Source organism: Pongo abelii, chromosome 5 (assembly GCF_028885655.2).
Source record: "Pongo abelii isolate AG06213 chromosome 5, NHGRI_mPonAbe1-v2.0_pri, whole genome shotgun sequence".
NCBI lineage: Eukaryota > Metazoa > Chordata > Mammalia > Primates > Hominidae > Pongo > Pongo abelii.
In genome coordinates, this window is record NC_071990.2 from 45061820 (window position 1) to 46134414 (window position 1072595).

A 1072595-nucleotide genomic window follows, 5' to 3' on the forward strand; every position below is an offset into this window, starting at 1 on the left:
TGTTTCATTGTTCAAGTATATTGATAGGGTGGTTGTCTAAGCAGAAAATGCAGAATTAAACGAAGGAAGCTTGTTTTGAGAGCAGGTCTGTCACCATCTATGATACATATGACAAGGAAGTAAACAGGAAGTGCTGAATTGGCTTGGTTTACTCCTACAGGGACAGAGAGAAATAAAATCAGTGTTTACCAAATGGAAAAGCACAAAGTTGGTACAGAGAGAAATGTTATTTTCAGGCTTCTAAAAAGGTATTACAAATAACACAAAGTTTCAAACCTATAATTAAAAACTATTTTAAAAAAGTTTTGATTAGGTTCCCTTCAAAAATAGGCATTTTAGGCTGAAATAAATTCTTAAAGTTTTGACTCCCACCTATGCTGGTTTTTCCATAATCCACACTCCATAAATGCCCCTCTTAAATAACAGATTTCAGGAGTAAAAAATATGTCTTAAAGTCATCTGGTAGAACTTCAATGCTCCCACTTAATAGATGAGGAATCCAAGACCCCAAAGTTAAAGCAATTTCTCAAACACCACACAGCCATTAAGGGCAGGGAGAACTTAGGATCCAAGTTACCCATCAGGCAAGAGTTATGAATAGATATAATTTCTTAGTGCCAGATCCACGGAGGAAACAAACCTTGTGGTGAAGGGGCCAAATGTATTGTTGGTGTAGTTTTTTCCAGAAGCCAAGACTGGGCCTGTGGGTCCAAACTGAGTGTACTTCTGTCCTTCAGCAGCTCTGGACAAGGGCTAAATACCATCTAAATGCCTGACTCCAGAATCATGAGAAATAAAAAAATCATGTTGTCTTAAAGCCACTGAGGTTTGGGGTGGTTTGTTACACAGCAAAAGATAACTGAAACAGAAATAGGCAGGATCACCCCATGAGGCAAGGAAGCACATCGGCTGAGTTGTTTACTAAGGGCAAAGGCGATATGGACTGGCTAACAGAAGACGGAAGTTATAAATACTAGCAAGGACCATTGGACCAGTTAAAGAAATGATGACAGTAGTGGTTATAAGTATTTCTTACTTTAATATGAATACAGCATTTTTTTGGTATTAATTTTCTTTACTCCCCCGCTTCCATTCCCTATCTAAATAGAAGATGTGTTAATAGTGGCTAGCCATATAGCTCAGTATTTAGGTTACAGGATATTAAAGAGGGAGTGTGACTCAGAGAAAAGAGGAACAAATATCACCCCAAAATGGATGTGTCATATAGGACTTAATAGCCTTTTACTAAAAAAAAAAAAATACACTTTTGGCGAGGCATGGTGGCTCATGCCTGCAATCCCAGCACTTTGGGAGGCCGAGGCAGGTGGATCATGGGGTCAGGAGATTGAGACCATCCTGGCCAACATGGTGAAACCCCATCTCCACTAAAAATAAAAAAATTAGCCAGGCCTGGTGGCATGTGCCTGTAGTCCCAGCTACTTGGGAGGCTGAGGCAAGAGAATCACTTGAACCTGGGAGGCGGAGGCTGCAGTGAGCTGAGATCGTGCCACTGCACTCCAGCCTGGGTGACAGAGCGAGAAACTCCATCTCAAAAAAAAAAAAAAAAAAAAATTTATATTAGAACAGTTTTACATTTACCAAATTGTGAAGATAGCACAAAGTTCCCATATACCCAACACCTACTTTCCTCTATTATTAGTAATTTACATTATGATACATTTGTCACAATTAATGAACAAATATTGGTAGTTATTACCTAAAGCCCATACTTGATTTGGATTTCCTTAGTTTTTATCCATTGTCCCGTTTCTGCTCCAGAATTGCATCCAGGACGCCACATTACATTTATATCATGTCTCCTTAGGCTCCTCTTGGCGATGATAGTTTCTCAGGCTTTCCTTGACAGTTTTGAGGAGTGTGGTCAGGTATTCTGTAGTGCCTCTCAAGTGACATTTGTGTGATGCTCAAGATTAGAAGGGGTTATGGGTTACTGGGAAGATGACCACAAAGGTATTTATATCCTTTTTTGGAGGACAGGGTTAGCATGCATCATGTTAGGTGGAAGCATTTTGCTGTTGACTTTATTTGGAGGTTAAACATGGTTAAAAGATGTATGTATGGGTACCAAGTAGACAAAGGGTGGATAGACTGCAGTCATTGGTAGTGTGCCAACCTGGTGAAACTTAAACTACTTTCCCATAGTCCCCTTCCCTACGGGGTTCTGAGTTAGAGTTGGCCAAAAGGGAAATGTATGCAGATGTGGAAGGTGGAAATGAAGCAGCTATTGATCTTTGAAGGTCTTGCAGGTACAGAGAAGGCACAGAAATGCTGACAGGTTCTAGCTTGTCTTCACTTTCTTCCACTCAACATTCAGTTCTGACTGAAGAGCCTATTGACCAACAGTGGCTCCCAGCTTATGCCAGACACTCGGTGGTGGGCCTGCCAAGGTGGCAGTTATACAGAAGCATGGCTTCCTACACACCTTCTCATGAGCCATCACTTTGCAGCCACTTTTGGCACCTAGTTGTTCTTTGTTTCTCACATTGATGGGTTGGTCTTTTTTTTTTTCTCTCTGATCCTCCAACTTCCTTCCTATGCTTTCACTTTCCCAGTTCTTCTCACAACTGTATAAGGTCTGATTCCTGTAATCCTCATCCCATAGTACACAGTGGTTCTGATTCTGTGACTGAACCCCTGACTGATACCTCAAGGTATGAGAGACTGATTTTCAAACTGCCAACTACAGAAGCTGGAAAAAAAATACAAATGCAGTTGTATAATAGTTTTCTATGATGCCATAACAAATGACTACAAATTTAGTAGCATAAATACCACAAATTTATTATCTTAGAGTTCTATAGGCCAGAAGTCCAGTATAAGTCTCATTAGACTAAAATCAGTGTTGTCAGGCTATGTTTTTTTCTGGAGTCTATAGGGAACAATCTGTTTCCTGTTCATTCAGATTGTTGGGAGAACTCAGTTTCTGTTTCTTCAGTACCAAGGTCTCCATTTTCAAGCGGTCTGTAAGCTGGGGCCATCTAGGAGGCCACCATATTCCTTGGCTCATGGCTCCTTTACTCTGTCTTCAAAGTTAGAACATCAAGTCATTTTCATGTTGCATCTCTCTTACCCATTCTTCTGCTTTTAAGAGCTCATGTGATTAGACTGTACCCATGTGGATAATCTAGGATAATCTAGGATAACCGCTCCATCTTAACTTCCTTTGATTGGCAACCTTCATGCCATCTGCAACCTTATTTCCCTTTTGCTATGTGATGTAACATATTCACAGATTCTGAGATTTGGATATGACTCTTGGGGTAGGGGTACAAATTATTTGAAGCATCAGAAAAAAACCAGTGTGGCCAGGACTTGAGAGAATAAGATAGTGGAGAAAAGTCAGGTTCTCTTTTTTTCTCATGAAATTTGCCAATTAACTGTGAGAGAAAGTGAGGCCAAACAGTCTGGGAATTATGGCAGTATCACTGGGCTGGGGAAACAGAGGTTGGAGTTTGGGGCTGCCAAGGCAGTTGAGGAACCATGATTCCCTGACCAGAGGAAACTACAGAGAAATAAGTCTATAATTCTGCATGCAATTTCCCCTTGAAGCATATGTCAACTCCAAAGCTGTACATGTGGTGGTGGGGGCGGGGGGAGGGATGGTGAGAGCAGCAGATGGAAGGCTAAAAATGTGAGCAAAAATTCTATCAATCTTGTCAGGTTAGGGGTTAGATTTCAGAGCTCACCAGCGTTGAAGGGGTCTGGTAAACACCATAGGCTCTCAGCTGAGACCCTAGGGATATTTTCTAGGAATAAAGGCAAAGCAGAAATAGATCAACTTTGATCCAACTGTACCCCATCTGCCTGCCAGAAAATTATATCCTCTGTAGAAAAAATCACCATCCAGAGCTTCTTTAAGACAGGGTCTTGATCTGTCATCCAGGTTGGAGTGCAGTGGTGCAATCATAACTCACTGCAGCCTCAAATTCCTGGGCTTAAGGGATCCTCCTGCCTCAGCCTTCTGAGTGGCTGGGACTACTACAGGCACATGCCACCACGCCCAGTTAATTTTTATTTTTGTAGAGATGGGGTCTTGCTTTGTTGCCCAGGGTGGTCAGGGTGGTCTTGAAATCCTCAAGCGATCCTCCCCCCTACCTTGGCCTCCCAAAGTGGTGAGATTACAGGGGTGAGCCAGCATGCCCAGCCCAGAGCGTCTATATCTTTTGCATATATGATGTCTGGCATTCAGTAAAAAACTCATAGACAAAGCAAGAGGCATTGAAAACCAAGAGGAAAAAAAAAAAAAACAGACAACAGAAACATCCCCAAGCAACCCAAATATTGAGGTAATAAAGAAGGGACTGGAACTGGAATTTTTTTTTTTTTTCAAAAAAGAATCAAATGGTGATGGTATAATTAAAAAAATTAAAAAAAATTAAGAATTCAGTAGATGAGCTTAATAGAATTTTAGAAGGAAAGTTCAATAGATACAAGATAGGTCAGTAGAAAACATTCATATTGAAGCAGAGAGAAAAGGAAATAAGAAATACAGAAAAGAGTACAGAAGACATATAATGTATGGTTAAAAAAATAAGTCTGACATACATCTAATTGAAATCCTAGAATACATAAAGAAATATTTGAAGAAAAGTGGATAGGATTAAAAAAAATCGATGAAAAATATCCAGCCACAGATTCAAGTAGTTCTACAAATTCCAAGAGAGAGAAAAACAAAGAAAACTACATGTAGGCATGTCATACTACAACTGTTAAAGAATAAAAGGAAAAAAACCTCAAAAGCAGCCAGAGAAAAGCAGGCACATTACCTTCACAGGGGCAACAACGAGGCTGACAACCAAAATGACAGAGGCCAAAAGAGAAGGAAGTAAGTCTGATGTGTGAAAAATAATGCACATTTTATAATGCAAAACTTTAGGAAAACAGAAATATCCAAAAATAGGATACAACTGAAAAGGAACCAGCCATCACAGTATGAAGAAATGTAGTGTGACAGGTCTCCCAACAGGTTATTTAAGGGTATATGTTCACTGCTTGAACCCTAAAGGCCAGGCAGTGATCCAAGTCCAGGGTGCCCAGCAGAGGAGCAGGTGTCCCTGAGAATCCAAACTTCCCAGAGAGTATCTGGGAACATACCAAGGAAAACAGTCCCATCACACACACGGTAGGCAAAGAGCCAGAAAATTAGCTTAAAAGCAGCCTTAAAGATGGGAGGCAGCGTGGATCTCTAGAGTTTGTCTGCTGCTGCCCAGGAGTTCCCTGTCTGTAAGTCTTAATAAACTCATCTACTCACCAAGCTGGACTTGTCTGAATCATTCTTTGGTTTCTTGGCATCTTCCCAGTTTGGGGGTGGGAGCAGTGTTATAGTCTCAAAATTTTATTTTTACTGTTATTTTTTTTTAGACAGAGTCTCATTTTGTTGCCCAGGCGGGAGTGCAGTGGTGTGATCTCAGGTCACTGCAACCTCTGCCTCCCGGGTTCAAGCAATTCTCCTGCCTCAGCCTCCTGAATAGCTGGGATTACAAGTGTGCGCCACCACTTGTGTGCCTGGATAATTTTTGTATTTTTAGTAGAGATGGGGTTTAGCTATGTTGGCCAGGCTGGTTTCAAACTTTTGGCCTCAAGTGATCCACCTGCCTTGGCCTCCCAAAGTGCTGGGATTATAGTTGTGAGCCACCATGCCCGGCTTCAAATTTTTTACATAACAGAAATACTCAGCAGTCTTAAAAAAAAGTCATGAGAAAGTGTTACTATAGGTTACAAAGAAGTATGTACTTTATGAACATATTGTGTGTGTGTGTGTGTGTGTGTGCATGTGTGTATTAAAATGTCAGTCATGTGTAGTCTCAACGTTAAAGGACTATGGCTAATTCTAATTGCATTCTTTGTGCTTTTCTGAGTCTTCTGAGTTTTTTGTTTGCAATGAATGAATATTTTAAAAATAATAAAAAGGGTGGTAAAGAACAAGTTAAAGAGTTAAAATGACAAAAATAAATTAAAACCAAGAAATACAAGTTAGCATGTTAAGGAGTTATGATGAGGCTAAGATTGTAGATTTAAATGTAACCATATCAATCATTACATTAGATATAGTCTAAAGAGTGGGATTAAAAGGCAGAGATTGTAAAATGGGTTAAAAAGCACCACCTAACTATAGGCTATCAATGAAAAAGATACTTTAAATAAAAGTAAAGCATGAAAAAATATGCATAATACAAGTACTGAAGAAAGATGAAGTAGATTTATTAATATCAGACCAAGTACACTTCAGAACATGACATACTGTCAGGGATAAAGAGGAAAATTACAGAATGCTAAAGAGGACAATTAATCAAGAAGACATGCCATTCCTAAATGTGTGTGTGTAACTGAGAACAGAACTTCAAAATACACTAAGCAAAACCTAATAAAACTCAAAGGAGAAACAGATAAGTCTACAATATTAATTGAAGCCATTAACCCTCCTTTCTCAGTAATTGATTGTAAAAAGTAGAAAATCAGTAAGTATATAGAAGAACTGAATAACACTGTTAGGTTGATGCAAAAATACTCATGGTTTTTGCCATTACTATTTCAAAGGCAAAAACCGTGATTACTTTTGCACCAACCTATCAACCAACTTGACCTCATATTTATAGAGTACGACATCAAAGAGCACAATACACATGTTTTCAAGTGCATATGCACATATTCTGGGCCATAAGCAAACCTTAGAAAACCTAAAGGAACTGAAATCATACAAAGTATGTCTCTATTATAAAATTAAACTAAAATTTAGTAACAGGAAGATATCTAGGACATTCTCAAACATTTGGAAACTAATCAACATATTTCTAAATAAGCCATGAGTCAAAGAGAAAATCAGAAAGGAAATTAGAAAATGTTGTGAATTGGATGAAAATGAAAACAAAACACATTAAAGGTTGTGGGATATAGCTAAAGTAGTGTTTAGAGGGAAACTGAAAAGGAAGAATAAACAAATTGCCAATCTTAGGAATTAAAAAGGAGTGTCACTACAGATCCTACAGACATTTAAAGGATTTTAAGATAATTTAATGAACAACTTTATGCCAAAACTTTTGTTAACTTAGATAAGGGACAAATAAGAGACAAACTATCAAAACTCTCTGAAGAAGAAATAGATAACCTTATATCTAATAGATAACCTTATATCTATCTAAGAAATAGCCTTATATCTAATATTATTCATAGCTAAAAGCTTTCCTACAAAAAACAATTCAGACCCTGATAGCCTCCCTGGTGAATTCTACTGAATTTTAACAACAACAACAGAAAACACTAATTCTACAGAAACTCTTCCAGAACACAGAAAAGGAAGCAGCAGGCCCAAACTCATTTTATGAGCCTAGCATTAGCTGATATAAAAACCAGAAATGAGACATTACAAAAACTCCAGATCAATACTTTTCATGAGTACAGATACAAAAATACCTAGCAAAATGTTAGCAAATCAGATCCATCAAAATGTCACCAGGCACAGTAGCTCAGGCCTATAATCCCAGTACTTTGGGAGGCCAAAGTGGGAAGATCACTTGAGGCCAGGAGATTGAGACCAGCCTGGGCAACAAGCAAGACCCTGTCACTACAAAATAAAACATTAAAAAAAAATGCCAGGCATGGTGATGTGTGCTTATACTTCTAGCTGTTTGGGAGGCTGAGGCGAGAAGATGGCTTGAGCCCAGGAGTTCCAGGATGCAGTGAGCTATGATCATGCCACTGCAGTCCAGCTTGCACAACAGAGTGAGACCCTGTCTCTTTAACAATACAAACACACAAATATATATAAATACACACATACATATTCACACACACACACACACACATATGCCCACACACACGGAGGTTAATACATCATGACTGAATTGCATTTATCCCAGTAATGGAAGATTAGTTCAACAAGTAAAAATCAATCAACATAATTTATCACTGGGGAAAAAAAATGTCTTCAAGGATGCAGAAATCCATTTGATAAAATTCAACATCCATAAAACCACTCAGCAAAAAAGGAATAAAAGGGAACTTCCTTAATGTGATAAAAAGCATCTAAGAAAATCTTAGCTAATTTAATGGGGTAAAGGCTGAATGCTTTCCCCATAAAATAGGGAAAAGGAAAGGATGTCCATTTTTACCACTCCTATTCAATAGTGTACTGGAGATCCTAGTCACTGCAATAAGACATGAAGAAGAAATAAAAACCATACAGATTAGATAGAAAAACAATTGTATTTGCAAACAAAATGATCATCTATGTAGAAAATCCCGAAGAAGCTATAACTGCCCCCACCACCTCAGCAATCTATTAGAGCTAGTAAGTTCAGCAAGGTTTTAGCATAAAAGGTTAATATACAAAAATCAATTTTATTTCTCTATGAAATAAAATGAATAATGAATAATTGGAAAATGAAAAAAATTTAAATATTTCTTATAACATCAGCCATGAAATATCCATGCATGAACCTAACAAAATATATACTAGGTTTACATTCTGAAAGCTATAAAACATTGATGAGAAAAATTTAAAAAGACCTTTATAAGTGGAGAGCTATATCATGTTCATTAATTAGAAGGCTTAATGTTGCTAAGGTGTCAGTTCTTTCCAAATTAAGCTATACATTGTAAGCAATCCCAGTCAAAATTTCAGAAAGTGTTTGGTAGAAATATGAAAAAGCAAAGAACCCAAAATATGCAAAGCAATTTTGAAAAAGAAGAGCTGAGAAACTCATAAGACCTGATTTCATGACTTAGTATAAAAGTCAGAGTAATCAACACAACCAGGCATTAGTATCAGGATAAACAAATAGACCAATGGAACAAAACAGGATTCAAAGCAGAGCAATATTTATATGGTCAATTAATTTTAGACAAGGGTGCCAAGGTAATTCAACGCAGTAAGGATAGTTTTCTCAATGAGTGGTATTGAAACTATCTGACATCCATATGCAAAAAACAAAAAAATAGAACCTCAACTCTTATCTTGTATTAATACCATATACAAAGTCAAAATAAATAGAAAACCTAAAAGTTCAAAACTTAAATATCTAAAAGAAAACATAGGAGAAAGCCTTTGTGAGCTTGGGTTAGATGAAGGTTTCTTACATAAGACATACAGTATAAGCCATAAAAGAATAAAAACTGATAACTTTGACTTATTCAAAATTAAAAATATCAGCTTTTCCAAGGGCACTTTAAGAAAGAACAAGCTCCAGACTTGAAAGTTTTGAAAAGCACATTTCTGATAATAGATCTGTGTCTAAAAGACATAACTCTTATATTGTAATGAGACAAACAACCATGTTTTTAAGGGGCAAAAGATGTGAATAAACACTTCAACGAAGAAAAAATACAGATGGCAAATGAACACATGGAAAATGCTTAATATCATTGGCCATCAGGGAAATGCAGGTAAAGCCACAATGAGATATCACTATGCACCTACTGGAATGGCCAAAATTAAGGCAAAATAAATAAGCAATACACCAAATGCTGGATCATACCAAAAGCTAGTGAAGATATGGAGAAACGAGAAATCTCATATTTCTGGTGGGAGTGCCATATGGTACAGCTACATTGGAAAACATTTTGGTAGTTTTTTATAAAAATAAATATTCACTTACCATGAGTCAGTAATCCCACTTCTAGGTATTTACCCAATACAGATGAACACATGAGTCCACACAAAGATCTGTCCATTTGTGTTCAGAGCAATTTTATTTTTAATAGCAAGGAAATGGAAACAATGCAAATGTCCACTCAATAGTGAATGGATGAACAAATTGTAGTGCATCCATATGATGGAATATTACTCAGCAATAACATATAATGAACTAACACACAAAACAAGATGGATAAACCTCAAAAGCATTATGCTAAGTAAAAAAGATGCACAAAAATCTTGAAATTCAACTTGATATGGAATTATTGCATTTAATATGCCATTCTGGAAAATATAAAAAATGATAGGGACAGAATGAGTGTTGCCAGGGGTTAGTAATGAGGTGGGGGAATCATGTTACAAAGGAACATGAAAAAACTGTTTTGGGTTCTTTTATTTTTATTGTGATGGCGATTACACAACTGTTCATTTGTCAAAAGTCACTAAATTGTGCTGTACATATAAAAAGGGTTTATAACTATATGCAAACTAGATCAGACTAAGCTTTTTTTTTTTTTTTTTTTTAAAGAAACATAGATAAGGGTGGTGATTCATGCCTATAATCGCAGTACTTTGGGAGGCTGAGGCAGGAGGACTGTTTGAATCCAGGAGTTTGAGATAAGCCTGAGCAACATAGTGAGACCCTGTCTCTATAAAAAGAAAAAAAAAAATGCTGGGCATGGTGGCATGTGCTTTGTAGTCCCAACTACTCAGGAGGCTGAGGTGGGAGGATTGCTTGAGCCCAGGAGCTGTGATCATGCCAATGTACTTCAGCCTGGGTGACAGAGCAAGACACTGTATCAAAAAAAAGAAAAAATGAAATATATTCTGTTTCTATGTGCCCTATCTAAAGAACTTCTGCAACATATGAAGTGATAAATAATACATGATTTTTTAATAAAAATGCTAACCTGGAGCTGTGGTAAAAAGAAAATTTGAGCAAGTGGTGAAACAGATATATCAAAATAGGCCAGGTGCAGTGGCTCACACCTGTAATCCCAACACATTGGGAAGCCAAGGCGGGTGGATCACTTGAGCTCAGGAATTCAAGACCAGCCTAGGCAACATGGTGAAACCCTGTCTCTACCAAAAAAATATTAGCTGGGCATGGTGGCATGTGCCTGTGGTCCCAGCTACTCAGGAGGCTGAGGTGGGAGGATCATTTGAGCCCAGGAGGCAGAGGTTGCGGTGAGCCAGGATCACACCACTGTACTCCAGCCTAGGTAACAGAGTGAGACCCCATCTCAAAAAGAAAAAAAGATACATCAAATAAAATTTGACATAATATTACTGAAACCTAATGACATCACAACTAATTTCTGCTTGTAGTGGTCAAATTTCTTATTTTGTTGGAGATGCACTGTGATTTAGGAAGTATCAAATGCAAAAATGTTTTTTAAAAGAGTTATGTTGAAAAACACAGTTGAAGAAGTTCAGAAATCTTTGGAAAGTCAAGGGGAAGCTGAATGTTGAGATATGAAGATGACAAGCCAGGACAGAAGTGAAAAGGAAAAGCTAAAGGCTGGAGAAGAACCAGAGAAGTATAATAACATGGGTATAGTGTTGCAAGAATTTGCGGGATTAAGTACTGATCAATCATTCATTCATATAATACTGACTCAACACGTATAATGTGTCAGGCACTGTTCTAAGTGCTGGGATATAGCAGTAGACAAAATAGACCATGATCTTTAATTGCAGAGTCTACATTCTAGAGGGAGAACACAGTAACAAAATAAACAGATCTATGAAATGGTATTTTAGAAGACAGTAAGTGTTAGAGTGAAAAAGAAAGCAAGGAAAGGGATATGGTGTGCTAGAGCAGGGGTTGGGGTCTCAATATTTAAAAGGGTGGTCAGAGAAGGTCTTATAGAGAAAGTGATTTATGTTTTTTTGAGACAGGGTCTGGCTGTGTTGCCCAGGCTGGAGTGCAATGGCACGATCCTAGCTCACTGCTGCCTTGAACTCCTGGGCTCAAGTGATTCTCCTGCCTCAGCCTTCCCATTAGCTGGTACTACAGGAGTGTGCCACTGTGACTGGCTAGTTTTTTAATTTTTTGTAGAGACAGGGTCTTGCTCTGTTGCCCAGGTTGGTCTCCAATTCTTTGCCTCAAGCAATCCTCCCACTTTGGCCTTCTAAAGTTCTGGGATTACAGGTGTGAGCCACTGTGGCCCAGTCTGAGAAAGTAATATGATATTTCATGTATGACTTGAAGAAGGTAAGGTAGCCACGAGGACAGCTTTTTACGGTGGATGCTTCTAAACGCTGAGTACTCACGGTGTGTGCAGCTAACATCCATCTACTTCGTTGAGACCCATTTAGCTTCCATTGAAATGATATTCAAATATACCATTAATGTGATAATTGGTTATGACTGCTGATAAAAATGATTTACAGAATAATCTTCAACTGAGCAAGAACAATTTGAGATCCAACTGAAAGAAAACCACATACCTCACTTTATTTTTAACTACTACTACCCCCTCTCTGAAACCTGCCCCTCTTTCAATTTTCATTATATGTGACTTTGGGAATGCTGAATTTACTTTTTTAGTGTCATTAGCTGGGAAAGGGGGTTAGAAAGAGCAGGAGGAAATAGCCTATCCATATGAAAACAATAATCACATAATATTTATTGTCTGGGATTGAAATGTTTCAAATAGGCAAAGCAATAAAATGTCAGGAAAAGCAAAACTTCCTAATGTTAAAAATATCATAAATTTTCCCCAAAATAAGACATATGAAAAAAGTTCCAGTGATACTTTATGTCAAAGGAAGAAAAAAGCCCTCAAATCCACGTTAAAGCTGCCTGAAATCTTCAGAAGGCACAATCTACTCACCACTGGAGAACTGAGGAGACAGTGGCAATTATGATAAAGTATAGAAAGCAACGATTACCTTTTATTGAGCTGGACAATCACTTTTTAACATAAACTCACTGATCCCTGCATTCTGTAACTTGGCTTTTGCTATCTATTAAGTTTTAAAAAAAAGGTAGTGTCAAAAAGCTAGCAGGATTTCAGTATCGCTTTAAAGTGATTTTACATTTTATAATTACAATGGGACTTATGTGTATATTTATTAATAAAATAGAGTAGCACCTACATGGGCAAAATATGCTTTATTGAATCTACAGATAATTTAATCTAGGTGGGCTCATGAACCCCTTTCTATAATTCCACGGTTCCCCGCAGGCTCACTGTTTGGGGCCTGCAGACTCCATGTTGATTGCTTGATTTTCATAGGTGCCAAATAAGATTTCTGAAGGAATGGCTATAAAGAAAACAGACATTTTAATTTCAAGCTACTCTTTGGAGTAGCTTCCGGTTCACAAAATGTTATTTTTAGTCTAAATAGATCTTTATATTTGCTTTAAGTTCAGTGGACATGTTATTCCATTACCTTTAGGGAAATTTGATCCCAAAAGGCCCATTGTCTTTACAGTGAACCAGTGGGAGAACTGGTAGGTTTTCAAAGATGGACTATATACAAAAATAGTCCAACTAGTTTGTAATTCTTTTTCAAGATTGTATAGATTCAGATGGAACTCAAAGGTTCTTAGGTCTTAGTAGTGCAAAGTAATGCAAATATGATTAAGGTCATCTGTTTATGAGGTCCTTAACCCCTTCACACAAGACTGACGGCACAGTGACCTACTCACAAAGGCCACAAGAAACCTGATGCATGCGGTGCTTTAAATTGCTTTTTCTGAGACGTTGTATTTGTCTTTAAGAAAAAAGCTGTGATCATCTAAAGTTCATGAGCTGTGTAGCCAAATAAGTGAAATAAGAATTGATGAGATTAAACAAAGATTTTTTAAAAAGGATTCTGAGCTCATGTTTAAATGCATTTTTTTGGCTGGGCGAGGTGGCTCACACCTGTAATTCCAGCACTTTAGGAGGCTGAGGCAGGTGGACTACTAGAGATGAGGAGTTCAAGACCAGCCTTTCCAACATGGTGAAACCCTGTCTCTACTAAAAATACAAAAATCAGCTGGATGTGGTGGCGCATGCCTGTAATCCCAGCTACTCTGGAGGCTGAGGCAGGAGAATCGCTTGAACCCAGGAGGCGGAGGTTCCCGTGAACCACTTCAGCTTGGGCAATAGAATGAGACTCCATTTCAAAAAAAAAAAAAAAAAAAAAAAAAAACATTTTTTTTCTATCAACCAAACCACAAATGTTTATGAGTATCTGTGTATGTGAGAATGACAAAGAGGTGTTAATTCAAGACTTGCCCTCAAGAAATTCTTAATCTGGTGCAGTCTAAAGGCACATGGACAGATGATCAGGAACACTCAATAGGAAGCAGAGAGAACAACAAGGGCTTAGAGTTCAGAGGAAGCAAAGGGTGCTATGTGCTGAGACAGGCAGGAAACTTTATGGGAAAGAGCTAGGGAAGGAGACCACCATGAAAACGAGAAGAGGCAGATTCATTTTGCATACTGCTAACAGAAACACCTGACCTTCTACGCGCTGCCGTGGAAGGGCTCCCAGGAGACCTCATCTTCACATAGGCCACGCAGCTCTACCTAGGCCATAGGGACCTTCCTCTGTGATTGTCACAGGAACACAGCAAGACAGCCACTATTGTGAGGAGCTGCCACAGGTAGTTTTGCATCTGCCTCCCTAGTTCTGGTAAGACAAAGGTCTTTCCACCTCAACCCCCTTTGGGATGTGAATGCAAGCTATGAAACTGCTTGGCTGGCCAGGCACAGTGGCTCACGCCTGTAATCCCAGCACTTTGGGAGGCTGAGGCGGGTGGATTGCCTGAGGTCAGGAGTTCGAGACCAACCTGGCCAACATAGTAAAACCCCATCTCTACTAAAAATACAAAAAATTAGCTGGGCGTGGTGGCAGGCGCCTGTAATCCCAGCTATTCGGGAGGCTGAGGCAGGAGAATCGCTTGAACCCGGGAGGCAGAGGTTGCAGTGAGCCGAGATCGAGCCATTGCACTCCAGCCTGGGCAACAAGAGTGAAACTCTGTCTCAAAAACAAACAAAAAACAAAAAACAAACCAAAAAACTGCTTGGCTGTGGCTTAGAGTTGGCTTCTCCATGACATAGTAAACCCCCAGTCACTCATGTCTTCTTGTCAACTGGCCCCTCTGGCTTGGTATCTTCCTGTGGGATTAGGAACGTGGGAAGTTGATACTGTGCCAATCTTGCTTATGTAGCTGTGTAACAAACTGTCTAAAGCCATTTGGGCTCACCGTTTCCTTACAGGCCAAACCTATAGAAGTGTGGCAAGCCAACTCATCAGCTGCAGTAGTTGCTGCTGCTTAGTGTCTACTTGCTTGACTGACTGGTATGTTTAGGTCAGGAAGGGGTGACAAGAAGTGGCCAATGCATTGGCAGGGTAACTCTTCCCAAGTGAAGTAGCTGGAAGACGCAATTAAAACCATTCAGAAATAGCTGGGTGTGGTGGCTTGTGCCTGTGGTCCCAGCTAATCAGGAGGCTGAGGTGGGAGGACTGCTTGCACCTAGGAGTTGGAGACCAGCCTCAGTGCCATAGGGAGACCCCATCTTAAAAAAAAATTCAGAAAAGAAAGTTGTACCACAGGCTGGTGCAGTTATTTGGAATCTTAAAGGACATAAATCAGAAGGTGGCTTGTCCTGAGGCAGAACAAACCTAGGGTTGAATTAAAGACCCCTTGTGGAAGTCAGTGTGGCGATTCCTCAGGGATCTTGAACTAGAAATTCCATTTGACCCAGCCATCCCATTACTGGGTATATACCCAAAGGACTATAAATCATGCTGCTATAAAGACACATGCACACGTATGTTTATTGCGGCACTATTCACAATAGCAAGGACTTGGAACCAACCCAAATGTCCAACAATGATAGACTGAATTAAGAAAATGTGGCACATATACACCATGGAATACTATGCAGCCATAAAAAATGATGAGTTCATGTCCTTTGTAGGGACATGGATGAAATTGGAAATCATCATTCTCAGTAAACTATCGCAAGAACAAAAAACCAAACACCGCATATTCTCACTCATAGGTGGGAATTGAACAATGAGAACACATGGACACAGGAAGGGGATCATCACACTCTGGGGACTGTTGTGGGGTGGGGGGAGGGGGGAGGGATGGCATTGGGAGATATACCTAATGCTAGATGACGAGTTAGTGGGTGCAGTGCACCAGCATGGCACATGTATACATATGTAACTAACCTGCACATTGTGCACATGTACCCTAAAACCTAAAGTATAATAATAATAAATTAAAAAAAAAAAAAAAAAGAAGCTGCTGGCTGGGTGTGGTAGCTCATGCCTGTAATCCCAGCATTTTGGGAGGCCAAGGTGAGAGGATCACTTGAGTCCAACAGTTTGAGATCAGCCTGGGCAACAGAGACCTGACTCTCTATAAAACAAAGCTGCTGCTAACTACTGAGTGGAATGGAAAACTATCCTTTGTAATTCAAATTGTGCATGGTAGCTTTTTTTCCACTTTCCTATTTATCTCCATACACCACTTCCCCCCAGACCTGCCTCACACACAAACATGTCAGGCTGGGAAAAACTACGACTACTATATAATTAATGAATTAATGAGCAAGCCTTTAAAAGGGTCATTTATTTAAAGTTTCAGGGCATTACCATATGTACTTCTGTATCTGCCGCTGCAAACACATGTAAACAAGATGGGAATTATTTTATAACATGGATAAATACCTTGTATGAAAGTGTGAAACAGTAGCCTGTGTAAATAGAGCCTTCTGGGGAAATCTGGCCTTCAGAAAGGAGTGAAGCTTTGTATAAATGGATCTTTGAGGAATTTTTTCCCATAATTTGTATAGGGACTTTTAGTATATTCATTGATTATATACATTTATCTTAAGGCTTAAGACATTATTAAAAACTTGGCATGAGCCTATATAATTATATTCTATTGTACATGATATAATATTCTATTATATACATAATACTTGGCATTAGAGAAGGAATGTTAAGTTAAAATTTTCTTGCAATCAAATTTTCTGGTTCTGAGAAGTGCTTCTAGGTTCAAGGTCAGGCAGCAATTCTCTTTAATATGCTCTCAGAAATCTCTACTCCAGTACAGTCCACGTTGTGTAACAGTGGTCAACAGCATGAGCTTTGGGATCAAAGTGCTGGGTACAAAAGCCAGCGCTACCTTGGGTAATTCTGCATAAGACATTTAATCTCCTGTTCCTCAGTTTCCTCTCTCCTGCCTGTGGGCAACAGGGCATATGTGGTAGTGGGGCTGTGAGTATTAAATGAGATAAATCACACAAACTGCTTAGTACACAGGGTAGCACATGATGTGCTATAATTATTATGTTATAGCTTATTAAAATGCTGACACACTACATCATCATTTTTGATAGCAAGTAGAGTGTTACCTGGTATAAGTAAAACTATATTTTGATCATCTTGAGCCTTGCCTCCTTTTTTTTTTTCTGTCTTTACCCTCCTTTGAAAAAAATGAGAATAGTGAATATTCAGTGGTGATCAACAGAAAAGGGATCATGAACACAATGCTGTACAGATAATTACAGTGGCTCCCAACAATGAAATATGTATGCGGCGTTCTTGTGACTTTGCAGGAATTGATTGCTTTAAAATATGCTTCAATTGCCAAAACTTCCATGACTTATGACAGCTTGAATACTTACTATCTATCTTGCTCCGGAAAACAAATGCAAGTCTCGTCTCTTTCTTTAGGTACCATGGTATCAGTATCCGACTTACAACATTTGAGACTTACTTAAAGAGATAACGACTTTCTAATATTTGAGTTTTTAATGACATCTGGCCCTTATTTAACCATCACATTTACATCCAGTTCCTGCAGGCAAAGTTTTGTTGTTTAAGCTTGGCTAGATGCCCTCTGCAGAAAGCCTTTGCTTTAATGAACACAATTCCACAAAAACTGCTAGAGTTCCCTGTTCTGTTCCCACCCCTGCCACTGTACAACAATAGCATGTAACGTTTCATCTTGAGTTTCAAATAAGAAGGTAAAAATAAGAAACTATGTTGCTGGAGAATTAGCTTTATGTAGTGGCCATTGCTATGACATATTCAACTCGATGCCCTTAGATTATTTGCAGAGTGTTTATGTACTATGAAATGTTCGGCCAGAGCATACAGGAAACTGTAAAATATTTTATGAGATGTATACATGGTTGATGGTAGAATTTTAAATGTAGCCTGGAAAGGTTCTATCCAAATTCCAGGGGGGCAGATGACAGAATATGTTCTCTTTAGTGATTCAGTTTTACACAAGAGGTTATATGAACTGGAAAGCACTGCCTGATTTGAGAACTATGTAAAAAAATTCATAAAATTAAACTTTATAATTCTAAACAAGTAAACATGTTTTCTTTCAGACCAAGAATCACCAGTTATGTTTATTTGTCTTCTACATGGTAAAAGCATTAGACATGGCTTGCTTATTATTTTATAAAAACAAAGAACAGCAATAAATGAATCCCCAGATACAGGAATTATATACACCATTTAAAAAATATTTGTGCTTCTGATGGTTTTCAAATAAAAAGTCTTGGTTTTAAAATTGAAACAGTATTTTTGAATCACAACTATTACAATATAAGAAGGCAGGAAAGCTAATGACATAACCTCTAAATGGCATGTTCAGAAAGTTATACTTCCAAATTAGGTGAAGGGAGAAATATTTCTACTTTCTTTACCCTTAAATCTAGGCAGCAGTATCAAGAGAGGCTATTTATTTATTGGCTTATTTATTTTCAAATTCAGTCTCTAAAATACAAGGGACAAAAAATAGAAACTAGCTTTGTATATTTCCATTTGACTTAGAGTTAAGCCTGATGTGTAAGATAACAGACTGTTTACTTAATACCACAGTCACACTGAAGATTTTACTATATAACACCTATGCTTTAGGATGTATCCATAATTAGTACAGTTTTTAAATAAATTTACATTGTTGTCTAGGATAAATATGCCATAAAACCCCAACATGTCTTAGTAATATTCTTATGCTAACCCAGTATGGTAGAAAATACTGTATAATACCGACTGAAAATTAGGGACCATCGATTCTCATCTCTGGTCTGTCACTACATTATTGAGTGATCTTAGGAAATTCACTTTCCCTCTCTAGGCCGTGGTTTTTTTCATTTGTAAGATAAGCAGCTGTTCTTAAGGATCTCTAAGACTATCTATCTTCTGCTCTAACATTATGATTATTGAGAAAATAATTTACTGAAGTTTTCTTAAACATTCCTTCTGTAAATTTTCTTTTATTTCTATAGTCACTGCTGAAGGAAATTTTATTTCACTTCAAATTTAGTATTGTGCAAAGAGTCAGAGAAAGAACCTAAGTATAAAAAATAGAAAAGGGAATTAAAAATATTGAGCAATTATGGGGACATGTAGGCTGGTTCAGGACAGACATAAATGACCTTGCTTTATTCTAAATTCAGCTTACTGGCTTATGATGAAAAATGAAAGGTTATTATATGAACTTACTGGGCAAAACCAGATTTTATAAATAATTACCTGTCAGACTGTTCAAGATAGACAAACATACGCCAGACCAACAAAAACACAGACTTGTCATATTTCTGAGAGAAATGTACGTTGAGTCTTCCTTCTCTGGGACTATAAGGAGATCAGGTAGAATAAAATGAAGGAAAAAAACCCAAACCCTATATTTTCTGCCTTGTGCATACTTTAAACTGTATAATGTGGGAGAGAAGGAATTTTGATGTGAAAAATTATCCCCTGAAAATTTTATACCATCTATAAGCCTGCCAGATCAAAACTAAATACAATAAATGCTATCGTTTAAAAGTTAAGTTAGGATGTTTACTGCAAGCTTGTAATTTTCCATGATTACGGATGCCAAGGAAAATAAGAATGATAAAAAGAAGAGTTTAATTATACATTTTAACAAGCATAGATGGAACATTAAAATCCTTTGGGAATATTTTGATATTATATATCTGTGCTTTTTGTTTCTGAAATGCAAATTTTTTCTAAAAAGATTAACATAGAGCAGGTAAATGACAGTTAACAAATGTAAATAATGTGGCATAATCATATTAACTGAGACTCATAATTCTTTGGCCACAAGAAAAAGATCTTTCATATTTCTCATTTCTGTTTTTATTAATTCTTTCTTTAGAGTGTTTCAAGTGTGTGTAAAAACCATAAAAGTAAAATTATACAAAACTCCCACAGAATTAAAGAAATAACTTTCTTCTTTGCAACTGAAGTTTAATCAGGAACTGGACAATTACATCTGCTATATTTTGGTTTGTTCCAAGGAGTTACAGTTCCTCATTTACTGGAGAAAGTACAGATGCCAGAAGGGTAGCTCGGCTGCTAACAGCAAGAAATTACCCAGCCCACATTTCCAGTCTAGGTGTGGTAGTGCTTTGAAGGGAGGAAGCAAGAAATCACTCTGCTCCGCTTCTACTGATTCTGAATACTTGGCTTCTAAATGTGTATGGCATGTGCAGGAGTGGTGGATCTGGGGATTGGAGGAACAGGAAAAGGAGGGAAACGAAGATGGAGGAAGAGGTTCTGTGTGAGGAAAAACACACATGAAAGGCAGATGGCAGGAAGTTGGGAAGCAGGCATTGAAAATGACACATACTATAAGTGGAGTGAAGGGGAAAGAAGGTGGGAACAGGTGATTTATCAGGTCTGTTAGATCTTTGATTACTGTAATTTTATAAAATGGATAGCTGTCACTAAAATACATGTAGTCAACAAATGTTGGAAAGTAAAGTTGGTGGTGTAAGGGAAGGCAAAAACTCACTCACTGTCCTTTTAATTTTGTTTTCTTGTTCCAAACCTGGATTATAAAATGTATCAAATAAAACGCAGACAGAATACTGGACGGGGGCAACCACTGCTTTTAAGATATGTGAGCTGAGGGCAGTAAATCTACTCAAATTAAAATTTCAAAATTGTGTGATCTGCATTCTTGTCCACCTACAGACTATCCTAAACATCCTGCCATTAATTAGCTGAACAGCCCATCTAGTAAACAAGACCGATGGTTGAGGGGGGCTGGAAAAGAGGAGGAGTCAGCAAGTTGAAAGTCACAACAAACCAGCCCACTCCCTCAGATAAAAGAAAGGTAAATTTGTATTTTATTTTGTTCCCAAGAAATCACCTTAATATAACATTGCCTTTCCTGTTGTTGCAGGCACATCACAGTTGTCACATCAGCAGGCTAGAAAAGCCATCCCATTCCTGCGGTAGGCATTCTGTCAAAGAAAAAGAAATCTGCAATGAATTATCACATCAAGTCAAACAAGCAAAGGAGGCAAAAAGCAAGCAGAGCCCTCTTCCTGTTTTGTAGACTCTGCTGGCTACAATCTAATAGAATGCTTAATCTGAATATTTCTGGTGGCAAAACTATAGCAACCATTCTGTCTATTAAAAAGTCAGTGTGGTTAACAAGTGGTTAGTGATTCTATTTTTGGAAGTAGCAGATACACAAAATAAGACATCCCATTTTGTTAACTGATTGGGCTTGGTTAGGCCAAAGAGATGTATTGAATCTGTTTGTCTTTTATAAACATGTGTTCTCTATTCGATATGCTCAGGAATCACTTCTAACTAAGTATCTTAATAGTCTATAAATTACTGACTCATTACTGGCCCTTCCCGGGCCTAATTTATAGTCCGGGTGAAAAGCTATCGGAACAGACACTAATAGAGGCCTCTCCTCCTCCCTAAAATATGATGATCTCAAAGGAGTTCTGTATAGTTCTGCATACTGTAGACAGTATCAAAAATGCAAATCTTATATAATTTTATATACATACCTGTACATACAGATGTACACATGGATATGCATGGTGGGATAAAATACTCCCATAAAAGAAAATGGGAAAATGGATTCTAAGTGCAATAATTAATACATTTCAGTAAAGAAAGAAAAGCTGCATGCTTTTCATTCCAAGAGGCATATTTTGCATTTCAGTGTTGGGAGACCTGGAACACACAGGGTCTCTGTAACATCCTGAATCTCACCATAAGACCCAGAGTGGAGCAGAACTAAAATTCAGGACTTAGGAATAAAATTTCCCTTTCACTGGCACATTTTTAATCCCTTAAACTAGTAACAGTCACATCCAGAGAATTCATAAACTTCAATCAGGATGGAATTTTCCTACAATCTTTTCAGAAAAACAAAGAAAATCACAAAATTCAGGTTAGGGATTTTTTCCCCCTTAGGCTAATAACTCTGAAGCAGTTCTGGAGTCTGTATACTTCCAACCCAATGAATTAACCTTGAACAGCCACAGCCATATTTTAAGAAATACAGAATAACCTTTTACGATCAAGATAATGCTATGGAGGCAGTGAAATCTTCATCTTAAAAAATAATTAAACCACATTTATAATTATACTAAAAATGGAAAGTAGGCTTAACCCTTTTAGAAAGACTTCCATCAACATGAGGTGAAACAAATACAATTTTCTAGATAACCTTCTGTTAATCATAAAATTCAATTAACTTGAAAACCTTCTCTCCAAATATCCTGCTTAAGAAGATTTACTATGCTTGTCAGGCTTTGGCGCCCTGGCTGAAATTTCTTCGGTTAGTTATGCTGCTATGCAGTTCACTCCAGATTAGTGTATCAGGGATGACAAAACAGTGGCACATTCCAAGTGTCATTCCTCAGTGTTCTTTCTGTGAGCTTGTTCTTTACCATGGGGCTTTTTGTGTTGTAGAACACTTCTGGATTGAAGAAAACATTCTAACAAGGACTAGAAAATTCCAACTCTACTTCCTAAAATTGTGCGCTATAGAACAGTGTTAAGCGAATGCCTCAGAGAGCCACAAATAACTTGCAGGAATGCATAGGGTGTCTTCCCACAACCACAGGCAGTGGAGCCTCAGTCTGTGAAACAGCTCCTACCGCCATGGCTGCCTTACAGAGGCTTATGCCAAAGTAATACTCTTAGCTTCTTGACCCTGATATTTTAAATTTTACAACCACAGTGACAATCTTTAACATCATGCATTATTTAAAGCACAGGGATGGTTTTATATGGAGTTAAATGGACCTAGGAGTAAGGCTGCATTCCTTCTAAACATAAAGTGTTGAAGTGAGCCTTGCTTGAGAAAGGAGGTTTTGGCTTAGAGGGAGACTGAGTCTTAGCTGAGTTCACCTGAGAAATAACCAGGTTTTAATCTTTTCAGATGGGGCAATATAAAATAGTTCTTATTAGCATGGAAAAGGTCACTTTTGAAAGATCAATTCACCTTCACGGATGATTTATCACTGCTTTGCAAACAATTAAAAGATTACAGGCTTATTTAATAACACAGATCCTATGAGAAAACCAAAGTTTAGAGTTGACCCAAATTTCTGTGATGGGTTTTTCCTATTTGAATTCTAAAATAAAGAAGGAACAAACAAGCATGTGTAATTAGTGAAGAGCAATTTCAGTAAACATATTCCCTAGGGTCCTCTATTTTGAGTCACTGCTTTTTCCTTTTGATGTACAAAGGATGTACATTGTCTATGTAAGGCAATTATGGGAACGTCCCAATTTTGGCATGCTTTCCAGAGTAAGCAGCTTTACAGGAAGATGGATGAAGACAACTCATCTTCACGTCAACTGTAAATTTCTCTCTATTTGTGTTGCAAATGTTGAAACTAAATTTAAACATTGCTTGGTGTGAGGGCCTTCCAGAGGCCACATTCTCATGGAATACTTTGTATCCCTCTTACTTTCTTCTGTCAGACCCTATGAATGATTCCCAGTTCTGTATCTTTACAGACACTCCTAGTTAGTAAAATCCGGGCTTTGACCAGAAAGAGTCAAGACTTCCACCCACTACTGAAAACTATAGATTAATCAATAACACAATTAGACCTCCCCAACAAACTGGATCCTACATGCCTATATACTACTTAAGGGTCATTTCTGGTTTAATAAAGCTCTGTTCTCAACATCAGTTGCTCCTTTGTGAATTTGCTGAAAAGCTCAAACATTTTAGCATCTCTTAAAGTTCACAGCAAAGACAATACTTAATGTTTTTAAGGCCCAATTAGTTATAAAATTAGGAATTCATAGTTCCCAGTTTTAATTGAGGACCCAATTTTTGACATTCATTTATTCATACAGTGCCAAATTATGACCTGTGCCAGAATGTCAATCTACCTGGATAAGCAGATACAGATTTTACCTACTGCACTGGGCATTGGTGGGGTAATTAATTTCTAAGTGTGTACTTTTTAAAATGACTTTTTTTTTTTACTTCATATGGACAAGCTAGAGAAAACATTTAAATCCCATAGTGGTTTACTTCTGTTTTTTATGGGTTATCATAAATTGATACATCTTAAGGGATACAAATGAATATTAAAAAGCAAAAGATTAATATTTTTCTTAAGCAAAAGGGCACATGCTACAAAACTTATTTTGTAGTTCCAACTTAAATATTACTGTGTATTTTTGCCATTAGCCTAATTATTAAAACATTAACTATAAACACCAGTCTTTCTTCCAGTACAGACTTGTTTTATTCTATTACCTTTCCTGATTCTCTTCTGCTTTCTCAAATCTTAAATAAACTAGCGTAAGAATCTCACTGTAGTAAGTCCCAAACTCTCTTACAAATACTTTATTTCTCAAAGGCATAAGAAAGAGGTTTTGGTTCTATTGTCTGAATTCCTATAAATTTGCTTAATATGATTTCAGCAAATTTTTACTGAGTTCTTATTCTGTAAATCACTATGTGCTTGGTGGTACAACAGGACACTAAGATAAATAGACAGTCCCTGGCTTCACTAAACTTCCAGTTTCACATTCAAGTTTTAACCACCACAAGTAAAATGCACTGAGAGGTCATTCTCAAAGTGAGAAAGGAGGGAGAAAACAAAGCAGGCTTTTGTTTTTTTGCTTCTAATCACAATATTTAATTTGAACTTACACTTTAGAAAGGCATGAGATTTGTCTATTTCTCAAAGTAGGGAGGGGCAAAGATTAAAAAATGCTGAGATACATGGTTTTATGGTTTATGAAATATTTTCATGTCTGTATCTAATTTGAGCCTTACCACAATTAGTAAAAGAGTAGATTTTGGATTTAAAACCCAGGGCCTGTGTTCTTTTCATTATACTACATTGTCTTACAATAAACAAAACAAACCAGACAGTCCCCTGCCCCAATTCCACCCAGAGCACTGTAGATACACATATTCTCTTAGTCCTAACAAACTCAATTCTTGCTAAACATCACTTAAAGGGTAAATTACAATTTTATTTCAAATTTAAGCTAAATCAGCCAGGTATAATACTTCAGAGTACAGACATGGACCTTGAATCTAAATCATCTTCACTTTGGAGGCTTTCTCAACTACTGCTTATTTTCCAAACTAACTTTAAGAATAGTGTATAGTATAGAACATTGCACCCAAATCACTTGGGGAGCTTTAAAAGATACAGATGCTGTAGCTCCAGTTCTTCAAAGCCAGTGGGTCTGAGTGGAGTTTAGGCTTTGGAATGTTTTAGAAGTATCCCTGGTGCACAGTGAGAGCTGAGAACAGTGGTAAAATGGATGAGGAGACCATTAACAAGACCCAATAATGGTTTTGTCAATAAATGGAACATTTTCAGAATCTGTCGTGATTATGGAGTAAATATTTCCTAATGGAAATTCTAATTTTGGCATTTAGTAAATTTAACATGGAAGAGGCAGAAATTGAAGTTTTCAGACTGTGGCTTTTACCCACAGCAGATGGGTTACCTGTATCTCTCACTTTAGGTTATCTGTAGATTAGGCTTTCCTTTCCGCCCCCAAGATGCTGAGATGCCACTGTTAGGACCACAGTCTGTCTGACTGCCACAACATGTTTAATACTATAGTGAAAAAGGAATTTGGAAACTAAGCCTGCTAAACCAAGCTGAACAAACCCTTTACTAACATCTAGAATCAAGGAACAATATAACTTTGGAATTGGAAAGTATCTTTGTGAATTCCTCTGGCCCCATTCTTAATTTAACAGATGAAAAAACTAATGCCCAGAGAGAGTGACCCATCCACAGTCACATGGTTTTCGCCTAAGATTCCTGACTCAGTTTAGGGCTTGTTGCAGATGGTTCTGATTCTGCCCAGAGCTATGTGTTTAGCTTCCCCAGCCTTAATGGGGAAAACAGATGCAGGGAAAGAAACAGTTTTTTCTGGATAAAGAACAGCCCTTGGGAGCAGAATGAAAGTGAAGAAACTGGTGGAGTTGGGGAGCGGGGCGGTTAGGGGAGAGGGAAGGAAGGAACACAACTTAATTATGTCCGAAACAATATAGCTGAGCAGGTAGAGGTCAAGCCATTATAAGCTTTGAGTTCTACCTTGGGCTTTTCTGCTTTATGATTAGCCCTCCCCTGGAGAATCACTTAATTTTCCTGAGTGCCCAAAATAATAATTCTGATAAATGGACAAAGCATCAAAATAAGATATACAAAGCTGAAAGGTTCTGTGGCAAATGTATGCATCTTTAGGACCTTCAAGGGGTTGACACACCATGTGTTTTCATGGAAGTCTTACTATGGCTATGCTCGGTGTCTGATTTTGGGTTGAGCAAATAATATGGCCTGCGTGGAGCTGTTTGGAGTTGGCAAGTTTGGGTTAAATCCAGCAGTAAAAGGGATGATAAAAAGATTTGGAGCATACATTCACCCTCTCCCAAACTACTGTTAACTCCTGATTAAGTATAGAGTATAGATGCTTTTGTCTCTAGGATGATTTGTGGGCCACAGGAGCTGCCCTGTTACCAAGAGCCTGGGGTTTTCCAAATTCTTCACATCTTGGGATGTGAGGGCACAGAGGGCTGAGGTTGAAAGGGATGAAGATGGGCACAGAGGATTGAGGTTCTACGCTGGCTTTGCTTTGCTGGGAGAAAAAGGTAGGGAGGTAGTAGAATAAACTAGAAGCAACAGGCTTTCACTAACTCTTACTTATTAACTTACCCTAAATGTCTGGTTTATTGGAATACTCAGTTGAGCCACAGTTGGGTTGGTAGGTACATTTCTGAATTTCATGTATAAATGCTGTTTCGGTCAACTAAATTAGTCCCCCTCTCTGTCCCACCCCACTCCCAAGCTTTATAGTAAAAATCATTTGTGCTTCTAACAGGCCTTTTTCAATCTCTCTTCTGGTAGAAGAGAGACTATGCCAAGTTGTCTCAAACTTAGGTTGCTTCAAATTCAACTGCTCCCGTATGTCCGAATTCAGCCCTGGCCTCTGTGAGGTCATTAGATTCCGAGTCTAAGTCCTCTCTTTTGCCTAAGATTCAGCCCTGGTCTCTGTGAGGTCATTAGATTCCGAGTCTAAGCCCTCCATTTGCCTAAGATGACCGTGCTCTGAAAGACATATTGTTTTGCTTTAATACTATAAATCTTGGAAGTTCAGGAGTTTCATATGAAAGCTATGCAATCGCTTTTTAAAAGATAAAATATGCCCCTTTCTTTGCTGCCCTTGTGTCTGCGTGTGGGCAAGATATTCAATTATAATGAATAAAGCCGAATGGTGGTCTAAGACTCTTAAAATCAAAGTGGGAATCATGGCTGAATTTCATTAGCAAACATAAATACAAATAGGCACATCTTGTTTGCACCATGCCATGTGACTTTTCTCCTTTTGATAATTTCATTCTAACTCTGATATTTCAGAGGATCTAAATTAAACCATATGATGTATAGCACTGTATAACATGCAAAACTCATCATTAAACATTTTTCTTTTGTATACTTGCCCTATGTTATAAATATCCTGTCAGAAGCAGAGCCTTGATTTAACAACAGTGGAGGGAGCCCTGCCCTTTAAATAAGAGGTCTTCTCTGGCTGGCAGAATGGGAAAAAAACATAGTATTAACTCTCATTGTAGTCCATGTAACCCAGAGCCCATAAATCTTGAGGAACTTGTCATTTTATGCCTGATTTTCTCTTAACTCTATGCCAGTCTCTTCTTATTTTATTGAAAATACTAACATTGGACTTTTATAAATTCTCGAGTTATTACCAAGTTGTTTTGGCAGTCTGAATACAAAAATCTCTAGATTAAATTTAGTTATTAAAAATTACCATTCATAATTAATTGCCCAAGTCATTTCAAATTATGAGATATATTAAGACTTTTTTGTTGTTGAGCAAAATAATTAAGTGGCTAATAAATACAACATTGTATTTTAGGAAAAAAAGGTTTTTTGTAAATATTATCTTCAGCAATTTTATGAGACTATGTATAAATTCTTTCCATGACACTATATGCACTTACATACATCTATGTTTAATAATAATTTAACACCAATAATATTAAACTTGTCTTCAGCTACTTTTATATTAAAGACAATCAAAACAAATGTCTCAAATTATTCCAAGCTGCAAACGCATATAAGTAAACATTTTAGGTTCACATACTGTTACCAAAAATTAGAATCAATAGTAGGTTTGTAATAGATAACATCAAATACTCTTTTTTTTACAATCTTGGTTTTGTACTCATGTTACTCAATTGCATTTTCAAGGTCTTAGACAATACTGACACAAGATAAAAACAAAAAGAATGGCCAAAAAGTGCCAAATTGTCAGGAGTTAGTAACCCAAATAACAATTGTTTGGGGGCTCAGCTCTAACAACAGTTAATTCTTATTTCGCTTGAGTAACCTATAACCTCCAGAAGGAAGGGAACTTACTGTTCTATTTATTTCTGTATGTCTAAGGCATAACCCAATGCATGAAATAAATTAAATGCTTAATAAATAGTCATCTAATGAATGAATGAATTTGACTAGCAGGTAGCTTCTTTTCCTCTGGGCAATAATGGGAAATGCTGATGTGCTCATCATTAGAGCAGGGGCTGGGATAGTCTCAGTTCCTAAAAATTGGGCTTAGACCACACACTTACCATTTTGCAAGAGAACCATCAGCACCAGTTATTAAGAAAACTAAATTAGTGACCTTGATAGCCCAACCACTAGCAATGTTGCAAAGCAGTTATTCTGATATTAGGTCTCAGTTCCCATTGGGAGCATTTCTGGGCTTCTTCTACTGATTATCAGTCAACAGTGAAAAGTTATGCATCAATCAAGCCAATTGCTTTGTTTGCCAGAAAAAGAGTATTCAACTCATCTAAAACAACACTGTGAAATTATTTTGTTGAGTCTATAAACATTCTAGGTTCAAATACTCTGTTACCAAAAATTATAATCAACAGTAAGTTTGTAGTAGATAATATAATTTTTTTTACAATCTTGGTTTTGTAGTCATGTTACTCAATTGCAATTTTCAAGGTCTTAGACAATACTGATGTAAGACAAAAACAAAAAGAAAATACTGTTGCTGTGGCCTTCCCCCCCCTTCTCAATGGCCTTTGCCACATTAAAACACCACACAAGGAGTAAGAACACAGATAGCAATAGCTGTTTGCCAATGGTCAACACCGATTTGATTGGACAGTAAGTAAATTACAATTAAGGTCTTTAAGAATTCTTTAAAGACAATGAATAAAAAATTATGACAAAAATCAGGAGATGGTAGTTAATAATATCAATTACATTCAGTAGCCACCTGAGAAGATATATTTTTACACTCGATTTTAGCCAAAAGGCTGAGAAATGATAGAGAAGGTGTATGTCTGTATGAATCTACTGTCATTTTACTTATTCATTCAAAATACACAGAGTACAAGGTGCAGTGGATACAGCAGGATCACAGATGTGGTTCCTGCCCTCTGTGGTGAACAGGCTGAGGGGCAAGACACATATTGAATGAGAAATGCCAAAAGTGATGGAAGTTACAAAATGAGAATAGAGTGTAATGGGCTGTGTAAGAGGGCAGTAGAGGGAGATGGTGGTGATCAAGGAGGCTTCTTGAAGAAGTCACACAGCTGAGATCTGAGTTGGGGACGGGAAGGGGATGGGTTCAGGGGACAAAAAAGTGTTTTAAGTAAGGCCAAGAGGAGAGAGATCTTGACTTATCTTGTTTCCAAATGCCAATCTATAGGCTAGTCAATAAATGTTAAATCTGAGACACCAACCCAAACTACCTACCACTAAAGAGCTTATCCAAATTCAGGTCCGAGATACTCATAAGCATTCAACCAAGTGATTCTCTTGAATCACTGCTTTAGGGCCTGGCATAAACTCTTTATATTAAATTTGAGTACTCTCTGTTGGCATTTATTTCCAAGCTGAACTGCTGTGGACTGACAACAGGGGGGCATGCCTCTTCCATGCCTTTTTGTCTCTTTCCTTAAAGTTAGGTGTTCTTGAGACACTATGAACATACTTTTACCTTGTACATATTACACATCTGTATTTCTAAAACAGAGTTGTGTTAAATTTGCCACGGACATTTACAATAATATGCCTTAACCATTCTGAAAATTTATCTCCAACATACCATAAATAACCAAAGTGTCTCCTCTGATGTGAAAGATTAATTTGAACAGAGCTATCATATTAAATGACAAGATCTGAGTTGTGGAGCCATCCCAAGTCAGATATATTATTTATGTGGTAGTGACACTACTCATTTTATTGGGTATTATTCTAATCAATTCTAAAAGGTGAGCTTTTGGGCTCATAGTAACTAGGATCCTGCACTGGCCCAGATCAACCTTATCACACTATTGTCCAAGTCAACTGCCTACTGGTTACATTGTCTCACAAACACAGTGAAAAGGCTTAAGCGCATCAAAAATAAATGTTTGTTTCACTATTTTTTTTTTTTTTTGGAAACAGGGTCTCACCCAGGCTAGAGTGATGTGGTGTGATCATGGCTCAATGAAGCCCCAATCTCCCAGACTCAAGCGATTCTGCCATCTCAGCCTCCTGAGTAGCTGGGACTGCAGGTGTGCACCACCACGCTCAGCTAATTAAAAAAAATTTTTTTAGAGATAGGGGTCTCACTTTGTTGCCCAGGCTGGTCTTGAACTCCTGGGCTCAAATGATCTTCTTGCCTTAGCTACGCATCATGCCTGGCCCCTTGTTTCACTTTTAACAGAAGTTATTACAATTAAAAATATTTTATTACTCAACAGCCAAATTAACAAAATGGATCTTCAAAAGGGCCTATGAAAAATTCAGCACCAGTTTTTTTTTTTTTTTTTGAGACGGAATCTCTCTCTGTCGCCCAGGCTGGAGTACAGTGGTGCCATCTCGGCTCACTGCAAGCTCCGCCTCCCGGGTTCACACCATTCTCCTGCCTCAGCCTCCCGAGTAGCTGGGACTACAGGCGCCTGCCACCACGCCCGGCTAATTTTTTGTATTTTTAGTAGAGACGGGGTTTCACCGTGTTAGCCCGGATGGTCTCGATCTCCTGACCTTGTGATCTGCCCGCCTCGGCCTCCCGAAGTGCTGGGATTACAGGCGTGAGCCACCGCACCCGGCCCAGCACCAGTTTTTGACTACAGAATTAAGAAGTCAGTTGAAATTCTTGTTCCAAACTGGTTGGCAATGAGATCAGAGTCATCCTTACGAAAGAATGTAGCTGTTATATTTCAATAACTTTTACTGCGATTTCTTGAGGACCAGCTGCATAAATTCTACCTTTATATATTCTATTCATGTAGCAGTCAAATGAAATGTAAACAGGCATTCTATAAAATATAGCCTCACAATGTATAATCTCTATGCTTAATTCAAGGAATAATTTCAACTAGGTTTTAGGAGAAGGGCAAATGGACCTTCCTCTGTCTCTCCAGTCCAGTTGGTGGTGGGAGTGACTGGGTAAGCTGGTCTCACCACTTTCGGGACTGCCTGGCCTCCTGTGCATGCAGCCAAGTCTCTTGTTCAGCAGACCCGTGGGAGGTGAGAGGAGGTAAGCTAATGCATAAGTAGCTGCCAGAAGAAAAGATGGGAGAAAAAAGCAAAAGAAATATAGTATTTCAATCAAAGTCTAAAATTTGTAAAAGTGGTTTTGGTCTCCATATAGTAAAAATATTTATCCAAGAAACTCCTACTCGGGTGTGAACATCCTACTTCTAGTGGGATTTTGTTTGGCAAAGGTCTGTGAAAGAGTGGAAGCTAATACAGAACATGTCTATAAACAAATTTATTTAGTTAGTACAGATTGACACATTCACTATAGGATTTTAGCAATTACATGTGTAAAACTATTTCCTATAGTGGTTTCCTTTTGTGATTTTGCTAATTTATTCAATCTAGGCCATTTTCATGCATTGACTCTTAGAAGCCCTTTAGCCACCCAGGCTGAAATGAACATATGGAGACTCTATGCCTTCTTTCCAATTCTTTGTGTAAACATAATTATATGGTGATATTAAAGAGTCAAACTTCCAATGAAAAAGTCAAATAAGGTTGCAATACCTTAAAACATGATGTTGTCATCTAACTTTGGAGAAGAGAAATTTGAGAGTTTGGCTATGATAATGTACATTAAAGTATTATCTCTCTGTCTCTCTCTGTGATGTGCCTGCTCCCCCTTTGCCTTCTGCCATTATTGGAAGCTTCCTGAAGCAGATGCTGCCATGCTTCCTGTACAGCCTGGAGAACCATGAGCCAATAAAACCTCTTTTCTTTATAAATTACCTAGTCCCAGGTATTTTGTTATAGCAAGCAAGAATGTCCTAACAGATATTATTATTAATTATATGAATTAATAAGTTCCACCTTTTAAACCCTGTTTTAGCCATTATTATATCTCCTATAATGTCTGACATTTAGATGCTCAATAGGTATTTGGTGAATAGAATTTATTTAAATACTATTCAAGTTTAAATACTATTCAAGTTTAGGTAGTCCCTGCTATGCTGTGAATATGGTTTTTCCCCACCAAAACTATTTTTTTAAAGCCTCACCAAAACTTGGTTTTGGTAAGGCTTGGTCCTCAATGTGGAAGTGTTGGGAGGTGTTTAAAGACACCCACATAAGAGGTGCTGTACTTCTCGTAGCCACTGACCAACAAAATATGTAATGACTGAAAGCCTTCAATAATGTGTTTACATAAATTTTATTAATCACGATGGTATCTAATATGTAATGACTGAAAGCCTTCAATAATGTATTTAAATAAATTTTATTAATCACAATGGTATCTACATACCACTGAAAAACATCAAGAAAAATCAGTTATTCTCCCTACAGACAATGCTTAATGCATCTTTGGGTCTGCAGATGTCCCATTGTAAGCATAAGGCTCTTGGGGAACTCAGGTTTGGAAACGCCTCTCTGGCCTACTTTTGCTTATTCATTTGTTCATTCACTCATTCACAAGTATTTATTAAGTGCCTATGACATGTCAGGCACAGTTCTTAGTGCTGGAGATGTATCGTGAATACATGTGAATCCACTAAGTCTTACTTTCTAGTGAGGTAAGATAGTCTCTGTGTGTGTGTGTGTGTGTGTGTGTGTGTGTACACACACAATGACAGTGGTAAGTGCTATAAAGACAAATAAGGCAGGATGAGGTGACAGAGAGAGATGGGGTGAAGGTGTTACCTCTCTGATAAAGTGACATTTAGAGGCCTGAATGGAGGAAGCCATGCAGACACCAGAGTGTAGATGGCCTATTAATGGACAGCAGTGTGGGTGCTGAAATTGTGTTTAAAAGGAAGGCTTTGATAGGATGCTGGGAACACTGAGAATGACTTGTCTTTCCAACATTTTTTTCTGTGTATATTCTCTGTAAAATGCACATGGTAGGCTCTGAGGAGTCAGTTAAACAGTCATGGTTCTTATTACATAGGAGTCTCACTTTGGGCCGGGGGTGGGCAGAGGAAGGAAGTTACTTAGATGTCTGTGTGTATCATGTATATGCATACATGCATATTGGATTTAGAAATATAAATCTTTATTATTCATTGATAAATAATGCTTATTAACATTTATTTAGAAATAAATGTTTCCTCTACAAAAACAGGTAAGTGGTATCTGTGTCAGGACATGAGATCATGAGGCTAGTCAGTGCTGTCCAATTGTCTTGGGATTATTTTAATATAAAGAAATGAATGGAAAGAGTAAGACATTACCAACCATAAATCATTTAAAGGCTTTTCATGCTGTCATATACCTATTTTTTTTAAAAAAAAGCTTACATGACACATAAAGATAAGAAAGATTATTTTTTAAAATACCAGTGATATAAGAGCAGTTTGATGGTCTGTGCTTTGACACAAGGGGAACACGATTACAGACAGGCCTATTTATTCAGCCTCCTGTGAGACAGAAGGGACCATTTATCACATTACTATACATCAGTACAAGATTATGGTGATGACTATGAATACATGCTCACATCAGAATGAATCATAATGAATGTTAATGATGTCACTTGTTTTCGGTGGGAGCAAAAAGACATTGCTCAATGAAAAAGACCCATGTCTACTGACTTTTGAAAAGAAACATACTGTTACGTGGAAGGGAATTATCACCTGGGCACATTGTGGCTACCCAAATGTCCATCCACTGAAGGGAGACTGGATAAAAAATATCCAATATTTCTAGAAATTTTAGGAATAGTAAAAAATAAAAGCCCAGTTTTAGGACACATGCAATTCAGTGTGCTGACAAAAAACCTTTTTGGTAGCAGCAAATTATTATAAATTGTTTTATATCGGTGCTTTAAGTGATATACATGAAGAAGCATTAGAAATTTCAAAATGAGTTATGTATACATACACAAAAATAGGCAAGAACAATGGTGCTGTACCATCTGATAAAAGACATACATAAAAACCCCACAGCTAATCTCAGTCTTAGTGGTGAAAGTCTAAACAATTTCTCCGTAAGATCGGGATAAAGCAAAGATATCTACTCCCACTGCACCTATTTCACCATTAATACCAGCTGAAATAAGGAAAGAAAACAAAAGGCATACAGATTGGAAGTGTTGAAATAAACTGCCAGTATTCACAGACAGTAATACAATTGTTTACATAGAAAATACCAAAGAATCTACAGAAAACTTACTGGAACTAGGGAGTTTAGTAAGGTTATAGGATACAAAATCAACATCAGAAAAAAATAAACTTTATTTCTATATCTAGCAGTGAACAAGAAGAAAAAATTAAGAAATTAAAATGGCATAAAAACATAACATTAATTAGGTGACTCTTAAAATATGTGTAAGACCTGTACAATGAAAACTACAAAACACTACAGAAGAAAAATTTTAAATATTAATATATAAATAAGTGAAGAGATATACTGTGTTAAGGGATCAGAAGACAATATTGTAAAGATATTTTTCCATAGACTTATCTATAGCATCGGTGTAATTCTTTTCTAAATCCTACCAGGCTTTTCTGTAGAAAGTGATAAACTGATTCCAAATAAAAACTCAAAGGACCTTGAACAGCCAGAAACACACACACACATGCACAGAAAAAGAACAAAGTTGGGAGGATGCACACTACCTGATTTTAAAGCTAAAGTAATCAAGTCAGTATGGTATTGGCACAGATAGAAATGCAGATCAGTGAAACAGATGAGAGAGTCCAAATAGACCTACATGTTTTTGGAGTATTTATTTTCAGCATAGGTGCCAAGATAACTCAATAGGGAAAGGACAGTCTTCAACAGATGATGTTGGAACAACTAGACATCCATATGCAAAAAAGTGAACCTTGATTCTTACCGCATACCATGTACAAATATTAACTGAAAATGAATCATAGACCCAAACACAAGTAACCATAAAAATTCTAGAAGAAATAGGACAAAATTTTTGTGCCCTTACAAGCAAAGCTTTTTTAGCTACACACTTATCTGTAAAAAAAGATCGATAAATTAGACTATGTCAAAATTACCAACTCAAGAGAAATGAAAACATGTCCATATTTTATAGGTGAACATTTATATATTTTTATGTAAACTTTATTCCTAATTGCTCAAAACTGGAAATATCCCAAATGTCCACTACAAAGAAACCATACATGGTACACCCATAGAATGGAACACTCTTCAGCAATAAAAAAGGAATGTATTATTGATATATGCAATAACACAGATGAACTTCAAATGCATTATGCTAAACAAAAAGAAGTCAGACTCAAAGGGGTACATATATACAATTTGCATTTATATGACATATTATAAATGGGAAAATTATAGGGTCAGAAAACACATCAGTGGTTGACAGAGCTATGGATGGTAGGGGTAGAGGACTGACTATAATGAGATGTCAGGACATCTTTTTTGCAGCAATGGAAATGCTCTAATATTTTAATTGTGATGGTGGTTTTATGACTATATACATTTGTCAAATCATCAAACTATATATTTTAAAAGAATGAATTTTATTGTATGTAAATTATAACTCAGTAAAATAAAACAACCCCCCCCCCCCCACAATAATGCTTTTGTTGGAGATGGTCAGGATTTGTACATCACAGGCAGGATGTACTTGTTTGGACTTGAACAGTACTAGAAATGAAACACAGCACTTAGTAAGTTTCCAAGTTGTTGGTTTTCTACATGGCAGCACACTACATGTTCATTGGAAAGTCCCAGTTGAATAGAAAAATTATATGGCTAGAGTTACTTAAGACCAAGGTAAACTGTGTATATAATTATACAATAAATTCCATTCATTTTGGCAAACCTTTATTGAATGCTTACTAGTACCAGGCACTGGGGTAGAAACTGAGTGGGAGAAAAACAGATACGTGAGGCATAAAACATGGTCTCCTGGGACTCACTGGAGTATATCTAAGCCATCCATTCATAAGCTATCATTGCGAAGTGATACAGCAATCACTACACAGCTCTGAAATGGCATTTCTCTATGGAGGGCTTGACTTCTAATTCTGAAGAACTGCTCCTTGATAAAGGTATATGAAGTAGCAGGCTTTCAAAAACTGTTTTGGTACTGATATGGAAGTGGGGCAAAGAAGTGCTGGGAAGAGAAGGGTGGGTCCCTGGTGAGGGCTCCACCCTAGGGCCTGTACCCACAGACCTAGGTGAGGACAGGCACTTCTGCCCAAATGTTGCATTTCCCAAGATCACCCTGGTCCACCATGCCCCGATCCTGTGCCTATAAAAACCTGAGACCCTAGTGGGCACACACACAAGCGGCTGGACATCAAGAGGAACACATTGGCAGAAGAAGACACAAGAGGCTGGATGTCAAAAGGACATCGAGGGGAGCTCGCTGGCATGAGCCCAGGCCACCAAGCAACCCAACTCCAGGGGAAAATATCTCCCTTCTGGCTCCCCTATCTGCTGAGAGCTACTTCCACTCAATAAAACCTTGTGCTCATTCTCCAAGCCCACGTGTGATCCGATTTTTCGGGTACACCAAGGCAAGAACCCGGGGATACAGAAAGCCCTCTGTCCTTGTGATAAGGCAGGGGTCTAATTGAGCTGACTAACACAAGCTGCCTATGGACAGCTAAACTAAAAGAGCACCCTGTAACACACACCCACTGGGGCTTCAGCTGTAAAGGTTCACCCCTAGACACTGCCATGGGGTCAGAGCCCACAGCCTGCCCGTCTTTATGCTCCTCTAGAGGTATGGGCAGCGGGGCACTGAACAAGCGAGCCACACCCCCATTGCATGCCCTGTGAGGGGGACAAGGGAATTTTTCCCGTTTCAGTACCATCCCTGATCCTTTGTCCTTTTCATCACTTTGCCTTCCAACTTTGCACTCACTCTGCTCTTTAACTTTAGGCTTGTCAATCACGAACTTTTCCTCAACTTAATGCAAAAGGCTAGTTAAGGATACCAACAGTTCGATTTACTAATCTCTTCAAGAGTTACACTTATGCATATTCCAACAAGCTAATCACACAGATAGTGACAAGAGGCTCAAAGGTAGTTCAGACACCAGACAACCTTATAGTTGAAGGGAGGAACCTCAGAGCCCTTCAATAAAGCATGTGCAGCAGACTACAGAAGAAACAAGAGAGGTTTTAGAAGGGAAGGAGTGGGAAAAAGGAGGTAAGACCAGGATAGATGTCTATATGCAGGGAAACTGACAATGGTCTTTGGAGAGAACATGGGAAGCCTGAGCTTTCTGAACATTTTTGTCTTTCCCAATAGAATTTTTTTTTTCCTTTTTGAGACGGAGTCTCCCTCTGTCGCCCAGGCTGGAGTGCAGTGGCGCAATACTGGCTCACTGCAACCTCCGCCTCCTGGGTTCAAGCAATTCTCCTGCCTCAGCTTTCTGAGTAGCTGGGATTACAGGCATCCGCCACCACACCTCGCTCATTTTTGTATTTTTGGTAGAGACGGGGTTTCTCTGTTGGACAGGCTGGTCTCAAACTCTTGACCTCAGGTGATCTCCCCGCCATAGCCTCCCAAAGTGCTGGGATTACAGGCGTGAGGCACCGTACCCAGCCCCAATTGAAAAGTGTTTTGAAGACAATTTCCACATCAGGGATGGAGCTTTTAAGGCTTACAGTTTGACTTTCTTGGCTTTTTCTGTGTTTAAACTGGAAAACACATAAATGTGATTTTTTTGTTTTTGTTTTTAGTAATTTATATTAAGGATGGATTGAATCCTTGGGCACAAATCAGGACAATGCTCTGAGAACTGGACCCTTAGCATCACAATGAAAGACTAATATTTTGTTTCTTGTATTTTAGTTTGGGACTGTGCTAGCTACTATATACTATATACTTTTCCAATTGCTGATACAGTTATTTTGTTAGGCATATAAATGACCTGAGACTACAAGTCTGCTCACAATCAAAGTGTCTACACATTTAAGGGAATCAGCCATGATTGGTTATAACAACACAGATTAGCTGTTACTTAAATATTTACTACAGGGAACAAGAATTGTGAAAACAGCACTTACACTTGTGTTTATGTATACCTATTGCCACTTGACTCATTCTATAGCTATCATATTACTGGTTGAATACTAATTTTTAAATGGAAACTTTAACAGTTATGGGAAGATTTTCTTTTTTTTTGAGACAGAGTCTTGCTCTGTCACCCAGGCTGGAGTGTAGTGGCACAATCTCGACTCACTACAACCTCCGCCTCCCGGGTTCAAGTGATTCTCCTGCCTCAGCCTCCTGAGTAGCTGGGACTACAGGCATGTGCCACCATGCCCAGCTAATTTTTGTATTTTTAGTAAAGATGGGGTTTCACTATGTTTTCACTATGTTGGCCAGGCTGGCCGAACTCCTGACCTCGGGTGATCCACCTGCCTTGGCCTCCCAAAGTGCTGGGATTACAGGCGTGAGCCACCGCACCCAGCCTATGGGAAGATTTTTTAAATGCTCTGTCTTTTCTGCTCCTGCTCTTGTCACTGGTGAGATGTCAACCTAAGCTACTACAGACTATTGTTGGAGATGTATGGATTCCACTAATTTTCTTTACCATTCATTACAGAAATATTTTCTTCTAGTGTTGACAGTTATCTCTTTTTTTTTTTTTTTTTTTTTGAGATGGAGTCTCGCTGTGTTGTCCAGGCTGGAGTGCAGTGGCACGATCTCGACTCACTGCAACCTCTGTCTTGCGGGTTCAAGTGATTCTCCTGCCTCAGCCTCCTGAGTAGCTGGAATTACAGGCGTGTGCCACCACACTCAGCTAATTTTTTTTTTGTATTTTTAGTAGAGACGGGGTTTCACCATGTTGGCCAGGCTGGTCTCGAACTCCTATCCTCAAGTGATCCACCTGTCTCAGCCTCACAAAGTGCTAAGATTACAGGGGTGAGCCACTGCACCCAGCCTGTGTCTTTATAACTCAACTTTTGGAGGTCTTTTATTGATTTCTCTAGCACAGTGACTTTTCTCAACACTGGCTGGTTGTACATTAGAACCACTTGGGGAACTTTTAAATATCCTGAGACCCACTGGCACCAATTAATTTCTGGTGATAGGCCCCAGGCATCAATTCCAAAGTTCAGCCAGGGCAGAGAACCACTAGGCTAGGGAGAAAAATCAAAACCTTATTTGTTTGTCAGCTTCATTCCTAGTTTTAATTCTCTGTTGTTTTTATTCTTGTGATAAGAACAGTATTAGAGTAATAGTCTGTGTACATCTGTTGTGTGGATCTCTGCAACTGGCCTTTTCTAATAAAGGTTTTCCTGTGAGCTGACTTACAATTATAAGACAGTCTTTTCTATTACAGACCAATAGATATTATGGAGCTAGGCAAGGTACTTCTACAAGCATTCTCTCATGTGAACCTAACTGTAATTCTGGAAAGCAGGTGGGATTACTATGCCCATTTTGGATGAGAAACTGTGGCTCAAAAGGTAAATGATTTTTCTAAATTTCATGGTTCAATGACAGACTCAGGGCTCGAAACAATGACATCTAACATCTAATCTATTACACTTCCTACTACTTCATTCCCCCCAACCTTCCTTTGAAGGAAATCAGAAGTGAATGAGACAACTTTCTTTTTAAAGGCATTTTAGTCTAAATAAACAACTGATAAAAACACTACCTTATAACTTTAATTTCAACTCCAATGTGACATTATAGGCTAAGTCATAGCTGAAGCAATGGGTACCATATATGGGAGCAGTTTGACGTAATTTCATGAAGTGCCTAGAATATAACATACGGCCAACAAATATTTGTTGAATAAATTTACAAACTTCCACTTGTTTCTTGCCATGTATATGACTTTTCTATAGGGCACAGCTGTAGATATAAGCACTACAAATGAACACTAATTTTTATTCTAGTTTGATCTGCCTATAATCGTAAGGATCTGGAGAAAGGGTCAGAAAAAGTAACTAAGCATTTAGGCTGAATTAGTCTTGCAGCAAGACAAGGACAGACTGATGGACAAAAAGAGACACAGACATAGTCCTCTATTCTTCTGTCTGGAATAATAATCTCAGGAAATAACTAAATATGTGCAGGAGAAAATATTAACCAAAAACAGCTTACAAGACCTACACATTAAATTAAAATCACTGGGCAGGAAAAATAAAAGATAGCTATTCCAGCAGATCAACCAGATGTATGGCCTGAGTACAACTGTAGAGGTGATATATTTATACATTTATAAAAGCCAATTCAGTGTTGGCAATGTATTTAGCTGGGGAGAAGACAGTTACTATGTATTTGTAATAATGCCCCCAGCACACCTGGCCTGAGGACCACCACTGGCTGACATTTGGAGCAATGCATAGATACCACTTCCTCTTCAGACATTCAAGTCTGAGGAGTTGCAGAGTGGATATGAGGCCAAGAACTGGTCAGAGATGATGACTAAAATCTGTGAAACAAAATGCTAGTTAATGGTAGAATAACTTCCAAGAAAAAGAATCAACAATTTTAAAATGCTACTGATGTAAGAATGCACTAATGATCAGATTAAATTTTAACCAATAAATGATTTAAGGAGGCCTAAGGGACAATCTCATTATTGAAAAATAAAAACTTAAATAAAATAAACAGAAAATTGTTTGACTCACAGTCCCCCTCCACTTCCCCCTAACCTTTTCTTTCCTGCTTCCTTTCTGTTTCTTTAGTCTCTCAGAAATTCCCTGGTGGGGCTTTAAAGGGACACATTCTTCTTGACATATATTAGGCAGGTCAAATCCAGATGTATGTTTTTTGAATTAAGATGGCTTATTTAAAGCAATAAGAAGCTGCCACAGAATAGCCAAAATTACAGATATTAGAGATGGAAAAGACTTATTAGATCATCAAGTCTGTCCCTCAGGGCCAGTGCAGGAGATGCAATCAAAATAAAATGATCCACTCACTCCAACTGTTCTCTGTGGTTAGCAAGACAAAAACATTCTCAAATAGAAAGAAGTCTTGAAAGTTTATGACTGAAATACTGAACTTTCTTTTTTCAATTATTTTGTTCGTTGTCAGTCAGAATCCGGGGAAGCTGGGCTTATTTTGCTTTTGGTTTTATATACATCTATCTATCTATCTATCTATCTATCTATCTATCTATCTATAAATGTACCTTGTATGTACAAACATATATAGATGCTATGAAGCCACCATTTATAGCTTTCAGTTTTCTCAGTTATAGTCATATTAGTATTCATAATAAGCTATTGGTTTATCTAGAGGTTTCTGATAAAACTTCTGGTTTGTTCAAGATTTGCCAGCAGGAACCCACCCATAGATCAAGTTCTCTCTTTTTTGGGAGCTCAAGGTCTAATGACATGGCTGTGACCTCTGACAGATGGTGCACATGATGACACTGAATTTAGTTCATGTGATGGAATTCTGGAAATAAGCATCAAGGACCTGGGGATTTTTCTATGTGTAGAGACCACAGGAAGGGATCAGCCTTTAGCCCTCCTCATAGGAATGGTTTCAATAAATTTGAATACCTTTCCATGGCCCTTTATAAATATATTTTTTGAAATATTTACATATAAAGATGTACTTAAATACAGGAGCAGAATAAAATAATACCAATATCTAAGGAATAAAAAGAGTTTTCTAAACTCGCTAGGATGAGCAGAAAGTGGGGATGTAAGAAATTCTCCTTCATTGGTAAACAGGCAGTCTTGGAGAGACGCTGATGTGACTCACGCTTGTGTTCATATTCACCACAATTATGGTTGGCAAAACAGACAGACTTATCAGGCAATTAGAAGGAAATAAATCCAACCTCAGATTGATCCACCAAAATACTCAGTCTCTAAGACTTGTGCTAGATACAGTGGAACTAGTGATGAGAAAAAGTGTGATTTCTTTATTGAAGAGCCATCACTGAGTTATCCTAGGTCTCCTTGGAGAAACTTGTCAAAATGATCCCCAGTTAGCCTTTTGAATTTCCATACCAATGCAGACATATTGTTGCCTTCTAGTTCCTTAAAATAAAAATGTGATAGGATAATTTTTAAAAAGGATTCCATATGGCTATGAACTTATTAAAAATACATAAATATCTAGGTTATGAAATACTAGAGTGCCTTTTAAAATTGATTCAGTTGATGAAATCTGGTGTCTGGAGTGATTTCTATAAAAAGCTGCTCATTGAACCCCTGATCAAGATTATAAACTCCTACTGAACACTGTTTCTATGGGAAAATCTAAAATTGACTTACATCATTTTGACTTGTCAGGCCTTTTCCAGGAACTTAATCTGCCAAAGAGACAAAGATTGACTCCTTATTTAAATAAGAGGGGCCCCATTGGCATTTCCTACAAATTTGGGTGCCAAATGAAATGGAAAATCCATCATCCTCACACATTAGAGGACCAATTCATAGTAATAATACCATACCTTCTATTTTCCGGCCTTGGGGAAACTCAAAAACTTTTGCTTTTAATTTTCACTGTACTCTAGTGAGGAGGGAAGACGCTGAGAATCAATTATTTAAAGTATTTAAGCCAGAATTAGGCAAATGGGCACCTGAGGAAAAGTAATTATAGGTGGCACTAGTCACCTTTTCCAGTTTGCTTTCTTTACCTTTCAACTAATTCCACTCTACTATTTTTTCCCTAATTTTGCATTATGCTTGGCTGAGGCATGCTCAGACCTTGCTCAGCTTCATTTACTATAGTGAAAGCCATATTATAGAGCTGTGAACATATCACATGGCACCTACCTCAAAAAAGGCTTTGGAGGTCAAGTTTCAGCAGGGCTCTACTTTTACATTTTTACTTAACCTCTTCTGGTTCTAAGGCTATTCAAGGACTTCATCCTTTGAAAAATTAAGTGGAGAAGGAACAACCTCTTCTCCCAAGCTTTCTGTTAACTTTCCTTACCCTCTTCCCAACCTCCCACAAGAAAAATAGTATTCATGAACATTAGAAGAAAATGAAAACATCTTAAAAATTTATGCTGTATTTACTCATTCTTCTAATTTGGAGAACATATTATTTTCATAGAAGAACAGCTATGGTAAATTCTCTACATTTTTAACCTTTAAGTGTTTTATTAAACAAAAACTCCTATCAGCATACAAAAGGTCTTGCTCTCCCACAAAACAAGTAATTTGTATAAAAAATGTTACTTCTTCCATAGTTGTCTCTGTTCTGTGAGCTGACCTTAGGGCAAGTGCAGAGAAAAGGTGTACATACAGTATTAGCTAACTATGAAGCAATTTGTTTTGCACTTTGTCTTGTAGGAGGGTCCAGTCTACCACCTGGTTCAAAACAATTCTAAACAGAGTTTTACATCGATATCTTTAACATTTTTAAATAATGTCCTAGTGGCTGTAGAAAGTATGTTACCTAATGACTGCCTTGCTCTCTAGAGATTAAACAGAAATAAGCTTTTGTTTTTTAATTATAATAACAAAGTCTAACATACTGTGTTTACTCTGTGCCTGGGACTATTCTAAGCATTTAACATGTATTAACTTATTTAGTCCTTATAACAATGCTATTAAATAGGTTCTTTCAGTAAGGTTATATAACTTGCCCAAAGTCACACAGTTACTAAGTGGAGAGTCATGATGTGAACCTAGGCAGTTGCTCCACAACCCATGTTCTCAACTTCTACATTGTACTGGCCTTTGAATCACTGATAACCTCGAGAAGCTCTAAAATCGTCATAGGAAACATGCATTCAATAAATGCAACTGGTGCATGAGGTGGCTCATGCCTATAATCCTAGCACTTTGGGAGGTCAATGCAGAAGGATTGCTTGAGCCCAGAAGTTCCAGACCAGTCTGGGCAACATAGTGGGAAACCATCTCTATCGAAAATAAAAAAATAAAAATTAAATAAGTGCATGTGTACAGGAGGAAACAATGCTTCCTTTTACTCTTTCTAGATTCTCTGGTCTAAGAATTAAATCAGTGTAAGACAGATTAACAGGAGAAAAAAATTTAATTACATACATATGCATGAGTGTTTTACAAAAATGAGGCTCAAGGAGATGGGCAGATAATTGAGACTTACATACCTGAGCTATAAACAGGAGTAGTGGTTTAGGGGCTTCTGGTGGGGGGAGTGGGAGGCAAATTATGGGAAGGTGAGGGGAAAAATGTGTAGCAAATAAAGGTTGCTTTATTATGCAGGAAAGAGTGATAAGAACTACTGAGAGTAGTTCTCTTCCTGATAAAAATACTTCAGTAGTGGAAATTTCATTTACAAAAGTAAATTTATACTTTATTCTAGATAGTTGAGGGGGAGGTAAAGGGCTTTTCCTGCATTAGCTGGTTCTCAATTGCCTTTAGCTAAAAAAAAAAAAAATGTCAAAGTGGTATATTTTGAACCCCTTCACTTATAATAAATATACGCAGAGAGCTCTTGGGGTCTGCACAGGAGACAGAAGAATAACAAAGACACAAATATCACTGCCATGACATTCAGTCATGTAAACAAATGAAAAGTTAATCCATGCTTGGGGCCTGAAAATGCACATAGAACAAATTATAAAATTTATTCCTCCAAACAGGGGAATAAAAATGAATGCAGGAATGATTCTTTTTGTCTTGTTAACAGGCAAGAAAAAAATAGGCTGAAATCAGCTTTCCCAAAACAAAATGCACTGTACCATCATCCTTCTATGGACTCTTAATAACACCCTAACTGGTCTCCTTGCTTCTCTTCTGGTCTGTAGGACACTCTCTTCATAGCAGCCTGAGTGATCCTTTACCACCTATTTTGAAAAGAAGCTATCTGTCAATCAGTATAAACTAATACTAAACAGTAGATACTAGGAGTCATTCTGCTCTTCTGTTGAACTTGGTTCCGGAGCGGGAGAGCTTAGTGGCGTCAATGTTACTGAACAGCTTCTCTCTGCTGAGGTTCCTTCTCCTTTTTCCCATTCTATATGCCCTCAATCCCTTGCAGCCAGAATTCTCCTCTCTTTTCTTTACGCTTCTTGCAGATCCAGCTCCACTCAGCTTCTGCACTCAGTGAGCATCCCCTTATGATCCATCTCTGCTTATGACCACAAACACATTAAAGTAAAAATGCCAGCATTTAAATGTATCTAAAATGTGATTTAAAAATATTATTCATATGAAAGATAAGAAGAAACTTATTTCCATCTGGATAATTCTTTTAAACTAAAGACTTTCTTACAGAATCTGGAAACATGACAGCTATCTTCAAATATCTGAAGGACTATCTTATGAGACAGGATTCGTTCTATTACTTAAGTTCAAGAAACTTCCAGAGATAAAATATAGTATTTCCTTATCTAAAAGATAAGCACAAAGAGGAAGCACAGAATGTGTCCTTGATGTTTTCACCTTAGAATGAAAACAATCATAGAGTTCATTTTTCACCACTCAGTTGTGCAACTTGCAATTCTTGGGTTATCAAAGAGCAGTCAGATTATATTAAGAAACTCATGTTTTCTGATCTCAAAGCTTTTTCTATCACATGGAATTGCACACAAGCATCTTGTACTTTCTAGAGAGGGTCATATAATACCGCACACTTAACTTTGCCCCTCTTCTCCCAAACTGCTTTGCTGTGGATCAGGGAGGTGCTGACGGGCTTGAGTCCCATCTCTTGGGCTGGCCAGTTTTGACTGGCAGATGCTTCTACTGAAGCAGCAGTTTTTCATCTCCCCAGCTTTATGGCCCACACTGTAACAGATAAGGGGTAGCAGACATCCTGGCTCTAGTGTGCTCAGAAACGAATACAAACTAATGCAAAACAGAATCAGAAGGCACAGTTTTTCTTATTTGTTCTCCTAATGAAACTGTCATCTTTATTCATGGAATGGTTTCTTCATATCTTTTCACTACTTCTGTGCAGCCATAGGTATTGGTCTGAAATGTTCTGTATTTGACTCTTGGTCAATTCCAGTTTCTTCAAATATTGCAGGGAATCAAGAAGTAATATACAGCAAAGACTACACAAAGATGGTGTGTAGACGATAATGCAGATAGACAACAGATACATCCATACATCTTACACAAAACCATTATATATGCGCTCACATTCTTTTTCTGTTTCAGTTCTAGGACAGCCTTTAGATCCCACCCCACCACCCTGACAATCAGAGACACTTTTGACTACTTCAGAGGCAGTCAAGCATTTACACTACCATTATTCTCGTTTAGTAACAATACTGAAAAGCTTCATACTGTCTGCCATTATGCCTCCTCAAGCTGTCTTTTAATAGTTTCAATGAAAGCTGTGCAAGGAAATAATATTCTACAATCTCCAGTCTCCAGGGAAGAATATGACTGTTCCCAGAGAAGAGTGAGCCTTTGCTGAATCTGCTACTTTATGAGTAAAACAGGAAGTTCGGTCCTCTTTTATTGTACCTTTTTCATTTTTGAAAAGCTGCCCAAATGGTTCCAAATATAGTTGAAGCAGTTATTAATGTCAAGAAGCCAAGATATTTCTCCATGGTTTGCTGAATAAGAAAGGAAGAAAACTGCGTGTACTCAGTTGTCCTTTGCTTCCCTTGCCAAAGAAGCAGGAAGGAGAGCGAATGAATAAGTGAAAAGGGATGGTGTTTATCTTTCAACAAAATCATAATGTTCTGCACTCAGCTCCTGCAGTCAAATGTGGCCACTGCATCTTTAAGACAGCTAGTCTCTTCCCTCGGAGACGACACACTAATTATAGTGCTTCTGCCAGAGGGAACTCACACATGCAAACCATTATGTAAAATATAATTTCTTTTTCTTTAGGAATACTCAAGATCATTAGACATGGTTTCTTCAATGCTAGAAAATCAGGCCAAAAATGAAAATAAACAGTTTCAAGTATTTGCAACATAATTCCCTCATGCATTTATGGAAATACTGTAAAAGTGCCCTAAAATGTGGTTTGACATTTCATGCTGCACTGGTTTTTTCTATTTTTCCAATTCTCTAACATTTGCCCTCTTATCCTATATCATTTCAGTTTCACTATATTTCAAATACTCACATAGCATTAGCCACAGCTATTACCAAATAGTTGGGCTTTGAGGGAGCTAATGAACAACAGGAAGCAGCCCAGAAGCTTGTTGTAAATTAAACAAACGCCTTATAAATTAAACATGGTAACACATGAACACAAACGTAGGGCATGGCAACATGACATAACTTTTAAAAACAGCAATTAAATGTATAGCATTGCTTTCCCTAATGATGTGCTATGCTAATTTAAGGCAAAGGTAATGATTCCATTGATTTAACAGTTTGACATGGAACTCATAAATGAGAATAAAATCCGTAATAAATCATGGGGACTTCGGTATTCACAAGTATAGAATTAGGTATGTTATTATATGGGGGAAAGATATACATTTCAATTCAATCAATTTTCTATATCATAAACTAACCCAAAACATAGGCTCAACAGTAAGCAGTCTTTCGAGACTCAAAGAAATAATCCCTTTATTAAAAGTTCAGATTTTCAATAGTATATTAATTGGTAAATTTTCTTTTTTGTTGTTACTGTCTGCATTTTGCTTCTTCCACATTGTTTACCTTTTTAATCTTTTTATCCAGATGTTCTGAAAATACAAAATAAAGCATCACTTATAATACCCTTATAAAATACAAAGCGCCATAATGGACACATAAGTTTTATGTTAGTAAAAGGACAAAAGTGGAAGAGAAACACATTCTCTTAAGCTCGTATGGGTTTGTGAAAGAAAGGGATGTTCTACTGGGGACAGCAGTCTCATTGGGAGAGATCTGACTGCTACAATCGTTTGCTTTAACTGGTTTACTTTGCTCTATTAAAAAAAATCCATATCAATTGGATTGATTTTTAATGTCTATATTTAGCTCAATGTTAACTGGCTTTGTTTCGAAAAATGCACTCTTTGGTTATTCAGATAAATAAGTAATCCAACTCTTCTAAATCATTTTACTATTGCTATTATTATCTAGCATTATTAACAGATTTTCTTTAAAAGTTCTTTTCTATTCTGGAGGCCCAGTTTTTACTTTTTAGTCAATTTTTCTTACCTAGGATTACATAAAAATACCTTTAGAGAATAGCCACTTCTCTACAGGACAAAAACATTACAGTTGGAATCCTTTGGTAAGCAACTCTCGAACTATTCAAATAGGCAACTAGCAATAAGCTCTTGATCACATTGGTAAAAATCATATACATTTTTGCCATGGTGTCAACAGATGAAACCTGTTGATATATGGGGTAACAAGTGCAAAACAGTAGGGAAGTAAAGACTTGTTCTCAGAACACATAATGCTCTCTCTCCCTCCAGCCTCTATACTTTATATTCATGCTGATGAGTCTGTTCTTCCTGGTTACTTTTTCTTGGCTAACTTGATTAGTCCTTTAGATTTCAGTTAGCTGACATTCCCTGCAGGAAGCCTTCCCTGATCATTAAGACAAAATCAGGCCTCACCCAAGTGCACTAAGTTCACAGCACCTGCTAGCCCTACAGTAGCACTTATACTACATTACTACTACACTATACTACATTATAATTGAACCTTGAGGGTAGGGAATATAGCCTGTTCAGAAATGTGGCCCCAGCACCAGGCAGCTTGCCAAATAGTCAGAAGCCAATAAATATTCATTGAACAAACAAATTAGTAACATGCTGATAATGATGACAATGTTACTAATGGCTATATTTACTGAGTGCTTGTTACATGTCAAGTGCTATTCTAGGCCTTTTACATTTAATCTTCACAACCCTACAAGGAAGGTGCATTTGTGCCATTACCACCTCCATTTTATGGATGAAGAAGCTGAGACACAGAGAACCTTCTGTATTTTGTTGCATTGCTTTGTTTTGGTAGTGGCTTGTCAATTTAGATGAATTCAGATTATATGCTCGGAGCAAAGGTGAAGTGAAGAGTAACTGCTAATTGATAACAGATCAAAATAATTGCTAGGTTGAACCATATAAAACTGTTGGCATTCAATTGGGTTTGACCTACATAAATGGCAATTTCATCTTTATCCCTGTGCTTTATCTCTAAATCTACCCACAACTGGGTAGCATGCACCTACACATTGCCATGCTAGAGTGACAGGCACCTGGAGAGGGACCTGAGAAGGTATTTATGCACATAATTATTTTTAACTGTGTCAACAGAGCTTTGTTCCTATGGCTGTCTAGGACTTAATGATATTTTTGGGATATATTTGCTATAATACATTTTGCCTGTGTAGACAAAGTCAAGGGACTCAAAAGAGGTAAAATTAGTAATGATGGTTTTTCCATAGTTCTAACTCATCCAGGATGACATAAAGCCAAAGGTAAAAGAAAAAAAGAATCTGGAATTGAAAATGATTTAAATTTGCCAGTTCCCAGCACTTCTGGAATACTGCCAGGGTTAATTTGGATTGGGCCTTTCAGAGTTTGCATTACTTTAACTTGATGTAGCCTAAAAAATAGACTTGATATAAAGAGGTAAAAAGAGTCCATCTAACTCAACACAACTGACAGTCTGTTCTCAAGTTGCCTAGCCCTGAACCAGAATGTTTTATTTGTTTCACTCCAGAAGAGGGTGACACTGTGTCTCTTAGTGAAAGGTATTTGTGATGAAAATAACTTATAGACTAATCCAAAGCTATGTAAGGCAAATGCTCACAGAAGGAAACAGAACTTGTTTTTTAAGGTGGAAACATTTTTAGAGTTTGCTGGAGATTTTCATTTCAAAATCTCCAAATTCAACAATTCTTCAGCCTCTGTAAACTTTCAAATGGAAAGCTCCAATATTTAGAGTAAATAATGTCTAAGCTTCCCCTTCATAGCAAGTTTTCTTTTTCTCTCCTGTCATAAGAGTGTTATATCCTGGCAAGTGAAATACAGAACCCCTTTGTAGTAAAGCTATCATACTATACCACTCAGAATGTGGTGCTAATGAGGTTATTGCTTAATAGAACCATAGAAGGACATTGAAAAAAGAAAATACCCTGACAAATGTGTTGACCAAAGGATGCCAACAACTCTCCTAGGGTCCTGTCCGAAATTCAAGGATTTAAAAAAGTAAAAATGAACTTTAGTGTATGTGAAAAATCATAACATTGAAACATAAGTCCATTTATCTTTTAACTATTTTTCTAGTTCTCTTCCAAAATTTTGCTGGTTATTAAAACACTGCTGTGTAAATAAAAATGTTCTGCTTTATAACTTAACCCCATTTCTTGTCCTTACAATATAATAATGTCATTGTTTGTTATATCACACTTACTCTCAAAGTAATAGGGCTTGATTTAAAGGACTTTAAATAGCACATTGAGGAAGGGCTTCTGCAGAAAAATGAGATTGGGGAATCAAACACAGAATGGGGAATTCAGAAATGGACTATGAAGGACTTCTATTATTCTGAGAGTCCTAAAAGAGTTTATATACCATGACTCCCACTGAGATAAGCACAGCTCTTCATAAACACTCTGAATAAACATCTGCTAAGTGGGCTGTCCCAAGGCTGAACTGTCCACTGATAAGGTCGTGGGGAATTTATTACTATAATTTTAGTGAAGCCATTCAAATTCCCAGACTGTGAATATAGTTGCAAATAAATGAACTCATTTCATTAATACATATCCTCTGCCCTGATGAGTAAATGCCCACTTTTGCGTCTCTTCAGAGATGTTCACAATCAACTGCTTCACGTACCCAACTATTCTGAGTCATTCAGACCACCAAAAATGAGAGCTTGCAGCAGTCTATAACATCACCACTCTCACAGATAAAACACAACATACCCTATAATTAGAATCACAGACTGTAGGAGCTGGAATGGGCCTTAGAAGTAATTTAGTTCAACTTTCTCATTGTACAGTTGAGCTTCAGTGACTTTTCCAAATGTTATTCAACCAGTTAATGGCTGGACTGGGAGTAGAACCAGGTCTCCCGACTCTTATTCAACTGCTTTTGCCATTATAACAGGATTCAGCCATGACATACTATTTAAGCAAGGTCAGTAAACAGACACTACTAGGACTTAATGGCAAGTGATTTCATTAACAACAAGAGGCTGTAATAAAAAACTCCCTGTATCTAATTCCTAAAAAATTCAAGTTGAGGGATGGTAACATGGTATTCTATCCACTAACATAAAAAGGCAAAGAAACTATATGGACTAGAAACCAATTCTAAAAGAATCTTTTTTAAAAAAGTCTGCATTAATAAGATTAATAGGGATATACTCAATGTAGAACATTTACTCTACTTGGGTGATATATATATTTTTTAATCTCATCTATTGCACCTGCATAAGAGTGAGGAATTTCTGTATTAAACAGTAAAAGTTTTATTTTGCCAATGATAGTACATTATACTGCAGAAAAGAACTAGATTGAGAATCAAGAGTCCTGGGTTCTGCTATTAATTCACTAAGATACTCTAATTTTCTCAGTCATAGCTTTCTTTTTTTTATTTTATTTTTTATTTTTTGGATACAGGGTGTCACTCTGTCATTCAGGCTGGAGTGTAGTAGCACGATCACAGCTCACTGCAGCCTCAACCTCCTGGCGATCCTCCTGCCTCAGCCCCCTGAGTAGCTAGGACTACAGGCAAGCACCACCACACCTGGCTAGTTGTTTTATTTTTGTAGAGATGGGGTCTTCCTGTGTTGCCCAGGCTGATCTCAAACTCCTGGGCGCAAGTGATCCTCTCACCTCAGCTTTCCAAAGGGATTAAAGGCATGGGCCATGATGCTCAGCTACAGTTTTCTTTTCTTCTTTTCTTTTTTTTCTTTTTCTTTTCTTTTCTTTTTTTTTTTTTGAGAAGGAGTCTCACTCTGTCGCTCAGGATGGAGTACAGTGGCACAATCTTGTCTCACTACAACCTCCGCCTCCTGGATTCAAGTGATTCTCCTGCCTCAGCTTCCTGAGTAGCTAGGATTACAGGTGTCCATCACACCCAGCTAATTTTTGTATTTTTAGTAGAGACGGGGTTTCACCATGTTGGTCAGGCTGGTCTTCAACTCCCGACCTCAGGTGATTCACCTGCTTCAGCCTCCCAAAGTGCTGGGATTACAGGTGTGAGCCACCACCATGCCCGGCCCCAGCCACAGTTTTCTAATATAAAAATTGAAAGGGTTGATTTTTAATAGTGTGCTAAGAAGGGCCCTGGAAGTTTCCCAGAGTTGTCCTAGGAGCTGACAAGAGGAGCTAGGAGAAGAATAAGGAAGATACCAAGCTTGGAAGTTCTGTGTTTTCCACTCCAACCTCAACTGGGCAGTTCTGCTTTGATCTGATTTTAATATTAAGCTAAAATGTAAGATCTTGTTTGATGAACAAGTTACGTGGCTGAAGTGTCAAAGCCACTGAAAAGTTGACAGTACCTATAATACACCTTCTGACTCTGATGTTCGCTTAAAAGCCCTGCAAGGACACTACCTTAAGGATTAAACCCAACCTCCTAAATACAGCATTCTCCATGCCTCAGCCCCCGCCTCTCCTTTTCTTCTCATCTCCAGCCATTTCTCACCATGTACTTCATGCTTTAAGTATTTCAAAATGTTGTTAATAATCTGACAATGCAGTGCTGTTTCACATCTCCTTGGTACTCACTTTTGCTCATGCTCCTTCTGCATTTGCCCCCTTCTCTGCTTGGCTTAACTCTTCCTATTCTTCAAAATTCAGCTCAGGCAATCCTTTCTCCACAAAGTCTTTTTGGAACCCCAAAACCAGGTGAAGCACCCTCTACTTGCTCTTACTACAGCCTGTGAAGGATTAGCACAGTAATTACACCTTATAAAGAAATGATATAGGGCCAGGTGCAGTGACACACACCTGTAATTCCAGCACTGTTGGAGGCCGAGGTGAGCGGATCACCTGAGGTCAGGAGTTTGAGACCAGCCTGGCCAACATGGTGAAACCCCGCCTCTACTAAAAATACAAAAATTAGCCAGGCGTGGTGGCAGGCACCTGTAATCCCAGCTACTTGGGAGGCTGAGGCAGGGAGAATTGCTTGAACATGGCGGGTGGAGGTTGCAGTGAGCCAAGATTGCACCACTGCACTCCAGCCTGGGCAACAGAATGCGACTCTGTAACCAAAAAAAAAAAAAAAAAAAATTAATATTAAAATAAAAAAAAGAAATGATAGAATTCTATAGTTTCTCTTTCATTTGGGCTGTAATTGTCTTCTGGGCAAGGCCTTTCTCTTTTGTATTTGTTAAAATATTAGTGTCTAAAAGTTCAGTAAAGACGTATTGAAGGAGGACATTAAAAAATTTTAAAAACACCTTGAACTTGATCAAACAATTTAATTTCAAAAACTAAAAAATTCCCTGATGGCGTACAGCTTCTCTTTTTGAAGGCTTATTCTCTTAAGTAAACATTTTAGATAAGAAAGGAGTCTCCACAAGGTTTGACTGCAGCTGACATTTGCTTGTTAGGAAGCAAGATGGCAACACTCCACCTAAAAACTGTTATAAAAACTCCCCTCAAAGAACAAACCTAAAAATTACTAATTAAAAACAAAATAAAATAACAAGTTCACCGAAGAAAGGGCTAGTATATTTGTAGAATGTATGTATCTCTACAATATCTTTAATCCAGTCATGCACTGATTACTTACCAGTCACTCTTCTAGGTGTGGGAATGCACCTGTGAGCCAAACAGGTAAAGTCCATGCTCTCACACAAAATATTACAGTGGAAGAAATATGAAACAATCACACACACAGTATTTGTGGGTGACACATGCTGTGGGATGAAAAGGGGTAATGTGCTATGGGGAAAAGATATCCTGGGAAAAAGCAACGGTGAGTTCTAGAGAGGAGGTGGTGTTGCTATTTCATGTAAGGGGTCAGGAGGTCCTGTTCGTGAAGGTATCATTAGATCAGGGAGAACTATAGTAAATGACAGAATAAGCCATATAGTACAGTATATGACCAAAAAGCACTCTAGGTAGAGAGAAGTGAAAGTGGAAAGACATTGGGGTAGGAACATAAGTGGAGTCTTTGAGCAATAGGATAGAGGTCAGGGTGGCTGCAGCAGAATGAGCAAGAGGGCAGGTATTAAGAGATGAATTAAGAGGTTGTCAGGGGCCAGATCATGTGGGGCTGTATTTTCATGCTGCTGATAAAGACATACTCAAGACTGCATAATTTACAAAGAAAAAGAGATTTAATGGACTCACAGTTCCACGTGGCTGGGGAGACCTCAAAATCATGGTGGAAGGTAAGAGTCACATCTTACATCGCAGCAGGCAAGAGAGAGAATAACAGCCAAGTGGAACAGGTTTCCCTTTATCAAACATCAGATCTCGTGACACTTATTCACTACCACGAGAACAGTATGGGAGAAACTGCCCCCGTGATTCAATTATCTCCCACTGAGTCCCTCCCACAATATGTGGGAATTATGGGAGTACAATTCAAGATGAGATTTGGGTGGGGACACAGAACGAAAGCATATCATTCCGCTCCTGTCCCCTGCCAAATCTCATATCCTCACATTTCAAAACCAATCATGCCTTTCCAACAGTCCCCCAAAGTCTTAACTCATTTCAGCATTAACTCAAAGTCCATAGTCCCAAGTCTTATCTGAGACAAGGCAAGTCTCTTCCGCCTATGAGCCTGTAAAATCAAAAGCAAGTTAGTTAATTCCTAGATATAATGAAGGTACAGGCATTGGGTAAATACAGCCATTCCAAATGGGAGAAATTGGCTAAAACAAAGGGGCTACTGGCCCCATGGTGCAAGCTGTCAGTGGATCTACCATTCTGGAGTTTGGAGGATGGTGACCCTCTTCTCACAGCTCCACTAGGTGATGCCCCGGTAGGGACTCTGTGTGGGGACTCCAACCCCATATTTCCCTCTGCACTGCCCTAGGAGAGGTTCTCCATGAGAGCCCCGCCCCTGCAGCAAACTTTTGCCTGGACATCCAGGTATTTTCCTACATCCTCTCAAATCTAAGCAGAGGTTCCCAAACCCCAATTCTTGACTTCTGTGCACTGGCAGGCTCAACACCACGTGACAGCTGCCAAGGCTTGAGGCTTTCATCCTCTGAAGCCATGTCCTGAGCTCTGGGTTGGCCCCTTTCAGCCATGGCTGGAGTGGCTGGGACACAGGGCACCAAGTCCCTAGGCTGCACACAGCGTGGGGGCCCTGGGCCCAGCCCACAAAAAAACCACTCTTTTCTCCTAGGCCTCCGGGCCATGATGGGAAGGGCTGCCATGAAGACCTCTGACATGCCCTGGAGACATTTTCCCCATTGTCTTGGGGCTTAACATTTGGCTCTGCGTTACTTATAAAAATTTCTAAGGCTGGCTTGAATTTCTCCTTAGAAAATGGGATTTTCTTTTATATCGCATTGTCAGGCTGCAAACTCTTATGTCGGCTTCCCTTGTAACCCGAATGCCTTTAACACACCCAAGTCACTTCTTGAATACTTTGCAGGTTAGAAATTTCTTCTGCCGGATACCTTAAATCATCTCTCTCAAGTTGAAAGTTCCACAAGTCTCTAGGGCAGGGGCAAAATGCTGCCAGTCTCTTTGCTAAAACATAACAAGTGTCACCTTTGCTCCAGTTCCCAACAAGTTCCTCATCTCCATCTGAGACCACTTCAGCGTGGATTTCACTGTCCATTCCATATCATTATCACCATTTTGGCCAAAGCCATTCAGCAAGTCTCTAGAGAGTTCCAAAGTTTCCTACATTTTCCTGTCTTCTTCTTAGCCCTCCAAACTGTTCCAACTTCTGCCTGTTACCCAGGTTCCAAAGTCACTTCCACATTTTCAGGTATCTTTTCAGCAGCGCCCCACTCCTGGTACCCATTTACTGTATTAGTTCATTTTTATGCTGCTGATAAAGACATATCCAAGACTGGGTAATTTACAAAGAAAAAGAGATTTAATGGACTCACAGTTCCACGTGGCTGGGGAGGCCTCACAAGCATGGCAAAAGGTGAAAGGCATGTCTTACATTGCAGCAGGCAAGAGAGAGAATGAGCACCAAATGAAACGGGTTTCCCCTTATCAAACCATCAGAACTTGTGGAACATATTCACTACCACAAGAACAGTATGGGAGAAACCACCATGATTCAATTATCTCCTACTGGGTCCCTCCTATAATATGTGGGAATTATGGGAGTAAAATTCAAGATAAGATTTGAGTGGGGAAACAGAGCCAAACTGTATCAGAAGCCTTAGAGGCAGGGACTTGAGGTACATCACATATATTAAGTAGAATGTTCTCCAATCTTCTAAAGAGTTCTGCTGTAAAAGGGCAGTAACAATAATAGTCATCTGCACTGCCAAGGAGAGGACTCAAGATGGGGGAGACCTGAGTCTGCTAAAATACAGACAGGAAGCAGAAAGCCAAGTGGGAGAACTTGCAGTGAGGGAGAGGAGTTTAAGAGCTCTGCTTGACAAACTAATCAGTACTTTCTCCTCAGAAACAGGTCTAAGAGAGATAACAGGAATTAAATTACAGAAATGTTGAGGTGAGGAAGAAAATAATTTAGAAAGCCTACATCAGCTTTTTTTTTTTTTTTTAAAGCAAAGTAGATTGCCTGCCTAAGAGTCACAGGGGCAAAACTGGGGGCTTGAAAAGAGTGAATAACTTTTGTATGATTCCTATGGGATAAATGAATCCTCCATATTCACTACTTCTCTACTCCATGACTTGAGGGGGAGGTGGCACATGAATTATGTTTTATTGTTTAACTGGGGAAAAAGAAAGAAAATATTAAAAATGACAAAAGCAAACCCGGCTTAGCAGTGCACGCCTGTAGTCCCAGTTACTTGGGAAGTTCAGGCAGGAGGATCACTTGAGGCTAGGAATTTGAGGACAGCCTAGGTAATATGTTGAGATCCATCTCTTAGGTAATATATATATATAGAGATCCATCTCTTAGGAAAATAAAAAAAAACATGAAAGCTTTACACTGTCTTCTATACAAGCAACTCCTTCTAGTGCCCAACTCCTTTTAGGCTTTACTGTGTGTCAAATTAGGTTTGGTGTTTTTCTGCAGCAGCTGGTGTGACAACTCCTTTTCTGGTCCAGGGGCAGCAGTTTAAGACCTGTAATCATTGCCTCAGCTTATATCCTAGAGAAAGCTCTGACTATTCATATTTATTATCCCCCACAGCCTTCAATGGCTACTTGAGTTGAAGTTCTAAACTATTCTTCAGCTGGTAAAACATTAGCTTGCAGTAAGGGAAGTCTAAGGAGTGACTTAAATCAGTGTAAACACAAATCATTACCAAGGGTTGCTCTTAAGTCAGAAGAATAGCACATTTAGTAAAGACATATTCCATAGTAATAAAGACTATCACAATTTTAGATATTCTCAGATATTATGGAAAGGAGAGTGAAATGAAAGGAAACATCACTGTCCTTTAACTGCACATGTAAAAATACTAACAACTGAAGAAAACTATTTCTTAAGTAAATGGATTAAAAACAGCCACTATGATTACTGAAATTTGGGCCACGAATAATTAAATCTTAAAAGAACTTTTTAGACAGTTACTTATAAAGGAAGACACACCTTTTTTTTTTTTTTTTTTTTTTTTTTGAAATGGAGTCTCACTCTGTCACCCAGGTTGGAGTGCGGTGGTGTGATCTCAGCTCACTGCAACCTCCGCCTCCTGGGCTCAAGTGATTCTCCTGTCTCAGTCTCCAGAGGAGCTGGGATTACAGGCGGGCATCACTACACTCAGTTAATTTTTGTATTTTTAGTAGATACGGAGTTTCAACATATTGGCCGGGCTGGTTTCGAACTCCTGACCTCAAGTGATCCGCCTCGGCCTCCCACCTTTTATTTTTAATAAAATTCATGTCACAATAAAGGGCTACCAAATATTCAATCTTCAATTCAGAATGCTTTAAATTTCATCTTCTACTATAGATATGATTGATTCACTAACATCTAAAAAAGATTCAGCTAGTCAGAATTGCTGTCTCTTTCTAGCAAGTTTTCACTTTTTTTAAGCAGTAATAAGCAATTCCATCCCCAATGTGGACTTAGAATCACAGCCTACATGTGCAAGTCTATAACAAACCTGCATGACACACAGTAGAATCTCATTGGTTCACACCCTTGCAAAAACCACAACCCCTCAACTTTCAAAAAAGCAAAGGCCTCTTTACCTAAGTGCACATTAGCTGCTGGCTTAGGCAGGCCTTATGACATGGCTGCCTCCCCAGTGGGCAGGCGTACCACAGCAAGGCACTCATTAAGCTATTGAGTTTCATTCCAGTAACCGTTCAAATACATTCTTCATTGTACCATAAAGTATGTTTGTTTGATGCTAGAACTTTGATTTTCCTCCTCCTTCTCTTTTTCTACCCCCCATCCCTACCTTCTCAACCATTTTGGTATTTTTTTTTTTCCCATGCTAACACACTCACAAAAATCCAGTAATTCTCAATGGATCTCTTGGTCATTAGTGCAAATTAGTGAGGTTTTACTGAATATGCTCAGATTTGATTTGCCAAGTTCTTTTCCCGTTAAAGTTTTAAACCCATGTGTATTTCAAAGGAAATCTAATTTGTAGGTTTCGGATTCATTTACACTCAACTCACAAACGTGGTTCTGTGAGTGCCCCCATAGCTGGTGTACAAGAAGCCACAGGAGCTGGTTTCCCTTCCTCTTAACAAGTTCTTGTTAGAATGTTTGCTTTGAAGTAGGTATTTGGACCATGCTGGAAGCAAACAGAATAAAACCCCAGGAAAACGTAAAGTAAAATTTAAAAACCAAGTTCATGTTTTTCTTGCCCCAATAATTATACTTTTTAAAGAAAAGTCTCTAAGGATGGAACCATCCATTTTAGCCTTTTAAGGATGATGTCACCATCTACCTGCCTAGATGAGGCCGTGTCTCATAATGCTTCTGTGACAAGGTAGTCATCTGTGAGTATATGGCTTTCTCTGCTTAGGTCCTGTCTTGTCCATTTTGTCATGCTATGGACTCTGTTCAGCTGCTAGGCAACCCAACGCTGCTCCACCATTCCCTCTAAGACTCTGCTGCTGGGAGTCTTGAAGGTGCCATTTCTGCCTGTGGGGGTCCCCACACCTATCAATTCCTGCCTGTCTTCCCCTCTTTGGAGCTCCTTAGCTCTGTCTGTTTTCTTGGACTTCATCACAGCAACTACTTCCAGTGTTTCCTGATGTCTGTCCCAAAGACAAACATCAGGATAGATTCCTTGTCAACTCATCTTGGATTCCCAGTGCTTCTTGGCTAAAGTCACAACTGCAGACCTCCTGCTGCAGTCATGGAATACCATGGTTTTGCCTCTGTGCTGACAATTTCCCCAATAGCTATGCTATCCCAATGGGTGGACCTACTGCCTACTGCTGACCCTGGCTTCTCTTTGTCACTTTTGATTCCTCTGAATAAAACAGCCAAATGTCATGGATGTTTCTGTTTCTATTACCCATTTCCACAGTGTGAGACCAGTAGCAGGTAAGATGTGAGTGCTGATGAGACTCTGTGCTCACATGGATGGCATGAGCTGTGCCTCAAAAGGCAGAACATCTCTAGCAGTGCCAGCTTTTGTCCAAACATCAAAAGTAAGCAGCAATTCTTAACACTGAGAATAGGCTGCTTTGCCTTTTTTTTTTTTTTCTTTGAAGGTTGCCTCCTTGGAAAGACAAATAGCATATCACACCCCAAAGGCTGTGACAACTGAAAAAGCCCTTCTTCACCAACTGTCTTCTACAAAAACAACTCCTTGGGAGTTCATTTCAAGGGACTCGAGAAAAATAGCCATGCATGCTGCTAAATGCTGGGTGACTCACTGAGGCAGAGATGAACCTCTGAGCAGTGAACCAAGGGCTGAGATATAAACCACTAAGAAAACCCAGTAGGTTGAAACAGACGATATTGCAACTGTTCTGAAAATCTACAACTAATTTAGAAGAAGAAGCATGTATGTAGGTAATTACTCCTAATATGCCCAGACAACTTCAATGTGTGTATCTGTGTGTCTATTTAAATGCAAAAAAACCTAAACCAATTCTACCTACCTACCTAAATGTAAAGAAATATAAATCAAGTATACCCATGAATCAGAAAACTCTTTTCTAACCTGCCCCAAATCCCTTGCTCTAAGACTTCTTGAAAGCATTGTGCCACAGTCCACTGGAAGATATAGCATAATTATCTCATAACCACTAGTTAGGAAGTCCCTAGGAAGTACCTTCTGACTGCTAAGAATAGCTATTCATTTATTTTCACTCATTCACTCACCTATCAATCTTTAACAAGGTGTCAAACATGTGTCAGGACAATGTGAGGCTCTCTGTATTAGATAAAGAATTTCTAGAGAGAATAGTGGAGATGAGAAACAATATCTCTTTTCATTTCCCTGCCTCTAAATTTACAAAACAAAAGTAGAAAGCAAATTATACAAGCAAGTTGTGTATGAGGTACCCAAACAACTATAACCAGTCTTTTGCCAATTATCAGCCAATTTTGCTTTTTTCTCCCCCAAAAGAATTTCAACATTTCTCTTCATTCATCCACTTCCCAACCTTGTCCTTTTCAGTGATTTAACTTTGATCTGGCAAATAATGGTGCTTTCAACAACTAACTTAAGTTATAAACAGCTTCTACCAATGGAACAGTGCCTCTTTCCTCACAAAACAGCTCTTTCAATTAACATGTATACAGAGCACAGCAAGATTTAAAATGATGATCAAAAAAGAGTTTCATCAGCATAGTATGCTTAAGATTTGTGTACGTCGGCCAGGTGTGGTGGTTCATGCCTGTAATCCCAGCACTTCGTGAGTCTGAGGCAGGAGGATCTCTTGAGGCCAGGAGTTCAAGACCAGCCTGGGCAACACGGTGAGACTCTATCTCTACGAAAAATACAAAAATTAGCCAGGTGTGTGGTGGTGCACACCTGTAGTCCCAGCTACTTGGGAGGCTGAGGTGAGATGATCACTTGAGCCCAGGAGGTCAAGGCTGCAGTGAGCCGGGACTGTGCTACTATACTCCAGCCTGGGTGACAGAGTGAGACTCTGTCTCAAAAAAAAAAAAAAAAAAGAAAAAAGAAAGTGTATGACATTGTATGAAAATTTTATCTTAAAAGAAAAAAATTGAACATTAGTTAATAACATGCATCCTTAAATGCTGATGTTTGTAACCTACTTAGAAATGCATTAAAAAGATGGGGTAGGTTATACCTCAAGGAAACTGGAAAAAGGATTTGACAGTTATGTCTAGTGTATTTCTATAAATTTGCTTTTAAATACCTTATCCTATGTCAAATAATGTAGCCTTCTTTACTCCTTACAATATGCTGAGCATTTTCCCAAGCCATTCAACATTGAAAAAAATGTTATTTTAATGGCTACTTAATATCCCAGTGCATGGGCTGGGCACAGTGGATCACGCCTGTAATCCCAGCACTTTGGGAGGCCAAGGCAGGCAGATCACCTGAGGTCAGGAGTTCGAGACCAGTCTGGTCAACATGGTGAAACCCTGTCTCTACTAAAAGCACAAAAAAATTAGCCGGGCGTGGTGGCGCATGCCTGTAGTCCCAGCTACTTGGGAGACTGAGGCAGCAGAATCACTTGAACCCCGGAGGCAGAGGTTGCAGTGAGCTGCGATAGTGCCACTGCACTCCAGCCTTGGTGACAGAGTGAGACTCAGTCTCAAAAAAAAAAAAATCCCAGTTTGTGACACAAATTATTCAGGTGTCTCCTTATGGGTAAGCAGATTATTTCCACATTTTCACTAACATAAGTGTACTACCAGGAAAACCCTTAAATGAAAATTATTCAATCCCATTTATTTCTTCAGGATGGCTAAAGGGTAGGAACAGTTTATGTGTGTGTGTATCTATGTATCTATACATTTTTTAACAGACCTAAGATTGCATTTCTCATGCAAACCTCTCTGGCATCAAACATTATGTTCAATTTTTTTTGTCAGTGATGTAGACATTGGTTTATCATTGTTTTCATAGAATTCAATTATCAGTGAAGTCTGCCATTATATTTTTAGATGAATTGTCTGTGTTTGTTCTCTAGTTCTGCACTGTGATGTTGGTATTTTTTTCCTTATTGACTTCCAAAGGTTCTTTGAATAAGCCTGATGGGCTTTTCATCTTGGAACCTGATCCTGTTTGTAAATTCCTTAGTATGTCTAAAAGGAATTTAATATAAAATGTATGATATGCCGTTTCTTCATTTGGTGAAGCATTAAAGCTATTTTGACACCCAACTAAAGGAGTCCTACCAGGACAGAATGCTAACATGGGCCAAACACTGAACCCTAGCTGCCAGCATTTTGCTTTTAAGTCTAACAAATCCTAAATAATTCATATGCTGTTGTAAACAATTAGATATGATCCTAAATAGTGATAAAGTAATATAGTAGCAGTGTTGTAACAAGGTTTTATTTGAAATTGTTTTCTAAAACGTGATGCATTACTGATTTTGACACTGTTTGAAGCAAAGTCGATCATCGAATGTGATGCTTATGATGAGAAGATACATGTATTTGTAACATTTAATGGAATCTAAACTCTTTTAAAAACAATGTGCCACTTGTGGGTATGGCATTTCTAATCTCCTATCATAAATCGTGAGATAGGCCTTTTTTGGAGATATTTGGGCTTATAGTAAAGCCTTTTTTTTTTTTTTTTTAACTAATGAGAGTTTTGAGAAATAGAAGATCGTGTTGAATGAAGTTACTGTGTATGTGTGTGAATCCCTTGCTTAAAAATATTTCAGTCCATTGGTTAGGTTGTGAAGAAACTGGAACACTTACGCATTGCTTGTAGTAATATAAAATGGTATAGCTGCTCTCGGGTGTGGATGGCAAGATGGCTGAATAGGAACCACTCTGGTCTACAGTTCCCAGTGAGATTAACGAAGAAGGCGGGTGATTTCTGCATTTCCAGCTGAGGTACCCAGCTTATCTCATTGGGACTGGTTAGACAGTGGGTGCAGCCCACAGAGGGCAAGCCGAAGCAGGGTGGGGCGTTCCCTCACCAGGAATAGCAAGGGGTTGGGGAACTCCCTCCTTTAGCAAAGGGAAGCCGTGAGGGACCATGCTGTGAGGAATGGTGCATTCCAGCCCAGATACTATGCTTTTCCTAGGGTCTTCGCAACCCTCAGACCAAGATATTCCCTTGGCTACCTACATCACCAGGGCCCTGGGTTTCAAGCACAAAACTGGGCAGCTGTTTGGGCAGACACCGAGCTAGCTCCAGGAGTTTGTTTTAATACCCCAGTGACGCCTGGAATGCCAGTGAGACGGAACCATTCACTGCCCTGGAAACGGAGCTGAAGCCAGGGAGCCAAGTGGTCTAGCTCAGCAAATCCCATCCCCACGGAGCCCCACAAGCTAAGATCCACTGGCTTGAAATTCTTGCTGCCAGCACAGCAGTCTGAAGTCGACCTGGGACATTTGAGCTTGGTGGTGGGAGGGGTGTCCACCATTACTGAGGCTTGAGTAGGCAATGTTCCCCTCACAGTGTAAGCAAAGCTGCCTGGAACTTCAAACTGGGCAGAGCCCACTGCAGCTTGGCCAAGCCGCTGTGGCCAGTCTGCCTCTCTAGATTCCTCCTCTCTGGGCAGGGCATCTCTGAAAGAAACGCAGCAGCCCCAGTCAGGGGCTTATAGATAAAACTCCCATCTTCCTGGGACAGAGCATCTGGGGGAAGGGGTGGATGTGGGCACAGACATAAATATTCCTGCCTGCTGGTTCTGAAGAGAGCAGTGGATCTCCCAGCACAGCGCTCGAGCTCTGCTAAGGGACAGGCTGCCTCCTCAAGTGGGGCCCTGACCCCTGTGCCTCCTGACTGGGAGACAATTCCCAGTAGGGGCTGACAGACACCTCATACAGGAGAGCTCTGGCTGGCATCTGGCAGATGCCCCTCTGGGATGAAGCTTCCAGAGGAAGGAACAGGCAGCAATCTTTGCTGTTCTGCAGCCTCTGCTGGTGATACCCAGGCAAACAGGGTCTGGAGTGGACCTCCAGCATACTCCAGCAGACCTGTAGCAGAGGTGCCTGACTGTTAGAAGGAAAATGAACAAAGGAATAGCATCAACATCAACAAAAAGGACATCCACTCAAAAGCCCCATCTGAAGGTCACCAACATCAAAGGCCAGAGGTAAATAAATCCACGAAGATGAGAAAAAACCAGAGGAAAAAGGCTGAAAATTCCAAAAACCAGAATGCCTCTTCTCCAAAAGATCATAACTCCTCACCAGCAAGGGAACAAAACTGGATGGAGAATGAGTTTGACGAACTGACAGAAGTAGGCTTCAGAAGGTGGGTAATAACAAACTCCTCCGAGCTAAAGGAGCATGGTCCAACCCAATGCAAGAAAGCTGAGAACCTTGAAAAAAGGCTAGAGGAATTGCTACCTAGAATAACCAGTTTAGAGAAGAATAAAAATGACCTGATAGAGCTGAAAAACACAGCATGAGAACTTCATGAAGCATTCACAAGTATCAGTAGCCGAATCGATCAAGCAGAAGAAAGGATATCAGAGATTGAAGGTCAGCTTGAAGAAATAAAGTGTGAAAACAACATTAGAGAAAAAAGAATGAAAAGGAGTGAACAAAGCCTCCAAGAAATATGGGACTACGTGAAAAGACCAAACCTACATTTGACTGGTGTACCTGAAAGTGACGGGGAGAATGGAACCAAGTTGGAAAACACTCTTCAGGATATTATCCAGGAGAACTTCCCCAGCCTAGCAAGGCAGGCCAACATGCAAATTTAGGAAATACAGAGAACACCACAAAGATATTCCTTTAGAAGGGCAACTCCAAGACACATAATCATCAGATTCACCAAGGTTGAAATGACGGAAAAAATATTAAGGGCAGCCAGAGAGTAAGAAAGACTTACCGACAAAGGGAAGCCCATCAGACTAACAGCAGATCTCTCTGCAGAAACCCTATAAGCCAGAAGAGAGTGGGGGCCAATATTCAACATTCTTAAAGAAAAGAATTTTCAACCCAGAATTTCATATCCAGCCAAACTAAGCTTCATAAGTGAAGGAAAAATAAAATCCTTTACAGACAATCAAATGCTGATTTTGTCACCACCAGGCCTACGTTACAAGAGCTCCTGAAGGAAGCACTAAATATGGAAAGAAACAACTGGTACCAGCCACTGCAAAAACATACCAAATTGTAAAGACCATCATCAACTAACGGGCAAAATAACCAGCTAGCATCATAATGACAGGATCAAATTCACACATAATAATATTAACCTCAAATGTAAACGGGCTAAATGCCCCAATTAAAAGACACAGACTGGCACATTGGATAAGACCCATTGGTGTGCTGTATTCAGGAGACCCATCTCATGTGCAAAGACACACAAGGCTCAAAATAAAGGGATGGAGGAATATTTACCAAGCAAATGGAAAGCAAAAAAAAGCAGGGGTTGCAACCCTAGTCTGATAAAACAGATTTTAACTAACAAAGTTCAAAAGAGACAAAGAAGGCCATTACATAATGGTAAAGGGATCAATGCAACAAGAAGAGCTAACTATCCTAAATATATATGCACCCAATACAGGAGCACCCAGATTAATAAAGCAAGTTCTTAGAGATCTACAAAGAGACAGACTCCCACACAGTAACAGTGGGAGACTTTAACACCTCACTGTCAATATTAGACAGATCAACAAGACAGAAAATTAACAAGGATATTCAGGACTTGAACTCAGCTCTGGACCAAGCAGACCTAACAGATATCTACAGAACTCTCCACCCCAAATCAACAGAATATACATTCTTCTCAGCACCACATTGCACTTATTCTAAAATTGATCACATTATTGGAAGTCAAACACTCTCAGCAAATGCAAAAGAACGGAAATCATAAACAGCCTCTCAGACCACAGTGCGATCAAATTAGAACTTAGGATTAAGAAACTCACTCAAAACTGCACAGCTACATAGAAACTGAACAACCTGCTCCTGAACGACTACTGGGTAAATAACGAAATTAAGGCAGAAGTAAAAAAGTTCTTTGAAGCCAATGAGAACTAAGACACGACGTACAAGAATCTCTGGGACACAGCTAAAGCAGTGATTAGAGGGAAATTTATAGCACTAAATGCCCACAGGAGAAAGTGGGAAAGATCCAAAATCGACATCCTAACATCACAATTAAAAGAACTAGAGAAGCAAGAGCAATCACATTCAAAAGCTAGCAGAAGCCAAGACATAACTAAGATCAGAGTAGAAGTGAAGGAGACAGAGACACAAAAAACCCTTCAAAAAATCAATGAATTCAGGAGCTGGTTCTTTTGAAAAGATTAACAAAATAGACTGCTAGCAAGACTAATAAAGAAGAAAAGAGAGAAGAATCAAATAGACACAATAAAAAATGATAAAGGTGATATTACCACGGATCCCACATAAATACAAACTACCATCAGAGAAAACTATAAACACCTCTACGCAAATAAACTAGAAAATCCAGAAGAAATCGATAAATTGCTGGACACATACACCCTCCCAAGACTAAACTAAGAAGAAGTAGAATCCCTGAATATATCAATAGCAAGTTCTGAAACTGAAGCAGTAATTAATAGCCTACCAACCAAAAAAAGCCCAGGCTCAGACGAGTTCACAGGCAAATTCTACCAGAGGTACAAAGAGGAGCTGGTACCATTCCTTCTGAAACTATTCCAAACAATAGAAAAAGAGGGGCTCCTCCCTAAATGATTTTATGAGGCCAGCATCATCCTGATACCAAAACCTGGCAGAGACACAACAAATAAAGAAAATTTCAGGCCAATATCCCTGATGAACATCGATGCAAAAATCCTCAATAAAATACTGGCAAACCGGATCCAGCAGAACATTAAAAAGCTTATCCACCACAATCACGTTGGCTTCATCCCTGGGATGCAAGGCTGATTCAACTTATGCAAATCAATATACGTAATCCATCACATAAACAGAACCAATGACAAAAACCAAATGATTATCTCAACAGATGCAGAAAAGGCCTTCGATAAAATTCAACACTCCTTCATGCTAAAAACTCTCAATAAACTAGGTATTGATGGAACGTATCTCAAAATAATAAGAGCTGTTTATGACAAATCCACAGCCAATATCATACTGAATAGGCAAAAGCTGGAAGCATTCCTTCTGAAAACCAGCGCAAGACAAGGATGGCCTCTCTTACTACTCCTATTCAACATAGTATTGGAAGTTCTGGCCAGGGCAATCAGGCAAGAGAAAGAAATAAATGGCATTCAAATAGGAAAAGAGGAAGTCAAATTGTCTCTGCAGGTGACATGATTGTATATTTAGAAAACTCAATCGTCTCAGCCCAAAATCTCCTTAAGCTGATAAGCAACTTCAGCAAAGTCTCAGGATGCAAAATCAATGTGCAAAAATCACAAGCATTCCTATACACGAACACAGAGCCAAATCATGAGTGAACTCCCATTCACAACTGCTACAAAGATAATAAAATACCTAGGAATACAACTTACAAGGGATGTGAAAGACCTCCTAAAGGAGAACTACAAACCACTGCTCAAGGAAATAAGAGAGGACACAAACAAATGGAAAAACATTCCATGCTTATGGATGGGAATAATCAATATCATGAAAATGGCCATACTGCCCAAAGTAATTTACAGATTTGATGCTATCCTCAATCAAGCTACCATTGACTTTCTTCATACAATTAGATAAAACTACTTTAAATTTCATATGGAACCAAAAAAGAGCTCATATAGCTAAGACAGTCCTAAGCAAAAAGAACAAAGCTGGAGGCATCACATTACCTGACTTGTAACTATGCTACAAGGCTACAGTAACCAAACAGCATGGTACTGGTACCAAAACAGATATACAGGCCAATGGAACAGAACAGAGGCCTCAGAAATAACACACCACACATCTACAACTATCTGATCTTTGGCAAACCTGACAAAAACAAGCAATGGGGAAAGGATTCCCTATTTAATAAATGGTGTTGGGAAAACTGGCTAGCCATATGCAGAATAATGAAACTGGACCCCTTCCTTATACCTTACACAAAAATTAACTCAAGATGGATTAAAGACTTAAACATAAGACCTAAAACCATAAAAACCCTAGACAAAAACCTAGGCAATACCCATAAGCATGGGCAAAGACTTTATGACTAAAACACCAAAAGCAATGGCAGCAAAAGCCAAAATTGACAAATGGGATCTAATTAAACTAAAGAGCTTCGGCACAGCGAAAGAAACTCATCAGAGTGAACAGACAACCACAGAATGGGTGAAAATTTTTGCAATCTATCCATATGACAAAGGGCTAATATCCAGAATCTACAAGGAACTTAAACAAATTTACAAGAAAAAAACAACCCCATCAAAAAGTGGGCGAAGGATATGAACAGCTACTTCTGAAAAGAAGACATTTATGCAGCCAACAAACATGTGAAAAAAACCTCATCATCACTGGTCATTAGAGAAATGCAAATCAAACCACAATGAGATACCATCTCACGCCAGTTAGAATGGTGATCGTTAAAAAGTCAGGAAACAACAGATGCTGGAGAGGATGTGAAGAAATAGGAACGTTTTTACACTGTTGGTGGGAGTGTAAATTAGTTCAACCATTGTGGAAGACAGTGTGGCGATTCCTCAGGGATCTGGAAGCAGAAATACCATTTGATCCAGCAAATACCCAAAGGATTATAAATCATTCCACTATAAAGACACATGCACACATATGTTTATTGCAGCACTACTCACAACAGCAAAGACTTGGAACCAACCCAAATGCCCATCAATGATAGACTGGATAAAGAAAATGTGGCACACATGGAATACTATGCAGCCATAAAAAAAGGATGAGTTCATGTCCTTTGCAGGGACATGGATGAAGCTAGAAACTATCATTCTCAGCAAAGCAACACAGGAACAGAAAACCAAACACTGCATGTTCTCATTCATAAGTCGGAGTTGAACAATAAGAACACAAGGACACAGGAAGGGGAACATCACACTCTGGGGCCTGTCCGGGGTTGGGGGACTAGGGGAGGGATAACATTAAAAGAAATACCTAATGTAGATGACGGGTTGATGGGTGCAGCAAACCACCATGACACATGTATACCTATGTAACAAACCTGCACATTCTGCACATGTATCCCAGAACTTAAAGTATAATAATAAAAAAAAGAAGACCTCTCAAGAAGTCAAAAAAAGAAATAAAAAATAAAATGGTACAGCTGCTGTGGAAAACAGTTCGGTGGTTCTTCAGAAAGTTAAACATAAAATGACCATCTGATCCAGCAATTCTACTTCTAGGTGTCTAATCAAAATAACTGAAAGCAGGAACTCAGAAACTGGTACACCAATATTCATGGCCACATTATTCACAATAGCCAATAGATGAAAATAACCCAAGCATCAATTGACTATAACAAATGTGGTATATACATATGATGGAAGATTATTCAACCATAAAAGGGAACAAAATTCTGATACACATTACAATAAGCATAAACCTTGAAAATATTATGAGTGAAATAAGCCAGACACAAAAGACCACATATCATATAATTCCATTTATATGATGTATCTAGAACAGGCAAATTCTTATAGATAGAAAGTCGATAGAGGCTATTAGGGATTGGGGTTGGGGAGGAAAGAATGGGTTGTTATTGCTTAATGGGTACAGAGTTTCTGTTTGGGATGATAAAATATTTCTGAAAATGGATAGTGGTGGTGGTTGTACAACACTGTGAATGTACTGAATGCCACTGAATGTACACTTAAAAATGGTTACACTGGTAAATTTTTTATTATGTATATTTTACAATAAAAAATAAAAGATTCATTCCAGGAAAAAAAAGATGGTTGATGGAGAATGAACAGATTAGTGACAAAAAAAAGACAAGTAAAATATTAACTGTCGATACAGGTGGTAGGTATACAGGTGTTCACTGTAAACTTTTATCAACTTCTCTGTATGTTCCTAAGTGTCCATAATAAAATATTGGGGAAAATTCCATCAAAATGTTCTATTTCTTTTATATATTTATTATTTCTCTTATTAATTTAGAAAGCTCATGAAATGTTAGTATTTTCTTCCTTTTTAATCTAAAAAGGAGGATAGTGAGTACAAACCATTTGGAATGAAGGGAGTGCCTAGAGTGAAATGAACTTCTGGGAGAACTGCTATGGACTGAACTGTATCCTTCCAAAATTCATATGTTGAAGCCCTAACCCCCAATGTGACTATATTTAGAGATAGAGCTCTAAGGAGATAGTTAAAGTTAAATGAGCTCATATGGTTAGGGCTCTGACTTTACAGGATTGGTGGCTTTATAAGATGAGGAAGAGAGGGAGAGAGGGATCTCTCTCTCCACAGACAAGTACCAAGGAAAGGCCATGTGAAAATACAGCGAGAAGGTAGGTGATCATCTACAGCTAGGAAGAGGGCCCGTACCAGGAACTGAGCCACCCAGCAGCTTGATCTTGGACTTTTCAGCCTCTAGAACTGAGGGAAAATAAATTTCTGTTGTTTAAGCCATAAAGTCTGTGGTATTTTGTTATGGCAGCCCTAGCTAACTAAGACAAAGTCTGGAGTTAAACATCTATGGATATTTAGATAATCTGCATGCAATTAATACACAGGGAAAAAAGGATCTGAAACAGTACATGCAGAATTTGAATGATGGAGTATTAAAGCTCGAAGACATTCCAGCAACCATACTACTGTCAAACCTCTCATTTTACAGATAGGGAAACAGAAGCCCACACAGGTCAAGTGATTTATCTGAGGTCCTTCAGACAGATTAGTGGTAGAGCCCAGGACTGAAGCCCAGGCCTCTTGACTTCTGCTCTTTTCACCACAGCACATGGCTTCATCAAATCAAACACCCTGAGCCAAGTGTTAGCAGCCAAAATTATAATTACTTTCCTTCCACTAAAATCTCTTTCAGAAATTCAGCTGAATTTTCCTGATTTTGTACTTTACTCTTTTTTTTTTAAACCCACAAACCAACTATCCAAACAGGATAAAAACTAAAGAAGTCTTTTGAACAAATACAAAATGTATGTAGGAATACAAAAATACAAAACAATATATACAAACACACACACACATAATTTAAATTTGGACAAATGTTGACTCAATTATTCACTTACAGCAGAGGCCTGTGTGCCTAAAGATTGCATATGTACACAGAGAAGGCATCTCATCTCACTTCCTTCTAGTTGCCTATTTATAATATATAAAGGCATTCTGGAAAAATAATAAAAATGTATTTGTTTTTCAAATTATTTATAATCTAATTTAGCAAAGTATTACATATTTATTATATTTAAAATATGTATTTTGATAAAACGCCCTTATAGGCCAGGAAAACCATGTTAATAAGCATGAATGTCTCATAGGGCAATAATATCTTTTATAACATCTTAAAATAATATAAAATATAAAAATTGAACAATCTAATAATTGAGCATTATTTTGTTTAAAAGAGTTCTTATAGAACTTTTAATTTCACTTTTCCACTAGGTAAACTTAAGAGTGTACGAAGAGAAGTACTTCTAATGATGTTGATACAATGGGAATGTGCCAATGATATCCAGAAATGGTAATAACCCATTATTACCGTTCAATACTTAAACATTTTCTTTAACATTTATTTTTTTCTTCAATTTAGATTCATTATACACAGACAATGAATTGAACCATAAGAAAATCCATTCCATAATTTTTCTTTTTCATATTAAAGTCAGAAGTATCAGAAGTGGTCTTAATCTATAACTATATGGTATAATAATAATGTGATTTATTTGTCATCACTTAGTCTTTTTTTTTTTTTTTTAAGAGACACAGTTTCACTCTGTTGCCCAGGCTGGTCTCGAACTTCTAGGCTCAAGGGATCTTCCTGTTTCAGCTTCTTGCTGGGATTACAGGCACACATTACCATACCTGGCTCAATCATTTAGTCTTTTCAAAAGGACGTGCTGAAAGCTCTGAAGATAATTATTAAAACTGATTTTAAAAATATTTTGACCAAAGGCAGCACTGTTTGGAACTGTAGATATATTCAAGGACATTTTGTTTTGAGAGACAGTCTCTGAGAAATAATGCTCTAGTTATATTTGAAAACAAAACAAGCAATAACAAAACTAGTGAAATTACTTTCTAGTATCACCTGTCTTTTTAACATGGCTAAAACAATGTTTGTATTGTCTGGGGCTGTGGTTCAGCCTGATGGAATAACTGCAGTGAAGGGAATGGGATTTTACTTTTTATGCACTTAGCCAGGGCAGAACCACAATTAGTGGAAAAGACTGGAGAATTGGAGAACAAAGAGCCGATTTCAAAAGCAAACAATTACTTTACTGCTTTAATAGGCTGTATAATGTAAAATGAAATTCATTCTCTTTATCCAAATAAGTAAGAAACGTGTAGACACAACTAAAGTAGGGTAAAAAAAGTGAAGTGGTCACAAATAGTGCTTGGGGAAAAAAGTAGAATTCTCTTCTACCTTCCTAGGTAGTGACGCCCTGTAAGACTTCTTACTTTTGAAGGAGGGATTGTATATGTCCTATGGGCATTCAGAGGCCTGGGGACAAACATTACAACTTCTCATTCCATGCTTTTTTCTGTAACACAACCTATAAAAAACGTTGGGAGAGTGTGATTAGGGGTCCAGCTGTGCAGATGCTGTGCTAGTCAATTAGTATTTCAAAACCAGGTAACGAGGTTTGAAATAAATACGTGCAAATAATGTGGTTTGATGGAATTCATAAGCCTTGAATTCAAGTTCCAGCTGTATAAGCTCTAGGTAACCTCAGAAAACTTAAGTAACTGTCAGGAATTTCAGCTTTCTCATCTGTAAAATCATCATCATCATTATTAACACTTAGGGTACTAAATACATCGCAAGTAATGTTCTAAAGACCTCACATATTTTAATTCATTTAATTCTTAACATCCCCAAGAGAAACCACTATTATTGGTCACATTTTCTACATGAAGAAACTGAGTTATAGAGAGGTTAAGTAACCTGCTCAAAGACAGTAACACTTATTCCACAGGGTTGTTGTGAGATGAAACAAAATCAATAATCTAGTTAGTGATGGAACAGATTCTGAGATCATCCAGTCTAGGCTCTAACAGTAACTAAGAGGCATCACAAAAAAATTGGTTAACTGCAGACATCAAACCAGGTCTTCTAGTTCTTATTCCTGTGCTTTTTAAACACATCTCCTTCCTATTTTGCTTTCCTGTAAGTAATTTTCATATATTTCACTTATATGTATAAAATTCCTCTAGGGTAGAAAAGTGGGAGAGTTGTAATTTCTATTTTTTAAAAAATCAGATGAGAAAATGCAGGATACCCTGAAGTCAGCATGTATACAGCACAGCTAGACAGAGGGTCAAGGTCAACTGAATGATAGTGACAATGATGACACAATGAAGATGGCTGTAATATCATCTCATTCATCAGATCCAGATTCTCTTTAGGGCATGGTGCCAAAGCGCCTTATGCAAATTATCTCATTTAATGCTAAATCTATTTCTGAGTATGTGACTTAAAATGCTGTTAGTTTTAAAATCACAGAATGGCTAAGCCTGAGGTATACAAAATGCAGACTTTCTGGAGTCAGGATCGCAAATCCCAGTTGTGTCAATTCAGCCCAAGGTCCTAATACAGAGAATAAACTGCCAAGCAGATTAGTTAGTGTGGGCTTTGGGCTAGACATTGAGAATGAAGACCTTTTCTCTACAGTGAGGATACACACTTGGTGCTTTTTGAAAAAGCTGGGGTTAACCTCAACTCTTTCGACAGAATATCAGGTTTATTTGCCAAAATGGATTTTTAAAAACAATGGCTGAATTGCCCTACAGTCCATTAGTCATCCTATAGAAATCTAATGTTAGAAAAATATTCACTTAAAATATAGTGGGAAAAACTCTCTGAACTATGTTCAGCAGTTCTTGGCTGTGGTCTTTTATCCAATAGAAATTTCCTCTTTTGAAATGACCAGTTACTTTGTGTAATATAGCCTAATCTTCAGCATTTGTACTTATGGAGAATAGATTAAAGCTTCTGACTTTGCATCATGTTTTTACTGATAATGTGATGTACTGGAACATCATTTCAAGCAAAATCATAAAGCCCTACGCAAAGGTCATGCTTCAATTTTTAGCTGTCTGTACAATATTCTCCACATCCTAGGAACTCCAGAAATTAATCACTGGACATCTACTTGTATTATGCAGTGTGCTGATTCCTGGGGAGACAACAGCGAGCAAAGGTGACCCAGACCCTGCTCCTGGAGGGAGCTCAAGTTCAGTTTATTTCTCATATCCCCCAGTTAAGGCATCTTTGCTATGTTCTTCTTTCTCTGGCTCCCCCAAACTCCTTCTTCACTGAGCCCTAGGCCTCATCTACTATCGTCCTGTCAACAAAGAGTTGACATTTAATTTTTTCAGTCACCAAATCATACTGTATTTTCTTGTTATACAATTATATGACATTCGAGAAAATGCCAAGATCTCAGAACAATTCCATCCAAAAAAACTTATAACCATTTGTCACATACACAAATTATTATTACATAACATACTTGCTTAACCAATTTTAAGAAATAAGGGACTAAGAATTTGCATCTTACAATCCTTTGAGGCCTTTTGTTAACTTGAAGTAGAAATGATCTCTTATCCTAAAGATTATATCCTTCTTAAGGTATGGTGGTAGCCAGCTTCTAGATGGTACCTGATAATTCTTGCCTCCGGGTATTCATGCCCTTATGTAGTTCCTTCCCATACTGAATGTAACAATGGTGAAAGGAACAGTATGTGACCTTTAGGGTTAGGTCGCAGAAGGCACTGTGGTTCACACCTTGGTCTCCTGGATTGCTTGCTCTGAAGTAAGCCAGCTGCCATCCAATGAGAATGCTTCAGACCTCCCATGGAAAACTGAGGCCCCCAGCCAACTGCCAGCATTACTCTATCAGCTACGTAACAAATCAGTGAACAGCTGGCTGACATCTGACTGCAACCTCACAGGAAATTCCAAGCCAGAATTGCCCAGCCAAGCTACTCCCAAATTCCTGCCCACAGAAATCACCATATAAGTGGTTACTGTTGTAACAGTAAGTTCTAGGGTTATTGCTATACAATAGAAACCAGGCCTCCCAGCCAGCCCCCTACACCTGAGGTGCCTGCACTCTTGCACTGCCACCGGGCCTGGCCGCCTGGTGCGCCTATACACACCCAGACTGCACAGCGTGACACCTGGGCGCTGCATGACAGGAGCAGCTGGCTCACGCCTTTCACATCCAGTGGCAGTCGCTGCTTCAACAGGGTATTCTTCCTATGCTGCCTGTGTGAGCTGCTGCATGACTACCCCGACTTGGCCAAGGTGGTGAGCTGTCAGTGGTCATTTACATCAGAGGTAACTGACAGTTTTTTTTATCAACAGAAATTTGGTTGTTGCCCCCAAAGTTCTATGAAATAAGAAGACTTGAAAACTCTGCCCCCCTCCCTGATTTGCAAAAATTTTGTTTGGATCATGAATTAGGAAGGGTGGAAAGATGGCTGGGATCACCTTATTAACTGCTGATGGGATGCCCAGCTTTTACCAGGTTATGAGCTGGCTTTTCTTACCTAGAAGATTCACACTTTTAAGAAAATATTTTGTCTACTGAAAAAAAGACTGACAAAATCATGAAGGCAAGAAATGTCACTGAGTAGTGACGTACAATTGCCATCTTTACAATATCCATGTGACTATTCAAAGTAGAAACACATTTATCTTAAGAATTATATAGTAAGAGCCACTTGTAAGGTGCTGCCTGGTTGTAAGCTGGTCTATTTGTAGTCCTGATGAATAATGAGGGTTGACTAAACCTGCTTGAAACTTAAGGAAATTTGTGCCTATAAAAGTTATAATGTGGCCAGGTGTGGTGACGCACGCCTGTAATCCCAACGCTTTGGGAGGTGGAGGTGGGCAGATCACGAGGTCAGGAGTTCAAGACCAGCCTGGCCAACATGGTGAAACCCCATCTCTAATAAAAATACAAAAAATTAGCCAGGTGTGGTGGTGGGCACCTGTAATCCCAGTTACTTGGGAGGCTGAGGCAGGAGAATCGTTTGAACCCGGGAGGTGGAGGTTGCAGTGAGCTGAGACTGCGCCACTGCGCTCCAACCTGGGCAACAGAGTGAGACTCTGTCTCAAAACAAAACAAAACAAAACAAACAAACAAAAAATTTCACAAGGGTTCCCACTCTGTATTGTTTTATTATCTCAAAAGTTTAAATGAGATGTTCTACTGCCATTGGCCATTTTTATTCTTGCTCTCAAATGTATTAGTACTTTTCCTGATGTACTTTGGAGGTTGATCCATGAATTTCATAGACTTTCTGCTGGAAATTAAGGGTGTCTGATTAGATGGTGGAATGTAGACGGAGACAACCTTCAAGTGATAATGTCATTGTTTTCTTGCTGTGTCATTACCTTGATGATTAAGATACAATTCTTTTTAAAACCAAATGGCACTAGTTACGTTTCTCAAATTAGAAAACTATTTTAGGATGATGGAGCCAAGATGGCTGAATAGGAACAGCACCAGTCTACAGCTACCAGCGTAAGTGACACAGAAGACGGGTGATTTCTGCATTTCCAACTGAGGTACCGGGTTCATTTCACTGGGGAGTGTTGTAAAGTGGGTGCAGGACAGTGGGTGCAACCAACGCACCGAGCGTGAGCCGAAGCAGGGTGAGGCATCGCCTCACCCGGGAAGCACAAGGGGTCAGGGAATTACCTTTCCTAGTCAAAGAAAGGGGAGACAGACGGCACCTGGAAAATCAGGTCACTCCCACCCTAATACTGCGCTTTTCCAAAGCTCTTAGCAAATGGCACACCAGGAGATTATATCCCACGCCTGGCTCTGAGGGTCCTATGCCCACGGAGCCTCGCTCACTGCTAGCACAGCAGTCTGAGATCAAACTGCAAGGCGGCAGCGAGGCTGGGGGAGGGGCGCCCGCCATTGCAGAGGCTTGAGTAGGTAAACAAAGCCACCTGGAAGCTCGAACTGGGTGGAGCCCACCACAGCTCAAGGAGGCCGGCCTGCCTCTGTAACTCTACCTCTGGGGGCAGGGCTTAGCCAAACTAAAGGCAGCAGAATCCTCTGCAGACTTAAATGCCCCTATCTGACAGCTTTGAAGTGAGTAGTGGTTCTCCCAGCACGCAGCTGGAGATCTGAGAACCAACAGACTGCCTCCTCAAGTGGGTCCCTGACCTCCAAGTAGCCTAACTGGGAGGCACCCCCTAGCAGGGGCAGACTGACACCTCACATGGCCGGGTACTCCCCTGAGACAAAACTTCCAGAGGAACGATCAGGCAGCAACATTTGCTGCTCACCAATATCCGCTGTTCTGCAGCCTCCGCTGCTGATACCCAGGCAAACAGGGTCTGGAGTGGACCTCCAGCAAACTCCAACAGACCTGCAGCTGAGGGTCCTGACTGTTAGAAGGAAAACTAACAAACAGAAAGGACATCCACACCAAAACCCCATCTATACATCACCATCATCAAAGACCAAAGGTAGATAAAACCACAAAGATAGGGAAAAAACAGCAGAAAAACTGGAAACTCTAAAAATCAGAGCGCCTCTCCTCCTCCAAAGGAATGCAGCTCCTCACCAGCAACGGAACAAAGCTGAACGGAGAATGACTTTGACAAGTTGAGAGGAGAAGGCTTCAGACAATCAAACTACTCCGAGCTAAAGGAGGAAGTTTGAACCCATGGCAAAGAAATTAAAAACCTTGAAAAAAAATTAGACGAATGGCTAACTAGAACAACCAATGCAGAGAAGTCCTTAAAGGACCTGATGGAGCTGAAAACCAAGGCACGAGAACTAGGTGAAGAATGCACAAGCCTCAGTAGCCGATTCGATCAACTGGAAGAAAGGATATCAGTGATGGAAGATCAAATGAATGAAATGAAGCCAGAAGAGAAGTTTAGAGAAAAAAGAAAAAAAAGAAAAGAACAAAGCCTCCAAGAAATATGGGACTATGTGAAAAGACCAAATCTATGTCTGATTGGTGTACCTGAAAGTGACAGGGAGAATGGAACCAAGTTGGAAAACACTCTGCGGGATATTATCCAGGAGAACTTCCCCAATATAGCAAGGCAGGCCAACATTCAAATTCAGGAAATACAGAGAACACCACAAAGATACTCCTCGAGAAGAGCAACTCTAAGACACAGAATTTTCAGATTCAACAAAGTTGAAATGAAGGAAAAAATGTTAAGGGCAGCCAGAGAGAAAGGTCGGGTTACCCACAAAGGGAAGCCCATCAGACTAACAGCGGATCTCTTGGCAGAAACTCTACAAGCCAGAAGAGACTGGGGGCTAATATTCAACATTCTTAAAGAAAAGAATTTTCAACCCAGAATTTCATATCCAGCCAAACTAAGCTTCATAAGTGAAGGAGAAATAAAATCCTTTACAGACAAGCAAATGCTGAGAGATTTTGTCACCACCAGGCCTGCCCTAAAAGAGCTCCTGAAGGAAGTGCTAAACATGGAAAGGAACAACCGGTACCAGCCACTGCAAAAACATGCCAAACTGTAAAGACCATCGAGGCTAGGAAGAAACTGCATCAACTAATGAGCAAAATAACCAGCTAACATCATAATGACAGGATCAAATTCAAACATAACAATATTAACCTTAAATGTAAATGGGCTAAATGCTCCAATTAAAAGACACAGACTGGCAAATTGGATAAAGAGTCAAGATCCATTAATGTGCTGTATTCAGGAAACCCATCTTACGTTCAGAGACACACATAGCCTCAAAATAAAGGGATGAAGGAAGATCTACCAAGCAAATGGAAAACAAAAAAAAGGCAGGGGTTGCAATCCTAGTCTCTGACAAAACAGACTTTAAACTAACAAAGATCAAAAGAGACAAAGAAGGCCATTACATAATGGTAAAGGGATCAATTCAACAAGAAAAGCTAACAATCCTAAATATATATGCACCCAATACAGGAGCACCCAGAATTCATAAAGCAAGTCCTTAGAGACATACAAAGAGACTTAGACTCTCACACAATAATCATGGGAGACTTTAACACCCCACTGTCAACATTAGACAGATCAACAAGACAGAAAGTTAACAAGGATATCCAGGAATTGAACTCAGCTCTGCAACAAGCAGACCTAATAGACACCTACAGAACTCCCCACTGCAAATCAACAGCATATACATTCTTCTCAGCACCACACTGCACTTATTCCAAAATTGACCACATAGTTGGAAGTAAAACACTCCTCAGCAAATGCAAAAGAACAGAAATTATAACAAACTGTCTCACAGACCACAGTGCAATCAAACTAGAACTCAGGATTAAGAAACTCACTCAGAACCGCTCAACTACATGGAAACTGAACAACCTGCTCCTGAATGACTACTGGGTACATAATGAAATGAAGGCAGAAATAAAGATGTTCTTTGAAACCAACGAGAACAAAGACACAACATACCAGAATCTCTGGGACACACTCAAAGCAGTGTGTAGAGGGAAATTTATAGCACTAAATGTCCACAAGAGAAAGCAGGAAAGATCTAAAACTGACACCCTAACATCACAATTCAATAACTAGAAAAGCAAGAGCAAACCCATTCAAAAGCTAGCAAGAGGCAAGAAATAACTAAGATCAGAGCAGAACTGAAGGAGATAGAGACACAAAACCCTTCAAAAAAATCAATGAATCCAGGAGTTGGTTTTTTGAAAAGATCAACAAAATTGATAGGCCGCTATCAAGACTAATAAAGAGAGAAGAATCAAATAGACGCAATAAAAAATGACAAAGGTGATATCACCACTGATCCCATAGAAACACAAACTACCATCAGAGAATACTATAAACAGCTCTATGCAAATAAACTAGAAAATCTAGAAGAAATGGATAAATTCCTCGACACATACACCCTCCCAAGACTAAAACAGGAAGAATTTGAATCTCTGAATAGACCAATAACAGGCTCTGAAATTGTGGCAATAATTAATAGCTTACCAACCAAAAACAGTTCAGGACCAGATGGATTCACAGCCAAATTCTACCAGAGGTACAAGAAGGAGCTGGTACCATTCCTTCTGAAACTATTCCAATCAATAGAAAAAGAGGGGATCCTCCCTAACTCATTTTATGAGGCCAGCATCATCCTGATACCAAAGCCTGGCAGAGACACAACAAAAAAAGAGAATTTTAGACCAATATCTCTGATGAACATTGATGCAAAAATCCTCAATAAAATATTGGCAAACCGAATCCAGCAGCACATCAAAAAGCTTATCCACCATGATCAAGTGGGCTTCATCCCTGGGATGCAAACCTGGTTCAATATACGAAAATCAATAAATGTAATCCAGCATATAAACAGAACCAATGACAAAAACCATATGATTATCTCAATAGATGCAGAAAAGGCCTTTGACAAAATTCAACAGCCCTTCATGCTAAAAACTCTCAATAAATTAGGTATTGATGGGATGCATCTCAATATAATAAGCGCTATCTATGACAAACCCACAGCCAATATCATCTGAATGGGCAAAAACTGGAAGCATTCCCTTTGAAAACTGGCACAAGACAGGGATGCCCTCTCTCAACACTCCTATTCAACATAGTGTTGGAAGTTCTGGTCAGGGCAACCAGGCAGGAGAAGGAAATAAAGGATATTCAATTAGGAAAAGAGGAAGTCAAATTGTCCCTGTTTGCAGATGACATGATTTTATATCTAGAAAACCCCATCGTCTCAGCCCAAAATCTCCTTAAGCTGATAGGCAACTTCAGCAAAGTCTCAGGATACAAAATCAATGTGCAAAAATCAGAAGCATTCTTATACACCAATAACAGACAAACAGAGAGCCAAATCATGAGTGGACTCCCATTCACAATTGCTTCAAAGAGAATAAAATACCTAGGAATCCAACTTACAAGGGATGTGAAGGACCTCTTCAAGGAGAACTACAAACCACTGCTCCACGAAATAAAAGAGGACACAAACAAATGGAAGAACATTCCATGCTCATGGATAGGAAGAATCAATATCATGAAAATGGCCATACTGCCCAAGGTAATTTATAGACTCAATGCCATCTGCATCAAGCTACCAATGACTTTCTTCACAGAATTGGAAAAAACTACTTTAAAGTTCATATGGAAACAAAAAAGAGCTCGCATTGCCAAGTCAATCCTAAGCCAAAAGAAGAAAGCTGGAGGCATCATGCTACCTGACTTCAAACTATACTACAAGGCTACAGTAACCAAAACAGCATGGTACTGGCACGAAAACAGAGATATAGACCAATAGAACAGAACAGAGCCCTCAGAAATAATGCAGCATACCTACAACCATCTCATCTTTGACAAACCTGACAAAAACAAGAAATGGGGAAACGATTCCCTGTTTAATTAATGGTGCTGGGAACACTGGCTAGCCATATGTAGAAAGCTGAAACTGGATCCCTTCCTTACGCCTTATACAAAAATTAATTCAAGATGGATTAAAGACTTAAATGTTAGACCTAAAACCATAAAAACCCTAGAAGAAAACCTAGGCGATACCATTCAGGACATAGGCATGGGCAAGGACTTCATGTCTAAAACACCAAAAGCCATGGCAACAGAAGCCAAAATTGACAAATGGGATCTAATTAAACTAAAGAGCTTCTGCACAGCAAAAGAAACTACCATCAGAGTGAACACGCAACCTACAGAATGGGAGAAAATTGTTGCAATCTACTCATCTGACAAAGGGCTAATATCCAGAATCTACAAGGAACTCAGACAAATTTACAAGAAAAAAACAAACAACCCCATCAAAAAGTGGGCGAAGGATATGAACAGACACTTCTCAAAAGAAGACATTTATGCAGCCAAAAGACACATGAGAAAATGCTCATCATCCCTGGCCAGCAGAGAAATGCAAATCAAAAGCACAATGAGATACCATCTCACCCCAGTTAGAATGGCAATCATTAAAAAGTCAGGAAACAACAGGTGCTGGAGAGGATGTGGAGAAATAGGAACACTTTTACTCTGTTGGTAGGACTGTAAACTAGTCAACCATTGTGGAAGTCAGTGTGGCAATTCCTCAGGGATCTTGAACTAGAAATACCATTTGACCCAGCCATCCTATTACTGGGTATATACCCAAAGGATTATAAATCATGCTGTTATAAAGACACATGCACACGTATGTTTATTGCGGCACTATTCACAATAGCAAAGACTTGGAACCAACCCAAATGTCCAACAACGATAGACTGGATTAAGAAAATGTGGCACATATACACCATGGAATACTATGCAGCCATAAAAAATGATGAGTTCATGTCCTTTGTAGGGACATGGATGAAGCTGGAAACCATCATTCTCAGCAAACTATCGCAAGGATAAAAAACCAAACACCGCATGTTCTCACTCATAGGTGGGAATTGAACAATGAGAACACTTGGACACAGGAAGGGGAACATCACACACCGGGGCCTGTTGTGGGGTGTAGGGACAGGGGAGGAATAGCATTAGGAGATATACCTAATGTTAAATGACGAGTTAATGGTTGCAGCACACCAACGTGGCACATGTATACATATGTAACTAACCTGCACGTTGTGCACATGTACCCTAAAACTTAAAGTATAATAAAACTATTTTAGTTATTTTGAAGAACTATAAAGCCATAACAAAAACCATTATGCTTTTTACTCCAGTGTGTTAATGAATGCAAAGAGATTAGATAGTAGTATTTAATTAATGATGTTTATCTTCAGTATATTTAATATGAGTAATTTTTCACCTCCTTTACAAAGGAATAATGTTTATTGTTTAAAGGTAGTAAATGATGGTTAGGCTACCAAATCTATTTCACGACATTTGACTGTATTATGCGTTGTATAATGAATTTCATTTTTCATGTAATATCTCAGTTTTCTTACCTATAAAATAAAAGCAGTGGCCGGGCACGGTGGCTCATGCCTGTAATCCCAGTGCTTTGGGACGCCCAGGTGGGCGGATCACGAGGTCTGGAGTTTGAGACCAGCCTGGCCAACATGGTGAAACCCCGTCTCTAATAAAAATACAAAAATTAGCCAGGTGTGGTGGTGGGTGCCTGTAATCCAAGTTACTTGGGAGGCTGAGGCAGGAGAATCACTTCAACCCGGGAGGCAGAGGTTGCAGTGAGCCAAGACTGCGCCACTGCACTCCAACCTGGGCAACGGAGTGAGACTCCGTCTCAAAAAACAAAACAAAAAAATTCACAAGGGTTCCCACTCTGCATTGTTTTATTATCTCAAAAGTTTAAATAAGATGTTCTCCTGCTATTGGCCATTGTTGTTCTTACTCTCAAATGCATTAGTACTTTTCCTGATGTACTTTGGAGGTTGATCCATGAATTTCATAGACTTTATGCTGGAATTTAAGGGTGTCTGATTAGATGTGGAATGTAGACGGACACAACCTTCAAGTGATTAATGTCATTGTTTTCTTGCTGTGTCATTACCTTCATGATTAAGATGCAATTCTTTTAAAAACCAAATGGCACTAGTTATGTTTCTCAAATTAGAGAACTATTTTAGTTATTTTAAAGAAATATAAAGCCATAACAAAAACCATTAGTGTTAATGAATGCAGAGATTAGACAGTATTTAATTAATGATGTTTATTTTCACTATATTTAATCTGAGTAAATTTTCACCTCCTTTACAGGGGAATAATGTTTATTGTTTAAAGGTGGGAAATGATGGTTAAGCCACCAAATCTATTTCACGATATTTGACTGTATTAGCATTGTAAAATGGATTTCATTTTTTATGTAATGTCTCAGTTTTCTTACCTATAAAATAAAAGCAGTGGCCGGGCATGGTGGCTCATGCCTGTAATCCCAACACTTTGGGAGGCTGAGATGGGTGGATCACCTGAGATGGGGAGTTCAAGACTAGGCTGGCCAACATGGTGAGACCCTATCTCTACTAAAAATACAAAAAGTTAACCAGGCATGGTGGTACACACCTGTAATCCCAGCTACTTGGGAGGCTGAGGCAGGAGAGTTGCTTGAACCTGGGAGGCAGAGGTTGCAGTGAGCCCAGATCATACCACTGCACTCCAGCCTGGGCAACACAGTGAGACTCCATCTCAAAAAAGGGGAAAAAAAACGCAGCGATGAATCAGAAAAAGAAATGAAGTGAACATAGATACCAACCTTGAGAGCATGCAACAGCTTACCACATTGTAATTCTATCAGTTATTACAGACTACTAGTACTAATGATCACAGCTGGCCAAAAGGCCAACAGTAAAATTATTATACTCTAATTTGTATATGGTTGTTATAGGCATTATTGTTTTGGAAGGTGATATTTTTCATCTTGTACACAACATGGCTGTCTCCATTTTGTGAGATGCTGACTTCACAGGCTTTCAAAATTTCTGATTTGCTAAAAATATTAGTAATGAATGTTTATCTATATTTTCCTCAATGTTAAGTTAAAGAAAAAGAAAAACAAAACTTGCTTACTTTTTGAAGATAAGTTTTGATGATGTGGCTCTGACTATGGTAAAGTAAGGAACTGTGGAGGACCAAAGAGCCAGGAGAACTTGAAAGAGCAACAAGAAATAACCAAATCTGCTGAAATCCATTTCATTGACCTTCTCAAGGAAGAAATTTTAACAACTCCCCATGTGTCCAAAGAATTTAATTTCAACCAGTGCAAAAATGTAGCAAGATTTTTAGAAATATCTTTTTTTCTTTTTTTTTTTTTTTGAGACGGAGTCTCACTCTGTCACTCAGGCTGGAGTGCAGTGGCGCTGTCTGAGCTCACTGCAAGCTCTGCCTCCCGGGTTCACACCATTCTCCTGCCTCAGCCTCCCGAGTAGCTGGGACCACAGGCGCCCACCACCATGCCTGGCTAATTTTTTGTATTTTTAGTAGAGACAGGGTTTCACCGTGTTAGCCAGGATGGTCTCGATCTCCTGACCGCATGATCCACCCACCTCGGACTCCCAAAGTGTTGGGATTACAGGCATAAGCCACCGCGCCTGGCCAGAAATACCATTTTTAAAAGCTAGACACTGGGCACTGAATCTCAATTCTAAACAGAAAAGACAAACTACACATGAATTCATGGAACTTGCCTGGCTGCCAAAAATTTGCTATTTCACACTGGTACTATGGGGAAAGTATTTAAGAGAACGGCCAACTACGCAATCTAGCTTCCTAAATTAGACCCATTCCATGTGTAAAGGAAAGTCACCTTTACACTCCAGAAAGTCTTCACTGCAAGCCAACTTTGTGCCCAGCACTATGCAAAGAACTGTGGAAAGGTAGGTATATATAATTCCTGACATATCAGACATCCAGGCCACTAAAATATCTGAGTACAAACTAAAAAAAAAATATTGAAATATTTGGTTTACAGAAGTACTCACTTGTTCAGCCTTACTCTGAGCTAATATTGTCTCTAAAATTTTAATAAATAGGAAATACTGGAAAATTGGTTTAGAAACTCCAAATTATAGCATAGGGAAATATTAAATAATAAGCGTTCATCTATCTCCTCAGCAACAACTACTTTTATCATTTTCATGTGTCCTTCCAGAGAATTCTATGTATATACTAGCATATATATGTATATACATGTATCTATAAAAATATATCTTTAATTACCCCCTTAATATAAATAACACTATGTATCTTTCTGCTGCTCTATACCTAAGAGGTGTGTGTGTGTGTGGTTACTAACATATTTTGGGAATTTTTTTCTATATCATATGCTGAACTTGCTATCCATATTTGGGTGTATTTCTGATCTTTCCTGGCTGCTCAATTAATCTATTTATGTATTAACATCAAATTGAATTACTGTAGCTTTGTAATGTTTTGATATTGGGCCTAGTTAATTAATAACTCCCTCCCTAATTATACTTTTCGAGAAATTTCCTGGCTCTTCTTGTATATTTCATTTTCTATATGAAATTCTGGATCACCTATTTAGTCCCTTCCCCAACCTCCAATTTTGATTTTTAAAAATTGGGATCAGAAGTGCTGCATCTTTAAGCTCACACTTATCCTATAAAATACTCAGATTAAGTCTTAACCATGTGGCATACTAATATATAACAATTATCTTGAATTTTATAGTTATCTAGAGTTTTCCTATGTACGAAGACTGTTCACTTTTATTATCTCCTTTAACCTTTTCAACCACTATGGCACCATGCAGGGGCCTGTCTTTTGACTCTCACATTATAGATGGAGAGAGGCGCATGGACTTGTCCTCAAGGCCTGTAGGTAAGGGCTCTGACACCTAGCCCAGGCCCAGGGCTCTTCCCATTATACCAAAGGCTGAGGGCATTACGAGTCTTCAGGAAACATTTTCAAAATAGGGAATGCTACCATTTTAGAAATGTTGGCAGGCTATCAAATTTTCAAACTTTAAATGAAGTTTAAAACATAGTAATACTGGCATGAATACAGTGAAATGAGAACTCTCACCAATTGCTGGTGGGAGGGTAAACTAGCATAGCGCTTTTGGAAAGTATTTGGACAATACATACCAAAAGTCTTAAAGTGTTTCAGAGGAAGAAGAAAATTGCTACTGGGATTTTTGGGCTGCAGTTCCCTCTGCTCATGAACCCACTTCCCTTGCTCCAGTTGGGCCTATTTCCCCACTGTCTTCTGAGTCCTGTAATCATGCTCAACTCTCTACCTGTCTGCAGAACCTCCCTTCCCCTATCTTCTCCTTGTCTTTTTTCCCCTACACCTTGGGCCTTCAGGCTGGCAAGGTGTCACTGAAACCTGACCTTCCATGTTTCCCAACATTTCCCATTAGCTCCAGATCCTTACATGTCATGCCTTCATTCCCAGTCTCTTATTTTCTCCCAAGGTTTCTCTACTGCGTATCTTGCTGGTAGAGAAAATTGTTTACTATATTCCTTTCATTTTTATTTCAGAATTAATAACCGTTGTTCTCATTTTCCAATTAAATGACAAAATTAAAACTTTTTCAAACAATGCACATCCCCTTACTTACTTCATGGGATTTAAGTAACTTTTCCAGAAATAACAACAAAATAAACCCCCAAATGATAAGACAGTCACTGAAATTCTTTTCTCTGAATAATATGCCTTTATCTATAATGACCAGAAAATATTATCTAAAGAAATTAAGATTGTGAATCTTCTTCATAATTAGGCAAATATTTTCATTTCCTTTTTCTAATTTCTCTTTGATTTAGAAAATGTATTTTCTTTCAAATTAAAAAAAAAAAAAAAGGGGCCAGGCATGGTGGCTCATGCCTGTAACCCCAGCACTTTAAGAGGCCAAGGAGGGTGGATCACTGGAAGTCAGGAGTTCAAGACCAGCCTGGCCAACATGGTGAAACCCCATCTTCACTAAAAAATACAAAAATTAGCCAGGTGTGATGGCAGGTGCCTATACTCCCAGCCACTTGGGAGACTTAGGCAGGAGAACCATTTGAACCTGGGAGGCAGAGGTTGCAATGAGCCGAGATCATGCCACCGCACTCCAGCCTGGGCAACAGAGTGAGACTCCATCTCAAAAAAAAAAAAAAAAAAAAAAAAGGAGCTTCTTTTATAGGTGAAATAGCCTAATTTAGATATAATTGTTTTTGATGAGGTTTTTTTTTTTAAAGCTATTGCTAACACTATTGGTAAGCTTTTGCTAATATCATTATCCATATCAAGTAACTATTGATAGCACAATTCAAAATTGATTTCATTTTCCTCCAAAAAGGCTTTGAGAATCTTCTGTTGTTCTCTTTTAGTGCATCTTCTTTTGTCTTAGAATTAATCACTTAAATTTTTTAGTCAGCATTCCCACCACATGTTTGACAGTGGTTGCAAGGTCAAATTTGGTATATATTTAATTAAGATGTTTTTTCTTTTGGGCAGATTCAGAAAATATCATAACTATCTTCCAAATTGTCCCAAAGAATGTCACTGTTATTGGCACAACTCCTAGCAATACATTCAAAAGACTATGCATTACTTACGGCATAAAAAATACTTCTGGAATTTATGCCAAAATTCTGGCATGTATACCTTTTCTTTTGTCAGCTGTATTAGTACCATCATGATGGTCTTGCCTTTCAGATGATTTTAAATTTTTAAAAGAAAGCTGCAATTTTTATTTTAATTTTTTGAAAATTTAATGGAATCTTATTAAATATTTCTATTTTAAAGAAGGTATTCACAATTCTAATGTCTACTATCCATATAGTTGCCTATATAAGGGATGACTATTACATTTCATGCACTTTACATCTAGGCCTAAATATGTACCAGTGTAAGGGTAATACGAATTGTTACTGTTTTTCAGATAACATTTGCAACTGCTGTGGATACTGTGTTAATTTGTGAGCATATTTGGAACCTTGAATTAGAATATGGAGAAAGGCAAGAAAATTGATGCTTGGCACCAGTAGGAAACAATGCTTCCTTATGCCAGAAACTATTGCATTCATACCCAGAGAAAGGCTTTGATGAGTTAATTTCCTTTCCCTCTTGAATAAAAGCTCTGCAGCTCAAATCTTCCCCTTGCTCTTACTTAAGCAGTGTCTGTCTACGAAGTCATGGCAGCACAATCCACAGAACTTCATGGAATTCAGCAGCAGTTTCCTTTGAAGGCAGGGGGTGATAAAATATATATAACAAAATTTGTTATTTTAACAATTTTTAAGTGTACAAGTCAGTGGCATTAATTACATTAATAATATTGTTACAAGCATCATCATCTACTTTTTCATCATCCCAAACAGAAGCTCTGTGCCCATTAAGCAATAATTCCTCCTCTTCCCCCACTGCTGTAGCTTCTAATCTACTTTCTGTCTGTGTGAATTTGCTTATTCTAGATATTTCCAGTAAGTAGGATCATACAGTATTTGTCCTTTTGTGTCTGGCTTGTTTCACTTAGCATAATATTTTCAAAGTTTATCCATGTTGTAGCATGTATCAGAACCTCACTCCTTTTTATGGCTGAATAATATTTCATTGTATGTATATACTATGTTTTGCATCCCCATTCATCATCGGTTGCCTCTTATTCAGGACACAGTGTAAGAGATGTGGATAAGTGGAATCTGAACAATGTTTGTGATAGGAGATACTCTCTACACTGTGGGACCTGGGGCAGGAGTCCTTCTGCCTGGTCTGAGAGCAGTAGTGCTGCCCCACAAGAATCACTGGCAGAGATTCTTGATTATTCTAGTTGTTGTTCCCTTTACCTCTGGATTCCTAAAGCACCTAGAACCAATGATGTGAAGTTTAACACTTATCTACAGAATGAGTTACTGTTGCCCTCCTTACAATTAAATGTAAATTCTCTTTTTGTTCTCAGCTGTTGGTAGTTGATACAGAAGGAAATGAACACTGGCTCTAAATGTGGCAGTTACTATGCTAGGTGAGGAGGCACCATAGATGTTCAGTTTCTTCCCCTTCTCTCTTCTCCAATGTCTAATATTGCACTGACAATACACTAGGAATTCAAAATTATTGCCGATTCATTGATTGGAAAATGCCTTCTTCCCAAGAAAATGTGTGAAATACTCGACTCTCATTCTTCCTTGTTCATCAGAAAAACTGATTTCCCTGGCCAGTAAGAAGAGGCAAACCAAAGCTTATCCCTCAGGAAAAAGAGGCTTCAGAGAACTCTGCATTTCCTGATTGTAGATGGGAGAGGGGATTTCTTCTCCCTTTCTTCCCAAGGCTCATCTCTATCTGCATAATGGAGTAGAATCATCATCCTTCCAGTTGACAGTCTACATTAGGACACATTTCTTTGCACTATTTTTTCTTTGCTACAACGCTGAGAATTCTTCTTTTTTTCCCAAGGAAAGTAGAATCACAGCATGCCTGTGTTTATAATCGGCTTTTATTTGGCACAATTAAAACAAAAAAAGATGAATTCTCCTCCAGTCAGGAAACATGTGAAGCCCCATCTTCAACTTGCAGCTGTCTAGCTTTTTTATTTAGCCATATAGCACAAAATATTTTATGTTGGGAATTTCTTAACAGGATGAGAGAAGGGCTCCTCATTAAGAATGTAGATAACTACAGTCTGCATGGGAACCTGATGCATTTCATGGCTGCATGTGAATTTGTTATCCAAGAAGAGAACATAACTTCCAAATTTGAAAACAAGACGTCTAGACGCTTTTCTTAATTGATGACTACACATAAAAATGTATCATAAAAATGTGTCTGAAACTCTACAAAAGCATCCCACTAACAAAAGCACTTTTATCAGAAAAATTAGGTTGTGTCTATGAGAACACACATTCATCTAACAAACAGATGCGTCTTAATGTCCATATTATTCTGCTACTTGGGGTTCTTCAAATTTTGTTTTCCAAGTGGTTATTTTTGGTATCTAAAATTTTTCAGACAAAAGCTTCCTAAATGGATAGTGATGATTCGGTGCCATCCCTATCATATAGTTTCATGTGTAACTTGTGATTTTCATAACAAATGTTTATCAACTATCAACTTGAGTCCTCATTAAATATTTTCCATTTAATAGCTCATAAAATAGCCACATGAGTAAAATCTGCCTTCATCAAATACCATTACAAAGAATAATATTCTATTATAATAATATTCTATCCAGAGCCTAATAGTTAGGCATTGCTCCTTTGAATACATTTTTAAAAAAAATTGCTGTCAAGAACAATTAGGTAGACACAATGGACTTCTGTGATAAAAGTAACCATGAAGATTAACTGTTTTATACATATTACCTAGTCACCTAAAAGCCACTTTTGCAAAATGATTAAAGAGTTTTATCAGTGAAGTTAAAAGATAATCCTCAGAGGCTTAAAATTGACAGCAAAGTTCTTTCTTGTTGGTTATGTGGAGCTTTGCTCCTCAGTGCTGAATGAGGTGCAGAGTGCAAAGGTCAGTTAAACAGGCATTTATTAGCTCCAAGTATAGTTCCAGCATGGTGCTAGGAGCTCAGCTTCATAGTTTTCCCAGTATGGTTAGGATTCTTCAATATGTTTAGTACATAACTACCCACTGAACATATTATTTTAAAACAGATACTACTCATGAGGTAGCTTGGGCATTATTTTGCCCTGGATTCATTAGGAATCAATGATCAATCCTGGATAGTAATAATCAAACAATCTTAATGATTTCTTTGGCTGCCCTGCAGTTATCCATATACAAATTAATCACAGGTAATGAAGTGTACATTTATATAAGGCACATCAAGTTTGAGGGGCCTAAAACTGATTAGGGAGATTAAAATTGGACTCTATCAGGTGGCTGTTGTCTCTTCAGACCATCATTCTGTACACTTGTCCATCCATTCATCCATCTTTTATGTCGAGCTACAAATAAACAAAAAGTACTGTCCTTTGCTGAGAGAGGAACCCAAGATGATTAAGATGCAGCCCTTTGGTCTACCTGAGGATACAGGTCCTCACCAGGTGTGGATCAGATCAGGAAATATGATTTATCTTGGAGCAAGTGGGTCAAAGCTTACGACTAGATCCAAAAGGAGAAAACAGTTCAAACAAAGTCAAGGAAGTAAGAAAGAGATGAGATCTGGATTCTTACTACCATGCCCTGTATCATCAGAAATTCCCTGGGCCCATATCTATCTAAATCTGAACATGCAATGCTTTCTCCTTACCTTACCTCTAAAGAAAGTATGAGTGCTAAGAAGCCGTCTCGGTATAAAAGTAAAGAGAGTGGCAAAATTCTCCCAACTGAGCGCATGAGAAATAATGCTACCAAAATTTGGAAGGGCCTCAGAGAGTTTGTTCATACAACATTACACATTTTTCTTTCCACTGGGGAGAAAGAAACACTTTCAACTTAGGTTTGAAGAAAAGTATGTAACTATCAGATGCTAAGATAACCTGGTGACCAAGACTTCACAATTAAATTCTTAGGAAATTTCTGGAAACTGTATACATTCTCATCTATCTTGAATAATTTACGGTTCTGCTGAAATAGACTAAGAGAATAAACCAAAGATCATACTAGTTACCATAAACCAAAAATAAAGTTCTAAGGCCCCCCAACCATCTGAATGGACTTTTTCCTTGGCCAGTGCACTCTAAAATTTAACCTGAAAGACTAGTTCATGCCATGATGGGAACTGGGGGTTGGACATGCCACATTATACCCTCCAGCATTAACATCAACACAGACCTTAAGCCTGATAAGAAACATTTACACTCTATTCTCTCTGAAGTCTGCTACCTGGAGGCTTCATCTGCATGATAAAAGTTTTGGTCTCCACAACCTCTTATTGTAACTCAGACATTTACTTCTATTGATAATAACTCAACCAATTGCCAATCAGAAAAATTTTAAATCTACCTATAACCTGGAAGCTCCTGAACCCTCCCCACTTCAAGGTGTCCCGCCTTTCTGGACCAGACCAATAAATGTATTTGATTGATGTCTCATGTCTCCCTAAAATGTAAAAAACCAAGCTGTACCCCAACCACCTTGGACATATGTTCTCAGGACCTCCCAAGGGCTGCATCATGGGCCAGGGTTACTCATATTTGGCTCAGAATAAATCTTTTCAAATATTTTACAGAGTTTGACTCTTTTCGTCAACATTATCAACTTAAAGTGTTATTGCCGAACAATTTTGTTGAATTATAGATTCTCTCATCTAGATGTTTGAAACGTTAAATTTTCACAGGTGTACAAAAACATATTTTAAGAGATGACAATGACTCTACACTAGTAGAAGTTTAGGAATCAGTAAAAGCAGAAGTAGGAACTATTTCCGGATAAGGATCCTTTCCTGATGCTCAAGCTGGAAACTTATCATTAAAGCCAATTCACAATACACTGCATCTTTCATTTTTTTCTTTCAATCTAAAGCTTCCAACTTCAGTAAGCTCTCATTCCTGGAAATGATTTTGGTAGTTACTTTTAGGAACCCACAATTTCTGTAGATCCTCATCTTTTTACCATACCCTTACTGCCTCTAAGTCTTATTCCCCATATGTGGTCAGTAATGCGATGGACACTGGGAAGTAAAATGGTACTCAGCATGGGTCTGTTTGCCCACACAAGGGCAAACATGCAGGGCAGGAAAGGAGTCCAGCATTCGTGGATCTCAAGATACTCTGAAAGGTTTTGGTATAGAGAACATATTATTACTAACTGAAAATGGACATAGAAACATTAGGGAAGTTTTTGAAGGCTATAAAGAAAGCCAATTATGGGTCTGGGTCTCTGTCTCACACTCAAATGTCAGGCTGGGCTTCCCTTTGTGATTCTCTGAAGGGTACTATTGGCAAACTAGCATTGTAATCTACATTTAAATTCTAATATGATAATAATGATTTTAAAATACTGCATTTCTTTAAGCATGTTCTATGTTAAGCACAGTGCTAGAAGCTTTGAAGTATTATTACTGACACTTATTAAAAGTTGCTAATTTGGGGGCTAGGCACAGAGGCTCATGTCTGTAATTTCCCAGTACTTTGGGAGGCTGAGGCAGGTGGATCGCTTGAGTTCAGGAGTTCAAGGCCATGGGTAACATGGTGAGACCGTGTCTCTACAAAAAACAAACAAACAAACAAACAAACAAACAAAACTACTTGAGCATGACAGTATATGTCTGTAGTCCCAGCTACTTGGGAGGCTGAGGCGCGGGAGGATTGTTTAAGCCTGGGAGGTTGAGGCTGCAGTGAGCCGGGGTTGCACCACTGCATTCCAGCCTGGGTAACAGAGTGAGACCCTGTCTCAAAAAGAAAAAAAAAATTTCTAATTTTAACAAATCACAAAACTGACACAGGCAAGTTGTCTGACTCAAAAGCCCTTGAAAAACCATCAAAGACGGTAGAATGTTAACTGGTCATTTACGTAAAATAGTATTCATTAAATTTTTGGTTCATTTAGGATAATCAATTTAAATGAGACTATATTTGAGACTGTATACACATACATATACATGTTTACACACATATAGGTACAATATATGTACATTCTATCTAAAAGATCATATATGTGTGTACATATATATTTTTAAAAGTCAAACTGACATATTAATGGAAATGGTGCTTACATCTCTGGTAGTGATTTTCTATTAGCAGCAGCCCTACACATGCTGTGTCTCTGAACAGCATGTCAGTGCCATGACTGTCTAAACATGCAAATGTGACTGACACACTCTTGAGACAGCTTTCACCTTGGTAGAGCACAAGGAGCACCACATAAATTTTCAGGAGTATAAATGAAGCCTCATGAGTCTTTTAGAATAAATACCTCCAGGCTAGGTGGGACCACAGCCAAGCAGCCTAGAAGTTCTATCCTTGCTTACAATAGTTTGTGAACTATGATACTGAGAGCTGTGTAATCCAAGTATTTTAAATACTTCCACACCATTTCAAGTACAATCATGGAAATTTAAAAATACTCCTCTATCATCATATATTATATAGAAAAAAAACCCAGTTCTTTGCAAAGCTTACTTAAGTGACATATTTGAGTACTTAAAACCTACTTTAAAATTTCTATCAGTAATGCCATGCTCTATCAGCACAATATTGGCTTCCTCATTAGCAAATTCACTCTAAGTAAATTCACTGGGGGTAATCTAGTGATACAGCTGGTAACCTGTGACATTAAGTTAAATGACCAATGTATCTCTAGAAAATTAGTTCAAAATGATGCATCATTTTGTCAAAAGCTCTTAGGAATTAGCTAAGATCTCTCTTTAGAAATATGAATCCCCTTGAAACCACTCCCACAAATAGCCAACATTTTAAGTAACTGCTAAGCCACCTGGTTTTCTCCAAGAAACATCGTGAAACTCACAAGTTAGTAAAGTTTTGGAAAGCCTACAAAATCCCTATCTTTCTGACAAAGTTTACATATTTTGTTTCAGTGACTTTATTTCCCCTTTTCTGAGAATTAAAAAGTCCCCACATCAGATTTATAGTTCAAGGTACAGACTTATTTGCAAAAGAAGGACTTGTAAGTAGATGCCAAAGAACACTTATTCATCACTTTAGTCTGGACTTGGCACAGTGTTTCAGATGGTATTCATTTGGAATAAAGAGATCGATGATATAACTTGTCCAATCCTCCTTTATAAGTGACTTTACTAGAAGTGGGTAAGGGCATAAAAATATAAATTTATCTAACTGTAGGCAACCAAAAACATACCAACTCATCTTGGAGTAATTTAACCAATAAGATGATTTAGAGGACAGTTCAGTGGCACCATTTTTGGAAGGCAAAAGCTTAGCAGAAGGAACATAAATCAAAGGTGACTGGCAGGTAAAGGATATATGCTGCAATCAGCCAAACCATGTGCATACTGGCACAAATTCAATAAGATCATTTATAAAATTTTTAAGGCAGAAGTACACAAAAGGGGGTCTGGTGCTAACTAAATCCACAGATAGCTTACATGCCACTGAAATAAACACTTCCAGATGCGGGTGTACAAAAACCTTTCACAGAAAGAAATGTTTTCTTTCATAAATCTGAAGGAGGGACACTTAGCAGGCAAGGGCAAAAATGTCTGAAATTGAGCCTGAACTTCTTACAGACTGGAAGTGCTTGTTGAGGTGGAATGATTTTATGGGTGATGATGAACTACATAGCAAGTCTGCTTTAGAAGCATCACTACAATCAGTAAGGCTGGATTTCTGTTAAATTGTAGAAAAAGCGCTAACTCATCATTTCATAAATCCTATAAAATCTGGTGTGTAAGTTAGTGCTGCTCTCATTACGTTCCTTACAGTTTCTTTTTCAGGGGGCGTGGAAGAGCAATGACAGAGATGATGGCTTCTCACAGAGATAAAAGCTGCTAATCAAAGTTTAGGAAAATAATGCTTTGGATCTTACCCAAAGCTATTGCAGGCATGGCTTTAATAAAGGAAAAAAAAGTCAAAACCTGGTTAGATTAGGTGTCTTCTAAGAATGCATGACCAAATTCATTAACGGTTTAGAAAGTCAATTTGTTCATCAAAACAGCATAATATGTGGGACTTTCTGGTTGTATATACAAACACTCCCAGAAGTTCAAACAGAAAGCTATAGTGTCTTTTTTTTTTTTTTTTTTTTTAAAGTTTAGATGACTTCTGCTTTGAGCTACCCCCACCCTTAACCAGGAAATCCCCCTGAAATTAGTTTCCCTGGTGAATCTTTAAATTTAATGCAAGTTCTTTGTTAAGTATGTGAGCATTGAATTTAGTCTCGAGAACATTTCTAATTGTCTGTTCTATGCATTCAGCCAAATTGTAAACTTGCTATTTTTTTATTCTTCTTTCACTCAGGGTCTTTTTCTACTTATTCTATATGGCAAATATATGTCTTCTCTGGTCTCACGCCATTGCCTCAGAAGATGCTCTTTTAGCCTCTCGCCTGCAATATTGCAGTGCCACCTAATTTGTTTCTTTGCCTATTATATCCCCTCACACCAGTCTCTTCTCAACACAATCATTTTTCTTTTTTCTTTTTTTTTTTTGAGATGCAGTCTTGCTCTGTTGCCCAGGGTGGAGTGCAGTGGCGTGATCTCGGCTCACCATGGCCTCCGCCTCCCAGGTTCAGGCAATTCTCCTGCCTCAGCCTCCCGAGTAGCTGGGACTACAGGCGCATGCCACCACACCCGGCTAATTTTTTGTATTTTTAGTAAAGACAGGGTTTCACTGTGTTAGCCAGGATGGTCTCCATCTCCTGATCTCGTTATCCACCCACCTCGGCCTCCCAAAGTGCTGGGATTACAGGCATGAGTCACTGTGCCCAACCCACAGTCACTTATTTTTCTACAACACAGAGCTGTTCATATTAACACTTTGCTTAAAAAAATCTGAAATAGCTCCTTAATGACTATGTCTGTTGTTTAAAAGAAAATTTCCCACTGGGTGCGGTGGCTCACATCTGTAATCCCAGCACTTTGGGAGGCCAAGGCAGGAGGATTGCTTGAGGCCAGGAGTTAGAGACCAGTCTGGGCAAGAGAGTGAGACCCCATCTCTCCAAAAAGTTTTAAAAAATTAGCCAGGCATGTTGGTGCATAACTACTTGGGAGCCTGAGGTATGAGGATCACTTGAGCCTGGGAGATGGAGGCTGCAGTGAGCTATTACTGCACTACTGCATCACAGCCTGGGTGATAGAGTAGGACCCTGTTTCTTTCAAAAAAAAAAAAGAAAAAGAAAATGAAAAAGAAATTTAAGAGACATAAATTTGTATAACTAGAGAAAACACTATTATTTGTGGGAAATCCATAATGTATTTTGGCAGAACAGTTTGATAACTGCTGCCCTAAATCATAAAGTCTGGGTAAACTGGCTTGCAATTAAAAGTCCTTCTCAAAATGGCATCACTCTGTCTTTGATGCTTCATCTCATCTCAGCGTACTCCAGATCCAGTTCCTCATCTTTGCCTGAACAGCCATGCTACTTTCATACATCTATTTTATTTTTCATTTTATTCCTGCTCCTCTGTGTGCTTGTATTGTCTTTTCAAAATCACTACTCATTCCCTTCCCCTCTGTTTTATAAAGTCAAATATTAAACACCCTAAAAGTTTTCCTTCACTTCCTCAGGCAGATTGTGCCATCCTTTCACTGTATCTAAGGCATTGGCCCTCTTTTAGTTACAACATCAATCACATGGCACTGCTTATTTATTCACCTCCTTTGCTATATTTGGATAACTGGTTTCTTATCTCCATACACCATACTTCCCTCCCAATATATTTCTAACACAATGTCTGGCACATGCTTATTGAATAAATGCAGATATCAAAGCTATAAGGATCTCAGGACACATGTGGATGTTAATAATGGTCACATGTAGTTCAGTTGTACAGATACGGATTCTTGTCCATACTCAAAAATCAAGTGCTGTCCTTTGTATGTGAAGTGTGCTTTCATTCTATCAGGAAGGCATGTACTTTGGATTGTTTTTCCAGCAGTGGTGGGTGACAGATTGACTCATAGCAGTACACAGTCTTGCCCTGCCTCCTTATTAATTTTTTATTTTAACCATTTGCAAGCTGGTTGTGTGAGCGATAGACATTGCTTGCCATCAAAAATTAAGGCAAAGTTAGGTCACCAACATGAAGATCAACCCCTAATACTTTCTTCTTTAGACAGTGGCTTCAGAGAAAAGCACAGTGTAGAAACCAAGCTAGCTCTCTTTTCTTTTTTCTCTTTCTCTTTTGAACACCAAAACCCTGCTTGGATGAGAAAAATTTATCAATTATAACTCATTTACTTATTAGGATCTTATCTAATCAGTCTTAAATACAGGTATGGGTTTTTGGGTTAGATCAGGAATATAGAGTAAAATCAGAGCCAGAAATGTAGTCTCTAACGTCTCTACTGGAAACTGTAAAATCTACACAAGTGTTTGAATTGGATTGACAGAAATCTGTAGGCCAGGCTGTGAACTTCTGCAGCCAGAAAGTCAACTCAAATACTCCCTCCTTGCTATTTCCACCAGAGAGGCACAGCAGCCCAACTGTCACCTTGAATGAGCCTGGGCAAACTCAGAGCCTGACACTGGGCTCTGTCCTCATGACCTCTGCCAACTAATCAGTCAAAATATTTCCTGATCTAGAGAGCATACTCCACTTATTGGGCATATGCCCAGAGCTGCGAGTGTACTCTAATCAGGTGGGAGAACCCATCCAGGTGCCAGGGCAAAAATTAACATCTGACTGACATATGGACTATGAATTTTCTCTTCTCGCATCCTAAAGTCATGCAGAGGCAGTATGTGGGGGTGGGATATTTGATCTGTGCATACATAGCCTAGGGGATTGGGTTTAAATCAAATCATAATTAAAATACTGGTTAGGAAAACAAGGCATAATTATTTTTTTCCTGCACATTTTAACTAACTTGCATATAGTCTTAAATATATGTTGGGCACAATAAGAGTAAGGTATCAGTTTCATTTTTGAAAGGTGCAAATTTCCTATTTAAAACAATCTACTTATGTTCTGGGATTAACTTTGCAGCTACATCAGTAAATTAAATGACATTTCAATGATTACATTTATTGACTAAAGTTATGTAACACTATTTAAGAAATAACCAAAAAGTAAATCACCTACAGTTCAACAGGCTCTCATCACAGGTATTTGGAGGGGATTTTTTTTGTCACACTATCAATAAAAGAGTATACAAATGTTTCACTTAAACAAAACACACTTATGAATGTTAGATGTTTCTGGCTATAGTAAATAAATAATCTATTTAAATAGAACTGATGTTATTTTTCTAATATTCAACTAATTTGTATATAAAATACTTAAAAAATGAAAATAGTATTTTTGTTAGGTCAACATGAGCAATTTAATATACTGAAAGAGTCATCTATCTGAGTATTTATAATCTTGTTTCTTCATAGACTTAAAAGAAGTTTCTTGCCATTTTTACAGCACAATTTTAAAATTTAGAAATAGCTCAACTTAGTTTAGTTCCTCCTGGCTAATCCTTGTGCTGCTTTCATGAATTTATGAGTTAAAAGAATCCTGTAATTTTTTAAAAGACATATTTTCCTTTTCAGAGTCACTCCAAGGATTTTCTTCATTCGATTTCCATTCCTCCAGAAGATTGCAAAGACCCAGAAACTATAACAACATTTAAACCTCAAGATTTAGTCCTTTTAGAATATGCCACTCAAAAGGTTTCTATTTGGTATAAATTACCCCTTTCCTTGCACTCATGATCAAATTCTTCCTCTATTCCTCAAGATATAGTATACCTGTTATAACAAAAATAGATTAATTTCTTGAAGTACTACCCATTTAAAAAGACTTGAAATATATAAACTTGGAGAAAATACAGAGGGATGATTAAGACTGTCATCTTTCATTGCTGCTTTATATCCCCCATTAGAGAAAAGTGATTTGCTTTTTCAGACTATGTTCCTGAAAATTCTAGGATTCTTTGGAGTATTCTAGGGTCTCCATAGATGTTTGGTTTGAACGTCTATCACAGTTTTTGTGCTACTCCAAATAAAGGTTATGTCATCCACTGTTTTATATTCGAACTTTTCATAATTGTTCTGTTGATTAGTAAGTTATGTCTTGGAATTTAGGTTTTGTTTTTGATATTTAAAGCAGCCCAAATATACTCTGTATAAAATTGTGCAAGTAAGTCTATCACCTCAGGATGTATGTCCTGTGCTGAACTAAATTTGAGGTGTTTACTAATAATACAAAGTGAAAGCAGGAAAGAGCAAAATGTATTTCAACAGTCACTGTATACCACAGAGACAAACATTAGTTATTGGCAATACCAGGATTTTTCAAAATAGAACTGAATAATTTCTTATAAACAAATGTACTGGCTGCCCCAAGGTAAGATACTGCTGCAGAGAGTTTAAATGAGATAAGATCTCTCTTCCCTTCTCCCCACATCTGCCTGCTGATTAAAAAAAAACAAAAAACAAAAAACAAAAAAACATTAACTGAACGATTTTATAATATAACATGATCGTACCAACTCCAGTTGGCAATGTAGAATCATGATGTTATGCTTACAATAGCGGAAAATGAAGTTCACCAAATATGGTTTCAATAGACGAAGCAAAATAAATTTAACTCTCAAACTTCAATAAATATTTGTCAGAGAAGGATCCTCAGATGACGGAGATTTTCTTTGTGACATCTTTAAGTAGCTTACAGTGTTTTAAGATTCATTAAAAAATATTTTCCAGAAAACCATGAAGAATTATGCTGGATAAGAAATCCATATATTGATTCCCTCTAAACACTTTCCAGTTTAGAAATATAAGCACGTGCCAGATATTGTTAGTGAAACAACTTTCAAACAAATAATTTTTATTATTTCTTTTGCACCAAGACTATTGCAAGCCTGTGTAGCACATTATTAAAAATGGCTGTATTTTGAATCAAACTCTTTTCAATGCTGTGCAACTAAAAATATACAAAAATAAAGTGGACATTAATGGATATAATATTCCAACTGTCATCCATAACTCTGACTTCAAAATACACCTATACTTACTGAATGAAATTTTAAGAGTGGATCTTCCTTACACAAATACAGACTTAATACCTCTTGGAATACTTGTCTTCTACAGAATTTAGTTTAGGAAATGCTGTAGTTTTAGAATAAAACCACTTAAAGAGTTAAGAATACAGGTCAACCAATAAAGAAAAAGTTTAGTGGGTAGGATTAGTAAGAATTTATTGAAGCCTATGGTACCAGTGAGCCACAGAGTATTTAGCTGCTGTACACAGAAAAGGCTCTGGTGATTAAAAGTAATTAAATTAAATGTTTCATATTTTTCTGGGAAATACTCACTTTCAGGTTATTCTTATATGATAAATATGCTACATGTTAATTTTTTTCCTTAGGATCAGTGGCCTACAATTTTAAACATGTGTTTGGGTTCCAATCTGTAATAATAGATTTAGTACTCTCAAAAAATTTATTATGAAAATTTTCACTTCCAGTAAAAACACACATAATTTATTTCTACCAAATTTCTACTTGGTATTTACATTGGAAAATTATTCTAATATTTTGTGACATTTAATTTTCCAGGTTGAACACATAAGATGCAGACAAATCTAACGTGCTCATGACATAAATATTTGCAAATAGGAAATTCCAGATCAAAATGGTCAAAACAATCTGCCATGCCACTTTTGTTTTTAAAAGTTCAATGTGAAGAATTCTTTAAAAATTTTTCATATTTTCGATCCCTATTAGTCCATTATGAACATCCCTAAACTAATGACATGAAAACATCTCTAGTACCCTCTAATAAATTTACATCAAAGTAAATGGGCACAGTAATCTGAGAGTCAGGAGGCTGGATTCTAGGGTTAGTTCTGTCATGCACTTGCAAAGCATCTTTGGGTACATCACAAAGCTTCTCAGAGGTCCAGACTAACTGGCTAGCTCAAGTCCTCTCCAGTTTTAAAATGCTATGATTCTGTCTCAATTTAAGGCAGCTGAGTAAAGACTAGAGCCTTGTTTCTACAGATACACTTAAGGTATTATTCAGGTTAATGACCATGCTTAAATGAGCAATTTTATTGTCTCACTATTCTAGTTCAATAGAAAGTTACCTGATAACATGCAAGTTCAGAGGGTTAACATTTTTCTACTATGAATATCAGAAGAAACTAAAATAGATTTAGGCATTACAGATGGGATTATGTCATCACACTCAGCGAACAGTTTCCTTTCTCTGGCTTTCAAAATTACAGACCTGGGTTTATATCAGCAATTTACAGCACTTCCCATTGAGAGCTAGGCTTGAGTAGGTAACCATGGGTACCACCCACTGCTTGTAAATAGTGAAGATCTAGATAAAACATGTCTGACCACCTTCCCTGTGACATAAGAGAACACTAGACTACCCCTCAGAGTATTTTCTCTGAGAGAAAACACCAAATGCTCTAATCATAACATTTTAAAATGCTCTTTACTTCTAACCCTGAACAAGTAAATTCTAAGAATGTTTTTGTTAAAATCATTACCATTACCATTCAAAAGCATTTGAATTTTTAGGTTGTGAAAAAAATAATCTTCAAAAAAATGCCAATGAATTTTCTGATGTGACAATTCATTTAAACCTTTGTTACACCCATTTTTAGACCCTGATGCCCTTCCTAAATATTGTATTCTTTATATATTCAGGTAGTACATACAAAACATTATGAATAATTTTGGAAAATAATATAGAATAGAAAACAGAAAGACCTGAGATATGCTTGTAGTAATTTAACAGATGATAAATAAAGCAATCCTAATAAATAGGAACTGGATAGATTACTCATTTAATTGATTGGCATATTTTGATATTTAGTTTTTATATTATAGAAACTCTCATACCATATATTAGATAAAAATGTAGATAGCTGAATAAAAAATAATTAAAAATACAGATGTGTATTTAATCTCAGGTTATACAATTTTTTAAATCATAAGACAACGGAAAATGATAGAGGAAAATACCAGTAGACCTAAGTACATAAAATCCTATATATTGAAAACATATCAAATTAGAAAAAAATTAAGATAAATGGAGAACGGGGAAAAATACCTGCAACAAACCTGACAAAAAGTTTTACTGTTCATAATTGATGAATGTCTTAAAAATTTTTTTAATTATAAAACTTTATTCACATAAGTTAGTAGATTCATACGAGTAAATCTAATGCCCTACAAAAAATGGGAAAGACATAATTCAATTCAAAGAAATACAAATTATTAGTAAATATATAAAAATGTTCAATATCATTAGTTACCAAATACAAATTAAAACAAAAATATCCTATCACTCACTAGCTGTATGTTAACTTGGGAAGGCTAGTAACAGTCTGTTAGTTTTCTCATCCATAAATTAACAATAGTTTCTATTTGTTAAGGTCGTCATGAGGCCTGTGTGAGTTAGCACAGTGCAGTGCATGATGCATGAGTGCTCAATAAATATTAGCTGCTATAATTGCTACTTTATTTTTGCCTGGAAAATGACAAAAATAAAACTGATAATATTCAATGCTGATTTCAGTTTATACTCTCATATATGACTTATACAATTATGAAGTCATTCATGTTTTCTAAGAATTATTTTGGTAAGATTATCAGGAAATTTAAAACATCCAATCCTTTGATCCAGGAATTTTACTTCTAGTAATCTATCATAAGGAAACAACTAGATAGATGGATAAATATTTACATACAAGAATATCCACTATCACTATTTATAACCTAAATAAAGAACAAAATGGAATGGTTAAGTGAATAAAGGTACAGTTAGATGTATAAGGTGTATTATGAAGCTATTACAAATCATGTTTTTAAGGAATACATAATATACTATAAAGTGATAAGTAACAATATTAGAATAATCTCAATTTTGCTAAATTATTAATATGTATATACAAAGAAAAGGGCAGGATGAAAAGGTAGTGATATATTAACAGTAGTTATCTCTAGGACGTAAGTTTTATTCTATTCTTTATTTTTCTATATTTTCATAATTTTCTAACATAGTAGCATTTCTTTCATAATGAGCAAACTGAAGAAACTTTAAAAGTTGAGAAAAATAAGCCCAGTAATTAAGAAATGTATCAACTTTGATATATTCATCAATTTCTAAAAACCTTTTCAATAACTTATGCAAATATGTAAAATCACAACCACTGAAATTGAAGAAACTTTATAAATGAGGTCACCCATTTGATCTTTAGATTTCTGTTCCACAGAGCTAGTATGCAAAACCTATCTGGTACGCAAAAAATCAGGTGGTAAGTATGTACACTCAGTTGCTAAGACTTATTTATGATGATCAGTGATTTAAAAAAACAATTATATTCTTTAACCATTATTAATCCAAAGAGTAAAAATGAACATTTATTTTCAGAAACAATAATTCTTACATGGTATTTAAATTTTAATGGTACAAACTATGAGTCCATAAACAAACCACATTATTATTCAAATTTTTAGTTTTTTCCAGGCTTATGGAGTAAGGCCAGATAGCCTCGGTGTGTACATATGTGTGTGCACAGGCACATGCATTTGAGTGTGGTTGAGTGGAATGGTTTCCGCTTACTTTGTATTATTTATCTCTTTTAAAAAATATACCATAGCTACTACTACTTCCACTATTACTAATATAATTTATTAAGAGCTTACTATATGTTAATTAAGTTCACAGTACTTCTTAAATCCTATCATGAAGTATAAGCTAATATCCTCACTTTAGGGATGAGGAAACAGCCATAAAGCAGTGAAGAAACCTGTGTAAGGCTACTCAGCTTGTAGGTAGCAGGGCTGGGATCTGGACCCTAGCCATTGAGCTCCAGGATCAAAGTTCTTAATCACCACACAATATAACTTCACATATTATCAACTACTATGAATAAAAATGCAATATAAGATGGCAAGCATCAAAATCACTCACGACATTCTAGGTTGCAAAAGCACTCTAGAATACTGCAGATCATAGAATCTGAAGTGATTTTTAGAATTAAGAAAAACAAACAAGAAGCAAAAAAGTAAAATTAGTTTCTCTAAAGGTTCTTTAGAGTGTGTATACAGAAAGTGAGGTACCGTGGGGACAGTTGCAAAAGTGTGTATGTCAGGAGAAAGTGTTTGAAGCTAGGGGTTGGAAGGCCTGAATCTTAGCTCTGGTTTAATTTAATTTAATCTAATGAATAGCTTGACTTAGAAAAATTACTTAAGAAGGTAAGATACCTTTTCTTATCTTCTGTGTAGGATTGAGAATAAATGAGAATACAGAAAAGAAACAAATCACCAATGAAAACCAATATGCCAAAGAGAGTACTGTTGTTGACCGCTGAGTGGGGATGGATGGTGTGTGTCTCCACAGCACACGTGAATGTGGTGTTCACAGGTGTGTGGCAGGTGACTGATGTTTATGCCATACTTCCTACTCCAGTAGCTACTACAATTTAAAGCATTGTTTGTACTCTTCTCCTTCTTCCTCAGCTAACACAGCTTTAAGTATTCCTTTCTTCTACCACTTTAAATAATTCCTAAGGTGAAAAATTCACTTACAATTCTTTATATAATGAATTATATTCCTGAAATTGATCATGTCATTTGGTATAAAATTCTTTCGGAAGTCATATAGTAGACAGAAAGATGACTCACTAAAAGCAGATTTTTAAATATACTATCTGAATTATGTTTCCATGTAAACTATTAACAATATCAAATTATTGGTAAATGGAGATATATATATATATATACATTGTTATGGGCATTTTAAATTAGATGTTACATTTAAATATATACCAAAAACTCTAGATTCGGGATGACATGCTATGAAGACAAAATCTCTATGCTTCATAAATATAAACTAGTTGTTCATTGGCATTTTAATTTATGAAGTACATGTTACACTGGAGGCAAGTCAGTTCAGCCTTTCTGTATGAAAATATAGGTGTCAATCTATGATTACTATAGAAGCAGCCCACATACCTTTTCTCTTGTTAGGAGCTGCAGCTCAAAGCCTAGGTGGCAAAGTGTCCCCACTGCAGCTTAAAGTACCATGTCAGGTCCTCGGAGTGGACCTTAGGGAACTGAACATCAGCATCCCCAATCATGGTAAGTTTCTACCACGAGGTCTCTTTTTTTTTTTTTTAGCAGCTTGAGGTTATGTGGGAGCCAAGACAGGGTGGCCGCGTTATTGACACACACAGTCTACAAATCCATCCCATTTTAATGAGATAATTTTTAACTTTAAAAGAAAGATTTATGTATTATATACTGTGAAACCTGTGTCACCCTGGTCATGCAATTCATGATATAAAAAAGCATAGGTAGCCTAGGCGTAGTGGCTCACACCTGTAATCCCAGCACTTTGGGAGGCCGAGGTGGGTGGATCACCTGAGGTCAGGAGTTCAAGGCCAGCCTGGCCAACATGGGGAAGTTCTACTAAAAATTACAAAAATTAGGCTGGGCGAGGTGGCTCATGCCTGTAATCCCAGCACTTTGGGAGGCTGAGGCAGGCGGATCATGAGGTCAGGAGATCAACATCATCCTGGCTAACACGGTGAAACCCCGTCTCTACTAAAAAACACACAAAAAATTAGCCGGGCGTGATGGCGGGTGCCTGTAGTCCCAGCTACTCAAGAGGCTGAGACAGGAGAATGGTGTGAATCCGGGAGGCAGAGCTTGCAGTGAGCCGAGTTCGCGCCACTGCATTCCAGTCTGGGTGACAGAGCGAGATTCCGTCGCAAAAAAAAGAAAAAAAAATTATTACAAAAATTAGTTGGGCATGGTGGCAGGTGCCTGTAATCACAGCTACTCAGGAAGCTGAGGTAGGGAGAACTGCTTGAACCTGGGAGGTGGAAGTTGCAGTGAGCTGGATCGTACCAATGCACTCCAGCCTGGGCAACACAGTGAGACTCTGTCTCAAAAAAAAAAAAAAAAAAAAAAGTGCGGGCATATTCACTCTTGCAGTGGGCAAATTCTCATAGCTGAAGAAAATGGAGCAGACCTTTCCAGGTGGCGGTCCCCTTCTGAGGAATAATAACACCTTGGGTGCCTCTCTGGGGTGGAGTTTGTTACCATTTGTTGTTGATTTTGTTTGATTGTTCTACTAGCGGCTAACTGAACCTTCCAGGTCATGGCTTGTTTTATTTTCTAGATGTATTTAAATTAAGCATTTTAAAATTGTGTCATCAGTTTTAAAAAGCCCATTTTTTATGTTTCTTAGATCAAAATTAGTTTAGGCAATATCTGAAGCTAGCTTAAAGTACATTTTTATCATATACTAATACTACAGTCTTAGATTGTAAAAGTAGTAATACATAAGTACCAGGTTGGACATGGGGGAAAAGATACACATACACACATGTATGTAAACAGTGTCATCAACCAAGATGGCTCTCAGGTGATCTGTCCAGTCTATTTTAAAAACAAAAACTTTGAAGAATGAAGCAGCTACCACTTCTTTTTGAGGAAACAATGCAGACTACATGATTAGGGCGTTTTCTCCTTGTATCAGATACATTTTCCTTTATGTAATTTTATTTATTACTTTTAGTTACCATTTTAGGTTATTTCTCAAAAATCATGTTTCCCTTTGCTATCTTTTAATTGCTGCTAGATTATTATCAAACACTGCCTCTTTTTTCTTCTTTTTCCCTTCCATTGTCTCAACCTATTTGTCATTATTTGACTGTTATCGATGGATTTGATATTTTTAATCTTTCATTATAAGTTGTTTTTTTTCAATTTCAGTTGGTTTTTAAATTCTTACTTCCAATTATCTCTTATTTTTCTCATTCATAATTTTTCATATTCATCTTCCTTTTGGCCTGTCATTTAAAACAGCTTCACCCATCATGTAAAAGAAACTTGATTTAATTATTTCTTTTCAATTATAAGACTTTAAAAACATTCATGCAAAAGGATATATTGCTTTAATCAGCAATATTAAAATCATGTTCTTATACAAGATAAACTTCAAATATTAAAAGTGCAAAGTTTCACCATTACAGAGAGCTTCTGGAGACATTTATAAAACATATTCTTCCTGTTACACAGAGAATCTATCTATATAATTAACAACAACTAATAAAAATAAAGGACGGAAAGAAAGCATTCTATTTAACTAAACATAAGGAAAAAAGATAATATAGACAAAATCATGACTTTTATGAATAGTAAAATCCACTCAGGTAAAAATGTATACTATGTAATACTTTCTATCTATTTTCTCATTTGTTTATGTATAATGTTATACATATGCATTTTCATTAGCTTGTTAAAACAGAATATCAAAAAAGTAAATCTGACTTTCCTCAGTTATGTATATCAAACTTTACTTTCTGTTGAACTAGTTCCTTATAAACAGAGTAGGACTTGAAGAAATTTCTCTTAACACAAATAAGATCTTTTTTTAAAGGGCCATAAGACGAGCATTTAATTAAAACACACACACCTGCACACACTTTCTTTAGACTGTTGAAATATCAGGTCTTTAATTCCCCATTAAAACAACGCAAAACCCTGATTATAAGTTTTCAAATCATTTGAAGACGTAAAAGTTCAGCTTAGTTCAAAGCCAGTAAAGAAATATCTCTTCTTCTTCCAACTAAAAGCATGTTTAGGAGAAGGATATCTGATAGAAGTGGTAATGCCAATCTAACCAATTTTAAAATATAAAGTGCTACTAGCAATATTTGGATACATATAATTTGAGAATAATGTTTTATAAACTTAAGCTTTGAGAAATAGAAACTATAAACCCCAACAAAAAAACTTAATTTGTAATTGAAAGAAAATAATATTTTGTAGAAAAAAAGTGTCCTTCCAAAAAGAGATGAAAATGACTTTCATTTCCCAAGAGAATTATGCCACTTTTATACAACAAAATTACAGTCACCACAAATTGCTTTCAACAATTCCATTGCTTCTTCATTTGACCACTTGAAAATCAAAATTCTTTCATATTATAAATATAACTTTTTATAACTCTGTTATTACGTACTGTGAATGGGGAAAGTGGGCCAATCTTGTGGCTGTAGCGTCGAATGGCCTCTCTGATGTGGCAGGGCTGGATGGCATCGCTGTGAGCCTCAACACCACAGGCTGCAGTGCTCTGTGACAGAAAAACACATAAATTGTTACTAAATCAAAAACACACAACAGAATACAGCGTATAAATATGAAAATAAACCTTTACAAAAGAGACCGGTTTTTCCCTTAGGATGCACATCACTACTGCCATATACTACATCTAAAAAACAATTCCATTAACAAATCAAAGATGACTTTTACATGACCCCTTCCTAGCAGACCTACCAAATGCAATTTTTATGCCCACAATATTTCACCTAAGCCTGCATGTCAAGACGCAGGAGAATACAGCCACTTGCCTGCAGATAAAAAGTGTCATGAAAGCTTACTGAAAGAACCACAGGAAGTTACTTTTTTAAAAAAAAAAATTTTAACATTTATTATTATAAACATTTCTTAGGAGCTTCTTTGGCACATTTCTGAAATAACTTGAGGGTCATCAACTTAAAATGAAAAATGTTAAATTGCTATACATTTATTTATCATACCTGGGATTGTCATAAGACCATTTCAAATTGGTTTCTAATTTTCTAGGTATCTCAGGACAAAACAAAAACGAAACCAACAACTTTCTGTTTTAATTTGCCGCATCTGTAAAAGGCAGGTTTGCAAGCACAAAAAGATACAAGAAAGATAAGGATTATTTGCGATGAGAGTGTGAATACAAACTTAAGAAATTATAGATGTGTATACGTGTGTTCAGCGTGATTTTTCAAAATAACTTATAGGGCTAGGGTTTAGCCCTACAAGTTACCAGCTCTGCCAAGATACATAATATCTCAGGCCTCGGTTTCCTCACCTGTAAGTTGGGAAAAAAATTATAATTGCTTGTAGGACTGTTGTGAAAATTAAATAAGTTGAAATACATAAACCACTTAGAACAATGCCTGACACATGCTAGGAAATTGTTTTATTTTTATAAAGAGATGATGTTTCATTTTGTCACCTAGGCTGCAGTGCAGTGGTGTGATCACAGCTCACTGAAGCCTCAAACTCCTGGGCTCAAGTGATCCTCTGGCCTCAGCCTCTGAAGTAGCTGAGACTAAAGACAAGTGCCACTACATCTGGCTAAAAAAAAGGATTAATTTCTTTAGAGATACGGTCTTGCTATGATGCCCAGGATGGTCTTGAACTGCTGGGCTCAAATGATCCTCCTGACTCAGCCTCCTGGGTAATGTTAGCTAGTAATAGTATTAGGTTATTTAAATTAAGTGTTAAAAATGGGATTGCTATGTTTTTGAAATGGAAGCTCATTTACTTCAAAATATAGTAGGTAGCAGATGGCAGGTCATCAACATTAAATAATCAACTTGCATATTACTATAACTGGGGTCTAGAAGTCATTTGTAGTCAAATAATTAATATATTTTTTTTCTGATAATTACTGTAATTTTTTGATAATTAATACTTTTTTACTCTCATAATTCTTTGTAGGGAATATAACTCTACAGATAGCAACCTCTATGGATAGTAATTTGGCAAAATCTTATAAAAACGAAAAAGAACAACTTCTTTTACTCAGCAATTTCACTGTAAGAATTTATCCTACAGATATATTGCACAGGTACAAAATAATATATATACATAAGGATACTTACTATAGTACTAAATGTTCATTAATGAGGGATTGGTTAAATAAATTATCCATTCAAAGAAACAGAAACCAAAGCAACCACTGAAAAGAATGAGGCAGTTCCCTACATACTCCTATGGAGCTATCTCTAAGATATTATATGAAACACTGATCAAAAACTGAAGTAGGAGGTTTACTATGTCAAGTCTTTGTGTTCCCCTAAAATTTGTACGTTGAAATCCAAGCCCACAAAGTGATGGTATTAGGATAAGAAGCCTCTGGGAATTGATTTATCCACGAGGGTGGAGCTCTCATGAATGGAATTAGTTCCCTTATAAAAGAGACCAGGGAAAGACCACTCATCCCTTCTGCCATGTGAGGTTTGGGTGAACAGATGACTGCCTATGAACCAGGAAGTGGGCCATCACAAAACACTGAATTTGCCAATGTCTTAATCTTGGACTTCCTAGCCTCCAGAACTATAAGAAATACATTCCTATTGTTTATAAGCCACCCAGTTTACAGGATTTTGTTATGGAAGTCCAAATGGACTAAGATAGAAGCGTAAATTAGAAAAACCTTGTGACTGCCATTTGTAAGATGTAGAGACACATAAGCCAGCCTGGCTGAATCATGCTATTTTTGCCAAAAGGTGACATTAAAGGTTTATCTGCCATAATTCAGCAACGTTAACGTTAGCATAATCAAGCTACTAGGTGCACTTTTATACTTTCTTGATTTGCTCATTGAGTTCTCTGGAAGCAAGCCTTTAAATATTATAATCCCAGTTTTTTTTTTCCACCTCAACAAATATCTTCACATTCTCTTTGTCTGTCAACATCTAGTCCTTTATCTAGGTGCTAATAATCTGTTCAAATTAAAAATGTACCCCAAGTTTAGAATTTTTAATACAGCAGTGATTCTAGCATTATATTCTTCAAAATTGCTTCAGAAGAATTAACATAAAATGTACATATTTGTTATTAATAATCTTATATCAGCTATAAAAACATGTGAAGAGCATTATACTTATACATCAATTCATCTTTAGCATCCTGATCAGGCCTAAATTTTAGGATATTCTTTAAATTTTCAAAAACTAAACCCAAATATTTGACAAAATACTGAGACCTGTTTATAGAGTGCAGAAATCTCTCTGGGAACTAAACTCTATATTTCTTTAAGAAAAGTACTAGCTGTTTGGAAAAGTTCTCCATATGTCAGGTCCTCTTCCTCATGGCTGCAATCACACTCTATTCTTGTATCCTCAACTAGAAACTGATGCTGGGTATTAGAAGCTGAAATAGCATATGGAGTTCTACATATTTTCCGGATTTGACTGTTGTCTCTCCGCTTTTCTTTGCTGGTTTACAATGAACAAAATATCTTAGCAGTTTAAACTCTCAACGGTGGTGCAGGAAGTTATACTAAAACTTAGGTTTGCCCCTGGATCTCTCACTGAACCTTTTTCTCCCAACTTAAAAGTTCTTGGCAGGGTTAGTGTCCTATCCTTTCTCAGCCTTCCCCTTACCAGAGTGAGTGTTTAAGAAGCATCTAGAATCTCATTCAACTGCATCTTATTCTTTCCACATCTATAATGGTAAACTAGATCTTTTGATAAATGTAAAATCTTAAGTCTTACAGAGAAGTAACACTTACCTCAGACTACAGCATCTGAAAGGCTAGTACTACTATTACTAATTTTGCAGACCACAAAAGTTGATATGATCTGGCCAAGGAAGTACTGTCTTTCTTCTGTTACACACATAGCTCCTCCAAAGTTTCATCCTTATGGAGAATTTTTTTCACATGAAGGTGGGCCATTCATTGGCCAAAGGATATAGTGTACAACATATGTAATTTTCTCATTTAAAAGTTTGAGATGGTAACTGTTAAAATGCAGTTCTTATATAACTAGAAAAAGCTTTTATTTATTTTTTTCTTTGTATAAATGTTTGCAGTACAAGTGTGATTATGTTACATACATAGATTAGAGTGGTAAAGTTAGGGCTTTTAGGATATCCATTTCTTGAGTAACATAGTTACTCATTAAGTAATTTCTCATCATCTATCCCTACTTACTCCCAACCTTCCAAATCTCCATTGTCTATCATTCCACACTCTACCTCTATGTGTACACATTATTTAGCTCTCACTTATAAGTAAGAACATGCAATATTTGACTTTCTGTTTCTGAGCTGTTTCACATAAGATGATTGCCTCTAGTTCCACCCATGTTGTAAAAAATATTATTTCGTTCCTTATTTCTTTTTTGAGACAGTATCTTGCTCTGTCCCCCAGGCTGGAGTACAGTGGTGCGATCTTGACTCACTGCAACTTCTGTCACCCAAGTTCAAGTGATTCTCATGCTTAAGCCACCCAAATAGCTGGGACTACAGGCACACCCACCGCGCCTGGCTAATTTTTGTATTGTTAGTAGAGACAGGGTTTTGCCACGTTAGCCAGGCTGGTATCAAATTCCTGACCTCAAGTGATCCACCTGCCTCGGCCTCCCAACGTGCTGGAATTACAGGCATGAGCCACTGTACCTGACCCATTCTTTTCCATTTCTGAATATTATTCCATTGTGTATACATGCCACATTTTCTTTACCTATTCATCTGTTGATGGAAACTTAGGTTGACTGTATCTTTGCCAAAGTAAATAGGGGTGCAAATAAACATATGAGAGGAGGTATCTTTTTGATGTAATGATTTCTTTTCCTTTGACTAGATACCCAGTAATGAGATTGCTGGATTGAATGATAGTTCTATTTTCAGTTAAGAAATAGCTATACTGGCCAGGCGCAGTGGCTCATGCCTATAATCCCAGCACTTTGGGAGGCTGAGGTGGGTGGATCACTAGAGGTCAAGAGTTTGAGACCAGCATGGCCAACATGGTGAAACCCTGTCTCTACTAAAAATATAAAAAAATTAGCCAGGTGTGATGGCACTTGCCTGTAATCCCAGCTACTCGGGAGGCTGAGGCAAGGGAATCGCTTGAACCCAGGAGGTGGAGGTTGCAGTGAGCCCAGATCATGCCACTGCACTCCAGCCTGGGTACCAGAGTGAGACACTGTCTCAAAAAAAAAAAAAAATCCATACTGTTTTCAATAGAAGTTGTACTAATTTACATTCCCAACAACACTGTACATGAGTTCCCTTTTCTCCATATCCTCACCAACATGTTATTTTCTCTTTTTAATAATAGCCATTCTGATTGGTGTAAAATGATATCTCATTGTGGTTTTCATTTGCATTTCTCTGATTAGTGATGTTGAGCATTTCTTTATATGCCTGTTGGCCATTGGTATGTCTTATTTTAAAAAATGCCTATTCATTTCCTTTGACTAGTTTTTAATGGGATTACTTGGTGTTTTTTGTTGTTGCTGTTGTTTAGCTGTTTGAGTTCCTTGTAAATTCTGGCTGTTAGTCTCCTGTCGGATGCACAATTTGCAAACGTTTTCTCCCATTCTGTAGGTTCTTTGCTCACTATCTTTTTTTTTTTTTTTTTTTTTTGAGGCCGAGTCTCACTTTGTAGCCCAGGCTGGAGTGCAGTGGTGTAATCTCAGCTTACTGCAACCTCCGCCTCCTGGGGTCAGGCGATTCTCCTGCCTCAGCCTCCTGTCACTATCTTATGTCTTTTGCCATGCAGAAGCTTTTTAGTTTAATTAAGTCCCATTGTCTGTTTCTTTTTTTTTTTTACCTGTGCTTTTGAGGTCTTAGTCATGAATTCTTCACCTAGACCAATGTCCAGAAGAGTTTTCCTCAGGTTTACTTTGAGTATTTTTTTTATAGTTTCGGGTCTTACCTTTAAGTCTTTATTCCATCTTGAGTTGATTTTTGTATATGATAAGAGATATGGGACCAGTTTCATTCTTCTGCATATGGTGATCCAATTCCCCAGCTCCTTTTTCTGAAGAGGGTGTCCTTTCCCCAGTGTATGTTCTTGTTAACTTAGGCAAAGTTTAGTTGGCTGTAAATACATGGTTTTATTTCTGGGTTACCTACTCTCTTCCATTGATCTATTGTGTCTATTTTTATATCAGTACCATGCTGTTTTGTTACTATGGCCTCACAGTATAATCTGAAGTCAGGAAATATAATGTCTTCAGCTTTGTTGTTTTTGCTTAAGATTGTTTTGCCTATTCGAGCACTTTTTTGGTTCCATATGAATTTTAGGATTTTTTTTTCTAATTCTGTAAAGGATGGGGTTGGTATTTTGATAGAGATTGCACTGGATCTGTACAATGCTTTGGGCAGTATAATCATTTTAATGATATTAATTCTTCTGATCCATAAGCATGGGATGGTTTTCCATTTGTCAGTATCCTCTACAATTACTTTCATCGCTGGTTTGTAGTTTTCTTTGTAGAGATCTTTCATTTCATTGGTTAAATATTACTAGATATTTTGTTATTTTCTTTGTAGTACTTTAAATGAGACTGCCCTTTTGATTTCTTTCTCAGCTAGATTATCGGTGAATAGAAACACTACTGATTTTTGTACAATGATTTTGTATACTCAAACTTTGAATTCATTCAACAAATTTGAGAGGTTTTTGGTGGAATCTTTAGGTTTTTCTACATATAAGATCATATAATCAGCAAACAGGAATAATTTTACTTCTTCTTTTCCAATTTGGATAACTTTTATTTCTTTCTCCTGCTTTATTGTTCTGGTTAGGACTTCCAGTACTATGTTGAATAGGAGTGGTTAAAGTGGGCATCATTGTCTTGTTACAGTTCTTTGAGGGAACGCTTTCAACTTTTTCCACTTCAGTATGATGTTGGCTGTGGGTTTGTAGTATATGGCCTTTACTACTGTGAGGTATATTCCTTTTATGCCTAGTTTGTTAAGGACTTTTATAATGCAGGGATGCTGAATTGTATCAAATGCTTTTTCTGTACCTATTTAGATAATCACGATTTTTGTCCTTCATTCTGTTTATGTAATGTATCCCATTTATTGATTTGTGTATGTTGCATCCTTGCATCCCTGGTATAAAACTCACTCGATCATAGTAATTATCTTTATGATATGCTAGTAGATTTGGTTTGTTAGTATTTTGTTGACGATTTTGGAGTCTGTGTTCATCAGGGATATTGGTCTGTACTTTTCTGTTTTTGTTGTGTCCTTGCCTGGTTTTGGTATCAGGATGGTAATGACCTCAAAGAATTATTTATGGAGAATTCCCTACTCCTTAATTTTTTGGGGCAGGTTCAGGAGGACTGGTATTAACTCTTCTTTGTACACATTTGGCTGTCAATCCATCTGGTCCTGAACTCTTTTTTGTTGGGAGATTTTTAAATTACTGATTCAATCTTGGTACTTGTTATTGGTCTATTCAGGATTTCTATTTCTTCTGGGTTCAGTATTGGGAGGTTGTATGTTTCCAGGAATTTATCCATTTCTTCCAGGTTTTCTACTTTGTGAGTGTATAGTTGCTCATAATAATCTGTGACAATCTTTTGTATGTTTGTTGTATCTGTTGTAATATCTCCTTGTTCACTTCTGGTTTTGTTTATTTGGATCCTCTCTCTTCCTGGTTAGTCTTGCTAGCAATTTACCAATTTCGTTTATCTTTTTGAAGAACCAACTTTTAATTTCCTTGATCTTTTGTATTTTTTTTTGTCTTTATTTTTATTTAGTTCTGCTCAGGTCTTTGTTATTTCTTTTCTTCTGATAATTCTGGGTTTGGTATTTTCTTGCTTTTCTAATTCCTTGAGACAGAATGATAGGTCATCAATTTGGGATCTTTCTGCTTTTTTGATATATAGGCATTTAATGCTACAAACTTCCCTTTAGCACTGCTTTTGCTGTATACCACAGGTTTCAGTGTGTTGTGTTTCCATTTTCATTTGTTTCAAAAAATCTTTTAATGTGTCTTAATTTCTTCATGATCATTCCAGAGTATATTGTTTAATTTCCATGTATTTTTATGCTTTCTGAAGTTCCTCTTGTTACTGGTTACAGATTTATTCCACTGTGGTCTGAGAAGATACTTGATTTTAAAAATCTCTTAAGACTTGTTTAGTGGCCTAACATGTGATATCTACCTTGGTGAATGTTCCATGTGCTGATAAGAAGAATGTATATTCTGTAGTTGTTGGGTAGAATGTTCTGTAAATGATTGTTGAAGTCCTTTTGGTCTAAAGTCCAATTTAAGTCCAATATGTCTTTGTTGACTTTCTGTCTCAACCATTTGACTAATGCTGTCAGTAGGGTGTTGAAGTTATCCATTATTACTGTATTGCTGTCTATCTCTTTAGGTCTAGTAATAGGTCTAGTAATATTTGTTTAGGTCTAGTAATACTTGTTTCATGAATCTGAGCCTTCCGGTGTTGGGTGCATATATACTTAGAATTGTTTTAGCCTCTTGCTGAATTGATTCCTTTATTATTATGTAGTGACTTTGTCTTTTTTCCTATTTTTGATATAAAGTCTGTGTTATCTAAGTATCACTACTGCTGTTCACTTTTGCTTTATATCTGCATGAAATATCTTTTTCCTCCCTTTCACTTTCAGTCCATATATGTCTTTATAGGTAAAGTGAGTTTCTTGTAAGCAACGTATAGTTAAATCATGTTTTGTTTTTTCTATCCATTCTGCCAATCTTTATTTTTTAAGTGGAGCATTTAATCCATTTATGTCACGGTTAATATTGATAAGTGAGGTTTTGCGCCTGTGATATTGTTAATTATTTTCTAGTTGTTTGATAAATTATTTGTCTCTTTTTCTCTTTGTGGTTTGGTGGAATTCTGCCAAATTGCCATTTGATTCATTTCTCTTCCTTCTTTGTGTGATATTTTATAAGACCTGAGAATTTTATACTTTTGTGTCTCTGTATGATGGTGAATACTAACCTTTTGTTTCCATGTTTAGGACTCCTTTGAGCATTTTGTGTAAGGTCAGACTAGTGTAATGAAGTCCCTCAGTGTTTGCTTACCTGGGAAAAGCTATTTCTCCTTCATTTATGAAGCTTAATCTTACTGTATACAAAATTCTTGGCTGACAGTTTTTCTTCTTTCAGTACTTTGAAAATGCCATCCCATTATTTCCTAGCCTGCCTGTAAGGTTTTGCTGAGAAGTCTGCTGTTAGTCTGATGGGGTTTTCTTATAAGTGACTGAAAAAGGTTTTCTTTAATTAAAACCAGAAAGGTGTTTAAGGAAAAAAATAATAGAGATTCACTAAATTCAAGGATTCATACATTATTATCTCTGGATGGGACATAAGAATGGTCTATTCTAAATGTTTCCAACTCCTACACAATTTTATAGATGAAAGAGTGAAAATACGGGACATGTCCAAGGCTACAACAATAGTATTACAGATATAACTATACATCAAATCTCTTGGCTTGTAATACACGTAGTGAGTGTAGAGATTTTATTATTATATGCAGGATTACTTGAACCATTATAGCATCATAGCTGAAGTTTCCAGTGAGTAAAACTCAAAATGTAGCAAAAGTCTGAATATAGAAAGAAGTGTATAAATCAGTAGAAAATAATTAAAGCCTCTGAAGTGGAACATTATTAATTCTGATGCCACTAATTTCAAATTCAAGAGAATACAGGCATAGACTGGGATAATACTTTCCTCAGGAAAACTTTGTTGTAAAATAACTCCAATTTAATAGTTTTCAACAGGATCGGGGAGAAATGTTTAAATATACAGAGAAAAATGTAAAGAATTTTTTAAAACTTATAAAAAATTAATTTATGTATACATCACTAGGTTAATTACAACTCCTTCTCACATACTTTGTGAATCAAATTAACTGAGGAGGTCTTTTAGGTAACATTTTGTTACCATAGTTTTAGTTACTGAATGAGATGCAGAGTACAATAGCTGAAATTCTTATAAGCTTTGAATAGGTAATAAAAAAAAAAACAACAAGTATATGAAAGCACTGAAGACTGATCAAAACCAGACTGAAACTGGAAACGGTAGTATGTACTTTTAGAAGGGAATGTCAGTGGGTGGATTTCCTGTCTTTACAGTTTTAGCCTAAGGGCAGCATCCAGTGGGTAGAGGAGTGGCTAACATATAATCTTAGATCCTTGATAAACGAGATGCCAGAGTTCGGGCAATCACAGTAGGTGAGGAATGAGAAAGGAAATCCCCAAAGGGACAGAAAAGAAAGAGGGGGAGCCCAAAATTCAGTGTACAAATTTTACCCGAATCTTTTTTTGTGGATGGGGAGAGATGGGGTCTCACTATGTCCGGGCTAGTCTGAAACTCCTAGGCTAAAGTGATCTTCCTATCTCAGCCTCCTGAGTAGCTGAAATAACAAGTGCCATCATGTATGGCTTTCCTCAAATCTTTTACTAACCCCTAAGTTCTTCCTGTATGGTATGAAATGCATGCAATCTCACTAAAGCAAAAAGAAATGAAAAGACATTCTAGTTGCTGCCACTGAAGAGGAGTTCAAAGTTTACAGGTGAGTCTAGAAAAGTAACTTCCCTGCTGAACACATATACCAACACCACTACCACCACCACCAATAAAAACAATATATTCATAGGAATAAAACAGAATCCTAAAATGCCTATGATGTATTACTCACAATGTCCACTTTACAATTCAAAATTACCAGATATGCAAAACACAAGAAAGCATGACTTATATTCAATGGAGACCAATAAAATTCACATATTTAATTTTGCAATCAAAAATTTTAAAACAGCAATTCTAACCATGCTCCAAAGCACAAAATAAAATACATTTGTAACAAACGGACAAATAAAAAATAATGACAGATAAACGGAAACTATAAAAAATCAAACAGAAATTCTAGAAGTATAAAATAAAATATCAGAAATAAAATATTACTAGATGGGTGTCACAGTAGATTGGAGCTGACAGAAAGAAACGTATAGAAGATAAAAGTTCAATAGAATTGCTCCAATCTGAAGAATAGAGAGAAAATATTAAAAGAGGAATTAAAAAGCACCTGAGTTACCTATGGAATAATATGAAAGTAACTAATACAATGTACTTGGAGTTTCAGAAGTGAAGGAGAGGGAATAAGGCAGAAAAAAATCTGAAGAAATAACTGCCAAAAAGTCCCCTAATTTGGTTAAAGACATACACTCTTTGATTCAAGAGATTCAAGATTCAAGAATCTCGGTGAATTTTCGGCAGGATAAATACAAAGAAAACCATGTCTATGGATATCATGGCCAAACAGCTGAACATCAAAAGTAAAAATACAATTCTGAAAGCATCCAGAGAAAACAACACATTGGACACAGGGAAACAATAATAGAAATCTACTGACTTATGATTGAAAACAATAGAGAAAAAAGTGGAATGACATCATTAAAATACTGAAAAATAAAACTTTCGAGACAGAATCCTGTATCTAATGAAACATCATCCAAGAATGAAGAAAAAGTAAAGACTTTTTCAGAAATATCAAAACTAAGATAACCATCACTAGCTAACTTGCACTACAACGAATGTTAAACAAAATTTAGCAGAACAGAAAAGAAAAATGATACAAGAAAACTCTAATTATGAAAGAGAAATAAAGAACAATGGGAATGGTAAACAATAAGCTCTTTTTTTTAGTTGCTTCTCAGCCTTTTGGCTAAGATCAAGTGAAGCTCTATTTTTTCTCTTAGTTTCATTAAAACACACTAGATTATTTAAGACAAAAATTATGGTATTATGGCTTACAATATATATAGACATAGTATGCATGACAATTATAGCATAAAGGACCTGGACCTATATATATACAAGAGTCTTACATTTTATGTGAGTTAAGCAGTATAATAACTCCCAAGTACACTGAACATTTAAGGATGTACATTGTAATCCTTACCATGACTACTGAAAAAAGGATGCAAAAAGATATCATAAAGAAATCAATATATAAATTAAAAGGAATTTCTAAAAAACACACAACCCAAAAGAAGACAGGAAAGAGAAACAGATAAACAATAAGAGAGGAAATAAGCAGAAAACAAATAGGAAAAGTTACCCTATATCCAACCACGTGAATTAATACATCAAATATCACAGAATTATGGACTACAATTAAAAGATACAGATGGGGGGAGGGCACGGCAGTTCATGCCTATAATCCCAGCACTTTGGGAGTCCGAGGTGGGTGGACCGCTTGAGCCCAGGAGTTTGAGAATAGCCTGGGCAACACAGTGAAACCCTGTCTCTACAAAAAAAATACAATAATTAGCTAGGCGTAGTGGTGCATGCCTGTAGTCCCAGCTACTCAGGAGGCTGAGGTGGGATGATTACTTGAGCCTGGGAGATTCAGGCTGCAGTGAGCTATGATGATGCTACTATACTCCAGCCTGGGAGACAAAGCAAGACCCTCTCTCCAAAAAAAAAAAAAAAAAAAAAAAGAAAAAGAAAAAAGAAAAGAAAAAAAGATACAGACAGAAAGGAGGAATAAAGAAGCAAGACCCAATTATTTGCTGACTGTAAGAGATGACTTTAAATATATTATATTTATCTTTCAATACAGGCATACCTCACTTTATTGCACTTTGCTTTATTGTGCTTCATAGATGTTGTATGTTTTGCAAATTTAAGGTTTGTGGTAACCCTAAATCAAGCAAGTCTTATCAGTGCCATTTTTCCAAAAGCATGTATGTGTCCAACTTTATGTCTCTGTGTCATATTTTGGTACTTTTCACAGTATATTTCAAATATTTTCATTATTATTTTATCTGTTATGGTGATCTGTGATCTTTAGTGTTACTACTGTAATTGTCTTGGGGCGCCATGAACTGTATTCATATGAGATAGCAAATTTAATAAATGTGTTTGTTCTGACTACTCCACTGACTAGCTGTTCCTCCATCTTTCTTCCCTCAGGCCTCCCTATTCCCTGAGACACAACAATACTGAAATTAGGCCAATTAATAACCCTACAATGGCCTCTAAGTATTTCAGATGTAAGGAAGAGTTGCATGTCTCTCACTTTAAATCAAAGGCTACAAATGATTAAGCTTAGTGAAGGAGGCATGTTGAAAGCCAAGACAGGATGAAAGCTAGCCCTCTTGCCCCAAATAGCCAAGCTGTGAGTACCAAGGCAAAGTTCTTGAAGAAAATTAAAAAATGCTGGTCCACTGAACACACAAACGATAAGAAGGTGAAACAGCCTTATTGCTGATATGGAGAACGTTTCAGTAGGATGAATAGAAGATCAAACTAGCCAAGACATTTCCTTAAGCCAAAGCCTAATCCAGAGCAAGGTGCTAACTCTCTTTAATTCTGTGAAGGCCGAGAGAGATGAGAAACACGCAAAAGAAAAGTTAGAGGCTACCAGAGACTGGTTCATAAGATTTAGGAAAGAAGCCATCTCTATAATATAAAAGTGCAAGGTGAAGCAGCAAATGATGATGTAGAAGCTGTAGCAAGTTGTTCTGAAGGTTAAGCTAAGATCAATGATGAAGATGGCTACACACAACAACGGATATTCATTGTAGATGAAATGGCTGTTAGAAGAAGATGCCATCTTGACCATTCATAGCTAGAGAGGAGAAATCAATGCCTGGCTTCAAAGCTTCAAAGCTGACTCTCTTGTCAGGGGCTCATGCAGCTGGTGATTTTAAGTTTTAGTCAGTGTTCATGTACCATTCTAAATATCAGGATCCTGAAGAATTATGCTAAATCTATTCTGCTTATGCTCTATAAATGGAACAACAAAGCCTAGATGACAGCATATCCATTTACAGCATGGCTTATTGAATATTTTAAGTCTGGTGTTGAGACCTACTATTCTGGAAAAAAAGATTCCTTTCAAAATAATTACTGCTCATTGACAATGTATCTGGTCACCCAAGAGCTCTGCTGGAGAAGTACAAAAAGATGAACATTGCCTTCACGATAGCTGACAAAATCCATTCTGCAGCACGGTTCAAGAAATAATTTCAACTTTCAAATTTTATTACTTAAGAAATATATTACATAAGACTATTGCTGCCATAGATGGTGATTCCTCTGATGGATCCAAGGAAAGTAAATGAAAATCTTCTGGAAAGGATTCATTATTCTACATGCCACTAAGAACGTCTGTGATTCATGTGAAGAGGTCAAAATATCAACATTTACAGGAGTTTGGAAGAAGCTGATTCCAACTATCATGAATGGCTTTGAGTGGTCCAGACTTCAGTGGAGGAGGTAACTGCAGATGTGGTATAAATGGCAGGAGAACTAAAAGTGCAGCCTGAAGATGTAACTGAACTGCCCAATCTCATGATAAAACTTGAATGGGTGAGAGTTGTTGCTTATGGATGAGTCAAGAAAGTGGTTTCTTGAGAAGATGTCTATATATCTGGTGAAGATGCTGTGAACATTTTTAAAAATAACTACAAAAACTCCTACAAAGGACTTAGACTTAGTTCCATAAACTTAGCTGATAAAGCAATGTCAGGGTTTGAGAGAACTGACTTCAATTATGAAAGAAGTACTGCTATGGGTAAATGCTATCAAACAATATCACATGCTACAGAGAAATCTTTCAAGAAAGGAAGAGTCAATCAATGTGGCAAACTTCACACTGTTGTCTTATCTTAAGATATTGCCACAGCTACCCCAACCTTCAGCAACCACCACCCTGATCAATCAGTAGCCATTAACATCAAGGCAAAACCTTCCACCAGCAAAAAGATTATGACATGCTAATGACTCAGATGATAATTAGCATTTAAAAAATAAAGTATTTTAAAGTTAAGGTATGTACATGTTTTAGACATAATGCCATTGCAGACTTATAGACTACAGTATAGTGTAAACATAATTTTTATATGCACCAGGAAAGCAGAAAATTCGTGTGACTCACTTTATTGCAATATTCACTTCAATATGGTGGTATGGAAACAAACCTGCAATATCTCTGAAGTATGCCTGCAGAAACATACAAATATATTGAAAGGAAGTGGATGGAAAAACATATTATGTAAACAGCAATCACACGGCTGGAATGGCTAAATCAATCAGATAAACAGACTTCATATGTACAGCATTTTCAGTAAGAAAAAGATATTTCATAAGTATAAAAAAGAGAGAAAATCCACGTTCATGGGTTGTGAGACTTAGTATTGCTAAAACATATCCCAAACTGATGTAAGCATTCAACCTAATTCCGTTCAAAATCCCACCAGGCTTTTCTTTTTTCTTTTTCTTTCTTTGGCAGTAACTAACAAGTTGATTCTAAAATTTACATAGAAATGCGAAGAACACAGCATGTCCATATTAAGCTTAAAAAATAACAGAGTTTGAAGACTTACATTATAATCAAATAAACACAAATGAAACTCCAAAAATAAATCCATTTAGATATATTGTTCAAGCAATCCAATAGGAGAAAAGAGTCTTTCAGCAAATAGTTCTGCAATAACTAGGTATCCATAAGTAAAAATTGGATTTGGCTTCAACTCATACAATAAATGGATTTTAATTTGACCAGATTAATAGAATTAAATACAAAAACCAAATGGATAAGGCTTCTAGAAGAAAACACAGAACAATATCATCATGACATGGGAGTAGCCAAAGGTTTCTTAGGACACAGGCAATAAATATAAAAGAAAAAAATTGTGTAAGGAAGGGATCCAGTTTCAGCTTTCTACATATGGCTAGCTAGTTTTCCCAGCACCATTTATTAAATAGGGAATCCTTTCCCCATTTCTTGTTTTTGTCAGATTTGTCAAAGATCAGATGGTTGTGGATGTGTGGTATTATTTCTGACGGCTCTGTTCTGTTCCATTGGTGTACATCTCTGTTTTGGTACAAGTACCATGCTGTTTTGGTTAGAGAAACTGGATCCCTTCCTTACACCTTATACAAAAATTAATTCAAGATGGATTAAAGACTTAAATGTTAGACCTAAAACTATAAAAACCCTAGAAGACCTAGGCAATACCATTCAGGACACAGACATGGGCAAGGACTTCATGACTGAAACACCAAAAGCAATGGCAACAAAAGCCAAATTTGACAAATGGGATCTAATTAAACTAAAGAGCTTCTGCACAGCAAAAGAAACTACCATCAGAGTGAACAGGCAACCTACAGAATGGGAGAAAATTTTTACAATCTACCCATCTGACAAAGGGCTAATATCCAGAATCTACAAAGAACTTAAACAAATTTACAAGAAAAAGTCAAACAACCCAATCAAAAAGTGGGCAAAGGATATGAACAGACACTTCTCAAGAGAAGACATTTATGCAGCTAACAGACACATGAAAAAATGCTCATCATCACTGGCCAGCAGAGAAATGCAAATCAAAACCACAATGACATACCATCTCACACCAGTTACAATGGCAATCATTAAAAAGTCAGGAAACAACAAGTGCTGGAGAGGATGTGGAGAAATAGGAACACTTTTACACTGTTGGTGGGACTGTAAACTAGTTCAACCATTGTGGAAGACAGTGTGGTGATTCCTCAAGGATCTAGAACTAGAAATACCATTTGACCCAGCCATCCCATTACTGGCTATATACCCAAAGGATTATAAATTATGTTGTTGCTATAAAGACACATGCACACATATGTTTATTGTGGCACTATTCACAATAGCAAAGACTTGGAACTAACCCAAATGTCCATCAATGATAGACTGGATTAAGAAAATGTGGCACATATACACCATGGAATACTATGCAGCCATAAAAAAGGATGAGTTCATGTCCTTTGTAGGGACATAGATGAAGCTGGAAACATCATTCTGAGCAAACTAACGCAAGGACAGAAAACCAAACACCACATGTTCTCACTCATAGGTGGGAATTGAACAATGAGAACACTTGGAGACAGGGTGGGGAACATCACACACCAGGGCCTATTGTGGGGTGGGGGGAATGGGGAGGGATAGCGTTAGAAGACATACCTTGTGTAAATGACGAGTTAATGGGTGCAGCACACCAACATGGCACATGTATACATATGTAACAAACCTGCAGGTTGTGCACATGTACCCCAGAACTTAAAGTATAATTTTAAAAAAATTTAAAAAATAAATAAATGCAAGGGGAATACTGTCAAAAAAAAAGAAAAAAAAAGAAAAAAATTGGATAAATTAGGCTTCATCAGAAACTTAAAATTTCTCAGCTAACAAACTGAGAGAAAAATATGTGAAAAATATGTGTTTGATACAGGACTGTTGTCACAAGACATGTAAAGAACTACAAACTGGTAAGAAAAGTCAGCCCCTTTGCCTGCAAAAAAAAAAAAAAATGGGTAAAGGATTTGAAGAGACACTTCTCAGGTTAAGATACATAAATGGCCAATCAATACATTAAAAAAAGTGCCCAACCTTATCAGTCATCAGAGAAATACGCACTTAAACTGTTATCAGAAAATATCCACTAGAATGGCTAAAAGTAAAAATAACAATGCCAAATGTTGATGAAGTTGTGGAGCAACTGGAACTCTAATACACTGTTGGTGGAAGTATAAAATGGTACAACCTCTTTGGAAAAAAAGTCTGTTTCTTTAAAAACCAAACACATGCCTAACTCTATGACCCAACAATTTCATTCACTGCCATCTACCTAAGAAAAACGAAAGCATTTGTCCTTCCAGACTTGTACAATAATATTCACAGCAGGTTTATTCATAATACATCAGAAACTGATGACAGTCCAGATATTCACCAACATGAGAATGCATAAACTGATATGTTCACGCAACTCTATTCTTTATGTAGAAGTACTTTTAAATAGTTGAAGACTTATATTTCATAGTCTCTTCTCTTTAATGGTCAAACACCTCAAGTTCATCCCAGCGGTTATTACAAGAAATGTTTTTCAGTTTCTTCACACACCTGCCCCCTCTCCCATGACTCTCCTTTAGACATGCTCCACTGTGTCAATGTCCATTCTATAGGATGATGCCCAACACTAAAAAAAATTCCTAATCAGTCACATCACAATATTGGCTTCTAAGAAATTCACAGGCAAATAAAAATCTCAAAATCATTTTAATGTATGGTATTATTAATCTACATTTTCCTCATTATCAATCATACCAACCGCACTACTGGCCCACAAGTCTTCATAATGTATTTTAAAAAATAGCCAAGCATAGTGGTGTGCCTGTAGTCCCAGCTACATGGGAGGATGAGGCAGAGAGATGGCTTGAGGCCAGGAGATCAAGGCTGTAGTGCACTATGATCATGCCTGTGAATAGCCACTGCACTCCAGCCTGGGCAACACAGAAAATCTAGAAAGTTAACTTGAATTAATATTAAACTTGCTAATCTAGTAAGAACCCAAGCTTAACCAGCCCAGTTCCTTATATGGTTAGTGCTCACGAATGATACCCCTTAAAATAAAATGCAGTGTGTATTAACCCACATCTTGAGTTTCCAATTCTAATCCACTGTACATGGCACTACCATTTGGATCTTAAAACACCCTTTTGAACTCCTCACCCTTCAGCCAAGAAACCATCAACCATTCATTCCTTCCTAACTCTAGCAGTCTGAGACGCTATATAATCTGAGCCTTAATTTTCTAATCCAAGTGCCTACTATTCCTCTTTAATGAACCTTAATCCTTGAATATTTTAAACAGCATTGGGTTTTTCTCCTTGTAAAATGGTACTTATGCTGTCTGTGAGTCCTAGAGTATTATCCTAACTTCTACCTTATCATCGTCCTATTTTTCTTTTAACCTCAGCTTTCTCTCTAAAAGTCTTTGACTGCAACTAGAGAAGGTTTTTGTTTTGTTTTTTTAAACTTCTGTATTTTCTGTCTGAGTCACTCATTTGGAAACTAGTATATGCCATCTTAAACTGTTTGTTCAATTATTTGCTTATTTGTTTTACAAAATATCCTGTCTCCCTGAACAGAGATCATATCAGTTTCCAGAGCCTCACTTTGGACTCAATTTGGTACAGTATTTGATGTACAGGCCCTTGATGTTGGCTGCTGATTTTGTCAGGTGATAAAGGGCAGGAAGGAAGACTTCCAGTTTCTGAATATTCATCTTGACTACCAGTCACAGGAGAGGAGAGGTGTCTGCCAGCCAGAAAAAAGTTTGAGCCTTATACTAACATATTCTGTCAGGAGGCTCTCTGACACTCATGCTCCCACCTCCCAGAGAGCCCAGGAAATCCAGCACATATAGGATATTCCTCTCAATTGCTGGGTAGCTGGGAACAGCGGCTGCGGTTGCTGAGCAGTTGCCTAGGGCAGCTTGGCCACCCTGGAGAACCAAGAAAAGAGGGGAAATAAAGAGTTTTCCTAGGCATGCAAGCAATCACTTGAATGTTAAAAGAAAACTAGGCTCGTTGTGTTCACAGTAAATTTTCTCAATTAGAAATGTTATAACAAATTTGTCTGATGTTAATGGAAAGCATACTTATACACATATTCATAAAGTGAACATGCATCAAAGACATTTTAAAGGGTGTTTTTTGACATCATAATTCGAGTTTGTAACATAAAGAAAACAAATAGTGATTAATCAACTAAGTAAGCTTTAGGGACTTTTGTATGTTGACTGATAATGACGTATGACCTTTTCTAAGAAAAAAATGGATTTTTAATGGGCATAAACATTTTAATCCCTATTTGGTTTCCAAGCCAATTTGATTTTCCGAGGGGCATAAGAAAATGTTAAATTGTCCTTTTGTTTGTAATAAGATGCTATATGGGCATATATGTTACCATATGTTCTATGTATCCTAGAGCAGAGAAATTTAAACCTAGGGTCCATACGGTTCACAGATCCCTTGGATCCACAGAATGGCTTCAGAATGTCTCTGAACAATCTGAAACTGTAGGCAAAATTTGTGAATGTGTTTATAGAAAAAGAGTTTATAGTTTTCATCAGATTCTCAAAGGGGTCTGTGACCTAAAGAAGACTACAACTACTTCTTAGAGATGATTTGAACCACTATCCTTGCCTATAGATATTTAACAAGGAGTAGACATGTGTAATTAAGGTATGGCTGTAAAACAGAGCTTAGCCATTTTCAGGTTATATATTCCAACCAACTTGATCCAAAACTTACTTCACAACTCTACATGCAGATGCGAACTTAACCTTCTTGCTGTCTTATCTATGGATATTCGATTGAATTACGTGAAACTGCTGTTTTTGTTAGTGAAAAGGGTCAAATATTGGCAAATACATTCAAGATACTGCAATACATTTCTGGTTTTGAGGTAGATGCTGTTTACAGAGGATATTCTGTATACTAAAAGTGGTGCACAGTTATTATACAGAGCCTTAAAATTGGAAAGAAAACTTTACAGTTCCCATAGCAAAGCCAGATCAGAAAAGAATATAATTTTCACATAGTAGGGGCAATCTAAAAACTCAAGATGAATGAAGACAAGCTTCTTTAAATCATTTTTAGAGATGAATCAATAATTGAAATGGAAAGTTATCAATAAATGCCAGGGATTATTATGTGAATAATAATGATAACACTCTTATCTTCTGAAGCACAAAGAAATAAACGACTTTTCCAACATTACCTAAACCAGTTTTTCATCTCCCATAAAAATAAGAAATGCCTTGCAACTATCCCTTTCAATGAAGGGCTAGGAAAGCTAAGTGAAGCAAGAAAAAGGTGAAAAAAATCATTGTCTTAAGTGGACTGTCAGGGCCTGGCACACAGTAGGTGCTCAATTAAATACTTATTTGAATGTCTAATGTATTAAGATTATTTGACTGAAGGTTATACACTCCTGCATAATCTTTATTAAAGAACCACTAATGTAAATACCAGATATGTGTCAAAATTCACAAATGTTTTAAGACAGATTTTTTTTGTACTTACCTCAGCAGAGTTGTGATACTGAATGAAGGTTGCAGAAATGGCATGGCTGAAGGGGTCCCCTGCCTTGGTTACCATGTCTTGCCTCACAAGAAGAGCCAGATCCACTAACTAGAAGACCAGAAGAATGACAGTCACATAGCTAGAAATAATCATGAATGCCACTGAAGTGGCAAACCTAAAAGCAACACATTCGAATGTTACTGATAATCCTGCTTGCCTAAAAATCTATATTGTAGACATGAGCACACACTTTCATTGACTGGTGAATGGACCTAGTCATGATATATTCTGACTTTTTAGGAGAGTAGTTCTCAAAATTTATTTCACAGTCACTAGTGCAGATTTCTGGGCTTTCAGTCCAGAGATTCTAATTCAGTAGGTCTGTTTTAAGCATATAGTCTAGGAATTTGCTTATTTTATTTTATTTTATTAATTTTTGAAATGGAGTTTCGCTCTTGTTGCCCAGGCTGGAGTGCAATGGTGCGACTTCAGCTTACTGCAACCTCGGCCTCCTAGGTTCAAACGATTCTCCTGCCTCAGCCTCCCCGAGTAGCTGGGACTACAGGCGCCCGCCACCATGCCTGGTTAACTTTTTTTTGGTATTATTAGTAGAGATGTGGTTTCACCATATTGGCCAGGCTGGTCTTGAACTCCTGACCTCAGGTGATCCACCCACCTCGGCCTCCCAAAGTGTTGGGATTATAGGCAAGAGCCACCGTGCCTGGCCGGAATTTGCATTTTAAACAAGAACCAAGGAGATGCTGATGCCTGTGGTCTAAAGACCACAACTTGAGAAAGTCTTTTAGAGGGCAAGATTCCAGACCCAGAATTTGGTAAGTACTCTTAAATTCTCACATATGTAGAAAGGTGTTTTTCAAAGCTCAAAAATAATCTCTAAACAAGGCAGATGTGGACTTGAGTTCAATGTCAAGAAAAAGCATGCAGGGATTCCATTTCTCATTAAGATAAAGGTGCAAGAAACTCTTTTTTATCCTAACATCCACTTGAATTGAGGATGCAGAGACACATAACTGAACTAAATTTTAGAAAATGATGTAAATGTCACAGGAGAGAATTCATGGCTGTTATTACTGGTAGAGCAGCAGGGAGAAGAAGAATTGATCATGGGCAGAGATAAAGAAAAACCAGCCAGCGTGGCCCGACATGACAGATTAGAATTCTTACCTGTGCCACAGTTTCATATGCTAAATATGCTAAGATTTCCATTGCGACAACATTGGGTTTTATCTCCATACTGCTGCAGTCCAACCAGTCTCGAAATTTGGAAGCTTTTTTGGCTGGCCATTTAAAAAAACAAGTGCAGAAATTTTAATTTTTAAAGTGTTTTAATACTGCACATTACTATCACAAAATTAAAAAAGTATACTCAGAATTGTACACAAAAAATAATGCACATAAAATGCAATAATTAATGTCTAGATATTCTGGCCCCAAGAAATCCAAGTTTTAACTCTCAGTTATAAGGCAATACAATGGTTGTTTTCAACAACTCTCTTACGTATTTGGGTCTTTTATTTTACACCTATGCTATATGACATAGTATATATTAAACCATTTAATGTTTAATACTTCTCACACTGTCAGATTTACCATTGGCTACAGCTTATGTTACAACAAGAAGTCAGAAGATGTTCTTGTCTGATGTAACCTTAATTTACTCATATAGAAAGAAAATCTTGCAAGAAAGAACCTGTGATGAAAAAAGAAACATACAGAAACTATTGCTGATACTTTTCAAAAATATTCTCTAGTCTCAGAGGAAAATGGCAGATAGCAGGCCGGATTAACTTGCAGCTCCCGCTTGGATGGGTAGAGCAGCATGTGGAGACCCACACTGTGAACTTCTGCTCCAAGAACTACCGCAGGAATATACCACAAAAGCCGAGAGCCACAGACCCCTTGAAGGAGGTGGACCACGGCTGCAGGCTCTGTGGGACGCAGAGGAACTGTGAGTAGGCTTGCTTTCTCAGCTAGGAAGCCAGTAGCCTGGGGAAAGTTCTCAGCCCTGCTCACCAGCCGCCTGGAAATAAAGTTGGTGCTGTTACGGGCAAGGGTCATGGTGGAGTGAGACCGGCCTTTCGGGCTGTGGGCTGCATGGGAGCTGGGTGAGGCCTGCGGCTGCCGGCTTTCCCCCACTTCCCTGGCGACCTGCGTGGGACAAGAGGCAGCCATAATGCCCCTGGGAACGGTAACTCCCTTGTTCTAGAAGCCAAACCCTCATCCCCCACAGCAGCCGCAAGCCCCGCCCAAGAAGGGTCTGAGCTCAGACATGCCTAACCCTGCCTCCACCTCATGGCAACCCAAATATCGTATGCTCTCACTTATAACTGAAAGCTAAACTATGAGGACGCAAAGGCATAAGAATGATACAATGGAATTTGGGGACTCAGGGGAAAGGGTAGGAGGGGGGTGAGGGATAAAAGACTGCACATTGGGTACAATATACACACTGCTCGGGTGATGGGTGCACCAAAATCTCAGAAATCGCTACTAAAGATTCATGTAGGCCGGGCGCGGTGGGTCACGCCTGTAATCCCAGCACTTTGGGAGGTCGGGGCGGGAGGATCACGAGGTCAGGAGATCGAGACCATCCTGGCTAATACGGTGAAACCCCGTCTCTACTAAAAATACAAAAAAAATTAGCCGAGCATGGTAGCGGGTGCCTGTAGTCCCAGCTACTCGGGAGGCTGAGGCAGGAGAATGGCGTGAACCTGGGAGGCGGAGCTTGCAGTGAGCCGAGATCGCGCCACTGCACTCCAGCCTGGGAAAGAGCGAGACTGTCAAAAAAAAAAAAAAAAAAAAAAAAAGATTCATGTAACTAAACACCACCGGTTCCCCCAAAAAACCTACTGAAATAAATACGTTTAAAAAAAGTGTCTAGGTCGGGCGCGGTGGCTCACGCCTGTAATCCCAGCACTTCGGGAGGCCAAGGTGGGCAGATCAGGAGGTCAAGAGATGGAGACCATCCTGGCTAACATGGTGAAACCCCATCTCTACTAAAAATACAAAAAATTAGCTGGGCGTGGTGGTGCGTGCCTGTAGTCCCAACTACTCGTGAGGCTGAGGCAGGAGAATCGCTTGAAACTGGAAGGCGGAGGTTGCAGTGAGCCGAGATGGCGCCACTGCACAACAAGAGCGAAACTGTCTCAAAAAAAAAAAAAAAAAAAAAAAAAAAAAAGTCTATTACTAGAATGGCTCAAAGTTGTAAATTTAAAGTTAAATAAACTGACATCTGGTCTAATCTAAGCCTGTGGTTACATTTTTTCTGATTATGAAGATGTCTAAATTCTTAAGCCTGACTCAAAACCATCCAGACTGATTCCAAGTAGCCTTTAGGATATTTCCCTATTAAACCATCACCTGGCCTTGAGTCTTTTCCTCTGTGTGTCTACGCCTACTCCTTTCCTTCCATGGAATGCTCTCCCATCACTCTTCTTCATTCATATGAATCTTGATCATACAGGCCAAAGGTATACTTCCCTACTCTAGCCATTTATTGAACACTGATACCATCAGATATTCTTTCACAAATGCTTATAATTTCTTAAGCCATATTACAAATTTTTGTGGGAGAAGACCATGCCTTATGTCTCTGCATGTGTAATAGTACCAAGCATATACAGAACCAAGCACGTATGCAACCTTTAGTTAAATATCTCTACACTGCCACAGTGCTAAGCAGTCTAATTTGATATAGGGACTTCATTAGACATTATTCATTTAACTAGTAACCTAGAGGGAAAGACTGATAGTGAAGATTTTATGAAATCTGTAAGATTTTCTTTATAATCCACTGATTATTCTTTTGATTAATCTGGCCCCACAGGTCTATAAAACACTTAACAGTAACTCAAAGCATGATATTTTGATCCTTCTATATAGAATCTTCAAGGATTCCACACACAGAAGAGTTCTCTTTCAAATAAATCATGGAAAACATTAAGTCCTGCTATCGAAGCATATACCCAAAGCTGTCAAATATGGCAGAATTATGATAATCCCCCTTAAAGCTATCTCCCCAAAGTAACAAATCTTCCAAATACTTTCTGACATGCAACATTCCATCTAACTAGTATGCTGCAATGGCTCACAAACACTTGTTTAACATCTGTGGAATACTTCTGAAGTTAAAGTTAACAGGCAGCAATTTGGCAAGATCAATGATATGTACATTAATCACTTATCTCCTTGACAGATCTTTAGGACAGAAACAGATATTTTGTGACTGTGCTCTAAACAGTTAATTTTAAAAGTGAGGGAAAGGATCATTATTAATATTCAGTTGGATCTATCCACATAAGCAACAGAATTAGCTTCCTTGCTAGATTGTAACCACCAAGAATGCAGGGACAAGGACCATATATCTCCAACTGTATCCCTAGCAGCTAGAATACTGCCTGGCATTAGTAGACTCACAAGAAATATTTCCAGAAGAAATGAATAAATGAATGAATAAGGCATTTTTTAAATAAAAGAGTAGAGTCCAAACTTTTCTATTCATCAAAAGACATGCATAGAAGTCCCAAAAATCACTTGGGTTATTGCTGTTCCACCAAGTGGTGGAGATTCTTTGAGAGCTAATTCCTTCCCTGTCACCTGGAGAAGGATGGCTTTAGAGCCTGACCCTTCCAAGGTATTGTTGGTTCCAGCAAAAGAGGCACAGATACCTCTAGTTAAGACAGTTTGTTTTCATCAAGAGGTGAGAGGGGCCTCAGAATAAACAAGTTCCTTCTCCTTCACCCCTCTTCCCAACGTATCAGGAGAAAGGATAACCTGGAAATTGACTAACAACTTAAACAGAATCCTGAGCAATGGTCAAAAGTTCCTAGGATTATTAGCTTTGTAATACTACCTGGATTTTCAGCCTGTGCTGAACTTAAAAAACAACTTTGCATGATAATTTCATATGGAAATTTAAGGTTAATCTCACATACTTTTTATCTTTCTTATCAATGATCACTAACAAAATTTAAGTTTCTTGCAATATTCCATTCTCTCATGCCTGCATACTATTCGGTGATTTCTATCCCATCCCTTCCCAACAGTCTTTCCATTCCCAGTCCTTTCCTTAGGGTCCTCTGGAATGCTCATTCCACTCAGAAGAAACTACTTTGCAACTTCAACCTAATTGAAAATAGCCTTCTTCAGAGGGCATGGATTTCCCTGGAAACTTCTCTAGCAGGAGTTCCTTATTCCTTTCCTTTATACATATTTATGGGCAACTACTTTGGCCAGTGTGTTCATTTCCCCATATAAGGGGGGACCTGGAGTCAATGTCTTCATTCTCTTAGTTTCTTCCACAGGAAAAAAATAAGTAGAATGACAGCCAACTTCTACCAACAACAGGGGCCAAAAGACAAGGGAATTATGTCTTAACAAGTAACTATCAGCTTACCATTTCCTACCCAACTAAACAATCACTTAAGTATGGGGGCAAAATAAAGCCATTTAAGAAAAAAAAATGAGTGTTTTAAGCTTGTACAGAGCTGTAGGAAAAAATGACATTAGGCCAAGAAGGAAAGGTTAAGTACTTACGAATGTTTTTTTTTTTTTTTTGAGACGGAGTCTCGCCCTGTCCCCCAGGCTGATAGTGCAATGGCGCGATTGTGGCTCACTGCAACCTCCACCTCCCAGGTTCTAGTGACTCTCCTGCCTTGGCCTCCCAAGTAGCTGGGATTACAGGCATGCACCACCACGCCTGGCTAGTTTGTCTGTTTGTTTGTTTTTTGTATTTTTAGTAGAGACAGGGTTTTACCATGTTGGTCAGGCTGGTCTCTAACTCCTGACCTTAGGTGATCCACCTGCCTCGGCCTCGCAAAGCGCTAGGATTACAGGCATGAGCCACCGTGCCCAGCCAAATACCTAACAATTTTAAAAACTTTAAGTCATGGATGTATATCAAAAAAAAGATAGCAACTGAAATAGTGCAAAGAGAATATAGGACTTACAAACTAGCAGAGGAAAAAGAAATGAAGAAAACCCAATCAATCTAATACAACATAGAAAAGGAGGAGAAAAAGCAAATTAAAAAGCACAGAAATTTAAAACACAAGACAGCATATACAGTATAAGCAATTAAATCCATATAAATTAAACTAATCAATAAAAATACACAGAGCCTCTCTGATTACAAAGAAAATCTAGATAAAACCAAATACAAAATAAAAACTTGAAAGTAAAGGACTGAAAAATAATTTACCAATTATACATTTTAATTATAGATTATAAATTTTAATAATTTAAATTATTACCATTATTCTTTATAATTATGAGCTTTGTGTGTCAATATTAACATCAGATTTTAAAAGACTTTAAGATAAATAACTCTGACTTACATACATATTAAAAACAAAAGACTGAATTGTGTATTAGATTAGCGTGCCGATGCTGCAGTTTACCCTCAGCCTATAAAGTTACAGACTCATTATTTTAAAATGTACCAGTAATTCCAGGGATGGCTATGATCAAATACTTAAAAAGATACATATGGCAGGACCACAGTTCCTGTATCTTGGTAATGTATTAGAAGGAGAAGAATGAAAAGAGCATAACACTCTGACAAGTGCAGGAATAGCTTCTGAATTTGCTCACCCACGTGGATTAAAGCATTCTCAACCACAGTATTTTGCCATATAAAACAGATTTCCCCACCAAGGTTTCATAATAAAACACCTATGGGCACCATATATAAATAGTTTTAAATGACCAAATCCTTCCACTCTAAAGAAAAGAAAATTAAACACAATATACTGTTTATACTATAGTTATTTTATACAGAAAGGGAAAATGTTATTTTTTAATCTACTATAGTTTATTATTGAGTTAAAAACAAAACATGGGCTGGGCACAGTGGCTCACCTGAGGTCAGGAGTTCAAGACCACTCTGGCCAACATAGTGAAGCCCCGTCTCTATTAAAAATACAAAAATTAGCTGGGTGTGGTGGTGCACACCTGTAGTCCCAGCTACTCAGGAGGTTGAGGCAAGGAGAATCACTTGAACCCAGGAGAAGGAGGAGGAGGAGGCTGCAGTGAGCTGAGATCGCACCACTGCACTCCAGACTGGGCAACAGAGTGTTCCATCTCAAAAAAAAAAAAAAAAAAACAAGAACAAAAAGAAAACAAAACAAACAAAAACCAACAAACAAAAAAACACGAGTAACTGAAAATCTGATTTTCAAAGAGAAGGCATATTAGGAGACTTTATGAGTTTTAGTGTGAAAGTAGTATGTCTGTTCCTTTAAGTGAATTAAATTTAAAATATAATTTAAAAAAATAGTTCAATTGCACTAAATGTTACTTTATAAACTGGAGGTTGATACTTATAAAGACTTGAATGCCATTTTTAAACCTAAAAATTACAATACAAAACCTTTCATTTGCTGAAATTGCCATGATCTGAAGTGCCATTTACTTAATGCTTCACAGATGTATGATGCCAAGTTGTTAGTCAAATTGGAAAGTATATTTAGTCAGAAAAAAAAAATCTTCCAAAACATGTTTTCCTATATTTTACTGACATTTACATGGGATAGTATGAAATGTGTCATTTATTTGCACTTTATAATCTATAAATGAAGCTCTCCTTTTCTTTTTCCAAATCAAATATGCTGTTATTGTGACCACATAATAGCTTTCCATTTAAAGACACCATTGTTTCTATAATCCCTCAGACCATGGTCATGTGCTACTTTGTCATATTTTTGACTGGACTTTTCATCACACTTTCTTCTTTGACCTTTACCCCGAGAGCCTTAGTCACAACTGAAACTTTGCTGTAAGGACGTTTTGCTACACAATCTAGCTCACTATTATGAGTCGTTATACACTTTTAATAAGCTGATGTACAGTGATGTGAAAGTACTAATTTTACCACGAGGTTACTAGTGTTACTAGAGCATGTACTAATAAATTTGGCTAACACTGAATACATGCCATAGTAGGAGGTCAGACAAAAATGGAAGAGACCAGTGATATGTTCCTTTGTGGTAATATGAGTATACATAAAGGAAAATAATTAATATTAGGGGCCTTTAAATGTCATGACTACTATTAGAGTCCATTATGGATCAAATGCAATCAGAAATACTAGTGTAAATATGACTAGGAAACTAGAAATTAAAATGGAAATATTAAGACAATGGAATTTTTATGATTAAAAGTACTGTAAATAATTAACATAGCACTCTGTATATTACCAGCACCACTTAAGACCTCTTAATGTTATTAATTGCAAAGCAGTAGAATGTAGGAAAATCATTTATAGGCTCCCCACAATGTAGAGGTTGTTTCTATAGCAGTTACAACTACACATATATTAAATTCACCAATTTCTAAGAAACAGATCCTGTCATACTTTAGTACATCTATAACACAAATCTCTTATGCATATAATTAAGCAAAGTTAAATAGTTACTTACAGAAACTTAATTGTCGACTTTCACAGAATTCTGCATATTGAGCTGAATCCATAATTCGAGTTTGTCTTTCTGCTCTCTAAAAGATAAAAATACATAATATTTTTTAAAGCAAGCAGATTATTATATATGTTTTCACAGCTTAAACTTAGAATTGAAGTACCATTTTCCTTTCCTTATTCCAGGTGAACAGGGTAGTACCACCACATAGATCATGATACATAAAATTACAATAACTAACACTAGTTGTGAAGCTGATGTGTTTTGGAAATAAAGTTTAAATATTACTTTCTGCTCCTTTGTTACTGAAACTAAAACTAAAGGACCTCACGTCTAAATTTTCTAACTTGTATCATCCTTTTAAAGAAAAAGAAAATGATGAGGGACTAATAAACCAAACAGAAAAACTGTTACAAATATTATTGTCAATCTGCTCTAAAGCTGTGATGTAGAATGTTAAACAAGAATCAGTGAATACAATCCATATATTCCCTTTCAGTTAGAATCTGGGGCCACAGTTGACAAATCCATATTTTAGATTGCAAGAAAATAAAGAAAAAGGTAAACACAATACAGATCCTTTAATCTGAGTCCAGGTATGATTCATTTGGTATAGTTTCATTTGTGGAGTTTTTGATTCAGTATAGCAGATGTTTACTGCTTCACTGTCCCACAAGAGGTAGGATAATTATAATTCATCCATAGTTTGGTGGGAAAGAATATGACCACTTCCGCTTCCTTGGTAAAGAGAGCATTTTGAAATGAGACAGGCTGGTACTTCTTGGAATGAATTTCTGCCCAGCGAAGAAAAAAAAAATCCCTGAGATTTAATTTTTTTTTTTTCTGTTGTGGAAGAACTTTCAGCAAGTTACCTTTACCATCGTTGTTAGAGCACATAAGTACCATTTCTTCTAATGTCTGTGGATGTTTTTGTATTTTTGAAACAGAAATTATTCTTTTTTCTTTTATTTGTGTGAGTAGTCCATTCCAATGATAGGTCAGTTGATGGAATGAATAATGGTGTACTAACCGGAGCTTAACAGAGAATATAGATGGGGCAGTGGGAGTTAACGTAAAAATTACTAGTCACTACTATGGTTCCTTCTAAGACCACTGACTGTTTTTCCCCTTCCTTATTTTCCATCTCCCTTTTTTCTTTCCCTCCCTCTCTCCCTTCATTCCTTACTTCCCACACATCCACATACTCACAAACGCAAGCCTCTCTTGGTTATTTACCCACTAGGTTCAAGTGTACTTTTTGGGCATATACAAACATTTTATATATATATATACATATAAGGTATATATGTATGTGTATATATATACACATATAAAGATAAATATATAAATTATATATGTACACATATATACACATAAATTTATCTTTATATATATACACAAACACACATATATGTATATATGTATGTACATATCTTCTTGTGCATGTGTCAGAAATATCATGTCTCGGCTGGGTGTGGTGGCTCACACCTGTAATCCCAGCACTTGGGAGGTCCAGGCAGGTGGATCACTTGAAGGCAGCAGTTCGAGATCAGCCTGGCCAACATGGCAAAACCCTGTCTCTACTAAAAATACAAAAATTAGCTGGACATGGTGGCATGGGCCTGTAATCCCAGCTACTTGGAAGGCTGAGGCAGGAGAATTGCTTGAACCTGGGAGGTGGAGGTTGCAGTGAGCTGAGATCACACCACTGCACTCCACCCTGGGTGACAGAGTGAGACTCTGTCTCAAACAAACAAACAACCAACCACACAACCATGTCTCCTTAAGAGTATATTATTGGGTTTTTATTTACTTGGAAGTATTTTTTGATATTTAAATGCATGATCTAGTTTTAGCCCTCTTTTTAAAGTATCTGACACATGACTCAATAAATGTTTCCTGATGAAAATAGGAAGCAAGAAAGGGAGAATTTATTTATGTGTTTTGAACATTACAAAAAAAGTTGCAGCTGGGCATGGTGGCTCATGCCTATAATCCCAGCACTTTGGGAGGCTGAGGCGGGTGGATCATGAGGTCAGGAGATTGAGACCATCCTGGCTAACATGGTGAAACCCCGTCTCTATTAAAAATATAAAACATTAGCCGGGTGTGGTTGCATGCGGCCGTAGTCCCAGCTACTCAGAGGCTGAGGCAGAAGAATCGCTTGAACTCAGGAGGCAGAGGTTGCAGTGAGCCAAGATCACGCCACTGCACTCCACCCTGGGAAACAGACGGAGACTCCGTTTCAAAAAAAAAAAAAAAAATTGCTAATGTGTTTATTTAAATAAACTCTCTAAGACTGATAATACTAACATTAATTTGTATCTATGTACATATGTTTGTGTATATATATCTGTTTGTCTGTGTCTCACTATAGCAGGAACCACTCAGGTTTGAATTTCTAGCTCCTAGGAAAATAACTGACACATGGTAAATAAGCAATAAACATTTGCTGGATGAACAAATGCGACCGTTTTATTCCACAGGGCAAATGACTATCACCATAATGGAACTAGATCGAGAATGATTATCTATTGATTCCTACATACCATCTCTGCTGCTCTCCAGCTTAGTAGCCTCCTCTAACCAATAAATGGCTGGACAGAAAAGACTTGGATAACTATGGAAAAAGAATGTTCCTAAAGGGATTCTTAACACTAACTTTTTCTTCCCCCAAGTTGGACAACCAAGATTTGGCCTCTGTATATATGCTTACATAGCTGATGTACTGGCAATAAGTGTTTCTAGAAATGAGAGGTAGCAAAATTTATCATCAGAGGTTAAGGTTGCCAGAATTGCCAGCTACAATATTTCAAAGATATCCATAAACATCTGAAAGACTAAATTATTATGGCTAGCTTCATTCCTCTCAGACACCCTCTCCAATGCCTATTCTCTTTTCTTCATTAAGCATCCTAGTTCTTTTTTAATTCCTCCAGCATCGAAGCAGTAAACTTTGATCTGAGGAGCCCCACAAATCTGACCCTAGGGTATATATAAGAAGCCATTTATCCTGTGCCTAGCACACAGGAAATACTCCACGCAAAGCAGCTGACTCAATAGCAAAGACTTATAGACAATACAAAATCATGGCTTAGAGATAGAAGGCAGCTTAAAGTTCATCTTGTTCAAATCTCTTCAATTCAAAGATAAAGGAATTGAGACTCAGAGAAGTGATTTGTCAAAGGTGGACTAAGTTAGAATTCAAGCCCAGGACTCCCAATTCCTAAGTCAGCCTATTTTCATTATAAAAAGCTGTCTTCAACTAATGGTAATTTTTTATTCCAATGTTTTCCTTTGGGATGCTCTAGATTTCATATATTGTCTTACTAAAACATGTCATGTAGCTCCTACAATTAACATGCTCAAACTATTCATAAGAAAAAGAAATTAGCGAGGACCTGGGTCAGCAAATAATGTACAACCTGGGGATAATCTAATGAAGAGTGTAGAAACTGTAGTGTATCTGATAGTGCAAGCACATCACAGGTGTGTAGAGATACTGATTCCATTCACTCTCCGGATGCTGAACGAAGCTGAGGCAGCAGAACCCCTAGGCTGGTATCGGCTGCCAGCTGCCTTGTCTATTTACCTTGGTGGGTGATAAAAATATTATCATTTTCTATGTGTGCCATGATGTGAGAAAGACTGGAAGCACTGTACTAATACTAATGTCCTTGAATATTACATGATATAACACATGAATGGTATTCACAGCATGGTCAAGGGAGTTCATGAAATCAGAGATCGAGCTATATATGCACTGACTTGGATTTGAGGATGATGAAGACGATTTGGATATGCTTATCACCTAATTTTTGTTTATTCCTCTCTCTTCCCCTGAATTGTTTAAAAAAAAAAAGGAACAAATTTTGGCTGATGATGATGATTTGGATATGCTTATCACTTAATTTTTGTTTATTCCTCTCTTCCCCCAGAATTGTTTCAAAAATACAAAAAAAAAAAAAAAAGGAACAAATTTTGGCCATATGATCCAAATAATTCAACATCTGAGTATTATATTTACTCCTGTCCTTCCACTATCATCTTAAATACTGAGAAAGGGAGTAAATATCTAACTTTCATGAACTGTATGTTCTCCAAATACAGGAACCATGCTGCTCTTCTAGAGTGCTGAGGCAATGCTTTGCTTGGATTTGCCTGGGCCTCACTAGCTGAATCAAGGGACAGATGAATGGATGGACTAGGACAAAAGAAATGCATTTAAGTACATGTTGACCGGCCTAAGACCAGAAACTGTAAGAATTAGGATCAAATTGTAATCCAATTTTACAAATCCCAGAGAGACAAGGCAGTTTTAAAGACAAAAATCCATTAAAAAAATCAAGACAGTGGTCAAATATTAAATAAGTGTGGCTCTTATTTTCTGTGGTGTCCTAATTCTACCTTCTCCTCTGCCTCTATTCAGATCACCCATTCTGATCCATACTAAAGTATACACTGGCAGTCCTTTTCTATTCCTTTAAGAAATCTATGGAAAAAGATTCAAGGGGACAATATCATAAGCCTAGTAAAACATCATGATCAGAATAATGCTTACTTTATTGAGATGGTTTTATTTTTAAAATGAACATAATTTTTTTATTTTTAAAATGAAACCAATAAAACTGCTTATTCTTTGAGATGGTTTTATAAAATAAAATTTATAAAATATTTATATTTATATACATATTTAAAATATTTATAAAATAAAACCAGCTCAATAAAGGGTAAGCAGTTTTATTAGTTTCATTTTACAAATGAAGACACTGATTTAGAGAACTTAAAGGAAAACTTTAAAAGCATACAGTTAATAAAGAGGCAAAACTAGAAGTAAAACTTGGGTCCTAAATACCTACCTCTAAGGTATACAAAGTTTCTCAGAAAACAGTTACTATTCTAGATCATATTAATTGTAATGAAGGTTGTACTCCCTTTAGGCTCTAGTTTCTTTTGAACTAAATATTACAATGCAAACTTAATTTTAAAAGACTTACTTTGGCTATTCCGTATAGTCACTAAACTAGAATAAAAAAGACATCATATCATTGTCAAAGGCATTGAAAACACAAATCTCTGAAATAAAAGTCACTGAATAATCACAGATGATTTATCACGGCTTTTATTCATACCGAACATTCTCAAATTACACAATGCTCTCCTATCTCAGACTGCCACATGAATGTAAGGTCATCTTTGGATTAGTCATACTCTTGTATCTGCAAGTCCAGTTTGTCTTCTGCTTAATCTGTCAATTCCACCCACTCCCTGGTTTCTTTAGGTGTCAACAACAGCATTCTTGAACATTTATAAAATATGCAACATACTTAGAGGATTTTAGGAAATTAAATCTTACTAGTATTACAATATAGCTAAGTATTATAATATAGCAGCAAATGTGGAGAAACTACTTGTGAAAGAATTATTCCTAAAGTTTTCCAAATACTCAACAGTATTTTAAAATTTAATTGAAATAGCTTTTTAAAAAGGTAAAACAGAATAGTTGGTGACTAGTTGCTCGTCTCACTACCAGGAAGTTACAGCTTTTTCTTGTTATTGTAAAACATACAGAGAAGGCAGACTTTTATGCTAGATGAACTCACTTTCTGCGTCCTACTTAAATGAAAACAGAAATGCTAATATCCCTACAGATACAGTGCCTAGTATAATTTGTTTGTTCAATATCGTGAATATAACAAACTCTTGGTACATATTTGTTAATCTGAATTTTCAGTGAAAAGTTTTTATTTCAATTAATGTGAAGTTGATTGAGTCTTTGAAAAATACTTTCAGTACGGACAATCATCATTTGCCCTGTCTATACCACTTCGAGGTGTAAGGCTGGATTACTTATGCAGCATGCAGTTGCATTTAAATTCTGTGTGCTTTCACTGAAGCATTTTTAAAGGTTATGGAAGCTATGTGCTGGCGTATCTCTTGGCAGCTTCTCAAGGCACATGGCATTTAACTTTCTTCAGCAACACAAAAAACACAGAACATAACTTTCAAACCAAGATGAGAGTATCTGCTCTCACTTCTACTTCAAAATTCTTTTCATTTCTTTTTTGAGATAGGGTCTTGCTCTGTCACCAAGGCTGGTGTGCAGTGACACCATCATGGCTTACTTCAGCCTCGACCTCCCCAGTTTAAGTGAGCCTCCTGCCTCAGCCTCCTGGGTAGCTGGGACTACAGGTGCGTGCCATCAGGCCTGGCAAATTTTTTATTCTTATTTTTATAGAGATGAGATCTCTATAAAATTGCCCAGGCTGGTCTTGAATTCCTGGCCTCAAGTGATCTTCCCGCCTCAGCCTCCCAAAGTGCTGGGATTACAGGCATGAGCCACTGCACCTGGCCAAAAAAATTTTTTTTTAATCTTATTCTGATTACTCTAAAAAGTCTTACAATTGAAATGCAGAGTCCTTTTTGCATGGAAAGGGCAAAATGCCTTTTACCAAAATGGTAATCTACCAACAATCTCATGTTCAATAGGCATTGGTTGTTGAACTTGAAAACTTCAAATGGAGTGGTTGGCAGCAGCATTCAGCAATGCGGCAACGTGTAAATTATGAAATGCGTATGCATGTTTATATATGTATAATGTGGTTCACTTGCAGAAGGATAATATTAACAAGTCAGTAAATACCACAGAATGCCGAAGAAACCGTATCTCCAACTCACTGTAGGTAAGGAAGCTGAGGTCCAGAAAGGTTAAAAGATTTACTGGGATGGTTGCAGAGGCAATCCAGTACCCCAGTGAGTGCTCATTCTACTTGCTGAGTCAGTTTGTAATTTGGTAGACTCCTTACCCAAAAGCTAAGTAAGCCTCCCTCAAAACACATGGTAAAGTACCCTTTCTTTTTATTCCACTGCAAAAGTCATCATTTTGGGCCTGGGGTATTACAACAGCTTCCTAGCTTTCACAGACCTTTCCTCTCCCAACCTATCCTGCATACTAGTATTTTAAATAAAAACATGGAGAAAAGGCCCTCGTACATTGTAAGATTCACTGTAGTAGGCTGCCCTGTATCCCCACATCACTTTCTTTTCTCTGACTCATGAACAAATGGCTCTAAACTAAGCACTGCATCAAATTTAAGCTCAAATGCCTGACTTCTAAACACAGACATAATCTGGGCCATTCTACCTCAGCACACATTGTTCTCACTAAAACCAAATTTATTCTTTTAGTTAGGTCACCCTTTGTCACATGTGCCATGTACTGCTACCACCCTGCCACTCCCCCATTACTGTGCTGGCCACCCCTCCCCATCTTCAGGGTCATTTAAATCATTCCCTTTCTTCAAGGTCTTGCATAGGTCCTACCTCCTCTGGGAAGTTTGTCCAGTTTACACTGATTTCTCTCTTCTGAAATTATTTGTTCTTCTAGATAGTATTATACCCCTTCCTGCACTTTTCTATGTGTGCTACTTTTCTCTCTCCTCAAAGATTAGCTGCAGGAATGTATTATTAATGGAAAAATCAAGTTGCATACTAGAATGCATGTACCTTAATTCCATTTATGTTTGAACATACACACACATATGCACATGTGTATGCCTGCAAATACACGGAAAAAGTCTGGAAGCATATACATTACACTTTTGATAGTATTTATCCTGGAGGTGAAATTATAGGTAACTTTAACTTTTCAGTTACACATTTCAGTAATTTTTTTACAGTGAATTACAAACAGAAAAAGAGTTTCAAAAGTAAAGAAATCTTCTTTCCTCTTGAGTTAATTTTGCTTCACTTACAGGAAGTCATTAACTGTGCACACATAAAAATAATCAAAGCAGTTACCCAAGAGGCAGAAAATCACAGAGAAACAGCAGAGGCTTGAATATATGTTTTTAGAAAAAAAATCAAAAAACAAAAACACACATACACACACAAAGGAGAATGTCATGCAATATTTAAGGGACCAACTCAGAATCCTGATTGATGCAGTAGAAACCAAAATTTCACTTAGGTTTGACCTGCAATTTTCACTGAATTATATCGACTTGAATAGAAATGCAGTATATTTTCTACATCACAGCCTTAAAAAATAGGTTTCCAGTGATGCTAATTTGTTTCCCCAGAGTGGCATTCATAATACACCAATTTTACGTGTCCAAGGTATTAAGAATGTCTTACAGTAATTATATGAAGTTTCCTAAAGAAAGAACTGTAGACCCTAGAAGATTCAAAGGATTTAAAAGAAATTTTGTGCTGAAAGTGAGTAATCCTCAGCAAGTACAAAGCATCAGTGATTGAGAAACACACAAAAAGATATTTGTGCTACTATGACATAATAGAGTTGTTTCAAAATATTGAATTCAGTTTTTTTTAATCTATATCCTATGGGTCTAAATATATTAATTAATGTCATCATAGGAGCTTCACCTTTTTTATACATTTTAAACTATCAAGAGTGGGCATTAATTGGTTATATAATGAAAAATATAGTTATTAAAATCAAAGTAATAAATTTAAAAATGTTTTAATGCCCATTAAAAATTTTTAATCTAAATTTATTAAGCCAGTAATGGGGAAAAAACCATATGTAATAAAATATTTCCCATCTTGGGATAAAATGTGTGCTAAGAAAAGTATCATTTTTAAAATAACCTAGTGCCATACAACCTAATTCCCTGTCAAGTTGTAAATCCCATTGTTTAGTGTTAGTACCAATTTTTGCTAACGTTTCCTTAAAGTTGTAAATATGCGCTGGAATAACTCAGTTGGCAAATAACATAAAAAGCCATGTGAGTTTCTGCCCAAACTATTTCTTTTAAGTAACAGAACACTGACTTTGACTTTTTGTTTTCCTGATTAAGGATGTTATAACCCTTTTTTTTTTGGTGATTTTTATTTGGCTGTATATAAAAAAGTGAACATGCTAGTTTAATATGTGTAAAATCTTTAGGCATTTTGAATAACATTCCTAAAAATTCTCAGAGGTTTACATAATATCTAGATGAGCTGAAAGGCTTTATAGTAGAGCAAGCATATAGGTATATGGTTAAATATTTTGGTCATTTTGGGTAAAACTTTAGAATATTGCCTGAAAAATATATAAAGCCATTAATGCATAAAATTTAGTTCATACTTTCTCTTTAACCTTGAGTTAGAACTGCAGATCTTTCCATCTTGGTTTAGGCAAGATCAAATTCTCAAGTAGTCAAATATGCACACTTTATGGAGTCTGGCTTTACTTACATAGAATAAAAGTCTAGCATCTTTAAGGTAAAATCTTGTGAAAAGGGAAGCCTGTCAGTGCAGCATGGCTCTCACCATCCTCCCCAAGGATACACAGAATTCTGTAAAGAACAAGGGAGCCCTGGTTGCAATCTCCCTTTGTTGCTACTATGTGATTTATCTTAGTTTTTTCAGTAAGGACTTTTTCTAAACACGTGAAAATAAAAATTTTTATCACAGATTAATTCATCAGTTAATTCCCTCTAAGCATGTTCCATCAGCTCTATCTTTAAAATATAACTAAAATAAACCACTTTCATCACCTTCTACTGTCACTGATACTACTCTAGTCCCAGCCACCATCATCAACTCTCCTCTGGATTACTCTATTAGTCTGTTCTCAGGCTGCTATAAAGGACTGCCTGAGACTGGGTAATTTATAAAGGAAAGAAGTTTAACTGACTCACATTTCCACAGAACTGGGGAGGCCTCAGGAAACTTACAATCATGGTGGAAGGGGAAGCAAACACATCCTTCTTCACGTGATGGCAGGAAGGAGAAGTGCCAAGCAAAAGGAGGAAAAGCCCCTTATAAAAACATCAGATCACCGGAGAACTCACTCACTATGATGAGAACAGAAGCATGGGGGTAACTGCCCCCCCATGATTCAATTACCTCCCAATGGGTCCTTCCCATGACACATGGGGATTATGGGAACTATAATTCAAGATGAGATTTGAGTGGGGACACAGCCAAACCATATTAATTCCACCCCAGCTCCTCCCAGATCTCATGTCCTCACATTTCAAAACCAATCATGCCTTCCCAACATCCCCCAAAGTCTTTTTCATTTGTTTTTCTTGAGACGGAGTCTCACTCTGTTGCCCAGGCTGGAGCGCACTGGCGTGGATCTTGGCTCACTGCAAGCTCCGCCTCCTGGGTTCACGCCATTCTCCTGCCTCAGCATCCTGAGTAGCTGGGACTACAGGCGCCCACCACCACGACCGGCTAATTTTTTTTGTATTTTTAGTAGAGACGGGGTTTCACCATGTTAGCCAGGATGGTCTCAATCTCCTGACCTTGTGATCTGCCCACCTTGGCGTCCCAAAGTGCTGGGATTACAGGCATGAGCCACTGTGCCTGGCCAACATCCCCCAAAGTCTTAACTTATTCCAGCATTAACCCAAAAGTCCAAGTCCAAAGTCTCATCTGAGACAAGACAAGTCCCTTCCATTTATGAGCCTGTAAAATCAAAGGCAAGCTAGTTACTTCCTAGATACAATGGTGGTACAGGCATTGGGTAAACATACCCATTCTAAATGGGAGAAATTGGCCAAAATGAAGGGGTTACAGGCCCCTCGTAAGTCCAAAATCCAGTGGGGCAGTCAAATCTTAAAACTCCAAAATGATCTCTTTTGACTCCATGTCTCATATCCAGGTCGCACTGATTCGAGAGAGGTGGGGTCCCAGCGCCTCTTGTCAGCTACGCCCCTGTGGCTTTGTAGGGCACAGCTCCCCTCCCAGATGCTTTCATGGGCTGGTGTTGAGTATCTGTGGCTTTTCCAGGAACACAGTGCAAGCTGTCAGTGGATCTACCGTTCTGGAATCTGGAGAATGGTGGCCCTTTTACAGCTCTACTAGGCAGTGCCCCAGTGGGGACTCTGTGTGGGGGCTCCAACCCCACATTTCCTTTCTGCACTGCCCTAGTAATAGTTTTCCAGGAGGGCTCTGCCCCGGCAACACACCCCTGCCTAGACATCCAGGTGCTTCCATACATCCTATGAAGTCTAGGTGGAGGTTCCCAAACCTCAATTCTAGACTTCTTTGCTCCCATAGACTCAACACCATGTGGAAGCTGCCAAGGCTTGGGACTTGCACCTTCTGAAGCCACAACTCTTTTAGCCATGCTGGGACACAGGGCACCAAGTCCCAAAACTGCACAAAGCAGCAATGCCCTGGGCCTGACTCATGAAATCATTTTTTTCCTCCTACGCCTCTGGGTCTGTGATGGGAGGGGTTGCCGTGAAGACCTCTGACATGCCTTGGAGATATTTTCCCCTGTTGTCTTGGCAATTAACATTTTCCTCCTCATTATTTATGCAAATTTCTGCAGCAGGCTTGAGTTTCTTCTCAGAAAATGGGTTTATCTTTTCTATCATATCATGAGGCTGCAAATTTTCCAAAGTTTTATGCTCTGGTTCCCCTTTAAACGTAAGTTCCAATTCCAAACTGTCTCTTTGTAAATACATAAAACTGAATACTTTTTACAGCACCCAAGAAACCTCTTGAATGACTTGTTGCTTAAAAATTTCTTCTGCTATATACCCTAAATCATCTCTCCCCAGTTCAAAGTTTCACAGACCTCTAGGGCAGGGACAAAATGCTGCCAGTCTCTTTGCTAAAACACAGCAAGAGTCACTGTTATTTTAGTTCCCAACAACTTCCTCATCTCCATCTGGGACCACCTTAGCCTGGACTTCATTGTTTACATTACTGTCAGCATTTTGGTCAAAGCCATTCAACAAGTCTGTAGGAAGTTCCAAACTTCCCCACATCTTCATGTCTTTTGAGCCCTCCAAGTCTCTAGGAAGTTTCAGACTTTCCCACATTTTCCTGTCTTCTTCTGAGGCCTCCAAACTGTTCCAGCCTTGGCCTGTTACCAACTTCCAAAGTCACTTCCACATTTTCAGGTATTTTTACAGCAGCACACCACTACCTGGTACCAATTTTCCTGTATTAGTCTGTTTTCACACTGCTAATACAGACATACCAGAGATTGGGTAATTTATAAAGGAAAACGGTTTAATTGACTCACAGTTCTGCAGGGCTGGGGAGGTCTCAGGAGACTTACAATCATGGCAGAAGGGGAAGCAAACACATCATTCTTCACATGGTGGCAGCAAAGAGAAGTGGCGAGCAAAAGAGGAGAAGCCCCTTATAAAACCATCAGATCTCCTGAGAACTCACTCACTACCATGAAAACAGCATGGAGGTAACTGCCCCCATAATTCAATTACCTTCCACCAGGTCCCTCCCACGACATGTGAGGATTATGGGAACTACAATTCAAGATGAGATTTGGGTGGGGACACAGCCAAACTGTATCAATTGCTATAACAGACTCTTAATGAGTCTTCCTGCTATGGCTCACATATATTAGGTAACTTGTCCAAGGTTGCTAAGCAATGTGTGCTGCAATCTGAAATGAGATCTGTCTTACTCTAAAGTTTATGCTCTTTTTACTACAAAAGGGGTTTGGCTATGTGTGTATATGCTGGGTGGGGTAGGTGTATGTGAACATTTGAAAATATGTATTTGTGTATATATATTCATATATACATATGTTTGTATATATAAATATACATATGTCTGTATAAATATATACACACACATATGTATAATGTGTGTATATAAATTGTGTGTGCTTGTGTGTGTGTAATTTAAGAGATATCTTATGGAACCCTCATAAATGAAGGTGCTAAAACCAGAGATGCTTTGATAGAGGTGAGGGAAGAAGACTCAGAGTCCTCCAATATTCTTTCTCCTCTGCAAAGTACTTCTCAATGAAATACCAAAAACTGCAAAACACAACTTGAAAACTACTGTACTATACTACATTGCCTTCCCTTCAAGGAGTAAGCATTGTGCTTCTGGTTTCAAAACAGAGGCCATTTCACAGGAAGATCATGGTACCAAAGGAAAAAGTAATCCCCACACACCAGACAAAGTGACCTTTTAAAAATGCAAATCATGCTGTGTCATTTCTATCAAAACCCTCCTTGGTCCTGACATCATGGTCTGTTGCAAAAATGACAGGCTATCTATAAAGCACTTAGGAAAAACTGCTCCTAAAACAGACTAGAACAAATGTTGCTATATTTAACTTTCCTGAGTCAATACAATAAGACCTCTCTTCACCTCTGATAAAAATTCTATACCCTATGTGAAAGCTACCCTACTGCTGCCAGAAATGTTAATGAGTAGCAGAGATAACTGGCTCAATGATGTATTAAGATGACCAGTTTATTGGGAGGCCAAGGCGGGTGGATCATCTGAGGTCAGGAGTTCGAGACCAGCCTGACCAATATGGTGAGACCCTCGTCTCTACTAAAAATACAAAAATTAGCTGGGCATGGTGGTGGATGCCTGTAATCCCAGCTACTCAGGAGGTTGAGGCAGGGGAATCACTTGAACCCAGGAGGCGGAGGTTGCAGTGAGCAGAGATTGGGCCACTGCACTCCAGCCTGGGTGACACGGCAAGACTCCATCTCAAACAAACAAACAAACAAACAAAAAAAGATGACCAGTTTATAGCTTTTACTACCTGTAATTTATGTTCTAGTTTCGCTCTCCCAGTTTATAAATATTTTAAAAGTTGACTCTTTATATAGAAAACCGTAAGTATTCTAACTAACGAACTAAGTTGGGCCTAAATGCCCATCAACCAAGAACTGAATAAAGAAAATGTGGTATATATATACCATGGAATACTACTCAGCCATAAAAAGGAATGAAATAATGGCATCTGCAGCAAACTAGATGGAGTTGGAGATCATTATTCTAAGTGAATTATCTCAGGAATGAAAAACTAATTATCTTATGTTCTCACTTATAAGTGAGAACTAAGCTATGAAGATGCAAAGGCATAAGAATGATATAAGGAACTTTGAAGACTTGGTGGGAAGGGTGGGAGGGGGTGAGGGATAAAAGACTACACTTGGGTACAGTGTACACTGCTACACTTGGGTACAGTGTACACTGCTACACTTGGGTACAGTGTACACTGCTACACTTGGGTACAGTGTACACTGCTCGGGTGACAGGTGCACCAAAATCTCAGAAATCACCACTAAAGAACTTATCCACATAACCAAAAACCACCTGTTCCCCAAACACTATTGGGAAAAAAATTGAAATGTCAATATACTTGGAAAGAGTCCTATTAATAATATAAACATCAAGTTACTTCTGATTTTTGATAAGCAGAATAAGTAAAATGATGAGTTCATTATTAAAAAAAGAAAATATGAAAAAAACAAACTCATGTTGAGTATGTCATGCTCCAGTAAGGAAACAATGCCACCAGTGTGGGAAAAATTCTTGAGGAAAAATAGGCTTTTATAACTGGATAGCATTTGAGTTAAGATTAGAAACAAAACAAACACAATTCAATTATTTATTCCTCTAAATGGAACGTTCTTAATCATCTTAATGCTAAAGTTTCCTTTCTTGTAATTGGCTGAGTTGTTTTCACGAGTCAGAAATGAGCAAGTCCATCAATAGAAATCTGTCACAGAGACTGATCTAAGCTAGAAGCATGAGTTAAGATAAAACAAAGGGAAGAAAATTTTTTTCCTGAGAATGCCAAGATTTAGTCACTAAGAAAAGGAGAAAATGATAGTCTTTACCACGTATGACTATCACGAAGATACAAGAATAATCATAACAATCAAAAATGCTTTGCTTCAGATGTAGTAAATGTAAATTCCTAAATACTTAAGAAAAAGCAGAAATGTCTACACATTTGGAAAATTAATGTCTTTTTTTTTTTTTCTTTTTTTCTTGAGACAGAGTCTCGCTCTGTTGCCCAGGATGGAGTGCAGTGGCGCAATCTTGACTCACTGCAATCTCTGCCTCCTGGGCTCGAGAGATTCTCCTGCCTCAGCCTCCCGAATAGCTGGGAATACAGGTGACCACAACCATGCCTGGCTATTTTTTTGTATTTTTAGTAGAGACGGGGTTTCACCATGTTGGCTAGGCTGGGTTCAAACTCCTGACCTCAAGTGATCTGCCCACTTCAGCCTCCCAAAGTGCTAGGATTACAGGCATGAGGCACTGCGCCTGGCCATATTTTGAATTCTTATCTGAAAAGTCTACTTACCTAAACTAAAAATATTTTTTAAAAACAGAAATAATCTTTAAAATAATTGTGGGTACGAAAATCTTTGAATTATAAAGTCTTGCAGGGACTTTTCTATTGAAGAAGCCCTGGCTATACTTAGATTCAGTATAGGTATTTCAAGTAGCCTGAACACAATGGCTGTCCCTTGAGCTTCAAAGAATGCAGAAGAGCAAAATCCTCTGCAATCATAAGTGCAAAACCTGTAATTATGGTTATTTAACAAAATGGCTTCTGTTAAGATATTTGATGATGAAATTTCCATTCTCTTAGATGTCAGTGCCCACATTTTATTCAGGCTTTACTCATGAGTAAATGTATTATAACTGTTATTTGATTAAATGTCAGTGGCCACTAGGCCTAGTTCATAAGCAAGAAGCTTAGAGAAGGCAAGCCACAGAGGGTGTGGAATGATTACAAAGAAACATGATGAAAAGAGAATTGTTTTTGCAACTTGGTGATGTGAGGCAGTGTTTCACCTTAAATAAGGTAACCACAAAAGCTTTAAAGAAGCAAAGGACTATTTTGGCAGCAAGAGGAAGGGAAGATCAGTAAAATGGGTGAAGTCAAGTAAGGAAGAATCACAGCATAGAACAGCAGTATTTTAAAGTTTTATGTATACTGCCTTATTTACATGTTTATCCACTCAACAACTGTGTCAGGGAGAAAGATAAGCTATTATTACATTTCCATTTATAGAAGAAGAAACTGAAACTTACTGACTCTCTGGATTTTTCAAAAACACTTTTTAAAAAAATTTTGAACTAATTTTAGATTTGCAGAAAAACTTCAAAAATAGTACAGAGAGTTCCTGTATACTCTTCACCCCACCTTGCCACCCTACATGCATCTTATCTGATCTCACAAGCTAAACTGGGTCAGGTTTGTTTAGTACTTGGATGAGAGTTTTGTGGTTTTTCACCAAGGTAAAATATATTGCTAGAAAGAGTTTAAGATTCCTATTCCAAAATCAGTGCTCTTTCTACTATACTACTGACTTCTACACAAAACTCCTTATTCAGATATAAAATTTTCTATCTGATCAAGTAAAATTATGCAGTTCACTTGACATTACTACTACATGTTACAACTTTAAAGATGTATAAAATTTGCAATAATCTAAAAAATTCTACATGAAATGCTCTGTAGTGGCCCTGATAAGAAACTGGTTTTGTTTTATAGAATTGAAACCCTCAGATTGAGCTACATGCAGTTTTCATAAGATCTAGAAATGTATTCTAAAATGAATACATTGCTTAATGAAATATAAGTGGACGAATGTCATGGAATTATCATAGTGCTTACTGAATATTCAGACTACATTTTCGGAGTCATTTTACTCGGTGGTAGTAGTAAATATTACATATTCCACTAACTTGATGTTATGCATGCTGCAAATCCTTTGATTCTGATTCTAGTCACTATGAAGGGAAGATTATTTCTAAAGTAAATTCCATAGGAATATTGCTATATTATATATTTTCATAAAGAAGATTCTGTCATTGACAGCTACCATTTCTTAAACACCCATGTGCTGAATTGAGCCAGGTACATTACATATGTTATCACAAATCCTTCCCAACACTTCTAAGATGCAGGTCCAGATAAAGGAATCTGAGACTCAGAAACATGTAGTAATTTGTCCAGGTTAGTAACATACCTTGGATAAAGAATGGAACTGTGATTTGAATATGTAGGTCTATCTGACCCCAAAGCCCATGCTCTGGTCATAATACCATACAATCTAAAGGGAATATCAGAAAAAAGACAAGTATACAACAAACAGTTTGGTAAAAGATAAAAACTGTCATTCTATAATAAAGAAAATGATGCAGAGGGAAGAGATACATTTGCTAAACAATGAGAATATGCATACTGTGTATGTTTCATTAGTTTGTAGGCTTTAAGTGGGAACACAGTGTTGTGACACAGCATGGTCTCATCTGTCTGGGAAGGTCATCCTTCCTTTCTATTCCTTCTAAGTAACAGAATAATAGTTATTCTATTGAGTGAGAAGCAACATGAAGGATCCACATGGGAGGACTAGGGTGAAGGTGAAAGTAGGGAGAGAGTTTGGTCTGTCAGAACAGGCTAAAAACCCTATAATCACTGGGGCAACAGGTTTCATGACCAGATTGCCCAAATGTTGTATGCAGATTAAAAACAAAACAAAACATGGACAACATTGAAATAAGTAACAGAAATCCACACAATGAAAATATGTCCTTGCCAAAATAATAAATTAATATTTTTCAAAGCACAAAAGCAATCCTGTTAATATTCTTTTCTATTGGTGCCTTTTAGGTACATTTACAACATGATAAACTAAATTGGATTTTATACAACTCTTAAGTAATACTTCTATTGTACCACACCAGGTATCCCATATAGTTAAATGAACACGCCTTGTTACTTTGCATACCCTCCTTTGCATAATGTTCTTTAGAGGTAGAAAAACACACAGCCCAGATGGTACTTATTTTTCTATAGCACAGTATTTTAATTTCTCAAGTCGCAGAACGAATATTTTGATTAACAAAAAAGCCTAAAATCAAATCCTCCCCCCATTTTCTTTCAGAATTTAAGAGACAAGAAACATACTAATAAATACTGAATGATTTCTTCAACCATTTGATGTTGACAGGTTTCAATGAACAAAATTCTTCAAATTAGTATGAGTCTTAGGCTAAAACATTGTTAAGATATTAACACTTGTCCTATGGTTATGATTGTTCTTTGAAAATCATAAACCATGACAAAATACTCTTTCAATACAAAAAATAAACTCAGTTTTTATCAATTATCTGTGAAAGAATTAACAAAGGTGGGGGGGGAATCAATGTTCTATGTAATAGGTTAAGTGGAGCTTTGGAATTGACAGTGGAAGTCCACACAAAAGCTAGGATGAGTAATCTCTACAGCCTCCTTGACCCATTAAAAGGTGATGAGTTTATGTGACAGCTAAGAATTATCTGCTCTCATGACATGGCACAAAAAAAGTTCGTTTTACATCTTATGAACTTACGAGTTCATTTCATTGGCACAAATTAGAAATAAGACTGTATGAGATAACCTGGATTTCTTCAAGCATCAGGTAAAACAGAATGCAATTATTGTCATACAGATTGGAATTATTAAGTTCTTTCCATTTACCAAACTGTTAACTAAAACAATTTTTATAGTAGACCAGGTCTACCTTAAGACACTAATTATTTTCTTGAAGTACATTCTTATCAATCCAGGGGGCTCATTCATGTTTTATTAGTTAAGATTATTTCTGGCTACATATATATAAGCCAAAATTATAGTTGCTTAGGCAAGATCAAAGTTCATTTTTCCTCACATAAATGAATTCTGGAGATAGGTATTCAGGCTTTACGTGAACACTGACTGAAGTCTCCAGGGCCTCAATCTCCTCCAGTATCTGCTCTGACATTTTGTGATTCAGAATGTCTTGGCTTCTAAAGCTCCAGCCTTGAATCTGCATAAAATAGACAAATGCAGAAAGGGTAGGGAGTGTACCCTTTCTCTAAAAAAAAAAAAGAAAAAATGACAGTAAGTCCTCACTTCATCTCATTGATAAGTTCTTGGAAACTGAAAATTTATGTGAAACAACATATAACAAAATCAATTTTTTCTTTGTCCCTCATCAATGTTATAACAAAATGACAGTGAAGGAAAGGAAGTTGAGGGCCTGCTGTACAATAATGTTACGTGAGGGCTTATTTATTATTAGGAATTCCCATAGAATGCTTACATTTCATTGGCCACAACTCAGTCGTGTGACCAAACGTGGCTAAGGGTAAGAGAAATGCAGATTTTCTTTCTTTCTTCTTGTTTGGTCTGGATGGCAAAATACCCAGCTACAAATCAGTTTTGTTACAAAGGAAGGAGAACATGGATATTGAGTGGCAAGTAGTTGTGTCTACATGGTGGTATATGACTGAGGTTAAAAATTCATTACATCTATGTGACCCATCATAATCATTTCCAGAACTGATTTTTAGCAGGCATAGGAACCTCTAATAAGTTTAAGAATGAGGATTCTCTTCCATCACATCACTTATAAACATTTTTTTAAATGCAATTTATGTAGCTTTAAACTTCACTGGAGTACTTCCAGAGGATAAGGAGAAGGCAAAGTTAAGTCAAACAAATAACCATGTCTAATAACTGTCCTAATTCCAAAAAGATTAAGAAGTGCACGTCTGAAGAAGTAGATATAGTGGCATTTAAGCTATTCATACCTTAGAGTTAGCATAACAACTCCTCAAGGAAGGCAAGTGATAGGAAAAGGGGTTTGACGAATGATTCACTCCAATGCCTACTTAAATGCTTTGCCATTTTGCGTAAATGCCAGCTGGTGGGATGGATCACTGCTACTGACATGTTCTATTCTAACTCTTTACTGGAAGCTCAGCTATAGCTGCTATCGATCTCAAACTTCATCTTAGGGAGAAATACACTACAGGATATGAGGGGTAAGGTGATTCCAAGAACAAGGAACTTGAAAGTAACAGAGAATATTTGCAGAGCTGGGTATAAATAAATGAAGGATGGATTTTAATGAAGAAGCCATATACCTGGAAAATATTGCTTCACTTGTTAACAAAAAGCATGAAATTACATTTTTGTAGTTTTATTTTGATGAGAGAGATATGAATAAAGCAAATGACATTTAAGATATATTTAAAAAGGAACGGACTGGGTACATCATAGGGTAAATATGATTCCAACCCAATCCCAATACATTCTGTATATCAACAGTGCTTAAGTGTTGTAACTCAGTGGCAAATGAGTTTTAATCATAACCTAAATATTTTGAAATATTCTTCTATAATATTGAGAAACATTCTATACCATTAGAAAAAGATTAGCATTGAGTGGTAACAGGAATGTTTACCTGGGAATCAGAAGATCTGGACTCTAGGTCTCAGTTTTACCTCTAACACAAGATGGGACTCTCTAGGTTAAGTTGCTTCATCTCACTGTGACTGAGTTCTCTCTTCTTTAATATAGCTCTGAGATTCTGTGGTTCTATGTGTATTCTCTTATCTCAGGGAACTCCTGAAAGCCTTAGAAATATTTTGGCTCAGCATGGTAGCTCATGCCTGTAATCTCAGCACTTTGGGAGGTGAAACTCCATCTCTACATAACATGAAAAAAAAAAAAAAAAAAAAAACTAGCTAGGCACCGTGGTACGTGCCTGTAGTCCCAGCTACTGGGGAGGCTAAAGTGGGAGGATCGCTTGAGCACAGGAATTTGACACTGCAGTAAGCAATGATCTCACTATTGTGCTCCAGCCTGGTCAACAGAGTGAGACCCTGTGTCTAAAACAAAGCAAAGCAAAAGAAAAGAAAAGAAAAAGAAATTTAAAAAGCAAAGAAATATTTCATGGTTCTAAGATTTAAGAGATAAGACAACCTGGCCAAATCCACAGTGAGAAAATTTCAAGCTGTTTGCAATGATTCTTTTTTTTTGTTTGTTTGAGACAGTCTCGCTCTGTCACCCAAGCTTTTTTTTTTTTTTTTTTTCTTTTTTTGAGACGGAGTCTCGCTCTGTCGCCCAGGCTGGAGTGCTGTGGCACAATCTCGGCTCACTGCAAGCTCGGCCTCCTGGGTTCACATCATTTTCCTGCCTCAACCTCCCGAGTAGCTGGGACTACAGGTGCCCGCCACCACGCCCGGCTAATTTTTTGTATTTTTAGGGGTTTCACCGTGTTAGCCAGGATGGCCTCCATCTCCTGACCTCAATCTCCTGGCCTCCTGAAGTGCTGGGATTACAGGCGTGAGCCACCATGCCCAGCCCGATTCTTTATATAGAAGAAATATCACTGGAAGAAGCCATAAGGGTCCTAACTTCTGGTAAACATCCAGATACTTCAAAACTATGAGTGTGCTAGAATCACTTCACTTGTATCAAAGATACAGCTACGTACTCTACTGTATCAACTTTGTACTAGTCTCCTATCTCTCCTCTATCTTGCACAGAAGAATTTTTTGCTGATTTAGAGAATGAAGAGGCCTTGTGATAGTGATAATGAAAGACAGACTATGGCATTCATAAGAATCTGCACTTTCATAACAGAATGGAAAAAGAATTCAGGTACTTCTTAAAGTCAAGAAAATAAAAGGATAGGAAAATCACCACTACTCTGGCTTCAAACAGTTCTTCCTAGAGACGCTCGTATAGTGAATTAGGTCCAACACAAGAAATCTAAGATGTTCTAAAGAACTTTGCAAAAGGTACCAATCACCATGGGATTCACACAGAGGCTAAATATTAAATCTGTCTTTTTAAGATAAAATATATGTTGAAAGCTATTATCAATAGTTGTTTTTTGAGAGAAGTATATCTAAGAGATTATGGTATTCAAATGTATGTCAATGCTCTTTGAAAATAAGTGTAAAAAATTCTAAACGGATGTTTGAGTCACATAAGCATAGATGAGCAGAAGCAAATGGAAACTCCCAAATCAAATAATGTCAGTTATTTGTAGATCACCATAGCCTCGTACTTTTTCACTATATTAGTCTATACAGGGTGACTCGTTAGGTAAAAGTGGACATTCTAGATTACAAGAAAGCCTTTGGTATTCTGATAATAAGGAGATAAAGTGAGCCTTCAAAAATTTACATTAAATTTATTGGACACATTTTAAGAAAGTGAAAGTTCATTTTCTAATAGCTAATGAAGGCAGTGTGTACCTTCAGTAGGCAGGGAATGTGAACGTACCTTTACATATTCTTTGAGAAAAGCATATCCTATCCCATTAACTGAAGAAAGAAAGAAAGAAAAAAAATCCCCTACCATGTCCCTATTAAAAAGAAATCAGGCTTGGTATGCTTATGACACTTCAAAGAGCATATTATGTGGGAAAACAAAATAAACATTTAACCTGGCAAATGAAAATGGACTTGGGGTTTTGACATACTTGGCAGACAGGTAGAATTAAATTCAAGTAAAGAATGCAGAGAAACTAATATAGTATTTAAATATTTGCTTAAGTAATATAGTATTTAAAATAACATTCAAAGAAACGTTTTTATTGAAATGTTTTACAGGTTTAGTGAGGATGTTTTTTAAGTGAAAGAGCTTGACTGGAAGTACACTTTACTTTCTGTCATTCTGTGAACTTTAGTGAGATTTTCTATTTACTTTTTCATTAGGCATTTTCCTTTAAGTCTAAGATAACTGTACAGTATGCTCTGTAGCTTTTTAAAGAAAATTTAGATGACAAAAGTCATTTTTGAAATAAAATACTGACAGTCTCAAGATCAACCTAGCATATATATGGCATATTATGAATATAAATGTTGAGTGGATGAATGAATAGAGGGTCTAATCTAGTAAGGAGCTAAGGCACTGTCTGCCTCCTCTTGCCTCCACCTCCGCAAGGTTGCCTAGAAGCCTCTATGTGAGAGAGGTATAACAGGATCCTGCCTTCTAGTGATGGTGCAAGTCCAGGCCTGGACACTAGACACAAGCTGAATCAAACAGAGGCCATTTCCTGAGACTTAAGATTGGTAATCCAGTGAGCTGGGCCTGCCTCTCTCAAGGTGATGAAACTAACTTGGGAACTACTGGTGGCATGTAACCCTCTAAGTATAAAGCATAGCTCAACAAGGAGAGAAAAATTAAGCCTATGTAGAGAGAAGTGGAGATTAGAAATAGTGAATAAAATTTTTATTTTATTGGTGTCTGAGTTGTAGTTCTTGAGGCCCAGTTGTATACCCATCTGTAGGTTGCTTAGAAGATACACATCCTTATAAAATGAGAAATTTGTCTATGTAGTTAACTATTTTTCCAAACAACATGTCAAATAGAGTATAAGTGAATATATATTTAGCATCTTTGCGATCCCCAGTCTCTACATGAATCCATGATCTCTGTATAGTCTGTCACCAGTTGCAGGAAGAACAGTAGTAACTCTCAATGAAATACAACTCCCATCGCAACTTTGCTTCAGCATCCTGACAAAACTGACCTCTTTCCTATATGTAACTAACTTTTATTACTAGTAGCACATTTAATTAATATACATGTTTTAATTACCATAAGGACATTAACCATCAGGGCATTGCCAGAAACATAAACATAAATTATATAAAGGTCAAAAGATTAACACAAAGTTCTTTACATAGTAGGAAATATTATCTTCCTAAATAACCCATAATAAATCAGGTAGAGGTGCCAAATTTTGCTCAGTATTCATCTGTAATACTAGTTTTCTGTTCCCAGAGAAAACAAGCTTGATGAAAGAGTTTTGGGGGATGATGAACAGTTTTGTGTCATTGAAAATTTGTGATCACAAAAAAGTCACATTCAAAACTAAAATATAGGCTGGGTGTGGCAGCTCATGCCTGTAATCCTCGTGTTCTGGGAGGCTGTGGTGGAAAGACTGCTTGAGGCCAGGAGTTCAGAACCAGCCTGGTTAACAAAGCAAGACCTCATCTCTACCAAATAAATAAATAAATAAATGAATAAAGTAAATAAAATAAAATAAAATAAAATAAATAAATAAAAAAAACAGCCAGGCATGGTGGCACGCATCTGTAGTCCCAGCTACTTAGGAGTCTGAGGTGAGAGGATCGCTTGAGCTCAGTTCAAGGATGCAGTGAGCTATGATGGCACCACTGCACTCCTGCTTGAGTGACAGAGTGAGATCCTTTATCCAAAAAGTTAAAAAAAAAAAAAGAAGACATAGAAACTCCCAATTCATAAATACGTTGTATCCTAAAAGTCTGTTTAGGGTACAACATCCTTAACAAATCCATCTTCCCATAGAAACACTGTCCTAAACGGTGGTTAGGTTCCCAAGTAATCTACAAAAACCTCTTTAACCCATATGCACCTGGACATAGTCAGTTTATGTAGGAATCAGAAAGGACATATTTAAGAAAATTTTGTCCTCTTTCTACAAGTACCAGTATTAGGCAAAATTCTGAAAGCATAAAGGTGGTCTTTGACATATTTTCACTTTATTTCTGAAATCTTCTCAACTTCTTAGCATCTCTCTCTAGAATTTTCTCCTTCCAACAAGTACAGCACCTCGCTTAATATTCCCTACTCTTTAAGGTTCAAAACTACTTTACCTCTACTCTTTGCCAACCAAAATTCTTTAAAGACCCTCTTAGCTAATGATCAAGAGGTAAGAAATCTGATTCACACTAATATGTAAATAACTGAGTGTCCTTGGCCCTTCATGTGTTTTTAAAATTTTTGAAAGAAGATAAAGTAATCTCTTATCAACTATGGTTTTATAAATTGTGGACTTAAGATAATGAGGTTTCACGTTTGTAAACCAAGTATGATAAGTCCATTATCTTTTAATATGTGATTCTGTTCAGAAATTGACATGGCAAAGCAAAAATAAAATATCTTTATCAGCCTTAAAATTAGGGAGCCTAGCAACTACACATAACAAAACTCGAGAAGTTTCTTCCAGATAAAGGCCAGAATGGAAGAAATATAAATCTTTCCCAATACTTTCCTTTTCCAGATAGTGCATGCACCGAGGAGATTGCTTTCCTAGTACTTTTCACTTTGTAACTGTGACCCTAGACAAGTTACCTAATCTCTGGGCTTCAGTGTACCCAACTATAAAGTGAACAAGGTAATAGAAACTATCTCATGGGTAGACTGTGAAGAAAGGAATACATCAGATAATACATATATTAGGGTTTAGAACAGTATCTGGCATGCAGTAAGTGCAATGAATGACTCTGGTACTACTACTATTGAGGACACTACAATTTATTGCACTTGGTAGAGGGAAACGTCTTAGCTATTGTCAATTAAAATTATACCATCAGTAGTCGAAATCTTTACAATACTTTGAGTTGAGATGTAGAATGAAGGTCAAAATCCTTTATCCTACCCAAAGGTTCCCTGGTTCTAAGCAAAGTAATTAAAGTAATTAAAGGTGGTTATTATGAAATTTCTGAACAGAATCACATACTAAAGATATTTTCATTATTTGTTTATATAAAATATATTTATTGAGCATCTACTATTATTACAATCTGTTCAGGGTACTGGAGATACTGCAGTGAACATAATAGATGAAGCTCTTCTCTCCTGGAGCTTTCTCCTCAAGTAGAGGAAGACAGAAAAAAACCAACATATAAAAGATCACGGATGATAAGTGCCATGAATAATAATATAGTAGAGTAAGGATTTAGAAAAGGATTGATATATGGGAAGTACACTGTTTCTTTTGTCAGTCTGCTGGGGCTGCCATAAAGAAATACCATAGAATAGGTGGCTTAAACAACAGAAATATATTTCTCCCAGTTCTGAAAGCTAGAGGTCCAACATCAGGGTGCCAGCACACTCTGGTTCTGGTGAGGGCTCTCTTCCTGGCTTACAGATAGCTGCCTTCTCCCTGTGTCCTCACATGGCAGAGATCTCTAGAGGTTCTTCCTGTTCTTACAAAACACTAATCCCATCATGAAACTCTACTCTCATGACTTCGTCTAAACCTAATCAACTCCCAAAAGTCCCATCTCCAAATATCATCACACTGGGCATTGGGAGTTAGGGCTTCAACATATAAATTGGGCGGGGGGTGGGTGGGAAGAGGGCAATTCAGTCCATAGCCCCTTTTTATGGGATGGTCAGAGAAAATTTCTCTGAAAATATGATATGTGAGTAGAGATCTGAGGAAAATGAGAAAGCTAGAAAACAGCACATGCAAAATTCTGGAAGTGGCCGTGTGCTGGTTCAGTTCAGGGCCACTGAGAGCTGATATCCGGGGAAAGATGGAGATGGAGAATTGACCAATGTATTTGGCAACAATGGAGGTTATTAGCAACCTTAACAAGAGTAATTTCTTGTAGAGTGCTGAGGATGAAAGCATGATTCAAGTGGGTTCTAAAGAGAATGGAAGGAGAGGAAATGTAACGTCTTTTGAGAAGTTTTATGCTGAATGAGAGCAAAAAAATACTGCTGAAAGCTTTTTTTGTTTGTTTAAGATGGGGGAAATTATAACATTGTTCTGTGCTGATAAAAATTAACCAATAATGTATGTCGGTGCTCTGGTAGCTTGTGAAAGTACTCTTCTGATTACTTCTTTTTTCTCAGTGCAACAAGATGAAGTGAATCTGGAGAACGAGTGAACTAGGAATGAAGCTGGAAAAGGGAAGAAGTGCAAAAAGTCTGAAGACAGGAAAAGGTTTAAATAATCATTAAGTACCAAGGAAGAATGGGTACACTAGGGAATGTTCTAGGATTGCTGGGCAGCACCAAGGGTATTTGAGATTCTTAGTGAAGTAAGAAAGTAAGATTAGTCCGCTTGATTATATTTTTCTCCAGTTGTGTTCTGCTACTGGGGAATAGACATAATACAGCTATGAAATGGGCAAAGAGTGAGATCTAACCAGGATTGGGGTTTTACTAGGGCAGGCACGGTGCAGTATGAGTTTTCAAATTTTTACTGAAGAGGGTCTGTGGTCAAAAAAAATTTCGGAGACTAAGGATGAAAAAGCACTAAGTACTACTAATACTGATGATCTAAAAGATACTTGAAAATCCTCCTAACCTGTCCATGGAACAGTTGTAAAAAGCCACTACATATTAATGTCACCAAGAAAATTCTAATAAATTCCTTATGCTAATATATATAACAATCTAACTACTATGCAACAAAACAACTAAAATACCTAATAAAGGAAGAAACACATAAAACACCCAGCCATTTGGAAAATATATATCTATATATTTTAAATATTATAAGTAAATTAGGCCAAAGGGCAATTCAAAAGGGAAATTACAGACTATGTATGAAAGGCTTAAATAATAAAAAAAACTTTAAAAAAATTTATGGGCTACACCAAAAGCAATATTAAGATGAAAGTTTACAACACTAATATTTCTATTGTTAAACAAAAATTTTCCTATTTTTAAAAAACAATGACTACATTTGATTTTAAAACATATTTGTAAAATTATTTCCCTAGGAGAGTACCTAGAAATGCAATTTCTGGATCAAATAACATATAATGTTTTTTAACATGTATTTGATAGATATTGCCACATGTATTTCCAGAAAGCTGTATCAACATATGCTTCCACTAATATGACATTGTCTATTTCTTCACACCCAAGCAAACGCTGGGTAATTCTTGGTACAAATTAAACAAATTACATTTTCTAGCTTAAATAAAGTGTGGCTTCTTTTCTTCCTGGTTTTGATTTGGTTTCTGGGGTGGGGAGATTCAATATTATTAAAATTTATTATAAATGAATTGTAAATTTTCTTATAGATGTCTCATGCCTCAGAGATCCCACAATTCTTTGAATAACACAAATTTGGCCTATAGTCATACGTGAAAGTACCCAAGTCCCACACAAGTGGATGGAATGATTTATAATGAGACATTAAAAGAATATTTAAAAATATCTGATGAGTTTGAGATGACTGATATCCCAAGGAAATAAAATACAGGCCACCAAAATAACCCATCACTCTTTGGTTACACTGCATGTATAAGTGAGATCATGCAGTATTTTTCTTTCTGTGTCTGGCTTACTGCACTTAGCATAATATACTCTAGGTTCATTCATGTAGTCACAAATGGCAGAATCTCCACTTTTTTGAAGGCTGAGTAATATTTTATTATATATGTGTGTATATCTATTTCACAATTTCTTTATCCATTGACCTGCTGACTGACAAGTCAGGTGGGTTGTTTCCACATCTTGGCTATCTTGGCTATTGTGAATTATGCTGCAATGAACATGGGAGTGCAGGCATCTCTTTGAGGTATCAAGATCATTTATTTTGGATATATACCCAGAAGCAGCATTGCTGGATCATCTGATAGTCTACTTTTAACTCTTTGAGGAACTTCCATGCTGTTTTCCGTAATGACTATACCAAACTTACTTTCCCACAAATAATGTACAAAGGTTCCTATTCCTCCATGCCCTCTCTAACACTTATCTCTTGTCTTTTTAATAAAGGTCATCCTAATATAGGTGTGAGGTGATATATCTCACTGCAGCTTTGATTTGCATTTCCCTGATGATTAGTACTGTTGAGCATCTTTTCATATACTTGTTAGCCATTTTTATGTCTGCTTTGGAAAAATGTCTCTTCAGGTCCTTTGTTCCTTTTTTTAATTGGGTTGTTATTTTGCTATTGAGTTGTGTGAGTTCCTTATATATTTTGGGTATTAACTCCTTAACAGATGTATGATTTGCAAATATTTCTCCCAACCCACAGGTTTCCTTTTCATATTGTTGACTTTTTCCTTTGCCATGCAGAAGCTTTTTAGAGTGATATAGTCCCAATTGTTTATTTTTGTTTTTGCTTCCTGAGCTTTTGGTGTGATATCCAAAAAATCTTACCAAGGCCAATGTCAAGGAGCTTTGCCCTATGTTTTCTCCTAGGAGTTTTACACTTTTACGTTTATCTTCAATCCATTTGAGTTAATTACGGTGTGAGATAAGGATTCAATTTCATTTTTTTTTGCATGTGGATATTCACTTTTGCCAACACCATGTATTGAAGAGACTATCCTTTCCCCATTGTGCATTCTTGACACCTTTGTCGAAGATTAGTTGACCACACACGTGTAGGTTTATTTCTGGGCTTTCTGTTCCATTGGTCTCTGTGTCTGTTTTTATGGCAAATCTCATGTTAAAATGTGATTTCCAGTGTTGGAGGTGGGGCCTGGTAGGAGGTGACTGAATCATGGGGGCAGTAGGGTACTGTTTTGATTACTATAGCTTGGTAACATAATTGGAAATCAGGGTGTGATGTCTCCCACTTTGTTCTTTCTCAAGGTTGCTGATATAGTTTGGTTATTCTTCCCTTCTAAATCTTATGTTAAAATGTGATTCCCAGTGTTGGAAATGGGGCCTGGTTGGGGGTGATTGGATCATGGGGGCAAGTCCATCACGAATAGACAATGGAACTTTACACAGAGCTAATCTCTAGGAAAAAAGGCTTCACTTCTTCATCCATTCATCTCTCTCTTTTTCTTCCCCCACCTCATTTCTTTCTGTCTCTCCCTCACTTGAATAACTTCTACAGTTACAGTAAAGGTATACAGTAGTATTCTTTGCAGATATTTGTGTATGTATTAAATTTTGGCAAAGTCCTATTTTAAATTACTTACAAGAACAATGATTTAAAATAAATTTATTATTTTAATAATAATGAATTTATTTTAAATCATTGTTCTTTTATTTATTAAAAATAATAATTACTATACTTTTATGTAATAAAAGTATTCTTGCAAAATGAAAACAATTACCCAGTGATTTTGGATTTTTCTAAAGTTTGTTTTCCTAAAGGTGGCCACTTTTGTAATTTAACCTCTATATTTGAGAGCAGCTCAATGAATCCATTAGTCATGACTGTCTTCTACTATTTGAGGTGAGAATAACGAGGAAATAAAAGTCCTTTCTTCAAGGTAGGACTTTTAAAAGTAAGATATAATAAATATTTTAAAAGAATGAGATAAAATGCCCAAATTGTTAATACTTATTATTTATCTGAAAATTAAACACTCAAAAGTTTATTTCATGGCTATTAATGGTGAGAGTAAAAATTTTCAGAATTTCTATAGCAATGCAAAACACTGCCCTTTGTAACTGAATATAAGTGCCATAGTGGTGACAGTAATAATTATATTAATCCCATGCTAAGGAATTAAGACTGCTCTCTAGAAAATGGAGAATCATGAAAAGGAGAAGCCTGGTAGGACCTGATCTGCCTTTTTGACTGATGCTATGAAAAGTTCCAAACAGACATGCCAATACAATAGATTATACTAATCACTAAATATTTATGGCTTAATCCAAAATTCTTTTTATTTATTTATTTATTTTTTTTGAGATGGAATCTCCTTCTGCTGCCTATGCTGGAGTACAGTGACACGACCTCAGCTCACTGCAACCTCCGCCTTGTGGGTTCAAGCGTTAATCCAAAATTGTTAATTCTAAATGAGGAACACAATCATATAGAAAAAAATCTAATTACATTAAACAGCTTGATTTGCATATTTTCTATAAAGTAGTGGCAACAATAAGAATTAAACTAAAGGCAGCTCCTCAGCATGGATGCACATAAAGAAATGGGGGAAATTATCTATACCAAACAAGTAATGATCTGTTAATTCCACTAAATAAACTGAAACATTAAAAAAGACAAAAATCTTGCCAGAGAATACACTTATTTTCATATTTAGAAACACTAACTTGGTGAGATTAAACCAATAAAGATAAATAAAGGCCAAACTATGTAACAACCATCTGCCCACCTACTGTGGGGAATGTGGGTAAGGAGAAAGAATAGGGAAATATAATCCACAAAATATTCAAGGCAAAAATATTTTGGTTATTACAACAACCACGATTTGAGAACTATAAACATTAAATGTAAATTAGTGGCAAATCTTGTGGTGTTCTTAAATTCAATGATATTTTAAAATTCATCTTTGCCAAGGTATTTTATAAACAAGCTAGAAGACTGATCTCTAAGAAAACCCTTGAAATGTATTTTTTTAAAAGGGAAGGATCTCATTTTAAAAAGAACAAATTGAAATTACTTGAGACAGAAAATATTGATTGATTCTATAAAAACTTAATTGAACAGTATAATCACCATGTGGCAGTCAAATATCCATTTAGACAAGACTAAAAACAGCAGCCCGGTAAGGCCTGCATCACGCATCACCAACAGTGGACACGAGTCTTCACAGTGTGCAGTGCTGATGTCTATCTTTATCCAAATAAATGACTCTGTTTTACTTCCCTTGATGTAGGAAAGGTGGAAATAAATAGCAATCATTATTCCAATGCTTTCCTACCAAATCCAGATAGAAAATATCATGTCCCCATAACAAAAGATACTTGTGAATATCAGACAATATATTCTGATCTGGATCAGGGAAAATAGGATTACTATGAGTATGGTTTCAATGCTGCCACCATGTATTTTGCTCCCCTGCAGACTAAAGAAAGGAATAGGGGGAAGAAAACTTTAAAATTTCATCCAAAAACTAACAGTAAAGAATCTAAATAGGTCCGAGGGTGGGGGACAAATGGGAATGGTACTAATATTGTTTTTAAAAAGATGGCAGTCATTTGATTAATCCTGCTATAAAATTTCTCTACAGCAAAGCAACAACTGTAAGAGATTATATATCCAGAAATGTTAGAGAATGATTAAAAAACAGTGCCAGCCTTGGTGTCTCACACCTATAATCCCAGCATTTTGGGAGGCCAAGATGGGAGGATTGCTTGAGCCTAGGAGTTTGAGACCAGCCTGGACAACATAGTAAGACCCTGTCTCTACAAAAATATGAAAATTTGGTGGGTGTGGTGGCACGTTCCTGTAGTCCCAACTACTTGGGAGGCTCAGGCTAAAAGATCGATCAAGCCTGGGAGGTTGAGGCTGCAGTGAGCTGTGATTGGGCCACTGCATTTCAGCCTGGGGAACAGAAGGAGACTCTGTCTTTAAAACAAAACAAAACAAAACAAAAACAGAATAAAACAAACAAAATCACTCTAGTTTCACACCTGTATGTGAGGTGCTCTAATCATCAAAGCAGAAGTCCGACTCCATCCTCAGCTGAAGCTCATATTTCACAAGGTTAAGAAAAGCATAAAAAGATCCCTTGAGAGCCATCTTCAAATTGGATATAGTAAGCTACAGAAAAATAGGGATCTAGGTAAGAGTTAGGTTAGAGTTCCATTTTTATAGATCTGTAACTTGCTTTTTATTTCATTAACTGAAAAATGCCTTCTCCAGAAGGCACTTTCCCCAATTTTAGACAAGCACTTATGACAACAAATATACAATTCTTTACCATTATACCATAAAAGGACAGCTATAGCTATGGGTAAAATGTAATTTGATGGTATAAAAAGTCACAGATGGAAATCACTTTCAGGGCTACATATTACATCTATTTTGGAATCTTCTAAATCAAATAATACTACCTCTTCTGCAGTTCCTATGCCAGAATAACATATACTGAATGACATTAATCCTGCTCTGTGCAGCTAGATTTACCACAGGTATCTTGTTGGTATTTCTACTAATACTCCATTCAGAATAATTTCATAAGTATTTTGAAATTGTTTGAACAAAAATTAACCTTTAATAAACATAACAATGAGTTATCCTAATGAAACTCTTCCAGGAACTAACCTTGACGAATTACATTGTTTCATGCTTTTCAATGCACCCTAGCCCTTTTCAAGTTTATTTAGCAAACCACACTGAAGCTAATTCAATGACCCTGCCTAAATGTCTTAAAGAAGTAATGTGCCCTATGTCAGAATAAACTAAATTTCAAATTATGTAGCAAGTAGAAAATATATGGCTCAATAACACAACCAACAATCCATTAAGAAGGTTCAAAATTAAAAACAAATATAGTAATAATTAGAATAGTAACCCATTTATTGAGGCTGTATTTACCTTTACTAGATACTTACTTTTGATTGGTCAGTTATTACTCTACGACTGTGACGGCAAAGGCCATATTTTATGTTTTTTTAATAGTCACAGCCTCAGGACCTAAAACCGTGATTGACTTCAAAAATCTCAGTAAATAAATGTTCAATAAATAAAGGAGTGAAAGGATGGATGGATGATTTGCTTGACTCCAAAGAAAAAGATTTGCATTCATTTTTACCACGTTGTGTCTTAGAGAAAACTTCCTAGAGAGTTGAACAGAGCGCCAAGATTCTAAGACATCATTCTATTAATTCACACTGCCGTAATGTTAAAGACCTTTACACTGAAGGACCTTTGTGGCTATCTTTTCACACCCATTACTTCTTCCTAAAGTTTCAGAGATCCAGGGTTTTGCTGAAGTCTGACTGTATACTCAACTTCAGGGATGAAGCATACAGCTTAGGGTAAGCCAGACAGGACATTTCATCTTACTAGCTACTGTCACTGGCAGGGATTGGGGAGATGTTGTGACCCAAGCCTTTTTAAGAGTAAATCTTGGGACAAAGGCATTCTCTCTCCACCTGGACCTAAAACTTCTATAGTCATTTGTGCTCCTATGTGAGAAATAAATATTCAATATGACCTGAAGATTAGGCCAAGAAAAACATAAAAGGGCAGGAAAAGCAGAATAGGGAACTGGAGCTAGAAACCCAACGTACATTGTGAACTTCAATATCAAACCTTGCTTGAAGCCAAATCTACCTCTGGGCTTTGTTATCTGCAACAAAACCTTTCCCTAGCTGCTTAATTTTGTTTGAATTGTTTTTTTTTAATTAACTGCAATCAATAGCATCATGCAAAAATATTAACTGTTTTCAACATTTACATCATTATTACTGCTCTGAAGATGGTCTGTATGACATTATGCAGGGTTATAGTCTCCTACTCTTCAATTATATGACATAATATTATACCTATACATCCTCAAAATTGGAACAGCAGCTTTCTGAAATATTTGAGAATCTAAACTCAAACTATAGCTGAATAAAACATTTAAAGGACTAAAAATCAACACCAATATTAATATCTATTGAGATATTTATTTATTGACAGCATCTAATAGATGCTACTGCATTTATACAAAAATACCCATGAAACTAGAATCTTCCTGATATAATCATATCTCAAATAAAATGCAAAATAAACTTTATTACTTTCAGTATGAGAATTCACAGACAACTTTTTTTTCCCTAAAGATCTATTTTATTCCCTACCTCTTTACATTGTCTTGCATCTAGAAACAAGGGACAATTAAAAGCAAAAACATGCATAAGAAACAACTGCTTACTTAGCAAATCACAACTAAACCACCATACTTCCTTACGTCTAAAATTTAGCTGACACTTTACGAGTTTCTAACTGTTAGTATTTCAATCTGGCAACAGGCGCCTTCTCTAGACAAGATAAAATCAATGGTACATCTTCTTCCACAACATGCATTTACTTGTATTTACATGCATATTATATGTGTATATTGCTTCATACATTCATCTGTTCAGTCTTAACTGCAAGCATCTAAAGAGCCTATTTAATTTGCTTCATAAAGCATATCCTTCAGCACCACTTACAAAGTAAATACTTCTGATGGGAAAAATAAAATAAAATGAAAAGAGAAATTGCAGAACAAAGGAAATCAAATGAGGATTAAGAGAAACATAACAGAGATAGTAAATATGTAAATTCAAAACGGCATAAATTTATAAATTCAATAAACTTGTAAATCTCATCCTCCACTGTCAGCCACTATTAGCATGTTGGTATATTTCTCCTTGCAGCCTTAATTTCAATGTGTTTGCGAAACATGAATATTCCCTTATCATCAGGTAAACAGGGTTCTCAGCCCATTTCCAATACTATGAAAAACATTGTGATGAACAGTTTTGTGCATATGAATGTGCATATGAACAAAATTCCTGATATCTAAAGAGAAATTACCAAATGTAGGTCTACTAGGTTGCAGTATATTAATGCTTCTAATGCTTCTAACTGAATTGATATTTTAAAATACTTTCTCGGTTTTACTAATCTACATTTCCACAGTTAATGTGTTACCACTCCCATCTTACTCTTGACCATTTTATATACAAAAATGGCATTATTTCAATACCAGTAAGTAGATACTTTATATATTTATTTTTATTTCTTCTTGTTTTTCATATCCTTTGCCAATTTTCCTACTAGAATGTTATGTTCTTATTGATTTTAAAAGATCTATATAAATGATACTGATAGTTTTGTCATATTTTTATTCATTTGCCTTTTAATAATTTTTGTGTTTTCAAAACACAGGCATAATTTTTATAAGATCAAATTTAAAAGTCACTTCCTTTGTGATTTTTTCACCCCCAAACTGGGCTCTGAGTGACCTTTCAGAATATTTTAATAGAGTCTATTTCCTCTCTTGAAAAATTCACAAAATTTAGCATACAAAACCCTCTGAAAATTCCTAAAAGAAATTTCTTAAAAATTTGAACTTAGCATTTCACAAACTTATTTGAAAACAGACCACTCCCTACTCCCACAGTGTATCTGACAACAACATCTTGAGGAATAGCATTTCCCAAAAGCTTTGAAACAAAAGCCTAGAAAGTCCTTCCATATTACCTGTGGTTATTTGTGTTTTTTAAAAATGGTTTTACTTTTTATAGCAAATTTTTAATATTCTGGTATGTATTTTGATGCATGTATAAGGTTAAGAGTTATCATTACGTTTTCTTTTTCAATAGTTCTATAATTGTCTTGGCATCTTTCTCCCACTGATTTCTAATACCATCTTTATTGTGACTAATTCTTCTTTATATTTAATTGTATCATTTATTCTCTTCACAGGAGTGCCTGTGGGTTTTACACCAGTACCACACTATTTTGACTGTCGTAGTTTCATGGAATCTTATATTATTTGGTGGTATTAGGTTGGTGCAAAAGTAATTGTCGTTTTGCCATTAAATTAAACTCAATCTCCTACTCTTCTTTAATGAAAATTTCTTGGCTATCCTAATTTTTTATAACTTCAGATGAAGTCTAATATCATTTTATAAAGTTTTTTTTTAATCTTGCTGAGATTTCTGTTTAAACAACATTAAGCCAATACATTAATGTGGAAACAACTGAGCTATTTACAACATTTAGTCTGTATCCAGGAACATAGTACTTTTTCATTTATATACTCATGTCTCAGTACATTATTAAAAATGAGTTACATATTTCTTTTACATTTTTTGTTAATATAAAGTTTATCTCCAAATAATTTATTTCTTGTATTATTCTGATTCACACTGTCTTTTTTCTCAATTTTACTATTGAATATTACTGAATTTATTATTGAGTATTACTGAATTATGGAAGAAGCTCCTAATTTTGGTCAGCGTCTATCTGACTTAATGAAGACTTTTACTGGCTTCAGTATTTTTACATTGATGCTCAAGGATTACCAAAATTAATAAATTATGTTATCTGTACATAATGATAAATTTTTGTCTCCTGCCAATAGCAATGCCTTTTATTGCACTGCCTAGTGCTCCTTGAACTCTGGCAAATAAAAGTGGTAACAGTGGGCTTTCTAGAATTTAACAGAACTCTTAATATTTTTAAAACTATCACGATGTCTGTTCATTTAAGTGAGATATTTTTTATCATAAAGTAGAAGGACTTTTCTATATCTAGTTTATTAAGATTTTCTAAAAAGTCTAGGAAGTGAATTTTGTCATATCTCTTTTTATTACCAATTAAAACTATCATATGGTTATTCTAATTTGACCTAGCTATTTGATATATGATAGTAATATATTTTCTAATATTGATGCATACTTGAACTCAAGGAAAAAATCCTACTCAGTTGTGATACATTCTTCATTATATATACTTTCAAATTAAAATTGCTAATACTTTAAGATTTATGCATCTATATTCCTAAGGAAGGTATTATGATAATTTTCACTCATTTGAGCTCTGTCTGAAGTTATGCTTGCTTTTTAAAATTTAATGACAAGTTCTCCTTTTTTTTTCTTCTCTATGCTCTGAGATAGCTTGGATAGCATGATAATTAACTATTTCATGAATTAAAGAGCTCTTTCATAAACTGGGTTAGATTCAGAGACTTCTGAGGATACAACTGTTTAAAAAAATTTGGCATTTCTTTGAGTTACTGATTTATCCAGGTTTAGTACTTCCTGATGAGTAAAAATTACACATTTATATTTTCTTAGAAAAACACTCATTCATCAAGATTTATAAATAAACTGGTTACTAAATTATATGAGCATCTATGGCTATATCATTACTCACTGCTAATTTTTAGTATTGATTGGTGCAAAAGTAATTGCGGTTTTTGCCTTTTTAAATGGCAAAATGATAAATTGTGGTCTTCTGCCAATAGCTATACCTTTTATTGAGAGCTCCTTGAACTCTGGCAAATAAAAGTGGTAACAGTGGGCATTCTAGAATTAAATTTTTTAATAGCAAAAACTGCAATTACTTTTGCACCAACCTAATACTTATTTTTGATTTTTCTTATTTAGAGGTGACACAGATTCATTCTACTATTTTGTTCTTATATTTGCAAAGAATTTCTTAAGTTGATAAATTTAATTATATGTTTTTTTATTTCTGCTTATCTTTGTATTTTCATTTTTCCTGTCTTCTCTACTTTATTGTAAAATTTCTATGCTTTAGTTGAATGTTTGGTTTATTTTCATTATTTCCAATTTAATAATGGAAGACTTAAAAGCAAAAAAGTTGCTTCTCTTTTTAACAAAGCTTTGTCTATACTTGTTTAATTTTATATGGACTTTTCTTGTTGTTACTATCTAAACAGTCTGTGACAGTACTGTTAAATTTATTTTTGGTTCATTAGTTGCCTCTATGATTTTTTCCCTTTTTAATTTTCAATCAGTCAAGGTTTTGTTTGTTAGTTTAACTTCTGTTATTACTTTCTAGGTTTTCTTTCCATTCTGGTAAAGTAATATGCCCTATAAATTTTTGCATTTTTGGAATTTGTTGACTGTATGTGTGTGAGAGAAAGTGACAGTAAGAAAGAGAGTGAGAGTGAAGGTGGGTGTGAGAGACAGAGACAGAGAAAGGTTTAGTTTGATTCTTCATGGATGGTTGAATAGTGTTTTGGTTTTTCGTTTTTAACAAATGAGGTCTTGCTATGTTGCCCAGGTTGGACTTGAACTCCTAGGCTCAAATGACTCAGTCTCCTAAACAGCTGGGACTATAGGCGTACGCCACCACGTGCACCTGAATGGTGATGTTTTGTAACGATTCTCAATTTTAAGAAAACAGTGAATCACTTTCTTCATTGATGATATGTACAGCCATTACATAAAATTGAAGATGTGCTGGTTGAAGGTGTGAGGGCAGATGGAGGCTACAGCCCCACCAAACCTCTTCTCTCTTCCCTGAAGAGACCCATGGAATCCTTGGAGTTACCTGGGTAAGATTTTAAGACTATTGCTCATTTATAAAACATTATATATGGATCTATTAGATAAATTTAGATATTTATTAAAGTCTTTTTTTTCCCTTGAATTAATCAGTCAAGGATTGGGATGGTGTGTTCTAGTCTCTATAACAAATGTATTTCTCTGACCTCTCCCCACACACCAGAAGCTTTCAATGCTCTGGAATTTGATGATTAACAGTTTGCACCTACTATATTTTCACTATAGGCATATTTTTTAGTAACATAAAATTATTGCCTTTATTCCATTTTAAAGCCTCTCTCCTTAAATTCTCTTTTCTCTGAAATTAATATTGTAACCACCAGTATTACAGACTTTGTATGATATACCTCTGATTGTTCTTTAACTTTTACCTTTTAAATAATCTAGAAAAATTACATTCCTATTTCTATATATGTATATATGGGCATAGTGTATACATGTATGTACATGAATTTGCATATATAAATGTATATACGTAGATATATACATACATGTATTTATTATGTACATATGTAAACTACATATATCTTTGTAGTATATAATTCTATCTTCATTTCATAGTCCCATTTATTATAACATATTTAAGAGTTTCAGTTTTTAACTCAACTTTTTAAACTTTTCTGGTATTTGTGAATGTTTATCTTACTGAGATTAGCCTTTTTCTTTTATGTTAAGTCTTATATAAGATATTTTTGGACTGTGAGCTTTACAGGCATTTTATTTTCCTTTTCCTTATAATTAAAAGAAATCATGATAGGTAGAAATGGGAATGGTAGAAAGACTTCAAAAACAGGAGAAGATGGACAACTTCTACAGGCATCCACCTATTTCTTCTTCAATGAGTTTTCTAGTCCACTTACTTCCAAAAACCATATCCCTGGGACTCAAAATCCCCAGGAACCAAACCATACTATACTTGGGCACAACTAAATGATATACCTGATTTCTCTTATTATTCAGCCTTTATGAGAAACTATATGTTTTCAAATCTATGGTCAGTTCATTTCAGGTTAGGCAAATTCAGATGACTACCTGGCACCTTATTTAATTTAAAGCTTATTATCAACAAACTTTAAGCTGCCTTAAATGTTATGTATATCACTCTGCTTTCCCTCTAGATTCCACTATTAAGCCTCTGATATGAAAACACGAGATAAAAAGTTACTAGGGATTTTCTGCACCCCAAACTGTGTAAAAGCTGCTCTCTCTGGTAAACTCTAATCCTTGGTCTCTTGTTTACTTTTATCAATTTGAGGATTACTCTGAAGGTAGAGTTCTCTCAACTTTTTAAGCACCCATTGTTTACATCTCTTTACAAACTTAGTGGCTTACAAGACTAGATAGTTTACTTGATTAATGACAAACTTGAGCTTCTCAGGTTCCTCTACAAGCAGCAAAGCAGGTTCTTAGGCACAGCTCTTCTGTGGGTGACCACAGTTCCTCACTGACAAGAAAACTCAAAGCTATTTGAAGCTTTTAGTGACTGTATTTTGGTCTTTGGTTGACAAAGCCACAAAATATTTGATTAGATGAAAAAATTAGAATGAAAGAAACATTAGCTACACTTAGACACACCTGCCTTATTTTGGGATGGAGGTGGGTGGGGTTGGAGGGAAGCTATAGTTGTATGTATTTCCCTGCTTTTCTTTCTCAGTCCCTCAAATACACTAAAGCAACTCTGAGCATTATTTAATCTTTATTTGATCATTTAAAAGGATGTTCTGAGATCATGGATCTCTACTATAGGTATGCCCAAGTGCCAGAATCTGGTGCTAGAGAAAAATAAATGTGTAAGAGTTAGCTAATTATCACGATGATGAACTAGTAAGGCAAAATGGATGTAAAAATTCAGATTTTTTTTTATATTTCAAGTCACATAAATTAATAGTAATGAAGTAAATTATGGATGAAACTAAAGCCAAGCACACATACATCAGCTGAAAACAACAGGAAAGAACTCAGGCTGGGGAGTAACTATGACTCTCTTAAGGTAGCCAAATGCCTCGTCATCTAATTAGTGACGCGCATGAATGGATGAACGAGATTCCCACTGTCCCTACCTACTATCCAGCGAAACCACAGCCAAGGGAACGGGCTTGGCGGAATCAGCGGGGAAAGAAGACCCTGTTGAGCTTGACTCTAGTCTGGCACGGTGAAGAGACATGAGAGGTGTAGGATAAGTGGGAGGCCCCCGGCGCCCGCCCCCGACCCAGCGAGGGGGCGGGGCACGGGGTCCGCCGGCCTCGCGCCTGCCCTAAAAGAGCTCCTGAAGGAAGCGCTAAACATGGAATGACACAACCAGTACCAGCCACTGCAAAATCACACCGAAATGTAAATAAAGACCATCGAGACTAGGAAGAGACTGCATCAACTAATGAGCAAAATAACCAGCTAACATCATAATGACAGGATCAGATTCACACATAACAATATTAACTTTATATGTAAATGGACTAAATGCTCCAATTAAAAGACACAGACTGGCAAATTGGATAAAGACTCAAGACCCATCAGTGTGCTGTATTCAGGAAACCCATCTCACGTGCAGAGACACACATAGGCTCAAAATAAAAGGATGGAGGAAGATCTACCAAGCAAATGGAAAACAAAAAAAGGCAGGGGTTGCAATCCTAGTCTCTGATAAAACAGACTTTAAACCAACAAAGATCAAAAGAGACAAAGAAGGCCATTACATAATGGTAAAGGGATTAATTCAACAAGAAGAGCTAACTATCCTAAATATATATGCACCCAATACAGGAGCACCCAGATTCATAAAGCAAGTCCTGAGTGACCTACAAAGAGACTTAGACTCCCACACATTAATAATGGGAGACTTTAACACCCCACTGTCAACATTAGACTGATGAACGAGACAGAAAGTCAACAAGGATACCCAGGAATTGAACTCAGCTCTGCACCAAGCAGACCTAATAGACATCTACAGAACTCTCCACCCCAAATCAACAGAATATACATTTTTTTTCAGCACCACACCACACCTATTCCAAAATTGACCATATACTTGGAAGTAAAGCTCTCCTCAATAAATGTAAAAGAACAGAAATTATAACAAACTATCTCTCAGATCACAGTGCAATCAAGCTAGAACTCAGGATTAAGAATCTCACTCAAAATCGCTCAACTACGTGGAAACTGAACAACCTGCTCCTGAATGACTACTGGGTACATAACGAAATGAAGGCAGAAATAAAGATGTTCTTTGAAACCAACGAGAACCAAGACACAACATACCAGAATCTCTGGGACACACTCAAAGCAGTGTGTAGAGGGAAATTTATAGCACTAAATGCCCACAAGAGAAAGCAGGAAAGATCCAAAATTGACACCCTAACATCACAATTAAAAGAACTAGAAAAGCAAGAGCAAACACATTCAAAAGCTAGCAGAAGGCAAGAAATAACTAAAATCAGAGCAGAACTGAAGGAAATAGAGACACAAAAAACCCTTCAAAAAATAAATGAATCCAGGAGCTGTTTTTTTGAAAGGATCAACAAAATTGACAGACCGCTATCAAGATTAATAAAGAAAAAAAGAGAGAAGAATCAAATAGATGCAATAAAAAATGATAAAGGGGATATCACCACCGATCCCACAGAAATACAAACTACCATCAGAGAATATTACAAACACCTCTACGCAAATAAACTAGAAAATCTAGAAGAAATGGATAAATTCCTCAACACATACACCCTCCCAAGACTAAACCAGGAAGAAGTTGAATCTCTGAATAGACCAATAACAGGAGCTGAAATTGTGGCAATAATCAATAGCTTACCAACCAAAAAAAGTCCAGGACCAGATGGGTTCACAGCCGAATTCTACCAGAGGTACAAGGAGGAGCTGGTACCATTCCTTCTGAAACTATTCCAATCAATAGAAAAAGAGGGAATCCTCCCTAACTCATTTTATGAGGCCAGCATCATCCTGATACCAAAGCCTGGCAGAGACACAACAAAAAAAGAGAATTTTAGACCAATATCCTTGATGAACATTGATGCAAAAATCCTCAATAAAATACTGGCAAACAGAATCCAGCAGCACATCAAAAAGCTTATCCACCATGATCAAGTGGGCTTCATCCCTGGGATGCAAGGCTGGTTCAATATATGCAAATCAATAAATGTAATCCAGCATATAAACAGAACCAAAGACAAAAACCACATGATTATCTCAATAGATGCAGAAAAGGCCTTTGACAAAATTCAACAACCCTTCATGCTAAAAACTCTCAATAAATTAGGTATTGATGGGACGTATCTCAAAATAATAAGAGCTATTTATGACAAACCCACAGCCAATATCATACTGAATGGGCAAAAACTGGAAGCATTCCCTTTGAAAACTGGCACAAGACAGGGATGCCCTCTCTCACCACTTCTATTCAACATAGTGTTGGAAGTTCTGGCCAGGGCAATTAGGCAAGAGAAGGAAATCAAGGGTATTCAATTAGGAAAAGAGGAAGTCAAATTGTCCCTGTTTGCAGATGACATGATAGTATATCTAGAAAACCCCAGTGTCTCAGCCCAAAATCTCCTTAAGCTGATAAGCAACTTCAGCAAAGTCTCAGGATACAAAATCAATGTACAAAAATCACAAGCATTCTTATACATCAATAACAGACAAACAGAGAGCCAAATCATGAGTGAACTCCCATTCACAATTGCTTCAAAGAGAATAAAATACCTAGGAATCCAACTTACAAGGGATGTGAAGGACCTCTTCAAGGAGAACTACAAACCACTGCTCAAGGAAATAAAAGAGGATACAAACAAATGGAAGAACATTCCATGCTCATGGGTAGGAAGAATCAATATCATGAAAATGGCCATGCTTCCCAAGGTAATTTACAGATTCAATACCATCCCCATCAAGTTACCAATGACTTTCTTCACAGAATTGGAAAAAACTACTTTAAAGTTCATATGGAACCAAAAAAGAGCCCGCATTGCCAAGTCAATCCTAAGCCAAAAGAACAAAGCTGGAGGCATCACACTACCTGACTTCAAACTATACTACAAGGCTACAGTAAACAAAACAGCATGGTACTGGTACCAAAACAGAGATATAGATCAATGGAACAGAACAGAGCCGTCAGAAATAATGCCACATATCTACAACTATCTGATCTTTGACAAACCTGAGAAAAACAAGCAATGGGGAAAGGATTCCCTATTTAATAAATGGTGCTGGGAAAACTGGCTAGCCATATGTAGAAAGCTGAAACTGGATCCCTTCCTTACACCTTATACAAAAATCAATTCAAGATGGATTAAAGACTTAAATGTTAGACCTAAAACCATAAAAACCCTAGAAGAAAACCTAGGCATTACCATTCAGGACATAGGCATGGGCAAGGACTTCATGTCTAAAACACCAAAAGCAATGGCAACAAAAGCCAAAATTGACAAATGGGATCTAATTAAACTAAAGAGCTTCTGCACAGCAAAGGAAACTACCATCAGAGTGAACAGGCAACCTACAAAATGGGAGAAAATTTTCGCAACCTACTCATCTGACAAAGGGCTAATATCCAGAATCTACAATGAACTCCAACAAATTTACAAGAAAAAAACAAACAACCCCATCAAAAAGTGGGCAAAGGACATGAACAGACACTTCTCAAAAGAAGACATTTATGCAGCCAAAAAACACATGAAAAAATGCTCACCATCACTGGCCATCAGAGAAATGCAAATCAAAACCACAATGAGATACCATCTCACACCAGTTAGAATGGCAAGCATTAAAAAGTCAGGAAACAACAGGTGCTGGAGAGGATGTGGAGAAATAGGAACACTTTTACACTGTTGGTGGGACTGTAAACTAGTTCAACCCTTGTGGAAGTCAGTGTGGCGATTCCTCAGGGATCTAGAACTAGAAATTCCATTTGACCCAGCCATCCCATTACTGGGTATATACCCAAAGGACTATAAATCATGCTGCTATAAAGACACATGCACACGTATGTTTATTGCAGCATTATTCACAATAGCAAAGACTTGGAACCAACCCAAATGTCCAACAATGATAGACTGGATTAAGAAAATGTGGCACATATACACCATGGAATACTATGCAGCCATAAAAAATGATGAGTTCATGTCCTTTGTAGGGACATGGATGAAATTGGAAATCATCATTCTCAGTAAACTATCGCAAGAACAAAAAACCAAACACCGCATATTCTCACTCATAGGTGGGAATTGAACAATGAGAACACATGGACACAGGAAGGGGAACATCACACTTCGGGGACTGTTGTGGGGTGGGGGGAGTGGGGAGGGATAGCATTGGGAGATATACCTAATGCTAGATGACGAGTTGGTGGGTGCAGCGCACCAGCATGGCACATGTATACATATGTAACTTACCTGCACGTTGCGTACATGTACCATAGAGCCTAAAGTATAATAATAATAATAATAATAATAATAATAATAAAAAGAAAAAAAAAAGAACTCAGGCTGTTTTTTGTATGTTTGTTCAACGTTTTGAGAAGAAGCTAGAATACCAAGTGAGTTTTTATATCTATAAAGAAGAAAGAAAACTAAAATTAAGCCTGTTGGTAGGTCTATACCATTTTCATACATGCTAGGGGAGAAGGTAGTAAACAAAGTTTCTGCAACCATAAGTGATGCTTAGAGGAAAATTAAGTCACTGGATGATGCCAGGACTGATTATTCTACTGAACTTTAAAAGCAAGAGATTGCAGTCTCTGAGTCCAAAGTGGTTTCATATGAACTGCCACAGTTGTGGTTTACCCTTGAAACTATAACCTATCAAATTAGAAGCAGGCAAGGCCTATGCTCTTAACAGTTCCACTTTCTACTGTCTACAGTTAAGTTATGTCTACAAGCCCAGCATATTTTTTTCAGTTAAACTGTTATTTGGATGAGGAGAATATAAAAGCTACTCTGTTATGTTGGCCAGAGAAGATTTTTGTTATGATACAAAGCTTAACGAAGTTGCCAGTCTCATGTTTATTTGTACATATGAAGACTTTCATTGTAACTATTTTTATCAACTTCTGATATTTTATTATCCTGGTTACCAGTATGTAATACATAACTATAAAGAAGAAGTGTACAGACTGCATAAGTACCCAAGCTTTTTCTACCCTGCATCTCCAGATATTTTATTGACTTTAGTACCCTGCTGATCCCCAGTTTTCTAGGTCTACAGTAGCCTGATATTATAGAGCTACAAAATGTTCCATTTCTTCTCTTCTTGATTGTGGAATGCCCTTTTAGGCAACAAGTTTGGCTAGCCAAGATCTTCCCATCAAAACTGAAAAGTTACCTGTTCAATTTTACTAATGCTTTATGTATTATGCTTTATTCCTTAATGAACCTTTCTCAGTGGCCATTTTTATAATATAAAAATATTTAAAAAATAAAGCATAAACAATATTTGCTCTTTGTGTAATGCATCATAAGTGAAACCATGCCACTAAACAACCATATCCTGTTTGGGCAATGATGACATCAGAAATACATGTTTATCATCTGCTTTGGACAACTTAGCATGTTTTTGGCCCAAGGCAAAGTTGAACTAAAACCATTTGCAGTTGTACCAAACCAAGATAACCACACATTTCTAAAGTAATTGATACCTAAAAGAACACTGCCTTTAGATCACAGTTCACGATCTAAGCATGCTAATTCTTTAAAGGTTGTTGAAGTTTATAAAGCATGTATGTCTACTGGACCTTCTCCAAAGTTTAACATAAAATAATTATATTTTCAGCATGCATAGAAACTATAAAAAAGTTGGCACTTAGCACAATCTTTTGCAATTCTGAAATTACCTCCATTGCCCAACTGAAAGAGAAGGGGAAAATGGAGATTCCTTATACGTGAAAGTATGATAATAGCAATATGAACTGTGAAAATACTGTCTTGTAATTTGGAAGGCACTCAAATGAAATAAATCATTTTACTTTAAATTTTTCCTTAAGTGTTTAAAGAAATAATAATTTTATGTATAGATAGCTAAGGTAAATAGAAGACATATAATTTTCAAATGCATTGTTAAGACATATCCAGGGAACCCAAATACATGTCACTAATTTTGTCTTGCAGTGATATAAAGCATGTAATTGCCCTGGATACTACCCTAGCTAGTAAGTCCAATCACAGCCTGCAACTATAGCCAGAAGAATAGCTCTTCACACTATATACGCCAACATAAAAGCAGTAAGAATTAGTTTTGTTTACAAATAAAACTGGATGATTTGAAACAAAAAGGTAAATATTTAATTAGAAATTAGCTTCATAAAATAAAATCAGTAAATGTCAGATCCAGAGTAGGGAAACCTAATCATTTTCAAAACAGGAAATAAGGAAACAGAAAACAGAAGTCGTTTCCCAAAGTTGATGCTGAAGGCAGATCTGACTCCCACTTCAGGGGCTGATCCTCTGCACATTGCTGCCATCAGACATAAAACCACTGACTTAGAGATTTCAGACAATATTTAAAGAACATGAGAATAGAACCAAACAGCATAGGCACTGCAATGATTGTTCTATTTCTGTAAAAAGGGAAGAATGTACTATACCTCCATTCTTTCTTGTTTAACTTCATCAATTTCGTCATCTTCAAACATTGCTAAAAGTTCTCCTGTCTGGTCAATAGAGTTGAGGAAGTCCTGAGCAATCTTTTGTCTTTTGTTCGCATTATTGCTGCCACTCAATTTGTCTTCATGAAGTCAAGGGAAAGAAAAAAAGAAATGTTCTCAATAGCTTTACATCAGCACTAATTATTACATGTATTAAATATAGTATACCAAATTCAGAATTGGGGTTCTCTGAAAATAACCTTTAAAAAAAATCTTGCATTCAAAATAAAAGTATAAGTCATATAGAATTAAATAATTTTTCATGTCACAAATTAGACTGAAAGAATAGAACCAAATGATCAATTACCAAAATAAGTGTGAAAGGGCTAATTAAATCCCTTATAAAAAGGAGAGAGTGGTGTGCTCAGATTTGGAAAAAGAATACTGTTATATAGTATTTATAACAAACACCTCTGAAATGAAATGACAATACAAAAAATGATGAGTAAGGATATGCTAGGCCAATACAAGCTAAGAAAGCAGAACTGGTAACATTAACATTAGAAAATACAGCTCAAGACCAAAAACACTAAAGGAGACAGGGTGAAATAGTATCTAGTAATAAAAGGAATTTTAAACGGCCATAAACATTTATGGAACAAAATAACAGCAAAATGAGTAACACAAAGAAAATCTTAAAAAGCACAATTATTGTGAGATATCTGAATATATTTTTTAAAATTTGACAACTTAAGGTTACAGAAGATTTAAAAAATATATATCTCTAAGCACATTAACAACGATATACATATAACAATCTATATGATTATCTTAGGTCCATAGATCATTTTTCTTCATTTTTATCATTTCTTTTTAATTTTTACATCAAAAAGTTTTATAAATATCTATAAATTATATTAAAATATCACATCATTTTTGCTTGATTACTCTTTCCCATTTCCTTCCCTTTTACATGATCAGCCAAATTCCAACTCAAAATCTTGTAACTCATATTAACACCACCCAATATGTATTCTCCATGCTCATATATCCATAAAAATACATTCATTTACAGAGCTGTTTTATTCATTTATACTTTCTAGAAAAGGGTTCTTATGATATTCCTTCTACTTCTTTCTTGTCTTGCACTTCATGTTTCTTCGTCAATTAGGGAGAAAAATTCCTCCAAGTCAACTGGTACAGCCCTGATTCCTTCTTAATGACTGTGTAATATTTTACAGTATGTATGTACCACAGCTTTCCAGCCAATCCCCTATTGATGGGCATAAACTTTGTTTCAGGTTTTTGCTACCAGGTGGAAATGCTGTAATAAACATCCCATCCATATGGCATTCTGTATGGTTGGCTTAATGCTTATGGCATAGATTCACAAGGATGGAACTACTGAGTTAAAAGGTACAAACATTTTAATGGAAGTTAAGAGATTGTTTACCAGTGCACTAACCCTTCAAGTTTCCAAGACTAATGAGGAATGCCTTGTCTCTCCATGAGAAAAGTTTAATAAATGTAAAGTGATATATCATTGTGATTAAAATATTTAATTTCCCTAATGAATCTAAACATTTTTTCCCATATGTTTGTCAGCTATCTAAATAAGACTTTCTGTTAATTGTCTAGTTTTACCCTTTGCCCATTTTCAACTGGGTTGTCTTTTTCTTAACAATACAAAGGGTTCTTTTATATTACCCCTTTGTTATCTGAGTTAAAAATGTTTATCCTAGTCTTTCATTTGCCTATGAATTTTAAAGCATCTTTTGCCACTAAAAAATTTAAAATTTGCCAGGCGTGGTGGCTCACGCCTGTAATCCCAGTACTTTGGGAGGCCGAGGCGGGCGATCACCTGAGGTCAGGAGTTTGAGACCAGCCTGACCAACATGGAGAGACCCTGTCTCTACTATAATCGCAGCTACTCGGGAGGCTGAGGCAGGAAAATCGCTTGAACCTGGGAGACAGAGGTTGTGGTGAGCCGAGATCACTCCATTGCACTCCAGCCTGGGCAACAAGTGCAAAACTCCGTCTCAAAAAAAAAATTTTTTTTAATTTCTATATTGTCAAATAAGTTCATCTTTTCTTTTATAACTTTTGTTTGAGATGACTTCTCTCCATTCACACAGATGGAATGGATCCTATCAGATATCTATTCTTATTTAAATTTGTAAAGGTTCACTTTGTGGTCAATTTTACAATTAAGTTTTGTAAATGTTCTGTAGATACATTGAAAAAATTCATAGACCCTCTATTCCAGATAAATACAGGTCTAAGCATTTCTTGCTATTTTGCTGATTTACTATTTACTATTTAGTGCTTATTGGTCTATTATGTTAAAAATTGTGTCTTCTATAATTATTCCTCTTTATCCTGTTTTATTATTATTATTATTCCCCTTTATCCTTCTATAAAATATTCCTCTTTGTCCTGTTTGGGCTTTTAATGTTAAATTATAGCTTGCATGATGCTAATATTGCCACTTCTGCTTTCTTTACATTTGTGTGTGCATTTATTTACCATTTATTTGTTCATTGCATTATTTATAACCTTTCTTTATGTTCAAGTTTTATTTTTGTGTTTATAATGTCTCAATGTAAGAATTTAATCCATTTCATAATTAGTGCAATGACCAATATATTTCATTTTTATTATTTTCTCTTGCTTTATATTTGGTATTTATTTTATATTCTTGTTTTTTTCTTTTCCTTTCTTCATTTTTAATGGTTTGGCCATGTTGATAGTCCTTCCATTTCTCCTCATCGTTAATTTGAAATTGTAATATACTTTTCTATTCTGTTAATGTTTACCATCCCTTTTTCCATTTTCTTTAATGTTTACCTCGCTCTTTTCTGGTTGGACACATTGCTGGAACATATTTTAAACAACAGTTTCCATTATTATTTAAAATAAGATGTCAATTATACCCCTACCAAGAGGTAACATTTTCCCAATCAAGTAACTTTTTCTTCTAACGTTTCCCCCTTTCCAGTATCAAGAGACCTTCAGAACACTTTCATTTTCCCTATCTCAGATTCCTATCAATAGACCTTTGAAAAATTTTTACTTCACCCCTTCTCCATCTCTGAACTTTTGGCTTTCCGATGAAGAGGGGTATTATTTTTACAGTATTAACAGAATTTCACCAGTACTTCAAGAAATTTAGCACTTATATTGCATGTTCTCACATATTGTATCATTAGAGATAAATACTGAGTCCAAACAAGATTAACTACTCAACATATTTCTTTCCTATTCTTCCTTTTTCTAACTTTGAAGTTAATCACTGGGATCTATGGATGATTTACTTTCTGCATTTGCATTCTGCACTTGATATTTGCATATTGTCGAATATGTTTCTTTAGCACTATAGACAGACATCTTATCTTGGTTGGGTATAAAGTCCTTGGATTGCAGTCCCTTCCTCTCATGAATCAATAAATACGATTCTAGTGCCTTCTAGCTTCCGGTGTTATACATGAGAAATCCAATTATAATGTGATTCATTTAATAATTCCTTTTTTGGAGGTAGAGGAGGCTGAGCTTTTGTAAGATTTTCTCATTATGTTTAGAGATCAAGAATTTTACTAAGACATTGCAGGTGTTCATCTACTCAACCTTTTTTACTCTGCAGTCTTGGATTTTCTTAGCTCTATAATTTATTAATAATTGCCTCTCCTCCATCTCCTACTTTTACTTTCTGAAATGCCTATCATATGCATCTTAACTCCTCCGAATTTATCCTCTATATCTCTTACCTTTTTCCCTCATAATTTTCATATCTTTACATTTTTCTATGTGCTTTGAGATAACTATTGCATTTTATTCTCCCTAATTAGGTCTGAAGAGTGACTTTTTGAACAAAAAATTATTAAGTTATTTAAGTTATTTAGTTGTGAATTACTGTGTGTTAACTCTAGAAAATCTCTTTTGTGCTACATTTGAGTCCCACTATTGTTCTCCTTACTTTTTAAAATTTAAGTTGTCATCTAATCGCAACTATTTTGCTGGCAGGTATTACGTTCTGTCTTAGCTTCCTCTATGTTGGTGCTTTACTCCCCTCACCATAAATATTTCCCCCCCACCTTTTTTTTTGTTTTTTGCTGCTTGTTGGGATTCAGTTGCAATGTAATCAATGGTAACTTAGGGTTTGAATGGAGGATTTTAATGGGATTTTAAATGATTCCCTATCTCAATCTTCCCCTCTGCCAACTCTAGGCAACCACTACTCTACACTCCGTCTCTTTAGATTTGCCTATTCTAGACATTTCATATAAATAGAATAAAATATCTGGTCTTTGTGATTGGTTTCTTTCATTTAGCTTAATATTTTCAAGGTTCATCCATGTTTTAGCATATATCAGTATTTAATTCCTTTTTACAGCCAAATAATATTCCTTTATATGAATATTCCACACTTATTTATCCATTCATCCACTGATAGACATTTGGGCTATTTCCTTTTTTATTATCATGAATAATGCTGCTAACACTCATGTACAAATTTTTATGTGAATACATATTTTCATTTATCTTATTTCACTTCTTTTGCTAGGAATGGAATTTCTGGTTCAGTTGGTAAATCTATGTTTACCCTTTTGAGGAACTTCCAAAATGCTTTCTGAATTGTCTGCACCATTTTATACTCTAACAACGTAAGAAGGTTCTAGCTCTCCATGTCCTCAACAGCACTTGTTATTATCATTTTGTTTGTTTGTTTTTAAGAGACAGGGTCTCGCTCTGTTGCCAGGCTGGAATGAAGTGGTGCAGTCATAGCACACTGCAGCCTCAAACTCCTGGGCTCAAGTAATCTTCCCACCTCAGCCTCCTGAGTAGCTGGGTCCACAGGCACATGCCACTGAGACTGGCTAATTAATTTTTTTTTTTTTCTAGAGATGGGGTCTTGCTTTGTTGCCCAGGCTGGTTTCAAAATTCTGGCTTCAAGTGATCCTCCTGCCTCAGCCTCCCAAAATGCTGGGATTATAGGTATGAGCCACCATACTCAGCCTTGTTTTTATCTTTTTGATCACAGTCATCCTAGTGGGTGTGGAGTATTATATCAATGTGGTTTTGATTTGCATTTCTCTGATGGCTAATGACTTTTTTTTTTTTTTTTTGAGATGGAATCTCCCTCTGTTGCCCAGGCTGGAGTGCACTGGCACAATCACGGCTCACTGCAACCTCTGCCTCCTGTTTCAGGGTATTCTACTGCCTCAACCTCCCAGGTAACTGGGATTACAGGCACACACCACTACACCCGGCTAATTTTTTGTATTTTTAGTAGAGATGGGGTTTTACCATGTTGGCCAGGCTGGTCTTGAACTCCTGACCTCAAGTGATCCACCCGCTTCAGCTTCCTAAAGTGCTGGGATTATTTATAGCCATGATTTTTAAGTATCTTTTTCAGTGTCTATTGTCCATTAGTCAATCTTCTTTGTAGAAATGTCTATTCAGACCCTTCGCCCATTTTTAAATTGGGCCACTGTCTTTTTATTATTAAGTTGCATGCATTCTTGATATATTCTATACAAAAGTACCCTATCAGATATGTAAGAAAAATTTTCTCCCATTCTGTGGTTTGTCTTTTCACTTTCTTGATGTTGCTCTTTGTAACATAAAAGTTTTAAAATTGATCAGTTAATTTATTAGTCATTGTTTTGACTTTGAAATAACTGATCAAGTCCAATTTTCCCTTTTTCTTTTGCTGTTTGTGCTTTTGATGTCATACATTCAGAATGCTTGGCTTCCTCCAAAGTCATCAACATTTATTCCTGTATTTCTTTTTAAGAATTTTAGAGTTTGAGCCCTTATATTTAGGTCTATGATCCATATTGGGTTAACTTTGTGTACTGTGTTGTTGTAGGTGCCCAAATTCTTTCTTTTGTATGTGGATATTCAGTTGCTCCAGCAATATTTATCAAAATGGCTATTTTTTCCCTATCAAATTCTCTTGAAATCCTTGTCAATATCAACTGACCCTAAATGCTTATTATTGAACTTTCATTCCATTCCATTTCATTGACAAAAATGTCTACACTTATGCCAGTACTGCTCTATCGTAATTACTGTAGCTTTATGGTAACTTTTGAAATCAGTAAACATGAGTCCTCTGACTTTATTCTTTGTTAAGATTGTTCTAGGTATTCTAGTTCCCTCACGACCTAGATGATTCATTTCCATATCAGAATCTGGCATTTCTATATGATTGGTAGAATCAGCGTATTCATGATTGGTAGAATCAGTGTATTCATTTCTACAAAAAAGCAGATGAAATCTGTAGGCCAAGTTGGAGAGTATTAACACTTTAATAATATTGAATGTTCCAATCCATGAACGTAGGATGTCTTTCCATTACTATCTAGGACTTATTTCAACAATATTTTGTAGTTTTCAGTACATAAATATTGCAGGTCTTTAGTAATTTTATTCCAAAATATTTTATTCTTTTTGATGCTACTGTAAATGGCATTGTTTTCTTAATTTCATTTTTGAGCTGTTCATGGCTGATATATTAAAATGTGCTTGATTTTTGCATATTTCTCTTATATCCAATAGACATCAAACCAGTCTATTAGCTGTAATAGTTTTTATTGAATTTCTTATAATTTTCTATATACAAAATTATATTACCTCTGTAAACAGAGGTAGTTTTACTTATTTTTTTCTAATCTGGATGCCCTTCATTTCTCTTTCTGACTAAACACCTGGCTAAAACCTTCAGTACAATATTGCATGTAAGTGCCATTAATGGACATCTTTGTCTTGTTTCCGATCTTATAAGGGAAAGCATACAGTCTTTTACCATTAAGTATTATGTTAGGTGTGGGTTTTCCATATATGTCTGTCTTAGCTCAGGCTGCTACAACAAATACATCATAAACTGGGAGGCTTAAACAACAAACATTTATTTCTCACAGTTCTGGAGGTTGGGAAGTCTAAGATGAAGGTGCCAGTAGATTTAGTGTCTGGTGAAGGCCTGCTTCATGGCTTACAGATGACATGACCTTGTTGTATCCACATATGGTGGACAGCAGAAACAGAGGAAACAAACTTTCTTGTGTCTCTTCTCAGAAATGCCCTAATCATAAAGGTTCCATCCTTATGACCTAATTATTAATGCTTCCCACAATTCTCACCTCCAAATATTACTACACTGGGAATTAGGCTTCAACATATATACTCAGAGGGTGAGGAGGGACACAAACATTTAGTCCATGCAATCATCTTTATCAAGTTAAAGAGGTTTCCTTCTCTTCCTAGTTTGTTGAATGACCCTCTCATTAAAAACTTTTGGAATTTTGTTAAATGCTTTTCCTATATTTATTGAGGTGATCATGTGATTTTTCTCCTTTATTCTGTTAATTTGATGCATTACATGAATTGTTTTCTAAGTTTAAAACAACCTTATATCCCTATGACAAATCCCATTTGGTCATGGTTTATAATCCTTTCTGTACTTGCTGAATTCAGTTTAATGGCATTCTGTTGAGGATTTTTGCATCTGTATTAAAGATGGCAGAATAGGAACAGCTCCGGTCTACAGCTCCCAGAGTGAGCGACGCAGAAGATGGATGATTTCTGCATTTCCATCTGAGCTTTGAAGAGAGCAGTGGTTCTCCCAGCACGCAGCTGGAGATCTGAGAACGGGCAGACTGCCTCCTCAAGTGGGTCCCTGACCCCTGACCTCCGAGCAGCCTAACTGGGAGGCACCCCCCAGTAGGGGCAGACTGACACCTCACACGGCTGGGTACTCCCCTGAGACAAAACTTCCAGAGGAACGATCAGACAGCAGCACTCACGAAATCCACTGTTCGCGAAAATCCACTGTTCTCCAGCCACCGCTGCTGATACCCAGGCAAACAGGGTCTGGAGTGGACCTCTAGCAAACTCCAACAGACCTGCAGCTGAGGGTCCTATCTGTTAGAAGGAAAACTAACAAACAGAAAGGACATCCACACCAAAAACCCATCCGTACATCACCATCACCAAAGACCAAAAGTAGATAAAACCACAAAGATGGGGAAAAAACACAGCAGAAAAACTGGAAACTCTAAAAAGCAGAGCGCCTCTCCTCCTCCAAAGAAACGCAGTTCCTCACCAGCAACGGAACAAAGCTGGACAGAGAATGACTTTGACGAGTTGAGACAAGGCTTCAGATGATCAAACTACTCCGAGCTACAGGAGGAAATTCAAACCAAAGGCAAAGAAGTTAAAAACTTTGAAAAAAATTTAGACGAATGTATAACTAGAATAACCAATACAGAGACGTGCTTAAAGGAGCTGATGGAGCTGAAAGCCAAGGCTCGAGAACTACGTGAAGAATGCAGAAGCCTCAGGAGCTGATGGAGCTGAAAGCCAAGGCTCGAGAACTACGTGAAGAATGCAGAAGCCTCAGGAGCTGATGTGATCAAATGGAAGAAAGGGTATCAGTGATGGAAGATCAAATGAATGAAATGAAGTGAGAAGGGAAGTTTAGAGAAAAAAGAATAAAAAGAAAAGAACAAAGCCTCCAAGAAATATGGGACTATGTGAAAAGACCAAATCTATGTCTGATTGGTATACCTGAAAGTGATGGGGAGAACGGAACCAAGTTGGAAAACACTCTGCGGGATATTATCCAGGAGAACTTCCCCAATCTAGCAAGGCAGGCCAACATTCAGATTCAGGAAATACAGACAACGCCACAAAGATATTACTCGAGAAGAGCAACTCCAAGACACATAATTGTCAGATTCACCAAAGTTGAAATGAAGGAAAAAATGTTAAGGGCAGCCAGAGAGAAAGGTCAGGTTACCCACAAAGGGAAGCCCATCAGACTAACAGCGGATCTCTCGGCAGAAACTCTACAAGCCAGAAGAGAGTGGGGACCAATATTCAACATTCTTAAAGAAAAGAATTTTCAACCCAGAATTTCATATCCTGCCAAACTAAGCTTCATAAGTGAAGGAGAAATAAAATCCTTTACAGACAAGCAAATGCTGAGAGATTCTCTCACCACCAGGCCTGCCCTAAAAGAGCTCCTGAAGGAAGCACTAAACACGGAAAGGAACAACCGGTACCAGCCACTGCAAAATCATGCCAAATTGTAAAGACCATCGAGGCTAGGAAGAAACTGCATCAACTAACGAGCAAAATAACCAGCTAACATCATAATGACAGGATCAAATTCACACATAACAATATTAACTTTATATGTAAATGGACTAAACGCTCCAATTAAAAGACACAGACTGGCAAATTGGATAAAGAGTCAAGACCCATCAGTGTGCTGTATTCAGAAAACCCATCTCAAGTGCAGAGACACACATAGGCTCAAAATAAAAGGATGGAGGAAGATCTACCAAGCAAATGGAAAACCAAAAAATGCAGGGGTTGCAATCCTAGTCTCTGATAAAACAGACTTTAAACCAACAAAGATCAAAAGAGACAAAGAAGGCCATTACATAATGGTAAAGGGATCAATTCAACAAGAAAAGCTAACAATCCTAAATATATATGCACCCAATACAGGAGCACCCAGATTCATAAAGCAAGTCCTGAGTGACCTACAAAGAGACTTAGACTCCCACACAATAATAATGGGAGACTTTAACACCCCACTGTCAACATTAGACAGATCAACAAGACAGAAAGTTAACAAGGATACCCAGGAATTGAACTCAGCTCTGCACCAAGCAGACCTAATAGACATCTACAGAACTCTCCACCCCAAATCAACAGCATATACATTTTTTTCAGCACCACACCACACCTATTCCAAAACTGACCACATAGTTGGAAGTAAAACTCTCCGCAGCAAATGTAAAAGAACAGAAATTATAACAAACTGTCTCTCAGACCACAGTACAATCAAACTGGAACTCATGATTAAGAAACTCACTCAGAACTGCTCAACTACATGGAAACTGAACAACCTGCTCCTGAATGACTACTGGGTACATAACGAAATGAAGGCAGAAATAAAGATGTTCTTTGAAACCAACGAGAAAAAAGACACAACATACCAGAATCTCTGGGACACATTCAAAGCAGTGTGTAGACGGAAATTTACAGCACTAAATGCTCACAAGAGAAAGCAGGAAAGATCCAAAATTGACACCCTAACATCACAATTAAAAGAACTAGAAAAGCAAGAGCAAACACATTCAAAAGCTAGCAGAAGGCAAAAAAAAAAACTGAAATCAGAGCAGAACTGAAGGAAATAGAGACACAAAACACCCTTCAAAAAATTAATGAATCCAGGAGCTGGTTTTTTTGAAAGGATCAACAAAGAAGACTAATAAAGAAGAAAAGAGAGAAGAATCAAATAGACGCAATAAAAAATGATAAAGGGGATATCACCACCAATCCCACAGAAATACAAACTACCATCAGAGAATACTACAAACACCTCTACGCAAATAAACTAGAAAATCTAGAAGAAATGGATAAATTCCTCAACACATACACCCTCCCAAGACTAAACCAGGAAGAAGTTGAATCTCTGAATAGACCAATAACAGGAGCTGAAATTGTGGCAATAATCAATAGCTTACCAACCAAAAAGAGTCCAGGACCAGTTGGAGTCACAGCCGAATTCTACCAGAGGTACAAGGAGGAACTGGTACCATTCCTTCTGAAACTATTCTAGTCAATAGAAAAAGAGGGAGTCCTCCCTAACTCATTTTACGAGGCCAGCATCATCCTGATACCAAAGCTGGGCAGAGACTCAACATAAGAGAATTTTAGACCAATATCCTTGATGAACATTGATGCAAAAATCCTCAATAAAATACTGGCAAACCGAACCCAGCAGCACATCAAAAAGCTTATCCACCATGATCAAGTGGGCTTCATCCCTGGGATGCAAGGCTGGTTCAATATACACAAATCAATAAATGTAATCCAGCATATAAACAGAACCAAAGACAAAAACCATATGATTATCTCAATAGATGCAGAAAAGGCCTTTGACAAAATTCAACAACCCTTCATGCTGAAAACTCTCAATAAATTAGGTATTGATGGGACATATCTCAAAATAAGAAGAGCTATCTATGACAAACCCACAGCCAATATCATACTGAATGGGCAAAAACTGGAAGCATTCCCTTTGAAAACTAGCACAAGACAGGGATGCCCTCTCTCACCACTCCTATTCAACATAGTGTTGGAAGTTCTGGCCAGGGCAATCAGGCAGGAGAAGGAAATAAAGAGTATTCAATTAGGAAAAGAGGAAGTCAAATTATCCCTGTTTGCAGATGACATGATTTTATATCTAGAAAACCCCATCGTCTCAGCCCAAAATCTCCTTAAGCTGATAAGCAACTTCAGCAAAGTCTCAAGATACAAAATCAATGTACAAAAATCACAAGTATTCCTATATACCAATAACAGACAAACAGAGAGCCAAATCATGAGTGAACTCCCATTCACAATTGCTTCAAAGAGAATAAAATACCTAGGAATCCAACTTACAAGGGATGTGAAGGACCTCTTCAAGGAGAACTACAAACCACTGCTCAATGAAATAAAAGAGGATACAAACAAATGGAAGAACATTCCATGCTCATGGGTAGGAAGAATCAATATTGTGAAAATGGCCATACTGCCCAAGGTAATTTATAGATTCAATGCCATCCCCATCAAGCTACCAAGAAGTTTCTTCACAGAATTGGAAAAAACTACTTTAAAGTTCATATGGAACCAGAAAAGAGCCCGCATCGCCAAGTCAATCCTAAGCCAAAAGAACAAAGCTGGAGGCATCACACTACCTGACTTCAAACTATACTACAAGGCTACAGTAACCAAAACAGCATGGTACTGGTACCAAAACAGAGATATAGATCACTGGAACAGAACAGAGCCCTCAGAAATAACGCCGCATATCTACAACTATCTGATCTTTGACAAACCTGAGAAAAACTAGCAATGGGGAAAGGATTCCCTATTTAATAAATGGTGCTGGGAAAACTGGCTAGCCATATGTAGAAAGCTGAAACTGGATCCCTTCCTTACACCTTATACAAAAATTAATTCAAGATGGATTAAAGACTTAAACGTTAGACCTAAAACCATAAAAACCCTAGAAGAAAACCTAGGCATTACCATTCAGGACACAGGCATGGGCAAGGACTTCATGTCAAAAACACCAAAAGCAATGGCAACAAAAGCCAAAATTGACAAATGGGATCTAATTAAACTAAAGAGCTTCTGCACAGTAAAGGAAACTACCATCAGAGTGAACAGGCAACCTACAAAATAGGAGAAAATTTTCACAACCTACTCATCTGACAAAGGGCTAATATCCAGAATCTACAATGAACTCCAACAAATTTACAAGAAGAAAACAAACAGCCCCATCAAAAAGTGGGTGAAGGACATGAACAGACACTTCTCAAAAGAAGACATTTATGCAGCCAAAAAACACATGAAAAAATGCTCACCATCACTGGCCATCAGAGAATGCAAATCAAAACCACAATGAGATACCATCTCACACCAGTTAGAATGGCAAGCATTAAAAAGTCAGGAAACAACAGGTGCTGGAGAGGATGTGGAGAAATAGGAACACTTTTACACTGTTGGTGGGACTGTAAACTAGTTCAACCATTGTGGAAGTCAGTGTGGTGATTCCTCAGGGATCTAGAACTGGAAATACCATTTGACCCAGCCATCCCGTTACTGGGTATATACCCAAAGGACTATAAATCATGCTGCTATAAAGACACATGCACATGTATGTTTACTGCGGCACTATTCACAATAGCAGAGACTTGGAACCAACCCAAATGTCCAACAACGATAGACTGGATTAAGAAAATGTGGCACATATACCCCATGGAATACTATGCAGCCCCCAAAAATGATGAGTTCATGCCCTTTGTAGGGACATGGATGAAATTGGAAATCATCATTCTCAGTAAACTATCACAAGGACAAAAAACCAAACACCGCATGTTCTCACTCACAGGTGGGAATTGAACAATGAGAACACATGGACACAGGAAGGGGAACATCACACTCTGGGGACTGTTGTGGGGTGGGGGGACGGGGGAGGGATAGCATTAGGAGATATACTTAATACTAAATGATGAGTTAATGGGTGCAGCACACCAGCACGGCACATGTATACATATGTAACTAACCTGCACATTGTGCACATGTACCCTAAAACTTAAAGTATAATAATAATAAAATAAAAAATTAAAAAAAAAAGATCGCAGTCTGGTTTTCTTTTCTTGTGATATCTTTGTCTGGTTTTCATATCAGGCTCAATCTATATTACTTTTATAGAATTAGTTGGGAAATAATTGGTATTCTTCTTTAAAGATTTGGTGGAATTCAACAGTGAAATAATCTGTGACTGAGCTTTTCTTTGTGGAAATTTTTAAGCTACTAATTTAACCTTTTGCTATTGTCCTGTTCAGATTTTCCATTCCTTCTTGATTCAATTTCATTTGTCTGTGTCTTCATAGTAGACCAACTGTATATTTACACAGTTTGTCATATTAACCATTTTATTTGCCACTTCTGGTTCTTTTCATTTGTTTCTATAACTTGAGGTGCCATTTCCTTACCCCAGTACAGCATTATTACCACTTACCTCATTCGTGTCATTACTGTCAAATATATTATATTTGCAAACATTATAGACCCAACATCACAATTTTTATATACATACTGTTTTATCTAGCTGTTTCATAAATCAGTTTTAAAAAGGAAAGGAAATATACAATTATACTCTCTCTTATATTTATGTACTTAATTATCTTTATAAATGTGTGAATTCAAATTATTTGGTGCAGCTTGCTTTTAGACAATTATACTTTCTCTTATATTCATGTACTTAATTATCTTTATAAATGTGTGGATTCAAATTATTTGGTGCAGCTTGCTTTTAGCCTTAAAAACTTTTCTTATATGGGTCTGACAGCAAGAAATTCTCCTGGTTTTTGTTTATCTGGGACTGTATTTTGCATTCATTTTTGAAAGATAGTTTTGCTGGATGTAAGTTTCTCGGTGGACAGTTTTTTTCTTTCAGCACTTTGAATATATCTTTCCACTGCCTTCTGATCTCTATGTTGATGAGAAGTCAGCCATCAATATTGTCAGGGTCCCCCTGTATATGCTTTTTTCTTGTGACTTTCATGATTTTTTGTCTGTTTTTTTTTCCCACATTTTTGGTAAAAGTGTCTTAGTGTAGATTTCTTTATGTTTATCCTAATTGGAGCTTGTTGATATGCTTGAATTAGTAGACTGGTAGTTTTCATCAAATGTGGGATGTTTTCAGTCATTATTGCTTGAATATTTATTTTTCTACTTTTTCTCTCATCTTCTGATATTCTCATTATGTGTATTTTTACACAATGGTACTCTACATTTCTCTGAAGCTGTTTATTTTTATTATTTTTTCACTTTTTTCTTCAGATTGTACACTCTTTAATGATGTCTTCAAGTTCAGATTCTTTCTTCTGCCAGCTGAAAACAACTATTGAGCCCTTCTGAATTTTTTCATTTCAGTAATTGTATTCTTGAACACCGTAATTGCTATTTTGTTAAATAAATTCTGTCTTTATTGACACTCTTTACTTTGTGAGACACTATTATCATATCTTCCTTTAATTTTATTATTATACTTTAAGTTTTAGGGTACATGTGCACAATGTGCAGGTTAGTTACATATGTATACATGTGCCATGCTGGTGTGCTGCACCCATTAACTCGTCATTTAGCATTAGGTATATCTCCTAAAGCTATCCCTCCCCCGTCCCCCCACCCCACAACAGTTCCCAGAGTGTGATGTTCCCCTTCCTGTGTCCATGTGTTCTCATTGTTCAATTCCCACCTATGAGTGAGAATATGCACTGTTCGGTTTTTTGTGTTTGCGATAGTTTACTGAGAATGATGATTTCCAATTTCATCCATTATATCTTCCTTTTTTTACAATTTTATTTCCTTTAGTTATTTGAACACATACATAATAGCCGCTTTGATGTTTTTGTCTGCTACGTCCAACATCTGGGCCCACAAAAAGCAGTTTCTATTGTCTACTTTTTTTTTGTCTCCTTTTTATGGATCACACTTACCTATTACTTGGCATATCTAGTATTTTGTTGTTGTTGTTGAAAAGGGACACTTCAGATAATACAGTGTAGCAAATCTAGATAACTCCCTCTCCTCCCTGGGGCTTGTCATTGTTTATTTCATGACGTGGCTGAACTAGTACAATGAAGTCTCTTCCCTTGCAGTATGCAGCCTCTGATGTTGTTCTTCAGAGGGTGCAGCCTTGAGTATGCAAACAATCTCCTCCATAACCAGAGATGACTGTAGTTTTAGTCAGGGGGTCTTTGGCTGTTATCTTCCCTGATCTCCCCATTAAGTTTCTGGCTGTTCTGCCTCTACTGTTATCACATACAGCTGTTAGCCCCCACTAATTGACAGCTGTTTGCTCCACTGTTTCTGATAATACCCTTGGGCATAAATTGCTCCAGATATTGATTGACCTAAATAATGTTGGGCCCCTGTGAAATGTTGCCAGCCTTTAAGTTTTGCTCTGACTGCAGGAGGGCTCTTTTTAACTATCTCTTTCCCTTGTTTTCTTTGTTTAACATCTAGCTGACCCACTGTTTTGCTTTTTGCTACCAGTATCATGGAGCTACCAGTCCCCTCTTAATCACTCATCACCAGGATCTTCGTTGTTGTTGTTATTATTTTTACAATGTACTTAGGTATGAACTTCCACACACTCTGTTCCAAGCAGTGATGTGGAAGAGCTGCAGAGCTTTCGCTCCCAAGGTCTGAGCTGAACCTCTGTACCGCTGTACTGAAGCTGAGGGTGGACCTGCAATTAACTTCTCCTGGAAAGACTTCCCTGGATCTGAGAATGGGGATCTGGAAAGGGAAGCAACCCCTAGACTTCTAGGCTTGTCTCTTCTGGTATGTAGCTTTGCTCCCTATGAGAGCTAGGGTGGTGGCAATCAGAGCCCAGTATTCTCAGACTACCATGTCTGAGTTAGAGCTTTTATCCTATGAGTTGAGGTTAAGTGAGAAAAGGGAGCCCCAGTCATCTCAGCTGTGCCTGCCTAGAATAAAGCTTTTGCAACATGGGGCTGAGGGAGATGAGAGATGCCTACCTCTTGCCCCTTCTGGGGTAAAATTGTTGCCCTAGAATAAGAACTGGAGGGGCAAGCTACACTCACTCAGAGTAGAGCTTCTGTCACACTGAGTTAAGGTGGCAGAATGGTGAAAAGTGATCATGTGAGCAGGTCATGGTTTAAATGCAACAGACTCTCAATACTGTTCTTAACAAGATTTAGTTGATCTTGAATATGTGTTGCCCTGCTTGCTGTATGCGCTTAGGACAATTTCTACAGACTTTAAATGATTATTTCAAAAAAATTTTACCAGTTAAATGTGTTTCACTGGGGAGAGACTCTGCCATACTCCTTACATAGCCATTTCAGAAGTGCCACGTCAAGATTAGATGTGTTCTACCTGAATATTTTACTTTATAATTTCTATCAACTGTTTTTTTTAAAGTTTTAGTGTGCTTTTTGTAAGACACACAAAATTAGAACATACAAATGAAGATAAGGGGGAAGATTTGAAATGAATGAGAGGACATCAAACTAATATGATGGTTTAGCAAAACTGAATATTACTCTTACCACCCCAAACTTCATGGTGTCTGAAGCATGGTGTTAACTGCTATCATTTATTCAGTGGCAGGCACGTATCAAGTGCTTTTCATATATTATGCTAAACTCTCCTAAGCACGCCACATGTTACACAATATAATTTCCCTCCACATAAATGAGGAAACTGACCCTCAAGGTCACACAAAGAAAGCAGAGAACTGGTATTGATTGGAATTCAGGTCTGTTTTACTCTAAGTCTGCATTCACTATGTGCTCCATAAAAAGAAACATTTCAATTCATCTGCAGAACTACTTTTCAAGAATTAGATTCTATGAGAAGTGTAGTAATATTAAATAGGTAACATGGTATAATATGTTTTATCAGAAATATATACTTTTGCAAGGGTATTCCACTTGATTTGTTGACAGTAAACAAAATTAACTAGTTCTCGAGTTACACTGGAATTGCATAAATGTGTTATCCAGCACACGACTGTCATAAGCTCATGTTTTAGTTTTGTGTTTTGTTTTGGTTACCTTCAAGAAGATCATCCTCATCGATGCCTTTGACAATCTTTGATTTGTAGTCTCGGATAAACATGTATTTTAGCAATCTTCTAAGTTTTTTCTATTAAAAATATAAAATAAGTAAATAAGAAAACCTATATATATATTCACTTTACTGATTAAAGACTACTATAACCAAATTTAATAAACTTGTACCTCATGATATCAGAGAAAATAAAGTAATCCTTAGCATACTGCTATGACATAAAAAGATAGTCATCAAACACAAAGGCCAAAATACAAGTCTTTTAAAAAGCAGTTTTCATTTACAAATATGAATGTAAACATCCAAGTTCCAGAATCACAATAGTCACACATTGCTTAATGATGGGGATCTAAGAAATGCATCCTCAGGAGACTTCATCGTTTTGTGAACATCACTGAATACACTTACACAAACCTAGATGGAACAGTCTAATGTACACCTAGGCTACATGGTGCAGCCTACTGTTCATGGGCTACAAACCCGTATGCAAGGGTAAGAAAATGGTAAGTATTTGTGTATCTAAACATATCTAAATACAGAAAAATTAGTTAAAATACCATGTAAATGACAAAAAATGATACATTTGTAGAGGGCATATACCATGAATGAAGCTTGTAGGACCTGAAGTTGCTCTGGTTGAGTCCATGAATGAGTGGCAAGTGAATTTGAGGGCCTAGGACATTACTGCATGCTATTGCAGACTTTATTTTTAAAAAAGCTGTACACTTAGGCTACACTATATTTTAAATTTTTCTTTCTTCAATAATAAATGTGCCTTAGCTTACTTACTGTAAGTATTTTACTTTATAGACTTAATTTAAAAAAAAGTTGACTCTTACAGTAATACTTAGCTTAAAACACAAACACCTTACACAATTGTACAAAAATGTTTTTCCTTTATATCCTTATTCTATAAACATTTTTCTACTTTTAAATTTCTTATAGCTTTTTAAACTTGTTAAAAACTAAGATGCGCGTGCACACACACACACACACACAGACACACACTAGCCTATGCTACATAGGATCAGGATTGTCAGTATCACTGTCTTCCACCTCCACATCTTGTCCCACTGGAAGGTCTTCAAGGGCAATAGCATGCATGGAACTGTCAGCTCCCTTGATAACTGCTTTTCTATTGGAATATCTCATGAAGGAACAGCCTCAGGTGGTTTACAGTTAAGTGTTTTTTGCAAGTAGTACATTCTAAAATAATGATAGAGTATTATAAATACATAAACAAGTAACAGTCATTTATTATCTGTATCAAGTATTATGTACTATATATAATTTTATGTGCTAGGCTTTTACACCATCAGCAGTGCAGAGGTATACACCAGCATCACCACAAAGTTGAGTCATGCATTGCACTACAATGTTAGTATGATACCTATGACATCACTAGATAATTGGAATTGTTCAGCTCCATTATAATCTTATGGTACTACTGCTGTATTTGCAGTACATTTTTGAAAAAAAGTTCATCATGTGGTACCTGACTATAATTGTTTTCTTTTTCTTTTTTTTTTTTTTTTGAGACGGAGTCTTGCTCTGTTGCCCAGGCTGGAGTGCAGTGGCGTGATCTCAGCTCACTGTAAGCTCCGCCTCCCAGATTCACTCCATTCTCCTGCCTCACCCTCCCGAGTAGCTGGGACTACAGTTGCCTGCCACCACGTCTGGCTAATTTTTTGTATTTTTTTTAGTAGAGACGGGGTTTCACCGTGTTAGCCAGGATGGTCTTGATCTCCTGACCTCATGATCTGCCCGCCTTGGCCTCCCAAAGTGCTGGGATTACAGGCGTGAGCCACCGTGCCTGGCCTGCTTTTTTTAATCTTATAAAAAGTTTTAGGCCGCGTGTGGTGGCTCACACCTGAATCCCAGCACTTTGGGAGGCTGAGGCAGGTAAATCACGAGGTCAGGAGATATAGACCATCCTGGCCAACATGGTGAAACCCTGTCTCTACTAAAAATACAAAAATTAGCTGGGCGTAGTGGCATGAGCCTGTAGCCCCAGCTACTTGGGAAGCTGAGGCACGAGAATCTCTTGAACCCGCGAGGCGGAGGTTGCAGTGAGTCGAGATGGTTCCACAGCACTCTAGCCTGGCGACAGAGCAAGATTCCGTCTCAAAATAAATAAATAAATAAATAAATGAAATAAAGTTCTAATTTTTTTTGAAGATTGTATTATCAATCTTCATACCAAGCTGACTGTACTTAAGCTATAGAATTTGGTATATACTCAAGATGAAATTTTATTTTAAAAAATTAACTTATAAATACCTAGACAGTGAGTTTGTAATAGTTGCTTTAAAAGTCAATAAACTCCTTTTTACTTTTTTTTAAAAATTTTCTGAGAATCTTATCTTTTTGCTAGAAGATTTGGTTTATGTGTTATATTTATGGAAAACAATCTGTAACCCGAAAAATGTAGTTCTATGAAATTCAAAGCTGATGAATGATAGTTAGGTCTTCATGGTGGCCTTCTTTAGATTTATGAGACCATAACGCTGCTTAATTTTAAAAGTAACTGATAACCCTTTGTAGCTTGTTGTATGCTTACACTTAGAATGTATTATCACTCGTTCCTGACCTTCAGGTTCAAGATTTCTATTAATAGCTGAAAAATACTGCATTTCACACAGTTCTTTACATGCACATTATTTGATATCTTCAATAGTTTCTTTGCATCTGGCGCCTTGTACCTAAGACTGCCTCACCCTAGGCAGAAACTTTCACTTTAAAAAATCCTACAGTCTCTCCATCTAATCATACAACCTTGAAATTTCATGAGTCTTAAAATGCTTCTTCAACTAAATCATATAGATACCCTATACCAAATAATAATTTTCTTAATAGTGAAGATTTTCATTTTGTAATATTCTTCATATCATCTAGGAGTTGATTAACTGAAACATGTAAAATATTAGAGAATATTTTTGACTACCTACTCATGAAAAATAATTATAGCAAAATTAGACACACAAATATCAGCTTAAATATTTTAATACCAAATTTCAAAGAGTAAGACAGGTAGGTCTTTGTTCAAAAACAGAAATTATGGTATATGTTTATCCCATTGAAAATTAATCTTAATTAATTTGCTTTTTTCAATAAGGTAGAGCTACAGACTAAACTTTGTATTTCAGGCTTAAAAAATTATTCTAGGAAAGTCTATAATCCTGGTAATGTTAATCTGTAAGAAGAGGAGAAAAATAAATACGCCATTCAGTTATATCCCAATTACGACAATAGAACATAGAGTCAATATTTAGTGAGTGTCATGTAGCAATGAAAGCGTCTACACAGACACATAAGGATAAGTGAGGGTTCGCTGTTAGCACAGTTTTTATATAAGTGCTTTTGTCCACATAATAAATATCAATTCTTTTGTAAACCCATTTTGTCGTACAAACTATGAAGACTAAAACATCAGTTCAATAGTTATTATTTTAATTTGAAAGCTACATAACAAGGATATATAGTTTCCACATGCAAGTTCAATTAAGCAAAACATGTGGATTTTAATACAATAAAATTACGTTATATTACCTTATCTTTGCGCATCAAAAACAGAAGATCTTCAGGAGTGATTACCCTTGCTCCCCGCAGCTGAGAAACTTCAGCAGCTTGCTGTAACTAACAATAATGAAAATTCAGAAATTTTTCTCAGTAATATAAATTATATATAGTACAGTCATGATGTCTCTAGAGAGATAAATATACTAAGAGTTAAAAACCTTTGGGAATAATCCAGCAATCACATTACTGCTTTTAAGAGCAAAATGTCTTATGTTTTTAAGATATAAAACATACAATTAAATTTACTTATGAGCCCACCTGTAACCAATACAATAAACAGAAATCTTTTATTTCTTTCATGCAAAAGAAAAATCATACACAGCTTCCAGAAATGCATTAATGCACCTGAAAATGATTTCATGAAATTTTATCCTTCATACTCATGTGAGCAATGGTTTCACTCAGTATCACTAGTTGAATAAGTATATTATATTAATCTGAGCTCCCATGCTGCTCTGATTTGAAATAGGCCCATTCAGAACTTTAAAAGATCAACAAAAACAGTAGCTGTTTCTAATATCCAAAGGAAAAAAAATACGTTTAGTTTTGGCAAGTCTTCAGTGGGTAAAGGATTCAGTCCATAAGTCATAATACTGGACTGCATTAATTTCTTTCCATACTAATCACATGCACACAAAAAGTTAACTGTATCTGGAATGTACAACACAAAACATTACTGCACGAAAAGTTAGATTCCCCCTGAAATGTTCATCTAGCCCCTTATATCTACAAAGTCAAGATTTTTCAGGAATTCGTAAGTCCTAGAAACATAATCTTACTTAAAAATGACCTGGAAAATAAAAGAATGTGAAAAATGATAGTTCCATTTTTTGGCACAGGCAAACTCAATTTCTTATTTTGATTAGTTGGAAGCACATAAAATATGCCCATCTGAAAAAAATAAAGATGCTACAGAAAACACTATAAAAATGTGTCTGTAACTTCTTCCAAATTTGATCAAATCATACTGATTGCACTGAACCAAGTCTATCCAATATTAAATATTATAAAAATATTTACATATAAAAGCTGTTCCCGAATGCATCCTTCTTTTAAAAGATAAACCTAACACATTTTCTTGAGAACTAATCTTTAAAAAGTGACACACTATTATCTCAACAAATATATGAAATCAAATAGTACATTTGTGCTAAAGAAATTCTGCTTGAATGTTTAATCCATTTTGCTAAGTAAGCTTCAAACCTTCTCTAAATACACAGACTACAAAATAGACTATAAACTCGCTATGTGTCAGCTTTACCACTGAATTTCCTGGATACTGCGGTTGGTATATAAACACAATCCTATCTAAATATAGAAATTTAAATTTAACTGTGAACCATTTAAAAAGAAATCTTGGGGGGGTCAGGTTTTTAAAAAGATGATGTTATCTACTCAGACACTAACAGTTTTCAGCAGGCATGAACATATTTTTCCTAAAAATTGGTAGAGTGTGAGGGAAATATATGTGCACATGCTTTTCAAATAAAAATATTTCTATCACAGTCTAAAATACAGGCAATCAGTGTTGAGAAAAATATGGGCTATATATACATTTGTCTGGACACATACACAGTAAATTTATTTTCTTAAATGAAGAATGCTGATCATTTGAAATCTGAAAAACACTCTACAGACATATGTAATTTTACTCACATTAAGAAAGGATCAGGAGAAATATGTATCCCTAAATAGTTTTCTCAATTAATCAACAGTTTATGCACACTACATATAAATAATCTCTATTCATAACATTCTCCAAAGTATCAGTTTATAAACATATTAGCCAGGATAAGTATGATAATAGAAAATAAAGACACAGAAGAGTTGGACATTTGGAATCACTGTTTTTTTTTTTTTTTTTTTTTTTTTTTTTCAGAACCAATACATGACCACTGTAAGGATCTGGAATTTATATCATGGTTATGCTGTCGTATGTAGCAGTAAAAGTCTATCTTTGTTTTTTATTTACCTGATTTTCTAATTTATCTCAACCAACATAATACCCTTACTAGGACTAGCATTGGTACCACTCCCTAGTCTGCCTTGGACCTCTGCCTAGTTAGTATGTCTCTGGAACTGAAAGTCTCACTATGTTACCTTACCAAGGCCTGCCTATCCTGGATGTGTCCCAAACCCCAAAATTACCTCTCCCAAACTCTGACCTCCTCTTCTCTACCAAGTGAAGACAGAAATCTTATTAGCTACTTAAAGTAACTCATACAAAAGTCATCTACTACACCCATACCAAAATACTCAAGTCCTGCACTCAGCCCTATGGAACCTGTGTATCCAAAAAGTCAGCCCTCCTTATGGAGGAGTTTCACATCTCAGGAATACTATTTTCCATCCATGTTTGGTTGAAAAAAATCTGCATATAAGTGGGACCATGCAGTTCAAGCCCAAGTTGATCAAGGGTCAACTGTGTTATTATGCATTGGTTTACTTCTGCAAATTTTTGCCTACTACCAGAAAGACTAAAGAAAGTTTTCTTTAACAATACAAACTTTAAAAACAGGTGAGCATTAAAAAGTGGGCAAAGGAGAAGAACAGACACTTTTCCAAAGACGACATAGATGTGGCCAACAAGCGTATGAAAAAAAGGCTCAGTAACACTGATCATTAGAGAAATGCAAATCAAAAGCACAATGAGATACCATCTTACAGCAGTCAGAATGGCTATTATCAAAAAGTCAAAAAAATAACAGATGCTGGCAAGGTTGTGGAGAAAAGGGAACACTTATACACTGTTAATGGGAGTGTAAATTAGTTCAACCATTGTGGAAAGCAGTATGGCGATTCCTCAGAGCTAAAAGCAGAACTACCATTGGACCCAGCAATCCTATTACTGGGTATATACCCCAAGGGGTATAAATCATTCCACCATAAAGACACATGCACACAAATGTTCACTGCAGTACTGTTCACAATAGCAAAGACATGGAATCAACTTAAATGCCCATCAATGACAGATTAAAGAAAATGTGGTACATATACACCATGGAATATTATGCAGCCATAAAAAAGAATGAGATCATGTCTTTTGTGGGAACATGGATGGAGTTGGAGGCTAACTAACACAGAAACAGAAAACCAAATACTGCATGTTCTCACTTATAAGTGGGAGCTAAATGATGAGCACTTATGAACACAAAAAAGGAAACAGACACTGGGGCCTACTTGAAGGTGGAAGGAGGGAGAGGAGAAGAAAAGATAACTCTTGGGTAGTGGGCTTAATTCCTGGGTGATGAAATAATCTGTATAACAAACCCTAGTGACATGAGTTTACCTATGTAACAAACCTTCACACGTACCCCTGAACCTAAAATAAAAGTTAAAAACAAAACAAAACAAAAAACAGGTGAGCAACTGGGTAGTCCAATTCCACAGGCATTAAACTTAAAATTGGTGCATTTAATGTGAAAACAATAGTAGAACTGGGAAACCAATATCAAAAATGTTCCTCAAAACTTCAGTGTTAACAGCAGTTCAGTTACAGCATTTCTGTTTTTTTCTGATTAATATTACTTCTATTTGTCAAAGTAAACAAAATATTAACTTGTAACAACTTTGTTAGGAAAAAATTCCCTAAAATATTAAAATTCATGTTTACATTTTAAGTATAATACTTTATTAGGAGGTTGAGAAGTAAAAGGTACACTATTACATGTCACCTCAAATGCCACATCTTTGACCCTATAAATAAATCTGTTCTCAATTTCACATTGCTATCCATGACATTCTTTTTTTTTCCTCACTGTATTATATTTTCACCAATTTCTGTTTATTTTGTTGTTTCTTTTCATCTTCTCAGGGCTCTTGAATGTGCTATTTCCACCATATTTGTTCTACTATAATCTCCCTTAAATATAATGTCTGAATTCTTGCTCTAAGATTAATGATAATTCCCTATTATCTAAATTCAATGTGGTCTTTAAAGCTCGAATGATTCACATATTTTCCCTGCCTTTCCACTAATTATATTTCTTGTTTTTCTCTCATATAATTCTACATTTAGGCTCCAATAATTTTGGTTCCTTTTACCTTTGTGTACTTGTGATGGTTAATTTTGTGTGTCAATTTGACTGGACCATGGGGTACCTAGACATTTGGTCAAGCATTATTCCGGGAGTGACTATGAGGGTGTTTCTGGATGAGATTAACAATTCAATCAGTAGACTGAGTAGCAGACTGTCCTCCTTAATGTGGGTGGGCCCCATCCAATCAGTTGAAGACATGGATAGAACAGAAAAGGCTGAGTAAGAGGAAACAACTTCTGTCTGAATGCATAACCTGGGACCCTGGGCCTTTTCTGGCCTTTGGTCTCAGACTGAAACATCAGCTTTTCTTGTGTTCTGAGGCTGCTGGCTTTCACACTGGAACTAAACATCTACACATTGGCTTTCCTGGGTCTCCAGCTTGCCAAATGAAGATTTTGGGAATCCTTAGACTCTATAACTGCATAATTATAATTTATTATTCTTATAATAATACATAAATCTCTCTCATACACACAAGTGTGCACACTCACATATACTTACTGCTGGTCTCTAATATAGTACTACAGTTAAATTATGAGAAAATCTTGATTCTTTATAAGATGTGGCACTTTTTCTTTAAAATACAAGCTTTAAAATAATTTTCTCAGAAAAATAAGATGTATGATTATTTTCACACAACAGTGTTTCTCATCTAACGTAGATAGAAAACTTAAATGCACAGTTTATAATATCTTAATTGCACTTGTTATCAAGTTTTGTAACACTCCTGCCTCCCAAATTTCTTTTGAATTATACACGTAGGTCCAGAACCATTGACCCTGAACAGGTAATCTGTAAATGTTTGTTAAATGTTGGCAATCCATCTTCCCCTTCATGATTTTCAGTTTTTCAATTTAAATGTAACAGAAATGAGTTAAGCTATGTAAAATCAATGGCCTTTTGCATTTGGCTGGGGCCCACATAAATTCAGCACAAAGATTTCTCTAAAGTTCTAAAAGGTTTAAAATGTACAACAGAATTGGCCGGGCACGGTGGCTCACGCCTGTAATGCCAGCACTTTGGGAGGCCAAGGCAGGCAGATCATGAGGTCAGGAGATTGAGACCATCCTGGCTAACACGGTGAAACCCCGTCTCTACTAAAAATACAAAAAAATGAGCCGGGCGTGGTGGTGGGCGCCTGCAGTCCCAGCTACTTGGGAGGCTGAGGCAAGAGAATGGTGTGAACCCGGGAGGCGGAGCTTGCAGTGAGCTGAGATCGCGCCACTGCACTCTAGCCTGGATGACAGAGCGAGACTCCGTCTCAAAAAAAAAAAAAGTATAACAGAATTAAGTTGATTATTCCACAATTACTAAGCTACTGAAAGTATTTTAATGAGACTTCCATTGCAGCTCTTTCCTTTAGGTTTTGCCTAAGACCTTGGATTCGTCCTTGAAGATAAATGGTAAACGGTAGGAGTTGTGGTGAGCAAGTATGATGAAGAAGCAGAATCCTAGGTAAGATTGTCACCTGGCTTAAAATTATTTATTTTTCCCTCTATCAGTCTATCTATTATGCACTCATTATCTATCAGGCCAGATTCTAGGTTAGGCTATGAATGGTCAGCTCTGCTTGCAACCATATTTGCTAGCCAGAGATAACCTCAAAGGTCTTCTCTAAATCTTCCATGATAAGACTGAAAGAACCCGGAGTTAAATTTCCTAAGTTGGAGTTAGGAAACTCCAGTGTAGTTTCATCACTAAGTGATTGCACAACCTCAGATACATCAAATAAGTTCTCTAGATTTGTGGGTTGTTTCTCTTTTATTTGAAATGGGTAATCAATGACTTTAATTACTAGTAGGAGAATTATCATCTTAGTGGTAATAATAGTGGCCATATATTGTGTCCCTAATTTGTGCCAGGTGCTGTGCTATGTGCCTTATATTTAATTTTAACTTTTAAATTTTATATCTAATTTAAAAAATATATAAAACATTAAAAGTCAAATAATACTATAAATTTTATGACAGATAGGAATACCTTGCCACACTTCTTCTGAATCTGTAATTCTGCTTACAGTGGCAATCACCTTTAACTTTTTAAGCTTATTTCTATGTTATTTACCAACATATTTGAAATAAGCTTATACTTGTTTTTTCAGCTTTAAAAATTATCAGATGACTTATTATGAGAGGTGAAAAAGATTTAGTGTTCTTAGACACCCCAAATTTGACCATCTCTCCTCTTTACCTATGAAATATAATTTTTGTTTAAATATACAGTGTTTATGTTATACCAAACTATTTTTGAAAAATTTGAAATGTATCAGAATTTATTTCAGTTTTGCTTTTGATGAGACATCTCATCTGGAGCCCTCCAGACTTCCCTTCTACTCTTCTGCTTTGGATCCTTTTTTTTTTTTTGAGACAGGGTCTCACTCTGTCATCCAGGCTGGAGTGCAGTGGTGTGATCACAGCTCACTGCAGCCTCAACCTCCTAGGCACTATAGACCCTTCCACCTCAGCCTCCTGAGTAGCTGGGACTATAGGCGTGCATCATCACATTTGGATAATTTCTGTATTTTTTTGCAGAGACAGGGTTCTACCACGTTGACCAGGCTGGTTGGGAACTTCTGGGCTCAAGTAATCTGCCCACTTTGGTGTCTCAAAGTGCTGGGATTACAGGCACGTAGGAGCTACCGTGCCCAGACTGGATTCTTGTTTTCATGACCCCATTTCTGCTTTCTCATTTCCTTCCTCATTTACTTCCTCATTTCAGCAAAGCATATTATCTGAAAGTTTCCTTTTTAGTTCATGAGCATAGTTATGATAGCTGCTTTAAAATCCTTGTACATTAATTTTAACATCTGTGTCATCTTGGAATCAGTCTCCCTTGACTATTTTTTCTTGGCTTTGGGTCATGTTTTCCTGTTATTTCAGATTTTAAGTAATCTAGTGTTTTATCTGAGATATTGTGAATAATATACTGTAGAAACTCTGGATTTTGTTGTATTCCTTTGAAGACTAAAAAATAGGTACTTAACTAGAATGGATTCAAACTGCAACATCTTTTTCTCCCCTGTGGTGGGCTACAGCTGAAATATACTTGATATTACAGTTTTCTGAGAATGGGTGCAAGGGAAATAAATTTTTAAAAATCTTGTATGTCTCAAAATGTGTTTATGTCATCCTTCGATTCAATTGATAATCTGGCTGAGTATAGAATTCTAGATTAAAAATAATTTTCCCTCAGAATTTTCAAGGCACTGCTACCTGTTCTTCTAGCTTAAAATGTTGCTGTTGACAAGTCGACTACATTATGATTCCTAAGCCTTTGTGTGACTTTTCCCCTAGTCTGAGAAACTTTTACTATCGTTCTTTTTATACTTCAAGTTCTGAAAATTCGTGATGCTTCTTTGATGAAGGTCTATCTTGAAATATTTTTTTAAATACTCATAACAATACTTCAACCTGTATGTTCTTGTCCTTTACATTTGAAAAATGTTCTTGGACTATTTTGAAAATTTCTATTGTCTGTTTTTTGTTTTGTTTGTTTTCCTGAAATGTCTATTAAATGAATGCTGGTGGACTTGTGTCTAGGATTTCTAATACTGGACATCATTTTATTTCACCTTTCCACAAAGTAAAGTTATACTATTTTGCCAGAATGGCACAGGGGTAGCTAATGGCCTACATGGTTTGGATAGGGTACTGGGATAAAATTATGCCTTTACCAATCTTCCTGTTTTTTAGTCTACACAAGACTTCTTTCTTCAGAGGAACCTTCAATCCCAAACTTTTCCATGTTCCAAAGTTTCATTTTCCTCAGGTCTGTTAAGCCTGTCTACCCACTTTAAGCTTTCAGATTTTTTTTTTTTTGACAGTTCTCACCTGCTATTTAGTCCTCTCCCATTTTCTATGTCTTGTAAGTTTATACACTTAACATTATTTTGTTATTTAGTGGAGTTTTCAGAGTTTGAAGCATGTGTACTACCCGTATTTAACAAGAAGCTGACACTCGTTTTTTATGCTAACATTTATAGAATTTATTATCCTATGCTTCATGTCTTCTATATATTATCTCATTTAACCTTCACAACAAACTTATGAGAGATGTCCAAACACACAAAACTATTACTAAGTAAAACATGTTTAACATTAAGCCATTCATGTTTCTCTCCTAGATTTCTTATTCAGAATAGAGGAAGATGCATTCACTAAATCAAGCCTTACATTGCATAGAAAAGTCTATCCATAAAAATGTTTATTTGCCTTTCAAAACATTTTCTTTCTTGGTGAATAAACAGTTGCCAAAAAAAAAAAAGAAAGAAAGATAAAAGGTTTGGATCAAAACATCCAAGCCAGTGGCTCCATGCAGACCCAGCCTAAGGATTGTGAGCTAAGTAAGTATTTGAAGGGAAATGTATTTGTAACTAAAGTTAACATTCAGAATACTCTACATTTAAGATATTTGACATAGTATTTTCCTACCATATAATCTTCTTATTCTTTCTTGATGATTGGTATTCTGTTGTCTTAGACATTTGAAACATAAGTGAGCATATAAATTGATAAAAGATGTGCCTAACTTTTTAGAGTTTCATTTTAACTGTTCTTTTTAGAATAGTAAGTCAAGCACAGTTAAGTCAGGTTTTAAAAAATATATAAGGCTATAATTACCAGGATGTCATGGCTCAAAAAATTCATTCATATATACTATGTGTGTACATATGACATATATGTATGTGTATATATATATATACATATTCTTTAAAATATGTGTGTGTGTATATATATTGCATGTATATATATATAATTACTCAGTTACAATCAATGTGAGCCTCTAAAGCTTACAAAATATCCAATAAACAATAACTATATATTTACTGTATGAAGATAGCAGCCTTAACATGGAAATAATTCTGTGGTTACTCTGTGATTTAAACATGAAATTAGGAGAACAAGAAGCAATAATCATTTGAACATTTTCTTTTAACCTGTTTTGCACACAAGCTATTATAAGCAACTTTCAACTCTAAATATATCTAAGTTTTGAATGTAAGCAAAGGCACATTTTAGAAATTTTTAAAGTTGAAATTAAATAAATTCATAGTTTAAATAACATAGTAATTTAGTATTAATTAACTGTAATTGATAACTGTTTTTAAAATTTTTCTTTTTCTTTTAAGAGACAGGGTCTTGCTCTGTCACCCAGACAGTACTGTGACACTACCTTGGCTCACTGCAGCCTCAAACTCCTGGGCTCAAATGATCCTCCCACCTCAGCCTCCTGAAGAGCTGGGACTACAGGCACATGCCATCATGCCTAGCTAATTTTTGTATTCTTTTTGTAGAGACAGGATCTCACTTTATTGCAGGCTGTTTTCGAACTCCTTGGCTCAAGTGATACTCCTGCCTTGGCCTCCCAGAGTGCTGGGATTACAGGTGTGAGCTATCACACACAGCCTCTTTAAAATTTAACTATTTATTGAAATGAAAATACAATTTGACTATTTACTGAATCTAAAATACAATTAAAATTGCAGAACGACGGACGCCTACCTTGAATTTGTTCAACATAATATATAGTTATCCTTTGGTAACTCAGTAACTGGAAATTGAAATATTTTTGAAGTCTAAGAAAAGGTTTCATTTGCATTTCTTAAAATTCAGAACCATAAGATATTTTGGTAGCCTACATAATATGTGCTTTACTTGACTACATTAATAATGCCTCTTCTTTCTCAGCTTCCTTCTTGGCATGTCCACGCCCCTTTCCATATTCCCTTCTGTTCACATTTGTAAACAGGCATCCACTGAACGGGTTGTAGCCCTTACTTGTTTCTTCAAAGGACAAAAATATAACATATAAGAGACTGAATTTCTTAGTTTTTTTTTCAGAACGCTTCCTGATTTGTTTTTACAAGATAGCCTGATTTCATTTCACCCTAGAATGTTCAGGAATAAACACAGGTCTTGTGCTAAGTCTTCATGGCTGGATCAGGGTACTAAAAGCACTGAATTACACCAGACCACACACAGGCCAATGTAATGATTAGAAAAGTTACCAAATGGAAAGAATAAAGTCCTGCTTTAGAATAATTATGGGGAGTAAGGAAAATTGATATCTAATTTTATCTCTATTACTAATTACCCTTGTTTTGGCAAAAGCAACTTTATAATTTTGTCTTTTTGTTGAGAAAATATATAGAGAAAGTGCCAATTTTAGATTTGCAGCTTCTGATGCTGGATCTAAGAACCTGATCCATGCAGAGGGCAAGGATCTGCTATGAAACTCGGTTAAAATGTGGCCTCCTCTGTTAGTGTGGTATATCCCGAAGAGTGTTCCAGAATCTTTAGATTATTACCTCCAAGTTATAGTCAAATACAGTAGTCGAAGCTTTAAAAATCATTACTTAGAAAAAGTTTCCCAAACCATCTTGACTTTCTTTGTCTCATAACATTTTTAAAATGCCTGTGATTTCATGTTTTAGTGAGGTAACATCATGCAGCATATAGCTAGCCTGACGTAAATGTTACTGACATTTATTTAGAAAAGATAAATTGTGAAGAACTCATAAAAAAGTTCATAACTTTTAGTACTCACAAAGATGAAAGGTTATTATCAAATTATTAAGTATTAATGACATTTTCCCATTAAAAAATTTAGGATGTAAATAATTTGTGGATAAATGTATTTGTATATATGTGTGATATTTTTATCCTTAATTATAATACATATTTGTGTGTATATACATAGATACATACCAAACATGTCTGTACATCACTAGAATCACTTTCTTGTAAAATGTAAGCTAACTTTCATCCAAACTTAAAGGGAAAAATAATGTGGGCTTTTTTGATAGAGAACTAATTGTTTCTCTAATAATTTCTCACGTAAAATTACCTCAAAATGAAATACAATGCACACATTAGTTTTGTAGTTACGGTTTTTAACAGAATAGCTGATCTTTCTGGTCCTCGGGTTCTTCAAGTGAGAACTAAAGAGAGGTGAATATCAAATAAGCTCCAAAGATCCTTTTGGCTTTTCCTTTCTGATTCTAGTGTTTAACCCTGGGTATAGTTTTGGTTCCATAATTAAGCACTTACATCAATAAGAGAAAAAATAAAGAAGAACCATAAGAAAGAATGGCACAACTTGGTAAGGTGCAGATGGGAGTCAATGCTCTAAGGGAAACTCACTTAGTCATACCAGTGGAAATAGCAACCAGCTCAACTAGCTGCATGTGCATGAAAGGAAGCATGGGGTTGGGTTCTTATTTAGCAGTAATGACTTATTTTACCATAATGTTTACCATGGTACACAAATCAGCAGGTGACATAATTACTTTAGTATCCTATTCAATAGTTCCAGGTGTATTTGAAAGCCAAAGACAGTTGCAAAATGGGATTATAGCAATGCAATTGCTAATTAATATGTAAAAGAGATTGGTCTCTATCCATTTCTCATCTGCCCTATGCTTTCATCATATGATGAACAGAGATAATTTGTATATACTTCTCCCTCAGTTTGTCAGAGAAAGTAGCCCTTATTCAAATTCTGTATCCAAAGATTGCTTGCATAGGAAAACCAATACATGTTGTATACAGTATTTATCAAATTAGATGCAGTATATGTAAAATGAAATGAAAAGTCAGGTTTCCCTAAGCTCAGATGTCCGTTCCATATTTCACTATCAGGTTATTAAAAAGGGCTCAAGAAGGTGACAAAGCACAGATTTTATTACAGATCATTGTAAAGATCAAATGAAATCATGTAGTAAAGACAAATAGAGAACTACAAAACACTATACCCGCATAAGTATTGCTTAGGGATGGCTCATTTTTGGCTAGGGAGAAGGTAAGACAGCAATGTATATAGAAAAGGAAAAGAGATTCCACTAATAACTTGGTAGGCTGAGAAAATGTTTAGCTCTGGTCACTAAAACCAAAATCAGGATATTCCTGGGAGATTCATTCACATCAGGATAAAATGGTACAATTATGCAACACTCATACAGTTACATTCTAAGGAAGCAAACAGCGTAGAGAAGATGGAACCTCTTAACCTTCATAAATAAAAGTGAGACATCACTGCCTCTTTGAGGTTTTCTCTAACACAAGCATAGACCTAAGCACTCCCTTTCCATTGTACTGCCCAGGTCCTCATAGAACTTCAGCCAACTTACCACTCAGCACTCTACTTTACAAAGCTCTCTTTATAAGAAGGCGGCTTCCTTTCTACTAGGATGCAAACTCTCCATTAATGTGTGTTAGAATGAGCTAAAACAGTATTTAAGCAATTCAGTAAAAGCCTCTGAAGACTCTGAGTTGTAGGCAGATGTAGGGGAACAGGCACAGGAAGTAGAGTAGGAAGACCGAGCGCTGCTGGATCCTGCTGTGGGCTCTGTGTGCATGTGGTCAATAACTAAATATAGAGAAGATTGTACTAACTCACCAAAACAAAAAAGCAAATATAAGAGTAATACCAGTTTCCTTGCAGATATGTTAAGAAGAACAAGGGGAAAAAAACAGAGAAAAAAAATGTCTGAAATATAGTAACAGTCCAACATACATTAGCCTTTTATTTCTATCTTGTGATTCTTAGGGCAGTAATATCACAAAAGAGAAGTCACAGAAGGATAAATCTTCAAACTACAGTATTGTGGTTGAACCTAAAATAAAATAAGCAAGCATGGAGATTTTAAAAATCTATTATTTTTAGTGAAACACTGGTATCCTCTTTGTTCCTTCAATATATACTTATTGAGCACCTAGTATAGGCCAGTCATGGGGTTGAGAATGGAAATTATGTTAACCAGAAGCAAACCAAAGCAAGTACACACACAACAAAAACAAGAAGAAAACAAATGAAAACATGGTCCTTCACCTCACAGGGCTTACAGACTGATTACTTTTAGATGTACAATAAATATTGTACAGATATGACTATCACTACGAAAAGTTTATTCTAAAATAATTTCAATGAGTTTATGCTAGAAATCAGACAACTGCAAGGTAGGTATCATAACTTATATACTATATTGAGGAATGTGTAAAGTTAACATCTTTCTAAAGTTGCACAAGGAAACCAGACTAAATTAAGGTTATGGATTTTAAGTGTCTCAAAGAGATTGCCACAGATTATCTAAAGTATCTAAAGAAAATATTCCTACCCATCTTGAGTTAGTGTTCAGTTAGATACTAGCCATCATGAATTTTAAGCCTGAAGGCAAATCAGATTATGCCTCCAAGTCTCTAATCAGGATTTGGAAAAAGTTCAATTTTGAGAATTTAACTGGCTGAATCTCAGCTAATATATGTGTGTCTGAGGCATCTTTGGGGATGACCCCAATGGAAGTATTAATATTGATTTGAATATATGTATGTTAGTCAGGGGCTTGGAGGGAAACAGCATAGTTAAACTGTGTAACTGAAGAAGAGCTTAATACAGGAACTGTTTATAAAAATGTGGAGAAGGCTTTAGGGAAATGACCAGGGAGATTGTGGTACCTCCTCACCATCCTACCTCCTCCTCCTCCAACAGCAGCATGAAACCATTACTAAACCTAGGCCTAGAGGGTTAAGGGGGAATTAGCTGTTACCTGAAGCTGGAGGCTAGAGAAGCCCACCTGATAGGGATACAACAAACCCTGTACATTCATCCCACTCTCAGAGCTCCCCAGTCCCTCCCACAGGCCAAAATCAACCAGAAGTCAGAGGGCAAGAGAGATCTAAAGAGACTAGCCTCCTGGGACACAGAAAAGAACAAAGGGTGAAAAAAGGATCTAGAGGGAGAAAGAGAAGACACTCAGTGTCATATAAGTCTTTAGAATTATCAAGAACAGCCTCACCAGGGCCACTTTCCACTTAAAACACTTAAAGCAGAATGCTTTTAGTCCTCTTTAAAAGTAGTTCTGTTCAGACTATTTAAAAACATAAATGGTGGGAGGTGTCCAGCACCAGATAAACACTATAGTCCAGTGATGAAAACTGTAATTCCAGATTCCAAGACTTAATTTAAGAAAGGACAACATCAATAATAACAGTAACAAGAACATAAATTAGCATTTGTTGAATACAACATGAAATTTCTGACACTTTACATTATTTTTACAAAATTGTTAGTTCTACTAACCCTTGTAAAAACCTTGTTAGGTGATGTCAGTATTTTATTATTTTTAACAGATATTTTACAGATAAGAAATCTGTAGTTGAGAACAGCTAAGTGACAAAAATGGGATTTGAACAAATCTATTAGACAATAACTCCTGTCTCCACTGTAGTCCACAGCTAGTAGACAACGTTTCCCATTTTCCTTAGGAAACTAATATTTAATAGTTTGCTCATGGAAGCTAATATTTAAATATGTAAAATTCAGTAATTTGACCAATCAACATCCAGCATGCTAGAGGACTTACACAGAATTAGTTTAATATAGTTTCTATGGAGTTTTTAAAGTCTCTGATAAATTTATGTAAGTATTTCTATGTAAACATGTTTCATTTTTGGTGTAGGGTAAGAATTTTTCATATGGTTTATAACAGATGTACTCTTAAAACGCATTACTAAGACTTTCATTAAATTCAAAGTTTTCAGTTGATGGATTAGACCTGACATTGGCTATGTGACTTTGTGCTAGGTAACTGATGTCTCTTACCTTCAATCTCCCAATTTTTAATATGGATGTAATGATACCTGCACTTCAGGAGTGTGTATGGACCATATTAAGCTATGTATACAAAGTGTCTGGTACTGTTTATTATTAGACTCTCAAGAAATATTCATTTGTATCCTCACTGTTTTATGTCCAAAAGGTTGTACGGAGAGGTAATGTGAAAAGTACTAGCACTCTGACTCCTTACTAGGTAAGGATGGAGGTAGAGCTTAGTTGCGAATTGTTACCAACTCAACTGGATGCCAATGCCATTCATGTACAGACTCTGATTACTTCCCTACCTCCATCAATATTTATATCATGTATTTTAAAAATCTGTTTAGTTAATGTATTGCCACAGTTGTAGGTATGAATTAGAATGGAAAAATTATCCAAAACCGTATTTATTTTAGTGACACTGTGACCTGATAAAGGTAAATAGTTATTACAGATTGTGAAATAACTGTGGGTAGAAAACTCACTTTCCATTTTAATTTGCTTCTCTTAAAACACTTGAGCCTAGTATATTAGTAATTAACTAAGACAAAAAATGAAAAATAAAAAAGGTAAGTTAGAGGATTAATACAGTTCCAATATCCCAAAATGGATGCTCTGGAAGAGAAAAAAAAAAAAAAAAAAAAGAGGTGAAAAAACTATTAAAGAATCAATTCAAGAAAATTTCCCAGAAATGAAAAATAGGATTTTTCAAACTGAATCTACTATTATAATTCCTAGGCACAATGGATGAAAAGAGACCATACCAAGTCACATTCACTATTCATATTGAAAATCCAACAGAATTCTCGATGGCAGGGACACAGCATTGAATAAAAACAGATAACGCCCATGTTGTCATGAAGCTTATCGTTTAGTGGTCAGGAGGACAAATAATAAACAACTTGCAATGTCATAATAACTGCTATGCCAAATAAGAAGAGTAGGCCGGATCAGGTGAGGGGAGTTTGTGGATTACTTTATATAGGGTAATCAGGGCAGTACTCACGAACATCCCATGCAAAGGCAATAGGAAGTGCAAAGGTTCTGAGGCAAGACTTTGCTTGAACATGTTGGAGGAAAGGGAAGGAGCTAACACAGCTACAGTACACTGAGAGTAAGGAGAGTGGCTGGGGATGAGATCAGAAAAGTAGCCAAGGTGGGGTGGGGGACATGTCATGTAAAAGATTCTAGACATATCATTGTGAAATTTCAAAATTCTGATGAACAGTAATACTAAAAACAGAGATAAGAAAAAATGAGGTCACAGGTAAAGCTTAAAAAGAAAGTTACATTGCCATCTCATTCTAACTGTTTAAGTTATAATAATCTTAAACACCAGAAAATAATGAAAAAATGCCTTCATAATCTGAGGAAAAATAATTTCAAACCTAAAAGTTTTCACACGCAGCCAAACTGTCAAAAACCTGTGAAGGTAGATTAAGGTAGTTTAAGACATGCAAAATATATAAAAATTCACCACTCATGGACTCTTTCTCAGGAAGTAGAGGATGTGTTCCAGCAAAATAAGGTAATAAATCCAAGTAAGAAGATGACTTTTCATTGGTTTATGCCTAAGAAGTAAGATAGGACATAAGGGGTCCCAAACGGAATAGAGGAAGTCCCCAAGATGTAAGGGTAGATCCCAGGATGGATGTGCAGGAAGCTTAAAGAGCAACTTCCAAAGCAAGCAGACAGAAGAATCTAGGAGAGGTATTCCCCAAAAAGATGATATTGTGGGAAATACTTGTTTTATTTATATTGACAAGAGAGTCACACTGAGAGCTGGATATGAATTACCGGTACATAGAAAACTAAACAAAGGAATAAGATAATTATTGTGGGGAAAATAAAACAAAGTTATAAGAAAATGCAAATATAGTACCATATACAATTCAGCCATGAATTCAGGTGATTTCAGAGCCAAAACAATGACCAATTAAATTAACTGAAAATTATGATATAATTGTATTAGAAAGCTTTGGTAGGAGTGGCTGCAGCGGAAGAGGGGTAAGAAATGGAGGGAGAAAAGAAAAGATGCAGAAAAAAAAAAGAAAAGAAAAGACTATGAAAGTATATGACCATAATGATAAGACAGAAATATATGGCAGGGCGCAGTGGCTCATGTCTGTAATCCCAGCACTTTGGGAGGCTGAGGCGGGTGCATCACAAGGTCAGGAGTTCGAGACCAGCCTGGCCAATATGGTGAAACCCTGTCTCTACTAAAAATACAAAAAAAAAAAAAAAAAAAAAAGTTAGCCAGGCGTTGTGGTGCATTCCTGTAATCCCAGCTACTCGGGAGGCTGAGGCAGGAGAATTGCTTGAACCCGGGAGGTGGAGGTTGCAGTGAGCTGAGATCATGCCACTGCACTCCAGCCTGGGCGACAGAGCAAGACTCTGTATCAAAAATAAATAAATTAATTAATTAAATTAAATAAAAAAATAAAAGAAATAAATGAGAATTTAAGATAAAATAAAAGGGGTAGTTTATTTCAGTAGGAAAACAGAATTAATTAACCAGCCTGGGCAATAAGAGTGAAACTCAGTCTCAAAAAAAAAAAAAAAAAAACACTAAGGAGTAGTTATGTCTAGATAATGAAATCACATGTGATTTTTATTTTCTATACCTTTCTGTATTTTTCAAATTCTCTACAATTAAGTTTTCTTACTTTTACACTAATACAGTTATACAGTTAATGCTTTTAAACTATCTCTTCAAGTTTAAAGGATAAGTTTAATCATGTAAATATTTTGTCAATGAGGAAATTTTAACTGAGGCTCATAGACTTTCTGAAATTATACGTAAAATGTTGTATTAGATGGGAGAGAATCCACAGTCTTGTTAGAGTCTTGACGACATCCATGTCAAATCAATGAAAGATAAAATTAAAAAGAATAAAAACACCCTAAAAATATCCAGTTCATTTACAAAAACTATTCAAGTTTTACTTATGCTATGAATAGTCTCAAATTTATCTCCCTGGGCCTGAAAGAGAAACTGCTAGCTGGCTTGTTCAGAGGGTACTCAAATTAATTCATCAAGGTCCTCCAAAAATCAAAGTACTTTCTTCTTTAGATAGGTTTTACTAGCATTAAAACACATATGACAAGTTGTAAAATCAAAATGGATGAAAAGAGCTGTGTGTCTAACACCCACCAACAGCTCACAATGCCTAATGATTAGAGTAGCTATTCATATTGAGAGCTATTCATGTTTTTTGTTTTTACATCATTTGTCATAATAATCAGAAATGAATGATTTCCACTTCATCGTACCTAGAAACACTGAATAATATTGGTTAGTAAGTGACTGAGTCCACTTTTGGCTTTAAAACATGTACAAATAGCTATCTCATTATATGTAAACAGGAAAGACTCCTCTGGTTGTTATATTGTTTGAGGTATTAGGACTTATTTAATTCTGTAATTATTTTTTTAATAACATTAGGAGAAAACTATTTTTCAACATAAACAAGGCAAGTGAATACAGCACATAAAATACACATACACGATTTGAAGGAAATGATTTTGACAAAGTTTAAAGGTGTATTACACCTTGGTATAAAAACTAAAACTTGATAAGGACTAATTTGGCAATTCATTAAATTATACTTTACTGGGTATATATCTTGCATGGCACTGATTTTTAAATAACTGAATAGTTATTAAAATCTTGGTATTATTTCAAAGTAGCATCTAACTAGATTTAATCATCGGATATTTCCAGGGAAAAATTATGTTTCTGTTCTTTAAGATGTATTTTTAAATTAACATCCATCTCTCAAGGACATTGATTTGAAAGAGCTATTTCGCTTCCCGTTAGTGCAAGGAAAAAGGATCCCATTTAAACTTTGGAAGGGCACAGAAAAAAAATAAACAAATCTGCTGAACATAATTTCCTCTTTATTGCTTCTGAAAAGTTATGAAATCAAATCTATTATTTAATTACATTGGATCAAGAAACAGGAAGAAAAAGACGCATTTAAGTCACAACACTCCTAAAAGAATAAATTACTGTACTTCCTCTGGGAAGAAAAGTGTTTTAATATGTGATGGGTATTGTCCAAACATTTCAAATCTACTTTGCTGAGGTGGTACATGTGATAGGCTTTAAACAAAAAATCAAAACAAAATAGCAAAATGTCAAAATTGAAGGAATTAAAAAAACTGCTAGGATTGATTTGAGTATTTCTGTACTATTAAAGAATTTAATTTTTGCTCTGAAATCTGTTTCCATCACCTAACTTTAAAAAAATACAACTCTTGGGCCGGGCATGTAATCCAGCAATTTGAGAGGCTAAGGCTGGTGGATCACTCGAGGTCAAGAGTTCGAGACTAGCCCGGCCAACACGGTGAAACCCTGTCTCCACTAAAAATACAATATTTAGCTGGGCGTGGTGTTGGGCTCCTGTATTCCCAGCTACTTGGGAGGCTAAGGCAGGATAATCGCTTGAACCTGGGAGGTGGAGGTTCCACTGCAGTGAGCCGAGATTGCGCCGCTGCACTCCAGCCTAGGCAACCAAGCGAGACTGTGTCTCAAAAAAAAGAAAAAAAAAAAACAAAAAACAAACAAAAAAAACCCTCTGACCTAATCACAGCAAAAAAAAATTTTGTCAGATAAATAGGGTTTATCTTTGCTATGCTTGAGTAAAATGCACAAGATGTTCCAGATTAGGACAACTGTTATATAAATAAGAATAAAGGCTTTCAGCTTTTTAAACTGGCAACAGGATTTTGCAGTTGGTCAGACTATGTCAGGGGACATATGGGATAAACAGTGACCACACAGTCACTGCCCTTATACCATCTGCAGCAGGGTTTGACAAACTTTTAATATAAAGGGCCAAATAATAAATATCATCAGCTTTTTAGGCCATATGCTGTTTCATCTATTCAACCCCGAGATTGTGGCATGAAATCAACCATAAACAATACATAAGTGAATGAGCATGGCTGTGTTCTGACAAAACTCTATTTACGAAAACAAGCAAAGGATGCCGTATTTGACCCATGGGCTGTAGTTTGCTGACCCCTGGTCTACTGTAGTGTGGGGAAAATATGAAAATTATATAGTGGGAGGAAAAATGCTATACTATAATGTAAAACAAAAACGAGCAGTACTGAACATGAACTTAGACTTTATTACAATCTACATTTGTACATGCAGATTAAGAATAGTCACAATAAGAAATAATTAGTTTGAAAGTTTTGACACAACTGTATGAAGTATTGTTAAGACAGCATTCGGAAATGTTGACAGTTAATTGCAAATTATATACTTGCAAAGTCCTGTTTTCTCCTAATGCTTTCACCATTACCAACACAGAGTGGATTTTCAAAAACAAAAACAAACAAAAAAGCTTTTCAAAGAGAAATTCATACTCTTGAACAACACACTAAATATTCTGTTTTTACTGTTCTCATTTGCGCTCAAATAATAATACTAATTACCAACAATCCTGCTGAATAACAGAGAAGCCCCACAACTTTAACATGTGTAATTAATTAAATATATTGAGGATGATGTGGAAATTCAGACTACAAACCCACAATATGTCACAAGTTTTTAACTTGTTAGTTTTAAGTTGAATATTCTCTGTTTCCTTCTCTTGAGAGATTTTTCCCTACCTTATATGTGAGGCCAAGTAATTGGACCCCAAGCTCTCAATGAGCAATTTATTTTTTCCATTTCAAAATCTTAGCAAACAAATCTCACCAGAGAACTGGTGGCTACTTTCTATCTTGTCCTAGAGAAGCAGGACTAAAGTGAGTTTTAGTTTTCAATTCGTTTTCATTCATTTACTTAACCATACTTACTGAGTGCCCACTACACACTAAACACTGTGCTAGGAGCTAGGGTGCCATCATGATAAAAACAGAGCAATATCCCTAGCTTCAAGGGGCTTCCATTATGTTAGGGAATAAATAAATCAATAAATGAAAGATTTACAAGTCATAATAAGTAAAATAAAAACCTCAGTTCACCGAAACTGCACTTAAAGGCAGAGGAGACACCTACATCAGACAATGGTGTCAAGGAATGCCTTTCTAAGTGGGTGACCTTTTAGCTGAGACTTAAAATCTAAAGGATTACAGGGCTCTGGTTATTCAAAGTGCATTCACTGGAGAGAGAGTGGTGGTGAGTAGCATACCAGGTACAGGGAAGAACATGTCCAAAGACCTCTGGACAGCAAATAACTTGGTCTATATGAGAAACTGAGAGATGACAATGGTGAAAGAGAAATAAGAATGAACAAGTGAGGACACAGAAAAAGGCAGTTGCCAACTGATGCAGGGCAGTGTTGGCTATTTGTTTATAAACCTTCAAAATTAATGAATAATAAATGCCAAACTTTCCAAACCAGAAAAATTGCTTTTGAAACAGAAATTTCCAGGAGCAGCTGAAAATGCAAAGAAAAAACATGCCTTTTTTCTTACCTTCCACCTTCTTTTTCTTCTTTAACATCTAAACATTTCTTCCTCACTAGTCAGTAGTCCTAAGTACAGGTAAAATTAAGTGTCTCCTACCAATAGGATATTGTAAAGATATCTGTATATTCTCAGGACTCAGTAATTTTTCTGGGTTCCAATGTCCTCATTTCAAATATTGGATAATAATGGCTACTCCTTCTTAGGGTTATGAGATGATTACGGGCTTATCCTACAAAGTATAAAGATACCATGGCACGCAGGCCTCCATCAAGGGTAAAACAAAGTGAAGCGTAAGTGTGCAGCACGTCTTCCAGAAGTGTCAACTATATCAGAGACAGTAAATAAAATATCATTTACTTGAATTTAATGTTAAGAAAGAAAGCTTTTTAAAAAACATCAAACTTGTTTAAAAATCCATTCAGTCTGGCTGGGCGTGGTGGCTCACACCTATAATCCCAGCACTTTGGGAGGCCGAGGAAGGCTGATCATCTGAGGTCAGGAATTCGAGACCAGCCTGGCCAACACGGTGAAATCCTGTCTCTACTAAAAATAAAAAAATTAGCTGGGCATTTTGGCAGGCACCTGTAATCCCAGCTACTTGGGAGGCTGAGGCAGGAGAATCGCTTAAGCCCGGGAGGCAGAGGTCGCAGTGAGCCGAGATCACGGCATTGCACTCCAGCCTGGGGCACAAGAGGGAGACTTGTCTCAAAACAAAATCCAGTCTAATCCCTCCTTATAGTTGTAAATGCATACCTAGAACATGATATGGTTGCTTACTATACGTCTGGAATAGGGCAGATACTCATATTTGGTATTATAAGGGAAAATTAGTTTTTTTTATTATACTTTAAGTTTTAGGGTACATGTGCACAACGTGCTGGAGAGGACGTGGAGAAATAGGAACACTTTTACACTGTTGGTGGAACTGTAAACTAGTTCAACCATTGTGGAAGTCAGTGTGGCGATTCCTCAGGGATCTAGAACTAGAAATACCATTTGACCCAGCAATCCCATTACTGGGTATATACCCAAAGGATTATAAATCATGCTGCTATAAAGACACATGCACATGTATGTTTACTGCAGCACTAGTCACAATAGCAAAGACTTGGAACCAAGCCAAATGTCCAACAATGATAGACTGGATTAAGAAAATGTGGAAAATTAGTTTTTAATGCTTAAAAAAACTGCTAGAAGCTAAGTTATATACCTATAACTATTTATTTTATTAAAAAATTACCCTTTCTCAACATTTTGTTCAAAGGGTTTTTACAAAATGGCAGTGTCCTCCCTTACTAAATATTTAAAGCAATATAGCATACATGAAAAAAGAATCTTTTCTGTTTCACTGGTTATTTTAACTATCCCATAAAAAGTATACTTTTCTGGGAGCCCTGTATCTTACACACACACACACACACACATGCACACACACAAACACCAAAACCAAGGCAAATTACAAAAAGAGTATAAAATCTTTAACTTAATTAACACCTATTTAATTTTGTTTCGTTCTCCATGAAAATGAGAGAAATGACAAATGCACACAAATAGAAATAAACGGTCTTATTTATTTTTTCAACCTTTATTTTAGTGTCAGGGATACATGTACAGGTTTCTTACATGGGTGAGTTGCATGTCGCTGAGGTTTGGTGTATGAATGATCCAGTCACCCAAGTAGTGAGCATGGTACCTGACATAATGTTAGTTTTAGCACAGTCCGTTTCCTTCTCAGGCAAAATTCCCACAGGGAGCAGCGATGAAACTTACACCTAAGTTAAAAATCCCTTCATGACATAAATTCTGAACATTTATTCTACACTCAGACACAATATTAGATGCTATTTAGAATTGGAAATAAAAGAAGAATAAAAAGAGGTGAAAACATGGAAATCAAAAATGTCCCAGCTTGCCTTCAAGGAGCTTATTCTACTGTGGAAGACTATAGACATATTAAAGGCTGAAAAAAAAGGAGAGAAATTCACAAATAAATATGATCTGATTATAGCCATGCACCACTACTATTTGATGAAATCACATTAATTCAGCTTTCACTAATTTCAAATTTATAATTGTTGGGGCATGGTAGACATTGAAATTCAGCTTTTACTCACTATGAATAAAACTAAATGAACTGAAGCTACAAACAACTCAGGGCTTTCAAGAACCCCTTACTGCCTTTCTAAAAATGAGAAACTCAGAAATGTATATCATATTAACAGAATTTATTAATTTCAGGTATGTAAGTCAAGAAAAAAACATTTTTCCTATACTTTTATTTGTAACAAAGTGGGCTGAATTATATATTCAAATTAAGCTACTACAGTTCCCTCCCATTTACCTAAACATCTAAAATGCTAATGCTGCTAATAAAATAGCAGTAGTAGTAGAGGCAGTGCAGTGTTAATGCTAATGGTAGTGTCCATTCATTGATTTCTTAAGCCTCTGTGCAAATCTCTATTATCATTTTCAACCTCGCCCCTTTGCACTTTTCACTGCAGGGCTAAGAGTTCTCTACACAAATCCTGCTTTGTATGCCTTTGAATCCTTTATCAGGTTGGAATAATCTTTCCAATTTTGTCTAGCTAACTCCTATTCAACCTTTGAAACTCAGCTCAGGTTTCATATCCTCGGGGAAACCCCTAATCCCCTGGTTCTCAGGATATCTACAGCACTAGGGAATAGGTGATAACACTGTAATGTTAGGCTAGATCTCCTTTTCTACCTCCACTACTTATCTGTAAATTACTTGAAGTCAGGAATCACATCTTACCTTACTATGCATCCAAACAGCTATCACTAGAAGAGACAGTCAATATATTACTTATTGAATGAATGAGTCAGGCACTATACCAGGAATTTAATTATGGTAAAACAAATACTTTAAAATTTTACTGCAAAAAATAGCTTGAGAGATGGAATATAACATGATCAAGGTCTCATGGTTACTGGGTGATGGAACCAGAAATAAATCCAGGCCTGCTGGGTTTCAGGCCAGGTGACCCTATGCTTTCAACTCAAAGTGTTATCTTAGATTCTTAGGTCTTAGATTCTTGTGTGGGATCTCTTCCAGTTTTAAAATAGAGCCACTTCTCTCTGGCCAACTGAGGAGTCAATTTTAAGCATGCAAACTGGGATTTCAGTTAAAAAAAATTATTTTAGTGTTACAAATTGTCAGTGAAGGACTTCTCAAAGCTTTAATCATATAAATAGTTTGACATCTCTAAGGTAGCAGTTCTCAATTTCATATTGTGGATTATTTCACGAGAGGAAAAAAGAGTGACCAACTCCATCTATACCCACTATGCCACTGAAAGGAAACCTCATCATGACTCATGGGAAGAATGGCATCTGAAAAAATACTTAAGAAATGTCACAAGTAAATTATTAATCCATGCCATAAAACAGACTACAGATACTGTCATATTATAAACCTTAGAATTTCAAGAAACCAGCTGGCAGACCAACCAGAGAATCCTAGAAGACCATTAGTGGTCTATGGGGACCATACTTTGAGAACTACCGTTATAAGAAATGAAACTGCTTCCTCCTCAGGAACTTCATCTTTTTGTTGGGGGAACACACTGTCCTTCAAGCCAAAAACATCAAAGTATTAAGACCTCTAAATTCTTCTAAAATACTGTCATAACCCCAAACTACCTTGTTCATGGGATGTAGTCATGTAGTTGCAAATGCAGATCTGCTTGTCTATTGTTGGTGTATAGGAATGCTTGTGATTTTTGCACATTGATTTTCTATCCTGAGACTGTGGAAGTTGCTTATCAGCTTAAGAAGTTTTGGGGCTAAGACACTGGGGTTTTCTAAATACAGAATCGTGTCATCTGCAAACAGAGACAATATGACTTCCTCTCTTCCTATTTGAATATCCTTTTTTCTTTCTCTTGCCTGATTGCCCTGGCCAGAGCTTCCAATATTTTCACATGTGCTTACTGGTCATTCACATATATTCTTTTATAAAGTGTCTATACAAGTTTTTTACCTGTTTATCATTGGATTCTTTGTCACATTATTACTGATTAATAAAGAGTACTGTATCTATTCTAAAGGCAAATTGTTTGTCAGATATATGCATCACAAATATTTTTTGTCTGTAACCTGCCTTTTCATTTTCTTGACAGTATCTTTCAGAGTGCAAGTTTTTTAATGTTGGTGAAGTTCAATGTATCACTTTTTCTTTTGTTGTTCTTCACGCTTTCTATGTTCTATCTAAGAAGTCTGTCTAACTGAGGTCATGATATTTGGTGAAAGGGGCATCCTTGCCTTGTTCTCATTCTTAAGGTGAAGGTTTTCTCCTACACATTTTTCTAGAAGTTTAATAACTTTAGCTATTTTAATATTTGCACATGGCACGAAGAAAGGGTTGAGATTGTTTTTCCACATGGATACCCAGTTGCTTCAGCACCATTTGTTATAAATAATAACCTTTCCCCATTAAATTATCTAACCTGTCAAACTGCAGAAATTCAACTCAACATATGCTTGTCTTTATATCTGCATTTCTTATTCTGTTCCATTGATGTATATGTATGTCTATCTTTATGTCATTACCACATTGCTTGTTTTTTTTTTTTTTTGAGATGGAGTCCTACTCTGCCGCCCAGGCTGGAGTGCAGTGGCATGATCTCAGCTCACTGCAACCTCCGCCTCCCAGATTCAAGTGATAATCTCACCTCAGCCTTCCAAGCAGCTGGGACCACAGCTGTACACCACCACGCCAGGCTAATATTTGTATTTTTAGTAGAGAGGAAGTTTCACCATGTTGGCCAGGCTGGTCTCAAACTCCTGACCTCAAGTAATCCACCCACCTCGGCCTCCCAAAGTGCTGGGATTACAAGCGTGAACCACCGCTCCCAGCCCATACTGCTTTACTCTAGTTTTACAGTGAGTTTTAAAACAAACATCTAACTGTTCTTTTCTAAAAGTGTTTCGATTTTCTAATTCCTTTGCATTTCCATATTAATTTCAGAATTAGCTGTTAATATCTAAAAAACAGCCTGCTGGCCTTTTAATAGAGGCTGCAATGAATCTGTAGAACAATTTGGGGAAAAATGATGCCCAACAATATTGAGCTTTCTAATTCCTGAAAAATTACTCCTCTCAATATAGTTAAGGCTTCTTAAACTTCATTTAGCAATGTTTTATAAATTTTTGTTTGCAGGTATTATATACAATTTGTTAAATTTACCCCTAGATACCTTACGTTTTTGGTACTAAATTCTGATGTCACTGCCAGTATATAAAAATACAATTACAATTGAATTTTGTAGATTAACATTGTATCTTTGACCTTGCTAAATTCACTTATTAATTCTAGAAAAACTTCTTTGGTAAATTGTATAGGATTTTCTAGGTATATGATTATGTTTCCTGCAACTAAAGTCAGTTTTACTTTTTTCTTTTTATTTGTTATGGCTTTTTTCTTATTGTTCCTTATGCAATGCATAGGGCATCTGATACAAAATGGTCAAGATACTTGGTGAAAGGAGCATCCTTGTCTTGTTCTCATTCTTAAGGTGAAGGCATTCAGTCTTGAGCTTTACTAAGTAGGTTTGTATTGGCAGAGGTACTGGTATGGCAATCCTGAAACCATTTCTTATGTATTAGAGCACTGAACAAATAAGTAAGAATATTAGGGTTGTTGGTAATCAAGTTCTTAGTATGCGAGAAAGGAGAATAACATACAAAATAAGCAATAATTGGACTGTGGGAAAAGTGATGGGGAAACAGGAATTAGAGATGGCCCATACAAACAACTATTTTAAGGAATTTGCTATTAAGGGTAGCAGCTATAGAAAGAAGGTTTTTAAAAAAGGAGTTTTCAGATGGGAGAAATAAGAGTATATCTTTATTCTGATAAGAATAATCTATTTTTAATTTTTTTAAGGAAAATCCATACTATTTTCCATATGGCTGTACTAATTTATATTCCCACCACTAGTGTGCAAAGGTTCTGTTTTCTCCACATCCTCTCAAACACTTCATATCTGTCATCTTTTTGACGACAGCCATTCTAACATATGCAAAGTCATATCTCATTGTGGTTTTAATTTGCATTTCTCTGATGATTTGTGATGTTCAGTAATTTTTCATATATGTGTTGGCCATTTCTATGTCTTCTTTTAAGATATGTCTATATAGAGTCTTTGCCCATTTTTTAATTGTATTATTTTCTTACTATTGAGTTCCTTATAGATTCTGAATATTAATCCCTTATCAGATATATGGCTTGCAAATATTTTCTCTCATTTTGTAAGTTGTCTCTCTACTCTATTTTTTTTTTTTTTTTTGGCAGAGGCTTTTTAGTTTGATGTAATCGCATTCATCCATTTTCACTTCTGTTGCCTATGCTTTTAGGTTCATATCCAAAAAATCATTGCCCAGATCAATGTAATGGAGCTTTCCTCCTGTGTTTTCTTCTAGTAGTTTTACAGTTTCAGATCTCACATTTAACTCTTTAATCCATTTTGAGTTGATTTTTGCATATGAAATAAGAGTCTAATTTCATTCTTTTATATATGAATATCCAGTTGTCTCAACACCATTTAAAACAGAACTACCATATGATCCATCAATCTCATTATTGGGTACATATTCAAAAGAAGTAAACTTAGCATGTTTAAGAGGCAGCATTACTCCTATGTTCACTGCAGCGTTATTCACAATAGCCAAGATGGAATCAACCTAGCAGTCCATCAGTGGGTAAACGGATGAATGTGCTATATACAATGGAGTGTTATTCAGCCTTAAAAAGGTAGGAAATTCTGTCATTTGTGACAACATGGATGAATCTAGAGGATATTATGTTAAGTGAAATAAGCCAGGCATGGAAAGACAAATGCCACATGATCTCATATGTGGAATCTAAAACGTTTGACCTCACCAGAGAGTAGAATGATGGTTACCAGGAGCTGAGGGGGAGGGAGGGGTTATAGAAGGGTTGGGGAGGTTTTGGCCAAAGGATACAAAACTTCAGTTACACAGGAAAACATACAAGAGAACTGTACAGTATAGTGACTATAGTTAATAACAAATATATTGTATTCTTGCAAATTGCTAAGAGTGCATATGTCTTCTCACTACAAAAAAATTAACATGTGAAGTAATACATATATTAATTAGCTCAATTTAGCCCTTCCACAATGTACACGTGTTTCCAAACACAGTGTACATGACAAATATATACAATTGTTACTTGTCAATTAAAACAATTTTAAAAAAAATCAGCTTAGAAAGAAAATGAGAAGAAAAGAAGGATGCCAAGAGTTCAGCCACCAATCTGCTTCCAACCCCGAGCCTTCTGGTGTTGGATCTCATTTATGTGGATCCTTTAAAAGATAACCTTCATTATTCAGGGATGCTCCAAGGGGCCTCTGTCCCACACAATCAGCCTTACTCAAACAGTCAACACAAGTTACACTCATTCACAGGGATAAAAACAGGAAGTTAGGTCTACATGTGACACCATCAGTCACTTCTCCTTTCCAGAACTCAACTTTTACCTTCACAAAATAAGGGGTATGAATCTTCTAGGTCCCCTTTTATTTTCCTAAGTTCTTGTATCAAATGAAACTATAATGACATTTCACAACTTGCCTGCCACTAATTTTGCTGCCCGCTGGCAACCAAACTCACAGTTCGGCCAACTCAGAGTTTAAGTGACTGTAAGGGCAGGGCCTTGGTTAAAGTAGTCTTTGAGTATACACAAGTAGCTTCATTGTTTATAGCTTAACTCCGAAAGAAAACAAAAACAAACAAGCAAAAAACTCCTTCACTTTTTACTACATTTACCTCCTGATGGAATTATTTCTACCCAATTCTAATCCTTATAAAATAAGGACAATATTGATAATATACTCTTAAAGCAGCCCCTTACAATTAAAATACAGATTAATTTGCATAATAGTTACATAATAATATGGAAAAATTCATGTTATGTATCCATCAATAAAATAAGAACCAAAAGAATAACCACAATAAGACTAATTACTTGACAGTAAGATAAATATTTGGTACCCTCTTTCTAAGCAGCAGAATGTTCTGGGGAAAATGAAATCATATATGAAACCCCCTTACCATGAACAGGTAAAAACAGAGCTCCTTTAATTAAAGTACTCCAAGTATGGCAAGTCTAGGATTCCACCCACAAGGTCATCATCATCTCCTGAGTAAAATCTCCTGAAGTACTTCTATAAAAGACAGTTTGAAAGCCACTGCAGCAGATTATCTAGGTAAGCTATAGCTTAAGAAACAGGATACTCAGAGCCACCTTGCCAGTCAGTCCACACACATGGTTTAGCAAACACTGCTTTTTCTGCAGTGTGTGTGTGTGTGTATAAAAAGAAGATACTTCCATTTGAAATATCTATAAATCACAAAATCATCTGGGATCATGGACATTTTCCCAAGAATATTTGCATAACACAATTAACACAAAATAACACAAGAAGTTAATACAGAAGCATTAAAAGGCAAAGAAAAAAAAACCCATAGTTTAGTTTTCCATTTAGGAAATTTTCATGGGGACGGGCAGGGGAAGAGAGGGAGGCACAATAATCATTTGAACCTATAAATTAAATACAATTACTAAAATGTTCTTGGTCTCCACTGCAGTATTCAGTAGAAAATGAACCATGCCACATATATTTGATATTAATTTTGTTTTAAAGCCTCATGGAAGACAGTTTTCTGATTTTGCATGTTGATAATACAAGGTCAATGAGTAGGCATGTTACATTTCAAAAGCTACTTTCTCACATTCCGCAGTGTTCAAATACTTAGAAACTTGATGTTAACTTTATATATTGGCTAATTATTCTCAGAATAATCTAGTAAAGAGTAGAAATGTAATAATGCAAGAGAGAAAGTGCTGATGTCCTTGTGTGTATAAGAGGGTATGGATTTTTTTTTTTTTTTTGAGATGGAGTCTCGCTCTGTCGCCCAGGCTGGAGTGCAGTGGCATGATCTCAACTCACTGTAAGCTCCACCTCCCAGGTTCATGCCATTCTCCTGCCTCAGCTTCCCGAGTAGCTGGGACTACAGGGGCCCGCCACCACGCCCAGCTAATTTTTTGCATTTTTAATAGAGATGGAGTTTCGCCATGTTAGTCAGGATAGGATGGTCTCAAACTCCTGACCTCGTGATCCGCCCGCCTCGGCCTCCCAAAGTGCTGGGATTACAGGCATGAGCCACCGCGCTCAGCCTGAGGGTATGGGAGTTTAAGAACAAGTGGAGAGGTTGGGGAATAGACAGTTAAGCTACAATAAAGGGAGGGAAGACAGGTATGTGGGCATATGTACCGGAAAAGAACAGATGAAGTAGAAACATATGAAAGGCCTGTTATATTTCCTCATACTTCCTTATAGAGGTAGGAAGCACAGCTATAAGCTGAGAATCAGGATAGGAAATAACTTGTTAGAAATTCAAAGAAAAAGAAAAAGGTATAACACATCATCCAGGATACTGGGAGAGTGAAATAAATAGGGAAAAATTTATATATATATGTATAATACATATTTATTAAATATATATTAAATATGTATTTATCAAATGTATGTATTTATATATATTTATCAAATGTATTTATATATATTTATTAAATATATGTATTTATATATTTATTAAATATATGTATTTATATATATTTATTAAATATATGTATTTATATATATTTATACATATATCACAGGACAGTATTAACAACTCATTAAAACTCTAAAGTTAGTGATCAGGAATTACTGTAAGCATGTTGTGTTTATCTCTAGCAATATTCAGCTGCATTGGTACAGGTTAAAAGCTGCTAAAGAGCAGAATTTAACCAGTATTGAGTATTGCCAGGTGAATAAGACAAATGAAATGAGGCCAAGGGTATTAAGCACGTATGCAAAGGAGTAATTATAACTATTGAGCATAAAACTTTAAATTAGGTGACGGACAATGGGAGGTGGTGATTGGAGAGTAGAATACTCTAAATTGAAGTTACACAGGAGTTGCAGTCATTGTAAACAACAAGGTCTAGGGTACAGTCATGGAATTAATGGCTAAAATAAATTGGAGGACAGTGCCATTGGAGAGAAAATGAAAAACTGAAAGTCCAGGATACTGGAAGGATCATGCACGTGGCTCCTGAAATGATCAAGAATTGTAACAGGAGTATTATAGACAAAAGAACAATGAGCCAGACAATAAAATCTTTTGAGAAATCAGAGGGAATCACCTAGGAATTTGGCGGTATTGTCTGATAGAATGATATATTTAGTTACAAGGAGATGCACAAAAAGCTCTTTTGAAGAGAGTCGGTGATAGAAGATTCGGAATATATTTTCTGAAATGGGATAATTAACTGGTGGAAAGACTATGTCATTAAGTAGTTAGGAGTTTTTAAAAGCCCATTTAAAAATGAGATTGCTGTAATTTATTTATGTTGTGATATTCATTCTGAAATTTAAATTAAAATTAAAGAAAAGCATGAAACTTGTTTATCAGGTGACAAGAGCTAAGGACTGTTGCAGATACATAGCTATACCAAGTTACATTGAAAGGTTTTATAGGAATGTGCTGAATACAATTTCCAGATTATGGCATGACTACCTTTCAGTAGCTTTGCAAAAAATCCAATCATACAAACAGTAGCATTTTGTATTGACTGCGTTTCTCAGTGGATGACTGTCAATGTAATTAGACACCTTTGACTCAGACACTCTTATTTAGCTAAATTTAAAGCAATAACAAAACAAAACCTCTACATAAATACAGTTCTTAGAAAATGCCCCATTATTACCAACAGACATTACCTTAGTCCTAAAGTCATGAGAAATAAATCCATAGACTACACCTTACCCTAAACTCCTATACTGGACACTACACCAGAGGCTGGGAATGCAAAGATGACTAAAATGTGGTCCTTACCTTAAGTAGATCATAGTTTAATGGGCAAGACAGACCAGAAAAGGAAGGGTGAGTAGAAGAAGAATATGAAAGAGGATAAGGAAATTTCAGATAGAATAGGCAACACAGAAGGGGGTAAAAAAGGTATGTGTGATATGAGAGTGAATAGAGTGAGAGAGGAAGAGAGAGGAAGAGAGTGAGGGGGAAGAGAGAGGGAGAAGGTAGAGAGAAGGGAGGTAAAAAGGGAGGGAGGAGAGTTGAGAATAATTTCTTGTTTTCAGTGGTTTTGTTTTTTGAGACAGTCTTACTCTGATGCCCAGGCTAGAATGCAGTGGCACAATCATAGGTCACTGCAGCCACAAACACCTGAGCTCAAGCTTTCCTCCTGCCTAGGCCTTCTTAGTAGCTGGGACTATAGGCATGTGCCACTGTGCCCAGCTTTTTTGTTTTGTTTTGCCTTTTTTTTTTTTTTTTTGTGGTATAGATGGGGTCTCGCAATGTTGCCCAGGCTGGTCTCCAACTCCCAGCCTCAAGAGATTCTCCTACCTGTTCTCAAGGGCATTGTCGAAAACAACAGCAATTGGTGGCAAGTAATCAGGAATACCAAGTGTGGCTAACAGAATAGCAACCAAAAATTTAAAATGGAAATCTGCAGAAGATACCTGATGGGGTTCAAGAAATACTACCCCAAAATATGGCACTTCAGCATTAGAGAAAACAGTATGATGAGGTGCAAGAAACGCTACTCCAAAATAAGGCATCTTGAAAATTGAGAAAATAGCAGAGGCAGGAAGGCCACTCTCACTTCTCCCTCAACCTTCATCCCTAAAGCAGGTTATAAAACCTAAAAGGGTCACTCTGATGGCCGGGCGCAGTGGTTCACACCTGTAATCCCAGCACTTTGGGAGGCCGAAGCAGGCGGATCACCAGGTCAGGAGATCAAGACCATCCTGGCTAACACAGTGAAACCCCATCTCTACTAAAAATACAAAAAAAAAAAAAAAAATCAGCCGGGTGTGGTGATGGGCGCGTGTATTCCCAGCTCCTCGGGAGGCTGAGGCAGTAGAACGGCATGAACCCAGGAGGTGGAGCTTGCAGTGAGCTGAGGTCACACCACTGCACTCCAGCCTGGGCAACAGAGCAAGACTCCGTCTCAAAAAAAAAAAAAGGGTCACTCTGACTTTCTCCCTCCCTTCTCCCCTGAAGACCCTCAGGTGACAGGTGAGCTCGCCAATACCCAGAGAGAGGGAATGAAGGCGCTGAAATGCCAAGAAAAATCTGAACAAACAGCACTTGCTAAGTTCCCTCCAGTTTACGTGTCATATAAAATTTATATTAAATAAATTTGCATGCCTTTCTATTGTTAATCTGTCTTTTGTTATAGGGGTCTCAGTCATGAACCTTGCAATGACTGAGAAATCTTTTCCCCCCTGTAAGCTGTAGTAGGAAGGTCTCTCTTACCTTCTCCTACCCTTCTCCCCTGAAGCAGGCCACAAAAGAATTCTCTGGCCTTTCTCTGAAGCAGGTCTTAAGGCCCTCATGTACCCCACACACAGAGGCAAGGAATGTCGCATAGGGATACAGAGAAGACTCTGAACAAAAAGGCCTTGCTGAAATCTCTCCAGTTTATTACTATTAGATCATATCTCTCTTTATCCAATCAGACTTCTGCACAAATGTCCACTCTTCATTTAATGTAGCATAAAAATAGTTTTTCCAGTTTCTTTAGGTTTTAATTTCTGAAGGCTCCTGTGTCATGTAAAATTTATATGAAATAAATGTGTATGCTTTTCCTTTGTTAGTCTATCTTTTAATACAAATATCTCAGCCATGAACCTTGCAATAAGTGAGGAAAAGATAAATCTTTTCTGCCACTATGTAGCCACTGGGGGCTTTGAAAAGTTCCAATATATTCCTGACAATCTGAACAGATTACACATGCACCAGGTTACATGCATGCTTAGGAAAGACCAGAAAAGACCTCAGCTGCCTACTTATCAATTGTAGACCACGAGATCCTGTACATCCTGAGCAGACTATGAAGTGAAAGCACAGGCAGACTTGTAAACTGCCTGAACTTTGAATGTGTGCCCTAATATACATACAGATTTCTCAGCAAAAGTGGAAGCCTTATGGGTTCAAAATGTTTGAACCCATAAGAAAAATTTTAATCACTGGCTGACCATTAAAACTTGCTGCCCCAGGGGTAATCACTAAAAAGCCATGTTTAACCATAATAACAATTATTAAATTAAAAAAATTATTAAATTAAATTTAGAAAAAAACTTGAGCAGAGACTTCAGTGGCTATATACAGAAAGGCAGACAGATTTTATGGAATTAGTAATTTCACTAAATAAACAAAAATATGAGAAACAACCTCCCTAGAGGTGACAGAGGTTCTGAGAGTTGCTAAAATATATTATCTAAAGGTTCCATGCTCATGGAGGGTAAGTTCAGTATTGTGAAAATGACCATACTGCCAAAAGCAATCTACTAACTCAATGCAATTCCCATCAAAATACCATCATCATGCTTCACAGAACTAGAAAAAACAATCCTAAATTTCATATGGAACCAAAAAGAAGGCTGCATAGACAAAGGGAGACTAAGCAAAATGAACAAATCTGGTGGCAACACAGTACCCAACTTCAAATTATACTATTAATACATGGCTGTATTCACCAAAACAGCATGGTACTGGTATAAAAATGGCACATAGACCAATAGAATAGAATAGAGAGCCCAGAAATAAAGTCAAATACAGCCAACTGATCTTCGACAAAACAAACAAAAACATAAAGTGGGGATAGGACACCCTATTCAACAAATGGTGCTGGCATAATTGGCAAGCTACATATAGAAGAATGACACTGGATCCTCATCTCTTACCTTATACAAAAATCAACTCAAGATGGATCAAAGACTTCAATCTAAGACCTGAAACCATAAAGATTCTAGAGGATAACCTTGGAAAAAACTCTTCTTAGACACTGACTTAGGGAAAGAGTTCATGACCAAAAACCCAAAAGCAAATGCAACAAAAACAAAGATAAATGGATGGGACTTAATTAAGCCAAAAAGCTTCTGCACAGCAAAAGAAATAAGCAGCAGAGTAAACAGACAACACACAGAATGGGAGAAAATATTAGAAAACTATGCATATAACAAAGGACTAATATCCAGAATCTACAAGGAACTCAAACAAATCAGCAAGAAAAATACAAATAATCCCATCAAAAAATGGGCTAAAAACATGAATAGATAATTCTCAAAATAATATATACAAATGGTCAACAAACATATGAAAAAAATGCTCAACATCACTAATGATCAGGGGAATGCAAATCAAAACCACAATGAGATACCATACCACTTTACTCCTTCTAGAATGGCCATAATCAAAAAATCAAAAAGTAATAGATGCTGTCATGGATGTGGTGAAAAGGGAACACTTTTACACTGCTGGTGGGAATGTAAACTGTACAACCACTATGGAAAACAGTGTGGAGATTCCTTAAAGAACTAAAAGTAGATCTACCATTTGATCTAGCAATCCCACTCCTGGGTATCTACCCAGAGGAAAATAAGTCATTACATGAAAAAGATATTTGCATATGCATGTTTATAGCAGCGCAATTCACAATTGCAAAAATATGAAACCAGTGCCAATGCTCATCAATCAATGAGTGGATAAAGAAAATGTATTGGTACATCATGGAATACTCCTCAGTCATAAAAAGAAACAAAATAATGGCATTTGCAGTAACCTGGGTGGAACTGGAGACCATTATTCTATGTGAAGTAACTCAGGAATGAAAAACCAAACATTGTATGTTTTCACTTACAAGTGGGAGCTAAGCTATGAAGACACAAAGGCATGAGAATGACACAGCGGACTTTGGGGACTTGGAGGGAAGGCTGGGATGGGGTGAGGGATAAAAGAGTATACATTGGGGAGAGTGTACACTGCGTGGGTGATTGGGTATACCAAAATACCAGAAATCATCACTAAATAACTTACCCATGTAAGCAAACATTACATGTTTCCCCAAAACCAATTGAAATAAAAAAAAAAAGTTCCAGTCTAAACAACAACAAAATTACCAGATATGCAAAGAAAGAGAAAAAATCTACAGCTCACACACAGGAAAAAAGGCAATCAATAAAAAGTGTCTCAGAGAGAGCTCAGATGTTGGACTTAGGAGACAAAGGCTTTAAATAAGGTATCATAAACATAGAATTGAAAGATGTATTTGAGTGTATTTCACAAAGACCTAAAACAAATACAATTATCTTTCTAAAACCTAAAGAATATATTAATAATATGAGAAATACCTTAGGTAAACATAGAAGTTCACCCTAAAAACAAAAGATATTGATTTAAATTGTTTAAATGATTTCTTTGATAATCTTTTTCGTTTTTAAAATCCTTCTTATTAGGGACTCAATCTTTTATCAATTCTTCCTAGAGAGAAATCAGGTAACGGTACCATATTTTATAATTTGAAGACAAAGTTTATATTAGTCTTTTATCTCATTTCTAGACATACGTAAAAGTACATTAAATTAGATAAAGCAATGTTTCCAGCAATGTTCACTTAGAAAAATCAAGATTTTTTCTTAAAAAAGAATTGAAACATAGAAAGTATTGTGATGACACAAAAACCAACAGAGCCTGACAAAACTAACTAAACTAAAAAAAACAAAAAACAAAAAACAAAAAAAACCTAATAGAGCCTGACAAAGTGAAATGCTAAACTAAGCTTTAGGCTTCTACCTTGAGGAGGACTCAGAGTTGAGAGGATGGCAGTATTTATTTTGCTGCTCAGTGTAACTCATAGTTTTTCAGTAGTCATGTGTCTCTTATTGAGAAAAAACAAAGAATGCTTGGACAAATGATAACCACATATTTTGCAGGGCCTGGAATATAAAGTTTAATTATTGGGTCTGTAAACAGAGACAGTTACTTTGAAAACCTGGATTTGTGAAAGACTGCCATTTCTGCAGACAAACTGCTGGGAAAGCCACAGTGTGAGGGGAAAAATGTCACTTCAATCAGTAGGATCAAAAACAAGAAAAAAGAAAAATCTAGGACAAAGAATTGCTTAAGTAAACACAGCAAAGGCCGTTCCAGAGAGAACTAACATATCAATGTGACGGTTACTACCTGAAAATGTTGACAATTTTAGTTATGCACATGAAACAATGCCAATTAGAGAGTGATATAAGTTAGTTATCTAAGTTAAAAGTATCTTTTTAGACACACAAATGAATGTGAGAAAATTATGGGGTGCTTTTTTTTAACTTTAATGTGCATTAGTGGATTATTTTGATAGAAAATAGATTACATTTTAAACTCCTTATTATTGGAAAGAGTAAGATAAGAGATGAAGCAAGATGAAACTAAAATAATCCATGTGAGATCAGAGCCTCCAAACCTAAAACAAACCCTCACACCAGACTCTTAGTCCTAGAAATTACGCACATTTTTGGCAGTTTAGCCATTGATTTCTTATAGTTAAGGTTTTGTACCTTAGTTTCCTCATCTGGAAAACAGACACACTAATAACTATAATTTATATTCACTATTTAAACTCTTATTTATACATTCAACAAATATATACTGAACGCCTTCTATAGTCTAAGGAATATGCTATGCATACAATTGTTGTAAAGATTAAAATAATGGATGCAATGTACCTAGTACAGTGTCTGGCATAAAATACTGTTATATTATACAGATTGATTTTCAGTTTGGGGATACACCCTGGAGAGGCCCTTATCAGAAGTACCTGTGGGGCTCTTTGAAATCTTACATACTGGTTTTAAGATTCCAACCCTTCCTACTAAAAGGAGCGTTCAGCTATTGTTGAGAAACACTGCACTACAGTATAACTTCAGCTCCCTTTCCAGATTCATTATCCCTTCCCCTGCCCCATCATTTTTAGCTCTAGCCAAACTCACTACGCATTATTTACTAGTCTATGAAGTTATTCATATGAACACCTATCTGCTCCTTTTGGCTTTGAACGTTTTCCCTCTCCACTTATCCATCTTTCCATGTGAAATCTTATTCATCCAGTAAGATCTACCCAAAATTATAAGTGCTTTATAAGGCTGTTTTTGATGCTTTAAGTAGGTCTGATCGCTCTCTTGGTTGACTATTTAAGCACTTTGTACCTTTTTCTTTATGACACTTATATTTACAATATAGGTGTAAGATAGGAAGCACCAGGAGGGTAAGATCTGAGTCTCACTAATCTTTGCTTTCCTTTCCTTCATAGTATTTTCTACATAGCATAGAACCAAGTTTTGGTATACAGCACTGGAATACACTCTATTCAGAAATTAGGGATTGTTCCCTGATGAACATTGGTGCAAAAATCCTCAATAAAGTACTGGCAAACCGAATCCAAAAGCACATCAAAAAGCTTATCCACCATGATCAAGTCAGCTTCATTCTTGGGATGCAAGGTTGGCTCAACATACGCAAATCAATAAATGTAATTCATCACATAAACAGAACTAAAGACAAAACCCATATGATTATTTCAATAGATGCAGAAAAGGCCTTTGATAAAATTCAACATCCTTTCATGTTAAAAACTCCCAATAAACTAGGTATTGAAGGAATATACCTCAAAATAATAAGAGCCATATATAACAAACCCACAGCCAACATCATACTGAATGGGCAAAAGCTGGAAGCATTCCCCAGAAAACCAGCACAAGACAAGGATGCCCTCTCTCATCACTCCTATTCAACATTGTATTGGAAGTTATGGTCAGGGCAATCAGGCAAGAGAAAGAAATAAAGCATATTCAAATAGGGAGAGAGGAAGTCAAATTATCTTTGTTTGCAGATGACATAATCCTATATCTAAAAAAGTCCATTGTCTCAGTTCAAAAGCTTCTTAAACTGATAAGCAACTTCAGCAAATTCTCAGGTTAAAAAATATTGATTTTAAAATGCAAAAATCACTAGCATTCCTATACAACAACAACAGGCAAGCAGAGAGCCAAGTCATAAATGAACACCCATTCACAACTGCCACAAAAAGAATAAAACACCTAGGAATACAGCTAACAAGAGAAGTGAAGGATCTCTTGGAGGAGAACTATCAACCACTGCTTCAGGAAATTAGAGAGGACGTAAACAAATGGAAAAACATTCCATGCTCATAGACAGGAAGAATCAATATCGTGAAAATGGCCATAGTACCCAAAGTAATTTATGAATTCAATGCTATTCCCATTAGACTACCATTGACATTCTTTACAGAATTAGAAAAAAATATATATTTTAAAATTCATATGGAAACAAAAAAGAGCCCGTATAGCCAAGACAATCCTAAGCAAAAAGAACAAAGCTGAAGGCATCATGCTACCTGACTTCAAACTATATTACGAGGATACAGGAACCAAAACAGCATGGTACTGGTACAAAAACAGATGCATAGACCAATGGAACAGAATAGAGATCTCAGAAATAAGACCACATACCCTACAGCCATCTGATCTTTGACAAAACTGACAAAAACAAGCAATGGGGAAAAGATTCCCTATTTAATAAATGGTGCTGGGAGAACTGGCTAGCCATATGCAGAAAATTGAAACTGGACCCTTCCCTTACACCTTATACAAAAATTAATTCAAGATGGATTAAAAACTTAACTGTAAAACCCCAAATTATACTAGATGAAAATCTAAGCAATAGCATTCTGGACACAGGCATGGGCAAACATTTCATGACAAAACCACCAAAAGCAGTTTCAACAAAAGCCAAAATTGACAAACGGGATCTAATTAAACTAAAGAGCTTCTGTACTGCAAAGGAAACTATCATCAGAGTGAACAGACAACCTAACCTACAGAATGGGAGAAAATTTTGCAATCTATCCATGCGATAAAGGTCTAATATCCAGAGTCTACAAGGAACTTGAACAAATTTACAAGAAAAAAACACACAACCCCATTAAAAAGTGGGCAAAGGACATGAACAGACACTTCTTAAAAGAAGACATTCGTGTGGCCAACAAACATATGAAAAAAGGATCAACATCAGTGATCATTAGAGAAATGTAAATCAAAACCACAATGAGAAACTATCTCATGCCAGTCAGAACGGTGATTATTAAAATGTCAAGAAACAAGATGCTGGCGAGGCTGTGGAGACATAGGAACTTGCTTTAACACTGTTGGTGGGGATGTAAATTAGTTCGACCATAGTGGAAGACAATATGGCAATTCCTCAAAGATCAAGAAGCAGAAACACCATTTGACCCAGTAATGCCATTACTGGGTATATACTCAAAGGAATATAAATCATTCAATTATAAAGATACATGCATGTTTATGTTCACTGCAGCACTACTCACCACAGCAAAGATATGGAATCAATCCAAATGCCCACCAATTATACACCGGATAAAGAAAATGTGATACATATACACCATGGAATACTATGCTGCCATAAAAAGGAATGAGATCATGTCCTTTGCAGGGACATAGATGGAGCTGCAAGCCGTTATCCTCAGCAAACTAACGCAGGAAGAGCTAACCAAAAACTGCATGTTCTCACTTATAAGTGGGAGCCCAACGATGAGAACACATAGAAACATGGTGGGGAACAACACATGGGGGCCTATTAGAGGGGGCAGGGAGAGGGCGAGCATCAGGAAGAACAGCTAATGCATGCTGGGCTTAATATCTAGGTGATGGGTTGATCTGTGCAGCAAACCACCATGGCACACGTTTACCTATATAACAAACCTGCACGTCCTGCACATGTACACCAGAACTTAAAATAAAAGTTGAAGAAAAAAAAAAAGACACAAACAAAAAAGAAATTAGGGATTGTTTATGCTTTTAAAAACAATTTCTTACAATGTAGATTCATAATCTTTATTATACGCTTTTGCAATATGTGTATAGTTCTAAAATCCATTATGTGACTATATATATCAATATCAGACTAATATTTTATGTGATACTTATGAATAACATAATTCTAGTCTTGATATCTTTGAAAATGATACCATTGTTCTGAGCTGTAAATTCAGAGTTACACCCCAAAATCAACTGTGGTACAGCCCGTTTTTTTTTTTTTTATTATTATACTTTAAGTTTTAGGGTACACGTGCACAATGTGCAGGTTATTACATATGTATACATGTGCCATGCTGGTGTGCTGCACCCATTAACTCATCATTTAGCATTAGGTATATCTCCCAATGCTATCCCTTCCCCTTCCCCCCACCCCACAACAGTCCCCAGAGTGTGATGTTCCCCTTCTGTGTCCATGTGTCTCATTTTTCAATTCCCACCTATGAGTGAGAATATGTGGTGCTTGGTTTTTTGTTCTTGCGATAGTTTACTGAGAATGATGATTTCCAATTTCATCCATGTCCCTACAAAGGACATGAACTCATCATTTTTTATGGCTGCATAGTATTCCATGGTGTGTATGTGCCACATTTTCTTAATCCAGTCTATCATTGTTGGACATTTGGGTTGGTTCCAAGTCAAAGTCAGGTACAGCCAGTTTTTTATCCATAAGGTGTTTTTTTTTTTTTTGGCAAAGACTCAAATTCTAATTGAAAGGTATTAAATTGGGTGATGTGTTATATGAACACTTACACACTAAAACACACACTATTAAAATTAGAGTGTTATTTAATATCCAAATTTTCTTGATATTAGACATTATCCAGTATGAATTCACTTTTAAACACAAAGTAAACAAATTTATCTAGTATTTACACTGGTGTCTGATATGGCAAAGGATACAGATGCCTCTTTTAGGCAAATTATTTCAATTCAGTCTATAATAAAGTTGTTGTAATACTGTTGGGAAAAGTTAGTACATTCATCTTAGAAAGTAATTTACAAAGTAACACAAATAACATTTGAAAAAGTTGAAATAATACAAATTATAAATCTACACTGTAATAAATTCTAGTTTTCAAGGCATAAATCCAGAGCATTATAAATATCATAAAATTATAATTCTGAGACACTAACAAATATTACGGCCAAGACACACTAAATGGAGCATCAAAGCAGATCAGCCTTCTAAAGAGTACACTGTATAGCTTCCACCTGTGATTCCTAGTGTACTTTACAATGCTTAGAGCACAATAGAGAATCAATAAGTACCGTATGGAACATGTGAATGTAAAAAACTGAATTAGAAGGTGAAGGATAAAGAGGGATTATCTGTGGCCTTGTAACCAAGAAAATTATGAAGGTAGTAAAACAAGATAACAGACTGTAAATACCACAATAACAGTATAAACCAATTGTATTAAGAGGAACCAAAAACTTCATGCAGAAGGTGTTAAACAACATTCTAGGACTCTGAGCAGGGAAGAGTGACATGACAAAAAAATGTGTTTAGTTGAACAGTATGTGTTAGACAGGGAGGACACAAGAGGGACTAACACTGAAATCTGGATATCATCATCTGGTCTAATTTTATAGTTTTAAGAAGAGAGTAAGGAAAAAGGATGGATCTGTGGTCCTAATATTACTTAGATTTATAGGCCCCTATAAATTGGCATGGCATATTTGGCTTGGTTTAAAAAGTGTTTTGAGGGAAAAAATGTAAGTATGATCCGTATAAGTATACGTAAACTAATGGAAGGAAACAGTACACTCATAGTCACCTTCCTATTTCCTAGAAAGTTCCTGTGAAGAGTTTTAAAAGATTAACTGCCTAAGCATTATACTAAAAATAATCTGAAATACATGAGGGTGAGGAAACCACCAAAAAATCCATAGATTAACTCAACAAAATTATATTTTGCAGAGAACTCTTATTTATTTATTTTTAAAAGTAGTCACCGAATTGGTTTTATTTTTTCAAAAGTATTTGAATGGTAATATTTAATTTTCTGCAGGTCTCAGATAACTTCCGTGACACAAAGGAAAAAAAAATACATTAGCTCCATTCCACTGATTTAAATATGCCTAGAGAGGAGCCTGCCAACAGCTGCTGGTAGCAGCATTTCTAACTGCCAGAAGAGGAAAACATCTCTGCTCACTTCAGCAAAGGTGTGCAACAAAGTGGGCACATTTGGCAGAGCCATCAGATCAATGCCAGGTATGAATATATCATGGTCATTCCCAAGGAGGACTTCTATCAGAGTCTGCTTTGAAGCTACCTAAAGCACAGAAGAAAATCTGCATATTTTCATAGGCTATGAATCCAATGATATATCATCATTTACTTCACATAATCTGGAAACTTAAGGGGAAAAGGACCATTGTTATCCAATAAACCCATTTTATCAAAAAAAAATTCTATATTGATTGAAGTTATAACACATTGAAATTTATGAGAATTATATAGAGTTTTCAGATCAACAGAAGATTTCTGATCTTTCAAGACCACCCAAAGCCAATTTGGAAACTCCAGGATCCAACCTAATCTTATTTGGTATTCAGAAGTATATACTTTTGTTGTTGATGAGGTCACATGCGTGGACAACAGCTGGTAAGATGAAATGCTTTGGCCGGGCGTGGTGGCTCACGCCTGTAATCCCAGCACTTTGGGAGGCAGAGGCGGACAGATCACCTGAGGTCAGGAGTTCGAGGCCAGCCTGCCCAACATGGTGAAACCCCGTCTCTACTAAAAATACAAAAAACTGGCCTGGCATGGTGGCACACACCTGTAATTCCAGCTACTCCTGAGGCAGGAGAATCACTTGAACCTGGGAGGTGGAGATTGCAGTGAGCTGAGATTGCACCACTGCACTCCAGCCCGGGTAATAAGAGTGAAACTCCGTTTCAAACAAACAAACAAAAAAAAAAAAAAAAGGAAAGAATTGCTTTAATCTCAAAATGAAAGCAATTTCTTTTTACAAACTGGAGTGATGACAAGAAAGAAGTGTTACTACCAGTGTATAGCAGAGAGTTTATATTACTAAATTTAAAATCACCATTAAGTTCACAGGAAACAAAGCAGATGTATAAGCAACAAACATCCAAGCCACAAAACAAATTCCCTATTCTTCGTAAGTCTTTTCTTGCCATTTATTCCTAATTAATCAGTATGTTTGCTATACTATTAAAATAAATGATAAAAAGTAATCAAACCAACACAGAAAAAAGATGTTTCTCATATTTTGTCTCTGTTTATCTTTTTTGGAGAATGTAAAATGAAGAAAAATGGACATAGTAATAGAAATATGTATCTTCATTTCAGGCAGGTTCCTATTTGGCAAGAGTTTCAAGTTAATTGGGATATATGAACAATGAAAGCATGGTTAACAGACACCTGGGAAACCTAAATTTTTATTAATCCCATAGATCAGTAAACCAAGGATTCCCCAGACCCACATCAAGAAAATCTAAATTATATTTTAAAATTGTTAGAAACATTGAAAAAAACTGCAAAAGTTATACATGAGGAAACTACCTAACCAAACCCAGTAAACTCTTTATTATTTCCCTGTCTTTTTTTTTGCCCCATGATATCCATTAAAGATCACTGATCTGCAATCTTAGTCCTTATTATGCTTGGAGTCAAGGAGAAAGAGTCAGCAGCCAGAAAAGGGTAAAAGAGAATCAGTTGTCTTAGCCTGATACCCAATGCAGAGGACAGGTTAAGATATTATATGTTCACATGTCAACCAAGAAACAGCTTTCCCAGAACCCTGAGCCATGTATATTGTGACTGGGGATCTGTCCCAGTTATTAGGGTGCACTCCAGTTTTCTTTTGGGACTAGAGTCCTACTGAGAACACTGATCTGTCCAAAATGAGTCCTGACAAGCCATCTTAAGTCTTTACTAGATTCCTCTCTCTGAGAAGGGAGATCTTGATTTTCTATCAATTGCTTACTAAAGACCTGCTTCAGCTCATTCAGACGTACATCCTTCAATGTGATACAGATCTCTGATGCCCAGACCTACCAAAGAAATGCAAGGCTGTTGGTATTCCCTGGATTATACCTGAATTCAAAGGTCCTTGAGAGCCAGCTCTTTAAGGAGGGGTAATCTCCTGGCATGCTAATAATCTCTCTACAGTGCCCTGTCATTGAGTTCCTATGAGGAAAAGTCTGGGTGAGTATAACAATATGTTAATATATATGACATTCCTACTACGTCCAGTCAAGTGATTTCCACAAATTTTCTTATTTAATGATTACAACAATGCTATGAAGTCAGAACTAATATTATCTCCACTTTACAATCAAAAGACTCAGGCTTAGAAATGATATGGGACTTCCTCCAAAGTTAACTAGGCAGTCAGACTCCTGAAACAATGCTTTTAAAGAAATTAGGCAATATACACCAACTATTTCATCAAACCTCTAACACCACCAAGTGTAAGATCACCATTATTTTGGTGGGTTAAGAAAAAAAAGACACAATGAAAATTAAACTGATAAAATGTTTTCTTATCAGTGCCACTCAAAATGTGGACCCTGACCAGTGCCAGACCATAAACTGTTATCAGTCTACAAGGTCAGAAAATAAGAGTGTTTAGAAAGTTTTGTAACATTTTAATATTGCAGTGAAAATTTCAAATATATTTTATAAAAGTGGTGAAGGTAGAAAACAAAAAACTAGACCTTGGCTTCAGATAGTCGACGAAGCATTGACTTAGAATTTTTATTTTATTCTCATTTTTAAAATTCTTTTAGATTTAAGGCATAGATTATCATTATAGATCATACTTGGGCATTATTGTTTCACTTCAGCATAAAAAGGGAGGAAAACAGCAGCAAAAAAAATTGGTTAAAGTATTCGTAAAATGTTTTCACATTCAGAGTCTGACTCCTCTGAATCTCTTTTTGATGCAGAGTAATTGGTACCCATCTTCCTCTGTGTTACCAAGGCTGTCCCCACAATCTAGGATTAAAAGCTCCTGGGTTTTAATCTGAGGCACTGACACCTTCTTCAAACTTGGATACTGGCCCTCTCTCTATCTTACCAGAACTCAGGCAATAACAGCTGTGTCATCACACATCCAAACATAAGAAAGTTAAAAAGTTTTAAAAAAAAAAAGTACACCTTAGAAGCCATGAAACAATAGTATCATTTATTGGTCTGTCATTTCTAAGATTTCTTGATGTTTTCTGATGTTTATTTGCCTAAATATGGATTTGAAAGAAACGACTTTCTCCATTAAAGTCTATTTCTCATCTCTTATCTATACTCACAGACAAGATTTTAGTTGATACTTTGACAGATAGTCTTCATTATCTACGCTGAAGATATGTAGGTATTCCATGAGCAGTGTCATTCACACATGTGTCTATATAACTCAAACAATATAATGAAACCTACCAACTGAAAGCATTCTAGAAGCTCAATTCTGTCTTCCATTTATATCAGCTTGAGAATTCATTAATCAAAGTGCCCTAGTATCTACATATACCTTGTTAATTAGACATTACCAAAAGTTTAGAGAATACAATCTACCCATGGATTTGTTATAAAAGCAATAAATGTTTATCACGGAAAGCTCAGAAAATACAAAAAAAAAGCTTAATAAAGATAAAAATCACAAATAATTCAAAACTCAAATCCAAAAATGGATCTTCCAATTTATGTCAGTTTATGGCGAACTGATAAAATATATTTAATGTGAAAAACCACAAATCCATCTCCTTTGATGGGATGCATCCCAAAATGAACATAGATGACTAGGAAATTTTATATAGAAGAGTCACTAATTTATGCTACTATATCTAATACCTTGATTTATACTACTATACCAAATACCTTAACATGTTAGGGGCATCATGTTCTAAAACCACAGCTAAATAGTTTCAGAAAATACTTAAGATCTTATGATTCGTTTTGTGAGGTACTGAAGTTCGTTTCTTTACTATCAGCTATGAAAAGGGCAAGAAAAAGGAGCTATATAAGGTGAGAATAGGAGGAGGGATACAGGATAGAAGTTAGATACTAATTCTACAGATCACTTCATATTGACAGAATTAATTGATCTTTGAGTATTTCTATGGAAAAGAACAGAAAACTGCAATGAGTGCTGACACCAATTTGTTGAAATGTTATGAAAGACATAGCTTAGTGATTCACTAGTGATTAACCTGCAAGGGTTCAGAAAAGCACCTAAACAGAAAAGCAATTAAAATCAAAGGAGGAAAGAGAATAAAAATGTTAACTCTATACATAATTTTAGTCACATCGTCCTTTATTTATGTCCAAAAATGTTGCTGAAACATGGGTAACAAATGTTACTGAAACAGCTAAATGGAAAAAAAAAAAGCTCCACTATCTATCTAATTCAATACCTAAAAAATAATTAAATATGGACCACAAAATTAAGCATAAAATCTATAACCATAAAGATAATAGGTACCACATAACCATAAAGATAATAGATACCATATAAACATAAAGAAACCTAACAGAAAGTCTTCTTGACCTTTGGGTATGCAAAGATTTCTTGGACAAAACATAGAAAGTATTAATAACCCAATAAAAAGGAACAAAAAGTTTGAATAGACACACCACAAAGTGAGATATATGAATGGCAATAAGCCAAGTGAAAGGTGCTCAATATCATTCATCTTTAAGGAAACAGAAATGAAAATCACAATAAAATAATACTGCACACCCACTAGAATACATAAAGTAAAAAAGATAAAACCAAGGAAACAAAAACAAGGAAACAAAACCAAGGAAAGCTAGACACAAAAGGGCACACTCTATGTAATTGCACTTACATGACATCCAAGAACAGACATGTTAAACTATGGTAATAGAAACCACTGGAGGAAGTAAGAAAGTTGTGACTGGAAAGGAGAACTTTCTAAAGTACGGGAAATATTATTCCTTGCTTTTGGGGTGCTGGTTACATGGGAGCGCAGAACTGTCAAAACTCCCTGAGTTGAGCACTGACAATCTGCACTTTTTCTGTTAATCTTATGTATACAAATATGTGTATTTACATATATTATACGCACACACATAGATATAGTTTAAGAAGGTGTTAATATAATTAAGTCTTCTTGGTATAATAATTTAATAAACATACATATACTGAGTTTCTGCTATGTGCTTCATGCTACAAATTATTTATTTTTGTGTTAAAAATGAATGTCTTAAATTTACTTAAGTGTTCTAACACAAATACTATGACTGAAGTAGAACATTCTTTAAATCCCTCTCCTAAGAAATGATAGCTTGTCAATTCTCAGAGACTAATATCGTTCAGTGCCTTTTCGGCATACAATTAATATATTCCATATCTTTTAAAACAGGAATATGCCACTATTAGCAGAAATGAAAACTATAATTATAGTATTTTGAAAATTATTCGTTTGCCATCAGTTACTTTCCACTTATGTGCTTGTACATTTTTAAATACCTTCCTAAACAGTTAACCAAGGCCTGAGAAAAGCACCTTTACAACAGTGGCCCTAATACCAGATATGGTCATACTTGATGTTACACTATAGTTGAATCACCAGAAATGTCCTTGGCTTCTCTGACTACACATGGTATTTGTGAGCAATACTTAGGTTTCTCCAGACTAGAACATTTCCAACACAACAGTATTAATCATTTACAAAACAACCACTGAATAACAAAATATTTCCTTGGGAGAGAAATGCTTACTGTCTTCTGCTTAAATTGTTCTGCCTGAGTCATTACATTATCTGGTACATTTTGTCGTCATGAAATTCCATCTCATGATAGCAAATCCTCAATACTGTTGTTACAGATCTTTCACAAGTATGTGTTGTTAGAAATTCATGTGCTTTGTGATTTCAAAATTGCTATTTATATAACGACTGCAAGTTCCAGGCAGAAGAAACTATTATTATTTAACATACACGATATACCAGCAGAATGCAAAGCACTGCCCAGGATGAATTTTTAATTCTTCCAAGTTCCACAGTAGTTCTAAATTCAATTAAGGGGAAAAAAAAGTCTTCTTGATTTATAATTCTGAGCCATTTCTTATCATAAATAATAATGATCTAAAATTACTATGCTTGTGTGTACCTAGGATTATAATAAATGCCATGTGTCAAAGGGGGTATTACTAGAGTAATTTTCAGTATCTATATAATTAGTTCATATAATATATTTAATGGCCTGTCACATGTTTAGCTGGCAAGTTTCTACATTTATTAACCTCATAATTTTAAATTAGAAAATTATATTTTGACCTACCTACTGTTTTTATTTTGACTGCATCCCAAATATATTAATAGTGGCATATATGTTTAATAAATGAGCCATTATTTCTCCAAGGTGTATAACCACATACACAGTGATGTCAATTGCGTTAAATGTTCCTGCCAAACAGGGAAACATTTAAGTTGTGTTAACTATAAAATCAGGATTACAATAATTTTAATGAAAGATTTACTTTTTTAGAAAACTTCAGACATACAGTCATGTGAATGGTAATGTAATGCTGACTGTATAAAATATGAACTATGCAAAGGTTTTACAGCTGGTTTTGATCAGCTTCCTTTGTTTAACATTAAAAGTTAACTTCCAGAAGACACATACAAGCTCTACATCCTACAGGTAATGATTACCAGATGGAGATGTTCTTCTGTTACGTGTCTGATTATCATAAAGAATATACTACAAGAAGAAAAAAAAAAACTAGGGCAGAGACTCTGATGTATTCTCTGATACAAACAGGCTCTTCCAAACTTTGGTCAGTGAAGTCAGACTCTCACTCAAAAATGCTTTTGTACTTGTAAAATAGTGATATAAGGTTATATTCAGCATATATGGTCAAATGTTTTAAATAATTAAATTGACACCTTTAATCATTAGCCCCCTTTGGCTGTCAAAATGATTAAGTTGCAGCCTACTGAGTAACACTAATGATTTCTTACAATCTGCTTGAAAGAAAATCCAACCTGTTGTCAAGCCCTGGCAGTCTAGATGCCCAGTTTCCTAGCAGGGCCCCCCAGAAATGGCCTCCTTACCCCAAATTATTCCATGCACAATACTGGGTTATCAGCTAAAAACACCAGCTGAAACTAAGCTCAAAACTTTAAATGGCTCTAAATTTCTACCGAATATGGTTTGGTAGTTTTTTAATCTCCCTTTGTTCCTTTTCATGCATGCTATGTTCCCCTCAAAATGTTCTATTCACTTTTCTTGACTTGTTCTCCTACCTGTACTTCCCACTGTCTCAACTCTCTTTCTAATCTCTATGTGGTCAGATACCACCACTTCCAATACCAGCATAAAAATGATTTCCCCCATGAAGCTTTCCCTCATTCTTTTAAGGAAGAAGTACTTTCTCCCTTTTTGAACCACTGTGACACTTTATAAAACATTACATCTTCATTAGCAGTATATTCCTTCCTGAACAGACCATATCCCATACAAACTATATCCTCTCTATTGAGATAGAAGGCCTTGTCCATAGTACCAACCATAGGATTTTGCTTATGATAGGTGTTTAAGAAATGTTCATAGGCTGGGAATGGTGGCAGGATCACTTAAGTCCAGGAGTTTGAAACCAGCCTGGGCAACATAGTGAAACCCTGTCTCTACAAAAACTTTAAAAACTAGCCAGGCATGGTGGCCTGTGCCTATAGTCCCAGCTACTCAGGAGCCTGTGGTGGGAGGATCACTTGAGCCCAGGAGATTGAAGCAGCAGTGAGTCATAATCGTGCCACTGCACTCCAGCCTCGGTGACAGAGTGAGACCTTGTCTCAAAAAAAAAAAAAGAAAGAAAAGAAAAGAAAAAACAAAAAGAAATGTTCATGAAACAAATCAATAAAAATCTGTATTTCTGCAAGGCCAAGTGCATTTCTACTGATAGTGTCACATTATCAGTAGAAAAACTCAATAAACACAAAAGTAAAGAAAGATAGATCAGAATGACAGCCCACACTTCAACTTTTTGTTTTGCTTAAAATTTCAAGAAGTTTTAAAAAGGTGTATTTTGGAGGAAAAAAGAAAAGCCTCAAAAACAATTTTGGAAAATAAGGAATGGTATTAGTGAGCCAAAACTAAGGAATTGCTAAAAACAGAAATTAAACAAAATCAGATGGATAGAAGGACTGGTTGGGGGGGTGGGGGAACACACAATCTAAAACATAAGAAAGACAGGACTGTCAATACGCCTGGCTAATTTCAGTATTTTCAGTAGAGACAGAGTTTCGCCATGTTGGCCAGACTGGTCTTGAACTCCTAACTTCAAGTGATCTGCCCGCCTTGGCCTCCCAAAGTGCTGGGATTACAGGTGTGAGCCACAGCGCCCAGTCCTCTGGTCATTTTATAACTCCTTTCTTCCTTTCATGCTCTACTGTTTACTGCTTTGGTTTTCGTCTCTTTTTTGTTTGTATATCTGCTGTAATTAATTAAATGTTGGTCACATAAAAATACTCTCGACTTTTCCATTCTGCCACACAATTTATTTCCGTGGCCTTAGTTTACATTTTTATTTATTATGTGTTACTTAGCCAACATTGTAGTTGTTGTTTTTGACCATTTTGACCTTAAACCTTCATATTAGTAGACTGAAAGATTTACACGGTATCATTACAGCATGGGGATGTTCTTAGTTTTATTATAAATTTAGCTCTATTGGTGAGTTTTATACTTTCACATGTTTTCATTACAATGATTCTCACATTTTTTCCTGTTGTAACATTCCTTTAAGAATTTCTTGTAAGTCTGGTCAAGTGGTGATAAATTCCCTCAGCTTTTGCTCCTCTGGGAAGGTATCTTTTTCTCTTTCATTTCAAAAGGAGAGCTTTGTTGGATACAGTACACTTGGCTGAAAGGTTTTATTTGTTTGTTTGTTTTCCTTCCTTTCCTTTCCTTTCAGCACTTTGAATACAACATCTCATTCTCTTCTGGCCTACAAAGTTTATGTTGATAAATATACTGATAGTCTAACGGAAATTCCCTTATATGTGACTCAGTGTTTTTCTTTTGCAGCTTTTAGAATTCTCTGTCTTTGACTTTTGACAGTTTAATTATAATGTGCTCCAGAGAATCTTTTTCACTTGAATCTAACAGGGGACATTTGTGCTTTCTTGGTCTCAATGTCCACATCTCTCCCAATACTTGGGAAGTTTTCAGCTATTATTTTGTTACATATATTGCTGGGTGTGGTGGCTCATGCCTATAATCCCAGCACTTTGGGAGGCCGAGGCTGGTGGATCACTAGGTCAGGAGATAAAGACCATCTGGCTAATACGGTGAAACCCCGTCTCTACAACAAAATACAAAAAATTAGCCGGGTGTGGCGGCACATACCTGTATTCCCAGCTACTTGGGAGGCTGAGGCAGGAGAATCGCTTGAACCTGGGAGGCGGAGGTTGCAGTGAGCCGAGATCATGCTACCACACTCCAGCCTGGGTGCCAGAGTGAGACTCCACAAAAGACCCAGAATAGCCAAACCACACTGAGAAAAAGGAAGAAAAAGAAAGAAGAAAAAAGAAGAGGAGGAGGAGGAGGAGAAGTGGAAGAAGGAAGAAGTGGGGAGGAGGAAGAAGTGGGGAGGAGGAGGAAGAAGAGGGGGGAAGAGGAGGGGGAAGAGGAGGAAGAAGAAGGGGGAAGAGGAGGAAGAAGAAGGGGGAAAAGGAGGAAGAAGAAGGGGAAAGGAGGAGGAAGGAGGAAGAAAAAAAAGAAGGAAGGAAAAAAACCTAGAAGAACCATGTTACCTCACTTCAAATAATATTACTGGGCTATAGTAACCAAAACTGTATGGTGTTGGCATCAAAACAGATACACAGAACAGTGGAACAGAAAAGAGAACCCAGAACAAATGCATACATCTACAGTGAACTCATTTTCGAGAAAGATGCCAAGAACATACATTGGGCAAAGGACAGTCTCTTCAATAAACAGTTCTGGGAAAACTGGATATCCATATGCAGAAGAATGAAACTAGACCCACATCTCTTGCTATATACAGAAGTCAAGTCAAAATGGATTAAAGACTTAAATCTAAGACCTCAAACTATAAAACTATTCAAAGAACTCACTAGGAATACTCTATAGGACATTGGACTGGACAAAGATTTCTTGAGTATTACCCCACAAGCATAGGCAATCAAAGTAAAAATGAACAAATGAGATTACATCAAATTGCAAAGCTTCTGCACGGCAAAGGAAACAATCAACAAAGTAAGAGACAACCCACAAAATGGGAGAAAATATTTGTAAACTATCCATCTCACAAGGGTTCAATAACCAGAATATATAAGGAGCTCAAACAATTCAATAGGAAAAAATCTAATAATCTGATTAAAACATGGGCAAAAGATCTGAAGACACATTCCTCAAAAGAAGACAAACAATACACATGTATATGAAAAAGTGCTTTACAACTGATCATTGGAGAAATGCAAATCAAAACTGAAATAAGGTAGTATCTCACCCCAGTTAAAATGGCTTTTATCCAAAAGGCAATAACAAATATTGGTGAGGATGTGGAGAAAAGGGAACTCTCATACATGTTGGTTCGAATGTAAATTAGTACAACCACTATGTAGAACAGTTTGGAGGTTCCTCAAAAATCTAAAAACAGAGCTACCATATGATCCAGATATACCTCTGCCAGGTATATCCCAGAAAAAAGGAAATCAATATATTGAAAAGATATCTGCATTCTCATGTTTACTAGTCACAAGAGTAAAGATTTGGAAGCAACATAAGTGTCCATCAACAGAAGAATGAATAAAGAAAATGTGGCATAAATGCAATGAAGTACTATTCAGCCATTAAAAAAAGAGATTCTGTTATTTGCAACAACATAGACGGAACCGGAGGTCATTAAGTGAAATAAGCCAGGCACACAAAAACCGACTTCACTTGTTCTCACTTATTTATGGAGGCTAAAAATTAAAACAATTGAACTCATGGACATAGAGAGTAGACAGATGGTTACCAGAGGCTGAGAAGGGAAATGAAGAAGTGGAGGTAAAGTGGGGATGGTTAATGGGTACAAAAACCGGAAAGAATAAATAAGGTCTAGTATGTGACAGCAGAACAGTGACTATAATCAATAATAATTTAACTATAGATGTAAAAATAACTAAGAGTATAACTGGATTGCAATAGAAAGCACAAATGCTTGAGGTGATGGATGCCTCATTTACCCTGATAAAATTACTATCCATTTTATGCCTGTATCAGAATATCTCATATATCCCATATACATACATATATATATACAACTATGCATCCACAAAAATTAAAAATTAAGAAATTAAATGAATAAATAAATAAAACCTTCTCTCCTGAACAAAGCCAAAGAGAGTGAAATTGACAGAGAGAGAGAAAAACAATGCCTACATAATCTGGTCCCTATCTAACTTTTACATTTCAGCTCGTCCCATTTGATCCTTAACTCACTTCACTCCAGACATACTGATATTTCTCACTGTTTCTGGAGTACATTCCAAACTCAGTACCTTTATACTCCCTGTTAATATATGGTATTCTCCTTCACATTATTTAATTCTTTGCTCATATATAATCTTCTCTGAGGTAATCTAACATTATTACTCCCAGTCCTTGTCCTGGATTATTTCCTTCATAGTAGTTAACACTATGTGATACTATTTATTTATTTACTTATTGTCTTTCTTGCATACCAAAATATAAGCTCCATTAGAGCAGAGACTTTCTTGTATATACCATTATATCCCCAGTACCTAAAACAATGGTTGCCACATTTATCAATAAGTCTTTGATGAGTGAATGAATGATAGAGCTCCTCTGTGGCTAGAAATCACCATCCAATCTAACTCCACGTCTTACATATACACTATAATTGTGGAAACAGGATTTTCTATCATATCTGAATCCACATACTTATACACCATTTTAACAGGGTTCTACCTTAAGAGTGGCAATAAAAAAAACTGCAGTAGTTGCAGAATATTTTACTCTTGGGCCTGATAAAATATTGACGCAGAAACAATTCTAAAAGAACTGCCTGCCCAGCAATTTCAGCCAATTTTTGAGCCTGGAAAAAATAGGGGAAAAAAATCAAGTGAACTTTCACTCAGTTACATGAAAATGTGATGCATTAGTTTTATTTTATTTGGGCTTCTAAATAAAATACGCAATTTAAATAAAGCCAATCAACTTGCAAATAAAGAAAGTGCCACATCTATGCATTTTATACAAACTAGAAAATCTAGAGGAAATGGATAAATTCCTGGAAAGACATAACCTCCCAATATTAAATCAGGAAGAAATTGAAACTCTGAACAGACCAATACTGAGTTCCAGAATTAAATCAGTAATGAAAAGCCTACCAACCAGAAAAAGCCCCAGACCACACAGATTAACAGCTGAACTCTACCAGACATACAAAGAGTTGATATCAATTCTACTGAAACTATTCCAAAAAAATGAGGAAGAGGGACTCCTCCCTAACTCATTCTATGAAACTAGCATCACTCTGATGCCAAAAGCTGGCAAAGACACAACAACAACAAAAAGAAAACTTCAGGCCAATATCTCTGACAATTGTAGACACAAAAATCATTAACAAAATACTAGCAAACGAAGTCCAGCAGCACATCAAAAAGTTAACCGACCACGATCAATTAGGCTTTATTCCTGAGATGCAAGGTTTGTTCAACATATATAAGTCAATAAATGTAATTCACTACATAAACAGAATTAAAAACAAAAACCATATGAGTATCTCAACAGACACAGAAAGAGCTCTCAGTAAAATCCAACATTCTTTCACGATAAAAGCCCTCAAGAAACTAGGCATCAAAGGACATACTATCATATCATACGACCAACATCACAGTAAAAAGGCAAAAGCTTGAAAGCATTCTCCTTAAGAATAGGAACAAAGTATGGATGCTCACTTTGACCGCTCCTACTCAGCATAGTACTGGAAGTCCTAACCAGAGCAATCAGGCAGGAGAAATAAAAGGCACCCAAATAGGAAAATAGTAAGTCAAATTATCTCTCTTCAGAGACAATAGGATTCGACACCTAGAAAACCCTAAAGACTTGACCAGAAGGCTCCTAGAAATGATAAACGACTTTAGTAAAGTTTCAGGATATAAAATCAACATACAAAAATCAGTAGCACTTCCACACATTTATAACATTTTAGCTGAGAGCCAAATCAAGAACACAATCCCATTTACAATAGTCATGGACACACAAATATCTAGGAATACATCTAACAAAGGAGGTGAAAGATCTACAAGGAGAACTATAAAACCCTGCTGTAAGAAATCACAGAATGACACAAATGGAAAAACGTTCCATGTTCATAGATATTAAAAAATCATTATTATTACTATTATTATTATTATTTTTTATTTTTATTTTTTTGAGACGGAGTGTCACTCTGTAGCCCAGGTCGGAGTGCAGTGGCGTTATCTCGGCTCAATGCAACCTCTGCCTCCCAGGTTCAAGCGATTCTCTTACCTCAGCCTCCTGAGTAGCTGGGATTATAGGCACCCGCCACCACACCCTGCTAATTTTTGTATTTTTAATAGAGACAGGGTTTCACCATGTTGGCCAGGCTGGTCTTGAACTCCTGACCTCGTAATCCACCCGCCTCAGCCTCCCAAAGTGCTGGGATTGCAGGCATGAGCCACTGCGCCTGGCCAAGAATCACTATCTTTAAAAAGGCCACATGGCTTAAAGCAGGGTACAGATTCAATGTTATTCCTATCAAATTACTAACATTGTTTTTACCTCAATTAGAAAAAACTCTTCTAAAATACTTACAGAACCAATAAAAAGCTTGAATACCCAGAGCAATCCTAAGTAAAATGAATACTCAGAGGCATCATATACCTGACTTCATAGGGGTACAGTAAAAAAACAAAACAAAACACCATAGATCTAGTATAAAAACAGATACGTAGACTAATGAAACAGAATAGATAAGCCAGAAATAAAGCCACACATCAACAACCATCTGATCTTTGACAAAGTTGACAAAACTAAGCAATGGAGAAAGGATTCCATATTCAATAAATGGTGCTGGGATAACTGGCTAACTATAGACCTTCGTTGGATGCATTTAGCTAGCTAGCCAGTTATCCCAGCACCATGCAGAAGAATGACACTGGACTCCTACCTTTCACCATATACAGAAATTAACTCAAGATAGATTAAAGATTTAAATGTAAGACCTCAAACTGTAAGAATCCTAGAAGAATAACCATGAAACACCACTTTGGACATTGACCTTGGCAAATAATTCATGACTAAATCCTCAAAAGCAAGCGCAACACAAAAAAATTGACAAGTGAGACCTAATTAAATCAAAGAGCTTCTGCACAGCAAAAGAAACTATTGACAGAGTACATTAGAAAACTTGCAGAATGGGAGAAAACATTCACAAATAATCCATGCGACAAAGGTCTATGTCTAGAATCTATAAGGAACTTAATTCAACAAGCAAGAAACAAATGATCCCATTAAAAAGTGGGCAAAGGACATGAACAGACACTTCTGAAAAGAAAACATACAAGCTACCAACAACATACGAAAAAAATTTCCATATCATTCATCATCAGAGAGATACAAATCAAAACCACAATGAGGTACCACCTCATACCAATCAAAATAACATGTTGGCGAGGCTGCAAAGAAAAAGAAACTTTCATACACTGCTGGTAGGAATGTAAAGTAGTTCAACCACTGTGGAAAGCAGTTTGAAGATTTCACAAAGAACTTAAAACAGAAGTACCATCTGACCCAGGATCCTATTAATGTGTATACACTCAAAGGAAAATAAATCATTCAACCAAAACCACACAGGCACTCATGTTCATCACAGCCCTATTCACAATAGCAAAGACATGGAATCAGTCTAGGTGTCCATCAACAGTATATTGGATAAAGCAAGTGTGTTACATACACACCACGAAATCCTATGCAGCCATAAAAAAGAATGAAATCATGTCCTTTGCAGAAACATGGATATAGCTGGAGGCCATTATCCTAAGTGAGTTAATGCAGGAACAGAAAGCCAAATACTGCATGTTTTCACCTGTTAGTGGGAGCTAAACACTGGGTACAAATGATGTAAAGATGGGAACAACAGACACGGGGAACTATAGGAGGTGAGAGGGAGGGAGGGGGCCAAGGGTTTAAAACTACCTGTTGGGTCCTATGCTCACTCCCTGGGCGATGGGATCCTTCATATCCCAAACCTCAGTGTCACTCAATATACCCATGTAACAAACCAGCACACAAATCCCTTAATCTGAAATAAAAGTTGAAATTTAAAAAAAATTAATTAAAAATAAATAAAAATGTAAAAAAGAAAGTGCAAACATCTATACATTTGCACTAAGTTACAGGAGAAAAATGTGATTTGAAATTTTTTCTGTCCTGTCTCCCAACACAGATTTAAATATTTAATTAAATATTCTGAAGCATCTCTATGCACCCAGAAACAAAGTATTTACATACATTTTTGCTATTGCTGGAATTTTTATTCAACATAAATGTGTGTGACATTCTCAAATGATAAGTTTCAACCCATTTAAAGCCAAGGAAAAACTACATACTCCATACTACCTGTTTTGTTTCTCCTTTTTTACATCTGACAAAGTTCTTTTCAGACCTTTTGTGTCACCTGTTCTAGAGATATAACTGAACATATTTAGTACCTCATTTCTAAGAACTTGGTTAATTCTAGAATGAATTTGATGATTCTGGAAAAAAATATTCAGAAATTATGGAAATCCACCCAAAAACCTGATTATATGAGAAATGTAGCAGAAAGTATTTAACATTGTAATCAAAATTCCTTTCTACTTATCTCTTGCTTGTATATGTTTTCCACATTTCTATATACTTATCTTTTCTGTTAATTAAGACAACATGAATGACAACTTCATTTGGCACTTTATCTCTTGAATGAGATTCAATCGAATACTGGATGATTAATAAATAGTTGATGAATGGATCAAAAGAAGAATGATAATTTTTGCTTGTCTGGGGAAAAGGTATTATATGAATTATAAAACAACAGCTTATTAGGTAGAAATAAAAAACACAAGTATATTAAAAGCATCATAACTATTATTTAAAACAACTCAATTATGATCCTCCTATATTTAAAATGTTTGATCTTTAGGTATGAGAAACATACTTCTCTGAAAATTACATTTGGAAAGTCAAACACTGAAGGTTGCAGGAGTTCTATTAGAAATTACTTGAAACTCAGTTTCTGTCACTGACTTTGTAAAGTTAAGCATAAATTAAATGCTCAATCTTAGCTAAAAATTTTCATCCTATTAATAATATCATTCCCCATTTTAATGAGAGATACAAAAAATAAAATGAACAAATTTCATTATCTGTATTGGCCAACTATATTTCTGACGTACCAAATGCTTACTGCACAAATAAATTTTCTGCGAATTATATATACGGTTTCACCTAATTGTGTAAAAATCGGATATTAATCTACAACTTTAAACTTGATTACTAGGAAAACTGGGAGATTAAAATCATCCTTAGGAACTCATAGGAAATGGTAAACATATAATATCACCAAGTCTCCCTTTTCGAAAATTAGAAATAACTCCATCATGCTCCACGCCTGGTCAACCAAGAATTTTAAATTTAATGCTTGCATGACTAAATATGATTTTGTTCTATGACACAGAGACTAAGCATTCATAAACTAAATCAGCCACTTGGACACATGGCTTGAAGTACTTATGTACATAACAAAGCACTGGGATTTTAAGAATCTTGGTTTTAAAAACTCCCCCCAGCAATTCTTCCATCTTTAAAACTCTAGGCTTCTTAGAGTTTTGCTGCATTCAAAATGGCCTCAGCAATTGGTTCATAATGATGTCACATGAGTAACCAGAAAAACTGTGCATCACTGGTATTGAAAATGAGAGTTATTTATCTGTGAATAGGTACACGGCTAAAATATGTTGAATGTAAATCTATTTCCATAATTATTAATAAATAAAATTTAATATTTAAGATATCAGTAATAGTGAACACTAGGTGTCAGTGTAAGAAACGGAAAAATATTTTTAAAAACCTGTTGTTTCCAATCAGGTGTATAACAATAAAATCAAAAGCAGCTGTGACCACATTTACTTATAATTACATAATTCGGTTAACAAGCCAATCTTTCTTTCAAACAAAAATTCCTGTTCCAAAACCATCAAGAGTTTAAAATCAGATTAAGCTAATTATTAGAAGTTACAAGTCTTTTGTAACTTTGGCTACATAAAGCATAGCAAATTTTTACTTTTAAGAATATATATTTTGAAGAAAATTCTACTTTTAGGAATACATATTTTGAAGTGTTAAAGTGTAGAACTACTATACTGCATTATTTTCGTTGGTTATTTTTCAAAATAATAATGCTGGATGATTAATAAATGATACTGAATTTAAAGCTTTTCCCTAAACAGAAGTTTCCCACATAAATTTCAAGTTATTAAAAGTTCAGATGTTTAAAGGGTCAATTCACAAGAAAAAGGCACACGAACTTGAGAAGTACAATTGCTTCTCTTAAAATTTTAGTACCTAGAATTTTTCTGAAGTATAAATGCTAACATTTATACTAAAAATATCATCTAATGACTTTACCAATATTTCAGATAAAGAGTTTTCTCTATAGACTTTTGAGAGTAAATGCTTTTAAAACACAAGTTTTAAAAAGATTATTATTAGCAATAATAATAAAAGGAAATGTCAACATCAAAACAGTACCCCTAGTTTTATGAAGAGGCACTTTACAAACAATTTACAAACACATTCATAGTATTACTTAATTTACATCTAATAATAATTTAAGAAATCTATACTCATTTTAGCACACTGGTCAAGTTTGGGGGCTTGAGCTCTCTGTTTCATCTACCTATTTATCCATTTCTCTGTTTCACCTCCCTCAAACTCCACATTACTATGTACTTATGAAATCATGTATTTGTCAAGAATGTTGGGAAACTTCTTCATACAATATCCTGAAAACCATCAAGTTTGAAAAAGGAACAAAACTAAACATAGAAGTCGCCACTAAAATACAATATCTTAGGACGCAAAGATCATTTAGGAGAATATTCAAGGATTTGCTGGATAAAAATAAGTGCTTTTAGTCAATGCTGTTTCTTACTTCAATGATAGTTAAGTTCTATTCCAATTATAGAGATAAAACGAGAAGGCATAAAATTAATGGAAAAGCTTCCTAAGTCTCCAGGATTGAAATGAATTAAATTTAGATCATTCTGTGTCTGCAGGTTTCTTCTCAGGGACATAAAATCAGACGGGAACTGACAAGGGAGGAACAAGGAAACTCATGTATAATAAATCATCTAAACTGGTTTTTAAGAACGTTAAGGTATCTAAGAATATTGGCAATAAAAAGTAGAGGTAGCAGAAATAGTGACAAAACTGTATACGGCATGACACGCTAAAGCAGAAGAGTGGCCTCAGAAATACTGCATGCTACGAATCTTCAAGCTCTCTTTCTGTCTCTTAGTGTCTTTGCCTTTGACACTCTGTTACTCCAAATGTCAAAAAATTTTTTGGCTGCCATTAATCCTGTTCCCATTGGCAAATAATGTGGACCAGTGTTAGGTCATTTACATACATTATCTTATATAATGCCTATGATGTAGGTAAATTCCAAGAGATGACTAAATGAGGACTTGGATTAAGGAATATGCTCAAGACTGTATAACTGGCAAGTTATGAAGCCAAGATTCAAATCCAGCAATGTTTGTCTCCAAAAACATTCCAGTCTACAAGCATTTACCAACTCATGGCTCACAAACCCTGTGGGTTTTGCAAAAGTAATCAGGGATCAGGGGAGTCACATCTAGAACAGTGATTACCAAATGAGAATATACCAAGTTAGTACATATAAATGTACTAACAACTCAGTATTTCTATCAGTTTCTCACTCAGATCAATACTGACAGCTGTCATGGTAGATTTGATTGTTATATGATTTTAAATTCATTTATTCTCTGTGATACGGAATTTAATTTATACCCATACTGAACTATTGTTTACAGGTAGTAAGCATAAGTAGTTGAAGCTAAAACAAAAGAATATATAACAATTACACTAACTTTGTAAATTTGATATCTTTCTTTACCAGAATAAGATGTATTCATCTGAAGGAAAGTAGCATTCAGTACATTGAGATATGGACTTCAAAATATCATATGAATGGAAAATACAGTAGCAAGTATACACAATTTGGCTTTTTGTTTATCCATATCAGAAAATTTTATGGCAAAATGCTTGCCAAGAGTAGCCTATAACATTTTCCTTTAGTCCACCTTAAAACAAAAGTAAAAATATATAGGTTTTTAAAAACATCCCATTCATTTCAAAGCATTATAAGAATTCCAAAAACAGCAGTTTTGTATCATTCTAATAAAATTAAATTTCAATCTATATGTTACATTTCTTATTTCAATGATGTTCTTCCCTTTTACAATCAGGACTCAATTCTTCTCTTCCCAGGATTCCTGGGTATCCTCTCGGGTGGTGTCACCCATTTCACTTGTGACCAGGCCTCTTTGTAGGCAAACACAGTATCTTCCTGAAATGCCATTCACCTTATTCTAAAACCCTTCTTCTTCTGCGTCTCTCATCAGAGCTTCAAATTCATGTCTAAAACCATCATTTCTCCCCCAAATCTGTGCTTTCTGACCTATTTCAATTCACAAATCTGTCATTCTCCCAATTGCTTAGGAAATAATCTCTGACTTGCTCTCCCTTATCTTTTATTGAACCTTTCTGGCCCTGAATTCCTGAACCCATGAAATCTTGCATATTGCAGCTCTACATTTTTTTTTCAAACTAGGATGTGTTAGTTCAGAATCTGTAACGTGCAACTTAGAGCTAGCAACATCTTTTGCCTAAATACTGCAATATCCTCCTTATAACTGACCTCTCCAGAAGCAGCATCTTGAGTCTTTCACAGTTCGATATAAAATAGCCAGGTTATTCTACCCACTTCACTTACTACGCCACTCTCTAAAATTTTTAATTGTCCCCAGCTGTCTACAGAGTTACATACAAATTACTCAGTTTGAAATTCAATGACCTTGAAAATCTGGTCCCAAGTGTCTTTTTCATCACCTTTCTCCATTATGCAATTAAGAAACATTGCTCATACTACAACTGGAAACCCATATGGCTTGATCAGAGGTGATATCGTATCAACCAATAGCTGAATTTGGTTCTTGGCATAAAATGCAAAAGCTCTGCAATATCGCTGACATTTTAAAATAGGCATTCCATTCCTGACAACATCATTCACATCCATTCTCAAATCCAAACAGGGTTAGCTATTAATCATTACTATGTAGCTTATTGTTCACACAAAAATATTATACTTACTGAAAACAAAGAAGCAATTGGTTTTGAAACTCAGTGTAAATAAAAGGATAATTTATTAATTACCATTCTCTCTTTTGGAGAACAGCCATTAGGTCTTTAATACTGACATAGATAAATAACTTCCTTCTTGTCTTATAAAAAACTTTCATTTCCTGACTAGCATAAAAAGAGAACAAATCAATTAGATATGTTAGAAATGGGAAACTGAATTCCAGTATTTTCTTTATTCTCACAAAAGAGACATTTGAAAATATCACCACCTGATCTCTGATTTTTATGAAAATGCAGGGACTTTTTTATCCACCATGATAGAAAATACCGAAGTTATTTAGAAAAAGAGTTAATACTTTTGCTTTTAGTGAAAAAACGAATTAAAAAATATTGAGTTTCTACTAAATATAATGCACTCATTGAAACCTTATTCTTATCAGTGAAATCAAATGCTTGCATATTTAGAAAAAAAGGCAATATTTGATTTGTAAAGCCTGCCATAGACAAAATAATTGAAAAGGATAAAGCTGAGACTTTTATGATGGGAGTAAAAGTTAACTAGTGAAAAAATTATTATTCTTTTAACTATATGTGAACCATAAACATTTTATTAGGAATACAGTTATTTTACTTCTTGTATTATCATCAAATCTTACATCAAGTCTAGTGATCTTCTTAATAAAAACAGTCTACAAAGAGAAACTTCAGTGCTCAAGGAAAAAGATTCTACTAAAACTTTTCTTCTTAAAGCTTATTACCAAAGCAAGCAATAATATGGTTGATTTCTGGAAAAGTTCACAATATTTTAAATATCCTTTTCAAGTATGTTTAAATTCCTTCTTATATATTGAATTACGTTTGTCCAGTGGTCTATCAAATGATTTCTATTTTAATGTTATGAAATTATAACTTATGCCTACATTATGTTTTGTTGGCTATTAAAACCATTTCTCATGTTAAAGAATGCTATACTTTCTCTTTCCAAACTTCAAATATGATAAATATTTATCACAGACATGAAACTGAATTTGTATTTTCCACACCAAAAGAAGATTGTGCTTACCTTTCCTGGCACTTCTCTTTTTCAGTTACTTCTTTTTCAACCACTCCTCACTAACTATTTGCAAAATGTAAATACTACTCTGAAAACAGTATTCTTTTTACTGCAGAGAGCCACAGAATACTCAGAATTAGAAGGGACCTTACAGACATATAGTAAATTCAGTCTGATAAGTACCCATTAAAAAAAACAGCATATTTTCTATACTAAGGAATCCCCAAAGTCTCTAGAGAAGAAACGGTTTGAATTCCCTATCTACTACTTATAAGCTGTGTGACTGTGGGCAAGTTGCTTAATCTTTCTGTTCTTCAGTTTCTAAACCTATAAAGTGAAGAGAGTATCTTCTAACTCTCTAGGTTTACTGGAAGTATTTAATGAAATGTTTCTTATAAGTGATGCCACTCTGTCAAACTATAGATAGAAACATAGAAAGTTTTAAAAACATTTTTCCCTTAATTCCTTAAGGATATTTGCTAAATTATGGAATCTTTATATACAGTTTTGGGGAGAAAAAGTTTTTGGTCATATAAAGTTTTTGGTCATTTTACATAAATAAAATATAAATTTTATATTTTGTATGGTTACAAATATCAATAAGCATACTGGGCTAAATACAACAGAGTGATGTTCTCTGAAACCAAAAAGTTAGGAGACTTTTGATATTTTAATATATATTTTCTAGAACATACTTTACATTATATATTTTACTTATAAACCAACTACATAACCTATAATTGTGTGGATTTGTGTTTTTAGCAATTATTTTATCTTGGCTCTACACTGTCACAACTTCTTGCTGTTTCTTATCAGCATCTGCCTTATTAATTGCCTTGGCCCTTTCCATTCCATTTTCCTCCTACTCTACTGCAAAAAAACCCAAAAAACACATAAAGAAACTCTTAGATTAAATGCATTCTGGGTACTGAGCATGATTTTTACAGTATTTATGCTGATGTTTATTACTTAATGCCATATTATTAGTTGAATTAGAAGTGCAAAGTCAGTAAAAATTTTACTGATAAACATCATTTTCAAAGTTCTATCCTGAAGATGTTTTCTTAAGCCTTTTCTAATTGACGCATTTATTTAATAGACTTTCTCTTTCCACTTGATTTAAAAATTTGAAGTCGGCTGGGTACGGTGGCTCACGCCTGTAATCCCAGCATTTGGGAGGCCGAGGCGGGTGGATCACCTGAGGTTAGGAGTTCTAGACCAGCCTGGCCAACATGGTGAAACCCTGCCTCTACTAAAAATACAAAAACTAGCCGGGCGTGGTGGCAGGCACCTGTAATCCCAGCTACTTGGGGGACCAAGGCAGGAGAATTACTTGAACCTGTGAGGTGGAGGTTCCAGTGAGCTGAGATTGCACCATTGCACTCCAGCCTGGGGAACAACAGTGAGACTTTGTCTCAAAAAAAAAAAACTGAAGTCAATTTTATTCTAGTGCTTCAAATATAAATACTTTTTGAATTTCAGATTACCTATATACTTAGAGTTTCATAACAACTTACTAGAGAAGTCTCTAAGGACAGTTAATATATGCTTGGGAAACTAAGAATGTGATTTATAAATTCACCCAGAGATGTGAGAAAGACTAGAATTGAAATTATCAGCATAAATAATCGGTTCCCTAATACAATGTAGTAAAATAACACCCCTAATAAAACATCTAACACAATGTAGTAAAATAACACCCCTAATAAAACATCACAATGGATGTGAAGAGTTCATATCAGAATCTAAAGGGATAAAAATACATATTTTACAAAATAAAGGTATGTTCTTCAAGTGTAGAAAAATATACAATACTGAGATCTGAGAAATAAATAAAAGTTGCTAATTATATTTTTATAAAAAATAGGATAAAGTCAAGCTAGGTTAAAATTTCATAAGTTAAAAAGCTATACAGAAATGTTTTTATTTAAAACCTGGAAAATGGCCTATATATACAATAAAATAATATAAGCAAACTCTTTAGAAGACGGCCTCACACATAGTAGATATTTACTAACTGTTATTTTCTTCTTTTCTGCAGAAACTTAACACTAATCAAGAGTAATGGCAGCAATGGGGAAAGAAGATGTAGAGTTATGGATAAAGAAAAGACATTCAAAGATCTTGGGAAAGGAACTGGAAAGAGGAAGTTTTAAACAATCTCTTAGTTCAGATACAGAGGAGAAAAGAAAAACTGATAAATGAGAATAGAATACTTGGAAAACATCTGCCAAATTAAAAAGCACAAAAAGTAAGAACAAAGAAAGAGGGAGAGAGAGAACTTGATGCATGCTAATCAAGATGGGAGACTGAACAGTTACTCTTCACAGATATGTTTATTCTTCATTACTTTTTATAATTCAAGATTATGAATAATCTCAAAAATAATCCAGAGAATAGATTCACATATGAAAGCACAGTTCAACAGACTGAATGGCTTACTAGTTGTCAGGCAGATTCACATAGAAAAAAACCTAATATGATTTTCAAATGGAAGGTTAGATAATTATATTCTGTGCATAAAACAAATTATATTCTACACATATTTAATAGAGTAGTGAAAGCAGCCACATAGCCATCAGAAATCATGACAGTTTTTGAACTTCATTTAAAATTGGATATTATCAAAAGCATAATATAGACTCAGTCACACAATTTCAAGATGGCACAAATCTCTGCCTATCTCTATTAAGACATGCAATTCAATCTGGAGAGTGAGTTTTATAAAAAGTTTGCATCTCTCTGGTAAATCTAAAACACTTGGAACCTAAGCATTTATGAGAAATTTTAGCCTGAACTAAAACGTTCAGCACAGATTAAAAATCCAAGCATGGCACAGGATACAAGTAGCTAGAACTTAGCTTAAGTCAGGGGACAGGAGTCTAGCAGACCAGCGGAGAAAAAAAGGAAGAACCTTTAAGGAGAAAAGCCTGATGCAAGAAAAGAAACACAAATGGAAAGGTGAGAAGATGCTATTTTATATCTATGCTAAGAAAACCAAGTAACATGAGACAATACTTGTAATTTACTGGACGTGAAAAACAATTTATACTCTGAAATTCTGTGACACTGAAGTAAAGACTGCTTTTCAAAATGAATTGGTTAGTAGGATATACTACAGCAGGAAAAAAATATGTTAAGAGTGGGAGAAAGGACTGGGAATTCCTTCCCAGTTGATCCTCTGTGTCATGCCTTTAGCAAACTATCCATGGCAATTGGTGGGGAGAATGTAGCATAAGAGGCATTCTACTCAGAATATGCCCATTTTAAAAACTAAGTATCAGTCAATAGTTACTTATTATTTTTTTAAAAAGACAATTGTATTTATTGATGCATTAGGTAGTAATATATGAGAGAAAATAAGACAAATTTAAGTAGAAGATATTAGGAGCGATCAATTACAAACAAGTGGTGCTATACAGAAATAATCAGGAAATTTTCCATAATACTTATTCATAAGAAGTAAAAATGAAGAAAAGTAATCAGATTTTACCAACACAAAATATTCTATTTTGAACCACTCTGTACGCATATGTGACCATACGTGCATGTTTTCCCCAAAGCAGATGTGTTTTTAGCCTGTTTATTCTAAACATGTGCTTAATTTACTCCACAGTAACAGACAGAAAGGCCGAGAATTTTTTCCCGGATGGTATTTGTGGACTACTTCATATTCCATTCATGTAAACACAGAGTGTGTTCCAGTTTGCTGAACTACATATACACGCTCTGGCTTAGTACAAAGTATGAATGTTTAGTTAGCAAGAAGACTGTTTCCATCCTATGATTCATTAGGTCCCCATGGTACCTCTGCTTCCTTTATTTTATGCAATCACAAATTATATTAGTTTGTCCTATTTTGATAACCCTTATAATTGAAGTTCTACATAGGAAACTTTATTACTATTTTAAAACATACCCATAAAACATTACTGAGGTGGCATAAGTGACAGCCTCACAGAACTGGTGATGAGGACAGAACAGAGCTTTGCATGAACTGCATCTACAAGGGAAATTAAAAAGCATTACAGGAGGGAGGGGTGAATTCAGTGCATTTTAATCCAGATGGGAGATTAAGCCATAACTCTTCACACATATAAATTTGTTATTACTTTTCATACTTAAGGAGAATTAGCTAAACATGAGAAATTGGTTCTGATGTGAAAACCAGTGTAACCAACTGAACAGCTTACTACTGACTGGTAGATTCATATAGTGAAAATCTAATATGATTTTTAAATGGAATGGTAATTAGATTCTATGCATAAAATTTAGTGAATCTTTTGATATTTAACTTTGAATGAACAGAGAAATGAAAGCAGCTATATAGCCATCTGAAATCATTACTTTTTGAACTTGAAAGAGATATTGACAGCACCATAACAGCAACTCAAACATAATTTGCAGTTGGCACAAATCTCTACTTACTTCAAATGTGATTTAACTCAACCTGGTAAGTGAGGAATAAGGAAGCTTAAGATATGAAAAAGTTTGCATCTCTCTGCTAAATGTGAAATTCTTGGAAATTTTCTAATCCATTTCTCATCTCAATCATGCCATTAAATAGCCCCATTATTAATAACAATAGCAACTATTACTACTGTTACTAGTAACCTAGAGAAGGGACACTACGTTCCAGGAATTTCATTAAATCCTTCATTTATATATAATCTTTATGATGCTTTATATCTACAGTAAAAAGTAAATATTAACATTGCAACATAACAAAATAAGGAAACTAAGAGTTTGAAATCTTTCTCTAGTGACAATTTCTAATTTATATTGCATTGAATCATATAAAATCACCAATATTCAATCATTTATAGCCTGTAAAATGTCAATTTCATTTGGTTCAAACTTATATAAGAGTTGGTTTAAATAATTTCTCAAGTGTAATTCAACTTTAAAATTCTATGACTTTATTGTTCTAATCTGTTCTTGAAATAGTAAAATTGAAAGCTTTATATAGATTTTAGATGATGTATTTTCATTATTTAACATACTATATAATCTACATGTATATAAACTTCAGGGAAGAACAGTCAACTCAGGCCTAAGCTATCCACAACCTAACAAGTGGAAAAGAGTGGAAGAAGGTGAAATTACTTAAAATGAAGCACAGGCCCAAGTGAAGCACTGGATAAGAATTACGCGTTAGATGAGAGGATATAGATTCCACATGGCAACAACAGGTCAAAGAAAGAGGAGACAAAAAAAAAATGATTCAAGTAAAAACTTCTAAATGTAGTTTACTGCCAGTCTTACGGTAGTATTCCCCAAATGAAACAATATGTACCTACTGCCAAAATAATCTAAAAAATGTCCATCATCATTGGTAGTTGATATTCAACAAAATATCAACAGTTGATATTCAATAAAAATTTGTATTGACTAAGGGAGGTTTTTTTTTTAAAGAATCAAAGTATATCATAATAAGCCTTGTCAAAAACACAGCTTCACCTACTTCGAGGTGCTATATTCAATCTTGATATATATCTATCAGGAGATAATAGCTAGAAATAGTCCATAGTCCCAAAATAAAATTTTGAGGAGCTGAAAGGACTGACATAACTGATACTGAAAAAATGCTGTAGGACAAAGGGAGTGTAGTATAATATATATCAGGCAGCAATCTTGTGGAACTTGTTATCCTATACATAGTGAAATGATGAAAAGATAACACTGATAAAAGATGGACTTCAAAAATTTTTGACTGACAGAAATCTACAATACACAAATGATCAAAAAGGAACTGTTCTGGTTGAATTTGGGGTAGGGATCTCAGAGCCCCATCTTCTTCCCTTCCTCAAATATGAGGTGTCCCTGAATATTCTTTTGAATACTGGTGTTTCATGGACGATGCTAATTTGAAAGCCACTGCTTTAGTCAGGAAGTTTGCTACAGGACACAAGTGTCAAGCCCAGCTGTGAGTTTTCTGGCTTCCCAGAAACTCTAGAGAGAGAAGTCCATGCCCTGAAGGAGAATTGATGATGACTCACAATTTCTTGAGCTGCCACAGAAGCAAAGGCAGAGGAAAGAGATGTGATAAGGAAAGAGGGCAGCCCACCTAGCTTAAGATGGGCCGGCACAAGGCAGTCCTATGCAGGCTGTGAGAGGCTTCCAGCCACTTGCTGATTTGTGAGAAATTCAACTGTAGCCACACAAAGTCATGCCACTGACATCTCAAAGAGATCCACTGTCACAATTACAGGTGACTCTAGCTACAATGGGTCCCCAAAGGTTCCTGCTATGCAAATACAAATACTGATGAAGATAATACTGCTGTCCTTCTACAAAACAGTAACAACACTCATGTTTCTTCTATCTCTAATGATAAAAATACATATACTGTGCAAAAAGACATACGGGTTTTTATAAACTGAAAGTCTGCCCTTGTATCTTCTTCTCTCCAAACTCACTCCCTTCTTAGAAAGACTTGTCATTAACAGGGAAATTAATTTCATACTGGATAAAGACACTTATGAAAAAATTGGACTGCAAGGTCATCCATTTCAGTATTCTTGCAGAAAAATCATGAAATTTGGGGCTGGGTCTGATAGGATTGTGGCGGTCCTCTCTCCCACCTCAACAGCTACCACTGCCTCCAGATGCTCTAAAGATGGTGAGCTCTGGGTTCCCAAGCTTACAACACGCAGAACTGGGAGGGGGCGGACTTTCCTGTTCTGTGCCAGGAATGTCTTGCAGAAATCTATATATATTAAATAGCCAAAGAAAAAAGCAGGAAGGAACGCAAAATTTGTGCCAGGCCATTCAATGTTTTGCTTGTGCCCTGGGGTCCACATGCATTTCAAGAAGACAGAAGTGTGCCAACCCTGCAGTAAATTGAAGCATGTCTGTTAGGCCTAAATCTTAAGACCTAAAGCACGGTCTGCCCATCCAGGTTAATAATGCAGAACTGTCTTCTGAAGGTGACCTGCCAAAGTCAGATGTCAAAAAAAGAGTACTACATGTAGAATATGAGAGACAGGGATTTTTAGCTCTGATGGAACACGGCCAGTTTGCCTGCTGGGGAAAAAGCCACACTGACCAGAGACACGCTACTCAGTCCAGCTTGGACCACACCCTCCTACCAAAGGAGTAAGCCCCATGTTTGCTCCTCCTGGGTGAAAGGAGAGTATAAGAGAGGAGAGGAACATCCATGCAGACATGAGAAGCCTACAGATCCAGATGATTCCCTTGCCAATCAGAATATTATGGAATCAATGATCCAGAAACAGATAAGCATCTAAAGTGGGCTTCAATCATGCTCCATCTGGACCCATCAGAGGACAAGGTTATCCTCCCTATATGTTGGTAGTCTGGGTAATACCATTTCTGAGACAGATCTAAGACATCATCACTACCAGTTTGGAGAGATGCAGATGATTACTGTTGTTCAGAGAGAGCAGTGTGCTTTCATCCAGGTTTCCACAGGGCAGGCTGCAGAAGTGGCTGCTGAGAAGTCCTTTGATAAGTTGATTGTCAATGGCTGTAGACTCAACATAAAATGGGGAAGATCCCAAGCATCCAGAGGAAAAGAAAAAGAGAAGAACAGATCACAGACTCTGGGATCCAGCTACAGCCTATTCCAGCACTGCCATGAGCTCTTCCTCCTCCTACAGCAGCAGAAGATGCATGCTACTTCGACCGCCCCAACATGGTCCTCCAGCTGTGGTGAACATTGCCCAGCCACCAGCCCCTAGTTTTCCACACCCCCAACCCCAGGATTTAGGCCACACATATTCACCTCAATGGGACCACCCCTTCCTTTCATGACGACTCCAGGATTAATCCACTATCTTTCTCATGACCCTCAGAGGATGGGAGCTCATGCCAGAAATCATAGGAAACTCTAGCACACTATCAACACTCTGGGGCTCTATGGAAGAAAGAACACTTAAAAATCCGTATCATTGAATCTTGGAATAAATGAGTTTTCCTTAAAAAAAAAATCATACTGCAAATGGAATAAAACATGTTTCTATGTCACATTTTGGGCCAAGTTTATAACCTCTATTCCGATGCTTACTTTCCTCAATTCAACTCAGTAAATACATGTTGAATCCTATGAAAGATTTATCTTTTATCAGAGACATGAATATAGAAATACATGAAGAATTCCAGCCCAGGATAGTTATCTCTTCTTAAAACCCTCATCTCACTCTGGATATCAGCATTATCACTTACCATAATGTTTTAAAATTAGCTTCTATGTGTTTATGTACCTGACAAAACTGTAAACTCTTATTCATCTTTGTATCACTATAACCAGAGCTATACCAGTGTCAATAAATAAGTGTACTAAATAAATGAATAAAACATGAAAAAGTAAAAAATACCTAATAATTTATTAAAGCAGAAAACCATTCAAAACAGTAAATGGCAATCTAAAAACGAAATGCTGACCTCATTTACACTTTTGTTTTCAGGATAACTAAAAAAATTTAACTTCAATGTGCAAAGAACACCTCAGGGCCATTTTATCATTTATCATATCATTTTAGATTGTGTAGTTAAAGGCTTAGCCACATAGGGATTCCCACATATCAGAACAAAGAAATAAAGACAAGAACATTCCCAAGAATGGTGAGTCTTTTCAATAAACGGTGCTGGAAAACCTGGATGTCTATATGCAGAAAAATAAACTAGACCCCTATCTCTCACCATACTCAAAAAATCAACTCAAAATGAATTAAAGACTTAAAATCTAAGACCCAAAACTTTAAGCTACTAGAAGAAAGCATAGGGGAAAACACTTCGGACATTGTTCTGGGAAAATATTTTATGAAATGGACCTCAAAAGTACAGGCAACAAAACCAAAAATAGACAAATGGAATTATATTAAACTAAAAATCTTCTACACAAAATCAAGAGTTAAGAGACAACCTGCAAGATGGGAGAAAATGTTTGAATTTCTTTGGACAAGGGATTAATATCCAAGGAACTTAAAAGCAATAAAATGAAAAATCCAATTAAAAAAACAGGCAAAAGAGCTGAATCAACATCTTTCAAAAGACACAGTTGGGTGCAGTGACACACACCTGTAATCCCAGCTACTCATGAGGCTGAGTGGGGAAATGGCTTGCACCCAGGAGTTTGAGACCAGTCTGGGCATCATAGCAAGACCCTGTACTTAAAAAAAAAAAAAAAAAAAAAAAAAAAAAAAAAAGACACACAAATAGCCCACAGTACATGAAAAAACTCTAAATGTCACTAATCATCAGGGAAATGCAAATGAAAACACAATGAAATAATCACCTCACCCTTATTAGAATGGTTATTATCAAAAACAAGGTTATAATTAATAATACCAAATGCTAGCAATGAGGAGGAGAAAGGGAACATCTTATACACTTTTGATTGAAATGTAAATTAGTACAACCATTATGGAAAACAATAAAAAACTAAAAATAGAATTACCATATGATCCAGCAATCCCACTACTGGGTCCATATACAAAGGAAAACAGTATGCCAAAGATATATCTGTGCTCACATGTTTATTGCAGCAATACTCACAATAGCCAAGACATGAAATAACTGAAGTGTCCATCAACAGATAAATGGATATCAAGAATGTGGTATACATTCACAATGAAATACTATTTCACCATAAAAAAGAAGGAAATTCTGTCATTTGTGGCAACATAAATGAGCTTAAATGACATTATGTTAAGAGAAATAAGCCAGGCACAGAAAGATAAATATCACACGTTCTCACTGATATATGAAAGGTAAAAAAGTTGGCCAGGCACAGTGGCTCACGCCTGTAATCCCAGCATTTTGGGAGGCCGAGGCGGACAAATCACCTGAGGTCGGGAGTTTGAGACCAGCCTGACCAACATGGAGAAACCCCATCTTTACTAAAAATACAAAATTAGCTGGTCATGGTGGCGCATGCCTGTAATCCCAGCTACTTGGGAGGCTGAGGCAGCAGAATCGCTTGAACCCGGGAGGCGGAGGTTGCGATGAGCCGAGATCGTGCCATTGCACTCCAGCCTGGGCAACAAGAGCGAAACTCCATCTCCAAAACAACCACCACCACCACAAAAAGTTGATCTCATAATAGTAGAGAATAGAATAGTAGTTACTAGAGGTGAGGAAAGAGAAGTGGAGAGCAAGGTATAGCCAAAGAATTGTACGGAAATAAACAGCTAGATAGGAGAAATAAGTTCTAGTGTTGTACAGCATTATATAGTGACTATAATAGTAACAACTTATTGTATATTTCCAAATAGCTAGGAGTGGATTTTGAATATTCCCAACACAAAGAAATCATAAATGTTTAAGGTAACGAATATGCTAAATACCCTGATATGATCATTACACATTGTATACATGTGTCAAAATAACACACTGTACCCCATAAATATGTACAATTATTATGTGTTTATTAAAAATGATAATAAAAACAAAAAAAAACCTGGCAGTGAGTTTCATTGTTTTTATTTTCTACTCATATCCCCTGTATTGAACTCAAAGGGAGTATGAATCCAGGAACTGCTTACCAAATATAGACAAAAAGAATTAAAAGAGAAGTCTTCTCCTTCTTTGACAAACAATGGGGACCTCATGGTGGCAGAGGGTTGGGGTAGAAAAGTTTGACAATGGGTAGAACGAGATAATTTTTTGGGGAACGAGGAAACTGTTCTGAATCAATTTAAGTTATGGTTATAAGACTGCACATTTGACAAAACATAAAGAACTGAAAAAAGAAAACAAAACATTTTGTTCTATGTAATTTCAACAAAAAATTTAATATTATAAAAAACTAACAAATATAATGTATACTGGTTACACAGTATTCTACAGTAAGGGAGTATTAACACTTAAAAAACAATTTGCCTATTATTTTTCCCTTTCTTCTCAAGCATTCAAACGTACAAGTTTAAGAGAGACATAAAAGAGGAAAACGTACAAGTTTCAGACAGACACAAAAGGAGAAAAGCCAAAAACAGCAGCAGAAAGTAATAAGAATTAAGGAGAGAGGTGAACTCTTGTCTGCAATATGGGGGAGAAAACATTTTATGTCCAGGCAAGTTACCTGCCAGCTAAAACAAAACCAACAAGAAGTCTTCAGAAGAGTCACAATAATGTATTATATAAAATACCCACTTTTAAAAAAATTATTAGACATGCAAAAAAAAAAACCCCAAAAGAATGACACCTAGTAAGTAAAAAGTAGAGTCAATATAAATGGCTTCCAATGTGGTACAGTTACTGAATTTAGACTATAAATACTTCAACAAAGCTATTATAAAGATGTTGACCGGGCGTGGTGGCTTACACTTGTAATCCCAGCACTTTGGGAGGCTGCGGCAGGCAGATCCCTGAGGTCAGGTGTTCGAGGCTAGCCTGGCCAATATGGTGAAACCTTGTCTCTACTAAAAATACAAAAAATTAGCTGGGCGTGGTGGCACACCTGTAATCTCAGCTACTCAAGAGACTGAGACAGGAAATCGCTTGAACCCGGGAGGTGGAGGTTGTAGTGAGCCGAGATCATGCCTCTGCACTCCAACCTGGACGACAGAGTGAGACTCCGTCTCAAAAAAAAAGAAAAAGATGTTCAAATAATTACAGGAAAAAACTGATCTTAATAGGTAAATGGATAAAGAACTACAAAGAGATTTAAATGAAGAGTACAAAACACACACATATAATTTGTCATGACTACATGATATTCCATGGTAAAAAAGGACTGACTTTTTGAAAATAACTGTTCTCTATAATTCTTCCTTTCCTCTAAAGAACTCACTCTGGCATATGCCTGGATATTGTAGAGGTAACAAAACAAGGTTTTCCTGTAGTTAGGTATATCATTCAATGTAATATTTAGTGGAATCTGGACAGGATGAATCTCACAAATAGGCATCAAAACTATCATTCAAATATTAAATGGGTAAGGAGAGGTTAAGCATCTATTGTAATAAGAGGATTTCTCATTATAAGTAAAGGCACATACTATTTCTTGTTTATACTAGTGTAGCAGTCATCAAATAATGTTCCAACTTCTATATTTAAAATAGAATATAAAAGTATGTATCCATAATTCAAAAGGGGTTTATAACCCACTAAGATACATTTTCTAACAGATACTGCAATAGAAAATACTATGGGCTACACTGAAAAAAACACTAGCACTGACTAAATAGCATATTAGAGATGGCAGAAAAAACAGTAAACTTAAAGGTAAAGCCATAGGAATTACAAAAGTCAGATGAAACAAAACAACAGAAGAAAAAGGGGCAGAAAAAGTTTGGAGAAACACTAAAGGCCGTGAGAGTCTTGTGAAACAATGTCAAATGGTAAAACTTATGGCTGAAAACTTCCAAAAATTGATACCTAGTGTTCAACAAGAAAATAACGATATAAAAAATCAGTCCTAGAGATAGCAAACTACCTAAAGCCAAAGATAAGGAAAAAATCTTGAAAGCAGCCAGAAAAAAACTACATGTTACAAAAAGGGGAACAAATGAATAACAGTTAACTTGTCAGAAACTAATGTAGGTCAGAAAATATTAGAATGACATATTCAAAGAGCTGAAAGGAAGATTATCAACATAGAATTCCATGTAGGGAAGAACATACTTAAAGAATAAAGATAAAGATATGTTCAGATGAAAGAAATGTAAGAGACTTCATCATTAGCACAGCTGTACTACAAAAACAGTTGCAAGGCTTCTTCAGGATGAAGGAAAAGACTGAAATGGCAACTAAAATCTGTGAGAAGGAATAATGAGCATGGGAAATGGTAGATATGTGGGTAAATACAAAATAGGCCATATGCTTCCTTTTTTATCTACATTCCTTAAAAGCATTTGACTTTAAAGGAAAAGTTATAATATTGTAATATAAAAATAGTAACATACATAGATTTAATATGAATAACAATACCACTAAAGAGTAAATATCTGGTGTCCTTTTAAGACAGGAGGTCACGTAAAGAAGGGGAGAAGGCTATAGAAAGATAGAGAAAAAGAACAGTCAACCTAATATTCTACATTCAGTACTTTAAAACTGTTGTGCCATTTCATTCTAGCCTGCCTGTTTTCTGATAAGAACTCCACTATCTTTCAAATCACCCTTCCCCTATGATAATAAACCTGTCAGGCTTTAAGATTTGTATTATGTTATTATTGTTCAGCAGTTTGAACATGGATTTCTTTTAATTTGTTCTAAACGGAGTTGGCTCATCTTGAATCTGTAGATTTATGTATTTCATTAAACTTTTGAATGTTTTCAGCTGTTACATAATTATAGAAAAAATCCATTAGCAATAGCAACAAAGAAGATGAAATAGTTAAAAAAACAAATTAACAAGAAATGTGTGACGCTAAAAGAAGAAAAATGTTAAAACACAACTGAAAGACACAAAAGTAGTCTCAAACAAATGTAGATATCCCCACTCATAGAATGATTCAAGATTTTAAAGATGCAGTTCTCCTTAACTTATAAAATCATGTAATCTCAATAAACATACCAATGAAAAATTTTATTAGCTAGATAAGTTGCTACTAATATTCATGAGAAGCAATAAATATACATGAATAGCTGGGAACATACTGAAAAAAAAGAAAAACTACAAGGAAGTTTAGCCCTAATAATCATTAAAACATACGATAAAACCTGTAATAAATGCCATACTAGAATATACATATGCTAAACCATTAGTATAGCATATACAATGAGAAACAGATACCTATATATGTAAATTTAGTATATTATAAAGAAGGCATTTCAAATCACTAAGGAAAAGATAAATTTTAAAATACATGGTGATGGTAAAACTGAGTTCCCATTTGGAAAAGGATAAAATTAGATCCGTATCTCACAAAATAACAGGAATAAACAACAACTACATGAATGAGCTAAATGTAAAAATAAAATCATACAAGGATTAGAAGGCAACATGAGTGAATTCCTCTTTAAATATGGTACAGGAATACCTCAGAGATACCGTAAGTTCAGTTATAGACTACTGCAATAAAGTGAGTCGGACAAATTTTTTTTTAATTTTTTAACTTTTAATTTTTGTGGGTACAGAGTAGGTGTACAGTCAAATTATGAGGTTACTCAGTGCATATAAAAGCTATGTTTACACTATACTATAGTCTATTGATTGTCAAATGGCATTATGTCTAAAAAATAATGTACATACCTTAATTTAAAAATACTTTATTGTTACAAAATGCTAACAACCATCTCAGCCTTCAGTGAGTCATAATCTTTTTGCTGTGATGATGATGGCTGCTGACTGCCCAGGGGAACAAGGGTTTGTTTTAGATTATGCAAATTTTCGATAACATGATTGTGTTATAATATTAGAATATTCCATTGTTGAGGCTCAGCAAATTATGCATTAAACTAGTAAATTTTGTTATATATAAATTATACTTCAATAATGCTAACAAAAAAGAATTCCAGCTGTAAATAAAATGTTTTTAAAGTGTTGGGTTACAATCCTAATAAAAGAATGCAGAGAAGAGAAACCGAATCAAATTATATATGCTCTTACCAGATTAATTAACTGAGTGTGTACCACATCTTCTACCAAAACTGCTGTTTCATGAAGAGGTCTTCTAGCATCACCTAAAGAATACCTGCAAAATAATTTTAAACACACCAATATTAAGGACTATAAAACTAAGAAAGGCAAAAAGTGAAACATTATTTATTACATGAATCAGTTTAGTAAGAAGAATATAAATTGTTTGCTCAAATGTCTGAATGGGTGTGCAATTTTCTTGGCCAGGTGTGGTGGCTCACGCCTTTAATCTCAGCACTTTGGGAGGCCGGAGCGGGAGGATCACTTGAGCCCAAGAGTTCGTGACCAGCCTACATAACACGGTGAAACTCCGCCTCTACAATAAATATAAAAATTAGCCAGAAGTAGTGGCATGTGCCTATAGTCCCAGCTACTTGGGAGGCTGAGGTGGGGGGATGGCTTGAGCCCAGGAGGCAGAAGTTGCAGTGAGCCAAGATCATGCCACTGTACTCCATCATGGGCAACAGAGTCAGATCCTGTTTAAAAAAAAAAAAAAGAAAAAAGAAAGTCTTTCCTACACAAGTTGCAACTTCAAAAGAAAAGTGCAGTGTTATCTATGCTATTTCTGGATTCGTACAGTTTTTTGTTTTTGTTTTTTTTTTTTTGAGACAGTCTCACCCTGTTGCCCAGGCTGTAGTGCAGTGGCACCATCTCGGCTCACTGCAACCTCCACCTCCCGGGTTGAAGCAATTCTCCTACCACGGCCTCTTGAGTAGCTGGGACTACAGGCACGCACCACCACACCTGGCTATTTTTTTATTTTTAGTAGATACGGGGTTTCACCATGTCAGCCAGGCTGGTCTCGAACTCCTGACCTCAGGTGATCCACCCACCTTGGCCTCCCAAAGTCCTGGGATTACAGGCGTGAGTCACCGCGCCCAGCTTGTACAGTATTTTTTAAAGGGAATTTATTGTTTCAAAATGCAAAATACTAACAACTACTTCACAACACTGGCAACCAGCAAATCATGTAACCACATCCCAATTACCAATACAAGAGCTAGTAAGAGCCACATAGAAAGGTATAAAAGTGTATGATGTAATCAGCTTTGAAAGTTGATATGAAAAATTTATGTAAATACCATTGAATATGACTTGGAATTATATAGAAGCAGATTTTCAAGAATGGATTAAAAAGGCTGGCCTTAGAATTCCTCTTCTTAAAAGTAGACTGGATGTGCAAAGAATACCTTCTTGGTAAAGAACACTTGAAAATGCACAATAATATATTTAAAGTATGCTTTAACCAGCAGTAGGGAAGACAAAACCAAAGTCAGACAAGATGAAAAAAGAGTTCTATAATAGAGCACTGAACCTTCAAAATTTATTCTGAAGGTATCTACCTAATCACAGTAACCTACAGTCTATATTGAACTAGTAGAGAATTCAAGGTATAGAAAAGAATGTGGGGACCACAAGAAAGGTAGGAAATCAGTTTGAGAATCCAATATAACATTGAGAAACCTAACATAAAGTGATGGTGATACCCTCAATGTGTGAACTAGGAAAATACCCATTCCAGAGAATGTACTTTGCCTACCTCACCCGAAGCTTTGAATGGGAGAGGAAAAAAATCTTCCCTAAGAATTGTTAACTATAAATTCACCTCCATGGTGCTAGAGTATCTGCTGCCCATATAGCCTTAAAAAAAGGCCAAGCATTAATTTAAAGTGATTTATATTGATATTGCCCACAGGTACCTTGTAGAAACAAATGCAACTCATTTCTTGAAGAACATATTTCAAACAAATAACTGAAAGAATTCCCATGTATGACATATCAAGGACCATAAATTCAAAATCAAAATTCACTACGTGTACCAGGAATCAAGTCATCAAGAATGAGAGTGAGCAGGACCAACAAACTGCAGAATCAGACCTACAGCCTATACATTCCTGAATAAATAAGTATCTACTAACTATAGTAATTTATGTTTTTTTAAAAGACAAATGAGAAGTATACGTAGGACAACAAAAACCTTACCAAATGCTTAGACATTTTTGAAAAAGTACTAAACAGAAATAGAAATGAAAAATAGAATAGCATTTAAAAAGTTAATGGAGAAAAGTTATCAATCTGATAAAGACTATATATGAAAAACTCACAGCTACCATCCAACTTAATGGTGAAACACTAAAAACTTTTCCCCTAAGATAAGCATCAACACAATGTCCAATTTTGTCACTTCTATTCAACACAATACTGTAAATTCCAGCCAAAGCAATTAGGTAAGAAAAAGAAATAGGCCAGGCACAGTGGCTTGTACCTGTAATCCTAGCACTACTTTGGGAGGCCGAGGCTGGCAGATTGCATGAGCCCAGGAGTTTGAGACAAGCCTGGGCAACACAGTGAAACCCTGTTTCTACTAAAATACAAAAGAAATTAGCCAGGCATGGCAGCGTGCACCTGTAGTCAAGGACTATAACTGTCATCATTAGTTCCTCCTTGTTTTGATATGTGTGTGTATGTGTGCATGCATGTGCATATATCTTATATGTATGTGGTTATCTCCTTTATAAAATCCTATTGCTTGTATTTTTTCTAGAGAACTTTGACTAACATAGCCAGGAAAGGAATAGCTCAATATTGAATAAATATATTAATATAACTACATTAATTAAGAAAATGAAAAAAGAAAACCTACATAATCATTTCAATAGATATAAGAAAACCACTCATCAAAATCCAGCAACCACTCATGACATAAACCTTTAGTAAGCTAGCACCACAAGGAACTTTCTTTAATTTGATAAAGGGAATCTGCTAAGACCCTACAGGAAACCACACACACAGAAGCATTTAAACCCTTTAAGAACCAGATCAATATAAGGATAACTATTATCACCACTTTCAGTCAATATAATATTTAAGATTATAGTCAGAACAATAAAAGAAGAAAAGACTAAAACTATAAAAGTATTGGAAAAGAGAAAACTACACTGTCCTTATATGCAGATAATATGAATATCTACACAGAAAACCAAAAATCAAGAAACAAATTATTTGAATTAATAAGTTAGCAAGTTTCTGGCTATAAGATCAATCTACAAAAAATCATCATTAACATAAAGGTAGAAGATGCAATTAAAAATAAATATAAATTGGTTCTAAACATTATATGAGATGGTAAAGAGACAGGAATAGTCAAAACACTTTTGAAGTATAAGATGGGAGAGTATTTTCTACAGGACTTAATATAAAGCTACAATCATTAAGATAGTATGTTATTTGGTGCGAACAACCAATAGAACAAAAAGAGAATAAAAAGTCCACAATAAAAAGCAAACTCCACAAAGGCAAAAATCTTTTGTTGTATTCACTGATATATGCATTATTTAATTCTTTGGAATACTTGAACAAGGTTTTCCTTCCATTATTCTAAGTTACTTCGAATGTCACTGTTAAAAAAAGTGCAAAGTTATCAAAGCTAAATAATTGGCTTAAACATAAAACTACAAATTCAATTGACATCTATCGTAAAAAAATTAAAAATACTTCTTATATCAATAAAATAAACAAATTGCCTAAGCTTTTATGAGAAAGTTAGACCTTTGTACTAAAAACAGTTTTCATGAGCATACACATGTAAAGTAAGTACCTAAATTAGCTACAATGACTGGTATCAGGTGTATCATTTGATGAGTATATTATTTTAATTTTCAGGGTTATTGGTACTTCAGTTTTTCTCCAACAGCTTTTATAAATAACTTCTGCCATTTTTCCCTTCATACACAGAAAACTAGATATTGTTCTAGTCGTTTTTGGAAAACAGAAATGAAAACTGCTGTACCTGGCCATAGTCACTTCCTTTTTTGCTCTGCAATGTATGTACTACTTGTAAGCCACTTAAAGACAGACAAATAATTGATACTTATACAACTATTTTGATTTTTTCCCCTTTAAAGACCTATCTCCCAGTGCTCTGATGTCTTGACTGACTTATCCTGGGTCTTGTCCTAATCAATAGAATCTGATACCCTATTCATTTACATACTGTCTTGATGCCTGTGGCAATACAAGTACTGCCTGACTAGCGTCCACTAAAGGTCTTTCAGGAAACCTTCTGAAAAGGCTGCCCCTCTCCTGGTCTCCTGCAGCAGTTTTGTTGCTGTAACACACAACCCTCCAGTTTAGGAAGGACTGTTACTCTGACAGCCATGATTATAACTAAGGGGCAGAGCCACTTACACTCTATCTTCTCACGCAAACAGCATTGGCTTTATTCAATGCTGGGATGAAATGTCTCAGTTCAAACTAGGGCAACTGACTGCAATCTGCTTGACAAGTGCACAGTGAAAGTATGAAACAAACAAGGGCGTTCACGAGAGATGAAGTTAAACTTTTTATTCTGTATACTTATACTGGGATCCAGGAGGATGAATGCTGAACAAAACTATTGGATACTGTTTTAAAAAGACAGCAGAATTTATGACTAACACTTTAAACATTTTTGTGTTATGTATATGCCCAATACTACCTAAAATTAGGGGAGATCCCTCAAATAGACATCTATTAAAATATACAATCAACGTCTAGTCATTTTGCTCTCAAAAAAAACAACAGAACCCCTTTTCAGTGGTTTCTAACATCAGCTTTAAAAAAAAAAAAAAGGTGACAGATTTCTTAAAAATGATGGAGTTTTACTATCTTACTTATGTTGAGCCCACATGTGACATCTTTGGTTAGTAATCTATGCCAAGATGCTACCCAAATATAGCAATACTCTTTTAATCTCTCTATAAATTCTAAAGCATCATTTCATTTGCCAAAATCTTTTGCTAACCACTGGACCCTATGTTAATGCATGTATTCGATGATGTATCAATTGACCTATTCTCCTCACATCTATATATCCCCAACTGTGAAAGACAGTCAACTCCAAACTCTTTTAATGGCATAAACTATAAGGGGAAAATAAATACTTTTTGAGAAAGTATATGCAATGTGTGTACATATGTGTGTGTGTATTTCTTTTCAAGTTATACAAATTAATATAATAACAAAACAGCATAAAATAAACACAAAAGAGAAATATCAAAGGAGGTAAAAATAAACAATACTTTTTTTTTTTTTTGAGACAGAGTCTCACTCTGTCACCCAGGCTGGAGTGCAGTGGCGCGACCTTGGCTCACTGCAACCTCCGCCTCCCAGCTTCAAGCAATTGTCGTGCCTCAGCCTCCTGAGGAGCTGGGATTACAGGCGCCCGCCACCATGCCCAGCTAGTTTTTGTGTTTTTAATAGAGACAGGGTTTCACCATGTTGGCCAGGCTGGTCTCGAACTCCTGACCTCGTGATCTGCCCACCTCTGCCTCCCAAAGTGCTACGATTATAGGCTTGATCCACTGCCCCCAGCCAAAATGGTATTTTTAAAAATATATTTTATTTATTGGTGTTAGAAAATCTTTTTACATTCACTAACATATATACATTATTGTTATCAGCATGACCAATCACCCTAGTTTGCCTGGGATTGAGGGGTTTTCCAAAGTATTCTCTACCAAGTAAATCAGCCTAATTAGTACTAGGAGGTCATGGCATACATTCCCCCCTCCCCTGCCAAAAAAAAAAAACAAGCAAGAAAACAGTTTGTTAAGGGAATGAATTAACAATAAATAAAACTTGTATATTTGCTTTCAAACAATTACCCTTATTATTTCAGTTCTAAAGTCTCAAAACAGAAACAAATAGCATATGGGAAATTTATTCCTTCATCTGAAGATAATGCTTTTCCATTCTCTGATGTTGAGGATGAAGTTCATGAGAGTCAGTGGATGAGTAAGTGCCCAGCTGACATCTCACTGTAGTCACGGCCCCCTGACTCAGGGAAAGAAATAGCACCAAACTAAATGACCAGCCAGAGATTTGAGCCCAGAAAAATGGATGAAGTTCACAGGGCTTGTATCCAACTAAAAAGATTACAATAATGCTGCTAGAAGTCATACCATATTCTGGCCATCAGCTACAAAGTAGGAAAAGTCAGTAACCATGAAAATATCCTGGAAGTTAGATGATCTGGTTCTAGTTCCCACTCTGCTATTAAGAAGTACTGCAATGAGCAGGTAACTTCTCCTGGCACCTCAGTTTCTCAGCAGTAAAAGGAGGGGACTAGATTAGATAATTTTAAAGAAACCTTTTCAGAAACTTTATTTTGAATCAAATATATCTGATTCAACTATAATTCGTAAATCTTAAAGACTGTCTTCAAGAATGGGGCAACACTGTTATGAGAAAATCAAATCGTACAGAGTAAACTGTGGGAAAATCATGAAATTAAGAAAAAGAAAAACGTTAAAAATGAATAACAGAATGAAATAAATAAATAAAAATAATTAGAGGAAGGAAAAGAAAGCTATAGTTTATCCTGGCCTTATATGTGGAAATAATTTCTAAGAAACATGTCATTGTTCCTTAAATTAAAAAAAAAAAAAAAAGGCGGGGGGTGTTGAACATATTATCACCGAATTTTACATTATTCTTTTTCAATTAAAAGAATTTAACAGGCCTAACTTTGAGTCTAAAATACTTGTTTTTAAATTTCCAAGCCCTGATTAAGAATAGAGGGGAAGGACTGATTAAGTTTCTAACAGAGGGGAAGGACTGATTAAGTTTCTAACAGAGGGGAAGGACTGATTAAGTTTTAATTAAAGAGATTCTGAAAAAGAAGCAAACGGTATAAGTTTGGTGATGATCTGTGAGACAGCCTGCTGGGCCAGTCACCAAGCACACAAGGCCTACAAGCAGATCTACTCATAAAGCATCTAGAAACCAAACATAAAGAAAGGATAAAGAGATGTTTCTTTACAGCCATGTGTACATCTTCTTGGATGCTGAGTTGCTTTCAATACTTCCCACTGGCTACAGATTCTAATGTGGTTAAATCATTCTGGATACTGTGGTTAAGTAATTGCTGTGGTCTTGGGAGCTAGTTACTTTTTTTTTTTTTTTTAATTAGTTCTGGTTTTTGGATGTTTTCCTACCCCAGGTAATTGACATTACTTTAGAATGGACACTGTGTGACTATTGCTTGGTGTAAGAAGGCTCTGGGTAACTTACTGTCCCCAAAAGAAAGGTTTGTTTTTTTTTCCCCTTCAAAGCATTTTTTTTGATTACACTTTTATAGACTAGGTATTACTAAAATACCCAAGAATTTCTCCTAAATGGAATTAGAGTGAATAGCAGGCTACAGCCCTACCATACACTCTAGTCAGCTAAACTAGTACTAGATGATATATGTGAACAGAGACATCATACTGTTGTTTATGTCATTCTTACCCAATATCTGTTGACACTGATTTGTCCACTATCCAAAGTGGGGAATAAAAGTGCAGAAGTTTGGCCATGATCAGTCATTTAATGCAATTGGAAAGTTATAAACACTACAAATTAGCCTTGCTCTTCAAATTTTAACAGCTCTTTCACAAATCTATGATTTTGCCCACCTGTTTTCAAAGGAAGAAATGAATTCTATTAATAGCTCTAAGAAACTTCAAGTGATAGGTAAATCAAAATACCAAATAAGGCTGGGCGTGGTGGCTCAAGTCTGTAACCCCAGCACTTTGGGAGGCCAAGGCGGGTAGATCACCTGAGGTCAGGAGTTCCAGACCAGCCTGGCCAACATGGTGAAACCCCATCTCTACTAAAAATACAAAATTAGCTAGGCGTGGCATGGTGGCGCATGCCTGTAACCCCAGCTACTTGGGAGGTTGAGGCAGGAGAGTCGCCTAAGCCTGGGAGGCAGAGGTTGCAGTGAGCCGAGATTGAGCCATTGCACTCCAGCCTGGGCGACAGAGCAAGACTCCATCAAAAAAAAAAAAAAAAAAATCAAATAAACATCTAAGACAACAGATTTCCTAGCAGTGGTGATTTTTCTATTGCTTGCTTGATTTCTCAACAACCATTTCCCCATTCCCCTTCTGATAGTAAACATTCATATAATTTAACTGAACTTTGAGAAAACTTTTAGAATTTTACAAAACGCTATGAAATAAATATAAATATGTGAAGATATATAAAAAGCAAAATTAAATTATTTATGATATAAAATAAATAATGCTGATGTAAAAAAATACAAATATACTAATATACACATACGTTTAAAATAAAAGATAAAACAGTATAAAATTTTGAAAAGGTAAACACATAATACCTATAGGTATTAATCACTGAATCAACAAATATTGACTGCCTGGTATGTGCCAGGCACTGTTCTGGTTGCTTGGAACATATCAGTGAACAAAACAGACAAAAAATGAGTCAAGTTTACATTCCAATGAGGAAAGGACACAATAAACAATATAACTAATGAATTACTAAATAAATAATTTGTATGTTAGAAAGATGAGAGAAAAAACTTGGAACAGAATCATGAAATGTAAAGTATGCAATGGGCAGTGTGAAATATTAAAACATGTATTTATTAAGATCTGATGTGTGAAAGAAATAGCTTTAAATAGAAAAAATATATAAATTAGAAAATTTTTAAAAAATCAAGACTTACATAAGAAAGCTCATCCATAAATATTTATAAGAAAGCTCATAAAATAAAACTCATCTACGGTGCATGAAAATGTGCATCTGAGAAAGTTTACAAAACTAGCAGAATATCTTTATGAATTTCTTCGAACAATTTACATGGCATTTTTCCTCATATATCCTACATTTCTAAGAAGCAAATATTCCCATCTTCAAACTCTTAATAGATAGCAGCATAAAGCAAATTATTATAAACCATCCCTATTTGAGGAACAGGAAAGATCTATATAGCAATCATTGAATGCTAGGTCAAAAAAGAATCTAAAAGATTATGTGGTCCTTTCATTCAGTTTTAAACAGATGGAAAATGAAAGTCCAAGAGGTTAAATAGCCATCTCAAGGTCATAAGTCCAGTTAGAAGTAAAACTAGGACTTCTACCTCATCCAGAACTCACTGTACAACAACATGCTAAATGAACGTCTATTAAGCCTCCAAAACATTTAATGGACTTTACTATCTTAGTTTGACTGAAATTTAGTCAAAAAACTAACTTCCTATAACATTGAAAACAGATAAACGGTAATCACAATAACATCTCATAGTCATAGAGGACTTTTCTTACCTATCATTTAAAGCAAATTGTAAAGCATGCAAACAGGAAAGTTTCTCCCATGTTACATAAACATGGAATCAGAGAGAGTCAAGAAAGTTAAGAGATTTACCCAGGGAGTCAGCAACAGTAAGCCTCAAGATTACTTGGTATGAGATAGTCACAGAGATAAGAGTATTTTGTACTATCAGATCTTTAGAAAATTATCAATATAAAATGGATATAAATGTGGCATACTGCAACAACATTTTTCAGATTGACAGTGTCCAGAAAAAAAAGTATTTTGTAGTTAAATGAGCTTGGAAAATGACATATTTTATTCTTCTCTAGATTTGCAATGCATGTTACCATACTAAACACTCTGAGAGGTTCTGAAGAAAAGAAACTCTTGATTTTAAACATATTTACTGTGTATGTAATCCTTTTCTAAGCCCATGTAGTTACATAGCATTGAAAAAAAATTAGGAAACACTGATTTAAACATACAAACAAAACAACTTCCAAAATAACTTAAGGACTTTAGTGGGAGGATTCCAAATGAAATGCAGCCTAAGATTTTAGAACTTCAAAACCAAGTTCTTCAGTTTCTAACAATGAGATGATGATGGTAGTGATAATAGCAAACATTGTGAGCTTTTTAAAAATGCACTTACATTCAACGAATATTTATTGAATATGTCAGGCACTGAATATTATACTAGCTGAGAATTTTCAAAGTTCCCACAAACTTGAAGACATGACTGATTTTCTGTAGCCATGGTGATAAACAGCCACCAGAACCAGCAACAGACTCATTCCAGTAATCACACCCTTGAGTGCCAACCAATCAACAACATTCTCATCTCTCTTATTACAGATTATGTCAACTCCAGAACATGACCAATCCCTGAACTCAATGCTTCCTGAAAACTCGAAAGATCAGCAGCCTTCCTTGCTAACAAACTGTGCTTGACCGGCATGTATCTCTCCTTTATGATAAGAAGAAATAAATCAAGTTTTCTTTTTTTATTTCAGATACTAAATGACAGGCTCATTATTTTTCACAGCATTTAAGGAAGTTTGCCCCTACACACTAGTCAGCCTAACCTCCCTTCCTCTCCTTCTTCTCACATTTTATTTTGAAAGATTCCTAACCAACAGAAAAGCTGAAATAACAGTGGAATGAACACCTGTAAATCCTTCACCTAGAATCACCAATTGTTAACATTTTAGCAGAATTGCGCACGTTTCTCTCTCTCTCTCTGTCTTAAAAATTATACACACATACACTTGTATCTTTATCTGTATTAATTTTTCTTTAAACAGTAAGCATGTATTAAGTGCCAGGTATACTTATATACGTCATTTAAACCTCTTAAAGACCCTGCAACACACTATCACTATGCCTGTCCCTCTGCATCTTGGAGAGATATTTGTTCCAGTAAGTGAAATTCTGGGTTTTTAAAAATTAATTTCCATATGCTAGGATTAGCTTTGTCCCCTGAACTGATGAAATGACAAATCCTTTTACATGACAGGTCTTCAAAAGTATGAAGAAAGCTTACTTTAAAGGTCTGGTTTTGTTTTGTTTTTGCTAAACAGCATCTGTTTTAAACAGCTTTATTGAGATGTCATTTACATACCATAAAATCCAGTTGTTTAAAAGTGTACAATTCAATAACTTTTAGTAAATTTACAGGGTTTTACCATCATCACCACAATCTAGTTTCAGAACATTTCCATCATTCCAAAACAATGTCTCATGCCCATTTACAGTCAGTCCTATTTCCCATCCTCAGCCAAAGGCAACCACTAATCTACTTGAAGAAACCATGCATCCTCTCTAGCCTTCTTCAAGGTTAAAGACTTCCTATTTCTTATCATTTTAGTCTCAATGTAAATAGCATACCTTTGAAAAGACTTTCCAAAACTACTACCACTTTCAATTCTCACTTGAATCAGAGTAGTTCGGCATTTATTTGATTTATATATTAAGGTCCTACCCAAGTTTTCATTAAAAAAAAAGTTATAAAACTTTTAGTAAACAAACCAAAGGAATGCAAACCTCTAAGTGTTGAACAAGTCATAGGCCAATTATAAAGCCCTGTAGCAAAGAGATATCCTTGAAACAACAGATCCAATAATCAACACTTTGTGGGCTGGGAAGAGTTGATCCAGGTTTCAAGCTGTCTTTGTCTGAAATATAACTCTCCATCTCATCCAGCAGAACATCAGGAGAGATAACATCAAACATCTCATTTAAATTTTTACTCTACTACTGTGGCATTACCTTAATGAAAGTAAAATTATTTTATTCTGATATGAATTGTGAGCTCATGCAAGTTCCTAATAATTATAGATTCCAAAATTTTTCTTGAGATTGATGTCAAGTTCATCAGGGTATAATGACTAGAATCTCCTTCACCCAACATTTTAAAAAATGAAGCAAACTCATGCCAAAATTACAACTTTATTACACTTCCTTACAAAGCATTCTAGAAAAACCACCTGGCAATAATTAATACCACTATTGTACATAATCTTTTTCCTAATGTAGTTGTATTTGCAAAATCTAATTTGTCACCAAAAACAATGGCTTTGGTCTCAGAATACGAATAAAACTATAAATTAACAAATATGGAAATAATGCAACTTGAAAATTAATTGTGTAAATATCTATGACTGCCAATAGGAGAATACATAATATATTCCAGTTGTACTACATAATACATTCCATTAGTTTCTTCACAAAGGGCTTTCGCTTGAATCAGGAAGTATATAAGACAATTGTCTTATAGTGATCAGTCACTTTTAAGAACATTAAGAAAAAGTTCATCTCTAGTCTCAACAATACTGTATTCCTCAAATAAAAATGAAATTTAGTATGCCCAGAAGAAATGTGTTTTCAGTTTGTTCTCTAGAACATGGATAAAAAAGTGATGACATGAGAAAGACGTTAAGACACAACTCTACTGAGAATAAACACATAGCATACATTAAATGATCTTTTACTTTAGTATAAAGTCTATAACTTAAAAATTTGGCATGCATAAATAATAACCCTTTATAGATATTTATATACACTGTAAGCACTGAAACTCATATTAACCTTTAAATTTTACTATGAAAAGCTCAGTGTGTACTTGTAGAAGCTTACAACGAACATATAAAGTCTTTAAGTATACTAAAAATATTAGTGAAAACATATATCTCTGTATCTACCAACTACCACCCTGTACAAGATTAAGATCTTCATAGGTACTAGCTCTGTGGTAGCAAATAAAAATATTAATAGGCAATACCAGGCAATTAATTATTTATAATAGTTAATATCAATAAAACAGTAATTAAGACCCTAGCTTAGAGCCTTCACAGAATCCTACAACTTTCTAACTCCTCTGTTTATTATATAAAAGTCTTTGAAATCTGGCTTCTCTCTGTTTCCACCCTTATTTCTAGCCATGCACCATTTGTTCCTAACATTATCAAACTCCCTATGGACAGCTGACCACACAATAGGTTTCGTGTCTCCTCACTTTTGTACATGATATTTTCTCTGTCAAATAAGTCTTTGTTTCTTCTTCCATTCAGCCAATGCCTTCCAAACTTAGTTCGAGGGGTACGACCCTTGGGAAATTTTCCATAATACTCATTTGCTGCTCTACGGCACTGATTGCCCTAACTCACCTTTCACCTCATATTATATCCACTCCCATTGCCAAGTAACTTTAAGTAGCCCTGCATTATAACCCTGAGCTTAACCCTGTTATGTTCTTTGGCCAATGGGATATTATTAGCAGCAGAGGCTAAGAAGTGCTTAAGCATTTCAACTTGCACTCTTGCACTCAGCCACTGCCATGAAAGTAAGACAAGGCTAATCTGCTGGAAAATTAGAGACACATGAAGCAGAGCTCAGTCACCCCAGTCATCATAGTTGAGTTATCATAGATCAGCTGGCAGTCAGCTGACCCTCAGATAGATAACAGAGCCCAGTTGAGATTGGTGGGGTTGCCTAATCTACTGTCATAGACATATAATCATAAATGCTGAAGTTTCACAATGTTTTGTTATGCAGCATTATTGTGGCAATAAATAACAAATCTCACTCCTAGATGCTTCCATAGCACTCTTCACAACCTCCTCATAGTATAGTTACATAGCTGTATAGTTATGTAGTTACATAGTCATACTTTCACGTGAACTAATTTGTCTCTATTCTCCCCTATGCATTTAGAGGAAAATAATCAACTGTTATTTAAATTTGTATTCTGAGCACCTAAGAAGATGCCAGTTGTATGTGGGCACTCAATGTATGTCTGGGGAAGAGAAGGAACGAGCACGGATTCACCTCCCAACTGATTCCACTATTATCTCAGACCACAAGGAGCCTTCCCCATGTTGTGAAAGTTCAGTGGGCACACAAACTAGATACTGTTAGAGCAGATTAAAACCTTAAGCATACAGGCTTTAATATATGCTTATTATATGTATATAGCTGCCTGTTGGATGAGCACAGATGGCCACAAATTCATGTGATTTGTGGGCATAATGTTAACAGGAAAGTCAATAATTGCAGCACTTTGGACCAAATATAGAGTGGAATTAGGTTATGCAGTAAAAGATGCCAGGGCAGAGAATCAAAGGGTGTATTCCTAGAAAACTTAAGATTTTCACATGTAGAAGGAAAAATGTTTGAAATTTCATTAAACTTGGTATGCATTTGGGGCCAAGTAAAAAATATTCAAAAAGGAACTAGATTAATGATTTATTTTTTTAAAGGCAGCAAATACTTTTAAAAAAGAAAAGGAAAAAAAATAATCTGAAAATATATAGAATTTAGAATCCGTTTAATAATGATAGTTACAACAAAATGACAATGCGTCAATTATATCCATAGTACATACTGAGGATTTACTGTTTGCTAGACACCACTGAACTGATTCAAATGTCAAAATGACTCTATAAGGTAAGTACTATTACTACTGCCACTTCAAGACTTGAAGAGGTTAACTAGATTACCCAAGTAACATATTTAATAAGTGGCAGAAATGAGATTCCAACTCCCATCAGTCTGACTGCAAACTCTAAAAAAAACAACAAACAAACAAACAAAAACCCTCTAACTGCTCTATAATATTGTCTTTCATAGAAACTGAAGAGACTTCGGAAGTAATTTATTTCAGTTTCCGCCACAATAAAGAAAATTTTAAAAGTGAAAAGACTATATAGGCTGGGCATGGTGGCTTATGTTTATAATCCCAGGATTTTGGGAGGTCGAGGCGGGAGGATCACTTGAGCATAAGAGTTTAAATCCAGTCTGGGTAACAGTGTGAGACCTTGTCTTAAAAAAAAAAAAAAAAGAAAAGAAAAAAAAGACTATATAAGCATATATCCAAGTTAGGGTGACTGGAGTAGGATGATGATGATACTTTGATAAAATTGAAAATAACTTTTTGACAACCAGTGTGGTACATGCAGAAATGCAAACCAATATATAAATGCCACAATAGTTGAATTTAGAAGATTAAGAGGAAAACTAAAGAAGCTGAACAACAAATGATGTTTACATCAATAACCAAAAAAAGGAATCTATTAAAAGGCTGAACAAATTCTTCCAAGTCGAAAGCAAATAACTGGCTTCCTCTCTATTCATGCAAATAGCTGAGTTTGCCACATGAAATTCACCTTGCTTTTAGGTTTCAAGAATTAAGGGTAAATATTAAAGCTACAAACCTGGGGAACTCCATAGTGTCTTTATGCATAAATCACATAGAAATTTCTCAGGTTCTGAGATAAAGTTCAGGAATAATTGTACTAAACAATGCAAAAATTTCCCAAGGCTAAAATTTGCTAAAAATAAACTGCAGAAATATTAGAACAATAATAAGTATAGGTTAACCTCATCATACTATTAATAGATATATTATAATACAAATATTACACAGAGATTAAAATTGATACTTTGGAACAGGTTGATTATCTAGGTATGTAATTATTATTATATTCAGAGGGAAATATTCCTTGCAGCATAAAGACACCAATACCATTCAAATACTGTTTCCAGAGAGTTTGATAAACAGAAAAATTCCACAAAAATCTTGGCCCAGAAACTCTCCACAACCAGGATCTCTAATTTCCATAACCTCTAGATCCTATAGGAGTAAAAATTAGAGCTTCTTTTATGGTGAACAAATTTCCTATCTCAAAGCCCTTGGAGAACGTCCCATTTTTCTCTACAGAGAGAATGCTTGGGCAACTCTGAGAGGAAAGAAGGAAACTGTGATGCTCTGTATGTCCTGGGGACCAGAGGTTTCCAGGATTCAAACAAATGTAAGGAATTTGACTTCCTGAGTATTGACAAGGAATTAGAATATTAGATTACTAAATCTGGGTTTTCTCAGTTGCAGGAGTTTCCCTTTCCCCCACATTCCAAAGATTTCAAAACCCTATGAAATTATGCCAGGGGTGATTATCCAAGTATATCTTTCACAGTTGAATGACTCAAAACAATATTTAACATTTCAAATTAAACTGTTCCTAATGCAGTATTCAATTCTTCACTAAACTCACAGAACTCATTTCTACTTATAGTTTTTTTTGAGACGAAGTTTCGCTCTTGTTGCCCAGGCTGGAGTGCAGTGGTACGATCTTGGCTCACTGCAATCTCCGCCTCCCAGCTTCAAACAATTCTCCCGCCTCAGTCTCCTGAGTAGCTGGGATTACAGACACCCGCCACAACGCCCAGCTAATTTTTGTGTTTTTTTTAGTAGAGACGGGGTTTCACCACGTTGGTCAGGCTGGTCTCGAACTCCAGACCTCATGATCCACCCGCCTCAGCCTCCCAAAGTGCTGGGATTACAGGCGTGAGCCACCGCACCTAGCCAGATGTGTTCTTTAAAACTCTGAGTAAAGAAAGTTAAGTGAAAGATATCTTTCATTTAAAAAAAAAAAAAAAGAAAAATTAAAAATGAACAAATTGTATTTACTACATATATTAACTTTAAAAAAGAAAATGCAAAATTAATCTATTTACCATAACTATATTTTCACACAGGTGTCACCTTTATTACACTGTAAAATGCTAGAGCCTACAATAATCTATTCCAGATATGGGGTTGGGGTTGGGAGCAAGGGTTTGGCAAGGGAGTGGAAAAGTAACAAGGCTGTCTGTAGCACTTTTAGTACATGTTATAAGAATAATCCATAACAAAAAAAATTGATTCAATTCAGTATAACTACTTCAATTTTCTGAAAATCACACATACTTTATATAGTTAAAGCCCTTAAACACTTTCTCTCTCAAAAACTTAGGAATAATTTCACAGTACCTAAGGAATAAGAAAAAAGGTTTTTAAATAAAATATTGATGTTTAAAATGTCTCTTTAAGTTATTTGCTAGCAAAACAAAACAACAGACTTTGAAAGAATACTAAACCCACCATCATTAATTTTATTTTGGTAACTAACTTTATCCCAATGACTTGATAACAAAGTTAACCTTTTAAGGATAAATCACCACATACACCATTAAAACACCAAAAATAGAAGACAGAATTGCTCCTACCTCCATGACATTTTGTTTCTAATTAAAAAAAAATTTTGGGAGTATTGTTGAAGAGAATTCATATTAGAAGATATATCAAATTAAACGAGAGGCACTTCATGTCTATTTTCTAAGTTTATATCATACTGAAAACTGTGCTTGCAGACCCAATGAACAAGAATAATCATCCACAAATTGCTAGATTCTTTCATTTTGGATTGTACACTGAAAATGAAAGGTGGACATTTAGAGTCTACATGTTCTATTTTCAGCTTCATCATTAACATGTTTGAGAACCTGGGGTAAATTTCTTTACAACAGGTAAATATTCTAATACCCTATTAGTTAATGGAAGCTAGGTCCAAAAGCTGACACATAAGTGGAATACTAAATAAATATAGTCCTATTTTCTTTATTGGGTTTTCTGATTTAAAATTCTACCACATATATACATAACCATCTTAATTTACATATAAACTTAATTCACTTTAACAATATTCACTGAACATCAACCAAGATGAAAGTCCTCTCCTGAAGCCTGAGGAATGCAAATGTAAACACCAAGTCCTTGTGAACTCCAAAATTAGTACATAGCACACTGGTAAATGAGATACAAATAAGCACACATGAAACTCTCTTTCAGTCAGTCTAATTTAATTAAAATTCTACTATGACAATACAAAAATCATCAATTTTTTTAAGTGTGAATTTTAAATTGTACAATTTCTTTCTTTTTTTTTTTTTTCTTTTTTCCAGATAGGGTCTCGCTTTGTCACCCAGACTGGAGTGCAGTGGTGTGATCATGGCTCACTGAAGCCTCCACCCTCTGGTCTCAAGTGATCCTCCCACCTAGGCCTCCCATAGTGCTGGGATTATAGCTGTGAGCCATTGCACTCGGCCACTAAATTGTATAATTTTTTAAAGTACAATTAAAAATTTGTACTATTACAAAAAATAAAGCAAAGATTTTATATATATATATATATATATATATTTTTTTTTTAACCTGTGTGGTGAAGTGTAACAGATTGGGAAAAAAACTATAGGTATAACCCAAGGGTCAGCAAATATTTTCCGGAAAAGGTCAAACAGTAAATACCTTCACCTTTGTGGGCTATAAGGTCTCTTTCGCACAATGACCATCACAATACCAAAGCCGCCAATGACAGTCCATAGATGAATGGATGTGTATAGCTATGTCCCACTAAAACTTATGAATGGTCACTGCAATCTGAATTCTGCATCTCACATAATTTCATCTCATGTAAGTGCTACATCTCTGAAATATTACTCATCTTTTGATTTTTTCCCCAACCATTTAAAAATGTAAAAAATATTCGTGGTTACACAGGCTGCTGTACAAAAACAGGGAGCTGTGTGGATTTTGCCTTCAAGCCACAGTTTGCCAATCCCTGGTATAATCAAACACCAGTATCAAATAATATGAATTAAGAGTGACTAGTAGCTGACCATAATTGCCACTGTTCAGAGAGGAGAGAAAGGAAAACATATTCAAATAATCAAGAACTTCTTTTAAAGAAGTATTTGAGTAAGAGCTTGAGTTAATCTAAGGATGATGATAACTCATTTACTGTAGCTATTATATTATTTAGTAACTGCAAAAAAACTGTTCCACTCTTTAAGAAAAAACACACTAATTTGTCAAAATATATGGAAAACAAGCAATCAACTTCATGTTCTTATTTAAATTGTAAAAGTACAATTGAAAAATTGTACTGGCTGAGCACAGTGGGCTCAGGCCTGTAATCCCAGCACTTTGGGAGGCCGAGGCAGGTAGATTACTTGAGGTCAGGCGTTCAAGAGCAGCCTGGCCAATATGGTGAAACCCCCCCGCTACTAAAAATACAAAAATTAGCCAGGCATGGTGGTGCGTGCCTGCAAACCCAGCTGCTTGGAAGGCTGAGGCAGGAGAATCCCTTGAACCCGGGACGCAGAGGTTGCAGCAAGCTGAGATTGCACCACTGCACTCCAGCCTGTCTGACAGACTCCATCTCAAAAAAAAAAAAAAAGAAAGAAATATTGTACTATTTTTAAACTGTACAGCTTACCAATTTTTAAAATATTGAATATTCATGTTTAAAATAATAATAAACTGTTATAGGTTGAATTGTGTCCTTCCAAAAACAATGTATAAAAATCCTAACCCCTAGTACCTCAGAATATGACCTTATTTGGAAATACGGTCTTTACAGAGATAATGAAGTTAAAACAAGGTCATTAGGGTAGGCTCTAGACAAATAGGACTGGTATCCTTACAAAAAGTGGAAATTTGCACAGAGACAGACACACACAGAGGGAAGGCAATATGAAGACAGAGAAAGAAGACAGTAATGTGACTGGAGTGATGAATCTAAAAGCCACGAAACACCAAGGATTGCTGGCAAAAACATAAAGCTAGGAGAGACAAGGAAGGATTCTCCTCTAGAGCCTTCAGAGAACAAGACACTTGATTGTGGATGTCTAACAACCTCAATATGGGCAGTAAGTTTCTGTTGCTTTAAGTCACCCAGTTTTTGGTACTTTGTTATAGAAGCCCTAGGAAACAAATACACAAACATATCAATGTATTAGGAGTGTTTTTCACTTTGTAATTCTATCACTATAGTAATCAAATAACATGTCATCATTTAATGAACAAAATTTTAAGTCCAAAATAAACCATGAATTAAAATTGTCATGTTCAAATTAAATTGACTTTCTATGCATGATATGACTACCAAACATTTTTTTTCTGCAATTCTTTGAACCAAATTTTGTCTGGTTTTTGGGTTGTATTACTATTGATGGCAAATGCACACTACTGTGGAGTGGGGAAAATTAAGTGGTAGATATGCTTGGGGTCTTAAATCTTCCTCTCATAGAGTATGGATGCAAAAGATTCTTGCATTCTAAAGTACCGTTTTCAGTAGTGCAACATATCCACTTTCTTGCATCTCTTCCTGTTTTGATTTGTGATTTCAGGGATAGTTATGATGATAATATGGTACATGGGTCTCCACTTACACTCTTGCTCTGTGTCCTACAAATTTTGAGGGTGGGCTTCAGCAAAACCTGGATCAGATCATGGCTTCAGTAAACTCTCATTTCTAGCACTGATTTATTTTTCAGGTAACTGAACACAATGGTATGTGTTTGAAATACTGCATTAAAAATATAAAGAACTACTGACCTTAAACTATTACAAAAAAAAAATCTTTCCGGTTTTAAAAGACTTCCAATAAAAGAAAGTCCAAAATTGTATTACTCTTTACACTAAAAGTTTCCATTTTCAGTTTATTTGTATTCCATCCATTTTTTTTCAAAAGTTTTGAAAAAGGAGATTCACATAGAATGTTGCCCAAATTTTCTGAGACCCAAACACGATCTCTTAAAATATGAACTAACAAGCTTCTGCATGTCTCTGAACTCAGATTTGTGCATTTCAATGTCACCTGGATGCCCAAATTTAAATTTCAGGGCTGCCTATCAAGCACAGTAACTGAAAATTTGCACTAAACTCAGAAGTGTGCAAAGAAGTAAATACCCATTGGAAAAAAAACCTCTGATTTACAGGGTGGCCCATTTAAAACAGTTCCCATTTAATAATGTGGCTGTGTACAGGGACTCTTTTAAATGGGCCACCCTGTATGAAGCTTAAGTCCAAGATAAAAAATGTCCTCCCTTGAGAATTTTTAAAACCCAAAAACATTGTAGGTTTAGTGGTTATTTTTAAGGTTTTAGATGGTTTCTTTGGACTCCTTTAGAACTGAAAAAAGATGGATACACATTTAAAAAATGAAATGTTACAACCACACATCTGTAATGAGAACCAGTGCCAGTGGATATTTTTAAAACAAATTAAAACGGTCAATTTTTTTTAACTTAGGCAAACAGCTGCTATACACACAGTGCACAGTAACTACTTTTCAGCAAAAGTTCAGAAGGAATTTCCTAATGAAGATTTATAGAATGTTCTGGGATTGATAATTAAGGGTTCCCCCAAAAGATATGAAGAACAGTGTTAGCGATGTAAGGAATAAGGACACTGACTACGCCTGTCCTCTAAGGGAGAAGCCTGGAATTTAGAATAAAAGATACACACTAATAACCACTGAGGGAAATCAGGATAAAATAGGTACTGTATATCTTTTCTGTACTGACTTCAAAGTGTTTTGAAGGATTCCATAATAATTTCTAAAGTTTAAATATCTCTGCAATTTAGTTCATTTTTTAAAAAGGGGGAAGAGACGATGCGAGGAGAAAAAATGGAAAAAGCTTGCCTAAAAAAACATTATATTGATACAAGAGATCATGAGTTCTGAAAATTCTGACTTCCACTCTGTACCTGACTTGAATAATGCTGTTTTCCCTCCAAAACCAATATTATTAATAATAAAAAATAACAACTATGGGCTGGGCACAGTGGCTCACACCTGTAATCCCAGCACTTTGTGAGGCCAAGACAGGCAGATCATGAGGTCAGGAGTTCAAGACCAGCCTGACCAACATGGTGAAACCCCGTCTCTACTAAAAACACAAAAATTAGCTGGGTGCGGTGGCGTGCGTCTGTAATCCCAGCTACTCAGGAGGCTGAGGCAGGAGGATCGCTTGAACCTGGGAGGTGAAGGTTGCAGTGAGCTGAGATCGTGCCACCAAACTCCAGCCTAGGTGACTGAGAGAGAATCCGTCTCAAAATAAATAAATAAATAATAATAAAAATAACAACTATGAACACTGTCCTCATACAGTGACATCATACACTTCCCAGGCACCTGACATCATTAAATCATTTAAACTCTACAACAATACTATGAGATAGGTACTATTACCTCTTCTTCACAGATAAGAAAAATGATGCACTAAGAGATTAAATAATTTGTCTAAGGTCACAAATATGGTAAAATTACCTGTCATGATTCAAACAAAGACTCTGAATCCAGAGTTAGTATTCTCAAACACACATTCATAATTTATGTTTCTTTCTTCATGTAGCTAGGAGTTTATCAATTTTTTGATGTTCTCAGAGACTTCTATTTTCAATGACTTTTCTCTATTGTCTGTTTTCTATCTCGCTGATTTCTACTCTCATGTTTACTATTTCCTTTTATATTTACTTTGGATTCAATTTTCACTTTTTTTATCTTCTTAAGGTAGAGGAAATACTGATTTTCAACATTTTTCTTTCTAACATAAGCATTTAGAGCTATAAATTTCTCTGTAGGCACAGCTTTAGATTCATCTAATAATTTCTGATAGGTTGTGTTTACTATCATAAGGTGAATTTTTAAAATTTATCCTATTTTGTCAGCTTTGTTTCCTGTATTTTGAAGCTCTCTTATTAGGTGCACAAATATTTAGGACTACTGTTTCTTCTTGACAGACTTTTATCATTATACCTCTCTTTATTACCGATAATGCTTGTTATTGTGACGTTTACTTTGTCTGATATTAATATAGCCATATCAGCTTGCCCAATCCTTATGACTGGGCTTTGCAATGTACAAGAGAATCAAGGCAGTTTTCTTAATGAAAAAGTCACAAAAATAGCTCACAAGCTAAAGTAACCTGTCTTAGAAAATATAATTATCAGCCGGGTTCAGTGGCTCACGCCTGTAATCCCAGCACTTTGGGAGGCAGAGGCGGGCAGATTACGAGGTCAGGATATCGAGACCATTCTGGCCAACATGGTGAAACCCCGTCTCTACTAAAATACAAAAAACTAGCCAGGTGTGGTGGCATGTGCCTGTAGTCTCAGCTACTCAGGAGGCTGAGGCAGGGGAATCACTTGAACCCGGGAGGTGGAGGTTGCAGTGAGCTGAGATTGCACCACTGCGCTCCAGCCTGGCAACAGAGCAAGACTGTCTCAAAAAAAAAAATATATATATATATACACACACACACACACACACACACACACACAAATTATCCACAAAAGTCCAGTCTATAGAATGAAAAGTATTTTTTTCTATTCTGTCACCCAGACTGGAATGCAGCGGCACAATCTTGGCTCACTGCAACCTCTACCTCCTGTGTTCAAATGATTCTCCTGTCTCAGCCTCCTGAGTAGCTGGGATTACAGGCATGTGCTACCACACCTGACTAATTTTTGTATTTTGAGTAGAGACAGGGTTTCACCATGTTGGCCAGGCTGGTCTCAAACTCCTGACCTCAAGTGATCCGCCTGCCTCGGCCTCCCAAAGCGCTGGGATTACAGGCATGGGCCACCATGCCTGGCCTCTGTTAAAAGATTCTTTGTCACATTAACTATGTATTCATGACAAATTTATTATTAACTTGTCCAATAAGCAAAGGCTTTTAAAAAAGATGAATATTTCCTATACATAAATAACTTGAATGTGGTTTACTGTAGTTGCTGTATCAATTTTTATAGAGCAGAAAACCGTTAATAGGGCTCATCTGAATTACCCTCTACTCAGACTCTGACCTGCTATTACACTGTACAAAGCCTTTCAAATTCATTCTCTTTGCATTGTTACGAAAAGTGCTATGTAAAAGACAACTATTTACTCACTACTGATGTATGTTCTACACAGGATCTTTGGTGGATAAAGAAGTTTTCATTTGGCAGTCTGGACAATGGTGCCCATTAACGAAAAAGGCTTAGTATAGGATACTGAAGATCTGGAATCAAGTCCTCACACAACAAATTTCTAGTTATGTGGTCTCGCACTTCAAATTCTTGGTTTCCTTGTGTAGATATTTAAGCAATAATTTCATGTTTATGATAAGGAGAATTGGACTGCTAAAGATCATTTATTGAAAGTTCACCCCGTCCTAGATACCCATATGAACTAAATGTCAGTCATTTGATTACTACCTTCACAACTTGTGCTGTTTTTTGTACTAGTTATGCAGCTACTGATTTTTGTATGTCAATATTTATTACTTTAATAAATTTATTTTAAAATAAACTTTCTATCATGAAAATCTACCACAGAAATCAATATCATATGCCAGAAAGCGAAGACGTATACTACTTATGGAATTTTTTTTTTAAAAATCCATCAATCAATCAATTGGATATTCTCTTTTGGGGGAATTTTGGGGGAATTCTGAATGAAGAACTTAGGAAGTGATGGAGAGGAAGACTGCAGGAGAAAAATAAGGAGAAATAAATAGAAATGAGTCAAAACACACAAAAAAAGGCAGTGTTAAGATTGGCGTAATGATTGGTAAAAGCCACTTGCGAACTGGCACAAGACAGCTAAGTGATCAAAATATTCTAAAGATTATTTTTAACACTTTCATTCAGATATAAACATACCATAAAATTCACCCATTTAAAGTGTACAGTTTAGTAGGTTTCTGGACATTCACAGAGTTGTGAAACCATCACATTAATCTAATTTTGAAATATTTCATCAACCCAAAAAGAAACTCTCTACCCATTAGCAGTTATTCCCTATTCTCACCCCCTCTCCCAGCCTCTCCCCTGCCTCAGGCAACTTTCTGTCTCTATGGATTTGCATATTCTGGATATTTAATAATTGAATTATACAATATGTGGCCTTTGTATCTTTTCTCTTTTACTTAACATAATGTTTTTATGGGTCATCCATGTTGTAACATGTTATCACTACATCATCCCTTTTTATGTCTAAATGATATTCCACTGTATGAATATACCACATTTTACTTATAATAAAATTCAGCTGATGGACCTTTGGATTGTTCTCCTCTTTTCAGTTATTATGAATAATGCTGCTATGAACATTTGTATACAAGTTTATTCCATCCTTTTTGAGGCCTAGCTCTGTAGCTGCTGGGATAGTAGGTCCATGTGTCTGTACTTCCTACTGCATTTTTACTGTAAATTCTCATCGTATGAAGTAATTTACCGGTATCTTTTATCTTTTGAACTTTAAAGAGTCACACTGGTGAAAGCGTACCTTACAGGAAAAAGACAAAGTTTAAAAAAAAAGAAAAACAATTTTTTTTTTTTTTTTTTTTTTTTTTTTTTGAGATGGAGTTTCACTCTTGTTGCCCAGGCTGGAGTGCAATGGCATGATCTCGGCTCACTGCAACCTCCGCCTCCCAGGTTCAAGCAATTCTCCTGCCTCAGCCTCCCAAGTAGCTGGGATTACAGGCATGTGCCACCACGCCCAGCTAATTTTGTATTTTTAGTAGAGACGGGGTTTCTCCATGTTGGTCAGGCTGGTCTCAAACTCCCGACCTCAGGTGATTTGCCAGCCTCGGTCTCCCAAAGTGCTGGGACTACAGGTGTGAGCCACCGTGCCCAGCCAAGAACACTTTTAAGTAACAAGCAGGAGCAGAGGACTAGGACTCAAGGATCTGAGGTATCTTCTCTCAGTGCTGTTGCTATCCTCTCCATGATCCTGATTAGATCACTCGCCCTGCAAGGAGCTCAGTTTCCTCAGATGTAAATATGGAATACTGGGCTAAATTATAGGTTGCTTTATGTTCTAAAGTATTATAATTTAAACCTATAGTCTCATCCTTCCAGATATGGCAAAATAAGGCAGCAGAAAGAAAAATCTCATGAGTTTTTTCCTCAATCTTCTGCCTAATTCATTCATGCATGATTCACAATCACAGTCTACAATAAATTAAAAATCTATTCACTCTCAATTTACACATCTTATCCAGGATACAGCATAACTTAATATTTATTTCCAAGCCTGTATGTAACCACTGTACCTCAAGTATACATGGGTTTCTAACATACATATTAACAGCTTATGTGCCAGTTTTGATAAAGGAAGCCATTAAAGTCAAACTGTTACCATATAAGCCAAAGCCCTCTACCTTGCATCACATATAAAAAGATATTCAGATTGACGGAATATGTATAAATATGAAAAAAGAAGAAAATCTACCATGTTAACTCTTTACTTTTAACTACTGTAATCTAGCTAAGTATCAAAAATAAATATTATTCCCAAAAAGCGATATGAACAGAGAAAAACAGGTAAATTGTAGCTTAAGTATTATTTCATTGTAACTACAGCCCCCAAATATTCAGGCTGGTTGGAACAATGGTGGGTTTACAATAGTCCCCCTTCATTCATGGGAAATATGTTTTGAGATCCCCCACACCCCATGGATGCCTGAAACTGGGTAGTACTGAATCCTAAACATACATTTTTTTTCCTATAAATACCCATAATAAAGTTCAATTTATAAATTGAGCACAGTAAGATATTAACAACTAATAATAGAACAATGATAACAATATTCAGAACAGTACATTAGTTAAGAATTATTTCTGGAATTTTCTATTTAATATTTTCGGACCATAGTTGACAGCAGGTAACTGAAACTGCAGAAAGCTAAACTGCAAATAAGAGGAGGACTACTATATTTTCCTGTTCCTGGCACTGGCAATTCCAGAATTCCTATAAAATTAAATCTCTGCATTCTCTGGAAGCTGTCCAAACTGAGAGATAGGAAGTGTTGCTCTGTCAGACTGTTTGTAAACTTCCCATCAACCCTGGCACATAAAATAAGCTAACTTATAAGACCTTTTTCAGTTCCCTATTCCCTATAAAATTTGCTACAAAAGATTACTTCAAACCTACTTTTAAACATTTTCCCTACTGCTTGATAACCTATTTCAACGTCTGTCCAACAAAATAAATGAGAGGATAGAAGAGCAAATCTCTTTCTGCTATCTTACATTTCTCTTTGACCACTAGACCTTTACTGAAACCAACACATTTTAAATATTAAATTATCTTACAGTGTGTTATATTTTGATTGCAATTTTAGTAATATTTCTACAAAAGACTTGGCAGATTATCATGTCACTATTTTTTATTGATAATTCTTCCAATATGCCAGTGCACTATGCTTTAGAAGAACCCAATGGAAAACAACGCATCTAAATTTATTAAAGTAAATTTAGGAAGTGATTCTATTCTTAAAAAAATTTCCTTACTTTGCAAAATGATTCAACACTTGTTGTCCAGATTAGTGTTTGTCTAGAAATAGAACAGTAACAATAATAGAAATGATCTAATTCAATCCTCATACAAGTACATAAAATGGTATTATTATCACCCCCTTTACAAAAAAGGAAACTAAGACAGAAGTCACATGATTTACCCAACAGGACAAAAGTAGTAAGTGTTTGAATCTAGGTCTGTCTGAGTACACATCCTGAGCTCTTACCAGTACAAATATTGCCTCCCATGAATAGACACTACTTGAATAATAAAGGGATAAAGAAGGAGAGTAATCTTTTAAGAGTAAACATACACACAGACAAAATTAACAGTTATGACCTTGACATGCTTATTTCTTGCCCAATTCTACTTAATTGCTTAGACTGCTTAGCACACAAATTGAGAAGGCAGTATCAAAGTTCTAAACTTGTGGGAAAAAATTGACTCTACACAAAGTTCTTTTCTTCTTGCTAATACTCCATATTACATGTTCAGATCTCTAGCCAACATATTTAGTTTCCACTTATCTTCAAAAAGTGTTTTGAAATATGAATTAATGAAGCTCTTTCCTTCCCCAGCAGAACTGTTCTTTCAAATACAGAATATTCTGACATGGGAGAGAACAGCCAAGCAAAACTGAACTTCTGATTATCTTTTACATTTTAATCATTGTAGAACTGAAAATAAACCATACCAGATACTTAGTTAAAATGCTAAGGTTGATCCAGTCCTGCTTGATGGGAGGACAACAAATCTTCTGCCATTTCCCCAAAAATATAAAGCTTGACAAAACTGAAAAACAACAACAACTATTTCAGCACTCGGAAAACCAACCATAGGCTTACAAAAATCTGAGATGTGATTATTCATGAAACTACTGAATTTTGGGTAAAACAGCATGACTCTGTGGATATTTTTTCTGGAACATCTGACAACCCTCCAGATCTATTTATATGGTAGTTCAATCAGGAGAAAGCAGAAGGTGATAACTAAAAATTCTGCTCATGTTGCTAAAGAGGAGAAAACTTGATTTAGTATTGTCAGTAAAAGTGGCAATATTAGTGGCACATGAACAGGGAGTGCCAGCACCTCCACTCACCTGAAGTAGTGAGCCTTCTTTTGGCAAGAAACAGATTAGCAGTCCATTAAACTGAAGATTTGGATCCCTGCAAAATTCTTTTGTTGAATTACAAACCCCTAATGTGATGGTATTAGGAGGTGGGGCCTTTGGGAGGTAATCTCATTAATAAAGTTTGTTCCTGTCTTTGTTGACTTCATGTTACTATAAAAGAATATCTGAGAATGAGTAATTTATAAAGAACAGAGATAGATTTATTTCTTATAGTTTTGGAGGTTGTGAAGCCCAAGGTCAAGTGATTGGCATCTGATAAGGGTTTTCTTGCTGTATCATCCTATGGCAAAAGGTGAAAGGGCAAGAGAGTGCAAGGAAACAAGGGAGGGCCGAACTCACTATTATAACACTCTCATGGTAACTAATCCACTCCAATAATAACAACATTAATCCATTCAGGGCGACAAAGCCCGCATGAACTGATCATCTCTTATTAGGCTCAACCTCGCAATACTGTTGCATTGGGAAAGAAGACTCTAACACATGAACTTTTAGGGATACATTCAAATCACAGCATTCTGCCACTAGCCTCAAAATTCGTCCTTCTCACAATGCAAAACACATTCATTCCATCCCAATAGCCCCAAAGTCTTAACTCATTCCAGCAGCAACTCAAAAGTCCAAAGCCTCATCTCAGTCAGATATAGATGAGACTCAAGGCATGATACATATTGAGGCAAATTCCTCTCCAGCTGTGAGCCTATGAAAATAACAAGTACTGCAAAAATAAAATGGGGTGAAGGCATAGGACAGACATTCTCATTTCCAAAGAGAGAGACAGGAAAGAAGAAAGCAATAAGTAGTTCCACATAGGTCTAAAACCCAACAGGGAAAACAACATTAAGTCTTAGTTCTCCCAGGATGGATTTACATGCTGGTAGCTCGACAGCTCTGGATTCTCAAAGGCAGCCCCACTCCCAAGGCTTCACTAGGAATTACCCTATGGGGACTATCTTCAGTGGCCTTGTTCCCATGGCTCCACTAGGCACTGCCTTGGCGGAGACTCTCTGTGGCAGCTCTATCCCTATAGCAGGTTTTTTCTGGGACCTCCAGGGTGTCCACAACATCCACTGCAATCGGGTTAAGGATCACCTTGGCCCCAAATGTCTTGCATTCTGTGCACCTGCAGAATTAGCACCATATGGACACTGCCAAAGTTTACATGTTGTACCTTCAGGAGTAGTGGCATAATCAGCACTTGAGCCTGCTTGAGCCATGGCTGAGGTGGCCAAGAAACAATAAACCACAAATAAATGAGTAGAGTGCCAAGGCAGCACAGGGCAGTGAAGGCTGAAGTCTCCCTGGCACCTTGCTAGAAACTTTGCCCTCAGAGTCTTAGCTTGCTTCAAAGGTCTCTAAAAGGCCTTTGGGGTCATCTTCCCATTGTTTTAATGAATAGTAACTGGCTCCCTTCTATATATAGTAATCTCTTTAGCAAACAGTTGCTTGGACACACCCTTGGTTTACTCTCCTAAAGACGCCTTTTTCACTCTTTACATGGCATGGCTGCAAATTTTCCAGATTTTTAGGTTCTATTTCTCTTTCAATTATAAATTAAATATTTATCTCTTCTCACATCTTACTATATGTGGTTAAAAGGCCATGTAGCGCCTTCAGTATTTTGCATAGAAATTTCTTCCACCACATACCTAGTTCATCACTCTTAAATTCCACCTCTTATGAAGCCCTAGGGCATGGACACAACTTAGCTAAGTCCTTTGCTAATTTATAACAAGGATAGTCTTTACACATACTAAAACCATAGCAGTGCCCTTATAAAATAAACCACAGAGAGTTTTTGCCCATGCCACCATGTGAGGTTATACCAAATGTTGGCAGTCTGTAATCCAAGAGGGCCTTCACCAGAAACAACAATGCTGGCACCCTGATCTCATACTTCTAACTTCCAGAACTATGAGAAATTGCATTCTGTTGTTAAAAAGCCATCCAGTCCATGATACTTTGATATAATGGCCTGAACTCAGACAGGCAGGCAAGTCAGGGATTTAGCAGGTAATTCTGGGAGGTGATTCATCCATATGGGGATTGATGTGATCACTAATTATCCTGCATTGACTGAGGTTGATAATATGCACAGCAGAGATCAAAGTGAGTATCAGCCACCCATAGTTCCTTAGCCAACAGAAGTGAGCTCACACACTGAAGACACACCAGTGAATCCAGTGGAAAATAAGAGCCATGAAAAACTTAACAGCCTGAACAATGAATGTACCCGCCATGATCAAACACAGATCCATAAGCAGAAAGAAGAAGAACTGATTCTATTTGAGCACAGTCTCTGAACTGACTAAACGCAAGGCTGTAAGAAACAGAAGAAAAACCCAGAAAGTCAAGCCCAAAATAAAACAATTTAAAAAATAAAACAGAGAAGTCAGTGGCTACATGTTTGGGTGACAGACTAATCTAGACAATTACCAAACACACAAACAAAAATCAACAATAACAATAACCCCAAGCGGAGAAAAAAATAAAAAACTATAATTGCTTGCTACAAAATACTATCTTAGTCCAGTGTTCAAACAAAAAATTATAAGATATAACAAAACAAGAAAGTAACTTATTGACCTGGGAAAAAGGGAGTCAATCGAAATACAAGTCAAGCAGTCATTACAAATATTTCAAAGAGCTAAAGAAATTCAAGTTTAAAAAAACTAAAGGAAAGTATAACAACAATAATCCACTAAATGGAATATCAACAGAGACATTATTTAAAAAAAACAAAAAAGACATTCTGGAGTTGAAAAGTGCAGTAACTGAAATGAATAATTCACTAGAGGGGCTCAATAGCAGAACTGAGCTGTCAAAATAATCAGTGAACTTGAACACAGATGTATAGAAAGTATCAATTCTGAAGAGGACAAAATGAGTAATAAAGAAATGACAGACCCTCACAGAACATCATAAGTGTTCTGGACACACGAGTGTACCAATGGGCATATAACAGAGTCTCAGAAGGAGGAGAAAAAAAGAAGACAAAAATATTTACAGAAATATGGCCAAAAAATTCCAAATGTAATGAAAAACATTAATCTACACATCCAGTCTCAGCAAACTCCAGATAAGATAAATTCAAAGAGACTCACGCCAAAAGAGAGATTATTGACAGAAGCATAAGATAAGTGACTCATTCCATACAAGGGCATTACAACTGGATTAATAGCTGATTTCTCATTTTTTAAAAAGTGAAGACAAGAAGCAATGCAATATGTTAGAAGGGCTAAAAGAAATGTCAACTAAGAATTCTAAATCCAGCAAAACTATTTTTTAAAAATAAAGGAGAAACAGAGACATTCACAGATTAAAAAGAAAAGAAAAGAAAAAGCCTGAGAGAATGTGTTGCTAGAAGACCTACCTTGTAAGAAATACTAAGACAAGTCCTTCAGTTTGAAAGGAAATGACATTACATGATAAATCAATCAAGCAAAAAGAAGAACACTCAAAAAGTTAAATATGGGGGTAAACATAAAAGACTCTCTAAAGATACTTTTTCACATTTCTTTTTTTTTTATTATTATTATTATTATTATTATTATACTTTAGGCTCTATGGTACGTGTGCACAACGTGCAGGTAAGTTACATATGTATACATGTGCCATGCTGGTGCGCTGCACCCACCAACTCGTCATCTAGCATTAGGTATATCTCCCAATGCTATCCCTCCCCCCTCCCCCCACCCCACAACAGTCCCCAAAGTGTGATGTTCCCCTTCCTGTGTCCATGTGTTCTCATTGTTCAATTCCCACCTATGAGTGAGAATATGCGGTGTTTGGTTTTTTGTTCTTGCGATTGTTTACTGAGAATGATGATTTCCAATTTCATCCATGTCCCTACAAAGGACATGAACTCATCATTTTTTATGGCTGCATAGTATTCCATGGTGTATATGTGCCACATTTTCTTAATCCAGTCTATCGTTGTTGGACATTTGGGTTGGTTCCAAGTCTTTGCTATTGTGAATAATGCTGCAATAAACATACGTGTGCATGTGTCTTTATAGCAGCATGATTTATAATCCTTTGGGTATATACCCAGTAATGGGATGTCTGGGTCAAATGGAATTTCTAGTTCTAGATCCCTGAGGAATCGCCACACTGACTTCCACAATGGTTGAACTAGTTTACAGTCCCACCAACAGTGTAAAAGTGTTCCTATTTCTCCACATCCTCTCCAGCACCTGTTGTTTCCTGACTTTTTAATGATTGCCATTCTAACTGGTGTGAGATGGTATCTCATTGTGCTTTTGATTTGCATTTCTCTGATGGCCAGTGATGGTGAGCATTTTTTCATGTGTTTTTTGGCTGCATAAATGTCTTCTTTTGAGAAGTGTCTGTTCATGTCCTTCGCCCACTTTTTGATGGGGTTGTTTGTTTTTTTCTTGTAAATTTGTTGGAGTTCATTGTAGATTCTGGATTTAGCCCTTTGTCAGATGAGTAGGTTGCGAAAATTTTCTCCCATTTTGTAGGTTGCCTGTTCACTCTGATGGTAGTTTCCTTTGCTGTGCAGAAGCTCTTGAGTTTAATTAGATCCCATTTGTCAATTTTGGCTTTTGTTGCCATTGCTTTTGGTGTTTTAGACATGAAGTCCTTGCCCATGCCTATGTCCTGAATGGTAATGCCTAGGTTTTCTTCTAGGGTTTTTATGGTTTTAGGTCTAACGTTTAAGTCTTTAATCCATCTTGAATTGATTTTTGTATAAGGTGTAAGGAAGGGATCCAGTTTCAGCTTTCTACATATGGCTAGCCAGTTTTCCCAGCACCATTTATTAAATAGGGAATCCTTTCCCCATTTCTTGTTTTTCTCAGGTTTGTCAAAGATCAGATAGTTGTAGATATGTGGCATTATTTCTGACGGCTCTGTTCTGTTCCATTGATCTATATCTCTGTTTTGGTACCAGTACCATGCTGTTTTGGTTACTGTAGCCTTGTAGTACAGTTTGAAGTCAGGTAGTGTGATGCCTCCAGCTTTGTTCTTTTGGCTTAGGATTGACTTGGCGATGCGGGCTCTTTTTTGGTTCCATATGAACTTTAAAGTAGTTTTTTCCAATTCTGTGAAGAAAGTCATATTAAGAATCTCACTCAAAACCGCTCAACTACGTGGAAACTGAACAACCTGCTCCTGAATGACTACTGGGTACATAACGAAATGAAGGCAGAAATAAAGATGTTCTTTGAAACCAACGAGAACCAAGACACAACATACCAGAATCTCTGGGATGCATTCAAAGCAGTGTGTAGAGGGAAATTTATAGCACTAAATGCCCACAAGAGAAAGCGGAAAGATCCAAAATTGTCACCCTAACATCACAATTAAAAGAACTAGAAAAGCAAGAGCAAACACATTCAAAAGCTAGCAGAAGGCAAGAAATAACTAAAATCAGAGCAGAACTGAAGGAAATAGAGACACAAAAAACCCTTCAAAAAATAAATGAATCCAGGAGCTGGTTTTTTGAAAGGATCAACAAAATTGATAGACCGCTAGCAAGATTAATAAAGAAAAAAAGAGAGAAGAATCAAATAGATGCAACAAAAAATGATAAAGGGGATATCACCACCGATCCCACAGAAATACAAACTACCATCAGAGAATATTACAAACACCTCTACGCAAATAAACTAGAAAATCTAGAAGAAATGGATAAATTCCTCAACACATACACCCTCCCAAGACTAAACCAGGAAGAAGTTGAATCTCTGAATAGACCAATAACAGGAGCTGAAATTGTGGCAATAATCAATAGCTTACCAACCAAAAAAAGTCCAGGACCAGATGGGTTCACAGCCGAATTCTACCAGAGGTACAAGGAGGAGCTGGTACCATTCCTTCTGAAACTATTCCAATCAATAGAAAAAGAGGGAATCCTCCCTAACTCATTTTATGAGGCCAGCATCATCCTGATACCAAAGCCTGGCAGAGACACAACAAAAAAAGAGAATTTTAGACCAATATCCTTGATGAACATTGATGCAAAAATCCTCAATAAAATACTGGCAAACAGAATCCAGCAGCACATCAAAAAGCTTATCCACCATGATCAAGTGGGCTTCATCCCTGGGATGCAAGGCTGGTTCAATATATGCAAATCAATAAATGTAATCCAGCATATAAACAGAACCAAAGACAAAAACCACATGATTATCTCAATAGATGCAGAAAAGGCCTTTGACAAAATTCAACAACCCTTCATGCTAAAAACTCTCAATAAATTAGGTATTGATGGGACGTATCTCAAAATAATAAGAGCTATTTATGACAAACCCACAGCCAATATCATACTGAATGGGCAAAAACTGGAAGCATTCCCTTTGAAAACTGGCACAAGACAGGGATGCCCTCTCTCACCACTTCTATTCAACATAGTGTTGGAAGTTCTGGCCAGGGCAATTAGGCAAGAGAAGGAAATCAAGGGTATTCAATTAGGAAAAGAGGAAGTCAAATTGTCCCTGTTTGCAGATGACATGATAGTATATCTAGAAAACCCCACTGTCTCAGCCCAAAATCTCCTTAAGCCGATAAGCAACTTCAGCAAAGTCTCAGGATACAAAATCAATGTACAAAAATCACAAGCATTCTTATACATCAATAACAGACAAACAGAGAGCCAAATCATGAGTGAACTCCCATTCACAATTGCTTCAAAGAGAATAAAATACCTAGGAATCCAACTTACAAGGGATGTGAAGGACCTCTTCAAGGAGAACTACAAACCACTGCTCAAGGAAATAAAAGAGGATACAAACAAATGGAAGAATATTCCATGCTCATGGGTAGGAAGAATCAATATCATGAAAATGGCCATCCTTCCCAAGGTAATTTACAGATTCAATGCCATCCCCATCAAGTTACTTTTTCACATTTCTTCCCTTAGTTTCTTTTAAAGACATATTATAAAAAACAACAATTACAACAATGTACACCAGGTTTAAACATACCATATGTCTATGTATACCAACATATACCAATGTAATCTATATGACAATAACAGAACAAAAAAGAGAATGAGAATATATATTAGAATAATATTTCAATATTTTACCACAATTAAGGTATTATTCTGTGGCAGATTATAACAAAGTTGCAAATTGTAATTCCTAGAACCACAAAGAAATAATAATAATAATAATAATAATAATAAATGAACAGACAAATATAAATTGTAAACTAAAAAATATTTATTTAACAGAAAGGCAATAAAGTAGAAACCAAGAAACAAAGATATAAGATTGAGAACAAACAGCAAAAAAAGCAGTTATAAATTCAACCATGACAATAATCACATTACATGCAAATACACTAAACACCCAACTTACAAAGCACCAGCAATAAGTGACAAAATTGACAAACTGAACTTAATTAAAATGAAAAACGTTTTCATTTCAAAAAAACAATATTAAGCTAATGAAAGGACATGCCAAAAAGAGGGAGAAATTACTTGCATATCATATATCTGAAGGACTTGTACTCAGAATATAAAAAGAACACGTAAAGCTGAATAAGAAGATAACCCAATTTTTAAATTGTAAGATTTGAATACATGTTTCTCCAAAGAAGATATACAAATGGACAATAAAATAATAAAAAGATGCTCAACAGTATTAGTCATTAAGAACATGCAAATCAAATACACAATGAGATATATTTCATACCAACTAGGATGACAATAATCAAAAAGACAGATAATAAGAAGTGCTAGGGAGGATGTGGAAAAATCAAAATCCTCATATATTGCTACTGAGAATGTAAAATGATACAGCCATTTTGGAGAACAGTTGGACATTTTCTTAATATGTTAAACACGAACTTCTCATATAACCCACTGCTAGCAATTCCACTCCCAGCAATCCATCCAAGAGAATAGAGAACATATGTCCAAAGATTTGTATGCAGATTTTCACAGCTACATTACTCATAAAGCAAAAAAGCAAACAATACCCAAATGTCCATCAATTGGTGAATGGGGTAAAAAAAATATGGCACATCCATACAATGGAATATTTTTTAGCAGCAAAACCCAAGGAAATACTGATACAACATGAATGTCCCTCAAAAACATTATGCTATATAAAAGAGGCCAGATGGAAAATACTGCATGTGTGTGTGTGTGAGATTTCATTTATATGAAATGCCCAGAAGAGGCAAATATATGAAGACAGAAAGCCAATCAAGAGGAGTAGTTATTAGAATAGAGACTGGGTACAAATAGGATCAAAAGAATTTTAGGGGGAGGTGAGTAACGTTTTACAACTGAATCACAGTTATGGTTACACAACTCTATAAATTTACTAAAAATCATTCAACACTTACAACAGTGAATTTTACACTATTTAAATTATACCTCAATAAATCTGAAAAAAGCTAAGTAAATGATAATGACAATAATGCACTTGTATTATTACTGCAACACTGACTTCAAGTCTAGTGTCAGAGAATAGCATCAAATCCCCTAATGATTGACATGTTTGGTGGCACTGCTGTCATCTTAAATTGCAGGAGAAAAAAATTCCTAGCTACCTCAAGCATATAAATGCAGTGCTTATTAAAAGTCTACCCCCCTTTTAAGTCAGACTGTCATTAAATCTGCAGTCTATCCTTCCTATGAAGGTCACTATTTTTATGTTATTTTCATAAATTAAAATCAAAGCTAAAGTTTTATGACTTAAAAAGATACTCAGGTAAATAACACTTAAAAATATAATTGGCAATAAAAACACAAAATGAAAATTTTTCTAATTTCATAAAACAACCTCTATTATATTTTACAAACAATTATTGTGTGCCAAAAATTTTGGTGAAGCATCAGGTCACATTCTGCTTAAAAAACATATTTTCTTGACAGAGGTAGGGGAAGATAGCAGAGAGGAGACAGGGCTAACAAGCAGCTCCCACTTGGATAGACAGAACAGCATATGGAGACTCACACCATGAGCTTTTGCTCCAAGAAGCACTGCAGCAACATACCAGAAAAACCGAAAGAATTCGCAGATCCTTTGAAACAAATGGCACACTGCTGCAGACTCCACGAGACAGGAGAAAAACTGTGAGTTCCCAAAGTGTGAGAAGGGGAAAACCTGTCTCTGAACACACATCCCCACTGAAGAATGTGAAACTCCAGATAACAGGAGAAGGATTTACCTCACGTAAAGCTGAAATGGATTAGGGAGCCACATAAAATATAAAAGCAGAAGCAGCAGCGGGAAGAGCCTTACAGGCACTCCCAGTCTATAACATGAGCACAGGGAAGCCCACCTTCATATATCTCACAGGGGCCCTTGGGGAAAGCAGACAGCGTACTTAGGGAGGGGGTCACAGGGTGAACCAAGCTTCCAACTGAAATTTGTAATAATTTTGACTGGGCACAAATTAACCTCAGCAGAATTCAGGGGGCAAACAGGAACTGCTACAGACACAAGCACAGGAGCCGCTGCCAACAATGTGGGCAGACAGGGATGGGTGAAGACTGAAAGCCATGCTTGCTTTATCAGCCTGGGGCAAGGTCTGAGCGGGGTACTATGGGAACAAGACCAGCCTCCAGAACTGCATGGGAGCTGGGTGAGGCCTTTCACTACTGACTATCCTCCACTTCACTGGTGAACTATATGACACAGCAGAAGCAGCCCTAATCCCCTACGGAAAATAACCCCATTGGCCTGCAAACCACCCCCTCCCCATCCTCCACAGTGGCCATGGCAAGCTCCAACCAACAAGAGTCCGAGGCCAGACCCACCTAAGCATGCCCCTACCTGATGGTATTTCTTTACCCACACCGGTAGCCAAACACAAGAGATGTAACTTTTGGGAGCTTTATGGCCCCATCACCTGAGAAGCCAGAATACTTAGCATATTTACCTTGGCCAACTTAGAGCAAGCTTAGATCCCCCTACTACTGCCACAGCTGCCACTTTCTTCAAAGCACCACCCAACTCAGGCAATTACATCAACTCATGACAGAATAACCCTGCTCCCAAGAATGAGAAAACAACAGCTAATTTCACCGCCTGCAATACCCTACCTAACCAAAGGTCCTGAGTCTGTCCACAGAACAATTTCATTGCTAGCATAATCAGCATTCAAAAAAGCCAGTGCACTAAACATATCTATAACCAAGGACTCTCACATGGTGTAAATCACACCCCTGCCACCTCCAGCACAGCAGGTTGCTGGTATCCCTGGCTGGGAGACCTGAAGATGGATAACATCACAGGACTCTCTGCAGACATTCCCCAGCACCAGCCCAGAGCCTGGTAGCCCCACTGGGTGGCTAGATCCAGAGCAGTAACAGTCGCTACAGACTGGCTCTCAGGAAGCCCCATTCCTAGGAAAAAGGGGAGAGCACAACATCAAGGGGTCACCAAGTGGGACAAAAGAATGTGAACAGCAGGCCTTGAGTTCCAAGCTTTTCCACTGAAAGAGTCCAGAAAAGTAATTCTGGTAATATGACAAAACAGCATTCTATAAGATCATAATGTTCACCAGCAATGGATCTAAACCAAGAAGAAATCTCTGCATTGCCACATAAACAATTCAGAAGAGGCTGGGTGCAGTGGCTCATGCCTGTAATCCCAGCATGTAAACCCTCCTTTGGGAGGCCAAGGCGGGTGGATCACCTGAGGTCGGGAGATAGAGACCAGCCTGGCCAACATGGTAGAACTCCAACTCTACTAAAATTATAAAAATTAGCCAGGTGTTGTGGCACATGCCTGTAATCCCAACTACTCGGAAGGCTGAGACAGGAGAATCGCTTGAACCTGGGAGGCGAAGGTTGCAGTGAGCTGGGTTGTGCCACTGCACTCCAGCCTGGGAGACAGAGCAAGACTCCAACTCAGAAAAAGAAAAAAAAAAAAAAGAAAGAATTCAGAAGTTTGATTATTAAGCTATTATTAAGCTACTCAAGGAGACACCAAAGAAAGGTGAAAAGCAACTTAAATAAATTTTTTTTAAAAGTACAGCATATAGATGAAAAATGATCCAGAGAAATAGGTACAAAAAAGAAAAAAAATAATGAAGACTTCTGGAAATGAAAGACACACTTAGAGAAACACAAAATCTACTAGAAAGTTTCAAAAATAGACTAGACCAAGTAGAAGAAAGAACTTCAGAGCACGAAGACAAGGCTTTAAATTAACCCAAAAGACAAAGACAAAAAAAAAATTTTAAGTGCAGACAGCCTCCAGGAAATTTGAGATTACGTAATAACAAGTTGTGAGATTAAAACAGTAATAAAAAATTGCCAACAAAAACAAGTCCAGGAGCAGATGGATTCACAGATGAATTGGTGTTCCTGAGGAAGAAGAGAAATCTAAAGTGTGGCAAACTTATTTGAGGAAAACTTCGCTAGTCTAGCTAGAGATCTAGACATTCAAATATAATACACTCAAAGAACACATGGGAAATTCATCACAAAAAGATCATTGCCTAAGCACATAGTCATCAGGTTATCTAAAGTCAAGACGAAGGAAAGAATCTTAAGATCTGTGAGACAAAAGCATCAGGTAACCTATAAGGGAAATTTCCCCTGTAAGATTAACAGCAGATTTCTCACCAGAAACCTTACAAGCCAGAAAAGATTGAGGTCTTATCTTTAGCCTCCTGAAACAAAATAATTATCAGCCAGGCATTTTGTATCCAGGAAAACTAAGCTTCATAAATGAGGGAAAGATAAAGTCTTTTTCAGCCAAACAAATGCTGAGAGAATACATTACTACCAAGCCAGCACTACAAGAAATGCTAAAAGAAGTTCTAAATCTTGAAACAAAACCCTGAAATACACCAAAAAAGAACCTCCTTAAAGCATAAATCTCACAGAGCCTATAAAATAACACAATGAAAAGAAAAACAAGGTATTTAGGTAACAACTACCATGATAACTACAACAGTACATCACATCTCAATACTAACATTGAATATAAAGGACCTAAATGCTCCACTTAAAATATGCAGAATTGCCAGGAGCGGTGGCTCATGCCTGTAATTCCAGCACTTTGGGAGGCTGAGGCGGGCGGATCACCTGAGGTCAGGAGTTTGAGACCAGCCTGACCAACATTGAGAAACCCTGTCTCTACTAAAAATACAAAATTAGTCGGGTGTGGTGGTGCATGCCTGTAATCTCAGCTACTCGGGAGGCTGAAGCAGGAGAATCGCTTGATCCCGGGAGGCAGAAGTTGCAGTGAGCAGAGATTGCGCCATTGCACTCCAGCCTGGGCAACAAGAGCTAAACTCCGTCTCAAAAAAAAAACAAAAAAAAGCAGAATGGCAGAATGCATAAAAATCCACCAACCAAGTATCTACTGTCTTCAGGAGACTCACTAACACATAAGGACTCACATAAACTTAAGGTAAAGGAGTGGAAAGATATTTCACGCAAATGGAAACTAAAAGCGAGCAGGAATAGCTATTCTTATTACAGACAAAACAGATTTTAAAGCAACGACAATCAAAAAAAAAAAGACAAAGAGGGACGTTACATAATAAAAGAATAAGTCCAACAAGAAAATATCACAATTTTAAATATATATAGACCTAACACTGGAGCTCCCAAGTTTATAAAACAATTACTACTAGACCTAAGAAATGAGATAGACAGCAACACAATAATAGTGGGGGACTCCAATATTCCACTGACAGCACTAGACAGGTCATCAAGACAGCAAATCAACATAGAAACAACGAACTTAAACTACACCCTAGAACAAATGGAACCAACATATTTACAGAACATTCTACCCAACAACTGCAGAATATACATTCTTTTCATCAGCACATGGAACGTTCTGCAAGAGAGACCATATGATAGGCCACAAAACAAGTCTCAATAAATATAACAAAATCAAAAGTATATCAAGTATCCTCTCAGACTACAGCGGAATAAAACTGGAAATTAACTCCAAAAAGAACCTTTGAAACAATACAAATACAAAGAAATTAAATAATCTGCTTTTGAATGATCTTTGGGTCAAAAATGAAACCAAGATAAAAAAATTAAAAATTCTTTGAACTGAATAACAGTGACAAAACTCATCAAAATCTGGGATACAGCAAAAGTAGTGCTAAGAGGAAAGTTCATAGTATTAAATGCCTACATCAAATACTCTGAAAGAGCACAAATAGACAATCTAAGGTCACACCTCAAGGAACTGGAGAAACAAGAACAAACCAAACCCAAAGCCAGCAGAAGAAAATAAATAACAAAGATCAGAGCAGAACTAAATGAAATTGAAACAAAAAAATGCAAAATAAAGTGAAACATAAAGCTGGTTCTTTGAAAAGATAAACAAAATAGATACACCAGTAAAAGATTAACTGAGAAAAGAAGAGAGAAGATCCAAATAAGCTCAATTAGAAACAAAATGGGTGATATTACAACTGATACCACAGAAATACAAAAGATCATTCAAGGCTACTATGAACACCTTTATATACACAAACTAGAAAATCTAGAGAGATGGAAAAATTCCTGGAAATATACAACCATTCCAGATTGAATCAGGAAGAAACAGAAACTCTGAACAGACAAATAACAAGTAGTGAGATTAAAACAGTAATAAAAAAAATTGCCAACAAAAAATAAGTCCAGGAGCAGATGGATCCACAGCTGAATTCTATCAGCCATTCAAAGAAGAATTGACGCCACTTAGTGAAACTATTCCAAAAGACAGAAAAAGAAGAAATCCTCCTTAAATAATTATCTGAAGCCAGTATCACCCTAATACCAAAACCAGAAAAGGACATAACAAGAAAAGGGAACTAAAGAACATGTTCCTGATGGACATAGATGCAAAGATCCTTAACAAAATACTAGCTAACTGAATCCAACAGCATATAAAAAAGATAATATATCATGATCAAGTGGGTTTCAATAAATGTGATATATCACATAAACAGAATTTAAAACAACAGTCATATGATCATCTCAATAAATGCAGAAAACACATTTGACAAGTCCAGCATCCCTTTATGATGAAAACCCTCAGCAAAACTGGCATAGAGGGGACACACTTCAAGGAAATAAAACCCACCTATGACAAATGTACAGCCAATATTATACTGAACAGGGAAAATTGGAAAGAATTATCCCTGAGAAATGGAACGAGACAAGGATGCCCACTTTCACCACTCCTAGTCAACATAGTGCTGGAAGTCCTAGCCAGAGCAATCAGACAAAAATGAAAGAAATAAGGGGCATCTGAATTGGTAAAGAGGAAGTCAAACTCTCACCATTCACTGATAATATGATCATATACCTAGAAAACCCTAAAGACTCATCCAAAACGCTCCTAGATTTGATAAATGAATTCAGTAGTTTCAAGATACAAAATGAATGTACACAAATCAGTAGCACTGCTATATACTAACAACGACCAAGCTGAGAATCAAGTCAAGAACTCAAACACTTTGACAACAGCTGCAAAATAAATAAAATACTTAGGAATATACCTAACCAAGGAGGTGAAAGATCTCTAGAAGGAAAACTACAAAACACTGCTGAAATAAATCACCAATGACACAAATAGAAATACATCCCATGTTCATGGATGGGGAGAATTCATATTGTGAACATAAGCATACTGCCAAAAGCAATCTACAAATTCAATGCAATTCTCATCAAAATACCGTCAGCATTTTTCACAGATCTAGAAAAAACAATCCTAAAATTCACAGGGGACCAATAAAGATCCCACATAGCCAAAACAAGACTAAGCAAAAAGAACAAATCTAGAGGCATCATATTACCTGACTTCAAATTATACTACAAAGCTATAGTTACCAAAACAACATGGTACTGGTATAAAAGTAGGCACATAGAGCAATAGAAAAGAACAGAGAACTCAGAAATAAAGCCAAATATTTAGAGCCAACTGATCTTCAACAATGCAAAAAAAAACATAAAGTGAGGAAACGACACCCTATTCAACAAATGGTGCTGGGATAACTGGCAAGCTACATGTAGAAGACTGAATGAAGCTAGATCTTCATCTTTCATCTTATACAAAAATCAACTCAAGATGGATCAAAGACTTAAATCTAAGACCTGAAACATAAAGATTCTAGAAAATAACATTAGACAAACTCTTCTAGACATTGGCTTAGGCAAAGAGTTAATGACCAAAAACCCAAAAGCAAATGCAACAAAAATAAAGATAAATAGATGTGACTTAAACCAAAAAGTTTCTGTACAGCAAAAGAAATAATCAGCAGAGTAAACAACCCACAGAGTAGAAGAAAATAGTCACAAACTATGCATCCAACAAACGACTAATATCGAGAATCTACAATGAACTCACAAAAATCAGCAAGAAAAAAAGCAAACAATCCCATCAAAAAGTGGGCAAAGGACATGAATAGACAATTCCCAAAAGAAGATGTACAAATGGCCAACAAACATGAAAAAATGCTCAACATCACTAATGATCAGGGAAATGCAAATGAAAACCTTACTCCTGTAAGAATGGCCATAATTTAAAAAATCAAAAAATAATAGATGTTGGAGTGGATGTGGTATAAAGGGAACACTTTTACACTGCTGGTGGGAACGTAAACTAGTACAACCACTATGGAAAACAGTGTGGAGATTCCTTAAAGAACTACAAGTAGCACCATCATCTGATCCAGCATCCCACTCCTGGGTATCTACCCAGAGGAAAATAAGTAATTAAATGAAAAAGACACTTGCACATGCATGTTTATAGCAGCACAATTTGCAATTGCAAAAATATGGAACCAGCCTAAATGCCCATCAATCAATGAGTGGATAAAGAAAATATATGTATATACTAAATGGAATATATAAATGGAAACCCAAATATCATATGTTCTCACTTATAAGTGGGAGCTATACTATGAGGACACAAAGGCATAAGAATGATATAATGGACTTTGAGGACTCAGGAAGAAGGGATGGAGGCGGGTAAGGGATAAAAGAGTATACACTGGGTACAGTATATGCTGCATGGGTGATGGTGCACCAGAATCTCAGAAATCACCACTAAAGAACTTATCCATGTAACCAAAAACCACCTGTTCCCCAAAAACTATTGAAATAAAAATAAAATAGATATTTTGTTTTTTACTCATCTTTAATAGCTAAACATATTAAGCACATAATACATGTAGCAACAATACAAATACAATCAATGCCTAATAATCACTACAAAAGGTGGTTGGCCTTATAAAGCATCAAAATTGGGTGAAACAGATTAGCCTTGATTTCCTTTAATCACTACTCACACCTGAATCTGGTAAGTGGAAGATTTTCTTTATTCAATTGAGAAGAAGCATCACATCATAAGTAAGGAGGAGAGAATGGTATAAGCAAAGATGCTCCAGAGCAACGGTAGGAAAAAAGTCCTTGAAACTTAACAGCAAGTTATAGGAAAAAAGTCCTTGCAACTTAACAGCAGGGCATTAGTTCATAATAATTGAGAACAACAAGAATAGATAACATCTATTATTTACCATATGCCACCTAAAATTCTAGACACTTTACCAGTAACAGTTTATTTATCATTATAATAAGTTGATGAAACAAATACTATTATTATTCTCATTTACCAGGTAAAGAAACTGAGGCACTGAGAGGTTTAGTAAATTGCCAAACTTCATCAAATGAATAAGTAGGTGAGCGAGAAATCTAACCAAGGAGTCTTCAGTCTAGCTTCACAGACTGTTCTCCTGACTACTACATTATATTGTCGAGATATTTAAAATACGTTGTCCTTGTTTTAGAAAAAAAGAAAAAGAAATATGAAATTAAACAATGAATGATAAAAGCTGAACTAATTCATTAACTTGAACCTAGGTGTTCAATTTTTAAACATTTTGACCTACCTTTTCTTCATTGTTCCTTCCTTCCTTCATTCATTTCCCTAATACTAATTGGACAACTAGTATATGCTAGACCCAAGAGACAATAATACAAAATCTCTGAACACAAAGAACTTAGACTTCAGTGAGGCCATAAATGTGAAAAATATTATTATACAGTGTAATTGTTGTTGTAGGAGAGATATACATAAAGGAAGGGTATAAGGGACCTGACCAGACAGATATGATCCAGACATTTCCAACAGCACAGACAAGAATTAGATCATCTAGGATGGCTTCAGTGCCTGGTGTCATAGGAAGAGGTGGCTGGGAGGTGAGGAGAAAATTCTAGCAAGGAAATAGCCTGATCCCTGTCACTTTGGCAGTGGTATGGAGGATGAATGAACTGGGGGAAGATAAAGGCAAATCTTAGTGCTAGAAACAGGAAAGGGGCAGAGGACAGAGGAATTTGATTATATTATGGTAATACTGAAGATGAAAGATTAAGACATGAATGTAAGAGAAAGAAGAAAGATGATGAAATAAGTAGTGTCAGTAAGCTAGCAGTTAAATAACTGTACTATTTTAATAAATAAATTGATGATTACAGAAAAAATTAAGCAATAAGAACATGCGAAGGGTCCTTCGATAGCTCAGTTGGGAGAACGGAGGACTGTAGGTTCATTAAACTAAGAACATGCTAACTTTCTATCATGTATTTTTATCATGTACCCATGGGTAAAGCAAAGCATCACTGCTGGTAGCAACTAACTGAATTATAGACATAGACTTAAATTATCTACAAAACACTAAATCTATATATATAACATCTATGTCTAACTGAAGAAATAAAAATCACAAAAACATACATTTTTAATTTCTCCAGATGGGATGATTTCTAAATAGGAGTTATAGAAAATTCCTTCCTTTTTAACAAACATATGCCATATTCTATTTTAAACTTGTATATATACATTCATTTAAGCCTCCTCAAACTCCTATGAGGTCAATACTACTATCCCTATGTTACACATGAGAAAATCAAGGCTCTGAGAGTTAACTAATGTGCCAAAGCTAACTAGACGGTACAATCAGTTCTGCTATAATACTTATTCTGAAATGCAAATGTGTCCCAATCCAACTGATACATTAGGGAACAATTTGAGCATAACTCAGATTTCATTTTGCTTATGAGTGACTTCATCCATAAGAAACATGAGGTGACTACAGAAAACTGAACCAACTGAACTAAGTCATACAGGAGTACACTAAAAGCACACGCTCAGACATTAACCAGCTATCTCAGTTCAGCATGTGAGTTGTGACTGATACCTATTCAGATCTGGTACTACAACTTTCCTTCTGACTTCAGATAATCCTCTTTCCACCACTTCACAACTCACAAGCTGCAACCTTTTCTGCTTCCACGAGGGATTTCAGGTCTTTTTCAATATAAAGTGCCAAATATACTGCAGTATTTATTTATTAGCCATTTAACATTTATGATCTTTTTTAAATGTGTCACTGAGTTTTTGAGTATTGTGCCATAACCCCATTTTCCCGTAAGTCCTGTGGTTTTCATTGTGTAATTTTGAAACGCATGCTGACTTGTAGGAGCAAATATGTTGCATTTTAGCAGGACTGACTCTAAGTAGTGGAGTTATATTCAAGTTTGCTGATTTCAGTGCCCAGGCTTGTAAGTTATAGTGTTTTCCCATCTTTATTTATGTAGTCATCCCAAACTTTTATACACAACATGTTTTTGGACATCTTAAATTTCCAGTTCTCTTTTGTGTGAACTGTTGGGATTACTAAACATATTAATATATAGTAGTTGTAACTTGAAAAATATTATAAGACATACCTGTGACAAATATGCATTGGTATGAACAAACATTGCCTATACATAAGAATAACCCCATCATGAGTTACAAATTATAAATACTGTCCAAAGTGGAAACGAACTGTCACTGTCAATTTTCACTCCAATTATTTCCCATAAATGCCAACTTGTAGCTATCTATGACCTACTACAGTTGAAAGGAAAATCATAACCAAAAAAATGACAGAATAAGGTTTAATAATTTAGGTTAAAAACTCTGCATAACACTTCTAAATTCAGTTTCCACTACGTACAGTCTACAGTAGCAAGTTAATAATGGAAATGGAATCCCCTACTGGAACTACTCAAGACTTTACAATTTTTCCATTAGTTGATTTACTTTATGAAATATCATCAATGCCAAATCATTTGAGAGAAAATAAATGTCAGTTGCAAAAACCATTTAAAAATTATCTCTGCAATGCTTAAGTAGAAGAAAAGCTGAAATCACATGAAATCCATATTTAGATAGACACACTTGAACTTACATAAATGTCTTTAAATGTAGTATAAACCAGGAATCAAAGTAAGAATATACTAAGGTAGATGTTATCTGGTCAGTGCTAAGCAAAGTCTAAAAAATGTTAACAATCTGGACAAAAAACTTTTAAAAAAATTCCAAATATCTCTATGTTTAGTATTAAATAGCTAAAATATTAGCATATCTAAGTAAAATTTCCCATCCTTATTCAGACAGTGATACTGTGAGTGATGGCTTCAGCATCGCTTCTCGGCCTTTTGGCTAAGATCAAGTGAGTGACAGCTTCAGCACAGTGGTTCTAACACTGGCTGAATGTTAAAATCACCTGAACAATTTTTTTAAAAAAGGTCCAGGCTACACATCAGGTAAATTGAATCTGAATATTTGAAATTGGGGACCCAGCATCAATGTTTTTTTTTAAGAGCTCCTCAGAATGGTTACAAATATGTACAACTAAGGTTGAGAACTGTTATTCTAAAATAATGATGATTTCTTTAATGAAGCTAATTTTTTTTACTCATGATTCCAGGAGCTACTCATAAATCAAAAGAACCAATTAGGATATAAGAAAATTATACATTTTAAATTCTAAAAGTTCAAAGTTTTATTTGTTCCTTTTTTTACTAAAAACAGTAGCATTCAGATATAGCTTAACATATGGGTCCCTAAAAATATTACTTGGGAAATTTTTGTCAAGTCTTAACTGACATCAGTCAAACATACATGGAAATGTCTGATGAAAAAATGACCATTGTTGGAAATTTCTGTTCTTCTAGCGCTATCATACGAAATACACAAACATATACTTAAAGAGTCTACTAAAACACAGCTGAGTATAAAGACAAAACACAAAATGAGATTTTTTCTCTAAACATTCAACATTGAATATAAACTAAATTCAGAATCAATATAGAATATAAAGTAAACTCAGCATGGGACACCATGCTTTATAGTTTTCTTCTATCTCAGTGGCAGCATTTTCTCCATTTCTTTGGTTGGTTCTCTTTCTGTTCTTGAGACATTAGCTTGTGCCTGAAGGCTCGATTCTCAGACCAACTTCTACTTCTACTTATAATCTTTATTCTGCGTTTTTTTTTTTTTTTTTTTTTTTTGAGATGGAGTCTCACTCTGTCACCCAGGCTGGAGTGCAGTGGCACAATCTCGGCTCACTGCAACCTCCGCCTGCCATGTTCAAGCAATTTTCCTGCCTCAGCCTCCCAAGTAGCTGGGACTATAGGCGTGCGCCACCATGCCCGGCTAATTTTTTGTATTTTTAGTAGAGACAGGTTTCACCACCCTGGGCAGGCTGGTCTCGAACTCCTGACCTCATGATCCACCTGCCTCGGCCTCCCAAAGTGCTGGGATTACAGGCGTGAGCCACCGCACCCAGCCATCTTTATTCTGCTTTCAAAGCATTCAATGAGAGAAGTAACCAGAAAACAAAAAAGTTAACTTCTTGAAATCCAAAGAAAAAGATGTTTCATACATATTTCTCCAACTATAGCCTTTATGACTATTTACAGGACAAAATTTTTGAAAAATTTTGAAAAGAGAAAAGTGGGTGTGCAGATAGTAAACTAAATGAGTTCAAACTAAACTCTTAATAAATTTTAGTACTTATAAAAAGCTTTATTTTTTAATCTAGTAGTTTTAATTTAGCGTTGGGAAAAAACTATTCTAATTGACTAACTTCTACAAACACTATTCTAAATCTATTTTCAAATATCCTCTGTAAAGCAAGTTTCAAAAAGATTGAAAGCCCATATACTACCATATATAGCATTCATATTGACAAAAGTATTTCAGATTATCTGTAATTAAGATTGCTCATATCAAACTGATATTCTTAGAAATATTTAGCCATTTAAGACTATCACACAGAGACTAGACTATAATGGAGTGAAGCTGGGCAAAGAAATGCTTAAATCAGGCCCTTAGAAACAGAAAGTTAACTGTACTCACTTTAAAACAAGTTAAAAGTGTTTAACCTTCCTCCAACACTGAGCATTAAATCTTACAGGTAATTAATTATGACTTAAAAATGTAATTCTAATTCATAATTGTAACTTTTCTAAATCAAAGTATTTTTAAAATTAACATCAATTTATATCAAGTTTCTCTTTTCTAGGCAAGTATTGTCTACCAATAGGCTAGCTAGTTAGCCCAGTGATAAAGGCCCTTAGCATTAAAACAGTTCAGTCTTTCCTTTCTGAAATCCTTCTTCATTTGGTTGCTGGGACACCATGCTCTACTGGTTTTCTTCTATCTCAACGGCAGCATCTTCTCAGTTTCTTTGGTTGGTTCTCTTTCTGTTCTTGTAACATTAACTTGTTTCTGAGGGCTCAATTCTCAGACCAACTTCTCTTCTATATCTACATATACTTTCCTAGGTGACCTCATCTAGTCCCAAATCTTTAAATACCATCTATAAGCTGATTCCCAAACTTCTATGCTAACTTTTCCCCAGAATTCTGGACTCTCTGATCCCACTGCTAACTTGGTATCATAAACAGAACACATCCAAACTGAAAATCTTAATTTTCTTCTCCAAACGTAGTTCCTCACTATCTCATTGGCACCATCATTCCCAATTCTTAAGTCCAAAGGCCTTAAAATCATCTCCAACATTTTGCTTTTTCTTGTGCACCACATCAGATCTATTAGCAAATCTTGCCAGCTACCTTTAGAATATTTATTTCCACAATGCAATCAATTTTCACATCTCCAACCGCTAATGCCTTAAGCTAAGCTGCTATCGTCTCTAGCCTGGGCAGTTCTAGTAGACGTCTATCTGGTTGTCTGCTTTCACCTCTGTCCCACCTGATGTGTTTCCTCCACAAAGCAGCTAGAGGAATCCTTTTATTTTTATTTTTGAGACACAGTCTCATTCTCTCGCCCAGGCCAGAGTGCAGTAGTGCTATCTCAGCTCACTGCAACCTCTGCCTCCCAGGTTCAAGTGATTCTCGTGCCTCAGCCTCCCGAGTAGCTAGACTACAGGTGTGCACCACCATGCCCGGCTAATTTTTGTTATTTTTAGGAGAGATGGGTTTTCACCAGGTTGGCCAGGCTGGTCTCAAACTCCTGACCTCAAGTGATCCACTCGTCTCAGCCTCCCAAAGTGCTGGGATTACAGGCATGAGCCACTATGTCCAGCTCCTAGAGTAATCCTTTTAAATTTAATCATATGCTCCCCTAATCAAAATCCTTTAAGTAAAAATATATATATACGTTTAAATAAAATCACAACTCCTGACCATGCCCTACAAGGTCTGGCTTCTTTGCCCTCATCTATATATACCTTCTACCCTTACCAAATAGCCTTTGTGATGTTCCTCAAACACACCAAATACATTCCTACCTAAATGTCTTTACATCTGCTATTCTCTCATACAGGAAGAGCAATATAGCAGTATCTGGGGCATCTGGCATAATGGCATTCAGATCTTAGCTCAAATATCACCTTTCAGATTGGCCTTTCTTGGTCATCATATTGAAAATATCAGCTTCTATCACATTCCATCCCCTTATCCTGCTTTATTTTTCTTCCTAGGACTTACCACTATCAGACATAATATCATGTATCTGTTTGTTGTCTACTTCTGCCATTAGAATGTAAGCTTTATGAAGGCAGAACCTTCATCTTCTTCACTAGTGTAGCCCCAGTGGCCAGAACAATGCCTTAGGCATGATAAGCACACAATAATGTTTGTTGAATAAATTAGTCCCTTAACAGGGACAACAATAATTAACCACTTAATAGCAACAACAGGTAGATATGAGACTGTATGTCTCATGTTTATGAAACAACTCTCAATAATAAAGTAAAATTAATAAGGCAACAATGAAAAGAAACTGATGACTCAACCTGCATAGGAACTATAATACATTGTTAAAAATTAAATGAAAAATGTGCATATTTGTGTTACCAAAGATAGGTCAAAAGATAATGTTGGCTGGGCACGGTGGCCCACACCTGTAATCCCAACACTTTGGGAGCCCGAGGCTGATGGATCACTTGAGGTCAGGAGTTTGAGACCAGCCTGGCCAACATGGTGAAACCCTGTCTCTACCAAAAATACAAAAGTAGCCGGTAGTGGTGGCACATGCCTGTAGGTTGGAATTTGGGCAAGATAAAAAATCAGAGCTTAGGCCGGGCGCGGTGGCTCACACCTGTAATCCCAGAACTTTGGGAGGCTGAGGCGGGTGGATCAGTTAAGGTCAGGAGTTCGAAACCAGCCTAACCAACATGGTGAAACCCTGTCTCTACTAAAAATACAAAAAATTAGCCAGGCGTGCTAGTGCATGCCTGTAGACCCAGCTACTCGGGAGGCTGAGGCAGGAGAATCGCTTGAACCCGGGAGGCGGAGGTTCCAGTGAGCTGAGATCGTGCCACTGCACTCCAGCCTGGGCAACAGAGCAAGACTCTGTCTCAAAAAAAAAAAAAAAAAAAAAAAACAGCACTTAGTCCTCCTATGTTAGAACTAATTTCAAACAAAGAAAATCCCAAAGGTCAATCAATACTTTTGGTTTTGCCTACTTAGCTTAAAACACAAGTAGCTTGAAATCTATATAGCTAATTCATTCACATATTATTTACTTCACACCTACTATATAGGAAGGATTCTAGGAAGTGTTTGAAACAAAACAATTGGAGGATGATGCTTAGTCAATGTCTGTTCAATGAAGAAATGACTGAACAATTAAAAAAAAGAAGAAGAAGAAAACTTCCAAGAATGGCATCAGGGCCAAGAAAGATATCTTATGCCAATGTCGTGGCTCAGAAAATAACAGACCTCCTCCCAAGAATCTCATCAAATAATCAAGACCAATTAACCACTAGAGAAGAGAGAAGACTTCAGTGAGTAGTCACCATGCTCATATAGACTTTTCATCTATTCTGAGAGCAGCTTCTAGAGATTACCTGAGGGAATTTATCTGCATAATAGGACAACCTTTGTTCACAGTGAAGTTGTGCTTTTCACCTTCCTGCTCCCTGACTCCAGTTCAGAGGAACTTAGTCCCAGGCCATTGTTCTTTAGGCTCATTCATCTCCCCTAAAAATCATTTACTCCTACATCCCGTCCTGCACCCATCAACCCTATCCCTAATGAGGAAGAATATGTAGCATCTAAACCTCATTGGGTTATTGGGTAATCATTCTCTTGCAATTCCCCGGTGTTATACCTGTTAAATAAACGTGTATGCCCTTTCCCCTATTAATCTGCCTTTTGTCAGTTCATTTTCAGAGAACCTTCAGAGGGCAAAGGGGAAGCTCCCCCTTGGCCTCTATACCTACGTGCCTGATAATATGGACAGTCAGTACATGACTTCCGTGGAGAAAGTAGTGTTTGATCTGCAATTTGGAGTCAAACTCTGGTCACCTTAGAAAGAAAAAAGTTAGGTTTGAAAAAAATAGCACAACAAAACTAGTGTGAAACAAAAAATGCATCTTACTGGTCTCATTAGAATGTGTGATTAAGATAGCTCTAACTTCCTATTTCAAATATATATGTTGAACCATAAATATTCTCATAAAATATTAAGTAGACTTTGCTTCATAAGCAATTAATTGAGAAAGTTGTTTTATAATGAATTGTAACGAAGTTCAAAGCTCTTACCACTCGCCACATGACAGCCAAGACGTCAAGAGGCAAGGAAAGTGACTTCTATTTGGACAGCCAGCATACCAAGAAGATGGTGAACTAGTGTCCTAAAGAACCATCTTAATATGAATTTTAGGCTCCTTTTATGTGGGGGAAAGGGAGATGAGGGAAGGGGCTGATGTGGGCAGCAGTGAGGGTCAAAGAAGACTGAAACTTCTTTGTCCTTGGTCAGGTCACAATGCTTCAACAAATCTTTTAACACATTGTTACTTCTGTGTAAACCCTCCTTCTCTCCTCAGGAGTTAGTTTCAAGGAAGGGACTATTATCATCCTTGCTTTAAACTATAAGCTAAATTCCTCCCATAGTTAACTTGGCTTATGTACAAAGATAAGCAAAAGCAGCTAACCTAAAAGAGGGCATGAAGGATGGGGAGTTAGGAACAAAAATGGAGTTAGTCATGCTAGGCCTCCTTTTCACTGTTACATAATTATAGATAAATAAGGGGAAAAGGACTAAGGGGCAAGACTGAGATTCCAGGGTCACTGTAATCAGGAAAACCCCCACATAGTAGGGCAATGGAGCTAACTTGAAGCTACTATGAAACATTCTGTTGAAGAAACCAGTAAAAGTTCACTTATATATAAATGATAGGCCAATCTACCCAAAAATGGGCAAATTTATATTTTTGAAATACACCTTACAGCAAATAATTCATCTAACGTTCAAATTCAAGGAGAATAAAGCCAAACTCATTACCTCTATCTTAGAGTAAATAATATGTTTATAATTTCTCAACATGACCCATCTATGTTCTAGGGGATTTAAAAAAGAAGAAAAAAGAAAATAGCTTGTCACAAAAAAACAGCCAATAGAAGATTCTATGGCCAATAATTATGCTACCAAGCTACATGATGCTTAAAAACACAGCTCATTTTGCATATGTAACTTGTTTCTCTCAGTGTCTGAGACTATCAGAAACAAAGAAACCCACATCCTAAGCCACAGAATACAGCCACCTGGTTTTACTTTTATCACAGGATGACAAAAATGCTTTCAGTCTCCTAAGGTCATGCAGATATCCTCAACATTTGTATAGTGTTTTTTAACTAACAAAACTGTTGCATCCTTCCTGAGTTCTAGAGTGGTCAAAAGATACAATGCAAACACTTCTTACGATAACCTTTGCTGTTACATTTAAAGGCATAGGCTCAATGACTAAGATAAATTTCAAAATGCTAGCTCCCTTTTCTTTCCCTTTTCTGTTCTGATACTAATATAATAATATATATTTCTGTTCTGATACTAATATAATTAATATAATTTCAATAAATTTCTGGAATCTGTTTATAAAAATGTTAAATCAGTGTCAGCTTTGCAGAATTCATCTGTCAACCCAAAGAAACATAAATAAGTTTATGAGTATAACAAGAAACGAGTTTTTTAAATGTTCCAATTCTACATTTTTAAAACCCTTGGTTTTCTCTTAATATATATATATTTTAGAATGATGAAGTTTTTGATTTTTTTATCAGAACATTTTTTACAATAACTTCCAAAGCTAGTGTGAAATATTTGTTGACACACAGACATTTAATGAAGTAATTCCATGATTTAGTACCATAATTTTTATGGTTTTAGTGAAAAAAAAAGTGAGACTTGGATAATCTATTTGAAATCAAGACACATGTGTAAAGAACAAAAACTACCACCTATACTTGATCTGTTGATTTGATCAGAGAACATTAATAAGTTAAAGGAATGCAACTTCCAATAATTTTCCATGAAAATGCAATCATCTGGCAAAAATATTATTTATTTCTGTTAAAACACTGGTGAAATCTTCCCGTCCTTTTTTTAACTTCACAAATGTATTCAACTTCATGGACTATGTTTATATACAACATTGTAGAAAAGAGTTTCAATAATGTCATAATAATTGGAGAGGCTTAACAATCAACATATGATTAAGAAAAATGGTTATCAATTCTTTTTAAAAACAGTATTTAAGAACCAACCTCCAAAAATCAATCTATTATTTAATATTTCATTTATAATGTATCATCAGATCATACATTTATAATGTATGACAAGACTAGTGATTCTCAACTTGGCTGCACATTAGAACCACCTACAGATTTGCAAAACGTACCAATGCCAAGAACTCCAACCCCAAGAGATTCTGATTTAATTGGTCTGGGTAGAAACCACATACATATATGTATATATATGATGCCTATGTTTACATATATAAATATATATATACATATGTATTTTTTTTTTGAGATGGAGTCTCACTGTGTCACCCCGGCTGGAGTGCAGTGGCACTATTTCAGCTCACTGCAACCTCCGGCTCCCGGGTTCAAGCTATTCTCTTGCCTCAGCCTCCTGAGCAGCTGGGATTACAGGTGTGCGCCACCATGCCCAGCTAATTTTTGTATTTTTAGTAGAGACGGGGTTTCACCATGTTGGTAAGGCTGGTCTTGAACTCCTGACCTTGTGATCGGCCCGCCTGGGCCTCCCAAAGTGCTGGGATTACAGGAGTGAGCCACCGCACCCGGCCAGCATTATATTTTTAAAAAGCTTTTTAGGTAATTTTAATGTGTAGCCAAGGATGAGAATCATTGTTATAGATCATGATTGGCATTCTAAAAACTATATATCTAAACTTATAATTTCTGTAATTATAATAACTATTAATACATAATTATAATTCCTCAACATGACCCATCCATGCTCTAGGGGATTTAAAAAAGAATCACATTTATAATTTATAATTAATGTATTTATATTTTATATATTAATATATAATATTATATAATTATTTTATAAATTCAACCCCTAACAGTCACTTCTTCCCTGACTCTGATCTACAATCATTTAATTGGTCTGGGTGGAAACCATAGAGAGATATATAGATAGATAGATAGATACATAGATAAATAGATATATAATGCCTATGTTTTAGATATATAAATATGTGTGTGTGTGTGTGTGTGTGTATATATATTTTTTTTTTCTTTTTTTTGAGATGGAGTCTCACTATGTCACCCAGGCTGGAGTGCAGTGGCACTATCTCGGCTCACTGCAACTGAAATAGGGTAATGTTCAACTTGATAAACTGTAGTGTCCAGAAGGAAGCATACCTAGGACTGGCTATAAAAGTAAATCTTGGGCCCTAGAAGAAGGAACACTAGTTCACAGCCACGTTCTAAGTTCTGGGTTGACTCCACCAACCTCAGAAGATCTGAACTCTACACAGGATAACAGTTTTCTAGATCAGACATTTTTGGAATCCTGCTAAGGAAGGGATGACTTGGGGATACCTTTGATTTGGGTTGAGACATACCCAGCCACTTCCCTGTATGGTTATTGCTAGCTGTCAGAGTATAGGAATGGCTTCCAGAAATATTCCTATTGCCCACCCTACTCACTCACCTGTTTTATATTATGACAGTGCAGAACCAGAGGTCATATCCTGATATGAACACATTCTATAGCATCTGTCACCAAGAATATGTAGGTAATGGGAAAACAACAGACACTCCACTACTACTAGTCACCCTGAGGTAGGTGGTCCTTGCCGGTCAGTGGGGCTATCTTATCAGAAAGCGTGGTTACAAGATCAAAAAAATCAGAGCAAAAGGACTCAAATCCAATGGCAAGGAAGACACATTTCAATTTGACTGAGTGTTCATCACTGCTGCATTCTAAAATCCATAATGTAGTATGTCAGGATGACCTATGCAGTTGTGTTAGAACCCAGTCCCTACATTCCCACTCTCTCCTCCCCACTGAAGGGGATGACCAAGATGTTCAGTTCTCCAGTCACCTTTCTTTGTAGGTTGTCAAGCCTCTGCTCTTCAAGCACAATATGCTATTGAACTGACCAGATTTGATCAAGCTGTACTTAACTCACTGTCAATGCAGCAGACCCATTTTCCAATGATGCAATATGGGACTCAATGACATTGATTCCACCTCTACAGAGGTGAAAGATTGTTACTGGGCACACCTGGACGTAACTGGCTCAAATTACTTATCATGAAGTCACTACTCAAAATGACTTAATTGGCTGCCTAATTAGGCATCTAGGCTTCAAAATCAATTAGCACTATCAGTTATATGAGGCACAGATCAAAACAGTCATCCCAGAGAAAGAGTTTACGGAGAGACAGATTGTCATCCTTGGATCTAGAGCCATCATTAGCCTCACCCAATATCTAAACATCAAGCTTTCTTCAGTCATGGAGGCCAGGAAGAACCATGTAGATTCACCCATAACTCACAATTCATCTACATAGTTTCTGAACAGTCAGAGATCCTGTTTTAAATAAATTATAAATGTGTACTTGCTACACAACTCTATCATAAATTTATCATGTTTAAAGTATTCAAATTCCTTTCTTTGTTTAGCTACTACAACAAGATCCACCTTTAGTTAGCTTCTCCTTATTACTTTTTTGTTTGTTGGTTGTTCTTGCTCTTTATTTTCTGTTTCCAAAATGTAAAAGTAAAATATTAATAAATTTCAGTTATGTCAGGAATTTTTCAAAAACAATTATTGGTCTGAGCTTTTTTCTTGAAGACCAGAAGTCACAGTTAAAACACACCCACACCTACATATACCCAAATAACACAACATAGTCCACAATCCCAAAAATTAATGCGAGTTATAAACTAACAAAATCTGGGTTCAAATAATTAATTTATGGTACAGTCATCAGAGAAATAAAATAGAACTTTAAAATACTATTGCAAAGTAGGTACCAGAAGAACTAATATAAAGCATAGCATGTACCTCTCAAATGGTTAAAACCAAGGTCATTAACAAGGATACCAAAATGTTTCTCTTAAATAGCCATTTGGCAGGCTGAGATAAGACTCACATTCATGTTCTTGTCAAATAAATACAAACTCACTAAAATGTTGTTTATTTTGAAAAATTGTTAATATTGAGGCAGGTCTTCAAACAAGGCAGTTAAAGTTTCTGGAATATTAAAAGGGACTTACAAAAAGATCTACAGCAAGTATTCATAGTAGTAGTGTAACAGTAGTGCTTCAATGTAGAGGACAAAATAAATGCATGACCAAATGTTTTCTTGAAAATCAGTCTAAAATTAGATGACCAAAGACGTAAGTACTACATCTACAGTCAAGATGTAAAGAGATTTTCCATAAAAATGAATGAGCACAACACACAGATTCTGCATGCATAGCAAAACCTGAAACTAAAAATATTGTTTTAGCTGGGAAAAACATTTTTTATATATAAGTGAATTATGGTGAGTTTCCAAAAGGCCTGAAATGCATACTGAATTGAAACAAAAAAAAATCCATAAAATTTGTAAATTTGTGAGGAAGGTAGAATAAAAAAGTAAAGTACAAAGGAAAAAAATTAATGAACACAGTAAAACTACTCATAGACACAAAAGAAATACAATATGTAGGCAGTACAAAAATTTGTTATACAAGAAAAAATATGGATACCCAAAGTTTCTATTCTAGGTCTTGATATGAATCTCCCCCTATAAAATCCTTTAACTACACCACAAAATTTTCCTGCCTCTGAAACAGGGTAATTGATATAGTTTGAATGCTCCCTCCAAATTTCATGTTGAGATAAAATCTGCAGTGTTGGAGTGTGGGCCTAGTGGGAGGTGTTTGGGTCATGGGGGCGGATCCCTCATGGCTTAGTGCTGTCCTTGAAATAGTGAGTTCATTCTCAGGAGCTCTGGTTGTTTAAGTGTGTTCCCCCAACACTCTCTCTTGCTCCTGCTCATTCCAAGAGACGCCTGCTCCTGCTTTACCTTCTGCCATGATTGTAAGCTTTCTGAGGTTTCCCCAGAAGCAGATGCCAGCACCATGCTTCCTGTACAGCCTGTAGAACTGTGAGTCCATTAAACCTCTTTTCTTATAAATTACCCAGTCTCAAGTATTTCTTTATAGCAACACAAGAACAGACTAACACAGTAATGTTTATCTGATGAACTATTGTGTCCAGAAGGAAGCATTACCTGGGCCTGACTATAAAGGTGACTCCTGAGCCCCAAAAGAATAGTTCACAGCCACATTATAAACTTTCAATTGACTGCACCTACCTCAGGAGATCTGATCTCTATGTAGGGCAATACTTTTCTATAACATAAGTCTCTTGAGAGTATGGAAACTAGAAAAATATCTCTACTCTCTGAACTCTTACTGCATTTTCTCTTCTCTACAACAAATTGTGTGAGACTCTCATAAACTGCATTTTTTCAAAAGCACTTTTGGAAGTACCATTACTGCGAAAGGCCACTGTACATGAAGGCAGAGCTCCTTGAAGGCATGAATAGTGTCTTATTTGACTTTGACCCTCCCTCCATACCCTAAAGCTGCTGACCACTCAACACACACACAAAGCCTGTCTTGGTGCTTTAATCACAACTGACACCCAGTAAACATTTGATTAATAAAGACCTACTACATTATTCTTCTCTCGAATTTTTTCAGCATCACACAAGTAGACATTTTATTTTATGTGGCTTAATTTAAACACTATTTTACACACTATTTCTGTACTATTTAATTCAAATGTCTTTATCACTCAACAAAACAGTAAAATCAGGAGATGAAGGATGATGCCTGTTGTTGGTTTTGTATCTTAGGCAGTGTCTTAAATATAACACGTACTAAATAAAGACTTAATGACAACCACAGTATTCCAACAAATACATAGGAATGTGTATAACTCTTCAGAACATGTTTTAAAAAAATAAAAACAAAAACATGGAACTGACAAAGGTAATGCCACAGTTTGCTTTCAAGGGTATGGATATTTTTCACATTCCCCAACCTGACAGGCAGGTCTTTGCTCCATAGATTTACCAATGATCATATAATTGCCAGATTAATTCAGTGGTACATGACTTGCTACAAATTAATGAGACCCATTAAAAAAGAAGAAGAAGAAGAAGAAAGAGCCAGGTGTAGTGCTTGTAATCCCAGTGACTTAGTAGGACAAGGCAGGGAGGATTGCTTGAGGGCAGGAGTTTGAGGCAGGCCTGGGCAACATAGCAAGATCCCTTCTCTACAAAAATAACAACTCTTAGCCAGGTGGGGTGGTCCCAGCTACTCAGGAGACTGAGGCAGGAGGAACACTTAAACCCAGAGGTTTGAGGCTCCAGTGAGCCAAGATCATGCCACTGCATTCCAGCCTGGGAAACAGTGCAAAACCCCAACTCTAAAACAAGAACCAAAACATTATATACAAATTAAAGACAATTAGACTCAACAAATGGGTATAAAACTCCCTATTTAAGGCCATGTGCTAACAGTTGAGGATATAAAGGTAAGAGGCAGTACCTAACCTTAAAGTGTTTACAACTCTATGAGATGTCTTCTCCAGGTGGTTCAAGGGAGACAGTCAAGAAGAGACTTCAAGTCCCTTAAAATGCTCATTCTTTTCTAAGAGTAATGATGCTTGTTCATAGTGATAGATAATATATAAATTATTTTCATGATAAGAATAATGAACTGTCTATAATCAATGAAGATCAAAGGGGGGAAAATGACTTCAAATAAAAGGAGAAACTTCACTTAAATATAAGATTATTTGATCGCTCAAGAAGTTAAAGACTAGAGTATATTCCAAAGACTGTCTGCATCCCTGGAGATCTGTAGGCTGTGAAGTTACAATTATTTTCTTGTTTTGATAGAGCACAAGAACAACTGATGTTCAAAGATCTTTTGCTGGCCTATGAAATTACAGAACAACACATATATTGCAAGAGAAGTGGGGAGATTACATAGCTAAAACATTAGTGAGCAATATGGAATTCTTGAGCACTAGTTTCTGTATTTCCAATCTTTCTAGGTGAACTGCAGATAACTGGAAACAACTTAAAAAGCTTTGCACTGCATTACTAATGACTCAAAGTAACAATGTCATGAAAGACAAAGCTCAAGTTGGTACAATTCATTTCACTGCTAATTGCATTGTTGATTGTGATTATCAAAGGAAATGCACTACAATACTGCACTTAACTTAGCATTTAGGTAATTTACTGTTACCTAAATCTGGTCAAGAATACAGCCAGTTAAAATAATCTTCTATCTAATATAGTACATAAGTATTACATATGTAAAGTAGTGAGCATAATCGACTGCCAGTAAATACATTAACTTTCTATTTTTAAAAAAACTTATGTAAAAGCTGGATTATTGGCTATGTCAATTGGAAATCATTCTTTTCCAAATAACAGTAAGCTTAACCAACAGCAGCTTAAATATGTAGATAGTTATTTTTCTCAATTAAAATGACTGTCGGTAGGTGGTTGCTAGGATGGGTTTAGCTGCTCATTGCTATAACCAAGGACCACTATCTTTTCCCTTACAGCCCTGCTTTTCATGTTTATACTTGTTACCTTGTTGTCAGAGGATCACTGCCATACTTTTCAACTCAAAACAACATTAAATCAGAAAGAAAAGGGTGATGCAGCACCACTTGTCACTTTCATAAAAAAAAAAAAAAAAAAAGCAAGAGGTCCTCAGCATACATTTAATTACTTACCTTTAACCAGAAGAACTCTGTCACATACCTACCCCTAATTATTATGGAGATTTAAAAAGTAAAAAGTTGATCCTTATTATTTGCAATCCCATATTTGTGAATCAGCCTGCTCACCAAAATTTACTTGTAACCCCAAAATCAGTACTTGCTGTGTTTTCATGATCATTAGCAAACATGTAGAGCAGTGAAAAATCTGAGTAGCTGATACACATATTCCCAGCTAAGGTCTAACAAGGAGACACCCTGCCTTCTTGTTTCAGCTCTCACACAGAGATGACCACCAGAAGACAGAGCCTGTTGGGGGCAGCGCAGTGTAGTGCAAGTAGCTCCAGCTCTAGAACCAGCTGAACGAGTTTGAATTCCAAATCTGGGACCTATTCATGGGGCATCAGAAAGTCAGTTAACACTCTGAGCCTCAGTTTCTCTTTTGTTAAATAAAGAGAGACTCTACCAGGATGAGTAGTTTTCAGGATTAAGATTATATAGCCTACATGAAACGTGTGTGTGTATGTGTGTTTGTTCATATTTTCCTTAGGAGCAATAGTTCAGAATCTGCTAATTCAGTCATCATGGTGACTTTACAGAATCTAACTACCAAGAGTTACAAAAATTGACTGTATTTAGCGTTTCCAGTCTCCTTTATACAGGTAGACAGGAGAGGTGTTAGGCAATGAGTGCTTCGTTAGTCAACCTACAAGTGTCTGCCTCATTGATGACTCACCAGTGTTTTAAGGTGGGTTTTTCTGCCTTTGTTTTTTGCTTGGCCTAAGACTTGGTACTTCTCAAAGTTTCCACAAAAGTTCCCCTAAGGTCAGAGAAGACAAACATGTATACCAGAAAGTCTGAGGAGTGTTTCACAAAGCAGCTTGCCATAAATAGGTATTTCTTTGTGAACTTATATTTTGTCATAAAAATTCATCCCACTTTTTTCATATTTTAAAAAGTATAGTAAAATTTTTCGGAAGTTCTGCTTCTACTTTAGGATGTAGAGATCCACAATAACTGTTCTCTCATACCAAACAAAAGTTTAAGCCACCAGAGAAGAAGCATGAAACTTTGGGTCAAGACTTTAGCAGAAGTCATCTAAAGCCCAAGACCCCAAAGATACAAGGCAACGTTTGATTGCATAGGAGGGTAAGGCACATACACAGAGAACGTCACACCCCCAAGGCACATGTATGCAGGGCCCACCTAAGATTAAGGTTGAGAACTAAGAAATTTCCATTCTGTCCCCACCGCAAGGCTCACATCCAATAACAAGGAACAGCAGTTTACTGCTAGGGGAAGAGCAAGAGCACAGACAGAAATTCCCTGTCTGTGGTGCAACCCTACAGGCACTGATGAAAGCTATCCTAAAAGAGCTGGAACATTGAGAAAAACCACCAGTACCAAAGAGCTCATACTAAGCACTAGGTAACATTTTTTCTACTGGAGAAGACTGAAGCCTGGTGTACTAAAAATGAACGTAGCAACACCAAAATCCAAAATAGCTCAACTACTGATTGACCCTACCATTCACAGTTAGTAGAAGAAGAAATGAGCCTATTTCCAGGAGTAAATACTCTTTAGCACAATCTATACTGTTCATTTAAAAGCATTATCCAGCATTCCAAATAAAAAATTATGAAATGCAAAAATACAACCATTGCCAAAAGATAAAGTTATCAACATATCTAGTATCAGAGATAATCCAGATGTTGGAAATATTGTATAAAAGCTTTAAATTAACTAGTATTAATATGTTAAAGGTCCTAGTGGAAAAGGGCCCAATATGCAGAGAAGAAGGATTGCAAATGAGAAACAAAACATAAAAAAAATCAAATGAAAGTGCTAAGAATAAAAAACAGAACATCAGAGATAAATTCATTAGATGAGCTTATTAACAGTAAGGATATAGCTAAGGGAAGAATCCAAAAACATAAAGACAAGTGAACAAAAGTGATCTAAACTGATAAACAAAGGGGGAAAAAAAGACTGAAAGAAAGGGAACAGAGAACACAAGAGCTGTGAGAAAATACTAAATGATCTAACATAGGTAAAACTGTAATCCCAGAAAGAGAAAAAATAAGATGCATATTGGAGGAAAATACATGTAAAACACATACCTGATAAAAGACGTGTATCTAGACTAAATAAAGAAATCTAGACGAAATAAAGAAATGTAGGCCAGGCACAGTGGCTCACGCCTGCAATCCTAGCACTTTGGGAAGCCAAGGGAGGAGAATCACTTGAGCCCAGGAATTCAAGACCAGCCAAGGTAACACAGGGAGATGTCATCTCTACAAAAAATTTAAAAATTAGCTGGAGGTGGTGGCACGCGCTTGTGGTCCCAGCTACTTAAGAGGCTGAGGTGACAAGATTGCTTGCGTCTGGGAGCTTATGGCTGCAGTGAGCGTGATTGCAATGCTGCACTTCAGCCTGGGTGACATAGTGAGACCTTGTCTCAAAAAGCGGAGAGAGGGCCAGGTGCGACGGCTCACGCCTGTAATCCCAGCACTTTGGGAGGCCAACGCAGGAGGATCACAAGGTCAGGAGATTGAGACCATCCTGGCTAACACAGTGAACCCTGTCTCTACTAAAAAATGCAAAAAATTAGGCATAGTGGCAGGCACCTATAGTCCCAGCTACTCGGGAGGCTGAGGCAGGAGACTGGCGTGAACCCAGGAGGCAGAGCTTGCAGTGAGCAGAGATTGGGCCACTGCACTCCAGCCTGGGCGACAGAGCAAGACTCCATCAAAAAAAAAAAAAAAAAAAAAAAAAAGAGGGGAGAGAAGAGGAGGGAGAAAAAGGAGAGAAAAGAGAAGAGTAATATCACGACTCAGTAAAAGGATAAAACAAAAAGCAAAATCCCCAAAAATAAAAACTGAATTTAGGATTTGAATAAACACTTCACAAATGAAGATATCTGAATGGCTAAGAAGGACATGAAAAGATATCCAACATGATTAGTCATTAGGGAATGCAAATTAAAACAACACTTACACACCATTACATACCCACTAGAATGGCTAAAAGTTAAAAGACTGACAAGCGCAAGTGTTGGCGAAGATATGAGTAACTAGAACTCTCATGCATTGCTTGCAGGGAAGTAAAGTTGTACCCCACTTTGGAAAATACTTTGGCAGTTTTTTAAACAGTAAACATACACTACATGACCAAGCAATTCCAATTCCACTCTTATACATATATACCCAATAAAGTAATCAAATAATTTTTTAATAAAAAACCTTAAATTTGAATTTCCAGGAGCACATTAAGATCTCTGAAAAGACACAACCTTGTAATATGAGTGCTCCTGGGTAGGATTCCTCAAATGGGCTAAGGGCTTAATGGACAGAAGTGTAGGTACTGTAAAACCTAGCCAAAGTCATTGGTTTCTTCTCACTTTAACCTAATGAATGGCAAGAACAAAGAGGAAAAGAAGTGACAGCAACCGGAAGAATCCTTTCCAAGTATACCAAAGTCTGATGGTCTCCTGGAATTTCTCTTGGAACTTTACTCCTGGCTCCACTGCTCTGAATGGGCTTATTAAATGATAACTAAGCACTTATCTTTCCTGTGAAGTTTCTAGAATTCTTATCCCTATGTGAGAGATTAAGATGAAGTCATATTAAGAAACCTTTTTGAAGTAATTTTTGGTAGTAAGGCCAATTGAAGGTGGGGAGTGAATTTTTCTTATCCTTTTTCTGTCTTTGCTTATGTGTTATATTTTCTGCTTCATAATTAATGTTTTGATCATCTGTATCTTTTGGTCAAACTCAACATTTTTTTACCTTAGGAATTGTCACCCTCAATGAAAACTTCTAGGACACAAGAGACTTGTGATTTTGGCATTTTTTTTTTCTAGCTGGAATAAGGAAAATTTAGAGGATGAAAAACATTGAGAGAAATATTTACTTAACTTTGATGAAACACAGTAATATCTTCACTCAAGTTTTGACTCTGACACTGGCAAAATAAGTTCACTTCTTTATTTTTTTTTCTTTTTTGTTTTAGACGGAGTTTCACTCTTGCTGCCCAGGCTGGAGTGTAATGGCTCTATCTCGGCTCACTGCAACCTCCGCCTCTCGGGTTCAAGTGATTCTCCTGCCTCAACCTTCCGAGTAGCTGGGATTATGGGAATGTGCTACCATGCCTGGCTAACTTTGTATTTTTAGTAGAGACGGGGTTTCTCTACGTTGGTCAGGCTGGTCTCGAACTTCTGACCTCAGGTGATCCACCCACCTCGGCCTCCCAAAGTGCTGGAATTACAGGTGTGAGCCACCGTGCCTGGCAAAGTTCACTTCTTACATCATATGAAAGTGTACCTCTCACCAAAGAATCAATTATGCTCTTTTGCTTTTAGTTTGTTTGGAAAATTGTTTACCTGTATTCTTCAGGGCACTACTGCTTTCTAGGAATCTCACAATTTATGCTAGGATACAGTAACGGGCTAAATATCCGTTATCCAAAATGCTTGGGATTGGAAGTGTTTCAGATTTCAAATTTTCTCGAATTTTGGAATATTTGCATTATACTGGTTCAGCATCCCTAATCCAAAAATCCAAAACCCAAAATGGTCCAATCAGCATTTCCTTGAATGTCACATTGGCACTCATGTCTCCCCAAAATGTATAAAAGTAAGCTGTATCCCGACCATCTTGGGCACATGTTCTCAGGACCTCCTGAGGCTATGTCACAGGTACATCCTTAACCCTGGCAAAATACACTTTCTAAAATGACTGAGACCTATCTCAGATATTTGGGAATCACACAGTAAATCAGTAAGACCTGAGGTAAAATCCTGGCTGCATCTGTTTTTAAATTACTTATAAACCCTGAGCCTAAATCTCTGATTCCATGAAGCTCAGGTAAATCTGGGCCAGAGAAAGTTGGATTCTGGTTGTTTCCAGGTAAAGTGAACACTGTGAGCAATGAGAGGTAAGTATACATGCACCTGGCATAGTATGGGAAAGAAAAGTGTTTTGCTACCAGAGCTAAGAGCAAAAGAGAAAGCTTAGCTTAAACTGTTAAGGGCCTTCGATGCCATTCAATGTCATAAAGAGACTTAAATTTTTTCAAAAAATCAGCCAGGAAGTTGTCAAAAACTGATCAGATTCTGCTCTCTGGTGCTGAAGAAACACAACTGGACTCGTTAATTCCAGTGGCACTGTTGAACTTTGAATGAATGATTGATTTTAATGTAGTGATGAGTATGAAGTCTGATTGTAATGGATCAGAGAATTTTAAAAAGGATGATAAACGAGCATACAATTAGAGTCCATATATTTTTCTTTATAACTACAAAAACATTCATAAAATTTTAGAGTTGAAATCTAGCCCAACTCATTCATTTACATATGAGGGAAAAAATTAAGCCAAAATTAGTGGTATAATTTGGTCTCACATAAACTCCATGGGTGATTTTTTACTACTCAAATGCATTCTTATTTTCAGATTCAACAACTCTGCTGCTGTTACACATAATGCAAACCAATTATTCTGGGGAAATAAAAATCATTCTAAATTGTTAAAATTATTCTAAATTATGAGGAATATTAAATTTATACTTAAAATTGTAAAAAAGGCTCCCAGACAAAATAAACATTCACTATGATCCAACTGTATGCAGCACTAGATGCTACGTTATTCCAAATCAGAATTATTCATTAAAAAAGCATTTATTATATTTATTGTAAGAACTATCCAAAATATTGCTTGAACATAAAAAAAATTTTTTTATATGTTCGGGTCCTATTGTAAACTTGCTTCCAATTTAATATCAAAGTTTAGAGTCTTTTAAAAGCATTTTGTATAAAAATATCCAATCAAATTATCTGGAGAAATTTGTGGAAAAGCTCTTCAGATTATTCTGCGATAGCTCCTTGATGAGCAATGTTAATAAATCTAAGAGCCTCTTTCCGTAAAATGTTGTAGTTTTATTATTTTCTAGCCAGAACAGTAATACATTTAAAATCTCTAAGATTCATCCTATGATTTCAAGGACGGTAGTCAAAGTATATGAATATAAAATCAGTTAAGAGGATATACTGCTTGCAATGTCATTTTTTTAACTTACAAAGTTAAGGTTCAAACCATTATATAAAGAAGATGCTAAATAAAATTATTTACTTTTGAGTCTGGCAGCTCAAAATAGATCCACAGGGCACAGCCCCAGGGGGTAGGAATGGTCACACATTAAGTCAGACTCCTGGAGCTTGCCTTCATACTTCCCACTTCTCCCTTTCAACACAGAAAGTTAATAGTTGCCTCACTTTGATTTAGGACAGGCTATGATTTAAAAAACAACTCTTCGTAGACTTCTAGGTAAGAAAATTTAACTCTTAAAAGTGCAAACTATCAATATTTGTAATAGCTACAGAGATGTTATTATCGTTCCTAGGGCTGACAGAACAAGAAAAAATCATTTCTGAATAATTCTATAGGCATTGTTCTACACTGGCTGCAAATATGAGTCTTGCTGAATTAAAGACAATTAAAAACTTTGAGCAGTACTTTGTGTTTCCTCAATTTTTTCTGGATCAAAACAAAACAGTAACATGAAATTTTCCTCAGTCTACAAATAAAGAGCATATCCCCACACTCCTTTCTACAGAAAAACCTCTCTGCCCTCTCCAGCCAAATAAAATGTTTATGTTCATTGACTGTTGACTACATCCACAAATCCCCTGTAGCTGAAATCAGTTCAGCGAAATTCTGTTTAAGGGAATTAAAGCCCATCTGTGTAGTTTATCACAATCTTTAAAAGGTGTGTTAGTTTATCATTACTGAAATAAAAATGACTACCAAGGGTGTTTAGGTTCGTTTTCTTTTTTTCTTTTTCTTTTTATTTAAAATTCTGAACTGGTAGAGTCCCTTGAATTTGTGTTCAGAATGTGAATATGGCAATTGGCTTTTACTTAACTTGGATCCTACAATTACTTTTACTTCCATAGGTCCTAACGTTTCTCCACAGCTGTCATTTCTAACTATTAACATAAGAATGCTAGCATAATTTCTGTTTTCTTTTCCAAAATGCATTGGAATGTCATATAACTTAATTCTGTGATATCATAAGTCCAATATTCATGACAATAATTTTAAAATCAAGACACTTCCTTGAGGAATATAGAAAGAACATGGAATCTAGAGCCAAACGTCTTGGTAGTATCAAAGTGCTATGATACAGGCAAGTCAAGTAAGTGCTCTGAGACAGTAACATTCCCTTATCATATTGGCGGTGGAATCAAAAGGACATACTGGTTCTATAAATTGCAAAATGTTATATGCATGTTAGCTACTGGTGTATTTTAATTTCTACTAACTGTCCAAATTTCTGAAATGTATTCATTTTTTGTATCTATATTAGTTTTGAGCATGAGCATTAAGATGATGAAAACAAATTTTATTTAATCTCAGGGCATTGATTTATCAGAAGATACATAAAATCAAAGAAAAAAAGCAACCTGTCATATTATTTTCTAAAATGAATACCTTATTTAACATTATAAATCGTGTATAAATTTATACATTCAGTTTTGTTGTTTCAGTGTTTTACAACATAAACAAGGCAAAAATACTCTTCAGAAATATTTGCTAGAAATAAAGGCAATACCAACACCAAATAAATATAAACAAATATGGTAAGTACACCTACACAAAAATCAGTACATGCTATTTTTAATCAAAACCCAAAACCACCATGGTATTTTCATGCCTTATAACTGAAGAGGACCTTTCAAGCCAGTGTCCCCAAATTGAACAGTGAGTCACTTCAAGACTGATAAAAGTAGATTATGATCTTATGTAATACCAACACCTAGCTGTCATAAAATGCAGATGACTATTTGAAATCATGCCCTTCTGGTAAGGCATTAACAAAAATTCCACTTGCTTTTTTTTTTTTTTTTTTTTTTTGACAGACTCGCTCTGTCACTCAGGCTGGAGTGCAGTGGTGTGATCTCAGCTCACTGCAACCTCTGCCGCCCAGGTTCAAGCGATTCTCCTGCCTCAGCCTCCTAAGTAGCTGGGACTAAAGGCATGCACCACCACGCCTGGCTAATTTTTGTATTTTAAGTAGAGACGGGGTTTCACCATGGTGGCCAGGCTGGTCTTGAACTCTTGACCTCGTGATCAGGCCTCCTCTGCCTCCCAAAGTGCTGGGATTACATGCGTGAGCCACTGCACCTGGCCTCCACTCACTTTTTAAAAAGTGATGGGATTCCAATGGAATATGGTCATTTATTTATCTTTTTTTTTTTCTCTTTGAGACAGAGTCTCACTCTGTCACCAGGCTGGAGTGCAGTGGTGCAGTCTCGGCTCACTGCAACCTCCATCTCCTGGGTTCAAGCGATTCTCCTCCCTCAGCCTCCAGAGTAGCTGGGACTATAGGCGCACGCCACCACACCCAGCTAATTTTTGTACTTTTAGTAGAGATGGGGTTTCACCATGTTGGCCAGAATGGTCTTGATCTCTGGACCTCATGATCCTCCCCCCTTGGCCTCCCAAAGTGCTGGGATTACAGGCATGAGCCACTGTGACCAGCCCTATTTTATCTTCATAGTCTATAAAATATTATCCTTACATTATCCTCTATTTATCTGTAACAATCCTGACCATCTCAGAGCGTAAACTCTTTGAATCCAGGGAATGCAGCTTGATTTATGATTAAATAGGAACACAATTGATGATTTATGATTGAATAGAAACCCAATATGCCTGAAAAAAGGGAAAAAAAAGTCTGAAGATAAACCCTTAAAGATAGATAGATGGATTTTTTTTTTTTTTTTTTGAAATGGAGTCTGCTCTGTTGCCCAGGCTGGAGTGCAGTGGCGTGATCTCAGCTCGCTACAACCTCTGCCTCCCGGGTTCAAGTGATTCTCCTGTCTCAGCCTCCCGGGTTCAAGTGATTCTCCTGTCTCAGCCTCCCAAGTAGCTGGGACTACAGGTGCACACCACCGTGCCCAGCTAATTTTTGTATTTTTATTAGAGATGGGGTTTCACCACGTTGGCCAGGCTGGTCTCGAACTCCTGACCTCGTGATCCGCCCATCTCGGCCTCCCAAAGTGCTGGGATTACAGGTGTGAGCCACCACACCCGGCCCAGATATTTTTAAAAATTAGTAGTTGAGGAATGATATTGGCTATCCTTCAACAGATAAAAATCTGAAAAATATCAATGAGACAAAAATTCCTTTATCAAAAACTTCTCCGCTTCCGTATGTGATGAAATAAAGATGTAAACAAAGCATATAGATTTCCAAGTCCTGGAGAAGGTACATACAAATAATCAAACACCAAACATCCTGATACACACACTGAAGAACTCTATTGGTAAATTCTTTGTGGATTTCTTCAAAAAACACTGTTTTAATATCTATCACCAAAATAAGAATGTTAATTCTTGTTTCTTCACACAGGTTTAAATTTATGGTTACTACTTGAAATATTATAAATCTTATATAAACTTAAACAGAACATTTTCCCCACTATTTGAGGCACACTTAGTATCAAAGGTAACATGTGGTAACCATTACATTTTTGCAATTACAAATACAAGCTCATTTTATTAATAAAAGCAGTTAACACGGTACTGAGTATATATCAGGCACTGTGCTAAGAGCTTTATAAACATAATCTCATTTAATCTACAAAACTAGTGTTTCACAGAGATTATCTGCTTTATCCATGGTCACACACTATAGGAGCAGGATTTAAATCAAATCAGGTTTACCAAATGCCAGAGCTGATCTCTTTTTCCTGAGAAAGCCAACCACTTTTCATTAAATGATTTTATCACTGACATCTGACACCTGTAGTAGATGCAGAAGTTTGATTATTTCAAATGGTTCTAAACCAATAACTGTAAACCATACTCTGTCAACTGAGACTTGAAATCTTGGTGTTGGGGAGAACTTATCAGCATAGAGCCAGAAAAGGCCACATATATACTTCAAAAGCCTAAGAGACAGATGCTGCAGAGGCATTAACACTTCTTCAAGTCATGCCAATAGCAAAATTGAATTTAACTGTCCTCTTTTGGGGGAAGACATCACTGATGCCCCCACCATGTATAATCAAAAAAATTTTACAGTACTGCTCACCTTGCACTATCAATACCTACTTTATTGTTCTACTCACGCCACTGCCCTCTGCCTTTTTACCTTTGTGCCCCTGCTGCCCAAAGAGTTACTGGAAAATAGTGCATCTGCTCGTGGCCACAACGGTTTGCTTGGGGATCTGACCCAGTAATTCTTTCATTCAGGGATAAATAGAATCCACCTGACTCTAACCTTTCACTCTAGCTCACTTCAGCAATGAGGCTTCAACATCAAAAAGTGAAGAAACCTGAAAAAGACTTTTCAATGTGCAGCTTTTCTTGGCTAAGTACTGAACAGTGGTTACAGTGGTTAAGAGTCAACAGTTTTAATCTGGGTTGTCCCATTAACGTTCTATGTGATCATAGGCAAGATTACCCATTGATGTGATCCTCAGGTTTGTCAACAGGCATAAAGACACATTCTAGTTATAAAGCAGGAGTGTATGGCCTTTCTCTAAATAAATTAGAAATTAATCTTTTACATCTCTGGAGTTTGGTTCCTCTCTTATGACACAAGGGTATTTAAGTATATTATTATAAAAGATTCTGACCTCTTTCTTTCAAATCTATAATCTATGCTCCAAATCTAAGACAGACCATGCGGCAGGTTAAGAATCATTGAGCATAAAGTGAGGTGAATAACAGAAAAATTGGGCAACAGGAACATCAACAGCCATAATGGTGCACAATGCTAACTGCTTAAAACAGCTTTCACTTTTATGAGCTATAAAACAGCACCTTTACAAAATACTCTAAAAGAAGAACATACAGTCTGTAGTAACATGCTATTTTAGAGCAACATTTATAAAAAAGTTTTTATATTATATCTCATCTTCCTGATGTTCTGAAACTAAATTATATTCCCCAAAAGTTTTGCACATATATATATACAGAAATTCTGTTAGACTGAATTAGGTATAGAATAAAAATAAAAATAGCCATTCTTTGAAATACCTATCTGCAGTATCTTCATTAATTTCTCCTTACACATGATTTGTCTAAAATGTCACTTCTAAACCAGGCATGGTAACTCACGCCTGGAGTCCCAGCTACTCGGGAGGTCAAGGTGAGAGGATCACTTGAGCCCAGGAGTTCAAATCCAGCCTGGGCAACATAGTGAGCCCTCATCACTAAAAAAAAAAATAATAAATAAAAAAAAATAATAAAATAAAAAATAAAAAATAAAAAAAATTAAATGTCACTTCCTTGTCCACATTTTTGCTTAATACTAGATTGAGTTATTTATTTACATAGAACTTCCTACTATATCACTTAACATCTAATAAAAATTGTTTGTGTATATATATACCATATATGTTTGTAGATGTGTGTGTGTGCACATATAATCTTTTATTACTAGATTAAACTGCTATATTAGTCCGTTCTCACACTGCTACAAAAAACTGCCCGAGACTGAGTAATTTATAAAGGAAAGAGGTTTAACTGATTCACCGTTCAGCATGGCTGGGGAGGCCTCAGGAAACTTAAACAGTCACGGTGGAAGGCAACGGGGAAGCAAGGCACTTTCTTCACAAGACAGCAGGAAGAAGTGCTGAGCTAACGGGGATCACGAGAACAGCATGGGGGAAACTGCCCCCATGATTCAATTACCTCCACCTGGTCTCTCCCTTCACATGGGGATTACGGGGATTACAATTCAAGATGAGATATGGGTGTGGACACAAAGCCTAACCATATCAGCTCCTAAATGGCAGAGGTTTGGGTTTTTGACTAACAGCAGTACTCACGAGTTTATTAAATAAACTAACAGATTTTGAAGGCATCCTACATGAATACCATACCATGGTGCTAGGCCCTGAGGCAGACTTAAGTGATATTAAAAAAAAAAATGGTAATTTTTAGGCTACGTATTATGGAACCCAAAGTTTTATGAAATCCTATTTAGAATTTGGATAAACTATATTAAAAATAAGCTTATACTGAGAAACAGATTAACTCCATGATTCAAAGCTTCTCTTTATAGATAACAGTTATTCTCATGTGACATCAAGCTTATTGCTAGACTGGCTGATTTCCTTTGAATTACTTTAGAATCTTTGGGAAGAAGGTGAAGGGAATTTCTTCCTAGCAGATATCTCCAATATAACTGAATTTATTTTGTATCTCCTAAGCAATGACTCAATCTGATTGCTCACCTTGGTCTAAGATTGGTATTTAAAACTATATCTTGTCTAATAAAACTGCTTTTGAAAGTGCTAAGTAAATTTATGCTTTGAAAATAAATACTAGTTGTATTCTCAAAGGCACAGTGGTTGAGAGTAAGTCCATCCATTTTCTCTGAACATAATCATAATACGTTTCCTTTTTTATTGTACTTTACCTTAATAAATTTTTATGCACCAAAGGTGCTGGAGCTGATGTCTTCAAAAGGTATTCATAATAGAAGGAGCTGATGCCTGTAACAAAATTCCAACGTTCAGTGTTGAGTATTCTGAAGGAGCCACAACTGCTGTTACTGTCCCATAGAGCTTATAGAGAAATAGCTCATTTGTTTGCCTTTTTTATTTTTATTTTTTATTTATTTATTTTGAGAGACAGAGTCTCACTCTAACCCCCAAGCTGGAGTGCACTGGCGCAATCTCGACTCACTGCAACCTCCGCCTCCCAGGTTCAAGTGATTCTCATGCTTCAAGCCCTCCAGGTAGCTGGGATTACAGGCACCCACCCCCATGCCTGGCTAATTTTTGTATTTTTAGTAGAGATGAGGTTTCACCACGCTAGCCAGGCTGATCACAAACTTCTGACCTCAGGTGATCTGCCCGCCTCAGCCTCCCAAAGGGCTGGGATTACAGGCGTGAGCCACCGCACCTGGCCTGCCTTTCTTTTTTAAATACACTTTTTTAGAGCAGTTTTAGGTTCACTGCAAAAGGTTTCAATTTTTAAGTGGTAATTCCTATATGGTATTTGACCTATGAAAGCTTAATATGAAGTCTCTTATCTACACAGGACAGGAATGGAAGGCTGTATTTCTTTTTTGGATGACTTATCGTTACTTTGAACATAAAAAGCCATACACACAGAAACACAATGAGATACAACTACATACCTACCAGGATGTCTATTTAAACAAAAAGGAAAATAACAAGTGTTGGCCTGTTGTGGAGGAACTTGAATCCTCTTACATTGCTGGTGGAAATACAAAATGGTCCAGTCATTGTCAAAACAGCTGGGTGGTTCCTCAAAAGGTTAAACATGTAATTACCATAAGATCCATCAATTCCACTCCTAGTTATATATGCAAAGAACTGCAGACATACATGGGTATTTGTATATCAATGTTCACTGCAGCATTATTCACAATAAATAGCCAAAAGGTGGCAACAACCTAAGTGTGAAAAGGTGAATGGATAAACGAAATGTGGTATATGCATACAATATTATTCAGCCACAAAAAGAATGAAGTAGTGATAATGCTACAACATAAATGAACCTTGAGGGCACTGTACTAAGTAAAATAAGCCAGACACAAGAAGACAAATATTGTATGACTCCACTTATATAAAGTATCTAGAATAGGCAAATTGATAGAGACAAAGTAAGTTAGTGGTTACCAAAAGCTGGGGGGAGAGAGAAATGGAAAGTAACTGCAGAATGTATACAGAGTTTCTGTTAGCTATCGTGTTAGTCCATCTTCACGTTGCATAAGTAACGTACATAAGTAACTGAGACTAGATAATTTATAATGAAAATATAAACAAATTTACTCATAGCAGAAGGTGAAGTGGGAGCAGGTACATCATAAGGCAAGAGAGGGAGCAAAAGAGAGAAGAAAAAGGTCCCACAAGCTTTTAAACAACCAGATCTTACGTGAACTCAGAGTAAGAACTCACTCATCACCAAGTGGATGGTAGCACGCCATTCATGAGGGATCCCATCCCATGATCAACAACTCCCACTAGGCCCCGCCTCCAACACTGGGGATCACATTTCAACGAGATTTGGAGGGGACACACATCCAAATAATATCAAGTATAATGAGAGTGCTTTGGAAAATATTCAGTAACAAAAAGTTTATTAAGCCACAAAGACACAGAAGAACCTTAAACGTACCTTGCTAAGTCAAAGAAGCCAATCTGAAAAGGATACCTACTGCTTGATTCTGATACAACATTCTGAAAAAAGCAAAACGATGGAGATGGTAAAAAGATCATTGGTTGTTAGGGGTTGGTGGGGGATGAGGAAGCGAAAGATGAAGGGATGAACAGGTAGACACAAACAATTTTTAGCACAGTGAAACTATTTTGTATGATACTGTAATGGTGGATACATGTCATACATTTGTCAGAACATACAGGATGTATTTGGCTCATCAGTTTTAACAAACACATCACACTAATGCAAGACGTTAATAAGTGGGGGAAGGAGAGAGTACATGGAAACACTCTATACTTCCTTTACATTTTTCTGTAAACTTAAAACTTCTTAAAAAAAAGTCCATAAATCTTTTTAAGTTTTAGAAACAGTGTGATGATTGCACAACATCATGAATGTAATGCCTCTGAACTGTATGCTTAAAAATGGTTAAATTATAAATTTTATGTTATATATATTTTACCACATTAAAAGACAAAGCACTCCTTTTTTTATAGGAAAATAATCCTGTTATTCTAACAGGGGAAATGGTAATAGTGAATCATAGCCCAATGTACAAATTGATGAAAATCTTCATGGAAAAAATTCTCACCAAGTATTACTCCACTATAATAATGAGATTTAATTTTATTTTTGAGTGCTTCTATGTGAACAAAAACAATATTTTGAAGGCTCTCTGGCTGCATCAACGTGGAAAGCCCCAGAGCTCCCAGGTCGTTTCTCTTACAACTAAAAAACCCAAAACACAACACAACAAGAAAAGCACAGGACATGGCTGAAAGGTAGGAAAAAAGAAGGCTGGCTGCCTAGGGATGTCACTATTTGATAAATAACATGGCAATGAGTCCCCTGCGTCTCCTTACTGCCTCCCATATATCCCAAACAGGGTGATACAGAAGACTCCGATGTAGAACCACCAACAGGCAGAGGAAAAAAAAAAAAAAGCTCCAAGGAAAGCCTGTTCCTAACTAGCAAAGCAATGATCAGAAAAAGGGTGGGCAAACAACAAAAAGCATTTTTGGCAGTATCTGCCTGACTTCAGCCAATCATCAATGGAAAAACAGCTTTACCACCCACTTTCAGCAGGCCAAATGGTACATTAAATTTCCACTCCAAAAATCTCTAACCTATTCCGTCCTTGCAGGTAGCCTAACTTACCCAACAGTAGTCAATCAGGAAGTTTGGCAGGCTAATTTTCCATCATCTACCAGATAGGCTGAGGGTACTTTCACTGGGGCAGAAGCAGGAGGAACTGATTTTACATTCCCTTCTGTGGATCGCATTCCTCCAACTGATTAGTGTCTACAGGGTGCAGCAGCAAGCTAAGCCTCCATCCTGACCCAGCAGCAAGGAGATTTTACTAAGAAGGAAATCCAAAGCACAGCTAATCACCACTATGTCTGTTGTTAGTGGGACGCAGGAAAGAGTTGAGCCTGAACTACCAGACAGCAACAAAGAGACTGTACAAGTGGGGGCTAATTAGTATTCTACTTTTCTCCTATCCCTGGTGTCACTGATACCCAATGAAGCTGAGTCTCCATACCTACCCAGAAGCAAAGAGACTTGTGAAAACTGATTATGCAAAGGAGATTTTTTTGTCATACCCAACAAAAATAAAGTGGGAGGAGTCTTAGGGAAAAACATTCTAGGAACTATCTCACAAGCCCTGTCCAAAACCGCAACAGCCTGCCATAACTTTAAGCTTACAAGTTTTACCTAGAAACTGTCACTCACCAATCAGAATTCACCAGCCCCTGCAAGACATTGCCAACACCAATGAACTTGCAAAACAAATTACATAAGCTTCCTCTGTTCCCCCAATAAAGCCCCAGACTTTTCCTTTGTTCTTCAGACACACCTAGGGGCTACCCCACTTTGTGTGTTCTGAACTGCAATTCCTGTATATTATTTCCAAATAAAACCTTTGCTTAGAGACTTGTCTCTATATATTTATTTCACGCTGACAGACTGAAGAGGCAGTGTCAAACAGGGCTACTCAGCACTCCTATTCTCCACTCCACCCATCAGGATCAGCAAAGAGCAGAGGGAAGCAGAGTCCCAACCCACTTTGTACCAATGAAGCCAAAGAAGGTGAACGAATGCAGAGCTGGTGGGCACTCCACTTTCCCCTCCTACTCCTGTAGCAGTGGGCTCAGCAGGGGACCAATGTTAAACTCAAACCAGAGGCAAACAGGAAGGGAGGTAGACCACTTTCGCAAGAAGGCATCAGTGGACTGAGGAGGTGAACATCCACATCCTATCTGCAAAGGCAATGTAAGTCACTGTCCCACTTTGCTGTAGTGGTACTAGGGGAAAGGGCAGGCAGTGGGAAGGTGAGAATATACTCACCCAGCCCTCATGTTACACTTCAACAACAAAAAAAAACATTCAAAGCCTCATAATATCCAAAAATCACTGTCATCCCAAGAACCAGGAAATCATAATATGAATGAAAAAAACAACCAACAGATGTCAAAACTAAGATGAATCAAATGTTTAAATTATCTGACAGGATTTTAAAGTAACCATCAAAGACGTATTTCAAAAAACCTTCAAAAATCTCTCTCAAAAAATGGAAAATCTCAGCGAAGAAACACAATTAAAAAAATAACCAAATAGAAATTATAGAACTGAAAATATAATAGCCCAAATGAACTCACTGGAAGCACTCAATGTTAGAGTGGAGATGACAGAAAAAATCTCCAGGCTCAGATAGTTTCACAGGAAAATTCTACCACACTTCTACCAGATTTAAAGTAGAATTAACATCTAATAAGGTTCAGTACATACTCCTCCAAAATATTTTAAGCTGGAAAAATTTGAGAAAATCTCAGAAGCAGGTAGACCACTCTTACCTTCCTCCAGCTCTTCTCCCCTGACCCAGGTCATAAAATCTAGAAAGGATTTTCTGACATTCCCATGAAGCAAGTCATAAGATCCTCGTTTGAGAGGTGTCCTTCCTATACTCAGAGGAAAGGAACATCCTGATTTCTGATGATTTAGGGTCACAGAGAAGAATCTGAATAACAGCTTGCTATGTTCCCTCTGGTTTATTACCATTAGGTCATACTTTTTAATCCAGTCATACACACACTATCCACTTCTTCATCAAACCTAGCACTAAAAGTACACAGGTTTAGGCCAGGCACAGAGTGTGCACCCCTGTAGCCCCAACTACTTGGGAGGCTGCGGCCAGTAGATACCTTGAGCCCAGGAGTCCAGCCTGGGCAACATGGTGATACTTTTTCGCCTTTAAAAAAAAAAAAAAGAAAAAAAAAAGATGGCCAGATGCAGTGGCTCATGCCTGTAATCCCAACACTTTGGGAGGCGGAGGCAGGTGGATCACCAGAGGTCAGGAGCTCGGGACCAGCCTGGCCAACATGGCGAAACGCCATCTCTACTAAAAATACAAAAATTACCTGGGCCAGGTGGCAGGTGCTTGTAATTTCAGCTACTCAGGAGGCTAAGGCAGAAGAATTGCTTGAACCCAGGAGGCAGAAGTTGCAATGAGCCAAGATTGTGCCATTGCACTCCAGCCTGGGCGACAAGGGCAAAACTCTGTTTCCAAAAAAAAAAAGACAACCCACACACAGATTTACCTCTTTCTTCAGGTTCCTTTCCCTTATGAGGGCTATGTGCCGTGTAAAACTTCTATTATATAAATGTATCTTTTCTCTTGTTAATCTGTCTTTTGTTATACCGGCCTTAGCCATGAACCTAAGATGTGAGGACCTAAGAGTGAGGAAAAGACACTTTTCATCCCAAACACATCAATTTTATATAATCTGTTCCAGGAAATAAAGGATGAGGGGAAATACCTGATTTTATAACTATTATTATTACTGTTATACCAAAACAATACAGTACAAAAAGACCAAGGCACAACAAAACCAAAGGGAAGTACAAAACAGAAAATAACAGACCCATATTTCTCATGAACTTAGATGCAAAATCATCAACAAATTGTTAGCAAATCAAGTCTGGCAATATAGAAAAATAATTATAGCAGTTCCCCCTCACCATAGTTTCACTTTCTGAGGTTTCAGTTATCTACTGTCAACTGTGGTCAGAAAATATTACATGGAAAATTCAAGAAATAAACAATTCATAAGTTTTAAATTGCATACCATTCTGGGTAGCATGATGAAATCTCACTCTGGCCCACCCAGGACATGAATCACCCCTTTGTTAAGCATGTACACACTTCTATAGGCTACCTGCCCATTAGTCACTTTGCTGCCTTCTAAGTTCTATCAGATCAACTGTCACAGCATCACAGCGGTTGTGTTCAAGTCATCCTTATGTTATTTAATAATGACCCCAAAGGGCAACAGCAGTGATGCTGGCAATTCCAATTTGCCAAAGAGATGCCATAAAGTGGTTTCTTAAATTGGAAAGGTAAGACTTCTTGATTTAACAAGGAAAGGAAAGAAATCTTATGCTGAGATTGCTAAGACTTATGGTAAGAACGAATCTTCTATTCATGAAATCGGGAAAAAGGAAAAAGATTTTCTTGCTAGTTTTGCTGTCCCACCTCAAACTGCAAAAGTTACGGCCACAATGCATGATAAGTGCTTAGTGAAGGTGGAAAAGGCATTAAATTTGTGGAAGACATGAATAGAAATGTGTTCTAATTTATAGCAATCAAGTTTGTTACTATTTGTGGTTTAATGCATCCATTGGGGGTCTTGGAATGTATCCTGCACAGATAAGGAGAAACTACTGTGTCTACAATAATCAGTGTAATTTATTCCAGGCAAGCAATCCTGTTACATTTGTAAATCAATCAATGTAATCCACCATGTCTACAAACTAAAGATATTTATATGATCATATAAATTGATGCTGAAAAATCATTCAACATAATTCAACATCATTTCATGATTAAAAAAAAAAAAAACTCTCAGCAAATGCTGGTTCTCACCTCTACTGTACTCATTGTGTACCTCGGCACTTACCACCCTTAAATGATGGTACTCATTTTTATAGGTAATTTGAGTTCACGTCATTGCAGACTTTTTGTTCTTTAAAATAGGTAGAAAAAGTATTCATTGTATAATAAACCTTTGAGGGTGGCAATATCATTGGCACTTTTCTTTCTGGTTTTTTGTTGTTTTTGTTTTGTTTTGTTTTTTTGCTAGAGATGAGGTCTATGTTGCCCAAGGTGGTCTTGAACTCACGGGCTAAAGTGAACCTCCTGCACTGGCCTCCCAAAGTGCTGGGATTACAGGCATGAGCCAACAGATCTGACCCATTGGCCCTTTCTTAGAAAGAACTTAAAAAAATAAAATAAAATGTGAGAGATCATTTGTCTTATTTGCCAAACAAATAAAACTATATTGGGCAAAAGTAACTTTTATGAGTGAGAAACCCTAGTAAGTAAAATAAAATGTTTCAGATAATTAGTGTATCACTTAGTGTTATTTTTCTCCTTACCATGTTTATAAATCACAAGGTTCAAAGTTTTAAATATAAAACAAAACCTTTAAGATAGTCTCTAAAATAAAAAATTTAATTTTTAATGTGAATATATTTCAGGTTCATTTCAGTTCAACTAACAAAAAATGTTAATGTTCTCATCAATCCAAAATTTCAGAGAAACATAGTTCCCTTATTAAAAAACCAACCCTTAAGGAAGTTCATGAGCCAATCCTATTCATTTGACCAAATCTATAGAGGAAACCATAAGATGGGGTCTGAATAAGGAGAACTGTAATCGTTATTTATTTGAAAAGGTAAAGTAGGATTTCTGTATCAATCCCCAAGGCCAAAAGACCACCCAAAGACATTTTCACTGGTCAAAGCTTAGAAAAATCAAAGAGGAAGTCCTCACCACCAAAGAAAACAAGACTCTTTCCAGTAAAATTTATTTGTGAAACAAACCAAGAGCCTTACCTTTGAGACCCCTTTTTTACAGAGGAATAGCACAATTGATTTTATTTTTATTGGAAAGCCATTAATAACCCCACGTTCCTTGATGTCCCAAGTTATATGTAACACAACTGGCCACTTTTAATAAGCATAGGATTGGAAACAGTTTCTGAAAAGTCACCACAGAAAAATCCCTTTAAAGGCACAGCAAAATTTAAACTTTTTAATGTATCTTCCCTTTGGAACTAGGCCAAGGGAATGTCCTACTGCATGCAGATCTAGGGCATCATTTATTTCATCAATGTTCTGCACAACAATATTCTGGAAGCTTTAATATATGTTCCAAAGGAACAGATTCCATTGTCAAAGACTTCAACTGTTGCATTAAACTAATGAATTACGTTTCTTTACTATAAAACTTGTTAAAGCTTTAATATGCATTGCAACTCTCCAAGTAATAATATATAGCATGAAATATTTCCCAAACAATGTGACTAAGAAATAAAAATGTTATGGTTAAAAAAGAAATCTATACATATCTTGAAAAAGATTCAAATTCCATGAAATACAGTTTGAGAAATAGTATTTTAACTGCAAACTAAAACGGATGAGGAATTCTCATTGGCCCAAAGAAATCAGTGGTTTCAATGCAAAGCTTCCCAAAGCAACACACACCAAGAATAAGATAAACCAAAAACCTAACATTTAATTTTTACAAATGTTTTTCCATATGTAAACTCTGTATACGGGCCAATTCTTTGTGCTGAAACTTATGTAAAAAAAAATGATAGAAGACTTAGTTGGGTTATTCTCATTTAAACCATTAAATTGAGTTGTGAGGAGACCCATCAGGTAGAATGAAAATAGATTTTGAAAACGTAGATAGCTTATAAGGGAAGATTTTAAAAATAAATGTTTTAAAAGAATAAAAAGACAAGCCATAGACTGTCTTTGTAAAACACCTACTTGATCAAGGACTGGTATCCAAAATATACAAAGAACTCTTAAAATTCAAAAGTAAGAAAATAAGAATCTCAAACATGGGCCCGAAGATCTGAACAGACACCTCACCCAAGAACATACACACATGGCAAATAAGCACAGGAAAAGATGCTCAACATATGTCATTACATTGCAAATAAGACAACAATGAGTTACAACTATGGCTAAAACCCAAAACACTAAGAATACCATATGCTGACAAAGGTGTGGAGCAACAGGAACTCTCATTCACTGCTGGTGGGAATGTAAAATGATTTGCCACTTTGGAATATAATTTGACAGTCTCTTATAAAACTAAACATATTCTTACTACATGATCCAGCAATCAAATACCTTGGTATTTACTCAAAGGTTTGAGTAAAAAACTTATGTCCACATATAAACCTACATACAAATGTTTATAGCGGCTTTATTTATAATTGCCAAAACTAGTAAGCAACCAAGATGTCCTTCAATAGGCAAATGGATAAACTGTGGTATACCCATATAATGAAAAATTATGCAACAATAAAAAGATATGAGCTACCAAGCCACGAAAAGACATGGAAGAAACTTAGATGTGCACTGCCAAGTAATAGAAGTCAATCTGAAAAGGCTACATCATATATGATTCCAACTATATGAAATTCTGAAAAAGGCAGAACTATGTAGACAATAAAAAGATCAGTGTTTGCCAGAAATTCAGAGGGAAGGAGGGAGGAATAGGTGGAGCATAGGGGATTTTTAAGGCAATGGAACTATTCTGTGTAGTAATATAATGGTGGATAAATGTCATTATACATTTGTCCAAACCCACAGAATGTGAAACACCAAGAGTGAATCCTAAACTATGAACTTTAGTTAATAATAACATATCAATATTGGCTCAACAAATATAATTGAAACTGTAGGGAGGGTGGCAGGTAGGAACTCTGTACTTTCAGCTCAATTCTTCTGTAAGCATTAACTGCTCTAAAAAATACAGTCTATAAAAATAATATAAATGTGGGCACTTTAAGACAGAAAAAGTTAGCTACATTCAAATTTTACAAAAATGTTTATCAAATCACCAATTCCACATTAAGACCAACAACAACGTATTTATGTCATCTCCCTAGCAAAAGCAGAGAAGATATTATTTACTATCCCAGCACTTCCAGTGTCTATGGCTTAAATAATTCAGGTCATGAGACTAAAAAATATTAATATACCTCATTTCTTAAATTTATATAATCAAACTTTACACCCAATACAAGTCTTCAACATTTTATTTCAGTCTCCTCATATTCACTTACTTTACTGAGTAAACTGATGTCAGAGAAACTGCTATGTCGAAAAGGGCCACATTAGTTCACTGAAAGCTCTGCCACGGAAATAAGTTTTCGTATCTGTTAGTCCAGTACTCCTATTCTCTAAATCCCTTCAATTTAGATTTCCAGGAGTTGGTATTCCCAGTATACTTCTAATATCTTTTGCAGGCAGTTAACTGAATTCTCTTAGTCATATGATGAAAGGAGAAGTCAAGGTTCCCATGCTGGCATTATGGAACTGGCTGTAATATAGATTTTGCAAGGGGAAAAAATCAGTTTATAGGGAAATACAATGCTTTCTGTTTATATAACATTTTGACTTATTAAAACAAAACTGTTTGAAAAAGCAAAAATCTGATTAAGCACAAGAATTATATTCTTTGAAAGGAGAATGGTTAACTTGGGATCAGATGAAAATGAAACTTGATTACTTCAAAAAAATACATTTTAATTTATTTCAGCTTTATGTTTTTAAAGAGTATGTTTATAAACCAAATAAGTCAGCCTAAGGATGAATAATTAGGTAATTTTTGGTGTTTCTCTTTAAATTGTATTAATAAGCTATTTAAATAAAGTGTTCTTAATCTTAGATCTAACGAAAGAACAACTTTGCACACTTTATAAGCCTTTATCATCTAATAAAGCAAAGATTCCTTACTTAATATTTTGAATCAAAGCAAAGTGGTTAACTCTGAGAATAAAAGGCACAGAGAACTTAATAACTCATTGATTATGACTCATCACACCACACTAAAGCAGATCCTTACCACAGAGAATTTAGCTACAACATATAAAGAAAATCAGAAATATAAAATTCCATAAGATTTAAGACACAAAAATAATAACTCTGACTTCTAGTATTATAGATGTGAGAAATGCAAAATTTTAAGAAAATGTATCCGACTCTTTTGCTCTTTGAACCATTTTATAAAAAGGTTTTGTTATGACCAGCCCGCCCAAATTTTCTACATTTGATGAAGGTACTTACTGTAAAAACCAGGACAAAAACAGAAACAGCACCCATAGAGTTCCAAAGAATTCTCTCTGACAATGTTCTTCAAACTAAGTATGATTCGTTAAGGGAACATGATCACCACGCTTTAAGAAATAAATATTAGAGTGTATGTATGTGAAGTAGGAATAAATGTTCTTTGAAACTCTCGATTCAGAATAACACATATACACCAAAAAAACCCCACTTATATCCATTTATATATAAGTTTGTGTACACTGGTTCCTAATGTAAAATCTACTATTTATAAATAGGCCATGATCAGAAAAGTTTAATGTCCTAAATAAGCTTTAAAATTTAGTTCCAAATTTTAAAAGGGATTGTTTTTCATTAAGAATCTTTGACTTTTTAAAATCAAAGTATTTTAATATTTCAAGATTATGTCAAGAAAAAGCTTCTGTAATGTCAAATTAAACATTAAGATGCTGTATCAAATTCACTTTTAAATCTCCAAGGCCAAGCACAGTCAGTGTTCAATAAATACTCCTTCATTGAACAAAGTTGAGTAAAATAATGTATTCCTCAAAAAATTAGCTGGGCGTGATGACAGGCGCCTGTAATCCCAGCTACTTGGGAGGCTGAGGCAGGAGAATCGCTTGAACCCGGGAGGCAAGGGCTGCAGTGAGCTGAGATCGTGTCATTGCACTCCAGCCTGGGCAATAAGAGCAAAACTCCATCTCAAATAATAAAAATAAAAATAATGTATTCTTGTTAGCTTTCTTAGAAAAGTTCAATCAGTAGAGTCACACCAGGTTGTAACTTATATTAGGGATTAAATCCCAAAGATTACAATACAGAATTCTTAGAGTGAGCCCTCATACAGATAATTAACATTAGTTCTGTAAACTAACATACAGCTTTTGAAATTTTAACTATTTTATCTATTTAAAATGTGTCTTAGTTTAAACACACATTGAAGAGAGTATATATCTGTTCCACATTAGAAATTTAAACTGTCCGGTTATACACTTGGGTCTTCAGCTTCCTTTTCCAGTGGGTTCATTCATTAGAAATTAAAGACAAATTTTTGTTGATCATTATTAGCAGGCCTTTACACGATCTATGTGGTTATTTCACAACTGACATACTTTCACAACCAACAGGATTCTGTCAAACTGTACATTTTATGGTATGCATTTAAAAAATAAAATTTACATTTTTTCCATCATCCAAATAAGAAAATCATCTAATCTTTATTAACTGTATTTCAAACACAACACATGTATCCCTGGTTTCACAAGAATCATGCTATATAGAATCTGGTTGAGAAGAAAAAAAATCAACTCAGAATGATACTTTAAAGTATTGTTTGTGGTGTGGAGGAAGAAGAAAAACCACATCTATTATATATCTACAAATATAAATTTTGTTTTACTAAACCTATTGTTTACAACAAAATACAGAAATCATAAGTTTAAAGAATACTATTCAAGTGCTTGTTGTATTGGTGATAACTGTTTTCTACCAAAAAAGAGAAGAGTAAAATCATCATTCAATCTTCTATGACTAAATTGGTTAAAGTAAAAATGATTTATTTTCTAATGTCTTCATAAGCACATGCTGCAAAACATTTTAGTGAAATACACACACATATGTATACAATCAAAAGAAGTTCTCTAAAGTGGCATCAAGGTTAATAAAAATACATTAATTCTAATAAAAAATACACTACGGTTATAATGCAACAAAAAGAATGTCATTGCAATAGAAAATTAAACTGAACCTGCTGTGATATTTTTATTATAGTCATTTAAATCAATACAATTTAAACCCAATCTCATCCTAAGTAGTATTCATCTAATCTCAGAATGCTTAGCAATTTTATTCCAAAAGAAGTTGACTACTATACTTTAGACAAATGTATCTGTTTCTAGGATACCAAATCATAAAAGGCAAAACTAAAATGCTTTAACTACCGTGAAAAGACCTATAAATTGCAGTGTAATGTTTTTCAGTTGAAATCTGTGAATCTAATTCTTGAGAGTTTGCAAATTTTCTGTAATACTTCTTGTATAATTAAATTTTTATGTCAATAAAAAACAGTTGGCACAAAAAATTGGCTTTTTGTGGCAGGATAAAGGAAAAGAAAGAAGGGACGTGAAATGAGGCTAGCTTAATATAAAATAATGGCCAAGTGATGCTATGATATATTATACAATGGTTTCATAATAACTGGAACAGAGAAAAGTCACAGGAAATTGTGTTATCTTACAGAAAGAGAGCAATGATCAGAGCTTTCCAACGCATACCCTTAGGAACAAAAGCTACCAACTAGGTACAGCTGTGTAGGTTTTAATGCTCTCAGCCTGTGGAATGCCTGGCTGGTGGGGCCAGAAGCATTTAGGAACCCCTGAATTGTCTGCTGTCAAGAGCAACCTTGTGCTTCTATATCCAGTGGCCCTATGAATATTATCATTTTTCACTTGTGCCATAATGTCAAAAGAATTGCAAAGCACTGGGAAGATGTAACAAACTCTTAGAACACAGTAGTCATATTAAGAAAGGGAATTTATTTTCAGGAGTTAAAAGTCTGTCACATCAAATTAAGGTTATTATTTTGATTGTGATATGATCGATTTATTTTTCATTTCTGATTTTTTTGACTTAGTAGTTTCAATAGATTTAAATGCAATGAGGAATTGCTACCTAGATTTTTATGTTTGTTCATATTTCAGTAACATCAGCAGAAAAATGCTTGAAGTTAAAACTAGGGTACATACTGTTTCTTTTCCTCTTTTAATAGTATCTGCCCCAAACATAAGGTGAAAAACAATTGGATTCATGAGTCTTAGAGAATAGTTTGAATCTCACTGAGGTCTGTAGTTACAAACTTTGTGATTTTGGGCAAGTTACTTATATCAGTTTTCTTATTTGTAAGATGGGAATAATGATAGTTCTTATCCAAGGAAGGGGAAGATTCAACGCCTATAAAGCGTATATGCCAGTAGCTGGCATATAGTAACAAATATTTACAGGTTAGAAAAGTGAGCTGACACTAGCATGCTAAAAATATATTTCACATCTATCAAAATATACTTTTAGTTTAATCTATCCCATCTACCACAGATAATACACAATAGATACCTGACTTTATATCTGTGACAATATTCGATCATTTTAAAAGGGGGTAGGAGGCAGTTATATTGCTTTAGAAGTACTCCTACCATTCTAAAAATACTGTCCCGCAGCTGTTTAAAATTTATTTTTTTAGACCATAGCACCACTGTTTGGTTGTTTCCAATTTCTAAAACCACAAATAGTAAAAGTGTACTCAGTCTACTGCAAACATAAATAGCAAATGCACGCTTCAGCACTTTTTAAAGGATATGGAAATTGGCAACAAAAATGCAGTTCATGTTGAAAATTTACAACAGCCCTGCCATATTTCTTCAGAAATACAATCAGGTAAAAATTCGGAAGATCTCTACCAGCTGGGTGGTATTTTTGTGTTTTTATACTTATATTTTCACTAACTGAAAGACTTTCATTATGCAATTTCTGGCACTTGATAAAATAGAGCAATAGTACCTTTGCTAAAACCACAGTTTCTTTGGTTATGTTTAGCATTACACAAACATCTTTCACCTTAGATATCCTTTTGCATTAGAGTGTTTAATTTTAAATTGACTGAAGGGAATAATTTTTTTCAGAATATTATGCTTTCTGGATATCATTAAGCACAAGAATTGTATTTTCATGATTTCTCAAAGATCATGTGTATGTGTTTCAATTATTAGGTATTTGGTTCCATAAAAAGTGTGACAATTGATAAAAGATGAGAATACAAAAATGATTCAAGAAAGCATGGAGAAGATTGACTTACAGTGTTGCTATATTATTTTTTTAAAACCCTGTCTTTATAAAATACGTAAAAAGCCACTATATGGATTTACCATCTCTTTCTTGGTAAAGATACATCTAAAATAACACATCCTTAGCTTCTGAGGAGAAGAAAAAAAAATCCCTGGTACAAAAAGTTAACATAAAAAATATTTTTATGCTAAATTCAACAGTGGAGGAAGAAGCTTTAAGCCATAATTCTTCAATACTCAGTTCTCATTTTAATATTAAAATTGCTACTACATATTTAAATTGGTTTTAATTATCAGTAATAGGAATAAAGATTATTTTTAATATTTTGATGCATCCAATAAAATTGTGTTCAATTAACACTGAATGAACAAATAATCAAGTAAATGGAGAGAAAATAGCACTTGATCATTTCAGATTTTTTTCATGAAATTTTTAAAATAAATGACTCAAAAACTGATGAACAATAGTTCATACTATGATCTAATAACTTAAATGATTTGAAAGAAAAATAAATCTACCAAGGAATTTTTAAGTGGCTCCTGTTTTACATGGTGTTTCTTCTTTACATGCATTGTTACTAAGTGCATTTAACCAATAAACGTTTTTCAAAGATCAGTTAAATTGTGCTATTTGGTTAGATGAATACTTCATATGTCCTTTATAATATATGCTTTTTAAAACTAACTAAAAAATAAGAATTCAAATTGAAATATGCAATGTAACAAAATTAAGGTAAACTGTGAGAAAGACAAAAGTTTTGGGGTATTTGCAGAAAAAAATTGACTTAGTACTATTTTTTCGTTTATATAAAATAAGAAGATAAAGAGTAAAAAACCATTACGCATTGTATTTTTAGGGCTCACACGCATTGGGACCTAAAAATACAATGCATAATGGTTTTACCCCATGTCTTTTAATAAGAATTTGATTTTGTTAGATAATTGCTTTTCTTTGCATTTACAAAGTGTAAAGTGAATCTAACTGCCAAATTAATCACCAAGAAAACCCAAATTACATACAACTTAAGAAACATAAAGCTGTATTTCTCATCTGCAATTAGCATCTATTCAGACTGTAAACTCACAAAAGCATTCAGATTTCTTCTTACTCTGAATACTGTTTAATAACCCAAACTTAATAATGTTCCATCACTGCATTTCTAGAAATAAAAAAACTCTCAAAGTTCTCAACTTATCTTTTTGTCTGCTGAACAAGATATTATCTGAAATGTTATATGCTTTGAATACCCATTTTTACTTTAAAATGATACTTAATCATATCTTCTTAAGAGCTGGTCTAATCAATATGAAAGCCAGGCAGAAACAAAAAAATATTTTTAAAATAGCTTTTCAAAATAGGAATACATATTCTAGTGATGCAGTTTTCTGATTTGAAACAGGATCACTTTTACAAATACTGAGTGTCATTTTGTATTCAACAGCAGCAGAAAAAAAAAGGTATAAATGTCTACCTCATTTGCCATAATGTAAGTTCTTAGATGGAAATACTGAATTAAACACTGGTGTATGGAACATACAAGCCTTGCAATTTAAAACTAGAAACTTTCCTCCTAATACTTTGTTATATCTTTAGGTTAAAATATTTGTTTTCTTAATTAACCATGAGAAAATGAAGAAAAAGAAAAGAATCAGTCCCAATACATTAATTTGCTGAAATTTTCACTTGTGAAAACAAATCAAGTTTCAGAACTTGGGAATAGCATATAACAATGAATCAATGTCTCACCTGTAACAGTGACACAGTTAAAATAATTTCTTGATATAAGTTAATTTTTAAGAAAATTTGTTTGATCCAGGGTTATTTATAACAGGTAACATGAGTGGTTTTTGACTAAGCTGCTACATCTTTTTAATTCTATATACACAGTCTTTGAGTTACTCTGAGTCAAGTCACACTACCTGAAGTTACAACATTTGGAACACCAATATCTTAATTATTATCATGAAATAGCTACCTATTAAGTAAATGTACTAACTTCTAATCATATCTGTTATTTTAAGCTTTGAATAATATGAAACTAAACCATGTAATTAAGGATATAGAAAAATGCAACAGAATAGCTATATAACAGACCAATTACAACACTTTATTTCCCATACTGTTACTTTACAAATATCTGTGCTATTTTATAACATTTTAAAATCTTAAGACTAGAAATAATTACATCTTTTACTAGTGCTTATAAGGGCTGTTGTCATCTTTAAAGACACAACATCTTTAAAATTAGAAATGCATACAACTTTATATTTCAAAATTTATTAACTCAAAGACAATAAAACACACCTATTTCTTAAGATCTATTTTTAAAATACTGTTGTTGCATCGGATTAAATGTATATATGTGATTAATGAATGCTTCCAATATAAAGATTTAAGTCTATTTTTCCTTGCCAGAAAAAAACAACTCAGCTTAATTTTTAACTATTTTATTATACCTTTCAGAACTTAAAATTATATACAAATAATGTAACCTGAGACCTACTCTGGTCATCTGAGGAATTACAATTAGAGCATGAATCTCCACAATTCTGCAGCACCTTAAGTAACTTTATAAAAAAAAGTATTTTTTGCATATTTCTTTAACTCCATTAAGATCATTTCCTGGGCTTCTTACAGTGAAAAAAAAAGTCATTTGTTTTAGAATAAAGAATACAGCAAAAATACTTTGTCATCCAATAGACTATTTTTCCTATATTATGGTCAGGCAACCAACCCCACTAAATACAGAAGATTGACATTTGTAGGTAATTCAATAGTCAGATGATAATTCTTCAGTAGTTTCACAGTAGCATAATTTTTCACATTACTTGAAACCACTGTTAAACCTATAACACATTTTCTGTTTCTCTGTGGGTACTTTTTCTATCTTTAACCCTAAAAGGAATATGTTTTATCTGACAGCAGTACAAAAACCATTCATAATTCAGAAATGTTTTCCTTTTTTGCAATACATGACTTTGAACTCAGGTTTTTCAAAGATTAGTTAAACATTATGTTTCTTTAAGTCTAGAGCCTTATTTATGTGAGTCTGTGGCTTAACTGACAAGAATTTTTCTGTTCCAGGGAAAGTCAGTCAGTTTGTATCTGAAATACCATAATCTAGCTTCCGTCCATATAAACATCTGCAAAGACTCACTCAGTCAAATGTTACACACCCCATCAACCAAATCAGAGACTGTAAGAATCATTATTCTGTGCGACAGATAAAAATCTTCTGTGCAATAGAGAAAAACGAAAAGCAAAGTGATGAAAGAAAAACATTTATAATTTTGAAAATTAATTAGTAACAATATATACTCAGTGTAAATATTTATGTTAACATTTTTTATTCAATTCTACAAATATTTAATAAAATCCTAAAACGTAAACATAATGAGTGCTGTATTTATATGTTCTCTAATTGTATTATCATACAAAATATTGTTTATATAACTGCCATATATATTTTGTCTATTTCTAATAAGTTACCATTAAATGAAAGTTAAATTGTTCAATGTTGAATGAAAGCAAGTATGACTTATTACATTAATAAAAAATTAACCCATGATCAAAATGTCTAAAATATATCCCATTTTGATGCACATTTTAAAAATATTAACAAACATAACAAGATCCTAAAACCTCATATTTTTTAGGTGCAGCTGGTAAAAAAACTAACAGATATCATATGCTAATAGTACTTATGATGTGCAAAGTACTGTTTGTAAGCACTCTACATTTTTGAACCTTCTTAATGCTCAGAACACCTTTCACTTTAGAGACTATAAAAAATGAAGCTCATAAGGGGTTAAGCAGCTTACCAGAAGTCACACAGTTATTAAGTGACAGTTTGGTTCCAAAGTCCATTCTCTTTAGGCCTACCCTGATAAGCATCACTGTAATATAAGATTTTTTTTTAATTTGAAAGTAGAAAAAGGTGGTATTCACTGACATAATGCCTAGAACAAATATGTCAAATATTCTTATTTGAGGATGCTACCATAAACTTTATATAGATTACATACTGGTAATAAATGTACCTTATTTGTAATCATTTTCATTCAAAGTAACAAAATCAAAGTTTCTCTCTTATCAATTTGAATTAAACAGTCATGTGTACAAATATACACATAAGCACCTATGTATTACTTCCTTATGGGAACAACACGAAGATTTCAATATAAACGAATTTACTAAAATCAAGCATAAAAATATTTTCTGATTATTAGTAACTTACATAATAATTAAGTATATATGTTAACTTGCATTTCATTAACCAAAATTTTAATATTTAAGTTTAAATGAATAATACGGATAACAAAATCATTCATTTTATTTGTAATGTGAACTAAAAGTTACCCTTTCAACTGTCTTATTTTTCAAAGTTCAGTGTAATCCTAGAGTTTAACATATGAATTGGTAAATGCAAATAATCTCATACCACAATTTGCCAACTTAAAATGCAAGAATTCATTTCTAATTGCTTGGTTTATTGCTCACTCAGAAAATTTTTATTTCTTTTTCAGTGAATACTGTTTCACATTTGGTAAAACACAGGAAGTCACACCACCAATGGAATGCGATTATCTATAATGAGAGTTAGTTATTCCATATTCCCATTTTTAAAAATAAATTAATATATCAACACACTCTGTAAAATTTATATAAATTTAAAAATACTAGCGAGCTGAAAGTGGAAAAAAACATAATTGGAATAATTTCATAACATGCATAATCATTTTTCACAGAATTTTTATTACCCAGTATGGAACGGATTATAGTAAATGTACTTCACACATGCTGTTTCTTATTCAAAAGGAAACACAGAATAGGACAGAGAGAACTTCCAGCCAAATCTTCATTCAAATCCAACAGTCATGGACGCCACTGTAATTGAAAGATATTTCCAAACAGATAGCTGTGGACTCCATTTTCCTTTAAAATAATATGTCTTTCACATCTGTTCCAACTAAAACATTTGCATTCTTAAAATTTACCAAACTGCCTTATGCTTAGTTTTTAAAATATTACAGTTTTACATTGTTTTGCTTAATTTTCAACTAGTTAAGCCCATAAAATGTACATTTTCAAATTATGTTAACATGTTAAAAAGTAGTAGAATATGCACGACTAATCAACATTTTACATCTGTGATTTCCAAAGTTAGGAAACCTCAATTGTTTTTCACTGACTCAAGCAACTTTTTAAAATGGTACAAATCATATAGTTCGCCATTATAATATTAAGGTGACTTCATTTTATTTTCACTTTGAATATCTTTCAAAATAAGAAATCCAGCTCTCAGAATCAGGCATCAAAAGCAATACTATTAATTTTCAATGTTTCACTCTTTTGACATACCCAATAATTGGAAATTAAAAATAAATCATGCAATATTTAGACATTATCTATCATAAGAATCTTTTAATAATGATGATACCTTCCTTGGAACATTTACAAAATTATAAAATTACAGATAATTATGAAATGCTTTAAAAAAAATTTCACATCCAGAATATAAAAATAAAGTAGTATAAAAGAAAGAAGAGGAGAAAACAGAAAAAGGAAAACAATGAAGGCCTTACATACTTGTTAAAAGTCAAAACTACTGCAACAAAAATTTAGGATTACTTTTTATATAACAGTATCTTCAAAAGCATTTACAAAGTTAATAAAAACTTAATCAGATTGCTTTTACCCAATGATCTTTTGTATAACATAATCAAATATCCCATTTAGAAGTTTGCCTAAATAATTGTATCCATAAACCTTTCCTAGTCATTAACGTCAAAAAACACCTTGCACATTATTACTACTCGTACTATCAAAATCTCTATTTTGAAATATCTTTGTCATTCCATTTGGAGCATTAACCTAGAACGGACAAAAAACGTTTATCAATATTATAAATCTGACATTTATAAATAATATACAATTCTATTTAATGAACTAAAGAGCAAATTGATTTAACAGAGGTAGTACTTACACATTTTACACTGACTTTCAGGTACAGATATTCATAACGTAGAAATAAATGATAATATAAATTGAAAAAATCCTACAAATGTATATACATATATATATATATAAAAATCACTAGAGATCAATTACAGAGCAGCATCAAATACAAGACAGTAAGGTACAGATTATACACAAATACTGATAAACTATAAGGTAACGATAACATAATCAAGGATGAGAATATTAATGAAAGACTCCATGAAGGAAGTCTTGCACCACAGTTTGGAGGAAGATCTCGAAATAAAATAAAATACAGGTTTTATAAAGCAGTCATTTAAGTGGATAGAGAGAATACAGGGCATGGAGTAAATGGCGAGGAACACAGGCACAGAGGAGACAGAAAACACCATGTAAAGACAACATGCAAAACAACTGAAACAAAGGAGGTGCAGTCCATAAAGTTTATAAACGGCACTAACATTTACCCAACTGTTCAGGTCAAAATCTAAGCTTTCATCAATGATACTTTCCTCTGCCCTACACTCTGTACCTAAATGATCACCAGTTCCTGTTAGTTCTACCTCTTAAGTATATCCTGAGTTCTGTCTTTAGTTCCCCAGCAGCACCACCTGTTATTCAGACTATCTCTCATCTGAACTACTTTTGCAGCCTCCAAGGTAGTCTTACTGCATCCCCTTGCCCTCAGTTTCATTCTCCCTCACTTGAAACCTTTTCTGCATATTTCTGCCCAGGATGATCTGTTTGAAATGCAAATCAGGTCACTTCATGCCCTCACTAAAAAACCTTTCAGTGGATTACCAATACTGCCAAAATAATGTCCGGAATCTTTAACACGACATGTGTTGCTGTGGTCCTAATCTATCTTACCAGTTTTACTTTCTACCTCTCCAGCCTCATGCAGAGCCTTCTGCCCCAGCCATGAAGGACTTCTCTCAGTTTTTCATACAACCTATTTGTGCACTCTCTCTCTCATCTCCAGGCAAGATCAATTGTAACTTTTCTAAGAAAGCCCCCCTTGACCATCCCTCTTGTGAAACATGACAGACTGCACTAAGTCTACTTAAACTCTGAACTACTAATACTTCTCTGTCACAGCTTTTAAATGGCAGCTTTCTATAATAAATTATTAGTTCCATTAAGAAGGGCCACCCAAACACGGTGACTCACACCTATAATCCCAGCACTTTGGGAGGCCGAAGCTGGAGGATCACTTGAGGTTAGGAGTTCAAGACCAGCCTGGCCAACATTGTGAAACCCCATCTCTACTAAAAATACAAAAACTCGCTGGGTGTGGTGGTGCATGCCTATAGTCCCAGCTACTCGGGAGGCTGAGGCAGGAGAATAGCTTGAACCCAGGAGGTGGAGGCTGCAGTATGCCGAGATTGAGCCACTGCATTCCAGTCTGGGTGACAGAGCGAGATTCCATCTCAAAAAAAAAAAAAAAAGAAGAAGAAGAACCATCTATATCTCTTTTGTACTCTATACATCCTCAGAGCCAGATAAGAGTCTAAAATAACAAACATTTGATAACTGCTAAGCTGAGAAGAAACAAAAAAAGATACAGCCATGCAGAAGATACACAGGTTATCACAGACAAGCAGTTCACCAAATACTGGATCTACGGGAACACTTACAAAGGATCTACTTTGGTCATTTCTGACTATACTCATCAGCGCCTTTGGGTTCAAGGAGGACAAGAGTCAGGAAGATGCTCGTTCCTTCACATATATTCTCCACCTCTGCATCAAACAGATCTGCTTCAATCTTATGTGTTTTTAACATATTGAGTCATCACATAACATTTCATTTGGGGGGAAAAAGTTTGAAAACCTCTATGCTGAAAAATTTCCAAATCTTGATGCAGTCCTTCCATTCAAATACAATCCTTCCCTGGAATCACTTCCAGCCTACTGACTGACAGAAACCATCCCTAATAACTCAGGCTGAAACCCAAAATCACCTTAATTTTTGATTCCTTGACTCCCCCATATCTAATCAATCACCAGATCCTACTATTATTCCTTTCTTACATTATCCCATTTTTCTCATTCTCACTATTGTCAGTTCAAAACAGATTCAGACCCTTCTTATTCCTGAAATTACTATACCAAGTAATTTTACTTCCTAACTTGCTTGCTTAACTCCAATCTCCCCTTCATTAAATATGCCCATGTTGGACTCAACTTTCTCATACAGTACTTTCATTTTAACTATAGAAAAATATATCTCATAGATTCCAGTTTTATACTATACTATAAAGCAAAACCAAATTCCCATCCCTGACTTTTGAAATCCTCTTTCTACAACCTGCCCAAACTAGCTATTCAACCTATTAGATTTCCTTCTCCTTCTATCAGATTGGTTTTTTAATTTTCTCAAAAGTACACTGTAATCATTTAAGCAGGATATTTTACACTTCTATCTACAGATGCAAAGTAGTATGCCCTAAGTTACTGAAGACCATCAGACATAACATAGTAGGACTCCATGTTGCCAGTTTTGCGAGTTTGCACTATTGGAATGATCTTTATTTATTCCCACATTTTCTATAGTTTCCAGCTCCATTAGGTCATGGCATACCATTCCACAATTACATAATATAAAATTCCTGAAATTCTGAAAAACTTTATATAATGTATAGCTTACAAAATGCAATTCATAGATAAGAAAAGGAAGCTCAAAAAAGCAATGGTTGGGGGTGGTGGCTCATGCTGTAATCTCAGCACTTTGGGAGGCCGAGGACAGCAGATCACTTGAGGTCAGGAGTTTGAGACCAGCCTACCCAACATGGCAAAACCCCATCTCTACTAAAAATACAAAAATGACCTGGGCATGGTGGCAAGCGCCTGCAATCCTAGCTACTCAGGAGGCTGAGGCAGGAGAATTGCTTGAACCTGGAAGGCAGAGGCGGCAGTGAGCCAAGATTGCGCCACTCTACTCCAGCCTGGGTGACACAGCAAGACTCCGTCTCAAAAAAAAAAAAAGAAAAAAACAAAAAAAAAAACAGTAAGCAATGTGTTCAAAGTTACACCACTAAGTTAACGGTAGTGTTGAAAATAGACTACCAGTTGAGATCGGCTCACTGCCTTTTTCTTATGATCAGTTACAACTATTTTCACAGAAGGCCTTAAAATTCAACAATTATGAGAAATGATTCTAGAGTCACAGTGCTGGAGTTTGAAAATAGGTCACAACGCTTACTTGAAAACAAAAGTTGACATTCCATTGTATTAATTTTTAGCTATGTATCTATGCAGTATGTAAGACTCATTCATTTAACCAGCATTTAGCAAGCACCTACCATGTGTGAGAGAGACAATACTGAACAAAACTGACTAAAATACATTTATGAAGAACATGTGTTAGTAAGGAAGAATAATATATGAATGAATAAATGAATATGTAAATTAGATATTTACAGTGTCACACAGAGATAAGGCTATGAAGAAAAATTAGGTAGAAATGGTAAGTAGAGGAGGGAAAGATTGCTATTTCAAATATGGCAATTAATGAGGTCTTCAATGATGAGGAGACCTTTAAGCAGGAACATGAGGAAGAGAGTAAAAAGATATTTGAGGAAAGAATATTCTAGCAGAAGGTGAGGGCAAGAGCAGAAGAAACTGAGATCAGAAAAGTAGTGAAAAGTGAGGACACACAGCCAATCATAAAATATGTGACTTTTACTCTGAATAAAATGAGAAGCCATTAGAGAATTTCAAATTATAAAAGTAAAAAAAAAAAAAATCTAATTTAAATATTTAAAATTTCACTCTTAATATCACAGGAAGAATAAAACAAGGGGCAGGGGGTAGAAATGAAAATCAGGAGCAGAAGTAGTTGCAGAAAGACAGACCTATTACAAGAATAAAATCCAAGTAAAAGATAGTGATGACTAAGAGCAATGTGTAGCAGTGGAAAGAAATGTGGGCTGTGAGAGAGTTAAAGATAACTCCAAAGATTTTGACCTGCTAGAAGTAAAGAATTGCCAAATAGATGGCTGAGATGAGGGGGAGATGTCAGCAGGAGCATGTTTGAGGGAATATAAGGACCTGGTTTTGGCTACATAAATTTGAGAAATCTACCAGACATTCAAGTGGAGAGAGAGATATAGTACTGATTTCAATATGTGAACAAGGAGCTCAGAGGAAAGCTCTATGTGGAGTAGTCAGAAACAGTTGGGTATATGGTATTTAATATTGAAAACCAAAGGACTGGATGAGATCAACTATAGGTTAAGTTTAGATAGAGAAGACAAGAAACAAAGGCTGAAACCTAGCACAATCCATTGTTCAGAGATCCAGAAGAAGAAAAGCAAGCAACATCTAGGAGATGGGTAGAAACGACTAGTGAAGTTAAACCTAAATAAATAAAAATAAACCAGAAGACTGAGGTGTTCTGGAAGTCAAGTGAATGAAGTCTTTTAAAGAGGAGGGTGAACAACTGTGTCAAATGCTATTGATAGGTCAAGGAAGATAAGGACTGAAAACTAGCCACTGGATTTAGCAATATAAAGGTCAGTGATGAACCTGAGAAAAGCAGCTTTGGTGGAGTGATAAAAAGAAAAAGTCTGACTGAAGTAAATTTTAGAAAGAATGGGAGGATAAAAACTGGAGATAGGGAGAAAGCAATTCCTTTGAGAAATTCTGCTAAAAAGGAAGCAAAGTAATGGGATGGTAAATGGAGACTAATATATGATCTAGATGTTGTGTTTGTTGTTTAAGATGAGTAAAATTCATGCAAGTCTGTATATCATTTGTGGCAAGTCTACTTGGTGCCATTTTTCAACAGCATGGGCTCATTTCGTACCTCTGTGTCATGTTTTGATAATTCTCACAACATTTTAAACTCTTCACTAGTTTCACAACTGTTATAGTGATCTGTGATCATTGATTTTCGATGCCACCACTGTAATTGTTTGGGGGCACCAAGAACCAGGCCCATATAAAATAGCAAATTTAATTGATACATACTGTGTATATTCTGACTACTCTACCACCTGGCTATTCTCCCATCTCACATCCTCTCCTGGAGCCTACCTATTCCTCAAGATGCGACAAAATTGGAATTTGGCCAGTCAATAACCCTACAATGGCCTCTAACTGTTCCAGTGAAAGTTAAAGTTTTACTTCTTCTACTTTAAATAAAAAGTTAAAAAGAATTAAGCTTAGTTAAGAAGGTACACCAAAAGTCAACACAGTCCAAAAGCTAAGCCTCTTGTGCCAAACAGTTAACCAAGTTGTGCATGTTCAGGGAAAGTTATTGGAGGAAATTAGAAGTGCTACTCCAGTGAATACAAGAATGATAAGAAAGCAAAACAACCTCATTGCTGATATGGAGAAAGTTTTAGTGGTCTGGGTAGATGATGATACCAGTTACAACATTCCCATAAGCCAAAGCCTAATCTAGACCAAGGCATTAATTCTTGTCAATTCTATGAAGGCTGAGAAAGGTAAGGATTCAGAAGAAAAGTTAGAAATTGGCAGATGTTGGTTCATGAGGCTTAAGGAAAGAAGCCATCTCCATAACATAAAAATGCAAGGCGAAGGAGCAAACAATGATGTAGAAGCTGTAGCAACTTAAGAAGATCTAACTAAGATCACTGATGAAGATGGCTATACAAAAAAAGAGATTCTTGACTGGGTGTGGTGCCCATGCCTGTAATCCCAGAACTTTGGGAGGCCAAGGTGGGCAGATCATAAGGTCAGGAGATTGAGACCATCCTGGCCAACATGGTGAAACCCTGTCCCTACTAAAGATACAAAAATTAGCCAGGTGTAGTGGTGTGCACCTGTATTCCCAGCTATTCAGGAGGTTGAGACAGGAGAATCGCTTGAACACAGGAGGTGGAGGTTGCAGTGAGTGAAGATCACACCACTGTATTCCAGTGTGGGCAACACAGCAAGACTCTGTCTAAAAAAAAAAAAAAAAAAAAAAAAAAACAACAGATTTTCAATGGAAACAAAACAACCTTCTACTGGAAGAAGATGCCATCTAAAACTTCCATAGCTGGAGAGGAGAAGTCAATTCAAAGCTTCAAAGGACAGGCTGACCCTCTTGTTAGGGGCTCATGAGGCTGATGACTTTAAGTTGAAGCCAGTGTTCATTTACCATTCAGAAAAATCCTCAGGCCCTTAAGAATTATACTAAATGTACTCTTCCTTTGCTCAGTAAATGAAATAACAAAGCCTGGATGACAGCATATCTACTTACAGCATGGTTCACTGAATAATTTAAGTCTACTGTTGAGACCTACTACTCAGAAAAAAGATTCCTTTCAAAATATTATTGCTCATTGACAACGTACCTGGTCACCCAAGAGCTCTGGTGGAGATATACAAGGAGATGAATGTTGTTTTCATGCCTGCTAACACAATATCCATTCTGCAGCGCATGGATCAAGGAGTCATCTCAACTTTCAAGGCTTATTATTTAAGAAATCTATTTCATGAAGCTACAGTTGCCACAGATAGTGATTCCTCTGATAGATGTTGGCAAAGTAAGTTGAAACCCTCTGGAAAGGAGTCACCATTCTAGATGTCACTAAGAACATTTGTGATTCATGGGAGAAGGTCAAAATATCAGCATCAATAGGAGTTTGGAAGAAGCTGATTTCAGCACTCATGGATAACTTTTAGGGATTCAAAAATTCAGAGCAGGAAGTAACTGCTGATGTGGTAGAAACTGCAAGAGAATTAAAATTAGAAGTAGAGCCTGTTGTGTGACTAAAGTGCTGCAATCTCATGATCAAACTTGAACCAATGAGGAGTTGCTTCTTATGGATGAGCAAAGAAAGTGGTTTCTTGAAATGAAATCTATTCGTGGTGAAGATGTTGTGAACATTGTCAAAATGACTACAAATAATTTAGAATATTCCATAAACATAGTTGCTAAAGCAGATACAAGGTTTGAGAGAACTGAATCCAATTTTGACAGTTCTGCTGTGGGTACAATGCTATTAAAGAGCATCGTGTGCTATAGAGAAATCTGTTGTGAAAGCAAAAGCCAACTGGTGCAGCAAACTTCATTGTTGTCTTATTTGAAGAAATTGCCTCAGCCACTCAAACTCAGCAGCTGTCAACATCAAGGCAAGATCCTCTACCAACAAAAGGACTATGACACATTGAAGGCTCAGATGATACCAGCAAAAAGACCATGACACATTGAAGGCTCAGATGATCAAGATAGCATTTTATAAAAATAAAGTATTTTTGTAATTAAGGTATGTATACTGGTTTTTTTAAAGACATAAGGCTATTGGAAAGGAAAATAAATCTCGGGACCCCAAAATCACTAAGCCAAAGGGAAAAGACAAGCTGGAGACTGTTAGGCAAATCTGCCATCCATTTTATTCCTAAATAAGACAGCTACAAAGATAAAAAGCTACATACTCCCCTCACAATTTGCCCACAAGGAAATTGCTTTTAGACAAAGGACAGACAGAACTCAAAGTCACACTTCTGTTCACCTAGGACAAATGCATATCTGATTGCTTTCTCTGCCCTATTGTTTCACTAAGCCCGACAAAGGCATAAGTGACTATTCCTCTACCCTCCTCTCACATATAAATTGTGTCTTCAGTAAGAGGCTAAGAGGCTCAAAAGAATGTAACCATTTTTCTCTTATCTACCTATAACCTGGAAGCCCCCTGCCCCGCTTCAATAGGTTCTGCCTTTCTGGATGGAACTAATGTATACCTTACACATATTGATTGATGTCTCCCTAAAATATGTAAAACCAAACTGTGCTCCAACCACCTTGCGCACATGTCATCAGGACTTCCTGAGGCTGTCTCATGGGTGCATCCTTAACCCTGGCAAAATAAACTTTCTAAACTGATTGAGATCTGTCTCAGATACTTTTGCATTCACAGACACTTAATAAACTATAGTATAGGGTAAATGTAACTTTTATAAGCACTGGGCAATCAAAAAATTCATGAGACTGACTTCATTGCGGTGGTCTGGAACCAAACCCACAATATCTCAGAAGCATGTCTGTGCTTCCAGTCTTTCTCTTAAAGATCCAAGACCAGGTCCAAGTACAAGAATGGAAAAGAGAAGAAAAGGGAGCAAAAAGTAAAATAAGCTTCCAGCTGAACAAGCCTCTTTCAAGCACCAGTCCCAAAAGTCTTCCACCCAGTGACTTTCACTTTAACTGACCATTCCACAAAGGAGCATGGGAAAAGGTGTTTTTTATTAGACTCATTTTATTACACTTCCATTTTTTTTTAAACAAAGAAGAAAAAAATTTTAATGAGTCAAAATTTCCCAACATAACTGTCTTTGAAAATAACAAGTATAAAAGTTACAAGCAAATACTTACATGGTTAAAAATCTAATTTTTGTAAATGTAAGTAAACTTTTATTTCTTAATGTTCTACAGTATCTCGATACCCATCTCTGTAAGGTGAAGTTGTAAGAGTAAGGCTCCTACTCTCTTCCCTGCCCTTTCATGGTCCTCATACTTTATCTCTAGGTTTATTTTTATACTGTAAAGTTTATTAAGATTCATATTATCTCCCTTAAATACAAACAAGTCACTTATGTTTTGACCACAGAATGACTCTAAAATCTAAAAATCAATAAAAATTATTATTTTTACTATAATTATGTTCTGTGCTTTCCAAGTAGACGACAACGAATACATCTCCTTCGGTGTTTGTCCAATAACACGATCTCTAGGCCAATTAAAAGAGAATTCCGGGCCAGGCACGGTGGCTCGCACCTGTAATCCCAGCACTTTGGGAGACCAAGGCAGGAAGATCACAAAGTCAAGAGATCGAGACTATCCTGGCTAACATGGTGAAACTCTGTCCCTACTAAAAATATAAAAATCAGGGGGGCGTGGTGGCATGTGCCTGTAATTCCAGCTACACAGGAGGCTGAAGCAGGACAATCACTCAAATCCCGGAGGCAGACATTACAGTAAGATGATATAGCACCACTGCACTCCAGCCTGGAGACACAGCAAGACTCCATCTCAATTTAAAAAAAAAAAAAAAAAAGAGAGAGAGAATTCTTCAGCCAGGCACAGTGGCTCACACGTGTAATCCCAGCACTTTGGGAGGCTGAGGTGGGCGAATCACAGCAGGCCAGGAGTTCAAGACCAGCCTGACCAAGATAGCAAAACCCCATCTCTACTAAAAATAGAAAAAGATTAGCCAGGTGTGGCAGTGCACGCCTGTATTACCAGCCACTCTGGATGCTGAGACGAGAGAATTCCTTGAACCCATGAGGCAGAGGCTGCAGTGAGCCAAGACTGCACCACTGCACTCCAGCCTGAGCCACAGAGCAAGACTCTGTCACAAAAAGAAAAAAAAAAAAAAAAAAAGGAAATTTTTCTAGTAGCAATATCAAATATATGCACTTTTCTTATGCTGAATCAATTGCTTAAAAATCATGCTTCATTTTACTGTACTTGGTTACTCTTCCCTGAACTTTTAATATAACTTTTAGGGTTGGAATTTTACTTGTTTTCATTCTTCTTGTTTAAAATGAAAAATGTATCTCAATGAGTTTAAGTTTTCCACTCACTTCATCATGGCTTTATTAAAAGGAATTTCCTTTTCTTCCTGGAAAATGCTCTCTTCGTCAGCCATGGGTTCTGAAACTTCCATTATTTGTGTGTGTGTGTGTGTGTGTGTGTGTGTGTGTCTGTGTGTGTATTGACTCTACTACTCACTAGGTCCTATGAATTTGTTTTTCTTGATTTTCTTCCTTATTTATTGGAGAAAGCCTTCAAGAAATTTCCAAAGGGTATATAGAATGTAGTACTAATCACTTGAATACCTAAAAATAATCTTTTTCTGTCTTCAGGGCTGACAATTTGCTTAGGTATCAAATTCTACATACAAATAGCCTTCCCTCACAATTCTTAGGACATCATTCATTGTCTTTTAGGATCTACTCTTGATACCTGATTAAACACCATTCTTGTTTACCTTAAATATCCTTCTGTTTACAGGTGATGTCCTTCCCCCACCATGGATGCATTTACGTGATCAAAAATTATACAAGGTTATTTCCAGGTAAGGCAAGTTTATTTTCCAAGGATGACAAAACCCAAATACCAAAACATGCCACAATCAGCACAAGAAAGGAAGCCGATTTTGAATGTAAATGCAAAAATATACTGGTTTAGCCAAACAAATGACACCAAGCCCCCACCCATATTCTAAAATATGGGAGTCAAAAAGACAAAACAACTGTGTTTGCCACACAATTCAATTAGCATATATCCTGAAGAGTGACATGAATCTAAGTTCCCTCATGATTCATTTAGCTTGAGCTTCTCACCACAGGAAATGTGCCTGGAAGAGTTTGAGTATGCACTGTTCAAGCAACAGGACCCCTAAAGGCAAGCATTCTGGTGATGAACTGAATATAAAGAAAACTACTGAATAAAACATATAACAACATGTATTTTTTAATGAGTTAATGTCTTTAACATATAAAAAGCCATGTAAATTTAATATGAAAAAAAGAATGCTCCAAAAGAAAAATGAACTGTTTTATAATTCACAGAAGAACAAACATAAATGGCCAAAACATTTTTTTAAATATTCAACATCACTGAGGGAATATAAATTAAATAACTTATTATTCTTCATTGGCAAAGATAAAACAGATAAACACTGTGTTGTAATATGTTAGAGAAACAAACATTTATAGCCACTGTAAATAAGAGAATGAACAAAACATTCATAAATCAATTAGCTAATATTAATCCTAACTGACCAATTCTGCTGAAACAGTAAGCAAACTTTTAAGGATTATATCCTATGATAATTAATCAATCAAATTATTAAGAACAAGGAAGCTCATTAAATGTTCGTTATTTATTAAAAGCTAGAAAAAAAATCTAAATTTTTATAAGTTTTTAGTCTAAGTCACACAAAAATTATTCCAAATTTTGAATTAAGACAGCAGTCTTTATTACCAAATCTCTATCATTTTAAACAGTAGATAAAAATTCTCATCTGGGAATCAATTTGAAAGTTGGTACTAAAAAGGGCTTATTTCAAATTTCTAAAATACATTTAAATTTATATAATTTACTACTTAAATGTAATCAGCCATGTCCATAATCATGTTAATAGCACTCAAAAAGCCTTTTGAGATTTTGAAATGCAAAAAAAAAAAAAAAACAGGTCAATAGACTGAAAGCAATTAACTCCAGGAAGAGATTTTAAACAATAAACCAATGTATAAATGAGCAAACACAGCTCACAGCTACAGTATCAAACGATTCAGTGACCACCCAAGTACATAACAGCTGAGAAGGAAAAAATCAGTTTTCTACAACACCTTACGAAAAAAATTTAAATAAGTGACCACACACATTCTCAATCCATGCTGAGAAGAGTGAAAATAACAGAGAAAAAAAAATCTAAAAATGAAGAAAAAGTAAAAATTGCCAAATGGGAATGTAATGTGATTGACAGTATTCAGAAAACTAATGATAGTAAAAGCTGAGGCAAGAAAATCAGCATTACTTGGAGAAAGGAAATCACCATTAAAGAAAAGAATTACATACAAAAAAATGAAAAAATACAGAAAGGAAAGAAATACAGAAACTTGTATCTAATAATTAAACCCTTCATGTAAAACACTGAAAATAAATATTTAAAGATGGATCATTAAGTACAGACAATTTTGAAATAAAGACTGAAAAGCCAGGTGTGGTGGCACACATCTGTAATCCCAGCTGCTCAGAAGGCTGATGTGGGAGGATCACTTGAGGCCAAGAGTTGAAGACCAGCCTGAGCAATACAGTGAGCTCCCATCTCTAAAATAATTTATTTCATGTTAGCTGAGTGTGTTGGCACATTCTGGTAGTCCCATTTACTCGGGAGGGTAAGGGAGGAAGATTGCTTGAGCCAAGGAGTTTGAGGCTGCAGTGAGCTATGATCACGGCAATGCACTCCTAACTAGGTAACAGAGACTTCATTAACACTGGAGCCAAGACCCGCTGCTTGTAACCCCCTCACCACCGAGAATCGGCACTCCATGCCCCTTCCTAGTGATACTACCTCTGCAACCAGCAGAGCTGCCGTGCCCAGTGTATTCCATCCCAGACCTGAGAATCAACCTACCCCATGGCTCCTACTCCCAGGAAAGCTGCACAACAGCAACAACAAATACCCACAGCTTAGGCCACAAAGCCAATCACAGACACCACTGATATCAAATAGAGCTGAAGAAATCACTGGAAATTTATACTACCACTACTGCACTAACTCAGAACCAAAAATCAAAGCCTACTCAACCAACATGATAGGACACAACTAGCAGGAAAAATGTTATCCCTAATTAACAAAGTTAACATCAAATCTGAAGAGTTGATTGTCCCACTAGATTCACAGAAACCAAGGTAAAGACACAAGAAACATGAAAAAGCCAGAAAATATGAAACTGCCAAAGGAAGACAGTAATCCTCAGTGACAGACCCTAATGAAAAAGATAACTATGATATGCCTGAAAAAGAATTCAAAATAATGATCCTTACAAAACTCAATGAGATACAAGAGAATACATAGACAATTCAACCCAATCAAGAAAACAGTATGTGATCTACAAGAAAAATTATATGAAGTGATAAATATTGGGGAAAAAAATCTTGGAGTTGAAGAATTCAATGAATGAAATTTTTTAAAATGTAGTACAATTGAGAGCACTAACAATAAACTAGATGAAGCAGAAGAAAAAAAATCTACATTAGAAGACAGATCTTCTGAATTAATCTAGTCAGACAAAAAAGAAAGGAAAAAAAAGAATGAAGAAAGCCTACAGAAATTATGGGAAATTATTAAGCAAACAACAGCCACATTATGGAAGTCCCAAAAGGAGAAGATACAGGAAAGGGCATAGAAAACATGTTTAATGAAATGATAGCTGAAAAGTCTGGGGAAAGATATGGACATCCAGATTCATAAAGCTTAAAGGCCAAATAGACTGAACCCAAAAATATCTTCTCTGAAGCAGAATATAGTCAAACTGTCAAAAGTCAAAGCCAGAATTCTAAAAACAAGCAAGACAAGTGTCAAGTCACATATAAGGGAATCCCCACTAGACTAACAGGATTTCTCAGGAGAAACCATGCAGTCCAGAGAGACTAAGATGATATATTCAAAGTGATGAAAGGTGTGGGGGGATGGAGGGAATAATAGCCAAGAATATCATACACAGCAAGGCTATCCTTCAGAGATGAAAGAGAAATATACACATTCCCAGACTAGAAAACTGAGGAAATTCATCATGACTAGACCAAACTTACAAGAAATGCTTAAGGAAGTAAAAGGATGGTAACTACCATCTGGAAGTAAAAGGATGGTAACTACCATCATGAAAACACACAAAGTATAAAACTCACTGATACAGCAGATACATATGAGAAAGTGAAAGGAATCAAAGCTTATCACCACAAAAAGAAACCCACAAAACTGTAAAAATATTAATAAAGGAACAAAGCATATATAAAACAACCAGAAAACAATTGACAAAATGATAAGAGTAAGCCCTTACTTGTAAATAATAACTTTAAATAGAAAGTTTTAATTCACCAATTAAAAGATAGGCTGGATAAATAAACTGAATAAATTATTTTGAAAAAGATGTAAACATACTACCTACAAGAAGCTCACTTCAGCTGTAAAGACACACATACACTGAAAGTGAAAAGATGCCACAGGTATGCCACGCAAATGGAAATTCAAAATGAGCAGCAGTAGCTATATTTATATCAGCTAAGACAAGCTTTAAGTCAAAATAGTAAAAAGAGACAATGAAGGTCATTATGTAATGATAAATGGATCAAAACTGCAAGAGGATATAACAGTTGTAAATATATTTGTACCTAACACAGGAACACCCGATATATATTTAAAATTATTATACCTAAGGAGAGAAACAGACTCCAATACATGTATGAGCCCGGAGGATATTATGTTAAGGGAAATAAGATAGGCAAAGAAAAATAAGTACCACATGTTCTCACTCACATGTGGAAGCTAAAAAATTTGATCTCACAGAAGTAGGGCATAGAATAGTAGTTATAAGAGACTAGGGAGGGCAGAGAGATTACAAGGTAGGACAACTTTGGTTAAAGGATATAAAACTATTCTAATTTGATCATTACACACTGTATTTAAATATTGCTCAATGCCCCATAGATACAATTATTATGTGTCAATGAAAAATAAAATAAAAATCCAAAATGTAAAGAGACCTAAATAAAAATAAAGTTTCTACATTTCTTTACAAAAATAAAATGATGGCCAGGCACGGTGGCTCATGCCTGTAATCCCAGCACTTTGGGAGGCCGAGGCAGGTGAATCACAAGGTCAGGAGTTCAAGACCAACCTGACCAACATGGTGAAACCCCATCTCTACTAAAACTACAAAAGTTAGCCAGGTGTAGTGGTGCACATCTGTAATCCCAGCTACTCAGGAGGCTGAGGCAGGAGAATCACTTGAACCCAGGAGGCAGAGGCTGCAGTGAGCCAAGATCACGCAACTGCACTGTAGCCTGGGTGACAGAGCAAGACTCTGCCTCAAAAAAAAAAAATAAATAAAATAAAATATAAAATGATGACATCAGTAGACTAGAATAAGTCACATGTATGTATACCCAAAGCAACTACTAGGAAAATTATATAAAATATAGTCAAAAATACTATATATATTAATCTGGCCGAACGTGGTGGCTCCTGCTGTAATTCCAACACTTTGGGAGGCCAAGGCAGGTGGATCACTTGAGGTCAGGAGTTCGAGAGCAGTCTGATCGACATGGCAAAATCCAGTCTCTATAAAAATACAAAAATTAGCCAGGCGTGGTGACGTGCGCCTGTAGTCCTAGCTACTAGGGAAGCTGAGGCAGGAGAACTGCTTATATCTGGGAGGCAGAGGCTGCAGTAAGCCGAGATCACACTGCTGCACTCCAGCCTGAGTGACAGAGCAAGACTCTGTCTCAAAAGAAAAAACAAAACAAAACAAAAAAACATATAAGAAGCAAGGTGGAATCTGAAAAAATGTTCTAGTATACATAGGAAGGCAAAAAGAAAGAATGGGAGAAGTGAGAAATAGAGGAAAATAAACAGAAAACAATGAATAAAATGGAAGAAAAGCTATAACATATTCATAATTAAATGAAAATTGTTGAAATATACCATTTAAAGGGGCAAAGTTGGGCAGAGTACATAAAAACACGGGAAGGTAATCCTTTGAAAGCAAAAGCGTGAAAAATATATAACATGGAATATTAATAAAAAGCAGAAGGAGCTGTATTAATATCAGATAAGGTGAATTTCAGAGCAAAGAAAATTACTAAACATGAGAAAAGATACTATATAATGATCAAAGGAGCAATCTACTAGGAAGACATAGGAATCCTGTAAATACAAACAACCAAAAACAGAGTCTCGAATACATAAAGCAAAACTGATAGAGCTGGAAAAAAAATTGATATATCCACAACTATATGTGGGGATTTCAAAAGCCCTATCTCAACAATTGATAAAAGTACTAGTGGCCAGCCACGGTGGCTCACGCCTGTAATCCCAACACTTTGGGAGGCCGAGGCAGGTGGATCATCTGAAGTCGGGAGTTCGAGACCAGCCTGACCAACATGGAGAAACCCCACCTCTACTAAAAAAATATTTAAACATTAGCTGGGCATGATGGCGCATGCCTGTAATCCCATCTACTTGGGAAGCTGAGGCAGGAGAATCACTTGAACCTGGGAGGCAGAGGTTGCGGTGAGCCGAGATCACACCACTGCATTCCAGCCTGGGCAACAGCAGCAAAACTCCGTCTCAAAAAAAGTACTAGTGAGAAAATCATCAAGAATATAGAAAATCTGAACGACACACTCAACAAAATCAAATTAAAACATACAAATACTCCACCAGAAAAAAGTGCCCATTGAATATTCACTAAGATAGACCACGTCCTGAGCCATGAAACAAATCTCAACATATTTCAAAGAGTTAAATCAATATAGAACATGTTATCTAACCATAATTGAATCAAACTATTAATCAATAACAGAAAGATAATGAGAAAATCTCTAAGCACACTTCTAAATAATCCATGGGTCAAGAAGAAGTTACAAAGAAAGTCTAAAACTCATAAAACTGAATGAAAATAAAAAGACAACACATCAAAATATGTTTGATGCAGCTAAAGCCAAGAGGAAAAAGAAACTCATATCACTACATGCTTACATTAGGAAAAAATGTCTTAAATAAATGATCTAAGTTCTTATCTCAAGAAAGGAAAAAAGCAAATAAACCTAAGCAGGTAGATGGAAGGAAATCATAAAGATAAGACACAAAATTGAAAGTAGGAAAATAGTAGAGAAAATCCATAAAAGAACTGATTCTTTGAAAACAGATGAATAAAATTAATAAACCTATAGGAAGAATAACAAAAATAGAGAAAAGACACAAATCACAAATGCCAGGAATGAAAAACTAACAAAAATAGAGAAAAGACACAAATCACAAACACCAGGAATGAAAAAAAAAGACATCACCACAAATCCTGCATCTACTAAAAGATTAAAAAGGTAATACTATAAACAACTTTAGACTTACGAATCTAAGAAACAAGCCAATTCCTCGAAAACCACACACTACCAAAATACAACCCATGTGAAATGGATAATATGAACTGTCCTATAACAATGTTAAAAATTGAATTCATAATTTTAAAGCTCCCCCCAATTCCAAAACAATTATCTAGGCCTAACTGGTTTAAGTGGAGAATTCAAAATTCTCTAGGCCTAACTGGTTGGGTGGAGAATTCAAGTAAACTTTTAAAAAAGAATTGTCAGGCGCAGCGGCTCACACCTGTAATCCCAGCACTTTGGGAGGCCAAGGCAGGAGGATCACGAAGTCAGGAGTTTGAGACAAGCCTGGCCAACATAGTGAAACCCTGTCTCTACTAAAAATACAAAAATTAGCTGGGTGTGGTGGCACGTGCCCGTAGTCCCAGCTACTTGGGAGGCTGACGCAGGAGAATTGCTTGAACCTTGGAGGCGGAGGTTTCAGTGAGCCGAGACCATGCCATTGCACTCCAGCCTGGGTGACCGAGAGAGAGACTCTGTCTCAAAAAAAAAAAAAAAAAAAAAAAAGTATTACACTCATTTTCATAATCTATTAAAAAAAAGATGAGAAAATGCTTCCCATTTTATAAGGCAAATATAAACTGAAACTAAAACCAGACAGAAAAAGATTATTGCAGACCATCTTCTCTCACAAATACAGACATAAAATACCTACACAAAAATTAGCATATCAAATTCAACCATATATAAAAATAATTATGTATCCTAAAAATGTGGGAGTTATTCCACATGTGCAACCCGGTTCAACATTCAAAAATAAAGCAATGCAAACAATCACATCAACAAGCTAAAGAAGAAAAATAATATGAACATATCAATTGAGGCAGAAAAAAAATTAGACAAAATCCAACATTATTTCATGAAGGGAAACTTTCCCAACAATCAAAAAATGACAGCTAAAATTATTCACAATGATAGAAGACTAAATGCTTTACACCTAAGACTAGTAACAAGGCAAAGAGATCCACTCTCCCCACTCTTTCTCAACATACTACTGGAAGTTCTAGCTAGTACAACGCCATAAGAAAAAGAAATAAAAAGCACACATACTGGAAACAAACAAAATATAACTGTTCCTACTTGCTAATGACATTATTATCTGCATAGAAAATCACAAAGAATCTACAAAAACCTCCTGGGAAAAAATAACAAGAGTGAACCCTAGAAGAAAACCTAGGCCATACCATTCAGGACATAGGCATGGGCAAGACACTGTTGGTGGGAGTTCAACCATTGTGGAAGACAGTGTGGTGATTCCTCAAGGATCTAGAACTAGAAATACCATTTGACCCAGCAATCCCATTACTGGGTATATACCCAAAGGATTATAAATCATGCTACTATAAAGACACATGCACGCGTATGTTTACTGTGGCACTATTCACAATAGCAAAGACTTGGAATCAATCCAAATGCCCATCAATGGTAGACTGGATTAAGAAGATATGGCACAAATACACCATGGAATACTATGCAGTCATAAAAAATGATGAGTTCATGTCCTTTGTAGGGACACGGATGAAGCTGGAAACCATTATTCTGAGCAAACTATCACAAGGACAGAAAACCAAACACTGCATGTTCTCACTCATAGGTGGGAATTGAACAATGAGAACACTTGGACACAGGGCGGGAAACATACACCAGGGCCTGTCGTGGGGTAGGGGCATGGGGGAGGGAATAGCATTAGGATAAACCTAATGTAAATAACGAGTTAATGGGTGCAGCAAACCAACATGGCACATGTATATATATGTAACACACCTGCACGTTGTGCACATGTGCCCTAGAACTTAAAGTATAATATAAAATATAATAATAACAGAGTGAAATAGTCACAGGATACAAGATTGACACACAAAAATCAAGTTGTTTATAAATGCTAACAATTAACATGTGAAAACAGAAATTAAAATACTCCAAAGAAATTATAATTACTCCTAAGACAATTACTTAACAAAACGTAAACAAGTTATATACTCAAAAGTATAAAATGTTGATGAAAGAAATCAAAGACAACCTAAATAAATGGAGACACATTTTGTGTTCATAGAAGACTCGACATACTGAAGATGTTAATTTTCCCTAAATCGATATATAAGTTTAATGTAATTCCTATCATAATCCCATCAAAGTTTTTTCTTTTTGTAGACATAGGGAAGCTTATTCTAATTTGTAGTGCTTTTCTCACTTCATGATCACAATAATTTAAGAAAATAATAATTTGTAGAACCGCTACTTCTAGAACAGCTAAACAATCTTATAAACAAGGAAATGCAAATGTAAACCACAGGAGATTATCACTACAGGACCATCAAAATGGCTAAAATTTAAAAACAGTGACAACAACAAAGACTGATAAGACTATGGAGAAAGTGAATCATTCATACATTGCTGATGATAATGTAAAATTGTACAGATACTCTGGAAAACAGTTTATCAGTTTCTTTAAAAAATTAAACACACAATTACCATAATGGCACAGCAATTATGCTCTTGGGCATTTATTCCAGAGAAATGAGAACATGTGTTCACACAAAATTCTGTACATAAATGTTCACGGAAGCTTTATTTTTAATAGCCCAAAACTGGAGACAACTCAGATGTCCTTCAATGGGTGACTATTAAACTGGTACATCCACACCATGGAATACTCTTATCAATAAAGAGCTAATAACTACTAATGAATGCAACAACGTGGATGAATCTTCATGGAATTATGTTTGAGTAAAAAAAACCAATACCAAAAGATTACATATTGTAATTCATCCATATAAAGGACTCACTCTACTTAATATTAAAGTCTACATATAACTACAATAATAAATACAGTGTGGTACTGTAGATGGACAAAAACATAGATCAATAGAACAGAATACAGAAAGCAGAAATGGACCAAGCAAATAATGGCTCACAGATTTTTTAGAAGCTTAAAAGTATAATTCAATATAGGAAATATAACCTTTTCAACAAATAGTGATGGAGCATTTGGACATTCATAGGCAAAAAAATAAACTTCCACTTAAACCTCACAGCATATATAAAAACTAAAAAATGTATCACAGGCCTAAATATAAAACATAAAACTTAAAAAAAAATAGAAGAAAATCTTTAGAATCTAAGGCTAGGATTGACATCAAAAGCAAGATCCCTAACATTAGATACACTGCACCTCATCAAAATTAAAAACTTTTGCTATGCAAAAGAGCCTGTTAAGAGGATGAACAGATAAACTACAAACCATAAGGAAAACACTCAACGCTTGACAGTAAAACTACAAATAATCCAATTAGAAAATGACAGAAGGCAGGAATGGACATTTCATGGAAGACGACACACAGATGGCAAATAAGCACACGAAATGGTGTTCAACATATTAGCCAACAAGGAAATGCAAATGTAAACCACAGGAGATTATCACTACAGGACCATCAAAATGGCTAAAATTTAAAAACAGTGACAACAACAAAGACTGATAAGACTATGGAGAAAGTGAATCATTCATACATTGCTGATGATAATGTAAAATTGTACAGATACTCTGGAAAACAGTTTACCAGTTTCTTTAAAAAATTAAACACACAATTACCATAATGGCATAGCAATTATGCTCTTGGGCATTTATTCCAGAGAAATGAGAACATGTGTTCACACAAAATTCTGTACATAAATGTTCACGGAAGCTTTATTTTTAATAGCCCAAAACTGGAGACAACTCAGATGTCCTTCAATGGGTGACTATTAAACTGGTACATCCACACCATGGAATACTCTTATCAATAAAGAGCTAATAACTACTAATGAATGCAACAACGTGGATGAATCTTCATGGAATTATGTTTGAGTAAAAAAAACCAATACCAAAAGATTACATATTGTAATTCATCCATTTAACATTCTTAAAATGTCAAAACAATAGAAAGAACAAATCAGTGGTTGCCATGGGATAGAGAAAGAGGTAGAGAATATGGGAGAGAGCTGGTTGAGGTTATAAAAGGGGAAGCAACACAAGGAATTTTATGGTAATAGAACTGTTATGTGTCTTGACTGGTGTAGTAGATACATGAAACCGTATGTGAGGAAAAAAAGAAGAGAACTAAACACTAAACAAACACACAAGTTCAACTGCAGAAATCTTAACAAAATCAATGGATGTTATCAATGTTAATATTCTAATTTTAATAGTGTACTATAAGTTTACAACCTCTTACCATTGGGGGTAACTAGATAAAGGATACACAGGATCTGTCTGTATTATTACTTGCAACTACCTTTGAATCTACAATTATCTCAAAATAAAAAGTTTAATTTTAAATAACTAAAATGAAGAAACAGAAATGATACCATACACTATTGTAAAAGTTCAGTAAGGTATGCCATACTAAATTCGTATGTACCTAGAAATTCCAATCTAAAATTTCAGATTCCCAGAATTAAAACATCAATTATAGAACTTTTTTCTAACTATATAAATCATACCCTACAAAGCCCCTAAATTTTATATTTAATAAATTTTTTCTTAATCTGATATATATCTTCTCAATTAATCTTACCCTCTTATAACAGATAAACTAAAGCTAAGTTGCAAGCTCTATCAAATTCTAGCAAATTCTGAATGAGTAAAGTCTAAAATTACCAAATATTTAAATTTAACTTCAAGGATACATTTACTGTAATTATCACATCATGATGTAAATTATTGCATATATAAGTATAATCAAAGCTAGAGCTCTACTTAAGAATTTACTATGAAGCACTAAATTACTAGTTTATATTAAATTCCTCAATTTAAAACATTAATATAATCTTAATCTAACAACGTTAAATTACAAGTCAGAATACTAAAAATGATAGAAATCCTTACCAAGAGTAAATTACACCAATAAGCCTTAATAAAATATATCTAATATCTTAATATATATTATATATACATATTAAAGGTAAAATATATCATAATGTACCAAAAACAAATCATTTGAAAAAAAATTCCATAAAGAACCAAAGGCAACATATTTTTAGTTAGAATTCATTCACAGGATTGAAAGACAAACATAATATATATACATATAAATGTAAATGTCATTAAAACTATCATTCTTACCATTCACTATACAGGTTTCCCTGTTCCAACTGTATTGTCTACTTAAAGATGTTCTCATTACCCATATGTAAGTACTCCCTCTAAAACGCATAAAATTCTCTCAATGAGATTGTTAAAAGATCTACAGTACTTTATGGTTTGAGCAGAACTATGACATGCCGAAAGAATGTTTCTCACTGTGTGGTTCTGTCACGACCTACATACTGAGTTTACTATTTTAAATAAATGGTAGTGACACTTCACAGTGTATAGCATTTTAGTATCAATACATCTTCAAAAAAATTTAAATCTCTATATATTACCATCATTTGACAAAAGGATGAATAGGCAAGCAAGAGTTCATTCAAAACTATACCCAACTGGATCAAGAGGTCAGGAGTTCAAGACAAGCCTGGCCAAGATGGTGAAATCCCGTCTCTATCAAAAATACAAAAATTAGCCGGGCGTGGTGGTGTGAGCCTGTAATTTCAGCTACTCAGGTGGCTGAGGCAGGAGAATTGCTTGAACCCGGGAGGCAGAGGTTGCAGTGAGCTGAGATCGCACCACTGCACTCTAGCCTGGGCGACAGAGTGAGACTTTGTCTCCAGAAAAAAAAAAAAGAAAGAAAGAAAAAAACTACACTCAACAGATTTTATTAACTATTAGTCAAGGTAAGATAATTTTTCATTTATTATAATATCTATCATTGCCACTATAATAAATTTTGACACAGAAATAAAAGTTATCATTATCTCTATCTCTGAACACATACAAGGTCCCATACATTTAAGTTATTAAACTTCTAAAAATATACAATCTGCCAGGTGTGGTGACTCACACCTGTAATCCCAGTACTTTAGGAGGCCAAAGTGGGTGGATCACCTGAGGACAGGAGTTGAAGACAAACCTGACCAACATGGTGAAACCCCATCTCTACTAAAAATACAAAAATTAGCCAGGTGTGGTGGCGTGCGTCTGTAATCTCAGCTACTCAGGAGGCTAAGGCAGGAGAATCGCTTGAACCTGGGAGGTGGAGGTTGCAATGAGCCAAGATTGAGCTACTGCACTCCAGCCTGGACAACAAGAGCAAAACTCCATCTAAAAAAAAAAAAAAAAAAGACAATAAAAATATATACAATCTATACTGTCAGATAGGATTTTTATGTTCTTCACTAACAAGGACAAAAGAACATGTAGGCAAATACAGCTACTTCATTTAATCGACATTTTGTGAACTATCTTATATGCCTTAATTTTCAATATTAAGAATCAACACCAAATCATTACAGAAAGCTACTGTATCATAATCAATATTGGCCCCAGTTAGATCTATACAAAATTTCTTTTTTTTTTTTTTTACTACAGAACTATTTTATTTATTATTTTTTCTTTTTTTTTATTATTATTATTATTATTATACTTTAGGCTCTATGGTACATGGGCGCAACGTGCAGGTAAGTTACATATGTATACATGTGCCATGCTGGTGTGCTGCACCCACCAACTCGTCATCTAGCATTAGGTATATCTCCCAATGCTATCCCTCCCCCCTCCCCACACCCCACAACAGTCCCCGAAGTGTGATGTTCCCCTTCCTGTGTCCATGCGTTCTCATTGTTCAATTCCCACCTATGAGTGAGAATATGCGGTGTTTGGTTTTTTGTTCTTGCGATAGTTTACTGAGAATGATGATTTCCAATTTCATCCATGTCCCTACAAAGGACATGAACTCATCATTTTTTATGGCTGCATAGTATTCCATGGTGTATATGTGCCACACTTTCTTAATCCAGTCTATCATTGTTGGACATTTGGGTTGGTTCCAAGTCTTTGCTATTGTGAATAATGCTGCAATAAACATACGTGTGCATGTGTCTTTATAGCAGCATGATTTATAGTCCTTTGGGCATATACCCAGTAATGGGATGGCTGGGTCAAATGGAATTTCTAGTTCTAGATCCCTGAGGAATCGCCACACTGACTTCCACAAGGGTTAAAATAGTTTACAGTCCCACCAACAGTGTAAAAGTGTTCCTGTTTCTCCACATCCTCTCCAGCACCTGTTGTTTCCTGACTTTTTAATGATTGCCATTCTAACTGGTGTGAGATGGTATCTCATTGTGGTTTTGATTTGCATTTCTCTGATGGCCAGTGATGGTGAGCATTTTTTCATGTGTTTTTTGGCTGCATAAATGTCTTCTTTTGAGAAGTGTCTGTTCATGTCCTTCGTCCACTTTTTGATGGGGTTGTTTGTTTTTTTCTTGTAAATTTGTTGGAGTCCATTGTAGATTCTGGATATTAGCCCTTTGTCAGATGAGTAGGTTGCGAAAATTTTCTCCCATTTTGTAGGTTGCCTGTTCACTCTGATGGTAGTTTCCTTTGCTGTGCAGAAGCTCTTTAGTTTAATTAGATCCCATTTGTCAATTTTGGCTTTTGTTGCCATTGCTTTTGGTGTTTTAGACATGAAGTCCTTGCCCATGCCTATGTCCTCAATGGTAATGCCTAGGTTTTCTTCTAGGGTTTTTATGGTTTTAGGTCTAACATTTAAGTCTTTAATCCATCTTGAATTGATTTTTGTATAAGGTGTAAGGAAGGGATCCAGTTTCAGCTTTCTACATATGGCTAGCCAGTTTTCCCAGCACCATTTATTAAATAGGGAATCCTTTCCCCATTGCTTGTTTTTCTCAGGTTTGTCAAAGATCAGCTACTTGGAGATATGTGGCATTATTTCTGACAGCTCTGTTCTGTTCCATTGATCTATATCTCTGTTTTGGTACCAGTACCATGCTGTTTTGGTTACTGTAGCCTTGTAGTATAGTTTGAAGTCAGGTAGTGTGATGCCTCCAGCTTTGTTCTTTTGGCTTAGGATTGACTTGGCGATGCGGGCTCTTTTTTGGTTCCATATGAACTTTAAAGTAGTTTTTTCCAATTCTGTGAAGAAAGTCATTGGTAACTTGATGGGGATGGCATTGAATCTGTAAATTACCTTGGGAAGGATGGCCATTTTCATGATATTGATTCTTCCTATCCATGAGCATGGAATGTTCTTCCATTTCTTTGTATCCTCTTTTATTTCATTAAGCAGTGGTTTGTAGTTCTCCTTGAAGAGGTCCTTCACATCCCTTGTAAGTTGGATTCCTAGGTATTTTATTCTCTTTGAAGCAATTGTGAATGGGAGTTTACTCATGATTTGGCTCTCTGTTTGTCTGTTATTGATGTATAAGAATGCTTGTGATTTTTGTACATTGATTTTGTATCCTGAGACTTTGCTGAAGTTGCTTATCAGCTTAAGGAGATTTTGGGCTGAGACACTGGGGTTTTCTAGATATACTATCATGTCATCTGCAAACAGGGACAATTTGACTTCCTCTTTTCCTAATTGAATACCCTTGATTTCCTTCTCTTGCCTAATTGCCCTGGCCAGAACTTCCAACACTATGTTGAATAGAAGTGGTGAGAGAGGGCATCCCTGTCTTGTGCCAGTTTTCAAAGGGAATGCTTCCAGTTTTTGCCCATTCAGTATGATATTGGCTGTGGGTTTGTCGTAAATAGCTCTTATTATTTTGAGATACGTCCCATCAATACCTAATTTATTGAGAGTTTTTAGCATGAAGGGTTGTTGAATTTTGTCAAAGGCCTTTTCTGCATCTATTGAGATAATCATGTGGTTTTTGTCTTTGGTTCTGTTTATATGCTGGATTACATTTATTGATTTGCATATATTGAACCAGCCTTGCATCCCAGGGATGAAGCCCACTTGATCATGGTGGATAAGCTTTTTGATGTGCTGCTGGATTCTGTTTGCCAGTATTTTATTGAGGATTTTTGCATCAATGTTCATCAAGGATATTGGTCTAAAATTCTCTTTTTTTGTTGTGTCTCTGCCAGGCTTTGGTATCAGGATGATGCTGGCCTCATAAAATGAGTTAGGGAGGATTCCCTCTTTTTCTATTGATTGGAATAGTTTCAGAAGGAATGGTACCAGCTCCTCCTTGTACCTCTGGTAGAATTCGGCTGTGAACCCATCTGGTCCTGGACTTTTTTTGGTTGGTAAGCTATTGATTATTGCCACAATTTCAGCTCCTGTTATTGGTCTATTCAGAGATTCAACTTCTTCCTGGTTTAGTCTTGGGAGGGTGTATGTGTTGAGGAATTTATCCATTTCTTCTAGATTTTCTAGTTCATTTGCGTAGAGGTGTTTGTAATATTCTGATGGCAGTTTGTATTTCTATGGGATCGGTGGTGATATCCCCTTTATCATTTTTTATTGCATCTATTTGATTCTTCTCTCTTTTTTTCTTTACTAATCTTGCTAGCGGTCTATCAATTTTGTTGATCCTTTCAAAAAACCAGCTCCTGGATTCCTTGATTTTTTGAAGGGTTTTTGTGTCTCTATTTCCTTCAGTTCTGCTCTGATTTTAGTTATTTCTTGCCTTCTGCTAGCGTTTGAATGTGTTTGCTCTTGCTTTTCTAGTTCTTTTAATTGTGATGTTAGGGTGTCAATTTTGGATCTTTCCTGCTTTCTCTTGTGGGAATTTAGTGCTATAAATTTCCCTCTACACACTGCTTTGAATGCGTCCCAGAGATTCTGGTATGTTTTGTCTTGGTTCTCGTTGGTTTCAAAGAACATCTTTATTTCTGCCTTCATTTCGTTATGTACCCAGTAGTCATTCAGGAGCAGGTTGTTCAGTTTCCATGTAGTTGAGCGGTTTTGAGTGAGATTCTTAATCCTGAGTTCTAGCTTGATTGCACTGTGATCTGAGAGATACTTTGTTATAATTTCTGTTCTTTTACATTTATTGAGGAGAGCTTTACTTCCAAGTATATGGTCAATTTTGGAATAGGTGTGGTGTGGTGCTGAAAAAAATGTATATTCTGTTGATTTGGGGTGGAGAGTTCTGTAGATGTCTATTAGGTCCGCTTGGTGCAGAGCTGAGTTCAATTCCTGGGTATCCTTGTTGACTTTCTGTCTTGTTGATCTGTCTAATGTTGACAGTGGGGTGTTAAAGTCTCCCATTATTAATGTGTGGGAGTCTAAGTCTCTTCGTAGGTCACTCAGGACTTGCTTTATGAATCTGGGTGCTCCTGTATTGGGTGCATATATATTTAGGATAGTTGGCTCTTCTTGTTGAATTAATCCCTTTACCATTATGTAATGGCCTTCTTTGTCTCTTTTGATCTTTGTTGGTTTAAAGTCTGTTTTATCAGAGACTAGGATTGCAACCCCTGCCTTTTTTTGTTTTCCATTTGCTTGGTAGATCTTCCTCCATCCTTTTATTCTGAGCCTATGTGTGTCTCTGCACGTGAGATGGGTTTCCTGAATACAGCACACTGATGGGTCTTCTTTATCCAATTTGCCAGTCTGTGTCTTTTAGTTGGAGCATTTAGTCCATTTACATTTAAAGTTAATATTGTTATGTGTGAATCTGATCCTGTCATTATGATGTTAGCTGGTTATTTTGCTCCTTAGTTGATGCAGTCTCTTCCTAGTCTCGATGGGCTTTACATTTCGGTATGATTTTGCAGTGGCTGGTACCGGTTGTGCCTTTCCATGTTTAGCGCTTCCTTCAGGAGCTCTTTTAGGGCAGGCCTGGTGGTGACAAAATCTCTCAGCATTTGCTTCTCTGTAAAGTATTTTATTTCTCCTTCACTTATGAAGCTTAGTTTGGCAGGATATGAAATTCTGGGTTAAAAATTCTTTTCTTTAAGAATGTTGAATATTGGCCCCCACTCTCTTCTGGCTTGTAGGGTTTCTGCCGAGAGACCCGCTGTTAGTCTGATGGGCTTCCCTTTGATGGTAACCCGACCTTTCTCTCTGGCTGCCCTTAACATTTTTTCCTTCATTTCAACTTTGGTGAATCTGACAATTATGTGTCTTGGAGTTGCTCTTCTCGAGGAGTATCTTTGTGGCGTTCTCTGTATTTCCTGAATCTGAATGTTGGCCTGCCTTGCTAGATTGGGGAAGTTCTCCTGGATAATATCCTGCAGAGTGTTTTCCAACTTGTTTCCATTCTCCCCGTCACTTTCAGGTACACCAATCAGACGTAGATTTGGTCTTTTCACATAGTCCCACATTTCTTGAAGGCTTTGCTCGTTTCTTTTTATTCTTTTTTCTCTAAACTTCCCTTCTCACTTCATTTCATTCATTTCATCTTCCAGGGCTGATACCCTTTCTTCCATTTGATCGCATCGGCTCCTGAGGCTTCTGCATTCTTCACGTAGTTCTCGAGCCTTGGTTTTCAGCTCCATCAGCTCCTTTAAGCACTTCTCTGTATTGGTTATTCTAGTTATACATTCTTCTAAATTTTTTTCAAAGTTTTCAACTTCTTTGCCTTTGGTTTGAATATCCTCCCGTAGCTCGGAGTAATTTGATCGTCTGAAGCCTTCTTCTCTCAGCTCGTCAAAGTCATTCTCCGTCCAGCTTTGTTCCGTTGCTGGTGAGGAACTGCGTTCCTTTGGAGGAGGAGAGGTACTCTGCTTTTTAGAGTTTCCAGTTTTTCTGCTCTGTTTTTTCCCCATCTTTGTGGTTTTATCTACTTTTGGTCTTTGATGATGGTGATGTACAGATGGGTTTTTGGTGTGGATGTCCTTTCTGTTAGTTTTCCTTCTAACAGACAGGACCCTCAGCTGCAGGTCTGTTGGAGTACCTGGCCGGCAGTGTGAGGTGTCAGTCTGCCCCTGCTAGGGGGTGCCTCCCAGTTAGGCTGCTCGGGGGTCAGGGGTCAGGGACCCAATTGAGGAGGCAGTCAGCCCGTTCTCAGATCTCCAGCTGCGTGTTGGGAGAACCACTGCTCTCCTCAAAGCTGTCAGACAGGGACATTTAAGTCTGCAGAGGTTACTGCTGTCTTTTTGTTTGTCTGTGCCCTGCCCCCAGAGGTGGAGCCTACAGATGCAGGCAGGCCTCCTTGAGCTGTGGTGGGCTCCACCCAGTTCAAGCTTCCAGGCTGCTTTGTTTACCTAAGCGAGCCTGGGCAATGGCGGGCGCCCCTCCCCCAGCCTCGCTGCCAACTTGCTGTTTGATCTCAGACTGCTGTGCTAGCAATCAGCGAGACTCCGTGGGTGTAGGACCCTCTGAGCCAGGTGCGGGCTATACTCTCCTGGGGCACCGTTTCCTAAGCCCGTCGGAAAAGCACAGTATTCGGGTGGGAGTGGCCCGATTTTCCAGGTGCTGTCTGTCACCCCTGGAAAGGGAACTCCCTGACCCCTTGCGCTTCCTGAGTGAGGCAATGCCTCACCCCTGCTTCGGCTGGCGCACGGTGCACTCACCCACTGACCTGCGCCCACTGTCTGGCACTCCGTAGTGAGATGAACAGGGTACCTCAGATGGAAATGCAGAAATCACCCGTCTTCTGCGTGGCTCGCGCTGGGAGCTGTAGACCGGAGCTGTTCCTATTCGGCCATCTTGGCTCCTCCACCCAAAATTTCTTATAAAAATTAATATTTCTGACCATTCCACATATGGAGAGAGATTAACTGGTTGGATTACTACTTTCTTTTACTATCTTCTTCCTCATCACTAAATAGATGGTATGCTAGCATGCTTTTTGGCAACCCTGCAAGTATCTTGGAGGTTTGTTTCAAGTCTATTATTAAGTGTATATAACAATAATCCACTTTTTAACAGAGTCTGCTGTAGAATAAAATATACAATTTAGTGTATTTCATTCTCATCACATTATTAAATACATACAAAAATCTCTTTTATACCCACAGATCAAGCATGATCCCAAAAGACCTGAAGAAATAACAGCCTTCCACATGGTTGTAGCAATTTATCAATGAAACCAAAATACACCACTAAAACATTCCCTACTCTACATAACAAGCAATAAACATGGAGCCAACTGTTAGTACAATGGCAAAGAGGGCATAAATGTGTTAAGGAGAAAAAAAATTAACCTAAACACTGTCGTCTTCACAAGACATATATACCAATGCAATCTTCAGATATGGAAGAATAAGTCATACATTATATTAAGCACTTACAATGTGCCAAGTAGTGTGCCCTTTACATTTATCAGTGAATTTAATCCTCTCGATAATCCTATAATTTTACAACAGATATACGAAGTCCAGGAAAATGTGATATTTTTCAGTTGGGTATATTAAAACTCTTAAGTTTTATTTCAGAAAAGTATTCCTATTTTAAGGCAGCTAAATTGTTTTGCTTTTTGCCACCAGGGGATGCACACTATACAATATGACTCTAAGCATACAATATATTTGCATGTGTGTATGTTTGAGTGTATGTGTGTATAATGTTTATTCAAATACAGAAAAAAATTAAATTTTAAGTCTGCATGATGACTGAATGTGGTATTGTGCTGTGCTGGTAAAATAGGCTTATTAAATTGTCATGCTTTGGGAGGCCGAAGTGGGAGGACTGCTTGAGGCCAGGAGCTTCAGGCCAGCCTAAGCAACATAGGAAGACCCCCATCTCTACAAAAAAAATTTTTTTCCTTTTTTTGAGACGGAGTCTCGCTCTGTCACCCAGTGCTGTGGCGCAGTCTTGGCTCACTGCAACCTCCACATCCCAGGTTCAAGTGATTCTCCTGCCTTGAGTAGCTGAGATTTCATGCGCATGCCACCACGCCCAGCTAATTTTTATATTTTAGTAGAGAGGGGGTTTCACCATGTTAGTCAGGCTGGTCTCGAACTCCTGACCTCGTGATCCGCCCGCCCTGCCCTCCCAAAATTCTGGGATTACAGGCATGAGCCACTGCACCTGGCCAACAAAAATATTTTTAAAAAACTACATGTACCCTGTGGCAAGTGCCTGTAGTCTCAAGTGACTCGGGAGGCTGAGGTGGAGGAATGGCTTGAGCCCTGTTAGAGGTTACAGTGAGCTATGATCACGCCACTGCACTCTAGCCTGGATGACAGACTGAGACTATCTAGAAAAATATATATATATTTAAATATATATATTTAGTAGAGAAAAGGTTTTGCTATTCTCGAACTCCTGAGCTCAAGGGATCATCCTGCTTCAGCCTCCCAAAATGCTGGATTACAGGATGAGCCACCATGCCCAGCCAAAATTATCAAATTTTTAACCTATTTAATGATAGTTAGTATACGAAATAATACTAAAATAAATTCCATGATTGAAGGAAACTAGAATATGTTTATAAGAGAAAAATTTCTGGAATTAAAATAATTATGAAAAATTATTTATATTAGATATCTTTTGAAAAACATATTCTCCCTCAGACATTTTCAACATTAGTAATATGTTAATTAGTTTGCTGATTCCTTAACTCTGTGTTTATGTGCTTATGCCTTCACAATTGTGTTTAACTTATTTAACTCAACTGTAGATTTCAGCTTTAAAAATAATCATAAAACTAGATACTGCTCATAAAAAATAAAATTCATGCAATTTCAGTTATTAGCTTTTCCCACTAGTTTTAAACTATTTCCAGACTCCCTCCAAAAAAGACTATTTATACTTGGACTTCCTTTTCCATTTTATGTTTCAGATTAGGAACCTAACACATAATATTAAACAAAAGGTTACCTGGACACCTGTTGCATTCCTAGATCACAACTGGTTTCCCAGTGAGACAGGACACCCAACCCACCAGGCAACTTTATGCCATGAATAATAAGATTCAAAGGTAGAGAATAATAAGAAAAGGTCCAAAACACGGGTACCAATCACTTCAATGATTAAATTATTCCTTAATTTAACATTGTGTCTGGCCTGACTAAAAACACACTAAGCCCATTAAGGCAATATAGCTAATGTTTTCAGATGATACAGTAAAGCTTGCTGAGAGTGAGGAATACATTAAAAATAAAACAAAATGAAACTTTTATATTTTAATTTTTATCAAAATAATAAGAATGGGGAAGAAAACAAGCATAAAAAAAACTACACTCAAAGTACATAATGATCTGTTGCCAATATGAAAACATACAGAGCAATGCTATGGCAATATCACACACAGGTGAATCATTTTCTATCTGCTCCTCAAGTGCAATCAGTAAGTGAAGCCAAAAATGTCTGCTTTTATTATTTTCTGCTTACCTTTTACAATGTTCAATTTTGTGTGTGACTTAAATGGGCCAAAGGGCACCCCAATATCTCATGAAATTCTAAGTTATTCTATGAGAATGTTTTGGGATGAGATTAACATTTAAATCAGCAAACTAAGCAAAGCAGATAGCCCTCCATAATGGCAGTGGTTCTAATCCAATCAGTTGAAGGCCTTAATAGAGCAAAAGGCTGACCCTCCTCCAAGTAAGAGAGAATTTTGCTGCTTTATAGCCTTAGAAATGAAACATGAGCTCTTCTTGCCTATTGTCTTAAACCTGAAACATTGCCTTTTCCTGGTTATATAGGAGCTTCTAGCCTTCAGATTCAAATTAGTATGTTGGCTCTGCAGATTTTAAACTTGAATCATGTGAGCCAACTCTTCATAATAAATCTCTTTCTATGCAAACACCCACACACACGCGCACACACACGCGCGCACACACACACACACAATTGGTTTTCTCTGAAGAATATACCTTCTAAAAATAAAAATAAAAAAATTTTTTTGAGATGGAGCACTCTGTGGCTCAGGCTACAGTGCAGTGGCACAATCTTGGCTCACTACAGCCGTGGCGGGACTGTAGTTCAACCGATTCTCCTCCCAGACAAGCTGGGACTACAGGCGTGCACCATCACACCAGGCTAATTTTTGTATTTTTAGTAGAGATGTGGTTTCACAATGTTGGTCAGGCTGGTCTCGAACTCCTGACCTAAGGCGATCCGCCCATCTTGGCCTCTGAAAGTGATGGGATTACAGACATGAGCCACCGTGCCCAACCTAAAAATAAATTATTAATAATCAATTTACCAATAGGATTATCAAACTTTTGCTATGATGATAAGATATAATCTTGCATGAAAGCATTTTATTTAATTGAATGAATTAACAAGCACTCCAAAATATGCTAAGATTAAACCCTAACATTTTTTTAAAATCATATATAAAATCAAAATTCTGGAATCCTTTTTTATAAAAATCGTGAGCTTGGTAAAAACTGAGTTATTTGAAATATTACTGCTTTGGGTTTTTTACTTTTATTTTTTAATTTTTTATTATTGCAACAACGATTTTTACCGAAATAGCCATTATTTAACTAACTTCTTGGGACTCACTGTATCACAGCAGGAGTTATGTCTTTAAACTCATTCTTTTTCCTAGGAGAACTACAAATCAACTTATACTGAGAGAGGAGTTTTCTTCTGCATTCTGAAAGGTGATACTGCCCCACTGCATGAAATACACAGGATGAAATAGGAGTATGAGCCATGTATTCTACTATAGCAAAATACTAAAATAAAAATAACAATATATGGCATGAACTGAGTACTTATTACATTCCAGACATAGATGGTGTTCTACATATATATAATCTTCTAAAACAGATTATCTTGTTGATACAATTACCAGCCACATTTTGCAGATGAGAAAACTGAGGCCCAAAGATAACAACTATTCCGAGAACACATTAAAGACTAAGTAGCTAAACCTCCTTCAAACCCCAGCCTAACTCTAAGCCCACATTTTGTTTCTCTCTTTTATTAATACATAATAATTTATATATTTTGGGGATATATGATAATGTTTGTTACATACAAAAAAAAGTGTAAAGATCAAGTCAAGGTAAATGGGGTAATCTAACATCTTGACTATTTATTATTTTTATGTACAGGTATCAAGTCCTCTAGTTACTTTGAAATATATATAATATTCTTACTAGTACAGTCACCCTATTCTGCTATCAACCATTGGAATTTATCTATTCTACCTAACTATACATTTGTACCCATAACCAACCTCTATTCATGGTCCCTTTCTCCCACCCTCCCAACTTACCCTGTCTCTGGTATCTATTTTTCTATTCTCCATGTCCATTAGATCTAGTGTTTTAGTCCCAGATATGAGTGATAACATGTGGTATTTGTCTTTCTGTATCTGGCTAATTTTCATTTCACTGAACACAGTGACCTCCAGTTCCATCCACAAACTGGATAAAGCTGTTAGATAAAATGACTTCCAGTTGCATTCACAGGATTCTGCAGTTAGTGCATAAAATGTTCTATCAATGTCTGTTAAGTCCATTTGATCTAAAGTCTAGTTTAAGTCCAACGTTTCTTTATAGATTTCTGTCTAGATGACCTGCCTAATGGTGAGAGTGGGATGTTCAGGCCTGCACAATTATTTTATTAGAGTCTGTCTCTTTCTTTAGATCCAGCAATATTTTTGCTTTATGAACCTGAGTGCCCCAGTGTGGGGGGCTTATGTAACAACTGTTATATGAATTCTTCACTTTATCATTGTTATATAATGCCCATCTTTGTCTTTTTTTATGGTTTTTGTGTTATCTAAGTATATCTACTTCTGCTCACTTTTGGTTTCTGTTTGCATGGACTATCCTTTTCCATCTCTTTACTTTCAGGTTGTATGTGTCTTTACAAGTAAAGTACATTTCTGGTAGTAAACATGTAGTGAAACCATGTTTTAAATCCATTCAGCCAATATTTTTTTTTTTTTTTGAGATGGAGTCTTGCTCTATCACCAGGCTACAGTGCAGTGGCACGATCTCGGCTCACTGCCGAGGAGTTCAAGCGATTCCCCTGCCAGGAGGCCCCTGCCTCCTGGGTTCAAGCGATTCCCCTGCCTCAGCCTCCTGAGCAGCTGGGACTACAAGCATGCGCCACCATGCCTGGCTAATTTTTTGTATTTTAGTAGAGACAGGGTTTCACCATGTTGGCCAGGATGGCCTAGATCTCCTGACCTCATGATCCGCCTGCCTTGGCCTCCCAAAGTGCTGGGATTACAGGCGTGAGCCACTGCCCCCAGCCAATCTATATCTTTTAAGAATTTAAATCATTTACACACAGGTTATTATGGATATGAAAGGTTTTTTCCTGTCACCTTGTTAACTGTTGTTTAGTTGTTCTGAATATTCTTTGTTCCTTTCTTATTTTCTGATTGATTGTCCTTGTAGTTTGCTGATTTTCTGTGTTGATACCATTTGAGTCTTTTTTTCTTCCTCATTTGTTGCTTTACCAGTGAGTTTTATACTTTCAAGTGTTTTTGTAATGGTAACTGTCACCCTTTTGCTTGCCTCTAGGTTTAGGACTCCCTTGAATATTTCTTGTAAGATAGATGTAGTAGTGATGAATTCCCTCAGCATTTGCTTGTCTGGAAAAGACTTTATTTATCCTTCCTTCACGAAGAATCATTTTGCTAGATAAGGTATGCTTGGCTAGCAGGGTTTTTGTCTTTGAGCACATTAAATATACCCTCCCATTCTCTGCTGACCTGTAAGGTTTCTACTGAGAAAGCTGCTGTTAGTCTGATGGGGCTCTTTTATAGGTGACTAAATGCTTTTCTCTTACAATTTTTAGGATTTTCTAGGTGTCACTGACTTTAGACAATTTCACTATAATGTGGGGTAGAGAAACCTTTTTACATTGCATGTGATTGGGGGTCACTAGGCTTTCTGTGATGTCTAAATCTGGATGTCTAAATCTCTTGCTAGGCTTGGGAAGTTTTAATCTATTAATTTGTTTAATAAGTTTCCGAACCCCTTCATTCCTCACCTTCAGGGATACTAATAACTCATACATTTGATCACTATGTGGTGTCCATATATCACGAACACTTTGTTCATCCTTTACTCCTTTTATTTTTGTCTAAGTGGATTATTACAAAAGATGTGTCTTCAAGTTGAGAGTCTCTCTTCTGGTTGTTCTAGTCTATTGCTGAAGCTTTCAAGTGTATTTTGTATTTCATAAAAGGAATTCATCAGTTCCAGAATTGCTATTTGATTCTTATTTACGATTATCTGTTTGATAAATTTCTCATAAATATCCTGAATAGTTTTTCTCATTTTTTGTATTTTCAGAATTCTCTTGTATCTCTCTGAGCATTTTTAGTTTAATTTTACATTCTTTTTCAAGAATTTTGTAAATTTATTTTTGATTGGGATCTATTGTTGAGGGATTATCACATTCTATTTCATACTTCCTGTGTCCTAACATTGATATCTGCACATCTGGTGGAACAGCTGCTTCTTCCGGTTTTCTGAATTTGCTTTCTTAGGGGAGAACTTTTTCTGAAGATGTACCAATTGTGCTGGTTGGGTAGGCCCCTTTGGCTTTGATTATGGGTGTGTGCAGTAGTGTCATCACTATATGATTTCTCCAGCTGTAAATGGTTTCAGTGGTATCTGTGCTTTCCCTGGTGGCTTAGGTTATGGTTATCAGCAGATCCTATGGTAATGTTTTGTTGAAGACAGAGATGCCAGGTGGGCTAGTCTTAAGATCCCAATGATGGCAGCAATGAGCTGACTGTACCTGATCATGGGCTCCAGGGCAGTGTACATTGGTACAAGGGTATTAATGGGACCAGGCAGGCCAATTCGTGGGCACCCAGGTGGCCTGCTCAAATACTGGTAGTGTAATCAGTGGATTGAGCAGATGAGAGGGTTCTTGAGTCACTGGATAACCTGTGTGATGTGGGTGATGGTAGTAGTGGTGGGATGATCCTCTGGGGCCCAAGTGCTGCACACTGGTGTTGACACCGGCTACAGTGCACGGTCACCAGCCAGAGTCCCAGACACACAATTCTCAGGTTCTTCCACTCTCTGTGACAGAAGCACCGTAGCACTGCATAAGGGTTAGGGGGAGGCACCCAGCCCTTCACACACAAACCGACGATCCCACTGCCAGTAAGGGTGCAGTCACCACTCACAGCCCTGGAAAGCTAACCTTCCAGTTCGCCTGCCCCAGCCTCCAGGAGCAGCAACAGTGGCTGGGCCTACAGAAGCATCTGGAGTGAGACAAAGGGTCCCTCTCTACATGTGAGAGCCTGAACACAGTGATAACTCTTACGGGGGGAAGAGATCATACTCTCTGTGTGCTAGGCCGAGCACACAGTTTATTTCAGCTGGGGGCAGGGTCACTTCTCATAGCCTGAGACAGGAGTCTCCCAGGTTTTAGAAATGACGCGCTTTAGTTTTCTTTGTACAAAAGGCTGTCTTTGGTGTGCTGCACTGTCCTTACTCCAGGGATTAGTACTCCCTGTGGGCTAGAGTACTGAGGACCCTTCAGCACTTTTGGGCTGGGTCCAGCCAGTGCTGTGCTGCTACAGCCCTCCAAGTGGACTCTGGGAGACATCAGTGGTGGCTCACAGGATGTGGAAATATGGGAGCTGTCGTCCCGAAGACAGGATGCAGTCCCATGACAGCTATGCACTCACGATGGTGCTCAGCTGCAGTCAATCAAATCTCAGGTGTGTGAATGAGCCAGCGTGAGTACCCTGTCCAGTCTAATGCCTTGGTGAGGTCTTTAAATGGCCACCCATGCTAGTGTCAGAATTTGTGAAGGTAAAGAAGCTCTCTCTGGTTCCAACCACAGTACTGTGCAGTGGCAATGTTAACTGCTGAGGTTCTCTCACTTACTCTTTCACCACAATATCAAGCCCCTATGGGCTCCCAACCAATCTCAGCCAAGTCTCCAATGGCTTCCTTCTTCTGTGCCGCAGATGTTTCCTGCGACTTCTCTGTTGGATTCTGGTGTTCTCTCCTATATATTCTATTCAAGGTATGACTATCTATTTGTAATTTTAGCTCTTCTTTCTGGAGAGGATGTGTGTCTGATGTCTTAGCCATTTAAACTGGGATCTCTAAACCCACATTCCTAACCACTATGATAAAGCCACCTACAGCTACTCTGAAGGAAAATCTTTCCCTTTCTATTAACTCTTTTAGAACAGTATGACTAAAACTATAAATTACCTTAAAAATAGATGTCCTTTATTGGGATAATAAAAACACCCTTGCTGTCACTAATAAACTACTAAAAACAACTAAAATGGATACATTCTCAAATTCTTACTATCTAAAAAATAGTCACCTAGTCCTTGCAAGTTATTTGAATATGTACTAAATTCTAAACTGGCTCAATGTTATTAGAAGTACTCTCTTTCTTTTTAAAGCTATAAAATCCCCTTTTCCTTTGTAAATATTACCTATGTATAACTGACTTTCATAAAATATATTGCTGAGTAAATACTGACATTATATTCAATTATTGTCTGGAGTATCAGTCACAAAGGATAAAATTCTTTAATCCTTTGGTAAGATACATTGATGTTGTTGAATAAAACCAAAGATACACTTTGGGAGGCTGAGGTGGGCAGATGGTCTGAGGTTAGGAGTTCGAGACCAGCCTGGCCAACATGGTGAAACCCTGTCTCTACCAATACTACAAAAATCAGCTGGGCATGGTGGTGGGCGCCTGCAATCCCAGCTACTCAGGAGGCTGAGGCAGGAAAATATCTTGAACCCAGGAGGCAGAGGTTGCAATGAGCCAAGATTGCACCACTACACTCGCCTGGGAGACAGAGCGAGACGCTGTCACAAAAAAAAAAAAAAAAAAAAAAAAAAAAAAATATATATATATATATATATATATATATATATATATACATGACCTGAAGTTCTAAATTATTATTGGGCTGAACAAATGCTTATTTTCAAATAATTGCTGCAATTTTTAAAAACTTGTTTTTTCCTTACCTAGTCACAACCCTCATAGCATGCCAACTTAAAATTATTCAACTTAAAAACTTTGAAAATATAAACAAACTATAGCTATCAAGTTACCCACTTTTATATCCAACTGATAATTTTCTTAAGTGGCAACTTTTCTGGAGATCTCTGCTGATCAGAAACTATTCCATGGTACAATAGATTTTTATGAATTTTAACACTCCCAAGTCCTTAAAATGCCCAGAAATAGTTTGACAAGATACAAAACGCTTCTTAATAAAATTTAAGAGCTGAATGAACCAGTAGTGTTACAAAATTCTGCCTTAACCTGTCTAACATGAAAATACCTCCCATGAGAATTTTTTCAGATTTAGGAAAAAAATGACACAGAAATTACTTTAAATGAGAAAAAGAGAATGGAAAGAAATTAAAATTAACACTGGAAAGAAAGCCAATGATACAAGCAACAAACACTTTATCTAAAACTATGGATAAAACATTTGAAATTACAAATTAAAGGGAAATGATATATATGTTTCCAATGAATTTTTCTGAGTCAGTATAGACATTATTATAAGGCCACATTTTAAATAAAATAGCCCCACCTTATAAACGCTTATGAATAATTCTAATATCTGAAAAGTTTAAATTACTGATAAGGACAATATCCATTCTGTACTGTACATAAATATGTCTTCATTTTTACTCAAAAGTCAGCATTAATTCTCTTTTGAAATCTGGGAGGATCAAGTGGCATTAAATTTGTAGATTCTAATATAAATATTATTAGGGAAAGAGCTCCTTAGAAACAAAAAAATGTAATATATATTTACAGGATATATACACGTGTGTGTGTGTACCTGAGACCTAAATTGTACCTGGTACCTAAGACCCTAAATTGATTTACTTTACAAACACACACGCACATTTATTTTTAAGTAAATCAATTTAGGGTCTCAGGTACTAGGATGGTGAGAAGGTGGAAAATTGGGTTTCTACTGGACAAGAGAATTAAGGAACTAGAGAAAATAAAGTTAATCTTAAAGAAGGAGGCAGATTAGGAGTGTGCTGGGAACAGGCCCCCAAATCTGGCCATAAGCTGACCTCAAAACCGGCCATAAACAAAATCTCTGCAGCACCGTGACATGTTCATGATGGCCATGACTCCCATGCTGAAGGTTGTGGGTTTACTGGAATGAGGGCAAGGAATACCTGGCCCAACCAGGGCAGAAAACCACTTAAAGGCTTTCCTAAACCACAAATAATGGCATGAGCGATCTGTGCCTTAAGGACATGTTTCTGCTGCAGGAAACTAGCCAGAGCCCATCCCTTTGTTTCGGCCCATCCCTTTTTTCCCATAAGGAATACTTTTCGTTAATCTATAATCTATAGAAACAATGCTTATCACTGGCTTGCTGTCAATAAATATGTGGGTAAATTTCTGTTCGGGGCTCTCAGTTCTGAAGGCTGTGAGTCCCCTGATTTCCCACTCCACACGCTATATTTGTGCATATGTCTTTAATTCCTCTAGCGTTGCTGGGTTAGGGTCTCCACAACCCAGCTGGCCTCGGCAAGTGGAACCCAACGTGGGGGCTCAAACCCAGGTCGAAAGGTCGCCAGGGCAATGGCTGGAGAAGGTGGAACTAAGCTGGAGGACACCTGAGTGCTCTTAAGCAATCCCTGTCGTGAGTAAAAAGGGGAGCTCAGAAGCATCAGGGTAACAATGGGACAAGTGTGGGCTCTGGTTAGTTCCACCTTGGAACCTTTTCACACTGATGATGAGGAGGAAGGAGAGTATAACGAAGTAAGAGAGCAGATTTGTTTGCCAGCTAAAGCTAAAGTGGCAAAGGAGGTAGGTGTTCATCCCTACCCTTCTGCACCCCCTCCTTATTTTGAAGAAAAAGAGTGGCCTGATCCTCCAGATCTTTCTTTTCTGGAGGACCCTGGGTGAAAAGTAGTTGACCCAGTGACTGTTCAAACAGTGCTTAAGCAACTGCTCTCAGTTCTATTCAGGCAGGAATCCAGCAAGCTAGAAGAGAGGGTGATTTAGAGGCTTGGCAGTTCCCTGTTAGAATACACACCCCGAGATCAACAGGGAAATATTATAGCTACATTTGAGCCTTTTCCTTTTAAATTACTCAAGGAATTTAAACAAGTGATTAATCAATATGGACCAGGTTCTCCTTTTGTAATGGGACTGTTAAAGAATGTTGCTGTCTCCAGTCAGATGCTGCCAGTGGGGATGGTAGGATTACTTCTAGGTAGGTCTGGTTTAAATTTAAAAGGAGTGTAAGTACAAACAGGAGTCATTGATTCAGATTACAATGGGGAAATTCAAATTGTTATATCTACTTCTGTTCTCTGGAAAGTAGGGCCAGGAGAGCGTATAGCACAACTCCTGACTGTGCCATATGTGGAAATGGGAAAAAGTGAAACTAAACGAACAGGAGGATTTGGAAACACAAATAAACAAGGCAAAGCAGCTTATTGGGTGAATCAAATTACTGATAAATGTCCTACCTGTGAAATACCTATTCAAAGAAAGAAATTTAAAGGTTCAGTAGATACAGGAGTGGACATTTCAATCATTTCTCTACAGCACTGGCTGTTCACGTAGCCAGTTCAACCCACTCAATTTAACATAGTTGGAGTTGGTAAAGCCCCTGAAGCATATCAAAGTAGTTACATTTTGCATTGTGAAGAGCCCGATGGACAACCTGGGAATATTCAACCAATTATAACTTCTGTACCTATAAATTTATGGGGAAGAGATAGATTTATTACAACAATGGGGAACACAAGTTCTAATTCCAGAGCAATTGTACAGCCCTCAAAGTCAAAGTATGTTGCATGAAATGGGGTATGTCCCTGGTATGGGACCAGGACAAAATTTGCAAGGTTTGAAGGAACCACATCAAGCGGAAAGACAAAGTTCCCGCCAAGGTTTAGGTTATCATTTTTTATGGCAGCCATTGTTAAGCCTCCAGAACCTACACCTTTAAAATGGTTAACAGATAAGCCAATTTGGATAGAACAATGGCCGCTAAGTAAAGAGAAAATGGAGGCTTTAGAGGACTTAGTTCCTGAACAATTAGAAAAAGGACACATAGCTTCAACATTCTCCCCTTACAATTCTCCAGTTTTCATAATTAAGAAAAAATCAGGTAAATGGAGAATGTTAACTGACTTAAGAGCCATTAATTCAGTTACACAACCTATGGGAGCATTACAGCCAGGATTGCCTTCTCCTGCTATGATTCCAAAAAACTGGTCTTTAACTGTCATAGATTTAAAAGACTGTTTCTTTACTCTCCCTTTAGCTGAGCAAGACTGTGAACAGTTTTCACTTACAATTCCTGCAGTAAACAACCTGCAGCCTGCCAAGCGTTTTCATTGGAAAGTGTTGCCACAAGGCAGGTTAAACAGTCCAACAATTTGCCAGACTTATGTAGGGCAAGCAATTGAACCTACTCGTAAAAAAATTTTTAGTGTTACATTATTCAGTATATGGATGATATACTTTGTGCTGCCCCAACTCGAGAAATATTACTCCAATGTTATGATCACTTGCAAAATTCGATTTCTTGCACTGGTTTAATTATAGCTCCTGACAAAATTCAGACTACTACTCCTTATTCCTACTTGGGGACCTCAGTAACTGACACTACAATTGTGCCACAGAAAGTAACCATATGTAGGGATCAATTTAAAACACTGAATGACTTTCAAAAATTACCAGGGGACATTAATTGGATACGACCTGCTCTAGGCATTCCTGCCTATGCCATGAGTAATCTATTTTCTATCCTTAGAGGAGATCCTAGTCTCACTAGCCCTTGGCAATTAACAAAGGAGGCTGAGGCAGAGTTACAGCTGATTGAAAGGCAAGCCCATAAAGCTAAAATAAATAGAATAGATCCTGAGAAGACTCTAGATTTGCTAATTTTTCCAACTCAGCATTCACCTACTGTTGTTATTTTGTTATTGTCCAAGAACAGGACTTAGTAGAATGGCTTTTTCTTCCACATGCTAATTCATGGACTCTAACTCCTTATTTGGATCAAATTGCTACTATGATAGGAAATGGGAGAACTTGGATTGTTAAATTATATGGATATGATCCTGGAAAAATTATTGTCCCTCTCACGAAGGCACAAATATAGCAAGCTTTTATAAAGAGTCTTACTTGGCAAACCCATTTAGCTGACTTTGTGGGTATTCTCCATAGTCATTTTCCTAAAATGAACTGTTTCAATTTTTGAAATTAACTAATTGGATTCTCCCTAAAATAACTAAATTTAAACCAATTGAAGGTGCTGAGAATGTTTTTACAGATGGGTCCAGTAATAGTAAAGCTTCTTATTCTGGATCGAAAGGTAAAGTTTTTCAGACTCCCTATACTTCAGCTCAAAATGCGGAGCTTCTGGCTGTAATTGAGGTATTGACTGCTTTTAATATGCCTATTAATGTGATTTCTGATTCTTCATATGTGGTTCATTCTACACAATTAACTGAAATTGCTCAGTTACGATTTCATACAGATGAACAACTGATGACTTTATTTACCCAACTGCAAACAGCAGTTAGGAGTAGAACGCACCCTTTTTACATTACTCATATTAGAGCTCATACATCTCTTCTAGGACCTTTAACTGAAGGAAATCAAATGGCTGATCGCCTAGTTGCTACTACAATATCTAATGCTAGACACTTTCACAATTTAACCCATGTTAATGCCTCTGGTCTCAAACGTAGATACAGCATTACCTGGAAAAAAGCTAAAACTATTATCCAGTGATGCCCAACTTGCCAAATGGTGCATTCCTCATCTTTTACAGGAGGAGTTAATCCTCGAGGACTGGAACCTAATTCTCTTTGGCAAATGGACATCATACATGTTCCCTCGTTTGGGAGACTAGCTTGTGTACATGTACGTGTGGACACCTTTTCTCACTTTGTCTGGGCTACATGCCAATCAGGAGAGTCTTCTGCCTGTGTTAAACATCACCTTTTGCAGTGTTTTACAGTGACAGGCATTACAGCTTCTATTAAAACAGATGATGCCCCAGGCTATACTAGCCAAGCTCTAGCTACATTTTTCTCTACATGGAATATTAAACGCATTACTGGCATCCCATATAATTCTCAAGGACAAGCCATTGTAGAACGAATGAATCTCTCCCTAAAACAACAATTGCAAAAGCACAAAGGGGGAAACAGGGACTATGGAACACCCCATATGCAACTTAATCTAGCATTATTGACTTCAAATTTTTTGAGCCTGCCTAAAGACCAGATGCTATCAGCAGCTGAAGAACATCTACAGAAACCAGCTGCGAAGACAGAAGCAGAACAACTGGTTTGGTGGAGAGATCCGATAACAAAAAGTTGGGAAATAGGTAAAATAATAACTTGGGGTAGAGGTTATGCTTGTGATTCTCCAGGCCAAAACCAGCAGTCGATTTGGATACCATCAAGACACCTGAAAACTTATCATGGGCCAGATGCCAAAGAAGACATTCTAGCAGGATCGTGAGGACCCCCCGGTTGCAGCCATGTTGACACTGACGCTGAGGAGGACCCCAGCTGTCACAGATGGCGGAAGAAAACCTGAGGAAAGCGGACAACCCGTCACAACGAGTAATTTAATGATAGCTATGATAGCAGTGATCACCACTGCTGTGAGTATTCCTTCAACAAGGGCTGACACAGAGAACAATTATTCTTATTGGGCATATTTATCAATCTTGGCTGGCAATAATGCCTGGATGTAATCACTCTATGACACATACACACATGCTTTCTGGTCTCAGTATTTACCATAATAAATCTGCTCCTATAATTGAGGCGTACTGCCCTCAAAAACCTATCTGTAAACAGAATTGGACCTCGCCAGAAATAATGAACGTACTTGTTTGGGAAGATTGCATTACAGAACAGGCAGAGGTGCTGTGCAACGATTCCTATGGAATCACTGATTGGTCCCCTAAGGGGATGTTTAGTTTGAATTACACCTCTCAGTCTGCATGCCATGGCCACACTATGTTCAGCTGGTCCAAACAAAACAATCAGATGGTAGAAACAGTAAGAAATACGGCAAGTTCCTATTATTTGGAAACATGGTGGTATAGTGGCACCTCAACCTCAAATGATATGGCCCACTGTAGGAGCTTAACATAAGGATTTGTGGAAACTATTAATGGAAAGAATAAAAAAAAATCTAGAAGGACATTCCACAAACTTGTCTTTGGATATTGCAAAATTAAAAGAACAAATATTTAAAGCATCCCAGGCACACCTGACCTTAATGCTAGGAACTGGAATGCTTGAAGGAGCTGCAGACAGATTAGCAGCTAGTAACCCATTAAAAAGGATAAAAACACTTGGAAGCTGGGTGATTTCAATGATGACTGTGCTTTTAATCTGTGTTATTTGTCTTTGTATAGTCTGCAGATGCGGATCCCGACTCCTGCAAGAAGTAGCTCACCGTGACAAAGCTGCCTTTGCTTTTATCACTTTGCGAAACAAAAAAGGGGGACATGTTGGGAACAGGCCCCCCCAAATCTGGCCATAAGCTGACCTCAAAACCGGCCATAAACAAAATCTCTGCAACACTGTGACATGTTCATGATGGCCATGACTCCCATGCTGAAGGCTGTGGGTTTACCAGAATGAGGGCAAGGAATACCTGGCCCAACCAGGGCAGAAAACCACTTAAAGGTGTTCTTAAACCACAAATAATGGCATGAGCGATCTGTGCCTTAAGGACACGTTTCTGCTGCAGGGAACTAGCCAGAGCCCATCCCTTTGTTTTGGCCCATCCCTTTGTTTCCCGTAAGGAATACTTTTAATCTATAATCTACAGAAATAATGTTTATCACTGGCTTGCGGTCAGTAAATATGTGGGTAAATCTCTGTCCGGGGCTCTCAGTTCTGAAGGCTGTGAGTCCCCTGATTTCCCACTCCACACGCTATATTTGTGGGTGTGTCTTTAATTCCTCTAGCGCTGCTGGGTTAGGGTCTCCACGATCAAGCTGGTCTCAGCAAGAGTGAGAGGTCATCAGTGAGAAAAGAGTTTTGTGGCCAAGAAAGTACATGACCAATGAAAGAGAGTTAACAGAAATGGAAGGGGGAAAAAGAAAGGTCACTAGAGTAAAAATGACTAGTTTAAAGAGAATGGAATATAATTAGGAAAAAGCAAAGTAAATTTGTCCAGAAGAATAAAACAAAGCATAGGCTCCTTTGAGGAAAGAACACAAGGCAAGAAAGCAAATTGCTAGTCGTGAAGGATTACACAAAGTGGTTATGTTTTACTCTATCCAATAAAACATGATTAATAAGAAACCAATCAATTATGTTATTCCAACAGTATTCTAAATAACACTCCAGACAGTTCCACTTGCGGAAACTACAGAGCAAATTTACTTGACTTGGTCTTCTGCTGTAAACAACCAGAAAACTAGATAAAATACGTGAAATAACTGGCCTCACACAACAAACAAAAACCATGCATAACAGCAATGACTGAAAGAAGCAAAATAAAGAACACCCTATGCTTATCCAGTCTTTCATGTGTAGGTACTTTCTAAACAGAACAAGGACAGTGATAGAACATAGAAGCTAAAGTTCAAGAGACAGAGACAACAACTTGAGAGGTAGAGGCAACTGAAGTGCCTAAGTGTACTGCAGAGATGGTATTTCACCAAGAAAGAACTTTAGAAGTCTCCACTGATGTCCCCTTGAGGCTTTGGCTAAATATTAAGTTGAAAATGCATAAAGACAAAATTTACAACACAAGACACAACCATAGGGGAGCTTGAAGATGAATATTCTCAGAGCTCGTATCAAGCTGGGAGACATTTAAGTTCACACCAGTCAGAGTGCAGACATCACTGAATACAATAGTGGCATTCAATAGTGACTCTTGGAAAGTAGTAGACTATACGGCCCTAGAGTAAAAAGTATTCCATACTAATTCTAAGAAAATTTTAAAAACTCAACAAGATCAAGTGTATCTATAACTAATCTATAATTAAGTTGTCTGGAAAAACAAAATTCACCATTCTTGAAGGAAGATAACAAAATCTAGAAAGTCAAAAACATGAGTCACAATGACTCACCACCAAATAATTTATTAGACATGCACAAAAGCAGGAAAATAAGGCCCATAAACAGAAGAAAAGTCAATAGAAACAGATGCAGAAATGGCATAGATAACAAAACTTGGCAGGAAAAGCTTTTAAAAGAGCTATTATAAGGCTGGGCGTGGTGGCTCACGCCTGTAATCCCAATACTTTGGGAGGCCAAGGAGTGTGGATTACTTGAGGTCAGGATTTAGGACCAGCCTGACCAACATGGTGAAACCCTGTCTCTACTAAAAATACAAAAATTAGCTGGGCATGGTGGTGCGCACCTGTAATCCCAGCTAGTTGGGAGGCTGCAGTGGGAGGACTGCTTGAGACTGGGAGGCAGAAGTTGCAATGAGTTGAAACAGATCGTGCCACTGCACTCCAGCCTGGGAAACAGAGCAAGACTCCTTCTCAAAAAAAAAAAAAAAAAGCTACTATATATTATATATAAGCTCAAGAATTTAAAATGAGCAGACAAAAAAATGTAACAATGAAAAAGAATCTTAAGAAAACTTCTATAGCATAAAAAATATATACAAAGTGAAAAAACTCACTGCACAGGATTAACAAAGTCAGCCAATGAAAAGAAATAATAAAAATTTGAATGAAAATCAAATAGAAAACAGACCAAAAACACAGAAAAATTACTCAAACCTAAACCTGATCTTTTTAAAAGATTGATAAAATCAATAAATCGCTAGTTAAACTAATTGAGAATGAGAAAAAGAACACAAATTATGAATCTCATTAATATAAGAGATTGTAAAAGAGGCATAACTATATATTCCACAAACACTGAAATGATAATAGGGTAATATTTTGAGTTACTTTATGCCAATACATTCAACAACTGAGATGAAATGGACAAACTCCTTGAAAGACACTACCAAAAATGGTATAAAACTTTGAAAATCTGAATAGCCCTATATGTATTAAAGATATTAAACTACTAAGTAAAAACTTTCCAATAAATATCATTCTGAATTACAAAGAGCAGTTCTTCTTCTTTGCACTAATACTGTTGCCTGTATTTCCCCTGTATCAGATTACAATATACCCAATGTTTTATATTTTTAATTTACTATTTGTTCATTTTATTTTATTTGGGACAAGGTATCACTCTGTTGCCCAGGCTGGAGTGCAGTGGTGTGATTATGGCTCACTGCAGCCTCAACATCTGGGCTCAAGTCATCCTCCCACCTCTGCCCTCCTGAGTAGCTGGGAAGACAGGCACATGCCACCACACCTGGCTAATTTTTTTCTATTTTTTGTAGAGACAGGGTCTCACTATGTTGCCCAGGCTGGTCTCAAACTCCTGGGCTCAGGTGATCCTTGGCCTCCCAAAGTGCTGGAATTATAGGCATGAGCCATGGCATCTGGCTGTTTTGCTTTTGACTGATTACCATTTAGATCAGAGATGGCACGGCCTCCGTAATTCACGTATAGGAGCCATTAGAACCAATCACAAATCTTTTTCCTGCTAAAGCCCAGATACACTCCCACAGTTCTTCTCAAACATTTCAAGCAACCAAGGGGAGTTGCATATAAAGATAAAACCTATTAGCCACACCTTATTTATATCCTTAATAATAATTTCATTATTCATCTCATTTTTAAATCATTATTTTTCCCAAATAGCTTTAGGAAAATTTTCCAATCTTATGCTCTCCTTCATTATTTAAATCTTACACAAAACAATACTCTTGTATAAGTGAACATTTTAAACAAACAACCCCACTACCTTTTCCTGAAAACTGGTGCTGTCCACACAATACTAAATTCTTCTTGGTTAATACCTTCTACACTAACTTTACCCAATTTTCTTGCCTATCATCTCTACGTGTTTAACACTGTTTAGAGTTTAATTGTATGTAATTTTCTAACTCCTTACCTGTTGCTATTACACCTCAGTAAACTTCTATCTCTTCCACACCCAACATTCTCTTTCACATTAACCTAATTCCTACTTCCCTACCTTCTAAAATACACATGTTCATTCCCTTCTCCATTCCAATATTTCAGCACTTTTCATTCTGAGTGTTAAATTTCTTGAGAATAAAGTTTTCTATGTGCTTATAATATAGACGTATTATAAATTTATACTAAATAAATGAAAAATCTTATTATTTGAGCTGCAATTTGACATAATAAATACAACCAGTTACTAAATATCCATGAATGCACCTAAAATTCCCATTTCATTATTTACAAATTCTTCCACAGTAAAACTAGCTTTATCTTCAAGCATTAAAAAGAAGACATTTATGCAGCCAAAAGACACATGAAAAAATGCTCATCATCACTGGCCATCAGAGAAATGCACATCAAAACCACAATGAGATACCATCTCACACCAGTTAGAATGGTGATCATTAAAAAGTCAGGAAACAACAGGTGCTGGAGAGGATGTGGAGAAATAGGAACACTTCTACACTGTTGGTGGGACTGTAAACTAGTTCAGCCCTTGTGGAAGTCAGTGTGGCGATTCCTCAGGGATCTAGAGCTAGAAATACCATTTGACCCAGCCATCCCATTACTGGGTATATACCCAAAGGACTATAAATCATGCTGCTATAAAGACACATGCACACGTATGTTTATTGCGGCACTATTCACAATAGCAAAGACTTGGAATCAACCCAAATGTCCAACAATGATAGACTGGATTAAGAAAATGTGGCATATATACACACCATGGAATACTATGCAGCCATAAAAAAATGATGAGTACATGTCCTTTGTAGGGACATGGATGAAATTGGAAATCATCATTCTCAGTAAACTATCGCAAGGACAAAAAACCAAACACCGCATGTTCTCACTCGTAGATGGGAATTGAACAATCAGAACACATGGACACAGGAAGGGGAACATCACACTCTGGGGACTGTTGTGGGGTGGGGGGAGGGGGGAGGAATAGCATTAGGAGATATACCTAATGCTAAATGACGAGTTAACGGGTGCAGCACACCGGCATGGCACATTTATACATATGTAACTAACCTGCACATTGTGCACATGTACCCTAAAACTGAAAGAATAATAATAATAATAATAATAAAGATTTTGTAAAAAACATTTTTTAAGATTGGTAATGCTTTGATTGGTAAGATCATAAATATTTTCTACAAGTTTTCCATTGCAAATGTGTAGTATTTCAGATATTTTGCATTTTTTTCAAGAATATCTATTTTGGTTAATCTGGGAATTTAAGTCCCTAAATAATACCATTACCAAGGTAATGTGTATTCTGAGTTCCAAACAATTAAAATACAAGTGAACTTTTCTTTGTGTGGTAAAATATTCATAACATAAAATTTACTATTGTAACTATTCTTAAGGTTAAAATTCAGTGACATTAAGTACATTCACATTATTGAGCAAAAATCACCACTATCCATAACCAGAAATTTTCTATCATACCAAGCTGAAACTCCACACCTATTAATCAAAAGCTCCAAACTCCCCCTCCTGCAGCGCCTGGTAATCTACTTTCTGTCACTATGAATTTGACCATTCTAGGTACCTCATATAAGTGGAATCGTATAACATTTGTCCTTTTAGGTCCGGTTTATTTCACTTAGCCTAATGTTTTCTAAAATTATCCATGACGCAAGAAGTTCAAAATTTAATTCCTTTGTAAAACTAAATAAGATTCCATTTCATGTAGGTACCACATTTTTTTATCCATTCATCCACTGATGGACATGTTGGTTGTTTCCACCTTTTGGATATTGTGAATAATGCTGCTACAAACAGTGGTGTACCAATATCCATTTGATACTCTGCTTTCAATTCTTTTGGGTATACAACCAGAAGTACAATAGCTGGATCATGTGGTAATTCTGTTTAATTTTTGAAGAACCACTATACCATTTTTCACAGCAGCTCAACAATTTTAAATTCCTACCAGCCATGCAGAAGTGTTCTAATTTGTCCATATCCTTGCCAACACTGTTCTTTTAATAAACAGCCCTTCTAATGGGTATGAAACAGTAACTCATTGTGGTTTTGATTTGCATTTGTCTAAGGACTGGTAATATAGAGCATATTTTCATATTCTAATTGGCCACCTGTATATTTTATTTGGAGAATGTTTATTCAACATTTTTGCCCATTTTTTAATTGGATTGTTTGGGGGTTTTTTTGTTGAGTTTTGGGAGTTCTTTAGTTATTCTGGATATTAACCCCTTATCAGACATATGATTTAGAAATATTTTCCCATTCTGTGGATTTCCTTTTCACTCTCTTGACAGCATCCTTTGATGCACAAAACTTTTAAATTTTAATGATGTCTAATTTTTTATTTTTCTTTCGTTACCTGTGTTTTTAGTATAATATTTAAGAAATCACTGCCAAATTCAATGTCTTGAAGCTTCTTCACTATGTTTTAAGAGTTTTACAGATTGAGCTCTTACATTCAGGTCTTTTATCAACACAGGTGAACTTTTAACCATTACCATAACAGGAAGTAGAGTGCAACTTTGCACTAAGTTAAAGTTATTGGTCCCATGGTTGGTTTTCTCCAAATTATGAAAGGCATTTCCTCTTAAGAATAAAGAATCAATATTTAACTCCTACTAGCATGTAAAAAATAGAAAGTAATGCAGATTTAAAATAGGAAAATAAGATGCTATCGCTTCTTACAAAGTATGTTCTCTGACCATAAATAAACTAGAAATCAACAAAAGGAAGGTACCTGTGAAATCCCCCAAGTAATCAGAAATTGTAAAACACATATCTAAGCAATTCATGCGTCAAGGCAGACGTCTTAAGGGGATTTAAAAATATTTTTAACTAAATGAAAATGTAAATACAACATATCAAAATTTGTAAGATACACCTAATGCAGTGCTAAGAGGAAAACTTACAGCATTAATTGCACATATTAGAAAAGAAGAAAGGTCTTAAGTCAATAATCAAACTTTCCCTCTTAAGAAACTGAAAAGATAAGAAGTAAACCTAAAGTAAGCAGAAGGAAGATATAATTGAGACAGAAATCAATGATATTGAAAACAGAGTAAAATCAATAAAAGTAGAAACTTTAAAATTGATAATTTTCCAGCCAGTCCAAGCCCAAAGTACAAGAAGAGCTATCCCAATGGATCCCACAGATGCTAAAAGGATAATAAAGGAATACTATAAGCAAATCTCTGATAATAGTTTTGACGAATTAGAAGAAATTGATGATTTCCTTGAAACATACAAACTACCAAAATTCACTGAAGTAGAAAGAGACAACTGGAATAGTCCTATATTTTTCAGGAAAGAGTTGAGCAGCCCTTCTGCAATCTTTTGGGGAGCCTGACTGCAGAGCTGACCTTCAGCTGGCATGTAAAAACTTGGCCTTTGGGGTGTTCCCATGTAACAAGGTTATTTCGCCTGTTTTGGGCACAAAACCCTGACATACCAGCTTATCTAGGTCTTTTGTAGAAACACTGTGATTTATTATAAAGACCTGTTCTCTTTCTTGGAGTCAAGTATTTTACTAGTTATGGCTAGTCATGCAGGTACCATGTGCCTACATGACCAACCCTTAATAAAAAAACTCTTAAGTCTTAAGGGGGCTTTCTAGATAGAAACAATGCATATGCATTACTACAATTCACTGCTGGAAGAAGTGTGTTCTTTGGGCCTACCACTCTCAATAGGGAGAACTTTGGAAGCTTAAATCTAGATGCCTCGACACTCTACTGGATTCTTTTTCCATTTTTTTTTTTTTTTGTAGACATAGAAACCCAATTCTAACTTTCATACAAAAAAGGTAAGGAAACAAGAACTAGAGCCAAAAACGTTAAAAAGAAGAACAAAAAGAATTCACTCTAAGACATTTTCTGACTTATTACAAAGCTACAGTCATCAAGACAGTGTGGTAATGGAGAAAGGTTAGACTCAAAAATCAATGGAACAGAATAGAAGGTGCAGAAATAAACCCGAAGAAATATAGTCAATTGACTGTTCACAAGGATGCAAAGTAATTCAATGGAGAAATGACAGACTTACTTGTCAACAAATAGTGCTAGAACAACAGGACACCCATATGCAGAAAAAATACTGACCCATACTTTACAACTTATACAAATTTAATTCAAAATGAATCACACACTTAAATATAAAACAGAAAAAAACCTATACAAAAAAACTATGAATCACTTAGAGAAAAACTGAAGAAAATCTTTGTGACATTTGTTTATGTACAGAGTTCCTAGATATAATACCAAAGCCATGATATATAAAAGGAAAAAATGACCAATTGAATTTCATAAAAATTAAAAGCTTTTGCTCTGCAAAAGATGCTGTTGGAAGAATGAAAAGCTACATACTTCCATGGGAGAACATATTTCAAATTACATATGAGACAAAGGACTTCTAAAGGACTGGTATCCAGAATGTATAAAAAGCTCTCCAAATAAAAAAAATAAGGAAAATTATCCAGTAAATAAAAAAGGAAAATGCTGAGCAGATACTTCACCAAGGAAGGTTTACAGATAGCAAATAAGCCATCAACATCATTAGTCACTAGGAAATGCAAAAGAAAATCATAGTATGACACATCTTCACACCTATTAGAATGGCTAAATCGAAAAAAGAGAAAAAACTGGCAATGCCAAGTGCCAATGAGGATGTGGAAGAATTAGAACTCTCATACATTGGTCAGGCGTGGCTCTCGCCTGTAATCCCAGCACTTTGGGAGGTCAAGGTGGATAGATCAGGAGGTCAGGAGATCGAGACCATCCTGGTCAACATGGTGCAACCCAGTCTCTACTAAAATACAAAAAATTAGCTGGGTGTGGTGGAGCGTGCCTGTAGTCCCAGCTACTCGGGAGGCTGAGGCAGGGGAATCGCTTGAACCCAAGAGGCGGAGGTTGCAGTGAGCCGAGATCACGCCACTGCACTCCAGCCTGGTGACAGAGCAAGACTCCATCTCAAAAAAAAAAAAGAACTCTCATACACTACTGATGGCAATGCAAAATACAAAGGACACTCTGGAAAAAAAAATTGGCAGTTTCTAACAAAATTAAGTATACATGTACCATGCAATCTGGGAATTCTACTCCCAGGAATTTACCACTTAGAAACCACGCAATATCCTTTCTAAACTTTTTTAGCAACAAAAAAAGGAGTTGAGGAATAGCAGTTATTCTTTCCCAGATATAAGAATATTTCATTTAAATAATTTCCTAATATTCATATGTTAATCTTCCCTCATTTTCTGATTTACTATTTCATTCTTTAGAGATTTACTTAGCATTATTCTTTTATTTTGCTTAGTTTCTCTGTATTGCATTTTATTGCCTATCATGTAGATAAAATTGTAAGCAAACATTACATGCCCTAACTTAAGAAGGAAATAGTATATCTATACTTAAGAAGGAAATAGTATGTCTAGTCAAATGACATTTAACTCTTCTCTGTACTAAAGAGGCAAAATTACTAGTCTTTTTATTTTAGTAAAAATACTAAAGGAATACAAACAACAGACACACAAAAAAAAGGGAAAGGAAGACAGCAGACAAAAAATGTTAATAGCATTTTGAAAGCTAGAAAGCACACCCGATGAAATAGAAACCTAAGCCCAGGGGGATTAACTCAGCAACAATCAAGAAGCTGTATGCCACAGAACTCTTGACAAAGTTTGGGACCTGAAGGCAGGGATCCACGGTGACATTGACAACCAAAACACATTGTAAATTGTTAAAGGAAACAGTTAGAACTCCAAATCCCTTTTCCAACCTCACTCAAGCCATGCCACTATTCCTTCACCACTCCTGCAAAACACTGAAGCTTTCATCTTTGGGGAAGTTACACGAGAGAAACGCTGTGCTTGTGAACAACACATCTGTGGGGGGCGGGGGCCAAGGGGAAGGAGTTGATGATATATCATACTGAAAAGAAGAAAAGTCTACATACCAAATTATGAGAAAACACCCTCAAACCTTAAACCAGACCCCTTCTGCTCAGCTACAAAAGTATTCACAACCAGGCTTACAAACCCTAGACAAAAGACTAAAAGGTTCCTGTTTGGAGAAATGTTCGGTCTAAGAGAAACAAAATCTACAGTTAATTCTATTACTGAGGAATCCTGCACAAAAAAACAGCCAGATCTCTAACTGGTCATCCTACAATAAAGATCTACCTCAAATACATTTTGATGCCTCGGTCTTAAATATGAACAGGCATCAAAAATCACCAAAGAATAAGGAAAAGCCTCTGACATGAAAGATGGTGAGCAAAACAAAAAGGATAAAAAGGAAATCAGAAGCAGCAGAAAAATAAAGGGAGTAAAAGAAAACTTCATGCAATCATGACAAATATCTAAGGCAGACAGAATCTTACATCTATGAAAAGACCCCAGAGGCTTTTCTTTCAATGAAAAAAAATGTAAAAGAAACATTAAGGCAATAAAAAAATAAAACAATAAAAAATAAATAAAACAAAAAAAAGACAATAAAAAAAGCTCTTACAAATTAAAATTGTGACTAGAAGAATAAAAAACTGTTAAAATTTTCCAGATAAGGTTGAGAATAATCTCCTAGAAAGTAGAACAAAAAAGTAACAAATGGAAAACAGGATAGAAAAGAAAGTTGAAGGACCACTTCAAGAAAATCAATAGCTGAATAACAGCAATTCCAGAAAGCTGAAAGATGGAAAAACAGAGGAAACAGGAGAAAAAAATTATCAAAGAAATAATCGAAAAAAATTTCCAAGAACTGAAAGATAACTATATCCAGCAAATTGAATGAAAAAAGACCCATCTCACAGCACAGTATCACAAAATTTCAGAACACAACAGAAAAAAAAGATCCTAAAAGCATCAAGGAAGGGGAAAAAAGGGTTAATAGAAAAGCTCATGGATCAGAAGGGCATAAGACTGCCTTTTTTTTTCTTTTGAGACAGAGTCTTGCTCAGTCACCCAGGCTGGAATACAGTAGCGCTATCATAGTTCACTGCAGCTTTGAACTCCTGGGCTCAAGCAAGTAGCTGGGACTACACATGAGCACTACCACACCAGCTATTTTTATTTGTTCATTTTTAGTAGAGACAGGGTTCTCGCTATGTTGCTCAAGCTGGTCTCAAACTCCTGGGCCCAAGCAATCCTCCTTCCTCAGCCTCCCAAAGTGCTGAGATTACAGGTGTTAGCCACCGTTCCCAGCCAGGACTTCTCAACAGCAACAATACAAGCTAGAAAAGAGCAGAACAAAGACTTCAAATTTTTAAGGGAAAATGATCTGCAATATAAAACCTATTGTCAAATAATATGAAGTTTATATACAAATGATCAGAGATGTATGTGTATGTATGTGTTCCCAATCATTATTCTTGGCTTTAGAATTTATGTTATGTATATACTTTCAACAACAGTTAACATCTAAATTATGTTTCTCTAAAACCAATTAGTCTCTTCTTTAAACTTATTCTAAATGACTAAGAAGAGAAGCTGTGCACACACACACACACAAAAAGTGTTCGATGCCAGCAGAAAGCCAAAGTAAGACTGAAAATTTGCTGTAATTCCCAGGCACAGGTGAATATAAAGAAATTTATAGCTGTCAATTTCCATCTGAACAGCAATCTAGTCACAGAATTCTTAAGTCCTAATAAAGAGTAAAGTAAAAATTGGAAAATTTAAATGAAAAGATAGGTATAACAGAAAAAAAGAAGGTATTTTCAAGTAGAAAAAGACATGCTTCAATAAAACACCCCTCTGATATTTATAGAACTGAATAATTTCTCAAAAAAATTCAAAGTACCTTCACATACTGATAAAACAAGGCCAGTGCTAGTTTCATTTTACCATAAACAAAAACCAGAGTAATTGAGTGAATTACTCCTTGCCTGATGATAAATGTCAGTATTTCTTCCACTAGGCTAGATGGTCTCCAAAGGTTTAGATATGAACTGTTCATAGTATAAAAGAACAGGGTCCCAAGATAAGAAAGGTCATCAATCAGGAAAAAAAAAAAAAAAAAAAACCATTATCTCAAATATTCAATTTCAATAAATTATGTTTAAATAAAGAAAAGGTCTTATAAATGGGGTGAGGGAGTGGAAATAAGAAAATAACCAGCTGACCAGAAGGTAAAGATATGGTCAACTTTAGCTCTATGTTCCAAATTAAAACAAGAATGGATGAGAAAATACTGCAAATGTTTATTGATTCTCAACTATGTTCTACATATAATATTATAGACATCTCATTTAGCTCTCATCAACAACAAACATATTAGTCTCATTTGTAGAAAGAGAACTGTGCTGAAAATGGTTAAGCAGTTTGTCCAAGGTCACAGTTCATGAGAGAGAGGTAAACTGACTTAATTCTCCAGCTAAAGTCACTCTAATCCAAAAATGAGTAATGCACAATTTAAAAATGAAATGTTATACTTTTGCTTCAATATGTTTCTGATGCTGTGAAACCAATAATATTTCTATTAATGAAATAATATGATGAAACAACACAGATTCAGGGAAAATAGATATTTGCCAATTGTGTGTATGCTGCCCTTTAGCTCAGTTCCATTGAATAATTCACTCATTTCCTATGATGCAACAAGCACTGTTCTGGTGCTGCAGTTCTGTCCAATAGAATTTCACATCCAGGAATGGCACAGTAGACACCTAAACATGTAAATTTGAAAGGGTTAAGAGTTCTAAGGTACAATACAAACAGGCACCTAAAAAAAAAAAAAGGATGTTGTCAGAAAACATCTATCAGAAGAGGTGATTCATGTGTAGGTTCTTTTATTCATTCATTAAAAGAATATTTTCTACAAGCCTGTTATATGCCAGTCATATTTAGTGGTAAAGCAACAAGACAAATGTTAGTGAGCAGGGTCAGGGCTGTGATGAATAAAAGAAAATTAGAAATAATGTATCAGAACACAAGAAAAAAACCAAGAAAGAAAGCATTCCTATGGATTATTCCTGGGATAACTGGATTCAAAAACTAACAAGCATTAATGGAGACTAAAAATACAACATGTGAGCCTAACCATCTTCACTGAGTTATTCATAGAGGGCTATGAGAGGATGACTTAATACTAACCTTACCAAAAAGTAGTTACCTAGCATGACATCGAAGCTAGAAAAAAACAAAAAAAAGACTCACATGTGACATGACATAGATTTTTAAACTCCTGAATAAAAATAAGTACTATAAACATGTTTATTATTTCAAATAATAAACTAAAAATTTCTTATAAAAAACAAAGGATTAAAGAACGTCTCTCAATATACAAAGAGTTCTTGTAACTCAGTAAGGAAATACAAATATCTCAACACTTTTACGTGGGTAAAGAATAGCAGATAATTTACAAAGAATTAGTCTGCCTGAAGTAAGGGCAGAGAGCTAGGCACCAAAAACCTATTTTTGTAGACAACAATGATCTGATAACTACCTAATTATCAAGCACTACTGGGCATTTTGAAGTGCCCTCCAAAGAAAACAGTGTAACTGAGCACAATTTTTAAATTGTAATTAATCCACTTCTCCATTTACCCCATTCCATCTCTAGCTCAGAATCAAAACAAATTATAAGCTGGGCACAGTGGCTCACGGCTGTAATCCAAGAACTTTGGGAGGCTGAAGTGGGAGGATCACTTGATCCCAGTAGCTCGAGACCAGCCTGAGCAACCTAAGCAGAACCTTGTCTCTACATAAAACTTAAAAAATCAACTAAGCATGGTCACACGTGCCTAGAGTCCTAGCTACTTGAGAGGCTGGGGCAGGAGAATCACTTGAGTCCAGAAGTTTCAGGTTACAGTGAGCTATGACTGTGCTACTACACCCGAGGCAACAGACCAAGACCCTGTCTCTAAAATAAATAAATAAAATGTTAAGTACTGGAGGAAAAAATACATACATACACATATACACACACACATACACATATATATATATACACAGTACATATATATATATATACACAGTACATACATATAGAACCAAAAGTTATGTGGAAGCACCAGAACAAAAATACATACATATATACACACGTACACATGCATAGACACACACACATTCATATCTATACCTGTATCATTACTGATATGTGAAGAAATAGGGACCGAGCAACAAACAAATTCTTTTGAAATGTACCTCATATGTTTATATTTTACATCTTTAAATGAGTATTACTACATTTATAATCAGCAATGGGACCCACTCTATTTGGCAACTGGGATAAAAGTCTGGGGCAGATAGTTACTAGCATTTTAGATATATTTCTACTTTAAGCAGAATTGAAATAGGAACCCAAGTTGTATTAAACCAACAAAGGGAGACTTCGACCATGAAGCACTGACAAACAGGACAGAAACAGCAGAAATTAGTAAATTTTAGAGGAGGCACACAATTTAAAAGCCATTTCATTTTCTCTTGTACTAATACATGATTAACCACCTACTATTAGCAAGCTCAAATCTGTGCTCAGCAATTTAATACAAAGGACACTAAAATTTAAAACACAGTCTATGTCCTCAAAGAACTGTTAATTAGTAATGAGACAAAAACTAAAACTAAACACACACACATTAGTATATAGAAAGGTCAAAGATTGGCAAAGATTCTAAGTGCAAAAGTTCAGAAAAAGTGACAGTTTTATTGCTCTGATAAGGAATAAATAAAATTACAGAAGAGAGCTGTAGTATCAGGTAAAATGCCTTCCATTGCAAGAAACAGAAAGCCCTGAATCACATGCCTTATTTTCATCACATAAGTAATCCCAAAGCAGAGCGGACCAAGGCCTTTCCAACTCTAAAAAATTCCTTCCTCTGCTCCCCATTACCCAAGTTTCACTTACCCATGGTTTAAGTTACCTACAGTCAACTGCAGTCTCAAAATATTAAACAGAAAATTCCAGAAATAAACAATTCATAAGTTTTCAATTGTGTGCCATTCAGAGCAGCATAATGAAATCTCATGCCAACCTGCCGCATTCCCCTCTGGAATGAATCCTCCATTTGTCCAGCAGATCTACACTGTATAGGCTATCTACCCATTAATCACTTAGCAGCTGTCTAGTTTATCAGATCAACTTGCTGTACTGCACCACTTGTGTGCAAATAATCCTTATATTACTTAATAATGGCCCCAAGCATAAGAGTAGTGATGCTGGCATATTGCTATAATTGTACTATTTTATTAGTTGTTGCTAATCTCATACTATGCCTAATTAATTAAACTTTATCAAAGGTATATCTGTATAGGAAAAAACACTATATATATAGAGAGAGAGAGTTTGGTAGTTATTTGAGATTTCAGGCATGCACTAAGGGTCTTGGAATATATTCCCTGGATAATGGGGGACTATGATATTGTCTTCTTTCCTGACTAGCTCCTCTGAGGGCTATAATTAATTTTTACCATATTTATCATTATTTGAGTGCTTGCTCTGCACCAAGTATTGTTCAAAGAACTTTATGTTCATTAATTTATTTCATTCTTAACAACAACCTATAATAGGTTTTTTTGGCGGTTTTTTTGTTTTTGTTTTTGTTTTGTTTTGAGTCAGGGTCTCGCTCTCTCTCACCCAGGCTGGAATGTAGTGGCGAAATCATAGCTCAATGAAGCTTTGAATTCCTGGGCTCAAGCAATCCTGCCACCTCAGCTTCCCAAGTACCTGGGACTATAGGCATGCATCACCATGCCCAGCAACGATGGGGTCTCACTATGTTGCCCCAGTTAGTCTTGAACTCCTGGCCTCAGGTGATCCTCCCGCATCAGCCTCCCAAAGTGGCTGGACTAAAAGCATGACCCATCAAACCCAGACTAGGTAGATACTATTATTAGCACCATGTTTCAACAGCTTTATTGAGACATAATTCATAAACCATAAATTCACTCATTCAATGGCTTTTAATATATTCGCAGATATGTGCAACTATTACCACAGTCAATTTGAGAACATTTTTATCACACAGCAAAAATAAAACTAGTTGGCGGGCGTGGTGGCTCACGCCTATAATCCCAGCACTTTGGGAGGCCGAGGCAGGAGGATCACAAGGTCAGGAGATCGAGACCATCCTGGCTAACACAGTGAAACCCCATCTCTACTAAAGATACAAAAAATTAGCCGGGCGTGGTGGCAGGTGCCTGTAGTTCCAGCTACTCAGAAGGCTGAGGCAGGAGAATGGTGTGAACCCAGGAGGCGGGGCTTCCAGTGAGCTGAGTTTGCACCACTGCACTCCAGCCTGGGTGACAGAGCAAGACTCTGTCTCAAAAAATAAATAAATAAAAATAAAACTAGTATCCTTTAGCTGTCATTCTGTCTTGGTCTGTTCAGGCTGCTATAGCAAAATGCCATAGACAGTAATTTATAAACAACAGAAATTTATTTCTCACCATTCTGGAGGCTGGGAAGTCCTAAACCAAGGCACCAGCACATTCATTGATCTGGTGAGGGCCTATTCCCCATGAATGACGATTTCTCTGTTTCCTCACATGGAGGAAGGCGTAAAGGCTCTCTCAAGCCTCTTTTATAAGGATACTAATCTCATCCATGAGGGCAGAGCCCTCATTACCTAATCACCTCCTAAAAGCCCCATCTCTTAATGCCACAACAGGAATGAGCTTTCAACATGAATTCTGGAAGGACACAAACATTCTGACTACAGCACTCTCCACCCTCCCCCACCCTCCCTCCACTAGTCTTCCTGAACCTCCACCACCACCACTCTAGGGAACCACAAATCTGCTTTCTGTCGGTATAAATTTCCCAATTATAGACTTTTGTAGTAGTAAAATAATATAGTGACTGGCTTTTTTCATTTACCACAGTGTTTTCAAGCTTCATTCATGTTTTGGCATATGTCAGTACTTCCGTCCTTTTTGTGCCTGAATAATAATCTGTTATGTGGATATACCACATTTTGCTTATCCACTCATGCACTGATAAACATCTGGGATGTTTCAACCTTTTGGCTATTATGAATAATGTTGCTATAAACATTCAAGTACAAGTTTCTGTGCTGACATATGTCTTCAGTTCTCTTGAGTGCATACCTAGATGCAGAATTGCTAGGTCATGTGGTAATTCTATGTTTAATGGTGTGAGGAACTATTAGTTTGTTTCTCAAAGCAGCTGTACCATTTTACATTCTTACTAGCAGCGTATGAGGGTTCCAATTTTTCCACATCCTCACCAACACTTGTTGCTATCTGACTTTTTGATCCTAACTATCCTAGCGAGTGTGAAGTGGTATCTCATTAAGGTTTTGATTTGCACTTCCCTAATGATTAATGACTATAATGGCTTTTTCCAAACAACTAATGTTCCATTTGAATAGGAGCCCCATTTTTACCATAAGAAAAACTAAGGTACAGAGGTATTAAATAAATTATCCAAGGTCACAAACCTACTAAGGGAAATGCTGAGATTTTCACCCAGGCAGCCTGGCTCCATGCCCAGAATTTTACATTATACTCCAGCAGCATTTCTAGGCATTTCATTCAATGCAAGAAGGATAGACATTTCCATAGAGTCTGTTTTATCAGTGAGAAAACATTCTCAGAAGCCATTCAAACTTTTTAAATGTCATAGACTAGGTTTGCGTCACATGACCCTTCTTAAACCAATTACTGATAAGAAGAATAGAGTCATCATTGTTTCAGTCTGTTTTGTGCTACTATAACAGATTACCACAGACTGGGTAATTTATAATAAAAATTTATTGTCTCACAGTTCTGGAAGCTAGGAAGTCCAAGATCTGGTGAGGGCCTTCTTGCTGCATCATCCCATAGGTAGGAGGTGAAAGGGCAAGAGAGAACAAGAGGGAGCCAAACTCGCCCTTTTATAATGTCACAATCATACTCATGAGTGTGAAGCCCTCATGGCCTGATCACCTCTTAACCTTTTTCCCATGTGCCCTGAGAATACTCACGGGGGCGACTGTGGCTGCAGCATTTACCCTGAGATAACTTTGCCACAAAATATCTCATTTTTATTATTTTTGCATTTGTCTAACATATTGACTTTGGAAACAAAAAACATCATTCTATTTACAGCATTCTGTTTTTAATAGTGATATTTCCATTTACAAAACATAATAATTCTCAATCACGGAAAACCTCAAATCCCAGAAAACGTAGCATTCCTAGGCATGATGTTAACATCGTTCTTGAATAATTGTTAGCCAAAGATTCACTTATTGAATCCAATTTTTCTGAAATAGATGATTCTGATGAATCAGACAATTCTGATATTATTCTGTTTAGACACAACTCCAAGAAGAGTTTTTACATTTTATTTTCACATTGAAAATCAGATTTTCTTCAGCCTCAAAGAACATGTTTATGTAAAATTAAATGAGCGTTGTCAGCAAACTGCACTTTTCTAAATGGGAAAAGGGTTAAAAGTCCATTTTCTTTATTACAATGGCAATTAAATTTCTACATGAGTTTTAGAAGGGACAAACATTCAAACCATAGCAACCATAATTGGCTGAGACTATTCAAGATTTCCAAGCAAAATAAGGGCTCTTCAAGAAAGGTAAGTCTTGATCAGTCAAATCAATAGTATCTGCAACAGGTATAAACAAACAAAACTTTGTTTTCACTTTTTATACCATCTCAGAAATAAGAAAAGTTACCAGATTTAAAGAGTTATCATTCAGCTTCCATTGCGCTAGTGTTATTTGCATAAGTGTGAGTAAATGGATAATTACAAGTCAGTCAGTAAAAGACTTCACAACAAAGGAAGCACCATTTCAAAAAAGCAAACAAACAAAAATTTGCACTAGGTTGAAATGTGTCTATGGAAAACTAAGCCTTCACTACAGGAGCAAAGCATTAAGTAAAAAAATTTACTTGCACATTTCCTAATCTTCAGAAACTTGAGTTATGTGGAATTTAAAGCTGAAAAACAGCAATTAATCATTAATAAAAAACAAGATTTTAAGTTACAAGGCTTCAAAGTATCTCTTCCAATAAAATGTCACTTATATAACAAAAATTTTTGTTCATTTTAAAGTTTTTTGAGGCTTAGATAAGCTTGCCTTAAAAATGTCAAGTTTAATTTAAAATAATTTCAAGTACTATGTTACTCTAACAACTGTACTAGCAACCAGATTTCATCAATCATATTTTAACCATAGTATTAATTGATAATAGACAAATTTTTTCTATACTTTTTATAATTTTATACTTGTAAATTAGTGTGTATGCTCCAAAAATGATGCAGTACACTTTAGCATTTGCTTATTGGGAAGAGATGAGAAAATAAGATGCATTTATCAGATCCTCCAATTGTGCACCAGAAATACTTTCAAAGTACCTGTGTTGTAACTTCCTTTTTAAAAAATTCTTTTCAATTGGTGGGGAGGGTGAATAAGTAATTACAAAGAATGGCTGCCTTTAGATAGAGGTTTATCATGTAATTATAATAATGATCATTTAAAAAGATCCAAAATGTCTCCACTAGTTTAAACGGCTAGGCAGAGTTATTTTTAAAATCAAACGTATGTGCTTTTTCTGTTTATGTCTTTGGAAAGAACATTCTGTATAATGAAAAACATGACCAAATTTTTCACAGTACATCACTATAAAACCCTGTAATTGACTTTTGGGGCTGGTTTACTCTATATCTATTTTTGACCACGTAGAAAACAGCAATGATGTGGTGAAAGGTCCAAAATTTAAGTCTCATTGCAGGATAAGACTCCATCCTGATTAGTATAGAAGTATCATATTTGTGCTGGGAAATGTGCCCATTCTAATAGAGAAAACTTCAGTGCATAGGAACCACCTCTTTTCTAATCAAGCCATGTAAAAACTAGTAACTCTGGTGTCTAGTCTGGGCCTTGAATGGAATGTGGATGTTGTTTACACCGATCCCCTCCATTAAAGGCAGCATAATGTTGGTCTTCAAAACTGATGTTGGAAATGACAAGTTCATTGCAGTTAATCTGATGGAAGGTAACAATGTATGTTACAGGTAAATTATAAATTAACCTTTAAACATTTAAATTATTATTAGATAGTTATTTGTCTCTTGTGTTAACACAGATTAAAGAAAGAACTTAATCTCCTTCTAAAAGCTTTGAATTCCATTACTAGGGAACAAACTAATATGTTATTCCTAACAAAAAGCACTGTTCTTCATCGAAGTCTAAAATACCTCTGAATGGGTACTTCTGCTTTCACCAGTAAAATTTACATACTACCAAGTAAAATAAACTTATGTTATATGGTATAAAAATCAGCCCTGTAACACCTACCACAGATTTATCTCCTGTGAGTTGACTCAATCATTCCTTCTTTTCAGTAAATAAACTACATTCTATGCAGGGAACTGCAGGAAAGTTTTTCAGAGGCCAAGTGAAAGAATATGTTTCACATGGAAACTTCCAAATTGACAGCCTGCCCATTTTTGGTAGGTATTAAAGGGTCCTCAGCACTTTATGAATTAGTTGTGGTTTACCTAAATAATCATGGCCAAAGCTGCCACGGTCACTGCATTCAATTATTCCTATCAAAAAAATCAATGTACCTTTAAAAAATTAACACATTTTCTAAAATTCAGGCTAAATAACAGCTTTCTAGCAGCATTGTTGATTGAATGATAATCATAATAAATCATTTTTAAAACAAGTATATTAAAATTAGTCCATTTTTATTAGTCTCTCATAACATAGATTATCTTTTAATCCCTACATTTTAACAAGTAAAATAATGAATTAACATTAACTACACAAGATTATTTAACAGCTTCCACCAACTTCTTGAGGAACAGTTATACAAAGATGTTTGAAGAATATCCTCTTTATGAAAAATAAAAAGTTCCTGAAAATCCTTACATGAATTGCCTACATAAAAGATCATCTCTGAACAATGAAGGAACTTCTTACCAAGCTAACAAGATAGGCAAATAAAATAAGGTAAACAAATATGTGACAGCCTGAGCTATATTAGAAGTCACCAAGATGAAAATCACTGAAAGACTTTTGACCCAGCTGCGTCAGGTGTCCTGGTCCAATACCCTGCAATAAATTCCTCATCTAAACAGATGAAACTGCCCACAGTATACTACCTGCACACCACCAGATAGGCCAGCTGATGTTTATAACTGAAAATAAAGCCAAGAATTAGAAGTACATTTTAAAATAATTTTTTTAAAAACCTACCAATAAAAAACAAAAGCCCTGGACCAGGCAAATTCACAGCCAAATTCTACCAGACATACAAAGAAGAGCTAGTACCAATCCTAGTGAAATTATTCCAAAAAAAACAAAAATCAAGCGGGAACTCCTCCTTTAATCATTCTGTGACTCCAGCATCATTCTGATACCAAAACCTGCCAGAGACACAACAAAAAAAGAAAACTTCAGGTCAATATCCCTGATGAACACAGATGCACAAATTGTCAACAAAAAACCAGCAAACTGAATCCAGAGGCACATCGAAAAACTAACTGACAATGATAAAGTAGGCTTTATTCTTGTGATGCAAGGTTGGGTCAACATATGCAAATCGATAAATGTGATTCACTACACAAAAATAATTAACAAAATCAGAAAAAAAAACCACATGATCATCTCAATAAATGTAGAAAAGGCTGTCAATAAAATTCAACATCCCTTCATGTTAAAAACTCTCATCAACGGCATCAAAGGAACATACCTCAAAATAGTAAGAATCTTCTATGACAAACCCATAGCCATCATCATACTGGACAGGCAAAAGCTGGAAGCATTCTCCTTGAGAACTGGAAGAAGACAAAGATGCCGCCACTCTCACCACATCTGGTCAACATAGTACTGAAAGTCCTAGCCAGAGCAATCAAGGAAAGAGAAGAAATAAAAGGCATTCAAATAAAAACAAAGGAAGTCAACCTATCTCTCTTCAAAAATGATATGATTCTATACCTAGAAAATCTCAGATTCTGCTAAAAGCCTCCTAGTACTGGTAAACAGGGTCAGTAAAGTTTCAGAATACAAAATCAACATAAAAATCAGAAGCATTTCTATACAACAATAATGCCCAAGCTGAAAGCCAAATGAAAAATGCAATCCCACCTACAATACCCACAAATAGCATCAAATACCCAGGAATACAGCAAACCAAGGAGGTAAAAGATCTCTACAAGAATTACAAAACACTGCTGAAAGAAATCAGCGATGACATAAACAAATGGAAAAACAGTCCATGCTTGTGGATAGCAAGAATCAATATTGTTAAAATGGCCATACTGCACAAGGCAATTTACAGATTCAATGCTATTCCCATCAAACCACCAATGTCACTCTTCACAGAATTTTTTAAACTATTCTAAAATTCTTATGGAACCAAAAAAGAGCCTAGATAGCCAAAGCAATTCTAAGTAAAAAGAAAAGCACATTACTGGCACAAAAACAGATACACAGACCAACAGAACAGAATAGTGAACCCAGAAATAAACCCGAGCACCTACAACCACCTGATCTTCAACAAAGTCAACAATAACAAGTAATGGGGAAAGGATTCCCCATTCAATGAATAGTATAGGATAACTGGCTTGCCATATGCAGAAGATTGAACCTAGACCCCTTCCTTTCACCACATACAAAAATCAACTCGAGATGGATTAAAGACTTAGATGTAAGACCTAAAACTACAAAAACTCTAGAAGAAAACCTAACAAGTACCTATCTGGACATCAACCTTAGCACAGTTTATGGCCAAGTCCCCTAAAGCAATTGCAACAGAAACAAAAATTGACAAGAGGAACCTAATTAAACTTCTGCACAGCAAAAAAAATTATCAGTAGAGCAAACAATGTCTCCTACAAAATGGGAGAAAATATTGGCAAACTATGCATCCGACAAAGGTCTAATATACAGAATCTAGGAGGACTTAATATGTGAAATACAACCCCATTAAACAGTGGGCAAAAGACATGAACAGGAGCTTCTTAAAAGACAACATACAAACAGCCAACAAATCTATGAGAAAACGCTCAACATCACTAATTATTAGAGAAATGTAAATCAAAACCACAATAAGATAGCATCTCACAACAGTCAGAATGGTTGTTATTAAAAAGTCAAAAAATAATAGATGTACGTGAGGTTGCAGAAAAAAAGAAAGCTTATACACTGCTGGTGGGAATGTAAGTTAGTTCGGCCACTGTGGAAAGCAGTTTTGAGATTTCTTGAAGAAGTTAAAACAGAACTACCATTTGACCCAGCAATCCCGCTACTGGATATATACCCAAGGGAAAATAAAACCTTCCACCAGATAGACACTGGCACACATATGTTCAGCACAGCAGCATTCATAACTGCAAAGACATGGAATCAACCTAGATGCCCATCAAGAGTGGCCTGGATAAAGAAAATGTGGTACATATACACCATGGAATACCACACAGCAATAAAAAGAACGAATTATGTCCTTGCAGCAATATGGATGCAGCTGAAGGCCATTGTCCTAAGCAAATTAACACAGGAACAGTGAACCAAATACCATATGTTCTCACCTAAAAGTGGGAGCTAAACATTGGGCAGACATGGACATAAAGATGGCAACAACAGAAGGTGGAAACTTCTAGAGGGTGGGTGAGGGAGTGGGGCATGGGTTGAAAAACTACATATTGGGTACTACGTTTACTACCTGGGTGATGAGATAATTCGTACACCAAACCTCAGTAACATACAATTTACCCACGTAACAAACCTGAACATGCACCCCTGAATCTAAAATAAAATTGGAGGAAAAAAGGCTATCATTTGAAAAGCTACAGAAATGAACAAATGTAAAAAATGGACTTGCTGCATGATGATAAAGGGAATGCCATTCTTGTATCCCTACAGTCTCAAATCCAACAAAAGAAACAAACATAGTTCCTTCTCTCCCCCCAAAAATGTGCTTTTTCTTGCTATAAAATCGTAACCATCACACAAAGGCACCTTGGTGATTTCATAACATTGTATATTATAGTCCATTTTCTATCAAAAATACCACTAAAGTAAATTTTTAGGAAAATTATGTTAACTGATCAGTAACTTGTACTTAAACATCTATTATGTACATCATTTGAATACCTTCCAGAGGATCGATTCTCCAACATAAAATTCAAAGAAAACCAGATCCAATTAAATAAGCAAATTCAATTTACAGAAAAAAGTTACTTACTTCATTAAGTCAAACATTGTGGTGGTACACCAGAGAAGTAGAAATCTATTAGCTATGAATTAATTAATGAAAAAGGAATGAAAACACTTATTTTTTAAAAAATTTACATAAGCATTATAAAACAGAAATGACAAAGTGTATTTAAAAAACTGATTGGATCTTGAAATCTGTATTTTTTAGAAACACCCAGAATAAGATTATGTTTCAGAAGAAGTATTTTTATATATATTTTTAATTGTTGTGGTGTAAAAACTGTTGTGGGTAAAAGTTCACCAGCCAGTCATTTTTCTTTCATTTTCTAACTTCCTCAAGAAAACTGGCTGGGCACGGTGGCTCACGCCTGTAATCCTAGCACTTTGAGAGGCTGAGGCAGGTGGATCACTTGAGATCAGGAGTTCAAGACCAGCCTGGCCAACATGGTGAAACAGTGTCTCTACTTAAAGTACAACAATTAGCCAGGCATGGTGGTGCACACCTGTAGTCATTAAGATTTAATGAACACTGGTTATAAGGTTCCTGTTGTTTAACTTAATAAACAAAGCACAACAGTTCATCAGCTATACCAACCCTAAACTGTCTAGCCCTGCGCTTCTTGTAAGGCAAGATAAAATAAATAAAACACCACTTAATTAAGTCACTATTTGTTATGTTTTCATTACAACAAGTCTAATATGAGCCTAACTCTTATAATATTTGCTACCAAGAAAGGAAGGGAGGGAAAGAAAGAGAAAAGAAAGAAGGGAGGAAGGAAGGAGAGGAAAGAGACAAATGAAGACAAGTAGGGAGACGAGCAAAATTTAGGAAACACGAGAACTAGTTTAAAGAAAAGAGAAACTATTTTTAAGTAAGAGAAGGCAAAACGTATCAGAATAAATGTAAAAAGGATAAACATTTATTAAAGGAAAAAAATCACTTTAATGAGATTAATTTGAACTGAAATTTACCCTATGAAGTATTGGAGTGAGAAGACAACAGCTCTAGTTACAATGAATTTTCCTTGATATACACACAATTATTTCAAATCCAGTGCATTTCCTCAAGAAAATCTCAATTATTCAGATTAAAGCAATATTTTTGGAAATGAACGAAATACATACAATAGAAAAGACCTCTCAACAGGACACCTAATATTATCAGTGTATTTTAAATGATCCTCAATTTTAATAAAACCATACTAAACATAATTGAAAATTTTTCTTAGGTAAGACCTTATGTCCTTTCCACATACTTTCAATTCTACTTTGTTATATCACAAAAGAAACCTTGTATATTTCATTGTTAGTTTTTCTAAGTTGTTGACAGATGGAGAATGTTTAACTGAACTTTGTCCTGTCAAACAGAATCAACTACCAATTGTTTTGGCTAATGATATTTAGTATGAGTCTAGTCCGGCTAGGTCTTAAAATAACTTTCAAAAGTTTTTTAACCTTCATACTTCCTGGGATATACATCTTAGCAATCACAACCTTGAGCTAAGCCAAGAAAAGACTGCACATTGAGCAACACTGATGATATATTTAAATATACTAAGGTTAAAATCTAGTACTTTTGAAAAATCCTTAAATATATAAGGCACACCAAAGTAGGGTTTTTACTTTTACCTTTAGAAATAAATCTGCAGAAAAAGTACTAACAGTATTACATGGCCAAGAAAAAAAAAATCACGTAAAATTAGTGTGTTCCCTGCAGCATTCCAACAAAACTTATGCCATTTGGATAGAGGTACTGAATATATTATGCAAGCAAGAATGTTATGTTTGACCAATTAATCTCCTTAAAGTAGTTAAAAAGATCACACTATAACAATAAAATAAATATTTGAGAAGATAAAATATATCAAAATGTATCTAGCAAAAAGTGATCAAAAAGAAACTCATTCATATCTTTTGCCCAAATATAAGTCACCTTTCACAGAATTACTGTTCAGAAACAGTTGCCTCACGTTAGAATCCTAACAAAGGTTCTCATATTACACAACACCACCACGATTTTTTATTTTTAATCAAAAAGCAACATTTGAGAAAAATACACTAGCCTGAATTGATCTCAATCAGTTGGAAGCTTATAGAGTTATAGCTTGAAAACTTATAAACGTAACCTGACAATTTTTTTTTAAGGAAGAGAAAAGCCACAAGGAAATTCAAAATGGGTTTAGTAGTTATTCCCGGGAGAATTACTTTACAATTCCAAATGCTAGATGTTACTGTGAAAAATTTTTTTTTAAAATCTAGAAACTTACAAAGAAATAAAATACTTACAACATGGACATCATAAATAATGAGTGCCTAGGACTTGGTAAAAATTTCTAATGATTTCGTCAAAGTGATGCTTTACTTCAAACAACCAAGAAGAAATAAAAATCATATACCATGGAAAACTCAGTTGATATCTTAAAAAATATTTCTAGGATTGATGAAGACACTTAAGTCAAATGCATGTAACAATATGAAAAGACTCAAGAAATTTAAATAGAAAAATAGTATATTTAAATTAACATTTATATGATTTGAATGTATATTAAATTATTAAATGTTATGAGTAGACATTTGATGACATCTATATTCCTAATAATTTTCACATTCAACTAAGTAAACAACTTTTTAAAATCTTCTCACCTGATAAATACAAATCTGCCTTATATTCAGAGACACTATATTCAGTCATATGTAAAAACTCTGAGGCATAAAATGAAAAATATTTTTTCACATATTTACAGAGGTAGCCATTAAGGAACATCTTCTTTACAAATTATGTTGGCATATTCAATAAATGAGTACAGCTTAAGCATTCCTAACCTGAACATCCAGAATGCTCCAAAATCCAAAAGTTTTTGAGCACCAACATGATATCTACAAGAGGAAAATTCCACAACTGACCTCATGTGACAGGTTACAATTTACATAGTCAAAACTGTTCAGTGAACAAAATTATTAAAATTATGGTATAAAATTACCTTCAGCCTATATGTATAAGGTATACACAAAACATAAATGAATTTCATGTTTAGACTTGGGTCCCATCCTCAAGGTATCTCATTATATACACAAGTGTTCCAAAATATGAAAAACAAATTCAAAATCCAAAATACTTCTGGTCCCAAGTATTTTGGATATGAGATACTCAACCTGTATTATTGAAAAGGCTGACTATGCCACACATATCTCCGATTTTAATTTATATAACGGATTTAGAGAATATGCATTTTAAGACCTAAAATTCATGCCCTAATTAAGGAATTAACAAGGACATCTAAAATCCCTTACTTCTTCAATCTATTCCTTTTATAGAGTAAAAAGGAAAATATTTATTGTCTCTCCCATATTCATACATAAAAATATGCACACATTTCTGCACATGCATACAAGTGCAATGTTTTTATTGCAAGCTTTAAAATGATCCCAATGTTGTCTGCCAGGGCAGTAAACTGAAAGTTATTGAATTAAAAATATATTTGAAAATAGTTGAGATATTAAGAAATTATTTTAAAAACTTAGCTAATAATTCAATTTCTTAGTGTTATTCTTCAGTGCCTAATACCTATCTCCTTTGAACTCTCACACTGCGATAGATTACAATATACAACGTCTACATCCAATATATTACACTTAGCAGAGTTACTTCTCTGCCTCTTGACTTTAAATTGGCCAATGATAAATAGGCAGTAGTGACAAAATGTGCCAGTTAAGAGCCCAGGCCTTACAAGGACTTAAGAGGCCCTCTGGAGACGCCACTATCACCAAAAGAAAAAGAAAAAAAGCATGACCTAGGCTGCCCCCTAATCCAAAAGTAAAGATGAAAGTCACATGGAGTAGCGCCAACCCAGCCTAACCACACATCTGCAATGCGAGGCAGAGCTGCCAACTCACATACAAATAATTGTTGCCACTGAGCTACCCATTATTTGCTATGCAACGATAGTAAAAAGAGTTACAGGTACATTATTCTCATTGACATTAAGGTTGAAACATCAACAGTATACAACAACATAAAATTAGTTCTCTTTCCATAGAATGAAAGGCCTTGATAGTCAAACTTATAATAAAACACAAATGAAATCATTAAGGCAAACACATCAATGGAAAAAATTAGTTCCTTCTTTTATCTGGAATACATATATGCAATCATAGTCCTGCTGCTATGACACGATAGACTCAGAGACCCAAATAATTTATATCTTGTAATTACAATTCACACTTTTAGAAATTAAAAAGGGGTGTGTATGGAACTCCGAAATTAATGGCAAATCCTCCAAAACATAAAAATGCCATCAAACTTGAATGTCAAATATTTTTCCACAGCTTAGCATCTAGATACATGATTTACAGATCTGCCTAAATAGAGTAAAAACAACAACAAAAGACATCATTCTCCATAAAAGGACAACAGAAACCCCTTAAAATATTTTTTAATGAATGATTTGGGTAAATTGGAGGTCATTTAAAATATAATCTCCAAAACATAATCATGACATTCTTATATACGTCAACTGACATGAATTTTTATTCTCATTGTAAGCAATTATACAAGTGTATAGTATACCTACTTGCAAAAAGGGTCTAAAGTAAACTACAGCAGAGGCACATAGAAAACAAAAACCATAACTATTCAACAAAACTAAAATGTTAGATAATTAAGAAGAATGTGTGATAGTTTCTGAAAGAAACTTATTTCAGATAACCTGACAAATTGAATATGGATTTTTACTCTGAACTTCATCCTAGTCAAAATTATTAAAGATTTAATGAATATGTTGGTTAAAAGGTTCCTATTGTTTAACCTAATAAAACAAAGCAAAACAATTCATCAGGAAAATGTAACTTTTTTCCTATCTTCAAAAAGATGGTGTCATGCAGAGCTTTATGAAAGAGAGACATGAACATTATAACTGAAGGTATTGTTCTGGAAAGTCAATCACCTAGAAAGCCAAATAAGTAAAGCTTGGGTATATCACACTCCGATCACCACAGCTAGTGAAAAGAAAGAAATTTGAGCAGCACATACTAAATTATGTTTCAGAGAAGGATAACGGCAAAACATAGTAACAGGTATCGTCAAATCAAATGGATACTGAATGAACTAAATTTGGGAAACCCTGAGTTGAACAAAATTAAATAGTTTCCTTACTGTAGGACTATTTGGAGACTTTAATATGGTACCTACACTGTTAAGTACAAATAATACCACATTCCTCATTTGTTTAACACCATTTTATCAAGAAGCATCTGAAGGAAAGCCTTATTTAGAACACATTTTAGAAAATGCTAAAGAAACAATTACTTCCTCAGACTATACCATTTTAATCATCAAAATTATTAGTACTGTTGTCTCACCATGACAACTACAATTTGAGAGTCTACTAAGCTCTGAGTACTAGGCATGCACTTTATTTCTACTTAAACAGAATCATTTGTAAATCTCTGAAAGTATTATCCCCTTAACCGACATTTGAATGGTTAGGAAAGACAATTCCCTCTACAGAGATCCCTTCTACAGTCTGACAGGTAAACAACTAGTCAACCTTCAAGCTTCACAATATCTTTAAGCTATTGCACTTACCATGTTATCAATTTAATTGTTTGCTTTATACATTTGCCTCCCATATGAGACAGATGTTTAAAGCGCAAGGGTTATTGATCATTTAACAATTTTATTGAGATATAACTCACATACCATAAAATCCATCCACTGAAATTATACCATTAATAGGTTTTAGTATATTCATAGTTGTGCAACCATCAACACAATCTAATTTCAGAACATTTTCACCACTCCAAAAACAAACCCTGTCCTTTAACAGTCATTCCTCTATCCTGACCCTACTCACTCCCTGCTCCCAGCCCTAGGCAACCACGAATCTATCCTGTTTCTATAGATTTGCCTATTCTAGATATTACAAATAAGTGAAATCATGCAATATGTGGTATTTTATGACTGGCTTCTTCAACATAATGTTTTTAAGTTCATATGAAGGGACTTCAAGTTAATGGAAAATGTAATTAAAAGATAAAAATAAAAGAATATAAACCTTATGTTCAACATAAGCTCCATCAAGGTCAAGACACTTGTAAATGATGATAACAGCTACTTATTACTCTATCCCTAAAGAACTGAGAGTCCTGGGAATTCAGCCATGTCAGTGCAGTCTTTTTTAATACACTATTAACTATATTAAAAAAAAAAAGTGGTTGACAGATACGGTTTGGCTGTGTCCCCACCCAAGTCTCATCTTGAATTCCGAGGTGTTGTGGGAGGCACCCAGTGGGAGGTGACTGAATCATGGGGGGAGGCCTTTCCTATGCTGTTCTCGTGGTAGTAAATAAGTCTCACGAGATCTGATGGTTTGATAACAGGAAATCTGTTTTGCTTAGCTTTCATTCTCTCTCAGCCTGCAGCCAACCATGTAGCATGGGACTTGCTCCTCCTTGCCTTCTGCCATAATTGTGAGGTTTCCTCAGCCACATGGAACTGAAAGTCTAATTAAACCTCTTTATTTTGTAAATTGCCCAGTCTCGAGTACGTCCTTATCAGCAGTGTGAAAATGGACTAATACAGTAAACTGGTACCAGCAGAGTGGGGCGCTGCTGAAAAGATACCTGAAAATGTGAAAGCAACTTTGGAACTGAGTAACAGGCAGAGGCTGGAACAATTTGGAGGGCTCAGAAAGACAGGAAAATGTGGGAAAGCTTGGAACTCCCTAGAGACTTGTTGAACGGCTTTGGCCAAAATGCTGATAATGATATGAACAATGAACTCCAGGCTGAAGTGGTCTCAGATGGAGATGGGGAACTTTATGGGAACTGAAGTAAAGGTGACTCTTATGTTTCAGCAAAGAGATTAGTGGCATTTTGCCCCTGCCCTAGAAATTTGTGGAACTTTGAACTTGAGAGAGATAATTTAGGGTATCTGACAGAAGATATTTCTAAGCAGCAAAGCATTCAAGAGGTGACCTGGGTGCTGTTAAAGGCATTCAATTTTAAAAGGAAAATAGAGCATAAAAGTTTGGAAAATGTGCAGCCTGACAATGGGATTGAAAAGAAAATCCCATTTTCTGGGGAGAAATTCAAGCCAACTGCAGAAATTTGCATAAGTAACAAGGAGCTACATGTTAATCCCCAAGACAATGAGGAAAATGTCTCCAGAGAACGTCAGAGGTCTTCACGGAATCCCCTGCCATTACAGTTCCAGAGGCCTAGGAGGAAAAAATGGTTTCCTGGGCAAGGCCCAGGGTCCTCACGGTGTTTGCAGTCTAGGGACTTGGTGTCCTACATGCCAGGTGCTCCAGACATGACTAAAAGAGGCCAAGGTACAGCTTGGGCTGTGGCTTTAGAGGGTGGAAGCCCCAAGTCTTGGCAGCTTCCACGTGGTGTTCAGCCTGTGGGTGCACAGAAGTCAAGAATTGAAGTCTGTGAGCCTCCAACTAGATTTCAGAGGATACATGGTAATGCCTGGATACCCATGCAGAAGTCTGCAGTAGGGGCACGGCCCTCATGGAGAACCTTTGCTCAGGCAATGTGAAAGGGAAATGTGTGGTTGGAGCCTCCACACACAGTACCTACTGTGGTACTCCCTGGTGGAGCTGTGAGAAGAAGGCCACCATCCTCCAGACCCCAATATGACAGATGCATGGACACCTTGCACTGTCCATCTGGAAAATCTGCAGACACTCAATTCCACCCCATGAAAGCAGCTGGGAGGGAGGCTGTACCCTGCAAACAGAGGGGCAAAGCTGCCCAAGACCATGGGAACCTACCTCTTGCATCAGTGTGACCTAGATGTGAGACATGGGGTCAAAGGAAATCATTTTGGAGCATTAAGATTTGACTGCCCCACTGGATTTCAGACTTGCACAGGGCCTGCAGCCCCTTTGTTTTGGCCAATTTCTCCCATTTGGAATGGCTGTATTTACCCAATGATGTACCCCATTGTATCTAGGAAGTAACAAACTTGCTTTTGATTTGACAGGCTCATAGGCAGAAAGGACTTGCCTTGTCTCAGATGAGACTTGGGACTGTGGACTTTTGAGTTAATGCTGAAATTAGTTAAGACTTTGGGAGACTGTCGGGAAGGCATGTTTGGTTTTGAAATGTGAGGACATGAGATTTGGGAGGGGCTAGGGATGAAATGATATGGTTTGGCTGTGTCCCCACCCAAACCTCATCTTGAATTCCCACGTGTTGTGGGAGGGACAAGTGGGAGGTGACTGAATCATGGGGGCAGGTTTTTCCCATGCTGTTCTTGTGATAGTGAGTAAATGTCACAAGACCTGATAGTTTGATAAAGGAAACCCGTTTAACTTGGCTCTCATTCTTTCTTTGCCTGCTGCCATAATTGTGAGGCTTCCCCAGCCATGTGGAACTGTTAGTCCAATTAAACCTCTGTCTTTTGTAAATTGCCCAGTCTCGGATATGTCTTTATCAACAGCGTGAAAATGGACTAATATATTGACCTTTAAAGACAGTTTAAGATTAGTAAAGAAAAAGAAGTCAGAAGGAGCTGAATCAGGACTGTAAGGTGGATGCCTAATGATATCTCATGGAAACGCTTACAAAATTGCTCTTGATTGGAGGAAAGACTGGAGTACCATCCTGGTGGAGAAGGATTCTAGCTTTACCAGGCATTTTTTTTCTGCTAAAGCTTTGGCTGACTTTCTCAAAACACTCTAATAATAAGCAGATGTTATCATTCTTTGGCCCTCCAGAAAGTCAACAAGCAAAATGCCTCAAGCATCCCCAAAAAAACTGTTGCCATGACTTTTGCTCTTCACCAATCTGCTTTTGCTTTGCCTGGACCACTTTTACCTCTTGGTAGCCATGGTTTTTATTGTTCTTTGTCTTTAGGATCATACTAGTAAATACACATTTCAACTCCTGTTACAATTCTTTGAAGAAATGCTTTGAGCTCTTGAGCCCATTTGTTTGAAATTTCCACTGAAAGCTCTGTTCTTGTCTGCAGCTGATCTGGGTGCAGCAATCTTGGCACCCATCGGGTGGAAAGTTTGCTCAACTTTAATTTTTCAGTCAGAATTGTATAAAGTGAACCAATTGAGATATCTATGGTATTGGCCAGTTTCTGCTGCTGTCAATCCTCTTCGATAAGGCTACAAACAAGATTAATTTTTTTCTTGAAAATTGATGTGGATGGTCCGCTGCTGTGGGCTTCACAGCATCGCCTCATCCCTTCATGAAATGAGACGTTCATTTGTAAACTGCTGATATCTTGGGGCATTGTCCTCACACACTTTTTGTGAAGCATCAATGATTTCACCATTCTACCACCCAAGCTTCACCATAAATTTGATATTAGTTCTTGCTTCAACTTGGGCAGAATTCATGTTGCTCTTTTCAAATGGATGTCTTATCCATCTTAATCCCTCAAACTAGATCTTGTCATACATGTTATAACAAGTTAGTAAGAGTTTATTTTGTTGTTTAAAAAAAATGTGAAACCCAGGCATAGTATTTCATAATTCACATTTTCCACAAACTTTTAAAAGATCCCTTGTATATCAGTAATTAATTCCTTTTTATTATCAAATAACAATATTTAATTGTATGACTGCTCCACATTTGCTATCCATTCATCAGGTAACAAATATTTGGGTCATTTTTATTTTCCGACTGTTAGAAATAATGCTGCTACAAACATCATGTACAAATTTTGTGTGGACTTATATTTTCATTTCTCTTCATTCTGCTTCACTAGGAGTGAAACTGCTTGATCACATGGGAAATCTGTATTCATTTAACCTCTAGAAAAACTGCTAAAAATGTTTTCCAAACTAGCCACACCATATCACATTCCCATCAACATTGTAAGGTTTCAATCTTTCCACATCATCACATTTCTTATCTTTTTGATCATAGCTATCCTAGCGGGTGTGAAGTAGTCATCACTGTTGTTTTGATTTGCTAATAGCTAATGATATTGAGCATCTTTTCATGTGTTTATTTGGCCATTTGTAAATCTTCTTTGGAGAAAAGTCTATTCAGATCCTTTGCCCATTTTTTAATTGTAATGTCTTTTTAATTGTTGACTTGTAAGAGGTTCTTCACAGATACAACTTACAAATTTGTGATTTTCAAAAATTTTCTCCCATTGAGTGAACTGTGCTTTTATTGTCTTGAAAGTGTCCTTAAAATACAAAAACTTTTAATTACAATGATGTCTAATTTACCTTTTTTCCTTTGTTAGCTTGTTACATCTAAGAATGCTTTGCCAAACTCAAGGTCACTGTGTTATACCTAAGAGTGTTTTGCCAAACTCAAGGTCATGAACATTTACTCCTGTATTTCTAAACATTTTATAGTTTGAGCTCTTATATTTAGATCTATGATCCACTTTAATATCTATGTACGGCATGAAGAAGAGGTCCAAATTATTTCATGTCCCAGCACCATTCCTTGAAATAGCTATTCTTTCCCTTTTGAATTATTTCAGAACCTTTATCAAAAATCAATTGATTAGCTGGGAACGGTAGCTCACGCCTGTAATCGCAGCACTCTGGGAGGCTGAGGCAGGTGGATGGCTTGAGCCCAGGAGTTTGAGACCAGTCTGGGCAACACGGTGAAACCCTGTCTGTATTAAAAATATTTTTAAAATTTGCCAGGTGTGGTGGTGTATGCCTGTACTCCCAGCTACTTTGGAGGCTGAGGTGGGAGCATCACCTGAGCCCAGGAGGTCGAGACTGCAGTGAGCCAAACATGCACTCTGGCCTGGGTGACAGAGCAAAACCCTGTTTCAAAAGAAGAAAGAAAAGGTGTTGGACACTGTCAAATATTAATTTTTGTACGTATCTATTGAGTTAATGCTTTGGGTTTTTTCTTTTTTTCTATTAATGAGGCATATTACATTAATTGATTTTTGGATGCTGAACCAACTTTGCATTCCTGAGATAAATTTCCCTGAAACTTGGTATATATTTTTTATATGCTATTATTTTGTTGAGAATTTTTGTACCTATATTCATAAGTGATAGTACTGTACAGCTTTCTTTTCTTGCAATTACTGTTTTTTATATCACAGTAATATTAACATCACAAAATAAATTGGGAGATGAAAAAGTAGTGGGCTTGGTGACTGGGAACATGAGGGAGGATTCTAAGATGAAGGCAATCTTCTATTTCTTGGTCTGCTTACTTGTTTCATGACTATGTTCAGTTTTTCAATATTCATTCATCTATAATATTCTTATAATCTGTGTTATTTTTGAGATGTATGTTTTACTTTATCATTTTTTTAGAAAAAGAAAAAAATCACTATGACATATTTCTAAATTTGTTCTTAAAAGTGTTCTTTTTAAAATTATCTGTTACACATTGTGTAAAATAATTGTCAGTATTCATCTAAAGTATCACGTCTTGAAAGACACGAAAAGAATGAAGAACTGTCACAGATTCGAAGAGACTAAGAAGACAGAATATTTAAATGTAATGTGAAATGACAGACTGATTCCTGGAACAGGAAAATTCCATTGGGGGAAAAACTGGTGAAATTTAAATAAGGCCTGTAATTTAGTTAATAGTATGATAAAACATAGCATTTCCTACTTCTCATATTTATACTTTGGTTAGGTAAGTTGTTAATATTAGGGGAAGTTGGGTGAAGAGAATACGTAAATTCTCCATTCTATTGTTGCAACTTTTTAGAATGACATAAATTATTTAAAAATAAAAAGGTTTTAAAAATATTACCTTGTGACTGAATAATACATTTATCTAGCTCAATATTCAATAGGTTAAAAAATTAAAAAAGAAACACACACTGAAAAGTCTCCCTCCTATTATTGTCTACTAACTATCTAGTTCCCTTACTGAAGAACAACCAGTATTATCTGCTTTCTATTCCCTTCCAGAGATTATTTTTTCTAATATACCATAAGAAAATACATACCTGTCAGGTATGTATATTATTTTCCCCCAGAAACAGCTTTTCATAAAACAATTCCAGTCGCAGAATTTATGCTAACAATGCACTAAAAGATTCTGCTATTTACTGCATTACTATTTTACCAAAAATGTCAACAAATATAAACATAAAAGCCTAAAAAGTTTACTAAAGACAGTGTTTGAACAAACACACTCTGCAGACATATAAACAGAATAATACAGCACAACTAAATGGAGTTTATATATTAGTACCATTTAACATTTCAAAATTAATGTAAAAAACTACACAGCTTTCCAAAATTGTAATATGAAAATAGAAACCTCTCCTATAAAAACTTTTACAATATAATCAAATACTATATAAAGAAAAAAGTTATGCACTAAAATAGTTATTGTTCATTTGCTTTTGTTGCTTTAGGGTCTGTGAGATAGATTACAATAATGGCCCCAATTCTTCACCCCTCCCCATATCTGTATCTTTTTCCATGTGGTTTTGCAATTTTTGCAATTCTTTTCATTTAAAGGGTCAGCGTATATTTCCCACTCATTGAACCCTAGCTGATTTTCTGATTTACTCTGGCCAATAGATTAAAGTGATGGCACACCAGCTACAAGATTAGGCTTTAAAATGTATTGCATTTTTTGGTCTTTGTCACATCTCTCCCATTATGAGGAGAACATACCTGATACTTGATGAGAGAGTAAAACCGGGTCAACCAGTTACTCCAATTAAGGCCATCCAAAATCAGCAGAGCTGCCTAGCTGACCATCACAGACATAAGACCAATGAAGACTTAACTGTTGCATGCCACACAGACTTTGAACTGCTTTGTGATATTGCATTACTGTAGCAATAGATAACTGATACAAGATACTTAACTATGAACTACTTAGGTCCCTGGTCACCAGAAACTACTTTTTAATTACAATACTTCCAAAGATAAAACACATTTCTATTTTCTATAAGCTTTTCTTATGATTTTTATATTACATAAAACTCCTTATCCAATGTAAACTCATTATATTAAACCATTTAATCTAATGTAACATTATTTAATAATCACTTATTCTTGCTTTGTGATGCTTATACTAAATTCTTAAATGCAACTGAATTCATTTTGGGACTCTCCATTTTATTCCACTAATGTCAAATTATTATTATTAGTTAAGATAAATTCTAATACTTCATAGAAATACTTTTCTCTATTAGAAGTGTCCAAATTATATATAGCTATTTTTATGTTACTGCATAACAATATTACAATTATTTTTCCTTTACAAAGAAAAGGAGGTTTAGATTAGAATTATTATCTAGAATTAGCACTTCTAATATGTCTGGAATCCTCAGGCTATAATAAACTTACAGGTTTATATGGAATATATCCCAGAAGAAAAGAGAATTTTTTTTTTACCAGTGAAAATAGATGACAAGCAGTGGGACGGATACAATCTTTATCTCTACTACCCATAAACTTTCCACCACAAATGGATCTGGAGGGCCACAGACTCTCCAAAACTGTAGACATATGGTGAAGCAACAGGCAGGCATTCAAGTAGGTGGGAATTATTACATGACTCTGAGTAAAGCATTACCCTATAGGGACTCAGAAAAATACAATTTTTGGTGTAACTCCATATTCTCTGTGTAGGGATTTACACACACGCAATTCCAAACATGACTTGGATCTCTGATTAGAAGTGACAGACTGGATAAAGAAAATGTGGCACATAAGGAAAATTACCTCCTTATGACAACTAGCTAATTAACTAGCTTACAAAGCCACTAACAGTAGCTTACAAAGTCACAGCTGTTACTTTTTCAAACAACTAAATGTTGATTTCATTTTAAATGTCATTTCAAAAGAATTAATGATTTCCTCAAAGCACTACAATTTATACAGCATGGAATACTATGCAGCCATAAAAAGGGATGTGTTCATGTCCTTTGCAGGGACATGGATGAAGCTGGAAACCATCATTCTCAGCAAACTAACACAGGAACAGAAAACCAAACACTGCATGTTCTCACGCATAAGTGGGAGTTGAACAATGAGAACACATGGACACAGGGAGGGCAACATCACACACTGGGGCCTGTCGGCAGCGGGTGGGTCGGGGGAGGGTTGGGAGGCTATGGGAGGGATAGCATTAGAAGAAATACCTAATGTAGATGACGAGTTGATGGGTGCAGCAAACCACCACGGCACATGTATACCTAAATAACAAACCTGCACATTCTGCACATGTATCCCAGAACTAAAAGTATAATTTTAAAAAAAGAAAATATACTTTAATGATATTCAAGTCTACACAGGTCTTATTCCAACTATGGTACAAAACAAAAATCCTATAATGAACATGTTAAGTATAAACTGTTGCCTTTCAAAGTTCCATCATTATCCTATTCCACAAAAGCATTAGCAACTATGAAAATAAGTGAGTTGGGAATGTGCAATCCAAAAATATTTGGGCAAAAAAAAAAGCCCACTATGACTAAAACAAAATGGCAAATGACTTCATCTTCTTTTGGAAAATGACCTCATTATGACAACTAGCTAACTAGCTTCCAAAGCCACTAACAGTAGCTTACAAAGTCACAGCTGTTACTTTTTCAAACAACTAAATGCTGATTTCATTTTAAATGTCATTGCAAAAGAATTAATGATTTCCTCAAAGCACTACAATTTATAAGCAAGAATTACACAGAGAAGAGTACAATAAGAAGTCTATGACTTGTTCAATACAGATTATAGAAAATGACAGAACAATAATTTAAAACACACTGGACTGTGAGCAACAAGCAGACATATTTAGGAGCATTGCAAATTATTCATGAATAAGACAATAAACACAAAAAGTGCTAATTGTGACCTTCAAGCAACACAAAAATCATTTAATTGATAGAGTAGATACAATGTAGAATTTTTTACAACTAGCATATTTCAAAAAAAAAAAGACATTTGGATAATATTTCTGAAAAAAGTTAAAATAATTCATGAAACCTAAAACTCCAGATCCCAAGTACAATGAAAAAACTGTCACCTAATTAAAATTTTTATTCAATTCTCAATTAAGATACTTATGTTTCTTAGTGTTAACTACAACTTTTATTATTTAAAAGTTTAAAAACAGCCTTCAAATATCTAAAATCTTTTGACCCAAAATGGGATTAATGAAACCAAATTACAACATCTGCAAAATAAAATACCATGTGACCAGTAAGCATTACACTGTAGAAAATATTTAGGGACAATGTAAAATGTACATATTTAATGAAAACAATGAGAGAAACCATTTAAGTAGAGGTTATGTGTATGTTTGTGTGCATGTATGATATGGTTTGGATATGCGTCCCCGACAAGACTCATGTTGATATGCAATCCCTAATATTGGAGGTGGGGCCTGGCAGGAAGTGTTTGGGTCATGGAGGCAGATCTCTCATGAGTGGCTTGGTGCTGTCCTCCTGAGAGTGAGTTCTGCCAAGATCTGATTTTTTAAAAATATGTAGCACCTCCCCCCTTTCTCACTTGCTCCTGCTCCTGCCATGTGAGATGCCAGCTCACCCTTTGCCTTCCACCATGACTGTAAACTTTCTGAGGCATCATAAGAAGTCAAGCAGATGCTGCCACCACGCTTCCTGTACAGCCTGCAGAACCATGAGCCAACTAAACCTCTTTTCTTCATAAATTACCGAGTTCACATATTTCTTTATAGTGACATAAAAATGGCCTAATACAATGTATTTATACCAAGACATCTATAAAAGCTATCATATTGACAGAGCTGTTATATCCGGTCCAGAAATCTCTCTAGACTCACATCCAATAGCCTAGTTGATATTTCAACTTGGTTATCTAACAGATACCTCAAACTTAACATAACCAAAACTTAATTCCTAATATACCTACTCTACTTGCACTCCAAGATAGCTGATGACCATTCCTATCTATTTAGTTGACAAGAACAACAACTTTTGAGTCATTTTAACTCCAGCTTTATTTTCAATCCCCACATCCAATCTCTTGGCAAATTATCTTGACTCTTTTAAATATATCCAGAATCTAATCATGTCTCACCATCTCTTCTACTGCAAAAATATGTATGTCTAAGACAGGAAGTCAAATTTTTCCTCAATCAAAAACAGTTCCCAAGAACTAAATGAGGGTACACCAAGAATGTGAGCAAAAACTTTTAGGTATAGGCCGGGTGTCATGGCTCACACCTGTAATCCCATCATTTTGGAAGGCCGAGGTGGGTGTATCACTTAAGGTTAGGAGTTTGAGACCAGCCTGGCCAACATGGTGAAACCCTGTCTCTACTAAAAATACAAAAAAAAATTAGCCGGGCATCATAGCACATGCCTGTAATCCCAGCTACTTGGGGGGCTGACACAGGAGAACTGCTTGAACCCAGGAAGCAGAGGTTGTGGTGAGCCAAGATCCTGACACTGCAAAATCTCAAAAACAAAACAAAACCAAAAAACAACAAAAAAAACCTTTTAGGTGTAGATACAGAACGACATTTTCCAATCAGCTTATCAGTAAAAAACAGAAAAAGAAAAAAAAAGGTTGATACTTTGATTATGATTTGTCTATCTTCTATGTCTTTTCAACATATTCAGAACATGTGAGAAGGATTATTATTAATTACTCCCCTTGTAACACAAACTGGTTATAAAAGGTCTATTGTGGATAAGAGGAAACCAACTACAGAACTCCTAATGGCTTCACCAAGAGTGGTAACCATGGGATAAAATATATGGGCAAATTATTAAGAATAGTTTATGCCTTATCAACTTTATTTCTCCCATGTAAAAATGTAACATGTTCTATAACAACAGAGTGGTTAAACATTCCTAAATATTTTTAGCTTCCTAAAATGGTTGAGTAATTGCCATTAACATCTGTAATGTCCATAAAAAACATAAAATTAAAAATAGCTAACAAAAATAAAGGGGGAAAACTGCACTTCAGTGTAACCAGATGTAGATTATTTGTTTTTTAAAGTAGTAGTAATTAAATCAGATAGCTCATTTCAAATTAAGCAACTTATAAAAGACTGTTTTAGTTTTTAATATCTTTAAAAATGTATGGGGGGTGGAGCCAAGATGGCCGAATAGGAACAGCTCCAGTCTACAGCTCCCAGCATGAGCAACGCAGAAGACAGGTGATTTCTGCATTTCCAACTGAGGTACCGGTTCATCTCACTGTGGACTGTCGGACAGTGGGGACAGGACAGTGGGTGCAGCACACTGAGCGTAAGCTGAAGCAGGGCGAGGCATCGCCTCACCAAGGAAGCGCAAGGGGTCAGGGAATTCCATTTCCTAGTCAAAGAAAGGGGTGACAGATGGCACCTGGAAAATCGGGTCACTCCCACCCTAACACTGGGCTTTTCCAATGGTCTTAGCAAATGGCACACCAGGAGATTATATCCCGCGCCTGGCTCGGAGGGTCCTATGCCCACGGAGCCTCGCTCATTGCTAGCACAGCAGTCTGAGATCAAACTGCAAGGTGGCAGCCAGGCTGGAGGAGGGGCGCCCGCCATTGCCAACACTTGAGTAGGTAAACAAAGCAGCCCAGAAGCTCGAACTGGGTGGAGCCCACGGCAGCTCAAGGAGGCCTGCCTGCCTCTGTAGACTCCACCTCTACAGGGGCAGGGCATAGCCAAACAATAGGCAGCAGAAACCTCTGCACACTTAAATGTCCCGGTTTGACAGCTTTGAAGACAGTGGTTCTCCCAGCACGCAGCTGGAGATCTGAGAACGGACAGACTGCCTCCTCAAGTGGGTCCCTGACACCCGAGTAGCCTAACTGGGAGGCATCCCCCAGTAGGGGCAGACTGACACCACACACGGCTGGGTAACGCTCTGAGACAAAACTTCCAGAGGAACAATCAGGCAACAACATTTGCTGTTCACCAATTTCCGAGGTTCTGCAGCATCCATTGGTGATACCCAGGCATATAGGGTCTGGAGTGGACATCCAGCAAACTCCAACAGACCTGCAGCTGAGAGTCCTGACTGCTAGAAGGAAAACTAACAAACAGAAAGGACATCCACACCAAAAGCCCATCTGTACAACACCATCATCAAAGACCAAAGGTAGATAAAACCACAAAGATGGGGAAAAAACAGAGCAGAAAATCTGGAAACTCTAAACATCAGAACACCTCTCCTCCTCTAAAGGAACGCAGCTCCTCACCAGCAACGGAACAAAGCTGGACAGAGAATGACTTTGACAAGTTGAGACAAGAAGGCTTCAGATGATCAAACTACTCCGAGCTAAAGAAGGAAGTTCGAACGCATCGCAAAGAAGTTAAAAACCTTGAAAAAAAATTAGACGAATGGCTAACTAGAATAACCAATGCAGAGAAGTCCTTACAGGACCTGATGGAGCTGAAAACCATGGCATGAGAACTACGTGACGAATGGACAAGCCTCAGTAGCTGATTCGATCAACTGGAAGAAAGGGTATCAGTGATGGAAGATCAAATGAATGAAATGAAGTGAAGAGAAGTTTCAACAAAAAAGAATAAAAAGAAAAGAACAAAGCCTCCAAGAAATATGGGACTATGTGAAAAGACCAAATCTGCGTCTGATTGGTGTACCTGAAAGTGATAGGGAGAATGGAACCAAGTTGGAAAACACTCTGCAGGATGTTATCCAGGAGAACTTCCCCAATCTAGCAAGGCAGGCCAACATGCAAATTCAGGAAATACAGAGAACGCCACAAAGATACTCATCGAGAAGAGCAACTCCAAGACACATAATTGTCAGATTCACCAAAGTTGAAATGAAGGAAAAAATGTTAAGGGCAGCCAGAGAGAAAGGTCAAGTTACCCACTAAGGGAAGCCCATCAGACTAACAGCTGATGTCTCAGCAGAAACTCTACAAGCCAGGAGAGAGCGGGGGCCTATATTCAACATTCATAAGGAAAAGAATTTTTAACCCAGAATTTCATATCCAGCCAAACTAAGCTTCATAAGTGAAGGAGAAATAAAATACTTTACAGACAAGCAAATGCTGAGAGATTTTGTCACCACCAGGCCTGCCCTACAAAAGCTCCTGATGGAAGCACTAAACATGGAAAGGAACAACCGGTACCAGCCACTGCAAAAACATGCCAAATTGTAAAAACCATCAAGGCTAGGAAAAAACTGCATCAACTAACAAGCAAAATAACCAGCTAACATCATAATGACAGGATCAAATTCACACATAACAATATTAACCTTAAATGTAAATGGGCTAAAGGCTCCAATTAAAAGACACAGACTGGCAAATTGGATAAAGAGTCAAGACCCATCACTGTGCTGTATTCAGGAAACCCATCTCAAGTGCAGAGACACACAAAGCTCAAAATAAAGGGATGGAGGAAGATCTACCAAGCAAATAGAAAACAAAAAAAGGCAAGGGTGGCAATCCTAGTCTCTGATAAAACAGACTTTAAACCAACAAAGATCAAAAGAGACAAAGAAGGCCATTACATAATGGTAAAGGGATTAATTCAATAAGAAGAGCTAACTATCCTAAATATATATGCACCCAATACAGGAGCACCCAGATTCAGAAAGCAAGTCCTTAGAGACCTATAAAGAGACTTAGACTCCCACACAATAATAATGGGAGACTTTAACACCCCACTGTCAACATTAGACAGATCAACGAGACAGAAAGTTAACAAGGATATCCAGGAATTGAACTCAGCTTTTCATCAAACAGACATAATAGACATCTACAGAACTCTCCACCCCAAATCAACAGAATATACATTCTTTTCAGCACCACACCACACCTATTCCAAAACTGACCACATAGTTGGAAGTAAAGTACTCCTCAGCAAATGTAAAAGAACAGAAATTATAACAAACTGTCTCTGAGACCACAGTGCAATCAAACTAGAACTCAGGATTAAGAAACTCACTCAGAACTGCTCAACTACATGGAAACTGAACAACCTGCTCCTGAATGACTACTGGGTACATAATGAAATGAAGGCAGAAATAAAGATGTTCTTTGAAACCAATGAGAACAAAGACACAATGTACCAGAATCTCTAGGACGCATTCAAAGCAGTGTGTAGAGGGAAATTTATAGCACTAAATGCCCACAAGAGAAAGCAGGAAAGATCTAAAACTGACACTCTAACATCATAATTAAAACAACTAGAGAAGCAAGAGCAAACACATTCAAAAGCTAGCAGAAGGTAAGAAATAACTACGATCAGAGCAGAACTGAAGGAAATAGAGACACAAAAAACCCTTCAGAAAATCAATGAATCCAGGAGCTGTTTTTTTTTGAAAAGATCAACAAAATTGATAGACCACTACCAAGACTGATAAAGAAGAAACGAGAGAAGAATCAAATAGACGCAATAAAAAATGATTAAAGGGGATATCACCACCGATCCCACAGAAATACAAACTACCATCAGAAAATACTATAAACATCTCTACGCAAATAAACTGGAAAATATAGAAGAAATGGACAAATTCCTCGACACATACACCCTCCCAAGACTAAACGAGGAAGAAGTTGAATCTCTGAATAGACCAATAACAGGCTCTGAAATTGAGGCAATAATTAATAGCTTACCAACCAAAAAAAGTCCAGGACCAGAGGGATTCACAGCCAAATTCTACCAGAGGTACAAGGAAGAGCTGGTACCATTCCTTCTGAAACTATTCCAATCAATAGAAAAAGAGGGAATCCTCCCTAACTCATTTTATGAGGCCAGTATCATCCTGATACCAAAGCCTGGCAGAGACACAACAACAAAAGAGAATTTTAGACCAATATCTCTGATGAACATTGATGCAAAAATACTCAATAAAATACTGGCAAACCAAACCCAGCAGCACATCAAAAAGCTTATCCACCATGATCAAGTGGGCTTCATCCCTGGGATGCAAGGCTGGTCCAACATACACAAATCAATAAACGTAATCCAGCATATAAACAGAACCAAAGACAAAAACCACATAATTATCTCAATAGATGCAGAAAAGGCCTTTGACAAAATCTAACAGCCCTTCATGCTAAAAACTCTCAATAAATTAGGTATTGATGGGACGTATCTCAAAATAATAAGAGCTATTTATGACAAACCCACAGCCAATATCATACTGAATGGGCAAAAACTGGAAGCATTCCCTTTGAAAACTAGCACAAGACAGGGATGCCCTCTCTCACCACTCCTATTCAACATAGTGTTGGAAGTTCTGGCCAGGGCAATCAGGCAGGAGAAGGAAATAAAGGGTATTCAATTAGGAAAAGAGGAAGTCAAATTGTCCCTGTTTGCAGATGACATGATTGAATATCTAGAAAACCCCATTGTCTCAGCCCAAAATCTCCTTAAGCTGATAAGCAACTTCAGCAAAGTCTCAGGATACAAAATCAATGTACAAAAATCACAAGCATTCTTATACATCAATAACAGACAAACAGAGAGCCAAATCATGAGTGAACTCCCATTCACAATTGCTTCAAAGAGAATAAAATACCTAGGAATCCAACTTACAAGGGATGTGAAGGACCTCTTCAAGGAGAACTACAAATCACTGCTGAATTAAATAAAAGAGGATACAAACAAATGGAAGAACATTCCAGGCTCATGGGTAGGAAGAATTAATATCGTGAAAATATCCATACTGCCCAAGGTAATTTATAGATTCAATGCCATCCCCATCAAGCTACCAATGACTTTCTTCACAGAATTGGAAAAAACTACTTGAAAGTTCATATGGAACCATAAAAGAGCCCGCATTGCCAAGTCAATTCTAAGCCAAAAGAACAAAGCGGGAGGCATCAAGCTACCTGACTTCAAACTATACTACAAGGCTACAGTAACCAAAACAGCATGGTACTGGTACCAAAACAGAGGATATAGACCAATGCAACAGAACAGAGCCCTCAGAAATAATGCCACATATCTACAACTATCTGATCTTTGACAAACGTGAGAAAAACAAGCAATGGGGAAAGGATTCCCTATTTAATAAATGGTGCTGGGAAAACTGGCTAGCCATATGTAGAAAGCTGAAACTGGATCCCTTCCTTACACCTTATACAAAAATTAATTCAAGATGGATTAAAGACTTAAATGTTAGACCTAAAACCATAAAAACCCTAGAAGAAAACCTAGGCGATACCATTTAAGACATAGGCATGGGCAAGGACTTCATGTCTAAAACACCAAAAGCAATGGCAACAAAAGCCAAAATTGACAAATGGGATCTAATTAAACTAAAGAGCTTCTGCACAGCAAAAGAAACTACCATCAGAGTGAACAGGCAACCTACAGAATGGGAAAAAATTTTTGCAATCTACTCAGCTGACAAAGGGCTAATATCCAGAATCTACAATGAACTCAAACAAATTTACAAGAAAAAACAAACAACCCCATCAAAAAGTGGGCAAAGGATATGAACAGACACTTCTCAAAAGAAGACATTTATGCAGCCAAAAGACACGTGAAAAAATGCTCATCATCACTGGCCATCAGAGGAATGCAAATCAAAACCACAATGAGATACCATCTCACATCAGTTAGAATGGCGATCATTAAAAAGTCAGGAAACAACAGGTGCTGGAGAGGATGTGGAGAAATAGGAACACTTTTACACTGTTGGTGGGACTGTAAACTAGTTCAACCATTGTGGAAGTCAGTGTGGCGATTCCTCAGGGATCTTGAACTGGAAATACCATTTGACCCAGCCATCCCATTACTGGGTATATACCCAAAGAATTATAAAACATGCTGCTATAAAGACATATGCACACGTATGTTTACTGCAGCACTATTCACAATAGCAAAGACTTGGAACCAAGCCAAATGTCCATCAATGATAGACTGCATTAAGAAAATGTGGCACATACACACCATGGAATACTATGCAGCCATAAAAAATGACGAGTTCTTGTCCTTTGTAGGGGCAAACCATCATTCTCAGCAAACTATCACAAGGACAAAAAACCAAGCACCGCATGTTCTCACTCATAGGTGGGAACTGAACAATGAGAACACATGGACACAGGAAGGGGAACATCACACACCAGGGCCTGTTGTGGGGTGGGGGGAGGGGGGAGGGATAGCATTAGGAGATATACCTAATGTTAAATGACGAGTTAATGGTGCAGCACACCAACATGGCACATGTATACATATGTAACAAACCTACAGGTTGTGCACATGTACCCTAAAACTTAAAGTATAATAAAAATAAAAAATAATTATAACATGAGTGAATGGCAGATATCGGTACTCTGATGTTCGTAACACCATTATTCACAATAGCCAAAAGGTCAACAAATCGAACTGTCCCTCAGCAGATAAATTGATAAACAAAATGCTGTATATTCATATAAGGCATTTAGCCTTAAAAAGAAAGGAAATTCTGTAACACACTACAATACGGATGAACTATGAAGATTGTTTAGTGAAATAAACCAGTCACCAAAGGATGAATATTGCATGATTCTACTTACCGGAGGGACCTCATATAATTTGTATAGTCCAATTCAAAGAAAGAAACAGTAGAATGCTGGTTGCCAGGGACTGGGAGGATGGGGGAAGGAGCAGTTATTGTTTAATGGGTGCCAAATTTCAGTTTAGGAAGATGAAAAAGTTCTGGAGATGAATAGGAGTAATGATTACGCAATGTCAAGGTACTTAATGACAATGAACTCTACACTTAAAAAATAGTGCAAATGGTAAATTTAACGTATCACTACAATTTTGAAAAGCACAAGACCACTCATCAATTTCAACAGTTTCCAAAAATAACTGCAACTTCCGAACTGTAACAGATTTATCCTAAAAATTCCTTAAAGCAACTTACCACACTTAGTTCTTCGTGTGTTTTGTAACTTCTTGAAAATGAGATCTGCTGCATATTCCTTTCCTAAAATTTTACTTCTATAGCTGAGAACAGCTAATTGTTATATTTGCCTTTAAAGTTGCCAGGTTAACATGAGAGCCATTCATGTATTTTATGAAATTATAAGGCTTGATGCACCTATTTCTTACTAGAACTTACCTAATACTATTTTCTAAAGAGAATCCTAGTGCAGCCATCAGGTAGTTTCTGAGTTCACATCTTTTATGTGCCAAAGCCACCTTCTGCTACTCACCTTTCACAATATGATATCAAATCCATTCCACCTCAACCTCAAACATAACTCATTACTTAACTGACAACTAAAAACGGCTGAAACTAATGTATCTTTTAGGGATTATAACTGAGAAGCATAAATAACAATATTTATTAAGAGACTTAAGGATAGTTTTTGAATCAGTAACAGTGGTTTCCTGCCATTTTGTCAGAAGGTAATTTCTTTAATACAAAAAAATCACATATTCAAACATAATAACTATGCAATGCTGATTTAGAATATAGATGGCAAAATTATTATAAATTCAGTAATGTTTTAAAATGTATTTGTACTTTATTAATCACAATATTTACACACAATAAGAGACATAGTGTGTGTATATAAATACATACATATATGTGTATATATATATATACAGCAAAGTATTTTTCAGTCTACATGCAATATTCTGAGTACTGTTTATAAATTCATTAATTCCTTGCAATAATCACACTGTGGGATACTTTAATATATTCTAAATATTCACCGTTTGATAAAGACAAACCATCACCATTATAAAGAACACAACTTTTTCTGACAGTTTTCACAAAAGACATTTAAAAGAAAGAAAAAGAGAGAACTTTTTGCCCATCCTCTGTCCATTGATCCATCTTTTCACTTATCTTCTCTCCCTTCCACTAACTCAGTTTTAAAGAATTATATGAGATGAGGTCCTATATAAACATTCTATATTTGATATAGGTGATAAACATTATACAGTGTCCTCTAATATAGGATCCATAGGAGCTATTTCTCTCTACTGTCAGCATTGGGCCAGGATTAGTAACACATTTCTTTTAATAAGAAACTGTATCTTAAAACATGGTTCTTTCTAATGTGTTTTTCATATTCCATCTTTAATCGTCTTGCATATCAGCATACTACTGCACTCTTATTTGCTTAATATTTTCTTCAAATATTTTTTCAAATGATCAACCCTTTATGTTGTTAAATTGTTACTAAAATTAATTTTAAAGGGAATTTTTATATCCCTACCATAAAAAAATCCAGAATCATGTATTATAAATAAAAGAGAACCATAAGAAGAGCCAAAATAAGATATTAATAAATTCTAATGACAAACTGCTTCTTACTCATTTTTGAAATTATAAAGTACTATAAAGATACAGAGTATTACTGAGGAAACAGAAAGCCACCATCCACCTTTCTTTTATCAAATAAAATACTGAGAAAGTGGAAATCTGAGGATTTCTCAGTAATTCACTGTATCTTTAAAGTAATTCATAATTTTAAAAATAATAACATGAAAAGTTTTTGTCTTATCTTCCCTGAGCCACTCTCCTTCCATTCTCAGTGGCATATTAAAAAGATATCATCTGAATAATTTGAGAGGTCAGATAATATATTAACACATAGGCTTTTTAGAAAATATTTATACATAAACTATTATTGCTCTTCAGTTCCTCAAAAAGGAATAAGTAAACACGAGAAAACATCCATCAGTCCTACCTCTATTATGTCATATGCTATAAGTTTCATAGGTAAGGATGAGATATTTACTAAATATGCTTGCTGTTTAGATTTTAAAGAAAAAATGGTATATCAGCTGGTAACACTAGTACAGAGGAGACTGAATTATGATTGTTTTCAACAGCAACAATTTCTTAACAAAAATATTAAAGTCCTGGTGCAGTGGTTCACACCTATAATCGCCTAGCATGTTGGAGGCTGAGGCAGGAGGACTGCTTGAGCCCAGGAGTTCAGGACCAGCATGGGCAACAGAAATGCCATCTTTACAAAAATTTTAAAAAGTTAGTCAAGCATGGTGACACACACCTGTAGTCCCAGCTACTGGTAAGCCTGAGGTGGGACAATCGCTTAAGTCCAGGAGTTCAAGACTGCAGTAAGCCATGATCATGCCACTGCACTCCAACCTGGGCAACAGAGTGAGACCCCGTCTCAAAAAAAGAAAAAAAATTTAAATATATTTTTCTTCCTTTGGACAAATTCAATCTAAATTTTAAAATCATTTGGAAAGTAAAAAGGCTCTTGCTTTTATTTGTGAACAAAAAGGAAGACAAATACGACTTAACAAAACATATAACTACCTTGGAGTTAGTCCGTTTAAATTATCCACCAGGCACAGATCAAACCACATTTGTAGCACTCCAGTCAGGTCTGAACTGCACTGTCATAGGATTAAGTGAATCTCTTCTGGAAAAAGATCAGGGCATGGATGATTAAAAAAAAAAAAAAAAGCAGAGGGTAGGGAGTGGAATGGGAAATCTAGCATTTATTTTGTATTTACTCTTCTGGGCACTGTTTCAACTATATACTCCTTTAAACATCAACAAAAATCCCATAAGGTGGGCCTTATGATCTCTCTTTTAAAAAGTATTTTTAAAAAACTGAAAACTAAGTCCAAAGAAGTGGCTGAAACTCTCAGTGAAAGCTAAAAGCAGAGTTAGACCAAATATCAGGTCTATCCAATTCCAAATTATTTCTAAACTATTGTTTCTAGTGTGACATGATAACAGTAGCTACCACTGAGGACTTACTCTATGTACTAAGTATCCCACAGTATTGTATCACATAAGCCTATGGCGCCAGAGGCTTTTCTAGTCTCATTTCACAAATGAGGAATCTGAGGCCCAAGAAAATGGATGGATCATGGCAGACAGGAGGCAGGACTAGACTGCAGCTCTAACTCGGATGGGCAGCGCAGCGTGTGGAGGCTCGCATCATGAATTTTTGGTCCAGAACGACTGCAGGAATAAATCAGGAAACCTGAGAGGACCCACAGACCCCCTGAAGGAAGAAGATTGCTCCTGCAAGACCCTGGAGACACCCCAAATACTGTGCTGGTATACACAGCTGAGAGACTCATAGATGGTTCACATCACAGGACTCTGCAGACAACCTGCAATACCAGCCCAGAGCCTGGTAGACTTGCTGGGTGGCTAGATCCAGAAGAGAGATAATCACAACTCAGCTCCCAGGAAGCCACATCCACGGGAAAAGGGGGAGAGTAGTACATCAAGGGAACACCTCATGGGACAAAAGAATCTGAACAACAGCCTTCAGCGCTAGACCTTTCCTCTGACAGAGCCTCCCCAAATGAGAAGGAACCAGAAAACCAACTCTGGTAATATGACAAAACAAGGTTCTTTAACACCCCCCAAAATCACACACTGGCTCACCAGCAATGGAACCAAACCAAGAAGAAATCCCTGATGTACCTGAAAAAGAATTCGGGAGGATAGTTATTAAGCTAATAGGTGAGACATCAGAGAAAGGTGGGCACAATGTAAGGAAATCCAAAAAATATTACATGAAGTGAAGGAAGAAATATTCAGGGAAACAGTATAAATAAAAGACAATCAAAACTTCAGAAAACAATGGACACTCTTATGGAAACGCAAAATGCTCTGGAAAGTCTCAGCAATAGAACTGAAAAAGTAGAAGAAAAATTCAGAGCTTGAAGACAAGGTCTTCTAATTAACAAACTCCAACAAAGACCAAAAAAATCAGAAAATATGAACAAAGGCTCCAAACAGTCTGGGCTTATGTTAAACAACCAAATCTAAGAATAATCAGTGTCCCCAAGGAAGAAGAGAAATTGAAAAGTTTGGAAAACACACTTCGGGGAATAATCGAGGAAAACTTCCCTGACCTTGCTAGAGATCTAGACATCCAAACAGAAGAAGCAAAAGGAACACCTGCAAAATTCATCAGAAAAAGATTATCACCTAGGCACACTGACATCAGGTTATCTAAAGTTAAGATGAAGGAAAGAATCTTAAGACCTGTGAGAAAAAAGCACCAGGTAACCTACAAAGGAAAACCTATCAGATTAACAGCAGATACCTAAGCAGAAACCCTACAAGCTAGGAGGGATTGGGGCCCTATCTTCAGTCTCCTCAAACAAAATGATTTTGTCAAGAATTTTGCATCCAGTGAAACTAAGCTTCATATATGAAAGAAAGATAGAGTCTTTTTCAGACAAACAAATGCCGAGAGAATTCGCCACTACCAAGCCACCACTACACGAGCTGCTAAAATGAGCTCTAAATCTTGAAACAAATCCTGGAAGCACATCAAAACAGAACCACTTTAAAGCATAAATCTCACAGGACCTATAAAACAAAAATACAATTTAAAAAACAAAAACAAAATCTAAGGTATACACGCAACAAATACCATGATGAATAAAATGGTACCTCACATCTCAATACTAATATTGAATGTAAATGGCCTAAATGTTCCACTTAGAAGATACAGAAATGCAGAATGGATACGTATCCACCAACCAATTACCTGCTGCCTTCAAGAGACTCACCTAGCTAACTTATAAGGACTCACACAAACTTAAGGCAGAGGGGTGGAAAAAGACATTTTATGCAAAAGGATACCAAAAGCAAGCAGGACTAGCTATTCTTATACCAGACAAAAGAAACTTTAAAGCAACAGCAGTTAAAAAAGACAAGGAGGGACATTATATAATGATAAAAGGCCTTGTCCAACAGGAAAATATCACAATCCTAAAAATGTATGCACCTGACACTGGAGTTCCCAAATTTATACAATAATTACTAATAGACCCAAGAAATGAGATAGACAGCAACACAATAATAGTGGGGGACTTCAATACTCCACTGACAGCAGTAGATAGGTCATAAAGACAGAAAGTCAACAAAGAAACAATGGATTTAAACTATACCTTGGAACAAATGAACTTAGCAGATATATACAGAACATTCCATCCAACAACCACAGAATATACATTCTATTCAACAAGGCATGGAACTTTCTCCAAGACAGACCATATAATGGGGCACAAAACGAGCCTCAATAAATTTAAGAAAACTGAAAGTATATCAAGCACTCTTTCAAACCACAGTGGGATAAAACTGGAAATCAACTCCAAAAGGAACCTCCAAAGCCATGCAAATACATGGAAATTAAACAACCTGCTCCTGAATAATCAGTGGGTCAAAAATGAAATCAAAATGGAATTTAAAAAATTCTTTGAACTGAATGACAATAGTGACACAACCTATCAAAACCTCTGGGACACAGCAAAGGCAGTGCTAAGAGGAAAGCTCATAGCCCTAAAACACCAACATCAAAAAGTCTGAAAGAGCACAAACAGACAATCTAAGGTCACACCTCAAGGAACCACAGAAACAAGAACAAACCAAACCCAAGCCTAGCAGAAGAAAGTAAATAACCAAGATCAGAGCAGAACCAAATGAAATTGAAACAACCAAAAAAAAAAAAAAATACAAAAGATAAATGAAACAAAAAGCTGGTTCTTTGAAATGATAAACCTGAGAGACCATTAACAAGATTAACTAAGAAAAGAAGAGAGAAAATCGACATAAGCTTAGTGAGAAACGATACAAGTGAAATTACAACTGACGCCAAAGAAATACAAAAGACCATTCAAGGCTACTATGAAGATCTTTACATCCACAGACTAGAAAACCTAGAAGAAATGGATAAATTCTTGAAAAGATACAACCTTCCTAGCTTAAATCAGGATGAATTAGATACCCTGAACAGACCAATAACAAGTAGTGAGATTGAAATGGTAATTTAAAAATTACTATCAAAAAAAAGTCCAGGACCAGACAGATTCACAGCAGAATTCTACCAGACATTGAAAGAATTGGTACCAATCCTACTGACACTATTCTACAAGATAGAGAAAGAGGGAACCCTCCCTAAATCATTCTATGAAGCCATTATCACGCTAATACTAAAACCAGGAAAGGACATAACCAAAAAAAGAAAACTACAGACCAATAACCCTGATGAACCAGATACTAAAATCCTTAACAAAATACTCGCTAACCAAATCCACAATATATCAAAAAGATAATTCACTATGATCAAGTGGGTTTCATACCAGGGATACAGGGATGGTTTAACATACACAAGTTAATAAATGTGATACACCACATAAACAGAATTTAAAATCACATGATCATCTCAAAAGAAGCAGAAAAAGCATTCGACAAAATCCAGCATCACTTTATGATTAAAACTCTTGGCAAAATCAGCATACAAGGGATATACCTCAATATAATAAAAGCCATCTATGACAAACCCACAGCCAATATAATACTGAATAGGGAAAATTTGAAAGCATTCCCTCTGAGAACAGGAACAATACAAGGCTGCTAGCTTTCACTACTCCCCTTCAGCATAGTACTGAAAGTCCTAGCCAGAGCAATCCGACAAGAGAAAGAGATAAAGTGCATCCGTATCAGTAAAGAGGAAGTCAAACTGTTGCTGTTTGCTGATATGATCGTTTACCTAGAAAACCCTAAAGCCTCCTCCAGAAAGCTCCTGGAACTGATAAAAGAATTCAGCAAAGTTCCCGGACACAAAATTATTGTACACTAATCAGCACCTCTTCTGTACACCAACAGTGACCAGGTTGAGAATCAAATCAAGAATCAACTCCTTTTACAATAGCTGCAAAAAAAAAAAAAAAACTTAGGAATATACCTAACCAAGGAGGTGAAAGACCTCTACAAGGAAAACTACAAAACACTGCTGAAAGAAATCCCAGACAACACAAACAAATGGAAACACATCCCATCCTAATGGATGGGTAGAATCAATATGGTGAAAATGACCATACTGCCAAAAGCAATCTACAAATTCATCAATGCAATTCCCATGAAAATACCACTATCATTCATCACTGAATTAGAAAAAAACAATTCTAAAATTCATATGGAAGCAAAAAAGAGCCCACATAGACAAAGCAAGACTAAGCAAAAAGAACAAATCTGGAGGCATCACATTACCTGATTTCAAACTATACTATTAGGCTATAGTCACCAAAACAGTGTGGTACTGGCAGAAAAACAGGCACATAGACCAATGGAATAGAGAACCCAGAAATAAACCCAAACACTTATAGCCAACTGATCTTTGAAAAAAAAAAAAAAAAAAACATAAATTGGGAAGACTTTTCAACAAATGGTGCTGGGATACTAGGCTAGCCACATGTAGGAGAATGAAACTCAATCTTCATCTCTCTCCGTATACAAAAATCAGCTCAAGATGGATTAAGGACTTAAATCTAAGACCTGAAACTATAAAAGTTTCAGAAGGTAACATTGGAAAAACCCTTCTAGACATTGGCTTAGGCAAGGATTTCATGACCAATAACCCAAAAACAAATGCAATAAGAACAAAGATAAATTGCTGGGACTTAATTAAACTAAAGAGCTTTTGCACAGCAAAAAAAAAAACAGTCAGCAGAGTCAACAGACAACCTACAATGTGAGAGAAAATCTTCACAATCTATACATCTGACAGAGGACTAATACCCAAAATCTACAATGAACTCACAGAAATCAACAAGAAAAAAACAATCCCATCAAAAAGGTGGCTAAGGACAGGAATAGACAATTCTCAAAAGAAGATATGCAAATGGCCAACAAACATATGAAAAAATGCTCAACATCACTAATGATCAATACCACCAAATCCTGCAAGAATGGCCATAATCAAAAAACAAAAACTAGGTAAATGTTGGCATGGATGCACTAAACAGGCAACACTTCTACACTGCTGGTGGGAATACAAACTAGTAAAACCACTATGGAAAATGGTATGGGGATTCCTTAAAGAACTAAAAGTAGAACTACCATTTGATCTGGCAATCCCAATCCTGGGTATCTACCCAGAGGAAAAAAAAGTCATGGGAAAAGATACTTGCACACACGTTTACAGCAGCACAATTCGCAACTGCAAAAACATGGAATCAACCCAGATGCCCATCAATCAACAAATGGATAAGGAAATTGTGATATATATAAGTATATATATACACGTATACATATACATACACACATATACATACATATATACATACACATACTACACACACACACACACACACACACACACATACACACGATGGACCACTACTCAACCATAAAAACGAATGAACTAATGGCATTCACAGCTACCTGGATAAGACTAGAGACTATTATTCTAAGTGAAGTAACGCAGGAATGGAAAACCAAACATCGTTATTTTCTCACTCATAAGTGCGAGCTAAGCTATGAGAATGCAAAGGCATAAGAATGACACAACGGACTTTGGAGACTCAGGGGGAAAGGGTGGGAAGGGGGTTAGGGATAAAAGACTACAAATAGTGCCAGGTGCGATGGCTCACGCCTGTAATCCCACCACTTTGGGAGGGCAAGGTGGGCAGATTACCTAAGGCCAGGAGTTTGAGACTAGCCTGGCCAACATGGTGAAACCCCGTCTCTTCTAAAAATATAAAAATTCGCCAGGCTTGGTGGCACATGCCTGTGATCCCAGCTACTTGGAAGGCTGAGGCAGGAGAAGCACTTGAACCCGGGAGATGGAGGTTGCAGTGAGCTGAGATCGTGCCACGGCACTCCAGCCTGGCCAACAGAGTGAGACTCTGTCTCAAAAAAAAAAAAAAAAAAAAAAAAGACTACAAATAGGGTGCAGCATATTCTGCTCAGGTGATGGGTACACCAAAATCTCACAAATCACCACTAAAGAACTTATTCATGTAACCAAACACCATCTGTTCCCCATGGAGATCGTGCCACTGCACTCTGCATTCCAGCCTGGCCGACAGAGTGAGATTCTGTCTCAAGAAAAAAAAAAAAAAGGAAAAACTACAAATGTATAGTGTAATCTGCTCAGGTGATGAGTACACCAAAATCTCACAAATCACCACTAAAGAACTTATTCATGTAACCAAACACCACCTGTTCCCCAATAACCTACGGAAATAAATTTAAAAAAAAATAAAAGGAAAAAAAAATGATGTGCTTCATCCCCCATTACAGAGCAAATAGTAAAGCCAGGTTTCAGACATCATGAAGTTTAATTCAACCATTATACAAGCAAAAATTTTTAGAGAAAGGGATATCTATCTACCTGTCATTGTTAACTAAAATTCTGTATAGTAGACTTGTGTCTTAGGTGCAGATTTATAAGGAAAAGAGGAAATCAACTGTATTCAGAGTTATCCTGTACAAAGTCCCTTAAGTTTTTAATAAAGTGCAGAATAGTACTGTCTCATAGGCATAACAAAGCCAGATTTTCCTTCACCAGTGCATCAGATCACTGTCTTTTTTGTACTTCTAGATAAAATAGTTGGTTTCTGTTTAAAGGTTCACGTTATACAAAAATTACATAAAATATTTTAAACACTAGGAGTCCCTCTGTCACTGAAGTTCCAAGACAGGTTGGCAGAAATGCAAGTATTAGAAGGATTACTATAAATATGCTAACACATTTATTTTAAACCTGAGCTCATTTTATTGTCTTCTGGGAACCAATAAATTGTTGGAGGTTTTTTAAAACTTAACATATTAACAAATTACACACACACAATGTTACACACATGTTCATAATGAACTTGAAGTTCAGTAAGATACTTCCCTTCTCCCCATTACTAATGGTATATAAAATTTTAATACTTTAGTATCTGTCTCTCTATGGAGCCCATCACCCAGAGAAAACTTAGCACAGAGTAGACATCCAGTATGTATTTACTGAATGAACCATTCAACATGAATTGCTTATCAGCTCCTTGTATTAGGTACTTTACACATATTATTTAATTTAATGCTCACAATATCCATAAAAAGATTATTATGCCTACTTTAGAGATAAAAAAGCATAAAAACACAGAAGTTTAATAACAAGCTTCAGGCCACCAAGCTGATAATTTGTAGAGCCAGGAGTGGAATGCAATTTGACAAAATCCAAAGTTGGTAACTTTTTACAGCTTCATGCAGTTCTCACAATGAAGTTCATCTCTTTTCCACAAGACTATACTGAGAAGTTTTATGAAGAGTTAGGACTTTTGATAATTTAATGAATGATCATGACTTCAGAAAGTGGAGACAAGAAGATTATTATAGACCAAAGAATGACTAGGAACAAGAACACAGAAGACAGACTGGAAGGATGACAGTGCCATTAAGAAATTTTGTTTTCTACATTTTAGCAATGTGCATGAATAAGTTTTAGAATCAGGAAAAACTAAAATTATTTTTGTCACTTAAAAGAAAAAAAAGTAGGTTATCAAGAGGAGAATGGGAGATGTATCACAGTTAATTCCTAGATATCTGTTCTTTGATCCACCTGTAACATATCAAAAAAGTCATTTACAAAAATCAGAAAAGAGCCTTCCAAGATGGGCCTAACACATAAGAATATTCATTAAAATGTTATCTCTTTTTTTTTTTTTTTGAGACGGAGTCAGGATGGTCTCGATCTCCTGACCTCATGATCTGTCCGTCTCAGCCTCCCTAAAATGTTATCTCTTAATGACCAATAACTCAAACATCCAAACAACACTTTGTAAAACATAGAAAGTTATCAGATCTGCTCAAATGAGACAGAAAAATGACTAAAATTGGCCAATGTAATCGTTACTTTTCTATTTACTGAATGGTAAAATCTGAAAATATCCCATATTGCAAACTAAACCTCTCCACTAAAGTACTCTCTAGAATATAGGAAACCTTTAAAAGCATATAATCAAATTTATCTTTTAAGTTCCTGTCAACTTTAGCTTGATCTCACAATGATCCCTGCGTCTTTTTATATTAAAAATTTTTAATTACTCATCAAAGAATAAAACTAATGCTTCTAAAATATGGACCATTTTAATCCTGTGGTAATAAATTCTCCTTGGCAAAAAAACCATAAGACCACATAAGTGCAAAGTTTAAAAAACATCAAAATAAATTAAAATGTTTTGTAGAATTATATGAAGTGCCCAGGAGCAGTGGTAACGCCTATAATCCTAACACTTTGGGAGGCCAAGGCAGGTGGATCATTTGAGGTCAGGAGTTCGAAACCAGTCTGGCCAACATGGTGAAACCCCATCTCTACTAAAAGTACAAAAAAAAAAAAATTAGCCAGATGTGATGGCAGGGGCCTGTAGTCCCAGCTACTTGGGAGGCTGAGGCACAAGAATCACTTGAACCCAGGAGGCAGAGGTTGCAGTAAGCTGAGATTGCGCCACTGCACTCCAGCTTGGGCAACACAGCAAGACTCTGTCTCACAAAAAAAAAAAAAAAAAAAAAGAATTGTATGAAGTAATGATCTTAAACTGATGACTATGTTAAAAACAAAAGCAGTAATATAAGATATGTGTCCCCTGGAACAAAAGAAATCTTAACTGAAGATTGAAGATTAGAGATTTTAATTCATATGCACACACAAAAATGTGTCATATAAATAAAAGTTCAATTTTATTTATCTTTTTGTGAAAATGCTGTAATATCCACAAGGAGGAATACTGTACGCAGTCACTAAAAATGACACTATAGAGATTTTTTAGTCAATTCAGAAAACAAATTTTAATGGTAGCTAAAAAAATTAACAAGCCTGTAATCCCAACACTTTGGGGAGGCTGAGGCAGGAAGATCACTTAAGCCAAGGAGTTTCAGACCAGCCTGGGCAACACAGTGAGACCCTGGCTCTGCTAAAAAAAAAAAAAAAATTAATTAATTAACAGTATCATGTACATATATATATATACATCTCAAATACATACAAAAATAGACTGATTTAAAATTTTTATAGGAAAAATGTTTTTATGTTCTTTTTATTGTCCAACATTTTGTCATTTTTCTTAATAAGTATATAACATGACTTTTATATGTGTATTATATATGTGAATATATATATATGTGCACACACACACACACACACAACAAAACATATCAATGGGAAATTCTGGCATAAGTAGCCCTTTAATTAATAGCAGGCACTGAAAATGAAACTAAGCCCCAATTATCTTTTCTTACACTGAAACTATGTCAAGAATAACATCTTTCAAATGTAAAAAGGGACAACCAAAAGCTTAATACTGTATACTTCTATTAGACTGCCCAATAGTTAATCACAACTGAATTTTATTATTTTCCTTCTACGCAAGTCTTATAAAACCAAAGATAGAACAAATCTTTTAAATCCGATTTCAGTTTGAATCGTACATCACAAGTAAAGGCATCTATACAGTGCTTTGTAATACGCCAAAAGTTTTCTCTCACAAGTTGATTCTCACAATAATGTTAAGAGGAGAGTTAGTTCAATTTGAAAGAGGAGTATCCACAGCCACTAGAATGACCCTCAAAATAAAATTGGAAAATAACAAGCATTGGTGAGTATGTGGAGAATCAAAATACTAATACTTCAAAATTGCTGGTAGAAATATAAAATTACATGGCCCTTTTGGAAAACAGCTGGCAAGTACTTCAATGAGTTAAATTACCATATGATGAGGTAATTCTACTCCCTGGTGTTACCAGTGGCTGCTTAGGGGCCGGAAGATAGGAAGCGACTGCTTAATGGGTTTGGAGTTATCCTATGGGTTGATGAAAAAGTTCTGAAAAGAGATAGTGGTGACAGTTGCACAACATTGCGAATATACTTAATGCCACTGAATTGTATACTTTAAAATGGTGAAAACTGTACATTTTAAATTATGTATACCTGATCGCAGATTTTTTAAAGGGCTGGGGAAAGTGGGGGTGGGTGTTAGGTCAAGTCCCTGCGAGGCAAAACCTAAGACAAGAACTCCGTGCACATGATTGAGGAACTGCTCTTAGTAAAAAATTTAAAGAAGTGAATGAGGCAACAAAACTATGGGTTCAGCTAAAGTCTAGCCTCAACCTGATCCCAGAATGAGCTCTGGAGTCTAACTGGCACCAGGGAGATGTCACATATTGAGACAAAGACAAAGCCTTATACCCTTATATCAACCAGTCATTGGCTACAAGTCACCTACCTACCCCCTGGGAAAGTGGGAAGCTTAAGATCTCCGGGGTTTCTGGGCAGGCAGGTCCTGGCAATTCTGTGGCACTAGTGAGAACTGAGAGCTGTGAGTCACCAACACTATGGGTGAGGGATAGGTAAATAAACCATCCAGATAAAAAGGGACTGGATGGGGTACTAACAGCATCTACTGCAACGAGGAAAAGGAAGCTTACAAAAATTGAGTGATTTATCTGGAAACACAGAGCAGGTACAACTGGAACTTGAAACTTATTCTCTTTACCTTATAACTCATGCTCTTTCCCATTCCAGCTTTACATAATTTCAACCTATTAAAACATAATGGGAAGTGCTCTTTTTTCTATTCATTAGTCCTTTAAGTTTTTCCCCTTATTCTTTTTAGTTTAGGGTTTTTCTTTTATTGTTTTGGGTCTTTTTGGTGCAGGCAGGGGTTGAGGATAATTGCTTCATCTCTGCTTGAAATGACCTTTGTCACCAGTTCTCCCTCCTGGCAATCTCCTAGTTAATGTTACATCACCTTACAGAAGTGGTTCTTCTAATTTATGTCCCTAAAAATCCTGTTTATAGCTATGATTTGTATTATTTCATATGTATCATGTGTGCAAGACTGTTTACTCTTAACATTGTCATATACTTGAAAGCAAGGATCATTTTAGTTTATCAATCTTTATATTATCGGTATGTGGCACCTAACGGGAATCTGAAAATAGTTTGTTGAATTAAGCTGTACTTTGTTTTAATATAACTAGAAAAGAGCCAAAGGTACAGTATTTTTTTAACTTTGTATCTTTCAGTGTCCTTTAGCAAGTGGATTTGATTTGTTAAAGTTTATGGCAAGCCACTGTTTTAGACTAGCCTCCCACACTAAACTTTAGCAGACCAGACCAAACCAAAATGGGATCACTCCCGTTAAGTGCCAAGCAAATGAACTGAACTTTGAGATGGACCAGTTTTCCAAAAACAGGAGATTCACAGCAACCAATGAGGCCCAGTTTACCTGGAGCCAGCATGATAAGGAAGTCCCCTCTGTTTCAATTGTATGAGGAAAGTAACTTTTTAAAGAAATTTATTTCCATAGGCTTTGCGGGGAAAAGGTGGTATTTGGTCACATGAGTAAGTTTTTTAGTGGTGATCTGTGAGATTATGATGCTCCCATCATGCAAGCAGTATACGCTGAACCCAATTTGTAGTCTTTTATCCCTCACCCCCTTCCCACCCTTTCCCCCAAGTCCCCAAAGTCCATTATATAATTCTTATGCCTTTGCATCCTCATAGCTTAGCTCTCCCTTATGAATGAGAACATACAATGTTTGGTTTTCCATTCCTGAGTTACTTCAGTTAGAATAATAGTCTCCAGTTCCATCCAGGTGCTGTGAATGTCATTAGTTCCTTTTTATGGCTGAGTGGTATTCCATATATATAATATATATTATATATATAGAATATATAATATATATAATATATAATATATTATATAAATATTATATATAATATATAATATATATAAATATTATATATAATATATAATATATATAAATATTATATATAATATATATAATATATAAATATTATATATAATATATATAATATATATTAATATTATATATAATATATATAATATATATTAATATTATATATAATATATATAATATATATTAATATTATATATAATATATATAATATATATTAATATTATATATAATATATATAATATATATTAATATTATACATATTATATATAATATATATTAATATTATACATATTATATATAATATATATTAATATTATATATATTATATATAATATATATTAATATTATATATATTATATATAATATATAATGAAGTAACTCAGGAATATACATATATATATATATATGCCACAATTTATTTATCTACTTATTGATTGATGGGCATTTGGGCTGGTTCCATATTTTTGCAATTGCAAATTGTACTGCTGTAAACATGTGTGTGCAAGTATCTTTTCCGTATAGCAACTTCTTTTCCTCTGGGTAGATACCCAGGATTGGGATGGTTGGATCACACAGTAGTTCCATTTTTAGTTCTTTAAGGAATCTCCACACTGTTTTCCAAAGTGGTTGTACTAGTTAGTTTACATTCCCAACAGTAGTACAGAAGTGTTGCCTTTTCACCACACCCATGTCACCATCTATTATTTTTTTATTTTTTGATTATGGCCATTCTTGCAGGAGTATAGTGGTATCGCATTGGGTTTTGGTTTAAATAGGCACAGGACCAATGGAACAGAAGAGAGAAGCCAGAAATAAACCCAAATACTTACAGTCAACTGATCTTCAACAAAGGAAACATGAAGCGGGGAAAGGATACCCTATTGAACAAATGGTGCTGGGATAACTGGCAAGCCACATAAAGGAGAGTGAAACTGGATCCTCATTTCTCACCTTATACAAAAATCAACTCAAGATGGATCAAGGACTTAAATATAAAATCTGAAACTATAAAAATACTAGAAGATAACATCAGAAAAACCCTTCTAGACATTGGCTTAGGCAAAGACTTCATGACCAAGAACCCAAAAGCAAATATAACAAAAACAAAAATAAATAGGTGGGACTTAATTAAACTAAAGAGCTTCTGCACAGCAAAAGGATATAAACAGCAGAGTAAACAGACAACCTATAGAGTGGGAGAAAATCTTCACAAGCTATACATTCGACAAAGGACTAATATCCAGAATCTACAAGGAACTCAAGCAAATTAGCAAGAAAAAAGCAAACAATCCCATCAAAAAGTGGGCTAAGGACATGAACAATCTTCAAAAGAAGATATAGAAATGGCCAACAAACATACGAAAAAATGCTTAACATCACTAAGGAAAGTAACTTTGAAACAACCAATTTGCTTTTTGTTTCTTGTTTCTGTTTTCTTCAGCCATTTTTGACCTATAAAGCCAACTATCTCTGCTCAGTCCATTCTATTTGATAGAATGAGATGTTGCCTGATTCCAGAAGTAAAAAAAAAAAAAAAAAAAAGAAAGAAAAAAAGCCAGGCTGGGCACAGTGGCTCATGTCTGTAATCCCAGCACTTTGGGAGGCCGAGGTGGGCGGATCACGAGGTCAGGAGTTCGAGACCAACCTGGCCAATATGGTGAAACCTCGTCTCTAATAAAAACACAAAAATTAGCCGGGCATAGTGGTGCGCACCTGTAGTCCCAGCTACTCGGGAAGCTGAGGCAAAAGAATTGCTTGAATCCAGGAGGGGAAGGTTGCACCACTGCACTCCAGACTGGGTGACAGAGCAAGACTCTGTCTCAAAAAAAAAAAAGCCAATTAAATCTTTAAATTAAATTTGTTGTACTTCTCTTTTAATAGACTATATACTGTAGAAGGCTAAATATGTTGGCAGATGAGAACTAAGTACTAGTATACTACAGATTAGGATCAGTAAGAGTTAGTCACTCTCACAAAGTGGATGCTTTATAAATGGAAAAATAATATACTTTTTATCTACTTAAATGTGTAAACAGCAATATCTAATAATTATATTTCATTTAAAATATATTAAAAGACATTTAAAACTGCTTTATACAGGAAAATATTACAGATAAAAGTTACTAATCTCTACCCATCCATCCAATTTAAAGAGGTCTAATTTTGAAAATCAATTTAGCAGAGTGAGGAATGTTACTTAATTTAAAGGAAAAATCACTTTGATAATTATGCTCAAAGACACACCTCAATAAAACCATCCAAAAAACTAATTATGTAATAAATTTTTCCACTATTTTATCGTTATGTTTGGCATTAATGATACCACTTAGTATTCTACTGCTCTACAAGGCTAGTATCATTTTCTAAAACTAAACAGACTGTTAGCAGAAGTTATTTCAAAGCTACACAAACAGACCTCAGAAAGTTTCTGTTAAATTTTTTTTCCTAAAAAGAAAGGTCAAAGAGGAAGAAGTTATTAGGAATACAGGGCGAGAAAATAAAAGAAGTAGTATTCAAAACAAAACCAAAAATACAAATAGAAAAGAATGGCTTCAATGATTTTTTTCCAGTTGCTTATCCTAGCAACGTAACCATTTTAATGGGTAAGAATGCCAAAAATATCTTAGAAAATGCACAATGCCATTATACCTAGATTCTTTTTAAGCACCATCATCAGTCAATAATGTACTTAAAATGAAAACCCACTTGAGCACTAAAAGAACACAAATAGAAGAACTCAACAGCCTGAAACATTTATTTTTACAAACAGTTGATTACAGAAACCCAACTCAAGAACACCATGGCCTGATCTTGTTTTGAATACATAATGTATCCAATAGGAATCACAGAGGAATAGGCATTTTCTTCACGCTTTTATATTTGCTTATTCATTTGCTTTTCAAAGAAAAGTATTATTTTCATAAGGCATAAATTCCAGAAAATGACATGGCTAACTATAGTTTGTAGAACTTTTGAATCTAAGCTATTAGACTCCTTGAACTACCTCAAATGAAAAACATCGGCTTTTAGCTCTAAATCTAAATGAATGGTTTCCATATTACTGGAACGTAACTCGTTTCATCTCACCACCTGTATTATATAATATCATGGTCTTTTCATACTAACTCCAATATAACTACAATATTTATTGCTCCCGCTATACCTACTGCATTTTATGATTCAGTGTTATTACACATATAAAATGAATGAATTGTCATGTTTTGAAATTTTCAAGAAGTTACAAAAGTCTTTTCACAAATACATCTACATAAATTCAGCTAGATTATTCTAATAACATTTTATAAAATGTTCCTTCCGCCAACTTGTTTGTTTATAAATTAAATTACATGCCACAAAACTAATTTTCAACCAGTTTTCAGAGTTCCCTTTCTTTATGTGGTTTTAGTTCATTCAAGCCCTCAGCATTTTTCACTACAAAATCCTTCTGGTCCCTTCTAATATATACTATATACCACATTGCTATCAGATGATTCAAAACCATACATCAAGTCACTCCTTGCCTTAAAAATCCAATAATGGAAGTGACATCACCAACAACAGAGTAGAAGCCACTATCTTTCCCAACTCCACACCTCCCCCAACCCCAGAACTGCAGTCATTCTACAAATAATCCACTCCAAGCCCAGGCAATGTGGCTGCACTGGGCCCACATTTCAGATATCCGAGCCATCACCTTAGTGAGCAACTTCATATTCCCTGGGCTAAAAGCCAAGCCCTCACTGCTCATGCCTGTACTCCAAGTACCAAACCAGCTATCACACAGAGCTAGGCCCCACCTCTACCTAGGAGCTTCTCTAATTCTGCATATACCTGTACTCCCAATTCTCATCTCCACCGATGTGTTCACAAGCCTCCAGGCATCACATACTATTGCCAACATGGCAGTTGAGGTGCCTACACGATACATATCAGTGCCATTATGGACCCAGATGCCACAGCCATACTCCCTCCACAAGTACCCAGGCTTCAGGTCTCAACTCCAAGGCCCCATCACAGGCAACACACATCACAAACTAGTACCACTGCTATTTCAAGCAAGTCCACAAGCCATACCCAGTACCAAAATGAATCTATGCTCAGCCACAACTTCCCTGTTAGGAGTAAAAGAAATCACAAGGACCTTAGCAGTCATTGTCACCAAAGACCCAACAACCCTTGCTGCCACCACAGACATCAGTATTAGCCACTGAGGATTCACAATATTAGCCACTGAGCATCCCTCCAATCTTGGCCTAAAATCAACCTCGGCTGGCAGAGCTACACAGATTACCCAGCTTGAACCCTCACTGGTGCCAGAACTGTTGTACCCTAACCAACAAGCGCCCTCATAAGGTGAAGGTCTTTCCATAGCAAAACTAGCCCAAAAAGTCTGCAAGGGGTGACTACTCCACCAAATGCTCAGACATCAACATAATGCAACAAGAACCATGAAAAACCAAGGAGACAAAACACCACCAAAAGAATACAATCGGGCGGTTCCAAGATGGCCGAGTAGGAACAGCTCCAGTCTACAGCTCCCAGCGTGAGCGACACAAAAGACGGGTGATTTCTGTATTTCCAACTGAGGTACCAGGTTCATCTCACTGAGGCTTGTCAGACAGTGGGTGCAGGACAGTGAGTGCAGCACACTGAGCGTGAGCCGAAGCAGGGCGAGGCATCGCCTTACCCTGGAAGTGCAAGGGGTCAGGGAATTCCCTTTCATGGCCAAGCAAAGCAGGAAAATCGGGTCACTCCCACCCTAACACTGCGCTTTTCCAATTGTCTTTGCAAACGGCACACAGGAGATTACATCCCGCGCCTGGCTTGGAGGGTCGCACGCCCACGGAGCTTGCTCATTGCTAGCACAGCAGTCTGAGATCAAACTGCAAGGCGGCACTGAGGCTGGGGGAGGGGCGCCCGCCATTGCCAACACTTGAGTAGGTAAACAAAGCTGCCAGGAAGCTCGAACTGGGTGGAGCCCACGGCAGCTCAAGGAGGCCTGCCTGCCTCTGTAGACTCCACCTCTGGGGGCAGGGCATAGCCGAACAAAAGGCAGCAGAAACCTCTGCAGACTTAAAACGTCCCTGTCTGACAGCTTTGAACAGACTAGGGGTTCTCCCAGCACGCAGCTGGAGATCTGAGAACGGACAGACTGCCTCCTCAAGTGGGTCCCTGACACCCGAGTAGCCTAACTGGGAGGCATCCCCCAGTAGGGGCAGACTGACACCACACACGGCCGGGTAACTCTCTGAGACAAAACTTCCAGAGGAACAATCAGGCAACAACATTTGCTGTTCACCAATATCCGAGGTTCTGCAGCATCCATTGGTGATACCCAGGCATATAGGGTCTGGAGTGGACATCCAGCAAACTCCAACAGACCTGCAGCTGAGAATCCTGACTGTTAGAAAGAAAACTAACAAACAGAAAGGACATCCACACCAAAAGCCCATCTGTACAACACCATCATCAAAGACCAAAGGTAGATAAACCACAAAGATGGGGAAAAAACAGAACAGAAAAACTGAAAATTCTAAAAATCAGAGTGCCTCTCCTCCTCCAAAGGAATGCAGCTCCTCACAAGGAACAGAATAAAGCTGGATGGAGAATGACTTTGACGAGTTGAGACAAGAAGGCTTCAGACGATCAAGCCTCTCCAAGCTAAAGGAGGAAGTTCAAACCCATGGCAAACCTTGAAACAAGATTAGATGAATGGCTAACTAGAATTAATCAATGCAGAGAAGTCCTTAAAGGACCTGATGGAGCTGAAAACCATGGCACAAAAACTACGTGAAGAATGCACAAGCCTCAGCAGCCAATTCGATCAACTGGAAGAAAGGGTATCAGTGATGGAAGATCAAATGAATGAAATGAAGTGAGAAGAGAAGTTTCGACAAAAAAGAATAAAAAGAAACAAAAGCAAAGCCTCCAAGAAATATGGGACTATGTGAAAAGACCAAATCTACATCTGATTGGTGTACCTGAAAGTGACGGGGAGAATGGAACCAAGTTGGAAAACACTCTGCAGGATATTATCCAGGAGAACTTCCCCAATCTAGCAAGGCAGGCCAACATGCAAATTCAGGAAATACAGAGAATGCCACAAAGACACTCCTCGAGAAGAGCAACTCCAAGACACATAATTGTCAGATTCACCAAAGTTGAAATGAAGGAAAAAATGTTAAGGGCAGCCAGAGAGAAAGGTCGGGTTACCCACAAAGGGAAGACCATCAGACTAACAGCTGATCTCTCAGCAGAAACTACAAGCCAGAAGAGAGTGGAGGCCAATATTCAACATTTTAAAGAAAAGAATTTTCAACCCAGAATTTCATATCCAGCCAAACTAAGCTTCATAAGTGAAGGAGAAATAAAATACTTTACAGAGAAGCAAATGCTGAGAGATTTTGTCACCACCAGGCCTGCCCTACAAGAGCTCCTGTCGTGGGGTGGGGAGAGGGAGGAGGGAAAGCATTAGGAGATATAACTAATGTAAATGACGAGTTAATGGGTGCAGTACACCAACATGGCACATGTAAACATATGTAACAAACCTGCACATTGTGCACATGTACCCTAGAACTTAAAGTATAATAAAAAAAAATAAATTAAAAAAAAAAGTAAAAAAAAAAAAATGAAAATTCTGAATTTAAAAAAAAAGAAAGGTGCACAATTTGGTTTGTTATGCAAATTTTTGTTTTTCCTGAGCTATTCAGCTACTTTAAAACATGCATATAAGCTAGCTAGTCATTTTGAATAAAAAGAAAAATAAATGGAGAAAGGAGTATGATAGCACTGTTTATGCCTTTTAAAAATAGAATGTCTAAATATTTGAAAAAAAAAAGGTGCACAATTTGGTTATGCAAATTTTTGTTTTTCCTGAGCTATTCAGCTACTTTAAAATATGCATATAAGCTAGCTAGTCATTTTGAATAAAAAGAAAAATAAATGGAGAAAGGAGTATGCTAACACTGTGAGTGTTTATGCCTTTTAAAAATAGAATAGATGTCTAAATACTTGGAAAAAAAAAAAAAAAGAATACAATCTCCCAGTGCCTGACCACAAAGAAATGGAGATAAACTGCCTGAGAAAGAAATCAGAATAATCATTTTAAGTGAGCTCAGTGAACTTCAAGAAAATAAATGACCAAAATGAAAAACCTAATAGATTGAAATTATAAAAAGAAACAAATTCCAAAGCTGAAAAACACAATGAAATGAAATTAAAACTTTAACAGAGTATCAACAATATCAGAACTGATCAAGCAGAAGATCTGTGATCTTAAGGACAAGTTAGTTAAAAATATATAGTCAAAAGAGAAAAAAAAAAAACTATGAAACTGAAGAAAGCTTATATAATATATGAGACAGCATCAAAACAGCAAATATTTGGGTCATAGGAGTTCAAGAAGAAGAAAGAGAAAAAATGATAGAAATCTTATTTAAATAAATAGCAGAAAATGTCCCAAATCTGAAGAAGATATAAATATCAACATATAGGCAGGGAAAAAAATCTCCCATCAGAGTTAATCCAAACAAGAATAGACGAAGGTATATTATAACCAAACTGTCAGAAATCAAACATAAAGAAAAGATCCTGAAACCAACAAGAGAAAAGAAAGAAATCACATATAACAGAGTTCAAATAAGGCTAACAGCTGTTTTCTCAGTAGACACCTTACAGACCAGGAGAGAATGGGATGATATAGTCAAAGTGATGAAAAGGATGGGGAAAAAATGTCCACCAAGAATAGTGTACCAGATTGTGAATTTTAGCTCTTGATCAACTGCAGGAACAAACCAGCAATCCTGAGAGGACCCACAGAACCTCTGAAGAAAGCGGACTGCTCCTGCAGGACCTGGGAGACACCTCAAACACTCTGGGAAGTGGAAAGCCGCTGGTAAGTTTCCAAGCGTGCCCTCCACCTGGAAACAGACTTGGGGCTGTTGTGGGCAGCACGGTGGGAATGAGAACAGCCTTTCAGTTTGCCTGGGAGCTGAGTGAGGCCTGTGATTGCCGCTTTTCCTCACATCCCTGACAATCTGCATGACTCAGCAGAGGCAGCCATAATCCCCCTAGGTACACAATTCCAGTGACCTGGGAATCTCACCCCATCCCCCACAGTAGCCACAGCAAGACCAGCCCAAGTAGAGTCTGAACTCAGACACACCTAGCCCCATCCCCACCTGATGGGATTTCCCTAAGAAACCTGGTAGCCAAAGACAAAGGACATACAATCCTGGGAGTTCTAGGGCCTCACCCACTGCTGATCCCGCTCCACACTACTACAGCTGATGCGTTCTGGAAAGCGCTACCTCCTGGCAGGAGGTCAACCAGCACAAAAATAGAGCATTAAACCACCAAAGCTAAGAACCCTCACGGAGTCCGTTGCACCCTCCACCACCTCCACCGGAACAGGCACTGGTATCCACTGCTGAGAGACCCATAGATGGTTCACATCAGAAGGACTGTTCACAGAAACCCTCAGCACCAGCCAGGAGCTGGGTAGACTCACTGGGTGGCTAGACCCAGAAGAGAGAAAACAATCATGCAGTTTGGCTCATAGGAAGCCATAACCACAGGAAAAGGGGACGAGTGGGGGCAAGTACTACATCAAGGGAACCCCCTGTGGAACAAAAAGATCTGAACAACAGCCTTCAACCCTAGACCTTCCCTCTGACAGAGCCTACCCAAATAGGAAAGAACCAGGAAATCAACCCTGGTAATATGACAAAACAGGGTTCATCAACACCCCCACAAAATCACACTAGTTCACCAGCAATGGATCCAAACCAAGAAGAAATCCCTCACTTACCTGAAAAAGAATTCAGAAAGTTAGTTATTAAGCTAAACAGGGAGGGACCAGAGAAAGGCGAAGCCCAATGCAAGGAAATCCAAAAAGTGATATAAGAAGTGAAGGGATCAATATTCAACAAAATAGATAGCATAAAGAAAAAACAATCAAAAATTCAGGAAACTTTGGACACACTTTTAGAAATGCAAAATGCTCTGGAAAGTCTCAGCAATAGAATGGAACAAGTAGAAGAAATTGAGAGCTCAAAGACAAGGTCTTTGAACTAACCCAATCCAACAAAGAAAAAGAAAACAGAATAATATGAACAAACCCTCCAAGAAGTTTGGGATTATGTTAAACAACCAAACCTAAGAATACTCTGTGGAGAATACACAATTACTAACAGACCTAAGAATAATCAGTGTTCCTGAGGAAGAAGACAATTCTAAAGCTTAGAAAACATATCTGGAGGAATAATCAAGGAAAACTTCCCCGGCCTTGCTAGAGACCTAGACATCCAAATATAAGAAGCACAAAGAAAACACCTGGGAAATTCATCACAAAAAGATCAACGTCTAGGCACACTGTCATCAGGTTATCCAAAGTTAAGACAAAGGAAAGTATCATAAGAGCTGTTAGACAGAAGCAGCAGGTAACCTATAAAGGAAAACCTATCAGATTAACAGCAGATTTTTGAGCAGAAACCCTACAAGCTAGAAGGGATTGGGGCCCTATCTTCAACCTCCTCAAACAAAACAATCTTCAGCCAAGAATTTTGCATCCCGTGAAACTAAACATCATATATGAAGGAAAGATAGTCATTTTCAGACAAATGCTGAGAGAATTCACCATTACCAAGCAACCACTAAAAGAACTGCTAAAAGGGCTCTAAATCTTGAAACAAATCCTGGAAACACATCAAAACAGAATCTCTTTAGAACATAAAGCACACACAACCTATAAAACAAAAATACAAGTTAAAAAGCAAAAACAAAAAAAAAACAAAGTATAAAGGTAACAAAGAACATGATGAATGCAAGGGTACCTCACATTTCAATACTAACATGGAATGTAAATGGCCTAAATGCTCCACTTACAACATACAGAATTGCAGAATAGGTAAGAACTCACCAACCAATTATCTGCTGCCTTCAGGAGATTCACCTAACACATAAGGACTCACATAAAGTAAAGTGGTAGTAAAGAGCATTTCCTGCAAATGGACACCAAAAGCAAGCAGGAGTAGCAATTCTTATATCAGACAAAAGAAACCTTAAAGCAATAACAGTTAAAAAAGACAAAAGGCCGGGCGCGGTGGCTGACACCTGTAATCCCAGCACTTTGGGAGGCCAAGGTATGCAGATCACGAGGTCAGGAGATCAAGACCATCCTGGCCCTGGCTAATACAGTGAAACCCCATCTCCACAAAATATACAAAAAAATTAGCCAGGCATGGTGGTGGGTGCCTGTAGTCCCAGCTACTCGGGAGTCTGAGGCAGGAGAATGGTGTGAACCCAAGAGGCAGAGCTTGCAGTGAGCCAAGATCATGCCACTGCACTCCAGCCTGGACGACAGAGTGAGACTCCGTCTCAAAAAAAAAAGAAGACAAAAAGGGACATTATATAATGATAAAAGGCCTTGTCCAACAGGAAAATATCACAATCCCAAACATATATGCACCTAATACTGGAGCTCCCAAATTTATAAAACAATTACTAACAGACCTAAGAATGAGATAGACAGCAACACAATAATGTTGCGGGGGGGACTTCAATACTCCACTGACAGCACTAGACAGGTCAACAAGACAGTCAACAAAGAAACAATAAATTTAAACTATACCTTGGAACAAATAGGCTTTGAGCAGATATATACAGAACATTTCATCCAACAACTGCAGAATACACATTCTATTCAACAGCCATGGAACTTTTGCCAAGATAGACCATATGATAGGCCATATAAAGAGCCTCAATAAATTTAAGAAAATTGAAATGATATCAAGCACTTTCTCAGACCACAATGGAATAAAACTGGAAATCAACTCCAAAAGGAACCCTCAAACCCATGCAAATACATGGAAATTAAATAACCTGCTCTTGAATGAGCATTGGATCAAAAATGAAATCAAAATGAAAATTAAAAACTTCTTCGAACTGAATGACAATAATGACACAACTTTTCAAAACCTCTGGGACACAGCAAAGGCAATGCTAAGAGGAAAGTTCATAGCCCTAAATGCCTACATCAAAAAGGTTGAAAGAGCACAAACAGACAATCTAAAGTCACGCCTCAGGGAACCACAGAAATAAGAACAAACCAAAACCAAACCCAGTAGAAGAAAAAAAATAAGAGCAGAGCAGAACTAAACAAAATTGAAACAAATAAACAAAAAATACAGTACAAAAGATACATGAAACAAAAAGATGGTTATTTGAAAAGATATATAAGATTGATAGACCATTTGCAAGATTAACCAAGAAAAGAGAGAAAATCCAAATAACCTCACTGAGAAATGAAACAGGAGATACTACAACTGACACTACTGAAATACAAAAGATCATTCGAGACTACTATGAACACCTTTACACACATAAACTAGAAAACCTAGAACAGATGGATCAATTCCTGGAAAATACAACCCTGCCAGCTTAAATAAGGAAGAATTAGATACCTTGAACAGACCAATAACAAGCAGCGAGATTGAAATGGTAATTTAAAAATTATCAAAAAAAAAAAGTCCAGGACCAGACAGATTCACAGCAGAATTCCACCAGACATTCAAAGAAGAACTGGTACCAATCCTTTCGACACTATTCCACAAGATAGAGAAAGAGGGAACCCTCACTAATCCATTCTATGAAGCCAGCATCACCCTAATAACAAAACCAGGAAAGGACATAACCAAAAAAGAAAACTACAGACCGATATCCTTGATGAACATAGATACTAAAATCCTTAACAAAATACCAGCTAACCAAATCCAGTAACACATCAAAAAGATAATCCACCATGATCAAGTGGGTTTCATACCAGGGATGCAGGGATGGTTTAACATACGCAAGTCAATAAATATATTTCACCACATAAACAGATTTTAAAACAAAAATCACGTTCATCTCAATAGATGCAGAAAAAGCATTCGACAAAATCCAGCATCCCTTTATGATCAAAATCCTCAGCAAAATCAGCATACAAGGGACATACCTTAATGTAATAAAAGCCATCTATGACAAACCCACAGCCAACATAATACTGAATGGGGAAAACTTGAAAGCATTCCCCCTGAGAATGGGAACATGACAAGGATGCCCATTCTCACCACTCCTCTTCAACATAGTACTGGAAGTCTTAGCCAGAACAATCCGACAAGAGAAAGAGATAAAGGGCATCCACTCAGTAAAGAGGAAGTCAGACTGTTGCTGTTTGCTGACAATATGATCGTTTACCTTGAAAACCCTAAGTACTTCTCCAGAAAGCTCCTAGAATTGATAAAAGAATTCAGTAAAGTTTCCGGATACAAGATTAAAGAACACAAATCAGTAGCTCTTCTATATACCAACAGCGATCAAGCTGAGAAATCAATAACTCAACCCCTTTTACAATAGCTGCAAAAATAATAAAATACTTAGGAATATACCTAACAAAGGAGTCGAAAGACCTCTACAAGGAAAACTACAAAATACTGCTAAAAGAAATTATAGACAACACAAACAAATGGAAACACACCCGATGCTCATGGATGGCCAGAATCAATATTGTGAAAATCATCATACTACCAAAAGCAATCGATAAATTCAAAGCAATCCCCATCAAAATAGCAACACCATTCTCCACAGTTAGAAAAAACAATTCTAAAATTCATATGGAACCAAAAAAGAGCCCGCATAGCCAAAGCAAGGCTAAGCAAAAAGACAAATCTGGAGGCATCATATTACCTGATTTCAAAATATACTATGAGGCCATAGTCACCAAAATAGCATGGTACTGGTATAAAAATAGGCATATAGACCAATGGAACAGAATAGAGAACTCAGAAATAAATCCAAATACTTATAGCCAACTGATCTTTGACAAAACAAACAAAAACATAAAGTGGGGAAAGGACTCCCTTTTCAACAAATGGTGCTCGGATACTAGGCTAGCCACATGTAGGAGAATGAAACTGAATCCTCATCTCTCACCTTATACAAAAATCAACTCAAGATGGATAAAGGACTTAAATCTAAGACCTGAAACTAAAAATTCTAGAAGTTAACATTGGAAAAACCCTTTTAGACATTGCCTTAAACAAGGATTTCATGACCAAAAACCCAAAAGCAATTGCAATAAAAACAAAAATAAATAGCTGTGACCTAATTAAAGAGCTTTTCCACAGCAAAAGGAACAGTCAGCAAAGTAAACAGACAACCCACAGAGTTGGAGAAAATCTTCACAATCTATATATCTGACAAAGGACTAATATCTAGAATCTACAACGGACTAAATCAACAAGAAAAATCAATCAATACCATCAAAAAGTGGGCTAAGGACATGAATAGACAACTCTCAAAAGAAGATATACAAATGGCCAACAAACACATGAAAAAATGCTCAACATCACTAATGATCAGGGAAATGCAAATCAAAACCACAATGCAATACCACCTTACTCCTGTAAAAATGGCCATAATCAAAGAATCAAAACACATTAGATGTTGGCATGGATGCGGTGAACAAGGAACACTTCTACACTGCTGCTAGGAATGTAAACCAGTACAGCTGCTATGGAAAACAGTGTGGAGACTCCTTAAAGAACTAAAAGTAGAACTACCATTTGATCCAGCAATCTCATTACTGGGTATCTACCCTGAGGAAAAGAAGTCATTATTCTAAAAAGATACCTGCACACTCATGTTTATAGCAGCACAATTCACAATAGCAAAATCATGGAACCAACTCAAATGCCTATCAATCAATGAGTGGATAAAGAAACTCTAGATAGATAGATAGATAGATAGACAGACAGATAGACAGACAGACAGACAGACAGATAGATAGATAGATAGATAGATAGATAGATAGATAGATGATGGAATACTACTCAACCATAAAAAGGAATGAATTAACAGCATTGGCAATGACCTGGATGAGATTTGAGACTATTATTCCAAGTGAAGTAACTCAGGAATGGAAAACCAAACATCGTATGTTCTCACTGATATGTGGGAGCTAAGCTATGAGGACACAAAGGCGTAACAATGATACAACGGACTTTGGAGACTTGGGGAGAAGAGTGGGAGTGAAGTGGGGGATAAAAGACAACAAATATGGTGCAGCGTATACTGCTCAGGTGATGGGTGCCCCAGGTTCTCACAAATCTCCACTCAAGAACTTACTCATGTAACCAAATACCACCTGTACTCCAATAACTTACGGAAAAATAAAATTTAAAAAAAATAAAAAATAAAAATGAATCAGGGGGATGTCTATGTTGAAAGCTATAAATACTAAATAACTCCTATGAAAAGCAAAAAAAAAAAAAAAATTCTGTATCAAGCAAAATTAATTAGGGAAAGAAAGAACAGGCATCCAAAGGAAAAAGTTATATTATCTCTGTTTTCAGACAACATAATCTTTCATGGAGTAAAACCTAAAGACTCTGGAATAAACTGTTAGAACAAATAAACAAATTCAGTAATTATGCAGGACACAAAATTAACATGCGAAAATCGGTATCATTTCCATACTATTCAAAAAAGAAATTTTAAAAAACTCATTAACAATAGCTACCAAAAAATGGTAAATACTTAGAAATAAATTTGAGCAAAGAAGTACAGCCTGTACACTACACTGTGAAAACTATAAAACACTGATGAAAGAAATGGAAGACACAATTAAATGGAAAGATATCCTAACTTTATGGATTGAAAGAATATTGTTAAAACCAGGCGCAGTGGCTCATGCCTGTATGAACACTGAGGAAAGAAATGGAAGAAGACACAATTAAATGGAAAGATATTCTAACTTTATGTACTGAAAGCATATTGTTAAGGCCAGGCACAGTGGCTCATGCCATATGGAACCTGTAATCTCAGAAATTTAGGAGGCCAAGGTGGGCGGATCACTTGAGCTCAGAAGAGACCAGCCTGGGCAACATGGCGAGACCCCATCTTTACAAAAAATACAAAAATTAGCCAGGCATCGTGGCATGCACGGATAGCTCCAGCTATTCAGGAGACTGAGGTGGGAGGATCCCTTGAGCCTGGAAGGTAGAGGTTGCAGTGAGCTGAGATCACACCACTTGCACTTCAGCCTGGGTAACAGAGGAAGACTCTGTCTCAAAAAAAAAAATAAAAGAATATTGTCAAAATGTCCAGACTACCCAAAGTGACCTAAAGACTGAATGCAATCTTTATCTAATGACACTTTTCACAGAAACAGAAAAAACAATCCTAAAATTCATATGGAACCACAAATGACCCCAAATAGCCAAAGCAGTCTTGAGCAAAAAGAACAAATCCAGAGGCTTCACATTACCTAATTTGAAAATCTACTATCAAGCTACAGTAATCAAAACAGCATGGTACGGGCATAAAAGCACACACACAAACGGAACAGAACAGTGAATCCAGAAGTAAAACCATACATTTACTGTCAACTGATTTTCAATAAAGATGCCAAGAACACAAAATGAGGGAAGCATAGTCTCTTCGATAAATGGTGCTGGGGAAACTGGTTAGCTACATGCAGAAGAATAAAATTAGATCCTTATCTAACAACATACACAAAAATCAACTCAAACTGCATTAAACACAAACATAAGACATGAAATTGCAAAGCTGCTAAAAGAAAACAGAGGGGAAACGCTCTATGAAATTGGTTTGGATAATAATGTTTTGGATATGACCCCAAAAGAACTGGCAACAAAAGCAAAAATAGGCAAATGGGATTACAATAAACTAAAACACTTCTACAGAGCAAAGAAAACAATCAACAGAGTAAAGAAACAAGCATACAGAATGAGAAAATATATTTGCAAACCATACATCTGCAAAGGGGTTAATATCTAAAATATATAAGGAACACAAAAAACAAGTAACACAATTTTCAAAATGGGAGGTTTTCAGGTGATGAGAGCCTCACCCTCAGGAATAGATTAACACCATTATGAAAAGGACTTGCAGGATTGGGAGTCAATTCCAACTACATGACATACTGGAAAAGGCAATACTATAGACAGAGTAAAAAGATCCGTTGTCACAATGGTTAAGATAGTAAATTTATGTTATATGTATTTAACCACTATTATATACATGTATCAGTAAAAAGAAAGGGAAGAAAAAAATAGTTATTAACAGGGATTGTGGAGAGAGATGGCTAGGAGGTGCACAGAGGATATTTAGGGCAGTGAAACTATTCTGGATGACATCGTAATTTTGGAGACAGGACATTACACATTTGGCAAAACCTACGAAATGGTACAACATAAAGAATAAATCCTAATATAAACTGTGGACTTTAGTTAACTATAATGTATCAATATTGGTTCATCAACTGTAATTAAGTGTAGACCATCAATGCAAGATATTAGTAAGAGTAAACTGAGAGCTGTTGGCAGTGGCAGGAAGGTGAGAGCTTATGGGAATTCTCTGTACTTTGTGTTCAATTTGTCTGTAAATTTAAAACTGCACTGAAAAATAAAGTCTATTAATTTAAGACATTATCACTAACCAACTTTATAAATATTTCATGCAGTAAATAACTAAATAGCAATGCTAGAGTATATACCAACCAATTGTATTGAATAATCCATGAATTATTTCAAAAATATAGCAGTCTTTAGGATTTCTCAATTTTCAAAAAACATGAATTTATAACTATAAATGACAGGAGTCCTAGATATTTAAAATAGTACCAAGAGATAGTGAAATAAATAAAGTAAATCTATATTAACCATTTATTATTAGTCAAGATTTTATTTCTCAGAGATTTTCCTACTACATGATCATTATATAACTTTAAATGTCAAAACTATTTTTAATTTATTAATTTTGGATGAAAATCTTCCCTACATAAATATTAAATATCTCCCAGTCTTTCATAAAAAAGTATGTTTAAAAAAATGTTCCTCTTGTCAACTAGTTCCTTAAATTCCTACACTGATATCTTTTAAAATGTACTGAGGCAGACAGGGCAATCAATCTGCCATCACATTAAATGACCCTTGAAGATGTTTTTTGGGTTTGTACGTGTGTGTGTTTCCCTCTCAGACAAGCTATCTTTCTTACTGCTTACAATGATTTATGTGTTTTATAATTAAATTTGTGTCTTATAATGATGTGTCTTATAATTAAATATGGGAGGTACAAACAATCACTTTGGAACTTTATCATAAATGAGGGCAAACAGGAAATAACCAGAGTTTGTAAGGCAGGAGGAAGCAGGCAGAAAGATTCCTCCTCCATAACAAAATTACTTGAGACATATTCTTACCGATATATCTAATAATTAGAATTGCTTAAAATGATCATGGACAAAATAAAGTACACAATAATTTGAACTGTAAGCTGTTACTTAAAGCCATCCTATTTATATAAAATCTTAAGTGTTAACAGGCTAAAGATCTGAAATTCAGATCAGAATACAAGCTCAATTTGTATTTACCAATAAAAATACATAAAATATTACTTTTCTTACTCAGTAGTAACCATCATCATCAAATAATACTCAAAGTCTACCTAATGTAGGTAAATCCTCAGAAAATGAATTTACTTTGGATATTATGTCCAATGGAAGATGCAATGACTGTTTCTGGAAATACATAGTAATATCAAATATAACTAGTTACTTTTTCCACTCAGAATGAAATTCAAATATGGATAAAACAGAGGGAAAATAGCTGATCATAGTTGTTACTAAGATTTCTGCTAAAATATTTCATGCTTAGGCATTAAACATAGTGAACTCTAAAAGAACATTTCTGTGGATAATAAGTACATAAATCTTAACACCTTATTAGTAAGAATGAAAAGTAAATAAATTAAATATTGAGATTTAAGATAATTTATAGATGGACTCTAATCAAGATTATTTGGATTCCAACCTCATCCTAAAAGGACTTTAGGGTGACACAATATAATGATTATATGATCAAGATGAACCTGCATGACTCAATTCAAGAGATGGTTATTACATACCATAGACATGATCTTTCATGTAACAATATTATAAAAAAAATTTCCAAATACTTCAAGAATTCTATTATAATATAGAAATAAGAAACATGATCTTCATTATTACAAGTCATTTTTGCCTGTTCTATAAGAGGAGTGGACAAACCACTATGGCAGCTTCCCAGGTTTTTTGTTTTTGTTTTTTGAGACAGGGCTTTGCTCTGTCGCCCAGGCTGTAGTGCAGTGGCAAGAACACAGCTCACTGCAGCCTGTACCTCCTGGGGTCAGGTGATCCTCTCACCTCAGCCTCCCTAATAGCTGGACCACAAGCATACGTCACCATGCCTGGCTAATTTTTCTTTTCCTTTTTTTTTTCTGGTAGACATGGGGTCTCGCCATGTTGCCCAGGCTGGTCTCGAACTCCTGGGGGCAAGTGATCCTCCCACCTCAGCCTCCCAAAATGCTGGGATTATAGGTGTGAACCACCATGCCTGGCCACAACTTCCTGTTTTTGTAAATAAAATTTTACTGGAATTCAGCCATACTCATTTGTTTACTTATCATCTGCTTTCACACGGCAATGGCAGAGTTAGGTAGTTAACAGAAATCCTATGGCCCACAAAGCCAAAAATATTTACTACCTGGCCTTTTAGAAAAAGTGTGTCAATTCCTGGTAGGGCATCAACTAGTATAACACAAATTCAAAATTACTACTTTATACATAGAGATGTAGTCTTCTGATCATTAAAATATTGCTTGTAAAGTGTAATGTAGTAGTATAAACAATTTAGTAGTATTAGTACAGTTTTAGTAGTATAAATAATTTAGTAATAGTAGTACAATATAATAGTATTTAATGTAAATAAACTTTTTAAGGCTTTTATATATATATTCCAGAAGCATACAGTTAAGAATACACAAATGACATACCAATAACAGATGCTTGTTTTGATCCTCTAAAAATTTCTAGCCTTGAATAACCATAATACAAACTCATAATTCTTAAAGTTAGGAATTTCAAAAATATTTTACGATCTTCAATTTATATTTGCCATATATAAATAAACTGTGAAAACTAGCCATTTTTTTTTACTGTGAATAAAATTTAAAGAATAAAACTATAAACTAAAATCTAAAATTGCTGTATAGCCCAAGCTATTCATATTCACTCATTTTTTAAAATTTATTTATACATGAGTGAATTTTCCTCAAGTATCTGATTTCCATTTGAAATCAAATTTCTGTATCACTTAAACATAAAATGGTTTCAGAATTCACTGTTTAAGCTGAAAAATGCCTATATATCCTTTACTTATATTCACCAATTAACATTTTGACACATTTATTTTACAAATGTATTTATTTTATGAATGTATTTAATTAAATTTTATTAATTCAGCTCATATCTCTTTTAAGACTATGGATATTGTACTATAAAAACACGATAGCATTATCACATCTAACTTAATACGTATTCCATAGTATCAACACTATCCAGTCCATATTCCAAGTTTTCTCAAATATCCTAAAAGTGACCTATGTAGCTCTACTTTCAATCTAGCAACCAATCAAGTTTCACATACATGTTGATTTCTGACAGGTAAGCACCAGATCTTTCTCTAAACAATCTATTTGTATACAATACATTCTCTCTTCTATCCATAAACTTGTTCTCTTGGAAAGCGATAGGAACACAATTTCCCACTACTTACCTGCCAGAATCATTCAGCAATGGAAGGATATTGTGATAACCATAAGGAAAAACTGATTTTCCAATTATTTCTATAGAATCTGTTTTCTCTATGAAGCTAGAAAAAAATTGTAATCTCACCTTAGATGGTTAAAACATATTATAAATAAATACCTAAGAAACATTCATTAATCATCAAGTAAAAAGTCTTGTGACCTCCCAGTTCCCAAGAAGTTTTAATAGTTATCCTAATAACTTAATAAGAATCATGAATAATTATCCAATGCAGCATTTTATAAAAAGAAACAATTAACATTTTATAAAAGTCTAGAGTGATCTCTACTGGTCACTAAAAAAGCTAGTTTTAGAAAACTAGAAATACTTATTTTTAAACATATTCAAACAATTTTATAGTTCATTAAGCTGAATAAAGTTTTAATCATCCCATAAAAAGACTGGATAACATGTATATTATGCCTATGCATTAAGAAACAGACTTCTTCAGGAATTAGTTTCAATGCTTTCAAGCTTCTATTAAAGTATAAAACCTACATTTTAAACAATGCTTTATTATACCAATATTATAAAAATGCATACTTTTATAACTTTCTAATATTAATATAATTAAAATATATGAATATTTTAACATTTCTCTCCTGACTTCCTTAATCTTAAAAGTAAAATTAGTGCAAGTTTTTACTGCTATGCTTTCTGAGAAATTGAGATTTCCAATGGGAATACTGTCAAATATATAAAACAAAAAGATCAGTATTCTAGCACTTCATTTTCAATATATTTTCTATATTGTTAATTATGCTTGAACTCAAGGTATTTTCCAGCATAAGTTATACACAAGGCCTAACAAATAGAGACCTAAATCTGCAATCGCCTTTACTGGAACCAATGAAAAATCTATACACAGTAATGAAACTGGCATGCAAATAAAAGAACTGTCAAGACATGTATTCCTAAAAATAAGCCTACAATAACTATTTTAAAGGCTGTGTGTGGTCTCGCCCATATATTTTGGCAAGATGCACTTTCTCCAACCACAGTTAGATTCATCCAAAAGCAGTGGCACTGGAGAGCCTCTGTCTCACCTGTCAAAGTTGAAGAACGTTGTTCCAAAGACCACCATGAGTCCATGGAGAAAAGCCACAGTGCTACAGCTGTTATTGATAAGCAGTTTCTAGAGGAGAAAAAACTTCAAACAATTAAGCAAATCATCCTTAATAGAGATACAGACAGACATACGATGATATTCATGTTTAAATGATGAGATGACAATTACTGTGCCGGTTGTGAAACATAACACTGACAATTTATATACTGGAATGCTCAGAGGGGAATCCTTCATAAGTAACACTAACTTACAATCTTCTCTATTCTTCCTCTAACTAAACTTGTATACATTAGTTATCAATTCAAAAACTCTATTATATTCCCTTAAACCTTCAACAACCTCCTTTATAAACCTCAAAATTCATCTAAATTATTAAGTTACTAAATTCATCAAAATTGCTGAAGTCTGACAGCTAAGAGCACAGTGGATTAAGATTTATAAACGGAAACATTAAATATATTAAAACCCGATTTTTTTAGATGATGCCTTAACATGTTTTTCAACCACATTATAAAAGCAGTTCACATTTTTGCTTTAGAATAACCTCCCTACAGTAAAGCACATAGACTGATGGAGCAAGCCATTAACATAAAGAGCAAGAAAAACAATTACTTGAAAAAGAAATATGCCTCAGTGGACAATTCAAGTCCCACCCCTAACTTGGCAATAAAAGACATCTTAAAACAAATTGTAACGAAATATACATGACTATATTAAAAGTTTAGATAATGACACTGAATGTCTCAAAATTTAACTTATTTTTCCAAGTGATAATATCCTCTAATCCTATTTAATACTAAAAGAGTTCAATTGAAAGAGAGGAGATTTTCCTTTTGTACCTTTTCCAAGAAAGCTAATATACAAAAGATTCTCATTATAGGACAGTTTTACCTACAGCCATGTTCCATAGCACAAAGTTACAGCAGCGCTCCAACGTATACAACAATGTCCTACAGTTTCATTTACTATATTCTCTAAGTACAAAGGTTCTAAAAAGATTACTTTCATTTCTCCCTAGATACGTTAAATAGCATAGCTGGGATATTATTTTTCTTTGGTTTTGTCAGTAGCATGTTTGATATAAATTTTATTAAGTGGTAGTGTATGTAACATTGCATTGTGGGTAGTAGTTTCCTGCTTTAGTCTAGCCACATCCTCAGCTGTCATATGAGCATGTTTCCCACATTTTCTGCAAGTTCTCGCCTTTTTTTATTATTACAAAAATGACAGCATTCGAAGATGAATTGTTCTAATAATTACAAGAAACATGAATTACTTATATAGCTACATTAAACAAGTATGGATCACTGCACTTCAAAGAATAATCAAAGAAGAAAAACAAAGTAATCCTCATAATTAAAGTGTTAATACTATGTGAACAATGTATTAAAGTAAATTAGCATAAAAGGATTCAAGAAACAATTAAAAACAGCTAAAAGAAATTAAGTCTCCATAATCAGATGCCAATACTATCTAACAACTGAGGCATTACATATTAGAATATAACAATTTGTAATGAATGTTAAGAGCTCCAAATCTACCGAGTATTCATTAGTGAAGATTAATGTCAATATCCCCTACTAGAACTTAAGAATCTACTTTGAGGCTGTATAGAAATGAGGGAAAAAAGGAAGAGAAACCAAAAAAGCCTGAAGGAGAAAGAAAGGGAAAGAGGAGGAACGGGACAGACAGGTAGAGGGAGAGAGATAGGTAGAGGGAGAGAGACAGGGAGAGGGAGGGAGGGAAGGAGGGAGAGATTGACTTAGCATTTTCTCTTCTGGCATCCAGTTTCCACATAATCTCACATTTAGACAGCTGCTAAAACTAATCAAATGAAGTTGTTCAAACAATCAGGGAAATGGTGCTAGTTTGGGTTTTTACCTGATCTAATTAAAATAAACTGAGAAAAATACTCTCATTACAAAAAGTACTACAAAACAATGCCTTGTATACATACACAATCAGACAAATGTGCATGCAGTTGTGTACATAAACATATACCCCATTAAACAAGGAAATGGAATATTGCACAGTCACCATAATTTAACAGATGAAACAATACAAATTTTACTAACAGAAGTAGTCAATATAAGGCCAAATAGATCCCATGTAAGCTCAAACAGCTATGCATCAAATCCAAAAAAAAGAAAAATTGTCAAAAAAATTAAGAGTCACATACCAAGATGAAACAATAAATTAAAAACTTCCTTCGTAAAACCTCATATTCAGAACATTTTAAGCCAAATTAGGACTTCTACAGTTTAAAAATTCCTGCATCAAACCATTTTCTCCTTTGTTTTTCAAAGAATTAGCAGCAAATAAAAGAATAGAGTTAGCAGCAAATAAGTCTAAAACAATCCTTTAAAAATGCACAGAAATGAGCACAATATTGATAAAGTAAAACTAATGTATTAAAATATGATCATTAGTTAAGAAAATAAAAAATTACTCAAATGGTTACAATGAAGACACACGTAGCATTTAAACACAAATACCTTGGTATTTTCAAAAGTTCAGCCAATTCTGACACATTTTATTCACTACAAAGCAATGGAGAAGCAAGATACCAACAACTTTTTTTCTTTGAAACTGATTTCAAGATCAAAACTTTATTTCATTTCCGTGGCATTAAAGTACGTGATTTATACAGTATACCTAAACTTGTTGCTTACTTCAAAACAGCAAATACTAACATGTCCCCAAAGAGAATAAAATTTTATGGGTCTTTAAAAAGCAAAAAATAAAAATAAAAATAAATCTGTGGTTTTCAATTTCTGATTATAACCATGGTATAAATCTATAATCAAGAGCTGTATTTGCATTGACTTTTCTAAATCAGTATCTCTTCACCACGTGTAGTAAGCTATTTCTAATGAAACACACTGTTATCAAATGTGTACCAATTATCAAATGTGCCCCAGTTATCACTGTTTTTCAAATTTTTACAACAAAGTAATATTTGCTCCAAAGAGGATATATTTTCATTTTAGGAAAAAAATTCATGTGGATAATGAATATACAAACTTGAAAGCACATGACTTCACTATCTTTCTCCTGCTAGAATTTGATAGGTCTCACACAGGACAAAAAGTGCATATATAACAATATCTACTAAACTCTCATGCGTTAAGAATAATAATCCTGGTCCAAAAATTACATGCAGGAGGACTACCTGCAAAAAGTGAACAGGTAATTAAATGACAAATAGATGTTAAAAATTACTTAAATTCCAGGTCAATTTGAAGAGCCGAACTTTACATAAAGAAGATTTTAAGGAAGAAAATAGCAAAATGTTGGGTTTGTAAGATGTTTCAGTGAATACTAATGTAGAAACTATAAGCTTATTTGAAAAGAAGAAAACCATTTGCTTATCATACTACAGCAGCTACCTACATATTTTCAATTAACTGATTCTGGTATTATAGGTACACATGAAACTATGTTTGGAAATCCCACAAGCTATATAGACAAAACCCTCCTTTTGTTTACTTTGGATACTAATTAGAGATACAGATAATATGGATACAACTTATTTATAAAAGGGAAAAAATAATTTTTCTCTCCTTCACATGAATAACTGCATGTTAAATGAACGCTTTTACCTTTCAATGTAAAACCTGTTTACACATACAATAAGGCATGATAAGTCCATAGTTAAAATAAAACACCGAAATGTATTTCTGGTTTTTTATCACTAAAAGTTTATTCTGAAAAGGTTCTGGACATTTGAAAAATAAAGGACTAGAATCATTCCCATACCCTACCAGTGTATTTTGGGAAAATCAAATTTTCTGTAAAGAAACTTATGAACATATTTGTACAGTTACTGTGATCTAATATGAACCAAAAGCAGATAATGAATAGCACTAGGAAGAACACGGGGATATTTTAGTTCTAACACCCTCCTGTCTCCCTAGCCGTTACCTCCTTGTACTTTCCAAATAATCTTTTGTAATTCACTGTCTCCGCCCACCCCATTTACTTTATGCCACTCCTAGTTACTGTCACACTAGGAAGAAGTCTAACATGCAGATTTAGAGTGGCATGGATAAATGGCAAAAAAATGCCTAGAAAATTGGTCTGTTCGCCTTTATAATTTTTGTTGAAAAATACTCCATCGCTCCCAACTGATGAAAACAGGAAGCTCTATTCATAAATATAAAATTCACTGCCTATGATATATAATCATCCTAATAAGAAAATGAGTTCTATACATACTTGTCCAAAGGGGCAAAAAAGGAGATAGTTTCCCAAAGATGTTTCCAATTTTCTTCTGAATCAGAATTAGCAAATCGAGACGACTAACATACTCTGTCTGTGGGCATTATTCCTTACTACACACAGCATTTTGTAATTTATTTCAAAGCTTCCATTAGAAACAAAAAAAATACATAGCTTCTGTTAACCCACTCTATTCTAAGCTCATAGAATTGAATACTGAACAATCTACATCATAACATAAGCATTTTACTTTATAGAAGATCTGTTATCAGAAACTCTATTAATGTCTAAACTACTTAAAGAACTATATAAACTGAATACACTTCCATGAAAGACAAAAAATATTACAATCATAAAGAAAACTAAGATTCATCCCATAAACTATATTACAATCCCTGTCATTCATTTTTTAAAGATCTTCAAACTAGGCATGAGATAATGGTATACATGAAACATTACATTTAATCTTTATTGTGAAGGCCGCCATCTAATATATTGATAATAAACTAGACAGACGTGATTTAAAATTTGTAAAAGAATGCGCAGACTAACACTTTCATGACAGCCAATTATAGTCAAGCCTAGCAAGCAGTTTGCAACCAGACCTTAAGGTAAACTTTTTTTTTTTTTACAATGAGTTACAGATTCATAAGTTTAAGAAGACAAGAAAAAGGAAAACAGAAGGAATCCAGCCACCCAGCAAATATGAAGCAGACCCCAGAATGTGATACAGTCCAAAGATGTGAATTATTGTAAATCATCACTGTTGTTCAGAATTTCACACAGACTCTTGAGCCAATTTTGTTCATTTTTCCACAGACACAATAATGAACTAAAAAGAGGAGGCAAAAAGGCAGGGGTTGAGGGGGGAGTAGAAAGGAAAGCCCTTAACTGCAGAGCTCTGCTCTACAAATGCTTAACCTTACAGGAGTTTGGGCTCCTTCAGCATTTGTATTCTATCCAAATCCTCATGAGTCACAAAAATTAAAAAGCTATATCCTTCTGGATGCCAGGAAAGGCCTTACCACAAGCCTTTTGTGAGAGAAAGAGAGAGAGAGAAAGAGCAAGGGGGAAAAGCCACAGTGGTAGGCAGTCCCACTTTACTTAGAGTACTGTGAGGTCACAAACCACATGATTCTGCCTCTCCAGTAATAGTGCTTGCAAAAAAAGGAGTTTTAAAGCTTTTGCTTTTTTGGATTGTGTGAATGCTTCATTCGCCTCACAAACAACCACAGAACCACAAGTGCGGTGCAAACTTTCTCCAGGAGGACAGCAAGAAGTCTCTGGTTTTTAAATGGTTAATCTCCGCAGGTCACTACCAGCCACCGAGACCAACAGAGTCAGTGAGTGCTCTCTAACCACAGTCTATGCAGTAATAGTAGGTCCTTCAAATATTTGCTCATTCTCTTTTTGTTTTGTTTCTTTGCTTTTCACATGTTACCAGCTACATAATTTCTTGACAGAAAAAAATAAATATAAAGTCTATGTACTCCAGGCATACTGTAAAACTAAAACAAGTTTTGGGTATGGTTTGTATTTTCAGTTTAAGGCTGCAAGCAGTATTTACAACAGAGGGTACAAGTTCTATCTGAAAAAAAAAGGAGGGACTATGGCATCAAACAGCCTCTTCAGCACAGTGACACCATGTCAGCAAAACTTCTTTTGGGGTAAGTGTTACCATTTTAAAAATCCTGTAAGATATGAACCTGTTAAACATAAAGGTATGATTCTTTGATAAACTGCTAGCTTTTCCAAATAGTATATTAAAGATCCTAATTATGCTATCTTGTTGCATTAAGAATTGAAAAATGAAATTTCTGTACATATTTGCCTTTGGTATCTGTAATGTATCTAATTTTCAAAGTAATGACTTGAAATAGACAAAATTAAATTATCTCACATTGATCAAAATGTGCTCTAGAGTTATAGAGGTGAGGATATGAAAACAGTAAAAGAAACAGTTTAATACTCTCATTAACCCTCACCAGAAGAAAAGTCAGATCCTAAATTAATCAAAGCATTATAAATTATTGACTCCGGCAGCTCCCAATATTTGAGCAAACTTCAAAAAGGAAGCAATTTTACAAAATAACAGACCACAGAATTATCTCAACATTATGGTCTACCATGTATAACACAGAAATAAACCCGTAGTACAGTTAACATTTTAACCAGCTCAACTAAAAGAAATCTATTTATAAATTCAAACTGTATCCTATCTAAATAAGTTTGTTTCTAAACAACTTTATATAAGTATACATTCAGCTGAAATAAAATTATGATAAGCACATCACAGCCATTTTTAAAAGATCTTTATAGTTGCCCAGGATATTAAAAAGTTCATGGAAGTATTTCAAAACTTACATGCAACTGCATTTTTCTATATAATTTTAATTTTACATCTACACACTGTTATCCATAGACCTTGTTATAAACACACAGCAAACACTGAAACGTCTAAGATTCTTTTAATCACATTCTTGGACCTACCAAAATGAATAACTGCTGTTTAGTCTCATGAAAAATAAAGCTCCATAAGGATACCCCGTATGATTTTTAAAAGCCACAACTATTAAACCCATGCTGGACTTTAAAAGAAAGTAGGCATAATCTAGTCCCTTAATATTTAATTTCAAGTTAGTGTTGATACAGATATGTAAATGACTTTAACATTCATCAGCTGATGTGTTATTATAGCAAAATATCTAAACACACTTACAAGATTCTCTTTATGATGTCCAATACGTTCCAACTACAAGGCAAGTTTTCAAAAATTTTTCTTATATCCATTAAAATAAATCTTCTTGCTGTGTACATCTATTTAACTCTGCTTTTAACTTACAACTAATGACTGGAGTTTCCTTTACTCCTCCTACTTCACACATTTTAACTGGATACTACTAGAGGATCAGTCTCAGTTTAGGTCAAACAGAAATAATTAAACCTGAAGGGAGAAAAAAAGGTTTCTCTTACAGGGTGAGGAAATGTACTTTGTATTTTACAAAAAAATGTAAAATTGCTGTAGTGACTCCCTCAATAGCTGTAAGTGGGCCCCCTCAGTTATATATATATACAATATAATAATCACAGATTAATTTAAAATTTTAATGATGGTACCAAGTATTACTCTAAAAACTTCTATATTAAGGAAGCAGGACATAAATACAGCTAGACTACATTACAACGCATAGCATAATTATAGCTTATACATCGAAAGTTTTGTTACTACTACCCAAGAGATAAAAGGAAAAAGAATAGTTAAAACTACCGTTACACAGAGGGATAACTTGAAACAGGGATAACAGAGATATCAGGGAGGGATAACAGGCAGTTAAGTTACTCTTTCACATTATTACTCTGTTTAACTATTTATTTTAAACACATTTTGAAAACCAGATCAGGAACAACACAAGTTTCAAAATATTCTTCAGTATTAGAAGTAAAGCTATCACGAAGAATATGTTAAAATTCTCACAAAGAATATATTAAACTGCTTCTTATTCTATCAAAATAGGGATCTTATATTTCTGTAACATTATTAATAACTATTCCACATTAAAATTTCCAAAACTTGACAGGATTCTAAGCAAGGCACGGTAGTGAACCTTTTTTTTTTTTTCAACATTACAACCAATTCTTCCTCTTTTGAAAAGTGGGCTGCACCCTCCCTCCCCCCCAGCCCCTAAACAGTATCTTAAAGCCTGAATAGAGGACTTAACGTCAACCCACTACCTCAGACTAATTACAGGTGAATAGTGGACATCATGTATATGTTATCATCACATTGCAAACATTTCCCTATTCTATAATCTATGCAAAGCCTAAAACCTCACTTCAGGCTTTAGATTTTTATATAATGATTATCACCACCACCTAACGAAATGTCTTAAGTATGTGCCCCAATTTTGTAAAATAGTTAAAAAGAAAGTTTAGGATGTTCCTAGGTGAGGTACAAAGCTCACATTAACAACTGCCTCACCTCAAATACAATGAGTGGTGTGTGTGTGTGTGTGTGTGTGTGTGTGTGCACGCGCACACGCTAGAGAAACAGAATATGTCTGTGTCCTTGATCTCTCAGCATACTTCGAGTTAATCAAAAATTTTCAATCTGTACTACTCAAAATCTGTCCATCATTTATCATAAATATAGCTTGCTGAAAATCACAGATGTGACTCATAGAGTATCTTAAAATTAATGACTCATGAAAATATATCAGCTGACTGATTATCTACATAAAATCTTTGTAACTGCTTGAGGATGATGTGTGAACACTGATTTCCAAAACAGCAGTTGTGGTCCATATCAATAATATTTTTATGGTTTCAAGATTTAGTAGTGACAAAGTTTTATAGCTTCTTTTTAAAATACAGAGCTAAATTCCAAAATCTAGGGAGCAGAATTACAAAGTTAAGAACAAACACAGAAAATCACTCTAACACATATCAAAGGCTAAAAATGTCAAAGTAATTTCCAAAGACTCATATAAATTATTTTAAATTATAATAATCCCAATTTTACATTACAAACTGTTAAAGATTTTTATTTTTTATTTTTAAAAAATGTTTTGAAATCTAAAACACTGAAAAGAAATTGTGGAAAAAGATCTGGCTGGTCTGTGTGACTCTCCTGATCAATCCGTCTCTATATCACAAGGCATGAAATATACATGATTACATTATGATATATTTTAGTTATTTTAAAAGAACAAAATATTAATTTATTCAATTACACTCTTCCAGCTAACTGATAGTCTGACTTGCTTAAATCAGTCATGCTAAAGTTAAATTCGGTAAGATAGAAATGTTCCAGTTTGTTAAAAGAACACTGAAATATTTGATGGTTAAATAAACTGCAGGGGTTGGGGGAGCTAACTCATCGAAGGCACTAAGATTTTATCAAACACACAGAATTAATCTTTATTGAATAGAACCATTCACAAATCAAAACTCACTGTACTCCAATACTTTAAAGCAGCGCTAACCAATTACAAACCTTTTCTAGTGCTTCAAAATTCATGTGCTTTCAATTTTACACACTGGTGGTCCTCAAGTACTGTACTGAGGCTGAGTTAAGACATTCTGTATCACAACTTTTTTTTTCAACAAATATTCATCTAGAGGGCTTTCCCCCTCCCCCCCGATTCAAGAACTGCTCACATGAAAACTGTGGTAATATTTTTATACTGTACTTCTTTGTTGAAGCAAAAGGTTAGGGGTTACCTAAATACCTCAACTGTATATATATATATATTTTTAAAAAAGGAAAAGGTAAGTATTCATAGAAAAAAATCCAATGGGACTAGATTATTTATTTTTGCATTTCTCATGATTAATGATGCACCCGTGCATACTTGAAAATTGATGGCAAAACAGGGTAACATCTCAAATCCCTCTCCAAAGCATACAAATACCAATCTTCCATACTGTTCTAACCTTTGTTCTAGGTTAGAACTAAGATATGACAACTCTAAGTCAACAGTGAAGTCATGCAAAAGCTCATCAAATGCATTAAAATTGCAAATACTATTACCTAACAAAAATCTTTAGACATTTTTATATGAAGGATTCACTGAAACAGTCTACCTCTATAGCATCTATTAAAAATATATAAAAACATGTGACCAAATAGACAAATGCCATCAACTCAATGTGAAAAAAATCCTTCCTGCAAATACTAAAATTGTAATTATGGCAAAGCATAACTATTTTTTCTAGTCACTCACATGTCAGACATTACTATTCAGGTGCTAGCAAATCCAATAATAATTTAAGCAGAGACTTCTCAATAGGTTACCTTAATGTACTATTTTTTCTCCTATACCAATGAACGCTGCAACTTCCACTGAAGATAGATAAAATTCTGCCTCTCCTCACCCCCCCAAAAATCATAAAACTCTCATAATAAAGATAACAATGAACTCCAATACTTGGTATTTTCTAAATAATAAAATATTCTAAGCTAACTGTCTAAAGCATGTGAAAATTCTTCATCAAATCTGAGATGTTCAATATTTTAAAACAAATCTTTAAAAGAAGTCTCACATAATGAAATTATATGCCTTAATATAATCTCTTGCCATTTCAAAAAGATTATGAAATTCACTGGATGTATATTTTGATTAATGTGTTACAATTCAAAAAATAACAGGGAAATTCTATACCTTATTAAAAGGGAGTTTCCTTTCATTTTTAACCACAGTCAACCACAAGCTTTTGTCAATTCAACAGCACATACACATGAAACAGACCATACATTCCCATACAACTGTTTTAAGACCTGTATAGCAATTGAGATTAAATGCTCTTTTATTATATTGTATACAATATCTTCACTTTATGTAGAATTCTTAGGCATTTCCTCCCCTTTATACTATTTATTAAGGGCATAGGATTCAGGATTTGGAACAGTGTTGAGTGGATGTAAGCAACATGTTATCAAACACTTTAGGTTTTGTTGTTACTGCTGAATAGAAAGAAGCCTAACTAAAGCAAAGTTTTTCATAAACACTAATAAACAGAAACTGCATCACTTAACATGATATAAAAAACAATCATTTTTATATCATTTAACCTGATATAAAAAACAATCCCCAAATAAGATGAGCTGTAGAATTAAAACAGGCCTTTAAAGGCTAGTTGCTACGTAAGTACTTAATACATGAAGAGAAAAAAATTGTTATTCATGCACTTCCTCTACTCTATATTCTTGTTAATACTCATAAATCCAATATACATCCAAGGAACAAAAATCATACCAAGGGTGACTTGAGCTCTAAGTAAAAGATAAATGTTTACCTTGATTAGATGATTTTCATCTTTTAAATTAACTGCCCACCAAACAAGGAAATCTCCGACATATATACATATGCAATTTCGATAATGTTTGAGATATTTAAAAATTATCATACTGATGTTAGAAAATTTACCAAGTTAACATTATTCCTAGAAATATATCTAAGATTATTTTGGTAAACAGTTTAAAGGCTCTTTTATCTCTACTATTCCTATTGCCAATTCTCTTAATTATACATTAGTTACATCAGATTAGTGACATTTCTAAAAAGATATATCTAAATATCCTATGCAAGGCAAATAATTTTTACCACAAAGTCAAATAAGGTACTTTTATTTTACATTTCAGTTACATTGATTTTTTACATCAATGATGTCTACCAGAATCATTATATGCCATCAACTATAAACATATATTTACATAATAGACTAAGTTAAAACTCAAGAACTTAAATACACATTTGTAGGTTCCCCTAAATTACATGAACCATACCATTATTTACATATTCCTTATAGTAATGTATCTTACACCTACATCTATTTAGTGCTTCAGGAAAAGCAAAAAAAAAAAAAGACAAAGTTAAATGCTAGCCAAATCACAATAACAATCATCAATAAGGTTTTAATACATATATATGCAGTCTTTCTTTGGAAATATCAGAATAATAATGTGATATTCCACAGAACTTCATATGAACACAATGTATTTTTATACAGAAACAAAATACGTGTCATATATGTTCAACTTAAATTTCTTCTGGCTATGTTTGTCTTAACATTTTTATACATGGCATATACACATGCATGAGTGTGAATGCATTCACACCAATGACTACAGAACTTGTAATAATGATTATAAACCAGGAAAAAAATTGTAAATTATGTAACTGAGGTATATAGTTCTGTCATGAAATATAATCAAAATTTTTTTGCATGTAAGTTAACAAAGTCAATCTATAAAACCAATAACAGGGATTAGGCATCTACTAGGAATTTCAAGACTAAAATAATCAATCTTGTAAAATCCAAAGATGTTATTTTCCAGTTATAAACTTAAGTAACCATAATTAAAAACTGATATCAGTTAAACAAAGTATTAAGAGTTTATAAGGGCAAATATGAATGGAATTAATTTGCTAATAGATTCCTATTTATAAATATTATCTCAAAGAACAACTCTGGCTTGAAGCTAAACATGTATATTTTCTCATTGACCATGTAAACTGGGTAAACAACTTAAGCATTGAATTTCTAATTTTTCTATAATAATTGCTAGAATTAACTTTCTTTTTAAATTTCTGTACTGAACTTCCCAGTTTAAGACTTCAAATTCCTAATATAATTTTAAGTGAAAAGATATAATTCTACTAAATGATTACAAATTATTTAAATGTATCTAAACAATGTGAATTTACTTTGAAGCTTAAAATAAAGGATCATGACATTTATTTTACTATGTAATAAGATATTACATTTTACAACATGTCAACCTACTGCTGTATCACTATAAGGATCCCAGAAAATCCATGCGTATCAAAAAAGTACACAGTGCGGATTCTCTTCAATCAATTACAATTTTATTATAAGATACTTTAATGCAAATACAGCTCATTAAAATACTTTTTTTTAGATAAAAGTAAATTCTCATTTTATTTCATAAACTGTCAGATTACAGATATCTGTAACAACTGTACAGGATCACAGAAAGGAAACTTCTTTATGCTAACAATCCACATTATATCAATCACTGTGTTTTCCATAAAGCTGATACCTGTGAAAGTATATAAGCATTTCATACTAAGAACCTAACACCCAATCCAAAAATATTAAGACATCATGAAGTAATCTATGAGAAAACTCCCATCAAGACAACAGCATCTTAACATTAGGCAGGATAAATGGTTACAAAAGATAATCTAATAAGATTAATTTTTTTACCTCTCATGAAATCCGTAAAGCATTTCGGTAATTCAGCTTTTGACAAAATGCAGAAAAACTTGCTACTGCTCTTATAAGAGTCAATGCAAAAATGAAATATTTAAGAAGATAGTGCCTATGGAGATACTACTTACAAAGACAATGTGCTACAGTGTATTTCTAAAGAAATGGAAATATACAAGTCAATGTACTCCAACTTTTGATCATTAATCCAACCTCCTTTCCATAGAAGAAAATCCTTTTCTCATATTATAAACTCCAGTGTCCACACAGAATTCTTATATTCTCCCAGTTTTCAAAACTAAACACATATACAGTCTTTCTCTCTCTGTAATTTAAAAGGAAAACTTAACATTTTAAAAACTTTTTACCACTAGTAACCACTTCATTTTAAAAGTGTTAGCTAGACAAGGACAATGAGTACTGTCAGGAAAGCTTTATTCTTGATTATGTAGTAAAGATTTAACAATATCCCTCCCTTATAACACGCATAAGCATATTGCAGAATATTTTTGTACACCAATAGGACTAGAGAAAACACATAAAGTGATCTGCTTTTAACATTATCACTCACAATTACCCAGGAAGAAAATTTAGAGCCATGTGCTGATTATTAGGCTTATTTTTATTTTCATAAATATTCTGGTCCTATCAAGACACACTAAAATCGGAATCTATCAAGATACACTTACATATTTTTTAAAACATCAAAATACTTGGCTTAAATTGCTAAATTATTTAATTATTGAATGGTTAAACCACTCTATATACGTAAAAAAAATTTTTACTCAGACGTATTCAAACAATTTTCTGGACTATAAAATTAAATCCTGTGCTCCAACAAATAATGTAACACAGTATTTTTAATAAAGTATTTATTTACAAAGTAAATATATATTAGATGTACAAAAAGATAGGAAGTGATTTTCTATAATGTAACTTCATTAATAATACATGTAACTCAAATTTTCTACCTCTGTTTTAAACTTTCTTCATTCAAATACATGGTCAATTCACTGAATTTTTTTGATCCAGAAACATCTTAAATGCTGTTTTAAAGGAAACTTTAATAAAAATGGCCTTACTCATTATTATAAACTGGCATAAAAATATTTTTTGAAACTTGCTGTGAAAACTGTGATCTGAAAACTTACATACTTAAAACTTATGACATGAACACAAGAAATGCAAGCAAATGCATAAAACTACATAGCAACAATAATATAGTGAGAAGCCAACCCCGAACATAGGAGATATACATATGCTTTTTAAAATAAAAGCTCAAATTAAAGCTTGCCTTTTGAACTGCCCATATGAACAGAACAACATGCCAATGACTTACAGAATTTTTTTCTAAACTGGAAAGACTAAAAAGAATCACATCCAATCCCTATTTTGCAATTATAATGTGTGATACTTTCTTTAACCATAAGACTGTCATTTATTCTAAATTTGCTGGAAAAGCTTGCCATTGCATTTTTCCTGTACGTACCTCTTCCTTATCAATTATGGTGTATCTCCAGCATTCGAAGAAAAAAAAGCTCCAAAACTTTAACTGCATTTAAGATATATAATTAAACCAATATATACAAGGGTTACTCTAAAAATACTCATTTCTAGAAGGCCAGAAAATCTTATTTTTTTAAGCTGATGCATCTACACATAGAAAGCAACTTTTAGTAAGTTCTTTTGCTACGCCATAATGATCTGCTCCAGAAACTCAAGGGTACCTAAAACAACGGACTACCTGTTCTAGCCATGCTTAGGAATGTGTCCAAATCATTTTTATTGATTTAACCTTTATAGGAATGCTACATATCCTCAGAGCAAAACATTTTGAATGTATTTATAATATGATACACTTCTAGAAGCCATGAAAAAGAAAGCTAAAAACAAATCTAAGATGCCCCTCCACCGTTGGTTGTTATGTTTATTTTTGTTTATTTGAAACAAATATTAAATAAATATTAAATAATTCTTTTCGCGAAAACTCACTTTGGTACTACTGTAAGTAGAAATAAGATTTTATTTTTTTAGTATATTTAAGTAAATTCTAAAAAAGTATATTTAAGTAAATTCTAACTTTAAGAAACAAAACTCCTGACTTGACAATGATGTTACACCTATAAATTTTAAAGGATTCTAAATGCTTCTTTCATACTCTAATTACACATTAATCATGGAACCCATAAACAAATCAAACTTAAACTTACAGAATTTAGTCTTTATTGAATAAACTTAAGTTGTACTCTAGTTTTCATCCTCAGAGTTTACAGATAAAGTTCTGTGTAGCCTATCTTTCTAGCTTTCTGTAAGTGGTACTTTACAAATGGTTTCAACAGCTAATGCCTGTATTAGGTATGTTTGCCAAATAATTCACAATATTATGGTTCCTCACATTATGGTTCATCATTTGCTAACTTAAACATCACCTCTAAAGAAGTTATACTTTCACTGCAGATTGTTCTCTCAAAAAAGGCAAACAACTTTTGAGCATTTCCAGATGTAGCTCTCATAAAAAAAAAAATTATAGGCAAATTCTCAAGAAATTCTAAAATTAGTAATAAAAATACAATAAAACTGGTATCATTTCTGATTACTTCAAATGATCACATATAAGCTTATATAAAAAGCTGATGGTACTATATTTTGAATTAAGAAACTTTGACAGCTACAAGAGCACTGATTTCAGGTAGCTGCCAGTAGGTAAAACAACCAAGTGTATTTCAGTGTCAGACAAGATTCTGCTGAACTGGAATTTAGGAAGCTCTGAGGGTTACTGACCATGTGATAAAAATAATAATGCTATCTTTCTCAAATAGTTAATTTATTTTTATACTGGGCGATATAAATTTGGGTTCAGCTATACTATTTCGTTTTGTCATCAATTTTTTTATAAAACATCCAAGTATGTAGGCGATTATGCTGAACTAAAATAAAAATAATTTATATGCAGCCTATTTCTCTGGATGAGACAAGGGAGGCATCCAGGGCACAAAATTTAAGGAGGTACTCACTCTTGCACAGTCCTCAAAGACACAGCCTCCTTAAATTTTGTGCCCTAGGTACTTTGATTGCCTCATACAAATTCTAGTCCTGAGCTGGAGACACATAAGTATAAACTATTTATACGCATGTGAGTATAAAATGACACGTACTAAGCAGGGTGACATAAAACACAGAAATAAGGTAATATAAGAAGAAGAATTAGAAATAAGAATATTTACATTAAAGAAGACATACTTGCCATAAATATCTTGCAAAGTAAGATAGTTATGGCCTTATTGCTTGAGTATAAGGCAAAGTAATCTTATTACTTGACTATAAGGCTTTAAGAAAAAAGGGATTGAAAGAGTATTCCATTAAAGAATTCACTAGCCTATACAAGACTTCTTATACTACAGTGGTATCCAAATCTGGCTGATCAACAGAATTACCTGGGGAGTAAGTCTTGGGGAAGAGCAGCTTGTGGAGAGAAAGCCTTCAGAACTTTTTTAAAACAAAACTCCCTAGGTAAATTAGCCAAGATTGTGAGCCAACAGATAGCCAACTTTTAATACTCCTAGAAATAAGCTAAAGACAAAATGCATATCCAAAATATATTAATTCCAAATTGTGTCCCCAATAAACATTTGTAAAGCTTGTTCACAAGAAAAAATTAGTTCCTTTCTTTCCTTCCTTTTCTTCCAATAGAGGTGATAGTCAATGGTTATATGTTTAACGGTAATATTAATAAGAAAAATAAAGTTGTGTTTAACAAGCTATATTAATAAGGAAAATAAAGTAAGAAGTACAGAGGATTCCATAAGATGACTATAGCCAAAAACATTAATATTCTTATTTTTCTATTAGGTTCAAATAGCTATTCTAAGTACATAATTAATCTATTACAAAACTTTATTTTAAATGTTATTTGTTTTAATTTATTTAAAATTTATTAAAGTTTTAATTTAATTAGACTTAACATATTTTGAAAAATCAATGTACCTAACATAGTCTATAATTTTTATAGAGTATACCTTAATTGAAACTGTACTTTGTTAGCTTTCACTGTTGAGTGTTTACTGTACCAGGTACTATGCTAAGCCATTTATAAACATTATTTCCTTTAATTCTTAAAATTCCCTTATATGAGACATGTATCATAATTATTTACAGATGAGGAAGCTGAGAATGAGGTAAAGGAACTTGCTCAAGGTTGCAGAGTTGAAGACGTGGGATTCCAACCCAAGCCTTTTAACTCTTAATTACCACTTTACAGTGTTATACATGACCTAAATGAAGTTACTTCCTAGTCCTCAATCAATTTCATCTGTAAAGGTGTTAGTTCTCAGAAACATAATTATTCTAAAGTTATTAAACCGATAAAATACAAACAGGAAGATAATCTTGAAGTCTTCAAATTACCCTGCCACATTTCTTTAAGAAATACTAATCCGACAGAACCAAAGAGATTTAAGAAAAAATAAAAGTATATCAAGGAATAAGATTAAGGTGAGGTTTGTTTAGTCCCCTTCCCCCTCAAGACAAGGTCTCACTCTGTCACCCAGGCTAGAGTGCACTGGCATGATCACAGCTCACTGCAACTTTGACCTCCTGAGCTCAAGGGATCTTCCTGACTCAGCATCCTGGGTAGCCTGGACTACAGGCACGTACCACCATGCCCAGATAATTTTGTAATTTTTTGTAGAGACAGGTTTTCACCATGTTGCCCAGGCTGGTCTTGAACTACTGGGCTCAAGCGATCCTCCCACCTCAGTCTCCCAAAGTGCTGAGATTATAAGCATAAGCCACTGCACCTGGCCTTTAGGTCGAGTTTGATCAGAAAAAAAAAGTTTCAAGGAATTAGATAATTCTTAATCATTATAATTAATAGTCTTAATGTTCACAATACACATATATACTCTATGCGATATAAAAATATAATTTAGGAGTAAAAAATTAAACACTTAAACACCAAGAATGTATAATCCTCATTTATAAAATTAAAATAATCATGTATCATAAATGTGATTATAATCATAGGCTTTGGTGTCAGATCTGGAATCAAATCCTACTTCCTATATTTATATGTAGCATTCCTTATACTATGGTCTCATAGCCCCATCTACAAAGACCTATACCCCCACACATACCTAAGTGACCCAGACAACCTTAATTTCTAAGCTTTAACTTCTAATTATAATTTCTTAAATTCTAATTCATTTGATATTCACAAAAATCCACTAGTAAGTGTACTTTTTCCTGTGCCTACCAAAAAAATACTGCATAAGATTCTAAGAAGTAAATCCTTGACATGTACTATTCACCCCAATTTTATCCCAATTTTAACCACAATTATCCACATTATTACTCAAAACAAAAAGTTCTCAAAGAAGCCACAAAAGTGCTCTGCTTTTTTCTCTGGCAGAGGGTAGGAATAAAGCTATGAGATTATATTTTTCAGTCTATATGGTTTTGAGAAAAAATGCTGATTAGAAACCATAGGTTATGATATGATAGAGATATTTTTGCAAAGATAAAGCACTAAGGAAGAGAGAAAAGCTGTTTGGGGATCTATGAATCTCAATAGACTTCTCCAATCATTCTGCACCTATATTTAACTTGATAGGTAATATTTTAATGAGCAAACTAACAACTTTTAAAAGCTACATGAGGTAGGATCACACTAATATTAAATAAATACATATGCAAGTATAAAGTCATAACTACATTTTAAAAGGAAAACACAAATTTTCATATTAGTTTTCATTAGAAACATCCACTGAAAAAGGTTAAAAGTGAGTTTGTCTCAGCAACTTCATGAAGAGTACAATGGCATAAGACTCCAGGTAACAGAAAGGAATGAAATGGCAAAATGTGGTATACACATGAAAATAACTACGGAATAACAGATAGTTAAAAGTCCTTAGTAGTAGCAATATTATTACAAGTTCTCAGATTCTGGTACCCTATCCGGCAATGAAGGCAAGAAGTTAGAAAAAGATGTGGTTACAAATTAAAAATGATACACTAAGATAATCCATCGCTTTTAGTTTAAACCCTACAATTATTCACACTTATTTCATCAGAAGCCACTAAAAAGATATATGAAGATAGACAAAAGGTTCTGTGTACAGCCAGAACAGTCAACCAAAACAGCAGAGAATAAATTCACAAATAACATGGTGATTTAGTAGTCATTAGCCTAGCATTAAAAAAAAAACGGAGACTGGACTGAAAAATATGGGCAAGTTGAAGAGATATTACAAAGAAACTAACAGAAGAATTTGGCAGCAGTTATAGAAGAGGCAAAGAATAAGGAAAATGAGACTGCCACTTAGGACAGCATGGTTGATGGTGCCAATGATCATGAGGAAAAGGAAAGGGCTTTTATTATAAATAGAATGAGTTCTATCTTTGTCACTATAGAAGTTGTGCCTAGTGGAAAAAAAATAGAATACTAAGTTATATATAACACAATCTCAATTTTTTTTTTTTTTTTTGAGACAGTGTCTCGCTCTGTCGCCAGGCTGGAGTGCAGTGGCGCAATCTCAGCTCACTGCAACCTCCACCTCCTGGGTTCAAGCGATTCTCCTGCCTCAGCCTCTCAAGTAGCTAGGACTACAGGTGCACACCAACGCGCCCAGCTAATTTTGTATTTTTAGTAGAGATGGAGTTACAACATGTTGGCCAGGATGGTCTCGATCTTTTGACCTCGTGATCCGCCCGCCTTGGCCTCCCAAAGTGCTGGGATTACAGGCATAAGCCACCACACCCAGCCCTACAATCTCAATTTTTAAAAATAATATGAGAGTGCCTCTATATCAGAGGAACTCAAAACAGTCATAAGGTTTAGACAGTAGTAGGATTTTGGAAGCCTTTTTTTTTTTTATTTGCCAATATTTTTCAATTAACCATGAATACATAAAATTTCAAAAATTTAGTTAATAGTTTGCATTAATGTTTTAAAAGCTTATTTTTCCTGAATCCACATTAAAAAAATACATATGAAGAACAATGTTTTTAATTTTTCATGCTCAAGTTGTAAGAAACAGGACAAAGTCCTCCAATTACAAGATATTTGTAAATCAAAAAAGTATTCTCACAAAAACCACAGAATGTCATGGAAACACAAGGACAGCAGGGATTTTGGTGTTAAGTTTAAATTCCAGTTATAGCGCCTAGTATATAACCCTGAGCAACCAACTTTTAAGCTCCCTGTGTCTCAATTTCCTCATCTGTAAAAATATTACCACCTACCTTGAAAGTTTCCAGTCAAATAAAATGTAAAGTGTCTACACTGATCTGACAAAAGCATTACAATTATTAAATATAATCAAGTTTCCAAACCTTAAATCATCTTAAGTCTAAACTCATACTCATAGTGTGGCTCACAAAACAGCAGAATCAGAATGACCTGAAAGCTTGTTAAAAATGCAGACTCTCAGCCGGGTGCGGTGGCTCACACCTGTAATCCCAGCACTTTGGGAGGCCGAGGCGGGCGGATCAAGGAAATCAAGACCATCCTGGCCAACATGGTGAAACCCCTTCTCTACTAAAGGTCCCTAAAGTTGTTCACTTGATCTGTTTCAGAGTTCTGATACTGAGTGAAGAGCACCTGGTAGTTTACTCTTGATTCTTAATTATGAAGGACTCAAGAGACTAACAGAGATCATCTAATCTATAATAATTGCACCTCCAAAAGGCAACTTTTCAAACCTAAATAGAATTTTCACATTCATACATGCCTCAGTTTATCCACAATGACTGATTAAGAGAGAAGGTCCTATGTACATAACTCTCTCTTGTAAAACATGCCTTCAATAATTTGAGACATTCTGCAAATTATTAAGTTGCATAACAGTACAAACTAGCTACTAGTCTATATTTCTTCATGTTGTCAATGATGTCTCACCACAACCTTGTGAAAAGCCTTGATGAAGTTTAAAAATGGTGTCTCTGTCCCATGTTCCTGAGACAGCTATCTAGTAGCTCTGATGTAATACAGAAGTTTGTGAGGCATGACTACTGCTGAGGAAAACCATTTGGCTGCAACTACTCACCTTCTAGGTGCTTAAAATCAAGCTTTTAATAACCCATATTAGAATCTTAGCCATCAAAGACCTCCACCGGACAGGTCTACAGGCTTTCATTTTATAACCAGTTGCCCCTGATATTCTATACTAGTTGTTTACTGGTAAAATATTTTATAATCACAGGTGCCTATTCCTGTCTTTTTTCCTCTCCATGACTACTAACTGAATAAAACAGAAAATATGAGAGACAATTGTATATATGAAAAACTGTCAAACTAAAGAGCAATTCAAATTCCTTTTATTTGGAGAGATAAAAGTTGATATGAAGCGGATATGACACAGAGAAAGAACATCCACTAAATACTTAGTAGTATACAAAGAGTTAGACCATGACAAAGCTCCTAGAAGTTCAGCTCCTCTGAAGGGGTTTCTTAGACGACTTGAACCAGAATTTTCAATCTTATTTCTTATACAGTTGGGAACTCCTTCATTTATACTTGGCCTAAACTTCCCCTTGTCTGTATACTTATTTTTGCTCTCCACGCTTAAAACTGACTTGCCCTTAGCTATAAATAATGTACTTTGTTGCCCATTCATGCAGTGCTTTATTGTTTTCATTCTCTGATGTTTTTTCATTCATGTCCAAATGAGCACTGCCTTAGATTCTAAATATCCAGTGGAGAGCCCATATATGTACATTTTCCTTTGAACATCTAGAATAGTAACATTATCAATTAAGCACTTAACTGCTTTACGATATGCACAACAAAAACTATTCAGAGGCCACAAAAAGCTATGCCTACCACAAATTTAAAACCCATTAAAAATCAGGAATGTCAAAAGCATGTTAACTTTTTGGGTAAAGTGTATAAACTAGCTCTTCATGGTTGGCTAGGAAAGCTTAGAGAAAAAAAATCCTAAATATGAAAGGTGAGTCTGCCTTTAAGACAAAAGAGAAATATACTTGGTGGACCTAAAAAAGAAGGCCACTCCAGAAATTAAAAAGGCAATAAGCCAAGATTCAGACTATGACAAGGGAGACGATAAAACTAATGGTACAGAATTTTTAAATCCCTGAAGTTTAAGGGACTCTTTACAAGCAGGATAGTTTAGTAGTTGCCATGTACTACGCTCTGAAGCCAGGCTTCATTCTGGTGAGTTTAGAAATTTGTTTCACCTAGCTGAATCAGAAGTTAGCAAACTGATTTATGTAACAAAAAGGTTGTATATTAAAACGTTCCTCATGGGATGAAACAGAGGAAAAACTACCCACCCATCTGCGCTGCCTCACATGGATGTTTTGAGATTTAAATGAGATATTAATACAAGATGTCAGAATACTTATAAAAATCTTTGACACTTTATAAAAATATCAAAGATAAGCTATTACAATTTAGTATTATAAATAAATCAAACTTTTGTTCACTTGATTGTTAAAGATTGTAAAATGTCATGCTCAAATGACATGTTTTCCTATTTGCTATGAAGTTGACAGTAAAACTTTTGCCCCATCTCAGCAACCAGAGGGACTTTATTATATGCATCTCTGCAGACTTTTACCTTCAAGATTAATTTTGTATCTCTATTCCTTTCAGGCTTCATCTCAATTTCCATTTTTTAATCCTTTAGTATTATAAATAATTATGACAGACTCCTCAAATCTTTTAAAAATCAACCAGGATACAAATGATAAACCAATGCTCAAACCTGCAGCTTAATGGCACGATCAGCTTGCTAGTCCTCTAATATAGAAACCTTGGAATCATTTTTGGTAACTAATTCTCTAATCTCATAAATCCCCAAGACCTAACAATCTAACCTATGCAATATCACTTACACTTGCTTGCTATTCTTCATTCCCATTCCCTCTTACATGGACTACTACAATAGGTCTTTCCACAGCCAACTCATTTTACATGCTGCATTATCAATTCTTCTTAATGAGTATTAATGCACACCGTACCTTTATCTTTCAAACATTTTTCAAAGGTTTCCGACTGTCTTTGAAAAAGACTTAACTCCTCAGTCTGCCAAAGCTTGCCACATTTTGATACTAATCATATTTTATCTGTATTTTCTATGACCCAGTTTCTCTCTAGACACAGTAACCTATTTGCTCCAAATGCCTCATCCCTGCCTCTGTGTCTTTGATCATGCTGTCTCCCGTACTTGCAATATTCCCTACCTATTCTCACTGTCACCCTACCTACAAATCTCTACAGGGCTAAATATTGCCTATCCTTGAAGAAAAATCTCAAATGACACTATTTTCACTAGTTTTCTTCCTCCAAATTGAAAATTCTCTGATCCACCTCCATATTCCTATAGTAGCATATCTGTAACTCTTTTCACATACTTATCTGCATCTACCACCTGTCATTCTCTCAGTTTCTATGTGTGTAAGTTTCTCACTCTACTTATACATATATGTAAATATATATAATTCTACTACACAGGTGATACTGAAGTTTTTTAATTGAAAAATCCATTTTTCATAGGAAATGCTATAAGAAAGCCCAATAAATAAAATAGATTTTTAAAGGAGTCTACAGGGTTGAAACGAAGAAGGGCTGAGAGGGTAGCTAGAACCTCACATGCCCTCCTGAGCAGCCCCACAGGCAACTTCATTAAGCACAGAGATACAATACAGTGCACTAAACTACACATTCTCTTGGTAGCACAGATACACAAGAATTCCCTCTCTCCCACTCTTACTTTCTTTTCACATCATCTAGCCAAATGCCTGGCATATAATAGGAATTCAATAAACATTTCTTTTTTTTTTTTTTCTTGAGATAGGGTCTCACTCTATTGCCCAGGCCAAAGTACAGTGGTGCAATCTTGGCTCACTGCAACCTCCACCTCCCGGGTTCAAGCAATTCTCTTGCCTCTGCCTGACTAGCTGGGATTACAGGTGCAGGCCACCACGCCTGGCTAATTTTTGTATTTTTTTTAGTAGAGACCCAGTTTCACCATGTTGGTCAGGCTGGTCTCAAACTCGACCTCAGGTGATTCGCCCACCTTGGCCTCCCAAAGTGCTGGGATTATAGGCGTGAGCCATCATGCCAGGCCTCAATAAACATTTATTAAATGAATTAATGAATCAGTAGATGGAAGTGGATGGACAAATAAACAAGTGCCTAAACAAAAAGTAGGAGGACTTAGCAAAGGGACGTGGTAACAGCTAAAGAAATACTATATAAGAAAAGAACATGCCTTAAAAATAACTTTTATGGCTGAAGAGAGAGGTGGTACTCTATATAATTAAAAATTGAACACATTTTAAATAAAAATACCCCACAAATATGTGTGAGTTTACTATCAAAGAAAGAAGCTAAGACTAAAGAATTATTTACATGTATCATATTAAGATAAGTGAAATAATGGGATATCTGGCTAACATCTAAATTTAATTTATATTCAACACCTTAGAATTAAGAGATATAGTAAATTAAACTACAGTGAATAATTAAATTTCTTTAAAATGAATTCGATTTCACTGATATATATATGACTGTTAGGGAACAGTGTTCTGATTTTCTTTTTAAGATGTATTTCCTTCTTTCTCAAGTTACAAATGTAAAGTTCTGCAATTGTATTTAAAATCTTTTGGTGGTAGATGTGCACAAAAGAAATACCTCAACATAAATCACTATGGCACATAATGAACCCAAAAGGAATATCCATGTATCATTACAGGCAAGATGATAAGTTTGATAAAAACAAAATTTGACCTTTAATATATTTTTTACACTGGTTAATAAACATAAATGCAACAAGGCTTACATTCCATATATTTTTAAACTCCCCAGCATCCTTGGGGTCTGTCTGCAAAAGCAAGGGAGTATGCACATGACAGAGAAAAAAATTTTAAATAAAAGAAACATAATCCTGTGAGATTATTCCCTTTAAACAGAAGAGTGAAATCCAAATACTTTATTTTTCTACATCCAAAAAAGAACTTCGCAATTCTTTTTTTTTTTAAAAAAAGACATATATTTCATTAAAACACTGTTTGTCTATTTATCAGAGAATAATTCTGTATTCACGTTGTAATTACTATTTTTAAAAAATACTACATGCCTACTGAAATAATGAAACAGAATGTCAGTATGGTTATCTGTGAATGAAAAAATTATTTCCCTCTTTAGTTCTAGAGATTCCAAAATCTCAAACAAATGCATTACTTTTACAATCAGAGAAAGTTTAAAGTTATATAAATAGGTATGTATGCATGTGTACACGTGTGGATATGTGGATATGTGTGTATATCCCTCTAAATGGCCTGCTTATGTCTAGCTTATAGTTTTTACATTAAAAGCAGAACCTTTCTCATTTCCATAGAAATGAGAAAAAAAGGGGTATACTTATATTATTTAATAATGAGGAAAATAAGTTTAAATCTAATATAACATAGCAGTTAAAAGTCTGACTCTGGAGTCAGAAAGACCAAATCTAATCCCAGTTCTACCACTGAATAGCTAGATGACTCTGGAAAGTTATTTAATTTCTATTAAAGAAATTCTAAATTCTAAAAAAAAATTATCTACCATTAGTTTTATCGTCTCCTCGTTTTCTTGATCTAAAATTTGGCAATAGCCAGGCACAGTGGCTCACGCCTGTAATCCCAGCACTTTGGGAGGCCGAGGTAGAAGGATCACTTGAGGTCTAGAGTTCGAGACCAGACTGACCAACACAGTGAAACCCCGTCTCTACTAAAAATACAAAAAAAAAAAAAGTTATCCAGGTATGGTGGCGCATGCCTGTAGTCCCAGCTACTCAGGAGGCTGAGACAGGAGAATCACTTGAATCCAGGAGGTGGAGGTTGCAGTGAGCCAAGATCCCACCACTGCACTCCAGCCTGGGTGACAAAGTAAAACTCCAACTCAAAAAAAAAAAAATATTGGCAATAATATCATTCAACTAACAAGGTGTTAAATGAAATAATATATAGGAAGATGTTAGTGCACATTACCTATTTAGTGATGGAAGTGATATTTCCTCTTCCCACAACTCTGTGTAACCAAAATTCCTATCTATCCTTCATGTTTCAGCTTAAATGAACTCTCTTTGAGAAGCTTTAGTTCCCCCATTACACTATTTCATAATACCCTGTACATTTTCCTTCAGAGTCCTTATCACAATTTATAATTATTTATTTCCACAAATGTATACACAGTTCATGGCACACCACATGTACTTAGTAAATGTTGAATAAATGAATTTATGAGTGGAAAGAGGTTTATAATCTTTCCACTGGTATCATTAAATTCTGTCTCTACATAATCGGTGGGATCCTGATTGTAAATGTTACTGCCTATAATACAAATGGGGTATTTAAATTTCAATTTAGTTCCTCTAGAGACAACTACACTAGAGGGGGAAAAAAGAATATCACTAGTATTTCAGTCTACTTCTACATATTTAAAGTCACAATTATGGAATCACAATAATTCTCTATATTTTGTCCCACAATCTTCCATTTAATGAGTCCACTAAAATAAGGATTAAGAAAAATGTTGGTTCTTTCTTGGCTTTCAGTTTACCTGCTGAGTTTTAAGTCACCATCTGCTACAACTATGATTAAATTAGCTACTTATTGATAAATCGGGGCACTAGAAGATGACATTATATAAAAGCACTGGTTTTCCAAGTATGGTCTCTGGATCACCAACATCAACATCACCTGGGAATTTATTTGAAAGGCAAATTGTTGAGTTCACCCTTGATTTACTCAATCAGAAAGGCTGGAGATGAGACCCAGCAGTTTTATGGTTCAGCAAGGCTCTCAGGTGATTCTAATGCACACTAAAGTTTGGGAACCATTGCACTGGAAGATTCATTTTTTTAAGTCATAGGTTGTTTCACTGGTTTTCATCAATTTGCTGCTCTTTATATTTCATCATTAAAATTACATTATTTCAATATAGTCTCTAAAATACTCTGAAGTCTGACAAACAGGTCATCTGTCAGAATATAAGAAAGGCAACCAAACAATGATTGCTTAACATACAATTCCATCCACTGCATAATCAGTTCATGTTGTCAATGTTCTCTTTTATTCAAAATTAATTCTTTTTACATCTCCTTTTAAATAAAAAGATCTTTGCTTCAGAAAAACGAATTTCAAGTAAAATTGGGAAGTGACTCAAATAAGCAATTACTGTTTTCAAAGGTTTTATTAGTCACAGGAAAAAAAATTACCAGAGCCAAAAATATAATTTAAAGTAGTATTGCCACTATACGTAAAGATACATACAATTAAGTCTAAAGTTTTTATACACAAAACTGTAAACTGCAAGAATACAGTTTACTACAAAAAAGTATTTCTGAGAAAGGAGAAATAAAATTGATATTTCTAATAGAATTAGAATGTAGCCCTGAGATTAAGGATTTTGTGTTTGTTTTATTCACTGCTATGTCTCCAGAGCCTAGAACGGTACATAGTACACAGTAGGCACCCACTTGGTATTTGTGAATGAATAAACAAAAAACATTTGTATATAATAATCTTCTAGATTAAATGTGGTCTGCCCAACAGGTGCTAGTCTAAAAACTATTTCAAGTACACAATAAAATACAAGGAATTTGCACCAGAATGTAAATCAATTACATTAGGTAATTTGTAATACACACCATTTAATTTCTGCTTTTATCACAAGAAAACTATTTCAACAAAGGAAGCAGGGAATTGGTTTACATTTTGGCTCAAGCTACTTTCTCACAGAAGACCAATAATAGTCACAAACTTGCTGAGTAACACTGCTTTAGACCAAATGTTGAGAGTACAAATGAGAGGGAAAAATTGGGCGATGAAAACTTCAAAGCAAATAATAATTTCTAAAAATAATTTCTGGCTGCTAAGATGTGGTCATAATCATATTACTATGCCTTTTAAAGGAAGCTTATAAAACACATAAAAACAACAAAAAATTTTAAGGATAAGCTCTTTTTGTCAGCTAAATGCCAGGTTCTAATCAGGAAATTTAAGATATCCCAGTAGTGTCTAAATGAATGAAGTCTTTACATTTTCAGACTGATTTATAATAGCTCAGGGGTCCCCAATCCCCAGTTCCAGTTCGTGGCCTGTTGGGAACCAGGCTGCACAGCAAGAGCGAACATTACCACCTCAGCTCTACCTCATGTCAGATCAGTAGCAGCATTAGATTCTCCGACCCTATTGTGAACTGCACATGCGAAGGATCTAAGTTCTGCGCTCCTTGAGAATCTAATGCCTGATGATGTGAGGTGTAACAGTTGCATCCCAAAACCATACTCCTCATGTCCCCACCCCACCAACCCAGGTCTGTGGAAAAAAATGCCTTCCAGGAAACTGGTCCCTGGTGCCAAAATGGTTGAGGACCACTGTAATAGCTGGTCACAGAAACTAAGACACATACAAAAAAATTATGCTCTAAATTAGTGAAAACACTTCAAGTATACAACTCACTCATCACTTCGGCCACTCCCACAAAGACTGCCCTCCTACACTATACTAACCCATCAAGATCACAACTTCCTATGCATTCTACTAAATTCAACACCTACCAGGCATACTTACGTACCAGGCGCTGTAAAACATGAAATTTAAAACAATCCCCATAATCAAGGAGCTTATGGTGAGGAAGAGAGAAAAATAAAAAGATCACTGTAACATAGTAAAATGAGGACTTAAAAGAGTATTATAAGTTACCACAGCACACAGAAAGGAAACTGAGTGGAGATGTCAAAGAAGACTTCCAGGACGATGAGATTTCCAAGGTGATACTTGTATTTTCTGTTACATTTTCTGTTCCTCCAGCTCTCTTAATTACTACTTCTACTCTACCTAGTTTTATACGTCACTAAAATCTCCAATCCTTTCTCCCTCCCCATTTTTCTCCAAATTGATCAACTCCATACTTTCTATTCTATCCCTCCCAACCAGCCCAAACTTAGTGATCAGAACCTCCAACATCTCAAATTTCAATAGCTTTCTGCCACATCTGCCCTTCAAATACCTAAATTAACCCAATTATCTTTCTTTCCCAGCCCTATGCCCAGCTGCTGAGCACTTCGAAAAAGAGAAATACAGCCTGTTAGAGGCCTTATAAGCTGACTAAGCTCAGCTGAGTCATTGACAACTTAGGCAACAATTAGTATACTCCTAATTAGCTTTCTGTCCCTAATTTTACCGCTGACATAACAAACATTTACCACTCTCTTCAAACTCCCCTACCTCAAACCTTTGCCATCCCAACCAGCTGTCTTGCCTACTTCCTTAAAATGACATGAATGGTAATTAGACACAGCTGAAAATAAATATTACCTGAACTTTTTTATAAGCAAAAAAAGTGTATTGAACTACAGCAATCTAACTAAAAATCCTAACAGTATTTCATTGAGAAAAGAGTCAGTCCCAAAGGACTTACAAATAACCTTTGATCGTCTACCTGACAATTTCAGCCTTAGAAAATACAATAAAAAATCTGAACCAAGGAGTAAGCAAACCCCTCTCAAAATTATTATGTTTATGCACCAAAGATCAAGTAGTTTTTTTCAGAAAAGAAAGTGTATCAAGTTTTCCTAGTTTATGAACTCTTATTATAGATACAAATCTAATAAATTTGATTACTATACTGTTGTAGACTGGAAGCAACATTCAAAAGGAAAGAAGGTGAAACATTGCTGGAGTCTGGCATGACAGCAACAAAATTACCAGCCAAGGGGAGAGAAAACAAAAACTATAAAAATAAATCTATAAATTCAAACAAAATTACAGATTGGGACTATTTATCCTAGAAACAAAGTACATTTTATGCTTCTATGATTCACTAGGACATCACTGTATTACAAGTAGAGTACTATGGAGCAACTGTACCTAGTATTCTGTTTACAAGTAGTCATGAATATTCATAATCTACTGTAGAAATAATTTCTTTAAAATAGAACCATTTGATCACTTAGATCATATATTTATGAAATAAAGAATACATTAAATAGCTTTATTCTTTATTATATTGCATAGATATCTACATATACAATTCTATTAGAATGCAGTTTTATATATCTATAAAAAAATTAAACTGGTCATTTATTTCCAGCTATGACTACCATTCAAAATTAAGACAATAACTGCATGATTTAAAATTGAGGGAATAGTTTGGCTGATTTTTACATACTGCAGTCACAGCACAATTCTACATTCTAGCAAGAAAAATATTAAAGAAAACTGAGAAGTTCTTCAGAGTCTCTAATAGTACAGTAGTTAACCAGCCCACTCATTAGTCGTTTTTACTGTTTCTCTCCAGCGTTGTTTCAAATAAACTTTCTAAATGTGAAATGATTTCATTAATCAACTTTAAAAGTAAAATGAATTGCACAGACCAATGTCTGAAATCTGAGTACACAGCAAAAAGCAGAAAAAGAAAAGAAAAATGAAACTACTTAAAATTTGCACTTAGAATTTGTTTTGGAACTTGATAAAATGATTCCTAAAAATTCATCTGGAAAAATAAAAATACGAAAAGAGTAAAAAATATTTTAAAAAGAAAAGTTATGCAGATGGATTTGAACTATAATACTAACTATTAAAACATATCAAGAAGCTATAATAACTAAAATAATGCAGTACTGGCAAAGGAATAGACTACTCAACGGAACAAAGCAGAAAAGTTTAAAATAATTTATTATCTGATAAAGGTAGTATTTCAATTCTGAGGAGAAATGAAGGCTTATATAATTTGAGATGGTAAGTACACTGGCAAATCAATTTGAAGAAAAATTATTCTAACTTAGAACCCTCCCTGACATCATAAAACAAAACAATGGATTAAATATTAAACCACAGAAACTAAAAACATGAAATGTAAGTGCATGAAGACATGTATCAAAATCAAGGGTAGGACATTCTGTCAAAGACAGAAGCAATAAGATATATAAGACTGATTAAACTATATGAGCAATGAAAACTCTTATTTTTTTTTTCTAATCACTATATACAAACCTTAAGGAAACCTCAAGATTTAGGGGCTGGCGGGGAAAACAGGGAAAATGCCAAATATAATCAACTAAAGGTCAGTGCCTTGAGTATATCAAAGGTCCTTAATAGGAAAAAAAAAAAAACAGTAGAATTATACTAAGAATACAGACAAGCACAAAAGAAGAAATAAAAATGGCCAAAGTATTTTCAAGCTCAGTTGTCAAAGAAAAGCTGAAAAACAACGCAATATTTTTACTGTTAAAAATTGTCAGGGAAGATGGAGGGAGGTGCTCTCATAACTTGATAGAAATACGTTAGTTCAACTTTCCTGTAGGAAAAATTAGGAAGTTAGTATCAAAAAAGTCTTTAGACTCAAAAATTCCTCCATGACTTTCAAATAGTAGGTATCAAGATTCCATTATATCATTTTTAATAATAGTGGAAAAACTGGACATAACCTAATTACTTAACAGCAGGGGATTAAAAATAATATGATAGATATACACACAATGAAATAAAAAGATCTGATAACACAGTTGTTCACAATATAGTAGGTGAAAGGAAAAAAGGACAGTTACCAAAAAAGCACAGTAATGACTAAAAATTACTAGGAACATAATAAAAAATTAAGTCACACACAAATGTACACACCCCAAAGTGTATGCCTGGCTTGGAAAGGAATCATAGATGCTTTTATGATCTTCTTTTTTGCTTATCTGTGTGAGGATCTCATTACTTCTACTGCCGCTGCTAACTCATTCAGGGATTGTCTCAGTTTCCTTGGATAATAAGGGGCTTCACTGCATTTAAGGCTTCCTGATTTATTCAAACAGTAACTACACAAATGCACGCACACACACACACAGTCTCCTATATATTGCTATGCAGAGATCTCTAGACACATTTAAAAAAAGAAAAAAAAGGTTTTAGGCCAGGTGTGGTGGGTCACCCCTGTATTCCCAGTACTTTGGGAGGCTGAGGCAGGAGGATCGCTTGAGGCTAGGGTTTATAGTGCAGCTTATAAAGATAATGCTGTGTATTTATCAACATGGAAAAAGTCCTGTGATATATATTAAGTAAAAACCCAAGTTACACAGTAGTAATTATGATATGGGCTTTTGGTATTTTTTAATTGTTTGTATGCATTGGAAAGAAACGGGAAAGATAAATACCAAAGCCTTAATAGCACTGAGGTTTTTTTGGAGACACTTTAGCCTGTCACCCAGGCTAAAGTGCAGTGGAGCGATCACAGGTCACTGCAGACTCAACCACTTGGGCTTAAGCAATCCTTCCACCTCAGCCTCCCAAGCATCAGGAGCCACAGGAGCATGCCAAAAGGCCTGGCTTTTTTTTTTTTTTTTTTTTAGAGATAGGGTACCACTGTGTTGCACAGACTGGTCTTAAACTCCTGGGCTCAAGCAATCCTCCTGCCTCAGCCTCCCAAAGTACTGGAATTACAGGCATGAGCCACCATGCCCAGCTCCAACAAGCACTTTAATTTAATTTAATAATTAAGGTGTTAATTATGAACTTTCTGTATTTTCTGATTTTTTCCTTTTCAGAAAATAATATAAACTGTCTGTATGAGGAAATATTAAAAATACTTCATTTATTATAGAATAAAATGTTGATATAACAGTTCCCCTACCCATAAAATTTCCAGGGTTTTTCACTGGGGGTGGGGGTTGTTCCTAAAATATAAAATCCACCAATACAGAAAGAAGTGAACCAAGATCTTGCAGCTCCAAAACTAGTCTTCTCCACTGTATCATGCTACCTTAATCACTCAGATGTAGCGTTTTCTTTGTATCAATTTGCCTTTTGAAATATTTATATTTAATTACAAATTCCAGATAAGTGAAGTTTTATTTCCATTAAAAATAAACATTAACTATGTTCACATACTTCTAAAGGATTAGAGATATATAAAAGACATTGATACGCACAAATTCTAAATTGGAAGAGGCAGAATAAAAAATACTATCGGTGCTTGACTTAGAAATGGGTTGTATTCCAAGTCTGAATGTTTGGAAAGTAATTCCAACCAAAAAGAGTGTTATTTTTGTTGAATAAATAAATATTAATTGATTGCCAGGCCAACCCCAAAAATTTAATTTCCCCCCGTTTCCCTATTAAACACACATTACTGACCAGTGTAATACAGGAATAGAGAGAAAGCCATGAAAGGCTAATAGGACTCTACCAGCCATGGCAAAAACTGGTTGTAACGTAGTTGGTTAAGACACAGAAACCTATGAAACCTATGTAAGAAGAAGAAAGCAGTCAAAGATAATAGATTAAGGATTAGTTCTCACTCCTCTTCTCTAGAAAAGTGGTTGTGTACTCTATTCTGTCACGGGAAAAAAATGTTATGCCAATTAGAAAACTTTCTAATGACTACAACAACATTTTTTTCAAAGGCATATGGTATTTCACAGCTAAGGTTTTTTTTAAAATCTACATAGATGTCCAAAAAAGATATATTTGCAAAAGATGGCATACTCATCTGAATATACATTTTTGATATATTTTAGTATATTAAAAACACACATACATATACACACATATATGTTAATATATGTTAACATCTTAAAACACATCAAAATATATCAATTCTCATTTCTTTTTTTTTTCTTTTTTTGAGACAGAGTCTCACTCTGTCACCCAGGCCGGAGTGCAGTGGCGCAATCTCAGCTCACTGCAACTTCCACCCACCAGGATCAAGCGATTCTCCTGCCTCAGCCTCCTAAGTAGCTGGGATTAAAGGCGTGTGCCACCACGCCTGGCTAATGTTTATTTTTTTTTTTAATAGAGACAGGGTTTCACCATGGTGGCCAGGCTGGTCTCGAACTCCTGACTGACCTCAAGTGATCTGCCCACCTCAGCGTCCCAAAGTGCTGGGATTATAGGCGTGAGCCACCTCGCCTGGCCCAATTCTCATTTCTTTGGCTGTAATGTAAAAGTGTCCATCAGTCTCACATCTAGAGATAATCAAAACTGTGCTTTGGTAAACTTAACTATCATGGGACTTCAGAACCAGCAAAAAGTCAAAATCAACAAAATTTATTCCTCTATATTAAGAATTCACTACTCTTTTCTAAAATTACACTCACCTTTTTTAATTTACAGAATTTACTGTAACGAGGCAAATCAATATATAATCATAGGCATCAAATATTAATTTCCTATCTAAAACTACTAACCACTCTCTGATATATTTTTAGTAATGAAGAATCCATTTTTTTTTTTTTTTGAGACGGAGTCTCACTCTGTCACTCAGGCTGGAGTGCAGTGGCACGATCTCAGCTCACTGCAAGCTCCGCCTCCTGCGTTCATGCCATTCTCCAGCCTCGGCCTCCCGAGTAGCTGGGACTACAGGCACCTGCCACCACGCCTGGCTAATATTTTTGTATTTTTAGTAGAGACGGGGTTTCACCATGTTAGCCAGGATGGTCTCAATCTCCTGACCTTGTGATCCGCCTGCCTCGGCCTCCCAAAGTGCTCGGATTATAGGCGTGAGTCACCGTGCCCGGTCAAGAATCCATTTTTATCTAGTACCTTTTTTATTTTTTATTTTTTGAGACAGTCTCACTCTGTTACCCAAGCTGGAGAACAGTGGCAGGATCATGGTTCACTGCAGCCCTAACCTCCTAGGTGCAAATGATCCTCCTGCCTCAGCCTCCCAAGTAGCTGGGACTACAGGGCCCAGATAACTGCTTTTAATTTTATTTTCTGTAGAGACAGCATCTCAAGTATGTTGCCCGGGCTAGTCTCAAAACTCCTGGCCTCAAGAGATCCCCCGACTTCAGCCCCTCAAAGTGCTGGGATTACAGACACGAGCCACCACACCCGGTCCCCCTTTTCTAAAGATTAATTTTGAAGCTGGTACATTTAAACTAACAAGTTTTCAAAATCTCACCATAATAAAAATAATGAATTGACAGAATACTACATAACATTGCTAATTTTACAGCTACCAGAAATTTTGTAAATCTAGCTACATAAAAATGAGAACCTAAAACTCACAATGACATTACATATTCAATTACACACGCTGACATGATAATCAAGTGTAATACATTCGGAGCTACAGTCATAGGATTTTTCAGAAAGACTAAGAGTATATATATATATATAAATACATTCACAAAAGAACATTTTTAAGAAACTGAACACATTTATTATTCATACTTTCTAAAAAATGGAACATAAATGTAATATTAAACTTCTCAATCAAATCTGACTTGCCAAAGTAGCCAAAAATTAACATCTTCAAAGCTATAAAGAACTGTGGGACAATGACAACTTAAAAAAGAGACAGGAAAAAAGTAATCAATGACTGTGTTAAAATCAAATATAAAAACAGGTTATAACATGTAAAATGTATTTTTCCCAATCTCAATAAAAATGTAACACATGCAACCCAGAAAAGAAGCATTCTATAAATAATTTGTATTTACTATATTTCTTCTGTGCTGCCCAATATGGTAGCTATTTGCTAAGTTTATGGCTAAACTTAAATTAAATAAAATCTACAATTCAGTTGCTCAGCTGCCTGGCTTCTTTAATACACTCAATAGGTACACGTGGCTAGTGGCTATCACACCGGACAAAAAGGAAATAAAATTTCTATCACTGTGGAAAGTTCTACAGCATGCTATAATGTAGACAAATCATTTCTTCTCTATAATTATGAAATTCTTCACATTAAATTGCAAATATTTCCCCCTACACTTGAATTACTTTTTATAAACTCCTTAATCAGTATGTTGATGATAATATTTATTTTTTAAAAAGATAGTGGTAACAACAGCACAATGTTTATCATCTGCCAGGAACTATACTATGTGTTTTAATTCAATCATCTCATTTAATCTTCGTACTAACCCTGTGAGGTAGATACAAGTTCACAATCTCTTATCTGAAATATGTATTGCAGAATAAAAAGTTTTCAGATTTTTGAAAGTTAATACTGTACATAAATCACATAATACTTTCAGCAGAGTCTAGAGAAGCATTCAGGAACATGGTGAAACGTATGACTATTCACTCTAAAAATAAAAAAAAGACTATAAATAGCTATGTATCAATTATAGCCTGGATCTACCATCAGATTAGTTCAGAACAGGGATTACCACTCTCCAGTGTGATAATCAGGAATTATACTGCAATTTTAGGCTGATGGATCTGTGAATTTTTACCTATTTTTCTCCATATAACTAAGGATTTTCATCACAAAACTACTCAAATAACTTCATCTACCTGAATTTCAAGAATTCATTTCTATAAGTAAGCAAGACACTTTTTTCCCTGGTAATTACACATATAATCCTAAACTGAAAGTTCTAGTTATTACCTTCTCATGAGAGAACTGATAGTAATATTTAAATAAAAACATCAATTATTTTATGTAGCCACATTTATAAAATAACATTTTTTAACACAAGCACTTAATTTCACTGGATCTAGAAACTTAAACATTTCCTATTTCATTTCTGAAAGGAAAAAAGACTTTCCATTATGCGGTGTTTTTATGTTCTCAATCTGCTTTTATATATATTCTCACTTTCAGGAAATCTGCCTTTATACATATTCTCACTTACATTACAATTTGAAAATATTCCTAATTACTATTATAGTTATAAACTAAAGTATATCTTAAAATATCCCAAACAGATGCATTTCACAAAAAGTAAATGGATAAGTTTACCACATATTTTAGTGTAATTTAAATATTAGGAATTAAGATCAATTATTATTTAACAGTGATAAAACACAAAAGTAGGATAGACATTTAAATATTCAAATAATATGGCCATATTTATATCCAAAATTATGAAATAACACAAATACGAGCATCTAATAAGGAGTATATAGTAAGTATATAATTTCTATGAAAAAATTATACTTTCTTTTGGTTACTGATATGCCCTTGCTGAAAAAGATCTGTTGTTAGATATAAGAAACTGCAACAAATGCTATGACAATATAAAAATGACAGGCTGGGCACAGAGGTTTATGCTTCTAACCCCAACACTTTGGGAGGCCAAGGTGGGAGGATCACTTGAGCCCAGAAGTTCAAGACCAGCCTGAGCAACATGGCAAAATCCTGCCTCTACAAAACAACACAAAAATCAGCCAGGTGTGGTGGCCCACCCCTGTAGTTCCAGCTACTTGTTGAGGCAGGAGGATCACCTGGACCTTGTTACTAATAACTGAGCAATCAACTGAAAAAACATTTAGCTTTCACATTTTATTTCATTATAGCACAGTAGTCACACATAAACTGTTGAAAGTTATTTATAAACTAAATTTTGTAAATCAAAATAAAAAGTTTATTAACTGAAATGTAGTTTAGCGTAAGTGTCTACAGCACGGAATCTGGAGTCAGACTTCCTGGCATTAATCCAGAATTTGCCACTGACTATAGGATAATATTTGGTGAGTTACTCAACCTTTGTGTCTCTATTCTTTCATCTATAAAAGGGGAATAATAGCATCTACCCTCACAGGGTTGTGTGAGGATGAAATGAAATGGCATATGGAAGTACTCAAGAGAGCGCCTGGTACACAGCATGCTCTATACAAGCATTCATTATTATCACTGATATCATTAAAGCACCCTTGGAATTATAGTATGTTCGTACTTTTTACCTTCAGGAGTTTTTCTTTCTCCCAGTTTCCTGTAAAACTTAAATGAACCAGGGAAACAATATTTGAAGGAAGCCTGTGTTAGCTTAAAAACCCATCTACTAAAAATTCAGAGACTATACATATCAGGGCTCTCTAAAGTCAGATGAAGGGGGCACACATTCTTTCACAGCTCATATCTTCATAATACTTAAAAAATAGTCAAATGATACCATTTCACATATAAAACAAAGCTCTAGTATACTGCAGCAATGAATAAATGGTCATTGCTATTTATCCCAAACACTCTCAGGAGAAGAAGCAAATCTTACTGAGAAAATTATTAGTTCAGTTTTGGACATTCTAAATTTGAGGTGCTCACAGAACACTTAACAGACATTCCAGGAAGCGCGCAGAACTACAGACCTAAACGTAGGTAGCTTATCCTCAGAAGAGTTCCTCATTCCCTCCTTTGTACTACCATGGAATTTTTCGCATCCTATTTCATTACAAATATTTGTCTCCTTCTATACTGCTAGAGTATATGCCTCTTGAAGGCATTCAGTTCCTGCCATCTAATAAGGACTCAGTGAATGACTTTTAGCTGGGCACAGTGGCACATGCCTGTAGTCCAAGCTACTCGGGAGACAGGGGCAGGAGGGTCACTTGTGCCTAGGAGTTTGAAACCAGCCTGGGCAACATAGAGACCCCATCTCAAAAATACAAAGGTAATTTTTTAAAATGCAAAAATTGCAGAACTGTACAATTTTAAAAATGTATTTTATTGTATATAAGAAAATTCTGATTAAAATTTTTTTAATTTGTGGATGTTAGATAAGGATGAAATTTTCATTTGGAAGAATTCTTACAATATAAAAGTAACATGTAAACAAGATTTTTTCAATGTTATTGCTATTTATCCCAAAAACTCCCAATTTTTAAAAACATGGTAACATTATAATTACTAAGCACTACTGAGCTGTGAAATCTGGCATCATTACCACCAGGCCTGTAACTCTGAAAAAGTACATGACAAGGCAAGAAATATATAAATGGGTAAAGTAAGGAAGAACTCAGTGAAGATTCTCAAAGTGCATTTAAATTAATTAAAATTCTTAAGAAGTTTGTTAAAATACCTGTAATGTGAACTGAAAAGATTTCACTTTCAAATTTACAGGCTGCTTGAGTTCAATAACCTAAAAATGAAAAACCTCTGGACCATTCCAATACAGGTTATTCAAAGGAGCTGTGATAAAGAGCATATAGCAAATGCACTCAGTTATATGCAGTAGGTAAGGCACAACTGCTATCATCCCAACCCACTAACACTTGTTAGACTACTAATCCTTTCCTTTGAAATCTGTAAGAAGGGGCCGGGTGCGGTGGCTGAAGCCTGTAATCCCAGCACTTTGGGAGGCCAAAGCAGGTGGATCACTTGAAGTCAGGAGTTCAAGACCAGCCTGGCCAACATGGTGAAACCCCATCTCTACTAAAAATACAAAAATTAGCCTGGCATGGTAGCGCATGCCTGTATTCCCATCTACTTGGGAGGCTGAGGCAGGAAAATCACTTGAGGCCGGGAGGCGGAGGTTGCAGTGAGCAGAGATCAGGCAACTGCACTCCAGCACCTGAGCAACAAAGCTAGATTCCTTTCAAAAAAAACAACAACAACGCAACTTCTGTTAAGAATGCTTCACTGGTGGTATTTACCACCCAAATTCAAAATATGGTAAGTTCTTCAAGGCTCTAATACTAGGACAGATTGGTTGCCAGTTCTAGATTTAATAGCAGATCATGACTATTTCATTTGTGCTTGACAACCAGATAACTTTCAGTGAAACCATTCCCCAGAAATGACGCTACAATATTGTTACTTATTTAGAGACCAGGGAGCCAAAAGAACAACAACTCATTAATAGTGAATGGATGGGGAAGACAGCAGCAGAGGATTGAAAAGTAGCAATATAAACAGGCTTAGAACTATGAACAGCAGCAGTAAAGTAGGGATTCACAGAATGAAATTACTGTAACACAAAATAAACATAGCAGCATAAGTCCACACTTTCTCATTTGAAATATACATAAGCAAGAATTAAATGTATAATGAGTCTAATTTTATACAATCAAAAGCCTAAAAATCTTATAACAATAGAAATACCGGTAAACTTAAAAAGATTCTCCCAATTTTGGCCCTATTTCCCTGTTCTATAAAGAAATTCCTAAGGGGGAAAAAAATAACTTCAGACTACAAATGATGAACGTAACTATTAGGAGTGGCCTCTCTATGAGGTCTGAAATAGAAGGAAAATGTACATTTCTTCCAGAGCTGTAGCCAACAATAACTTTTGCATTCCGAATTCAGCTTAGGTACATTGGTTGGGAAGATGTTTGCAAAAGTATTTAATAAGAAAGTGCTGAATTTAGCCTTTATTTTTTCTCAGTTTTTTTTTAAAATGGCCCAAGGTCCATCAAATGCACTAAATAGAAGCTCTCCTAAGTATAAATAACAGAAGAATATAATACTCTACAGCTTTTAATTTAATTTTTAATTTTTGTGGGAACATAGTTTGGTTTTTTTAATATTTTATTTTTAATTTTGGTAGGTACATAGGTTTTTTTAATTTTTATTTTTAATTTTTGTAGCCTTCTTCTTAAAGGCAACTGTCTTTTACAGATCAGAGATTATCACACCTTTTCTGTAAAAGACCATATAGTAAATATTGTCAGCTTTACAGGCCATATAGTCTCTGTCGCAAATACTCAACTCTGGCACAGAGCATGAACGCGTCAATAGACAACAGATAGATGAATAAGCCTGGGTATGGTACAGTAAAAAGTTATTTACAAAAACAGCAGGCAGCAAGTCCATGGCCATAGTTTGTTGACTTCTGCTATAGGACATCTGTTTTTAACTTTACTAACAAGTATATTGTTTTAATAAATACCATAAATTTTGAAATAAGATGTCTGGGATTTGCTTTAAAATACTTCATATTTTTTTTAAAAAAGGAGAGTAGGGAGAAAGGTTAAATAAGACTGGAAAAACACAATTATTGTTAAAGCCAGATTATGGATATATAGGTTTCATTACACTATAAGTTTGAAAATTCCCAAATTAAAAGTTTTAAAAATACAAAGTAAATCAATGAACCAGCTCTACAGAAAATGAATTTTTTCACCTTATTCTAAACCTTTTAAAACATGCTTAGTGTTTTTAAACATAATTAACATAATACAACATAAAATATTCTTAATATAAAGCCACTAAACTGTAATGAAAAAAATTAAACTAATCCACAAAAATGTATATAAGCATAAACTCTTATAATTTTCCATAATTTAAAATATAGGCTCACTTCATACAGTTGCTAAATATGTCAAATTTATTGGCATCTCATCTGAAAGGCGTAATCAATTTTTGGCTTTAGAATATTTTTATAAGAAATATATTATTTACATTAACATATAATAGGTTTACTACTTTTCAAGTTAATGCATAAATTTCTTTCTTTTTAAATTCTAAGTAATTCTGGCCAACATGGCGAAACCCTGTCTCTACTAAAAATACAAAAATTAGCTGGGTGTGGTGGCACACCTCTGTAATCTCAGCTACTTGGGAGGCTGAGGCGGGAAAATCGCTTCAACCCAGGAAGTGAAGGTTGCAGTGAGCCAAGACTGTGCCACTGCACTACAGCCTGGGCAACAGAGTGAGACTGTCTCAAAAAAAAAAAAAATTTTTAATAATAAATTTTAAGTAATAAATATTAATAGATATAACCCTCATAAACAAATATTCGTCAGGATCTTCAATGATTAAAAGTATAAAAGGATCCTAAGGCCAAAAAGTTTGAGAGCTCCTGAACTAAATGTTTTTAATGTTGTATAAAGTAAGTTCATCATGCAATTATAAGACATATGCTCAAACTCATTTTACCCTTTAACAGTAATCATCACATAGTGACGTTAATTCAACTATGAAGGCTATCAATTTAGCCACAAGAGGAAGACACTTAAACCTTCAACAGATATATTCTTTTAAACTACCTGTTAAGTCATGAATAATGTATCCACAGGAAAAGAAGAGCACTATAATATGTTGTCCCCCACCTTATACAGACAAAATTGTCTCCTGAACCAATATAATGAAAAACTACTATATGTCAACAGACATTTCTAATAAATATGCTACCTCTTATCAAATCAAGAGATGTAGTTTCACTTAATGCAAGACACCAGAAATCAAGCTGAACAGAGCCTTAAGAAATCTTAATGACTCTGCAATTTCCCAAAGATTGAATACATCTGTTTTTTAAATGCTCTAAGTTTTTCTCCAATGCTCTGAAACACAGTGATTTCAAATGTTATCAAAACTAAAAACTAATTTAAATTAGGCTTATTGAATTATTACAACAGTTGAGAAAAACTAAGAACTTCCATGTGAAAACATTTCAACTGTACAAGAACATAATCAGTTTCAAAATTTCCTAAATCTATAAACTAGAATAGAAACAAACAATACATAACACAGACTCAGGCAAATAATAATTAGAGCAAATGTGTCCACCTGATTACTCATTCTATCATTTATAAAGATGAACCAATACTCATTTTTCAAATACAGTACCACTGTAGCATTTTTAACCAATTTTGCCTCTACATATGGCAATGTAAAATGTTACCACAGTATTTCATTTTTACTTGATTAATAACAAATTATTTCCAAGTTAAGTTTTATAAATGTTATGTCTATTGTCTTTCAACATGAATAAATTTAAAATAGTAATAGCAATAGCATGCAGGGACATACTTACATCATACTCTGTAATTCTGTTGCAAAGCTTATAGACTTCCCTGTACTCCTTCCACTACTTGAAGTTGCAGTAGACACTGGACTAGCTGCCGTATTATTCATCTAAATAAAAAGGAGAAATTAACCTTACAAAATGTACCTAGCTATAAGTAAATGCAAAAAAAAAAAGCAAATACAAATTACTTCAAAAAGTAGAGAAAATTTAAATTTCTGATTTGTTTTGCATAAAACTGATTCACTTATACTTAATGTTCTTTATTAAAACGAAATAGCAAGGTGGAAAAAAACTAGTCAAGTAAGATGTCAGCCAATTACTCACTTCAGTGATAAATACTTCAGCACCTATTTTACAACAGGTAATGTAAAAACAGTATTTATTAACATATTTTACTAGAGCTCATTGGTTTCCAAAATGTGCTTCAGGGAGCCCTATGGTTCATCAGCAATGCTTCAGGGCATTCCAGATGGACCCCAAGCACAACACACCCCCAGTTTCATTCAGGCCACGGAACAACCCTGATTTTTCTAGTTGATATATGAAGGTTCCAAGTAAGATCTCATTTAAAGAAACAATTCCACAGCTGAAAGATACAAAATTAGAAAACTATAGCATAATCTAAATCCTATTTGAACAAAAGCCTAAAATACAAATAATAATGTCAATCAGTAGATCAAAAGCATTGATATTTTATAATCCTATGGGTAAATAACTTACTCAATTTAAAATATGACATTTTTCCCAATAAAATTAAGGTGATGCATAATGATAGAGCGGGTGCCAATCCTAATGTACGACATTTTATTTAATGCATTAAAAAAATTAGCAAGATTTAGTCAAAGTAACATTAAAATAATGTCATGAAAGTAAGTAAACCCTCATCTATTATACTATTATACTGGAAGTGCTCAATAAACATTAGTTATTATTTCATATGCTTGCATAAACTTTGCAAAGCTGTAATTTTCCTCAAAATATTTTTTGCAGTTTCTAAAGAAGAATGTAAGATATTTAGAACATATGATAAAGCAGTGCACAGGACTTTTAGTAAACTAAGAGGGCAGGTTCTGGAGTCAGACTGCCTAGATTTGAATCCCAGCTCCGCTCCTTTGCTAAGACTTTGGGCAAGATACCTAACTTCTCTGTGCTTCAGTTTCCTCATCTGTAAATGGCAATGATAATCTCACCTTCTTAGGGCTGTTGTGAGAATTAAATGAATACATACAAAAATATAGAGCAGTACTGATAACACACAGTGAATACACAATAAATGTTAGCTATTATAATAAACAGACCTTAAGAACTCCCTCTTCCGTTAAAGGGGAAAGTTAAAGAAGAAAAAAGAATTCCCCTCCTTTATCTGCTAAAAACTTTTATATAAATTTAGATGTATTACCCTTTTTTCACAATCACACAAGTTTTTAAAACTTAAAGATTTTTACTAAAAGAACTCTATGCAACTAAACAAATACTAAGTAGCTTCTTTGTAAGTTGAGTTTTCACTGATGACACCAACTACTAGTCACTTGGGCTCAAAATCTCAGTCACTACCTTTGACTCCTTCTCCTGCACCCTACAATTTGTAAGAAGTCAAGTAAATTCTACTTTCTGTATGTTCTCACATCCTTCCCCTCTTGTCCTACTGCTATGGCCTTCTAAAAACTCTTAGCTACATCTTCTATCTCCATCTCAGTTCATTCTCCATACTGTTGCCAAATTTATCTTCTTAATATATCTTTCTAATCTAACCACTCCTGTGGGTAATGATAAAATTCATAAAGGGAACCTAAACCAGGGTCACTTACCAAGAGCTGCGATGGAAGGGCTGGGCCCCACAAAAGAAGGTTGGGGAAAAAAAAGCTACTACAAATCACTGATGGAGACAGGCCTTATTTGAAGCTTTTGAGAAGGTGACAGGACAAAGATCTAAGGCAAGCAGCACACTAGCTAGGTGACTAGGTTTGGAATATCCCAATATCCCTCTGGTCTAGTCTGAGGGCCCTAACAGCCAGGCCAAAACCACTATACCAAGAAGGCAAGAGCACAAAAAGCGAAGGAAAACAAAAACGTTCCACTTAAACTGAGCCTGAAAACCAAAATTCTAAAACACATGAAGAACGTAATGCTAAGAAAGACCATCGCTTTTTTTTAAGCCTAAATTTGTGCCATTGTTTAAAAAGACTTTTGGAATAAGTACTTTTCTCTACAAATAACACAGGAAAAGAAACAACCATTTGAGACTCGGATTAAAAAAAAAAAAAAATCACAAGTCCAAGACTGGGGGAAAATAGGAAACCAAGGACTTCCCTAAATAGTCCTGCAGAATTGGGACAAAATGCGAAAAAAGGGAGCCTGGATTTCTCAAAGACCTCAGGAAATGTTCCCTTGTCCCAATAGAAGGCTGACAGAGCTATCTTGGAGAACATGTTAAACTCAAAGAGTAAGTGGTAACCCCAGCCTCCAGAAAGTTATGATTTGAGTTGACTTGTCTGATTTGACAGACATGCCATTCCATGGGATTATCCTATAGTCAAATGTCCTGAGACATTGCTGGAGCAATCTGCTCCTTTTTCATTTTCAAATCCAGTCACCAAACCTAGTTTATTATAACCATGATCATCCTTTCACAGTCAAGTCAATTTTTATATCAAACAGGTGAATAACATTTTTCTTGACATGATGAGCTGATAGGTCATTAGACACTTTAAAATAATTATTTCCCATACCCACATTCTGTTTGATGATTTAGATAATTAACTTCTTTTGACATTAACTCATTTACACATCAAAGTCCTATCATTCCAATGCTCTATTTCCTTTCTTCTAGACATTAAAAAAGAAATGTCTGTTAAAAGCAGAAGCACTCAAGTCAATTTTCACTAATAAATACAGTTACTGTGGAACTGAAAACCTACTGTAATCTTCTCAATGGGTTAATGTCCTGCAGTTGTTTCAGCTTTCAATTGAAAATGCATCTGTTTGCCATATTTTACAAAATGAATTCAGATGTGCAGATTGGGACCTAGATTATTTCAACATGCCAGAGTTTAAATATGAACCCAAGGAATAAGTTCATATCTGATTAATAGTATTTAAAACTGATCATTAAGCTAATAGCTAATACTATAACACACCTGTAAAACTGTGTTCCAGAGAAGAAAAATTGGCATTTACCTTATAATTTAAAATGAAGGAATTTAAGGATACACCCCTTTCCTCAGAAAATATTGCTATCCAAAAAAAAGTTTTAATTGTGGTGAAGTTAATCATAAAAAGTGAGTTCAGCAAAATGCACTGAACATGCTACTGGGTTTCTAGTTAGATCTCATATTTTGGGGGACTAAATGACCACAGAAGAAATACCATGAAACATCTTTAAGCTTAAAAGACCTCGAATTGTTGAGAACCTTATTACTAGTTTCTGCACCCTCCAAACATCATCAAAATCTGGACTGTGAAAACTATCAGTCAATCCATTAATTAAAAGAGACGTTTTAATCTTTTCTTCTATATTGCTGAAGAAAACTATTTCAGCAGACCTATGTACTGATTTTGAGCATCTACAGAGTCTCAATTCTATTGATAACCTGAACATCCCACATAATATAAATTAATAGAAAACTTTTATAATTAGAACATTTTTATTTTCATAAAATTCCAAAGGCAGGAAGCAATTATGGTTAAGCCAACACTATTATACACTGCATTTTAGTTTTGTTGTTTAAAAAAAATATCAGGTTACATCATGATCTAAATTTCTTCTGATGTGAAAAATAATACCAAATGGTCAATCACTGAGAATGCAAAAAATTAAAAATTAAATACATAAAATATCTATAAAAACTTCTAGACCTAGTGTTTAGAATAACACAAAGGTAATCTCAATATATTAATATATGCCCCATTTTAAGTGGACTTTGGAAGGTATTAAAAAGCCTGGTTTATAAACTTATCTCAAATCAGTCCCACCTGACCTCCCCAGCCTCATTTTCTACAGCAGTCAAATCAAACTTCACTATCTCCAGAACCATTCCATGTTCTTTTGAACCTTTACCCCTACAGTTCTCTCTACTTGCAATACCTTTTGAAACAATACAGTATCTCTCAACCTATCCAAACTCTACTGACCTAAGCCCATCTCCAAGAAACCTTCCCAGATATGTAAACAAAAGAAATTCTTTCTCTGACATCTAATTATTTTAGTTTATATTAGTTTAATATTAAATTACTTTAGTGCATACTAATTATTTTAGTTGAATAAGCCTCTGTCCCACAGAGAATCTCTCCCCTAGCTATGGACAGTTGACATCATCTTCTACTTCCAGAGAAATAAAAAGCTATCATTTAGTCATTCCCTCCACTCTCCTCCACCAAAGACAGTGTATCATATCCTCCCTTAATTCCCTCCTCTTATAATAAAGACACCCTCTTATTTAAGGCCAACACCACCAGTGCTTTGGATTCTTCATATCTAAGTATTTACGGGGCACCTATTACAGGCCAAACACCGTTCTAAGAGGTAGGGATATAGTAGTGACTAAGTCAGACAAAAAGAAATACATTATAATGCAAGAGACAAGCACATAAACAAATATAATTTGAGGAAATAACAAATACTATGAAATAAAAAAACAAGTTGATTTCAACTAGGAGGTGGCATTTAATATAAGATCTGGGAGAGAGCTCTGGAGAACTTCCCAACAGAAAGAACAGCAAAGTACCAAAATCCTGTGGCCAGTGTGGCTAGAAAGATATGAACACAGGGGTAGCAAGAGGGCAGATCTTATAAAGCCTTTAGGCCACAAGAGTTTACATTTCACTCGAGCGTAATGTGAAGCTATTAGAGAATTTTGAAAAGGGAAGTTACTTGAAATGTTTTAGGTTTAAAAAGATAACTCCAACAGCTGGGAGAATATACTATATGGAAGCAAGAGTGCAATCAAGAAGACCAGTCAGGAAGTTATTGAGGTTGTGCAGACAAGAGATGACAGTGGCTTGAATTAGTTTAACAAGTGGAGATCACGAGAAGTGGTCAGATTTCTGGAATACATTTTGAAAGCAGAACTGATTTGCTGATGGATTATACGTGGGATGTGAGAGAAGCGCAGTCTAGGATGACTGAATTCTGGAGCCTTAGAAACTGGTTGAATGGTGGTGCCATTTACTGAGATCCAGAAGACTGGGAAAGAAAAAAAAACAGTTCAGTTGGGTCTATGTTAAGTTTGAGACAACTATTAGACATTCAAGTGTAGATTTTAAAAACCTGCAGAAGCTTTGTGAAAGATGTTGTAAAGCAGAAAACTGAAATAAAAGCCATGGTCACAAGATTTTTGTTAAGAAGGATAATTAATCAATATAATAGAACTTTGTATAAGGACATAAGGATCAACTAATCTCATAAGTTCAGTTTCTCCGTCAGGAATAATTTATCTCACAGGATTCCATATAATGGGCACTAAAAAAAATCTGAATTGAAAATATCAAAACACCCTGTAAACATGAAAACTACCCCCATCCTTTCTCTCTAGATGATAAACAGCTAAAACTGTGCAGCATTACATATCCTACCTGAGCATCTTTTTGGACAGACATAGGAGCCCAGTGATAGACTGCTCTGAGACACAGGAGTTTCTAGCATATCCTCCTTCTTTAGTCTCACATTAAGTTTCCATTCCATATGCTTTCATATCCAGTACTCTCACAGAAAAATTGAGTTTAAAAAAAAATTTCTTTGCAAAAACAGTCCCTAAAGTGCACTGCAAATGTGCCTATCAGATTATCCTTAAGCCCTGACAAATGGCACATAACACACTTACTTTTCCAACATTAAAACACTGTTGTTTTTGCACAAACTTAATTAAAGAGTTACTTAATGGTTAACTTTTGAGATATGTGGAAGATTTTGGCAGCAATTATACTCCTAACAGTAAGAGGTAAGTGTATTTGACAAACATGTCAAAAAAATAAGCAGCTCCCTTAAAAATCAAGACTCTCTTCCAGTCTAGAGTCACATTTCAGAAATATTAAAGCTTATGAGAATTCTGCATTAAACATAAACAATTTACAAAATATCTGATGTGTTTAAAAACAGCTTTATGTGACCAAAAAGAAAAAGGACTGGGGGATTTACTGTACGCATGTAAAAAATAGAGGAATTTGGAGTTTATAAAGGGTGCTTCACCAGTATTAGCTCACTTTTTTTTTTTTTTCACAATTACCCTACAAGACAAGTATTCTCCCTCTACCAATGAGGAAACTAAGACTGGCTGAAGGTCACAAATCCAATAAACAACAGGCTTTGATCCCAGATAGCAGATAACCTGAAATGTTCAGGCCATTTAGATATACTATGTTTTAATAACAATCCTCTCATTTTAGTGCTTTAGTTTTTTCATTAGTAAAAGATCTCTATCTCCTAAAACACTAAAATATTGTGAAATTACTGAAAAGTTGTAAACACAGCAGTCAGGGGACTTACATGGTCATTAAGTTATCTTGGAGACTGATGACTTTAAACACTCAGTTAAGAAATTCTTTGTTTGAAAGAAAATCTTAGGTAGATGGATAAGCAACTATAACAGACAAATATATATGCAAATTGGTGGGAGGGAACCAAAGACATCTGAGCAGACTTCAGAACTACAGTTTGAAAATCACTAATTTCCTCCAAATCCCTCATTTTTCAGGTGAGGAACTGAAGTCCAGAGGGGTTTCTTGAACTGCCCAAGGACACACTACTATTTAGTGATACAAGCTGGGACTAAAACTGAGGTCCCCCGACACCTGGTCCAGAGTTCTTTCTACTATACATCAAAGAATATACAAATAAAAGTTTATCATAACTAACCCAAAAGGCCTCCACAATGTGTATGTCACAGTGAACTGTGTTATGAAATATTAATATCTGCCTATGCCAAACCACAATGGGAGCAGTAAAGAGCTAGGCTCTGGAGTTAAATTATAGGCTCTAACACTTACACATGACCTTGGGCAAGTTATGCCACCTCACTGCCTCAGTTCCCTCATCTCTAAAATGGAGATTAAAATTACTTCTCTCATAGGTTACATAAAATAACATATGTAAAGCCCTTAGGAAACTGCCTTGTACATATAAGACATTTAGTTCATGCCAACGATGATGATGAACTCATGCAAAAGCATAGCTTCTTGAAAATATATCACAAAAGATTATTGTTAAACATGTATATTCTCAAAGAATGTTATGACTAAGAGTAGACCTTTAAAGACTAATATGAATAAAGTGAAATATACAGAATTCAGTCATAAAACCACTATAGCATCTAAATCAGCAAAAGTACATTTCAATATTTTTTTAATGATTTATATTTGTATGTTATTTTAGTTTATAAAGTATATTCACATAAATTGTTTCAATTTACTGTCCTGTGAATTAAACAGCATCTTTTCGGTAACTCCTACATACCATACACCAAACAGAGTACTATTTTCTTTTTGAGACAGGGTCTCTCTCTGTTGCTCAGGATGGAGTACAGTGGCACAATCTCAGCTTAGTGCAATCTCCACCTCCTGGGCTCAAGCAATCCTCCCACCTCAGCCTCCCAAGCAGTTGGTACTACAGGCATGAACCACCAAGCTTGGCTACATTCTTTTTTTTTGAGATGGAGTTTTGCTCTGTCACCCAGGCTGGAGTGTAATGGCACAATCTTGGCTCACTGCAACCTCCGCCTCCAGGATTCAAGCGATTCTGATGCCTCAGCCTCCCGAGTAGCAGGTGCACGCCAAGACACGTGGCTAATTTTTGTATTTTTAGTAGAGACAGGGTTTCACCATGTTGGCCAGGCTAGTCTCAAACTCCTGACCTCAGGCGATCCACCCACCTCGGCTTCCCAAAGTGCTGGGATTAAAGTTGTGAGTCACCGCACCCGGCCCAGCTAATTTTTGTTTTAAATTTTTTGTAGAGACCAGGTCTCACTGTATTGCCCATCACTCTTAGGCTCAAGCAACCCGGACCTGTCTTGGCCTCCCAAAGTGCTGGTATTACAGGCATGAAGTCACAGAGCCGGCCACTATTTTCATGTTCATTATCTTATTTAACCTTCACTACCCATTAACTATGGGCCAGGTATTTTCAGAGGGAGAACTACAGTACAAAAAAGCCTCACAGACCTATTCTAGAAAGTAAGAGCCTCATTAGTATAACCTATTAGGTGGGAATATGTTTGGATAAATGAGGTACAATGGAAGGAACACATCAAGTGCCCAAGAAAATGTTGGTTCTCCCTTAGCAGTAGTATGGGGTTGTTTCCCGTAGAAAATATATTGTGACCAAATCAAAAAAGCACCATTACTGCGACTTAAAATATTTGTTTTGTGTGTGTGTGTGTGGTTTTTGAGACAGAGTATTGCTCTGTTGCCCAGGCTGGAGTGCAGTGCACAATCTTGGCTCACTGCAACCTCTGCCTCCCGGGTTCTCCTGCCTCAGCCTCCTGAGTACCTGGGACTACAGGCATGCACCACCATGCCCGGCTAATTTTTTTGTAATTTTAGTAGAGATGGGGTTTCGCCATGTTGGCCAGTCTGGTCTCCAACTCCTGACATCAAGTGATCCACCCACCTCAGCCTCCCAAAGTGCTGGGATTACAGGTGTGAGCCACCACACCCAGCCTGTGACTTACAATATTATTTGTAAAAGAGAACTGTCTTCAGTAATAGTGCCTATTATACACTATCTATGCTGTTACACAAAATTTACAGAACAATTTTTGCAGGTCACTCTTTAGTGGAGGTTGAAGGTAGACAAGATGAGACAAAACCAATTCAATATAAAAATGTTTGTAAAGTAGGACGATAATTTTTAAATGTAATTCTCATTTGATGCCACCAACAGTCCTATGAGAAGGCGGGATGAGGTTGGGTACTAATTCCATTTTACTGATAAGGAAATTGAGGCTCTGATACTAATAAGTTAAATATCTTAACTGAAATGACAAAAGAATGTGCCAGAAAAGGGCAAAAGCTAGGTTTACAGAATTGGGTCTTAGTGCTCTGTTCACCAACCCACAGAACATCTCAGAACATTATTATCACTTCTAGGTTATCCAATAAACTTAAGGCTACAGCAGCTAATAGTTACTGAACTGCACACAACCCATCACAGGAGTTATTTAAATTAACCTCTTATGAACCTAGAAGCAGATGCCATTACCATCTTCATTGTATAAATGAGGAACCCAGTATTCTTAGGAAGATTAAATAATTTGTCCCAAATCACATGATCAGGAAGCAGCAGAGTGAGAACTCAAATCAAGTGTTAGAGCCTCAATAAAATATTTTACCCACTTCAATATAAACTTAATATAATAATGCATGTGGCTGAGTTATTTTTCATTAAGTAAACTGTAAGCAAACCCTTCTTTAACATTCTAATACATAATCAGATTTCTGACGGACTTCACTATTCAACCTCACCATAAAATAAAATCAGTGTTATTTCAACACAAATACTCAATCTCCTGATTTGACTGACATAGACTAACATGCAGTCACCCCCACCAAAAGATAATTTTCTTCCAGAGGGAACCAAAACTCAAGCTGCTAAAGGTTTCTATCCAAAGCAAAATTTTAAAATTATCAGCGGCTTAAATGGGAAAGTCACTTGCTGGCCTTATTCCAGGTATCTCATTTATTATTTAGACACAAAAACAGTAATTTTGTCACTGTTTTAAAGTATATTTCTGGCCGGGCACGGTGGCTCACACCTGTAATCCCAGAATTTTGGGAGGCTGAGGCAGGTGGATCACTTGAGGTCAAGAGTTCAAGACCAGCCTGGCCAACATAGTGAAACCCTGTCTCTACAAAAAATACAAAAATTAGCCGGGCATGGTGACGTGTGCCTGTAATCCCAGCTACTCGGGAGGCTGAGGCAGGAAAATCGCTTGAACCCAGGAGGGGGAGGTTGCAGTGAGCTGAGATCGCACCATTGCACTCCAACCTGGGCAACAAGAGCGAAACTCCATCTCAAAAATAATAATAATAAAGTATTTCTGATATTGCAATGTGGTTAATCATCCTAAAACTATATATTACAAGTTCCTACAAGGCTAACAGTAGGGTGACATTATTAAGTGGTCCCAATTCGAACATTTTTGATAGTGAAAGGGGTTCTATTAAATTAAATAATTGTGCTGGAACAATCAGGCTTTATACCACGACTGTCTCAGAAAAATTAAGATTCTATAGTCACCCATAAAAGCACCCCATTTTGATTTGTATATTATGAGCTATTCTCTCCATCTGATTTAACTCGTAAGCTTTAAGTTATTGTTCCAGATCTAACAATTATCTTCAGCCTTAAGACTAAGAGCATCATTTTTTGTTTTTGTTTTTGTTTTTTGTTTTTAAAGAGACAGGGTCTCCCTCTGTAGCCCAGGCTGGAAGCCTGGCCTGACCATGACTCACTGCAGCCTTGAACTCCTAGGTTCAAGAGATCCTCTGGCCTCAGCCTCCCAAAGTGCTGGGATTACAAGCATGAGCCAACGTGCCTGACCCAAGGGCACCATTTTACAGACATCAGGCCAAGGTTAAGGGTGCTACCGCTACCTATAAAGGTTTTTTGTTTGTTCTTTTAGTTTTATTTTCAAATTTGACTTTATATACACTTGCTTTTAAAAAAAAAAACAGATGCACATATTTCAAGGAAAGTAATTTTGTGAAACATCTATTACCTAATTTCACTTATCTCTCCAAAAGATTTGGATAACCACAAAACTAGTTCTAAAACGTCCTAATGCTCAAGAGTTACAATTTTTCAAATCGCTTTATTACACAAAAGGTTATAAAAGAAAAAAGCTTGAATAAAAACAGCTGGAAACTTCTCACTGAAAACCAACCAAAGTGGTAAACGATAGTAGAAACCGACAATCACAAAATAGTACAATAATGTTTAAAGAAAACTCCAGTTAATACTGTCATAGCTCTCTGAATCTGGCATTAGCTGTACAACCTAGGAGACAACGTTTTGCTTTAATTTGTCAAGATGTAAATAAGTACTAACAGACCCATGGTCTGAACTGCAGTATTTGAATGAAGGGCATTATTTGAATATAATTACAATTCCCTATGGCAATAAATGTTCCAAAGAGCTGGCTTCTCTGATTTAAAACTCAACCATATCAAGACTTGGAAGGACTCTCAAAATCTAAATTGTAGACCTGTGCTGTCCAATGCAGTAGCCACCACTAGCCACATGTGGGTATTTAAACGTAAATCAATTTATTAATTTATGAATAAAATTAAAAATTAAGTTCCTCAGTGACACATCACATTTCAAGTGCTGAAGAGCCACTGTGCCTAGGCTACCACTAGTGCCTAAAGGCACAGATTATGGAACATCTCCATCAAGGCAGAAACTGCTAGTGAAAAGTGCAGCCCTAGACTTAGGCACACTTCGCTCCAATGTCCCTAATATCCTGAGATAAGAAACTTTCAACAGCACAATGAAGTGCATTCCATTCTTGCAAAGTACTATCACGAACTGTTTGTCATAGGCAAATTCAGCCTCTTTGAAACATTCACCAGAAATTCCCCAAGTTCTGTCCTTCAAGTAAATCTTTGCAGGGCGAATTTAATTCCTCTTCCAAAGTCTGCCCTTCACATATACTAAGACCCCAGGTCCTCTCCTTCCAAATACATACATACATATATACACATACATATACATATATACACACATATGTATATACATATATATATATACACACACATTTCTTTCCACCGAAATAATGTAACATTTCTATTAACCTCATGGAGAAATGCTAATTTATCCACGTGTACAGTAATACTATGTCCAGGATCGTCTGAGTGTCAAATATTACATATCACTGTCTTCATAACTTCACTCTCACTTGTGAGACCAAGTGTCCTGATTCTCTGAGAAGATAAGGTCACAGTCATTCTGAATTCCTAAAACATGGACGGCAAAAGCAGAGCTAACATGTACTGAGCAGCACCTGTCGCTGTTCTAAGCGTTTAACGTGTATTTTCTCATATAATCCTCACAATTCTGAACTAGACTATAAGATTGCCATTTTACAAACCAAAACAAGGCAAAGACAAGCTAAATAATTTCCCCAGGGGTCACAGAGAACACAGCGGATCTTTTCCTCTTTCTGGATGCTACACTCCCACTAACTACCTAACTCTTCTCTCGCCGTGCCATAAAGCAACAATTTCCCTCTTTAATGATTCCTCCGGCAGCCCCCACACTACCTAGACGACCCGCGCACCCCGCTTCTTAGCACAGCCCAGCCCCCCTCACCCCACGCCCACCCGCTAACAGGGAGGAGTCGAGAGGCAACTCCACGCTCGGCAGCGGAACCAGGGCGCTGCGCCCGGCCAGCGCCTCCCACAGCCGCCCTCCCTTCAACACTCCGGCGTAGACGCCGAAGACCCAGGCAGCCACCCTCGAACCAGGGCCAGGGCGTGGCCGGCGCGGGGGCCCAGCAACGCTGGGATCTCCGCGCTGCGTCCCTCCCGGCCCTCTCACGTCTCCCCGGCCCGCACCCCCGCACCGCCCCCCGCACGCCCCACAACCTCTGCTTTAAGAACCCTTGTAGGCAGTGCTGCGCTTCCCGCGAGGAGAATGTGGGGGTGGAGATGGTGCGGTTTCTGCTGCTGCGGCCCAGGACACGCTTGGAAAGGGGCGGGGTAGGGGGCAGAGAGTGTGGAGTGTAGAAAGGGAAAAGGTGACTCGGCTGTGTGACGGGGCAATGGTGGGGGGGTGCAAGATGGCGTGAGCTCGATTCTCAGTGGGGCGGGGGTTGCGGAGACTGAGGAGTAAGCGATACGGACGCCCCCAGCACTGGTAGTGCGGGCGCATGCGCGCTCGGCCAGGTGGCGCGCGGTCTCCCAGCCTGAGCGAGCTGCTTCCGCCACGCTCGCCGGGGGCGGGGCGTTGTGCGCGGCCTTCAGGGCCCGGCGTGGGCAGCGCTGAGCCACGCGGCGGCGTTTAGAGCTGTGGCCGCTGGGAGCGGAGTGAGGACTAACTGAGATCGGTCAGGGTGTACACGGTGCAGGCTTGAATTCTTTAGGAATTGGGCCCGAGAGGGCTAGGATTTTTGAAGGATTGGGTGACCGGCACTGGAAGTTGATTTTCAACTCACCGGCACTGGAAGTTGATTTTCAACTCCAAGGAAGAGATTCACCGTTCTAAGCTTTCCGGGATTTGGAGTGAACGGGGTCTTAATGGGATTGCGGGTTTACAATGGTGAAGGGAAACGGAGGGGTCTGAACGCTCCCCGCAGGGCCGCAGTGCGGGCGTGTGGACGTGGAACCCTTTCTGGGACGGCGAAACCAGCTCTTCCGCCGCTTCCGCGCGCCATCACTCCCTACCCTGACCTCGCACAGAATCTGTTTCATTAATCTGCAATTAATGTTTTTTTTCCCAACCCATGTTACTAGACGCAGGCGTTTAACTACCATGTTTTGTTATTGAAAACTTTTTCTACTTGAAGTTTTTTTTTTTTTTTGGACGATTCTGTGTTTAGATTTTGGCCTGTTCCTCATTTTAAAATCTTGCACCCCCAGTATTGCACAGTACATCCTGTCCTGCCGCATTTGATTGATACAGATGTAGTTCTTTAAATAATACAGTAGTCGTAAGACAATGCTTTCAGTCTTTCACTCTTTATATTATATGAAGTCTTATTTATATTGTAACATTCTTATTGGCTGCTTAGAGAAGAAAACTGGTTATCCATGCTCACCTTCACACCTGTGTTGTCAAATACTATAAAATACTGTATTTTATAGGGATTCAAGTATTAACCCTCACCAAGTCTTTTTAAGCATCACTGCTTCAGTTATTTTCTTGCCTATATACACTGTGGGTTCTGAAATAATCACTTCCTTCTATTTGCTTAAATTGTTTAAAATAGGAACTTATTTGGTTATTTCCTCTGGATTGTAGTTGAGTCTGCTAATGTTGTGTTTGATTCTCTTTAATCTCCCCAACCCTTCAATATTTGCCAAATACCTAAAACTCCAAAAGAATAGATATATTTAGGATGTGAGAGTTCAGCATGTTGTGTAAATCAGGGATCAATTCATTGCTGAGCAGTGTGCAGTATAAGGGAAAGTAACAGTGAGTATCGTGATAACTTCTTACATGGGAAGACTGGTTGAAAGCTCTTTTGAGTACATTACCAAGAAATTAGTTAACAGAAGATTAAGAGAAAAATTAATGTTCTCATCTAAAGAAACATAAAAGTAGATCATTTCAATTAAAATTATGTTCAGTTAATGTTATCATAGAAGTTCCTGCACTGGAGTTTCACCTGCATCAGATAAGTACCTGTTTGATCCAGTTTATCAGAATAGACTCCAGATCATCTTATTCTAGGATACTGGTGTCCAGCCTGCATAAAATCACACACAGGCCGGGCGCGGTGGCTCACGCCTGTAATCCCAGCACTTTGGGAGGCCAAGACGGGTGGATCACAAGGTCGGGAGATCGAAACCACCCAGGCCAACATGGTGAAACCCCCTCTCTACTAAAAGTACTAAAAAGTATCCGGGTGTGGTGGCACGCACCTGTAGTCCCAGCTACTCGGGAGACTGAGGCAGGAGAATCGCTTGAACCTGGGAGGCAGAGGTTTCAGTGAGTCGAGATCACGCCACTGCACTCCAGCCTGGCAACAGAACTAGACTCCGTCAAAAAAAGAAAAAAAAAATCACACACAACAAAAGTTAATGAGAGTGACACATGGAGAAGGGAAACTGAGTTAAGGCATTGATACAGGAAGTTTAAAAATTTATTCTTAGGAAACTGAATTGGGCTGTTGGCAGATATCTGAGTTTTAAAGTCACATGAGTTAACCAGGTTCCTACCTCCTGGAATTTCTTAAAATCCATTTTTGAAAATCTGATTTAGCCATAATTTTGCTCATAGTTTGAGACCATTGCTATATACAAAGGGCCAAAAATATTTTTGCATTACATTCATATCAAATTCCCTAAACTATCAATGGTACTAGGGTATCTTAATTATAACAAAGCTAGAACAGCAAAGCTGTTGCTGAAGTTAAGGCTTTGATGACTACCACCTCTCAGAAAAACAAGTGATTTCCAAGCCATGTGGGGAAAACGCATCAGGAGACCAAGTTAATTTATCACTCCACAAAAATGTCTCCATGACCTGGACAAAATTGTTAAAGAAAAATGAAGCATTGTTAGTGTAGACTTTTACGTTCCTCTGGCATGTAACATTCACGTAGACTCACTGGTGCAAAGAGAAAGTGCATATATCTAAGTAAAAGTGCCCATGGGCATCTTAAAATGATTAGGTAGTAAGCCCACATTCTCAAAAGAACAGCAGAAGTCATGGCTCATATAGAACCATCTCTCTGATTCCATTTAAGTGGTTTCTTATTATTTCTTGAGACAGAGTCTCGTTCTGTCACCTAGGCTGGAATGCAGTGGCCCAATCTCGGCTCACTGCAACCTCCGCCTCCCCAGTTCAAGCAATTCTCCTGCCTCAGCCTCCTGAGTAACTAGGATTACAGGCGTGCGCCACCACAACGGGGTAATTTTTGTATTTTTAGTAGAGACAGGGTTTCACCATGTTGGTCAGGCTGGTCTCAAACTCCTGACCTTGTGATCTGCCTGCCTCGGCCTCCCAAAGTTCTGGCATTACAGGTGTGAGCCACCGCGCCCAGCCAGAAGTGGTTTCTTCTCATGTGGATGCCACAGTGACAGTTCAGGTGACCTGGAAATTCTTTGTTGTTTGAGATTCATAACTCTTACTTGCTAGGATGTTTGTGGGGACTTTTTATTTTCTATTTATCAATTATTTCATCCTTTGCTATATTTGCCTTCTATTTTTAATGCTTAAGTTGTCACCATGGAAATAAACTGGGTAGATTGCATATTGTTTAGAACTGTATATTGCAATTGTTGCTATATTCGTTTTCTGACATTGAGAACTGTTTTCCAATGGCATTCTCAAAAGTATCTTGTTTTATGTTTAGAGCAAGTTGTTCTGACCAAAAAGATTACTTAGCCCGGTAGTACCTGAGCAAGTCACTTAACATCATTGGACCCCAGTTTTTGTATCTGTAGAATGAGATGATAGAACCAAATGAACTAAAACCTTACAGCCCTAAAATTCTATGTTCCTTCAAAACGGGAATAGCCAAAGGATGGATCCTAAAGTTGTGCAGAATAATTTCAGCATTTGTGCTACAAAAATTACAAAAGTATTCAGGGATTTTTTTTTTTTTCTTTTGAGACAGGATTTCCCTCTCTGTTGCCCAGGCTGGAGTGCAGTCATGCAATCATAGCTCACTGTAGCCTCAACCTTCTGGGCTCAAGCAATCCTTCCACCTCAGCCTCCTCAGTAGCTGGGACTACAGACATGTGCCACTACACTCAGCTAATTTTTAAATTTTGTGTATAGATGGGGATCTCCCTGTTGCCCAGGCTGGTCTCAAACTCCTAGGCTCAAGAGATCCTCCTGCCTCAGCCTCCCAAAGTGCTGGGATTATAGGAGTGAGCTGCCATGCCCTGCTTGATGTTACACATTTCAAAAGAAAAACCAACATGAAAAGATGTATCAAATATGCTGATGCACTGCAGGGGGTCAGGGTGTCACAAAATTATTAATGTGTAATCAAATTGGCTTCCCCTACCTTCCAATTGCACTCATAAGGAAAAGCAGTACAATGATTAGAAAAGAAATGTTAAAAAATTATACAGTACCAGGTAGCTTGTAGAATTGTAATCATGATCATCCTCTTAGGGACCTGTCATTGTACATTTCACAGTCCAGGGTCTTTTAAAATTAGTGCTTGGCTGCTGAAAAAATGATTATGTTTTTGAGAGTCAGAATGGTAAGGAAACCATGGAATACCAGAGTTTCAAAGAGCCTTTGAGCTCTTCAGGCTCAAAACTTAGTTGTTCCCGTTCCCATGGAATCCAATGTGTAATACTCTTGTACAGGAATCAAACAACTTTTACATTTCAACAGATTGTTGTAGGCCTACCATGTACCTGACACTATTCTCGAAGCTGCAGATAGAGCAGTGAACAAAACAGACAAAAACCTATGCCATCATCAAACTCACATGCAGGAGTTAGACAATAAAAATAAATGCCTAAAATAAATACCTAAATTATATAGTATGTTAGAAGGTCATGAGTGTTATCAGAAAAGTTTATACAGGAAGGGATGTGGAAGGAGACCAAGCACAGGAGAAATGGGGAAGATGTCATTTTTAAACTGGGCAGTTGAAGCAGGCCTCACTGAGAAAGTAGTATTTGAAGAATGACTTGAAAGTGAAGGAGATACCTGGACATATCTGAAGAAAGAGCATTCCAGACTATGAGAACAACTTGCGCAAACCCTGGGGTGGGGACAGGTCTGGTAAGTTGAAGCAACTGCCAGGAGGCCACTGTAGCTAAAGAAGAGTAACCCAGAAAGAAAATCACGTGATATGAGGTCAGAGAAGCACTAGGCCAGATGGTGAAAGGCCTTGTGTGCCTGACACTGAGAGGCTATTGGCAGAAGATTGACATTGTAAGATTTAGGCTTTAAATGGGTTACCTTGGCTGCCAGGTTGAAAATAGTCTGTAGAGTGACAGGTCCTATTGCAGTAACCCAGGCCAAAGATGATGGTAGCTTGTACTAGGGTTGTTACAGTAGAGGCCTTAAGACATGGGTGGGTTCTGGGTATATTTTGAAAACCAATATGATTTGTTGACACATTGGATTTAGGGTTCTAGAGAAAGAGAGGAATCAAGGATGAACAATTTTGTTCAGAGCAAATGGAAAAATTGATTTGCCTACATTAGCTGAGATGGGGAAGATTGGGGTTGGAGTATGCTGGGTAGGTGCAAAAGATCAGGAATGCAGTTTGGGGAATAAGTACATAATTAAGCATGATGTTTGTATTATCTTTAATGTTTTGCCATCAAAAATAAATAAGTTCTGGGCTGGGCACGGTGACTCACACCCATAATTCCAGCACTTTGGGAGGCCAAGACAGGTAGATAATTTGAGGCCGGTTTGAGACCAGCCTGGCCAACATGATGAAACCTCGTCTCTACCAAAAAAAAAAAACACAAAAAAAATTAGCCAGGTGGGGTGGCACATGCCTGTAATCCCAGCTACCAGCTACTTGGGAGGCTGAGGCAGGAGAATCGCTTGAACCCAGGAGGCAGAGGTTGCAGTGAACCAAGATAGCGCCACTGCACTCCAGCCTGGACGACAAAGCGAAACCCTGTCTCAGTAAATAAATAAATAAGTTCTTAAGGAAATGAAGTTTGAATTTGTAACATTTTATAATAATTAAATTAATTTCTAATCTTGCTCATGTAATAAAGTTCCATTTAGACCTATCTAATGTATGTCAAGGAATACCTTTGAGAAAGTTTGAGAAAAGCTAAACATCCCCTTGTTTAAAAAAAAAAAAAAGAAAAATTTTTTTTGGTCTATCAGTCATTGAAAGTAGAGAATAAAGTTAAGACTAGTATACAGAAACATCCAGTTCTCCAAAGTATTTTCATTGAAACTGAATCTGTTTCAGTGAATTATTCAAATAACTGCCTTCTTTTTCTATTACATGTGGAAACAGGACCAAAAGTTATTTGGTGCCATATAAAATAAACTACAGTGTGGCTAACGCAACCTGCTATTCCTACTTCACATTCTGAAGGTGGATGCAACAAACCTATTTTGACTAAGTAATGCTCAGATCATTTGTTAAATAGTAATCAGGGAACTGTACCAGCAGGTTTCACCAGGTTACTTTTATTTTTAGCTTTTTACAGATGCAGCATAAGCTGTATTTTCCTCTTTCCAGAATATATTTAAAACCATTTCTTTAACTCAGTCAGGTATAGTGTAAAAAATAAGGGCTTTGATGTCACTTTAGCCATAATGCTGGGCAAGTTATTCAACTGAAAATAAGTGTCCTCCACTGTAAAATAAGTATAGGAATACCTAATGTAGGAAGGTTGATATCAGGATTTAAATGGGAAGTTCCTGACACATTGAAAATATTTAATAATTTGTAGTTATTATTGTTTTCCAGGGGTGGGGGGGTAGTTGGGTTTTGTTTTTGTTTTTTTTTAGATAGAGTTTCGCTCCATTGCCCAGGCTGAGTGCAGTGGCATGATCTCAGCTCACTGCAACCTCTGCCTCCTGTGTTCAAGCTACTCTTGTCTCAGCCTCCTGAGTAGGTGGGACTATAGGCATGCACCACCATGCCCAGCTAATTTTTGTATTTTTTTGTAGAGACAGCATTTCGTTATGTTGGCAAGGCTGGTCTTGAACTCCTGGCCTCAAGCGATCCTCCCACCTTGGCCTCCCAAAGTGCTGGGATTAGGTGTGAGCCATTGTGCCTGGCCAGTTTTCTAGTTTTTATTATAATTAGTTATTGATTAATTTTATAATGTTTATATTTTTAATGTGTTAGACATAGTACTATTAAACACAAAATCTTATCTCCAGTATTAGATATTAGGGTGTATTTTTTTTTTTTAAGACAGGCTCTCACTCTGTCTCCCAGACTGGAGTGCAGTGGCACGATCATAGCTCACTATAACTTCAAACTTTGGGGCTCAAGCAATCCTCCTACCTGATGCTACAGATGCACACCACCATACCCAGTTAATTTTTTTAAAAAATTTTGTGGAGATGGGGTCTCACTATGTCGCCCAAGCTGATCTCAAACTCCTGGCCTCACATCATCTTCCTGCCTCAGCATCCAAACTGCTGGGACTACAGGCATGAGCCACTATGCCCAGCCTATTTTTTCTTAATTCAGTAAACTTATGTAAATGTGACAATTATTCTTTTAACAAACATTTACTGAGGACATAGTAAGTACACTATTAGTCATTGTTAGACATTGGGAATATAAGATGAATAACAGAGTCTCTGCTCTCAAAAAGATTTCTTACTGGTGAATTTAGGAGAGACAAAGGTATATAAACAAGGAAGAGCAAAGGTACTATGATAATATGTAACCTGGGTGTCAGCTGAGATCTCCCTGGGTTTTAAGCTCTCAGTTAGGATTGGTTTGAACCTCCATTCCACCTCATTTGCAAGTCCAATGCCCAACCCAAGATTTCTTCTTATTTCTGGGGAGCTAATGTTCTCACTGAACCGCTTTGGCTCTGAACTTCCCCTTATGGTAAACTAGTGAGGTTCGTGGATGAGCTGCCATCTGTCCTTATTCTACAAACATCCACTCAGATGTGGAACTTATCCCTGTTCCTAGGTTTCACCCAAAAGCATTTTCACAAAGCTCTGTGTGGGCACAGCAGATTTACCAAGGTTGTGAAATGATGAGAGGGAGTTAACATCACAACATCACAGAAACACAACTTAAAAGTACTGTAAATTTCTATCCTTAAAAGCGGGCCAGGTGTGGTGGCTCACACCTGTAATCCCAGCACTTTGGGAAGCCAAGGTGAGTGGGTCACTTGAGGTCAGGAGTTCAAGACCAGCCTAGTCAATATGGCGAAACCCCATCTCTACTAAAAATACAGAAATCAGCTGGGCGTGGTGGTGCATACCTGTAATCTCAGCTACTCAGTAGGCTGAGGCAGGAGAATCGCTTGAACCTGGGAGGTGGAAGTTGTGTTGAGCGAAGATCGCAGCACTGCACTCCAGCCTTGGCGAAAAAGCACTTCTGCCACAATGTCGTACTTCTCCACAATGCCCCTTTTTCTTCTTTCTACTCAGTCCTCTGCTCTTCCTCACCCACAAATTCTTATTTGTTTTTAATATTAAGTAGTGTTTTTTTTCTTAGATTCCAGCAGGCTCCAGTCTTTGAGGGCTTACTGGCCACCCAGCAGCTTATTAGTGCATTTTCTCTTTTTTTTTTTTTTTTTTTGAGATGGAGTTTCACTCTTTTTGCCCAGGCTGGAGTGCAATGGAATGATCTCGGCTCACCGCAACCTCCGCCTCCCAGGTTCAAGCAATTCTCCTGCCTCAGCCTCCCTAGTAGCTGGGATTATAGGCATGCGCCACCATGCCCGACTAATTTTGTATTTTTAGTAGAGATGGGCTTTCTCCATATTGGTCAGGCTGGTCTTGAACTGCCGACCTCAGGTGATCTGCCTGCCTCGGCCTCCCAAAGCGCTGGGATTGCAAGCGTGAGCCACTGCACCCATCCTATTAGTGCATTTTCTCAAAGAAATTGGAGATCATTTCCTTCAAAACTATCTGCTCTAATATAAATTATCTTACCTCCATATGTATAGATTGTAGCAGAGACACAATTAGGGAGTAGTCATTTGAGGCCACTAAGTGTTGACTGGAGCAGAGAAAGATGTCAAGGAAGATAACCTCTCTGAACCTCAGTTGTCTTCAAGGTTTTGTGAAGAGGATTACATGGAAATGTATGCGAAGTGCCTTGCACATGATAAGCTCTTAATAAATGTTTTTTTTTGTTATTATTGTCGTTACTATTGAGAAGATGTCTCATCACTCAGCCTTGAAAAGTAAATGATGGTTTAGCAAAATGAGGAAGGATAATTTAGGCAGAGGGAGCCATATTAGCAAAGTCAGAGCATGTTGGAGGAAACTGCGAGTTGTTCAGCATCATGAGATCATAGGATATGAAAAGGAAAGCTAGAAATTTGACAGGAGCCAGATCAAATAAAGTCTTGGGCATTATGTTTGGGCTTTATCTAATAAAAGATGGTGAGCTTTGGAAGAATTTTTTTTAATGCAATGACATGGTTAAATTTTCCTTTTAGTTGACAGTAATGTGTAAGACAGGTTGGAAGGGTGAAAAATTGGAAGGAGCTAACAGTTCAGGAAGAGGTGATATGGGCTAGAGTTAAGTCAATGGAGTAGGAAACAATAGAAGATGGCAAGAGAAATGCTAAAGAAGTAGAATTTTATATGACTTGGGTACTCGTAAGACATGAGGATAGAAGTAAGGCAAAGAAGGAACTCAAGTATCATTCCAAGGTTTCTTGACTTACTGAGTGGATGGTGGTACCATTTATCAAGACAAGGAATACTAAAATGGCAGTTTTGGACATACATTTGAGGTGACTGTACAAAATCTCAGTGGCTATGACAAGTAGCGAACTGGAATATTTAGGCAAAATAGTCAAGATAGAAGCTAGAATAAAGTCTGTAGTTCAAGAGAGTAGATGGACATTTAGGTTTAGGAACCAGAAGCACACAGCACTCATCATTCCACACACATAACTCACATGCGACACACAGCCCTGTTCCTAGATTCGGCCTAGAAACATTCTCGCAAGAATCTGTGTGGGCACAGCGGAAGCCAAAGGAGACAATGAAATGCCCGAGACAGTGCATAAAACAATGAGAAGTGAGTCAAACATCAAATCCTAAATATCCACATTCAATGCTTCTAGTTCCCAGATCTAAAGGTCTACATACTCTCCTGAGCTTCAGACTGTATTCTAACTTCTATCTGCACCATTCTGCCTGAATATTCCAGTTGTGCTACTGGTTATAGACACTGGGATTTTATACAGTTACCTTAAACACAGTCAATGGGAGGAGGAGAGGAGGAGTCAGCAAGGAACATTGAGAGGTGGTTAGTGGTGTCACAGAAACCAGGAGAGCTGAGTTTCAAAGAGGCATATTGATGATGCTAAAATGAGAATCAGGATTAATTGGACTTCGCCAGTTGAAGGTAACTGTTGGCAAAACAGCTTCAATAGAGTGGTAGGAATAGAAGCTTGGTTATGGTGACTTGGAAAGTCCTATAAGTTCCTTATTCTTCCGAAGAACTTGGCCTGTGAAAGAGAAAGAGTAGCTGGAGAAATATTCAGGGCCATGAGATAGATTTTCAAGATCAAAAGACTTGAGGTTGTTTACAGGCTTTCGAGAAGAAGCTGGTAAGGAGGGAAGGCTTGAACACTTGGGATAGACAAAGGCTAATGACAAAATCACTACGATGCAAAGATGCAATTAGACCCTAGAAAAGAGCCCAGAAAGTGGGATGAGTCTTAAATTAGAAAACAGGCAAACTGGAAAAAAGAAATAAGAACTTGAAGCAGACCACACCTGATGATCCCAGTTTTTTCAGTAATGTATGAAAGCAACTATTTTGCTGAAAAAGTGAGGATGACAGGGTAAATCCTGTATAAGGTGATAAAGTTTTGTTGCCACGCTATGAGGAATGGGACAGAAATAACCAGAGGCTTGTTAAATTGCAGCTAGCCCAGAGCATACAGCCATGGCGCTAAAAGTGTACTTGCAGCATCTGCTTCTCGTTAGAAATGAATATTTGGGCCCCACCCCAAACCTGCAGAATCAGATACTCTGAGGGGCGGAGTTCAGCAATCTACCTTAACAAGTTGTCCAGGTGATTTTGAAGTAAGTTAATGTTTGAGAACAGCTTGCACTAGAGCATCTACAGAATTGGTGACTCCTCCAAACAGCAAGCAATGATGAAGCACAAACTATGCCACTCAACCACATTCTAGTCATTTTTGGTCATATTTTTCGTATTACAAATATATTTATTTGGAACAATATTGTTAAGGACTTTTAGAACTCTACTGGTTTCTCTCTAGAAATGGGTGTCATACAGGATTTAAAAATCTAAACCAAGAGATTTCTTTCTTCCAAGTTTTACAAAGCAAATACTATAAAATAATCTTACCTCTCTACTCTCATTTTACATTTATAATAGAGAAATAATAAAATTGTTGTTCATAGCATCAGAAATATTCAGCGACTCCCTGTATATAGCAATTCTCAAATTATGCTCCAGCACTGGTATCATCTCATTCTAACCAAATAATGGCAGTCATTTCCCAATTCATGGGAAAGGAGTTTATGAACTGAATTTCTCAATTTTAAATTATCCTCCAACAAATGTTTCTTAAACCTTTGGCTTCTAGTACTACTTGTCTTGCAGCAAGTGCTAATTGATGACCAAGTAAGTGAACAAATAGTAAATGAATATTAATGAAACTTGAAGTTAGCCAGTCATACTTAGTTCAATAGTTTCTCTTTAATAGAACACATGCTTATGACTGTGATTTTTATATTGCATACCAATAATAAAGTCATTTTCTACTATTATTGTCCCAATAATTTTGCCATTGCTCAAATATTTGGAACCTAACTTGGAACTACTTTCATGATCTGGGAGATATCCTTTTGGAAATCCTGAACAATTAAACAGCCAACAGACCGCTAGTCTAGAAAGATCACAAAGACTTATTTTTCAGCTAAATATGTGTGTAGGTGATCAAGGTGATTTAACCAGGTATGCCTTGCTTAAAGAAATATGGCATAATATGTAGAAATCCATATTTGTAAATCATAGATGGACATATAGATGACAGTGAGACATTCTCCAATTACTTACAATTAAGACTAAGCTCTGAAAGTTAATTTGTACAGTAAGTAAATAATGGATCATTGTAGAGATACAGATCCAAAATAGCAAGCCTTAATTATAACCTGATTAAAATATGATATAAATAAGAAGACAGGTTAGTCAGGAAGCATAGAAAGAGAAGAATTAGAACATACTGGCAGGCCGGGCATGGTGGCTCATGCCTGTAATCTGGCACTTTGGGAGGCTGAGGTGGGCAGATTACTTGAGGCCAGGAATTAGAGACCAGCCTGGCCAGCATGGTGAAACCACGTCTCTACTAAAAATACAAAAATTAGATATGGTGGTGCACACCTGTAATCCAAGCTGCTTGGGAGGTTGAGGCACGAGAATCACTTGAACCTGAGAGATGGAGGTTTCAGTGAGCCGAGATTGCGCCACTGCCCTCCAGCCTGGGCCACAGAGGAAGACTCTGTCTCAAAAAAAAAAAAAAGTTATTTCACATTCCAATACTGTGGAGGTAAATGAGGAGAAGAAATAGGTCAGGCTATGAGGGTCTTAGTATTATTTAAAAATTCAAATTATGTAGATAACTCTCATTATCCTAGTTCTGTTGTGACCAAGCAACCTTCAGGTTCTTTGGCTTCCATGAGTAGTATTTGGCTTCTCAGTAATGTGATAATAATGTCAACGATAACGTCAATAACTCAGCATTTTGTTTTTTATGCTGGGTCTCTTATAAGTTGAGTCAGCTCTGGAACAGCAATATGTTGTCTGGTGAGGGTCAAGGGGGTCAAACCCCAAACCCTAACTCTAAGAGGTTCAGGCAGTCTCCCTTGGCAGTACCCCAACCTGGAAACTTGCCTTTCTTCTGAACAACTACAGGAAACAGATAAATTATCATGTGCTTTTTCACCTTATAAAAGGATCGTTTGCTTTATGAAAATGTTTTAAAACATTGGGAATTTAAAGAAGATGAGAAACTGAGAAGTGACTTTTGAGTTTTCAGAAGTTCTTTAATGTTGACATAACTTGTCTTGATGGTGTGGTGAGGGTATAAATGTGAACGTATTGAACAGATCACTCATTTGAGAAGGTTAGCAGTTAAAAGAAGGAAGGGAACAAAATGGAAGGTGAAAGTGTAGTTGGGTAATTGAAAAGAGTTTTGGTTGTTATTTTCCCCCATGAGAAAGAAACTAGGTCAGAAAAAAAAAGAGAAAGGCCAACGGAAATGGAAACAGAGATATGAACATCACAGGAGAGAAGCTGGATAACTGGGAATACAGGCTCCCTAAAAAGATTGGGTTTGTGGGGCAAGGGAGTACATTTCCTTCGGGGAAAACTCCTTCAAAATTACTCTGAAACATAGTACTTCTTTTAAATACATAACTTTATTATTATAGAATGGCTTTAGACTCTCTTCCCTCTGATCAAATATCTCTCAAATTTTATTTATTTACAAAATATGAATGAAGTGTCTCTCACAATTAAAAGAGGAAGAAAGATGTGATCCCTGTCCTAGAGAAGCTTATAGTCTAACCGGAAAAAAATGGACTTCTAAACAAATCATTGCATGTCTTGTATAGGTACAAGATTCTATGTGATATGGTTTGGATGTTTATCCACTCCAAATTTCATTTTGAAATGTGATTCCCAAAGTTGGAGCTGGGGCCTGGTTGAAGGTGACTAGTTCTTGGGGGCAGATCCCTCATGAATGGCTTAGCACTATCCCCTTGATAAAAGTGAGCTCTTGCTGTTAGTTTACATGAGATTCTGTTGTTTAAAAGAGTCTGAGACCTTCCCCTTGCTCTCTTGTTCCCACTCTCGCCCTGTGATGAGCCTGCACCTGCTTCACCCTTCATCATGATTATAAGCTTTCTGGGCAGATATTGGTACTATGATTACTTGTACAGCCTGAAGAACCATGAACCAATTAAACCTTTTTTCTTTATAAATTACCCAGCCTCAGGTATTTCTTTACAGCAATGCTAAAATGACCTAACACATTGTATTAGTCTATTTCCACACTGCTGTAAAGAACTGCCTGAGACTGGGTAATTTATAAAGGAAAGAGGTTTAACTGACTCGGTTCAGCACGGCTGGGGAGGTTTCAGGAAATTTACAGTCATGGTGGAAAGCGAAGGCGAAGCAAGGCAGCTCCTTCATAAGGCAGCAGGAAAGAGAAGTGTCAAGCAAAGGGGAAAGAGCCCCTTATAAAACTCACTATCACGAGAACAGCATGGGGGAAACCGCCCTATGATTCAATTACCTCTACCTGGTCTCTCACTTGACACGTGGGGATTATGGGGATAAAAATCAAGATGAGATTTGGGTGGGGACACAAAGTCTAACCATATCACACACTATGGAAGCATAGAGGAGATTAGTTTTGCTTTTTAAATATTCAAATAATACTTCAAAACTATTTAATCCATTTCGTTGGTGGCTCATCTTTTCACCAGTTTCCAGTCCTCATCTGCAGGCTCTCATATATGTAGTCAGGCCTTTATACTTGTTTCCAATCGGTTAAACAAACATACATTTTCCTTGCTTGTACAGTATAATAGAACTAGAGGCTCTGGGGAACTCAGAATTACATAATACATAATCCCTGCCTTCAAGAAATCTGCACGCCAATTGAAGCGTGCAAGCTAACAGAACATTTTATTTTTTACTATGTATATTTAAATATAGGCTGGGCATATTGGCTGATGCCTGTAATCCCAGCACTTTGAGAGGCCAAGGCAGGAGGATTGCTTGAGGCTGGGAGTTTGAGACCAGCCTGGGCAACATTTTGTGAGACTCTGTCTCTACAAAAAATATATAAAAACTAGCCAGGTATGGTGGCATCCACCTATATTCCTAGCTACTTGGGAAGCTGAGGTAGGAGGAATGCATGAGTCCAGGTTACAGTGAGCTGTGATCACACCACTGTACTCCAGCCTGGACAACAGAGTGAGATTCTGTCCCTAATAAAATAAAATAAATAAAAATAAATACACTTTTACTTCTTAAAGGGAAAACTAATTAGGCTGTATAATCCCCATAATAATTCTGTGACATTTCCCAGACAGCAAAGACTTTAGGTGGGGAGGGTCAGAAGAAAAAGAAGGGAGACCAATACGTTGTAATGTTAATTTCTAGGTGTGGAAATTACCTAGAAAATGCCTAGATCTATTTTTTTAATATTTATTCTGTTTGGTGTTCCCTGAGCTTCCTAGTCTAAGGTTTAGTGTCTCTCATTCATTTTGGAAAATTCTCAGCCATCATTACTGCAAGTATTTCTTCTGTTGATTTCTTTATTTCTTCCCCTTCTGTTATTTCCATTACAAGTATGTTACCCTTTAGTAATCGGCCCACAGTTCTTGGACATTCTGTTCAGATTTTTTTCTTTCTACTGGCGTATCTTCAGGCTCAGATTCTTTGTCCATGTCACATCTTTTGATGAGCCCATCAAAAGCATTCTTTATTTCTGTTACAGTGTTTTTGACTTCTAATATTTACTTTTATTGTTTCCTAGGGTTTCTATCTATTTACATTACCCATTTGCTCTCACATGGCATTCTTTTTTTCTCAATTAGAGCCCTTAGCATATTAATTATAGTTATTTTAGATTTCTAGTCTGAAAATTTCAAAATCTCTGTTATATCTGAGTCTGGTTCTGATGCTTTGTCTATTCAGACTGTACTTTTTGCTTCTCAGTATTTCTTGTAATTTTTTGTTGAAAGTCAAGTATGGTGTATTTGGTAAAAGGAACTGAGGTAGATAGGCCTTCACTGTGTGGTTTTATGTTTTTCTGGCTAGGAGTTAAGCTGTGCTTATTGTTTGCTATAGCTGCGGTGTCAGTGTCTAAAATGTACTATTAATGTGTTCTTGCATTGTGTAAAGTAAGATTTTTTTTTTTTTCTGGAAATGGATTCTCGCTGTGTAGCCCAGGCTGGAGTGCAATGGCCGATCTCGGCTCACTGCAACCTCTGCCTCCTGGGTTCAAGAGATTCTCCTGCCTCAGCCTCCCGAATAGCTGGGACTGCAGGCGACCGCCAGCACTCCCGGCTAATTTTTCGTATTTTTAGTAGAGACGGGATTTCACCACGTTAGCCAGGATGGTCTTCATCTCCTGACCTCGTGGTCTACCCGCCTCAGCCTCCCAAAGTGCTGGGATTACAGGCGTGATCCACTGCACTTGCCCGGTAAAGGAAGATTTATAAAGAAAAGCGGTTTAATTGGCTCATAGTTCTGCAGGCTATATAAGAAGTATAGTGCCAGCATCCCTTTCTGGTGAGGGCCTCAGGAAGCTTACAACCATGGCAGAAGGTGAATAGGGGAGCCAGTGCATAACATGGTGACAGCAGGAGTAGGGTTGGGGTTGGGTAGGGGGTGCCACGTTCTTTTTTTTTTTTTATTGAGACGGAGTCTCACTCTGCCCAGGCGCGATCTCGGCTCACTGCAACCTCTGCCTCCCGGGTCCCAGTTCAAGCAATTCTCCTGCCTCAGCCTCCTGAGTAGCTGGGATTACAGGCATGCATCACCATACCCAGCTAATTTTTGTATTTTTAGTAGACACGGGATCCCCCCATGTTGTTCAGGCTGGTCGTGATCCGCCCTCCTCGTGATCCGCCTTCCTTGGCCCAAAGTGCTAGGATTACAGGCATGAGCCACTGCGACCAGCTACCACACTCTTAACCAGATCTCATATGAACTCAGAATGAGACCTTACTCATTGTCATGAGGAAAGCACCAAGCCATTCATGAGGGATCCGCCCCCATGACCCAAACACCTCCCACCAAGGACCCACCTCTAACACTGAGGATTATATTTCAACATGAAATTTGGAGGGGACAAGAATCCAAGCCATATCAAATGTCCTCTAGAGTCCTCCTTTTAGCCTCACCTGTTGTCTTTGCATTTCCCTAGAGACTCCTTTTTAAGTAGGGTCTGAAGCTTACAGATCTTTTAGCTGTGATTCTCAGTGAGTATAAAGGACCCCGATTGATGTGGTGGTAAAGTACAGGAGCAGAGGAAGTGTTCCATAATTTTATTATTAGCTTTCAGTCTTTTAGTGAGCCTGGCTCTCTGGGCTGTGAACTTCACAAGTGCTTCTCATCTTCTCCTCCTCCTGACACTGCCATCAAGTTAGATAGGAAGGCCAGTAGGGGCTGGGGTTATGTATTTCTCTTCCTCCTTGTGGAATGCTGGAGGAGGCTGTAGTTGGGTATTTTATTTCCCCCAGCTCAGCTAAACCCGGGTAAAATAGTTTGCCTTAAGGGCAGGCGTTGGTTAAGCAGAACAAAGTGCTCTGAGCATATTTCAAATTATTACTTTCCCGTCTTTCCACAGGAAGCTTGAGAGCATTTTTCCCTGATCTTTATCCTGAGAACCTAGTGGGACTCCTGGAGGTAAAACTCAGGAATGGGTGTGTGTGGGGGGGAGGCAAGACTAGGGCCCCAGGAATTTTATTGTTGCTGTTTTTAATATCTCAAGCTAGTCCACAAGCTTAGTCTCCAGTGGTTAATGAATTACCCTTTAAGTGTCCCTGCTAGGTTTCAGCCACACTTCTGTTCCTGATAATCTGTGATTGTCTATATTCAGTCTGTTTCTACAGTGTTTGGGGCAGTGGTTTGTCCTGTGACCTCCACTCTCTGATGGAACTAAGAAGAATGGTTGGTTTTCAGTTTGTTCAGCTTTTTTTCTTGTGAGAGTGGAAGTGACAACTTCCAAGCTCTTTACATGTCACATTGGAAACTGGAAGTCCACTTCAGTCTCATACATAGAAATAGTTGATGACTATTAGAATTTTAACATCTATCAGCTGAATTCACGCTAGTACTCAGTGGTAGAATGACATACTGTTTTATGCTCAAATCTGGTTCTTAAACCTCCTATGTGTTAGGTTATTTTAGTTGAATTACTGAACCCATATGAGCTCATATATCCTCTTCTATAAAATGAGAGTAATACAAATTCTTCCTAAAACATAAGAAGAGAGAGTAAAATAAGAACATATAACAAAAAATTTAGGGGAAAATGTATGACAAAAATTTAGCAAAAGAGGAGGCAATTTCTATGGTTCTTTACCTTACATTATAACCTATAAAAGTAAACATTTCAAATGAGTAATACACTATTTAACCCAAGACTTTTTTGAGACAGGGTCTTGTTCTGTTGCCCAGGCTGGAGAGAAGTGGCACCATCTTGGCTCACTGCAACCTCCACTTCCTGGGTTCAAGCAATCATGCCTCAGCCTCCCAAATAGCTGGGATTACAGGCATGTGACACCACACCCAGCTAATTTTTTTGTATTTTTAGTAGAGACGGATTTCACCATGCTGGCCAGGCTGGTCTCAAACTCCTGGCCTCAAGTGATCCACCGGCCTCGGCCTCCCAAAGTCCTGGGATTATAGGCATGAGCTACTGCACCAGCCTTAACCCAGAACATTTTCAACCCACTATATTAATTAGTAAAAGATTATGAAAAGATTTTTTAATTGGGTAATTGCTTTAAAATAAAGACAGTTTAAATCTGAAGTGATGTCACCTAGGACAAGCAATTATAAAGCTTTAGTATAAAAAAACTCTCCTAATAGATACCATAATATGCATCTGTCAAAATAAGCATTTTATAAAATGGAAATAAATTTCATACTAATTCTCAGATATTACATAAAAATCTGAGAATTTTAGTCATATAATAATATTTTATAATTTTAAAACAATCATTGAGGTATAATTACATATCATATTTACATATCATGAAATTGTTGTATAATTCAATGGCTTTAGTACATTTACCAAGATGTGTAACCATCACCATAATCCAGTTTTAGAAGGTTTGCATCACCCTAAAAGGATTGTTAATACCCATTTCATTTATGCTCCCATGCCAGCCCTAGACAGCCACTAATCTACTTTCCAGAGTTCAGTGGCACCATTATAGCTCACTGCATTCTTGAATTCCTGGACCCAAACCATCCTCCTGCCTCAGCCTCCCAAATAGCTGGGACTACAGGCATGTGGTACCATGCCCAGCTAATTTTAAAATTTATTGTAGAGACAGGGTCTTGCTATGTTGCTCAGCCTGCTCTCAAATTCCTGGGCTCCAGCAATCCTCTTGCCTTGATCTCCCAAAGTGCTGGGATTACAGGTGTAAACCACTGTACCCATCCCACTAATCTTTCTGACTTTGGACATCTCATATAAATAGAATTATATAATATGTGGCCATTTGTGACTGGTGTCTTTCACTTACCACAGTGTTTTCAACCTTCGTCCATTTTGTAACATGTATCAGTATTTTATTCCTTTATATCACTGAATAGCAATATCCATTGAACAGATACAGTATATTTTATTTATCCATTCACCAGTTGATGGACATTTGGATCATTTCCACTTTTTGGCTATTATGAATAATGCTGCTATAAAAAATGCTTATACATACTTTGTCCAAATTTTTGTGTCTATATGTGTATAGTATATATACGTACTATATATGTTTTTATTTCTCTTGGCTATAAACCTAAGAGTAGAATTTCTGGGTCATATGGTAAATTTATATTTAAAACGTTTTTTTTTTTTGAGACTGAGTCTCGCTCTGTCGCCCAGGCTGGAGTGCAGTGGCGCGATCTCAGCTCACTGCAAGCTCCGCCTCCAGGGTTCATGCCATTCTCCTGCCTCAGCCTCCCTAGTAGCTGGGACTACAGGCGCCTGCCACCACGTCCAGCTAATTTTTTCTACTTTTTTTTAGTAGAGACGGGGTTTCACCGTGTTAGCCAGGATGGTCTCGATCTCGTGACCTTGTGATCCGCCCACCTCCGCCTCCCAAAGTGCTGGGATTACAGGCGTGAGCAACCATGCCCGGCATATATTTCAAACTTTAAAAAAGATCCAACTGTTTTCCAAAGTAGCAGTTTGGAAATGGTACCATTTACCATTGCCATCAATAATATTTGAGAGTTTCTGTGTCGCATCATCCTTGCTAACATTTGTTATTGTCTGTCTGATTATAGCCATCTTAGTGGGTGTGAAATCGTGTCTCATAATGTTTTAATTTGCTTTCCCCTAATGACTAGTGATGCCAGATTCATGATACTTATTAGTATTTCAAAAATGGCATATTAGCCATTTTTACACTTTCTTTGGCAAAATGTCTATTCAAATCTTTTGCTAGTCACATAATATTTTAAGGGACCAAAATTAAAGAATTATTGATAAATTATTTCGATTGAATTTGATATTTTATGCAAGAACCACACATATATACTTAATATAGTTGGTGCAATTAATCATTTTTAAACTTATAACATTAAATATAAACAGCACAATGGAATATCAATACTGACCTACTGAGGTCTTCGAGGCAGGGAGGATCCTATCTCATTTTAGTGTTCCCTGCGTATGACATCGAACCTAGCATTGTGCCTAGAACATTTTGAGTGTTCAGTGGATGATTTACACTCAGGTTTGGAAATCCAGTCTGTGTGAAGTTATTTTCTCCTTAGGACTTTGCCAGTGGTTTTGTTGGGCTGCCTCTTTGGCTCTGGGACACATGGACATAGAACATAGCAGTTAAGGGTGTAAGCTATAGATTCAGATTGCCTTGGCTGCACTGCTTTCAGTGTGCACTTAGGAAAGTTACTTAGCCTGTTTATTAGGCCCCAGGTTCCTCACCTATTAACTGTACTTGCTGCCTAGAGTTGTAGTGGGAGGTAGATGAGACGATCCATGCAGAGCTCTTAGCACACTGCCTGATCACAATAAGTGCTCAAGAAGCATGAGCTATTATCATTGAAGTTGTTAAGATTCTGAACAGTGAGACTTCAGCTTTAAGTCTGATTTACAAAGAGGCAGTTTAGCTGCATTTTCTCCCCTCAATTTTTCCTTAAAATATTTATATATATAGGCTTTCTTTTGAAACCAATATACGTAACAACATTACAAATGTTCAAAAGATATGTGAAGATTTTAAAGAAATTGGCAAGTACATACAATATGGTAACTTCATTACTAATCCTTCAATTTTAACAAATATTACTTGACCACAGTCTAGCATCATTCATCCCCTGACTTATGTAGAACATTTTTTTCTGACTCACCTTAGATCTTTATCTTGAAGTCAGTCTGTCCTTCAAAAGAGCTCCTTTAACCTTCACGCTAGTTTGTCATCTAGAGTTCCGACTTAGGGCTTTCCTCCTTATAACATTAATAGCTATCTTTTAATAAGTGCCATGTGGCATGTGCTCTAATACAACTCATCTCTAATTATCACAACAATTTAGGAAAGTAGGTATTATTGGTCCCATTTTAGACATGAGGACGTTGAGACACACTGTGGCTATGTAATTTTCCCAAGTCACACACCTGGTAAATGAAAAGCCTATATTTAGTATAATATCTATGTGACTCTTGAGGGCTGTATTCTCTTGCAGAAAAGATGTTTGAAGCTTTTGTTTACAAAAGGAAGCTGTAAAGAAATTTCTAGTGAGGGATAAAAAAATCATTGAGCTACCTGTAACAGTGAGTTTGAGTTGCTGGGACTGAATTCGAAAAATTAGTGATATTATTCACATAAGTTTCTCTCCTCTTCTCTCCCACTTTTCTACTCCCCTGACCCCACTTTGTTTCCTCCTCTCTTCGTCTGTATTTCTACTAATGAATAGTGTCAAGGTAGAAGCAGAAATTGAGCAAGATCAGCATTGGAGGCAGAGAGAAATTGCCCATCTCCCAAAGTGGCTTCTTTTTCTCTTCCCCCTTTCCCTTTTTTGTCTTCCTGTTTCTCTCTTCTTTCTCATTTCTTTCTTTTCTTTCTTTCTTTTTTTTTTTTTTTTGAGATGTAGTCTGGCTCTGTCACCCAAGCTGGAGTGTAGTGGTGCGATCTTGGCTGACTGCAACCTCCACCTCCTGAGTTCAAGTGATTCTCCTGCCTCAGCCTCCTGAGTAGCTAATTTTTGTATTTTTAGTAGAGACGGGGTTTCACCTTGTTGGTCGGGGTAGTATTGAACTCCTGACCTCATGATCGGCCTGCCTTGGCCTCCCAAAGTGCTGGGATTATAGGCGTGAGCCACCTTCTCTCTCATTTCTATCTCTCCCTGTTTCTTTCTTTCACTCTCCAATGAAAGAAAGAAAGAAGAGTGGGAGGTAGGGAGGCAAGTGGGGAAAGAGAGAAAGGAAGAGAGGGAAGGAAGGAAAGAAGGAAGGAGGGAGGGAGGAAAGGAGGGAAGGAAGGAAGGAGGGAAGGAAGGAAGGAGGGAAGGAGGGAAGGAGGGAGGGAAGGAAGGAAGGAAAGAAGGAGGGAGGGAGATTGACTATAATACATTCCTATTTTTAAAATGCCTCCAGCCATATTGTTTGCACTGTACCTTGAAATTCATTTTCTTTAGAAAGATGAATTCATTTTCTTTAGAAAGGAAGGAAGGAAGGAAAAAGGGAGGGAGGGAAGCAAGGAAGGAAAGAAGGAGGGAGGGAAGGAAGGAAAGAAGGAGGGAGGGAAGGAAGGAAGGAAAGAAGGAGGGAAGGAAGGAAGGAAAAAAGGAAGGAAGGAAAGAAGGAGGGATGGAAGGAAGGAAGGAAAGAAGGAGGGAGGGAAGGAAGGAAAAAAGGAAGGAAGGAAGGAAAGAAGGAGGGAGGGAGGGAAGGAAGGAAGGAAGGAGGGAGGGAGAGAAGGAAGGAAAGAAGGAGGGAGGGAAGGAAGGAAAAAAGGAAGGAAGGAAGGAAAGAAGGAGGGAGGGAAGGAAGGAAGGGGAGACAGAGGGAGGAAGGGAAATTAGAGAGGTGTGGGAGAAGGTGGAGAAAAGAGAGGAGAACCATTGGCAGTGGCTGGATCCTTCATGACAAGTTCGGGTTTTCTTTCCTGTCTAACTTGTTCCTTCCTTCCTTGCCTTTTTCCCACCACAAATATTGCCTCTAGTGATAGAAGACCTCTAGTTCCAGTAAATGGTAACTGAGAAACGAAGTGGTAATTTACTTGTCAACTGGTATTTGCCTGTTCCTTAAATGATCTAGATAAATGGGCTTAAATCCCTATTCACACCTTATGCAAAATCTGATGCCCTCCCCAAGACTTCTCCAAATTCCTGAAAATTTACAGTCTTGTGATCACCTCCAGTTCTAATTTCCTGACTCCAATAAATTTGGGTTCTTCCCATTGTCTTATATATTCTTTTATTTCAGTCTCTCTGCATCTATTTACACTTGGAACCCAGCCATTTTCCTTGATTTCTATTATTGAAAGACACCATCTTCACAAAGACTCTCTGTGTGATGAGCTTTACTGAAGGTAAAGAGAAATGAAGAAGAATTACAGTGCAGCAAAACAATGTAAATTGAATATAATACATTCCTATTTTTAAAATGCCTCCAGCCATATTGTTTGCACTGTACCTTGAAATTCATTTTCTTTAGGAAGATGAGTTGCTGAATAGATAGGGGTGGATAGATGTACAGATGTATGATACAGCAAGTATAATAAAATATTAATGTAGAATCTAGGTGGTAAGTATATGAGTGTTTGCTGTTTAAAAACAACTTTCAGCTTTGCTATTTATTGGAAATTTTTCATAATAAGATATTGAGAAAAACAAAAAACAAAACCAAAAAATTTCTTCAGCCTTTCTGTCAAGTCGTTCAGCCATCCATCCTACCTTCTCTCTTAAATTCTGGATTATCTTCCAGTGGGTAAACCCTGACAAAATTTCTGTTCATTTCTAATGGAAAGCATTTTATCATTCTTTGTTATCTTCTGCTAACCACAGTCTCATTGCATTCTCACCCAAGCTGCTTATGATCTCCTCCTAAACAAAGACTTCCTTAAGAATTCTTTAAGAACAAGAACATCTTACACATATTTATATACTCTTTAATCCATTTAACAATGCCTTGTTCATAGGAGATACAAATATACATGTGAGGCTATATTGTACAGTAGAATTAAGGAGGAGATATGAAGCCAAAAGAAATTGGTTTAAGTCCTGGCTCTGTCACTAACTATGACTTTGAACTAGCTGTATAACTTCTTTGAGTCCATTTCTAAGTCTTCTAATCCAAAAAAGAGGTATGATTTTTAAACAATTCGTACCTCACAGGGCTGCCATGAGAATTAAATTGGATAATGCAGGCTTTTAAAACTGCAACCAGTAACTGAATAATTGGATAATGAACAGAAGGCAAAGATTGTTTATGTGATTGGACTGTGTGACTGACTATTGGGGCCCCTGCATTTCTGGCTAATGAACAACAGGCATACAAATGCCAGTACATCTTCCTAATGTAGACGTTCAACCTCTTCCAATGGCCTCTCTTCTCCTATGCCAGCTGCAGCCCTAGTGGCAGTTCAGATGGTTCTAGAACTGCTACTTTCTGCGGTACCCATTTGGCACAAACATAACTCATGTATGCTTGTCAACCACTCAGTGGTAATGTTGAGACCCAAACTCTCTTTGTCTTCAGCTTTCGTTCCTAGTGTCTTAGGTTCTAGAGTTACTACTAGGATATCAAGAAATGTCCCATTCGACATTGTGTTATACTGTGAGTAATGGATTAGATAATTTAAGGAAAGTGTTGGTTAATTATGCTCTTAGAGTGCATAATGGTATTTCACTGTGAATATTCATCTACCTCTCCACAAATTTTCTTTGCCCATGTTTGTTTGCCACTTCACTTTCTTAAACATAATTTAAATATTTCTTACCTCTTTTAACTTCTACTTCTTTAGCTGAAGCTAATATAAATGGGAATTTTAAAACAATGATTCCCTTAGCAACTGGCAAATTTTGCAAATTGCCTCATGCTGTTCAGAGTTGCAAAAATCATATACCACAAGTAGCATTATGAAAGATCAGTTAATATCAGGATGTCTTCCAAAGCAAGCCATTTGAAATACCATTAAAACAGAAGAATACAAATTATTTTAAAGAGCCCTGAAATGTTTTCACCCAAATTGGGTAAATACATATTAATTTTATTTATCTCTCAACAAATATTTTAGGAATTTTTATAGAGCTTCCTATAAAATGCCAAAAGATAATAATCAGTTATATAAAGCATTAACAAAATCTTGGCTATGATAATCAATACTTAAATATCAGCTGGGCATGGTGGCTCACACCTGTAATCCCAGCACTTTGGGAGGCTGAGGCAGGAGGATTGCTTGAGGCCGGGAGTTCAAGACCAGCCTGAGCAACATAGAGAGCCTCTGTCTCTACAAAAAATAAAACAAAAAAATTAGCCAGGCATGGTGGCATGCTTCTGTGGTCCCAGCAGCTTTGGAGGCTGAGGTAGGAGGATTGTTTGAACCTGAGAGGTCAAGACTACAGTGAGCCATTGATCATGCCACTGCATTCCAGCTTGAGCTACAGAGCAAGACTCTGTCTCAACAGCTCCCACTCCTCTATCCCGCAAACAAACACACTGAAATATCTATTTAGTAGTCCTTTTTTGGAAAAACATAAAACTATATTTAAAAAAAATACCTTTATCACATATATAGCAAAAACATTTTGGCAGATCTATGAGGTTTAAAAAAGTAATCCATACTCAATGGACATTTTTCTTCTTAAGGTTATAAAACACAAGGATATGATTACAACAACCTTATAATAAAGATCCAAGTTCATTACATTAAGTTTGTTATTGACACAAAAAATAGGATTTAAGAATTTGTTTTATTTATCTTTAGCAGTTGGCAATGGGTTTAAGGTCTCTTTTTCCATTTAATTGTTTGAGTTTCTTTTTTTCTGTTTGTTGTTTTTTGAGATGGAGTTTTGCTCTTGTTGCCCAGGCTAGAGTGCAGTGGTGCGATCTCGGCTCACTGCAACCTCCGCCTCCCAGGTTCAAGCAATTCTCCTGCCTCAGCCTCCCAAGTAGCTGGGATTACAGGCATGAGCCACCATGCCCAGCTAATTTTGTATTTTTAGTAGAGACTGGGTTTTTCCATGTTGGTCAGGCTGGTCTCGAACTCCTGACTTCAGGTGATCCACCCACCTCAGCCTCTCAAAGTGTTGAGATTACAAGTGTGAGGCACCACGCCTGGCCTGACTTTCCTTTTAATTAACATAGATGTGTTTAATCTAGCTGACCAATGCTGGAGATGTAGTCTATTCAAGGAACTAGACCACCTCTGCCACTTTTGATCATATCTTCATTTACTTGTATTCTAACTAGTCTTTATTGAATACCCATTATGTTTGAGTCACTGTTCCAGGTACCAGGGATTTAATAGTAAACAAAAAAAAAACAAGCTCTTATGGAGCTGACATTCTAACATATGTGTGACTTGGGGGAAGAGGGAAGACAGAATATAAACAAACAAACATGTAAATGTATATCAAATGGTAAACTTTCAGAGAAATGGAGAAAAACAAAGGAGGGGAAGAGGGAAGACAGAATATAAACAAACAAACATGTAAATGTATATCAAATGGTAAACTTTCAGAGAAATGGAGAAAAACAAAGGAGGGGAAGAATACGGAGCCAGTTTGGGCTGGATGGTGTGGGGAGAGAAAATCGCTATCTCCCATACCTGATCTGGGGAAACTCACTGAGGTGACATTTAAAAAGATAAGGGAGTAGGCCGGGCGAGGTGGCTCACGCCTGTAATCCCATCACTTTGGGAGGCCAAGGTGGGTGGATCACCTGAGGTCAGAAGTTCGAGACCACCCTAACCAATATGGTGAAACTGTACCTCTATTAAAAATACAAAAATTAGCCGGGCATGGTGGCATGAGCCTGTAGTCCCAGTTACTAGGGAGGCTGAGACAAGTGAATTGCTTGGACCCAGGCGGCAGAGGTTGCAGTGAGCTGAGATCATGCCACTGCACTCCAGCCTGGATGACAGAGCAAGACTCTGTCTCAAAAAAAAAAAAAAAAAAAGAAAAAAGAAAAAAAAAGTATTCTAGGCATAAGAATCTGCAAGTGCAAAGGACCCACCTTCTTGAAACTCTCTCCTGCTCTAGGATATCTCCATTCCCCACACCCCTGCCTCTTCACTACTTCCTCCTCTGTGTCCTTCAATGGTGCTTCTTCTTCTTCTCCCCGTTTATTGAAACAGCCAATGTGAAAACAGCTTTCTGCACCTTTCCCTTTAACAACCCATCTATTCTTTTTGATAGTGTTGTTGTTGATTAACATGTATTAATCAATTCTTTAAAATATCTATGCAATTGAACAAAATTTACAGTTCTCAAGGTGCCTGTCAGCAGCATATTAGACATCAACAGACAGACCTGATTATTACTAGGAAATAGACCAGACGCCAAACTTCACAATTTACCAGAAAAGTATATTAGATTTTATTTTAGCCAGAGGAAGAGTCTCAACATTGCAGAATCAGAACATCCTATTTTTAAAGACTAGATTTCAATGCTCCCTTCATAAATGTATTTCTGGAAAGGCAGTGATAGAGCCATATGGTCAGATAGGCTAATGAGTTATAACTTTACGAACCAGCAAACTTGGAAAGTATTTCAAAATGTCATCTGATTAACCCTCTTGCCTTTTGGCAGATCAATGTTGAAACTTATCCCGGTTGCTGGGAAATTTTTCATTGAGAGGAGTTCTACAGTTTCTCTTCACAGTCTGCTTTGATGAAAGCATTAACTCATGTAAATAACCCTTTTTGTTCATGTTCTTACCAGTATTTAGAATGTTTTCCTTTTCATCCATGCAAATTCTGCAATGATTTAATAACTTGTTAATTCTCCATAAAATCTTATTTTCCCATAGAGGACACTGCAATTTTTCCACCTGTAAACCAATATCTACAACATTTATTGGGCAATTAAGTGTGAACTATTATTCCTCTTATAAAGTTACATACATATGTATTATTTAATATTTCACGGCAGCAAATATCATCCCTTCATTTAGACCATCACTACCATAAGGGCAAGAGTTGGAGCTAAACAATTTTGTGCCTTAACAGAGTGCTTCTTGTATACAATCATAATTTGATAGATTTTTGTTCAGTAGTGCATTACAGCTAGCTCATATCAGCTGCTAGAGCCAGTCGTGCACATCTCCTTCCAACCCATTGTTTGGTGACATCATGCTGGTAGCTTAAAAATCAACTATGGTAGGCTGGGCACAGTGGCTTATGCCTGTAATCCCAGCATTTTGGGAGGCCGAGGCAGGGGGATCACCTGAGGTCAGGAGTTCAAGACCAGCCTGGCCAATATGGTGAAACCCGGTCTCTACTGAAAATACAAAAATTAGCCGGGTGGTGGTGGGCGCCTGTAATCTCAGCTACTTGGGAGGCTGAGGCAGGAGAATCACTTGAACCCGGGAGGCAGAGGTTGCAGTGAGCCGAGACCATGCCACTGCACTCCAGCCTGGTCAACAGGAGTGAAACTCCATCTCAAAAAAAAAAAAAAAAAACACCAACTATGATGGGAATATTTAGACCATAGAAATTGGCAAGTGCTACAGATCAGTAGAATGGGTTCACATCTAGCATTACGATTTACTACTTGTGTGACATTTGATGAGATACCACTCTGTGCTTCTCACTTTCTTCATCTGAAAATAGGGATATTATATTACCTATTTCATACAGTTGTTTTCAGGAGAATAAGAGTTTATATATGTAAACCACTTAGAAAAATCATTGGTACATAGTATATATTCAACAACTATTAGCTTAATTTATTAAATAATCTCTCTACATATTTCACAAATTCTCGAATGCTCTGTAAACGTTTCAAGGAAGTCTATGATATGATCATAATCTATACAGCATTATTTCCCACAACTCCCCAGTAAACGTCCTCTGTTGTCTCAACAGACTCCTCTTCACCTACCCCTATGATAAGGGAACTTAACCATAGCATAGGAATCCTTCTGTCTGGATGACTACAGTAGAAATTATCATGGGGAGGCTGGAATTAAAGTAGTAAGTGGTGTGTTCTGGTATCCTGACTTCTCAGGTAAAGGTTGGGCCCATTTTTTGTAGAATCAATGGAAGAATAAGACTCTTAGCATTATATTTAATATTCTTTTTATTGTTGCTGTTGGAAGAGTCTCTCGCTCTGTCACCCAGGCTGGGGTGCAATGGTACAATCTTGGCTCACTGCAATCTCTGCCTCCCAGGTTCAAGCGATTCTTGTGCCTCAGCCTCCCAAGTAGCTGGGACTACAGGCACGCCTGGCTAATTTTTGTATTTTTTGGTAGAGACGGGGTTTTGCCATGTTGGCCAGGTTGGTCTCAAATTCCTGTCCTCAAGTTATCTGCCCGCCTTGGCCCCCCAAAGTGCTGGGATTAGCATTACATTTAGTTTTATTGCATGTTAAATAGGCTTTCCAGGGCCAGATAAGAATTTGATCAATTTTTATATTATTTTGTGGGAAAGGATGTATTTGTTCCCAATCCCCAAAAATACTAAAAATAATGACATGAATTTTCCAAACCAATCTCCAGCCCAACCCAGTACTAGGAAATATATGTGCTTTAAGTCATAGACTTTGATATTCAGAACCATAGAGCTTTTAAAAATTGCTTTATTAAATACTGAGTAGTATCAAAATATAATATTGTTGGGTATAAAAAATAGCAATACAATGAATACCTGTGTAGCTACCACCCCACTTATAAAATAAAACATTATCCATACCTGTAAAACCCTGATCTGATCTCTGATCCATTTCAGAGGTAAACACAATCCTGAATTTGGGGGTTATAATTCCCTCAATTTTTATTTACTATTAATATTTTTTGAGATGGTGTCTCACTCTGGAGTGCAGTAGTGCAATCTCTGCTTACTGCAACCTCCGCCTCCCGGGCTCAAGCGATCCTCCCACCTCAGCCTCCCAAGTAGCTGGCACCACAGGCATGTACCACCATGCCTGGCTAATTTTTTGTATTTTTGGTAGAGACAGGGTTTCACCATGTTGCCCAGGCTGGTCTCGAACTCCTGAGCTCAGGTGATCCACCTGCCTCGGTCTCCCAAACTGCTGGGATGCAGGGATGAGCCACTACTAGCAGCCTCAGATATATGTAATGCAGGATAAATACCACAGTGATGTGAGACACCTTCATCCATTAAAGAAATACATGAACAAAATCCTCCTCAGTCAGAAATTTTACATTGTTTATTTTTATCCCACTCTTATTCTTCTTCCACAAAATCGTTTTTATTGTTGTTTTTGAGATAGGGACCCCCTCTGTCCACCAGGTTCGGGTGCAGTAGTGTGGTCATAGCTCACTGCAACCTCTTAAGTCCTGGCCTCAAGAAATTCTCCTATCTCAGCCTCCCCAGTAGCTGGGACTACAGGAACATGCCAACCAAGCCCAGCTAATTTTTTTTTTTTTTTGACTTTTTGTAGAGACAGAGGTCTCACTATGTTGCCCAGGCAGGTCTCGAACTCCTGGCCTCAAGCAATTCTCCTGCCACGGCCTCCCAAAATACTGGGATTACAGGCATGAGCCACTGTGTCCAGCCCAAAATAATATTTTAATGGTGTATTTTTTTTTTGCTTTAGAGTCTCAATTAGTCATGCTTCACTATTTTTTCAGCAGAAAAATAAGTACATAAATTGAAATTGCAAGTAAGTAGTTAAGCTTCCTAGGTCCATGAGTTTATAACTGTTAAAATACTTCTGGTTTGAGTTATTATAATATTATTATTACCATGGTATATAATTGATGAAAGACCATAACTACATTATACTTTTTATAAACAATTATTAAACATGAAAGTTAACTGTTTTTTTGGAAATACATCTCTTAAGGAGTTGAAAGAAGTGGTGCTTTTGGTGCCTTGATTAGTGGAGGCTCTGTGTGGAGGCCAGGAGATTTTTATTTTTATTTTTTATTTTTTTTTTGAGACAGAGTCTCGCTCTGTCGCCCAGGCTGGAGTGCAGTGGCATGGAGGCCAGGAGATTTTTTTTATGCCCAAAGGCAATGCGTAACAGTAAGGGAAGGTGGCCTACTTTTGCAAAGTAGGAAAAGGGAAATATGAAGGGAGAAAATGGGAACTATGGGCAAGTTCCTAGGCATATCACTTTTAGGAAGGAGTATATATGACTTTGAGGATTTAGGAATTGATTCTCTTAAACCTGTGTCTGTGGAAAGTTTTCAGGGCTTGCAGGAGTACATGTACATCTTGTGGAAAACTACCTTGATGCAATGCAGCCCCTAAGAACACTAAAGCAAGCTATCCTAAAAGTCACTGAATCAGATGTCTTTCAGACTAAAATAAGATGCCTGTGTCATGTGATTTAGTGAATTAATTGAAAACAGAAGGATAAGCAAGGGGAGAGGAATGGCGTAGGTTAACCTACACCTAGGCTAGGGTCAAGCAGAATGGAAGGATTACAGTATTCCAGTTCATACATCTTGTCTCTTCCTCCTGTGTATCAACCTTCCCCTGATGGTGTGGTTACAAGACAGAGTCAAGGTTTGAGCAACAGGACTTGGCAGAAGGATGGTGCCTCAAGCAAACACACTGGCTTTATTTTAGACCTGGCCACAGCTGTAGCTTGCCAATTACACTGATGAACAGCTATGGAGTTTACTGGGTAAAGGACACATGGGCTAGAATGGGTTTCGTAAATGAGAAGTCAATTTAAGACCTTATGAATATTGAGTGCCTGATATATGTTTACTGTATGAATATTTGGTGCTCTTGGTCCTACTATCCCTCCCAACTGAAATTAAGCACACATATGCTCAACTTCTTTTATGTCTAACATATCTCACAAGCTACTAGCTTTTATATTTAGTTTCATTCATTTTCCTTATTTTTCTCATTTTTCATAGCATACTGAATATTCTTAAATAAAACAGCAAATATCCATTGCACCTGGTTGGAAGAACACCACCAATATTGGAGTGGAGGCTTGTCTCTTCCTTTTGAACTCCCTTCCAGGAACAGAGCAACAGGACCACATGTAAACTATATATCTTCTCTGCACATCCTAAAAGAGTGGGTAGACTGAAAAATGGGAAGTGCACTGGGAAGCCTTTTTAACTAACTCACTCTAAAACCTTCCATTCAGGACAAGTGCAAGATATTGATCTCCTGAGCCCTTAGGATACCCATATGGGCTAAGGTGGCTGGAGCTGTACTCTTTTTCCTCCAAACACAAGCTTCTCATTTCTTTATTCCAGTATGACATACAACATATTATAATTTTCTATGTATATCTAGGGTAGATACTTAGGTACGGAATTGCTAAGTCATACAGCATATGCAGCTTCAACCTTAATGCCAAACTATTATTTCAAGTTTTTTTCCTAATTTATATTCCCAACAAGATGTAAGAAAGTTCCCATTGAGCCACAGCCTAATCAATATTTGATAATTTCAGAAAGAATAATAACACTTAATAATATGAAAATTTCCTATTTTAAAAGGATAGAAAATTCAGGTTTAAAGATAATTTAATAGGTTTATTTATTCAGTGACTCATTTTAACAAGCATTGATTGGCACTTATTTTGCTCTTGGCATTATGCTAAATGCTGAGGATAAAAGATGACTAAGACTAATCTGTTCTCCAGGAACTTACACTCTATATGGAATGCATATATGTCAACAGAGTATTCAGGTGATGAGTGCAATAATGGAGGTAAATGCAAATTTCTGCAGCACTGATGAAGGAAAGAGAAAAATGAGTCTGAGTTTGGGGCAAGAGATATCAGGAGATGTGTAGGTTGAGGTTTTTCACAAGATATGTTTGTTTTCAAATTTGGGTTTTACTTTTTAAACTCTATACTCATAGTTCTGTAGTGATAACTTGGGAAGGCCAGGACATGAAGGGGTTTTGTATGATAGATGATATGGAACCACTTAAAGAATTTTAGGCAATGCAACAAAATGAACGAAATTGTATTCTAAAAAGAGAATGCTGATGGCAATGTGGAGGATAGACTGGGATTGAGACGGGCATGAATGGAGGCAGGGAGACACGTTAGGAGTCCTTTGTAGTTGAAGTTCAAGATGATAAAAGCCTGAACCTAAGGCAGTGACAATGGAGATGGAAAGAAAATAGATAAGAATAATATTCAGGAAGTAGCATTAATAGAATCAGGTGATAGACTAGAAGTAGAAAATAATGGGAAAAGATTAGTCTATCATGATACCTAAGTTTCTGCCTAAGGGGATATATTCATTCATTCACTCATCAGTTAATATATATTGATCACATGCTACATGCCAGAACTTATGCTGACTGTGGGGGCTATCTAGGGATAACATGTTAACATGGCTCCAGGGGACACTATTCACGTGATATATACATGGAATATGGTAGGGATGGTGTTTCCAGACTTCTTCAATAGTGTTGCTCCAGATTTTCTGTGGATAGGACATAGTTCCTACGGTTAAGGAGCACACAGTTCTGTGTACAGTTGTACTGTTAACCAAGATGGAAAAAAAATAAGGACTGTGCACCGAGCCTTGGGAACCTACATGTTGCCCCTTGTCTTTCTTTTCACCTGAAACGATTAGTTTGGCATATTGGACACGCTGACCTTGAAGGGTTTATGGAATGCTTAGATGGAAATTTCTATGAAACCACTGGACATGTTAGTCTAGAGCCCTTGTTTAAGGATTTATAGTTAGTTAAAAAGGCTTCCCAGTGCACTTCCCACTTTTCAGTCTACCCAATCTTTTAGGATGTGCAGAGAAGAAATGTAGTTTACATGTGGTCCTGTTGCTCTGTTCCTGGAAGGGAGTTCAAAGGGAAGAGACCAAGTCTCCACTCCAATATAAACCTTCTGAAAGTTTTTTTTCTTTCAATGGCTCCAAATTGCACACTCTCCAATTGAGAAGTTCAGAAAATTGAGTAACTCATAATAAAATTTTCAAGACCACAAAGGTTTTTCACATAATAGAACAATTTTAAGGGTGAAGTAAATGAATTCAAACTAATTTATTTTTCTTTTCATATATGTCTAATAAAAATGACTGATGGATTGTTTGGACTTTAACGTATTTAGATGTGAGTCTCCCCCCTTTTATTCAGTGACAAGTGCAAAGCAACTTGCCACAATTTTTTTTTCAATTTTGTAATTTTAACACTGACAGTAAGAAACATTCTATAGAAAATTTGACTTTGAACTGGAATATTTTTGCCAGATCTCTGCCTAGAGGGATTTTTTATGGTTGAGTTTGTAAATGCTAGCAAAACAAAGTTGAAAATGGAAAAGCTTTAAATTTTCAAGGCTAATGTAAGATGAGTTATGCTTCTTATGCATCATACTTCTGGTAATTCTCTTATTTTTTATTTTTCGCAGTTTAAATTTTATCAGAAAAGCCTTTGGAAAAAAGGTATTTATTTTTGTATGAACCAATACCATCAGCATCAGAGAAGCCATAATTAAATTATGAAGGACTATATATTATAATAAGTTATAACACTTCAACCAGTTTTCTTGTTTATAGTTATGGGCACACTATAATAATTCCCTTCAGTAAGGGTAAACACCAGTGAAGCAAGTTAAAAACAGAATAAATAAAAAAACTATATTCAATGAAACTACTAGATGCAATCCACATTTCCGGCAATCCTGGAGAACAGTAAGCATTAAGCTTAAGATCTGGAACATCTCATTCAGTGTGATTTACTGTAGGATATCTTACTTGAAAATAATAAGAATAATGTCACTCAATAGCATTTTAGATTTGTTGATTATCTATGTACATATAAATCTGGTCTAAATGTTGACGTAAAAATCCAAATTAAAACTTGCTGAGGCTGGGCACAATGGCTCATGCCTGAAATCCCAGCACTTTGAGAGGCCAAGGCCAGAGAATCGCTTGAGGCCAGGAATTTGAGATTAGCCTGGGCTACATGCCCAGTATCTACAAAAAAAAAAAAAAAAAAAAAAAAAAAAAAAAAAAAAAAAAAAATTAGCCGGGCATGGTAGCTCATGCCTGTAGTTCCAGCTACTCGGGAGGCTAAGGTAGGAGGATTACCTGAGACTGAGAGTTTGAGGCTACAGTGAGCTATGATCACATCGGTACACTCCAGCCTGGGTGACAGAGAGAGACCCTGTCTCAAAAAATAAAAAATAAAAAATAAAACCACACAAAAAAAGAAGACTTGCTAAGATTCTTTTGTACGTATGAGAAGTAAAGTAAGGGTTTTGATTTTGAGGCATGTGAAAAATCCCTACTTCAAAAAGCCAGAGAATCAGCATATCATGGTTAAGACTCAAACCTAGTCATCAAAAACTATAAACTATAGAAAGAGGTTTCACTTAGGAAACAGAAATAAATATATTCTCTGGGCAAAGATGTGAATTCAGAGAAAAATAACTGTATTGACAAAGGAAAGAATACTGGCCAAATAACCTTTTTATAAAAACCAGTTTTTTTCCTACCTTTTTTTTTTACTCTGGTAAAAGTTTACCTTCATTGTGGCACTGGTGGGAACTGCCCCTTTTATTGTTATTTATTTACTTATTTCTGAGACGGAGTCTCGCTCTGTCACCCAGGCTGTAGTGCAGTGGCGCAGTCTCGGCTTACTGCAACCTCCGCCTCCCAGGTTCAAGTGATTCTCCTGCCTCAGCCTCCCTGAGTAGCTGGGACTACAGGTGTGTGCCACTACACCCAGCTGATTTTTGTATTTTATTTTAAGTAGAGGCGGGGTTTCATCATGTTGGCCAGGCTGGTTTCAATCTCCTGGCCTCAAGTGATCTGCCCACCTTGGCCTCCCAAAGTGCTGGGATTACAGGCGTGAGCCACCAGGCCTGGCTGGAACTGCCTGTTTTAAACTCTTGTAAAGATTTGATAATGGAATCTATTTTATTTACTAAAGGAGAATCTAATTAATTTGACATCAAAGATACACTTATGGGAATGAAAGATAATGAGCCCCAAGTGTAATGTGTTTGCAATGTATTTAAATAAAATCAAAGACAATTCTAAAACAGACAGAAACAACAAAACAGGAATGTCTGCTTCTTTAAAATTACATAGTAATAAGCAGATAATCCATATTTTTGTTGTTAGAGTGACAACCAGGTAAGCACAGGACACACACACACAATCACCCTTACATAGTGAAGGTCAAAATTCTGTTATATCTGCTATCAATACTTCAAGTAGATACAGAAAGTTAAAAGATACATTCTTTTTTTTTTTTTTTGAGACAGAGTCTCACTCTGTTGCCCAGGCTGGAGTGCAGTGGTGTGATCTTAGCTCACTGCAACATTTGCCTCCTGGGTTCAAGTGATTCTCCTGCCTCAGCCTACTGAGTAGCTGGGATTACAGGCACACGCTACCACACCCGGCTAATTTTTGTATTTTTAGTAGAGATGGGTTTTCACCATGTTGGTCAGGCTGGTCTCGAACTTCTGACCTTGTGACCCGCCAGCCTTGGCCTCCCAAAGTACTGGGATTACAGGCATGAGCCACCAGAGCTCGGCCTAAAAGATACATTCTTTTGCAGAAGAATATGCATTGATTGCAATTTGTAATTATATTTAATAACATGTTAAAAAAATAAAGATGCTCGTAATGAAGCAAGGAGGCCTGAAATCACTCGGTAAGTTCTCAATACCCACAGACCTAGGGCTGGGCCAGGATGAGATGAAATGATGGAGGCCCTAGCTAGCCTTAGGGGCAAAACTTAAGGGGGTTCCAAACAAACCCTAGTGTTCAAGATATGATTTTAATGGAATATTCTGAAAAATGAAATGGAGTACCAATAAATACATGATAAACAAAATATCAAAGTATTAAATAATGAGGGGATCCACTCCCACACCTGCATAACTCTTCTGCTTCATCTTAATGAGGACTCAAGAAGAGTGAAGAGTCATGCCCAGAGAAACTTTCATTCAACTCTCCTTTATAGATCAAGGAAGGTAATGGGCTGTAATAGCGAGGAAAAGACCAAGATTGTGGCTTCTAGAAGCAACATGAATATTCTCCTTCTTGTAAATGTGCACAAAGGTGGGAATCATGGTACCAAGGCCCTCTTTGGCTTGGCTACAAGCAGCCAAGCCAACTTCACTTCTCCACTACATTACAATATTCCCTTCTAGACGGAACAGTCCCTTTAATGTTCCAACACATTTTTTTTCCCACTTTGATTTAGCTCAGTATTTTCTAAAAATACTTCAAAGACCTTTAAATTCCTTTAGAAGCAATAATTCAATAAGTTTGTAAATGCTGTATTTTAAGTCTGTCTAGTGGAGATTCAAAATGCATGTAGCATATTAAAATCTGGGATAAAGTTGACAATATGAAGTCTGTTTATTTTGTTTAATACAGCGTTTTCCCAATTTTATTTTATCATAGAGTCACAGCACTACCCAGCCTCTGACTTCAACTGCAATAAGGCAGCACTCATCTAGCCCTGCTCCCTTTCTTTCCTTGGTGGTAGCATTTTACTTTTCTGATTCTGTAAGGTATCTCTCCACCTTCCCTGGTCCTGGCTTTTTTTTTTTTTTTTTTTTTATCAGATCTAGTGATAAGGCAGCTCTGGAATTTTTGCACAGGATTTTGTTTATGTGTATTTTAGTTTCAGTATGGACATAGGATCATGGATTTCATGGAAGATGTCAGGACGACTGTGGGAAGAAACATTGACCAATTTTAGCCTGTGCTTTGAAATATCCATATCTATACTCTGTGTCTGCATCTTCTCTTTAAAATATATGTCCTCTAATTACAGGCTTATAATTAGGAAGAGATAAATCATTTAATAGATGTGATATGATGTTGGAAATCCTCACCTTATAATGACCCCAGTGGAGTGATCCAAAATGGAAACCAGTATGAATAGGCATGTCTTGGGGATCAGAAAATGGAAACCTTAGCATATCAGTCTAAGTCCAATGAGGACAGAGAAACCATACAGTAATTTGAATAAGAAAAGTTTAATGTGAAGAATTATTGATTATAACAGAGGATTGGAGAAACAAGGAATTGGCTAGGAAGAACTAAAAATAACTCTAAAGAATACAGGAATAACAGCATCCACTACCCTCAGTGCTGAAATACAGCAACCAAGTAAGAGTCCTCCCCTCTTCTCAACCAAGGCTGAATCCAGACCCTGCACAGCCTTGGCTCCCTGGGTGGCAGAGAAGTTGTGCTAGTAGAGCTTGCTGCAGATCTGCTCTCTAGGGTGCTGGGGAAGGCTGTTCAAACGGAGTTGTTTCACCAGAGCCACACTGCTACAAACAGCCCAGGAGGGGAGGGTGCTGGGAGAAACTTCTGGCTACCGGTGCTTCAGGAGCCTGGCACTGGAAAAGCCAGCTTTATTGCAGCAGCTGGGCTTTGGAGAAGATGTGGGTATGTATACACTTCAGGAGCCAGGAGTTGGGAAATCTATATGTCCTGCACTGCAGAAACCTGCTGTGTGAGCACAAGGGAACCAGGAAACAAAACCCTTTCCTCCTGCAATGTCTTTCTAACGTCCCCATGACAAAACATGATTGCCAACTGATAAAGAGAAATATTTAATGGATCCAGATTCATCTTCACAGAGCAGGTAAAAAAAGGTGAATTTGGAGCTGCGAGACAATAAACCGATAACTGGCACACCTAGGAAAGAAAAATGATTTGGAAGAAATATTGTCACTAATAGGAATATGAGTCAGGAAAAGATCCTGCCAATAACGAAGATAATTCAGGAGAATCATCTAAAGTCAGAAAAGATGAGTCATTGCTTTTAGAAATTGATTATGACTAGATGGGAAGAAGAAATTGTTTTCTCTGAGAAAAGTCTAGTTTAGAAAAGCATGGGGAAAAACACTGACAGAAGAGTTTCTGAGTATGAAATCCAGAGTAGCAAAAAACTTAGAATGGTGACTTATAATAACTGGCATCCCCTAGGATTGCAGCTAATAGAACCAAGTTGAACTCTTACTATTCTATTTTTTTCTGTTCTATTTTTTCTTACTTTGCTAGTTTGTGATTCAAATTTCTCACACTGTGCAAATGTTGACATTTTTGGTACTTTACTAGATGAACTGAGAGTGTTATGATTTACATTTTTCACTTTGATGGCAGGGTGTAGGGAGGGGACAAATAATTGAAGTCACTGCTCTAATGCCTAAAGTGAAACTTTGGAACCTTCGGCAGTGAGATTAGAATAGGATAGCACCTTCGTTGGTGCCTTAAAGGCAATATGTGAGCAGCTGGATAAAGAATGGCTGAATTACTACAGGAAATCTTTAATTTTAGGGTGTTCTTAGAAGTTTCATCACAGACCTCTGTAAACTTTTATATATAACATTCCACTGCTGCTCAAAGATCACTGCTACTGCCATAGGACAATTGCCAACACCAAAATACCAGAGGGCTGATTTGAGAAAATTAGTTTTCTCTGACTCCTGGGTAATGAATTAGGCTCTTTTTAGAAATTACATTGGTTTCTTAAGGTAACTAGGGTGTCGTTTAGTAAGTTGGTATTTTAGTCAAACAAAATATATACCTCTTTAGTCAGTACCATGCCTGAAGAGTAATTAGACAGATGCTCCATGAATGTAGTTCTGAAAGGTCATATGGCAAGTGTCAGCCTTTTTATGACAACACTGTACTCTCTTGTAAGTGCCTGAACATGGCCCTTGGGAATGCTAACTAAAACAACAAGGAAAGGTTTATGATGCTAAGTCCTCCACTACAAACATTTCATCTCTTGTTACAGCCATGCAAATTATTATAGGTCCATTGACAATGGAAAAAATTTACTGAGCTTAAAACAAATCAGACAGTATTTAACGGTATAAAAAGTAAAATGGAAAAAATACGTCAAAAAGCTTTGGGATCACTTAAGTTACTAAGCTAACTGTCTTAAAACTGTATATAGGTCTTATGAATATATTGTATACTAGAAAATTCTTGGTAAGCTCATTGAGTTTCTTGTGTAATCATGTGCAACACAGTTGGAATAAACCTACTAAAGCCTTACCTATTTTTTATGTTCAGACTACATGAGAGTTTCTTCACTCTTCTTCATCTATGCAGTTAATGTGTTCTCACTATATTTTAGGGACAATGGAAAATGCTGACATATGGAGATGTGTAAGAAAATTGTTCTTAAGGAGCCTGTGAAAATGTACTCGCTCCTCATTCTTTTCTTTCTGTTTTGGCACCTCCAAAGTTATTAAGTGAAAAATATTAATCTAATTAACAATTTATGCAGAAAAGAATAAGTTAAATGTTACATTGTTCACTTTTAGAGAACTAATCTGAACTACATGCACACCCATTCCAGTATCTTTATAAAATATCTACTCTTTTCTGCTATCTCACTCCTCCACGGTCTTGCATCCCTTTCACTTTAGGGCAAGGGTTGGCACACTTTTCTGTAAAAAGTCAGTAGATATTTTAGGCCTTGTGACTCGTACAGTCTTTGTCACAACTACCCAATTCTTCTGCTTTAGGTGAAGGCAGCTATAGATAATACACAAATGACTGACCATAGGTATATTCCAATAAAGCTTTATTTGCAGACACTGAAATTTGCATTGCATATCGTTTTCATGTACTATGAATATTATTCTTTTAATTTTTCATCTATTTAAAAATGCAAAAAACATTTTGAGAATCATACAAAAGCAGGCATTAGGCCATATTTGTCCCATGGGCCATAGTATGACGACTCCTGGTCTAGTGGCAATGCTGCTTCTTCAAGGGCTGAGTAACCTTCTGTCAATCACAGTCCAAACGAAAATTCTCTAAAGATCGTTCTGTTTATAAAGTTTTCCCATATGAGACATTCAAAGCTTTAGGGATCATCAATGTGCCCATAATTTTCCATTGGTTTTCCCACTTTATTAGCTGGTCCATTGAAAAATATTTTAAGATTTTACAGGGATTTATTCTACTTTTCATCATAACAAGTATATATAAAATAATGTATGAGGGTTAGAACAGGAAACCAGGATAAAAGGACTATGGGCTCTGTTCCCAGTCAGTTCTTTGACTGGATAAATAACCTGACTGCTTCACATCTCATTTTCTTTGTCTAGAAAGTCAGAATTGTCAGGTGTTGTTACTAAGCAGTTATATTAAATGTTAAAGGACATGGTAGGGAGTGGTGGTTGGGATTATGTTTGTATCTTCCAGAGTTGCCACATTTTCAGAAAAAAGTGTATACTTTTTAGTGCCATCACATACAACTGAAAAGATGAATATTTCTGAAGAGAAATAGGGTGGGTGATTTGTTTCGAACATTTTGATGTAGAAAATCTAAACCCAAAGATGACATCAAGCAAACTATAGCACAAAATACACATATGTAAAACCTCATGGTTTTCCTATGTGCCTACTATTAACAGGAGAGGTTTGGTTTAGGGGTCTGTAAAAATGTTTTCTTTCTTTAAGCATAATGCTCAGAGCCAAGACATCATCAGCTCCAGGCTCAGTCAGTTCCAGTCGAAAGTGTGAATGTTCAGCAAAAGGATGTTTTTGAAAGGAGACTGAAAACCCACTGTGCCAGATACCTGAAACGTTTGTTAGGGTATTCAGTGGAAAATTTCATTTCCACATTATAAATAACTGTAGGATATTTTAAGAGATCCAAGACTAGTAACTTCCAAGAGCTGCTTATATTAGTTCCACTGAAATGTGAAATGGAGGAAGGATACTGAGAAAGGCCATAAAGCTGAGTTACTGGATATGATTAATTAAAATAAATAATCTCACTATTGATTAAATTGCCCTTAAAATCCCCAACCACTGAGGCCTGCATAGTTTGCTATCCACCAAATAGAACAAAGGACAAAACAGTGATGGAGAAAAAAGGAGGAAAAGTCCCCAAGGTAACTTCTTAAATTCAATTCTAGAATTTTTTATTTAGAAAGCCCCTCTGGTGGTCCATATTTGAAATATTAATTGTTTCTTATTGTCTTCAAAGTTCCAGGAGTTCTCTGTTCTGTGGACTTCCTGGGAGGAGGACAATCCCAGAGAAGGTGGCATATCACCCACCATGGTAGTTATGGAATTTTGATCTCACTTTTACCATAGAAATAATCAATTCCCATAACTTCTTCCCCCCTTTGCAGCCCCCACAGATGTAAAAACAAAAAACGAGCCAGGGATCTCTGTTAGACAGTGGCACAACATGCCCAAAGTAAAACTAGCCCCCTAAAAAGAAAAAAAAAGGCAGAAAAAAAAAGCCATGCTTGTATGAGTGTGTATGTATTTATGTGTGTCTGCGTGTGGACGTGCAAGAGTGTGTGTCCAAGTGCAAGAGTGGATGTGCAAGGTAGGACAGCAATGGATGCAGTCTCTCTCTCTCTTTTTTGAAGCGAAAGCCTGGCTTCCCTTCCCGGATCGGCCGCCTGTGGGACTCGAGAGACCTGTGCACGCAGGGGACGCGGCGGTGCCCGGGGTTAGAGCTCTCCCCTGTGACCGAAAAGATAATTAAAAATCGCACGCGCAGGAGCCAGCTCAGCTCCTGGCTGCGCTTCCAGTTGGTCCGGTCTGGCTAAATGGGTTCTCGCACCCTGGCGGCGCCCGGGCTGGGAGGCCAGCAGGCCGGGCGCGAAGAGTAGGTTGGGGACCAGGTGTCATAGCCGGTGGCGCAGAATCGCTTCTCGGAGTCACCGAGGGTGGCAGTGGCAGGCGGCTGTTGGGGCGGGAGGGGCGCGGCTCGGGGCTAGTGTCTGTGGAGGGATTTGGGGAAGAGGCAGGAACGTAGAGAGAAACGTGAAAGGGAAAGACCGACGAGGGTGGCGTGGAGCAGTGCATGGAGGAAAGGCAGGTAAAAATAAAGCCCCAATTAGGAAGGACAGGTAGTATCCCCTGAACGCCATCCTTACCCCTCGAGAGCGCACACCTGGCTACCCCGCACCCTCACCTCTGCTCCCGCGGTCTGGCAGACCCTCAGTCCCCCGCGCATCTCTTCAGCGGGGCGATCCCGAGTCACGCAGCCACAGCCCCCCAAGCTCATCTTGTACTCGAAAGGGCTCCAGAGTCCGCGACTGGCACCAGGCCCCCATCTTCCGTGCCCCTCATGCTCTCAGAGCCCTTCCAGGCCCCTTCTAGGGCGCAGACCCGGGCGTGGGCTCAGCGAGTGGGAGCAAAGCTTTAAAACCAGACAGGGAGGGTCGTGGCAGGTCGCTACGAGGGTGAGGGAGTCGTTTGCACTGAGCAATAAAAACACCCAGTAATGGGTACGTGAATTGCTTTAAATAAGATGGGAGGGCGTGAGAGATGACCCAACCATCTTTCTTCCTTAATGCTTCGAGGGGGAGGCATTCTAATTCTTCATTTATTTTATAAAATCACTTGTTACTGTGTCAGCTACTCCACTAGGAATCTTTGAAACTTTGGCAACTGGTGATTTTTTTCGCAAACACGTTTTCAAGCTTTGGAAGGCTTTAAAGAGTTTGGTAATAAGCAAGAAACGTAATAGTACACAACGCCGAGGGTAAAACGGCCCTGTGCCCCCTTCTTGGGGTGTAATAGCCTCAAGCGGATTTCCCGGCTTCTGCGGGCGCAGCACATTGTTTTATTTGTTTTGAAGGCTCAGAGTTTGAGGCTGGTCGTAGACACCCACGTGCTCTGACTCTCATCAGCCTTAGCCAGAGTCGTGTCTATATAAACCACAAAAACCTAATCATTAGAAATCCCAGCCTCCAAAAACCACATTTTAGGTAAAAAGTGCCGCTTTTTTTCCGCGCTCCTTCATCCTCTCGACCACAACTTTTTGGGGGATCCAAAGTCGCTTTTTAAACCCACACTAGGAAATAAATACATAAATAAACAGCCACGGAAGCATTTTGAATTTTTTAGTTCGTATTTTTAATTTTTTCCCGTGAGCGCTGGGGAAGACAGACACGAAACTTAGTCTTAGATGTAGAATAGACTTAATAAAAGATTTAAATTCATGGAAAACGGCTGGTGCTTTTCCCCAGCAAGGGTTTTGCAACTTATTTTAATCACAAAGCTGACAGTTTTTCAGTCCTTAAAACAAAAACAAACAAACACACACCTCATTCTTGTTCTCTAGGAATGACAAGATTGAATATATAAGAAAAAAGAAATATCCAGCTATGTACTTGAGTTCCTAAAAACTATTTTGACTAGATCTCCGTCCACCCCCCTCATTTTTTTTTGTGTCACTTAAAACAAAAAACACCGAAACCCTGCAAAATCTTTTTCCCTTGGGAGTCGCTCAGACAGAGGTGGGGGTGGAGGTGGGAGGGTGAAGAGTGCTGAGAAGTCAGCACAGACGCTCAAGAATTTTCCTTCCTCCTCTCCTGAAGTTACAACGAAAAATAGCTACAGTCAGATCAGCCGGGGGCTCTCTGGTGTCTCGACTTCGATCTCTTCCGACAAAGAGGGGGTTCCTTGTCCTAGGGGTGGGGAGAGCAAGAGGACGCGACCAGGCGAGATTGTCCCTAGTCTGGGGCCGCCTCTCGGCTTCGGAAGCTGCACACGGCGCGCGGGGGGCTCCTTCTCGCGGCCGGCTGGCGGCGGCAGCGGCTGCGATTCGCAGGCTCGAGATTCGTTGCCCCGAGATCCGCTGCCCACGACTTACCTCTTGGCACCTTGAAGCGCGAGAGACAGGGGAGCTTTGCAAATTGCAGGAGGGAGTGGATGCAAAGAGGTGGCGGTGAGAGGGCGAGAAGAAAAGAAGGGAAAGGAAGGAGCCTAGCCGGGGAGCCGGGCTGGCAGCCGCCGCGGGAGGAATCTGAGCGTGCAGCTGGCGCGGGGGGAGCGGCGGCCGCCGCGGAGGCGGCGGCGCGGGAGGGCGGAGGCGCGGCCGCCTGCAGCTGGGTAGCAGCGCGCGGCGCGGCGCGGCGCGGCGCGGCGGTGGCGGGCTGCACGCGGCAATGCCGGCCCCGGGGCTGGACTGCTGAACCCACACCGCTTCACCACCGGACTCGAACTGGGAGGGGGCGCCAGCGCACCCAGGACGCGGTGCCCCAAGGGATCCCACTCCAAGCTGCAAACTCAAGTCCCCCGCCTCCCCGGGCCAAACACACCCCCGCGCCCGTTCGCAGCTGCTACCCCGGGTGTTCCAAAGGCTCCGGCAAAGATCTGCGCCTCCCGGGTCTCCCCACCCGCCAGCCCGACTGCGCCGCATCGCCAGACTCTGTTGGCCCATCAGACCCCGCCCGGCAGTCGGCCTCATCAAACTTGATTTCTCACCTCCTCAGCCCCATCACCTCCATCCTCTTTCCCCCCGTCTCGCCTTCACCCCCCCAATTTCCTCCTTGCCCCTCATTTCCACCCTCCTCCCCCTCCCCCGGCCACTTCGCTAACTTGTGGCTGTTGTGATGCGTATTCCCGTAGATCCGAGCACCAGCCGGCGCTTCAGCCCCCCCTCCAGCAGCCTGCAGCCCGGCAAAATGAGCGACGTGAGCCCGGTGGTGGCTGCGCAACAGCAGCAGCAACAGCAGCAGCAGCAACAGCAGCAGCAGCAGCAGCAGCAACAGCAGCAGCAGCAGGAGGCGGCGGCGGCGGCTGCGGCGGCGGCGGCGGCTGCGGCGGCGGCAGCTGCAGTGCCCCGGTTGCGGCCGCCCCACGACAACCGCACCATGGTGGAGATCATCGCCGACCACCCGGCCGAACTCGTCCGCACCGACAGCCCCAACTTCCTGTGCTCGGTGCTGCCCTCGCACTGGCGCTGCAACAAGACCCTGCCCGTGGCCTTCAAGGTAAGAGGCTACACCGCCCCCCGCCCCCGGCCGGGAGCCGCGGAACCTGCCCGCCGGTGTCTTCCTGCCCACGGGGCTGGGCCCCTGACGTCCTCCAAGACCTCCTGCCTTGGCGGCTCTAACCCCAGAAACCCCTGGCCAGGCCTCTCCCTCCGGATGCCCTGGCGGGCTCGGGGCTCAGTCCCTCCGCGCAAATCCCTCCCTCTCCCACCTGTGCCCGCTGCCACCCCGACTTCAGCCCTAGTCCCCCTGACCCGTTCATCACTCCTCATGCCTCCTGCCCGGCCTCGGTTCTCACTCACTCCTTCGCGCCGTCTCCCTTTCTCCCAGGATCCCTAAAGTACCCACTCTTGCACTGCGAGCGGACTTGCTCCACCCCGCCCCTTTCCCGGGGGCGAAGATCCCCGACATTGTCCCCTGGGGCGCCCGCGTCCTCCTCCCGGGACATCCCGGCCTGGCCGCATTGCGGGCTGCCCCCGCCGCCTCTCTTTGGGGCTCCGCGCGCTCTCACCCGCTTCCCTCACAGCCAAACGCCCCTCCTCAGGTCTCGGCGTCCCCTTCCCCGACCCGCAGAGTTCAGCGGTCCTGGTCCCTCCCGGCCTCCCGTGCCGGGATTCGTGGGGTGCCGGTGCCGGGCATTAGTGCCCGGGGCTGGGCGTGGGGTGCTGACTGAGACGCGCGGGCTGCGCTACCAGTGCCCGGGAGGGTCCTGGACAAACCTAGGGTCTCCAGAGAAGGGGGTGTCAGGACGGGGGCGTTTGCTGTGTTCGCTGACCCGCGCCAGATCCCGTTACCGGGAGGAAGGCGGGGCCGCTGGGACGTCCGCGAGCCCCGAAGCGGGGGCGTTCAGGGGGCCTGGGCGCTGAACCCTCGAGTGCTGGGAGGCGCGGGCCAGGGGACGGGGCGGGAGCTCGGGCCGCTTCTTCCAGCCGGGACCGAGCTTTGCGCCTCGCCCCGCCAGGGCGGGATGAGGGAAACCTGTGGAACAACTTTAGTTCGCCCAACTTGAAAACGGAGGTGAAATTTTGTATTTTTGCTTTATTATTATTTTTAAAGGACTTAAATATAAAAAAGATCCCTCCTGCTTCTGAAAGGTGGTGAGAGGCTCCTGCCGGTGGCCTGAGCACGGAGTGAGCTCGAAGGCTTGAGAGAGGCCTCTGCGCGCCCCGCGGACTCTTGTGCCTGCCCGGCCCGTTAGTTTGAGGGCGGGTGGCAGCCGCGGGAGTCGCAGGCAGGTGCTCCACAGGTTGAGGGTTTAGGATCTGGAGCCTCTCAGAGTAGCCCGATGGCTCTCCATAACCCGATCCGGATTTCCCGGGGTAGCCCTCTCCAGGGGGGAGACGCGGAGCCCCCAGGGCCCAGCGCACACTGGGTTGATGGGGAAACGGGTTCCCGGGCTGTCCACACTCGCAGGACTGTCCACACTCGCAAGACGCCAGGGATGCAGGGGTGGTAAGCCAGAAGTGGAGATGAGCACTCTCATAAAGGTGCTTTGGGCCCTTGCTAACCTCTGAACTTGAGTAGGTGGGCCTGGGTCCCCTGGGTTCTGAGGTCTGTGGAGAGCAGGGCAAGCAAGGCCTTGGGGGAGGTTAAAAAAAAAAGTTGGGGGAGGAATCATGCCAGTTTCTCCACTGGGGACCCTGGGGCCAAACTCCCACGGGCCACTGACAGTTCCCAGTTGTTGATCACCCCCACCCCACGCACCAATTCAGATTCCGTGTGTGGGTGGGATGGAAAGAAAGAGGAGTCCAAGTCAATTAGAGCTGGTTATCTCGCTAGGTCTTATATCAGAAAAGAAATCAGAATGAATTGTTATGGAAAGGGGATGTTGCATTCTGGGGCAAGTTTCATTTTGCAGTTGGCTCAAGAAATTTTTTTTTTTAACCGTCACATTTCTCCTTTTATAAACCACCCATTTTGTAGGTTAATGTTTGCTTCCTTGAAATAGGAAAAGCTCAGAATACATGTGAATTGTATAAATTTAAATTTCCATACAATATATATCTTTTACAATGTCCATCGTCCAAGGGCCCAGAATTTTTAAATTAGTCTTATATGAGAATGGAAATTTGTTTCCACCAACGCCCTCCAATCCCCCAAACCAAAAGCCCCCAAAAATCCCAAACCTGGATGAAAACAGCAAAAAATACAAATAAGTAGATATCTTGTCTACACAATGCCACAAATCAGAATATGTGAAAATATAAGAACAGATGCTTACATATTTAAAGTGTTCCGTATACCATTCTGCTAAACATATTTAAGGTCTATCTTGAACTGTTCTCTTGCATTTATGCTACTGAATTGATTTGAACATGAGCATTTTGGATGGAAAGGTTGTTTTTTGCACTTTAGCTTGAGCTAGTCTCAGATATTTTGGCTGTCATCTAAGATTTTTCACTACCACCCTTTAAAAATTATTTTGAAAATAAATTTTGTTCTTTGTTATTAATCAACCTGTTAATTACACAGAGTACATTTTTGTATCTTAAGCAGTAAACAGACCGTAGGTAACAAGACCATATTAAATTGACTGTTTTAATTCATTATCAATTGAATAATGAATTGAGTTAACCTAAAACCTGACTGTCAATGTCTTTCTATCAACATACCTGTGTTAAACAGAATTCAAAAAGTGGGTGATAGCTAAGATTTACTCAGTATAGAAAATACTCTGTTGAAAAAAAATGTATGGATGTTTGGAACATCTAGATTGTGACAACCTCTCTTTACCCTACTTTTGGAATAAAAGCCTGAGAGCACTAGACTTTCTATACTCTTACAATATAATCAAATACATCTGCAATGAAGAAATAATATGAAGAAGTCTCCCTTTTAAAAGTGGTGACAGCAATTTGGCCATGATACTTAGAGCTATGTAAAAAATAGGTTATAGTGGTTGTCAGGTCAATAGCAGATAGGTAAATGGATTTAAACACACACATACACACACACACACAACTTATTTGTTGTGAAGTCTGGTATTCAAATCAATACAATATTTATTGAGCCCATATTTTATATCTGTCACACTGAGCTTGACACCGCAGAGAATCAGAAATGAATTCAATAGACTGTTTTGAAATGTCAGTTTAAACTCGTGTTTAAACACAATATTGGCAATCTATTTCATTAAGAATGTATTAGCGTTGTTCATCTACTCTTGTTTCGAGATGATATAAAATTTATTTATTTTTACATGTAAAAATGCAAAAACAACTAGTATACTTTACATAAAGTTGTTTATTAACATTGTATTTTTAACAAAGTTCTGCAGTTTTGAAATGTTCGGTCCCCCCAGGTGTCAAGGAAACAGAAATAAATATTTTTAACATTTTCAGGTGTATCTCACTGAAACCTTAAAATAGTTAAGGCATACTATTAGAGGATCCCAGACCCTTTCTATCCTAGATAATTCTAGTGACAAAGAAGTAATTTGCAAATTCAGCTCATTAGCTGATGGTCAGATAATGGTGGAGAGAGCGTGTCAACCTTGCATCCAGTAGCACCCTTTTAGTTAGGGGTCTGTCAGCATTTCCACTGTGAAGCCTGGTGTTCAGGGTTCATAACTTAGTTGCCTTAAATAGCTTCAAGCTGAAACACTGTGCAGAAATTATAAGTCCAGATGTATATTTTAAAACTAAAAGTAGTTCAAGCCTATTCTGCTGTTTTAAGAAGTTAGAGAACACTGGACTATATATATTTATCAGTATCATATGTTTTTCTGGCAGAGTTAAAGAAAGAAAACACATTTTTAGATATAAAATCTAGCACTCATAGTTAATTCCGTACGTTTAATAATACCTTTCAGTGCTTGTCAAAAGGAGGGGTTTCAAAATGAGCGATTTCTGTTTGAAAATAAATTTTTGGCATCACTAACCATTTTCCTCTCTTTGAAAACAAATATACAACTAGTAAATACTTGACACCAGTGAGTAGTATTTTTCTTACATAGTTAATGATCAGATTTTATGTTTATATTTTTTGAATCTCATTGTATCTAAACTAGGGAAAATAGGTTGTTAAGCCTGTTAAATCCTTATTAACCTTAATATAAATTATTATGCAAAATTATGTAAATCACAATAGATTTCAAGTTGTGTGAAGACAGACACATTTTTGTGTTATGCCTTTGAATTCAAGAAAACTTATTTAAAGTTAAATATTTTGGGACTGAATATATAAAACTTCCAAGTAAGGAAGTTGGAACAAAGAATTTCAGGTGGAAAATAAATACTTATAAAATTTTTTAGAAAACTTCTATTAAATATTTGAAAATAGGTATGGTAGATATCTTTCATTATTTTTTCCTCTTTGGCATTATTGTTTGTATCCTTTCAAAATTCCAGAATATCTATTGTTAGATGATCTAAACCACCATGATACATGGCCCACAAATTGCTGCTTTAAATTGAAATAATTTTTATCAAAATTTATCTTTGACGTATATATTTTTAAAATTATGAAATGATATATTGTGTTTTTTCTCTAAAATTCAATGGGCTTTTCCTAAGTTCTAGGAAAAATTCAAAATATTAACTGTAGTATTTGTTGAAATGTTTTGATACTGTATTTGAAGTTATCTTTAAATAATTGTGATAGAATAACATTTTTGCTTTTTGCAATTAGACTCACTTCTCTTTTTATTGCAAAGAAAGATTTGATCAGATTTTATCTTGAAAAATAATTATATTTCAATTATACCTCAAGTACAATGTCCCAAATTATGTTGGCCTATAAGAGTAATTGATTAGTTAAGACTAGACCTCTGTCCATGGAAATGTCATAGGCAATTTTAATTTCCATATAAAAAGATGAGAAACTGTTTTAAGGGTTTGAGTTAATTCTCCATTCTTCTTCTTTTAGTGATTCACAGATTTAGTCATAAGGAGTCTCATACAAAATTTCAATAGCATTACTACAGTTAAATATCCTTCTACTTTATTTTGTGCAAGCCACATATCATGTGATTTAAATGCTAGTTATGGTGAGGTGCGCTAAATAAAGGAACGTCTTTCTCTATTCTGAAATGTCAGGACAGAAAATTACTTCTCCTTTTCTTATGAAGTTTCTTGAATTTGTAGATTTTATATTTTAAAAACACCTAGAAATGTAATTGTTAAGATCATCACAAATTACTCTTTGCAGAGCAGTACTTTTGTATTGGGTAGGATGGAAGCAAATTTTAATTTGTGCTTATTCCTAACTAGTTAAAGAGCGAGTTCTGACTGCGCTTTACCCCTTCAAATGTTTTTCCATTGCTTGGTTTTGGTACAGATGAAATGTGTAAAAATTTCTTGATTCTTTTGGTTTTCTTTTAGATAAACACAGTTGAGAATCTCCAAGGGAAACTTTTTAGCTTCAGAGATCTACTTAAAGAAAAAACCTCTCAAACATATAATTATACTTCTGATTGATATAAAGTCAAATACAGTACTTCCCCCAACTCCCAGCCTTTTTTCCCCCTCAGAAAAACATCGGGCAATCTGATTTGGTAGAGTGAAGAGCAGAAAAAAACCCAATATATTTAGCCATTAAACTAGAGTTCAGCTTTAACAGGAAAGATTGTCACTACATTGCATTAGCATTTTTTTTCAGGTCTTGCTCTCAGCCTCATAGAAGGCTCACACAACTTGTGATTATTTATTTGTTTTGTAAAATGTGATATGTAAAACACACCAATATTGAATATGGTCATTATTATTCTGCTTAAGCACAGTAAAATGGATTTATGTATTTCACTCTTAGGGATCTTTTCTTTCATATTTTCCCATATTGAATCAATTTTCCATTTCTTCTAACTAAAAAAAAAAATCCATTATGTTAAAAATATGCAGTAAAATAATAATGTCCCAGAGCTCTTGAAAACCTTTATATTGGGGCAGATTGCTTTTTTTTTTTTTTTTTTTTTCGGAAATGTAGCCAGACTTGAGTGAAATCCACTAGCAGTCATCCTGTATCTCTCAACAACATCAAAGAACATCTCAGAACATGAAGTGAGGAAGTACGTATTCAGTTGAACCCTTTAAGAATGCTTATAAGTAAAAGCCTATGTTTAACAGACAGCAGATTTGGAACAGAACACTGTGTTACCCTCCTCATCTTACAAAAAGCACATCATTATAATTATACTCTATACTTATATAGTATCTTCTACATTTTGCAGACTTTCCAATTCATATTGGAAAACTGTGGTTCCTGGAGATGAAGTTATTTTGTGTGAGGTCATAGCAGATATGTAGCAGAAGTAGGGAAAAAGTGGAGCCTCTTGATTTTGGTATATTCATTCTCTTCTAAACAGTACAACTTTTCTCCTGCCTTTATTAATATGCTTACTGGGTCCATATTTACTTTGACATAGAAAGCCACACAGCAGGTGTTAAAATACAATATGCTGAGTGTACAAAATGTCAAACATTCAGATGAATCCTGGCAAATGTAGTCAATTATTGCAGTATTTTCAAATGTTCACATTTTTGGCATGGTGAATTTGAAAAATTGAAAAGCACATTGCCTCCATCAGGAGTACAGCATTACCTGTATTCAGTAGCCGCTTGAGGTATGAGATGAAGTACACAGGGAGGAAGTCTTATTTTCAAGGGATTTTACTTTTGACCCAGGAGACTTCTCATATTGAGAATAACTGTATACTCCAGGGAAAGGGGAGGCAGCATGGTTCTGTCTCGTCTGGGATGAAAACAATGTCAGAAAACGAGCTGGGGGCAAGGGCACATTGCTGTTAGCAAGGGGTGCTGACTCATCATTAACTGGCCCTCTCAGAGTTTTAGTGGGTAGCCCCAGACTTCTGTCTCTGCAAGGTGGGGCTCTTTATGGAGCTCTTTCATTTATTTCAAAAATGTTTACCTGGCTGGGCTTGGTGGCTCACGCCTGTAATCCCAGCACTTTGGGAGGCTGAGGCGGGCGGATCACCTGAGGTCAGCGGTTCAAGACCAGCCTGGCCAACATGGTGAAACCCCTTCTCTACTAAAAATACAAAAATTAGCCGGGTGTGGTGGTGCACAGCTGTAATCCCAGCTACTCGGGAGGCTGAGGCAGGAGAATCACTTGAACCTGGGAGGTGGAGATTGCAGTGAGCCGAGATCGTGTCACTGCACTCTAGCCTGGGTGATAGAGTAAGACTCCATCTCAAAAAAAAAAAAAAAAAATTAATCAAACACTTACCATGTGCTGGACACTTTTGGGAGCAGGGTTGGATAAGTGGTGAACAAGACAGATGAGATGAAGACCCTTCTCTCGTGTAGTTTCCTAACTCATATAATCTGGACTCCTAGGAGTGAGTCCCTCAGCTTTGGCCTGGTATATTTAAAGTAGTCATAGACCATTAATATTAATATATGTACGTTGAAATGAGGATCACTTGAGTATAGTGGGAGGCTGGGGAAAGTGGGGCCTGTAATTTAAGGAAGGCTTTATTGATTTTGAACTGAATAACAGTACTAAATGGAAGGAATGGAACTGAGAAACAGCCTAAGAGAAAAGTAAGAGTGACAAAAATATTGACAAGTGTTTTGTTTGATTGTTTTCCTGGCTGGAGGAGAGGACATAGTGAAGGGGTGTTGCAGTAGGGTTCATGGATGGGGGAAATTCAGCCCTAAAATATAGGTATAGTGTATATTATCACACTGTAAGAAATCTACTGTAATATGCCAATTGTATTGGGAACATGGAATTAAATGCTTAGGTTTGTCTTATGGAAATCTTGACAAAGGAGGGAGTAACACTAGAAGGAGAAAAAGATAAGTGAGAGGTTTACCAGACAGGCAAGCACACAGGGGTGTTATTGTCAGACAGTTTTGGGCTACTTTAGCTGGGGTCATTGCTGAATTACCATGAGGGCATCTGGAAGCTGAATGAGGAAGACATGGAAATAATCTGAATATAGAGTCCTGGAAGTTCATTGAGAGAAAGGATTGTTACCAAGGGTCAGGATCTTGGCAGTGGATTAGGAGGAGTGTTTCATATATGACAGTGAAGGATCTGCACCAGCATCTCCTTACTGGGCTCTGTGTTAATCAAAGGCACACATTTGCAAGGTAGCTGACTCAGGTTAAAGTGTTATCTCTAGTCTTGGAGCAGAGAAAATGTTTGTTAGTTCCAAAGATGGATTAATCTAGATCTTTTCTTGATTGAGTTAATTTGCTTCATATTAACTGTTGAAGGTTAAGCAGTCAAGTATGTCATTCCAGGATGGCAGATGGGACACAAGACAAAATAGAACTGAGGCTAAGGGTATATATTGTTTTTTTCTTATTTATCATCAATTATTTTCACCTTCAGTTTCTTGATGACTTCGGATATCACACTGGGTCCCACCGCAGCATGGGTTTTCAGTAAATATACTGTTATTAAAAGCTGAAGTGCTAGCCCAAAGTAAGGAGATAAAACAGACCACACGATATCTAGGCTCTATGTAGTCAGCAACCCCAGGGTTTCACTTAAAAATCTTCTCCCATAGAGTTGACCAGAGTTGATATTTTTTAGCCTCTGATGGGATAAGACCACACCTCAGGGTTCTCCCTGAGAGAAAGCCTGCAGACAGGTGGTGCCTTGATCTGTATGATGCAATCTGCAGATGGGGCATCCCCCTTCCTTCTGTGGCATAATTCCTATGGACAACTTAACATGGGGATTTAATAAAAATGTACATATTTTCTGTGAAGAATCCAACAACAAATGAAGGAAGTTTTTGCCTGCCTTTGAAATGGGTGGACCCTGAAACATTGGTCTGTTTGAAGTGGCATCACAACCCATACACAGATGCTTCATTCCTGTCGGCCATTACTGGACTGGACTAGAACACTAAGTCCTGATAAGACACAGCATTTGCAATGAGAATATATTCTGTTTGTAAGCCTTTCTGATGTGCCATTATTGCTGCTGTGTTTCCTGTTTTATGTAGGTGGTAGCCCTCGGAGAGGTACCAGATGGGACTGTGGTTACTGTCATGGCGGGTAACGATGAAAATTATTCTGCTGAGCTCCGGAATGCCTCTGCTGTTATGAAAAACCAAGTAGCAAGGTTCAATGATCTGAGATTTGTGGGCCGGAGTGGACGAGGTAGGTCTCTGACTTTTGATACTGATAATGGAATAAGCACATTAGGCTCCTTTGATGAAATGTAGACTAGTCTGTATACAAATCAGCACCTTCTTTTTCTGAATAGAATTATTGAAGATTTGATTTAAATACATCCAGATGAAGGTGAGTGTTTTTCTGAGTACTCAGGCCTTTTTCATTTATTTTATGATATTGAAAATTCAAACAATGTTTTCAGAAAAACTAGCTCCTAATTTCACTGGGTGTGAGCATATAAGGTAGAGAAAAGAACAGTTGGAGGATCAACTTCTGAATTATGAGGAGTCAAATAACTGAGTAAATTGAGTGGTAAAGGGGAAAGAAAAATGGATATGTTGGATCAATTTCCTGATAATATCAATTTTGGTCTAAGTTGTAGCAAGGACAGCTGGCATAATGCTCTTCACTTATCACAGGTTACCTCTATATGATTTAATTTACTCTCATAATAAGAATTTATTAACAATCGTGGCTTTTTTAACATAAGGCTTTTCAGTTGAATAAGTGAATAATGTATTACTTATGTTAGAGTGACTATGTAAGGTTGCCTAGACAGACGAATGATTAGTACTCTAATATTAACAGTTCCATACTATGTAAGGATTCCCACCATCTGAATCCATATTCAAAAATTACAGATCTTTAAATAGAAAATTATCCCTTTTAAGATTTTTGTAACTGTTTGATAAATGAGGTTAACGTTTTTTTAAAAAGTCTTTAAGGAGGCCAGTATTTTGGCTTTTATTTACTTATTCTACAGAAAGACTTTTACTAGTTACTCATCTATTAGAAGCATTATGCTTATTTATTTACTTAACTGAATCTAATATTTCCATATTAAGTATTTTGATAAGAAGAAAGAAAATAGACCACTTTAGAACTGAGGTGAAATAAAGCGTTATGGCATCATTGCAACCAAGGTTTGAATAGGAATTGACGAGCACCACTTTTTAAACCATGTCTAATAATTGCTCTTTAGTTTGGATCAGATGTCAAATTATTACCATTGTAAAAACTTGATAAGGGAAATTCAAGCAAGGCTGTTTCCGATGAGTAGTGTTAGTTTACTTTCTAGGAACAGGGCCAAGAAGTTGTACTTTTTAACTTAAAAAAAATGATTCATGCTAATGAGATACTGTCACTGACAGGTTGTTTGAAATAAAATGAGGCTCACAGACTCTAGTAGAATCAAAACTAAGGGGGTTATCTCTGCATCAGGTTTAGTTAACTTTCATAAAAAGAGGAAAAAAAGACACATCCTATATCACTATTGACTGATTAGGTTTGGAGTATGTGTGTGTGTGTGTATTCATTCTTCCTTTTTCTCATTTACTTATGCAGGTCCACTATGCAATTAAAGTTTTTCCTTTTTTTCTAGTAAGAATCAAGAAAAATGTGAACATGATGATTTACCTGTATACTCTGAATTGCATCTTTCTTCTTATGTAATAATACTTTTTTTTTTTAACTAGAGTAATGAATTTTAGTTTTTAAAGGATTGGGTGCCATGCTTAATTTTACATTACAGATTCAAACTAGTGTTTTCATTTATCTTACTTTTGTATTACATAGATGCTGCACAACTTTTTTCTGATCAATTTAAGTAGAAACTATGTCAAAGTGATAGTGTACTTTGTAAACCCTCAACATATTTATTTAAGAAACTTCAAAGAGAAACAAAGGGTGTGCACTGTTTTACTATATTGGCTTTCTGAGTTTTGGCTGGTTTCCCAAATAGCAATTTTTATATTTAAAAAAAAAAGACAGACTTAACTGCTTGCAGACTTTTCACGCATGGAAGATGAAGAAAGCTTCTTTTGATGAAGTGTAATTATGTCCAAACAGAGCTGACCCCCTCCCCCTATATTTCTTATGATCTTAACTGAAGAAAGTAGGATTTTTCCTTTGAAGCAGCCGGGACTTGGTGGAGGATCTGAAATGCTACAGTCTGCTGCCAGAGGCAGGATGGAGAAATTGGTCCAGACTTGTCTTCAAGACTTAGATGGGGGGTAGGGGGAGTCGGTGGAGAGAGAAAGAAAAATTGATTTATCACTAATAATATATTTTTATATCACTGCATTAACATTGTATGAAAGGAAACCGTAATATCAAGCTGAGATGAAGCGGAAAAAAGGACAGAGGACACTGATAACAGATCACACTCTGAAAAAAAAAATGGGTCAGTTTTTCAGTGACAGGAAACCCTTTAACCTGCCTTTGTACCCCTTCCACCTGACCTGCTTTGTAACAGACTCTTCCAGCTTCCTCTTTGGTTTTCACACTTCTACATTTCTCTTAAGCTATTAAGTCTGGATCAACATGCTGCTACCATTATATTTTCTTTCCCGGCTTTAAATATTTCTATTTTCAGTAGTGTTATAAAAAAATACCAAGTTCCTCAAATATTACACTTTTTTTTTCTTTCCACTGGTAGAAACATAAACTCTCAGAAACTGAAAAACAATCTTAGATTATAAAGGAGTCATGTCCCCACTGACTTCGACTTTATGGGTCATCTTATGACCACAACTTTTGAAAGTGCTAGAATAAAAGTAGAGCATCAGTGGAACTTGCATTAAATTAGGAGTGGCTTAAGGTTTTTCATTGTTTTTCCTTTTTTTATCCTTAATATTTTAAACAGAAGTGTTTAAAATGATTTTGGTCCTTAAATTTTTTTTTGGTATGCTTTCTTTTTCCTGATGAAGCCATGGATGACACAATTAGTTATCTACTGACTGCTAGCTCCCTATTTGAGAGCCTGCATTTTAAAATAAGAGCCTGTATTTTATCACTTATGGAAAATGATAAAAAGGGGATTTTTGAAAAAAAATTAATTTAAGGAAATCATGAATGCCCACATAAACATTTGACTTAAGAAGTGCATTATTATTATAGGATGAAGAACCAGTTACTAAATTGGTTGGTAATTTCTGAAAATTTCTTCAACATTGCATACATATTTCTTCTGAAGGGGCAATAAGAAGCAGAAGGAGCCTCATTCACTTTTGCTGTAGTTGTTAATTACATCTTGATCCTTAGGGTTTGATTTTGGCAGATCATAGTTATACTTAACTGCTTGTTTCCTCCCCCAAACCCATCTCTTTTTAAAAGCAGTTTTTTATAGAGAACTCATTCTACTCTGAAAATTTAAGTGCTTTATACTTGAAGGGTGAATTTTATTTTTGGCTTTTGTTCCTACATGAGGCGTCGCCCTGAATTTAGGGGAAGCATAGATGACTTTTAATATCCTAAGTAAGTTGTAAAGGTCTCAAGTAGAACTATTACCAAAACTGGTTTAAATAAATTTATGGACAATCTCTTTTTTCTTTTTTTCTTTTTTGAGATGGAGTCTCACTCTGCCACCCAGGCTGGAGTGCAGTGGCACCATCTCGGCTCACTATAACCTCCGCCTCCTGAGTTCAAGTGATTCTCGTGCCTCAGCCTCTTGAGTAGCTGGGGTTACAGGCGTGCGTCACCACACCCAGCTAATTTTTATATTTTTAGTAGAGACAGGGTTTCACCAGGTTGGCCAGGCTAGTCTTGAACTCCTGACCTCAGGTGATCTGCCCTCCTCCACCTCCCAAAGTGTTGGGATTACAGGCATGAGCCACTGCGCCCGGCCGACAATCTTTCTACCAGGTTATTTAGAGACATTAAGGATAACTGAGATCTGTATATATCCTTGATTTATTAAGATGAGTGCCATAGATGAAAACTGACTCTGAAACACAGCCATGGGAGCCACTGTTAGAAAGGCAATCCTGGGCCCATAGACCACTAATCTGACCCCAAAATGGCACTTTAAAATATTTTGGTGTAAATTAACTTTCAATTTAGAGATTCAGCTGTTTCACTTTTTGCGATCTTTCCATTGTTTTGAGGTTCTAACTTGGACCCAGTGGCTTCCTATTCAAGTTTCTGGTTTCTAATTCTGTAGGCTTTTAGTTTTCTGTAGCTAGTTTGGACTCCTGGCTGGTTTATTCTTCTGGTTAGTCTTAATGTTTATAATAAAGCCTCTCTTTGCTAACCAATTATAAATTATTTAAATCCGTGTAATAGCCAATATAGTGGATAAAATATATCAATGACACTTTAAAAATAGATGCTTTCATCATCCTGAGGTATTTCATTAGTCCATTTATATTTACTGTTTCTTGGGCACATAGAGCTGATTGGGACGCATCTAGAAATAAATTACTTATTAATTTTTTTAAATGGCAAGTGACCAAGCCACTTAAGGAAGTGGCCAAGTGACAGAATATTAAAAAAAAAAAAAAGAGCCTTAATTTTAGGGTCTGAAAAATGAGGTTCAGATCCTCATTTTTTCATTTATTAGTTGTATGAACTTGGGTAAATTACTAAGTCTCTCGAGGCTTCAGCCTCCTTATTTGTGCAATGGGGGTGAGAGATCTAAGTGGGGAGGATTAATTGAGATAATGTGTATGAAGTGGCACGTAATACGTTTCTAATTGTTATTCACCTTTCCCTATTCAAATGGCACCCACCCCATTCCTGTGTTTTCTTTCCTGTTTTTTTTTCCCCTTGGCTATTGAAAAGTATAGCCGGGGAGACTTAAAACTATTTATACTCATTAACAAATGATGTGCGTCTTAAACAGATTTTAGGAACTTACATGGTCTAGGTTGAAAAGAAAACCCATTCACGAGACTTGACAGCCAAAGACCTGTTCTCCATTAAGCCTTGTATATAACCTGTTCCATATTAAGCTTTGAAAAGACTGCATTAAACTTTGCATTGGTACATATTGTCAAAGATTTGTGTTTTGGTTTAATACTCTCAGTTTTCAGTAAGGGAAAAAGAATCTCTGACCAAAAAAACAAAGCAAAACAAAATGAGCTTTTTAAAGGTCTGTTACAGGAGCAGACTAAATGAGTACTCTGGCCTGAGATTGCTGAATGTTTTATTGAGTCACTGTTTCACGCCCACCTCTTCCTGTCTTGTAACAGTTTGCAGTTTTGACTATCTGACATGATTAACCGTTGCAAATCTAACTGATTACAACTGTTAGTAAGTCTGTGCAACAGAGAATGGTATCTTCTTCTGGAGAAAACAGACATCCAAATATGCTACCAAACTTTTCCCTGTCTCTTTTCCCCTTCTTATTCATCGCTTTTAGCTCATTAATTTGAAGCATCAGATGTAATATTTCAATGAAGCACACCTTCTGCTAAAAGCAAAATTTGAGTTTATATTGAGAGATGTCATGTTCATTTAGCAAAAAGTAAGTCACTGTCAGGGAGTTATTTCAAGATTTAACAGCAAGGATGTATGTTAGGGGAGGGGTGGACAGGGAGGAGAAAAACTTTGTTCCAGTAATGATGAAATCATCATACCACAGGCACATTAAGGCCAGGACAGGAGACACTGGCTCCTGTTAAAATGATTCCCATAAGAACTTTCCTCTTTTATCTTCTTATTGTAGTGCAGCTAAGCAAATGAAATGCTAAAGCTATGTGAAGTAAATAACATAATCAACAATGATTTACTATTGTTCTCTCGTGAGGTCATGACCTAACCCTAAATAAAGACTTCTAAAATTGTCTGTGCTTGGATGTGTTCCTGATGTTGGAGAAAACTGAAAGAAAAAGAACCTTCCTCAAGTGGACCAGGGTTTTGTTTTCATTACAACTGTTGCTACTGAGGAGCTTTTTTGGAATTGGAGTCTTCCTGTGTAGCACTACAATGAGGACAATGATCTTGACTCTAAGCAAATTTGGAAATGTCCTAAAGTGGTCATTGAAGGGTTTCCAATTTAGAAGAAGGAGTCCTGCCTCTTGTCTTTGTTTCATTGCCTCCTTAGAGATGCTTAAATGCAATTTGGAAATCTATGCTGCTGTGTAATCATCAATACTGTTTTTTAATATTCACTGTATATTTTCCCCTTTTATATCTGCAGGCAAGAGTTTCACCTTGACCATAACTGTCTTCACAAATCCTCCCCAAGTAGCTACCTATCACAGAGCAATTAAAGTTACAGTGGATGGACCTCGGGAACCCAGAAGTAAGTACTCCCCTTTTTATTGAAGAAGGTAATAGAGTTTCCAGAGACCCTATGAGGAATTTATTCCAAATAAGTTAGTGTCACTTTCATGTCCATAGTGTCTTTGTAGACTTTGCTATCTGCATATATTTTTTTTAGTGAGGGACAGTTAGTCAAACTTCAGAGTTAGTAGAAAATAAAACTACGGTTTTAACCTTTGCCACACAATCACTAAGGCCTCTGTAGCTTTGGGAAATGAGTGAATAATTATTCAGTCACTGTTAACTATTTGCTAAGAAATTTTGCTCATGTACTGAACATAATGGGGCAGAATAGACCCATGAGATCTGAGGAAGAAAAGAGTAAACTTAAAAATCTTGAGCTTAGTCAAAAAGCACTGGCATGTGTTTCCCATGGCCTAAGAATGTGTTTTAGCTTTTTAACTCGCCCACTCAATTCCCTTTATGAAGAGCACACTGCTTAATTACAAAGAATTTATTTGCAAATGATAACTTGCTTGATTGTTACAACACTGTTGTTTGGTCATGCTCTAGTAATTGTTATAGGTAGTCTTCTTTTAACAGATAGAGTCAAACCACCTTTAAATCCATCTTGGTTTATTTGTCTGTCTGGACATCCAGAAGGTTTCACCGGCAATCAGTTTCAGGTAGTGCACATAATCTATTTGGGCCAATATGTATGTTCCCTCTAAATCTAAATTGACCGAGGTTTGCTTCCCCCACCCCCACCAAAAAACTGCTTTGAACAAACTCAGCAAAGCGGTATTTAAATATATTTAGAGATTAAAGATTATTTGATATATAAACCATTAACAATTGTGTGCCAATGGAAACATCATATAGAACTCTGCCTTTGCTGAATGAATACATTGGAATCCTAACCACTGCATTTAGGGAGTTCAATTTGGTTTGTGGTGGAGGCATAGCTGGCAGAAGTACTTGCTCTATAACAATCAACCTGCCTAGACCATGAGAGTGGCATATCTTTTCTTCCCTAAAATGAGAGAAAAGGTCTCATAAAGTTTTGCCTCTACCCAAGCAGCATACCTTCCTAGCAGTGGGAGCATATGGTGGGTCCCGTCCCTTTAGCTGCTGTCTCTTTTCACAAAGGCTGACTGCTTGCCTGAACTAGGGAGGTTTCCTGCCTCAAAAGCAAGTCTTTGAGGTTTTTGTTTTCTTCTCCTTTCATGTGTATGGCATTCTTCCAGGTTCATAATGTTGAGTCAGTGCTGGCCCTGTCTGTTCAGTTTGGGAATGCCCTGTTAGGTGACTGCTGTACACATGTGTGTAAGCCCCAAGTCTCTAGTCCTAAGGGCTAGTGGTTATGGAGTGCAGGTGAATAGAACAGAGCTTTGCCTGGTTTGGGGCTTTGCCTGCCTTTTCTGGATAGCCATAAGTTGGGGATGATGCCTTATGATGGAAGATGTCTTCTAACTTTTGGTCAGACTAGCCCCGGAATTCCTGAAAAGGCAGGACATCCATTTTAGTAATGCATATAGCAGGATAGTTGGTTTTTAAAATGTAGCACCACTAATACTTATCTCTTAAAGATGTTTCCTGCTGATCTCAGCTGCTTTTCTCAGTTCTTGGAAAAACCATTTGCGTGTGTTTGTGTGCGTGTGTGTGTGTGTGTATGTGTGTGTGTGTATGTTTATGTGTGTATATGTGTACATACACACAAGAGTTGATGCTCAAAAGTTGATGGCTGGGAGAGGAAAGAGGGAAGGATAGGTGCTCCCTGTTCTGAACGATATGACAATAAGTGAGAAGGCAGGGTAGCTTTGGAAAAGTCACTTCTGTTTCAAGTGTGGATAGCAGTACCTTATTTCAGAGAGGTTTTGGTCCAAATTAGTCAATAGGCTAATTTGTAAAGGCAGAGATGTGCCTTGTAAAGTCAGAGGAGTGCTCTGAAAGCAGTGAGAGTTAGGAGTAGAGGGGCCAGGTGGTATACGTGGGACCTGAGTTCAAGCTTTGTGTGGTGCCCAGGGTGGGCGGTGGAAGCAGATACAGATCTGCAAGTGGTAGACCACCTGCCCTAGATAAGCCTGAGTAACATTTCTTATTAACTGAAAATATCGGTGAAAATGCGGGGTCATTTTCCTGACATCATGGGGTGACTTGACGAAGTCAGTGTCTGGAGAGAAGCATGGGTCTGCTTTGAGTGACAGCTGAATCCTATAACCTGGATTCTGTGCTGGATTATTTTTTTCCTCCCTGCTTTTGGCCATCCTGGGCATTGAATATTTGTAGCATAGCACTCTTCTCAATATGGTTCTTTAATTTTGACACTCCCAGGTGTGGGAAATGCACAATATTTCCAATTTTCTTAAACAGTGAGTATAATAGGAGTTTGATTAGTTGGTGCATATAATGTTAAATGGGAGATCCTCTAGAACACAGATTGGCACACGTTTTCTACAGAGTGCCAGATAGCAAATCCTTTAGACTCTGTGGGCCGTATGGTGGTTTCTGTCACAACCACTCAACTCTGCCATTGTAGCTCAAAAGCAGCGTAAGCAAATACATACATTCATGGTCATGGCTATACAGGTTGAGTATCCCTTATCCAAAATGCTTGGGACCAGAAGTGTTTTGGACTTCACTTTTTTTTTTAATTTTTGGAATATTTGTGTATATAATGAGATACCTTGGGGATGAGACCCAAATCTAAACATGAAATTCATGTATGTTTCATATACACCTTATGCACATAGCTTGAAGATAATTTTATACAATATTTAAATAATTTCCTGGAAGAAACAAAGTTTGTGTTATGTACTTATGTGTGGAATTTTCTACTTGTGGCATCATGTTGGTGCTCAAAACTTTCACATTTTGGAGCATTTCAGATTTTCAGATTAAGGATACTTGATCTGTATTCCACTAAAATTTTACTTATAAAAATAATTGGTGGGCCAAGTTGTAGTTTGTCAACCCTTGCTTATTCAAAGTGGCTTATTTTATTGATCCTTAACAGAGAAGGGCTTTAGTAAAAGGCTTTCCTGGGGCAGTGTTGGGGCAGGGGGAGTGGAACAATTTATATGCAGTTGTTTAGCCTCCTCTCCCCCAAATTATAATTCCTTAATTAGTGGTTATTAGTCATAAAAGTAGTATACTTCTGTTTATCACTTATAGTGCCTTGAAGGAGTTGAGGATTTTCTACTATTGGTTCCTGTTAATGGAATTTTACTCCTTCCTCTAAAGATCTGAATATATATTGAAAAACCTGCTTCTGGTAGCTCAGCTGTTTGAACAAGGACAAATTCTGGGTTAACTGGTTGGGTCTTTATGTCAGACTGCTTGGATCGAAATCCCAACTCCACCATTTATTAACTGTATGGAGGCAGGCAAGTTACCTAACTTCTCTTTGCCTTGGTTTTCTCATCTTTTATGTGAGAATGATAATACCTTCCTCATCAGTTGCTGCAAGAATGTTAAATGTTGTAATGTATGTAAAATGGGTAGCACAGTGACTGTCATGTAGTAAGTGTTCATTAAGTGTCAGCTATTATTACATCAATTTTCTTTAGTGTCAGAGGTTTGCTGTAGAGTTTTGCTTATGGTATGCCTCTAGGAAACAGATACCATCTATAGCTTCTGTCCTCTAGTATATTATTTTTTTCCCCTGCAGATGGCTTTTCTAATTTTTGCTCATTAGTAAATGACACTAATAAGTATTATAAATTATGCCTGAGCAGATATTCATGCTGCTCAGGGAAAGCTGTGCAGAATTGATGATAAATTTAATTTGTTTGCAGCAAAGTCCAAGGGCAGATGCTATGCCACTAGTACCCCACTGTGAGGCCTTGCCTATCAACACATCTGCCAAGACTTGCTTTTCACTCAAAAATCCAAAAGATTTCATCCTTCTATGTTTTCTGTATCTGGCAGCTGAACCAGTGCTGTCACATCACAAACAACTTCTTTTCTTAATATACACATCTGGCGTTGGCAGTTGGACTAACTTCATAAGAGCACATGATCATCACTCATTACAAGATTAAAAAGTACCCTATGGCATCATTGATGTTTTTTAACTTTGATCTTTTGCAGTTGTGATTCATCTCGGTTATAAAACTTGCCTTTAAAGGAACATAGCCGATGACTTATTAGAACCTTCATCTTAAGTAGCGTAAACATGAAAATGGTGCACATCTTTACAAAATGCCATTTATTTTCTTTGCCAGCTTATCATTTTAAGACATGACATCATACTTAAGATCCCAAATTTGTAAGTCTTGTGTTTAGGCAAGGCATATTGACCTTCTGTTGGCAAGCTAGCTCTGAAGAACGACTGTCAGCCGGAGAAGTGGTGTAGCAGCAGCAGCAATAGTAATGCATTTAGATACCTAGCTCTTTGAAACATCGGTTTCTATTAGGATCCCTTGTTCCATCTGTGGACTTGGTTCCACCTCCAGTCTGATTTAAATAATTTCTACAGGAATGTGAAAACTTGGTTAGCAACATCATATTCTATAGAAGTGGTTCAGAGTTAGGGAAGAGGACTGATGGAAGAAGGTATTATTGGTTGTGCAGAGGATGGAAAAAGTAAATAAGCTTACATAGGATACTTTAAATTCTCTTGCTGTATTTTTTAGTTGTCTATTACTAAATAATAAACTATCCTCAAATATAACATCCAGTTTATTATTTCTTATGATTCTGTGGGTTGATTGGGGTTCATCTGGATGATTTTTCTATTTGTCAGGCTTGGGGTCTATCAAGTAGCTGCAATCAGATAGTGGCTGGTGCTGGAACATCCCACATGCTTCATTTATGTGTCTGATGCCTTGGTGGGATGGCTGCATGGTTGGGCTCAGCTGGAATGATGCAACAGCAGGCCCCACTGCATCTCTTTCCATATAATCCTGGATCCTCTTCCTCTCCACGTAGCCTCTCCATGTGGTCTTTCCCGCTGAGTCTGACTTCTCACATGGCGGCAGCTCAGGGCTCCCTAAGGTACAAAAGTGAGAGTTCTCAGGCCTTTTTTTTTTTTTCTCTCTCTCTTTTTTTTTGAGATGAGGTCTTGCCCTGTCATCCAGGCTGGAGTACAGTGCCATGATCATAGCTAACTCCAACCTCAAACTCCTGGGCTCAAGTGATCCATCCTCCCACCTCAGCCTCCTGAGTAGCTGGGACTACAAGTATGTGCCACTATACCTGGCTAATTTTTACATTTTTTGTAGAGATGGGGTCTCACCGTGTTTCCTAGGCTGGTCTTGAACTCCTGGCCTCGAACTCCTGGCCTCAAGTGATCCTCCTGCTTTGGCCTCCTAAGCAGCTGGAATTATAGGTGTGAGCTACTGCACCCGAGGATGTTGGGCCTTCTTAAGGATTAGGCTCAGAACTGGCATGGAATTGCTTCCTCTAGATTTGATTGGTTGAAGCAAGACACAGGTGCAGCCTGGATTTAAGGGAAAAAACCACCAATGGTGTGAATGTTGGGGGATGTGGTTCATGACACCAATGTCATCAACTTACATAAGTGCTTAGCTGGCAGTTGTCATTGTCACAACAGGAAAAATAATTCTTTTCAAGGTGCCATCTTCTGAAAGGACTCTTGGCTTTTTCAATCTAGGGGACATTCAAAGAAAATGACTCCAAATTTACTAGTCTAATGGTAGCGTCATTCTGAATTGAACAGATTTGGTAAATATCAGATGAATTAGTGGTGGGTATTCCCTTGTGGTGCTTGGTATTAGCAGATCAATACTCAAGTGAGAAGAACATTAGATGTTTGAACAAAAAGAAGTATGAGCCTTACCCGGCAACATGACAAGTCTGTAGCAGAAATATCTTATGAATCCTCAGATGGTTAAGATTAGAGGTTTTTTTTTTTTCAATTTTTAAAATTTTTTTTCGAGATGGAGTGGCATGATCTTGATCTAGGCTCACTGCAACCTCCATCTTCCAGGTTCAAGCAATTATCCTGCCTCAGCCTCCCAAATAGCTAGGATTACAGGCGTGTGCCACCATGCCTGGCTAATTTTTATATTTTTAGTAGAGACGGGATTTTGCCATGTTGGCCGACTGGTATCGACCTCTTGACCTCAGGTGATCTGCCCGCTTCGGCCTCCCAAAGTGCTGGGATTACAGGCGTGAGCCACTGCGCCTGGCCAAGATTAGAGGTTTTATACTTTGTATCATCCAACTTTGAAATTCTTGCTTGCTGGCACCTTGGCAAACCTACTGCCTGACACATGTGAGTGGGTTTCTAAAAATTTTTGTGTGTCGGGTCTCAGGTGGGTAAACCGTATTTACTCTCAAGGAGAGACCAAAGCTGTGAATTGTATTGTACTTCCTGCCAAGGCACTGGCATTCACCACTGATCAGCCAGCCACCTATCTCGACCTGGTGGGAGAAAGGAGAAGCCCTGCCTTTTTCCCTCCAGTAATCTAGCTCCTTTCTTGCAAGCTCAGAGTACATGGCTGCAACATTTCTCTGCTTGGCTTTGTGTGTGGCTTCAATAAGGGTCTGGGGCTTAGGTTAGTGAGAGGTTATCTGGAAGTAGAGAGTACTGTTGGTATTTCTAGGCTTGCCTTAGTATCCTGCTTCACTCAGCTTGTTAGGCTTAGGTCCTGCAGCTAAACTATTTTCTTTTCCTGTTTGCTCATTCTCAGTTGTGCCCAATTCATCAACAAATCTGTAATTGTTCAGAGAAGTTTTATTTCTCTGTATTTTTGAGGCATGTCCAATTGCAGAAGTTTTACCTTAACAAACTTTAGTTAACAGACTTAACGAAACAGGTGGTGTAGGCAAGACATCATCTCATTTTTCTCTCACGCTGTTCCACCTAGTTCTGGGATTGCTTTCCAGCCTGGTGAAGGGTGGAGAGAATGGAGGGGTTGACATTTTTCTCTTCCTCATTCCAGCTGATGTCAGCGGCAGCTTACTTTTATCCTCCATTACTTTTCATCTTAGTTGGGTGAAGGAATAGACTTTTTATGCCAAAGGCTAGCCCATGACTTTTGCTTATTTACCAAAAGAGGATGCTTATTTTATTTTATTTTATTTTATTTCAGATGGAGTCTTGCTGTGTCTCCCAGGCTGGAGTGTAGTGGTGGGATCTCGGCTCACTGCAACCTCCGCCTCCTGGGTTCAAGCGATTCTCCTGCCTCAGCCTCCTGAGTAGCTGGGATTACAAGTGTGTGCCACCACACCTGGCTAATTTTTTGTATTTTTAGTGGAGACGGGGTTTCACCACGTTGGCCAGGCTGGTCTCAAACTCCTGACCTTGTGATTCACCCGCCTCAGCCTCCCAAAATGTTGGGATTATAGGTGTGAGCCACCGCGCCCGGTCCAGAAAGATGCTTATTTAGAGATTGGTCACATGTGAAATAAGGTGAGGGTACATGTAAAATATGTTGGATAGAGGGACAGCAGATGTATTTTTTAAGGTTATTTGATTCTTCTGGACACAGTTCTTGCATTCACATTCTTGCAGTCTGTGAAGATGATTTGAAAAAACTTGATAGGCTTTGCGCCATGCCCCAGATGCCACAGGCCTGAGTTTTAGTCCTTAGCACAAAGCATTAGCAGAGAATCCCTTAACTTCCTGACTTTCAGACTTCTCCTGGATTCTTCACTGTCTCCAAAGTGCCCAAGGAATAGAATTTATGGGTAAATGCCATGTTTTGATATTTACAAGTTGACAAATACAAGCAGCAATTTGATTGTCATAGATATTAATCCCTTGGCTACCAGTATATAAAACATCGTTGAAACTCTTCAACTTAAGAGAATAATAACAGTAAAAAAACCCCACTGTTCTCTGTTTCCCTTTCTTCAAGAAGGATGAGGGGGGCAGGGGGATGGGTCAGAAGCGCTGGTGGAGGTTATGTCTGGTGGTTGGTGGAATGTGCTCTTGAGAAGACCAGTTTTAAATATCTTTCAGTCCTTTTTTTTTGTTGACTGGCTGTCAGGAGCTGGGAAGATAGCCAAGAAGGAAATGACACATCGAGAGGCATTTTGTGTTGTGCAACATTCTGTGGAACTGATGCAAGGATATATGGCCTGTTTACACATTCCTTCCCTCGCGGACTGCATGGCAGTAATTTAATTCAGCAGCACATGGCATGCTGCAGCAAGGAGCTATGGCATTAACATCCTTTCATGGCAAATTATCACAGCCGTTAAAACATGCTCGTGTCCCTCCTTTGCACTCTTCCCGGGCTTCCCAGCTCTGAATGTGTGTTCTCGTTGTATTGGACTTGTGTTAACAAGGTGCTGTAGCTTTCACAGCAAGAGCACAGTTTCTGCGTGCATATGTTCCAGTTGATATATTTACTTCTAACTAAATATGGCATGGCAAGTTTTCAAGTGATATGTGTTCTAAAAACACATACATGCTTGATCCAAATGTGTCAGTAGTTTGTATCTTAGTGTAAGTCAGAAATCATTCATTCTGAAAATAGTGTTAGGGACTTGACAGGGACTTGAGAGAAAGAGGTTCCCCTCCCCCTTTTTTTGGTCTTTCTTTTTTTTTTTTTTTTTTTTTTAAATAAAAATGACCTTTCCTTCTCAAGAAAGATAATTCCTGATAGATCACTGAAATACTCTGTTCACCTCTATTTTGTTTGTGCCATGGCAATTTCTTCAAGGAAGACTAGACCAGTGAATAGGATATACTTAAAAATAGCAGGGAAAAAAAGGATCTGTTGTATTGCTTTTCCCATTCATACCTGTCCCTACCTAGCATTTTTATAGGATACATTTATGATGTCAACTAAAGAACATCTTTGGCCTTCACATAAAATCTCTAAAGTTTTTATTTAGGCAGGTATAAAAAATAACTAATTACTCTTGTTTGTTCAAGTAACTTTTGGAAATTAAGAAGAGGCATAAAAACCATTTAGGTCTAAAATATTAATTCAAGATCATATGTAACAGTTAAAATAAAAGACTGTGTTTGTAAGTAGCAAAGGAAGGGCTCCACTTCTCAGAATTTCTCTGCTACTGTGCACTGGTGGTGAAAATCTATTTGTTGGAAGACCAAAACCCTTCATTAAAATTTAGGATTAAGGCTTAAACCCAAGCACCCCTGGAAAAGGTAACTCAGACTTAAATTCTTATTACGATAAAAACAAGTGATATAGAATCATTTTTTGGGAAGTAGGTTTTGGAAGATAGAGAGAGAGTGATCAGTAAAATCCTGGGTACTAGAAAGTAAACAGTGAGTGGCAGTGTGCAGCAGGCAGGACCTTTGCCGGCCTGGAGGCCAGTGGTTGCCAACTTCAGGCATCACAGTTTTGCTGCAGGTCAGCTGTAGCAATGAGCATTCCTGATGCTTTTCAGTTCTGATATACTCTTAAGTGCAAGATTTTGTTATTGAAAGGTGAGAGTTTTGGGTTTCTGTATTTCCATATCTCTCTCTTTTGCAAATGTTTTCCTTTCAGAGTATTCCTTTTCTGTTGTTCTAGATACATGCTAGCTTTCCTACTCTATTGGTTTGCAAGTTATCATTGAATGTATTTCTTTTATTTTACTATTATCTTTACCATTTTATTATGTCTATTTGTCTTATTAAAATTAATCATGATCCCTGTCCATACAAGAACTTTAGCATTCTTTAAACTTCAGTCTCACCCCCTCTCTTCTAATGTCGTTATCTGATATTTTAGTAGATCTTTGTTTTATATTTCCTGGATTAGTCATTATCGGTGTTTAAAAAATGTTTATACTTGTATTTATCCATTATGTTTATTGATTCATTTGCTTATCATTCCTTCTTTCACCGTAGTTCTTCCTTCTAAGTTGAGTTTGCTTTTTTCTTGATGTAGATCCTTCAGTAATTCCTTCAATGAGAAACTGTTAGTGTGAAACTCTCAGAGAGTTTTTATTCCTGAAAATGTTAGCAGTTGTGTGTATTACCTGCTGCCAACATGTGGTGATGTGAGAGGCGTTCTGCTGAAAGCCTGTCTGCTTTGAGTGCCTGAGATCCACACTTCCAGTCATTCCTTTGTATTGAGACTTTCAGGTCATTATTACCAGGTTAGCTGGAGTAGTATTTAAGGAAATGGAACACAGGACAGATAATATTCATGAAAGATGGTGGAAGGGAAATGTTTCTAAGCTCCTGTCACTCTGGAGAGCTCTGGAGAGGTCTAGGGTCAGTGAGTGGGGAGGAGGTCAGAGGGAATGTTCCTGCAGAGGAGAAAGCAAAGGGGGAGGAAATTGAATCCCTTATTTTACACTTTTGCCATGGGCAGGCACTGAGTTGCTTTGGAACTTTTTATCCAAATTTATGTTAAAGAACTCCATCATTACACTTGCTCTGCAGAGGTCATGTGGCTGTTGCTCCCTGAACAACCAGAGCAGGAATCCTTAGATATTGGTGTCCACACGTTTCTGTCGTTTTGGTGAGAGTACAGGACTCAGAACCACAAGAGCTGTCTTTTTTATGGTAAACGAATCAATGAATTAAGAAGAGGGAAGAAAATAATGTGTGGACTAGAGGAACATGGTTTAAGAGGGCCAGGAGACCATGATCTGGGGTAAGACTAACTCTGGGCAAGGTGGATGGGGTGACTCCAGTGCTGGCTTGGTGTGTGTCTTCCTGGGGTTGTGCAGTAGTTGGCGAGTGGGGAAGACATAAGATGACACTGAAGCAAGCTGGTGCTTTCTGCCTTTCCGTGAACTCTCAGGCTGCCTATGTACCCTCCACAACACGCATTCTCATCTTCTCATTTACCTCCTTGGAGTTAAATTTTATGAGATACAATCTGGGTAAAAACGCTAGCATGTATTTTGGTTGTGGGGGATACTCAGGATGATTAATCTGGGCTTTATGCCTCCTTAGGATTGGCCCAGGAAATTATTAGTAGGCAAAGATGGGCCCTTCAAGGAGATGATGAAGGTACCAAATGCAGGTTGTTCTACAGGAAGTGAGGAGAAATGTAGATGTGTAAAAAGAAGGGTGAGTGTGAAGTCTGGGTTACTAATTCTAGAGCTTTGGTTTCTGTTTCACCCCCTCACTGTTTACTCCAGCCTACAAAAACAAGTGACAATGTGTTTTCTACCATGAAGGCTGTTTCAGAGTAGCTTAACAGGGAATTAATCTGTAAGGGTAGTTTACGTTTAAGAGGTGGATTCCCTTATGGCTAAGGGGATTGCAGGACTCAGGAATTCTTCTTTTGAGACCTCATTGCAATCTTTGTGACCTTAAGCAAACCACTAAACTTTTCTCTACTTCTATTTCTTCATCTTTCAAATGGAAATAGACATGAAGGCAACTTCACAAAGTAGCTGGGAGTAACTCCTAAGGAATGATCATAAAGTACTTGGCACACATGAAGGGCAGCTTAAATACCAAATAGTAATTATGTAGCGCCTTTCTGCCAAGGAGTTCCAAATGCTTAGACATTACCTCAGTGATTCTCTGTACATCTCTCTGAGGGAGGCATTATGCATTTTACACATAGGTAAACTGAGGCATGGACACCTGAGAACTCATTTGTCCTATGTTACTCTGCAAGTCAGCAGATGATTTATAGAGACAGGCAAGGATTCCAGATATTTTCCTGTTTATCCTGTTGCCATTTGTCAAGTCTGTGTAAGTGTCGGACCCAGGGGATTCTTGGTTGGTGTGATGAAGCAGTGTTACATAAGAAGCATGCTTAGTGCTGCAGTAGCATCGCTGAATAGTACAGAAGTCAAAGTTATAAGGCCTGGCACAGAGTGAGCATGCAGTCATGGATGTAGCCATGTTTGTTGAATGAGTGTTGAATTCATTTTAGTTTAACAGTTGAAAACACTGAATTTTGTGAGATGAAAATAATACATTGTATAACTTAACCTCAATAGAATCTTACTTTGAATACCAGTGAAATGAAGTTAGTACTTGAAAAAAAAATTAACTTTAAAAAATTGCACAAGTGAAAAAATTGCACACTAGAAAGTAAAAACTAATAATAAAAAAGAAGAAGACAGAGATCACTCATAATTTCATCTCCCAAGATTACCACTACTAACATCGTGATGTGTATCCTCCCAGATATTCTGTGATAGATAATGCTGGTACTGTTGTGAAAGATAACAGCAGTTGGGGAAATAACATCAGGAAAATGATGGAATGCTACAGAATGGCATGACCACATTGAAGCTCAAAGGAGAGCAAATAACTGGAAACGAGGATAATCGCTGTAAGGAAAAGGAGCATGACAATAGAACCGACGATTGTTTCCAGTTAATGGCTGCCTCTGTGATGCGAAGGGCCTGTGCTGCCTGAATGATGTGGGACTAGATGGATCTGAGAAAGATCTGTTCCTCTCCCAACCCTGTCCCGCCACTGAAAATACCATCTCCCTTTAAAATAGCTGACAGAGCCTTTTTTTTGGTGACAATTAGAGATGTGTTTTAAAATGTAAATATTTCCAGCATGGGAACACTTATTCATTCAAAAAATTATTTTGAGTGCTTACTGTTAGCCAGGTGCCAGGCAGGCGTGATCCTCCCTTTGAGGAGCCTACATTCTGTAGAGAAAAAAGGCAAGAAACAAGTAAGCAAACATTTCTCTATAATCACATCTAATTGCAAATTGTGATAAGTGCTGTAAAGGGAACTGATGTCATAGTAAAGAGTAATGGAGTGGGAGGGAACAGAATGGAACCTATTGAAGAGTGGTCCAAGGAAGGCCTGTCTGGGGAGATGACATTGGAGCACAGACCTAAAGGGTGAGAAGAAGCCGGTTTGAGGAAGAGTTGGGGGAAGAGACATCAAGGCAAAAGGTACATTGTGTGCAAACCTTGAACACAGTCAGTATCAGAATCTAATACCTAACTTTGCTAGGTGAGAGGGCATTAGCAATGCCTACATGGTTGGGAAGAGGTTGCAAAAAAAGTAGACTGGACTCACACACCCAAAAGTGGCTGTTTATAATTGTACCCAAGGCTGGTGTGGTGTAATTAGAGGAGCACAAAAGGACTCTTCATGTTCATCCCTCCTGGCCCCAAACCGCTCTCTTATCATTCTCACCAGGTGCCTGAGATTCTTCGTCGAGTTAAGGCTTCGAGGACAGGATGTTCATAGATGTTATCTGCAAAGGATAACACATTCTAAGCCATTTTTGGTGAACAACTTGGTTTAAGTAAGTGAATCAAATCAGATTAGCTAGATACTTATTTTATAGCAGAGGACCACAAGACCCAAATTGGTAGGGAAAGCAGGTTGAGAAAGACCTTGAAGAGCTCTGGTGAGAAAAATCGAGTGGGAGGAGGGGGAGGGGGAATGGCTTGTCTGTATCTGGGGCTCCGTAAGAATTCTGGGTCCCGAAGAACATGTTTTCTTAGATAAAGAGCCATAGGAGTGGGCTTGTACTAAAAATAACCCAAACAAAGCCGTAGGTTACCTATATAAGTAGATTCTCTTAGGACTATGTGTCATGCAGTAAAGCCTTGGCTTATGTGGACAATGAGAAGCAATCCCAAAGGTGATCTGGGTTTCAAAACATAAGAGCAACATGGAAAACTTCAGAATGTTTAGCGAAGAGCATTGATGATGATTAAAGGCTTGTAAAATTGAACCTATGAGGATAAGTTGAAAGACTTGGGATCGTTTAGCTTCAAGAAGAGGAGACTGAAAAATGACTTAATAACAGACTCAAAATTATGAGAGTTATTAAGCTATGTATGGTGACCAGCTGTTCTGTTTCTGGCAAGGTCAGAGAAAGAATAGGTTTCAACTGAATTAGGTTAGATTTAAAGAAGAACTTCTTGACTACAAGAATTGTTAAATAGTACAGATTGCTGAAGGATGAGGGCTTGAATGGAGGGCTTTTCAAATACCTTCCATTTTAGTGATTCTCTGTGTGTTTATAAAGTGCAACAAAGTGCCACCTTTCTGCTTTCAAAATCAAAGGCATGATTTCTGTTTTCGATTATAATTCTGAAGCTCAGACTCACAGAGGTTTGTGGACATAAATAATGAGGGTAATTTGTCTTGATTCAGTGGCCATTAGAATCTTTAATTGAGAAAAATATGACCAAAAAGAGGAACAGCTCTGCCATATGATCAAAAAATTGTTACTGATAATCAGAATAGGTGCATTATTAATTTTGGACTGAGGGGGATAGTGTTTTATTTTTAGAAAAACCCACGTTCATTTGATTTGTATATTCCAGATAGAAAAGGTAGGGGGCTTTATGAAATTGATTCATTTTTGTCTGTTCCTTCCCTACTGGGAGAAATTAAAAACATTTCCAGGTGACACCAAAGTTCGTATAACCTGGAACTTGAGTGATGCAATCCAAAAATCACCCTCAAGGAATTTATCGTCACAGGGAAGGAAAGAGAGAGGAAATAGGCAGGATTTATTTCTGAAAACAGAAACCTTCATGCATTTAAAGGCTGGCAGAGAAGTGAAGTTGAGCAGAGCAAGTCTGAGAAAGGCTGGCTGAACACACCATTCCTTTCAGCTTTGGAGCTGGAGCTGCAGGAAAGAAAGAGCCCTGTTTTCAGGGTTAACTTTTCTTGGAGAAACCAAGCATCAGAGTTTGTATTTTTAAGTTTATTTTTTAATTCATTCTTTTGCTTATTAAATACCTGTCTGAGCAACTTTTGTAATAATTAATTAGTACACCTGCACATGGTTTGCTTTAAGCATTCACTGATAGCTCACTGATGAAACGATGAGAAACAAAGCATGTGCACACACACACACACACACATGCGCACACACACAGTGTTTTAGATGAGCTCTTGTTTTGAACTAAGTGCATACAATTTTCTCTAAAGGAAAAAAATAATCGAGAGACCAAAGAAACAGACTTTGAAACAGGTGACACAACAAGGAAGAAGGCTGAGTGGGTGTGGCGCCAGCCTAGGGGAAAGGAAAAATACTCAGAAAGCCTATTTTTCTTTCCTCCCAAAATAACTTGGGCTCCATGGCTCGTTAAGAACATTTAGACCCTTAGCCACTACACTTTACCCTTCCAAAGCACCATCACTGGTGGAGAACCACCCACAGTTCAAGGTGGGTCAGAAGTCACAACTTGCTTTCTTCCACTGCCCTCCTTTCTTCATTGTCCATGACATTTTCTTAGTGGTCCTTGGCACTTCTTATGTCCTTCTTATGATTTCTACATTTGGGTCTCCCCCACTTCTCGCCCACAGATGATTTATTTTCAAACCTCTTCTAAAGATTTGTAAAAGCTACAGCTGTCTCTTCATGGGAAAAGCCAACCTAAAGGGGATTAGTGGCCCTCCTTTTTTGCTGTGAGGTCAGAGGACTGATAGTGGGAGGGAAAATCAGCTGGAGAGAGGTTTGGTTTCCTCCTGTTGTTTATCTTTATAAAAAAGAATGCTCTTCTCAAACACTTTGTTATAGGAAAGGTCTCTTCATAACCTATGTGGGGACAATGGAGGGCCAGTTCCATGTTTTCTGCAATAACTGAGGCTGGCTCTGTTTTCTTGAGGAATAAGCTGTGAAACTGAGGATATACTGGGTTATCTGAAGCAACAGAACACCCATTGGTATACCCATAAAAAGTGTTTGATTATCTGTTCTCCCCTGAGGACTTTACTTAAGACTTATAAATCAGTCTCCCTTTCCTTAAGAGGTACTGTGATAGAGGCAGAGTGAGAGCTTTCAGTGGTCAGGGCTTTCTAGAAGGCTGGACACATGGCCATGATAATGCCTAAAGCACTATGAAGAAGGATGGAGGCTTTTATGAAGGTCCTGAGATTCAAAGGGAACAAAAGTGGATGATTTGGAGAATGTGTCAGTGAAGGTCCTGTGCTTTGTTCATGTCTCAGGAGATTCCCACATTGACTCTCTTTGGGTATTTATGAAAGTCTACATTGTTGGCACAGATCTGACATAGCAAGGAAATTTGCTGGGGCCAGGGATCCAAGAGTTTTTGGATTCTATAATTAGGAAAGCATTGATGGTCCAAAACGCAGGATGAACATTCATTTTATTTTTTACAGAACATATTTTTGTCCCCTTTCTGTGTATTATATATTGGTTCTATATTTTGTGAGACCTGGTGCAGCAGTTCCTTGGTAGAGCCAAATAGCCTGAATGAAAAGAAGGAGAGATGCCTCTTCCTTTGCTTTCATTCTAGATTGTTTTGGAGCTATGCTGAGGATGGTGAATAGAGAAACTGATTGTAGTTAATTTGTCACCTCCTAGCCCAGTGGTAGCATTTGAACGGAAGTAAGTTAATGGAAAAGGACTTTGCAAGACATACCAGCCCCAGCCACTCATTTTTGCTGAGGGTCAACCCACTGTCAGATATAGCTGGAGAAGCCCTTCTGTGATATGGAGCCACCGTTTCTTTATTCTCTTGTTAGGAAAACAAATATAAATAAATAAAAATTTGCAACTGAATTGGAAAAAATCTGACACTGAGGGATGAAATGTAGCTTTTGTAGCATGAGATTTGTGCCACAAACTGACCAGAGGAAGGAAATCTGATGATCTAGATAGATGCCTTTGGTTATTACCACTTTTGCTAAATGCCTCTCTGCTAAGAACTCAACAGGATGAGTCATCTCTTAGCTGTAAACAAAAACTTTTATGGGGAAGGGAGAAATCCTTGTGTTTGAAGGAATAGGTGGCATTTCCGGCTAATTTATAAATGTCTCCTTTCATTCCTTTCTAAATTGGAACAAATTGCTCCAAAAAGTCTATCAGAAGATTATGTATGTATGTATGTATGTATGTATGTATGTATGTATGTACGTGTGTGTGTATGTACTTTTGTTACTGCAATGAGCTCCTGCAGCTGAACCATAGCTGAGTTCTATTCCTACATCTATTCCTGGTGCTATTTGGTCAGTTCTTGGAATGGATTTTGATAGTTTTCACTTCAGGAAAACACAGTCTCAGGCCGGGCATGCTGGCCCATGCCTGTAATCCCAGTACTTTGGGAGGCCGAGGCAGGTGGATCACTTGAGGTCAGGAGTTCGAGACCAGCCTGGCCAAAATAGTGAAACCCCATCTCTACTAAAAATATAAAAATTTGCTGGGCGTGGTGGCAGGCGACTGTAGTCCCAGCTACTTGGGAGGCTGAGGCAGGAGAATTGCTTGAACCTGGGAGGCAGAGTTTGCAGTGAGCCAAGATCGTGCCATTGCACTCCAGCCTGGGCGACAGAGCGAGACTTTGGGAAGAAAAAAAAAAGAAAAGAAAACATAGTCTCACCGTTCTCCTCCACATAAATGTGGCCAGGCTGTTGGAAAGCTCGTGGTTTAGAAATTATTTAAAACAACTGCGTTAGAAAATATTATTATTTGTACAATAGCATCTTAAATCTCAAGACCTCTATACAACTTACAAAGTAACTGTAGCAATTCAGGGAAATTCTTCTTTTTTAAGTTTTATTTCATTTTTAATTGACAAATAATTATATTCCAGTAAAATTCTAATGTTGATATTTAGATGCTTTTGTTCTTGGTGAGCTTGGTAATTAAAAGAAGGTAATTTTAGGAAAGAAAATCAGCTTTAATAATGTATCCATATTGTTTATTTCTACATTAATTGAGCAAACATTTGCACCATGGCTGCTCTGTCCAGGGCTTTTGAGAATGCTAAGTGCCGATGAAATAACTTTGAGAGTCTAACTTGAAAGAGCCTCCAGCAGAATTGAGTATAAACCCAAGATTAGCACCTATAAAGGTCCATAAAGGGCTTAATTTGTAGTCCTTTTATTTGTCTTTGGCACAGTGTCAAGTGTGATGGACTAGGGTGGAAGGTGAAGGAGCAAGGTAAAGAGAGACTCCTGTGACAATCAGCAATACGCCTTTAAGTTCCTTGGGCTTTGCTTACCTTTACTAAGCCATCTTTTCTTCTTAGAGAAACTGCAGTTATTATTGGTCACAAGAAATGAATATTCTCATGTACCTTACAAGATTTGTTTATCCTGTTAGTCTTTAATATCATTGTAGATAAATGCCCTGCCATTGTAGAGAGGTAATCATACTTTTAGTTTTTGATAATTTCAATTATGTGGAAAAAAATTCTGTTTTGGTGAAAATACAACATTGTTAGGACTAGTAACAAAAGCATATATATGATGCTCAGTGCTGCCAATTGTTTCTTTTTACATTTTAAATAACATTTACTTAATTTAATTAGTATATAAGAAGATCTGTTGTAAACATTTCAGAAAATTCAGAAAGCATTGAGAAAAAGGTAAAAGTCATTTGAAACTCAACACCAAAGATAATCTCAGTTAATATTTTGACGTAATTCCTTTTACTACTTTTTCCTAAATGTATTTGTATGTACGAATATATATTCACATATACTTTTTATTTTATACATTTTTGCATTTTCTAAACTAATTTTATTTTTTAATTATTCAAAGGAATTGACTGACCTATACCCTGAGTCTTAATCGCAAAATGGTAAATCCTGTTTGATTAAAAATGAACATTTTGAAAATTGATTTACAAAAATTGGTATAAAATCTATTCCTTTAAAAACATTACAGCCCACTGCATTATTTTCTGATATGGTTGCCTGCCTCAGAAGACAACTCATATTAAGTGTACATTCTTCTCCTTGCTTTTCTTCTTGTCTCTTTTTTCCTTTTATCTCTGTTCTGTTTTATAGGTGCTCACAAGATGTTTGGTATGCTAATTGAATAAGAATATGCTACGTTGGGCACTCTAAGCTTGCTTTGAAGGTCTCTTGGGTTTCCTCTTCAGACTTCCTCAAGGCTCCATCTCTTTATGTCATCTTTTGGAGTGGCTTATGTATACCTTAGCATAGGATGCTCAGACCTGCCCTATGGTCTGGGCTTTCAGAAAATAATATATTCTATGTTTGCATAGCATACAAAGTTTGTAATAACACTGATGACTTCACAACAACTCTGTAAAGTAGACAGAGAAGATGCCGTTTTACAAATGAGAAAGAAGGCTGGAGAAATTAGAGAACTTGCCCAGGATCGCACATCTGTGTTGAACATTTCATATTTAAAATTGGTTAGTATGATTCAAATCAAATTCAAGTTGAAAAAAGGTTCCTGCTGCGAATTTGAAGAAAAATGTGTAAGATGTTACTATTTTACCACATCCAAAATAATTTCAGATTACTCTAACTAGAAGCTAGCCAATTTTTATATGCCTTTTTTGGGAGGAGGGGGCAAAAGTAAGTAGGAATCAGATACATGTGAAGAAAAAAACAATTCAAATCAATTTTGGGGGTTACATAGTTGTAGTTTTTGTTCTGAGTTGCTCTGGTGGAGGATCAAAGAAAAGCGGAATTAATGGAGAAAAAGATATATGTAGAAAAAAAGAAAACATAGCCTTTTTAGTGTAGCAGCTTGTTCCTTACTAAGGATGGAAGGGAAAGGTAACGCTTAACCTTTCCCAACAGAAGAAGGCTGCAAGTCAGGGCAGGGATGGCTGAATCAGCAGGTAAGGTAGTTCTTTTTTCCTCCTGGACCATCTCCATAGGAGATAGGGTGACTGGAGAAGGGAAGGTGGAAGGAAGATCCCATGTCAGACAATGCTTTTTCCTATTTTTGGAATTCTAGAAACATGAAAGATGAGAGGATGTAGATTTGAAGACTCTAAAAATCCTGAAAAGTATAACATTTTCAGTTCATAAGTATATCTGGAAAAGAAGAAGCATTCTGCTTGGCAAATGCTTGGCCTTAAGCTACTAAGTCTACCTGGAAATGTAATTTGAATTATTATTATTTTTTATTCAATGCTTGTAAAAACTAAAGCAGCCTTTCTAGTGTGACTTTTGACATCAAGGAGGCTAAGTGAAGTAGAGAAAAGTAGGAGACTAGGTTGGGGAGGCTGGCCCATAGAACAAAGTAGAAGAAATAAGCCAGGGCAATGGCAACTTGGCTGATGAGAGCCTGGGACTGAGTGGAAAAACATACAGGCCCAGTCAACCATTGTGGTTAAAAGCTTTGTGAAAAGTGTGCAGAGGTGGCTCTAAAATGCATTTGCCTGGTTAATATGACAAGGAAGCTCACAGGCATATGAAGGTTTCACAGGCAATGAAGGCTCTCTGACTGACTATATGGGATCTAATCAAATGCAATGATGAATTCTGGGATAGGATTTTTTTTTTTTTTTTTGACAGAATTTCACTCTTGTTGCCTAGCCTGGAGGCTGGAATGCAATGGCGCGATCTTGGCTCACTGCAACCTCCGCCTCCTGGGTTCAAGAGATTCTCCTGCCTCAGCCTCCTGAGTAGCTGGGATTACAGGTGCCTGCCACCACGCCTGGCTAATTTTTGTATTTTTAGTAGAGACGGGGTTTCTCCATGTTGGTCAGGCTGGTCTCGAACTCCCGACCTCAGGTGATCCACCCGCCTCGGCCTCCCAAAGTGCTGGGATTACAGGCATGAGCCACCGTGCCCGGCTTGGGGTAGGAAATTAAAAACAAAAATAGTGCCAACTTTTAGGCAATGAAGAGTATTTGTTAAGTATCTTACATTCTTGATGAAACTACCTAGAGTCTGTGTTTCACTTTTGTAACATTGAGAAATCAGATAGAAATATTGGGTTACTAAGGAATCAGCTGTGACAACTTTGATAAACTATACATTTATTCCGTGCCACCAATGTGTTAACTGGCAAATACATTATGATCTCCTTCAGTTTCTAATCCTTTTTGCTATGTAAATAAATTAAATCAACAAGAAAATGTTGATTATTTTTCCTCTCTGGTATAAGACATTTCAGTAAAAATATATGAAAAATAAACTGCAAATGGAATCTTCCAGTTAGCTGAATGGACCTTTCAAGGTTCATATATTCATTCTACATAAAACTCATGTGTAATAATCTGTGGCAGGAGGGAAAAAGTGGCTCTAAGTATGATCTGGAAACATACAGAACCTCTTGACTCCTTCAAATTCCTGAGGTGCTCTTTTGTTAATGTCTCTGGTTTGAGAGGGCAAATGTTATGGATGCAAAACCTCAAGGTGCACAATCTGTCCTCTTGTGAAAAACTTGCCAACAGAAATGCGTAGCTGTATATTCTTTGTTTCTAAAACCTGACAGTAACCTGCAGCTTTGAGCCACTTGCCTTCTTCCTTCCCCTCTCCTGATTAATTTCCTTTTCCCTGTGTGTATGTGACATTAAGCAGCCCTTATTTCTGTCTGGATTTCTTGACATCCCATATTCTCTCTTTAGTCTCAACCCTTACTCTTCTTTCAGTTGAATTTACTTTAGCTTGGGTTCTTGCCATAAAGAACCCCAGAGCTTGACATGTTTATAGTTATTTGTACACATTCTCATGGTCACATACATCATGATCTTCCATTTTCAGTATCAAAAACCATATTCCCACAGAGCAGAGATGTAACAGTTAATTTTCTTTGTAAAAATCATAGAATTACCTAAAAATAACTGAATATACTTGAATTGCTGAATATACTTGAAATTCTGATCCTGCTTTTCTCTACGTTGCTCAAATCAACCAGGCAGCCACAGTATTTATTGAGCATCTGCTGTGTGCCTACGAGTATGCCAGGTACACACAAGTTTGAAATATAAGGCACAGAGTTTTACTTTGGAAGAATTAAAATATTGTCCTGGAGATAGTACTATAATTAATAAACAATTAGATGGCACTGTGTATTCAATTAGGCTATCACATGTTCATTCTTTCAACAAGTATTTATTGAGCCCTGCCATATGACAGACATTCTTCTATGTGTTAGGAATATAGCCTTTAACAAAATGTACAAATTTGTTTCCCTCTTGGAACTTCCGTTCTACTGAAAGAGGGAGACAATAAGCAAACAAATGAGTATATATAATATGCAAATATGCAGGTAGTGATAAGTACTTTAAAGAAAAAAGAAGCAGGGTAAGGGGACAGAGGGAGGGAGGTGGATGATTTTTTCATGTAGGTCAGGCAGGCCTTGCTGATGGGGCAACATTTGAGCAGAGACTTGAATTAAATAGGGAGCGAGCCATCTATCAATATCTAGGTAGCAGAATGTCAAGAGCAAAGGCATTGAGGCCCAGCTCTTTGGCATGGTTATGGGATAGCAAGCAGGCCAGTGTGGCTGCAGCAGAGTGAGTGAATGGGAAAGTGGTATGACATGAAGCCACAGAGATAGCTGGGGACAGAGAATGGTGCATGGAAGGCACAGATCAGGTAGGAGCTAGACCATGAGTTGGCCTTCAGGCTCTAGGTCAAGTCTGGTGTGGTATTTAAAGTCACAGGACTGGAATAAATAATTTTAGATAGAGAAGAAGGCCAAGGACAGATCCCTGGGGTAATTCTCAACATTGGAAATAGGGATTAGGAAGAGGAGCCAATGTGGGACTCTGAGTAGGTGCAACCAGTGAGATAGGAAGAGCCCCAAAGAATGTGGTATTCAGACAGCAAAGGACTCTGTTCAAGAAGAATGTCACCAACTGTGTCAAATTTTGCTGACCAGGGACTGTCATTGAGTTTGGCAGTGTGGAAGGCATTGATGATCTTGGCAAAAAAGATGGTAGTGCAAGGATAGATTCAAAAGATCATTTGTTGAAAATTAAGAGAAATGGAGGCTAGGAGGTGAGTACAATGAATTTAGAAAGTGAACACACTTTCAGGATGTTTAAAGGGAGCAGAGAAATGGGGCAGTAAGTGGAAGGGGCTATGGCATAATGGAGCTCTTGTGCTGAACTGTTAAGAATGAGTGACCCTTGAGCTGGGTGTGGTGGCATGCACCTGTAGTCCCACCTACTTGGGAGGCTGAGGCAGGAGGATCACTTGAGGCCAGGAGTTTGAGGCTGTCATGTGGTACGATTGCACTTGTTAATAGCCACTGCACTCCAGCCTGGGCAGTATAGCAAGACCCCAACTCTTAAAAATAAAAAAGAGTGAGTGACCCTTGACAAACCACTTTGTCTCTCAGAGCCTTGGCATCTTCAGCAGAAAAATAGAAATAATAACACCTACCTATAATGGTTATTTTAGAGGATAGTGTATAGTAAAAGTTTGTCATTTGTAAAATGCAACATAAATGTAAAAGTCATACTATCCTTAGCGTGTAATAGAAATTTTGAAAGAAAGACAAGATCACTTGGAGGAAATTAGGTCCTGAAGAAAATGGTTATGATGGATTAGGTGGACTGAAGGCATGTGTTACAGGCACAGGGAAGGGAAAGACCAGGGAATGTGAAGAAGTAAGAACAGCTGGTTTGGAACAGAGGATGAATGTTGGGGAGAAGAGGAAAATCACATTGAATAGGTAGAATCAGGCTAATGATGCAGGGCTGTAAAAGCTACTCAGAAAAGTCTCAGTTAATGGAGCAGGCAGTAGGGTGGCCTCATGAACTCCCCAACAAGATAGTTGAAGGGAGGGCTTTGGATTGCCACCTGACAGGGAATTACAGGGACTGGATACATTCTACCTCTGTCCACAGAAGAGCTCCAGTGTTGTGAAGCAACAGAGATATTTTGATTTGGTGGGGAAAACAAGAGGAACCAAATATAAGGAAGACATAGGCGGTAAGCGATGTATAGAGGCAAAGAAGCCAGCAGGAAAAGTACTCGCACAACCCCAGTGTGATGAGACCCAGGAATGAACCTCATTGTTAGGAAATGTATATGCCATTTAAAGTCAGTATCAACATCATGGAGAAGGAAAGTGCAAAAGGAAGGAATGTCTTAAGATGGGGAAACACTCATGAAATGAGTCTGAAGTCAATTGACAAGAATATTAAGCACCTACTACGTACCATTGCTGTTCTTGGCACTAGTCTGGGCACTCTTCTAAGATCTGTTCTAGGCATGAACTACAAACATGCTCAAGGGCAGGAAATGTGTGGGAGGAAGCCAAATAGTGATAGAATGAGGCTTACTATTTTTTTCTTTTTGTTTTTTGAGGGATTAGGTCCATTTGATTTTGTATTTCTTCTGTGCCTACTACATAATTTGCTAAGTGAATTAATGATTTTTATTAAATGAATTATCAATATTAATTGGTTGCTGCAACTTTTTAAAAAATGTGATTTGATAATATAAATTACTAGCTTTAAAAATGTTCCCAGGGCAGCTGTGGCTAGAACACATGACCAGATTTGGCTTGTCCAACTGCTAAAGAATTCTGTCAAATATAAGCCCCCCAGCCATTCGTGTGACCCTCATACAAACAAATAATAAAAAAGACATTCAGATAAATAAAGCAAAATATACAGAGAAACACTGATCAAAAATAAAGAGAGAAAAAAGAGGTTCCATTCCTGACAGTCTGCTTTAAGGAAATTGCCTTAAATACATGAAAGGATTTAGAATCAATGAGGTGCACTGCAGTTATTTATATCCATATCTTAAGCAACCCATGTTTCTACTTCTAATTCAGTGAAAGTGCTGGTTGGATCCTTTCCAGGGAAATAAGAAGGGGGCGGCATTGGTACTCCACCGTTTACTCAACATTAAGCTGATGGGGTATGACAGTTCTGCCATTGCTTCTCATTGACATCGATGGTCTTATAGGTCTTATGTGTATCTGTGGGAGGGATGTACAAGAAGACCACAGAACATTGTACCTGGAGATTTAGGTGAGAATAAACAGATACATGAATAAATGAGCTCTCAAACTGGCTAAAAACAAACCTTAAGCATGAAATAATGTGCTTACTAATTTCTGAACTGTAGTTTTGAATAATTCGTCAGGGCTAGGACTCTGGTTTTAATGATTTGTGTGGTGACAATATGCCACTATTCACAATAGAGTTTTTAAAACAGTATATTTGTAATTGATGTTGTTAAAATGATGGACTTGGGTTTGGGTTTTAAAGCAGATGTTCAGTGGTTAAGATTAATTTCTAGCAATGGTTTTGGAGGTTGAAATCAAAGTGCGTACAAAAGTAAACAGTTCCCTTTCAGAGCAGATAATTTGAACTTGAATGAAACTTAAGCAAGTGAGCATCAATTGCAAGTTAATTTTGACATAGATGTCTGGAAGGCATCATCAATTACCGCAGTGAGTCATAGTGTAGTATTGTCCCTCTGTGCTCATGTGAGTAAAGGAACAAGTTGCTTGTCTAACCCCAGAGTTCTGCTGGCTGGGCAGAACCTGAGGCTGAAGTTGTCCCCATCTGGCCCTATGTGAAGGATGCATACAGTGGCACAGGCACCTTTACAGACCAGCAGCCACTTGGGTATCTGACCTGAAACACGAGCACATCTCAGACAGTTTCTTTTTCTACCAAATATTGATCAATGACTTTTAAAAAGAAGGAGTCTTTACCAAATGGTTTAGTTCCTGGGTCACTTTTCTTTTTGGTCTTGTAAGCACAGGAAATAAAATACATGCTGATACTTTCCAATGGAAACAAAATGCATACCATTACTCTCCAACAGAAATAAAATCTTTCCATACAGAAACAAGAGGAAAAGTCTGTATAAGGAGGCATTTATATCATCCTCAGGCATATTAAAAACAGAATGAATTGACTAAGACATCAAATATTAAAGTAATGTTATAAGGTGGACCATATGCTAAATAGACTGCCATTAAGGCATTTTAGGTGACCTTATTATTCCAAAACAAGGAGATATTTTCTTTCTAGCTGGGGAGAAAAATTCTTTCCAACTTTAGTCTTTATTTCATTTGGTGTATGCTGGTTTTTTTCCTTTTGTCTTGCCAGTAGAATTAAAACTGATGGATTTTCTCAGTGTAAGTATGATAATGTAAAGCAAAGAAATCTATACAGCGATACTCAAATTTGTTTAAATGCTTTTTTTAAAAAAATGAATTCTCCCTCCTTTTATTTTTGTTCCCTTTTTCTTTCAGTTTACTTTTCCCTGGAAAGAATAGGGTATCTCCGTTTATTCATTATTCTGGGTCAGCTTTGAGACAGTACAGTGAGGGATTTGCATCCAGATCTTTACTTTATCTTGGAAATACACATATTAATGGAAATGTTTCTATCTTCATTAATTTGTGGGATAAGACTAATTTGACAATGAGTTGGACTCATTGTGGACTGTGTTTGAAATTAGAAAAATGTTTACAACATCAGCCGGGCACGGTGGCTCACGCCTGTAATCCCAGCACGTTGGGAGGCTGAGGCAGGTGAATCACGAGGTCAAGAGATCGAGACCATCCTGGTTAACACAGTGAAACCCCGTCTTTACTAAAAATACAAAAAATTAGCCAGGCGTGGTGGCAGGTGCCTGTAGTCCCAGCTACTCGAGAGGCTGAGGCAGGAGAATGGCGTGAACCCAGGAGGCGGAGCTTGCAGTGAGCCGAGATCACGCCCCTGCACTCCAGCCTGGGCGACAGAGCGAGACTCTGTCTCAAAAAAAAAAAAAAAAAAAAGAAAAAAATGTTTACAACATCAGTGATAGTTTGACTCCTAAATGATCATTTATTGGTTCTCTGTGTATCAGGGACTGTGTCTTTTCACCCTTATGTGCAAGGTCCCAGCCCAGTATCTGTCAGGTAGTAGTTAACAGTAAAGTTTTCAAATGAATAAGTGTACTGTTAATTGACTGCTAAACCCAAGAAGTTTATACCCTAAATATAAACTTTTTTTTTCTTTTTAGTGATTATGGGCTAGAATGATGACATGAGAATAATGTAAAGTGAAATACAAATCCTTTACTTCTTTTTGATAAGTGTCAGCATTCTAAAACTCTATCTACAGTGGCCCTTGGGTTGCATGAGCTGCTTCAAACCAGATATTTCTATCTGTTGCTTTACTCTCTACAGAGCTGGAAAAACCAGCTTAGGTCAATGTGCGAGCATTATCCAAAACTCACTTTCTTACAGAAAACAAGGGAATTTCCTCTTTCAGAGTCTGTATATGATTGAGCAGCTAGGTAGCCTGTTCATTCACTTTTCTCATTTTACCCTAATGAATATTTTCCTATCAGTCACATCAGAAGTTGTCATTTTGATAACCATAGGTATTTAACTGTGCCTTGGTAGGATTTAAGCTTTTTAAAGTTGTCTGGACAAACCCTCTGGTGGGTGTGAATCACAACATCTCTTGATGCACAGTGGGATTGTGGCAGCTCCTTAAGTGTCTGGAACATTTATCTATCATATGGCCAGTTCACTGCTTTCAAACACAAGGAAACTGGGAGTGGTGCTGATTCTTGAGTACATACAAGATTTGCCATCTTTTGAGCCTTATAAGAAAAAATGTTTATAAGCTGGGGAAATACTTTAGAATTTATATGTGACTCTTTCTTTTGTCTCTGCCATGGTTCCTTATAAATCACTCGGTGGCTTGGGGAGAGCAGTATGCTTCTGAAGTAAGGTTACCTGCTTTTTGATGTATTTATAAGCCTTAGCCAACCCATCCATTTCTTGTAGGCATTCCATAGATACTCTGAAAACTCCAAGTTCCTGTTATAATCCCAGAGGATCTTTCAGAGACATTGCTCAGCAAGATCATCTAAGGGCAGTGAAATGGAAATATGACAACTCTTATTTCATCCTTCTGAAATATTAATCCTTCATGGTTAATTATATGATATTTTGAGGGTGTTCTGCCTGGATAATAAATATTATTGGTCAAGAGTCCTATTCTCAAAGGACTCTAATTTTAGTACTATGCATACCTTATATAATAAATATTAATATTTAATTAATCTGAACAAGTATAAACTTTTCAGTTAATTAAAAAGCAGCCTTGTCTAGTTGATATGGTCATATGATGTTTTAGAAATTTGCCTTCTGGTCTGTATCTGTAGGAACTTGATGAAAACTACTTAATTTTTCTGTTTTTTTTTTTTTTCATTTTGGTTTTTTTTTTTTAGACAAGGTCTCATTTCAATTGCCCAGGCTGGCGTTCAGAAGTACAATTTTGGCTCACTGAAGCCTCTAGGCTCGGGTGATTCTCCCACCTCAGCCTCTTGAGTAGCTGGGACTACAGGCACACACCACCATGCCTGGCTAATTTTTTTTTTTTGTATCTTTAGTGGAGACAGGGTTTCACCGTGTTGCCCAGGCTGGTTTCGAACTCCTGGACGCAAGCAATACACCCACCTTGGCCTCTCAAATTTCTGGGATTATAGGCGTGAGTGACTGTACCCCGCCTACTTCTTTTTTCTATGCCTTAGTTCCATGCCTACTAAATTGCAGCAGTAGCTCTAATCTTGAGATGTTAAGAAAACTAAAAATAGGCCGAGTGCAGTGGCTCATGCCTGTAATCCCAGCACTTTGGGAAGCCGAGGCAGGCGGATCACTTGAGGCTGGGAGCCTGAGGCCAACCTGGCCAACGTGGTGAAATCCTATCTCTACTAAAAATACAAAAAAATTAGCCGAGTGTGGTGGGCGCCTGTAATCCTAGCTACTCAGGAGGCTGAGGCAGGAGAATCGCTTGAACCAGGGAGGCCGAGGTTGCAGTGAGCCGAGATCTCGCCATTGCACTCCAGCCTGGGCAACAAGAGTGAAACTCCATCTTAAAAAAAGAAAAAAAGAAAACTAAAAATAATAACTAATATTATAAAGTACTTATGATAACCCTATGAGGTACTAGTGTGATTTCAATTTAAATGTGAAGAAAAAAAATGGGGAGAAGTTAGGTAGTGTGCCCAAGTCCTCAAACCCAGTGAGCTGCAGAGTCAGGATTAGAATCCAGCATCAACATCCAAGCCTGAGCCATTGCCAGGCTACAATATAGCTCCCAGTCTGGTTGTGTGATGATCTTTCAGGTCTCCAAGAAGGGTGGCCAGGATGGCATTGACATCTCTTCACAGGTGGCCTTGGTGAGAGACCTTCCAGTATTCTAATGCTGTGTAGTTTTTAGTAGGATTCCAGTAGGAGTACATAGTTTATCTTTTCCCCTCTTTCTGTCTCCTAGAGAGATAAATCCTATTTCCACTAAACAGATTTTTGTTAGGAATGCTTCATTTCTTAACCAGTGTAATTTGTATGCCTGAGTAGCTCATCATAGAACCTTAGAGTTGTAACAAACGCTGCTTTGATTCAGTTCATTTATTCGACAGATAAGAAACTGACAAACAATTCCTGCAATGCTTTAATATTTATTTGGTCAGATTGTGCTAAAACACCCCTTTCCTGTCTTACTCTTTTGAGATGATATTTTATTTTTCTTGCTCCTAACCACCAAACTTCTGGAAAGAGTCACTTAGACTTGTCGCCTTCATTTCCTCATCGCCTACTCACGCTGAGCCTCCTGCAGTCTGGCTTCTGCTCCCATGGCTTGCCTGTTGTCTTGAAGGTTGCTAGCCATGGTCCATGCCTCACTCTGGCCGACTTTCAATCCTCATCATCCTTGGCCTCTTTGCAGGTATAATCCTGTTGGTGACCCCTTCTGCCTCCATCGTTGGTCTCTTCCATATCATATTCTAATTTTCTCCTGCCTGTATGACTGGTCCTCTTTCTCTTTCGCTTTATCTTTTATTTATTTATTTATTTACTTTTATTTTTTGAGTCGAAGTCTCACTCTGTCGCTCAGGCTGGAGTGCAGTGGCATGATCTCAGCTGACTGCAACCTCTGCCTCCCGGGTTCAAGCGATTCACCTACCTCAGCCTCCCAAGTAACTGGGACTACAGATGCGCACCACCACACCTGGCTAATTTTTGTATTTTTAGTAGAGGTGGGGTTTCACGATGTTGGCCAGGCTGGTCTCAAACTCCTGACCTCAAGTGATCCACCTGCCTTGGCCTCCCAAAGTGTTGGGATTATAGGCGTGAAACACTGCACCAGGCCTGCTTTATCTTTTAGAACCCCCGCCCCTCACTCACCTACCTCCTACAAGTGGACAAGTGGACATTACCAAAAGTTCTGACTTGGCTTTCCTTTCTTCCTGTTTCCTTGCTTGCTCATCAAAGACACTATCACTTGAGCAGTCACCTTGACTTAATGAACAGCTCCCAAATCTTTATCTTTCATTCTAGCCATCTTCAATGTCCCATCTCCCTTATGTCTAAAACTAATGCCACAAAATCCTTTTGATCTTTAAATAATATATCTCTGTAAAAACTAACCTTTCCTTACCTTAATATAGGGAATTGTAGTGATTACCAATTATTCTTCTGGCTACCAGCCTCTTTCTCCTTAAAGTTCTCTTCATGCAGTGCTGCAACTCAGTTTTCCTCAATCTCAGCTTTGATCATGTCAACATGAGGCCTTCATGTTGTCAGACCCTCTGTGGTGCCCCACGTGCTACTCAACCAAGTATAGGTTTCTCAGGCTGTTTCCCTATGCCCAGAATAACTTAGCCCAGTCTTATCATTACAACTGCAGTCACTTTCTTATACACATTTTAGCCCCGTACTTCTCAAATGTATTAGAGCCAACACCTCCTTTTTGTAACAAATACTCAATAATCTCTCTTTACTATCCTCAATGAAATCTGTAGATTTTCTAAATATATCCACACAATTTCTGAAAGATCACTCTGATGCCATTACCGTAGTATAAAAGAAAAATAAAGGAACCTAATTTAAAACAAAATTATATTCATACATTTTAATATCTAAATACTTAGAGAACATGCTAGAAAACACAATGAACTAGCCAGCTTCTTGAACATGTGTAAAACCACCTTGAATATGACAGCTACATATCAAGATTGATGCAGGTGCATATTAGTAACTCAAACACTAAGAATGATGTTACTGTTAGTGAAGATTTTCTGAAATGTAGAGCAACTCTTGTTGAAGCTCCTAATGAAACAAAATATGCTTTGTCTTTGGTTTCTAGATGGTTTTATTCCTAGAAAACCCAATGTGTTAAAACTTTAGGGAAAAAAAATCCCTTTATATTTAAGTAGAACTAGGTTCTAGGCTCAGGTAATTATAACCAGATTTTTTTCACCTACTTGAATTTCTGGTGTATGTCCCAAAAGTCATAAGGAATGTGGAAAAACTTTTCATTCTGTAGGACTGTCCCATTGCAGGACAACTGGCATCATTAGCCTATATCCACCAGATTACAGCTGCACACCCCCAATCATGTAACAATCAAAACTGCCTCCACATATTTCCCAAACTTCCGAGGAGTTTGTACTACCTGAGCTGAGAACCACTGCTTTAGCCAAACTGTTCTCACTGTTGGTGAACATGCCTTGCCTTTTCCCAATTGCACATCTCTTTTCATGTGGCGCCGTTTGATTTGAATATATTTCTTTCATTTCTGCCTTTTGAAATTTTATCTCTTTAGCTTAAATGGCATACACCCCATTAAATTTTCCTTCAGTCTAAAATTTTGCAGCATCCAGACTGTGGCACTTACAACTCTTAAAACATACTGCTTCATGTTAGTTATTTGTGTACAGCTATTACCTACCAGCTTGTAAGGTCCTTGGGGATATAGACCCTTTATGTTATTTACATGTTATAAGAGGTTATATTCCCCAGTGTTTCTATTAATAGCAAAGTGTCTTGCACATAGTAGGTGCCCAGTGAATGTTTATCGGGTAAATGAATGGTTAATTTTAAAGGAATATTTGTAAAGAAAAAAGAAAAGGTTGGTTTTTATTTTAACATTTAAAACTTACTTTTGTTTTTATAACATTTACATTTTATCCTCATGTCATAAACTTCTAATAGTACAAAATAATATCAGAAAAGCACATAGCCTATAGGCCTATGGTTTGGTCTGTACACATACTTATGAATATGTGTCCATTGGAATTATTATTAAAGATAAGATCATTCTCTACACACAGCAAGAACCAGCATTCAAACACTGTAGAGAAAATACGGAGAAAGTGCTTCTTTTTCATTCAATTCTGAAATGTACAGATCAAATCAACTTTTGAAGTCAATTGGGATGCCCATACAATTTCCCTGTTTTCTCCCTTTATTCAAAAACCTCAAAACCACTATGGGTAATTCCCTCAAGATCTCCTTCTAACACATAGAGTCTAAAGAGTAAGCAAGATTTCCAAGAACTGAAAGCTTTCAACTTTTTTGAGTATCCCTCTCCAATGACATGAGCTAGGAAAGCGCAGTGCTCACTCCACCCACCTTTCATCTCTAACTAGAGGAGCATCAAGCATTTGTGTAGTCTTTCCTGCCATAGCTTCATTTTCTGTCATCTTAACTCCGTCACGAATCCTCAGCCTCCTAACAATATCCATATGAAAGAAATCAGACCCCTTCGACAATGAAAAACACATTTAAGCTACTGCACACACTATCGCCACTGGAAAAGTAGGTATTTTTTCTGCCAATCCAACTGCAGTACTCTGGCAATGTGTAGTTTTCATGGTTGTGTTTTCATTTATTAAATAATTAGTCGAACCATAGGTGCTAATCAACAAAAGTTCGTTACTATTTACAATAAGAAACTTAACAGCTCTTTGTTTATAATTTTTTCTGAAGTAGGAAGTATTTGTCTTTGAATGTAGAGACCGTGTAAAGTGATCCAACAAAATGATATGGCCAAATGACATGATTAATTTTCATTACTTTCTTTCCATTTCTTGCCTCAGATGCATTTGAGCCTCGCCCAGAGCCCAGCTTGATAGAAAAATGCCAGACTTGGGTTGAATCAGTCAATTAAAAACCAGCTCTTCTTGTAGTTTGAGAGACACAATGGAGTATAAAGATGTACTCTGCCTTCAAGGATTTTACATAGAACTGGGAAGTTAAGCATCTGCCAGAGGAGATTACAAAGAAGTGTATGATAAATGTCACATGAGTGATACAGACAAGAGTACCACAGATTTGGGGGATGAGATCACTGTGGACCCTGATTCTCAGAAAAAGCAACCTGGCCTCCATGTGAGTCCAAGATTGTCTTTTGATCAGATTGTCCTTTCTTTGGTACCCGAAATACTTCTCCTGGTCTCTATGAACTTTTCCCTTGGGACTCAGAAACTGTGCCTTTTTGTAGCACCATGGTTGGGCATTAAAATGTCTCACCTGTAGGCCTGTTTCCCCTTGTAATATATTTCTCTGAAGACATGCCTCAAGCTCTTGTAGCTCTTATACTTGTTAGCTCAAGACTCTGGCGAGTCCTGTGGCTTTTGTGAGGGCAAAAAATTTCCACAGGAATTAAACTGATTCATTTTAACCCGTTCCCTCTACCACTCTGTCCCAGAGAAATTGGCTTAGACTTTGTGGATTCAAGGCCCCAAATTTGAGATTTGACAAAAGCTTACATAGTAATGGCATTGTGGGAATAATAACGGCATAGCTTTTCAGTTTTTCTAGTTACAGCCAAGATGATAGAAAGCCAACCCAGGAGCCATCTTGGGACGTGGACACTTGGGGGTTGGGAATGGGGATGGAAAATTACTACTGCATTTTTTCCCGTTCTTTTTAGCAAAGGTGCCTCAACTTTTAAATTTGGTAAAGTGATTTCCACTCATTGATGTCACCAGATTTGTTACATTAAAAAGTAGGTCCAGAACAAATAAGTTCCTGGTTGTAAGGAGTGTGTCTGACTTCCTAACAAAGTGCTAGCATTTGGGTGATATTTATGGATATGTCAGGGAATCATCCTCTTTCTAAGTTCCTGAAAAGCAGGGTGTTTTGTGCATGTTTTTTCCTGTGCCTGTAGAACTCAAGCGGTACCTACATCCCTCGCCCCAGACATTTTCTTTTCTTTTCTTTTTTTTTTTTTTTTTGAGACGGAGTCTCGCTGTGTCGCCCAGGCTGGAGTGCGGTGGCGCGATCTCGGCTCACTGCAAGCTCCGTCTCCCAGGTTCACGCCATTCTCCTGCCTCAGCCTCCCGAGTAGCTGGGACTGCAGGCGCCTGCCACCACGCCTGGCTAATTTTTTGTAATTTTAGTAGAGACGGGGTTTCACCGTGTTAGCCAGGATGGTCTTGATCTCCTGACCTCATGATCCGCCCACCTCGTTTTTATTTTATTTTATTTTTTTGAGAGGGAGTCTCGCTCTGTCTCCCAGGCTGGAGTGCAGTGGCGCGATCTCGGCTCACTGCAAGCTCCGCCTCCCAGGTTCACGCCATTCTCCTGCCTCAGCCTCCCGAGTAGCTGGGACTACAGGCGCCCACCACCACGCCCGGCTAATTTTTTGTATTTTTAGTAGAGATGGGGTTTCCCCTTGTTAGCCAGGATGGTCTTGATCTCCTGACCTCGTCCACCTCGGCCTCCCAAAGTGCTGGGATTACAGGCGTGAGCCATCGCTGCCCGGCCGACATTTTCAAAGCTGTTTAAATAGGATAATCATGAAGACAGTGTCCTATTATTCCATCAAAATCGGAAGTTAGGTATTGTCTATTAATGGTAATTTCTCAGACTTACCTTCCTTTTCTCTATTGAGCTCTGAGTTTTTCCTTTGAAGGCATATAGTAGAGGCTGGTCTTTTTTCTTCGATAGAGCCCTGTTTTTGTTTTACTGTTTTAGCCAGTATACTATTAAAGTTAAACTTTGATACTGCTTATGCTTTAAGAAAATAGATCTGATGAATGAAGGTAAGTGGGTTCTTGGTTCTTTTTTTTAATTTAAGAAAATTAACTGAAGCTTGTTTGATATAGTTCTCACGCACGACTAGGCCATTTTTTAATTGTTTCTGTTTTTAAGAAATTTCAAGATTTTTAGTTTATTTTTTATCTAAATAGTCCCCTGGATTGTTAAAAACAAAATAGCCTTAGTGTTGCCTGGTGCAAAAACTAGATGTAAAGGTATTACTGGAAATGAAAGTGAGCAGAGGGCTTTCTCTACCCAATCAGTAAGCAGACATCAGAAACGGCTAGCAAAAGTGAGAAACAAAATTTAAGTCTGGGTGTCAGGAACAAAGGCAAAGTTTCAGTCAGATGAATATGATGTTGGAATTACATTCCCCTCTCCCCCAGAAAGAACATCCTTAGGTTTTCTCCCATTCTGCCAAGTATTCCCTCCTAGGCTTTCGATATGTTCTGCAGGCCACACACACAGGAGCGGGGCTGTCTGTCACTGAACCCAGATGCCCAGCTGTGGAAGATATTCTTTCAGCAGCATCCGTCTGTTTCTTGGCAGGACTTTTAGGCCGTCTAAAGAAAACAGTCCCGGAGCAGCCTTTGGGCCTGCCTTGTGGTTAATACTGTGCTGGCTTGTATCTGGTTCCTGCTCTGACCTTGTGGCCTGGACACTGCTTTCCTTATAGTCTTTGTCTCTGTCTCTCTCTTTTAAAGAATATTCGTGATTTTGGTTCGATTTAGTGAAACACCCGTGGACATCTAGAGAAACTGTAATTTTTTTTTATTGTTTCTGTATTGATTCAAAGAGAGGTGGGTGGGTATTAGAAAGCAAAGATCTTATGGGAGGAAAAGAGTATCTTTCTGCAATGGGCCAAGTATGTTGGCAAAATAAAAGCATGTTTTCACCAGTTCATTTTCAAGCTCAATAATCTTTAGTAGTCTGAAAGGGAGAACCAGTTCATTTCATACCCAGCTAGTGTAATAAAATTGAGATTCAGGGGCAACCTGGTGTGAGTTAGCATATTTTGTTCTTAAGGGAATATTCTTAGGCTTAAAGGGTGGTCTTCTTTGAAAGAACTATTTAATAGTTGTATTCCTTGGTTTAAATCTTTATTTTTACAGCATTTGTGTTGTTCAGCCTTTGCGCTGAAGGGATTTTATTTTCCTATTCTCTTGATTATTTTAAGGTTAGCAGTTGAATGTTGCTAGAATTTACACAAGGGAGTGGTTCCCCACACCCCCCAGCTCCACCCTCCCCCATCCCTCCCACCTGCCAATTGTGTCTGAAGTAATTTCCCAGCAGTGCTGTTGACTTTGGGAGATGTAGTATTTCCAGTTCGTGTGTGTGTGTGCGCGCGCGCACGTGCACGCGCCCGCGCGTATGTGTGTTTGTGTGTATGTTTGCCTTAATATCTAACTGATAATAAGTTGTTACTTAACTTGGAAGTTATGTCCATCTCTCTCCTTTTCTTTGACCCACTCTGAGAATTAACATGTGGTACTCAAAGGTGGGGGAGGGGTGCAGCGGTGGTGCCTTATGCATGACGACAGGTGCTAATCTTCAAGGAAATTTACCTTGCATTCCACCCATTAAGGGTACGGTACATAAAAATGGCTTAATGTCTCTTTGAAGGTGTCAGCAGGCATGTGTGGACCACACAGAATGGGTTTCACTGAAAGTAATAGAGTGAAATTGTCTGCATAATTATTTTCGTTGGATTGAGAATCAGCAGCCCTCTTTGGGTTCAGGAAATAAACCTCTGTTAAAACCATATGGCACTATTCTCAGAAGAGATGTTATTACAGGGCCACTTCCCTCTGAAATTTTGAGTCAGGAGTTCTTGAAAGGAGTCACATATGTGGGAATGAATGTCAAGTTTTCTTCCTCGGTCATAGTTGTGAAAGTTAGATGTTTCCTTTCCCTTTTCACAAATGCCACCATGTTCACCAGGTCCTGGGAAGAAGCAGCACCGCCACTTCAGGTGTAAATGTCTGAATTATTATCTGCGCCAAATGATTTTGTCCTTAAAAGAAAAGAAAAATTGCCCTTAATCCAGTGAAATGTGATTTGTCAACCCTGAAAACACATCTTAAGGTCAGGTTAATTGCATTCTGTCTGTCCAAACCCTTAGTGCAGATTTAGTTGGCTTTTCTGTTTTCTTTTTTTTTTTTTCCCTTTGCCCAGCATCAGGGGCTATAAAACTTTCTCTGAACTAATTTGTCACAGTGCTATTGTGCCCTAGAGATAGGTATAGTAGAGTAAAAGGTAAAGTGAATAAGAGTTTAGTTTGTATAATGGCTAGGGAATATTTGGGGATAAACTAAGTTAGGAAAATATATTAAATAATGCCCACCATATTTTTATGTTTTTTATATATATATGTGTGTGTGTGTGTGTGTATTTCAGTAGACAATACAATGTGTGCATTGTGATAAATCACTGTGGATTTTATCTTTTTCTTTGAGAGGAGTGGGCAGTCTTCCTGGTTAGTCTTTGCTGTAGAAGAAATATAAACAAACCATCGATCTTTGTTCACATCTGTTAATAAGCCTGGGATCTTATCAGACTCTGTAGAGTTTAGTCTGGCTGTTGGTAATGCTGGGGAGTTGAAATGTCCCTTTGAGCATCAGACTGTCGGTGAGTACTTAATAGACATTGAGTCCAGCTTTTCATTTCTTATCCTAGAGGAAGAAGGCAAAATAATCTATGACTGTGAATGGTTGAGATGGATGGCTTTTTCTATTGCTTTATTTGTTTTTGTAGTGAGAGCTGTTTTTTATTAAGTAGAATGGTTGCTAGCGCGTAGATCCTTTGGTCACTGAATCACACTCTGAATTCAATAATTTACTTATTCAACAGAAACTTATTGGGTACCTACCATAGGCACTTTAAGAAAGGGCTGTGGGAATTCAGAGATGATGACTGAGTTCTGACCCATCTCTGGCCCATCACATAGCCTAGAAAGAAGCTTAATCTCCGGGTGTGGTGGCGTGTGCCTGTAATCCCAGCTACTCAGGAGGCTGAGGCAGGAGGGTCGCTTGAACCTGGGAAGTGGAGGCTGCAATGAGCCAAGATTGCACCACTGCACTCCAGCCTGGGCGACAGAGTAAGACTCCATCTTAAAAAAAAAAAAGAAGCTTAATCTGTTTTAGGAGATAAGACATGGGTATTAATGACTGTGATTATGTGACAGAAAGTGTTAGAACATGAGAAAGGGCATAAGAAAGTGGCAACTGGAGTGACATGGAAGTTCAGAAACAGTTTTACTTCTATTTGGGGGTGGAGGGGAGGTTTTATTGAAGTCAAGGCATTTGAGCTGAATCTTGAAGATTAGTAATTAGGCTTATTGGCAGAAATTCTTGGTTATAAAATTCTAGGTAGATATATGATGACTTTTAGGAGACTAACACTATATGTCTTTCACTGTCTTGTCCCTGGCTCCATGTACAGGTATACCGATGGAAGTTATGGCATGGAGTTATAATATCACATGCCTTAGTGCTTTAGCTTAGGTGGTTCCACCTCAGTGGTGATCTGCTCTATTAATCTAGGGCCTATTCAACATTCAGAGCTAATTTTAAATGCCACTTTCTCTAGTACTCTAACAATTCTGTCATTTTTTAGTTCTGTATTTATTGATCTCCCCTACTAGAGCTGTACCACTACAGTGTGATAACATTTTGCACATTCTGGATATTCAATTGAATATGATTCAGTTGAACAAAGTAGATCAGGTATCTGAATTAGTCTTTTAAATACATATTGAAGTTTGTTTTCAGATTAGTGTTAAGGAATAACAATTTATACTGTGAACTGGTACATAAAATTATAGCCCTAGGGCCCGATGTTGAAATACTAGAAAATAAGCCCATTACAAAACGATGATAATCATGTTTTTTCAAGGGACATTCTAAATTGTTCTAGATTTTAGCAACCTCTGGTGTTCCGTTTTTTATAGGGAAAAGTAAGAGGTCCAAAAATCTTCAGGCCAACTTGGTGGCTCAGACTTTCTTTCTCAAGCCCTTTTATATGTGTTTATTAGTTAAGTTTGCAGCTCTATAAATGGTATCACTTGTACTATTTGCATTGGATCCCTGCCATTTCTCCATCCATAACAGATGGATTCTTTTCTTCCATTCCACTATACGTTGCTCAAGGTTTGTTACTTTCTGATAGACAACAGAAATGAGAATGCAGAAAGAGGATGGGAAAGAGGGAGTGAGTCTATTTTATTTTGTTTCCGTATTTCTCCTAAGCTTACTGGAGTGGCAAACGGTAGGATAAGTGGTCAGCTATACTGCCCCATGAGATGCAAGGAGCCTTTGGGGAGGAAGGAACCTTGCTCAGAAGATAGGCTGGGGAGGATGGTTAATTTTGGAGATTTTTGTTGTTGCTTCATGTTTTCTTTTGATTTCCCTCATCTTTGATGCTGACTCTGATGTTGGCATTCCCTCTGTAATATTTGGACCAGAACAAATTTTGCCTACCCTCTGGCCTGTGCAAGTGACAGGTACAGAGCCATTGTCTGACTTGTGACTTGGCCCAGAAAGGGCTGATTGTCATGCAGTTGGGAGGGCTTTTAGACTGGGTAAAAAATTCTCCCATTTGTTTAAAATAACATGACTAAGATTGAACTCAGAAGACACTGTGCATGCATTTCTTTTCAAATTAGTGTTAAGAAATAAAAGTTTATACTGCGACCTGGTATATAAAATTATAGACCAGTCTAGGGCTCCATTTTGAAATATTAGAAAATAATACATCTTTGTGTAAGAATACCTCTAGTAGTATTTAGACATTTTTCCCTTCTAAATCTATCTTTCCCTTTAAATAATGAATATCATTAGAGGTATTCTTATGCAAGGATGTACAGGAAGCATTTAGAAATATGAATCTGAAGCTTGGTAGAAAATGGAAATGCATTTTCCATAGTCATAGGAACTTGAAGCCATTGGGATTGATGAGGCTGCATGAGGAATGGGTATGGAATGAATAGAGGAGAGTTATCCTTTTTACCATTGTGACCTAACTTTGTGTCCTTTGCCTGGAATGAAAGGTTCTCTTGCTAAGCTCCCCTGGGTCCCTAAAGCAGCAGAAGAGCAGATTCAGAACCGTTTCAGTGGCCACTGCATGGGTTGTCTCCGCCACTGGCTCCTCATCCTTCTCTTTCCTAGATCACTTTTTGTGTTCCTCTTCCTTGCCTAGCCACCCTAGGTGTTTCTGCTTCTCAGGATTCCCTTTTAGACACTTTTCTCCACTCATTCTGTACCCATTCCCTGAGTATCCTCATTGACACCATTAACTTCATGTTCCCAAGACCACTGAAAATGCATCTTCAGTCTCTTCTGAACTTCAGACTGGTATTTCTAGGTTGCTTCCTGGGTGTCTGCACCTGAATATGTCCCATGGGTACTTCAAACTCATAGCCAACACAGCGTTAGGGATTCCCCACCTCTACTTCAACCAAACTTCTCTGCCCAAACATGAACCTCCTCCAGTTTTACCAGTTTTGAGTGCCCTACAGTTCACCCAGGTGACCAAACCAGAAACCTGAGACTCACCTTCTCTGCCTTACTTCTGACATCTAAGTATTCCACTGTACTGTTGTCTGTACCTCTATTCTATGTCTCACATTGACTCCCTCAAGTCTTTTAGTGCTGGTTTAGCTTAGTATACTCTCTCAGTGTTTGTCTTCTGACTTATAACATAAAAACAATTTCCTAACTGGTTTTATGTCTCTAACTGCACTCCCTTCTAAATCTATCTTCCCCTGTAAGTAAAGCAATCTTCCTAAACTGTAAACCAACGCATGGCACACCCTTGCTTAAAATACTTCAATGTCTCCCTGTTATTTGCAGGATGAAGTTCAGACTTGGTGGCACACTGACAAGGCCCTTCAGCATCTGCTCTGCCCAATTGCCTTCCGCCCACACACCTGTGGCTGAGCTCCAGCGATGCCAAATTGCTTCACCCTATACTTTCTCATCTCGGTGTCTTTGCACCTGCTGTTCCTTCTGGTTGGAATGTTATCTTCTTCTGCATTTGCTTGACTAAATTCTACTCATTCTTTAAGTCTACTCCAACGCTGTTTCCTCTGGGAGCCCTTCCTGACTGCTCTTGAAAGTCAAGTATTTAATCTTTGGTTCCTCTTTGGTTTCCTTTTCATACTTTAATTATATTATTTATCACACTGCTGTAATTATTTGTTTTTATGATGCCTCCAGTATACCCTGAGCCCCCTAGTTTAGCATAGTTCATGAAACATAATAGTGCTTAGGACATTTTAATTGATAAGTGTCAATTTGCATAGTGGTTTTACCTGTGTAGGACATTTTCACCTCTTATTACATTTTGTCCTGACGACATCCCTGTGTTGTAGATACTTTGTTTTTTTCTGACAGATGAGGAAGTTGAGTCATAGGAGGAAATTGAGTCATAGAGATGATAGATTATTTGCCTACACCCTCACAACTAACTTAGTAGCAGAGCTAGGAATAGACTCCCAAGTTTTCCTGCTCCTTGTATAGTCAGGCCCAGAATTAGATATGAGATTCTCCTTTTTAATCAGACGTTGCCTTGGTCTTTTAACTATTCCATTAAGTTCACTAATTGTGTGTAAATGTGTGTGTGTGTGTGTATTTGTAGAACTCATAGTGACAGGTGAGGAATCCATAGCATTATTGATTCTTAGGATTGCAAATTAGGTTACCTGTTATTTTACAGATGAGAAAATTCTGTACCTGAGAAGTTCACACTTGCTATTAGTAGCAGAACCCATGTCTCCTTTCTGTCACATGTTCTCTTTCATACTGCATTTTGGGCAGTCATCAATTCCATAGGACAGACTTTTTTTTTTCTTTTCTTTTCTTTTTATTTTAAGATGGAGTCTCTCTCTGTCGCCCAGGCTGGAGTGCAGTGGCGCCATCTCAGCTCACTGCAACCTCCACCTCCTGGGTTCAAGCTATTCTCCTGCCTCAGCCTCCTGAGTAGCTGAGATTACAGGTGCCCGCAATAGGACAGACTTTCTGTGTTGAATTGCAAGGGTTGTTAGTAGGATTTGTTGAGACATTAGGCAAGTTAAATCTTTAGAAGAGCCCGTCTTCTGAGCAGAAAGAATGCCATTCCTGAGAACATTCTCAATGAAAGGTCCGTGAAAGAGATAGGACCCAGAAGAGAAAGAATTAAATGATAATGTTCTTTCAGGGATTATCCCATTCTTCCAGATTGCATTGCTTCTTTTCCAGTGAGCTTCATAGGTTCTTCAGTATGTATCATTTTGAACTAAAATGAAGGCATCTAATTAGGCTGAAGGATGAGAACTTCCTATTGCAAAGAAAGGTATGTTTCTATTGCAAAGAAAGGTATGTTTGTGATCAAAAGTGTTTGTGATGTCATGGGGCAGAGTATAAAGCATGTGGGGCCTTGAGAGGATGGTATCCCTAATTACCTGGATAGAGACATGGAACTAATGTTAGTAGTAACGCTGTTCCTCTGGCTGGATCATTCCTCTCTGTACACATATGTATGCATATAATAGAGATAATATAAATGTATAACCACATATATGTACATATGTATGGAAAAGGGAATATATTTCATATGGACCAAAGAAAAACATTTTGCCAAACTGTCATTATTGATGAAATAATTCAGCACGTAGCCAGCAGGCAGATATCCACAAAACTAACACTACACTTGCTTTTGAAAAACAAAAAAAGGTTTTAAATGTAATCACTGGAAGGATTTTTTTTAATATTAACCCACACCAACCTGCTTCCTTTGGCTTGAGAATAATACACTTTAAAAAAATCTGTTGTGCCTTGAAAAGAAGAGTAAAACTTGCTATCTTCTAACTCCATTTAACACTACATTTGATTCCTTTTTATATAACAATAACTTGATCCTACTCAAAATACTTGGCACCTTTAGTGACAGAGTGGAATGTAAGAACACTTTAACAGATTTGAATGTGAGTAAACTCCAGTAGTTCTGAAATGAAGAGGTAGAGTTTTCAGTTCCTTATGCAGAGTTCACAGAAGGTAAGAATACTGGGATTAACACAATAGACTCCCCTTCATTACACCTGGCTGAGTAAAGCAATTATCTGTCTATCAAGACTAGCAACTTGTGCAACAGCATTAAGAAAGGGTGGATGGATAGGTGGATAAACGCTATTCCATTGGAAAGCGGTGCTGATATATGAGGTAATCCTTTGAGTTTAACTTGTAAAAACTGTTTTATTTTGGAGTTTATATCATGTTACCCTTGCAGCTTAGAGAGAAATGATTTTTCAAAATATTGTTGACTGCATTTTTCAGTTCTTTACCCATCTGAATTTTATTAGGGGGGTTATTTCAAAGAGTCTCTTGTTTAATCATGTTTAAACAATCTGTTTAAGACCTGTTGTGTAGATATAAACACAATAGTCCTTTAATGTCATAAAACAGACTTCTGACAGACATAGCACGTAACAGACATGCATCCATTATTGCTTAAGCTGCTGTTCCTTCCATGCCTGACCTGAGAGGGTAACCACAGAGCTCAGCTGAAAGCGTTCACTGGTTAGAAGACACTGACATGTGCTTATGCACTGTATTAATGTCTAGCAAGCAGAGAATTGCAGAGCAGCATACAATTGAAAAGGTCTTAGACTAGATTAAAACTAAGTACCTTAAATCTGTTTTAATGGCCGTGTTTACATCTCCTTCTTCTTCATTCCTTTAAAAAAAGTAATCAGGTTTTGCAGGCGTTAAGAAAACCACCTCTTCTTGCCAGCTGGACTAGGTCCAGTTTGAGCAAGAAATTCTCCCCCTCCTTTTTTCTGTCTTTTTCTTTTTTCTTCCTCTGTGATCTTCTCTGCCATTCAGCACAGCAAGACCAGGCTGTGGGAGCTGGCTGACTTTTTCTTTGGTTATTACTTTTTAACATTTTCTTCCTGTTACAGAAATGAGAAAATTGAGAATGATGTTCTGCTGCTGCAGCAGTGAATGTCAAGAGAGGAGCCCATTGCCTTTTTAATTACATCTGTGTAGTGTTTCTTTTTGCTTAAAACACTCTGTCTCTCTGTTTCTCTGTCTCTGTCTCACTCTCTGTCTCACATAAAATATGCACAAAACCTTAATAATGAAAGAGAAACAGAAAGGATCGCATGCTAAGGAAATTGAGCCAGGATCCAGGAATTGCGTGACAGTCTGTTTGTAGGCTAGTTGTCACTGCACTCTTTGAAGAATAATGCCATCCATGTTTAGCTGGATTGGCAAATAAACAGTGATGCTTTTTGTTCAACTACGAAAACTGCTATTTCCATTGCTAAAAATGTTACGGCTAAAAAAATCTTTGCATCTCTCAGTGGGGTCTCTATAAGTGCTCGAAACACAAAAAACTGTGGTATGTGTGAACATGTTACAGAAAAAGAAGGCAAAGAAAATGTTTTTGGAACTAAAACACTCAAGTTTTACTAAGGTTTGGAAGTGTAGACATAGAGAAAGAGATTTTTTTGTTCATTTCCCATAAAGTCAAGGGAGCGATAAAGATTCACATGGTCCAGGATGGTGTGGATGTTCAGTTGTAATTAGTAGGAGAACAAGTGATAAAATGGAGTCAGAGAGACTGGGCATAATGTAATAACATCTTTGAAGTAAGCTTCTGCACTTTTTCTTAATGTGTCCTTCTGGTCTCTTTGCTCCACGTTTTCTTCTTCTTTCCCTCAGTGGCAGCCTGGTATAGGAAAGAGGGGGCTCAGGCAGTTTAGGGGACTGCCTCCCAGTGTCGCTGCCTAGTTCCATGACTTCAAAGCTAGTCTCGGTATTTTTCTGGGCATTAATTATTTTTCTAAAACGGAGAACCTGGTCTGATGAAATCTATATTCTCTTTCAACTCTGAAAAATCCTAATTCATATAATTTTACTTTGAATTGGAGTAAGGAGGGATGGAAGAATCACTTGGAAACAACAGGCAGACAAATTTGAGTAGTAGGTCTGAAATGAGAAAATATCAGTAGATTTGTAATGAAGCATAGTAGGTTAGAGGTGTATTAGGACATGGGAGAGGAGCTACGGCGAAGTTAGCCGGATTCCCGGTTAGCTCTTTTTTTCCTGCCTGCAAAAAGTATTACTTCTCGTCTTGTATATTTCCATGATGCTTTCATCCGATCTTTTTAAAAAAAATTTTAATCCTTTCTTGCTTCCTACCTCCTATAAAGTTTCTTTTTCTTCAGACGTCTCAAGTTTTTTTAGTCCATTATCTGAAGAAAAGGGATTGTACTGTAAGCACGTGTTTATTATAATTTATTTCCTGAAGTGTGACTGATATTGGTGTAGCCTGATAACTGTCCTTTCTCCCAGACACTGTATGCTTTGATTGTTGTGATTCGCCACAGCCTAAAACCTAAAAGTTATAAAGGAACTTGCATTTATAGACATTCAAAGTAACATCGTACAATTCTTTTATTTATTTATGAATTTATTCAAAGATCTCGAATTCTTCAACCCTTAGAAGCCTAAATTTTGAAAGGAGCAGGCCTTCACTTCTCTCTCACACACATCTAATTGTATTTAAAAATCACTACATATGAGATTGAGATAGTGAACTTTATGTCACTGGTCTAAATGGGTGCCTTTTAGTATTAAAAGAAGGCAAATTCAGCTTTTAACATTTTTTCTATGAAATGGAGTCCCTAGAATACTTCTATGGAGTCTATGGCTTAACCATATAATTATGTCTCTTGAGTAGATTATATTTTTCTTCCCATAATTATGTTTCACCCAAGAGACTGGAAAGGCTTCAGACCTCTCTTGGGTGAAATTGTTCTTCCTCTCTTCTCTCTTGATAAACACCGAATCCTACATGCCTGACTCTGTTTAAGAGCTAAAAGGGGACTCTTGAAGATATGTGGTAGTGATTATGATTTTTTTCCTTTAGAAATTGGTTTATATATTAAGAAGGGCCCTTAGAGAGAAGCTCTGTTAGCTCATTTTTGAAATGCCATCAGAGAAGAATCTTCTGGAAGCAGATTTGTTTATGATCTGTGGTCCTGTGTCTGAAGCCACACACTAACATTGCTCTAGGGCTGTCTCTACTCATGAGCTATCCTGTGTCATATTGCATGGCTATTAATTTCCAGCGGCTCAAAGGGCTAGAGGCCTTAAACATGAAGACAGTTTCTTAGCCCATTTCATTATTCTAGTCCAGAAATAGTTTCTGACCTGAATCAGACAGTGCACTCTTAGGGAAAAAGATGACTCAGCAGCCTTTCCCAGCAAAGATTATAGACTCATCAATTTTACTGTGGGAAATGTTTCCCAATAACCAGCTTTTTTTTTTTTTTTTTTCTTTCTGTCCTCTTTGTCTTTACTGGACAAAAGTACAGATAATTTTAAATTTATCCATGTTCTGATTTATTAATTCAACAATCATTTGTTGTGTGACTTCTCTGTACCTAGGCTCCAAGTTTGTGCTAGACATAAAACGTGACACCCATCCTTAAGGGGTTCTCAGTCAAGTCTAGGAAAATCTAAAATATTAGAGTTTGAAATTTTGTATAAATACTTTATGTCAATTCATAGTAAGTGAATGCTTACTGGATGCCTACTGCACATAAGCATAACCACATGTAGTAGACAAAACATAGTTGTAGCTGCTGTCAGCTTGCTGGGATATAAATCAGAGGGATCATCAAGGCTCTCGAGACAGGAAACACCAGAACAATCTGATGACCAAGTTGAGCTTGGAAGGGATTTTGCCAAACAGAGTTGATGCGGAGAGGGTGTTCCAAGTGGAGGGGACAGCTTGAGCAAAGGCACAGGGTGTATTTGGACTGTCGATAGACCAGTGTGAGTAGAGCACAGGCTGGGAGCAGTACAGTTGTAGCCATTGGAAATGAGAGTGACAACGCATGTTGCGACCATATTTTCCAGGTCCTTGTTTGCTGGGCTCAGGGGGCTCTATTTAATTCAATAGACAATGGAAGACAATTGAAAGGTTTTAAGTAGGTAAGTGATGTGAATTTAGGATTTGGGGGCAGAAAGAATTTCAGAAATTATGGAAACTAACTCTTCATTTTTTGGTAGATGAGGAAACTAAGACCAACAGGGTTCCATTTTTGTGCCCTTCCAAATATGCCAGGCTGCTCCTCAGTTGTATTAGCCACAGGCCAGAGGTTAGGAGGGTTCTAGTAGAGGCCCATTCCTGAAGAAACTATAGAAATGGGCTGGAGTGGATGATGGGGGTCTAGGAAAGGAGGTGACAAAGATATGCCTAAGCTGGATTTTGAGTCTGAGAGACTAGAAAATGATGATGATGAAAATAAGGAAATCAGAAGAGAAGCTGGTTGGGATGGTTTGAGGAGGAAGGGAGGGGCAAAGGGCTTGACTAAACATTACAGGAGTATAGGTCTTTGATTTCTAGACATTCACAAACCACCAGTGAAATGTAGTCATCTGAAAGTAAACAGAGGAGCAGACTTTCACTTTTCTCCGTAGTATCTTCATTTTTACATGTATGTAGGAATGCAGAAAATCAAAGTTTTTAAATCTAGAGCCTCAACAGTTATAATAAAGTATGTGGATGAGAACTTTGCGTGGCTTTCCTAAGAATGTACTTGAGTCTGTGTAATCTTCCTTGTGCTATTGCTTTTGCTGGAAACCATCGACTGAACTCACTAAGATACAGTAAGGCTCATCCTTAGCAGTAGAAATGCAACAATTACATGTGGAATGCAATCATGACTTTAAAATTAGTCAACCTGTTCCCTAACGCTTCCCTACAAACACACTCCTTCATGTAGCACTTTTAGGATAGATTAGAAGTGAAGGATCTCGTTATTTTTTTCCAAAACTGCTGTGGAATAGCAGCTCTGTGGACATATAACCAATTTTCTCTGAGAAATAGTAATTCCGATGCAAGTCCTCTCCTCTCTTCCTTTTTACTCCAGGGATCACTGTCACAACATTCTGAAACTGTTACATCCTGTGGCTTGAGCCCTAGAGTATTGGACCAGACTTTATTCAATCACATACTTGGTGACAGCAAAATTAGCTCATGTCTCCCCAGTCACCCCTCTCTTCCAGTGAAGTCTGAATGCATGGTGGATGAGGCTCATGGACTGCCAAAGTATGGTTTTATTCATTAAGAGAGCTGTCTTTCTCCTTTCTTTTCTTTCTTTTTTTTTTTCTTTTTTGAGACGGAGTGTCGCACTTGTTGCCCAGGCTGGAGTGCAGTGGCGTGATCTCGGCTCACTGCAACCTCTGCCTCCTGGGTTCAAGCGATTCTCCTGCCTCAGCCTCCCGAGTAGCTGGGATTACAGGCATGTGCCATCACGCCTGGCTAATTTCATATTTTTAGTAGAGACGGGGTTTCTCCATGTTGGTCAGGCTGGTCTCGAACTCCCGACCTCAGGTGATCCGCTCGCCTCGGCCTCCCAAAGTGTTGGGATTACAGGTGTGAGCCACTGTGCCTGGCTGAGAGCTGTCTTTAAAGGGCAGATTCCCATAGGTACTGCACAACTTAGAAAAATTAATGTATAGTAGTAAGACTAGAGTTATACAGTGGTTTGAAGAATGGTGTGCATCTGTTTAGATTGATATCACACACATGTATAGATATGTGTATATATATGTGTGCATGTATATGTATGTGTGTGTGTGTGTGTGTGTGTGTGTATATATATATATTTAGCATCATCTTGTCTCACAAGATATTTATTATCAGGTTTTCATCATTTTTCTTCCAGCTAATTTTCCTTGTTCCTTCTCTGCTTATCAAAATCCTAGTCAACCTTCAAGGACAGGCATCATGATCTTGTCAGTGAGGGTTTCCTCTTTCTCCTTAGTCAAAATCAATTGCTCCCCTGTACTTCCTATAATACTTCAATGCTTTTTAAATTTTTTATTATGAAAAATTTCAAACATAAAAATAGAGATTATATTGAACACAATCCTATCTACCCATCACCTTTTATTTATTTTTTGGCATATTTCCTCACCTACTATTTTGCCCAAATAGTTTAAAGCAAATACTGGACGTCATGATATTTAACCCCTAACTATATGTTAGCCCTTCTAAATAAGAAGGACATTTTTCTACATAATCACAGAAAGTACCACTTCCTTAATATTTAAAAACAGTTCATATTCAGATTTTCTCAACTGATCCGCAATCATGGCATTTTAGTGATTGCCCTCACCACAGCCTTTCTTCAGTTATATTTAATTGCTTTCTTCCCCACTAGACTGTGAACTCCTTGAGGGCAAGGATATTATCTTGTATATTTTTCTATCCTCTCCTCCTCACAATACCTAGTGAGGCTTGCATGTAGTAGATAACCAGTACACATTAGCTGTGCTAACTTACCCAAATATGGACATGGTACTGATTCCTTATTGATGCTCTATTACAGATCTTCTTTTAAACTTTATTTTATTTAAAAATTATGTTTTCATGATACTTAGGATACAAGTAGATACCTAGGAAATTTTTAAAATCAAGTTAAAATACTACTCCAAAAAGATGAGCTGCCAAACATCATGCCCTAGTGATCAGCAAAATGACTCTGCTGTGCCACATTAGGGTAGACTGGGCATCACATGGCACACTCTTCATGAAAAGTGCCTTGTTTTTTGTAAGTGCATTTTGACATTCTTCAGGGTGTGCTGACTGGTGCAGTGCATCAGGTTGTGGATATAGTACAGAGAATGTAAGGTTCTGGCTGGGGAGCCACGTAGCTCTCCGAAGTTGTTAAATGTTTCTCAATCAACTTTCATAAAAATGGGCAAAATGGGTCACATCACACAGAGTCAAGTTTACTTTCATAGTTCACAGACCCCATTTTCAGAGTCTTCGTGTGCCAGTTTCAGATGTGTGATTTTTGAAAGCAGAAGTTATAATGGTAGTATTACTAACTTTCATTGTGGGTAGGGCACAATGGGGTGATTCGCTAGACTATGGCTTAGGGACTTAACTGTTTCTCATTTGTCTTTGCTCTAAGGATGTGTGAATGCTGTGACCTTTTGATTATGCTTTCTTCTTGTGCCCCTGAATTTATTGCAACAAAAGTCATATTCAGCTAAACACACTCAACTTTTTGAAAGAAATCTTTTCTGGAAACCACTTTTTTGTTTTTAATTTTAAATTGATTTTTGATCATGATTTCCCCTGAATGACTGCTGCTGAACTATTATGAGCTGAAATAAGCTGGTTGGCAATGGGAGAGAAAACAGCCCCAGACCAGCAATCAGGAAAACTGAGTCTGGTCCTGCCACTAACTATATGACTTTGGGTAAGGCATGTCCCCTCTCAGGGACTCAGGGTCCTCATCCATAAAAGAAGCACGTTACTCTAAACTTTAGAGTCTAAATGATTTCTATTGCCCTTTTCATCTCTCTGATTCCCAGTGACTTTCAACAATGCTTAAGAATTACAGTGAAAGCAAATAGGGTTTTCCAGAAAGAAAGCAAGTTTTCACTTAAATGAATGTCCTTCAGTAAAATTTTGTAGGAAGCACTAATAAGGGCTTGTCTCTAGAGAAAGGTTTTGCCCACTAGAGTCACTAGATTGTCAAACAAGAAGAACGTTTTTGGGGAAAGAATATGATATATATAATATGATATCCTGGACCAGAAAATTTTCTTTCACTCAAGGAATTTATCTAAAAGAGGAGAATATTCATTCATTCACTTATTGCATAAATATTTACTGAGCACCCACTGTGTAGCAGGCACTGAACTAGGCTGTGAGATTATAGCTGTAAACAAGACAGAGGGCTCATTCTCATGAGACTTACAGTCTTACAGGAGAGACAAAAATAAATACACAAGATAATTATAGATTGTGATGACTGCCATAAAGAAAATAAAGAGAGGGTGTGTTCAAGAGGGTGGGAACCTATTTTGGTTATGGGAGGCAGACAAGGCCTCTCATAGGAGTTGGTGTTCATTCTGAGGTCTAAGGGGTAAGAAAGAGTGGGCCCTACAAGGAATCAGAGGAGAGCACTTCAGGAATATGGAAAGCTCTTTAGATGGGAAACTGAAAAGGAGACAAATTTTCAGCTGCCCAGAGAGAAATGCTAGAGTCTTAGGCCAAGGTTATATCAGTAGAAATGGAGAGAACTGAATTGATTTGAGATACAGCATTCAGATAGAAATGACAGGACTCGGTAATGGATTGAATGTGGAGAGTGAGAGATAAGGAGAAATCAAGGAAAATGTCTAGGCTTTTGGCTTAGGAAACTGAGTGGCTAGTGCCATTTACTGAGATGGGGGACTATTAGAGAGAAATAGGATTTTTTTTGGAGGGGAGAATAAAAAATTCTGTTTTGAATATACTGCATTTAAGATGCCTTGACATCCCAGGGAAGATGTCAAGTAGGCAGTGGAACACACAAACCTGGAACTATAGACAGAGGTCAGGGCTTAACCAGAAAAGGGGGAGTCATTGGTATAAATAGGTAGTATTTAGTGCATGAGATTGAGATCACCTTGGGCAGTGGTTCTCAATCCTGGCTGCCCATTGGATCATGTGGTGAACTCTTGAATAAAAGAGACCTTTTCCCCAGGTCCCACTATCAGAAATTCTGATTTGATTGATCTGATATGGGGCCTGGACATCCATGTTTCAAAGCTCCCTAGGGAATTTTCTTATTCAGCAACGATGGAAGGATTCAGGGAGAAAGTTCAGCTAGAGAAGGGATCCAGGACTGAGCATTTTTACATAGAGTCTCAAGTATAATGCAGGAGTTTTCCATTCTTCATACTCTCCTCCTGTTTGGAACATCACTCGTTGGCCCTTTGGATGAGGTTTAGTCCTCACTGCACTATGACAGAGTACCCTGTCCTTGACTTAGTCAGTGTGTCCTTGGTCTTCCATGTTCTTGATTTCTGAAGGAATTGCTTGGGTGCTGGGGATTTAAGTACACCTTCTTTCAGCCCATCATTCGAGTGTTACCCTGATGTGGTTTAGTGGTAACAGGTATTTGTCATAGTTGAAATGTGAAGAACTTGTTTGGCTTTTGCTCTTCAGTGTACTTTGTTCTTCAATGTACTTCATACATTATGAAGAGTGCATTTTGTTGTGGTTGTAGTGGTGGCTGTGAAGGGGCAGATATCTACAAAGAAAAATGCATATGTTTTTGTATGTGTGCATCTGCAGATAAATGTTTCCTGAATTATTCTAGGGTGCCTGTAGATACTTGGAAGCGCTCTTTGAAGATAATTTCCAAAAGATCATGGAGGGTTTTAAAATTTCACCTGCTTTAAAATTTTTCACACTTACCAGTCCTAGCCTATGTCCTTTATTTTTGCCTGCAACCTCTTATTACTCCTGAAAGCGCTGGGCTAAGAGAAAGTAAAAATGTACTCACACATGTACAGTCTGAGCTCACATCTCATACAGCCTCTAGGAAAACCTAATGAAAAGGCTATAGAAAGCAGAGGCAAAGCTTATTAAATTTTCTTGTGACCCATGGCCCACGTAAAGTCCTAGTGTATAAAGGAACCATGCAAGATCATGTAGCCCTCCCCTCAGCCCTCAGGGAACCTGCCATTCCAAAAATATGGCCTATTAAGAAAAATAACTTCCAGGGACAATTCCGTAAGCTTTCTTGTTAATGTTTACAGCTGTATCAACACCACACCAATACTGTGTGTGTGCATGTGTGTGTGTGTGTGAGTGTGAGGAACAGACTCTATGGATCTGTGAAAAGTACTATATAATTCCCTAATTGTGAAACCAGTTAGACCCAGCAAGATGTATTGATGGAAGTTTGGTGAGTTAGGCTACAGCCATTTGTTTAGGGTAATGGGTGAATTATTAACTTTGTAATTGAATCCTTGTTGCTACTTCTGCTTATGTTGAAAGCCAGCCTTGGCACCTCGGCACCTCACTGGGCTTAGTTCTTAGGTGTTTCACTCTATATGATCTGGATATTTTCAGTCCTCCATAGCAGCTGGAAGAGGAAGGGAAGAGAAAGCTAGAATACCAGCATTGATGGTGCCACATGATGAATGGAAAGCTCAGTCAACTTGGCCGAGGGCTATATCCTTGTCAAGGCTGAGCTAGTCGGCAGCCGAGGACCATAAGCTAGTTGTTCTACCTCTGTGTGCCTCAGTCACTTCATAGGTGAACACCTTACTTGCCAGGGTCTAGGAGCTGTTTTGGGTCATCTCTAAAAGTCCTCTAGGGATCTAAAATCTATTTGTAATCTGGATACAAAACAGTAATGGTGGGGAAAACAACCATTAACAATGAGTTTCTCTAATTTTTCCTGTTCATTTTTCTGCTAGGTCTAGTCCCTCTGTTATAGCAGATGCCCAAAAACTTGCACTGGCAGGAAATAGGGTGGTGGGTGCATTTCAGTTAATGGGCCTAGTTGGAACATGTTTGGCCGTGGAGACAGCTACACTCATATTACCAAGCCTTGGCTTCCTATCTGTTTTCTTTGGGCTGGGTAGGCAATGAAAAAGGAGACAGGAAAATACATTTTGGGGCAAATAAAATAAGGAATTTGTCTTACGAAGACAGCTTATAGTTGGGAAATTCTAATGTTCAATTTAACCCTATCCTGATACATTCCTCTTGTTCTGTATTAAGTGGAAGCTAAGGCGTTTGCGCTACCTATAGAGTAGTGAAAAACTCCCAGGCTTGAAGGCTTTTCATAAACCTTCTTCAAGGTTTTTTTCTTTTATGGATAATATTCTAATTCCCTTAGTTTCTATTCAAGGGGCAAACTCTTAATCCCGTCATCATCTTGGTGGCTCTTCCTCGAATCAGCTTCAGTTACTTAATAGTAACTGATAACTATAATGTTACTTAATAGTAACTGATAACAATAATGTTGGGGCAGCACCCTAGGGCCTCACTGGCACAGAATCTGGAGGAAGGAATCCACAGTCCATTTCTGTTTCTCTATTAGCATTGCATTTGTCCCCAATAGCACCACCCTATAGATTTACTCTACTATGTTACACCCAGATTCAGATGCTTTTCTGTTATACTTGCACCAAGACACTAGTATGTCTTTTGTTAAGAATGATTTGATGATTTTTAAGAAGTCTTAGTACCTTGGTTTATTTTAATTTTGCGCATTTCTCTAACACCCAGAATTTCCTTAGCTTTTAGACTTGAATAAACTAGAAGAGAGATAGAAAGGCTTCCCCCCACCCCCCAAATAATGGATTGTCACAGTCGCATGTTTACTTAAAGAGTATATTTCAGCTTCTTTTCCAAAACCACAGTAGTGGATTTAAAATAAAAAAGCATTCTCTCTGATTTAACAGAGTTTATTATACACATTCCAGCTTTGGCATATCACAAAATATCCAGATTCCTCTTGAGAATTTGAGTTTCCCTGCTTACATTTCTGTTTTTTTACTTCTTAAAGGGGTTTAGGTTTTAGTTTTAATTTTCCAGAAAAGAGTCTTAGTAAAGAGTAGTTGTAACATTAAAGAAAAGTCACTATGGTCATCGTGGAAATTTCCCTTTGACAAACGTGTTTGTCTGTGTCTCTGCTCCAGCTTTGTGACATTGTGGCTAACACGCATGGACTCTCTGAACTTTCAGAGGGGATTTCCTCCATCATGAAACAAGCAAACACCCCCAATACACATCTCTCCTGTTTTTTTTTTTTTTTTACTGAGAGGGCCAGAGAAGGTGTCTAGTATCCTGCCTCTCTATTGATGCTTGACTCCAAGTTGTCCTCTGAGACCTCAGCTCTCCATTTATAAAACAGAGCTAGGAATGCTGGCCACCAGATACCGCTTATAAAGCAATTTGAAATGGAAGGCATTATGTAGACAAGTCATTATAAATATTAATATTGATAATTCCTTGGCTTAAACTCCCAGTTTGTATGTTCACATATCTATTTAGCATGGTCAATTGTTCAGCTAATTAATATGCTTTTATTTTATGATTTGCTATTTCCAGGGCACAGACAGAAGCTTGATGACTCTAAACCTAGTTTGTTCTCTGACCGCCTCAGTGATTTAGGGCGCATTCCTCATCCCAGTATGAGAGTAGGTGTCCCGCCTCAGAACCCACGGCCCTCCCTGAACTCTGCACCAAGTCCTTTTAATCCACAAGGACAGAGTCAGATTACAGGTAAGACAGACTCATAGGTTTCACTTGCATAGACGCTGGCAGGCTGGGGGTGAGGGGCTACCAGAGGAGATGTGTTCACTTCAAAACTCCTGGAGCTGTGAAGCGGCTTATTATTAAAGAATCAAGACTTGAAGACACTGATTTCTTCTTTTTGATTAAAAAAATAACATTCAATAACTTGGGGATAACATTTTGGGGGATATTTCTACTAATGCTCTACTCTGCAGCAATCTCAGTCTACACCCTGGTGGAACGGTAATAATGCACTTTGGGAGAATGTTTATTATACATTTCTATATTGTATCCAGGTGGTGCAGGGGATAACATCACACCCTTACTATTAGAAAATTAGTGTTACCCTCAGATTTGGGCTTACATTTCTTACATGTATAACTATTTCATTAAGTCTGCTTGAAAATTGCCCAGGGCGAACAGGAAGCCTTGATTGGTAGTTATAAGGCAAGGTCAATGAGTGGCTCATCGGGCACATAGAATTCACTTCTGATTTACATTTAGCTCTGGTTCTCCATTAGACATTTCTCTTTATAAATTCTAGTCAGCTACTTACTTTACCTTTCTTCTGAGAAATTAACATCGGCATTACATTACAGACTAATCATTCACATTTGGTGCATTAAGACCCCCAACTCTTTTCTTTTTGCCCCACTTGTGCAAAAACAGATTTATTTAAAGACTAGTTTGAATGCTTTTAGGTCATGATGACAAGAGAGTGTATTAATTATTATAAATCTTTAATTTGCAGATAAAAGTATTGAGAGCTGAAAGGAAGTTTACATGTCATCTAATTGCTATCATTGGTAGAGGTGGACTAGAATAGAGGGAAAGTAAGTCAAAACAAAATGTGTAATAAGCCCTCAACATGGATCTTTTTTATGGTTAGATTTTTGTTTATAGTAGTTAGGCTCGAATGTTCTTAATGGTCTCAAAACATAATTGTTTATAAACAGAATGTCCTCTCTCTTCTTCTCTTCGGCCCATATTATGTAAATGTATTCTTGGATAGTTACTTAGAGTAGGTTTCAGTTTCTGGGAGTATATATATTTTAGTCTGAATGTATGAGTTTGCATGAGTGTATATTTTAAAAAATAATATAGAATTATAAAAATCAAACATCTTAACACTAAAGATAACCAGATATCTGCATTAAGGAAGAACATTATTGCTCTTTGAAGAATGGCCATGTTTTAGACTATATAAAACTTTAATCATTGATATGTGGGATTGAAAGGTCAATGTGTTCACTAGACATATGTCCTTGATAAAAATGCAAGAGTAAAATTCACACTAACTTGTGAATTTGAAGCTTGTAGCTATGGGTGCTACTGCATTTAAAGCAGTGGACTTAGAGACTACAAAAGGGGGGAGAGTGGGGGGGGGGTGAGGGTTGAAAAATGACCCATTGGGTACAATGATTGCTGTTTGGGTTATGGGTGCACTGAAAGCCCAGATTTCACCTCTATGCACTATATGCATATAAGAAATCCATACTTATACCCCCTAAATATATGTAAAAAAAAATAAAGTAGTAGACTTTAGATTATTCATTAAGGCATAAAATAGCTTTCCTTTTGTCTTTATAGTAATCCTTAGACTGTGTGTGTGTGTGTGTGTGTGTGTTTGTAGAAGCAAATGTATATATATACACATATATATATAAGTGTTTATATATGATTTGTAATGGATTTATGATGACTAATAAAATATATATAAATATATGTTCTATGATTTGGCAACCACTGGCTTTTTAAATGTTTGATTCCTGTATTCTGATCATTATTTGTTTGCTATTTATGCCGTTAATGACTAATGCTTTAGAAATGGCCTTTGGAGACTGTGTGTTGCCAGATTCACTTAAGAAGATGCTTCTCTCAAGGCTTTGTCCTTAAATCTAAAGATGAGATCCTAAAATAGATCCAGAGAACATTTTAGAACCTAAAGATACCTTAGATATTGTGAAACCAATGGCTGGAAAAATTGTGAAGAGGATCTATGTTTTAGCAGCATCCCCGCCTAGCAGATAGGCGTGCAGAGAGTGAGGCTCAGAGGAGGTGTGGGGCTTGCCTGTGCCACAAATGCATCTGAGCAGATCGAGAGTGTGGCCACCTCCACAGGCCTGGCCCTCCTCCAGTTGTCAGCTTCTCTTCATCCTCTTCCCTGTTAGGGGGCTCAAGAAGCAACTGCTTCTTGTCTGCAGTTGCACAGCAAGTTACTGGCAGGGCAGGGAGCACATTCACTGGATATATTTCTGAAAATGAAAATATAAAACAAGTTAATTTCTAGGTACTGATAGCTTCTTGGAATTTTTATGAGTATTAGTGCTCTTCATTTTGGGATTATAGTAGTAATAGAATTGATTTATAGACCAGTGTTCTTTTTTTTTCAACATCCACTAGGTATTGGACCCAACAACTTTTCTCAAACTTTCCAAATTTCCAGATGTCCACATACATACTTGTCACCCTAACCACTCTTGGCCATGTGAGCTTTCTTTAAATGTTCCCATATTATGAGTGGGAGAATGCCTGTATCTGTCCATAACCAAGGAGATGCAGTGTTCTATTGTGACCCAATTTTTAAAGGAAAGCCCAGGAACATCTGGAGCAGCAGCAATGTGAAAATGAATTGAATATGTTTAATTTTTTAATCTCTGGATTGACTTCTTTGTTTATTCAATAAGTATGATTTGGGGCCTACCACATGTAGCAAACTGGGTGTTAGGTAATATGGAGAGAGAAGAAAAGCGCTGTTCTTAGTTATAGTTGAAGAGATAGTTATCCTCCCCAGCCCTGGCATACCACATACTGTGCCCCAACTGTAATACCATTCCTGAGTACACGTGCTTCTCTCTGTACCCCTTTACTCAGCCAGCCCATCTATGGTAGTCTCTGTCTGCTGACAAGATTCCACCTATCCTCCAAGGCCACTATGTTATCTTCTTCAGGAAAAAGTTCTGGAACCTTCATCCAAAGGCAGTGTATCCACCCTCTAAGCTTTAGTTAAGATTGCCTTCTTTTAAGGATACTGTGTATTCACCTTTTCTGCCCTGCTAGATTGTACATTCTTTGAGGGATTTATTACAGGGATTTATTTTCTTTTGTGACTAGCCCAGTGGCAGTGTCTCATTAAATGTGAATTATTGAAAGTTCAGGTGAGACGCAATCGGTGCAATAAGGGTTGAGAGGATATCATATCTGTCTTAGTAGCATTAACTCTTCTTTCTAATTTCCTGTCCCAGGATGTCACTGTTCCCCAGTGATGGGCAGCAGCTTAAATCACATTTCAATAAAATATTTACATAGTTACACTGTTTGGTTTTATTCCAGTTTAGGGTCAATGTAACTGCATGACTAAATTTAAATTCTTGCCTGTAGTGGATTTTGTAACTTCTTTGCAATATGCCGTATCTGCATTTTAGTTCATGTAATCCTTTGGACAAGACATTTGTAACAGGAAGGTCCCAGTTACCTCTCTGAGATTGGCTTGCTACTCTTGATATCTCAAGCTCTTACCCCAAAACTGTAGATAATGATCATGGTTATATAGTCCCCTCTAGTTCTCCCACTTGCCAACATAAAAGGCAGAAGACGTCTTTAAACTCCCAGAAGAGTGAAGTGAAATTAGCAATCATAAATTGAGGAAGTCATAAGCATTTAGTGTTTCATAGTTAGCCTTTTCCAGTGTCTCTTGCAGGTCCTAGGACCAAAAGTTCTAGCCATGTGGTGGCTAGAACCTAACTAAAGTGGTTTCCACCTAACTTCAGTCTGATTCTGTATTCCCTCCCTGTTATCTTTGCAGTGCTTGTCTGATGGTGATATTTTGTGGAAGTCTTTAATGGCTGATGTTCAGCTGAAGGCCCAGGGCCTCCCCACAGCTTCCTGGGGAAGTTGTTTCCACTAGACGTCTTATCATTCAGACATCTGCTGCTTGTCTCTAGGTGCCAGGAAACACCTAGTCTGTCACAAATGTTCACTTCTTTTGATTCAGAAAGCGGCGATAGCAGTAGAGTAAGGATATGATGTTGGGATATATCGCTTAAGATATCTTTAAACTCATTATCCTCTAGATGGGTCCGCTACACCTAAAAACTAATGCTGATTCAGGCCCTTGGGTTTGGTGGATTGGGACATTCATCTCACTTTTAGGGTGGGGGTTGTGCTGCTATTCTGTTTTTCACTCATTCAAAAAATACTTAATGAGTGCTTATTATCTGCTAGGCGTTGATGCAAGTGAGTGAGAGAGACACAGCTTCTGCTCACAAGGAGCTTATATTTTAGTGTCAGATATAGTCAATAAATAGGTAAATAAGCATACATATAAGATAATGTCTGATAATAATGAATGCTTTGAGAAAATGAAATAGGATAATTGCTAGGTAACAACTCGGAGAGGGAAGGAGCTAATTTTGATTGGAAAGTTGAGAAAAGGTCCTTTGAAAAGGTTTGAAGATCTGTGAGGAATGACATTTCAGGCAGTAGGAAACTCATGCAAAGCCTAGATTATGGGGAGTCTTGGGGGCCACAATAGTGGCTTGGGTTTAGTTCTGATTGCAGTGGGGTACCAGTGTAGTGGGGGATGTGAAGCAAGGGAATGACATTATGTCATTTACATGCATAATAAAACCTGTTTGGATGCTGTTTGAGGGGACCATAAGGGGCTAAAAAAAGAAGCAGAATTATGTTCAGGAAGCTGCTACAGTAGCTCGAGAGAGTAAATGGTGGTAGCAGTGAAGGACACTGAAGGATTCTGAATACTCTCTTTTTTTTAATAGAGAGTTCACAACTCTTGCTGATAGTGAGGGGAAAACAGGACTTCAGAGTTTTGACCTGGGCAATTGGAGGATGGTGGTGCCATTTACGGATGTGGGGAAGACTCAGGGAGGATAAGGTGGAGTGGGGCTGGGGAGCTCAGAGAAGCAGTTGGGTGGAGAAAAGAAGATGCTAAGAAAGAAGAGACTCGACATTCTCACTCCTACAGTAGCTTGTAAAACTGCTTTTGCAGACACCCAAGGGGCTTCCCTTCTCATGATTCTTCCTAGGTTGCAGCGTTCCCTTTCATGATTTCCTTTCTCCTTTAAAAGCAGCTCTTGGTTCTTTTGAGTCTTGGTTGTTTTTCTAAGCAGTCAATGAAAGTTGATTTTCCCTGCATGTAAACGCTGGAAGGAAGTGCATAGGACATTTTTTTCCTTGGTTCAGACCCCTATTTGCCCTTCACTCAGGAGAAGATTCTGGACACTTCTGCATAGGCTGCTAGATATTACATCATGTTATTTATTGTGACTTTTTCTCCTTTTGTAATGTACAAGCAATTCATTTGAAGTTTCACTTATTTTTTTATTTTAAATTAATATGTTATTGTATTTCATGCTTTTGTCTCTGCCTAGACACTCTTTCTTGTCTTGTTTTTCCAAACACATTTTTATTGTTTTTTCAAAACTCAGATCAAATGCTGCCACCTCTGTGAAGCCTCTTCCAACCTATCCAAGCAGAGTTGAGTCAGGCTCCCGTGCCACCTTGTACAACCCTTGATTATATCTTGTTCCATGTGCTGATGATTACTGTTCACATGTCTGTCTCATCCATCAGACTTTGGACTTTTCAAAGTCTAGGGCCATGTTTTGTTCATCTTTGTGTCCGCCATTGTCTTACACAGTATCTGCTTACTACGTGAGTTTTGGTTTGGTGATCAATGAATAAATGGGTCACTGACCTCTTCAGGAGGCGGGACCCACTATTATCTTAGCCTTAATATTTTTCTAGTGTCTGTTTGATTGAATTACTATTAGTTACCATTTATTAAATGCTTGTCATGTGTCAGACATTGTTCTAATTAGTTTAACTCATACGTTCCTCACAACAGCTCTATGAGATAGGTGGCATTCTTATGGAAACTGATGGTAGACAGGTGGAATAACTCACCCAAGGTCCCACTTACTGCTAGTAAGTGGTAAATACAGGAATTAAAGGCAGCTCTCCATAGCTCCATGGCCCTGTGTACTTACCACCAAGTACTCTTGGGAAGCTGAAATGTACTTTTATCATGGCTCAGCTTCCTCCCATTTCTGTACCTCACTTTCATTTATGCAGTTCTTTACCATTTACAAATCAAAGGCCTAAAACAATTCTAAAAGTACATATTTCACAGATGGAAGAAATTTATTCTTGGAGAAATGACTTGCTGAAGGCTACTTCAGCTATTGCAGTTGACTCTGAGTTCCGGATTCTTAGCAAGCAGTCACCTTCATCCCTATCAAGTTGGGCTTGTTGCCAACAGTCTAAGTGACATGTGTCCTGCAGGACTAATTTCTTTTTCTTCTGTCCATTATACATTATTTAGGATACTTAGAGAGAATATTTTCATAAAAGGGAGTTAGCATTAGAAATACCTGAATTATACTTTAAAATTCAATATAATCATTTAAATGATTAAATTCCAGTTATATAAGGCATGTATTTAAGGTAAAAACTGCTTGCCAGACATCCTGTCTAATAATAAGCTTATCAGCCGTTACTGTGATTGAAGTGGTTTCCACTTAACTTCAGTCTGATTCTGTATTCCCTCAGCAAACAGAACTCCTTTAAAAATTAAGGGGACCTCAGCCAATTAGGCCAGCTGGAATTAGGCTGTGTATATGTTTGGCTGTCCTAGGATTCTAGTGCTTGTCCCGAAACATTTACTAGTGTAATCCTTTCAGAAATCAGAAAGCACAGCTGAGTTGCATGTGTCTTAAGTTACTGTTCTGTTCAAGTGCTGAGTGACCACATGGTTCTTTAATGTGAAACAAGTTGGGAGATGAAGTGGGCCTGGGGTGATGGTGGCTGTGAGTGTGAGGGCGGACGGACACATAAGAGGCTCAGGTACTGTTGGTGAGCAGGAAGAATGACAGTAGGGTACCATCAGTGTGGGTATGGAGGAGAGTAGGAGTCAAGTGAATTCTCAGGCTTCACAGTCACTGTGGTCCTGCTCACTTGTAGGCAACTTGTGTCAAGGAACTGAAGTCACTGCATTGAAAGACAGATTGTTGGAAGTGGTTCTTTTTCACTTTGGTGGTGCAGTGTTGTAATTTCTGAAGTTCCTGGGAAGTTTTGCCCTGTCTTCTTCCTTTGAGATCTTTCAGGTGGGGCAGCTGGGCAAATTTGCTGCTGCCTTGCACATGTGTGAGCAGGGAATCGCTGTACAGGAGGTTGCTAGTCACAATCCTTATTTTTAGAAAGGGCTCAAATCCTGTGTGTAAACACTGTTTCACATTGATTCTGCTCTGGTGGCCACCTTATGAGGAAGAGTAGATTTTAGGCGCAGCCTGTGCTGGCTTTAAAGAATGAAGCTGCCTAGGACTCTGTGAAGGCCTGGTGGTCAACCCGTTATGTTGTTGCTTAGCCTGTTAGCAGTATCCGCAGATGAGCTTCTTAAAGGTGCTCTGTTTGGATTTCTGTCTGTTGGCATTCCCTTATTAACTGAAGATGGTCTGACTTTATTACGCTTTCAGAAAAGTAGAGAGGGTGATGTTCCCAGAAAAATTATTTTTTTGTTTCAAAAAGTTGTTTTTGTAATTTTCTCCTATCTGGGAATATAAGATGCATAGTTAACACTTAGTTGTGATAAGAAGGGTTCATCTCCTGTATAATGCCTTGTTTTATCCTTCTTCCCCAAAACAGTTCCATTTCTAGCCTGTCTTTAAGTCTCCATGCAGAGGAAGTCTTGATTTTGTTCTCCTATTATTTTCCAGCACATCATCTTTCTCTTTTAGTTTTATATTTAGTTTTAGTTTTATATACATATGTATATGTACCTATATATGTACACCCACATGTATGCATACCTGTTCCCTTTACTAGTTGCTTAGGGTCCTTTTTTGCCCTGTTTTACCTTTTGTGATGGACTGTGGGCAAAAGGATCAGAATAGGAGATTAATGTTGAAGGAAATATTAACTTACGGGGTAACCCAGCAGAGGGGCAAGTTAAGCCTGCACTTTGTGCAAAGATGCCCCGGTGGTGTATTTTCACACTAAATAATGGATATGCTTCACATATCCATTATTTATGTGATATGCTTCCACATATCTCAGGGCTTCACACAGAGAGTTGGTGTACATTGACTATGCAGTATTAATAGCAACAATAATATATTATAGATATGATCAGTCTAAAAAGTGTTTTCATTTTAATATATGCAAAAGTATTCCAGGAATAGAACTGTATGGCACTACTCCCAGTTAGAGGCATCAGCTTCTCTTTAGGGCTTTGTTTATTGTAATAAAGACTTGCTTTTTAATGGTTTAAAACAATTGATTTTAATAGACTTTAAAAGACAAGATTTAACGGAAGAATCAGATTGTGAACCATATAGAGAATATGAAAACTGAGGTGCTAGGAGATTTCTGAAATCCTCAGAGCTGAAATTGGAAATCTGTGTCTTAGGAAGGTGAAACCTGACAGATAGTTTTAGGTGGGGAGTGGGTGAGGGTGTAGGGGGAGAGATTTAGAATGAAAAATGTTTGGAGCTATTGCCAGGGTGAATGGTGTGAATGGAAAATGACTTTGGATGAGCATCTTTGAGGACCCAGCTGAGGATAGAGATCATGGGAAGAGCCAATTGGCATGATTATGTGATTCTCTTCCGCAGTGGTTACAGTTTGTGACTAGGAGTGGGCTAGGCTGTCGTGGACCATCTGTCTGCTAGGACTGGGTAGGACTCAGTACAAGACAGGGGAACAAGGAAGATGTTCAGCCAGTTTCCCATGTGGGAGAATGTCCTGCAGGTTGGTAGATGGAAGAACTTCCAAAGATGACTTGACCCATCTGGACTGGGAAAATGAGCAGCAGCCGAGTGGAAGGGTTAAGAGGGGAATTTTACGGGGAAATCCAAGTGTTCGTTCAGGTGGGAAGGGGAAGGAGTGTCATCTGGAGAGGTTGAAGGTAGATGGGCGCTCTTAGCCATTCTTCAGCTATTCCTCATATGACTGATAGAGGCCCCACACCTTGCCCTGTCTTCTCCAGTGCTCCAGCCTGACGCTGCCTCTTGAGAACACAATCCTCTAGCTATGCCTGACCAGGTCAGTAGGGGTCTACTAATATTGTTAATATATCCCAAGTTTGTGTTAACTTTTTGTTATTCCATCACGTTGTGGCTGTCAGTCCATGAAAAACTCTGCTCTTGGAGCAGGCTCCCCCATCCTGTCTTGTAGTTGACAAAATGCAGCACTGTACTTTTGCTCTTATTTCGTTTCATCATGTTGCTTTCACCTCCTCTTTCCATCCTGTAGGGTTATTTTGTAGTTCTGATTCTTCTTCAGTTGTGTTGGGTTATTCTTCACAACTTTGTCTCATCTTGAAGCTTGGAAAGGTCCCTTCTAATCCTTCAAGACTTTGGTGAAGATGCTGGACAGAAATAAGACTATTGTGCCCTGGATTATGCCACCCTATAACTCTGTCCAAACTGACCACGATCTATATATTAATGACCACTTTCTGGCAGGCTTTTTAACTAGCTATAAATCACTTAGGGATAAGGCATATATCTTGCTGAGGTCCAGATATGCAATAGACAGATGAGCTGCCTTCTAATCTATTGCTTTAGTAATTCTAGGAGACAGTTTTTTAGTGAGCCCATTCTGCTTTCTGATAGTCACTGTGGGATGAAGTGTGAAAAGTTCTTTGCACACTGGCTATTGAAAGTGTTTTTAGTGGGCTGCAAGCAAGTCAATACCAACAGTGGCTCCAAAACAACTTAGTTTCAGCAACTTAGATTTTACCAATAGCAATGCTGTTTTCAGAATAAGATAAATGGAATAAGGGAATGTAAAACCTAGTGTATTTTGTGTCGTAAACTTTAAAGGCATTATCTTCAGGTAATTTAACAGCTGTCATGTGGAGTAGTAATCCCAGAGAGCAAAACTAAGATTAGTAGTGATTGGAGTTATAGGGAGGCATATTTTACTTAATCTAAGGAAAATTTTTAGACCCTGCTCCATCAAGAAGCAGCCCCTTGAGTACTAGTTACCTACATTTTTGCCATGTTGTGGGATATCATTTATCTTGGAGCAGAGACTTGAATTCATCTAAAGCAGCACACTGCTCTCCCTTATCTCCTCACTTCTCTTGGGCCTTAATTTGCTCTTATGCATGTTTGTTCTGCTCTTTCTATGTAAGATCATCCTTTTTGATAGGGAAGATTAAATCAAAATAGGGTTCGGTAATTTTCCTTTCTAACTTTCATTAATAAAAATTATGCCTATTGTTCTTGAATTTTGGCACATAATCACATCACCTGGGGAGCTTGTTAAACATACAGATGCCCACGCTCTACCCCTGAATTAGAAGGTGTGAGGTGGAGCCGGCCCAAATCACTCCCAGCTGTAGGCCCAAGGCAGGCCTATTACTCAAGGCTCACCTGACCCATCCAGAACTCATCCTGATCCAGCCTGAGGTCATCTCAGGAGCCTTGCCCCCATGATCAGATGATGTGTGGAGGCAGCTAAGAGCCCGAAGCCTGAGTGCAGCCCCTGGACTCCACCCCTGTGTCCATTCCAGCTGTTGTTTTCTCTCCACACCCTTTCCTGCACGCCTGGTCCTAGACTGGACTTCTGTCCTGTTTCTGTTAGGATGCTGCCAGAGGGAGATTTTAAAAATGCATGTCTGATTCTGTCACTCTATACCTAAACGTTTTCTAAGGTCACCTATTGCATTTAGGATAAAGATTAAAATGTCTAGCATGGCCCAGCAGGGTCAGCACAGCCTGGCTCTTCCCTGCCTGCTCTCCATTCTCACCTCACAATATTTTGAACCTTTTTCACAATGCTCTAAACACAGGCCTTCTATCAAGTCCATAAAAAAATGATATTGCCTTCTTCCTAGGAACTGGATACAGGCCTAAAGCCCTCTTAACCTCCCTTACTCATCTTCTAGACTTATGCTTGTCATTCAGGTCTTGGCTTAATCTTTACTACCTTAGAGAAGCTTTCCCTGATGCTCAATGTGGTTGGAGTTCCCCCAGTGTACATTTTTATGGTACCATGAACATCTCTTTTTCAGCATTTACCATAGTTATATGATTATTTGATTAATGCCTATCTCTCCTACCCAACTGTAAAACTCCGTGGGACCAGAGATTAGGTCATAAAACTCCATAGCACCAGGGATTAGGTCTATTTTTATTCAACATTAATATTCCAAGTGCCTACACAATACCAGAGTAGATACCTGATACATATTTTTTTGAATGAATGAATGAATGAATGAATGAATGAATGAGAGACAATTACTAGAACGATGGATATAATCATCCATGTGACATCAGGTATCACCATGCCTGGGGACCTTCTGTAATACCCCAACTGCCCATATCTGATTCCCTGGATGTTGACATCAGCCTGATTTGAACCTGAATTTACCACACCCAGTTCAATACTATGATTCGAACTAAGGGCCACTCTCCCTTGCCAGCATCACATCTCAGTGGCATTTCAAGTTCTTGTCCCACCCTTTTGTATCTCATTTCTTTCCCTCTTCTAGCTTTACCATTGAGATTCAGGATATGCCAAGGCTGAGAGGCCAGGACAGGTGTGACATGTGGTATAGCCTCTTTCTTCTTCTATTAGATTTTTGTAAAACAAGAAATGCCTGTCCTTTTCTGTAAGACAGTTATGATCCCTATCTAGCAAAAGTTGGTGATACATAAGAGTGCTTCTTATCACCTTGTCTTAACAATGCAACTTCCTTCTGGTTTTTCTTTTAACATTTTATTACAGGATATGATATCTTAGGCTATACATATCATTTTTCATTCTATTCTCTGCTTATTGTCTCCTAAGTTTACTAATTCTCTCTTCTCCCATTGTTTGTGTTGTAATATAACCTATGGTCATGCCTGGTGTACCCTACATAGCCTCCAGTTTTAACCAGTTTGCTGCTTTTTTTTCTCAGATTTCATTTTTAGACTCTGTCACTCAGGTCTATCTCCCGCCGGATGATTCTGGTAGCCACCAGATCAGTTGGAGAAGGCCCTTGGTGGGGACAACAAGGGGGGTCCGCACCTTGCTCTTGGGGCTTCTCAGCAGACATGAGCCAGATGCTCTGTGATGGGAGGTGCTGCATTGTCAGCTACCTTTCATAGCCACCCCAAGTCAGCTCTGCATGGCTTCAGTAATTTCTGATGCAGTTACAGTCTCCAGAAAGGACTGAGGGTTGGGAGCTCACTCTTCTGAGTGGTTAGCATCATAGCATTTTGTATCTGTAAAACATCTTAGAGATAACCCACCCATTCTCATGTTACAGGTGAAAACAGTGAGACTCAGAGGCCATAAATTTTTGGTCCATGGCTGCACAGTTAGTGCCAGAGCCTCCAGTCTAGGGCTCTTCCTATGCTTGGAGGAGGCCATTTGTTTGTAAGCGGTTTCCTATTAGTCAAGAGAACCAGAAATGAGTGAAGAAAGCTCATTCTAAAACTCCAGTCTTGCTGACAGGGTTATTAGAAAAGACATAGAATTTAACATTTCATATTTAGTATAGATTGTTTTGAAATGGGAATCTCTCTCTCTGTATGTATGAATGTGTATATGTATAAGTGTGAGTATGTCTGTATTGTGAATGACAGTAATATGACAGAAATAGTTTAAGATAGGAAATGGCAAATCTGCTCCTCTGTGTTAGGTTGATTGACCCTGGTAGCAATTAAGAGGCATAGTTCTAAGCCAGTGACTCTGTATATCATTTTTGACACCCCAATTTTCTCAAGAAATATTTGAGGTTTACACAGCCTGATTTGAGTACTGTTTAGGGGGAAAATGGGTGGAAAATAAGGGGTGGGATTGTGGGGATCTTTGATTATACCTTGCTGCCCCAGTACGGCAGGTACTCCCTGCAGACAGCTTTGGCAGAATCACTGGCTGTCATGGTGTCCTGTTACACAGAAGCCTGCTGGCCCGCAGGAACAGGAAATAGCCTTTTGTGTGCAGGTTCAGGCTTTGCTCCCATTGACTTGTTTCCTCCCGTCTGCATGAAGTTCAGCACCCTGTCCCTGGTGTGCCTTGTTGTGAGCAATTCCTAGGAAAGCAGATCCTCCTTCACACCCACACATGTTTAACCAAAGTGTTTACAAAAGGAGCCTTGCTAATAGCAGCTGCCTTGTTTCTAGCATACCTTTGGGCTTTCAGAAAGCTCTCTGCCTGCTCTGCTGCCCCCACTCAAACTTACTCATTCAGAAGAGAATGGGACATGTTTTCCTGGAGTCAGTTCATTTTCCTGGGGTGCCTTTTTTTTTCTTGTCTGCCGTCTTCCCTTCTCAATATGACTCCAAGTGTTTAGGGTTCAATTATGCAGATGCGAAATTTGGCTTTTTAGTCATTTGAAAGTATGGAGACTCCTAGAGCCCATGACTCTTTATATATCACTGTAGGAAGTGCACAGCCACCCCCTTTTTGTTCCCCATACCAGTGATTGTACTTCAGAAGCTGTGGTCCTGCTCAAAGAAGACTGTTTGCTTTCCTCATCTCCACAGGTTTACATAAAGGGTTGTCTCCATTTTTGCCTGATGAAAGACAACTTGAGACAGATGAACCACCCCTCTCCCAATTAGCATTTTTGAGCACCCCCTGGGTACGATTTTGCCTTCTGTACTTTTATGTTTTGTGGTTTATAGGATGGAAAGCAGATGCAACCACTCTCCAAGAAGTCTAAGCTGAAGGAACACCACCCTAGAAGGAGAACTTATAAAATCGATTCTGACATTGGTGTTCCATGGTTCCTTTCCATCTTTAGAGCGTTTTTAAAAACACAATTCCGTGCTTGTGACAGACTTTGCCTCCGTTGAAACACATGCTGAAGGGATTCCTTTTGTCAGATGACTTGTTCCTTTTTACGGCTTTCAGTGGCTTCTACCTTAGACAGAAAAAGAGAAATTAACCTGAACTCTTAATAGCTAGATTTGGTCTACTCTCACAGAGGAAACCATGATTGCTTCTGAAAATGTGTTGTTGCAGATCTGAGGGGCCCAATAAATAGCCTTCCCTTTATTCCTGGTGGTGGTTCTTAGTGTGCTTTCTCGGCCCTGGGGACCCCTTTCTCCCTGGGTTCATCCTCAGGGTCTGCAGGAGCAGCCCTGGTCCTCTGCTTCGTTCTCTTCTCTTGCATGTAGTCATTTTGATTAATCACATCCTGTCTGTGAGTACAGCAGACCCATCAGATAGGAAAGACCTGATTTTCTCTCTCAAGTTTATGTTACAGGTCAGATTTGATTACCACTTCCCTCTAAGACCCCCTATTTTAGGTGGCAGGAGAGAAGTTGGTGGAGAAATAAGAGTGGAGTCATCTTTAGTGATATGTAGTGCCTCAGATTTCCCAAGCACTCAAAAGTGTGTGCATAAAAACCCAACACCAGAGGGTTGTTCATATATCATATCCATATAAAAACGTATGTCAATTTGTTGAATTTCTGTAATATAGTAATTAAAATAATATTGATACTGTTTCTGAAGATTGCCATATAAAAAGAATGAAGTATAGTTTTTAAAAAACATAAAAATATTTAAAGTTCAACAACAGTTTTGTTGTTGTTGTTGTTGAGACAAAGTCTCGCTCTGTCGCCCAGGCTGGAGTACAGTGGCATGACTCAGTGCCTCCCAGGCCCAAATGATCCTCCCTCCTCAGCCTCTAGAGTAGCTGGGACCACAGGCATCTGTCACCGCACCCGGATAATTTTTGTATTTTTTTGTAGAGGTGGGGTTTCACCATCTCTACAAAAGCCTGTTACCCAGGCTGGTCTCCAACTCCTGGGCTCAAGTGATCCACCCATCTTGGCCTTCCAAAGTACTGGGATTCTAGGCCTAAGCCATCATGCCTGGCAACAGTTTTCTCTCTTTTTTTTTTTTTGGAAACTTTCTGTGAGATAGCATTGATTTAGCCTCTGAAAACTTGTAGGTAGTTTATGGCCTTGAGGTGACACTCTGGCCGATCTATAACTGCAGTCAGCCAAGGTGTCACCTCAAGGCCATGATTAAAAATCAAGGATATTTGTGTTTATGCTGGAGTGTTAGGACATGGTTCTTCCCTCCGTGTTTCTGCAAATTTGAAAAGACACACCATCCAATATAACTCTGGGTGAGGCAGAGTGACGGATGTATTGTCCTTGCTCTGTGGGACCTGAGGCTGAGATAAAGACAGTTTCTTGTTTGTCGTTAATTAGTAGGTTTGTCTCAGAGCTGGGCCTTGTATCTTTCCTATTAGTAAACTTAGGATTGACTGGTGATGCCTGAAAAACATCTATCACCTGTTCTGACTCATCCAATTTGAGAGTAAATCTCAGAAGTCTCAGGTTTCTTCAGGAAGTTGAGTTCAGAAATTGTTTATGAGATCAGGTTAAGGTGACTTTCCTCTACTATAAGCACTAATAATTGTCCATAAAAAGCAAATATGTTGTAATCATGTATTTATGACAGGATTATATTTTCTTGGTGATTGTGCATTTAGGAAGTGAAGATATTTTACAGCCATTTTTTTCCCCACTAAAAGATTGAAAAGGTTAAAGTGTATGGTATTTGAAAATACACTTACAAAATTAGGATTTCTCTGGGAAGAAACCAAAACTTAAGAAAGAACATGATTAAGGTTAAGCCGTTGTGAAAGGATATCAACATGACTAACACGGACATATATGCTCCAAATTGTGAACTACACACTACAGGAAGCTCTCCTAAAAATTGTACTCTGCCAGAAAAAGAGGTCAAGGGCTAGAAACAAATATAAAATGAAGGTTCAGTAAGGTAGAGTCTTTAACTGTGCGAAACATTTATTAGGTTCTTTCCATATGCTAAACTCTATATTATATTATCTCAATCATCAGACAACTTTATGAAGGAGATATTCTTATTTACCCCATTTTATAGATGAGGAAACTTTAATCTTAGATATGTAATTTGTCCAATCACACAGTCTGGAAATGGTGGAGCTTGGATTGGTAATCACTCATTCACAAGGTATTAGAGAAGGCATGGGGGTGTTTGGAGACCATTGCTTTTGTTTAAAAGGTTGCTATCCTCTTTAAATTTGTTTTTTATACTAGATCTAGTGAACCCCATAACCCCATATGGCAGTTCTTATATTTCCTTTTTTTTTTTTTTTTTTTTGAGTTGCAATTTTGCTCTCGTTGCCTGGGCTGGAGTGCAATGGCATGATCTCGGCTCACCGCAACCTTCGCCTCTTGGGTTCAAGAGATTCTCCTGCCTCAGCCTCCTGAGTAGCTGGGATTACAGGCATGCGCCACCATGCCCAGCTAATTTTGTATTTTTAGTAGAGACAGGCTTTCTCCATGTTGGTCAGGCTGGTCTTGAGCTCCCAGCCTCAGGTGATCCGCCTGCCTTGGCCTTCCAAAGTGGTGGGATTACAGGTGTGAGCCACTGCACCCGGCCTATTTTATTTTTCTTTAGTAACTCTTCCTTTAAATCATTATCATAGACTCTTAGGACAGTGACCTTGAAAGAGACTGGCTTGACTCTAGCCTATCCTCTGAGAGACAAAAAGACAAAGATAGATCTTCTGACTTGTTTAGGGATAGTGAGAAGTTATTTTTCCTAATCTTGGATATTTGGAAAGGCCTCCACTAAAAGCAAAACTATCCTTTAATAGACTTTTCTAGTATATATTCTGGCAGTCAGGATGTAAAACCTAAAACCTCATGATATAAACCTCTTTGGTAGCTTAAGGAGAAATTAGAGAATTACTAATTATGACTTAATTTTAATATTTTATTATTCACTCAAGCCACCCTGAAAGTTTCATTCAGTAGTTGTTTATTGAGTACTATGTGCAAGGCATTATACTTAGTTATGCTGAATCTGATCTTGGAAGTCTTTAAGAATAACAACATGAGACAAACCCAGCTACTCTAGATAGCATAGAGTCATATTTTAATATTTATTTTTAATAATGATGATTTTCCATTTACCATATATTATTTAATCTTCAGCATGAGGATTCAACTCTTTGAGATAGTATCATCATCTCCATTTTGCAGATGAGGAAATTAAAGCTCAGTAACATTGAGAAACACAGCCCAGGTCACAAGGCTCAGGCAGGGCCTTCACCATGTGAGCTCCTAAAGAGAGTCAAAATAGTTTTCCTGTAGTACTTTATAGTTATCAGAATGCTTTTATTTGCATTATCTCATCTCATTTTCCAAAAATGAGAGTAATTATTATTGTATTCATTATATAGATAGCTCTTGTATTTATTATATACTTAATATGTGCTAAGAGTGCCAGGTACCATATTAGATATGGCCTAATTCATGTAATCCTCACAAAAACCTTAATAAGTATCATTATTCCCATTTTATAGATGAGCCACCAAGGCCTAAAAGTTTAAGTGATTTGCTTAGCACAGCAGGGAGGTTTAACTGAAGCCTAGGCTTGTCTGCACAGGCAGGGTGCATGACCACTTTGCTGTATTCACTTTTCTGTACTATGCTGCCTCATTTTCCAGACGAGGAAACCGAGATTCAGAGTTAGCTAACCCAGGTGAGGTCATACAGCTTTTCAATAGCGGAGCTGGCACGCCAACTCAGATCCTCTCACTAGAAAGCCCACTTGTTTCCCACTGTACTGAGCCGCCTTTCTGCACAAGGAGAACTGTATCTTACATCCAGGTTGAGTACCCTAATTCCTTTTCGTCATTTTTTTACATTTCTTTGTATTTGTTCTCGTTTTTAGGCAGGGGGCCCTAGACGGATGACTTGTTACAGGAGAGGAATGGTATAGGTTAAACTGCTTGCTCAGGAAGTCATCTGGGGAAGTTAGATGAGAACTCAAATTCAAATTTGAGTCCTGTGTACCCAACTTATTTAGCTATGTGGTTCTCAAGCTCTTTGTCTTTTGAAAATGTTGCTTGAGAGAAGGACTTGCCCTTGCGAGACTGCTTTCCTGTGCTGTAAGGAATGAATCTTTTTCCATCTGAAGATCATTTACCGTTTCTCTGAATACTGAATTACATTAATGGTGTAAGGCAAGGAAGTACGTCAATATAAGATATATAACAAGGACCAGTCACTCAGATTTGAAATGTTGCCAATCTCTACAATCTCAGCCTTGAGAATTTTAAGGCACAGAAGCCCATTACTTTAATGATCAATTATCCTTTAGATTTCTGAAGGAAAAGTTTGTTAACCATTTATAGTACTACTTTTTTATTCAAATTGCAAACTCAGGTAAATGTTCCTTAAAATTGAATTGGATGACATTTTTCTGTATATGTCAATGTCAGTAAACATCAGATAGATATCCAGATGTGTTTAATTATTTTGACTCAAGGAAGTATGTCCTATTTAAACAATCTTTAAATAAGTTGTTTCTGAATTGAACAAATAAACAAGAAATAGCTGAACTAAACTGCTGTGACTGTATAGAAAAACTGAGAGGTTTTAACAGAGGAATCATCTAAAAATCCACATCTTATTATACTCATTTTTACTTTTAGAGATAAACCTGAATTAACTGTTCAAGTATATTAATAGTTTTTATTTTCAAAGAATAATAGGTGATGTGTGGGGATAATTTGAAACCTATTCCAAGTGTATTAACTCCAGTTCAGATATGTTTGAAACATGGAACTATCCCTATGTCACCCAGAGTTTTTTTTTTAATATATATATAAAATAATTAATGCCTATTAAGTGTCTTTTGTGCTAGTTTTCTCTTAATCGTTTTCTCATGTAATTTTCATATCCTTATGATTCAGGTATTATTGCTGCCCCTCATTCCTCACCTTTTACAGAGGAGGAAACTGAGGCTCAGAGTGACTGAGTAATTAAGCCAAGATTACACAGGAAGTAGAAGTCTCAGAACTTGGATCTAATTCTGAACATTCCAAAGTCCATGCATATTCTAAGATACCAAGCTATCTTGTGAACAGCCTGTTCTATTAGAATTTTAAAAATTAACATAATTTAAAAATTAGCATAAAAATGCGTTAAGAGAAATTTGGTTATGATTTTGTTTGATTAGCCCTCAAGTAAGAGCAAAAGAGTTTGAAATACATACTTTTTTTGCTTTGGAAACATATAGCACATTTACCTTTTTTTCTGTATGTAAGCAGAAGGTCTTTTAATAAATCTATGTGGCCTTGAGTTTGTACCTCCAAGAAACTCCTAGAGATACATCAAAAAATATTGTTAATGTTCAGCAATTAACCCTAAACAGCTGACTGCCCATTAGTTTTACTGTTACAGTGACTGTAGGTAACACTAGGCCAAATTCCAGACATGTGACATCTTCTAAACAGATTCCAATAGGATTAAAAACATTTCCCCGTTCTCCTGTTTTGGGCCATTTTCTTACCGTCAGAAACTATGGTGCTTAACATTGAAACTGGCTGGTGATGAAACTTTTCAGTTCTTAATGGTAGTTGACTTTGAAATTAAATTTTTGTCTTTTTCTTCCGGGTTATTTTCTGGTTTAGCTTTAGCATAAGAGTAACGTAACTGGCTTCCCTCCTTCCTGTTCATCTTACGTGCTGCTCCTCCTTTCTCATTCCTGCCTATTCCCTTCACCCCATGCTAGAAAGGGCCATTCCATTGACCCGCCTGAAAAGAAAGTGCCCTGAGATGAAATCATGGAATCATGCACTTTAAAACCAAAAAGCATGTCTGAAAGATAGTAAGTAGCTGGATATGCAGCAGCGAAAGGCACAGTCTACATAATCTTTAACCAATTTATTTGTTCATAAAATATTCTAACTTAAAAAAGAGTTATCCATGTTCACTGGAGGAATTTTAGAGATACAGAAAATAAATATAATTCCACTTTATAAAGATAACCAAAGCAGATTGTTTTCTAAATGACTATTAGACTTTCCAAATAGAAATATTTAGGAGAGACAAATAGTCCTTATGCATCATCCATTTTGTTGCTTTCATTGAGACTCAAAGTCTAGAATGCTTTGTGCTATTCAAGGCCTGAAAGGATGGGGTTATAAGAGATAAATAGCCATTCCTTATATATTATATATATATAAGCCATTTTTTTCTCTCCATCTGTTTTTCTGCTTTTTCCTTTCTAAGTTTTGGGTTGCATGTTTCTAAGGCTGCAATGGTTGCTATACTAAAGATTTTTCTTTTTCTTTTTCCCAGACCCCAGGCAGGCACAGTCTTCCCCGCCGTGGTCCTATGACCAGTCTTACCCCTCCTACCTGAGCCAGATGACGTCCCCGTCCATCCACTCTACCACCCCGCTGTCTTCCACACGGGGCACTGGGCTTCCTGCCATCACCGATGTGCCTAGGCGCATTTCAGGTAAAGACCGTGCTTTAACTAAAAATCCATCCCTGCACAGGGGTCGGGGGGAGTGGGATGGGCTGAGCCTGTCTCATCCATGCTCACAGTGACTCTCTATTAGAGGCATGTGGGCAAGGGAATGACAATTGGCAAATTAAATCTTCTGAATTATGGGATTATCAAACACTGGAACATTTTAAGTCAAGAGACTGAAAATCCGCTAGAGATGGCATACTTTTAAGATGGTATTTAATGCCGCCCAGTTAGTGTCCTGCTGAATTGCATCCCATATGGTGGGCACTGTCTCATAACTAGGGCCTTTTCCTGAGGGTATTATGCCAGGCCTTCCTCTGCTTGTGTTCCTTTCTTTTCCTAACATCTGCCTATAAACCAGATTGATGGCACAGCCCTCCATTCCTAAAGGCTTATAAGTCCCAGGAGTCCAAGCTAGTCAGTTCCAAGAGAGAGCACCTGCAAACTTAGGATCTTTGTCAGAAACTAGTCATTTGAAGTGCCGTGAAGCCTGGAAGAGTCTTAAAAGGCAATGCATGGCCTCTGAGTGGCTAACTCAAGAAGGAGGCAGCCTTTCTGTGAAACATAATGCATGCTGCTGTCACTTGCAGCCCGGCAGCCCAGTGCTCACAATTCCTCTGTTCCAAAGGCACCACAGAAATGTGTGGCCCATGGGGGGTGTGTGTGTGACAAATGACCTGGCTGCCCCTCTATCCTGGAGAATTCATCACAGAGAGCCAGAAAGTGTTCACAAAAACTCCAAACTGACAAGTAGAGAAAAGTTAAAGGCCCTTAGCTGACTGTATGAGTCCCGTGAATAAGAAAAGAAACCTCTCGGTCCACCCTGACATATGAACTGCAAACATTGTCGCCACTCAATGACGTACGTCCACAGAGGCACACACCCCATTGGATCCCACGTTTGCCAGATACTCTTCTCAGCGTTCGGGCCCCTGCACCTGTTTGACTCCTGGCCAGGTTAATACCTTTCTTTCTTTCTCTTTGTGTTTCTGTCTCTGTTTCTCTCCCTCTCTCATTTTCTGCAAAGCTCGAAGCCGTTACTCACTCCGCTGAGTTGCATCACTGACAAGCTGAAGCTCCACCAGCAGGCTTGCGGGTTTTGATTAGTTCAGACTCCTTTATTTCTTTCAACTTGGGAGGAGGGAAGGCTTTGTTTCTCAAGCAAATAGCAGGAAAGGGCTCTCTGGTCCTAGTGCCTCACATTTTCTGCAGCAGATGGACTCCCATGGGGGTGAGTAGGGAAAGAAGAGGGGTGGAGGGAGAATTGCAAGGTTTTTTGGAAAACCATGTTACCACTTTTCATTATGACTCCTGTTATCATTTTTACGAATCACATAGTATGTATTGGGGAATTGTATAGAGTATAGAATTTTAGTTATCATTTCCCTTGCCTGGGATCACCGTCGCCTTTAGGCAAACATTAATTAAAGATATGGGAAAGGATGAGTAAGGCACAGTAGGGATAATGAAGGCTGATGCGGGATTAAAAGCATAATGTTGATGGTGTTGAGTTAGTTCTGGTTATTCCTTCTGCATTTCATACTGAGAGTCTGTTTTGTTTTACATAGGGCCAAAAGGACACTTTGACAGAATAGACTTATGCAAACTTGCTTCTGTCTGGGGTCCCCTGGGGCTTCCATCTGCCCAACCCACTGTGGCTGAAGCGGATTTTTCTGTTTTTTCTCTAGCAGTATCTACAGGAAAAAAACCTCAGGGAGTGATGGTAGCATTAGAGACACTTATCTACAGCAGTTTCCTACTAAGGTATATTCCTGTGAGTTCACCAGGAAAGCCATTGAAAATAACATTGGAAAAATGCTGCATGAACAAGTAGTCATCATTGTTTATCACGTACATGTGTAATGGAAAACAGCCAGATTATTTCAAGTTACTTTACTGAGGGTTACTTAAAACATTTCCACAAAACAGTACCTTTCCCATTTCACAGAGAAGGAGGCAGGAGCAGAAACTGGTTAATTTTCCAGCCATGTATCTATCTTAGGCCAAAGGTAGGAGTGAGCCTCTGGTTTAAACTGGTTTATACTGAGTTTAGTCCAGTTTTTTCCTCCAACCCTTAACATTTCTGGAGTTGTTACTGGTAAAGTAACATGGTGCCAGGGTGGGAGGTTCTGTATAAACAGTAAAGAGAACAGAAAATCCCTCTTGTCAGCATGTAGGTAGGGAAACAGGAAGAAACAACTAGACGTGGACTGTCAGGGAACTGGAGGAGCCGTGACTCACCTGACCTTGCCCTGGGCTGCGGGGCTGTGCCTGCACACCCAAGCACTGCCTGGTGGACTCAGGGACCATGTCATCGGAGTGTGCACCATTTCTAATTCCCTGGGGACTAGTCCTGGGAGCCTTCTTGGGGGAGCCTGTCTCATAGGTTCCCAGGTACCAAGTTGGACAATTTGTGTCTTATGATTCCTCTCAACATCTAAACCCAATGTCTAAGTCCATGACTTAGAGGCTTCTACATGTGAGACTTAAGCATGAGGGGTTTTTTAATTTGGAGTTTTTTTTTTTGTTTGTGTGTCTTAGTAAATAAAGTCCTTTGGATTGAGTCCATTCCTGTGCCTTTAGTCTTCATAATGCTCTGTGCCAAATAATGCTGTTTCCACATAACACGGACAGCTAAAAATATTAACCTCTATCCCTGTTTACAGGCAGTCCTGTGGTCTCTTTTTGAGACTCTTTCCAGAACAGTTTATGTTTTTGTGTGCATCGATCAATTTTCGTCTCCATATCTAAAGGGATACACAAAATATTCTTTCATGATTTTGGGTGAGAAAGAATAAAATTCTTCACTTCACAGTAGGATTGGATGTTCGGACCCAGGTTTTTATCCCAGCTCATACATATATCAGGCAACTTCTTACTTCTCTGAAACTTAGTTTTATTATTTGTAAAATAGGCATACAATACTCATCTTCAGGGTTGGTGTGAGGATTAAGTGAGATACTTTATATAAAGTGTTTAGAACTGGCCTGGCACATGATAGGTGCCAAATAGATTGTAGCTGATATTATGAAGCTAAAATTGTTTTGTAAAAATTCTATATCCATATGTAATTTGCAGGCAAGTCTTGTTAAGTGAGTCAAATTAGATTAGATAAAAATCTAAACTTTTAAAGGGGACTTTTCCTTCACAAAATAGATCACCACAGGGCATATTTAAAACAAAGCCCTTAGATTATCTAAATAAGTTAACACCTACATGGCTTTCACAAAGCACTTAATGCAGTACCTAGCACATAGAACTCCTCAAATGTTTCCCTTATTATTATTATTCTGTAGATTTAAAATAAATATTTACAGAGCAAAAAGCAATTGGGAACCATTCACAAAAAAGTCAATAAAGCATTAAGAGAAAATAACAATTCAATTATGTCAGACAATAGAAAGTGCTGAGTTACACTTGAATTAACTAGGCATGCTAATGCTGTGTTCCAAGGGATCATAGGAACAAAAACAACCAGAAAGATCCACCAGAAAGAACTGTTCCTAAAGAAATTCCATTTTCTCCTAAAAGACCATTCCAAAGAAAGACCATGATTTAATCTACCTAAAGACCTTCAGAGAATCCAATATTTCACCTTTCTTTATTAGTATCCTTTCTTCTGTGTAATTTTCAAGCATGGCTACAATTCTAGAAGTTAATAAATGACAATAATCACAGTGATATTATATTATATAGTCTTGTAGTTTTCCTCAGACCATTTTTGGAAGCAAGGTATAAACAAAATAAGATAAAATGATAAAGGTATGTTACCCACAATCCTTACTTTACTGCAGAGAAAGATATAATACTAGATGTCTTCAAGTTCAGAGGTACAATACAATGATTCAGGAAATATTTCCTTAACATTGGTAGCCTTAAATATTGTAATGGAACAATAAGAGCACATATAAGTTTGTAATTGAATGAGAAGTTATTGCCATGTAATTGACTAACAGGTGTACGTTATGGTAATGAGTTTGAATCATATTCAGTTGAATTATAAAAGTCAGCACTAGTCTCAGAAACCAGTCTAGTGATGTTACAGTGCAGAAGACACCTCCTTTCCTACCATACTTACTTTGATAAGTATGGCCTCATCATAAAATAATCTGTATTTAAGTAGCACTCCTATCCCCAGGTGATTTTATACATTATCTCACTTCATCCTACATGTTTCTAAAAGATTATTCACTACACAGAGGTGGCCAAAGTTATTTCTCATTGATTCTAGTCAAGGGCAAGGTGTGACAAGGCAAGGACCAGCAAGCCTCATATGACCCGAACCCCTTCATGTCTTTATAATTGCAATCGTATCACCCATGGCAGTTTTGATCTTCAAAGCACTTGTGAGGCTTGACACAAAGGTTATAATTACATTTCTGGAAGTCATTACAAAATACTATGTAAATAAATAATTGCTGACTTTCAAAATGTATTTTATACAATTATCCTACTATGGAAAGAAGCGCAACTCTTTATTGAGGCTGATTGTTTGACTTGTGGGTCAGAGTATGAGTCTCCTAGAGAGCTTACACAGGTTTTTTTTTTTCACTGCAAATAACTCCTCCACTATCCCACTCATTTGAGTGAAGTAGCTTAGATTAACCTAAGTCTGTACCACTCTTGGCATAATGAGGTAGAAGGATTTATACCTTTCTGATGCTTTCTGGAGGTTTCTTAGAGACTTAAGATATGCACAGTTAAAGATGCACAGGTAAGATGCATCTTATTCACAGATGTTGGCTGCCTCAGTTACTCTGAAAGAGGTCACTATAGTTTTTTTTTTTTAAGAGACAGGTTATTGCTCTATTGCCCAGGATGGGATGCAGAGGCGTGATCATAGCTCACTGCAGCCTTGAATTCCTGAGTTTAAACAATTCCCCCATCTCAGCCTCCTGAGTAGCTGGGACTACAGGCCTGCACCACCTTGCCAGGCCAATATTTTTCATAGGGACAGGATCTCACTATGTTGCCCGGGCTGGTCTCGAACTCCTGGTCTCAAGTGATCCTCTTGCCTTGGCCTCCCAAAGTGCTGGGATTGCAGACATGAGCCACTTCTCCCTGCTTGCCACTATAGATTGTATGGAAGATTTTTCTCTGCATTTATGGGGTTTTTGTTTGTTGTTGTTAACATAGGACAGAGTTAATCTTTCTGTAAGGTTATTTTTTTCTTCTGCTTAGGAAAATAGTCTTGAATCTCTTATTTCAAAATATGTAAATATTAACACTTTTCACTTACTCGACTACACAGGACTATTGAAGACGTCTCCAGTTTTATGACTTTCAGTGGCTAAACTATAATATTCCAAGGTCAGGAGAATAAGCATTAGTTTAATAATAAAATTATTAAAAATTATTTTATCACTACTCCAAAATCTAGAAATTGCCAGTGGAAAAACCCCATTTGATTACTCAAGGTCTGTCAGGAGGATTCAAACCCAGTAGAGTTTGATGTAGTTCATTTTAAAATGTCCCTTATAACCAAGTTTCTATCAAGTCCACCGAGTCAAGTTCTTGAAACCAGCAGCTTCGTAATGTGCCAATTATATGTGAACATTTATTTTAGCAGAGCAGCTCTTAACTCACAGGAGGGAGGAATGCCTTAAGAAAGGTTAAAAGGAAAACTTCAGCAATTAATACTAATAAACCAGAAAGTTAAAGCAACTGTAATAAAACACTAGAGCATCTACTTTTTACTACAGAACCATTCCTTTATTAAGAGCCACCTGTTTAGTAGACATACTCTGCCACAGCAGCCACAGGCAAATAATTAAGTTTAATAGGAGTAACTCTTATTTTGAAGAAGTTCTCCATTTAAAGCCACAGAGTGGGGAAGTTATTAAATTTTATGGACCCTAAACAAAGGCAAGCCCTGTGTCAACAATTGAATGTTCCGTATTCTTCATTATATCGCCACTGATTGGATGGATTACTTTTGCATTCCATAAGTTGAAATTCATCTTGCTTTCCCTAAAAATAGCCTATCTTTTGACATAGCAGATGGTGTTCTAATCTTACCTGGACCTCCATTTACTCTAATTTTTGATTTACTGCTGCTGAGGCCCAAAGAAGTGGTTTTCATTCCTACTAGATCAGTTGGAGATAATAGTTGGTCCAGCTCACAAAGTTGACTAAGCTTGGTTGTATGACTAATTACTGTTATTTGTAGCTACACTGAGATACTAAAGCTCAGAATGAAACCTGTGTACATGGTTTGACTCTGATTTTATACATGGTTTTTCTCAGTTGTTTTTGTGGGGATTTATTTCTGACACATGTACAACCCCCCACACATAGGGCAAAGATTTAGTAATGAAAGGAATCATGCTTTTGCAGGGATGGCAAACACATGGTTATATATTTTATTGAGAGATTTGCTGAAATCTCCTTTCCATCAAAGAAAAATTGAATGTATGAACCTCATTTCACCCAAAGTATTAATTTTCTAATGATAGATACAATGGCTTCTGCAGTGCACTGGGGTCTGAGAAGGTGGGGGGCAGTTTAACTTAGGACACCTGAGTTTTCATTTCATTGTCACTAAAGAGTCTTTGTATCATTCTCAGATACAGTTAATTTATTGTGCCTCAGTGGTCCTGTGTTAATGAATTACTGGAAATCGCTGAATCACATCTCTCAGAGGCTCTGCAAGGAGTAAGATGCTATCTGTTTAGGGATTTGATGTTCTTAGGACTTTTAGTAAAGTTTGCCTTGCCAGATAAATGCTAGTGGAAAAAGGAGGTTGCATAATTATCTTCTAAAAAGTAGAAATGCATGCGACATTATTACTTTTATGTATATGTCTTAAAATTAATACTTTATTCTTTTGAGCGATTTTAAGTTTACAGAAAAATGGAGCAGAATGTATAGTTTCTTATATTCTTCTCCCACCATCTCCCACTTTCTCCTGTTATTTACATCTTGCATTTGTGTGATGTTTGATGTAATTGATGAACCAATATTGATACATTGTTATGAAATAACGTCCATAGTTTACACAGGGCTTGCTCTTTGTGTTGTGCAGTTCTATGGGTTTTATCATAATGCCATGTGTCCACCATTACAGAATCATAAAGAGTAGTTTCATTACCCTAAAAATCCCCTGTACACCACCTATTCATCTCTCTTTCCCTTCTCTTTTCCTGAGCCCCAGGCAACCACAGATTCTTTTTTTTTTAACTGTCTCTATAGTTTTGTCTTTTCCAGTGTCATATAGTTGGAATCATACAATAAGTAAGTAGCTTTTGCAGACTGGCTTCTTTCACTTGGTAATATGCATTTAAGTTCCTCCGTGTCTTTTCATGGCTTAGTAATGCGTTTCATTCTACCCCGAATTGCATTCCATTGGAAGGATGCTATTTTATATATATGTGTGTGTGTGTGTGTGTGTGTGTGTGTGTATTTGAGATGGAGTTTGCTCTTGTTGCCCCCGCTGGAGTGCAATGGCACGATCTCGGCTTATGGCAACCTCTGCCTCCCGAATTCAAGCAATTCTCTTGCCTCACCCTCCCGATTACAGGCTGGGATTACAGGCACCCACCACCACGTCTGGCTAATTTTTTGTATTTTTAGTAGTGATGGGGTTTCACCATGTTGGCCAGAGTAGTCTCGAACTCCTGACTTCAGGTGATCCACCTGCCTTGGCCTCCCAAAGTGCTGGGATTACAGGTGTGAGCCACTGCACCCGACTGGATGCTATTATATTTTTAAAATCATCAAGGGTGCTCTACCTGAACCTGAGGATACTATCCTATCTTCCATTTTCCTTTTGTTGCTGACTTTGTCAGTGATCATTCTTATTAGAAAGCATTTCACACATTTCTTCCTGGAGAAGCATGTTTTCTGTCATAGCAATTGTCACCAAATGGTTTTCTGTATCTTGGGTGCATTTTTAAATTAAATCTTTTTTTCCTAGTCTTGCCCATAGATAAATTCCTGAACATCTACTTTTTGGTAGTCATGCATACCAATTCAAATACGGAACATAACTAGTTAAAATAACAATCCAGTTATGTGACTGCTTAGTTGCCTCCCAAAATATTTGACTCTCCTAGGTAAAAGGGGGCCTTTTCTCTTAAAAATGCCTGGCATTCCTTAAGTGTGCTGTGCTATTTCCCACTTCCATGTCAGCCTGTTTCTTTGCACTGGTGGGCAGGGCCCTGTTGTTCCCTCTTGGGCATCCCTTTCCCAAACACCACTTTCTTCAAAGTGAATCGCTGTCTCATCTACACCCATTTGTATGTCATTTCTGTACTTTGGACACACTTCTAATGTGTACATATCTTTCTTTTTTTTTGAGACAGAGTCTCACTCTGTTGCCCAGACTGGAGTGCAGTGGTGTGATCTCGGCTCACTGTAACTCTGCCTCCCGGATTCAAAAGATTGTCTTGCCTTAGCCTCCCGAGTAGCTGGGATTGCAGGCATGAGCCACCACACCCAGCTAATTTTTGTAGTGTTAGTAGAGACGGATTTCTCTATGTTGGCCAGGCTGATCTCGAACTCCTGACCTCAGTTGATCCACCCGCCTTGGCCTCCCAAAGTGCTGGGATTACAGGTGTGAGGCCTCATGCCCAGCCCATATCATCCTTTAGCATAAAAATTTAATTGCATGCCATTCTCCTTTTATAAGCTTCTTAAGGACACTGGCTATGTTTTGCATATTCTTGAATCCTTGTAACCTAGCACAGTTTTTGGCACATGGTAGGTGCTTAGGAATGTTTAATGAAACAAGTACTAGTGGGAAAGAAGATTAAAAAAAAAAAAGAGGAAGATAGATATGTAGGAGAAAAAAAGGAAGAAAAAAGATTTTGTTCACCTGGAACAACAAAGAAAGGGCAAAACAAGAGAAACTTTCATTGCTGATAAGGACAGGAAATAGTGCAGTAAGAGTGTGCATAAGCAGTATATATTTTTATCTCCAAGTCTTTTTGCAATGTGTTTCATATTTAGAACACATATCAAGACTGTATCTGTTTCCAGAACTTGCTGCTAACAGTTAGTAACAATGCCAAAACATATTTTAGGTCCAGCTTGAAACCAAATGATCAAATAGAATTTTTGATTTCTACTTTAGAGTCTGACATTAATTATAGCCATCATGTAATAAAGTGTCAAAGCTCTTTTCTGAGAAAATGATAGAAATTATGTTAACTAATCTGTAAACTGAAGCACAGCTATTCCTCTAGAACAAAGCAAAAGATAGAGTTTTGACAGCTATCATTTCTCAGTCTTATCTTTTTCAGGCTTAATTTTTCCTGTATGCCCCACCTCTGCCTGTTTTTTTCAACGCTTTCTGTATAGTATGGTTGCAGGTCATCCTACTGATATGGTCAGTGGTCTCTGACACAGTTCATTAGTGTCCAGCTTAATGCCTCGTACCCAGAACCAAACTATTCCTCTCTTCTCAGCCTCTGGTAGTGCAGGCTTAAGTGGCCTTTGTTCTTTTGGTGACCATATTACACTGTTTTCTCCTATTTGTCACTTCTGTCAATCTGCATTTCTCCAATTATTTACCTTTAGAGCTGTTTTTTTGTAGATCCAAATATGACACTTTACAATTATCCCTGTTATGTTTTACCTTATTTAATTCAGGTAATAATTTCTGTCTGTCTAGAACATTTTAGATTTTAATAATGTCATCTAATATATTAGTAGTCCCTGGCATTCCTTCCTGTTTGGAATGCTTTTCTTCCATTCATTTCAGTCATTTCAAGTCAGCTCAACAAATATTTGGCACATGCTTAAAATGTGCTTATGCAGGTGAGGAGTAAAAAAAGAAATAGAAGATATAGTCTCTGCCTTCAAGAAGCTTTCAGTCTCGTTTAGGATACAACATAAAGCAAATGTGATGGTTACATTATAGTACTAGCCCATGTAGATGCCAAAAATATGCAAAGAATGCTCAGGATTTTAGGAAAGGAGATCTCTTTTGTTCCTTTGCTCTATTATAATAATTCACATCCGTAACCAACTTAAAGCCATCTCCTTTAGGAAATTAAAAAAAAAATCAATCCCATTCAGCTCAGATTATACTTTCACTGCGAATTGCTTCAACAATTACATTTTCAACTTTTAAAAGTTACATATGTTTGATATGTGTGGCTTCATGTTTCTTAAGATGTGACAAGGATATGGAAGATCTTGTCTTTTCCCAGCTAGACTGAAAGCTCCCCTAAGTCAGGGGCCTAGTCTTCTAATCCTTTGCTATCTCTCCAGAGCTCCTGCTAGATTGAAGACTCCCATTGGCCCAGGGCCTGGCCTTCTAATCCCTTTCTATCTCTAACTCCTACTCCGATGCTCAGCATGCATAATATCGTGGGAAGTACTAGCATTCAGTAGAAAAGTCAACCCAGGAATCAGTGCTGCATTCTTCAGGGTTCTTATGCTGTGACTATTATTAGAAATTGGCTAATAGATCTAGAAGTAAGATTCTATAGGAGACTGAGACAATTTCTGTTTACCTGTATTTCATATTTCATCAATGCATATAGGGTCTCACTATGCAATATGTTATGGAATATGCCAGCAACTCTGATAAAATCAAATAACGTTAGCTCTGCTTCAGCATATACATCCCCATATGCATGGATCCACCTACTCATTACGTTGATAATGAATATACATATAAATAGTCTTGACAGGTCTATTATTTGTGATATTAATAAATATCAGCCAATGTCATACTTTTTTTCAGGAAAAATAGGATCACTGACATCCCTATGTCTTAATATTATTTGATTACTTCATTGAGCATTGATTTCTCAGGAAACATTAACTGATCACTGTTGGTAGAAAAGGTAGAAAGGGGACAGAGGAGCTGCATGATTATTATTATTATTTTATTAATTTTTTGAGACAGAGTTTTCTCTTGTTGCCCAGGCTGGAGTGTAGTGGAATGATCTCGGCTCACTGCAACCTCTGCCTCCCAGGTTCAAGCGATTCCCCTGACTCAGCCTTACTAGGTAGCTGGAATTATAGGCACCTGCCACGATGCCTGGCTAACTAATACAAAAATTATTAGTAGAGACGGGGTTTCACCATGTTGGCCAGGCTGGTCTCAAACTCCTGACCTCAGGTGATCTACCCGCCTCAGCCTCCCAAAATGCTGGGATTACAGGCATGAGCCACTGCGCCCGGCCTGCATGATTTTAAATTTATTTTAAATTAGCTCTTAGGTTTGTTAACATGCAGAAATAGTTATAAGGGGAATCTTAGAAAAGAGATAACTAGGCCGGGTGCGGTGGCTCACGCCTGTAATCCCAGGACTTCGGGAGGCAGAGGTGGACGGATCACGAGCTCAGGAGACAGAGACCATCCTGGCCAACATGGTGAAACCCCGCCTTTAGTAAAAATACAAAATTAGCCAGGCGTGGTGGCACATGTCTGTAATCCCAGCTACTCAGGAAGTTGAGGCAGGAGAATCGCTTGAACCTGGGAGGCGGAGGTTGCAGTGAGCCGAGATCACGCCACTGCACTCCAGCCTAGCAACAGAGCGAGACTGTGTCTCAAAAAGAAAAACAAAAAAACAAAAAAAGAGATAACTAAACAAGTAAAAAGCTTTTTTCTAATTAAAATATCTTATATGATAAAATGCAAATGACAGAACTTTAATTTGAATTGTTCAAAGTCATTTGTGGACAACACTTTGTTTCAAATAGTTCAGTCATTTTCTGACTTCTTTTTTGTTTTCCTGAAATGCAAACAGGAAGGCGTATTTTATGGAACTGGGTCAGAATTTAAGTAACTTGGTCTGAGGCAAATCTAGGACCCCATTTGACTATACTGTCTAAATTTTTTTTGATATGACTCAATAAATTAATGAATTTCAAATCCATGAAAGTAATGTAAATAAAAATAAAATGCTGCACAGGCAACATTGTTCCTAAATATCTCAGAGGATGATTTTTTTTAAGTAGAAACATGTCATGTATTTTCCAGAGAGACTGTGACCTTAAGTGATCAACCCATAACTATGCAGCCAAGCATGGGAGACTAGGAGAAGCCCTGTGCTTTTGTATCTAAAGCTTATCGCCGTCTCGCGTTCTATCCAAAATGGTCACCGACGTTCCAGCTCTCTGTGGTAATTAATAACAATGCTATAGTTGATGGAATAAAAATAACACATATAATGATGGTTACAAACACACCCTGACCTGTGCCAAGGAGAGCAGTGATTCATGAAAAATCAATAAATAAACCCATTGATGTGGTCACAATAAATCCGTACATAATTAAGAAGAACCTTTTCTAAATAAAAACTACAAAGGAAATAAAAACAGATTTGGAAAAGAGGAAAAAGTCTGATAATAGCATTATGGTACTCATCATTAAAGAAAACAAACTTGTAAGCTCCCAAACTACACCTTAGGAAAACAGTACATTCTCAGTGTGGCTTAAAGATATGGTAGAGGCTGGGCGTGGTGGCTCATGCTTGTAATTCCAGCACTTGGAGAGGCTGAGGTGGGTGGATCACGAGGTCAAGATATTGAGACCATCCTGGCCAAAATGGTGAAACCTCGTCTCTACTATAACTACAACAATTAGCTGGGTGTGGTGGCGCATACCTGTAGTCCCAGCTACTCGGGAGGCTGAGGCCGGAGAATTGCTTGAACCAGGGAGGCAGAGGTTGCAGTGAGCCAAGATTGCGTAATTGCACTCCAGCCTGGGTGACAGCGTGAGACTCAGTCTCAAAAGATATAGTAGAGAACTGACCTAAAAGATTCCAAAAAGGAAAGAGTTTGGCCCTCAGGGCAGTTAACAAAGAAAGTTAAAGTTGTTCTCTAACCTTAGAAATTGGCAGGTGCCACAGATACTCTTTGAAGGGTTAATAAAACCTCACATAACTTCTTTAATCCAGTAGGTGGTTGAAACTTTTGAATTGGGTCTTGCCTCCCAAAGAAGAATTGAGTTCAACACTGATAAAATAGCAGTTGCTCAATAAAATTGTGTTGAATTGATTTGGTTTATCAGGAAAACATTTCTTCCATGACTCAAGCATGTAGAGTGGTGATTAAACATTCATAGCATCGTTGACAGTGTATTGGAAATAGGAGTTGGCTGGGAATTGAGGAGCCTCTCTTTTGAATTTCAGATGTGCCTGTGAGTTCTTGAGCAGGTCACTAACTTCTGTAGGTCTTAGTTTCTTTAAGCGTGAACTGAGTTGGGCTAGTTTTTCATCAAGGTATATCATAAAGTTTTTGATGTCTGTGATTCTAAATTAAGGCCTGAAAGGGCAGGTTTTCTTACAGGAGAGATTTAGTAATCATCACATCAGAAAACTAAATACCGGCTGGGTGCGGTGGCTCACATTTGTAATCCTAGCACTTTGGGAGACTGAGGTGGGCAGTTGGCTTGAGCCCAGGAGTTGGAGATCAGCCTCAGCAACATGGCGAAACCCCGTCTCTACAGAAAATACAGAAATTAGCCGGGGGTGGTGCGTGCCTATAGTCCCAGCTACTTGGGAGACTGAGGTGGGAGGATTGCTTGAGCCAGGGAGGCTGAGGCTGCAGTAAGCTGAGATCGTGCCGCTGCAGCCCAGCCTGGGTGACAGAGCGAGACTCTGTCTCCAAAAAAAAAAAGGAAAACTAAATACCACCATCAGTAATAACACTAAAGGCTAATATAGCATTTAATTGAAGAACTAAATTAACAGGAGCAACTATGATAGATGTCAGGAAAGATTTTGTTTTGTATTTCAGTTAAGAGATTCTGATGAGAAGCAACCTAAGATCAGGTTATTTAATACCAAAAAACTGTACATTTAGATCTTGATACCTGACCACAGCTGAACCTGTCTTTAAGGTGAAGCCTTATATATGTGCATGTGTGTCAGAATCCATAGACAATTTTTGAAATCCCAGGTTTAATGTAAAATTAAGGAATTTTATTGACATCTCTCATACGCTTGCATGGTTTTATGTAATTTATTTGTTAACCCTCTTTACATGAGAATGGTACATTTATAAGTGGTAATTTATCTTACTGGAGAAATGAGAACCTTATAAGCTAAGAGTTACTGAAACGGATGAATTCTGGTAATAACAGAATAAATGTGATCACAGGACCAGGCTTTCTATATTAAAGAAATTAGATCTATTTAAAGAAAATATGATTTGAATCATAATGAGCTTTCTCTTAATGAAACATTACTGTCATAGTGTTTTATGACCGCATGATAAAAATATTTAACACAAGTTATTGCCAACATTAAATTTACTCATTTATTGAGCGCCGTTCTGCCCACTGGAGATACTCTGATGAACAAGACAGAAAGGCTCTTGGAACTTTTTCTATTGGCATATGACATAATAATTAAACAGTCTTTAGAGCCAGGTCTAAATTCAGGCTTCTTTACTCACTAGCTTTGTGCCTTTGGGGAGGTAACTTAGCTTGTTTGTACCTCAATTTCCACATCAATTAAATGACCATATAATCTAATAATAATAATACCTGCTTTAATAGGTTGTTATGGGGACTAAAGGATAGTTAATATATGTAAAGCCCTTAGAATAATGCCTGATGCTCAATAAATGTTAGCTATTACTACCAAAGGGTGGGCAATTGAAAATAATAAAATATTATCTAGGGATATGTACTATGAAAAAAGTAAAATAGAGTGATGTGATGAGGAGTCAATATTGAAGCTGAAGCTGAGATCTAAATAACAAAAAAGAGTTAGCCCGGTCAAGATCAGGAGGAAGGGAGGGCATTCTAGGCAGTGGGAAAATCTAGTGCAAGGGCCCAGAGGTGGGAAGACTGTGGGGTGTTTGAGAAGAATGCTCAGTGGCCGGAGTGTGTAGATGACATGAAGTTAGAGAGATAGGCTGGGTCCAAGTTATGCAGGGCCACTACAGGTCAAGATCAGAGGTTTGGATTTGATGTTATGTGTAGTGTTAAGCCATTTGGCAGATTTTAAGCAGGGTCTTGGTATACACTGATTTATATTTTTCAAAGCTCACTCTGGTGGTTGGGTGGATAATTGTAACAGGGGTAGGGAGGAAGGAAGGAGTGTGGTTAGGAGGCTGTGGCAGTCACCCTAGTGAGAGGACGGTGGCTTGGGCTTGCCTGGAAATGGTGGGTATAGAGACATTGGAGTAGAGAGAGAATTTTGCTGGTATCATCAAAATGCTTTAGTAATGTTTTCTCCCAATTGTTAGTTTACTTTAAAAGGAATAATATTGCATCTTTTACAAGTTTAATTAGTGTTGAGACACTATTATACACCCTAAGTGAAGTGGTAATTCAGGAGTTACTTGATTTGTTAAACAAATACAGAACTACTAACCTGGAAATTTCAGGCCAGAAATCCATTTTGAGGTCTGAAACGTTTTGTTTGACTGAAAATTATTAGTTTTCTATAATCACGTTTTGTTAATCTTCTGATTTCCAATAGCTTTCCTTCCTTGGCACTGTGCAAACCCAGATTTTAGTACAATGATGTACAATGATGAGATGAATTTTGGGGACTGAAACAACATTATATGTTTGTATTAGTCTGTTCTCATGCTGCTAATAAAGACGTACCCAAGAACTGGGTAATTTATAAAGAAAGATGAGTTTAATGGACTCACAGTTCCACATGGCTGGGGAAGCCTCAATCATGGCAAAAGGCGAAAGAGGAGAAAGGCACATCTTACATGGTGGCAGGCAAGAGAATGTGTACAGGGGGCAGGGGAACTCCTCTTTTTAAAACCATCAGATCTCATGAGACTTATTCACTATCAAGAGAACAGTATGGAAGAGACCCACCCCCATGATTCAGTTACCTCCCTCACCAGTTCCCTCCCATGGCACGTGGGGATTATGAGAGCTATAATGCAAGATGAAATTTGGATGGGGACACAGCCGAACCATATCAACGTTCTTCTCATCCTCAGAATGTATCTTCTATATCTTTCATACACACCAGTTCCTTCTACTGCTTCTAAGATGCACTTTAGGTCAGGCGCGGTGGCTCAAGCCTGTAATCCCAGCACTTTGGGAGACTTAGGCAGGCGGATCATTTGAGGTCAGGAGTTCAAGATTAGCCTGGCCAACATAGCAAAACACCGTCTCTACTAAAAATACAAAAATTAGTCGGGTGTGGTGGCACGCATTTGTAATCCCAGCTACTGGGGAGGCTGAGGTAGGAGAATTGTGTGAACCCGGGAGGCAGAGGTTGCAGCGAGCCTAGCTCGTGCCACTGCGCTCCAGCCTGGGTGACAGAGGGAGACTCTGTCTCAAAAAAAATAAAAATAAAAAAGATGCACTTCAATGCAAAGCATCATGCATGCAGGTATGACCAGTCTGGCTTTGCAGGCAATCATTAGATGATCACACTGGGCAGTGTGTGGCAACTACTCTGAAGTGAAGAAACACTTAGGCAAGGGGCTATCAGTTCCTTCAGGCTGGCGAGCTAATATCCAGCAATTGAGAAAAGTCAGTCCAGGTGGGAAACCAGCACTTGTCCTCCCTGTGGAGTCAGTACCCAGAGCAGCTTCTTCAGAGGACTGAGAAATTGGGGCTTATCTTAAATAGCAAGGAACTTGAATTGGTAAGGGATGAGGAACATGTTCTAAGCAGAATCTCATAACCGCAAGCCAAGCTTAAAGGAGAAAGCTTTAAACAGGTAACCCTGTTGGCATCACAGTTGTAGTAAGCTATCACTCCATTCTCAGATCCTTCAACCATGCCCTAAAAGGAGATTTCTCCTCATGAAACTCTAAATTTGGGGCTCTGAAAGTTAGCTTCAAGATCTTATGCAGATATGAACACTTTTTCTTATATTTCCTGTTTAAAATGTAATGAAGTTCCATTTCTCCGTGGACACAGCTTTCTGTTCTTTCTGGAATCCTGAAGTGCAGAGGTGTGTGTACTGAAAACTATTACAGCCATTTGTTAGTTTGTTTTAAAGGAAAGGAGAGTAGTAAAATCAGGACCTGGAGAGCACATTTCCCAGTGACCAAACCTACTTAAAATGTATTTGATGGATTTATTTTGAGTTTTGGAAGCTCAAGCACTCCATAGAAGATACAGTTCAAAGGGTGTCAGCATGGGGAATCCAGAATAATTCTCAGCACTCCAAAAACTTCATAGATTGGAGCTTCGGATGATGGGTTGGCTGTTTCTTTGGCTGTCAAACCTAGTTTTTAACCTTTCTCCCTGGTTAAAAACTAGGTTTGACAGCCCATTGAGGGAAACGGGAAGAACAAAGAGATTGGTACAAGTACAATCTGTGAGTTAGGCTTATTACATTCCCTTTCATTTAGAAGGGTATAGTAAAAGAGAATGGAGGTGAAAAAATGTAATGTGAATTTTCTCACTAGAGTCAGAAGCAGCAGATAACAGATAACAGCCCCTGGAAAAAAACAGTCACTTTAAAAAGGAATAAAATTGGTAGGGTACTTTATTGGAAAGAGGCGTGCTTTCTCCCCATGAGCCAAGAGGTCTGAATCCTGACAATACATGTGTGTAATGAATTTTGGGAGGCCGAGGTGGGCAGATCACAAGGTCAAGAGATCAAGACCATCCTGGCCAACATGGTGAAACCGCGTCTCTACTAAAAATACAAAAATTAGCCAGGTGTGGTGGTGCGCGCCTGTAGTCCCAGCTACTCGGGAGGCTGAGGCAGGAGAATCACTTGAACCCAGGAGACAGAGGCTGTGGTGAGCCGAGATGGCGCCACTGCACTCCAGTCTGGCAACAGAGTGAGATTCCGTCTAAAAAAAAAACAAAACTCAAAATATATGGTTTTATATGTGGGGCAAGGAACTTTAAAGCTACTTAAATTATGCACAATATATTCTACCCTGCGAGAGCTGGAAAGGTTGATACAAAAAATCATTTATTTTAACGTTAGATAATTCAGATCAAACAATTTGCTTAAATAATCTAGAACAGAAAAGAAAGACAAATAGCTCACATGATATCTCCCATCGAATATGGGAGCCTGAAGTGTTAGTTTTAACCTCCTTTACTGCTAAATTTAAGGATGAAAGACTTTCTTAAAAAGTTAGTAGTGTTCCCATTTTCTTTTGGCCTGTGTTGGGAACTGTTAACAATTACATTTTTTTAATTTTTAGAAAAGATCCTAAATTTTTGAATTGACATTTTGTACATAGAAAACCTGGGGGATTTTTTTTTTTTGGCACATTGAATGTATAGATTTATTACCTCATTTTGAAAACTAGTAGTGCTTTTTAATGAATGGGGACCATTCTTTACCGGAACAGTATTTCTAGTAGAATTTTTGAAGGTATTTTTGGAATTCTCAGACTTGTCCAATATGTAGCAGGATCAGAATTTTAGAGCAGGGAAACCCACAGAGATGATTTCGTCCCCACCCCTCTTTTTACTGACAAGGAATGTGTGGGGCAGGGAGGGAAAGGGACTCCACCGTGATCACCCTGCGAGGCAGGGACAGCACTGTGACCAGAACCCACATCTCCAGTTGCTAGTCCAACACTCTAGAATTATTTTATCCTGCTACGCTTCTCATAGGCTACTGACATTGTATTAAAATTGCTATCCATGGCCATTGAGATCTGAAGAAGAAAAAAATGAACCCCCAATGACCTCTTCCTCCTGTGCACCTTTCCTCTTTTCACCCGAAAATTAGTCCTTATGAAAAGATTAAATAGATGTGGCCCTGCATCTGTGGCAGCACTGTCTCTCCTGACCAGTCACTGACTGTTTTGGTCCACATCTGGAGTGGACTCAGTGGACATGATTCTCAGGCTGAGAAAAATAGGACTTGGATTTTGTCCTTGGCAGGCAGAGAACTTCCACTGTTTGAGGAGCTACTACTGGACTACTGTGTGTTTGTCCCACATCCCACAGCGAGCTAAGCAGACCGGGCTCTTCTTTTTTTTTTTTTTTTTTTTTTTACGGTCATCAAAACAAGTAGCTCCTCTCAGACACCTTAATACATAATTAGGTGTGTCTGTTTACACTTGGGAGACAGAGGGCTTCATGTCCCAAAGAAATACAAGACGTCTGGGAACAGCCACAAACAGATGTTGAAAATGTCCATTTGTGGCGAGTTTATTACTATAGCACCAGGAATAAACATTGAAGATGAAACCCCTCTGAAGGGGTGTGTGTGTGTGTGTTGAGAGGGGAATGTTATCGAGCGGAGTAGAAAGTGAAAGGAGGTTCTATTTTTTAAAAAATTTGCTCTAGTATTTGTTTATCTCCTACAACAAGGAAAATTTCGCTATTTGGCTTTGGCTGTTTGAAGGCTTTTGCCAAATGCTTAACAATCTGTAGGGTTTGATTTCTTTCAGAAAGACCACTTTGAGAACAAGGCTCTATGTAACTAAGATGTGTTTGTTTTTGTTTAAATCACTCAGAAGAGAAATCATCTCTTGTCCATTGTTAAAAGAGAGTTTTCAATCAAAGGAAAATTCTACATATTCTAAAATATACAAACAGCTCTTTGAAACTGATGCCAAATCAAACTCTAAAAGGGACGTTTTTCTTGCAGAAGTTTTGAGTTAATTCTGTGTGCAGGGCTTGAGTGGAAAAACGCTGAGACTGTCAGAGGAACAAGTTACTACAACGCTACATTTGGATTCGGAAGTTACATAAGGAGCATTGTCTCAGGATAGCAGGAAGACTCTTGTACATGGTTTTAGGCTAAATCCTAACACCAAAGAGAAAGAAATTCTTTGCAAAGTCAGTTTTTCAGTTAAATAAAAGGTAGTAGTTTGGTTCCTGATGTCACTGGATATAAACATCCAATGCGAGAAGGCATACCAGTCATCACTTTAAAAATATCAATTGAAATGTGCCCTGTTTTTAAAGAAATACCATCCTTTCCCCTGTTGAGACTTTTTTTTTTTTGAGACAGTCTCGCTCTGTCATCCAGACTGGAGTGCAGTGGCTCCATCTCAGCTCACTGCAACCTCCACCTCCTGGGTTCAAGTGATTCTCATGCCTCAGCCTCCCAAGTAGCTGGGACTACAGGTGCCCGCCACCACACCTGGCTAATTTTTGTATTTTTAGTAGAGATGGGGTTTCACCATATTGGTCAGGCTGGTCTCAAACTCCTGGCCTCAAGTGATCTGCCTGCCTGGGCCTCCCAAAGTGCTGGGATTACAGGCCTGAGCCACCATGCCCAGACCTCCCATTGAGACTTCTATTTGGATGAAAGGTAGTAGATGCTAATGAGGCACCTCTATTGGGGGAAAAAAGGACACAAATTGGAAACCCAACGCATTCACTTCAGCTCTGCACTAATGAGCTATGTCCTTGAGACAGTGCCTTCTTTCTCTGATGAAGCTTCCTTATCAATTGGTGCCTATCCTGCCTACCTCTCAGGCTCTTTGTGAAGGTAAAACCAAATGTATGTAAAAACAGTGAAAACTTAAAAAGCAAAATCTGAGATGTTACCTCATCATTTCATGATGATTTTTGAGAGGTAGGTTGATGTGGGCCCTGATGGTTTGCTGGGACTGAAAACAATCAGAAACAGTTTTTGTTCATAGGATAAAGGGGGCAAGCCAGGGAACAGAGGAGAGCAAGAGACGCACCGCAGAACTAACTGGTAGTCAGGGCAGAGCTGTGGCTCTGCAACTAACCTGAACCCTTTCAGGTAAACACAGGTAGAGTAAGTAGGAAAGGCAGTTGGTTGAAGATGTACAGGCAGAAGGCAGATGACACACACAAATTTCAGTGAAAGACAAGGATTTAGGTCAAATCTGCTATTGCCATCATTTTTCCCTTAGACACACATTTAAATACTTTTTGTATGTAACTGTGAGAGGGGCCATGGTGTGTTTAAAGATAAATAGGACAGCATTCCCATTTTTAAGCAGTTTAAAGGCTAGTTGAACACAGCCATAAAAAAGAACGAGATCATGTCCTTTGCAGGAAGATGGATGGAGCTGGAGGCCATTATCCTTAGCAAACTAACACAGGAACAGAAAACCAAATACCGCTGCACGTTCTTATACGTGGGAGCCTGAATTATGAGAACACAAGGACACATAGAGGGGAACGGCGCACACTGGGGCCTATTGGACGGTGGAGGCTGGGAGGAGGGAGAGGATAAGGATAAATAACTAATGGGTGCTAGCCTTAATACCTGGACGATGAAATAATCGGTAAAACAAACCTCCGAGTCACAAGTTTATCTATGTAACAAACCTGCACATGTACCCTTGAATTTAAAAGTTAAATTAAAAAAAAAAAAGGCTATAGAGGTGATCGCGCGATTGTTGCTTCCCCAGCACACTTATAAGAAAGATACAAATGGGCCGGGGGCAGTGGTTCACGCCTGTAATCCCAGCACTTTGGGCGGCCGAGGCGGGCGGATCACGAGGTCAGGAGATGGAGACCATCCTGGCTAACACGGTGAAACCCTATAACTATTAAAAATGCAAAAAAATTAGCTGGGCGTGGTGGCGGGTGCCTGTAGTCCCAGCTACTCCGGAGGCTGAGGCAGGAGAATGGTGTGAACCCGGGAGGCGGAGCTTGCAGTGAGCTGAGATTGCGCCACTGCACTCCAGCCAGGGCAACAGAGTGAGACTCCGTCTCAAAAAAAAAAAAAAAAAGAAAGAAAGAAAGATACAAATGAAGAACTAATTGCCTGCAGAGAGGAAGGGGAGGTTACTGCGGTCTAAAGCAAGAATATATGAAGAAGCTTCACAGCAGAGGGGGACTGTGAGGTCGATTTTAAAGGCTGCTTAGAATTTTAAGGAGCTGAGATAGGGTAGGGGGCTAGTGGGATACTAAGGGCGGAGGGGCCAATGTAAACCCAGGCAGGAAGGTGGGAAAAGGTAGGGTAGCACAGAAGATGGAAAAGGGTCTGGTATGACTGGATTGTAGAGTTCGTGGAAGTAAAATGAGAGACAAGACTGGAAAGGTAAGTTGGGACAAGATTGTTGCTCTTGCAAATGTTTGTGTGCCCTTAACACAGAGTCTAGAAACACACACACACCTGAGCGAAAAAGCCTGACGTGAAGTCACAGAACAGGTAGGCAGACATGAACAAGGAAATCCCAAGGAACTAGAAAGTCAAACAAGGTAAAGATTCAGGAAGCCAGATAAACCACCCAAGCAGAAGATGCAACACACAAACCTTGAATACAAAGCCAGCTTCTGTCATAACCCGGAAGCCCCTTATGTATTTCCTCCTGGGTCAGGAACCCCTCCCAGGGCATGGTCAGCCCAGGCCTCTGGTGGGGCACAGGTAAGTGGCTGCATCTGACTGTAGAGGGAGAAAGGGCAAAAATAAGCATAGGTCCTCTCAGGTTACAGTTTGAGGCTGAAGCCTGTGGCTTTGATCCTAGATTAATATGGATTGCGTTAGGCCTGGGGTAGCTGTATCTTTTGGAGCTGAATTATAGAGACTGAACAGCACTTGGTAATCTGGTTCAAGTCCTAGGTCTAGGGGCATCAGGCAATTTGAGCCACGTGCTTTAAGGCCCAGGATGGCCTCAGGGCTGTTGGACCACACCTGGGGACCAAGCCTTTTGAGATCTATTTTGGGAAGTTGTATTTGAAAAAAATAGTGCCCCAGCTTGTCAGGTTTTGTGTGATTCGGCCTTAAAACAGCCGCTGCCTGCAGTGGACTCTTCCTTTTCCCTGGCATCTCTCCTGGACCAGTGCTAGTCTCAGTTACAGGTGTAGTCTTAGATTGGGTTGGTTTTAGATTTAAAGGAGCAGCTTGAGTCCTACTTTAAGAAGCAGAGTCTGACCAGAACTCTTCAAACTCTGTCTGAAAACATTGGACTTTGTGGTGATTATTCATTTCATAGTCTTTTCCTACCTCAACCAGCGTCTCTCTTCTCAGTTATGGTTTTTTTACAGAAGAGTTTGGCTGGACTTGCAGCTGGGTGTGTGGGGTTAATCACAAATTTCAAGATTTTGATTCTCAATTTATGTATTTTCTAGCTTGGAGACCCAATCTTTTCGGTTTCCTTCTTCTCTGGCTCTACTAGTTCAAATAGTGCGGGTAAGGAGGAATGCCCTTTTAGGATGGAAATGTTTGCTATTTGCTGTGTACTGTTACCAATTCCTGCTTAGAAGAGTCTCATGCAGTGAGTTTACCTAGGGAGTATAAAACATGATTTGCTTCATATCATTCAGAACACCAGTGGTAAAGACAAGATAGGAATTCTGGGGCTGGGTCAAGCATGGCTAATAAGTGCATGTATCTGCCTCCCATTCCACCTCCATCCCAGGGCTGTCAGTGATAATTGGTCAGAATGCTTTTCATCATTGCCCTCCAGGTAGCCATGGCCAGGCTGCTAGATTCACATGAAAATGACCCCAAATCCCTGCACCTTAGGGGAGACAGTGGCAGCAAAGCCCCCACAAGTCTGGGGCCAGGTCTTGGGCCACCATGTACTGATCTGTAACTTCGATGAAATCACTTTTTTTGAGCTTGAGTTTGCCGTTCATAAAGTGTAGTCAGTGGCATTGCTACCTTACAGAGGATTTAATGACAAAATGGCAGTGGGAGTGCTTCGATTGAGTACTTCTGCAGATCTGAGCCGTGGCATCCCAGCTGTTTGGTTAGCCACTCTTTCCTCTTAGTCAATTTTTGCTAACACCATGGGATGCTGTGGCTGTTCCATCACTTATAGGATTCATACGGTTAGGGAAAAGCAACTAACTAGTCTGTTAAGCAATAGGCAATTCTAGTTCCCAGCCCATCATCAAGCAGCTTCAAGTCAGAACATTCCTGCACCAGGGCTTCAGGCTTGCTACCAAGCCTGAAAGAAACGCTGCGCAGATTGAAAGAAACGCTGCGCAGATTTTTCCACGGGAGCGCCTCAAAGGACAGAGGAAATTCAAGGGCTCCTTCACTATCCCTGCTCTCCCAGATCTGCTGGCATAACTCAAAACAACCCCAAGTCCCCAAAGAGAATATTTTCAAGTCTCTTGTTTTATCTGAGAATGTATGTGAATTTTATTTTAGAATATGTATGTTTTTGTTTTAATATAAAAATAATGTTTTAACTTACTAATATCAGTTAAATGTCCCTCTTTAAAAACCCTTCTCCATCTGTCCACTTCTTGTATTTCATGCCTTCCTATCAGTTAGGCTTTGGTGTCTAATATATAACATCTCAACCAGTTCATAAATTTCTGCTTTTAATATAGACGAAGTTACCACTAGCGCAGGCCACAGGAAAATACCAGGCTGTCCTGTCTGAATTCTGGCTTTTTTGAAAGATTTACTTAGGAGCAATTTATCATTTAGTTTGCAATTTTCAAAATAATCTTAATTGACCACATATGTTATCAAATAAGAGTTGGTCTTGTAGCCTCTGCCTCGCTCGCCGTCTCCCCGCCACCTCCCACCCCCTCGTTTGCACATGTGTACAACCTTCTGCCAGGATGTCAGAAAATTAATTATGCCACTCCAGGCAGATACCATCGCAGGAAAGGCTCTCTCTGATTTAAGATAAGATTACCGATATTGAAGCTGTTATTTTTAGGAGGGAAAAGCTATCACTTTTAAACCTCTCTCCCTCATTTTCCTAGTTCCTTCTCTCCTAATTGTGGCTCCATGTTTTGGTAGCCATAAGTCATTAGTGGTTTTTAATTTTTCTGAAACTGAAATAAGGTCTGAAAGGGTGGATTTGTCCCTTTTTTCCTCCTTTTTTCCTTTTTTTTTTTTTTGCTGGCTAATCGGAGGAACGCAACCACATCTGAAGCCACTTGGCTCATTATGAATTTCATGGAAACTGATTCTCTGAAAGTGTTTCCATATGTGTTCCCAATATATCCCATCCTCTCTAAATGGGAGCACAGACGTGTGCATGGGCTGGAAATGGCTTCAGGATGTGACAGGGCAGTCATATGACCGCCACGGCACTGTGGGTGGCCCCTTCTGAAAGACACGGTGTCCTGGGTGCTGGCCTCCTTCCTGCAGCAGATCTGGTTTCAAAGACTATCCACCCTTCCTAGGATTTAAAAAGTTCTTAATCAAGGCCTAGCAGGAAGATCTCTCTCATTTTTCCTCCCTTTTCTCTCCCCCTCCATCTTTGGCTCGTTCCTTCCCTTACTCTCCCTCCCTGTATGCATACACACTCACTCACACATCTACTGCCTGCCCCCTTTCCCTTTATAAAAGGAAATATATTCTTCCAACAATATCCTCAAAATTTAGGTGGGTTTAAGGAATGGCTGAATTTTCTGAAAATTGCCAGGTTTTTTTTTTTTTCTCCCTCTCTCTCTCTCTCTTTTTCCTTCAGCATAACATACTTTCTTAGCCTTAGGATCAGCTAGTTCTTTCAGAATTTGTGAGCATGCAGTGGAAAAGTACAATTCATTACAACACAGAAAACAAATATTTAGACTGGATAGTCGAGGCACTTTCCCTCCTTTCCCTCTCTTTTGCAAAAGAGTGGAGTTTGCTGGTCATTTCATTATCTTAAAATGATTTTACAATCTCATTTTGCTGGTTTCTTCTCCATCAGCATGATCCATTGCATGTCTTCTATATGTGGTATATTTTCCTAATTATTATCTAATGAAATGAAAAGTGAAACTAAGTTAGTGATGGATAGTTGATCATTTTTTAGTGTGAGGGGAGAAATTCAGGGAAATTTAGAAAATTGGTCCCTTAGAACCTCAGTGTGGAAAATGCAAAGTAATATTTTGCATATAGTCTACATTTGACTTGGATAATGTTTATATAGCATTTCTACCTCTGTCTTGTTTGCCTGCTTGAGACTTTGGTAGTAATTCATCTGGTTAGCAAAATTTTTTGAAGCATCTGCCTTCTCAGCACCATACTATATATTAGGTAGGATCTGGAAGAAGAATATGTGGTTCTTCCTCTTAATTTGCTTCCTCTTTAGTTGGAAAATGAAAATTCTTATCTAAAACCAATGATAATACTTAGGAATGTGTGCAGCAGTAAGATTTATCTTCATAAATGTCCAAGGTTAGTTTGGTAAATGAAATATTATGGTAAGAATTTGTATGCCCAGGATATCCTTGTGTAGTGGTGAGCTTTGAAGACAGAGCTTGCTTACTTTGGTCCGGCAGAGAGAAGAGAGAAAGCCATGGGTGCTGGGGAGAGCATGGGCAAATCTCCCGTGAGTGTCCTGAGTATATATCACTCCATCAGGAAGAGGGGCCATGCTTAGGAGCAGTGGGATATGACTTTGAAATAGGGCGGAGGACTCTGAATATGTCCATAGCCTCCTTCCTTTTCACCCCTTCATTACAGAATTGCTCAGATATGCTTTTTGAAAGGTGGCTGGCGTATGCTTGAGTAAGGGGTAATACACTCTTGTTTTAAGGCCCTGCTGCCTATGTGACTTAAAAAGGCAGTAAGTGGAAGAATTTCCCTTTTCATGTGTGTTTTCATAGGATGCAGATCTCAGGAAGCTCAAGGCAGACCCTCTATGTTTTCCTCTGCACCCTGCATACTCTGTCAGGATGTAGAGGTAGAGTAGAATGCTGGAGCTGGGACGGAGAACCATGTTGGAGTCTCGTGTTGCCGCTCAGATCTACCATGCCTGCAGGTTTCCGTGTCTGTAAAACTCATCTATAGAACTCATCTATGATTCTTGATGACTCTGACTTCTGCTTCTGTATACTAGTCTAAAAAAACTCGAGCAAGATGCTAGTTTCACTCTCTGTTCCTTTAAACTACTCACTCCAAATAAAGATTATGATCTTAGTGGCAGTGATTAACCCAGGATTATGAGGAAGGATGAGTATGCTTACCTAACAGCAGGCCATGGGTTTCTGGCCTGGCCCTCTTTCCCCTTCATCTAGTCTCCCCGGGGCTCCCTAGTGTGGATCTACACCCAGATACTGGCTGGGAGGCAGGACAGGTGCTGGGAGTGAAGAGGAAATAACAGTGGTAACAAAGCAGAGGCATCCGTTTACTAGTGTCAACTGCTGTTTTGGGGGCTCCTGTCTGCAATGTGAGGTCAAGTGATGCAATAATGCTTGGGAATAGCTTTGAATGCTCTTTAAAGGGAGTTTTACAAGGTTTTATAGGTATGGAATGTATTTGAATTACATTTTAGGTTTGATGTCAGCATTGCTCAGTGCTTTTCATATCTTTTTCTTTTGTGTTAAAACTGTACAGAGTTATTGTACAGAGTTCCCAATCCTTAGACTCATTTACATATTCATTTATCCATCCAACCATGCACCCACATTTTTTTTTTCGTTTTAGCCTCTTACAATGTACTAGGTTCCAAGAGGGATATGAGAGGAAAACATATTCTTTACCATCCAAAGCTGACTTTATAGTTGGAGAAAACAGGCTAAGAAACAGCTAATAATTCAATAAGGCAGTGAGTAAGGGTCCAAAAGAGTGATACAGAAAATAAATGCTATTGAAACAGAAGTAAAATAGGAAATTAAATAATAGAGCTGTTGGGAAGGGGGCAGCCAAAACGTTTAAAAGGGGGAGAAGATTCTTGGTTACCAGGGGAGAGCAGCCCCACATAGGTCTTGTGTATTACATGTTTCAGTAGAAAGAACTCTGAGAGGGGTTAATAAAACGTCCTTGGGATTTATTTGAGATTTGTTGAAGCAATAACTCCTACCATTTAAAAGGCCCCAATGAAGCTTTGAAGTTAACACCTCATTGCTGAGAAGTACAATGGCTTTTCATTCTGTACCTTTATCCCCTCACATAAAGTGGGCAGAGGACTCTGAATATGCCAGCATATGTTCAGTCTGGATTCAAGGCCCCACTTCCTTTTTTCTGCCCTGACCTGCCTGCTCTGCTGGGATGTGTGAATGTATTGCCCAGAGGCCAACAGGACATGGGGCATGGGGTTTCCCAGCTGACAGCCCCAGTGGCAAGTACCCAGTCTGTTATTTTGCTCAAATTCCAATTTCTTTTTTGTTCTAGAGATCTCCTTACCCATTTTCCAACAACCAACCATATTTATTGGGGGCCTAGTCAATGAGAAAATGTATGTTAAAGTAAAGGCCTTGGTAAAGGCCTACAAATGTCAAACACAGGTGTGACTGTTATGAAGTTCTGAAGGGGAGGCAAAGAAGTATCAGACACTTCTCTACCCTCTACAGCTCACTCTCAGTGGGAGCCAAACGTGACTCAGGATAAGCAGCATTGGAAAGCAGTGTGTGAAAGATGCCACAGGGAGGATTCCAGGCCCTGAAAATTGAAGATCAGACATTCTGTTTGATCCCCCCTTATCTTGGTTTCACACAGTTTCCACTTGAAGACCCAAGAAACCTAGTTGGGTAAAGAGAGGCTATTTCCTTTTCCCTCATAGACCTTGGGAGGAGGGGAAAGATGTTTTTATTTTTATTAGTGATTTTATTTTTATTTGCGCTCCATGGAAATTTTATTAATATATTCTTCCCTGTGTATATTAGGTTGTGAAAAATTGCTGCTGCCGCTGCTGTTACTATTTTAATGAGCAAAGATCTTGCAGCTCTTTTTATGACAGCTGCATTTGTTTGCAAGCTGTTTGGCTTTGGCTAGGGGTGTAGACAGCAGTTTTGGAATGAAATGCATCTGTAGGAAGCCAGCAAATCCTAAGGGGATCGTACCCTTGACCTTGGTCTCATTCACATGTTGCCCTGAGAAACTAAACTAATTGACCATTATTTAGCAGATTAGATCAACAAGGCCTAAAAGAGTTATTAATAATATCCCAAAGATAGGAACTCTCACTGGGGCAACACTTAGGCAGTAGAAGAGTCAATTTAAGTATTTTGAGATATTTTGAGTATTTTTCATTTAGGCAAATCAACTTCTAAGATAGCAGGTGTGTGTGTGTATGTAGGTAGACCTGTGATCATGTTAACCAAATTCCTTAAGGTTAACTAAGATCGCATATCCTTTGTTAGAAGTCAAAGAGGTCTGTCTAGCTGTGGCTGTGATTCTGTGATATTGAGTAAATGGCTTCCTTTCTCCAGATACCAGCTTTCCTATTTGTCAAATGGGTTAGATTTGCGTTACCTAAGCAGTAAATTAAGAGTTTAGACTTTTCCATCAGAGTTCCTCAACCAGCATAAAGGAGTATTTGAGTACCTTAGGGGATCTCGGAGCATAGCCTAAAGCTTTACAAGTGCAAAGTTTTGTTGAAGTCATTTTGTATTTATCTAAAAATTCACATAAATGTTGCATTCTCCTCCACATCATATTCATGTTTATTGTATAGTGTATTATTTTCCCCAAGTTGAGTAAAACCAGCCCATCAGGAAAATGCACGATGATTATCTTGGGCTTCTGGTAACTCCTGGCAGTCCCCCAGGAAGATGTAGGCACATACCATTTTGAAACTCTTAGCACCAAGTGATCTAGTGTTGGCTATAGCACTCTCAACTTCTCCACTGTTCAGCAAAGCCTAATAGCCGAATGTACTTTGTATATGGAGGAGATAACATGGATAACAGCAAAAAGAATGGACTTGTGCAAGTTGTTACTTGCTATTTTAAAAAGGTCCCCAAACCACCTTTGGCTTTATCTATCCAGTAAGTTGTAGTAATGAGTTTTAAACTGGCTCTTGGGAGCTCTGAGGGTACCAGGCATATCACTGGGGGAGTGGCTGAGCTTTGGTTTTATATTTATAAAATCACATTGGGGTTGCACTGCTTTTAGAACTCTAGGTCTTCATAATATGGACTCTTAATAAGTCAAATTTATATTTTGCTTACTTTAGTTGATGTAACATCCAGTTCTATGTTGGTAAGTTTGTGGCTACAATGTGGTTGGTGACACAAGGATGACTAGTTTAGGATACAATGTCAAAATAGCCCAAGAAGGGGTTCTAAAAGAAAACCTGACTTCATGTACAAAACAGACATTAGAAGCATAGATGCAACCTTATTCAATGAAAGAAAATTTAATGATATTATTTGCTTCTGTAACCATTGTTATTTAAAAAATTGAAGATTAGGAAGGAGTTTATAGTCTTTCTTTGAAGTTTAGGATTTCTCCCACCACCCTATCATGATTATTTTATAAGGGATCTCGTATGGTACTAGAGCAAATTGTTACTATTTCTTCCTACAGAACATGTTGCAATATGTTTCAGGAACATTTCTTGGTAACATAAAATGACTAAGCAAATTCCAGAAAATTCTATTGTTTGTAAGTTGAAAAATTATCCTATAATCCCTTTCAAGTCAACATTAGTGCTCTTTATCAAGAAAGAGTCCATTCTCAAGACATTAAGACTCAAATGCCTAGAAGTGATTGGTTAAAATGCTGTAAACCTAGCGGAAATTTGTTGCATTGTTTTCTATAAACCATAACCAGAGCTCGTTAATTGAAAAACGAATGTCATTTTGTGTTAGCTAGCATCTATAAACCAAAAAGGTACAGTGATCCTGGCATGTGATGGGCAATAAAAACATCAGCAAAATGTATCAGGTAAAATTGAGAGGAAGGAGGGGGGAGGGGTAAATTCAAAACCATATTGGAGTTTACTGCCGAGGCCCCACATAAAGAGTTTTAATGAGGCTTCTGCATCAAAATAAGTGAAACCATACAGAATTGTAATTATTACTACAGTGTGTTTTAAGTACAAATACACCTGAGAAGCAGTTTTTACATTAACATGTCTATCTGTGTCAACTCCATACTTCTGCAGGGGGCACACGTTGGCGTTTTAAGTGCGACTTCTTTCTGATACACGCTGTTCACATTATTCTGGTTTTTCTTATATGATCTAAATATTGAACTTAATGCATACAGAACTGCCCTGCCCATCGCTGTTAGTTCTGCCAGCTCAAGGTCACCTGGATGCCCTGCAATGCAGAGGCTGCCTGAGGAACGTCTGTGGCCTCCATTTGGCCTTTGTATTGTACAAGGCAGGGTACAAGCATTGGGCGGGGGAGTTGTTATGGAGCATCTGCTCCCATTTCTGATTCTGTCATAATTGCTGCTTCCATATTTTTAAACTTAAGCTTGTCAGAATTTCGTTTTTGGGAGGAATAGGTAGAGGCTAGTTGAGGATGGAAGAATTTATAAAAAGCAGAGAGTGACTGCCTGGGCTATGTCAGTTTTGGTTCTTCATCTTGAAAGTGTTTGCTTCTGGCCTTAGAAGCTGCTCACTAGCTTTTACCCTCTGCTTATGGGCCTGCAGACTCTGGGAAATACTAATGAGGGATGGGAAACTCTCTGTCTACCCCTCCCCTAAGGCTGTTGCTTCTCCTTCTCTCTTGGAATTCATAGTCATAGAACATTAGAGCTGGAAGGGAACTTAGAGCTCATCCCCCTCATTTTACAGATGATGACACTGCCACCTCTGACTTCTGCCTCTGGCCTTCCACTCTCAGTAAGAAGAGCCAGGCAGGTGAGACTTTTAACAATTGCTGGGCTGGGCAGGGCTGGGCTGGGCTGGGCTGTCTGGTTGTTACTGTCCGATTTGTGAGTTTTGTTAACTATATGTTGCTTTTAAAGAGTCACTTTTTATTACAAATGCACATCATGGCACTTAACCCTTGCGTTTTGTGAAGATTATAAGCAGTGTGCATTTTAACAAAAATTAGCAACCTTCAATCAGCACCTTTAAAGAAAAGTGTTCGGATTATTCCCTTAATAAACATTGTAATATCCAAGAACAAGGTCTGAATAAAAATGAGGTGAAGAAGTACCCATTCATTAAAGTCCTCAAGAATTGTTTAGTGCTTTCCTTTATAGCTAAAAGCTGTAGGAGAAACAAATATATGAGATCTGAATAATCAAAATATTTTAGAAGGGAACAATATCTTAACAAGAGCACTGGTATTAGAAAAGAGCTTGTCACAATTCTGTCAATTCTAGAAAAATAATAATAAACCCAGTCTTTAAAGATCACAACTACAAGATTCTAGCATTTCAGAAAACTAATTGCCACATGAAATGGTTTATAACGGTGGTTTCATAACTTAGGCACCAGAAACATCTATTAAGGAGGCCTACTGTTAGCTTTAGAAGTGAAAGGACTTCATGTTTTAGGGGAAAACCATCTTTGCCTTCAGGTTACTGCTTCAGGTTGACCTGAAGCTGGTTCTGTAGGATGTGGTGCTGGGGCCTGGGAGACGGGTGGGGAGTGCCCTCCTCTTAATCTCCCCTAGGCAGTGAGCCTCTCGCAAAAGCTACTGTTAGCACCTGGTCTAAATCAGGTTACAAGTCTCCCATCAAGACTTGAAATCAATGATTCCTAAGGTACCAAGCCCCCTTGTGCCTCCTAACTTCCACTTTCAAAACCGACTGATCTAGTAGCTTATGACCCTCCCTGTCCACCCCCAGAGAAGTTATGAGTTTCTGGTTTGATTTCACTGTTGCTAAGATGAGACCTCTGACAAGATTTTAAATTCTTTTAAGGCGTTAAAGGAAATGATAGGAACATGATAGGATATCTTTTTGATGTTCCTTCATTGATGAAGGAGCCTACCAAGAGTAAATAACAGTAAGACATTATTTTGGAATTTCTTTATATGGAGTTGAGGAAAATAAACTTGTCTGACTTAGTAAAAATTTCACTTCAAATATCTGAAGTGCAATGAGAAAAAAAAGAGGAAAAAAATCCATGAGGATTTGGTTTTAAAGTCTGGTGAGTGAACCTATGTGATCAGAGTGTTGGGTTGGTTTACACATTGACCTGGCACACGTGGGTTTTTAAAGCCCTCTGGGATTCTCTGGGGGTGAAGAACTTAAGGATCAATGCTGTTAAGACTGCAAAGTGGGGGAAAAAGACTGTAAAGTGACTAGTGCATTTGAAGGTCTGTCTGTGGCTTGCTGTTCCTTTATGGGAAAGCTAAAGTTTTCTTTTTTTTTTTTCTTGTAACAATTCTATCATTATTTTAATTGATATTTACAGATTTTTCCCTCCATCTTCTGTTATAATTTTTAGGTGCTTCAGAACTGGGCCCTTTTTCAGACCCCAGGCAGTTCCCAAGCATTTCATCCCTCACTGAGAGCCGCTTCTCCAACCCACGAATGCACTATCCAGCCACCTTTACTTACACCCCGCCAGTCACCTCAGGCATGTCCCTCGGTATGTCCGCCACCACTCACTACCACACCTACCTGCCACCACCCTATCCCGGCTCTTCCCAAAGCCAGAGTGGACCCTTCCAGACCAGCAGCACTCCATATCTCTACTATGGCACTTCGTCAGGATCCTATCAGTTTCCCATGGTGCCGGGGGGAGACCGGTCTCCTTCCAGAATGCTTCCGCCATGCACCACCACCTCGAATGGCAGCACGCTATTAAATCCAAATTTGCCTAACCAGAATGATGGTGTTGACGCTGATGGAAGCCACAGCAGTTCCCCAACTGTTTTGAATTCTAGTGGCAGAATGGATGAATCTGTTTGGCGACCATATTGAAATTCCTCAGCAGTGGCCCAGTGGTATCTGGGGGCCACATCCCACACGTATCAATATATACATATATAGAGAGAGTGCATATATATGTATATCGATTAGCTATCTACAAAGTGCCTATTTTTTAGAAGATTTTTCATTCACTCACTCAGTCATGATCTTGCAGCCATAAGAGGGTAGATATTGAGAAGCAGAAGGCTCAAGAGAGACAATCGCAATCGAGCTTCAGATTGTTTACTATTTAAGATGTACTTTTACAAAGGAACAAAGAAGGGAAAAGGTATTTTTGTTTTTGTTGTTTGGTCTGTTATCATCAGTAACCTGTTCATATGCCAATTCAGAGAGGTGGACTCCAGGTTCAGGAGGGAGAAGAGCAAAACCGCTTCCTCTCTGTGCTTTGAAACCTCACACCCTCATGGTGGCAGCTGTGTATGGACCAGTGCCCTCCGCAGACAGCTTACAAAACCAGTTGAGGTGCACTAAAGGGACATGAGGTAGAATGGACGCTTCCATCACAGTACCATCATTCAGAATAACTCTTCCAATTTCTGCTTTCAGACATGCTGCAGGTCCTCATCTGAACTGTTGGGTTCGTTTTTTTTTTTTCTTTTTTCCTGCTCTAAGAAAGTGACTTCAAAAATAACTGATCAGGATAGATTATTTTATTTTACTTTTTAACACTCCTTGTCCCCTTTTCCCACTGAACCAAAAACAAATCCTATCCCTAAAACCTGCCTTCTCCTTTTATGCAAAACTGAAAATGGTAATACATTATTATAGCCATAATGGTATAGATAGTGTTTGCGTTTGGCTATGTGTTATTTGTTTTCTTTTTTTTAAATTATGAATATGTGTAAAATCTGAGGTAACTTGCTAACGTGAATGGTCATATAACTTTAAAGATATATTTATAATTATTTAATGACATTTGGACCCTTGAAACATTTCTTAGTGTATTGATATGTTGACTTCGGTCTCTAAAAGTGCTCTTTATTAAATAACAAATTTCTTCAGTGGTCTAGAGCCATATCTGAAATATTGCTAAGCAATTTCAGTTCATCCAGGCACAATGTGATTTTAAAAAATACTTCCATCTCCAAATATTTTAGATATAGATTGTTTTTGTGATGTATGAAGGAAATGTTATGTTTAGTTCTTTCAGATCTTTGAATGCCTCTAACACAGCTTTGCCTTCTAAAGCAGTAATTAGGGATTTAAAAAACAACCTTTAGCCCTTTATCAGCATGAAATGCTGGAGTGATGTGGTTTTCTAATTTCTTTGGGGTAATTATGACTCTTGTCATATTAAAAAGACAAGCACAAGTAAATCATTGAACTACAGAAAAATGTTCTGTGGTTTCATAGTTAAGCAAAACTCTAAATCGCCAGGCTTCATAGCAAAGACATAGTCAGCTAAAAGCCACACATGTGGATAGAGGATCAATTATGAGACACCTAGTACAGGACAGCAAAATTGCACCAGGGATTCTTAACCAACCAGCCTTACCAAACAACACAACAGGGGAACCCCAATCTGCCTTACCCAAGGCCCCACTGGCAGCTTTCCACAGAATTTGCATTTAGAGGAGCAGAATGACATCACTGTCCTTTGGGAGTAGGTCCTCTGAAAAGGCAGCCAAGTTCCAGCAGGTAGCTGAGCTGAGAGGACATATGGCCCATGGGGACCTACAGACAGCCTTTGACATTTGTATTTCTTACAATGGAGGGCCAAGGAGGGCAAGGGGGTGTGGAGTTTGGTGTCTACTACTGTGTACGAATTTGAGCTAGAGCCCTTCTGTGGCATGCACTTTGACCACTCCTGGCAGTCACATGGCAGATTTCCAAGTGTAAATCCTTAATCCAAACAAGGATCATCTAATGACACCACCAGGCCAATCCCTGCTCTCCTCCCCGAAAAGTCAGGGTCCCTTCACTGGAATCCTCCACCCACCCAAGCAGAATTTAGCAGAGATTTGCCTTCAAACCCTAACGGCCCCCTTGTTCTCTGGTCCTTCTCAAACCCACCTTTGTAGGCCACCCAGCATTGCAGGACAGCGTGTGGGGCAGCTGGACCTGTGCTTCCTGCCTGGGAGTCTCCCTTGGAATTCATCCTGACTCCTTCTAATAAAAATGGATGGGAAAACAAAACACTTTGCCTTCTAAAGGCTGTATACCAAGTATGCTTAGATAAATAAGCCACTTTTTCTATTACTTAAGTAAGATGGAAGTAGTAATTGATACTATTTATTGTTTGTGTGTGGTAGCTTGAAGCACACCACTGTCCATTTATTTGTAAGTGTAAAATATGTGTGTTCGTTTCAGCAGCACTTAAAAAAGCCAGTGTCTGGTTACACATTTCAATTTTAATTAATTGACATAAAAATGCTACCGCCAGTGCCAGCTGCATCCTATTTAATTAAAAAGGTACTATATTTGTACATTATTTTTTAATGTTAAAAGGGCTTTTTTAAGTTTACAGTACACATACCGAGTGACTTTAGGGATGCTTTTGTGTTGAAATGTTACTATAGTGGCTGCAGGCAGCAACCCAGAAACACTTTAGAAGCTTTTTTTCCTTGGGAAAAATTCAAGCACTTCTTCCCTCCACCCTCACTCCAACCACCCCAATGGGGGTAATTCACATTTCTTAGAACAAATTCTGCCCTTTTTTGGTCTAGGGATTAAAATTTTGTTTTTCTTTCTTTCTTTTTTTTTTTTTTTTTTTTCACTGAACCCTTAATTTGCACTGGGTCATGTGTTTGATTTGTGATTTCAAGACCAAAGCAAAGTCTTACTACTACTGTGGAACCATGTACTAGTTCCTGGGAATTAAAATAGCGTGGTTCTGTGTGTAGCACAAACATTGCTGGAATTTACAGTCTTATCAATGCAGCCACATTTTTATCCATTTCAGTTGTCTCACAAATTTTAACCCATATCAGAGTTCCAGAACAGGTACCACACCTTTGGTTTTAGATTAGTGGAATAACATTCAGCCCAGAACTGAGAAACTCAACAGATTAACTATTGTTTGCTCTTTAGACGGTCTCACTGCCTCTCCCTTGCCAGGGCCCTTTCAAAATGAACAGAGAAGTCCACACCATTAGGGACCATCTGTGATAAATTCAGAAGGGAGGAGATGTGTGTACAGCTTTAAGGATTCCCTCCATTCCGAGGAAAGGGACTGGCCCAGAATCCAGGTTAATACATGGAAACACGAAGCATTAGCAAAAGTAATCGTTATACCTATGGTATTTGAAAGAACAATAATAAAAGACACTTCTTCCAAACCTTGAATTTGTTGTTTTTAGAAAACGAATGCATTTAAAAAATATTTTCTATGTGAGAATTTTTTAGATGTTTGTTTACTTCATGTTTACAAATAACTGTTTGCTTTTTAATGCAGTACTTTGAAATATATCAGCCAAAACCATAACTTACAATAATTTCTTAGGTATTCTGAATAAAATTCCATTTCTTTTGGATATGCTTTACCATTCTTAGGTTTCTGTGGAACAAAAATATTTGTAGCATTTTGTGTAAATACAAGCTTTCATTTTTATTTTTTCCAATTGCTATTGCCCAAGAATTGCTTTCCATGCACATATTGTAAAAATTCCGCTTTGTGCCACAGGTCATGATTGTGGATGAGTTTACTCTTAACTTCAAAGGGACTATTTGTATTGTATGTTGCAACTGTAAATTGAATTATTTGGCATTTTTCTCATGATTGTAATATTAATTTGAAGTTTGAATTTAATTTTCAATAAAATGGCTTTTTTGGTTTTGTTATGTGTGTACCTTGGGTCTTTTCTTGTTCACGGTTTCTCCCTAGTCTGATGTCTACTCCTGCTTACACCTGGGCACTGTTTGGTCTTAGGACTTGCCAGGGCTAGCTAAGAGAAGAGATGCTATATTACTGGGGAGAAGAAAAAAAATCTTGGTAAACGGTGTCTTCTTGTTTTGTCCTATTCCTAGAGAGGGGTGGGCAAAGAATCTAGCAGTGAACTCACTTCCTTACTAGCTTGTGTCTGAAGGAAGGAGTGCTCACCTCATCCTTGAGTAAGGCCATTTATTCCAACTGGGGGACCTATCAGAGGTATAGATGCAGTCTTGATGACTTCATGATTCTAATCTCTGAGAACATGAACAGGGCCCCGCAAGTGAACCTCTGGCTATCAACAGAAGATCTCAGGCAGCCCAGATATAGGCTAGTCTGTTTTCCTTTCCACATCTCTTTTGGGTTCTTAAAAATAAAGTCAACCAAAGCCCAAGGATGAGTAAAAATGGACCTTGGCCTGGAGGGCTATAGCCTCAGAAGAATTCTCCTAGTGAACATAACTATAGTTTGGAGATTTTTTTTTCCCTTGGCCATTGTTTATTTTTGGTAAGTCCCCCCCTTGTGACAAGGTTGAAGGCCTGGGGTAGAAAGGTTGCTTTCTCTGTGTCCTATGCTTTCTGAATGCTTGGGCTCACCACAATTCTAAAATAGGGACCCAGGAAATCGTGGTGCAGAGAAGGTCAGCCAGTGGCCAAGCTGACCCACATCATAGGGAGAGTTAGAGACCTTGAAGATCTGCTCATTCTTAACCCTTTGGGACTATTTTCTAAGAAGTCTTGGAAATAGTTAAATTCCAAGAATAGGAAATGTCCTGAAAGCACTTGGGTGAGCTTAAGCCAGGGAACTTGTCTGCAACTCTGAGGATGTAGATTTATTTATTTAAAAAAAAATCAAACATCTGTGTGACTTTAAAGGGCATTCACAAGGGAGGTGGTCACGGTGGCTTTCTTTCTGTCTCCACTTTTCTCCATCAGGATGGTCTAGGGCAAATCCCTTTATTCCTCTGTGTCTCAGTTTCTTGGTTTATGAAAAGGCACTGGGCTAGATCTTGGCACTATTGGCATTTCAGACTGGGTAATTCTTTGTGTGTGTGTGTGTCAGGGATGCTGTCCCGTGCATTGTAGGATGTTTAGCAGCATTCCTAGCCTCTACCCACTAAACGTTAGGAGCACCTCCCTAGTTAGGACAATCAAAAATGTCTCCAGACGTTGCCAAATGGTCCCTGGGTGGCAAGATCACCACCGATTGAGAACCACTGAACTAGAGGCTTTATTGACAGAACTGATATGAGAATACGTTGCTTATTAAATCAGAGTAGCCAGGCAGAGGCTGAGGGACTTCCCAGTGATGGCTACACATCAACCTTTTCCATCCCTTCACCTGATGGCACCCCAAGATTTGGATGTATTGTGAGGGCTGCTGTTGGCTTTTTCATCTGCACTTCTTCACTCCTCTCTGCAACATGGGCTGTGCAGCCAGTGAACAGCCCAGCTGTGGGGCTTTGTTAAGCCTGGATTGGTTGGCCATATTTATCATGGCCTGTTTCTCACTGAAATGGCAGGCGGAAGAAGAAAGCAATTTCTGCAGTGTTTTTGACCCCTGGTGTCCCCTATCCCCCAAATATTTAATCATCAGGCATTTCTGCAAGAGTGGGTGTTTCCTGTTAACTCAATCCCAGCCGGGACTGGCCCAATAAACACCTCAGGTCTCTGTCACAGAGTTTATTTGGCTGGGAAATGGGTATTGCCATGTAAACAGGAAGGCCCCTGAAGTTATTATCTGCAGACGCAGTGGAAGAGCCACATATTTATATTTATGGGACTTGAAAACAGTATGAAAGGCAAGGGAGGATGTCAGGGAAGCCCTCATTGGCAGTCAGTGAGAGCAGGTCCTACAGCTGTTTATCAGTTAATTTTTCATTCTCTCTGGAAATGGTTGGTAAACAATAATGACCTAGCCAAGAGCCACTGCAGAAATGGAGGTACTGGCTTGCCTGTACCTCGATTACCAGGTTAACAATAAGCAGTGCTATCAGTTGGCCTCTCTGTCCTAACTATTCGAAAATTATTTTAGAGACCAGTCCTAGGAAGCAACAATTTGGAGGTATCTAAAAAGGATGCTTATGATAACAGTGTCACCATCTCTAAGTTCTTCTGGGGAAGCGGAGGACAACTCAACTGACTGCTCCAGTTGTAGCGTGTGGGCCAGCTCAGCTGTGAAAATCCCAAGCAAACTCTCATGCATTCACTCCTTAGTCAGTTTCTGTGGGGCTGGAAAGGACATCTTCATGCAAGAGTTCATAACACCTGAGCTGTCCAGGTATTGGTACTGGGAATCAGGCTTGCACCCTAGGCCTATGCACCCCAGGGATAGTCCAAATTGCTCCCAACCCATCTCGGCTCTTCCATTGTCTCTCTCCTCTGGTCCAGAAAAGGTGCTTAAGAAAGGCCAGGTAGGAACCAGTATGTGGAGAGCTGATACTCTTGATTTAAACTCTGGGTTCTGAGCAAAGGCAAGGGAGTCTTTCCTTCCTCACCACCTTTCCTGTGGACCCTGAGAAGCCTCTTTGTGTCTTCCTAGGGGCTTCTCAGCGGTAGCTATTCAATCAGGAGGCCTTGGAAATGAAATTTTAAAAAGTTATGAATCAAAACTTATCAAGGAAAAGGATCCGGTGAAGATGCAAAGGGTAATATACCAGGGATGTGGGTGTGTGGGCGTGTGTGGGGTGTATGTGTGTGTGTGGGGGGGGATGTATGTATGTATGTGCGTGTATATGTGTCTGTGGTGCATGTGTGTATGTGTATGTGTGTGGTGCATATGTGTGTGGTGCATGTGTGTATGTGTGTGGTATGTGCACGTGTATGTATATGTGTGTGTGGCATGTGTGTATGTGCATATATGTGCGTGTGGTGTGTGTGTATGTGTGTATGTGTGCATGTGTGGTGTGTGTATGTGTGTATATGTGTGGTGTGTGTGGTGTGTATTGTGTGGTGTGTGTGCGCATGTGTATGTGTGTGTATATGTGTGTGGTGTGTGTGTGGTGTGTATGTGTGGTGTGTGTGCATGTGTATGTGTGTGTATATGTGTGTGGTGTGTGTGCATGTGTATATATGTGCGTGTGTGTGTATATTTGTGATGTGTGTGTATGTGTGTGTGTGTGTGTGTGGTGTGGTGTATGTGTGTATGTGTGTATATGTGTATGCACACACAGGTATGTGCGTGCCTGAAGGGAGGGAGGGAGGAGGGTGAAGTTTGGAAAGGGTACCTGAACAGCCACCCACTCAGAGAAAGATGGGGCTCACCACCCCCACACACGTACTCAGGAGGCAGTGTTTCTTGGCCTCAGTTTTTTATTTCTGCAAATTCTTCAAAAAAAAAAAAAAGTGCTACCTTTATCCCACAAGTGATAAAGAAACAATTACTTGTCTTCAAATAGGTTATTGGGACAAGGGACACCGGATGCTCCTTAATATGTCAGTTAAGGGAGCAGGGAGAAGCTAACATTTAAGGAGTTTTTAGTAATTTTTGTAAAGCTTTTATTCAAAAGCTTGTGACTTAATCCAGCCCTGCTATTCAGATATGCTCAGCCATTTGGGAAGCAGAGGGATCAAATTTCTGGAAACACATTTAACATTTACCAAAATGTATTTTAATTCATTTCTTATTATCTTGTTGCATTGATGTCAGGCCACTTAGTGGGGTTTTCTGCAAAACTTGCTTCCTGTTTTAGCATTGCAAACATAGCTCACTTCTTGATTGCTATCTATTCTTTCCAGGTCATTCCGTCCCACTCCGTAGCCAATGAAAAGGGAAGAATTTCCCCCACCTGCTATTCTTATAAAGAAATCAAGGACATAGAGCAAAATACTTTTAACAAAAAGGCAAAATTCTTCCACATAAGCCCTTCAGGGAGTAGCTCTTGCAGCAGTAACATTAAATGGGACCGGAACACAAAAATGCACAGGCTCATGTGGCCTTAGGAAATTTCTCTGGGAGGACCAAAAGTGCTAGAGTTAACCCGAATGTGGAAAATGGAAATAGGATAGAGTGAGCTTTGTGGAATTAGAGATACAGTATATAATGCCAGAAATTAAGGGTGTTTTTGAGAGAGGGGAATACCAAGAACACCCAAAACACAATTGGATGATGGATTGATAGAAAAGTACAAATTTATTTAAAAGCAGCAAAAAGCAGATAACAAAACCACAAGACATATAGAATTGCGGCACGATTAATAAAACAGTATTAGGATTAAATCACCTTTGACATACTTTCCTTCCTAAATGAAGTCACCTATGTATCCTAACTCCATCTATCTCCAGCAGTGAAATAGTTGGACCAATTTCACTTTCTGTTTCTCTGTGAGTTTCCCTTCATTCTTCTGCCCCCAAATGAGAGGAGCCTTTTGTGGGATCATTATTTATCCCAGAAATGCTTTAGCCTGATTTTGTTCTCCCTAACCATCACTTAGTATTTAAAATCCTAGAAATCACAATGACTTTACTCTTTTTTAGCAGAGTGCTTAAAGAGTCTTTGTGTGTGTAGATTTGGGGGCGTAGAACATTCGGCTCCTTGCAGAAATCTTATTTATGGCTTCACAGATGAGAAATACAGAGATTATTATTGAATACGATTCTCAACCACACCTTCTGGAGCACAAACTGTGAGCTCAGGTTGTGCAGGGAAAGATTGGTGAACCAACCGTCATTCCTCGTGGGCATGAGAGGGAGAGAAGGATCCAAGGAGAAAGCAAGTTTGAACTTCAGCAAGGAGTTAAGTCGTTAATAGGAACTCAGTTTTTTTTATTGGCTAATAAAACCTCTCAGGGTTTTTCATATTATATGGTCCCTTCAGGCTCCTAGCCCAATGGCTTAAAAAAAGGGAAAGACAAAAACAACAACAAAAAGCTGGAGCCTAAATACCAATGCAGTCCCAGTCTTGTTTACTTTTTCATTTCCGCAGTTGTAAAAAAAAAAAAAAAAAAAAATTCCTCTGGTAGTTCAACTTTATCATAGGAAATGCAGGAACGGACCGGTGTTTGAACAACTCCAGTCATTCCTGCCTCCCAGTGAAAGGAAAAAATATGCTCTGTCTCTGTGTGCCTGTTTCAGAAAAAAAGTAGACCATGCTGCAAATGATGGATGCATCAGGAAATCTTAAAATGAAAGCAGGGGTGGAAGGAGGGAGCACAGATATTGAACTGAAACACATCTCTGGAATCCTGAATGCAAATGATCTCTGTCCTTTTATTGCCAGTGGTGCTGTTCTCCCAACAGAGCAGGATGTTCTTGTTTTTAATAATAGCCAGGCCAGATGCTAAATTCTCCTCAGCAACATGCTGTATAAGTGAGAAGGCAAACAGCTGATTCCTGTTAAGACGAACACCAGGAGAATAAGCCAGAAAGTACGAGAATTCTCTGGAGGTTTTTGCTTTGTAAACCCCTGTTTGGCAGAAAGATCACAGAATCTGAACTGGAAACACAGTGTGTCCCCTGCACCCGTTCCTCGGCGGAGCTGCTTGCTGGGGGCCTTTGAGCCTCTCGCCTTTGCCATCCAACCCTTTTCTAAGCTGTCCAGAAGACGAGCTCACAGGTTTCCCAAGAGGGAAAGTCGGAAGCCCTGAGCCCTTTGACTTTTAATGACTGTAGAAAAATACTCATCAATAGGAGGATTTTTTTTTACTTGCTCCTTGCCGTAAAAAATAGCGAAATCCTGAACACGAGCCAGTATTTTTAAATGGCATCTTTGTTCTATCTTTTTCACTACCTTCTTCCCCCTGTCAGAGTCCATCAAATCCCTCAGATACTATTCCTTTCAGAATAAGCCACACATGCAAGATGCTGATTTCTTCTTTCCCAGGGAGCTGCCAGAGCCTGTGTGGTGTTCTGTGCGGCTGGGCTGACCAGATCAGACAGTGACCAGGCTGCACGCTGCTGCTAGCTCATGCCACCTCCAAATGCTGCCCTGAAGGCCCTTCCTGGAGAGCAGGGGTGCCCTGTGGAAGGGGTCTGCACAATGTTGTCTTCCAGTCATTCCTGGGGGCTTTGCTTCCAAGGTCTGCAGGAAAGTGAGCGAGAGAAGAAGGGGATGTTAGGAGCAGGTTGAGAGGCTCGCCCCAGAATAAGTTCCCCAAAGACAACTTTCATTACCTTTCCTGTTCACATCATCCTCCTAAACCCTCATACTTTCTCTCTCCAACTGCCACATCCTCCCTTGAAATGCAGAAAGCGCACATTATCCTTTCTATTTTTTCCTCCCTAGCTGTCCTTGAAGTTCACTTGGCCTTGATCTCACTAGTATGAACATCCCGGGGGAAAGGAATGGGAGCCAAAGATGATTTTCCTCCTTCCCTACTTAGGATGGCACTGAAGCCCATTGTTTTAATGTCCTTTTGAGGAAAAGTCAGATTTGGTACCAGTAGCATGATCACATAGGTACCTGGCACTTTTCTTAATGTTTAACGTGCCTTATCTTAATCTTCCCAGCAACCTATGAAGAAGTTAGTACTGTGTTTATCCCCATTTTACTGATAGGAAAACTGAGGTTCAGACTTGTCCAAAGTTATACAGCTATTAAGCCTCAAGTCTAGATCTGCTTGATACCAGAGACTATGTTCCTAAGCTCAAACTTTGGGAACAATCTCTTTATCATCTGTATAATGGAGGTTATGAGAAGTAAATGAATTAGTGAGATCTAAAAATGCCCAGCAAAGTGTCTGGCACGTAATAGATGTAAACTAGATGGTATGTATTATTATTGTTGATAATAATTAAGATTGTTTTTAAAAGCATAAATAAAATTTTCAATTAGTTGGAATCACAATAGAGCTGAAGCCAGAAGTGGAAGATTTTTAAAAAATACTATTTTAACATTTTTAAAAATGTTGCTCTTTGACAGAGGTTTTTTTCCCATATATTTTATAAACTATTTTTCTACTGAACATTAAGGTTCAGGCTGTTACAACAGCCATTAGTCCGTTTCATTAAGGTTAAGTTTGGCAATTGGCTTACTATGGGCTGCTTCCCTAGGGAACCCAGAGATATCGTATCACATAAACCATGAATGGAATACATCAACACCTTCAGAACAAGAATGTTGACCTTACCCCCATCCCAATCCTCAATCTGTAGTTTCTTCCAAGGTTTTCCATGTAGGTATGTTGCGTTTTGTGTGAACATTGTCACTGAAAAAGTTATTATTGCACTTAATTTGGCAGCATTGGCTTCATCTAACTAGAAAGAGACCCAACCCAAGAAATTCCTGTCAACTTCAACCCTTACCTTTCTATGAATGGCTCTGGGGTCCTCCTTGCAATCTGACAAAGGGGCACTACCCAGTTCCCTCACATCTGAAGTGGAACCCCTGATCTGGGCAAGGCTTTGTGTTGGTGTGCAGAAGCCTGGAGGAGCCCAGGGATGGGGCACGACTGTTTCTTGCCCTAAATGATTTAAATCACTTTGAATGAATAGGTAGACTTCTCTCCAAGTATCTTAAAGTACCTTGCAGACAATTTTCTTAAATCTATATGGAAAAAAATATTATATTTTACTGAAAGTCCAGATAATAGAAATTATCTCTCTCCCTCTCACACTCTCTCCCTTCTTTTCTTTCTTCTCTTTGAAAATATTTATTGAACAGCTACTATAGGCAGACCAATATGTTGGAAGGCTTGCCGTCATTAAGAAGCATATTGGAAAGCATGTCTGTTCAACTTAATCTATTTCAGTAAAAGAGGTTTTTGTCATGCCATTCTTTATTTTAAGCAAATTCGTGAATTCTTCAGATTGCAAAAAACAGATATTAAAAGTTAGTAATTAGTTTATAGAGAGAATTTAGACAGTTTTGATTTCTGTTTATAGCCAGTTTCATTTTCCATTTCTCATTTCCTAAAGCAAACACTCAAATATTTGTAAGGTACTTGGCATCTATATTTAGTCACACAAGACTTTCATTCCCACCACATATATGGGTGGTTTGGTGTTCTAAAAGTGGGCGATTTTCATACAGTCAAAGAGGGAAAATCTGCTCTTCCATTTTCTCCACCCTGTTGTAGCAGCCATGGAGCCAACTCTCCATGAAGGGGTTGAGCAGTGTATTGAAAGGGGGACATCAGAAAGTGGCAAAAAGTTCTGGGTTCCAGATCCTTAACCCCTACTAACTAGATGCGTGACCCTGAACAAGCCACTTAACCTCTCTTGACCTTCTCTTTAACTCGGGACAATAACAATAATATATTGCCAGCCAGATGGTCTGCTGAAGGACCATGGAGCTCTTACCTATAGATTTGGAATGGCTTTTAGAATGGAGAAATTATGAGGAGTTTTAAAAGACTAGAGTCTGTCTAACATTAAGAAAGAGAATGGGGTCCATTGTTTACTGCAGAACTGGCAAAATGGTCATTTTGTAGAGGACGGGGAAATGGAATCCCAGAGAGGTCAAATCACTTTTGAAGGATCACCCCATAGACAGATGATTGGAAGTCAAGGGTCAGGACATCTATTTCAAGCAGTTTGTATACTCACTCACCGTAAGAGATATTTCCTTCCTTCATAATAGTAGCACCTTCTGCATTATATTTTCATTAACTACTTTTTTAATTTCCTAGTTTTCATGAACGTATTTTCATTTGTTATAAATTTAGGCAAACTGATTTATTAAAACTTTCTTATATAAATTAATTTCCAACGTGCTGATCCCATACCATGCTCCAGCTAACCTTATTAATTAAAGACCTGTTATATGTTACTTTATTTAAAACATAGATGAAGTTAGCATACCAGGCCTGACTTAGTGGATGAGGAATCCAGTCTAGGAGAATCAGTGCCATTTCTTCGTGGAGAAAGCTGATATATCTGTTGGCAACATGCTTCAAGTTGATTTCCCTTTAGTGGACAAGAGGGATTTTCTCACCCAGACCCTTGCCATCAGTGTTAAGGGTAGTGGCAATGGCCTTGCTATGGAAAGGTCTTTCTATTTGCTGTTTCAAGCTTTCACCTCTAGAGATGGGGCCATAGTCTTAACTTCATTAACATGATGTCCTAGCCACCTAAGCAAATCAAAGCATAACAGCTATTCTTGAAAAAGGGCTTGTCATCTCAATTGTACCTTTTATCTGCTTGCTATCTAAGTTACCTGTAACCAATATCCCTTTGTATTAGTCCATTTTCACACTGCTGACAAAGACGTATCCAAGACTGGGAAATCTACAAAAGAAAGAGGTCTAATTGGACTCACAGTTCCATGTGGCTGGGGAGGCCTCACGATCATGGTGGAAGGCAAGGAGGAGCAAATCATGTCTTACATGGATGGTGGCAGGCAAAGAGAGAGAACTTGTGCAGGGGAACTCCTCTTTTTAAAACCATCAGATCTCATGAGACTTATTCACTATCATGAGAACAGCACAAGAAAGATTTGCCCCTATGATTCAATCACCTTCCACTGGATCCCTCCCATAACACGTGGGAATTCAAGATGAGATTTGGGTGGAGACACAGCCAAACCATATCACCCTTCAATTTAAAAAGTAGAAGGGGAAAACCATTCTAATGGGGTGATGATAGAGCACACAGGTATTAAGTATAGTGTTAAAAGACTTATAACATAGTTCATCTGACCCTTGTTTAATGATAGACACAGCCATTATTGTGCCAAGTGATTCTCAGACATAAGTGCCAAGCCATTTACAGGGCAGAGGAAGGTGGAAAGCTAACAGGAGGAGGAATCTGTGGCTTCACCACATCCCTTGCTTGAGAAAATAATTGTCATTGCTTTGCTTCAGTCCCCAACTCTAGTCTGATCTTAAGGGAGGGGTTACATTGTATTCATTCAAAAATATTGATTAAACACTTACTAGAAATGATGGAAATGAAAATGAATGAGATACATCTCCACCCTCATGAAGCTCACCATCTGCTCAGAGAGACAGAAATATAAACTTCACGGCCAGGTGCGGTGGCTCACGCCTGTAATCCCAGCACTTTGGGAAGCTGAGGCAGGCGGATCACCTGAGGTCAGGAGTTCAAGGCCAGCCTGGCCAACATGGTGAAACCCTGTCTCTACTAAAAATACAAAAATTAGCCAGGTGTGGTGGTGCACGCCTGTAGTCCCAGCTACTCAGGAGGCTGAGGCAGGAGAATCACTTGAATATGGAAGGCAGAGGTTGCAGGAAGCCAAATTGCACCACTGCACTTCGGCCTGGGCGCCAGAGTGAGACTCCTTCTCAAAAAAAAAAAAAAAAAAAAAAAAAAAAGAAAAGAAAGAAAAGAGAAAAAGAAAGAAATATAAACTTGTACAGTGCAGCAGGTGCCATATGAACCAAGGGCAGAGGGGGCCCCAAGGAGGCAGCAAGTCCTGGGAAAGGCAGGAAGATGACATCTGGGCTGGATCTGGAAGCCTGAGTAATTCCTTGCCACTCAGGGTCTGAAGCTGAGCTAGTGTCAGCTCACGTCCTTCCTGCAGTGCAGCACCTGGGAGTGGACACATACTGCCAGCATGGAGCTCCCACGTGTAGCTCTTCAGAAAGAAAGAGAAAGAAAGAAAGAAAGAAAGAAAGAAAAGAAACAAAGAAAGAAAGAAAGAGAGGGAGAGAGAGAGAAAGGAAGGAAGGAAGAAAGAAAAAGAAAGAAAGAAAGAGAGAATGATTCCAGGCTCTGCAGCATTCTTTAGCATGCCAGACTACACATCCATGGATAGGATGAGCAAGGGGGTGGAGTGGTGGGGTAGGGTGGGCAGTATGAGAATTTCTGTCGGATAAGAGTCATACTTGGGAAAACCATAGTCAATAGTAGAATTTAATAATTAAAAACCTAGAGAAACATGTATGTTGTTAAAACAGATAACATGAACAAATGTGAGATTTTAATGTTTAACAAAAGAAGGCATAGATATAAAAATGTTGAGAGGACAGCATAAAATGTCAAATTTTCAGTACAGAACAGGGATATATTTTATGTGATTGCTCACCCTGTACCTACTACCAAGAGAACTAGAGTCTTGATGGAGCAGTGAAGGATAATTTTGGCACAAAGGACCCTTCAGCCTTCAATAGGAAAGGTCGTCAAACATAAATGGTTGGGGTAAGACCACTCTGCATGGTCACACATTCAAAGAGCTTGACAAGAGCTATGCTTGTGACTGATCCTATGTAAAATTTTAAAGCAGGATCTTGGTGTCTTCTCTACCCACACCTCCAGAGCTCTCCTTTGGAGGCCCACCATGCCCCTAGAGGACTTCACATGGACTCCCCTCTCTCTAAGCCCACATCAGCTAACCCTTTCCCGTGGACCTCCCCTTTTATAAAATGAACCTGTCCTGACTCTCATCCTGGAGGGGTGAATTTGCATTTCCAGGGAAGTTTTCTGGAACCATGAAAACCTTACCTTCAAAGCCCCATAGGCTTGTGGAAAGGCAGGAACCTTCCTAGGGATGCTTTTTTGGCATCCTCACTTCCCATCCTGGAGCCGCTGCCTCCTTGCGGGCTATTCTTCCCCACCCAGCTGACAGCCATTCTTCTCTCCCGCGCCCAAGCATCCAGCCCAGATCCCTTGAAGTAAGAGAGGATCTGAGCCCATAGCCGCTGTGGGTTGGGGTGAAAATGAGAGAGAGTTCTGATTCTATCAGAGGCCCATTTTAGGAGCTTGCATTGATTTCTGTCTCTGTGAGAGTTATTTTATTGATTCATGGAATCTTTATTAGAGTTATTAGAACAAATAAAACACACGCATGCACACACACACATTAATTCATCTATACCCCTCCCAAACCACTGGCTGGCGAAATGAGTTATATTTCCAGCCCTGACATCTTGCCCGTTTGTCATTCTCCTTCCTGGCCACATCAAGTTCCATCGGGTTTGAGTTTATTGGCTACACAGTTAAGTTTATGTTGTCACAGAAATTAGCACTGATGGACAGGGATACAGCCAGGAAATCAGGAGAGCTCGGCAGCTTCATGGTGTTGGCATAGCTGAGATGTTAGGGTGCCTGGAGCCCTCTCCAAGAAAAATCAAAGCTGGCTCTTTGCAGCAGCAAATGAGTGCAACAAGACACTCCTGAGGGACGAGAGCCTGGACGTGATTGTGAGCCGTCCAGTTCTCATTCTACCCATCCACCCTCCCCCCTTCCTCCCCAACCCTTCTGGTGCCCCCCACTGCCAAAAATCCTTCCCCGTGCAATGGAGGCAGGTCTGGAAGGCCTGAGGTTAAGCTGCTCTCTTCTACAGTTCGTGGTTAGCTTTCGTAGCTACTTGGCTGCTTGACAACGTTGGATAATAATTCAATATTTCTTACTGAAATACTTGACCTTATTGTTAGTTTTTGTGACAAGGGGAATTTAAAGGAGCTGCAAAAATGCAAGCAAGTGTGGCTGAGAAAGGCCAGGGTATGCCACTGAATAGTGAACAGTTTCTTTTTCTGACATCTATAAAATTTAGGTGAAAACAGGTCAACATTGATCTTGGCAAATGGGAAAGCCAGTTCTATTGTTAGCAAACGAGCTTCAGATATAAATGTAAGTCTGGTTCAATCAAAACCACGTTTGGTTTTAGAGACTAGTGATGTACTTTCTATAAAAAAAAAAGTGTATTTATATAGACACACGAAGTAAAAATATTCTTTGGCCAAAAAGATCATTTTCTAAGTATCAAATCAACTTGTTGAAGTACCAGATGGGACCCCTTTCATTTTCTTTTAAAATTTGTAGGGTGCCTGCTCCCGGAATCTTCTTTTCTCTTTATTTTGAATCAGCAAGGGCTTTTGAAGATTATAATCATGTATTAAGAAAAATCCTGCGTCGCCTAATGTTGGGACTTATTGCAGACTGCGAGCTCATGGTTGAGAGAGAAATGAAGTTATAGGATTCAAATATATAGCTCTCCAGATTTGGCCTGAGTCTTAGAATCATTTTTACGGGCTGCTCTCAAGAGTTTCATATGATACGTTTGAGCTCACAGAGGAGGAACATAAGAGAAGTTCAGTCACTTGCCAAATCCAGATCTTGGAGGGTCAGTTAATTTTAGCCTACTGGCAGCTTGCTGATCTTATTTTCTCTCTGTCCTGTCCGGGGATCATCTGGAGTCCTTGTCCTGCTAGGAATTAGAACAATCATAGGGGTCAGAACTCTTTCTTCTCCCACAACCTTCCATTAACAAATGAGGAGACGAAGCTCCAGAGTGAAATGTGTGTGGGTTTATAGGATTCTAGAAGGATTGACTCTTTATCGGGAGATTTAAAAAAAATTGAGTTGAAATTCACATAACATAAAATTAATCATTTTTAAGTGAATGATTCCGTGACATTTAGTACACTCTCAATGTTGTTCAACCACCACCTCTGTCTAGTTCCAAAACATTTTTATCACCCTAAAAGAAAACCTTGTGCCCATTAAGCAGTTGCTTCCTAGTCTCACCTCCACATCCATTTTTGAGTATAAGTTGACCTGATTAGCTTGGTTTCCACAGAGTGTCCAGTTAGGGATTCACAACTTTAAATAAGGCGTGGCTGTATTTCTGGATGGGACTGAGAGGAGAGAGGGAGTATTTCTCATGGGGAGCAGCAGAGGTCCTGGGCTGGGATTGGGGTTGGATGCGGGAGAGACAGAGTCTGGAATCTCATGGTAACACAGAATCAAAGACTTTCTGAATGTGAGGGAAACATCTGTTGGGGTAGCTGCTCTTTCTGGGGCAGATTTTTGGTCTCCTGCAGAGGTGATGATCCCTTTAAAATTCTCAGCATTCTCACTCTTGGGTGTTCCGCCTTCCCATCTAGGAGGTGTCTTATTCCTTTAATTTGTGTTGGTAGGCATCCAGGTCTGGCACCAGGCAGTCCCCACTCTGGAAGCCGGGAGGTAGTGTAGTCTCACCTGGGTCTTCAGAGGGAGGTCTCCCCGAGATGCTAACTGTAAGCTGTCTCCTTCAATACCCATCATTCCCCCATATAATCATTTTCAAATGGCAAATGATAATGAAAGTTTTCCTCTATTTTGCTTCCAAGTGTCAACGTATCTACACAGGTTATAGATGCATATGTGAGTTGCCTGTTTAGGAAAAAAAGAGGTTTGAGGGGTATTCAAGTATGTTCAGGGAAGACTGAACGTTGCCTCGGGTTGCTTTCCAAATGCTCTGTGGGAGGAGGCCGGGAGCATGGTCCAGAGACTGAAGAACTAGGTTGTTTTTAAGCTGCCTCTGGGCAGGGTCAGCAGGTGGTCTCTCCTGAGTCAGGTTCCTTGTGAATCTAAGGATAGCTTAAAGTTGGGACTGAGACAGGAGTGGGGAACCCAGAGGCCAGTTACGGCAACTAAAGATCTGTGCATAGATCCTGAAAGGAAAAACCCAAGTCTCTGACCCCCTTGAAGTCACATGTTCTGGGGCACACAGTGTCCAGGTCTCATGGTGACCCTTCTTCATGGGGCATCTGTTTTACTGAAGAGATTGGGATGGGTGGGATGAATTTAAGCAATGTAATTGGTAAGTAATTTCAACCATTTTTTAAATTAAAATGTAGATGACTAAATTATGAAATGCAGTATAAAATTCAAAGGAGTTGTGAAGATAAAGCAGGACTTTGGTGAAATCTACTTCGGGCCAAACCCAGGCAGACTCCCGGGTATTGAGGTAGTTAGGTGGCTGTGATAGAAATAATTGTGAAGTCCTGTCAGTGTTCAGGGTATGTCCCCAGAGGCCTACGGAGTGGTTAGCTCTTGTAGAATTTTCTCCTGCATACCTTATCCTTTCACTCATCCAACTCTATCCCTTTCTGCAAGCCATTTCCCACCTCCTCCATGAAGATCTCCTTGCCATTCTGACCCAATTGCCCAGTGATAGTATATGTAGCCTGCACTGTGAGTTTGGTCCTCCAATCCTCTTATACTCTGTTTCAGTTATCTATTGCTGATTAACAAATTATGCCACAACTTTGTGATTTAGAACAACAGTCATATTATTGCTCACAATTCTGTGGATCAGGGATTCAGTCAGGAGTCAGCAGGGTGGTTCTGCTCCACAGGGGATCAGCTGGGGCCATTCACTTGGATGCATTCAGCTGGAGTTGGGCTGGAAAGTTCAAGTAGGCTTCACAAACATGTCTAGTTTCTTGGTGCTTCTCTACATGGCCTTTCTCTCTCCCAAATGGCTAGCTTGGGCTTCCTCACAGCATGATGTTCCCATGGTAGTTAGAATTCTTACATGGTACAGGCTTCTAGGAGGCACAATAGTGGAAGCTACAGGTCTTTTAAGGTCTACCTTGGAAGAGGGGTTGGCAGGGTCACTTCCACTGTGTTCTCTTTGTCAAAGCTAGTTACAGGGACCTTCCCAGAATCAAGGAGAGAGGAATAAGTGGAGAGGCAACAAATTTAGAGTTGTCTTTAAACTATTACATGTCTTAATAGTTGAAACCCATCGTGACTGACTTGGAAGCCCATGATCTTAATCACTTTGCAATGATTCCTCTCAGATATCATGGTTCTCAATTACCCCTCTCAGTGCTGATTGCAGTGGGACTAAGTGAACATCTGGTGATTATTTCAGGGTTCCAGCATCAGTAACAGGTGTACAAGGAGAAGAGATTTTGGGCATGAGGCATCCCTGCACAGGCAGACCCCTCTTCGTCAAGACATAAGGATAGGAGGCATCATGGTGATAAGGAAAGTGAGTGTTTGGCAGGAAAAGATGAGTCCCTAGTGTTTTGTGAAAGGAGTCATTATATGCTTTCCTGAGTCCTGTAATAGACTGAGTATATGTCAAATAACCGGCAGTTGAGGGAGCCTTGGTAAGGGGGAAATAGGGACTCACATCACTTTACGTTTCAAGATCTGCAGGGAAGTGCTAGGTGGCAGGAGTCCTCTGAACTTCCCAGTGCACCTGGGGGCTGCCCTGGCCATCACTCAGAGATCCAGCAGGGTCCAAAGAGCAACCCTTCCAGGAAGGCAGAGCTGGGACTCTCCAGAGAAAGAGGCTATTGTTTCTTGCCACTTTAAGTAGCTGATGACAGTACAAAGGAATGCAGTTAGGATCCTCCCTTCTAACTATGAAGGATTAGAGACTGAAGAACCAGACTGCGAAAGCCTCTGGGCGCAAGGTGTGGGAAATGCTGCGGAAGCAGAGGGGAGCCAGCGTTTCTTGGGGATGGCAATGTTGATTCTAGAATTCTGCCCCTCTACTTCTCAACTACGGGACTCTCTATCTCACTGGGCCTCCGTTTTCTAATACACACATTGGTGATATGAAAAATGCACAGTTGTGCTGCTCAGGATTTTTTTTAAAGAATTAAAAATTTAAAGGGTCTTGCATGGTGCTTGCCATGGGGTAAGCGCTTACTAAACATTAAATTTTTTATCTCCAAAATGTTAGAAATGTTGCCTTAGAAATTGTAGAATTCCATTTATGAATGACCACGCTGAGGCCTGGAGATGTTAGAATGATTTTCAACATGTTGGTGAATCCACGTTTCCTCCTCTTGGCCCAGGGCTCTTGTTTCTGTTCCATAGACATTGAAGCCCCTCTGTCAATGCATTTTCATCATAGCCACACTGGCCTTTGTTCTTGAGTAGAGTACTTTATATGACCCCAGAGAACACAGGGTGACCAAAAGAGAAAATCCTAGCTTAAAAAAACAAAGCAAAATGTTAAAAAACAGACAACCAAATAAAACCAATTAAAACACCAACAAATTTTAACATGAAAATCTTTGAATAAAGCCATCACCATCCACTTAAATCACATGAGTAAGCCCTTACTCTTCTCTTTGTATTTTTTTCTATTTTAGTTAAAAAAATTATTTTAAAGATCAGAGTTCAGAATTCTTATTATTTAAGGGATGGGGTCTTGCTCTGTTGTTCAAGGTGGAGGGCAGTGGCAGGATTATGGCTCACCGCAGCCTTGACCTCCTAGGTTCAAGCAATCCTCCTACTTCAGCCTCCTGAGTAGCTAGGACTACAAGTGCATGCCATCACACCTGGCTAAACATTTTTGCAGAGATGGGGTCTCACTATGTTGCCCAGGCTGGTCTCTAACTCCTAGCCTCAAGCAGTCATCCCACCTTGGCAAGTTCTGGGATTGCAGGAATGAGCCACTGCACCCAGCCAGAATTATTTTTTAAAAAAGAATGTATCTCCTTCCAGGCTGTGCCCCACTCCATCCTTGCCTGCCACTTCTATACCAGACAAGTTTTACGCAAGTCCAAATTGGTCTCCCTCTTATCAACAAGTAGCACTGGGAACTTCGTTGTCCATTGACAAGGAGTCAGGGCATTTCGGTCGATGGAAATTAGTTTTCCAGATGAGATGAGAGTCAGGAGGCCTGGGTTCCATGAGACATTATACCAGGGCCCTGTTAGTTTTACTGCACAACAAATCACCCCAAAACTCAGTGGTGTCAGAGAACAACATTTTATTACGCTCACAGACTCTGTGGATCAGGAATTGGAGCAGGCACACTAGGAATGGCTCATCTCCACTCTAAATATCTGTGGTCTCAGCTGGTCACCTTGAAAGGCAGGGGGTGACCTGAAAGGCTGGGGGCTAGAATCTTCTGAGGCTTCTTCACTCACATGCTGGGTGCCTGATTGGGCTGGTCAAAGGACAATCTTAGCTAAGACACTCTCCATGGTCTCTCCAGGATAGCCGTCTCAGGGTAGTTAGATTTCTTCCATGGTAACTTGGGCTCTGAGAACAAATGTCCCAGCCAACTTGGCTGGAGCTGTGTGACCTTTTATGACATAGCCTCAGAGGTCACATGGTGTCTTTCACTTTCACCATACTCCATGGATCGAAGCAGTCACAAGCCTGCTCACTTTCAAGGAGAGGGGACCCCATCTCTCAAGGTGGGAGTGTCAAAGGTTTGCACCCATGATGTTAAATGGTCACACATGGTGATCAAGTTTCGGAACACTGAGAATCCACTGCCTGACCGGATTGGTGCTGCTTCCAGGGAAAAGAGACAGTCTAAGAGATGAGACTTGGACATTGATGTATTGGATCTTTGGGGCATTTTTGAAGGTTTAGAGACAGAGTAATTAAAAATGAGACTATCTCGGGTAATCCTGGGAGGGAGTTTAAGAGTTTTAAGCAGTTTGCTTAAGATTTTCATTTGCCACATCTGAGAAGTGGATTCACCACCATCTGCTTTTTAACTGGAGTGGGACTGCCCAGGCGACACCAAGGGAAGCTTTCGCCCGGAAGCCTGTGTGGGCATGAACTAGACTTTGCATTTTTTTCTACCAACAGCAAAGGAAATGGCAATGCAAGGAACTCTCCCTAAGAACCGAGAAGAGGGAGCAGTGGCTTCATTAGGAGGAGGTGGTTGGGCCCCACCCACTAGCCTTCCCCCCACCTGTGTACATACCCAGAAGGAACATCGTTTGTATTGAATCCAAACAGGAGCCTTTGAAGCCCTCAGAGATCTTCAGAGCAAAGTGCTGGGTGAGGTCAGGGCATTCAAGAGGCCTGGATGGAGGGAGGGAGACTGGGTGTGTGCCAGCCCAGGCCACTTCGAGGCTGCATGCAGCTGGAGGGATGCCCCACTCACGGCTAGGCAGCCCCAGAACAAGTGGTCTGGGGCAAGAAACACAGGTCACCATGCCGTTCCTGACCTCCCTGTGTTCCCAGAGTAGCAAAAGTGTGTGGGGAGGGGAGAATTAGAGGACTGAGAGCTTGCTTTGTGTTGGACACTGTGTTAGTCACTTTGTGTCATTAGCCAGTCTCATTTAATCCTCACAGTAATCCTATGAGGTAGGCGCTATGATTCCTAATTTACAGTTAAGAGACTGAGGCTCAGAGATCTTAAATATCATTTTTAAGGCCACAGAGCAGTAAGAGGGGATGATAGAATTCCAAAGAGGCAGATTTCATTTGCCGTTCCAAAATCAGCATTGTCACAGGACAAGGACACCACCCTTTGTTCTCCTCTTCCTGTCTTCATTCCATTCCACACCTTTTTCATTAAACTATAATATTTCCATCACTAGATGTCTTGATGCTTGCAAAACCTAATCCCTTCATAGTCAGGGTCAAGGAGTTTTCTGCAAAACATATTTGAAGAAATGATGACCTAGAGCTGTGCTGTCCAATGAGATAGCCTCTGTCCACATGTGGCAGCACAGCTCTAAATAAAACTAACAAAATTAAATTTAAAATGCAGTTCCCTGATCACACTAGGGCTCTTTGGCCACATGCAATGTATTATTGAACAGTGCTGCTTCAGAGAGTAAGTCGAGAAAGAATTGCATTTTCATAACTAGTTCTACAGCTAGTTTAATTGATACTTATAATGGTACTTGAATTACTTATTTATTCCAAGTCCTTCTCAGAGATAAAATAACAGACTTTTTTTTTAAAATAGTACTTTGTGGTTTACAAACTTCATTCTAATGCAATAGCCTTGCAAAGTAGAGTAGGTAATGAGGTTATGAGTGAAGTAACAAAGGTTGCAAGAGGTTAAGTAGCTTAGCCAAGGTTCTACAAACAGTAAATGGTAGAGCTGGGGCTTCAATGCAGATTCTCTCACGTGTACTCTCCAAAGGGAGAACTTGTGTATATGATGCCTGAAACTATTCTCAGGCAAAATTGTTAAATCAAAAGTAATTTTTTTTTTTTTTTTGAGATGGAGTGTCACTCTGTCCTCCAGGCTGGAGTGCAGTGGTGCGACCTCAGCTCACTGCAACCTCTGCCTCCCGGGATCAAGCAAGTCTCATGCCTCAGCCTTCTGAGTAGCTGGGATTACATGCATGTGCCACCATGCCCAGCTAATTTTTGTATTTTTATTAGAGATGGGGTTTCGCCACATTGGCCAGGCATGTCTTGAACTCCTGACCTCAAGTGATCTGCCCGCCTCAGCCTCCCAAAGTGCTGGGATTACAGACAGTGAGCCAACATGCCTGGCCTAAATCAAAAGTAATTTACCCCAGCTAGGTGTGATGGAGGATAAATATCCAGTATCTGGAAAGGTAACCAACAATACCTAGTCAGGTATGATATGTGTCAAATTAATATATAAAGAATGTCATTCATTCATTCATTCATTCATTCATTTATTCATGTATTTCATGTGAAAGAGGTCCCATCCACTGTTCTAGACACTAGAGACAATAACAAAGGCAGATAAACAGTAAATTCATAATGAATTTCGATAAGTTTCGATAAGTGCTTTGCATAAACAAAAAGCAAAGAAAGGGCAAGGAGTGGGTAGCGATGTTGTTTTAGATAGGGCTGTTAGGAAAGAGCTTTCTGAAGTGGGCACACTTAATGGGAACCTGAAGAAAGTGAGAGAGTGAGCTATAACTGTAGGAGAAACAGGGCCAAGCCACAGGAGCCATGAGTGTGAGGGCCCTGGGGCAGGCACATGCTCTGTTTTTCTTCTTGCACTAACTAATCTTCTGTTCTTTATCTGATTATATATTTATTGTCTGTTTCCCCCGGTATAATGCCCACACTTGGCTCAAGAAACAATCAGGAGGCTTCTGTGCCTGGAATGTAGTGGGAGAGTGGGGAGCGGCAGGAGAGGTCAGGAGGAGACAGGGCTGAAACATGAAGGACCAGCAGCAGGCTGTGAAGGACTTCAGGATTTCTTCTGAGGTGACTGGGGAAGCCGTGGTGGCAGTGGATGGAGGGCACAAGCTTTCTTAGGCTTTATTTGTTTTATCATTATTATTATTAATTTAGAGACATGGTCTCGCTTTGTTACCCAGGCTGGAGTGGGCACAGTGGCAGGATGCTAGCTCACTGCAGCCTCCAACTCCTGGGTTCAAGTGATCCTCTTTCCTCAGGCTCCCAAGTAGCTAGGACGATAGGTACAAGCCACAACACTCAGCTAATTTTAAATAATTTAAAATTATTTTTTATAGAGATAGGGTCTTGCTTTGTTGCCAAGGCTGATCTCAAACTCCTAGCTTCAAGTGATCCTCCCACACTGGCCTCCCAAAGCGCTAGGATTACAGACATGAGTCACCAAGCCCAGCGTGTTATGTTATCTTTAATCCAAATTTTTATTTAGAATACTTTTACGCTTTCAGAAAAGTTGAAAGAATTTTACAATAAATACTCTACCTAGGTTATTCACCAATTAGCATCTCACTGCAGCTCTCTCTCTTCTTTCTCTATTTTCCCCCCTCAACCACTTTAAAGTAAGTTGCAGATATCATGACACTTTAGGCATAAATACTCATTACATATATATAGCTATATAGATCTATATAGCTATATAGATCTATATATCTATATATATACATCTTCAAAACATGACATCACACCCAGGAAGCTTTAATAAAATAATATTATCTATTATTAATATTATCTATTATTTAAATATTAAAATATGTTAATACATAAAATAATATTAAACATACTAAATAGCAATATATTAAAATTTTCAAATTAGCTCAAGAATATTCTTCACAGCTCTTTAATAAAAATTCTCTGATTTGATCAAGGATCCCATATTGCATTAGCTGTCATGTCTCTTTCGTCTCTTAATTTGGAATAGACCTCTGCAGTCAAATTAATATATAAAGAGTCATTCATTCATTCATTCATTCATTCATTCATTCATGTATTTCACTTTTCCCCCTCAAAGTTCCAGGAGAGGACTGTTCTAATTCAGGAAAACCCGGCTCAGTGAGTGCAAAGGCTTGGATGTCTGAGAAAAGGACCCCTTTAGGCGAGGCCCAGGGAAGAGAAGAGGAGCCTGGTTCGAAAAGGGAGACTGGGGCCAGATAAGGAAGATTTTAGGTATGAAGCAAATGACCGGGGCCCTAGGAAGCCACTGAAGGTTTTTGTCAATGGCCCAGGGAAAGCAGTGTTCATCTAGCTGCAGGGTGCAGAGTGGATTCGAGCTGAGAAAGCCTTCATGGTGGAAACGTGTGACATGGTGGCATTTGCCTCTGCCCTTGTCCTCTCCCCAGCCCCACCCAACTCTTCCTTCCTTCTGGTTACCAGAGCAAAGGTGTTATTTCCTATGCCTTCCTCCTCTGCTTCTGGCTGTGTTGACCTCCATCCTCTGTTTCTCATCCTCTTCCTTCTTTCTTTCTGACCTGCCCTCTGCCACTCTTCCTTTGAGATCCTTCACCTAAAATGGGAAGCTGAGTGAGAGGGAAGTTGGGGTCTTTGTCAGGGGGACCCACGGAACAATAGTGGAGTCCACCTGGCCTGGGTTTTCTTGAGTTAGAACAGTCCTCTCCTGGAACTTTGAGGGGAAAAAGTGAAAGCCCCGAACCAGGAACTTCATAGTTTCCAGTTTAAACTCACCTTGCTGCCTCTGCAAAGTTCTCACTCTTCTCGCCATTCCTATAGGCTCCCTCCTGCAACCAGGAATCTAGATCATAGAAAGCTTCAGACTTAGCTGCCATTCTCATCAGCATGGAACCGTGGTCCTCCTGCGTCCTCGCCAGGCACACCTGTGCTTCTGATGGCAGTTTCCTCATGGGGCCCTGGCTATTGCTTTTGAGGCCAGAGCAGGACGGAAGTCTAGTCCACAAGTGGGGTCCTCGGTGAGCACGGCCTTGCTTCTGTGGTCTGGTCTGGGAAGTAGCTCAGGCTGGGGGGGATTGCCCTGGCTGGAGGGGACAACATGGCAAATGAGTCTTGAACAGGTTGGAGTTTGTAGGGGCCACTCAAGGCCCACCAGTTAAGCTGGCTTCTCCGCTGTTTCTCACTATGAAACTCGTTCTTTTTTGTTTTGTTGTGTTGTGTTGTGTTTTGTTTGAGACAGAGTCTTGCTCTGTCGCCAGGCTGGAGTGCAGTGGTGCGATCTTGGCTCACTGCAACCTCCGCCTCCCGGGTTCAAGCAATTCTCCTGCCTCAGCCTCCCGAGTAGCTGGGATTATAGGCATGCATCACCACGCCTGGCTAGTTTTTTTGTATTTTTAGTAGAAATAGGGTTTCACCATATTGGCCAGGCTGGTCTCGAAGTCCTGACCTTGTGATCTGCCCACTTCGGCCTTGAAACCCGTCCTTGCACATGTTGGTAAATGTTTAATAACTGGCTCTCTGAGAAAAAAAAAGGAAGAAAACAAAATCCTTTTTAATGGTGTTTACTGATTTCTGTGATGTAAATATGGCAAAGTTCATATGATGTAAATATGGCAAAGTGCAAGCTATCAATATGATGTCACTAAAACCAGGATTGAGAAGTGATGCACACAATTTTTTCTCTCAAGCTGGTGTGAAGAAGACCTGGCAGTGACACATACTAAAAAGAAAGAGGATTGGATGAGACAGTGTGGCAAGTCCCACGGCTGAGAGGCCATATGGTCATGAAAGCACGGCCCTGTAGGTCACCACTGCTCTGTCTGGTGGCTTCAGCTTCCTCGTCAACCGTGGTAGTAGGAGCACGAGATGGTTGAGTTCTGAGGCAAAGTAAGGAGGAAGAGGAAAGTCCCCTGAGTTATTTTGTTTGCCAAGCAAAATATAAATTAAGAAGCCTGCATGCAGCATGGGCAGTTAGCTGTAGATCCATTGGATGGAATTTTCTACAATCTTAGGATGGATAGAAGCTAATGATGGTCTAGGTGTGCCCTCTATTTAATATTCTCTGACTGAAATTGAATTGATATAGGAACAGCGTGTTGGTTTAGAATGAAATAGGACATTTCGTAAGCCAACCAAAATGGGAAAAGCAGACAGGAAAACCAAGGACAAGAAAAACATCCCTTGAAACACAAGCCAGGGAGGGTTAGGTTTGAAATGACAAAAGATCTGAGCTCCAGAGAGTCTGAGTATTACATTCTGAACCAATTCCTGACAGAAGTAATGAGGCTATGGACCCAGGGAAGGACATCCACAGGTAATGGAAGCAGGTGGCTTAGAAAAAAAAAGCACCTTTCCTCTAGGCACACTCCTGGGTAATCTGGTGTGTTTGGAACTAGGATGAGCCTGAGACTGAGCTATCAGGACACAGGCCATGGTGAGCCAGCTGGGGTGCGCCAGGTGCATGTGGAGCATGCATTCCCCTATTGAGTTACAACATCCTGTGGGTTCATACCAGCTTCCCAGTGCTCCTTGCACAACCTGCTGTTCAGGGAGCTTTGCCCTAGGGGTAGGTGCTTCCTCACAATGAAGGGCAAGGACACCTGCTGCACTATGCAATAGTAGTGAGGATGGGAGGAGCATGGAGAAGCCAAATATGTAGGGAAGGCATCCTCTTCTTAACTCAGACTGCTGAGTCCCTAAGTACCAGCTGCAGACCACCAATAAGGGTAATTCCTGGTTAAGGATGAAGAAGAGACAGCATGATTAGTTAGAAAACCTCCTGACTCAATGTGGGAGGCTGGGTGGCATTCTCTGCCAGGGGCCTGCATTCTTAGCACCACTCTGCCCTGGCTAATCCTGCTACTAGGGCAAGTCTCTTCAGTCTTGAGGCTTTATCTTCCATATCAACAAAGTGGTGATGGTGGTAGCCCTAGCTAGTTTGCAAGTTCCTGTCTAATTGCTTAATTCTCTTTTTCACCAAGGCAAGTGCCAAGACTGGCTTCTGAGGAGTACAGGGGTGGCCTAGGACCCAAACTAGCCTATTTGGTAATGCAGATGTGATTCACTAGCATCACCACCTCCATCACACAGCATTTGCCATTCTTTTGTTAGATCCAGTGCAGAATGCCCTGTGTATTTTGTCCATAGTGTTTCCAGCCTAGCCTGGGAAGTCGATACACGGCATTCACATTCTGTTTGCCATACCATGGCAACATATGCCAATGGCATATGTTGTGAAATAATTCCTGGTTCCCCACTGTACCTGGATTAGGTGTCAGGATGCTTAATTTTATTGCAGATGGAGCACCATGCCTGGACATAGTGGCCATGCATTTATATTTGGACTGGACAAAAGGGATCTTGATAAGAGTTTAGCCTTGGAAGGACTCCTACAGAGAGCATCTATGACCCCCAAAGACAGCTTTCAGGCCTGCTAAAAGTCTCTTTCTCATGAGACACTTACCCATTGATCAAATGACTTCTCACTCATGGGTTTAGTCAGTCCTGTTACAATGTTGTTTAACCTGTAACATGGATATAATATCTGCCCTGCTTTCATTTTAGGATTCTAGGGAAGTGCTTGGAAGAGTACCAAGTGCAATGCAACTATACGGTTATTAATAATGTTGCTATTATACATTTTGACTGATGAGATTTTGACAATGGGAAGGCCCCTCTCTCCCCACTCTGGCCACAGGACCTGTTCCTAAAAGTACATCTCAGTCCACACTCCAAAGACATTTCTTGGAACCACTTCTCATTGTGGTTCATCCTACAAAAAAGCTGCTCCGGCTCCAAGCGGGCATGAAAGTTCATCACAACATTTGCCATCAATAAAAACCCAATTCTTTCCATGTGAAAAGCATTACTGCTGTCGAATGGTTATTGAGTGATGATACCTGAATAACGGGAATACAGGAACCGGAAAATATACAAAGGGAAACCTCACTGGGATGCCGAATTATAAAGATAGAAATGCGAATATCCGAGGGAAATTAGTTAAGCAGAGCACAGCACACATGGCTTCACCAAGGAGGGAAGATGAGAGGGCAGGATCGGTGGAAGGTAGGGAGAAGCAACCGGTGGAAATGAGAGCATCAACAATGCCCTTTGGATACGTCAGAGAAGACGGTAACTATGACAGCCCATAGACCATGCCCACTTTACAGCCAGCCCTCTCAGTCCAGGAACTTGCTGAAAGTTATCTTCTCAAAAATTCTGTCACAACAGCTGGTGCCTTTGCAATTAAGCTCCTTTGGTCACACAGGAACCCTGGAGCTCATTTGAGACACTTCCACGCCTAAGGGACAGAAGCTGGTCCAGAACACCAAGGGAGCAGCCTCTTTTGGCAACCCACCTGGCTGCCTGTGAGCCTTCCTGGCCGGGATGCCCTGCTGCCTCCTCTTGAAATGCAGCTCTGCCCTCTGCTACTTCAGCTTCTGTCCACCTTCCAGTTCAGCTGCACATGCTCACATGTTACCAGCCCACCCGTGTGCCATTCTTGGCTGACCAGAAGGACTCAGCGTGGGTCAGTGTGGGAGACAAAGAATAAGGCTTTGAAGAAGTGCTGGGTTGAGCATGGCTTTATCCACTTCCTGGTGGGCCTGGGGCAAGTCACTGAGCTATATTCAGCCCCAGTTACATTGTCTGTTAAATGGGAATGATTCTTCCCTCATGGATGTGTGTGAGAAACAGATGGTATCAAATGGCTAGTCCCCTGTGTATACAGCTATACCCATGTGAAGTGTTGGTAGAGTGCTCATACTCCAGTTTGCCGGAACACTCTGTTTAGGACTGTTATCCCGATGAAATCAGTAAACAGGCCCCATTTCATTCTCAAAAGTGTCCTGGGTTGGGTAATAAATTATATCACCCTGGGTATTGTGATACCTGGAGGGAGTAAATGAGGCTGGGAACTTTCCCCAAAGATGTTCAGATCCCTAGAATTCCAGTCCCTTCCTCCTATTTTGGAGCACAGAACTTTGCATCCTTCAGTCTTGATTCACTTTTAAAATAATAATTCTTCAGTTAGTCCATTAAAATAAATAACAGCCCCATTTTAATTTCAGCAACGGCCTTGGAATGAAAAGACTACTAATTACTCCAATTAACCAAGCACATTAAGTGCACATGTTCAAACGCATATTAAGATACCATCTATCTCGGTCCTGAAGTTCTTGAGATGCTGGAATGCATAAACATTCAGTGGAAGAATTGTGACTTCAGAGAAAACACAAACATAGCAGGCTGTTTGTTTGTGTGACTGCCTACTTGTGGAGAAATAACCAAGAGATGTGGAAAGACATGAGGGCTTCTCCCCAGTTTATGTTTGTAATTATTGCCCAGAGGAGACAGAACAAAGAGGTTCCTATTTATAGCCAAAGTCTAAAGGGGGTTGGGAGGGTGGGAGGAAGAAGCTTAGTCATGAGAAAACACAATTTACTATTGGCATTAATAAAATTATATAAAACTGTAGTTTATCAAAAGAACAAACTGTCTTCAGGGAAAATAAATAACTCCTGCCATTTCCTGACTTCATATACAAGGTTATTAACTACCACTGTCCTTACCAGTGAGAGAGTCCAGTGCAAGTCGGCTAATACCATGGGAGCGGACGGGTTTCCTGTGGAAGCTAAGTCTGGAGCAGCACAGGCACAAAAGCTTCAGGTCTGGTCGTGTCTGAGTACCAGTAACCAGCAAAACCAGTGAAGGCCGCCTTTCTTTAGGCACACTTCTAGCTCTCTGGTTGTTTCTCAGAGGTCAGACCTTGGGAAATGCTATGAAGGAGCACAGAAGAAGCTCAAGAACAGTGCTGGCTACTCGTAAAGGATTCTGGTTGATAATATGCAGGTAGCCTCAAACTTCAGAATCCCATCTTGCTTGAGAAGAGACCAAATGGGTGGAAGACGCCACAGTGGCGGCCTCCTCCATGTGGAGGTGCTGCTTTCCCAGCTCCAGGAGACAGTACCTGCCTCACATTATGGTTTGTTCTCTCTCTTTCCTTCCCTTTCTCTCCCATCTCTTCGTCTTTCTCCTTTTCCCTTTCTCCCACTTGTTCATCCACTCTTCAATGATTTATGCAGCACATATTCATTATTCATTATTTATGCAGCAAATATTTTGTTTTTTAGAACTAAAATGTTTGACCTATGCTCAATGCTGTGAGCACAAGGGAGCAAGTTTCTTGCCTTCAAGATCTTACAGCTTCACTGCAGAGACAAGTCTTTCCCTTCTGACATCTTTATTTTGATCACTGATAAAGTATTTTCCATAATAGGCCAGGCTTTAACATTCTAATTCATGAAGATTCCATTTCTTTTGTCCCCTCTCTTCAGTCCTATTGATTCTACTTCTCCTCTATTTTTTTCTCTCTTTTCTTTCCTTTACATTTCCACTAGCATTTCTACAGAAATGGAAGGGTTTTCTTTATCTTCACTTTTTACAAAATTAATTTTTAAAAATAAGTATTGAATTATTAGATTGGCCAATCACTGTGCCAGGTAATTTCTATATTATCATCCCATTTAAGGCTCCCAGCAAACCTTTAGAAGTCTGTTACTGCCATCCCCATTTGACAGATGAGGAGACTAAATCTCAGAGAGGCTAAGTGACTTATGTAGGCCACACAAGTGGAGCTTTAGAAGGCCCAGGGAATGGCCAGTTTGGATACCATTCTAGAGGTTGTGAAAATAATTATAAAGTTGCCTCCATTTCCAGGTAACTGATTCCTTGTCGTTTGGTTGCTTAAGATCTTGTATCTAACCACTGGATGATGTGACTCCAGGAAGTTCCTGGTCTAGGGCACAGAGGATACACTTGGCAGCCCCATTCAAGAACCCATGGCATGGTTGGGGTACTTCTCCATCCCTTCCAACAATTTATCTGAATGTCCAGAGCCTCTAATGTTGTGGACTGGAATTAGGGAGGGTCCTTGGAGGACATGAAAATGAGGATTTTTTTTTCATTCTAATCAAATTGACTTGTGTTTTAGGAGGCTCTCAAGACCATAGTGGTTCTTCGTCCTCTGTTATGCCTAGCAAGGGAAGATATGGAAGATATCAGGGAGGGGTTCACTATTCTGTACGGATGCTCCAGAATGTCCAGTAAGTGAACCTTCTGCAGAAGCAGAGTAGAGCAGGCATTGTTATCATCATTAAGTCATTTTTGCCTCTTCCTTCAGTTTCACTCAATTGCTCTTCCTATCACTGACCTGCAAGAACAAGAATAGTGAGGAAGTTCTGTTGCTTCTTTTAGATTTATCCATTCCTTCTATCTTGCATTTATGACACTGTCCCAGACAATTATTTTAGTTGTTTTGATTTGTTTCTCTGGTTCCAGTTTTTGTCTCTTGATCTCTAAATCCATCTTGTTCTCTACTTCCCACATAATATTTTATTCTCAAGCCCTTCCTGACTAAAAAATCTACAGTATCCCATTGCCTATTTTTAAGATTTTTTTTTTTTTTTTTAAGACAGGGTCTCACTCTGTCTTAGGCTGCAGTACATTCGTGTGATTATAGCTCACTGCAGACTTAAACTCTTGGGCTCAAGTGATCCTCCTGCCTCAGCCTCCGAAGAAGCTGAGATTATGGGCATGCACCACCACACCAATAGGTTTTGCTATGTTGCCCAGGATGGTTTTGAACTCCTGGCCTCAAGCAATCCTCTCACCAGTGTTGAGATTATAGGCGTGAGTCACCACAGCCCGAGTTTTTTTGTTTTTGTTTTTTTGTTGTTAATTATAAAAAAGTAAACTTACTTATTGTCCAAATTCAAACAATACATAAATATAAAAAGGAAACTATCTCATACATATGCATACATACATATGTATACACACACACACATACACACACACACACACAGTCATGTGCTGCAAAATGATGTTTTAGTCAATGAAGAGCTGCATATACAACAGTAGTCCCCTAAGGTTACAATGGAGCTAAAGAATTTGTCACCTAGTGAGATCCTAGCCATGATAACATCATAGTGCAACACATTATCTTTTCTATGTTTAGATACACAAATACTTACCTTTATGTTATAATTTCCTATAGTATTTAGTACAATAACATGCCATATATGTCTGTAGCCTAGGAGCAATAGGCTATGCCATATAGCTTAGATGTGTAGTAGGCTAGTCCATCTAGGTTTGTGTAAGTACACTCTATGATGTTCACACAATGAAGAAATCACCTAATAATGCATTTGTTAGAACATATCCACATTGTTAAACAATGCATAACAGTATGTGTGTGTGTGTGTGTGTGCATATATAAAAATATATATATTCAAACCAAAGAATTGTTCTCTATTTTTTCTTCTTTGTTAACTTTAAATATTTTATCCTTGTAATTCATCAATATGCTAAATGAAAGTTCATTCAAACAATAATAAGAAGTCTTACAATGAAAAGCAACAATCTCCTGCTCCATGCTTCAATAGCACAGCTTTGAAGTCAAAGGCCTCAGCTAAACTTTGAAAGCACTATGTGACTTGGTGCTGCTTGGGTTACCTTTTGAACCTTTTTCCCACTTCTCAACTTGGACTAACATCTCCCTCCAGGTCAGGTGCTTGTCTGATTGTCATTGTCTTTTAAGTGGAGAGTTTAGCCCATTTATATCATTTGTAATAGCCAAACTGTTTTAGATTCATTTCTACCATCTTATTTTGTACTTTATAGTAATATTTACCTTTTTTTCTATATGTTTTTTCTTTTTTCTCCTTTGCTTCCTTGTTTTGGATTGATTGGTTTTATTCACTCAACTCTGAATTCCATTTTTCCCCTCTATTCCACCCTAAAAATTTTAATATGCAACTTTAACATAATTTAATTGAAAGCCAATTAATATAAGCTTTTTCTGAACACTACAAGAAACAAAGAACTCTTGAAATCTAATTATTCATCTCTAAATTTTACATGAAGTTGTCCAGATTTTAATTATCTCTTGATTTTTAAAGATTCATAAATTAGACATTGTTGTTTGGTACATATAAGTGTTTGTTTAGATTTATCCACATGTTTACTTTTATCTTTGTCATTGACTCACTTGCAATGCAGATCTACCTTCTGGGATGATTTCTTTCTAAAATGAATGTCCTTTAGATGTTTCTACAATGACTATATTCTGATAATAAAGTCTCTCAATTTGTGATAGTTTGAAATTGTGTTTCTTTGACCAGCCCTTTTTTTTTTTTTTTTTTTTTTTTTTTAAGGAAAGATAGCTTTCTTTGTTTAGAATTCTAGACAGTTATTTGACATTAGTTGGTTGATCTGAATTAACTCAATTTTCCCTGCTGGTCTTGAGAACTCAGCTATGACCTTATTCTTTTTCAGACAATCTACCTGTTCTCTCTGATTGCTTTTAAGGTCTCTTTGTCTTTGTTGTTCTGCAGCTTCACTATGGTATATCTAGGCAGGGATTTCGTCAGGATTCTCTAGGCTTTCTCAATTTGTGCACTGGTGTCTTTCGTTAACTCTGGAGAATGCTTAGCTATTATCTCTTTTAATATCGCTTATCCCCATTCTCTTTATTGCTTCCTAGAAAACATTCTCAAATTATTCTTTATATTTTCTCACCATTTTTCACATTTCTCATTGCTTTTTTACTACTAGATTCTGTGTAATCTCTTAGGTATTACAGTTCATTGATTTTAATGTTTACCCTATTTATTGAAATTATTTCATTTATTACATTTTTAATTTCTAAATTTCTGTTTGGTACTTTTCAAATGTGGCTAATTATGATAGTCTCTTTTACCTTTCACATAGTTTCAATCTCCTCTCATATTTATAAACCTATTAAACATAATAATTGTATATTCTATATTTGAATAATTCCAGTATCTGTGGTCTTTGAAGGTCTGATTGTAGAGTTTATTGTTTCTGCTGACTTTCACTCAGGGTTGTTTATTTACTTTTTATTCCTGATTTTTTTTTCTACAGAGCTCATTTTCTTTGTAACTTAATAATATGTAGTAATTCTTTGAGGCTCCATTTAAAAGTATTTTCTTCCAGAGTGTATCACCAGGTGCTTGAAGGTATCACCAACTTGGAATCAATTTAACTTTGTAGAGTTTTATTTTAGCCACATTTGTTGTGTATATTCAGGCCCAAAGTCATAAACCTACACATCTGTAGTTAGCAATAGGGTTAGAAATAGGGAGGGAGAACTTTTTCTTTTTCTTTCTTTTTTTTTTTTTTTTTCTACTCAGAGTCAACACCAAGCCAGTCATGTATCTCCATTTTGTTCTGTGGGATAGATATGTTTTTAGCTCCCTCAATGGAGTGTTGCCTTTCCATGATATTGGCTTATTTGTGGGTCTCCATTCTGATATTTCACTCACCTTGGGCTTCAGATTTTTTCTCTCATGTCCAGGAAATGCTGACTCCATCATTTGACGATGACTCTGGATTTGGGCATTCTGATCATTCATGGGGCCCAAGGAATTACTTTCTAGCTAGATCTGTCATACATTTAAATTTTTTAAATATTTTACCTAGTATAGTGAGGGATTTTTCTTTAAATCATGTCTATTGTCAAAAAGGTAAGACCTCACTTTTTTGCATATTGGGCAAATTATGTCTCTGAACTTTCATTTATTTCCTCAGTAAGGTGAAAAAACACATATCATTAAGATTTTCGTGAGGATTAAATAAAAGACTGGATATAAATGCCTTCCATGTAGACATTTAATAAATGATGATTGTTACTATTACTGCTGCCACTATTCTACTAATACTATCAATATTAGTACAACTTATTACTAACAACACAAAAGAGCCTGTTCTTCCATGGAGAATCAAATAACTATCCAATTAAAACAAAAATAGTTAATTTTTAAAATAGTTAAGATTTAAGCTTTCTAAACATATTCTTCATGTGTATTATGTTGGGGAGGGTCTTTTGTTTTTAAACACTACCCCTTGAGTAGTTAATAGTAACAGACATGGGCCTGTACTCTGAGCTATATCTTTGATAGTGGTATGTGTGTGGTCTAGAAGCTGGGCTCCAGTCAATAACCAACACCAGAGTCCATAGTGGAAACACTTCCGTTCTGTGCAGCATGGGTGGGCAAGCTGAAAGAACACCATTTATTGGAAGAAAGGTGCTACACATATACAACGAGGTGTTATATTTATTATTATTTCTATTTTAAATTATCCATTGAAGAAAGAAGACATGGAGAGAATTTTTAGTGAGGTCCAGGGTCAAATTGGGTTCAGAAGCCCAAAGGGGAACGTGGTAGTTTTCTGACTGGCATGCATGTGACCTTGGGCAGGTCAACTAACCTCTCCCAGCTTCATTCCCCTCATGGGTAAAGCAGAAGAGTGAGACTGTGTAGTTTTAGGGAATTTGTACATCTAAATTCTATGATTCTCATCTTTTATTCTCATCCATATCCCCTGGACTCCCTAGTTCACTGACTTCTAGGACCCATAATTATGGCTGTGTGAAAGAATACTCTTGAATCCAGCGATGCGTTCCCAGAGTGGCATGCGCTCTAATGTGAGAAACAGTAATGACAGCCACAATAGAAACAGAATCATTCAGTGGCTTCGGCCTCCCCAACTTGATGAGATGCTCATTCATCTCGGGTGTGTGGTTGGAACATGAGTGGGTACAAAAAGGTGCCAAAATTGCTGCCTGAGGAAGGAAGTAGTTGGAATTGATACCCTGTGAGTGGGGTTAGCTATGCGCAAAAGTAGACCACACCTAGAAACAGGGTATAGTTGTGTTTCTAAGAAGACTCAAGAAGCAACTTGATCCTGTCAGGGGACTGGGCCATATCCCTCAGCCTGGAGTGCAGGGGCTGAAATGTACAGCACTGGTACACAAAGGAGGAAATGGCTGAAGTGCAGTGGTCTCTTTGGAGTGGCTTGGAAGCAAAGGCATATTTCTGTTGATGGGACATATTAGGAAAGGACAGTGATGTTAGAGATAGTTAGAATGAGGCTCGAAGCATGGCTTTTGGAGCCTCTCATCTCTAACTGAAGGCCAAAAGCAGTGGCATGGGGGCTGTTCTGTCATTGTTTCCCAAACTTCGGTCATTTGGATGCCACAGTTAAGATGTTTGCCGTATCCACCTGCTCTATTATTTCTTTAACATTTGTATTGAAGTTGATTTGTTTTTATTGAAATGTTTATTTTAAAAGGAAGCTTTCTATCATTATCAGAAAAAAACCAGTATCACTTGCCATAATTAGAAGACAATCATCCTGTCTCCCCCCGCACACCATGAAAATAAAGCAATGTCGTGAAGTCCTAACGAGGTTATCTTACCTATAGAAGGCTGTGGGCCTGAGGATTGCTCCTTTCCTGTTAAAGGGAAGATTAGAAAGTGCTGGACTCACCAGCACACCCAGACTTTCTTCTTGGAGTAGTAAGAAAGACTGACAGATCATAGTAATGGGTAAAATTTGTTGAGTCTCTTTTTACATATCCTCCCATTGACACCTCCAGATCTTATGAGACCAGTGATCCTATCATTTTCATTTGTTTTCTAGCTGAGGACATCAAGTCTGAGAGAATAAACCACTTGCTCAGAGCACACAGCTAGTTAGGGGTGTAGACAATGGGAAGCAAAGAAATTTGACTCCAGACCTGGAGTTCTTCAGCACAGGACTATATCTTCTCCTACGTGTCAGTGTGTGCTATTGAATGCTTTGACTTCATGGCCTCTGAGAGCATCTCAAGTGCCTCCTACAAGCATTTTCTGTATCATGAGTTTCAGGAATCTTACCTGAAGGTGCTTAATAATGATTGGTCTCTTCTCCTCCCCACAACCCTCCTGTTCATGGGACAGACCATCCTGAGCCTTGGTTCCAGTATTCAAGGACGCTTGAAGAGAGGTGGCCACTTCAACTCAAAACACTCGTCCTTGTCCTCTGACAATCCCAGAATTTCCAGGCAACCTTCCAATGGTGACCTGCTTTCCACAGTGGGCTTTCCAACTGGGGCGAGAATGAACCCATCAACTGATAGTAACGCTTGATTTTTGGTTCACAGATGTACCTTAGTGATGGGTACAGGGCCCTCTATCAATATTTACTGAATGAGTGAGTAAATGTTTGGCAGTTATATTTCTAAAACTAACAATGAGATTAATAATAAAATGGCTACTTTATGAAGCTCTTATGCTACACCTGACTTGGCCTTAAATGTCCCTCCTGTGTTATTTCCTCAAACAACCCTATGAAGTACGTGCTGTTGTCCTCTTTTACAGATGAAGTTGGAGGCTGAAGAGCTAACTGTTTGATCCAAAGCCTGTGGGTGCTCCCAACTCTTGCTTATGCTGCTCCCATCAGAATTGCCCACGTGGCTCTGAGTTGTGATGGATTTGGTTAATGATGGTCAGGCCCTTTGAGCACCACCTCTGACTTTACTAACAAGCTGAGTCTCATTTCCCTCGGCCCCAGTTTCTTCATCTACAAACAGAATATTACAGAAGAGAGCACATGGAATGCACTTGGTACATGGCCAGCATTCAGTAAAAGGCATTTCTTATTATGGGGAGGAAGCAAAGAGGAACCGCATGGGAAAAGAGAAGTCACTTCAGGAGGATAATGGAGATGGAAGCAACGTTCTTTCGTTTTTTGGTAACTGTGGTGAAGGTGTCAGACAAGGCCTCCAAGTGCCAATTTCCCCCTTTCTCAGAAATGCCCCAGAGAGCAAACTCTCCCACCCCAAGTTCCCCCAGAATGAGTATTCAGCACCCTTAGTTGTTGGATACACATCCTCCTGGGCCATGTGGCCCCCCTGCTCCTGTTGCAGAAACAGCCTGCTGCAGCTGTGGCATTGCAGGAAGTTAATCCCCTCACTTGGGGCGGAGACCAGAGATGGGTGGAACACCCAAGAAGCACAGGCAACAGTGGTGATAATGAAGTGCGTGTGCGAGGCTGTGGGGGCCACCAGGGAGGGGCGGGAGGGCCGCCTGGAGGGTGCAGGGAGGAAAGGGTGTTGAGGCCTCTAGTTAGCTGAACTCAGCCCCTCCAGCCTGGACACTGGCAGGGTACAGTCCTTCCCAGGGCAGTGTCAGCAACTTGACCCTGGCACCCGAAGATCCCTTCCACCGTGGAGTATGAGGTCTGAATTTGAGAAAGACTCTGTTAATGAGATGTGGTCTCTTGTCCTCATCCATCCTCATCACCCCACACCCCTGCCCCTTTTCAATCACTGTATCAACCCTCAGTTGCCTGTTTACTTGGTTTTGTGGTTTTTCACTTAGATGTGGTTAGAGAAAGGTGGGGTCAGAGGACAGGTTCTCCATCCCCCTCCTTCACCCCCCACCCAAGTGTTCTACTTGGTCTCAGAGAGCAGAACATGACACTTGGCACAGCAGATAGGGAAATTCTGATTCAGTTTCTCTTGGGTGGGGTCCACGTGTAGGTATGTGCTCTAAGCTCCCAGGTGATCAAGAGCCACTGCTCTAGTTATTGAAGGTACTGGATGACTCACTGCATTTAGAAGGCAAGTCAGTGGGGAAAAAGTTGAACCCAGCTAGTAAGAGTTAGCATTTCTTATTCCTGCACAAACATTAGCTAAAGAGGATTTGACTACCTAGAGTCTTTTGGCAAGGCTCTCAAAAACTTATTCCCAACACTCCATGGATGTGGACAAAGAGTATATATCGTCCAGCTCATTTTATACCTGCCAAAATGGCTTACTTAGTAAATCACTGGGGAGCTAAGAAGTTATGATAACAATGGAATGACTTAGCAGAGATGATGGTGGTGGTGATAAGAGGGTCCAGCCAAGACCTGAAACCTTTGATGCTCAGATCATTCCACAGTCCTTCAGATGCTATTGAACGAATAGGTGTGCCCTAGAATAATGAATTCCATCCAGTACCATCTGCCAGATCCTGGAGGCCATCTTAAACCTACCAGGATAGCTTGGAGGGCACAAATGCCACTTAAGGAGAGAGAGGACAGAGCCAGGGCTGCTTCCTGCCAATATATTTACAGGAGAGATTATGGGCTTAGAGCCTCAGTGAGACTCTGTAGAAAGATATGAGGAAGTTTAGGGCTTTTTAAGGAAATGATAGCTTACTTCGTGGGCAGTGACTGTGTGCTGGATAGTCAGTGGGGCAGTGGTGTGGTGTCAGGACATGCCAGGTGCACATGTAGCAGGCCTGCAGAAGTCTCAGTTATGAAAAGCGTGGAACACACCATCAGTGACAGATGGAGACGCCCCCTACCCCCACTCTCACCCTGCCACACCCTACCCCAGCCTCTTAGACCACAGGTGCAGACCCAACTCCAGAGTTTGCAACACAGATCAGTAAGAGGCTCCTTCATTGTGTTATTTATATTTTCCCCTCCCCAGCAAGATTGCCCGGTTCAAGATTCATTATCCACCAGCAGTTACCATTGAGAAATGATGATAGAACATGAAATACCACTCACAATGACAGCTAAACCCACAACATACCCGGGAATTGACCTCACAGAAGATCCCCCAAAACGTTTTTGGGAAATTAACAAACAAACTATTTTAAAGAGTGTAAAAATAAAAGGATGATATTATAGCAGAATACCTTCAGTGTAAAGTAAAACATGTATACCCCATTTTTAAAAATGATATAGACATATTCAAGGACTTACAGTAAGTAAGTGGATAACCCTGGGAAGAGGGAATAAACTAGGGGCTCATACACATAGACACATATATATTATCTAATAATACCTAAACACATTTCCTCAGCAAATAATAGTTGCTTTCTTGAATACTCAACCCAAACAGGCAAAATGTGTATATCTTCCATGGTGCTTATCTCAGTGCCTTGCATGAAAAAGGTGCTCAATACACATTTTTGTACAAGTTCCATTAAAAATAATATTTATATAATATTTACACATTATGAATGTACATGATAGAAAATTCAGAACATGTACATTATAGAGAAAATCTAGAAAAATACACATTATGAAAATTTATAAAATATCGATAATCAAAAGTATGTTGAACTCACCCATACTACTCCTTATGGATGATCCCTATGAACATTTCTAGATTTATTATTCCAGATTTCAATTAGGGTACTTTTTACGATTGATTGATGACTTTTACTATGTTTTCATCCAGTAGTTTTGCCAGTTCGTAGTTTGAATGCAAACCATTTTGAAATGAGTTCAGTGTACAGAATATTCACTATGCATGAAGTGTAGTGTGTGCAAGGCAGGAGCAGCTAGCCTGGGAGTGAGTCCGAAAGGTGATGTCAAGAAAGAAGACGGGTCAGTCAGGCTCAATGTGATGTGGTTGATCAGGGGAGGGATAACAGGGTGTTGGCAAACTTTCTGTAAATAGCCAGGTAGTTAATATTTGCAGGTCCTATGATCTCTGTTACAACTACTCTACTGTGCTGTTATACTGTGAAAGCAGCCAGAGACAATATGTAAACGAGTGAGCATAGCTGTGTTCCAATAAAACGTATGGGCATTGAAATTTAAATTTCCTATAATTATTTTTTCATGTCACGAAGTATTCTTCTTTCAATTTTATATTTAAAAAAAACCAATTCTTAGCTTGTGGACCATACAAAAACAGGTGGCAGGCTAGATTTGGTCCATGGACCACCGTTTGCAGACTTTTGGGGGTAATGTCACAGGAGAAGGAAAAGACCAGAGGCAAGAGAAACTTTGGCAAGTTAAAGAGCTAATGGAAGGGTGTGATATATCATTGAGTGGGAGGCTGGAGGTGAGGCGTGCTCCTGGAGAGGCTTCAGATACCCATAGCTCGGCTCCATGTGCCACTGAAAGGTTGGGAGTGGTGGAGAGAGATCAGCTGGAATGGACTTCAGAAGAGGATCCATTCTGGGATTATATCAACATTCAAACCATTGCTCAAACTATGTTAGGCCAGAAAGTCTGGTTTCAGGTTCTTCTGAACTCCTTCAAGAAGAAAGAGCAACACAAAGGAAAACAACGCCCCGCCTTGAGAACATCCAAGATTTAACACAAATAATCATCTTGAGGTTGGAGTGTGAGAGGTTTACATAAATAACTTCACCAATAGGGTGGATGGTCTATGGCTTCCTTGCAAAGTCAGCTGTGGCAGTCTATTCCTCCCCCTACCCTCCTTATAATGATATTCCTTTCTACTCATTTTTGATCTCCGCTTCCCACATCCCATTGGTGTTGTGTTCTCATCACTCCCACTTACCTCATCCCCAGCTCTCCTGAGTGCAGAATCAGATCACCTTGCCTAAATGGCACTGCTACTGTCTTGACTGGTCTCATCCTGATTTAAATGCTACCTTGAAACCTTTGTAAATAGAGGTTCACTATTTCCTTAGTTATTTCATCCCCCACTTCCCACACCTCCTTATGACCCCAGCTGCAAGTGTATGCAACAACCTGGACTGGGCAGAGGAAAGATTATGTTTACTCTCACTTAATTATATTTTACTGAAATTAAATGTGTACCTCAATGAAACATGACACATCACAAAATCTAAGCAGACTGTTTTTCTACACCTAGTACCTGATCTTAGCCTGGTTTCTTGCACCTTTTTCCAGATTTCCTGGACATGGTGTTTTGGTGCAATACCTACCTATTTTAACTCCATCTCTCTTCCAACTGCAAGAAGGCTTTGGCTTTCAGCATTTGGAGTTTAAGATTTGATTACTCATCCAGGGGAAATATTCAGAAGTGATCTCATAGGCATGATTTGCACCTTGCAAGCTTGCTTAGAATTTTAAGCAGGGGGTTTTCCAAGTAGACTTGCCTCACTGTCCTGTTTGCAGGCCTAAATTATGAAGCAATTAATATACAGCACATAAAACTGTCCAGTCTGTTTGTTCTTGCTGTCATATCATCAGTAATGATGGCAGGAACTGACTAATGAACCGGCCCAAGTATCTACGTACACTGAGAAAGAGAGAGGAAGAAAGGGGGCCAGTGGCAGAGAGCACGCAGAACAAGTATAACTCATATTTCTCAAAGAGCACGACTCTTCCATTTCCTAATGCTTTTCTCATGAATAGTTTGGGTCTTTTTTTTTTTTTTTAAAGTCTTTATGAAATTTAAGCCCTGTTTCCCATTTCATTGAAAAACCTTTAAGAAAAGACATTTTTCATACTTAAGACTTTTTCAAATCTCTCCTAACCAGTTACACTCTGTATTGTATCTTTCGTAGCTGGCAGCCATCCAGCGACAATCCTCAAAAATCCCTTTACAGTTTTAAAGGAAAATACAAGCTCTCATTTACCACTGGATCGAGTCAGAAAATAAAAGCTTAATGCCTTGACAGGCCTGGATATTTTTTTGAGGCCTAAGTCTGATTTATGGCAGTAGCCAGCAAACCAGGCTGGTGAAATATTTGCTGCTGCTCCTAGGGATATGGAAAAATGAAGTGTGAAGTTCTGGGGAGAGCAGGCCACAGCCTTCCAGTCACTAAACACTCCCACCAAGTTGGCAGGGGAACAGAGCCCCGGGCTGCAAGATGAACCTCAAAGGAAAAGGGAGGAGAAAAGGACTGTGCACCGTGTCAAAATACTGCCAAGGCTTAACGCTCGCCATACATTTTGTGACCTGGGGTGGGATGTTTATGAGGGGGGTTTAGGGAGGAAAGAGAAGAGAAACATTTTCTTCCTTCTTTATTTATTCTATTTTCTTTACAGCTTCCCTGTAGGGGTTTCAGTCCAAGTAGAAGAAATTCAGAGCAACAACAGGAATGTAGGAAGCTGCTTAAGCCCCCACCATAAAATTGTTCAGATCGAAAAATATGATCTGGTTAGAAAGAAAGCACTGGCCTGCCTTAGGGCTTGCAGCTTCAAGGTGGGGTGACAGACCCACTTCCCCACACCATGGGTCCCCAGATCTGAGAGCATGGAAGTTGAGATTTTCATTCCCATGAAAAGGGAATTTCCTAGAGGTAGAAGTGAGGTGAGTTTTCTCCCCTAGAATTTTCTTGAAGTGAGTCATCATAAATGCACGAGCCAGGCAAAACACTTCGTGTTTTTATTTTTTCTTTCCTTTATCTAAAAAAAAAGTATGTATATATATAAAACAATTAATATCCACTGTTTAGATTTGTTTTTAATTTTACGTTTCTGAAGTAGAGTCTTGGATACCCGTGCTTGTCTCAAAGGGCTTTATCCGTACTTGGTGTTATTCACAGAGGAGATGAGTGGAGCTCCCACAGAAAAGCAGGGGTTGATTTTAGTTGTTTTCTGAAGTGCAAAAAAAGTTCTCTTCTAGGTGATATTTTTGATAAACAAAGGCAAAAAAGGGCAAAGATGGAAAACATGCATCTCATTTTCTCCTCACACAAACTTATCTTTGGAAGATCAGTTTCAAAATCTGATTCATTTGAGGGTTGAATAAGGTTTTTTTTTTTTTGGCTTTTTTTTTTTTTTTTAAAATAACAGCATTTCTGTCTGCTAGGCAGAGATTTATGTTTCTGTGAAGTCTTGGGTCAGTTAAAGCAGTCTCAGTAATTACAGAAATGTTTATATCCATGTGCAGTCATCCCCCTTCCCCTCACTAAATCACTAATAAACACACCTACTCTCACTCAAACAGACTCCCAGACTCACCTAACGCCCCCACAAAAACTGTCTCACTCATTTACTCCCTTATCACAAAGTTAAATGTAGAGGTAATTCAAGTCAATAAATATTGATTGATGCCTACCATGTATAAGGCACTGTTAGGCAATGCAGGGGATCAGGGTCGGGGGCTGGGGGTGGAATACAAAAGCAAGATTCTGGTCCCAGGCTTCAAGATATTTGCAATTTAATGGAGGAGGAAATTGGACTTTGATCCATTTGCCTTTTAGTAAAACCTACATTTTAAAAACAATAAAATGTACCTTTGTTTTTTCTACATGGACAGAGAAGAGGAAGAAATAGGGGTCTGGAGAAATGGAGCAGACTTACTTGCCCCTGCCACAAACAGTAATAGCAAATATGATTTGGCTTGTCGTATGTGCTGGGTATGAGGCTTAGCACTTCCGATGCCTAATCTCATTCAGTTCTTCACAATTCACTGAGAGGTAGGCTCATCCTTCAACAGATGAGAAAACTGAGGCAAAGGGCCGTTAAGTAACTTGTCTAAGATTATACAGCAAGGAAGTGTGTGGCTGAGGTTCACAACCATTTTCAGAACTCTCTTGGTCCCGTCATAAACCTGAGATTAAAACTTTTGTCTCCTTCCTCCTGGTCCAGTGATTTTCCTATCTGTCTCTGGTCCCCTAGCCTGTGATGATGTGGTGGAATTTAGAACAACAACAACAACAACACACACACACACACACACACACACACACACACAACATTTTACCTTTTCATTTATTTTGAAGGGGCTTGGAGTGCAGAGGCTATGGAGTGCTTTGCAAACTATTTTTGTTTATTTGAAAGCACCTAGATTTCAGCCTTAAGGAGGTTTGTAAATACTTGTAGAAAAATTGAAGATGGTCATTTCCTAGCCATCCTTCTTGGAAAAAAATCTGTTTTAGGAAACTGACTAATCCAGAGCTTGTACAAGGGTGACCAGACCTCCAGCGTGGCTGCCCTGGTTTTTGGTAACCGATGTGCTGAAAGAGATCATCAAGCTCTGAATTTCCTCAATGGTGACTACCACACACATACAGGCCTTAAAACACATACCCACAGTTCAAATATTTTAGCAAATGTCCTGGCTTTCCTCCACCACTAAAATGAAAGTGAAGGTGAAACCATTTGGGGGCCACTAGAGTAGAATTCTCACCCTTGATGGCTGCCCATAGATTTAAATGTCTCACAGGAGACCCAATTAAATATTAGTGAGATCCCAATTCACCAAAGGATCGTATTTCCTGGCCATTTTCATCACTCACACTTCCCGGCAATTTAATGATGAGTTTAGGATATGACCTCTTCCCTCAGGCTCCCCTCCTACCTTTTTTATTTTCTTTTATTTTGGGTCTGGAATCTAGATGGCTCAAGCATCTGGAAATACCCTACATAGGTTTTTCTAACCAAGTCACCAGCTGCTGTCTGTACACACCCGAGTTTTGCTGTGATATGAAGTTGTCACAAATGAGGGCTGATAGGAGTCTCCATATTTTGATGGCAGTGATTATCCAAGATGACCCCTAGAATGCAAGGCCAAGGGAGCACACATAGCACTGAGCATCACACAAAGAGGATGTTTGTTGAGTGAATAAACGAGTGAGGCACCCTTGGTGAGGCCTCTTGCTTGCAGCGGCTAGAGGAGCAGAGGCAGATATTGGTACAGCAGGTGTCTCTCACTGCTTGCCCCAGAATGACCCCAACTTGTGTGTTTGATCAAGAACAGCCATCTTCACACTATGCAGAGTCACATTATGCACATTATGCAGATGCTGGTGGCTTTAATGCCGTTGATTTTCAGATGCTCAACTTTCATGCGCACCCTTTCCTCAAAGTCACCATCCTGAGAACACACCTCTCGTCGCTCTTTCCCACCATCCCTTCACAGTTGCCCTTCTCACTCTTTTAAAATAAAAGATATCCTTTCACTCGTCCCCCTCCCACTATAGAGCATTTCTTCAGGGTCTAAATATCCTCTGGGTCTCTAAACAGTGGGGACATGGGCCTGGCATGGTGGCTCACGCCTGTAATCCCAGCACTTTGGGAGGCCAAGGCAGGTGAATCATGAGGTCAGGAGTTCAAGACCAGCCTGGCCAACATGGTGAAACCCCCTCTCTACTAAAAATACAAAAAACTAGCTGGGTGTAGTGGCTGGCGCCTGTAATCCCAGCTACTTGGGAGGCTGAGGCAGGAGAATCGCTTGAACCCGGGAGGCAGAGGTTGCAGTGAGCGAAGATCATGCCACTGCACTCCAGCCCAGGCGACAGAGTGAGACTCTGTCTCAAAAAAAAAAAGCCAAAAAATGTGTTGGGGGGAAATATTGAAAGTGGGCAGAGCACCATTCAGTCCCATGGCAAACTCCTGACAAGCCTCCATGCATGTATGTAGTGTCATAACTATCCATCTACCCACTCATCCATCTGTCTATCAGGATGACACTTCAGAAATGAATTAGTTGCCCTGGGGAGACATATTAACACACTCATTTGAATTGGAAAATGAAGTTAGAATTTCTCCATAAGAAAGTGAGTATGATTTGGCTAATTGGATTGACAATGAGGACTGCTTTACCATTTAGGTCATATGGCAGACATAAACAGAATCACCTAAATCTTTTGCAAGAAAGTTTTGATGAAAATATAGCTAATGCATAAGCAGAGTGCACAGGTTGTCAGGTGGTACATCCTTCATAACAACCTAAACATATGTTGATGAAATTTAGGTGTCTTCTTAAAAATGTAGTTAAAAAAATTATTTTAGGGTATACACAAACAAATAATTCAAAGACCTCTCATTTAGAGAAGGGTTAGAGACATAGGCAAGGAGGAAACTCATTAATAGGCAGAAAGGTGCTGTGGGATTGGAAAAATGCTCTCAAAATTGTAGAAATCTGAAAAGAGGTGGAAAAGAATTAAGAGACCCTGGGAGAGAAGATCCCACTGTCAGCACTATGGGCATGAATTTGTCTGACATTGTGTCATCTTGGTGAGCTGTCCTATCTAGAATGAAAATACCCAAATCACTCAGGTTCATTTGTTTCATCCATCTGAACACTCTGAAATTTACTTTCCTTTTTTACCAACTTTTACCAAGGTCATAAAAATATATGTACAATAATCATGAATTTGTTAGTCTTTTTTTTAAGCTAGTTAGCAAGAGTATGACTGCTACTAAGAAGTCATTGTTGTTATATTTGACAGTATATTATACAGATATTAAGTAGGTGACTCTGAAATAGCTGGGGCAATGAAAGTGCTCAATACCAGTAGGCCAAGCTGCCCACAAAAGTATTTGTGCTGAGGCTCCTTAAAAGGAAAACACCTCATAAAACAGATACACTTCTAAGAATCTGTGAGAAGTGCCCAACGTGCTACAAAAGATGTGCTATTTAGTGCTGATGTTATGCCAGAGATAGCAGTGTTTAGCTGCCTAATTTACTGCTATCTGGCCTTTGCTACAACCCCATTAATCTGTCAGCCAAATGAGCTCTAATTATGCATCTTGTAACCTGGTGTGCCATAGCATACTGCATTCGAGGGGGGATAGATCTTTAAGATTTACTGCACAATTGCTGATAATCTCATGGGGTCTCTCAACTAGAGGGAAATTCGCCTCCTCCCAATTACTAAGAACACCAGTAGAGGCACAGAGAAGCAGATGGTCATGGCAGAAGAGGCTGAAGTTTCAGCCAGTGATTCAGTGCACTCTTAACAGCCTGACAAAATGCAAAATACATTTTAGAATGTTGCTTTAACCTAGGCCATGCACACTCTAGAATATATAGTATACTCAGTTTGTTTGAGAGGTTGTTAGAAGCACTACTCCTTCTGCTGCCAAACTCATGTGTTCTGCCTCCTTCTGTGGCTGGTCCATTTTCTGGATGGATGTGGCAGTGAGGAGGAGAAAGGAAAGGGATTAACAGGGAACTGCCTTTTTATTATGGATCATCATTATTATTTTTTACTTAGATCCTCTCCTTGGATCCTCATCAAATCCTATGAGGTATACACTGTAATCCCAACTTTAGAAATGAAGAAAACTGAGTCACAGAGAAGTTCAGACTTGTGTGTTTGCATGTGTGTATGTATGTTGGAGGAGGCATGCAATCCTGTAGCCTCCAGCTCCTTGGAAAAGCTGAATGCCTCAAATTCCTTTCCACCAGCTTGTTTTATCCTAGGGAAGTCATTGATATCTCCTAACATAGGCTTTACGGATTTCTGATTTGTGTTCCCATCTATACTGCTGGCTTCCCCTCCCATCCTACCATCTACCCAAAGGTTGTAGGGATAAGTCAGATAATGCCCATAAAAGGCTTTTAACCCCTTAGGAAAAAGTTGCCCACATACAAATACTGTATCCTATAACGTTTCTGTGTGGGTTCATAGCCCCATCCATCCTCAGAGAACCAGAGACAGTCTTAGATGAAGTGGAATCATCTCCAGCTGCTGCCAGGTTCATTCCTTCTGGGGTAGACAGTTGTAATGGCTTGACTCTGCAGTGCCATGGCACCCAAAAAGATCTTTGCAGAGAGCAAGAAGAAAAAGCTCTGTTTACAAACACTTTTACTAACTTTTCATTTTTTTTTGCCATTCATCCCTAACTTGACCAGTGTCACAGCAGTGACTTTAGGTGGCGTGACTTTGATCTTCACATGTGGCCATGATACAGGGTTATTTTCAATTTTAGCATGAAATCTTATTTGCTTTTAGTCTAATTTCTTTTAGGCTCACCTTGGTTTTGCTGGCATAGAAAGCAAATGATTTCACTTCATTGCAATTCGATGGACTAAATAAAAAAAGTTAAGGTGCTGGTGTTTGGTTGAGACTCAGGCAAGCCCCCAGTAGTGGAAAGGATGTTCAAATGACTCCAAACATACAGGACTCTGGTTTTCATGGGCTACCCTAAATTCTCTGCCAGCAGCCCCGAGTTCCCTTTGACCGCATCGGAAACTGAGTTCTCTAAACAGAAACTGTAACCATGGTAAGTTGTGTCACTTTGGTGATATATCTCTCAGAATATTATAAACTGGGTAGCAGAATTTTTCATTGCCTTACAGACGTCCACAGCCAGAGATCTAAGGATAGAGAGTTCATGTCTCTCTCCATTAAGAAATTTAATTCACATTTTACTCAGTCTCAGCCTTTGATTAATACTCTGCATACCTCATGCAGCAGTCCTTAGGATTATGAAAAGTGATTTGTCTAATCTGCATGTCAGTCTCCTTTGGAGTCTACATAGGGGAAAAAACCCAAAACCAATACTCTGTAGCTATTGATTTCATAGCATTTGCTCAGCCTTTGCCTTTACATTCTGGCCAAGTCAAGTGGATAAAGAGCAATTTGATCCATGGAGTGTGGCGGGAGTGTTGTCACCATCTACAGAACTTATTCATCTGGAGGATTTCAAGTTGCACATATCAGCTCTGGAAGTGGGTTTTAATGAAATCACTAGCAAAATGAAGCTCATATAAAAGTGAATGTAAAAACATATGCTATGGTTCCAGCTGGCTGGCAGAGATGTAGTCAAGTTTGCACAGGATTTAGGTCCCCATTTCTGACTTTCGGCCCCAAGGAATAAATTTTGGATGATCTGAGTCAAGACTAGACTGAAGGACAATTGTGAAGATCAAATGTGTCATGCCACTTTTCTGAATGTGAGCTTGCCCTCCTCTCATTCGCTTTTCCTGTCTCAGTACCCATGGACTCATTTATCCACTATGGCAAAATCTCAACCTTTCTACCTTTCTTGTCCATAAATCAAATTTCCCCGGAAGTAGATTGATGTTATCTTAGAGCCACTCCTTCTTCCAAAGGGATGCCTAGCCAAGTTGATGTGTGCATCTATTGAAATAGATGTGGCCACCATGATGCATGTGTTTTACCAGTCACATTCTGGAGACTATACCTTAACCCAAAGTATTAAATGGGGATTTTAATGGTAGTCAGGAAGAAATGCTTGAGCAAGTGGGGCTTTTACACACTTATGTATTAGAACTCACATAGTAGTTGTTTATATCTGATAAACAGATTTGGCCTGCCTGAAGGGAATGTATCTTGCAAGAGTCTTGCTTTAATTAATTGGCTTTGTGAACCAGAGAGAGGTATGGAGACACAGAGATGAGCAGAATATGGAGCTTAGGCACCAGGGAGGTTGGATGGGGAGTCTGCTCTTCTAATTTGGGAAGGGCAGGTAGGGCTGAAAGAGTCTTGCAAATCACCCCCTGCTTTTACCTAAGCCATACTATGAGGAGAATTGAAAAGCAATTAGTTGTTGAAGAAGATTACATAATCTTTTGAGTAACAAACTTTAAAGCATCTCTTGTATCCTTGAAAGAAGTGAGATTTTCCTGATGAAATAAAAGTATACTTCTATTGCTTTGCTTTGCTTTTTTTCCTTCAATGAAATAAACATTTAGTGCTTATCAGCAAATGTTAGTATCACTTCATGTAGTTAAAGATTGCTATTTTTAGCTCCTCTCTAGACCAAATTGTCCCTCATGTTAGTTTTCTCCATTGATTTATAGTTCTAAATCTTTCATTATTTTTATTAATTTTCTCATGGCTCTTTCCATGTTTCCCACTTTATTTTTAGCAGGATGACATTCCAATTGAGGGAGACTGTTGAACTATGTCCAACACTAGGCCTTAGAATCTGAAGTCTGTGTTTGAATCCTATCTCTAGCACTTAAAACATGAGCTGTTCCTGTGTCTCAGCTTCCACATTTTCATAGTGGGCATGACTAGGTCTCACTCCCTTCTAGCATTGCTATGAGGATTACATTTGAAATACAGTAGCACATTGCTTGGCATCTGGAACATGGGGTGTACACCATAAAAACAACTTTTATCTGCATCATCAACACCAAAACAGAGTTACCGGAACTATCAAGACAATAGTGTTGACTCCTAACCTTGTCAAGATATACAAAATTCTTCAAGATGGCATCTCTATAAGGGAGGGTGTCTTCAAACAATAAGGAACAATTCAGATCCTGGTGTAGAATCCACAAAACACTGTACTACCTTTGAGAAATATAAGTCATGACTTCCAGCAAATTACTTAATCACTCTGAAGTTTGTTTCCTCATCATATATTGGTAATAATAAAATTACCTCATAGTATTTACGAAGATTAAATGAAACATAGAATGGAGACTTGTGGAACTTCTGGAATGGTAGAATGAGAAGCCTGTCCAACACTCCCCAAATACAACAATGAAACTGGACAAAATTGTAAAAAACAACCATTTTGGGACTATGAAAAATTAACTAAAGATACACAACAAATTGAGAAGTATTTATTCATTACAAACTGCTGAACCTTAATTAAGAACAAAGGGAGTCTGTGCCACGGTAGACTGGGACTGCTCCTACCTCCCCAACTCTCACTCCAGCTCCATCAGCACAGTAGTTCCTAACAGAGCAGGATAAGCCATAAAATCCAGCAGGTTTGCTGCTGGAGGGGGTTGACTTGCTTTGGGGTGAAGTGCAGGAAAACCCTGTTAAAACAGTAACCATCTTGGTGGCGAATGAATAAGAAATGCCAATACAGCAGCCATCCTGAGTTTGTAATTCTGGTTCAGGCAAGCAACAGAAAAGACAACTTGCCCAAAAAGAACAGGAAGATCCAAGGAGTGGGATAGCCACCGTGACCATTGATAACATTTTTGGAATTGTGGAAGGCTGCACACAGATGCAAGGCTGTGCACACACTCAGTAGTGACCAGAGAGGGCCCTAATTTTCCACACATCTCTGGCTAAACATTAGGTATAGGAAGTTAGGATTAAAAAAAGAAAAATTTTTAAAACTTGAGCAGACACATCAGTGGCTACATACTGCAGGCAGACAGACTCTACAGAATTAATCCAAGGATGTCACCAACCAACGAACCAAAGCTGCAACAACAACTTTTGAGGAGGAGGAATCAGAATCGAGACTGGCTACAATACATTAAGTGAAATGTTCAGTTTTCAACAAAAAAATTGTAAGACATATTAAAAAAAAAACAGAAAAGTATGATCCATACATAGAAAAAAAAAACTGTCTTTGAGAAAATCCAGATTTTGGACTTAGCAGAGAAGGACCTCAAAGAAGATATAATAAACATGCTAAAAGAACTAAAAAAAATCATATTTAAAGAATTAAAGGAAAGTATGGTGATGACACATCAAATAGAGAATATAAATGAGGAGAGAAACGTATAAAAGAATGAAATTCTGGAGTTGAAAAGAACAATAAGTGAGATGAAAAATTCACTAGAATCCCTAGACAGTAGATTTGAAATAGCAATAGAAAGAATTGGCAAACATGAAGATAAATGAACAGGAATAATCTAAACTGAAGAATAGAAAGAAAATAGCATGACAAAATGTGAACAGAGTTTCAGAGATTTGTGGGACTTTATCAAGCATATGCCATATGTGTAATATGTGTTCCAGAAGGAGAAGCAAGAGAGAAGAGGCAGAAAAAATGTTTAAGGAAATAATAGTTTTATAGTTCCAAAATTTGATTTAAAAAATTAATTTAAATATCAAAGAAGCTCAACAAACAAGTAGTATGAGAAAAAAAGCATTATACCTAAACACGTCATAGTCAAACTATTAAAAGACAGAGAAAAACTTGAAAGCAGCAAGAGAAAAGCAACAGACTAAGTACACAAGAATAACAATGTGATTAAAGTTGAATTTTTACCACAAACATTGGAAGTTAGAAGGCAATGGATAACATATTCAAATCCTGAAAGAAAAAAGTAAACTGAGGTTATTATATTCAAGAAAATTGTCCTTAAAAAATGAAGGTGAATTAAACACTTACCCAGAAAAACAAATATTGAGAGAGTTCATTGCTAAGAGACCTGCCTTACAGGAAATATTAAAGGAAGTCCTTTAGGCTGAAAGGAAATGACACCAGAGAATAACTTGAATCCACGTGAAGTAACAAAGGACACTGGAAAAGGTAATTATGTAGGTAAATATAAGAACTGTATTATATATTTTTCTCTTTTCTTCTCATATCAGATTTAAAAGATCATTGTGTAAAACAATATTTATAAAACTGTATTGTTGGGCTTATAACATATAAAGATTTAATGTATATAATAATAGCACAAAGGAAAGGAGATAAAATGGAGCTATAGGTATGGGAACAAGTTTTCAATATTGTACTGGAATTCAGCTAGTATTAATCCAAAGTGGATTTTGATAAATTCAGATACATATTGTAATCCCTAGAGTAACCATATGAAAATATTTTTAAAAACAGTTTTAAAAGCCAATAAAGGAATCAAAATATCATATTAGAAAATACCTATTTGGCACAAAAGAATGTAGTAAAGAAAGAACAGATGAATTTAAAAAGCCACGGGATTTATAGAAAACAAATAAAACATGGAAGATGCAAATCCAAGCATATCAGTAGTTGCATACAAGGCAAATGGTTTAGACACTTCAATCAAAAGGCAGTGATTATCAGCCTGCAAAAAAAAAACAAGATCTAACTATGTGCTACTTTCAAGAGACACAATTTAGATTCAAAGATACAAATAGGTTTTTAAAAATGGAAAAAGATACACTGTATAAATAGAAACCATTAGAGAGCTAGAATTGGATCTGTTAATGTCAGATGAAATATACTTTTAGACAAAAAGTATTATTAGAAACAATGAAGGACATTTTGTAATGATAATTAGATCAATTCACCAGGGGGATAAAAAAGTTATAAACTTATGTACACTTAAGAAAACAGTCCCAAAATATATGAAGCAAAAATGGAAAGAATTGAAAGGAGAAACAGATAATTTGACAATAGTTGGAGCATTTAACATCCCACTTTCAATAACTGATAGAATAACTAGACAGAAAATCTATAAGGATTTAAGAAGACTTGAACACACTATTAACCAACTTGAGCTAACCGACATCTATTTCTATAGATGTATAGAAGTCCACCCAATAACAGCAAAATACACATTCTCTTCAAGCATATATGGAAACTTCTCCAGAACAGACTATATCCTAGGTCATAAAGCAAAGTGTCAATAAATTTAAAAGCATTTAAATAATACACGGTATTTCTCTGAACACAATGGCATTACATTAGAAATTAACAAGAGAAGTAAATGTGGGAGACCTCCAAGTGTTTGGAAATTGAACAACCCATCACAAAGGAAATAATAAAATATTTTTAACTGAATGAAAACAAAAGCACATCATCAAAATATATATGATGCAGCTAAAGTGCTTAAAAAGAAAAAATTTTAAATAACAGTTTTATTGATATACACCTCACATACCGTATAATTCATCCTTTTAAAGTGTACAGTTCAACAGCTTTTACTATATTCACCAAGTTTTGCAACTATCATCAGTCATTTCAGAACATTTTCATTATTTCAAAAGAAACCCTATACCCATTACCAGTCACTGCCTATTGCCTCCTTCCCCTAATCCTTTGCAAACACGAATCTAATTTTTATTGCTATGCATTGCTTATTTTGGACATTTCATATAAATTGAATCATTCAGTATGTGGCCTTTTGTGTCTGCCTCCTTTCACTTAGCATAATGTGTTCAAAGTTCATCCATGTTGTAGCATCTATAAGTATATCAGTCATTTTCATGGCTTAATAATGCATTGTATAGATATACCACTTTTTTAAATCCATTCTTTAGTTGATTAACATTTGGGATGTTTCTGCTTTTTGACTATTATGAATAATGCTGCTATGCACATTCATGTACAGGTTTTTATGTTTTCAATTATTTGGCAGCATAAACCTACTAGTTAAATTGCTAGTTCATGTGGGAGCTCTATGCTTAACCTTTTGAAGAACTGTCAAAAAGTTTTCAGAAGTGACTGCACTATTTTACATACCCACCAGCCATAAAGGATATCTATGAAAATCCCACAGACTTACTGGTGAAAAACTTCCTAAAGTAAGAAATAAGAGAAGGCTGTTCTCATCACTGCTATTCAGTATTGTGCTGGAAGTTTTAACCAGGGAAATTAGATGAGAACAAGAAATAAAAAGGTAACAACCAGATTGGAAAGGAAGAAATAAAACTATCTCCACGTGCAGATGAAGTGATTTTGTATACAGAAAATCCTAGGTATTCCATAGAAAAGAACGTTTAGAGCAATGGAACTAGTCCAGTAAAGTTGCAAGATACAATATCAATGTATAAAAATCAGTTGTAATTCTACACACTAGCCATGAATAATCCAAAATAAAATTAAGAAAATGATTCTGTTTATTATAGAATCAAAAAAAGAAAGTACTTAGGAATAAATGTAACCAAGGGAGTATAAAGCTTTATAGTAAAAACTACAAAACATGGATGAAGGAAATTAAAGAAGACATAAAAAAATGGAAAGGTATTTCATGTTCATGGATTGGAAAACTTAATATTGCTAACATGGTGTATTAGTCTGTTCTCATGCTGTTAATAAAGACATACCCCGAACTGGGTAATTTATAAAGAAAAAGAGGTTTAATGGACTCACAGTTCCACATAGCTGGGGAGGTTTCACAATCATGGCGGAAGGCAAAGGAGGAACAAAGGCATGTCTTACATGGTGGCAGGCAAGAGACCGTGTGGCAGGAGAACTGCACTTTATAATGGGCAGATCAGATCTTGTGACACTTATTCACTATCATGAGAACAGCATAGGAAAAACCCACCCCCATGATTCAATTATCTCCAACTGGGTCCCTCCCAAGAACATGGGGATTACTGGAGCTACAGTTCAAGATGAGATTTGGATGGGGACACAGCCAAACCATATCATGGCTATACTCCCCAAATTTATCTGTAGATTCAATGCTATCTCTATCAAAATTCCAACTGCCTTTCTTGCAGAAATGGAAAAGCTGATCCTTAAGTGTTCCTTGGATTACTGCAAGCCTTTAGTTAATTTAGAGTTCTGAAAAAAATTCATTTTGACATTTTTGCCAACGTTGTTGGCTTTATAGAGGAATCGACTTTCAAACGTCCTTACTTAAGAGGGTCCATTTCATAAGACAGAAATTTATAAATTTATGCATCTATATTTGAGAAGAAGAAAGATCTCAGATTAATAATCTTAGTTCATATCTTAAGATACTAGAGAAAAGAAGAGAAAACTAAGCCCAAAGCAGAGGGAAGGAAATAACACAGATTAGAGTGGAAATGAATGAAGCAGAAAACAGAAAAACAACAGAGAAATTTAAGGAAACCAAAAGTTGATTCTTTGGAAAGATCAACCACACTGACAAAACAGTAGCTAGACTGGCCAAAGAATGAAGACAGATAAGACACAAATTACCAAATTTAGTAATGACCCTGCAGAAAGTAAAAGGATTAAGGAGATACTATGAACAACTTTATGCAAACAAATTAGACAATTTAGTTGAAATGGATAAAATCTTAGAGAGAAATGATATCAAAACCAACTTTTTTTTTTTTTTTTTTGAGATGCAGTCTCTCTCTTGTTGTCCAGGCTGGAGTGCTGTTGCACTCCAGCTGCACTCGGCTCACTGCAACCTCCACTTCCTGGGTTCAAATGATTCTCCCACCTCAGCCTCCCAAGTAGCTAGGATTATAGGCATGCGCCACCACACCCAGCTAATTTTGTATTTTTGGTAGAGATGAGGTTTCACCATGTTGGCCAGGCCTGGTCTTAAACTCCTGACTTCAGGTGATCCACCCCCTAGGCCTCCCAAAGTGCTGGGATTACAGGCATGAGCCACCATGCCATGGCCAAAACCAACTTCTTTAGAGAAGAAATAGAAAATCTGAACAGATCTATAACAAGAAATTAAATTTGTAATTAACACTCTTCCAAAAAGAAATATGGTAGGGAAGATGCCTATCAAAGTCTTTGGCATAGAGTTGGCCCCAAATAAATGTGAGTCCATTCCCTCTGGCTCTTCCAGACAATGAGGCGTCAAAGCCCTGAGCAAAACTTCTCTCCTCTGTTGAATTCTATGGGGACCTGCTGTACCCACTGATGTAATTTGAAGAACTAAAATTTACTTATCTGTGGGGAACTCACTTTGGTGCTAATTTTAAATGATAAATGCTAAGATCATGGATCATGCAGACCAAGACATCTTGACCTCAACCAGACTCCATCATGAGCACGGTCAGTTTTTAATGATACTTACCCACAATAACCTCCAACCCCCTCACCAGCTGACTGAACACACATCTACCCCCACACAACCCCAACAACACAACCAAACAACCAAAGAAAAACTCTTAAATATGGGCTGCTCTTTTTTTCCAAAGATTGTGATCTGGGAGGGACAAGAGAAGGATCGTATTTCTTTCTTTTTTTCTTTCTTTCTTTTTTTTCTTTTGAGACAGAATTTCGCTCTTGTTGCCCAGGCTGGAGTGCAGTGGCACAATCTCAGTTCACTGCAACCTCTGCCTCCCGGGTTCAAGCGATTCTCCTGCCTCAGCCTCCCGAGTAGCTGGGATTACAGGCATGTGCCACCACGACCGGCTAATTTTGTATTTTTTTAAGTAGAGACAGGGTTTCTCCATGTTGGTGAGGCTGGTCTCGAACTCCCGACCTCAGATGATCCAGCCCCTAGGCCTCCCAAAGTGCTGGGATTACAGGCGTGAGCCACCGCACCTGGTCGAGAAGGATGGTATTTCTAGTTGACAGATGAAGAAACTGAAGTAGAGAGTCAAAGATACTATGACACTATGGGAGGTACAGCTACTACTTAAACAGTTATCTTAGTTTTCCAATTAGTACAATATGGAAAAGAGACAGAGGACCTAGGGTCTAGGTCCAGCTTGCTGTTGATTTTTGTCAAACTGTTTCTTTCTCTAGGTCTCAATTTCTTCATTTTAAAAACAAGACACTAGTCCTTGAACTACTGTGAGGACTGCTATGAAGAGCAGTGTCTGATCCTGGCCTGCAGGCATGCTGTGTTTCTTGTTTGTATTCTTCTAAGTGAAGCTGATTCAAGGGAGGTTTGCCGTGATTGTGTAATTGTCTGTCTGAGAGTGGGCATTACAATTAGAAAAAAGAAGAAATATTTATATCAATGAGCTAAATCCCCAACTTAGAAAGTTAGGAGAAATAGAAGAGTAAAGATAAAGAAAGTAGAAAGAGGAAATAATAGTATGAGAAGGGATTAATGAAACAGAAACAAAGATTCAACAGAGGATTGTCGAAAGCCAAAAGCTTGTTCTTTAAAGACTACTGGATATCTGCAGAAAAATTAAGCATGAACAAACCATGAAAAAAAGGACATAACTATAAACATAGGAGTTTAAAATTATTGGGATTACTTAAATAACCTTATACCATAAAGTTGAAAATTTAAGTGGACAATTTCCTATTAAAGCATATTACCAAAATTGACTCAGAAAAAATACAAAACCCCAATTGACCTATAACTATTGAAAAAATTAAAAGGAGGTCTCTTCTAGCCCTAGTGGTCTATGAAAACTTCCTTTCCTCTCTCGCTTTCTCTGTCTCTCTCTTCTTTTTTTTTTTTAATTTTATTATTATTATACTTTAAGTTTTAGGGTACATGTGCACAATGTGCAGGTTAGTTAAATATGTATACATGTGCCATGCTGGTGTGCTGCACCCATTAACTCATCATTTAGCATTAGGTATATCTCCTAAAGCTATCCCTCCCCCCTCCCCCCACCCCATAACAGTCCCCAGAGTGTGATGTTCCCCTTCCTGTGTCCATGTGTCTCATTGTTCAATTCCCACCTATGAGTGAGAATATGTGGTGTTTTGTTTTTTGTTCTTGCGATAGTTTACCGAGAATGATGATTTCCAATTTCATCCATGTCCCTACAAAGGACATGAACTCATCATTTTTTATGGATGCATAGTATTCCAGGTGTATATATGCCACATTTTCTTAATCCAGTCTATCATTGTTGGACATTTGGGTTGGTTCCAAGTCTTTGCTATTGTGAATAGTGCCGCAATAAACATACGTGTGCATGTGTCTTTATAGCAGCATGATTTATAACCCTTTGGGTATATACCCAGTAATGGGATGGCTGGGTCAAATGGTATTTCTAGTTCTAGATCCCTGAGGGATTGCCACACTGACTTCCACAATGGTTGAACTAGTTTACAGTCCCACCAACAGTGTAAAAGTGTTCGTATTTCTCCACATCCTCTCCAGCACCTGTTGTTTCCTGACTTTTTAATGATTGTCATTCTAACTGGTGTGAGATGGTATCTCATTGTGGTTTTGATTTGCATTTCTCTGATGGCCAGTGATGGTGAGCATTTTTTCATGTGTTTTTTGGCTGCATAAATGTCTTCTTTTGAGAAGTGTCTGTTCATGTCCTTTGCCCACTTTTTGATGGGGTTGTTTGTTTTTTTCTTGTAAATTTGTTTGAGTTCATTGTAGATTCTGGATATTAGCCCTTTGTCAGATGAGTAGGTTGTGAAAATTTTCTCCCGTTTTGTAGGTTGCCTGTTCACTCTGATGGTATTTTCTTTTGCTGTGCAGAAGCTCTTTAGTTTAATTAGATCCCATTTGTCAATTTTGGCTTTTGTTGCCATTGCTTTTGGTGTTTTAGACATGAAGTCCTTGCCCATGGTCCCTCTCTTCTTCTACCTCTCTGTCTCCGACTCTGTCTCCCTCCTTCTGTCTCTCTGTCTCTGTCTCTCTTTGTCTGTCTCCCTCTCTCTTTGCGTGAGTGTTTTGAACGTGCAGAATCAACGCTAGAATAGTTTCTATTTGAAGTGACTGTCTCTGGGTGAGCAAGTTAGATGTGTGTTCAATGGGAAGTGTTATGTCTAATGCCCTCTAAAGAGCAGGCGGTTGTGTGTTGGGGGGATTTCTTTTAGGATTGGTGCTATTGCAGGGTGTGGGTGTGGGACTGATGGCCTCACTGAAGTTTTCATGTGAGACAGGCAGAGCTCCTGTTAGTTCCTAGCTCCTGAAATGTAGTAGAGGGAAGAGCAGTGGGGAGGGGCTGTGGGATGGAGTTTTATGTGTATCTCTGAGGTGTGCACAAGAAGGCAAGGACAACAGGTTGGGGACAGAGTCTGAAACCTCTCAACTTCTACCCCACTGCTGCAGGCTCAGCAAGGATGAACATATTCTGCACCTGGCCTCACACTATGTGGCTGGCAAGCTTTTCTCAGGCCAGTCATTTTCTGTAGAAAGGCATACTTGGGAGAGTTTTGTTTAGGGTAAGATGCCACAGTCGAACCAAATGGCCATGTGTACGGCTGGCCCTTTAGAGACTTTCTGCTCTGTGCAGGGATGAAGGGGGAGGTGGGAGGGAATCCCGTGAGGTGCTGAATCCAGGTTTTCCCTTGTGGAATTAGGGAGATTATACATAACCCCTTCACCTCATCTCACCCCCTCTCCAGGAGACTGTAGGTGCCTGAAATGCTGAAATTAACTTTTGTTTCTTAAGTTGTATTCCCTAATAAAATAAAACAAAACAAAACAAAAACTACTTTCTGATAACATATTTTTACAGGAAAGAAGAAGGTTTAATAAACCAGATGCTGTGCCCCTTCAGTGAGGATGGGACTGATTGGGAAGTTAGCCACAAAAGGGACATGAATACAGGTGGCAAGGAGCACTTCATTGTTTAGGGGAGGGCTGTCCCCAAAAAGCTTCCTGCTCACTGAAATGCTCCCAGGAAAGTGGCTTGCTGAAAATGGATCATAGACATGTTTTAATCCAACTGTTGTTTTTCAGGTTAAGCAAGATAGGTTTCATTTGATTGCTTTTTGCATTTTCTTTTTTATCTTAGATAAAGGGTGTGCCTGGTTTTTCTGCTGCGAACAATGGCCTGATTGTTAAAAGTCTTGCTTACATGTATATATGTGTGTGTGTTTTGCCATGACTCCTGTGTTTTGGAAGTCTTTGGGGACAGATGATATTTATGAATGATGTCCCAAGGGTATAATCAGTATGACTCATTCTTGGAACCAGTTTTATCCGTTAAGGGGTGCCAGCTGCACCCAGTTCACAACTGAACATACTCGAAACGTCTTCCCGCACTAACCTACTCCTGGTTTGGGGTCAGAAGGACATATTCTAGTAGCTTTTCTACTACTCCAGGGGTTTAATTTCCCATGACGGGGTCCTGGGGACTTTCTGTTAAGAATTTTGACAAGGTGAAAACTGTTACATAGTTGAGAATGAAATTGTGTTTCAGGATTTCAGAAAACACCCCCACAGGCAGTTTTATGAATTTCATCATAATAGCAGTCATAAAGAATCCTATTTATTCTCTGTCATTCTTTAAGTAATTCAGAAGAATGTCCTGATGTTATCGTCTCTGAATTTATAGGACACCAGTGAGGCTAGCAGGGTGGATTTCATCATTTCTTTTATTCTGCCTCTTACCCTCCCAACAAGTCACCTTGAAAACGGGGTTACTGAGGCACACATCGGTCATAGGATGTTCAAAAGCCACTACAATAGGGCAGGGTCAGAATTAGAGACCACGTTTTGGTTTCCGGGTTAGAAAGCTTTCATTTTAAATTCCACTCCTATCTAGTAAAGCCGGAGTTCCTGATGGCATCTGAGACTTAATTTGAGATGTTGGGGCGTGTCCTGCCATGACCTTTACTGAGGGCTGGCTTTCAACGAATCTGATTGGCTCACTTCTCCTCAACCCAGCATCACCTCATCTCAAAGGCATTTTCAGTTCTCCAGGAGGCGCCTGTTGCTCCTTGTGCTTTGCTTTCTTGGCTTTTCCCATAGATGGCGGTCCCGGAGCACGTGGACCACGCAGTCGTGGTTCTCTGTCTCCTCCGCCATGTTTTCTGGTGTCTTCAAGACCACAAATTAATGGATCCTGGGAAATTGCCCTGTTTTCACTTTGTTCACCCATTTTGCCAAATCAGACATGTGACCAGCCTGTGGATTAGGTAGGCAACACCCTCCCCCCCTTTTTTTTTTTTTTACCCATCTTTGAAATAGCTGTCTGATCTCGTCTCTGGGAGAGAAGACATGTGGAGCGTGGAAACACACTTCAACCTGCACATCTGGCGGGCGGACGAGAGTGGAATTCCTGGATCAGTTTCTTGGTTTGTGGTCTCTGGGGATTGCTCGTTGAGTAACTCCACATCACATCACTTCACAGATAAGGAAGATGTCATCCCCACGGCATCTCTGATTTCGGCGCACGCTTCAGAAAACCCCCAGCAACTCATCTAGAACATGATGTTTTAAGCTGCTATAATCACCAGCCAACTTTGAACATGTGCCATGCACATGACGGCCTTCCTTCTTGCCTGTGAAGCTTAAGCATGAGTCTGTCTTAGTGCACTCCCTTTGTCCAGCTCCTATTGAAGGTGCCAGTGCTGGACCCTGGGAGGCAGTCCTGAGCACTGGAAGGCAGTCCTGAGCCATAGTGCCTGCAGGATGGAATTCTTCCGGCAGGCCCGGGCTGTGGACCTAGTACAACACCAAGACTTCCTGGAACGGGCACTGAGTGGAGGTCAAGAGCCCTTGGTTCGTTCCTCCCCTGGCACAATTTGTGAGATGTTAGGCATGTCCCCTCTCTGGGGCTAAGTGTCCTTAACAGCCAAATGGGAATAATTATACTTGTCTTACATGAGGCTGGGAAGGATCTTGACTATTTTGGAAAATGGTGTCAGGATCCAACTGAGCCAGGCTGGAACAATAGATCAAATGAGCTAACAAGATAAAGTTTAATGGGGAGAGATTTAATGTCCCAGTCATGGGCTCAGAAACAACTGTACCAGTCAGGAATGGGGAGGAGCTGAATAGGCAGGAGCACATAAGGATGAGTGTTGGACGTTGCAGTTAATGGCAACACAGAAATGAGGACTCTGGAAACTCCAAGTGCAAACAGGCTGCATTAGTAGAAATGCAGTTCTCAAAACAAGGAGGTAATAGTCACATTGGCTAGACCAGTGCTGAAGAACTGGGCTGGGTTTGGGGCCCCACCTAAAGAGGGCAATGAGGTCCCAGGGTGTATCTGGGGAAGACTAAGCAGCATGGTGACAAGTATGAAAGCCTGGGGCATCAGGGATCAGCAGACAGACTTGAAAATGTTCTTTTCCTTCCTGGAAAGGGTTCATTTAGCAGGACCTGATCGCTGCCCAGAGAACCAACCTACGACAAAAAAGCAGGAAAGCAGTTTTTTGTTGTTGTTGTTCAAACTGGTCCCCCAGCTTTTAACCTTGTCACCTGACAGCAGCCAGAGAAATTCTTATTAAATATATCATACATTCACGTGGTTCAAAACCCAACCAACCAACCAAACCAACCCACCAACTAACCAACCAAATAAATAAATACATAAATAATGAACCAACTAACCATCCAACCAATCTAACTAACAAAAAGCATAAAGACAAATACAGGACAAAGCCTCCCTCCCACCCTTGTACTCTAGTAGGGACAGTTTGTGATGGTCCTTAAGATGTAGTCTCTGAAAGCTGTGCTGCCTCAGTTTGTCCCAGTCCTGCTACTTCTTAGCTGTGTGGCCTTTGGCAAGTTACTTAACTTCTCTGAACCTTAGCTTCCTCATCTGAAAAATGGGGATAATAATGGTACTTATCTAATAGGGTTGTTGTGAGAATTAAATGAGTACATCCACGTAAAGTACTTAGAACAGTTGCTGGCATGCAGTCAATTTCACAAATGTCTTAGCTCTCATTTTTCTCTGCTTAGTTCTCCCCTTTCTCCAGTATTCAACCATTATTTTTATATTCCATCTGTATTTTATCAGAGTTTTAAAATGCGTATATTATATACGCAAATGTGAACGTCAATTCTTATTTTTCTTATTTTTTAAGTTCCAAAGCTAGTATATTAGACATATTGTTCAGCACCTTTTTTTTTTTTTTTAACTTGATAGTATATCTTGGAGATTTTTCCACATCAGTACAGAGAGAACTTCCTCATTCTTTTTCACAGCTGCACATATAAGGAAGAAGTTTCTAACAATTAGAGCTTGTTTTAAAATAAAACTCTGTCAGAGGAAGCATTTAGGCGAGGAATAGACAGCCACTTCTCAGGTACGATGGAGTAGAGATTTATGTGTCAGTGAGGCAGTCAGGCTAGAATATTTCTACTGTTCCTCCAACTGAGATTTCTTGATCCTATGTTAAGTTTTCCAAAGAATCACAGAAGAATTAAAACCTGTCTAGAAACAGTACTGTTGCTTTGTTTATATGACTGGATTCTGACCTGGGGCTCAGCCAGCACTGGGTGAGGGGGACTTTAAAGAGGCCCTCTTGCAGGGCCCATCTGTGCCATCTTAGAAAGCAGGTGGCTCTGAGGCAAGGTCCAGGTTGTCCTCTAACCCCACCTAAAGCTAACCTGGCCCAGGTATTATTACTTGGAGGGAAGAAGGACTCTGCTGCAGGGAGACCTCGAGCCACCCGTTGGCAGACATAGTCTCATTGAAATGTGTTTTCATAGGACACTGAATTTATCCCCCATTTCTCAGCCTGGAACTCACCATTGCAGGTACAATTTCAGTGGAGACCAGCATGACTGAGCTTCCAACAGGCAGCAATGACTCCAGGGCTCTTCTACTACCTGCCCTTTCTGAGTGTTGAATTAGAAGGGAGGTGAGAAATTAGCTCGGCTTCCGTCTACCAGCAGGCCAATAACCAGAGGGTAAAGGTCTCCAACTTTGAACATGTGCCATGCACATGCAGAAGGTAAGTGATTGCAGGAGACTGTCCATGCAGTGGTAAGGTCCCCCCAGCTTCAACAGAGCCTGAAATGTCCTTTCTAGACAGGAAGCATTTTGAGTTTTTTTATTCTGCCAGTCTATGAAAAATGCAGGTCTTGTTGAAAGAAATAGCACAAGTATTTTTCAAGCACGAATTTTTCAACCTGAGTAGCTGAGAACAGAGTTCCTCACTGGGTACTCAGACAAGGAAGCAAGACGGAGTCCATAGGTTATTGGGGTCTGGCCCTGGCTTGGGCCAGGTGGGACCAGATTCTAAATGGAATCACTCTCGTTTATTTGTTAGGATTCTTAGCAGAGTCTTTGCTGCAGCAGCAGTGCTTAATGGGGGAGGTGGGGGAGAGGCAGGCATGAGACTCCCTCCCACAATCTCCATAAATACAGGGAAAGCCATGGTGAATCTTGATTATACACTGTCTATTGAAAGCTCCCCAAGGAGAGGGGCCATGCTTTATACTTTTTTTGAAGTATAATTTACAATAAACTACAAATTTTTAATGTGTACAATTTAATAAGTTTTGACATGTATATCTACCCTTGAAACCATCACCACAATCAAGCTAATGAACATATCCATCACCCCAAAAGGGTTCCTTGTGGCCTTTTATAATTTCTCCCTCCTGGTCCTCCCTGATTCCCCCTTCATCCCTAAACAATCACTGATCTGCTTTCTGTCACTATAGATTAGTTTGCCTTTTCTAGGATTTTATGTAAATGGAATCACACAATAAGTATTATTTCTTGGTCTGGCTTCTTTCACTCAGTGTAATTATTCAGAGATTCAACTATGTTGTTACATCTATATAGTTCATTCCTCTTTACTGCTGAGTATTATTCCACTGGACAGGTATTAGACACCTGTTTATTCATTCACCCATTGACGAACATTTTGGTCATTTTCAGTTTTGGGCTATTACAAACGAAGCTGCAATAAGCATTCATGTACAAGTCTTTCTGTGGACATACACTTGCATCTTTCTTAGGTAAATACCTACAAGTGGAATGAATTATGTGGTAGTTGTGTAGTTTTTTGTATTTAACTTTTTAAGAAAGTGTCAAACTGCTTTTCAAAGTGGTTGTACTATTGTACCTTCCCACCCAGCGTTGTATGAGAGCTTCAGTTGCTCCATATCCTTGTCAACGCTTGTTATGGTCAGTCTTTTTAATTTTAGACATGCTAATAAGTATCTAATAGTTAGTGGTATCTGATTGTGATTTTAAGTTGCATTGTGTCCTTAATGTACATTTGCCTAATAAGGACGGGCACCTTTTCATCTGTGTATCTTCTTTGGTGAGGTGTCTTTTCAAATCATTTGCCCAATTTCATATTGGGTTGTTTGCTTTGTTATTTAGTTCTGAGAGTTCTTTGTATATTCTAGACACAGGTCTTTTTTTCAAATCAGGTATATGACTTACAGATATTTCCTGTTAGTCTGTGGCTTGTTTTATCCATTTTCATAATGGTATCTTTTGAAGAGCAAAATTTCTTAATTTTGATAAAGTCCAATTTATAATTTTTCTTCTTGTATGGATGTGCTTTTGGTATCATATCTAAGAAATCTTTGCCTAACCACAAAATCACAAGTATTTTTCCCATTTTTTTCTTCAAAAGTTTTGAAGTTTTAGGTCTATGAGCCATTTTGAGTTAATTTTTGTATATGGTTTGAAGAATGGATGGAATTCCCTTTTTTGGCATATGAGTCTCTAATTGTTCCCGCAACATTTGTGGGGAAGAATTTCTTTTCTCCTCTAAAAAGCTTTTGCACCTATTTCAGAAGTCAATTGGCCATGTATTTGTGGGGCTATTTCTTTTGTAAGCTTGAACCCTACTCTGTCATAGCCCCAGCTCAGGGCCAGCACATGGCACGTGTTTAATAACAGCTCGGGGATATAACTTGACTCCAGCTGTTTTCAGGAGTTTCTCATTAGATGCAGTTCAGTGCTGCTGGTTTTAGGGACAGTAATGCAGTGAGGAAGTCAGATGGCGTGAACGAGCAGCAGTGTTCTGTTAGTGCTGCGCCAGCACATGCTGGTTCTTGTTCACAGTGCACCCAATCGTCAGCACTAAATAAATCAGGGTCAGCCTGAGTTCCTGAAAGACTCTATGGGAATAAACCTTCCCACCAAGCCAGCAAGTTTCAGAAACCACGCCTCCAGCTTGAGAAACCTGGGATTAAATAATCCAAAATGCCCTCTCTAGCAAAAGTCCCTCGATCTCTGTTAACTCTCCATAGCAGTGCTGTTCAGTAGAAAGCAAATGTAAGCCATATATAATTTAAAATTTTCTCGTAGATGTATTTTATTTTTTATTTACTTGTTTTTTTGAGACAGGGTTTCACTCTGTTGCTCAGGCTGGAGTGCAGCGGCATGATTATGGTTCACGGTAGCCTTGACCTCCTGGGCTCAAGTGATCCTCCCACCTCGGCCTCCGAAGTAACTGGGACCACAGGCGTGCACCACCAAGCCTGGCTAATTTTTTATTTTTTGTAGAGACAGGGTCTCCGTATGTTGCCCAGGCTGAACTTCTGAGCTCAAATGATCCTTCTGCCTTGGACTCCCAAAGTGCTGGGATTACAGATGTGAGACACCTCACCAGGTCAATGTATTTTAAAAAGTAAAAATAGTAAAAATATATTTAAAAATTAATTTTATAATATATTTTTAAACTCAGCATATATAAAATATTATCATCTTCATAATTAGTTGATATAAAATTATTCATTAGCTATTTTATATATTTTTGAACTAAGCCTTCAAAAATCTGGTGTGTGGTTTATAGTTATAGCACATCTCAATTGAAACTACCCACACTTTAAGTGCTCAGCAACAACATGTGGCTAGTGGCTGCCATATTGGAGAGCACCACTTTTAATCACGAATCACATTTCTTGCTTTAACGCTTCCCCTTTCTTAAAATCTTTATTGAATGGGAAAGTCCTTCCCTCTGGACATCAGCTTCTCTTCTCCACCATAACCTCTCCTGTTGCAGAAAGCCAAAATCAGAGAAGGGGGAGGAGAAGCAAAACATCTTGAAGATGGAAAAGATTAAAACAAAATCTGCTGGGCGTGGTGGCTCAGGCCTGTAATCCCAGTTCTTAGGGAGGCAGAGGATAGCTTGAGCCCAGGAGTTTGAGACCTGCCTGGGCAATATAGTGAGACCCAGTTCTCTACAAAAAGGAAAACAAAAACATAAAAACAAAACCTAAGTTCGGGTAAAACAAAAGCTCATGAGTCAGGTTGTATTTACACAGCAAGATGAAGAAGAGGTGATGAGGAGGGTTCAGTGGTGCAATGGAGTTGGCTGATGCTGGCTCCACAAAAGCTCGCACTTTTCAGGAATTTTGCAAGCCAGTTGTTAAATATAGCCATTAATAAAAATTAAGTTATACAAACTTTCCACTGAACAAATTATATTGAAAACATACAAAATATACAAAACCATATCCAAATTTTTTACTGCATTTCACTATTATCTATGCTTTTGAGGTTATTGATGGCTATTCCATCTGAATGGTGGAAATACTACATGATTTCATACTCTTGAGCATCTCTTCCCGACTTGGTGTCATAGCTTGAAATTGGTAGGGGTATTTACACCACAGGAAATGGTAAATGCTACAAGCCAGGGCTTTCCTCCAAGATTTGCCAGATGCTAACCCTTTACCAGCACACCCCTAGGAAATCTCCAGGAGGTGTGAACTCATTGAGATGAGGGATGCCTGACACGTTATAAATGTTGAATAAATGGTTGTTATGATTACAGTGATTGAAAGTCTGAATAAATCCTATCCCTGTCCCTTTTCCCTTCCCCCACTCACAAGAGGATACTTCTGTGTGAAACAGCCTGCATTGTTCCTGTAGGTTTTTTTTTTTCCATTCACCTCTACTCTGGACTATTCCACATTCAGAGTTCAAGAGTGAAGTCAAGAGCTAGCAGGTACAGCTGACTCTCAGTGTGGTCTAGGTCATGAATCCCTAACCCCTAGGCCACGGAGCAGTATTGGTCATGGCCTGTTAGGAACCAGGCTGCACAACAGGAAGTGAGTGAGCATCTCTGCCTGAGCTCCGCCTCCTGTTGGATTACTGCCAGCATTAGATTCTCATAGGATCCCAAACCCTACTGTGAACTGCCCATGTGAGGGATGTAGGTTGTGCACTCTTTATGAGAATGTCATGCTCCCCACTCAGCTCTGTCTGTGGAAAAATTGTTGTCCATGAAACTGGTCCCTGGTGCCAAAAAGGTTGGGGACCGCTGGTCTAGGTTATACAGTTATTCTCTAACTACCCTCTTTCCCATTGTTCTAGAGGATAGGAGGAGAAAGAAGGCTTGAAAACTTACATGTTAGATATTCATAGAATTCTCTCTAGGAGGTGAGGGTTTTCTTTTGCTTACCTGCATTTTCTAATTTTTCTACAATGACACTCCCAGTTTTAAAAAAGTTAAAATTTAAAACAACATATAAGAATTTTCAAATGTCTTCAAGGGCCCATTTAGACACAACTGGCTAGTGCTAAAAGTAGGAAGAGAGGTATTAAGAATGAAAGAGTTTTGGCTGGAATGGATGAGTCTTCCAGTGTTTGGGGATGAATCAATTAAAAGGAGGTGAAACAGGAAGGCAAAAGGCAGATCTCTGTAAACCCTGGAGTGTTTCTCTTGAGCTACTCTTCCTCCTACACGAGAGCTCCCATCCATCCTCATGGTTGACATTTAGGATGTCTATAATGAATATGGATTTGATGTGATTTCGTCTCTCTGCCAAACTAACTCACAGAACTAATTCCACTTTTGACTATGTTAAATGAGGTTTTAAAAAGTGTATTAAGAGGATAACTTTTGAAGTCTCTAAGCTAGATCAAGAGGTGCATTTGGGAGAAAACTTTGGGGACCCTTCTTTCCCCTTGCTCACAGTTAGAGTCATATTTTGATGTTTTTGATTTATAAGGGTGAGATACTGTGGGGATCTGTCTTGAGAGGGCTTTGACTTTTAAGGGATTCAACTAGTTGAAACCTTATGTGCATTTGGAAATAAAGCTCTTTTATATCACAGGGTCTAAAAACTTGAAGGTGGAATGGGACCTCAGAGGTCAATACTCTAAACCTAATTTGGATGCCCAAGTCCCCTCCTTTTTGTCTCTGCCCAAGTGTTCAGCTCTGCCTGATACATGCTGTGGCAGCCCAGTCCCTTTCAGATGTAGTCCATGGAAGGTCCTGCTAACGTTGACCCTAAACCCCACTTCCTGTAATGTACAGCCATTATTCCAAGATCTGGGAGATGGGGGCAAGCACAAACATGGATATAAGCTAGTGAGATCTGTATAAGGAAGAGAGATCATTTTTGTTGAAACATAATTCAACATGACTAGCATCTCCTGAGCCATTCTTTCTATGCAAGGCCCAGATCTAGGTGCTGTGGGAGACATAAATAAGAGTCCCCACCCTCAAGGAATTCACAAGATATCATTTAATGTGTGTAACCAACAAACTCCAATACAAAGGCAGAAGATGATCTGATGAGGGAAATGGAACCAATATTTGTCAAGTTCCTTTGATGTGCCAGGCCCTGCTTTCATTGACATAGGTCTCATATAATCCTTGTGGCACTGTGCATTAAACTCCCTGAACCTCCCTTCCTTCTTTGTAAAATTTAATGTTGGACTAGATACCTTCTGAAGTCCCTTCCAGCCCTCATATCCCATGATTCATCCCTCTTTCTCCAGTCAGTGGCCCTAGGCTTCCCTCTCCTGGATTGGGCTGGCTAGGGAAACGGAAGGGCAAAATACTTTTTTGTTATTATTTGCTTTCTCCCCTCCCTGTGAGATGTATTGTTGACTTAAAACCAGTTTGAACAAAGCATTCAGGAATAAACCACAGAGAACCATCTAGAATTGGCAGAGGATAACCCTATGACCCCAGAAGCCTTTTCCAGCTCTAGTTTTTATGATTCACTAATTTGCCACACCACAGTCGACTCTGTCCGGGAACTCAGAGTTCAAAAAAGATGCAATGTAAATTGCTGGAGGTAATGAGAAGGCTGAAGGCATGGTAGGGCCAGAAGCTTGGTTTTCTGTGAAATTAAATACAGGAAGATATTTAAAGGAGCCAGAAAGCTTCCCCCTCCCCTTTTTCTTTTCCTTGAGAGATTCCCATTTTAAGACGGGTAGTGCAAATTTCAGGTTTCCTCTTTTCAGTGGTATGACTAGGTTTTTGCTATGTTATGACTCCAAAAGAGCTACCTATTTGTTTTATAACCTCCCAAAAAGCTGTTGGATGTGGATGTGGCTGTTTAGCAATAAGTTCTGCCACAATTTTAAAAATCACTTTTGAAGTGGTGGGAGAACACTGTAGGAAGACCACTGTTCTCTAAATATGCAGGTCATTTTTTTTTTTTTTTGAGGAAATTGCTGAGGGCAAGAAAGTTATTGAGATAACTTGGTATTTGGTGGATCTCATGAATTTTTAGTGCTTTCCACATTTCCCAAACTTTTGGGGATCATTAGGCCCCTTGGTGGCACCTTTGCAACTTGCATTAAATTTATGGAATGAAGATAAGATACAAGCAGGATAATTGTTCCAGAACTCCATGGCTGCTGAAAGACCAGTAGGCCAGTAGCCTTTGGTGCTTGTGGGAGCTTGGTAAGAGTTAGCTCAGTGGGGGAATGAAGGGTTTGGGTAAGCTCAGGGCATACCTGTGCAGAAGGATAATGACCAGGCACTACAGTGGAGCCGCATTGTTCCTGGGTCCACGGTTCTGCAGTCAGCTATACAGTGCACACCATGAATGCTTAAATTATTGGCAAAAATACCATAGAAGGCACCATGTTAAGTATCAGATGAAAAAGTTGTCTTGTGTTTAGAAACCATGCTATATGAGAAATATATCTTTGAATGTTGGACTTGCACTCAGCAGAAGCACCTGAGGCCTGAAGTCACAGATGAAACAGTAGATTGTATTATTCATCTTATATGTCCTCTGGGGTAAATGCCTATAGAGACAAACACTGGGCTTAATTACTAGCACTGCTTATTTATTTTGCTAATTCTATTTTTCTCTAATTTTCTCTCCAATGCCCCCAACAAATATGGAAAGTTCAATTTGCAAGGTAAATGAGTACATGATATAAACCGACCACATCAAGATTTACATGGTTTATCTCCTTTGCTTATCACAAAAACCCTAAAACGTAGGTGGCATTGTCCCCATTTGCAGATGGGAAAACTGAGAGAGGTCACAGGACTAGCCTAAGTTTTCTCAGTGAATAGGCAGTAGTGGAATTTGAAGTGAGGCTCCAAAGCTGGTGCTCCTTTTTCTATGCCTTACAGACTAGATTTTTTTTTTTTTAAAGGGGGATGAGAAAATAGAAGGCATATGAAGGAGGAAAGAGATGAAGAAAGGCATGCAGGGAAGAAACAAACATTTCTTCACCTCAGATGCCCTCTGGGGTAAATGCCTACAGAGAAGAACATTGGGCTTGATTACCAGCGCTGTTTGTTTATTTGTATCTACTAATACCATTATTGTGCTTGGCATTTTCACATCTCTATGTTCCAGACTGTATTAGTTTCCTATGGCTGCCATAACAAATTACACAAACAGTGGCTTGAGTGGTAGAAATGTATTCCTCATAGTTTTGGAGGCCAGAAGTCTGACATCAGCATCCCTGTGCTGAAATCCAGGTGTCAGCATAACCACACGCTCTCCAGAGGCTCCCGGGGAGAATCTGTTTCTTGTCTGTTCCAGCTCCGGGTGGCTGCTGTCATTCTTTGGCTTTGACCACATCACTCCCATCTCTGCCTCTGCGATCACATCGCCTTCTTCTCTTGTGTGTGTGACAAATCTCTTCTGCCTCTGTCTTACAGGACATGTGTGATTATACTTAGGGACATGTGATTACACGCAGGGCCCACCCAGGTAATGCAGGATAATCTCCCCATCTCAAGAATCCTTAAGATTTGCAGTTATTTTTTTTTACCATTTAAGGTAACATCCACAGGTTCTTGGAACTAGGGCATGGATTTCTTTGCGGGGACCACGAATCAACCTACCATACAGACTAATCATGAATGTTACAGAGCAGCCTAGATTGACAGCTCAGCCATTTACATATTTTGTTCTTGTTGTTTATTTTTCTGACTCCAGAACCCACAGCTTAAGTCTCTTCACACCAGTGTCGGTGTAATAATTTGTAATGTGTTTGTGCTATGTTGTTAACTCCTCATTGACATATAAGCCTTAATGTTCACTGTTCTCATAAGATTAACTTTCAGTTCAGATGGTTAGCCTGTGGTTGCCCTTGGTCAGCGCTTACTCAGAAGGCCACAGCCCATCTGGTGCCCACAACTTCTGAAAGCACTGGGGCTCACGTTGTCACGAGAGAAATTTAGATGAGCTATGTAGAAGATCTGATCATAAAGGCAAGTGATGGGTTCACTGCATTCTTTTCAACCTGGCAAGGGACAGGGTTGGAGGAGATTTGAGAGGCCTTCAGAGACTACAGCTGCAAAACAGGAAATGACTTTTTAGCATGTTCTTTGACCTCTGAGTGGAAGACTACTATTTGGAGGAGGCAAGAAGGTGTGCAAACAGGGAAGGGCTGATGGCCTTCACAAACCAAATGTGTTACTAGGATGTTGGCGCCATGATGAGGTGGGCGCTGCCATTCACAAGCACTTGCAGCCCCTCTGGGGTGTAGGAAGTGCTCCTTTACACAAGGGCTGGTTCTGATCCCAAGACACACAAACCCAGAGGGGTTTTGGGTCTTCTGAAATGCCAGTGATGTCTACCAAGGGCTTGAAGTTCTCTTTTGACCTGAAAATTAGATAGTTGGATGTCAGTCCATCATTTTAAATTCAGGTTTTTCCCATTCCCCTGCTCAAACCAACTCACTCTGCTGATGTGCCCACTTTGGACATTTGTACAGGGATTCTTTCAGTTACTCAGCACTGAAGCCTCGATGTCAATATTGACCTTTTCTTTCCTTGGCTTCCCACCTTCTTCAACTCTCTCAGAGGTGAAGCAGATAGTATAGTGATAGGACTGTAGGATCTCGAGTAGAGAGAGAAACAAAAAATAAAAATTAGGTTGGAACCAGGCTCTGCTACTTATTTGCTGTGTGACCTTGGACCTGTTTTAACCCTCTTAAAAACTAGGGTAAGAGACAACTTACCACATAGACTTATTATGATGATTATATAATAATAATAATATGGCTAATAATAATAGTTATTATTGTTCTTCTTTCTTTCATTGTGATATTGTGAAATATATATTTAGTCTTCTACTGTTTCCTGGCATAAAACTCCTAAAATCCTTAGCATCTCTAAAGCGATACATTTTTGTATGTTAATGATTGACCAATAGCTGGCAACCCCTAGGTAGCTTCAGGATGGGGGCTCGTCACCAGAAAGACCAAGGCATGATTAGAGGACTGGGACCCTTGGGCTTTCTGATGACCAGCCCCACCCCCCACACCTCCAGGGAAAGGGGTCGAAGGTGAAGTTGATCACCAGTGGCCAATGGTTTGATCAATCATGCCTGTACAATGAAGCCTTTATAAAAACCCAAAAGGACAAGGTTTGGGGAGCTTCTGGGATATTGAAACATGTGGAGGTCCCTGAAGGGTGGCGTGCCCAGGGAGGGCACGGAAGCTCCATGTCCCTTATACCTTGCAGTACACATTTCTTCATCTGTATCCTTTGTAATATCCTTTATAATAAACCAGTAATTGTAAGTGTTTCACTGAGTTCTGTGAGCCACTCTAGCAAATTAATCAAACCTAAACTGGGAGTCATGGGAACTCCAACTCGAAGTCAGTCGATCAGAAGTTCCAGAGGCCTGAATTTGCAACTGGCATCTGAAAGGTGGACAGTCTTACGGGACTGAGTCCTCAGCCTATGGGATCTGATGCTATCTCCAGGTAGATAGTGTCAGAACTGAATTAAATTAGAGGACACCCAGCCACTGTCCACTACAAAATTGATGGCTTGCTTGGTATGTGAAGAAAAATCCTCATGCATTTGGTCTGGTCACAGAAGTCTTCTGTGTTGATCATTGTGGAGTGAGAGGAGTGGAAAAATGGTGTGAGTATTTTCTACTCACTCATACTTCCAATCTAGTTCAGGCTTTGGTGACCCAAATTAGCACTGTAATAATAGATTCTTTTAAACTAGTAGTTTTCAAACCTTTTAACCATGACCCACGGTGACAAATTTACTTCATTACTAAATTATGACATTAGAAACACTTCGACAAAATTAAAGATTTTATGAAATATCTTGATGTTTTCTATTCTTTTCTCACTTACTGCAAAAAATAGTGTTTTTTTGTTTTTGTTTTTGTTTTCAGATGGAGTCTTGCTCTGTTTCCCAGGCTGGAGTGCAGTGGCATGATCTCAGCTCACTGCAACCTCCACCTCCTGGGTTCAAGCGATTCCCCTGCCTCAGCCTCCCGAGTAGCTGGGACTATAGGAACATGCCACCATGCCTGGCTAATTATTTTAGTAGAGACAGGGTTTCCCCATGTTGGCCAGGATGGTCTTGATCTCCTGAACTCGTGGTCCGCCTGCCTCGGCCTCCCAAAGTGTTAGGATTACAGGCGTGAGCCACTGCACCCGGCCAAAAATAATTGGTTTTAAATCAAATTGATTTTATGACACACTAAGAGGTAAAGTCCCACAGTTTCAAAAAATAATGCCCTAGAGATAGTCCTGACTGCAGTCTCTACTTCCTTCTAATTCATCAAGTATCTACTTTTTGAAAGGAGAACACTTTCCATATTTTGTAAGAAAGCATTACCATCTACCATCCACATTTACATCATATTTTACAATTCCAAGTGCCTTTGTATATAGCATCTCATGTAATTCTCAACAGCCTTTGAGAAAGAAGTTATTTTAGCTTCATTTTACCAATGAGGAAATTCAGATTCAGGCCAGTCACATGTCTCATCCAAGATCATGTACCTGGAAATGACTGAATCAGGATTGAATCCAGCTCTTCTCAACTGGATCCAGGGCTCTTCTACACAAAGCAATGAATTGAAAGGGGGATTTATATTTTTAGAACCAAATAAGAACACAAAATGGATTAAAGTCATGGGCAAATCTTCTATTTTATGCTTTCTTTCATAAAACAAAACATGTAGGAATACTACCACACAGCTTTCTCTAAGAGAGTCACATTCTGGAGCCAACATTAGCTTAATGGTTGTGCCACTTAACTGCATCCCCACTCACTCATTCATCCATCCACTCAACAATTTCATTCATTCATTAATTCAAGAAATAGTTTTTGGGTGTCTACCATGTACCAGGCACTTAGTATGTGGATACTAAGATGAACATAAGAAAATGTAAAATGTCCCCAATCAGCACATGGTACTAAATGCTATGTGGTACTAGGTGCATCAACATGTAAGGTGGTACTAAGTGCTATTATTAGCATGTAAGGTGGTACTAAGTGCTATGTGGTACTAAGTGCATCAGGATGTAAGGTGGTACTAAAGTGCCATTATTAGTATGTAAGTTCTATTATTAGAGTTTCAGATGGTACTATGTGCTATGAAGAAAATAAAACAGGGTAAGAGGAAAAGATTGTTAGGGTTTTCTTGTGAATAGTATGGTTAGGAAGGGTTCTCAGATGAGGTGACATTTGGACAGAGACCTAAATGGAGTGAAAGGGCAAGTCATGTGGATATCTGGGGAGAATTTTCTGGAAACAGGATAAGGCAAGTTAAAGAGAGAGTGAGCTTGGCAGTGATTGAGGAGGAGCAGGGGAAGAGTGTCGGGAGATGAGGTCACGGAAGGGGTTAGATCATATAGAACATTGAAGCCATTGTAAGGACTTCGGATTTTTTAAAATTAGTTCTTCAGAAAAGAACTCTATGGAATAATTCAAAAAACATGTTTTGTTAGATCATTTCTCTTTCACACAAACTTCTTTAAGCCCTAGTAGTTTAGTAAGTTGCCCTAGCTGAGAGCCCCCATTATTATCATTGTGATAAGAATCTCAAGTTATGGCTTAAGAAGAAAACCCACCCACTCAACCCATCCTCCATCCTGATTCATTCCCTCTGAGCATAGCTGTATCCTCAGGCTTCAGCTGATCTTATTCTAGATGATACTTTAACTTTTTAACTTTGATCTTTGATCTATCTGTTCTTTTTTTTTTTTTTTTTTGAGATGGAGTCTTGCTCTGTCACTCAGGGTGGAGTGCAGTGGCACCATCTGGCTCACTGCAAACTCCACCTCCCAGGTGCAAGTGATTCTCCTGCCTCAGCCTCCCCAGTAGCTGGGATTAAAGGTGCCCAACACCTCACCTGGCTAATTTTTGTATTTTTAGTAGAGATGGGATTTCACCATGTTGGCCAGGCTGGTCTGGAACTCCTGACCTCAAGTGATGCACCCACCTCAGCCTCCCAAAGTGCTGGGATTACTGGCGTGAGCCACCATGCTCAGCCTATCCATTCTTAACTAAAAATTACCATTGGTGATGAACCACAAAATTTTAAAATGCATCATAGGGAACATATCACACATGTAGGTTCAGTCCCATGCTATTAGGTTGGTGCAAAAGTAATTGCGGTTTTCGACGTTACTTTTAATGGCGAAAACCGCAATTACTTTTGCACCAACCAAATATGATGTTTGACCAGGCGTTTGGCCGGGGATGCACTCTGAGCACTAATAGCTTGGTGTCTATGGATTACCTGGGTTTATAAGGAGGCCTTAGGCATTTCCTTAGTGTAGCTCATTCAGCAGAGCTAATTTTCCCATTTTACATGCTGTGACTTCAGAAGCCTTGCAACCCGCACCATCCTTGTCTTCCTATTTGAAGAATACTTGCCCCTGTAGACACCTCCTGGAGTTCAGGTAATCTGTGTTCCTCCCTAATAATAAAAATAGCTTACATAGAGTGAGTCTTTAGTGGGGAAAAGTTCTGCATTATTAGGGCAGAGCTTAACATGCTTTATTCCTTTTAGTCCTCCGAGTAACCCACTGAGGTAGGTTCTAATATTAACTTCCTTTTATAGGGTAGGAAATCAAGGCCTAGAAAGCCTAGATAACTTTCCTAGAATGAGAGGTAGAGTCTGGATTTAAATTTGAAACATTCTCCATTAGCTTGATTAGCTACTGGGCCACGGGCGCTGTGTGTATCTTAGCTGGGTTGTAAGAAAGGGAAGTATGTTTTGCAAGAAGGCCCATTTTCTCCTCAGCGCCAGTGCCTTTGCCTTCCCTTTCTACTTTCTTTCCCTTTTCTGGATGGCACCTTTTATGTTTTGGCTCATTTTCTCTCTCTGTCCCTCCCTCCCTTTTTCTTTTTTTCCTCTCTTCTTCTGCCTACAAAATAAAACCCAGTCTCAGGAGGGAATCTGATGAGTGCACACATATGAGTGATCATAAGGTGGCAACTTGTGAGCAGGCTAGTCTATGGCAGGAACATATCTGATCACCGACTATTTAGAAGTACCCTCTACAGGCAATCTTTGGGGCTGTGTAACTTGATTGATTCAGTAAATTGCCGTTGCTCTGACCTTTGGGGACGCCTGGCACATTACAAACCAGAGAGTTGAAGTGACTGCCTGAGATCACACAGCTAGCTACCACAGAACCAGTAGGAGGACTGAGGCCCCTGATTCTCAGTCTCATGTTCTGTCCTCTAGATTATACTGCCTCTTCGATTCGCTTTTTGACATACAACAAAAACTTTAAGCCAAATGAGTCACTCTTGATGGTAAACCTCGAAGTGGCCTTGAGTCAGAGGTGGAGAGTTTTTGGGATGTAAGAGGCTCTTTTAAATTCCCAGCCTATAGAAAGTGGCCTGCTCCAGTTATTTTTAAGGATTATCCTGGAAAACACATTAACAGGGAGTAATTATCATCTCCTATTATCAGTGTAGACACACAGGACAGGCAAGCTTTGATGAGTAGGGAAAATAAGAGGTAAACATCTGGAAAGTGCAGCATATTTCATTACCAGCAAAGGCACTGTGTTAAGTCGTGGGTCTTTTAGACAGACAAGAGCCCAGAGAACCTACTGGAAGAGGAAGGCCCTAAAACAAGAGGTGGAGTGACCAGGACAATCTCGCTTCGCAATTGCTCTCATCACATCAACGTACACTGACCCTTCGCTAATCAGGGCATGCAGAGAATCTTCCAGTAGCCAGTTAATCTTCAAGTTTGTAGGTCAGAACATTGCAGGGCTGAGTTATCTGACCCTTGGATCTGCATACTCTTCCTCCAGGCTTACAGGCTCACAGATCATTTCTGTCCCCTACCCCCAAGGACCCAAGTGCTTTTAACTCTCCAGGCCAAATCCACTTTGCTCCTGGGCTGAAGCACACTGGGCACATTCTTGAACAGAGTTCAAACTAACAGGATTTCCCTAAAACAAGCAACTCCCTGGATGCCCTGGGAAGCACTGTGACTACTTGTGGGGATTAACATAGCCAGAGCAACGTGGCTGTGGTCCAGAAAGAAAATGTATGTGCTTACAAAAAAAAAAAAAGCTGGCTCAGAGTCTTGGGAACCCCATAATCAGAAGCATACTCATTCTGACAGTTTCAAAAGACCCAACACCCACCTCAGTGTGACCTGGCGAGGGTTCAGAGAAATCCACCCCGTCTTTTGTCTTTTGGATGGAATGCAAGAGCCATGTAAGACTTCCTGCCCAGAAAGCAGAGAGTGGGCAGGCCTTTGCCACTCGCCTCAGCAATGTAGGGAGACGTGGAGGCCATCCTTTGGCTCATCTTTGGGTGCTGTGACTTCATCTTATGGCATGAGGCATTCTGTGTTAATTCTACATGGCGCCCAAGTCATTGCAAATCTGCTACCTAATCTTCAGGGTTTCTATTGGTTTATGTTTTGTTTTGTTTTTTTTTTTTCCTGGGGAAGAGCTACTCATAGGTTGGGGTGTGGGTGGCTTCTGTCAAGACTGGACCTTGAAACAACAGCACTGGCTGGTAGAAAAGTCAGTCTGGGTCTAAGTAGGAGCTGAGTCACCTCTGGCTTCTTGGTTATTTCTAGTAGGCTGGGGAAAGGTCTGGGGCTCCAGGGAGCCTACTGTCTATCTTTAATGAGCCAGATTCTAAGGTTTGAGGTCCGGGAAGAGGGAAAGTCTTACAGCCACTAACAGACACTCTCCTGTGGTCTCTAATTGACACTGCATAGGACTTTGCCTGTGGGTGTTGGGTTTGCAGGCCGCTCCCGCAAAGGAAAATGAAGAAGCTGTCTGCTGCAGTTTGTTATGATCCACATTTTCTGCAACTGGAAATGCCAGTGGAGGATTTTAAAATATTGGATCCATACCGAGCCAAATTTGTGGGGGGAATCTGAGAAATGGATGGCTCAAACATTTCCTTAGAAATCTTGATTTTCCAATACTGGCTGAATCTTGGGACAAAACTACTCTTGCAGGTCCATGTATAGCAGCCAGCCTTCCTCTGTACACATGGGTGCTGGTCTGTGCCTGGGGATAAGCCTTCAGTATTATTCCTTGAAAGTCTTATTTTTGGCATATGACTCCAATGATGATCACAGATGAGCATGGTACTGCACTTAAAGCAAGATTTCCAAACCAGTGCTTTGTAGACAACCCTTAGATAACACATCATTGATTGCTTCTCATCCCAAATTCATCATCCTTGCTTCTGTACATTCATTCATTCAACAAACACTGAATGCCTTCTACTTGCCAGAATCTACCAAGTGCTGAGGAAAGATACAAAACTGATTAAGAAGGAAGAGGTGGAAGCATGATCTGAAGAAACCTTGAAGAGTAGCAGGGTCAGTGTCTTGCTTGGAGTAGGAAAAGGGAAGATAAAGAGATCTTTCGAACATGTAGGCCAAGACAACCCTCGAAGATTTAGTAGATTGGACTAATATGTGGTCAGATCATACATGGCAATGATATGAATGACCAGAATGTCCAAATCTGGAAGAGACTGGAATCTGAACTTGAAGAGGGAGAATATGGTCTCCTTTGTGGGAGTGCATGTTGCTGCCTTCTTATATGAAGGACCCTAGTGATGAGGATTGCTGTGAGGATGACTTTGAAGGGATGTGCTTTTGTTTGTGAATACCTCTACTGAAGTTGCTGGAAAGATTCTGGTCTGTGAGGAATTATCTGGCTGTTTTGATTGGAATGGATAATTCTACGTCAGTACTACAGGTTCTAATGGCAAGGGCTGATCCTAGAAAGGACATGCACATGATCACACTTGTCCACTAGATTAGAAGTTCCTTGATGTAAGTAGAATTTGTCCATTTCATATCCCCAGGGCCTAGCAGATGCTTAATATATGCTGGTGAATATATGAAAGAAGTGAAGTTTGGGTAAGACAGTGTGGAAAGGATGAGTAGAAACCCATTACTATGACATGAGAAACCCCTCTAGTATATACCTACTTTTACTGAGTTAGGGGAAAACCTGAGTCAATTTTCCTTGTCTTCTACCCCCACCCTCCACACAAAGACTGGGTGCTGAATTACCATTCAGTTTTCCTTTTCAGCAACACTTTGTGTATTGTCGTCTACAAGCAATGGAAAAAAATGATGCTAGCCTAGGGAACTTAAAAATCTTGGAAGGGCATCAGTTTTGGCAAATTCTAATCCCTAGAGTTGAAAGCATATGTATCAGCCAGTGTCTCTCCAGAAAAAACAAAACCCATGCAGAATAATTTAATAGAGGAAATTTAATATGGGAAATTAGTTACAAAGGTTTTTAGAAGAGTTGAAAGAGCAACCAGGGTAAGGCAAGGCAACCCCAAGATTAGCAATTGCTGAAAACTCCTATTTTCCCTAGGGCTGGAGGAACAAAGGTATTACCTGAGCCAAGAGCCTGAGCTACCTGCTGAAAGCTGGTTCTGGGGGGAATCCAACTGGTAGTGTCTTGGATAGAGAAGTCTCAGCCCCTAGTAGGGGAGGGGTGTGAAAACCTGGCTTCTCTTTTCTGCCCATTCTCAAATATCCTGCCCATGTTTCTCATTGGCCAAACCAAGCAGGAAGCAGTGGGGAACCTTGGTAGTTTATAGAGGTCATCCTTCTTTGAATATAGAGAAGAGCTGGGAAATGGCAGAGTCTGGATCTTAGAGCTTGTTTGCAGATGTCCAGCACAGCATCCACTCATCCATCCCCAATACTCCTGCTGACTCTCCTGTACGGTGTGAAGTTGAGGGAACATGGGTGCACTCTGCTTGGATAAATGGTGGCCCCTTGGGAAGGTTATACTGAACTATTCTCCTCTTTCTTCCATATTTGGCCTTGGAAAATATTCAGATTTCTTACTGAAGCCACTAAATCCCCAAACTAGCCTCACACTTGAGACTGAAACTTATATGAATGGAACACCTTTTAGGCAGCTACTCATTAAATAAACACTTGACCAGTAAGGGGACAGGCTGGGTGCACTTTGTTTGTCCAGTCTTTGCTTCTTCATTTGCCCTCACCAGTGGGATGGAGGTGAGCAGGAGGGATAAGAGAGGACTGGACATGTGCTGTTGGGTTAGAATTCAGATTCACAGGTCTGCTAAGTCCTAGTTCACAGGAAATAAGGCCAAGCAGATCTATAGGAGAGAAATGGGGGAAACTGAGAGGCTCACTGAAACCACGGATGATATTTTACATGCCTTGTAGGCTTCCGGGGGTAGACTCCTGGTTGGGGACCCATTCTGTTTGGAGATTCTGTGTTCACATAAGTAGTCAAATGCCCTGTGTCAGTTAGAATTTGATCAAGAAAGCTGAACCACTAAGAGGGACAAGATGAATGAGGGCTTTTCTGTAGGGATTATGTTTTACACAGTGGAAGCTGGTGAGGAAGTCGATGGAAGGCTGTTGCCTCATCTGGTGATGGGCCTGCGGCCATTGCAGGTCCATAGGATCATCAATTTGAAAGAAAAGGTTGGATATGAAGTGGAAATGGCCAGAGATAAACTGGAATGCACCAGCACGAAGCCTTGAAGACAAACTGGAACTCACGTGTGTCACTCATTGCCTTAGTCCATTCAAGCTGCTCTAACAAAACATCTTATGTTGGGTAATTTATAAACAACAGAAATGTATTTCTTTGAGTTCTGGAGGCTGGGACACTCCAGATCAAGGCACTAGTAGGTTTGGTGTCTGGTGAGGGCTTGTGTTTTGCTTCACGGGTAGTGCCTTCTAGTTGTGTCCTCATGTGCTCCCTTTAATCTTTTGAATAAGGGCACTAATTATATTTGTGAGGACATAAGCACTTCTCCACAGGCCTCTCCTTTTCCCACCATCACATCGAAGATTAACTTTCAACCTATGAATTTGTCAGGAGACACCAACATTCAGACCATAGCACTCACCACCTTGACAAAGCAGCTGGTTTGCAGAAGCAGGTGTCCTTCTCCATAGAACTGGGCACATGCCTGGTTCAGGACCCAGAGAAGCTGAAGGAAGAAATCTTGTAGGATCTGAAAGAGCCACAGGACCAGCTCTGCTGTCTTCCAACAGATGGGCAGTGGACCTGTAGCAGCAATTTAAGCTAAAAAGATGCCTGGAGCCCCATACCTCCTTCCCAGCATAATGGAGGCTACTTCACTTTCACCTCCCAGATCCCACTCTAAAGTTTCTTGTAGCCAACCCTAACTTAGAACTATACAAGGAAGAGGATTCTGAGAATTCTAGTTACAGTTTAGCTAAGTCAACCCAGGACAAAGCCAGCATATGTTGCAAGAGAGCTCGGAAAACTAATGGTTGGAGGAGAGATGCCTGTTTGGATACAGAAATGAGCTTTCATCACTCCTGAGAGAGGGAGGTATGTCTTTCACTTCTTGGTGATTGGCAGCAGTAAAGCTGGTGACCTCCTCTCTGGATGGCTCCTGCACTCAGGGGAAGCCAGGAGATCTACAGCCCTTGGAGACCTGGGAGGGCCCTAGCTGACCAGACACTGCCAAGAATTTGCATCTCCAGGATGTATCTCTCTCAGGCTTAGGGAAAAGAGAACCTCTTTGGGCCACCCCAGCCTCTCTCTCCCACACAGATATAATCACACCTCCCTGACAAAGCTGTTGTGAGAATTGATTCGTTAATGCTGGGGAAAGGGCTTTGAAGGTGAAGAGTGCATTGTGAATGCTGTTATAATTGTACACAGATGCCTGAATCCAGACTGGTGGCATTTTGCTGACTAATAGTAGAATTTGTTGGAGTTGGTGGTGACCTTTTCTTCCCATTACATTTCTAAATATTTTGCTTGTCAACTATAAACAAGCCCATTCCAAAACAAAAATCAGACCTTCTACTGATGCTTATAAAATTGTACTTGTTCTGTGGAGGATTTCCGGTTTCCCTCTTTCTCCCTCCTTTCTCTTCTCTTAGGCCAAATGAGGTTTACTTAGCTGTCCGCTTTCCCCTAGAGGAGAGCCTGCTGAGAATTGAATACACCATTTCTTGTTTACCTTCACATTCATTTCTGACCAGGTGGACAGGATGTCAAAACTTTTAGCCAATTTTTCAGGGTGGCAAACATATTACAGACATGCATTGTTATAAATTACCATCAGCGGTGGACCACATATACAACTGTGGTTCCCTAAGATTATAATAGAGCTGCTCTATACAAGTGTACCATTTTTTTCTCTATTATACTATATTTTTACTGTGCCTTTTCTATGCTTAGATTTGTTTAGATGCACAAGTGCTTACCATTGTGTTGTAATTGCCTACAGTATTCAGCACAGTAACATGCTGCACAGGTCTGTAGCCTGGGAACATAGGTTATACCATATAGCTTAGGAGTATAGTAGGCTTGCCCATGTAGGTTGTGTAAGTATATTCTATGATGTTCACACGATGACATGATTGCCTAAGGACACATTTCTCAGAACTTATCCTGTTAAGCAATGCATGACTGTAGTCAAACATTTAGATTCCCTTTCTTTTTTTTTTTTTTTAATAACTAGAGAATTGGCCTTTCCTACTGCACTTCTGGCATCATGTCGGCAGTGCTGCTGTTTGTATCTCTGTCCTTTTTTTTGAGATGGAGTCTCACTCTGTTGCCCAGGCTGGAGTGCAGTGGCACCATCTTGGCTCACTGCAATCTCCACCTCCTGAGTTCAAGTGATTCTCCTGCCTCAGTCTCCCAAGTAGCTGATTACAGGCATGCACTACCACACTTGGCTAATTTTTCTATTTTTTAGTAGAGACGGGGTTTCACCATGTTGGCCAAGCTGGTCTCAAGCTCCTGGCCTCAAGTGACCCCCCTGCCTCGGCCTCCCAAAGTGCTGAGATTACAGGTGTGAGCCACTGCACCTGGCTTTGTATCTCTGTCTTTCTGAACCTTCATCCATTTCTTTCTTGTCCCATTTGCTTCTGTATTATAATTTTGAAGTGTGTAATAAGGACAACAGGTTGTAATACATACTTATAGCCTCTCTCCCCACGTCCCCTTTGGAGGAAGGCCTTTAATTTTTCAGTATCTCTTATATTGGTTAAGATAAGATGAAAAGAAGAAAAGAGGAAGAAAAATATCTCAAATTACCAGAGAAGCCCAGTCGACACACATAATAAAGAGCTGAGCCAAAGAGGAGCGCAGGGAGAGAAAAATGAAAGCAGGCGTGAAGTGGGCTTTCAGGAGAGTGTGACAGCCATAGACAGGGAAGGAGTAAATAGATTTTTAGGGGGAGCCACTGATAGGTGTAACAGAATAATCATGAAAGATATCTAAAGAGGGTTGGATTAGTCTGCCGGGATTGTCATAACAAAATGCTGCAGAGCAGGTAGCTTAAACAGCAGAAACTTACTTTCTCACACTTCTGGAGGCTGGAAGTCCAAGATCAAGATGTTGGGAGGATTGGTTTCTCCTGAGGCCTCTCTCCTTGGCTTGCAGATGGCTGTCTCCCAACATGGCCTTTACTCTTCGTACATGCTAACCTGATGTCACTTCTTACAAGGACTACAGTCATATTGGATTAGGACCACCTCTCTAATGACCCTAATGACCTCATTTAACCTTGATTACCTCTTTAAAGGTCCTATTTCTAAATACAGTCACATTGGGGATTAGGGCTTCAACAAATGGATTTTAGGAGGACACAATTCAGTCCATAAAAAGAGTTTTAAAACTATTTTATTATATGAAATATATGTCCTCTCCTGATTTGGTGTTTTCTAAAAAGAACAAGAAAGGATTTAAATAGCTTTCAATTATATTTATCTATCTTTTCTGTTGAATTGCTTTTAACATAGCACTTCACCAAGCCTGGGCCACAGGGCCTCTGGGTTTATATGTGTCACATTCAGATTCAGGCAACTCTCTGTTACCCAATTTCAACTAATTAGAATGTAATAAAGTAGACTTGATAAGAAAATCAGAAGGAACCTAATTTAATCTCTCATTTGTAATTCAAAAAGCCTCTTAGGAGTTTACTTATCCCCAAATATGAAAATTATATGTATGAAAAAAATCCAGCTACAGTTTTGTTGTTGAAAAAAACAAATGTCATGTAACACTTATTTTTGTAGGTATAATCAAGTATTTGTAACCACATGTAGCTCTATATAGTTATAATGCAGATTTTCTTTTGCTATTAAGAAAAAAAGAATTATAGCCTCAACTCTGCTAGTTTCATTTTTGATGATCATCTAAATGAAACCTGTCATTTAGTGACTGCAATTTGGAAGTATCAATAACTGTTTGAAAATAAGCAAACCACAATCTGGATGGGAGAATAAAGCCTGTCCTCCAGGACCGTGGTCTGCTTCTCTGATTACTGCTTGGAGCTGCTGCAGATTCACATAATGGCCCCTTATCCAGTGCTCGGGGCAGTGGCTATGAAATCTGGAGCACATTTTGCCGAGGCTGCAGACACATGTTGTATGTCAAACATACAGTGCCTGTCAAGATACAGTTCTAAAGTATTGGTGGCCCCACACCCTCCATGAGATGTGTCAAGAGCATAGAGAAGTGCAGGTGGCACCTTCCATTGTGGGTGCAAACAGATCTGCAGCCCCTGGACACATGTGAGCTACTGCATCAAGTTGAAGTGGTTATTTGCAGGGTCTAACCTCAGATCGTCTTGCTGAGGAATGGCACACAGAGCAAATATGTTAGAGTGGAAGAGAAAGAAAGAGAGTGTGGGAGAAAGTTCCGTGCGGGACATAAATGGAAGAAGATATGAATGACTTATTTATTCAGGGACAATTTCTAGGCCAATCAAATCAATGCTGTAATAAGGCTAATCTGGTGCCTACTCATGCAGTAAGACAATAGTGAGATGTGGGTCCAGTTTTACAAATGCCATAGTAGTGGGTCCATACTTCCCTGGGATGGGCCTTTTTTAAAGCCATTATTATTTATAATTCATTTACATATGGAAGACGACGGTTCCTTATGGTTCAAATGATCCAAATCTGGGCCTTTAAAGCCATGCATGATTTATTTGCACAAGGAAATCATGTTTTCTTTGGAGCTTTTCAATGGAGGCATAATTACAGTGTTGCAAATACAGTGCTCTATTTAAGGGTCTGTCAGCATTTCCATAATAAACCTCTATTTTCAGGAGTCCAGAACATTTCCAGAGAGAGAGAGAGAGAAAGAAATCCTTCTAAAATATAAGCTTGGTGGGTCCATTCGGGGACTTCATTTTTAATCCAAATCTGTAAATGCATTTGCAACCAGACAGTCTTCTGTATTTGTGTGGTGGTGCCAGTCATGTGCCAAGCGTCGCTGGACCCTGCCCAGTGGGGCTTCAGCTTTAAAGCAGGATCTTCCTGGGAAGCAGTAGTGTGCTGGGTGGCTGGCCAGCTCCCTTTCCAGACCCCAGCTGATTGCCAACTTGCATCTCAGCTTGAAGAAAAGAAAAAAATGTTTTTGCTCTTGCCTTTTCTCTCTTCTTTTTCTGTTTAACTTAGGCATATGCTAACTTGGATCTTGAATAATAATAATGTGAATAGGAACATTAAGCCTGATTTGAGTGCCCGGTATGTGCCTGGCGTTTTACAAATACTTAATTTTAAACCTTATAACAATCCTGCGAAGTAGAAATGGTTATCCTTGATTTTTAGATGATGAAAACAGACCGAGGGGAGGTAACTTGGCTGGCTAAGAACAGGAGAGCAAGATTCGGGCAACTAAGGCAGTAACTGAGATATCCCCACGATGGGCTCCACAATCTTTTGGGAGGCATCTCTCAAGTTGGAGCAGCTCTTTTAGAGGGAATGAACCTAGGAAAGGCGGATGGACTCAGAGAAGACATAGGCAGGACACAGAAGGCTGGTGGGAACCGGCCAATCAGGAGAAAATGCCTTGGAAGACATTTAACAACCTCCCAGAGTATGGTTTCATAGGTAAGTGTGATTTGAGTTGAACCTGGATAAAAATATGTGAAGTTTTTGGAGGCTTGCTATGTGGCAAGCTTACACTTTACATGGATTATCTCATTTATTTCCCCATTTTACCAAAACAGAGAATGAGTTTTTATAGAGATTGGATAAAATGCCCAGGATTATATAATGAGGAAGTGGCAGAGTTCCCAGGTCTGGAATCTTGGTTCTTGACCATTACGCTTTATGGCTTCCAGGGAGCCAGTCTCCCTCCTTTTGGAAGGTACAGTGTGAATGGAGACAGGAAGTTGAAACTCAGGATCCTCCTGCTTTATGTGGGAGATCCTTTCTCCGAATTGCTGATGGATCGTTTCCAGGAGTTTGTGTGTTGGCATTTAGCAGAAGGAAAAAGGTAATATATACCCCTCTGGCACAGGGAGGACAAGGGACAGGCAATGGAGGGAAAGAGACCACCCTCTGCACTGTGTTTGCAGCCAACCACGGGGAAAGTGTTTTGTAAACTCCTGATCCCTCGTGGGTGGTGTGATTTAATTCTTTTTCCTTCTCTTTTCTGGGACTGCTTTTGGGTTGCTAGTTCCAGCTGAGACTAGAAGTGGTAACACACAGCCCAGGGAGCGGCAGTAGAGGAAAGAAGGGTTTTCACTAAGAGACTTTTCTTCCTTTTTCCTGAAGCAAAATCAGGTAACGCTATGGGGGATATTGCTTACTGAGGTATCTTCCTGCTGTTGAAGCTGGGGTCAGGGCTTAATGTTTAGAGGGAGAGACTCAAATTGTCTTTAGAAAGCAGGATGCACTTATCTTATGGAAAATGACTCTTGGGGGTTGCAAAATCTGTTCAGCCGGGATTTACTGAGGTCCTTCTAAGGGGTCTGTGTTGGGCATTATTCTCCATAGGGGAAAGTGGCTTGACTGGCATGGAAAAGCTGATTAAAGTCAGTGTTGGAGAGAAATGGTAGAGGGAGGTCCCTCCATGCTGCCAAAACTTCCACACTAATTTGAGAGATTGCCACACTAGTCCTACTGAGAATAGGAAGTGAACTGACTAGTGTCTATTTAGAATAAGAGCTATTCATTTATTCAGTCATTCATTCATTCAACCAGTATTTACTGAGCATCTACTATGCTGGACACTGAGATAGGAGCTAGGGATTCAATGGTGAACCAGACAGATGTGGTTTCTACCCTCACAGAACTTAAAATCTAGTTGATAGAGACATTAAGCAGATAATCACACTAATACTTAAATAATTATGACTGTGATAAGTTCTTCAGAGGAAAATACAAGGTCCTGTGAGAACAGATAAAGGAAGGATTAAGTCCTTTACAATGCATTCAGCTGCAAATAACAGAAAACCCAATCAACAGTGGCTTGCCTAAGTAGGGTTTGTTTTTTTCACATAACAAGAAGTCCAAAAGCAGACATTTGCTGGCATTGGTTCAGCGATATCAAGCCTCCAGGCCATTTCTTGCCTCTTCCCTGCCATCCTCAACATAATGAATTTCCACCCATAGGCTTGTTGCCTCATGGTTACAGAATAGCTGCAGTAGCTCCACTTTCAAAGACTGGAAGCACAGGGAAGGAGGTATACTAGAGAACTCTTTTCTCTAACATAATTATACTTCATCAGCAGCAACGTTTCTTTCCCAGAAATCTTTCAGCAGACTTTCTGCTACGTTTTATTAGCCAGAACTGAGTTTGTTTTTTTTTTTAACGAAGACTACAGAAAAGACAAACTAGTCAGCGATTATATGTGTATAATGCTAAGTAATATTTGTGGAATGCCTTATAAGCCACACTTGTGTGTATTAAGTTGGCTGATTCTTACATCAATCCTGGGAGAGAGACGGAGCAATTTTTCAGATGAAAGCATTGGAGCTCAGCTGAGGGAATTGCCCAGAAACACGCAGTCAGTCCCCCTCCAGCTAGAGGTCCTCATCTCACCCTTGGATGCTTGCATCACCAGGTCTCTGCTGTGTTTGGGAGAGTGGGATGATCCTGAGCCCTAAACGCAGTAGATTCCTAAGGGGACATGATGGTTTGCTCGCTGAGGTATTTGCTTAGAGTCTTGAAATGTTGATAGTGTCACTCTGATGTTTTTCTGTGGCTATCCCTGGGATTCAAAGTCACATGGTAGGAAGGAGACCAGCTGGGAAGAAAGAAGCTTTCTTCTCATGGTGAAGTCAGAGTCTTACAGTGGAGTCTTTGGGGTCGTTACTTGCCAGGATATAAAAACAGGTATAGAAAATCGTGTCTGCTGATGGAACGATGACCTCATTTCCAGAGGACTTTGGAAATGTTGATTTTAAATGTTTTTGAGTAACCCTCCCCAACCCCTGGCACCCCACCTGGGCAAAAAGCAGTGTGTTTAACATCTAGGATAAATGAATGAACATTTAAACCACAGATTCTCATGTTATTTTGAAGGCACCCAAAAGAGGCAGGCTGCCAATCATATGCGACATCCTAGTCTGCTTCCCCCAGCTCCCAGCATGCAGTGTGTGCCCGTCACAGCAGGGTCATGTCCTTGGGTCCTCAGGTTGTTTCACTCTCCTCGCCTCCCTTGCTGCCTCTTGTATCTGGGCTCTGAGGTTGTTGGTTGTCTGTTGCTGGGCTGGTTGAAAGTAGAGACAGGCCTGCTGGCTTGAGACCATCCTATGAAAAGCAGGACGGGCAGGGAGCCCAGAGACGCACCAGCGCGGGGCTCTGCATCCCTGAGTTACGCCAGTGGAAACAAGAGTCATGTACCCTGTGCTGGAGAACGTGTAAAGTTGACACCGTTTACCAGATGTTCCAGTGTTTTATGAGCTTTACGAGGCCTTCTGTTAAGTAACACTTACTTTAAAAAAAGTAAAGCTTGCCTGCTCTGAGTGGAAAGTTTTTGTCTTTTGTTTTTTTAAAAAAATCTTTTGGGTGAACTCTGAGGCACCTGTTTGCACAGCAGAGCTCTGGCCTGTGAGGGGCTGCTTGTGGTGAGTGACAGGCAGGGGAGAGGTATGTGGCAGGCAACCTGGTACAGATTTTAAAAGGCCAGAGACCAGAGGCCCAGGCTCCTGGATGCAGAAATACACATGCAAACAGGGACCCAGATGTGCCCCCTGTCACTTTAATACAATAAATATGTTCCTGAAATGTGGAGTACAAATCACGTGTTTTTGTAGCCCCAAATATTAATAGGCTATTTCTTTCTTATGCTAGGAATTGTTGTAGAAACAAAAAATTATCATCTAATTTATTTTTAGTGTCCTTTGGAATTTTCAAAAGATAGATTTGATTAACATAACATCCATTTTCAACGCATGCTCTAGAGTGCAGCATATTACAAAGTGGGCATTTATCATATTTGGTGTCTTGAAGATGTCACTCAAGATGGTGAACAACTGGCATGCATGGACAGGCATGAAAAGTTCAATGCAGAGCGCGGCAAACCTACTCAGGTGAAGGTCAGGAAGATCAAGATCTAAATAATTTGATGAGAGAAAGTCAGGAAGGAAACAGTCGCTCTGTGGGAGCAGAGAAGAGCTCTGTTCAGTAGTGTTGAGGAGAGGCCATCAAGAAGTCTGAAAACAACCCGGTTTGATACCATCTTGTCCAAATCACTGCCACACACAGACAATGGGGCAATGGGGTGTGTTAAAATCAACACAGACCCCTGTCACCTTATTATGCAACTTAGTTTGGGGAGAAGGAGGAGGAGGAGGAGGAGGAGGAGACTCTGTTTGTCCCACAAGTATATTTTGAGTGCAACTCAGTTATGGCCCAGCAACCAACCAACAATCTTTATAATTATAGCAGCACATCAGTGTCTATGGGTTAGAGGTCTTCTGACTCCTTAATTACATGTGTGGATCTCCATCCTTGTCTCTATCAGGGTCCATTGTCTAAAATCAATGCCTTCAATGGGAGCAGGGCTTTCACTGGGCTCTGCTGCATGTGGAGAGAGTAGAAAGGAGCTAAGTGTGGAAGGAAGCACCTCAGGTAACATTGGTTACCTGGAGCAGGAGCATTGAAGAGGGGAAGGTGGGATATGAGAAAAAAAAGATCATGGAAGAGAAAAATGTGTGCATTGTATTAAAAGACAATATGTGTGATATCCCATTTACATAGAAAATGTATCTATGTTCACATATATAAGGAGATAGATGAAAGGATGGTTATCAAAATGTTGGTGATGATTAGCAGGTTAGTGGGCTTTAGGTTAGCTTTCATTTTAAAAAATACTTTCTGGTGTTTGAACTTTTTACAGTGTTTATTATTTTAAAATCAGAAAACAATAAAGCTACTTTCGATGCAAAAATAAAGATAGCAAAATAACACAAAGACAACTCCCTGCATTTCAGAGCTCAGGGTGTCTCTCCTCCTCTCTCCCCATGAAGCCTGGCTGCATACTGGAAATGTGGCCTCCAGGAGAAATAAAAGAGGATACAAGACATGGATCACTGATGCCACGGCTGGGGTTGTGACGTCTTTTTGGAAAACCAGTTGTTGGTTACCAGGTGGATATCTCAGAGCATCAGCACCATCCTTGTGGAAACTAAGCTTGCAGAGGCCCCTGTGATCAGAAGGATTGCTCATATTTTTGCTTTCCAACGGATAACTACCAAGAAGGTACTTATTGTCAAATAAAGTTAGGCTTGTTAACTTCCTGCAGCAAGGGAGAACATACCCCAGGGACCCATCTCAGGAGGATGGAATGGGGAAGGGCATTTTATAATCTTTGAACTCATGCTGAATGATGGTAAGGAGGGACTAGGGGAAATGTGGACCAGCTCTGAATTGCATGCCAACATGAAGAGGGGACAGGTTGGGTATCTCAGCAACTTCTGAGGCAGGAGGAAAGAGACAAAGCTGGAGAAGTCATGGGCAAGGCAATCTCTAAAAAGAAGGAGAATTGTTAGTCACTTTGCAGCATGGTGTGGCTTTGGGAGAAACACTGATTTTTGTTGGCCTTGCCTCAGGCCCTGTCAAGTCTTTCAGGGATGTTTCTGATGAACAGCAGGGCTGATTTTCGTTTTCCCTCCTTGGGGCCCAGGGCTAGCTGTCATTGCTGGAGAAGTGGTTAGTGGTGGTGAGGGCGATGGAGGCTGCTGTGTCCACAGTCCCGGCTGGGAAGGGTTAGGGTAGAATGCATGGAGCTTTGGCTGCTGCCCAGGACTTCATCCTTCATGGTGTTGTCAGGCATTGGAAGCCTGTGGGAGTGAGAAGAAAATTGATCATCAGGTTCCATGGTGGGTACAGGTCCTGAACCCACTGACATAGAGGCTTCAGGGGACAGATGCCCATCAAACCAACTGAAGATGCCTCCAGGCCTCCCGATAGGTGTTCGAGCCCCACCCCTGCTGTCTAGAGGCTGGGAAACTCCTCAGGAATCCTGCCTGACTTCCTCTGATTCACTTCATTTTCTCCATACCTCTGTTTTCTCTTCTATGAAGAGGGGAAAATCATACCAACTTCTCTAAGTAAAGCCAGGATGGCTTCAGGGGCAACCCAGATTATATTCTCCAAGAACTCCTAAGTTCAAAGAGTAAGAGAATGCAGAAATGTGTAGGTCTTAATGTGGGGTGAGCTCTTATTCTGTGATCAGAAACACACAGCGGCCCCACCGACGATGGCGCCTGCCTGCCTGCCTGACGTCCTTGTGGAGTTACGTTGGTGGCTGCTGCTTACTCTTCTTCCCTCCCTTTGCTTACTCTGAATGACAACCTCTTCAGGATGACACCCCTGAACCGTGGCTTCCTCCTGTCTCAGACACGCCTCTTTTTCTCCCTGTTCCTATGGCATCCACCCCTAAATTTGCCCTGACCTCATTCTCCCAGGAGGAAGGTGGAGAGCAGGAGGCAGAAGGGCCCAGGATGGAAGGTCTCCGAGTCTTGGTCTTCTGACTCAGGCCCTGAGGCTACCTCTGTGGCTGCCCAAAGTGACAGGCGCGGCCTCCGCCTTAGTGGCTGGCCCGGACTCACTTTGTCGGCGGAGGGTCAAGACTGGCCCTGTAGTCTGCTCATAGGACCTGGCTGTCACCCACAGGCAATTCATCCTGACCGCGTCTGCGACTGTGTATGGAAAACAACAGCAGTCGCTTTAACAGCAAAAGCAACAAATACACACCAAACGGGACCGTCCCTGTGCTCGCAGGTGGTGGGAGGCAGATACGGGAAGGAGGACACATTTTCCTGCGATATTGAATAAGATGAGCAGTGGTTATTTTGGGCCAGTCTCCAGCAAGCACTTGGAGAGCGCCTCAGAACTGCAGATGAAGCCCCGGATTGACTTTATTGGGTGATTTCAGCACTGCCAAATATTTGTAGTGTAAAGAAATCATAAAACGTGCTGGTGGTCCGGGAGCTGGATGGGGTACAGTCTGTGCATATTTGAGATGACTGTGATTTGGTGACAGGCCTGTTTGATCCCCTCACCTAGAAATAAGTTAGGATCCGCCACAGAAATAAATTAAATGAAGATGGCCCGGAATCCATTTCCTCTGGCCGTCCCTTTTCCCCCCTTATCTGGAGAGATCAGCAGTTTTTTTGGCCTCTAGGTGCGATTTGTACTGAATGATCACAGTTGGGCTTTCTCTACTGCGCTGGAAGCCTGAACTGGCTTCCTTGCCACCCGCCTGCTGCGGAGGACAGGGCTCCCTGTTAGTGATTATGTTCGCCGTTTGTGTAGTCTGCGGCATGTGCAGTAGAAGGCTGATCGGTTTGCTTTAATTAAGCTTCAAAAGAGAACCCAAGCCTCCATCTTATCTCCTGTTTGCTCCTTAATTCCCTTTCCACGGTCCCTGCTGTAGGTGGGAAACGGAGCCTGTGGTCAGATGGAGGGTGGGACCCTCACGGTCTGGGTGAGCCTTGCTTTGAGAATGAGTTTTTCTGAACTTCTTCCAAGGGAACTCTTTTCGAATGTTCTCTGATTTCCACAGGGAGCTAATTGCCAATGACCCTTTTAAAAAAAATCATCTTGGGTGTTTCTCAGTGCAGGAAGAAGGGGTGGTGGGGAGGGGGAGCTGTGGCCGGCATAGGTGACCCCACCGTCTGAGAGCTTCTAACAGGGGGGTGAGTTTCAGCAGGCCCCGTGGAAAGCCCTCAGTGAGGCCTGGTGAAAATAGGCCCCCCGTACTTTTGTAGAATTTTCCTTCTAAAACTAACATGGGGGCCACAGCAGCAGCTTTTTGTCCCAAGTAATCACCGGATGGATTTTTTTTTTTTAACCAGCTTCTGTGCTCCTCAGAAGGAACATTTGTAACCATGCATTCTTTATGTGGTCTTCGATTAATAAACAGGAACCCACCTTTCTAGACCGATGGGGAAACAATTTTTTTTCTGTGTGCTGCTCCTGTGTGTAGGGTCCATGAATGGGGGCTTTGAGAACTTGTCCTTTCGTGGCCAGATATCAAAGTGCTGCTCACACATACAGATTGACCGCCTCAAGGTGCGGCCCGGGCCGCCGCCCGCGTGGCCGCCCACTGCGCTTCCATGCTGGCCGCCTCGTCGGGCCGCAGGGCCAGACTTGTGATGACCCAGTTTTCTTCCCTGGGATGAACGCCGACCCACCAGGAAGAAGGGGGAGACCACCAGCAGCCATTCTCCACCGAGTCCTAAAATAACCATATTTATATTGACTTGTATGGGCTCTTTTTTGTGGCATTCCTCTCCCATTCATATCCCTCTGGGAAGAGAAAGTTCATTTTTAAAGATTTTCTTGCCTCATGTTCTTCCCTTTCTTTTCTTTTTTTCCCCTCAGCTCCTCTCTCCTCCTCTCTCCTCTCCCCTCCCCTTTTCTCTCTCCTGTCTCCCCTCCTCTCTCCCCTCCTTTCCCTTCCTCTCTCCCCTCCCCTCTCCTCCCCTTCTCCTCTCTATCTCCTCCTCTCCTCTCCCCTCTCCTCCCCTTCTGTCTCCCCTCCTCTCTCCCCTCCCCTTCTCTCCTCCCTCCCCTCCCCTCCTCTCCCTTCCTCTCTCCCCTCCCCTCCCCGCCGCTCCTCTCTCCCTTCCTCTCCCCCCTCCTCTTCCCTCCCTTCCCCTCCTCTCTCCCTTCCCTTTCTCTCTCCTCTCTTCTCTTCCCTCCCCTCCTCTCTTCCCTCTTCTCTCCCCTCCCCTCCCCTTCTCTCTCCCCTCCTCTCCCCTCCCTTCCCTTCCCCTTCTCTCTCCCCTTCTCTTTCCCCTCTCCTCCCTTCCCCTTTTCTCTTCCCTCTCCTCCCCTCCCCTCCATTCTCTGCTCCTCTCTCCCTTTCCCTCCCCTTCTCCCTCCCATCCCCTCCCCTCCTCTCTTTCCTCCATTGCCTTCCACTCGTCTCTCCCCTTCCCTCCCCCCTCTCCTCTCCCTTCCTCTCCCCCTCTCCCCTCCTCTCCTTTTCCCTTCTTTCCCCTCCCCCCTCTCCCTTCCTCTCCTCTCCCCTCCAGTCCTATCCCCTCCCCTCCTCTCCTCTCCTCTCCCCTCCTTTCCTCTCTTCCTTCCCTTGTCCTCCTTTCCCTCCCCTTCTCTGTATCTGCCATTCTCTATTGTCCTTGGATACTGTGTCCTTTCTTTCCCACATCACAGACTGGGGTTCTCCCAGAGTCTTCTTCCTTGTGCTGCCTCCAGCACTGAGCTGTGCCTTCAGGGAAAGGAAGCAGGCAGCATCGGGCTTAGGAGTAGAGATCATAGTCGGGTCCCTCCAGACAGAGCGGCATGTGAAGGGCTGGGACTCCGTCTAGGATTCCTGAAGGCTGAGATTAGGCTGGTGAAGACGTGAGCAACAGCCAGGAAGGCAAAGGGCAGCAACGTAGTAACCGGAAGTGTGTATCCTGAGCATTTTGGCAGTACTGGGTCCTCTGGAGGGCTCTCCTGTCTGGCAAAGGCATCTCCTGACCTTTGGCTTCAATTTGATTATGCTGGGAACCAGCTTCAGAGTGCCTATAAGCAGCAGCACTGGCCATGACCATCAACTCAGAGAGGAGTGAAGAGGCAGAAGTGTCCCCATGCTGTTCCCTCCTCCTTCCTCGCCTTCTCCCACCAGTCCTCCGACCCTTGTTCTGCTGTCTTACTCTAGAAGACCCTGTAAGGAAGATAGAGGTATGGTCACCTGGGCTAAAATCTTGACAGGTTAAAAGTAACACACTTGCTCTGCCACAGTCTTCCAGAGCTTCTCAAGAAGCTCTTTGCAGAGGTGAGCGGTGAGGAGACTCTCAGGCGTAGTCAGGGCGGGGTTTGTGGCAAGAGAGGGGCTTAGGCTGTCTTTGCTGTGATTCACACTGTTCATCGTCCAAGGTGAGGCAGCTCAGGGGGCTCTCACCATGACATCTGCAGCTGGAATCGAATGAGGTGGGACCTTTGGTCTCCTGTACCTGCATATGTTGGCAGACAGGGAGAGTGCGGTTTTGATCTTCATAGGGAAGAGATGCTGAGTGGCAGGAATGGGAAGTTTTAGGAAATGGTGGAGGGACTAGTACTCAGCTCTCTCACACTCCTGCCCCCAGAGCTCCCAGAGGCCCCTGGCAGACACACTGTGGGTGGGATGGGGAGCCCTTGTGCTCGTGCTGCAGATGAACACACTGAGGCTCCCAGTTGCAGCATGACTTGCACCTTCAGAGTGTCGGTGTCCCCCAAGCTGTGCTTTCCCAGCTGCTCCCCCAACCCCAGGTATTCACGCCTTTGCAGAGGAAGAAACATGAGTGGGCCTGCAGTGCTGGTTGTGATTCTTAGCAGCCCTGATGGTTGTCCAGGGGATATCACCTGCCCAAATCTCACGTAATTCTTACCCCTCTTTGTAGGGACAATGCCAATGGGAAATGGGAGGAAATGATGGGAGTATACACTCTGGCCGCAGCAGGGCAATGGCTGTAGGCTTAAACATCTTTTGCACAGGGTGTGCCCTGTTTCTTGATGCTTCCATGCTGTTGGTGCCCTGTGGGAATACCCCACCCTGTCCTTGGCTTGGCTGGGACAGTCTCCCTTCTCCTCCCCTCATGCTCTCAGGCATCGCCAACACTCTCAGGAAGCAAGAAGACTCCCCTCTCCTTTCCCTGATTTGAAGGAAACAAAATTGGTCCATGGGCACGTGTCCAGGCCATAGGGCAGTTTGGAGACTTCTTGATAAGGGCCCTGCCACATGGACCACCAAGCTGAACCCCCAGGGAGCCAGGAGGTGACAGTCAATTACTGAGGGGCTTGGAAGAAGTGAGAGCAGGTCCAAGAAAGCAGGCAGCAGGAGGGGAAGGGCTGTAATTAAGTAGCCACAGGCCAAGGTGCTGAGTCTGTAGATTTTAGACTTTGAAATACTTTTGTTGTGCTAATGCAGGTGCTGCTGTGGGTGAACAACTGAGGGGCCTTATTGTGAGAGGAGTAGCTTTGGGTGTCTCTTTGTTAGTCCATGGCTGAAACTCCCCAGAATAAAGTCTCAGAGTAATGCAAGTCCTCCACTTGTCAAAGTGACAGTTGAAGTTTCTGGAAGATGAGGCCAATTCTGCTTTTCTGGCTTGAAGGAGGGCAGAGGTGCTGGTCTCTGTGAAGGGGTGGCCTATCCAGGATCCTATGCTGGGCACTGTCCATAATTCCAGAGTGGAGCCAGCCTTGGAGGAGCTGGCATCTCCTGCAGCATTGGGCAAGGGGATGTTTGCCTTGCCTCTCAAAATATTTCTTAGAAAAGGGGAGTTTCAAATAAATTTGGAAAACTCTACATTCTGCCTCTCTCTCTTGGATGTTTATCATGCTCTTTATCATGTTAAGGTCCTCAGAATTCCTAAGGGAAGGAAACCATTTAACTGTGTTCAGCTCAGAATGTTCTAGCATGTCTATCATGGGACCGAATTTACATAGCCTCTAGGAAACCCCCTTTTAAAAGTGAAATGCTTCTCTGGTTTGGTTTTTGTTTCTGCAGGGGTGAGTAAAACATTTAGGGAGGGGACTGTATCATTGTATGAGACACAGTCCCTACTCTCCTCTTGTTGAAGAGGCAACACACAGCTCCCCATACCCCCAGATAACCAACCAGCCTTGAGAGGAAGGTATGGGGAGAGATTTGTTAAAGGATCCAAAATTACAGCTAGATAAAAGAAATAAGTTCCAGTGTTCTGTACCACTGTAGTTAACAGTCATATAGTTTCAAATAGCTAGGAGGAGGATATTGAATATTCCCAACACACGGAAATGGTAAATGTTTGGGAAGATGGATATGTTCATTACCCTGATCTGGTCAATATATTATACGTATCAAAACATCATCATGTATCCCATGAATATACATAATTATTATGTATCAATTAAAAATAGAATTAAATTTAAAAAAGAAGAGAGTAGGTTGCTGGGGGTAAGGATCTAGGGGAGGCTGAGGGTGGGAGTGGAGACCAGTAGGAGAAGAGGGGAAAAGAGTGAATGTTGGGGTTGGGGAGAAGCAGGTGAGGAAGAGTAAGGAATGAGAGACAAAGAGGGCCCAGGGCGCTTGCTTCGGCAACACATATACTAAAATTGGAAGGATACAGAGAAGATTACTATGGCCCCTATGCAAGAATGACATGCAAATTTGTGAAGCCTTCCATAAATTTTAGGGGGAGGCGGGGTGGGGGGAAAGTGAGGATGGTTAATGGGTACAAAAAAAAAATTGAAAGAATGAACGAGACCTAGTATTTGATAGTACAATAGGGTGACTATAGTCAATAATAATTTAATTGTACTTTTAAAAATAACTAAAAGTACATAATTGGATTACATGTAGCACAAAGGATAAACACTTGAGGGGAGGGATACCCCATTTTCCTTGATATGGTTATTATGCATCACATTCCTCTATCGAAGTATTTTATGGAACCCATAAATATATATACCTACTATGTGCACAAAAAAATGAAAGATTACAAAAAAAAAAAAAAACAGCCCACCTGCAGGAGGAAGGCTGCCTGGTTCTGTCCTGTCCCCAGGCTCAGGCCCACTTTAGCCTTCCCTCACTGTGTTCTTCCAGTCTGTGGGGAGCAGAGAAGTGGGGCCCTGACTGAGAATTCTCGGGTGAGGGTGGTGTGGGGATGGCAGTAGCTGTTTGGTCCCTGTGTGGGGCCAGACAGCCAAGCGTCAGTGCTCCCTCCTCCTCTGGGGACACTCCGTCCCTTGCAGTGATGCCAGGGAGGTGCAGGGTCAGTGGAAGGGGGTTCCTCTAATCTGTTCAGGGTCCATTAGCTGAGGGCAGAGCGCAGAGGGAATGAGACTCTGGGCCCCATTTTGTAACTGGCTGAAGTCGGACTGCTTGCCGCTCGGAGGTAGAGAACAGAAGAAGGGAGGTGTGGAGAAAGGAAAGCAACTTTATGAAAATGCTGGTGGTTGGGGTATGGCCAAGCTCATGCCTTTGGAAGATCATTCCAACTTTTTAGGCCGAGGGCAGGGTTTTAGGAAGGAAAAGGTGTGGAAATAGGCAGGAGTAGTGAAAAGGGGTGCAGGTCCGTGTGTTTGCTCTGTGGCCATCTCAGTAATGGCTTGTGGGGAGGTCTGATTCGCATCATACTGACTTCAGCCCAGCAGTGGGGAGCTCACTGTTCCTAACTCTTCTTGAGTGGGAGGATCCTGAGCTGGGTCTCTCTGCCTGGTTTGTTTCAAAGTTGGTCCCTGGAATTTCTAAGCAAGCTCATAATTAGACAAGCGTGCATGGTGGGAAAGGAAGAAGCAAAGAGTTTCAAAGTCTGCCTCAAGGCTGAAAGCAAGAAAGGAAAAAAAATGTTTAAATGCGTCTTGAGGCTGAGATACTGGGTTACAAAGAATTTATCACCTGGGGCCTATCTTATGTTCACAATCTCCATGGCCTCAGGACGGGCATGGGGCCTGAGAGTGCCACTTGTGAGGGCCAGTGTGTATCGCTGATCTGGGATGTGTTTCTGTGTGCCCAGGGGAGGATGTGACACATGCAGGCATGCCCAGCTGCCAGGCAGCACCTGTTTAGGGACACAGCTGCAGCCAGGACAAGGGGCATTCTTGGATGCTGCCTCATGGCCACGTAGCAGCTGCCTGGGTGTTTTCCCGCATTTCAGGTGTGACGCTGATGTTGGGAAGTCCTAGTGGGGAAGAGTCACCCAGGGCCTCCTGTGCTCTTTGGTCAGCCAGGCTCTGTTCTGTCACCATCACCAGGCCTCAACCCACATCAGGCTGGGCTTCAGGGAGCCTCACTCAGTAACCTGTTTTGGCAATTGGTCCAAGAGGCAGAGCAAATTTTAGAGCCAGGGCTCAAAGTCAAATTTATTTCAATTTATGAACGTGCATATGAGGATAAAAAGAAGAGGTGTAGGTGGGGAGCAAAGGCAAGGGAGAGGAAGGGAGGAGAGACGAGGAAGTACTCAGGTGGACAAGGGCCCACCCCAACCAAGCAACTTCCTTTCTCATCATACAGATTAGAGGGGAATAAGTTTTGGCTGCATTAGAAAGAAAAAAAAAAAAAAAAGGAGAAGTAGAAGAATTTTTTTTAAAAGGTAAAGAAAGCAGGCCAAGAAATTACTTAAAGGCTTTCTGATGGCCTCATAGCTCATACTACTTGTTCCAAGTTATATAAGACAAAGGGGAAGAGTTACAGGAAACATATGACAACTAAGCAGAATTCCACTCTATAATAATATTTTTTTCTCATATAACTTCTTTAATCCAAGGATCTTAAAACACTTCACAAATTTGCAACAATTAAACCTCATGGCATAGCTGTGGGAAAGAGTGTTGTTTTGCTCATTTTATGTGTAAGTGAGCTACAGCCCATAGAGTTTGAAAGAAAATGTTTCCAGAGCCCACCAGTGAAAGTGGCCTGGGTCTGGGTCTCACAGAAAGCCTGGGCTCCAACTGCGTACATCCAGGGAACTTCTGCTTCAGGGGAAGCTCTGCTTCCGGGAAGCCTCTCCCAGCGGCCTGCACCTCAACAGGCAGACAGCAGATGGTAGAAAACGGTCAGCTGGGAGAAGGAAAGGCTCTGCTGGCTTACAACAAATAAATAAGCAAATGCACAAATAAAGAAATAATAAAAATATATAATAAAATATAATGTATAATAAACATTTTAAAATAAAAATGTAAAAGTTATAGTTCACTAAAATTTTATTCTTCTTTGCCTCATTTTGTTCTCCTTTTGCTGTTATATGTATGTGAAAAAGCAGCCATTCAGAATTTTTTTTTCCCATAATGAGAAGGAAACTGGGAGCTGTCTTTTTCCAGGGTGGTGAGACCATTGGCCTGTGTGCTTGCGTGTGAGAGGACAGGGGAAGTGAGGAAAGGGGAGAAAAGCCTGTGGAGAAGAGGACAGTTGCCTTCTTCACCTCAGTTGAAAGAGCTCTGGAAAATATTGATCTCACTTTTTCCTCAGAATGGAAGAAAGTATGAGAACTCTGTTGTGGCCTCAGGAACCAGGTCTGGCAGGTGGTACAACGTGCCAGGCTGGCAGCTGCGATGGGGAGAGTGGATAGTTTGACCCCAGCACAGCTGGGGACAGCAGAGCAGCCCACCTGCCCCACTACCTCCATCTGTTACTTGGACAGTTGATATCAGCACACAGGAAAGGCTGAGAGGAGAAACAGGGCCTCTCTCCTCAGCAAGCTTTTCCTTCAAGTTGAGATTTTCCTTCCCAAGTTATGCTTTCCACAACTAAGGATGCCTTGACCCTTCCTGAGGGTCTTGGGCTAGAAGGAGATAAAGGGCCTAAGGGGTCGGAGGTGCTGTATCCTATTTTCCTCAATGCCTGCAACTCACTTGATGTCTTTGCCCCTCAGTTTCTGCATTTGAAAGACAGGAATAAAGATATTCACCTCTAAACTCTCAAGGATATTAGAAAGTCTTTCTTTCTTTCTTTCTTTCTTTCTTTCTTTCTCTTTCTTTCTTTCTCTTTCTTTTCTTTCTTCTTTTTTTCTTTCTTCTTTCTTTCTTCTTTCTCTTCCTTCCTTCTTTCTTTCTTCTTTCTTTCCCTCCCTCCCTCCCTCTCTCTCTCTTTCTTTCTCTTTCTCTCTTTTTTTCCTCTTTCTTTCCTTCCTTCCTTCCTTCCTTCTTTCCTTCCTTCCTTCCTTCCTTCCTTCCTTCCTTCCTTCTTCCTTCCTTCCTTCCTTCCTTCCTTCCTCCCTCCCTCCCTCCCTCCCTCCCTCCCTTCCTTCCTTCGAGACAGAGTGTTGCTCTGTTGCCCAGGCTGCAGTGCAATGCCATGATCTCGGCTCACTGCAACCTCTGCCTCCCGGGTTCAAGCAATTCTCCTGCCTCAGCCTCCCAAGTAGCTGGGATTACATCTGCCCGCCACCATGCCCAGCTAATTTTTTTGAATTTTTAGTAGAGTCTGGGTTTCACCATATTGGTCAGGCTTGGCTGGAACTCCTGACCTCAGGTAATCAGCCCATCTTGGCCTCCCAAAGTGCTGGGATTACAGGTGTGAGTCTATGCTATATTCGTAAAAGACTTTCATCTTCTTTGGCCCAAAGAGCTGAAGCTAGTGAACCTCCACGATGGTGATACCAACAATTCCTTGCTACAATCTAACAGTTTGCAAAGTGCTTCTCAGAATCTGCTCCCATTAACCCGGGTTGAGGCAAGGCTTCACAGATATTTAACAGTCTTATGGTAGCACTCCATTTGTTTTAATTCAAAGAGCTATTGAAGGATGTGATTGTTTTTCTTTGAGCTTCTCCCCCAAACTCTTAGGGGTGATTCTAAACTATAACTAGCAGAAACTGATCATGGCTGGACTCCACTGGCCATGATAGCCAGTTCTGGTAGTCAGAACTCGCACAAGAAATTGTATTGAATCTACTTCGTTTGAGTATTTCAGATGGGTTGTCAACATCAATAAAATTGCATAGATAGTTCTACCTACCTGGCAGCCCAGTTCACCTGGGCCTCTCAGAGGGTGTGTTAGGGTCTCAGATCTTGTCATTGTGAATCTGGGCAATGCTTCTCCTTTCTTCTCTATTCCTCTCCTCATCACCCCCTCCTCCCATTTTCTAAATGCCCAAAATATAAAGAGCAACAGAACCATACAAGAGAGCTTAATTTTGAAAGGAGGTGAGCTGCATAAACAGGGATCTTTGTGTAGCTCTGGAGAATATTAATAGTCTGATCAAGTTTGTTGTAAATATATTTCCCTTATCTCCTCTAACTTGGGGACTGTACAGAGGGAGAGTCAGGGAGAGGGAGGGGGCCTTCTGGATTTTTGCCCAGGGTTACTCAGCAGGGACATGGTTTTCTTAAAGTTCCAGAAGGGAGGGGAGGCCACTGCAAGCTCCACCACGTGTCCCAGTATATCACGTTGACTCATCACCAGATCTTGAGAAAAACTCACAGAAGTCAGGAAATTCCTGGCAAATGCTCTCATCTCACCCTCTGCTAACCCTGCAGGGAGAGCATAGGTAGGGTCAGATCGGAGGACGTTTTTAAAAGGAAAAATCAAAGCATGTCTGTAGCTTCTGCATGCCTGTGGTGGGACAAAGAGTCCTAACAGGCCTGGCTGAAGATGCAGAAGCAGCTTCAAACCCCAGTGACCAGGTGCAGCCAGCGCTGGTATGTTTCTTCATTCTAGATTTTTATTTCTGCAAAAGATTTTCTCCCCTCTCCTTGACGTTGTTTTCCCATGGGGAGTAGCATCTTTCTTTTTGAGCAAAGCCAAATCACCAGGCACCACCCCCACCCCCTTCAATGGACAGGGCCAAATTTAGAGTTGGGGTTGCTCATTTAAGCTTTGTATATAATTGAGCCTGGCACAAAGGGTTATCATTAGGAGGAATGGCATGAAATGAAGGAATGGAAAAGCTCAGACCCAAATTAGAAAAGATGTCCTGAGGGAGAGACACAGTGGCAAGGCTGGGAGCTCTGGTCTCAGAGGAATTCTTAGGAGAAAGGACTGGGCATTAAAAGTGCCTGGATGGGACAATTAGGGAACTGAATATGGCCCTGCCATCTCTTGGGATTATTTGCTTCTAAGTGCAAGGGCGTGGTGGTAAGAGGTGGCAACAGACACCAGAGGCATCAGTTGTTAAGAGCCAGCGTCTGCTCCCAGGGCACCATGGAACGCTGAGGGAAACAGGATTATCCTCTTACCAGATGTTTACCAAGTGTTTTCAGGGCTGGGCAGTGTTACTTTATTCCCCAAGCAAATGGAAGGTGCTAGAGGACTCAGCCAGTTCCACTGACTTACTGAACATCCTTGTCGGAAACCTTGCTTCCTATTGCTTTGGGGAATGGAGCCATCACCTCCCTCGTCTCCAGATGGGGTGTCCCACTGCTTGGTTGCTCAGTGTGGGTTGGGGGCTTGGCAAGGGGACACTGTGGAACAAACCAAGGAGGCTTTTTCTCTGAGGTGCCTGTCCCGGCTGACACATCTGTCACCCTTGGCTCCACCTGGAAGTCCTGGAGCTTGATGGTGTGAAGAGGGCCCAAGTGGACTCCATGTGGCTGGGCGCAGCTTGCCCGCTCACCCTGCAGGATCAGTCCTCCTGCCTGCCTAACCTGGCCGTCCCCCCACCCTCCTGGTTGACTCACGTGGGAACAGGTAGCAGGGGGCTGCAGTCGTTCCCTCCGCTCCTCGCCAGACTGTCTCTGCTCTCCACATTCCTGGTGGTGTCCCAGCTCCATGTGACCCCAGCTTCTAATATTCTTGGGTTCATTCAGACTATACAGCTGGCCCCACTCTGGGCTTCCTAGCCTTGTTAAAGCCAAAATGCTGTCTTTTACTACCCTGCTCTTTCCATCAAGTTCTTCAAGTAACCCGAGTTTTAGAAGCGAGATGACTGTTTTGGTGAGCTCTTCCTCTGGGGGTAGGGAGCCTGGGTTTCAGTAGGGCCTGGACTGGGCTACATCATTGTTATTTTTTTTTTAATGGTAGTTTTAGAAAAGAAGGTTCAAAGGTGAGTGACCCTCCAGGAGGAAGGATTAAGTGGGTTGACTTGGGAGCCGTTCAACCCAGGAGGCATTGCTAAGGAACATAATCTATTTTGCATTTCGTTTCATGAGCCAAAGTCAGTTATGGCATAGGAATAGCTTTCTCATGCTGTCTCTCCCTTTCTCCATTCTACAAAAATATTCATGCCAAAGAATATGCAAGTTGTATAAACATCCCTTCAAAAAGCACATAAAGATATTATATATAGTCACATATGTCTCCTTCCAAATGGGTGTGTTCCTAGAGATGCATAGAGATATCTTTCACACCCTATATGTAAAAAACAGCCAATTTAAGAATTGGCAGAACAGCCTTGCCTAAGTGAGTAGAAAACTTTGGCTCGGGGCTCTCCAAACAATCCCATAAAACCCATGCTTGCTTTTATTGAATGGTGATGCATGAAAGACCAAGGGTGGCCAACTTGAATGAGGGCAGGAGCCAGCGTTCACAGGATTGTCATAAAGGGTGGCAGGAAAGTTTCTTTTTGCTGAAATTCAATCTATTCCTAGAAAAAAAAAATTGCTTCTAATACTGGCTGGCTGGAAGTCACTTTTATGTTCACTTCTGCTGTAACATCATTTGAGCTCATCAATGTTCAAGATGTTAATTTTACATTTGGTCTTCTTGCCTCTAGCCTCACCCAATCCATTTCAGCCTCCACTCCACTGGCTGCCAAAGTAATCTTTTTAAAAGGCAAATCACATCTATTACTTTCCTACTTAAAACCCTTTGGTGGCTCCCCATTGCCTGCTAAAGTTCAAATTCCTTAGCTTGGTAGACAAACTCCCTCAACCTTCTGTCCTCGTTACCCTTTAAGCCATTCCATGAAGTCCCCCAGCCCCGTGGACGCTCCACTCCAGGCATTTCAGACGGCCTTTGAGGCCACAGTCTTCCAAGCCTCATGCATTTGCACATGCAGTTTCCTCCACTGGCATATTCCCTGGGGATATGAGTGGAACAGTGATAGCATCTGTGGTCAGAGCAAGGGGGACAGGAAGATGATGTGGTAGAGTGGGGGGTGGCACTTTTAACTGGGGTGGCCAGAAAAGCACACTTGAGAAGGTGACTTTGAGTGAAGGCTGAAGGAGATGAGGGAGACAGCCTGCAGATATCTGAGGGAGAAGCATTTCAGGCAGCAGGAACAGCAAGTGTAAAGGCACTGAGGTGGGAATGTGCTTGGTGCCTTCAAGGAATAGTTGGAGCAGGGTGAGCAATAAAGGGATGAGGTGTCTGGAAGTCTGGAGACTCTAGAGACATGGGGCTCTTGACCCAAACACTTGCCAGTATTGCCAGTGGGAATGAGTGACCTGAGCCAGAAGCTTGGCTGTGAAATGCTTGGAGGTTGCAACGTTTTGCTTATAATGCCGATGAGTGTAAGAGTGGTTCTGAAAGTGTCAGGCTCTAGACTTTACTTTCTCCCAATCTGCATCCACACAGTCTCAACAAAGCCATTTTAGTAGAATTTGACACCCTGATGACTAAAAAACCAGACATCTTTGAGGAGGCATTAATGTTTAGTTAGAGTCCAGGACTGGGTAAGTAAACCTCATCCTCAGGAGCCTCCTGGGGTGCTTAACCCATATCTGATCTATCATGTTCTCAATAGCAATTTATTTTATCAGCTCTTCCCATTCCCATTTTATAAACATTTATGGTAATGCCATATATAGATCTTTCAAGTGCTTGGACAAAATTGTGAATTAAGGTGTCAAACTTCTCCTCCACCTTTTTATTGTGGTAAAGTATACACAACATGAAATTTACTATTTTAGCCATTTTTAAGTATATAGTTCTGTGGCATTAAGTACATTCACACAGTTGGGCAACCATCACCAGAACTTCATCCTTCCCAACAGAAGCTCTGTATCCTTTAAGCACTAACTCCCCCTCATTTTACTTTCTGTCTCTATGAATTTGACCACTCCAGGAACTTCATACAAAAGAAATCATACAATGTTTTGTGTACTGGCCTTTGTGACTGGCTTATTTCGCTTGGCAGAGGTCTCCAAGTTTATCCATGTTGTGGCATATATCAAAATTTCCTTCCTTTTTAAAGCTGAACAATATTCCATTGTATGTTTGTGCCACATTTTGTTTATTCTTTCATTCATGGATGGACACTTGGGTTGCTTCCACTTTTGACTCTCGTGAATAATATTGTTATGAACATGGGTGTACAGGTATCTGCTCTCACTCTCTCTCTTCCCTTCTTTAAAGGTAGTCTTTGAGCAGAAGCACGTCTTGGCTGCTTGAATCCATTTGGATGGCTGCCCTTCTCCCTTGTCTTGACTTGGCTTTATTAACTCAATTGATGATGAAGTCTGTTTCTGATGAGCTCAACCCTCAGCCACCAGAAAATTAGGCTCTGAATGATATATACAGAAATAAATATGTGATGCCTTTTCTAATGTCACTCCTTGGGAAATCACTAGCACTGCTCGAAACAGAGACTAGGGATTTCTCCAGGGCTGGGCCTTCTCATTCTCAGATGGTGGCCCCTCAGGGGTCGAAGCCACAGAAGATGGCCAGTATTCTGCCTGGGAGAGTCAGTGGGCACCTCCCAGCCAGGGCTCCTGGACATCTCTTCAGAGATCTTGGTCCATTGGCTGCAGCAGAGCCTGGATGAAGCCAAGGCCATGGTTTCAGCTGCCCCTGGGCCAACCCACCCGACTCAGTGGCTATAGACTGCATTGCTACTCTCAGGCAGCTGACCTAAACAGCACTTGGACTTGAACAAACAAAATGAAAATTGCAAAAGAAATTTATATTTAAAAAATCGCATGCTTTCAAAATAGAGGATGCCCAAATATGAGAGAGAATGGAATGAACTGAACAAACACGGGTGTTGGAATCAGCCAGATACAGATCAAGACATGGGTCTTATCAGCCATGGGGTTTGTGCAAGCCATCCAAATTCTGTGAGCCTCAGCTTCCCCATTTACAAATGGATATAGGGTCATTAAGTGAAAAAAAAACAAAACAAAACATGAAACTTGCTTTTATTGAGCAGCCCTTATTGCATATTAGAATCACCTGGAGAGCTTTTAAAACCTAGGATGCCTTGGTATGACTCCTAGAGATACTGATTTAATTGGTCGGGGGCACTGATAGTGTTTATAAAACTCCCCAGGTGATTTTAATGTGCAGTCAAGGTGGCATATAACTGGCCTAGAGTGCAGCAGACCCTCCTCAAATGCTAGCTCTCCTCAGTCCTCCTCCCGTGCCTGCCAAAACTCTAGAAAGCACATACTCTCCCTCACATGGAATAGCCTTGGCATCAGCTGCCTTGGTTCATATCACAGCTCTGTGCCAGTGACCAGGGTTCCTAACATAGCCGAGCCTCAATTTCCTCAATGGTAAGATGGGATTGATGACAGAAACCACTTCTAGTTTTCTGTGACGATTAGAAGAGATAACACATGGCTTGGAGTTAGAGAGTACTCAATAAATGTCAGCTCTTATTGTGAGCATGGTCAGCGTCAAGTCAAGAATCCCATCATTTCCACTGCAGCCAGCCCTTCTCACCCCCTCCCTCCCCAAACCCCAAAGCAGAGAAACCAACCCTCTTGTTCCCTGCAGAGGGCTGGTCAGTTCCAGCTCTCCTGCTGAGCCATGTTCCTAGGAGATGCCTGGTGAGAACTTGGGATCAGATTGAGTCAGAGGTATTTGTAGGCTTGACTCACCAAGTCTTAAAACCAGAAGATTGCCCTGTGGGTCTCATGACGTTTCTGGAAAATAAAAGAAGTGAATATTATTGGGCTGAGTTCATCAGACACTCAGCCCTCCCTTTTGTATGCCAGTGGTTCTGAAGAGAGCAGGCAGCAACTTAGCCAAGTCTGAACCATCAAAGGCAATGGCCTGTTTGCAGTGCAGGGAGATGTTGCTTCTCCTGCAGGTAGGTCTGTTCCTCTTTCCATTCCTCTTCTCCTCCAGTCCCCCAAGGCTATAGACTTTCTCCTCCCTCCAGGTTCCTGGGAAAATGTTTCTGAGGGTTGCCTCTGGTGAGGTGTGTCAGAGCTGAGCTATTTTCAAGGGCTGGGTGTGGGCTGGGAAGGGGCCACCCAGATTCCAAAGAATAAGAAAGGGAAAGTTCCCCTTCTGGAGCCAGGATTTCTGGAAACTTGCACTGAAGCAGCAGCCAGGTAGGGGACCCATTTCTCTGAGGCTTTCTTTCCCCACACCCCGTCACATCCCTAACAATAGTAAGTCCTGTTGTTTCCACGTCCCAACTATCTCTAGAATCTACTTCTCTGCATCTCCAGAGCCACAACCCTAGCAAAAGCCACTGTCATTTTATAATTTCTCACCTGCAACTGCAACCTCCTGTTTCTACTGTTTCTATTCTGTCTACCCTTGTCTTCCCAACCTGCCACCAGCAGACAGGTAAAATTTTCAAAATATAAAACTGATCATGACACATACACACATATGCACATTTAAGCTTAGTACTTTTTCAAAGCTTCACATTGCTCTTGGGATAAAGGCAAAACCTCTAACAAGTCTGACACGGTCATGTATATCAAGATTTGGTTTGGCTATGAGTGACAGAAAACCCAAGTTAATAGAGGTTTGAATAGATAAGGTTTTCTTTTCTATGTGAAGAGTCTGCAGTTCAACCAGCGAGGATTGGCACAGCAACTCCTTAAAGTGATGGGGTACTCAGACTACTTGAGTTATCTGCTCTGTCATCCTTAGTATGCAGTTTTCACTTCACAGTCCAAGAGGGCTGCTTGAGCTCCAGCCATTGCAACCAAATCTCAGCTCACAGGAAGGAGGAATTGCACACAGCACTTCTACTTGCATCCTTCTGTGCAGAATTTAGTCACATGGCTACAGGTAGCTGAAAGAGAGGCTGGAAAATGTAATAGTTTTTTCCAAGTGGCCATAGCCCACCAAAAATGGAGGAAGAAGGGGAGAATAGATATTGAGTGATAACTGGCAGTGTAAATCATATAGTGCTCCTCTCCTGAGCATCATTATACTGCACGCCTTCTTCCCTTGGCTCTCTCCACTCCTGACACACTGGCTTTCTCCAGATGTTCCACACATTTGCAATACTCCCTCCTGCCATAGGCCCTTGCTCATGCTTCAGTGTTGTCACCTCCCTCCTACTTAATTACTAATCCTTCAGAACTCCACTCAAGCAGAGTTCCCTCGAAGAACCTTCCAGAGGTCAGACCCTCCTATTTAGAAGAGATTTTTTTATCCTCCTCTTGTATTTTTAGCTATAACATGTAGATTCTGTCACTGTTGCAATCACACATTTGTTTTGTATGACTATTTTCTGCCCCCATGACGAGGACAGATTTTAGGCTTGGTTTTGTGCACTATGGAGCATCCTGCCTGGCACACAGTAGGTGCTCAATAAGTATTTCTTGAATGAATCAATGAATAAATTTAGATATTACCTAAAATGTGTTAAAGGGAGACCAAGAATTAGGCAAAGGATTTTCCTGGGGCAAGTCGTAGGGAGTGGCTGAGAGGGGTTGGGAGATGCATTCTAAATAGTCCATCCAAATCTAGCAGGCTTTAGGTGTGGCAGAGAAAGTGTTGACCTGGAACTCAGAAGACCTGTTTTCTGATCTCAGCTCAGCCATCAACAGCTGGGCCACTGCCTAGAGAAAGAAATGGTCAGATGTTGGGTATATTTTGAAGGTAGAGCTGACAACAATTGCTGGCAGATTGGATGTGGGAATTGAGGGAAAGATAAGGGTCAAGGATTAGTCCTGGGTGTTTGGCTGAACACACGGAAGGCCATTTATGGAGAAGGGGAAGACAGTGAAAGGAATAGCTTTTAAGGAGAGGGTCTGAAGGTCTTATTTGCAAATGAGCCACAGGTTCCCATAGCCAGGTGCACTCTTCCACAGAGGAAGCCTAAGCCCCAGGCTGGGGGGTGTCAGTGGTGGAGAATACCAAATGGATGCAAAAAAAGTTAACTGAACCCCACCCCATCCCCCCAAAAAATGCCCAAACAACTGGACTTTCAAGGTGCATAGTTACCAGCCAAGTTATTCAGCTCAACTCAGCAACAAGATTGAAGAGAAAGTGGTCAGAAGACCTTGATACCAGGCTTGGTAGGAAGCAGTCACTTTGGGCTCAAAAGTCAGTGATGAGGGAAGGCATATCCATGCATAGTCACTGCAGAAATCTTTGAAAATTCAGAAAATTACAATCCCAGTACATGCTTAACATGCCTAACATCACCATGTGTTTTCTCCCAATCTTTATTATATACATTTTCCTGTAAGCAGTGGCACTCATCTGAATAATGTGATTTGGCAATTTCCCTTTCTCACTAAACAGTATCATACATGTTTCTAAGTTGCCTTCTAGAGAGGCTGTACTGATCTACTCCACTAGAATCAGTATATTAGAATGCTTCTCTCCTGGCAATCTTGTTCACAATGAGCGTTAGCAAAAGAATACTTTGTCAATTTTATAAGTGAGAAATAGTAATTGATTATTATTTTAATTTGCAGGTTTAAAAAAATTTCTAGAGAGCCTGACCACTTCTCAAATGCTTGTTACATTTTTTTTTTCAAGTGACCTTTGCAAAGATATTTCTAGACTTGGAAGGAACCAGAATAACCAATATTTAGTTAAATCCCACTTCCTTCACCTCGAGAAGTAGCATCTCTCCCCTCAAAAACCAACCATATGTATGAGGGGGATGGGGGTGGCAAAGCAGAGAGAAAGAAGTGCTATGGTGGAAAGTTTGCACTCAACTGCTGCGTGACAACGGCTCACCACCAGTCTCTAGTCCGCCTTCTTCCGAATGAGGGTGAAAGCTTTATAAGCAAATCAGTGCTAACTATAGCTGGTGGATGTCTGCTGTGCAGCTCTTTTGGATTTCCGCCCTAATCTGATCTGCCATCTGGGTTTTGATATGCACAGAGAGGCAGTCTGATTTTGTGAGATCTGCACCCCGTGTGCTCTCCCACTGACTCTGTGGGAGGACAGAGAGCCCGCAGCCCGATCTGCTCCTTCAGGTAGGGACTCTGCCTGGTTTGGCTGTGTCTTAGAATATAGTGTAGCACCTGGCACACAGTAGGTTCTTAGTACATATTTGTTCTGTGACTGAATGATCAGGATCCTGAAGGGATAACTAGGAGAGAGGAGACACTGTTCTCTCTGTTCTCACTTCTGTTCTCAGTTGTGTCACTAAACAGTAAGTCACTTTCTCTCATGGGCCTCTACTTCCTCGTTTTAAGCAATTAATCCAAAATGGCAGCAAAGATTCCTTCTAACTCTGAAATTGTGTGAAAAGATTTAACCATCTTTGCTTTGGTTTCCTCATCTATGAAATAGGCAGGATGAAAATGTCAACCTCCTATGAGGGTACCAGATAAAATACAGGATGCACAGTTAAATTTGAATATCAGATAAACAAGAAACACATTTTTAAAAGTATAAATATGTACCCAATATTGCATAGGCTCGATAAATAACTGGAGTGCTGAATGACCAAACAACATGCAGCTGGATCTGTTTATGGCATTTAGAGTTGTGTTTCTAGACTATGATGATTACATGGTGTTCAGTCAACAAGTATTTATTAAGCATCTACTGTACGCCAGGCACTGTTGAGGCCCTGGTGATACAGCAGAGAATGAAATAAGCAATGTCCCTGTTTTCACTGGCTTAAATTCTAGCTAACAAAAAAAGTACACAAAATGTCATGTAGTCATCATGCTCAGAAGGCTAGCAAAGCAGGCTAAGGGCCAGAGACCATGTGGAGGGCTGAGAAAGGGAGTCAAGGAGGCTGAGGAACTCAACTCTGTGCACCTGAAAGCCCCCAACCTCCACACAGACCTGTGTTTGTACAGCAAGACTGTGATATTATTTTGCAGCAATCCCCAAAGATGCATAAAAATGTCATTGATTCAAAAAGCTCGTGCACAAAATTTGGGATAAAATGAGCAGTTGCTTGGATGGAAGAGACCTATAAATCATTTAGCCAATTTTAGCTGAGCTAGGGCTGCAACCAACTTTCCTGACAGCCAGGAGAAAGTTCTGGGAGGTGATGTGGCTTGTGAAAAAGTGATTCTGATTTTCAGTTCTGTTTACCAATGTGGTTGGGTTAAGTCTTGACAACTTTTGTACATGTTTTAAAGTTTTAGCTGAAACAACAGTGAAGAGTTTTTCTTTGAGACATCTTTACCCTCACTGAGCCAGTGCTCTTTGGTTCAAGGTTTTGCTGGGGCCTATTAAGTGAATGGCTGTAGAGGTCTTCTTTTCTTCTCTTCTCTTCTCTTTTCTTTTCTCTTTTCAGATGGAATCTCGCCGTGTTACCCAGGCTGGAGTGCAGTGGCGCAATCTCAGCTCACTGCAACTTCTGCCTCCCGGGTTCAAGCAATTCTCCTGCCTCAGCCTCCGAGTAGCTGGCATCACAGGTGCATGCCACCATGCCCATCTAATTTTTGTATTTTTAGTAGAGACAGGGTTTTACCATGTTGGCCAGGCTGGTCTCGAACTCCTGACCTCATAATCCGCCTGCCTTGGCCTCCCAAAGTGCTGGGATTAGAGGCGTGAGCCACCGCGCCCAGCTGAGGTCACCTTTCTTATACCTCTGGTAGCCCAGAGAAATCTCAGCATCATTGCTATCACTACCTTTATGATGGCATTAGGTCTCTAGGTTGCTTCTACCCTAGAATATTCTGTGTGCTTGCCTCTATTTCATTTTACACATTAGACCTCTATTTGGTTCAATATAGAGGTTTTATTGTCTGCTACGAGAATTGGATATGTGAAGCTCATTAACATTTCTCAAGTAAAACTAGAGAAAACAGTTTGTGGAGTTTCTTTTTTATCATTTTCAATTCATAGTGATTGGGTTCTTAGAACTAGCCGTGATTCTTGGTTTATAAAAGAAAATAATCACAGACACCTGGGGAAATATAGCTTTGGTGGGGGAGAGGCAGTTCTGTGAAAGTCAACAGCAGAAAGTACCCATGAGCTTTTTTTTTTTTTTTTTTTTTTGAGACAGTGTCTCACCCTATTGCCCAGGCTGGAGCGTAGTCGTGTGATCACGGCTCACTGCAGCCTCAACCTCCCAGGCTCAAGTAATGCTCCCACCTCACTTCCTGAGTAGCTGGGACTACAGGCACATGCCACCAAGTTTTTCGTAGAGATGGGGTTTTACCATGTTGCCCAGGCTGGGCTCAAACTCCTGGACTCAAGCAATCTATCTGTCTTGGCCGCCCAAAGTGCTGGGATTACAGGCGTGTGCCACCATGCCTGGCCCCATTAACTTTTTCCATCAGAGAAGCTCTTAGGCACATTGCTGGCTTCTCCTCAAATGCTGTCACCTGAGGAATAATTGCCTCTCTGATCCCCTCAGACACAATTCCCACACAAACTGGACATCTGAACATCTGGGGCCTGTGAGCTCTGTGAGAACGTTGTTGGACACTGGAGTCTGGAGGGATGAGGGACCAACCTCTCCCCAGATGACTAGGGCTTCTCTGAGTCTCAGCCAGACACCAGATGAAGGAACAGCTCACCCATGACGAGAGTGAGAGCACACATGTTCACAGGCAGCGGGGGATATGTTTACTCACTGACTCTTTCATCAGGTCACCCTCCCCAAGATAATAAGCTGAGGTACTCGAGCAAGTTCTGCCTTTGAAAAGCTTGGAATCCCCAAAGGGCGGGGCACCAGGGTGGGCACCCAAACAGACAATGCAGAAAGCCAAGCACAGACGGTTCTAGCTGGAACCGGGAGAGAAGCCTCCAAACCTGGCTCCAGTAAAACTCAGAACTGTTTCCAGGGTGAGCATGGACCATCTCCCCAAAGGCGGCGACCAGGGTGGCTGAGATAGCTCAGTTAAGGTAGCTCGCATTCATGTGGCTCCTTTGATCTGAGGTTGGTAAACCTTGTTACCATATCCAGTCACAAAGAGCTGCCACCTGCTTTCTACCTGGAAGCTCAAGGGATTAGGGGAGAACTAACAAAAGTCGGTCTATAAAGTGCTTCCAGATTTTTAAGTGCGTCCACTGTGAACTTAGATCAATGCTTCAAGCTGCAGACTTTTGAAGGCAGAATGATCTGTCCTGAAGGGTCCCAGAGGCTATTGGGCCCAACCTTCTTATATAAATGGGAGGATGTAACCAAGTCTCGAAGGAGGGATAGGGCTTGCCCAAGGTCCCATGGCATTTTCTGGCAGAGCAAGAATCAGCACTAAGGTCTCCTGGCTCCCGGCCCTGAACTCTTTCTTCTCCACCCTGAGAGCCTCGCTCTGCTGGGGCAGTGGAGGGTCATCTGTTTAACACAGTTCTGTTTTTGGCAATCTTGGGGAAGGCCCTTCTTGTCATAGTCTTCACGGGTTGTCCTTGGCAAGATTGCCTCCAAATAAGCTGCAGCATGGTCCCCTGCCTGGACCTCCCTCTCTGTCTTCACACCCGTGCCACCTTTCCAGACCCAGTGGAGAGCTAGGTCAGGATGCCTTCTTGGACTCGCTGATCTTCTCTGCCCTTGAGTACCTAGGCTGTGTACCACACCCTCTTCACTTTGTTCTCCAGTCATTAACTGCTCATATAACCCACTTTTCCTTACTGAATTGCAAGCTCTGAGGGGTAGGAAATACATTTCCACCTTCTCATTCATTTAAGCAGCTAGCATGGAGCTGGGCATAGCGTTGGCGCACAATAAATGCTGATGAGCATGCATGCCTGAGTGACTCTCGTTTCTCCCTTGACAGATTCAGAGCCCAGTACCTTGGACTCCCAGTCTTCGACCACCTTGTTCCTCTCCTCGGAGGAGCCAGGCCCCTCCACCGCCGCCCTGCCATCTCCCTCCTCCTCTTCCTGCGAGCCCCAGGCCTTTTCTCCAGGTCCGCCAGTGCTGCCCCCGCTGTTGCCTCCGCTCCCCGCAGCCTCGGCGCCCCCAGGCGCCGGCGCTTCCCGGCGCACAGGCCGCTACTCAGTTGTCGCCTCCTCCCCGGAGGCCGCCCCGCGTCTGGTCGACTGGCTGCACGGTTGCCCTTCGACCACCTCTCCCAGCACACGCGGGGATGACAAGGAGCGGCCGCCGCCCGTCCTCGCACCGGCCGAGGGCCCGGAAAGGAGCCGCGCCCCGCGCCCCAGCACCGCGGGCAAGGAGGAGGGCACCGTGGACGCGGGTACATCCCCGCCGCCCCGAGCCCGGCCCGCCGCTGCGGCGAGCTTGGAGGCCCACGTCGGGGACATCCTGGTGGAGCTGCGGACCATGAACGGCCACCTGGACATCATAGCGCGGGCCCTCACCAAACTGGCTTCGTCCCTGGGGCCCCAGCCTGAGCCTCTGCCAGATGCTCCGGATGCCACCTAATGGAGCTCGGCGAGGCTGGGCCGCCCCGGGGCCAAGGGATCGCCTGCACCAGGCATCCCTGCCTGTCCTTCCCCAGCAGCGAAGCGCGCCCGGCGGAGGAGCGGTTGCTCTGCGCAGCTGCCTAGCGGAACGCACGGCCCTAGCGTTTCAACGTGAAACAGACCCGGTTGCGCCTCACACCCTCCTCCTCGGCTCTCTCACGGCGGCCCCTGCCCCGGCTTCCTGGCCCTTCACATGCCCTTCTCTTGCCTTGAGCTCCTAGCAGAAAAAGTGCCTGGAGACGGCGGTGGCACCCTGCGAAGGATGCTTAGAGAAACACTTTCACATTCCAGTCCTGCGACTTCCGCTGGCGTGGAGGGAGAGGAGCTCAAAGCATGTCACCAAAGCAGCAGCGAGGCCAGCTCCAGCGTTGGTGGGGTATCCATCTCTGGTGACGTTCACAAGTTTGTTTGTTTTTAAAATCGTTTTTGGAAAAATATATTTTTTTCTTATAACCACATTTCAAGAAGTTTGGAAAATAGAGAAATGAAACAAAATCTGGGGTATTTGTGGAAAAGGGGGGTATTTAAGTCTTTCTTATGAGTAAGAAAGTATTTCGTGTAATAAAAAAAAAATTATATCCACTTTCTGGGCGTTGGGCTTTCCCTACCACATTTCTTCCTTTGCACGGCCCCTTTCTCTCTGTGCTTAGTTGCTTGTCCCAGCCCTCCTATAGTCCTTGAGTTGTTGAACTTTTCTCATACTTGTGAAGTATAAGCTTCTTTTTAAATTTAATATACTTTATTTTTTGTTAAGAGACAGTCTTACTCTGTCACCCAGGCTGGAGTGCAGAGGCACGATCTCAGGTCACTGCAGCCTCTACCTCCCAGGCTCAAGTGATCCTCCCACCACAGCGTCCTGAGTAGCTGGGACTACAGGCATGAGCCACTGCACCTGACAAGAATAAGCTTTTAATGGTTCTTCTGATTCTTTCCATAACTCCCACATCTCCATAAATTTGATAGACCCACTCCTCTCATTTTGGCTAACTGGAAACCAAGTTCCAGAGTGACTGGGCAATAAATATGGAGGAAACAGCATCCCCAGCCTCTGCTCACTGCCAGAATGACCAGCTTCCCCAGTTGAGACAACCAAAAAATGTTTCCAGACATCGCCACTGTCCCCTGGTTGAGATCCACTAACCCATGTAGAATTTCAAAAATTTGGGATGACCCACACTCTCCAGAATCTGGCTTCCCGTGGTGAGGCAGGGCTCTTCTCTTCTTCCTATTAGAATTTTAATAAAGTGTGCTTCTTTGCTAGAAGCAAACATGCTATGCTGCTGTTTCTTCAGAAACAAACGAAAATATTCATGCACGGTGGCTCACGCCTGTAATCCCAGCACTTTGGGAGGCTGAGGCGGGTGGATCACTTGAGGTCAGGAGTTCGAGGCCAGCCTGACCAACATGGTAAAACTCTGTCTCTACTAAAAATACCAAATTAGCTGGGCATGGTGGCACATGCCTGTAATCCCAGCTACTCAGGAGGCGGGAGTGGGAGACTGGCTTGAACCCAGGAGTCGGAAGTCGCAGTGAGCCGAGATCGTGCCATTGTACTCCAGCCTGGGCAACAAGAGCAAAACTCAGTCTCAAAAAAAAAGAAAAGAAAAAGAAATAAACAAACAAACGAAGGGTCTGAGACCACATTGCACAAAATAAAACCCTGTCTGGGAGCACTTGTAGGGCTCGCAGCTGGCGTTCTGCGGCTGGTAGAGTTTGTGCACCTCTAGTGCCTCACAGACTTTGATAAGCAGGAACTACGTGGAGAGCTAGTGAAAATGCAGATTCTGATTCAGAAGCTCTGGAGTGGGGCCTGAGACTCAGCATTTCTAGACAGCTCCAGGGAGGCGCTGATGCTACTGATCCAAGACACACTGTGAGTAGCAAGAAAGTAATGAGGGGTTTTCTGCTCTGGAATTCCTGCTTATTTGAGTTGCCACTGCTCCCCAGGAACTTCTGCTTGTCTTTGTACCCCACAGTGCCTAGATTCCTCAACTCTAACCAAAGCTTTTTTTTTTTTTTTTTTTTTTTTTTTTTTTTTTGGCAGAGTGTTAGCTCTGGCCTCCTACTTCTAAAAATGTTCCAGTGAAGTTCAATCTAATTCAACAAACATTTACTGAGTGCTACAATGCTGGTGCCTTGGGGGACACAAGATGAATAGGATAAGGTCCCTGCCCTCCAGGGGATCCCAGCCTGGTGTCTCACACAGGGAGGGATTATCAACAGTTCCAGTGTGTAAGCAGTTTGAAGGTGGTGGAGAGAGGCAGCAGGGTGTGGTGAAATTAGTATTCGCAGGGAGGCCAGGCTTCCTGTGGTTTGACTTTGGGAGTGTTCTTTAATCCCCCTGAGCCTCAGTCTCCTAATCTGAATCAAATGGAGATAACATCACTGTACCGCAGTCGATCAAAATCAGGCATGGATGTGATTACCGCAGTCGATCAAATTCAGGCATGGATGTGATGGGCTCGGTATTCTGAAAAGTGCTGTCCAAATGTCCTTTTATGGTTATCAAGTTTTGTTACATCCTCTCTCTTGAGTCCTGTATCATTAGGAGGCAACTCTGGTAGAGCGAGAGTCATAGACTCAGGTCTGAGCTGAGCTTTCCCCTTCTTTTCTTCAGGAGGAGAATTGATGGCCCAAAGTGACTGTCCTGCCCTGTGATCTGCCCTTTAGCTGAAGAAACAGCAAAACCGGCATCAACTGCAGCAATGGGGAGCATCAAGTTTTTATTCATTTGTTGATTTGAACAGTATTTCATTCTGATTTTAACTGACTTCTTTTGCATTAGATTAAAAACAACAACAAAAGACTGAAATCTTTCAAGAACAAAGAGGAACTGGCCTATAAATCCTAAATACAGATGTAGTGATTGAACCCATCTAGGTAGCTTATGAATATAAAACTCACCCAAAGTTTCATCCACACTTAAGAGACAGCCACTGTTAATATTTTGGCAACTACTCTTTGAAGCATTTGTGTCTAAATACAAATACCTGTGTGTGTGCAATTTTACTTAACTGTGATCATAGCAGACCTGCTGTTCTGTAACCTGTTTTTTTTTTTAATCTTGATAATAGATGATAGAAATCTTTTCATTTAAAAAGCAATGTTATATTTGAAGCAAAATTTGCTTAACCAATTTTTTATTTATGCTTCCGATTTTTCACTATTACATGCAACGCTGTAATGAATCTATCTGAGCATACATGTTTTTACTCTTCTGTATTTATGTTGTGTAAGCAAATTCCTAGAGGTATGATTGCTGGGTCCAAGGGCATACACTCTTAACTTCTTTTTTTAGTGCTGTTATGGCTTCACCAAAGTTCAAAAAGGGGAAGTGAATGAATGGGAGGAGGAACACTGGGGTCTCGGGGTGGCTCCATTTAAAAACTTTGAAAAAGGGAAATAAAAACAAAGCTATCTTCTGAAGATTAAACTTTAAAATCAGCACACAGCAGGCCAGAACAGAGATGTGCAAAACCATGCTGAAGAGATGAATCATGGTCACTCAAGTGGTGCATGAGTCCGGTCAGGAAACAAGCCCTCCTGGTTTTTCACGCTGAGGGGATCTAATTGAGGAATCAGAAACTGGGTGATGGAAGGACTGGAGGAACAGTGGCAGTCAGGTAAGGTTATCCAAAGACTGGCGGCTGCAGGAAAGCACCACCAGCTGTGGGCTGGAGGAGCCAAGGGGGAACGTCTCCTTGGAAACCAGAATCGGTGTGATTCCAAGCCATGGCTGTAGAACTGAGCTGCTTCAGCAGGAAACCAAGAGCAGCACTGCTAGGCCAAAGCCCCTGACACTGCAGCCACTGCCACTGCCACCCTTGGGTGTCAATAGCACTGTCACAACTGCCTGAGACCCCACCAGAGACCAGCAGGGAGAAACTATCCAGGCTTTTGGCAGTGCCTCCTCTTCACAGAACCTCACTGAAAGCCTGTTGGAGGGCGTCTGGGAAATGCAGCGTGTGGAGGCTCACCCTGCTATGCTAGAGCAGAGCAAAGAAGGCTGGGAACGCAGCTGACAGCGAGTAGGCAAATGATCAGCGCAAGTAGTACCATGGGTCAAAGCAGTGGGATAGCTAAAGAGAGCAACTGTCAGTCAGAGGAGGGGCATCGCAGCCATGGAGGCACTGAAGATGGGGCACCACAGAGTGACATGGGCAGTGCTCATGCCAGCAGAGGTGGGCTTGGCTCTCTGGAGCTAGCCACAGGAAGAACCTGTGGTGACCGCTGCCCCTTGGCTCTCAGTCTATGCCACGAGAACATGCTGTGGGAGACTGGCCTGCAGAAGTGGCTCTGCTGCAGAGCACAGACAGATGGGGTTTCTGAACCTTCTTGGTGGACTGCTAGGCCCTGGGCAAGGGCAGGCTAACCAGTGTGCATTGCCATTCTGGGAGACAGGAAGCCAGCCTGCCCATAAGGCAGATAAGTCTTAGTATTTTTGTGCTGCTATAACAAAATACCTGAGACTGGGCAATTTATAAACGACAGAAATTTATTTCCTCACAGTTCTGGGGGCTGGGAAGATCGAGGAACCTGCACGTTCAGTGTCTGGTAAGGACTTAGTCTCTGCTTCCAAGATGACACCCCTTGTTGCATCCTCACATGGCAGAAGGTGAAAGGGCACAAGGAAAAACATCTTGCCAATTCCCTCTAGCCCTTTATAAGGGCAGAACCCTCATGGCTTAATCACTTCCCAGAAGACCCCACCACTTAATACTATCACATGGAGTCTTAGGTTCCAATATATGGATTTTGGAGACACAGATATTCAAACCATAGCCACATACCTCCCAGGGACTGGCCCTTGGCCATCTTCCTTTACCAAAAGGACATCTGTACAAGTGTTTATTGGGTTCCTATCAGGTCCCGGCCCTGTGCTATGTGCTGTACATATAGGATCTCATTTATTCCTTGCAGTAACCCTGTGTGCAAAGTTAGGAGGTAGGGCCTATCACTCCCATTTCACTGATCAGGAAACTGAGGCAAAGTGACTTGGCCACGGTCACATAGCTGGTACCGAACAGAGACAGGATCTGTTTGTCTCCAGGGCTCTGGCTGTACCACCACCTGGGGCTGCCTCTCCCGTTAGACTTTCTCTTGGTAGTAGGTCAAAGCCCTGGAACTGTTTAGCTGCCTTTGACTAGTGGGTCTCCCACCGGGTGGCGGCGAAGTTGCTCTCTGGAAGCACTAGATCTCTGATAAATGAGAAAATGCCAGGAAACTAGGGCAGAAAGCTGGAAAACAAGGAACCTTACCAATACCCTCATCCCCCATCAGCCACAGAATCAGTATCATGTGGGGAGGGAGAAAGGAGGTGCTGAAGGAGAGGACAAGGTGCAGGAAAGAGGAGGAGAGAAGCCAGTGGGCTGTCCAACTTGATGGCTCAGAAGCACCAATGGCTCCTAGGCCCTTTAAGGTCAATGTTATTAATCACGTTCCATGTACAAGGTGACTTGGCTGTTACTGTATGTTATCACCCTCCTCTCTCGTCCCCTTAGACCATCTGACTTCAACAACCAACTCTGCATGAGAACTAGAAAATGCAAGGATTTCTATAGGTGTCTATGGTGACTGTATTAGTATCCCAAGGTCCAAGGGCATTTGCTACCAAATTATTACTAAGCCTCCTACAAAGCAAGGTCCCCACTACTCCTTTGCTCAAGCACACTGACTCTAACCTTTGCATTCATGGATGCGGCTGGCAGGATGCCCCGTGGGCTCAAACCATTTCCATAAAGTACATGTGCAAAGCCCCTGCTGAGAGACACCAGGAGCATCTTTCAAGGCTCTCAGCTCCAGCTTCTTCTTTCAAAATGCACAAGGTACTGTTTCTGCTGCCCACGTGGTCACTGGAGGGTGCTAATTCTCCGACCCAGCCATTCCTTCCAGAGCAGGCACTGTATCCTGTCCACCCTGTCCCTATAATGTCCAGCGCCATCTAGGCGTGTAGCTGGTACCCAATACAGCTGGTACCCAATACAGCTGGTACCCAATACAGGGACTGATGGAGGGAGCAGTCCCTGGGCCCACGCTGGCAGTGGTGAGCTCTATCTCTTACTTCCTGAGGGATGCCTGGGCTGTCTGGATGGAGACGAAGACCTGTCCGCTGGCCAGTCTGGCAGTGGCCCGGGAGGGAAGGTCATGATGACCTATCTCTGCTACAGCTTCCAGGCCTCGCCTTTGCTTGTTTTCTGGGAGACTCGGTGTCTGCCCACAATGGCATGGCTCCTTCAAGCTGCCCAGATTCTTGGCCTGGTGTACGGGCCGCACGGCTTGTTTCCATGGTGAGCATGGCAGGGGTGGCTGGCATCCCCAGGCTGACAAGCATTCCTCCCAGGTCTCCCTGAGCAGAGCTTGTGCCAACCACTCTGTTCCCAAAGGGGGTTTTCTGATGTGGGGGGTGGTCACCTCAAAATTGGCTGTGCTTTGAGCTAGAGTGAACAAATAGAAGACATTTGTATCCATTCCTTTCTCTTACAACCTCATTTGGTCCTAAATGGGTTTGGGATGCCTACAGGAAATATCGCTTTGGGAGGGAGCTTGGACATCATCTGGCCTGACCCCCTTCACCTGGCAAATGGATCTCGGAAGGTCATAAAGGGCAAGCGACTGGCTCAGGGCACAGAACAGATGCAGCACTGAGCTGGGAGGAAACCTCATGCCCCTGAAGCCTGTGTTCTTTCTCCTATAGCATGTCTTGGCTCTCTGGAGTGAGTTTCCCAGTGTTACTTCTACCCTAGGAAGGTGAGGTGTGGCGCGTTGGGACTGCCTGGAGCTTTCAGGCCACATGCTCATGCACATGCATGTATGCACAGTGGGAGTGGATACAAAATTTAAAATAAAAAACAATTTTAGTTTGTCTAAACCAAGGGTGGGGGTGAGGGGCGGTCCGCAAACTACGACCAGTGACTTGCTCTTGTACAGCTTGTGAACTGAGAATGACTTTTACTTTATTTTTTTTTTGAGATGGAGTCTCGCTCTGTCGCCCAGGCTGGAGTACAGTGGCGCAATCTTGGCTCACTGCGAGCTCCACCTCCCAGGTTCATGCCATTCTCCTGCCTCAGCCTCCCAAGTAGCTGGGATTACAGGCACCCGCCACCACGCCCAGCTAATTTTTTTTTTTTTTTTTGTATTTTTAGTGGAGACGGGGTTTCACTGTGTTAGCCAGGATGGTCTCGATCTCCTGACATCGTGATCTGCCCGCCTCAGCCTCCCAAAGTGCTGGGATTACAGGCATGAGCCACCGTGCCCAGCCTACATTTTTAAGTCATAGTGAAAAAATAAGATGTAACAGTGACTGTATGTGACCCTCAAAGCTGGAAATACTTAACCATGTGACCCTTTCCAGAAAAAGTTTGCCAATCCCTGACTTGATGACCTGTCTGATCGTTCACCCAGTAATGGTTGGCAGTCTTCCTAGGACATTCAAGACTCCCTCTTTATAGGTAGATCTGGTTGGCTTCATAGGCTCGGACTCTGAAATGCGGAATTGGCAGCTTTCTTCCTTCATCTGTCACATGCCTATGGCTTTTCTAAGTTTCTTGCTGTTGCTGAATTTTTCTCTCCTCAGGATAAATCAAGCAGTGGAATCCTTTGTCAGGTGAATTAGGGGGCCGAGGCTGGTGATGGACATTTACTGCTGGTACCCACGGTAGGGCAGGGAGGCAGGGAGACTGCTGCCTGAGGTGTCCTGCAAATAAATGACTCGGCTGGGGCTAACCAGAGTTGGAGGCTGAGAACAGACAGCTGCCAAGAGTGTGACAAGGAAAATGTCTTTCCCATCAAAGAAAAACATAAAGATGCTTGCAATCTGAGTATTTCTGTTTCCTCCCCTCCACGACAGGCTTCTCAACTAGTTCCTGTCTAGCCAGGCTGCTCATTTCTTTATAGTCACTGAACCAGAATAACCACAAATCAAGCCGGAAGCACATGATAACCCGCTGAACTCCGCACAGCCCTGACTGGGCTTCTCTGAGTGAACAAACGCTGCCCTGGTCTCCGCAGCTGTGAAATATCCAGTGAGCATTCAGCTGCGGGTTAGTTACTTCCACAGTCAGAGAAGGAAAGAGGAAAATAAGAGTGACAGATGCACAGAACCATGGACATTCGAGACTGTCATAGCTGTTCACAGTTGTTAAAGATTTACAGGCAAGCCGTTTGGAGTTTAAATGTGAGATGACACCAGAGGCGTCTAATGTACAGTGGAGCTTTAAGCATGATATGGGGGCAGAAAATGGTCTGGGAACCCCCTTCTCTGAGATCTTAGAAGTTCTGTTCTATTGACTCCAGGCAGGGCTGCAGCCACGGTGCACTTCATGGACTCATAAATATAACATTATTGGACAAAAAAACCCCAATCCTTCCCTGACTGATTAGGCCCAGATTGGTCAGCCCATAAATCAATGCTGAATAAGAACTATAAAGTTGTGAATCAATGTGTCCCAGATCTCCAAACTGGAATGAAAAAGCAGGAATAAAATAGCTGGAGCTCTTCCAAGATCCTTCTTTTCATCCCCCTCCTCCCACTGCCCCACATGCTAGTATGCTAATTTTAAAAGGCTTCTCTTTTCCGCTCCTTGGCCTGGCTGTGGACAGCATTTCAGGGCAGGAAATTCGGTCTAGAAGTCTGGCTGAGGAAACAAGAGGCTGTTCTGCTGCATTTCAGTTCCGGACTGATCTGTAGCTCTGTCATGTATCCTTGGTCATGTATTCTTGGCCAGGGTCTCCACCTGTGGCCGAGAAGCCACGGCATTTGTTGTCTGTGTCACAGACACAGGAAGGGAACAAGAGTGGTCAGGTCATATGTGTCCATGAATGGTTTTTTAGGTCCAATTGGTTTAAGGGCTCTGAGTCCCTGCATTGAAATACTAAATATAATAATGGATTCTCACCTGTAATCCCAGCACTTTGGGAGGCCAAGGCGGGTGGATCACGAGGTCAGGAGTTCAAGACCAGCCTGGTCAAGATGGTGAAACCCCATCTCTACTAAAAATACAAAAATTAGCCTGGCGTGGTGGCAGACACCTGTAATCCCAGCTACTCGGGAGGTTGAAGCAGGAGAATTGCTTGAACCCAGGCGGCAGAGGTTTCAGTGAGCCGAGATCATGCCACTGCACTCCAGTCTGGGCGATAGAGTGAGACTTCATCTCAAAAAAAAAAGGATTCTTCTCTTAGAACTGCACATCAGGTTCAGAAATGCCACCTGGTCATCCCTGTTGGACGTGGTTACCCTCTTTGGATCTGGGAGCTAAGGTATCTGCTGTGAATGTTGTCCACATGTACTTGGAGGGCATTCCCTGTCCTTATTCCTCTGGAGTTCCAAAGCAAAGTTTGTTTTCTGAATCCCCCTTCGCTACCACTCTTCTCTCCAAAACACACCTTCAGGGTACTTTTTCCCCTCCTTTTGACAGCTCATTTCAGGGACACACTGTGTGCATGTACCTGCCCCTCATAAGGGCTCGTTGTTAGGGGCCTGCTCTCCTGGGCTGGGAGCTCTCACTATTTCTCGGTCACCCTGACGCTGAGCTTGCCTGCTATCTTCTCCCCTTTGGGGAGGACACACACATGGCCCCACACAAATATTCTGTGCTGGCGGCCTCCTGGTTTTCCCCAAACACAGACTACAAAGACTGGAAGGAACCGCAGGCTCAGCCAGTTCCACCTGCTCATTTGGGGAAACTGAGGGGTGCCAACTTACCTAAGGTAGAACTCACACATCTTTCCACCCATTTCACTTTATCCTGGTATAAACCTGAGCTGACTGAATTCTTGTTCTTTCCCCCTGTACAGAAATAAAGTCCCATTTAGGTTTTCCCAAAGCACTGTCTCTGTACAGTTGGCTGTTTCCTGTGGACATTTTCATTTTCTCCTGTATTTTTCTCTGTCTTTGCTGTGACTTACAAGACCATGAACACACAAGCACAGGACCCTACAGGAAAAGCTCTCTCTTTCAGTGTGTGCCTCCAGGAGGAATGAGACTACCGGCAGTGATGTTTGACTAATGAGCGCCATTGTGGTGCTTTACCACTAGCGGTCACAGAAAACTTGCAGGATGTGTCTAGGGAAGTGGATTTTGTAGGGTTGGCTAAATTTGTACCACCCACCACACAATAGCAGCACTGTACAGAAAAGGTGGCTTTGAAACAGGTTCAGTTTTGTATTACTGTGAGGCACAAAATCAGGTGAAGGGCCATTTCTATAGCTTAAGAATTTATATTTTTCCTCTTAGACCTGAAACTTTATTCATCCTGTGTCTTCTACCTTTAAAAAATTGAGACATTATTTCTCTCCATTTTCTGGGAAGACAGTCCACTCTCAAAATTAGCTGTAAGAAATAATGTGATCATCAACAAAGTAAAAAGGTAACCCTCAGAATGAGAGCAGATATGTATAAATCATGCATATAAGGGATTAATATCCAGCATATATAAAGAACTAAAATTCAAAAACAAAGAGCCTAATTTAAAAATGGGCATTTCTGGGCCAGGTGTGGTGGCTCACACCTGTAATCCCAGCACTTTGGGAGGCTGAGGTGGGTGGATCACGAGGTCAGGAGATTGAGACAATTCTGGCTAACATGGTGAAACACCGTCTCTATTAATTATACAAAAACAAAATTAGCTGGGCGTGGTGGTGGGCAACTGTAGTCCCAGCTACTCGGGAGGCTGAGGCGGGAGAATGGTGTGAACCTGGGAGGTGGAGTTTGTAGTGAGCCGAGATCGCGCCACTGCACTCCAGCCTGGGTGACAGAGTGAGACTCAGTCTCAAAACAAAAAAAAGGCATTTCTCCTAAGAAAATATACAAATAACCAATAAACACATGAAAAGAGGCTCAACATCACCAAACATTAGGGAAATGCAAATCAAAACCATAATGAGGTAACACCCACACCAAATAGGATGGCTACTATCAAAACACTATAGCAAAAAGCAAGTATTAATGAGGATACACAGGAATTGGAACTCTTGTGCCCTGTTGGTGGGAATGTAAAATGGTACAGCTACTGTGGAAAACAGTATGATGATTCCTCAAAAAATTAAGAATAGAATTACCATAGGGTTCAGCAATTTTTTGCATCTATAGGTTGGTGCAAAAGTAATTGCGATTGTTGCCATTAAAAGAAAGAGCAAAATCCACGATTACTTTTGCACCAAACTAATAGGTCTATACCGAAAAGAATTGAAAGAAAGATCTCAAAGAGATATTTGTACACTTATGTTCATAGCATCATTGTTCATGATAGCTAAAATGCAGACACAACCCAAGTGTTCGTCTACAGAAGAATGAATAAGCAAAATGGTATATACATGCAATGGAAAATTATTCAGCCTTAAAAAGGAAGGAAATTCTCACACAGGATACAACATGGATGAACCTTGAGGACATTATGCTAAGTTAAATAAGACAGTCACAAAAAGACAAATACTGTATGATTCCACTTATATGAGGTAATTATTTCAGTATAAAATTACTAGATCTAATCTAAATTTGTCAATTACTATTCAAAATAATAGAGATGGTGGTTGCCAGGGGATGGGGGCAATTGAGAGTTATTGTTTAATGGGTAAATAATTCCAATTTTACAAGATGGAAAAAGTTCTGAAGATGGGTGGTGGTGATGTTTATACAACATTATGAATGAATGTATTAAAACCACTGGAACTATATACCCTGAAAAATCATTAAGAGGTTAAATTTTAAGTTATGTGTATTTTATCAAGATAAAAAATTGGAAACAATATTGTAAAGTTTTAATAATCTAAAGAAAATTCTTCCTTTAGGGTGTTATTCCCAAAAACATGGTATTGGTGTTCTAAATATCTAGGATATTATTTTTATAATTTTAAAACATGCAATCATACTGCTGGGACATGACTCTTTTAACAGCAGATCTTTGAGTGAATGTGAATGTGATAAACTCTGCTTTCTAGAGAATCCTTTTTAACCACTTAATGTCTCTTTTAGCTACTAGGTCTAAGAATCTATAGAGAGGGGATATGGCAGAGTGTAGAAATGACCCTAATTATTCATCCCTCCTGTATCTATGTCCTTCACCATACACATCTGTATTGCTGTCCAATGCTGTTTCTGAGCCTAATCATGGACCTGTTTTGGCCAATAAGGTAAAGTGGAAGTATCAGTTCCACATATAGAACTCCAGAGACTGTGTGTGTTTCCTTTTGCTATCTTGCGCATCTGCCATTGCCATGACAACATGCTCAAGCTAGCTGGCTGGAGGAAGAGAAACTGAGCAGCAGAGCTGAGCCATCTCTGTTGCTCCAGTCAAGGCCAGTCTAGATCAGCCAACTGCCAGCCGACTCTCACACATATGAGTAAGCCCAGCCAAAATTAGCAGAGCCACTTAGCTGACCTCCAGCTGACCCTAGATGTTTACTGTTGCATGTCCCTGAGGTTTTGTTACTGTGAGGGAGCATTATTGTGGAAGTAGATGACTGATTTAGGGAATTGCCTCATATGCTTTTTTTTTTTTTAATAACTCCTTTTCCCCTTGTTTCAATCAACTTGTCACAAATAACTCTGAACATTGTTAGGTGTCTACCCAATATCCACTCTCCTGCTTTTTCTTACTGCCAGAACCGCATGCCCAGCTAAAAACCTACATTCTCCGGCTTCCTTTGTAGAAAGGAGTTGTCATGTGACATTCCTTTGGCCACTGAGAAGCAAGTGAAATATTGAGTAGTTCCTTGAAGGAGGATGGGGAGTCCTTTTGCCCTTCTCCTTCTTCCTTCCTGGAATAAAAATCTGATGCTGGAAAATATTATGGCCCCAAGGAGCCAGCACAAGCTGAGAATAATTGAGAGGAAAGCAGAAGGAGCTTGGGTCTCTGATGGTATGACTGCAGTACCAGCCATAGGCTGCCTCCTTTTTCACTTCTAGCTACATGTGAAAAAAATAAGACTTCTCAACTAATTATGCCACTGTTTTTATTTTTTTTTTATTTTTTACTTCTTTTACTTGTAGTTCATTGTAATTCATTTTTTTCTTTTTCTTATTTGAGACAGAGTCTCACTGTGATGCCCAGGCTGGATTGCAATGGTTCGATCTCAGCTCACTGCAACCTCCGCCTCCTGGGTTCAAGGGATTCTCCTGTCTCAGCCTCCCAGGTAGCTGGGATTACAGGCATTTGCCACCACACCCGGTTAACTTTGTTTTTTTAGTAGAGATGAAGTTTCTCCATGTTGGTGAGGCTGGTTTTGAACTCCCGACCTCAGGTGATCCACCTGCCTTGGCCTCCCAAAGTGCTGGGATTACAGCCGTGAGCCACCACTTCTGGTCCATTGTAATTCTTAATACCACATTCTAGCGCCTATTTCATCCTTATTTGAAGAAACTGCTTAGAACAAATAAAGATATTTCACAGAAAACATCATTGTGAATTACTATGCAAGTACATCAATCATATACATAAAAGAACAATGACTTCCATGCATTTATGTTGGTTTATATTTTTGAAAGTTTACAATATTCTTAATAGATTCCCCTCAATACACATTTGATTAGTACCCCATGTCCATTCTGTATTGGGGGAAACTGAGGCAAGGAAAGGTTTAACTGAGTTGTCCAAAGTAAAACAACCTGTTAGTCAAAGAGATGTGGGGGGGACTTGAAAATGGGTTATTCAGGATTCCTGAGGAAGGATTGGATGTGTCTCAATTAGACCTAACTATAATGATTGAACTTCTGTACTTTGGACTGTGACCAGCCTTTACTCAGTGAGACCAAAGACACTGAGTCTTTTTAACTCTGAATGGACCAACCAAGACAGAAAGTCACCACAGTCCAGGACAGTCTTGTTTATAGGAAGGGAGAAAAGGAATAAAGGGTAACTTGTTGCCTTTTGTGCCCACAAAATTGTCTGCTCTCTCCTTTCTGCTCTAAAGTGGAGTGAAGTCAATTGGTTATAAGTCTGTCTCCCCAGAGCTTTCTGGTGGCCTCCTCAGGAGCATGACTAGATGTTTTTGTCTATATATCCCTGGCAGACCAGTGGGTATAGTTGTGCAGGTTGGTCACTGCCCAAGGGTACCAGGCTAAAGAGTAAGTGAAATCCACACTTATCAAGCAGTAGGGCCAATGGGATTATTCTACATCAAGAGGAAGGGCTTTTTTTTCTAATTTGCACACAGGTCCTCATGTACAGCATGAGGTACAGCATGAGGTAACTGCTGCCACATGGTACAGCAGGAACCCTGGTCCTTGATGCCCAGAGCAGAGTACAAGAGGCTTATTTGACGATGAATAACCTCTCAGATGACTGCTTCTTTTTTGAAGCTCAGTTTAATCAGGTTTTACTAGCAATAAAGTGTTTCTCAGGTGGGAGCTGGTGAATGTGACAGACACTTAAATGTTTTCTCGCAGATTGCCACAGAATATTCACAGAAGTGAATCAGCAGTTTCAAAGCTCAGAGAATAGAAAAATAATAAACAGTTACGATTTATTAAGCAGTTATGTGCCAGATAAAAAGCATTTTATACTTATTATCTCATATAATCCTTACAGCAAAATAATACCCCCATCTGAAATATAAAGAAACGGGTTCCAAACTGCTCAAAGTCATATAGGTAGCAAGCAGCAAAGTTTGGATTTGAGCCCAGGCTTGTTTGATTTTAAGCTCTTTGTTCTTTGTCATGCATTTTCCTGAACATGTAAATTATTTGTCATTAGTGCAGGTGTAGCAAAGACACTGGTATTCACCAATTGTTCCATTGACTCCCCTACGTTTTCCACTCTTGTTTGTAATTACGTTGGGGCTGTATGATTGGGTGCTTCCAAAAGAATATAGGTGAGAATGATGTCCAACCACTCTCAGGCATGACATTTAATAAAATTCTTGGCAAACCATCACCCCTGTCTTCCTCTGCTACAATGACTCTGGAAACCAGATGTTCAGATGTTGGCATCTCCAGATGGGTGGAGCCTGGATCCCTGAATCACTGCATGGAGGAGAATTGCCCTGAGGAGCCACTCAATTTACACCTGACTTTACATGAATAAAAAATGACTCTTGTATTTATTGAAGAATAATGTAGCCTAGCCTAACTGATATAGCAGAAGTAGTAAGAATACTTTTACATATTTATTTTATACAATTGTTTACACTGCACAGAATACTTTATTGATTCTCATAACAATTATGAGAGATAAGCAGGGATTATAAGCCCCATTTTATGGGAGAGGAAATCGAGGCTTAGAGGAGTGAAATGATTTGCTCAAGACCACACAGTTGGTAGGTGGTCAAACCAAGGTTAGGATCTTGGTATTTTTCCCACACTCTGCAATTTTATAACTTCCTAGCTTAATGTTATAAAAGCAAGCAATAACCTCAGAGGGAATGAGGGTCCCACTGTATAGAGTTTTGCAGATTAAATTAAACACCTTGAAGGACTAAGAGGCTAGGTAGCCAGGACAGACAGGTGTAATACATTCCAATGGTTCATATTCTTAAGTCAACAAGATGCTGGCGTCCTGTGGCTGCTCAGACTCCTGGGTGGTCCTGCAGGGGAGTCCTAAGCCTAGCTTTCCAGCAGTCCAGTAAGCAGATCTCCAACCTGAGTCATAGGCTTTGAATTAAAGATAAAAATGCACATGCTCTGGGTGACAGCCCTCAGTCGCTCCAGGAGAATCAGGGGACTTCTTTTCCCTCCTCATACCCACACAACAATAATCATTTTATTTTTTACAGAATTATTTACAGTGCACAAAACGTATCCCTCTCCATTATCTAATTTAATTATCCAAAAACCTGATCATGTGTTTTTGTGGTGAAACTCAGAAAGGTTGACTTATTGTAAGATAATAACAGTGATGCCTGTGATAATAAAATTTGCTATTTTTTAGACTGTCTGTTATCATTCAATCTCATAACAGTCCTCCAAGGTTGGTATTACCACCCCTTTTGTGCAATGAGGAACCTGAGGAATGAGAAGTTTAAAAACATGTTCAAGGATATTCAGCGAGGAGGGCTCTGAGTGGGCTTCATAAAACCCACGATGTAATTCTTGACAAAAACCAAAAGGGACAGGCTGAAGTGTGGAAGCCCTCAGTCATCCCACCCTATACTGGGGACGTGCTACAAAAACCCAAGGGTCCACTTTATGCTCTGGAAACTTTGTTAGCCACAATCAATTTAAAACTTCTTTAAATCTATCATAGTTTTTGATCTTACATTTTTTCAGGAAGAGGGTCCACAGTTCTGGAAGATCCCTTTTGCAGGAAGTGACTTCCATTTCATTGACCTCCAACAACCACTTCCTACTAAGATGGTGGGAATCTCCTTGTTTAAAGGCCTTCTTCATAACTTTGTAAATGTTGACCTTGCCCACCTTCGGTGTCTGTTGCTGACTAAAATCTCCAAATCTTTTCTCTTTTTGGGTCAAGCTCCTATGTTTCTTCTTCCACAGCCTTGAGCTGTCAATGGTCTGAATGGAGCAAGGATCCAAGTCATGTCTGTTTGTGTTATTTGCTATCCTCCATTCCTCGATATGGCTGGGTCCTCTGCTGGCATCCTCCTCTGTAAAGCTCATGTTATTGGCACCGGAGACCATCTTTACATTGAGGGTTTCCCTGCAGGGTCTGCAGCTACCCAAATCCAGGACATCTTTCACTCTGTGCTCTGTGCATGTGCCCCCTTGGAGTAGGTAAGGCAGGACCGTTCTTAGACTAATTCACTCATTCAGAAACTTTTATGAAGCACTGGCCATATCTTAGAAACTGTACTGGTCTCTGGGGATGGAGTGGTGAATAAGCCATGTCTGTCCTAATTGATGGGAAGGTGCCATCCACATGTGTGCCACTTGGGAAACTCGAGTCACTATCAACTTATTTTTCACCCTTAGTCCCCACATTGGAATTGAACATCAAGTATTACAAATTTTACCTTCTGAACATCCATCATACTCATCTCTACTCTGCATCCCAGCCAACACTCCCCTAGTTTAGTCCTTTAATGCCTCTTCTGTTGATTATTGTACTTCCCCCATAACTAGTGTGTCTGATTCGGTGTCACCCTCCGAAATCCCTCTCCCATCTGTAGCACACAATCTGCCTCACATACACTTCTAACTAAGTTGCTCATTCAGATTTTCAAGTGGCTCCCTCTTGCCCATTTTACACGGAGTACAAAGTTCTTGGTGCCCTGGTTCCTACCTGCCTCTCTTGCCTTGCCCCTCGTAGTTGCTACTCCACCACCAGCCAGATTCTTCAGCCGTTTTGGACTGGCTGGCCTCCTGTTCTCCTGGTGGGTGAGGGATTTGATTCTTCCCTCTGTACATCTCTCCCCTGACCCCACTGCCTCTCTGCCTTTGCTCCCTGATCCATGCAGTCTGGACCCTGCCTCTTTCCTAACTTCTGCATCTAGATAACCTCTTTTTGTTCTTTAGGGTTTGTTTTAGGGCCTAATTCCTCCAGGAGGTTTTTCTTGATTCCCTGTCCATTCCATGAGAGGCATCTTTCCTCAGTGGACCCATGGTGTCCTCTGCACAGCTCCATCTTTGCTCCTGACCCCTGGCATGGGAGTCATCTCCACTGAGCCTTGGTGCTTCACTGGACTCTGGACTCCACGAGCAGAAGGGCCCACTACTCAGCACACAGTGGGCCCCCAGTAAGCTTGCTGAATGGTTAAGCAAATAATCCCAGTGAAATGGAAAACAGGCAGCTTGAGGGCATGACTGACTCCACCTGGGGAGTTTGGACATGGTTCTAAAGAAAAGACATGCAACTGCATGTTGAAGGAAGCAGAGAAGTTTATGGGACGGGTGTGGGTGTAGGGCAGGCCCCAGCCCCCTGCTGTCTTCCCTGTGGTCACCTGATTTCTGGTGCTGGGCAGGAGCTGAGCTATTTCAAAGAAAATGTAGTCAATAGCCTTCGAGAAAAGCGGATTGAAAACTCACCAGAGCAAGAAGCCATGAAGCAAGATGAGTCAGCCACAGATCCGACTTTCAGTGGTTTCATGGTCTAGCAGGGAAGCAAATGCAGTCTTTTTTTCCTCCCTGTTTTATAGTTCTATTTGTACCAATACAACGTTCATGCAAGGTTACAGGTTACAGGGAGCGCAAATAGACCTCACACGCACTTGTCTGTGTGGTCTGAGAAACTGTCTTGTCCCTGTGCCCTGCTCGTCACCCCCATGACAGCCCACGGTGTGACGGCTCAGGCCACGGCTTCAGGGCCGGCTTCTTTGGGAGCAGAGCAGCATCTAGGAAGTAGGTCCCTTCTGGGATTGGAGAGTTGAGGCACGAGGTACCAGGGCTCCAGTGACACTGCTGCTGCCCTCGCCGGCTCCTCTTCTCTTGGGTCTTTTCTTGGTTCCTGGAGTTTTTCCTTTTTCCTGGTAATGGATGTTGGAACTAGGGAGGGTCAGAGGCTATGCAGTTCTGGGGACAGAATGGTACACTTGGAACAAATGGAATTTCAATCCTAGCTTTTCAGTGGAGGGGGCGGTCAGCTCCAAATGTCCATGCTTTTGTGATAAAGAGCCTCAAGAAGCCCCCACAGTCTGTTTTGTAGTAGGCATCAAAAGTGTTAAAAATGGGTGCACGTTCCTGACTATATAGTGGAGTAAGACTCTGCATTAAAAAGGAATAAACTAGCGATACAATAATATGGATGAATCTCCAAATAATTACGCTGAAGAAAAGAAACCAGAGGAAAAGAGTACGTATTGGGTAACTCCATTTATAAAAAACCCTGGAAAATTCTACCTAGTCTGTAGTGATAGAAAGCAGAGCAGTCATTGCTATGGGGAAGGGAAGGGGAGAGAGAGAGGGATTAGAAAGGGCCACAAAGAAACATATGGGGGTGACGGATGTGTTCATCACCTTGGTTGTGGCAATAGCTTCATGGGTATATACATATGTCAGAAATTACGAAATTTTGCACTTGAAATACTTGCAATTTATTGTATGTTAATTATACATTAATAAGACTTCTTAAATTTTTTTTAAATGTAGGTACATTTTGACCCAATAATTCCGTTTCTAGCAACCCTTCTAATTAAGTAATTGAAGGAGGGCACAGTTTATGTTCAAGATAATCAGCATGTTGCTTAGAATAGAAAAAAGGAAAACAACTTGGAAGTTCAATAATAGGGGATAGTTAAAAAAATTAATGCTTAAATAAATTCCAGATGATGGTGGAATATTCTGTATGCTTTAAAAATCACAAAATATTATTTATTATGGTGGAGAAAATGCTTATCATGCAGTGTTCAGTGGAAAGTCTGTTTACAATAGGAACATTATGACATCAATATGTTATAATAAAGACACATGCAGAAGAAAGACAGGAGGACTGGTACAAAATGTCCACAGTAGTCATTTCTAGATGACAAGTAGGTAACAAGTAACTTAAATTTTCTTCTTAGTGCTTCTTTTTTTATTTTAGAGATGGAGTCTCACTGTGTCACTCTGAGTGGCATGATCACAGCTCACTGCAGCCTTGACCTCCTGAGCTCAAGGGATCCTCCCACCTCATCCCCACCAGTAGCCAGGACTACAGGCGTGCCACCACACCTGGCTATTTTTTTTTCCTTTACTTTTAGTAGAGATGAGGTCTTGCTATGTTGACCAGGTTGGTATTGAACTCTCAGCCTCAAATAATCCTCTTGTCTTGACCCCAGCAAAGTGCTGGGATTACAGGCATGAGCCACTGCACCCAGTTTCTTAATGCTTCTATGTATTATTTGAATTTTCTATTATTGAAATATATGACTTTTTAAAATAGAAAACAACCCAAAGCAATACAAGATTTCTTTCTTTCTCCTTTCCTTTCTCTTTTCATTTTTCTTTTTTCTGTCTTTCTTTCTTTCCTTCCTTCTTTCTTTCTTTTCTTTCTCCCTTTCTCCTTCCTTCCTTCCTTCCTTCTCTCCTTCCTCCGTTCCTCCCTTCCTTCTTTCCTTCCTCCCTTCCTCCCTCCCTCCCTTCCTTCCTTCCTTCCTTCCTTCCTTCCTTCCTTCCTCTTCTTTTTGAAGGCCCCACAGCCTCCTGTATGCAGAGGCTTCAGGGGAAGGGCCCACTTCTCCCATGCTTTTACTCCTGTGGCCAAGTAGATGCTGTCCCTTGACCAGGCTAGTGCTCCACAGGGCTTAAGAATGCTCCTGTCCAGGCCTTCACATTCTGTCTGGGGCCCTGGCTCTCCTCAGCTGGCTGCACTGCTAGATTGCACAAGGGGCCACTTGCTCCCTGTGCTGTCAGGGCAATAACTGGGCAAAGGACGCTTGTGGCCAGGCCATGGGGGGCCTGGGCATTGGGGAAAGTGGCAAACCTTGGCATTCCATTATCCTTCTCAGCTTCATTTTCCCTGGTTAACTGCAGCTCTTAGGAGCACTTACGAAGCAAAGCATTAGCTAGTGTAGCCTTGCCCAAGTCACATGTCTATTACCTTCCAGCAAAAGCTGCAGCCACAGACTGGGAGCCTGGGGGCAATATGAGCATGTAGGTTGGCCTGAATTTCCCAGCCTCCTTTATCTTTCTTCCTCCAGCAACAGAAACTGAGGAGGACTGAAAGAAGTGCTGTTAGCTGCAGACTTGTTGAGAGCAGAATGGCTTTCTTTGGACTGGGTGTCCTGCTCTCTGGGTTGCTAGTCTGGACCAACCAGCTGAAATCAAGAGGTTTAACTGGTACTTTGAAAATGCACCTGCCTGGTCTGCTAAGGATGACAGGAGTTGGAAGGACTGAGGTGACTTGTCCCAGGTGGCTGACACTGAGAGATTATTGCTGAATGAACAGTGGGATCCACCAAGACCAAGAATGTCTGTGACTTGAAAACCAGTTTGCCTGAGTGGACAGAGGCTTGTGGGGGCAAGCCACTGGGTGTAGATCATTGGTGGCCCTAAATATATGCAGGGGTTGGCAACATGATGGATGAGCCACATAAGCTCTATGAGGCTGTTTGCTCATATGTACAATGGGATGTGAACACCCACACTGTAGGATTCATTCATTCAGCTGTTTATTCACTAAATATTGACTGAGCATGCACTGTGGGTGTGTAGATACAACAAATTGATTAGGCTTGGTCCTTATCTCATGTTCTCTGTGGTTCTTCCCTATCAGGTTGCTGAGATGCCTGGGAATTATACATATTTATGACCAAGCTCATGACATTGTGGATGCTCAACAAATGCTACTGTCATGGAGGCCAGGACTCTTGCAAGGGAACAATGCCTAGGCCTGGTTACTAGACCTGTGGCTATGAGGCAGAAGCCTGGATACTGGGGCACTGACCATTGAGGGATGTCCTACAAATAGGCATTGACAGTGAGTCACCTGCACTGTTGCACTGGTGTGCCTGAGGGCGGGGTTGTCTAGAGAACTTTTGGGAGCAAGGGAAGGGCTTAGCTATAGGGAACGAAAAGTATGGGAACCATGCTCTTATTGGAGAAAGGTTTTCATTGGCTGCTGGAAACAAATAAATATTCTCAATGTGTGTATATATGTGCATATTCAGGTGAAAGAGTGTTCATTTTGTATGTTATTCACTTATATAAAAAACATTTATTGAATACCTGTTCAGGGCTAGGTACTGTGATTAGAGCTGAAAATAGGCAAACCATGAAACACAGCACTCCCGGATCTTACAGTCTGAGGGGAAGAAAAGGAATTGCATATAAACAAGGCAAAGTGGTGTCCTTAAGGGCCAGGATGAATGATTGAGGACATAGTGTGCACTCAGTGTTAGAAGGCCAGTGCATGGGGAGTTCAGAATGGGTGAGATCGGTTTGATATGGAATGGGCAGGAAGTTGGAAAATATCTTACAACAGATAAATGGATGTGGGGATTCTTAGCTCAACCTCACACTCTGTGCCCTGGGGAGGTTCATAGGAGAGTCAGCACACAGCCCTCAGGAAGTGGAGGTTGCTGTTGAGTGGCATTGATTCATTCACTCAACAAATCTTTACTGAGCACCTACAATTGCCTGGCACTATTCTAAACTCTGGGGACTCAGTGATGAACAAGACAGGAAACAACTCCTGCCATATTATGGCATGCATTGTAATGGAGGAAGATGAAAAACAGTTACAGCAATAAGTGAGTTATATGCATCAGCAGTTCTCAAAATTTTGGGTCCCAGAACCCCTTTATATTCTTAAAAATTATTGAGGACTCCAAAGAACTTTCATTTATAAAAGTTATCACTGTTGATATTTACAATACTAGAAATTAGAATTGAGAAATTAAAAATGCATCCATATGAATACTTAAAAGTAATAATAAGATACTATTACATTTTAGCACAAATAACATATATTTAGTGAAAAATTATAGTTTTTTCCCAAACAAACAACATTTTAGAAAACAGTGATATTTAAAAAAGGCTTTTTTGCAGATTTCTTTAATTTACAAGTAGAAGACAGCTGGATTCTCATATCTGCATCTGCATTCAATCTGTGCTGATGTACTGTTTTGGCTGAAGTATATGAAGAAAATCTGGCCTCACACAGACATATAGTTGTGTACAAGAGACGAGTATGTTACGAGCCTTTTCATTTAATTGTGAGTCCTTTTCTTTGCTACTACACCAGAACTCAACAAGTAGTTGTTTCTTAAAGGTCATTTGCAATGTTGAATCTGAAACTGTAACAACATTCTGTTTTATTGAAATCCATCGGTCTATGTTGCACTTTGAATGAGTGTTTTACCAATGCAGTGTGAATGGATCTTTTGAAAAATATAAGTTCACCCAATTACATAAATCTTTCAAATGTTACTACATTTTATTATCCAATCCCCAAAATCACGTTTATTAATATCATCACCAATTTCATTAGAGAAGTCTTTAAGTATTGAATAGTGACAGATATAAAATTTACAAAATTTTAAATTTTTGCAAGAAAGCCTATATTTTATCCTTGGCAACAAATGCATTAGTTATTTTTCAGAAAATGTCTGTCAAATACTCAAGTCTGAGTAACCATACCTCGTCTGTCAGTAGTCATTCTTGCAAGTAAAAACGTGATGCATAAAGAAAACAGCTAGTTCAAAGGCATAAGAATGATACAATGGACTTTGGGGACTTGGGAGAAAGAGTGGGAAGGGGGTGAGGGATAAAAGACTACAACTATGGGCCGGGCGCGCAGGTTCCCGCCTGTAATCCCAGCACTTTGGGAGGCCGAGGCAGGCATATCATGAGATCAGGAGATCAAGACCATCCTGGCTAACACGGTGAAACCCCGTCTCTACTAAAAATACAAAAACAAAATTAGCTTGGCGTGGTGGCGGGTGCCTGTAATCCCAGCTACTCGGGAGGCTGAGGCAGGAGAATGGCGTGAACCCGGGAGGCGGAGCTTGCAATGAGCCGAGATCGCCGCCACTGCACTCCAGCCTGGCGACCGAGCGAGACTCCGTCTCAAAATAAATAAAAGAAAAGACTACAACTATGGTGCAGTGTATACTGCTTGGGTGATGCATGCACCAAAATCTCACAAATCACCACTAAAGAACTTACTCATGTAACCAAACGCCACCTGTACCCCAATAACTTATGGAAAAAATAAATTAATTAATTTAAAAAATGTAAGAAACAAGATGAATAATGATGAAAATATGATAAGATGAGAAGGAATAGGCAGACTTAAAAATATAGAACTTATAAAAATAGAAAGTATGGTTAATGCATTAAAAGCATGTCAGTGGATGCACTGAACAGATAATTAGACAAAACTGAAGAAAGAATTAGCAAACTGAAGATAAACCTAAGGGTATTACACAGAATCTAGCAAAAAAAGAGAAAGAGATTAAAATACATGGAGGATAAAATGGAAATATCCAGCAAATATCTAACTGGAATTCCAGAAGGAATAAACCGAGGCTGGTATTAAAAGAGACATTGTCTAGAAATGAGGCATATAAGGTGCCCAATATGTTTGTTTCTATTTCTTATATTTATATAACTCTGAAGTTCAAACACCATTAGCTACAAGAGGTCTGTGATCACCATAGACGTTCTACAATTTGGTATAGTCATGGCATGTTACACATGGAAAGAATTTTATTTATTTATTTATTTATTTATTTATTTATTTATTTATTTTTGAGACAGAGTCTCGCTCTGTTACCCAGGCTGGAGTGCAGTGGCACCATCTCTGCTCACTGCAAGCTCCGCCTCCCGGGTTCAAGCAATTCTCTGTACCTCAGCCTTTGAGTAGCTGGGGTTACAGGTGCCCATCACCACACCCAGCTAATTTTTTTTTTTTTTGTATTTTTTAGTAGAGATAGGGTTTTGCCATGTTGGCCAGGCTGGTCTCGAACTTCTTTTTCTATTTTATTTTATTTTATTATTATTATACTTTAAGTTTTAGGGTACTTGTGCACAATGTGCAGGTTTGTTACATATGTATACATGTGTCATGTTGGTGTGCTGCACCAATTAACTTGTCATTTAGCATTAGGTGTATCTCCTAATGCAATCCCTCCCCCCTCCCCCCACCTCCCAACAGTCCCCAGAGTGTAATGTTCCCCTTCCTGTATCCATGTGTTCTCATTGTTCAATTCCCACCCATGAGTGAGAACATGTGGTGTTTGGTTTTTTGTCCTTCTGATAGTTTGCTGAGAATGATGGTTTCCACTTTCATCCATGTCCCTACAAAGGACATGAACTCATCATTTTTTATGGCTGCATAGTATTCCATGGTGTATATGTGCCACATTTTCTTAATCCAGTCTATCATTGTTGGACATTTGGGTTGGTTCCAAGTCTTTGTTATTGTGAATAGTGCCGCAATAAACATATGTGTTCACGTGTCTTTATAGCAGCATGATTTATAATCCTTTGGGTATATACCCAGTAATGGGATGGCTGGGTCAAATGGTATTTCTAGTTCTAGATCCCTGAGGAATCGCCACACTGACTTCCACAATGGTTGAATTAGTTTACAGTCTCACCAACAGTGTAAAACTGTTCGTATTTCTCCACATCCTCTCCAGCACCTGTTGTTTCCCGACTTTTTAATGATTGCCATTCTAACTGGTGTGAGATGGTATCTCATTGTGGTTTTGATTTGCATTTCTCTGATGGCCAGTGATGGTGAGCATTTTTTCAAGTGTTTTTTGGCTGCATAAATGTCTTCTTTTGAGAAGTGTCTGTTCATATCCTTTGCCCACTTTTTGATGCGGTTGTTTTTTTCTTGTAAATTTGTTTGAGTTCATTGTAGATTCTGGATATCAGCCCTTTGTCAGATGAGTAGGTTGCAAAAATTTTCTCCCATTTTGTAGGTTGCCTATGTTTATCTCAATAGATGCAGAAAAGGCCTTTGACAAAATTCAACAACCTTCATGCTAAAAACTCTCAATAAATTAGGTATTGATGGGACATATCTCAAAATAATAAGAGCTATCTATGAGAAACCCACAGCCAATATCATACTGAATGGGCAAAAACTGGAAGCATTCCCTTTGAAAACTGGCACAAGACAGAGATGCCCTCTCTCATCACTCCTATTCAACATAGTGTTGGAAGTTCTGGCCGGGGCAATCAGGCAGGAGAAAGAAATAAAGGGTATTCAATTAGGAAAAGAGGAAGTCAAATTGTCCCTGTTTGCAGATGACGTGATTGTATATTTAGAAAACCCCATCATCTCAGCCCAAAATGTCCTTAAGCTGATAAGCAACTTCAGCAAAGTCTCAGGATACAAAATCAATGTGCAAAAATCACAAGCATTCTTATACACCAATAACAGACAAACAGAGAGCCAAATCATGAGTGAACTCCCATTCACAATTGCTTCAAAGAGAATAAAATACCTAGGAATCCAACTTACAAGGGATGTGAAGGACCTCTTCAAGGAGAACTACAAACCACTGTTCAATGAAATAAAAGAGGATACAAACAAATGGAAGAACATTCCATGCTCATGGGTAGGAAGAATCAATATCGTGAAAATGGCCATACTGCCCAAGGTAATTTACAGATTCAATGCCATCTCCATCAAGCTACCAATGACTTTCTTCATAGAAATGGAAAAAACTACTTTAAAGTTCCTATGGAACCAAAAAAGAACCCGCACCGCCAAGTCAATCCTAAGCCAAAAGAACAAAGCCGGAGGCATCATGCTACCTGACTTCAAACTATATACTACAAGGCTACAGTAACCAAAACAGCATGGTACTGGTACCAAAACAGAGATATAGATCAATGGAACAGAACAGGGCCCTCAGAAATAATGCCGCATATCTACAACCATCTGATCTTTGACAAACCTGAAAAAACAAGCAATGGGGAAAGGATTCCCTATTTAATAAATGGTGCTGGGAAAACTGGCTAGCCATATGTAGAAAGCTGAAACTGGATCCCTTCCTTACACCTTATACAAAAATTAATTCAAGATGGATTAAAGACTTAAATGTTAGACCTAAAACCATAAAAACCCTAGAAGAAAACCTAGGCATTACCATTCAGGACATAGGCATGGGCAAGGACTTCACGTCTAAAATACCAAAAGCAATGGCCACAAAAGCCAAAATTGACAAATGGGATCTAATTAAACTAAAGAGCTTCTGCACAGCAAAAGAAACTACCATCAGAGTGGTCTCGAACTTCTGACCTCAGGTGATCCGCCCACCTCGGCTTCCCAAACTGTTGGGATTGCAGGTGTGAGCCACTACACCCAGACAGAATTTTAAAGGTAACTTAATGATGTAACTTAATGAATAAACCTGCATTTTCATCCTAGCTTTGGTGCTTATTAGGCAAGCATTCTGCTTAAACTCTCTAAGCTCTAGTTTCTTCAACCATAAAATGGGAATAAAAACAATTAATCCCTAAAAAGGGTTTCTGTGAAGATCAAAAGAAAAATCCATTAAAAAAAAAAAAAAAGAAAACAGCCAGTTCAGCTTGCATCTCAAACAATCATACAAGTACTTTTCCTTGAGACAACTATCATAGTTTGGTAGGTGGCAAAAGACCTTTTTGTATATTTTTCAGAGTATTTAAAGACGTACTGCAAGTGCAAGAGAGAAAGGACATATACTGCAAGGGAAAAAGGACAAGTAATGGCTTCGTGTTATTATGAAAATTCTTTTGATGTGCCTCAGAAACCTTCAGGGCTTGTATAGCATACTCTGAGAACTGCTGATACACACCATTTTGATGGTGATGGGTGCAGTGGAGAGAGATGTGTTGGGGAGAGGTATAGGGAGGGCATGGGGAGAGTTACAATTCAAATTGGGTGGTCAAGGAATGCTTCAATGAGAAGGTGACATTTGATAGGTGACATTAAAGGAGGTGAGGAAGTGAGCCCTGTCATATTGTGGGGAACAGCGGCCAAAGAAGAAAGAACAGCAGGTGCAACAGCCCTAAGGTAGGAGCATGCTCAGTGTATTCAAGGAACAGCAAGTAGGCCAGGGCAGCTGGAAAAGTGGACATAGGGAGTAGTAGAAAATGGGGTCACGGGGGAGATGAGAGTCAGACTGTGTGTAGGGCCCTGCAGGCCATTATAGAGGACTTAAGCTTTAATTTGAGTTAGCTGGAGAATGCTTGAAGCGTTCTAAGTAGAGGAATAACACGATTTGTTTCCATTGAAGGGACTAAAGCTGAGTTGGATGGTGTGGTCAAATTCTGTGTTTGTAAGCTTTGAACATTTATTCTTGAATAATCCCTGACACACAGTAGGTCTTTAAAATAAGTATGTTAGGTGAAAGAATGTCCTTTACTCCTGTACCTGTCAAAACAGGGTTATGTTAGCCAGTTTTTGCTACAGTAACAAACAGCCTCACTCCATGGTTTAAAAGAATAAACATTTATCTCTTGCTTATATTGCTTGAAAGCTGTGTTGGCAGCAGCTCTGGTGGAGTGGAGAGAGGAGAATTAATATTTGGGAACAATAATACAATCTAAAAAGGACACTCTGAGGGTGAGATGAAGCCATAGTCAGTTAATTACAGCCCTACCTGAATTAACACACTTGACTAAATCTTTTGCTTATGGAGCCCAGCGGAGGCCGTCTTACAAGAAGTCTGCTGTCAGAATTGAGTCATCAGCTTGCGTGCATGAAGAACAAATGCTTAGTCCTCCTTCTGCAATGCATTCCAAAAGAACGACCACAAAACCATGGCCTTTTCACCCCAGGAGCACAGAGCTTATCTCCGGGTTGCTCAACCCTGATTACATGTGTTCTGTTTGGGGCCCATGAGTGGAGCCAGACATGGGGTTCTGGGAGAGGGTTTTGGTCACGGTAAGTCCTTGAACCACCAATATCAGAATCCCTTGGTAGGGATGGGGTCTTGCTAACCTAGGAATCTTTGGAGGTTTAGGCCTGGGATTCTCCAGGTCTTTTACATTCTAAAGAGAAGGGACGTCTTAATAATATGAAGTTAGAAAATGAGCTATATCATGATAGCCTGCTCCTGGCTTCTCTTCCCTTGCCTCTGTTATCATCTGGGAGCAATTACGAATTGGATGCTAGAGCTGGTGTACTGTACCAGGCCAGCCTGAGGATGATTGGAGAGGTGGGTAGGGCAATTTTAAAACCTGGGTGACTTTCTTAATTTGAAGTTACATCCATGACCTCACCAGGTCACCAGCAACCCTGGCCATCTTCTCATTTTTCTACCAGACTTATCTGGATTTGGCTGACTGCTAAGCCAATATTAAAAGGAAGCTAGCCTGGGTGCGGTGGCTCATGCCTGTAATCCTTGCTCTTTGGGAGGCTGAGGTGGGTGGATCACTTGAGGCCAGGCATTTGAGACCAGCCTGGCCAATGTGGTGAAACCCTGTCTTTACTAAAAATACAAAAATTAGCCAGGCTTGGTGGCATGCACCTGTACTCTCAGCTACTCTGGAGATTGAGGCTGGAGAATCACTTGAACCCGGGAAGCAGAGCTTGCAGTAGGCTGAGATGGTGCCACTGCACTCCAGCCTGGGAGACAGAGTGTGACCCTGTCAAAAAACAAACAAACAAAAAACAAACACACAAAAAAGAAACTGGATAGTTAAATGTCATTCTTTCCTGACCTGGACCCTTTAACCTTGAACCTCAGCCTCTGGGTCTCAATGCATCCTGCTCTTGAGAAATGCTTCCTTAAAAATTTCTCAACTACCAGGACAGCACAGGTGCCAGGTTCATTTTTGTTGGGTGATTTTGTGCCACCGGAGCTATTGCCCTTTAACCACTTCAAGTGATTAAAAATGGATCGTAGTCCTCCCTTGACCTTCATTGGTGGAAGTTTCTTTTCTTCAGGACTCATCAAGTTCAAGCAGCTCAGGGACACCTCCACTGACGCCCTCTTTATGGTCCACAGTGATTTATAGTAGCACTAGAACTTCTCACAAAAGACAAATTAGAACTTCTCACAAAGGACACCTTTTCAGCGCTTTGTAGTGCTTCCTTTGAGAAAGAGACTTTTGACCCAGGGCCAAGATGTGGGAGGCAAGTTGTTCCCCTCAAGCCTTATTGGGTGGTAGCCTTTAGGATCACACCCATCTTGGCCTGATGTCCTCCTGAATGCTTCAAAATTGGTCTCTGCTTTTGACATGATTTCTCTCTCTTTGTTTCTCAATTTTGGTTTGTGTGAATTCATTGTTCCCTGACCAAAGGAACACCACGGAAACACAGTGGGTTTCAGGGAGAGGGTGAGTTTTGAGTGTTTTGCCTATCCTGGGTTTAAGTCAGGTTTGCTTTTCTTTTTTAGAGGATCTCATCAACGGTTCGAAATACTTTAGATTTGGGGCATTGTTATATTACTAAAATTCCAGTGAAGTCTTTGAGATTTATAATTAAAATAGGTGAAACTCTCTATCCTCCAATAAAGAGGAAATAAGACCCTAGAGTCTTAGCAGAGGAAATTGTAGACAGTCTTAGTGAGGGAAATATTGAGAAAAAGAGTGAACATCTAAATGGGAAATGGCTAACTTCCAAAGGTCATATAAGGCGAAGCATTTTTGATCAGTGGGATGTGAATTTTCATATTTTTATGTGTGATGATTAAATGAGTACAATGAGGAACTAAGAAGTATACTGGTTGCTATTATGAGTTTTTACCCCTGCCATGTGGCAGGGTTAGGATTAGGTCTGTTAACTGCAGTTTTAATCGCAGATAAACAGAAGGGCTTGTAAAGTTGTTCTTCAAAATGTGTTTCTGCCTGGAGGTTCCTTTGTCCAGAAGCAGTGATTATTAAACACTCACCTAGAGACTGTTAGCATTCCACTCATGCTCAACCCAGCATATTCTGAATCAGTAAGTCTAGGGTGGGTCCTGCTAATATAGACAGAAGGCAGGGAAATACTGGGCAGAAGAGGGCAGGTCTCTGGCAAAGGCCCCACCCTGAAGCCCGGAAATCTGCAGCCCTAATGGGAACAGGCATTCCTGTTTTCATACCCAAATGTGGCCTTTTGGCTTGCCATGCCTGCCCTCCTCTCCTGTACCCATATAAACTCCAGACCCCAGACTCCATGAGCAGCAGAGCAGCAGATTGGTGTAGCAGAGAAGGAGAGAAGAGAAGGAGTGTCTGAACATCAAGAGGAGTTTGGTTGAGGATGGTCAGAGAGGAGATTGGCCGCAGGACAGCCAAATCCCATGGGAAGATCATTTTCCCACTCCATCCCACTGAGAGCCACCCCCCTCACTCAATAAAAATCCCCACATTCACCATCCTTCAAGTCCATGTGACCTGATTCTTTCTGGACACCAAACAAGGACTCGGGTACCAAGAGGGCAGGGTATAAAAGGACGGCACCCTGACTATACACTGAGCTGGTTTAACACTTAGCCATCCGTGGCTGGTAACTACTGGAAGAGCATTATTTGTAACACCTCCCTAGATGCTACCGTGAGGCCGGAGCCCAAAAGCGCTTACCCTGGCTCCTGCACCTGCCCGTCTGCATGCTCTCCCTCCTGTAAAGGGTTTGAGGTGTTGCAGCCAAGCAAATAAGCCACACTCCTGTCAAAAGTCCCAGGAGGGGGTCAGGTAACTCTCCTGTTTTACTGGGAATCTGGGTTGTAAATAAATGCCCGGGCACTCCTGTTGCAGCAGGTCTTATGTTTGGGAACTTCTGAGCTAGAATACTGAGGTCAAATAATTATCAGCTTGTGAACTTGGCTTTGCTCATTTACCCTGAACCTTGACTCTTGGAAATATGGGACTTTAATTTTAATACATGCTCATGACTCTGGACTTAGATATTCTACTTCTACGCTTCTGTCTTAAGGAGGATATTCCAAAGCTGGTGTCTGTGGAGACAAACCTTTGCACACAAAATTATTTGCTATCATAATTTATAAAAGGACAGTGTTAGAAAACAAATGCTTTTCCAAGAGGGGAATGATTAAGTATGTATGTTAACTCCACTTAACAGAATACTTTGCAGGCATTACAAAAGATATCTGCTAAGTCTGTGTGATTACAAGGAAAATGCTCATGATATAACAAAAGGAAAGATGCAGAATATAAAACGCTTGCAACAAGGTTAAGAAGGGAAAATCCCTCATCTATGCATAGAAGACTGGCAGGTAAGAAATACAACAAAATGTTAACTGAGGTTGTCTTTGGATAAGGGTATTTGAATGCTTTTGTTTATCTTTACATTTTCTTTAATGATCAATTATTGCTTTTATATTATATACACATATGCATCTATATCTATGCATAGATATAGATATATATTTTAAAAACACAAGAATTGCATGGATTTGGTCATGAAACAGGACCTGGTGCTACAGTGTGTGTGGTTAAGACCAAATTTCTTTCTTTTATTAGGAAGTAAGTGGGTGAGATCAGTGGTGTGCGCCTGCAGGTCACATATAAGCAATGTCCTCTAGACCAGCAAAAAAGATATGTGTGTGACAATATTCAGCCACTGAGACCCTTTCCCTGCATAGAGAGAGGCAGATGCCATTTCTGCAGACAATAGACATTGAATTCAGTGTGAGTTCCTTGAGGTCTAAATGGCTGAGATTGTTCTAGCTCCAGGGGAACCTAGGACAAAGATGCAAAGGGTGGACTCCCTCCAGTGAGCACAGCTGCCTCCATTCTACTCAGAAAGCCTCCAAATCATCCCTGCAGGACATAGAAACTCCAGAAAAGCTCCTTAGGTAGTCATATAGTAGACCTCCTGACTAAGGTAGGGTGATTCTTTCTCTTTAGGATAGAGACAGAAGAGCTTTTAAACCATACTGATTGCTTGAAGCCCTGTGTTAAAAAATATTGTGAGAAAGTCTGGGGATTTAAAATGCACACAAATGGGCCAGTTGAAGTGGCTCACGCCTGTAATCCCTGCACTTTGGGAGGCCGAGGCAGGCAGATCACCTGAGGTCGGGAGTTCAAGACCAGCCTGACCAACATGGAGAAACCCCATCTCTACTGCAAATACAAAATTAGCCGGGCATGGTGGCGCATGCCTGTAATCCCAGCTACTCGGGAGGCTAAGGCAGGAGAATCTTTTGAACCTGGGAGGCAGAGGTTGCAGTGAGCTGAGATTGCACCATTGCATTCTAGACTGGGCAACAAAAGTGAAACTCCATCTCAAAAAAAAAAAAAAATGCACACAAACAGACACAAACACAACTCCACGTAACTGGGGTGCTGTCTGCCTTGAGTGATCAGGGATAGAAGGTGTCTGGTCATGCTGGACGTCTCCCTGAATAGACCAGCTTTTTCCTCTGGCTTCACCTGGTCTCTGAGCATCCCTGACAGAGCTTTTTCCACTTTCCACTTTCAGCCCTTCTAAACATTATCACTGAGGAAAAACTGCAACTTGAGCCAAATCAACCTGCCCAACTCCACTCCTATGCATCCTGCAGAGCCCTGCGACCTGCTTCATTACTCGTTCATAACAGGGCAGAAGTTAAAAAAAAAAAAAGACTGCACAGTTTTCAAAATCTCCATCCCCTGGCCCTCAAACAAGTCCTTCTTTTATTTAGCACTTAGTTCAAAACCTGTGCTGTCTAGTACAGTAGCCAATGGTCACATATAGTTATTTTAATTTAATTTAAATTAATTAAAATTAGATAAAATTTAAAGCTCAGTTTCTCAGCTAAACTAGCTGTACTTCAAATGTTCAAAAGTGGTAAGTACACAGGGTACATAGAACATTTCCATCATGCAGAAAGTTCTAGAAGTTCTACTGAGTTATATTACAATTTCTCTTATCTATGTAATTTATTTTAAGTTTCTCGACCCACAACAGATTAGAAATAGCAAGTTAAAGGCACAGGGAATGACGACAACAAAGAACCTGATATAAAGGGAGGAGATGAAATGATTAGAAAGCAAAAAACTCATCTATTTATTCAATCATTAAACAAATGTTTATTGCACAACTACTATGTGCCAGGCAGGTCCAGGTGCTTTAGCTAAAGACAAAATCTCTGCTCTCCTGGAGTGCACTGAACCAGTAATACTTTGAGAATATTTAGTATAAGAAGCCTTGTTTTCTTCACTATCCTCTGAAGGCACCATCCTCTAACAATCTAATTCAACAATTGGTTTTTATCTTGAGTCACTAAGAATAGTTAATATGGTTTAAGAAGTCAACACGTATATACATTTTAGAAAGATTACTCACCCAGTAGCTAAAGGAGCTGGTTTCAATTACTTACAAATTGGGGCTGCCTACTCTTTTTTCTTTCTACATTGGATAACTGGCGTTTTATATGTAAAGAATCCAAAAAAGGTACCCAATTTCTACAAGTTCCTTTTTGCAGATGAGTTTATGTATTGACTTACTTTCTATTTCTTTTCACGTCAATATAATTTGCTTTCCAGTTCTGTCCACTGATACTGTATGACTCTGGATAAGTCATTTGAACTTTTTTATCCCTCAGTAGGAAAGTGAGATAGAAACAGAACTAACACAGATATAATCGTGGGTGGCATAAATTTTATTAACAAGACGTCTGAGAGGGTTTTCTGAAACAAGCAAAGACCAGGTGGGATTTGATGAACCCATACAATTTCCCTTTTCCCCCACCCTGTTTCTTGTCTCCCACCCTAAACCCAGAATGAATTGTCTTCTTACCCTTCCCAACTGGTGAAAAAATGGAAGTCAAGCAGTATAAAGCTTAAATATTTGCTTAGAGAAAGAATTCAATTCTGATAGTAAAAGAATTGTGTCAAAACAGGTGAGGAAGAAATTAAAGTCTTTGGGAACACCCCAGGGCTTGGAATACATAATTCTTCCAGGTGATGGTCAGAGTTCAGTGAAGGAAAGCAGAGACATATATCTCAACTGCTTCTAAAAAGTGTAGGTCAGAATCAGGCCAGAAACCCCTAATTTAAAAATGATGTCAAAGGCAGAGTCCAAGATCACTGATAAATGAGAGGCTGTGTGATGTTATGGGAGAAAACACAGCATTTGGGGCCAGACAAATCTCAGTGAAATTCTAGCTCCAGCGCCTACTAGCTGTGACAACCTTTCTTAACCTTTGTAACTTAACCTCTCTGTGTCTTGGTTTACTTATTTGCAAAATAAAAAGGATGGTAATAGTACCTACCATGCAAGACTGTTGCAAGTGTTCTATGAAAGTAAATTATGTGAATCACCTGCCATACAGTAGGTACTTGGGTTAGTTAAGGTGACACTAGCTTTTCTAACAATTAAATGCCAAATTCCAGTGGCTAACATAATTAAAGTTTTTTTCTTGCCTATGTGACAGAGCAAATGGAGAAAGCTGGAGCTTTCCTTCTTGTGGTGACTCAGGGATCCAGGCTTCCATCTTGCGATTTCCCTTTGTCCATCTAAATACAGAAAGCAGAGGGCTTTTCTCCCTGTGGTCACTCAGGGATTGTGGCTTTCATCTTGTGACTTCTGCATCCCCTGAAACCTCAAAGTCTCTGCTTCCAGGTGGCAAAGAGGAAGGAGAGAGTGTAGAAGCTTTAACTGTTTCTTAAAAGTCCTGGCCTAGAGATGAGACTCATCTAGTTTCACTGACATTTCATTGATGAGAACTAGTTTCGTGGCCTCCCCCGAGTGCAAGAAGAACTGGGAAATGTAGTCCTAGTGTAGCAGCCACCTTTTAGCAATAACTTACACTCTGAAGGGGTGCCAAATGCATTTGACCAACAGGTAGCTATTTTGCCATTATGTCCAATAAATGGTACTCATGCTTACGCTATTTGGTATGAAACACATAGTTAAGTGAGCGGTGATTTTGTCGTATAACAAAACTAAGTATGCTGTAAAGTGTTCAAGGATAGAGAGAAAGTTCAAAACCCAGATGATAAAGCTACAGGAGTAGACTTTTTTTTTTATTATTATACTTTAAGTTCCAGGGTACCTGTGCACAACTAGTTTTTAAGGTTCAATAGTATTTTGGGTCATGTTTTATTTGGTCACATTTGAAACCAAAGAGTGTAATGTTTTTATTAATCCATCACAAATATTTATTATACTGATCATATGCAGGACACTGGTCTAGGCATTAGGTGTGGGCTGGGAAGGGTGTACAAAGGGTGTGAGACCTGGCTCTTGCCTTCAAAGAATTTATGTTCTGGTAGGGGAGGGAAGATATGCACATCCTCAAAGACTCGTAAAGACAGGCAGTTTGGGCAGTGCCCTGAGAAGTGCAAAGTGCTATGGGATTTGAGAAAGGGTGGGATGGTTTCTGTCCAGCATGATTCAGCTCCAGGAGAATATTCCAAGCACTCAGTGTCTATTTACCCCTGGACACCACTCTACTTGCTCCATAACACCACCCAACTTTGTTTCTCAAACCTCCTCTCTGCTCCATGTCTGCTCTCCACGGCTCAGAGCCCTCCTTTTCTTTTTCAGTCTGGGTCCTTGGTTTGTCTTTCCTCTTTGGCAGGCCCTGGGTTTCCAAACTCCATTTTCTGCAATGAATCTCTTCTCCTGGTGACTCTCAAGAGCTTTGCTCCAGGGAGCTGCACTTCCTAGGTGTGGCCTTGTGTCCCAGATGCCACTCAATCCCCTTGGCTCTTTTCTGTCTTGGGGTTGGAGGGAGGGACCACTTCATGAATAAAATTGCATTTCACTTAGGCCTTGAAGGATGCACAAAATTTTGTTAAGTAGAGATGAAGCTTTCATTTCTGTAATGCTCGACTCAACAAAAAGGCCCTTTGTTACCACGGATTGATTTTAATTGGAATCTCTTCAGTTTCATCTACATTTTTGGAAAGACCACTGTATATCAGGCATCTCGCTGATTGCTGATTGTACATGGGATACAGAACTCCCATGATATAGGTAGGGTAGCTGGTATCACATCCATTTAATGGATGAGGGAGACTGAGGTAAGAAGTCAGGTGACTTTCCTGGGGTTAATCAGCCAGTAAGTAGAATAGACTGGATTTTTCTCTAGTTCTCTTTCACCCTAGTCCAGTGTTCTTTTCCATGTCACAAAATGCTATGGAAGTTCAAATGGAAGAACTGAATTGTATCAAATTAAATTTCATTCAAAAGACGTAAGACCCTTCAAGAATATTTGCAATGTAATAGAGTATTCTGAAAGACTATAAAACCTCCAGCAGTCAAAGAAATAAACCTTGCAATCACTATTTGCTGCATGTGTGAAGGACCGCATTAATGAACTAATGAGTGTATGGTGCCCTGATAGTTCTTCTCATCTGAGTGGGTAAGCAAGTCCATACCCTGTCTATTCAGAAGCAGGTGCTGACCCTGACAGTCTAGTCTATAAGTGTAGAGGACAAGCGGTCCTCATCCCTTGCTTTTGTGATCCCCTCTGGTGAAAGTGTGCCTTGCTCAGGTTAGCTGAAATTGACATTTAATTTCAGTTCTACTATTACTCCTTTCCCTTCAGATTCTCAGGGCAGGGTGTCGAGGTGGAGGGGCCCTCCTTGTGAGGCAGCAGCAGCAGATTTTGCTGATGGTTGAAGAGGGACTTAAAGAGAGGAAGGTACTTGAGAACAAAATGGTTTGATGAAACAAGAAACAGGTTGCCCAGAATACAAGGGACAAGTTTGAAAACAACAGAGATGTGAAGCTAGTGGAAGGGATGGAGAGGTAGATGCAGGACAGGAAGTGGGTGCAAGGGTGAAAAGCATGTTTTGGGTGTTTATTGGGCAAAATGCTTGGAAGAATTAATAGCAATGCTGAGCAGTCATGGCTGGGGAAAGAATCCAGAGAAATGGCATCTGAAATGAAAATGATGAAGCTCACCACTATCCCAGGGCTCAGAACCTGTCCTACATGCAGAAACACAACCCTTGCCTGCTTTGGAAAAATGCTGAATTTTTCTATTTGAGAACAAGCTGCACCTCTTTCGCCCCTGGAGGTAGGGACAGGGAGGTGTGAAAGAATCTCTGTCAGTTCTAGCCATGAGCACTATTTTAAAATGCTGCTTTTCTTAAATGCCTCATATTTTGAAAGGTAACAAAATCTATGTTTGAAATTAGAAAAATAAATGAGCAGGAAAATGGTGCAACAGAAAGAATGTGAAGAGGCCATTGAGAGATGGAGGCAGCTTTTTAGTTCTGAGCTCCCCAAGGGTGGGGCCTACCTCATTCACCTGGGGCCTCCGTCTCCAGCAAATGTCGGGAAAACAACGTACAAATGAATGACTGATGCATAAGGAAACTCACTTCTGGCTAGACTAGAGAAGTGGGAAATTGAAACAGGGCACCTGTTTCAGACAGGCTTTGTAGGGGTGAGGGTGTGAACCCAGAATGTCTCGAGGTCTGAGTTTCCTGGTTCTCTTTTCTGCCACCAGTGAGCAAAGTACAGGAGCAGTAGACTTGGCAGAAAAGGTGGCAAGGAAGGTATTTGGGTGATGTGTGTATCTCTCAGGATTAATGTAAGGACGAAATGAGAACATCCACTCATGGAACGTGCATTTGTTGAGTTCCTTGTATGCACCAGGCAGTTAGGGACACAGCAGTGAACTAAATAGGCAACAATCCTTGCCTTTGTGGCACTGACATTGCAGAGGGGGCAGGCAGACAATGAATGAGCAGACAGGTAATAGCAGTGGTATATTAGATGGTGGTATGCGATGGAGAAAAACGTAGCAAGAAAGGGGCTGAAGGAGTACAGGATGGCCGTCAGAGAAGGCCCGTGGAGAAGATGACATTTAAAGCATATGATAGAGCTAGAACTGCATCTATCTGAGGCAGGAGCATTTCGTGCCCAGGGTACAGAAGGCGCACAGGCCCTGTGAGGGAGATGTCAGGTGTATTCTAGGAGCTTCAAGGAGGCTGCTGGTGTGGCTGGAGCCCAGTGAAATGGGCAGAGTGTGCTGAGGATGAGGTCAGAGAGGAGCAAACCCTCTGAGCCTTACAGGCCATGCCTGGAACTTGGGCTTTCACTGTAAGTGAGATGGAACTTGGGCTTTTACTGTAAGTGAGATGGAGCCTCTGGAGGTAAACAGAGCTTGGACAGGATCTGGCTTAAGTTAAAAAGATCATGCCATGTGGACTTAGGTTGTATGAAAGTCTCTTAAAGTACTGGTGAGAACATAGCACTTAATAAATGTTAGCTGTCGCTATTATTAAGCTTATTAAAACATAGTGGGGAGAGGGGATCCCAGAGTGGTAAATGGTTTCCTGTAATGCATGTTACACTTCAGCTCCACCAGCTTCTCACACATTGGTTCTGATAAAACTCAGAACCAATCAGATATCAGATGGTAAACACGCTTGGAGATTACAAGACCTTGGGCCTAAAACTGGATTAGCAGTGTCCTGATTTGGTGATGAATTGCCTCATGGATGGAATAAGCATCTATTGAGCATCTCCTACATGTCCGGTGCTGAAGCAGACACTGGTAATAAACATAGACATAAGTGGGACGGACAGAGTTCCTGCCCTCACAGGTATTATTTAATCATACCTCCTCCTCTGGGCAATGTGTGAAACAGACATGAAAGAAACAATTATGTAAACCATTATCCTGATCTAACAGTGACGAGTGAAATGAAAGATGGATGCTGGGTGCTCTGGAATGCACTGCAGAAGGTCATCGTGAAGGGCCTCTCTGAGGAAGGGACGTTTAAGCTAAAACAAGAGAAAGGGGGAAGGTGTTGTGGTGGGAAAGAACCCTCTGGGAGATGGAACAACATATGCAAAGGCCCTGTGACAGAAAGGAGAAAGTGAATTCCCATGTCTGGGGAGCAGAGGGCTTGGGCAGAAGCAGGGGAGCCCAAAGGGGTGGACAGGGCTGGTCTGGTAGGAGCTTTTGGCATGTGGGGATTTGGGCCTTTATTCTCAATGTAATGGGCAGTCTTAAAGGGTTTTCAACAAGGGAGTGACCTGACCAGACTTGCAATCACTCTGGCTGAAGGTGGGCGGCAGCCTGGATGGGAATAAGCCTGGGCTTGGGACCTGTTGGGAGGCCCTTGCAGCATTGAAGGGGTCAAATTTCTACATGGTGAAAATTGAGGTTCAATGAGCCTTCATGGTACTGACATTGCAGAGGGGGCAGGCAGACACCCCCATCTTCACTAAGGCTGTTAGCCCTTGATATAAAGACCACGGGCATTGGGCTCAACCTGGCCTAGGATCTCAATTCTGTCCCTTCCTGTTTTGTGGCTTGGATGTCTCTCAATTCCTCATCTCCTAAAATGAACAAAATTATACTTGCCACACCGGGTGGTTTGGGAGATACGGGAAAACGTCACCATTACCTTGGGGCTTAACAGCCCACTAGTGCTCTGAGAATCAAAAATATGGACCATTTCAAGGGATCTGAGTAAAAGGTGCTCAACGAATGTGAGATATAACCATTGGAAGATAAGTTTCTGCTGTCTATATAAACCTCATTTCCAAGATTAATCAACGCTTATTTTAAAAGGAACAAATGGCTGGGCGCAATGGCCCACGCCTATAATCCCAACACTTTGGGAGGCCGAGGCGGATGGATCACCTGAGGTCAGGAGTTTGAGACTAGCCTGGCCAACATGGTGAAACCCATCTCTACTAGCAATACAAAAAAATTAGCTGGGCATGGTGGCACAAGTCTGTAATTTCAGCTACTCAGGAGGCTGAGAATGGAGAATCGCTTGAACCTGGGAGGCAGAGGTTGCAGTGAGCCGCGATCGTGCCATTGCACTCCAGCCTGGGCGACAAGAGTGAAACTCCGTTTCAAAAAAAAAAAAAAAGGAACAAATATTATTAGCATGTTGAATAGGGAAATGGTCCCTAAGAATAAGATTGGGCCCTGTATTTCAGCTGCTGTGGACTGTATGCTTATGTATTTGCATCTATGTACTTATCATTCATTTGACAAATAATAATTCATTATCTCATGCTGCTGACGTGGTACTAGGTGTTATCTATGGGTGACACAGAGTTGGCCCTCGTGTCTGTTTCTTCCACAGGAGACTACAGAACTTCTGACTCAATTCCTTAGTTAGAAACCAGAGGGCGAAACTCTGGTTTTTCAGTTTCAATCAGTGTTTTAATTGTTCCTTCAAAGTGTCACATTTCATCACGTGTATCATCATCTCTTAAATTACATTATCTTGAAAGTTGCTACTCAAACTTACGCTATGCAAATTTCAAAAAAATTTTTTAAACGATGAACCTCAAGTAATTTATACCATGAAGTTCCAGAGGATGAAAATGTGGCTCAGAGATGATTAAAAATCAGACAGTAAAATATGCACGTGGATACCTCAGAATTTGTGATGGACTCCCAGGTCCACTGAGACCTGTGTACAGCATGAATCACTGGCTTCTGGTATTGAACCTAAGACATGAGGTGGGGGCAATGTGTGTCCCACTGTCCCCCATTATAACATGCCCCTCAGGCCAAATGTTCTATCCTGATGTCACCTCACCCCTGGAAAACATGCAGTTGTCAGAAACATGATCCCATAGTGAATTTGCCAGGCAAATTGTGAAATATGAGTCATGGTTCTATTTGTTCTGCAATTGTGAAAATTGCAAACTTTTTATCAAGATAAAAACTGAAACTCTGAGTGTCACCTCATGGGGGGAGCCCTGACACTCTCATGTCAGACTGTTCTCCTCACCCATCCCCACGGCTCTAGTCACGCTATGCCTCTGCCAGGGACCAACCTGCTGTTTAGTGTTCAGCACCCAGAGAGTGGCCTGCCCAGAGGCCCTTTCAAATACTGGTCATAAGCACTGCTGTTAGCCTGACCTCCAGCTCGCCTGTCAAGTAGAGGCTTGGTTGTCCTGGAGGCACTGCCTCTCTCAGCCCCCTCCCCTCCTACTGTCCAGACTCGAGTCCAGCACTCCCTCTACCCGTGTGCCCTCCACATCCTTACCCTGTAGCCAGGGTCTCCCAGTCACCACTTACCTAAGTTTCATTCTCTAAAGACCCTGGTAATTGGAAATAGATTCCTACTAATGCACTAATTTGTTACTCCTCAAGAAGTAAATGCGATCTTAAAGTGATCTTAGGTAGATAAAGTCTTAATCCAGTGGCTTCCTGAAGTCCTCATCTTCCTTGGATGTACCTGAGGGTCACTATAGAGAGCTTGGAACCTCTGCCTTCTATCAGAGCTCCAGCCAGAGCTGTTCTGATTTTATATGCCTCCTTAAAAATAGTTTATACTGGGGTCACACAGTGTGATCCATGAGAGGGTGGGCTCTGGAGTCAGACCAGGCAGGATGGAAACCCAGCTCTAGTACCTACAGCTGTGTGATGCTGGGCATATCATTTAACTTCTCTGTGCCTTAGTTTTGCCATCTGTAAAGTATGAACAGTAACAGCACACTGTATCTACCTTGTAGAATTGTTGGACGAAATGAGTTAAAACATCTGGCATACAGTAAATACTACTTAAGAATGCACTAGTATCGTCTACATAGGGGCCCTCAGAGATTTCGTCTGAAAGAGGGTTTCCACTGCTTTGCAAAAAGATAAAACAAACAAAGCTCCAAACTCCCACTCCCTTCACTCAAAATATGAATAACTTACTGGAATGCCACCACCAAGGGTAAGTTTCTTCGTGCCTCTCAGATCTTACCTAAATGTGGGGCAGAGCCGGCTTCAGGTCCGCCCATGAACTGGATCAATCAACTCAAACCAGCATTGTTGTAGCTGCTGACTTAGGGAATGGAGTTAAGTGCAATATCTGAGGCACTTTATTCATTTTATTGTTCTCTAGGTTTTTAAAAGTTGTTATTATTAAGCTAATAATGTTAGGCTCTATACTTCGTGAGTGCCCAGCAAGAGGCCACTGGCTCATGGTGTCAGAGGAACCATGTGAAGAAATATTTCCCAATTTTTGAAGTGAGAGGTCAGATATTAGTATCAAAGGTCAGATATTAGTATCAAATAACACTGTGGCATCTGCTTGATTAGAAATGAATGAATAAACTAGCCCATTTTTCAATTATTGGTGACAATTTTTTTATTTTTATTTTTATTTTTAGAGACAGAGTCTCATTGTGTCACCTAGGCTGGAGTGCAGTGGCGCGATCTCGGCTCACTGCAACCTCTGCCTGCCGGATTCTAGCAGTTCTCCTGCCTCGCCCTCCCGAGTAGCTGGGACTACGGGCACATGCTGCCACAACCGGCTAATTTTTTGTATTTTAGTAGAGATGGAGTTTTGCCGTGTTGCCCAGGCTGGTCTCAACTCCTGAGCTCAGGCAATCCACCCACCTCGGCCTCACAAAATCCCAGGATTACAGGCATGAGCCACTGCGCCCAGCCTGGTGACAACTGATTATTGGACAACATCTTGACCACTTGGGGCAAGTGTCATAGTTAATTTCTAACCAATCTTGAGGTCCTCAAACGTGGAAGTGATGCTCTTTCTTCCTTTCTTTTTAAGACTTTTTTTTTTTTTTAATTTTCATGGACTCAAGGAAGGTACTTATTACATGACAATGTAATTCTCATGAGCAGGGGCAGCAGCGATGCTGAGTTGCGCAGCAAACACCGACTCGAGCGTGGCTGAGGATCAAGGAGAAGAACTGAAGCATGCACCAGTTGCCACCACCAGGGCAGTGTCCCACCTAACACAGGGCTATCAGCACCATGCCCCACTTGTACCCCAAGCTCCACTATGATGCTGTAAATATTCCATTGCATGAAATGTAGGGTCATCATGGTGAGGATGAGGACAGACGCAGTCTCTTTGTGTCTGAATTTGAGTAATGGGTTGGGGGTGGGTGCTTCCACAGGGTTTTATTGCCCTTGGATCTCAGAAATATTTATTTTCAGTTGATTAATACTCTGCCATTTATACTGACCACATGGCTTCAGTTTTAGAACTCCAAAAACACAAGGGCTGTTGCGCAGAACAGGAAACAAATTTTAGGAAGTATGTATCACAGTCCCCCAAGACATTTTCTTGTGGGTTAGTCTTAAGTCACACAGGCATCAGAATTTTAATCCTGAAGAAATTTCTTGTACAAAGAGAGGATTTTCGTGTATGTCTGTATCTCTACACTCAGAAGAATGTTGTGGTATTATTTTATTAGCAATGTAATGATAGCAGTTAACATCTGGCGAGTGCTGACTATATGCCAGGCATGGTGCTGAGTGCTTGCTTTTTTTTTTTTTTTTGAGATGGATTCTCGTTCTGTCACCCAGGCTGGAGTGCAGTGGCGCGATCTCGGCTCACTGCAACCTCCGCCTCCCAGGTTCAAGTGATTCTTCCGCCTCAGCCTCCCGAGTAGCTGGGATTACAGGCATCCACCATCATGCCCAGCTAATTTTTGTATTTTTAGTAAAGACAGGGTTTCATCATGTTAGCCAGGCTGGTCTTGAACTGCTGACCCCAGGTAATCTGCCTACCTTGGCCTCCAAAAGTGCTGGGATTATAGGGGTGAGCCACCTCGCCTGGCCCTGAGTGCTTTTACATGGATTATCTTATTTATTCCTTGCAATAAGTCTGTAAAAGTAGGTGCTATTACATTTTAGAGATGAAAAAACGGAGGTTCAGTGGTTCTAGGTGACTTGTCTGAGGTTATCTGAGTAGAAGGTGACAGGGTTGGGATTTGAACCAATGTCTGGCCCCAAAGCCTGGATGCGTCCCTTTATACACACAGGCTCTCCTAATGAAAACGGGGCATTTATTTCTGTATATACTGTGGCTACGTTCTCCAAACAGTTCGGAGCTTTAGAAAATATTTTGAGAATTCTCACTCAGATAGACTTTCCGGCAAATACACCTTATTTTGCTTGAGAATTTCCCTGTTTCTTGCACCTTTGTCTATTCAGCTTGGAGAACCAACCTTGGGGAACAAAATCTCCCTCCACCTATCACAGACATTTTCTTTGATTGCTTTGAGACAGCAGCTGAGCCACCATCCGCAGCTTCACCTATCAAGACAGATGTCTCTGTTTTCCATGAAAGGTGTGACTGCTGGAGATCTCTGTCTTCAGCATTCTCCACCCTTCCCTCCCAGCGCTGCAGAAAGCCTGGCATAGGGTGAGGCTGGTGAGGCTGGATCCCGGCCTACCTTCTTGAACTTTAAGCCGTAAGTGGGACATTTACAAGGGAAAGAGCCCTTCTGTGGAATCTCACTGTGAAGTTTCAAGGGCTGCTGCCCCACGCCCACTATGGGCGCTCATAGCCAGGGCTTCTCTGCGTGTCTTACTCTCATCTCTACATCTTTTACTCTCACCGTTATCTCTGAAGAACCAAAGGGAGAAATCACAGGAGTTGGAAATTCCGACGAACCTTTTGCTCTTAGTTGTTGTGCTGAGGCTGGGTGAGTCTCATTTTTAGAAGAAGATGGTGAGAGATTAGTGACCGTGGCTGCTAATCAGCCTTCATCTGAGGAGGAGGACTGCAGAGTCCCATTTTGTCAAAATGAGAAGGAAAATAAGGCAATGAGGCATGTGAAAGGGAAACGTGTTTTTATTTCCTTAAAACCGTGCTTTACTGAAAGAGGCACACTCCTCAGGTCTCAGGCGCCCGAGGTGGACTCTGAAAGCTGTCTCTGAGAAGGGAGCGGGAAGGCAGAGAAGGGGAAAACCCATCTGGGACTTTAGCGAATTTTGAGCTGTTCAAAAGTTGTTGATCTTGCCAGATTCCAACTTCTGACAGCTGCTTAATATGGCACCTGAGAAAATAGCTTTGATTTTGTAATTTGGAAATGGGAAGGGAAAATTCATTAGGGTTAAATGCACAGAAAGAACACCAGGGGCTTTCCCGTGTCCATCCAGAGGCTTTTAGAGACTTATTGAGTCCTGGTACACAGAGAGTAGATGTGAGGTCCCGCAAGGACGAAAAAGACATTTCCTCCCCTCTGAGCTTGGGCACTAACAATGACAAGCTGAAGGCAAAGCCTGTTAGGAATTCGCCTCTATGCAATATCCCCCTCTACTGGATTCTTGCATGGAAAACAGCACCCTGACAGCCTCTGCTGCCCTAGAAGGTTTTCAGAGCTCTTTCTCTATGTTAACACACACTTTGGAGTCGCCAAGGCAATTTCCCCTGCCCTGTCTATTATTTCCTTGATTAAGATGAAACATTCTGTAAATGCACACACATCTAAGAAAGATAAGACACATACCAGAGAGAGAGGAATGAAATGATGATGGGGTCAGCGTGGAACTTTAGGACTCCAGAAGACTGGGTTGTTTACCTAGTAGGGGATTGAGGGCCAGAGAGGGGGGCCTTGCTGAAAGCAGACAGCTGGTAAGAGGCAACACTTGTGCAGGAACCCCGCCTCTCCCGACTCCCCTTTAGTGCTCTTTCTCCTGTAACAGAGTGACATATATATTCAGAGTGACTGAACATTGAACGTGGTTTCTGGTCATGGAAACCACAGGGCTTGTCTAAGGAGAAGGTGGTTCTTCTGATTGTTTCTCTTGCAAGGTCTCCTTCTCTGACCTGGGTGGACTTACTGCAGTTCCAACTGACCCCAGGGAATAGGGTCAGAAATGGTCTGGCCCCAGGTCATTGGTGACCCATAGACCGTAAGTCCAGGCGGAGAGCCTGATACCGTGAGAAGCACCTTCATGTCTCCCCCAGTCAGAGGGCTGGGGCCTTCCCTATTAGAGTCAGTGCATCTACAACAATCTGCCCAGTAGAAATTTCCACAATGATGGAAATGAGCCATGTCTGCACTGTCTAATATGTAGCCACCAGCCACATGTGACTTCTGAGTCCTTGAAATGTGGCTAGGGTGACCGAGGAACTGAATTTTGAATCATATTTAATTGTAATTAATTTAAATTTAAATAGTTACATGTGTCTAGTGGCTACTTGATGGACAGGACAGTTCTAGGAAAGACTTGTTGACATATGTACATCACTTGGCCAACAAGACAGCAGTTTTCTTATTAGGTGCTGCTTGATAATTGGCAGGGCTGCGAGGAGAGGACAGAACCTGGGATGTGGCAGAACAGCTTGTACAAGCAGTGCTGGAGCAGGAGGAAAAACGCCAAGGCTAGACTCTTGCTTCTGCCCCAGAGTAGCCACATGAATTTGAGAAACACTTGGGACTCCATGTCTTCATCTGTAAAATGGGGAGGTGATTTGGTTCTCCACTTATTTGCCTCAAAGGAGCCTTTTTATTATTTTTCCTCTATTGATTCTTTTTTAGGCAAAAAAGCCTGTCTATGACACAAGCAACATTTACTGAAAGAGTAATTGTTGACATTTAAAATGACAAACATGTAATCAGAACTTTTAACACCAGCTAACTAGAGTGAACACCGTGAGTGGATATAATTCCATCCAAAAGCAAAGCACCTGAGGCATAATTAGCCTGTCTGGTCTCATGCGTAGCACACTCATATGCTTATGAATGGCTTTAAAAACATGAAGAATACCTCTAGGACTCCTGTTATGGCCTGCTAGGACATTTAGGGGGCTCAGGGACCCAGGTTAGGATCCAGATGAGATGATCTCTACCTTCCTTCTGGATCTTAGAGTTGTGAGTCCAAGGAGGATTTGATGGGAGGATGTGGTCAGGAGTGAACAAGTTAGTACAGTACTTTTGGGGGAATCTGGGCCTTGTTGAAGGGAGTATACTGAAATGTAGATGGGAAAACCATGCAAGAGAATCTCACCTGATTCAGCCTTTTGCTTAGGGCACTGCTTGGGGGCTACTGGAAAATGTTAGAGCCATCTGGGCCAGAGATGGCATCCGTATCAGGCAGCCACCAGCTGCCAGCCACTACACCAGGTTGTTCTTCCTTTCCTCTGGGCACCACCTCCAACAGTAGGGGACAGGGCATGAGGCAAAGGGCCATTTACCTCCCAGCATGCCACCCTCCAAGGCTGTGGAGGTGCCACAGAGAGGGTGGTGGGCGGAAACCCAGAGCAATGAAGCAGAACCTGAGAAAACTTGACACAGGAAGCTGCAAGGAAGCGCCTTCTCCCCCTCAGAGGGTCTGTGAGAGTGGAATGTTCTCTTTGAAGGATGTGCTTTCGGGCCGAGCTGACATCTGTGCAGCACTTCTGCATGCTCTGGCCTCAGTTACCTCATTGGATTCGTACAGTAGTTTTCTAGGAGGGAGAAGATATTAGTTCACCTTACAGGCAAGGGAGCAAAGGACCTGGGAGGCCGAAAGACCGGCATGAGATTATTTAGCTTGCAGATGGCAGCTCTGGTATTCACACCCAGGACGGTGGAAGCTCTGATCCTAGGCAATATGCTCTGACCCTGTGATACGCTGCCTCTGATGACAGGACATGACCTGTGATGACCTCATCGCTGTTGCTCCTATTACCTGGTACTGTCTTGGGAAAGGACACCTTCTTTAACTCAAAACCAAGAACGATCTCTCCTTGGTTTTCACATCTTCTGTCCTTTACTTATTGTGGCCGGTTTATGTGTATAGGTTTTGATTTTTCAAAGATCTTTTTCACACGATCTAATTTTATTTTCTCAAGAACCCTTGTAGGTAGGTGGAGCCAACCTCCCTGTTCCTACTTTACAGATGTATAAACTGAGGCCCAGAGAGATATCTGACTTTGTCATTGACTACAGGGTTTGATTGGCTAAGTAAAAGAAATTTTCTGGCTGGTACATTTTTGCCCTTTTGACCTCTACATCTGAAGTATCCACCTTATAATGTCAGTACCCTTCTAACACTTTTTGTTGGTGGTGGTGGTAAAAAAGAGGTCTTTACTCATTCCAGTTTTGATAAGGAATTGGTGTGCTCATAATCTCAGCAATTTTTGTAGTAAGGATAGAGGTCTTAAGGTCTTTAGATGGTTCAAAAATCTTGTGAGAACAGGATTTTCTCAGTGTTTGTGGGTATCTGTATTATTCCATTCTTTGAGGGACCTCCGAGAGGTACATCCCTTGGAGGCCAGGTGCAAGCTTCGATATGCTGCATTAGTCATACCAACTAATGAGCACGAAGGCACTTTTGAACAGCAGAGCATGCTCTCAGTGTGGGGACTCTGGTTTCAATAACTCACTTTGTTTGGTCAGGCTGGGGCTTGGCCGAGCATGGTGCACAGCGTTGCTTTGTACGTACGCACTTACTTATTTTTAAATAAACATTAATTGAGCATGTACTATTTGCCAAATGTTGTCTTCTGCACTTTTGTTGTCATTATCCCTTTGAATAAGGCTCATGTTTAATTTGGGTTTTGTTTGGGGAGAGTACCTGGGCATCTGGAATAGGATTAAAATAATCATAGCCCTCTCTTTTCCCTTCTTAACTCTTCAGAATTTATTTCCCAGGGGATGGTGTTCAGTTGTTTGATTTTACAATTTATGATGATGGAGGATTTTTTTTCTTGCATTAAATGCTTGCCAAGGAGGTGTGTTCTACAGAGGGTAGACATCAGGCTGGAATGAGAGTATGTGGTGAGGACAGCTTGACAGGGGAGGGACCTGCGACATTAATAAACTGAGATCATAGACGAACGGGGGTGGGGAGCACAGGGCTTTTGTTGGAAAGATATTAATAGGGATAATGCTTACATTCTTAGCTGAAGAAAGTATTTGATCTCCTGAGCATAGCTCTGATGTCCCTTATGATATGTATTAAATGTAAAACCTCCCTCCACTCAGAAAGTCATTTGTCAAATCAAGCGGTTGGAAGTTTCTACAAAGTCCGGAGACTCAAGAAGAAAGACACGCATGGCTGGTCCATCAGCAGCTGTACCGAGATGGAATAAACGGGCTGGGAAGGCTCCATAGGATGGGGAGCTTCATCACTGGAGTGTTGGCATATGGTCGGTTGGGGTCTGAACTTTATAGTTTTGGTGGACAAATGTGGGAGATGGGAAAGGCAATTAAACTGACATTCATAAAGTACCCATGATATGCCAGACATAGAGTGAGGTGAGGCACTTCTAAATCTATTTTGTCATCTAATTTGGGTGATGATCTGATCACCTGGGGTATATGATTCCTCTTTAAGGGTGGAATGGGGTTGGGGAGAGTGGGGAAGAAAGGGAAAGAAGGGGTGGAGAGGAGCCTCAAGCTGCCCTGGGGCCCACTCTAACCTGTATTCAACCAGAGAAAATGAGTGACTGTAATTCAGTGGGTGGGGGAGTGCTTCTAAAGGGCCTTCTGGTCAAAACTATCTCCTCCATTGGACTAAAATTCCAAACAATTGAGCCACTGGTGAATCAGATTTTAAGCATGAGCCATAGACTCTAGGAGCCCTCTGTTTTTGTTCCTAAAATTCTCTGTGGGAGAAGAAAAGTCCCCTGGCATTCGCATGTGTTTCTTTTTCAGGTTAATAGAAAACTTGGGGGTTGGTTTCAGAGAAAGGGATGGACATTCAAAATTTTACATAGATAGACCTTCCCTCTCCTCCTTGGTACCCAGATAGCAGCAAAGACCATGTCCCACCTTGAGCCTATAAATTTCCTGTGTCATTCTATGCAGGTGAAGTCCAGCTGTCTGTCAGTCATGAAGGAAGCAGAGGAGGCTGGTTTGGCCAGGACCGTTGCCTGCCTCTGGTATGGTCCGGGGAGGTAGAGGAGAGACCCGAATGGAGGAGAAGAAGACCTTGCTCACCCACCCAACTGGGCAGTCAAGTTACTCAAAGGGAACTTTAGGAAAACCAGGCAAGAATGAGAAGAAAGCAACAAAATCAGTTGGAGCCAAAAAGTAGGTTCTTCTAAGGAAAAACAAGAGGTAGGCTGTGGATCTAGTAACTGTGATCACACATGAGGATGCAGAATAACAATCATGGCCAGGATACCTCAAGAGTTTCTTGGGTATTATGTTAAGTGCTTTCTGTGACATATGTGACTTCCTCTTCAAAACTACCATATGAAGAAGATACTGTTATCTCCCACATTTTACAACTGAGCAATCTCAGTCTGGAGGATTTTCTAGCCTCTAGAATCAAGCAAGAAATACAATTAGTTACATATTTACTGGGACGATAACATCAGAACAAACTAGTAGCTTCAGAGAACATAAATATACCTGGTATTGAGATGAGCTCAAATGTCTCTTTAAAGATATGTGGATGATCCACTATTGCGGAATAACACAATTTAAAAACCATATTATGCCAGAATCTACATCCAAATGAGTGCTGGGCTGTTAAGAAGATCTGCACCCCCTTCACCTCCTGCCCAATGTTAACAGCATAAAAACTGGAGCTTCAGGAGTGCGGTAGTTCTCACTTCCAGTGAAGGGGTGCTGGTGTGTGGAAGGAAATTTGTGCTGCCTGGAAATTGTAGCTGACTTCTAATGACACCAGCACAGCTGGACATGTGAATATCCTCTGTAGTAGCAGATGGTCATCCTGGGGAAAATGGCTTCAATTTTTGGAAGTTGAGGTCCAGTGAATAAAGTCAATGCTTTTATAAACTTACCTTTGGAGGGAGAAATGACAAGGCCGATTTTCTTTTATGGTCTATAAATCAACTAGATTCCTAGAAAGAGATTCCAAAAATCTTTTGGCTGCAGCGTTGGAATAAATGTATATGGATTCCCAAGATAAGAGCTTTGGAGATAGTGTTCATTTGTAGGAATAAGTTCTGATGTTTCAGTAAATAATCATTTCTGTTATCTTGTATGTCTTTTTTCCCTGATTAAAATATAAGATCCTGAAGGCTGGGAGGCCAGAGTGGATGCATAGCTAAACTTTGGATAGTGGAATCATTATATGATGTCATGTGTTCCCACCTCTGTGGGGAGCCTTCCCCATGAACAGTAACTCCATTCTCCCATGCGCTGAACTAAATCCATGGAATTACCCAAACTCTTCTCCTCCTGCCACCCTCCATGTCCAATCTGTCAGCAAATCCTAATGATTCTCCCTTTAAAATATACCCATCATAAGACTGCTCCTCACAGTCCCACTGCTCTTATCCACGCCACCCTCCCCTCTCATCTCAGTAACTGCTGTAGCCGCTTCACTGTTGTCTCTGCCACCACCTTTGCCTCCCGTGGCCCATTCCCAGCCCTGCAGCTGTTTGGAAAGCAGGTCATGTCACATCATGCCTCTGTCTACCCAGAATCCTGCAGTGTAGATGGTGGTCAGCAGACTAAAGGCTCAAAGATGTCCACAGCCTCATGCCCAGAGCCTGTGAATGTGTTATCTCACAAGGCAAAAGGGACTTCTGCAGATGTGACAAAGGGTACAGATCTTGAAATGGAAAAAGTATCTTGGGTGGGTCCAACACAACCTAGGGTGACACGTCTTGGGGACATGAGTCCCTGGGAGCAGAGACCCTTTCCAGGCTGAGGTCAGAGAAGTTGAGTTGTGGGGGTGGAAGAATAATTAAAGAGTTTTGAAGTGAGGAGGTCTTGACCGTTCATTGCTGGCCTTGAAAATGGAGAAAGGGAACCAAGATCCAAAGGATGCAGTCAGCCTCTGGGAGCTAGAAAAGGCAGGAAAAGGGATTCTCTAGAGGCTCCAGCAAGGGACACAGCCCTGCCGACACCCTGATTTTAACACAGTAAGACCCATGTTAGACGTCTCCCCTTCAGAACTGTAAGATATTAAATTTGTGTTGTTTTCAGCCAGTAAGCGTGTGTGTTTATAGCTTTGTTACAGCAGCATTAGGAAACTGATAGAATTTCTCATCCCACTTAAGTTAGCTCCAAAGGTTTGATCACAGCCTGCAAGGCCCTACGTGATCCAGTCCCCATTACCTCTCTGACTTCGCCTCTTTCTAGGCCCCCTCTTGTTTACCCTGCTTGGGGCAAACGAGTCTCCATGCTCTTTCCCTGCACACACCAAAAGGGCTCTTGCTTCAGGTCTCTATTCTTGCAGTTTCCTCAACCTGGAGTGCGTTTCCCGTGTGGCATCCTTCCTCTCTCTCTGTTCAAAGCTCTAATAGGGCAGGCCAGGGGCCTTCTGCAGTGCCCTTAGCTATGACAGCACCCTCTGCTGGCTGGCATTTCCACCCTCTCTTACCCTACTTCCTCCTCTTCATAGTGCTTCCTGGCACCTGACACACAAACAGACACACACACACATATTTCTATGTTTGTTGGCTTGTTTATTGTCTGTCATCACCCATTAGAAAGTAAGCTCTAGGGGCCGGGTGTGGCGGCTCATGCCTGTAATCCCAGCACTTTGGGAGGCTGAAGCAGGTGGATCACTTTGAGGTCAGGAGATCGAGACCAGCCTGGCCAACATGGTGAAACCCTCTCTCCACTAAAAATACAAAAATTAGCTGGGTGTGGTGGCGCACGCCTGTAGTCCCAGTTACTCCGGAAGCTAAGGCACGAGAGTCCTTTAAACCAGGGAGGTGGAGGTTGCAGTGAGCTGAGATCACGCCACTGCACTCCAGCCTCGGTGACAGAGTAAGAACTTGTCAAAAAAAAAAAAAAATCAAGAAAGTAAGTTTTAGAAAGACAGGAATTTTCACCTGATTTTTATCTGTGATATGTTATCAATGCTTAGAATATGGCACATAGCAGCTGCTCAATAAACACTTACTGTATGCATGAAGGAAAAGTGGTTAACAAGACATTAATTGTCACTTGCTATAAACAAACCCTTTGTGATAAAATATTGATCATTCCTTGATTTGGCTGAGCCGAAAATTAGTCCTCAATAATAAATTCCCTGAACAGGCAAATCTTTTTTTTTTTTTTAACAATTTTAGACTATGGTGTACGCTAGCTGTTTGCATGCAAAGCCCAGAAATAGCATAATTTTATTACCTCTGATCCTGCAAGCTGCCTGGATGGCAACTTCTGCTTAGCAACACAGAGCTAGGGTTCCAGGACAGCCTCACCTCACTGGCCTGGTGACGCTGGGTGAAGCACTTTCCTCTGGGCCTTTGTTTCCTCCTGGGATGGGGGCTGGACTAGATAGTGATTCCTGGACTTTCTCCACCTCTATGAGTCTCAGCGCCCACTGATTTAATAACTGCCTGGTTCATTCCTGGTGGCTAACTATAAGAAGATTTAGACACCATTTCTTTTGGTGTCTTTGAGAGACAAATGCTTCTTTATGCTCTGCCCTGGAAGCACTCCACATTCCTGAGGGTGTGGCTTCTCTCCAGAAGGGAGCACAGGTGGAGTGTGGGTGTGTTTTAGCCAGTGTTATTGCTGGGAAGACGGGAGAAGAGACATTCAAGGTGGGAGAAGAGACATTCAAGGTGGGGGAAGAGAAAACCAGTTAGAAAGCGAGCAGGGGAGAGAAACAGGTCATGACACATGAAAAATTCCTAAGCTCTTAGAGAGAAAAAATGTCGAATCTGGCTCAAGGATGCTCCTGGCAGGCATACTGAAAGAGGTGAGTGGCTGAGTTAGGAAGAAGTAGGTCTTGAGCATGGCTTTTGAATTGACTTCTTTAGATAACAGTTTGGCAATATCTAGTAAAGCCGAAGAGATGTATGCACCATGACCCAGCAGCTCCACTTTGCTGTGGGCCGAATGGTATCTCCCACAATATTCATATGTTGAAGCCCCTCGTCATCTCTCCACCATTGATGGTATTTGGACATGGGACCTTTGGGAGATAATTAGGTTTAGATTAGGTCATAAGGGTGGGGTCTTCATTATGGGATTAGTGCCCTTATAAAAGAGACACCAAAGGCCGGGCATGGTGGCTGATGCCTGTAATCCCAGCACTTTGGGAAGCTGAGGTGGGCAGATCATGAGGTCGGGAAATCAAGACCACCCTGACCAACATGGTAAAACCCCGTCTCTACTAAATATACAAAAAATTAACTGGGTGTGGTGGCACATGCCTGTAATCCCAGCTACTCAGGAGGCTGAGGCATGAGAATCACTTGAACCCAGGCAGCAGAGGTTGCAGTGAGCCTAGATCGCACCACTGCACTACAGCCTGGGCGACAGAGCAAGACTCCATCTCAAAAAAAAAAAAAAAAAAAAAAAAAGAGAGAGACACCAGGGAGCTTGCTGTTTCTCTCTCCATCATATGAGCATAGGTAGACAAGGAGGCTGCCTATCAGCCAGGACGAGGGCCCTCACCAGGAAGCAGCTATGCCCACACCTTGATTTTAGACTTCTAGCCCCTAGGACTGTTAGAAAATAAATTTGTGTTGTTTAAGCCACCCAGTCTGTACTCAGTTATGGCAGCCCAAGCTGACTAAGAGACACTCTTGGTATTTATACCCTTGAGCAACTCTTGCATGTGTGCACCAAGGGATCAGAATGCTTATAGCACCGTCATTGTAGCAAAAAGTGGGAACAAACTAAATGTCCATCAATGGTAAAAAAACAAAAAACAAAAAACTAAATAAATAGTGGTACATTCATATAGTAGAATACTATACAGCAGTAAAAAGGAATGAATTCCAGCCCATCAACACAGATGAAACTCCCAAGTTGCAGAAGAGTATATGTAATGTGAACCCATTTCTATGAGATTCAGAATCATATAAAACTTAAAAATATATTATCACACATATGTGTATATGTGTATATGTACATAGATAGTAAGATTATTGAGAAAAAAGCAAGGTGATAAAAACCCCATAAAATTTAGGAAAGTGTTTACTCTGGAGAAGAGGTGAAGGGAATGAGAACTGGGAGGGCACACAGGATTTAAAAGCAATTATAGTGGCTATGTGTTAGGCTTTGTGGTGGGGGCATGGGTTTTGTTTTGCTATTCTTTATACCTTCTATATAGTGTTATGTATATTATTACATATGTATATGAAATATTTCCTTATTAGAAAAACAACTTAAGCAATGAAACAAAACATCATAAAAGCATAGGTTTTGGAGGCAGGCCAACCTGGGCTCTGCTCCAGGTTTTGCAGTTCTATTAATGAGGAATCTGAGCAAGGCTCTTCCCTCTGTGACTAATGGCACCTCCAAAGAAAACCAGGAATCAAGTGAGAAGAGCCTGTGTACAGTATGTGTTCCATGATGGGGAGTGATGATAATGAAGGTGAGAGAGGAAGACCTACGGAGCTATTGAAAAGACTTTTATTCTTCTCAAGATGATAATAGGTGCTGCAAAAAATTTCACCAGTGATACCCTGCACATGAAGCTTTGCGGTTTGCAAACCCTCTCCTCCTTGGAGCTGACACCTCTTTGAGGCAAGTGAGAACAGATAAGTTTGCAAAGGTCGAATGAACTAAAAGGAGTGACTGTGAATCCCACCATCAATGTGGGAGATGTTGAATACATCTATTTTAGATCCATCAGACCACAGGTTAGTACAGCTGAAGAGCCTTTGAACAACTCAATGAACAAGATCCATTTGGTGAACCTATAGGGAGTCCTGCTTCCTACACTTGGGGCTTGCATATTCTCCCCAGTGTAAATGTTTATAAAAACCGGCCACATTTTAGGCAATAAAGAAATCAGGAACACATAGACAATGTTTTCTGACTAGAATGCAATTAAGTTAGCAACTAACGACAAAAGGATAACACACACACACATTTGGAAATGTGAACATACTACTAAATAACTTGGGAATCAAAGAGATGATGTAAAATTTAGCAGAGAGCTTTTAAAAAGCTATGAGTAGGCTGGGCACGGTGGCTCATGCCTGTAATCCCAGCACTCTGGGAGGCTGAGGCTGGCGGATCACGAGATCAGGAGTTTGAGACCAGCCTGACCAACATGATGAAAACCCATCATTACTAAAAATACAAAAATTATCTGGGTGTGGTGGCGGGTGCCTGTAATCCCAGCTACTTGGGAGGCTGAGGCAGGAGAATCGTTTGAACCTGGGAGGCGGAGGTTGCAGTGAGCCAAGATCATGCCATTGTACTCCAGCTTGGGCAACAGGGCAAGACTCCGTCTCAAAAAAAAAAAAAAAAAAAGAAGAAAAAAAAGCTCTAAGTAGCTACTAGCACTGTTTGTTAAGCTTTGGTTGGCCCTGGAGAACATGACTCTGTTGGCGATGTTTGTCCTGGGTCCCGGCCTTTTAGGATTCCTCTCCTTTATCCAGGCTTCGCGTAGCTGCCTGGGTCTTTAGGCCAACTTATAAGGTACTGACTGCTTTTATCCTACTCCACTCCTTGCCCTCACCCCACATTGCTCCCTTTTCTCATATAAAAATCTCCCAGGTGATGGTCGGAGTGGAAGAAAACACATGTTTGTGGAAGGCTGACTATGTAGCAGGTGCTGGGACAATGAATAAGATGTAGTTCTTGCCCAGGAAGAGCTCCCAGTTGAAAGGGGAAAGGAATATTATTATATCCATTTTTATACACTCACACACACACAAAAAGGAGTATAATACCCATTATATTCCTATAACATGGGACCATGTCACAAATGTGGTCTCCAGAACTTTGGGATAAAGAGACTGGCAGGACAGAGTGCCCAGAGTGAGGTGGGATGTGGAAACCCAGCACAGTCCAGATAAAATATCAGGCGGATCTCGAAGGGTGGGGTGGAGTTCTTCAGGAGGAGAAGTGGAGGAAGGCCAATGGAAGCGCATGGGAGAAGACAGGTGTGAAAGGGCCTGGATATTGAGAGGAATGCTGGGGAGCCCGGTGTGCAGCATAAGGCGTTAGGGGTGGGGTGTGCCAACTGAAGGGACGTGATCTCCCTGCAGGGGCCAAACCATGAGAGGCCCTCAATTCTAAGGACCCTAAGGAGTTGGAGTTGTATTTGTAAATGAAGGGGAGTTAGCAAAGCATTTTAGAAAGGGAAGAGACAGGGACTGATGTGGGCTGTTTTAAAAAGCAATTGCTGTCAGAAGAGGGCAAGATGAATGGGAAGGAGGGGAGAGCAGTGCCAGTCAGCCAGCGATGATCGGGGTGAGGGTGATGAAAGCGTGATGAATGAATTCTTGGATGCCAGAGACTGATACTCAATGTGCTATGCCTCCCAGAAATTTTAATATTTTGACAAAGGACACTATCTTAACCCAAAGGAATGAATCTCCAAAGATGGTAATTCCTTGGATTGTGACAAGTCTTCGGGAGAGAGTTTTTTAAGGGGACATTAGAGTCCTTTAAGTAGGCACCATGGAGGTGAGAGTCACTACACTGCCTTCTATGCTGTTCCTGGTTATAGTCAACATGGATCTTAGTCCTGTTGCATTATAAGTATTAGGAAAAGAGTTGTAGGCTGGGCGTGGTGGCTCACGCCTGTAATCCCAGCGCTTTGGGAGGCGGAGGCAGGCAGATTGCCTGAGGTCAGGAGTTGGAGACCAGTCTGGCCAACATGGTGAAACCCCGTCTCTAGTAAAAATACAAAAAAATTAGCCAGGCATGGCAGCACGTGCCTGTAATCCCAGTTATTCAGGAGGCTGAGGCAGGAGAATTGCTTGAACCCGGGAGGTGGAGGTTGCAGTGAGCCCAGATCACACCACTGCACTCCAGCCAGGGTGACAGAGGGAGACTCTGTCTCAAAAAAAAAAGAGTTGTAGCTGAAACTGTATAAAACCATAATTCAACCGGATTTGAAAAAGAAAGCTCTTTCTTCACCTGGACCATGCAAGACTCAAAACCTTAGCCAACCAATCCTAAGAGCATTCACTTTCCCCCAGCCAGTCAATGTGATAATGTAATAGGTATTAATATAAGTCTGGGCCTGGGCCAGTCCAGAGGCAGGGGCTTTTCTGCCAAATCAGTCTTGGCATAGAAGCTGCTGCAGGGCTGCCATCTTGGGTGCCACAGGGCCAAAGGGGCAGGCTGGAGCAGGAGCTCTGGGAGGAGAGGCTTGTACTCAGGGAAATCCCTGTGTTATCTTCGGGTCTGGGATCAGCGCTCTTGCTGAAACAGTTTAACTGCCCTCAGGAATCATTTACCATCTTAGCTACTCTTTGAGTGGACAGAGAAGGTATCTGAAATCCAACATAATGAAGTTAATGGAGGAGACGACGTCCGTTTCTACCTCTTCAAAGCTGGGTTAGATTCTTTCTGTAGTTTCGGGGACAAGTTTCCCTGAACTGTCCATATTCTTACTTAGCCTCCTTGCTGTCTACACATAGGCATTATTAAGACAGCTAGCTAGGGTTAGGGATGGGAGGAGGGCGTGTCCATGGCTCAAGGCTATGACCTACCTGGGCCACCCAGTATTCCCACACTTGGCCTTGTGAGCATGGTGTCTTGTATGCACCTGGCACTGTTTCCTGGGCACCTCCCCAAACTGGCCTGAGGCACCTCTTCCCTGATCCTACATGCTTCTTTGAAGGCACAGATGTGAATAGAACAGGTGCACACAGAGTCAACACAGCCCAAGAAGCAGGGAGCTCAGATTTCACTGGGGCTTAATTTCATCAGAGGCCAGGGCTGCCAGCTGAGCTCCAGTGCCTGCATCTCAGATGCCCGGCCAGGGTCCAGGCATCAGCAGGACTGAAGTGCACTGGCAGCCCAGGTGGTGATCCCCAAGCCATACAGCTTCTTCCTGCAGCTGTCTTGGCTCTGACCTCAGCCTGCCCTTGCAGAAAGGGGCTTGTGGTCAATCAGGTGGGCAGATGTGACAGGAGATGGATGTTCTGGGCAGAGGAAAGGAGGCCAAGGCCTGGCTGCTTCTCAATCACTGTAGTTTTCATCACATCCCAACCAAGAGCAGGGTGCCCCTGGAAGTCCAGCCAGTGGAAGCAGTGGTGGCAGGTGCTTGGTTCTTGAGAAGGCTAGAACTTGGTGTGAGGGAAGAGGAAGCTGCCAGAATCCTGTGCGCACTTGGCTCCAGTGGGAGGGGAGATAGAGGGCAGGTGGAAGACAGGTCCTGAAATTTGTGGCAGTATTCTGAAAGCAAAATATGGCAACATTTTTTTTCCCATTAAATATTTGGTGCCACGTTTCAGCTTGGCTAGTGGCTTGAGAACTCCTGGGAAGATTCTGGAATGTTCTAGAATACGGATGGTCATTTGAACTCCAGCATTTTCTTAGCCCCTTTTATGACAAGGCTGACAGAAGCAATTCAGCCTCTAAAACCTGCTACCCCTTTTAAATGGCTCTTCCTGTTGCAGTGTGGCCTGGGACCAGAGCCAGACTTAGGCAAAATGTGTGTGGAAGACAAATCCTTATGACAATACTCATTCTTCAATCCCTTTCAGGCTCGGAGGCGTATGATTCTGTCTTCCACTCCTCTTGGCCTTGCTCCAGTGAGACTTTGAATCTTGCAGTCAGAGGGATCCTGAGGCAACTCCTGAGTCCAGGGTTTTCCTTTATACACTTATCCTCTACTGAGGAGCATGACAATTTTATGCCGGCCAAATTCTGACCCCTGCTATGAACAGGACTGTAAATTTTTATGTATATTTCTACCAGCAAGATTTTGTTGAGCTGTATATCTTGTAGTGTGTATTCTGAAAATCATTTTAAAAAATAAATTTCTGAATATAAAATTAAATTACTTTAATGGTGTTTGTGTAAAGGTTTACAGTCATAGGGTAAAGGGTTTGTACCTGATCCCAAAGGCAGTGGAGAATCATTTATGCGCTCAGAATATAGGCCAGAGTCAGGACTTAGGGATTTATGCACATTTTGCCATTTAATCTCCTTATCAATCCTGTTGAGATAATGATAGTCCTGTTTTAGAGATAAGGAAACCGAGGCTTGGGAGGTTAAGTGACCTGCTCTAGGTGCTGTAGCTTAAAAGAGCAGAGGGAGGAGTAAAACCCATGCCTATTTGGCTTTGAAACCCATGTTTTTTAAGATTCCAGGTGCCTTAGGGAACTGTCACTCCCCATTACGGTGCATCTGGATCTCTGTCTCACCATCAGGCTAGTCCCATGTACCCCAGTCCTTTTTCAGATGTAATGATTGGTTCAGGTTTTCCCAGAGGGGCATCTCCTTCTATACCAAGTTGGACTTGTCAAAATCCTCCTGGCTATTGACTGAGCTCCTGTGGCCCCTTCACCATGAAACTGCCAATCTCTTCTGTTTTTCCTGTGAACCCTAACACTGTCCTGTTTGTGCCCTGAGTCCTCACTGCCTTCTATTGTCCAATGTGGCTGTGCCTAAGGGCCCCGGTAACTGTGTGGCCTTGGCTTGGGTCCTGCAACGTCCACCTTAGAGGTCCATCCTTTAGAACTCCCTCACCTCAGGAAGGGTGGGCCTTGGAGGGTGAGATGAGTAAACGGGAGGCATGTGAGGAGGGGAGAGCAATGCCCCAGAGTGGAGCAAGATTAGGCCAAGAAGTGGCATCAGTCAGGAGCCACCAGTCTTAATCCCTGAGATTTAAGGGAGAAGGAGGAATCCCAGATTTAAGGAAGTGTCACCATAGGGGAGTTATTGGATGGGAGTTGAGATGGTAGTAAAAAGTGAGATGGAGGTAGAAGCCTGGAGGTGTGCATTAGGCATCATTCCTGCTGGTGGGTCAGGGAGGAGGCCTTTTGCATGAGAGAAATGCTTTTTGGACAACTGCATGGTGGTGACACTTTCTTCCTAGTGTGGAGGCAGGTGAGGTTGAAGCTCAGAGCTCCATGGAAGAGCCTGTGGGATTTCATATCCTTGGTAGGCCATAGGGACACAGGAGTAGCCTGGTGAGTAGGGTTTTTAATAACTTTGATCTCTCTCTGTTGCCATGGCCACTTGTTGGGCATGGCATCACCTCCTACTCACTGTTCCTCTGGGAGGGACATGCTGCCTGGTGAAGCAGGCAAAGCAACAACAAACATATCCAGCAACAGCCACCTTCCAGGGAAGGGGTGGAGATACAGTGGTGAATAAGATCCATGTAGCTCCCATCTTCAAGAAACTCACTAGCTGTCTGTGTGATGTCAGTATCAGTATTTCTGAGTGATTACTTGTTTATCCACCTGTAAAATTAGTCAATTTGTATCTACTCCCAAGATGTTTAGAAGGTGTCCATCTGTTTGTGGGTGGTTGAAGCAAGGATACATTTTTATGTCCTTTCATAGGGTCAATGTTCAAGGTATGTTAACACTTCCTATTTCTCCTGAGCCCCCTTTCTTCTTCCTCCTCACTCTACTTGGTAAGAATTAGTTATTTTCAAGATACCAATTTTTAATTCCTTGGTGTCCTAAATTCTTTATATACATTATTTGACTGAATCTTTAAAACTACCCCAAATATGATTACTCCCCTTTAGCAATAAGGAAACCAAGGTACAGACAAGTCAAGCAACTTTCCCAAGGTCACACAGTTAGCAAGTGAAGAGGTGGGAATTGGATTCAGCACTCTAAGGTGCGTACACTTAAAGACACCCTCAGCCAGCATATCTGGTGGTGTCAGCGTTCTTCTCTTAGAATTCTCTGCCTTGATCTGCACAAAGGGGTGGGGCCATTCAATGGTGGGTGTGTGGGTTGTTGGCTACTGTACTCTAGGGAGATCCAGGGAGTCAATGCTTCACATGACCTGGGTGGCCAGGTTTGGCCTGATTAAATGAAATACTGTCGTGAAACATATTTGATGGCTAAAAGTATTAGGTAAAAGCAAGGCATTGTTATGGAGACATTAGGTATTATCTTTATTGAAGAGGAATAATGTGAAGATCAGAGGGGAAAATTCTTGCTTAAGGTTACAGATAAGAAAAGAAGAGCCAAGGCTTGAACCTGGGCCTCCCTACTCTTGTCTCTCCCAGCAGGGGCTGGATTCTGCTATTTTGAATTCAAGACTGGGCCAAAACCATGAACGCTTTAAAATATATGGTTTTCCCCATAAAGAATGCAGCTTTGGTGAAATAGAGATGATATAATTATTTCTCTTGTATGTATTGGGATTTGCATGTATCATGCTCCAGAATGTAGGCCTGTGAGAATGGAGCCATTGTCCCTGCATGTGGGACTCCGCCTGGCACATACCAGTGGCTCAATTTCTACAGGCTGCTGAAATGGATCCTATGCCATTGTCACTTCCAATCAATACATTGTCCAAGTAACCCAGGATTTCCAGGCTGGTATTGAAGTAGCCTGAAACCTCAGAACACACTCTGGAATTTCACAAGACACTTTGCAAATGAGGGATATAATCAACAGGAAGCCTGGGAATATAAGCTGGCAGGTGGCATAAAAGTAAAGATAAATGTGAAACAAAAATGCAGAGATGAAGGATAAATGTTCCAGAAGTGAACTTTTAAAAGGAAGTATTCAGGTGACTCCAATGACCGGAAGGTGACATGGAGATGTGCACAGTGTGACATGAAGAAAAGGCATGGATTGAAGATGGACAGATCCAAATCCTCTGCCTTTGACTAGTGCTGTGACCCCAGGCTAGTTCATTAACCTTTCTGAACCTCAGTTTTTCCAACTATAAGATAGGAGTTGTAATGATTAGACACAATGTTATAAAGTGCCCATCAGGTAGCTTCCTGGCCTTAAGTGACTGGAGTCTGTTATTGTTATTTTGCCAAAAAGGAGGAGAGCGAAGTGTCCTCACCATCCTCGCCATCCTCACATCACCATTGTCACTATTGCTATCATCATCATTAACTTCATCATTGTGATTTTCATTAATGTTTATTACATTCTCAATTAGGTGAGGTGACTGTCATGGGTCAGGTACTGTCCTAAGTTCTTTACACACATTAATTCATTTAATCCTCACAAGCCCTTAAATAGGAATATGAGGGAGGTTGAGTCACCCATCAAAGATTACATGCTGGGGACATGGCAGCAGTTTTATAAAGGCGTGGCTCCTGTCATTGTCAGGCTGTGCACCCTATCCGAGCATAGGGTCACCCTACACACACCCCAGGATGTAAAGAGACAAGACCAGCAGACTTCCTGCTGCCTAGTGACTGGCAGAGTGTGTATGAAGGAATTCTAATCTGCAAAGCAGTATTCAAACAGGAAGCATTACAATGATGGCTTGCATAAAATACACCATCTGCAAGCACCCTGACTTCGGAAGAATGTCCAACATCCTGCCCCCCACTGAACAATGAGGAATAGATGAACCCCACTGACTTCCAATTTACTCGTGTCTCCCATCTTTCAGTGTCCTCAGGCGGGCCCCTCATCTTACCCCAACAACCACAGATGAGATGCAGCAAACTGACCACCCTCTGGCACTCACACTATTGGAAATAAACACACAGAGGAAATCTCTGGTTAAAATGCATGCAATGTTTCTTTAAAATACACAAGCGCTTTCTAAGACAGCCATTTCACTTGGCAGCCCAGTGCTCATGGCTCCAAATAAAACAAGAGTGTTAGTGAATTGAGCCAATTCATCCGCTTCGCTCTAATGTAAATGTATACACCAGTGTGGCTATGGGTGTCTGCGTACAGCCAGGGAGTGTTTACATGGTAAGAGTTGAGCTTGGACAGTGAGGGGTTGGTCTCTCTTTCCTACTTTGCTTCTGGTGCTCAGTGGAGTCTACTCTTTCTTGTTGAGGTGGAAATTCCCCTCAGAGGGTGAGCTCACAGCCCGTGGTTCTGGCTTCCCAGCTGAGGAAGCAATGTGCTTCTTGTAATGTCCTTTTCCCTCCTGAGGTTTTGGACCATGGCTAAAGGTGTGGACACCAGACATCCATGAACTGAAGGAAGGATAAGCAAAAGGGGACAATGAACTTCAAAGCTCCTCTGAACCCGGCACAGGACGGTCCTTTAGGAAAGGTGCCATTTGTAATGGAGAGATTTGGAAATAAAACTTCCAATACATGAGCAAAAGATTGCAGAGACTCACTTAACCTTCATTGCCCTATGATCTTATCACATCCCCATTTTACAGATGAGGAAGCTAAGGCACAGAGAGGGTAAATCACTTTCCTAGAGTCCTACGGGTTGCAGTGGTGGATCTGGGATTCACAGTCAGGGAGTCTGGCTCTAGAACACGTGTTCTTTTTTTAAAATTTATTTTCTTTATTTTTAAACTTTTATTTTAGGTTCAAGGGTACATGTGAGGGTTTGTTGTATAGGTAAACTCATGTTACAGGGGTTTGTTGTACAGATTATTTCATCACCCAGGTGTTAAGCCTAGTACCCAATAGTTATCTTTCTGCTCCTCTCTCTCCTCCCACCCTCCACCCACAAGTAGACCTCAGTGTCTGTTGTTTCCTTCTTTGTGTTCATAAGTTCTCATCATTTAGCTCCCATTTATAAGTGAGAACATGTGATATTTGGTTTTCTGTCTCTGGGTTAGTTTCCTAAGAATAATAGCCTCCAGCTCCATCCATGTTCCTGCAAAAGACATGATCTTATTCTTTCTTATGGCTGCATAGTGTTCCATAGGGTATATGCACCACATTTTCTTTATCCAATCTGTCATTGATGGGCTTTTAGGTTGATTCCATGTCTTTACTATTGTGAATAGTGCAGAGACCATGTTCTTAATCACCAGGTTCCCTCTCTGTTGCTTCACTCTGTGGAGATGGCACAGCCAGGATTTCAGCTTTGGCGTCTTCTCTAAAAGCTGACTCTGCTATGTAACAGGTGTGAACTTGGCCAAGGTTCTTCATGTTTCTGCATCTTGGTTTCTTTCTGAGGCAATTGTCATATGGGGATAATATTATCCCTGTTACATATCCCACAGCATTGTAATGAGGGATTAATGACAGAGAAAGTGTATGAGAAGGTGGTGCATAGATTAGGAAGAGCAGTGAAGAATTACGTGTTTATAACACTTTTTGATTTACAATGTGTTTTGCTACTTAATCTTTCTTCTAACTTTTTGAGCTAAGTCTTATCAATCCCAACTCAAATATGAAGAAACATACTCAAAGAGAAAAAATGACTTTCCTAAGGTCCAGGCAAACCAAGGTCTTCTGAATTCAAGCCTAAGACTCTTCTATAGGACCCTTTTAGCAGTTCATAGGCTTTTGCGGGGCATGGACAATGTCATGTCTTTTATTTTGTTTTGTTTTATCTTTAAATATCCCTGACCATGTAGCACAGTGACTTGAATATGAAAGAATTTAGTTGCTCTTGACTGTATGAATCCTGAGTGGATGGAGAAAAGACTTGATTAACCAGAAACTTGGAGAAATGCAAGTTCTGACTGAGCTTTATGATGACTCCAAAATCCTCTTGGAACAAAAGCATTGACATAGTATACCTAAATTGAAAATATATCTAAAATAGTTCACTCTTTTCCCCCCTGGAGGAGACATGTAAGGCATATAAGTGGATTTTTATTGGTTACCTAAGGATCTTACAATGTTGCCCTTTCATGGAATTATGGAATTTTGAAAACTAGAATGCATCTCAAAAGTCATCTGATCCAATTTTCTGCTCAGTGGATAGATTCCTTTGTCCCTATGAACCTCATTGGGTGGGTGAAAACCCAGGTCAACCCTCCCTCTCTATTATTTTTTACAATTGAAATCAGATAAACTGGATTCAGATACCAAATCATTTACAAGAAGCTTTCACAAGTAACCTCGAGGAAGTTCTTTAAGCACTCTATGCCTCGGTTTTCTGATTTGTAAAAAATACACTTTGATACCTTGTTTTTTTTTTCTTAGCTACACACCTGGGATAATTTTCTATATCAATATATATAGAACTGCATAATTCTTTTAATACACACATACACACACAATTAATTATTTCCCTACCAATATAGGTTTCCTATATTTTGCTATTGCATACATTTTTATAAAAATATTTTATAAAATATTTTATAAAATATAAAAAATATTTTATAAAAATAAATATTGTCAGACAGAAAAAAGTACCTACTTCATATGTTGTTGTGACAAATTAATTCATATAAAGCACTTAGACCAGTGGCTCGGCCACAAGAAGCACTCTATAAATGCTAGCTAGTATTTTAATTTGTGTTAACTGAATAATTGAAATTGTTGGAAGAGGAAATAAAGGGAGAAAATATGTAACCTATTGAGCGAATTTATCAATTACAATTAGGCTTAGCTGTGAGTTGCAGCTTAAACAAGATAGAAGTTTATTTACACCTTATGTTCAAGAAGTTTGGAGGTGGTCAGTCCAGGGCTCCAATGGCTCTTCGTGGTGTCAGAGGTAGAGGCGTCTTTAATCTTAGCCCTCCATTATGTGTGACTTCTCTAGGTTATCACGTGGTCCCAGATGGCTGCTGGAGTGCTAACCATTATATCTATATTCCAGCCAATGGGCAGGAAAAAGGCAGGAGGAAAAGGCACAGCCTGGCTTTTTAAACCACTTCCAGCAAGTTATACACACCACTTCAATCACAAAGGCAAGGGCTGAGTTACATGGTCACACTTAACTGCAAACAAGGTTGGGAAATATGGTCTTTAATCTAGCATCCAGGCACCGCACAAAAAAATCATGGATCTTAGTAGTGTGGCAGAGAAAGAGCATAGCTAGCTATTGGGGGATAATTAGTAATTACTGATGCAGGGGATTTACAGAATTTGGAGAAAGGTACCCCTGCAAACTTTGCTTTGATAACAGGGAGTCTTTTGATCCAGGTGAAGAAGTGTTTTGGATTTGTGCCTCAGGGTGTTTTGTTAGAACTACCTCCTTCCCACGAAACCCTTGTTTCCTGCAGCCGTGGTCTAGCAGGCCCTAGTAGCAGGGTAGAGTCTTCCTACCTGCACAGTGGGGATGTGTACCTCGGCTGCTCAGCCACTGCGCTGTCTGCAGTTGTCTGAGATACGAGAGCTGCCTACCATGTGTGGCTTGTGGAATCAGCTCTTGTGACCTATGTCATCAAAGGTCAGCTTGATTCAATACTGAGTTCAGGTCAGACTTAGAGAGTTTTAGCTGCTTTTCTTCTAGAGAAAAAGCAAACAAAAAACCCCCGAAAATCATCCTGATAGGATTCACTAAGTCTCTTCTAACTATGTAATATGGACATGCTGGTTACTCAAAACATCTGGTAAACCACAGTCTTACTGATTGGGGCCCATCTGTATTCATTAGAGGTCCTCTTCTTATTCTGGATTCTATCTGCTCTCTCTTTTTCCATCCAATAAGTGATCACTACCTAAAGTAGTTCCACCTGCAGCAGGAATTTTCTCAGGGTATATGCAAATTAATTTTTGGAAATTGAAACAACCTTAGAAGCAGTTATTCTCCCTACGTGGAAGATTGTATATTTCTCCCTCTCCTTCTTTCCCTTGATCCTTCTATTTGGAAATGCCAGGTAACATGGAGTAGGGGTGTTGGTCCCTCTGTGACCCATTTCCTCAGGCCAAGACCTCAGAGTGGACAGATGTGATCTGGGCTGAATGATGGCCTCAGTCAGACAAGGGTAGGACTGGGAGGGATTGCTGCAGTCCCTGCGGCTGGCGAGGGGACTTTTGTCTTTCAGGGGAGCTTTGTACATTTGTAGGAGGGTGTCTTCTGTCTGTGGTCAAATTGTGGATCCTCACCCCCCTCAAGGTCGTAGCAGCATCCCATTCTTCTGAACATTTCTTAATGTTAGAAATTAACTCCTCCGAAACCCCTTAGCACTTTTCTGGGGACTGGGCTACTAATAGACGAATGAGTCTCTACTAAATATGTCGACTTCACCACAAAGGGGGAAAAATGTGATTTTTCATATTATAATAAGACAAATTTTAGAACTTAAAAAAATCATTAAGGTTTGTGTCAAGAGCCTGGTGATTAACCCACATAAGACCCCACAGATAGTATGTTGCGGGAGTGGGGTTCAACTTCAGATTCTTTGCTGATCACTGTCCCTGGCCCCATGGGGGATTTTAGAAAGGTAAACAGGGGCAATAGGGACAATTGGGGGCATACGGATCTTTCAAGTAGGCCCTGTCCCTCCTCAGACTGGCTCTGCTCTTCTGGAGCTCAGGGAGTAGGCCACCAGGAAAAGCTAAATATGTAAGGGTTTGGGTTCACAATTCAACTTGAATCTAGCTGGGAGGAAAGTCGACCAGGAAACAGAGAACCCTGGAGGTAAACCAGGTGTGAGTTTTTGTAGGAGAGATTGGAATAAGGCTGGGGCAACCTTTCCACTTCTTTCTTCTCCTCGACTCAACCTGAAAGTACGTCAAATAATGTGGTTTTGGCTCCGTTTAGCTTCTTTCAACCTGAAAGTCAAATCTTCTCTCCAAAGGAGGGAAGCCTGCATGAGCTGAAACTGAAAGAAGTTAACTCAAACCCCTGTGAACTGAAACTGTCAAATTTCACACAGCTCCAGTTCATTTTTCTCTTCTCCCTTCCACCCCCACACCCCAAGTCATATTCATTCAGGGAACAAGTCAGATTTAGATGTTTTTCCAATGGCCAGGCTCACAAAATAATCCAGACACCAAACTTATAAGTTGGCTAAAAGCGGCAAGGAATGATTCTTGTCTTATCTCCCATTGGATTTGACTTACTGGGGTATTCAAGTGGATTATTTCATTCAAGGTAGAAAGCCCTCCACACGGAGGGCTGGACAAATTCCCAGCACACCCAAGCTATTAGAAGGCCTTTCAGGGATGACAAGAATATGTTAGCTTCATTTCTCCTCTCTCACAAGAGATTCTTCCCTCCCATGAAAAGACTGAAACAATAGATTTACCCAAAGATGGCCACTCTGAGGGCCTGCCCTTGATGAGGTTAAAGGAAGTGGCTGAGACAAGTAGGATTCATCTAACACTGGAAAAGCCAGTGGGTGACTACAGAATGGGATTTGGAGGTTTCCACGGAAGGCTTGCCTCCAAAATGTCCCTCCCATAGCCTAAAATGTCTGCCTGTGAGGCACCAAAGGGAATCACCAACTCTGGGAAGTGAATTGAATGTAGAGAGCCTGCCGATTGCATGGACAATTCTGTTTCTCTTGGGTCACGTGGGTAGAATCTAAGAATAATTCTACTGGACAGAAAAGGGTGCAAGGTAGAAATGTCCTTTTGTCATTTGGATGGGTTTCTTTGGTTAAGAAACTCATACTTGGCTGGGCCCTGTGGCTCACGCCTGTAATCCCAGCACTTTGGGAGGCTGAGGTGGGTGGATCACGAGGTCAGGAAATTGAGACCATCCTGGCTAACATGGTGAAACCCTGTCTCTATTAAAAAATACAAAAAATTTGCCGGGCATGGTGGTGGGCGCCTGTAGTCCCAGCTACTCAGGAGGCTGAGTCAGGAGAATGGCGTGAACCCGGAAGGTGGAGCTTCCACTGAGCTGAGATCGTGGCACTGCACCCAGCCTGGGCAACAGAGCAAGACTCCGTCTCAATAAAAAAAAAAAAAAAAAAAAAAAGAAAGAAACTCATACTTTACTTGAATCCTCTGTTAATTCAGGGGGAAAGAGGAGGAGGTCTGAGGAGAGAAAGGGAATCAAATGGAATTAAAAAGAATATGTAATTGCATCTATTTTGCAAAAGTGCTTCCACATCTCAATTCATTTTCCCAATAAATGCCTACCAATGGCTGTTCTGAAACTCAGAGACAAGCCCAAGGTCGCCTGCTTAGGAAGTGACTGAGTTGGGAACAGAACTCTTATCTCTCTGATTCCAAAATCCACACTCCTTCTACAACCTCAATGCTCTCTTTCTAAAAGAAGGGTTTTTAAGGTCACCTTGGACAATCTGCCCATTTTATGGACGAGCAAGCTGAGGCCAGAAAGGTAAACATAGCGCATACAGCTATTGGCGTCAGAGCAGAAGACCATGTTTCTTGATTACTAGACTATGATTCTTTCAACTACCTTACCTTCTTGCAGTAAGATCAATCAAAAGGCCCTCTGCAAAGGCCAATAAAAAATATCAGAGCATGCCAAGCATAGTGGCTCATGCCTATAACCCCAGCATTTTGGGAGGCTGAGGTGGGAGGATGAGTTGAGGCCAGGAGTAAGAGACCAGCCTGGCCAACATAGTGAGACTCTATCTCCACAAAAAGTAGAAAAATTAACTGGGTGTGGTGGTGTGCCTGTAGTCCCAGCTACTTGGGAGGCTGAAACTTGGGCCTAGAAGTTTGAGGCTGCAGTGAGCCATGATCGCAGCACCACTGCACACCAGCCTAGACCCCAACTAAAAAAAAAAAAAAAAAAAAATCACAGTATGGGTATGGAGTGTAGAGGAGAGTGATTTCATTTTAGACATTACTGAGGGGAAATAATATTAATTATACTTGAGGCTTCTTGCCCCAAATTTTCATTATTATAAGCAGAATATTTTACTGCAAAAATTAACCTAGCATAATGCGTGCTGGACTACTTTGTGAATAAGACTCTCCATAGGTATGAATTAAAAATACCACAGTCCAGGTGATTCTAGTGTGTAGCCAGAGATATGAACCACTGCTAAAACTCAGTAAGTCTTTTATTAACTTCTTTGCCTTTAAACTCACCTTAAACTAAATAAAAGTATTTTGAAATTAATTTAATTGTCATAATTTAGGCTGTGAATTAAGATCCTGGCTTTGTCAGGTGCCATCTGCAGAATTTCAGTAGAGTGGCTGGACTGCAGCTGGGTAGATATTTCTCCCTGGCTATAACCCATGTTACACTTAATGCAGGCATAATTCACAGTGCATTATAGTAAGGGAGGAAATTCTACTATAAGCACCCTTCTGACCCTGAGATTATATGATTTAACATGTGTATATGTGCATTGTATCACATATCCAGATGTATTTAAACATAAAAAATAGATACCTGCATACAACTTAACTGAAATGACTATAGGTTTTTTCTTTATTTCTTTTGCAGAGTCAGTGATTTCCAAGAAATGTGGCATTATTTCTGGGGGAGATTTCTTGCCTCTTCCTCAGCCCTGGTGAAGATCTTGCTAGAAACAATACATCTTCTATGAAACACTCTCCACAGAACGTTTTGGAAATAAATCTTCCCTTTCACCACTGGAGCTGAAGTCAAACCGAGCAGTGCACAGAGGATTTGGAAGGATTGATACTCGAAGGAAGAAGGAAAAGTGTCTTGAAAGTAGAGGGTGTCGTGGGAGGGCCCGGGATAGAATTCTCTTCTGGCGTCCGTTCTGTGGCACTGCAAGGATGGGAGTTAAGGCGAAGAAGAATACAAGGCTTCCCCTTGATACATTGTTGGCTTTCACCTTTCGAGCCCCTTTAGAGGAGAATCAGAATAGCATGAAAGGGGACATGGAGCTCTCCTTGCCTTACCCTCTCTGCTTTAAGGGTGAGCCGGCCAGAGCCAGTTGCACAATATGTGCTCAAGAGAGGCCCACTTATTCCAACTCATGACCAGTCAGAGGTGCAGTTCTAGGCCTGGTGAGCCTCCGAGGTGGGCTGGGCAGAAAGAAGAGCAGGATCTTCAATGGGGGAGGCCTCTGAGGCCCCCCAGCACTATCCGGCTGTGCACATCTGTTCTAATGAAGCCACTTGTTGGGGCTAGACATAGGGTGGAAGAGCCCTCCAGGGTGAAAGATGTCCTTTTTGAATTAAGACAAGATTATTATAAATAACATTTGCTTTGTTTAATTAATTTAAAAGCCACCTTCCTTATCACTTTATTACATGGCGCCTGCTCTCCGGATGCCCCGGTCTCCCGAGCAGGCTTTTTCTCCCCTTTTTGCCGTAGCTCATGTTGCCTTTGTAGGTACGAATTTGTTTTCTTGTTTATTATATTATTTTTCCCCCTGTTCTTATGTAAGTTCCTTGTGGTCAGGATCTTCATCTGTTTTGTTCAGAGAGGTAGCCCAGGCCTCTAGAACAGGGGTGCATAGTAGGTGCTCAGTCAATATTTGTGGATTCAGGAATGAATGAAAGCACTCACTGAGGCAGGCAAGATACTAAGTGCTTTCCTCTACTCCTAAAAACATCCCCTCCAGGCACGTTCTATTACTGTCCCCACTTTATACACAAAGAAACCTCGTGACAAATGTAATTGATTGACAGAAGCCATCTGAGCAACTTGATGAGCTGGTCCCTCAGAGGTCATTGGCAAAGGTGCAAAGTCAGGCAGGCAGGCGGTTGCCCTCTCCCTCCTGTTTCTGCCCGCTCTGTGGTGAAGGCCTGGGCTTCCAGAAATTTCTTTGAAGGAGAAGCTCTACACTCTGTGGTTCTTGAGGCACTTTCTGGCCTTGCTGTGGGTTCCTGCAACCTGACGTTCCAAACAGAGGCATTTGCTAATTTCCTGAAGAAAGCTCCAGGAAGTCTTTTCCTTGGGTAAAAGCTGTTCACAGTAGGTGAGAAAAAGGGAAGTTTTCAGACCACCACACACTTGGAGGTTTCATTTTCAGTGTTGTGTGGAGCTGACAAATAAACCTATCTGACTTGGCTCTCCTTCTCTCTCCACCCCCGCCCCGCCCCGCGCCTCTCCTCTTTTCCAGATTCATGTGAATGTTTTGGTTAACTTTATCCCCTCCTGTGTTATTGTTGTTGTACCACATATTAATGTGGGGCTTCTGTAGCTGAGAGGAGTACGGTTGAGTTACAGTAACGAGTTACAAGCTGAAGGAAAGTGCTGCGGTTTTTGGCTGGTCCAGTCCCAGATATACACCCTCACATCTGGACAAGAGATCATGTGACAGCTTGAAAAGCCAGAAACATATCCTGGATACCATAAAAAATGGGTTCTGTTAAATTAAAAAGGCTTTAAATACTGGCTCAGCTGGTTTGAGGTCTCATTCTCTCTCACACACTCAATTGTTCTGGAATGTGTTATAAGATTTGTGATTGCTGAATACTTAATTTAATATTGCGAATCCATCGTATGGTAAATTTGTTTGCATGTCTTTCTGAAGTCCAGCCAGCCCTTCTCCGTTTTCCTAACTTGGGGCATGGCTTGTTGATTTGGGGATCAGAACTTGGTGTCCTGGTGATAAACACTCTTCCTCTATTCCACCCCCACCCACTTGCCAACCTTCAGGTACCCCCCCAGAGAAAACCTTCAAAACTTCTGGCCAAAGCAGCTTCCTTTCATAACCTTTAAGAAAGAGCCTATAGGGTAATAAGCTTTAAAATATTATTAATGGAGAGAGATGTCATAGTTCTCTTTGAATAGAATCAAGAACAGATTGGAAATAAAAAAGTTTCTTGAGATGAACGGATGTTAAACACCAAAATATGGTCAAGACTCTATTCCTGCAACTCAGAAAAAAAAATCTATTTTCTTCTTCTTACGCAAATAAAACATTCCTGTGTTGCCCACTGGACATATCTTTCTCCCTGATTTACCAAGATTGCAGAAACCGGGATTAAACAAGGCGCCCATTCCAAAACCAAAAATTTGTTTTCTCAAACTATCAAAGAGAGAATGACTTTGGAAGCAAGCATGTGATCAAAAGACAAGATAGGAAAATAGTGCCTGGTTTCCTTTTTAAGAATAAACAGCCAATTAGGCCAAGCGCTGTCTCCTGGCATCTGCATTATCTGTTGGTGATGGTTCATTTTTTAATTTAGGAAAATGTAATAGAAACAATATTATTACGTACCACTAGCTTTGTGTTTTCTAAAATATCTTGAAATCATCTTATTTTATCATATTAATTAGTTCAACATTTCTCTTCCCCCATTAGACTCTAAGCTTCCTATGAATAAGGACCTTGTTTGTTTTGTTCACTGTTGAGCCCTCAGTGTCTAGGACAAGGTATGCTCAATGCTACTGCCCAGCTTTGTGTTGATCTACTTTGTCCTTCCAGGTCCACCCGCTACACTTCCTCCCTGCGTTGGGCCAGGAAGCTGACTTTTATGAACTGTATCAGTGGGCTCCCTCGCCCCTGGCTTCCCTTTCGTGCAGCCCATGGAGGAACCAGGAGTAAACCTGCATACAGGTTGATTGAGTCCCTCTACTGAAACAGCAGCTCCTCTTGGGCTCAGGGAGGGTGATGGCTCCCTCCGTTTCTAGCCCCAGGGTACTGTGCTATCCTTGGTAATAGTCTCTTCATTAAACTCATAAAGTGACTCCATCTGAGGTTATCTGTTTCCTCCATTACCCACATCCTGCTGGGAGCCTGACTGATGAAATGAAGATTTATCTAATAAACAAATGAATGAGGCTTCACTGTAGTAACTCTTGTTTCCGGGCAATCGCAACAAGTGGGTTCCAGAGCCATTTTTCTCCTGTATTCTGGTGTTTAGAGATGTAGTTGTCACCATGACTTCGAGGCTCCAAGCATGAGCTGGAATTGTTTGTCTCCAGTAAATACCCAACCCTGCTCCAACTCCACCTTACTTGGTTTATCTTGTGATCGATGGTATGAACAAACAAAACAGTTTGCTGCATTTAGAGAGGTCTACAGTTGAATCACCTACCTGTTCATCCATTCAGTAATCCATTTACCTATTCATCACCATTCAATAAAAATTTAATAAGCATCTACCATGTACCGTGGATCTGGGAATGATAATTTTATTTCATCTTGAATGCTACATAGAAGATTCATACAGCATGACACTCCGGAGACTTCTGAAGCAGTCTAGATCAGTCAGAAAATGTGCCAAGAACGGTTAGTAATGTCTACTCTGGGTAGAGAAGTGGAAGTACATATAACAAGTATTTACATGAATACAAGTATTTACATATAACAAGTATTTACATAGAATTGCCATCCCTATGTTGGACGCCACTGGGTGAGCAAAAGCAAAACAAAACAAAAACAACTAGTAGCAAGATTATTTTTGTCTCCAGTTTGGCTGTTTCATGTTAAAATTGCATGCTTACTCAAGAACTCCTGATATAACTTCTTATATACAATAACTACCTCCACCTCAGACACACCTAAATGATAATTTGATTGTACAAAGGTATCATTGACCTGTCTGTGCTTATTTTCATTATTTATATTCTGGATTGTATTTTCAGGGTTACAGAACACAAATTAAATAGAACGTTTTAAATCTAGCATCCTGGTATGTAAATCATGACCTGCAATGACTGGACAGTTCCCAAATTTAATTTAGATGAACATTTGCTAGCTGGTTTTTATCACTCTAGGGTAACTTGCCACAGCCATCCTTTCTGAAAACTTTTCTCTCCAGGCCTCTCTTCCTGGATTTTCTTATCAAGGAAACACATCTTAGCAAAGTTTCTGTCCATAGCCTTTTTATTCTTGATTACAATAAAATTTGCTTCTATATCCAGTTCAATTCACAAGACACTGGATTTGACATGCAGATTTCCTTGAATTGAACTTTCTGTGTCCTTTGCACACACTATGCTTGGATTAGGTCTTCTGATAGACCAGGCTTGGCACCTAATCCTCTTTCTTAAGCCCTGTTTCTTTTCTATTACCTAGCTTAGCATTCCTGGGCAAATCACTTACCTAACCTGGTCCTACATCTGACAGCATGGGATTAGATAATAAGGACTAATGCTTATTGAGCACTTATTTGTTCCAGCCTACATGCTAATGTATTTTACTAAATGTGTATTAATTGCTTTAGAGTGAGGGTCACAAACTTTTCTGGAAAGGGTCAGATAGTAAATATGTTCAGTTTGGCAGCCCATGAGCTCTCTGTTGCAGCTACTCAACTCTGCCACTAATGTAAAAATAGCCATAGATAAATATGTAAACAAATGGGCGCAGCTGTGTTCCAATAAAACTTTATTTATGAAAAGCAAGGAGTGGACTCAATTTGATCCACAGGCTGTGCAGATGGATCCCCGTTTTACAATGGTTCAGTTTATGATTTCTTTTCTGCTTTATAATGGTGCAAAAGCAATACACACTTACTAGAAACCAGACTTTGAATTTTTAATTTTGCTCTTTCTGGCCTAGCAATATGCCATATGAGGTTCTTTTGTGATGCCTGGCAGCAGCAGCAAGTTGCAGCTCGCAGTCACCCACACGACCATGAGGGTAAACAGCCAATACTGTACTCTATGGTATAGTCTTACCTGAGTTATTCAACTCTTAAATATAAAACAGGCTTACATTAACTGATTTTACCCAACTGTAAGCTAATGTAAACGTGCTGAGCATGTTTAAGGTAGGGTTGGCTTAGCTGTGACATTTGGTAGGTTAGGTGTATTAGATGCATTTTCAACTTACAATGTTTACAATGGGTTTATTGGGAGGTAACTCCATTGTTAGTCAAGGAGCATCTGTAGTGTTCCATCTCTGCTTTATTTGAATTACTCTGTTTAATGTTTGTAATAACCCCACGAGGTAGGTTCTAGTTAACTAGATTTAGTCACTTTTCTGAGGTTGCCCAGAAAGAAAGCCCTAAAGTCAGGATTAAATCCAGTCTAGTGGCCCCATTTTTTTTTTTTTTTTTTGAGACGGAGTCTCGCTCTGTCACCCAGGCTGGAGTGCAGTGGCATGATCTCAGCTCACTGCAAGCTCCGCCTCCCAGGTTCATGCCATTCTCCTGCCTCAGCCTCCCCAGTAGCTGGGATTACAGGTGCCTGTAGTGGCCCTATTTTTAAACCACTTTTCTTCTGAGTTTCTAAAAGCACCAAACATTGACCCACTTCTCCCTGCACTGGGACCTCTTTGGCAGTCCCTGCATCTCAGGCTGAGTTCTACCAACTGTCTCCTTTCCCCTGTTCTCTCTCTCAAAAAGACCGCCCCTCTCAGCCATTCATTTCCTCTTAACTCATTGCCTGTCCTCACACCGAATTTGGTATCAACCCTAGAACGTTCTAAATCCTCTTACGTTCTAATTAATACGTCCTCTGTCAGACCGGGGTTTCTCTCAGTCTACATACAATTGGAATGAAGTCACCAGATGTAACCCAAGAGCTCACAGTTGAACAAAGCCTATTCAATAAATATGTTGACTCTCCTGTGGTTTTTAGCTTGAACCCTAGTTCCACTGTTAATTTGCCATGTGACCCCATGCATGTCAAAATCTCCTGGTTTCTTATCTATCGATGGTGATTTTAAAAAACCAAATGCATAAGTTTGTTGTGACATCTTGCCAATAAAAGCATTATGCAGTTATGGTGTGTAAAGATGCCAAGCCAGACCTTATTCTTTTTTTACACTGCTTTTCTGAGAGTAATAAGAAATGGAATTGTTAGAAGCGAGTATGATTTAGTTGTCCTGTGACTTTCCTCACCTCGTGTTGAGGGATGACTGTAAAAGCATTCTATGCACTGTCAGTTCATGGTGTGTCCTTGTGTCTAGTGGCCCCTCTGTCCCCGGCAGGTGAGTAGAAAGCTGCTGTGACACGGCTTCATCTCGTGCTCTGGGTACAAAGCCCATCACAAGGTGAGTGGTAGAAGCATCAGTTTCAAGCTTCAACTCTTGTCATCTATACTGGGTTAAACTCCAGCAGAGAGTGGACCCATAGATCCATACACTCATTGGGGCAATATTTATTGAGTGCCAGCTCTGTGACAGGCACTGTGCTTGCTCTGGGGAATGTGATGGTGAGCAACACAGCCTAGGTCTCATATGTCCTAATGAGATCCACAGATACTCAACAACTCATCCCCAGGGTTGCATTTACAAGTATAGTACAGGCCATGAAGCAGGCAGGTGTCATGAGAGCATATGACAAAGAAGGACTCCAAACTGGGGTGTAGAGAGTTTGGGGAAGTTCTGCCGGGAATGTGCCTTCACCTTACTCCGTCAACCCCTCCTGGCTTGTGTGAAGGACCCAAGGGCAGGAGGACAGGAGAATTTGGGTGTTCTGAGAAAATGAGCCCAGAGTACTAGGGGTCTTGGGGATATGTGTTGAGTCAAGAGAGATATGCTGCATCAGGCGGTGCTTGTAGGTGTTGGGAAGAAGTATTGATTTAATACCAAAGATAATAGGGAGCTATCAAAAGATGGTAAATAAGGAGTGATGTAATCATGGATGGGCTAAGAACATAAGAGCTTGACAGGACATTGGTCTTAAGGATTTTGAGGTAAAAAATTGGCCCCAACCAATTTTCCCATCCATCTTTTTACTATTTATTTATATTCTCCCACCCTTCTCTTTAACAGAGAGGTCTTCTTTATGTTTCCTGAACCCCTACTCCATTGCCACTCCTCTGGCAATCTCCTGCTCCCCACAGGAAAGTTCTCTGCTCCTCAGTACTTATCTAACTGTTGCCCTCCTTCAGAACCTGCTAACATCTGACTTTTCCATGAAGACTTCTTGGGTGGCCATTCACCCATTCATCAAAGTACTAAGTGTAGTCAGCATATTAGGCATACAAGAATCGTAAAAGTCAAAGTTCTACCAATCTTACTTCAATCGTTTCCTTCAGAGTTCTTTCCAAGGTTCCCAGCTGAGCTCTTTAGCACAGCCCCTTCCCACAGCTCTAGATGTCTTTTAGTTTTCTATTGCTGTGTTAGAAATTACCATGAAGTAATGACTTAAAACAACTCACATTTATTATCTCACAGTTTCTATGGGTCAGGAGCCTGGGGAAAAACTAAGCTTGGTTGTAAGCTTCAGGGGCTCACCAAGCTTCAATCAAGCTATTGGCCAGGGCTGTGGTCTCATCAGAAGCTCATCTGGGGAAGAATTCACCTCTACATTTATTTAGATTTTTGGCAGAGCTTATTTCCTTGTGTGGCAGGACTGAGGCCATCCTTGGCTACCAGAGGCCTCCTGCAGTTTCTTGCACTATGAGCTTCTACTTACTTTATGGCAGCTTTCTTTCTCACAGCCAGCAAGGGAAAGAGATTCCAGGCTAGTCTTCTAGGAGTCTTATGTAATTGAATCATGGGAGGAACTTATCATCACTTTTGCCATATTGTATTGATAAGAAGTAAGTGATAGATCCTTCCCACTCCCAAAGGGAGAGGGATATACTAGGTCATGAACACAAGGAGGCAGGGATCTAGGATCTGTCTTCCACGGCCTATATCTCCCACTGCTGCTTTTGAAAAGTGGATGCCAGCAATATCAGATGTTTCTAGTTCTGTAAACATACCATGTCTCTTTAAATCCTTAGGAATTTATATATGCACCTGTGTATGACTGAAATGTCCTTCCCTACTACATCTCCTCCAGTAATTCTTCCTCAGTGTTTTCTACCTTATATAAATGTAATCATTTTTACCTTCTCTGATATCTCTGTTCTCTGGACCCATATCCATGGTCATCCTCACCAGGCAGTGAGGTATGTTGCTTGTATGTCTCTACTGTATCAGACTGTAATTTCCTTGAGACTGAGGAGTATGTGTTCTTCTGTATCTCTAGGGCTCACATCTAATATTTGATTGATAAGCCTGGAGAATGGTTAAAAGGTGGCTTATTTAACGGGAATTGATCATTGATCTAAAATGTTAGTCTGTAACATATTTGCCCTCATACTCTTTAAATAAAACTTAAAAAGGTATTTAGCCTCTCAGATATATTAGTCAGTTTTAATTAGGTTATGTTGTTGTTAACAGCATATAATGTAAAAATTAAGCATATAATATATAAAATTAAGCATATAATATATAAAATATAATCTTAGATTTATAACAACGAAGTCTTATTTCTTGCTTACTTGATACTTTGACTGTGACTCTGCTCCACATGGATTCTTTCTTCCAGGATCCACATGGAAGAAGCACCTGCTGTTTGGGACACGCATTTTTTTTTTTGTTTATATTTTTATTGGGTACAGAGTAGGTATATATATTTATGGAGTATATGAGATGTTTTGACACAGGCATGCAGTATGAAATAAGCACATCATGGAAAATTGTTTATAATTTTTTTAAGAGACAAAATAGCTCTGCCAGAACCATGTGATCATTCTTAAAGCTTCCGCGCAGCTATGGCTCACATTCAACGGGCAAAAGAAGGTCATATGAGCAAACCTGACCCAAGTATAGTTTTAGTATGAGGATGGCAGCAAATAGAAACAAAAATACAATCTATCAAAACATCTAAAAATTTTTCATTACAAGTTTACTAGTTGCAAACGTTGTAATTTCTGACATATTGTGTATGTGCTTTAAATAATTTTGTCATAACCTTAGAACTCATTCAGTTTTTGAAAATGTCCGGTCATATAAAATCACTTTGGCAAAGGCAGTTCACACAGTCTTATTTGTTTTTTTTTTTTTTGCCAGAAAAAAAAAATCTGACTTAAATTTTCAACTCAAATTGGTGCAACCCTATGGCAACCATCCATTCCTAACTCACAGACAGGTAGATAGACATGCAGTTAAAGGCACAGAGCTATGCCAGTAATTTTTTTTTTTTTTTGGAAGAAATAAGGTTCTGGCTCTTCAATAATTCTTACTAAAGACCTCATTGTCTCATTGTCAAGGGGTTCCTTTCAGGAGCCATGCATTATTGAATTGTCCCCTTGTTTGGTATCCTAGAGATTTATACTCACCAAAGTAATGTTCCAAAGCAAGATCTGAGTGGGCAAGAAATACGCCATGTTTTGTCAAGTAGGGAAAATGTTGTCTGTGAAAGGGAAGTGCAGAGGCAGAATGGCAGGCTGGTCGGGGAGCAAGTTCAAGAGCATTTCTGGAGTCAAGGATCTGGAAAATGATTCCCAATTTATTCACATTTGTGTATCCTTCTGGAAAGTCTTTGGTTCCCCATAGAGGTATACACAGCCAATCTGAAGATTATTTCTGTAGTATTGGAATGCTCTAGGTGCAGGTAAAGGTGCACCTAGAAAAACGAAAAAAAAGACCACAGCAGGAAAAGGAACCAGAAGGAAGAAAGTGGAATAACAAATGTGATATTGTGAAATATGTATTTGGTCTTCCTCCTGTTTCCTGGGATATAACTCCTAAAATCCATGGACTCTCCCAAGTGATGTGTCCTTCTGTATGCTAATGAGATAACTGGTGGCTGGGGATCCTTAGGTAGCTTCAGGATGGGAACTAGTCACAGGAAAGACCAAGGCAGGATTAGCAAGTTGGGACTTTCAGCTCCACCCACCAGCCTCTGGGAAAGAGAAAAGGGATGACAGTTGAATTGATCTTCAATGGCCTATGTTGTAATCAATCATGCCTTTGTAATGAGGCTTCCATAGAAACCCAAAAGGACTGAGTTCCAGGTGCTTCTGGATAGCTGAACACATGGGGGTTCCTGGAGGGCAGTGCACCCAGGGTGGGTATGGAAGCTCCATGTCCCTTCCCCCACACCTTGCCCTATGCACCTCTTCGTTGTAGTCTTTGTAATATCCTTTATGATACACTGGTAAATGTAACCAACTGTTTCTCTGAGTTCTGTGAGCTGCTCTAGCAAATTAATCAAATCCCAAAAAGGGGATCATGGGGTCCCCAATTTATAACTGATCAGATAGAAGTATAGGTGACAACTTATTAATTGAGATTGGTGTCTGAAGTGGGGGGAGGCAGTCTTGTGGGGCTGAACCTTCAACTTGTGGGATCTGATGCTACTTCCAGGTAGATGGTGTCAGGATTGAATTGAATTTGAGGACACCCAGCTGGTGTCTGCTGCAGAATTGATTGTTTGCTTAATTTGTGGGGAAAAACTTGGACACATTTGGTCACAGAAGCCTTCTGTGTTGATGGTGTAGTGTGAAAGCAGAGGAAAAACAGTGTTTTTTTCCTTCATAGAGAACACTTACAGAAAGAGTGTGAAAGCTGAGACGTGAAAGCTTTCACTGGCTGAAGTTAGCTAAGGGGATGACATGAAACTTGCTCCTCCAGGAGAGCAGGAGAAACCAGTGATGAGATTGGATAAGAAAAGAGAATTTGGGGGTGCATCCCAGAGTGAGGAGTGATCATAATAGGAAACTGTCCTGGAAACCTTAATAGGAAACCACTGCACGAAGGATGAATATGGGTGCCAGTTTGAGGAAACATCATATATGTGGTCTCTCCAGTAGATTTCAGAGGAAGTTGGGGGAATCATTGATTTCATCTGCTCATCGCCAGTATGATTAATACACACTTCAGAATACACACACACACACACACACACACACACAAACTTTCTTATTAATGAAGCCTATGTGCCTCATACAGGAAGCAAATCACAAAACTTGGGAAACACTTTTCTAGGACATCTCCTGTCCCTGCTCCTACCCCTCTATCACCCACCACCACCACTTCTATCTTCTTTTCTTTACCTTATCTTTCTTTCTTCTCCTTTTCTTGTTTTCTGCCCCCTTCTTGCTCCTCCCTTTTATTCTCATCTTCATCCCCAAAGGCTTTACCCTGCCTCAGTTTTCCAATCAACAACGAACACTGATTTAGAAAAAAATCAACATACTTCATCCTTTACCTCAGAAAATCTTAGGAAGTGCTTTAGCCTGGGAAGAGCATCTCTGCTGGGAAAATGAATCATGGATGGTAGCATCTCTAGCCAGGAAATTCTCTCTAGCCAGGTACAATGTGGCACATCACCAAAGGGCTTGCTTAGGGTCCTTACTCAAATCTATATGTTTGCATAGAATTGTAGGATGCCAGAAGTGAAAAGAAACTTAGTGATCACCTAATTTAAAATGTTCTTTTTACAAAAGAGGAAACTAAGGTCAAAGATGGAAAAAGATGTGTCCAAAGTTACATAGGACTGGTAGTTTTAGCAAATGTAGTACACATAGTGTACATATGCTGCTCTTTATCTCCTTTCTGTTGGGTTTTTTATTGACGACAGCCAGCTCCTATTTACCAAAGAGTAGGATACTTATGGTAATTCAGTAACTCATTAGCCCATTTGTAACCATGCAGCAGTTTTAGGTCACGTTGGAAGGGAATGAGGGCCGCACAGACAGTGATATATACCTGAGCAGACTTTTGTCAGTTCTGAGGCACATACCTCTGATGGAAGTCTTAAGCAAAATATACCCGAGGTTAAGACTGTTTAAAAAGATCTATTCTCCTAGGAAGTGCTTGGCTGGTTGTGAGAAGATCTGGGTTCCAATCTAGCTCTGCCACTGGGTTTTCTCTGAATGGCCTTGGGTAGTCCTTTCCCCTCTTGAGGCTTCTGTTGCAGCATTTTAAAATGTGAATCATACCCCATGGAGTTGTGAGAAGCAAATGCGTTGACAGGTGTAAAAGCATGTGATCAATGAACGCTGCTGCAATAATAAAGGGAGTTTAATTTGTATGACTGCCTTCCACTGCCAAGGAGAATTGAGAGTTGTGTTTTCATAGGTGAACGATACCCTCATGCCATGCTCTCACATTGCACTGCAACCCCCCGCCAGGGTCTCCCCTTCAGAGACGCTTTTCTGACCAGCCCCTCAGCATCTGAAGTGCTACCCACTGGGTCCTTCTCTATCCTCTTCACTGGTTCTATTTTTATCTTTTGTACTCATCAGCCTCTATTATACATCATTTGTTTATTATCTTTCTCGGTGGGCAGGGTCTTTGCCAGTTTTACTCACTGACCTGATTCCCAGGTCCTAGGACAAACAGCGCCTGGCTCTTTTTTTTTTTTTTTTGACAGTTTTGCTCTTGTTGCCCAGGCAGGAGTTCGGCTCACTGCAAACTCCACCTCCCAGGTTCAAGCAATTCTGCCTCAGCCTCCCGAGTAGCTGGGATTACAGGCACTCACCATCATGCCTGGTTAATTTTTGTGCTTTTAGTAGAGATGGGGTTTCACCATTTTGGCCAGGTTGCTCTCGAACTCCTGACCTCCATTGATCTGCCACCTTCTGCCTCCCAAAGTGCTGGGATTACAGATGTGAGCCACCACGTCTGGCCCAGCGCCTGGCTCTTAGTGCCTGTTCAACAAACATTTGCAAATGAATGAATAAACCGGAGATCTCTTGAAGAAATTTGATGCAGGCACATGTAGCATTGAGCCCATCAGGAGTTGTAGTCGCAATAGGAGATGGAGGTGACTTAGGGGTGATGGTGATGGCTTGGGTGATCCACACATTCAGATTTTGTGGCCTGAATGGATGATTTGAATGCCCAGAGATATTTGAGCACTTTTGGCAGAATTTTACTTCTTTATTATCCAAGGAGAGTTAGGGATCAACATCTAGACATGGGTAGAGGTGAGACTGTGGGAGAACAGCTCATTCTTATTTTATTTTATTATTTTACTTTAAGTATACATGTGTCATAGTGGTTTGCTGCACCTATCAACCTGTCATCTTGGTTTTAAGCCCCGCATGCATTAGGTATTGGTCCTAATGCTCTTCCTCCCCTTGCCCCTGACCCCCAACAGGTCCCAGTGTGTGATGTTCCCCTCCCTGTGTCCATGTGTTCTCATTGAGAACAGCTCATTCTTATAACATTAGCAGCAGGAGAAGATGAGGAGGCAAATAGGGGGTTAAAAAGGGAGGCAGAAGGGCCTGTGGCACTTAGAAGAGACTCTTCCTCCATCTGCAAGTGTGAGCCCACTTTTGCTGTACAGAAGACGTGATCTGGGATGAACTGTTTACCTAAGCTGGGGAGCCTATCGATGATTGGCAGTACATGTAACCTGGAAGCTTCTGTTTTTGTGAAGTGAGAAAAAAAAATCTACCCACAAAGAACATTTGGAGCACTGATGGGAAGTACAACTGGTATTTCCTCAGAGAATGATGGTAGGGGCACAGATCTCAGCACAACCTTGCTCTGAACTGACTTCCAGCAAACTGGGGTTGGTAAAACGGACTGTAGTTCACAAGTTGGTTGAGATCGAGGGTCTTGATCTCAATGGTAGTATATAAGGATATTATATTGTACGATATTATCTCTTACTATGTTATACTGTGTTGTGTTGTAAGGTTTTATATATTGTATATCTACATTTGTATCTACACACACAGATATGCATACGCGCACACACACCTGTGTTATGAGAAAAAGGCAAGGAAAGAGGGAGTTGGGAATGCGTTGTGTGTCACTTGAACAGTGCTGACCAGCGGCAAGAGTCTCAGGGAACTCCTCTTGTGGTTCAGCTGTTTCAGCACACGCAGTGCCTCTGCAGTGCTCTGCAATCCTTCAGGAGCCCCTGGTTGAAATGAGCCAAGCAGCACTTATAAGAAATGAAAGAAAACAGTTAAATGCAACTAATCCCCACTGCTGTCCCAGGTGGTAGCTGTGGAGCAGAATGCCAGCCGTCCAGAACCTCTCTCTGGGTCGCTGACTCTGGTCTGCCTGTCAGCAATCCCGGGTTGTTGTTTCTGTCCCGAGGCACACCTTGCGGCTGGGTGGTTAGGGGTCTGTCCTGGGCTGGGCAGGCTTTGGGATGGGAAAGCTGCAGGGTCAGCAGGGCTTTGCCTGGGCCTGTCTCTCTGAGAGAACAACTTGCACTTCCCAGGCATGTCTGAGTGTGGTAGATGGGGGAGTGATGAGGTGGGGACCCTGGTCCTGTTGCCCTCGAGGGTGTGGAAGAGCCATGCTCCACCTTGTGCTCTCCCTTCCTATCTCTTCTTTCTTAGGGTCTGAAGAGGCTTTCTTGGTGTGGCTGGGGGATCCCTTCCCTCCACATGGTCCTCCTGCCTTTGAGCAGTGGGGCTCATTTAGGGCTCCTGTAAGTTTCCTGTGACGTCCTGGGCAAGCTGCTTTTCTCCTCAGGATGCTTTGTCCAGCCAGCCAAGTCATGTTCCATTGAGGTCATGGGAAATGGAGTCTTTTACACAGACATTTGCAAATGAGGGATCAAACTTGAATCCACAAGTTGGTGGCAGAAACTTGCACATGTCTATCCCCATCCTCTGGCACTCTCCACCCCAGCATCTGTTTCACACCTTTCCGACTTGCAGAAACTCTCTGGTCTCCTTTGAGTTTCAGTCTTCCCTGGGGTTCGGTGGGAGCCATGATGTGTATGGACCCTGGAGCTAGGTGTGGCTGGGAGCCTCAGGTCACCCTGGATGTTGAGTAAAGGCTCAGGGTTCAATTGCACTGGCAGGAACCTGTGAAACCAAAAGTCACCCATCAACTGCCAGTGTGTGTGAGGAGGACCACACACCGTTGTTTTCTTTTGTGATACACTCCCTCCTTGTCCCCCACCACCTCATGTTAGACTCAGTGTTATGTTATATCCAGGGGAGTTTTTCTTGGCACGGTTATGGATTTGCCTCCATTTTTGATGTAGGCCACAGAACAATTGTTCTCAAAGACAGCAAAAAAGAAAATGGAGTAATTGTGACCCAATCCTCCTCTCAACCACCTGCTCCTTCATTTCCTGCCTCTCTGAAGAGTTTTAGATAGTACCATGTTTCCTTCTGCCCTCCTTGAAGCCCCACAGCCTGCCACTCCTCCCCTAAGCCCCCTTAGAAATTGTGCCATTAGACAAGGAGAATTTTAGAACAGCCCACAATAATAAAGGTTAGTCAACTATGATATGTTTTACTCTAAAGGTTTTTTTTTTTTTTGCCTCCAGTCAGCTCAAAAACTCTGTTAATTTGGATCACGATTCCTCGGACTCCAAAGGTACTCAGACTGTGAATGTCAAAAGCCAGGGCTTTAAAGCACCACAGTTTCTCTCCTTTCCCACCCCCAAATTGGTGGTGAATTATTTCTGACTTGCTCATTTCCAAAACTCTTCCAAGTTGAGTGCATGGTCCCCAACGTCCTATATAAAAATCAAATCCTGACATCTTACTCAAAAACCTTCAGTGCCTCATGGCTACCTGCAGGATGAATTCCAAAGAGTTAGCCAAACTGCTAAGTACAATTGTTTAGGTTGTACACTGCAAAATGCTAAGGTGCACCATTCTATGCACAACCATACTGAGGTCCTGTAATAAGCAAAGCATTCAAAGCACTTCATAGTATATTTCCAAGAAACTCTTCTACTCTTATGTTCCCTAAGCCTATAGATGTACTGTTACCTTTAGCCAGTCTGATCTCACTGCTTTTAAATGCACATTGAAATTTCCACATCTGGACCTTTGCATAGACTTTTCCCTTAGCATGAGGAACACTGCTTTCTCATGTTTACATGGTTGAGTCTTCCCAGTCCTTCAAGATCCACCTTAAGTTTCACCCTCTCTATGACATCTTCCTTGCCCACACCACCTGGAAGCCATCTCTATTTCTTCTGAACTTCTCTAGCACTTGTCAATAGATCCCAAGAGACACATTAAACATAGCTGGAATTTTAGTTCTCTTTCCATTCACCCTGTATCTGTACCTAGAGTGTGCACATTTGAAGAGCCTGTGTTTAACATTTCCTGAATTTCCTAAAGCATCTGACAGTGCCTGATACACAATGTGTGTTCAACAAATTATTGACCTGCTAGCTGGTTGGTTCAAGTTGTATTGTGAAGAACCCATTGGCTCTCTCCCCCATTCCCTTGCTATTTTATTCTAGTTCCTGGAATTTCATAATAACAGAGATTGTTCCAGAAAGCTGACACAGAGATGGTTCCAGAAAGCTGACACAGGCCATTTCCTCTAAACAAACCCATGTTTTCACAGGACATGCTGTGGAGCTTTCTATAAAACACACACACACACGCACACGCACACACACAGACACACACACACACACACACACACCCGTGTTTGGGTTCTATCAAACACATTCCAAATAATAATAATAATAGTAATAATAATGATAACAAAACAATAACCATTTATTTGGTGCTTACCAACTGTAGGCACATGGACTAAGTACTTTCCATACATTCTCTTGTTTAATCCTCAGTAAACCAACAAGGTAGATATTTATATTTTCCCAGTTTTACAGATGAATAAATGAAGGCTCAAATAAGTAAAGCAATTTGTCTCAAGTCACAGAGGTAGTTAGTGGAGGCTCCAGGGATTGAACCTTGTGCTTCTGAATCTCTAGGGTCTTAACCACTGTGTTGCTATACAAGGTTTTCCATGTCTAGTCAATAAAGCATCTCAAGCTCATCCTGGTGGTAAGGCAATCTGTGGGTTCAGGGAGGATCCTGATATAGCCAGAGGCCTTAGTCCTAATGATGTTTCTGCCAGAAACTAGTTAATATGCCTTATCTTTCAAATTAAGTGATTGGACGAGATTCCTTCCTATTCTAAGAAGTTATGTAACGACAAAAAAGGAAAGACATGGGCCTTGCTCTCAGGAATTTACAATCTTGTTGGGGAGGGAAGATATAAACCTTAGTAGAGAGAAAAAGCTAGCTAAGGTAGGTATGTACCAGCCAGGAGAGTCGTCGAGATCAGCAGCTCAAGCATGGCAAGAGGAGCTGAGAAGCTGGCGCTGTCTCTCTGCAAGCAGGATGAGCTTGGACCTACCAGCAGAAGGATACCTTTTCTTGCAAGACAATGAGCTTGACCTTCACAATAGGGCCCAGGGAGGCCCTATTGTGATAAACAACCCCAGGATGTTTATCAGCCAGGCCTTTTTGACCCTTCAACAAGATGTTTCTTGAGCAAATTTTTTGGAATTTTGGTGGGCTCTGACCTGCAGTTTTCACTTCCAAAATAACTTGACTTTTCTAAAGTGGTAATTTCATTTTCATGATAATACTAAACTGAAGCCACATGATCTCTAATTGGAAGCAGGTCTTGGGCCTCAGAGTTGCCAAGAAACAGTAAGAAACATGCTTATTCTACTACTTTGCTTCAGGCACTCAGCATTTTTGAATGCCTGGGCAGAAATATAGTTTTTTAAATAAAGCCAATCCCTGAGAGAAGAGAGGGTAAGGGGAGGGGAAAGGAAGACAGGGGTGGGGGGTGGTTAGAAATAGGAGTAGGGATTTTTTTTTTAATCCAAAGAGAGGAAAATAATACTCTATATTTTTGTATTTAAATTTTCCTGCCTATCTCTGCCATCTTTTAGTATTAGTGAAACCGGGGTGTGTCCCATCTGTCTTGGGGTTGAGGTGGGACTGTAGCTGATGTTCTTTTAACTTGCCAGTTAGTATTCTGATTTGCTTCCTCCCAGCAAACACTGGGACCAACTTCATGAGGAAAACGAGGAATTATTTCTTTTTCTATTTTCCTTCCCACATCATTTCCCATGTCCTATTAATTGTATCCTAATGAGTCAAGTCCCTCTCCAGTGGCAGTAGAAAGATTGTTTTAATAAGTCTGTCTTTGCCCTTTCTTTTCCTTCTTTCCCTCCTCTCATCCCTCCCTTCCTCCCTTCCTTCCTTCCTTTCTCTCTTTTCTTTTCTTCTTTTCTTTTTGTTTCATTTCTTTCTCTCTCTTTATTTTATTTTATTTTCTTTCCTTTTTTTACAAAACAGCATAAATTGTCCCAGGGAAGGCCCAGAAAATACTGACACAAAGGAAATCTTTTAATGACATTTTAAAAAAGAAACAAAACAAACCCCTTTCTGAAAACAAAAATTATATAACAGATTAAATGCATAGCAGAACTTTCTGCAGGAAGCCAAAGCTGTTTTTTAAATACAGTTGGGAGCTTAGTAATCACATGGTGTTTTTTGAGATTTTTTTTTTTTTCTTTTCTGTTGCCCTCAGTTTCCTGCAAGCGCCATTTTAGACAAATTGGCTGGAGGAGACTCCGGGTTCTGTGGTTCCGTCCCACCCTGTCAATTAACATCCTCCTAAGTGCTGCTCTGAGCCCCGTTGGCCGCCAGCCCCTCGGGTGTCCCCTGGGTGGGGCAGCATCCTGCAGTGTCTCTGTTCCTTGTGCCTGGATCTCTGTACTCCGTGCCTGCTGTTCCTTCCTGCTTGGCCTGCCATTGCCAGCACTGAGCCTTTTCTGCCAGGGGTGCCCATTTCTCGGCTGTACCAGAAGAATCCTTGGCGTGATTGTTATGCTCCCTTTCTTACTTTGCACATGGTAGGAAAGGAAAGCCATAAAATGAGGTATGAAGAAAGGAGCAATGAAGAGGCAAAATGATGGGGAAAGAGAAGTCTCTACATTTCAGCTTCAACGGCTGCCTAGAAAAAAATCCACAGCACCTTGGGTTGGAAAAGGGCAGGCCAGAGCTTGGGCTGAAAGAGAAAGTCTTGAGGGGCAAAAAATCTTTAAAGGTGCAACCACAATGCCTCAAGATCAGTGTGACTCAGTGACTTCCCAAAACGTGTATTTCAGATAGATATCACATTATGTCCTTGTACTTTTCACTTGGTTTTTCTAAGGTGGTTGTTGACGTTTTTAATTTAAACCCTGCTCACACCCGCTGCAGTTTCCAGGGAAGGCATCCAGGTGGTGAAGGTCCAGTGGGGACATTTGCTTTCTCCTGATGTCCCCAAGGACTGCTAGGCCTTGAAGCCCTAAGAATCCAGAACATCTGGTGCATTTCAGCAGTTTATTCACAAGTTCAGCCAATCATCTGGATGTTTTGTCTATGCAGTGCCAAACATCTGGGTTGACATTTTTTTTTAACCAGACTTACTAGATGTCTTGGCATTGTGTAGACAGGAATTCAATTTTTTAATAGTTCTTTCTCTACTTATCTGAGATTCTTAGTAACCGACCCTCCAGTACAAAGCAGGAGAGAGACAGAAGTTCTTCTTTTTTTTTTTTTTTTAATCATTGTTGATGGACTTTCTCAATAAGCCTGTGTTTGTACAATCATGAAAAGTGGGCAAATTTGGTGATGACTTTTTTGGCAGCATCTACACAACCTTATATAATCGGTTTGCTTTACTCTTTTGGCGGCACCCACACAATTTTAAATCAGTGGTTTGACTACTTTGCTTTTTTGCTGGTGGACTAAATTGACCAAAATAATATGGTGTGTTGATCTTAGATGCCCCAAATTCATTTGAAAAGAATTAGAATTTTAATGCTTTTAACAAGAGCTTAAAAAGTTAAAGAGTTAAGTGATTCTTGAAAACAACTTATGAGAATTAGTTTATCTCTAGTTTTTACACTTATCATTTCAAGTAAAATTGTAAGATCCTGGAGAGCAGGTATGATTTTTAAAAAGCTTTAGTGTTTAATTGAATGGTGGTGGTGACAATGGTGGAGATGGGGTGGATAGAATGTGAGCTTACCTTTTTTGTTGTTGTTGTTTACTTAGAGTTGTAGTATGCTGTTTATCTTTCTTTTGTAGGTTCTACACTGTAAGTAAATATAAATGTAGTGATTTGCACCTTGAAAACTCGTGGTATTTCAAAATATTACTGAGCTAGAGAGATCTTTCCTTCTCCTACAAATAGTAGGAAAGTTGTTAACTTGCAGATTTTTTTTTTTTTTTTTTTTTTTGCTAAGTTGCTTCAGTCTTGAGGAAGGGAAGAACTTGGTATTTGCAGAATGATTTGCCCTGATTCTGGGTGCAGTTTTACCATCAGCTTTCTCTTTCTAAGTCTTTAGCAAGTCTCTTCTCAGTGAATAAGCCGTGGTGGAAGGAGGGGGTTACACTCAGTGAGTGATATTGGTCTGGCTGGGAAATCCAAGACGCCAGACTATGTCTTCTCCTAAATCAAGCACAGTAATTAATCAAAGACATTGTGTGAAGAGTTTGAGTACAGAGCCAGGGAAGCAGCAGTAGGTCAAGAAGCAGCAGCAGGTCAAAAGCGATCAAGCACGAGTCCTAGGCAAAGATCTGGAATTGGAACAGTTGAGGCTGGACCAGCTGAGTCTACACAAACAGGTTCTTATGTGCCTGATATGTTGTCTTGTAGGAGTCCAGGTATATTTAAAGGGCCAGAAATGGGACAATGTTTCAGGTCTTGGGATTCTCCTTTGTTAATTCTGATGTGAATCTCTTCCTACTCTGACACTATGTAATTCCCCTGAAGAAATGCTCAGGAAGCTCATGATGCTTTCCTATTGCAAAGACATCACATATTCAGTTGCTCTGAATCTCATTTTGTCCTTGTCCTACTGTCTGTATGACTTTTCAGGAACCAAACTGTGCCCTTCCTGAAGCAGACAATAAATAATGCTAACCAAATGACCAACAGTGTAAACAGAATTTACCTTTTAGGCAAATAAAATCTCAAAGAGTGAAATGAAAGGTTTTAAGGGACAAGATTTAGGATTCTAGGCTACCTGTTTTTTGTCCCACTTTTGAACATGATATCCACTTCTTGGCTTCTGTCAATGGATATATTTCAAGGTCAAAGAGTAGCTGGCAGTGCATGTGGTAGCTCTGAGGATTTATGGAAGATCAATGCCTTTCTCATCCCATTATGCATCCAGCTTCTCTTAAGAGCTAACCATTGCCAATAATATGAAATGGGGGAAGGGCTGCCTTTGGGACCCTTTTGTACATTTGTGGCCTTCTGTTCCCACTAGATCTTAAATTCCTCTATGAAGGAAATGTGTGCCCTTGTTGCTCCCCCGTGATTACTCTATAGGACAGTGGCCGGCATTCAGCGGATGTCTGATTGATTGAATTTCCATGTTTTTCTCAGAGGTCCTGAAGCCTCAAGATACTTCTTGGCTATCCCAGGCATGCCAGTGTGGTAACCACACAGACTTCTCTTTCATACATTTTCTCTTGCCACTTTTGAGTTGTTCTCTTTCCTCTTCCTCTGAATTGTTCCTGAATAGATAAACTGGGATAAGTTTAATCAATTACTCAACAGGGGTGATATTCAAAAGATTCAGTGACTAGTATGGCACACACACCAACCAAACAAAAAGATACTGGTCATAGAATTGGAGCAGGTTTCTGAAGGATCCTATGTCTACTGAACTAGGCATTAACTCTTTAGTTGCTGGATAACTGGATGGTCTTGGAGAACCATGGGAATGGCTGGGATAGTTGTAGATGTCTTGGAACACTTGGGCATCTTCAGGCAGTGGCTATTTACCAACCTGCTTAGAAAACACTCAATATTTTAACAACTTGTGTACATGTTCTAATGCATCTTGGCTTGAGAATCCACCCTCACAGTATGTAACTATTACTTTTGTTTTGCCTGGAGAAAAATAGCAAAGAGCAGCTGTCCTGAGATTCTTGTATTTCTCAGATTAGTAAAATTTAGCCCAAAGTATGTAGGGTAGAGGGGATGAGGAAGGACTTATATCAGGTTATTAATTGCTTTCCTCATCCCCAGGTTTTTAAATCTATAAAATGGCCCCACGGTAATCAAGGAACGCAAATAGGAATAAAATTATATATTCTTCATCTATTATATTGGCAAAAATTATTGATGTCGATGAATTTTTTCAGAATAACTTTCCTGTGTTGTTGATGGAATGAACATCAGTACCATATTTCATCAAATCTAAGTGCCACCAATTTAAAAATCTACTATTATTTTATGTAAAAGTAAGTAAGAAAAATTAAATTATGACATGCCATTAATTATTGGATGCATCTTGATTTCAGAAAACTTAAAATGGAAAAGTTAGTTTCTTAGAATCAATGAAATGTGGTATATTCTTTCTAAAGGATTTTATGCAACAAAAGCCTTTAAACAATGTAGTAGCCACACTGTCCACTATGCAATTAAAAAAACTGATAAATATGGAGAAATATGGGAAAATGTGATTTATAACCAGGAGAAAAATTAATCAATATAAATAAACCTAGATGACAGAGGTGCTGAAATTGGCACACAAGGATTAAAAGTCCTATTTTAAATATAGTCAAAGATTTCTAAAAATATATGAAATATATATAAAAAATGGGAAATCTCAATAGAGAAATGGAAATTATACATAAAAGAAGAATCAAATAGAAATTCTAGAATTAAAAAATACAATGTCAGGTATGAAAAAATTCAATATACAGGCTTAACAATAGATTGGGCACTGCAGAACAGAAGATCAATAAGCCTGACAACAGGGAGATAAATTATCAAAAATGAAGCATACAGAAAGAAGAAACAAGAAAAAAAAGAGCATCAGTGATCTGTGGGACAATATTAAGTTGTCTAATGTGTGTAATTGGAATCCCAGAAAGAAAAGATAGAAAGAATGGGACAAAAACTTAATGAATCCTAAGCAGAATGAAGACAAACCTAGCCATATAATAATCAAAATGCTTAAAACTAAAGATAAAGAGAAATTCATAAAAGAAAAAAGACATTCTACAAACAGGAGAACAGTCATAAAATTGACTGCTAAATTCTCATTAGAAACAACACAACCCAGAAGACAAAAGAAAGCATCTTTAAAATACTGAAAGAAAAAAAAAATTGATGAAGAATTCTGTATCCCACAAAAATGCACAAATACCTTTCAAAGATTAAGGTACAATAAAAGACATTTTTACATAAACAAAAGCTCAGAGAATTTGTCACCACCCAAACCAGCACTAGAAAAAAAAGTTAAAGACCTTCAGTCAGAAGGAAAATGATTCTAGGTAGAATCTCAGAGCTAGAAGAAGTAATAAAGAGATCTGGAAATGCTAAATATACTGTAAATGTAAAAGACATTTTTTTTTCTTTTTTCCTAGTTTTCCCTAAAGACTAATAGACTGCTTAAAGCAAAAATAGCAACCATATGTTTTAGGGTTTATAACAAATGGAGAATTAAAATGTATTCAAAGTACAAAAGATGGGTATAGCTCCTACATTATACATGAAACAATGAAATCTTGCTTTTTGGCAGAATGTGATATGTTAAAGTCACATATTGTAAATCTTAACTAAAAACAAACAAACAAACAAAAAACCCCACAAGATGGAATAGATGAAAAACCAACTGATAAGGCAAAATGAACTCAAATCCAAAAAGAAAACAGCAGATAGGACAAATAAATGAATAGAAATGATGCTAGACTTAAATCTAACCACACCAATGATTATACTAAATGTAAATGGACTAACCACTTCATTTAAAAGATAGGATTCTTAGGACTGAATTAAGAAGAAAGATCCAAAACTGTGCTGTCTGTAAGTAACCCACTTTCAATGTAAATACATATAGGTTAAAAGTAAAAACATGTAAAAAATATACAAGGCAAATATTAATTATAAAATAGTTGGCATGGCTATTAGTATCTGACAAGATAGACTTCAGAATAAGGAGTACTTCCAGAGACAAAGAGAGATATTTCAAAATTATAGCAGGGTCAATTCATAATAAATACATGATAATTCTAAATATACATACACCTGATAACCAGACCACAAAACACATAAAGCAAGTAACTTACAGAACTAAGGAAGTAAAAGACAGATTTACAATAATAATCGGAGATTTTTGACACTTTCTTCCAGTAATTGATAGAACAAGTAGAAAATCAGTTAAGACATCGAAGACTCCTTAAAACTATCAATAATTGGTAGTTTTGATATCAATTAGATTAATTGATCTAATTAATATTTATGGATTACGTTTACCAAATAACTGCAGAGCATAAATTCTTCTCAAGATCTGAAACTTTAATTAAGCTAGATCTTATTCTGGGCTGCAAAACAGATTTCGGTAAACATGAAAAGACTGAAATCATATAGAGTATGTATTCTTACTACTGTGGAATTGAATTAGAAATAAATTTTAAAAAGAGGACTGGAAAATTCCAAAATATTTGAAAATTAATCAACACAAGTAATACATGAATGAAAGAAGAAATTACAGGGGAAGTGAGAAAGCATTTTGAACTGACTTACAAACAAAACACAATAACAGATTTTGTGAGATGCAACTAAAGTGGTGCTTAGAGGGAATTTATAGCTTTAAATGCATATCTAAGAAAAAAGAAAGGTGTAAAATCAATAATTTAACCTTTCAACCTTAAGAAGTTAGAAAAAGAACATATTAAATAAGTGAAATAAAAGAAATAGTAAAATTAAGAGCAGAAATTAATGAAATAATGAACAGCTAAGTAGAATATCAACAAAACTCCATACTAGTTGCTTGAAAAGATCACCAAAATTGTTTAACACTTAGATTTAAACTGATCAGAGTAAAGGGAGAAAAATTAAAAAAAAAAATCAGATAATAAGGAATGAAAGAGAATTTATCAGGACATACTGTAAGACATTACAAAATAATAAAGAAATATTGTGAACAACTCTATACCAACAAATTTGATAGTTAAGATTAAATGAATACATGAAAGATACAAATTATCCAAAGGACACAGGAAGGACTAGAAAATCTGAGGAGCTCTGTGTCTTTCATGTTTATAAACTTCGCAGAGGATTTCTGCTACTGGCCGAGATTGAGTAGGCCTACTAGAGCACATCTTTCCCATTGAAGACAACTAAAAACTCTGGACAAAATACAAAAAGCCCCTTCCCCTTCCCCTTCCGCTTCCCCTTCCCCTTCCCTCCTTCCCTTCTTCCCTCCCCTCCCCTCTCCTTTCTCTTTCTTTTTTCTTTCTTTCTCTTTCTTTCTTTCTTCTTTCTTTCCTTCTTTCTCTTTCTTCCTTCCTTCCTTCCTTCCTTCTTTTCCTTCCTTCCTTCTTTCTTTCTTTCTTTCTTCTTTCTTTCTTTCTTGTTCTTTCTTTCCTTCCTTCCTTTCTTTCTTTCTCTGTTTCTTTCTTTCTTTCTTCCTTTCCTTTCTTTCCTTTTCCTTTCCTTTCTTTTCTTTTCCTTTCCTTTTCTCTTTCTTTCTTTCTTTCTTTCTCTCTCTCTTTCTTTTTTCTCTTCCCTGAGGCAACCCCAGTGGTGCAAAACTGCATGACAGCATAGGAGGCTAAAGCTCTGAGAAGAACACATATTTCTGGCTGTAAAAACTGTCTAAAGGAGTCTTTAGAAGATGAAGGTTTGGAGGAAATGAATAAGAGAAGAATGCTAAAAGATAAGATCTCCAAATGTCATGGATAATCTAACATAAGTGTCAGGCTTGCCCCTGAACTATGCATGTGTGGGTAAGAACCTAAGAAGTATGGTAAAGTATTTGAGAACTGAGCTAAGATACAGACTGCCCAAGCACCTACCAGACTAACCCCTGGGTGGTGCAAACACAAACAGCAGTGCAAAGGCCATGAAAATGAACTGCCATTAAAACCAACATCCACAAAAAGCAAGGTAAGACTGCAGACTGAACCTACGGTAGTTGATTGTGTAATAAAACAAATAAGAGATGAAAAATTTTCAAAGATTTTAACAGAACCTAGAGGATCACAACATACTATTCAAATTTCCAAGATGGAATCCAATATTACTTGGCATACAAAAAAAAAAAAAACCATTAAAATGGGACCACTTCCCAAAGGAAAAGGCAATCTACTGTTGCCAAACCCAAGGTGATTTAAATGTTGGAATTATCAGAAAAAGAACTTTAGAGCAACTTGTAGAGTCATGCTCCTTAGTATAAAAGCAAACACTTTAGAAGTGAATAGAAAGAGAGAAATTCTCAACTGAATAATACAAACTAAAAAAATTAAATGGAGTTTAATTTTTAGAAGTATAATATATAATATCTGAAATGAAAATTTCATTGAATGCACTCCATAGCAGAATGAAGATAACAGAGAAGTTTGTGAACTTTAATATAGATTAACGGAAATTATCCAACCTGAAGAATAGAGAAAAGAGAAAAAAAATCTATGGGGAATAGATTGTCAGGGACCTATGGGACAATATCAAAACAACATTTATATCAGTGAAGTCTCAGAAGGATAAGATAAATAGATTGGTATGAAAATTTTGAAGAAATAATGTCTGAACACTTCCAAAATGCAGTGCAAATACAAATATATGGATTCAAGAATCTCTGTGAACCCCAACAATAGAAACCCAAGGGAAACCAAGCCCAAATATATCAAAATCAAACTTCTGAAAACCAAGGATAAAGAAAAAAATTTCAGGCATCCAGAGAAAAACACCACATATACGCCAACACAAATTTGAATGAGAGTGAATTTCTCATCGGAAACAAAAGAGACCAAAAGATGGTGGAAGAGTATCCTCAAAGTGTTGAAAGAACAGAACTGTCAAACTATATTTTTTAAAAGCCCCTCAAGAATAAAGATGAAATAAAGAGTAAGGTAATTTTGCCAGCAGACTTGTGTTAAAAGATATGCTAAAGGAAGTTTTTTAGGAAGAGAGTATCAGGGAAAAACTTTATACTTTGGGGATGAAGGAAGAGCAAGAGAAATGGTATATATCTGGCTGTAATATAAGATTATTTTTCTCTAATGTTTCCTAAAATATGTATGGCTATTGAAAGCAAAAATTATGTTGGTGGAAAACGTATACAAAAGTAATACATATGTCAACTGTAATAAAAAGCGGATATTTAAAGAGATATATATAGTGCTAAGGCAACTACCTTTTACCTGAAGTCTTCTACATCTTACTCAAAGTAAAATGTTAACTATATTTAGTTTGTGAAAGGTTAGGTGTGTAGTTTGCAGAATAGCCACTAAGAAAGTACAATGAGACATAACCAAAAAGTGAAAAGATAAACAGACAAATAATCCAAAACAAGGCAGAAAAGTGAGGAGAATAAAAAAGGACAAACAGAAAATAATAAAATAGTAGACCTAAATCCAACCATATTAATAATTACATCAAATATAAATGGCCTATACATACCAATTAAAATACAGAGATAGTCAGATTAAACAAATGACACCTCAATGACAATCCATACTTAGTGACTATTCAGAAGTTTTTTGGGTGACAGTTGCTGGGAGAGTGTGTTACAAATAACGAAAAAGAGGGGAACAAATTTGTTTAGAAACATTGAGTTTAATTTTGTGATACAGTCTTCATTGCAGGAGCTTGTTTTTCCTGTGTTGAAAATTATGATTTATAGTTATAAAGCTTTCACTTAGTTCAATGATTTTGTCAAACGACCACCTATGACCACTACCTGGGTTGGATGATTGCACTACCCTCTTACCTCTCCCTCCAGGCACAAGTACTCTGAGACTTGCAAAGTTGCATCTTGGTGGCAGAAGGAAGCCCAGATCCCTAACCATATAAGGATACAAGTCACCCTCAAGTAGCTCAGGTTTATGCCGAGATAGAGAGCCTCTTTCTACAGTTACTTATGACACTCGGGAGTTTCATGTTTTCCTGGAGAATTCTTATTTTCGCTTTTGGTGCCTTTGCCATTGCCCTGGCAACTAACATCAGAAGAACTGGCTTTTGCCCAGCATCATGATAGGATCTTAGTTATCACAAGCCTACACTATCAGAGCAAATCTGGTGCTCAAGGTTCCTGAAGAAATATATATCTTGATGGATAATGTACCCTCAGATTTTATTTTAGGATTATGTTGAAGACAATTTTTGTGTTTTCTCTGCAACTCAAACTGAAGATATAATTGCATTTTGGGGTTTTATATATAGGGCTCTGTGTAATATTCCAAGCACATTTTAGCACCAGGGAAATAATTTATTTCATTAGAAGGCATCATGATCTCCTTTTGGCCTAGGCTGCTAGGAATCTTCAAGCCAAACTTAAAGGGTTTCAGTTTCACATCCTAGGCATTTAACAAAACAGCATCCCCTCTCATTAAATTGTTTACAGTTCCTCATATTAATTTTCTAAAACTGCTTTTATTTCATTACAATGTTGCAAACTCAGTGCTTTGAAATCTGAAGTATACAATACATAAATAAAGAATATCTACCACTAAGAAGAGTACTTCAAGTCCTCCAAAGAAGATATTATCCATACCCTCTATGCTAAATTTATTAAAATGTGTATAAGTAATATAAATTAAACACTGCATAATGAAATACTAAAAAATCCTACTAGTCAAACAAAACAAAGATTATAAGATATTCCTGTATAAGTTACATTAGAATGGGCAGTGTTTCTGGGTTAGATTCGCTTGCTTTTTTTTTTCACAAAAATGTCAATGGAGGTTATTAAACTCCATATAGATGCTATATTCTTCACAAACTGGATTGTGGCAGGAGACAGTGGGAATTGACTTCTACCTTGGTGACAAGTAATTATTCCCTAGGGCCACAGGACAAATGGAGACTTAAGAAACAGAGTAGATTCCCCCAAGATGACAACCTTGCAAGTTGAATTCCATGGTTTGAGGGCTGATGTCATTGCTTTCAATATCTTTGTTCACAACTCTAAAGACATAGACATAGTATTGAATTTGAGGTTTTGTTCCTCCCCCCATGTTTATTTATTACAAATCCTCAGCAAGTGTCTTGTAAAAGTTAAAGACTGGGACCAATCTTACCATGGGACATCAGCCTTAAATTAGACCTCCCTGCCTCCTTCCCAAGTTCCTATTCAACACTTTGTTATAAGTGTGAAATCAGCATTGTTATAAGTATGGATTCATGTTAAAATAAATCAAGAAAGGAAAACTGTAAACTTAGCCCTATGCTGCCACATCATGCCCTCTTCAACATCAAGCCAGTTTGTCTTTCCAGGCCCCAAATTTCAGCCAATATCTGGAGGGAGAGTCTACTAATCCACTGTGCCCTAGGCTCTGGGATTTGTCTTCTAATAAGCTTCCCTTCCATAGAATGTGAACATGACTGCTTCAGTGAGAAACTAACTTCAGTAGAATGTGAACATGACTGTGTCAGTCAAAAATGGGGGAGAAGAAACTTCAAAGATGGGGAAGACCTTGGTTTTTTCTTTCCCCCAGTTTTTTGCTGGCTGTAAAGGACAGATACTACCACTAAGAGAGGAAAAGGATCTAATTAGAAAGGTGAACAGAGGGTTCCCTGAAGAAGTGAGCTACAGGCTAAGTAAGCAAGAGAAGCCATCATTGTCTGAATAAGGAAGAGAAACCATCATTTTCCAGGCACAAGGAATAGTGTACCAAAGTTCTGATGGCAGGAGAAATCAGGAGAGAACAAAGGATGAAAGAAGTCTAGTGTGCATGGAGTGGAGAGCCATGTAGGGCCTTATTTCAAACCATCAGAAGAGTTCTGTTTTAGTTTCATAAAAATAGGAAGTCATTTAAAGATTTTAGATGGTAAAAGGGATCAGATGTGTTTGTGGAAAATGGTTTGCAAAGAGGCCAGTGAGGATGCAGGGGGACCCCTGGGCTAGCAGCACACAAAAAATAGTGCTGAACATCACTAGTTATCAGGGAAATGCAAATGAAAATCACAATTATATGCACTATTCACCCACTAGAATGGCTAAAAATAAAAATACTCTCAACACTAAGTCTTGGCAAGGATGTGGAACACCCAGGAGTCACATACATGGCTGTTAGGAGGTAAAAAAATGGCACTACCATGTATTAGTCTGCCATAACAAGGTACCATAGACTAGGTGGCTTAAACAATAGAAATGTACTTTCTCACAATCCTAGAGGCTGGAAGTCCGAGATCAAGGTGTCAGCAGAGCTGGTTCTTCTGAGGCTTCTCTCCTTAGCTGGTAGCTGGCTGTCTTCTCATTGTGTCTTCGCATGGCCTCCCCTCCATGTGTATCTCAGTCCTGATCTCCTCTTTGCAAGAGGACACATTCATAATGGATTGGGCCCACTGTAACAACCTCATTTTAACTTAATTATTCTTTTAAAGACCTTATCTCCGAATACAGTCATATTCTGAGATATTAGGGGTTAGGACTTTTAACATAGAAATTTTAGAGGGACACAATGTAGCCTGTAACTTATTACTTTGAAAAATAGTAGTTTGGCAGCTTTTAATAAGGTTAAACATATTCCGGCCTTATGACTCAGTAATTCTATTTTTAAGTACTCTAGAGAAATCACATATTCCCCCTCCAAATGTCTTGTACAAGAATGTTTATAGTAGCTGTATTTATAATAGACCCAAAATAAAAACAACCCAAATGTCCATAAGCAGGTGAATGGATAAATTTGGCATGTTCATATAATGAAATACTACTAAGCAATAAAAAGGAATGATTTACTAATACTGGCAACATGGACAACCTTACAAACATTATGTTAAGTAAAGAGTCCAGATTGCAAAAGAGTAGATACAGTATGATTCCATTTACATAAAGTCTTAGTATTACTCTATTGATAGTACTAGTCAGATTTCTTTCCCAGTAGATTAGCTTTAGATTAATAGATTAGCTTTAGTACTAGTATTACACTAAACTAGTACTAGTACTAAAGCTAATAGATTATCTTTAGTACTACTAGTCTAGTAATAAAGCTAATCTATTGGGAAAGAAATGAGAGCAGTGGTAGCTTCTGGTAGTGTTGGGGAGGGGTGTTGACTGGGAGGGAAATTTCTGGGGTAATGAAAGCATGCTATATCTTGATAAGGGTGTGTGTTACATGGACATGTGCATTTGTCAGAGTCAATCACAGTTACATGTAAGATTCAGGATATGTAATTTATACATCTACAAAAAGCTTAAATACATAAAATCTAAACACTACGTGAAAATGGTCATAGAGTAGACCCTGTATAATTGCTGTCAGTGTGTTATGGCTGGTCTGCTCATTGCCAGGGCAGCCTCCAGGCCCGGGGTAGCTCCAGCTCCCACAGACCTCCTGCTTCAGCTTCTCCAGTTCCTGGACCAGGTGTGAGTGCAGCTCCACCCACACGCTCCTTGCATTACCGGATCGGAGGTGGTGAGAGGTGCACAGGGTTCATGTTTGTCTTTGGCCTCCCCTACTTCCCCGCCTTCCCATTCTGCCTGCCCACCCTGATAGCGAGGAGATGACTGACATAATCCATGTAGCTTACTTCCATGACTGCAGAAGGCCCAATCCCAGAACACATGCCATACAGAGGTTATGCTTCTATGAGTGAACCCTGATGATAAGAATTTGCTGGATTGGGACAGGTACTGTGCTTGGTGAAATAAGCTAGGAAAAGACTCACAAACCGTGGAAACTATTTCCAGGAAAAGAGTGCAGTGTCATGAGAACACCTGATTTGGTGACAGGTGAGTAGTGTTTGTGTTCTGGCTTCCCTATTTCCTTGCTGTGTGACTTTGGCCACATCATCTAATCCAGCCTAGGTCTCCTGGCCTGCAAAATGTGGGTCATAACACCTAATCTCACTCCCTTGCTGAACTCCTAAGAGTTCTACAAAACATCATTTGTGACTGTGATTTCCTTCCTGCCCTCTGGGAATGCGGTCTTACACAACCCAGGGCCAGGGAGTGGGTGGTTAGGGTTTTCCTGGTCTGAATTTGGATCCTCTTAAGACCTTTAAGTAAGACGGAAGAAAAGTTAAATAAGGGCCAAATGGAAAAATGAAGCTCTCAAGGAAACAGGAAACTGGATGTGCTGTGGGATTTTATTTCTCACATGCAAAGCACATTTTCTTCAACCTATCATTTCTGAAATAAATGATCCACGATCATTTAATGTGAATGCATCCCAGACCTGGGTTGGGCCCATGTAATTTGGAATAAAAAGTGACTGACAGGTTGACAGAAAAGTTCTGCCAATAAATTACATACATCCTGTTAGTACAGTCTCATACCTAAAAATATCTTCAGAGACTAAAGAGAACTGGCAATGTCTATAGATTGACTGAAAAAAAAAGTCAACCATAAAAACAAAGCAAAATTATATCCACACTCCCTAAACTGTAGTTAAAATTAATTTGCTTTTAGACCGAAGTCAAACATGTCAGTGCAACATGTAGTTCATTGAATCCATTCAATGTTAATTCAAACTGGATTTTTGTTGTGTAAATTCAGCATCCAGATAGAATCTGTGTTTTGTTTTTAATAGAAGTGCAGGATAGTACCCTCCTGCGGAAGCGGGCTGCATGTAACTCCATAAAGTGTTTCTGTTTCAGGAAGAAGAGGCAGTAACAATAATAAAGAAAGAGATAGATTCTAGTTCTAGACAATCAGATTTGCTATTTGCTACAAATTTGCTATCCAAAAAGCAAGACCTTTAATTCCTATAATACTATTGCCTCGTAGCTGGAAATCACTTCTACACAATTGGCCACACAATTTGCCCACAGGAAGCAATTTGGAGCTTCAGGCCTCAGAATTGTCTTCCCCTTCCCAGATGGAAGACCAGTGTCTGGTTTCAAAGGAGCTCGAGGTGAGCATAGTTAAGGCTGACGTTGAGAAGGCCATTCCTCAGCTACTGCTCCCCATCACTGTTGCCAGGTCAGGTCAGGAAAAGCTAAATAATTTGTTTAACCCGATCCCCTTTCCCTACCTTGAGGGAAAACTCCTATAAGCTCACTGTAAACACAATTATGCCATGTGGGGCTTTCATTAATCTAGTACAAACCACAACCTGACATACACTGGGCAGGATTTGCTTTATTTTTTTTCTTAGCTCATTTTCAACGCCAGCTTATCCTCACACTTCCTACCCAGAGATGGTTATTTGTACAGTGTGAGTATGGGGGAAAAGAGAAGTTACCAGAGCCAATCTTTGCCATTGCAAAAGTGTTTTCCAGGACCCAGAGATGGTCTCGAATTCTCAGGATTGGGTTTCAGGGGACTCAGAGTTCATCATAAAGTGCTGAAAACTCATTTTATAAGTAGGGGACTGAGTCCCACAGGTCACGTAGCCAGTGACTGGTGTTCATTCATTTAGCAAATACCTATTTTGTGCAGATACTGAACTAGATGCAGGGATGCCTTCACAAATAAGAGAGATGTGATATCTACCTTGAGAATCCAGAGTCTAATCGCCTTGACCTAGTGTTCTTTTTATTAGATAGCCCTGTAGGCTCAGACATTAACTAGGGACAGCCACAGCTTTGGGCTGGGGAAAATCTGTGTTCATCAAACTCTTTTGACTATACTCACAATAACAAACACTGTGACATTTCATCACAGTGCATGAAGAATATATATGCATATGGATATAGGATATATATAGGATATATATAACTAAAGTATTAACGTATATAAAAAAATTCCAGAAACAATATTTACATTTATTGAGTATCATGCACTCTAGTGTTTTCTATTTTGTTTTTTTAAAATGCTGACTATGATCCTCTGCTTTAGAAGGTGAAGGTTTGTGGCAGAGCATTCCCTGAAGCTTAAGGGTGTGGTGACATTGGTGGAACTGTGATTTAATGAAGGTTTTCAGGGATTTGAAGGATTACGGTGTAGAGGATGAGGAACCAGCTGCTCTTGCTTGCTTGAGGCGCTGGGGACCAATCTGGAGGAAGTGGGCTTAAATGGTAATGGCTGCGATTTAGAGTAGTAGACAGAGAGGCTAGCAGCAAAGGCTGCCAGGGGACACTGGCAAAGCTCTTACCTGCGAAAATGCCATCTGTTGAAAATGGAAGTGGGGGAGGATGACAGACCCCCAGAGACCCTACAGCATGAGGGCGTGGGGACTTGTGGGGAGAAAAGATCAGGCTTATCGGGAGACTTGGCTGCAAGTGGGGGCGGAAAACATGCCACTGAGAATCATGGCACAGATACAAAGGTTCAGGGATTCATGTATCTAGCCTCTGGAGGGATCCCTCTCCTCCCAAAATCTATTATCCAACCCTTCATGCAACCCATCTTTCTCAGTAAACTAAAGAGAGACAGGAGAATACAGTACTATTGAAAACAGCATGTTGGTTCCTTTGCTCTAGAAAGGAACTGGAGATGTTTTTGAGAGGAAAAGACTAAGAAGACCCAATGAGTATCTCCAAATATTCAAAAAGTGGTCACATGGAAGAATGAGGTTTGTTCTATGTTTCTTTGGATGACAGAACTAGAACCAATGGGTGGTAGAAATAAGAAGATAGACCTAAGTTCAAATAAAGAAAGAACTTTTTAATGATTAAATGCTGCCCAAGCCTGCAAGGGAGATCTAAATTATCAGAATTGTTTAAGAAATGGCTGGATTACTTTGCTTACTCACAAACCTTTACTGAGTTCCTCTTGTGTGCAGTGTCCTGTGCCAGCCCAAGGAATATGCTGCTCTTGAGGATCTCATAGAAAAAAATCTGCACTGTTTGAGGAATAGGGTTTTATAACTTCTTAGATTTCTTCTAATTCTAAGATGTTGTTCAAGGTTGCCAGAGTGCCCTTAACTTAGGAAGAAGGTCTGTTAAGACCACATGTGAGGGGGCACCCTTGGGTAGTGTAGTGTTTCCATGGTTACTCAGTGCAAAGACCACCACTGATAGAAATGATGAATATCTTAGGCTTAGGGAATTTTGCGTGACCAACAGCCTATCTTGCTGTGTTTATCCAAAGGGTTCCCTATTATTCACAGGATGAAGTCCAAGCTGCTTAGCCTACCCAATTGATTTACCCAGTTATTGCAACATCATAGCATAAGTTGCCAAATGGTGATTCTCCATGCTAGCCTGTCTGAATTGCTCAATCTCCTCTGATATGGGTGCCTATACTCAGTCTTCCAACTTTCTGGAAGTTTCTCTTTTCCTCTCCACAGTACCTTTCATGCCTATCATTCAAAGCTTTTCTCTGTGGAGCCCTTCCTAACATGCCCAGTTCACTCTCTGTCTTCTTCCCTATTGTATTAAATACATCCCATCTGTATTGTCTAAGGGCATCTCTTGGGTAGATCATTAACTTTGGGCACCTGTATAATTAATTTACTTCACCAACTGGATTGCGATCTTCTTTTGGGCAGAGGCCACACATGCTACTTTATTCTGTCTTCTATTGCCATAGGACAAAGCATACCTTCAATTCATATGAAGCTGGCTGCAAGTGAACAAGACCTTTCCCCATCTGGTCTTGTTACAACACAGTCACAGCTCAGGCCTATTATTTATATGCATGGAGAACATCTTATAGATAACAATGCTGAAAATGTTTCAAAATGTGTGTGGCAGGCTTATATTTCACATGGGGTTTGAACAATAAGGGTTTTAATTTTTATTTTGTTTATTTACAAACATTTCTATAGCATTTACCCTGTGCCAGGCGCTGACCCTCTGGGTCCATGAGCCTTTCCAGGAGCAGGCCCTTTCTTGTTCTCATTTTCTTTGCCATGCCCTATTGGTGTGTCACTGCATGGTATATGATGCACTAATTTTAGTTTTGTGTGCCTGGTGAGGATGTGGAATTTTAGAAGGATTGAAGGATCTTCTGGGGGAAGCCTTATGTTTTCTTTTGGGATTGTAGCTGTCTAGAATGAGCCACATCACTCTTACTTCTCTCGCAAGACTTGCAGTGTTTCTCCACAGTCCTTTCTTTTGAAACTCTCTTAGCTCCATTCTTTTCACATAGGACTCTGCTTTTTTCCTTCTTGAGCCATTTCAGGATGGTGGCCTAAGGTCTCCATTCTCTAGGAATTTTTCATCTGATGGTGGAGTAAAGCGTGGGCCTTGAGAAAATTCTCAGAAGAAATATTTCATCTTGGAGGGCTGTCTCATTGATAAATATGAACATGGAAATGTGGTATGATGTGAGATAACTGTTTTCTTCCATAATGAGGGGAGCCTAAGGGGTGCTTATTATTGAACTCTTGCCTTATCCAACCCTCCTCACCTTCCCCACCCTATATTACACACACACACTTATATACACACACACACACTCTTCTCCAGCCTTCCAAACATCTTATGGAGCTGTTACATTAAGTTAGAGTAAGATAGAAAATCTACCTTCTCAAAATTAGAAATCAAAACTCCATTCTGAAAACAGTATTTTCCTTGATCAATAGATTTAAGTAAATAGAATTCTACGATTTGTGTATTATGACCTTAGTCAGTAACCTTTGCCTTTTACAGATGAGGAAACTGAGGCCCAGACAGGCTATATCATTCACCTGAGGTCACACAGTTCATCGATTATAGAACTAGGCTGAGACTTTCCATTTCCTGTGTCTTGGTTGGTTGCTCCTCAAAGGAAATGATGACAAATCCCGATAGCTCATGGATAAGCCTTTTCCTCCTCAGGCTCAGCACCAACAGTCATGCTCTGAAGAAAATTGTTGGTTGACCGCTGTTTTATTTGGATGCACTAACCCTGAGATTTGTTTTGAAATTGATTGGCCCTGTTTCCTAGTATCATAAATAGGCAAAGGTTGAATTTATTCTGTTGTTATTCAAATTGCATGCTTTCCTAAAAGGCTTATTAGATGGAACTCTTGGGAAGCTAAATAGGTTGGATTTTTCAAAGAAGTTTTTTAAAAAAGAAAGAACGTTCTCCAGATGACAAAAATGTAATGATTATTAGAGATTGATCTTATGTATCCAAGAGGAACACTGAAAGTACCAAGAGGGCTTGTAGAGAGATTATATTTACCAGCTCTTCCAATGAAGCTATGCATTTAGATTTGTTTCAGCAAACATTAATGACCGCTGAATATATACAAGGCATTGCGTTAGCAGGAGAATTAGATGGGTATGAAGGAGTACAAGACCTAATCCTTGCCTCCAGGTACTAGCAAACTAATATGGAAATGCAAAGACCCTTAAGCAATGTTGTCCACATTCTTATTTTTGGTTGAAGAAGACAACTTCCCCTGCCTAAGAAACTGACTATTCTTTGGGCAAAGATATACGAAGAGACGCATTTTCTTTAAATAAACCTCTCAAATTTATCTGTATTTTTCTAACCTTTCTTAAATATATTTATAACATCTGCTGGATTCTTTTGATAGAATAACAACTTCCATGTATTTCCCATGGATAAATGTGATGTATCCTGTGATGTATCACACAATACCTGTGATGTATCCTTTAAATATATATTGCTTTATTGAATAAATAGAGTATGCTTTTTGTTAGTCTAGCCCCAAAACTACTTTTTCTAAACTCCTATGAGTGTAAGGAAGGAAGGGAGCCATGGGAAAACCCATGACCACCTTGCTTTCTCCTTTGTAATTTCGTAGATATTAGTAATATCCCTTCTAAATGTTCCCGACTAAAGAAACTTCCATCACTTTAATTATTTCAGTTTCCTTTTTTTAATATGCTTCAGTCTGCCTCCATTTCTCCCTCCCTCAATCCATTGTCCTTGTTTCTTTTGCTCTGTTTTCTCTCTTTGTTTTCCGGGTTGCCTTGCTCAGCTTATTACGTCTTTTGGGGGTCGAGGTCAGGGGGCGTGGGAATGAGAACAATGCAAATTACCCCGGTTGTGTTGCACCATACCTTTCTTCAGGAATCACATAAATTGTCTATATTTTCAAAAAAGCAATCGTGCTGATGATGTGCATAGAATTTTATTGGCCTTTTTGGCCCTAGCTACACATTGGGATGATGTCTTCAGGGAATACCCTATAGAGTCTCCTGAATTCCTTTCTTGTAACTAGTTGACTGTGGGGATGCCAGTTGGTTATGAATCTGCTAGATGCCAAGTGTTTCTTTTTATTGTTGTTGTTAGGCTTCCAGAAATGCTTACATATTTTGGCTTATTTTCTTTCCATTTCCTGCACCTGTTGGTTGTCTGATTAGGTGTACAAATTGTCCCAATTTCTTCTTATGTGAATGGATTCTTTCCAAACCCCTCTAATAAGAATCCTGAATTTCAAGCTTACATTCTTCTTGTTGGAATCCCAGCCTGTTAGAGTGGAAAGCACCCCAGTGTCTAGTTTAGCAGTATTGATTATTTTTCTTTACAGCTGAGGAAGCGTTTTTACAAACCAAATTTTAAATCTTAAATGGAATCTCATTGCAGTAGCATTCGGTTATGCATTCGAACAGATTTCATCATACATACGTGTGTGTGTGTGTGTGTGTGTGTGTGAGAGAGACAGAGAGAGAGAGAAACTTGGCTCAATGACGGCATACCCCAGAGTAAGTGTGAGATGGGAGATGCTCTTCCTCACTTGGTTTTGGTTCTTTTGTACTTCCCACAGTAAACATTTGGGTGATTTGGGGTTTTTTAAGAGTAATTTTGACTCCATGTCATTTTCCTTTATGAGTCAATTCTAGGACTTTACAAATATGGCTACTTGATGGAATTAGGGATGAGGATTCACATCCTATCCTCATTCCCCAACTCTTTCCTCTCCTCCCTAAAACAGGCTCCAAGGAGCATGGTTTGTAAGTTAGTGAACCAGACTAATTCCATTTTATGTGCAAGGAAACCTGGACTTAGATATAGGCATTGATTTGCTTAAGATTGCACCACTGATTGGTAAGCATTAGAAATGGAATTTCTACTCTCAAGACCCATAGGCCATTGCTCTGGAAAGAGCATATTGGCTTTCCCTTCCTTCTTTTGGTTTAAAATCTCTTCTAGCACCTTGTAAATATTTATTGTCCATGTCTGGTGCCACTTTAGTTCAAGCTGAGAGTAGGTTTTCTGTGGATCTGCTGCCAAGGATCTCTTCTTAAACTCTACTAACTTTCTATTGTCCAAAACTTCACTCTCCAACCCTGCTTTTCCATCATCTCCTTCATGGAAGCTCAGATTGTTCTTTGTCAACCAGTTGTTTGGGCCCTGTTCACAATATGAGCAATGATTCTAGAACCTAGAGGGCTATCTAGTGTCCTGACATTCATTAATGATCGCAAAAACCCACTCGTTTTGGGGAGATATTTACAATGGACCTAGCACTGTTAGTCACATTACAAAAATTGTATTAGTTAACTCTCACAACAAGGTCTGAGGTGAATACTGTTTTCCATTTTTCAGATGAGGAAATGAGGCTCAGAGAGACTGCCCAGCAAGTGGCAGAGCTGGAATCTGAGCCTTGGCCCGTCTGACTCTAAAGCTATACCTTAGGCCTCCAGGCTCTCCTGACTCTCAGTCATTTGGAGCCAGGACTTCCTTATGCCATCAATACCCACATTTATTGTATAAGTAACTGTAATAATTAGGGGAAGGTGTGGGGTGGGCCACTGCTTTTTGTAGCAGCCTAAAATGATTTTAATCTCATTTTATAAAGCAAAGACTATAGGTGAACTTGTTTATCAAATTCTGAAATACAGGGCAAGCAGGCAGTTTAGAAGCTTGAGGTAAGATTAGGGAAAATAAGGAAATAATACTTCTCCTAGCATGTAATAAAGTTATGGAACTCATTACCCTGAGAGGCTGTACAGACAGGAAATGTAAATGGATTAAAAAGGAGTTTGGACAAATTTATGAATGACAGAGTCATAAAAGACTTCTAACAGAAGCTGGAATATACAAGGTATGACTATGAAGCAATGAAAATTTTTTTAAAACAAACACTAGAACTTGTATATCCTAATAAATATATACTTTTCCTGCAAAGTATTTGCCTTGGGAGAATACTGGCTTATTTTAATATTGCTTACTTGTTCAAAACATTTTTGAAACCCATGGAAATTTAGAGGTTTAAGTTCACCCCTCTCCTTTTGCAGATGAGGAAACTGAAACCTAAAGTAATTAAATAACATGCTTACAGTTCTGGGCTTAGAATCCTGGTTGGCTGACTTCTGGCTTATTGCTCTTTTCACAGCCGTAAGCTGTCTCCTGCAATTGATTTCTTCAGAGTCCATGACTAATTCTTTAGGATACCCTAATCGTGGTAAGTCTTTATCCTTTGCAAATGGGTTTTTGGAACAGTCAAAACTGATTTAGATTTAAGATTGATGGTTAAGATGTGTGTTCAAGCTGTACATTAATATTATTTGTTCAAAACCTGAGAAGTTCTTTTTTATTTTTATTTTTTTAATAGAGAAGCAGTAAAGCCATGTTCCTTTTGTTCCCTATAAACTGACTTTCTGCTAGCCACCTTCAGCCAGCCTGAGGAATGTATAGCACACCTTTTAGATCACTTTTCATAAGCCACAGCTTTGAGCTGAGTTGCTTGTGGCGCCTCCTTCTCCATTACAGTTAATGAAAGCACAGCCAAGAGAACTCACTCTGTCAAGGGCAAAAGGAAGAGAGTGGAGAAGCAGCCCCCCTGGGGCAAGAGGAGAGTCTTTGGAGCTCTCAGAACGCCTGGAAGGAATGTTTCAGGTAGCCCAGAGCCCTATTTCAAGCAGATCAAAGATATTTTGAATAATGAAAAAGGAAAGAAGAGACTAGACAAAGTGGGGTTAAAATCTGGACAGAGACCACTGTTGTCAATGAAAAGACAAAAAAGAAAATTCAGAGCTCAGATGGAACAAAAGGAGATTTGGCTACAATTCCCTAGAGGCAAGAAATGTGTGTACCTGGGAGGGATCTCATTAAGAGCCAACCAAGGACAGAGGTCACTGGGAGCTCATTGGTTTGTGTTCATTTATGCCCTGCCAGTTGAATTCACTTTGATCACTTTAATCACTAAAGGATATCCAACTGAATATCCTTTTCACTTCAATTTCTAAGGAAAATAAGGAGGGAAGGGAGTGACGGAAGGAGGGGTCAGGCATAGAGAAATCCCACAATTCATGAAGCATATTAGATGACTTTTGCTTAGGCTTGGACACTTTGCTTCCCCAAATGGATTTACAGCCCTGAACCAAAGCTAACAGAGAAAAGAAAAACATGTCACTGAAAGTAACATGTTGACATGTGTTGATGTCTCAGCCAAAATTTATAGCATAACCCAGAAAAAACACTTGAGATGCAGGGCCATGCATCCTGGCTGATGGCATGTTTCTGGAGACTGCTGGTAGGTGATATCCCAGACAGGTCAAGGCCAGTAAGGAAAGCGCCCAACAGGGGCTCTAGATAGAATCACTGAGGCTCAGAATTTAACCTCTGTTTTGTGACGCTTGAAGCAGACATAACAGAAGGTCTGGATTGGGTAGAAATGGAAAAGAACAGTTTTTAGATTTGATGAAGACTTTGGAGGAGAATGAGGAAGAAGAGAAGGGATAAATATCTATCTATGTTTATACACACACACACACACACACACACACACTGAAAACACTTATATAAGTATCTACTATATATATGTGTATATATGTGTATATATATGTATATGTGTGTATATATATTTAAATGTGTATATATATATATATTTGGGGAGTGGGACATGTCCATCTCTGCAGTATGGTGAAGGTAGGGATATGGCTGTGCAATCCTTGTGTGTAGGTGTGTATGCACTCACAAGGACCACTGTGAACATGCGTACCTACAGACACACACATGCACACACCACACACTTTATCTCACAAAGCAGAATTATTATATATGTCCTTTTTGGCTAAGAAAGGGGAAGGGGGATTGAGCCTTAGCTATGGGTGCGAAGTTGCTAATAGTAGGAAACTGCTTTTCTGAAAACTTCTACAATTCCAGTTAATCCTATCTTGGCTCCAACCCAACTCCACAGAGCCTTGTAGGTTTTGCAGAGATAGAGAGGTTAAAAGGGACCCCAGGATGCTATTTTGAAAAAGCCCTCGTTTCCTGGGGCCTGTTTTGGGTTCCTGGAATGAGAGGACAGCCCCCTCAGCCTTGTGGAGGGGCTGCTGGGCAGGTTGTGTCCCCTTTGGGCAGCACAATTTTGGAGTGGCTCGACGTACTCTGCTGTGTGGTGACGGTGTAGATAGGGTTATTGAATCGTTGTTGTCTTTACTTAAGAATGGGGTAGGTTTCTGGCTTAAAAATTGTTTCTTTGTTTTTGAGACCGGATCTCACTATGTGGCCCAGGCTGGAGTGCAGTGGTGCAATCACGGCTCACTGCAGCCTCGACCTCCTGGGCTCAAGAGATCCTTCCCACCTCAATTTCCTGAGTAGCTGGGACTACAGGCACAGGCCACCACACCCATCTAATTTTTGTAGAGATGGGGTTTCATTATGTTGCCCAGGCTGGCCTCCAACCCTTAAGCTCAGGTGATCCGCCTTCCTGGGCCTCCCAAAGTGCTGGGATTACAGGCGTGAGCCACCGTACCCAGCCAAAAATAATTTTTTGGGTGCCTGTCTCTGTCCTGCTGATCACCAGACTGGACAAGCATTTGTTACTTCACCTTGGCAGATGTCTGTCTGGGTCCAAGGTGGCCAAGGCCCACAGGGCTATGTCACAGTCAGGCCACAGTGGATCTGGAAATGCTAAGTCCAGAGAGGGGACATCAGCCAGCTCATTGCCACCTGTCTCCATCTAAACCCCTGGTTCTGGTGACTTGTTTCTCAGTGTGGAATGCAATAAGCCTCTTTAGTAGGTGGCAAGTATTATTTCTTCTAAGAAAACTCATTTGTTTTCAAATTAAGCTATGTGTTTCAACTTGAAAAAAAAAAAAAAAAAAAAACTTAACAGACCCTAAGAAATAAGGGACAGTCAATGCTTGTCAGACTTGAAGGGGGCAGAGAACACAGTAGAATCATTTGATCCATGAGTAACCTCAGGGCTAGGACAAGGAGCTGCCTACTGGTTCTTTTCAGCCTCCTGTGTGTTCCTCAAATGGAACCTTGGAAGCTTGTTGTCCTTTAACAGACTAAAACAAAATCCTTGCCACTCCCCCGCCCTACCATTTCTAAAAAGTTGAACGCAGAGAGTCAACTTTGGCTCATGTGGCTCTCTTCTTGAGTTTAGACAGAAGGAACTCTTGGTTTGTGCATTCAGGTTTCAAATGAAAACCTCATCAATAAAGAGTAATGAAAAAAAATAGACCTTTGGCAGGAATATCAGAGTCTGACAAGCCTCAGAGAAGATTGTGCAGCCTGAGGGTACCTTCAAAGTCCAGTGCAGACACTTCTCCAGAACTCTTCTCAATGGATCTTCTCATTACCTCAATCTCAAGAGCTTGTCTCTTTCCCTAAACAACTGACCGTGCCCATATTATTTAAGTACCTTAAAAGGAAATGGAGAGTAGGAACTGGTCCCATGGATCCATTTACCTGATCCTTGTGTAATACTGAAAAAGGCAACATCTGGCCCATTTTAAATCTATGTGGGTTTGAGAAAAATGGCACCTGTCAGAAAAGAAAGCTTTTTTCTTGAAGCATTTGTTCTGACTTCATATTTTTGTTTGACAAGGACTATTTTTTTTCCGTCTATTCTTCAGACCAACCCCACACAGTAAGCTACTGGGCTATTAACGGGAAAATTAAGGCATGAGGTATGAAGGAACTTGTCCAGGCAGATTCATGATCCCGGACACTCAAAGATCAAGCCCTGGCCTGGGAGTGGCATAGGAAGATGAGTAAGCAGATGACCTCTAGTCTGTACAGCTCAACCCCAAGTCCCGTATGAAATGTGAGGCAGTGCTGTGCGGTAGAAAGACAGGCACACAAGCCAGCCAGCCAGCATGGCTCTAGCTGTGTGAATGTGACCCAGTTATTTAATTTCTCTAGAGCTCAGTTCCTTCATCTTTAAAATGGGAAAAATAGTGGTAATGTGACAATTTGACTTGGCATTTTGGTAGAGATTTTTGGCATTCACAGTAAATTTTTATGATACTCAAAGAAAACCATTAAAATGTCAGCTTTAATATATAGATTTATATCTGTGATACTTGTATGTATTTGAAAGAGCAGGGAGGAATAACTGGGCTATTAGCATTAATTATCACATGAAGCAGAACTTGTGAGAGGAATTATTAACTTATTCTTCATTTATCATTTTATTATTTAATTTGTTAGAAGAATCATTGATTACTTTTGTTTTTAAGGAGATCTAATAAATAAATAAAATCTATTAAATAAATAAAATCTATTAAATAAATAAAATAATAAATACAATAAAAATTAAAATCCATTTAAAAAATATCAGCTCTAAAATTTCCCCAATAACTTCTGAGGAAGACACCTTAACACATTCCTGACTCCTACCCCATCCCTGAGCCCCATATTAGGGATGGAGAGGGTTTGGGATGGAATAAAGCTCAAGAAGGGGTGGGGGTGTCAGAGTTGAGGTAAAGTTCAGGGATGAGCTGAGGGCTACAGATCAAATGGAACATTTAATTATATGACTTTTGACCTTTATTTAATCAAGGGGGCCTACTTTAAAATGCCGTGTTTTGAATGATAAATCCCATAGGTTTGGGGGAGGTTTAAATGAGACACTGTCTGTGAAGAGCACAGCACACGGTGATGATGGAATTACTATTAGCACTCCTTGCCTGCTTCCTTCCTCCTTCTTTCTCCTGTCCTCCCTCCTTTCGTCTGGCTACTGAAAGAGCGAAAGACACTCTTACTCTTAACCCCATGCTATGCTGCCTCGTAAACTTGCCATCTCAAACACAGAGCCCTGTCATGATACAGAGGGGCTGGCACTAATTTTTCTGGTGCCTTCAGGGCACACAACCATTTAAAAGATGGTTCTTGTTGAGCCTCTCCCCATCACCTCAAGGACACTCTTCTCAAGGATCTTTTAGAACTCTGGCTTCTGCCTCATGCTAGGTCATTAACTAATCATTCACTTCCCCAGCTAGATCGAAGGAGATTGCAAGACACAGGCCAGGATTCCAGAAGCCCTGCACAGAGCTGAGCTGGGCTCACAGACAAGTGAGCAAACAGTAGGGGCTTAAGGGCTGCACTGTACGGGAGGGGCCAGTGAAACTCCGAGGAAGCCAAGTTGGCTGAGAAGGCCACGTTGGCCTTGCTTGTCTGCACTGCCCCTTGGGCTCTGAACAATATTGCTCTAGGTCTGACTGGGAAGCTTGGAATAGGGTTTTGGGAGAAGTTCACATGCTGTGATTGTTTTAATAATTTAATTTTTTAGTTAGCCGGAAAGGCAGGGATTTTCTTTCTCCCCACAGCCTACTTTCTTTGGAGCCTGCGTCCCTTTTGAGAAAGAGATTTCTAAGAAATACATACAAAGCAGACTTTTGTGTGTGTGTGTGAAAAAACTTATCAAAGTTACCTGCATGAGGCGGTCAACATGACAGGGAGAGAACTTCTCTGTGTTTGGAGATGCGCCTTTCTGAGATATCCCAGGAACATAGAACCTCAGTAATGAAGGATCTCACATTTCCCCCTGCAGGATGGAGCTGAGGCAGGCTGGCCCCAGAGATTGGATCCTGGGTTGCAGAAGAGGGAGATGCGTACTTTCCACTCTCCATGCTGACATAGACCATTTTATATATATATATTTTTTCATATCACATAGTTTCAATCACCTTCCTACACTAAAAAACATAGACTTCTCCAACATCATTCTTGAGGCCTGCAGTGGATTCTATGAGATGAAGGTCCATTTTCACACATGTTCAAACTTCATAGCCTGTCTTTCCCAGTGGCTTGTGATGGAGTCCTCATCAGTGTAGCGAGCTGGGGAAACATCACCGAGGAGGAAGCAATGACTGACTGGCCTGATGTGAGGTGCTGCCCCAGAGGTCCATCTTGGCCTGAACCCCCTGTGATGAGCTGGGTCGCAGGCCCCCGATGTTTGCAGCCATGGTACATATGTGACATGTCTGCCAACACACATAATTATACTATCCCTTAATTAGAAACCCTGTCTTTATACCAGGGAAAGCTTCAGCTGCTTGTCAACAAAAACATATTTGTCCCATGGCCTTAAAAACACATACACATAAATTGCCAATTATTCCCCATTCATAGACTTTGGCAAGACACTGGAGAGCTGTTTGCTTTCCCTTAGGCCAAATTAAGACTTACCTTTCATGGCAACTTATTTGCCAGAGTAATTTTCCACCTCATTTAATTAGGCTAATTGATTTAGCAGCCCTGTCAAGGGACAACGCAGTGCTGGGTGCTTGGGGCAAATTATTCTGACCTGCTTTGAGCAAAGGCCTGATTAGTCTTTCTGTTTTCAAATCCAGATCAGCCTTTTTTTTCAACCTTGTGTGTCTCACTTCGTGCCACATGGATAAGTACATGTGGAGAGCCACTAATTTATTAAGCACTTTGAAAAGGGCTGGGTGCTGAGCCCAAGCTGGTGATTCCATCCAAGAAACAATGAGCTCACTGAAGCTTGAGAGTGAATAGAAATAACTGGATCTTGGGGAATCGTGAATTCAACAGATTCCAGCGCAACTAAGAATTGTCATTCTCTCCAGCTGTTAGTTCAGATGTTCCAGGAGGCATTCTGCAGGCTGTGTTCTAATGCATCCAGTTCAGAAATTTTATGGTTTTTAGGAAAAATAAATAAAAATCAGTGTAGCAAGCTGGGGAAAGAGCTCCGAGAAGGAAGCAAAGGCTGACTGGGCTAGGTAGATCTTAGATCTTGCTAAATTGCAAAATGGATTTCTATTCTCTTTTTCTGTGTTCTCCTTCTTGCCCCTTTTCTGATACATGTGTGTTTCACTGGACATCAAGTGTAGAGGAATGGCTATACCACACAAAGCAAACAATTAGAAGCCAATGCTCATCGAGGCCACACTATGGGAAGGGACTGTTCTCGACTCTTTACGTGTATTGATTCATTTAATCTTCATTACAACCTGATGAACTAGGTATGATCACAATCCCCAGATACAGATGAGAAAAACTGAGGCATGAGAGACTGAAGGACTGGCCCAAAGTCACACAGCTGGAGAGCATGGATTCAGGACTCAAACTCTCTGTTCTTTACCGCTACTCTAAAAAATGCTTCTTGTATAGAAAAGCAGTGACATGCTTATAAGATATGAGAGGCGGTACATTTTGAGGAAGGGCCATGTGTTCTATTTTTGCATTAATATATAAACTTCCTTCTGTTAAATTAGTGAGGAAAATGAGATTGTGTCAATGTTGGTCTAAAACGGGAGTTGGCAAATTTTTTTGTAAAAGGCCGGATGGCAGATATTTTAGGCTTTGTGGACCACATATGTTCTCTGTTGCAACTACTCAACTCTGCCTTGTGGCACAAAAGCAGCTACAGACAGTATGTACACAAGCGAGTGTGGCTGTGTTCCAATAAATCTTTATTTACAAAAACAGGCTGCTGGCCAGATGTGGCCCACAGGTCATACTTTGCCAACCTGTGGTCTAAAAAATGATATTTGTATGGGCTTAAACCATCATGAAAACATTCTGAAATCTTAAAAACAAAACAAAACCTATAATCCATTTATGGTCCTTATAATCTAAATGCATTCATCTTTCCATGCCCAGATGAACTGATTTCTTGAGGCTTTCTCTCTCTCTCTCTGTTTTCTTACAGGTGACAACTTAGTGCATCGCATAACCCTGAATTTGCCATTTTCCCAACCTGAAAGCAAGGGTGGCCAGGCCACCCAGGGCAATGGTGAATGGTGGGTGAGAGGCAGAGCCCCTCTCCAATAAACAACCTGGACTGTTTATTGGGTTTTTGACCAACAAGACCTCAGGGAAATTCCGGGAGCCTGAGGTTGGCAGAGACACATAGAGGGGTGTGCCCTGTTGTCACTGACCAATGGCAGATGTGCCCTTACTCTGAACGCCATCAAGAACACCTCTGTAATAATTTTCCTGTCCTCATTAAGTTGGAGTTTGCAAGGAGACTCTTGCAAGCCAAGTTAAATACTCTGAGGCTTTATGTCTGAGATTCAGGTGGCTGCCATGCTGAGAGGGGAAATGCCTGGCGTTAGAGCTTCTCCCACAGAACAAGGTGGGAGTGCAGATTTCCTTCCAGAGAAATCACCATAACTCAGCCAATATTGTAATTAAAATAATATAGCCATATAAAGAAAAAAGATAAAGCAACCTGAACTCATAAGTACAAGGCTCAACAATAAGATACACTATGTATTTACATATTGTACTACAGTATGACAATTTAAAGAAATAAAAGTATAGTTTTAAAATGGGAAGAGAGATGGGGAGATGGTGATACTTTTAATCTTTATGTATCTTTTCTATTTCTCTAGCTATATAAATCATATTTTTATAGAAAATCATCAAATATGAACCCATTTACAACACAGTAATGATAACAAAACAACGGTCTCACCCTCTGCTGCTGGCTGAATGTGTTTTGCTATGGCACCAAGGTACCTGGTGTACTTGTCTAGCTACGCTTCCTTCTTTGGAAGTTCCTTTGTGTAGGGCATACCTCCATTCTGGTTTATTCAGGAAAGTCCCAGCTTATGCCTGTTGGCCTTGGGGAAGAGTGTCCCTTTCACTCTCTAAAATGCATAAATTTCATTGATATTATGATACAGTCACCCCAGCCATAAGCTTTGATGAATAAATAGACCTAGGAAGACATGTTCTTCCCTGGTGATCTACTGTTATGTCCACATCGGGTTGAATCCTTCATGAACCTCTGTCCAAAGCAGAGCCAATTGGAGTCCTTCTCTCGACAATTTGGACTGAGTCACTAAGGTCAAGCCAAGCGGATTTGAACAATGGAGTTGAGGTCAGGTGGAGCGGTGGCCAGATCTGTTATGACAACAACTTAAAGGCATATTTGCAGGTCATTATTATGGGGGTAAAGGAGTCAAAGGCTTTGGAAGGGAGACAACAGGGAGAAGGAGGTCCTGTTTTCTTGTCATTAATGGGTTAGACATCACCACTGGGCTGCTGAGAAGCATGGCTTCTATTGTTCCCCATCCTTTCTTCCCATAGCTATCAAAGGGCAACTAGGAGTGGAATAAAACTGTCTATATAAGGGAGTGTTATGTGGCCCCCACACCGTTCTCCCTTCCCCTTCCCAGGGGGCTTCTGCTCTCTTTGAAGTCAAAGGATGGAGCACCACTAATACATTTTTATGCAGACTCTTGAAAGTAAATCCAACTGCAGAAGGAGTTGTGCTTTTTATTTCCTGATGGTGGCATCCAGTCACCAGGCTTGAGAGCCCATATCTAGGCTACCAGAGCAGCAGAAAGAGATGGCGTGGTGTGCTACCAGGCAGCAACAAAGACTGTCTCTCTAGGGTTCCTGGTTACTGAGAGGATGGAAAACAGATCCTATACATGTCATGGGCCCCAGATTTGGGGTTAGGAAGGGTAATTGGGACTTGGTTCAACAGTCTTGCCAGAGACCAAAGGAGTTCGGGGCATCAGAGCAAGTGGATGAACTCATTGGCTGGAGGACAAGTGAAAGATGTGGCCTAGTCTCCAGGAGACCACCTATGCCTAGAAGAGTTTTTTGTCAGCAAGGCTGTTGGAGGTACCACGTGACCAGGTTGAGTTCATAGATAATGAACCAAGTCAGCAGTTACTACCAACCAAGGTGATGTCTGAAAGCTCACTGTGACATTCACATACTAGATACATACCTTCTCTTCCTCTGCTCTCCATTCCGACACAAGAGGAGAGAACAGGAGGAAGGAAGCATGTGAGGGAGACTGTGTCTCACTGTCCACCCCTGGCCAATCCAGTCAAGCCCCTATGCACAGTCTTCCCTGAGGCTGAGAAGGTGGAAGGAGAAGCACTACCCCTTGAATATGGAATTGGAGATTTAATATTGACAGCACTGACTCTTAGAGAACTGAAATGAAACAGGAAAGGCATGCTGTCCTCTTGGGTGTTGCTAAGAGTGCCCCCACCAGGGGAAAACGGTAGTTGGACGGAGCCCAGTTGGTAACAGACACTCGATAAAAGAATCTGTTTTATGTTTATTATCTAATGAATCAAGATTCCTCATTAAATCAGTTTGTGGAGAGAATGTTAGAGGCTTCCTCAAACTCAGCAACTGTCTTTCCTGAAAATCCTAGCTCCCAGCACACTGAGCTGCCACCACGAAGCTTCAGTTTCCCTGCCACCTGACACCGTGGTGACTGCTCCCCACTTCCAGTGGAAATGTGTCACAGAAGCTGCTAATGTGAGTAAAATCAGATGCACAATTTTAATATACAACAGTTGCCACCCCCGATACATGTGGCATGGTTCAGGTACCAAAAGTCTGTTAGACTCTGAGCCCAAAACATAATTTCAAGATTTTTACAACGTTTTAAATTAAGCTGGTCCAGTTAACTATGGCATCGGAGTCCAGCCATCAAATATTGCAACAAATGGCTCCGTATAACTCTTATCTAACAGCAAAGGAACACTGGAAGATTGAGTAATTGAGATACTCAGGCATTTGTACCCGTGCAGAAGGTGCACAGCCCTGGGCAGGAACAGGTGAGAGCCTTCACTTGGACCATACTTAGAAGGTAACTCATGTTCCCAGAAGAGACTGAAGATGGAAAGGTAGCTGCCTGATTATGACTTGCCAGGCCTTTTAAGACTTCCTGACACCAGCTTTCCTGACATTTCTTTAATAGAAATAAATCCGTTTTTACTTGAGTCTGGACTAATGCATACTAATAGTTGCACTCAGATAAAGGAGAATTATTGTCATTGTAATTCTGAGGACAGGATATTGGTGCAACCTTAGAGGTGGTTTTAGACTATTCCTTTCTTCTGCTCTAGTGAAGAATTTGGCACTCATTCGTTTAGGACATGCATTCTCAACACTGGCAATATTGCTCCTAAGGGGCTAAGATTGACTGGGGAGGGAATTAGATACCACACTGGTTTGTGGCTCTTTAAAGCTCAGCTTTATCCAACAATATCTACAGTATATCTATGATACTCAAATTTCATGGGGAAGACAGGGAGACACTTAGGAAATATGTGTCTAAAAAGGCTCTTTAGAGTGAGACATAATGAAAAAAGTTTAAGAAACACTAATTAGGGGAAAAACATAGAAAATGGAACTCTTTCAGTTTAAAATGCTGAACAATGTTTTTCCACTTTCTTAGACATGTATGAATTCCTTTCTTGATGACTAATGTGAGAGAATTAGATTTACAGATGGCCTGTGCTTCTGAATGGAGATTTGCCTCTGTTTTCTGGCTTCTCTAGAGGTCCTAGATTCAGAGAAGGATCTTTTGCACACCAGATATTGCCTGTTTTTTCCAGGCTGCTTAAGTGTTATATAGAATTTGGGCTAGAAGGAACTACTTCCAAGTTTCATCTCCCACAGACACATTATCCTAACCTGTTAGCAATATTCAAGGTCTATGGGTATTTTTATGACTTAGCACTGGATAAATGTGGCAAAGTCTGGGATTTGTTGAAGAGAATTTATTCCACACAAATAAAAATGCAGAATGAGTTGTCAGAGTGTAGCAAGGCAAAGTAAGCAAACATGAGAGTTTCCATGCATGAGTACTACATTCCAATAATAGCTGGATACATTCTTCCTTCCTGCTTTGCATGGTTGTAGGCATAGTTAGTCAGAATTAACCAACCACATTGTTCTGTAGTAGGAATTGTTGGCCAACTGAAGGCTAGTGCCTCACCGGGCACTGCAGGCAGCAAGCTTGGCATGGAGGGCACATCTCACTTCTCCCCTGAGCCTGATGCATCCATGGCACTTCCTTGCTTGGAACACTGGCTGCCCCATGACACATGCCAGCTCCACAGCCTAGCAGTCCTTGCCTGAACTAGTGTCCACCACAGCTAGCGTTGGCAACCTCTCCAGCCCATGAGGAAGTGTGGTGAGGTCAGAGAAAGGACGATGCAAAGATACCACAACCAGTTTACATGAATAATCCTTGATTTTTGTACCTTCTAGGGATGCAAGGCTGTTTCAATATTCGAAAATTAATCAGTGTAATTCATTATATAAACAGGCTAAAGGAAAAAAAAATCATAGGATCATATCAATTATCCAGACAAAGCATTTGACATAATTCAGCGCCCATTCATGAAAAACTCTTAGAAAAATAGGGATAAAGGCAACTTCCCTAACTTAATAAAGATGATCTGCAAAAACCTACCTCTGCCATTATACTTAAAGGTAGTAGATTGAATACTTTCCTCCTACAATTGGGAACCAGGCAAGGATGGCTACTCTTACCTCTCTTATTCAATATGATGCTGAAGGATCTAGCCAGTGTAATAAGGCAGAAAAACAAAATAAAGCGCTTGTAGATTAGAAAAGAAGTAATAAAACTGTTCCTATTTGTAGATGATATGATTGTTTACGTAGAAAATCCTAAGGAATCTATAAGCAAAACCTCCTAGAACTAATAAATGATTTCAGCAAGATTACAAAATGTAAGATAAGCATACAAAACTCAGTTGTAGTTCTATATACTTGCGAACAGCACGTGGACAGCAGAATGCAATACTATTTATAAGTGCTCAAACTAGATAAAATACTTACATGGAAACCTAACAAAACATGTTCAGGACTTGTATGTTGAAAAGTATAAATGGTAATGAAAGAAATTAAAGACAATCTAAATGAATGGAGAAACATACTGTGTTCATGAATAGTACAATAGCAGAGTAAAGATGTCAGTCCTCCCCAAATTGATATACAGGTTTAGCTCAATCCCTTACCACATCCAAGTAAGATATTCATTGTAAATATAAACAAAATTATTCTAAAATATATATGGAAAGGCAAAAAACCCCACTAGAATACTAAGACAATTTTGAAAAATGAAAATAAGTGGTGATGGGCCAGGCACGGTAGTCATGCCTGTAATCCCAGCACTTTGGGAGGCTGAGGCGGGTGGATCACGAGGCCAGGAGTTTGAGACCAGCTGGCCAACATATAGTGAAACCCCATCTCTACTAAAAACATTAAAAATTAGCTGGGCGTGGTGGCGAGTGCCTGTAATCTTAACTACTCGGGAGGCTGAGGCAGGAGAATCACGTGAACCCTGGAGGCGGAAGTTGAAGTGAGCCAAGATTGCGCCACTGCACTCCAGCCTGAGCGACAGAGCGAGACTCCGTCTTAAAAAAATAAAAAAGAATAAGTGGCGAAGAATCAATCTACCTGATTTAAAGATTTATTTTATAGTTACAGTAATCCAGACTGTGTGGTATTGATGGCATGATAAACACATACATCAGCAGAATATAATAAGAGAACCCAGAAATAGACTCACACAAATATGCCTAACAGATTTTTGATGAAAGTGCAAAAGCAATTTCCTGGAGGAAGGATAGCTTTTTCAATAAATGGTGCTGGAGCAACTGGGCACCCACAACACCTCCCCCATAAAAAAGAACCTTGATCTAAGTCTCATATCTCACACAAAAACTAACTCAAAATGGCTAGTGGCCTTAAATATAAGACATAAAATTATAAAACTTTTATAAAACACAGAAACAAATCTTCAGGATCTAGGGCTAGGCAAAGAATGATTCTTATGCTCTTCTCTTTTGCCTATTTGTCTTTTTTTTTTTGTATTTTTTTGTAGAGACAGGGTGTCACTATGTTACCTAGGCTGGTTTCAAACTCCTGGGCTTAAGCGAATGCTGGGATTACAGGCATGAGCCACTGAACCTACTTTTCTAATTAAGTCCTTTTTTTTTTTTTCTGTAGCAGTTCTTAGGAATTTCACTATATGTTGAGAAAATTATCTTTTTATGATATGAGTTACAATTATGTTCTTTCCATTTCATCAGTAATTATTTGACTTTTTGTGGGGTTATTTTCTTTGATACAGAAATTTAAAATTTTCCTTAAATCTTTTTATGGCTTCTGAATTTTGTGTCATACTTATAATAGTTTTTTCCTCTAAAATTATTTTTAAAATCTCCCCACCTTTCTTTTAATACTTTTATGATTTTGCTTTTCATCAGGGATCCAGGCTCTCTCCATCCTTTTCTATTAGCTTCCTTACAACATAGGCTTCAGTCCTTTTACTCACAAGACAGCGTGTGCCTCTAGACATCAAGTCCACATTCTAAAACAGAGGTGGGAAAAGGGCAAAGGCATGAAACAGGATGGTAAGTTTGTTTTTTTGAAAAAGGCATCTGGAAAGTTTCAATTCAAACTCAACTTCTGCTTACACTTACTGGCCACAACTGGGTTATCTGGCCACTCTTAGCTTCAGGAGAGTCTGGTGATGTAAATAATTCTAGCTGGGTAAATTGGTTACCCACCTCTCTGCCCCAAGAAACCGGGTTTCTGTTAGGAAAAGAAGGTAATAGTTATATTGGGCAAATAACTAGCAGTGTCTTCCTCCAGCTTCCTTGCATGATACACAGGTGCATTTTCTGGGTCCCTTGCTTCTCTCCAAATGTGTATATTTGCATTACTTAACTGACTTCTAGCAACTACTGTTAGCAACAAGTAGCATCTACTGTTAGCAACAAGTCGTCTGATGTTAGTCTGATTCAAGTTCCCTTCTAAAAACTTTTTCTCTTAGAAATTTTTAAAGTTTTCTTTTTATTTTTAAAAATACTGTAATATTTCCTATCCCCAGGGTGGAACCTTTTCCGGCATTTTGTTGAGATCTTATGAACCCCTTCCAATCTGCAGATTCTTATTGCTCCTCAACCTAGGGAAAGTTTATTCCTCCTTTCTTTGATTGTTTTCTCCCCTCCCTTGTCTCTGTTCTCACCTTCTAAAACTTTTATTGGACATATACTGGATCTGGTAGATTTCTCTTCTTCGTCTCCTAACTTTATTACATTTTCCATTTCATTGTCTTATTGCCCTACATTACGAGTGGTTTGCTTCGTTGTAGATTGCAGACCATCCCCCTCATCTTTAGGCACTTTTGTTTTATTGTTGATATGGCTGTTTTATTTTGAAAATTGTTATTTTTAAAGTTTCCAAGTATTTTTTCTTGTTCTTTGAATGCTTCTCTTTTTTTGTATAGCCTGTTCTAGGTTTCTGAATGCATTATTTTCTTAAAACTCTCTGTGGACACTGATTATACTTTTTAAAAATAGCATTTCTATTCTCTGAATTACCACTGATGTCTTTATTCATCCAATCCTTTTATGGAATCAGATTTTCATCAACATGAGATGACCTTTGGTGACAAAGTTCCCTTGTTTTTTTTGTATGACAAGGCTGTTCACCCAACAAACCTCTCCCATAAATAGGGGAGCAGGCTGTGTGCTCTGATTAAGTGGGCACGGGCCTCTCTATAGGGTAAAAAGGCATGGAGCAGCCAGGAGAACCCTAGAGGGACAAAAGAAGGAGGGCTGTAGTCTGGGAGTATTGCCCTTCAGTGTATTTTACTCCTGGGTGGAGCTGCCTTTTTGGTTCCCTAAGAATCTAATCAGGGTGATGGCTACAGTTACCAAAAGATTTGTTTCAATACTCAGGCTCAATCCTATACCTGGATCCTTCCCAGTCAGAAAACATTTTCTTCAGAGACCAAATGTCAGGCTTTTTCTGGGGACAAAAGTTGTCAGCAGATGTAAGGTGCTGTTAGGAAGGGGAGAGGCCTCACTGCCTCTGCTGTTTAGAAAGCAGCTTAAAAATAATAAATAGCCTGACGATCGCTAAAAGATTCTCAACAGAATGTGAGGGCCAAGTAAAATGACTGATGCTCATAATTGGAACCATCATGAGTCACTGTTTACAGTCTATACCATGTTGAGAATTTTCTGTTTAAGAAGGTAGAGTAGTGTGTATTTTCTTTTAGAAAGTTTTGTGATCCCAATTAAAGAAATGTAACTTTAAATGAATGAGTTTTATTTACTTGGGAAATGTACAAAAATAATGTCAGATAAATGAGGCATTAATCTGACTGCAGATGTGTGTGTGTGTGTGTGTACATGAAAGAATTATAGTAAGGTCTTAACTTGGCTTAATGTAACTTGATCAACAGTCAAGTGCATACTTCAGTTATCTATTAGGTGCACAACTCTGAGCTAAGTGCTGTGAACAATTCTTTTAAGAAATGGAGAAATGAACAGAGGGCCCTGGCCATATGCTTTTCATAATCCGGCTGCACATTCAGTATTCAGAGTTTTCTGTATTTTTTTACGAACTTAGCTTAAGATCCTTTTTTCCCCTAAGATATTCAAGATAGTCACACAACTTTTGAGAAATAAACTATGGAATCATCACTATCCCAGCATATGATTTAAATTACATATGCCTGTAATCAATGAAATGCTCAATACTTGTTCCCTCTTTAATACTCTTAGCCAAATAAAACGATATATCATGTAAACAGATATATAGCATAAATCACTATATTTCCTCATCGTGGGTGGGCTTTTATGTGTGCACATATGTAATATATGTATTATATATAATATTTACACAGTATATTTTTAACAGAGAAGAGGCTCAACATAGTGCCCTGACTATGTGACTCATATGACCATAAGGGATACAAGCATTTATCAAAATTCATGAGTTTATTGATGAATTTGTGATTGAAGTTTTTGTGCCATTTCAAGAACTGATATTTTCTCTAATACCTTTATCCCCAATTTTAGCTTTATTTAATTTTCCTAATCCATATTTATTAATATTATTAAAAAACAGAAAAATTTTACCTCTCATAAAACACGTATTTTTTAAAATTTATAACTATTGGCTTCTAAAGCAACTAAAATCTCATTAACTTCTTTTTGTCACCAGCTTCCAAGGATGAAGTGTAGAGATCTTTTATGACTCTTGCACTGTATAAGGTGTCAATAGGGACAGATGGTGCGCTCCAATTAGAATTGTCCGAATTCTGTGAGAGCTTATTTGTTATACAGGTGCAGGGGGCATGCAGAGGAGCCACAAGGGAGGTGGCAGGAAAAAGGGCTGGAAGCAACAGGGTCATTGCCACTGCTAGGCTGACAGGGGAGGGAGGGGCAAAGAGAAGACATTGCCAGAACCAGAAGGAAGAGAGCTCTGAGAAGAAGAATGAGGGACAGAGCAGCTCAGGGCAGCCTCACAGGGAGGGAAGTGGGGGAATGTGTATATGTGGCAAGGGGGCAAGCACATCATGTATGGAAGTGTCAGAGGAGATGTCTCAAAGACTGAGCCTTAATTTGGCATAAAATTCAAAGGAGATACCTTGTGCACATGTACCCTAGAACTTAAAGTATAATAAAAAAATTCAAAGGAGATAAACAATGACATTTTATTTGGTCCATAAGAAGGATATCTCAATGACTGTAAACAACTAAAGGATAAGGTGTATGTGCTGCTGAAGTGAGCTCTTAAGGATAAAGAACACAATGTAGGAATCATTGAAAGTTAGAGGCAGACAGGATCTTACAAATCTTAAAATTCTTCCATTTTTCTAGGTGATGATGAGGCCCACATGGCAAAGTGACTACTTAGAGGCCACCCTAGATTAAGATCCAGTCCTTGTGGCTTCCCAGCCTTCCCTCTTTCCATCACACTCACCTGCCATTCTCTAAATTCTGCTGACTTCCCAGTGCATGGAATTCTATGAAATTTGGAGAGTTGGCCATTTGACATACACAATCCACACACTTCTGCTCTCCTGGGCAGCCTCTGGTTTCATTCCCTGCCATCCTTGAATCAGGCATAGCTCTTTGTTATACACCCTGTCGCCCAGGCTAATCCACTCCATGGAGCATCACTGAGGAATGTAGGTTTTACTGGAAATCAAGAGGGGAGACTAATAAAAATCCTCATTAAAAACATGTACCATCTACTCCAAAGTTACCCTTAGGCTATAGACCTTTCCTTCCTTTCTCCTGACCTTCCCGACCCACTTCTGTGTCTCTTTCTCCCATCTCTCTCTCTCTCTCACACACACACGCAGACCCCTGCCCAAATCTACTTCCGTATTTTCCAAACTGGATCATAAACCAATAGTGAGTTGTGAAATCAATTTAGTGGGTGACACTGTCATTTCTAAAAAATGAAATAAATTTTAAAAAATGAAATTAAAATGGTGTGTGTTGGTGGGGGACTATAGTGCAAAATGTATTTCATATTGTGAGTCCTGGTGAAAGGCTTTTGGAAAACGTCTTTCATCACATTGCCATCAACATATGCAAGCCCATTATTTTGAGAACCATAATGCAGGGCTCAGCTTATTAAAAAGATCTTCTAGTTTCCAGAATTCACTCCTTTCAGGAGACATGGTGGGAGCAGAAATGACAAATGATAGATTATTTTTTTCTGTCATATCCATTAGTTAGTGAGCAGTAAGCGATATTTTTAACATGTTGTTGAATGAGATGTGGGAAGATTCCCTATCCCAAAGAGTATAGGAAGAGGTTGGGGAGCTCAACCACTCTTCATGAAGAGCGGACAGAAAATAGGGGGCCAGGGGCCTACCAGATACATGTGAGGAGCATCCCAAAGGGAGGCCCCAAGTGCGATAGCTGTAATCCTCTTGAACGTAGAATAGGAGTTAATTCAAGGAAGGGTCGATACCTCACCAGGTTGGAAAATCTGTGGATATCGAGGAGTATAACTCAGGGTACACAAGCTTTGCCTTTTTCCTTTTTTTTTCTTTTTTTTTTTTTTTTTTGAGACAGAGTCTCGCTCTGCCACCCAGGCTGGAGTGCGGTGGTGCGAACTCGGCTCACTGCAAGCTCCATCTCCCGCGTTCAGGCCATTCTCCCGTGTTCACACCATTCTCCTGCCTCAACCTCCTGAGTAGCTGGGACTACAGTCGCCCACCACCACGCCTGGCTAATTTTTTTGTATTTTTAGTAGAGACGGGGTTTCACCGTGTTAGCCAGGATGGTCTCGATCTCCTGACCTTGGCCTCCCCAAGTGCTGGGATTACAGGCATGAGCCTTAGCGCCCGGCCGCCTTCTTCTTTACATTAAAAAAAAATACATATTAACCTTCATTTCTGATCCTTTTACATCAGGAAAAGATTCTATGTGATGGCAGAAGATGACAGAAAGGTGGTGTCAAATGTGGGGGAATCCTAAAGTGCCAGTCTTAGATAAGGGAACTAAATAGTTGGCTGGGGCTCCTAAGGATGGCATTATTCATGCCACCTATATATGTTCCAAGGCTTTCTAAAGAACCAAGTTATGCTTTCTTAAAGTCCAAGACTGTGAGAACATGAGTTCATGCCTGCAGGCTTTCTGGACAGAACCATCTCTAAAATGTCACTTAGATGCTCTGAGAGTCTTGCAGAAGGCTGTGATTGGAACAAACCCTCAGGTTCCATCTTCTGATCTTGCTTCTGGCTGAGCGTGGAATAATCTGATATTGCCTCTCTGCTGTCTCATGTGGGTATTGGCTGGTGATGACTTGACTCTAGCCTCAGGGTGAGGCGCTGCTCACCTCAAGTTCACAGGCAGGGCTGATTGCTCTTGACCTTCCTACTGGCACTGGGACACCAGATGATTGGTACTGGTACTGGTACTGGGCCTCACTGCTTGAGTTTGTAGGGCATCACAGCTGCTGCCCTACATCCTGGCTGCCCAGAAACTGGCCATCTCTCTACATTGCTGTTGCTGCTGGCTCCTACCACTTTCCCAGGGACAGCTCATCCTCACTACTGGAATCAATCCAGGATATCCGTGTCTTAGAGTCTGGGCCCAGTGAACTACTGGCCTGAGAGAAACAGGAAAATCTTCCTTCCCAGTCCGAAGATTGTGCCTTATTTCTTCCATTATCCTATTGTCTTCCCAGTGGGAATTTCAGATACACCAAAATGTGGGCTTCTGCCATTGCTCCTGGAAGATATAACAAAATAGCTCTAGATTGGTATATGTCACAAAATCTGGCTTATCCTGTCTTATCCATTGTCACCTTAGTAAAGCTTTCTAGAAACTGTCATTCATTTCTTGCTGGGAAGAGAGGCAATGGTTGGAGTTGTTTGCAAAATGACTTTACTAGGTACCTTCTCTCTGCATTTCTCCTCATTCCACCACACTTTTCATTTCTTCCCTTGCTTTGCAAACTACGAATATGGTTCTTCTCTATTCCTCTAGATCCATAGACCCACTGAGTTTTGTTGATACAGATTAATTCAACACATACTTTTTGGACATTTATTGTGTCCTAGTTACTACTGCCAGACTACACAGTTTGCTCCTACAGCAGAGAGACCTCATAAACTCATCTTGCTAGTGTAACATACGTCCAATGGCCCGTGTCTGGAAGCTGCCCAAAGAGAAACAAACATAGGAAGATCAGAGTATCTATGCTTGTGAGGGCTGCTGAAGATTTGTCTTAATTCCAAATGGCAGGAATAAAATCCGTCTGGCCAGGGTGTCTTAGGAAGCTACAATAAACCAGAAGTAGTGTCTTCATGTCGATTTTACAGGATTTCAGAGAGAAACCATAAATGAGTGTTTATTTTTAATCCTCCTTACAGGAGTCATTTTAATTAAAGTCTTAAGTTAAAGGGAGTTGGTGAGTTTATCAGCCTAACATCTGACCTAATGTATTTTCTGTTTCTTTGCAGGGCCTTGAAATTCTTCATGCTCTGGGATTATTTTCCTGAAACCTTTGACACAGAGCTTTCATTGAGAAGAGGAAATGAAGAAAAAAGCATGATTCCAAGTACCATGAATAGCCCCACCCGAGGGAAGCAGTTTGTGTGTGCAGAAAGCGCCCTGGGGTGAGTAAAGGAGCTGCCATTTAGTGGACAAGAGGCCCACTGTAAACCACAGAGGTAAAGGGAATTTCAAGGGAGGAGAAGTGAATTGACTGAAAAATGTCCCTTGTGAATGCATCCTATTTTCTCATTCAACCAGCGTCAAATGCAATCCTGGACCAGCACCCTGCCTGGCCTAAGCATTGTCACTTTGTGTATCACTGAACTGAGAGTTGAAAAATCACCTGGGGGAGAAAGGTTATGAGGAATAATGAGAAAGCTTCTGGCCAAATTTGGTCCAAACTTCATGATTTCTTAGTTTTGAGTCAGATTCAAACCTTTTGGGGCCCAGCTTTATTTTTTTTCTCTTGGCAAACCACAACATCCTATTTGTAAGAAAGAAGCTTTAAGAAAGAGCTTTTGGCCATCAAATAGCTGTTAGAAAACAACATTTTGATGAGTTAAGTGTAAATGAATCAGAAACATGTGGATTAGATTTACCTCAAGATACATGTGGGTTTGAAGGGAGAGGAGGAAAAGGCCTAGGCAGACTCACACTTGGGGTTTTGCTGATCCTTAGATGAGTGAAACATAGATTTGAGGGGGCATCAACTGCCAGCACCAGGAGGATGTGGCCGGGCCTGTGAGTATCATTGTCATTGTTGTTCTGATCATTATTGATGATGCATGTGGCCGTTTAGATACCTAGCAGGGTCTCTTTATCTTTCTTATGCTTGTTGCTTAGACCATCCTTCCCTATGAAGGGAACTGCCCAGCACAGTGAGGTGTTAATGGCAAGACTGGGCTTAGGACCGAGAACTTACACTTGCTTTGTCACTGAAGGATGCTTTTTCTCTCCAAAGTTATGAGAAGACAATGTATAAAAATAGCCCTTATGGTGCTTAAAAAGGGATTTTTAAAAGATTTTATAGGAGGCTTTCCAACATAAAATATGCCTACCTTCTATCACTCAAGAAGCCCAATGACTTCTCAATGTATTATGGAAGTAAAAGGGAATTTCAAAGGAGCAGAAGTATATTGATGGAAAGATTAAGTAATGTCCTGGTAGTTGTACTAAATGGTCTTGAAAATTCCTCCCAATATCCTTCATTCACCTACCACCAAATCTTCAAAACTTCCTGCAGCTTTTCCTTTCTATCTTTCAAGGGAGAAAATGTTGTTTACTCCATCAGAGGTCAATGCCTCTACCTTTGCTCTGGACCTGGGCTGTCCAATATGGTAGCCAGCGGCCGCATGTGACTATTCAGCACTTGAAATGTATCCAGTCTGAGTGGAAATATGCTATAAGTGTAAAATAGGATAAAAATGAATGTAAAATATCTCATTCATAATTTCTTACATTGATTACATGCTGAAAGGGTAATATTTTGAATATTTTGTGTGGGGCATAATATGTTATTGAAATTAATTTCACTTCTTTGTTTTTACTTTTGCTAACATATTTACCAAGATATTTAAAATTACATATATGGCTTGCATTGTTCTCTAGATGCAACATTCCCTGGGGGCTCAGGAATATTACTCTTCTAATATTGTCATTTCTTTCCCATATCTTCAACCCACCACCGTTGTGTGGATCTCTGTGTTAGTTTTCCACTTGGGCAAATGGCTCACCAAACAAAAGCAAACTAAATCCTGCCTTGACCTCATCGCCCTCACTGGTTTCCACCCTCTCCCATATACCGTCATTAGCCAAGCTTCCTGAAAGCACTGCCTACACAGTCTGCCTCCGCTTCCTCATTAGCCCATCTCAGTCTGTATTCTCCTCACCGCAAGCCAAAACCTGCTATTGCTAAAGTGATACATGGTCTCTCCAGTGCAAAATCCAAAGGGTACATCTTTTCTGACCATCTCTGCAGTGTTTGACATAATTGATCACTCCCTGCTTCTTAAAACTCTCTTCTCTTGGCCTTCATCTTGGGTGCCTGGCTCCCCTGCTCTCTCTGGCCATTTCTGCTCATCCTTTTTGTTGGACTTACATCTTTCACACCACTTCTAAATGCTGGGGCACCTTAGGCTTTCACCCTGGTCTTTTTCTCACAATATATTCTTTTCTTAGACAACCTCTTCTAATCTTATGAGTTTAAACATCATTTATGCCGAAAACTCCCAATCTAAAGACACCAACTGCAGACATGGAAATACCCAGACCTCCCTTTTGCACTCCACACTCACATCTAAGTGCCGAACTGACTCACATCTAAGTGCCAAATTGACTCTTTATTTAGGACTCTCTGAAACATCCCAAACTTACATCCAAAAAAGAAGTTGTAGTCTTCTCCTCCAAAGTTTGTTCTTTTTCATCTCAGGGAAGGTTATCCCCATTCACTCAAGTTCTCATGTCAGAAACCTGACAGTTTATCCTTAATTCTTACACCCTCTTCAGTATACAAATATCACCAAGTATTCTCAATTATACCTCCAAAATGTGTCTCAAATCCATCAGCTTCTCTCCACACCCTGAGGAAGGGTCCATCCTTTCTTCCTGGACTACTGCTGGTGTCTCTTAACTAATCTCCCTGCTATTGCTCCCACAATCTGCTCTTCATATTGTAGCCAGAGTGACCTTTAAAAACAAGAATTGGACCATGTTACTGTCCTGCTTAAAAACCCCTAATGGTTCTCCATGGACTTAGAAAAAAACCCAGAGTCTTTAATGTAACCTGCAAGAGCCCGCATGTTGAAGCTGTTGGCCACGGCTACACTCTGGTGGCATTGCCCCCACTCACACACACACACTGGCCCTCCTGGAGCCACACTGGCCCTTCATGTCCTTGCATCTACAGTATGAGTCCTGCCTGAGGGATTGCACGTATGATAGCACCTTTCTTCTCCCACCTTATTCTTCCAGCATCCTTCACTTCCTTCAGGAGGGATTCTATGATTCCTGCAGCCTAAATTAATCCTTCCCACACCCCATTAGCATCTCCTATAGTGCTTTGTACTTTTTCTTCATAGCACTTCTCACAATTATGCAATTATATGCTATATCTACATCTCTTACCCAATAGTTTAAAGCTTCCAAACTGGGCTGCATCTTACAAACTATGTGTGCCTGTGATGAAGTTGTGTTTCTTACAATTGATAATGTCTTAGATCAAAGAAACAAGGCATTTATCTGTGCTTATTTGTTAATATCTGTTTCTTCCACTTGGCTTTAGCCATGTGTGGGCAGGGACTATGTCTCCTTGGTTGTCTCTCATATTCCCCAAGCTGCCAGGACTGTGCTACACAGGAGGTATTGTATGAACATCTATGGAATGAATGATTGAATGAAGGAAGGAGGGAAGGCAGGATACGCACACTGTGTTGTGGCCACTGCAGCCTCCCATTCTTTCCAAATGTGTCCCCTATTATTCATGTCCATAGGCTGTGCACTCAGTAGAGGCATAACTGCTCCATGCCCTCTTCTCTTGATTTTCTCTTTCCTATTCTAACACATACACTAAGACTGAACATGATTTCCAGCTCCTCTAAGAGGACTTCTCCCAAAATAATGAACTTTGCTTAACTTCCTGAGTTAGAACCCAATCAGATCTTAACCAAGACATCTTTTTTACAGGAAATATTACAGCCCCAGGGAAGAGACACACCTGGGTTCAAATCTCAGCTTTCTACCTGTGTGAGCTTTAGTGTAATATTCAGTTTTCTCTTCTATAAAGTGGGAATAGTAACAGAAAACCTACCTCACGGGGTTGTGGAAGGATTGAACAGGATATTGAGAGTCGGGTGTCCAGCTAGCATAAGAGCATTAGTGAATGCAAGTCATGATTATTATTTGATCTATGTATTCTTAATTGTCATGTGTATTTTTAGGGCTCAAAGGAAAGGACTATAAGTTAAAATCCTTCATATTCCTACTGAGCGAAGTTTATTGCTAGTTTTGGGGATATATAAGCTGCATAAATTTTATTAAAGCTCCCTTTTAGCCAATAATTGCTGTCTGTGGTCATTTCTGTTTGGCAGAAGCCTCCTTCACATATTGGCCAGAAAGTCTAACAGCCATCCTACCATAAACTCCCTCTTGCTCGTTGCCCATCCATCTTACCTAGCATCTTTCTACCTGCTACAATATAGTGGAAAGACTCATAAGGCAGGTACTGTTGGAGCCAGATCTTGAACCCAAGACCATGGTTCGTGTATTAGTCTGTTTTCACACTGCTGATAAAGACATACCTGAGACTAAGCAATTTACAAAACAAAGAGGTTTAATTGGACTTAGAGTTCCACATGGCTGGGGAGGCTTCACAATCATGGTGGAAGGCAAGGAGGAGCAAGTCACGTCTTACACGGATGGCAGCAGGCAAAGAGAGAGCTTCTGTAGAGAAACTCCTGTTTTAAAAACCTCTTGAGAACAATTCACTATCACGAGAACAGTATGGGAAATACCCGCCCTCATGATTCAATCATCTCCCATAGAGTCTCTTCCACAAAATGCGGGAATTATGGGAGCTATGAGATGAGATTTGGGTGGGGACACAGAGCCAAACCATATCAGTTAGTGTTACACGTTGTTCACTCTCCTGCTTCCTATTCTCACTCTTTATTTTTTCCTTACTGTTAGAAAGTAGGGAGCTAGAATTTGAACTTAAGTCTCTCATAATTTTTTAGATTGAGTAGGCAAGGAAGATCTCAAAACAGGTGATACTTATGCTACTATCAGAGTGACAGGAAGGAACCAGGCATGAGAAGATCAGAAGACAGAGCAGAGAGAATTGCAAGTGCAAAGGTCCTGGGGTGGGAATGAACTTGGTGTACTTGAGGAACAGAAAACAGGCAAGTAAGGTGGAGTTGACAGAGGGTGTGTGAGCCTGCACTGGGGGTCACTGGCTGCGGGTTTGAGAGGGGAAGTTGTCAGCTTGAGCTAGATGATGTCAATAGAGATGCAGAGAAGTAGATTTGTTTGAAATGTACTTTGGAGATGGAATCAACAAAACTGGCAGTAGATTGGCAGTAAGAGAAGGGTAGGCTCAAGGGTGACTCTCAGTTGGGTCTGGCTTGAGCAACTGGGTGGTTGGTGATGCCATGTACTGGGATGACGAATACTTGAAGAAATAGATTTGAGCATATGTTTGTGATCTCTCTGGGATACATCAGTGATGCCAGACAAGTAACTGAATATGCTAGTCTCAAGTTCAAACACAAAGTTAGAAACTAGAGATGTATGTTTTAGAGTCATCAGTATATAGATGGCATTGAGAGCCATACGAACAGATGAGAATGTCTAGGGAAGGAGGATAGAGAGAAACAGGAAGAGGGCCCAGGAGAGAACACTGACATGATTGATAGGTGAGCAAGAGAAATGAAACTGGGAAAGGAATGGCCAGAAAGGAAAAGTAAAACAAGGAGAGGATGGGTTTCACACTGAATCTAGGAGGAAATCATGTTTCAAGAAGAAGGGATCAGTCTTGTGTCAAATGCTACTACAAAGGTGATGGAGATGGATTAAAAAAAAATGTGTCTATGGAATCTGGCTTCATGAAAGGTTGTGGATGACTCTGACAAGAGAAGTGTAGGTAGAGTGGAAGGGAAGTGACAGATTGCCTGCATAGCTAATATTTTTAAATAGCTTATTTTAAGGAATAACAAAGAAATGGGAATATGGGTCAAGAGATCCTTTTAGTAGATGGGAGACAGGAGGGGCTGTTTTCTGATGAGAATGATCTAGAAGAAGTAGAGAGATATATGACACAGGAAAGACTAAGACCCACATCTGTCCCTCCTCTAAAACTGGTGCCTTTAGTACTTATTTGCAGAGTCACAGTCCCTGTGGCCTTTGCTTCTTCTCCTCCATATTGAAATTAGCTTGGAGAGGGTGCATTGCTTCCTTCAGATCAAATGAGAGTCTCTTTGTGTTTCTCTTTGCCTAGACATTCATGTGACCTTCACAGACAAGTGTTTACTGGAGTTACTCAGAACTGAGCAAGGACAGCTTTGGTCTGATAAAAGCACACTCCCCACACTGGCTCAGAACCCTCAACCTTCCCTTTGAACACAATATAAATGCTACTGTGGACCTCAGAGTTAATCCATTACAACAAGGCAATTAAATTTAGGGACTGTTTGGAAGATAAAAAGCAGCAAGTAATAACCAGGTCAGAAAACTCAGCCATGATGGATTTCTATAATTTCCTCTGACTTCACGGAGCTGCATCTGGTGACCTGAGGCAGGATGGTGTGACTGCCCAGTGGTGTCAGAAATGTGAGGGGGAGATTATTTTTATTAAACTAGTTATTTCTGAGGCATTGGCCTCTCTTGCTTCCCCTTTCTCTCTCAAGAAGGTCATTTGCCAGCTGGTAATACATTTAACCCTTAAGCATACAGTCAACCTCAGGTTAGCGAGGAGGATCATTTTACAAAGGCAAGTGAATGAAACTGATGTTTCTCCTGGTTAGTGTTCTGAGTTTTGAATTTGGGCTACTTCCCCCTTTCTTGTTAAGCCACTTTGGTTTAAGTGCCTAACCTCCTCTGGTGGATTTTGTATAGATTTTCCAGTAATAAGATGGTTAGTTTGTCCTCATCTAGAGTGCTTTACCCATGAGAAAGAAGAGAAAATTGCTCTATGTCAGACTGGAGCTGGGAAGAGAACCCTCAGACCCTGATTTATCGCTCTGCAGCTTTGTTCCCTCCACTTCTCTCACACAGCGTGTGGTCATCCTGAATCATTCGTGCCACAAATGTTTCTGGACACCCACTCTGCCTGTGACACTGCACTAGGCACCATGGCAGAGTGTTTGACTACATGGACCCTGCCCTCTGGGAACTGGTTCCTGCTCTATTTCAGCGGGGAGTGCAAGGAGGTTGCTGACACAGTCATTTTAGGGGTTTGTTTTCTCTGCGCCAAATTGCCCTGTCTCATTAATGACAGGCTCAATTTCCATCAGGTTCCTTGATGGATCTTGCAAGACATCCAAGAAGGAGCTTCCTTCCAGTACAGAAATGTAATTCCCTGCGGATATGTGTTGGCATCTGCCAACTCAGAGACATAATGAAGTTAATTTTGAGGGAAAGCAAACAAATATAACAGTGATCAGAAGAGCAGCCACAACTGTCTGAGCCATTTATTTAATGGACTAATTAGCTTATTAAGTACTTTGCACTGTCTTCTTTTCCACAAAGGATTTAAAGAGATGATTGTCTGTCTCAAAGGACTGGTTTTGGATTTGTGATCAGGACACTGAGTTCGAGTCCCAGTTCTGATCATCTGAGCTCTGCCTCCAGCTCAGCCTGTATGGCTCCAGTGTCATTAAACCATTTGTCTTATCTACTTTATGGGACTGATGGGAGGATAAAATGAGATAATAATATACATGAAAGAACCTTGTTAAAGAATAAAATGCTATGCACATGTTAGTTATTATTTCAGAAACCAAAGTTAACAAGAGATAAAAATCTTAAATCTGGGAGGAATTTTTCTATGGAGCTAGTTGGCAGGTCACTTCTTTTTCTCATTTCTTCTTTGTTTGCATCGCAGAGAATTAGCAACCAGATAGGAAGGAAATGCCATTATTAGAATGTGGGCTGCCTGAGTGGTGGGGAGGTGCCAGCCAAGACATTTTTAACAGTGTGGCTTCCAGGCCTCTGATTTGCATACTTGCAGCTGTCTAGCCCACTGATGACCACATATACACCCAAGTGATATGTGTATCTATATTATGTTTCAGTTTGCCAAGGCATCTTTGATTTTTATCTTCAGGTTCATTCTTTTGGGTAAAGGCATCAACTTCAAACAAATAAACAGATAGCTCAGAATAGTGCTTAGGTGTGTTCAGAGGAAAAATCTCTTAGAGAGACTGGGCATCAGCAGACCAGGCTTTGCCACTAATATTCTTATTGTCCTAGCTCTGAGAGGCCATGCCTTGCATCTGATAGGAACTGGCAAGTAGCTTAGTAGTTTGTATTTTGAGAAATCCATCTTAGAAATTTCTTATTTGAAAATTAAAATGGTGCACACACATACATACATATATATATATATATATTTTCCTCTCTCTCTCTCTTAAATTTCTAGTCTTTTTTGTTTGTCCACCAACAAATAGGTATTTACCAATTGGTTTTTCACCAAATTCTTCAAGTGTTTCTCAAAGAGTGGTCCATTAAAAGTCCACCTTTAAGAGAATCGCCTGGGACGTTTATTAAAAATTCAGACCCCCTCCTTTGGACCCATCAAATAAGCCTATCTGAAGGAGGGGCCCTGGAATCTGTATTCCCAACAAACTTCCCAGGAAGACATCGAGCACACTCAAGTTTAGGGCCCCTTTTGTGAAGACTGTCTACAAGGGTTTGGTAGTTCTATTGCTATTTCTCTCAGGTTAAGTTTCTGGGCCAAGACTCTTGATTTCATTTTGGGCAGCTGGACCAGCTCATCCTGGCTACACATCCCTGTTGAGCTTTGGGAGATCCTTCACCAATTTTTATATTGCTCTTGTTGGCCTGAAGATCACTGTTCTTTCCAGACAGGACAGAAGCAAAGCCGGAGTTGGAGAGCTCCGCTTTCATTATGTCATCCTCCAAATGTACAGCATCGACAACAGCCTCAGACCCCTCTCAGATTGTGTAGTTGGTCCCATCCTACCACACTACACCCTCCTTTAACTCTTACATTGTCACTAGCCTCACTCAGTGTGGACCAGGATCAGGGTGACCAACGGTCCTTTTTTTTTTTTTTTGGACTCTCCCAATTATAGCATTGAAAATTCCATGCCCCAAGAGTCCCCTCAGTCCCAGACAACCTGGAATGGTGGACCACCCTGTCAGGGAGGATATTGCCCTCCTTGACACTCTCCTTCGTGTTAAGCCAAACTTGTATTTTCATGTTTGATTTAATGTTCATCTTTTGTACCTATCTCTTAAATATTCCCTTGAGAGCTTCCTGAGCAAAAATACGGGTTTATTCAACTGAGTGATTATTTTTATTAAAGCAGGTAGAGACGTTGCTTGAATTCTGTTGAATGAAGGAATACTCAGGACTCCCCACTAAACATCCTGGGGGTAGAAGCAAAGCTGCTCCAGGATTTGGCTGCATTTTAGTCCCCTGCCTTTCTGCATCCAGCAACGCATCAGCTGTTTTGCTTTCCTTATCTTTTAGTAGGGTTATCCCCTTAATGTCTTAGGATATTTTGTGTCATTCTTAGTCAAAAGTAGGATCAATGTGGCTAGGATTTACCTGCAGGTAGGAATGGAACCCAAACATCAAGCCAGCTAGGCCTTATGGCGATACTTAACAAGACATCAAGCACTCACAGGAAGACCCAAATATTGCCAAGTTTATCCCATGCCTTCTACTAATACACCCCTCCCTGTGCCTCTTTCTCTCACCTTCTGATGTGGGTGGTCCTAATATCATTTGGGGAGGAGACTGAAAACAGAAGACTATTGCCTTGAGGTAAGGAAGGGAATGTCTTGAGATTTGTATTTGTCTTGGTCAAAATGTACACATTTCCAGCAGACTTGGGACATTATATTATCTGTCTCCTCTGTGATTCTTTGGTTTCAAATGGATAGAAAGGTCTCACAAATTACTTCAAGCCAATTCCACTTTTGTCCATACACCCAGCACTTCTATTATCATGGCTGCAAGGCAATCTGAAGACTCCAAGACAGGGCAGTAGAAAAGAGGGGAATGTCAGGATGTAGAAAGCCAACTCTAGGATTGGCCTCCAAGGAGGAGGGCTGATTAAATGTCATAGTGACATGGCCGAACTAAGATTGAATGTGTGTTGATGAAAACATCCTAAGATACCAACATGGTGGCTGAAACTCCACAGCAAAAGGATCTGGGCAGAGGCATATTCTTCGTCTGGAGGGTGGGTGCCTCTGTGTCTAGGCACTTTTGTCTGTTAGCAGCAAAACCCGAGCCAGTAGGGAGGCATATGGTGAATAGGCTCCTGAACCTAGGCTATGATAATAGGCCTGGATAGAATGTTGTGTTTTTCAAAATCATGAATTTCTAATACTCCGCCAGCTGCTTATCATTGCTACAGGTTCCTAAGGGAGAGGGGCAAGGGGAAGTCGCTTTATTTCTGACTCGGGTTCTGGCCATAGTTACCCATAGTCTTCCCTATGGCAGTGGGCTGGGTCATGTATGAACTGTAAGGACCCCATATTTCTCCTCTAATCCAAGACCTAGATTAAAGTCAGGACACTTTGACATATCACTCTGACATGAGGATGCACACAAAAAGAACCCAAGAGAAAGAAAAATTGGCCAGGTTCATGCCCATTTAATCTCCTCCCATCTAAAGCTTCACTGCCTAGGACTGAGATTGAACTCTGTTCTGAGACTCCATGATTTCAGAACTTTTTCTCTTGGAAGCAGACAGAGAGTGAGGGGATTGAAGAAGCCACTTAGAGAAGAGAAGCCTTGAACTACTTCTAGAGGTGAGGGTATCAGTAACACTGTTAGGGTTTAGACCTGCGTCAGTGGGCTGTGATTCAGAGCATGGCATTCACCCCCATGGAAATAATGGGATATGGAGCAGCAATGATTCAGAGGAGGAGATTAAGTTTAGTGACTTGGTGGACACACAATGATCACCTAATTCCTATGAGCCATCAGCTTGTATGATGATCCAAAGTAACTCCAAACATGCCTATTGATTAGGATAGGATTTCTAATTTACTGGCCGGCTTGGGCTGGCTCAGGGCTACAGTGGGTCTGGGGTGTTAATGAAGGGTGTTCAGTTCCTACAGGGCATGAGGCTGAGGCAGAAGAAAGAGTTATAGTACCTCCAGTAAGATGCTGTATGCTCTCTTTCTCCACTAGGAAGACCTACATCAGTTCTTTGTAGCTTACCTGCTTAACCCTCAGGGTGGATGGAGAAAAGAAAGAGTTATCTGTAGTGATTCTGCAATGACATCCCTGATATACCTGGGAGAGAGTCAGATTTTCATACTGCAGCAGGACCTTCTGAAATTAAATGCTCATTGCAGACCCTGGTATGTCTTTGACTAGTTGTTACCCAGCTATTCTAATACATTGTTTGAACATATTGGTTTCTTGACTAGACTTATTTCATTTAATACATTTTAACAATATGCAACAATCAGTTTGACACTGGTTTGGACAATCAGAAGGGATGCCAAGATCAAATGGAATGGGTGTCACCCCCAATCAGCATGCTATCAATGGCCTGTCCAATCAAAACAGAAGCTGAGCAGAAGCAACCAGTGCATCCACATAAGCTCAGACCAGCTGAGGAGCAGCCCAGTCCAGATGAATGCTTGGAATAATTAATTCCAAAAGAAGCCTTCTACTAGAAAGAGTTTCAAAAAGTATGATAGACTTGTTGAGTTTGTGGTTCTGTAAGTCCTTACAAGAGCTTTCTTGAGGCAAGGCTGGTCTTAGCACATTGCATGGCTTTATGTGGTGAAATATCTTCATGGAGGGTAAGGCAGCAGCTGGAGTTTGGCCGCTGGCCACAACTCTTCCGCTGTGGACTTGCGAGCAAATGTGTATATGGGGTGGAGGCAGAAGCGGAAAGATATATGCCAAGATTGTGCTTGAATTCCCTGGAGACGGCTTGGAGGCTGATACACTGACATTCAAATGTGTGCACTCACACGGCACTCTGTGCTGGTTACTGCTGCCGGAGTAAAGGGAGCTGGGCCCAGGCAGAGCCAGCGGCAGTCAAAGGCATTGTTCATTGTATTGTGAGTGACATGAAATCCACCATTTGACAGCTAGCCCACATAGCTGTGGTGATACGAAAGGCTCACTTTAGATCATGCATTCCACTGCTGTGCATGGATTAATATGGCTTTGAAAGGGCTTTTCTTTCTTTCTTTCAAATTTAATATGGGAGTATATGAGAAAGAACATGGTAGCAATTAGCTGCTGCTATGAATTTTATGAGCAGTTTGCTAGAAACCACATTAATGACTCCATGGGTAGTGCTGAGATCAGTTTTGTTATGTTATTTTTTCTCTTTTTCACCCCTTTCCTTCTTAAAAGACGAGCCTGAAACTGCAGGATGGTGTCAGGCAGATGGTCCTAATAGACAAGGTTTTCTTTTCCAGGATAGGTAGCCCAACACAACCCTACCTTGGATCTTGTACTGAGTCTGCTGGTGGGTCCAGCCCTGTTTCTAACCCTGTAGCATTATAAAGATGGGAAGTAATCTGGCATTGGTTCTGACAGGTGGAGCAAGACTCTTGCAGGAAATGTCCACAGGGAAGTTGCTACCAAGGAGGGAAAAAAGAAAATCCTGAGTGTCTCTCAATGTTAGCAATGGGAATAAGAATAAAATGTGGGCATTAGCTAGGAAAAAAATGGAAACAAATAGTCTTTATATATTCTCAGGAAGCATGGAGATGGTTTCTAAAATATTTCCCCAGAAGCCAAGGGAAAGGGTGGGTATTGGATAAAGGGACTGGATGCAGGAAGCAAACAGGGCACAGCTTCCTGGGAATGTGTGATGAAGCCAACTGAGGTCTGTATTCAAAAATGGTTTCAATGTTTGGGTCTGGAATCTTGAAAGAAACAAAAATAAGTTTGTGACCAAGTCACAAGCCTTGATCAAGTCCCGAGAGCAGCACCTGTAAACACAAAGCAAATTAGGTGCAGTCTCAGCCACAAGAGTGAATCAGCAAGCAGGGGAGGTTAAATGGAAAAACAAAATCAAAACAAAACAAAAACAAGCAAGAAATAACCTCATTTTGCTAGAGAAAAAAAATAGACACAGGGAGGGTTGCAGCATAGCTTTTACTTCCAATTCTTTTCTCCAACATGAAAACTTGACAACCAAGAGCTCTGGAATTAGAGCCAAGAAGGTAAACTGAGGCCTTTTCTGCAATTAGACATGGGATAGGCCCTCTGTGATGAGAGACGTAGGAATATCAGGCTCTTGAGAACAAGCAGTTGCAAATCTTTGAACTGAAAGTTATGGCTTTATCTCCAGGAAGCTCTTTGGCTTTTGACTCAAGCAGAGATTCAGATGGACTATAAATGGTAAGCTATGGATCAATTATATAATGGCACCTCATTAACGTATTTTTCCCTAAAACATACAAAATGAAAGTGATTGGTTAGTGCTAATAATTTCAGATGTTTTCATGAAGTGGTATCTTTTGGACTGATATAAAGTAGAAAATTCATGACAATAACTCTAGGGAGGTTTGAATCTCTAACTCGCTTGGATCCCAGGCACATCTGCTTCTTGGCAGTTTGTTTGAATGATGGGAATGATACCATCAAATATCATCTGAGAGAAACATGATTAAATGGCCTGTTTCCTGACATATCCTGATGAAAACATTGTTTTAGCTCAGACATGAATATTTTAATAATAGAGAACTAGACTCTTAATAAACTTGGCTCCTTGGAAACATTCCCCCTTTTAAAGACTTTTTGATGTAGTTTGGGACTTTTTAGAATGGGCCGTCTTATAAAATTTTGATGCCTCAGCTAAATTTTGTCAGATTTGAAGGAGGCTATAACAAATATGTGTGTAAGAGTTTAAAAAGTATCATTGGCTTAAAATCTAATCAGTGAAATCCAAATGTAAATGTGATTTAAAACGTAATCACCCTCCACCTCCTCTCAAATAAAGCAAAATCAAACACAAGGTCAGTTTTAATAGAAAAAATAGTTTGTGGTGGGTGCATGTGCTCTCATTTTATTTTATTTTTTTTAAACTGTGCTCGTATGTTATATAAACTCTTTTTGATATCATTCACAAAGAAAAAAGTTAAAAAAAATTAACTTGTTGGAACTGTAAGCTAAACCTCCCTCCTACACGAACATACACAAACTCACACACACACGCACTTAGTATTAGTCAAATCCTCATAAAATTTTGAGTTTATGCCTCTACAATTTGAGTGTCACAGAGTCATGAAAATAATGAGTTAGAAACCAGCAACTACGAGGGAAAGCTGAAGGCACTGGCGTCGTTTAACCTGGAGAAGACAAGGACCCGGTTGATCGGTTGATTTAATAATGGTCTCCCAGTTTATGGCGGGTTATTATGCAGAAGATGGTGTCCATCTGTTTTTCATTTCTAGTGAAGACAGAAAAAAACTGAGAGGCTAGAATTGCATCAGGGGAGATTAGGGTGAGAGATGAAGAAGGTCTTGTTTGATAGGGTTGCGAGACTGGAATGAACAACCAAGGAGGATTATGAAATCCCCATCTTTGGAATTCTTAAATTAATGTGATCTGCATGAATCAATGTGGTGGGATGGTTTTGTTATCTGCCTGCTAGCCAGCAGAAGGATGGCGGAGCCAATGATTCCGAAGGCCAAGTCTCCTGGTGCGCCATGATTCTTTGAGTTGAGTGTATTGCCTGTGGCAGGGAATCCAGTGTGCAGAGCCAGGAGCCTGCTGCCCTGTGGCAGGGCCGCTGCGTCTGTGTGCTGGGGTAAGCTGACACTTCACGTTCCTTTCGACTCAAATGGCTCCAGAGTCGTTTAGGATCTTTCTGACTGCCAACTGCCACCTTGAAATAGGAAAAGTATTTTAAACAAATCCTGCAGGACATGCAGGCAAAGTATGCATTTGCAGTACTCCGAATACATGGTCACTGGACACCTCCTAGAGACAACTGAAAACTATTAGCACAGCAGGAAACCCCGTGGAAAAAGAGGTGGGAAACAGGAAGATTTGGATATTAAACTTATCTCCTCCCTTTCTCATTTTGAGACATATTTTTGACACAAAGCTAAATTTTCTTGATGAGCAGATTTATTCCTTTCTCTCTCCCCCTCTTTCTTTCATTTTCCTTTCTTTTTCTTTCTCTCTTAAGTTCTTTCAAGCTTTTTTATTTTTTTTGCTTGAAAGCAAAATATCTCAATTATGACAATTAGGTCTTATGGATGCTAGAGGTAAACCCTGAGAATTTGAAGGAGGCAATTAAAATTTTTTTGTGTGTGAAAAATAAAAGTCTAGTGCTTTGCTTTACTTATAAAAGGATACTCTTACTATGTCTGTTTTAAATATATTTCTCAAGGTGATGAAACATCCCAGGGAACAGAGCTGTATGTGAAGAGATTTGTGTGGAAAGGAGGATTTTAAAAGTTTTTTTCATCTTTCTTAACATTCTCCCCAAGCAGCCCAACCTCACACTTCAAAGGAGCAGAGCAGAACTTTTACCTAAGGGAGGCCTTGCCTCTCCCAGCAGGCTTGGTTTCCATACCATGGTTTTTCTGGAAATGTCCTCTTTCCATACGCTACCTCTGAGTCACGCCTCATTGAGAGTGATGATTATGATCTCTGGACGTTCGGATGCTGCTGAGAATCGGGAGGATATTTTGAGCCCTGGAATTCGGGCTCTGCCACATGTTTGGATTAACAACCAGTTAAACCTTGCTAAGGCAATATTTTTCTATGCAGTTAGTTTTTATACCAAACAAGGTTTGTAGTAATTGGATGCCCTACTTGAGCAAAACTGTTTACCAGAAAATAAATCACTCCTGGCGTTAAGAAAACACAAGCCCAGGGATTCGCCAGCGCAGCATCATCCCGTTCATTTCTCATAAAACTAGCCCCAAACATGTGCATTCTCATCTATGATGACTTATGCTTTGAATTGTGGTCTCTTTATTTCCATGCCCATTATAATGCTTACCTAAACATTTCCCTCTGTTTAGCTGCGGTGCTTCTGGTAATGACTTCTATTTGGCTGCTGGGAAGCATTTGCTAGGAGAGAGAGAGAGGAGAGGAAGAGAGAGAGGGAGGGAGAGAGAGAGAGAGAGAGACAGAGGAGAGAAGGAGAGAGAGAGGGGGAGAAAGAAGGGAGGGGGAAAAAGAGAGGGGGAGAGAAAAAGAGGAGAGAGAGTGACGGGGGAGGAGGTGGGGAGAGAGAAAGGGGGAGACAGAGAGGTATAGAGAAGAGGGAGGGAGAGAGAGAAAGGAAGAAGGGATAGCAGAAAAAAAAGAGGCGTACTTTTTTCATAACTGGCCATTGAATTACAGATTATTAAAATTTAAAACAACTTCATGTTATCTAATGTAGTTTCTATGATTGGTAGATGAGGTCAGGAGGAGCATGACTGGCCCTAGGTGACATAGAAGGCAGAAAGGTGGGCTGTGAGCTCTGTTGACCTTTGCTCTGTCCTGACCCTCCTACCACCCCCAGTAGTCTTCTTTTTCTATGGAGATCTCGGATACCTAAAGAGGAATTTTAAAAAGTAAGCTAGGTAGGCCATGCTGTCTTAGGAAGAGAGGATGGAACCGAGCTCCAGCTAGAGGTTTTTCCATCATGATAACTATGAGAGTCAGCAGGTTCCAAGAAGCAGGGCCACATGCTGGTGTGTGGTTGTGCCTCTTATAAATGGTCCTGCTCAAATTCTGGCAGTCACTTAAAGCCAGTCAACCATGTTTGAAGAAGTGATTAACAATGCGAATGTCAGGGCAAAACAAGAAAATGATCAAAACATGTGAGATTTTCAGACTTTGAGCATTTTGGTGAAATTCTTATAGAAAATGGAAGACCAGCCTCCCCTTTGCTGTGGTCTGAATGTTTGTATCTCCTCCAAATTCACATGTTGAAATTCTAATCCCCAGGGTGGTGGTAATAGGATATGGGGCCTTTGGAAGGTGACCAGGTCATGATGGTGGAGGCTTCATGAATGGGATTAGTGCCCTTATAAAAGAGACCCCACAGAGCTTGCTTGCCCCTTCCACCATGTGAGAACACATGGAGAAGCTGCCATCGATGAACCAGATAGTGGGACCTCAGACCCCAAATCTGCTAGTACCTTGATCTTGAACTTCCCAGCCTACAGGACCATGAAAAATCAGTTTCTGATGTTTGTGAGCTACCCAGTTTATGGCTTTGTTATATAGCAGCCAGAACGGCCTAAGACACCCTTGAAAAATGACGTATTTATTCTATTGAGCTCAAGTCAAAGCTAATAGCTTTGGTCATTTGGAATGACTCTAATTGGCTTTCTACCAGTGGGAAGGCCTGATTCAAGTCAATTTTGTTCATAAGTCATAAATGCTATAAAAGGGAAAATGCACCCCCAAAAAAATACAAAAAATTTATAATTTGCCTCCCTCATGGCTTCAATTTTGACTTCAGTAGATTGAAGTATTTGTGGAGTATTTTCTGCTGATGTGTAGCTTTGACAATAGGACCAAATTCATGGTTTTTGAGAGTACATAAAGAAGTTGCTAAGCGTAAGATTTAATCATTAATGAAGTGAACATATTTTTCCCTTCCAATGAGACTTTTTTCTTCACTTAAACAGTGCATTGTAGTTTTTCAGAGGAACTGGGGTCATGAACATAACTTCAAAGGCGTTTCCCCAGTTCACTTATTTCAATGATAAAGCCATTCACGTGGAACCATGTCTCGCTTGGATTCTAGTGTTGAAACCACTTCTTCAGGTCCAATTTGCACAGTCTAGAAATTGCGTGAAAGCTGGGACAAAATTTTTGAACCAATCACATTGTGTAGCATTCTTCTTTGCAAATTCTAGGTAATAGATACACTTTTGAAGAAGGAATCTGAATGAAGGTCAGAATAAATCATTTTATTATGCAACATGCTGTAGACGTTCCTACTCCCGTAACCATTAAACAGTAACACTCAGGTCCTTGCTGTGCATAAAACAATGTGAGAAACACAGAGTGAGACACACAGACCTGAATAATAGCACCCGGTCCCTTCCTTCAAGAGCTTGCACATTGCACAGGGCAGAGCCACTATTTTTTTTTAGCCTTTTCCTCTTGGTGACATCATGGGTCTAGTCAGACCATGAGGCCTGCAAGACTTGGCTCCATACCCTTCTCTCTACCTTTTCACCAACTTCCTATGTCAAAGCACCTGGCAGGATAACTGCAATGGATGGTTGGGTTTCTTAACCTATTTGACCATTACTGAATATTACTAGGGGAAATCATAAGAAATCTAAATTTTTATAGGTTAGAAACAGTCAACTATTGACAATTTCATACGGTTCAATCAAATATTTAGCATGTTGTATGGAGCGAATAATTCGCAAGCTTTTGAAAGTGCTTTTAGGTTTTTCCAAGAATTCATCCCCTAAGACTCTTTCTCAGCCAGACAGGCAGAGAGTCAGAGGCTGATTCCTCCTTAGGTTGATTGTTTCTGGGAGGTGAGAGGTAATGAGGTCTGGTTAATTCCAGCTGAGGTGCCCTGAACTGGGTTGCTTTTGGTAGGAAAGGTATTTTCAAAACTCATTGTTTGCTGAAACAATCTGATTTGTGTAAATACATCATAAGAATTTCATAGTATGTAATAAATACAACTGTGTGAAAAGGTTTAAATAGCTCAAAATGATGTGACTTTGTAAGGCCCTGTTTTCACTGTAATCTCTTCTGTTTAAACTCATGTTTCTTAGTGCTGGGTTTGAATAGCACAAACTGATTTCATTTGTATTTTAAGCATCCATTAAAAAAAAGGACTCAAGTAATGGATTAATCATGTAGATATTAAACCAAAAAACGAAAAGGAGGAGGAGGAGGAGGAGGAAGAGGAGGAATGAAAGAACATTTAAACCTCTGTGACCCCACCATAGAAAGGGCTGCTTTTAATATTTTGCCGAGGATTCTTCTAGACTTTTTTCCAAATAGGTACTATTTGGAAAATGCAAATATTCTTGGGAAGCTGAGGGGAAACTATTAATCATGCATAATTTACTTGGAATTGACTTAATCAAATGTTTTTAGAACTGGAAGTGACTAAAAATAATGTAGACCAGTCCTCAACCAGGGGTATTTTACCCTACAGGTGATATTTGGTAATGTCTGGGGACATGTTTGTTTGTCACAACTTAGGGATGATCCTGGCATCTAGTGGGCAGAAATCAAGGATGCTGCTAACACATTGTACAAACAACACACACGACGGCTCCCACAACAAATAATTACTGGGTCACAAATGTCAGTAGTGCCGAGGGTGAGAAAGCTTGTTTTAGACCAACATCCTTATTTTCTGAGTAAAAAGTCCAGAGCTAGAAGATAGTTTGCAAAAAGTCAATCAGTCAATTGGTGGTAGGAGAGAGATGAGAATCTTTGTCACTTCTGCCCGGTCCAGGGCTATTTTCACTGCACTGGGACAAATGCAAATTTTGGTAGCCAAAGAGGGGCTCAGGAAAGCATGAGAGCATAATTCTAAAACAGGGCTCTGGGGGGAAGATAGATCCAGGTATTGAGGGGACAGGGTCTGCAAACAGAAGGAGAAATTAAATAGGTAGGAGTACAGTGAGACCATTGGGAGCAAGTTTTAGAGGAGGTCCGAAAAGAGCAATGGAGCTCTATCCCTAGCAAATATGACTTGCTAAGCAAGTTTATGTGGATGTTTCCATGGTGTTTGTATGACCATCTCTTTCCAGTTTGCCTGGAACTGTCTCATTTTAATAATGAAAGTCCCATATTCTGGGAGCCTCCTCAGTTCTGGGCAAACCAGAATGGTTGTTCATCCTGTTTCCCATTCCTTCACATAAATATACATGAGCAAAAGTTATTCTGCCAACTTCATACTAGTTTGGTGAATTGGAGGAAATTTGGTGAAGAATGTGTGGGACCTCTCTGTACATTTCTACAACTTCCTGCGAATATATAATTATTTCAGAATAAAAGTCAAAAACAGCTTTGTGAATGAGATCTAAGTGAATTACTAACCTTCTCTCAACTGAGACTACAGGGAACTTTCATGCGGCCAGATGGGATGCCCAGAGTAGAAAGCTCTTTATAATGATATCATAGGCTGCCACACCATCACCATGGGTGACAGCTTCATGGATATCTGAGAAGGGCAGGGAGGATGGCATTTGGGCACAGTGCAGATAGTGTGGTTGGCATTTAGGTATGACCATAGGGTTACTTAATCTTGAAGTAGTACAAGTCTTCTCGTGGTGGGAAAAAGTACATGTTTGGGAATAAGAAGGAAGGATGGTTTATACAATAAAAAAATTACGAAGTCTTCCCTGAGGGAGTCATTCGTTCATCAATTCATCCATTCACTGCAGTGACGAAGAATCTGCTTAGTGATAGAAATCAAAAGATGAGTAGGAATCCTTATCTTCCCTTGAAGGGTTTTTGGTTTGGGGGGCTGAAAGAAAGTCAATGAAGAAAAACGTCTTGTGTTTACTTTAGCAATGTAAAGTATACTTCTTTCATAAGAAAAGGAAGGGAACATTAGTTGAATACCTTCTATGTTCAAGAATATAAGTTCTTGTGGATATAAGTTAGAAATCTGTGTCCGTGTCTTCAGGTAATTAAAACAACTGGACTTTATAGAGGCACATGGGGTTTTCAATGTATGGAAATAATTTAACAGATATTTTAATTTAATGGAATTTCAATTTTTTAAAAGAGGCATATTCACAAATTGGAAAATATCAAGTAAAATTATCTGATGGGCTTGGGTATCTGAACATTGGGTGGCAGTTTTTGACCAGAAGACTTCTCAATCCATTCCACATTTTTTTTTTTTTTAGCATTTTAGGTTAAATCTTGGAGAATTTTTGTCTAATTTTCCACTAGGGGTCAAGTGCATATGATGCTCACACATAGCCAGAGAAGGTAGTATTCTACATGGTTTGATTTCAGTATGGCTCCTGAAGTGTCCCAACCTATTTTGCCTGAAGCTTGTGATGATGTTCTCAGTGTTATCGAGCCTTTCATTTTACTGTTATACGTCTTCTTTCCTGAGAGGAGGAACTCTGGAGATGAATTCTTTTTTAGCTGCAAATGAATGCTACCGTATGTGTTGCCAAAAGGGGAAGAAAAGTTTACTAAGTGCTAAGCCATAGCGAATGGGTCAGGAGAGAAAGGGAATCAGGAAGCAGATGGTAATGGGGGAAAGGAGGAAGAAAGCGTAAATATGCTAAAACAGGAAGTACTGGAGGCAAATCTTGCCCTGTTTCTCTTACTTTGAGAATTGCCTGAGTGGTCAGGAAGTCGGAGCTGCCATCTTGTTTTCAGATGTGCCTCTATCTAGGGTTTTATCTTTAGTTTTATCAAAGGAGGTACAGCTGGGAGAGCTTTTAAAAAATACCTACCCTCCAGCCCCACCTCCAGAGAGTCTGAGTCAGTAGGTCTTAGATGGGAGGGCCCCAAGCATCAGTATTTCCTTGAAGTACCCCGGGTGACAGCCATAGTTGAGAACCTCTATACAGAATAGGCCCCTAATTTTCAGATGAATAGATCACGTCCAAGAGACATTAGGTAACTGACAAAGGGCCACACAGCTAAACTCAGAGGTACATCTAGGACCTGAGTCTCCTGCTTTCATGTAAGAATTTTCTAATAATATATTTAGAACCTCCCAAGTGTAAAGTACTAAGCTAAGCTTGCTCTGGATGCTAGAGAAGTCCTAAATCTTTCCCTAATGGGCTTCTTTTTGTTGTTGTTAAACACCTCACATGGTGCCTGGCACATAGTAGCACTTAATAAATACTTGCTGAATGAAGGAGTGTGGCTTATGTTTAATTTTCTCCCTCACGCCCACCAGAAGCACTGAAGTAGTACTGCTCAAAGGTGCTAATGTGGAATGGAATTACTCCCCACTCAGTCCCTTTCTTAGAATTTGTTACTTCTTTGTGACTCAACCTATGAGCCTAGGATTGAGTAGATCATAGCATTCGAGGGGATTTTCATTAAAGTAATGAAGTAGCAGTTGGCTTTTCGGCTTCAAATTCTTTCCCTTGTTAAAGAAACTGAAACATTATCTTGAGTAGGATTGGCTATTTAAATCCGGCTGAATGGTTTTTCGATAGAAGTGATTTAAAAAAAAACATTTTTCATTTTTTGGAGGAATTTGTTCCATTCTGTCTTGTGTTTCATTATAAACAGTTTTTTAATAGCAAAAATTATTCTTCATGCCGTAAATGTGTGGTGAATGCCTCCCAACCATATTTCCACATAGACCTCAGGTCTTTGCCAATTTTTCTGTATGTAGAGCCCCCACTGATGATGGCTCAGAACTGAAACCCAATCTAATGCTACTAAACTCCTGGATTAAGAAGGGTTTTAAAATCACCTTTGGTGGTTTACACAGAAATTAGCCCAGGTACTCTGGCTTCTCTCCTTTCCTAGGGTTGTTGATAATGTAAGACAAAGCCCACTTCATGCTGGAGTGTATGCTCTTGAGGGCAAGGGTCTGGTCAATTTCCTCACTTTATATCCCTCACTCAACGCAAATGCTCTACACTGTGCAATGTCAATGTGGGAGAGGAGGTGACAATACCCCTATGGGGTGCAAATTAATTCAGGGGGTGAGGATTTGAAAAAAACTTAAGACAATGGTTTGTGACCCTTCAAAGGGCCATAGTACATAAATAAATATATAGTATATCTATGCCACTAAATTTTCATGGGGATATTGGGGGAAATATCTAAAAAGACTTTTTAGAGGAGTCTAATAATGAAAGATCAAGAGACACTGCTCTAAACCCATCTGTCAACTGATTGAATAAATGTAATGTTAGAGGCAATGGAACTCTGTGCCTCCACTTTTTAGAGCTGGACAACTAACATGGGCAAAGATTCCTATGTTAAGAGATTTAGCTCACTACTGCAACATTTTGACTTTAGTTTGAACTGTTTTCTACATTTTCAATGATCACTTTGAGACTCAACATTAAACCACTGGAATCAAGGACTCCTTCTTGGTCTTTTGCCTATTTGGGTGTGAAAATGGTAGCAATGTCTAATGGGAGCAACTGGACTGAAGGTGATGAAGCTGGGTGCCCATGACAGTGGCAGTGACATAGAGCAGAGCACAGCAATCTCCCTGGGAAAGACCCACCAACTCTCTTTTAGGGAGCATCTATCCAGAGGCGCGTTAGCTTCTTACGGCTCTACCACTTACCAGATTTTGATAAGACTCGAATCTCAGTTTCCTCCTTTCTAAAATGGGGACAATAGTAGGTGATACCATGGCCACATTACAGGGTTTGTGGTATCATATGAGATCATACATGTGAGCAAACTATAAGTTATTAATTTTAGTATGTTATTATTATTATCTTGCTGATTGAAATGTTATTATGAATAGATTTCCTGTGAAGAAGCAAGGGAGGATTTGAAGGAAAAAGACCTTTTCATGACCATGGCAGTCGGGGCCCTAGAAGACTCCACACGACACTCCACATGGCCCCACTTAGATGCAAGGGGGCTTGGAAATGAGACACCTGGTTGAGCAGTCATTTCTCAGAGGGAAATTTGTATAATGGAAAGGAAGCACAAGGTGGACAGCTAACAGTCTCTGCCACAAAAGAAAATAATTTTAACCTGTATCTAATTTTCCTAGAGCAAGGATATCTAAGAAGTTAAATCATCCTAGAAGGGTTTCCTTGAAGGTGTTCCCAGTTTGCAGTCTTGCTCCTCTGTCTTTGTCCTCAAGTCACTGCCTCTTTTCAAGAGTACTTTCTTCTTTTTACTTCTGTTGTGTAAATTTCTACATTGTTGGGAAATGCCACTCTACCTATAGAAACTTCTCTTACCATAGGATGCATCCTTTTCCCAACAGGAGTTTTCCCCTAAATTGGATTTATTCAATGTGGAATCATCTGCCCTCTTGGGAGGTTACTGGGGGAAAGTAGGATAGCAGCCATGGTAGTCTTTGACTTTCCAAGACCTTTAGACTAATCCATGAGGGGTATGGGTGCAATAAATGTGGTCCCCATTGAGCCTTTTACATCAGGGTGAGGAGGAGCTATGCTTTCTTATTTTTCTAGTTTTCTGGGGTATTGTTAGAACAAATACACACACACACACACGAATCTTTGGAGGACAATGTTTAATTCTTGGCCTGGTGTGGTGGCCCACGCCTATAATCCCAGCAATTTGGGAGGCTGAGGCGGGCAGATCACGAGGTCAGGAGATCGAGACCATCCTGGCTAACACGGTGAAACCCCGTCTCTACTAAAAATACAAAAAAATTAGACGGGCATGGTGGCAGGCGCCTGTAGTCCCAGCTACTCGGGAGGCTGAGGCAGGAGAATGGTGTGAAACCGGGAGGCGGAGCTTGCAGTAAGCGGAGATCGTGCCACTGCACTCCAGCCTGGGAGACAGAGCAAGACTGCATCTCAAACAAACAAACAAACAAACAAACAAACAAAGTTTAATTCTCAGTGAGGGACAGAAACACTCTCCTAATCTTCCTAACCACTCCTTAACTTGGTAGACTGCTTCTCTTATAGAAGAGTTAGTAATTTAAATGTTACTGCAAAATAATACTATTTGTTTTCATTCATCATTTTTATGTATTCCATATCTTCAGGTAATAAGAAACTTGAAGCGTTGGATTATCATTTGCAATTGCCCAAATAAATTCCTAGATGAATGCCATCCTCTTGTCCAATCCCCATAGGGCATCTGAATAGTTTCATTCTTCCACTTATGACATTTCTGTGTCCTCCCAATGTACTTCCCCCGTCATGCTTATTCATGCCCCAGTGCCATTGCCTATCCTGTTCCCCTGGCCAGGAATGCTCTTTAAATAATTCTTTTATCCTTCAAGACCCAACCCAAGTCCCACTCCTCCATAAAACCTTCCCCTACTTCTCCAGCCCACACTGATTTCTGTCTCTGACCTTTCATTACATTCCCCAGCATTGAGTGAATAATTGTTCTGTGTATTTTCTCTCTGTTGTCAAGGTGGTGTTTGCAGATACACATACTAAGCGCTATATAAAAACTTATTGTCTGAATGAATGTTGATGTGAGACTAGAAGCAAGAGAATATTCTTGGATAACAGATGGGAGATGGTGTTTCCTAAAACTCTTCAAGGACAAGGAAATTATCATATATTGTTCCTTATTCTCACTACTTGTAGAACTTTGAGCAACTTATCTAACTTCTTTAAGTCTTCATTTATTTGTGTATAGAACAGAGGGAATGACAACCACTTTATCCAATTTTTGGAAGACTCAGAAATAATCTAGGAAAAGTATCTAGTTGAGTGCCTGGCATATAGTAGGTGCTCAATAAACATTCATTGTCATTACTATTATTGTTGTTGCTGACATCATTGTTATTTTCCACAATGCCTAGTATAGTGCTGAGTATGTGATGTCGACTGACTCTTTAATCCTGGACAATGAAGTTGTTCAGGGCCCTGCAGTGTCCTTCATTGCTCTGAATATTTCTGCATGATCAGTTCACAGTCCAGGAAATCTGTTGAGGGAAACAAGTTGGAGGAGAATCACAAAGATCCAGTAGAAGTGCCATATCCAAGCCCCACAGCCTGAGCCAGGTAGAAATGAAAACTTTCTCACTGAATTCCCTAGACTGGCATGACCCCAGACCTTAGCTCAGACTACGTGAGGAGTGTGATAAACTGGACTCTGAATAGTGGCTTTCATGAAGCAGCTCAGATAAAAATCTTACTATTCAATTTTTAAATTTACAACTTAGAAATTCTAGATTGGTTGACATTGGCTCAATACTTTAAACCAGCTGATGGAAAGAAAGATCTGTTATTGATTTACTGGCCTTCTTCTCCCCCACACCTTTCCTCTGAGCACTGACTAAAATCTCTCTAAAACAAGTATTGGGGGCCTCACAGTCTTCGGAGCACTGACGGTGGGAGGAGGAGTGCAGGAAGGGAGGCATTTGCATCTCATTGCTGGCTTCAAGGGTTGTGTCACTTCTTTAAACATTCGCTGTTTGGCAATCCACCATTCTTCTCCATCCTGAGACAAGACCTCATCCAGCAGTAGGACCCCAAAACATGAATCAGCCCGGGCATGGTGGTCATGCCTGTAGTCCCGGCACTTTGGGAGGCCGAGGCGGGTGGATCACTTGAGGTCAGGAGTTCGAGGCCAGCCTGGCCAACATGGTGAAACCCTGTCTCTACTAAAAATACAAAAAATTTGCTGGGCATGGTGGCAAATGCCTGTAGTCCCAGCTTCTCGGGAGGCTGAGGCAGGAGAATGGCTTGAACTCGGGAGGCGGAGGTTGCAGTGAGCCAAGATCACGCCACTGCACTCCAGCCTGGGTGACACAGCGAGACTCTGTCTCAAGCAACAACAACAACGACAACAAAAATAACAACAAAATGCGAGTCAGCTAACCTGGATTCTGTTTGGGCTGGGCTTTCCCAACATCTCCTCTTCTACCTCCGCAAGTTATGCATATCTTAGTGGAACCCTTTACCAGACAACTTTGGCAATGCCACCCACAGAAGGAAGGGTCTCGGGACTAGACTATTCCTATCAAGTAGTTAAGGTTATGGGGAGAAGGAGAGGCTGGTATAGTCTTTAATCCAAGGAGCCTCACACTTTGTCTGCTCTAAGGGGCTAAGACTAATAGAAGGCACTACAGAAAAATGACAATCATCAAATGAATAATAATTGAGTGCCATACACCATGCTTCATACTTGGCCTGTGTTTTTTATTTTTCATAACAATCCTGGATATTGGAACTCACTATCCTGAACAAATTAGGCTGAGAGAGCCCGAGCAGCTTGCCCAATATCATGTGGCTGGTAAGTGGCACAGATGAGCAGAACTTTCTCCTATGCTTCATGAGCTCTCATAGGAATGTACTCCTTGGGCTTCCTCGCTTCACTCAGGATTTACAGATCACAGGACAAATTGTGCTCAGAAGGACCTGATAGAAGAACACTGCCCTGTGAGGTAGAGGCCTAGGCTCTAATCCTGCTTCTGCTGGTATTAACTCTTTCACTTTGTACAAGTCAAACAAATATTGTGGGTCTCATCTGTAAATTGAGGGAGTGGAATGTAAACATCTCTGGAAGGTTTCTTCCAGCTCTGTGATTCTATGAACTAGTATCTAAATACATTTACAGGAATAACAAAAACTTCTCCCCCATCCTAAACTCAGTTATCCAGCAGCCCCATTCATATGGAATATTGGGAAGAACTAGATTATAAACAAAACTGCTGTCACAAAATCCACAAACATAAAGTCATGCCTTTTTGTAGAATCAGGCCCTTTCTCTAATCCTGTTTATTCATACTTTTCAAATTACTCTAAGAAGAGTCTTCCACTCGGCTGGGCACGGTGGCTCACACCTGTAATCCCAGCACTTTGGGAGGCTGAGGCGGGCGGATCACGAGGTCAGGAGATCAAGGCCATCCTGGCTAACACGGTGAAACCCCGTCTCTACTAAAAACACAAAAAATTAGCTGGGCGTGGTGGTGGGCACCTGTAGTCCAAGCTAGTTGGGAGGCTGAGGCAGGAGAATGGCGTGACCCGGGAGGCGGAGCTTGCAGTGAGCTGAGATAGCGCCACTGCACTCCAGCCTGGGCGACAGAGCGAGACTCCGTCTCAAAAAAAAAAAAAAAAAGAAATTTCTTCCATTCAAAATGTATATGACAAATTAGAAAAGGCATGAGGAGAGGCTGACATAAACAGGCACAAACAGAAAAATGAAGGAGGAGGAATCGTTTTAAAAATACCTAAGGAAGCAAACAGGTGCAGGGCCAGTAAGTATAAGGGAAAAAGCTCCAATCATTTCAATAGACCCTTAGGGAATCTTTGCATCATTAAAAACAAGACAAACATATGATGATGTTCACATGGATACATTTGAATCACCAAGAAAAGATTGATCAATGTGGATAAACTCTGTTTAGGAAGGAAGTAAGATGTATATTCTGTTTTAGAAAGTTTTCCATTTATTATAGTTAATATTTTTCCTTTTCAAGTTTTGACACCTTACTGGGTAGGCTCTGAACTCTAGAAAACCCTGAAGTTTTGGTTATCTATTGCTGCATAACAAAGCACTCCAAAATATTGTGGCTTATAACAACAAATATTTTACTGTCTCATGATGCTATGGGTTAAATGGGCTCAGCTGGGAGATTCTTCTGCCCCACAGAATGTTGGATGAGGCTAAAGTCATCTGGGGGCTTAATTGAACTGGAACATCTTGAGAGCGTTTCCTCACATGGCTGGTGGTTGATGGTGACTGTTGTCTGGGAGCCCTCCTGGGGCTGCACCCAGAGTACCTGCACATGGCCTCTTCATGGATAGCAGCTGGGTTCTGAGAAGAGCAGTCCCAAGAGTGAGAATTCTAAGCGGAAAAGAGAGGAAATTGCCAGTCCCCTGAAAGGCTGGGCCTGGATTTGGCACAGCAATACTCTGGCCATATTTGATAAGCAGCTGCAGGACAAACCAGATGAAGGGAGGGGAAATAAATTTGAGCTCTCAGTGGGGAAAGTGATGATGAACTTGTGGCTGCATTTAATCTACCACACCTGGTTTCCAGAACAAGTTTTTTCCTGAGGGGCTTGGAGGACTGAGTTTTTACTGTGCTTCATTTTCACGTTGTACTTTTGTGTTTTTAAAACACCTTGGGAAATATGTTATTTGCTTCTCTTTTTTTTAAACACAGAAGCTGGAGAGATTCTTTTAAAACCCCAGGCAGGTTATGTCACTCCTCTGTGGCTCAACACTCTCCAGTAGCTCCTGTCTCAGAGAAGCCCAAAGCCTTGCAAGGCCTACCCTATTCAGTTCCACGTTCTTCTGAATCCAGTCTGCATCCCTCCCAGTCGCTCTGCTTCAGCCACTCTGGCCTCAGGGCCTTTGCACTGGCTACCCCACTACCTGGATTACTGTTTCCCCAGTGATCTCTCAGCTCACCTTCTTACCTCCTTTGAGCCTATATCTCAATGGCACCCTCTTAGAGACGCCCCTTTTTTTTCCTCAGCACTCCTCCTTCCCCTTCTAGGCTTTGCTTTTTGCCAAAGCCCTTAGAAATCCCACATGTTTTGTTTATTCATTTCTTTATCTGCTTCTCCCAGTGGAACTCCAGGGAGAGGGAGACTTTCGCTGTTTTGTTTACTACTGCACCCCCGGGGACTACAACAGTGCCTGGTCCTTAGTGATGATTCATATGTGTTTGAATGAGATATTGAATAAAAAGAATGAGTTCTCATTATATATTAGTATTTATGAGTCATGGTAAGTGCTGTGTTCTTGGCTTTACGGATGAAGAAACAGAGTCCCAGAAGATTTTGTGACTTGTCTGAGGTCACGCAGCTTGTGTTAGAGCCAGCTTTAGAACCCAGGGGCAATGACCTGCAGCCTCAGGTCTTTTGGGCAACCACTTCCTGCATTTCCATGCATCTATTTCCAGGCAGGCACATACCCGGCTCTGACACGGACTCTGGATAGGCTCAATATGCAGATACACAGTCTTTCCCCGAAGTGAGAAGAGGGTACCACACTGCTGCTGTCATTTCCTGGACAGAGAAATGTGCATCTTGCCCGCTGGGTTCAGAGCAATAGTAATTACGAGAGTCTGGAGGGAAGTGAGAAAAGGCATCAAGGGCATTTAACAACCTTCACTGACCTGCAAATTATTATTTACAGTAACACAGAGCATTTCCTCTTCAGAGGCAAAGATGTAGAACATATCATACATGTCTTTCTTTTTTTCTTTCTTACTTTTTTTTTTTTAAGTAAGACTGACTCCTCATAGTGCTCTCCGGAAGCAGACAGAGAAGAGAAAGGGTTATTGGGCAGGTCAGAACGTACTTACCCTTAGGAGATGAAAGGAACGAATCTTCACTGTACTTTATTAAATTCCTCCAGGAACTCTATGAAGATGATATTGGAAAACCTGAGAATCGCATTGTAAACTCTTGAGAGGCTGGGTCGGGTTTTATTTAACATGCATCTCCTGTTGATTCGGCACACTGCTTTGCAATAGCAGGTCTGGAGAAGTGTGTTCAGATTGACTGCCCAGGCTGGGAGGGGCTTTGGTTCTCATCTCTTCCAATCTCGTCCCCAGGATGTAGACCATCTGCTCATTCCTAGACTGCAGCTGCCAAACCAAAAACATGTCCACTGACTGGTAGCTCATTACCTATTACAGCAGCCCTTCTTTTTATACTGCTAATGTTGAGCTACTGTCTTCTTCCTACAAGCTCCACCCTTCAGGTCTAGTTCTTTCTTCTGGATTGACAGAGGATAAATCTACTATGTTAGTAACAGATAAGCTTTCTTACATGAAATAGAGCAAGTTCTCCTTATCTCACTGGCTCTAAAAAGCAGAACTTGGCACCTAGCAGTCTGAGAAAGCAGGAGTTCCCTGAGAGTCCTCCCAGAGTGTATGTGCGTGTGTGCGTGCGTGTGTGTGTGTGTGTGTTTCTGCGTGGGGAATGTGTTTCTAATGTGGTGGTGCAGAGTTTGACATTGAAGTCAAGCTTCTTGGGCTCATTTCCAGGCTCCATCACACAGCTGTGTGACTTGGATATGACACTTAGCCTCTCTGTGTCTCAGTTTCTTAATCTGTAAAATGGGAAGAATAATAGTGACAACCTGATGGGATTGTTGTAATGATTAAATGTGCAAATGCCGTGAAGCATTAGTAGAGTGCCATCCTAGCATATACTGTGTGCCAATGATGCAGTGTCTTTGGGAGGATGTTCTGCTTCTCATGGGCTATAACAAGCAGAAGAAACCCGTGGAGCTGGGGGAATTATCCCTTGTCCCTGGTGCCTTCTCCTCCAGTGCTTCTCTGTTTTCCTCCCTCTTTCTCCTCCCCTATCTGTTCCCAGGCCATTCTTCAGTTGTGTAGTCCCAGGATACTGTTCTCTAAGCTGGGCAGCTGCTTTTTCTTTGCCTGGGGACACTTAGACTTTTTCACAGGGAACCAGGGAGATCCACAATTCTCCCAGGTGCAAAGGAGTGACTCTAAGGGTGACCTCTCAGTGTGATGAGTGGGAAAGAGGTATTCAGGGGACTGAAAGTAAAACCCTTCCCAATACCCCTCACCCCACAACCACAAACACTCACCTACTTGGAACATTGATTGCGTGTGTCCATGAAATCACACCTTCCTGCCACATGTTTTACACTTGACCTTTTCTACCTTGCTAAGTTGTGACAAATCCTTTGATATGGCCAAGAATGAATTGCTTTCAATTTAGTCAGAATTCGTGATACATCACATGAAATGAGAAGAAAGACAACCTCATCAACAAATGATATTAATGTTCCAAATTTTGGATGGGTTTAAAACTAAACATAAAGAGAGGAAACTGACAGTTTTTTTTGTTTGTTTGTGTTTTGTTTTGTTTTTTTAAGACAGGGTCTCACTCTGTTTCCCAGTCTGGAGTACAGTAGCAAGATCTCTGTTTACTGCAGCCTTGATCACCCAGACTCAAACCATCCACCCACTTCAGCCTCCCAAGTAGCTGGGACTACAGGCCTGTGCCACTACATCCAGCTAATTTTTCTACTTTTAGTAGAGATGGGATTTCTCCAGGTTGTCTAGGCTGGTCTTGAGCTCCTGGGCTCAAGCCACCTTGGCTTCTCAACATGCTGGAATTATAGGCATGAGCCACTACACCTGGCTGAAACTGACATTTTTGAGGGCTTGTTTTTTACCAGGCCCTGTGCTAGGTGATTAGCGTAACCCAGGGAGGGGTGGTAGTTGTATTCTTCCTGTTTTCAAAGATGAACAGTGAGCTGCTCAAGGTTCACAGAAGTCACTTGAGCATTCCAACCCTAGTCAGTCTGCATCCAAAAGCAGAAGGTTTTGGGTTGTGCAGGCCGAATTTGAAGCCAATGATCAGGAGAATTGGTTTCTAATCACACAACAGGGCTGGGCTACTATTTCTTTCTTTTTTTTTTTTTCTCTTTTGAGATGGAGTTTCGCTCTTGTTGCCCAGGCTGGAGTGCAATGGCATGATTTCGGCTCATCGCAACCTCTGTCTCCTGGGTTCAAGTGATTCCTCTGCCTCAGCCTCCTAAGTAGCTGGCATTGCAGGCATGTGCCACCACATCCAGCTAATTTTGTATTTTTAGTAGAGACGGGGTTTCTCCATGTTGGTCAGGTTGGTCTTGAATTACCAACCTCAGGTGATCCGCCCACCTTGGCCTCCCAAAGTGCTGGGATTACAGGCGTGAGCCACCGTGCCTGGCCTACTGTTTCTTCACATATAAAATGAGAATGGGAAAGATAATATCCACCTCACATTCCTCCTGGGGTAGGTGAAGTTGCTTTTTAATCATTTACCTTAATTTATTTATAACAGTAATGCATACACATGAACAAAATGTGGCAAAGGCTGTTGGAGAGTACGTCTCTCTGCCGCAGCTCTGAGCTCATGCCCTGGATGTACACTCCTTGGCCATGTCTTTTTACTTCTGGTAATTCCCACCACAACCTTAGATAATTCCTTTATAATCTATTTCTTGAAACTGTCCTATTTAAACTGTATCCACCCCCCACTACTATGACACGAATTTTTAGCACCTTTACACTGTCTCATGTCTTCCATGGATTTTTGTACACACTGCTATTATCCTCATTCATTCTTGTGGCTACTTTTATAGGTATTAAACAACCTACTTAAATCTTCACTTTGGGATTTGTTAACTGTTAGGAGGAATCTATTGGCTTGTGATGGGAATGGAGGTGCTGCTAGGGCTGAGAACATCTGTTTGGTTCCTCCATGCCTCACTGGGCCTGGAACTGTCCTGACACAGGCAGGTGCTGGAATATCCGACAACAGCACACCCACACTCCCTGGCCCTCACCACCTTCCCACCTCCCTTTTCTGAGCTGTAACATTTCCTTCTGCCTTTACTTCTGGTGTATACAATTTCTATTCTAGGTCTTCCAAGTTTTGTCTGTAGGCTAATTTGGAAAACAGAAAAGCAATACATGAATTTGAAGTATTCTGTTTATGAAAATTTTATACGCTGCAAAACCAAGTAGTATGACCAAATCCATATCATTGAACAGAGAACAGTGAGGGGAAGAATGTTCCCAAAGCCAAGACCAAATGGATACTCTTTTCTTCACACAGACCAATGCCATGGCCGCCGGTTGCTCTCTGAGGAGGAGGGTGGGCAGTTATGAAACTTGGAAAGGCCTTTCATTAATCTCCCCACAGTCCATCCCTGCTCGTTTCCCCAGGGCTCTGATCTGGGAGCCTCTGCAGGGCTTTTCTGGGAAGGGCGGCTCTACCTCCAGGCCAGTTCTCCCCCCCTGCATGTGGTTCTGGGATGTAGATTTTTCCACTCAGCTTTATCTGTTGATATGATCCCATCTTCTTTTGGTCCAGGTATTTGTAAAATTTTCTGGATTGCAGCTGGATCCTTTCATGTTTGTTATGAATTTATTCTTTTGCATTTATTTATTGTTATTTCAGTGGAATTGGGGAGGAAGGAGAGGTAAAAGTAGGCCTAAACTACCATGTTGAACTTCAGGATTTATTTCAAAAATTTTAAAATTCATAACTATTCCTTCAGTGAATGAATACATGACCTCATGGTTTAGGTAAGGGTTGATCAAAATGGTGACCTGGCCATTTTTGACAGGGCCAGAGAACCTGCCCTTGCATCCTTTCCTCTCCCCACCCCAAACAAACGGTGCCATTTCATGTCCTTATAAATAGATGAATATTCCCATCTGGACTGACTAATTTGACAAGTCCGTGTGTCAATGAGATGAGAACAGAGAACAGAGTACAGGAACGAGGTGTAGGGACAAGGGAAGAATGAAAGAGGCATTTCATAAATTTTAAAAGTATCCTTTATTGTTATATCTAGGGACTTGTTTTACAGCCAAAAGAATCAAGACACCTTCAAGAGAATGTGATATAGCTGAAAGTGTTGGGTTGGCAATAAACAGAAAGACATTTGAGAACTAATTTTGTTTCTTCTTTCTTCTGCAAATTGGGTACAATGATAATACGTGCCTTGGAGGTGGTAATGTCGACTGAGCAAGGGGGTATGTGGAGAGCACCCAGCACATTGTAGGTTCTCAGCAATGTTAATTCCCTTTCCTTAGAGAAGAGGAGATGGACCAGCACAGAAGAAGCAAGATGAAAGCTCTTTATACCTGCTCTACTTAGTTTACCACAGTTTCATATCTTTATTATTTCTGTTTGTTTTTTTTCTTTTTTTTATCTCCCTGCCTCTTCTCTCCTCTTCTCTACCCCAATCCACAAAGTTAGTAAAATCTTTAAGCATACATTTAAAGAAAATTGCATGGTATCAGCCGCAGGAATGTGTTACCATTTAACAGTGGCCATCCTCGACTCCACCCCAAGGACCCCAGATGGAGAATCCCAGCTGGGCCTGAGAGCCTTGCGGTGATGTTTCCCGGATGCTCTTTCTGCCCTCTCAGCCACTTTCCTTTAAATTAAATAGCTCTACAGTGGTGGGACAACTGAGGCCCCTGGTCTGAGATAAACCCCACCTTTTCTGTGGCAGGGGCCCTGGCAGCGTCCCACCAAGCTCCCTATCACTGTGTCAGATCCTGAGCGGAGCACATTATCAAACAACCTGGGATTGACAGAGGAAGATTTGAAAAGTGTTTTATTCTTTCCACAGCACCACCTTCAGAGACTTAGTCAAATTGTTCTTTCCTGCCTTGAGGTCAACCACGGTTCACAGACTCACATGACCTCCGGGAAGCCAGGCATGTCCTTGCCCAACTAGACTCCCAGAGGCCTGTCGTGTGCCCACCAGCTTCTTGTCTCTAGATATTTTTCCAGGGGTGAGAGAGATGCAATGTGAGGTCCCCTGACTTCCTGAGGTTAAGCCCTCTTGCCCCCACTGAGGGATTTGAAGTACATCTGTCCGGGTTTGAATCCTGGTTTGAACAGTGGACAAACCTCTGTACTTTAGTTCCCCCAGCTACAAAGTATTAATAGAATTTCACATGAGAACCTACTTCATAGGGTTGGAATGAGAATGAAACAAGTGAATACACGAAAGGCCTTTAGAGCAGTGGGTTCTTAACTTTGGTGCTTACAGAATCACCTGGAGGGCTGGTGAAAACACAGATTGCAGGGCCCTGCCCCAGAGAACGCCGTTTAGTTGGTGTTTCTAACAGGCCTGCAGGTGATGTTGATGCTGCCCGACTGAAAACCCCTGTCTTAGAGCAATGCCTGACACAAGATCAGTGCTATATGATTGACTTGTTGTTCATTATTTACTTCAGAGAAGAAAAAATAATGCTACAATATGTTTAGAATACATGCATGATTACATAGTACATTTAGAAGATTCTGGGTAGCAACTGAACCAGCCATGCCCCCACTGTGTTAGAAGGGCTTTAAAGGGTTAGAAGACAGTGGGGGCTAGAGACAAGCAGGGCAGCCTGCAGGTTTTGCAGTATCCAGGAGATCCCCTGGCCCTCCCTCTGTGGCTGAATTTATGGGCAAAAACAAACAGGATTGGAAGCCAGATAAGACTTGCCTTGCATCTCTCTCCAAGTATTTTAGACTCAGCATGGCTCTAGGTGTTACAGGAAATAATGACACCCAAGAGTGGGCCCGGCCTTGAACGACCTCAGTTAAGGAGCTAAATCCATCCCACACCAAACAATAAGGAAATATGGGAGGTGCTTCTGGTCTGACATGATGCTAGCTACACACACAGTAGGAGATGGCCCTGGGTCTTAGTGTTTGGCAGTGTGTGTCACACTGACCAGCATCTAAAGGTTGCTCTGCCATTATCAGTACAGCACAGGAGATGGTCCTCTGGCCCGCTGCAACTGAATTTTGTGTCTGGAATGAACAGGGCAGCCTGCTTCCAGGGCCCATGTGAGGACAGGAAGCACTGTAGGATACCACGAAGTTAGGGACCCGTCTGTTCTGTGCACAGCCACACCCCTGGTAGGCATCCAGACAGTGTGTTGAATGAGTGCATGGCTGAGCGAAGCACTCTCAGTGTCTAGCTGGCGGGGCTCAGCATGGATAACTGTCCTCATTGCTGTTGCTATTTTTGGTAAGGACTGGGCTGATTAGGGGAAACCAATGGAAGATGTAAAGAGTGATCCAGACTTGAGGGATGGATGGGATGAGGAGGACAGAGGAAGAAGGGTATTTCGGGTATGGCTGAGGGTGTTGGGCAAGCTGGGAAGCAAGAAGGAGCATGGTATGGCCTGGCTCAGCGAGGAGGCAGAAGGGCTGTGGAGTGGGACTGGCTGGGGGTGCAGGCTCTACAGAGCGAGGCATGGGGAAGCTTCAGGGTCTGTGCATCCAACAAAAAGCATTCATCTCCCAGCTCATCCCCCCATGTCTTTCTGACACTTTTGGTCATATAAAAAGCAAGAGTCAAAGAGCCCAGGTTGTAGTTTCTTCTTGTTTCTCTCCCAGTTGAAAAATCATTTTGATAAAAAGAATCAAGTTGAGCATAGAGGAACATTTCTCAGGTTCTCAGATCAGTGTGTCTTACTCATTCTACTGCTATATACATGGCTTAGGCCCAGGTGCTCACACCCAGCTGACTCTGATATCTAGGGTATTAGAACGGTTCTGGGGAATGAATGGTTCTTGTCTTCTATGTAGTTTGAATGATTTTTCATTCTCTGAGACACAGCTGTTTCAGAGGTGGCCTTGTTCTGGACTTCTAGAAAACCTAGATACCAGTCTGGTCTATGTGTTCTTAGGAGGAGGAATCAGAGGAACCAGGAGCTCCCTGCAGGAGGAGAAAGAAAGGAGGTTAGCAAACCTGCAGAGAGAGAAAAAAACCACATCCTCGTGTGCCAGCTGGCAGCACTCAGTACACAAAAGTGTTGATAACTCTGACTTTTTTCTGATTACTGCTTACACCCTAATTCCCACCCCTAACACGTACACAATCCACTTTCCATGCTGCCATAGGGAACCCTTAGTAAGACGCATACCTGACTGCTCTATCTGCTTTCCATTTCTGGCTTATAAAATTCCAGTACCCTCCTCCCGCCCCAAACCTGCAAAATTGAGTAGAGTTTGGCATAGGAGGCTTTTCCCAATTTGGCTCCAATTTAACTTTCCGACTTCATTCCCATTCCCTTCCCTCCTCCTTCCCTTGCAGGGCTGTGGTGGCTCCCTAAACAGTTTGGTGTCCTACCTGACAAACTCATATTCATCCTTCAGGACCAGGTCAGTGCCACCTCCTTACCCAGGACTAATAAGAGGAAGGTACTTCTATGATAGCCCACAGTTTCCCACCCTCCAACTTGGAGGGAGAAACACAAGCCAACAAAGCTCAGCTCTCAGTTCTGGCCCCACCTGTGACCACAGGAACTCCAAGCCACCCTCCGAATGCCCCCACCTCCAGTTTTCCAAAGAGTCTCCGGAAGGTATTATCTGCATGCTCTTGTGCGCAGCTCTCTAGCTCCTTCGTGGCATTTGTCAATTTCCTTCTCTACAGTGCAGGAGCCAGTTGCCACATCCCCACACCTGCTGTCAACAGGTTCTGGTGCCACTGAGGCCACAGCCCTGTCTCCTGCTGATGCTTGCTGAAGGCTATGTCTTCTTTCCTTCAATCATGTGTGCGCTGGTCTGGCTCACAGCTCTGCACTGCAGTATAACTTTCAAATGGGGAGCACGAGAGAATGATAATGTGAATAGGACATGAGTAGCTCCCACTTACCAAGCCCTTGTGTGCACCAGGAATGGTGCTAAACACTTATGTGGATTCTACATTGTAATCCTCGTGCTTACCTAAGAAGTACGTCCTGTTATTATTCCCATTTTACAGGTAAGGACCACAACACCAGAGGCTCAGCAAGACTAAGTGGATGCCCTAAGTTCTCACAGCTGGTAAGGGAGGGCTATGAGTTTAAATCTATGTCGGTTTGGCTCCGGAGTGTAGAATCTTTACCATTAAGTGGTGCTGCCTCCTGCCACAGCTTGCACACCAGCTGCAAGTGAGATGGAGCAATCCAATTCCTTACTCAGAGATTGCTGATTCCTTCAGCAGTCTAACAGCTGGAACTCTCTGTTTCACCCACAACAGTGCCTGGCACATAGTGGAAGCTCAATAAATATTTAATGAGTGAAGGAATAAATGAATAAGTAGAATCTCATTCTAATCTGACCCTTTCACCCCTAAATGTTGGGCCTGGAAACCGTCATCATATCCTTCTTTAGCCTTCAAACTCAGATCAATGATATGGCTCAGATGGGGTTCTTACAAAGCAGGCTGAGATGCTGATGTCCATGAAATGGACCTTGAATCTCTCTGGCCTCAATGGCAACAATAGGTTCTTCACTAAGTTTTCCCATCTGTTCACACATGGCCTTGGTCCTCCATAGAGCCCCACCAGCCATTTTGGGAGTCCTGGAAAGATGTGTCACCTGTGTCAGTCGAGGTCACTGTGTGGTGTCCTCTCTCACTCTGGCTCCCCCTCCCCTGCCCCGCCGATGATGTCTTCTGCCTGCACGACCTCCTGCGCTGCCTCTCCCTGTCCCTGCTTCAGTACCTCCTGCAGAAATACCGTTGTTTATGTTCAGGGCCATGTCCTCTGACTGCTGCCAGCCTTCACCCTGCCAGAGCCATGCTGTGTTCTCTTCAGACATGGAGGGGCCACTACCCCACTTTGTCACACACTTAGCCCACTGGGGCTTGACTGGGTGAAGACATGAGTGCCCATGACTTACTAGGTCCTTTGGAAATCCTCTGCTCCGGCTTCACATTGTAGCTCGTCGCCACAGTGCCCAGACCTGAGTTTGGAACTGGTTGGTGTGTGTGTATATGCATGTGTATACGTGTGTGTGTGTGTGTGTGTGTGTACATGTGTATGCAACACCATACTTTCCTCCCTCCTCTCCCAGCTTCCCACACTGACATGAGACTCTTTCCTCTCCTCCCCAATGATGCTAATCAACCCCTGGATATAGACATTTGCTGGTCTCGGTTCCTCACCCTCCTCCACTTCATCAGACAAATCCAGCCACATATGGATTCATTTTAAGGATTATCTTGGACCACCCCCACTGCCATCCCCTGGCTACAAACTTAAGAAGGTCTGCTCCATGGTGCAGATGTCAGGTGATCCAGCCTGCTGAGGAGTGGGGAGCACGTATTCAGTTTTATCAACGGGTCTGCCATTTCCAGATTTAAGGCCTGGATTTACTGTGAAGCTGATGAGACTGAAGCTTTTGAATCTCCCTCTCACTCCCCCTGCCCTCACCCCTTGCAGAGGAGGGGCCTTAGTGCTCATATGTCTTTGTAAAATTTGGAAAAGTAAGCCATTTTAACACAACCAGTTAAGATCACTTTTTATCCCGACCTTTCTTCCATCACACCTTCCTTCCAGTTAGGTGACCTTGAAGCAGCCTTGGGCATTTTGGGGATCTGGCTAAAGGGCAATAGAGTTGGGCATACACAAGTTCAGATTTCTTGGAGTATGTTAGGGTTATTTGTCATCATTTTTATATATGGGTTTTTAAAAATTTTTTTTATTATATTTTAAGTTCTGGGATACATGTGCAGAACGTGCAGGTTTGTTCCATAGGTATACACATGGCATGGTGGTTTGCTGCACCCATCCACCCATCATGTACATTAGATATTTCTTCTAATGCTATCTCTCCCCTAGCCCCGCACCTCCTGACAGGCCCCAGTGTGTGATATTCCCCTCTGTGTGTCCATGTATTCTCATAGTTCAACTCCCACTTATGAGTGAGAACATGCAGTGTTCGGTTTTCCGTTCTTGTGTTAGTTTGCTGAGAATGATGGTTTCCAGCTTCATCCATGTCCCTGCAAAGGACATGAACTCATCCTTTTTTATGGCTACATAGTATTCCATGGTGTATATGTGCTACATTTTCTTTAATGGGCATTTGGGTTGGTTCCAAGTTTTTGCTATTGTGAATAGTGCTGCAATAAACACACGTGTGCATGTGTCCTTATAATAGAATGATTATAATCCTTTGGGTATATGCTGTGTAATGGGATTGCTGTCCTGGGGCAGTAATGGCAGGGATACTCCTACTAGCCGCTAGGTGGACTTCTCCCCTATTGTGGTACGAGGGTGCAGGACAAAGGTCATCTATCATTTTCACCATGTCCTAGGGCACCTGGCATGGGGAGTATGAGAGTAATGGAAGGGAAGGAAGACAGAATAAATGTGTGGAGCCAGAAGCTGTGTTGTGGAAAATTCTTCCCATGCCTAATTAAAACTATTTCCCAAAGGAGGGAGGTCCTGCTGAGTCTGATGGGGTCGGGGTGGGGGAAGAAGGGGTGGGGTGGGAAGAATGAGAGGAGGTAACTCAAGCTAGGGCTTCCCCCTCCACCTGTCAGACTCTGTAGGACAGCCATCCTGGCATCCACCACGAGCTCATCCTCAGGCAGCCCTCGGAAGGCTTCCTCTTCCTGCAACCCATCATCTCTGGACATCTTTTGAGCTTTTTCTCCTCGGATCTTCTTAATCTTCGCTAGTTCTTTTAGCTGTGATGCTTCAAATCTTGCTTCACAGCCCAACCCCAGATGAGATCCTGAGACCAGTTTCCCTCTGCCTTAGTCATTGCTCTGTGCCCATCCTCACTCCTGGAGCTCTGACCACCAGTGAGTTGAATCTTTTCCTCCATTACTCCCCGTTCTCTCTACAGAGGGTCTCGAGCTGTGCTCAGAATAGACAAGACTCTGTTACTAAACAAGGATCTTGTTCAACATCTTCGTTTCCCTCAATTCTAGAAAGAGGGGCCCAAAAACTTCACCTTGTTGCCTAAGGCCTCAAAGACATGGTTTTTGTGGGTAAAGGTGTCTCTAATCTCTTTTGAGTTGGTGGTATTTGAAACCTCTTAGCATTTGAGGTCTTCATACAGACATAGAGGGCCATGAGGACATGCCCATGTCCTTCCTCCACACCAATGGGACAACTTTCCAGGTCATTTGTTAATTTCATTCCCACTGGGTTAAAAAAAATTCAACCTGTAGTTAGATGTGATTTACATATTTACTCTGTTACTAATTAATTGAGTGGTCTTAAGTAAATTACTTCTGTCTTGATGTTCATTTTTTCATTTATGAAATGAGGTTGTTGGACTATATGATTACTACAGTCCCCCAAGCTATAAATTATTATTTTCTATGACCTTCTGCTTGCAAAATTCTAATTAAACAGAGCTTCACTACTTGTAATTGTCACATAGCTAGAATTTAACTCACCTTAACTTTAAGGAAAAGTCATAAGAAAACAGGTTTGCATTAGGGAAAGAGGACAGGGGGAAAAAACCCAGGGTTTGGAACAATCCTTTTTTTTTTTTTTTGAGATGGAGTCTCGCTCTGAAGCCCTGGCTGGAGTGCAGAGGCGCGATCTTGGCTCACTGCAAGCTCCGCCTCCTGGGTTCATGCCATTATCCTGCCTCAGCCTCTCGAGTAGCTGGGACTACAGGCACCCGCCACCATGCCCGGCTAATTTTTTGTATTTTTAGTAGAGACGGGGGTTTCACTGTGTTAGCCAGGATGGTCTTGATCTCCTGTCGTCGTGATCCACCCGCCTCGGCCTCCCAAAGTGCTGGGATTACAGGCGTGAGCCACTGTGCCCGGTCTGGAACAATCTTATAGCAACTCTAGCTATATCTATAATATTCTATAGTCATCATTCATATATTCAATAATCTAAGAAAGGCTCAGTCATGCTTATTAGACCTTAATTACTGAGGTAGAGAATCAATTAAAACATTTTAGAAAGATTAACTGCTAAAAGGTGACTTTTTTCATTATTGTTGTTATTTTTAACAGAAAAAAAAAAAACTGATCTTGAGATTCTCTGTCCTTTCCAGCATTGCAGTTAATCCATCAGCATCTTGTTATGTGCAGAGAGGTTTCAAATGTCATCAACTCAAAGGGATTAGAGACACTTTTCTCTCATTCTTGTAAACCATGGCCATGTAGACTTAGGTAACCAGGTGAAGTTTCTGGGCCTGTCTTTCTAGAATTGAGGGAGACAAAGGTGTTGAACAAGATTCTTGTTTAGTAACAGAGCCGTGTCTCTAAATGTGCACAGACCTTATTCCATCCTATCTCTTCCCTCCTCTCTCTGCCATGGCTAACAATAGTCCCACCCTTCACTTTCTCCGTTAGAAAATAAATAATCAAAGCAACGGAGGAGATTCAGACTATCTGAAAATACCAAGGACATCTTTGAAGTGGTTGAGTACACAGCCTTTTGAGAGAGACAGAGACGGCTTCAAATACAGGCTCTACCACTTACTGGCTCCAGGGTCTTTATGAAAGACTAAGAACACAAGGGAGGCAGGCAGCTTGGAATTGTAGAAGGACAGAAATATGCAGGGGTCATCTAGGCCTGTTCACGAAAGAGACATTTTGGCTGGGGTGAAAGTTCTTTTAGGGCCATCTTTCTGCCTTTGTTGAGTCAAAGCTGTCTGGCTAGCCACCTTCAGTTTCTTAGGATGGTTCCCCAGGTGTCTGAGGAAGAGCATTTCAAATAGGTACGGGAGGGGAGAGGGGACACGCTGGCTCCTGAAGATGTCAGCTCCACTGTTACTTAATAGACTAGTCTCTGGTTTATACATCAACCCACTATATGTTTGGCTATCAAATACCAGTCCACAAGAAACTGACCTTTCCTCTCTGGATAAGTGCAGACTAACTCTAATTGCTGGACCTGCCAAGCTGAGGACCAGCATGTGGACTGCGGTAACTTCGTCAAGCTACTGGTTCCCTGGGAGCCAGCCAGCCTGTCCCTGATGACAGTCTTCTCTGTCACCAAGCTTCCTAACTGTAACAGATCTCAAAACATTTTGCAAATAAGCCAGTGCCATCACTGCACTTTGGAATGTACTACTTAGCCAGCACAAACAGCTTTTTTCTTTTTTTTTTTTTTTTCCTTTTTACCAAATTTGGTAGTCTGGCTTATCACTGGCTCCTGTCCTCTGGCAGTTGCAACAGACACTGGTGGTTTGTTGTGGGGCATTGGCTCTTCGGGGGTGATGATTTGTCACTTGGGCTTATGTGGCAAAAGTGGTGGATTCCAAGAAACACATGTTTAAGAAATTTAGGAAGGAACAAGGAAGTGGATATGATCATCAGCTAATTGGTTTGTTAGGCCAAAAATGCCTTTTGGTGCTCACCACAGCACTGTCGCCAGCCGTAAAGTAGCAGTGACCTCCCTTGAGGTCATTGTGTGAATGACAGTGATAAATATCTGGTTTTGGAAGGTTAGGGATTTTTCTCTCTTTGCTTGTTCTTCTTCACCCCGCAACTCCAACCCCCTTTGGTTGTTTGGAATCCTATTGAAAATCACAAACCAGAAAGAAAACAGCTTCCAGGATCAGTGGTGAATATTTCAAGAATCGGGTTACTGTGGCCTGTGGCTCTTGAGCTCAACTTGAAGACAATCCAGGTTGCTTTGGTGACCTTCCAGTGCATTTTCCCTAAAATACCCACTTTCTCTTGGTTTACCAGCGAGCAGGAGGTGGAAACGGGCAGAAGGGTCAGGCTAAGTAATGTGGCAGGATATATATATCCCCCAGCCCCTACAGTAATTGAGTCTAGATGAGGCTACCACTGAGTCAGATGCTTTGGAACAAAAACAAGTCTTAGGAGTGGCTGAGTACCTGATTTTGGGGGAAGCTGAGCAATTTTGTAGACGGGCTCTCAGTGTACCTTAAACTAGAGACTCAGGGGGTGTGTGAAGTTAAGACACTGGGTCAGTGTAAGATCATTTATAGAAGTGCAAGATGGGCCTGGGGGGACCGTTTTCCGCTACCCTAGTCTCTACTTGATGGAAGTCAGCCCCTTCTGTGAAGTAGAGAACAGGGTAGTGGAAAAGGCTGAAGTAAGAGTCAAAAGCCACGCTTTCTTGTTCTTGCTTCACTTTGTGCTGAACTGCAGAACTTTAGACAAATCAGTTTGCCTTTCTGGGCCTTACTTGTCTGGTAATAAGATAACTGGATTGATCTTTTCATGACGCGTTTTCCTTCTGTGTTTACCCAGACTCACCTCAAATATCCTTGTCACAAGTGCTTTCATCATTACCCTCGGTGAATCATATAAAACAAATTTTGCACTATGATCAAATGTGATCAAACGTTCCATTTTTCAATGTGGTATACTATATAGCAGCAATATTACAAATTTCTATTAAATTGAGGAACCGATACACTCCAAAGGGAAAAAGCTAGAATGGTAAAATTTCAAAGATAATTTTAATTATAAATAGTGTCACAAATAATGTCTAAATATGTATGTGCAAAAAGGGGCTACTTTATCAACTTTGGAGATTAATTTAGAATCATTTGTATTTAGCACCTTCTTTAATGCTAAAGATATGTTAATGCACTTAAAACAATGTCTTCTTAAGAACATTAAACTTTCCTTAAAAGTCATTTACACTACTATTTGCTTTGATTTGCCTATGCACCCTCAAGATACATAAATTCTAAATTAATGAGATCTGAGTTCTTGAGATGTTATCACATTTGCTTTGGAATGTGTTGAACCATTTGGTAACTCCTGAATCAGCCTAAACTGGGGAAATAAATCTGATGCGATCTATGAGACTACATATGAAGCAGGGAGTTCTCTACTTAACAAATGCTAGAATACACAGAGTTAAATTTAAACCAAAATGAGATTTCCTGAGATCTTGAATACTAATATGTACTGCATTAGCCTTGAGATGGGTAAGGTCCTTCATAACAAAATAGAACACATGCCAAATCTGGTATCTTAAAGCAGTAATGTAGACTCTAGCCTTCTGATTAAATTCTTTGGATATTAAAATTTGGTTTGACCTAAATTCAAAGTGACTAGATATTTTTTTTCTCCTGTAAGTTTCAGAGAACTCCATACCAAGGCAGAGGAACTGCATCTAAATCTCCCTTTTAAAGACACTCATAAAAATGCACTCAGTGCTAAAAAGTTTCCACCCAAGAAAATGAACAAAAACAAACTGGATTCAAATAGGAACAACAAAAATAAAATTAGAAAATTCTGTAATTAGACTCAACATGGAAATATGTTCTACATAATTTCAGTAATTGGGATCAAATAAAGAACAGAAACGGCAAAGTAATTCCATTTTTGCAGGAGCTGGTTTTCAGTTTCTTTCCCCTGCGCTCATTAGCATCATAAAATGCTAGTGCTGGAAGGGTCATTAGTGGCCACTCATTCCAGGCCCCCTTTATAGAGGAAGAGGCCTAGAGAGGCAGTGAGTTGGCCAGTGTCAGGGGGCCAATTAGTGGTAGAAAGAGGACTAGAACCCAACTCTTCCTGAGCTACCACATTGCGTAGCAGAATGTCTAATAGATCCTTGCTAGACATTTGTGGGATTGAATAAACTGATGTCCTTTGGGTTTTTAACTGGGAACTAAATCAATCAAAGGCCATCTATTCTTTTTCATGTGTGTTTTTTCTCAAGACATCTTTTCTCCATCTGATTCCCTGAACTCAATAAAAGATTTGTAGAGAAGGGGGTTGAGGTGGGGCCATTGAGAGAAGATATTTTTCTCCACACTGAAGTTTGTACTAGTGGGTGGAGGGTGAGGGAGACAGACAAAAAGAAAAGGGCCACTCAAATGGTATGATTATTAAACACTGAGTTACTGGAACAAATTTTCAAGTATATTTTAATAGGTTTGGTAGCTAAGTATGCATTCTCCTATTTTTGAGGGAATTAAAAGTTATTCCTGTGATGAACAGAGTAGGCACTCACTGACTGAATGAATGAATAAATCTGTGAAGGGAAGAGCATTATGGTTTTATCCATGATATCTTGTTCAAGTCTTCTCAGCTTTCATTCCCATTCTCTAAATGGAGAGACTGAGGCTTAGAGAACATAATGACTGGCCCAAAGTGTTAAGTCACTTCTTTGCATACATCATACTTTCCCCTCTGCTTTCTAGTGTAAGAAGTTATCTTCCTATCAAATTCTTGTTTTTTAATGAAAATTTTTAATTGCAGAAAAAGGGGAAAAGATAACCTTCTGGTGCATGGCTGAAACCAGAGATGAAAAATAAAAATAAAAATGGCTTTGAGGTTGGCGGCTGCCAAATGTCATTGAACAAAGTAAGTTGCATGCTCATATTGGAGCCAGCAGAGGAGGGTGAAAATGGCTTAAATGCTTTGTGATTTGCAACTGCCTTACTCAATCCTGTTTCCAATTTAATGGCACACTGTGGGTCAACAGAGTCCTACATTCAAAGAGACTCTGTGGTGTCTCTATATAATGAGATTGATATCAAGTTCCTGGGTTCCCTTCTCCGAAGAATCCTGCATAACTCTGTCAGCATGACCTCTTCCAATGAGAGGAGAATAGCAGCTTTATTTATTTCCGTGTCTCTGGCGTGTGTCTCAGGGAATGACATCACCTCTCACTGAGTAATTCAGCTCATAGACCAGGTTAGGAAGAAGGACCAGCATCTCCCTTTCCTGAATCCCACCCCATCTCCAAAATGTGCTTTTTATGGAGTAAATGATTCACTTATTAGGTAAAGTAAACAGAAAAACAATGTCAAGTTTAAATGGAGCAGTCTTTGATTCAGACTGACACTGAGCAAACAGCCAGGTTGGACCTATCTGGCCCTCTGGGGACATGGACGTGCCCACATAAGAATGACCCTAATTAGCACCAGTGGGGAAGGGCTTGCAATGTGATAAGTATGCTCCTCTGAAGCCTGAGCCTTCCAGCCCTGGAAAGCAGAAAGGCTGAGGCAGGGGGATGGGAAAGGCATCTGAATACAGCATGACTTCACTTTTTGAAACTCTGAAAATCATAGTCTCTGATAGAGAGCTGGTATCTTCCAGGTGACCTCTGTCTTTCTAACCACAAGGAAACTGAGGCTCTGGGAGGCTTAAAGGCTTGGCTAAGGTTTCAGAATAATTAGCATTTGAATCAAGTCTTATACCCAGGTTTTCTTGTTATCGTGAGTTGGGGGGTAAATGTTTCTCCTTCCTGGAATTCCAAGAAAAACCATCCATGAGAGCAAGAAACATGTCTGTCTTGTTCACCAAAATGCTGGGCACATAGCAGATGCTTGAGAAATATTTAAAGAATGAAAGAAAGAAATCCAAATCTCAATACTCATCAGGTCCAAAGATAAAGCCAAACCAGAACACCAGATTATACCCAGCTTGAGCCCTGAGCAGGTTTCCAGGATGCAAGTTGGAAATTCTCTTCTGGGCCTGGACTATGCATACACCAAAAAGAATCTAGAAGCAAAATATTGTGTTGATCAGATGGAAAAGTCAGCCACCTCCCTCTAGCTTATAGTATTATGAAGATCAAATGAGTTTATAGTTAATATCTAGTGGAGAGTGAGTCCTCAATAGTTGCTAGAGGTGGTGATGATGATAATGAAAATGAACTTTGTGCTACACCAGATCCAAGCCCTCAGCTTGAAGTTCCTTCCACCTTTTAACAGCTTGTCTGATTCAACCATAGCCATTTTTAAATAACTAGAACAAGCACAAATATATTGTTCTTTAAAAAGAAAGAAAGAAAGAAAAAAGATGTTGAGATCCCACTGCTGGCTTTCTTATATTTTGTGGTGAATGTAAGTAAACAACGGGAGGTGAGAAGATTCAGAGGATGTTTCGGAAGGATTTGCAAACAGAATGAAGTCAAAGCATGTGACATATGAGCTACACACGTAGCTCTTACCACATCATTCCATTTCACGTGATGACCAGATTAGCTTTCCTAAACATAGTGTTGATCATGTCACCCCCCTGCTCACAAGTCTTCAATGGCTCTCCATCACCTTTCCAGAAGAATGCAAATTCATCTGCCTGGTGTTTGCATTGTCTTCAGTCTTCCCTTTACTAGTCCCCGTGGTCTGCATGGAGCCTGTGCTGTAGCCAAGATCCACTTGCCATTGCCTGAACGCCTCTTGCAACCTCCACCTTCATGCATCTGTCCCTGCAACCATCTTTATTTCTAAAATCCTTCCCATTCTTCCATTTCTAGCTTGCCTCTAAAACCATTAGAAAGGGCCAGGCTCAGTGGCTCATGCCTGTAATCCCAGCACTCTGGGAGGCCAAGGCGGGCGGATCATGAGGTCAGGAGATTAAGACCATCCTGGCTAACACGGTGAAACCCTGTCTCTACTAAAAAATACAAATAATTAGCCAGGCGTGGTGGCAGGCGCCTGTAGTCCCAGCTACTTGGGAGGCTGAGGCAGGATAATGGTGTGAACCCGGGAGGCGGAGCTTGCAGTGAGCCGAGATCACGCCACTGCACTCCAGCCTGGGCAATAGAGCGAGACTCCGTCTCAAAACAAACAAACAAATGAAAAAACAAACAACAACAACAACAACAAAACCATACAAATAACTTCCCTTCTTCTGAACTTTGAAAGTGTTTTGTTTTGTTTTGTTTTTGTATGTTTATGTACTGTTGCCTTGATTTGTGATGTTTGAGGTTATCTTTCACACCAAGTTGTAAACTACAGCTTAGGAACCATTTCTTATCCATCTTTTTACTCTCCTTCGTGTTTTTCAATGGTAGGTGGTTAATATTTTCTTATTGAAGAAATGATGGAATGAATGGTGGATTGGACAAGAAGCTCCAGCTTCTCACAGATTGAGGAAACTATAAGTACACATGTTAACAGCAAGTGTTCTAGCTGCTCCCACCCTGCCAAGGGCTGTGCAGATTTGACATTTTCTCCACTACACTCAGGAATGTGGAAGAGTCTGTGCTCCCAGGCATAGCACCAATAAGAGAAGGAAGGCAATGTAGGGTATTTGAAGCTCTGTGTCTGCTGAGCCTGGTCTTCCCAGATATTCTGCCCCAGCCCCTGGGGCCCTCCAAGTACTTTCCTCAGATTGAGCTCATTGGCTTTAAAGACCAAAATGCCCAAGGCCCTCCCAGCAAGGGGCTCTTTCTATTCATGGTCAAACAACTGGGCAGCCATAGTAATGGCTCTGCTTGTGTATATATGTGTGTTCGTGTGGGAAAGATGTGTGGAAGTTGTGATATTTTAGCTGAAACCTAGCTATGTGGTAAAGGGTAGGGCATGGGCCTGGAAGCAGGATGGTACCAGACATGTTTAAGCTCAGTAGTAGCCTAATTCGGCTGGAGCTTCAAATGGAAGAAGAGTGGAAATTTGAAATGCAAGGGTGAGGTCACATCAGAGATGACTTAGAAGCCAGGATAGGGGAAATGGCGGGAGAGTTGAGACTAGGGATGGCAAACAGGTTTCCAACTCTTGCTGTAGGGCTTAACTCCTCTGAATGCTGGTTTCTTTTTTTATAAAGTGGAGATATGGTACTTGCCTTATAAAATCATCATGAGGATTAAATTATATAGTGCATGTAAATTCACTTTTTCAGGATGAGTATTAGATGAATTTTGCAAATTATTGATCCTATTTTTGAAAAGGGTAAAAAGATAGTTGCTAACTGCAGAGCAAACAATGTGATAGGGCCCTTTGGTGAGATTCTAGATCAAACTGTTGAAAAATTGGTTTGCAAGCATGAAATAAATTTCCAGTAATCACCAAGAGCCAGTATGGGTTCCCTGAAAACTGTTCGTGACAGCACAATATTACGCTCTTTGTTGTGAGAGTAGTTTGACTCATCCAGAAAATGTAACCGAAGTAGAGTGCCTGGATTCCAATGAGGCAATTTGCAAGATTCTTCTTCACAACAGGCTGATGAACAAGATAAAAAAGTACAAGCAGGAGGGCAATGCATTTGACTGGTTTTAAAACAAGTTGCATATTCATGTCCCCAAAGTAATGATTAGTGAAATCATGTCAATCTGCAGATGATTTCTAAGTGACAGGCTACTTATTTTTGTCTTTTTCAATCTTTTAAAAAAAAGAACTTAGAGGAATACATCGAAGGTCTGCCTATTGAATATGCAAATGGTGAAGAGCTTGGAAGGAAAACAAATGTTAGGTAATAGAACCAGGATTTTAAAAACTCTATTATTTAGAGATTGCTACAGTATGTAGGTTTTGACAATAAACACTTTATTTCATGATGAGTCTTCAGAACACTGTTATCCATGCATCCAAATCACAAACATACTCTCCTCTTTCTCTTGGCTTCCCAAACTTCTATGAATGTTCTGTTCCCCTGGCACTGAACCAGCACCATAGGAATGGAACAAAGACAGAGCCCTCCTTCTGAAAGACCAAGCTGTAAAATTAGCAAAGGAATAAAAAACAGCTGGCGAAATGTGATAGTTGTTATTCCGAGCCCATGAACCTGAAAAGATAGTTTATTTTAGAAGACAAACAAAATCTGCCTTCTGTTTGATCTGGGATAGCATCCACCGTCAGAAGCCGTCGACTCGCATTTAGTTACTCTGGAGGTTTGGGACAAGCAGTACAGGCGTTATAAACAATGAAAAGAAAGGATCAGTTTCCATCATAATTTGACAGTAAACAGTACTAATTTGACTCTGCAGCTGTTTATCGATATCCAAAAGAAAAAGTTGCAATTCAATAGAGAGAACAGTAGCCAGTGTGTTGGGGCAGAATTGTTCGTAAGATGGCAGGAGCCAGGCTGTCTTGAATCTCTCGATGTTGGAAGAACACAATGTAAATTGCCACACAATGTGGTTTTCATCTGGCAGCAGATCCAGCAATGGGAGCCTATAGTTTTTAGCCTCCAGAGAGGGTTCTCTGTAGTGGCTTCATCTTGATTTATCTTAGTAACTGCCAATGGATTCCCTGTCAATCATTTAATATTTTACAGAAAAACAGGTCTGGCCCAAGGCAAAATTCACTCACTCACTCACCGACTCGTTTTACACATACAATGTTTATTAAGTGCTTACTATGTGCCAAATGCTGAGTTGTGTATTGAAGAGAAAAATGATGCATAGTGTTCATACCACTGTGATCTTCACTTTCTAGCTATAGAGAAATCTGCAGACTGATAATGATGATACAATAAGATAAGCACAATAATAGACAGGTACTCTGGTTATCAAAGAATCTGGTTAGTTGAGTTCCCATGCGTATATCATCCATGAACTGGTCATACAGAACTAGGTTAAATAGTATCACAGACTAGATTCAAAAGCTGTGGCCCACATTATTTATTTATTTATGACATTTTAGGTGATTTTAACAAGAACTAATATACCAGGGAACTTGACAAGTATTTTCCATGCATTATGCCCATTACTCCTCACAACCACATTATAAGGTAGGCACTATCGTCATCATTCACTTGGCCAATAAGCAAGCTATGGCATGGCATAAATGTTGATTTTCTTGCCTGTGGCCATGAAACTAGTGAGTGGAGAAGCCAGGGGTAGAATCCCAGTTCAGTGGACTCCCAGGCCCATGCTTTTTATAATAATGCTTCTAGTTAAGGTACTCAGAAGTCGTGAATCCAGGAGCTCATCATGGACATCAATTATCATTGTCATATATTTTTGAAAAAGCGTAGGTTTTGCCAATGAATACAACATTATTCTACTAATTTATTACAATTTACTCTCAAATTTCTCCATATAATATGAAATTGCCACTTTCAGTGATGCTCAGGGCCTTTTGCCTACGATAAACAGAATATTGGGCTTCAGTTCTTTAAAACTTACTTGTTGGCCACTTACTATATGTCAGAAGCAAGCATGTGCTCTCCCGTTACTGGGAGTCACAAGTCCAGTCAAGATGTTCCTGTGACATTATCCTGATTCCCTACCAGGAACAGTTGTCTGCCTTCCCAATCCAAAATTTAGAACAAACACAATCCCACAACATTTTAAATAATTTCCAAGACATTTACCATTTTCTGTCAAACCAGAGAGAACAGTAAGAGTGGACAGCTGTTAGAAGAGAAAACCCTGTCCCATGTTCAGTTTAGTAAGAATATGCACTCTTACACCTTATATTTTATCTTCCTTTCAGATGCAATTGAATCTTCATCATTAGGTCATATCTGGCCTGGCCAAATAAAGCATTCTATTTAGAAAATGGAACACTTCGTTCAGCCAGCATCTCTCCATTTCACTTAAAAAAAATAGACACAGTGGACTTGTGACTTCCAAATTATTTCACGCAGTTGGTTTGCCCATGTTCTGATGCACAATAGATGTGAGTGAGCTTTGGAAATCCTGAGGGCAAAGGAGAATACACGTGATTTGGTAGAGTGGCAGAATTTTCTCCTTATATGTTCCTTATGTGTATGTGTGTATATATACATATGCATGTACACACATATATAACACACATATACAACACATATATATGCTATATATAGCATATATAACACATATTATGTTGTATATGTATACACACATATGTGGATATAACATATATATGACATGCCTCTATAACATATATAATATACATATATGTATATTAACATATATAACATATATACATATATAACATATCTATTATACATATTTAATTTATTTGGTACATTCATCATTTGTTAAACACACAAAAAATGAGGGAGGTATAGTTCTAAATATCATTAAAGGAAAATAAACTGAAGCTTAGTTAGGCTTCTTCATGTTATACCTTGATTCTATCCCCACCACTGATCTATGTCTTGTTACCCAAGTGCTACAACTCACTCTGACTTTTCTTGGTAATTTGTTAATATCCTCCCACTTAAGGAGTGAGTTTGGAGCATTCAATACAAATAATAGTTTATATATAACTATATGTGTGTCACATAGGTATTATGTGTCAGCACTTTACAGCAGCAGACCACACAGTAGTGTATGTATTAGGATGCTCTCAGTGGCAAGCAACACAGTATCCTGACTTCACTGCCTTTAGCAAAGAATACATTTACTATTTCATGTGGCAGTTCCAGAGATACAGCACATTCGGGGATGGTTAATTAAGTGACTCAATGATATTATCGAAGACCCAAGTTCTTTCCATCTCTCCGCTCTGCCATCCTCAGAGAGATGGCATTATGCTCAAGCATGTCCCTTCACGGTAGCAAAATGTCTGCAGCAACAGGACCAGTACGGCCATCTAGATATGGCTGTGGCCAGGGGAAGAAGATACCACTTCTTTTTATGCTTCCTCGTAAAAGCAAGGAAATCTTTTGTCCAACCCCTCAAAGACTTCCCCTCACATCTCAGTGGTCAGAATTGCATTACAGGCCCTTCTTTCTACCAGCCACTAGCAGAGGGAAATGGAGCCACCATTATGAGTTTACACCAACCGGAACACACCTCCTAGAGTTCATGACCACGTGGAAGAGATAGATACCTGAATAATTGAGGTTTGTTTATCAAGAAGTTGGAGTGAATGGCTTTTATGTAGGCAATCAACAGTTTCTGTTACAAGTGGTCATGCCTGGCCTGTCTAACCTTCAAATAGTCTTGTATAGAAGGCAAGTCAGGCATTACAACCCCCAAGAAGCAGAAGAGAAAAGCAAACATTTTAGTTGTTTGTGCAAGGCCACCTGTAATTAAGCAGCAAAGTGAAGATTTCAACCAAAGTCTTCAGTCTCATATTCAAAGTTCTTTGAATTACCTGTCTCCTGGTCTTGGCATAGTCAGTGACTTTTCATCACTTTAGTGCTTGCTATCTTTCCTGGCGCCTGAACTCAGCTAAGATTTGTCTTCTTCCAATGATGGATGTGTAGCTGACACTTAGGGAGCACTTACTATGCACTGTGCTAAACATTTTACACAATTAATCTCACAAAACCCCAAATCACACAACTAGTGTGAGGAATTGGGTTCAGTCTGGTTTAATCAAGTCTAGAAACCATATTCGTATTACTACATGGGGGTATACTGTCTGTTGTCAGGAATGCAATGGGCAGGCATGAAGTTAATTCAACATTGCACAAACCAAGGAGTGCTTTCAGATGGAAATTGATTTACAACAGTAGATATGTGCCTTTGTGGTAGAAGAACCTTGGTATTCAATCCAGTTACCCTCGGTTACAGGCTATTAGAAGCTATGGCACAAAGGCTGAATTTCTCACCTGTGGCTATGCAACCAGTGACTGGAGAAGCCAAGGGTAGAATCCCAGTTCAGTGGGATTGAAAAAAATCCCAACTAAGCCTCTGTTTTCTTATTTGTAAAATAAGGATAAAAGTAATTTCTACTTCACAGCCTTGTTGTTGCAAAGATTAAGAAAGAATATATGAAGAAACACTCTGTAAATTGCAGACTATTATAATGATTATTCATAATTTTTATGATGATTGGCATCATCTGCTGTCAGAGATCAGGGTGTTCCATGCCTGTGACTCATTTTCTCTGCCCTCTAAGAAAGGCAGGGATTAAGAAACAAGAAACTGTGAAGTGATATCAACAGTTTTGCAGATAGGTGAAGGCTGTCATAGGCTTAATTCTGCCCTGGGCTGGGCAGGGCTATTCAGTCCCGATAACCCACCCCCACCCCCAGGATGACTTCTTCACCTCTCCTTCTATTCCTCACTCCTCTCACCTCTTGCCCTGGAGCTGTTTAATGCTCTCCTCTATCTTGTGGTTTTTCTCTAGATGGCAGGGAAGGGTAAGATTGTATGTAACACTAACAAAATCAGAGAATGTGCATAAATCACCATGTGGACAAACTCCAGTATAGGGCACAGGCTGCTCTATGTGAGCTGAGATGCTCCTGAGAGCTGATTTTACATATGACGCAGCAGACATGGAGCGTCATCCTGGAACAGCATGACATAGACCTGCCAGATGCTACAGCTGGGAGAGGGAGAGACCCTGGCAATCACCTAAACCCTTCTGTTTCAGATGTTAATGGATGTGATTAAGAAAGAGAATTCATACTCGAAAGTGTCTGGCAAGCACAGGGCTAAACACAGTTAAACAAGTTTCTTTATTTGTGGTTGGATTTCGGGAGTCTTTAATAGGCTAACATATATTATGGATGTCTAAGAAGGGATTTCCCAGGATTACTTGATAATAAAAATTTTTTTTCAAGAAGCATCTGATGAAACCCATTTTCCATAGAACACTGATTAAATCCAGTCATATTTTATATTTGGGGAAACTGAGGTTCACAGAGGTGAACTGAGTTGCTCAAGTTAGTGGGAGAGGAAGGCTCCCGGTTCATCATGCCCTATATAGGCAGTCCTCAATCTTTACTGTCCGTCAACATACCCTGGAGAGCTTGTTGAAACAGATTTCTGGGTCCCATGCCCAGAGTTTCTGATTCAGTAGGTCTAGGTATGGGCCTGGAAATTTGCACCTCTAACAAATTTTGGGGTGTTGCTGATGCTGCTGGCCTGCGGCTCACACTTTGAGAACCCCTGCCTTATAGCACCTGACTCTTATTAGATATTATGGCAGAAAACAGTTGAGTCGGGTTTCTTCTATATGGAGAGGTGTGACTGCCTGGAAGCAGAAGCAACATGAATAGATAGAGTAAGCAGGTGCCCTCATGATGGGATTTAAGGAGATCTGGGAGGCCAGCTCAGCCTTCCAAACTCTTCTACCCTTCCTGAAGCTTTCCTTCCCTTTGTCACCTTACCTGGAACCCTACCCAATGGAGATTCATCACGGTTCTTGCTTTCCTTGTTTTTATCTTGTGTTTTACAATGTAAATCTCATGGGAGAGTTGAAAAAGATCATCAGTCACTCACACTTGAGTAAGATTTAGTTACATCAGATTTCCCTTTGTATGTGGCTGAGAATACTCTCAACAGAGAAAGGGATTTTTGACTGGGTTGGGGAAATCACACTTGTGTTTGGAGGATGAAAGGGGACTTTCAAATGGGTTGCTGAGTGCCTGGTGAGTGAGCATGCCAGGAGATGGCATGCTGCTTTGGGTTGAGCTGTGCTTTCACTCTGTCTCCTAAGTATCACTAGCTACTGAACTAGGAAGGAGGGGAGAATGCAGATTTTCCTGTCGGATCCCAGGAGAACTTTCCTCATTCCACTGTGGGAATCTGGGGTAGTGGGGTAATGGGGCAGATACAAATGACTCCCAGGGTCCCTGTTGACCAGGGAAGCTCCTTTGGGTGACAAAACTCCAGGATCTGATGTTGTCTGAGCACTGGGTGGTCTGTCCCTGTGCTGTGCCCTGTGTTCATGGGAACATCTGCCGGCTTCCTTGCTGAATTCTGTTTACTAAAGAGCTATTGGTTTATTCCCTGGGACTGTAGCAAAATCTACTGCTTCCTCTCTCTGTCTCCCTCTGGTTTTCTTTTTCTCTTTTTCCTCTTGTCAGCCTCTCTGTGTTTTGCCCTGTTTCCAGTCACAGTCTCTCTATGGAGGGAGATGGGAAAAAACTTATCTGGACAGGAGATTTAACATTTTACATATTCTGAGGCAGAGATGGAGCATCACCCCGGGACAGCACGACATAGACTTGCCAGACACCACAGCACCTGGACTACAACTGTGCCCATTTCCATGGGTGCCATTTGCATAGAGTTGCATCAAAATGTTACCCTGCCCAAGTCATGATACTTGGGTGGCTGTGGCCAGTGCCTTCCCTAATCTCCGCCTTTAACTAATAAGGAAGAATGAGGATGGGATGAGAGTAGAGGTGGGATGAGAAAGAGTAGAGACCCCCTTCCGCAGACCCAATACCAGGAAAAATTGCAATTCCCTTTCACTTTCTTCTCAGCTGCCCCAGGGTAAGAGGTGGCCACCCTTAGGATCAACCTCAAGTAGCATGAGGATGGGAAATTCAGACCCCTGGAATGCTGACTGGGAATATACTCTGAGTCCAAGATTTGGGGCTTCCCATAGCTTTCAGAGTACTCAGCTCACTCTATATTTAGGACAGTGATATCTGGAGGGCAAATGACATCTGCTACCCCAGTTACTGAATCCTTTAAAGAAGAGTTTTAAGGCTGTCTTCTCCTGGCACTCCTGTCTCTTGTTTCTAAAGTATAGGGTGGTGGACAGCAAGGACCAACAGCCTTGGAGAAGTGTGGAAATCATTTACTACAAGTCTCCCAGAAGAATGCAGAATTTCGGATCGAAGTTAGAGTGGACCTGTCAGGCAATATTTATCCTTACCTTTCTGAGTTCTGATGACTGACATTGTTGTGTTTTCATTATTGGCCCTCAGAAGCAATTGTTTTAGAAAAATATTGTCTAGACTTGAAATTGAGTGAATATGACATTAATTACAGAGGCTTTCCTCTGAATGTCTCTTTGCCAGTTGTGTTCTCTGTGCATGAGCCGCTGGTGGCTCCCGGGAGACGTGTATGGTGAAGAAGGGAATGGCCAGTGTCAGAGACCTGCTGTATGAAGGTTCTGGACTCTGCCTTGAACACAGGTCCCAGGTCCTCACATTTCACCCTCACAACAACCCTATGAAGTTGGTTCAATTTTCCCTGTTTTACAGCTGCAGAAACCCAGGCTTGGGAAACTTAGATACTATGTTCAAGTTCAGACCCAGGTCAACCTAGTTCTGAGATGTGTGTTCTTTCCATCTACCAGGTAGCAAGGTAGCTTGGAGTGCAACAGGCTCCTTTTAGTAGTGGATTCACTTGCATTACTAATTCATTGTATAGATCTTTAAGGCTGTTTTTCAACTGTGAATCCATCCATTACTGGGCCACAGCCTCCATATAGTGGGTTATGATGGCCAGCATAAAACAAACAAACAAACAAACAAAAAACTAAGAAAGAAACCAGCGTGTGCAAGTATGTAAGTAGTACAGGCTTTGTGGGTCTAAAGCTTACGTGATTCGGAGGGCCCTATTTATGAAAAAGGATATATAATTATGATACTTTTTTTAGAATGAAAGTAAAATCACAAGAAATCACGAGTTTTAAAAAGCTGACCACAAAATCCAGACAACAACATACTATTTTTATTAATTAACAGTTTGACACACTCTATGGTACTAGCTATTCTACATTTGTTGGCTGAATACTCTGATCATATCTTCATACAATAACAATGTTGTAATGTTTTCTATAGAAAGATAATTTGATCTTTACCTTAGCATCACTGATTGAGACTTTTACAGTCATTGGTAGAAAAGTTTCAGCATCACAACTTGCATTAATAGTGTCATTCAATATTTTAAGACTGTTGTCAGATTTGGGAAAATCTATCAAGTTTCTTTCATACATGAACTTGAGGGCTTGGAAGAATTTTCCACAGACTAGCTTCTGGATTTACACATTTCAAAACCTGTTTCTCCTCCACTACCATGCATTTTTTAGCGATGGGTATCCCAGAGCATGTTCACATAGCATTAAGACCACTAAGCCTGCACTTCTGCATCGTAACACCAAAGGGTCAGCATGGTGGGCAATGGAAATATTCCCACAAGTCATTCCTATCTTGGGAGGTACGAGCAGTAACTTAACCATACAAAGAAGAGACTGTGAAATGTCTTTCTCTCTATTTCTCTATATCCCACTACACCCAAGCTAAAATATCCCCAGTTCCCCATCTCAACTTCTGTTTAGTTGGCTCCTCGAAATTGCCAAGGGCATCCTAGCCCTACCCAACACATGGAAAGACTCATTGGGGAAAAACTGGAATGGAAAGAGACAACAGTCTCCGCATCTTATTTTTTCAAATGATTCAAAAACAGATAACTACATGAACACCTCACATGGGCTCTTCCCAAGGCCTTGTGCATGCGAGTGACCCTGAAGCTTACATTTCACTAGCTTCGTAAGAAATTCTTTGCTCATGTATGTGCATGCTGGGAGCCTTTCTACTAAGGAGTAAGACAGAATTACTGATGAAAATATGTTTTTTTCCCTCAGATGTGCAACGGTGACAGCAGGATTGAGAACCAGAGCTTTGGAGTTTATAAAATGCCAATCTGAGTGCTCCAAAGCTGGAGCTCTTTCTAGTTCAGGAGCAAGCAAAGGAACCTTTTCTGTAAAGGATCAGATAGCAAATATTTCATGCTTTGTGGCCACATGGTCTCAAGTGCAATCACTCACCTCTACCTTTGTATTGCAAAAGCAGCCCTAGAGAGTATGTAAACAAGTAGTGTAGCTATATTCCAATATAACATTATTTAGAAAAACAGGGGTAATTGGCTGGCTCCTGTTCTAGTAGATCTCCCTTGAGTTGAAAGTTCCCTGTATTGAGGATGGGAACGTCCTCATGGAGAGGGTGTGTGGCTTCCATTGCTGCTGTCTGAGGCAGTCATTGCTGGCTCTCACCATCTTTTGGTGACTTTGGAGCAGTCAGGTTTTGAAGGAGAAAAGAGAGATGGCTTGTGAGATGAACAAGGTCAAGGAATTTTTAAGTGCACAGATTTTATTTTCTTTCTCCCATCTTTAAGTCAATCATAGACTAACATATAGAGCAGACATGTGGCTTTTTGAGTCCAAGCATGAGTCACTTCACTAGATGTGATTGAAATATTAATAGTAAGTTAATCTAATGTGTTCTTTAAGTTTTTAAGAGCTCCAGTGAACCTTCTGGTACTGAACCTTGTCATTCATACCCACCACCTGTGGTCCACATCCATTTCTACAGCATACATGTTCACATTACCAACATCTTAATTTTCCTAGGTCAGAATATTAAAATGATTAAGGTAAAGTTTCTGAATGTGTCTTCTTGAAGAGAAGCCTTGCAGAAGAAACACAAAACTATTGTTTTTTTTTTGCTTTGGAAACTTCAAACTATTTCATCAAATCACTATGATTATTGTATATTTCAGAGTTAAAATTAGGAATAAATTTTAGTATTACTTTCCCTCTCTCTTTTCTCTTCTCTCTCATTTTAACTGAGTTATAAGAAAGGACTTGATTAAATAAAGTGGAAGGCATCATGTTGTAATTTAAAGCATTTTGGAGTTCAATTTTCCTCCTGTATACATTCTCTTTATTATATTATATTTCCACTCCCCCAGTTAGATGTTTAGCATCGGTGACAGATGCATATGTTACATCTAACATACACTGATGAGATAATGTCCAATATTAGTCTAAGAAGTTAGATAATGTTCAGTGTAAATTGTATAAAAATATTTTATTTAACCCTTTAGGCACAAGAAATTTCATTTACCAGCCTTACCAAGAAAAGTAGGACAGGTAAATGATTAAATGATCATTGGCATTTAATTTAAAGCAAAAAAGAGTAAGTTCTAGATAATGATGAGTTCAGTAGAGAAGCCTACTGATTATAACTTACTTGTTTTGCTTTTTGAATTTTTTTTTTTTTTTGAGCCGTAATTTCACTTGTTGCCCAGGCTGGAATGCAATGGCTTACTGCAACCTCCGCTTCCTGGGTTCAAATGATTCTCCTGTCTCAGCCTCCCGAGTAGCTGGAATTACAGGTGCCTGCCACCATGCCTGGCTAATTTTTGTGTTTTTCATAGAGATGGGGTTTCACCATATTAGCCAGACTGGTCTCGAATCCCTGACCTCAGCTGATCCACACACCTTGTGCTCCCAAAGGGCACGGGTTACAGGGGTGAGCCACCGCACTGGGCCTTGAATTTTTTATTCTGTTTTTTAATTTTGTGTGTTTGCTTTTAATTGCTTTCATGGAAATGATTAGAAATTTTGTATGTCTTCTATGAATTGTACAGGACCTATCAGAAAGGACGTGTCTAGAATTACACTTCTGATAAATGGTAGAATTGAGGGCAATTTGAGGCTTGAGTACCCTATCCAAGAATTTCCCCCATGACAAGTGAGTAAGCGCTCAGTGTTGGTTCTCAGATAGCCTGAGGATAGTGTAGGGTAAACAGCAGGGCCTCTGAATCAGCCTGAACTGGGATCACATCCTGTCCTGGCCACTTGCTGATGGTGAGACTTTGGGCTGTAACTTATCTTTAGAACCTTTGTGTATCATGTGTGATTGGGAACATTAACACTCACTTTTCTGTTGTCTTTAAATGAGATTATGTCAGAACATTCGATAAACTGTTAACTTACCAAGTTAGCTATACTTTTTTTTCCTCTACCTCAGTTTCTTTAAAGCAGGGGTTACTGACCACATTCCAGCTACCTGGATGGCTCTTGATGATCCAACAAACTCCAGATGAAAGAAATCTAATAAATAATTGAAAATCAGATTGCTTGTCTCTAAGATCATTTGACTGTCCCCACACCAACAGTGGGTACAAGTGAAACAGAAATCTTAGCTCTCCACTCAACAGCGTTTCATGTGTATATTTAGACATGTGGAGGGATGGAGGGGGTTTGTAACAATAGATTATATTTTCACAGTTCTTTTACATTATGTTTTACAGAGCTTTTTATATATGTTTCTGATTTTATTATCTTGGCAACTCTGAAAGATTTTCAGCTTCAAAAAGATTACACCACTTATAAAAGTGCATGCAGTTTTCAAGTGGCAAAGCCAAGGCTCAATCCCAGGCCTTCAAACTCCAGCTCCTTCCCAGTCTTCAGACTTTGCATTAAAATACTGCCGAAGAGGCTTTGTTATCTGTTTCATCAAGGTTTCTTCTCTCTAGGCAGAATGGTGATGGGAGGAGAAGAGGAGCGGGAGAAGAGGACCAGGGAGGTGATTGGTAGAAAGTTACCTGCCTCTATACTGCAGAATAAAGTGCTGGCTTTCCAGACAGCTGGAAGAGAGGACTAAGTTACTCAGGGCTGTCATCTGCAGCCTGAGAGCCCAGGGTCAGTGGTTCTTGGATGTGTGGCTTTCCAGATTAGAAACATTTTCCCTAAAATTGGAGGATGAACATGTGATTGCCAACCTTTTATTTTACTGAAAGAGGATAGGACATAAAACAAAAATGAAAACAAAGAAAACACTTGTTGTGTACAGCCAATATCATTTCAGTGAAGACATTTAACACCACGTCCCAGAAGGCAGAACATACTCTCATGACCTATCAACAATTCTCTCCCTCTCTCCGGCCCTCCTTCCTTCCTTCTCTCTCTTACTTCCTTTCTCCTTTCCCTTCCCTTCTCTTCTGTTTCTGTTTCTTTCTCTGTTTCCATCCCTCTTTCTTTTTACCTCTTTCTCCTTTGTTTTCTTTCTTTCTTTCTTTCTCAGACTTTCTTCTCTTATCTTTTTCCTCTCTTTCTTTCTTTCCTTCCTTCCTTCTCTTTCTTCTTCCTTCCTTCCTCCCTTTCTTTCTTTCTTTCTCAGACTTCCTTCTCTTTTCTTTTTCCTTTCTTTCTTTCCTTCCTTCCTTCTCCTTCTTCTTCCTTCCTTCCCTCCTCCCTTTCTTTCTTTCTCAGACTTCCTTCTTTTCTCTTTTTCCTCTCTTTCTTTCTTTCCTTCCTTCCTTCTCCTTCTTCATCCTTCCTTCCTTCCTTCTCCTTCTTCTTCCTTCCTTCTCCTTCTTCTTCCTTCCTTCTTCCTTTTCTTTCTTTCTCTCTTTCTCTTTCTCTTTCCCTTTCCTCCCTCCCTCTCTTCCTCCCTCCTCTCTTTCTTTCTTTTTCTTCTTTCTTTCTTTTCTTTCTTTCCTTCTTTCTTTCTTTCTTTCTTTCTTTCTTTCTTCCTTTCTTTCTTTCTTTCTTTCTTTCTTTCTTTCTTTCTTTCTTTCTTTCTTTTTTCCTTCCTTCCTTCCTTCTTTCCTCCCTCCCTCCCTCTCTCTCTCTCTTTCTTTCCTTCTTTCTTTCTTCTCTCTCTCTCTCTTTCTTCTCACTGCAGCCCACTGCGTGAACTGGCTGTTGAGAGCCAGGACCAGAGCTCTCAGTCCTCCCTGGGAATGCATGCCTCTCCATTTTGGTAGAGGTTCCTGTGTAGGAGTGAACTAAACAAATTGTGTGTTTCTTGGAGTCTCTGAGATCTCTGTTTCCAAGAAATGTAAAGGATTTAAAATACTAGTGCACCATGACGTAAGAAAGCACACAGCAGAGCAGAGTCAGCCACCAAAGTGTTGAAATGTGCCCACTAAAAACAAAGGGGACCTACCTCTGCTCTTCTCAAAGGAGGTGCAAACAGCTCAACAGCCATAGAAAACATGAAGTCTGAGAACTACCCATGCACTTGAGAGCTCTGGAGGGGTCCTTGGTGAACAGCCTGGGTGGGTCCCATCAGGAGAGGGTGGAGGCTGTGTGGCTTGGAGAGCAGCACTCCAAGCTGGATGTTTCCCTTTGCAGTGGGGAGATTGGGTTTCCCGCTGATTGAATTTAATGCTCAGGCAATCGCAGTTGAGCATGAATCACTTCATTTCCTTTATGTTGCCCCACCTTCCTACCCACACCCCTCTACACACACTTAAACCACCCCCAAAGTGCCCAGAAACTCTCCACCAGCCCAGTTCTTTAGTAGTCAGGATTGTTGGATTCTGCCGTGACTATAGGGAGGTGGGGGATAGGGAAGAGACACAGATTCCTACGGAGTTTGTGAAGACAGTTTGCATCCTACAGACTCACTAAAGTGTTGTCCATTGACAGCAGAGTTGGCTTTACCTGGAGGCTTATGAGAAGTGCCTCACCCCAGAACTAGCAAGTCAGAATCTGCATTATAACTAGATTCCAAGTGACTCATGTACACATTAGAGTCTGAGAGATGCTTGTCTACAGCACCCTGGGTGTTAAAAGACCTCTGACACTGACCTCTGCCCGTAGCTGAAATGTAGTTGACAGTTTTCAAGAAATTAAAATAAAAATTCCTTTGCAAGTATAGAGTGAGCACGAGTCAAACATTTGTTGAACTTATTAATCAGGGATTCTGCAGGATGCTAAAACTATTTTAAAAGAGAATACAAAAGATGGCAGTGTAGATAGTCAATGAAAGAAAAATTACTGAAATAAGATTAAAAACTTTAACTGTAAAACTAGTTAATGTACTACAAGACAATAAAACAGTAACCTTTGGGGTTACCTTTTCTAACAGACAGAAATTGTTGATTGCATTGCTACCAGATAAAATTGTCATACAACCTATCAGCCTTCTACAGATTAGCATCTGACTTTAGAGAATCTGGGCTCTTGATCAACACTAAATAAGTTAAAAATGTATCTCTCCAGGACAGAATCAAACAACTCCTCGGAAGGCTTGTTAGACAATGCTCTAGAATAACTTTGAAAGGGAAATGTGCTTTTTTTCACATTTCAGATAACTTTTTAAAACATGGAGTATGACCAAAGAGGTGCTACAAGCCACCTCCTGGCACAGAACATCTTCATCTCCCGCCTCCCCAGGACACGCATCTCATTCCAGTAGGCATCAATACTCCTCGCAGGAGACACTTTGTGGTTAGAAAATAAGATCGAGGCAGTGCTTTCAGAGAGCACCCGTGAAGATGCACGTGGTTTACCTAGAAAAGAAATGAGAGGAATGAAAGCCTTATCTGTTTCTCTTCTTTCCACATGTTAACATGGGTTTCTTTAGCTGGTTGGCTACCATCATAGATGCCAGACAGCTCAACTCTTGGGAGATGAGGTGCAAGATGGTAAAATAACAATGAGAACCTGGATTCACAGAAAGGACAAGTTTTAGGTGTTTTGAGAGCCCCCAGCTAATTTGGGATTCCAGTATCAGAGTGCCAGGGTGGCTAGCAGCCCTGCCCTAACAGGAAATGAGGTAGAGCTGGACATAGTATTTACAGTGTGCTTTGATGGGATGTTTCTTTTACTTAGTGGAGAGCCCAACGCCTATTTGTCCTGCCCCGGATCAAAGGGTCCCTCACATGGGAAACTTGTTTATACTGGCAGATGCTCTCGTGGCTCTTGTCTGAGCTGTGTCCAGTTCATGCCTGCCTGACCATCACTCTGGTGCTAGGAGCCCCTTCTTTTTCTTCCCTCCACAAGGCATTCCATGGTGGGCGGGGGGAATTCTAGCCTGGGGCAGTCCCTGGTTCTCCAGGTGGAAAGCGCAAATTCAGTCCCCCACTCACAATGGGAAACAGGTTCAAAGACTTTCACTTACAGATCTGGACAGGGAGGGTGCAATGAGTCTGGAGGGCAGTGCTCCATCCCTGGGCCATGCAAGGCAGAAGTGAAGAGTCAGGCAGGGAGAGAGAAGAGAGCTCTGCAACTAGCAGCACAGATAAAGGAGTAGGGTGTGGGTCATTCAAGTTAGAGGGCAAATGGCCAAATGCTCTCTTTAAAGGAAGGATGGGAAAGTGGGGAGCTCCATCTGCCAGGTTGGAGAGATGCCTCTGAGTTTTTGAGCCATTTGGGTGCTGTGTTGAACTGGAAACTGTCAAGGTGACCGAGACCTGTTTCTCGTATGAGAAAGTGAAATGGCAGAAATAGAGGTCAAGGCAACATAAATTATCAGAATTCACAAGGATAGGAGCAGAAACCACAGATATGAGCAGGTCCCATGAGAGTCTTCCACATGGGCACCTGGGATCTGTAGGCAATGTGAGCCTGTGGCCTAAGGCAGGCAGATTGAGGGAAGTCCCTGGGGGCCAAAAAGTGAGAGAGATAGAATTCATTCTTGTATCATCCACTCAATCTTTATTGACCAATTACTGTGTTTTGGGCATTGGGCTACTAAGATGAATAAAAATCAGTCTCTGTCTTCAAGGACAGTTTAGTCAAGGCATTTAAACCTGGGCTTCATGAGGGGACATCAGGAGGGTTCCTAAAATTATAAGCATAACTTTGTATTTATGTTAATTTTTCTTGGGAGAGAATCTGTAACGTTTGTTAGAATCCTAGAATTTTTGTTATCTGCAAACAGAATCTAATGAGAGTTCAAGCAGAAATAAAATTTTAAGAAGAGGGCTCAAACTCATAAAGTACGCATGGTTAGCACCAGAGGCCAGCAAAGTGGGCACATGAATCTCTGTAGAGTAGGAGTCGTGCCTATTTAGGAAGCTCTCTCATGGAGAGTCCAGTGAGCCTCCCGGTGTTGAGCACGTCGTTGAGAACCCTGGCGACCTGGCTGAGCAGTCATCACAGTCTCCCTGCTCCTTCTTCCTGAAAAAGTGTTTCTCCGTCCTCTCTGCTTTCCCAAGGCCCCATTCATCCTGCAGGGCCCCAATCCTCCATGGGGCTTTCCTAGAATTCTCCAGCCTTCAGAGACCCCTTTTCTCTGAACTTCCATGGCCCCTAAACTGCCTGCCCTTATTAATATTTCATGTCTTTCTTTTCAGTACATTTCAAGCAATTTTAGAGCATGGAATGGAATGGAGGGTGCTGCTCCTTTATGTCTCAAAGCATTTGGCTCAGTGCTATTCAGCATTGCTTTTCAATGGTATTGTTATTTTATTTTTTATTTTTTGGCTCTCTGGCCCCCTGTGTAGGAGAAGGAAGTCTCTTCCTGGGCTCCTACTGACAGGAACAGAAAATAGAGAAAGACATGGACACAAACCAAAGGGAGTAAAGTGTTAACGACTAGAAATTCACCGTTGTGATTACAGCCGCCATTTTACTCCATTTCTAACTTGAAACATTTCCTTTGCAAATTGTTTGGCATGGAAACATTTCAAGGCTGCTTGAGGGAGGTGGAAAAGAAGATACACTAAAGAAAAATATAGTTTAAAGAGGCAGAAACTATAAAAAGGAATACAATCGGAGGATTCCAGAGTAAAGCAAGAGGCTGTGCAAATAAACAAAGATAAGGAGAAACTTCTCCAGACAACACGGGCTCATCGTTGTCCATGCATTACCCACAACTATGTTTGCACAAATATATCAGGGATATCAGGAATGCTATAATGATACTCCATCACCCATGGTTCTCGTTTTAACCACTGTAATAAGCAAAACATACAGAGCACATTGCTGGCCCTAAAGACTATAATTTTCTCTGAGGAGAAATATTGCAAAAAGGGAAAAAAAGAGAGAGAGAGAAGAAAACATGATATTTTGTTCAGTTCCTAAAAAAAGCATTTTTCCCCTTTCTCTGCTGCTCTTTCCTTTCATTAAACTGTCCTTAAGTGCTTTTAGAGAAAACTAAGTAGGCCACAATTCTGGGCTGCTGACTGAATAATTATAAGCCTGGGAGCCTGCTGGGATGGCTAGAGAGAGGCCCAGGTCCCTCTCCTGAAATCCAGAGACCCTTGGGGGTTGTGCCAGTTGTGGCTGGACTCCTCACGTTGAAATGATTTCTCATTTTGAAGGAAAATCAGGGACATTCTTATCCCTATTAGTCCTCTGAGAACTTGGGCCACTGCCAGATTTTATTGGAAAATTGCAACAAAAGAAATTAGAGATAGTGAGTTCTTATATTTGAAGGGTTACACTAGAGGCATATCGAAGCCAGATTATTTCCAGATCAGCTCTGCTTCATGAGTTAAAATATATTCTCTGCTTTTAAAATAGTCACAGTTCCTCAGATTCAGATTCTTACTGTTAACTATTGTTAGTTTCTCCCTCTCTGTCTCTCTCTGAGAGTGTGTATGTCTGTAAGAAGTTGTTGTAAGTTTACTGTAGGGAAAGTTACAACGGAAAGATGAGTGAGCACACTACCACTAAAGTTCAATGCAACTGGACATGCGTCTGTTTACTAGGGCCCAGGAGATGGCTGGGCACATGAAGGGACACCAGAGACACCCCAGAGATCAGGACACAGAACCCGCTGGAGGATAAGACAGATGATATATACTCAGGCATAAAATAATCATTGCAAAAGGCCTGACAACAAGTGTGTTTGATGTTCGAGTCCTGCCATGATGTGAATGTCTGATTCCCAGGGACAGCCCAGCATGGAGAAAGAATCCAGGCTTGGGAGCAAGACATACCTGGTATTGTGTTCTAGCTTTACTCCTTGTTGGTTGTGAGCTGGGCAAATTATGTACCCTTGCTTGGTTTTTGAGATGAATGAAATGTAGCATAGGATCTCCAAGTTGCTTCTTATTCTAAAATTCAGCATTTCCTGCTTTTCTAACTTTTCTGCAAATCTGGTAGTCTTTGTCCAGGTTATAAGTATAGCCTCAAGGTGGCAGGGGCGACATGAAGTAGGTATGTACCCTTTCTCTGTCCAAACCTTCCCTCCCTTCCCAGTACTCATATATCATCACATGCCACCCTGGCAATTCTTAATGTGGTGTCCTCATGTTCTGAAAGAAAAACCATTTTTGGTGGTGGTGGGGTAAATGTTAGAAATGTGAAGAATGCCACTTTGGGAGGCTGAGGCGGGCGGATCACAAAGTCAGGAGTTCGAGACCAGCCTGACCAACATGGTGAAACCCCGTCTCTTCCAAAAATACAAAAATTAGCTGGGCATGGTGGTGAGCGCCTGTAATCCCAGCTACTCAGGAGGCTGAGGCAGGAGAATGACACGAACCCAGGAGGCAGAGCTTGCAGTGAGCCGAGATCACGCCACTGCACTCCAGCCTAGGTGACAGAAAACAAACAAACAAACAACAGAAAAAAGTGTGAAAGAACACAAACCATAATTACATGTAAACTCAACATAATGAATTGGGACATGTGTTACGTATGTCTTTGTTCTCTGGCAGTGTAAAGATCACAAATACCAAAATAGGGATAGAAACTAAAAGATAAAGGAAAATCATGGGCACAATCTTATACCCACCTCTAAGTTAAAGTTACCCTACACAGGTAAAGACTAGGTCTTCCTTTCTAGTGCGGTGTTGGGCACATAGCTTGGGCTAATAATCCTTGTTGATTATTGGCCAAAATCAGCACTTTTGATCTGACGGAACCAAACTCCCTCAGGTACAGCCATAAGGGAAAATACAGGGGACAGGTGATGGGGTGCCTATTTTCAGAGGGTCTTTGAGGTGAGTTGCAATTCCTGGAGGGACTGGAAGGAGGAGAAGTGGTTACCTCTGGCCCATACATTCCTAGAGACTCAACTGGCCCAGCCACACATGTTAGCTGAGGCTTCTCATTCTAAAGTTTTGCCCCTTTAGTTCCCAGAATAATCGATATGGCTGCTTTTGCATGTTATTCTATTATCATTTAATGGTAAAACACCAAGTCTCTTATGATGAATTTAAGTGGCTAGCATAAAGCATTCTAGGCACAAGAATGAAAGCTACTTATACTGTGTTGATGATGGACACTTTGAAGCAGAGTGTACTAATCATGTGAAAACTGTTTATCAGATGGAGTCCTGGGTACTTTTTTCTTCTAAGGGGGTGACAGGGTAGATTTGTTTGTGGGGGTGTGGTTTTGACTAGAATGTTTGAGCAATGAAAAAACTGTAGTGTTAATAAGGAAATGTAGGTGCTTCAAATATAACAACAATTAGGTAGGTCAGTGCAAACATTCTCTCCTCTCTTCTTCCAGTGTGTGTTTTTGGAGAAGATAAAGCGGTTGGCTATGCTTAGGAGCCTCAGCTAAAGACACTCCCTCCCACCTCCCTAGCCCAGGGGGAGCCTGGCGTCCTGTCCCTGGGCTAGGGCTGGCGCTGGGAGGCAAACGTCATGCCTTCTCTCAAGTAGATGGTCTGCTCATCTCTGAATCTCAGTCTTTCCCACACCAATGAGTTCAGCGAACATGTTAGAATTCCCATAAGGAGCAGCCCCTTCAGCCTTGTTATCAAATGCTGTTTCCAAACCTCTGGGCCCCTCCCTTCTTGCTCTCTTTCCAAGAAGCAGTTTTCACTTGAGGCTCCCACTTTATAAATGTTAGGCTGGCTTCTCTCATTGTTCCTTCATGGAGAGCTCCGTGAAAGGAGGATTAGGGCCATATTTTATCTTCCTTGGCAGGGTTCATGTGTAAACTGTAGAATGATTCTCCCAGTGTATTACAAGGCAGGCATTGAGTTATCCTGCTTTTGGTCCCTCAAGAAGTTGTGCAGGAGTAAGTACAGTGCCCACACACTTTGCGCAGAGTAGACAGTCAATAAATATTTGTTAGATGCATAGAAGCAATTCACGACCCTATTTTTGTTACTTCATTTTGCATTAACAATGTTTGGAGGTGATGAATGTTGGTTAAAGGATTCCATGTTTTATCAAACACCTTTCTTCACCAACTTTTTATTGGCTGAAACTTGAGTCCACCAACTTGAGACAGGACAGTTGTTGAAGAATGGCCCTTTTTCCTATGCCCTCCCAGCATCCTCTACCATGCCTCCTCCCTCCTCACAGGGGGCGTCTCTTCTGTAGCCCTCCAAGGGCAGGACCGTATTGCCCCCACCAGCCTGCCACCATGACTGAGTTTGTGCTTCCATTTATACCTGTACTGTGACTAGCAGCCAAATCTTACTAAAATGTAATATATCACTTGAGTTCTCTCTGTTGGGATAATATAGTTGCATTTAATAGTAGCCTTTAGGAGATCTTGTGCTTTAGTTTCCAGGAGTAGTTCACAGTAAGGATTGTGGGCATAGAAATTTAACAGCAACAGTAATTTACCTCTTCTTTAGGACTAAAAGCATCTTGGGGGCAGTCCCCTTTTTTACTTATCTTGTATCCCTGGAAATACTCACTCTGGTCAGTTATTAATAACATTTCATGAACAAATATTGAGATGACTAGCTAATGTAATAAAATAATTTGAGAGATGATATACATGAATTAATATAACCCTGCCCGTGTGACACATTTGCATCTTTGACAGTTCTTTTCAATGGCTTCAACCCCTTCGGTTAAGAGAGAAATTTTTCAATATGGGAGTTATAGTAAGCAGTCTCTAAGAAGGTTCCCAATGATACCCATGTCCTCCTATTCATGGCTTTGGGTAATCCCTTTTCCTTGAGTAATTTGCTTCTAGTCAATAGAACACAGCAGTATTGATTAGGTTACAACAGATTGTCACTTCCTTCCTGCTAATTCACTTCTGTGCTGGCTTTGATGAGGCAAATTGCCATGTTAGAGGGGTCCATATGGCAAGGATCGGAGAGCAGTTTTCAGCTAATAACCAACAAGGAAATAAGGTCTTCACTCTGACCACTTATAAAAAATTGAATACTGCTAACAACCTTGTGAGCTTGGAAGCAGATACTTCCCTGGTCAAACCTTTAGATAAGCCCTCACCCCTAGCATGAGTGCAGACTTGTGAGATCTTGGAGCAGAGGATCCAGCTGAACTTCCCACAGAGTCCTCGCCATTGAACACATTGAGATAATTGTGTTGTTTGAAGCTGCTAAGTTTGTGGTGATTTATTACACAATAGAAGACAAATAACAAGATCTCTTATCTCATTTGTCATCCAAGTTGCCCAGGCTTCCCAAATGACATTTTAAATAGAATTAGCTCTGGGGAAAATGACCAAAATTGAGTTGAATGATAGGCTGGGTCTTGAGAGAGTGGCACATTTCCATCTTGTCTCATTCCTCAACATGATCCTTCAAGGAAATTTATAGCATTGGCCAAACTCTCCAGTCTCTAGAATCCTAAAGAACTCTGATGGTGACTGAACTAGTGCCAAGAGAACCCTTTACCCTGTGCCCCCTGTCTAAGCCTACATTCATGTCTCCACAGAGGTCTGCTTTGGTCCTTAGAGATGTCCATCTCCCTGTCCTAGAGATTCTCTACATGAGACTTAAGTCTGAAGGAAATGGCAACAGTGGGTACCCCACCACCAGCTCCAGCAGTGGGTACCAATCTTTGCTTCACCAATCATCTGGGAAGTTTGTTCAAATATCAGATTTGAGCCTTACCACTTAATTCAGAGGATCTGAAATAAGGACCATGAAAGATCATTTTTAATAAGTTGCCAGGGGTTGCTGATGGTGGTAGTGAAGTCCCAAGCTTTCACACACCCTGGTCCAGAGGTTCTGAAACTCTGTACAAAGTTTTCCCAAGAGCACCAAGTGTCTATATTTCAATGATCTGCAAACAGGATGTCATTGCATGCTTATGACATTGGAAATGTCAGAAAAATTAACCTCTGTATACCTCAATTGTATAAGTGCCATAAAAATTGAGTAATCTAGATATTCTCTTTTAGTCCTGGAAGTTAAATAGGGAAAGGGATGGTTTACCAGTAAAAAGAGAATTCACAGACAGTGGTAAGACACCACTCAAAAGTTATTTTATATTAACCCCTTTGACCCTTACAACAATCCTATGAGGTGGGTGCCATAGTTAATTCTGCTTTACAAATGAGGAAACAGAGGCCCAGAAAGACCAAGTGACTTTTTCAAGGTCACACGTGTGGTAGTATACACAGGACTCAAATACCAGCAGGGTGGCTCTAGAGTCCATGCTTTTAACTACAGTGCTAGACCATCTCTACTTCAAACTATGAGTGTTCCTGAGTTTATAAAAAGTGGTATCAGTGTGGACTGAACTTATCTGGGAAGACGAGTTGTGACTGAGCTTTATCGTGGAGTAGAATTGTCATTGGCAAAAGGCATAAAGAGAAAGATACTATAAACAGAGGGACTACCAAGAGGAGGACATCGAAGGGAGCCTGAGTGTGACACATGGGTCAAGTGATGAGGAGACTGGCTGGCCAGACTGTGGTCCATCTGGTGAGCAGTGGAGGCTGGGGCTGCAGAGGGGAGTGGGCTATGAGGTGGCAGAGGAGTGGGGGCTTGAATGCCATGCAGAGGAATTGTTGACTATCCAATAGGCTTTTCCCCTTCCTCCTTGCTAAGAAGAACACCAATATTCTTCTTGTCTCATGGTTGTTCAAGTTTGATTAGAGGCACTCTCTTCCCTTTGCCAGTGATTGGCCTAGGGATGAGTATGTGACTCAATTCAGCCAGTAAGATATAAATAGAGCACTACTAGAGGCCTCCAAAAAAGATTTTTGTCCATAATAAAAAAAGAGAAATTGTCATGTCTTGAATGTTTGACTCCAAAACTCAAGTTGAAATTTAATTGCCATTATAACAGTATTAAGAGGTAGGACCTGTAAAAGATGATTAGGCCATGATGTCTCCATCCTCATGGGTGAGATTTTGGTTTGTTATAAAAGGCAAGTTTAGCCCCCTCCTTTTTTTCTCTCTCTCTCACCCTCTTGCCTTTCACTGTGAGATAATGCATCAAGAAGGCCCTGCAAGATGTTGTCCCCTTGATCTTGGACTTCCCAGTTTCCAGAATTGTAAGAAATTAATTTCTACTCATTGTAAAGCACCCATTCACAGGTATTCTGTTATAGAAACAAAAATGGACTAAGACAGAGATGCCTGAGGTAAAGCACTTCTGACCCCTGCCTTCCTTCTTGAGATGCTGTGGTGTGAAGACATGATGTGTAGGCCTTTGACAGCCATCTTGCAGCCATGAGGGGAAGGTCAGAGAATCATGGAAATGCTAACTCAAATACCTGAATTCATAGAGCTACTGATCCAATCCTAGAACCACCTCCTTCTATTCTTGTTTTTGTTTTGTTTTGTTTTGTTTTGAGATGGGGTCTCACTGTGTTGCCCAGGCTGGAGTGTAGTGGCACAATCTTGGCTCACTGCAACCTCTGCCTCCTGAGTTCAAGCGATTCTCCTGCCTCAGCCTCCTTAGTAGCTAGGACTACAGGTGTGTGCCACCACACCTGGCTAATTTTTGTATTTTTGGTAGAGATGGGGTTTCACCATATTGGCTAGGATGGTCTCGATCTCTTGACCTTGTGATCCGCCCACCTTGGCCTCCCAAAGTGCTAAGATTACAGGTGTGGGCCACCGCTCTCAGCCTGTTCTTATTTTTATGTAAAATAATGTAATGCCTTTATCACCTGGGCCACTGGCAGTTGAGCATTCTGTTGTATGCAGCCACACACATCCTAACTAATAAAGAGTATCTTAGGAAGCCAGGACCTTTAGTGAAATAGTAATAATAAAAGTTATCAACAGGATTGTACTTCCACACACATTATTTCATCTAGTTAGAAATGAAAAAGCACCAGCTTTGGAGTTAGAGAGCATGGGTGTGAGTCCCAGCCCTGATCCGGAAGAAATCATCCTCTTGCACCTTAGTTTCTTCATCTGTAAAATGCAAAATAATATATCCCCCTTCAAGTTGTGAGAACCAATGAAATAATATTTTATGGCGACCAGCTCAGCATCCAGCACTAACTACGTCTAGAAGATAAGATACATTGACAATGATAATAATAGCAAATGATTATGAGTTATTACTGAACACCAGCCTCTGTATCAAGGACTTTATGCATATTGTTTCATTTAATCCTCTTGGAAATGGGTATTATTAAAAACTTCATTTGAATTTACTGTTTTTAATCACCAGAGCCCCTTTGAGGAGGAGGCAGGGCAGTGCAATCATAGTAATTCTCATTCTGTAATTGAGAAGGCGGTGCAGTGAGTGGAAGTGGTTCTGATGGCAGAACCAGGGTGTAGCTGGGGTATCCTCAATCTAAATCCCAATTCAGAGCCATGACATGTTGGTGACTTGTCTCAGAATCTTGGTGGCTCAGTCTCAAGGGTGACCATTTGCTTTTCACTGGCTTTGCTTGTTAATAAACATGGTAGCATCTGTGATAGTTATTAACAATATCTATCACCAAATATACTGAAGGAGGGGAAATTTAATGCTTTGTATGTCCCAGGAGAGGTTTGTGGCTTCTACCTGATGTGCCCAGAGCATCCGTTCAAAGGTTATGATGGACCCAATTTAATTAGGTTGTTAGCCAGCCCCCCAGGGGTGGTAACAAGGGGCCTTGTTAGGCGAAGTTTCCCCTCACTGAGGAGTTCTTTGCAGGGTGATGGACCAGATTGTTGGCAGTGGGAGGTCTAAAGAAAGATGTGGGGCTCTTCTTATGTGGAAAAAAATCCTTTGAGCAGGTACATGTTCCTTTCCACTTCCCTGTGGAGACCACCCACATGTTTGTGTGCACTGGAATGGGGAGGGGAAGCGGCCATGTGTTTCTATTTAGGTGTGGGTTGCTCATTTGTGTAAGTGTCACTGCCTACGTTGTTTCAGCCCATGTGGCCTGTGGATTCTGAACAGCGGCTCTGACTCCTTTGCTCTGTTTTTGATCATGCAAGTTGAAAAAGAATCATGTAAGTTAGAGAAGGACTGAGTCATCAATGGACCTTCCTTCGTGTCCAGAGGGTCGAGTGAGTTTCTCAAATTCACACAGCTGGTTTGGTGGCAGAGCCAGACCCAGAACCTGGAGCAGAAGCACACCAAAGTAGAAAGAGCTAGGGGTGCCAAGGAGTGCCCAGGCCTGGATTCTGATTTCTTTAGAAAAGAGAGGGTCAGAGTTGTAACACTCCAAATGACAACAATCATCTGGGACAGGTCTCTCTCTCTCTCTCTCTATCCATCCGTCCGTTGTCCATTCATCTGACATTTCTCTTTATACAATTGTTTTCATACATGTAAACAGATAAACATATACACATTAAGATACACGCAATACATGCTATATATTTCAGCCATTTATCATCTATGTGCATATGTCCATATGTATACACATATATGCATAGATTATATTTAGAATATAAATACAGGTACTTCACACATACTATCACCCTATTCATTCACGCATATATTTCTTTTTTTTAAATTATTATTATTATACTTTAAGTTTTAGGGTACATGTGCACAATGTGCAGGTTATTTACATATGTATACATGTGCCATGCTGGTGTGCTGCACCCATTAACTCGTCATCTAGCATTAGGTATATCTCCTAATGCTATCCCTCCCCCCTCCCCCCACCCCACAACAGTCCTCAGAGTGTACTCACGCATATATTTCATATATTTATTCATCCATCTATCTATCTATTTGTTTTCTTAACACTAATAAGTTTTTAATGGGTGAAGGGGACCCTAAAAGTAGTTTCTAAGGATGCTTGTATGACTGGTATCCCTCCAAGATGTCTCAAGATTAGGACAGGTCCTTATTTGGAAAGTGATTGTCTGTGTGGTCCAGTCTGAGGTGGTTGTTTCCTGCCTTGCCATATTTACGTATGTGATGTTGGAGAAAAGAAGATCAGCTAGATGAGCTGATTTGTGATGGGACTAACAATAGTTACAATTTATTGACTGCTTACTATGTTCAGGAGTATACGTAGCATTATTATTTGCATTACCTTGATTGGTTTTCATTTCAGCCTACAAACCACATGCTACTGTTATATATCCATTGCACAGATGTTTGTGGCCCAAAGTCACACAGCCAGTAGGGGACAGAGTTGGTTTTTCCCCCATGGTGCTCAGAGCTAGCCTGATGTTTGAACAGATTCCAAGTGTTCCCAGGCTGTCCTGAAGCCTGCTTCTTCCCTTCAGGTACGGGCTGTCCATGGTGGGAATGCTGCTGTGCTAGACCTGAGGGTCCTGGAGCTACATGGCAGGCATCCCTGTTACCATCAGAACTCATGTTTTGCCCATGCCCTTTTCCCCACACTCAGGAAGTTCCATGCAAAGGTAAAGTGTATACTGACAGCAGTGGCATGATTTGAAGGCTGCTGGATGGCCCTCAGTCTTGAGTCCCTTCTCTGGAGTCTTGTTGATAGCTAAAATTTGAGGCATGGCTTTCGCTTTCAGTTTCCTTTGATTGCAGACCTTCCTTATGGAGAAGGTGCACCTGACAATTCTTGGGGATTCAACTTTTCTAATTTGTATCTGAAGCTTTCCCAGCTCCCAGACTGGAAGACTAACAATATGAGAACATTTGGATCTCAGGGGTGAGGGACAAACTGAACTGAGGGGGAAAGAGGGATAAACAGAGAAGCTGAGGGGCTAAAGTTGGACTTCAACCACGGCCTCATTGGGCCACATCAACTCCACATGAATCTGAACTCCAAGATGCTCAGCTTCCAATCTGGCTGGGGCCAAGGCAGAACTCTCAGCCATCAACACCCAGGGAGAAGTCGCTTGAAGAGCAAGGGACCTGCTGTGTGGTGGGTGTTTGCAGAGGGCACCAGGGAGGCTGCCTGTGGGTGGCACAAGAGCCCGGCTCTGGTATTTCCATTCCTGCCTGATGAGGCCGAATGAGCTGGTCTTCCCAGGGCAATTGCAGCACAGCTCATTTGTGCATGTTTTACAATGGTGTTGATAAAATCCCCACGGAGCCCCGGAGCATGTGTGAGGAGTTCCCACCAGAAATCTAAACAACGCCCTGGAGTTGCTGACAGCTTAATAATGTGACAAAGTTCAGCTTGTTCAATGACAGGGACAGGAATGCAGCTGGGCTGGTCTGACCCAGAGCTTTGAAAATATCCCCCCTTTACTCTGACCCAGCATTTGACAAATAACCTTTTCTTAGCCTCCTTGAAGGTACCAGACAGAACCAAGTGCCATGCAGGGGCCACATGCCACCGTTAAAATGTTAAATGGAGTGGCGAGGGCCACCAGAGTCACTTGGGGCTGACATTTATCTTTATTATTATTATTAATAATAATGCATATATTGCTTTTTTGGTGCATTCCAGAGTTTTTTTGCACTCCTAAATCATGTGGCTGTACATCACCCAGCCGGATAAATCACCCAATGAACCCAAATTCAATGCAGCTGTCAGGCCAGATCTGAGAGAGGCAGAGTTAGTTTAATTGAACTGCAGCAGGGAACCGACGGGCGTTGCCCAGAAAATCAGAATAATAGCAGTGTTGCCGGTGACATTTCAAGAGCTAGACATGAACTGCTAGCTTCAGCTTTAATTTTACTAGAGGGAATGGGGGGACGGGTGCAGGGAGAAATCCAGACTTCGACAAATATTTAAACTCTTAGGTTTTTTTTTTCTGCCTCAAAGCCAGTACAGACAATGAGTTCCACATTTAGAAATTTCAGTAGAAAGAATCCCATTTTTTTCTTCTTTCTCTAGCTTCTCCCCATTTCTTCTGCTTGCTTCTTCCTCTACTCCATGCCCCCTTGTTTTCAACAAGAAGAAAGCTGAAAGTAAAGAAACAACAGGATTTGAGTTGGAGCCAATTTAATGGGCCAAGAGGTTACATATGGAGCCAACAAATCATGCAAGCATGAAGGATATTACTGATTTAAAGTTATGTATGTTAAAGCCCAAATCTCAACAGCATTCATAAAGGTAAAGGTAACTAATGGAGAGGCTTAACCGACAGAAAATGGGCTTTTCTCCCTGGCTGCCCTGCCTCCTACTTAAAAATTGCAGTGCATCTCAGCTGGAGGAGGCCTTCCGGCGGCAGATTCTCCCCGTTAGGTGATGAGTGGGGAGGGCCTCAGCCTTACTAGCCAAGAAGGGACAAAGCTCAGCTGGGTTCTGTACCAACAGAAGGCTCCAGACACCATTGTTTGGTTTATTTTTGTTTGCATTAAGTGTGTCTCTTCATATGTTTTGGGGTTACCAGAAATACCATTTCCTTTACCCCTTTAATTTTTAAAACTGTGTGTAATTTTAGGGAAATTTGATCCATGTGTTTCAGATTCATTTGCACTTAATCATGAAAATCTCTCTGGAAAGAGCTATTTTCTCTCCCAGAAGACTTTGGTGCCCTTTTAAATAAGCCCTGTAAGTGCCCTTCCACCCCAGGCTGCCCTCTTCAAGTGCAGAAGGTTGTGTTTGGCCAAAGGAAAACCAACCTGACCACCAAGGGCATGGGTCTGGTTTGAAATGTCGAACTCGTGAACTTGGACTGTATTCTGGAAATGGGGAAATGACTTCCCCTTAGCCCCAGTGTTTACATAGTCAGAGAAAGAAGCCTTCCTTTAAAAAAAAAAAAAAAAAAGGTGATGTGAATCAACTCTAGAGCATTATAGTTCCTTCCAATAAGCCAGGCACAGCTCATTGGAAATGCCCCATGGCCATCCACAGGTGAGTGTTAGCCTCACAGGATGACAATGCACACTTGCGACTTTTCTTTGAAGTTCCTGGAGAAAATGCTTTTACCAGAGACTCCCAATTACCAAAAACACCCTGGAACCATGTTGGATAGCTCCCAAGGGCCATGGAATGACTGTGTCCAGGATACACATCTCCCCACCCTTCATCCACAGCAACCCAATCACTGCATGGAAGCCACAATGGCATTCCTTCAATCCAAAACAAACATGTCATTACCAATCTCAGATTAATTGATGCCATTTGTGTGCCCTGCCTGTTGGGTTTCAGCTGGAGGCTGCCCAATGGCAATGGCCACCACCCTTGAAAACCTCAAGGCACTCACAACTGTGGCCCTTGGCAGAACTTCCTTAGCTGTTCTTCTTTAACCCTGTGACTCCAAGTCTTTCCTCCTTCCCACTCTTTTCCCACTCTGAGGGTTTGGACAATTTTGAAATGAGTTACCAGTGGAATGAGAAGATCTGTGGAACTGAGTTTTGCTTTGAGTAAATTTCTTTACTGTAACTCATTAGTGGTAAGATACGCATGTGTTTTTGTTTTAGCACCCTTAAAATTAGAATGCTCCTTTTAATTGATGATAAGAAATACTGCGGTGAGGTGATGGAAAACATTTTCCTCTTTAGTGGTACAAAAATTAATGGTATATCTGTTCTAGTCTCCGAAGAGATGTGATCACTTTCCAAAATAATGTGGTAAATGTTTAACTCCCTCATTCATTCATGTACTGTTCATTCTTCAGTCAGAGTATATCATTGACCACATGCCTGACTATGCACAGCGAGAAGACTAGAAGAGTATTGAAAAGACCACTCCCTTTTAGAAAGTTATAATTTAGCTCTAGACATAAGTGCATACATGACCAACCATGCAAAGTGTTAAATTAGTGGTGTGGCCAGAAAGTGGTGGAGCAGATCAAGATGGAGCCACAGAGTGGGATAGAGATTACGAGCTGGTGGGCAGGCAGCCCCATTACCAGCTTGGCTCTGGGATTCAAGATAGTAAATTCTTACCTGTAGAACAAAGGGCTTGTTTCAGATCAGTGTCCTACAACATATTCCACAGGAATGAGTTCCACAGTGGGGGTGGGGTGGAGCATTGAGAAACGTTACCTGCCATTTGCCTTTTATCAGAGATTCCCACCACATGTTAGCATACAATGGTTCTGAGAAGTTCTATGGTGAAGGGCTTGTTTAAATTTTATTTAATTTAGTGTTCCCCAAATATATTTATTCCTGGAATCCTTCATTTTACTCACTAGCCATTCCGATAATAAACCTTAGGAAAACTCTATGGTCTCTTCCAACTCTAGCATTCTAGGAATTCATCAGATAAGGCAGAAGTAGAGCATGGGAGGATGAAAGGCTGAGAGAAGGGCTTGAGCTGTGCTCACAGAGTGATGGGCTCCTGGCATGGGGAGGCAGTGTCATCACTGAGGAGAAAGGCTTTATCTATTGTTCAGTCAAGGCACATTTACTAAGAACCTATAGTGTGCTGTGCTGGTTGCCGGGCCCTCAGAAAAAAGCAAAACACTGCCCCTGACCTCAAGTGGCTCCTAATTATGGAGAAGACCAGGGTGTAAACAAATAACCACAGTAAAGTGTGTACCTGGCCTGTCACACAGGTAGAAACACAGTGCCACAAGAGGACTAAACATGCCTGGAGGAAATCCATGGAAGCTTCTTGTAGGAAGAACCATCAGAAGCTTGAAGCAGGGGTATAAATATATATGTGCCTGGAACAGAAGCAGAAGGAGAGCATTCTAGGCAGTGAGAGGAGCATGAATAAAGACAAAGAAGCATGAGAATGTTGAAGTAGCTTGTAGTGGCTGGCAGGCAAGATATGTTGTGGTGAAGAGAGGAAACTGAGGCTGACGAGTCAGGTTGGGACCAGACCATGAAGGGTTTATTTCAGCAAGTAACAACAATAATAAGAGATTTAATTATCTTCCATAATAAGGAGTCTGGAGGTACATAATGAGAGGGTCTGGGACTGGTTCAGAAGCTCAGCGATGCCTCCGGGGGCCTGGGCTCCTTCTATCCCTCTACTTGGCTATTCTTCAACATGTTGGCTTCCCATCCTCTGTTTGCTGCCTCACACTGAGAAGGCAGCCATAGAACTGGGCATATTTCTCATGGATGGTATGCCTTATCCTTAAGCATAGGCATCTAAAGGTGTCCCACAGGCAGGAGAAGCCAGCCTTGTTTACAGGTGTTTTTATAAGATGATTGGCAGGAATGTAGAGACAAGAGTGGGAGGGGAGAAACCAGATGCAGGAGACAGTTTGGAGTTATTGAAATTGTCTAGGGAAAAAGTACTGCATGCTGACACCAGCATCCCTAGCAGGACTTGGAAGAAGGGGGCAGTGGAATATGTACTTTCCACTGATCAGGAAAGACAATTCTCCTGGGCAGCCCCCACAGCCTCGCCTCTCTCGTTGGCTGGAACTGGGTCACATGGCAACCCTAGTGCAAGGAAGGCTGGGAAATGGAGTCTCTGGCAAAGGAGAATGCAGCAGTAGCCATAAGACACTCAGAATTCAGTCATGGAAGCTGGGCTGTGTCCTGAGTGAGAAATTAATCTTATTTGGTGAAGCACTGAGATCGGGCAGTTACTGGTCATGGCAGGTAGACTACTTTTTCTATTACATGTGGATACCGATGCCCAGTAACTGAGGAAGACCATGTGGCTTCCCATGTGGGGAACTGGATTAAAGGCTGAACAATGACAACACAATTTTGGGGAGAGAGGGGATATTGGGGGTCTGGTACCCCCAACTTTTTCATCTCTCTGGAAGTTAATAATGATTTGTAACTGAACAAAATGTGATAAACTGTCAAGAGTACATAACACTTGCTGTATGCTTCAGGAAATAGGTTTTTTAAAAAATCACAGCTTTTTCATCAAGGGCCAAAAAAAAAAAAAGACAATTCAGTTGAGAGATCTAATTGAGAGACTCCCCACCCTACCACCGCCCACTACCTAATCCAAAAATTACCCTCCTGCAATTGACTGAATGTTTATGTGCCTCAAACTCATATGTTGAAATCTAAAGTCCAATGTGATGGTATTAGGAAATGGGGCCTTTGGGAGGAGGAGCTCTCCTGAATGAGATTAGGACCCTTTCAAAAGCGATCTCACAGAGCTCTCTCGCCCTGTTTCTACCATGTGCGGATACAATGAGAAGTCAGCCCTCCACTACCTGGAAGAGGTTATCACCAGAACCCAGCCATGCTGGCACCCTCATCTTGAACTTCCAGCTTCCAGAACTGTGAGAAATAAATTTCTATTGTTTATAAGCTGCCCAGTCGATGGTACCTTATTATAGCAGCCCATGCTAAATACCTCCCCTAAATATTTTAGTCATGTTATGCCCATAATGTCAACAGAAGATGGTTATTAAAAATATATTTCTTAAATAGGTCAAATTGAAAGAGTGGGCGATTATCAGCCACCTCCCCTGAATAGTGGAAATGTGTGGACAATGCTTTCCCATTGTGGATACAAATCTGACAGAGAAAAGATGGAAAGATGAGGAACATCAATTCTCTGGACATCTTCTGAATCTCATTTTGGTCAAAAGGAAAGGCTGATTGATGAAACAAAGTCATAGAGACCTTGGGAGAAAGTGGCCCTCTCATTCTGGAGCTCCCAAATGCTAAGGGAACACTGGGCTTTTTAGGATGTCTGCAGTAGACTTTAGGAACATGTATATTCAAGAAGTTCAGAGAAAAAGTAAATGTGATTCCACAGCAGGAAGCTTCAAATGTGGAGATGGCCTAAGAAGGATGGGAGACCCTCCAAGTCCTGAGAGCAGAATCAAAATATGAGCTCCCCATCCAGAGAAACTGATACTGCACAGGAACTTCTTTAGCAAATTTCCATGGATGAAAGCAGAAAGTAACTGAAAATGGATACTAAAGGGTGGGACCAATTGGCTAGAGCAGTAACTGAAAGATGAAACCCCAAATGAGCTCAACCTTTCCCCATTCTAAGGTTACCAGAAGGAGGAGGCTTCTACCAATAAGAAGGAGGCTTATTTGGGTCACTTCAGAATACGTCATGAAATGGGTTAGTTGGTGGTCCCAGGGCGGGTGGTAGAAGATACCACGTGGTGTGAAGGAGCAGAAATTTTGAACAACTTCCCAAGGTGCAGCCCCAGTCCTGTCACTGGCCCAGGCTTTGCCTCAGCATCTGGATCGGTAGCCAAAGGTGAAGCACAGAGGAAGAAGCCTGCCTAATCCTCCACCGTCGGGTGTGCTCACTCTGAGCGGCCCCACCCTGCACAAGTGCGGCAGGTCTCGTCAGCCTAAGTCACACCTGTGCATACCCCTTTCATCAGCCCTCCTTCAAGTGGCAATTTAAACATTTTAAGGCCACCTGTTGAGCACCCATTTGGTAAATTTCCTTTTATCACCAGCTCACGAGGAGTAAATGGGTAATGTAATTATGGGGCAGGAGAATGGGGCGTTTGATTTGTGCTTTTTGAGGATTAGCCAAGTGCCCCAATGCCAAATCCGTGATCACCTGAAAGGAAATCTGAAGGAAGAATGCCAAATAAGTAAGTCCTCCAGGTGCTCTTCAGACAAATGGTTTTGAAAATGGGTATCTTCTGCCTTTAGTCTCTGGAGAGCTCAAAGGCTTTTGGGGTGGACAAAGCTGATGTGTTTGCCTCCTTGTGTGATGAGCCCAAGGAGCAAAGGAAAATGTTTTCCAAATGCCTGTAGCCAGGGCAACACAGGATTGGGAAGTGCTGGGAATGTGGAGGATTGTGTGCAAAACAATGATAGGGAGCTAGGCTTCTGATCTCCTGAGCATTCCTGGGATGCTACCTGTGTCCATTCAGTGCAGAGGATCTGGAATGTTTCTAGATGATGCCAGGGAGGGGGCATGGACCAGTCACTTGGTCTCAGGCTGCAGGGCACAAAATGCTAAAATCCAACCTTTGACGCAGCAGACAGTCTCTCTGATGATACTTGGATGACATTCCGTTTTGTCTGGGAATATGTGGAAACAGGTCAGGGAAGGGGCACATGCTAGACATTTTTAGAAATGAACAAACGCATGGTTATATCAGTTTCCTGTGGCTACTGTAACAAGTACCACAATCTGAGTGGCTTGGGAAAACCAATTTATTCTATTTATTCTCTTGCAGTTTTACAGGTTAGAAGTCCAAAATCAAGGTGTTGGTGGGGCTACACTTTTCTAGTGCCTCTAGGGGAGAATCCTTGTCTTTTCCCCCTTCTGCTAGTCCCAGGTTTTCCTTGGCTTGTGGCAGCACTTCAATTTCTGCCTCTGTCTTCACATGGCTGTCTTCCCTCTGTGTCTACGTCCAAATTTTTATCCTCTTGTAAAGACACCAGTCATACTGGATTAAGGTGAGCCCTAAGCCCATATGAGACCTCATTTTAACCTAATGACATCTGCAAAAACCCTGTTTCCATATACAGGTTCTGAGCTTTTATCTCAAACATAGTTTTTGGGGGGACACAATTCAACCTATAAGGTGGACATGTGAAAAAACAAAGTCACCATCCCTGATTTGTCACATGAATACTTGGAAGGTGATGGAAGTTTTGATCTATTGTCATCTCAGCTTAGGGTTCACCCTCTAAAACAGGCAATGGCATTTTAATTTTTTGCTCTAATTCTAAAAAGAGATAATCTGGTATGATGTAACATGATGTATAATACACTCACATGTAATAAAATCATAATGCAACTATAGAAGAGGGCTGTAAGCCTAAGGACAGGGAAGCCTCTGGGGACCTAATTGTCACAAGAAGGGCTCCTAGAAGAGAGAGAGAAAAAAAAGGAGGAAGAAAAATCAATGAATGTTAATGGACTAAATTTTCAAACATCTGGCAATTCTAGGATGGCTTATTGAAGAGACAGCATAATTGAAAGAAAAATGAACAAAGCAGCTTCAGAATATAGTGCATGACCCTAAAATTTCTGAAAGGTCCAAGTAATGGGAGAATGTTGGGTGTTAACAGAAGCGGCAATCCGCAGAAGACGACTGAAGTGAGAGCAGCTTCACAGCCCGCCTCTTCCCTGGGGTGGGGGGGATTTCCTGTGAGCCTTGAAGCACAAAGCAGTGTGTATTTAAATTTCACACATGAGCCAAACGAGTGGGGTACTATAAACCAAGGCTGCCCAGGAATTCTCCATAGCCATAGGTCATCCTTTTACCTAATGTTGGATCTATGTGGGATGTGGGGCATTTTCTATTAATTACATTTCTTAATTTACTTCTGTAAAAAGAATCTGGTAACTATTATTTCTAGTGTTCCTAGAGTTTCAGGGAAAGAGAGATAATGCTAGCAATGGTCAATTAACCACCTGGGGAAAAAATTCATGAAAATTTATGCTTACAGTTATGCTATAAGCCAGGTAAGGAACTATGGGCTGAGTTTGGAAGAGAAGCACATGGCCAGTTATAATTTTGCTTCAAAAGCCTAAAGATGCCTTAAACAGCCTGTTTTTGAAAATGATCCCTTGTGAATTTATCTAAATCTATCATAAACATATTTTGATACATATTACATAATTTTCAAAGTAGTTATATAGTACTGTAGCATATTTACATGACTCAAATAATAAAAACATGTAAAAAGGTATACAGAGAACTTCCCACTTTGTTCCCTTTCTGTAAGTTCCCATCCACCCCAGCAAGGAATGTTATTATTAGGTCTTTGTTTATACTTCTGATGAATTATTATATATTTGCTAGCCAACACAGATATATAATTCTGTGTTCCCTTAATTTTTTATAAGTGGTAGCATGACATCTATTTATATGAGTATAAAATGAGGTATGTACATATTCATTCATTGCAGCATTTTTTGTAGTAGCAAAAATTTGAAAATGGCTTTAGTGTCCATCAGAAGGGGACTAATCAAGTTGAGGAATAGCTACACTATGGAGTAGTATGCAGTTGTAAAAAGGAATGGAAGGTGATCCCTATATACTTATAATGAAAGATCTGTCAGTCTGTTAGGGCTGCTATAACAAAATGTCATCAGCTTGGGGGGCTTATGAACAACAGAAATTTATTTTTCACAGTTCTGGAGGCAGGAAAGTCCAAGATGAAGGTGCTAGCAGATTTGATGTCTGGGGGCGGGGGGAAATAATTCCTGGTTTGCAGACAGCTGTTATCTCCTTGCATCCTCACATGGTGGAGGGCAGAGAGAACACTTCTTTCATGTCTTTTTTTATAAGGGCATTAATCCTATTCCTGAGAGCTCTACCCTCATGACTGACTTGTCTTCTAAAGGCACCACCTCCTAATACCACCACACTGGGGATTAGGTTTCAGCATATAAATTTTGGGGGAACACATTCAGTCCATAGCCAGATCTCCAGGATACATTAAGTGGAAAATGTAAGATATAGAACAATGTATACACTATGTGCTTTTGGGTAAGAAGGTGGGGCAGTAAGGATATATATTTGCATTTTCTTGCATCTGAATACGAACAATCTGGAAAAAGTACAAGACACAAATAAAGTCTTAATTTAGATAGGGTGAAGGAAATATGATGATCAGGGACATGTAAGAGTGTGACAATTTCCAATGTTTACTGTGTTCTAGCATTCTAACTTTTGAGTCATGCAAATACATTTCCTATTTAAAATAAAAAATAAAAATAATAGTTAATTAAATGTACATCCCTGGGATCTGATAATCACACCTCCAGGAACCTAGCCTACAAATAGTTTCTTATACATGTTCAAAGACACCTGCAAGGATGTTTGCTGCAGCATTATTTCAACAGTAAAAGACTAGAAATGACTTAAATATCTATTAAAAGTAGACCAGTTAGGTGAGTTAGGTTGCATTCATAGAATGAAACACTATATGGATGTTACTAAGAATGTGAAACATATATTAATATGGAAAGCTCTCCAAGACACATTAAAGTAAAAAAATGCAAAAAACATTGTGCTTTTTTGAGAAATGTCCATTCAAGTTCTTTGCCCATTTTTAATAAGATTAGTTTCTTGTTACTGAGTAGTTTGAGTTCCTTTGTGTATTTTGGATATTAGTCCTTTATCCAATGTATAATTTGCAAATATTTTCTCCTAATCTGTGGTTTGTGTCTTCACTTTATTGTTTCATTTGCTGTGCAGAAGCTTTTTATTTTGATGCAACTCCATTTGTCTATTTTTGCTTTCATTTCTCAAAAGAAGACATACCAATGGCCAACAGATATATGAAAAAAATGCTCAACATCTCTAATTATCAGAAAAAAATGAAAATTCAAATCACAATGAGATATCACATCAGACCTATTAGACTGGCTATTAACAAAAAGATGAAAGATAACAAAGATGAGAATGTGGAGCAAAGGGAACTCTTATACACTGTTGGTGGTATTGCAAATTAGCACAGCCACTTTTGGAAACAGTATAGTGGTTCCTCCAAAAACTAAAAATAGAATGACTATATGATCCAGCAATCCCACCACTGTGTATATACCCAAAGGAATTGAAATCAGTGTGCTGAAGAGATGTCTGCACTCCCATGTTCATTGCAGCATTCACAACAGCCAAGATATGGAAACAACCTAAGTGTCCCAAATTGACAAATGAATGGATTTAAAAGATGTAGTATATAATCACAATGGAATACCATTCAGCCTTAAAAAAACAAAACAAAACAGGAAATTGTGTCATTTGTGACAACATGGATTAGCCTAGAGGACATTATGTTAAGTGAAATAAGCCAGGCACAGAGGGACAAATACCACATAGGTCTCACTTACATGTGGAATCTTAACAACTCAGAAGTATAGAGTAGAATGGTGGTTACCAGAGGCTGGGGGAATGAGGAGTGGGTGGACAGGGAAGGGGGAGACATTGATCAACAGGTTCAAGGTTACAGATAAATAGAAGGAATAAGTGTTGGCAATCTATTGCACAGCACAACGATTATAGTTAATAATAATGTATATTTTTAAATAGCTGAAAAAAGAGGATTTTAAGCATTTTCACCACAAATCAATGATTAATATTTGAGGTGATGGATATGCAAGTTAGCCTGATTTGCTCATTCCACAATTTACACATGTATCAAAACATAACATTGTATTCCATAAATACATACAATTACTATTTGTCAATTAAAAATAAAATAAGACAAAAAAAGAAATTACCAAAAAGAACATACAAAACACATTCTGCTTGTATTTTTTATAAAATAAATAAGATGTATGCAAATACTCCCACCAACATATCCTGTATTCTTATTTTAAAAGAATGTGTGGACCAGGTGCAGTGGCTCACCCCAGTAATTCCAACACTTTGGAAGGCCAAGGTGGGTGGATCATGAGGTCAAGAGATCAAGACCATCCAGGCCAACACGGTGAAACCCCGTCTCTACTAAAAATACAAAAATTAACTGGGCGTGGTGGCACATGCCTGTGGTCCCAGCTACCTGGGAGGCTGAGACAGGGGAATCGCTTGAACCCAGGAGGCAGAGGTTGCAGTGAGGCAAGATCGTGCCACTGCACTCCAGCCTGGTGACAAAGCAAGACTTCATTTCAGAAAAAAAAAAAAAAAAAAAGAATGTGTATGTGCCATATGATGCATGTGTAAGAGTGTATATGTGCATGGAAAATTTCTGGGAGCAAATAAAATAAATTGTTAACAGTGGTGAGTTCTGGGAAGGGGGTAAGAACGTTTAGGGTAGGAGAGTTGCCTTCTTTTCATTGCAATGACTTTTGAATTGCATGACTTTTCTTTTACTGTGTATGTGTTTTCCTTTTTGAATTAAAAAATATAAATAAATAAATGTACAACTGTACAATGAAGATTATACACCTGTAAAACGAACAACTGAGAAAACTACATGTACTTATACAGAAGTGTCTCCAAGATACATTGTGAAGCAATTTTTATTTTTAATTTTAGCTACTACAGGATTTCCGATACTGTGTGCTACCTGGTTTACATTCTATCTGGAGATCAACTCACAACGTTTTTCACGACCTTATGTTTGATCATATCACATCTCTGCCTTCCTGACTGAGGAAGACTATTGTTTGTTGCAGTCTGTTTTCCTCACCTGTGAGACTTGATGGCAGTCTTTGGGTTGAAATCCTAGCTCTTATTGCTTATGAATATAAGCAACTGTTGTGGGCCTCATACTATATCTGTAAATAAGAAAATAGATATGGTACAGGAATGTTATAAGAATGTGAGATAATATAAGTATGTACTACTTACCATATGAGGACCACCATTAACACTACTTGTGATATGGCAGTTAGAACTGCAGAAAGGAGTGATCACACCTTGGTTTTGCACTGGGAGAGGTGAAGTTTTTTGTGTCATGGCCAAGAATGTTCTAGAGGAAGCACAGCGTTTGACTGGCTTTTTGGGCTCAGTAGTCTCAGACCAGTATCTCAAAGAATGAGCCACAAGTGATAGTTCAGAATTCATGATCCTGTGGGTGCAGTGTGGGCTTTGTTCTTGCCTGTGTGGAGGCATTTCACTGCCCCTCTTAGGGGAGCTTATTTCCATGATGCAACCATGTGTTTTATCTGGTGGCTTCACTCTTAGGATGCCTCCTGTTGTCAATTGTTGCCTTCAGTGCATTAGGCATATGTTTGAATCCATATTTATGAACAATGTCTTTCAAAATAGTGAATTAAAATGTCCATGTTGTCTTTCTTCATCTTTACGAGTTAGAGGAAAAATAGTTGCCTTTCCATACTCTTTCCATTTTAGAGCTACTCAGAGCTCTCAGTGCAGCTCTAGGTCAAGTGGTCTTACTGATTATCAAGTTGGCTTTCTGCCTTGATGCATTTATAGGAGCTTTTATTATTGACTTTGGAGCTCCTTGCAAGGTACTCCAAAAAAGCATTTTAAAATAGTCTCCAGTGGGCAGCTTACATTTTAACTGCTCCTTTCATTATCTTCCTCAACACCCTTATACAGTTCCCTTTTCTAGAATTAAATAACCACACGATAGCTTTTGGGCTCCATGTCTCTTTCAGATGTTGAACTTGGCCCTGTTGTCTTGATTATGTTGTGGTTCAGCGAGAGTCTCATGCTCTTTCACATTCATCACCTTTCTCCTAGTTTTTGTTTTCATGTTATATGGCAACATGATAAATTAAGGGCCAAATATTTAGTGCCATCCTGTTTTTTTTGTTTTGTTTTGTTTTTTAAGAATTCCTTTGAGAATCACTGTCAGTGTGATAAGAGGCAGAATTTTGTGATACATAAGAACGTGGTTGCAAGAAGAAAGATTGAAGACCAACATTTTCCAAAAGTCCCATGGTTCCAGGTGAATGTAAAGTCCCCTTCCACCATTAATTAATCTAGGATTTAAGACTGAAGATCTGCCTGTCTCTTGAGTCTTATTTTTGAGGCCACAGTACTTTGCAGACCATTTTTCTAGTAATATAGACTCTGATTTCAGGTTCTCTTGCTTCACTTTCCTATATCACACTTCCACAAATCCCAGGGCAGGGCCTGCCAGCTCTCTAGGTTTCTCTTCTCATCCACACTTGTCTTCCCTAATGGCAGCCTGATTGATCTTCTGCTGAAGGCCAAGAGCTCAATGAATTGTGAGAATTTCTGGTGGAATTTCTTGGTAGAAAATAGCTCTTCACAAGTCCAATACTAATGTTTCCAAAACTGTAAGTCAGAGAGAACTCCCTACCCCCACAACACATATACATCCCTTTCCATAATATGTTCCTAGTACCCTTGAGACTATATTGGGGGGGTATACACTGGGTTTGACCTAAAATGGTAATCCTTATGTGGACTAAAAAAAGAAATTTTTTCTTTTTCTAATTTTCTTGTTATAGTTAAAGAAAGAACCTATGTTTTTCCATCTACTTCAAAATATGCCAAAAGGGAGCAACAACTGCCACAAGAACCAGTTCATACTCAACTCATCCCATGGTGTGGCAGTCTCATGGACATGTAGCTAAGTTACAGGGGATGAAACTAGCACACTTGTGTCTGAGAGAGAGAGAACCTAAAGATAGTAAAGAAAGTGGAATTGCGTCCTTGGGAAAGATCTTCAACACATGGTTAAATAAAGAGACAACCATGAGGCATATTTCACTTATCAATTTGAGTAGAATTGAAAAATAATACATCTCAATACTGGTGATGATGTGAGAAAATTAGCACTCATATTCTGCTGGTGAAAGAGTAAGTTGGAACAATCTGGAGGTAAATTTAGCAATCTATCTCAAGAGCCTTACAATAGGTGCGCCTTTTGACTTAGAAATTCCACCTCCAGAAATCTATTCTAAGGGAAAAATAGACATAATGAAGAAGGTAGCTTATTGGTACTTCATTATAGCATCAATTGATTAAAAAATTAGAATGACCCTAAGGGCCGAATAAAGAAAACTGGTTAAATGTATTGTAATACACAAGAATAATGTTATAGATGAAAAAGGGCATGGAAAGATATTCATGATGTATGCATGAAAAAAAATCCCATTAACAAACAGTGTGTAGAGTGTTGGCTAATGATAATTCTCAAAAAAGACAGCTAGAAAAACTTATTGACCAAGAAAAGCTAAGTTTATCAGATTTATTTCAACAAAGAAGAACACCTTCTTGACAGAGTCTTAGTAGCACATCAGAAGGGAAGGATATTTACAGGGTCTTAGGGCAATTTAGGGCCAAATGATTATAAGGTGGGTCTTGAAAGGCAGAAAACAGGCTGGGATTGGGCAAAGTTTATAATGTAAAAGCTTTGAATCCATGGGCACTGTAAGGTGAGGTCTTGGACAATTATTGTAGAGCAAGCTGTAGGTCTTGATAAGTAAGCAAATATTTTCTGGAGAAAGTAGCAAGTTGTTTTTGTCTGGTCCTAGTATTGTTTGGCATAGAAACAGAAAAATATATTTTACCCCAGAATTGTTTATCATGGGGACAGGAGGGTACATTAGGTTCAGTTCTCTTTTTGTTAAAAAAAAGTGTTCGTATTTATATTCCTATCTCACTAGAAAAAGTTTGGGAAAATAATTATTTACAAATTAAAGGTGGTTATATGTGGGCAGAAGGATTACCAGTATAACTTATTTATTTTTTATTTCTTATCTGTATTTTCAAAATTTTCCCTAATGAACCTATATGCAGAAAAAAGATGCATTTGTTTAAACCTTATTTAGTCAGATAATTCTAGGACTATAGCATCCAGAATCACCCTCCCCTCAAAGCTTCTAACCTGTTTCTAAATATAACACCTAATCTAGGCACAAGTTTGTGGCTAATTTGGACAACTGACTAATTATTAACTCATCAAAACCATGTGATAAAATGAGCTTAGGTAGCTTTTCATTTTTTCAGCCAGACAGATAAATGCTGTACACACTGTTTTAGAAGGATTCATTCTTCAGAAGCACCTTGGAAGCATATTTAACTAACACAGACACCTATTTCTCTCCTTAGCTCTCTGTTTTCACTCTATTTTCAGAATTATGGTACAGTGGGTGTCAGGGACTAGAAAGAAATGAAGAGTGAGATCCAAGGTGAACCCAGAAGTCTGCAATAGTGTCTCATGATCTCTCTAGTCAACCACTAATAAATACTTTTGAGCATCTAATATTTGCTGAGTGCTAGACAAGGTGAGGCACGGCACAAAAATTGAATAACCTATACTCTATCTCTTAAAGGAGCTTAGTTTGTAATTGGGGACAGGGTGGTAACAGTGACTAACACACAGGAAACAATTCTAGACAGACTGAAAATGGTGTGAAACCAAGCACTGCTCCACAGATGGAATAGTACTGGGTTCTAACTGGTCTCTATTACGGCATTTGTATTATGCATCTCAGCAGTCTAGACTCCAAGGCCTATATGAATTTGGAAATAAGAGTGTTTGGGGCATTGAGATAGTCTACTTAAAGGAGGATTACATTGAAACTTGTTTTTCTCATTTCCACATTTTTTAATTAAAAATCTTCCCAAATTTTGAGTATGCTTTACTCTTTCCATAAATAAATGCAGCTGAATGAACCCAATTGCAGGGCCTCAGGGTCATGTTTATTGCACACGGATGTAGATTTCAGTGAATCTAAGTAGAAGGATAGGAGACCTATATAATGTAAATCGACTCCAAGTCATACTCTGAAATTTACTTTAAAAGAAAAAATTCACATAGACGAATACCTGATGGCCATGTATTTTCTGGTTATTGGCTTCTTTCCATTAAAGAAGAGCACAGAGAGACCTTCCAATAGATTGAATGTTCCAATTGGTTGAAATATCATTCCACTTAAAATAACCCTTTATTGCCAAAAAGTACTCTTCATCAGAGATTGTATAATCTCATAGACAAGGAGCCTTCATAACTCCCTTCAGGAAACTGAGGCCCAGAAAGGAGCCTTGCTCAAGGTCACATAGTAATTTAATGATGGACCCAGGAGTCAAATTCTTGTTTCTTTGTTTTCAGTCTTGACTTCCTACCTCTCCAGTCTAATACTCCATGCCTTTTCCCACAAGGTAAAACTTCCTGGGGGCTCTGGGTAGGTTAGCTACTAGACATAAAAATAAAAGAAATAAATAAAAGCGGCATAGGTCACAACAACTTTGAGTGTAATGGGATACTCTCATTTCCAATGTCACTTCTCTGGAAGCTTCTCTGGAACAGGACTTAGTCTTCCTCAATGCTAGGCACAGTCACTGCCATCCTGTGCCCCTTGGTTTCTTCACAGAACCGTTAAGGAGACCAAGACACAGAGAGATGATGTCTCCCATGGTCTCAGCTCTTGGTCAGCCTGGAGAGCAGATGCCCTACGTTCACACAGTGGAAGCCTGGGGCGCCTCCTGGGTGAGCAGTCTAATGATCTAACTGGCTATTAAAAAAGCAACCACCACAACCAACTTGGCTAATATACCATGTAGAATGCCTTGGGCCACTCATGGGGGAAAAGAAAATCACCATCAAACATTCTGGGATGAATTACAGAACAGAAAATCCAGAGTTAGGACCAGTTTCAGGGTTTGTTGATTTAGCAACTCTGTGGTCAAATCAAGGACCCAGGTTCTGTCTCTGTCTCTTGCTGCGTTTTGCAGCATGTTGCCTTCGCCCTGAGGCTGCTACCATCTCAGGGTCCCCAGAGGACGGCAGCACTTCCAGGCCTCATACCCACAGTCAGAAGCAGTGACTTAAGGAGTCACTTTCTTAAGAACAAGGGGATCTTTCTCAGAAGTTCCTGAGCAAATCTGCCTTCACAATACTGGGCGGAACTTGGTCAGGAGCCCACTTTGAAACCAACCACAGCCAGCAGGATGGCCCAGACCATTTGTGCTTTACCCTTGGAACTGAGGATGAAATCACCCTCGCTCCAGTCATCTGAGGGTGGGAGTGTGTGTGTAGGGTGGGGGAGTAGGGAGGAGGGAGGGGGTGGACTCCTGACCCAGTCGGAGCTCTGCCTGTGGAAGATGGGAGTCAGGAAGGTGGGGTTACCACCAGCTGCATCTGCTGCACCTGCCCTGAGCCCCTGGCTGCCCCTCCCATCAAGATCCACCCCTGGGTCTGCTGTTTCATCTCTTCCAAGGTAATGAAGTGCTGTTATGACTAAGTCTAGAGGACACAGGAGACAGCCGAGAACTTTGCACCCTTCAGCAATGTGAATGCTCATAGAAGTCTTCATCAGACTTCACGTTGGCTTCAGGTAAAGCTTGCTAAGGACTCTGGGAACCTGAACCCAGAGTCAGTGATGTGGTGTTGAGAGTAGGGATTTCAGCCTAAGAATGCTGACAGGGCTACGCAAGCCACTGAGAGCCAACAGAGAGCTCTGGGCACAAGAAGAATGATATTTTAAGGAATTCTTTAAATCATACCTGGACTGTCACTGTTGATCTACCTCCATGGATGTCAATGCAGATGGGAAATATGAAACACTGAAAGAGCATCAGTATAATTTTTTACCTAGCCCAAGTATTATGAAAGAATGTTTATTTAGCCTTGCAAAAAAAAAAAATTGGTTTTAGGATGGCTGGTTCACAAACTTTGTGCTTTTCGTTTTCCTCTTCCTCTTTTGCATTTACTTTTGATTTTTTTGTTTTGTTT

The 1072595-nt window shown here is 38.8% G+C and overlaps 2 protein-coding genes, 2 long non-coding RNA genes, 1 other non-coding gene and 1 pseudogene across 14 annotated transcripts in view; 4 read left to right on the forward strand and 2 right to left on the reverse strand.

Annotated features, from left to right (window-relative positions):
- Positions 1-4275, reverse strand: part of LOC134761518 (uncharacterized) — an 8414-nt gene extending 4139 nt beyond the window's left edge. Inside the window, exons 1-3 of one of the 2 annotated variants that reach the window (XR_010140217.1) lie at positions 1718-4275; positions 641-859; positions 1-154 (exon numbers count right to left, since the gene is read on the reverse strand). The exon at positions 1-154 is cut by the window's left edge and continues 4139 nt beyond it. This is a non-coding gene — a long non-coding RNA (uncharacterized LOC134761518). The other variant, XR_010140218.1, reaches the window with a different exon arrangement.
- A 15592-nt stretch (positions 4276-19867) lies between these two features.
- SUPT3H (SPT3 homolog, SAGA and STAGA complex component) lies at positions 19868-561347 on the reverse strand. The gene is given in 12 exon segments (XM_063724819.1): positions 19868-20889; positions 109315-109425; positions 129760-129867; positions 130945-131057; positions 138198-138273; positions 184778-184917; positions 201940-202030; positions 205505-205591; positions 284379-284463; positions 548492-548592; positions 561062-561139; positions 561141-561347. Coding segments are annotated over 12 exon segments (1239 nt in total). The 3' UTR covers positions 19868-20847.
- On the forward strand, positions 272797-277719 carry LOC112133735 (pre-mRNA-splicing factor RBM22-like; annotated as a pseudogene).
- LOC129059947 (uncharacterized) lies at positions 363837-411628 on the forward strand. 2 transcript variants are annotated; one of them, XR_008526194.2, is made up of 4 exons: positions 363837-363989; positions 388524-388587; positions 400302-400354; positions 411465-411620. It is a non-coding gene; the product is annotated as an uncharacterized LOC129059947 (long non-coding RNA). The 2 variants fall into 2 exon arrangements; XR_008526193.2 differs by lacking the exon at positions 400302-400354 and having other exon boundaries at positions 411465-411628.
- On the forward strand, positions 510978-850646 carry RUNX2 (RUNX family transcription factor 2). Of its 8 annotated transcripts, none has more exons than XR_008526192.2 (9): positions 510978-511684; positions 511885-512008; positions 606008-606372; positions 615293-615449; positions 621385-621489; positions 675678-675851; positions 695984-696145; positions 846782-847832; positions 850048-850646. XR_008526192.2 is itself a non-coding variant. In XM_002816950.6 (9 exons), exons 1-9 carry the CDS (start codon positions 511547-511549, stop codon positions 729420-729422), a joined length of 1770 nt encoding a protein of 589 aa, XP_002816996.2. In that variant the 5' UTR covers positions 510978-511546; the 3' UTR covers positions 729423-733211. The 8 variants fall into 8 exon arrangements, 6 of the variants coding, with proteins under 6 accessions (XP_002816996.2, XP_009240204.4, XP_003776895.2 ...); XR_002915377.3 differs by having other exon boundaries at positions 846782-847819; positions 850048-850616; XM_002816950.6 differs by lacking the exons at positions 846782-847832; positions 850048-850646 and adding exons at positions 727336-727401; positions 728944-733211.
- On the forward strand, positions 829651-829755 carry LOC112133974 (U6 spliceosomal RNA). Its single transcript, XR_002915571.2, has one exon. It is a non-coding gene; the product is annotated as a U6 spliceosomal RNA (small nuclear RNA).
- Positions 850647-1072595: the final 221949 nt, after the last annotated feature.

Coding starts and splice junctions, on each gene's coding strand:
- RUNX2 (XM_009241929.4), top strand. CDS start 511,547: ATGCTTCATTCGCCTCACAAACAACCACAGAACCACAAGTGCGGTGCA. Junction 512,009..606,007: donor TCAGCAAAACTTCTTTTGGG/GTAAGTGTTACC, acceptor GTATTCCCGTAG/ATCCGAGCACCAGCCGGCGC. Junction 675,852..695,983: donor AGGACAGAGTCAGATTACAG/GTAAGACAGACT, acceptor TCTTTTTCCCAG/ACCCCAGGCAGGCACAGTCT.